The sequence below is a fragment of the Miniopterus schreibersii genome, assembly GCF_964146895.1.
Source record: "Miniopterus schreibersii genome assembly, chromosome: 1".
Taxonomy (NCBI): Eukaryota; Metazoa; Chordata; class Mammalia; order Chiroptera; family Miniopteridae; genus Miniopterus; species Miniopterus schreibersii.
The window spans coordinates 111,891,928-113,045,360 of NC_138101.1; the positions used below are offsets into that span (position 1 = coordinate 111,891,928).

Here is a 1,153,433-nt window from a genome sequence, read left to right on the forward strand (position 1 = left end):
TTACTCAAATTGTGCCACTCAATACAAAGAGACCTTGAAGGCCACTTACTGTGCTCCTAGGAGATTTGGGTGGAATTGCCCCTCCTTTGATGTGTGTCACAGAGAGGCAGCTGTGCAGAGTGAAACAAAGCTCCTACCCCATCATATTTTCAGTGATAATGGAAAATTAGGGAGGATGCACATGAGACACCACTGTATTTCTGAGCAGTGGGCATTTAGTGACATCTAAGGGATTCTTTGCCTCTTAAACTCATTAGTGTCTTCATAAGGCTGATTATGCAATGATTAGACTCTTCAGGAAAATGAAATGAGAAGAAAGTGTGAAGCGGGCTCCTTCCTGGAGCAACTGGGAATTACTATCAGGAGATGGTAAACGCTGGAAAACAACTGATTACACAAAAGAAGAACAGCTGAAAGGGAGCCTCTGGAAGCCACCATCCCAGAGAGCCACCAAGCTGGCAGGCCTGGAAAGGCAGGGCTCTCCAAGCTGAGCTGACAGTGGACAGCTGAGCCCCAGCCCCAGTAGATCCCCACAGGGTCATTTTCCTGGATTGGAAGCTGGAAAAGTGGGAATGGTGGCTGGCTCTAATTCAGCTGCTTGGGTAATTCTGAGAACTTGGCATCATATCTGGTGTCAGTGATTTGGTTACTGTTTTATATATTTCATTTCACGTTAGGTATTAAGGGATGAAGCTAGTCACCCACAGAGGCAGGAAGCTTGGAGAAGGAACTCACTGCTGAACAAGTCCTAGGGTCACAAGGTTAATATGCTTCTGTGGCTCTCATAAAAACTCTGTCAACTGAAGCATGGCTCAAGTCCTAGAATGCTGGAATCTTCCTTCCTCTAATCATCACTGTATCATTATGAACACTTCGTTCAGCACCTCCTGGTGATGACCCCTTCGCCATGACTGCCTTCTCATGGATGCTACCAAGTGACAGGAAGTGATTGTCTGTCAGAACATTACATTTTTCTCTGTCACTCGCCCATAATTTAGTTCTGGCTCTGTAAAAAGAGAAATCTCTAATACTTAAGTTGCATCTGAGTCATTGACATGTGATCATTTCATAAGAGTAGACAGCTAGATGAAAGAGAGTCAGTAAGCATGAGGCACTGCTGTTATCATTATTAGACTCCACCTGGGGAAAGGCAACTGTGTGATCTTTAAGCAGTGAGTCTCAGAGCAAAGCGGTTGGGATTTGGACCTGGGTTTGTGTTCAGGTTCTGCCTCCTGAAAGCTGTATGACTGTGGATGAGCCCTGCTGCCCGTGTCCTCTCCTGTGAGTGAGGATAACACCAGACTTCAGATGGCTGCTGTGAGTCCAATGAGGTGATCTATGTGATGTGCTTTGAGAGTTGTCCATGCAATACAAACACAGGCGGCCTTCTCATCCTAGAGGATTTCAAAGCTCTCCAAAGTGTGGGTGACTGTTGTGTGTCCCTTGTTCTTCCTCAAACCCTGCCCCTCCTAGCATAACTTTTCTGTCCCACCTCATCTTCCTTTCCCCACTTGCACGTCCCTCCTCACATTATCTTCCTCACCCATCTTCTGGTCGCCTTCCAGATCCTACTCTCCCTAAGGTTTAGCTACAATACATTCCTCTGGGAGAGACCTCACTGATCTCTGAATTTGTCATCTGTGTACATCATTTAAGACAGGAGTGATAGCATAGCCTTCTCTTCCTACCTGTGGCACAGTCCAAGTCTCCCTGAGTAGATTTTTAAGCCCCCAAGAGCAGAATCAAGCTTGATGTATCTTGCTAGCCACAGCAGCCAGTTGGGAGGCTCAACAAACAGCACCTATTTTTCTGATGACAGAATTGAAATGGTTTTGCTGAAATTATGTGATAGTTTCACGGAGTTTTCTGTTATCCTCATTCAAGTTGGAATTAAAGTGGCTACTGTAGATACATGGTGGGACTATCATTCTCTGGAGAAAAGAGGAGTGCCCAGGCTAGTTGGGTGCAGGGAAATGGAGGCTCCTTCCACTGCTCTGCCAGCCTCAGCCGAGCTGTTTGCACAGCATTCTCAGAATGGGGAGTGGGGACAGCAAAAGCCAGAGACCTCCTTTGTTTTCAAAAAACAAGGGTTTTGCCTGGCCGGGCGTGGCTCAGCGGTTGAGCGTCGACCTAGGATCCAGGCGATCGGGGTTCGATTCCCGGTCAGGGCACATGCCTGGGTTTGGGGCTCGATCAATGACTCTCTCATCATTGATGTTTCTCTCTCTCTCTCTCCCCCCCTGTCTCTCTCTGAAATCAATAAAGATATATTTAAAAAAAGAAACAAACAAACAAAAAACCCACCAAGGGATTTATTGTGACTTTTTTTCTAATTCTAAAATATTTATTAAACTTTCACAAGAGCCAAACACTATTTATAAAATATCTGTTAAGACGGTTCTTGCTCTCAGTCAGTTTTAAAAGCACAGTAATCATTTGTTTACCCAAGTTGCAAATGGCTGAGCTTTGCCCATGCTGCAGTTTGTAGCCCAATGGATCCACAGGGTTGCCTTTGGCAAAGCTGGGGAAGTAAACAGTGTGGTCTTTCCCTCCCCAGGATAGCAGTCAGGCATCCTTCCTGTTAGTGTCCTGCTGGCCATGCAACCCAACCCCAGTCCTGAACAAGCCTTTCTTCCCTAGAGAGCACTCTACATTTCTCACTCTCTAGACTGCTTCGTGGCCATAATCTAAAAGATGAAGCTTTCACTACTAGGATGAACCAGGCAAAATGTAGGGCAAAAATGGCCAAATATCAGCAATGCCATACGGTTCACCTAATAGATGTCATATTGAAAGAAACAGATAAGCTTATTTCAGTTGATAGCATAAGGGAACATAGTTGTGATTAGGACCCCAGGCTCCCAAGTTAGATAGGCCTGAGTTCAAACCCTGACGCTGTGTCCCTGACTGTCCAGCATGATAACTGCCCTGGTCCATTATAAAATGGAGATAGTAATACCTATCTCAGAAGGTCGGTGTGACAAAATTCCAACCTAGAAGAAGGCTCTCAATAACTGATGGGATTTACCACTGGTAGGTCTTGAGGATATACTGGCAATGGGGCAGATCAGAGGCAGCAAGTCTGCCTTTGTTTATGTGGAAGTCATGCTGAATGCTGAGTGCATGCACATCTGTTCTAAGTAGATGGCATGTATTAATATGTGTAACTCTCATAACAACCCTCTGTGATAGATGTTATTATGATTATTATTCCCATTTTACAGATAAAAAAATGGAGACACAGAGAGGCAATTCAGAGAGCTGGAAAGGGACAGGTGTGGGATTCAAATCCAGTCTGCTTCCAGAGTTCACACATGTAACCTCCCTGCACCTTACTTCTCTCTTATACCTGTAATCTACTAGGATATGGACTAGATTTCAAAAAACTGTCTCATTAAAAAGTGGGCAAAAGACCTTAACAAGCACCTGTCCAAGGAAGATATACAGATGGTCAATAAGATATAAAAAGTGCTGAGCATCATATGTCATTAAGGAATTACAAATTAAAACAACAGTGAGACACCACTACATATCTATTAGAATAACTAAAATACAAAACACTGACAGCACCAAATGCTGGCAAGGATATAGAACAGAAGCTCTCATTCACTGCTGGTGGGAACACAAAATGGTCCAGCTACTTTGAGAGACAGTTTGGCAGTTTCTTACAAAACTAAACATACTCTTACCTTATGATCCAGCAATTGTGCTTCCTGGTATTAATCTAAATGAATTGAAAACTATGAACACAAAAAAACTTGAACATGGATGTTTATAGTAGCTTTATTCATAACTGCCAAAACTCGGAAGTAATCAAGATGTCCTTCAGTAGCTGAATGGATGAATAAACTGTGGTAATTTTAGATAATGGAATATTATTCGGCGTTAAAAAGAAATGTACTATCAAGCCATGAAAAGACATGAAGGAGCTTAAGTGTATATTAGTAAGTAAAAGAAGCCAATTTGAAAAGGCTACACACTGTGTGATTCAAGACATATGACATTCTGGAAAAAGCAAAAAACTATGGAGATTTTTTTAAAAGATAAGTGGTTTCCAGGCCAGAGGGGGAAAGATGAATGAATAGGACTGTGCAAAGAGGATTTTTAGGGCAGGGAAACTATTCTGCAGGATACTATGAAGACAGATATCTGTTATTATACATTTGTCAAACCCACAGAATGTAAAACACCAAGAGTGAACCCTGAGGTAAACTATGGACTTTGGGTCATAATGATGTGTCAATGTCAGCTCATCAATTGTAAAAAACACACACAACTAAACTAAACTCTGGTGAGAGATGTTAATAGTGGGAGAAGTTTTAAGTGTGTGGGGACAGGGGTAAATGGGAAATCGCTGTACTTTTTGATCAATTTTGCTGTGAATCTAAAACTGCTCTAACAAATGGTCTATTTTTTTAAAAAACACAGTCTTTAGGATGCAAGGAAACCTTTGGACTTACTTTTCCTTTAAATCCCCTAGGATCTAACTTCAGCACTCAGAAGAAAAAAAATCCCTAACCCTAAACTTAGAATTCCATGTTAACACATAATATTGAAACATGGAGCTAAGAAATTAGGAAGTTTCTAGACATTAGAGTGGTCAGAATAGCTTTCTGGTAGCCCAGTATTTTTAGGCCAAGGCTCTTGGTGTATTAATTAGATCTTCAACACTCTTGTGAGCAAATGGTATATGGGCTCATGTTAGGCAACCACATGTGAATGAGTCAGAAGAGCTTAAAAAATCCAAGCTGTTTGTGAAATTAAGGCATTAAACACATGTAGAAACATAAACACTGTGCCACTCAGAGGGAATCTTTAGACACACCTGATGTGGAACCAATAAACTCAGATGCTGAGTGCTGAAATATTCATTTTGTCCTTGATTTCTTTCTTATATTACAGTATCAAAACTCAGACCATGTAAGTCTGCTCAATAAATTGATTTTGACTAGCAATTTCAGGCGCTGAGTAGAACTAGGGCAAGCTTAAAAGAACTCAGATTTGAATAAAAATTAAAAATATCACTTGCAGATAGAGAGGGTGGTTTTTAAGTAGTACTTCTCTTTGTTGCCAAATGCTACTTCTGTTGTACCTGGACTGTAACAGCAGGTTTATAAGCAAAGTTTTAAAGTTCTGTTTTTAACAATCTGAAAGTATATTACATAATAAGTCTGCTGAGTAATAGCTCTTTCATTGTCTGTGTTGGAATCCTGGTATTCAATTAGAGTAGAAGATAACTGGTTTATTTTCTTCTGGGCTTCTATTTTCTTCAAAGAGTATTTCTTCTGGATCCTTCTCCCCTTGTGAGGGGGTCAAACATTGATGTAGAAAAATACTCATCATGCAGGACCCACCTTTGTTCTTTGCTTAGAGCAGATCAAAAGAGTACCCCAAAATTCTGAGGTGTTTTTTTCTTCTTCTAGTTTTACAATTGATTTAGATGTAAATTACTTGGGGTCAATGCTTGCCTCCATTTTTATCCACATTTTAATAGACTGTTTTCCGTGCTGACATGTTTAGTGTTTCTTAAGAGCCAGTTATATCTCGTTTCCATGAATAACTAGGTTTTTTAATGGAAAGGAATGTGTAGGTATAACTCATACTCTTGATTTCTTTAAGAAATACTCATTATCTGTGAGATGTTTCTTCTTCTGGTTAGAGAGGGTCATTTGCACCTCAGAGGGTTGGTGGTAGGTAGGGCAAGAACACTCTAGTAAGACATAAAAGAAACTTTTCTTACATATTCTTTAATAGGAAAAGTGAAACAAGCTTTTAGTCTGGCATAAAGAGACAGGTAGACATCAATAAGGTAACTTTCCTGAAAATTTAATGCTATTTCTCTAGATACTATACTACTTTCTCTATGACTCTACTTAAGGGGTACTCAAGGAAACTGTTATCATTTGAACTACTTGATCATTGCAAAATGACAAAAAATTGATTTTTTATGAGGGCAGGTAATGTTCTCTGTGTGCATTTCTTTATCATGCTAATTAATTAGACACATAGAGGCTAATTTGAAAATACATTAAGATGGAAATATGAGATGATAATTTGTAATCAACAAGGAAAATGAGTCATCCCTTTCACTCTTTCAAATCACTCCACAAGTAAATCCCCCACCTGTGAGGCGGGTGGTCAGCCATCAGGAATGGGGTTGCACTAATGAGAAGCTGAAGGTCCAGATTTCCAGGCTGTGGTTGGTGATGGCAATGCCTAAACACTGTCCTGATATGTTCAGTCTGAGGAGTTCATTAAATGTCAGCTAAACAGCCTCAGTTGGTAGTTGGAGTGAAATTTTTGAAGTTGACGCATCAAGATAGTCTTCTCAACTGTCATGTTTCCTAGAAGCTCAGAGTTGTGACGCCTCTTCACCAGGGTTCACATCCAGATGTTATATGGATCCTACTACTTTGTGGCATAGGGCAGAGCTGCTTAAGTCCCTCCTGGCTGGGGCTGGTCTGGAGAGTTGGGCTTTAAGGTGAGAGAAGACTGGGCTGGCAGGGCCTGGAGGAGCCCCTTGCTGTACCTAGTGCAGGGGGAGAGCTCTGGACCCGGGCTCTACTGATTCTGCGCTGTGGCTGACCTTGACATACTGTGCCTACTCACTCTTATTCTCCTCTGAACATTTACATTTCCCAGGATGTCTTTCTCACATTCACTGTCTTGTGTTATTTTTTAATTAGGCTGTTGACACTAAGTCAGAAAATACTGGGGTGGTTTTTTGTTTGTTTCATGGTGACACAGTAGACACTCTGTTCTGCTCACTCATCTTATAGCTCCAGAGATGATATTTAGATAGCAAGTACTGGGCACTTAGTAAACACAGATCGATTAATTGATTGACTAATTGGTTGATTAACTGTAGTGTCTGCTCTTTGCTTAGGTTACTACAATGCATCCTTTTGAGAAGAGGGTTGTGTGTAACTGAAGAATGGGCTGTGTAGCTGGCTGAGTCTAGAAAACCTCTTTGTCCAAGCGGTCCAGCTCTAAGAGACCTATATTCGCACAATTAAATCCAGAGGGGACTTAAAGCGCTCAAAGCTTCAGGATTAAAAAGTTGTGGGGAAAAGAGAACTCATGTGTGGCAGGCCCAGACCATTTACAATCTTCTGTGGCTCAGGGCCATGTGCAACAAAATAAAAACAAGTGTTATAGGCCTGGTTTCTGGCTGAATGTGTTAGTCAGAAATATGGAGGATTTTTTCCCTTATAAGCTTCATAGTCTCCTATTATAAGGAACTAGTAAAAATGTCCATTTGAACAGCATAGAGAAGGTATAACTCCACTAATATTCTTGAAATTGCAATGTTTATCTTTGTCTTTAGGTTTAATGTTGAACACTGAGGATCAGAATTTTATTTTAAGTCAGAGACATTTTAGCTGCCATTCCTAGGCTCAAGCTGACTCAATGAATATATGGGTTTTGATTTTCGTATTTACAATGCTTGGCAAAAATAATCATACAAAGGAATATCTTTTATTATAAAAAAATTATAATAAAAGATAATATTGGTAAGACTAATTGCTAAATTAAGCTTTCCCCTAATCAAGCTCAGCTGATTAATTTTAAAGGTAATTGACAATAAACATTTTTAGGAGTGTTTAACTAAGCTAATACATACTTTTTAAATAGAAATCTTACACTAACCACACTCTAAGCCTATTAAGTAAAAATGTTTATTGTATAGCCCCATTCATTATTCACAAAAGGAAAATTATAGCCTACATATATGTTTGTATATACCTCCTCTTAGTTGAAATCCCATAATTTGTTGTATACAATTATAGAAAAAGAACAAATAAGGAAATAGTTAGGTTCTGATGACATTTTCAAAATAAAATCTTACAATGGCCTGTAGCTTATTTAAAGTTCAAAGGAAAATCCCCCTGCTCAGGTATGTAGTCGATGTAGATATACACCCTGTTTCACTCTGTTTTTGAGTGAATAAAGTTCAGGGCTTCACTTCTAAATAGCCAAAGCCTTCTTTAACTGTAAAACCATGGTCCTTTTGCCAGAAGATTTCTAAATCCCTGTCACAGATACCTGAAAAACATGAATGCTCAATTGGCTGGTTTTTCTTGTTATAATAAAATGATCTGTTCTATAACCTCTTATTTCTATCATTGGCAGGAATGTGTCTCTAAACCAGAAAGACATCTGTTAGCAATTTTCAGGCTCTATGTGGCCTCTGGTTTTATAAGAGCTTCATCTGAAACTCTGATTCATTTGTTAAAAATTAGCTAATGTAAGTGGGGGTATGGACAGTCATCTCCCCCTGGGCATCTGGGGAAGAGTCTGGTTAGAGTTCTGGGCTCTGCCTCACACCATATGTTGTGATGAGCCTAGGGTTTAGGTGTTAGACAGTGGAACTGCCCACGTTGGGACTGAGATTTGATGCTGAGAGTTTCGTCTCTTGGACTTGTTATCTTACTTTCTTTAATCTTCTGTTATTCTCACAGAGGAGTATATTCTTACTTGACATAAGAATGTTTCTCAAGTCATGAAAATATAAAACACACATGCACATATGCACACTGGAACTCAATAGAAAAGCCCAGCGCTTGGATTCCCACATACCTGGCTTCAAATCCAGGCTCAGTTACTCATAGCTCTGTGACCTTAGGGGAGTTACTTTATTTTATCATTTACTTATTTATAAAATGAACATAATAATTCCTATCTCGATGGAGATGACACATGTAACTTTCCTGGAACAGAAAAGAGTATTATTTTATAAGGCCTGGGAACCCCACCCCCTCGCTGTTACGTATGGGAAGATCTATTTTAAGGTCTGGTGTTTGCACAAACCCATTCAGAGGATAAATGTGGAAATTAGGGCTAAGATTTCTGGTTATTTCTCTTTCCCAATGCTAGAAGAAACTCAGAGGTTAAACTTGTTTTATGTTTTGTTAATTGTGCAGTTTCCTCTCCACTAAATATCTGCACAGGCTTAAAGGGGAAGGAGGTACTTGGATGAGCTATCTATGGCCTAGATGAGTTTAAGAGAGTTGCTGGATTTCTCTGAACTTCATTCTGTTCATATATGAAGTGTAGAGATAAATGCTGAACTTGCAGATCATTTGGACATGATACGTAATATAACATAATGGCTGCTGCCATTGAACCCCCACATTGCTTCATTTCCCCAAGGACAGTCAGCAGTGCCTCTAAGGCACTGAGAAGAGAAGGCAAACTGATCATGTGAAGCACCGACCACCTCAACAATGAGAACAAAGACTGTGCAGCTGGACATATGGTAGTTTTCCAGGAACAAATATTTCCAAATGGTTATATGATCTACTTTTGTTTTTTTCCTCTACTCTGTGGGGAAACAGGAAATTTAAACTCTGAGCCATACCCCTCTTCCCCAATCACCTACATCCTCAGGAAATACAAACACATTTGAATAAGCAGATTATTACAGTGATAAAAATATATTCCAAGGCTAGATACATATTGTGTTAAGATTATTTGATTTTTGTTGACTATAATTTTACCTTCTTCTCTATGTAATAGGTTTTATAAACTTAGGACAAAACGTGAAGTTCTTTCTTAGGAGTCAGGGGCACTCAAGTGAAAGATGGGGAGAACTGATCTTCTGAAAATTTTCTTAACTCCTCTCCCATGAACTCCTCTCCCAACCTGAACTCACTCAAGACAAGACTGTGCACCCCACAGGGATCTGCTGGGACTGGCCTCCTGGCCTGTGATTGCCAGCTCGTGATACCCACTCCTCCTCCCGCCAGAGGTCAGACATACCTAGTTTCTATTCAGACCTCCCACTACCAGAGAGGTTGTACAAACGAAGTCTGCACCCAAAATCACTCTGATTCCCAGCAGATTTTCTCCTCACTCTGCAGTTTCTCTGACTTTTCAGTCTGCACTTGCCCCTGTCAGGAGGAATACTAGGTTAAACTCCTATGGAGGGAGATTTGCGAGTTCTTAGTACTATAACAAAAACAAACTCTTAAAGTACCTTCCTTGTCCTCTCAGAGTAAAGCCATAAAACACTCAATGTCTAGTAACATTATATTTCACTTTCATCTTTCTATTCAGTGCTTTACTACTCTTCTCCCTGTCCCCCACACCTATCCTTCTTCTCCTTCATTTTATTTTTATTTCCTCTTTTCCTTCTGCTCAATTCTTTTATTCCAGTCAAACTCTCCCAACTCTGGGCCATGAAACCACCTAACTGTGGCCACAGCCATGAGTGCCCACTGAGCCATCCTCACAGACACCACACTCCCCTACCCCTGGCACAGCCAGCTCTCTCCTCTATGATGTCTCTAGTGAGGAGCTCCTGTTGCCAACTCTCCAGGGGTAAACTCTTCAGTTTCTTCTAGCTCTGTCTTCTAGTATTTAGCTAGTATTTATATTTCTCAACAATGTACCTACTCTGCTGTTTTTTTAACTTCATCAACTTTAAACATTTTCTGTTGACTTCTGATTCCTACAGCTGAGCATTTCACTATAATACAGCACCTTTCCTCCACGCAGTTACATCTTAAGAGACGGTTATGTTAATGGTTTGTGTTACCATTATTAGGACCTTTTAAATAATGTTTACTGCTGAGCCATACAGTACACTGCGATTGCTTTTCCTTTCTTATACTTTTACAATTTTCCTGAAATGAGTAATCACTTTTTTGACTTTTTTTTGCTTTTTTATAAACTTAGCCTAACTTGATCCACAAGCTTCATCTAAGATATTAAAAACATTTCAGTATTATTTTCCAAATGGTCAGATAAACCAGTTAACCTCTCAGTCCCAATCCTCCTGCCCTTCCCAATGCAACTCCCTGGGAAATCTCCCTCCAGGAGCCCTTCACTCTGCCTTTCCACTCTATACTGGCTGGGACAGAGCTGTCATCATAGAAACTACCTTACTGCTTACTGTTCTCTTATGCTGAATCCCATTTCCTGGGTTGCATGTAGTGTTTCTTTATTTTTGTTTTTGATTTGCAGGGGAATATTGTTCTTGAAAAAAAATATGGGAGGTAAATTTGAATCCTTGCAAAACTCATGTTGGAGACTTTTCCCAGATGCTATCATGCTCCTTGCCTGCCCATTCATATATAAAAGCAAAGCACTCAAGAAGTTCTTTGGAAGTTCTCTCTATGTCATGGAGCTTGTTGGCTCAGGAACTCCCCTGTTAAATGACTAAGTGGCTTTTCATTGGATATTTCCCAAATGTCAGCATGTTCAGTGTATTAGAAAAACCCTTAGGTTTCTTGTTCACCTTTCCAGAGGTCAGAGGGCATATTGCTGATATTCTGAAACAAATTAGGAAAGAAGGGAGTCAATTTGAAGAATTTTATGAAACATTCCTGTGTTCAAACCTAAGCTCACCCTGCTTTCTATCTTTTCCAAAGAATAGACTTCTGGTCTCTTAGCATTTGGGGGTGGTGAGGATGGTGGCTGGGTGGAGGGTGGGGCAGGAATCTGATTTCTAGGGCTTGGGGAATGAACTCCACCTTTTACTTCCTTGTCTTCAGGTTCTGAGCCTTTCAGAAGTCCCGTGGGAAGAACTGGTTGTCTCTTTAGTAATCCTTCTACAAACCCAACTGTTAATAAAGTTTGTTTTTCGTCACCTGATGGATGTCTCCTCTACCAAAATATATAAACCCTGTGGTTTTATATATATATTTTTTATTCTGAAAGGAAAAACAGATACATGTATGTCACTAATTCATCACATTTAACCAGAAGCTTAGCTCTGTCAATCTTTTTTTTTTTTTTTTTAATATGTCTTCATTGATTCCAGAGAGAGGAAGGGAGAGCGCGCGAGAGAGATAGAAACATCAATGATGAGAGAGAGCGCCACTGAGCGGCTGCCTCCTGCACGCCCCACGCTGGGGATCGAGCCCGCAACCCGGCATGTGCCCTGACCGGGATCCAACCGCCACCTCCTGGATCCCAGGCCGATGCTCGGCCGCTGAGCCACGCCGGCCGGCAGCTCTGTCGGTCCTGCTGAGGAAATTTCTCTAGCACTGGTGGCAGGAGCAAAGAAACAAAGGCTCCTCCACTTTGGGGGTTAAGGTGTCCCATGAGCACCCTGTTGAACCGGAGAGGTTGTTCTCCCAACTGAGGCAGTACAGAGTTTGTTTCTAGAACTTCCTCTCATCCTTTTAGGTCTTCCCCTATTCAGTCAGCCACATTCACGGCTTCGGGCAGAGATGATTCAGCAGAAAGAGAGAGTAAAGTCTTTAGACACAGTTTCTTAATCTGGGGTTCGTGGACTATGTGGGGTGTTTGTGGATAGAATTCAAAGAGTCCATAAAGCCGAATGGCAGAAATATCGTATCTTTATTTTCAATAACCTCTAACTTAAGTTTAACACTTCCTTCAATTGTGAATGTTACAGTAGACCACAGAGGTTACCAGTAGGAATCACAGATGTGGTCATGTCCCAAGACATTAGATAGCTCCCATTATCATTTGCACTTCCGGCAAATTGTAGTCATCAGACCTGTTGCTAGATTTTATTATTTTTTTAATTATGTTTTTATTGACTTAAGAAAGAGAAAGGGGGAGGGAGAGGGAGATAGAAACATTGATGAAAGGGAAACATCAGTATCGACCAGCTGCTTCCGCTCCGCGCTCCTTCTCTGCCCACCCGAGCACTGGCGGCGGCAGCGAGCGACTCTCCGGCCGCCCGCTGCGGCCCCGCCTCCTCCCGGCCCCGCCCCGCTGCGGCCCCGCCTCCTCCCGGCCCCGCCCCGCTGCGGCCCCGCCTCCTCCCGGCCCCGCCCCGCTGCGGCCCCGCCTCCTCCCGGCCCCGCCCCGCTGCGGCCCCGCCTCCTCCCGGCCCCGCCCCGCTGCGGCCCCGCCTCCTCCCGGCCCCGCCCCGCTGCGGCCCCGCCTCCTCCCGGCCCCGCCCCGCTGCGGCCCCGCCTCCTCCCGGCCCCGCCCAGCTGCGGCCCCGCCTCCTCCAGCCCCGCCCCGCTGCGGCCCCGCCTCCTCCCAGCCCCGAGGCGGCGACCCCCGCCTCGGGCCGCCCCGCGCAGTCGCTAGTGGTCCTGCTCTCCCGGCCCCTTCCCCGGCGGCCCCGCGGGCCGCTGCACCCCGTCATTTTGGCCTCCTCGCGGACAGCTACGAGCAACGCGACGAGGCTGCTGCCCGAGTTCTCGAGGCTCTTCTGAGAACCGTTGACCAGCACTCCGTTGAAGTCACCAGTTGCTTTTTAGCGCCGCACGAGTCAGAAGATGAGGTGGCTGTTAACGTGGAATTTGCTAGGAACAGGTATGAATCGCCCCAGCAAGCCTCTCCAAACGAGCTCCTCCTGCGCGGGTATGCCACGGGCCGCGGCGTCCCGGTCACCGCTGAGCCGCGCGCACTGCGGCCGCGGAGCCCCGCCCCTCTCACCCCACTGCGGACAGGCCTCCAGAATGCTCGCAGGACATCAAGGCTATGTCAGCACTTCAATGGGTGTCCGGGGAGGACCATGGGGCGATGTTCACACAGCTGACAGTGAAATACGAGTACCATGACACTGAATGCACTGGAGCTGACCTGATCATGAAGACCTGTTTTAGCACCAGCCGGGTCTTTGGACTCTCAAGTGACTTGCAGCAGGTAGCAGGGTCTTTGGCTCGCACCCAGGATGCCCTCAGCACAGTGTTGCAGTGTGCGGAGAATGTACTGTCTGGAAAGGTGTCCGCTGACAATACTGTGGGCCGCTTCTTGATGACTATGGCGAACCAGGATCGTTCGGAGGACTTCCAGACCATGCTCAACAGCAACATCAGTGACCTACTGATCGTGACCCACCTGGCCAATCTCACCCACTCACAGATTGCCCTGAATGAGAAACTTGTCAACCTGTGAATTGGCCCCAGCAGCACTCCTTCCATTCTAGCCCCAGTGCTAGGACTCAGAATGGAGTGAAGTGGAAATGGTTTCCTGTGGTTTGAGTCACACTGAGTGAGTCAGCTGCTTGTAACTCTAAATAAACATAGCCTATCTTTTGTAAAAAAAATAAAAAATATATATATATTGATCAGCTTCCTCCTACACCTCCCTGCTGGGGATGGAACCTGAAAGCCAGGCATGTGCCCTGACCAGGAATCAAACTGGTGACCTCTTGGTGCATGGGTTGACACTTAACTACTGAACCACACCAGCTGGGCACTAATCTTATTTTTTAAAAGGTATTATGTAACAACTTAAATATTTTGATAAATATATTTCTATGTATTTGGCTTATTTTGGAATTTTATGCATTTTGCTTTTATACTTAAAACCATATTCTGAGAAGGGGTCCACAGGTTTCACCAAACTCCCAAAGTGTTCAAGAACTCTGCTTCGAGTTCTAAACACTTAGCATTTGGGGCTGCAAGAGTCTAGGCTCTGAAGGGACTCAAGCATAGAGAGTACATGATCATTTAAGAGGAATAGGGTCTCCAATCAGAAATTGTTTGATTATAAAAATATAAAAAGTGTTACACCTGAGTTAGCAAGTACGATTCACATCCAGTACTTTGGGACTAATGACTTTGGGTCAAACTATACAGGTCTGAATGTGTCCAAAAAACAGGCAGGGAAGCGTACAAACATGCCTTTTTGCTTTGATTTGGGGGGGGGGGGGTGTATTTTGCTTTTTTGTTGTTGTTGTTTTATGTTGTTGTTTGTTTTGGGGTTTTTTTGTAGTGGACAAAATAAATAAGAGCACCAGATTGGCAGGCAGAGACCAAGAATTTGCTTCCAGAATAGGTGGCCTTGTGGAATCATTCAACCTCAAATGGAAAGTTGGATTGGGTGACATTCAAAGTTCCCTCCATTTCTCTGGATCTATGACATTTTAATAAGCCTTTTTACCTGGGTTTCAGAATCTTCTGAGAAATAGAAGCACATTAATGAACTGTGAGAGTACTGTGACTCTCAGAGTTCCTTGATTCTTACCAGGAAATGATTTTGAGCTTTCTGACAGTTTTTTCAGAGGAAATAATTCTTGATTTCCTTTGATACTGCACATAGGCTTTGTGCTGACTATTCAGCCAATGAATGGCTGTTGATCCACTGAGAAGCAAAATCTTCTGAAAATATATTAATTTTATTTATAGTAATTTATACTAGTTCCTATAGGAGATGTAACTCAGAGAGGTATGAAAGCTTAGAGAGGTGGGCAGCATTTTTCTATTTCCCATATTACCAGATTGAAACATTTGCCTTCAATAGTCTGTACCATTACCTATAGGTGAGACAAATATTCCTGCTTAGGAACCCACCCTTCCTTCCTCCCCTCCTCCCTGCCTTCCTCTCTCCCTCCCTTCCTTCCTTCCTTCCTTCCTTCCTTCCTTCCTTCCTTCCTTCATTTCCTTTTTTCCTTCCATCCTTCCTTCATATATTACTTTAAAATGTTTTTGAAAATGAGTAAAAGAAAACCCCAACTTAATTATCTTAAAAAAAGAGTGAAAAAAAACAATATTAGTAAACATAACAAGAGACCTAGAGGGTATTGGTTTTGAGTTGGTTAATTCAGTGGATCAATACTGTCATCGGGGTCCCCATTATTTCAATCTTTCCACTCCTCCAACCTTCACATGAACTCTTGCTACTTCACCTTGTGTTCATAAGATAATGACCGCAAGTCCAGGCCTCACATTGTGACATGGCAACATGCCTGGAAGAAAAATAATTCTTCTTTCACTCATAACTCTTTTTATAAACAAGAAAATATTTCTTAAAATTTCCTCTCTCTAATCACTATGCAATACATCTGAAACTAATACATAATAACATTGAATGTAAATTATAATTGAAAAAAATTCTCTCCCTATCCCCAGAAGACCTCCCCTTACATCACACCTGGCCAGAAATGGGCACAGGGACATCCCTAGATAAATCACTGCAGTCAGGATTAGCTTAAAACATGATTGCCAGAGGAGATGCATGGATACTGTATGGACTGAGAACCTGACAGTGATGATTTATATGAGCTGCTCCTAAGAATCAGCTGATTCTACAACTATCTGAAACTAACCTGTGGTAGAAATACCAGGCTACACCAATCCCTGGCCCCAGTGCTAACAGGCTAGGCTGCCTGCTAACACTATAGAAAGTCACTCATGTTGTGTAATATGAGGGACACCAGCTGCTTACTAGGCTCCCAGATGTTCTTTTTCTTGAGGTCACAGTGCCTCAGATGCCTGAATCATTTCAGGACTCAGACTTTGGTCTGTGGTCCATTTCAAGTAAATTTTTGTGTATGGTGTGAGGTAAGAACTGAGGATTTTCTCTCCATGCAGATAGCCAATTGTTTCAGAACCATTTGTTGAAAAGATTGTCTGTTCCACATTTAATTATATTGTCATCTTTGTCAAACAGAAATTGTCCTGATCTGGCATATAAGGAGTTTGGAAGTTGTTACTCCATCCTCACAATATCAAGAAGGTTGAACAAACTGAAAACCAACAGCTCTTCTTAGGTCCATCAGAGAATTGAAGTCACAAGGCAAACTGCTACTACCAAATTGGAGACAGACAGACTGATACAGAGAATCACATCTTACTAGAGCACAAGCCCAAAGGCAGAAATTGCCGTTGGAACCCGTACCCAGGTAAGAAGAATTTAAATGTAAATGATGACTTAGTGGAGACCCAGTGTGGACAAGTTTTGAGAGTTAAAAACTCCAGGGCTCAAGATTAGAGGGACACACTTGCATGAGTTTTATCTCTAGGAGCCTTACTAAGTTATCACAGTGAAGATCAGAGATAAATCCCTTGGGGCTTCCAACAGGGGGAGGGAAAGAGTAACCATTTTGAAATAAGCCCAGAGCATTTTATTTATTTATTTATTTATTTATTTATTTATTTATTTATTCATTTATTTATTTATTCATTCATAAGGCCTTCTCTCAGTGGGAACTGACCAACTAACCAGAATCTGGCCAATCTGGGGGAAGGAAAATACTTATCTCCAGCCTTTTACATGGAAACCTCACACCCCTTGCAAAAATTAAATCAAATATATCATATACCTAAATGTAAAGTGCAAAAATATAAAACTCTTAGAGGATAACACAGGAGAAAATCCAGATGGCCTTGGGTTTGGTCATGACTTTTAGATACAACACCAAAAACACAATACATAAAGAAAAAATTGGTAATTTGGACCTCATTAAAATTAAAAGCTTCTGCTTTGAGAAAGCCACTATTAAGAGAATAAAAAGACAAGCCACACTCTGGGAGAAAATATTTACAAAAGAGGTATCTGATATAGGAGCAGTACCCAAAATACACAAATGCTTAAAATTCAACAATAAGAAAATAAACAACTCAATAAGGGGCCAAAGATATGAATAGATACCTAACCAAAGACAATATACAGATGGGGAATAAACACGTGAAAAGACGCACAACATAATATGTCACTAGGTAATTGCAAATTAAAACAATGAGTTATCACTACACACTTAGTAGAATAGCTGAAATCCAAAATATGAACAACACCAAATGCTGACAAGGATGTGGAACAACAGGAACTCTCATTCACTGCTTATAGGAGTACAAAACGGGACAGACACCTTGGAAGACAGTTTGGCAGTTTCTTACAAAACTAGACTCTTAACATATGATCCAGCAATTGTGCTTCTTGGTATTTACCCAAAGGAGTGAAAAACATGTCCATAGAAACCTGAACGTGTATGTGTATAGCTGTTTTATTCACCATTGTCCAAACTTGGAAATATCCCTCAGTAGGTGAATGAATAAACTGCGGTACATCTAGATTCTAGACAATGAAATAGTATTCAGTGCTAAAAAGAAATGAGCTATCAAGCAATAGACAGACATGGAAGAAGCTTCGGTGCATATTACCAAGTGAAAGAAACCAATTTAAGAAGGCTACATACTGTGATTCCAAGTAAATGACATTTTGGAAAAAGTGAGACTATGGAGACAGTAAAAAATTGATGGTTGCCAGGAGGAAGGGAGAGAAGGAAGAACAAATAAGTAGACCATAGGGGCTTTTTAGGGTTGTAAAATTATTCTCTATTATTATGAAATATATACATATCATACATTTGTCAAAACCCATAGAATGTATAACAAAAAGTAATGTAAACTATGGATGTTAGTTATAAAAATGTATCTATACTAGTTCACAGTATCCCAGCTTCAGGGTGGATAAGAAGCTTCATTACCCTTTCAGTGGGAGCAAATGTGCACTCCCCCCAGAAGTCTGTCAGCTTCTGTTCACTACAGTGTTTTTGTATCATGTTGAGGTTTTATAGTTGTTTCCTGAGGAATGGTGGGGGTGGGGTGGTTATATTCTAGTTCATCATACCCAGAAGCAGAATTCTTTTTTTTTTAAGGAAAAGATGTTTTATTGAGACTTTGCTGTATGAACAGCTACAGAAAACTAAGAGGACTGAAGGGAGCAGATGACATCTCATTCTGCACAGGTTATTAAGGAACCCATGGGGAGGGGAATTGGAGAGAGGCCTGATAATGACCAGAGAGAGAGGACCCCCTTAATCTTCTGAAATAAAAAGTCTGATATGAGAAAAATAGATGGAGGAGACTCCTGATAGTAGATTTTAAAAAATATATATATCTTTATTGATTTCAGAGAGAGGAAGGGAGAGGGAGAGAGACATACAAACATCAGTGATGAGAGAGTCGTCACTGATTGGCACTCCCCCTGCTAGGGATCAAGCTGGCACTCCAGGCATGTGCCCTGACCACGAATTGAACCGCAATCTCCTGGATCTTAGGTCAATGCTTAACCACTGAGCCATGCTCAGCTGGCCAGATTTTTTTTAAATTTATCTTTATTGTTGAAAGTATTACAGATATCCCCTTATTTTCCCCATTGACCCCTCCACCACACTCCCGCCACTCCCAGTCCTTCACCGTACTATTGCCTATAACAAGGGGTTATGCATATATGCATAAATTTAAGTCTTTTATCCATTTTGAGTTTATTCTGTGTATGGTGTTAAGTGGTGGTAACATTTTCATTTAGCTGTCCTATTTTTTCAACACTGTTTATTGAAGAGACTCTCTTTATTGTATGTTCTTAACTCCTTTGTCAAATATTAACTGAGCATAATGGCTTGGGTCTATTTCTAGGCTCTCTGTTCTGTTCTACTGATCTATATGACTGTTCTTGTGTCATTACCAGGCTGCATTGATTACAATGGCTTTGTAGCATAGTTTGATATACAGTATTGCGCTACCTCCAACTTTGTTCTTCTTCTTACTCAAGATTTCTGTGGCTATTGGGGTTTCTTTTTAGGTTCTATATAATTTTTTGGAGTATTTGTTCTAGATCTGTGAAATATGTCATTGGTGTTTTAATAGTGATTGCATTGAATCTATGATTGCTTTGGGTAGTATGGGCGTTTTAATGATATTAATTCTTCCAATCCATGAACACGGTATATTCTTCCATTTGTTTGTGTCATCCTCTATTTCTTTTTTCAATGTCTTACAGTTTTCTAAGCACATATTTTTTACCTCCTTAAGTTATTCCAAGGTATCTTTTTTTTCTTTTTCTTGCAGTGGTAAATGGGATTGTTTTATTAGTTTCTCTTTCTGAGAGCTCATTGTTGGTGTATAAAAATGCTGTTATGGAGAGTGACCATCAAAGCAATGTTGGCATGAGAGGTCCCCTTGACCTCTTCCCTTGAAATTTCAACAAATTAACCAACTAATTCAATAAAGAATTCCCTACTCAACACAGAGGCAGGCCTGAGAGACCCACACACTGAAACACCTAAGAGTGAGTAACCAGGAATAAGTGGGAGATAAGAAAGGAGGAAAGACCAGACGCCTCTCAGATGCAGCCCTGCAACCTGGAGCTCACAGCCTGGCCGCAAGAGGGGAGGAAGCTGGTGGCAGCAAATGCTTCCTTCAGCCAAGCAGAAGGAAGAAAGAACTTTGCGGGGCAGCCCAGCTAGGTGAGAGGAGTGAATAGTGACTGAGTCAGCAGATGCCTGAAAGAGCAGAGTGGATGTTCCACTGTTAGGCAGGGGTGTTTATGACATAGAAAAGGAACCACAGCCCAGCTGGGCGTGGCTCAGCGGTTGAGCGTCGACCTAGGATCCAGGAGATCGGGGTTCGATTCCCGGTCAGAGCACATGCCCAGGTTGCGGGCTGCAGCCGATCAATGACTCTCTCATCATTGATGTTTCTATCTCTGTCTCTTCCTCTCCCTTCCTCTCTCTGAAATCAATAAAGATATATTTTAAAAGAAAGAAAGAAGGAAGGAAGGAAGGAAGGAAGGAAGGAAGGAAGGAAGGAAGGAAGGAAGGAAGGAAGAAAGAAAGAAAGAAAGAAAGAAAGAAAGAAAGAAAGAAAGAAAGAAAGAAAGAAAGAAAGAAAGAAAGAAAGAAAGAAGAAAGAAGAAAAGGAGCCACAGAGCTCTGCCACCCCTTGAATTCCCAAAACTTGCCTCCCTTTGCCCTCAGTGTTTGGTCAAGGAACAATTGCAGTGGAACTACTGCTTCCTCTGTGAAAAATCTCCAGGTTCATTGCTTGGGGAGGGACCAAGGTCTGTGTCACCATTATGATGAGGGCAAAACAAATCCCACCCCTAAGCCATGCAGCTGGTCTGTCTTACAGGAACCCATGGAGGTAAACACTGGAAGATCAGAGAGGTAAAAAAAAAAATTATTGCGATTCAGTGCCATCTACTGGAAAATAGTAGAAAGATCTCTTCAGAGAATACTCCTACAGAAGGGACATTTATGCCTAGACAAAGGAGAGGAACAAATGCCACGAACAACTACTGTAACTAGTATAATCAGAAAGAACATGAAAAAGCCCCAGAAAGCAACCTGGAACACATGGAAATATGTGACAGAAATGACAGAGATTTCAAGATTGTCATTTTGAAAATAACGATATGCAAAAAAATACAAACAGGCAATTCATTGCACTCAGAAAACAAACCATGAGCAAAACAAGTACTTTACCAAGGAGATTGAAACTTTAAAAAGAACCAATCAGAAATCTTGGAAATGAAGCATGCAATTAAGGAGATTAGGAATGAGCTACTGAGCATGGAAAACAAAGCCAACCAGATGGAGAAGAGAATTAGAGATATTGAAGATAGGAATCTAGAAATGATGCAGAGGGAAGAAGACAGAGACCTGAGCATAAAGAAAAATGAAAGAGCTCTACAAGAGCTATCTTGGCTTCATCGGAAAAAAGCAATATTAGAATTACAGGCATTCCTGAAGAAGAAGAGAGGGGACAGGGAACAGAGAGTCTATTCAAACAAATAGTGGATGAGAACTTCCCAAACCTATGGAAAGAACTAGATCCTCGAATCCAAGAAGCAAACAGAACACCTCATTACCTCAATCCAAAGAGGCCCTCTTCAAGCCACATTGATTAAAACTATTAAAAAGTAATGGCAAAGAAAAAATTCTCAAAGCACCCAGGGAAAAGAAAGAAGTGACCTACAAAGGAAAACCCATCAGAATTTCATCAAACTTCTCAGCAGAAACTCTACAAGCCAGAAGAGAGTGGAATTAAGTATTCAAACGTCTGAAAGAGAGAAATTACCAGCCATGAGTAATATATCCAGCAAAATTATCCTTTAATTATGAAGGAGAAATAAAGATGTTCCCAGACATAGCGAAGCTGAGAGATTTTATTAACATAAAACCTCCATTGCAGGAAATACTCAAGAGAGTTATTCTACCTGAAACAAAGAACATAAGGTCACAAAACTATGAGTAAGATCATCAAAAAACTTACAGCATAAACAGGGATAATTTGTGACAGCAAAAACATAAAAGGGGGAGGGGATAAAGGTCTGCACTGTCAAAGGAGGATGAACATCAGATGCACTCAAAAGAAAAAAAAACTATTGTATATATGCAACTTTATTTTTTTATAAACCTAATGGTAACCACACACAAAAATCCCCAACCCAGGACACATAGCTTTAAAAAAGAGGACACAGAGGAAAGAAGTATGAAATACCACCAAACAAAAACAACAGACAGAAGTACAAAGGAAAAGAACAAATGGAGGCACAGAGCTACAAAAAATAAAATATCTATAGGAAATCCTCATATATCAATAATTACCCTAAATGTAAATGGTCTGAATTCACCAATAAAGAGGCACAGAGTAGCAGAGTGGATCAAAAAACAAAACCCAACTATTTGCTGCCTACAAGAGACACATGTAAGCTGCAAAGGCAAAGGTAGATTTAAAGTAAAAGGGTGGAAAATGATTCCCCAAGCAAATAACATCCACCAAAAAGCAGGTGTAGCCATACTTATATCTGACAAAATACATTTCAACACAATAAAGATAACAAGAGACAAAGATGGACACTTTATAATGATAAAGGGGATGCTACATCAAGGAAACATAACACTTCTTAATATATATCCACCCAACCAAGGAGCACAGAAATATATAAAGCAACTACTCACAAAACTAAAGGGAGAAACAGATCAAAACACAATCATATTTGGGGACCTTAATACTCCACAGACAGATTAATCAAACAGAAAATCAATAAAGAAAGATGGGCCTTAAATGAAACACTTTGCAAAATGGACATAACTGACATTTCAGAGCCTTTCATCCCAGAACATCAGATTATACATTCTTCTCCAGTGCACATGGAACATTCTCAAGGATAAACGATATGTTGAGTTACAGAACTACCATAAACAAATTCAAGAAGATTGAAATTATACCAAGCATATTCCCTACCACAATGTCTTGAAATTAGAAATCAACTGCAAAAAGGAAGTAAAGAAATCCGTAAGTACATGGAGATTAAACAACATACTAATGAAAAATAACTGGGTCAAAGAAGAAATAAAAGATGAAATCAAAAGATACACAGAGGCAAGCGAGAATGACAATACAACATATCAAAACTTTTGGGATGCAGCAAAAGCAGTAATAAGAGTGAAGTTTATATCATTACAGGCCTATCTCAAGAAACAAGAGAAATCCCAAGTAAACAACCTCACATCTTAAAGAACTAGAAAAAACAAAAGCAATCCAAAGTCAGCAGAAGAAAAGAAATCATAAAAAACAGAGCAGAATTGAATGAAATAGAGAACAAAAAGACTATACAAAAAATTAGTAAAACAAAGAGCTGGTTCTCTGAAAAGATTTATAAACCTGACAAACCCCTGACTAGATTCACTAAGGAAAAAAGGGAAAAGACCCATATAAATAAAATCACAAATGAGAGAGAAGTCACCACAGACATCACAGATATACAAAGGATCATACTAGAATATTATGATTCTTTCTATAATACTAGAATTCAATAACCTAGAATTCTATAATTTGATAACCTAGAAGAAATGGATAAGTTCCTAGAAATACATAACCTTCCTAGGCTAAATTATGAAGAACTGGAAAGTCTAAATAGACTGTACAGCAGCAAGGAAATTAAAACAACCATCAAAAACTTCCAAAAAATAAAAGTCCAGGACCAGATGGCTTTATCAGTGAATTCTACCAAATGTACAAAGAAGATTTGACACCTCTCCTTGTCAAACTCTTCCAAAAAATTGAAGAAGAGGCAATACTTCCTAATACATTTCACGAGGCCACTATAATCCTGATACCAAAACCTGGAAGGATAACACAAAGAAAGAAAACTACAGACCAGTATATCTGATGAATACAGATGTAACAATCCTAAACAAAATACTAGCAAATTGAATACAGCAGTACATCAAAAAAAATAATACATTACGATAAGTGAGGTTCATTCCAGGGGCACAAGGATGGTTCAACCTTCATAAATCAATCAATGTAATGAACCCCTTTAGCCTTTTTTTAAATCCTGGGAATCTCTATTTCACCTTCAATTTTATTTTATTTTTTTTAACTTTTTTTTTTTTAATATATCTTTATTGATTTCAGAGAGAGGAAGGGAGGGGGAGAGAGAGACAGAAACATCAATGATGAGAGAGTCACTGATCGGCTGCAGCCCACAATCCGGGCATGTGCCCTGACAAGGAATTGAACCCTGATTGCCTGGATCCTAGGTCGATGCTCAACCGCTGAGCCACGCCCAGCTGGGCTCACCTTCAATTTTAAATGATAGCCTTGTTGAATAGTCTTGGTTTCAAATCCTTGTTTTGCATTACCTTCAATACTTCATCACATTCCTTTCTGGCCTGTAGAGTTTCTGATGAGAAATCAGCTGACAGCCTTACAGGAGCTCCTTCGTATGTAATGAATTGCTTTTCTCTTGCAACCTTAAAGATTCTCTCTTTGTCTTGAATTTTTGCCATTTTAATTATGATGTGTCTTGGCATGGGCCTGTTTGGGTTCTTCTTGCTTGGGATTCTCTGTGCTTCCAGAACTTCTGTGACTTTTACCTTTTACCTTTGTGACAGTTTTCTGCCATTGTTTCTTCTAGTGGGTTCCCTACCCTTTGCTTACTTTCCTCTCCTTTTGGTAGTCTTAGGGTGTGGATGTTGTTATGTTTCATGTTGTCCCAAAGTTCCCTTAATCTGTCCTCCTGTCTTTCAATTGTTTTTTTATTTTTGGTTCTCTCATTGAGTGATTTTTTTTCTACCTTCTCTTCTGATTGGCTGATTTGATCCTCTGCTTCCTTTAATCTGCTATTTTTTTCCTGTGTATTCTTTTTTTCTGCTGTCATTCTTCATTTCTGACTGGTTGTTTTCATAGTTTCTGTCTTTTTTTCATGCTGTTGAGCATTCATATAATCATTACTCTGAATTCTAGCTGATAAATTGCTTTTCTCTATTTCATTTAGCTGCTTCTTCTAAAGAATTCTCTTCTTCTTTCATTTGGGGCCTGTTTCTTTGTCTCCTCACTTAGGCTGCCTCTTCCTGCTTGTATCTCTTTATTAGGTAGATCTGCTATGACTCCCAATCTTGATGGGCTGACCTTCTGTAGTGGGTGTCTTGTGGGACCTGGTGGTGTAGTCTCCGTGATATTCTGAGGTTGGTGCTCTAAAAATGCCCCTTCTGTGAGTTATGTGGGCTATCCTATTGTAATTGGATCTGGTTGGGCTTGTTCTTCGGGCTGGCCGACTATAAGGGTCAACCCCAACCATGTCATGTCAGCTGTTATATAGGTGCTGATAGAACGAGACAAGACAAAACAGTACCATTTTGAAAACAATGCAGACACACAATAAAAACTAATAACATGAACCTAAGCAACCCACCACCAACAAAAAAAGAATAAGAAAAGAGAAGAGGAAGAAAGGGAAATAAATGGGAATACTATAATACAAGAGACCAAAAGAATTAGAGCAGAGAGAAGGAAATGAAGGAGGAGAATGTGAAAGGAAAGAAGATGGAGAGATGAAAGAAAAAAATAAGAATAGAAGAGGAGAAATATATATGTGTGAAATAATTTTAAAAGGTAATAATAATGAATAAATAATATATGGAATAAGAAGAGAAAATGGAAAAGAAATTTAAAAAGTAAAGAAAATGAAAAAATAGAGGACAGGAAAGAGAAATAAGGGATATGAAAGAAAAAAAGAAAAAAGAGAAGCAGAAACTATGTGAAATCTGAAAAAAGGTGGGGGTGGAGATTATATACAAAATAAAGTTAAAGAAATGAAAGGAAAAAGTGGAGTTTGGCTCTGCAGATTTTGGTGCCTACTGCATATTCACCTGTTGGATCTGCTATTTGTGGTGCTCACTGTATTTTGCTCAGATGTTGTCCCAGACTGGTCCCTTGATGTGCCAGTCACAGGCCTCCTGGTAGGTTCTCTGGTGCAATCAATGTCATTCACTATACCTGCGTGGTTTTTGGCCAGTGGTCTGATACTTGGTAGGGCAGAGCCCTAAAGAGTCTGGTGAGCAGGTCCTCTAAAACCCAGAGACTGGGTCTGCCTCTGGTCTCACCCTTTGAATGTACCTGCTCTGAGTTGCTCTCCCTTCCCTCACAGATGTTCACTCTGTGGAGGTATCTGGGACCTGGCCAGGGTGGTTTAAGCAGACACATGTTGTGGGTAGTGCTTGTAATCTGTAGGAATGGGCACTTCCTCTTTTTCCCAGGGCTGCGCTGGCTATACTCACTGGGAAGTTCAGATCTGTTTCCTTGTAATGATGTCCAAGGGCCCAGAGTCTCCTAGAAAGAAACCTACCAGGGAGACACTGTTGCAACACCTCAGCTCCGCCTGGCTCCCTGGCATTCCACTCAATTTAGGAAGGAATCAAAAACAAAACAAAACAAAACAAAAGTACAAAAATCAGCCCCTCTTGGCACTTCAATCTTTCTGCGCAGCCTGCCGCACTTGGGCAGGACTTCTGCCCAGGCTTTATCTGGCTAGATGTTCGTGTTCCCTGCGCCATCAGACTGAGCCATAAGGGTGCAGATTCCTAGCCCTGTGCCCATTTTCCTTTAGCTCAGATCACAGCAGAAGGGGTCAGATCTAGCTGGTTCACAGGTTGGAGGCAGGGCACTGTCAGTGAGCCTGAGGTGGAAGTGAGGTAGGGAAATCTGATACCATTTTTCCCCCCTACACACACAGACCAGCCCCAGTCCCAGCCCCACCCAGCTCTCTGACCAATGTTCTACCCAGGGATGGAGGCCCTCTCAGAATAAGTGCTGGGTGCACTGAACAGCTCCCCCTACAGCTGACCTCTGACGAGGGGCCTTTTCTGTAAGAGCAGTTTCAGCTGCTTGGCTCAGTGGTATTGATCAAAAGAGTCTCTGTGAAGAATGCTGCTGGCCCTGCCTGTAGAAGGGGGCTAAGCATTTCCTCCTGGTCCCAGACAATATCCCCTGAGGGTTTCACACTTGGAAAGTCCTGCTCTGAGCTGTTCTCCTGTCCCCCACCCCGCCTGACTGCGCCCAGCCTTCACAGAGTTGATTCAAACCGTCTCCTGTTGGGGATGGTGTTCCCAAACTTCAGGAGTGGGAGATGGGATCTACCTCTCCTTCCAGGGACTGACTGACTGAATTCACAGGGAGCTTGGATCAGCCTCCCCACAATGCAGTCACAAAGCCCAGCTCTCCCTCATCTGTCTCCCCATCAGGAGCCTTCCTGGGGGACACAGACCTAAAATCTCGATTTTGTGAGGACCTGGAGCCCTCATGCCACAGGTCCAAGCAGGAGAGGGTTACAAAATCAGCCCCACACAGGACTCAGATCCCTCCTCATGGCTGGTCTCAGCAAAGCCAGAACCAAGAATCCCAGCTCCGCTCATGCTTTCAACTTTCCTTAGTGCAGGCCAAAAATCCCCTATCTGTCCTGCTCCTCCAAGCTGTGCTGCTAACCCCACAGGATGGAGGAGTCCATGAGCCTCCACAGATGAGGGGAGGGGTTCCAACCCTGCACTGGAAGTGGAATAATCCCTTCCCTTTTCCCCAAGCCAAACCATGTAGTCACTCACTGGGGCTCTGCACAATGCCTTCCAGGAAAGTAGAGGGTCCCTCCAAGTCACTTCTGGGTGCAGGCCCAAGACTCCTTTTTTTTTCAAACCCACACACCACAGTGCAGCCTTTCCACGAGTCAGAGCCCAGGGCGAACTTCTCAGGCCGGGGCTGCTAACAACAGGAGAGCTCCTTCACTGGGAAGGTATGGTCCCAGTCTCCCAGGCAAAATTTTCTTGGTTCCCTCCGCCCAATACTATGCAGATTCTTCTTCCAAATTCTGCTGTTCTAGGTTTGGGATCCCTGCATGAAGTGAGAACCCACACTTCCAAGGGGGCCGGGGGCTTTGCAGCCAATATCACTCTGGCCTCTCAGCCCGAATTTCAGCTCCAGGGGAGGCTCCCCCTTTCCATGACTCCCCTTCTCTTACCATCTCTACATTGTTTCTTCAGTGCTCCTTAAATATATGTCCAATCAGCTACACTTCTCTTGTTTTTTTAAGTTGATTTTGTGGTCTTTTAGCTGTAAATCCAGACCTAGCTGGGAGCAAGGGCACTGCAATCCTCTTGCCTCTTTTGCAGCTGCTTCCTCAGTCTTCATTCCCACCGGCTCCCTCACTAACAGAACTCTAATTGTTGGGAAACTCATATGCTCAGGCCATGTTACGGGGCCATCAGAGACTGAATCTAATCATTCCAATCAATGTTTCCTACTACTCTAGTCTCCCAGAAGCTAGTGATGACCACATACCCAGATCTGGTCTACAGGGGTGGTTTACAACAAGGTTTCTCAACCTGGGCACTTTTGACATTTTGAGCCAGGTAATTCTTTGGGGGGAGGGCAAGGGGGGTCTATCCTATGCATTGTAAAGTGTTTAGCAGCATCCCTGGCTCCACCCACTAGATGTCAATAGCACCCCATTAGTTGTGACAATGGCTAATGTCTCCAGACATTGGCAAGTGTCTCCTGGGTAGTAAAATCACTTCTGGTTGAAAAATACGGTTTTAGAGGAAAGATCTTGCTTTGCTGATAAAAGGGAACCAATGTGCTTGTTTTTCCTTCTCTGTTCTTTTTTGCTTTGAACAAGGATGTGAGGGTTGCAGCTGTTAATAGCTATCCTGCAACTATGAGGAAAAGGCTGAAAGGTTCCCCAGGAAGTCATTGCAACTTAACAGCTGTCACCTAATATATGTTTATGTTACTATTGTGAAACTTTTAACCAAACACATTCCTAAGTGATTGTGCATGGAATGAAGCACATGCAGGGAACTAGGGAAAGGCATGCTCCCATTTTAGCATGCATGCAGCACCAAAAGCTGCAGGATACAAGATCAAGATGTAAAAATCAATTTTATTTCTGTGTATTAGCAACAAACAAATGAAATGAAAAATACCATGTATAATAGCATGAATAAATATGTAATACTAGCATATAAGTCTGACAAAATATGTGTACACTGAAAGAAAAACATAGTTGAGAGAAAAAACTTCAATAAATGGAGAGATAAGCCATAAGTTCAGAAACTCCGTATTGGTAAGATGTCAGTTCTCCTCAGATTGATCTATAAATTCAATATAATCCCAGTAAAATGCCAGTAGGCATTTTTATATAAATTAACAGGCTGATTCTGAAATTTTATAAAAATGTAAAAGAGCTAGAATAAGCAAAACAATGTTGAAAAAAAGAATAAGTTGAAGGACTTATACTACCTCATTTCAGACTTACCATAAGGCAGTCAAGACAATGTGGTATTGGCGTGAAGATAGACATAAATCCATGCAACAAAATTGAGAGTTCAGAGACATATCCACACATGCATGGTTAATTCATTTTTGACAGAGGTGCCATTCAAATTCAATATGGAATAGGCAGTCTTTTCAACAAATGGTGCTAGATAAACTGGTTGTCCATATGTAAAAAAAGGAACCTCAAGTCTTACCATACACAAAAATTTACTTGAAATTCATCATAGACCTGTATATATAAGCTAACACTAGTAAGGTCCTAGAAGAATACTTAGAAGAAAGACCCAGGTTACTTGGGGTAGGCAAAGATTCCTTAGATAGGGAAAAAAGCACAAACCACAAAAGGAAGAAACTAAGAAATTGTACTTCATCAACGTTAAAAACTTCTGTTCCTTGAAAGACTTTATTAGAAAGTGAAGTGGTAATCCACAGAGAGGAGAAAATATTTGCAACCCATATATCTACAAAGAACAAGGTCCAGAGTATACAAAGGATTTGTACAACTCACTAATGAGAATGAAAAAACCCTACTTTTAGAATAGGCAAAATATTTAAACAGATATATCACAAAAAAGACATAGGAATGGTCAATAAGTGGAGGCAAAGATGCTCAATATCATTAGTTATCAGAGAAATGTAAATTAAACTACATTGAAATACCTCTGCACACCCACTAAAGGACTAAAATTAATGCCAAAATTAAAAGAACTGACCAGACTTCGCGGCGGTCCCGGAGCAGATCTGACTTCTCCCTCGCTCGTGCGCCTCGCTCGGCTTCCTCTGCAGCCATGTCTGACAAAGCCGATATGGCTGAGATTGAGAAATTCGATAAGTCGAAATTGAAGAAGACAGAAACGCAAGAGAAAAATCCACTGCCTCCCAAAGAAACGATTGAACAGGAGAAGCAAGCAGGCGAATCTTAATGAGGCACGCGCCGCCAGTATGCACTGTACATTCCACAAGCGTCGCCTTCTTATTTTACTTCTTTTAGCTGTTTAACTTTGTAAGATGCAAAGAGGTTGGATCAGTTTAAGTGACTGTGCTGCCCCTTTTCACATCAGAGAACTGCTGACAAGGAAGGCCGCACCTGCCTCTCCCACCGCCTGGCTGGCAGGGAAGGGAAAGACCTCGCATGTTGGTGAAGGAAGGAGCAAGCTGGGTGGGACGACAGTGAAATCAGAGTAAAAACCAAGCTGGTCCAAGGTGTCCTGCAGGCTGTAAAATGCAGTTTAATCAGAGTGCCATTTTTGTTGTTGTTGTTAAAATGATTTTAATGATTGGAATGCACAATTTTTTAATATGCAAATAAAAAGTTTTAAAACCTGAAAAAAAAAAAAAAAAGAACTGACCAGATCAAATGTTGATGAGGATGATGGAGACACAGGAATTCTCATGCCCTACTGGAGGGAAAGCAGAACATGGTACAACTGCTTTCGGAAACCATTCAGCAATTTCTTATAAAGTAAAGAATAACTTATCACATGACCCAGCAATTCAAATTCAAAGCATTTAACCAAGAAAACTAAAAACATATGTCTATGGAGACTTTTACATGAATAGTCCCAGTAGCTTTATTCATAATAGTCAAAACCTGGAAACAACTCCAATACCTATCAGCTGTTAAATGGATACATAAATTTTGTGGAATGTCCATACAATAAAATACTACCTGGCCACAGTATGTAAAAACTACTGATATATACAACAACATGGATTAGTCTCAAACACACCCTGTGCAAAAGCAAGAAGATGCAAAGAGTGCATACTATATGGTTACATTTATAAGAAATTCCAGAAGAGGCAAAACTAATTTTAATTGCTGTGAGGTTCAAGGATAGGAATTTTCTGCAAAGGGGCATGAGGAAACTGTTTGGAGTAATGGAAATATTCTATATCTTGATTGTGGCGGTGATAATTACACAGATGCATAAATCATTCAAAACTCATCTATCTGCACAGTTTAAATGGGTGCATTTTATCATAGTTAATTTAAGAAAGATGACTATATCTGGGTCTGGTCTTCCTTCTACTGTCTGGTGAGCTTTAGGGGAAACTCTCACCCTGCAGTGATGGGGGGAGAGAGGGGCAGTGGTTTTCCAACTCTGTGATTAGATGAGTGTGTCTGTTTCATCAGGGGGAAATAGTAGGAGGTTGACCTGACTGCTGATCTAAGCCACACTTCCTCATTATCAGTAATAGAAGAGATATTTTCTAAAGCATGATATAACTTAAGTATTTAACCACTTATTTATTTCTGACTGTATGCCTCACCCCTTCACTCATGCCAGAATATGCCCACTTGTCATCTTCTTTGTCTTATTTTTCCACTGGTTCTAAACTTATAAGGGAGAGATGGGGTTGTTTTTTATTTGTCTCCTAAAACTCCAACAGCTTTCTCTTCCTACTGAAAAATAATAATAACAATACACAATAATACACCATACATTGGCCAAAGTTTATTGGGTATTTACTCTGTGCCAAGTTTACTATGTGTGAAAATGCTTATCAAACATTGTATCTTTAAAGCCTCATAATAACCCAATAAAATGAGTACTATTTTTATTTGCATTTTGGAGACGATAAAATCAAGGCATAGAGAAGTTAAGTAACTCACCCATAGTCACACAGTTAGTACATGGCAGAACTGGGTTTTGAATCCAAGTAATGGGATTCCAAAATGATGGCCTTATTCATAGCTGCCTCCATTCTTATCTGGTTCCAGTTCATTGTCCACACAACAGACTGAACAATTATTTTAAGGTAGATTTTATCAGGTTAGTTCTCTGCTATAATTCCTTCAGTGATTCCTCAGGACCCTTAGGGAAAAATGCAAACAAACAAAACTTTGATACAGTTCGTAAGGCCTTGCATGACCTGGCCCCTGCCATCCTTTTCAATCTCATTGGAACCATTTTCTCCTCACTTACTGGTCCAGAGCCACACTTACCTTATTTTGGCCATACTTATCAAGTACATCAAATAGCTTCCTGCCTCAGGACATTTGCACATGCTATTTTCATTATAGAGAGGCTCTGCCCCTCCCCTACCCCATACCATTGGTTCCTCAGGCTTTGTTGAAATACCACATTTTCACAGACACTTCTCTGACCCCTTCTCCTATAAATCCAATCATATCTCCTAATTAATTATTCTCTCTCATTTTAACCTATGCTTTACAGCCATAAGACTTACCACAATTTGAAATTATTTCCCTATTTCTGTATATAACTGGCATGACCTGCTTCACCAGCTTGGGGTGAAAATTAAGTCACAGTGCTTTATTCTTCAAGCAAAACTGGCTTTAGTTTCCACTTGCCAGGTTTACAGGAAGCTTACCCCCTTCCCAGGGCTGTAGAGATGTTCTTTTCCCATCAAACTGTTCAGTAACTTCAGGGATTTGCACTCAACTCGAAGGGGCCAGTCATGAACAAGCTGGTGCCTCTGATTAACTCAGTCATTCACTCTGTTGTTTTTTAAAGTGTTACTGCTTCCCTTAGTTTTAAAAACTGACCCTGTGCTCGGTGATGGTGAATTGTCCATTGGCCTTAGTCCACCTTTGTTGGTCCAGAGCTCACTCTTTGGGTCTCACTGTGCCAGAGTGGGTGTGTCAAGGGTGGCTCCCTGGCTTAAGCCCAGGCTGGGCTAAGGTTTGCTCCCAGCCCCCAGCCTCCTACATGCAACCTGTGACCATAGGTCCTAGCACTACACCCTTTCACCAGCCAGCCTAGCCCCTTTGTGGCATTTGATGACAGAGTTCTGCTGGGATTTATTAGGACCCCTTCCTCTCATTTCAGAGTGTAGACAGTTTATACTCCAGAGTCCCCTGTGGAATCTGCTGAAGCTACCCTCTGGGAGCTCTGCTGGGAGCACATCCTCCCTTTCCTTGTCAGTCCCGCTCCCCCACTCCCTATGTCTCTCCCTGGGACAGCCTTCTCAGGAAACCACTTACTGATGAATCCTCATCTCAGGGTCTGTTTCTGGAAGGGATTAAAGATACCCCTCTGCCACTATGAGACCCTCTTCAGCAGCCTCAATATCCTCTCTGCCAGCAGATTTCTTGAAGCCATCGTCATCTTAACTGTTCTAAAACTCTGCACCCACTTCAAAGTCTCCTTCCCTTTCTTTCCAAGAAGTCCCTTGGCCCCTAAGTTAGCCCATCTCCCCAGCTTGCCTAAAGGATTGGAAAAAGCAGCTTCTGTCAGGCACACACACATAATCTCCTTGTCCTAGTAATGAGTGCCACTCGCCTTCCCATCACCAGGCAGGGCCACTTAAGTGATTTCTTCCAACACAAAAGACAATTTGCTCCCAAATAATGGAGGATTTTCCTAGACAAAAACTGTGAGAAACCTTTATATAGAATCTCATTTCAGATTTTAAAAAGTTAGAATTCCATCCTACTCTTGCTAGCTGCATGTCTGTCTCCTTGTGTAAGTCTCGGGTTCTCATATTTTCTTGTAAATCCAAGGCTTCCCACCACTCCTGGCATATGGTGCTTAGTGAATCAGTGTTTGTGAATGAATAAATGAATGAATGAATCAACTCCTGAATAGAACAGTGTCTATCATGAACTAGGATGAAGAATTTGAGAACCAAAGGATTAACAGAGAATTATATGTTATTTTATTGAAAGCTGATCATTGGTCAATATATGTCTATATACGTGCAATTTTATACAAATTTTCTTCCTCTTCATTTAAAGAAGAGCCCCTCTTTTTTATTTTAAACTTTCAAGAAAGATTTCAGACATTTAAAATGATATAAAAATATGACATAGCAAATACCAGGAAATCCCCCTAAAGTTTAGGAAATAAACCAGAAATAAAGTAGTCAAAGACACCTATGTATCCCTCCCCACTTTCCTTCCCACCAGAGGTAACCATTGTCCTGAATTTAAGTAACTTCCACAGTCCTAGAACAATCACTCAAGGCACAGGCTTGTCCCTCCCCCTCCAGCCACAGGTGATGAAGCAAAGATGACCTGACATACCTAGGTTAGTCTGCTGCTGCTTCTCAGGAATTTACAATTGAAAGCCTGAGCTAATTTGTCGTGATGGTGATCATGCCAATTTCAGGGCTTAGACTTTTGGGGCAGGGGGGGGGGGCATGATGAGCCCTGTGCAAAAAGAATAGTGGAAAAAGTGTGGAAGGATAAAAGGACAGAGCAGAGTAAAAGCAACAGGGTGGGGAGAGAGTGTGGGGCAGCGGGGAGGGGAGAGCCTTTTGCCTTATTTCCAAATAGTTTTCCACTTCCCTGTTCCAGCCCTCTAAGGCTTGCCTGCTTTACCTAGTTTTGATCTACGAGAGTTCTTTATAACCTTCCCATGATCTCCATTTTACTTGAACTAGTTTGGATGAGTTCTATTACTTTTAACTAAATAATCCTTAAGATAAGCTTTCCCCATGAAAAAGGAAATTTTATTTACCAGTACAAGTGGGCAACGTTCCTAGAATCATACAACATGATTCATTTGACAGATCTTTACTGAGCACTAGGGTGGGGCAAAAGTAGGTTTACCATTGTGAGTAGCCAAAACACAGTTTACTTTTGTATTAATTTAATTAATTGTTGTATTATTTTCCATACAACAACTGTAAACATACTTTTGCCCCACCCTGTATATACCAGGTTTTGTGCAGATCTTTAGTCCAAACTTCTAACTACGGCGACCAACTGGCTTGGTTTGTGGGGACTGTTCCAGTTTTAGTACTAAAAGTGTTATGGCCTGAGAACCACCTCAGACTGGGAGAAATGCAACCCTGAGTTGCATTACTTGCAACCAAAGTAGGAACCCTACTACAATGTCCCTTATTGGTCTCCTAGCTGTTGATATTACACAAGCATTTGACTAGACTTTAATGGCTAGAAAGTTCTTTCTGCTGAGCTTAATTCTATCTTCATATAGTTTCTACTGCTGTATCCTGCTCTGATTCTTCTCTTATAATACTTTTTTTTCCAGTGTTAAAACTTTTCTTACCAGGTGTGTGCTATAATTTAGACCTGGATTAGTTATCCACTGCCCACCCCAGAGCAGACACAAATAGGGTGCTTCCCAGGCTCTAACAATCCTGCTGGGGCTGTACCTATACCAGTTTCTTCCTTAGGAGGAGCTTTTGAGAATCCTCCCTTTTTGCCAAGTGATTCCAAAGGGGCTACCAATACCTGTGAGCAAGACTCCTTCATCTGTTCACCAAACACACCCATCAAACCTCTGGTCTATAGACAAGTAAGGGAGAGGAGTCCTGAAATCCTGATAAATATAATACAATGTTGTGAGGGCTAAATTCTGCAAGAGAGAGGGATCCAATGGGACTGAAAGAGTAACCACAGGCAGCTGTCGGAACCAGTTACCTGAGGTTAACGCCCTGTCTGGAAAAGCAGCAGCTACACTGCACTTTTCTAAACTCGCAAACCAAGCACATTGACATCATTTTCAAATTCGACCTATTTAACAAGTCAAATTTTTGGATAGAACATGAAGAGTATGATTGTTTTATGTTCAAATCAAAGCACTTAGAGCCCTCTGCCTGCCTCCCCTTCCTTCAGGGGGTTGCATGACCTACTGCAGAACTTCATGCAGATCTCTGCTTAAACAGCATTTTCGTGGAGGCCTTCTCAGAGCACCCTCTCTAAAATAGCACCCCACAGCCACCATTCTCTAGCCCCTCATCATACCTAGTTCTCTTTTCAGAATTTATCATCTTCTATTAAGTAGCTTTTGTTTGTTTAATCTCTTCCCCTGTCTCATCAGGAGGTAAGCTCCATGAGAACAGGGATGTTATCTATGTGACTCTCTGCTGTATCTACAGGGCCAAGAACAACAGGTGTTCAATAAATACTTGTAGAAGAGTGAAGGAAGACAGGTAAGTTTTAGTGAGAGAGGAAAGCTCTGGTGTTGCCAAGGCAAAACAAGTTCATGCGGTGTCTCTCAGTTCTGCCACTTACTTGGCTGAGTGACCTGAACTAGTTACTTAATGTCTCTGAAACCTCAGTGTCCCCATCTGTCAAATGGTGATGATAACAGTACCTGTGGACCTCGAAAAGTTGTCATATTACATGGGATTCTATGTAAATTACTTAGCAAAGTGCCTGGAAGTGGAAGAACATGCCCCCAAAATAGTAGCTATAATGATTGTGCTTAATATTAGCAGCAGAGAGGGGCCAAAGCCCAGGCCCTGGATGCTCTGGGAAAGGTGATCCTCCTGTAGGGAGGGAGGGGGTCCTGTAAAACACAGAGTTGGGAGGCAAGGGGTCCACGATGGAGGTGCAGATTGGTGGTTGGTGATGGTTGATGACCCAAGTCAAGTCTTTGCTCTGAAAACCAGTTTTTCAAACCTCCAGATATCAGAGTTTCTTTGAGGATCAAAAGAAATACTGCCCGGCCGGGCGTGGCTCAGCGGTTGAGCGTCGACCTAGGATCCAGGTGATCGGGGTTCGATTCCCGGGCAGGGCACAGGCCCGGGTTGTGGGCTCGATCAATGACTCTCTCATCATTGATGTTTCTATCTCTCTCTCCCCCTCCCTTCCTCTTTCTGAAATCAATAAAGATATGTTAAAAAAAAAAATAAAAATAAAAATAAACCACAAATTGTTACATAAAGGCTCTTACTATGATCTCCCAGTTTTCCCCGAGGCTGTCTAAACACTTGTCTGCCCTGTCCTCAATGAGGCTGTCCCATCCTCCAGATACTGGCATTCTTAGGGACTGTTCAAGCAGAAACATTGCTAGTTATCAGCATCTATCTCTACCCAAAAGGCTCAGATTCTCCCAAAATTTACTTTCTATTATTTTAGCCTATTTTAATATGAGCTCTTAGCAGAACAAATCTACTTTTTTATTATTCCACTATATCCTATTGTAATTCCTTCAGTAAATATTGTTTGCTTTTGAAAATGCTGGTTTTTATAATGTAAACATTATCTTCATCTGTTGATGCGATCCCATGTTCACTTTGTTCAGTTTCTAAATATATATATATAACTAATATATATATAACTTTGGCTCATTTTTACTCCTGTAGTCCCCTTCCTATTCTAATCTTCACAGCATGGTCATGATATGTGTTGGGACTATTTTTCCTTTACTCACCATTATTTGTGCATTCGTTCAATCATTTATTTATTCAACATATATTTAGGGAGTGCCCACTATGTGCCAAGCACTGGTGTATGGGAGGTAATGCAGCAAACCAAACAGATTTAAAAATAAGAACTATGGAGGAAAATAAAGCAGAGAAGGAAGTTAAAGGGATTTGACTGTAGGGAATTTCAACATTAACAAGGGATGGCCATGAAGGGCCCACTAAGAAGGTCACATTTTTGTAAAGACTCGAAGGAGTTAGGGGACCAGTTCTAGTATCTTTCAGAGAGACAAAATTGGAATGGTAAGTGCAAAGACCCTGGGAAATGAATGGGGTCAGAGAGTAACTGAGGGAGCAGAATGAGGATGGGGAGGAGTAAGAGGTGGGACCATGTGCCAGTGTGGTGCTACTATAGATTTCTGGTAAGAGGAAGGACACAGCCTTACACAGGACTGCTCCACTGGCAATAGTCTGAAGCAGAGTTGTCGTTCAGCCAGCAGGCCCTGAAAGCTAGAGTATGTTCTTGCATATTTTTATATCACCTGGTAGAAAGGACACAAGGACACAGCAGGGAGATCAGTCCGGGGCAGGGGAGGTTATTGTAGCCATCCAGGTGAGGGCACAGGTGGCTTTCACCAAGGAGGTGGCAGCCAAAGTGAGAAGTGCTTGGATTCTAGATATAGTAGGTGAAGAATAGCTCTTTACTACTGTTTATAAATTGTTAGTGATCTATACCAAAAATGTGACTTCATTAGTATGACATCAATTAGTTTAAGTAATTCTTTTTCATATTAAAGAGGCTAATACTCCCTGTGGACCCTTCCCTCTGATGTTTCATGCCGATTCCTCCCTCTGCTTCGACCACTAATTCACTCTCACATGCGTCCTCATCAGCTCTCCTTTTTGAGTGTACAGACCCACCTCCTCTGTGATGCCTTCCCTTTCTCGAAGGGCAAGGCAGGGCTCCTGCTTCCCAAATGACCTTTCCTCACTCTCCCCCCAGCCTCTGGCTCCCCCAGCTTCTGGATTTCATGAACATAAATGCACATGCTCTGACTTAAAAGGAAATAAAAACACTCTTTGTGTCCTCTACAAAAGTTTGGCTTGTTTACGTTGGTCAAATTTGAAAATGACATTTAAAAAAGACCTAAGTGTGTTCCTTAAGTTATGCCATCTGCTCCCTTGCACGGAGTGTAGGTAACACTGGTGCACACTGCTGCCTGCCCGGGCACCACCTGGCACTTTGTTCTCATGGTTTTAAATAAGCTTAATGACCGCTCTAGCACTACTCCTGCATGAATACTATTTTGCTGCTTTCTCTTCTAGTTCTTAGGAACAGGAGTGCTTTTTAATTCTTCCTAACAACAAATGCACGTTTTACCTTGTATCTCCTTTTCCTGTATTGCATGCATTATATGGTGCAGTGCTTCTGTTCTTATTTTAAAATACTTTAAAACAGAATAAAGAGATCTACAGATTGTAGATACCTGGCTGTAAAACCACCTATTATGCTGAGTGTGGATAACAGTAATTCTACAAATTATTGACTGATCACATCACTGATTTTTGTCGACTTCCTGATGCTCCTTACATTTCACCTCACCAAGTTCCTTGAACAGAATCAGGACATTTTGAAAATCCAGATTAAACAATATTCATTTTATGACCCAAACCAAACTGAGCCTACTTTTCCTTTTCTCCAGAGAATATAAAATGAGAAGGTCAGATTGCCATAGACTGTATATGGTTTTCTAAAGCTTGGAATGGTAAAAACACACACACACACAAACACAACAATTATACTTTTCACTTATGCTTTGCTTTCCCATGGTCTTTAACTGTTGTTTTTTGCTTATTGCAAACCAGCATCATCTGAGAAAAACAGTCACCTACAACCCACCCATGTGAGGTACAGCCTTGAAGGGCGTCATGACGAGTGCTCCCTTCCATCCCACCTCACTGCTTGGTCATTTTTTACCTTGGCCAAATCATATAAAATCTTTGGACCCCAATTTTTAAATAATAGGCATTGTTTTGTCTTTTCACAGGGCTCCTGTAAGCCCTGGGGGATGGGGAATCAGTGTTCCCAGCAAAGATAAGGAGGACCCACGCCCTGTCTCTGGAAGCCCTCTCCTGAATGCTGGGGTCTTTTCTCACTGTCACACCTGCGCGGTCACCAATCCCCTATTCATGCTGCAAGAAACAGTGTCACTTCCTTGTGAGGGCTCTGTGCAAACTCCAAAGAGAAACAGAAGTGTCAGGGATAATTAATACAAAGTTGGGTTTCTTATTCTTTCCTGAATTACGTTAATTTTTCATCATTATCAGTTTTGGTTTTCCAAAATTTATAAAAATTTTCTGTATTGCTTGGTAAAGAAGTACCACAGCTAATTAACTGTGAAAAATTTTTTTCTATCAAATACCAAACTAACATCTGTCTTTTTGCTACCATGATTACATTGCAAATCAATTTAACAACCTACAGAATAACTAAAGGTATAAATAAAATACCTGTATACTATCAAATATTTTAGCAAGTTTAAAAAAATGGATCAAATCCTAGTAGGTGACAGTATACAGCTTGAGAACTTGCTCTATCTCAATTGCAGTTTAGTTACAGTAATCTCAGGGAATTTTCTAGACAAAAATCTCCCAGTTTTCAAATTCTTCAATCTATGTCTTACATTAACTATATTTATAAATTTTATTGCCTGTAAATAAAGAATGTAATTAGGGAAAACATTTGGGACAAAACATACGCTCTTACAGAAAAATTAACAATTTTAAGTATTTAACTTGAAATGAGGATTACACACATTTTGATAACTGTCTTCAATGATAATGAAGGGGTTTTTTGTTTTGTTTTTAAGTCATTCTTACTGCAAACTCAAAATCCTCTTGTGGAGTACTCTTTTTAAGCAAGGAAACAAGACCAGATCTGAATGAAAGCTTTCCTCCCTCACAGAGCACTTCCCTTTCTCTATTCCAATCTCCTCAAATTTCAAGATGCTTACATTTAGTTTGTTTATTTATTTATTTATATTTTTAAACAATTCTTAAATTTATTGGAGTGACATTGATTAATCAAATTATACAGATTTCAGGTATACAATTCTACAGTACATCATCTGTATAATGTATTGTGTGTCCACCACCCAAAGTCAAGTCTCTTCCATCACCATTTATTCTCCCTTTATCCACTTCTACCTCCCCCACTCCCCTTTCCCTCTGGTAATCACCATACTGTTGTCTGAGGGTGGTTGTTTTCTTTTTCTTAATTCCTTCACCCTTTTCACCCAGCCCCACAACCCCCCTCTGATAGCTGTCGATCTGTTTTGTGTATCTATAAGTCTGTTTCTATTTTGTTTGTTTATTTTATTCATTAGATTCCACATATAAGTGAAATCATATGAGATTTGCCTTTCTCTGACTGGCTTATTTGACTTAGCATAATCTCTCCAGGTCTACCCATGCTGTCACAGAAGGTAAGATTTCCTTCTTTTTTATGGCCATGTAGTATTCCATTGTCTAAATGTATCACAGTTTTTTCATCCACCATTTTACTGATGGGCACTTGGGTTGCTTCCAAATCTTAGCTACTGTAAACAATGCTACAATGAACATAGGGGTGCATGTATTCTTTTGAATTAGTGTTTTGAGTTTATTTGGATATATTCTCAGAAGTGGAATCGCTGGGTCTTAAGCAGTTCCATTTTTAATTTTATGAGAAAATTTTATACTTTTTTCCACAGTGGCTACACCAATCTGCACTCCCACCAACAGTGCATAAGGGTTCCCTTTTCTCCACATTCTTGTGAACACTTGTTGTTTCTTGATTCATTGATGGTAGCCATTCTGACAGGTGTAAGGTGGTATTTCATTGTGGTTTTAATTTGTTTATCTCTGATGATTAGTGACATTGAGCATCTTTTAATATGTCTTTTGGCCATCTGTATGTCCTCTGTTGGAGAAGTGTCTATTCAGGCCCTTTGTCCATTTGTTAAACTGAATTATTCGATTTTTGGTGTTGAGTTGTATAAGTTCTTTATAAATCTTGGATATTACCCCTTATCAGATGTATCATTGGTGAATATACTCTCCCATTCAATGGATTTTGTTTTCATTTTATTGATGATTTTCTTTATTGGGCAAAAAGTTTTTAGTTTGATATAGTCCCATTTGTTTATTTTTCTTTTGTTTTCCTTGCCTGAGGAGATATATCAGAAAAAATATTGCTAGGAGATTTTTATATCTGTTTTCTCCTAGGGTTTTTATGGCTTCTCAAGTCTTACATTTTAAGTCTTTAATCCATTTTGAGTTTATTCTCGTGTATGATATAAGAAGGTGGTCTAGTTTCATTTTTTTGCACATATCTGTCCAGTTTTCCCAACACTACTTATTGAATAGACTATCTTTACCCCATTGTATGTTCTTGCCTCTCTTGTGAAATTTTCATTGGCCATAAAGATGTGGATTTATTTCTGGGTTCTCTATTCTGTTCCATTTATTCATATGTCTGTTTTTATGCCAGTACCATGCTGTTTTGATTACTATGGCCTACAGTATAGTTTGATATCATGTAGCATGATTCTTTCAACTTTGTTGTTCTTTCTTAAGATTGTGGTGGCTATTTAGGGTCTTTTGTGAGTCCATATACATTTTTGGAATATTTGTCCTAGTACTGTTAAATACACCATTGGTATCTTGATAGGAATTGTGTTGAATATATTGGGTAGTATAAACGTTTTAATGATATTAATTCTTTCTATCCATGAACATGATATATCCTTCCATTTATTTGTATCTTCTTCAATTTCCTTCCTCAGTGTCTCATAATTTTCTGAGTACAGAAAAATTTGTATCCTTGGTTAAATTTATTCCAAGATATTTTGTTTGTTTATTATTTTGATGCAATAATAAATGGAATTGTTTCCCTTTCTGATAGTTCATTATTAGTGTATAAAAATGCACCTGGCCCTGGCCAGTGGTCTCTGTGGTTAGAGCATCAGCCTACCAAAGGGTTTCCAGTTCTATTCCTGGTCAAGGGCACAAACCTCGATTGCAGATTCACTTCCTACCTCTGGTTGCGGGAGGCAACCAGTTGATGTGTCTCTCTCACATAGATGTTTGTCTCTCTCCCCCGCCTACCTCCTTCCCTTTTAATCTCTCTGAAAAGCAACAGGAAAAATATCCTCATGTGAGGATTAACAAAAACAAAACAAAACAAAAAATGCAACTGATTTTTGGATATTAATTGTATATCCTGCTACTTTACTGAATTCATTTATCAGTTCTAGTAGTTTTTTGGTGAACTCGTTAGGATTCTCTATATACAGAGTATCATGTCATCTCCAAATAATGACACTTTTACTTCCTCTCCTTCCAATTTGGATGCCTTTTATTTCTTCATCTTGTCTGATTGCTGTGGTTAAGACTTCCAATACTATGTTGAATAAGAGTGGTGAAAGTGAGCATCACTGTCTTGTTCCTGATCTTAAGGGAAATGCTTTTCGTTTTTTCCCTTTGAGTATGATGTTAGCTGTGGGTTTGTCATATATGGCCTTTATTATGTTGAGGTATGTTCCCTCTATTCTGACTTTGCTGAGAGTTTTTATTATAAAAGAGTGCTAGATTTTATCAAATGCTCTTTCTGCATCTGTTGATATGATCTTGTGATTTTTTTCTTAATCCTTACCTGAGGATATGTTTTTATTGACTTTAGAGAGAGAAGGAGGGAGAGACAGAGAGAAAGAGAGAAACATCAATGGGAGAGAGAAACAATGATTGGTTGCCTCTGGTATGCCCACTCACTAGGGATCAAACCTGCAACCTAGGTATGTGCCTGACTGGGAATCAAACCTGCAACCCTTTGGTGCACGGGATGACTCTAAAACCAACTGAGCAACCCAGCTAGGGCTGATCTTGTCATTTTAATCTTTCATTTTGTTTATGTAGAGTATTATGTTTAGTGATTTGAAGATATTGTACAAACACTGAGTCCCTGAAATAAATCTCACTTGATTATGGCGTATGATCTTTTCAGTGTATTGCTGGATCCAGTTAGCTAATATTCTGTTGAGGATTTTGACACCTATATTCATCAGGGATGTTGGCCTATAATTTTCTTTCTTTGTAGTGTCTTTACCTGGCTTTGGAGTTACGATAATGCTGGCCTTGTAAAATAAGCATGGAAATCTTCTTTCCTCTTGAATTTTTAAGTATAGTTTGAGAAGGATAAGTATTAGTTCTTTGAATGTTCAGTAAAATTCACCTGTGAAGTCATCTGGCCCAGGACTTTTGTTTGTTGGATGTTGTTTGTATTGCTACTGTACTTCAACTTCATTAGTTGTAATTTATTTATTCAGATTTTCTGATTCTTCCTGATTCAATTTTGGAAGATTGTATTATTATAAGAATTTGTCCACATTGTCCAATTTGTTGGCATACAGTTGTTCAACAATAAAGGTAAACTTTTTAAAAAAGAAACGTTTTCTTACGATCCTTTGTATCTCTGTGGAGTCAGTTGTTACTTCTCTTTCATTTCTGATTTTATTTATTTGGGTCCTCTCTCTTTTTTTCTTGATGTGTCTGGTTAGACGTTTGTCCATCTTGTTTATCTTTTCAAAGAACCAGCTTTTGGTTACATTGATCTTTTATATGTATTTAGACTCTATTTCACTTATTTCTGCTTTGATATTTATTATTTCTTTTCTTCTCACTTTGGGCTTTGTTTGTGTTCTTCTTCTAGTTACTTTGAGTGTAAAATTATATTGTTTATTTGATACTTTTTTGTTTCTTTTTTTAAAAATTTATCTTTATTGTTGAAAGTATTACAAATGTCCCCTTTATTTGCCCCATTGATCTCCTTCCCCCTGTACCCCTCCCACAAGGCCTTCACCACGCTATTGTCTGTGTCCATGGGTTATGCATATGTTATTAGATTAATCTCTCCCCACCCACCCAACAAGCACAGCTTCATCAGTCTGTTCCATGCTTCTGTCTCTGGATCTATTTTGTTCATCAGTTTATTTTGTTCACTAGATTCCACATATGAGTAAGATCATGTGATACTTGTCTTTCTCTGACGGCTTATTTTGCTTAGCATAGTACTCCCCAGATCCCACCATGCTGTCTCAAAGGATGAGGAATCCTTCCTTTTCACAGCTGCATAGTATTCCATGGTGTAAATATCTGAGAAGACATTTGATATGATTTCAGTCTTCTTGAACTTGTAGAGACTTGTTTTGTGACCTAACATGTGGTCTATCTTTGAGAATGTCCTGTGTGCACTTGAGGAGAATGTATATTCTGAAGCTTTGGGGCGAAATATTCTGTAAATGTCAATTAAATCCATCTGACCTAGTGTGTCATTTAGAGTCACTGTTCCCTTATTGATTTTTCATCTGGAAGATCTATCCAGTAAAGTCGGTGGGGTGTTAAAGTCCCCTACTGTGACTGTATTGCTGTTGATCTCTCCTCTAAAGTCCTCCAGAAGTTTTTGGTTTTGGTTTTGTTTTCAGCCTGTGTGAGTCTTTTGTTCTGAGGTGGGTCTCTTGTAGACAGTATATATTTAGGTCATGTTTTCTTATCCATTCAGCTACCTTATGCCCTTTGATTGGAACATTTAATCCATTTATATTTAAGGTTATTATTGATAGGTACTTATCTATTGCCATTTTATTTCTTTATGCCTATGATTTCGTTCTCTTTATTTCAACTTCTTATTACAGCAGTCCCTTTAGCATGTCTTGCAATGCTGGTTTGGTGGTGATAAACTCCATTAGCCTTTTTTCTCATCTGTGATGCTCTTTACCTCACCATCTATTTTGAATGATAGTCTTGCTGGATAGAGTAGTCTTAGTTTCAGAACCTTGTTTTGCATTACCTTAAATACTTAATGCCATTCCCTTCTGACCTGTAGAGTTTCTGATGAGAAATCAGATGATAGTTTTATGGGGGCTCCTTTGTAGGTAATAGATTGCTTTTCTCTTGCTGCCTTTAAGATTCTCTCTTTGTCTTGAATTTTTGGCATTTTAATTATGATGTGTCTGGGTGTGGGCCTCTTTGGATTGTTCTTGCTTGGGATTCTCAGTGTCTCCTGAACTTGTGTGACTTTTTCCTTCACCAGGTTAGGGAAGTTTTCTGCCATTATTTCTTCAAACAGGTTCTCTAACACTTGTTTGCTTTCTGCATCTTCTGGCATTTTTATAATGCAAATATTGTTACATTTCTTGCTGTCCCACAGCTCCCTTAAACTGCCCTCCTGTTTTTAAATTGTTTTTTCTTTTTGGTTCTCTGACTGAGTGATTTTTTTTCTACCCTGTCTTCTAATTCACTGGTCCAATCCTCAGCTTCCCCTAATCTGCTGTTTATGCCTTCCAATGTTGTTGGGGTGGGTTGTTTTTTTTTTTATTTCTACTATGTCATTCTTAAATTCCTTCATAGTTTCCACTTTTTTACTCATGCTGTTGAGCATCCTTATGATTGGTATTCTGAACTCTATATCTGACAGATTGCTTTTCTCCATTTCATTTAGCTTTTCTTCTGGAGAATTCTTTTGTTCTTTCATTTGGGGCTTATATTTTTCTCTCCGCATTTTAGCTGCCTGTTTGGATTTGTTTCTATGTACTAGATAGATCTGCTAGGACTTCCAGTCTTTTGGATGGTTTCTGGTGCAGGCCAATGTCAGACACTGTTTGTGACTGGCCTTGAGTATGCTGTCAGAAATTTTCTAAAGTCCTCTGCTTGTGGTTCCCTCTGTTGGGGCTGGGTGTGTTTGGACAGGACCAAGATGCACACCAAGGTCTGCTTTTCCAAGCCCTGGGTCCAGAAGCAAATCCAGCAAAGACTTAAAGCACCCAGAGGCTGTTATTCAGTCTCTCAATGAGCCTCAGGCTGTAGAAACTCCAGGTGGGGTGAGAAATTTTCCAGCAGGTTGGGGCAATTGCTTCCCCCTCACCCCCCACTATAAGCAAAAACCACTTGGAAGGTAAATATCTGCCTGAGAACGATGTTCTTGCTGTACGGGGGGGATGACTCAGCACAGGAATCCAGACAGGTGCCCTCTGAGCTCTATCTCCAGAACCCACAACCCTAGATTCTCCTCACACAGCTCCAGTCCACTCTGCACTGAGCCCCAGGTGAGTGGCTGCACATGAAACTTTGTGGGTTTGCCCTTTAAGAAGGTGCTTGCATTTCCATTCTTCTTTCCCTGGCAGACAGAAACCCCACTGCTTTTCACAGCCAGATGTTACATGGGCACTTTTCTCAGTTCTGATCCTCTGGGCTGGAAAGCCCAGCTTAGGTTTTAGACCCCAGAGTTCTCAGTGGGAAACCCCCACAGCTGAGAAATTTCTCCAGAACTTCAGCTGCTGCTTGTGGAAGCCCAGCCAGCCCTCTCCTTTCTCTACACTTCCTACCGATCTCTATGTGGTCTCAGCTTTTTGTCCATGCTTATGAGAGTGCTCTCCAGCTCTTTTTCAGTTGCAGTTGATTATTCAGGATGGTTTTTCTATATTTTAGTTGTAATTCCAGTTTGGTCCTGGGAGATTGTTGGTGTAGCTTCTACTCAATCCTCTGCCATCTGAAATCCCTTTTTCTTGTTTCTTGAGGTAGGCCTGTAATGCTGTGAATTTCCCTCTTAGGACTGCTTTGGCTGTGTCCCATAGATTTTGGACTGTTGTGTTCTCTTTTTCATTTGTTTCAAGTTATCATTCATTTTCTTCCTTGTTCTTATAGTTGGCCTATTAATTTTTTAGTAAAGTTATTTAACTTCCATATCTTTGTGTGTTTTTCAGTTTTGCTTTCTGGGTGACTGATTTGTAGTTTTATACCATTATGGTCAGAGAAGATGCTTGATGTGATTTCAATCTTTTTAAATTTACTGAGACCTCTTTTGTGTCCTAACATGTGATCTACCCTAGAAAATGTTCCATGTACTCTTGAAAGAAATGTGTATTCTACTGCTTTGTGGTGAAATGCTTTGAAGATATCAATTAAATCCACTTAGTGTATCATTTGAGGCTACTGTTTCTTTCTTTGTTTTCTGTCTGGAAGATCTAGCCATTGATATCAGTGGGCTATTATAATCCCTTCCTATAACTGTATTACTGTCAAATCTTTCTTTATGTCCATCAAGATTTGCTTTACATATTTAGGTGCTCTTATCTAGAGTCCACAAATGTTTACAAGGGTTTTATCTTCTTGTTGGATTGCTCCCTGTATCATTATATAGTGTCCTTCTTTGTCTCTTACTATAGCCTTAGTTTTACACTCTACTTTGTCAAATATAAGTATTGTTACCCCAGCTTTTTTTTTTTTTTTTTTTAATTTTCATTTGCATGAAATATCTTTTTCCACCCTTTACTTTTAGTTTGTATGTACCTTTCATTCTGATGTGGGTTTCTTGTAGACAGCATATATATGGGTCATGTATTCTTATCCACTCAGCTACCCTATGTTTTTTGATTGAAGCATTTAATCCATTTACCTTTAAGGTTATTATTGATAGGTACATATTTATTGACATTTTATTCTTTTAAATACGTTCCTCTGTTCTCCTTCTCCTCCTCCTTCTTTCCCTCTTTTTCTTCAAGAAGACCCTTTAACATTTCTTGTAATACTGGTGGTAATTAACTCCTTTAGCTTTTTCTTGTCTGGTAAGCTCTTTATTTCTTCTTCAATTTTAAATAATAGCTTTGCTGAGTAAAATAATCTTGGTTGTAAGTCCTTGTTTTTCATCACTTTGAATATTTAATGCCAATCCCTTCTGGCCTGAAATGTTTCTGTTGAGAAATCAACTGGCAGTCTTATGGGAGCTCCCTTGTAGGTAACTAACTGTTTTCTCTTGCTTCTTTTAAGATTCTCTCTTTGTCTTTTTTTAATCCTCCCCTGAGGATATTTTTCCATTGCTTTTCAGAGAGAATGGAAGTGCGGGGAGAGGAGGGAGAAAGGGAGAGAAACGTTGATGTGAGAGAGACACATTGATTGATTGCCTCCTGCATGCACCCCGACTGGGGCTGGTGATTGAGCCTGCAACTGAGGTACATGCCCTTGGCTGGAATTGAACCAGGGACCCTTCATTCCACAGGCAGATGCTCTAACCACTGAGTCAAAATGACCAGGGCTCTCTTTATCTTTAACCTTTGCCATTTTAATTATGATGTGCCTTGGTGTGGGCCTCTTTAGCTTCAATTTTTTTGGGAGTCTCTTCGCTTCATGGACTTGTGTTTTTTTCCTTCAGTAGGTTAGGGAAATTTTTGTTCATTATTTCTTCAAATAGGTTCTCAATTCCTTGCGTTCTCTCTTCTCTTTCTTGTCCCCTATGATGCAGATATTGTCACACTTCATGTTGTCCAAAAGGTCCCTTAAACTATCCTCATTTTTAAAAATTTTTAAAAATTTTTGCTCCTTTGATGGGGCCCAAATACCCTGTCATCCAAATAGCTGATTCAGTACTCTGCTTCATCCAACCTACTCTTTATTCTTTCCAGTGTATTCTTCATTTCAGATACTGCATTCTTCATTTATGACTCTTTTTGTTTTATGGTTTCTATGTTGTTTTTTATGCTTATTATGTCTTTGTTGAAGCTCTCACTATGATCCTTGAGCATTCTTATAACCATTTTTTTTGGAACTCTATCTCTGGTAAATTGCTTGCCTCCATTTTATTTAGCTCTTTTTCTGGTGGTGATTTCTCCTGTTTTTTTATGTGGTCATTTCTTTTTCTCCCCATTTTGGCGGCCTCTCTGTGTTTGTTTCTATGTATTAGGTATATCTGCTATGTCTTCTAGTGTTGGTAGGGTGGCCTTAGACAGTAGGTGTCCTGTGGGACCCAGTAATACAGTTCAACTTATATCTGATCTGGGTTCTCCAGGAAAGTTTTTTGTGTGAGTTATGTGGGCCCTCCCGTTGTTATTGGTCAGTTCATGCATGGGGTCAACTATCAGGCTGGCTGACAGTGAGGATCAACCGTGACCACAGTGTATGTGTTACTTTACAGGTGCTGACCACATGAAGTGGAATTCACCTCAGGAGGGTCTAGTGCCTGCCATGATCTCCCTTTAGATATGCCATTTGTGAAGCTAATTGGATCATGCTCTGATGTTATCTGCAGCTGGCCACTGGGTGTATTAATTCTGGGGACTCTTGGGAGGGTCTCTGATGCAGGCCAATGTCAGATGTTACTTGTGACTGTCTCTGGGCAACACTTTTGAAGTTACAAAGTGATCCAAAGCTTGTGGTTGTTTCTGCTGTGCCTGAGTGTGTGTGGGAAGGACCAAGCTGTACACCAAAGCTGGCTTTTACCAGCACCATGCCCAGGGGCAGGTCAACAAAAGTCCCTAGGCATCCTGAGATTCACCTGAGATCTGCCTCAATCTGCTTCTGCCTTCTGGCTGTCTGATAGGCTCAGTCATTGAAAGAGTTTCTGGTGGGACTGGATTTACATGAGGTAGGTTCTCACTGAGTCACCATGTAGGGGCTAGTGGTGTTCACCAAATTGATAGAGATTCAAACTCAGTGCCAGTATTGGGCCTGAGGCCACTCAGCAAATGTCCCAGAGTACAGAAAGTCTAGCTGCCACCTTGCAGGTGCCTGCAGGCCTTTATGGTGGAGCAGGGCCTCAGGGAGTCATCAGGATAAGGTCATCAGAGTTTATTAGGCCCAAACAGACCAAAAGTTGGCCATGTGAAGGAAGGGCTCGGCACCAGTAGGACATTTGAAGGAGAAATGGCCCCTGTCCTAGAGCCACACAACTCAGTCTGTCCTAGGTTCTTCCCTGACCTCCACAGGGTGGGGCCATCAGGAATTGAGAGGGTTGTGTCACCTGGAGCCTGGAGGGTAGGACTTGAGGCTCTCCTGTGAGAGAGAAGCACCAGTCAGGTTCATAAAAAACTGAGGGAATGACCCCCACACCAAAGCCACACCACTCAGTCATTAACAGCCTCTGAGTCTTCCCAGACCTCTATACCTGGTCAGGCAGCTGACTCCTCAGCAAGGAATGAGTTCCACAGGGTAAGGCAACAGAGAGTTCAGAGGGTGGGGTTATTGCATTCCCCTGGGCTGATACTGTAAGGAAGGGCAAGGTCTCTTCTAGAAAGATGGTGTCTGTGGCATAGTAGAATAACTCAATACAGGGAGCTTAGTGACTGTCCCCTCAGCTCTCTCCCCATCTCTCCTAGTCTGCTCTATCCTTCCTCCACTGGAGCCCAGGGTGAGTGGCTATGACTAAGATTTTGTGCACTGGCTCTTTAAGAGAGCACCTGTGTCTCTAGCAGAGTCTTGTTTCTCCTTGGTGGACAAAACCCCTGCTGATTTTCACAGCCAGATGTTATATTAATGCCTGGTGTGGGGTTGAAATACCATGCTCCTCAGAGGGAAACTTTGCTGCTGAGATATCCCTCCAGGACCTCAGCTGCCACTTGTGGGAGCTAGGCCAGCCCTTTTCGCATCTCCACCCCTCCTACGAGTCTTGATGTGGCTTATTCTGTAAATCCTTGGCTATAAGACTTCTCTTCAGCCAGTCTTCAGTTGATTATTCATTGGTGATTGATATTTAATTTTATTATGATTCCAGTGTGGTCCTGGGAGGAAGTGAGTGTAGCTTTCACCTAGTCCACTGCCATCTAGAATCTCCTCTAACACTGATTTTTTTTTTAAAGGTCCACAAAATCAGTGAATTCTTTGCAGTTCAGAATTTAGCTTTTTGAATGAAGAAAACAAGATGACGGTGTAGGTGACATCTGTACCTGCCACCTCCCACAACCACATCAAAATTGCAACTAAAATACAGAACAACCATCACTCAGAACCTCCTGAAATATAGCTGACCAGAAGTCCTACAACCAGGGAACTGAAGGAGCAATAAGACCAGTAGGAGGGGCGGATATGCGGGCAGATCAGAGCTGAATCCCGGAGACATGGTTCCGGGTCCACACCCAGGGCAGCGGTTTAAACCTGGGAGAGATATCTCAGCAGTGGAGGTTTCCCAGAGGAATGAGGGGTCCCAGCCCCACATCAGGCCCCAAGCCCAGGGCTCCAGGGCCAGGAAGAGAAATACACACAACTTCGGATTGTGAAAGCCAGCAGGGACTGTTCGCTGAGGGTCCTGGAGGCTGCAGGAGTCCCAGGCAGTTCCTCTTAAAGGGCCCACACACACCCTCAGACGCGGTCTCTCTGAGCCCCAGAGCCAGGCAGCATCTTGAAAGGAAACTGGGACACTTGGAGAGGAATTTACTTGCCTGAAATTGGGGCGAAAGGTAGAGGGGCAGCTTTCTCCCAGACAGAAGAGCTGGCAGAGGCCATTGCTCCTTTGTCGAGTCCTCCCCCCACACAGACGGCAGGCAGGTGCCATATTTGAATCGCCAGCACCAGACTCACACCTTTCACCCTGCCTCGGTAATTCCTGGAGGCCCACTTCTCCCTACCTGCAAGCTCATCCAAGACATTTCCAGTGGCTTTTCTGTGCAGGTGACCTCAAGAAGCTTATGCTTAGGACTTTCCTAAAATCTCTCAGACAAGCAGCAGCGTGCCCCATAGGGCTTGATAAGTGGCCCCAGGCCTGGCACTAGTGGCAGCCTGCACTGGCTCATAGCTTGGCCTCTCCTGGACACCTCCAAGCCCAGCACAAGTAGCAGGCAACTATGGTTTGCTGTGTAGCTCATGCTGGGTGGCCCTGGGCAAGGCACTGGCACAGGCTGACTTTGCACCTCCTGGGAGGCTCCAGAGACAGTGCATGTGGTGGTCGGACTCGACCAGGCTGGATTATAGTGTGGATTCAGCTCCACTGAAGTAAATCCTGCTCCATAGGGGTGTCTCCATCACAGCAGCTCTTTGGCTGTAGTTGCAGCTGGTCCTCACAGCTGATTGGCCTGGGGGTCAATCCCTCTCAGTGATGCCAATAGCAACCAAGGCTCAACTACAACAGGACAGTGGACACAGTTCACACAGGGGAGCACCTAGAAGGCCCAGCTCAGGTGACTGGGGAGGCTGAGCCACTGGACCTTACAGGACACCTACTACACAAAGCCACCTACAAATTCCAGGAGACATAGCAGCTCTACCTAATACATAGAAACAAATACCTAGAAGCAGCCAAAATGTGGAGGCAAAGAAACATGTTACAAAGGAAAGAACAGAAAAAATCTCTAGAAAAGGAACTAAATGAAATAGAACCAAGCAAGCTAACAGATACAGAGTTCAGAATTTTGTTTATAAAGATGCTCAAGCATATTAGTAAGAGTATTATGAAAACAACTGAGAAAATCAATGACATAATAGAGTACCAATTTGAAATGAAGGCTACACGAACTGAAATAAAAATTAATTTACAGGGAATCAACAGTAGAGTAGAGGATGCTGAGAATCAAATCAGCAATTTGGAACGTGAAGAAACAAAAAACACCCAACCAGAAGAGCAAAATGGAAAAAAAATCCAGAAATATGAAGATAGTATAAATAGCCTCTGGAGCAACTTCAAGCAGCTCAACATTCATATTATTGGGATGCCAGAAGGAGAAGAAAAAGAGCAAGAAATTGAAAACCTATTTGAAAAAATAATTACAGAAAACTTCCCCTACCTGGGGAAAGAAATAGACTTACAAGTCCAGGAAGCACAGAGAGTCCCAAATAAGAGGAACCCAAAGAGGCCCACAGCAAGACACATCATAATTAAAATGCCAAAGGTTAAAGACAAAGAGAGAATCTTAAAAGCAGCAAGAGAAAACCAGTTAGTTACCTACAAGGAAGCATCCATATGACTATCAGATGATTTCTCAACAGAAACTTCGCAGGCCAGAAGGGAATGGCAAGAAATATTCAAAGTGATGAAAAACATGGAACTACAACCAAGATTGCCCTACCCAACAAAGCTATCATTTAGAATTGAAGATCAGATAAAGATCTTCTCAGACAAGGAAAATTTAAAGGAGTTCATCACCACCAGACCAGCACTACAGGAAATGTTGAAGGGTCTTCTTTAAGAAGAAGATAATGAACAAAAGAATCTGACAAACTAAATAGATCCAGAGACATTGACACATGCAACAGACGATCATATTTCAGAGGAAAGAGGGAAGGGGGGTGGAGGGTGGGAAGAGATTAACCAAAGAAGTTATATGCATATATGCATAGCCCATGGACACAGTCAATAATGAGGTGAAGGCCTGGGGAGGGGGTGGGAGTAAGGTGGAGGGGGTCAGTTGGGGAGGAAAAGTGGGACACCTGCAATACTTTCAACAGTAAAGATCAATTTAAAAAAAAAGGATTTAGCCTTTTGAAAGCAAGTAATTCTACAAGACTATACATAACTATGGCTTTAACTGCGTAAGACTTTTCCTGTTGTATTTCTGCTGGCATGTTTTGAACTCACTTTTATATATGAGCTGATACCTGTTCACTGAATTTTACCAAGGGTCATTTGTATAAGGTGATATTTTCATGGTGAAAATTTACATGGCACAAAATTCCTAGAAAATATTATATATACTACTCTATAGCTTTTGGACATATAGCTGCCCCTGTTTTATTGATAGTTTCTGAAAGAGATTAAATTTCTTTCCAGATGTAGTGAATAGAGATGTAACAATAAACACTCACTACATTACAAACACCTTATTCAAAGAAATTATTCATTTAGATAACAATACAGAAGCCATTTTCTCATCAATGCCCAAACTACCTAGATAAAGCAGTGCTAAGAGAAAAGAAAACACTAGTGAGCTATTTACTCTAGTGCCTTGTCAGTCCCAGGTATTAAGCTCTTTCTTCCACCTACAGACTAACCCAGGCTGTTTTTATGGTCTCTGAACCATGTGTTCTACCTGTACTCACTGCTATTTAGAATACAGATATTAATTTACCTTTTGAACATTTCCCTGCTCCTTGCCCAAAGCCTCCAATGCCCCAAGCATTTCTCAACACTCAAGCCTTTTCTCTGTTTTTTTCACAGCAGCCCAACTCAGGACTCTCCTCTCCCCATCATCTTTGCTTAGACAGACGCTGATTTGCCCTCCAGGGAGAAGTGCAGAAATGACACTTTATCTGTCTGCATTTAATTCTCCCTCTGAGTTAAATAAAGTAATATGAATTCTAAACATCTTTTTCACACAATGGATTCAACCCTGTCAGAAAGGTTTCTTCCTACCCTGAATTCTGGACAATTCTTGTGGAAACTCATTTACCTCCACGGCTAGGCTTATTCCCATGACTAGGCGATCCCTTGATGAAGTATGCTCTTTATGTTTTTTATCTGTGGGTACTATCATGTTTTTTCTCTGATTATAAATTTCCTAAGCGACCCTAAAATTGATTCTGCAATTGTTATTGGTTTGTATTAGAATGTATTACAAAGAAAGCTGACAGAAATTATGTAAATTTACTCACTTTCCTGTTTTTCTCTCTTTTTATTCCCTTCCCTTCTTTCTGGTATTTATATTCAGAATACCAAAGGCAGATTTAAGAGCAATTTGGAAATATGTTAAATAAGACAACACCAGGTCGCAAGTTGCAATTTAATTCTCTTTGCCAACATAGCTAAAGATGCAGAATACTTTTTATTACAAGAGCTGGTGGGAGGAAGACTGGAGGAAGGAAAAGCCATTAAGTGTATTGTGATGCAGATGATTGATAGGGCTCTTAAAAGAAGTCTTTTAATATGTGCATTAATTCTCCTTTTCATCTTACCGCCTGCTAAAATAACAGTTGTACAGACACTTTTTTCTGGAGCAAATATTTATCCTGAGTCATACATTGACATTGTATGGCTTTGGATTTCAGGGAGCAGGCTGATGCCTCTCAGGACATGTAAGCACAGAAGGCCACACCCATGAGAAAGTAGCTGGTTTTAGAGGCAGCTTCAGGAGCCATATTTGCCCTCCAAACCAAGTCAAGTGTGGTACTTTTAATTTTGAAAATATGATAAGGGGTCTGCTTCTGAACTCTTTCATGCATTTATGTCCTATTTTGTTTTATCCAATGGGAAAATAGGGTTTTCTGGAGCTCTGAACACATACTATTGAGATAGTGATAAATATACACCATTTAAGATAAACCAGAAGATCCAGCTGTTGATAGTGCTATTATTTCAGCTCCTCTACCCATTATTGTCTTCAGCCCCTGTCCTACCGCAGAGGCCACTGAAGTTTTATGTCTTAATTCTCGCCCATCAGACTCTGGAGCCAAGTTCCCTTCTTTTAGGAGAACTCAGCAACAAACAGTCCAAACCTGAGCTGACTGAACTGAATCACAAGGAATGTATCCCCCTTTTTGGTGAAGGTCAGTAGGTATGAATTGAATAAGTGATACCGTTGCAATGAACCCAGTTATGAATAACTGGAAAGGAGCAAAGGGAAGGCCAAATAATATAGGCATGTCATTTGTACAGCTTTGCCAGGAAGCTGCAATTTAACACTCCCCAGGGAGCCACCAGTCTATTCTCTGCAGATCCTGGGGGAAGGGACTGGAAAGGGGAAGAATAAACACATGCCCAGTAAAATCTGATGAAATAAGGAAGGACTTGTCTGTCAGTCACACCTAGGAACAGGTCATTGGCCAGAGTAGACATGGCCACTGCAAGCACAGAAAGATCTCAGATATTTAATCTCCTAAACAAAGGAGTTCTCTCTCTTGGTTCACTCTCACACTCCTGCTCTCCTGTATTTGTCCATATGGCCCACAGCCATGTGGAATGCCACACACAATGGGCTAATGGACTGCAATTAGCCTGATGCTAAACTGGACCCAGCTCCACCATGGAAGAGGAACTCTGGGAACCCTACTCCCACTATCAACGGAGAAAGATCATCCACACATTTCTTTGATAACAGAAGCAAGGAATTGAATATAAAGAGAAAAACATACACATACAATGAAGTGAATTCCATAGGATTTGGACAGTGGGCACTTGGGTGTCTCACCAGACGCTCTGCCATGAAACAGTGGTCCTCAGAGTGGTCCTCGGAGCACCCAGAAATGCTGGCTATGCTTTCCTCACCCAGTCTGCCGGTAGACACATGGGTTGCATTATTCTGGTTACAGGAGAGCAGCCCTCAGATCATAGGGCAACTTGTGCCTGCACTCACACCACCTGTCTCCCTTTGTGTTTGTGGGGAGTCAGCCTTGTCAAATTTTAGTCTCCTCAACTCTAGGCCTGAAGATCTCAGACTATTTGGAATTTCCCTTTTTTAAAAAAAGCATTATTAAGACTGATTTTAAATGTAGTTCTCAAGAGCCCCCTCTCCCCCCTTTTAATGTATAAGCCAGGGCACTAGGGATCTGACTGGGATCAAATCTTGTGTTCAGTTTGCTCATCTGCAAGCGGGGTTGATAACAGAGCTTTCATCATATGTCATGATCCGTGTGAGGGCAAATGAGCTAATGCATATAAAGCACTTATAGCCCTAGCCGGCTTGGTCCAGTGGTTAGAACATCGCCCCAAGGACTGAAGGATCCTGGGTTCGATTCCGACCAAGGGCACAAACCTCAGTTGTAGGCTTGATCCCCAGCCCTGGTTGTGCAGGAGGCAACCAATCGATGTGTCTCTCTCACATGGATGTTTCTCTTCTCTCTCCCTGTCTCCCTTTCACTCTCTCTGAGAAGCAGTGGAAGAAATATCCTGGGGTGAGGATAAAATAAAAAGAATAAAGCACTTACCGTGTTGCCTCCAAGGAAGCATCAAGTGCATTTAACACTAATTTATTACTATTTTTTAAAATCAATTCTAATAATATCATTTTTAAAAATATGTGGGGTTTTTAACTGATTTTAGAGAGAGGAGAAGGGAGAGGGAGAGATAGAAACACCAATGATGAGAGAGAGTCATTGATTGTCTGCCTCCTGCATGCCTCCTACTGGAAACCAAGCCCACAACCCGGTGACCCTTTGGTTCATGGGTCGATGCTCAACCACTGAGCCACCCTAGCTGGGGATTAATTTATTACTATTAGTATCACGCATTTGCCATGAGGTTCAAAACCTTTTGCTCTGCACTGTTTTACTACATTTTGTTGAGGAAGAGCCACAGCTAGGAATTATTCTACGTTTCCCCAGAGATTTGTTTTCAAGGCCTCACTTTGTTTCACTAAAGCTCTAAAATAGCAGGAAGTTTTGGATTTTATTGAGTCAGCCCAGAGCTCTAGATTCCCATTATACAACAGCCCAAGGCTCTAATGTAGCTGGCCTTTCTTGTCAGATGCTCAAAGACTTGGTTCCCACATACGAAGCCAAACAGAGAGTTAAGGAAACTGAAATAGTTTAGGTTTCCAGTGTGATATTTACCTGGGAAATTGTTTCAAATCCCTGAGAATTTGCCTTTGGAAAAGAACTATTTTCTACTTTCCCAGAATTCTAGGTCTTGAAACTGGGTTATCCATAAAGAAAAGAAAAAAACAAAACAAAACTCTAGCTCTCACTCATTTATCCATTCATTAAATATTTACTGAGAAATTACTAGGTCATTTTCTAGAAGTTGGATGTCAAAGATGAACAAGACATAATCAGTTTTGAGGAACTTAAAGTCATTTAGGGGAGAGGCTCGGTGAGCATATGGTGATGTGAGTTGTGAGCCAGATCTGAGGGGATGAAAGGTCATATATTTCTTGAAGAATGAATAAGGGTTTGCAGAGATGAAACAGGAGAGAAGACCATTCCAAGAAGATAGTATAGCATGTGCAGAGAGTCAAAAAGTAAAGACCCTGGATTTACTGAACAGATGAGTGAGAAGTTGGGGGTGACTAGGTCATGGTATCCTCTTTCTCTCTCTCTTTCTCTCTCTCTCTCAGGCTGGGTAGGTCCACAGCCCGAGCCACACTCCTCAGGGCTGAGTAGAAGGTGAGAGCAGTGATACCTACAATTCCGATGCTCAGACCTAGAGGGGGACCACTAGCTCATTTACAAGAGGGGTCACCAATGGTCAGACCCTAGAAGCTTGTAAACTATTAATCTGTGTAAGTAGTAAAAGCATAAACTTTGCATAACTCAAGGGGATGGTGAGCCAAGGGGAAGATGTTTGCAGGAGCCAGCAAGATTCACTTAAAGGGCCTAGGCTAGTGCAGATATGTGTCAACAAGAAGCCCTGGGGGCAGAGAGCCACAGGTTTTGGGATTGTGAAGTGTCTTTCATGTCTTTCCAAGGTGTTGAGTTTCGCCTTTTCCTGCAGGCAGGGGGAACTGGCAGACTGTCTTTACACCTTTGCAGTGTGGCGAATGTTCAAAAAGGAAGGGATCGAGACAGGAATTCATGCTTAATTAGGCTGCTGCCGCAATGTTTCCCTGACCCCGTTAAGGTCTCAAGGAAGATGGTGGTAGTGAGGATGGGAAGAGGGATAGATAGAGTCTAAAGGGGCTTTTGGTCTAGATATGGCAGAGTCTTGTGATGCTGGAAGAAGGGGAGGAAGGAGGAAGAATTCTGTCAAGGATGGTGCTCGAGGGAAATCTGGTGGGAATTTGCCTGTTGGTAGCATGGAACTGGGAATAGCTGTAAGAGGCAACACAGAACAGCCTTTGCTCCTGGTACCCAGCTCACCACTTTTCATGGTTAGTGCAATCGGTCCTGACCGAAACCCTGTGAGGCGACTGAGGTACCACTGAAAGTTGAAGCTGCTTCCTTCACTTAGACAATTGGAAGTGACTGAGCTGGAGCTGGGACCTGCCCTTGCTGCCTTCCCAGAAAATCGAGATGTCACCCCAGTGTGACTTAAACAACTCCAGGATCTTGAAGGACAGGATGGGTAAAACCATTGGGATCTTCATGAGTGACTGAGGAACCCCAGGCAAATAAGTCACTGAGGGAAGACACTGGGTAAGAGAAAAGGGCCCCAGGTAGGAGGAGCTGTGAGCTCATGATGTCCAGCCCACACTTTCCCCAGGGGCTTGTTTGGATGCACGGAATAGAGCAGGTGGCAAAAATGAAGGGTCTTTTTTCATGGGTAACCTTAAGACACTGAAGAACAGGTGGGGGAAGGGTACAACACATTGGCAGCCTCAGGAGGATTGGAGGTCTGAGGTGCAGGGTGGATAGTAACATCGTGTGGCCCTTTATCAGAGTATTTGAACCCTTAGGTGTCACCCCAGATGGTTTCAGAGGCCAGATGAGGAAAATGAGTTCTCCTCTGTAGCAGTCAAAGTGGTTCACATTTCAAGCAGACCCAAGGCACTCCTGGGGATTTCTCTGAACCAGTGAGGAATAATCTACCAGTGGGCAGGGTCATGGACTTAGTAGTGCTTTGCTATTGTAACCTTGCTTTTTCCTCAGGAGAGTGCACGTGGCAGGAGCTGTGCAATAAATAAAAACAATAATGGCCAACACCTGTTGAACCATGTTCTCTGCCCCAGGTGTGGTACTAAGTGTTTACATGCATTATCTTATTTAATCCCCCAAATAATACCGAGAAGTCAATGCTGTTACTGTCTCATCTTACACATGAGAGAATGGACAAAAGGAGAGGTCCCTAAGTTTTGTCAGGAGTTAAAAGTTTAGGGACCGAAGATTCTACAAGCTTCATGTGACCATCACCCTTTTTTATTAAATTGAAAAGTCCAATTTGAGTACGTATTACAAAAACTGTAAGGCTACTTTGAAGATGGTGAGCATGTTCTCCTTTACTTCTGTAATTTGAAGCTTGTTTTCTCAAACGACTGGATATGTCTTGGAGGTGTGAAGTGGCATCACTATCCTACTAGCATCTGAAAATATGTTGGCCAGTTCTTAAAAAAAAGAGATTTTGAATGTGCTCTCTTAGTTATATTTGACCATTTGAGCAGGCTGCGTGAAAACCCCAGGCAGACAGCCTGCTCTGCAATTTGTTTTTAAAACAAGCTCTTCAGTCTTGTGAGTTGAGAGGATTCTGTTTAGAAGGTATACCCTGTGAATCACAATTTCAGAGAGAGAGAACAATACAAATTTCAGGCAAGCAATTTGTAAAACTGGATTGCTGACAGAAACCCAGGAAGCAGCAGAAAAACAACCAACAGTCAAGTGCCTGGATGGAAGCTGAAGTAACCACATGGAATGAGCCCAGGATGAAATGGATGAAAGAGGGAATAAATATTCCAAGAGGCAATCTAGTTTTGAAACACTGACAGAGTGCGATGATCTGAGCTTGACAGCATGTGGGAACCCAGGATGGAAAATGGTACATAAGCTGCCTTCACCTGCTCCTAATGTATGCTCTGTTCACCACGGGAACAGGCAACAGAGTGTTTCTTTGATTAGATTCTGTGATTTATTATTTTCATGAATTCAATCAGTACAATTCTCTTTATATGATTACTTTCATATATTTTATGGTCTTTTTAACACCTACTAATACTTGTTGAGCTTTCTACCTTCAAAATGTGTCAGAGTCTCTCTATTCCTCACTTGAATATAAGCTCCACAAAGTCAGGGATTTTTATCTATTCTGTTCACTCCTGTATTTATAGAACCCAGAATAATGCCTAGCACATAGTAGTTGCTCAGCAAATGTTTGGTGAATGATTGGATGGGTAAACAAATGAACACCTGTTGCACTTTGGCAGGCAATATTCTAAGGGCTTTATTGATACATTTAATCTCCATCACAATCCTATGGGGTAGGTATTTACTATTAGTCTTGTTTTACAGATGAGCTAGCTGAGTTTCAGAGAAATTAATTAGCTTGTCCAGGATCGCATGGTTGTAAGGGGCAGAGAGACAGAATCAAACCCTGGCAGTCTGACTCCAGAATCCACTTCTCTACACTGTTGGTCTTCAAGCTTCATATTTTCACTTTTAGTTTTTCCTCCATCTCCCTACATTTAATTTCCTATAATGCTCTTCTTTTAAAAAAAATTATATTGTTGAAACTATTACAGGTGTCCCCTTTTTTCACCATTGACCCCCTCTACTTCCCTACCCCAGGCCTTTGACACATTATTGTCTGTGTCCATGGGTTATGCATATATAATGCTTTCTTTTGTTTATTTATTTATTATTTTATTTTTTTAAGTTTTTTAAAAATATATCTTTATTGATTTCAGAGAGAGGAAAGTAGAGGGAGAGAGAGAGAAACATCAATGATGAGAGAGTCACTGAGCGGCTGCCTCCTGCACACCCCTGACTGGGGATCAAGCCCGCAACCCAGGCATGTTCCCCGACTGGAAATCGAACCGCCATCTCCTGGATCCTAGGCTGATGTTCAACCGCTGAGCCAAGCCCGGCCGGGCTAAAGTTTATTTTTAATTACATTTTACATTCAATATTATTTTGTATTGGTTTTAGATGTATAGCATAGTGGTTAGATAATCATATACTTTACAAAGTGTTTCCCTGATATTTCAAGTACCCACCTGGCACCATATATAGTTATTACAATATTATTGACTATATTTCCTGCGCTGTATTTACATCTTGAGACTATTCTGTAACTAACAATTTGTAGTTTTTAATCCCTTCATCTTTTTCCCCCAGCCCCCTGAACCACTGTCCCCTTTGGCAACCTTCAGTCTGTTCTCTGTGTCTGAGTCTCTTTCTATTTTGTATGTTTGTTTATTTTGCTCTTTAGATTCCACATATAACTGAAATCATATATTTGTCTTTGACTCATTTCACTTACCATAATAAACTCTAGGTTCATCAGTGTTGTCACAAATGGTAAGACTATACTTTTTATGGCAGAGTAATGTTCCATTATATATATCTCACAACTTTTTTTAAAAAAATGGAGTTTGAAACAGTAGCTGTGAAGAATGAAAAAGGGAGCTTTTTAAAAAAAAAAATCCCCCCACGAGAATATGTTTTTATTGATTTTAGAGAGAGAAAGGAAGAGAGGAGAGAAAGAAGAGAGAGAGAGACGAAGAGGAACGGGGGGAGAGAAAGAGAGAGAAACATTGATGTGACAGAGAAATATTGATCGGTTGCCTCCTGCACATGCCCCGACTGGGGATCGAACCTGTACCCTAGGTATGTGCCCTGACCGGGAATCAAACCCACCACCTTTTGGTGTACAGGGCACAGTCCAATCAACTGAGCCACCCAGCCTGGGCTACACCACAGCTTTTTTATGAACTTGGCTATGGAAGCACTTAGATTGCTTCCATATGTTGGTTATTTTAAATAATGCTGCAATAAATATAGGGGTGCATGTATTCTTTTGAATTAGTGTTTTGGGTTTCTTCAGATAGATAACCAGAAGTGAAATTGCTGGGTCATAAGGCTATATAACTCTCTTCTAACAGGTCAAACTATTTTGTACCAAAGTCTTTTTTACATACAAAAAACCCTTTTTTTTCTTTTCTTTTAAAAGCATACGTTGTTTAGTGTTCTTATTGCTTATGGTAAAGGGCCTTGAATAAGTTTAGATGTAGAAAAAAATTAAGACCAGAGAATGAAAATATTACCTTGAGAGTGAAAATGTTACCTTGAAAATAAATATTTATTTTCTTTTAAGAGACAATATGATTTTGATTTTTTTCAAATAAAAGCACATTTATACTCATTTTCCCTTCATTTTTAGGAAGAAAGTAACATGAGGCAAAATTACCCAGACCATAATATATAAATCTATTTTTAATTCTTAATTTTTATATAGCCTTACTAACTTTTCAGGACAATTTTATCTCTTTAAAATAAGTGATAATATGTGTAATGTTGTGTTTGGAGAAGTACAGGCCCACCACTAAAGAAATAGATAAAAACATTATTTAACTAAAATTTGCAGGTTGTGCTGAGCTATCATTTTCTCATGATATTTCTTGTAAATTAGATATGTTTAAGTTTACTTGTTCAGGCAAAGGAAAATCAGAACAACTTGTTTTAATGCTGTATTCTGTTGGTTTGCTTAAGTGATTTTTTCAGTTCAATTTTGAACATATAATTAATTTACAATATTAAAACATCCTATGTGAAAGAAGCCCACCCTCCACCTTCTCCTCCCAATTTCCCATCACCTCTTAACCCCGGAGCCTGCCCAGTCCATGAAAACCATGCTCCCGCTGTCACCATCTCCACAGATTGGTCAATCCTTTTGCATTTCGGGAGAGGATGAAGTAAAGTTTTGCTGACTGTGTGACCATCTATATGTTTGTTGGGTCTTCTAACTACAATCCGGCGGCATTGGAAGTGAGGAAGGATGTAGCATTTAAACCAAGCCCTTTACTAGTAGTAATTTTTCTAAGTTACATCAACTCCTCATAAAAAAAACTCACAATTTTAGAGCCATAGACTCTTAAGAGAGAGCTTAATAATTATCTCATACAACCTCTTAGGTAATTCAGAAATTGTATATTTGCTAACTCATTACTAAATATTTATAGAGAACCAAAGTTACAATTGCATTCCTAAGATCTTTTAAAATTATTATTTTTCCTATTGGAAATTTTTTTATGATTAACATGAAAAAAATGGCTATATAATTTGTGTCTATCAAACGTGAAATCTAGATCGTATTTGAATGTGTGGGAAAATACGCCATGAAATTGCTGTATCTCAAAGCCCATTGCTATCCTATGTCCTAATTTAGAAGGATCTCTCCCAGGAGAAAACATTTCACCTCCTGCTTTAAGTTTTCAAACAATGATCATGAACCCTGGTTGAATATTTATGTCTAATTTTAGGAGAAATCTCTTCAGCAGTTTTCTTTTTGGAATTGTAGAAGAATGTTCCTTTTTAAATGTAGATACTTTGGGGGGGGGGGGATGCATTTTCTTGCCTGACAATTTTCATAAGTTTTAGTTCTGTCAAGTTTTCTTGTTAAAAAACTTTAGATTTTTACCTTTCATTTGTTTTATGTTCATTTGATTAGATCTAAGGATATTTAAGTGCATGTAGACCTCAATTTTTCTAATCCAGACCTCTACATCTTTAATTTTAGGGGGGGGAAACCATGTTTTCTTCTTATGCATTTTTTCATTTACCTCAACAGATCACACCCTCCTCTAAGGAACATTTCCAAATATCTGCTAAGAACTCTGCCTCTCCAGGGTCCTCTCAAGGATGGTAACCCTCTCCCATCAGCATACCTTCACTGATCTAAGATTGACCCCCTCTTCTTGGCCCACATTGACCTTTCAGCTTCTCTTAGAAGGGAGGATTTTTGATCTTTGAAAATTAAATACTTCCAAATACGTATCATCTCAGTGATAAATATATTGCAATGCCATAATTCACAATTTGTAAGCTGACTGAAGTGATTTACTGAAGTTCTAAAAGGATACCTGTGGGTAATATGGTGGTACTAATACTGTTCATTTATTTTCCAAAGCTCCTGGGAATATAAATGTACTAGGTAATGTTTTATACCTGTTACCTTGCAATCACCACCAATATCATTTATAAAAGCTGAAGGTGATAAAAGCTAAGGACAGGATTACATTCTATACAGCTTAATGATTCTGTACAGATTAAAGCAAATTTAATTTACCAGCTTGTGTATATTATTTGTTTTTATTTAATTTAAAGTGTTTTTCCTTTTGTAGTCTTTCAGGTAGGGCACTGCCTGTCACCATATATAATATCTGAGTGGGGAAATATCCTTGATTCTTCCCTTTCTCTTACCAGTTTAACCTAACAAATCTCAGGGCTTTCTGATTATAACTCCAAAATATTTTTCATTTATGTCTCCCACATGAAGATTAGAAAAGAAGAAATAAGCTTATTATTTATTAATGATATTGTCTACATAGAAAAGCCAAAAGAATATATAGAGAAATTATGGAAGTCAGTAGGGCAGTTTGGCTAGGCTGATGAATACAATATCAAAGCGCAAATGCCAAAGCATTTTTATACACCATCAAAACCAGTTAAAAAATATAATTTTGAAAAAGATACCACTTCTAGTAGCATCAGAAGCATAAAGGAAAAAGAGAAACATTTCAGAATAAGCGAACTTTTCATAAAAACATTTTAAGACTTTGTGGGTTGACATTAAAGAAGGGCTAAATAAGTAGAAACAAGTATTGTGTTCACATATGAAAAGTTTTCATTTCCATTGTCTCCCTGGTCATCAACTCATTTTATTTTTTTACTTTTATTTTTATTTTATTTTTAATCCTCACCCAATAATATTTTTTTCATTGCTTTTCAGAGAGAGTAGAGAGAGAGAGAAACACCGATGTGAGAGAGACATATCAATCAGTTGCCTCCCGCACCTCCTGGACCAGGGCCAGGGATTGAGCCTGCAACCTAGGTACGTGTCCTTGGCTAGAATCAAACCTGGGATCCTCAGTCTGCAGGCCAAGGCTCTGACCACTGAGCAAAATTGGCTAAGGCCACCAACTCATTTTAAATCAAAGTCCCAAAGGGTCTTCCCCATCTCTCTCTGCTTGGTACATGATGAATTGATCCTAAAATGTATGAAGAAAATCAAAAGATGAAGAATGGTCAAGATACCCATGAAGAAGTGTCTTGGTTTGTTATTTCAAGACTTCTTATAAAGTCATAGTAATAATAAACATTGGTATTGGCACAAAGTTAGAACCGATGGAAGAGAATAGAAAATCCAGGAACAAATTAATACAAAAATGGAAACTTGATTTATGACTAGGCAGTCACTGCAAATAAGATCAGTGAGAAAAGGATGGACAAATCAGTAAGCGCTATTGAATCAATTGGCTATCCATACAGAAAAAATTAAGTTGGATTAGTTCCTCACACATTAAAAATCTGTTCTAGATTAATTAAAGACTTAAAATTGAAAGACAAACCTAAAAATATTTAGAAGACAAATAGGGGGATATAATTATAAATTTAAGGAAGGTATAGATTTTTAAAATAAGATGCAAAAAGCACAAACCATAAAGGAAAATAAAAATGCTCATTAAAAGACAACTTAAGAGAGTAAAAAAAACAAACAAGAAATAAACTGGGACAAGACATTTTTAATACATACCATGGACAAAGGATTAATACACAAAATATATAAATTTACTATACAAATCAATGGGAAAAAGACAAACAGCCCAATAAAACCCAATAGAAACTGGGCAAAGGCATGAAAATGTACTTCACAGAAAAAGAAACACAAGTCACCCATAAATATATGAAAAGGTACACAATCTCATTCAATAATCAAGGCAAGGAAAGTTAAAACCAACAATGAGATACTATTTCCTTTTTTGTTTTCTAGTGTTAGGGCTGAATTGTGTTCCACCAAACTTGATATGTTGAAGTTCTAACCCCGAGGACCTCAAAATGTAATTGTATTTGGAGATAGGGTCTTTAAAGAGGTAATTAAGGTAAAATGAGGTCATGAGGGTGGACCCTAGTCCCGTATGACTGGTGTCTTTATAAGAATAGGAGATTAGGGCATAGCCAGGTACAGAGAGAAGACAAGGTGAAGACAAAAGGAGATAGCCATCTACAAGTCAAAGAGAAAAGCCTCAGAAACCAACCCTGCCCACACCTTGATCTCAGACTTCTAGCCTCCAAAATAATGAGAAAACACCTTCCTGTTATTTAAGCTGCCCAGCCTGTGATACTTTGTTATGGGAGCCCTAGTAAACTAATACAACTCTTTGAGTTGCTTCTGTTATTTGCAAAGTAATTTTGGTGCACCTGCTGTGTACTTTAATTCTCTCAAGTATTCGCCATTCATTGCACATGGTCCCTCTGTTACCCGACATGGTCTGGGTCTGAAGTGGGTCTGCCTATGTTTCTGCCAGTTGTGTGTGGGTTCTTGACTTCCTGTAGAATAGACTTCACAGTACGAGTCCAAGTGGCTTTTGAGAGTATCTTTTTGAAAGTTGGGGACAGTGAAACAAAGGGAGGCTTAAGATAGGGAAAGAAACAGGAGAGAAAAAGTCAGAAAAAAGGGGGCCTTGGAGATAGGTTTGGGGGTTAGCCTGGGTTGAGCTGCCACTGCCCAGTGCTCCCCTGTTTGCAAGTCTTGCGGGGTCCTTTAGAGTTTAGCAAAGATACAAGACATGGGCATGCTCTTGCCATGGCTCCTTTATCTTGAGGCTTTTTATCTCTCTTTGGCCAGCCTGAATCCTAGGGGAGGTCTCAGGAGAGGGTCTTAACAGAATACTCATTAGCTTTTCAAGTACGTCCTTCAACATGTTGATTCATCAAAATGTGCATGAAGAGGGGTCAGGGGTTATTTTCTGGTGAGTTTTATTTTTAAAAAATTTATTTTTATTGTTGAAAGTATTACAGATGTCCTCTTCTCTTCCCATTGATCCCCACCACCCCACTCCCACCAGCTCCCCAGGCCTTCACCGCACTATCGTCTATGTCCATGGATTATGCATATATGCATGTAAGTTCTTTTATTAATCTCCTCCTGCCCACCCCCTTCCCTCTGAATTACGTCAGTCTGTTGCATGCTCCAATGTCTCTGGATCTATTTTGTTTGTCAGTTTATCTTGTTCATTAGTTTCCCCATATAAGTGAGATCATGTGATACTTGTCTTTCTCTGACAGGCTTATTTCACTTAGCATAATACTCTCCAGATCCCTCCATGCTGTCTCAAAGGGTAAGAGATTCTTCTCTTTTTTTATCCACTCATCTATTGTTGGGCACTTGGGCTGTTTCCAGATCTTAGCCATTGCAAATTGTGCCGCTATGAACATCGGAGTGCATATATTCTTTCTGATTGGCATTTTGGGATTCTTAGTATATATTCCTAGAAGTGGGATCACTGGGTCAAATGGCAATTCCATTTTTAACTTTTTGAGGAAATGCCACACTGTTTTCCATAGTGGCTGCACCAGACTGCATTTCTACCAGCAGTGTACCAGGGTTCCCCTTCCTCCACATCCTCATCAGCAGTTGTTTGTTGGTTTATTAATGGTAGCCATTCTGACAGGTGTGAAGTGATACCTCATTATGGTTTTAATTTGCATCTCTCTGATGATTAGCGAAGTTGAGCATTTTCTCATGTGTCTATTGCGCATCTGTATGTTCTCTTTGGAGAACTGTCTATTGAGGTCCTTTGCACGCTTTTCAAGTGGGTTCTTGTCTTCCTCTTGTTGAGTTGTACTTTATATACTTTGGAATTTAACCCCTTATTAGATGTATCATTGGCAAAAATGTTCTCCATACAGTAGATTCCCTTTTCATTTTGATGCTGGTTTCTTTTTAGTTTAATGTCGTCCAATTTGTTTATTTTTTTCTTTGTTTCTCTTGCCCTAGGCAATGTATCTGTGAAAATTCTGCTACGTGAGATGTCTGATATTTTGCTGCCTACATTTTCTTCTAGGATTTTTATGGTTTCAAGACTTACATTTAAGTCTTTTATCCACTTTGAGTTTATTCTTGTGTATGGTGTAAGCTGGTGGTCTAGTTTCATTTTTTTGCATGTCCAACTTTCACAACACCATTTATTAAAGAGACTGTCTTTAGTCCATTGTATCCTCTTGCCGTCATTGTCAAATATTAATTGAGCATAATGGCTTGGGTCAGGTGATTTCTAAGTTCTCTGTTCTGTTGCATTGATCTATATGCCTGTTCTTGTGCCAGTACCAGGCTATTTTGATTACAGTGGCTTTGTAGTATAACTTGATATCTGGTATTGTGATCCCTCCAACTTTACTCTTCTTTCTCAAGATTCCTGAGACTATTCAGGGTCTTTCTTGGTTCAATATAAAGTTTTTTTGAGTATTTGTTCTAGATCTGTGAAATATGCCATTATTATTTTAATAGGGATTGCATTGAATCTATAGATTGCTTTGGGTAGTATAAACATTTTAATGATGTTAATTCTACAATCCATGAACACGGTATATTCTTCCACTTGTTTATATCTTTTCAACATCCTGTAGTTTCCTGAGTACAGGTCTTTTACCTCCTTGGTTAAATTTATTCCTAAGTATCTTACTTTCGTGCTATTGCAGTAAATGAAATTGTCTTTTTAGTTTCTCTTTCTGAGAGATCATTATTGCTGTATAAAAATGCCATCGATTTCTGGGTGTTAATTTTGTATCCTGCTACATTGCCTAATTCATTTATTCTATCTAGTAGGTTTTTGGTGGAGTCTTTAGGGTTTTCTATGTACGATATCATGTCATCTGCAAATAATGACAGTTTCACTTCCTCCTTTCCAATTTGGATGCCTTTTATGTTTTCTCCTTGTCTGATCACTGTGGCTAAGACTTCCAGTACTATGTTGAATAAGAGTGGTGAAAACAGACATCTTTGTCTTGTTCCTGTTCTTAGGGGAAATGCTTTTAGTTTTTGCCCATTGAGTATGATGTTGGCTATAGGTTTGTCATATGTAGTGTTTATTATGTTGGGATATGATCCCTCTATTCCCACTTTGATGAGAGTTTTCATCAAAAATGGGTGTTGGATTTTGTCGAATGTTTTTTCTGTGTCTATTAATATGATCATTTTGTTTATGTGATGTATCATGTTTATTGATTTGCAAATATTGTACCAGCCTTGCATCCCTAGAATAAATCCCATGTGGTCATGGTATATGACCTTTTTAATATATTGCTGGATCCAATTTGCTAATATTTTGTTGAGGATTTTAGCATCTATGTTGATCAGAGATATTGGCCTAGAATTCTCTTTATAGTGTCTTTATCAGGTTTGGGATTAGGTTAATGCTGGCCTTGGAAAAAGAGTTTGGAAGTGTTCCTTCCTCTTCGATTTTTTGGAATAGTTTGAGGAGGATAGGTGTTAGTTTTACTTTGAATGTTTGGTAAATCTCCCCTGTGAAGTTGTCCAGCCAGACCAGGGCTTTTGTTTGCTGGGAGTTTTTCAATTTCATCAGTTATTATTGGCATATTCAGGTTTTCTGATTCTTCCCAATTCAGGTTCGGAAGATTGTATTTTTCTAGGAATTTGTTAACGTCATCCAGGTTGTCCAGCTTATTGTCATATAGTTGTTCATAGTATGTTCTTATAGTCCTTTGTATTTCTGTGGTTTCAGTTGTTACTTCACTTCTTTTGTTTCTGATTTTATTTATTTGGGTCCTCTCTCTTTGTTTCTTGATGAGTCTGGCTAGTGGTTCATTAGTATTGTTTATCTTTTCAAAGAACCAATTCTTGGATTCACTGATATTTTGTGGGGGGTTTTGTTTGTTTGTTTGTTTGTTTGTTTTGGTTCTTTTGTCTCTATGTCATTTATTTTCACTCTGATCTTTATTATTCCCTTCCTTCTGCTTACTCTGGGCTTTTCTTGTTGTTCTTATTCTAATTCTTTTAGTTGTAATGTTAGATAGTTTATTAGAGCTTTTTCTTGTTTCTTGATATAATGCTATGAACTTCCCTCTCAGGTCTGCTTTTGCTGTGTCCCATAGATTTGGGGTTGTTGTGTGCTCATTTTCACTTTTTTCCAGGTAGTTTTTTATTTCTTCCTTGATCTAATTGGTAACCCATTCATTGTTTAATAACATGCTATTTAGCCTCCATATGTTTGAATGTTTTTTGATAGTTTTTATTGTAATTGATTTCTAGTTTCATGCCATTGTGATCTGAGAAGATGCTTGATATGATTTCAATCTTCTTGAACTTGTAGAGAATTGTTTTGTGTCCTAACATGTGGTCTATGCTTGAGAATGTCCCATGTGCACTTGAGAAGAATGTATATTCTGCAGCTTTGGGTTGAAATGTTCTATAAATGTCTATTAAATCCATCAGATCTAGTGTGTCATTTAAGGTCTCTGTTTCCTTGTTGGTTTTTTGTCTGGAAGATCTATCCAGTGGTGTCAGTGGGGTGTTAAAGTCCCCTATTATGACTGTATTGCTATTGATCTTTCCTTTGAAGTCCTCCAAGAACTTTTTGATATATTTAGGTGCACCTATATTGGGTGCATATATGTTTACCAGGATTATATCCTCTTGTTCTATTGATACCTTTAGCATTATGTAGTGACCTTCTTTGTCTCTTGTTATGGCCTTTGTTTTGAAATCTATTTGTCAGATATAAGTATTGCTACCCCTGGATTTTTTTGTTTCCATTTGCATGGAAAATGTTTCCATCTCTTCACTTTCAGTCTGTATGATTATTTTGTTCTGAGGTGGGTCTCTTATAGACAGCATATATATGGGTCATGCCTTCTTATCCACTCAGTTACTCTATGTCTTTTGATTATTTAACCCATTTACATTTCAGGTTATTATTGATAGATACTTATTTACTGCCTCGTTTTTATACCTATGTTCCTCTCTCTCTCTCTCTCTCTCTCTCTCTCTATTTCTTCTTCTTCTTAAAGCACTCCCTTTAACATTTCCTGGAATGCTGGTTTGGTGGTAATGTACTCCTTTAGTTTTTTGTTTTTTTTTAAATCTGGGATGCTCTTTATTTCCCATTTCAATTTTAAATGATAGCCTTGCTGGATAGAGTAGTCTTGGGTTCAGGTCCTTGTTTTTCATTACTTTGAATACTTCATGCCAGTCCCTTCTGGACTGAAATATTTCCATTGAGAAATCAGCGGACAGTCTAATGCATATCCCCTTGTAGGTAACTTTCTGTCTTTCTCATGCTGCCTTTAAGATTCTTTCTTTTCCTTTAATGTTTGTAATTTTTATTAGATGTGTCTTGGAGTGAGTCTTTTGCGTTCATCTTGATTGGAACTCTGTGCTTCCTGAACTTGTGTCACTTTTTCCTTCACAAGGTTAGGAAAGTTTTCTGTCATTATTTTTTAAACAGGATCTCTAGTCCTTGCTCACTTTCTTCTCCTTCTTTAACACCTATAATGTGGATACTGTTACATTGCATGTTGTCCCTAAATTCCCTTAAACTGTCCTACTTTTTAATACTATTTTCTTTTTGCTTCTCTAATTGGGTGTTTTTTCTACCTTGTCTTTTAAGTCACTGATTTTATTTTCTGCTTCATTTAATCTACTTCTTATTCCTTCCAGTGTATTCTTGATGTCAGATATGTTATTTTTCATTTTCAACTGGTTTTTATTTATGGTTTCTATTTCTTGTTTCATGCTATTGTAGTTACCAGTAAGTATTTTGAAATTCTCACTAAGTTCCTTGAGCATCTTTATAACCATTACTCTAAATTCTATATCTGATAAATTGCTTGCCTTCATTTTGTTTATCTCTCCTTCTGGAGTTTCCTCCTTTTCTTTCATTTGGGTGTTGTTTTTTGTCTTCCTAGTTTTGCTGTCCCTTTGTATTTGTTTCTATGTATTAGATAAAAATGCTATGCCTCGCTGTCTTCATGGGGTGGCTTATGTAGTAAGTGTCCTGTGGGACCCAGTGGTGCAGTCTCTTTGATCTCCTGAGCTGGGTGCTCTAGGAATATCCCTGTGTGAGTTATTTGGGCCCTCCTGTTGTATTTTCTTCTTGCATGTGTTGTCCCATTCATGGGAGGAATCTCCTCTCAGGCTGGCTGACCGTGAGGCTCACCCCCGAACACATCATGTGAGCTGTTGTGCAGGTGCTGACACAACACAGCAAAACACAACAAAACAAGGAACCAAACAAAAACATACACAATACTCCTACTACAACAACAAAAGCAACCACAAAAGAAGAGAGAATTAGGAAGGAGAAAAGAGAACAATAATAGAAGAAGGGAAAAAAAATATGAGGAAAAAGGGGAAGAAAAAGGAATATGAAAGTGCAGAGATGAAAGAAAGAAAACAAGAATAAAGAACAGGGGAACCAACTCTAGCCAGTTTTTCTCAGTGGTTAGAGCATTGGTCTGAGGACTGAAGGGTCCTGGTTCAATTCTGGCCAAGGACACATGCCTCAATTGCAGTCTCGATCCCCAGCCCCAGTTGGGGTGCATGCAGGAGGCAACCCATTCAATGTGTCTCCTCTCTCACATTGATGTTTCTCTCTCTCACTTTTCCTTCCACTCCACCTGAAAAGCAATGGAAAAAATATCCTCAAGTGAGGACTAAAAAAAAAAAAACAGACTAGGGAAAGGAAAAACATTATAAAAGATGAGAAGACAAAAATAATTGTGAAAAGGAAATTAGAGGAGAAAGCAGATAGACAAAAAAATAAGAAAAGGAAAAATAAAGAGAAAGCAGGAGAAAGAAGAAAAAATAGGGTAAGAAAAGAGAAGGGACAAATTAGGTCTATGAAAGAAATAAGAAAGACAAAAATAACAAATCAACAAAAAAGATAGATGAAGAAAATTAAAAAAAAAAAAAAAACCCACAAAAAAGTAAAGTGGTATTCATCTTAGAATGTAGTGCCACCTGGGAGCTCCCTTTGGCTCCTGCTCTTCTGATGACTGAGGCTGACTGTTTTGTCTGCCAGTTCTGGACTTCCTGGGAGGTGTTAGGTGCTAACCACTTTCAGAAACGGTTTTCCTTTGTCTCTCAGCAACCTGTTTGAAGCTTCGAGCAATCCACAGTTTGTGTCTTTCTCCACAGGACTTGGCTGCATGCGGGAAGGGCAAAACTGTACTCTAAAGCCTGTTTGTTAGCAGCACAGGGCCCAGGGATGGATCAGCAAACTTCCCCAGATTCCCCAGTCTCTGCCTCCACCTGCCTTCACCTGCCAGCCAGCTGTCAATCTTAATCACTCAAAAGTCTGTTTCTGAAAGGGTTTTAGGTAGAATCTGGAGTCTAGACCTCTGAATCTCCCATGAGGGGGAGATGCCTTTCAGCTTTCAGGGAAAGTGTGGGAGTGTTTCCCCTTCCCAGAGCTACTCCTCTGAGAGTGTCCCAGAACATTTCCCTGCCCTCAGCTGGGCGGAGGTCATCGCATGATGTCCAGTGGGATCAGCTGGAAACCTGGAGTTTTCAGCTCTTCCATTGAGGAGGAGCACCAGTCAGCTTCCCGGGTTAGCAGGGCAGTTGGCCCCACCCCCACGCCAGTGACTGATGCTTCGTGAGACTCCTCAAATCCCTAGGTGTGGCTTCTGCGGCTGTCTCCTCTGCAGGTCAAGATGCAGGCTGTGGCAGGCAGGGCTCCTGAGGGTGGGGCGGGCTGTATCTCCTAGGGTGGGGCTTTTTCCCTTTTCCTGAGCTGTGGCTTCTGGAAGGGGCCAGCACCTCTCAGGAAAAATGACTGTTTTGGTTTGCGGGGATATGACCGAATGCAGGTCTCCCGGCCTCCTCTTTTCCACACCTCCCCCCAGTGCTTCCTAATCCAGCCTCTCCTCAGGCACATTCAGTCTGAACTGCCCTCCCTCCACTGAAGCCTCAGGTGAGTAGCTGCAAATGAAAATCCCGTGCTCTGGGTTTTTTAAAAAACAAACAAACAAAAGAAACAGCTTTACCTCTGACCAGCTCCAGAGTCCCCAGTGGCCAGCAGCCCTGCTGCCTTTCATGGTTGGATGTTACCTGGGCCACTGGTTGGCTCTGGTGATCTGGGCTGTGGAGCCCAGCCTACGTTCAGGGCCTCTACTCAGGGAAAAGACCCTCTCGTAGCCCAGAGATCCCACCTCACTCCCAGCCTGCTCCCTCTGAAAGCTGGGTCAGCCCCTCTTTCCACCTCGCCCTTCCTGTGACAGGCATCTGTCACAGACACCAGAGAGGTGTTATTGGACTGCCCCGAGTCAGTGGGAGAGAGCTGTTTCCAACCTCTTCTTGTCTTCTCATATAAATGATTTCATACAAGAGACCTTGATTGCCGTGTGATAAAATGAATTTATTAAAACATTAAAGCAAATGAATTAAAAAAATTAAAGCATGCACATTTATCAATGAAACAAGGCTAGCAAATCTGTACATCTGGCTTATGAAGCACAGATGGGCTCTCAGCTAATCTGAAGAGCCAGTAGGGTGGATTGGGGGGGTGTCTCTGTCACATATACCCTCTTGTCTATAAGTTTTTAAAAAATTCCTCTGCTAGATATCCTGGTACAAGTTAATTCTTTGTTATGGTTTTCCCACAATTTATGAGAAGTACCTGGCAACTTTATCTTGACAAGCCCAAGACCACTGACTACACTGTTTAAACTAGGGGCATTCTTCTTTTCCCCTCTTCCCTGCTGTTTTAACAGCTTCAGGATGATTCACCCTAAATAGTCTCTGATTAGTTTGAATTAAGATTCCTCCTTTCCCCCTCCTCTCCTGCATTCTTTTGTAAGAAGGAGAGGTTTTAACCCTATGTTCTCAAGATAAGGTCCTGCTATAAGTGGCCTCATAGCTTTTTGGCTTAGTTTAATTTTCCTGCCTCAATTTCCCTATTCCTCCTGCCCTGAAACTTTCCTAACCTCTTACTATCCTACAGCATTCCTACCAGTCTCCAGGTGTTTTCTGTTCTTCCTTGATATGTCTCCTCCTCAGCTGGACCTCAGTTGGTAATTCCAGGTGAATGTTCCCCAATTTAGTTTATTTCCAGTCTGGCTCTGGGAGGAGGTGTAAGAAAGGTCTGCCTATTCAGCCACTGTCTTCTCCCTCTGGTTAGTTTCATTTTTAAAGAAAGTCATCAGCCCACACCTGAAACCTATATGTTCATATTAACCATTGTCATCCCAATAAATTTAATAAAGTGTTAAAAAATAAAAAATTTAAAAATAATAATAAAAAATAACCTCATCAAGAACGTCATTGAAGAGGAGGGACTGGGACTGAGGCCGTTCTGTCCCTAGACAGCCTGGAATGTGTAAACCATTTGCTTCTATGTGTTCTTGCTTAGGGAAGATAAAACCTTGAGATTTATTAGCTGGCTTTAAATTGCTCAGATTGTTTGGCCTTGTTTAATTATATTGCCTGTTTCCCTTATTCCTCTTGTCAAGGAATCTCCCTAGCTTTTTACCATTCTGTCTCATTCCCCCCGTAGAGACTTCCATCCCTAAAATCTTTTATGGATGATGAGGCAGGACGGTCCATTTTTAGTAACTCCTTCTTGCTGACAAGGGTTGTAGTCCCTGCCTGTGTAGGGTATGGAAGTCTCTCCCGGCCTGATGTAAGCGGGACAAGAGAGAACATTGGCTGATTATTCTAAAGTGGGGATGGGCTGGAATCCCCGAAGTGTCATCATCTTGACATGGAATTGTTGTATTCTAGAGGTGACAAATTTGACAAGGTTGGTGGAGTGGAGGACAATTATATTAAAGCATATTAAAGGCCAATCACCACATTACTTATCTATAACAGGTTTTTGTTTCTTGAAGAAGAGCTTGAGGTCCTTGATGGGTTCACAAGAGTAGGTCTTGGGTCGAGGTTCCTGTGGAAGCTTACAAGATAGGTTTAATTCAAGATAGGTGAACCCAACTGGATATCCCTGCAAGTTTACCTGCAGCTGGGGTGCTTGGTAGGACCTGATGTGGGCCTTTCCATCTGGGTTGTAGTTGGGACTCAGGACAGTTGTCCCTCCAGGCATTTATTTATTTATTTATTTATTTATTTATTTATTTATTTATTTATTTATTTATTTATTTTTATGGATTTCAGAGAAAGGGAGAGGGAGAGAGAGAGATAGAAACATCAATGTTGAGAGAGTCATTGATTGACTGCCTCCTGCACGTCCCCTACTGGGGGTGGAGCCCACAATCCTGGCATGTGCCCTGACCAGAAATCGAACCCTAATCTCCTGGATCGTAGGTTGATGCTCAACCTCTAAGCCATGCTGGTCGGGGTCCCTCCAGGTTTTTAAATAGACCGTGTCCCCTGGTTCAACTTGTTTGTGTTGGTAGTCTTTATCAGGGGCAGGTGGAATTTTGTTTCCATATTCCTGTAATGCTTTTTTACCTGTCCTAGATTAATGGTGTAAGGCAACAGCTGGAGAGTTTCCTAACCTATTAGCAGGTCAGATCTGAGAAAGGACCCACCATAGTTGAGTTCAAAGGGGCTCACTTGTAACTTCCTTTAGGTGAAGCTCTCATTCTCATGAGACCTGTGGGTAACATAGACACCCAGGACTCTGAGGCTTTTTGGCATAGCTTCGTTAGAGTCCTTTTTAGGGTTTGATTAGCTTCTACCTTACCTGAGGATTGAGGTTTTCATGGTGAGTGTGATAGTTGATTTCTAAAGCCTGAGTCGTTGTAGTATAATTTCGACTATAAAAGAGGGTCTGTTGTCACTCTGTAAGCTTCTTGGTAGTCCAAACCTAGGTAAGATTTCTTTTAGTAAGTACTTCGCCACCTCAGTAGTTTTTTCTGTTCTGGCAGGAAAGGTTTTAATTTATTTGGTCAATGTCTATAAATATTAGTAAATATTTAAATCCAGCTTTAGGGGGCGTCTAAGTGAAATCAAGTTGCCAATCGTCCCTGGGGTATGTGCCCCGGTGTTGTATTGGTGTCAGGAGGGGAGGAGGAGGGAGGTGACTCTGTGGGTTATTTTTGGAGCAGAGCACACACCCTCAGGTCACTTCCTTTATAGTTTTATGAAGTCCTTGTGTCACAAACAGCTTGAGAAGAGTGTTAAGAGCATCTCTCCCCAAGTGGGTGTCATCGTGGAGCATTTTGTTGTAGTTCCATTTTAAGGTTTGAGGTAGCAAAGTTTATTGTCCTTTGACATCCAGCCTGCTGGGTTTCTAGAGAATCCATTCTCTAAGTCCTAAGAGACCTCCTCTGCGGTGTAGTAGGGGCCTTCTTGGGGCTGAGGGAGGTTGGGGAACAGAGTTGCCTCTAGGGTGATTGATGAAGACCGTGCCTCTGTTTTAGCTGCCAGATCTGGTAATGTATGGCCTTTGATTATATCTGTGTCCCCCTTTTGGTGGCCCCGGCAGTGTATTACTGCTACTTTTGTGTGGAGTGTTATAGCTCTCAGGAGTCCTAACTTTTCTTTATGGTGTTTTATGGGGGAGTGTTTTGCTGACAAATGTCCTTTTTCCTTCCAAATAGCAGTACGGGCGTGCAATATTAGAAACTTATATTTTGAGTCAGTATAGATATTAACTCAGAGGTTTTTTCCTAATTGTAAGGCCCTAATGAGTGCTGTGAGTTCAGCCTTCTGGGCCGAAATAGTAGGGAGCAGCGCTTTGCCTCTATTGATTTCTGAAGACTGACAGTGGTGTACCCGGCCTTTCTGACCCCATCTTGTCTAATACTACTACCATCCGTAAGCCATTCTGTTGCAGGGTTAAGTAAAAGTTCATCTTATAAGTCAGGCCTGCTTGGATATACTTGTTCAATAGTTTCTATGCATTGGTGTGTAATCTGGATTTCTTTGTTTATTGGTAGAAGAGTGGCAGGATTGAGAGTTTGACAAACCTTCAGGGTTAATTCAGGAGAATCTAGGAGAGAGTCTGATACTTACTTAGCCTTCCCCCTGTGAGCCATTGATGTCCCTCTCCCTTCCCTTCCCTTCCCTTCCCTTCCCTTCCCTTCCCTTCCCTTCCCTTCCCTTCCCTTCCCTTCCCTTCCCTTCCCTTCCCTTCCCTTCCCTTCCCTTCCCTTCCCTTCCCTTCCCTTCCCTTCCCTTCCCTTCCCTTCCCTTCCCTCCCTTCATTTCATCTTTCTTTTTGTTTTTTGTTTAATCCATTGATTTTTAGAGAGAATGGAAGGGAGCTGAGGGGGGAGAGTGAAACATCAATGTGAAACAGACACATCAATTTGCTGCCTCTCACATGCACCTCGACCAGGGCCAGGGAACTAACCCAAAACGGAGGTATGTACCCTTGACCGGGAATCAAACTTGGGACCCTCCGATGCACAGGCCGACGCTCTCACCACTGAGCCACAGTGGCCAGGGTGTCCCTTTATTTCTAACACAGCTTGTACTTGATGGGGGGTTGTAATTCTAGTGACTGCACTGCCCTAGGGTAATTTTATTGGCCTCTCCTACTAGGAGAGCAGTGGCTGCCACAGCTCATACGCAGTGTGGACAGCCAACTGCTACAGGATCTAATGTTTTGAAGAATAAACTGCTGGTTTAGATTCAGCCTAATTTCTGGGTGAGGACTCTAAGTGCTATTCCTTGTTTTTCTACTATATATAGGGTAAATAGTTTTTCTAGATTTGGCAGTCCTAAGGAGGGTGCACTGCTTAGTTTTACTTTTAACTCTTCAAAGGCATGGTGGCATTCAGGGGTCCAGTCTATAGGCTCTTTGTCATCTCCCTTTAAAGCTTCATATAGAGGTTTAGCAATTAGCCCCAAACCTGGTATCCACAGGCAGCAGAAGCTGGCTATTCCTAAAAATCCTCAAAGCTGTCATTTACTTTGTGGGACCCCAAGAGCCAGTATGGTCTGTTTTCTTTGGCGTGACAGGGTCCGGGATCCTGGGGTGAGTAGATACCCTAGGTATTGGACCTGCTGGGAGCTTATTTGGGCCTTTTGGGAAGAGACTTTGTATCCTCTATCTGCAAGAAAGTTTAATACCAGGATGGAATTTTTATCTGAGTCCTCTTTGTTAGTACTAGAAATTAATAAATCATCAACATATCGTAGGAGGGTCCAGTTGGTCTCTTAATTTCTTGGCTAAAGCATTTCTAAAGCATTTAGGGGACTGCCCCTAAAGCCCTGAGGGAGCACAGTCCGTGTATATTAGCAAGTTTTCCTAGTTTGGGGGTTAGTCCATTCAAATGCAAACAAGTACTTGGAATCGGGATGAAGGTGGATGCAGAAAAAGGCATTCTTTAAATCTAATACAGTACAATATTTGGCTCTTCCTAGGATTTGTGTTAAGATAGTGTACAGGTCTGGAACTATAGGATGTATCAGAATTACAGCCTCAGTTACTGCTCTTAGATCTGGTACAAACCAGTATTGTTTGTTTGGCTTTTGTCTGGGAGAATAGGGGTACTACTACACAGGGACTGGAAGGGCCTGAGAAGCCCATGCTTTAAATATTGTTTAATTAGAAGTTTGACCCCTTTTATGGCCTCAGGTTTTAGAGGGTACTGTCTTTTGTTAGGGTAGGTACCCTTGGTTTTAGAGATATCTTGACAGAAGTGTATTTTTGTTGCCCTGCCTGGTATTCTCGTTTTCCATACCTCAGGGTTAACTTGGATAAGGGCAGATTCTGGAGTATTATTAATTTCTGGTTCAGGATGAGAAGTTAAATTGGCCATCAGGCATAACAACGAGGGTTCATTTTCTTTTATGGCTAATGCGCCTAGGGTTATGATAATTCCTAGACTAGACAAAATGTCCCTCCCTAATAAGGGAATGGGACACCCCGGAACCACAAGAAAGGCATGACTGAAAGTGAGATTCTGGAGGCAGCAACTGAAGGGTCCAGTGACACAGTAGCATTGAGGATGCCCAATTACCCCAGTGATCAAACAGGTGTTGGAAGAAAGAGGACCTGGGGAGTCAGAGCAGAGCAAGCAGCCCTCATGTCTAATAGAAATGTAATGGCCTGCCTGGCTGGCTTGGCTCAGCAGTTGAGCATTGACCTACAATCCAGGAGATCTCAGGTCAATTCCCAGTCAGCACATGTCTGGGTTGCGGGTTCTATCCTCAGTAGGGAGCATGCAGGAGGCAGCCAATCAGTGACTTTCTCATCATTGACGTTTCTCTCTCTCTCTCTCCCTCTCCCTTCCTCTCTCTGAAATCTATAAAGACACACTTGAGAAAAAAAGAGAAATGTAATGGGCTTACCTTCCATGTCAAGGGTCACCCAACATTCCTCTGGTGTGATGGTCAGATGATTGGTGGGGATGGTAGGAGGCCTGAGGCACCATCAGTTCTCAGGCGTTATGACAGTCATTGGTTTGGAGATGACACTAGATTCCCTTCAGGGCCTAGGGCTCTCACTTTTCCAGTGGCCTTCCCTCTTGCAGAGGGGGCATGGTCCTGGAGACAGTTAAGCCTAAATCAGTTGTGGGCACTCCTTCTTCCAGTGACTTTCTTGTCTGCAGGAATAGCATTGCCCAGTTGTAGTCCTAGGGCTGGGTAACCCTGAGGTGGCATAGGACTTAAAGCTGTTGCTAACAAGTCAACCTTTTGTTTCCATAAGGTGGCTTTTTGTTCTTCCTTTGCACTTTGTCAGTTAAAAACACTGAAAGCTATCTCTACTAGTTGCTCAGTGGGGGTCTGGGGTCCCAAGACCAGTTTTTGTAATTTTCTCCTGGTGTCTGGGGCTGCCTGCTGGATAAGATCCATCTCCAGAAGTGCCCGGCCCTTGGCAGACTCAGGGTCAATGTTTATGTACTTATGCAAAGCTTCTGTTAATCACCCCCGAAAAGGGTGAAGTTTTCATTCTTTCCTTGAGTAACCCTTTTTATTTTGTCATAATTAACAGGCTTAATAGTACATTTTTTCATTCCCTCTGAGATGAGTAACCATCATGGGACCTGCAGTCCCTTCCCTCTCATCTGTTACCTGTCTCAGTTTGATAAACCCAGTTAGGGTCCTGATGTGGGACTGCATCTCCCCTTGGTCGATATATTCGATGTTGAGCATGATGACCAGTTAACTCCTCAGCATATGCCCTTGCAGCTCCTATTATGTGCTGCTTTTCATCTACAGTACAGCAGTGGGAAAGAGCAATCTAAATCACTCCAAGTCAGGTCATAAAGTCAATGTCAAGTAATTAAACCCCTCTGTGAATTTGCTAGGGTCTTCAGAGAACTGACTGAGTTTTTCTTGCAAAGGGCCATAATATAAAGTATTTACTTGGGGCTTTTGTGGGGAAATAACAATTGGTTTTGAAAAGTCAAAGAGAGAGCTTCCTGGGCTTTTCATTTGTCATCAAAATCACTATTCCACGTTACCATCTAGCTATGTGCCTTTCCTTTTCTTTCTTACTTCTTTCTTCCTGTTTCCATTTCCCTTCTTGAGTATTCCTACTCCAATATCCTTTCTTCTTGTTAAATCTGTTTTTTACCCTTTCTTTCTGCAATATGTGTGCTTCTTTCTTTATATCCCTTCTCCCCTTTTTCACTTGCTCAATTCTTTCTCATTTTGCTTCTTCCCTCTACAGAATCCTTCACTTGTACAAATCCTCTGTGACTTACAGGGACCTTCTGCAACATACATAATCCCTCTGCTACTTTCCCAGTCCCTCCTAGTTTGTTTCTTCTTAACTCATTCAGAAATAACAAACTTTAGAACAACCTACTTTCTCCCCATTTTCTTCAAAACATTGCTATAACGTATACCTTTTATTACCAAAACCATATACTTTCCCCCAACTTAATTAGAATTCTTAGAAACCTTAATTTTTAGTGATAACTGAAAGCAAGCAATTAGCATTCTTTAGACTGGCAAATTTATGAACACTTTTCATAACATTCAGAAACAGCTTTTTTTATTGGTAAATAAACTCACATTTTTTAAGAGGCATAACAGATATATCATGACCTTGACAACTTTTAGGAGGCTGGAAAATGGATGGAGGGGAGATATCAGGCTTGGGCTTATTCCCAGGACTGCAGCAGCTCCTGGCCTCTAGCAATTTGAATGTAGAAGTACCTTTTTTCCTTTATATTTATATTTATATTTCCTTTATTCCTTTATATTCCCTTCTGCTGCCACAGTCTGCACAGGTTTTTGGGGTGATATTAATTTCCTCATTGTTCCCAGGACTGCAGCAGCTCCTGGACCTCCAGGAGGAGGGTTTATTTATTTATTTATTTTTTATTTTTTTAGGAGGAGGGTTTAGAGTGTTTAAAACTCACTTTTACAAATTTTCCTTCCATTACCTTAGCCTTGTTTACGTTTTCAATTACCCAGAAGACTTGTTGAGAACCTTAATGAAAGCTTCAAAGGCCATGAATGAGCTGTGGAAACAAAGAAAATCTTGGCCCCAAGACAAGGAATTACACGTGTGTGCGGTGTCCCAAAGAGTTGTTTAAACAGGAGGAAGAGAAACAGGGCGACAGAAGACAAGGCGTGGCATGACAAGAATCAAGTTGTACAGGTGGTGTAACAAATGCGTTAGGTAGAGGACCAGAAATTATAGTACGAGTAGGGAAATGTGCTCTAGATGTGTTTACCCCGTACCCTGAGGGTGGCCTTACCAACCACCAGGACATTGGCTAAATGCCCCAGGGATCAGTTTATCCCACTCAGGCAGGGGACTCAACTCCAAGCCAGCCAAATGAGGGGGAGGCAAGGGGTCCCTTCAGCCCTCAGGGGTGATCGGATCCTGACTCACCGGATCCCATCACCCAGGTGTCACCTGGGGATTGTGGTATGGGCAGGTTACTCTGTGTCCAGAGGGCAGGCTTACCTTCCATCTCAGCATTGACAAGGTGAGTTATGATGAAGGATTTACTCCACAACTGACAGGTAGGTTTTCCCCACACTGATGATGAGAAGTGACAGGAAAGATGAATTTGAAAGAGAGTAGAGAGAAAACAATTCTACTGCCCCACATTGGGTGCCAGAATGTTACTGGACAGGATCTGGGCCTGGGATGGGTCTGCCTATATTCCTGCCAGTGGTGTGTGGGTTCTTGATTTCCTGTAGAAAAGATTTCACAGTATGAGTCCAAGTGGCTTTTGAGAGTATGTTTATGAAAGTTGGGGACAGTGAAACAAAGGGAGGGCTTAAGATAGGGAAAGCAACAGGAGAGGAAAAGTCAGAGAAAAGGGGACCTTGGAGACAGGTTCAGGGGGAAAGCCCCAGATGAGCTGCCACTACCTGCTGCTCCCCTGGTTGCAAGTCTCTTAGAGTTTAGGAGAAAGAAAGCAGAGATACAAGGTGTGGTTGTGCTTTTAGGGAGAGCTCACCATGGCTCCTTTATCTTGAGGCTTTTTATCTTTCTTTGGTCTGCCCGAATCCTAGGAGAGGTCTCAGAGGAGGGTCTTAAGGGAATATTCATTAGCTTTTCAGCTGTGTCCTTCAATATGCTGATTCATCAAAATGTGCATATAGATGGATCAGGGCTTGTTTTCTGGTTAGTTTCATTTTTGAAGAAGGGCATCAAGAACGGCATTGCAGAGGACCAGGATGGAGGCTGTTCTGTCCTGGGTGGTCTGGAATGTGTAAACCATTTGCTCTTAAGTGCCTTTGGTTTGGGAAGATAAAACCTTATGATTTCTTAGCTGGCTGTAAATTGCTCAGATTGTTTGGTCTCATTTAACTATATTGTTTCAGTTTCCCTTATTCCACTTGTCAAAGAATCTCCCTAGCTTCTTACTCTCCTGCCTTACCTCTTCCTGGCATGCCCCTCCCTCACCAGCTTCCCCCAGTTCATGCCCACAGAGCTGGCCTTGCTGTTCCACCTCTGGGAAGCCTTTCATGGACTATATGGGTTGGGCTAGGTGTTATCCTGTGCCTGTTTCTAACATTACAAGGACCTTTGGTTGGGACCCTCTGTTCCTGTGTCTCTGTTCCCTAGACTCTGAGCTCTTTGAGGACAGGCAGAAAACATTCTTTTTTGCCTTTTCAATAAGTGCCTAGCAGCTGCTTATTGGGTGCAGCAGTAGAAGAGTACAGACCATACCCAGGCTAGGCTGTTTGAGAAAGCACTAACAAGATCATCCAAAGCAGTCAACCCCTGTGTTAATTCATTGTGTTTGTGTTTTTTAAATTTTGCCTTGAAATATTGTGTGAATTCTGAGGGAGGACAGAGGGACATATAGTACTGAAATGAATTTACATTTTTTAGTGTATTTTCCCTTAAAATGAAAAGCAAATGTCACAACTAATGCCTTCTATTCCACTTCACCCAAAAAGGACAGGATTAAAATTCTATGACTGATAACACATAAAGAGTGTACCCTTACACAGATATTTGACAACTGGCTGTAAGATGGTGTTTTCATTCAACAAATACTTACAAATTCCTACTCTGTACTGGGCACTGGCGATAGTATACCAGACAGTTCCCCTGAGGCTCTCGTTCTTGTGAGAGAGACAATGAATAAGAGAATATCAGACAGTAATATGTATGTGCAGTGAAAATACTTAACATAGGTTATGGGAGTTCCTTAGAGTGGGTAGTCAGAGAAGCCCTATCTCAGGAGCTAGCATTTGAGCCTAATGACAAGAAGCAGACGTGAAAATCACTGGGAAGAGCATACCTTGAACAAAAGGTGTTTGGGTTTTTGTTTTTTGTTCAAGATATGAGGTGGAGAGGATAGAAAGTGCAGAGGACCATGGAAGAATAGAGGGATAGCCCTGGCCAGTGTGCCGGCAGAGGGTGGCTGGTTCTATTTCCCGTCAAGGGCATGTACCTGGGTTGCAGGTTTGATCCCCAGCCCTGGTTGTGGCCATGCAACCAATTGATGTGTCTCTCTCACATCGATGTCTCTGTCTCCCTCCCTCCCTTTCACTCTCTCTACAAGTCAATGGAAAGAATATCCTCAGTGAGGATTAACAAAAACAAAAAGAATAGGGGGACAGAGGGAGTCTGGTGCAGCTGGAGTGTAGTGAAGTGTGGGGAATAAATGTAGGGAGAAGGTGGGTGGAGTCTAGATCATACAGGGTTCCTTGGGTCAAGTGATGTTATTCTAAGTGGGGTGGCAAGTCATTTAAGGGTTTTAAAAAGAGGAACAGTACAATGTGACTCATATCTTTAAAAAGATCATCTGGCTTCTCTGTAGAGAATAGATAGGGTGGGGTTGGGAGGGTAGGTGTGAGAATAGGGAGTGAGATGGTTGTGCTCCCAAAGAATATGAAGCACACTGACCAGACTCAGGGTGACCTTTGCTGATGGAGTCTGTACACTGTGAAGGGGAGGGGAAAGCAGACTTGGTGATTTTCAAGTTCATGGCTTTAGCACTGGGTGAATGCTGGTGACATTTACTGAGATTCAGGAGCCTGGGAGAGGAATGAATCTGGGATGAGGTATCCAGGTCTGTTTTAGATTTCAAATGCCTTTTCTGCACCTAGGAGGCAATGTGTTATGAATAGGTGGATGTAGAAGTCTGGGAATCAGAGGAAAGGTGGGGCTGGAAACTATTCCCATCTTTCTATCTACCCATCTATCTGACTCTCTATCAGAGTCAAAGTCATGGAGGTCATTTAAGCCCACGGCCTGGATGGGATCATCTTGGCAGCAAAGATGAAGAAGATGATGGGGTTGATCTTTGTGGTACTCCAAAGTCTGGTGATTGAAAGGGAGCAGCCAGAAGGTAGGAGAAAGATCGAAGTGTATGACATCATGGAAGCCCAGAGAAGAAATGCTTCTAGAGGAAGTAACCATGTGAAGTGTTGCAGAGGGTAAGTAAGAAAAGATCACTGGATTTGGAAACATGGAACTTATGTGTGACCTTGACAAGAGAGATTTCAGTGGAACTGTGGAGACAGAAACATGAGTTGAGAAGGTTTATAAGAAAATGGGGGTGAGAGTGAGGATGGCAGGACCAAACAAGTCCACAGGGTCTTGCTCTAAACTTTAGGATAGCAGAGACGTGAGCGTGCTTTCTGGAGGGAGATATGGGTACAAAGGAAAGTGTTTGGGTTTTTGTTTTTTGTTCAAGATATGAGATTCTAGAACTTGTTTGTATGCTAATGAGAATGATTTAATAGAGAGGGAAACATGGGTGATGAAAAATTTAGAGACTGAAGTTCTTGAGATAAGAGGAGATAGGGAATATAGAATAAGAGTTATTGTCAACAAGTGCTAATAAAAATTCATTTTGAAAAAAATGATGAGTTACTCCCTCACTCTGGACTATAAAGTAATATTAATAATAATGACAATGACAGTGGTAAGATAACTATTTTTATTAAGAGGGTTTTATGAAACTTACCTAATAAGTTATGTATTCTGCTGCCTTATTTACTTTATTGCTCACACAATACTGAGATGAAAAATTTATTAGTTTTTACAAATTTTTACAAATGGAGAAGTTGAGGCTCAGAGAGTTTCACTGGCTCACGATGAACAGGTGACAGATCTAGGATCCAAATCCAAACAGGTTGATGCCAAAGTGCTTCTCTTGCCCAATGATGTTCAGACTCAGGTTTGGCAAGCCCCCCTCCCAACGCCCCTCTACCCGGAACCCCATAGGCCCTGGGCTCCCATTGCAGAACACTGTGGCTTAGTTTTGTGTGACGATTGCCAAGACACTGGGAACCTGTCACACTGTTCTGTTTAGAAGTGGGTTCATATATTTTCCATTTAAAATTATGTTTTTGCCCGGGCAGTATGGCTCAGTGGTTGAGCATCAACCTGTGATCCAGGAGATTGCAGTTCCGTTCCCAGTCAGGGCACATGCCTGGGTTGCTGGCTCGATCCCCAGTACAGGGCATGCAGAAGGCAGCCGATCAATGACTTTCTCATCATCGGTGTTTCTATCTCTCTCTCCCTCTCCCTTCCTCTCTCTCTGAAATCAATAAAGATATATATTTTTAAAAAATTATGTTTTCTCTCTCATGACTAAAATGGTTACCACTACTAATGCAAGTGCTATTTTCACATACCAGCCATTGCCTGAAAACAAACGTCCTGTAGAAACAAATGTGATCTGTTCACGACAAGTTCTAGCAAGCTGTGTTAAGGTTATTTGTAGTTTCCAAAAGCTCTTTATTTGGACTTCACAAATAAGTGTGTATGTTTGTATTGCATCTGCTTGAGAACAAGAATTGTTTTTTTTACTACTTTATGTTTTCTTTATAATTATCTAAGAGCTTGGAATGCAGAAAAGATGTTCAGTAGTGGAACTGCTGCCTGGTTGATGAAAACTGTTTGTGGAAAGCTGAGGCACTCACTGAGTACTCCAGGGAGTGGGACCTTATTGGATAGGACCCTTGACTGAAAAGTCTTCCTTCCATTTTTAACATCAACCTGGGGAATTATTAATTGCTCAACTTTGAAAATATGCTCTTCTTTGTGCATGCATGCCATTTAAGAGACCCTTATTATCTGAACATAAAAAAACTACTTAAATGGAATCCAGTTCCAACAAGGAACAAAATTTTATATTAACTTTTTGGATGTTTAATTGGGATTTATCTGGAAAAAATAAAACTGGGTAATATGAAAAACACTAAAATTTTAAAAATTTGTATTAATAAGGTTTAGGTTATATCACATTATAATATGGACTGAGTCTTAGAATAGACTAAGAACATATTATGTACTTATTTGGGGAGGGGGTGAACTTTCCTGACACAATTATATAATACAGCATCCTTTGCTTTATGGCTGCTTTTAAGAATTGTGTTTTCAAAAATATCTTGTAGCTTTATCAGTTTTCCCAAGGGCCTTTCTTAGTCCTTTCAAGTTCAAATCACTCTTACTTGAAGCATTTACCTTGCATCGCCCTTACAGAGCCTTTCTTCAGTTTTAAGCAGGTCTTCCCTGGTCACAGCTCTGCCTATGACAAGAGCCATTCTCCAACATCATTTCCATAAAAAACCATCTATTTCATGAGATTGCAATTCCACTCTGTGCACATCTGTACCAGGTGTTTACAATCTTAGACAATCAGATAGTTAAGAAATGTGAATGGCCTGGATGAGCTGCAAAAGAGACATGAACCTTTAACAGAAAGAGATGTTATACTGGTCATGCACGGTGCTGCATTATTGGCCTATTTTTTGTTTGTTTGTTTGTTTGTTTTGCTTCCCTAAGCTATGTAATTTGGGAGTTAAGATAAAATTTTTTGCCCATCCCTGTTTGAAATCTTGGGGTGGAAGGAGAAGATGAAAGGGAGGAAAGAATTAGAATAAAGTGTGTGCTTTTCCTTCCTTTCCCACTTCACCCCATTCAGGTCTTTTCCTGTTCCACCTCTCCAGAATAACAGCTTCCCTCCTGCTTCAACGTTAACCACATTAGTAACATTTCCTACCCACCTCCTACCTTTTCCTCAACTCCAAGCATTAAAGGGGAGAGAAAGCCCAGCTGGTGTGGCTCAGTGGTTGAGCATCGCCCTATGAACCAGGAGATTGCTGTTAGATTCCTGGTAGGGGCACATGCCAGGGTTGTGGGCTAGATCTCCAGCAGGGGATGTGTAGGAGGCAGCCGATCAACGACTCTCATCATTGATGTTTCTATCTCTCTCTCCATCTCCTTCCTCTCTCTGAAATCAATAAAAATATTTTTAAAAGGACCAGGGGAGAGGAAGAGAGACTCCAAGGGCTTGAAGGATTAAACTGCTTCTACAAGAGACATTTGGACCATTAAACAATGATGAGATGGATTTAGGCCCTGAGAAAAGTAGGAGGCTTACTCCTAGAGTCCCCATTCCATAGTTTAAATTCTCAGTGCACAACAGGGACCAGGGTGTAGCCCTGTGGAGCAGCTACTCTAATTAAAGTCCTTTCGGGAATGCTGTCCTGCTACTTCCAGTCTCCCTCTCCATCACCTATAGCCTACCACTCCTCAACCACCCGCTGAACCACTGCTGCCAGCCCCGCCCTGGCCCGTAGCCACCATCTCAATTGCTCCATCAAGGCCAAAACCTAGGTTAGATGACCATTCTTGTCCAGAAGCATTGTCTTAAACCACAACAGAATTCCTTTACATCTATAGGTTATAGCTATCTAGACTATAACAATCTGTGTTAATGAGGTAGATCTATTAGTACCAACATGAAAAGATATCCAAGATATAGTAAGTAAAAAAAAGAATTGCAAAACTGTATCCATAATATGTAAACATTTTTAAAACTATTTATATTTACCTATATATTAATTTATGGAACTGGACATTAAAACTGAAGTTTCAACCAAATGTCCAGGTATGAGAGATATCAGACACCAAGTGGACACAGGCCACCCTGGAGAAATCTTCAAAGTAAATACTGCATACTGGTTCTGGAATCCTTTTACACACTTTTTGAGAATATAAGAAAGTGGACAATAGAGGGCTTTGCGAGGAAATTTATTTGAATGGTTCTGCTACCGCAGGCCAGGAGTGGGGAAGTGCCAGGTCCTTCATGTAAAGCCCAGAGAAGATGGGTTTCTACAAACACAGAGCTTGGTTTGTGCTCCCTGGAGTTGGGGGCTGCCATGCATTGGTGCCTGATTCACACCTGAGAAAGCAGAGGGGCATGTGGCAAGACACAGAGTGGAAGCTGCATCTGAGAAGTAACTATGCTCCCATTGATCATGTTCTGGGGCCTGGAATGGATGACAGTTTCTTGCAGATCCTGGCCCAAGAGGGAGAGAGCCAGGCTGCAGCCACTTAGAGTCCATTTTAATTCTAAAAGGAGTGCAGGAGAGGGCCAGGGGCCTCCATCAGTGAGAGACCTGAGGAATGAAGTGAGTCTAGCCAGTTGGAAAAGAGGCATCACCCACACCCAAGGGCCTAGCAGGGATCCTCCAAGATGCCTCAGAAATACCCTGGAGAGGATGTGTTGCTGTAAGCCTTTGTCTGACCAGAAAATGCCAGTCAGCAGCCAAGTAGGGAGGCCTGTATGTCCTCTCACCTTTCTTCCCCAATCCCTTGACTTTGCAAAGAAAGCAAATGGGGGAGAGGAGAAAAGAGAAAAAACCCAGAGCCCACTACTTTCAAGAAAGAAAAAGTCTTTCTTTTGAACAAAGGCTGAATCAATGAATAAAAATCTTGGACTAGATACCAAATTTATGATTTGGTACTGTATTTTGTGATTGCATGATAGTTTAGTACCTAAAAACTGAGCAAGAAAATCTAGGAGTCTGCCAAGTTTTCAGCTGGTGGCAGAGAAAAATTTCCATACTGAATAAACTTTAAAGGGTAGAGGGAAAGAAAACACATTGGAGCTTGTCTTACATTACTTTGTTGTGCTTCATGGAAATACCAGTTTCACAAACAAAGTAAGATGTCCGGAAATAGGATGTTGCCAACACTGCTTATCTCTGGAGGCGGGGACATGGGAGGTGCTCACTTTTTCTCTTATCTATTTCCATTATGTTTGAATTATGGAAGCAGAGCATGGTTACTTTTATAATCAAGAACCATGTGTGTGCCCACCTAAAATATTAAGGGAAAGAAATCATTGCCATGAGTAAAATATTATTGGCAAGAAAGAGCAAGCTGAAAAACAAAATAGCAATCATCACAGCTAACATCTGTAGACTGCATTGCATTTTACAAAACATTTTCATTATAATGATCTTATTTGATTGTTACAGCAACCCTAGAGTTATGCATTTTAATTATTCACATTGTGCAGCTGTAGGAGCAGAGTGTCATAATTGTCAGTTACATGGCTTGGCCAACAGCACTGCTAGTGAAGCCAAGGCTCAAGTTCAAGTTTTCTGGCTGTAAGTCCCATAGTCTTCCCATTTCACAACACCGAGTATTGTATCACAAAGATATTTAGTTGTCAGGAAATATTCTCCCAGTCTACTCCCCCTGGCCTGCACATGGTGCCCTTGTGGATATGACATAACAAAGCCAAGTTAACACGGCCCACACTGACAACACTCTTCTGACCCATATTTCACTTCCCTCTAAACGCTGGAACCTCGACGTGTTTAACGCCTCGCCTTTTTCCTCTCCTTTAAACTGATAGTCCTGCTGAATTCCAGACCTGTCAAGGACCCATCATTCTTTTAAGTAGCACAGGTTTAAACTTCAGTTTTCTTTAATTTCTCCTTGTAATTTTATTCCATACTTGGTCATTGTTAAGTCCTTCTTGCTTCCTTCACAGGAACTTACAGATCTGTCCATAGTCCATTTCCATGGCTTGGACCCTCCCCACCTTGACTCGGTGACTTGCTGCTGATCATCCATTCTTTAAAATTACCTTTTTCTGGAAGCTTTGTCTGACTACCTCTGACCATAGAGGTTTCTAGTCCTTGTGTTCCTGTGGGACCTGCACACTGCATTCTGATGGCATATTTACACCACTCTCCTGCCACCACCACCAAGAAAAGGACACTTTGAAACAAAGATTACGTCTCACCTTACTACCATTATTTAGCACAGTGCTTGGCAAAATACTAACTTTCCAATAAAATTTGAATGAGTGAATAAATGTTTCACAAAAGACTCAAAGATCTACAAGGACACCTTTGTAACATGTGAAATAGGTTGTGCAGAAGCAGGGACAGGGATGCTGGATGTCAGGAGAGGGAGGGAGATGACCAAGGCACCAGGACCCTGGGCTGTGATCCAGTTATACTGAGGAAGAGGAGAGGCAGCCTAAGTGTCGTTCCTGGACTGGTGAGGTACAGACACTGGAAAAAGGAGCTGGCTTTTGCTCTATGGCCTACACCCCCCCACTCACTTCTGTGCAGCCAGTGGGAATGCTTCTAAGGGACCTGGGAGAAAGCACGGCTGCCACATCTCTAGCTGTGGTAAGGGAAATGGGTGAACAAGCTCTGAGCTCACTGTAGCGGTTGGGGAGCATCAGGATTGGGACAGGTGAGCTGCAGCAGTGCAGTAGGGAAACTGTGGTCGCGTCTCAGAGGCAGTGACCTCAAGTGATTGTGCCTGAGAGCAGCAGGGTGAGCCTGACGCCCAAGCAGCTGCTGGTGCTGAACCTCTGCAGAGGGGAGGTGCTCACCATTCAGGGGAGGGTGCTTTCCCAAGTCCACACTGCAATCACTTCTTGTTACCATTTGCCAGGATGGTGAGGCAGGGAAACAAACCCAGGTGACCTGCCTCCTTTCCCCACCGGACGCATTCACGATCCCACTCTTGTACTCCAACTTCTTCAGACACTTCACTGACTACTGAATAAAAGGGAAAGTTTGGCATGAAAGGTCAGCCATTATTTGGTGCCCCAACATACCTTTCACCCTCTACCTCCAATCACCGACTTCCAAGAATCCTCTACTTTCTCAGGCTTATCTGGTCCTCTGTGTTTCACAAAAAGGCTCCTGTGGCCCTGCCTCCTGCTCCTGCTCAGTGAGACCCCCACCTGGGTGACTTGGAAACCACCCTCAAGGATGCAGGGAAAGGAGGCCCCACACTGTTGCTGAGCTGAGCAGGAACCCAGGGCAGCACAGGGGTGTTGCAAATGCATGCACACACACAGATTCAACAGCCTCTGACATGTCCAAAGCAAGGAGGTCCCCACTCCCCTTTTATAGAGCCATCTCTCAGGTGGTATTAAATGTTCATTTTGAAACTTTTGAGACACTTCACTCTATGTCTTGACATTAATTTTAACTTGATTTTAATTATACAAAACTGAGGGGGGAGTTAATTTATTTTGGGTTAGTTCTTCAGTACTATGGGCCCCATACCACCCTAAGATGACCCTAAGTTCAATCATCCATTACATAATTTATTCAACACACAAATGAAGAACTTTTTCTGTGCTGTTTTCTAGGGGCTAACGGTGAGTAGGATTTGTAATACTCTAGAAGTCTTAGGTCTAAATGGGAGACAGACCTATTAACTAGGGCTTCTCAAACTTCCATATGCATCAGAATCAGGAGGAGGACTTCTTAAAATACAGAGGGCTGGGTACCATCCCCGGAGTTTCTGATTTGGTACATCAGGAATGGGGCCTGAAAGTCTGCATTTCTAACAAGTTCCTGGTGAGGCTGATGCTGCTGGTCCAGGGACTGCACCTGGAGAAACAATGCTGTAAACTAACACTCATTCTAAGAGTCTACTTTAAGATAATAGAACATTAGCTGTGTAAGGGGAGAGGTGTGTACTCATCTTGTTCATGGCTCTATCCCTAGGATCTAGTAGACATAGTAGACACTCAATAAACATTGTTTGAATGAATGATAGAATTGTATGCAAAATGTAATGGGAACCCAAAAGTGGGAGAGTATCCTTGCCAAGGGATTTTGATGATAGCTTCACAGAGGAGGTCATATTAGAGAATGAACAGGAATTTTTAATCAGAGGAGCATGTTCTAGCCAGACAGCACAACATGTGGATGTGGCCTGGTATGGAGGTGCAAGAACATGGTATGTTTGACACTCATTCCCCATTCACCCATTCCCTGGTCAGTTCAGACCACTTCAGTGCATGGTGACATTTCCTCTTTCATTTTTATGACAACAAAGTTAGCACTTTGTAAACTTAACTAGTGATAAGAATCAATCAAGATTATGGCTAACAGATTTCAGAGCCCCATCCTACATCTACTGAATCAGAATCCATATGTTTAGAAGCCTACTGATTCTTAGCATCAGGCCCTACTGCTTAAGAGGAACCTTAAAATTTCAAGGTATTTTAAAGTACAATTCAAGGACTTTATTATATAGACATATTAGTAGAAAAACCATGCTTAGGTCACAGGTCACACCAAAAGAGGTGGAGGCAGATTTGGCCTGTGGGCTAACAGACAGCTATGTTTTCATGAGCACACACCTTCTCTTTCATGGAGAGGGCAGGCCCACTCACCATAGGTGCATCTGTGCAGCACAGAGCCATGCACAGAGTTGGCATTTACTATTTTTAAAGTAATAACAACTTAGGAATAATAATGACATCTACCTCACAAGGCTATGCTCTGAAACCAAGATGATGCCACAGATCCACTAGGTGAAAAAGAAATTCTCCAACTGACAAGTGTTTTGCTGGCCATTAGTGTTTGAATTTATTTAACAAATTGGTATTGAGCATCCCTTATAGACTAAGCATAATAGCAGACACTGAGGACATAGTAGGTAACAAAGTAGCAGAGGTCTCTGTTCAGGGAGTTTATATACTTTTGGAAGAGACAGGCAACTAATTAATAAAGTAACTATAATGTTACCATATGATATGTGCTATAGAGAAAAATAAAGCAAGGGAAACAGAGAGAGAGAGGGGAAAGCTATTGTAATTCTACCTTACCTGGTCAGGAAATACAAAAGTGGCATTGGGCAGAGGCTGAAGGAAGTGAGGGAGGAAGCCAAACAGATACTGGGGTGAAAAGCATTTAGGCTGAGGGAACAGCAAGGCCCCAAGAGGGAGCCTGCTGAGCCTGCTTAAGGACCAGAAGGGAGACCAGGGCTCCGTAGGGCAGAGAAAACAAGGGAAGGTAGTAGAAAAGGTTGAGGATAAAGGGTGGATAACATAGACCCTTGTAAATCATTCTAAGGACTTCACTTTTATCTCTGAATGTGATAAAGAGCATTGCAGGACTCTGCGCAGAGAAATGACATGCTCTGGCTCACAAGATCACCTATTTGAGAGAAGGGCTGGGTGAGGCGTGTAGATCTGTAATGGCTTTGTCAGCATAAAGATTTCTTGCTTCTGTGGGTTCTAGCTTCAGGACTGGGTCCCACTTCATCATGTTCAAACGTAAACCTCCCCAGTTGAAATAAGCTTGTAACCTCTGCTTAGACACTGATCAGATAAAATTCCAAAGCACCAGAGCCAGCTTTTGAAATTGAACTAATTTAACAGTGTAACTTGACAGAGGAGGGAAGGATGAGTCAGCCATTTAAAGTCAGGTACAGAGGATCAGCAGGGCTGGATGTGAACTGGTGCAGCAAACCTGAGTCATTTCATAGAATGCAAGGGGCCCTGGGAATTGGACTTCATTGGAAAGTAGCCTCACAGCCACTCACCTCCTTCTGACATGAGAAGGTCTGGCTTTGGGGGAAGAGGACTTTCATCCTTCAGCTGGGCAGGGGAGGTGGGGACACTGGAATGGTCTCAGGTTGGTAACCCAGGTAGGCCCACAGCCAGGAGACACTCTGAGAAGATCTTGCATGGTTTGTTTAATTCCACCACAGCAACTCCAGTTGAAATTTGGGGTGGTTTGTTTTTTGTTTGCTTGTTTGTTTTAATTAAAATTATTTATTGATTGCTTGATTTTAGAGAGAAAGGGAGAGAGAGAGAAACACTGATTTTTGTCCCACTTATTTATGCATCATTGGTTGATTCTTGTATGTGCCCTGACCGGGGATCAAACCTGCAACCTCGGCATATTGGGAGGGTGACCCGACCAACTGAGCACCTATCATGGCAGTTAAAGCTTTTTTCTGACTCATCCTTATTCATTTAGGATTTGAGAATTTCAGCCATTAATCTTCACAGGGTCAAGAAAAAGTATATTGTTTCAATTATCAATGCATTTTTTTCCTTCTTATCTTTACTGAATGAAACTGCTTAACCACATTTGTTAAGTAGCCTTTAAAAGCTGATTCATACCCCTGACCAGAGTCCTTCAGAACTCAAACTTACCTAAGCAATGGCACGAGGTTTCAGGTTACTTCCTTTCATCCCCTTTCTTTTAATCACCAACGGTTGAACGTCCTCTGGGCAAGGAGAATGCCACTCCTGAAGAAATGACTAAAATCACTTCCTTGGTCTGCTCCCAATCCTTCCTCAAAGTTTTTTAGAGTAAGAAAACACAAACAAACAAAAAACAAGACTCAGTACTTTATGCTCCTGGTAGAATCCTGCAGGAATTGTCTTCTACCCATCAGAGAATTCTCATTCAGACACTGAAATTCCACCAGCAGCAGTAATTTCACTAGCTACACCTCTGGTTTCTCCAGCAAATTGGAAGGTAAGTGCTCTAGGTCTCATTAGGGAACTTGAACACTGAATGAACTGGCCTTTATTAAGAATCCTGTGGAAACACCTCCCCACACCCCCGCGTGCTCTGAATACTGCTGCAGGATTCAGAGAGTAAGTGGCTTAGCTGCTTGCTTGACCCCCCTGAAGATCTGTGTTGAACAGAGTTGAATTTTAACATCACCAGCTGTGTCAGCCTCCACCCGGAAAAGGTGGGCTCTCTCAGCAGGGCAGTGCTGCCACACCTCCCCGCCGGTTCTGGAAACTGGAAAAGGAGAACCGGAATGTGAGGGACACTTGGTGACTGTAGCTGCTGTACCGATAAGGGCAACCCTGCAATATTATGAAGGTGGAGAGTTGGATACATCTGGCTAGGGCATAAAAGTAAATCCTACCCCATTCTGTAATCACCAGCTGTTGAGTCAGGAGCCAGTGGATTACATTAGCCTCTGGGGTAAAGAGACAGTGCTGGATGCAGGGGAAAGGAGATGGCCTGAGGAAGTCTGACCTGTACAATTTATTCCTGTTTTGAACCAAGTCACTCCCTGTCTAATGGCTGCTTTCAGCATTAAGGCTCCTCTTCTCTCTTATTCTTTTCCTTTCCTGTTTTTTTCCTTTCTTCTATTGGCCTTATTCTCACAATTCATATGAGCTCATGCTTCATTAGAAAAACCGCTGCTTTAAGACTTACGTTTAATCTTGCACAACAGAGAAGCTCTACTGAGCCTGAATGTAGTTCTTACTTCTCTCTCTCTTTGCATTGTATCCTAAACACAGCTATACTATTACATGATTTGTATCTATGTCAAGAAGCCTTCTTTCCCCCAGCCCTCCACGTTCATTCACTCAGGCATTCACTTATTCAGCACTTACTGAGTAACTCGAATGCGTTGGAGAGCAATTCTGGGGAAATGCTGTGAACAACACTATCCATATTTGTAAGTTCGTCTGCAGTTTGTGTGGCTTCCACCCATCAGCAATCTCATCCCCTAGAGCAGTGATTTTTAACAGGTGTGCTGCAAGAATTTTTCAAACATGCAATATCTGACTATTTAGTCAGGGGCACCGGCCTTTTTTCCCTTAGATTGGTAAATGAAAAAAATGACAACAGCCTACACAACATCTGTCCAGTGTGAATGCCCTGTCTTGAACCATAAATATATAGGTCATATAACAGAGTTGCATCTCATTGGTCATGTCGCATCATAAGGCTGTGTCTGATTAGTTAATTCTTGGTTCCAGAATTCCTTCTATACAAGTATAGGTACCTGATTTTTTAAAAAGTCACTTTTTAAACACCGTATAGTTTTACTTATATGTGGAACCTAAAAACAAACAAGACAAAAACAGACTCATAGAAACAGAGATAAAAAGTCACTTTGGAGCAAAAAGGGTAGGTAATTACTACTATTATTATTTGTAAATCAATAAAAATTATACCTATTTTTTGTCAGATCAGCAAAAAACATATTTTTTGGTGTGCTGCAGAATTTTAGTAATTAGTTTATGTGTGCCATGAGATGAAAAAGGTTGAAATCCCTGTCCTAGAGCTGTGCTGTCCAGTATGGTAGCCACTAGCTACAAGTAGCCATTGAGCTCACATTGAGTGATGAGTCAGTGCATGAATGAATAAATATGGAGAGCTGGTTCCAATTGTGATGTGCTAAAAGTATAAACTACATTCAACATCATAAATAATTCCTAGGAAAAATGTATGAAAAATATTCATTAGTATTTTTTAAAAGTTGATTACATGTTGAAATGATAATATTTTAGGATATACAGGGTTGGGCAAAAGTAGGTTTACAGTTCATATGTAAAATAATACAATAATAAATAATAATACAAGAATAAACTCTGTGTTTCCCCTAATCACAACTGTAAACCTACTTTTGCGCCAACCTATATTGGGTTAAATTAAATGGTATTAAAATTAATTTCATCTGCAGTTATTAGATGATTAAAAGTTACCAATGTGGTTTTCTTTCTTTTTTTTTTTTTTTTAAATATATCTTTATTGATTTCAGAGAGAGGAAAGGAGAGGGAGAGAGAGAGAGATAGAAACATCAATGATGACAGAGTCATTGATTGAGCCTGCAACCTGGGCATGTGCCCTGACTGGGAATCAAATCCTGATCACCTGGATCCTAGGTCAACCCTCAACTGCTGAGCCACGCCTGGCCAGGCCCCAATGTGGTTTTCTTAATGCTTCTCTTGGACAACTTTACTTTAGATGGCCTGCCTCCACCTCTCTCCTCTGTCTCAGAAGTGAATGCCTTCTCAGACTACTAGCACTATCACTAATACAAAGTACCTACCATACTCTAGTGCTGCATACTCATATTTGAAGTGTTTGCCAGATTGGGCACCTCTTGAGGGAGGAACTTACATACCCAGCCTGCAGTGCAGTGCCTGGTATAACACAGGTGAACAATAATTATTTGTTGAATAGTGATCCAATTCTCCTACTAGACTGAACTTGTGTGAGGTGAGGCACACAAGATTGTTAACCTGATCTTAAGTATAACATTTATGACTAGGCACTCAATACATGTTTGTGTGAAATATACCAGAGATAACTATCATTTTCAAAGTATGACAAAATTTTAAAAACTCCTATAAGGGTAAGATATTGGGCAATATAATATCATTCCTACATAGGTGGGTGTATATTTATTTCATGGTGCACATGAACGCTGCTGAATATAGTAGAAATTATAGTCCGTGTGGTCACACCTGTTCATTTGCAGATAGGCATAAAGGCTAGGTGGATCCTAATTAATTCTTGGAATGTCCTGGGGTTTTCACAACCGACTGAATCAGTCAACTGTAAAAGAGAAATACAAGTAAGATAAGGGACACAAGTTTTTACCTGAAATATGTAGAATTCAAGAGAGTAAACACAAAAGAAAATATTTATGTAACATTTGCCACTTGACTTCCATAATTTTGCTCCTCATTGTGACTGGGTTAGGCTTTTATGTTCATCTCTGGCCAGAAGCAATTTGATTAAGCTGAACACTTTGCAGATGTGAAGGTAGCCTGGCCCTGAAGCTTTATGGTTAGATGTTGGGTGAGTATATTAGTGAAAGTAGATTCATTATTTGTGAGGAAATTTTATGAATTTGACTCAAGACACCAAAGTATCTGGTATCTAAAATTATCACAGCATTTGTTTTTCATCAATTGTTAATATAAAGGGAATCACTATATCTAGATAGATTTGCATAAAGCTTTACAGGCTTTATCTGGTTAGTTGGATATTATAATTATTAATACTGCAGATCATATATATATATTTTAAAAGGAGTTGTAATTAAAAAAAAATTATTGATTTCAGAGAGAGAAAGGGAGAGGGAGAGAGAGATAGGAACAGCAATGATAAGAGAGTCATTGGTTGGTTGCCTCCTGCATGCCCCCCACCGGTGGGGGATTGAGCCTGCAACCCTGGCATGTGCCCTGACTGGGAATTGAACTGGGATCTCCTGGACCATAGGGTGGTGCTCAACTGCTGAGCCATGCCAGCCATGCTATGGATCATATTTTTTAAAAACTGTCTAAACATTTATTAGCTATTGAATAGTGGAAGGAATTTATGTAAATAAGTGGTACACAGACATTCTTTTATGAAGACAGGCCTCCCTCCCCAGAAGTGCCATTAATGTTTTAATGTCTGGTATCTAAAATTAATAGATTTAATATCTTGAATTACAGTTATTGAAGCTATCTTATTCTAACCTTTATATTGTCTTTTTCTTACTCACTTTTATAATTCTGTAATATTTAGCTAGTGCTTTCCACATGGAAGGTCTTCTCTAACTGCACGTGAAATCCAATTGAAGTGAATTTAGTATAGGCCTGAGAGCCATGAGTCCTGGTCCAGTCACTCAACAGCTGTATCTCCAGTCCAGTCATTTCTCTGAGCAGAGCCTTGGCTCCTGCTCCCCCTGTTTTCCCTTCCCCACAACATTATATTTTGCTGCCCTATCCTGACTTTGTTACCCTTTACCTACATTACAGTAATTGGGCTGACTCTACTACACTACACATTTCCATGTGGCAGCATATACTAAGTGTCTTAATATATTATTTAATCCTCATAATTTATAACATGGAGATCATCCGTTCCACTTTTAAGCTGATAAAATGGAGGTTGGAGATTGAGCACCATGTCTAAGGCACTACTAAATAGTAGAATCAGGATCTGAACCTAGATCCAGGTAATGTCTGATGTACTCTGGCTATTCCTGAACTTGCCTTTTAATCAGAATTATTTCAAAAAAGCCCCACCCTAAACTAGTATACTCCTCCCTCTCCAATGCATTAAAACAGAAACATCTGTACTTATTAGCAACTGTTGTGAATCCAAGTATTAAAACAAGGAGCAAGAAGACCTCAACAGGAGCTGTCATAGTTGTCACAAATTAATCACTGGGTAGAAAGGCGGAACACCGCAGCAACATAGGAGTATGATAAGCCTTTCCCATGAATGTGTGGAAGGAAACCTGGGTTCTGTTTCTGGGTCTGTCTCAAGCTTTTTCTGTGGTCTTGGGCAAGTGACTTCACCATCCTATCAATATCCTGGGGTAAGATGTAAGATGATTATACACAGCACCTACTTATTGAACTGGTTTGCTAGGACATGATTGAGTAGATCAAAGGAAGTACAATGTTTCATATGATAAACTGCACTGTACCTGGGGCAGGGGGAAGGTGCAGGGGGTCTGGGGAGCAGATGGATCTCTTCCTCCTGTTTACTTATTTTAAAATGGGAGGTGGAGTGGAATGGATGGATGGTCGCCAGCTCCTCCTGCTCTAAATACTGCAATTTTACTTGAGTGCACAGGAGCTGTTAATTGCTTTCACATATTCTAGAAATAACTGGCAAAAATGAATTTACTATCGTTAGGGATAGGTATAGGCCAACAAAGACTCTGCTGACATTTGCCATTCTTTAAACACAATAGCACAGTTATTAAAGAATCACAGCTCACAACTAAGGCAGAGATGAACGCCAGTCACTTTCTTGACTTGGTCGACTTCTTTTGAAGCGTCTCAGGTCCTACACGCACGCATTCACTACAGAGTCGCATTTTGGTGCGGGGGCAGCTGTCGGCGCCCGAGTTAAGCGCTGGCGCCTCCTGGGGAATCCTCTCGCACTTTTCCCCCACGGCATTCTGGTGTTTGGTCATAAATTTTCGTTAGGGTTGCTTACGTTGCATAATGTTAAATAAAATGATCCTAATTGCTAATGTTTAAGGTCTACCTGTGGAAGTGGGTTGGATCACCACGAGGTCACAGGACACTTGAAGGTAAATAGTGGCCTCAAAAGAAAGGCCGAATCGAGTCAAAGCCTCACCATCCTTTCCCCAGAGCAGACGATTAATTTTTGCTTTTAACATATAATGAGGTCTGCCAGGCCTTGCAGCCCAGCGTGAGAGCCAGTGCCAAACCCTGCCAGGCTGAGGGCTCCGCCCGGCCGGGCCGCGTCCCTACTGTCCCGCGGGAGGCGGTGACCGCTCCTCTCCAAAGGTCTGCGCGCCAAGAGTAAACAGCTCTCTAGAAGCGAATTCACCCGGAACCCTCCAGTTCAAGGAAGGGGATTAAAAGTGACAAAGAAAGGGGGCAGGGTACTCCAGAAAGACGCCGGGGCGCGGAGCTGGAGTCCCGGAGGAGGGTTGGGGGTGGGGCGAGCGCCGGGCTGGCGAGGGACGGGGGGCGGGGCGGGGACGCAGGGTCCGGGTCCGGCGGCGGGGGGTCCCAGGGGTGCGCTCCGCCCTGCGCGGGGAGCCACCGCCTCCCGCCGCACGTGCGCGGTGTTGTATGCCGCCGCTCCTCCCCTCCCTCTCTCAGTCCCTCCCTCCCTCCCTCCCTCCCTCCCTCCCTCCCTCCCTCCCTCCCCTCGCCGCCGTCCCCTCCCCCCGCCGTAGCCAGAGCGCAGCACAGCCCGGGCCGCCGCCGCAGCCGCCGCGAAGCGCGCGAGACGCCGAACAGGTGGCCGGAGCCGCGGGCGCCACGGCGGGAGAGGCGAGGCGAACCCCGGGAGGTGAGGGCGACGGGCCGGGCATGTGAGCCGAGCGGCTCCCCGGCGTTGCCTGCCCGCGCCCCCACCCACCCGCCCGTCAGCGGCCCCGCCGCGCCAGCCTCCAGCCCCGGACCAGGTCTGTTCGGCCGCCGTCAGCGAGGGGAGCGGGCGCGGGCCGGCCCCGGCGGCCCCGGCAGCGGCATGAAAGTGACCGTGTGTTTCGGAAGGACCCGTGTGGTCGTGCCGTGCGGAGACGGCCACATGAAAGTTTTCAGCCTCATCCAGCAAGCAGTGACCCGCTACCGGAAGGCCATCGCCAAGGTGAGGGGCTGGGGGCGCGGGCGGGCGGGCGGGGGGGCGGACGGAAGGCGCCGGGATCAATATGGCGCTTCCTGGAAAGGGGAGGAGGGAGAAGAGGGAGGCGTGGAAAGGGAAAGTGCGGCTGCCGCGCCAGCCTCGCGGCGCCCCCAACCCGGGGCTGCTGGCCGCAAAGTTCTCCGCGCGGCCGGGCCCGCGAGCGCAGCCCTGGTGACCGCGCGGGCCGGGCCGGACACCTCTCCCCGGAGGCCTGGCCGCGGGGCTGGCGTGGTGACAGGCGCCCCTCGAGCGGCCCGAGGAGCGCAGCCGAACCCCGCGCGGCGCGGGCGCAGCCGGCCGGGACGCGTCTCCCCGGCCGCCTGCAGCGGTTGAAATCCAGCCCTAGGCCTCTTCCCACTCCCAGGCCCCTCAGGCGGAGCTGGGAGAGGCAACTTTTTTGTTGAGAGGAGAGTTTAATTATTCCATGGGCGCGGGAGAGTGGCTGCGTGTCTGCTGCTCCACTCCCGGATTCCGCCGGGGAAGGACCTCAGCGACGAGTCCTTTCTTCCCGTCCGCGCGGGCGGCCGGGTGTCGCGGGCTGCTGGGGGGGCGCGGGTCAGTGTTCCTGAGGGCGGCCCGGAGAGGGACGTGCGCTCCACCGGCTCGCGAGCACGCTGAGCTCGGGAGCTCTGCTGTTCAGAGGTCTCGAGCAGGGCTCCTTTGTAAAGCACAAGCCTGAAATCAGTCACTGGGTTAAAAGTTTTCCTCTAAGGCTTCAGCGTGGACCGATCCGGAACTAGCTCCATATGGTGTCGAAGCTGCGGAGCTTGGGCCTGATTTCGGAGTTAGTCGATTTCCCTTTTTCTTGGTGGAATGATAGCATTGTCTCCACTTAACTGCATTCCTGTACAATGTGTCAGAAGTGAAAGGCATTTTGTTAAATTGTTTTATCTGCTGTGTCTGACAACAGCCCAGTCTCCGAAGTTTTCTCACAAGCACCTGAGGATATTTCCTTTGCAGTAGAGTAACGTTTGGTGGAAAGCGTATTCACTTTTAAAATTTCCTATTTGTTTCCCATAGTACAGTGGCCTAGCCCCTGTGAGCGTTGGGGTAGCAGGTGAGGGGGACGGTAGCTTTGTCAGCCTGAGTGTGTACAGAGTGCTCCAGGTGGCATCCCCCAATTTTCTCCGAAATTAAGAAAAAAACCTTTTTACGTAATTTTTTGTTTTTAGTATATATTGGAAAAATAGCATAAGTTTTCCTTTTAAAGATAATGTTGGAGACCTTTAGGAACCTGACACAATGATGGAAGATGTTGACTTTATTTAAGAGCTCTAAAATATTCCTTATAGTTGGTTGAACTCTTACTGAAAATCAAAGAAATTTAGCAGAAGGTAGGCACCTGTTTATCTTGCAATGCCAATGGAGGGGGAGTGGTGGGTAACAGTACCCTCTACACCTACATTTAGTATTTTAAAGGATTGTTTGTGAATGACAGTTTATGAGCTAAATGTTCTAAAGCAGTAATCAGCTTGCATGTGTTCCCTGGAAGCCAACCAAATAAATCCTGAAAGAGAAATACAATAATATATACATTGCTTTGTGCCTAGGTTCCTGAATAGGGAAAGGTGATCCACATTTCCTTGCTTACATACTTGAAATTTACATGTTTAATTAGTCATTTACATGATTAAACATTTACATGTTTAAAATTAGTCATATTTCATTATGCACACAATACGCATTGGTTGAATAGTCTGTTTGGGAGATAAAAATGTAGTAGTTTGAGTCATTTGTTTATTCCACAGAAATTCTTAAGCATTTGCTCTATGTTCAAGGCATTGTTCTGGGTGCTGGATGTTTAGGGGACACACTGGCTGCTTTGTGGAAACTGGACTGTAAGAGTCTAGGACAGGAGGCTCCATAGCCCTCCAAGTGAAGGAGGCCAGTGGTGTGGACTGGTGTGTTGTGCAGTGGGGAGAAAAGGAGGCCTCCAGGTGTTGGGTAGATGGAGTTAAGAGGCCTTGGTGATAGATCTGTACCTTTAAAAAAATATTAATGGTGGTCGTTTCATAGTGACCTGGGAACATGGAAAAGTAAGTGCAATTATCTTAAGAGAGTCTGGGAACGCACCCCAAAGAGAAGGGGTGTATGAGCTGAGATTTGAAGGACAGTAGATTGCCAGGTTGGGAAGGAAGGAAGGGAGACTCTCAGGGTGATGGTAGCACTGGAGTTGGATAAAATGAGAGACAGAGTCAGATAATTCAGGGGTTTACAAAATTATTTAAATGCTTTTTAAGTGCAACTCAGTTCAGTAGGTGAATTTTAAGATGGGCTTTGCAGTATATAACGTTCAGCCATTGGATTTTAAGATTGTTGACTCTCAAATGTTTCAAGAACATGAGTATCTTTTATCTTAGATCCATTTGTATTTTTTTCTCTTAAATTATCAGGTAATGGTTACAATGAAACTTCATTTCTCCCACCCTATTTAAAATAATTTTGAAGCAATACATATTAACACTTGTTTCAACTTTTAATTTTTTATCTCTTCCTTACCCTTATTGCTTCATAGAACAAGATAAATTTTGTATGAAGAATTGGGTATCTGGGAAGCTGTAGAGTGGTGTTTAGGTTGCTAGGTGACATGTGGCATGACAGACTCCCATCTGGTGGGGAAGAATGTGGGAGGATCATGTTTATGGCTTTGTATAAAACCAACTAAGCCAAAGGGGGAAAAAGAAGGGTAAGAGAAAGAAAGGTCCCAAGTCACTCAGGCTTTCTCTGCAGTAAGCATTTTGTGGTGTGGTGGGGCTAATTTTTTGGCATTATATTTGAGCTGTTTTCTCTTCACGTTAAACAAATCACTTTTTCTGACAGTGGAGTGGTGTGACTTAATACCAAAAATATCCTCAATAAGCAGATATTTAAAGGCTTACACTTAGTCATAGCTTTTTTTTTTTTTTCTCTAGTGAAAAACCTGTTTTTCTGCTATGATCACTGGTGAAAATGGTTTGGCTGTTCATCCCCACCCATGGACTTTTCTTGAGTGCTTAGAATTGGAGGACTGCCTGCCTGTGTATATGTCTGTTCTACTCTTGCCTGTGGCCTGACTCATCCATGGTTCCCCGTGAACACAGGGTGTGGAGCTCCAGCTGCAATGGCTTTTAGTCTGGTATCCTTGGTTTCTGAGGGCTTTGCTGGGTACTCCTTAATTCTTAGTGAATCAAAGGTGACCCTGAGTGAGGCTTCCCGTTTTTCCTGCTGTGCATCAAAACTTAAGCACTCAAGAAGCATACGAATCAATAAAGATATATTTAAAAAATAAAAATAAAAAAAATAAAAATTTAAGTAACTTAAAAAAAAAAGAAGCATATGATACGATGTAGGAGTCAGGACAATTATAGAAAACTATAAATAACAGTAGGCTTTAGCATTAATTGGCAGTAGGGTGGTACAGATGGTAATTGCTTCTGGATTTCAGAGATGGGAGTGGCCATAGTGGCTAGGTTTAGTGAGTGGGAAGTTTTGCCTTGGTTTAGGGTAGTGTTTCCTAACTAGGTAGTGGAGTGACCTCAAAAAGCACATGCCTGGCCAGGGCGTTTTGGTTCTGTGGGCCTGCAGTGGGGTCCAGGCATGTGAATGTGGAGCATGTCCGCTTTGATCCTGAGAAGTAGGAGGGAGGGCCTTGTAGGATGCGAAGCAGTGTGAGCAAAGGCATCCAGGCTTTCAGGTTCCTGTGGAGCATTCGTGTTGGATGATGGGTCACATCAAACTGAGGAGGACTTTATACAGTCTGGTGGTTCAGGAAGGACTGGGGTATTTGGGCAGGGTAGCAGTGAGGACTAGTGGTCCTCTGCGCAGAGGACTGGAGCAGGGTGTGTGTGGGATCCACCTTGGCTGCCGACTGCTGAGTAACATCAAGGGGAAGCAGGGACTGAAGGCAAAAGGGAGGGAGAGAAAGAGGGAGGGAAGAAGTTGTGGGAACCTCTTAACTCACTGCTCTCTGGATTGGGTGTGGAGACCTAGGTGTTTTTTTTGGTTTTGTTTTTTTTTCCACCATTTAACCTTGGGCAAACCAACCCCACAGAGCTTCATTTTCCTCTTCTCTAAAATGGGACACTCCCTTGCAGGGTCAAGGTACTGAGTACCGACCTGGATGACGAATGTGAATCTCAGTGCTGGATCTGAATCACTCGTATGTTTTTACTCATCAAACAGTTTTACTTGCTGGGAAACTTTTCCAAGGATGCTATACCTGTTTGGGTTTCTCCTCTTTGCTTAAGAGGGTGGCTTGTATTTTAATTAAAGAAGAGGTAAAAAATGTTACTGTTTGCCTAAGCAGCACCACAATCAGAAGTGGAAATTGTGTGTGCAGTGTGTGTATGAGGCAGGGAGTGTAAAAGCCATAGATATTGGCCGTATTCTAGCTTGATTATCTGGGCCTCTGGTTTTTGGGCCACTGCTTCTGTCCCTCAAAAACATTAAGTGTTATTAAACCTTAAAGTGTTATTAAATAACCTTAAGTGTTATTAAATAATTTGTTGTTATTTAAAAATACAACAACTTGAGTTTATGGACAGTAACTTTTGAAAATGTGCTTTCCTTTTTTTTTTCTTCTGGGAGAGGACTTGATCACTAAATCATGTAAGTCATGATTTTATGAAAAATCTTGTGTCTGCTGTGAGATTTTTCTGTGAATAACTGCATGTTGTTACACACTTAGAAGCTCATTGAAACTTTTAGGAAAATACTTATATTATTTCAGAGTTTGAATGACAATAGAAGCAAGCATAACAATAGTGAAAGAATAAATTTTATTATTTCATTAACATTTTTTGTCTTCCCTCTCAAAAAGAAAAAGACCAGAAAATATGTTTGAAAGGCTGGTCTTTCTGAAATGCAGATCTCATTGTATGTGTCTCTGTGCTCCCTTCCCCCAAAGGCGAGCCCTGTTGCCTCACTCAGCCTCCTCCTTACCAGCTTACCCCACCCACACACTTGGACTTGCTTGCATTTTTCTACCTTGCTCTAGCATTTTCTGTTTCTCCTGCCTGGGAGGCTTGCTTGCTCCTCTTGTGACTGCTTATCTGAGGAGCTGCAGCTCAGACCAGCCACGTCTGTTCCCAAGGCTGGCTGAAGCTGTGTCCTCTTCGTGCTTCTCCTGGGACTTCCCCCAGAGCCTACGCTGACCTGGGTGAACGTGCTCGACTCTGGTACGATGGTGTGTTTGTCCACTGAACAGAAGAACTGTGCTCCTTCTCTCTCCCGGGAAAACGTGTGAAGGCCTCTGCCACATAGTTGTCTTAGAGGTTGAGTAAGTACAAAGTTGGGAATAAACACATCACACATATTCTTACACAAAATTACACTTAGGAGATTATAACCAGCACTTGCTAATTTTAAGGACTTTAATGTTTGTTGTACTTGGCATATTGCCACAAAGGTGCTTGTAATTGAAGCTAAGACTTAGTGTGATTTGGAGTTCCTAGAGTTATTCTTTTGTGTCAGCTATTTTGAAGGAGCTCAGTCTGTTTTTCAGACCAAGCAGAGGATAGTCCTGGGGTTTGCATTGGACCAGGTTCAAGGCAGGTGGCCAGTGCGGTGCGGGAATCTGGCCTGAAGCACACCTATGCTCCGTCTGGCGCCTCTCATTCTGTCAGTTGGGATCCTTGGGAAAGTGCCAGGAGTAAATAGAAAAGTTTAGGATCTGAGATTTGCAGGGAGAGTCTGGCGGATGTGAAGTGCTTCTTGGCTCATGGTGAACATGGAGGTAACATTTAGAGTCCCACTTGCATCACTAACCCATAGACAGATCCTCCCTCTGTCCTGGGAGCTTTTACCTCCTGTGGAGTTGGATGCAGGTTGGTGATGGTGAACACTCAGTAGGTGATTATAGTTTTTCAAGGATGGAAAGAAATATGTAAGATTGGCTCAGGGAGGTGCTTTCCACAGGTCATTTTTCAAGGTGGGAGAGGGAGGTGGTAGGTTAGGCCCGCACGATGGGCTTTCCTCCTGCAGGGCCACGGTGCAGCAGCCCACGGTGGGACGGAGGTCAGGACAGCAGTGCCAGGGCGTCAGTCAGTTTATACGGTTTTACTCACTTTTGGTATCTTTTCTGTTTTACATGGAAAATAGAAATGCAGACTTCTGGGAACATAGTAGAAAGGTGATTTTTTTGTTTGTTTGTTTGTTTGTCTTTTAGTCCTTATTTTATCCTATTTAAAATTTTTTGCATTTGGAAGAATTATGTAAAAATGATTTTTCTTCATAGCTCTGTGTCTTCCTGTATCTGGCCTGCCATCTTTATGTGGTTTATGCCATTAAACAAAACTTTTGCTTATTTTTCTCCATTAACTGATATCTGAACTTAGAAATAAAATTTCAAGCTTCATATTTAAGTATGTGAAATGTCAATGTATTTTTTCTCTTAAAAATAGACTCTTTCTCTCTATATATATGGACTGAGAATACCTGCCTATACACAAAAGTGTACATGAATGTTCATAGCAGCATTATTCATAATAGCCAAAAATGGAAACAACTCATATTTATCAACCAAACAAAACATGGTATATCAAACATTAGAATATTACTCAGCCACAAAAAAAGAATGAAGTACTCATACATGCTACATATATGCATGGATGAATATGCTTTTTTTTTTTTTTAATATATCTTTATTGATTTCAGAGAGAGGAAGGGAGAGGGAGAGTTGAAACATCAATGATGAGAGAGTCATTGATTGGTTGCCTCCTGCACGCCCCCGGCTGGGGATCGAGCCTGCAACCCGGGCATGTGCCCTGACCAGGAATTGAACCTCGATCTCCTGGATCCTAGGCCCATGCTCAACCGCTGAGCCATGCCCGGCCGGGGAGCATGCTCTTTGAAGGAAGCCAGTCACAAAAGCCGACATATTTTATGCTTTCATATATATGAAATGACCAGTATAGACAAATCTATAAATATGGAAATCAGAGTAGTCATTCCCTAGGACTGGGGTTTGCGGGTAATGGAGAGGGTCCACTGATGGCTATGGGGTTCGTTTTAGGGGGATCTAAATTTAGATAGTGGTGATGATTTTGTGAATACACTAAAAATCATTCAATTGTATACTTTAAGTGGGTGAATTTTATGGTATGATATCAATAAAGATGTTTTAAAAAAACAGACTGCATAGCCACTGTGAATAAAACTCCACTTTTAGGTATTTTTAGTTCTGAGAGTCCCTTAAAACATGTATTTCTATGTCAGAGATGCTCAGAAAGCTCAAATGAAAGCTGGTTGTTTTTAGGGGTTTTCCATACAGTGTGTTAACCTGCTGTCTTTCACCTGCCCACTCTCTAATTGCTGTCTGGTAAGCTCTTAACTGTTGTTGAGCTTCAGAGTCCCCTGTATCCTCCGTATCCCTCACCCCCTAAAAGCTTCACCAACTGTTCACCTGCTCTCTCTAAGCCAGCGCTTGCTTCCTTCCCCATTCACCAGCTGACTTTGCTGAATGAAGATGGATCAGCATGCTCCATAATGGAAGACCTTTTCCAGTTTTTGGTTTTGGTCTTCAGCAGTTTTAAGCATTGGCAAATTTCACGAGCTCTGTGAGCCTCTGTTTCCCCACCTTCATCTTCCCATATTCAGAAGTTCTGGGCTGGGCTCCTGCTGTCAGTTCCCTGAGTATAGACACCTCTCTTCTGCTTGGTTGGTTTTGGTGCTCACAGGACTGTCAGGCTTGAGTGATGTGCGTGACTGAGCTGATGGTACAGACTCTCTGACTTCACCCACCCTTCCTGTGAGGATACTTTACTTCCCTTACTTTGAACCGATGGGGCTTTTCCTCCAGGTCAAGCACATGCTGGTGAAAGTTAGTATACATTTTGCCTAGAGGTTCCTTCAGAATTCCTTATTGTCTCAAGATAAGTATCTTTTAAGATAAATTACATGCTCAGAAGTATTCCCTTTGTGAGGTATAACTAAATGTATGATATGTGTATACATATACATACACATATATATTCATAAAGTTGGTATTTTCATGGTGGTATAAATTTAAGTGGTTTTAGAGATGACAGGCATTGTCATTTTTCCCACTTTTGATGTTATTAACATTCAGACACAGTAAGACTTAACTTTTTAGAACTCAGATTTATTTTTTCCCAGTGTATGGCTTTTGCTTGTTATTTGTATTGCATCTGTTTAGATCAGGAAACTAATCTATATTAGAGTTTATATTTCTGAGGTCTTTTTGTGATATTCTATAATAAAAATCAATGTTTCTTCTTTAACACTTCAGAAAACAACTCATTATATTAATATCTCAAAAGCCTAGAATTGCTAACTATAAAAAACATACTGTATTAACAGATTAAAAACACTAAGAAGTGAGTGCCATTTTTATGTAGGTGTTTGATATGAGAATGGGCTTTTTATTCTATTTTAGTAAACCCTCAATTTTGTGGGCCTTGATTTAACGAACAAAATTTCCAGTCTGTATGTCATACGTGAAAATTAACACCCTGTTAATTTTAAAATGCTTTTAACCAAGATTTGCTTACAATGAAATCAACAGTTTTTGTTGTTGTTGTTATTAATTCACAGTTATTTTTAAAAAATTTTAGTGAATAGGCCATATGTTGGAAAAAACACTGTAGTAATTTCGCCGACATAAATAAATATTACATATCTACAGCTATAGTCTACATATTTAAATCCAAGAGCCACTGCTGGTAAACAAGGTTCTGCAAATAGCACATGGTCCCAAGGAATCTTGTGGTTCTCTTGTGGGTGGCGTGACTTTCTGCAGCAGTTTTAAGGCATGCTGGTTGAGATTCGGATGTGCGCTAAACCACGCACCAGCTGTGTATATTTGTTTACTCATGGTGACTGGTGAATGAATGCATTTACTAGACCAATTCAGTATGAATTAAAAATTACAGTAATACATATAGAAAGTTTTTCTGTGAAATTAAACTGTTCATACATACTTAATTTTAATTACACAAATGTGTCTATATTAAGTAAAAACAGGTAAACTAATTTGTCAATTTTTTAACATACAATTCCGGAAAACCGACTTTATTATATAAAGGACTTTTGGTTTTAATGGATACCCTCTTGCCTGAATTAGTTTGTTATATCGAGGGTTTACTGTTCTTTTTTAAATTTCTTAAAATTTTTATTTTTTATTACTTTTGTTCAAAATATTACAGATGTCCCTTTTTCTCCCCAATGACCCATTCTACCCCGTCCCACCCCCCTCCCCAGTCCCTCTCCACACCATACTGTTCTTTTAAGTAAAGAATAAAAACTGGAAAAACTTTTCATGTCTGTGTTTTAATTTTCTTTTCTAAATTCAATATTAAATCCAGAATTAAAAAGTAAACTGTTTTCCTGGGAATACACTTTCTTATACCACAAAGGCATTTAAGATATGTAATTTATAATTCTGAAACCCACTATGCAGAGTCATATGTGGACAATAGCCAGGTTCCTGCACAGCAGCATGATACTCTGCCCTGAGATTTCTGTCATTGCAGCCAGCAGCACCTGCAGAAGAGGGAGGTGAAATGTTCAGGATATTGGTTCCTACTGTACCACTACACGGGGCAACTAACCACTAAGTCCATTCAAGTCGAATGCAGGATTTGGTACCTTTACACTTGGTTCGAGATCTGGAAAAAAACCTTTCAGACAAATCAAGAGTTTCCGAAAGTGAAATACATCATTTAGATGGATAACTATTTAAATAGTTACACCAGGAAGATGGTGCTTTTTCAGCATTTGTACTGTCTGAGGAGCACGAAATGAGTAGGTTTAAAATTCTGAGGGTACATACTGTCAGGAATTTTTTTCCCAAGAATTTTCTACGGTGGGCTCATTGTTATCGTTCATATTTTATGACCCACTTTTTAAAACACAGATGTTTTAAAATACAATTAGCTGAAGGTGGAAAGTTTGATGATGGATGTTTTTTCTCCTAGGAGGCAGGCATGTGAGATGATATGTTCTGGACCAGGGTTCCTAAGAGTAGATTTCCATCATTCGTGTGTCTGAGAGCAAGAAGGATAACCATGTAAGCCCAGGATCCTTAGCTTCAAATACCTCGTATTTCATGGGACTGTTGTTAGGGTTTGAACAGAGGATGTAAAAAAAAGAAAGCATTGTAGGAAGTAAAACGGAGTGATGTTAGCTGTACTGTTCTTTTGTTTTTGTTAAGGATGGTTGCCAGTGATTTAGGCTCACTGGAATAAACTCTCCTAAATTGTTTCTTCTCATCTCACTAGAACTGCTCTAGACATGCAAAATTGAATGTGTGGTAAAACTGTTCTCCCTTAAAAAAAAATCACAGGATAAAAAATTATTTGAAAAATAAAAAAATAAAATTAAAAAGTCCTTTTAAAAAATCACAAACATTCTTCTGCAGTTTAAGGGAATTAAAAAAAAATCCTACTGCCATTTAGATGTTCCAAGAGCTTTTCCAGTTTTTGTTTTTTTTCTTCAGTAGTTTTGAACTTTGGCAAGTTCTCTATGGTCTGTGAGCCTCAGTTTTCCCATCTGTAATTTGGGAATGCTCTCTTTTGTTGGCTTAAGTAATTTAATGTAGAGAAGGCTCTGTCATGTAATAGGCTCTTAGTCAATATTAGATCTTTTTCTTTCTCTTCAAGTTTTAAGCATAATTAGGAACAATTTTAATGGCTAATTCATAAAGTCAACTTGATTTTTTAAAAAATATATCTTTATTGATTTCAGAGAGGAAAGGAGAGGGAGAGAGAGAGAGAGAAACATCAATGATGAGAGTCATTGATCGGCTGCCTCCTGCACGCCCCCGACTGGCCCACAGCCCAGGCATGTGCCCTTACTGGGAATTGAACTCTGATTGCCTGGATCCTAGGTCCATGCTCAACCGCTGAGCCATGCCCAGTTGGGCTCAACTTGATTTTTATTTAATTTATGCTACCAAGTGTTATTTTTCAAGATTATTTGTTAAAGGATTATTTTTCTAAAAATACTATAGAAATTCCAGTATTAGTATTTATTTACAAATCAATTGGAAATAGTGGAAAAAGAATGTTTTGATTACTCAGTAGTTAAAGCTGATTCTTTTTTTAAAAAATATATCTATTGATTTCAGAGAGAGGAAAGGAGAAGGAGAGAGAGACATAGAAACATCAGTGATGAGTCACTGATTGGCCGCCTCCTGCACGCCCCCAACTGGGGATCAAGTCCGAAACCCGGGCATGTGCCCTGACTGGGAATCGAACCCCTATGGCCTGGATCCTGGGTAGATGCTCAACCCCTGAGCCACGCCCTGCCAGGCAAAGCTGATTCTTTCATAGATTGAAGAGAATCGTATTTTGTCCAACTGTCTTAGTTGTGTGGCTTTTTGTTTTTACTCTTAGCCCTAGTTACTTTATAAAATAATTGCAGCTGCCATACTGCTAGGTCAAAGGAAATTATGTAAAATTTCTTTCCTATATTTACAATATTTTTAAAGACAATGATTATACATTTTACATTAAAATATCTTTTGAAACTTAGAAAGAATAAAACTAGAAACCAAATACTATTGGTATTTGTAAAATGCACAGATGTTTTGAAGTCCTTCATTTATTAACTGGTAGTTCTGAGAATACCCTGGAGCTCAAAGAGATAATCTGAGTTATAAAATAAAATGGGAAAGTCAACAAACATATTTGTGACCTCCTTAATCCTTTATTATGTAGGCCTCTCTATAATTCATATGCTCATAACACTTTACCCTTCTCTGGATCTCACGATGGTGATTTTGGGCAGCTAAAGCAGCAGTCATTGAACACAGAACATCATCTGCTGAAGTAGGTGGCTGTAATGGTTGACAGATTGATGCAACTTTTAGTACTTTAGTTCAGCTAAAGGTACCCAGTGCCAGTCACCTGAAGATTTCACCCAAGAACTGACCTATTTATCATACTAAATGGTGTCTTGAAGGCTTGCTCGGGTACTGGGCACTGTAGTGTTCTTATGTTAGACTTACCAGATTGTCAACAATGTACTGGCTTCATGTTCAAGAGGACTACCTCCTCTCATTCATATTTTCTACACCAGAATATTGAAAGTTGTTTTCCTTTCTTTGAGGATCTTAAACATCTTATTAATTAAAATAATTCTTTCTCCCTCTCTCCATATGTGTTTAGGGAAGTTAATAAGTAGTGATTAAAATAATAAAGCTCACCTAGTTGTGCAATGTTCATATTTTGACTTTGATCCCTTCCAGTATTTGTTTGTAAACATTGTTTCACACAAGTGCATTTGAAATCCAAAACTTTTGTTTAAGACTGGACATGAAAAAGATAGAGCAGTATGGGAGACTGGAATTTGTATGTAGCTCTTCCCTTCATAACTTCCTGTGTTTTTGTGCTTTGCTGATGAAAGTGATGATTGGTGCTTTCAGAAACTTTCCAGCCCTGGCCAGTGTCGCTCAGTGGATAGAGCATTGGCCTGAGCACTGGAAAATCTTGGATTCAATTTCCAGTCAAGGGTACGTGCCAGGGTTGCAGGTTCAATACCCGCCCCGGTTGGAGCACCTGTGGGAGGCAACCAATTGATATGTCTCTCTCACATTGCTGTTTCTCTCTCTCCCTCTCTCTCTTTCCTTTTTCTCCTTGCCCTCCCCGCTCTCTCCAAAAAATCAATGGAAAAAAACTTTCCATAATACTCCAGCATTTTATACCAAAATGATAATTCGATACACTACATAGACATTGTGAGGTGCTACCCCCACTGAGCTAATGAACACATCTATCACCTCACATATTTATCTTGTTTTAATTTATTTATTGGTGAGAAAATTTCAGTTATCTCTTTTCTAGGGGAACTTTAGACAGATCTTAGTCTGTTTTGATATGTGAGATTTTAGTTTGAAGCAGAAGAGCTTTTGGTCCTGGGGGCAGTGGGTACTTTTAGCTCAGTCTTTACTTTTGTGCCATTAAGCTTTTTGGGTCACGACCAATGATTGGAAGCTCTTGTACAAGAGGTGCTGTATCAGGGGCATTGTTTATCTGCCTGTCAGGTTGGGGAGTTGTTGAGAAAGTACCTTTAACCAGATACCTATCATTTTCTCAGCCCCACTTCATTGAAGGGTTTCAGAGAGGTAGGAGGAGAACCTAGAAACAATGGTGTCAGGAAATAGTAGTGGTAATCCCACTACTATTGGTAATAGTTTACATTTATGGGGTATTTTGTATATCAGGTCGTAAGTACTGGGCTCAGTGCTTTCTGCGTATACTTAAATTCCATGGAGTGGTGGTTGTGTCCATGTAATCCCAAGTTTACAAGTGAGAACATTTGAGCTAAAGAGAATGAGAAAGTTGCAAAGGATAAGAAAGATACATCTGATGCATGGCGTGGCCTTCTCTGACTGCAGAGCCTGCACTGTGACCACCACACCATGACACACTGGTGTGGCTCATGCGTTAGGTTGTTCCAGTTCTACAAGAACATGTGCCCATAGGAGAAGACAGGTTCTCTTCTGACTTGTGTTTGCTTGAATGGCTCCTGGATTTCGGGATGAAGTGTGCCTCTGAGATGACCAAGTTGGTGAGGGTGATTGAGGCTGGGCTAGTTGTTGAAAACCCTGGCTACTCAGGTAGACCCTGGCTACTCAGGTGTGGCCCGTGGACCAGCAGCATTGGCATTACTTTGAATCTTATTAGGAATACAGAATCACGGACCCCATCCCAGACTCTATATTACAATTTGTGTTTTAACCAGGTCCCTTGATGGTACCAGAGAAGTGGCTTTCAACCCTGAATGCAAGTAGGAATACTTGGAAGTTTTTCTAAAAACTGATGCCCAATCTCCACACAAAGCGAGGGAATTAGATCTCTGAGTAGGGGTTGGATATTGGTATTTCTACACAGCTTCTCAGTGGTTCTCTGTGCAGTCAGGGTAGAGAACTGCTGCTCTAGAACAACCTCTAGACCCTTTGGGGTCGTTGTGTTAAGTGATGTGGGACCCTGCTCCTCCTTTTAGCTCTACACGCACATTTCCAGAATACAAGTTGGGAGGATCAGCTAGGGTGATTGGGCTGGTCACTTATGTGGTAATGGGTCAGTCTGTACATTATTGTTTCTGACTTTCGAAGTCAGTTCTGCTTGTTAATTTTGAGTTTCATTTGTGGAAACAATTGACAACAGCTGTGTTAGGTATTTCTTAGGTTTTATTGGTCACTTTACTAACAGAAATATGTTCAGGGTCCAGGAGAGGCAGTAAAAAGAGTGGTGGGGCATAGTAGTGAGTGGGGGAGAGAAAGGTCAAGATGTGTAAAATACATGTGTGATGGTGTGAATCAGGAGACAGCCTCTAGGTGCCCGTGACAGAGAGAAACAGGACAACTAAGGTATCTTGGTTTGAGGTAGAGCAAGGAGAAGGGCTTCTGAACAGTAGACTAAATAATTATTCCTCTTGCTAGAGTTTCTTCATTTTGTTTGTGGATATACATCCTTGTAGTGGGGAAACAGCACTGTGAGAGAATACTGTGGGCACTGTAAAGGGAAGCCTGTAGGGATTCCTTTTACATACCTTTTCATTCATCTTCTTAGAACATTGCCTTTAAACAGTTTCCATGCCCACACCAGACCTCCATGGCCTCCTGGCCAATGCTGGGAAATACATACTTCTTGTCTGAGGCCTCTTGAGCATAAACATGGATAAGAGGATTTGCCTACCTGTGGACCAGTTTTATCATCTTCAACACAGCATTGTCATTTTTGTTTTTCCTGTTAACATGGCTCCTTATACATTTTATATATTACTAAAAGAGATATAAAGGATCACTATGAAGACATGTACTTTTTAAAAGGAAGTTACCCCATTAATTTTGACTATTACGTTTTAGTACATGGAAATAATTGGAAATAATTAAAAGTGGATGAACTTTTATGAGAGAAGAAGCTGATACCATTGAGAAGGATTTTAAAAATGTTTTTCTTTAGCACATGATCATTCCAGCAGCCATCTCCACCAGAAACCCACAGCCGTTCTCTGCCTTATACTGCTGACAACTGTGGCGCGACATGCTGGGTTTACTGTGCTCAGATTTCACCATAAAGATTATGGGTGGATATGCAAGTTCCAGGTGGTGGATGACTTGTCCATAAAATGGATAAAAGAGGGTGAAATGTATCCTTTGTGGAAAAACAGGGTCCTTGGAAACTTTAGGGCAACTGTGACTAATGGTATACTTAATTAAGAAATACTCCTCTGGCTCTGAAGAGCCAAAAGTTTTCTTTAAAAAAAATCTTTAAGCCTGAATGAATATTAAGGTTTTTTTTTTTTTCTTCTTCTTCTTTTTCGTTAGCTGTACTCTGGGGAGTGGAGTGTGTGAAAGTTGATAATGGGAGAACAGGTGCTGCTGTATTAACAGGAACATTTTTGAATTGAGTGAGGAAGGAGTACTGGGGGCTGGAAATACTCCTCTTTCCTTGCATTACTTCTAAGAACTCGGTAGGCCCTTTGGACTCTTTTCTGTCATCACTGATTTTCTCTCTCTCACCCAATGTCAAAGCAAGAGATTTGTGCAGGGCATGTGAGTGCAAATGCATCTTGCCCAGAGGTTGACCAGCAGTTTGGGAGGTGTCTGGGGAGGTTCGGGGGAGTTGGATGAAGCTGGGAACATGGGCAGCGTAGGGAGAAGTTCATGTGGAGCCCAAGGACAGCATCTTGCAGCCTCGTCTACCCTGGAGGTAGATGAGGTGACATCACCATTTTAGCTCCCCAAAGAGGTGCTGGAGGGGGGCGGTCATGGCTGGGTGGGAACTTGTGCAGTCTTGTCTCTTGCTGCCCCACCTCAGCACATGTCCCTCGTTCTTGTCTCTAACCCAGAAGGAGAAGCAGTTCTTTTGAAGAACTTACCCTTTCAGTCAGAGCACAGCATTGGCTTAGCCCACAACTTCCTGAGGAAGGGAGCCAGCCCAGGCGCTGACTGTTGGCTGTGCTGATGCCTGCCTGTAGTGAGGGGTTGGGTTGGCCTTGTCGCTCACTACTCTGAAGGCTGCGTGCTGTTGATGGCACAGGCTCCGTGTCTCGGGAGCATTGCAAGCCTTGGTTTGTTGGTTGCCGGCAGCACAGTGGAGCATTTACTCAGGTTGTGAAGACTCAGGCAAGCTGCTTCTACCTGTGATTGTCAGGGTTGTTCAGACTTAGCTTAGTGTGGTCTGAATTGAGTAGTGGCCTCTGGTGAGGCTGCTGTTCCTGTGTGATTTCTGTCCCTCTCACTCAGAGTAGCATAGAACGTCATAAAATCATAATGTCTTTCTGGCCAACTTTAGGATGTCAGAGTTGTATTTTGTGTTGCCTAACTGAAATAGAGGAAGAAGCATGTTAAAATAGTGAGGCCTCTCATTTGTCTTAGGTGGAATTATTTTATATTTTATGATGACTTCAAGTTACAGCTGAAGAGTGTGCATCTGTGTGGGTGTGTCCATGTGTACTCTGTGTGCATGTGTGCCCATGTATGTTTGTATGTGGGAGGCTGAAATGGAAGGGATTGTTGTTACTGAACTGTGTGAGTTTTCCAGTGAAAGACTTGGAATTTATTTTAGGCTGTCTTTTGCTGTCTTTCAAATAATAAATAATTTTCTTACGTAATTCTGTGGATTGAAGAAATTCAGTCAGTTTTTGTATGGCTCAGCAAATTTTAAAAAATCCATTTATATGGGGAAACATTGCTGGAATATTTACAAAAAATTTACAGAACTTTCCACCTTTTTCATTTTTAGGGGATCAACTCAGCTACCACTTGATTTTTCCTAATTTGTTTTAAAGAGGATAGTCACCCCGCCCCATTTCCTGGTATTCCAACTTCTCTTGCTCTTGCATGGCTGCTGGCTGTGAGAGAAGTGTCTGATGGGGGGATTGTAACCAGGGTAATGAAGAGTTTGCTAGCATATCACAGGGAGGGCACAGCTTCTAAGTTTTTATTCTGTCACTTTCAATTAATCTATCATGGGTGCTCTGTGCTGTTACCAGTGAAATTATTACCAGTGAAATTATTTTAGTGCCTTTTCTCCCCTTTGCTTATGCAGCAGCATCATTACTGCATGCCTCCTTGGGGATCTGACTGATAGGTAAATTAGTGATGGCAGAGGAAGTAGAAGACAGTGTACAAGTGTGTTTTATTTAAACAGATATAGTCTACAGTTTATTTTATTGGGTTTTTGTCCTCTGAATGAGAACACACAAGAAATCCTATTACAGTTTAGAAATTGCTTGCTCATACCATTACAGGCTTCAGAGTGTGTTGCTTGAAAGCACACCTTTAATAAATGAGATAATGTTCAGATTCATCAGTAATTAATCAGGAAAATGACAGATTTTATCCCAACCCAAAGGTGCAGTATTTCAGACAGTCTGCTCCTGCAGATGAAATCTCTCTGTAGTTCTAGGGTCAGTGTGCTGGAGCAGAGGACTCTTCCAGGGACAGTGGTGTGAGCGAGCCCAATGAACGTTTTCTTAAAAAAATGTTAAGCGTTAATTGTTTACAATAAAATAAATAGTTTTATTACAGGAAATTTGGAATGTACGGGTGATGATTTTATAGAAGATATGTCACTCATCTTGCCACCCAGAGTAATATAAAATTTGAGTGTTTCTTTTCAGTCTTTCTGTATGTTTGTGTGTCTGTAAAATGGATACTTTTTAAATAGTTGGAATCAAGATGTATATACAATTGCTCCTACTTACTGTACTTTAACATATTTGTATTTTCTCATGTCTTTTAAAAATTGTCATAACAAAAGTTAAAGTCTGTATAGTATTTTATTATATGGAGACGTATACACATGTACACACATGCATACACACACATATACACACACATACATATATATTTATCTAACTATTTGACTATTATTGGAAATTTAGTTTGTTTCCCCACTTTTTTTCATTTAAAAATATTGTGATAATCTTAGTGCATAAAGTTTGGTCCACAATTTGGGTTATTTATTTAAGTGTATAATTATTAGGTAGAAAGTCATGAATATTTTTAAGGATCTCGGTTTATCCGTTTTGCCAGTTTGCTTTCCAGAAAAAGTTGCTCCAGTGTATACCTGGTCATGTTGGGAGACTGCTCGCTGCTTCTGCCAGGGAAACCTGGTTCAGTGGGTGACAGTGCTGCTGCTGTTTTGCAGCTGTGCACCCCTGGGCCCAGGATGAGGTCTCTAGCTTCATTTTGATCATATTAGTTGGGCTATAATACCAACTTCTCATTGACGTTCAAATGAAATATGTATAAATAAAGGGCCTAACCTAGAGTTTGGCCCAAGGTAGGCAGTTGATGCATGGTTGTTCTGGTGACTGATCTGATGTCCTGTTTACATTTATACGTGTTAATGGGCCAGAGTGATGGATTGGGAAATAGAAGGTGATTACATCAACTTGTTTTACACTTTAAGGGAGACACACGTGCTTCTTGGAACTGCGATTCTGTGTAAAACAGTTTAAAAACCAGCTTTTAATACTCAAACTTCTCCCCTCTGAGAATGTTATGTGGAGTGGAATTCAAAGGTCTTGTGTCTAGATGATTTCCCATTTGTCCACATAACCTCTGTGTTTTACAAGACTCTTGGGTGAGTCTCGCCATTGATGCTTTGTCACTGCATATCAGCTGACCCCTCTGCTCTGTGCTTTGGGTGTGGGATGACCTTTTTCACAACTGGGTTATTAGTGTGAAGGTTATATCTGTTATACTTTAAGATACATTTCATTTGCATCTGGTCTCCAGGGATTTTTTTCAACTTTACTGTGATACAGAAATGCCGAATATCTGCAACATTGTTTATCAAACTGCTTAAATGCTCTCCAACTTGATTTAGATCAGTTGTAAAGTACATTTACTCTTAGGAGTTTCCTTGACAATTCTTATTTGGCAACTCACCTTCTCACTGAAGTGATAATGTCATTTGATTATCTGGTCAACATTTTGTCTTTTATTAAGAGTCTGCCATTTTGAAATCATTGCTATTTTGTTTTCCTTTTCTTTTGAGTGTGTTGTGTTTTCCCCAGTGTATGTGAAGAATGTGTCTTTATCTGTTGTGCTTGGATTAATCTGTACTTGTTTAGTACTGTCCATATGAAATGGGTTTTATCTTTGTATTCTTAAAGTGAATGATAGATTTTTGGTGATTTTTGCTGTCTCCATGGATTAAGGAAAGATGTGGAAGACCCTGAAGTTTTTTTTAATTACTTGACTCTGAGCTGGATGTGGTGCTAATTTTTAGACTAACTGCTTTAGAGAACTTTTAAAAAGCTTTGCAACTGTGTATACTGTTTTTGGTGTTTTATCTACCTGAAATAATGATGTGTATTAGTTGCTTTTTCTTTGAAGTCTTAATGACATTTGTGGACCTTTATAAACAGATGTATATGTGCATATTGGAAAACAAATATATGTAGGACCCTAAAACTCATTTTTAATTTTTAAAAATGTTTATAGTAAGTGGTGAGTGTCAGAAATGGATAAATTTTAAGTGGCTCTTTAGACCATCTTATGAAAATAGAAACAGTAATTGGATCAGTGTGTGGATCTCATACGCTGGTTTCTGTCATATGTTGGCTGGTGAGCTCCGTTCCTTTCTAATCCCCAGATGTAATGAGATGCCTCTAACTATAGTAGTTACTTCTAATTGCCGTTCATAAAATTGTTGGTCAGTCCTCCAGGATGGCAGTAGTGTTTGCAATGCCTTTCAGAATGTCAGAGGACTTCTACCATTCCCTGATAAGCCTATTTACTGCTTCCCTTATGAGGCCCATACTGCCAGAAATCTTATATTTTAACATCCATTATAATGTTTATTTATATGGGCTAGTCCAGCATCAAATGCTGTGCCATTACTTGGGTCAAACCTTTGGCCAGAACTCAATGATTGGTGGAAAAGGTCTTTTGGGTTATCCTTAGCTTCTGCGGCAGTATGTATTTCAAAGTGGAAAATCAAGGAATTAAAGAGAAAACTGTTAAAATCATGGATTTCGATTTCTGGGGTTTCAAAAGCATAACTGTGCGATACTTGTGCAAGTTTTTGCAGATTGAGGTCATTTGAGATTTGAAAAACCATTAATTGTTAAAAGGATAAAATCATTTCTCATTTTAGTGTTTAAATAAAAATGGAAGCTAACATCTCAGATAGCTTTGCTATGTGGCCTGAAAGATTAATAGCATTCCTATGAAGCATTGGCACTTATTTTTCTCATAAGAGTCTTTAGAACTCTTTGTGTAGTATTGAACAGTTTAATATTTGTCTCTATAAAATTAATATAAATAAATTCCAGTATCCACTTTAACCATATCCATCAGTTCTAAGGCAGTAAGGAAAGTTAGTTGGTGATGAGATTTCTTACACCAGCTTTTTAAAGAGGGGATTAAGAAGTGAAAATTGAGAGGAATGAGTACTATTAGCAAAACTACTATTGTAGCCCTGGCTGGTGTGGTTCGGTGGTTAGAGTGTTGGCCTGGGCACCGAAAGGTTTTGGGTTCAATTATTGGTCAAGGGCATGTTACCTGGGTTGCAGGTTCTATCCCTGGCCCTGGTCAGGGTGCCTGTGGGAGGCAACTAATCTATGTGTCTCTCTCAAATCTCTCTCTCTCTCTCTTTCTCTCCCTTCCACTCTCTCTGAAAATCAATGGAAAAAATCCTCTGGTCAGAATTAACAAATAAAACAACTACTATTGTAATGCATTTAAGAGGATTTTCAATGAGATAGAAATGAAGAGACAGGAAGAGAGAAGGGAAGAAAAATCTTTAAAAAGGTATATTTGAAAATACCAGGAGAAAGCTTATCTTTACTTTGACCTGTTTGTTATCCAAATCTTCACTGGGTAAAGTAAAACATCCAAAATCCGTTTGTCCTCTTACTTCTACCATCTCATAGGGGACTAGAGTTTTCTTTCTTTAATTTTTATATCTGGCTATTTGTATGGCATAAATGAGATTACTATTAACTTTTTAGAACACTTCAAATGGGCAGTTACAGAAACACAGGATGCACATGTTATACATTGTATGCTTCCAAATAGTATAAAGAATGCGGCAAATGATTTGGGAAACATACTAAACCAATATTAGCATTTGTTTTAGACTTATGGGATATGGTGATTCCCTTTTTTTTCTTCCCAAAGTTTTTATAATGTGATTGGTTGTATTTTTGTGATAAATTAAAACCGTATCTCTTGCTTTTATTTTAGGTGTAGTCTTAAATAATAACATACACCCTGAGGCAGTTATTCTAAATAAAAATTGAAGTCAATCAGAAATATTTATAAGTTCAAATAAATGTACTTTGAAGAGAATATTTAGAAACCAATTTCTGTATGAGAGTTGCATCATTTTATCTGTTATACTCCCAAATTGATGCTTTTAAAAAACCTGTTGTCCCTTGGATTAAAATAAATCCACCTTGATTTAATCAAATCTTACATTTTATGCATTGACAAAGGTGGTATTTTAAAAATTATTTAAACTAAATAAGGTATATTAATGCTCACTTTAAGTCCCTCTTGGAGTAAAGCTGATATATAGGTGAAAAATAAATTAACCTTTGCAAATTGTTGGGTAAAGGTAACAGCATTTATGTGTAGGGGAAATAATTCCTGGCATTGCAAGTCTTCTGATCAGTCAGAAGTGGAGTGTTCAGTGGTTGGCTTGTGTTTTGATGTCATTGTGAGAATTGCAGTTATTTATAAAGAACACATGTGGAGCTAATGTTAACATTTTGAGATTATGAAAGATGGAGAGTTCCTCATTGGAGATTTTTCTGTGTGCCCTGGGGGGTGGTAGAGCACACCTGGGTCCTCCTTCAAGATTCCATAGGGAGTCTTTCCAAACCCTCACTCCAGACCCTCAGTGGAGGAGGCTGTGTGCTCCCTCTGTTCTCCTACAATGTCTCAGAAGCCTTAATGAGTACAAGTGTAGCTCTTCTCACACTGCTTGATCCAAGTGTGTTAGGGTTACACACTGTCCTTAAATCAGGCCTCCATAATTTTTTGATGACTTCTTTTGCTATGATGCTAGTCAGGATGATATTTGAAGGAAACTTATTTGGTAATAGTCAAGGTCCATTCCCTTACTTTGTTCTCATTACAAGTTAAAAATATCTAAAAATTATAGCAACTGTGTCACAGTTTCATGGTAGGTGCCAGATTTAGGTATCACTTTTTAGAGTGCATAAGCCACTGTGAGGGGAAAATTCCATTAATTATACAGTTTTGTTTCTCTAAAAATTTCAGAACATCTCCACTGCTACTTTGTGATTGCTTAGACATACAGTTCAATTCTGGATTATGTAGTATAGGTCAGCGTTCTCCCATTCAGGTGTTGGCTTTTTTACCCCACATGTCAGGGGTGATATTTTGTGTCTTTTACACTATGTATAGTATGTATGGTGCTGAGCAATTGAAATTGTAATAGTTAATTTCTGTTCTAGTTCCCTTCTCTCCCCTCCCCCAACTTTTCCTTTCAGATGCCCTTGTTTATTCAATAACACATAATTGGAGTTGAATGTCTTATAGGAAAAGGCATGGTATATTTAGAGAATCAGACTAAACTTTGTTTTACCATTCTATTTCAGAGTCATACTAACCTGTTCCTAAAAACACTGTCAGACTCTTGGTTTTATTAGATTTTGCCAGTTAATTTTCCTTATGAATCAAGTATTAGCTGTGAAAGAAGGCTTGAAATCTGTTGGGGCTCTGTGTGCTGCTCTTCACCCCCCCCCCCCCCCCAAATGTGGTAGCCACCAGAAACCAATAAAAAAGAATGGGAAATGACTGAGGAGCCAACAGGAAATACCAGTTCCTCTTTAGAAGCACCACAGCTTCTCCAAGGACTGGGGTCCTGGGGTGGAGCGGCCAGTAAGATACCATTGCTGCCTTATGCACAGGGTGTCACAGCTACCTGACTAGCAACCTCTGCAGCTGTGCAGACCTCAGAAACACTTGGTGTTACCCAGATTCCTTGATATGTGCTCATGTGAGCCTCTACACATGGCGCTCAGGCTGGCTAGGTGGGGAGGGGTGCTCCAGTCCCCGAAGGTTGGAGCTTTATTTGGATATGGAGCTGGAACAGATAAGCTGGGATGGGAGAGTGTTCTGCTCCACGTTCAAGAAGAGTGAGTGCGTAGTAACCAGAAATACATTCCTTCAAATGTAGGAAATCACAGGTTGTTTTTATGTTTCCCCTTACAGTTGTGTGAAAATATCTTACAGTTTAATCTTAACATTGGGTTTCAGCTTTTTATATGTGGCATGGTGAATGTTGGTTTTCAGTATTCCCTTATCACGGTGTGTTGTATCTCACATCTGCTTTGATTACAGAGAAACAGAACAGAAAAATAACAGCAGTTTGGAATTGCAGCTCTCCCCTTTTTGTTTTAAAAACTGCAGCTTCTGTAAAAACTGGCAGGAGAAGAGACATGCTGTTGTTCGCATAGGCATGAGACCAAAGAAGACTACATTCCTACTTAGCAGTGATTTTATTAATGAACCACTGTAGAGTCTTAACCGCATGATTTCCTTTTATTGTGATTCTAGATAACCTCCAAGAAATAATTCCTTAGGATGGTACTTATATGACATCTTTCTGATTATAAACTTGTAATAATTAGATATTTATCCCCAGAAAACATTGCCGTAAAATTTAACAACAGTGCAAGGGAAGTGCTTGTGCACCTTGTAATGTAATTGTTACTTAGTAGTCTACATCATTCAGATTGTTTAGAGAGGGCTAGTGAGCTAAGTCCCTAAGAGTTCCACCATAAACCAATACTTGGACTTAAACAGAGAATCCTCTCAAAGCACCCGACAAATTATACCTGCACCTCCATTGTTGAAAAGCATCCAGCTTTGGTGGAAGAAATGGGAAACCAGGAAAGTTTGGTGATTGGCTTTTGAGAATCGGTCAGGTCAAGGATAAAATAAATATGTAATAGCAACTTTAAAACCAATCATATAAAAGATACAGAATATAAATAAACTTCATGGTATTTCCATGGGGATTAACAACAGGTGTAAGGCAGCATGTTCTGTGGAAAAAAGATGATGGAGACAAGAGAAGCAGGTGAGAGTGGCGGGGAATGCTGATTCAGGTCACCCTCCGGCATTGCTGTCATTGTTCACGTCTAAGCATCCAGATCCTCATCTAGAACGGATCCTGAGACAGGGACCACAGAGGAATTTGCCTGTGTGTAGGAATTTCTTTGGAAAGAGCACATCTTCCCGAAAGTGCAAAGTGAGAGAGCCGAATCTTGTCTTTCTCAGATTGTCATACTTTAGTGTCTCCTGTATCACAAAAGCAGTAATCTCTTCGGTGTGTAATGTATTCTTTCTTAGACTTCTCAAAGTTACTTCTCCAGAACTTAGAGATGGTGGCATGCTGTGCTTATTCCTTGTCTTGTTATTACTAGTTTCAAAATTATGTTCTCACTTTCTTCCAGCGTTCTTTACTGATTAGTTCTTTTTTTGGTCAGAGTTATTGATGAATGTGATTTTCTTCATACTTTTTGAAAATTTCCACAATGAGCCCTTATTAATTTTGTTAAAGAACGAAGTGTTACTTTATTTATTTTTTTAATCCTCACTTGATATTTTTTCCATTGCTTTTCAAAGAGTGTAAGGGGGGGGAGAGTGAGAGTGAGAGAGAGACACATTGATTGGTTACCTCCCATACATGCCCCGACCCAGGCCAGGGAGTGGGCCTGCAACCAAGGTATATGCCCTTGGCCAGAATCGAACCTGGGACCCTTTGGTCCAAGGATCAGCTCTCTAACTACTGAGCAAACCAGCTAGGGCTGAGGTGTTATTAATTTTAAAAAATGGAGTTGAAGATGATAGCTTTTCATATGTCTTTTTCAGAGGCAGGTCAAGAGTTCTTATGAGCCTGGCCGGGCGTGGCTCAGCGGTTGAGCGTTGACCTGGGATCCATGCGATCGGGGTTCGATTCCTGGTCAGGGCACATGCCCGGGTTGCGGGCTCGGCCAATGACTCTCTCATCATTGATGTTTCTGCCTCTCTCTCTCCCTCTCCTTTCCTCTCTCTGAAATCAATAAAGATATATTTAAAAAAAAAAAAAAAAGTTCTTATGACATGCTTTTTAAATTTTTTTTCTATTTTGTTCATCAGTTTATTTTGTTCATTATATTCCACATATGAGTGAGATCATGTGATATTTGTCTTTCTCTGACTGGCTTATTTCACTTAGCATAATACTCTCCAGTTCCATGCATGTGTTCCCAAAGGGTAAGAGATCCTTCTTCTTTACAGATGCATAGTATTCCATAGTGTAAATGTACCACAGCTTTTTTATTGCTCATCTGCTGATGGGCACTTGGGCTGTTTCCAGATCTTAGTTATTGTAAGTTGTGCTGCTATGAACATATGAGAGCCTAAGTTCTTTCTGATTAGTGTTTTGGGTTTCTTAGGATATATTCCTAGAAGTGGGATCACTGGGTCAAATGACAGTTCAATTTTAATTGTTTGAGGAAGCTCCATACTATTTTCCATAGTGGTTACACCAGTCTGCATTCCCACCAGCAGTGCACTAGGGTTCCCCTTTCTCCACATCCTTGCCAGCACTTGTTTGTTGATTTGTTGATGTTAGCCATTCTGAGAGGTGTGAGGTGATACATCATTGTGGTTTTAATTTGCATCTCTTTGATGATTAGTGACTTGTAGCATTTTTTCAAATGTCTCTTGGCCATCTGTATTCTCTCTTTGGAGAAGTGTCTATTCAGGTCCTTTGCCCATTTTTAAATTGGATTGTTTGTCTTCTTTTGCTAAGTTGTATGAGTTCCTTATATATTTTGGATATTAACCCTTTACCCTATGTGTCATTGGCAAATATGTTCTCCCATGCAGTGGGCTTCCTTTTCATTTTGTTGATGGTTTCTTTTGCTGTGCAGAAGCTTTTTATTTTGATGTAGTCCCATTTATTTATTTTCCCCTTTGTTTCTCTTGTCCTAGGAGATGTATTGGCAAACATATTGCTACCAGAGATGTCTGAGATTTTTCTGCCTACGTTTTTTTCTAGGATTTTTATGGTTTTGTGTCTAAGTCTTTTATCCATTTTGAGTTTATTTTTGTGTATGATGTAAGTTGGTGGTCTAGTTTCATTTTTTTGGAGGTACCTGTCCCATTTTCCCAACACCATTTATTGAAGAGACTGTCTTTACTCCACTGTATGTTCTTGCCTCCTTTGTGAAATATTAATTGAGCGTAATGGCTTGGGTCAATTTCTGGGGTTTTTGTTCTGTTCCCCTGATCTATATGTCTGTTTTTGTGCCAGTACCAGGCTGTTTTGATTACAGTGGCTTTGTAGGGTAACTTGATATCGAGTATTGTGATCCCTCCAACTTTGTTGTTCTTAAGATTGCCGTGGCTCTTCGGGGTGTTTTTTGGTTCCATATAAATTTTTGAAGTGTTTGTTCCAGATCTGTGAAATATGCCATTGGAATTTTAATAGGGATTGCATTGAATTTATAGATTGCTTTGGGTAGTATGGACATTTTAATTACGTTAATTCTTCCAGTCCCTGAACATGGTATAGTCTTCCACTTGTTTATATCTTCCTCTGTCTTTTTGCAATGATTATGACATGCTTTTAAAATTCTAGATGCTTAAGAGGTTTTGCCTTCCATATTGATTCTGTGCAAATTTGTGGTTAAAAAATTAAAAAGTTATATATATATCTTTGGTTTCTCTGGACAATAAGTGGCAAACTCTCACCACAGTGCTTTGTCTGTTTTGCTTTTCTCTTTATTTACACCCAAATTTCTTTTCTTTCTTTTAATCCTCACCCAAGGATATTTTTTCCATTGCTTTGCAGAGAGAGTATAAGGGGGGAGGGGAGAGGGAAAAAAAGAAGCATTGATGTGAGAGAGACACATTGATTGGTTTCCTCCCACATGCACCCAGACCAGGACTGGGATAGAGCCTGCAGCCAAGGTATGTGCCCTTGGCTAGAATCGAACCCACAACCCTCAGTCCGACGGTGGACTCTCTGTTCACTGAGCCAAACCAGCAAGGGCTGCACCCAAATTTGTTAATGCTGCCACACGTACATACAACATTTCCTCTCATGATAAATTTTTTGAACAAGTGTTTCCTTTAATTGGCAGCCTTGCGTTCTTCTTGCCTGTTCAGTCTTGATCTTATAAAGAAATTTGTTCTCTTGATGATATATGAGCTTAGAGTACTGCTGTATTTTGAGCATCTCCTCTGTCACATAACCTTGAATTGTGGGTACTGTGCTACTTCTTTCTGTGCTGTACAAGTCTCCAGAATAAAGGAATATTGGAGTTTAAAAAATTCCTTTGCTTTTTCCTCAAAATATCTTTCCTTTATCTGGCTGGCACTTGTCTTTTTCTGGCTGGCAGTGATTTTCAAAGCACAATTACTGACAAGCCCTAAATGTCAGCACAAATCCTCTTTGGGTTCTTTTATTTCATATGCTTTGATTTTCCTTTTGGTTAATCCTCACCTGAGGTTATTTTTTTCCCATTGCTTTTCGGAGAGAGTGGGAGGGGGGAGAGGGGGAGAGGGGGAGAGAGAAATATCAATGTGAGGGAGACACATTGACTGAATGCCTCCTGCAGGCATCCTGAGGGGGGTGGGCGGGGGAAGCGAGCCCACAACCCTTTGGTGCACAGGATGATGCTCTAACCACTGAGCACACTGGCCAGGGGTATACTTTTATTTTTATTTTTTAAATATATCTTTATTGATTTCAAAGAGGGAGGGAGAGAGTTGAAACATCAATGATGATAAAGTAGTCACTGATCGACTGCCTCCTGCATACCCCAACTGAGGATTGAGCCCACAACCTGGGCATGTTCCCTGATCAGAAATCGAACCACGATCTCCTGGACCCTAGGTCGGTCGATGCTCAACCGCTGAGCCATACCCACCTGGGCTATACTTTGAATTTTTATAAAAACTAAGCAAAAATCCAGAGTTACTGAGTTTTGGTATTTGTAAAGGAAAAATTAGTGTGGTATTTGAGTTCAGTATTTTAAACTGGATGTAACAGAATACTTGTCAAGGTTTCTTCTTACTCCATACACAAGAACAAACTCAAAATGGATTGAGGACCTAAATGTAAGACTCGAAACTATAAAACTTCCAGACGAAAACATAGGCAATACATTTTCTGGTGTTTCTCTTAGTGATATTTTTTTTGATATATCTCCTCAGACAAGGGAAACAAAAGGAAAAATAAATGGGATTCCTTCAAACCAAAAAGTTTTTGCACAGCAAAGGGAAACCATCAACAAAATGAAAAGACAACCAACTAAATGGGAGAACATATTAGGTAATGACACATCTGATAAGGGGTTAATATCCAAAAGTTATAAGGAACTCATACAACTCAATACCAAAAAAACCCAAACAATCCAATTAAAAATGGGGCAGAGGACCTGAATAGACACTTCTTCAAGGAGGACATACAAATGGTCAATAGACATATGAAAAAAATGCTTAACATAACTGTCACAATTAGTTATAATTGTCACAATGAGATACCACCTCACACCTGTTAGATATCTCCTCAGATCAATATTTATCACTTATTAGTGATAATATTAGTCACTTGCACATTGACAAGTATTGGTGAAGATGTGGAGAAAAAGGAAGCTTCATGCACTGTTGATGGGAATGTAGATTGGTGCAGGCACTGTGGAAAACAGTGTGGATTTTCCTCAGAAAACTAAAAGTGGAACTGCCTTATGACTGAGCAGTTTCACTTCTGGGAATTTATCTGAAGAAACCCAAAACACTAATTTGAAAAAATATATGCACCCCTATGTTCATTGCAGCATTATTTACAATAGCCAAGTGCCCATCAATAGATGAGTGGATAAAAAAGCCGTGGTACATATTTCCAATGGAATATTACTCGGCCATAAAAAAGAACTAAATTTTACTATTTGCAACAGCATGGATGGACCTAGTATTATGCTCAGTAAATAAGTCAATCAGAGAAAGACAAATACCATGTGATCTCACTTATATGTGGATCTAAAGAACAAAACAGATGAATAAACAAAATTGAAACAGACTCATAGATGCAGAGAGTAGATTGATGGTTGCGAGGTGAGGGGGTTTGGAGGACTGGGAAAAATAGGTGAAGGGATTAAGAAGTACAGATTGGTAGTTACAAAATAGGCACAGGGATGCAAAGTGAAGTATAGAGAATATAGTCAATAATATTGTACTAATTATGTATGGTGCCAGTTGGGTACTGGAAATATTGGGGGGGGTGGAGACACTGTGTAACGAATATGATTGTCCAACTACTATGCTGTACACCTGAAACCAATACAAAATAATATTGAAGGTAAAGTGTAATTGAAGAAGAATAAAAACTAAAAGAAATATATATGATAGACACTAAAAAATAAGCATGTTAAAAATTATATAAATCTGATTAAATCCATTCAATATGTGTAACAAGGATAGAAAAGGAGAGAACAACAGTAAATTTTTCATCTTAACACACAATGAATCAATAAATAATTTTTTTTATTCCTGGGAAAAAAACTTGTCAGGGTTGTTTTAATTCAAATAAAAATTGAGAAGAACTTTTTATCAGCATGAGATCAGCGTGGTATTGAGTTGGTCTTGGTTTTCAGTTGCTGCTTTTGTTTTGCTTTTAAATTATAAATTAGCTCATTTAGCTTCAACATTATCAATTTACAGTGGTATTATGTGCATTTAACTTATGCCAATTTGACTATAATGTTTGCTTATACATAATAGTACATTTTTTTGTGCAACATTTTTTTTTTTTTAAATATCTTTATTGATTTCAGAGAGAGGAAAGGAGAGGGAGAGAGAGAGATAGAAACATCAATGGTGAGAGAGTCATTGATCGAGCCCGCAACCCGGGCATGTGCCCTGACCGGGAATCGAACCCCGATCCCCTGGATCCTAGGTTGATGCTCAACTGCTGAGCCACGCCCGGCCGGGCTGTGCAACATTCCTTTAAAAGCAAGCCAGACCCATTTCTTCTGGTACTCACCCAAAGAAATAGCAGTCTCTTTCAGTACTACAGGAGCAACTGACAGCATTGGGCTTTGTGAGAGAGAATGCAGCACTACTCAGAAAACCACATGTACTGTACTGTGTGGTCTGTGTAAGTAATTTTCAAGGGTAATTTTGTCTTAACCTTAGCGTTGATTTTAGAAGCCAGGCCTTACATAAAAGGTGACTCCATGTAGTTTGTTGTGAATTCTTTTTTCAGATTTTTAGGGTGTAGTAACGCACTTTATTATAACAGCATCTTGGGGTTTTAATTTTCTACTAATGAGAATTTAAGCCAGGTATGCTTTGCTGTTCAAATATGAAACATCCATGACTCTATTTCTCAGTTTGTTTGTACAGTGACAGTTCATTTTTGTCATTGAGTTTGTTATCTGTTGGACAGTAGTAATGGTTAGGAAATGTGTTAAAACGTGTTAAATAAATTGGAGAGCTATAGGTTTAAAGTAAAGCACACTTTATTTCCCAGAGGTGGGAGTCCAGGGGAGTCTGGATATGTTCTGTTTTTCTGAACATTCATCCGACTGGTCAGTAATATAACTAAAGTTTCTATTCTTCTAATGTGAAAACTTATAACTGAAAATGCAAGGCAGTTATGGAGCACTTTGGCTCCATCAAATTAATAAGAAGAACATTAAGAGCCCAATGGATGCTTGGCCAAATGACCCAAGTGGGCAATTCACAAAGGAGGGAATTAACTAGTAGAAAGCCATGGAAAAACATTGAGTAAATCCAGTATTGAGAGACTCACAAATTAAAATATTATCCTTTATCCTATTAAACTGGCAAAACAAAAAAATGCATAACATACCTGATGCTGCAAAGTCACAGTGACCCAGTGCATTTGGACATTGCTGGTGATATTGTGCAAAAGTATATACATCTCTTTTGAAAAGCAATTTGACAAGATTATCAATATCTACAAAAATGTTTTACCCTTTCATTCAGTCCTCTGAAATAGTTTCCTCTGGGATATTGTTTATCCCTAGGAAGTGGATATTATGGGTGAGTATATTTAGCCAGCATTATTTAAATTGTGAGATCATCAGAATAACTGCAAAGTTCCAACAGGAAATTTGTTATATAAACCACAGTTTATACACTAGAAGAAATAATATGCAATTATTAAGTGGATATAAATAAAGACTTTATAGCAAAGTAAAAAAAGGTTATGCTGGGTTAAGTGGAAAAAGGTACAAAATTGTGCACTATAATTAGAACAGTGTTAAACAAGCTATAACTAAGGTAATACGCAAATGTTATTTGTTGAGGGGTGGAGAGTTTATAGATGTGTTTTCTGATTTTTTGTTTATTAAAATCTTCATTAAGGTAAAGAGAACATTAAAGAATTAGCTAAGGCTATGATAGGATGAGAATGAGATGTTGGAATGACTATTTTGAATCCAAGGGATTATGTCAGCTTCCTTTGGTGTGTCACCTGATTCAGTAATAGTCCATTGCTGTGTAAATGGATATAGCTTTCCTGGATGCCTTGGTATGAATGGGAAGTGATTTTGACAGTTAAATTAACATGTTAAGGCCATATTTTAAAGCTCCAATTCCTTCTGCTGAGTGTGTCTATATTTGCAAAAGTATTTATTGCAGCCTTGCTTGCTCTGTGGAGAATACAAGCTATAGGACCATGTAGAAATAGATTATTTTAAAAAGTATTTTAGAGTAAGTCTTTGAATTATCAAACGTTTTGACTCTTACTCTGCATTTTAAGAGGAAGATCATTTTTACTCTTTGGATCATTTTTATTTACTTCCTTTCAAAGGTACTGCCCTGCCTTTGATATTGTCAGTTGATATCAGCAAGTAAATTTGATTTGTAATTGATATGTTAATGGCTCATGCTTTCAGGGAGTGTAAAATATTTACATTTTTTCTGTAGTATACATCTCTCAAAGATATCCAATCCTCACTAAATAAGATAACACATTTTTGGATAAAGGTTGAAATTTGCACAAATGCTTATTTATATAGTACGTATCTTCTCCATACATTAGTGACCTCGCAGTTGTTTTTTATTTGCACATATTTTCTGTGTTGTTCTATAAGAAACTTAAAATTGCTTTATAGAGGAAATGTTATTTGGTAAAAATATAGAAACTTTTGATAGCTGTTTTTTCCTTTAGCGAGGAACCAGGGTATTAACCATTAGAGGTGCATTTTCTCTGTTTTTGTTTGTGGTGTGTGTATTTTAGGGCAAGGGTTACTTGAGAAGGCAGGCATGGTGGTCATTCACAGTTTAGTGACAGTTTTTTTTCACTTAAATATATATTTACTAGAAAACATCATTGAATGAAATTTGCTTTTTGGGAGATGAAGAGAAATGGAGGAGGAGCTAAGTTCTGCTTAGGGAAGATATTTTCCTGAGTCTCTTTAACTCTTTCTTTTTTAATTGGCTTCCTTGGTTCTTTACTTACTGGAGTCTCTTTGTGATAAATGACAAAAAAAAAGGAAACCCCCATCTTTTGATTCAACAAATATTTGTTGAGCACTAAGTAGGTTCCAGGCACTTTGCAAGGTGCTTAGAGATCCATGGTGTCCTAGCACTTGTGTATTTTAGAGCATATTTTAGAAAGTAAGATTATTCTCTGCTTTTTAGAATGTAATAATCAGCATGTTATAAGACCTAAGTTTTACAAATTAGTGAGGGGTATATTGTCTTTATAAATAAAATATTTGATATAAAAAATCTCAGAGGGATCTCTTTTCTTCCCTTCCTTCAGAAAAGAAATGGTCTACCAATCTAGACTTAAGTGTGTTGGTACCAATTCAGAAGAAATAAAAAAAAAAATAAAAAAAATGTCTTTATTGATTACAGAGAGAGGAAGGGAGAGGAGGGAGAGAAAGAGGTAGAAACATCAGTGATGAGTCATTGATTGGCTGCCTCCTGCATGCCCCCTTACTGGGGATTGAGCCCACAACCCAGGCATGTGCCCTGATTAGGAATTGAACCACGATGTCCTGGATCATACGTTGATGCTTAACTGCTGAGCCACGACAGCTGGACAGAAGAAATTTCTTTTGTTGCAGGCTTAAACAGTCATTACTTATTCCCCAATGTGCTTCCTACTGGGCATGTCATTTTATTTATTTTTTCAATTTTTAATTAAACTTTTCATAATTGAAATATATGTACAGGGAGACACACAGGTCTTCAGTGTACAGCTTGATGAAATCACACAAAGTGAACACAGTTGTATAATCACTATGTAGATCACAAAATACATTATTATGCCAGGAATAGAGCTGTACCCCCAAATTCCCCACCCTTCCCACCTGTGTTCTTTCCAAGTCTTTATCCCACCATCTTCTCCCCATGGGCTTGTTATTATAAAAGGATTCAGAATATGGTCATTACCCTGATGGAACTTAACGGCAACTCAGTAATAATGTGAGAAGACGACAAAGAGTATGTCAGTGAACATGGATTTTCAGGATTTTTGAGGACATGGAGGAAGTGGGATGTAGCACAGAGGGTAGTTGTTTCGCAGTCATGGAAGGTAAGGTGTGCATATCACACATGTAGACTTGGGAACTTCTCCCTTATTCTCTAAGAAATGGGGGTCCAGTAGGGTTTTGAACAAGTGAGAATTCTGATGATATTTTGGGAAGACCATGCTGGCAAGGACCTGTAAGATGAATTTCATTTGGAGAGGCAGCAGGCAGCAGATCTAGGGTAGGTACTTTTATGTCAGGTAGTGAGTGATAGGCATTTGAACAAAGATGCTGGTGGGAATAGAAAGGGCCAGTGCACGAGAATGGATGCTTCTTTGGATGCAACCTGAGAGGAAGGATGCAAAGAAGCTGTGTAGGTTTTAGGTTGAGAGAAAGGGATAAAGAATTATTAATAACAACTCAATTCCAGGTCAGCAATCATTTTTGTAACCTTGCATATCAATTTTCTTATCTTTAAGCTACAGAATTAACATGCAAGTTTCTTTAAACTTGAAAGTGTTGCGATTATCCACTTTTATGTATTCATATTTTCTGAGGACAGTCCTGGCTTGAAGTCTGAGGATAATTTCAGGCCCCAGAAGTCCTCCTTACATTTTGTCAATTGGATATTATACTAAGAGTGGGGATTTGATCATTGCCCTGTGTGGGAGGCCTGGTTTTATGAGGGTTCCCCCCCCCTTTTCCAGTTGATATTTTATTTAAAGGGTTTTGTTTTGTTTTAAATGCCATACTCTTCTAAAGCATTGCTTCTCAAAGTTAATATGCACATTGGGGATCTGTGGAAATGCAGATTCTGATCCAGCTGTTCTGAGGTGGGGATTGCAAGCCTCCATTTCAGCTTCCCAGATGATGCTGATGCCTTAATGATAAGGAGGAGTAGCCAGGCTGTGTAGGAAGTAAACTTCTCTTTGAATTACATACGTTAAAATTAATTTATTTTCCATGATGGGGAAGGAACTTCATTGCTTCAGGTTTTTAGTGTGTATTTATTTATTTATTTATTTATTTATTATTTATTTCAGAGAGAGGAAGGGAGAGGGAGAGAGAAACATCAATGATGAGACAGAGTCATTTATCGGCTGCCTCCTGCACCCCCCCCCCAGGAATCGAACAATGACCTCCTGGTTCATGGGTCTACCCTCAACCGCTGAGCCATACCAGCCAGGCTAGGTCATTTTATTTTGAATCATAACAGTACAGTGCAATAAAATATACTATAAAAAATATTGGAATTAGATTAGTGAAGTTTTAAACATCAGTGTGTATCTGTCATATTTTGATGCCAAATGACTTGAAGCAAAAGTGATTTTAGCTGCTTAAGAAGGTAATCATGGGTAGTGAATGAAAGTTCTCTTTCTTTGGGAGGTTGACTTCTGATTATATCTCTTTTAGAGAAAGGTCTATAAAGAGGCATTTTAAGTAAAGAAAGGGAAATACAGAGAAGTCAGTTTTAAAAACAGGCCAAAAAGCATTAAATTAGTCCAATTTTCATTGAATTGCCTGCATTTTGGAAAAATTTACGATGTTTGTTGCTAACATTTAAGGTACATTATATATTTATGTATTGGTAAGCTACCTTATAAAGGCTGACCTTATTAAATTAATTGGTTTCTGCTTTTCATTCTTAAGGTGTATGCTTGAGCTATGTCTGTACATCCATTTCTGAATGTGAAATCAAACATTTTGAAATTTTGGTAATCACTGGGATTATTTCCATTCACAGTCAGGGAGCAACTTGATTTTTGCCAACTTTAGTATAATTTACTTTGTTCAAATATCTAGTGTAGTTAAGTTTGCCTTGGCTATTTTAAAGAGTTACTGGCTCAAATTGTGTCTTCCACCCTGGTGGCCATACAAAACTGTATGTGTCCATATGAATGTCAGTTGTTTAATGTAGTGAAGAAATTCCTTCTGTCCTAGTTCTGTTAACTGATGGACCAGACTGTCTGCCAACTGCTTTAGCTACTGCGTCAATAGCAAATGTTCTCTTGTGCCCTGAAAAGGATCCGAGGATGCTGAGTGATGCTGAGTCATAGAGGTGGGATGGGCAGAGCTGAGCTGTCTATCTTAGTGTTGTAGCTGCCCTGTTGAATGGCCTCAGCATCCACAGTTCTTTGTCCATATTTGCTTTCAAAAGCCAGAACATTTGAGTCAAAGGAGTATAAACTTTTAAAAAAGCATTATAAATTTACTTTTGTGTAGTTTCCTGATAAAAATCATGAATGCGTGCCTGTTTTAAAATTGTGAATTTTAATACTTTCTTCCCTTTCCCCTCCCCTCCCCTCCTTCCCTCCTCATCTCTCAAAGGAGCACTTCAGCTTCATTCCAGAACAACCTCCTAGACTTCTGGGGTTTTGAATTCCCAGAGGAGCATCACAAAACATCCCCAAATCTAATGATGTTAGACCTTAAAGATCGTAGGGTCTGGGATGGCAAAACCACAGCCTCATGTTGATACCAGCTTTCCAGGTCTGTGTTGGATACTGAGAATGGGTCACATTCTCTACCTGGAGTCTCCATGTAACCTCAGTAACCACCAGGAGATGGGAACCGAAACTTGAGATACAACCCGGGTACGTGCCCTGACTGGGAATAGAACCAGCAACCTTTTGGTGCATAGGACTACTCTCAACCAGCTGAGCCACTCTGGCCGGACGGGGGCTATATTTTAATAAAATAAAGCCGGCAGTGGTGGATTAGAGCAGGTACCCCCCTCCCATTCTGAATTAGTGTCACTTTAAGGAAAGAGTGTTGGAGACTCAGCAGCTGGAGGTTTAGGCGAAGAGGCACTTAGGACTCACAACCAATTCCAGACACAAATGGATGTTGTCTTTCTAAAATCAATAAAAAATTGAAAAGTAAAATTTTAAAAAATGTTACTGTTTTCTTGTTAATAGTCCAGACTTTCTTAATGGCTCACATGTCCGTTTAATCCTTGTCCTAGGACATTTTTTCCTTTTTTTTTTTAAAAGAGAATGGAAGGGAGGGAGGGGAAGAGCGAGCGTGAGACAGACACGCATCCATTGGCTGCCTCCTGCGCGAGTCCTGACCAGCCAGTGCTGACCTGCAACCTAGGTACATGCCCTTGACTAGAAATCGAACCCATGACCCTTCAGTTTGTGGATGAACGCTATGTCCACTGAGCCACACCGGCCAGGTCAGCTTACATGTTTCTTTATATGGGTATATATTTATATAACTTTCCTTCTTAGATATTTAATTTGTTTTTAGAAATAATCCTGCACTGAACTTGTTTATTTTTAAGTACTTATCTAAATATCCACTATTATCTCTAAATTCCAAAAGAGGAATTATTGGGTTGAAGAAAACAAACTTTACATATCTTGCCATGTTGCTTTTTAGAAAGGCTGTAATTTTATAGTTCCACCAGCATACCAGCATTGTATGAAAGTACACACTTCATTCCACCTGTTTATCATTTATCTATTTAATGATATAATTTTAAAAATTTTGCTAAATTTGTTAAAAAATTGCAATTAAAAAGAGTCTGCTGTTGCCCTATGCTTTCTGGAACTTTACTGAACTTGTATCCATCAGTGTTTTGGATTACAACAGTAACAGGTTTGGAACTATTTGTCAACCAGAACCCCAAAGAGAACTGAATTGCACTTTTTAAGATGCTTCTACCTGCATTAACAAGAAGTTCTTACAGAAGTCGCCTTTCATTAGCTCGGTTAATGAGGTTGAATGTAAAAGACAGTCAGTTGAGCCTTCTCAGGCTGCACAGGTGTTCTGGAGCACCCAGTGAGGGCCTGTCAGTGTTCCTTATGCCTCCAGAGCTGTTTTCCTTGCTTCTCTGTTCGCTGAAGACACCTTTCCAGAGGAACAAGATTTGGCAGTATCCAGCTGCTGTGGGAGTTAAGGGAGCACACCTGCTCCTCTCTATCTTGTTATCTTGTTTTATTTTTTTTCAGTGTACTTCTCATCAACTGAAAGTAGTTTATATCTTGATTCTGCCTTGTTCCCCTAGAATCCAAGGTCTATTATAATAAGCACTCGGTTTTTCTAATTCATGTTATCTTCCCAGGATCCGCCCGTAATAGGTGCTGAATATATGTTCATTGAATGAACTCCAGAGGCTTTCTGTGGAAACAAGTGCAGACTTTCACCCTATCTTCAGTTTGCCCCATGCTACTTTCTCAGATCATCTTCATGAATTACACTCCTTTGAATCCACCAGCTGCTCTCTGGTCCCAGGTGTGCTGCTGTGTGGGGTGGGGGTGGGAGGAATCCTTTATCTGGAATGCTTCCTTTCACATTGAGCCTGGGTCTGAAGAAATGTTAAGTCTTTAGTACCCAATTCAATTTTTCACTTGTCTCTTCCAGAAAACCTTTTCTGACATCCTAATTGACTCTAGTGCTCATTTTTCTGAACCTCTGAAAATGTTAGTTTTCTTATGTGTGTAGTTCTGTCTTTGTCCTCTTAGCTCACCCAGAGCTGCTGGCCCAATGCTTTACCCCTTGGGTAACTGAGGGTCGCTGAATCTTTGTTTCCCAAACTCCTTTTTTTCCCTCTGAAAATTTTCTCAACATCTCTCATTTTACATCTTAAGTTGTATATATATTTTTTGTCAATTAATTACATAAAATGTAGCTGGTAGAACCTTGACCAAGATCTAGTCTCATTAGACTGTACACCTTTGTTTTTCCATTAACTATCCCCCCAGGAGTTTTAAATGATCTTTGGGGCTAGTAGCAAATGCGGATAATTGTTTCTTGATTAGGAGTCAGATTTGACACTTGCTATTGAAATGTTTTGCTATCTAGGATTGAAGCAGATGGTGGTTTATGGCCGAACAGATGTCTGTGTTGAATCAGATCATTTTAATCTGCTCTTGTACCCTGAAGTGTTTCCCTTGGCAAATACCCACTTCTGACCTGCTTGTCTCAGCTGTGGGTGATTTTTCCTTACTAAGCAGCTACATAGAGTCTTACAAAGAAACCTGACAAAATATGCTGAATAAAACATAAATAATTGAATGCTGGTTAAGCCACATGCTTATTCCAATGCAAGTACAGTGTTTTCATTGACAAGGTAAGCAGTGATTCATTAATAAACACAGTTAACACGAACTATTGATTATAACACTTGAAAAGGTAATTTCAATTAAATATAATTTGATTCTTGAGATTATTTGTTGAGTGGTGGTATCAGTGGTTAAAAAAATGGACTGTTGCCCTAGCCAGTTTGGTTCAGTGGTTAGAGGTCGGCCTGCAGACTGAAGGGTACCGGGTTCCATTCTGGTCTAGGGCATATACCTCTGTTACAGGCTTGGTCCCCCACCTCTAGCGCCTACAGCCAGTTAGTTGGGAGGCAACCAATTGATGTGCCTCTCACATAGATGTTTTCTCTCTCTCTTCCACTCTTTCTGAAAAGCAATGGAAAAAATATCCTCAGGTGAGGATTTAAAAAAAAAAAAAAAAAAAGGCATGGACTGTAGGAGGTGGTCTGCCTGGTTTTGAAACTCAGCTCTGTCAGTTAAGACCTGTGCAACTTTTTGGCAAATGACTTAACATTGCTATGCTTAGTTTCCTCATCTGTAAAATGGGAGTGGAGGAGGGTGGTAATAATAGGATTTACTTTTAGGATTGAGTGAGGATTATAGGAGTTAACAGATGAAAATTGCTCATAATCACTACAGAACTGTAGCTCTGTTATATCATTAATGTATCATCATGATTGTCATCTGAGAAATAAGAGCTCTCTCTTCCCATGTACGAAGAACAAAGACTAGAGAAAGTACCAAATGCTATTAAGAAGTCCCTGCTGAAACCTGATTTGGCTTTGTTTCTCTTTCTATGGAGCTGGTTGAACCTGCTATCACCTGGAATTCCTAATGCCTGTGGACTGCTTTAGTTTAAAAGTGGAGGTTTTTGGACATCTTGTTTAGGTTTGAGCCATAACCCTCAGATTGTATGTTATTCTATGTTTGAGAATAGAGATGTTGCAGAAAGGTTTTAGAGAACAAGTGTGTTGAAGTTGAACTGTACTTTTATGGGGTAGATATGTGTCTTTTCTAAATGCTATGTAATCCCTTTTGGCCCATTTAATACCAAACATGGGGGAGGATGCAAAAGTCTTGTAATTGGCAAATCTGTGTTTTTCATGCTGTGGGTGGTACTAAGAACAATGAGGCCTGACCGTACCCTCCCAAACCTTTTAACCTAATTGGAAGGTGAAGTGTAGTATTGACAATGCTGGCTATTTAGGAAGATAAATGTGGTTTTATCTGACTGTGCTCTGATTCCTTACTGTATGCTGGGCCAAAAAACCCAAAACAAAACGTGATAGTAAGGTGCTGCTTAGGAACTGCCCTGTCTCTAAGGGTGTGGTACACAGCTAACATGGAGAAGAGATCCTCTCCCTGCTCCCAGTCAGTTTTACCTTCACTGTCTTTCGAGCAGTCGTTCCCACCATTTACCACTTCACATGCTACCCTCCAGGCACCCCACACATTTTTTGGGGGCAACTTTTCGTTACGGAAAATTTTGAACTTGTAAGTAGAGAATAGAGTAATGAGCCTTCAGGCACCCATCACCCAGCTTCAACAGGTATTAGCACATGGCTGATCTTGTGTTTTCTATAACTCCCTCACTTCCCGCTCCCCCTGCTGGATTATTTCAAAGTAAATCCCAGAAACTGTCATTTTTTCCCCCTATAAATTCTTCTGTATATATCATTCAAAGATAAGGACTCTTACAAAGTTTTATTTTAAACTGTATTTCCCAGCCACCATTTTTCATTCATGAGGATTGCATTCACTGGCTAAAATAGGCTGGCTCTAACATGCAAGTGATTGCATAATTTGGGAATCTTGTATTTAATGAGCAACCCCCATTTAGGTGGCATTTCTTTATTTAGGAAGATAAATGTGGTTTTATCTGACAGTGCTTTGATTGAATACTGTGTGCTGGGCTAAAAAAAAACCCAAAACAAAACATGACAGCAAGGTGCTTAGAAATTTTAAAGGAACTCCATGTTGCTCATTCTCCTGAAGGTTTGTCAGATGTCTAACCCCCTGTTGATAAAGAAATTTTTATTGGCTTCTTGAGAAGTCTAAACCTGTAATAAGATATGATCAATAACTGGGGTGGCTCAGAGGTTCTTAAACAGAATATAAGGTGATGATGCCCATCAGTCCTCAGGGAGGCCAAATATGAGTAGCCTCAGCGTGTTGTATAAATTCCATTTTAAAAATATGAAATGGAGCAAAAGGGTCAGGAACCACAACCTATTGGTCATGACTACATGAACGGAAACTGAAAATCCAGCAAGATTACTCTATTGACATTTTTTGATCTTGTAAATATGTGGCTGGAAGGGGTGAAGTCAGTGAAATTTAATTAAATTTTGAAAAGAAGGTTCTACCTGAATACTAGTGTGTGGGAGAAATTCTGCACAGTAAATATGGTGGCACAGAAGCCAAATCGTTGAATTGGGAGCCAGGAGATGTGGGTTTCAGTACCCATGTCTCATCCCCTGAGTACCTAAGTTTTATACTTCGGTTACATACAGCTTTAGGTTTTCATTTCCTCATCTGGAGGAGATGGGTTAGGAATGGACTATAAATGACATGAAGGTTGCTTTGGCCTTTCTTGGTGAAGCGGAGTGGAGTGGATGGGGTGTCATACTTCCTTATCTTAAGGCTGATGAGTTTCAGAGTGGTGGTTCTCAACCCCATTTGACTGAACATCTCTCTCTCTCTCTTAATTTTGAAATAATTATAGATCCATAGGAAGTTGTGCTGATAGTACAGAGAGTGCCCTTGTATCCTTCACCCAGCCTTCTCCAGTGGTCACAGGAATTGCGATGGCCGACTGATGACTCATCAGTGTGTAGCATTGGCCACTCAGCATCACAAACAGAATTGCTGCAGTCATAGGCTCTTAAAAAGTTCTAGGCAGTCTGTGCTCAATATATATGGTAACTATATTCCTGAAATGTTGAGTGCTGTTAAAATGGGGGAAAAATACTCTGTGTGCCGGAGCCCGCCGGCAGAGTCGAACGGTCCCGAGAGTAGGGGTGAGGATGGAGAAAAGACAGACACAAAAAAGATGGGATCGGGAGGACTGCAGCTCGTGACAGCTGCAGCCCCGAGTTTATTTTCCAAGCTCAATTTATACCGGCGCTGTTGTTTTTGCTGAATAGCACCCCGCACCGCATTTCTTCCCCTTGCCCAATACAAAGTAGTTCTCTCCAGGCTGCACAAACACACCTTCCGCGTAAACATCCTGCCTCCTGCAGGAGCTCAGACGTTGGTAACTATCTTTGTCTCGGCTTCTAATGGGAACTTTTTGGGAAGGATTGAGTCCTTGGCTGGATATGTAGCTTGACTGTCCCTTAACCCTTTAGGCCAGGGCCAGCTTCCTAATAAGCCTTTCTAGAATTTAAAGCTGCAAACTAAATTAGTATCGCCTTGGTGCCTCAAGGTCTGGGTCAGGGAGCAGGAGAGCACATCTGCAGCTCACCCAGGCAGCTCCTCTGTGCCTGGGGCCACAGCAGCTCACCCACATCTCCCTGGGAGCAGGGGAGCACATCTGCAGCTCACCCAGGCCCCGTGCCTGGGGCCACAACGGCTCCCCACACCTGTATATATGTGTAAAACAGATTTAAGCTCAGGCCTTTTCTGACCTTCAGAAAGATAATTCCTTCCTTCTGGGAGACTGTCCACATGTTGCAGGATGTCAGCATTCCAGACATCTGGAACTAAATGCCAGCAGTACCCCCATTGTGATGACAAATTCTAAAACGCCTCACAAGAAGTAGAACCACTCCTTTGAGAACTACTAAGATAGAGGGACTGACTATTTGTAATGGAATCTGTCTTTTAGTAACGGTGTTGGAGAGAAAATTCTCAGGGTATGGAGTGTTGCTTTGAACTAGTATATAATATTGACGTTATGTATCGTGCTTTTTATTCTTAAAATAATAATATACCCTAGGTATATATTGTTTATGCAGAGCAAAACCATTGTAGGGTTTTGGGACCAGAATCTGTTATAGAGCTGAAGTGGATGACTTTAAGGGTAAAAGGCAGAATTAGAGATTTCTATTTTTTTTGATTTTTTTAAAAAAAATGAACTTTTTCAGTATCATTAAGAGATAGAGCGTAAACTAAGACAGTGATGAAATAGCCTTGCTAAATGAAATTGAATTCACCTTTGTGGGTGTGGGTACATATACATGTGTATGTTATATGAATACATTTCATGGGTTGGAAATCAGTGTATATAAAGCTACTTATGTGTGTGGAAGCACTTTCCAGACCCATCCTCAAGACATACTCTTTCCTAGGTCATGTACCAGGACATACATATTTCTTTCGGTGTCAGCACTTTCTTCCTTTAGGAGTCGTGTACTTTTCTTAAGTAGAAAGCAATAGATCCCCCCCCCCCCCCCATTCCTGGGGGAACAGTGTACTACACAGCACAAAATCCCACACAGATTTCATAGAATTAACATTGCTGCTTCAGGGAAATCTTTTCATTTAAGTGCCATGGAGGAATGCTAGAATCATTTTATGTGAATTAGAAGAAATGTGCCATTATTGGCTTCTGGAAATCTCTTAGGGGTTTTATAATTTGCCTATATTTCTAAAATGTTTCATTGATCATATTTTATGGAGTTAAAAATTATCAATCTATTTAATTTTAAACTATCATAGTGTGTATAACTTTTTTTTTTTCTGTTTGAAAAATAGTAAGTTCAAACTAGGGCTGTTTTTGTTTTCAATAAGGCTAGATACTTGAATACATTTGTGTCTTTTTTTTTTTTTAAAGGTTGTTTCAACCTTATGTCCAAATAATGTTATATCTTGTGTGACAGGCTCATATATAAAAATAAGTGTATTAATTATTTATTTATCTAATTTATCTATTACAGTATAAACCTCCTAAAACTTAAGGGCAGGACTTCAGGTGTGGCTTGGATAGGTGTCTGTCTCTGGCTTACTCTCTGATGAAGTTGCAGTTATCTGAAGGCCCAAGTGGGGCTGGGGAATCTGCTTTCAAGCTCACTTACGTGGCTGTTGGCAGGAGGCTTCAGTTCCTCACCACAATCTGAGAGACATCCAGGGAGCACCTAAAATAGAAGCCACATGGCTTTTATTACTTAATTTGGAAGTGATATCACTTCTGCTATATTCTGTTCATTAGAAGTAGAACAAGGGGAGGGGATTTACACAAGGGCATGAAAACCAGAGATGGAGATTATGGGGGGCATTGTAGAGATTGCCTACCACGTTAAAGTTTACTTCTGTAGTATAGTTTGCTAAAGCTTGAAATTACAGTGAACTTGTTGAAATCTGAATACGTTATGACAGTGTGAAAAGTTTTAATGGGTAAAGCTTTGTTTTTGAAAATGAATAAAGAAATCTCACTCCAAGGAAAATGATGTATTTTAAAAATTTATAAATGTTCTTATCTGATCTTTAAAGTAGGGGGAGCCCAGCCAGATGTGGCTCAGCGGTTGAGCGTCGACCTGGGATCCAGGCGATCAGGGTTCGATTCCCGGTCAGGGCACATGCCCGGGTTGCGGGCTTGATCCCCCGCCGGGGGGGGGGGGTTCAGGAGGCAGCTGATCAATGACTCTGTCATCACTGATGTTTCTATCTCTCTCCCTCTGCTTTCCTCTCTCTGAAATCAATAAAGATATATTAAAAACACACAGCAAAAAAACAAAAAAAAAACACTTAAAAAAAATAAAGTAGAGGGAAAGCAGAAAGCTCAGCAGTATACTCAAGCTTCTCATTAAATTAAAACATTAAACTCTAAGACTGTTCTCTTTTATTTCCTATGTGAAACAAGAGACTTGTGAATTGCCACTGTGGGCAAGCCTTCATTCAGTAATCCTCTTTAATATTAGTTTTAACCTCAGCATTATTATGCTGCCTGAAATTCTTGTGCTTAGCAGGTTGTTTGCTCAAAAGAATTTTGATTTGGTCTTGGGTGAGGAGTATTGAATTGGCTGCCCCTAAATCAACTCTCAGGTTTTTTTACGCTAATAATTCTTCTCTGCCCTTTTTTCACTTGCTTTAAGTTGGAATGTTTGCTTGCTAAGAGTATCATCCTTAAATGAATGTTTGAGGCGGAGTTCTAGCTCATTTTCTCTTTGCTGAGGTGCTGAATAGATGATAATTGCTTACGGAAATTTCTGGATGATTCCAACCAGTGGTGTGTTATTCTCCTTAAGCAAGGCCACTTGTGAAACAGTTCTGAAGAGTACATTGCATCCAGTAGACAATTTTTCCCCCCAGATAAAAGCAAAAGTTTATTTAGAAAGTCACAGAGGTAGAAAAAGTGAGCCATGGAAAAAGTGGGCCAGCTGGTTTGCATGGACTCAGGAAGCAAGTTACACAGTCAAAAGAAGGACCCCAGGAGCTTAGAAAGAAAGACTAAGGTGTGTTCCTTAAGGGAAGAAAAGGGGAAGAAAGGCACTGATGTGCTCGAGAGAGTGTATACCAGACACTTAAATTTTATTGATTAAATTTATACATAGTTATCTTGTTTTTTTTTTTTTAAGGTGACAGGACCACTTCAGTACTAAGTTTAGAGATTTAAAAGTGTGACTAAAATCCTTTGCCAAGTCTGTGCTGTATCACTGTCTTATGCAGGTAGTATATTTCTTTGATTTCCTATTAGAAAAGAGTAGCGTAGTCTTTAGTGTCCAGAGCTCATTGAGTTATTTCTATTCTCAGTACTGAGATTTCATTCATGGAAGCAGCAGTAAAGTATTTTCTCTTCTTCATTTGTTTTAGTTTTCATTTATTTTCAGTGCCTATGCTTTTATAGCTTTTGTTCCCCCCCCCAAGTCATCCTTAGTTTAGCCTGTCTTTGATAATCTATTCTGTCTGACACAGCCTTCAGTCATGACTTGGTTTAGCTGTTTCAGTCACACCCATTGCAGCTTATAAAATGGGGGATTTCCAGTATTGTTAAGCCTTCCTTGTCACCCATCACCAACCTGAAGTTACCAAGGTTCAGCTGTGCTTTCCCTGAGGGAGAGGCTGGAACTCTAGTTCTTGCATTTTAGGTAGGATATGATCTTGGGGATTTTTTTCTTTTATAAATGAATAACAGTGAAATTAGTTCAAACTCACTACTCCTAGGATTAAAATGCACTTACATATTGCACTGTCTATAAGTTAAAGGTCCATAGTACTTGATTGCCTCAGCTAGAAAATGATTTATCATTAGGTAAGGTTCTGTAGAGATCATTACATGATACCTGAGAAAGGAAATTACAGGGGAAATAGTGGCTCTTTTACAATTCTCTTGGCCCCCCTAATGGTCTTTATTTCAAAGTTTCTCTCCTGCAATTATGAGATACAGTGTGGTGTGGTGGAGAGACTTCAGGAGTGATGCTCTGCCACTTTCTAGCTGGATAATTTGGAAAAATTACTTAAACTTTCTGAACCTGGTGTCCTGACTTCAGAGACCAGCTTAGGTTATCTGTTATCACCAGAGATGCCAGTTCAGGTCACAGTGGCTCTGAGCTCAGACACACTCTTCAGTTAGGACCTCACAAGCTAGCATTTGAGCCTCCTGAAGGGAGGATTTCTTGTGTCAGGTGTGCCCTTGCACCTGGCCTCTGGTGCTGGGCCCTGCAGTTCTTACTGAAGCTGAGTCCTTCCTTTGCCTCTGAAAACTTTTGTCTTTGGCCCCCTACATTTGGTTTATGGACCTTGGAAGAATGACAATACCACCATGATCAAAATCTTTAATTTGTTCTTAAGCTCAAGGGGTTTCTTGCATGTGATCCTCCATCTTTGCTAATTAACCCAACTCATGTTCTCATTACTGTTGACATCTTTGGCTTTAGTTAAGTGTCTCTTCCTGCTGTTTACTACTCATAAATGCTATTTATCAAGATAGAATTGCTTCTTATAGAAATGTTTATATGTGTGTTGTTTAAGTCTATTTTCTAACACAGTCTGACATACAGGGAGTCCTCCCAAAATGTATTCACACTTTAACAGCTGATAGCTCAGTTTTGAAAATGATACGTATTTTAATGAACACTGTCTTTGTAAATTATTCAAAGTGTGCGCATACATTTTTTTGGGATACCCTATAGTTTTGGAAGTTGGCATGGTTTCCGTTTACCCTAACTTATTCGGAGAAGCCTAGAATTTATAGATGTTCCTAGAAGATGGAAAGTCTGATTGAATTTGAAATCAGTGACTTTTTAACAACTGTGCATATATGATAGGAAAAGGACAGGATCATTGTAACAGAATATTCTTTATTGCAAATAAGGTATTTGAGTATGTTTTGTGTAGCCATGTGGATGCACAGAAAATAGGTAAATATAAAATATGGTCTCTGCTTTCAAGGAACTTGGATTATTTTGGGAAATACTGAACAAGATACAAGATGTCACCTAAGGCAGGGGTTGTAGGAATAGCCATTATGACTTGGAAGGAAGAGGTTTTATTGTTTTTTTGAACAGATGCTTATATATTTTTCAATAAATCAAAATGTAGCAAAATTAAAAAAGTATAGGTATGTATGCTGTCCTTCCTTCGACAACTAATTTTGTTTCATTTCCCCACAATATCATAAAAACCACCTACAGTATGTTATTCAAGCGTGACCATTTTTGTTTTCTTAACATGCTATAAGCCTAACAAGCACTCCTGTTCTCAGATATTTTCTAACATATCCTAGATTAGAAATATCTGCTCCATTTGTGTTTTGAGGTTGTTGGCCCCCCCTACCGCAACCTTCTTTCTTGGCACACTTTGAGATCACTTTTGTGGCCCTACTTTTCCGTAGCAGGCTCTCCTGTGATTCTCTGCTTCTCTCTGGCTGGATTTGCTGGTCTAGAGACAGTAGAAGGAGATTTGAAGGAAATGTCCCCTTGAATTTTATTAATTGAACATTGGAACTCCCAGAGTTCACACAGCTCTCTGCTGTGCCCTAATGGGGACTGGCTGGCTACCTGGAGGATGTTCTCTCTTCTCAGGGAGTTCTCAGGAGTCTGGGACTAGACTGAGACACTGCCATGGAAAACCAATAGGGGCACTGAGGAAGGAGGAGAATTAATCTTTCAGGTGAAATGTGTCACTGAGTAATTCAGCCTAGATCACATTGGTTAGTAGAGGATTTTGTAGGTTAGAAACTAAAAATGCCCATTCAGGGAAATTCACACACTTTAAAAGAATGCTATAACTGTATTTACATATTCAATAGAACTTGCCTTCTGTGGTGTGAAATAACTGATGTATATACTCCATTCAAGTGGGTTAGGATTTAAGGGAGAGGAGAGAAGAAAACTTACTATCAAATTAATGAAAATTAAAAATTTCCTTTTAACTTTCAATCTTGGTCTAAAACTTTATTGTTAGTCCTCTGTGAAAAATTCATAATGCTCTGACTGGCATCCTATTACAACTATTGTAAATAGCTAAATATTTACTTTTATCCCAATTGCTATTCTGATAGCAGTAAAATATAAAATTGTATTATTTGGCCAGAGTGTGAGTTGCTTTGTGTGTTACTTACCACTCCATGTGGTAAGGTCTTAGAAATATTTGTCTGTGCCTTTGACATTTTAAATGACTACATTCCCAGGTGTCATTTGTGGTAATATGCTCTTTACATAAGAGCATTATAAAGGTAATGTTAATTGGTGTGTTCATTCAGTTATGACACCCAGTGAGTTCAATTCACCTGTCCTTTGAGGATTGCCTGGAGCTTGGCTGCCAGCTTCTCCCAGTGTGTTCTAGGCTCTTGGTTTGTTTTTTCATTTGTCAGTCCAAGTACCCTTAGGTTGTGAACAGTGTGTCATCCAGTTCTGCTTCTCAGTTGGGCATATGTGAAGAAGAGACACTTCATTTGTACACATAGCTTTGAGGACCTGAGCCAACTAGCCCTGAGGACATATCGCTGAGGTTGGAGATAGCAGTAGACTGAGGTCACCCAGTGTGTCAAGGACAGGGTTTACCTCCTATTTTGCCTATTTTCTTCCATCTTCAAACATCTCAGGATGGAACATTTGGAAAAATAGGTAGTGGTAGAAGAAGAAAGAATTTCCATTTTCACTCTGAGACAATTCCTGTTAATATTTTGGTGTAGTAAGGATAGGCTTCCTTGAAACAAAAGCTTTTGGTGAGATATTCTCAGGCAGCTCCTGGCTCTGCATTTGGAGAGAGTACCACAAATCAAAGCACTGTTTTCTGGCAATTACTAAGTACCTGTCTTTTTAGTGTGACAGATAATCGCATCCCTTCGCATTAAGAACAGGTGTCTGTTATAAGACGTCATGTGCACAACCTGACACTTGCATTTTGTTTGAATTTTTTGGAAAGAGATTTCATTGAATTGAGGGACAGTAAGTATTTGATGTAAGTGATTACATCTGATCATATAAAACACTCTAAAATGCCATGACTGGTCTTTCTGTCAGCATATATATATATTTTGTTGTAAGACTTTATTAGCTTTTTCTGTGGCTTCAGGAACATTGAAATGACTCTTCTTAAAAGGTTATCACATAAATAATAAAGAGGGCTGATTTAAATTAGTAGTACAGTGATCTTGTGCTTACTGTCAGATTGGGAATGCTGTCTGTACAACATGCTGACTTGAATAAGTTATTTCCAAGTTGTCTCATTAAGGATTGAACTTAGGATGGAAAGGAGACAGCCTTTATCGTATACTTCTTTGATTAGAGATGAGTTGTTTTCTTCTTCTTAGCTTGTCTCCACTAGTGTATTATAGTTTACAGGCACCTTAGAAGCTGGTTTTTGTTTGTTTGTACCACAGGAAAATGCCCCACAAAAATTGTTATTGCCCTGGCCAGTGTGGCTCATTCAGTTGGTTGGGTGTCGTCTAGTGTAGCGAAAGGTTGCAGGTTCCATTCCCGGTCGGTACATGCCCGGGTTGTGGGCTGGCTCCCCGGGGGTGGGGAAGCATGCAGGAGGCAGCTAAGCAATGTCTCCCTCTCACATCTATGTTTCTCTCTCTCCCCCCTCCCTTCCTCTCTCTCTCAAAATCAAATAAAAAAATCTTTAAAAAATAGTTATTTGCTAGGAAAACATGACTAAAATACAGTGTTCTGGGAAAAGCATTATATTAACAAATTAGGAGAACTACACGTCTTGGTTGTACAACGAACTTTACCTCCCTGTCTTACAAGCAGAGTGCTTTGCAAGTTAGAGGTTGGGTCGCTATTTTAATCAGAGTCCTCATCAGTGCAGCAACCATACCATTTATTAAGGAATTATGTGCCATGTACAAGGCTGAGAATTTTTATTGCATTTAATACTTATAAAAAGTCGGTGAAGGTATCATTTTGCAGATAAAGGGATGGTCTTACAGAAGATAAGCAACTTTCCCAAGATCATGCCAGTTGTGTGTCAGTGATGAGTTTTGAACCTTGTTTGTCTGATAGCAGAGCTTGTGCTTCTCTCTGTGCCTCCCATCCCCAGTTTACAGTATAAAAGAGAATAAATAGGAAAAGGAAAATGATTCTCTGTCACTACCAAGAATGATCCAAATTGATAGGAGTATGTATAAACATTTAGGCAACTTAATTAGAATATGCAGGAAATAAAGACTCTGTTCCCCTGCTCATCTCCTCTGCATGTAAACATGTTAATTGTACCTTTTGTATAGCCTTCCTGTGTGTGTGTGTGGGGGGGGTAGGCTGGGGCAGGGAGCATAGTCCAGTCCAGCACCAGGCTAGCGTATGATAGAGGGGGAGGGTATAATCCCAGTTTGGGTAACACTAGAGGCATGTCTGTAGCTTTCTAGTAATGGGATTGCTGGACCACTTTTCTTTTAATAACCACTCTTTTCTGTTTTTGCTTGAAGTGTCATACCTTTTATAAATTAAGATATATTTCACTGTTTCTGAATTCTGTATTCTATTCCATTTATTTATTTTTTTCCTCTTCTTCCTTCCTCAGTCCCAAACTTTTAAATTTTGATAAGGCGCATCCACATGGCTTTTTGTTTTCATAATTTTCATGAACTTTCTGTTTGTTTTTCAAGATTGTAACTTTAGACTCATTTTGTTAAAGTTGACTCATTCTGTTACCGTTGCAATTAGCTAGTTACTAATAATAGGAAGAAAACAAAAGGGAGGCCAGACATTATAAGCATGGCCATTTGGGCAGCTTCACCAGGAAGCTTTAACTTTACACTTTCCAGGGAACCACCCACTGTCCATTCCCTGCAGATCACTGGGTTGCAGTCAGGGTGATGGAGAGAAGGTGCCTGTCAGTCAAACCTGGAAACAGAGATCATTGGCTAAGGGAGGTGGAACCAGTAGAAGCCCATGAAAATTTGGGAATGCTTAAGTCCCCTAAACAAAGGAGTTCACATTCTTGGCTCTCCTGGCTCTTGGCTCTCTTAGCGCTTGGCTCTCTTGGCTCTCTTGGCTTGGCTCTCTCGGTGCTTGGCTCGGCTCTCTCGGTGCTTGGCTCTTATGGCTCTCTTGCATTTGCCCATGATCCCCCTGCACACAGTGGACTGCTGGACTACAACTGGGAACACAAACTAAGCTAGCCTGATGCTGAATTGGACAATGCTCCAACATGGAATGGAAACTCTGGTTAATAGCTTTAATCCTACCTCTGCTAAGGACACTGGACTTTTTCTTTGGCTGGACGAAGGGAAATGGGACCTTGGAAACTTTCTACAATATCTCATGCTCCCATTTAAGTCTCAGAAAATTCCTTTTCTCATGACATCGCAAGAAATCCACTCCCCCGGCAACAGGTGGGGATAAGGAGTGCTCCCCACTGATAACAATTCCACAGAAATAAATAGAAATCCTGTTAAAATTTTAATTGGGAATGTGGTGTAATAATAAATTATTTCACTAATTAACATCTGTAAGTTATTTACATCTTTAACATAATTGACATCTTTAAAATAATTCTAATTAACCAAGAAAAAAATATCCAAGGGGGGGGAAATCTATATATCTATATATTTCTTTACATATATCTATATCTACACACACACACACACGTCCCTTTTACTTATGCCTTCTTTTTTGTCACTTCTTAGATTTTTAAACTTTAAATATCATGTATGTTCAATACATTTATTGTTTCCTAGGCACTTAACCCTTTTGATTGCTATTGTCAACTTTTTCTCATTCTGTTTTTAGACAGGCTATAGTTTATAAAAAGGAAAGCAATTTTATTAAAATAATTTTTATGGTCTTTATGAATTATCTTAGTTTTATAGTACTTCAAGTTATTCTCTTGAGTTTTACAGGAATGCAATTTTATTCAAACAGTGATACATTGCTTCTTTTCTGTATTTATAGCACATATTTCCTTTTCTGATCAGTTGCCCTGGCTAGCACTTCCAGAATCATATTCAGTAATAGGGTGTTAATAGGCATCCAGATAACTATATTCTAGACTGCATATAGTGTTGGGTATAAGGATCTCAAGGTCTATCATAAAAACATGTGACTGTCATATTTATAATTTTTGGAGCAAAATAAGTTAAAAACAAAAGTACGTGAGTGGGATTAGAGAATAGGACTAGAGTTCGTGAGGGATAAATAATGGGAAAATCTAATGCAAGAAGCTGAAAGTCAGTCGGTTGGTTGATGCTTTGTTGCTACCTGTGGACTCCATTAGTGCTTCATAGTCGAGCATCAGGCAGCTGCTGTGAAGATCAGGAAGGTAACATCCTTGCATGAAGTGCTCGAGACACGATAAATGAAGGGGGGATTCTTAGTGTTTGGTGCAGAAGCCTGGATGTTTTGAATGTGTCATAGGGGAACAGTCATAGGATTTTACAACAAGGCACTTTGTCTATCTTTATGGCTGCATTCCTTGCAACCAGAACAGTGCTTGGCACAGAGTAGGTGCTCAGGTATACAATGATGACAGAAATCACTGCTCATGGTGTTTTTTTGGTGTGTCATGGAGAAGGTGAGCCTAGGTTATTGCTGGTAAAGTTAGTGGATGGAGGGAGAGAGGCTGTTACTTGAAATGGAAGAGTTTGATGCAAATGAACTATCAGAAACTGGGCGGAGGGGCAGATTTGCTTTGTTTGAGGTATAGAGTATTTGCTGGGGAACCAAGTGTGGGAGGGGACAGAGTGGCAGAGAGCAGAGCTTTCTAACTGCTGCAGTGTGGAGGCGATCTGGTGGCTGAGATTGCAGCCTTTGTGTGACTAGCTGGCTGAGGCATTTGGTCCCACATTATCTGCGTTTTTCGAGAGCATTGTCCAGGTGATACCTTTACATCCATTCCTGCATGCCATCCCTGCTGTTCGACTGTGTTTGGTTTATGTTTCGTCTGTTAGAGAACTGTTTCATGTGGCCAGCCCACCTCGAAGGGATCTTGGAACAGGGAGTAGGAGGCTTTCACTTTTCCAGCCACCTTAGGTAAAGACAGCAAGGGTCAGAGGGGTTTAGGAATACAGTGGAACCCTGGTTCTTGAACTTAATTTGTTCCGGAAGCAATTTGTTAAAAAACTGAATCATTTTTTCTCATTAGAAATAATGTAAATTGAATTGATCTGTTCCAGACCCTCAAATTATTCCGTTTTAACCTTTCTTATATACATTACATTTCTAATGTACTGTTTAATCTATAAATAAACACTTCTTTTCTTAAATTTATCAAACCACCTCGTGCTAGTCTTAAACGAATCACTTTCAACACTTGTTCCAGGGGTGTCTTTCAGAAGGTCAGCATGCTGCATCTTCTCTTTTTCATATATCACTGCCTTTGAAATGCTGTCACTTGCTAACTGCCTTTTCTACCTCTTCAGTTGCCTGTGATCATTGTTTCTTTCACACCCTTAGCAATGTTAGCAACATCAGCATTCTTGATGGCCTCTTTATGTTTTAAAATTGTGCTAATTGCTCATTTCTCCAGCAACAAAGGCAAAAAACAAAACAAAAACCAACAAAAACAACAAGACAAAAATATTCACACAATTTCCTGAGGCATTAACAGCATGAGGTTTAGCTGAGGTTTAGGTAAACTGACTCTCGTCCCTTATTTGTGGCCTGCGAGGTGCTTTTTGACATGTTGATGTATCAGCATGAAAGGGCTGTGAGATTGAGAACTGAAGAGAACCAGATTGTTTGAGGTGGGAGACGTTTGAGAGCTGAGATTAACTGTAGATATTGAGGCAGTCAGTTGCAATGTCTGCCACAGAACTACCATAAAAAGCTGTTTTTGTAACTGTTGTTCTTTCACTCACTAATTGTGAACATGTTTCAGCATCTTTCATGAGTGATATTTTAGTCATTGTTGGTTATGGAGACTGATTGAATGAATTCTTGTGAGGGAACTTGGTGTGATGGACTGTCACAGAAATAACCACTTTGGATTTGGGGAAGGTGTTTACAGGAAAGGAGCCAAGACCACCTATTTGAGTCTCAAACTCTTTACCATAATATTTCCTCTCTGGGACTTGGTTTGAGGGAGCTGAGAGATATGGGCTGGGTGTTGTGGAAGCCCCTTAAAGGTCAGCAAGAATGTTGGCAAAGAGTACTTGTGACAAGAACATTTTCACTTTTAGTTGAAGCGACCTAGAAGGTGGCAGTAGAAATTACTTCTGGGAAGATTTGACTCTGCATTCATAGCTCACAATATTTTTGAAAGGTTAAGGTACGGGCCACCAAAAATGAAAGGTTAAGGTCAGTGGTGCATGGGCTGAGTAAATAGCCATCTAAGATGGTGAATAAAGAAAAATTGAATTTGTTTAAGGACAGGGGATGGGGAATGGAGTATCCAAAGGGAAGGGCTACACAGAACTGGTTCAGTGGGTAGTGGGCCCATGATGGCAGCAAAAATGTACTTGGGACAGTGAAACAAGGAAGAGCATAGAAGAAGCAATAAGAACCTAGGCTGGGCTGCTTTGGCTCACTGGGAAGTTGGAGAGAGAGAAGAGGCCTTGGAGACAGGTTCAGGGGGTGAACCTGGGACGAGCTGCCGCTGCCCACTGCTCCCCTGGTTGCAAGCCTCATGGGGCCCCCTCGGAGGGAAGGAGGAGGATGGAGATGGCCCTGGTGTGATCCCCTGGTGGGGAGTGAGCCCTGGATCTTTTGTCCTGAGCTTATTTATCTCCTTCTTGCAGGTGGGAATCTTAGGGGAGGTCTTGGGAATATTTCATTAGACTGTTAATCAGCTTTCCAGGTGTGCTCTTTTAGGGTCATGGTTTCCACTGATTGGTTGGTGCCAGGGGAGGGGGTCATTAGCCAATGTAGCTGGTGAAGCTTTAGCTCTCTAGTTTTGAACTAAACGTATAATATGGAATGGTTATTAAACATGACTACCAGTGTATTAAACTATTAACTATGTTTGAAAAATTATTTTCAAAAGTTGCATATATGAATTCCTCAGGCTGTTCCTTCTGGGTCACGATAAATAATTGTGTTAAACATTCTATTATATTAGAGAGTATTATTTTTGTTACTGCTGTAGTTTTGATTTTTGAAGAGTAATAATCCTGAAAGGACAAATGAGAGCTTTTTATATAGAAAAATTTAAAGGTTATTAACTATTACACAATTACGTATTTAAAACATTTAAAGATGTAAAAGTAGAAGGCATGTCCATGATTGCCGAGTTCCCTCTGATGGCACAATTCATCCCTGGATTTCCAAGCGCTCTTGTAGCGGTGGGGGGACTTGGATGCATGGGTTTTCATTCCAGCCTTTCCACTAGCAACCCCAATTTAGTGCCAACAGAAATCCCCAATTTGTGGTGCGACGAAGAAGGAAACTTTATTCAGTGCAAACAGCTCAGTTATGATACAGTGTGGCTATGAAACAGCACAGCCACGAGGTGACCCTTGGACGAGGACCCTGTCCAGCTAGACAGCTCTGCTTCATTCTGCTCCAGCTTGTTTCTCTCTGGTCTGCCTTGCTCTGTCCTGCTCTGTTCTAGTCTGGTCTGGTTTGTTTTACCTGCTTTGCTGTAGATCAGGGGTGAGGAACATCTGGGCAAAATCATTTGGTCTGTCTCTGACAAGGCAACCACAGGCAGGACTCGAAATTCAATAAATCTAGGAGCTTTATTCATAGCTAATTTTTAAGTTGATAATTTTATATGGTCCACAGCTGATGTTATAAATAGCCAAATGACCCTTGGCAGAAAAAAGGTTCCCCACTGCTGCTCTAGATGGAGGTCTTTGGTGGTTCAGTTCTAGCCTAGGAAACATAGTCTTCAGTCTTAGGTAGAAAGGGGAGGTGTGCTCTCCTAGCCAGAGGGAAGCTGCCCCTGATCCCTGACTGGCCCATCTTCATGCAAATGAGAACTCCAAATCCTCACCATTTGATTGGTCCAAAAAGCACTGTTTTGATTGGTCTGAGTGGGGCTGCTCTGATTGGTCAATGAAGATGTTAATGGGGCTATAGCAGCACAGGTCTGATTGGGTAGGGAAAGTCTCAGTCCTATTGGTTAAAGTATGATTCCAGGAACTTTTTTATAAGGGTTGGCTCAGAGGGCAATAACAGTGCAGGCAGGCACTTGAGTGCTGATTTTTCTCTGAAGCATGGCTGCTAGGTTCTGTTTGTTAATTTGGTTCCAGTTAGCCACCTGAAGCCTTTCTTGGTAGGTATCTGCTTTCTGGGGGTCCACAAATAGATGTGCCAGAGTGTGTGTATTTGTATGGTAAATGGGAACATGGGCTCCTTCCCATGCTCCAACTTCCCCTCCCACCCTGTGGGAAATATAGTGAAGGCCATCTGTAAGCAGAGAGTGAGAGCCTTGTGAACCTGGCCAGCAATTCAGTCTAAGAAGGGCCAAAGAGAAACTGCTTCTAGATGTGAACCTGGATTGTAAACAGTTAGTGTTTTGATCTTGCACAGCTTGTGTCCTTCCCCTGAATGCCCTGTTTTTCTCTGTTTTTTTTGTTCTTTATGAACCCTTGTGTTGGGAAAGTCTGGGTGGCCGCAAAGCAGTAGCACTGGTCAGCCGCCCCCAGTGTGGCCTGTCCACAGGCCAGATGGCACTTAGCAGAACAACTTCCTCAGTGGCAGCTGGTGTGGTGGTAGACTTAACTGGTTGTCTACCATTGGTGCACATGTAAGTCCTGATAAACCCGTATCTTTCACAGCCAGCCCTCTGGGTTATTTATTTCTTTGGAATCCATGAACAGTATGCTGAGGTTTTCTGGGACCTCAGCACTTTGCATAACAGTATTCATTTCTGAAATTTATCTCTTTGAGTCTCATTTTGGGAACAAGGAGCCCATGTTCCCATTTACCATACCATATTTGTATAAATATGAGGTTGGACTGGGTTCTTGGGAGGACCCACAGGGTCCTTCTTACCTTTGCTTTCTCCAACTGACTCTTCATCCTGTTTGGAGATGGAGAATTGAACAGAAGGCTGAAGTGAAGAATCAGGTGATAGCTGTGGCTGTATCTCTGACCAGAGGCACCTGTGCTCCTGGGTGTGCATTAATTTCCTGAAGCCTACTGACACTCTTCTGATATCTGAGGGGAGTAGTGTGGCCTGTGGTTATGAACATTTTGGAGAGGAATTTTCTAAATTCCCTTCTTATCAGACAGGACTTGCAAATGATCCTGTTTTTATTTAAAATTTTGACATTTCATTTATCATGGATTTTTGGCATTAATTTTGATTTTTCAAATATATTAAAATACTTATGACTACAGAGATTTTGTCACCTCCTTAAATTTTGTCTCAGAGGCAGGCACCTCTCATCTCACCCCAGACCTGCTCCCGTCATTACCTTGATAAGACTATAATTTTTTGTTGTTTGTTGTTAAAAGTAGTTATCAAAGCCAAATAATTTGGAGACTTAAACATGAGATTCCAGTGATATGCTGGTAACAGATGCCTGTTTACGCTGACTTAGTGGCTAGGCAATAGCAGTTGTAAAAACCTAACATAAAAGCAGAGTTGTTAAGGCAGGCTGTGATAGAGCCTCCATTTTCTTCCCTTGGGGTGAAAGAAGCCTTTCAGTCTTTCAGTCTTGGACTGTAACTATACGTAGCCAATTATTGGATTAACTTTTAAAATTTTGTTTTACTTTAAAAATTTTTAAAAAAATATGTTTTCATTGATTCGAGAGAGAGGGGTGGGGGGGTAAGGTGGGGAGAGAGACAGAGAGACAGACATTGATGTGAGAGAGAAACATCAATTGGTTGCCTCCCGTATGTACCCCCAACTGCAGATCAAGCCCACAACCTTGGCATGTGCCCTGACAGGGAATCAAACCTATCATCCTTCAGTGCATGGGACGACGCTCAACCAACTGAGCCACACTGGCCAGGGCTTGTGTTACTTTGGAGATGGTAAGCATTATATCCTTGTGTTTTAAAACTTGGATTTCTTATGATAAATATTTCAAGATTAACATGTAAAATGCAAATCTTGCCCCAACTTGGGTAGTGCTAGGGGAAACAGAGCTGCCTGGCGTGGTGCCTTTTACCTATTTACCTATAACATTACGTTGTTGTGCTATTGATTATTATTTCTAAGCGACACCATGGAGAGCCATTAGACCAGAGTAAGATGCAGGAGTGTGCCAGTTCTGAGATCTTGTTCTGCTCTTATCTTTTGCCAATTTCTCTGAAAGAAGATAATGTTTTTCACTAAGCGTCATGAAAATGTTTTGTTTTATATGTAAAGAGACCCTCTGTGTGTCAATTTGTGTTTAGTTCTAGGATAGCAGTTAAGAGAACAATGCATTGACTTTCTATTTTTTCCTCTCACTTCAACATCATAGCACTAGTGAAGTCAGCTGTTCATGATGCTTCCCTAGGTTCAGGAAAAGCTGTCACACATGGTGTTCGGAGCAGTGGAAAGTGGTGCTTGTAGGGTAATCTCTAGGTGTCTGGCACAAGAGAAGGGTTGTCAAGGTAATTGGGATTCTGGAACAGATTCTGAGGCCTTTCCTAGCTCCCCAACACAATTCTTATTTTTCTTTTCCCTCTTCCCCTCTCCCTGCACCTGTGGAAGTTTAGCATTTTAATTAACGTAAGGCCAGTGGATACTTACCTTACTAGATTCCTCGGCAGTACTTGATCAAGGTTGATTACTTTCTATTTTCTTGAACAGCCTTGGTCTATTTATTAACTGCATTTTAAAAATAAACTTTTAATTTTGGAATGCTTTCAGATTGTAGAAAAGTTGCAAAGATAGTACAGAGATTTCCCTTATACCTATCACACAGCTCCCGTTGTGTTACCATTGTGCATTTGTCAAAACTAAGAAACCAGCAATGGTGTATTACATAACTAAACTCCAAGCTTTATTTGGTTTTCCCCAGTTTTTCTATTAATATCCTCTTTCTCTTCTAGGATCCACTCCAAGATATCACATTACATTTAGTTGACAACTGTATTTTAATTAAAAACTTAAATATATTTCAATGATTGGTAATTTTGTTTAAGGGGTTTGTGGGGAGAGTGAGATATCTTCTCCTAGCTCTAGGGTTTCCTTACTTCCATTTGTAAATATTTCATTCAGATATATCAATCATAACCATTTGCTGAATAGCCCCATTTGTACTTGTTCTGGTTTTATGCTTTTTAGTACTATGCACTTTAGATTTACCAATAAAATCAGCAGTAGGTTCTCTTGCATTTAATGAGGTTTTTGAATACATAGCAGTTTTGATGTGCCACTGAGCTGATTAAAAGTAGTATTCTACCTTTCAGCACAGGTGGGTTTAGTACCAGCTTTCCCAGTGGTACTTGTAAAAGTCTGATCATTCCCTCCAGCTATCTAATAAAAGTATTTTTCTTGAAATTGTAGATGTGTATATCACATTGGATGGTTAGTCCAGTGTGTGTGTAAGAGAGGTAATATTTTTTGTGAGTTAAAACCGACATTAAAAAAAAAGAGAATTGCCCTGGCTGGTGTGATTCAGTGGTTGAGCGTCAGCCCTCGGACCAAAGGGTTGCAGGTTTGATTACCAGTCAAGGGCATGTACCTGGTTGTGGGTTTGCTCCCTGCCCTGTGTTGGGGCGTGTTTGGGAGGCAGCCAGTTGATGTGGCTCTCTCACATCAATATTTCTCTCTCTTTTTCTCTCTCCCCCTCCCTTCCTTTCACTCTCCCTGAAAAAGCAATGGAAAAAGTATCCTCAGGTGAGGATTAACCAAAATAAATAAATAAATAAATAAATAAATAAATAAAAATAAAATAGAAAATATTTGAGCACACTGTATGCAGTAAGACGCATTGCCTTTAGGAGAAAGTTGAGAGTCCCAGCTTAACCACTGACCCACACCAGCCAGGGCAAAAGTAACCTATTTCTGAAATGTCAAAATTGTTCTTAAACTTTCTTCTCTGCAGTTGTCACTTTTTTTCCTTTCCTGGCCGGTGTGGGTCAGTTGTTTGGAGTGTCCTATGCACCAAAGGGTTGCTGGTTCGACTCCTGGTCAAGGAACATACCCAGGTTGTGGGTTTGGTCCCTGGTTGGGGTGCATATGGGAGGCAACCAATCGATGTTTCTCTCTCTCTCTCCCTTCCTCCCTCCCTCTGTAAAAAAAAAAAAAAAAAAAAGCACATGTAATTGTCACTTTTTAATGAATATAGACAATAGTGCCTAATTCCTTATTTAAGCAATCATTTTTTACTTTTTTTAAGACTGTTAATGAAAAAAATCAACTCTAAATTGAATTTAACCAAACACATATTATAAATGCATGGGGTGCATGAAAGGTGGACTTAACCTATTAGAATAAACCATTTGTCTACTTATTCATTCCACAGACATTTATTAATCCTACACTTGTGCTGAGTCCCGCTCTAATTTGGGGCTATGGTAGTGAATGGAAAACACAGCCCCTGATTTTGTGTACTTGGTTTATAGTCCAGCTGTGTGGACAGTGGTGTCTGTCACTGAAGTGGGGATGTCTGGGCAGAAACAGGCTTGGAGGTGCTCAGAGGGCTGCATTTGTCCATATTGAGTTTCAGATGCCAGTAGTATGTTTTTTGTTTTTGTAAAGCCCCAAATTCTGTACTCATTTTGTCATGACCAAAGAAAATCATTACACCCTCCAAATTTTCTATTTTGTAAGCTTTAAAATTTTATTTTGTTGCAATATAATGGTCATTTGTTTTTCTTTATTCAGTCATCATGTATGTATTAAATAAAAATGAATATTTTGTTTTGATCGTCTTCTCTTCACCCCATTGGTGAGGGAGGGATTCCTGCTCTAGGGTTATGGGGATGGCCAGACACATGACACCTGACACTGGACAGAGGAGATGGACAGCAGTCTGTTAGTCACATATACTCACAGCCCAGGGGAGAACACTGCATACCAATGAGGGCCACACAGGGGCTCCTCTCAGGAACAGAGTGTACAGCTGGGGCTGTAGAGCAGGCTTTGTAGTATCAAAAGGGTGGAGGGCTCTCTGGGAGGATGGGATTCATTTGTTTGAGAAATTCCATGGGCTGGCAGGGAACTGAAGCCTGTTCTTCAGGGATAAGCAGGAACTGTGCCTGTTCCTTGTGATAAGGAAGATGGTTTGACTGTGAGTTGCCTTCCCCAGATCACAGTTGGGCCATTCAAGACCCTCCTGGTTTTCCAGATGTCAGGGCAGCATATAATATTGGATGTTAATTTTAGGCCTTATACCACATTTTTGAATTAAAATAATGCTTTATGCTCATTAAATACCACAGAGACATTCCTACATTTTATTTATTTATTTAGATTTTTTTTAATCCTCACCCAAGGATATGTTTATTGATTTTTTTTTTTTTTGAAGGGAGGGAGGGAAGAGGGAGGGAGAGAGAAAAAGAGAGAGAGAAAGAGAGAGAGAGAAAGAAAAAGAGAGAAACATCGATGTGTTAGAGAAACATCCATTGGTTGCCTCTTGTACCCAACTGGGGACGGAACCTGCAGTCTAGGTATGTGCTCTGACTGGGAATCAAACCTGCGACCTTTCGGTGTACAGGATGACATTCCAACCAACTAGGCCACAGTGGCCAGGGCTCATTCCTACATTTTAGAAGGCAGTAAACTATTTGAGAACATAAATGCACAGATAATTACAGTATCACAAAATATGCAGGTATCATGGGAGTGATGTAAGCTAGTGATGAGCACCAGGTGGCCCATCCAGCTTCTTGTTATGCCACAGATTGCTTGGGGGCCAGAGGACTGACTGTTTGCCAATAGGTCTGTGTAGCTGGATGGGGACCAGAGGCTAGGTGGCCTCTAGGAGCATTCCCTCAGTGTGCCTGATGGGCTAGATCTCTAAAGGCGGAAGTGTGTTTTAGTTTTTCCTGAGAATGTATCCTCCAAGGGCCAGCTTTGTTATGGCGCCAAGGGACTTTTCTTTCTGCATAAAATTTTAACTTCTGTTATGGTTCTTACTAAAAGGAAGGAAACATGTCTGAATAAAAAACTTACTGTTTTACATTTCGAAAATTTATATGGAACCAAAAAAGACCCTGAATAGCTGCAGCCATCTTGAGAAAAAAGAACAGAGTGGGAGAGATCACTTTGCCCAATATCAAACTGTACTACAAAGCCATTGTAATCAAAACAGCCTGGTATTGGTACAACAACAGAATATAGATCAGTGGAACAGAACAGAGTCCCCAGAAATAGACCCATACCATTATGGTCAGTTAATATTTGAGGCAAGAGTATCCAATGGAGTGAAGACAGTCTCTTCAATAAGTGGTGCTGGGAAAATTGGACAGATACATGCAAAAAAATGAAACTAGACCACCAACTTTCACCATACACAAAAATAAAGTCAAAATGGCTAACAGACTTAAACGTAAGTCATGAAACCATAGAAGTCCTGGAAGAAAACATAGGCAGTAAAGTCACAGACATCCCACGTAGTGGAATTTTCACTGATACATCTCCTAGGGCAAGAGAAACAAAAGAAAAAATAAACATATGGGACTAATGAAAATGAAAAAGCTTCTGCACAGCAAAAGAAAACAGCCTCAAAATACAAAGGAACCCCACGGTCTGGGAAAACATATTTGCCAAGGATGAATCTGATAAGGGGCTAAATTCCAAAGTGTACCAAGGACTCATACTACTCAGCAAGAGGAAGGCAAAAAACCCAATTAAGAAATGGGCAAAGGACTTGAATAGACATTTCTCCAAAGGGGACATACAGATGGCCAACAAACATGAGAAAATGCTCAACATCGCTAATCATCAAGAGAGATGCAAATTAAAACCACAGAGAGGTATCACTTCACACCTGTCAGAGTGGCTACCATCAACAAATCAACAAACGACTTGTGCTGGTGAGGATGTGGAGAAAGGGGAACCCTAGTACTCTGCTGGTGGGAATGCAGACTGGTGCAACTACTATGGTAAACAGTATGGAAGTTCCTCAAAAAATTAAACATGGAACTGCTTTTTGACCCAGTGATCCCACTTCTAGGAATATATCCTGAGGATCCTGAAACACTAATCAGAAAGAATATATGCACCCCTATGTTCATAGCTGCGCAATTTACAATAGCTAAGATGTAGAAACAGCCCAAGGGCTCATCAGTAGATGAGTGGATAAAAAAGCTGTAGGACATCTACACCATGGAATACTACGCAGCTGTAAAGAAGAATCTTGTACCCTTTGGGAAAGTATGGATGGTCCTGGAGAAAATTATGCTAAGTGAAATAAGCCAGGCAGAGAAAGACAAACTTCACATGATCTGGCTTATATGTGGAATCTAAAGAACTTATTAAACTGATGAATGGAATAGATTCAATGACAAAGAAGCATAGATCAGACTGGTGAATGTCAGAGGGATGGGGGAGGGCAGTTGGGTGGAGGGGGAGAGAGTAACCAAAGAATTTATATGCATATATGCACAACCCAAGGACATGGACAATGGTGGGGAGAGGGACTGGGGAGGGGGATGGGATGGGGTGGAATGGATCATTGGGGTAAAAAGGGACATCTGTAATATTTTAAACAAAAATAAAAAAATAAATAAAAAAGTTGGAAAACCAGTCAATTTCACTTGGAAAATCAGTGACAGAATCAGGATTCAAATGCAGGCAGCCTGAACCTTAGAGCTTGAGTGCTTAACTGGGAGCCTACCCTGCTTCCCTTAATCTGTCCTGGGCAGGCTGTCCTATCTCCTTGGAACCTGCTCAGATTAGCAGTGTTAGCTTTCCAAGGTGATGTGTGGAGGCACACCCTCAGTCATCCATTTATATAAAGACAGTAACAATATAATTGCAGCAAAGCAGGTAACAATGAGCAAATTGTCATGGAGACCCTGTGAACCAGTGGAATGGGGTAACATCATTAACATATAGGAAAAAATGAGAGCAAATATGGGAAGTATAGCTGAAAATGCTTATAGAAGCTCAGACAGGATTCAGATGATGGGGACTGGTCTGAGGAGGTAACTGAGGCCATGAAGAGAAAATGATAGAGAACTTCAGGCTTGATAAATGAAAGGACAAACTCATGACCCATCCTCATCTTCTTCCTGTGTCCTCTGTTCATCTGGGAGATGGTTTCTGATCATTCTTTCAGTGGTTCTTCACAGGATTTGCCAGAAAGCCCTACCTCAGACTTCTTCAAACTCCTTGGTCCTGACACTCTGGACAGAAATGAAATAGCATTGTTGGTGTGCCATGGGTCTGTAAAAGAAGCAAACCAAGCAGCTGGAAGATCCAGATTTTGCTCAGTAACCATCCACAGAGAAGAGAACAAAGAATCCTATAATCTGTTTAAATGTAAGACAGGAAAATGAATGTTTTAACCAATGTAAAAAACAAAAGAACAAAAAAACTTAGTGTTTCAAGTGTTGATCTTTAGTTGATATGCATGCTGAAGTGATTGGAGGGAAAGTACACTGATATCTGCAACTTACTTTGAAATGCATTGCAAAATAAGGTAGAATAATGGGCATATAGAGGGATGGATACATAGATTTGTGATAAAGCAAACTTGGCATATTGTTAAAGTAGAATCTAAGTATTGGGTGGTATAATTCTTTCAACTTACCATCTGTTTGAATCTTTTTTTTTTTTTAAAATCTTTATTGATTTCAGAGAGGAAGGCGGGGGAGAGATAGAAACATCAGTGATGAGAGAGTCATTGATTGGCTGCCTCCTGCATGTCCCCTACTGGGGATTGGGCCTGCAACTGGGGCATGTATCCTGGCAGGGAATCGAACCCCTATCTCCTGGATCATAGGTCGATGCTCAACTGCTGAGCCACGCCATCTGGGCTGAATCATTTCTTAATACAGTAGTGGGAGAAAAATGTTTTAAAGTAAACGGTATGTGTTTTATTAGTGGATAAAAACTAACATTAAAAAGGTCAAATATTTGCACATATAGTAAGATGGTTCGTAGAATTTTTAAATTTGTGTTTGTGTATAATGTAAATATATATATATATTACAATTTGAATACACTGGCCTCAGGCATTTCCTGTGTAATAAAGAGCAGTAGTGGTGTAAGGCCTAGAAATATATTTAGCACAGTCTACATCTCTCAGCCTCTAGGTAGTAAAGGAAAGCGTCAATAAGTAAATGAGATTCAAAGTGTCTGACTTAATGAATTTTTGTTCAAGGGATTAATGTTGTTGAAGAATTTAGCATAAGAATTAGCTCATACCATCAGCACCAGCAATTTTTGGTCTTTTTTTTTTTTTCCGTTTTAGGCAAAAGAAAGAGAAACCTTTCATTGATGGGTAAAAAAAAAAAGTATATTCAGTTGTGTATATATTCAGTTATAAGTATTGGATTTCCTTTGAAAAGTTGTGTGTGTGTGATAGAGAGAGAGAGAGGGAGAGAGAGAGAGAGAGATTAAAAAGAAGGGAAAAGAAGATGAAAACTCGTGGATTATATTTTATTTTATTTTTATTTTATTTTATTTATTTATTTTTAAATATATCTTTATTGATTTCAGAGAGAGGAAGGAAGAGGGCGAGAGAGAGATAGAAACATCAATGATGAGAGAGTCATTGATCGGCTAAAGCCCGCAACCCAGGCATGTGCCCTAACCGGGAATCGAACCCTGATCGCCTGGATCCTAGGTTGACGCTCAACCGCTGAGCCATGCCCGGCTGGGCTGGATTATATTTTAGAATATTCCTCCCCTCAAAATGATCAGTTTTGGGTATGATTTAAAAATTCTTAATTGCTTGTGTAAATTGTTTGGGAAACATACATGAAGAAGAAAAAAATCTGTAATTTTACCACTCCAAAAAAGTTTTTATTACACAAATGGGTTGTATACCATATGTAAAATATTTCAGTTAAAAAATTGGTATTATACTACATGTACTGCCTGGCTGAAATGAATTCAGGCAAATTATACTGACATCTGCTACTTTGAAATGAATAAGGTGGATCAGTTGTTTCATTTTTTTTTCTATTATAAAGGATGTAATGAGAATCTTTCTGAATAATTATGTATATTTACTTTAATTTCTTAGGCAAAATCTTTGAAGCCTCTTTGGTAAGGTTAATAACATTTTGATAGGCATTGCTGGTGAAGTTAGGGAGATGGAATACTTGACATATAAGCCAGATTTGGGAGCTGATAGGTAGATTTGGTTGAGTTGGAGCAGATTCTTTGAGGAGGAGGAAGAGTAGGGGTAACGCAAAGGATTTAGATTGTGGTTAGTTATGTTGGGTTTCGATGCCAGATTGAGTTTGGATTTCAGGTTGCTTGTAGTGAGCAGTTATCCTATCATCACGGCATATCCCATATTATCTAATAGTATGGAGATACCCTAACTTATGTAACCACCCCTCTAATGATAATGATTAATATTTTTTTCAATATTCTGTTAAAAATAACTATTACTACAGAATCTTTACAGATCTATTCCGTGTGTGCAAGTTTTTCCTGTAGAATATAGATGAATTGCTTGGAGCAAAGAGAATGCACATTTTATGTTGAAGATACTGACAAATTACAGTAATTTTTCTGTCTGTTTGATAGTCAAAGATTGGTCTATCATCATCTCCCTTAGTACTTGTGAGTCTCACTATTTTCTTAAATGTCTTAAATGTTTATATCTTTTGCTCAGAATTTCCTATTTATCTACTTTTCTTTTGGATTGTTTTTATGATGAGCTGTTTATAATAGTAACTTTTTGATACATATTGAAAATATATTTTCTGTTGTTTAACTTTTGGCTTTTGAGTTTTACATCCAGAAGTCTTGCTTAAAAAGGCTTTATTCATCTCAAATGCAAAAATATTCTATATTTTTAAATGTAATATTTTAAAAATCATAAAACAAAACATTTAGAATCTAATATTGAGTTAATCTGGAATTGATTTTGTGTTCGGTAAAATGATAATCTAAATTCTTCCCTCTCTCACTCCTGCCTCCCAAGTGTAGAGCCAGTTGTTTTAACACAGTATGTAAAGTTTTTGTTTTGTGTCTTTTATTTTTAAAGTGCCCATATATTTCTTATGTACAGTCAGGGCAAATATTAACTGATGGAAATCTGACTGATCTTTAAATGCAGAAGTGTATTATCCAAGTACTTTTGTGAAGTACTTTGTTGATATGTGTTAACTTTTTTGGGCTAGATAATACTGATGACATTATGATAAAAGTTTTTAAAATAAAATTGTTAAGCCTGAGAAAAAAAATTGGAACTTTCTAAATCATAAATTAGGAGATTAGGAAATATTTTGCAGTTCATTCTTTATTACTTTTAAAACTATCTGGTTTGCTTACATACTTTACTTTTTTTCTTTCTGAATAAGTGATGGATTTGCTATTTATGAAGTTCACTTTGTCAGTGGAGAAAATAAGTGAAGAACAGCTTTTTTTAAAAAAATTTATCTTTATTGTTGAAAATATTACAGATGTCCCCCCTTCCCTCCATCCCGTATCTGGGTTCTCTGTTCTGTTCCACTGATATATATGTCTGTTCTTGTGCCAGCACCAGGCTGTTTTGATTACAGTGGCTTTGTAGTATAACTTGATACCTGGTATTGTGATCCCACTAACTTGATTCTTCCTTCTCAAGATTGCTGTGGCAATTTGGGGTCTTTTTTGGTTTCATGGAAATTTTTGAAGTGCTTGTTCTAGATCTGTGAAATATGCTGTTGATATGTTAATAGGGATTGCATTGAATTTATAGATAGCTTTGGGTAGTATGGACATTTTAATGGTACTGATCCTTCCAATCCATGAACACGGTATATTCTTCCACTTGTTCCTATCTTCTTCTCTTTTTGCAACGTCCTGTAGTTTTCTGAGTACAGGTCTTTTACCTCCTTGGTTAAGTTTATTCTGAAGCATCTTAATTTTTTTGTTGCAGTGGTAAATGGGATTTTTTTTTAGTTTCTCTTTCTGAGAGTACATTATCGGTGTATAAAAATGGCATTGATTTCTGGGTGTTAATTTTGTATCCTGCTACTTTGCCAAATTCATTTATTAAATCTAGTAGTTTTTTGGTGGAATCTTTAGGATTTTCTATGTACAATATCATGTCATCTGTAAATAATGACAGTTTTACTTTCTCCTTCCCAGTTTGGATGCCGTTTATGTTTTCTTCTTATCTGATCACTGTGGCTAGGACTTCCAGTACTATGTTGAATAAGAGTGGTGAAAGTGGACACCCCTGTCTTATTACTGTTCTTAGGGGAAATGCTTTTAGTTTTTGCCCATTGAGTGTGATGTTGGCTGTAGGTTTGTCATATATGGCCTTTATTATGTTGAGGTATGATCCTTCTATTCCCACTTTGCTGAGAGTTTTCATCAAAAATGGGTGTCGGATTTTGTCATGCTTTTTCTGTGTCTATTCATATGGTCATGTGATTTTTGTCTTTCAGTTTGTTTATATGATGTATCACGTTTATTGACTTGCAAATATTGAACCAGCCTTGCATCCCTGGAATAAATCCCACTTGGTCATGGTGTATGATCTTTTTAATATATTGCTGTATCCCATTTACTAATATTTTGTTGAGGATTTTAGCATCTATGTTCCTCAGGGATATTGGCCTGTAATACTCTTTCTTTGTAGTGTCTTTATCTGGTTTTGGAATTAGGCTTATTCTGGCCTTGTAAAAGGAGGTTGGAATATTCCTTCCTCTTGGGTTTTTTGAAATAGTTTGAGGAGGATAGGTGTGTCTTCTTTTAATGTTTGGTAAACTTCCCTGTGAATCCATCCATACCAGGGCCTTTGTGTCCTGGGAGTTTTTTTATTTTTATTACTGCTTCACCTTCATCAGCAGTTACCGTTCTATTCAGGTTTTCTGACTCTTCCTTATTGAGTTTTGGCAGGTTTTATTTTTGTGAAGAACAGCTTTGATTTTACCTTTACAGAAGCAAAGTTTACTCTTTTTGTGGATTTATATTAGTTTGTTTGATATTAGGGATTTTGAGAAAGATGGTTTATATTGTTTGAATTTGCTTATCAGAACAGACACCTGATGAAAACTCTGATCATACTTGCCACTAGTTATTGTTTTGTTGTTGTTTTTGTGTATTTTAAGCTGGACACTTTTTCTTATTAGTGACACCATGGTAATATGCTTGCATTAAAATTTTAGACAGCTAGTAAGTAAAGAAAATGCTTTTCCCCCCCTTTCTAAGTGTTGTCTTAAAGGGAAAGAAACCTTTGAGGAGTGGTTGTATTGGGATTTCCAGTAGCAGCATTTGGAATTGGGAAGGTTCAGCTTCCATGAGAAATTGGCAAATGACTTGTTAGTAATGACTTGGTTAGTCATGCCTTTGAGCATGATCAGTGGTGTTATCTCTGAACTCTGGTATAAAGTTTAAGTAAGGGGAAAGGAAATGCTGCATTGTGAGACTTTTATGTTGCAGTGGATAGAGATGTACTGCTGAGCACCTGTGTTTTCCTTTAGAAACTTTTCTGTTCCTTGTCTCATTCTAGTGTACTCTTTTCTTGCAATGTCACCTCCTTTCCTCCAGAGGGCAGGAGAGGGGACACACAGAATGGGTGGGAAGTGGGGGAGGGGACTAGACCAGGGTCTTAATAGAGGAACTCTTCCTCCAGGAGGCCCTTTTCTGTCTGGTGTTAAGGGAGGGATTGCTCTTGTCTAGGCACTGTACTGTTTGTACTGGTCCTCACCCACTGCATGCCTCATGTTGGGCATGAGTACTGCTGAGGGAGAGATGGGCTTGCCAGGGATGCTTGTTCATTTATCCCAAGGCTCAGGTTTGTTAAGAGACATACAGATATTGTGGAGTAAGATGTAAATTTAATATACATTTTAAAGAAAAAAATCAAGATACTCCAGAGGTGTAGGATGCCTAATATATGGTGATGGAGAAGATTTGACTTTGGGTGGTGGTTACAGTAATTCAGATCTTGTATCATAGAACTCTACACCTGAAACCTGTATAATCCTATTCACCAATGTCACCCTAATAAATTTAATAAAAAAACCCCCAAAGTACATTGATTTAAGCAAAAAAGGGATCACTTTTATTGTTATTAATGATATAGTTAGAATGTGGGGTTGGCAAGTGTGACACAAACTGATGTATGGGCAACACTGTTCTTCACTGGCCTCAGGGCTGGAAGACCTGGGGTTCTTCTGTCTAACCTCCTGATTGGGTGAGTAGAAGTCAGCAGCTCCCAGACCTGTCTGTAGATTGGAGTCACCTGAGAGTGGAGGGAGGGTTTTCAAAAACCACCTCCGGAGATTCTGATTTAATAGGTCTTAGGTGTGGCCTGCGCTTTGGAGTTTGTAAAACATCCCCAGGTGATCTTAATGGTGGGTATGGGGGGGCTGGCGAGGGACCACTGCCACAAGCCAATTCTTTGATGTCCCTCGCCCTAGTTTCCTCATCTGTAATACGGGGTGTCGAGTGTGTACTAAACAGGATCTTTCCTGTTCTCCATGTTCTTAAAACAATAAGCAAATACCTTCAAGGGAATGGTTCAACCTTTTCTCCCTGAAAGGGATTGCCGGGCAGTATGAGATATCTGGGTTCTAGAAGGACAAGAGAATTTCAATGCAAGTCTAGTCTTGCTATTGGTGCCAGACTAGAAGGTAGGAGAGAAAATGGAGAGGAAAGGGATGCCTTGCAGAAACTCTTTCCTCTAAGCCAGCTTTCCTTACATTTCACATTTCTTAGGTAGAAACAGCATGGGGTGGTGCAGAGCTAAGATCTAGGGGATGTAGGCTGCCATGGGCTAGAAGTGTGACCTCAGGCAAAAAACCCCTTTACCTCTTTGGGCCTCAGTTGTCAGCCTCTTTCCCCCACCAAAAAAAGATACTCCAAAGGAGACTATAAAAAGACATTTTGTACCCAGGAAGGGGAGTAAAAGATTGTGCAGTTTACTTCAGACCTTCTGCTGTAGAATGTCCTCCATTTTACTGTAGTTTCTTGATAAGAAAAATGTGAGCTACATTGCAGGTTTGACTGTACTTTTATTGATATTGTGGGTACCTATTCTATAGTTTAACATTTTCATAAGCTTGCATATCTTCGTGGTGGTATGTCTTGTTGCTTGCCTCCAATAGCTATTTGATGGAAGTCTTTAGAGTTAGTGACAGGGAAAATACCTTCCTGCCTGTTTTTCAAGGAAGGATTAAAAGGATTAAATTCTTTTTGAGATTAGCCTTGCAGTTTTTTTCTCTTCCTTATATTCTTAACCTATCAATTTTGAGAAGCTGAGAAAACTGTTTTGGTATTATTTCCCATTTTACTTGTCTCGTCTCATTGAATTTAGTAGGTTTACTTCTTTGCTCCTCCAGTAAGTATTTGCAAATTCATTACAGTATTTACTTTTCCTGTGGTATAATTTTAAAATCAAGATTTAGGCAAAGTGTGTGGCATGCTGAAAAAAATATTGGACTAGTAGTTAGCCGGTGGAAAGTCTTTGCATTCACTTAAAGGTCAATGATTTTAATGGCAAATGATTGTTTTATACTCTTTTATGGCCTAAAAATTGTTTCATGAAGAACCTTAATTGTATATAACATATAGCTATAGGTTTTTGTGTTGCTTCTAACGAAACATGGAACAGTAGTTCAGGTAGTGATGCCTTCTTGGCACCTACTGTAGTCAGCACTAGAGCAGTAAGCCTAACTTTAATAACTGTCAGTGTTAGCAATTACTATAAAGGACTAATGTGAAAGACCAACTCTCCAAATAAGAGTTGAGTGAAATTTACAGGGTAACTGAGGAGGATCTCATACCAGATTACATACAGTTTAAACTCAGCCCTGTTCAATAATAGAAGAGTACCTAAAAGAAGGTGATCAGTCATAATTTAATATTTTGATACTTTTCTGGGTCAGAAGGCCATGATAAGGCAGAGGGAGAATACAGTGGTATAAAGAGGTAGCTTACAGCTTATTATAACGATGTCTTAATCATGTATACATTCATGGAGGTAGAAATATCTTTATAATATGGAGACCCTACCTGTGGAAATTTGTAGCTGTAAAATTCTTAAGTTTGGGGAACAAAGTTGTGTAACTTAGAAAACTGGAGCTGTGTAACCAGATCAAATGATGGTTATGTAGCTGTCCCTTCCTCATCACTTGTGGCATTAGGTCATTTCCCTTTAATGAAGAGATGTTAAAATAAACATGCCTCTGAAACTCTGCAGAATTTATGAAAGAATGATTTTGAGAACATGGTTTACTATGTCTCACACAGCATTCTCTTTAAAAATCCACAGGGAAATTTCTTCCTGGTAATAAATCTAGTTGTGGTTCTCTTCTTAAGTGTATGTGCTCAGTGAAAGGGACCCCTTCCTTGTCTAGGCTGCTAGTGCCCTCACAGCCAACCTGGAGACCTCATGGAGTACCTTTTGAATATTGCCTTTGGCTTCATCTTACCTTTCTAAGTTCAGTTTCTATACTCTTGATTTCAAAACTACCCTGATGCATCATGCAAATGTGTAGCTGTAAAGTATAATATAATGTGAGGGAAAAGTTTTCAGTCTGAAAACTCATTAATTCATTTAATTTCCAGACCCAGTTAATTTATTCTTTAGAAAACAACAAAAAAAGAGGTTTGTATTTTGGGGAGGGAGAGAAAGGGGCTCTTGAGAGTTGTGGTGAACAGAGAATGCCTTTTCATCCTTGCTGGCTTCTTTTTGTGTATTACTTGATTTAATTTGCTATTTTGTGAAGGATTTTTGTGCCTTTATATGCAGGGGGGAACAAACCTACGTTTACAGTTGTGAGTACAGGAAACACAAAATTTATTCTTGCCCACTGCTGTGTGTGTGTGTGTATCTTTGACTTATTTTGGTATCAGGTTTTGCTTTCAAAATGAGTTAAGAAGTGTTTCCTCTTAGTTCTTGAAAGAGTTTATGTGAAATCTGCATTAATTCTTCCTTAAATATTTATAAGAGATTTCAACAATGAGGCCATCTGAACTTGGAGTTTTCCTTGTGGGAAAATTTTAAATTATGAATCTATGTTTAAAAACAGATACAGGGTTATACAAATTTTCTGTTTCACTTTTGGTAATTTGTCTTTCAAGGAATTGGCCATTTCATTTAATCTCTCAAATTTATCAGCATAAAGTTGCTCATAATTTTCATTATTATCCTTTTAATATCTGAGTGATTTGTAGTGATGTCCTTATTGCCTTCCTGATATTATATTTTGTGATTTCTTTTTCCTAGATTAGTGTAGCTATTAATTTTTATGGATCCAACTTATGGTTTGCTTGATATTCTTTATTTGTCTGTATTCTATTTTACTGATTTTTTTACCTACCCTTATTATTTTTCTTTCTACCTACTTTTGTTTAATTTGCTTGTGTTTTATTCAAGCTTCTTAAGGCAGAAACTAAAAAATTGTTTTCAAACCTTTATTCTTTAGAATATCAGTATTTATTTTTAATTTTTATCTTTTTTAAAAGAACACTTTATTAAATTTATTGGGGTGACTGGTTAATATGAACATACAGGTTTCAAGTGTGGTATTCTCTTACAAGATCTGTATATTGCTCTGTGTGCCCACCACCCAAAGTCATATCTTCTCCCATCACCATATATTAGGACCACCTTCATCCTCCACCCTCCACCCCCTTCCCTCTGGCAGTGACCACACTGCTATTTGTGTTCATGAGTTTTAGTTTTATATCCCACATATGAGTGAAATCATATGGTTCTTAGCTTTTTCTCACTGATTTATTACATTTAGCATAATATTCTCAAGGTCCATCCGTGTTGTTACAAATGGCAGTATTTCAGCCTTTCTTATGGCTGAGTAGTATTCCACTTGTACATGTACCACATGTTCTTTATCCACTCCTCTATCACAGGACACTTTGGTTGTTTCCATATCTTGGCTACTGTGAATAATGCTGCAATGAACAAAGGGATACATATATCTTTGCACATAAATGTTTTCAAGTTTTTCACATATATACCCAGGAGAGGGATTGCTGGGTCCTATGGTAGCTCTCTATTCTTAATTTTTGGAGGAATCACCAGACTGCTTTCCATAGTAGTTGTACCAGTCTACATTCCCACCAGCAGTGAATGGGGGTTCTGTTTTCTCCACACTCTGTCCAACACTTGTTGTTACTTGTCTTGTTGATAATAGCCACTCTAACAAGTGTGAGGAGGTATCTCATTGTTGTTTTGATTTGCATTTCCGTAACTGTTAGTGAGGTCGAACGTCTTTTCATATATGTGTTGGCTGTTCATATGTCTTCTTGGGAGAGGTGTCTGTTCAGGTCCTCTGCCCACTTTATGATTGGGTTGTTTGTTTGGTGTTGAGTTTTATGAGTTCTTTATATATTTTGGAAATTAAACCTTTGTTGGAGCTACTGTTTGCAAATATCATCTCCCATCTGGTTGGCTGCCTGTTTGTTTTGTTGTCCGTTTCTTTTGCTGTGCAGAGGCTTAGTCCCTCCCATTCATTTGTTTTTGCCTTTACTTTCCCTTTCCTTTGGGGTCAAGTTCATAAAATATCCTCTACGACCAGGGTCCATAAGTTCAGTACCTACGTTTTCTTCTATGTAACTTATTGTTTCAGGTCTCACATTTAGGTCTTTGATCCATTTTGAATTCATTTTTGTACATGGGGACAAACTAATGCAGTTTCATTCTTTTGCATGTGGCTTTCCAGTTTTCTCAGAGCCATTTATTGAAGAGACTACCTTTACTCCATTGTGTGTTTCTGGCTCTTTTTTTGAAAATTATCTCCCCGTATACACGTGGATTTATATCTGGGCTCTCTATTTCATTCCCACTGATCTGTGTGTCTGTTTCTGTGCCAGTACTATGCTGTTTTGATTATCGTAGCTCTGTAGTATAATTTGAAGACAGGTAGTGTGATACCTCCAGCTTCGTTCTTTTTTCTCAGGATTGCTTTGGCTATCTGGGGTCTTTTGTGGTTCCACACAAATCTGATGATTTCTTGTTCTATTTCTTTAAAAAATGACATTGACATTTTGATGGAGATTGCATTAAATCTTTATATTGCTTTGGCTAATATGGCCATTTTAACTATGTTGACTGTTCCAATCCATGAACATGGGATATTTTTTTATTTTGTTGTGACTTTTTCAGTATCTTTTAATAACGCTTTGTAATTTTCAGTATATCTGTCTTTCATGTTCTTTGTTAAGTTATTCCTAGGTATTTTCTTTTGGTTGCAATTGCAAAAGGAATTGTTTTTTTCAGTTATTTTTCTGAAATTTTGTTTGTATAGAGGAAGGCAATGGATTTTTGTACATTGATTTTGTATCCTGCAACTTTACTGTATTTGTTTATTGTTTCTAATAGTTTTTTGGTGGAATCTTTAGAGTTTTCTAAATACATAATCATGTTGTCCCCAAAAAGTGATCGTTTTACTTTTTCCTTCCCTATTTGGATGCCTTTTATTTCTTTCTCTTGCTTACTGCTCTGGCCAACACTTCCAGAACTACATTGAATAAGAGTGGTGAGAGTGGACATCCTTGTCTTGTTCCTGATCTTACAGGAAAAGCTTTCAGTTTTTCACCATTGAGTATGATATTGGCTGAGGGTTTATTGTGCATAGCCTTTTAGATACTTTCCTTCTATTCCTATGTTATTGAGTGTTTTAATCATAAATGGATGTTGTATATTATCAAATGCTTTTTCTGCATCTATTGAAAAGATCACATGATTTTTATGCTTTCTTTTGTTGATGTGTATTACAGTGATTGATTTATATATGTAGAACCATCCTTGTGCCTCTGGAATGAACCCCACTTGATCATGATGTATCATTTTTTTGAGGTACTGCTGTATTCAATTTGCTAGTATTTTGTTTAGGATTGTTGCATCTGTATTCCTCATTGGTCTTTAGTTTTCTTTGTTTGTATTATCCTTGCCAGGTTTTGGTATCAGGGTTATATTGGCCTCATAAAATGTGTTAGGAATATTGCCTCTTCTTCAATTTTTTGGAAGAGTTTGACAAGGATTGGTGTCAAATCTTCTTTGTACATTTGGTAAAATTCACTGAAATAAGGCCATCTGGTCCTGGACTTTTATTTTTTGGGAAGTTTTTGATGGTTGTTTCAATTTCCTTGCTGCTGTACAGTCTATTTCAATTTTTTAGTTCTTCATGATTTAGTCTAGGAAGGTACTGTATTTCTAGGAACTTATCTATTTCTCCTAGGTTATTGAATTTGGTGGCATATAGTCTCTCATAATATTCCAGTATGATCCTTTGTATATCTGTGATGTCTGTGGTGACTTCTCTCTCATTTGTGATTTTGTTTATATGGGTCTTTTCCTTTTTTTCCTTGGTGACTCTAGTCAGGGGTTTGTCAGGTTTATAAATCTTTTCAGACAACAAGCTCTTTGTTTTATTAATTTTTTGTATCTTTTTGTTCTCTATTTCATTCAATTCTCTGTTTTTTTTTTTTATGATTTCCTTTCTTCTGACTTTGGATTGCTTTTGTTCTTTTTCTAGTTCTTTAAGATGTGAGGTTGTTTACTTGGGATTTCTCTTGTTCCTTTTTTATTTTTAATAGAACTTTATTGAATCTTTATAGATCTTTATAGATCTATATTTATAGATCTATCTTTATAGATCTTTATTCAGAGAGGGAGACAGAGATAGAAACATCAATGATGGGATAGTTGTCATTGATTGGCTGCCTCCTACACGCCCCCGACTGGGGATAGTGCCCACAACTTGAGTATGTGCCCTGACCAGGAATCAAACTGAGATCTCCTTGGTCCTAGGTTCGTGCTCAACCACTTAACCAACCCTGGTGGGACTCTCTTGTTTCTTGAGATAGGTTTGTAATGATATAAACTTCCCTCTTATTACTGCTTTTGCTGCATCTCAGAGGTTTTGATGTGTTGTATTGCCATTCTCATTTGCCTCTATGTATCTTTTGATCTCATCTTTTATTTCTTCTTTGACCCAGTTTTTTTAAATTAGTATGTTGTTTAATCTCCATGTATTTGTGGGTTTCTTTACTTTCTTTTTGCAGTTGATTTCTAATTTCAAGGCATCATGGTAGGGAATATACTTGGTATAACTTCAGTCTTCTTGAATTTGTTGATGCTATTTCTGTGACCCAACATATGGTGTTTCCTTGAGAATGTTTCATGTGCACTGGAGAAGACTGTATAATCTGATGTTCTGGGGTGAAAAGTTCTGTAAATGTCAGTTATGTTCATTTGGTCTAGTGTTTCTTTTAAGGCCAATATTTCCTTTTTTAAAAATTTTTAAAATTTATCTTTATTGTTAAAAGTGTTACATTTATCCACCCCTCTTTTTCCCCATTGATCCCCTCCACCCTGCACCTACCCCTCCCCACCCCCCCGGCCTTCACCACACTATTGCCTCTGTCCATGGGTTATGCATATATGTATGTAAGTTCTTTGATTAGTCTCTCCCCAACCACTCCCCCACCCCTACCTTCCCACTGAGATTCATCAGTCTGTTCCATGCTTCTGTGTCTCTTGATCTGTTTTGTTCCTCAGTCTATTTTGTTTATTAGATTCCACATATGAATGAGGTCATATAAAACCGAATCAGGAAGAATCAGAAAACCTGAATAGGCTAATAACAACTGATGAAATCAAAGCAGTAGTAAAAAAAGTCCCAGCAAACAAAAGTCCTGCTCTAGACGGCTTCATAGGGCAGCTTTCTAATTCTACAAGTTGTAGGGTTAGTTTACTAAAAAATTTTCTTGCTTTTTGAGGTAGGCCTGTAGTGCTATGAACTTCCCTCCTAGGACTGCTTTTGCTGTGTCCCATAGATTTTGAGTTGTTGTGTGTTCATTTTCATTTGTCTCCAGGAAGTTTTTGATTTCTTTCTTGGTCTTTTTGGTAACCCATTTATTGATTCATAACATGCAATTTAGCCTCCATGTGTTTGAATGTTTTTGAGTGTTTTTACTGTAGTTGATTTCTAATTTCATGCTATTGTGATCTGAGAAAATGCTTGATATGATTTGAATCTTCTTGAACTTGTAGAGACTTGCTTTGTGTCCTAATGTGTGGTCTTTGGGCATGACCCATGTGCACTTGAGAGGAATGCATATTCTGCAGCTATCGGGTGAAATGTTCTGTAAATATCAATTAAATCCATCTGATCTAGTGTGCCATTTAGGGTCACTGTTTCTGTGTTGACTTTTTGTCTGGAAGCTCTTTTGAGTGAAGTCAGTGGGGTGTTAAAGTCCACGACTATGACTGTATTCCTGTTGATCTCTCTCTTAAAACCCTTAAGGTTATTATTGATAGGTCCTTTTGTATTGCCACTTTAATTCTTTTTGCCTATGTTTCTCTCTCTATTTCTTATTATTATTACAGAATCTCTTTAACATTTCTTGGAATGCTTCTATTTCTCCTTCTCATTACAGCAGCCGCTTTAACATTTCCTGCCATGCTGGTTTGGTGGTGATAAACTCCGTTAGCCTTTTTTTTGTCTGGGAAGCTCTTTATTTCACCATCTATTTTGAATGATAGCCTTACTAGATAGAGTAGTCATGGCTTCTTCAGATCCTTGTTTTGCATTATCTTGAATACTTCATGCCATTCCCTTCCGGTTTGTGTCGTTTTTGATGAGAAGTCAGCTGACAACCTTATGGAAGTTCTTTTGTACATAGCAGATTGCTTTTCTCATGCTGCCTTTACTATTTTCTTTTTGTCTTAAGTTTTGGCATTGTAATTATGATGTGTCTGGCTGTGGGCCTCTTTGGGTTCTTCTCACTTGGGACTGTCTGTGCCTCCTGAACTTGTGCGACTTTTTTCTTGATCAGGTTAAGGAAGTTTTCTGCCATTATTTCTTCAAACGAGTTCTCTAACCCTTGCTTATTTTCTACCTCTTCTGGCACTCCTATGATGCAAATATTTTTATTTTTCATGTCCTAGAGCTCCCTTAAATTGTCCTCCTGTTTTTTAATTGTTCTTTTTTTCTAGATATCTGCTTGAATGATTTTTTTTCTACCCTGTCTTCTACTTTGCTGATTTGATCATCAGCTTCCTCTAATCTGTTGTTTATTCCTTCCAGTGTATTCTTTATTTCTGCTATGTCATTCTTCATTTCTGACTGGCCATTTTTCATAGTTTCCATATCATCTTTCATGGTGTTAAGCGTCCTTACAGTCAGTATTATGAACTTTATATCTGATAGATTGCTTATCTCCATTTCATTGAGCTCTTTTTTTTCTGGAAACTTCTCTTGTTCTTTCATTTGGGGCTTGTTTTTTGTCTCCCTATTTTGGCTGCCTCTTTGTTTCTATGTATTAGGTAGGCCTGCTAGGACTCCTAGTCTTTTTGGAAGGTCTCTGGTGTAGGGCAATGTTGGACACTACTTGTAACTGGCCTTACCCTGTTTGGAGCTATCAACAACCCATGGCTTGAGGTCCTCTCTGTTGGGGCTGGTTGTGTTTGAACAGGAGCAAGATGCACCCAAAATCTGCTTTTCCAAGGCCCGGGTCAAGAAGTCGATCAGGCAAAGACTCAAAGCACTCTGAAGTCTGCCTGTGCTTGCAGGATGATTAATCTGATTCTCTTAATGAGCCTCAGGCTATACAAACTCCATGGGGTAGGTAACTCGTTTTCCAGCAGGGTGGGGCAAATGCTCTTCCCTCAGGCAAAAGCTGCTTAGAAGGCAGATATCTGCCTGTGAAAGGTGTCCTCTGCAGTATGGGGGAATGATTCAGTGCAGGAATCCAGAGGGGTTCCCTTTGAGCTCTATCTCCAGTGCCCACAACCCTAGTTTCTCCTCACACAGCCCCAGTCCACTCTGCCCTCCCTCTGCTGGAGCCCAAGGTGAGTGGCTGCACAAAAAACTTTGTGCTTTGGCCCTTTAAGAGGGTGCCTGCATTTCCAGCCGTTTCTCCCTGGCAGGCAGAAACTCTGCTGCTTTTCACAGGTAGATGTTATGTGGGCACCTTTCTCAGTGCTGGTGGTCTTGGCTCGGAAGCCCAGCCTTGGGTTTTGGCCCCAGAGCCCTCATTGGGAAACCCCCACAGCTGAGATATCCCTCTGAACCTTCAGTTGCTGCCGGTGGGAGCCCAGCCATCCCTCTCCTTCAAAATTCCTACCACTCTCTATGAGGGCTCCACTTTTCCTCCTTGATGATGAGGCTGCTCTCCAGCTCTTCTTTAGTTGCAGTTGATTATTCAGGATGGTTTTTCTATATTTTATTTGTAATTCCAGTGTGGTCCCAGGAGAGTGTCAGTGTAGCTTCCATTCAGTCCATCACCATCTTGAATCCTCCCAGGCTGATACTTCTTTACTGATTTTCTGTTTGGTTGATCTGTCTAGAGCTTTCAGTGGATTATTAAGGTCCCCAACTATAATTGTGTGATCTCTTTCTCCCTTCAGTTCTTTGAGTGGTTGCTTTATTTATTTTAGTGCACCCTTGTTGGGTTCATATATGTTAAGAAGTGTTATGTTTTTTTGATGTAGTGTCCCCTTTATCATTATTAAGTGTCTATCTTTGTCTTCTGTTATTTTTGTTATCTTGAAATCTATTTTGATACATATAAGTATGGCTACTCCTGCTTTTCAGTGGATGTTACTTGCTTGGAGAATCGTTTTCCACCATTTTACTTTAAGTCTACTTTTGTCTTTGCAGCTTAGATGTGTCTCTTGTAGACAGCATATGGTTGGGTTTTGTTTTTTGATCCACTCTGCTACTCTGTGCCTCTTTATTCATTAATTTAGACCATTTATATTTACAGTAATTATTGATGTATGAGCCTTTCCTATAGACATTTTATCTTTTGTTTTCTGGTAGCTCTGTGCCTCCATTGGTTCTTTTCCTTTGTACTTCTGTCTTTTGTTTTTATTTGGTGGTGTTTATACTTCTTTCCTCTGTGTCCTTTTTTTTTAAGCTCTGTGTCCTGGTTTGGGGACTTTTGTGTGTGGATTACTCTAGGCTTATAAAAATAAAGTTGCATATATACCATGGTTTTTTTTCGAGTGCATTTGATGTTCATCCTTCTTTGACAGTTCAGACCTTTAAGCCCTCCCCTTTAATGTTTTTGCTGTCACAAATTATCCCTGTTTATGCTGTGTAAGTTTTTTGATGATCTTACTCATAATTTTGTGACCTTATGTTCTTTGTTTCAGGTAGAATAACTCTCTTGAGTATTTCCTGCAATGGAGGTTTTATGTTGATAAAATCTCTCAGTTTCGCTATGTCTGGGAACATCTTTATTTCTCCTTCATAATTAAAGGATAATTTTGCTGGATATATTACTCATGGCTGGTAATTTCTCTCTTTCAGACGTTTGAATATTTAATTCCACTCTCTTCTGGCTTGTAGAGTTTCTGCTGAGAAGTTCGATGAAATTCTGATGGGTTTTCCTTTGTAGGTCACTTCTTTCTTTTCCCTGGGTGCTTTGAGAATTTTTTCTTTGTCATTAATTTTTAACAGTTTTAATCAATGTGGCTTGAAGAGGGCCTCTTTGGATTGAGGTAATGAGGTGTTCTGTTTGCTTCTTGGATTCGAGGATCTAGTTCTTTCCATAGGTTTGGGAAGTTCTCATCCACTATTTGTTTGAATAGACTCTCTGTTCCCTGTCCCCTTTCTTCGTTTTCAGGAATGCCTATAATTCTAATACTGCTTTTTTCCGATGAACCCAGATAGCTCTCGTAGAGCTCTTTCATTTTTCTTTATGCTCAGGTCTCTGTCTTCTTCCCGCTGCATCATTTCTAGATTCCTATCTTCAATATCTCTAATTCTTTCCTCCATCTGGTTGGCTTTGTTTTCCATGCTCAGTAGCTCATTCCTAATCTCCTTAATTGCATGCTTCATTTCCAAGATTTCTGATTGGTTCATTTTTAAATGTTCAGTCTCTTTGGTAAAGTACTTGTTTTCTTCATTGGTTTGTTTTCTGAGTGCACTGAATTGCCTGTCTGTATTTTCTTACATCTTGTTGAGTATTTTCAGAATGGCAATCTTGAAATCTCTGTCATTTATATTACATATTCCCATGTGTTCCAGCTTGCTTTCTGGGGCTTTTTCATGTTCTTTCTGATTATCCTCATTACAGTGGTTGTTCATGGTATTAGCTCCTCTCCTTTGTCTAGGCATAAATGTTCCTTCTGTAGGAGTATTCTTTGAAGAGGTCTTTCTACTATTTTCCAGTAGATGGTGCTGAATTGCAAGATTTTTTTTTACATCTGTGATCTCCCAGCCTTGACCCTCATGGGCTTCAGTAGGACAGTACAGTCCTGCTGCTTGGGTGTGGGATTTGTTTTGCCCTCACCATAATGGCAGCCTAGTCTCCATGGGGTCGCACCCCAAGCACCAAACTCAAGGATCAGTCACATAGGGAAATAGCAGTTCTACTCTAATAGCTCTTGGTTTACAGATAAAATGTTCCTCAACCTGACACCGAGGGTAACGGGACACAAGTTTTGGGAGGCCAAGGGGCAGCAGGGCTCTGTGGTTACATTTCTTTGTCAGAAACATTCCTGCCCAATAGTGGGAGAGCCGTGCTGCAGAACCCCACGCTCTGTCAGGTGTCTCCTGGCTCAGTCAATGTTCACTCCTCTCACCCTGCTGGGCTCTCCCAAGCAGCTCCCTCTTTATCCCAGCAGGCCCTGAGCTCTGGGCTGCAGGGCTGCGTCTGCGGGCTGTGTGGTCTTTCCTCCCTTCTTGCTTCCCTGCTTATTTCTGGCTGCCCACCTTTAGATGTTTTAATGCGTGGGTCTCTCAGGTGTGCCTCTGTGTTGAGTAGGGAATTCTTTGTTGAAGTATAGTTGGTTTATTTGTTGAAATTTCTGGGGGAGATGCCAAGGTTATCTCTCACGCCTCCATTGCTCTGCTGTCACTCTCCTGTAAGTTGAATATAAGTTTTTAGAGCTATAAATTCCCCATCAAACTGTAGCTGCAATTCACAAATTGTGATACGTTGAGTTTTTACCATCATTCAGTTAGAAATATTTCTAATGTTCCTTGTTATTTAGAAGTCTGTTCCGTTATTTTCACATATCCAAACATTTGGAGATTTTCCAGATATCTTTATTATTGATTTATAATTCTGAGGCTAAGGAACTTATGCTTTATTATTTCAATCCTTTGAAACTTATTAAGACATGTTTTATGATTCAGTATGTGATTTTCTGGTTGAGTATTCCAGGTGCTTTTGAAGACCCTTTTGCCCCTTAATCTAGCTAGAAAAGGAAAGACCAGTTGGATTGAAAACAAAAAAGCATTTTTCACCAGTCTGAAGTGTGGGAGTGATGCAAGCTTTTGTGTTCACAGTCATTTTGCAGGTTTATTGTTGGAGGGTAGTCTGGGAGTCCCCTTGCATATATGATTGACTGTAAAGCTGTAATAATGAAACAGGAGGCAGTTGAAGTCTATAGGAGGAAGATTACTAATAGATTCCTTTCTCAAATTGCACATTCACTCATATTCTTTGGACAACTCAAAAAGTGATAGAAATATGATTTGTTTTACTGAAACTCCACTTTTCAGCAGTAGGTCTTTATGTAATATGTATACATATTCTAAGGATGATAATTTTATAGGTGGATTAACTAATATTGTTGTAAAATGACAATTTATGCAATGTGCATTTTCCTATTAAAGAGTTTTGCTGCCTTGAGCCCTTTCTGTCTTAATTTAGAATTTTGTAGCTGGAGTAAGACAGGTAGAATAAAACACTTTGGAATAGTCAGGGCACAAATTATTTATCATATTTCCTTGTAGAACTTAGACCAGCAAAAGACTCTATCAAATAAATACAACCATTTGGCAATATAAATTAAATTTTGTAGAAACATTGACCCAACTGAGTTTCTCTAATTCCTAAACATTGGGTTTTTAAAAAGCACTTTTCTTGTATTGGATTGCCATAGGTTTAAAATAGTGACAAATCACAACTGCAACCCAAAATTATCAATTACCTCAATACTAATAATATTAATATATTGTTCAGCACACAGTAAAGCTAATAAAAAGCAAAAGAGACACTTCTGTGAAAATTTGACTTCAGCCATTCATTGATTTATTTAATAGTTGAAAGTTTTTACAGTATTTCCTATATCTTTTGGAAAGCTTGGTAACAATTTTTTTTTTTTTTTGATGTATTTGTTACATTCTGAAATTCAACAGCTGGCATTCCCACACCTGTACACTATTTTCCAAAAGGGCATAATTTTTAATAGATGAGCAAAAAGATTAGAGATGATTCACAGATCAGAAATATCTCAGCATTTCATTTGATAACCCATGGTGTTTCTGTATGTTACTTAGGTTAGGATATATCCCTGAGAAAATATTTTATTGAGCATTTTAAGAAACACAGTAACATTCTTTACAAATTGCTCTTTGGTTCTGATTCAGGCTATAAAACCTATTAAAAATCTCCAAAACGCATTGAAAAGCCCCTGATTTTGATAAAAGGGAGGCAAGGGATATGTTAAATATGGTTTTGTTTACTTATATATTTTTAAATATGTTTTTATTGATTTTAGAGAATGAGGGAGAGGGAGCGAGAGAGAAACATTGATGTAAGAGAGAAACATTGTTGTGAGAGAGAGACATCAATCAGTTGCCTCCTACACGCCCCCTCCTGGGGATCGAACCCAAAATCCAGGCGTGTTCCCTGACCAGGAATTGAACTGGGGACCTTTCAGTGCATGGGAGGACACCCAACCAACTGAGCCATACTGGCCAAGGCAGGGTGTGGTTTTTATCAGGAGGCTTTTTCCTTCTTTCCCCATTCTTTAAAATTTAATCTCTCCCTGGGGATGGATCACAGATGAGTCCATAACAGCCAGAAGGGAAGCACAATGAGCTACTTGGGCTGCTGTCAGATTACTTTCCAGTTCCTCAAGGAGAATGTTCATTGCATAATGAAGGTAATTTGTTGTGTGCCTCTTCCTTAGTGTATTTTTAATTAAGTGGGAACTTTTTTTGTACATGCAGTTGTCAGATTGGCTTACTGTAGGAGAACCTTTTATATTAAATCAAATACTATTTGAGGATGTTTAGCTTTACTTTTACGTGTAGGATGCTTCATATTTTCACAGGAGTTTTTAGTTGATAGCATGAATCTTTCAAAACGTAGGCTACTTTAAGCAGTTTAAGGATTTTCATGTGAGTATAATTTGATAATTTTGCCTAATGTGAAAACCCATAATATTACACTAAATATGACAAACTATTCTAAACATTAATGAAATTAATGTTCCTCCTGAGAATTTGGAATCTTTGATTGCTGCTTCTAAGTAATGAGAAAGAAGAGGCAAGTATAGAAATGGTTGTATTCTACTGGATAATAAAAGCATTTTATTACTATAGCCTGCAATGACATCATTAGATTTGGGAGCAGTTAAAAATAGGCAACAGTCCTGGTCAGTATAGCTCAGTTTGTTGGAGCGTCATCCCATATCCCAAAGGTTTGGTTCCCAGTCAGGGCACTCACCTAGGTTGTGGGTTCAATCCTTGGTTGGGGTCCGTAACAGGAGGCAATTGATTGATGTTTCACATCGATGTTTCTCTCCCTCTCCCTTCCTCTCTCTCTAAAATTAACTAAAAAAAAAAAAAAGGCAACAGTGTGACATTTATTGTCAGCTGGTTGGTAGGATCTGAACAAATGGAAACGAATCATTTTGAAGTGGAGAGGCACTATTTTTCACTCTAACCTTTTAAATTATATTTAAGATGAGGGACTAGATGGCTACTAATGTGAATCTTTTGCTAATCTGTGAAAATGTTCAGAATCACACTTATTCTGTGTCAGAGTCTTTTAGAAATTTAATTTGCTGCATTTTAAAGCACAGGTTTCCTGAAGGGTATTTGCATGTAGCTGAAGTACTATATAATTTTGTTAAGTATTTGAGAATTGAAGTTTTAGAGCTATTTCTAAAAACTATTTGATTAATTGTGATAAGTACTTAACTAGTCTGAGGAAAATGGAGATTAGTTACGGGCTTGTGCTCTGCATGCTTCTCACCTCCAGATTCATCATACACATTACTAAGCGTCAAAAATGCCTAGAATCTAATAAAATATAAGCTGAAAAAACATGGTATTTTGATCCACAGTGCATTGTGAGGGTCTCATGTTACCATTGTTGAACATCATTTGTCAGATGTCAGGCACCCATGAGCTTGTACCCAATAAATGGTAGTGAATGAAGCTGGAGGGGTTGGATGGTGTGTTGTGTCTGTGGAGAGATGGGGTCGAACACTTTTGTCATATGTAAGTGGGAGACACTTAATTCTCAAACAAGAGAGTGTTTAAAAACAGAGCTGAAAATTTTATTCTGGCAACTGTGTGTAGAACCAGGAATGGAGGAATGAGAGACCAGGGACAGAAAGAAAAATCTAAAAGCCTTCAAATTCCCATAAATCATCATAAACTTCGGTATTTTTTGATAAGAAAACACACACAGCAATCTCCCTTGTTGCTATGTTCAGACTTGGTACAGTGAAATGAATTTCAGCCTCTTTACAAAGTACAGGACTGTAGTTCTTTGTGCTTTCAGGATTTGCCCACCTGGGAGGAGGGGCCTACTTGGGGTCTTGTGAGGCTGACTCTGCCTGCGAGAGGTGGTTTGGCCAGTGTACTTTAATATTGTCTATCACTTCCCTGGCCAGTTTGGCTTAGTGGTTTGAGTGTCGGCCCTTGGACTGAAGGGTCTTGGTTTGATTCTGGCCAAGGGCACATACCTCGGTTGCGGGCTAGATTCCCCGGCCCTGGTTGGCGTGAGCAAGGCAATCTATCGATATTTCTCTCTCACATCAATGTTTCTCTCTTTTTCCCTCCCACTCTCTCTGAAAAAACAATGAAAAAAATATCTTTGGCTATTGTAAACTGTGCTGCTATGAACATAGGGGTGCATAAATCCTTTCTGATGAATGTTTCAGGATTCTTAGGGTACATTCCTAGGAGCGGAATCACTGGGTCAATGGAGGGGGAGAGAGTAACCAAAGAATTTATGTGCATATATATACAACCCAAGGACACGGACAATGGTGGGGAGAGTGACTGGGGAGGGGGAAGGAATGGGGGGGGGATGGGTCATTGGGGAGAAAAAGGGACATCTGTAATACTTTAAACAAAAATAAAAATTATTTAAAAAAAAAAATCTTTGGGTGAGGATTTAAAAAAAAACATTGTCTATAGTCACCAGCCCGAGCAAATGAGATGTCACATAAAACATCTAGAGGGTGCAGCTTTTCCTGAGGCCTGGGGCGTCCTGCCAGGAGCGAGCCCACACCCCTGCATACCTGGAGGAGCTGCTCCTTAGATGTGGTTTTTGCTTTTTAGTTTGTGGGAACCCACTCATCCTGCCCCTTTCATTTACTCTTGGTTCCCGTAGGCATGTGAGCTTGGGACTCTTGTGCCCAAGTATTAAACTGGACTTCTCAGAATGCTGGAATACCGCACCATACTGTGTGAAATGGGGTGTGTGATCCAGGTCTTAGGGGCTCAAAGGCTGATACAGTGTTAAGGGGAGTGGGCCCCTAGATCTTGAAATGTCCCTTTAATATTACAGATGGGGAGGCCAGAGCTTTTAATTGCCAAGCTCATTCTGCTAGTTATTGGCTAAGCGTTGATTCCTAGTTCACAGAAACTCTTGGAAAGCTGCCAACCACGTTGGGCTCTGAGACACTCTGGAGAAGCCCCTCTTGGGTCTGCTCTGGGAGGAGAGAGTACAGATGCAGTGCTGGCCTTTAGTGTGTCTGAAAGACAGGAGCTTGTTTTAGAAACCACTGCACTCCTACGTACAACAGCAGTCATCACTGAGAACTTTAGGAAGTGGTGCTGCATCTGCCTCAGAGACAGTTGACTGCTGATGGTTCAAACACATTTAGGCAGAAATCACAAGGTGCTAATTGATTACCTACCTGATCCCTATCAGCTGGGAGGAACTTTGACCCAGTCCTGTGGCAGTCTAGAGAAATTTATGCTTAGGTACTGTTTTTAGCTGCTGCACGGCTTAGAACAAGGTTGGTGGTGGTGGTTTTTTTTAAACCATGACTGTATTCACTTAAGACAATCAGTCGCTATCAAGCAAATGTTTTAGGTATACTAGAGCATTTACCCATTTGCAAAGGAACTTGTTATTCAATAGATCCAATCCTGGTGTAGGTGGTGCTGTAGCTCCCAGCATTGGTGGCACAGCAGCCTCACCTGGGTTTCTAATCAGTGAGTCTAGGTTGGGATGGTTGTAGCTGTTTAATAAAGCTCCCCAGGGGTTTCTGATGAAGTCAGATTTGAGAGTCACCAGTGTAGACCCTCATTCTATTTTGAGATAGACACTAGGTATTTGTGCCCCTAAAAGAGTAGATTTTATAATGGATGGTAGTAGTCTACACAGTTGAGGAAGGGAGTGTTTTGAAAATCCTGGCTAATAATAACAGCAACTAATACTAAGCAGTGACTAAATGCCTTAAGCTATTTTAACTACTTTAAATGTTTCACCTCATTTCATTCTTTTAACTACTTTATGAGTTGAGTACTCTTGTACTCACATTTCTCAGATGAGGAAACTAAGGCAGAGAGCAGTTAATTTGCTTCTGCATGGTCCAGAGCTTTTGCCCCTAACTCCTAGGCTCTATTGCTTGTGATCATTGGGCTCATGCGTCCTTCAAATTTGTGAGTAACACAGCCATACAGCTTATGAAGCGGATTTTAAAAGCATTGGCATTTCTACTGTGTGGGCATTACTTGACGACATTCAGTAGACAGTGTAATGAGGGGAGTTCTGGAACTCTGCTGCCGTTGATGGCATAGTGAGGTTGACTTATCCCCAGAGCTCTTCCCCCCCCTTTGGTACTTTGTCTTCAGAATCAATAATACAGCATAGCAATAAAGAGAAAAACAAAAATATCTCATGATCTGGTTGGTTTTCTCATTTGTGGGATTAATGCAAACTGGCCAGTTTAATTAATGTATATGTTTCGCTGTAGTATTTTCTGTTTGGATATATAATTTAATTTTTTATTAGCAAATTTAGAAATGTATGAGCTTTAAAAATAACCATGTGAGAGAACTGAAGGGAAATACCTCCATCATTACAAGCAGTGGGTGCTTGTACAAGCTTTTAAAAATGGGCAGGTATGATTTGAAAGGCCATGACATTACATGGAGAAAGCCATAGATCTCAGTGCAGCTTCTAATGGCAGTGCATTGGTTTTATTTATTTTCTTTTAAAAAGTGTTTTATATAAAAGAAAAATATTTTAAACAATATAGGATGAATTTTGCAGCATTTTCAATTGCCTGTTTAGTTTCTCATGACACGAGTTTATTCTAACATCTGATTATACTGGCCTCATCCTGAACATGAAGTTTCATTTAAGAGTGAGTTAACCTCTCTGCTCACAGTGCTGTCTGCCGGCAGCCTTGGGTTTAACTGTGGTCCCAGACCCATCACTATGTAAATGTAGCAGTAGGAACATAAACTTGAGAGTCAAAGGACCTCTAAAGCCTGACTCCCAGCCATAGGACCCCCCTCTGTTGTGTGGCCCATAGTGTAAGAAGGCCCTGAAGAAAAAGCTGGCTCCATCCTGGTCTGCATCCCTGTGGAGTTGTCAGTCCTTCTGCTGCATCACTGTGATCGATACTTGAGCATATTTTAAAACACAGTGTGCTAGAATAATGCAAAATTTATGAGGTGGTTTGGTTTCTCCCCCAAGCAGGGGAGAATGGAAAATGGGAAGTTTGAAAATTTTCTGACATAAAGCTGAGATTAATTACTATGATATCATTACTATCTAATACATTTTGATTTTAAAAGATTGTTTGAGATACAGTAAGTATCTGAGCTGAAAGAAGTTTATCGTGTTATCTGTGACAGGCAGGTACCATGTTCCTTTAAGGAGACTCCCTTCCCCTCAAAGTCATAATAGACGTAATGACTTTGCTGGGGTGGGGGGAGGAGAGAGGGAGATAATTTGTCAGAGTGTGTGTGTGTGTGTGTGTGTGTGTGTGTGTGAGCTGTCATTGATGACTTTTCTTCTGAAGCTTTTATTAGATACATGTGAGTCAAGGGCATCCTCTACCCCATCAAGTCAACATATGTATTTGGCAGATGGAATATTGAATCAACACTGCTCATAGCCATGCTTTGTAAAGATGACTCTGTGTTTTGGAAGGGGGTTTTAAACATTCTTTGTGATATCCTAAATGCAGAGGCAAACAATATGAATTTAAAAGTTTTTGAAATTGAGGACTTAGACAGCTTTTAGAGCTTGGGCAAGATGGAAGTTTATATAGGGAATGTGAGGCCCCATGTGTCCTGACATGAAGAGGGAGATGAATGACCATGGGAGAACCATGTTCAGTATTGAGTCTAAGTTAACTGGCTCCCTCTTGAGATTAAGCAGCTAGCCTGTTCTTTAGTCCTTACTAGCAATAGCATCTCTATGGATGCTTCCTGGGAATATAGTTTACAGTGACTCTGTGCAAAAGCATTGAGTTATTTTACTGTTAAAACTTAAGAGTAGGTAAACTCACTTGTTTTCTGTGTAGTGACGTCCAGTGGAAAGTGCTAGCATGAATGACAGTATGGTGGTGTGTGAAATCTTATTACTATTTAGAAAATAATAAAGGCAGTGTTTTCTAGAGTTAGAGTTTGTATATTTGCTATTTAATATATGCTTAATTGAAAGTATTGTTATAATCCAAATATACATTGTTTTCATGTAACTCAGATTAGCAGTGATACTTAAATGTTTTATTTAAATCTTCTATCAGATACTGTATCAATCTACTAAATAGATCTCTTACTTTCTTCTTTAGTTTTGTCCTAATTGGTAAAAGCTTGGAGTTTTACAGCTCTAAGAGATGCTAGTCCAGTAGTATGTTTGTGATTTGAGGTGTGGAGCAGTGATTCCTTGTTCCCCTGGTGACTGTGAGAGTGGTGACCCAGGTCACTTAACTCATGACCTGTGGACTTCAGGCACTTGCAGGGAGAACTTCCCTCCTTACTGTCTTCCTCTCAGTCCAGCTTAGTGTCTTCGAGGGGGTGGTGAAGTAGGAGGAAAGGATCAAGCTCCTTCACTGTCCCAACAGATTCAGTGTGCCTTTGAAACACTCCTGAATTGTTAGCCTGTTATTTTTCTTCTTTTCACATGATTTACTTTGCAGTCTATTCTTTCCATAATTGCTAAATTCTTTTCAAAGATAGCATGGAGATAGAGGAAAAAAGAACTCAATCTGAAGATTAGAATTCTGTTATTTTTAGAATGCAATCTCAGCTCTGTAATTGACATCTTTAGGTTGCTATTGGTCTTTGTAAAGAGTGATGTTGCTTAAGATTTATATGTAACCAACTCAATTTTGCTTCACTATCCTATTTCCTTAGGTGAACTTTTTCAAGGGTACTTTGAATGTTTGGTGCAGATTTACAATAAACTAAACACCCTTTCAGGGTTTTTATACTGCCTTTCTAGCAGAGAGAGAGGAAGGAAGGGAGGAAGAGAGGGAGAGAAACGTTGGTTGGTTGTCTTCCATATGGTCCCTGACTGGGGGTCAAACGAGCAACCCAAGCTTGTGCCCTGACCTGGAATTGAACTGGCAGCCTTTCCATGCATGCACAGTGCTTAACCAACTGAGCCACTCTGGCAAGTTATTTTATTTAAAATATGGTGGATTTTGCTTTACTAAATAATTTGGAACATTTTAATGATTTTAGTTGAGAAGAATTCTTGACACAATGCAAAATGGCATTATTTTCAAGGCAGTTTTTTTTAAAGTAAAAAAAACCCCACGAGTGTCAGTAATCCGCACTATATTGATTTACTAGAGGGAGAAGTTCTTTCCTTTTTTGAAATTTATTTTTTTATTTTTTATTGATTTCAGAGAGTGGAAGGAAGAAGGAGAGAGATAGAAACATCAGTGAGAGAGAATCATTGATCGGGTGCCTCCTGCATGCCTCCTGCTGGGGATTGAGCCCAAAACTCAGGCATGTGTCCTGACTGGAAATCAAACCATGATCTCCTGGATCCTAGGTTGATGCTCAACTGCTGAGCCACACCCGCTGGGCGAGAAATTATTTAACACACTTGTACCATGAAATAAAATTTTGGTGCCAGTCTCCTTATTGGTTGGTCATCCAAATTAGAGACAAGTTTTTGCAGGAATGTTAGGTGACTGTGGGACAGGCATGTAATGGAAATGAAACTGGAGGCTTTGCATCAAAACAGACACCCACCTGGACCACGTGGCTTTGCCTCCCCTGTGGCATCATAGATTTTCAGCAAGAATGGGCTCTGGCATTGTATTTTACACGTGTGGTGTTAATTTTATGCTAGTTAAATCATATATGTACTATTCATTATTCAGCTATGATGTGAAAGTTGAAAGTTTGTCCAAATCTCAAGTTGGCTTGAAATGTCTTAGCAGTGAAGAAGAAGAGGTAAGAGGTTTATGTGGAAATGCCTGATTGCCGTCTAGCACCGAGCGGGTCTGATGAGGTGGGTTGCTGTTTCTCTTGCACTCGTACCAACACATTTGTGGCCTCAGCTTGAGTTTTCCTTGTCTAGTTCTGTTGACCTGATTTTTATTTTAGGTTTTTGGTAAATAAGAATAGCTGCTGCTATGCTCTGAGGGAATGTTTGAAGGAACTGTTAAACAAATTTGAAGAATGAGAGTTTCCCAGAAAAAATTTAACTTTGAAAAAGAAAGTGTGGGGGGGGGGGTAGGAAGAGAATCAAGATAATCACATAATTCTCAAACTTTAGAATAAAAAAATTGATTTGGCGTCTTTTTCTCTTCAAATCTCAAATTGTGGGTTCACATTTGCTGCTTCTGTTGCTGACAGAAGCAGCGAATAGCTGTTCAGAGCAAAGGTGACAGTTGAGATGACGTTAAGGTTCGGACTTGAGTGCCATCAGCTTTCACACAGGTCCACGAAGTTTCTGCTGTGGCCCAGCCCTGGCACGGATCCTGTGGGGTCAGCTCAGCTCAGTCTCAATCACGGCACTGGGGGAAAGAGAGTACAGTAAGAGCCAAGTGCTGAAGGGAGAGGGATGTGTCATGTCCAGTCTTTATTCCCTGCCGTTCAGACAGGCCGTGCGTGGTCTGGCCGCCTCACCTGTGCTAAGACTTCCCCTGATTGAAATGAATTCTTTCATGAACTGTTCTTTGTCCTCAGTGTTTTCTGGGCTTTTGGCATTTAGATTTTGTAACTGGGTATTGCTAGTGAACTTTCCATATACCTATGGCTTGCCTCCCAAAATTGATTTTAAAGTCTTCGAGAACAGAGTTATTAAAGACATGGCTGTACCCCCTTTATTTCCAAACAGTTACTTGCAGACTGAGTGTTCTTAGTTGGCTGGTTGTACGTATGGTGCCAGCCTGTTATCTCCACTTGTTACGGTGTGCAGTGAGTGTGGAGATGTTTCCAGTCATTAGGAGCCTCCATGTGGATGGTCTTCTGTATCCTTGGCTCTTCTAGCCGTCCACATTGGGCCATGGCCTTGCTTCTTGCAGTGGGTTTTTCTACCGGGGATGGTGTCGTGGTTCTGACACCAGCCTCTGACACTGGTTTCGAAAGCTGTTTTGGGTGGATCATATCTGCAGAGCTCAGAACTCTGCTAGTTCAAGGACACATTTACAAACATATGCTTAACAGAAGACGTTCTAGGGAAGGATAGGCAGTTTAAATTTTTTATTAAGATCAATTTAGCCCTGGCCGGGTAGTCCAGTTGGTTAGAGCATGATATGCTATGCCAAGGTTGCAGGTTCGCTCTCCGGTCAGGGCACACAAGAATCAATCAGTGAATGAATAAATAAGTGGAGCAACAAATCAATGTCCCTCCCTCCCTCTCTCCCTCCTTCCCTCCTTCCCTCTAAAATAAATAAATAAAAATTTAAAAGGACAAAGGATCAAATTATGGTGGTTGTGGGAATAGTTACCTTATTTCCACTTAGAAAAGGAAAGTTGCCTGGAGTGTGTTTAATTTTCATGGTATAACATCATAGACTGTCCGAGCAATATATGACCCTCAGAGATGATCTAACCCCTTCAATGTGCACACAAGGCCTCGTTGCCTACAAAGAGGAAATGACTTGTTCAGTGTCAGGCCATTTAACCCAAATATACATTTTTATTTTATTTTATTATTGAATTTATTGGGGTGACATTGGTTAATAAAATTACATAGATTTCAGGTATACAATTCTGCAGTATATCATCTATATATTGTATTGTGTGTTCACCATCCCAAGTCAAGTTCTCTTTCCATCACCCTCTTCTACCTTCCCCCACCCCCTCTCCCTTTGGTAATCACCATACTATTGTGTGTGCCTATGAGTTTTTTTTTGAGCCAAAGACAATTTATTGCCTTTTTTTGTGTGGCTGCTGATAGAGTATGTGCCACTAGATGCTTTTGTCATTAAAGCTCTGGTTTCTTATTGCATCTACTCTATCTGTGCACCTTTAAAGCTTCACAAACTAGCTTTACTCCTGTTTTGTAACCACCCCCCTCTGATAAGTTTATAGTTACAAGTTTTACTGTTATTTGAGGTAGTCCTTTTCACACTTTAATTACTAGTTGTGTAATTATGTTGTGCTGGAGTTCCCATAGAGTTAATTTGTTTCTTTGCTTCCATGCAGGATTTTGGTCAGAAATTTTACTTTTAAATATGCTACAGAATAGCATTAGTACAGACTATGATATTGTGTTTGCTGTGTTTTCTGTTTTTTTTTTTCTCCCTGAGATACTATGTACTATAATTTCTTAGAAGAAGTAAGTTGAAGGCACAGGTATATAGATTTCAAATACCTCATAGGGAAAAACTCTATAAGGACAGAGAACTAACCATGTATTTAAGGAATTAAGAAATTATGTGGCGCCCAGCTGGTGTGGCTCAGCAGTTGAGCGTCGACCTATGATCCAGGAGATCATGGTTCGATTCCCGGTCGGGGCACATGCCCGAGTTGCAGGCTCGATCCCCAGTAGGGGGCATGCAGGAGGCAGCCAATCAATGACTCCCTCATCATTGATGTTTCTATCTCTCCTTCTCTTCTCTCCCTTCCTCTCTTTGAAATCAATAAAGATATATTAAAAGGAAAGAAATTATATGGCATTAACATATTTAATCTTTACATATACTTCATAAGGTATCTTGGAGCCCTTATTTAAACAGTCCTCATTTCAGCTGCATTTGAAATTGACCAGATGGACCCAGGTAAACTCTTGAGTCACATTAGGGACTTTTGAGTCACATTACGGACTTTCAGAAAAAAATCCTAAGTGCTAACAAATTTTGAAACAAATAAGATTAATAAAAGAATACAGATTGATCTTTGGCTTGAGATAACCAGTAACGTATTTCAAAGCATTCTTTGGGATGTGGGGCTGTGTGAGAGAGCACCTGTGGTTTCATATGCTAGACTAAAGATTCTAGGAGGGAAGGGACCATGTACTTCTGTCACCTTTGTGTCTGGTTCAGAAGCCTGCTATATAGTAGATGCTGCATAAATATTTGAATGAATGAATAATCTCCATCTCCCGGTGATAAGTTGCAACATGAGAGACATGTACATCTTCAAGACATTGGTTTAAGTACTGCGGAAGTATAGGGCAGAAGATAAAGTGGGAATGCAGCCCAATGTTGCAAAGAGGTAGATGTTAGGAATTGAAATTTGGGTAAGATTTTCACAAGTGAAGAGATGGGGAAGACTTTACAGGAGGGCACAAGCAAGCAGTAACAAATTTGAGTGACAAGGAGATCCCATAGATGACTAGCTCTTATCTTGGTGTATATGAATGTACACACATGTGCCCTTTGTCTGTCTGTATTGCTCCCTTCCCTGCTGAAAATCTTTCCTAAAAGCTGACATGTAATCCGTGCCTGCGGAAAAGTCCGTGGTAATAAGATGCAGGTGCACTCTGGTCTTTGGCAAATCTTTTGAAGATACTATCACGGATTCTTCTGTGACTGATAGTAGGAGTGTCCTGGGAGGAAAAGGGAGCCCCACCTCTGGCATCAGCAGTTCTCAGGAGACATTGGGGTCAGGCCCCTTCACTCTCCCAGGTGGCTATGATCTGAGCCACATTCTAAGCACCACTGTCTGGTGTCCACTGCCTTGGGCCAGGCCACACTTGTGTTGTGATGTTGTGGTGCTGTGGAACTCTCACCTGCACCCCACACAGTGTTGGGTGTGCTGGATTTGAGTATGGGAATCACAGAGTACAGCTAGTAACTGCTTGCCCAGGCTTCCAAAGAGGAAATTGGTGGTAGGTGCAGGTCCTCTGCCAAAATTCACTAATTCCTTACAGTCTCCTCCTCTGTATGGGCTTAGGAATATTTCTTCTGATACAGTCATGTTAGTATTGCCAGGTGTAAGGAATTAATTGTGTATTTTTAAGTAGTTTGAGATAAATTTCTTTAAGAAAAATTGGGAGATGGTTTTGGATAAAGTAGTAGGAGTAGGGAGGGGAGAGCTGCTTTGGGGTCCAGTTTTTGTGGCTTTGTTTTAAAATTCTGAACTGTTTTGAGTTTATCATGTTTCAGTGAGGTTTTCTTCCCAGGTCAGAGAAATTCCTTTTTGTCAGACTCAGTCTCTCTTATTTGCTAATTGGAGAGTATATATATGTGAGGATAGGTTTTTCTTCTGTGAGGTTGGATGACTAACTTTAGGGATCTCTTGGGTTGGTTATTTCTTTTGTAGATACTAGAAAAGTATTCAGCATTTTAGTTAGCTTTAAAGGATCTCACACTATATTAGTAGTTAATGTCTTAGCTGCATGTGCTCTCTATGCTGCTGAGGCCATAGGCTGTGTCTGTATCTTCAGGTGTCCGAGACCCTATTTTAATGTTCATGGATTGTTTTTTTTCCTACATATTTGAGTGAAGCACTGCCTAGTGCAAGACTGGAATGAATGGTTCTTGAATCTGTATATCTTTGATAGGTAACATAGTGTAAATCATTATTTCTTGATATTGAAGTTAAATATGTTAATTGGTAGGTGGTATATTTTTCATAATTTTTTTCTAAGCAGAAAAAGAAAGAAAAAAGAGAAGGACTTTATCAGTTTTTTCCTTCCAAATCTGTACCCCTGACAAAGCTGTTTGCTCCTCCTGCAATAAGAGATGCACCAAAGGGCAGAGCATGAATCCAGAAGTTGGAGTAGTGTCTGAGCTGAAACTCCCTTTCCTCTTCTATTGTAAATACTCGTGTGATGATCTCAGACAAGTTAAGTTTCCTGCTCTTTAGTTCTCTCATCTATAGATGGAGCTGAAGACATTCACCTGGCATGATTTTTGTGAACACAGTCACATGTGAATGTGAATGGAGACAAGAAAGTGCTCTGTAACTAGTGGCCCCCCACTGTTCTTTTTGTAGAGAAGGGTGCAGGGATGGAATGATCAGGAGGAGGGTACAATGCCAGGTGTCTCCTTTCATGTGCTGATGTTACAAAGCTTCTAGAGATTTTGAGTTCTGTAGAAGAACATCTTGTAGGTCCACCTTGTTTTTTAGGGACTTTGACTTGAATATATTGCATAAGGCACTACCTCACATTTTCCCTTCCTTTAGCAAGGCCTCTGTTTACTGTCTCTGGCTCGTGCGGTAACAACACCCCCATGCCCTTGCATGTTCTACTAGGACTACAGCAGGAAGAACTGCGTTGGCCATGGTGAGCTTTTGTCTGGCTGCCTTTTTCCTGGGTTATAGGTAGGGTTATCCAGGCTTAAACTTACTTCTGCCTGGCATTCCAGGTCAGTGATGCTGGAGACCTCTCAACCTCTGTGGGTGACAGTGAAGGTCTTTATACTGGAATTTGGGTTCCTTTTCATTGCAAGGGTAAGATATGTGGATGTCTTCTTTCCCTACATCTATTGTATGAATGTCAGCTAGAATAATCACACAGCATTTCTTGAGTTAGCTGTTAGAGTCCAAGGGTAAGTGGTGAGTAGGAGGCTTTGATCCTGACAAGGGGTGGCACGTCCATGGCATTTCTTTTGGCAGTTAAGAGAGCACAAGCCTGTGTTTGTTGAGTATATTCTCTGAGAAACTCTTGTTTACATTTTTCCTTTATCCAGTAGGGTTATTACTTTTGTTTTCTTTCTCACATATTATTTATACAACATGGTGCTCTGTTTTTTGTTCTATGCTAAAAAAAAAAAAAAAAAAAAAGAAGAAGAAGGTAGTCCCTGCCTTTGGGGAACTTATCTAGAGAGAAACAAAACATCACATATGTGCAGGGACATGGGCTATTAACTGACAAATATATGGTGTAGATAAATAGTTTGGGGTTGTAGTAGATTTCACAGAGGTTGTGGTTTTGATCTAGATTTGGAAAGGTACATACAGTTTGGGTAGTTGGAACTGTAGGGTTGAGAGTGTTCCAGATGTGTAGAATAGATTCAACCAAAAAATCCGTAAGGATTAATTAATGCACAGAGCCAATATTTACTGAGCATCTACTCTGCCTCAGGCACTAATTTGGGTACTTGGGGATTTATCAGTAAATAGAACACTTGAAGACCCAGATATGCTAAAGCAACATTGAGGCCTGTCTGGGAGAATGGAAGAATTGTGATGGGAGCCATGGAAAGCCAAGAAAAGCAGACTTCCAATGAGTGTTGAGTATTTGACCAAGGATGTTGGATTTTGACCTTTAGAATGTAGTGAGTCATTGAAAATGATCCATATCACAGGACAGTGACATGATGAAATGGGTATTTTGTGAATATGGATGTACCAGCAACATGTAGGACCATACAGCATCTTAGATGTGGAGAAAGATAGGAGTCTAAAAGCAGTAGATGAGTTAGAAGTTAATCATATTTATTGAGAACAAGAGATGAAGGAAAGGGAAAGGAAGATGTGTTCACTAGTCATTTATTTAAGATGGTAAAATTTAAAAAAATATACATATATACTTATTATGGAAAATCAGAACATACGGGCAATGACTGTCATTTGTGTGCCTATGCCTATAGGTAGCACTGTCTTCAAACTAAAGATGGTATCTTACATAGTTCTGTGCAACAACGTTTAAATTTCTGTATAGTGTTTCATTGATTTGATCTCAACCAATTTCTTATTGTTGAATATATAACTGGTTTCCTATTGTTATTGTTTATTAAAACATCCAATTTAATATATACCTCTTGAGTGGGTATACACACATTTTAAGTTTCTGGGTCAGTGGGTATGTTCATTTTTAAGCATTTTGACGCATGGTACCAAATTCTACCTTTCTGTATATCCCCCACCCCCTATTCCTGGGTCCCAATCAAAATGTATGTGACAATTTATTAATCCTCACCTGTGGATATTTTTTCCACTGATTTTTAGAGAGAGTGGAAGGGAAGGAGGGAAGGTTGGGGGAGGGAGGGAGGGAGGAAGAGAAACATTGATGTGAGAGAGACACAATTAGTTGTCTCCTGCATGTTCCCCATCTGGACTGGAGATCAGACATGCAACCCAGATACATGTTCTTGACTGGGAATCGAACCTGTGACCCTTTGATGTGTGGGCCAACACTCTAATCACCAAACACATGGCCAGGGCAATGTGTGTGACAATTTAAAACTCAGGAGCAGCACATGAGAATGCTGGCTTACTGTACTCTTATGAATGTTGGGTCATTAAATTTGTTTAAAATTAATCTGTTTTCCCGATTTATTATGAAAAACTCAAACTTGGTTGAGAGACTTGTACAAAATACAGCTGTGTCTGTTGACCTCTAGCAGGATTGACCAGGAGGAGGTAGAATGGGAAATGAGAGGCCCATGATGAGATAGTCCTGGAGTAGATTCTGCTCCCTCTCTGCTTTGGGCTTTCTCTGCTAGTCCTGTTCTTTCCAAATTCCAGCTACTGACCTGAAGAATCAGCTTCTGCCACAGCACACCAGCCCTGGGCTCTGGGCCACCTCTTTTTATTCCTTTAGCCAAGGGATGGTGGTAGCTTCTTCTTACAGCTAATCTGTGGCTTGGGCCCACCCTACTTCTGTCTTACATCTTTGTAACCAATTCTTTATATTAATTTTCCTCTGCTTAAAATAGTTGGGATGATCTGCATTTTTCTGGTTGCACTCTGAATGATAGATATTCTCTCTCTCATTCTCTCTCTCTCTCTCTCTCTCTCTTCCTCACACACACACACACACACACACACACACACACGGGCAAAAGTAGGTTTACAGTTTTACAAGAGTATGTGAGTTTATTCTTGTTCTGTTTTCAATACAAACAACTGTAAACGTACTTTTGTTCACCCCTGTATACATACATACACACACACACACAAACATAAACACAGTATATGCTATTTTATTAGTTTTTAAGCCTTACCGAGGGATATTTTTTCCATTGCTTTTTTTTTTTTTTTAAATCACCTGACAATATTTTTTCCATTGCTTTTCAGAGAGAGAGAGAGAGAGAGAGAGAGAGAGAGAGAGAGATGTCAATGTGTGAGAGACACATTGATTGGTTGCCTCCTGCTCAGGCCCAACTGGGGCGGGGAATGGAGCCTGCAACCTAGGTACGTGCCCTTGGCCAAAATTGAACCTGGGACCCTTCAGTCCATGGGCCGATGCCCTAAACACTGAGCCAAACCAGCTAGGGCTCCTTTGCTTTTCAGAGAGAGTGGAAGGGAGAGAGAGAAAGAGGGAGGGAGGGAGGAACATTGATGTGAGAGAGACACATGGATTGGTTGCACATGTCCCCACCAGGAATGGGAATTGAGCCTGCAACCAAGATACATGCCCTTGGCCGGAATCAAACCAGGGACCCTTTGGTCCTCAGGCTGACGCTCTAACCACTGAGAAAACCGGCTAGGGCAGTATATGCTATTTTAAAGTAAGAGGCAGACATCATGATACTTTAATGAAATACTTTAGCATATATCCCCTAAGAATAAGGATATTTTCTTACATATCTACTAAACAATTATCACACCTAGGAACATTAAGAAAAGTTTCCTATTATCTAACATCGAATCCATATTAAAATTTCCCTGACTCCAAGATGTCTTTCACTGTGTGTGTGTGTGTGTGTGTGTGTGTTTGTGTTTTTAATTACCTCACCAAGGATTAACTCAAGGCTTACACCTTGAATTTGGTTATGCCTACTTAGTCTGTTTAGTCTAGAACAGTACTTCAGTTATTGGTGTGTGTTTTTTTTAATGACTTTTTTTTTTATGCTAGTTGTAATAAAACAAAATGCCAGAAAGTTGCTTCATTGAGGTTGGAATTCAGCTTTGCTGTCATGCTGCGTTTTTCTTTTTTGATTGACAGATTGAATGGAGCCATCCTCTCTTCAAGGGAGGCAGCAGGTTTGTGGTTTGCTCTGTGTTATGTTGTGGTGGTGAAGTGTTGGTATTGGTTTTAAATGTGGTTTTGGGGTGGAAAAGTGGGGGGCAGAGGAGTGCACTTACAGTGGCTAAAGAATAGTCTCTTCCTCATGGTGGTAGAGCTTGTTATTTTATTGTTGAACATCAGCCGTGATTATCGACCATCTATATTTTCTTCCTTTATTCAGAAGCACCCCCACCCCAATCTGTTTAACATTCAACCGTGTTGCTGCAACAAAATCGACTAAAAGATAGACGTTTTTGAAAATGAAATTGATTAAAGTAGATAAAGTTAAAATTGCACGCGTTACATTTATCTTGAAATACCAATTATTTATTAAAGAACAACTTTAGAACATAATTTTTAAAATGTTTTGTTTTTGGTTTAAGTAAATTTGAGAATTATAAGAGAATCTAAAATGAGGCACAATTCCTATGGAGCGTGCTGCTCTATTGACTTTAAAAATGAAATGTTTTCTGTTTGCTGTATCTTCATTTGTTTTGGCAACATAATTATCCTCTGGCTGATAGGATTGACATGCTAAAATTTGAACTGTGTTGCATGCCTATGATTTTAAGGAATTTTCAAACTGTTCCTCTTCAGTTTTACTGTTTCTCACCATTATGTGCAGGTATAGTCAGTTAGGAAAAAGCACTACCCTGAGAGGCCACCTTTCCTGACTCTTGTGCCTGATTCTTTCAATATTTACCTTCATCTTTCTGTGTAAACTGCTTGTATTATTTCTTTTTAAAAGTTCAGTTTCTTGTCATCTCTTGACTAATATGGAAGATTGAACTATGTCACTGCCCCGTCTGTGCTTTGCCCCTTCTCCTCACAGCTACTTCTTGAATCAATCCCTCCCTGCCTCCCTCTCTCTCTCTCTCTCTCTCTCTCTCTCTCACTCCTTGGATATCCCCCCGCCCCCCCTTCTCTCTCACACACACACTCACACACTCTCACACACTTGCACACTTTTAGACCTCTTCTCCCCCAAAGTAGATATAATTTTTTAAAAATATTATTTTTAATCCTCAAAGGAGGGTATTTTTTCTATTGTTTTTCAGAGATAGTAGAAGGGAGGGAGGGAGGAAGTGGGGGGGAGGGAGAGAAAGAAACATTGATGTGAGAAAGGTACAATTGATTGGTTGCCTCCTGGGGCCGGGGATTGAGCCTGCAACCAAGGTATGTGCTGTTGGCCAGAATCGAACCCTGGACCCTTCAGTCCTTGGGCTGACGCTCTAACCACTGAGCCAGACTGGCTTGGGCCCAAACAAAATAGGTATAATTTTTATTAAATATTTGATGTTCACATTATTTTCATTATTAAATGTTGCTCATACCTGAACCCTGTATGCTAGATACCTTGATTAATTTTTTCTTTCCTTCACAACTTTCATGTTTTCCCTAGAATGAACAACTTTTTTTTTCTGTTGGTTGATCTTCTGTGAATATGCAACTAATTCCACCCAGTTCTGCCAGTTGTTAAAGTAGTGTCTTAGTGTGCTCAGTTACGTTAAACAGAGGCTTTCTTGGCTTCATCTTGAAGACATCTCATTTGAATCTTCTGGCCTGCTCCAGTCGGGACTGGTTACCTTCCACACTGGTGCACAGCTGATATCCTGGGAGTCCTCTTCTGTGTTATGTCCTTGTTTTCATACGCACCCATCCTCATTCATTGTTTATTTTGTTTTGTTAGAGCATGTCTTCCAGTACTAACCCAAGAAAGGCACATAGGGTAATGTTTTTGGAGACATTGCATTTCTAAAAATGCCTTTACTTCAGTTGTTAGGTGAGGTATACTGTTCTAAGTTGTAGACTGTTTTGAAGTCAGTGTTTCATTATTATCTAGATTTCAGTATTACTCTTGAGAAGGTCAAGCTCATTCTGATTCCTTATCCCTTCACTGTGACTTGTTTTTTACTTTCTGGAAATCTTTTTTTTTGGGGGGGGTCTATTGTTTTCTGTGTTCTGATATTTTACACGTCTACTCAGTCTCTTTAGCTGTTAGGGTCTCATTCTACTAAAATCTCATCAAACACCTTTCCTGTATCTTTCCAAGTGCAAATAATCTTCCCTTTTCTGAATTTACATAGCATTTTTATGTCTGTTTTTCTTATGACATGTGGTTCTACTTCTTTTAAACTATTTGTTTATGTCTCATCTGGTAAATTTTAATTTCTCACTGTAGGTAATGATTGCTGCTTTAGCTCAATCAGTGCTTTGCACATTAGTAAATACTCAGTCTTTTGACTGACAAGGGTTTTCAGTTTTTTTTTCTGGTGTTACATTTATACATATATTTTTAAGTGAAAATTGGACAGAATGCAAGAGTAGGGCACTGTTTCTGTTGCATATACTTTCCTTGAAACTTGCTTGGGCATAAAATATGCAGAGCTTTTGTATTACCCAGGTCACAACTCACAAAAGCTCATTATCTTGCTGCATAATGTAAGGACTTTTCTTTCCTTACACTCTTTATGGAGTATGAGAGCTTTTTTGAAGGTGAGCTAGGAGTCATCTTTCTAGGACGTTTTCTGTACTGTTTTCTCCTGTTGTTTCCTGCAATACAGTGGATATCCTGCAATAGCGTGGACATCAGTATTCCTTCTAACTTGCAGCTTACCAAATCACCTGTGCTTTCCGTCTCAGCAGGCGTTAGAAATCTCCCCTCTATCCTGTCCCAAACCCTGTCCTTTATCTGAGTGAGGAACAGTGTTCTCAGTGGTTTTGACTCCAGATCCTCTCTCTGGGCTACGACCCATCTTTGGGGAACCTTGGCCTGATTGGGACATTTGCTTCTTGGTAGACTTCTCTCCAGCCAGTTGATGTATGAATTTCTTTCCTCGTCTGTGATGGATTTTTGCTCATCATAATGTAAAATTATTATTAGTGTTTAAATCTTTGGTTGTTTTTTTTTTTAGAATAGGTGTTAATTTTTTTTTTTTTTTAATATATCTTTATTGACTTCAGAGAGAGGAAGGGAGAAGGAGAGATAGAAACATCAAAGATGACAGAGTCATTGATTGAGCCCGAAACCCGGGCATGTGCCCTGATCGGGAATCGAACCCCAATTGCCTGGATCCTACGTCGATGCTCAACCGCTGAGCCATGCCCGGCTAGGCCAAATCTTTGGTTATTTTAAATGCACACATCCTAAGTGAGAAACATTTTTTTTTTTAATTGAGTGTTGTGTCATGTTTGTTTTTAACCCAATGACAAGTATAGTGATTGTAGAATTAGTGTTTTTGGTATTTTTAAAAGTGGCTTTATATCTTTTTGTTCAGTTATACTTCTAAGTTTCTATAGCCAGGATAGCAGTGATTATGCTATTATTATTTTAAAACTTTTTAGTGTGAACTACCACAAAGTGCAATCAACAAGTATGCTCTAACTTGTGTAGAAAACAGTTTTTCCTGATGACTACTTGACTGTTTCCTTGAAAATACAGCAAGTCCTCTGTCTGTTGAGAGAAAATTATGTTAATGAAAGCGGCCAGTTAAAATCTCCTGAGAGACTATTGTTCCAAGGAGTGTACTTCTCAGTGGCAAAAAGCCTTCTTGGTTTTTATACTCTTGTGGGAGGAGGTCATTTTTATGTGGCTGCTCAGCTCTGACTTTTTTGTATATAGTATGTTCAGTTGGAATTACTGATGATTTCTCTCTTGGTTCCTTCTCTCCAAATAGTCATCTTAATCCATTCAGCATGTATTATGGAGTGGCATTTAATACATGCCAGCCTGATAATTTCCTTTGGCATGGTGTTGTCATGGCTACTTGGCATGGCTGATCAGTGAATCAGTTCCCCTCAACAACTAAATCCCAAATTAGATAGTCCTTGGTCAGATAGTTGAAGGATTATAATCCAGGTTTATAGAGTATTTCAAGGAGGAGGGAGTGGTTAGCAGTGTCAAATTATGTGACAGATCAGGAAGATGAGTCTTGCGTACAGAACATTGCGTTAAGCAACGTGGAGGCTGTTGGTGACCTTGATGGATAGTTTTGGGAGTATGGTGGGGTGGAAGCCTGATTGGCATGAGGTTTTGGCAGAAGAATCTGCAACCAGAAGTCTTGAAACATTTTTGCTATAAAGAGGATCAGAGAATTAGTATCGTAACTAGATGGTAAAGTAGGATCAAGACACATCTTTGTACTGTTATTTTAGCATGCATAAAAATAAAGTATTAACAGCTTTTAATGGCTCAAAGTTGACATCTGAGTACTATTTTCTGTATAGTGAAGTCAGAGATAGACTTCTAACCTGTCTTGGGGTGTTCTGGTCAGATAAAACTCTTGAAAAAGCAGATGACTGGGTAGTCTTGATGGATCAGAAGGGTTAGCTTGGAGGCACTAGGTGCGGTGGGGAGGGTACCGTCGTGCAGGGCTTAATACAGGCTGTGAACTGGGAAGTGATGGGAAAAAGGCAGGAACGTAGCAGGTTCTCAAGTATACAATTAAGAGGTTGAGAAAATCTTTAGGTGGAAATTTATTTCAAAGGAGTAGCTCCAAACCTTAAATAAAGGCTATAGGTTATGGAGAGAGAGCATAGGAGGATTAGGAAGCTTAAAGTTTTGTTTTTGTTTTTTTTTAAACCACATTTTAGAGGTCAGTCTGTGCGCCTATGTGTATAAAAGTCTTTTAGAAATGAAAGTTGATGTTTGTTGATTAGGTCATCTGCAGCTTGCTTGGGGTAAAAGAGGGCAGGACAGATGTGTTGTAAGTGGCTGGGGAATGATGGTTAGGAGATACCTTTCCTTCGTAGACCTCCAGGATTTTTATTTCCCTTGCAGAGTTAATACCATTTGGTATAGAAGAGTAGAAGTGTAGTTTCTTTGGGCCTTTGTTCTTTGGTGGCTCAACAAACCTAGAAGTGACAAATTCTGGAGCACTGTCAAACTGACACAGCAGGTTTCCTAAGAGCTGCCTGGATGACACTGGAATCGGGAACATGCAGAGCAGGGCCCTGTGAATGCAGGAAATGCCAAAGTATGTGTGCATATGTGTGGCATGTGGTATGTTGCATGTGTGTGTGTTTTATAAACTTACTATGTGTTTTGGATGAACAGTTGATTAGAGTACTGAGTCTCCTTTTAAAGAAGTCCAGATCAGGGAGCAGAGTAACTATAGGTTATTAGCATGGTGGTTTTTATGTTTAGTAACTTTGAGAATTAGGGTCTGAGCTGCTTTCTGTGCTGGTTAAAAAATGACAAGGATTAGTAATTATACATTTTTTATTAGTGTTCCATTTTAGTAACTCGTAGGCATGGCTGTGTTAGAGATTCTCTTGGAGGGCCTCTTAAGGATATCAATTACCTGGCCTCAACCCTGGAAGGTTAGTCTGAGTCAGTAGATCTTGGGTAGGGTCCAGGAATGTGTGATAACTATGATTAATCTTTTGCCTCCTCCCTCCCAGCCTTTCCTTTAAGAAAGAACTGTACTTAACATTACTTTAAATTGGAAAAATGTACTGTTAACTTGAATTGAGCTTTTTGTTAGTAATTCTGTGTTGTGGATAATTCAGTAGTTAAAGGCAAAAGTTAACAATTTAGTACATTTTTTTTTTTTTTTGAGTATAGAAATGAGAATGATTGTGGAACTCTAAAAACAAACAACTATGCCCTGTCTGTGTGATTCAGTTGGTTGAAGCGTCATCCTGTACACTAGAAAAGTTGCAGGTTTAATTCCCTGTCAGGGCACATACCTAAGTTGCAGGTTCTATCCCTGGTTGGGGCACGTACGTGAGGCAACCAGTCGACGTCTCTCTTTTACATAGATGTTTCTCTCTCTCTCTCTCTCTCTCTTCTCCCCTCTTTCCCTCTTTTTCTTTCTTTCCCACCATCCTTCCCTCCCCCTCCCTCCCCCCTCCTTCCCCCCTCCCTCCCCCTTGCCCCTCCCTCCTCCCTCCTTCCTCTCTTTGTAATTAATAAACATATACTTGGGTGAGGATTAAAAAACAAACACCAAAACCAAACAATTATGTTTTTTCTTTAATTCTTTCTTCAAATAATTTCAAAACATGTTTTTGTTATAGTGTATGTACATATGTATATATGCATGTACACATATGTATGTGTATATATATATATATATATGTATACACATACAATACATACCCTGTGTAGAAGTGTATAACATTTAAAATGGAGTCCTTCTAACCCCACTTTTCAGAGGTAACCACTGCAAATTTTGGGGTGTATTTTTTTTGGACTTTTTTTTAAATCCTCACCTGAAGATATGTTCATTGATTTTAGGGAGAGAGGGAGAGAGAGAGAGAAAAACATTGATGTGAGAGAGAAACATCAGTTGCCTCCTGCATGCACCCCTACTACCAGGGATTGAACCTGGAACAGTCATGTGCCCTGCCTGAGAATCAAACCCTCAGCCTTTCAGTGTATGGGATGATGCTCTAATCAACTGAACCACACTGGCTAGGGCTTTTTTGGGACATTTTTATATGCACATATACAAATGTATGTAATTGCCCTTCCAAAAATAGACTTAAACCACACATACTGTCTTTAGCTTGCTTTGCTCACTTATGGTCTTGTCCACATTATTCCATGTCAGTGTATTCAGGCCTGTTAGTAGGAAATAATTTGAGCAACCAGGATATGCCACCTCCTTTTGTTCAGATATGCTGTGACATTAGCTTTTCCAGACATACACTATATTTTGCTTGCTTATTAGAATATTTCTGTGGTTGGATTGAGAGGTGGACAATAGGAAACCCAGCATACTTTAGAGAAATCAGTATTTCTGATGCAGTGCATTTTGCTGGTTTCTACAGTTCCTATCATAGTAGCGTTTCAGCATGTGAGCCAAAGAAAAGAGTATGTATGAGTGACTGCATCATAAAAGAAGGGAAATTGACTCAATAGCAGAGATAGGGAGCAACCTGAATTTTACATCACTTGCAGTATGTTTGATGGGGCCAGTTTTTTTGTTTTTTTTAAAATCACGAAGTTACCACAGTTAAAATTGTTGCATTTCCTTTTGGTGATGCTAACTTGGTGCATTTGATATTTCTGTTCTTTTGTATAGGATCCAAGCTACTGGATACAGGTGCATCGACTGGAACATGGAGATGGAGGAATACTGGATATTGACGACATCCTCTGTGATGTAGCAGATGATAAAGACAGAGTGAGTTCAAGTCCAGGGGAAGCTGCTCTGAGTGCCTATTGTGAAGACTGGGGAGGGAGTGGGTAGGAGGGAATACTTTCATTCCTGTTTAGACATACTTTAAAGAACATTTGGGCCATTCACTCTGGTATGTTTGTTTTATAAGAAGCATTGTGAATCGTTGCTACCCTGAACCCTAAGGTATAATGCTTTTTTTGATACCTGGGGCACAGTGCTAAGTTTTGGAATTTTAAAATTGCAACTTTTAAAATGGATATATATTTTTAAAGGTGCTTTTCCCTCATTTTTACCCCCTATTTTAACCAAACAGAACATCTTTCCTGACAACTCAGGTCTGTCATTATGATCATTATGTGTTTCGATGTGCGATGCACAGGTTTCTTAGTTCTGATCCCAACTTTGGTCCATTCCAACAGCTGGCCTGTCAATAAATTCTTTATTGTAATAGGTTTTGGCCACACCCTTTTTTGTGTTGACGTGTAACAAAATTATAGAAAGGCTTAGCTGCATACACAGTTTTGTCATCATGGCCATGTAATAGCACAAGTTAGATTAAACCAGTGAGGGTATGTCTTGGGGTTGGAAGATGGTAAAATCTTGTGGGCCCTGTTCCTCTTGGGGAGCTCTCTCATTACTGGCCCTTTGCCTCATCCTTCATCTGCTCCTTTGCTTGTTGGAGAGCTGGATGAGCACAGCTGTTGTGTCTTGTTTACTCCTATGGTGGTGTGGTTCCTGCCTGAGAATTGGTGGGTGTCTTATGTGTTTTGTTGAAATCTTAAGAAAAATGAAAAATTTCAGGTACTAAATACTATGTACATCGAGTGATATCTCATTTTCTTGTTGTTACTGTGGGCCAGTAGCACATTGTGTAAAAAATGCAGAACTTTTCTACCCATTTATGATTTGTTGCTGTTTGTCTTGGTGGTGTTTATCTGTTTTAAGCTTTCCAGTGAGCCAGGAATAGGTGACTCTCAAATTCTTTTCCTGCATTCCTTCTGAAGACTTAAATTATAGTCAATTTATTGTGTGGTTCAGCTCTAAAACTTAAGGCAACTTCAGAGATTTATGGAGGTTTTAAACAGGTGCCCTTCCCCAGAGATAATATTACTAAGAGATTAATGTCCTATTGGTTTTTCATTATTTTCTTTTTCCTTGTTCGTTAGTTCTCTCTCTCTCTCCTTCTTCCTCCCTCCTCCTCCCCCTTTCTCCCCCTCCTTCTTTCTCCTTCCTCTTCCTCCTCCTTCTTCCTTCTTCCCCTTCTTCTTCCTCCTCCTCTCCTCCTCCTTCCTCCTCCTTCCTCCTCCTTCCTCCTCCCTCTTCCTCCTCCCCCTTCTTCCTCCTCCCTCTTCCTCCTCCTTCTCCCTCCTCCTTCTCCCTCCTTCCCCTTCTTCTTTCTCCACCCTCCTCCTCCCTCCTCTCCTCCTCCCCCTTCTTTCTCCTCCCTCTTCCTCCTCCTCCTTCCTCCTTCCTCCTCCTCTTTCCTCCTCCTCCTTTTTCTTTTTTCTTTCCTTTCTCCTCCCCTCCCTTCCTTCATTCCTTTTTTGGATTTTTTTTTTCTTCTATAAAAATAATATAGCTCCTTATGAGGAAAAATAAACATATAAAGAAGGAAATAACCACCTGTAATCCCATTGTTGCTCAGAGCTCATCACTGTTGGTATTTGAGTGGCCTTTACATCCTGACACTTCTTTTTCAGATATAGACACATTCATACTTTTTGTTTTAAAGCAAAAGGGTTGAATAGTAGCCTGCTTTTTGCCTTTGAGTTGATTATAAATATATTTCCATGTCCATTAACCATAGCATATAGAAGTCAACCAAGTCTTTATTTGTATATGTCAACTTAGCTGCATATATTTTGTTTTAAGAACCTGTGTACTCTCTTGTTGTACTCCTTTTGGCGCTCTGGTTGCTGTGGACATAGTTGAGGTGTGGTCTGTGTGCTTTCATCATTGACATCCGCCTGCACTCTGAGCAGCAGTGCTGAGCCCTGGTTTCTGTCCATCTGTGTTTCCGTTGTGAAGGGGTACAGACATAGGTTTCCCTCAAATTGGTACCATCCTACTTTACATTTTTACTTTGTACCCTTCAGTAGAGGGAATGAGAACCAGCATATAAGGTTGCCTCTGAGGTATGCCTAGCTCTGCTGTATTGTTTGGAATAACCTGCTGTGGATGTTGCGTGGTTGTATGAATAAGGCTGGTGGGACTGATTCTGAGAACACTGAGCTAAATGGATTCATTACATTCAGCACCATGGAGCAATGTCTTGTAGGTTTACAAAGTACAGATTATTCATTCTCACCCTTCTTCCCTGTACCCCCAGTCAACATACACATACTAAACAGAGTCCACATGGTGAGTAGGTGAAATACTGAGATGAAGATGTTCAGCAGTGTGATTATAAAAATCTTTTGAAATGTATTGAGACTTATTTTATGCCCCATAAATGGCATTTTTGGTGCATGTTCCATATATACTTGAAAATAATGTATACCCTGCAATTATTGGGTTCAGTGTTCTATAAAGATGAATTAGGTTAAGGTGGTTGGTACTCTTGTTAGATCTTTGGGGTAATTTGTTAGTAACTGAAAATAATACACTCTTCTTTAACACAATTAACTATTAGATCACACACAAAAACCAGGAATAAGGCAAACTGTTGATCTAAAATTTTTGCATATTAAATTCATAAGTCATTTAATAAATCATGTTTTAGATTTTGTATTTTTATGCAACTTTGCTGATGAATATATTTTCTAGAATCTTTTAATATTTCTTTTATAAGTTAAAAAATTCTTTAAGCTGACAAAAATGTTTTAGATATTAATAAATGTAATACATTTTTAGATAATTTTACATGATACAGATTAAATTCAGTTTCCAAATAGAAAAGTGCTAGAGAGTATAATGTACCACAGACTGAAATAGCTTTAAATCATTATTTTATTTGTCCAGAAATACTTGAAAATATATATGATTAATTAAAATTTTTTGAATGAGCTTTCTAGATTAAAGGGCCCATTTTATGTTGTAGCTGTAATAAATATAATGAATAATCCAGAATTGCAACATCCAAATCCCATAGGTATTATTGGGTGCATTGTTCAAACTGAGGAGTTGTGTGTGGTCAGTTGCATGGCCCTTTTCCATGGCTCTGGAATTTGATTGGGATCTAATCAGCCTATACTGTGTTTAATTACTTTTGACAGTTACTCTGAGTAAACAGCTTGACACGTGTTTTGGTTTTAGGTTAAAAAAAGCATTACAGGCCCGTTCGGGCACGACTCAGTGGTTGAGCGTCGACCTAGGATCCAGGCGATCGGGGTTCGATTCCCCGTCAGGGCACATGCCCGGGTTGTGGGCTCGATCAGTGGCTCTCTCATCATTGATGTTTCTGTCTGTCTCTCTCTCTCCCTCTCCTTTCCTCTCTGAAATCAATAAAAAGATATACTTAAAAAAAAAAAAAAAAGCATTATAGATCTTCTAAGCAATAAAATTCCTCTAAAAAAATGTTCTGTTTTATGAAAAAACCCCTGGGCACTTGTTTAAAACCCAGATACCTAGCCTAGGGAAGTACGATCTCTGTGACATAGGCCTCGGCACCTGCATCTTATAATTCTTCAGGTGGCACTGAGGCTCACTAAACTTTGAAACTATAGGTTTAATGGCCCTACCATCAGTCTCTATAATGTGGAAAATTGTCTCAAAGGTGCAAATCTTATATTTGGTCACTGTGACTGTGAAATTATGAAAAAATATTTTTTATAGAGGGAAATTAGGATAAAGTGGCAATAATTCAAATGATAGTGAAAGAAAATTGAAGTACTTAATTAACCATAATTTTGCTCATTACTCTTTAATTATTAGAGTTCAGTGCACAGCACTGAGAAAGTTTTCTTTTAGTGCCTATACAATCCCAATGACCAGGATTTACCCAAATTTGTTCAAAATGATATGAGTGTGGGTTGTCTTGAATTCTTGGAGTAGGCTTGATTTTCTTTCTAAAATATAGAATGTTTAAGATGTACTTTGGCCATAAAAATGTGCCCTGTTTTGCTTGTCCCTTCTCTAATGTACAGCATAGTGATTACAGTCAACAGTACTGTATTGTATGCTTAGAAGTTGCTAAGAGAGTAGATCTTACATGTTCTCACCGCAAAGAAGAAACGGTAATTCTGTGATGTGATGATTCAGGTGTTAGTTAATGCTGTGGTGGTAATCATTTTGCAAATATATCAGTGTGTCAAATCAACACGTTGTATACCTTAAACTTGCATAATGTCCTCTGTCAATTATATTTTAATAAAGATCAGGGGGAAAAGGTAGGCCTTGTATACAGTTTTAAAATATTACCTTGTCAGCAATGACGGTTCTCTAGAAAAGCAGCACATCTCAAAACAGGTGTTCCAGAATAAACGCTACCAAACGTTGCTTTATAGTAAGTTGCATCTTTGAAAATGTTTGGCTTAAGTTTTCCTTTGTCTCATATCTCGAATGAAACATGTAAAACCCAACAAGTATATAATAAAGCATTATCATTATGCAAAGAAAAAAGTAAAAAAAGGAGGGTAGGGTAGGTGAGTGTTGATTTCTTCTTCATTAATATTGTCTGAATAATTGCAGAGAAGTAATTTTAAGTGATACACGAAATCATGCCATTCATTCATTCACACATTTATTCATAGAGGGCAGAAATCACATAGAAAGTGGCAGATTTTTATGTTTTGTAGGCTAAGAAGCATATTCTGTACCTTTTGATGCTCATAATTTCAGAATAAGCCAACTAATATAGTAACTACATTTTCATTCAGTCTTGTGTGCTACACACTTTAGCAGGATATGGTCACATCTTTGTTTCAGCCCTGCAAGACAGATAGTAGTGTCCCCATTTTAAAATAGAGGGAGAACCAAATATGTTTTATAAATTTACAGATCTTTTTTACTACTTTGGGCTACAGCCTGGACCTAAATAATAATCATTTTAATTGTTGGTTGGGGTTGCAGAAAGAAGCTATTTTGGCTAGTAAAATAAGTGGATTTTAACTTTCATTTTGTCAGATTACTGTGTCGTCTTATATGACTATTAAAATGTCAAGAGCTTAGTGTCATAATTTTACCACAATTCACATTTATTGATGCCCCTTGATCATATATCATATTAAAATTATAGCATTTGTTTGAGCAAAGGTTAAGCATATCTTATGGATTCACTCATTTCTTCATTTATTCCACCTTTCTGATAGTATTTCAACAAATGCTTTTCATTCCCTAATATACTTGAGAAACAGCTGGAGGTACTGAGTACGTTTGGGGCTGGAAGGAGTTCTATCATATCCTAGAGCTTTCCTTGCAGTGAGGATAGTAGACTATGAAGGAAGTAAGTCTGGGATGTGATATAGAATAGATGGGTGGGTGGGTGAGGGGTCATGTTTGCAGTCTTCTAAAAAGACACCTCTGGGGAGGAAGCAAGTAGTGCAGCCTTGATTGGATAAGGAGGAGCCAGATCTGGGAACAGCTGGGGTCAGAGGACTGTAGGCAGAGGGAGCAGGTCGTATGTACAACAATCTGAAGTAGAAAAAGGGTAGAGGTGTGTTCATGGATCCAAAGGGAATTAGTTTTGCTGATATGCAGTGAGGAATTGAGAGAGGGGAAAGAGGTGGGGTTGCAGAGGAAGAGGGGTGAGAGGGAGTTATTAAAAGCTATATTAAGCAATTTTGAAATTTGATACTAAATGAACTGTCAGACTGTGGAGTGACATAATTAGATGTGTACTTTTAGAAGATTGCTTTGTGAAGAACTCATTGTAGATGGGCAAGAGAGGGGAGAAAGACCTTTGAGAAGGCTGTCATCCAGTGAAGAGATGGTATCTGAGCCTAATGTAGACTTGGGGGGGATATATGAATGGAGTTGAGATATGTTTTGGAGTTAGATTTTCCAGAATTTCAGGCTGTGAAGAATGAGGGCAAAGAAGTTATAAAGGGTGACTTTTAAAGTTTTAACTGGAGCAAATTGGGTAGGGGATATGAAGGTTCCATTTATTGTTGAAGGGGTTAGGGAGATTCTGTTTACTATGGAAAGTTCATTTAAGTAGAAGACTTAAGGACTGGGATAAGGGTAGAGGGTTGGGGATAGTCTCTTTTTTGGTGGGACATTTAAACTTTTTTTTTTTAAACATTTTTTTTTATATATCTTTATTTATTTCAGAGGGAGGAAAGGGGAGGGAGAGAGAGATAGAAACATCAATGATGAGAGAGTCATTGATCGAGCCCGCAACCCCGGGAATCGAACCCCGATCGCCTGGATCCTAGGTCGATGCTCAACCGCTGAGCCACGTCGGGCAGGGCTAAACTGTTTTTGAAATGCCTTTGAGACATCCAAGAAGCGATGTCAAGTAGGTTATTAGACTTGTAAGTCTGAAGCTCAAGGGAAAGATCAAAGTTGCAGATATGAATTTGTAAATCATAGTACGGGGTGGACAAAAGAAGGTGGTTAATAATAATAACAAATAATACAAGCATAAGCTGTGTTTTGTGTACTCATAACTAAACTTGCTTTTGCCCACCCTGTATGTAAATTAGATGGTAAAGACATGCAACAAATAGTGTTTCCACTTGCAAAATTTGCAATAAATCTAACCTAATAATCTTTATTAGTTTCTCTGATGGTGTACACCCTTGACTCAATACTTGCCTTGACTGTGATGGAAAATGCTAATAAATTTTAATTAGGAAATTAGTATAAAATGTGGAAAAGAAACTCCTTAAGTTCTCCTGCATCAAAACATTTGAATGAGAATAACATAAAACTTAGATTTTGAAAAAAACAACTCAATTTAAGAGACTAATGCTGGAAGATTACTCCTTAGACATGAGGCACTGGTGGTATTATTTCTAAAATATGTACGGATAGTCACACTCAGAAAGCCCCTAGAAATTTATGAGTGTTGTCACTGTCTGATGTTAGATGGCAAGCACTTGACTGCCACCTAGGAAAGAGCATATTTAATATAATAAAGTCACATAGTATAGCATCAGAAATCCTCATGGAATAGGGAATTATAATAGAATCCTAACCCTTTATTTCAGAATTCTGATATTCCGTGCATTGGAGTGTCTAATATGTTTCTTGACTTATTTTCTTACAAAAAATTGATAAGAAATTCTTTTTAGCGGACAGTCACATGATGACTGTTCTCAGGCATTTTGTTATTAGCTGTAATGTGTAGTGTCGGCAGAGAGTTCTCAGTTCTAGAAACTTAAGAGTGAAACGAACCTGCAGTTACATTTTTGTAATAGCGTCATTTTCTTTAACTTAGCCCACATATTCTTATTGAGCATCTCTTACATTATAGGCAGAACTGGAAATATCGAAGTGAGTAGGGATTGCTTACCTTTCGGGAGCCCGTGTAAAATAGGAAGGGGAAAATGCTAACAAAATATTTTTTCAGCCACAGTAATTTTCTTGCATGTTTTAGAACTTGATTGTCTTTTACCTTTTTTTTTTTTAAATTAGTATAAATGAAAGGAATTCCAAGTACTTTTAAAGCAAGAAATTCTCCATGTGTAGGTGGGAATATTCAAGCTGGATAAGTTAGGTATGTCCAGATCAGCCTCTAGACCAGAAATGCTTCCTCACCCTGAGTGCCAATTCTGACTTGTCCTCTCTCGTAGAAAGGCAATATGTAAAGATGATCCACCTTTAGTCGCCACAGCAGATCACTGCTCCTCAGACTGCCTTGGCGAAGGACTAGAGTGGTTTTCTGTTTCCAGTCTGTGGCAGACCAATATTTTTGTAAAACACAATATAAATTAATTACAAGGAAAAATTGGCTTGTGTTTTACATACTTTTACTTCATATATAATTAGAGTCAACAGACAAAATTATTCTGTCAAATAACCATAAGCATTTCCAAAAGCATACTGTATTTTTGTACTTCACTGGAGACTGGGTAACACTTTTAACAGTAGTGCAATATATAACTGTTGCCTTTAATCTTACTGTGCTTATATTATCTATCAGCTAGATATTCTGCTATAGGCTAATATTTGATTATATGGTTTCTTCACTTTTGTAGTTTCTTTAATGATTGCTGTGTGTGCTTTTATAAATAATAATGGTGTGGCTCTTGCTAACAAGTAGTAAACTCTTAAGATTATTAGCTAAATTAAAAAATATTTCCATGAATGTATTTCCATGAAAATATTTCCATTTCAGTCCTTGGGTTATGCTTATGTATGTCCTAAGGCATTGAGTTTTATGGTCTCTAGTTTAATAGTATTTGAGTATTTATTGTGTTGTGAATATTCATAGTATTCAGTACTAACTAGAAGCCTAGTTCTCCTTTTCTCATGTATCTTATTTTCATGTTCTCTCCTCACACTCAGCCTCAGTTTAGTTAGATCTGAGATAAGGTGACGGGAAGGTGCTCTTGTTGCCTTTTGAAGGGACACAAAAACACCCCCCCTTTCCTTTCTGGGACAGAGAGGCTTTCCAGACTCCTGTTTCATTTTCTTGTGAATATTTTGCCCTATATTTTTCCAAGTAAAAGGTGTATATTTAAGCATTTGATCACTCAGAGAATATTCAAGGAGATTAAAGAATGGTCCTGCTAAGAGGGCTCTTGTTTTGATCCTGTCCTGTAACTTCTTTCTGTTTTGTTATGTTTTGATCCTGTTCTGTAACTTCTGTCTGTTTTGGCAAGAAGTGAGTTGAGACCTTTGGACCTGATGTGTTTACTCACACCCTACTGACTGAAGGTGTGTTCCTACACCCTGTTTTACTCTGGACAAACTGTTTCTGGCCTGTTTAACTGGTGAAGTGGAGCCTTTTTTTAGTGCAGTTGGAGCCTGTCCCTGGCCTCTGGGTAAGCAGAACATATGCAAGTCCTGCGTCCATGGAGGGTTACTTAATGTAGGATGGGCTCTGTCCTTATTTCCCACTGATTTTCACTTTGTTACCCTCTCTTGAGGACTGAGCCAAATGCAGGTCAAATTCCAGGGTTTGGGGACTTCTTATTTGGGGATCATTTTATTCTGTAGTTGGTTTTGGAATCAAGTTACTATGGATTTTGCTTTCTTATCGATTGAGGGGAAAGGCAGAGTGAAGAGGAAACCTACATAGAAGTATTACTCTTTTTCTAGTTCCTCTAGAAAGGAGTTATTTATTGAAGTCTCTAAGATTCGCAAGGTCATTGAACTTCTAAAGAGCCACTTCAGAAATCAGCAAAAAGCAGATTGGTACAGAAATTTCTCATCCCTTTAAATTTCCTTTGGAGTTGAAGAAAGTAATACCTTCTTTGTATTTATTCCTTAATATTCTTTTGGAAAAGTTTTTTGATTAATTTAACATTATTTTATAGCTTCAAAAACATATTGATAATCTCTGTGCTGTCAGTCTCTTTGTGGATATTTATTTTTGATTTTTGTGTGTGTTCACTAATTACATGGGTTTAAATTACTGTGTCAAAAGTAAGCAGTTGTAATGTTATCAGAAGATTCTGATTAATATGAAATCTTCTAAAACATTGTTTTAATCAGGACTCTCGTGTTACTCAAACATCTTATTGAAAGAACTAGTTGACTTTTAGGCATAAATAAAATATTAGAATACAAGCTAATTTGTGGTTATATAATTCCATAGGATTGTTGTTCCATGGGCTTATTTTACCTAAAAAAATATACTGAGGCTAGTGAGTGAAAATATAAATGATAGGGATTCTGGTTGTATGCTTTCTTGATTTTTTTTTTTTCTTTTCCTGTTTATATACTGACTGTAATTTTAGGCTGTTCAAATAATATATAGCATGCCTTTTAATAGCATTGTCTGTTATAAATGAAGATTCCTTTTCTTAATGGAACTATTTTTCAGTTACCTAACAGTAACAATCATAGGTATAAAGAAAGTAAAACTAAAATCACAGGTAAACTGTGATCCGGTCCCCACCAACAATCTATTTTTGGACAAGCATCATGGGTTGTGTGTGCCCTCTAGTGGTCTTTTGGTAGAATGGTTATTTTTGATCTTCATTCAGAACTAGTCATGATATCCATGTCATTACTGGGTGAAGAATTGTGCTTTCAACATTATAAAGAAACACTTTAGAACTGCTTCCTTATTATAATTTAAATCTAACTCAAATATATGGTGTTTATCTGGCTAGTTTATGATTGTTATGTGTTGTGGAACATGTCTCAGTGGTTTATAGAAGCAGACACTGAAAATGAATACATAACAGTTTTACACTTACAGGGGTGGGCAAAAGTAAGTTTACAGTTGTGAGTATGTGAAACAGAGTTTATTCTTGTATTATTATTACTTATCCTCACCTGAGGATTTTTTTTCCACTGACTTTTAGAGAGGGGGGAGGGAGGGAAAGGGGGAAAGAGAGAAAGAGAAAGAAAGAAGCATCGATGTGAGAGAGACATACCGATTGGTTGCCTCCTGCATGTGCCCTGAGCAGGGCCAGGGAACGAACCTGCGATTGAGGTACATGCCCTTGCCTGGGAATGGAACCAAGACCCTTTGTTGGGCAGGCTGGTGCTCCAGCCACTGAGCCACAGTGGCTAGGGCTCTTGTATCATTATTTATTAATTATTATTTTCCATATGAACAACTGTAAACCTACTTTTGCCCACCCCAGTATTTTTGTCCTCACATGTCTGCTAAATCCTGGGTACTTTTAGTTTCATCTTCTTTTCCTTATAGAGAGCATGACACATCAGGAACAAATCAAATCTGAGAAATTCCAAATCTCTAATATATTTTCTCCAGCAAAAATCACATCCATAATAGATGTTTGTTGGCTAAGAATTCTCAACAATCCTGAACTATTTCAGTGTGACAGGTTTTATGTTCAGATCAATGTAATTTGAGTTAAAGACATAGAGTAAAACCTGTTTTTAAGAAATTAAACCTATTTAGAATATACAGAAAATAATACCAGCAATGAATGAGGAAATTAAGGGTGCTGATTCAGTTGGCAAAGTCTTTTCTTCTATCTCCTTGAAGAAAAGCATCAAGTCTAAAACTCTGCTTGAACTTGAGGATGGGGGCCTATGTGCTGACATTTGATTCTTGAGAATTTAAATGAGTGCCATGTATTGTCATTAAGGATTTCATGGCATTGTTTATAGAAGTAGGGTGTTAACTTAGAGTTTTCTGTCCAAATCCAATTTGTTTAATTAAATTCTCACCATTTTGAACTCCCTGTCCTAAACTACTTCTAATTGCTTGTAGTTCCAGTGGTGGTAATAACAGCGATGATGCCTTGCTCTTGTAAACATGCTTCTAAATTATTAAGCTCTGAGCTTTCAGGTAAAATGATACTCTTTCTCACCCTAAATATAAGATGTGGTCTTTGGAGGATGCACAAGGACACGCAGTGCAGGGGAAGAGTTCAGTTACACCTCCTGCACAAAGTCATTTTGTCATGATGAAAAAGACACTTTTTTTTCCGCTCAAGCAAGACACATGTCCTCTCTGGAGCATTGTTTCTCTGCTAAAAGCTAGAGTGTGACATTTAAGTAGCAGTATAATTTCAGTTTTGTGCATCACTTGTCTTGAGGAAAGGTTTCCATAGAAAATATGTTTCAAAATCATTGTTTTGTATATTCTTTGGAGGTTAGGGGAATGATAGAACAAGAGTATAGTATAACCTCTATGAGTTGTGAAGATAATTGATATAATGTATTAAATGAAAAAAATGAAGAGAAGCTGAAATGTTATATATTGGCCAGTTTGTTGGGCTGAGGCAAGGGATTCAATTTAAAGCATGTATGATAAAAAAATCTGCCTCAGCAAAAACACAACATGGTTTTTGAAGTAAATGGTTGAAATTCATGTATCAGAATGTGTTCATGTTTCAGAGCATGGATTTCAGTCATTTACTTCAACACCAGCACTGTGATTACTTATCTGTATATTTGTATCTATATGCTGACTTCTTCATCTTGATTATATAGAAAATCACCATGTACATGTAGAAGTCAGCAGAATGATACATTTTGACAAGGTTACTTAATGGTGGAAAACAATGAAGTAGACTCAGAGTTACACGATTTTTTTAATTTAACAAAAAGAAACCTTATGAGCTATAAGTTAGTTAGATGTATAGCTTACAGTTTATCTGTTAAAAAGCTTTCCTTTGTAAGTAGAACACACAGAACTCAGAATAGCTGCCTTGAGTTTTTAGGGCCTAAAAGCAATTATTTTGATAGTTATCCTCAGGTAAGATGCAAAGGAAATTTGGTGGATTTTTTTTTTTTAAATATCTTTATTGATTTCAGAGAGAGGAAGGGAGAGGAAGAGAGAGAGATAGAAACATCAATGATGAGAGAGTCATTGATCAGCTGCAGCCCACAACCCGGGCATGTGCCCTAACTGGGAATCGAACCCCGATCTCCTGGATCCTAGGTCGATGCTCAACCGCTGAGCCACGCCCTGCTGGGCAGGTGGATTTTGTTTTTAAACAGCCTAGAAATTGGTAGGATCTATCATGTATGTGGTGTGTGTGTGTGGTGGGGGATAACATACTAAGGTGTTTTGTCCTAAGATTTTTTCATATTCTATTAAGAGCTTATGTAGAAGAATTAAAATTTAGCTCTGTATACATAAAGTTGTATTTTTACACCATTCTTGCCACTATAGACAATGACATTTTTGTCAATGATAAAATACAGATACATCTAGGATAATGTGAAGTATAAGACTGTTTATCACAAAACACTTAAGTAACATAGGTTCCTGTTAAGTGCTGTGTTAGAAAACTACTTAAGAGTATGTGACAAGTTAGGAATATATAACACTTCTCCTGGTTTATAAAGTTATTATAATGCAGATTCTTTTTATTTCTTCCTTCTTTTAAAATAGAGAATGACTTAGATTTCTAAGTAGAAAGTAGATGTGTATGTGTGGATAACTTGGAGGAGTGTTTTTCCCCCTCTTTATTACCAGAATAATTTCCTAATTATAGCAGAAAAGATAGTGTTGGCTACTAATGTCACCCAGATATAAATGAGAAATGTGTTCTTTATAAGTTTTGTAACATTGCTTTGCTGTGTAGATATTAAAATATTAATGAATTTGATTTTTTGTTACTCTTGTGTTGCAAAAGTTGTATATTTTTGCTATTTTACAGCCTCAGTGAGACGTTCCTAAACTTAAATAACAATTCATATTTTCAGGAATAACTCATACTTTTTAAAAGGTTAAGTTTAGCTTTACCCTATGTAATTAGGTAAAAATATGCATATTATAGCACTCAAACTATTAGTTAAAAAACAAAACAAATACTAAGTTTTTGCTATCCTAGGGGAAATAAATTGTCTTCCAAAATCACACTATGCCCAGATTGAGAGATTTCTGATTTGGATTGAACAATTGTTCAGGAGAATTGGCATGAATTATACTCCTCAGTTCTCCATTGACATTTCTTTAATAAGATGGTTTGGTCTGAAATCAGCCAAATTTAAAGTAGGCTGAGATTATTTTGGACTTAAGAATAGATTAATCCAGAACATTTAATACCTAAATATTGAAGGGAAGTGCATGAGGTGATGAATTCCTGTGATGGAGCTATTGGAAAAAAAAAAAAAAAAAGACACCTGGACACAGTTTTTTGGAAGGAATTAAGCGGGATTAGGTCTTTAGTTTATTCTCTTATCTATTTCTTAAGATCAGACAGGCACTGGCTATCAAAATTCAGAAGGACCAGCATGAAACATTACTCATTTTGAATGAAAAACAGGTCACATAGTTGGAAGATTAATATATGTATTTTGAAAGGTAACAGTTCTACAAGGCAGTGTGTTAAAACAAAGTGAATACAATACAGTTGCTCAGTTAGAGAGTAAGTTATTGTGAGCTCTTGGTTGTACATGATCACCATGAGGAGCTGGGCCTGTGAGAGTAGAAAAGATGACTGCATGCCAGCCACAGGGGGACATGGAATTATGCTCAGCTGGTGGTAAATTTTCTGTTTGCCTTTATGGGTTGTGAACTAAGTGCACTGTAAATTATGTTAATTTGTGCTTTAAAAGTTTTCAGTCACGTAGATCCTAAGGGTGGGTGAGAAAGATGAAAAATATGCATAAATAATTGTGCCTACTGGTGAAAGGGAGAGAAGTTAATTTTTCGAATAAAAGCCCCAGGTAACTATATCCAGGATTTTTTTCAGACATGTATCTATTTTAGAGCTCTGTCTTTAAAACCGTAAAACATGTTGTTTTTGAAATTTGTGACCTACTTCTCTTTCCCCTTAGGAATGCTACTTCTGAATTCTTATAGCAGCTATAGCTTGGTCAGTTAATGCTGATCTTTATAATGGTTGGAACAGTTGACATTAGATCTTAAAAGAATCAATTCTCTTTGACTTGGAAATACATATCATATTTTGGCAAGCATTTTGCCTGTTCTACTAATCCTGATGTTTAAATTTCTCTTGCTGCATTATTTAGTAGTATCAGCCCTTAGTATTTTTATTTTTCTTGAATTTAATTTTCACATGGAGTTTGAAATACATATTACTGTGGTACATATGGTAAAAAATTTAGTTTTTTACCTTATTTTAACTTATTTTTTTCTTTTTATCTATTGATTTTGGAGAGAGGGAGGAAGAGAGAAAGAAACATGGATTTGTTGTTCCACTTATTTATGCATTCATTGGTTGATTCTTGCATATCCCCTGACTGGGGATTCAACCCGAAACCTTGGCATATTGGGACAACTCTCTAACTAACTGAGCCACCTAGCCAGGGCTACCACTGTATTTTAAATCTCAAGCATGAGATATCTTAAACATGCAAAAAAATTGTTTGAACATTGTGCAAGAGAAATATATTACTGAGGAAGTGGGTTTAAATTTGTGTTCTTTAATTTAAAGTTTGAGTTGCATGTATCACTTAATATTTATTTTTTCTTACTGAAATTGGATTTTTTATATAATTTGAATACCTACCTATACATATGAGTTCTTGATTCAAAACTTCTTCAGAGCAAACAGCAGTGATCTGTTCTATATATATATATATAGGCAAACCCAATAGCAGCTGTTTTATGCTGTATGTGATGCAGCTTAAACACTTACTTACTTTGCTTTGAAGACTGTAGTTCTTACTGCTGGCCAGTATCAGTAACTTCCAAAAGAGTAGCCATTGACAGGTGCTCTCCACCCATCTAGCCAGGTGCACTTCATCTGGCTTTGTCAGATGAGTCCATAGTCACTCTGATCTCAATTTTATAAATCTTCGTGGTTGCTCATCTGTGTGTGTGTTGTTGTTGTTTTTTTCTTCAATATATATTTACTGATTTCAGAGAGAGGAAGGGAAAGGGAGCGAGAGTTGAAACATCAGTGATGAGTCATTATTGATCAGTGGCCTCCTGCACACCCCCGACTGGGGAGTTGAATTCACAACCCAGGCATGTGCCCCGACTGGGAATCAAACCTTGATCTCCTGGATCCTAGGTCTAGGTCAGTGCTCAACCGCTGAGCCATGCCCGGCTGGGTTGCCCATCTATTGTCAAAGTAACCGTTGGAAAATGAAGAGACATAAATGCATTCTTTTGTGAGCCCAGTTACAAAATAGGTTGCTAATGATCTCAGTTCATTCACTGCGTTGGGCTGGCTCTTAAAAAACAAAGTTGATGCTCGGCCCAGCATGGCTCAGCAGTTGAGCATCAACCTAGGATCTAGGAGATCAACTGTTTGATTCCCGGTCAGGGCACATAACTGGGTTTTGGGCTTGATACCCCATTGGGGGTGGGGCGTGCAGGAGGCAATCAATGATGACTCTCTCATCATTGATGTTTCTCTCTCTCCCTAAAAAACAAACAAACCAAAAAAACACAACAAAACAAAGTTGAAAGTGTAAATAACAAAATTCCTCTTGGATCTAGTTTTGTTGGATTGTTGACTTGACTTTAGATGTCATTTAATCTAGGAATTCTCAATCATGGGTTGAACCAGATGCTTATAGACGCTCTAAAACTTGATTTCCCTCCTCCCCAGACTATTCAGGACTTCCTGAATCAGAATTGGGTGTGTACGTGGGGGTTGGGCAGTCTGCTTCCCTCCACTCCCTCCCTCAAAGGTCCCCAAGTGAGGTCTGGCTTAAATCATTGAACATTGGCAAGTTAAGAAACTGAGCTCTGGAGAAGTCAGGGGGCTTATAGAAGATAATAGACCTATTTAGCGGCAGATTTGAGAATAGATCTTGATGGCAGTTGAGCATATTACATGTGCTCATCCCAGTAAGAAATTCACATGGCTCTGGGACCTGTGAGTGAGTGGTGGCTTGGTGAGCTGCATGCTCATGGTGGCTGGTGTTTACGTATTAGTCTTCCTGAAGGTGTCCATTGTTGTCTGAGGCAGGTGAGGGAGCATTCATCTATAGCTGTGTAGGTGTGACCATGAGTAGAGACAGGAGGCTAGTCACTAACTTAGTACTCAGACTCCCACACCAGAAATGGTCTGTATCAGCAGTAACAGCACAGACTTGCTGCCTTCCTGTGGGTCAAAATTTCAGAGTCAAGATTGAAATATCTAACTGGGTTACTCCTCACACCTCTAATGTAAAGCATGACTTTGTTAATAACAGCTCTTGTTTGGCTAACTTTGGGTGGCTGTTTGGTAGGTCTTTGAAGCAGAGTACACAAGTGGCTTTGTCCTGTGCTGTATGCTTTTATTCTTCACGGTGGAATTTTACTTTTGTCAGAGGGTTGAAAGCCACATCTTTAATAGATAACTTTGGAATATGGTTTTGTACCCATCTTAAAGACCATCTGAGGAATCCAGAAACCTTTGGTAAAATATTTTACACTAAGGCACATCTGAACACTCAAATCATCAGAATATTGGAAAGCAGGCTTTTTGTCAAGGATTTTGTTCCTTTTAATTAGTTTCGAGCTGTTCATCGCCTCCTCTTTTTTACAATACATAGTTTTTTTTAGTAGTTACAAGTATTTATTTTTCTTCTCTTTTCCTGTCTCCCCAATTTTCATCTGTTGTACCCATTGCTGTGTCCTTAACACCTAGAACAATGCCTGGCACATAAGAGACATTGAATTTTGGTTGAATGAGTGGATGAAATGAATGGACAGGAGTTAAATGCCAAAAGTATTTTTGCTTTGAGAAGGCCATATTGTGCAAATGAGTTTTTTCTTATCTGTGACAGTTAAAGAATTTGCCATTTAATGTGAGTAGAACTTTACAGAAAAGGCTGGAGTGTTTGGTTCTACCCGTATTTGTGCTGGTCATGATAATGACACTCTGTAAAGCCATGTATGGAGGAAGGGAACGTTTTGATTTTTCTCTTTCTCTCTCGGGTCCTCTAGGACTTAAATTCTCTTAAAGTTGCTCAAATGGGTGTGAACTGTGATAGGTACTCTCTAGCTTAAAACTTCCATGGGATGTCGGAGTATTGTGACAATGTTGCTTGTGCTGAGCAGGTTACATCAGGTAGAGAACACCTACAAAATACCATACAGACAATACTATAATGATATTGTAATGGAAAGCTCCTCCATTGGAAGGTAATTTTATGCTAGTGGAAACAGAACTTTTTTGATATTGCCAAGAAATTTCCGTGAACTGTGGTTTACCTAGGCACTGACCTGGAGTTGTCATTGTTGTAGTAGGTGAGGACTTAAATACTTATTAGCTACTCAGTTTTTTATTACTTTTGATCTATGAACAAGTCAGAATTACTCTTAAGTGTATCTTTCCACCTTAACCGTTTTAGACAACCTGGGGAATATCTGTATCCATCACTAATCCCTCTAGGAAATTAAAGGATGGAGAGATGTGTCAACATTAATGTACTGTGTACCTCATTTCTTCCTTGGTTTTCAGAAAACCTCTGCTTCTCATTCTCTTTTATATGAGTGAGCATTAGACCATTAAACAATAGGTATTTTATCTCTCAGGCTTCACAAATGAGAGTAGAGCTTATTATGATGCATTACTTTGAACAACATAATCACAGTATAATTAGCATTTTTGGGGAAATTTAAGAATAAACATTAATCATAGTAACAGATACTTACATTTTAATTTACCAAGGCCAATCCCGCCTAGGTGGGGCATTCAGCTGTCAGTCTTTGGCTTCATCCGATTGGACTGGACTAGAAAGATGACTACCTTATGTTTGTCCCATGCCACCCATAAATGTATGAGTCCTTTAATGCTTACATTCATCATCTGCAAATCTTTCTCAAATTTGACTAGGTCCAAAATCATCTTAAATCATTATGAATTTTTCAGTGCCAAAGGCTGTCAAAAATCTCTTTTTTAATGCATAATGTTCTTATGATGAATAAGGTGACAACGCTGTAGTCTCACATTTTTGCCTTGCTATTGGTGTAGCCATAGTGAATGGCATTGCAGAGCAAGGTTTTCTTACTACAAGCCTCCGGGTTGCTTTGGATGTTGATAAATGTGTTTTATGAAACAGTACAGAATGATGCTTGGAATGCAGTCTTTGTTTAGAAGCGGAATACTGGCCAACCAGTTATTACTTTAACATCACTTTTAATGTTTGCATTTTCTTCTTGGATTTAAACCAATTTCTGAGCCTATCTGTCAATAATCATGTTGTGGGCTGAGGTATTTATAATTAAGTTTGGAATGTTTCCAAAAGATCTGGAATAGATTTTTTTCTTGAGGGTGGAGAATTCGGTTTGCACATCAAGGTTTGGTGTATAAATTTGGCTTCAAATTAGGTCCAAACAATGTCCGATTTAAAACTTGTGTTTAGTTTTTGGAACCACCAGTCCCATATTATGTGTTCATGCCCTCCTCCCCCTCCCCTTGCTTTTATGGATTAGGGAAGGTGATCAAACCCAGAGCAGAAGTAGGATAAGTGACGCCTTCAGATATCAGCGTGAGAGAGAGACATCGATTGGTTGCCTCCAGCACTCGCCCCAACCAGGGCTGGGGATCAAGCCTGCAACCAAGGTATGTGCCCTTGGCCAGAATCAAACCCTGGATCCTTCAGTCCATGGGCTGACGCTCTGACCACTGAGTCAAACCAGCTAGGGCCTGGATTAATTTTTGAGCATTAACAAAGAGCACAGTGAAATTGAGAAGCTTAGATAATTTGTATCGTTTTAGGAATCAATAGTAAATGGAGCCAGCAGCAACTGTTTGCTCCTAGGTTATCCACATAATTAGTCAGTATATGTTGTATGAATATACATGCTATGGTTTTTAAAAAATCATTAATACCTCAGTAATACACCTTTGATACTTAAACTGAGGTGTTTTGAGGATTGGTTTTCATTTAGAGATAAAGATATTATGTTATTCATAAGAATTTGTTGTTTAGATGAATATCCTCTAGCTTATTTGATTTGTTATACCTATTTGGAGAAATACATTCTAGAAATCTTTTATTAATACCTTTCACAGATTATATTAAGTACAGGAAACTTTTCCAGGCAAGTTTCCTTTTTTCTTAAAATAAATCTTTTTCCTGGTAATTTTGGTTTTACTTAGGTTGTCTCTACTCAGCAGGGCACCCTTTTAGTAAGGGCTTTCTGTCACTCCCTCATATCTGTTATATAATTCATGAACCAATCTTTACTGCGTGCACATTCTGGATAAGCTATTTCAGAGGAGTAGGTCAGAGCATGCTGAAGAACTCAGAAGTAAATTAGAAAACATAGTCAGTGTTTTACACAGAAAGACTTGCTTGGGATGTTCCTCCTAATAGCCTCGTCTGGATTGATGCACTAATGTGGCTAAGAAAGTTTTTAATTGCATTTGCTATTGATACAGCCATTGATGTGACTAAATATATTAACAAATTTTAGAACTCTTTTTGGAAAAAAGTGGAAAGTAATTAAGTTTTGTGTATGAATACGAGAATGACAGAACTTTTTTAAAACGTTTGACATGACTAGAACCTCTCAGTGTGGGTATGTCATAAATAGTGAGCGGATCTCCTGTGTTCACAGTTCCTGTCTGTCAGATCAGTATTTGCTTACAATCAGATGTTTGGAAGTAGAGAGAGGAGCATTTTGAGCATGAGGAACTGATGAAGGAGAGAGAAAGGGGCAACAGTTCATTCAGCTATTCTAAGATGTCAGCTGAGGAGTTCTCTGGGCATGTCTTAAAGAGAGTAAGCATAGACAAAGTAGAAACATCATCCTTGATAAACATGTCTTCAGTAAAATGTTGGAGGCAGTGCTCTGCATTTTATACACTGAGACATGCCTGCTGGTCAATGGGTCTCATCTGACTCCTCAGGGGTGTGGGTTTTTTTTTTTTTTTTTTTTTACAGACTTTCAGGATGCTCGTACGCCTCTCTGACTGCACTGCTCCATGAAAAGGAACCTCTGTGCCATACTAATTGTGTAAAATATTCCACCTTCCATTCTGAAGGCCTCTTGTCTATGTTGTCTCATTTCACTGTCAGGAAAGTCTCACCATTGATTGAGCTGTTTGTCCAAGCTGTGTAACAACTCACATCTCTGTGATTCTTTCATTCTATCTATACCACTGAATCTGGAAGGTCTGTATCATAATTCAGGCTCAGTTTGGCTGTTGATGAATAAATAGATCATGTCCATTGTCTTTTACCCCCCTTTACTCTGTGTAAAGATTAGGCTTAATGCCTATTACTCCTGTTCCTAACCACAGGAGTGCCTTGTTTTTCTACCACAACTTAACTCCTTCAGGCCCTTCAAGTGGTGGTTAGCCAACTCATTTTCTTTCCTCAAATGCAGTTTGGGGAGAAAAAACAGGACCTTCATCAGGCCTCTTCAGTAAAAAAGTCTACATTTGCACTGTATGAATATCCCAACTTCCTTTATTTATTATAGGATATTTGAAAGTAGGTTTTACTTCATAATAAGCTGTTTCTTTATTAGTTATAGATGAATCAGCTTTGTCAGTATGTTAGGTACATGAAATGCATATTTTTGTCCCTTGTTTCTCAAGTAGAGTAACTATAGTTTCTTACAAAGTAGTTTTTTCACTTGCGATTCCCAGTATGTATGATATATAAAAGGATGGAAACAGCTTTGTAAATGAAATCCTCATATTATTTCTGCCAGTCCGATTTATCATAATCTTAGGCCTTGCACCACCACATGTGAAAACAGCTTTTGCTAGGTCATTTAATGTGTGGAGAATGCCCTTTGTTTCCCTGGCCTGTGTGGCTCGGTGGTTAGAGTGTCTCCCTGGGCACTGGAGGATTGTGGGTTTGATTCCTGGTCAAGGGCACATACCTGGGTTGCAGGTTTGAACCCCGGGCTCAGTTGGGGTGCGAGTGGGAGGCAACCAATCTATGTGTCTCTCTCACATCAATGTTTCTGTCTCTCCCCCTTCTTCCACTCTCTCTAAAAATCAATGGAAAAAAATATCCTCAGGTGAGGATTAACAACAACAAAAAAGAATCTCCATTGTCAATTCAATTTTTAAAACTTGTATATATTTACATTTGTAGTTCATTAGATAAGCAGATTCAGTTCTTTAGTGCCAGTATCAGATATGAGGTATGAGGGTCAATATTGTAATAGGACACAATACTTGTGAGTCTTGAAATAGCTGAGCAAGCGTATGATGAGTGACTTACCTGCCAGCACTCTTGCTGTACAGTAATTGCTATGATATTTGGTACTGATTGGGTTGGTGTTGGCAGTTTCAGCCAGTGTATGCCTAATGGTGGCTGAACCTACACTTTGACAACCCTGATGGATCGTCATTGGCGTGCATTTAGGTCATTGAGTGAATGACAAATACACTTTCTTCTCACATGTATCTTCAATGTGCTCAGTTTAGCTATGTGTTTCATTAGCTATGCTTTCAGGGCCGCTGTATATGGCCACATATGCCTGCCCTGTGCAGCGCTGTGGGAGCCACCCCATAAACCACGATGCTATGTGGCCGTCCTGTGTGCAGTTACTTAAATTTTTCCGAAAATACACCGTTTAAAATGTACTTTATGTTTTAAAATTTTAGTTTAAGTTATAAATTGTCCATGTTTAGAGAAAAATAAACATAATGTAGGCATTTATGTGGATATTACGAGTGGTTCACCAAGCTTTTGCCCTATGATAAGCCTTAATTAAAATCAAGCACTTTTAGAAATTAGTTCCAAATTTGAAATTAAACTAAAAAGAGGTTTCATAATTTTAAAAGTTTTAAATACTGGAAGTAACCTTAGAGACAGTTTTTATCTGCTTTCCTCATTTAATGGAAGAAACGTAGGCTGGATGAGGTGTATCAGTTGGCTTGTTGGAGGCAGGCTCCTGGTTCCTCACTCTTTAGTACGCCTGCTTTTTAGGAGCAGATTCGTTAGGGTGTAGACCAATGTTTATGTGTGTTCTTGTACTGCATTAATATTTACTACTATTAAAGTAGATGTGGGTAAATTTTAACAAATAAATTATAGAGGTTAAATATCACATATAACTTTGGGTTTAATATGTGCCATGCATGATTATAAGCATTTTACACATTTTAACCAACTTGGTGATCACCACTCTGTGAATGGGTTCTAGTGCTTTCTTCATGTTCTGGATGAGGAAGTTGAGGCACTGTGATAATATGCCAGGATTAAGCTGTTACTTCTCAGCTACCATGCAACCTTTTATGCTCCGTTTTGCATTGCATTTCTGCCTTTGCCTGGCCGCTTGCTCCCCATCGGTGGGCACTAGAGGAAGCCTGGAAGGAAGGAGGGGGAGGTGGCACTTGTTTTTTCTTGTTTGCTTACTCTTCTGTCAGCATCACCCAGCAGTGGCAAGTAGCAGTTGATTCTAGTTTTCAGCTTTTTGTCTGGCAGTATCCAAACCAGCTTTATTAGCCCTCCTAGGAGGTATCAACACCAGCCTGAGCACCCCTGCACCAGCTCTGCTTATCCCCCTCAGAGCTCCTAGGGGGCAGCACAGGTTGGCAGTGCCCCTCTTCCAGGAAGTCCTGCTGAGCTCCTCACATCCCAGCCCAGGAAGCAGCACCCTCTCCTCTGAGGCTAAGTACCAGCTGCCCAGGACCCTCCTTCAGGCTTCTAGGTTTTGCTAACCCTGGTCTCTTCCTCTGTTCCCCAGCTTCAGTCATGCTAGGTGCTTCTGGACAGTTCACTTCTTTACCTGAGTCTTTTTATTAAATCCTCTGTTGTGATTTCTGTTAGCCTTAATGGATCTTGACTGTACTTTGGTGTATATTAAGTGATATTCAGGATTAAGCAAATCAGATAATAAAATAATTTTGGTAAACTTATTCCAGGTAATATTGTAATTCAAACTAGTATCTAGTTATTAATTTTTACCAAAGGGTATAAAACCCAAACAATCCTTTTAAAAAAATGAAACTTCCTTTATTGATACCCCAAAACACTAAGTGAAGCTGAAAGTAGGAGGTAGGCATGATATATTAATTAGTAAATATTTTGGCTTTTGAGTAAATTTTTATCAGTTAATTCAAATGAGATCCAAGTGGACTTATTATTTTTTTAAACAAAAATTCTTTCATTACCAAATGAATTTGAAACTACCACAAACCTCTTTGTCTTAGTTCCTGCCTTTCTGTCCCTTTCTCCTTACCCCCAAAATGAAATGGTGCTTGAAAGTATGCATGTTATTGTTCTTTCCTTATTTGTGCTACTGCCAAGGATCTGAAATACCTGCATTATTTGCAAAAGCTTAGGGTCAAAGTTTGCATCAGAACATAGTTCCTCACAGAGTAAGATGTGACCACTTGCCTCCCCCGCATTTGCCCCCATCCTTCCCCGTTTTGAATGTTTAATGAAAGGCTCACAACATGCTACATCCAACTTGCATGCATGCCTTAGCTTGGTGCTTTTGCAATTTTTATGTAGCATCTGTTTCTCAATCTGAGAGTGCTAACAAGGCCTCAGTACAGACAGAAGTCAGGACAGCAGGGAGTTCCTGTTAGGGTCTCACTTCCCCTGCTCTTGACTTTATTATTCACGATGTAAATTCTCTCAGTTCCCAGCATGTACATAATTAATAGAAAAGGCTGCCCAAGGAAGTTCAACAGTCACAAGTAGGTCACCATTACCAGATGTTTAATTATTGTCATCAGGAAGCATTTGGGAATACCTGGTGAGTTTTCTAAAAGCATAACAGTAAGCAAACCCCTTTGGATTTTGATGGATTGGTACTTTTGTAGTGAATGACAATGATTACAGTGATTACAGGCAAGTCCTCCTGCATTCAGATTTTTTTTTTTTGAACGTTAAAAATAAAATACTAGCCCTGGGAGGTGTGGCTCAGTTGGTTGGAGTGCCTTCTTGTGCACTGAAAGGTCACGGTTTTTATTCCTGGTCAGGGCACATACCTAGGTTGTGGGTTCAGTCCTTGGTTGGAGCACATATAGGAGGCAACTGATCGGTGTTTCTCATCAATGTTTCTCTCTCCTCTCCCTTCACCCCATCCCTCGCTCCCTCTGTCTCTCTAAAATCAATAAACATATCTTCCAGTGAGGATTAAAAAACAAATTAAGAAAAAAGTAAGTTTACTTTACATTATTTAAAAAAAATACTAAATAGAAGCAGCTCAGAGAAATCTCACATTAGAGAATAGAAAATGGACTTACAAACCACTCTGTTAACGTATGGGGGCAGTGGTGGTAAATACATTTGACAAAAGAAGGAAATTTTAAAGAAAAATACTCTTAACTTTTACTTTTTTCTTCAACTTCAAATTTATGTCATAAAAATTTTTTGACCCCCCCCCCTTTTTTTTTTTACCATGTGAGAGGGCTGTTTTCGAGCCATCTTTGTCAGATGTCTGTTTTTGAGCTTGTATTAAAGGTTACACTAAAAAATGCTTTTGGTTTTTTAAGTCAGTTCTGAGGAGCATAGGGAATTTCTGTATCCCTTCCTCTTTTCTGATTTCTCTCACTGCCTCTCTTGTTACTCTTTTTAAAAAAAAAATTTTTTTTTTGAAGATTTATCTTTATTTTTGAAAGTATTATAGGTGACCCATTTCCCCCCCTTGACACCCCCCCCCCCCCCCGCCTCACCACACTGTTGGCCGTGTCCATGGGCTATGCATATAACTTCTTTGGTTAATCTCTTCCCACCCTCCACCTCCCTTCCCTCTGAAATATGATCATCTATTGCCTGCATCAATGTTTCTGGATCTGTGTAGTTTGTCAGATTCTTTTGTTCTTGTTACCCTTAATCTGTTCATTCCTGTCCTGTGCTTGTATTAAGGGAATTACGGTTTCCGGTAGGGATTCCAGGATGGCTGCAGAGTAGCTGGGAACTCTCTCCACTTGCTCCCAACCCCAGACCAGACTTGCAGCTAAACTGCAGAGCAATCAACTTGAAAAGCCAGTTGAAGTGTAGCTGATCTGAAATACTGAGAACATGGAGCACAAAGGAAGTCAGTGGGAGATTCAGGGAGGCTGAGCCCCTCACACAGGTGGTGGCTTCAGGACAGATATAGCGGCCTTGGGGCCCCCTTCTCCTGGGAACATGGCGTCTCAGCTCCATAGAGGGATCCCCAATCCAGAGTAACAGAGAAGGTAAGGGGAGCCTGCTTGGCATCAGATGGTAGGAATCAGTGGGGATTTGGTTCACCTGGGAGATTCGGACCACACCATCTCAGGCAAAGAGCAATTTCTTTGTCCTGGCCGGTGGCTCAGTTGATCGGAGTGTCGTCCCATACACCAAGAAAGGTTGTGGGTTCGGTTCCTGGTCAGGGCATATACCTAGGTTGCTGGTTCAATTCCTAATTGGGGCATATACAAGAGGCAACTGATGTTTATCTCTCACATCAGTGTTTCTTTCTATCTCTCCCCTATTCCTCTCTCTCCAAAATCCATAAAAACATATCCTCAGGTGAGGATTAAAAGAAGAGAACTATTTCTTTGTTACAACACCAGCCTGGGAAGTTTACTGCCAGCTGCTGGAGGGGCCAGGCAACAGTACTCGAGGCTGGCGGATGGGTCAGCTCAGTACACCCAGCAGTGACTTTGAGGCGCCCTCTGCTGTGTTGTTTGGGAACAAGATCAGGCTTGCCCGCCTTTAGCCCATGGGTAGCACTCCTTCTGCTGTGTGAACTGCTGGGTCTGCCTTGTCCTGCTGTGTTCTCTGAGGGAAAGGGAAATGGCGTTGGGCTGGAAATTTGCGCCCACACTGCTCGGTTTGACGGCATGGGGAGTCAGACATTTGGCTTGCTCCCAACTTAGGTGGAGACCTCACCCAGCTGCAGTTGGCCACATGCTTGGAGTGCCAAGCAAGGCTGATTTTTTTTTTTTTTTAAATCCCCTCCTACTTGGTTTGGCGGCATGGGCATGCCAGGGAGCCAGGAAGAGCTGAGCTATTGCAATTGTGTCTCCTGTGTGGGCTTCTGTCAGGAGACAGATAGGTGTGTGCTGGACCCTGCAGCTCCATTAAGGGGAAGCAGACCCCAGCTCCCCATTGAGTTCAGCCCACACAGTCCTGGGAAGGAGAGGAAGTACCCCACCCCCTTTACCCCCTTTTACAGGTTATGGGCACCACCCCCAATGGGAGTTTGTTTAAATCACCCCAGCCAGGTCCTGGCTATGCCCTGCTGAACTGAGCGTAGTTCCATGGAGGAAGAAAGAGCAGCTCAGAATGGGGGCATTCAAGGTGCAAGACCCGAGGCAGTCCCAGACTCTGGGTTCCAGAAGCTGCACCCACTGCCAGACTCCTTGGGCCTCCTCACTGCTGAGCTTTGGACAGGTTGCTGAGGGCCAAGCAGGGACAGCGACTGACATTCGCTTGCACCAAAGAACCTTCTGGGAGTCACGGGACCAGTACACAAAGTGGCCAGCTTTGGAAAACTGGAGCAGAATCCATCCAGGGAGCTCCACAAGAAGCATATCCAAAGGATTATCGCAATAGACACCAAAATCTTCTGAGGCAAACACCACTTTAAAAAAAAATATTTTCTTCTTCTTTTTTTTTACATTTCATTTTATCCTTTTGTAGCTCTTATTTCTCCCTTTCCTTATTAAATTTTTTCCTCTTCTTTTAAATTATTTTTTTCTTGACCTATTTCTATATTTTATTTATTTTTACTTTTGAAAATTCATATTTTATTTATTTTTCTTTCTGTTTTATTTTTTCTTTCTTTTTATATTCTCTCTTTACATTTCTTTGTTCTCTAATTTTTTTTGCCTCATGTCTTTTATTATTATTTTTCTGGTCTCTTATTTCTTTTCTTATTTTTTTCTGTTGTTGCCATTTCTCATGTTGTTTTCACTTTGGTATTGCTTTCTCTTGTTTTGTTCTGTCAGCACTTGTACAGTAGTTTGCACAGTGTGGTCAGGGTTGAGCCTCACAGTCAGCCAGTCTGAGGGCTGAGTCCGCCCAATAATGGGACAACAGCAGTCAGGACCCAGTTACAACAGGCGGAGCCACATAACCCATACAAGGTACATTTCTAGAGCACTAAACTCAGAAGATCAAGGAGACTACACCACTGGGTCCCACGGGACACCCACTACAGTAGGTCACCCCACCAAGATTGGGAGTCATAGTAGCTATATCTAATACATAGAAGCAAACACAAAGAGACAGCAAAAATGAGGAAGCAAAGAAACGGGCCCCAAATGATAACAGGAGGAATCTCCAGAAAAAGAGCTAAATGAAATGGAGGCAAGCAATTTATCAGAAACAGAGTTCCAAGTAATGGTTTTAAGAATGCTCAACAACATGAAATAGGACAAATAAACCATGAAAAACAACTAGTCAGAAATGAAGAATAACAAATCTGAAATAAATAATACATTAGATGAAGCAGAGGACAGAGTCAAGACAAGGTGGAGAAAATCAGAGCAGCAAAAAGAAAAAAGATTCAGAAAGCATGATGATAGTAGTTCAAAGGAACTTTGGGACAACATGAATCGTAACAATGTCCACTCCACAGGTGGAACAGAGAGAGAAGAAAGTGAGCAGGGGATAGAGAACCTGTTTGTAGAAACAGTGAAAGAAAACTTCCCTAACCTGGTGAAGGAAAAAGTCACATAAGTTCAGGAAGCAGAGTCCCTATCAAGATGAACCCAGAGACCCACACCAAGACACATCATAATTAAAATGGCAAAGGATAAATACAAAGATGGAATCTTGAAGGCAGCAAGAGAAAGAGAGTTAACCCTACAAGGGAGTTTCCATAAGGCTGTCAGTTGATGTCTCAGCAGAAACACTGCAGGCAAGAAGGGAATGGCATGAAGTATTCAAGGTAATGAAAAGCAAGGACCTGAATCCAAGAATACTCTATCCAGCAAGGCTATCATTCATAATTGAAAGAGAAATAAAGAGCTCAGCAGACAAAAAAAGGCTAAAGGAGTTTATTACCAACAAACTAGCATTGCAGGAAATGTTAAAGGGGGAGCTTTATGAAAAAGAAGAAATGGAGAGAGAAGAACATAGGCACAAAGAATGAAAATGGCAAAAAATAAGTACCTACAAATAATAACCTTACATATAAATGGGTTAAATTCTCCAATAAAGACATAGGGTAACTGAAAGGATAAGAAAACATGACCTATATATATGCTGTCTACAGGAGACCCACTTCAGAACAAAAGACACACAGGATGGAAGAGAAGGGATAGAAATTTTTTTTTTTTTTTTATACAAATGGAAACTAAAAAGCGGGGAGAACAAGTCTTATATCTGACAAAATAGACTTCAAAATAAAGGCCATAACAAGAGACGAAGGTCACTACGTAATACAAAAGGGATGGATCCAACAAGAGCTTATAACCCTGGTAAACATATATGCACCCAAGATAGGAACACCTATTATATTAAAAAACTCTTGGAGTACTGTAAGGGAGAGATCAACAGCAACACAGTCATAGTAATGGACTTGAACACCTCACTGACTTCACTGGATAGATCTTCAAGACAAAGCAACAAGGAAACAGGGACCTTTCACACACTAGATTAGGCAGATTTAATTAACATTTACAGGACAGAACATTTCATCCCAAAGCTACAGAGTATTTCACCCCAAGTGCACATGGAACATTCTCAAAGATAGACCACGTTAGGACACAGAACAAGTCTTGACAACCTCAAGAGGATTGAAATCATATCAGGCCTCTACTTGGATCACAATGACATAAAACTAGAAATCAACTATAAAAGAAGGCCCCCCAAAACATTCAGACACATGGAGGCTAAGTAGTATGTTATTAAATAATGAATGGGCTAGCAATCAGATCAGGGAAGAAAAAAAAAAAAGCTACCTGGAAACAAGTGAAAATGAACACACAACAAACCAAAATCTATGGGACAGAGCGAAAACAGCCCTGAGAGGGAAGTTCATAGCATTACAGGCCTACCTTAAGAAGCAAGAAAATTCTCAAACAATCTAACCCTACACCTAAAAGAACTAGAAAAAGAACAACAAGAAAAGCCCAGAATAAGTAGAAGGAAGGAAATAATAAAAATCCAAGCAGAAATAAATGGCATAGAGACTAAAAAGACAATACAAAAGATCAATGAAACCTAGATATGGTTCTTTGAAAAGATAAACAAGATTGATGAAACTTTAGCCAGACTCATCAAGAAACAGAGAAGACCCAAATAAACAAAATCAGAAATGAAAGAGGTGAAGTAACAACAGACATCACAGAAATATGAAGGATTGTTAGAAGATACCATGAACAACTATTTGCCAATAAATTGGACAACCTGGGCAAAATGGACCAATTTCATGGAAACATACAGTCTTCCAAATTTCAATCAGGAAAAATTGGGAAAACTGAACAGACTGATAACAACTAATGAAATAGAAGCAGTAATAAAAAAAAGCTCCCAGCAAGCCCTGGCCAGTGTTTCTCAGAGGTTAGCGCATCAGTCCATGTACAGAAGGGTCACAGATTTGATTCTCGGTCAAGGGCACGTGCCTGGGTTTTAGTTTCGATCCATGGTCGTGGTCTGTGCAGGCGGCAACCCAAAGATATTTCTCTCTCCTATTGATGTGTCTCTCTTATTACCCCCCTCCCTCTCTAACTTCCTTGTCCCTTCTACTCTTTCTAAAAAAGAAAGTAATGGGAAAAAATATCCTTGGGAGAGGATAAACAAAACAACAAAAAACCCCAAACAAAAACCTCCTAGCAAATAAATGTCCTGGACCAGAAGGCTCTACAGGCGAGTTTTACCAAACATTCAAAGAAGAAGCAACACATATCCTCCTCATTATTCCCAAAAAATTCAAGAGGAGGGAAGACTTCCAAGGTCTTTTTACAAGGCATTATCCTAATTCCAAAACCAGAAAAAGACACTACACAGAAAGAAAATTATATGCCAATATCCCTGGTGAACATAGATGCTAAAATCCTTGACAAAACATTTGCAAATTGGATCCAGCAATACATTTACAAGATCATATACCATGACCAAGTTGGATTTATTCCAGGGATGCAGGTTGGTACAATATTCGCAAATCAATAAATGTCATCCATCACATAAACAAAATGAAGGATAAAAATCACATGATAATATCAATAGATGCAGAAAAAACATTCAACAAAATCCACCACCCATTTATGATAAAAACTCTCAGCAAAGTTGGAAGAGAGGGATCATATCTCAACATGAAAAACGCCATATGTGAAAAACGTACAGCCAGCATCATACTGAATGGGCAAAAACTAAAAGGGTTTCCCTTAAGATCAGGATGTCTGCTTAACCCTGTCTTATTCAGCATAATACTGGAAGTTCTAGCCACAGTGATCAGACAAGAGGAAGAATAAAAGGCATCCAAATTGGAAAGGAGGAAGTAAAACTCTCATTATTTGCAGATGAGATGATACTGTACATAGAAAACCCTAAGGACTCCACCAAAAAAAACTACTAGATTTAATAAATGAATTCCACAAAGGAGCAGGATACACAGTAAATATCCAGAAATCAGTGTCATATTTATACACCAATCTCAGAGAAACTAATAAAACAATCCCATTTACCATTGCAACAGAATAACAAGATACCAACTAATAAACTTAACTAACGATATGAAAGACCTATACTTGGAAAACTATAGGACATTGAAGAAAGAACTAGAGGAAAATACAAACAAGTGGAGGCATATACTGTCTTCATGGGTTGGAAGAATTAACATCATTAAAATGTCCATACTACCCAAAGCATTCCATAGATTCAACACAATTCCTATTAAAATACCAATGGCATATCTCACAGATCTATATCAAATATTCCAAAAATGCATATGTAGTCACAAAAGACCCTGAATAGACTCAGCAATCTTGAGAAAGAAGAACAATGTTGGAGGAATCACAATATCGGATATCAAACTATACTACAAAGCCACTGTAATCAAAGCAGCCTGGTATTGGCACAGGAACAGGCACATAGACCAATGGAACAGAACAGAGAACCCAGACATCAACACTCACCTTTCTGGTCAATTAATAGTTGACAAAGTAGGCAGGAGCATTCAATGGAATAAAGACAGTCTCTTCAATAAATAGTGAAATAGTGCTGGGAACATTGGAAAAAAAAAAAAAAAGTAGTCCACCAGCTTACACCATGCGCAAGAATAAAGTCAAAATGGATAAAGACTTAAGTGTAAGTCATGAAACCAAAAAATTATAGAATAAAATGTAGGCAGTAAAATTTCAGATATCTCATGGAGCAGTATTTTTGCTGATACATCTTCTAGGGCAAAGGAAACAAAGCAAAATATAAACAAACGGGACTACATCAAACTAAAAAGCTTCTGCAAAGTAAAAGAAACCATCAACAAAATGAAAAGTGAACCCATTGAATAGGAGAACATATTTGCCAATGATACATCTGATAAGGGGTTAATATCCAAAGTACGTAAAGATCTTATACAATTCAGCACTAGGAGGACTAAAAGACCAATTAAAAAATGGACAAAGGACCTGAATGGACACTTCTCCAAAGAGTACATACAGATGGCCAAGAGACATATGAGAAAATGCTCAATGTCACTAATTAGAGAGATGCAAATTAAAAGGTTTTATAGTGCTATCCTGCATATGATACCCTCCCCGTTCCGTCCTGTGTGCTCAGAAGAAACACAGGCTGGAGCAATGCCTATTGTTTTTTACCAATATAAAAGAGGGAGGAATCGATGTGAACTAATATGTTAGAAAGATTTATAGACAAACACAGTGAGGAGTGAAAAATTTAAATAGGTAGCCCTAGGGAGAGATACTTACATAAATTCAAACTCCACTTTTTAGGAGTTTGTAATTGTTGATAAGAAACTAAGTTCACTATTTTTTGAAAAGTATAACAAGGTAAGATTGCAGAGTAAGCATGTTAAAGCATGCACACACACACAAAATCTCTGGATTATGTAAGGGAAATGGCTATTTTCTTAACAGGTTTGAATGCCAAGTGTTCAGAGTTGTGCTCAGCAAATGCTGGGTGGAGTGTTAGGCTCAGGGAAAGCATTTGTTGTATGCTTTTCTATTTTCATAATAGAGAATACAAGGTGATTTGTAAGCACTTAATTTTATTGTTCTTATTATAAGGCAGTTGGTGTGTAGAAAGAGGAATTGGATATAGGTGTGAAAAACCAGGGACAGAGTGATTTTAGAAAGAAGAGGCAAGGGTCAAAAAATGTTTTATATATTAGTGTTAAGGAAAGCATGGATGTGGGGATGAGCCTCCCATGTTAGAAAAGAGCAGAGTCCCCTCATTAGAGAAGAGCTGAAGAAGAGCTGTGAAATGGGATACTTTGAAAGCATGGTCGCCAGAGTTGAATATTGGAGTGCCATGTGCTAGTAAGGTGAATGGTGTGAGAGAAATAGAAAAAAGAGAAGTAAACATATTTTGTGATTGGATTTGGTGTGCAGTTTGATATAATTTAGCAATATAGGGGTTTTCATGGAACCATGGAGCTCTATTTCTGGTTTTCATCAGTGGGACATTTGTTTTTTCCATTGAGAGTCATAGATATTTTTCCATACAAAGGTGGTGCATCTTGGGCTCCAGAGGACGGAGTGTGGGTTCAGATGACTTGGGTTCAAATTCAGCCCAGCTATGTATTGGCTGTGTGACCTTTGGCATGTTGTTCAACCTTTCAGTGCATCTGTAAAATGGTGATAATTATTATTTTTTTTACCCTCACCCAAGGATATTTTTTTCATTGCTTTTCAGAGAGAGTGGAAGGGAGAAAGAGAGAGAGAGAAACATCGATGTGAGAGAGACACATCGATTAGCTGCCTCCCGCACATTCCCCAACTGACCATGGCCAAGCCTGCAACCGAGGTATGTGCCCTTGGACGGAATCAAACCTGGGACCCTTCAGTCCATGTGCCAACACTAATCAATGATCCAAACCGGCTAGGGTGGTAGTAATGGTATTTATTGCAGCAATTTTCAGCCATTGTGCTGCAAAAAATTTTAAAACATGCAATACCTGACTATTTAGTTAGGGTCACTGACCTTTTCCCCCTTAGATTGTCAAATAAAAAACCGACAACAGCCAACACAACAATACTCATCCGGTGTGAATGCCCTGCCTTGAACCATAAATATATAGGTCATATAATAGTGTTGCATCTTGTTGGTTATGTCACATAATATGGTTGTGTCTGATTGGTTAATTCTTGGTACTAGAAATCCGTATATGCAAGTATAGGCACCTGATTTTTAAAAAAAGTAATTTTGGAGCAAAAAGGGTAGGTAATTACTATTATTATTATCTTTTTGTAAATCAATAAAAATTATACCTCATTTTTGTCAGATCAGCAAGAAATATATATTTTGGTGTGCCACAGAATTTTAGTACTTAGTTTATGTGAAATGACAAAAGTTGGAAATCGCTGGTTTATCACATGGGGGTTATTGTAAGGGTGAAAACAGTGTTTGGTAGATAATGACATCTTATTATCTAATTATTATTATTGTTGATATTTGTATTTGCATATCCTTTCCCAGAAGCCAATAGTGTGGGTATCTTTATGATACTTCTTTGAACTGTTTTACAAAAATTTTACTGGTAAGAAATGTATTTATTTATTTATTTATTTATTTTTTGCACAATCCTTAGTAGAGCCGGGTAATCACATTCACAATTTTATAAAATTTAATAATAGAGCAACTAATAAAGATAAGGTGTGACTTGTTCTGTTAACTCCCTCCTCTGTGTTAACATGGTACAATTTATAAGGATCCTTCCGTAATTGGGTGTATGCTTCTGTACGCGGGCACAAATGTTTCTTTACTAGATTTTTCTTCTTTCTGCCCTGTAATTGCCTCTCTTAAGTAGTATGTCAAAGAGAGCAGAATCTTCCTTCATAGACCCGGTGCCTCATGGACACTGAGAGCTGCCTTAGGGTGCTGTGAGATTGCTCAGGTTAGAGATTCATTCTCCACATACATTTTCATATAGAGGTGTTCTGTTGGTCTGAGTACTCTCCGCTCTCCCGACCTCTGTTCGTGTTCTCATGTTATACATTGCTATTTTTATGTTCCTTTGTGGGAGCATTTTCTTTTCAGAGGAGGGGAAGTTTGTCAAAACAGGGGATAAGATATGATTTTCAGTCCTTAAACATGATGGACATCTCTCTGTAGAGGACTGAGGAAAACGTACTCAGGAATGTGTTGTGAGGAAAAAGGCTGATGGGATATGTACACAAAGATATCACAAAGTGTAATTAGGGGCTTCATAATGACATCAAGTATTTTCAATTTAAGTACCTGAAACTGAGGCTTTTTTGCTTAAGTGGTTCTACTCTCAGTTGTCTCCTTTTTAATGTTTGCACATGATTTGCTCCCTCCTAAAGAATGCAGTCCTTATAACCTTGCCCCAAATACCATTTTCTGGTTATTTTTTTCTTTTTTTTATAGAATTTATTATGGTGACTCTGGTTAATAAATTTATATAGGTTTTCAAGGGTACAATTCTATAATACATCATTCGTACACTCTACTGTGTGTTCGTCACCCCAAGTGATTATTAATCCATATGTAAGACTCTTCAAACCTTTCCCTTCCTTAAAAGTGATCTAGGCTAACACACTTTTTTCTTTTAAATATGTGATTCATCTTTTAAAAAGTTTTGCAATGCTCCGTCTCTTTCTAGCTTCAGAGCTCTAAGGCTTGCCATTTAAATGAGCACTTACGTTTTAGTGCTCTACCAGCTCTACATTATATTTGCTTGGGCTCCCACCTTTTTATTTAAAATGCAAATTTCTACATAAGCCAAGTCTAACCCACTTACACAGTTTGTTATTTTATATATAAGCTCCTTGTTACAACTAAAGAATTTGGGTATTTGTTGGACATGGTGGCAATAAGCCTTGGACATTAACATGTTTCATTCTGTAGAATTTATGTCTGTCTGTCTGTCTTTTCCACGTGGTGTCTTCCAGGGAAGCTCTGGGCTCTCTGAGAGCTGTGCGGCTCCATGCCAGGTGAATGGGACAGGCTCCATTCCACAGACAGCACACAGCAGTCCGTGGACTGTTACTGTGTCAGGTGGTCTGCTGGATCCTTCCATGTCTATACTGTTGTCTATTACCTGAGGGATATTGGCCATTTTGGAGTGTTAGTATTCAGTCTTGTCCCCACCTCCGACCTCAACATCATGTGGTTATTCAGCAGAATGTCTCAAATGAGGTACATTCTCTATTTTCTGGGATCTAGGGTTGGGCTTTGGAAGAAAGTGAAGAGAGATGTCTTACTTAAATCCCCTAAGGAAACAGGATTTAAACAGGATTTAAAAAAGGCTTCAGCCCAGTCGAGCGTGGCTCAGTGGTTGAGCGTCAGCCTAGGATCCAGGAGATCATGGTTCGATCCCCGGTCAGGGCACATGCCCGGGTTGTGGGCTCGATCTCCCTGGTCGGGGGTGTGCAGGAGGCACCCAATCAATGACTCTCTCATCATTGATGTTTCTATCTCTCTCTCCCTCTCCCTTCCTCTCTCTGAAATCAATAAAGATATATTTAAAAAAAAAATTAAAAAGGCATGAAAGCTACTTGGGCCATTATCTTGTTCTTGGCCATTAGCCCAGACCAGTCCTGTATGCTTACATGCTCCTTGATACTAAGTGGTAGACTAGCTAAGTGTCCTGAAGTCATGCACATGTCTACATGGTATACATCCATCCAGCTTGCTTGGGAATGCAGTGAGAAATGTAAGAAAGAAATGCCAGGCATGGGCCAGGCACTGCGATAGACAATGGGGACTATTTGTTAAGCAAGAATTGGTAATTGTATCTGCCATGGAGCTTACTTCTGTTTAGGGGCCAGCCATTATTCAAATGATTGCAGTTTGAATTTGTAAATTTTGCAAGGAAGATGATTGTGAGTGCTGAAATCTAATGTGAACAGGAGGTGAGTGACCAGTCCAATTTGCTTTTCCAAGAAAAGAAAAAACAGAAAACCAAAAAAACAAAACCTATTACCCAGAATGAAAAGGGCCTAAAGGAATTATTTTGGTATACATTTTCTAAAACCCATGTCTCTTAAAAGCACACAATATTGAAATTGCTCACAGAAGTCAACATCCTGGTCTTTGCCTTTAGACCCTTCTCAGCATAGTTTATAGTCAGAAGTGGTGGCCCTCGGTGTCATCATTTCACATTTCCCTGCTAATTGTGGGATATCAGTGTGGTGCCAGTCCCAGAATCTGAGGAATCGGAGGTGTTCCAACTAGTTTGTAGGCTTCATGAACCAGATAGGTGTTGAGGACTTACTGAGAGCCACACCAGGCGGGTTCTCCAGTGACCTTGAAGACTGTCACCATGCTGGTTTTTGGCTGTGGAGAACTCGACTCTCAGTCAGGATTCGGTCTCAGTCCCGAGTGCTGCCCTGTGCCGAGCTTGATGGGGATACATCGGCATCTGACATCTGGCTTTAGGGCAGTGAAGGGACTTTCCTGAGCCCTGTGTCAGCCTTCTTTATGTACAAGCAGGCTACCTCTCAATATGTAGTCCTTGTGTGTGGGTGGTAGAGCTGTTTTGTGAGAGGAACTCCTGAACGGAGGAGTAGCTGGGAATACGCCCTTTTAGAAAGGAGTACCTAGGGATTGTCAGTGCTCAGTATATGAGAGAAAGACTGTGATCTTAAGGGAGGTCTTTCTCTACTCAGACCACCTCCACCAACAAAATACATGGAAAGTCTTTGGCTATATTGATTTTTGCCATTTGGAGCAAAAATCTAATTTTTGTGTAAGTGTTGCCAGGAGCATTTCATTTATATTCCATGGTTCCTTTCACATTGGTAGACACAATTCCTCACACACTCAGTGGGCATGCAGCTGTGGTTACTTAGCCACTGTAAGGTTGAGGTACTCCAAGTGTGCTAATTTTTACTGTTTTTATTTTTCATTTTAGTGTTCTTTTTGCTTTTTGACTTGAGTGCTGGCAACACCTACGTTAACTAATAGTGAATCGACTATGAAGACAATTTCTAAGAGCACATCCAAACACTCAGTTTTTGGCAGGCTTTTTCTGATCATTTAAGCAACTTAAAAAAGTTCTCATTTTACTTTCAGGCTCCTTCCCGCACCCAGGCTCGTATCTCCCACTGCACTTGCCTTCTGGGCTTTACAATTCAGGTGCAAATGCAGGTGCTCCAGTAGTGCCTACCCACTGCCTGTGTAGTCTTCCATCAGAAATGACTTGGAGACTAAAGCTTAGAATTTCAGAAATCTGTTGAATTTGGTCTGTTTAATGAATAACAAACAGCTCCACAGCTGTGTTTAAAGAGGATTCATTTGTAGTGACTAAGTAAGTTTATCTTGGCCCTTCACCAAAGGGCAGTAGGAATCTCAGCCCATCTAGGAAGTGTTGAATGATAGGCTGTCTGAGATAACCAGGCCTCTTTTTTTTTTTTTTTTTTTAAATATATCTTTATTGATTTCAGAGAGAGGAAGGGAGAGGGAGAGAGAGAGAAACATCAGTGATGAGAGTCATCATTGATCAGCTGCCTCCTGCACGCCCCCAACTGGGGATTGAGCCCACAACCTGGGCATGTGCCCTGACTGGTAATCAAACTGTGGTCTCCTGGATCCTAGGCTGACGCTCAACCGCTGAGCCACGCCTGCCCCGAACCAGGCCTCTTTAAAGCCATTGCTTGTAGGGACATATATTTTCAGGTTTTGGTAGTGTTCTTTAGATTTCACAGTATCACAAGGTATTCTTGGTCTTATCAGCGACTCCTCACATTACCACCAACATGAAAAAAAGAACATTCACAACAGCTCTTGGATTTGTTTTAAGACGAAATATATCAGTATGAAGAAATAAACTATAAAACATTCATGAAAGTTCTTGAAGTTTCTTTTAAGAGTTTCTTTTGAAGCTGATTTAACATTGTGGCATTTATTACAGTCACTCTGCAGCTCAAGTAGGATTTATAGGTTTTTAATCTTGGGTTCACATACGTGTTTTAAGATGATTTAGCATTACATGAAGTTTCAATCTGTTTATAAAAGTCAGATGTAGTTCTCAGACCCATGTGCTTGCCACATGTCAATATTAGGATGAAGAAAGTATTTCTATTTATAAACAAATTTTTCATGAGTATTTGAGAGATGATTTGCATATTGCGTTTCTGTCTGGAATTGGTACATCTCTATATGCACAGGGAAGAATCATGAGATATCAGGGTCTCATTGCACCCTACTCTTTGACCCTGTTCTTTTTTTTTTTTTGGGAGAGTGTAGAAGGGAGGGGGAGGAGGGGAAAAGAGAGAGAGAGACTTCAACGTGAGAGACACATCGATTGGTTGCCTCCTGCACTCGCCCTGTTTGGGCCCCGGGATCGAAACTGCAACTGAGGTGGGTGCCCTTGCCTGGGAATCGAACCTGGGACCCTTCTGTCCAAAGGCCAACTCTCTAAACCACTGAGTCAAACTGGCCTGGGCTGACCCTGTACTTTGAGGTTTTATTTTATGCCCCTGAATACTGCCACCCTAATTGCCAGTTTCAAACACTGAGGCTAGGATTCCAAATACGTTTATTGTTTCTTGACTGAATATTTTCAAAAGCTGACATGTCTTAGGATTTCTCTCAAATAGGTGTTAGCAACTACTAATATTGATTAGGAAACAAAAAATGAAACTATGTTGTGCCTGCTTGCATTCAAGTCAGTTTAGTACACTGATTGCAACAAGAAAAGGAATTTTCAGAGTTTTTGATTTGCCTTTCAGGTATAGATGTGCTCCTTTGGGCTTGAAGAAAAAAGTCTTTAAAGTCTTTAAAGCTTCCATTTTTACTGCCCTGGTACTGCTTATGTCTTACAATACAAATAACTTAAACTTTGTGGAATTGTATTGGTAGATTGTTGGCTTTGTGGAAGCTTTGCTCAACAGATTTTGAACTCATCTTTATTTAATTCATCCACTCTCCCACTGGTAAATGTATGTTGAATGCTTATAATGCGTCTTCCAGATGCTGTCACAGAGTAGGTCAAGACAGGGCCTTGCTCCCATGAGCCTGCCCCTCAGCTTGTCCCTCACAAGTAGTGGACAGTGTGAAGGTTACTCGCAGGAAGGGATGAGTAATGGGTGGGTGTTCAAAATGTGATTCCCTTAGGTACCGATATTCCGAAATTCCGTGTGTAAAAAGCCGTCTTGCTTTATTGAAGGCAACTTACCCTCCCCTCCTTCCTCCTAAAGTGAATGATAGCAGTCAAGGTGAAATAATAAATAAAGTTCTTTGCTTAAATAAAAGCAAGTGCTTTCACATTTCTAAAAAATAAATACCTGTGTGGGAGGCAATATCAAAAATGGGAGGTGCATGAGAATTTGGAGAGGAAGAGATAGTAATTATATAAGAGAATATACTGTTACTGAATTAACGATGTGACCTGGGGAATGCTCTTCTCTAAGAAACGACCATGTGTGCTTGGTGAAGACTGTTCCGTGGTCGACAATAACATGCTAGCAGGATTTTCCTCTCAGGCTGTGAGTGGATAATGATCATACTTTGTTTTATTGCCAAGTTACTATTATGCTCTCTGAGGTACGAAGTAGTATTAGTGACCATTTTCAGTGAGAAATAACACTATAGCATTGCTATCATTTAAACATATTAGAATATGTTGTCATGAGGAAGAACACCTAGGGAGAGAGATGAAAACTTAGGAGTTTAATTTGAAGTGCAGTTGGGAAATTATTTGGACAACAGAGAAAGCTTTAGGGCAAAATGTCAATAAAAGTACATTATTTTAAAAATTATTCTGGAGGGAGGAGAGTCTGCTTTCCATGTATCCCCTGGACTTAATTATGGTTACAAATAAAATGTGTAGCTAATTGTAGTCACTTATCTGTAGTAATCCAAAAACAAGAAGTTATTGCTAATGGTTGTTCAAAAAAACCATAATTTATTTTCTGACTGTAAGTGTTTAGAGATTATAACCACATTCCTAGTATTTCTAACTTGCTTCTTTCATAAAAACCCATACTTTTTGCATTATTGCTATGTTTTGGGGAGTTCTGTCCTAGTTCCTATAATGTTTACTTTGTCAAGGTTCAGTATTGTCCTAGTGACTCTCCTGAGGGATAATCAAAGAGAATTTCTTTTCCATATCTGATTTTTTGCCTGAAGTTTTACTAGTAAAATATTATATAACTACATAACAGAAGAATTAGAACTTGTCAAATATAATGACACATTTTTATAGTTTGCTCTAAAAATCTGTTAATTAGTTGGAAGCTCCCACTACCTGTGTCCCCCCCCCATAAGAATCTGTTAATTAGTTGGAAGCTCCCACTACCTGTGTCCCCCCCCCCCCCCCCCCATAAGAGGCCTGTCTGGATCAAGTTCAAAGCCATCTGGCAGAGGCCATGGGGTATATTTGGGGCCCAAGCTCCAATGGCAGTACTGGGCTCGTTACCCTGTAGTGTCAGTTCCTCTGGGAACATGGGGGCTCCAACCGGTTGTCTTGGTCCTGCTGTCTTCCCCCCCCCCCCCCATGAGTCCCTTGCAGAGGCTGAGGAAGCTGGTGTGGCAGGGAGAGCTGAGTGGTGTAGGCACTCTTCAGCCCTGTCTCTGCTATTCTTAAGAGGATAGCATGGGAATACTGACAGGTTGCACAGAGGTGCCTCAGAGCTCTAGGCTCCAGGGACAGATACTCAGAGCCCAAGGCAAGCCTATTGCCAGGGCCACTATTTCTACTCTTTTAAAACTAGGATTATTAATGTCTCAGCAAGAGCATGTATTTACAAAAAATTCTTAGTTGCTTTTAGTGGCAGTGTTGATTCTAGAATTTTAGTTCTTTATGCAGTGTAATTTTCTTTAAATCATACTATCTGCTTGTCTGACACCTCTCTTGGAAAATTAGGTGAGCATGCCAGCACCACAAAGAAACTTAGTGTAATGTCCAGTCTTGACTCATTTAAAATGTTTTTTTTTGCTGTTACTTATTTAGCAAGTCAGCTTCTTAAAATTCATAAACTATGGCCCTGACCGGTGTGGCTCAGTTGGTTGGAGCGTTGTCCCCTACACTGAAAGGTTATTGGTTTGATTCTTAGTTGGGGCACATACCTGGGTTTCAGGTTTGGTCCCCCCGGTCGGAGTATGTACGAGAGGCAACCAGTCATTGTTTCTCTCTCACATCGATGCTCCCCCCCTTCTCTAGAAAATCATTAAAAATGTCCTCGGGTGAGGATTGGAAAAAAAAAATCATAAACTGTGTAAGGCGTTGAATTCCAATTTCCTTGTCACTGAGAATACTAGTGCAACTGAGCTGCACATGCTGAATGGATGTCTGATCCTTGTGGCCACATGCCAAAACTGCATGGTTGTTGTCATCCCCCCTAAATGACATCCTCCAGAAACTGGAGCCAGACTGTTATCCTTATCCTATAGATTTGCTCTTGAAATAGCTGCCAGGAAGGATTCCATGTGCACTAGTGATGTGTGAAGCACTTAGTGTGCCTAGAACCTTGAAGGTGACTCCCCTTTTCATCTGCTCTTGGCCATGTCAGCCGGGGCCAGCCAAAATGTGTCACCAGAGAATAAACCTGCACTCATGTCACAGCAGTCAAAAAATTGTTAGAGTTCAGAGCTGGGCCCTTGGGACTTAGCTGCTACTTGTATCAAGCAGTTTTAAAATATTAAGCGTGGCAAACTCCCACTGAGCTGGGTAAAGACTTCATGTCCTTTGGGTCCTTCCATATTTTATTGGGTTTCCGGCTGCAGGGCAGATGTCTCCTCTGGGCTGCACTCTTAGGCACTGGGATGTGTAGCTGGCAGGCTTGACTCTGGAAGCCCCAGAGACACAGAGAAATGGTTTTGAGTATTGTTCATTTGTTTCAGAGTTCAATATCCAGTCACTGTGGACAGCTTTGCAATATTTTGTTGCCTAAAAAAATGCAGGCGGTGAATGGAATAAAAATCTGAAACACACACACACACACAGACACACACACACACACAAGCACATACACACTTCCCTGCATGTAGTCTTTTACTTCTGTATGTTCTGTAATTCTTTTTAGATTTACATGAGAAATGATGCTATTTTAAAATACGGAGCCCCGAATTAATGACTTTCCATTGATATTTATAAGTGCCAAAGCACAAACAGAATTAGAGAATGCTTTTGTGCCCATTTGACTTATTTATTTAGACTGTATAGGACTGTAAAGTACATAGAATGTCTCACTCACTGTACAGGTGTTCTTTGAGCTCCCCCCCTCCCCAGCTTTATTGAGATATAATTAACATATAACATTGTGTAAGTTTAAGGTGTACAACCTTATGATTTAATACACATATATATTGTGTAATGATTACCACAAAAAGGTTAGTTAATGCCTTTCTCACCTCACAGAATTACCTTTTTTTGTGTATGTGGTGAGAACATTTAAGATCTACTCAGTGCTGGGGAGGATGTGGAGAAAGGGGAGCCCTGGTACACTGCTGGTGGGAATGCAGACTGGTACAGCCACTATGGAAGGCAGTATGGTTTCCTCAAAAAATTAAATATGGAACTGCCTTTTGACCCAGTGATCCCACTTCTAGAAATATACCCTAAGAAATCTGAAACACCAATGAGAAATAATTTATGCACCCGTGTTCATAGCAGCACAGTTGACAATAGCTAAGATCTGGGAATAGCCCAAGTGCCTATCAGTAGATTAGTGGATAGAAAAGCTGTGGGACATTTCCACCATGGAATACTAAGCAGCTGTAGAAAAGAAGGATCTCTTACTCTTTGGAACAGCATGGAGGGAACAAGAGTATTATGCTAAGGAAAATAAGCCAGTCATAGAAAGACCAGTATCACATGATCTCACTCATATGTGGAATCTAATGAACAAAATAAATTAATGATCAAAATAGATTCAGAGACAGAAGCATGGAACAGACTGAGAGATCTCAGAGGGAAGGTGGCGGTGAGGGAGTGGGTGGGGAGAGATTAATCAAAGAACCTAAGGAGAAGGCCTGGGGGTGGGGCGGATGCGAGGTGGAAGAAAAAGGGGACATCTGTAATACTTTCAACAATAAAGATAAAAGAGAAAAAAGACCTCGCTTAGGAAATTTCAAGTATACAATGTATAGGGGTGGGCAAAAGTAGATTTATAGTTGTGACTATGGGAAACAGTTTATTCTTGTATTTTTATTTATTTTTGTATTAATTATTTGTATTACAACTGTAAACCTACTTTTGCCCACCCCTGTAGTATTGTTAACTATAGTCCCCCTGTATATTACATCCCCAGAAGTTATTCATCTTGTAACTGGAGGTTTGTATTCTTTCATGCATTGCATTGTCCCTACTTCTGAGCCTCTACAACCGTCAATCAACTCTCCGTTCCTGATAGTTACGATTTCGTAGATTTTACATCTAAGTGATATCCTATTTGTCTTTGTCTGTCTGACTTCATTTGGCATAATGCCATCAAGGTTTATGTTTTTGCAAATGGCAGGATTTCCTTTTTACGGCTGAGTAATAATTCCTGTGTATGCGTGCTTGCATGTGTGCGTGTGTATCATATTTTCTTTATCCATTGACAGACGCATAGATTGTTTCCATATCTTCGGAGACATACCCAGAAGTGGAATTGCTGGATCCCATGGTAGTTCTAGTTTTAATTTCTTGAGGAACCTCAATACTGTTTTCCATAGTGGTTGTGCCAGTTCACATTCCCACAAGCAGTGCATGAGGCTTCCTCTGTTTCCTATATCTTCACCAGCATTTACCTCTTTTCTTTTTAATGAACTGATACGAGGTGATTTTGTTATTGAGTTGTATGAATTCCTTTTATGTTTTGAATATTAACCTCTTATCAGATACATGGTTTGCAGATATCTTCTCTTAATCTGTTTATTGCCTTTTCATTTTGTTGATTATTTCATTTGCTGTGCGGAAGCTTTTAAATTTGATCTAGTCCTACTTGCTTATTTTTATTTTGTTGCTTGTGGTGTCAAAAAAAAAAATCATTGCCAGGACCCATGTTAAGGAGATTTTTTCCTACATTTTCTTCTAGTAGTTTTACAGTTTCAGATCTTACATTTAAGTCTTTGCTCTGTTTCAAGTTAACTTTTGTGAGTGGTGTAAGGTAGCAGTCCAGTTTCATTCTTTTGTATGTGATTATCCGGTTTCCCCAACACCATTAATCAAAGAGACTGTCTCCATTGTGTATTCTTGGCTCCCTTGTCAAATATTAGTTTGATTGTGTGTATGAGGGTTTATTTCTGAACTCTTAATTCTGTTCCTTTAGAATTTGTGTCTTTTTAAGTGCAGATACCATGCTGTTTTGATTACTATAGCTTTGTAGTACAGTTTGATGTCAAGAATTGTGGTGCCTCCAGCTCTATTCTCTTTCTCAAGATTGCTTTGGCTATCCAGGGTCTTTGTGGGTCCACATGAATTTTAGGATTGTTTATTCTATTTCTGTGAAAGGTGCCATTGGCATTTTGGTTGGAATTGCATTGAATCTCTAGAAGGCTTTGGGTAGTATAGACATTTTAATAGTATTAATTCTTCCAATTTATTAGTGTCTTTTTCAAATTTTTTTTTTTTTTTTAAATCACTGTCTTACAGTTTTCAGTGTGCAGATCTTTCACCTCCTTGGTTAAATTTATTCTAACTATTTTATTGTTGTTGATGCTATTGTAGGTTGGATTATTTTTTTTATTTTCAGATAGTTTGTTGTTCATGTATAGAAATAAAACTAATTTTTGTGTGTTGCTTTTATATCCTGCAACTTGACTGAATTTGTTTATTAGTACTGTTTTTTAGTGGAGTCTTTAGGGTTTTCTATGTATAATATAGTATCTTGTCATCTGCAAACAGAGACAATTTAACTTTCCAATTTGGATGTCTTTAATTTCTTTTTCTTGCCCAAGTACCCTGAACTCTTTCTGTATATGAGCTGTGTGTGTGTGTGTGTGGGGGGGGCACCAGGCAAACCCCAGTCAGTACAGAGGACACACATAACCCCGACCATAATGGAACTCACACTGTTACCATCGCACACCTGAGTGTCACTGATGTATAGCTGAAGCTGTACAGTTAGGACACATAAATGCACACTCAACTTCATGCTGGCTTGTCAGCAAAGCTGTCCCCACGATGGCTCTTTTTAAACCAGAGAATTGGAAAGTAGTTGCCAGGTGAAAGATAAGGGAAGCCTGTCAAAGGGAGGTGGCCACGGTAAGATGGGGGCTGGGTTCTGTCCTCCTGCTGGGGCTGGGAAGGGCCACAGAGTTGGAGACTCAAGGTGAAGCAGTGATTGTGGCAAGGACTTCCATCTGCGCAGCAGACATCTGACTGCTTTGCTCAGCACCATTCTAGGCTCAGTGAAAAAGCCAAGTTTCTGTGCTTGTGATCTTTATATTATGGAGGTGGACAATGAGTTGTTACTGCAATAGGTAACAGCATGTCAGGAGAGGATAAGTGTGTACGACTTGAGCAAACAAGGTAGGGACAGAGTGATCAGAGGTCTGGAGTGCTGTTTTAGGTAGGCTGATTCGGTCTGTTTTCTCTGATGGTAACACATTTCAGCAAAGGCCCTTCGAGGCATATTAAGATTTCTGGATCAATTATAAGATCACAGGAAGCCACTGAGGGGTTTACAAGGGAGTGACTAGATGTGTGTTTTAAAAGGTAACTCCATTGCAGGTCATCAAGCCAATGAAGAGGCTCTGGGATCTAGGAGAGAGAAGAGAGGGAAGAGGGCAGATTTGAGAGTGATGCCATTTTGGAGGGAGATTGACAGGTCTTGTTAAACAACTCCTTGAAGGTGTGGGAGAGAAGGCTGTCAGCCTTGTTGGCCTCAAGGCTTCTGTCTGATGCAACAGAGATAGGGGATGAGGTTGGACCCAAGGGGGTAATCACGAGGGGAGTGATCCACACTGTGAGTAGATGTGCTGTGTGGCACTCAAATTGCTATATTGATCAGGTCATCAGCTTTGGGGCTCAGAGGAGAGATCTGGGCTTGAGAAATGACCTTGGGAGTGACTGAGGTGCAGAAGCGATTGTCTAGGGAGAGTGTAGTGGGTGTGATGGTATGAGACCTTTAGCATTCAAGGCCAGTCCCTGAGGGTGGGCGCCTGCTGAAGTGTTCAGCGAGGCAAGACTGGACTGGGTGGCATGAGGATGGAGGGCCTGTTGCGATCTGGGTCCTCAGCTGTGGGGGGTTGGGGAGGAGAATAAGCCATGGCGGGAGGGGTGCAGAGGGAGTAGCTGGTGAGGAATTTGAGATTGCTGAGTGGAATTTGGTTGAGTAGGGTTGTGACTGAAGAGGGAAGAGGATCCAGGGTGGTTTTTGGGAGGGAGTGGAAAGAAAAAACAACTGTGGTCCATTTACACCATGGAACACTATGCAGCTGTAAAACAGAAGGATCTTGTACCCTTTGGACAGCATGGAGGGACCTGGAGAATATTATGCTAAATGAAATAAGCCAGTCAGAGAAAGACAAATACCATTTGATCTCACTCATATGTTGAATCTAATGAACAAAATAAAGTGACAAACAAAATAGAACCAGAGACACTGAAAAGGGAAGGGGTGGGTGGGAAGAGATTAACCAATGACCTTATACGCATATGTGCATAGCCCATGGACAATAGTGTGGGGAAGGCCTGGGGGGTTGGGGGGCGAGAATGGGGTGGAGGGGGTCAATTGGGGGAAATAGGGGGACATCTGTAATACTTTCAACAGTAAAGATAAATGAACAACAACAAAGAACATTTTTAGGAAGTTTGCTGATAGCTGAACATGTTTACAGGATAGCTGGAAGGATGGGTGGAGAGAAGGTGGAGGATACAGAGGCAGTGAGCAACAGTGGACAGTGCTGGGGTTGAAGGAGGCAGGTGGCCTGGGACCGTTGGGTGGGTGCTAGGGGCCTAGGTACAGGGGTCCCTCAGGAAATGATTGGTATTTATTTGTATGGAACTTATGCAATGTCATTTAATCTTTTTCACCTGTGTGAGAAAGATCTTATACATGTTTGGCAGCCAAGGACACTGTTGCTCCTGGAGATGTCTGCCCAGCTAGTAGGTGGGACCTCAGTGTTTCTTGACCAGCACATCTTGCCCTCCTTTCCCCTCCTCTCCACACATTGTGGACATACACTTAATGTTACACAGGAGAGGATTAAGGTTTAGTCAGTGATCACCTGCTTAGCTGTTCCCAGGAGGCACCTGCCTCTCAGCAAGTGGTCATACCACTGTTTCATAGATGAGGAGACAGACTCAGAGGTGAGAAATTGCACCCAAGCTTGCTCAGTACTGTTCATGGCCATTCACCCATCGGTATACAAGGCCCAGGCCCTTGGAACCAGGGATGTGGGAGGAAGGGGGAGGGCAGGAATGTGTTCTGAATGTCCCTGCTGTCCTCTGTTTCCTGTGCATGTCTAGGGTGTCTAGGACACAGTGCTCTAAGGGGAGCCTAGAGGCCCTGAGACTTTTATGTAGTGCATGTTATCATTGCTTAACCTGCTACTGTTAAGTGAAAGATTGGACTAGAATGTAGAACTCAAATACTCTTAGATTCCTCCTGTTCAAAAGTTAGCCGGGGGAGGGCTGTGTCTTCCTGCTGAGCAGGCAAAGACCTGGCCCCAACCTTAATCCCACACAGCCTCTCCAAGTTTCCTGCTCTTCTAAGCTCTGGTGTGCCTGAGTACAGCTCAGCTGATTTCATTGCTTTGCAGCTTTGGCTTCTGTGGTTTCCTTGTTGGCTTCAGATATGTTAAATACAATTAATAATTCAATTTTGGAGTTTGTTTAATTATAAAATAGTGTGCTCATGGTGAGGAAGTCATATATAACAGAAGGTAAGGAAGAAACTAGAAGTGCCCTACCATCTCCTTCCCCATTTCACTCCCCAGAATTAATCATGAGTAACATTTTTCTTGGTGCATTGCTCTAGAAATTTTAAATGTACAGAAAGGGCTTCTGCAATTAAACAAAATTTAATATGTAATTTGGGTCTCTTAATGAGCACATTAGACCAATTCTGTTCTTTTTAATGGTCGCAGAGTATTCCATATTTATTCACATACCATGGTTTCTGTCTTCTGCCTCTTCTCCATAAAAACAACACAGCATAGAACTTACTTAAATATATTTTGCAGAATATATAACTGGCAATGGAATTGCTGGATCAAGGAGAGTGTACATTTAAAATTTGGATTGGTATTCTCAAATTGTGCTCAATACAAATGCCTTGTAGTGGAGGACTTTTGAGGGCACCTAGAATTATGCGACCTCCCAGGCCAGGGATGGGGCAGAAGTGCCTCTGAGCTTCCGTGGGCCCCTCACTGCCTTGTGCAGCATCTGTGCTAATTGCAGCAGCCCTCCTTGTTCTTTCTTAAACTGGACAAGAGGAAGGCTGAGACTGCTAGTCCAAGAGATTGAGATTTACTTCTACCCTTAACATAGAACCTTGGAATGTTTTGTGGAGGGAAGTGGAGAGAGGTCTGTCGTCTGTCTTCTCTCTATATGTATGTGTTCATATAAAGTCTATTGTTTATTGAGTTTGAGATATGTGCTCAGTGGGGTACATATGTGGATTCTCATAACAATCTGCTCTGTCACTGCTGTTTCCCCTGTTTTACAGATGAGGAAGCAGAGGCTCTTGGCCACTCTCCTGCTAAGAGGAGAAGCCAAGATCTGATCTTACTCTGCATTCTTCCGCACAGTGATGGGCTACTTCAGGCCTATTTGCTTAAAGCAGCGATTTTCAACCAGTGTGCTGCAAGAATTTTTTAAAACATGCAATATCTAACTGTTTAGTGACCGGCACTGACCTCTTTTCCCTCAGATTGTCAAATAAAAAAGTGACGACAGCCAACACAATTTGTAGCCGTCTGGTGTGAATGAATCAAAATTATACCTATTTTTTGGTCAGACTGGCATAAAATACATTTTTAGCGTGCTGCAGAATTTTAGTAATTAGTTTATGTGTGCCATGAGATGCAAAAGGTTGAACATCGCTGGTTTAAAAGCATGTATTGTATGTCATCTTGTATGTTCCTATGTGTAAAAGGAGTGGAGGTCATAATATATACTGTATTTTCCCATGTACAGTTCTTCAAGAAGACGTTTTGTATCATATTTATTTAACCACTTTATCATATTATTTTATAGATTAGAATGAATTTGAAACCAGAGAAAATTTTAAATATTATGCTAAGGGCACGAGGACGTTAGATCTAGTAAGAAATATTATTTGAAATAAGCTCACGTATTTCATATTTTATATTTCTCTTCTAAGAATTATGAAATAATTTTATTTTCCTTGGAGGGAGAACTATGAATCATAAATACAAAGAAAAATATATTTGTGGATGGTTGGACTCAGTTTATAACTGATTTTCAAATTAAAGAAAACTCACTGAAAGCCTAAGCTTTTTTTTCAACTGCTTTGTAAAACCAGGTTGAGGGGGCTGTTATAAGACTAGATAGTTGAGCTGTTCTGTGGTATTTTAATTTCAAAATATTCAAATGAAAGTCAGTACTCTCGTTTTTTTTAGGTTGTGATTCACAGATGTTCCAGCAGAGGTCACTGCCAGGTTGTAATTGAGCATAATTGCTAGCACCTGAGCCAGCCTGTGACTATGGTGCTTTCCAGAAGAAATAGGTCTGTGATGTGAAAATAGTTAGATTTTATTTTAGAATGTTTTCATTAAAATTATTATAGGTGTCATAATAGCATTTATAAGGTATCTCAGAAAATATAACTGTTTCCTGCTGTGAAGATGTACTGAACATTTTACAGTTAGCTACTTACCAATATGGGGAGTAATCTAAAACATGGCTTGATACCCTACTTTGCCCCCTCCCCCAAATTTGACTTGAGTTTTATAACTGAAATTTTACTAGTTATGAATTTAGGGGAAATTTTAATTTTTGGTATAATTTCATTTTATTTTTTTAGATATAAATTTTATTTATATATTTTAATTTTTTGTGTGCACCCTAGTGACCAGACATTACATAACTTAATATGTGATCATCCCAATAAATCCCATACCCATCCAGCACCATACCTAGTTATTAGAATATTAATGACTATATTCCCTATGCTGTACTTTTCATCCCCATGACTATTCTCTAACAACCAGTTTGTACTTCTTAAACCCCAACCCCCCTCCCATCTGGCAACCAACAAAAAGTTTTCTGTATCTGTGAATCTGTTTCTGTTCTGCTTGTGTTATAGCTTAACAGCGAGAACAGCAAAGAACGTTTCACACTCAGAGTCAAATGTAGGAGCAAAGTTTTTTGGGCTAGCGGACAACGGGCACCACACCCAAAACTGCCGTACCCCATCCCCTTCACTAGCAGCATTTAAAGCTAGAGGGGGATGAGCTGGAGGGGGATGAGCTGTTTTAATGGCCTTGCGAAAGAGGTTGGGTACAGAAGCCAAACAAGCATTAATTAATTTATCTTAGGCACCATCTTAAGTTTCCATCCCTGGAACGGGGGCAATTTAAAAAAAACATTCCTTTGTGTAAAGGTCAGAGCTTAATCACAGAGTTTCAGTTGATTTCTTATCCCAAGTTTGTGAGTACAGGTGGGGCCTTGGGCCATAAATCCAGATTACTATGAGCCCAGATCACTTGTTCATTTTGTTTGTAGATTCAATTGTTGATATGTATTTATTGCCATTTTATCATTTATATTTTTAATCTTAATTTTTGGTATAATTTTAAATGTAGCAAAAAATAAAGTATGACAAGTCCTTATTATTGGTGGCTTCATGACTTCCTGTTGAGTTTTAATTGTTCTTAAATTTCAGGTATGCCTTAACCAGCTCTGAATCCTGGTAAATGACTGAATTTAAATGAAGAATCATACAGCCTGGTCAAGTTTACTCTCCATCTTTTCTTCTCCCCACAATGTCTGAATTATCTTTCTGTATTCTTTGTCTACTAGACTAACACAGCCATTATTTTCTGTGGCTTTGAATTGCCACTGTTTTCTTCAGTATAAGAATGGTGGGGTGCAGTAAATGTTTGTGTGTGTGTGATATATATGTACACATATAGATACAGATTCATTTTTGCCAGAGTTTTTCAGTATGTAAAAATTTTAGGCAGTGTATAGATATATCTACATTTCTGAGATTTGAGTGTATTTCATGCTTGCAAATTTGAATATTTGATGCCCATAAAATACCATTGAATTTTTTAGGACAGAATCACTTTATATTTTCTGATGTTAACTTTTTCTGTTTCTCCTCCTTACACTAATTTCTGTCAGGCCTTGTCTCTCGTGCTTGTTTCACATGCTTTTCCCCTCCCCTATAGCTCTGTGCTTCATTAGAAATATTGTGCTGACAGCGTCCACTAGAGGGCAGCACAAGTGCAGCAAAGGTCTGCATGGCTTTGTTTTCAGTTGGCAGGTGTGAGGGACACTTGTGAGAACAAAGCACATTATTATTGAAGGGCTGAAACCCCCAGTGAGAAAGCAGTGAATTCAAATACACAATCAGGAAATTCTCAGAGTCCCTGTGACTGGTTTCCACCACAAGCCCTGATACACACCATCACTTGTAATTAAAACGAACACTTGTGCATGGGGTTGAGCTAAATGTTAATGGATGCCTCCTTGTGGAACTTCCAAAATCTGTGGCAGGCCTTTGGTAGTGAGTTCTTTTTTTATCGCCTGAATACTTATGAGGCATAAAAATAAAATGAGTTATTGGGAGGAAAGCTTGCTCTGGCTTCATCTTTGTTTTAGAAAAGAATGGAAAATACTTGCAAATAAAGGCATATGGGTTACTTTGTCCTCTTGCAAGAAACTTGCTTATAGCACCTGATTGAGTCCTCACTAACAGATGTATTTTATTTATTGATTCTGGGAAAAAAGAGGCGCAAAACTGGACTATTTATTAAATCTTTGCAAAAGGATGTAGTTATAGTATTAGGTTTGTTTTTGTATCATTTGTGTAATTTGTCTTAGACTTTATTTTGATTTTTAAAAATTTTATTTTTCTGTTAGAGTTGACATTTAATATTATTTCGTATTAGTTTCAGGTGTGCATCATAGTGGTTAGATAATGAAGTGTTCCCCAGGCTTTATCTTGATTTTAAGTTCCTTTCTTTCAGGTTTCATGCCTTATTTTCAACTTTCTTATTGCATCACATAGAGTTTTGAATGTGATAAGACCAGGCATACATTTGTCTAAGAGGTTTTTATAATGTAAGCAATTGCAGAATTCCTCCACCCTCAATTTTCATGTTCACACTTTTCCCAGACCCTGCAACTGCTGCTCCTGCCTGTCCATTGCAGCAGCCACACCAGCCTGCCCACTTTTTTTTTTTTATGTACTAATTCTCTACTCTAGAATGCAGATGAATTATCAGAGACATAGCCCATTATGAAGTAAATCAGTTTATTCTGCTAATTGGTTGACAACATTAGGCTTGATGGGAACTGGCACATTATCTTCAGCATCACTATTCCTTTGACTCTTGGTGAGATTTTTATTTTTTATTCTCCTGCCTGGCAGAAGCACTTGTGCAGTAACTGTCTCGGTTATTTGTCTCATGCTTTCAGAGCCTCTCACCAGCAGCCTTCACAGACTGGTGAGATCAGGCAAGGTGCCAGCAGTGAATAAGTGTCAGAGAAGTGGGACTGCCACAAAGGTCAATAAGAAGGGAGGTGTTGGCCACAGGCCCTGATGGAGGGGTTGGGGCTCATGTGGAGTGGAGTGCAGGCCGACATGGACTTGGATAACTGAGGTGGTATGGAGATGCCTGCCCTGGTTGAGTGGTTGGGAGGGGGTGATTGTTGATTTGGCTTAAACCAATGAAGGCCTTCAACACATGTAGAGGATTAGTTTATCATTCAGGCAGAGGGAGAAAAACAATTGGAGTTTTCTTTTGGTCTTTTTAAAAGAAAAACAATAAACTAAGAAAAGTAATTCTTACTATTATTGGAACCAAACTGATAGAATATGATGTGATGTGGGGTGTGTACAGACTCCATACTCATCAGGCCTGAGCTTTAGACTTTAGTTTGCCACACGTCATCACATCTGTGACCTTGGGTAGTTCCAGAACCTTCCCAGACTTGGTCCACTGATCTGTGTAATGTCTACTCACACAGCTCATGTGAAGGTTGTTAGATTGTATTTATAAAAGTTCAGCACAGCGTCTGGTACATTCCAGCAGGTGCCACACATTTGTTTCCCTTTCCACATCATCCTTTACTTGAATTAATAGAAAAAGTAAGAATTAAAACAAATATATTGAATATTTTCTACATGTTGGTTGACTGATCTAAAGGAATGAACAGTGTAGCAGACTTGATGGATGTGTTCAGGATACTAGGTGACGTAATTTTGAGCCTGGGCTCTGTACCAGGTACTAAGTGCTTTATTATCTAAGTTCTTTTAATAACTCTGTCAAGTTGGGACTCCTTACTGCTCCTAGCCTCAGTTTATCCCAGAGGTCACTCAGGACAGACAGAAAGGGTTAAATAACTTTTCCATTCTGGAAAAAGATAGAGTCAGGACTCATGTCCACTGTCTGGCTCCAGTGCCCAGGCCTCAACCATCATGCCCAGTGCTGCTCACTCACAAAGGTAGCCCAGAGCTGACCTTTGCAAAAATAGACTTACTGTTACTTTTTGGGTACTACAGCTTGAGATACTACTATGCCTTTAGCATTTTTTCTGCATCTATAATGAGTGTAGGGAATGTGGTCCTGTAGTACAAGCACCTATGGGGAAGAAGCCTTTAGTCCGTGACACTTAAGCTTGAGCAGATCACATCACACCTGCGGGCCTCAGTTCTCCTATTTGGAGCAGTGTTTTGAATCAGAACATTTTCAAAGTATCTGGGCTGCTCTGGAACTACAATTAGGAGTTACTATTTGGGACCTTATGGAGGTACACATTCTTCAAGCCGGCGTTGGATATAAAGCAGTGTTGTGCCTGTTGCCTTTAGTAATGCCAGCTCAGCTGGTCCTCATCTCATTCATATTCAGGATGTCACCTCTTTGATGCCTTTTGTTACTGGCACTATAGCTTCAATCTTAACTAGAAATCACCCAACAAATTGAAAGGCTCCCAATTCTGGAAATTATATTTTGCGGCTTTCATTGAATATGTAATATATTTAAAAGCACCAGCGTGAGGTTATCTGCAAAAACAAAGCTTTTCTAAGTTACATTTGGTGTGTTTTTGCTCAGTAGTTACCCATTGTGCGTGTGAGGAGACTTTTAGCCATGTTTTGTTTCTTTCCTTCGTATTAAACAGGGCAACTCTTGAAAAGCTTGCACCTGCCCTGCTCTCAAAATTTTCTGTTCCTTTAAAGCCTGAGGTTTCGTTTGTTTTTTTAAAAATTATAAATGTAGTTCATACTCATGGAAAAAGAGAGAGAAGTGTGTAAAGTAGAAAATAAGTTAAAATGCCCTGAATACCACACCCCTTCTGTCCTGTGGAGGGAAAACACAATTATCTTTTTTGCCGGGGCCGGGGGGGGGGGAGGGAAGGGGCATCCTTCCAGAAATCTCTGCACATATATGAGCATTTTAACTTCTATCCCCCATACACACAAATGTTTCCTGCTACACATAACTGTTCTGCCAACCCATCTTGGATATGTTTCTGCATCTGCAAATATAGATCGACTTCATCTATTGACAGCTTCTTAGTAATTAGGGGATAATTTCTTACAACTCCCCTATTTTTGTTTGTTCCAAAACAACATGCTTTGGATACATTCCCACAGCTTTCCCTATACCACTTCCTATTTTCCTTGCTCTTCTTCTTCTGCTTCTTTTAGGGAGAGTTTTGTCTACTAACATTATCCACTTAGCAATTTGTAGTTTTGATTCCCCACCTGTTAACCACTATCTGTTTAATTAGAAAGGGCAGGTCACAGAATTAGGACTGGAACTAGCCAGGCAAATGCATTGAGTATGGAATTGGGGGATCAAGATACATAGTAATAACCTTTTATTAAAAATCTCAAACTTGTGGCCTCCAGCTCAGGAGAACTTTGGGGGATGAAAGTTCTGCCCTGTTATTTGGCTGACAGCCCAGGCTCCCCTGACAGAACACCTCCGCTTCCTGGGTTCCTTCCTGAGTTGTCTCTGTCAACAGGGCTCTAGTCACCATTTAGATTTAATAGGAAATAAAAAGATGCTCAAACAATGCATTAGAAAAGCCACAATCAAAATTATACTTGACTTTTATATTTGAACCAATGTAAATGTTGTAAACGTTTTGATGATATTATAGCTTGCTAGGTTTGTTTTCTAGAACGGCATGCTACCAATAATTTATATTTGTATATGATCAGTATAATTAGCTTTTAACTGCATAAGATTTTCATTTTTAAATTGTATACTTTTACCTAATCCATTTCTAATTTCTCTCTAAACTAGAAGCAGCACTTCTGAGTTTTTCTACCTGGTGTAAATGCCATAGAAACCGGTGTTGGCAGCATTATCTATGATTATCTATTTCAAACTATTCATAACCCCCTTATTTACTTTTGTTTTCTGTATGTTTTGTGTCAGCCTTTAAAACCAAAGCTAATTCCTTCATGCTAAGTAAGCCTTAACCACTTAAGGGAACAGCAGCCCCTCGGTCTCCTAACTGATATGATGATGGCTGTGGTGGTTTGTTTGGCACAGATTATGGAGTTAAGATTCCAGGTGTGAGCAGGTTTTGGATAGGAGGAGACTCAGAAAATAGAATAGATAAAGTCAGCAAAGAGCCAATTGCTGTAGTCTTCATACATCAGTTTGTTTTTTCTTTTTTAGTTGACAGCATTGTGAATTTTTAAGTCTCTCATATTGATGCTTAAATAAATATAAGTGCCCAATATCAGTCCTGTGCTATATGAAGTCAGAGCACTAGGATTTGTTCTGTGTTTGGGCAGTTCCTCTAATGCTTTAGGTATCAGTTACCTGAGCAGACAGCTGGGGGAAGGTGGGGTCAGGTCCTTCACTGGCACCATAGAAATGAGGCTCTCAGACCCCATGTAACCACCATCCATCCCATTCTAAGGGGGAGGCTGACTTTTGGCCTTGAAAATGTTGTCTCGGTACTTGGGCCTTGCCTCTCACCTTACCTGATCAATATACTTGCATTGACTTCATTTACCTTTTCGGGCTACATATGATTGTGTTTTTGTATGAAATATGGCAGAAAACACGTTGTATTGATTGTTGGAGGGCAGCAGGGGAATTGGTCACATGGACATTTTGCCCCAGTGGTTACTTCAGCCAGTAATGATAACTTGTGGATTTATAATTTTGGAAAATAAAGGTCTTGGTTCACAGAAATCATGGGGTGTGTGTGTGTGTGTGTGTGTGTGTGTGTGTGTCCCCGTCCGTGTCCGTCCGCCCACGCGTGCGTGCAGCCTTGAAGAAAGAGGCTGCATGTGGACGGAGATGATTAAGTGTGCTGGTGGCCATGGCTGGTCATGCATTTAGAGGTTGGGAACCAGGACACCTAAAGGAGCTGCTTTCTGCAGTGGGGCCTAGGCCAACCTTTGGGCACGGTGGAGTGACCATGGTTTAAACCTTCATAAAGCCAAACAAGACCTAGGAATGTGTGCAGAAGGGAGTTTTTCTAGTTTTGGTGATTGAGGACCAGCTCTGTGCTGAGTAAGCTAAAGGCCCATAGGGAATGGAAATATTTTTATTTTCTTAAATCTTGAGTTGTTATTGCTGTGACTGTCATTTTAGATCTGCACCACCTCCTCTATCCCCACGCTCTTTCGGTTTGATGGGCTGTGTATTTAGGTAACTTATGTTGGAACTGCTCATTTATGTGGGGAATACCAACCAAATTTAGATGGCCGTAGTGGGGACAGCTTTATGTGCCCTCATGCATTTTATTTTATCTCATGCATTAAATATTTTAATAAATATCTACATACTAAATATACTCAAGATCTAAATATCCTCTCTTTGTAGTATTTGATTAGTGAATAAATAAGCACTATGGACTACTGATCTCAGGAAAATGACAGATTATTCAAAAATAGTCTTATAATCTCCTAATGAAAGCTGAGGGTCTTGAATATTTTGGTGCTTGTTGTTTTAAACAATCACAAAACGGGGTATGACAACCAGATGAGATGTTTTATCTCAAGCATTTGAGTTACTGGGTGGTCTCTAATGGGTCCCCAATAATACTACGCAATGTTAATGTTGATCAGTCTCTGTGCATACATATGATATGTGGGTAGCTGGGTCCTCTGAGGGCTTTCCTCTAGCAGATTGGGGGTGATTTTGTTTCTGAGGTTTCAGTAAGTGGATGCTCTAAGCAACAGAACAAACATAGTGCCATATCTGTACTCTTTGACCTTAACGTGTGTGTGTGTGTGTGTGTGTGTGTGTGTGTGTGTGTGTGTGTAAATTAAGGGGTGAAATCCCCCTTTGTGCTTTTCAATTAGTACTTTTGTACATGTAGACTGAAACACTTCCTCTGTTTTTTTGGCAGGGGCTATAAAGAGAGATCACATTAGTATAACCTTTGCCTCCTAAGGTGTGGATGAGTGCCTTGTGGTCGGAATTTAATTTTAAGAGGTTTTATCAAACTGCTAAAATATATTGAAAATGTTTAATGCGAGAATCAGGGGCAGTAAATCACACGCAATCTTGTTAAAATCGATGTGCACAGTGTATGGGTGCACAGAGCACGTGTTTCTGCCCAGGGACTTTTCGTGACTGCGCCAATCTGTTCGTTACTCTCACCTCGTAACTTTGTGATATTAGATGGCTGGTAGAGCCTGTGCTGAAGGAGCGATTCAACACCCTCTCACTCCCTTTTGGGGCAGGGTTTAAAGACCTGTTCTTTTACGAATTTGTAGGTCGTTTGGCTTTTCACAGGAATTTTAAAAAATTATATTTGAAGTATATTGTTAAATAATGTTAGTGTCTCCTGTGACATTGACTGTTGGCTTGTGACCTTACCATCTGTGATGCATTTTTCTTTCTGGCTCTTCTTCCCCACCACCCCCCTACTCCCATTCTGTGTGTGTGTGTGTGTGTGGTTTTATTGTTGTTGTCCTGCAATTTTTCACGATCTCCTTTGCCTAAAGATAATCTCCTCCTAAAGATTATATGTTTAGGATGCCGGTGTGGCACCTTTCTCTCACCTGCATGCACCGTCTCACAATTCAAAGGGAGCCTCTTTAGGGCATGGCTCCTTGAACCCCTATCATCTAAAGCAGGTTAGTGGACTATGGCCCTTATGCCAAATCTGGTCCCATTATGACACACAACCCGCCCAGTCCTTCATGTGCTGTCTGTGGCTGCTTATCACAACCACAGGACTGGCCATTGTGGGGTAGTGGTCACAGTGGCTACATGGCCTGCAAAGCCTCAAATACCTACTATCTGGCTTTTCACAAGAAAAATTTGCCAACCCCTAACCTAAATCATAGCAGGTATGTAGTAAATGTTGAATGAATTAACATATGACAAGTTTCCCAATCAAGTTTTACTTAATGTGGAAAGAAGCCCCAATCCCTGGTGCTTGGGCTACTTGTATGACCTGGATGTAGCAAAGATGCATCAGAGTATGCAGTTGAATTTAATCCACACAGATGTGTGGTCCCATTGCATCATTGTATGCAAACATTGTGTAAACTCCTGTGCAGCACCATACAGTACCTCTCAATAGGAAAGGGGAAGAATTGGGGAAAGAAGGTGCTGGACTTTGGAAAACATCCCCCAAGTAGCATGGACTTTGCATTCATTGATCCTTAATCCTTAATCTTAGTCCCTGGAGAGTCAGGCACTTGAGGGCAGGGCATGTGAGCTCCTATACCCTGTCCTGACTGGGCTTCAGATGGAAAGGCAGGCTATGCCCAGATGCAGTGCTGGCTAGTATATGTGTCCTCATTTCCTTCTGAAATCAATGATCTTATTTCCCACATAAAACTTAAAAGACACTTTCAAAGTGCTCATAGATGGCCTGTTAATTTCGTAGGGATGCTAAAACAAAGGATCCATAACTGAGTGACCTAAATAACAGAAATTCATTGTCTCACAATTCTGGAAACCAGGAGTCTAAAATCAAGGTGTTGGCAGGGCCTTGCTCCCATTGAAGGCTCCAGAGAGGGTTGCTCCCTGCCTGTTCTAGCTTCTGGTGGCCCCACATGTTCTTGGCTTGCAGTCCTCCATCTCTTCATACGGTGTTCTCTCTGCGTGTCTGCCTATCATTTTTCCCTCTGTGTCTGTCTCTGTGTTCAAATGTCCCCTTTTTATAAGGATACCAGTCATAGTGGATTAGGACCCATAGTAATGACCTCATTTTAAGTAATTGCTTCTGTAAATTTCCAAGCTCCAAATAAAGTAATGTTCTGAGGTACTGGGGCTTCAACACCTATTTTTTGGGGAAATACAATTCAATGCATAATACATGGGTATCTCAGATCAAAATAATTCAAAAAGGTGTTTGGCTTTAAAAGCAGAGTTTTATAAAAATATGGCCAGGAGAAGGCAACCTGTCATTCTCTGAGCCCAGACAGTCTTAGACATGCTTGCTTTGTAAGTGGGCTCACATGTAGATCACATTGATAATGGCATCTCCTTTTGAATGTGCACTTTCAGTCACATTTGGATATGGTTAGAAAGAAGGAACTATTTTTGAAAACTTGCCCTGAAATTACAGTACACACAAGAATGTTAGATGTGAGAATCATAATTGTGTTCTTCTCATGTGTTTTGTCATTTCCTTGGCTAATTTTCAGATATTTGTATCCAAATTTGAGTTAGGGCCTCAAACCAGTCAGAATTTTCTTCTTGATTTTAAGTCATAACATATATAATGTACACTCTGTGAGTTGTTTTAGAGAGTTTGTACTGCCAAATATAGAGTTATGAGTTAATCACAGGATAATGTCTAAGTATTTTTCTCTGTGTTTCTGTTTCCTTCCCCTGTCCTCCCTAGAAAGAAAGATTAAAAAGGACAAGTGTTATTGTCATGGAGAGCATGAGAGTAAGAGAAATATAGACAGACAGAGAAGACACTTTTCACACACAGAGAGGAGGAGGAAGAGGAGAAAGAAAGGAAGCATACACAAGGAGAGAGAGAAGTTCCAAAAGGGTTGCCAGTGCACCTGCCACCCCACTCTGAACATGTCTGAGAGGGAGCCTTCAGGGGAGATTTGAGTCTGCTCTTCCCTCAGGCCCGGCTCCTTCTGGCTGCCCAGTGTCAGCATCTTGCTGAATGTAATTCCAATGTTTACATGTCTTTCTGATTATTTATTTATTTATTTTTAAATCTATGGTACACATCTTCTAATTTTATTTGGGGGAGAGTGGTCTGTTATGATCCTTCAACTTAGGCCGGTGGCTTTATGTTTTAGGCAACTAAATGAAGAGCGGTCTTTTCCATTGCTGGGTAGTTTTAAGAGATTTAAAAAGATAATATTGAATAGATAAGATCTTAGCTACCTGTTCTTGATTTAGGCTTAAGAACTTATCCCCAAATTATGATAGGGTTGTGGTAAAGTTGACTTAATCTTACTTTGAATCTCCTCAGTTCCATTGTTTTCAAAGTTTGAAGTTAAGCCTTCCCCACTCCAATTAAGGCCTCATTAATGGTAAATAACTAAGCTTGGTTGTCTCTAATGTCAGCTTGGATATTAGACTAAAGCACCACCAAGCTCAGATACCAGTATCCGTCTGCACCTGGAAAGGGACTCTCCCTGACCTGAGTTTCACTGGTAGCCAAGGCTTACACCAAGAAGTGTGCCAGTAAATGTGTTCTTTAAGCTCCTTTCTGATCTTTATTTGCCTAATCTTGTTATATGAGAACAGTGATATCTGCCTGCCCTACCCTTAAGAGTTGCTTGGCGCCTCTGTGAAAACTGTAAAACATCACATGCACATAAATCACTTCCCAGACTCAGAAATTCGAAGTAAGGTCTCTGTAGAATCTCAGTGGGTGAGCACTGCCAAGGACTGTTGACTCTGTGAATTATAACCCTTCATGGCTCTCATATATCTTTGCAGCCATGATATTAGAGCTGTTGACACGTTTGCTGAAGGCTGGTGACCCATGCCCCTGGTTTGAGCCCTGAAAAGCTAATGTCCCCAGAAGGTGCCCTGGGCTTCTGCCTGGGTGGCGATGGGGTAATGCCATGTGGGAGACTTATCCCAGCCTGGCGGGAGTGTGTTGCTGTGCAGCAACAGAATTTGGGCGTGGAGGTTGCAGCGCCCTGATGGCCCTCACCTGGTTTGACACCAGAGTCAGGTGAGCAGCCCTTGTCCTGGGGTGTCTCTTTGGTTGTCTGCTTTCCAGAGGGGCCTGCACAAAGCAGGGTGTCAGCCTTTCAGCCTCTTGTCTTCTGTCTGCAGAGGGCCTAGAGGAGCAAATATAATGAAGACCTGTCCTCTTCCCAGGCTGCTCTGGTCACCCTCACAGCACTGGTCATCACAGGGTGGGTCTTGCTGACTGTGTTGGCCTCTGGGCACACCTGTCACATCTCAGAGGTCTCACCCGATTATGCAGTGACAGAGCTCACTCTGTTTATGCTTTGGGCATATGAACTGGGGCTCTTTATTCCAATCTTGTGGCTTTGGGCAGAAATAAACCTGTCTGGCGATATTCTGCCCATAGTTACCACAGGTCCTTTCCTTTGCGGTTTCTACCCAGTTTCTTTTCAAAAAATTCTTCTTTCCTTATACTTGTGGGACATAGGTCAAAACATAATGCTTATTATGTAAAAGCTGCAGCTTATATTCCAACTGCTGATTTTCTAACAGAGAAGGCCTTTTAGCTTTTTATACATACTTTCCTGCCTAAAACGAGGGGCACAAACATTATAGTGGGAGACAGTCATGAAATGCAGTTTTTCACTGAGACTGTATGTTTGCCTTGGGAGATGATAGAAAACATGGATGGAAAATATTGTGCGGATAATGACAGTGGCACATGATTTTGTGCGAGTTCTGTGGGCCAGACAGCGTGTCGCAGGCAGGTCAAGAAGGACACATGAGTTTGGGCCGAGATTGTCCAGCAGGCCTGTTCAGAGGAAGTAGCATGGATTTAGAGGTTGAAGAATGGGTTGGATTATTACTTTTGCTGAGATGTGTCCAGTTATAATTTTTTCCAGCTCCCTTTTGTTAACTGTGGAAAGTGTAGTGTCTTAGTTTTCCTTTTAACCCTTGATAGTAAAAACTCTTGTTCCAGAGGTTTTAAATCTAAATGCCTTGTTTAAAATTTTTAATCCTTCTTTACAAATTGCCTAAGAACACTTTTGACTAAGAAAACTGTAGAAAGTTAGTAACTGCCACAAGCAAATGCCAAGTGGTGGCCTGTGTCAATTTTCCAGAGAGTCCTGCTTTGCGGGTTATCTGAATGCACTGCTCGGGGTCTGTGCTCACTTTGCTCGAATCATTCGCGGCAGATTTTAGTCCACAGGTTGCTTTGCCCTATATTTCTCTGTAAACGCTTCAGCATTCTTTCAGAATTTTTTATGGTCCTTATTCTTCAGCTAGGTCAGCCCGAACGGGGTGCTCAGGCTGGGGGTCCTTCACCAGGGCTATGAGAGACTGCATTACTTGGTCAGTTTTTGTTGCTGGCTTCCAGTTTTCAGCACTAATTACTGGCAGACAGACCTGTCCCTTTTCCTCGATGTTGGAGTGGTAGATCTTTGTTTTAAATGCCATTTTCGGTGGTTTGAATGGGTACTCTGCTGGAAAGTTGATTTGGATTCTGAAGGCCCCCTTATCATATGGAGGGTTGTCAGGAACAATAGGCCCTTGCCAAGTCAATAAATTAGCTTCATCAACCTGGATGTTACGGAAGTTTTTCATCCCACACCTACGGATCTCTTCAAGCCCCTCCATCAGCCTCCTGCTGCCACCATCTTGGACCTGGTGCTGCTGCTTTCCCAGTCCCAATGCCTTGTTTTTGATCAAAGTTGAATATTTTAACGTTATTTAAAACTGAACATGATTAGTTAGGGGAAAAAGTTTGATAGCCTATTAAAAGATGTGTAGAAGATTCCCATTTTGGTGTAGCAGCACCATTAAGTAATGCATCTCTGATGTGCATCAGTGGTCGTGAGCCTGGAGATGTGTCGGACACGGTGAAGTGTGGTCCTTCCCGTGGGCACAGCGTCGGGGGTGCTCTGTGGCTCCTACCGTAGGTGTTAGCGACACAGTGTGTGAAAGTATCAATTTTCACTTTGGGGCTGTTGAAGTTCAATTTATATTCACATATGCTTTTGTGTGTCTTAGGAGAGCATATTTGGGGTAGGTTTTTGCTTTTTTATCACTTTTCTCACTTTACCCCCAGGGGCCAGAAACATAAGTTTCACATGAGACCTGCAACCTTTTAAACTCTCACACATGGCTGAAGGGCCAGAAGAAGGCTACACCACAGTCCATTTGTGAGGGGAAAAAAGGAAATAAATGAAAAAAGTTTCTGAAAAAGGTTATTCATAGTCTTCCCCAGTGATCATTTTTGAGGATTATAAGACATAATATTAATGTGGAATATGCCCTGGGCACTAAAAAGAAAATCAAGCCCTGGCCAGTTGGTTGGAGCATCATTCCATGCACTGGAAGGTCATGGGTTCATTCCCAGTCAGGGCACATACCTGAGTTTTGGGTTCTATCCCTGATCTGGGTGCGTATGGGAAGCAACTGAGCAGGGTATCTCTCTCACATTGATGTCTCTCTCTCTCTCTCTCTCTCTCTCCCTCCCTCCCTCCCCCCCTCCCCCCTCCCTCCCTGCCTCCCTCGGTCCCCTTCCTTCCTCCCTCTCTAAAATCAATAAAAATAAATAAAAAACAACAAAAATCATAACTCAGTCAGTACTGCCCTGTCGTGCATTTTTTTTGTCTAGAAAAATAATCTTGTTTTTCAGAAAATATTTTTTTAATAAAGAAAACTAAACAGCTGTTTGAAGTTTATCCAATAAATTCATTCAGCCATAATTTATTCAATGTTTTTATGTAGTCTGATGGGGCTAGTTATAATCGATATCTTCCTTATAGATACAAACTCATTTTTATCTCTAAGTAACTTTTCCCCCTAACCACAGAAGGAGGAAAACATTGTCTTGTGACAAATATCTAACTCATTCTTGTGTGACAATTGAAATGACTAGCTTTTGACTTAAAAGTTATAATGTAGAATTATTTTCAGGAGTTTCAAAGAAGGAAACATAATTTCCTTCGAAACGTACCATTTTCTCTTTTGATATACCTTTATTTAATGCATGATATCCAGAGGCTTTAGGTTTTAATTTAAAACAACATTAGCCTGCAAATTCGTAATTGCTATTTATATACAGTTTATGCAAAATGTAAATCAGAAAAAATGAAGTTCTTCAGAATAATGATGATCTTGGATTTTTGTTCCTGGAATGTGTTCCAAATTATATTCTATAAATGTATCTTTTCTTCTATATGTCTCTAATAGATATGTAATGTTGCCCTGTTAGAGGAGTTCTATTCTTTGCTTTCAGCAAGGAATGTGGTCAGATGTAATATGAGCTCGATTGGGGTTAAATAAAGTTCTCTAGTTGAAATAAGTATAGGAATGGCCACCTTTAGAAGAACCTAGTTCTTCTACTGAATTTTACTAAATGTGTAGAAATTAAATAATGAACAAATTAATAATTGAGATTCATGTATTGATTGAGAATTCTTTCTTCAGCTGGCAGAGAATGTTACATAAACCTGAGCACTGTGGGTTGGATACTTATCAATATGCATTTTAAATGAAAATATATTTAGGTTCACAATCCTTTTTCAATTTTGGTACCATGAAGTAGATATAAGAAGAGAAAAATCTGACATTAAAAAAATTTAAATCTGTTCACAATATGATTGTATTTGTCCATATTGGAATAGCCTGTCACAAAAACTTCTAGAGAATAAAAACATTATGCATGCTTCTTTTAGAAAGTATAGTGTTTAAATAAAAGTTAATGTAAGGTTTGTGTGCAAAGATGTGAAGGTAGAGGGGCTATTCATTTCAGGTCATGGTGTGGAGCTAGGTGTTGGCGTTCTATCTCAGGGGTCCTCATGTGTGTTGTGGAGCTGCTAAGAATGTACAAATATGTCATGCTCTAGTGCGAAATGTTGGAAACTACTAATTCTTTAATGTGTCCTGCCAGATGAAATCTTCTGTGCAAACCTTAATATAGAATGTTCTTTTCCTAACGAGTCTGTTCAAAGGTTTCTTGTCAATGTGTCCTTGCTGAGGGAAGGCTTAGGTCATGCCCTGGCCTCCTTGGGTAAACGTGTGCCATTCCTCATACTGTGGCAGCACTTGCACACCATGCTCACTGAGTTGCCAGGAAACTTTAGGTGACTCAGCTGGGTGATAACTAAAAAATGCAAGTGGTAATATGGTGATGCTAACCCCCTCAAGATTTGAGTGCTCCTCATCTCATGTGTAGTTTTCATGAGGAGTGAGAGCTGGTTCATTGTTAGTGATTCAACTTTGATTCAGAAATTTCTCACTTCTCTTTCAAGCTTTTGAATCAGTGTAATTAAAAGAGCTTCCTGAAATCGCAAGTTTTATTTGTAAGAGTTTTATGCTGATAATGTGTAAGCAGCATACAAATACACAAACAAATCGGATCCTGAGGTTGATACAATACTCAATCCCAATTTCAGTTTACTGTTTAATTCATCAAATAACCCCCTTGTTTTCTTCGATTGTCCTTTTTATAAGAGATGACATTCCAGATTAGACAAATTTATGCTAATGTTGATTTTTGTTTGTTTCTATATGAAGGTTCCATGAAAGATTTTGTTTACCAAATGGGTTTTCCTCCTGGTTCAGACAGTGAAATGGAGGAGGAGAGAGAGCTTCTATTTCACAAGTTACTGATCAAGGACTGATGAGAAAGCCTTAGGGGAGTGGTAGCCAGGTGAAACTAGAAAGGAGGGTGGGGTCATTGTAGTTGACTTTAAAAATTGCCCTAGCATTGAGGTGTAGGTACCCTGTGATTTGGTATGGAGGCAGAGGTGTATGTAGCTCAAGTGGGTTAGAAAGTGAATGCCTGCCAGACAAAATGTTGAGTAGGTGAAAAATGATGCAGTCTTAGACATGAAGAATTTAATATATTGGAGATCCAATTGGAAGTGGTCAGTCAGGGAGATAACGTAGCTAAAAAGAAATTCAAAGCTTTGAAATGTCATCCACTTTTAAATGGCTCATCTCTTTATTGATTTAAACATACATTTGGTTTATTTTGAGTCTATTATTTTTGGGGTCCATTTTCTTTTAAAGTGGGATCATAGGTATTTACCAGAGTGCTATTCTTCCTTTTTCCTGAGATGTTACTTTCTCATTTCTACACTAATTGTGACTTATTTTTTCACTGTTTTGGAAGTGTTCTCACATGCTGGCCTTACTGGTGCAAGATGTCACTTAACATAACCAAGAGTTGAGAAAAGCTATTTTTAGTGGGGTAGAAAAGGAAAGTATAGCAGTTTTTAAAGGCATCACTGGATTTTCAAACAAAGCTACGAATTTCTAAAGAGCTTAGACAATTTTGCATTCTATAATGTTGGGAGTTCTTAGGTCAAAAGGCTTTGGATTTTATTCAGGTTCTTTGTTTATAGGTCATTGTTAGTCATCACTGAATGCTTAATAAACAAATATAATCCTTTAAGTTCTTACCATTTAAAAATAAATATAATTTTTGTAGCAAAGAATATAGGTGAGTACCAATATTTAGAGAGAGGCCGTAGCTAAACTTAAATTTCAAACTAAATTGCATTTAAATTTTACCTCTCATAGTTTTGCCGAAAACTAAGAAGTAAAATAATTTAAAGATATAATTTTGATTTCTTCAGGCTTTCTGCGTTCTTGGGAATATAGCCCTTTATTCTTTGAGGGTAGCTGTCCCTTTTATGAGTTTAAATGTATAAAACCAGTCCTCGTCCCCTCCCTGGATGTGCTCTGCCTTCAGTGTCTGAAACTATTAACTGATTGTCATCTATAGGGTCATATTACTAGGTTATTTATAGACAAATTGAAATATACTTTAGAAAACTTTGTTTTAAAAAATGATGTAAAAATGTCAGCTGGTATTAAAATGTTTTAAGTATATGTTAGATATTTTGAGTATGATTTAAGGAAATAAATGATCTGGGTACAATTCGATAATCTGTTAATAAATGCTGTCATTCTTAATTAGTTTTGTTACCCTTGAATAGTACACTTTTTTTTGTCGCACCCTGATTTTCTTTGAACTTTATAGTTTTTTATTCCGTTTTCTCTGTCTTCTGACTACTGATTGTCAGAGAACTTGATAGTCTCAAATTTGCAATCTCCAGAGCTTCAGCTCTTATTAAGTCTTCTTCAGAGCCAGTTCTGAAATAATATCCCAGAGGCTCCTGCCCCTTCCTCTGAGAGAATTAGTTCTTCTGTCCCAGGCCCTAGAGCAAAAGGAGAGAGAGGTCTTGGACTCAATTGACTTATGTTGGTTGACTTAAAATATTAGGAGCACTGTTTCCAAGAGGAAACAGTTTTTAAAGGAGGAAGAACATTTTTTTCTTTCCTCCAAATTTAGCTCTTTGCCCCTGAAAGCTAGAATCTAGCATGTAAACACACACACATCAATATGTGTGAGTGAGTATGCATGTTCTCACTTTTCTGTGTTTATAAACTTTTCCTATAACGATGGTCTTACAGTATGTTCTTAGCAATTGCTATAATTTCAGTTGTATAAATTCCTTCATAAAAGCGTCTGCTGAGCAATGGAGCTTGACATTACAAATTTGCAGCTTGCAGTGTAACGTAAGGCAAATTTAAAGTAAAAATTAACAAAGCTTTTAGAAAAAGATACCAAATGGTTTATGCACATTGACCTGAAATGCTTTCCTCCATAAACTTGGATGCTTGGAAGCTGGTCCCCAGAGAATATTGGACCAAAAACTATTTTTAAACTATTTTTATTCTACAGGAAATGAATTTGTTTGCCCTTTTCCTGTGGTGCCATATTGTCTGAATTTTCTTTCTGTTCTTATAATAGGCAGAAAAAACAAGGCTACCCATTTGCTAATCCTCTGGATGCTGTGTGATGCTATGCTGTGGGGTTGAATAATTATGATTAATCGTAAGCTTGACCATGTACATTTCAGAAACTAAATCATAATTAAATAAAACTTAATGGTTTTAATGTTGTGCTGCTGATATGTATTTATGATACATAGCTCTGTTGTTCCTATAAGATATACTCTGTAATTGCACAGATGCTGTTGAGCTCAAATTTTAAGTCATAAAAATATTTTTGGACTGCTTTCTAATGAAAATGAGGTTTATATATATTTGTATTTCACAGACTAGACCTAAGAAAGGTGAAAATTCTGAGCTGAATCAAAGAGAAAGCAGGTTGGTCACTAGCAGGCCTGCACACACAGTTTAGTCAGGTGCATGCTGGCTTTCTTTTGTATTGTTCATTTTATGTGTTATATTTTTATATGTTTTTTAAAAAGCACAAAAATAAATGTATGCTAATAATTTAAAATACTTGCAGTGACTGATCAATTGTGGGTTGGTTTTGAGTATAGTTTTAAATTCAGAAATGTGTTACTTTTGTGTGTTGGACCTTAAAGTTATGAATATTTATTAATATTTGTACTGTAAGTATCTTTGGCTGATTTATTGCCACTTGTGTGGGTTTAGGTTTTGTATAGCTGATTCTAGAATTAAGTACATTGACTTAAAAGAGTCATTACATTAATTTTTATTTAAGACTAATTACTATTGTTTACTTGATTGACTGATCAAGTACTTTAAGATCTTTCCTTCAGTTTTCCAGCCCACATTGCTTAGTCATTCCATTGGCAAATAACTTTTGTCCTATACTCTCAACTTTTCCCCAAATGAGAATGGTACCCACCTACCAGTGTTGGCATGATGATTAGCAACAATAATTTCCATTTGCTGAGTCCAGTACTAGACATTAGAATTAAGCTTTTTGCATCCATTATATCATGAAATGCCACAACTGCCCTTTGGGGTAGGAGTTCTCCCTCAGTTTTCCACAGCAGGACATTAATCATCAAAGTTTCCCTTGGCTTGACCAAGGTTGCACACAGCTCCTAGGAAGCTGAGTTACGAAAATACATAGAGAGCACCCAGCGTAGGTGCCTCTCACACTATTGTCATTGTTACAAATCCATATAACTCATTTGGGGAATGTGCCTAAGGAACTGAAAAGTAATTTTTTTAATGTTACATTGTCTAGGCTTTTTAAAAATCATGATTGTCCTCTTCCTAAGGGACAATTTCTCTCTAATAGGGAGAATATGGATATAATTAAGGATATTGGGGGTGTATTTGAAAAAGGATTTTATATGTTAAAATTGCTTTACATTCTTATATTTTTAATGCATTTTAAACATAACTTTAGAACAGTTGGGCATATACATTGCAATTACATACGTATATTTCTAGCTCATACTCATGTTCATGTATAGCTTACCTATGTTTATAGATGCATACTATATTAGAACTACTTTATTCTAAATGTTAGGCATCGGATTTATTTTCCATCTTTGTATACACAGGTTACAAAAGAATTTTTTTCAGTTTTTAGGACAACCCCCAATATTATATCATGAAAATTTGTGTATGGAACCTCAGGAGTGGTGGAGTTCTTATGGTTTGTCTAAGATCCAGATTTTATTCAGTACCTCCTATAATTTTATTCTGATTTACCATCTTAGAAGTTCATAAGGAATAAATTCTGAAAATAGTATTAATCTTATGATTTGCCAAGTTAATTTTTCTGGTCATACTGTCACCGGCAAAAGGGTTCTTTCTCCCCTTCAAGATAGAAATCAGGAGAGGAGTCAAAACAGATTCAAAAGGAGAGGTTCACTGAAAACAAGATGTAGAGAAAGGAGAAAGGGGGGGAGCTTGATGCACACACCAGCAGAGAGCATGGCTGCTGGAACTGCTGTGGGGTCTGCTCGATAGAGCTGGGCCCTTCATGCAGGTGTAGTGTAGATGATTCTTTCCAGGTTCCTGCCCTGGGCAGGTATCCATGGAGCAGGTGCAGAGCAGAGCTCTTTGGGGCGTACCTGAAGAGAAACCTTAAACTTATCTAGGAGAGGCTTAAAAAAACTGGCTCAGCCTTTCTCAATATTTGAAATGAAATTTGAAAAGGTGCTAGGAAAACCTAGAATTATTTCCTCATTTCTTTTCTTAATCTTACTCAGGACATGAATATTCTGTGCTCCTTTTCATGGTGTGTGTTTTCATCAGCTCTGCCTTTCAGTGTTCTTCAGATAATGCTTCCATAAGGGTTATGCTGTCTTGTAAAATGTTTTTGTTATTTCTGGAAAAATTTCACATTTTCATTTTGAAGACTATAGTTATTTAACAGTAACCTAAGTTAGCTGTTAGGCAAGGTTATGTTTTTAAAATGTCTATTCTAAGGTACAAAACTGTGATGGAAAACATTAATATTTGTATTACCTGTGTTTTACAATAACTAGTAAACACAGGATACCTCTGAAAACATAATTAATTTTCCCAGTCAAAACAGAATTTTTTAAAGCAAGCATTCAAGCATTATGAATGTAAGAGTAAACCGGTCCTTATTCGGCCTAATTCTAGAATCGTGATTTTCTTCCATTTTTATGAATGAGTTTGTCAAGCATCATGAAAATAGATTGCTTTCAGCTCTCTTAAATTGTTCAGGGACTAAAATATTTTTAGCAACTAGTTCTTTTTAAAAGAGAAAAGAGAACCATACTTTTTCCCCCTGTTATTGCATGAATGTATTTCTCTGGGTGCTAGTTACTTTCTAAAGTCATGGAAGAGTTGAAAATTTTCAAGTTTGCTATCAACACACACATACAGATTAGTCAATTAAGTTTGCAAATATAAATAAACTAGGGGCATTTTCTAATTGTTTTGTTGTATAGCACACTTTATAAAACCTAGAGTTACTCATATACAGTGTTCAACTTAATTTTACTCAGAATCAATAAAGATTATGAACTGAAGCAGAACACAATACCACCAACGCTGTCAAAAAAACCCCCAAAACTCTTAACATGCCTAGCATATTCTGGGAACTCCATAGATATTATTTAGTCAGTGAACATAGTTCAACCATGTTCCTTAGAACTTTCCTTAGAAAGTTCCTTAGAACTTTCTTCTATTCATTCTTCGTACAGACATGCTTTTCTTTCCTTTGATGATGTAGCACTTTTTGATTTATTTGAAAATTCCCCCAGGTGTCCTCTAAGGCTGGATTTCTGTTAGTATTGTCTGCATAATGATTTAGTTGTTTAAAGAGTGTCCTATTCCCACAATGCCGGACCAATTTACAATGAGTACTGCCCTTTTCTGCTGTTTTTCTAGCAGTGACACAATCTGGCATGTGTAGCATGTTAGTGGATGGAAGAGTTTGAAGAGCAGCCAGTGAGACAAACCAGACTCTTAATCAGGACTGGCTTCATAATTTGCAAGGCAGAGTACAAAGTGACTGTGCAAGGTCCTTTGTTTATAAATCAAGATTTCAAGAAGTTGACCACAGAGTTTAAACCAAGTGTGAGGCTCTGTGCTAGCACACGTGGGTGGCTGGCATCCTTCTCTTCTCAGACAAATGAAAGCACCCCGCCCTCCCCTAGTTCACACAGAGCTTTGATTCTAGTGCCAGGGAGTAGAGCACAGTGGGGTTGGCTTAGTTCTGTCCATTTTAAGTCTTTGATTGGAGTTTTCCTTGCTAGTTCACCGCTGGCCCTTCCACTGAGTGCAGAAGGAGCTCTGAGGGGTGCCAAGGGGCACACACAGAAATGTCTGATAGGTGCCCAAACATGCATGTACCTTTTCCTCCCTTTTCTCTGTACATTTGGAACAGAAAAGGATTATAAAATCAGGTATCACCTAGGGTAGGTGCCATTTAGAATTTGTCATTTCCATTCATACTGCTTTTCTTCCCAATATCCCAGGAAGTTAGTTAATTATTCATGTGTTCTTTTAGCTGTTACACATTAAGAATTCCTGTTGTCACAAAACCCATCACATAAGCCTTTTCTTAGGAGTGCTCTTATCTTTATTATTTTTGATATGACTCTGAAATGATGTGGGTTTTAGCACATTTTTGTATTCCCTGGAGTATTGTTTGCAGATACGAGTTGCATGTCTTGTGAATTTATCTGAAAAATGATGGAATTTTTATGGTTATAGTGAATCTGAAATAATGACAGTACTGATGGGGTTCATGAAGCTCTGCTTAATTTGAAATCTGTAACATGCAGAAAATATGGTACTGCCTTTTGAGAAACTTAGATTGGTCCCCAAAGGTTAAGCTTTGTGCCAAAGTACATCTCTCAAGTTTGCCTGTCATCTTAGAAATAATGCATCTATTTAAATATCCGAACAACTCCTCCTTACATGTCCCAGCTGTGGTAGGGCTATCCTATTGACATTGTTAACTTTTATAGATGTAGCTTCTTTACCCCCTAAGACCCATGAAAAACCAACCATCCAAGAGAAATCCTGGGAAGTCATGCTCCACAGCATGCTAACTTGATGAAGGGAATTAGATCAGGTATGTTTTCTCCACTTCCAGGCTCCTCCTCCTTTCTCTTGGTCACTCTGCCTAAGTTTGAGACACTCATGCTCCTATATTCCCCCCCTCCCACACACCCACACTCCAAGCCTATACCTTTAGACACCCCCTCACATATATGTAGATATATAATTTCTCCTATGAAGACAGGCAAGATGAATAAGAATTTACTTGCATTTGTTGATTGGTTAGTTTCATAATTCTCACAGATGTGTTTCATTTGGGCATATGTCCTTTGCTTTTGGGGCAGTCTTTGTGAGATAGGGGAATCTACCCTTTTGATTTCAAGGTAGTAGTTTTTTTTGGAAAACAAGATGGGTTTTGAATTTCTTGTCTGAGACTAAACACACCGTTGACTATTAGCACCCTTCTGCAGGATTTGGGTATAAAGGACATGGGGGTGTATTGGACCATTATCCTTGTGTAACATGCCCTCTGCTTGTCTTTCATTCAAAAGCAATTTAGCATCTGCCCACCTTTCTCCTTTTCCCAAGACTCTACTTGTATATTTTACACTCATTTTGTATTTTATGTTTTTCTATATATTTATGTTTTTTATATATTTTTGTTTCCTTCCTCACATGACTCGTATATTTTACACTCACTTTGTATTTTATGTTTTTCTATATATTTATGCTTTTTATTTACTTTTGTTTTCTTCACTTTATTACCCCACTCCCTCTACTTTTTCTCTGATAAGCTGGGATGGTTTTTACACCCTCACGTACTATTACACACTTCTGGTTAGGAAGTCTTTGGCAAAGAAGCCAGTTGTTGGGATCCTTCTTTTTTGCTAATTGCTTTGATAATTGAGGTCTCTTTCTGAGTTTTGAACTCTGATTGACTTGGGAGCTCCCTTCCCCAAACACAGGGTGAAATCCCTATCCTGAACTATCTACTTTTCAATGTTTCTTTACTGTTTGCATTCAGTTTTGCATTATTTTGGATAGAAATAGGCAGAAGGGACAATCTTTGCAGATTAAACCTAGGCAGGTTAATTTTGTGATAGGGCAAAGAGAATTGCCCTTGGGGCTCTTAGAATGTGTCTGGTCTTCCCTGCCTAGGGCACGATGCCATTAAGGACAAAGATAAGCTCATAAGGGAAACAAGGATGCAAATTTATTAACACCAGAGCTGCGAAGCACTAAGCAGGTGGTCCTTTCTAATTTAAAACTTAAAGCCTACCAAGGCACTATTGTTTCACTGACAAGCTGCCAGCGAAGAGTAATTTTCAAAGTACATCATTTACTTTTCCCATCTACTCTCTTAGGTCCTATATCCTCTACATAATTTTAATAGCCATTTGCTGCTCTATACTTGCCTGTATTTACTTCTTTCCATTAATCTCTCTCTACCAAACTATCTGTCACATTAAGGGATACAACATCTTGAAATTTAAAAGCTACAGCACTACTATTTGTCAACTCATTTTAACTGCATCTAACCTTCCGTTGTTGTTAATTCTCACCCAAGGATATATTTCCATTGATTTTTAGAGAAAGTGGAAGGGAAGAAGGGATGGGGGAAGTAAGGAGACGAGGAGGGGGGGAGAGAAACAGAGAAACATCATGTGAGAGGACACATCAATTGGTTGCCTCTACACGCACCCCGACTGGGACCAGGGATCAAACCTGCAACCGAGATACATGCCCTTGACCAGGAATTGAACCCTCGACCCTTCGGTTTGTGAGCCAATGACCTAACCACTGAGTCACACTGGCCAGGGCTACATCTAACTATTTTTAAATAGTAATGATATGGGATGCACATTTTGCAGGTTTTGAACCTCAGTTTCTCTTTCTGTTAATCAAGGGCATTTATGGACAGTAGAGAAGGCCTTTAAAAAAGTCAAAGTGTATGTACAGTGAAGGACTGAAGAGTTTTTATGTGTTTTAAACCCATGAAACTGCCGCCTAGATTAAGATATAGAACATCTGTACCCTGAAAGGCTCCTGTGTCCATTTTACCAGTGGGCAGTCAGTATCCCTGTTCTGATTCATTATTATGGATTCAATTTTCCTATTCTTGATCTTCATAAAAATGGGATAAAACATTATATGCCCTCTTGTTTCTGACTTCATTAGCTCATTACTATGTCTGTGAGATTTATCCATGTTTTTGGGTGTAGTAGCAGTCATTTTCTATAGTATTCTGTTGTGTGATTATTGCACAATTTTTTATTCATTCTCATGATGATGAACATTTGGGTTGTTTCTAGTTTGGGGCTACTTCCAATTAGTGGTGTACCTAATGTATTTTGACATGAGCATGGATTGTTTTTACTCCATCCTACTATTCAACAAAATTAGTTTCATTAATAATTATGACATGAAACACATAATAATACCCACCAGAAAAGAGATACAGTGAAATTTTCCTTCAGTGAATCTCCAATATTTAAGTCAGGTAAAAAGAAAAAAAAAAAGTGTGTGTGTGTGTGTGTGTGTGTGTGTGTGTGTGTGTGTATAATGTAAAACAGGAAAAAAAAAAAGGATGAGTAGTTTTTAGTTATGTTTAATTTTTTTTTCCCTGAAAAGCAAACAAAGTATTGGTCTGTCTCAGTAATGAATAAGAGCATTGTGGTTTCTGTTTTTGAGCCTTTTCCGGTTTGATCAATGACTTGGTCAAAATTTATGTCATACACCAGATTTGTCACTCTATCTTTGTATATAGTTTTAAAAAGGACACTTAAAATATATTTTTAATTTTGAAAATTTTGTTTCATATAAAGCAACAACTTCTATGTAAGTAACTAGTCAGGAAAAGTCTTGAGGATAAGTTTGGCAGAGACTTATAAAAATCCCATTTCACAATAAATTACAAAAATTGCAATGTCTTTGTTTCTTTGGGAATCATTTTTGTGAGTTTCAAATGATGCCCTCACAGCTGAAAAATTTTAACCAGGAAAAAAAAGTCCAAGGGCGTACATAGAATGATGGAATGGAAATAACTCAAGTTGTATTTCTTCATTATTGTAATCTCTTTCTTTTTTTTTAAAAGAAAGTGTTTTTATTGATTTTAGAGAAAGGAAGGGAGAGGAAGAGAGAGAAACATCAGTGATGAGAGAAAATCATTGATTGACTACCCCCTGCATGCCTCCTACTGGGGATCGAACCCGAAACCCTGGTATGTGTGCTGCAGGACGCAGCCGATCGATGTCTCTCATTGATGTTTCTATCTCTCTTTCCCTCTTCATTCCTCTCTAAAATAAATGAAAACATCTTTTAAAAAACACACAATGTTGACTAATCCATAGCAATAAAAATATGTTAATTTGAAGTTTGAATTAAAATTAAAAATTGACAGTAATCAGAACAATTATTTAAAACTTTGACTAAGAAAAGGATTCTTTTGGGTTTTATCATTGACATTGTTTGAAACAGCTAGTACAATAAAAAGGAGCTTAACTTTTAGTCTTTTTTAAAAATTTGTTTTCAGATTTTTTTTTCACTCTAGCCTTGTTGCCTGTACCTGGGCACACCATCCCTGCACACTCTACCTTGCCCTTGGTTCACACTGCTATTTTGAATACATCTTCTGTGAGTTTTCTGGTGCATGTCTGCTGATGGACCTGTGGCTGTTTTGTTTTTTTTCCCCTCAACACTTGACACTGCTTTTTCATTTTAGGCATTCCACATATTTTCTTTTAATAACAACAGCTTTTTTTTCTTTGCTCCCAGTGGAAATAGGGCTCTTAAAACAGAGTCACAGGAAAAGCATTTCAGGGATTCACACATAGGAGGATGAGGTGTAGTAGTGAGATTTATTGGAGCTGGAGCAAACACAAAGGACTGTACCCAGGTGCCCAGTGTCTCACTTGTCCTCACCATAAGCCCAGTAGGACCAGAGCCTAGAGATTGTGTGTCATTGTCGGGGTATTGGCTGGGCATCCAAAGCCTTTGTAGTTCAGTCCATGCCAAAACTTTGTCCAGCTGTCTCTGTCCCCATTCAGCTTGCTTAGTCTCTGTTTCTGGCTGTGGTCCAGCTGGTGCTGCGCTGCACCACCTAGGCTCACACTTGGGAGCCACGCTTGGAGCTGCACGGCTGCTATGGATAGAATGTGCACGAACAAACTGGCAAACACATGCTACCCAGATGGCCTTTGTTAAGCTTTGAATTTATGTTACCTCGGGCTTGGGAGAGAGCAGGCTTTCTTTGAAACTAACCAGTCTCTTTCCTAATCCTTCCCGAGCTTGTGCTGGGTGTTCCCCCTATCTAATCTCTTTTCTAGATCTTTAGGGGTTTCATGCCTTTATTCCATCTGATCTGTTTTCCAGGCTAGAAACTTCCCCTTTATGGTCACCATTTTGGCTTCCACTGTGCATGCCTCAAAGTTTTGCTGTGTCATCTGGTTTCTACTGTGCATGTGCTTACCTCCCCCTGTACCATCTTGGTTTCTACTGGGCAGGTAGCTAGTAAAGAGATTTTCCCTTACTGGTTCTTCTTCTTCTCAGTAATCTGGGAGGAACTAATCTGTGGGAAAGGACCAGTTATTGGACCAGTTATTTCCTGGGGAGGTTTTTTCTGCCCACTTGGGGACTGCTCGGGGATTAAGTTCTTTCAGTGGAGGTTTCAGTGGTCCCCTAGGCAGCTGTGAATGTTAGTTTTCTAGTAAATCGGGCCCAATGGCCGATTTACCTCCCTAGTTTATTAGGCTTAATGTCTGATTCCATTTGCTCCCTTTCTTTATTAATAACTAGCTAGCTACCTACGCTAACATCTTCATTTCCAATCCTTATACCTTTGATTTCTTCTTCAGGTCTCTTCTGCTGGTTGAAGACCTCAGCGTAATGTTGAATACAAGTGATGGTAGTGAGTGTGCTTTGTTCATGAACCCTGGGGAAAGTGTCCTCTCACCATTAAAAACAAAGGTTTTTTTGGTGGATACCATTTATCAGATTAAAGGAGTTTCAAGAAAGCTTTTTTAAAAAGTTTAAATATGGTTTTATTGTGTTTTCATGAAGTTGTAGTGGAAAAAGAATGGGCTTTGAAGTATTGTAGACTTTAGTTTGAATTTTGGCCTTACTCTCTGTGATCTTAATTTTTGTACCTGGAAACTAGAAAAGTAATACTACTTAAAGCTATTAAAATTATTGAAGTAAAATGAGATAATCTATGTACTATGTGCCCAGTACTATGCTTGTTATACGTGCACATTCAGTAACTATTCTGTATCCCTCACTACTGGTTGTTAATTTGAAGAGGGTCATAAAGTTATTTTCAAAGTTTATTATTGGATAGACTTGGTTGATACAAAACTGAAGATAGCAATTCATATTTCTAGTGTGAGGTATCTCTTGAGATTTAGTGGAGTTAGGTTTTTCAGTTCTCCTGGGAGTCTAGATTTTAGTTATAAATGTCTGTTCTGGAATAGTCTGCCAGTGAGTGGAAGTGAACTGATGATACACATTTTGTGGATTTGTATCCATATTTAGGTTAATAAGTAACAGGGGCTGAGTGATCACTGGCATTTTGGGTCATGGAGTGAGCTGTGGAATGAGGTCTGCCCTAAATTAAGGTTAGCTATCATTTGTTTAACCCTAAATGTCAGGTACTACACTCAGACCTAAGTGTGTAGTGTTGAACAAGACAGAATTTTAGCATTTAGCAGGTGGTGATCAGAATGTAGTGATGATGACAGTAATGGAGTATATTTAATCCAGCTGTGTGTGGGTTTTATTTTGTTTGAGGTGGTGGTGGGGGGGAGAAAGGAAGAGAGAGAGAGAGCATGAGCGAGCGAGCGAGCAAGAAACATGAATGAATGGTGGTAAATGGAGAAAGCTTTCAGACTTGACCCCTGAATGTTGACTGAGTCAGTTTAGCTGCAGGGGGAGTGGCAAGGACATTTCCTGGCAGAGGGTATAGTATTTACACTGCCAAGGCTGTGACATGATTTTGTGTTGGTAACTCTTAAGTCGACGTGCAGTTCTGGGCCATAATGGGCAAGGTGTGGAGAGGGGCTGGCTGGGGTGTGAGGCAGGGCTGGACCCTGGAAGGCCTTTCCATGTTGGGCACATTGAGGAGTGTTTAGATTTAGAGTTTTAGATCTCATGGCAGTTGCATTATCCCCGTTATTAGAAGCTGTTCATAACTCTTTACTTTTGGTACCCTAAAGGCTTTTATGACTTGTAACCTCTACCCTAGTTCATCATAGTTTTCAAATGTATTTGGTGCTGGGGTACAACCCAGTTTACTCCTGAAGTCCTGGTATATATTGAAGTATGCCTGACAGTAGTTCACTTTAATAAATACTGTATTTTGGAAAAAGAGTCTCATATATGGACATTCTACTCTCCTTCACTTAAATGTTTTTTATTTTTTCATTATTAAAAAAGTGCTCTGAAAACTTATATAACACAAATTGAATGTTCTATTTATTTTTACCTCTGAACACTGAAATATGTTATTCCAGAGTGGCCAGTTCTTTGTAATAAAGCTATAAGTTTAATTTCAAACTGACATCTGGTGCCAATTTTATGTTCCAGTATTTTATTTATATTAAAATTCCAAATTTCCTATATTTGTAATGTCTTTTTCATAATTGTATCTTAGTGTTTTTCTTTTCAATAGGCATTATTTATAAATCTCTCCTTCGTTCTGCAGGGACTTCTGAGATGCCTTCTTGCTCTTTAGAATGTATTAGAATTTCTTTTTTTCAGTGCTTTAGTAAATTTTATGAATATGTACTTGATCACATTCTGGAATTCTTAACTAATGATTTCTTTTTGACTCTTGGAAGCACTTTTCTAAGTTCATTTTTTGTTTTAAATATATTTTTATTGATTTTACAGAGAGAGGAAGAGAGAGGGAGAGAGAGAAACATTGATGAGAGAGAAATGTTGCTTGGTTGCCTCCTGCATGTCCCCTACTGAGAGATCGAGCCCGTAACCTGGACATGTGCCCTGACTGGGAACTGAATCCATGGCCTCTTGGTGCATGGGACATCGCTCAACCAACTGAGCCACACCAGCTGGGCTGTAAGTTCATTTTTAAAGTAGATGAATGCCTTTGAAGTTTCTAAAAATGATTTCAGAGTTTGTGGGTTATAGTTTGATAGGATCTTATAGAGATGGGTGTGGGGTCTGCAAGAAAGTCACTAAGTTAGGATCATAACTTAACAAATATTAATTGACACACAAGGGCAAAAATTGGATTCATGTTTTCTTTCAAGAACAATTATTTAAGACTAATTGCTGACTGAAAACATAGTCAGCTTCATGCTCATGGAGACAATGATTGCCCAACTTGGCTCACTAGACAGACTATAAAGGCACAGGGCAAGTCATGAAAGACAATACTATTCCTGGTCTCCATGCCAGCAGGCTTTGTTTTCTCCTCTCCACTTGTGTACTCCAATACACCCAACTTCATCTTCCCCACATATAGAAAATTAGAATATTGATTAGAATTATTGTTTCTCAGAAGCAGTGTTTTGCCCTGGCTGGGTAGTTCAGTTGGTTAGAGCATTGTCCAATATGCTGAGGTTGTGTGTTTGATCCCTGGTCAGGGCACATATAAGAATCAACCAATGAATGCATAAATAAGTGGAACAACAAATTTATTTCTCTCTCCCCCTCGTCCCTTCCTCCCCTTCCTCTCTCCTTCTCCCCCTTCCTCTCTCTGTCTAAAAATCAACCAATCAATAAAAATAATCTTAAAAAGAAAGAAGCAATGTTTTAAATCATAGGAAAGTCAAAATCATTTTCCTAAACAGGTTGTTTGTCCTAAAACTTGTTGGGGATAATTGAAAGCAAAAAATTAATATGTAAATATTTAACATATACTACATTATATAATATAAAACATGGTATTGTTGTATATTATATACATATAAGCAAAACCAAAAAATTATTAAGAAATTGAAAACACAGTGGAGTACATACAGTTATGCCTCTGAGGAATATTGGTCTCTCTCAGCAGCTTGTGCTGCCTTTGTTTTGCTATCCCTCCAAAGTCAGCCTTGCTGAGAACACCCGGTCCTTCCAGCTGCTCTTATTCTCATATAATCTTGAATGCCTGTCAGCCACTAACTTATTCCTTGCTCTACTTTAACACGCTAGGACTTTTTCCTTGGCCATTCCGTTAAGAACCTAGAAGCTTCTGGGGTCTTTGGCTCTGGGGGTGTAAAATTTACCCTTTCTATACTTAAACTGTGCAAGTGGGAGCAATTAATTATTTATGCCCCTAAAGCTAGCTAAAGCCCTACATTTTTTAGCAGTCTTTTTCTAGATTTATGTAAGATTGAGATATTAAAAATTGTTATTGCAAGCCTATGCTCTTTGAGATCTCTGCATTAGGAATACACAAGCCCTTACCTTCTCCTTTCCGTTGTCTCCTTTCCAAATCAAGAATTGGGTTAGGCAACTGTAGTGTGTATTGGCATTTTCTCCAGGCTTTGAAAAATTTTTGTACAGTAGTCCCCCATAATCATGGTTTTAGTTTGCACAGTTTCAGTTACCCATGATCAACTGCAGTCTAAAAGGATTAAGTGGAAAATTCCAGAAATAAACAGTTCATGACTTTTAAATTGCACATTAATCTGAGTAGTGTGATGAAATCTTGCACCATCCTTCTCTGTCCCACCTGGGAAGTGAATCATCCCTTTGTCCATTGTGTCAATGCTTTTGACACCCTCTGCCTATTAGTCACTTACTAGCAGTCTTGGTTATCTGGTTCACTTTGTGGTATTGTATTGCTTGTGTTTGAATAACTCTTACTTTACTTAAAAACACCCTCAAAGAACAAGAATAATGATACTGGCAATTAAGATATGCCAAAGAAAAGCCATAAAAGTGCTTCCTTTAAGTGAAAAGTTACATAGTATAGGTAAAATCATAGTATATAGAGAGTTCAGTACTATCCCCAGTTTCAGGCATCCACTGGGGGTCTTGGTATGTATCCCCTGCAGATAAGGGAGAACTACTATATATTTAATAGAAAGAAAATTCCATATATAGTTATGTTCAACTAAGCAAGCATATTTTCCAAAAAAAGTGATAAAAATTAGGGTTGGATGAATATTGCTTGCAAACTTGATTGCTCCCAAGGTATTCTGCACAGACATGCCAAATATCACCTGATCCATTGTGACTCTGTAGTATTTAACTTGTATTAGAGCTCAGGAGCAAAAGCAATAATTGGAACAAAATTTCATTCTTAAATGGTAATGTGGTATCCACCTCCATTATTTTTCATGGGAAGCATTGGTATGCACCATAAGGGTAAAATAAAGTTTAAAAAAAAAAATTATCTTTATTGTTGAAAGTATTACAGATGTCTTATTCTCCTCCGCCCCCTCCCCCCCATTGATCCCCTCTACCGCTCCCTCCAGGCCTTCACCACGCTATTGTCTGCGTCCATGGGTTATGCATATATGCATATAAGTTATCAGGTTAATCTCTCTCCGCCGGCCCAACCAGCATGGCTTCATCAGTCTGTTCCATGCTTCTGTCTCTGGATCTATTTTGTTCATCAGTTTATTTTGTTGACTAGATTTCACATATGAGTAAGATCGTGTGATACTTGTCTTTCTCTGACTGGCTTATTTTGCTTAGCATAATACTCCCCGATCCCACCATGCTGTTTCAAAGGATGAGAGATCCTTCCTTTTCACAGCTGCATAGTATTCCATGATATAAATGTCTGAGAAGATGCCTGATATGATTTTAATCTTCTTGAACTTGTAGAGACTTGTTTTTTGCCCTAACATGTGGTCTGTATTTGAGAATGTCCCATGTGCACTTGAGGAGAATGTATATCTTGTAGCTTTGGGGTGAAATATTCTGTATATTTCAATTAAATCCATCTGATCTAGCGTGTTATTTAGAGTCACTGTTCCCTTGTTGATTTTTTTGTCTGGAAGATCTATCCAGTAAAATCAGTGGGGTGTTAAAGTCCGCTACTATGACTTTGTTGCTGTCTATCTTTCCTTTAAAGTCCTCCAGAAGTTTTTTTTCCTTCCCCAGCCCGTGTGAGTCTTTTATTCTGAGGTGGGTCTCTTGTAGACAGCATATGTTTAGGTGTTGTTTTCTTATACATTTGGCTACCTTATATCCTTTGATTGGAGCATTTAATCCATTTATATTTAAGGTTATTATTGACAGGTACTTAACTATTGCTATTTTAATTCTTTATGCCTATGTTTCTCTATTTCAATTTCTTATTACAGCAGTCCCTTTAACATTTCCTGCAATGCTAGTTTGGTGGTGATAAACTCCTTTTGCCTTTTTTTTTTTTTTTTTTTGTCTGGAAAGCTCTTTATTTCACGATCTATTTTAAATGATAGCCTTGCTGGATAGAGTAGTCTTGGTTTCAGATCCTTGCTTTTCATTACCTTGAATACTTCATGCCATTCCCTTCTGGCCTGTAGAATTTCTGATGAGCAATCAGCTGACAACCTTATGGGAGCTCTTTTGTAGGTAACAGATTGCTTTTCTCTTGCTGCCTTTAATATTCTCTCTTTGTCTTGAGTTTTTGGCATTTTAATTATGATGTGTCTGGGTGTGGGCCTCTTTGGGTTCTTGTTACTTGAGACTCTCTGTGCCTCCTGAACTTTTGGGGCTTTTTCTTTGAGCGGGTTAGGGAAGTTTTCTGCCATTATTTCTTCAAACAGATTCTCTAACCCTTGCTCACTTTCTAGATCTTCTGGTACTCCTGTGATGTGACTATATTGTTTCATGATGTCCCACAGTTCCCTTAAACTGTCCTCCTGTTTTTTTTATTTTTATTATTTTTTTGTTTTTTCTGCTCTGCTTCTCTGATTGAATTACTTTTTTTCTACCCTGTCTTCTAATTTGGTCATCCAATCCTCAGCTTCCCCTAATCTGCTGTTTATTCCTTCCAATGTTTTTTTAATTTTTTTTATTTCTACTGTGTCATTCTTAATTTCCTTCAGTTTCCGTTTCTTTTCTCATAACATCCTTATGATCAGTATTTTGAACTCATCTGATAGATTTCTTATCTCCATTTCATTTAGGTCTTCTTCTGGAGAATTCTTTTGTTCTTTCATTTGGGACTTTTTTGTCTCCCCATTTTGGCTGCCTGTTTGGATTTGTTTCCATGTATTAGTTAGATTTGCTAGGACTCCCAGTCTTTTGGATTGTCTCTGGTGCAGGCGAATGTCAGATGCTCTTTGTGACTGGCCTTGAGTACCCTGTTTGAAATTTTGTGCACTCCACAGCTTGTGGTTCCTTCTGTTGGGGCTGGGTTTGTTTGGACAGGACCAAGATGTGCACCAAGGTCTGCTTTCCCAAGCCCTTGGTCCCAAAGCAAAGACTCAAAGCACCCAGAGGCTGATTGTTATTCAGTCTTTTAATGAGCTTCATGCTCTAGAAACTCCACAGGGTGGGGCAATTGCTTACCCCCATCTGCTTGGAAGGTAAATGTCCACATACGATGTCCTCGGGGAATGAGCCAGCAAAGGAATCCAGATGGCTGCCCTGTGAGCTCTGTTCCCATAGCTAGCATCCCTGAATTCTCCACACACAGCTCTAGTCCACTCTGCCCTCCCTTTGCTGGAGCCCAACGTGAGTGGCTGCACACGAAACCCTGTGCATTGGCCCTTTAATAGGGCGCCTGCATTTTCAGCTGTCTCTTCCTGACAGACGGAAACCCTGCTGCTTTTCCCAGCCCGATGTTTTGTGGGTACCTTTCTTAGTTCTGGTCACCTGGGCTGGGAAGCCTAGCCTGAGGTTTAGACCCCAAAGTTCTCACAGCTGAGATATCCCTCTCGACCTTCAGCTGCTGCCTGTGGGAGCCGAGCCCATACAGCCCTCTCCTGCCTCTGCACTTCCTAGCAGTCTCTATGGGGTCTCCGCTTTAGGCCCTTGGTTATGAGGGTGCTCTGCAGCTCGTCTTCAGTTGCAATTGATTATTCAGGATGGTTTTTCTCTATTTTAGTTGTAATTCCAGTTTGATCCTGGGTCAGTGTCAGTGTAGCTTCCACTCAGTTTGCTGCCATCTTGGAATCTCCAGGGTAAAATAAAATTTTTATCCTCATTGTATGATATTTGAAAATACTAGGTAAAAGAAAACCAAGGTCATTGTAATGCATAAACTGAGACAGAATATTTTCTAACCTAAATAATGAGGTTTTTTATTTGGAATAACTAAATGAAAAATAAAATTTCACTTTGTATCAGTTTCAGTGGAAAAACTTAATGTATTGCACTATAACATACATAAACTTTATTTTTGTCCTAGAAAGTTTAGTTATCGTATCAAAGCTCTTCTTTCTTCAAGTTGTTTAGATGGATCAGACTGAAAAGCATCCTTATAATTTCGTTTGACATTCCATTTGGGTACATCTATGGATAAATAAGAAAATGTAGTGAAATCAACTGGAAATTTAGCCAAATTGGAGACATTGTACCTTGTAAGGTGTTTTGAGACATGTAGTCATATTTTGTAGTACTTTGTAGCCAAAGTTTTAGTTGCAAGCAAAAGCCCTTTATTCTTGGTTTCCTAAGGATTTCTTTAAACTCTGATGAATGAACATTCAGTAAATACTTCACAGCAATGCAGTATACATTTCTATTGCATATGTAGTATTTTCAATTTATTAATCTTTGCCTTGCTGAGAGAAAATTCATATCCTCTCCCTCATTCCACAAGAATGACTTTTAAAAACTTAATCAGAGGCTGATTTCACTTCTTTAAAGCTAGAACAGAACAACGAAGACAGAATTTTACAAACTATGTTCTGAGCCTTACATCCCAATATTCTTTGGGTATATTTTGATTTTTAAGCCTTAGGAAGATCTCAGATATTCCCGAATTGTGAACTCCAACCTCAAGTTTAGTATTTTTGATAAGCAAATCAATAATAGTAATGATAATCATTCTTTACTCTGTGTCTACTATTTGCTTGGCTCTGTTCTACATATTTTAAACTTTGTTTGCTGTTCTTTTCATGAGGCAAGTGATCCCATGGTGCTATTATGAAGCAGCTGAAGCCTAGAGAATCACTTGCCAATATGCCCTACATGAGAAGCACCAATACTGGGATAAAAGCCTAGATCTGACTTCTTTTAAAGCCCGTTGTGCTTTCACTGTTTCCATCTACCTTCGGAAAAGACTTGATGGGTAGGATAACTACCTTTATAACTCCTGGGGTGACTAACTCCCTATTTTTGAATTTTTCTGGTCTCTGGCAAAGCCAGGTGAGAAGAGAGTTGAAGAGTGTTATATAAGAGGTACAGTGATATGTATATTTGTGTAAATAAGTGGGTCACAAAGTTAAAAAAAAAATCCTGCCAGAAGCCCATTTAGCTGCTTTTTTTTTTTTTTTTTTTTTTTTTTAAATATATCTTTATTGACTTCAGAGAGAGGAAAGGAGAGGGAGAGAGAGAGAGAAAGAAACATTAATGGTGAGAGAGTCATTGATCGGCTGCCTCCTGCACGCCTCCAGCTGGAGATCAAGCCCTCAACCTGGGCATGTGCCCTGACCCGGAATCTAACCCTGATCGCCTGGATCCTAGGTTGATGCTCAACCGCTGAGCCACGCCCGGCCGGGCTAGCTTACTTCTTTATAACAGAAATGACTATACAATTTAATTTAGGCTCTCTAGTAGTAGTTGTAAATATGAGATTCAATGTAATAGTTTTTAAATGTAATAAATGTTTAAATGTAATTAAGTGCAAATTATGGGTCATTTCAAAGACACTGTTTTTACAAATTGATTTACACACATATTAGGTCCTTCAAATAGCATGCTTTGATTGAACAGGAAGTCTTTGTTAACAGATCACATCCCACGTGCTCTTTGTTGTCCTTAAGGCATTTGATTGTCTGTTAAAGTAACTAATAAACCTTTCCTCTGCTCTCTGTGAGGTCGAATAGGAAGCTGTAGTCTGACTGCTTGGGAAGAGGCATAAGTCATAATTGTAAGCTATAATAAATGTAAATCCATAAAAAATGGTTTAGCTTCAAACAGCTGAGGAGCAGTAGCTTGTAAAACTGTGCCAGTATTCCTTTCTAGAGCCTGGATCATAGAATTACTCATCTCTTTTAGCTGAGATTTCAAAGGCTTCTTTCTCAAGATTTCTTGTCTCTTGGCTTCTAGCAAGAAAACAGTATCAAGTCTTAAATGACAGAAATGAATTACTAAATAAGTTAAACTTTTTCAGGTTTCTACTAAGTTTAAGTAATAATGCGTATACAAATGATAGCTCAGGCTTTTACTGTGTCAGTGGTACTGGACTAACATTCTAAATTTGAAATGGCAGGCTCTCTGTTCCTGTCTGGGTAATTGCTGATAAAACATTAATCACTCAAGGTTCTATTCAAGTCTGTTGATGGAAATTTTGAAATGTAATTTAGCTTAAGGAATTGAATTACTGTTTTCTAATAGCTCCGAGGTATTCAGTGATTTATAGGTTCCCTTGCTGGAAAGTGTGTTGTATGCACGTGTGTGTTTCTCCGTGTGTGCGTGCCCTAGTTAATCTGAATAGGTGACTACAAATGATACACATTCTGTATCATAAAAATGGATGTTAACTCTGTGACTACTGAATATTTGATTGGTTTATTTTGTCTGTCATTCTTGCATTTATTGTTTTTTATACTCAGTACAAAGTAGTGCTCAATTAAGAACTGTGTTATATTTTCAAAAACTTTAAATATATGCATGTATATATGAAGACACACACACACAATTTTCAAGCAAGATCAGAATTTATTGTAATTTGATCACTTACAATGTGAACCTCTGTCATGTAGTTTTCCCATCTGTTATTTCCCTCCTTTATAGCTCTTTTATTATCTTCCAACCACTACTCTTTACTCCGTAGCATTTTTGCCTCAAACCCACATTAATAACATATTTATGTCTTTCTCACTGCCCATTTCTTTTATTATTTTAAAAATTCTCACCCGAGGGTGTGTTTTTATTGATTTTTGGAGAGAGAGAAAGAAACATGGATGTGAGAGAGTCACATTGATCGGTTGCCTCCTGTACATGCCTTGACCAAGGAGCAAACTCACAACCTCAGCATGTGCCCTGCCCAGGAATCGAACCTGCAACCTTTTGTGAACGGGACAATGCTCCAACCACCTGAGCCACCGGCCAAGGCACTGCCCATTTCTTTTTTTTTAAATTTTCACCGAAGGATATTTTTTTCATTGCTTTTCAGAGAGATTGGAAGGGAGAGAGACAAAAAAAGGGAGGGAGGGAGCGGGGGTGGGGGGGGGAGAAGAAACACTGATGTGAGAGAGACACATCAATGGGTTGCTTCCTGCACATGCTCTGGGGCCAGGGATCGAGTCTGTAACCAAGATACATACCCTTTGCTGGAATCGAACCTGGCACCCTTCAGTCTGCTGGCCAACACTCTGACCACTGAGCCAAACTGGCTGGGGCCCATTTCTTTTAAAATGTTAAAACAGGATGCTACTTCCATTTGTTTTTCATTTTGCTCACTTTTACATATATAGAATCTGAGTAGTTTTTGGCCCAGAAGTGGGTATTTAGTAACAATTTACTGAATGAAGATGGAAGAGGAGGAAGCAAGAAGCAGGGTCTCCAGATCTTAGGAAACTATAATTCTGTTGACTCTGCCTCTTTGGTGTCACTTTGAACTAGTTGTTTCATCTCTTGAGACTTTATTTTTTTAATAAGATATGTATTATTATACCTATGTCATTGAATTGAGGGAGTTAAGTGAGATTATATAAGTGAAATTCCTTATGTGTTTCCTAGAACATAGTGGATTTCATAGTAGGCTTATTTCTTTGAAGGTTCTGTAGTAGGTGCTATGGGAGCATTCCCATAGCGTGCTAATAAAATGGAGTGCATCCTAATGTTACATTCTAGTAGACGGATATGTCAGTTACATCATCTATATCATAACCTGTGTCCTTGTGTTAGTTGTCACCCAGTGAGGTAAAAGTAATGTCCCAGGTGATTCAGAGTAGGGAGGTTTCACCTCCTGTTGTCATGGAATTTGTTACATCAATTCTATTATAGGCAAGTAATATAATAGTGGCAAGTTTTGAGGCTTATGAACAAATAGGGAACATGCAATGCTTTATTGAGAATAGTGCATTATGAATCTGAAACATAAGTTGGGCCTATATTGTAATGTCCTTGAATTAAGGATTAACAGTTTCCTCTTAACTTGGTGGATAGATTGGAGTTCCTAAAAGTTGGGTCTGTGTTGGGTCTAAAGTTTAGGGAGAGAGAGTTTGGAGCCTGGGAGTGAAGAAGGTTAGAGTGACGTTGCTTCCTGAAGTGTATAGTAAATCTTGGGCTGTGTGTGTCCGGTTATTGCTAGTCTCCCTTTGGCACAGTGACACCATCCATGGCTTCTCTGGGGGCTTCACCATCCATTGCATCTTTCTTAGGCCTGCTGTAGTGTAGAGTACAGTATCTTATAATTGTGACTATATTGTCTTGTCCCTGAAGCAGATATATTCAGGCTATATAGCCTTGGTAACACTGAGTTCCGAAACCCACAGTCCTGGCCTAAGCTCTCAAAGCTTCTCTTACACCAACACTAAGCACCTTAGCCACCTACGCTTTAGCCACATGGTCTTCCTTTTTGCTCCTTGAGATCACCATGTTCATTTCTACACTAGGGCCTTGCACTTGTTTGTCTTCTGCTGGGAATGCTTTCCCCCCATTTTAGAGTGACAGGCTCCTCCTTGTTTCAGGGCTTGTCTTCAGCCATGACACTCAGAGACATCATTCCTGATCAGCACATTCATCTCCATCACATCCTCCTGTTTTAATTCTTTCTTTACTGTCTATTACTACTTTCACAGTGTCACATACATGCATGAGAGTAGTCTTTGGCTCTCTGCTGTATCCCCTGTGTGTAGAATAGTGTTTGACATGTATAGGCACTCAAATATTGGTTGGATGAGAGAATGAAGACATTTAAGCCTCATTTCCTATGTCTTTTTTCCCGTCTTCACTCCATTTATTGTTAATGTAAAACCAGAAAGGCCACATTAATTACAAACACTATTGGATGCTTGGTAATGAAGAACCATTGGGCACACATAAAGATAAAGTAAAATTTATTCTTTGGAAGAAGGTCCAGGCTCAGAAGTGGGTATCTGTCCTGGAGATGGATGAAAGAAGTACAGTATAGCAGGAAAGGGGTAGCAGGGGCCTGGAGACAAGTTCATCCTCATGACTGGGGCTATGGAGGCCTCTGGATCAGGACAGAAGAATGGTGTGCGGGACTAATTTTCTCCTGCTCCTGTTCCAGGTGTCGATTATGTCTGCGGTGGCAGAGGGAGGAAAGGTGGGAAATTTAAGAAATGGCCAGAGGAATGACAGAAGTTTTTTAGGCATCTGGGTACTTTGCCTGAAGTGTCTTCTCCCCACTTAGCTGCTCCTAGACACAGCATTTATGAGGTTCGCTCTTTTTTTTTTAAAAAAATTTTATTATTGTTTAAAATATTACAGATGTCCCTTTTTCTCCCCAATGACCCGTTCCACCCCATTCCTTTCCCCTCCCCAGTCCCTCTCCCCACCATTGTCCATGTCCTTGGGTTGTGTATATATGCACATAAGTTCTTTGGTTACTCTCTCCCCCTCCACCCACCCGCCCCCCTCCATCCCTCTGACATTCATCAGTCTCATCTATGCTCCCATGTCATTGAATCTATTCTGTTCATCAGTTCATTAAGTTCTTTAGATTCCACGTATAAGCGAGATCATGTGATATTTGTCTTTCTCTGCCTGGCTTATTTCACTTAGCATAATATTCTCTAGGTCCATCCATACTGTCCCAAAGGGTACGAGATTCTTCTTCTTTACAGCTGTGTAGTATTCCATGGTGTAAATGTCCCACAGCTTTTTTATCCACTCATCTACTGATGGGCACTTGGGCTGTTTCCAGATCTTAGCTATTGTAAACTGTGCTGCTATGAACAGCGGGGTACATATATCCTTTCTGATGAATGTTTCAGGATTCTTAGGTTACATTCCAAGGAGTGGAATCACTGGGTCAAACGGCAGCTCCATTTCTAATTTTTTGAGGAACCTCCATACTGTTTTCCATAGTGGCTGCACCAGTCTGCATTCCCATCAGCAGTGTACTAGGGTTCCCCTGTCTCCACACCCTCTCCAGCACATGTTGTTTGTTGATTTGTTGATGGCAGCCATTCTGACAGGTGTGAAGTGATAAATGAGGTTCGCTCTTGTACGGTTTAAGAGTCAGTTCCTGTTGGGGAAGCCTCACGGGCCACATTTAGACTCTGTGGACATTCCCATCTATAGTTTTTGCTTTTAGGACTGATTCTTTTTACAGACCTGGAAGGATGTCTAAGATTGAACCTTGTTGGACAGGGATCCCTAACTGACAGTGAGAAGAGACTTGTGGTGTTCATCACAACCTCTCCTTTGTCTAACAGAAAAATTAAAGCTTGTGTTTCCCTTGTTCTTGTTTGGCTGAGTTTCCAATTATCACACCTCCTACCCCCAAATTTAAAAATTATAAGTAACAGAATTGTTACTATGGGTTATTCACTATGACAGTTTTCAAATAAATGTGTCTTTTCTTTTTTTTTTAATACATCTTTATTGATTTCAGAGAGAGGAAAGGAGAGGGAGAGAGAGAGATAGAAACATCAATGATGAGAGAGTCATTGATCGGCTGCAGCCCACAACCCGGACATGTGCCCTGACTGGCAATCGAACCCTGATCACCTGGATCACAGGCCGACGCTCAGCCGCTGAGCCACTCCCGGCTGGGAGAAACCCACAGATCTTTACTCTCCAAGCACAGAGCTCTTTCCTTGCTATACCAGAAAACCTTTGTATTGGAGCACTGTGAGACAATATCAGTAGTTCATTCTTCATTTTGGGAAGTTGTAAGGGATATTATGTCTGCATGGACAAAGAATTGCAGTCTCTGATGCAATAATGATGGGTTGCCTGTTTGACTTAAAGAGTCTCACGTCAACAAATGCATGTCTGTTTTGGACCAAGAAAAATAATGGTCTGAAAAATCAGTATGGCATGCTAGGCCTGTTTGTGTCTTCAAATTTATGTGTCAGGCATAGGTTTTATAACCTGAGTGATGCTAAGAATTTGTGATATTGTATGATTTATATACACCAAAGGCTCTAATAAATAAAATATCTGGAAATGGTAGCATTAGTGATATGAATTAAATAGGTAGAGATGAAAGAATTAAAATTAGTTTCTAATTCACATTGATTTTTTAAAATATCAGTTTTATAGAAACTTGTGGAGAATTAAAGTGAGAAAATTGCAAAGTACATTTTCTTTCCGATAGGGAAAATATTATGTTTTCCTTTCTTGATTGTTTTAACATAGAATCAATACTAATATCATTTCTATGGTACTTTAGTGTTACAAAGTAGATTCACATATATTCTCATATTTCATATGTGCAGTGACCTCTGGAAGAGAATATTTCCTAATTATGTTTTTAATGTCTATTTCTTAACTATATCTGAAAGCAGATTGGTTGAGCTGCATTTACTCTATTTAGAAGGCTGAAACTGATGTACTGTTTGATGGAACATTTAAGAAGGCAGAGGAAAAGAAAAGACAGGGATTCTTAAAACACTACCCCTGAAATGATTTGAGAAGCATCTTATTTTACTCGCTTTTTCCAAAGGCTGGAGACAAAACAAAAACCAAATAAAATAGCTTAAGCAAGGAGATTGTGTCTCTGATCCTGTCATTCAGAGTAGCAGCTTTCTTGACCATTTACTTTTGAGAATAGGACACTTTGGATGTTTGCTTACAAGGACAGCTGTTTTTCTTCTGAGTTTTGCTGTTTTACTGGCTTATACTTAAACTTGATTTAAATTTCATAGCATTAAAACAGAAACTAAGATGGGTATATTTTCCTTTTCACAGTATTTTTATTATTTGGTAAATACTTTCTGGTAAACCCTTTACTTTGTTAGGATTAAGTATAGCATTTTATAACTCCAAATCCCCCAAATAATAACCGTGGCTTAAACACTCTAGAAGTTTTTTTCTTTCTTATGTAGAAGAGGTCAAGCAATTGGCAGTCTTGGGCTGGCGTGTATTATGGCTCTAATGTTAGGGAACCAGGCACCTGTCTTACTGAGGTGTCATCACCTGATGGCCCAAAGGGCTGCTTGAGCTTCCACCATCAGGCAGCAGAAAGGAGGAAGGGCACCTTGTTTCCCTTTTAGGCTGGTTTTCTAATGTACCAAATGCAATTTTTGCTTTTATCATGCTTTAGTTGTAGTACTAATGTGAAAACAGCTTGCTGCAAGGCAAGCACATGCATGCTCAGCTAAAAATCCTTCTTACTGAGGAGGAAGAGGAGAATTGAGGGCAGTGTAAGCTCCTCTCAGTGTCTGTGGCATAGCTTTTATAACAGGCCAGGCCAGCAGTGAGGATGCTTCAGGGCAATCAGTTCATTTGTTTTGGGCTATCCCAGTGGTTTATAATGCTTAAGATTTAGTGAATGACTGACCACTCTTCATTTGTAGGTGCATATACATCATAATAACCACTTTGTTCATTTAAACAAGTGGATACAATAGGATAGTGAAGAGCACATTTATTCTCATTAAGTCATTTTCTAACCAGTAACACTAACGCTAGATTTCTGTAGTGCTTCTAATTTCCACACCATTTCCAAAGTCTTTAGGAGGAAGTGAAAGCAGCTTGATGCTAGAACAGTTTTCTATGTGACTCCCCCTCCCTCCCCCCCAGTCTTTAATGGAACTGAAAATTGTTTAGAGAACAATGAGCCAAATGCCAGCTCACCATTTTTTTTTTGAAGGATCTAAGATTAGGCTTTAGAGAATAGAAGACAACTCCAGAAACATTCTTAAGAACTTTATTATTTCTTTCAAATGTGATTTGGAACAGCAAAGGACAATATGTTTTATAGTACAACTTTTAAGACAACTGAATTGGCATTAAACTCATATAATGAAACTTCCAGCTAGTCTTTATATTTCTACCGGGGAATTCCTTGGTTCTTGGTGTAAATTTTTAAATAGTTAATATCAGCTTTCTGTGCTTTCTATTCCTTTAGTTGTGGAGCTAATGTAAAAGTAGCTTGCTATGTTACAAAAAAATGCCTTCTAGTTAGCCAATGAATCAACTCGTCAGGCATGCTAAATAGTAGTTTTTAGGCACTCGAGGGATTGCTCATAATATTGTAATTTGTGAGATTCTATTTCTTAGCCATAACCAGTGAAATCCCTTCTTTCTACCACTGCTTCTTACAGGTCCTCCACCATTTCCAGTTCTTTCCCACAATTTTTTTCCCATCAGGTTCAGCTCATCAGTTTCCAAGAGAGAGCAAGTCCTGGTTTCTCAAAGACCTGGATCTTGGTTCTAGATTTTCTGTAAAATGTGTAAAATATAATTACTGTACAAAGTCAGGCAAATTCATGTTTTTGAGGCCTCAGTATCTCCACATTTAAAATAAGAGGTTGATTTAAGATACTATTTTCTTTTACTTCTGAAATTCTAAAACTCTGTGTGGTGGCTTTTGTTTTTATAATTAGCTAAAACATTTTCTAGAACACATTTGACCAAGAGTCCCAAATAAATGTTAATTTACATTCAAAGATGCTACATTTAATTTAATCAATATAGTAATTATTAGATTTAAAAAGGAATTTAAATCAATAAATGTTTGATGTTGAAACTTTGTTATGAGCTCAAGTATGTAAGCTGATTTTTAATATGTTACCTATATTTTGTGGGGAAAAAGAAGCCGAATCAGAACACTATTACTCCATGTTCTACATTTTTTGGTTAGAAATTAAGTGACAAATGTATTTGATCATTTAAGTCAAAGGAGGAGGGGTGAAAGTGTCTCAGCAAATATGTCAACGTCCTTGAAACATTCAGTTTTAGATGTATTCAAATCTTTATTGATTTCAGAGAGAGCAAGGGTGAGGGAGAGAGAGAGAAACATCAGTGATGAGAGAGTCATTGATTGACTGCCTCCTGCATGCCCCTCACTGGGGATTGAGCCTGAAACCCAGGCATGTGCCCTGACCAGGAATTAAACCTCGATCTCCTGGATCATAGATCTATGCTCAACCTCCAAGCCACCCCAACTGGGCACCTTGGTTTTTCCTTTAATTATGATGTAATCTTTTTTTGTTTTATTGTTGACTCTATTACAGATGTCCCCCATCCCACTCCCCTTTACCTCCCTCCACCTTGCCCCAGCCCCCGTTAGGCCTTCACCACGTTATTGTCTTTGTCCATGGGCTATTGCATATATGCATGTATATTCTTTGGTTGATCTCTTCCCATCCTACCCCAAATCCTCCCCTCTGAGATCTGTCATTCTGTTCCATTTGTCCATATCTCTGGGCTTATTTTGTTCGTCAGTTTATTTTGTTCTTTAGATGCCACATGTAGGTGAGATCATGTGATATTTTTTCTTTCTCTGACTGGCTTTTTTCACTTAGCATAATAGTCTTTGGGTGCTTCTACAGGAGGAATTAATGGGCCAGATTTCCCAAACATGAGTGGGAATGAGTCCATGTGATATCTTCAGAAAATGAATTTTCTAAGATTCCCATGGGAGGATGAGATGTGGAAAAAGGTTTTATTTGCATGAAGTTATACTTCTCGAGTTCTGTGACCCTTAAGCCAGTGCTGGGAAAGGTGTAGCTGGGGTTGCAGCAGAGCCAGAAACAAGGTCAGTGTCCAGAGTGTCCATTCCATGTTACAGCTAGGTGAAGTTCAGTATTCAGGCTAATTAGAATCCATTAGTCCATGTGTGGAGTCCAACATGGCCCTGTGCCATGTGGGCATAGAGGAGTGCATCCCCCTGCCACAGGAGTCCCAGGAGGGCCTGGTGTGTGCAAGAAGAGAGAGAGAGTGAAAAGAGAGAGCAAGATCACTTCTTTGTTTAGCAGTTTTGTGTGCGTGCAGTGGCCACGCCTATTCTGGCCACGGACTCCATTCTAGTTGTGATTGGGCAGACAGGTAGGCACCTTCCTATGTTACTTAGACCTTCCTGGGCATATGTCTAAATTGCCTTTGTCTATTCCCTTCTGTCATCAGTCAGTGGGGAACAGACTTGGAGAATGTTAAATGCAGTTTTTTGGCAAAGCTGTATAAATGGCATGCCTATGTCTAGTCTTCCCTTTCCTCCTTTTCCTATTAAATACTAACCAGGTTATTACAACAGCATCACATCTGTGCTGTCTCAAAGGGTAGTAGGTCCTTCTTTTTTACACCTGTGTAGTATTCCTTGTGTAAATGTACCACAACTTTTTTATCCACTGATACACTGATGGGCACTTGGGCTAATTCCAGATTTTGGCTATTGTAAATAATGCTGCTATAAACATAGGCGTGCATATATTCTTTCTGATTGATGAGTGTGGATTCTTAGGTATGTACCCAGAAGTGTGACCCCTGGGTAAAAGGACAGTTGCATTTTTAATTTTTTGAGGAAACTCCATACTGTTTTCCGCAATGGGGCATGAGACTGCATTCCCACCAACAGTGCACTAGGCTTCCCTTTTCTCCACATCCTCACCAGCACTTGTTTGTTGATTTATTGATAGTTGCCATTTTGACCAGTGCGGGGTGATAACCACATTGTAGTTTTTATTTGCATCTCTCTGATGATTAGTGACCTTGAATATTTTTCATATGTCTCTTGGCTATCTGTATGTCCTCTTTGGAGAAGTGTCTATTGAAATCCTTTGCCGATTTTTAAATTGGACTGTTTGCCTTCCTTTTCTTGAGTTGTATGAGTTCTTTATATGCTCTGGAAATTAACCCCTTGTCAGATGTGTCATTGGTGAGTATGTTCTAACTTATAGTGGGTCCTTGCATTTTGAGGATGGTTTCTTTTGCTGTGCAGAAGCTTTTTAGTCTGGTGTAGCTCCATTTGTTTATTTTTCCTTGTTTCCCTTGCCCTAGAAGATGTATTGGTGAAAATAGTGCTACGTGAGATGGCTAAGATTTTACTGCCTATGTTTTCTTATAGGATTTTTATGGTTTTGTGACTTACATTTAAGTCTTTTATCCATTTTGGGTTTTTCCTTGTGTATGGTGTAAGTTGGTGGTCTAGTTTCATTTTTTTGCATGTACTTGTCCAATATTTCCAACACCATTTATTGAAGAGACTATCTTTACTCCAGTGTATGCCCTTGCCTCCTTTCTCAAATATTAATTGACCATAATGGCGTGAGTCGATTTCTGGATTCTCTGTTCTGTTCCACTGATCTTGAGCCAGTATCAGGCTGTTTTGATTACAGTGGCTTTGTATTATAGTTTGATATCTGGTATTGTGATCCCTCCCACCCTGTTCTTCTTTCTCAAGATTGCTGCAGTTATTTTGGGTCTTTTATGGTTCCCTATAAATTTTTGGACTAAACTTACTTTAGATTTGTGAAATATGCCATTGGTATATTAATAGTATTGCGTTGAGTCTATAGATTGCTTTGGGTAGTATGGACATTTTAATGATGTTAATTCTTCCAGTCCATGAACACGGTATGTGCTTCCATTTGTTTATATCTTCCTCTATTTCTTTTTTCAGTGACCCATAGATTTCTGAGTATGAGTCTTTTAGCCCATTGATAAGTTCATTCCTAGGTACCTTTTTTGTTGTTGCAATGTAAATGGGATTGTTTTCTTGGTTCTCTTTCTGTGAGTTTATTATTTATGTATAAAAATGCCACCAATTTCTGGATATTAATTTTGTAGCCTGTTAGTTTGCCAAATTCACTTATTAAGTCAAGTAGTTTTGTGCTGCATTCTTTTGGGTTTTCTATATACAGCAGGGGTGGGCAACATCATTTGGTCTGGCCCTGCCAAGGCAACCACAGGCGGTACTCAAAATTCAATAAATCTAGGAGCTTTTTTCATAGTTATTTTTAAGTTGATAATTTTGTATGGCCCATGAATGATGTTATAAATATCCAAATGACCCTTGGCAGAAAAAATTTTTCCTACCCTTGATATACAATATCATGTCATCAGCATATAATGACAGTTTTACTTCCTTTTTTTCAGTTTGGATGCCTTTTATTTCTTCTTGTCTGATCACTGTGGCAAGGACTTTCAGTACTATGTTGAATAATAGTGGTAAAAGTGGACAACCTCGTCTTGTTTTTAAGGGAAATGGTTTTAGATTTTGCCCATTAAGTATGATGTTGGCTGTGCGTTTTTCATATATGGTCTTTATTATGTTGTGGTATGTTCCATCTGTTCCCACTTTGCTAAGAGTTTTTATAAAAAATGGGTTCTGGATTTTGTCAAATGCTTTTTCAGCGTCTATTGATATGATCATATGATTTTTTTAAAAAAAATATCTTTTATTGATTTCAGAGAGAGGAAAGGAGAGGGGGAGAGAGAGAGAGAGAGAGAGAGAGAGAGAGAGAGAGAGAGAGAGAGAGAGACATCAATGATGAGAGAGTCATTGATCGGCTGCCTCCTGCACGCCCCCGACTGGGGATCGAGCCCACAACCCGGGCATGTGCCCTGACCGGGAATCGAACCCCGATCTCCTGAATCCTAAGTCAATGCTCAAACGCTCAGCCATGCCCAGCTGGGTGATCATATGATTTTTGTTCTTAATTTTCTATGTGATGTATCACATTTATTGATTTGTGAACATTATACCAGCCTTGCATCCCTGGAATAAATCCCACTTGGCCATGGTATATGATCTTTTTAATATATTGCTGGATCCGATTTGCTAATATTATGTTGATGATTTTAGGACCTACGTTCCTCAGGGATATTGCCCTGTAATTTTCTTTATAATGTCTTTATCTGGTTTTGGGATTAGGATAATGCTGGCCTCATAAAAAGAGGTTGGGAGTTTTCCCTCCTCTTCAATTTTCTGAAATAGTTTGAGGAGAATAGGTGTTAATTCTTCTTTGAATGTTTGGTAAGACTTGCCTGTAAATCCACTTGGTCCCAGACTATTGTTTGCTGGGAATTTTCTGATTACTGCTTCAATTTCATTAGTTGTTATTGGCCTATATAAGGTTTTCTGATTCCTCCTGATTCAGTTTTGGAAGATTGTATGTTTCTGTGAATTGGTCCATTTCTCCCAGATTGTCCAATTCATTAATGTATAGTTGCTCATAGTATTTTCTTATGATTCTTTGTATTTCTGTGGTGTCAGTTGTTATATTGCCTCTTTCATTTTTAATTTTATTTATTTGTGTCCTCTCTTCTTCTTGCTGAGTCTGGCTAAAGGTTCATCAATCTCGTTTATCTTTTCAGATAACTAGCTCTTGGTTTCATTGATCTTTTGTATTGTATTTTTAGTCTCTATGTCATTTATTTCTGCTCTGATCTGTATTATTTCCTTCCTTCTACTTACTCTGGGCTTGTTGTCCTTTTTCTAGTTCTTGTAGGTTGTAGGTATAGGTTGTTTATTAGAGATTTTTCCCCCTTCTTAAAGTAGGCCTGTATTGCTGTTAACTTCCCTCAGGAATGCTTTTGCTATGTCCCATAGATTTGGGGTTGTCTTGTGTTCATATACTTTTGTTTCCATGAAGTTTTCTATTTTCCTTGATCTCATTGGTAACACACTCATTGTTTAATAACATAGTATTTGGCTTCCATGTATTTGAATGTTTTTGAGTCTTTTTATTGCAGTTTATTTCTAGTTTCATGGCATTGTGATCCGAGGGGATGCTTGATATGATTTCAATCTTTTTGAATTTTGAAGACTTATTTTGTGTCATAAGATGAGATCTATCTTTGAGAGTGTTCCATGTGCACTTGAGAAACATGTATATTCTGCAGCATTGGGATGAAATGTTCTGTAAATATCAATTAAATTCATCCGATCCAGTGTGTTGTTTGTCCACTGTTGCCTTTTTTGAATTTTTGTCTGGAACATCTATCCAGTGACGTCAGTGGGGTGTTAAAATTCCCTACTATGACTGTATTGCTTTCATTGTGTCTTTTAAAATCCTTCAAGTGTTTTTATAAAAATTAGGTGCTCCAATATTGGCTACATATATTTTTACCAGGGTTATATCTTCTTGTTGGATCAATCCCTTAGTATTATGTAGTGACCTTCTTTATCTCTTATTATGATCTTTGTTTTGAAGTCTATTTTGTCAGATATAAGTATCCCTGCCTCTGCTTTTTTTGTTACCATCTCAATGGCATATTTTTTCCCATCCTTTCACTTCTAATGAGTGTGAATCTCTTGTTCTGAGGTGGGTCTTTTGTAAATAGCATATATGTGGGTCATCTTTTTTTATCCAGTCAGCTTCTCTCTGTGTTTCGATTGGAACATTTTATCCATTTACATTTAAGGTTATTATTGATAAGTACTTATTGCCATTTTAATTCTTTGTGTCTGTATTCTTCTCACCCTCTATTTCTTCAAGCATATATTTAACATTTCTTCCAGTGCTGATTTGGTGGTAATAAACTCCTTTAGCCTTCTTTTATTTGGTCGGTGCAGCTCTTTACTTCACCTTCAATTTTAAATGATAGCTTTGCCGGATAGAGTAGTTTTGATTTCAGATCCTTGCTTTTCATTACCTTGAATACTTCATGCTATTCCCTTCTTGCCTATACTGTTCCTGTTGAGAAATCAGCTATCAGCCTTATAGAAGGTTCTTTATAGGTCACAAATTGCTTTTCTCTTGCTATCTTTAAGATCCTTTCTTTGTCTTTAATTTTTGGCATTTTAGTTATGATGTGTCTTGGCATGGGCCTCCTTTGGTTCATCTTGTTTGGGACTCTCTTCCTGCAGTTGGTTGACTTTATCCTTCGTTAGGTTAGGAATGTTTTCTGCCACTATTTCTTCAAACAGGGACTCCATCTTTTGCTCACTTTCTTCTCCTCAAATTCCTATGATGTCGATGTTGTTACATTTCATATTGTCCCAAAGCGTCTTTAAATTGTCCTTCTGCTTTTTAATTATTTTGTTTTTTTGTTTGTTCTCTGATTTAGTGATTTTTTTCTTACTGTCCTCTAATTCACTGATTTGATATTCGGCTTCCTCTAATCTCTCCTTCCTTCCAGTGTGTTCTTTATTTCTGCTCTGTTATTCTTCATTTACAACTGGTTGTTTTTCATAGTTTCTGTGTCTCTTTTCATGTTGTTCAGCATCCTTATAATCATTCCTCTGAACTCTCTATCTAATAAATTGCTTATCTCCATTTAATTTAGCTCATTTCGTGAATTCTCTTGTTCTTTCATTTGGGTCCTGTTTCTTTATCTCTCCATTTTTGCTTCCTCTTCATTCTTGTTTTTCTTTATTAGGCAGATCTGCTGTGACTCCCAGTTCTGGTGATCTGGCCTTATGTAGCCGGTGTCTTGTGGGGCCCAGTGGTTTAGTCCCCTTGGTCTTCTGAGCTTGGTCCTCTAGAAATGTCCCATTTTTGGGTTATGTGAACCCTCCTATTGTAATTGGTTCTTGATTGCTGGTGTCCCTTTCATGGGTGTGATTGGTCCTTGGGCTGACTGTGAGGCTCAACTCCACATAATGGCAGCTCTTATACAGGTGCTGACAGAATGAAACAAGGCAAATCAATACCAAACTGAAAACAACACACACACACACACACTATAAAATGTAATAATAAGAACAAAGACAGTCCCACCATCAACAAAAAAAGAATAAGAAAAGAGGTGGAAAGCGAAGAAATAAAATAAAAGGGATACTGTAAAACAAGAGACCAAAAGAATTAGGGCAGGAAGAAGGAAATGAAAAAGGAGCATGTGAAAGAAAAGAAGGTGTTGAAAAGAGAGGAAAAAAAGAATAGAAGAGAGGAAGAGAAAAATATATATGAAATAATAATTTAAAAGGTAATAATAAGGAATAAAATAATATATGGAATAGGAAAAGTGGAAAAAATAAAAATAAAAATATCAAGGAGAAAGAGATAGATGGAGAAAAGGAAGAGAAATAAAGGATATAAGAGAAAAAAGAAGCATAAATGAAGTGAAATATAAAAAAAGAAAGAAAAGGTTATATACAAAATATTAATAAAGGAAAAAAGTGGACTTCGACTCTGCAGATTTTTGTGCCTACTGTGTTCATTCTTTGGATCTACTGTTTGTCACACTTGTTGGGTTTTGCTCCGAAGTTGTCCATTGTCCAAGACTGGACAATGGTGTGCAGGTCACAGGCCTCCTAGTAGGTTATCTTGTGCAATCAATGTCAGTCACTATCCCTGCCTGGCTTTTGGCCACCAGTCTGAAACTTGGTAGGGCAGAGCCCCAAGCAGTCCAGTGGGCGGGTCCTCTGAAATCCCTTGAATGTCCCTGCTCCGAGTTGCTCTCTTTTACCTGGTGGATCTTCACTCTGGGGGTGTATCTGGGACCTAGCCCAGTTATTTAAAAGACTTGTGTTGGGGGTAGTGCTTGTAGTATGTAGGATTGGGGACGGGCACCCATCTCTTTTTCCCAAGGTGCAAGTGTTGTACTCACAGGGGAACTTGGATCTGCTTCCTTGTATTGCTGCTGAATGGCCCAGCACGCATCCCTCTGTCTCCTGGACAGAAACTGACCTGGGAGACACTGTCGCAACACCTCAACTCTGCCTGGCTCCCTGGCCCTCCCTTGCCACCACTCAAAGTGGGAGGGTATCAGAAACAAAACAACAACAAAAGCAAAAACAGCCCCTCTTGGCACTTCATTTCTGTACAGCTGGCTAACCTTGGGCAGGACCTTCCTCCAGGCCCCAGGCCAAATGTCCATGCTGCAGGCAGACTGAGCCTTACTGGTGCAAATTTTTCGCCCCATACCCTTCCCTTTGGCTTAGATCACAGCAGAAGGGGCCAGATCTAGCAGATTTGTAGGTTGGAGTCTGAGTGCCTGTGGTGTGCTTGAGATTGAAGTGAGGTAGGGAAGTTTGATCTTTTTTTGTATCCCCTCAGCACATAGACCAGCCCCCGTCCTACTCGCTGGACAATGTTCTACCAGGGGAGGACCTCTCAGAGTCCTATTGGGTGTACCAGTCAGCTCCCTCACAGTCTAGCTCTGAGGTGTGGATATTTGTGGCTTGGCCTTTCCCCTAGTCCCGATCAGAGGGATTGTCACTGGTGGTGCAACAAAGGGGTCACTCTTTGCCTAGGATGTTGTGGTTGGAGCTTCGAAGGTGAACCTGCTCTCCACTGCTTCCCACCACCAGTGCTACAGGGGTTCCCCTTCCCTTCTCTGTTTTTCTGAATCTGGGATCCTTGCCTGGGGCTGAGACCCCTCACTCCCACGGATGTGAGGTTGCTCCCCTGCCGCAGTATTTCTCCAGCTTCCCAGTTGCGCACCTGTGTGAGTTGACTTACCCTCTTAGCATCTCCTTTCTTTTCTCTGAGTTCCCTATTCACAATATTTCAGTGAAACCAGTTTCACTTCAGTTGATTTTTCATGCTGGTTGCCCTGCAGCTGAGATGCAAATCCCAGTTATGTGGTGGAATCTTTATGTGCCTGAGCTGGATCATGATTTTAAGCTTAAAGAATTTAAATATGGGAAATTGCAAGTTTTTAGAATGGGTTTTAAGGGTAACAGCCAGGATTAGTAAAAAATGTGGGGAATAGATACAACCTTTTTAAAAGACAAATCTCATTTTATAATTTTTATTAAAGTAGAGTGCTTTTGAGATTTTTATCAAGAATATTTAACTGGGAGATTTAAAATTATTTTCTTCAGTGATAATGGCAGTTACTGACTGTCAGTGAACTAGTCTCTTTACATATATGTATTTTTTATTTCATCTTTTAAAAAGCTCTCAAGTAGAACCCATTTCACAGAGGAGGAAATCAAGGTCATCCAGGGAAGTGGTGAGAAGGCAAAGTGCAGGTGGGTTCACCTGATCACAGAGCCAACATGACTCATCCTCATGTGAGGTACTGTTGAGAGATGCTTGGGTTTACTGAAAAGAATGTATCTAAAGTGGTTAATAATTTGTGTTCTTAAATAAGCAGATCCCTTTAAATTGTATGTGCTTAGCATATCTTCCCCCTACCCTCTCCCTCAGTACCTGTCCCTGTGAATATTATAAATTCAGCCTGAACTAATTCAGAAAAATCCTAAATTAAAAATGTTGCCCACATAAAAATCTGATTGGTGTATGTAATTCAGGACATGCTAATAAATGACTCTTAGCAATGTAAGAAATGTGGGTTACCTCAGTGACTGAGTTCACTTGAAAACCTGGGAGTGTTGTGTGAACAGAACCTGTGTTTGGATCTGACCTCCAAGTACCTGATGTGTGACTGCCTACATACACAGGTGATACGACAAGTGGGCTAATAGAAGTCACCTTGTCTCGTTAAAATGAAGTAAATGCATCTGAATGACAAGCATAGTGCTTGGCTCAGTGTTAGTTGCTCTTGCTATTTTAAGATGTATTCTTCCATATTTCTCCTGTTCACTGGCATGAGAATACCTTCTCATTCGACTTAAGGAAATGACATGTTTTAAGAATTTTAAAAACAAGAAATGAAGATCTATGCAGTAATTGCAGTATTTTTTTACAGCTTGTTTGTAAAAAATTCTGTAGAATTTCTCTAAATAGATTTTTTCAGTGTGTCTAGAAGGTAATTCAGTTAAGAATTTTCTCCTTTTAAAGATTTAAAAATTTTCTGTGATACTTTTATTGAAGTATTCTGAGGAGGTGTTACATCTTTAAAAGTTTATTCTAGTATCAATTGACACATTAAATATGTGATTTCTATTTCTGAAAAACATAACAGTTTGATTTAAAATTAAAAAAATATAAATACATTCTTTTCTGGTAGTCTATGCACCAGAAAATAATTTTTATTGGGAAAAATTGTTTCTCATTCCATTTTGCAGGTAGGGAAGATGAACCATATGATAACTCATCTTACTAGAGCTATAGAGTAATTGCTCTATTAATTTGGGCAGAGTAGGTAAAGGGTGTGAGTAGAAAAACATCCTGGATTCTCATTCAAATTGGATTCATTTTGCTGTGCTGTGTGGTGTTCAGCAGCAAGGCCAGCCATTTGAGACACTTTAAATTTTGATTCTGGGTTGTCACAGTAGTTCAGTGCATGCTACTGGCAAGGTCTCTTGGGCAGAGATACTAATATAAGAATGTAGTAGGTTTAAATATTCCTAAAAGGATTAAGAAATTCCACAGCAAATAGACCTGTTTGAAAGGTTTTCCCCGCAAGTAATTTTCAGAAAACATACACGAATCATTTGCTAAACTAAATATGGAGGTATATTAATGATCCGCATCACACGAATGGACATCACTAAAGGAACTTCATCTGTAGGCTTGGGTCCAGCTATAAGAGCTACATACTTATTTTAATTAGAATTTATTTACAGCTAGAATTTGCTCCTGTGCTTTTCTCCCCAGAGTCAATAATGAAGCATTCCTTCTTGCCTCGTCATTAGTATTCAGAGCTCCATCAGCCTGCAGTTCAAACTCTTTTCCCTTGTTTTTGTCAGAGAAGGTGATGGAGCAAGGTTGCTTAGAAACACTTAGCCACACTCTCAGTGGGAGATATCAATCTGTTTGGTACCTTCACCTCTACACACGGGGGAGAAAATTGAGTTTTGCTGCTGACAATGTTAATTGATTGCAAGTTGTTTTAGTGGGAGTATGATGATTTTTCTTTCACTTCTATGCATTAGTTGCAGAGAAATGATACAGTGACACATTCTACTGTAACTAAAATTATCATAGAGGTATCTAAATTTGGATTTTTATGTTTTAGTATTCATATCTTGATGCTGGTTAGCCTACAGGATTATCTTTGGGTTTTGGAGACTGTTTCTGTAGTGATTTCTTTGGTTTCCAATAAATTCACACAGCCGTCTCCTTCAATAGAGTTCTGATTAGTTCAGTCAGGGAGTGACACACAGATTTCAGGGTGTGTGGAGGGATGAAATGAAAACCAGCCACCATCTGGTTACCTCAAATTTTATATGGCACAAAAATTGCCTTTGTCTCTTTTTTCCTTTTCTCCTCCACTCTCTTCTAGTAAGATTAGTTGTCTTAAAAAATTTCTTGCCCTAAAATGTAGAGTAATGAATATATGGGTTTCTATGGATGATTTCATTTGACTTTAATTCATTTTTAAAGATTCTCTGATTTGGCTGTTTCAGCTCTTAAAAATGGAAAGAAATGGGAACACTACAGATGAGAGAAAGTTAAGACAAGCAAACAAACAAAATATCCTTCTGAGGTAGGGACAGTAGATTTGGGGTAAGGAAGAGAGGCCAGAGGCAAGCAAATAGTATTATTTTGTTTTGTATTTGTAGCTCTGGTCCTTCATAGCACCTGAGCTAGCTTGTATATTTAAGACATAGTGTCTTTTGTCATAATATATTTTATCAAGGACTCCCATTGAAGTGAATGACTTGAGATTTGGGGACACCTTACCTTTTACTCTCTTAATTCTGGTTCTTATTTATTTAAGACTACAGATAAAAATCACCTGTTTGAAAAAGCAATGCTCATTCCCTGTTTGATTTTTGCAGATTCTGACTCAGTGGAAAAGAAAGCTGCCTAAGCTCATTTCAGGTTTACTTATTCAGAACCTGTTGGAAAAGATCCAAATACCTAAATTTTTGTAAGTGCTGCGATGCCCAGTTGGTTGAGAAGCACAGCGCCTTAAATTAGGAGGTCTTGAATTATGAGTTCTTGAGCCAGCCTGGGATTTCAGATTGCACAATATTCCATGGAGTTGTCCTTTGTGTATATGAGTAGAAGATGGGATCCAAAATCATTAGTGTCTGTCAAAGTTTTCCATTAAAGCCAATTTAGAGGAAAAAGAAAAAGCCTACTACTTAATGACTTACATCCTAAGGGTTTAAATTCTATTGGAGAGCATATATGAGATCTCATACAGTAAATATTCTGGGATGTTGAATTTTATTTGTTAAGAATTTGTGAATTCTCAGAATTTTATTTCTTTTAAAATACATTTAAATCATCCTTTTCATTCTGTGAATATGTTCATCTATAAGGAGTCTTGTAGAAAGTGTTAGTGTCAGTGATACTAGAATGACTAGACATTTTTTGCCAACAATTTTTGAAAGTGTTTCCTGTTTCAAAGTTTATAGAGGTCCTTTAGGTTTATTACCATTCTTTCTTAAGAAAGTATTTGTCTGGAGGGGAGAGAGAACTGAGAGAACTTCCAGGTCTTGGTTCTATGATTTTCTGCCTAAAGGTGGCACTGACATAACTACTTTATTCATGGAGTCATCGTTTAATAAAGCCCCAAAAGGTCTTTTAGCTCATTGGGCTTTACTCCCTCACTTTTCTATTTTTTTTTTTTTTAATATATCTTTATTGATTTCAGAGAGAGGAAAGGAGAGGGGGAGAGAGAGATAGGAACATCAATGATGAGAAAGTCATTGATCGAGCCCACAACCCGGGCATGTGCCCTGACCGGGAATCGAACCCCTATCGCCTGGATCCTAGGTCGACGCTCTACCGCTGAGCCACATCTGGCCGGGTCCTCACTTTTCATTTGTGGAAACTAAGTGACTTGAGTAAGTTCTCCAAACCTATTTTTTAAATGAACGTTCAGCCACGTTATACCATCTTTTCATTAGGGCAAGCCCCTCTTTTGGAGTCACATGGCTTTGAATTTTGCATGTGTGTTTGGTTCTTGGAAAATGCTGAGGATTTCTAGGCTCCTCCTTGTAGTGGAACACTGATTAGTGGATCAGGTGGTATTGTGTGTTCAAGGGCTCAGAGCTGTGTAAGGAAGTAGGACAAATGTCTTGATTTGATGATGATCAAGTCAGAATCTTGGAAGAGCAGATATGTCTACTAATGTAACGGGGAATTTGAGGGAGGAATTTTGGAAGGTTTGGCACAGTTGACATTGAGTATATGATTTTTATTGTTTAAAGTAGTTGTTTTTAACCCTTAAACACTTTTTATAATAAGTATTTTATAACTTCCTTTTGGTATCTTTGAATGAAATTCATAGGGTATAGATAGAAAAATTAAGTACCTAAATTTTTATAGGACATAGATCTATAATGTTAACATTTGTGGGATTTATTATATTATAGGCTTATTAGTGACCTATCAAAGTAAAAGAAAATACAAAGGAAGTAACTTATAATAAAAAAATATCATTCTAAAATGTAAATGTTCAAATATAACCTAACTGGGAAACAAATGCCTTTTCAATGTCAGAACAGCCCTTAGGAGGTGGCATGGCTCCTCTTGAAGAACACCTTGTTTAATGTTATACTTCCTGGTGGCATTTTATGAAAAGTGTATGCATGAAGCAAATACAGTTCAGAAACTATTTTGAAAATGACTTTGTGAATTTCATCTAAGCCACAAGTATAACAGATCCTTGAAATTCCTGATGTTAACCATAGGGGCTATTTTAATTTGTAATACTAGTGTATGATATAATATTCCCCCACAAAATATGTTAAATAAGAAAAAAAACCATTAAAGAGTGACCCTGTTAGGTTATAAATGGGATATAAAATTAATCATTATTTAAAAAATTCTGCCACCAAAATAAATTTTGTATTACATTGCATCAATAGGTTAGACAACTTCTAATACAACTTTATCTTTTTTAAAAGAAAAATAATTTCATGAAGTCTTGTGTAAGAGATGAGAAGCAGGCCCTGGCTGGTGTGGCTCAGTTGGTTGGAGTGTCATCCTATGCACCACAAAGGGTCTTGGGTTCAATTCCCAGTCAGGGCACATACCCAGGTTTTGAGTTTGATCCCTTGTCGGAGGATCCCTAGGCAACCAATCAATGTTTCTTTGTCACATCATTGTGGTCCCGTCCCCGTCCCGTGTCCCGTCCCCCCCCCCCCCCCGCTTTTGGAATCAGTGGAAACATATCCTTGGGTGAAGATTTTAAAAAAGAGGGGGAGAGAGAGAGAGATGACAGAGAATAAAAAAACCACAACGAGATGTGATGCTGGTCAGTCTAAGATTAATTCAGTCACTACTTAATAGTTCATCTTAAGGTTTTCAGATCACATTCTTGGAATAATCCCTGTATAAATTAGTTTTATTTCTAAAATAAATCATTTTTATGTAGAGCATTAGTAATATTTTCAAGATGTCAAAAAATTTGTAGCAAGCATTTACAGTTAATAGTTGCTTGCGCTAGTAATTCCTAGTTCTACATATTCGTATTTATCACAATTTGAGAAATGTTTTTCTTTGTGGAAATTCTCAATACTTAGGTAATTCAGGGGCAAGAAATTTCTTACTGGATAGAGTATAGTAATATTTGTTTGTATTCTCTAACTAAATCTGGAGTCCTGTATTATTTTTCCTATTAGTTAATTAAAAACAAAACAAATGTTGTTTACCTAAATAGCTAACCCTGTACGTGATGCACATCAAATTGGTTCAAATATGAATTTCTACATTAAGTGAGAGAGTAATTTCACAACCCAGTGTTCCAAAAAGTTGAATTGATGGTTCATTTATACTAAGGATATTAGCATTCTCAATTAAAGCAATCATTGCTGTCTTCAACATGTGTTTAAATTCTGTTTTTTTGGTTTATTATGTTTTGGTGTGTTGTTTGCTTTGTTTACCAAATATATAAGATTTTAGCTTTTGTTGCTTAAAATTAAAGTGGCTTTTAATTTATGGGTTTTCCTACCTTATCCTGAAGAGGAATCCTTGAAACTGTTTAATGTTTAATGGTAGCTGATTTATAATGCGTAATGCTACCTCACAGGGTTATAAAGACCAGATGAATTATATACATAAAAGACAGAACAGTGTTTGGCCTATACTAAGTGCAGTATAAATGTTAGCATCTTATACCATCATCATCATCATAATCACTCTATTAATATCATCATCTATATTAACATTGTCCTTCCAGCCACTCAAAGAGAGGAAATTTAATATTCTAAATATAAATTTTTGCTAAACAGTTAATCAATTAAAATACTTTATGAAAACAACAACATTGCTATTGCCCTGGCCCGTTTGGCTCAGTGGTTAGAGTGTCAGCCCTCAGACAGAAGGGTCGTGGGTTCGATTCCTGGCCCTGGTTTGGGCCTGTGCAAGAGGCAACCAATCATCAATGACTCCCTCCCTCCCTCCCTCCCTCCCTCCCTCCCTCCCTCCCTCCCTCCCTCCCTCCCTCCCTCCCTGTCTCCTCCCTCCCTTCTACTCTTTCTAAAAATCAATGGAAAACATATTTGGTGAGGATTTAAAAATAAAAACAAACAAAAAACCATTGCTACTGATATGGTGCTTCATATGTCTGCTTTTCCTGTTACTTGTTGATCCAGGAGGGTGATTTTAAATGGCTGATGAGCTACAAGACACTTGATTCTCTTGTCCTGTGGTTATCAGTGTAGAAACCAGATGTCTCAGTGAGAAACCCAGGTTATTGGCCAGGGTGGAGGGGTGGGGAGGGAGGTGGGAAACCCCCTTCAAAAAATATAGGATTAAAATAATTGTTATAATTGACTTCATAATTTTCTAAATGGCAAAAACCAAAACAGAAAAATGTGATTCAACTGTTTTTCCATTTTATCAAATTTTTCAGTGACTAAACACAGTCCAGGGAACGGACCAATGACAATACAACTCAACACATTCCACTGATCCTAAGGTTACTGCAAGGATAAAGCAGAGAGGGGACTTGTCCTCTATTTGGAGTCCAAGGCTCAGGCAACAACAGCATTTTTCCTCACCCCCACCAATACCACAGCACATAATTTTCTATTTTTAAAATTTTTAAAATTGATTTTTAGAGAGAGAGAGAGAGAGAAAGAAAGAAACGTCCATTTACTGCCTTCTGCATACCCTCTACTGGGGATTGAGCCCACAACCAGGGTTATGTTCCCTGACTGGGAATCAAACCAGCAACCTTTTAGCGCATGGGACGATGCCCAGCTGAGCCACACTGGCCAGGGCAATATTTTCTGTTTTGCAGGAAGTTTTGAACTTTTTTTCCTCCCCAGAGATTGACAGAGCCTGAATGTTTTCTGAAAGGATGTGAAAACAACATAAAGCACTTCTGTGGAACATTTCTCTTCAGGTCACTGTAAAAGCATCTGCAAAGAGGAAGAACATGCATCCTTTCCGAGGCTTAATCATACAGATTTTCACTAATTTCAAAAACAGATTAAAGACTTTAAAAACTAGGTTACAGTCACCAATTGGTCTTTTCTCTCAGGCCAATACAAAAAGATATCTTGGGGGAGGGGAAACAAGACAGAGATTCGGGGTGTAAAGAGTGAATGTATGGTAAACATATTACTCAGGAAATGTAGTGAGAACACATCTAATCAAAAATGAGAAAGTACAAAAAAGAATCTTAATGTAAAATTGACTGTGTATTACCTACAAAAAATGAAAACAGCAGACCCTAAAAAATTGTGTTTTTTTCTTCCATAAATGCATTTTTGCTTTTACAATTGAAAATATTGCGTATAAGTCCCCTAGTAGTCTATCTAGATATTAAACAGATCAATCTGAAGAGTTTTTACGGTTAGCACCACCCATTCACTCAGCAGGCCAAATAGAGCATATGATGCTGATCTGATTGCTGCTAAAGCCAATATTACTTTAAGATGAGAACATATATTTAAATGTTATTGTTAAAACTCTTTGTTTTGAAAGTACCATTTGAAGGAGAGAACATTTCTAAAACTGCTCAGATACATTCAGAATTTTAAAAAAATGTATTTTAGCCCTGGCCAGTGTCGCTCAGTTGGTTGAGCATTGTCCCATGCTCTGAGAAGTCTTTGGCTTTTTTCCAGGTTAGGACACATGCGAGGGTTTCAGGTTTCAGACTTGATCCCTGTAGGGGGTGTGCAGGAGGCCACTGATTGATGGTTCTCTCATTGATGTTTGTTGGTCTCTCTCGCAATCTCTATCTTCCTTTTCCTTTCCCTGTCTCTAAATCAATAAAAAGTTTTTAAAATATGTATTTTAGAATAAAATTTAACTTTTCTATGTATAGTCACATCCTCTATAAAGACTTGGAAATAAAGGGTAGTATAGACTAGTTAAGAAAGATTGCTACACAGGAAACTAATAATAGGAAATGGAATTTATAGCTGTTGGTGTATTGCATGCTTAAAGAGAACACGAGATTAATGAGATGTTGCTAAGCCAACCTTCCCTGAAATAAGGATTGCTAGTTAATGTGCAGTAAAGAAAAAAGATACTCAACAAAGTATGACTATCAACAGCTATAACGTATTTTTATTCCACTATGTACTGATTTAGTATGTATCTTGAAAATGAAGTACAAATCTTCTAAATTTTTAAAATGTCAGTATAGACAAGCACTCATTTCAAAAATAATGGTAAAAATTAAGACTATTTTAAGTTAAAATATTTACTAGATATGTGTGTGTATATATATGAATGCTTGCTTAGGTGTGATTGTATTACCAGTGTAATAAAAATTTAAGTCATTTCTGAAATAGTTTTAAACATTAAGAAAACTGTTTCCTTGGGCAGCATTTTATTTTTACACTGATTGACTTAACATTAAACAGCTGGTACACTCAGAATTTCAAACATTCAGATGTTCAGTTCATTCATAGAACCATTTTTTTAAGTCATTAACACAAGTACAGAGGGATGCAAACATCAATTATGCACTTTGACAATTTAATTTAAAATTTCTCAGTGGCTTTTAAAGTAGTAATGACATTATTCATTTAAACAATAAGATAAAAATAGGAAGACCAGAAACCAGCAGTTACAGCTGGACCTTAAACTATGAATATTTTGCCAAGAAGCCTAGTGCAACAGACAACATTAACATGTCCAGATTTATGCTCCAGCCGTCTGTCCTCAGAATTGTGTGATGTGTGTAATTGTTATAGGATCAAGCTAGCAAGCATGATTGGTTTACTGCAAGACACATGACACTGAGTTCTATATCCAATAAAATACAATCAAGTTCTGTTCTTGGGAGAACTACTTAAGAGGGAGAGAAACCAACTGTCCTCCACTGGCTTTGCATTTTTCCTTCAGTGAGGTAATAAATGCATTGGCTCCCTCATCTTTCCCTTCCAGGCTCCATCTATAAACACCCTGATCAACACTCAAGTCCATTATCTAGTGTTCCTGGTGAATAGAGAAGGAGTTTTAGTAACTGCCTTCAAATAATTGCATTTTATCCTGCTGGGATTATCACTGGACATAAAAGTTAAATTAAAACTCACCCAACAGAAATTAGTATTATAAATGTGAGTAGTGTCAACCAGTCTTATAGTCAGGTTTCCGTTATTGGCAAATGAGACACCGTTGGAAGAGGCTTTAATTCATTATAATTTTAAATACTTTTGTTATGAACCAAAACCTTGTTCATTTTGAGATTTTAAAGAAATAAAAGATGAAAAGAAAAGGGATTTTATTTTTTAAAAAAGATCCTAGAGATTATTTTAATAAATAACAAAACTCTAAAGTCTGAGAATAATGCCACAATTATAATTAATAATATCATTAATAATATAATACAGTCCGAAACTAAGGGGTGGCAGAACCGGGGGTGACTCACTCTCTTCTCAGATGCAGCAATTTGCAAGTCAGACAGATGAGATCTAAAATCCTGCTCCAGAACTTGCTGGCTGTTTGACTACAGACAAATTAACCTGTCCAGATTTCAATGCCACAAATTAACCTGTCCAGATTTCAATGCCCTCAACTATAAAAAGGATGTACTCAAGTGTCAATTGTCCATTTCCCTTTCCTAACTTTTTTTTTCTGAGTATTAAGTATGAAGTACTTTAACTGATACAGACTTAATTACATTTAAAAAAAATATATGGTTTTTGTTGGCTTTAGAGAGAGAGGATGGAAGAGGGAGGGAGAGAGAGAGAGAGAAACAGTGATTGGCTGCCCCTGTATGCACCCTGTCTGGGGATCTAAGCCACACCTGAGCATGTGCCTGATGGGGAATTGAACCGGCGATCTTTGGGTGCATGGGATGATGCCTAACCATCTGAGCCACACTGGCCAGGGCACAGACATTTTAGTTTGTATTATTATCTCCAAATGAAAATATTAATAAAGCCATCCACTCCTTAGTGTGAATAATAATAGGTATTAATTTTCAAACCTAAACTCATACTATTCCAAAGTCCTCTTCTTACTACCTAAAAGTATATGAAAAACTTAAAAAATGGCAGATAAATAGTATTTTATAAATAATCTAAGAAATAACTATATTTTCTGTCAAAAGCTCATTTGTAGAGTTCTCTTGAGTAGGCAAAAACAGTAACACAACATTAGGTAAGAGCAAAATAAAAACATTTTTGCATTAAGGTTTAATTCATTAGTGTATGAGAGTATCTGTATATAGAAACTGGAGAGAAATATAAAATCATTTTCAAGAAGAATGGTGCTTTGGTGAGGAGCTGATCTGATTACCACAAGAAAATTACATTAGACATTTAATTTGGTTTTGATTTTTAAGTGTTTTTAAATTATAAGAAAAAATGACTCAAATTTACAATTTTAAAAAAAGTCAACACAAGTCAACATCACTAAATGCTATCAAAACTTTTAGAAAAATTATCAGGAAAAGATGATGAAACTAAGACCATCCATAGCTGTTTGAGTGATGAGGAACTGCTCATTGGTTAAGCAAGCCCTTCCTTCCTACTTGGACAACTAAAACCAATAGGTAAGATTATAAATATTTTCCGTATTATTAAAGATCTTGCTAAAATAGAAATAGGTGATCTCAGTGCCACCAATATACTTTATTTCCCTTAAATAGAGATGAAAAATAATAGTCTCAGATGAAATATTCTAAAAATAGGAAAACATATCTAATCCTATAATAAGTAAAGAATCTTTATGAATTCCAAAAGTTGTTTATTCTCCTAGTTATAGCCAAAATACTCAAAGGTATATTCACATTTCTACCTGTTGGAGTTATTTTAGAAACACAATACAATAAACTATATCAGTTTACACAGTGCTTAGCAATGTTTTTCTTCTTCTCAGTGATCAAGGTGGGCTGCAAAGGCTATTCAGAAGAAATTAAAATGTGATGGACTGTTTTTGTTTCCATTTAAAACTCCAGCAGCTTAAGTCCCAAATTGAGAGGGAGCATTACAATTTATTCTTACAACTAGATAAATGTGAATTTAAACTGGCACTCCTTTTTACATATTAAAATGTTTAAATCTGGGATTCTATGAAAGATAGGTAACAACAGGTTTTTAATTTTTTATCCTAACACCTCAGTGAGCAAACTGAGTTTCAAAGCTCTGCCTGCCCTGAGTTTCAAAGCTCAGCTGTGGCGTCCTCCTCACCTGTTGAGACTAAAGTTTAGATGCTTCGAGAATCTTTATGCTCTTAAAAATTACTGAAAACTCCATAGAGCTTTTATTTATGTGGTTTATATCTATCAATATTACCCATTTCAGAAATTAAAACAATAACATTAAAAATACAAGAACAGATAAGCACACATAATCATGGCACACTTTCAGAGCATGGAGGCTACAGCTTCTAGAAAAATGCACTGTACACTGTAGAGAGAAAGAGTGAAAACAAATAAAATCTAGGTATTATTAGGAAAATAGTTATGACCCTAAGCACCTCTAAAAGAGTCTTCAGGAACCCAGGTGTTCATAGATGTCCCTATGAACCCACATGTAGTTCAATTGGTGTTGTAAGCTTACACATAATCTTAAAGGGAGAAGCCCCTGACCTTTCACATTTAAAAAGAGTCAAGCTACATACTATATTATTTCATTTATATGGCATTCTGGCAAACACAAAACTATAGTAATGGAGAACAAACCAGTGGTTGTCAGGGGTTAAGTGTTCGGGGGAGGGCTTACTATAAATGGACAGAATGAGGGAATTTTGCTGGGTGATGGAAGTTTTCTTAATTGTGGTGGTGGTAGTTACATGACTTCATTTGTCAAAACTCATAGAATTAAACACCGAGAGAGTGAATTTTATGTAAGTTCAAAATAATATTTAAAAATAAAAAGTGAATGCCAAAAGGATATAATAGCTTATTGCCTAAAAAAGAGGCTCCCAGGCATGGTATGCATCAAAATAACTTTTTAAAAACTTAGATTTAAATATTTGGGAATAAATAACCTAAACATTAAGTTGTTAAAAGAGCAAGTAGTTTACTGAGTTAAGAAAAATATAAATCTTTTAGTATTAAGTCTTTTATCTGGGTGTGTGGTCTTCCATAGTGAGTAGATGAACTGTCTTGATATAATTAAACTAGCTCTTAAAGTTGGATATAATTGGACAATAAATTTTCTTAAGTTTCTGGCTAGTAATCAGTAATGTATTTTGATGTTATTCATTTGATAGACCGTATTGCTTAACATTATGTGAGTGGACTGGAGAGCCAGTTTGCCTGAACTTAATCTTGGCTTCCCAAGTTAATAGTTCCGTACACTTGGACTGTTACTTCACTTTTATGAGCCTCAGTTGACCTATCTGTAAAACAGGAATAAGAGATATACCTACTTCATTAATTTGTTGTAAGAAATCAATGAATTACAGTGAGCATTTGAAAAGTGATATTTTTATTCCATAAATACATGAAAATCATATTAGTGGCTTGCATTTATATAACTGATAATAAAATGTGTTTACGTATTCCTACAGAACATATGTGTCCCCAGTGTCTACTCAGTCAACCTATATGAGTATAATAGAAAATTCACTTGAAAGATTCAAACAATAGAGAATCTGTACTTGGCTTAATACTGATCCCAAAATACAGTATGAGGTTTTGTTAATTCTTTTTTCTCTGTCATCTTCAGCATTAGTCTAGTTCTTCTCAGAATCACAAAAGGAATATAGCAGCCCCATCTCATACAGTCTAGCTGTGTGAGTTAGAATCCAATCCTTAAAGCCCTCAGACTTCACCTGATGACTTGTGGGCTAAAATTGAGTCTCTTGCCCTTCTTAAGCAAATCCTGAAAATGAGATGAAATCATAGTGAGTCATATAGCTAACCAAAGAAAATTACATACCTGAAAAAATTGGGCTTCAGTTAGTGTGAAAAGAGGATGGAAAGAATGCTGAGTTAACTAAAATTGTCTGTTGTATCATTCATATTTTACTTTTTAAATAGAAAAATAACATTTATTTACATATAAAAAAGCTAACATTTGTGTAAAATGACCTATTTACCAGAGGACAAGAAAATTAATATATATATATATATATATATATATATATATATATATATATATATATAATTTCTCCTCATTAAAACCCTGTGAGGTAGAAATTATTAACTTCATTTCATGGACAGAGAGGGTCAGTTGTCCAAGGTGATTAGACAGATACGCAAGTCTTCAAAGTTTAAGGTTTTCTATTATAACATCCAGGCATCATGATATTAGATTGTGTTCTTAATGTTACTTTATTATAATACTGATTTACCTTAGTTATTTTTGAAGACGGGTATGAATTTTGTGTGTGGACAGATTCTATATCTCAGACACAGTGTTTCATATTCTCACATTAGCAAAATTTTCCTAATGAATAACTGTTTTATTAAATATAAATTGGATGTAGAATTTGTGAAATACTTCATAATATCATATGGCAGTACTATTTAAGTACTTCTGTTTAACCTTGTAACTCCATCAACTCATCCATCAACTCATTATTATATATACATTTTAAACTCTAATTTCTAAGATGTTAAAAACCCAAATTTTTGCTTATGCTTAATACATTGTTTATAACCTGGGTAACTGAAAGAATGGAGATACAAAATATGGTTGTATTTAGAAGGATGAATGATGAATGATTGTAGTGTTATGGGTAGTATAGAGTAAAATTAACTATTGTTCATGGAGCTAGAAAGATGGCTTAGTTTTTAGAAAAATTAAATACGCATGATTTCTTTTAATAAAAAGACCATATTCCTCTCTGTGCTTCTCTTTCTGCCTCCAAAACGTGATTCATTTGGGTAAAACTTTTTCTGTTCCGCTTGGTTTAAAAAGATAGTTTTAACATTTATACAAATGATAGACTTAAAAAATTAAAGTGGTAATCCTTCCATAAAATTGCTGATAGAGACTTGGAAGACAGAAAACCAGAATAGGCCTATAGAGTAAGCATGTATTTTAGCTGGTGCTGCCATAGATGCCTGTACTGAGAGAAGAAATGCAGTCAACTATAGTTCATGGTCCTAAATGTGCTTTACTGATGGTTGAACGCCTGATGGGAACAATGACATTTTAACAGGCTTCCGCACTATACCTGGTTTTAATGAAAATGGTTTTAGATAAGGATAAATGGAAAGTGGAACTGACAAATGAAAAACTGAGTATTTGAAATTAGAGGAAAAATGCAAAGCAATTGGTAAGCTTTTAGCTAGATAAAATTCCCATCATTTCACCTTTATAATTGACATGCTGAAGACTTTCTCAGGCTGGGGTAATTTAATTCCTACAACACAAAATATTCTGGGGTTGATGATTAAGGGGATTTCTTGTTATCATTCCTCCTACCAATACGCCATCCCGAATATTGGAGACAGGGTAGTTTTTTGCATCAGCAATTTGAGTGATCAAAATAGTATTTCCTAGCCCCTTTTCCCTCTCAGGATTGGAACCTCAACTGTTGCATAGTTAGTTTTGAGCAGCAGTGACACCAGTTTTCACCAACAGGATTTATTTTGGCTTTAAAAACCTTATGCCAGCCCTGTCCAGGGTGGTTCAGTTGGTTCAGCATTGTTCCATGCACTGAAAGGTTGTGGGTTTGATTCCTGGTCACGGCACATGCCCGGGTGGCAGGCTCTGTCCCTGGTGAGGGGTATGCAGGAGGCAGCCAATCAATGTTTCACTCTCACATCTGTGTTTCTCTCTCCCTTTCTCTCTCTATAAAAATCAATAATAATAATAATAATAATAATAAAACCTTTACCCCAAATACTGGGTTTGAGGTAGCTCTCACCTTGAGTTCATGCCCACAGGGAAAAGACAAAGACTCATTTGACAAAAATGGTGTTATTGTGCATGCAAATGCTGGGTTAGTTCCAAATATCTCAGCAGATCAAAGTGAGGTGCTGACACTTTCTTTATTCCCCTAGTTATCCTTTGGAAATCATGAAAACACTCACAAAAACTTATTAAAATGATCATAATTTGTCTAACACCATTGCCTCAAAAGAAAAAGGCTTAAAAACTTAGTGGATATGCTGTGCTTTCAGCTGTTCCCTATCCACTCCCTCTCCCCAGCCAGTTTATAGGGTACAGGCCCACAATCTTGTAAGGGTTTGTTTCCCTGGAATTTTTAAAATAATTCTTGGATCTGTTGACACTATTTCAAGCATAGGGATTATTGTTAATACTAGAGTTCTTTGTTAATATAAAAATTTTGTTTCTTATCTATGACCAAATATCTGGAGGTACTTTTGGAATTGTTTACTATACCCATTAGGGAATTACTTATGAGCTGTTCCACACATTCCTAAGCACATGGCTGTATTGAGGCCGACTTAGTGTAATTCATGCACATAAGCTATATTTATTTTGATAGAGTAAATTGTACAGTCAAATATTTATTGACTTCATAGTGTTTTTTTAAAAAAATATTTTTTTATTGATTTCAGAGACAGGAAGGGAGAAGGAGAGCGAGAGAGATAGAAACATCAATCATGAGAGAGAGTCATTGATTGGCTGCCTCCCGTATGCCCCCTACTGGGGATTGAGCCTGCAGCCTGTGCATGTTCCCTGACTGTGAGTGGAACTGTGACCTCCTGGTTCATAGGTTGACTCTAATCACTGAGCCACGCTGGCCAGGCAGACTTCATGGTTTTTAAAAGTATTTTCTTATTAAAGTATATGTATAGTTTCTACTGCTTTGTTATGCTGTCTAGTAAAGTAGATTCACTGTAGCTGATTATATTACTGATTTATGTATATATACAACCTTTTATACCTAGGGCAGGGCTATTTTCTACCCATAAAAGCAAAATATTATACTCACTGATTCAAGAATTAAAAAAATAAATTTAAAAAAAGTCATTCACTGAGGTAGACAGATGTTACAATTTGAGGACTCTGCAGACTTTGGTGCGGCCTGGACCTCCCACTCTCAACAGCATGGAGAGAAAAAGCCTCTGGGATGCGGCTGAGTGCCAGAGAATAATAGTTTAGAGTGCCAACATGTTGTCCAACTTGATATTTGCAGTGAATCATAAGAAAATACCCAGCTTGCACATTAATATATATTGCTCTAGAATAAGAGCAAGTTTAAGAAGAATAAAGCCACATGTGCCTCTTGGGAAGAAATTACAGTTCCCTACCAGGTTTAATAAGAAATGATACCAAATCTTTTCATTCCATTGTTAATCCATCTGTAGCTAAAATCTGTAATATTGGAATTATGGCTTATTTGATGCAGGCAAAACTACCTCCACAGAAAGAATATTATACTGTTCTGGAGACACAAGATCACTGGGACATTACAATGGATTCCTCCTCTCTTTGCCCCTGCTAGCAAAACATTGGAAAATATTTTGATTAAGAAGTTAACCTAGAGATCTTGAGTATGGCATGAAGGCACTGATGTCTAAACTACGACATAAAAATAAGGCACTTGCAACACCTACAAAAGTGTTTCTTTAGGTTCAACTAAACATTTGGACTCATGAGATTATCTTAGGCCACAGTGGGCACTGGTCTATTCAGGCTATAGGATAAGAACTATAACTTACCAGCAGACTAGCAATAGGTGTTTCTTCCTATAGGATTCCTTATAGCAGCTCACATAGCTACCTGGGAACTATCTTTGACTAGCTTACAATGATAGCTTAGTTGCAAGGTAACAAGATTTACAGGAGCCACTCTGGCTTAGAAGACATGCCCCTAGAAAAAATATCTCTTGTTACAGCTCCATGGACTGTCTTCAGGGTTTCCCACAAGTGACATGCCATGTCCCACTTAGGGAAACCTAAAGCTATGTTTCTCCATTGGGTATTTATAATTCACTTATGGTTCTTCCTGATTCAGATGCAGTTTACCTATCAATTTTTTCCTCGTAAGACGTGTTGCCTAGCTACATAGTTGACATACTTCTGTTTTTGTGTTTCTAGAAGAAGAGAACCAGGAAGTTAACTAGAGGTCAAATTCTCATGCAGAGAAAGAAAGGATTTTGTTAATTTTTATCCCATAGTAATAATATTATTTACCTAAGTTTTGAATTTATTTTTTAATTATAACATGTCAAAAACTGCTGTTCTTGACCAGGTATTCACATTTGAAACCCCATGTAGCTTTTGTTGTTTTGTTTTGAAATAACCATGCCCTTGCTCCACTCTGGAAATTAAGCTTCAGCAAGTCTGTGGTAAGGCCTGGATGTTCAGCAGGTCTGTGGTATGATGCTTGGATGGTGTCATATATTTTGAAACTTTGTATTTGACTCACACATTTATGATTATGTTTCTCTGATGAATCAGTCCTTATCATTATGAAGTGTCTTTCTTTATCTTTGGTAAAATAAATTTTTTGAAATTTACAATGGAGGTCATCAGGTCCATAATACCAGCAATGGAAATGGATATCATTTTCCAAAGCTCCATAGTGATTTTGAAATGCTCTCTATTGAGAACCATTTCTTTCGACCTTTGGAGTTGGTTCTCAGTAGAGTGCATTGATGTGAGAAAGACACATTGATTGGTTGCCTCCCTCACTCACTCTTACTAGAGCTGGGGATGAAGCCTGCAACCGAGGTATGTGCCCTTGGCTGGAATCGAACGCAGGTCCCTTTAGTCTGCAGGCCGACGCTCTAACCACTGAGCAAACCAGCTAGGGCTAAAATTATTTACTTTATAAAGGATATTTTGTTAAATAAGAAAATTTCTTTCTTCAGTGACTCATTTTAAATGCCTGTTTCTGTATAACATGAACAATCTTAGTTCAGCTGCCAGGACCATTTTAAATTACATTTATTGTATTCACTTTGACAAGTGGTACCAATATAAGCTCTGAAGTGCATTTTTGTTATTATAGTCACTTCTGTTCTCATTGAGTAAGTAAGGTGAAATTATATTGCTATCCTGGAAGTCTTCCTTTTCATCAGTTGTGTCTTTCTGTTTGGTGAGTAACTCAGTGAAACTGTTAGAATAATGATTTACAGAGGACATTGTGTCATTGACAAGTGGGCATTCACTTAAGGAATCTTTATTTGCTGGAATGTTAAAAAGGTAGCAGTCTTGTTTTCTTGTTTTGTTGCTGTATGTCTATTCTGACTGGTATCTAATGCAACTTGGATATAAGTCACATCCCAGTGTTTTACTTTCCTTTTAGAAAGTATTGTGAAAGCTCTAGAAGCTCACAGTTTAAATAAAATTGGCCTTAATAAACATCTCTGACTCATTCTCTAGAGTTTGTGACACTTGCCTAAAAATGCTTAGCATTACAAATAAGAGGCCAAGACATTCTACCTAAGGTGTGGGTTATAAAACATCATAACAACTTTGTATTAATTAACCTACAAGCCTTTTAATCTTGGATCAGTGAAAAATACTACTTTGCCAATAAGATTAATTCAGTTAAATTGGGCTCTTGTAAGAGGTGCACAGTGAAGTGAAACATAAGGCAGAGTATATGGTACCAATCCTAAAAAAACATATGAAGGACAGAGGAATTTAGAAGAGGGAGCTCTTTGTCATAGGGGCTCAAGAAAACTTAAGACTGAAAAAAGCAAGTGGGTAAGCAGAGTTTTACAATTCTAAAGGAGGAGTTTGTCCCAGGGTGAGGGAATAGATGTGTAGGTGTGGAAGCAGCGTGCCTTTGTGTAACTAATCATTGGTTCTTTGTAATTGCAATAAAAGGTAAGTGTGCACATTTGGGGAGAGGCATCATGTAATAGAGCTGAGGCACAGGCACTTTTTTTTGTAGTAGGAAAGCTTTACCCTGTTGCACATTTAGTGGTATAGAGTCCAGGGGACTGTCAGAAGGGAGCTAGAACTCATTTCCAAATTAGAAATGACTTAATACTTTGGGGGAAATGAGTTACTAGAACTATGTTATTTGATCAGTTCTAAAGTTCAAGGCTATTATGATAGTTTACTGTGTGATTTTTGCTTATGATTCTATATGACTAATAATGCAGTGGGATTTCTATTAAAAACGATAGTTACCAAAACTCTGTAGCAGCATCCACTCAAATTGGTTTTGGAATAAGCAAGTCATAAATGAGCCTCTGAAATGGCAGTGCTAGAACATTTGGGGTGTAGCAATGGAGAGATATAATGGTTCACTAGGTGTTTTTGAGCAGAGATGTTCAGTCCACATCTCTTTGCTCAAAAACAGTAAGTAGAAGCTGAGAACTGTTTGGCATCTTCTACAGGAAAATATATATTTAATAGGTACTTTCTCTGTACCTATTATACACAACCTATAATAGCACTGTGGTCTTCATTTTTGATTGAGAAATATCTTTTTCCACCTCTTTACTTTCGGTCTGTGTGTATCTTTCAACCTGAAGTGAGTCTCATGTAGCAGTATACGTAAGGGTCTTGTTTTTTTATCCATTCAGCTACCCGGTGTTTTTTCAATGGGGCACTTAGTTCCTTTACATTTGAAGTAATTATTGGTAGGAATATACTTATAGTCATTTTAATTGTTTTTATATTAGTCTTTTAAATGGTTGGTCTTCTACCTATACTACATGTTTGCCTTTACTAGTGAGTTTTTTTTCCTCTTTCATATATTTTATTTCCAGTTTTGGCCTTTTCTTTTCCAATTAAAGAATTCCCTTTAACATTTCTTGAAATGCTGGTTTAGTGGTGATGAACTCCTTTAGTTTTTGTTTAGGGAATTCTTGATCTGTCCTTCAGTTCTGAAATGATAACCTTGCTGGGTAGAGTATTCTTGGCTGTAGGTTTTCTCCTTTTATCATGTTGAATATATTGTCCCACTCCTTTCTGGCCTGCAAAGTTTCTGTTGAAAAATCAATTTATAGTCCTATGGACATTCCCTTGTAACTAGTTTTTGTCTTGCTGTTTTTAAGATTCTCTCATTATCTTTAACTTTTAACATTTTAATTATGATGTATCTTGCTGTGGGTTTCTATGGGTTCATCTTGTTTGGGACTTGCTATGCTTCCTGGACTTGGATGTCTGTTTTCTTTGCCAAGTTAAATTTTCGCCATTATTTCTTCAAATAGATTTTCCATCCCTTTCTCTCTCTCTTCTCCTTCTGGACTCTGTGTGATAAGAATGTTAGTATGCTTAATGTTGTCCCAGAGGTCTCTTATGCTGTCTTCTTTTTAATTCTTTTTGATCTTTCAATTGGATGATTTCCACTATTCTGACTTCCTGCTCAGTAATCCATTTTTCTATGTCATCTGACCTGCTCTTGATTCTCTTCAGTGTATTTTTCATTTCAGTTGTTATATTCTTTAGTTCTGATACTTTTTTTTCCTTACAATTTTTATCTCTTTGTCAAAGTTCTCACTGAGTGTACCCACTGGTATGCAGAGTTTAATGAGCATATTTATGACTATTACTTTGAACTCTTTATCTAATAGACAGCTTACCTCTCTTTCATTTAGTTCTTTTTCTGGGATTTTGACTTGTCTTTTTGTTTGGGACATATTCTTGGTCTCCTCATTTTGTCACCACCCCTCCACCCCCATCCCCCATGTATTAGGTAGATAAGCTACATCTCTTGCTCTTGAAAAATTGGCTTTATTTAGGTGTCCTGTGGGGCCTAGTGGTGGAATCCCCCTTGTCACCAGAGCTATGTGCTCCAGAGGTGTTTCCTATGTGGATTAATGTGGCCTCTTGTTGTAGTTGGGTTACAATTGCTATGAACACACTGGCAGGTGAGGCTGGTCCCTGGCCTGGCTCCTGTGAGGCCTGGCCTCAATTGTTATGGGTTCACTGGGGGGGGGCAGGCTAGGTCTTTTGTGTGACTGGCTGCAAGGCCCATCCTCAGCCGTTGCAGACACACTGCTGTGTACTGGTGCTGAATGAAGCAACCTACCAGGTGCCTGCTTTGGAGGGGTGCCACCTGGGTGGTTGTTAGCAAGGTTAATGGTGAGTGTCAGAAATGGAACCTGCCAGTGTCACACCAACTAGGTAGAAGGGGAGAGTAAAGAAAGGGGGAAAACGGTGCTTACCAGCACTTCTGACTTTGAAGAAAGTTCCAACAGATCCCTTTTCTTCCAACACATGCCCTAAAATTAGTCAATGTATCATTTTTATGACCCAGTTGCTTTTCAACCTGCTGCTTCTGTGCTTGGACTTGGATGGAGCAAACCGTGGTTTCCTATAGCCCTGTGGCTCTCCCAGATATAAGCCCTGCTGGTTTTCAAAGCCAGATGTTATGGGGGCTCCTATTCCTGGTGCAGGTCCCTTAGGCTGGGGTTTGGACCCCTCTCTGTTCAAGTGAGGACCTCTGTGGTTGTGATATCCCTCCTACTTGTGGACCACCATGCAGCTAGTAGGGGTTCGTATGGGCCCTGACTAGACTGAGTCTCTGCCCCTCCTACCCATCCATAGTTGTAGCAGATCTGTTCTCCTAGTCTTTAGGACATTCTTAAAGTGTTCTATATGTAGTTGTAGTTTTGGTGTCAACGAGAGGAGGTGAGCTCAGGATCTTGCTAAACCACCGTCTTGAACTTGAAGCCAGGGGCCTTGCTTTTGATAGGCCAACTTAGCTTGTCTGTGAAATGTTGTTCCTTGTGGTTGGTGCACTGTCACTGTAGGTAGCAGTTTTATATTTAATCTTTGTTGCACATAGAATTTTAGGGTGTATTCGGTTGAGTTTCATGATATTCCACATAACAATAGCCAATCAAGTTAGCTTAAGCAGAAAACAATGAAACTGTAATTATACTATAAGGATTCTTCACAACTTCAAGTAGCATAGGAAATTAATGGAAACAATAACTAAGAAGTGTTAGGAACCCCAAAAGTATCCCTCCTCAGTCCCTGTTTTCTTCTGGAATTCTGCTTTAGTTTTCCTTCCCTAGAGCAGCCTTCTTTGCCTCTCTGTTTTCATGTTATATTTTGTCTGTCTCACATCACTAAATTTTCCTTATGATAGTTCTAGCCAATTTGGTCCCTCAGACCCACCTGCAAGTTCTCTGGAAAGATAATGCAATTAGTCTAGTTTAGATCCTAGGTACAGCCCTGTCCTCATCAGCTGTGGCAGGAAATGTTGGGGTGGGGGAGCTTGTGCAGGGTGGTAGCAGTGATGATGGCTGTGGGTGATGAAGTAGTCATGTAGAACACCTGTTTCTACCACGGGGCCACCCCTTTGGATGGGTGGGAGGTATGTGAGGAGAGTGGAGGTATTTCCCAATGGGGGATGCCACCTGAACTTGGATGGATTGGCCTTACAAGATACATATGATTACAAAGACTAAAACATATGAGAGCATTACAAAAAATGAGGATAGTAAAGTAATATGTGTGATAAGCATTCAGGTGTGGAAGTTACATGATTCATGTCCTTGTTTCAAGTCTTTCTAACAATTAAAGCAAAAATTAAAGTATTCATTATTCTCTGATCCTGCACATTTTCTTTGTTTTGTTTCTCAGTTATTTCTGACTTAAATTATTTCTAGGAGATCAGTTATTTCTGACTTAAATTATTTCTAAGAGATCATTTTTCCATGCATGCTATATATAAGATTTTGTCTTCTGATTGGATTTTAAACTAGAAGTAAAACTTTCCAACATTTTTGTTAAGTAGAATATTAGCAGGCTCATTCTATTTGAATGGATTGGGACTATATAGGCCAAAGATAACATTTGAATTACTGTTCTTAAAAGAATATTTATTTATTCATTTTCAACCATTTACTAGAATCTCAAATACTTTTCTTAATGCCTTCTCAATATCCTACTATTAGTTTTCTAGCTTTGTCTGCATGAATGAATGCTTTTGGCTACTTTTCTCATTGTGAAGAATTGGTATGGTTTTTAATAAAAATATATCAATTCCTGCTATCCACAGTTTTAAAGCTCAATAATTAAAAAATATCCCTAATACTGTGAGATTCTGATTTATGATGAAAGGCTATTGAGTTGTCTTTGGGCCTTAACTGTACCTACTTAACTTGGTATATTAAGTTCTTTCAGTTTATTTTTTTTATTTATTTTTTTATGAGGGTAATTCTTCTTAGAATGTAAAGTTTTTAAATTCCGAGAAATTTATGTTTTCCTATTTATTTATTTTTTAAATACATCTTTATTGACTTCAGAGAGAGGAAGGGAGAGGGAGAGAGATAAAAACATTAATGATGGGAGAGTTGTCATTGATTGGTTGACTCCTGCACGCCCCTGACTGGGGATAGGGCTCGCAATCCGGGCATGTGCCCTGACTGGGAATCGAATCACGATCTCTTGGATCCTAGGTTGATGCTCAACCACTGAGCCATGCCTTGCTAGGCCGTTCTCCTTTTTATATTACATAAGAAAGAAGCTTGATTTTAAGACATGTACTAGACACACCAACATTTTTTATTTAAAAAAAGCAAGTATTGCCCTAGCCATTTTGGTTCAGTGGTTAGAGCATCAGCCCTCGGACTGAAGGGTCCCAGGATTGATTCTGGCCAAGGGCACATACCTCACTTGCATGCTCATTCCCTGGCTGCATTTGGGGCTCGATTGGGAGGCAACCAATTGATGTGTCTCTCTCACATCCATGTTTTTCTCCCCACACCTCTTCGAAAAGCAATGGGAAAAAAAATCCTTTGGTGAGGATTAAAAAAAAAAAAAAATGCAAACATTAAAAAGTACAAAGAAAAATCGTAAGCTACCTTTATTCAGAATTTTTCACGTTCTTAGGTCACTGAAAGCATTCGTCAACACTTCATTACCAACATGGAGTATAAGTTAATGATGCACAAAGTTTGAAACCTCTTATATTCAATTAGAGGACCTATTAGTTTTGAAAGCAGTAAATAATATTTGGCATTTACTGAATTTTAAATAGGACCTACATGTTGTATTTTTATTTAGAGTGCATACAGCATTTTGTGTTATGCTGTGAAACTTTATGTTCTGAGATTGCAGTAACCTTTTAGCACTTAACCTAACGTCTCTTCCCGATTTTGATGTGGAATATTTCCTCCCTTTAATTGCTAACATGTTTTTCAAATATTTACACATGATTTTTAAGGTGCTAATTGGCACTAGAATAGCTGATGGATGGTAAACTCTTGGAATCAACATTAGCTTAAAGCACATCCATAATAAATTTTTGTATCCTGACCTGGAATTGCTGGCATTTGTGTGTTAAATGCATCACTAGTCTAGCAGTAAAATACATAAAACAGCAGTAGGCAATTTTAGTATTTACATCACCAGAGCCTCAGGATGCCAGCCCCTGGGTCTGCTTTGACAGAATTCTATAGCATCGTTTGTAGTACTGTAAATGTTATGGTGAGAGTCTTACCATTTTTTTGAACAAAACATTGCCTATTATGTGTTACAGCTCATGTGGTCCAGTGGGGTTAATAAAAACCCTTTCTCCTAAAACCCAAATACTTGATTAATGTATGCTTTTTTATCTCACACTTGTTTTTTGTTTCATGCTTTTTTCTTCCCTAAATTTCTTTCTTTGTAATTTGCTATCCTTAGTGTGTTCCATAAAAAGCATACATTTCAGTACATTGAGCGTGTCCCACTGAGCCAGGCCTCCTTTACACTTACCCATTTGTTTATCCTCCCTAATCTCTTGTAGTTTCCTCAAGATTTGCCATTTATTGAATACACTATTTTGCATTTCTTCTGTTGTTCAAAGATTTTCTAAGGCCATGTTTTTTCTAAATGCAAAACCCCACTGGGAATCACAGGCCTCAGGCTTCTTGAAATCAGGCTCTGGGAACTCAAGATGCAGTGGGTGGAGAGGAGGCCTGGGCGTCCCTTTTTCACAAGCCCCATCGCTGGTTCTCATCCCTGCACTGTGTATGGCGAGCACTGCAGCACAGGGTTGGTTAGTCATTTCCACTGCTCGGAGTCTGGCTGCTACTAAGGACTGAAGGTTTATTAGTGGTGATTTGCCCATTCTTCTGAGTCATCACCAGGATCTCACCTAGCATGCATTTAAGTCTGTTTTATAGTGTGGCCACATAGTGTAGTAGTTTAGTTGTATTATGTAGTGTTCGTTTTGTGGGTTATTTTAGTATTTGAAGTGCTGCTTTACCTAAGGGCATAGTCATTTCAAATCATTATTGACAAAATTTTCAGTAGGTTTCACTGTTATATTCTAATGGTAATTTGACACTTTAAATGCTTTCTTATTCCATTTACTAAATCTCCCTTAAAGCTTGAAGTCAGTTGTATGTAATAGTTAAAATATTCGATTCCTGAAAACTAAACTTAGATCTAAGTTATAATTTGCTTGAGGATTTTTTTTGAAATTTGATTTATTTTTGAAACACTGAGTTCAAAATGTAGTTATAGGTGTTTTTAGAGATGTTGCTGCTGCTTGAGACACAATTTTGAACATACACAGTTATACAGTGAGGTCTTTCTTTACCTCACTTTCTTTTAACTCTATTTTGTAGCAGGATCCAAACAAAAAAACAAGTGGGGTGACAATAAAATTACATTTCTGCTCTGTTGTACTGAGAGATTTTTGTCTCTTTCAAATGCATAGAATAATCTTGGGGTCTTCTGTGAGGTCATAGTTACGTCTGCCTGTGGTGTGGGTGCTCTGCCTGGGGAGGGCCGTTGGTTTGGCCTCTGTCCTCACTTTGTAGCTGGTGTCCCAGATGCCCGTCATTTTGGCCTGACCAATTCCGTCAGTTAGAGCATTTGCTTATTTTGGGGAATGTTTCTGTGACGCTTCTCTCTCCCACCCCCCCATTAATGGTTGGTCATGGTGGATTATTTCTTGAATGGTCTCTGGATCTCAGTCCAGAGCAAGGGTGGATGTGGTCTCCCACTTCATCAGGCCTTCATGTCCAGCATTTCTCCTTGATGTTTAGCTTTAAAATGTTTGTGCAGATGCATCAGGGCAAATTTCTGAGCCTCTTAATATGCCTCAAGCCTAGGGCTAGAGGAATTGAAAATCACAGTGGGGCAGAAGACTCCTAGGCACTTTCATCCTGAAATGACCTGTTACCCATGTACATTTGAGTGAGTGAATGTTCTCAGTAGGTTAAAAAATGACTATTTGTATGTGATATGTTACTTTTAAGGTATTGCAGTTGTTTGATTGTTGTTAGTCACTTAAAAATAATTGACTTCCATGTGTGGGGCTGTGGGTGCTGGTAGCCATGATTCTATCATCCCATCAGGCTTTTGGAAAAACTACCTACTCAGCTGTAGACCTCAGAACATGGTATGTTTCTTTCTTACCCCCTTAGAGATGTGTGTATGCAAACTTTATGTCACTTTGAAATTTCATGTTATGTAATTTACATGAGACTTCCTTTTATAGCTTCAGTTGATTCAGAGCCACTCTTTTTACATGCATTTTGAAGAAGATATTCAATTCTAACATGTTTTTCAATAGCCAGGTCTCAGGAGAGCTAGATAAACATGAAAGAATTTCTGTAGTACTCACAGCATTAAATTGACATGCGTAAAATTATGTAGAATTTTTGTTTGTCTTCTAAAGTGAAGGGCCTTTGTTGTATACAGTAAATCATCCTGTGATGTTTTAGATTGGGATAGTATAGACATGGTGTCCTTAAGAATAATGAATAGGTGAAAAATTAGTAAATTATTTAAATAATGGAAAAAATTCTGTTTTTGAAGTGAAGCTTTTTAATATTATACTCCTCTTGTTTTATTTTAACACCTATAATTAAAAAAGCACAGCAAAGATTTTTTTTTTTCTGAGTTGGAAGAAAATCCTAATTATCTTCAAATATGGAGTGATTGTAAAATACACAAGCCCTGAGGAGAGACTTTTTTCTTCCTTGATACTCTGTGGACATGATTTTCTTGAAATTTTTAATGTTGCATTGTAATATGTGTTTTTTAAAGGAAGGATTTAATTTCTCTATGTGGTATAGATTTCAATACATGAAAGATGGACAGTGTTTGGCAGTGATCTGCATGTTATATGGTGACATACAAGGACTGTCTCTTCCTTGTTGAGCATCTGTGTGTCCAGTATAGATGGATATATGGGTACTCCAACTGTTCATTTAAGGAATCAGCAAATGAACCATGGTTTATTTCATAGAACTTGAGGGATTTTTTAAAAAAACTAAGTTGGCTTAGATATGAAAAGGTCCAGCAAAGTTTTTGCTTTATTAGTTCATCATTGGCAACATTGATTTAAGGCAGTGTGATTCTAGGTGGCAGGCATGTACTTTTGTATGATGGATGGTATCTGCTTATTGAACTGTGTGGGCAGGATCATCCAGAAGAAGTGGAAGTGTGGACTGGCTCAGATATTTGTGCTGTCCGGTCTCCATTACTAGATCCTTTTTACAGAGAGGTCAGAGTGCCATAGCCCACTTCACACACAGAAGGAGAAAAAGTGCAAGAGCATCCCCACCAAAAGATGGACACACAGTGATTTCAGTTTTTGAAATAAAATTTCTGACTAGAGCCCGGCTGGGTGTGGCTCAGCGGTTGAGCATCAACCTAGGATCCAGGCGATCGGGGTTCGATTCCCAGTCAGGGCACATGCCCGGGTTGCGGGCTCGATCAGTGACTCTCTCATCATTGGTGTTTCTGTCTCTCTCTCTCCCTCTCCTTTCCTCTCTCTGAAATCAATAAAGATATATTAAGAAAAAATAAAATAAAATTTCTGACTAGAGTGTTTCAATGAAATTTGTTTGTTTTTGAGGACAGTAGGATAATTTTAAAAGTAACAATGGAACCTAAGTAGATGTTTAACTAGTGCGTAAATTCAGTGTATTTTAGGAGATATAAATGTTTTTGCTAAATGGCCATCAATGTAATGAAAAAGCAAAACTGTACAACAGGGCGAAGATTGGCCAGCTTTCCACACTGTGCAGAAGACCTAAGTAAGCAACAACAACTCACCCCATCACATAGCCTTCTGACTTCATATTGTGGGTTGTGGGCTATTTTGTCAGGATTCAAAACTAAAGAGATTCTCACCTGTATAAAGTGAATACAGGAGCTATGGATAATGAATTTTTTTTTTATTGTTGAAAATATTACAGATGTCCCCTTTTTTCGCCATTGACCCCTTCTACCTTTCACCCACTCCCTGCCCCAGGCCTTTACCACACTATTGTCTGTGTCCATGGGTTATGCGCGCACGCGTATTTTTTCTCCTTTGGTTAATCTTTCCCCACTGACCCACCCCCACCTCGCCCCTGAGATTCTTCATTCTTTTCCATGCTTCTGTGTTTGTTTTTGTCTTAATGGGGTTCATCATAAAATCTTAGCTTTCAGATGAGAAAATTATTTAGAGAAGGCTTTGTTGTCGAGCGCCTCAAGTCAAAGGCAATCATCGGAGTCCTGCTGCAATACAAACACATAGCATATCCCAGCAAGGCTCCTAATTCAGAGGGTTTCTCACATGGGAGATAGCACTACTACAATCAGTTTTGGTACTGGATTTTCAAAGATGTCACAATTAATGTATTAAAGAAAAACACATTGGATTGAACTTTCTATTGTTGTTAGAGGATGCCAACAAAAACATTTAAAAACTTAACTATTGAGATGTAGCTATTTGATGGTTGCAGTATAGTGTTCCTTGCTCCTGCCCATCCTCCATAGAGGTGCTTGGGTAGTTTGATTATTTGGACATAGCCAGAAGTAAGAATTCCTCTCTGAGTAATTCCTCTGGATAATTCCTCTGGATTATTCCTCTCTGAGTAATTCAGTGTTGACTTTTGAGAATGATGAACAGGAAATTATATTAGGAATGTGATAAAGACCAAAGGAATACTTGTTGGAAGTGACAGGCATTTTACTCAAGGTATTTACAAAAGTAAAGCTAATCACGGGCTGCCTCTTCCTTTAGCTCTTGCTGTAGGTGTAGGAAACAGAAGACTGTCACTTCCCATTTAGAAGACTGTAGTGTTGAGGAACATTATTCATAAACCACATTTGTTGAGTGACTACTACAGGGTAAAACTAATGCTATTTGAGTAGTGAATTTCATGCTGCTTTAAATAGAGAAACTTCTAAAGGAAGTGGGATATAAAAATGAAAAGAAGGAAGAAAGAGATAGTTTTGATTTACAGAACATAGTTTCAGGGTTAATAAATATTGCTTTCAAATAAGTTTTTAATGTACAGGCTGGCTAATTGGTATAACCTAAAAAATCATATGGAAAAACTGTGTACTTGACCAATAGAAATTGAATTGTCTTCAGGTGCTGGCTCTGTTGTGTATCTTGTTTGTTCAGTTTTACCAGCACCATTTATTGAAGAAACTGTCTTTACTCCATTGTATGTTCTTGCCTACTTTGTCAAATATTAATTGAGCATAATGGCTTAGGTTGATTTCTGGGTTCTCTGTTGTATTCCATTGTTCTATATGCCTGTTCTTGTGCTAGTACCAAGGCTCTTTTGATTACAGTTGCTTTGTAATATAACTTGATATCCGGTATTGTGATCCCTCCTACTTTGTTCTTCTTTCTCAAGATTGCTGCAGCTATTTGGGGTCTTTTTTGGTTCCATTCAAATTTTTGGAGTATTTGTTCTAGATCTGTGAAATATGCTGTTGGTATTTTAATAGGATTGTGTTGAATCTATAGATTGCTTTGGGTAGTATGGCCATTTTAATGATGTTGATTCTTCCAGTCAGTGAACATGGTATAGTCTTCCATTTGTTTGTATCTTCCTCTATTTCTTTTTCCAATGTCCTGTTGTTTTTTGAGTACAGGTCTTTAACCTTTTTGGTTAAGTTTATTCCAAGGTATCTTTTTGTGGTGTTGTTGTTGCAGTGGTAAATAGGATTTTTTTTAAGTTTCTATTTCAGAGAGATCATTATTGGTGTATAAAAATGCCATCGATTTCTGGACACCCCTTTCTTGTTTCTGTTCTTAAGGGAACCCTTTTTAGTTTTAGCCCATTGTGTATAATGTTGGCTGTAGGCTTGTCATATATGGCCTTTATTATGTTGAGGTATGATCCTTCTGTTCCATCTTTGCTGAGAGTTTTAATAAAAAAAGGTTGCTGGAGCCTGGCTAGCGTTGCTCAGTGATTGAGTATCGACCTACAATCCAGGAGATCGAGGTTCTATTCCCAGTCAGGGAACATGCCCAGGTTGCAGGCTTGGTCCCCAGTAGGAGGCGTGCAGGAGGCAGCCAGTCAATGACTCTCTGATCATTGAAGTTTCTATCTCTCTCCCTCTCCCTTCCTCTCTGTGAAATCAATAAAAAGACATATTTGAAATAAATGAAAAAATGGTTGCCATATTTTGTTGAATGCTTTTTCTGCTTCTACTGATAAGATCACATGATTTTTATCTTTCATTTTGTTTATGTGATGTATCACATTGATTGATTTGCTAATATTGTACCATCCTTGCATCCCTGGAATAAATCTCACTTGGTCATGTTGTATGATCTTTTTAATGTATTGCTGAATTCTATTTGCTAATATTTTGTTGAGGAGATTGGCATCTATGTTCATCAGGGTTATTGGCCTGTAATTCTCTTTTTTTGAAGTGTCTTTGTCTGGTTTTGGGATTAGGATAATGCTGGCCTTGTAAAAAGATCTTGGAAGTCTTCCTTCCTCTTGAATTTTTTGTAACAGTTTGAGGAGAATAGGTATTCTTCTTTGAATGTTTGATAAAACTACTCTGTGAAGCTGTTTCCTCTCCTCTCCTCCCCTACCCCCCCCTCCCTCCGCCTCTCCATTTAGGAATGGGTTTGTGTTCGAAAACTTCATTTTAAAATTAGTTATTTGGAACTTGTTTATTTTTTCATAGAAATTATATTGCAAGTAACAGATTTCAGATTCAGTCAAGAAAACTTATTTAAACCATTCCTTTACTTGAAAGGAATATGATGAATGTTTATTAATATAATGGCATACTCATTTTGCCCCCATGAATTCTCATACTAGAGGAAGCTTAGCAGATGGTCTGTTTGGCAGTTTTCTTACCTATGAGATTTGAAATATAATGTGTATTGAACCACGTGGTGCTTTGGAGGATTCATTCATTCCTTCAGTAAATATTTATTCTGTGCCTACTAAGGCGCTGGTCTAGACCCTGGGGATTTCAGAGATACAATGTTGATGAGGAGTGTGGTCCCCACAGCCGTCATGGTCTGAGTTGGTCTCCTCTTTTATCTGTAAATACCCATTGTCTCCTTGGCTTTACAGATAGTTCCCTGTTGTTAGTCTTCTGGTACTGTTCTTACTGTCTGTTACACTGTTGTTTCTCTCACCTTATCTTTCAAACCTTTGGTCATTCATACTATTATGCTTTAAATTCATTATGTCCTGTTCAAGGTATTGACTATATTGATTTCTTCAGAAGGCAGCAAGGTGATGTGCTGAGACCACTGTGCCCTCCGAGGGACCAGAAGGGTCATTGCAAGGGCTGACCAAGAATGAGGGAATCTTGAATTCAGGATTCTACAGTGGTAGTTGGTTTTCTGGCATAGACACTGTCTAAAAGATCGTGAGATTTTTTTCAGGACCTTCTATAAAAAAATGTAATGATCAGTGAGAAACAATGGTTCTGTAGTTTATTTCCTCTAAGGTCTTTATATAGCCTTTAGAGAAATAAATTTTCATGTACATAAAGAGCTTAGTCCTTACTCCACTGAGATCCTTGACACGTTTTTTGGTATTTGAGACATATTGGTGTTGGGAAGAGAAGTACTGTACTCTCCATTGCTCCTTCCATGGACTATAGGGGTGATTGTTAACACAGCCTTAGCTTTTAAATACGTTTAGTATATATTTATGTGTTTGAAAAGGGGAGTGAAAGCTTCAAATATTTTAAATGTTTTTTTGCTATACTGAATTCCTACTCACTGGCTCTGATTTGTGGAACAAAGGTGTTAACTACAGGTTGAGATGAATGGTGTGATAGATACTAATGTGAATTAGTGGTGAGGAGCTGTGATGGAATATCTTTGGAACATTTTTTTCTCTTTTGTGGTAAGCTGTGAAAGGAGCTTTCTTTTCTGGGTGTAAGCAAAGGGGTGAGGTTAGAGAAAAATGCCCAGAGGACTTGTAAGATATTAACTTGCCTACATTTTTCAAAGGGATTGCAAAATAGTTATGATAAGTGATGTTAATCCACCATGTATTTCTAGGGGTACCTTTTAGACAGGACCTGGGCAAGACACAAAGATTAATGAAATGGACCCTTTCACAAGAAAATCAAGAACTTTTATAGAATTAGCATTTGTTAAGACAAGCATATTGGGAAGATGAATTTATCTGCTTGCTGTTACTTGAACAAATACTGAGTGTCTAAAATTAAGTTTATACATATTCTTTTAATATCCCTCCCCTCTTATTGCAATTATTTTAGCATTGGTCGCATTTGTTGAAACCTATATTGATGTAACTTTCCTAGAGAAAGTGCTAACATGCCTCCTGTGCTATTTAAATGCTACTGTAACTGAAACTGTAGGTTTTGCTGCTTGCTGCAAAGAAAGTCAAACTTTCTTATGAGGCTGGTGCTGGTGCTGGTGCAAAAGGAAAGTGGTTTATCCAGGTGCTGCACAACCTGGGAGAATGGTGGACTCCCATCTCACAGACCATCTCCCCTTTCTGCTCAAGCCAGGGTTCTTATAGGGATAGGGCGGGGAGGGCTTTTTTTCTGTCCAGTTATCTTTTTAGCTTTTGGCATGCTGGGTCCACTCCATCTTTCTAGCTTTTGGCAGCTTGGTGTAAGAAATTCCCGCTGTGCCATCTTGGCCAATTGGAGAGGCTCCTTGATGCTCCGATTGTGTCTAAGGTAGCACTTCTGATCATTGCTCCAAGATACCTTCCCTTTTCTGAAGGGAAGAGAAACCTGCAGTTGCAACTCTATCCAGGTTTTGCTCTTGATTACCATACTTGATCTATATTTAGACTGGAGGACTTTTCTAAACTCATAGCTGCAAGAACCACCTACAAGCTGCTGCCACTCAGTTATATTTCTTTAGCCTTGAACTCCCCTTCATTCCCTGTTGTCTACTGGGAATTATATATACTGGATAGATGATAGTTTTACCTGAAACTGAATGCATTGTTTTTTGTCCCAAGCTTCTTTGTCTTGTACTTGCCCTCAGCCCAACTACCCATGCCCCAAACCTAGACATCTCATATTCATCCTCTCTTTCACCCTGCCACCCACCATGTACTAGACTCTTTTAAATAAGTCTCAGTCTGCATTTTAATAATTACACATTTTAATTGTCTTTTCACTCCACTGGCTTTCCATTAGTTTAGACCCTCATGACTTCTTTATCATTAGACAAACGAGCTAGGAGTGTTTACCTTCTAGTCCTTTATCCTTGAAACCTTCTGCAGAATAAATGCAAGTTAAGCTGGTGTGCATTCAAGGGTGCCCACACTTTTCATGAAAAAGTTCATATGGCTTAACTTAATCCCAATGTCCTTCACCTTCCTCTTTTTGGATAACCTCAATCTCTTGAAATTCTCTCAAGTAATAATAGCATTAGCTAACATTTATTGAGTACTTACTATTTTCAGGAACTATTCTGAGCAGTTTGTCAAAGTTAAATAAGATAACACATGCTGTTACTGGAAATCCCCAGCTGGGTTTGGCTGCCTGTGGCTGTGTCCAATTCATCGGAGGCAGGGTTGAATCATACAAGGCGTTTATTGAGAAGGCCAGTCAGCCAAGAAGACGGAGCATACGAGCATCCAAAACCTGTCTTACAGCATGGTGCAAGGGACAGGATTATAAAGGGAAATGGGGTAAGGTGAAGCTGGGAACAGAATGCAGCTACATGCAGCCTTGGAGGTCTGCAGGCGTCAGCTATTGTTCTTGACCAGTCTGGCAATGCATGGACAAAATGGTATCTGAGTCTTGTGGTCAGCCCATGTCTCTGACTGTTCTGTGCCTCTAGATTTATGACTTTGTTTTTATTGTCCTGTGTGTTTGTGTCCAACCATAAACCAGTCTGCTGAATTCAAAGGGAACACAAAGGGTCTGGAAAAGACAAACTTGTAACAATATATCATACGTCATACTATGAAATAAGCACAGCTAGTTATACAATCTTAACTATAAATCATAATCAGGCTATCACACCCCATTAATGCCACTATCCTATGCAGTCCAGTACTGAGACCTAGACAGTTGAAGAAAGTGCTCAGGTTTACACAACTGGTGAGTCAGCTCTCTGAGACTGAACTCATCTTGGGGAAGCAATTCAAGATTAGCAACCTCATAGTAATGAAATGAGTCGAGTGTAATGCAAATGGCAGGATAAACGTGACTCTACCTCCACTGTTCCACATCATGTATGGGGACCTTTTTCTCTGAGATGAAAATGACGGGAAAGCACAGGCTTTAGCTTTCCTCAGACTATAGTTCCCTAAAAATTAAGTTTCCAAACTCTTTGTGCTTGGGTAAATCCATTAGATGGAACTTGATTTCAAAAGATTTGCATTAAATTTCAGTGTTAAAGCGGTTTGTGTATTGAGGGAAATGTTTAACTTGTAAGTTATTTCTTTTATTTGTCAAATACAAGGGCGAAGTGATTGGCACATAGTATTTATTCTGTCTTTGCTCTTTAAAAAAGCATTGCTAAACAGGTTATACAGATGAAGAGTTGTTATAAAGAATTTTATTATTTGCTTTTTGAATTAACCTTCCAGTTGATTAAAATTAGCTTAATTTAATGAGTATTGTGTTGCATACTGAAGGTAATTTAGGCTAATGTCAAGGACACTTTTATCTCTCTTTGTAGAAGGTGTTGAAATAATGAATGTCACAAAAAAGGAGTCAGAAAATGTTTGAAGTTTTTCGTCTCTGCCTCTAGGTGGATATTGAAAATTTCACTTTTCATTTTTGCATGCAGATTAAATGGAAAGACATTTTGTAATATAACATTAGTGTTATATTTTACAAAACAAAGTTATTGAACTTTGATTTTTTTGCTACTATTGGATTGTGGTTATTAGAATGAATAGTGACTTTATATTATGTATCACTGTAAACTGAGCTTTCATTCAGAACTTGGAGTGAATAGAAGCAGTGCGTTTGATGTATCTTCATTGGAAGATAAATCACTGTTAAGCAGCAGCTCTCAGTTCTTCCCTGCTTTTCTTAGGTCACTTTTTTCCTTTTCTACTCCTCTAACTCCCCAAAGACTTAACAGAATCATTTGAATTTTTTTCTTCTTTTAAAGCAGTTAAACTCTCTTTTTTTCTGAATATGCTTTTAGATGGAATCTTAAGGTATACCTGTGGGGTCTAGTTCACATTGTAAAGTCAACAGTTAAAGGGATTACTGACTCCCAAGTGAGCCCCGTATACAAATGGCAAGTTGCCTTGGAAACAAGGCTCATTCTTTGAGTTGAAAATATTATCTTGTCTTTAAATACCACAGATGATGGTTTGCTTACCTCTGTTGCATCATCTTTAGGTCTAGCATTGCGCCGAGATGTTTTCTGCTTAACTACTTTATAGTACTAATTGATTGATTGGAGCCATAGCCAGCTTTTCTTTTCTTGAGCTTTTAATTTTAAACATAATTTGCAAAATTTAGAACTAAGAAAATGATTCTTCAAATGTCTATTTTAGGATGGGAAGTTTTCCATTACTGATTGCCCCCCCCAAAAAAAAATTATCATAGTTCGCTAGATTTGACTGGCAAGAAATTTTAGGGCTGAGTCATTTGTCACATGTTCAACAATGGAATTAGTGATGGTTTGACTGGAAACATGTCAGTGCCTACAGTTCTGTGAGATGGTGTTACTTGACGAAAGACTTAGGCTGATTTCTCCAGTGTACCTGAAAGAGCCTGATACAAACTCTAGCACAGAGCTCTATGATTCAAGCTGCTAGGAGAATGTGGTTGCTACTTGAGGCTTACCTTCCTCTTGTGTAAACCTCCTATCTTCCTCTCATTTAAACATTTATATCTTGCTCATTGCATGGTGGGAAGTGGAATTGAGGGTGACAAGGTTTTCAGATCAGTGTAACAGTCCCCAGCTTAATTTGCCTATCTGGCTGATGAGGTAGAAAGACTCAAAAAGGCCTTCCTAACCAAGGGACTCAACTCTGTCTTGCTGGACTCACCAAATGGAAGCAGAAATCCAGACACACAAGATCAGAGCGTAAGATTTTACTGTTCAAGACTCAGTGATACTGCCTGGTGGTAATTATGGTGCTGTATTTCTGGGTTGAGCAATCACATTGGCAGCTACTCATCCCTAGGTCTGTGGGTCAGGGCCTGGGGAGAGTTGAGGATGATGGCATGGGCTTGGGGGTAAAGGGAGCAATGACATTTCTTTGTTAGACAGAGATGGGAAGTATCACTTCACACATACTTGCTCACCAAAGCTCAGGTAACATTATGATTTGGGGCTGTGGGTTTTGGCAGTGTACTTAATTACAGTTTAGAATAAGGCATCGAAAGGGTGGTGTGTGTGTGTGCGCGTGCGTGTGTGCATATGCATGGTTTTGACTTGTCTCATTATACTTTATTTCCTACATGATGTTGGACTTTTGATTAAAAAATATTTAACTTAGATCCCCAATTCCCAGACTGTGTCATTCATTGAAGGAGTTGCTCTTGAGGGAGTCTATTTACTATTCATTAATGCAGCTTTTTTAAAAAAAATTAATATATTTATTTTTAATCTTTATTGTTGAAAGTATTACACATATCCCCCTTTTCCCCCTCCCCCCCCACTGATCCCCTCCACCCTGCATCTGCCCCACCCCCAAACCTTCCCCATTCTATTGTCTGTGTCCATGAGTTATGCATTTATGCATGTAAGTTCTTTGATTATAATATCTCTCCTCCCACTCCCCCACCCCTATCTTCCCTGTGAGATCCCTCAGTCTGTTCCATGCTTCTATGTCTCTGGATCTATTTTGTTCATCAGTTTATCTTGATCATAATATTCTACATATGAGTGAGATCGTGTGATACTCATCTTTCTCTGACTGGCTTATTTCACTTAGCATAATACTCTCCAGGTGCATCCATGCTGTCCTAAAGGGTAAGAGATCCTTCTTTCTTACAACTGCATAGTATTCCATGGTGTAAATGTCCCATAGCTTTTTATCCACTCATCTACTGATTGGCACTTGGGCTGGTTCCAGATCTTAACTATTCTAAATTGCGCTAATGCAGCTTATGTTTGAATATTAATCCTGAATAGCTATTTCTGAATTAATATGTAGTACATACTGATTGTCAAGCTAAATCATACTCAAGGCTATTAGTTGATCATAACTCTTAAATTGGGAATCTGATCAGTCTGAAGGCCGAACGGTGATAGAGTGTTTTACCCTGGGAGACAGCAGCATTAAATCGCAGCTCTGAAATATAAGCATCAGGGCTGGGAAGTGTCTTAGGTGAATATATTTCACAGTTGTTTCCACATGGAGCATAATACCTTTATTTGGGATTTGTAACCCAGTAATTACCTTCTTAAAGGATGCTACTAGCTCTCGTAGGACAGGTGACTTTGACTTACAACTGGTGGAAACTTATATGATGGTGGTGGTCCCCTGGCTTGTTGAGGTAGTACTGTCTTACCCTCCCTATGTGAGGTGTTTGAAATGGCACTGGTAAAGATTTCTTGCATTATGAGTAGATGATACAGTATGCTCATTTACAGAACCATCCTAGAGTCTGTTTTTCTTTTTCTTATGTGCCACAGGTTATCCAGTGTGCTTTATGGGAGGCAAGTGAAAATGAATTTTCTTTTATAAAAGGTATGACTAAAGGGGAATTCAGGAACCTAAATGCTTTGATCAACTTTACCAAGTATTTGAAAAAACATCCCTGAGTGAAATGGCAAAAAAATGTAAAGGTATTGATATGTGTGATCCTAATTGTAGAAATTCAGAGATTTACCTATAGGAAGGAAAAGCCATTTTTGCAATAGTGATAGTTTAGGATTATATGTTATGGAACAGCATCACATCAGTTGTAAAATAGATGTGTCTTCCACTTGATTTTTACTGTTAATTTTTCAGACTTATTGCATTGTGCTGTAGCTCTCACAGTTACTGAGTTTTCTGTTGAATTTACATGCAGATATGCCCATGGAATCTCCTTGTCATTGCTCAGAGATGTGTTACATCATGCCATCATTATTTTGGGGTTCAAAAGCATCATCATCCTAGTGCTGTGTTAGGAAGAATATTGACAATATGACATATGCAGAGGGTTCTCCGCCAGAACGACAGTCAAGTGCTCTTTCTCTTTTGTGTTTCTTGCTGGTTCTGTTTTGATATTGTAGACCAAGTGGTTCAGTGGAGTCTGTCTTAGTCATTGTTCCTTAAAGTGAAGAGAGGGTCTTAAAGGTTTCTTCAGGTTTATTGTGATTTTTAGTATTTTTTTCCATATGCTTTGGACCTTCTCCAGGGCCAAAAATGTGAAACCTTTCTAGAGTTAAGTCTTTATTTCAAAGTCAAATAATTCCATATATTATCTTGATATGTAAAAGACATTCATGTGACCCATAATAATAATCTTTCTCTGGATATGTTTAGCCTGTACATGAAGAAATAAACAAATACAGAAAGAAAGATTGCTCAAGAGTGGTGTCAGTAAAGTGGCTTCTGAGATGTGAGTCTGAGTCTAGAGATCTTGAGATCTTACTTAGGCAGTTACTTAAGTCACCTGCCATTTTCCTGTATGAAGACAGAATCTGTAAGATCTTTTGATTCTTTTGAAAAGCTCTTCTGATACCACCAGCATGGAATTGTTTGTATTGTTCTTGGTTACCCTCAAATGTGTTCAGAAAATTTTAGGTGGTAGTATCAAAATTACATGAATTTGTTAAGGTGGGTTATTGCCTTTGGTAAATCAAGAATGAACAGGATCCTGTTCAAAGACTTGTAGATGGTCGCAGTCTGTGGCTCTACAGTGGGCTGTGCTGTTAGATGTTCAGGGGCAGGAGCACTGGGAGAAGATAGATTTGATTTCCAATCTCAGATTCATTCTGTACTTATTTATAATTCAGCTTTGGTGAAATTAATCTGAGCCTCAGTTTTCTGTAAAATGAGATATAAAAGCTGCTCTGACCTTCTGTGAGCAGTTGGGAGGATGCAGTACATCTTCAAAAGAACTCCATTTTGTGGTTATTGTGATGTTGGATTTTTTTTAGCAAGGCTTCTCCTTTCCTTCCCCTGTTTCTTCCCCCTTCTTATTATTGGTGTGTAGAAGAGCCTTGCATCAGTCTTCAGTTACTCTTGAAACTGATGTTCAAATTTGTAAAAGTATGTGTTTGTCAACCATCCCAGTATAACTTAATACTAACTAGATGTACACTGGTTATCTTTTGAAAGTTGATATAGCTTATCTCCTTGTCACAGCAAGGCCCCTACATTTTTGGCCCATGGGTCCCTTTCTTCATTTTCAAAGTCAGCAATTAGTATCTCCTTAACTATTGTCATACCTCTCTCTGACACCACTGGAAAAGGTCCACTGTTTCACTAGTGTGGTTAGATGACCTCAGTGGGCAATCCAGGACAATCCCCTTTCAAGGTTCTTTTTTATATTGAATTTACTGGGGTGACATTGGTTAATAAAATTATATAGGTTTCAGGTGTACAGTTCTACTATACATCATCTGTATATTGCATTGTGTATTTACCAGCCCAAAATCAAGTCTTCTCCCATCACGATTTATCCCCCCTTTACCCTCTTCTACCCCCCCTTCCCTCTGGCAATCACCATGCTTTTGTCTGTGTCTACCATGCTTTCATTTTTTTCTTATCCAGAATAATCTCCCCCTTCTAAGATTTTTAACTTGAATCACACCTTCAAGTCCCTTTTGCCATGAAAGGATAACAGATTCTGGGGATTTGGGCATGGACAGTAATGGGCATTAGTCTGCTTGCCACAACTACCATGCTCTTTTTTGAGATTAAGAAATTAAGGCCTAGAGATGGTAGAGAGACCACTGGATTTACCAACAGCCATGTAAGAGGTAAGATCAGAGCTGTTTTTGAATGTAGGTCTCCTTGATTGTGAATTCTATGCTCTTAGCCACTTTGCAACATGCAGTCGTGGGCCTTCAGCTCATCCTTTTACTGATTAAAAGGGACACCCTTGATCTAAGTGGTTTATAAGTGTTTGAGTGTAGTGTGATGTTTATAAAACAGGTTTTCTCTTGGAGGGTTCTGATGTTTCAAAGTTAAAATGACTCGTCCTGAGGTAGGTAAGAAATGGGTGGCCCAGTTTGGAGTTTATTTATATGTGGGTTATCAGGGGTGTTATCCTAAAGTCAGCCTGTGTTTTCTCATGGAGACTTGATAGGTGAGAGGATCAGAAGAGATTAAGTAATAACTATCGAAAGTAAAAGTGAACTTTCAAAAACAGTCTACTTCATGGGCAGCAGTGAAGAATCCATCTGTTAAAATATGAATTTGAGTCATGCTTCACAAATTTAAAAGCAGATTTTTTTTACTGTTTTGAAGGGCATGATAGAGATTTTTAATAGGTGATATTTTTGTGAAGGTCTCATTTTCTTTTGCTATATTACTATATGTTTACTTGTAGAGTAGATTTGCTAAAATTATATATCCTTCCCAATTTAGCACAAAATTACTTCATATCTGCACCTGGCACTTAAATTTTGGTTTAAAAGAAAGCTGTAGAATTGTATGTTATTGGCATATTGCAAATCACCAGCTGTGATTCTGTCACTGAAATTCAAACAGCATTTGTTCCTGACACAGTCCAGATTTCATAATACTTGTATTTTCTAAAAGTCTTGAAGATAATTATTGAAACTAATATATATGTAGAATTTCTTCCATCATGTTTGGCATTTAAAGACTTGTTTTTTGTAATTTACAATCTTTATTTTTAGTTGATTGTTGAGAGAGCACACCACTGTTTAAAGTTAATAACATCTTAATTTCATTTGCTTCCATTTAAGCACCAAAATATCAAAACTTAGTATCTTCAAAATGCATTAAAATTTTTTATTTTATTTTTTAACCTCACTTTGAAGATATGTTTATTGATTTTACAGAGAGAGAGAGTGAGAGAGATCAGTTTGAGAGAGAAACATCAATTGGTTGCCTCCCATAAGCACCTCATCCAGGGATTGAAACCATAACCGAGGTATGTGCCCTGACAAAGAATCAAACTCACAATCTTTTGGTGTACGCGACAATGCTCCTACCAACTGAGCTACCCAGCCAGGGCTCAAAATGCATTTTAAACCACATACCTTGTGAGAAGTCTGATGACATTCAAATCAAATATAGAAATTCTATAAAGAGCCTGCAATGGATATTGTTGAGCTTACCAGGGTTACCTAAGCACCTTGACTTTTAGTTTTATATCCCAAATTGAAATTTACTAAAAGGATAAGCAGTCTAATATAGGGTTGTCAAACATAGTTATGCTCATTTATTTATGTATTATCAGTAGCTGTTTTCATGCTACAATAGCAGAGTAGATTTGTTGTGACAGAGACTATATGGCCTGCACAGCTCTAAAAATATTTACTGTCTGGCTTTTTTCCAAAAAAGTTTACTGATCCCTGATGTAGTAGAAAGTATGTGTGACTAATATAGGGAGATGCTTGCCAGTCAGTGGTTAAATACCCAGGCTGATTTTATTACTGTATATGGAATCTTCTGTGTATACATACAGACACCTTTTCATTTTTTATAAATGCCAAGGAGTTCTTTTCCCATTTATGTTAAGGTTGAATTTCCCAACTATTCATCCTACTTTGATTTCTTCTTACCTTTTAGCTTCCTTACAGATTGTTTAATCAGCTCATTATATACAATACTACAACAGGGTTCTGAGCTTCCTGTTTGTCTACCTGTCTTTATGACCGTGGGATGGTTTTCTTTTTTGTCTTATTAATTGATTGATAATATGTTTATGTAAATTGCACTTGTTCAAAATGACAAAACTGTCTGTGAAATGAGAATTACAATTATAAATGATTATCGTATGCTGTAAATTTTATCTTACTGTCATTTATAACTGATAGGGATATTGGCATTGAAAAAGCTTGAGTTGGAGGCAGAAAGTGTGGTTTGTTTGTGGTATAGTCATGATTCTTCTTTCCTTGGAATGCTAAGCTTAATTTGCTAGGCATAGGATTGTAGGGTGAATGACCAAGGTGGTATTGTTCCTTCAAACTGTATTCCTTCTTTATTACTCTTTGAGATTTTAAAGAAGTGCTGCCACTGCTTAGTTATAAGAAGAAATTGATTGAATTTTAATTTTTATGGTATTTTGTAATGTATTATGAAATTTAAAAAATTTTAATTTTGAAATAATCTTATATTTAGGAAAAGCTGCAAAAATAATACAGAGTGTTTCCATATATCTATCCTTCATCTATACTTTCATACCACAGAACCATAGTACAGTTATCAAAGGCAGGAAACTAATCTACAGCCCTTACTTGAACTTTGCCTCTTTTCCACTAATGTCCTGTTGTTTTTTAGCCCCGGATCCAGTCAGGGACATCACGTTGCATGCAGTTCTTATTTCTCCTCAGTCTCCTCCAGTTTACACAATTTAATGAGTCTGTTTTTTACTTTCATAACCTTGATAGTTTTAAACAATATGCGTTATTTTATAGAATGCCCCCAAATTTGGATTGGTCTGATGCTTCCTCATAATTAGATTAAAGTTACTCATTTTTGGCAGGAATATCACAGAAGTATGGTTATATACTTCTCAGAGCATGTTATCAGAGGATGTATGATAATATATCTTATTACAGTTGATGTTAACTTTGGTAAAGTGGTGTCTGCCATATTTTTCCACTGCAAAGGTAGTATTTTTAATTTTTAATTAAAAATATTTTATAGGGAGGTACTTTGAAATATGCAAATATTCTATTTTTCATTATATTCTCATCCATTAATTTTGGCATCCTTGGGTAGATATACCTGCAACAGGTATACTGTGGAGATTGTCTAATGATGATTTCTATTTCCATCATTCCTTCTATATTTTATTGGAATGCTACAATAAGGAGAAGCTGTCCATTCTCCACCATTTATTTATTTCTTCAGTTATTTATTTGTATCATTGTGGACTCACAGATATTTAGTTTATTTCTGGGTTATAATCTGTTTACTTGTTTACAAGTTTTCCCATCTTTGGCCATTGGGAGCTTCTTTAGGTTGGTACCTGATTCCCTCTGATGTGCCTCCCATCATTTTTGAGGGCATCACAAGATGTTCCAAGCTCATCATGTATTTTATCTGCCCCCAACTCTGGAATTATTTTTCTAAGGAGCCCTAGTTCATTTATTAGAGAATGGTATTAGAAACCAAGATCTGGGTACTCGTATTCATTGGTACTGGTTGTCATTGCTTCTAGGACCTCTCAGTGGATAGAACTAAGAAATACATGTTTGTTTACCACACATGCATTAACATCTATTCAGTCTCATCTGTCAGTCTAACTACTTACCTACCTATAAAAACCATGAGTTCCAATTCTCATCTAATACCACAGAGTGCATTTTCTTATTTGTATCTTTTGTTTCTAACAGTAAGAATCGTGGCTCTCATTGTCCTCATTATTCCAAATACTTTTCCTTCTCATTCATTCTTGGGGGTGTGTGTGTGTGTATGTGTGGTTTTAGGAGTGGAGGTGGTAGTAGTAGTGTGAGAATTTCTAAACTACACACTTGTGAGAAACAAATTTACTAACTAGAAAATTATTTCTGTGACAGTTCTTTTTGTCTGTAGCCTTACAGTAAATGGTGAAAACAGTTTTCCAAAGTCACTTAGTTTTTATCTTCCCTATCATCTTCAGTTGGTTTTCTTTCATTGGTAACATAGTTTGGTTTACTTGTATTACCTTTTATTTTTTAATTAATTAATTTTAAAATATATCTTTATTGATTTCAGAGAGAGGAAAGGAGAGAGATGGAAACATCAATGATGAGAGAGTCATTGATTGGCTGCCTCCTGCACCCCCCCCCCGGGGATCGAGCCCACAACCTGGGCATGTGCCCTGACTGGGAATCGAACCCCGATCGCCTGGATCCTAGGTTGACGCTCAACCGTTCGTTGAGCCACGCCCGGCCGGGCTTGTATTACATTTTAGATTCTCTTGCCCCCTGGTTGATTTCAGTTATTTATTTCTGTTTTAGGTATTTGGATTATTATGATTCTAAGAGTTAGAGAAAAATATTCAGAATAGTATCACTGCACTGTTATCTCTATTATCCATTCCTATTCTCTCTCTCTCTCTCACTCTCACTTTCACTCTCACTCTCACTCTCATTCTCTTCCTACTAACTCCCTGTAGGCAACCAGTTTCATTGGTTTCTTTTATATCTTTCCTATATTTCTTTTGCAAAAATGAGCAGATATATGTGTACTTTTTAATATCCACTTTTTATATGAAGGGTACCTTATACCTTTTGCTATATATACTGTACATCATATACAAATACGCATTATATATACACAAAAACATTTTTGTTTTCCATTTAATATAATATTTACAAAAAGACTTAAGTCAGTCCTATCTCCCTTAGCATTCTGTGATATAAAAACATTTGTATTATTTTTCACCCGTAGAATTTTGAATATGAAATGCACAACTTAGAAATGAAAAAGTAAAGCATCAAAATGCAGGGAAAGACAATTTCTTGAAGTTTTGCTTCCTAAAACATAACATTCCTGGGTGCATAAATATCAATATTGTTTCTCTATAGCTATAAGTCAAACGTGGTGTGGAGTTTATGGTAGTAATTTAAATGCCTTTGTTTATAATATCCCCTTTACCTTTTTTTCTAGCTGGTAGCAGTGTTTGATGAGCAGGATCCACATCATGGAGGTGATGGCACCAGTGCTAGCTCCACAGGCACCCAGAGTCCAGAGATATTTGGCAGTGAACTTGGTACCAACAATGTTTCAGCTTTTCAGCCTTATCAAGCAACAAGTGAAATTGAGGTCACACCTTCAGTCCTTCGTTCAAGTAGGTGAAAGTCCTTTCTTTAATGCACATTTCATCTTAATTTATGGGGATTCCAACTTTTATTATCCAGCCATGCTCCTGTGAATGGGATTCATTACATGTTTTTATCAAAAATTGATTAAGTTTAGAACCTGGGCAAATGTCTTTTGCAAAAGAGATAGGCAAGATTCTGTACATTTTAATAGGTTGGGCTTACTTTACTTTAGACTGGTAGACTTTTAATTGCTCACTAAAGGTAAATAATGCTAAGAGTTAATTACCTGAATTTTTCTTTCCATATATTTCATCTGAATGCGTGAACAAATAGAAATAATCAAAGGGCTTTACAATGAAATAAAACATAGCATCTTTGATTGCCAGTCAACTTGGTTATAACCATTACTTGAACTTTATCTGAAGAATAGGAGGAGAGACCTCAGGGCGATAGTTATCTTCAGGGATCTGGAAGAGATGCTATTAGAATGCCATCTCAAGGAAAGAAAATATAGGACATGAAGAGTTTTATTAGGAATCCTAGGACCCAGAGTATTCTAGTTCCAGTACACTTGCTTGAAGAATTCTGTCAGCCATTCCTAGAAGTTTTCTTGGAAAAGTGAGGAACTTTGCTGGGAATCATGTTTAGTTTTTGTAACTGTATAATCTTATAATTGAGCAGTTCAGAGTAAGAAGGTTCATTTCAAGAAATTTATAAGTTAAAAATCATTTATGTTTTAAGCACATCTATTTAGAAACATTTAAATTTTTGAAGTGGAAAATTTAGTCTTTGCTATTTACTGATAGTCTTAAGTAGATCTTCACGAATAGATAGCTAATAATATAATAATATATAATATATAGAAATCATATATAGAATAAGGTAGATAATATTTAGATTATATAGTTTCTTCTTCTAAAATGCATCCTTGGACTGATGCACCAACGTGGTGGGTTCCATTCCCGGTCAGGGCACATGTAAGAATCAATCCATGAATGCATAAATGAGTGGAACAACAAGTTGATGGTATTCCCTCCCCTCCCTCCCTCCCTCCCTCCCTCCCTCCCTCCCTCCCTCCCTCCCTCCCTCCCTCCCTCCCTCCCTCCCTCCCTCCCTCCCTCCCTTTTTCTCTCTCCCTCCTTTTCCATCTCTCTGCATCTCTCTAAAATCAGTTAAGAAAAAGCATCCTCCTTTCTACTTTTTGTGTTGGTAGCAATCTATGTTATTTTCCCAATTTACTTCTAGCTGTTTATACACTGCTTCTGCTTCCACTGTCCCTTGAAGGAGAACAAGAAACGAACATCAGTTTAGCAGTTAACAAATCTGATGGTGCATCAGAAACCAAAGGAAAAGTGTGCCATAGAGATGTATAGAATTGAGAAGGCACACTCGTATGATGGGATATGTAAATGATGCCCTAGAGCAGAGGTGGGGAATGTCTGGCCTGCAGGCCATATACTGCCCGTGAAATCATTTGTTCTGGCCCTGCCAAGGCAACCGCAGGCAGGAATTGAAATTCAGTAAATCTAGGAGCTTTTTCATAGCTAATTTTTAAGCTGATGATTTTGTATCGCCCTTGAATGATGTTATAAATATCCATATGGCCCTTGGCAGAAAAAAGGTTCCCCACCCCTGCCCTAGAGGATCATATATGGGTGCAGGCCAGTGTTAATCACTTTCTAAAATTGCTTTCCATCATAAGGACAAGAAATAATTATAGGTGAGAGCTAGGTTCAATGAAGAGGAAGTTGGAGTGTGAACAGATACGATAAGTGTTTTAGTTGAACATTTTCTGATATCCGGGAGATTTACATTTGTTTTTACACATATACAAACAAATATATTTTAAAGTAATTTTGTGGAAATAATATTTAATTACTACATGGTTATGCTATTTAAAAATCTTATGTTGGATTTACTTGGGGCAAAATTTTTCAAAAGTTGAGGTCTGTACTATGTATGGTCTACAAGATAATATGTAAGTGGTATACAGATCACTCTATTTTCTTTCTTTTCTAAAATATGTTTTTATTTTAGAGAGAGAGGAAGGGAGAGGGAGAGGGATAGAAACAACGATGAGAGAGAAACTTCAACATTGATTGGCTGCCTCCTGCACATCCCCTGCTGGATATCAAGCCCGAACCAGGTCCTCTTGGTTCGTGGGTTGATGCTCAACCACTGAGCCACACTAGCTGGGCTTTCTTTTATTGTATACTAGCTCATTAAGTCTTGCTTTAATGCTTATCTGCTTGTAATAAGCATGTGTATAAAAAGTGGATTACATTTGAGTTAAATAAAAATTTAATTACAGATATTCCGTTGCCTGATGTTTAGAATATAGTGTTTTTATGTAATTAAATCCTAATGTATATCATTAAGTACAGAGTTTTTTTTACTGTTGTAGTTTTTTACTCATGTGTTTTATAAACAAGATGCACCTTTAATTTATCTGTGCCTTAAAATGTTGGAGGAAAGGTAAATCCTACCTTTACGTTAAGAAGAATTTGAATGGCATGCTTCCCATCAATTTTACTCCTTTGACTTCTCTGGACTCAACAAAAATTCTAAAACACTACCACCCACATTTGACTGGCCCTATGTGTTGAAACTTAAATGCTATTTTCAACGCAGTATATTTCTTTTACTTTGTTTTTATTGAGGAAAGGGTGTTATATTTGAAGCATATGTATTGTCTTGCAGCCACCAGTGGGAGAATATACAAGTCTTCCTTTCTTGCTCTGATTTTTATATGCTAAAATTATTTAGATTTTAATGGCCTTGGCAAGCATGGGGTAAGTGCATATTAATCATTTTCTAAATACAAGGTTTGGTGACTGTGTAAAAGTTACTCCATAGGAGTCATCAGTCTAGTAAGATGATTTTTCATACTGTTTATTCATATTAATTAAAAAATAAAACAAGAGTTGATCAATGCTGGTCAGACATTGTGCTAGGTGATAAGAGTCCAGAGTTGAGTTCAAATAAGGCATAGACCTTGTCATCAAGAAGTTTGTTTAGTTGTCTTTCTGATTTACAGACATGAAAATAAAGAAGCCAACAATATGTAGAGCCTTGCTCAATTGAGGAATAATCACCTCTAGTTAGGGGCATGGTTAATAAAGGATTTTAGATAAATAAACTTCTAATTTTTGTCTTGAAGAAAGAAAGTGATAACTTTCCCAAGTTTTCTATGAATGAATTGACTCATTCCCTTTGTTCCATAAGGAATTGATGGAAACTGTGAAAACTATACAATTTTTTTTTCTCAATGAAGAGTGGATATTAAGTGTTGGTATTAAGATTAATCCTAGGATCTTGTCACTAATTTTTCCTTGAGTTTTCTTGTAGTAGATACAAAATTACTTATCTCATAGCTCTCAACTGGGAATGATATTTTCCCCCAGGGACATTTGACAATGCCTGCAAGTATTTTTAATTGTCCCAGCTGGTGAAGGTGGGGGGACGCTATTAGTAGCTGATTGAGAACAAGGATACTGCTGAACATTCTACAAGGCACAGGAAGGTCCCCCATATCAAACAACTCTCCAGCTCAAAGCGTTAATAGAGCTGGGATGGAAAACCCCTGAGTTAGTGAGTCATTGTCCTTAAGGTCAAAATAGCTGTTACCTAAGAGAAGTTAAAACTGAAACTTGAGAAAAATATTCTTGAGCCCAGTGTCTTGAATAATACTCTTAAACTGAAGGGCAAAGAAATGATCACTAGCTAATAACAATATTGCTCATAGTAGGTAGGCAACAGACCATAACAACAAAAAACAGAGAATTATGGGCAGTATTACACAAAAATAGTAGTGTAAATATAATTAATAGAACAAAAATAAGTTTTCCTAAGCATAAAAACGTGTTTTAAACATTGAGAAAATAAATAAACTACATAATGAAAGACTGCTTATATGAAAGCTTCTTTTTAAAAAATTTTTTAATATGTTTTTATTGGTTTCAGAGAGAGGGAGAAGGGAGAGGTAGATAGAAACATCAATGATAAGAGAGTCATAGATTGGCTGTCTCCTGCATGCCCCCTACTGGGGATCGAGCCCACAACCCAAGCATGTGTCCTGACTGGGAATCAAACTGTGACTTCCCTATTCATAGGTCGATGCTCAACCACTGAGCCATACTGGCCTGGCTAAAAGCTTCTTAGTTGAAGGAATAAAATAGGATACCTATTTTAACATTAACCTATTTTATACAAAAAATAGGTACCTATGGGTAAGGGTGGGAATCGGATGGAGGAAATGGATTAAAGCTAGACTTGTAATTCATTCTTTTATATATTTGGTATTGGAACTATATCTTACTTTTCATAATTATAAGACCATAATATTTTAAAAATAAAATTGTTAATAATTAATATTTAATAAATAACTCAATTATTAAAATAAAAAATGATACGACACAACTAACATAAGTTGATAAACTCGGTTAAGTTGATTGCTCAATCACCCAAGAGTAACTACTGGGTGTTCCCCCAAAATGTATTACACACTTCTCCTGATAGCTCAATTGATGTTTTTTTTCTTTTCAGATTTAACCCATTGGAATTAATAATTATTCAAAGTGTGTATACATTTTTTTGGGAAACCCTATATTTTAAGTAACTATAAAACAGTGGATGCTGGACCTGGATGGTACCAAACCCTATATATACTATGTTTTTTCTTATATAATAAAGCTTAATTTATAAATTAGGCAAAGTAAGAGATTAACAACAATAACTAATAATAAAATAGAACAATTATAATAATGTACTATAATAAAAGTTGTGTGAACATGGTTAAAAAAACCCCTCAAAACATAATAATTTGTACAACCAAGGAGAGACTGAAAAAAAGAACTGCCAAACAAACAAGAACGCTATGACTGCTTGCTGTTGGTAATGTTGGTATTGTTAATCTTAGAATATCAGATGGGTTTTATGAGATGAGGCAAATGAGGAATTATAATAACATTCTAACTTTGTTATTCCTCTTGTCATTGAGGACCCAGGATACTTAGTATAGAAGAAAAGGGATACAGATGTAAGAGGAAAGTAAATAAAAGTCTGTAAGCCTCAATTTGAATAGGACATAACAGTAAATTATGCTATATTTTATTTCATACCCCCCTCCCCCCCACACACACCAAAGAAAAACAAGGAAGGAAGAAAGAAGGGAAAATCCTATATGTGTTCACTGAAAAGATCTAGAACCAATGACCAACCTAGTAACTGAGCATTTCTGATATCTAGACTGAGCTCTGGAAATAGCATTTCCCATTAGAAAGGATCACAGCTTTTTGGATAAATGGTTGAATTCAGGTCTGGGCAAGAAATGTATGAGATGATCGTGGATTATCCCGTCATATTAGAAAATAAGGAAGCTATGAAAGGTTACTAGAGTTACCTACAGGGCCCCAGAGTCAACTTTAGGCTCCCACTGGCCCAAGAAGGACAATTGGAACATCAAGAAAGATAGTAACAGCAGATAGTTCATTTGTTCATAATGATGATAAATTAGTAAGCAAGCAAGTAATGTAAAGGATGCTAGTGAACCAACTTACTATTTGGAAAACATAAAATTGCTATCTATCCTGTATTTCCTTTATAAATGGTATAACTGTGTAACCAAATAGTAGATGAGGAGAGATTTCTTTTTATACAAGTGTTATGGGACAGGGGACCTGGCCCTGAACCAGTCTGTCTAGGGCCAGCCAGTAGTGTGTGGATTCTTAACTTTATGAAGGAAAGATGTCACCATATGAGTTCAGATGCCTATGAGGGTCTATTTGTTAAAGCTGAGGATAGTGAAAAGAGGAAAGGCTTAGTATAGAAGAAGCAACAGGAGAGCCTAGGCCGCGCTGCTTTGGCTCACTGGGAAGTTAGAGGAAAGGGGGCCTTGAAGACAGATTCAGGGGATTAGCCCATGACAGGCTGCTGCTGCCCATTGCTCCCCTGGTTGTAAGTCTCATGGGGTCCCTTAGAGTTTAAAAGATGCTGTGGGCATGCTCCCTAGAGGAAGTGCACAGGCTGGGTCCTTTGTCTTGAAGGTTTTTAATCTCTCTCTTGTAGGAGGGAATCTTAAGGGAGTTTTCAGCAGAATATTTACCAGTTTTCCAGGTGTGCTCTTTCAGGGTCTTGGTGTCTACTGATTGGTCAGCACCAGGGCAGGGGTCATTAATCATTGTAGCTGGTCCTGGTGTTGCCCATCTTGTTTTGCTGCTTTTTTGGGCCTAGAGCTGAAATACAGTTGAGGCCTAGATGTTGTTTCTAGGGAGGTGACCTTCTGTATCTGGCTGTAAATTGCTCAGCTAGTTCAGCTATCTGTGTCAGTGTCTGTATTCCACTTGTCCCGGCTTACTGGCCTTTCTCAGAAGTAGTCCAGCTAATAAGTAAAAAAGTAATGATAGAATTAGACTATCACTATTTTGCAACTCCTCATAAAATAATGGATCTAGGCATTGATCATCGATCACTGCTAACATAAAAGTATACTAATAATAAATAAAGGTGAGTCCACCAAGCATTGTGCACTTCCTGATGGAGGAATACAACACGTCTTAGGTAGTTGTCTTGACAAAAGAATCATAAGTCTTATCAGACATCTAGACCCAGGTACCAACTTGTAGAAAATACAAAGCCCTAGGAAACATGTTAACACCATGGGAATGCAGTCAGCCACATAAAGACTGGAAACTGAACAAGACAAATGACTCAAATTCTTGAATACATCAGTTGCAAGGAGGGAAAACAGAGAGGGAATTTACAGATTATTAGACACTTAGGAGACACAGAATCCAATTATAATGTGTGGATCTTGTTTAAATTGAATTTAAATAAAACTTTTAAAAAAATAACATGCTCATTGTTGAGTTGTACTCAAATTGGGTATTCGATATTAAGGACTTATCTCTAGGTGTGATAATGTTATTGAAATTATTTTTGAAGAGTCTTTATAATTTAGTAATACATAATGAAATATGTATGGTAGAAATGATATATTTGGAATTTGCTGCAAAATAATACAGGCTAGTGAAGTTGGGAATGGGTAGTTTAGTGGTTACAAGGGGAGATAGCATATGATTCTGCCTACTGTTGTATGCATTTAAAATCATTCTTAATGAAGGTTATTTTTTGTTTGTTTTAGGAAACACATAAATATAAAACACTTCTTTAACACTTTGAAAGTTTACTTTATTCTTTTTCCTTCCCCATTTCATATAACTCAGAATTTTAACCTAATATATCTTTAGGCTTGAATATATTTTATTGGCCATCTTTTCATATTTGTATGCACTAAAGAAAATACATTAAAATATTTAACTTAAATTTTCTCTAAAATGTAAATGTTCTGTTATCATTATCAGTATATAAATGATCCAAATAGCTTAAGTATATAATTTAAAACAATTTTTACTTATTAATGTGGGAATAAATGAAGAGCTTTCAAATATGAACTAGCTGTTTATTCAGTTTTCCATAGCAAGGGGATCAGCCACTATTGCATTTGGCAGAGGCTCCAAGGCTGGCAGAAGAATGGGAAAGCTTTTTAGTCAAGCAAAAGGGAAGTCTTTAAGTGTGCCTTGCTTAGAAGCTGTAAGTGGGCTGCTTAGAAGTGGGGTATCTTATGTGATTGGTTAAGGGTGCATATTTAGCTTTTTTTGGTTCCTAATTTAGAAGAAGAGTCAAAAATTAGGGAAGTTGTCAGTTACAAATCAGGTCCTGCCTATTTTCAGCTGATTATTACAGGATTATTGTTTGGCTTTCTGAACTGGCTGCTACAGATAGTAGTCTAAATTCCTGAACTGGTTACTGTAGGTAGCAGGCTGGCTTCCTGGTCTGGTTTCTCCAGATAGTGGGTCACATTTCTATTTTTTACACAGGTTGGGCATTGTCCATTTTTATATTCAGTCTCACAGATTATAAAAATGATTTTTATTATAAATGTATCTCTTTAAGATGTAATTTTCTCTTCTATTAGTACCCTCATCCAGTGAAAAATATTAAATATTTCTAGGCTAAGAAATTGTTATCAGAATACAGATGGCCAAGAGACATATGAAAAAATGCTCAAAGTCATGAATCATCAGAGAGATGCAAATTAAAACCACAATGAGGTATCACCTCACACCTATCAGAATGGCTACTATCAACAAATTAGCAAATGACAAGTGGTTGCGAGGATGTGGAGAAAAGAGAACCCTAGTACACTGTTGGAGGTAATGCAGACTGGTCCAGCCACTATGGAAAAAAAATTTAAAAGTGGAACCTCCATTTGACCTAGTGATCCCACTTCTAAGAATATATCCAAAGAATCCCAAAACACCAGTCAGAAAATATATATGCACCTGTATGTTCATAGCGCAATTTACAATAGCTAAGATCTGGAAACAGCCCAAGTACTCATTAGAAGATGAGTAGATAAAAAAGCTATGGGACATTTATACCATGGAATACTATGCAGCTGTAAAAAAGAAGGATCTCTTACCCTTTGAGACAGCATGGCTGGACCTGAAGAATATTATGCAGAGAGAAATAAGCCAGTCAGAGAAAGACAAGTATTACATGATCTCACTCATATGTGGAATCTAGTGAACAAAATTAACTGATGAACAGAATAGACCCAGAGATATAGAAGCATGAAACAGACTGACAAGGCGGGGATGAGTGGGTGGGTGGGAAGAGATTAACCAAAGAATTTATACTCATATATGCATAACCCATGGACACAGACAATAGTGTGGTGAAGACCTGTTGCGGGGGGGAGGGTGTGTGCAGCAGAAGGGGTCAATGGGGGAAAAAAAGGGACCTAAGACTTTCAACAATACAGATAAATTTTAAAAAAAGAAGAAATTGTTATCTGAGAAATCTTGTTAATAGAAATAAGTAGAAGGGAGTAGATGGAGTTTTATTTTAGCAGTATTGCCCAATTCTTCACTTTCACCAAAGGAATGACAAGCATCAATTAGTGATCCTTCATCAAAAATTATTTTTATTGACATATCAGAGGACAGGCAACCAATTGGCTTATATTTTCTTTTCCCTTGGGTCGAAAGGAGTGAACTGGAAACTAGCTGAATGGCAAAAGGATTTGTTACTCTGAGTCGTTTATTTTCACAACAGCAAGGTCACTGTATCAAGATGTCCCTTTGTTTGGCATCCTGGATATTTTTATGTGCAGTTGTACATTGCATCAGTTGTACTATGCAGGTTAAGCAATGCTTATTTTATTATCTTGTAATTTTTAATGTATTTTTAAAAATTTTGTAAATTAGAAGAAGGAGCTATTCAGGTTATCATTATGACTTCCCTAGATCTTCGCAGACCCCTCCTCTCTTAAGACTATCGATAATAAAAAGTACAGCCCTAGCCAGTTTTGCTCAGTGGTTAGAGCGTCGGCCTGCGGACTGAAGAGTCCTGGGATGGATTCCAGCCAAGGGCACATACCTTGGCGGCAGGCTTGATCCCAGACCCAGTTGGGGGGTGTGTGGGAGGCAACCAGTCGATGTGTCTCTCTCACATCGATATATCTCTCCTCTCTCTCTGCTTTTCACGCTTTCTCTGAATGGCAATGAAAAAATATTCTCAGGTGAGGATTAAAAAAATTAATTAATAAAATAGTAAAAAGTACATATCATATAAGTGTAAATACTTCAGTATTTAATTTTTTCTGTCCTATGCTAAATTTAATAATTTTTAATGGACCCTAAATTATATTTGTATGATGTGAGAAAAAATTAAAACAATTTCTTTAACTCTCAAAGTTCATTTTTCCTCTTCTGATTTTAAGAGAAATTAAAACATTTGGGCCTCTAAAAGTACTCTGGGTCCTAGCAGTAGGCTCCATCTTCCTCATGAATATGTTAGCTTAGGGCTGTTGACAATGGAGAAATGGGTAGGAAAAACCAGAATTTTACTTGACCCCTTTGTTTGCAGGGCAACAGAGCCATTTCAGGGAAAGATGTATATGGAAGATGAAGCTTTTGACATCAAATCACTAAACTTCCATGTTTCCCCATGTCTCTTGGAAAGTCTTTTTTTCTTCCCAGGCATAAGCATATTTCAATTTCAAGATGATTAGTTACCAAATAACCTGCATAAATGTTCTGTTTTCAACCAGACTTTTGATACATTTGAGTGGGAATATATTTGACTTTATGCTTTTTAAATATGAGTTTACTATGCAGATACTCCTTTTGTGGATAGTAGTAGAGTACTTATGGTTCAGAAAGAGTACTGGTGATGCCACATCACTCTGAACATTTGGGTAAGATTAGTAATCTTTCCAGCCTCAATTCTTTAATGTCTAAGTACCTACCTCATAATTGTTGTGAATAATTAATGAGATGTTTAGGGTCCTACTACATTGCCTGACACACAAGCCTAGATTAACGGAAGGTTGTAGAATGGTGATGATGATAATGTCTGTTGAGTGCAGAGCTACTTCTTACTGATGTTTGAAAGAGTTGAGAAGTTACAGAACCCAAATAATGAGGACGTGCATTCTTTTTATTTTTTTTAAAAATTCTCACCTGAGGATATTTTTTCCATTGATTTTTTAGAGAGTGGAAGGGAGGGAAGGGGAGAGAGGGAGAGACAAACATTAATGTGAGAGACACATCGATTGCTTGTCTCCTGCACATGCCCCGACTGAGGCCAGGGATGTACCTACAATGCAGGTATGTGCCCTTGACCTGGAATCTAACATGCAACCCTTCTGTCTGCTGGTTGATGCTCTTACCAGTGAGCCACACTTGCCAGGACAAGGACATGTATTTTTGAATGGGGCATTCTGCCCGTCTTAGGTAGGTGGGGTGTAGTATTCTCACAGAGTCAAATGGAGCCATTTCTCTCTTAACCTCACAATTCTGTGATATATGTTTAACTGTCTCCATTTTCAATGTTCATAAATCTAGACTTAGAGAACCTAATGTGCTTAGGGAACATATTTCCTATGCAAATCATTGAGTCTAAGTCTAGTAATTTGTTTTTCCTTTTTTAATTATCAAGGTCTTTTTACAAAGCTGACATTTCGGGGTAATCTTGCCTTAGAAAGGTGGCTGGATTATTTTTAACCCCAGAATGCAGATATTTTAATGTTTGCTCTGAAAGATCTAGACTGTAGACTCAAGATTCCCTTTGGAAGTGGCATATGCCCTTAGTGATGGTAAAATTCTTGGAAATAGTATTGCTATAATTTTTTTGAGGAATAAAGTACCTGATTTATTGGTTTTGGGTGTTTTTTAAAAAAATTTAGTTATTTTTTAAATTTATCTTTATTGTTGAACATATTACAGATGTCCCATTTTTCTTCCCTATTGACCCCCTCCACCTTAGTCTGACCCCTCCACCTTGCTCCTAACCCCTCCCCAAGCCTTCACCCTGTTACTGTCTTTGTCCTTGGGTTATGCATATATGCATATAACTTCTTTGGTTAATCTCTTCCAACCCTCCACCCCCCCTTCCCTCTTCCCTCTGAAATATGATCGTCCATAGCATGCATCAGTGTCTCTGGATCTATTTAGTTTGTCAGATTCTTTTCTTCATTAGCTTCTTCTTAAAGAAGACCCTTCAACATTTCCTGTAGTGCTGGTCTGGTGGTGGTGAACTCCTTTAGTTTTTTCTTATCTGTGAAGCTCTTTATCTGACCTTCAGTTCTAAATGATAGCTTTGCTGGGTAGAGCAATCTTGGTTGTCGTTCCTTGTTTTTCATCACTTTGAATATTTCTTGCCACTCCCGTCTGGCCTAAAAGGTTTTTGTTGAGAAATCAGCTGACATTCATATGGATGCTCCCTTGTAGGTAACTAACTGCTTTTCTCTTGCTGCTTTTAAGTTTCTCTTTGTCTTTAACCTTTGGCATTTTAATTATGATGGGTCTTGCTGTGGGTCTCTTTGGGTTCCTCTTTTTGGGAGACTCTGTGCTTCCTGGACTTGTAAGTCTATTTCTTTCCCCAGGTAGGGGAAGTTTTCTGTCATTATTTTTTCAAATAAGTTTTCAATTTCTTGCTCTTTCTTCTCCTCTGGCACACCAAAAATACAAATGTTGGAGTGCTTGAAGTTGTCCCAGAGATTCCTTATGCTATCTTCATATTTTTCTTTTTGCTCTTCCATTTGAGTGTTTTTGTTTCCTCATGTTCCAAATTGCTGATTTGATTCCCAGTGTCCTCTCCTGTTGATTCCCTGTAAATTATTCTTCATTTCAGTTTCTGTAGCCTTCGTTTCTGACTGGTACTTTATTATATTATCAACCGTCTCACTTGTTTTCGTAATAGTCTTACTGATATCGTTGAGCATCCTTAAAATCAAAATTCTGAACTCTTTATTGGTTAGCTTGGTTGGTTCTATTTCAGTTAGTTCCTTTTCTGGAGATTTCTTCTGTTCTTTCCTTTGTGACATGTTTCTTTGCCTCCACATTTTGGCTGCTTGCAGGTGTTAGTTTCTATGTATTAGGTAGAGCTGCTGTGTCTTCAGGAATTTGTAGAGTGGCTTTGTGTGGTAGGTGTCCTGTAGGGTCCAGGGGCTCAGCCTCCCCAGTGACCTGAGAGGGACCTTCAAGGTGCTCCCCTGTGTGGGCTGTGTGCGCTGTCCTGTTGTAGTTGAGCCTTGGTTGCTGTTGGAGCCACTGTGAGGAATTGACCCCAGGCCAACTGGCTGTGAGGACCAGCTGCAACTACAGCCAAGGAGCTTCTGTGCTGGAGACACCCCTATGGAGCAGGATTTACTTCAGTGGGGCTTTGGTGTTCACTAAGTGTGCCCCTTGAGTGTATCACTCGTGGATGTGGTAGGGTTATAATCCAGTGTGGTTGAGTCTGACCACCAGGTGCACTGTCTCTGGGGCCTCCCGGGAGGTGCAAGGTCAGCCTGTGCCAGTGCCTTGCCCAGGGCCACCCAGCATGAGCTACACAGCAAACCATAGTTGGCTGCTACTTGTACTGGGCTTGGAGGTGTCCAGGAGAGGCCAAGCTATGAGCCAGTGCAGCTGCCGCTAGTGCCAGGCCTGGGGCCGTTTATCAAGCCGTATGGGGCCCGCTGCTGCTTGTTTGAGAGATTTTAGGAAAGTCCTAAGCTTGAGGCTAGAGAGGCCACTTGCATAGAAAAGCCACTGGAAATGTCTTGGATGAGCTGCAGGTGGGGAGGGCCAGGGCCTCTGGGAATCACCAGGGTGAAGCCAAAGGTGTGAGTCAGGTGCTGGCCATTCAAATATGGCGCCTGCCTGTGGGCTCAGTGCGGGGAGGACTCGCCAAAGGAGCAATGGCCTCTGCCAGCTCTTCTGTCTGGGAGAAAACTGCCCCTCCACCTCTCACCCCAATTCCAGGCAGGTTAGTTCCTCCCCAAGTGTCCCAGGTTCCTTTCAAGCTGCTGCCCGGCACTAGAGTTTAGAGTGAGCGCGCCTGAGTAAGTCCTTGCTCGAGCCCTTTAAGAGGAGCTGCCTGGGGCTCCCGCAGTCTCCGTGTCCCTCAAGGACAGCCCCTGCTGGTTTCACAGCCTGAAGGTGTGGAGACTTCTCTTCCCCGCCCTGGAACCCTGGGCTGGGGGCCTGCTGTGGGGCTAGGACCCCGCTGTGGGGCTGGGACCCCTCGCTCCGCCGGGAAACCTCCACTGCCGAGATACCACCTCCTGGTTTAAACCAGCACTGGGTGTGGGCCTGTGGCGGTGTCTGTATCTCTGGGATTCAGCTCTGATCCTCCCATGTCTCAGCTCCTCCTACTGGTCTCTGTGCTTCTTCATTTCCCTGGTTGTAGGGCTTCTGTTCAGCTAGATTTCAGGAGGTTTTCAGTAATGGTTGTTCTGTATTTTAGTTGTAATTTTGATGTGGTTGGTTGGAGGCGGCCGGTACAGCGTTACCTACGCCACTATCTTGTTCAAGTTCATCTCTGATTTATTGGTTTTTGACTATCTTTTAACATTTAAAAACTTTTCTAAGCTATGTTAATGTTTTAGTTAATATTTATCCATTATGGCCCAACTTTTTCTGAAATCGTGCTACTTAACTGTTGGCTAGATTTACTAGCTTCCTAACTTTTAGAATTTAAAAAGATATCAATTGTTATAGAAGGATGGTGTTTCAAAGTGAGCACCCCTCCCCTTTCTTTGTCTCTTAATTTTTTCTTACCCAAGAATGTGCAGATTGATTTTTTTCCTGCTGGGATATCCAAGATCTTTGGTTTAGAGATCTATCTTCTTAACATTAATTGGTATTAGAATAATATTTTCTGGATTTGATTTAAATATATATTGAAAATAGAAATATTCATATTGTATTTCGTTTTAACTTGTGAAGTGGAGCATGGCATACAAATGGTATTCTCAGTATTTCAAATAATTACCTTCTTACTTTGCAAGTTCTTTTCAGCATTTAAAACTCATTCAGTTTTGTTATAGAGGCAATGTGATTATTATATGTTGACAAGGTCATATATCTATTAATTGGATTGGAGATGGGATACAAAATTGCTGTAATTATTGTAATTTTCTAGCTAATTGCAGGGTTGGTGGTGAATATTTTACTTCTACAAAATGGAAAACAGTATTCCATCAGAAATTGTTATGGGGGGTTCAGACGTTTTGTTTTGTATCTTTGATGCCTTTTGCCCACAAGTGTCCCTCTGCCCCTCCCCTCTCTCCCCCTTTCGCCTTTCCCTCTCCCTCTCTTTCTCTCTTTTTGTGAGTCTGTGTATCAATCTATCTCTGAATGTCAGACTGCTCATTGTCAGGGATCAGGGGAAGCAGGCAAAGGCAAAGAGCAGAATAGTACTCTCGTCTACCTCTTTGTTCTGGTTTCCACCTTACCTCTATTGTTTATTTATAAATTGGAGTACTCTCCTTTCAGACCTGTAATGAAGGTTGGATGGGTCAGATCCAGTTGGAAGAGTAATCAGTCCTCTATCTGCTCTCTGGTCACCTGTACCCTACTTAGAAATACTCCCTGAAATGAACATTTAAAAATTAAGTTTAGATTGTGTTTGCATTAAAAATTAAGTGAATTATTGGTGAGCCTACTTAGTATTGTAATATGGAGCTTATTTTGCATATTCTTTCTTGTATTTCTTCCTTTATTTAAGCTAAGCTAGCTTTCAGAGCTGGAAGCCAAATTGACATTTCAAAAATAATGGTATGTATCCACGTCAGTGTGTTTGGAGGATTGCAGGTGGGTGGGGACTATGCTTCTAAAGGGGTATTGGAAGCTCACTGAAGAAGATGGTAAAAGCAGACTGATGTTTATTCCCTTCTAAAATAAAAAGTGGAGGCGCAGGCGAAAATTACCAAACCTAATGAACAGTTTGGCAGATAAGACAGGCTGTCAGGTCATATGCAGCAGCAGGCGTGCTGTCTACAAACCAAGTTGTTTGTTCCAGAGGACCACATTTAAATACCACAAATAAAATCTTCTTTTTCATCGATACTTGGTATCACAAAGCATATTTTATCCTTCAGTTTTCCAATTAACCAGCTATAACATATTTTGACTTTGGTTGTAAAATTATCTTTAATCTTGCCTTTTCACATGTTTCACCCATAAAAAAATGAACAAAATATAATTCCCTCATATAAAATACAAGTGATACTAGGTTTTAAAACACACTAATAAAATGTAAGTGATCACTTGCTGCATTGGGCTTAAATATTCACTTGTGCTCCTTAGGTTGGAACATTCTGAAGTAACATTAATGTCTTTTTAATGTACTATGTCATTTATATTTACTTTACCCAAGAATCCTTTCCTTCTATTGAGCATATGAAAATTAAGATGTGTATGGCTTCTCCTCACTGAGGCTTTTAGCATACTGTTTTGCATATGAGACATTTGGAAAAGCTTTTCATATCTTTGTAAATATAGAAGTCCCTTAGGAAACTTCCAGGTCCACCACCTTTACTTTTACTGTTGGAAACTGGAGGCAGAATCCAGTAAACTAACACAGTCTGTGTGTAAGGCATAATTACAGTTCACATTTTCATATTTAAGACAAGGGGAGATATTCCCCAAAATGTATGAATACTTACTATAAGTCAAGATCCCCTTTTTGTTTTCTTTGTGGCATATCCAAACACACCTGACTTAGGGTAAAAGGATCATTGCAGTTCCTACCTGCATCGGAATTTCTGAGGTCCTTCAGCAGAATAAGCATTTGCCCCTTAACATTATTTAATTATATCTATGTGAAGCACTTACTTTTTAAAAATCTTCACACATGTAGTTAATATTTTACACTTAATAATGGTGACTGTTAGTTCATTGGGTGGAAGAGTTTGTTTTTTTGTGTTTTGTTTTTAAAATTTAAAAATTTTATTTTTGTTTAAAATATTACAGATGTGCCTTTTTCTCCCCAATGACACGTCCCACCCCTTCCCATCCCCCTCCCCTGTCCCTCTTCCCACCATTGTCTGTGTCCTTGGGTTGTGCATATATGCATATAAATTCTTTGGTTACTCTCTCCCCCTCCACCCACCCGCCCTCCTCCATCCCTCTGACATTCGTCAGTCTCATCTATGCTTCCATGTCATTGAGTCTATTCTGTTCATCAGTTTATTAAGTTCTTTAGATTTCACGTATAAGCGAGATCATGTGATGTTTGTCTTTCTCTGCCTGGCTTATTTCACTTAGCATAATATTCTCCAGGTCCATCCACACTTTCCCAAAGGATACAAGATTATTCTTCTTTACAGCTGCGTAGTATTCCACGGTATAGATGTCCCACAGCTTCTTTTTTATCCACTTATCTACTGATGGGCACTTGGGCTGTTTCCAGATCTTAGCTATTGTAAACTGTGCTGCTATGAACATCGGGGTACATATATTCTTTCTGATTAATGTTTCAGGATTCTTAGGATACATTCCTAGGAGTGGAATCACTGGGTCAAAAGGCAGCTCCATTGCTAATTTTTTGAGGAACCTCCACACTGTTTTCCATAGTGGTTGCACCAGTCTGCATTCCCACCAGCAGTGTACTAGGGTCCCTCTCTCTCCACACCCTCGCCAGCACATGTCATTTGTTGACTTGTTGATGGTGGCCATTATTACAGGTGTGAAGTGATACCTCATTGTGGTTTTAATTTGCATCTCTCTGATGATTGGCGACATTGAGAATTTTCTCATGTGTCTCTTGGCCATCTGTATGTCCTCTTTGGAGAAGTGTCTGTTCAAGTCCTTTGCCCATTTCTTAATTGGGTTGTTTGTCTTCCTCTTGCCAAGTAATATGAGTTCTTTGTACACTTTGGAAATTAGCCCCTTATCAGATACATCCTTGGCAAATATGTTTTCCCAGACCGTGGGGTTCCTTTGTATTTTGAGGCTGTTTTCTTTTGCTGTGCAGAAGCTTTTTAGTTTGATGTAGTCCCATATGTTTATTTTTTCTTTTGTTTCTCTTGCCCTAGGAGATGTATCAGTGAAAATTCCACTACGTGGGATGTCTGTGACTTTTCTGCCTATGTTTTCTTCCAGGATTTTTATGGTTTAGTGACTTACATTTAAGTCTTTTATCCATTTTGAGTTTATTTTTGTGTATGGTGAAAGTTGGTGGTCTAGTTTCATTCTTTTGCATGTATCTGTCCAATTTTCCCAGCACCACTTATTGAAGAGACTGTCCTTACTCCATTGGATACTCTTGCCTCCTTTGTCAAATATTAACTGATTATAATGGCGTGGGTCTATTTCTGGGGTCTGTGTTCTGTTCCATTGATCTATATGCCTGTTGTTGTACCAAGACCAGGCCGTTTTGATTACAGTGGCTTTGTAATACAGTTTGAAGTCTGGTAATGTGATCCCTCCCACTCTGTTCTTTTTTCTCAAGATGACTGCAGCTATTCGGGGTCTGTTTTGGTTCCATATAAATTTTTGAAATGTTTGTTCTAGGTCTGTGAAATATGCTGTTGGTATTTTAATAGGAATTGCATTGAATTTATAAATTGCTTTGGGTAGTATGGACATTTTAATGATATTAATTCTTCAAATCCATGAGCATGGTATATTCTTTCACTTGTTTAAATCTTCCTCTATTTCTTTTTTCAGTGTCACGTAGTTTTCCGAGTACAGGTCTTTTACATCCTTGGTTAAGTTTATTCCTCAGTATCTTGTTTTTTTAGTTGCAATGATAAGTGGTATTGCTTTTTTAGTTTCTCTCTCTGAAAGTTCAATGTTGGAGTATAAGAATGCCATTGATTTCCAGATACTGATTCTGTATCTAGCTACCTTGCCAAATTCATTTATCAAATCTAGTAGTACTTTGATGGAGTCTTTAGGGTTTTCTATGTACAATATCATGTCATCTGCAAATAATGACAGTTTGACTTGCTCCTTTCCAATTTGGATACCTTTTATGTTTTCTTCCTGTCTGATATCTATGGCGAGGACTTCTACTACTATGTTGAATAAGAGTGGTGAAAGTGGACATCCCTGTCTTGTTCCTGTTTTTAATGGAAATGGTTTTAGTTTTTGCCCATTGAGTATGATGTTGGCTGTAGGTCTGTCATATATGGCCTTTATTATGTTGAGGTATGATCCCTTTATTTCCACTTTGCTGAGAGTTTTTATTGGAAATGGGTGCTGGATTTTGTCGAATGCTTTTTCTGCGTTTATTGATATGATCATATGATTTTGTCCTTCATTTTGTTTATGTGATGTATCACATTTATTGATTTGTGGATGTTGTACGAGCCTTGCATCCTTGTAATAAATCCCACTTGGTCATGATGTATGATCTTTTTAATGTATTGCTGGATCGGGTTTGCCAGTATTTCAGTGAGGATTTTAGCATCTATGTTCGTCAGGGATATTGGCCTGTAATTTTCTTTTTTTGTAGTATCTTTATCTGGTTTTGGGATTAGGATTATGCTGGCCTCATAAAAAGTGTTTTGGAGATTTCCCTCTTGAATTTTCTGGAATAGTTTGAATAGAATAGTTGTTAATTCTTCTTTGAATGTTTGGTAAAATTCGCCTGTAAATCCATCTGGTCCAGGACTTTTGTTTGCTGGGAGTTTTTTGATTACTGCTTCAATTTCATTAGTTGTTATCGGCCTATTCAGGTTTTCTGCCTCTTCTTGATTCAGCTTTGGAAGGTTGTATCCTTCTAGGAATCTGTCCATTTCCTCCATCTTGTCCAGTTTGTTGGCATATATTTGCTCATAATATTTTCTTACAATCCTTTGTATTTCTGTTGGGTCAGTTGTTATATCGCCTCTTTCATTTCTGATTTTATTATTTGGGTCCTAGTTTCTTAGTGAGTCTAAAGGTGCATCAGTCTTGTTTACCGTTTCAGGGAACCAGCTCTTGGTTTCATTGATTTTTTGGTAATTTTTTTTCAGTCTCTATGTCATTAATTTCTGCTCTGATTTTTATTATTTCCTTTCTTCTACTTTCTCGGGGCTTTTCTTACTGTTCTCGTTCTAGTTCTTTTAGTTGTTGTGTTGGATGGTTCATTAGGTCTTTTTCTTGTTTCTTGAGACAGGCCTGTAATGCTCTGAATTTTCCTCTCAGGACTGCTTTCGCCCTGTCCCATAGATTTTGGGTTGTTGTCTGAAGAGTTTGTTTTTTTAAAAATTATCTGCCCTGTGTAATCAGATGGACTTTGGCCTCTAGTTAGCAGGTGACCCTTGGATAGTGTATTCATCTGAAAAAGCTTGCCTGTAGGGGATTCCTAGTGGTGCCTGTGCAGAATCTTCTCACCCTTGACATGTGGCACGTTAGGGTGGGATGAATTACAGGCTGCAGTGTAAGTTGCCTTGGAAATTAAACCCAAACGATGTGCAGCTAGACCCCTTGTGCAGAACGCTCTCTGTATCAGTCAAAGCTTGCTGAATCCTTGGGAGGAACAGTCACCCCACTGCCCAGTCACTTCTTCCCTCCTAGGTTTTTTTTGTGTTCAGCTACTATGTTTTACTTGACCTTGAGGTCTTACCTTCAACTCTTGCTTTTGTATGGGAATATACCTTATTTGGCTAATTATATTCTCTCTCTATCAAACATAGAAACATTTGATAAATGCTGACACTTGATCACTTAATGGTAATGTAGCTATGAATATAATAATAAAGGTACAATTTAAATAAAAGCCAGAAAGCCCATTTCCAAATTATTACATAGAAAAAATAATACTGTGAAAATGTTTTAGTTGACAGTGATAGATTATAACAGAGTTCATTTTTATTTCCATCTTCCATTCTAAGCAGGTATTTAGGTTCTTTTTTCTATTTTGGATTATTTTGTCACCATGAAAGCTTGGCAGAGAAAATCTTCTCTTCTTGCTGCACTTGTGATAGATCTCCTGTTTATTTCTTGAGACTGTTATTGGAGAAAGGCGTGAATGGTCTTAATCCATTGCTAGTGAGTGTGGTGTTCTTGGGGTACCACTGGAATAAGAATTTCCGGAGGCCCCCATGGAAGGATGAGATGTGGTAGAAAGCTTTATTTGTGTGGAATTACATCCTTGGGTTTGCAAAGTCCTATTTCCCTTAACCCAGTCCTGGAAGATGGGCTTTTGGGGATTCAGCAGAGTTAGAAACAAAGCCAGAGCCCAGAGTTTCCATTTCATGTGAGAGCTGGTTCTGTTATGCATTCCAAATGCGGGGTTGCCAAGAGAGCACATCCTGTGCAACAGGATTCCCAAGAGTCCCGCGTGAACCAAGAGGCAAGAGCGAGAGCTCCTTTATTTAGGAGTTTAAGTATCTCAAATCTTCCCATGCTTGCAGTCACCACACCTACTGTGGTCAATGACTTGTTCTCAGGTGTGACTGACAGGCATGTACCTTTCCTATGTCACCCAGACTGTACTGGACATGAGTCTATTCTCCCCCTGTCCAGTCCCTGGGGAGTGTTAAACTGCATCTTCCTGACAAAGCTGCACAAATAACATGTCTATAAAATTTGGCCTTCCCTTTGCTCTTTTCTATTTATTCATAACTAGTTAATTACAATGGTATAAAGACTGTGTTTGCTTGTTTATATTTTCATTCCTTTTAACGTCAGAAATGGCTTTGCATTCCCAGTTCTGTTTCCTTCAGTTTGGCTCCAGGACCCAGTTGGTCATATCTTAGAATCATTGTGTCAGTCCCAAATGGGGAAGGACCTAGAGGAAGCTACACAAAAGGCACAAGGTGCTTGGTAAATGTGACTCTGATATTTTATCCCCTTCTGGAACTGACAACTACTGTCTCCCCGAGGCCACATTTTAAAGAAAAATAAGAAGTTTAAATCAGTATATTAATTCATTATGCTGTTTTTATTTACTAAATTTATTTATATCAACTTATAAATTATTAATTACTTATCAGTTTATTTCCTACATATTAGCAAATATTTCTCCTTAATAGAGTCCAGGTGCTACCTTTTGTTCACGTAGTGTTCCCTGTGAATGTGTAAGCACATGAGCGCATGTGTGCGTGAGGAACACATTTGAGAAGGGTCAATACTGCCTTTTCAAAAAGAAATTTTCTTTATGGAGCTCTTTCTATGTCTTCGATTTGATGCTTCCTTTAAATATTTTTCTCATATTGGCATTTGACAGCATGTAAACTTAAATAAATCTAGAACTTTCATAACTCCAAAAAGCGGAGTATGTTTCCATTTCCTCACTTACTGTTTCTCCCTCTTGGTTTCATAAATTCAAATTATTGGCCTAGTGCATTCTTCATTAATGTCACACACTGCAATGGTAGGATGGAATGCCTTTCTATCTGCATTATCATTACAGATTTTCAGCTTTCAAAAAGTTGTAGAAAGTTTTCTGCACCTTACATTTTTCTGTGTGTTATAGGGATTAAACAACCACTATCTGTTGTTTTCAACTTTATTTACAGAGTCAAGGGTAAATATAGCCATTGCAACAGCTTGTTGCCTGTGTTACATTTGTTTTTCTAGCACATTATAAAAGCACCTTCTTTTTGTCTTTAGAGTGGCACCCTAATAAAAATTTAAAACACACACACACACACACACACACACACACACACACACACGTGTGTGTGTGTGAGTATATAGTAAGTATATACATGTAGCTGGTATTTAGTGAGGCTGCATATGGAAAGAGTGTAGGAATAGCATGTAAATTCAGGAAAATAAATCATTTTGTCACAATGACTCCCATGTTTAAAGAAGGACATTATAACTGGACCTGTGTAGAAAGCCTCACACCAAATATAATATGAAAAAAAAAATTAACTGCAGGGAATTTCAGAGCACTGCTAGGGTGCTCAACCTATCATCACATTCAGTTAAAATGTCAGCTTGTGCCATTGCTGATTCATGGGGTAATTTGTTATTTAAATCACCTCAGGCCCTGGCTGGTGTTGCTCAGTGGTTAGAGTGTTGGCCCATGCACTGAAGGGTCACAGGTTCGATTCCCGGTCAAGGTCACATACCTGGATTGCAGGTTTCATCCCTAGCCCCAGTCTGGGTGCATGCAGGAGGCAAACAATGGATGTGTCTCTTTCACATCTATGTTTCTCTCCCCAACCCTGCGTCCACTCTTTCTAAAAATCAATGGAAAAAATATCCTTAGGTGAAGATTAACAAAAAAACAAGCAACAACAACAACTATGATAAATCATCTCAAGAAGTATTTATTTTAAATATAGACTTTGTGTTAATACATTGGTAAAGAAAATTCTATGGCAGAGATGTTACAGCCTAAAGATTTATTGACTTAGAACAACAAAAACTAGTTGGTGATCAATTTGCTTGAGTAGTTTGTGTCTACTAATATTTGATGATAGCCTTTCTTTTATGACCAGAGTAAAGGAGTTGATAAAGGGGGGCAGAAACAAGGTCATGGATGATTCAAAAATCATAGGACACAACTACACTGAATTCTGAGTGAAGATTCGTAGTTAAGACTTGGGAGGATCATGTATCCACTCTGAGAAGGTAAGGGACAGCCAGGTAGGCAGGGAAACATTATTTATGGGCCAGCCTTCTGTGCTTCAGCCAGAAAAGTGACAGGCTGACCTTCCGCATTTCTGTCCCTCATCTAAGATTTGCTCCCCTCTTCTCTTCAAACTTGGGAAATTAGTGTAATCACAGTTAATACATGGTTTTCCTGCCCCCAAATTTGAAGAACAGAGTGTATGTAATTTTCTCTGTGGGTGTGTATATTTATATATTATATGTATTAGTTTTCTGTTCCTGCTAAAAGAAATTACTATAAACTTAGTGACTTAAAACAACACAAATTTCTTACAGTTTTCTAACTCAGAGGCCTGTGTGGATCTCACTGAGCTGAAATCCAATTGTTGGCAGTCTTTTGTTTCTTCTGGAGGCTCCAGGGGAGAATCCATTTCCTTGTCTTGTCCAGCTTTTGGAGGCTGCCTGTGTTCCTTGGCTCACTGCCCTTTCTTCATTTCCAGATCAGTAACCTTCCCATCTCTATGACCCTTCTGTAGACCCAGTGCCCTCTCTTTTCTTCTGCTCTGCTCTTCCATATTTAAGGACTCATGTCATTATATTAGGCCCACTTAGGTAATCCAGGTTAATCTCCTTATGTCAAAGTCTTTACCTTAATCACATATGCAAAGTCCTTTTTGCCAGGTAAGGTACTATAACGGGTTCTAAGGGATTAGGATGTGGACATCTTTTGGGGCCACTATTCTGCCTATCTTGGTATAGATATATTTTAATATTGTAGAATAGTGTGGGAAAGATACCACTTCCATTAATTTGTTATGATGGTGTTTTCTTCCTTGATCAGGTGACTGGGTATGACAGTAAGCCAACAATATTCAACAATATGATGGTCATTTTGATTTAAGTGCTTTGGGAGGGAAAGTAATGAACAGCGGGACAGACCACTTACTTAGTATTTCTTTGAGATTGTTTTTTATTTAGGTAAGCCAAATGGAGCACTTTTTGTAAAAATAAGACTCTAGTCATTATTATATAATTCTGTTTGCCTGATAGAAATAATGTGATAACAAATTTGATATTTCTCTCTTTTACATAATTAAAAGGAATTTTTAACCCTTTGCAGTCGTTTGTCTACTCTCAGCCACCAAAGCTTTTTTACCGTTCCGGTCATATGTCTGCTCTCAGCCACCACAGCAAGGAACCGTACGAATCTTAACTCCATTCATGTATCAGTTCATAATTTCTCTGAAAGTTCTTAAGTGTCTTAGCGACCTTGTCACGAACCAAAACATTGCCCTGACAAATCGGAGATATCGAAACTCAATATAAACAAACGCGCTCGTTCCACACTCGCCATGCAAAACACCATGGCGAGTCAGTCGCCTTTTGAGAGTGAAGAAATCGACAAGCTTCGGAGATACTTCGCAGAATTTCAAATAAAGCTTTACAAATTACGTTTAACTGTAATTAGGCATTCTCGCTTGTTAAGATATATCTGCCTATCGATCAGGTGATATTTTATTATTCGTGTGGAAAGATAAGAGAATAATCACCGTACTAAGCAGTTACAATACCTCGGGCATGACAACTATAGAAAGAAGGGTGAAACAAGGTGGCACCATCAATATTAGCAAACCGAATGTTATTATAAATTACAATATGAATATGGGAGGCGTCGACAAAGCTGACCAATTAGCAAGTTTGTATTGTTTTATGAGAAAATCTTGCAAATGGTGGAGAAAGATTTTTTTCTGGGGATTAGAGATCTGTGCAATAAATAGCTACATCTTTTATAAGATGTCAGCTAGAAAAGAAAACAGGACGCCTATGTCACATTTTATGTTTGTTCGAAAATTGGTCGAACAACTTGTAGGTGATTTTTGTGAAGGAGCATCTTCAAAACCAGGAAGACCATCGGCCTCAGATAAAGATGAAAGGCTTAATGGGAAACTGCATATATTGCGGCACTGTGAAGGTGTGAAAAGGAAAGATTGCTCTGTATGTTTGAACAGAAAGATTAGGGGCGGAAGACGCCAAACTAATTATTTTTGCGATACATATAGTCAAAAACCAGGACTGCATATTGGAGACTGCTTTCAAAGATACCACACAATGGAGAAATATAAAATATAATTTTTACATAAAAGCATGTTATTGAAACACATTATTGTCTAAACATACATCTAATGTTCAAAAAAGAATTAATAAATCTTGTTTATCTTTCATAATCTTGCATGTTATGTATCACTGCTCCTTCAATGGAAATTAATTCCAACCAGTACGACACTCATGTCCAAATTTAATACGACCGCAAAGGGTTAATAGTAATAACTTTGATGCTTATAAATCTAAATTATGTTGTTTTATTTTTTATTTTATTTTATTTTATTTTATTTTATTTTATTTTATTTTATTTTATTTTATTTTATTTTATTTTATTTTATTTTATTTTATTATTTTATTTTATTTTATTTTATTATTTTATTTTATTTTATTTTTTTTATTTTATTTTATTTTATTTTTAATATATCTTCATTGACTTCAGAGAGAGGAAAGGAGAGGTAGAGAGATAGAAACATCAATGATGAGAGAGTCATTGATCAAGCCCACAACCGGGGCATGTGCCCTGACCAGGAAGCGAACCCCGTTTGCCTGGATCCTAGGTTGAAGCTCAACCGCTGAGCCACGCCCGGCCGGGCAAATCTAAATTTTTAAAATAGAAGTATGTACAATTTGTGAATACTAAAACACTGGGCAGTTTTATTTTTTCTTGTGTGCTCTCTCTTACTGCTCTTCTCTACCCTTCTTCATGACTTACTTTATTTTTTAAGCTTTACAACTTAAGATGTTTACTTATGTTCTAGATCTATCCATAAAGCGTCTGAACAGTGACTTCCAGGATGATTACATACATTGATGGAACTTGTAAATATTGGATGTAATTTTCAGTCTTGAACTTCTATTTCAGTCCCTATTCTTGAACGATTTTAGAAGTTTCTAATTCTGCTTTCAACAGAGGCTTTAAAGTGAGTGAAGACTAGCTCTAATGACTCTGGAACACACTTCCCTAAAGACCATTTTTTTGTATTAATTTCACCTTGTTTTCTTCTTTTGATTGTAAAGAAGTGGATTCTTGGGCCTTTATCAGTCTTTTAAAGAATAAAGTTTTCTTAAATATTTCCATTTTTTGTGTATCCGTATATTCTGCTTTATTTTGTAGCTACTTATGTACCTGTCTAGCATGTAAGTTGTTATAAAGCAAGAATTGTACTTTCATCATCCCTCTGTGTTTCCAGCAGCTGTTTTCCTGCTTTGCATTCCACAAGGATGCTCCCCTTTCCTCTTAGCCCCGTGAGACTGGCATTGTGTGAAGAGGAAGGGAAGATAAAGCATGGACTAGGTCAGAGCTGATTTAGCGGGTAGACAGTCTGTTCAATTCAGGTTCTTGATAGTGCAACATGATAAAAGACTCTTCCTGTCTATTTAATATAATATTTCAACAGATCCAAGTTCAAAGGTATACTTGATCTTTTAATTTTACTTGCCAGTCTGCTAGCATTCCTTTAGTAGGAATGTTTTTATACACTGAAGAAATGTTTTCTATTTTCCCACTGAACAGAATTTTATGTATATTTTAGTTTTTGTATATTCTACAAGATTGTAAATTTATATGGAAACCTCACAAATAACTTGTACATCTATATTCTCAGTTGGATATGCTTGATTAATGGCCAGTGCAATACTTTTATTAGTGTAGAAAAAATTGAGATACTTGATTAGAAAAAATATCTCCTGAAAGCACATCTAAAATGATAGCTCTCTGCTTTCTAGGCTATGTCATCCATCTTCATTCACTTCCTTTATTATCCACACATACTAAGTTGCTGCATTTTTGTTAAGATCATAGTACAAGACTTAATTTTTTAAAGAGAGAAGATTGATTTAGCTTTTTTCTTTTGGTAACAATATTATGTTTTTCTTTATTGTAGATGTGATATAATACAATATCATGAGGTCCTCTTTCAGATGCTCATTTAACTAATTAGGTTTTGAAAATATAATATGTGCACATAATTCAAATTTTAAGGGAACAAAGGGCGTAGAATAAACATCTGCCCCACATTTTGATCCTTTTCTCAGAAGCGGTCACGCATGTGTGTTTTTTTTATATGTACTTCCAGACAAATTCCATGTATATACAAGTAACCGCCAACACATGTGTCCGTAAGTGTGTAATTATAGGATAATTAATTAAGTACCTATTTCCAGCCCCTCCCCCCAATAGCAGCCTGTGTATACTCTTTTATACCTTGCTTTTTCATAAAACAATATGTTGGAAATTGTTTCATATTAGTAGATGCATGTCAACCTATTTTTTCCTAAGAGTTACATTATATTTTGTTGTGTGAATATAGTATCATCTTTTTAAAAAAATACTTTATTTTTAAATTACAGTTCCTCTACTCTTCTCCTAAGTTTATTGAGCATCTTTAGAACCAGTGTTTCGAACTTTCCATCTGGTAGATTGTTGTTTCCATTTTGTTTAGTTCTTTTTTTGAAGTTTTGTTCTGTTCTTTCATTTGGGGCACACTTCTTTGTCTTTTCATTTTGGCTGCCTCCCTGTGTTTGTTTTTACGTATTAGGTAGAGCTGCTTGCTATATTCTTAGTCTTGGTAGAGTGGCTTTATTTAGTAAGTGTCCTGTAGGGCCCAGCAGCAGAGCCTCCCGTTACCTGAGCTGGACACTCCAGGGGCACCCCCGTGTGGACTGTATGCACTCTCCTGTAGTAGTTGAGCCTTGATTGCTGTTGGCTTGTCAATGGAAGGGAATTACCCTCATGCTGCAACAACTGGCCTGGACCACCGTAGAAGATCTGTTGTGCAGGGGCCATCCCCACGGAGCAGATCTCACTTCTGTGGGGCTCAGGTACTCACCAAGTCCACCCTTTGAGTGTGTTGCTTGTGGAGGTAATATTGCTATGGATATTACTTCAAATATTTATAGCAATATTAAAGAATATCATATGACATGAAGATATTTATAAAGCTGAGAGTTTTTTTGACATGATTCGTATGTTGTTTCTAAATAAATGAAGTGTTATATTTTCTAGACTTTTTTCCTTTACTTTCATAAACTCTGTCCTTGAAATAAATACACACATATACGTGCCACATACAGGTAGACTTTTATGAGAGTTATTAATCAGATTAAGGTAATAAATAGTGAAGTCTCTCTATCTGCATCTGACTGCTTTTTATAGTTTGTTTTTAATTCCTGTGTGTTTTAAGCTTCTAGTTTTTATGCTGCTCACGTTTGAAAATTTTGTGTGTTTTTTCCTGTCTACCAATTTTATTGGTAAATATTATCTTTTTGAGCATCTTCTAGTAACATATTAAAAGGACATCAAAATAATATAACAGTTCTCACATTTTTCATAATTACTTACTGTGTATCACCCCACTACTCCATGAATTATTTTTAGAAAGATTAATCATCCAGGTATGTGTGGGTAAAATGCAGCTTCTTTATATCTATTATTCGATCATGATTGTTCATCTTTCTGAGAAATGAAAGAAATGAGACTACAGTAGTATTTGTTACCTTTTCAAAGTCAAGGTGCATCAAAGTAAATGGGGTTTATGCCGCATCTAAACTGACTAATCATGTTAAATTTCATGTTGCATCTTGAGTCATTTAATTTATAAGAAATAGCATTTTAGGAGGCTGGACTTTGGAAATCTTTTCAGTAAAACTGAACCTCTTCCACATGAATATTGTATAAAGTCAGCACAGCCTGTTCTAAAGAGATTTATTCAATGGTAGCATAGAAAATATAGCAATCATTATGATGGATATGCAGCTTTAGGCAGCTTTCCTTTTTAAAAATTGTTATTTAACTCTCTTTGGGAAAAAGACTTATTTAGTATCATTGCTTCCATATTTTTACTCATCTTTATACTTTTATACTTTGCAAGATCATTTGTCATTTGTTAAGATTTTTATTATAAAAATTTTCAAACATATACAAGACTCAAGAGAGTAGTATAATAAAACTCCATACCCATCTCTTAGGTCTAACAATTATCAGTTTATGGCCAGTCTTGCTTCATCTAAAGTTTCCCAGAAGGGATTATTTTGAAGTAAATCCCAGACCTCATATCACCTTTTTAGAAAATATTTTAGTATATATTTCTAAAAGATAATTATTTTTATATGCGCCCATCCTGTTTCAGAAAAGATAAAACTTTTTTTTTTTTTTAAATATATGTTTATTGATTTCAGAGAGAGGAAAAGAGAGGGAGAGAGACAGAAACATCAATGATGGGAGAGTCATTGATCAAGCCCACAACCCGGGCATGTGCCCTGACCGGGAATCGAACCCCGATCGCCTAGATCCTAGGTCGACGCTCAACCGCTGAGCCACGCCCGGCCGGGCAACTTTCTTAATTCTCTGTAATATTACTATTAAAATTACTCTGATTGTAAGTGTAGTTTTATATTTGGCTCGTTTAAATCAGGATCCAAAGAAAATCCGTATGTTGCATTTGATTGATATGTCTCTTTAAAAATATCGCGCACACACAGAGCAATTTATTAATTGAAATTGGATTTTTTCCTGACCTGATTTTGCTGAATCCATCTCTGTGGTATCTAGTTCTTATGTCCCTTGTGTTTCTTATGAACTGGTAGTTATGAGATGTAGAGTCTTGATTTAATTCAGGTTTGAATTTTTGATGATAGTATCTCCAGGTAGTATTATATGGTTCCATCACAACATGCATAAAGACTGGTTTGTTTCTCTTTTTGTGATTAGCAGCATTGGTAATTATTGCCTACATCCATTGTTTTTTATGTTTGCAACATGTTGATATTCTGTTAGAATATTTCTGTAAAGAGAAATTTTTCCTTCAACTAGTTTGTTAACCCTGAGGTACCCCTTGTGCAAGAAAGACAAACCCAATGCTTCATACCATCTCTTCCTTTACCATTTTTCAGAATAATGAGTTGGTTTTCTACATTAACATCCTTCTTTTTCCCCCTTTCCCTTTCTTTTAAAAACAGTACCATTAAGAACTTATAAACGTTAGCATAGCTATTGTTCCAATCTGTTGCATTATTATTCCTATTGATGATCAAGTTGTTTTTATTTGTAGTCCTGAGACTTCTCTAAATTGGCTGCTGAGTGCTTTTTTTAAAAATCCTCACCCAAGGATATGTTTTTATTGATTTTAGAGAGAGGGGTAGGGAGAGAAAGAAAAAATGTCAATGTGAGAGAGAAACATTGATTGGTTGCCTCCTACACACACCCCAGTCAGGGAGTGTACCCACAACCTTTTGCTGTACCAGACGATGCTCCAACCAGCTGACCACCCGTCCAGAGCTGCTGAGTGCTTTTGTTAGCTTCCTTGCTTTCTGCCGTGACAGTGTGTTTCATGCTCATCTTACATATTTCCTACCCCACATCTGGAATCAGTTATTTCTCTAAGCAGTTTTGTCCTGTTAATAGGAAAGGCCACTATTTGGATATATTGATTTTATTTTGCTAAACTTACAAGTAAGTTAAAATCAAGAGCATCGTGGGCTCTAATTTCGGTTTTCAAAGCGATGTCTGAAAGTATAGTGAATCTATTCTTGATTTTTTTGAGAGATTAATCTTTCTAAAGACACTGATCAACGTGAGTTCCCAATGTCATTTCCAATTTTCTGTTATTTGGACTCTGATGAACTTTTTAGGTAAGTATAAGACTAATGTTTCCCTGGGCACTATGACTGCAGTTGATGAGGTCTTATACTTGGTAGATGTCAGAAACACTGAAGAGCAGTTCTGCTTGGACTTTTATAGGATGCCAGGACAAAGAGCTGCCACTCTGCTGGTTCCCTCAAAGGAACCCAGGGTATTTTTATGACTGGCTACTAATGTTTCAAGGTTTTTGTTTTGTTTTGTTTTGTCTTTTTGTTCAAGTATTAAAAGAGAAACTGCATCTTAGTTAATGAGCTTAACATTTTATATCTGCTGGTGAAATTGAGTGGTCAGAAAATTGTGTCAAATCATTGTGATGTCTTTGGTGGGCTCAGTGTGAGGGAATTTGGTCATATCTAGCGCTGCTGAGTTTTGCAAAGGTTTTTGCTAGTGTAGTGTGTCGTCTTAGCATGAGCTTCCCTGACCCTGAGAGCGGTATCTGGCTCCAGCTCCCACTGTCTTCACCAAGTCCTCTTGACTTTGCATCCTCCACTTCATCTTCCAAGGCTGGTGCCACTGGTGGTCTCTGAGGTGAGATGCACAATCATCGAAGTGTGTCAACAGAATATTAGAGCTTTGTATACATCTTTATTATCTCATATTTTAAAATTTATTATTTCTTGTATGAGTTGAATAATATTTATGTTAGTATAATTGAGCATGTATTTAACTGATAAATGATAAATAAGTGAAACTGCTATTCTGTTGCATGCTCAAAAAATTTTTGCTAAGAGGGCAATATTATCAGAAAGGTTTGGGGCTACTGGACCTGTCATCTGCTGGTCTCTCTGCATCCTCTCTTGTGGCAACCCTTTATTGTGTTCTGCAGTGAAGCAAGAATGATTGTTGAAAATCCACATCTCTTCCTTTTACCCCCAGTGCTTAAAAACTTTCACTATCTTCGCAATAATTTTCAATACAGCTAAGAATATTAGTGTGTTTGTTGAGGTTTGAAGACCTGTCTTATGTCTGTCTCTTCAGCCTCATCTTTTTCTATCCTATAATTGGCTCCCTTGGATGAATTTCTTGGATGGTTCTTAGGCCTGCCTAGCTCTAAGCACATTTGTGTCACAGCTTCTTCTCTGTCCTCATTGCCCACCTAGCTAACCTTGACTTACATCTTGGGATAAGTAACCATTTCTCCAGAAGGTCTTTCCTGAATCCATAGTCTTGTTATATAGTCCTAAAGTGCCTCATACATTTGGTAATTCCAGGAGAAGAGGGAATTTGTCTGGGTTCTCTAGATCTATTGGGGTACTGGTAAATGTTAAACAGCTACATCTCTGAAAACCAGAAAAGACCTAGTTTATAGCATTTGTCCATTTCTATGGTGTAAATACTCTCATAGAGTCCAGTTTCAAGTTATCAATGTCATGTCACTGAATACAGAGTTGGTAAGAGATATATTGTAGCACACCCACACCACCATATGGTATTTCTTCCACCATGTCGATGCAATGGATGCATCACGAGCATAAATACTAATAAAGTGTGGTAAAATAATTGGGAAGTGAATTGTTTTGAGTATTATCTTTGTTTTTAATATAATTTGTTTAATTGTAAGTTTATAATTTAATTTTAATAATGACTGTTTAACAACCCATTCTTAAAAATTCCTGAAAACTTAATCTGTTTTCGTGAGATAGTATGAACCAGTTTTAGAAAGCTCCTCTGTGAAGACAAGTCACATTTTTTGAATTGATTAAAAATAGTGGAATGAAGCAAATATAATAGGAAGTTACTACAGAATATTCCAATTGTGAGGTACCTGGACCAATTTTAAGACAAATCAGTGGAGGAAAGAGAGAATTTTAAAGGTAGATTGACCTATAGGTTATCTATATTTAGACACTGACTGGCTTGGGTAAAAGAGATAAGGGAAGAAAATGTTCAAACTGATTTTGACTATAATTTTATTAAAACTGTGTGTAACCTCCCTCCCACTTGGCTTTTCATATTATTCTTTCTTTATTTTTACATTTTTATTGAATTTTTAGAGAGAGAGGGAGATAGAGACAGAAACATCGATGAGAGAGAAACATCGATTGGCTGCCTCCTGCATGCCCCCCTGTTGGGGATTGAGCCAGCAACCCAGGCATATACCTTGACCAGAAATCGAACTGGTGACCTCTTGGTGCATGGGATGACTTTCAATCCACTGAGCGATACCGGATGGGCTTTTGTTTCATTCTTGAGAGGCTATGCCTATAGATGTGTATAATAGTGAAGATCAACATGAGCTGTGATTTTCTATTTTCCCAAACTCTTTTTGGTGATTAGCTTTCCTAGGATATGAAGTAGCATCACTGGGTGTATGCTATGGTACATTATCAGCCATCTGAAGTTTTAACCTCGTGAGAAATAAAGGAAGGGTTCTTTTCCTGTTTGTTTCTTTCTAGTGACTTAGCTGTCATATATAACTATTTAATGCTTAATTGTGATACTTTAATTCAGTAAATGTCTTTTGACAGTGGGACAAGTCCTCTGATAGCCAGTATATTCTTAATGAATCTTATGCTTAATTTATAAAGATTCTAAATACTATTTTTTTCCCCAGTAGGAATTGCTATTTTCTCCTTTTAGAAATGCAGGCACAAAGAGTGTGGTTTGTTACATCATTGTTTAATTCCTCATGAAGATCTTCCATTTAGGCCATGATAATTTTTATCCTTAACTTGCTTTAGAGCATATGAAATTTTTTGAAATTTTAAGTTACAAAGGTTTGGAAGATTTGATGTTACTCTTATATTTCCTCATCAGGGAAGACCAATGCCTGTTGTGAAATGTGTGCTGCACAATTGGAAGACTGTTTCTTAAAATAAATAAATTCCAGTTTTTTTCAACATATACTTTTGAGCACTATTAAGTTCCAGACACATTAGAACACATCACTTGTATATATTCTGTTAATTTTGATACTTTGAAACTTACTCTCCTATGTGTAAATATTTGGTTGACACTGTATAGTCCCAATAATATATGTGTTTTGATGATCTAGGTAGACATGGATATATGTTGATCTCTAAAATAACAATTAAAACAATAATTAGATAAAATTAGAGAATTATGAAAAAGGAAAATGTAAATTTTAAAACTCGGAAAAAGGAAAAGAAAATGTTATCTATATTTAATCTATATCTGTATTATCTATCACATAGTGTTCAGGTCCACAAAGCTTTGGGTTTGCTTCCTGGCAGCTAATGTAGAAAGGAAAACAAGATCAATTTTTTAACATTTCCTTCTTTATCAAACTTCCTGACCAAACACAGGGTTTTTCAGACTCCTGGCGCCCATATACATACTTTCAGTCCATCTACCTGTGAGGGTCTCTTAGGATTTACTTATTTTTCTTCTAATAGCCATATTGCTTAAATTTCCTTTGAGCTGATCTTATTTCATGTATGAAAGAGCTTATTTCTACGGGAGTTTATTGACATCCAGTGTTCGGAATATTAAATAGTAAGAGAATCTAGAGAGTAAGATAAAAAGCAAAAAGAAATGCAAATAAAAGTGAATTTCAAATTAATGTGCAAGAAGGTACGCACTAACACATATGCTTCTAGTTTATGGAATTTACTCTTTCTGTTATAACCTGCTAGTCTTGCATTATTATGGCTGTTATATGAGAACAAGTATGTAGCACCAATGGAAGACCTGATTGATGAAAGGAACATGGATATAGTGAAGTCCAATGGCAGGTGACTGGCTCTAGGGAATGAATTATAATACATTATTCTTGCCTTTTGGGATAGACAAGATAGGAGAAAAATGGTGAACATATTCTTTCTCAGAAGCCTCATTTTGCTCTTCATTCCTTTCATTTACCAGTCATTGAGAGGTGAATTACCAGAAAAGAACTACATTGCTATTTGCCTGCAGCTACTAAATTGGTAGTTTTGCCTGAATTGCTCAATCAATTCAACCTAAGTTTCCAAATTGATGACGTGTTTGGCTGAAAAGACTACTTTGGTCAAAATATAGACTGTTTCACAAGATTTCACAAGACATTGCAGTGACACATTGTGTGAAAGTATCGATTAAAGGCGTCCAGCACATTTCTGTTAATCTGAGTACATGTTCCTGACATAAATGTAAGAACAAATGCCATCATGGTTACAAAAGCTGATGTAAAGTGTAGACATTTTAATAGCCGTGTAGTAGAACACTTCCAATAATATTTTCTAAAGGTTAACTGTCAAAGTGTAAATCTTATAAAGAAAAAGTTTTTAAATGGTTTAGAATATAGTATTTATTTTGTAAGCAATATTTCTAGACAAAACAGCTTTCTGTATTTATTTCTAAAAACCAAAAGCTGTTAGAGTTAGAAAAGTCTTTAAGATCCAGTCCAAGCTCTTCTTGTTACAAATAAAGAAACCGAAGCCAGGTCAGTATGTAGACAGCCCAGGGCTATTTTCATTTATGCTTTGAAATGTGTGGTTTACTGTTGGAATTAAGACCTAAGCACCTATGAGTTTGTCTCTATAACAGAGGGTTACTCAGCAGTTTTGTTGTATGTTGAATCAATGTATGGTCATGTTTGTAGAGAAAACTAAGGAGGCATATTGGAAATCTATACTAATGTAGATAAATTTTGTAAAATCAAACAAGATTTATTACCATCCCTACTTAATTCAGAGCCAAGGAAAGGGAATCTAATTTTTTCATGCCTTGTTTGTCATAATGAAAATGACATTTTGCTTTGAATCATTTTCAATGAAATGATTTTCTGTATTGTTGTCTTTGTGACATTTTTACAATTAAAATGTATTTTTCAAGCCTACTAGAATTGCTGCTTATTTTTATTTATTTTTTTCCCACTCGCTCTGCCTGTTGCCTAGGAAACCACTATTGGGTCTAGTTCTGTTTGCTTCATTTTCAGGCTCTCAGAGTTATGGGTAAAGTTTTTGGTTTTCTAGTTGTAAAGTGCTTCTTAAATATTAGAAATGTTTTAGCTACATTAAAGTACTTTATCTCCTCACAAAGCAGCCAAGCAGTTGTTTGATTTTTTAAAAAATAATAAAAAGAGGATTTCCCACCCTTGATTATTATTGGAATTTTTTGCTTTGTATAGAAATTTACAGTAGAATTTGAATTGTCACTTCAATAAAGAAATTCTTATGTAGAATTTGTATACTACTTTGGAAAGTTGTGAACACAAATGATTCCACAAATGTGCAAATGTAAATGTTGTAATACTACATAAAATATCTAGTGAAATTCTAGAAAATACAGGTTATATGCCATATATATCTGATAAGCTGAAAAACTATTCTTTTGTATAACATTTTTGAATTAAAGTCTAAACAAAAGCATAAGTGCCTCAGATCTTATCCCTTCTTAGTGATTAAAAGTCAATAAAGCCGAGACTATGAAATTAATGAATATTTAGTTATTCATTAGTTTGTTTAGCCAAATTCAGTGCAGTAAACATTTCAGAGATACTCGTTTGCACATTCTGGTAGCTACTAACCCCATGTAGCTGCTGAATCCTTGAAATGAGGTAGGGGGTGACTGATGAACTCAATTTAAATAGATGGCATGGCTAGTGGCTACTGTACTGTATAGCACAAGAAGGGCCCTTGCAACTCCAAGGCATTGCCTGGGGACTTGTTAGAATGCAGAATCTCAGGCACCACCCTGGACCAATACTGAATCAGAACCTGCATTTTTAAAAGTATCTCCTAGAGCATCAATTCCCAGTCTTGGCTGCACATTTGGTTTGTTTGGATAGCTTGTAAAAATAATGCCTGGGCCTCTCATTCTTGACCCATTTTTCAGTATTTCTGGGTGGGGTCCTGGGAACTAGCATTTTACAAAATATTATTTTAATAACCAATGAGAAGTTAGAACCACTGATGTCATTCAAAGAATGTAGGCAGAAGTGCAAGGTGGGGATGGGAAGATCTTTTGTATAAATATGGGTTTCTGACCTTTTTTAAGGCCAAATATGGGGCAGATGTTGGTGAGAGAAATTGAGTTAGCCTGTATTTAGTGCTTAGTATATGCCAGGCATTATTATCCTAAATTGACTGAAAAGACACTTTTAGTGAAAATATATTTCACAATATTGAAGTGTCATATTGTGTGAAAATATAGATTGAACCTTATATCCAACACATTTCAGTTAACCCAAATAAATGTTCCCTATGTAAAAATGGAATATGAAGCATTTAGTTTTACACACACACTCCATGAGGTCCCTTCTTCCTTTAATTTGCTACTTCCTGTTCCTCCTCCTAGAATTCCTAACAATAAAATAAATTATACATTCAAGTTACAACTAAACTACAGAACAACCATCATTCAGAACCACCTGAAATCTAACTGAACAGAAATCCTACAACTAGGGATTTAACAAGCCACACTGAGACTGGTAGAAGGGGTTGAGACACAGAAAGGGTTGGTCCCACACCCATGTGTGGCAGATAAAAATTAGGAGGGATATTTTGGCTGCAGAGGTGCCCCCTTAGGAGTGAGGTGTCCCAGCCCCACACCAGGCCTCTTAGCCCCAGGATTCCAGAGGCAGGAGGAAAAGTCCCCATATTCTGGCTGTCAAACCAGCAGAGATTGTGGCTGAGTGAGATAGAGGCCTGGGGCCTGCACATGGACTTACTTGGACTTACTCCCTCTGAGCTCCATTACTGGGGTAGCAGCTTAAAGGAACCAGGGTCACACAGGGAGGAACTGAATTGTCTGGCATCAGGTTGAGAGTTGGATGTGTGTGCAGCTTTCTGCCAGACAAAAGTGTTGGCAAAGGCCATTGTTCCTTTTCTGAGACCACCCCACAGAGCTGGCAGGCAGGAGCCATTTCTGAGTCTCCATCAACCTGGCTCACATTGCACCGGCCTGCCCCCCCCCCCCCCCCCCCGATTCCCTGAGATCCTGCCCCACCCAACTTTTGGACCCACCCAAGCTATTTCCAGTGGCTTTTTCATACAAATGGCCTCTCTTGACTCATGCTTTAGACTTTCCTAAAATCTCAAACAAGTAGCATCTGGCCTCTGCATGCATCCTACCTCTTACTAAGTGGTCGTGGCCTGGCACTAGCAGCAGTCAGCCTTGGTTCACAGCTTGGCCTCTCACGGGCACCTCCAAGCCCAACAGAAGTAGCAGCCATCTGCAGATTTCTCTGTAGCTTATGCCAGGTAGCCCCAGGCAGGGCACAGGTGGTGGCTGACCTTGTATCTCCTGGGAGGCCTTAGAGCCAGTACACCCAGTAGACAGCTCCAGACCATGCCAGATTACAACTCTACCACCTCCATTAGTGATATACTCAAGGGTAGACTCTGTGAGCACCAAAGCCCCACTGAAGCCAGTCCTGCTCTGTAGGGTCAGCTTCTGCACAGCAGCTCCTCTGTTGTGTAGTTGCAGTTGGTCCTCACAATAGATTGACCTGGGGTTAGTCCCTCCCAGTGATGTCAACAACAGTAATCAAGGCTAACTACAACAGAATAGTGCACACAGCCCATGCAGGGTTGCACTTGGAGTGCCCAGTGTGGGTGAGCTACTGGGCCCTATAGGACACTTACTACAGAAGGTCACTTTACCAAGTCTGGGAGATGTAACAGCTCTACAAAATACGTAGATACAAGCACAGGAAGATAGCCTAAATGAGACAAGGAAAAATGTCCCAAACGAAAGAATAGAACAAAACTCCAGGAAAAGAACTAAACATAATGGAGACAACAATCTACCAGAGGGAGTGTGTGAAACACTGGTTATAAGGGTCTCAATGAACTTAGTGAGAACTTCAACAGCATAAAAAACAACATGGAAACCATAAGAACTGGTCAGAAATAAAGGATACACTAATTGAAATGAAGAATAATTTATAGGGACTCAAGAGTAGAGTAGATGACACTGAGAATCATATCAGTGATTTAGAATTATAGGAAGCAAAAGACACCCAATCAGAACAGCAAAAAGAAAATAGAATACAAAAAAATAAAGATGAGGAGCCTCTGGGACAATGTCAAATGTACCATCCAGCATCAAGGGGGTGCTAGAAGGAGAAAAGAGCAAGAAATTGAAAAACTATTTGAAGAAATGACTGAAAATGTCCCTAACCTGTGTAAAGATATAGACATACAAGTCCAGGAAGTGCAGAGAGTCCCATATAAGATGAACCCAAAGAAGCGCACACCAAGACGCATCACAACTAAAATGCAAAAGATTCAAGACAGAATCTTAAAAGCAGCAAGAGAAAAGCAGTTAATTACCTACAGGGACGGGAGCTCCCATAAGACTGTCAACTGATTTCTCAACAGAAACTTTTCAGGCCAGAAGGGATTGGCTAGCAATATGCAAAGTGATGAAATGCAAGGACCTACAACTAAGATAACTCTAGTCAGCAAAGCTATAATTTAGAATTGAAGACGTATAAATACTTGTCAATAATTGTATCTAAAAAATAAAGTGAACACTCAATAGAAACAGACTCAGATACAGAGAATATTTTGACAGTTGCCAGATGGGAGGGGGGTTGGGGCAGTGGGTAAAAAAGGAAAAGGGTTTAAGAAGTACAAATTGGTTGTTACGGAATAGTCATGGGAATGTAAAGTACAGCCTAGGGAATAGTTAATAGTATTCTAATATCTAGGTATAATGTGCCTGAGTCCCAATCTTTAAATTCTTGGTGTTTTAGGATTCCTCACTCCCTAGAGAAGAGTGTGTTCTCTATGGCCTATTGAGGTTTGGAATTTTTCTTCATCGATTACTAATAGGTTAATTTTACCCCTGTAACATCAGTTTCCCTGCCTGTAATATGGGAATAATAATAATATAACCTATTTTGTAGCCTTGTTCTGGGAATATGATCAATTAGTCCATTAAGGTTCTTAGCATGTGCATGACCCATAATAAATGTTCAATGAATATGTGATTACAGATTTAATTGGTTTATTATAAATGGTCAAGATGTACTTGCTTTTATATTGCTTGTTGCTTAAAAAGTATGAGTGGATTTGATTAGATTTGCTGTGAAAGATTTTTGCGCTTTGAAGGTAATCTAAACAGACATGCAGCCATGTGTCTCAGAACCATGAAGTTTTATTGCTGCCTTTGAACAACCATTTGGCTCCAAATGGCTTTATTAATAGCCAGAATGTACAGGGCTCTATGGTTAGGAAATAATTTGAAACTAGGATGCTCAAGACAGAAAAGTGGATAATGAGCCATTTGAATATTTTTGAAGTGCTTCTGTCATACTCCCCCATAGCATTTCTTTAACTTTTAGCAGCCCTAATCCTTTATTTTTCTTCATAGAAAAATAAAAATAGTCTTTTCTTCAGAGACTATTCACTAAGTGAAAAGTCTTTATGTATTTGTTTATCCATTGTCCTTCTGTCATTACCTGAATGTAAAATCTTGAGGATTATTTACTGTTAGCCGTGAGAATAGTACCTAGTATGTAGTAGGTGCTCAGTAGATATTTGTCTTGAATGAATGACTATTGAATTATTCTTTTAAAAATTTTTTTAAACTTGATTTTAGAGAGAGGAAGGGAGAGGGGGAGAGAGAGATAAACATCTCTCTCTGTGAGACACATCGATTGTTTCCCTCTGGCACCAACTGGGGATCAAACCCACAACCTGTATATATGCCCTGACCAAGAATCGAACTGGCCACCTTTGGGTGTATGGGATGACCCTCCAACCAGTTGAGCCACACCAGCCAGGGCTAAATCATTCTTATGTAGCTTTTAGTACCATGAAGATTAAAGTTTAAAGTGAAAAGTCTGTATATGAGCCAAATGAAACATAGAGACTCTAGTGGACGTTTAATATTGGAGAGTTAAGAAAACGCTTGCCATTGTGAAGTAGTTGATGATGGTGGTTAATGTGCTAGTAAGATGAAGTTGATAATTTTAAAATTTAATTATGTGATTGTTGAAGTAAATTAGTAAAGTGAGTGATTTGAGGTATTTGATATAGATATGCATGTAAATATGTGAATGATTAATTTAGGTTTGCTTGTACTAAAAAAATCTCAGGCTAGTAAACACTGTATGAAGGACAATACTGTAAAGTTAATTGTAAAAGGTAGTAATAAAATGTTGGAAATCATGGCCAGGGAGTTTATCACCATTATGTGAAGCAGCAATTCTTTGAGCTTTTCCCAGCAGAAATGCCTTTTTAAAATTCTTCTAGATATCCAGTATCTGTCATTGTTTCTTCTATGCTGAAAAGATTGCCCTTATGATACTTGAAACAATCAATTTGAACAGGATAGAGATAGTGTTTTTATTTATGCAACAACACTTTAATAAACTTTCCTAAATGCCATTTGCTGAGCTAGGAACTAGGAGTGGAGTCACTAAAATTAATTATGGAGACAGACTAGAGAGCACCAGTTCTAATCAGGGAAATGAACACACGGCATGATGTCACATTTGCTCTCTGAACCTCTTGGACCTCTTAGAGAAGTCAGTCCCCTCCAGGCTGGTCATAGGGTGGTGAAGAGGCGGTAGCAATGGGGAGTAAAGGAGAAAATGGTCTGGAGGAGTCTGAGGCCTGGTTACCTCAGATCATTTCAGTGGCGTCTGAGCACAGGGTGGAGAAGTATTGCTCAGACCACAGAGAGTAAATTCCAGTGCTTAATCTGATGTATTGTGACCTGACCAGACCAAGGATTTTGAGTCATGACATCTGATTTGTGGTTTAGAGAAAGTGTTGTGGGTGTTTTCTAGAGTATGAATTGGAGAGGGACAAGACTAGAGGGAAAGAATAAATTGAGCTGATAAGAGCTCATGAAATCTGAAATCTAATTTTTTTCTGGCATAGCTAAAGAATTTTTAGCGTAGCGTAGGCTTGTTATCAGAGTCTTAAAGTTTGGTGGTCAGAGCAGCAGCACGATTGTCATTGGGACATGAGAAATACAGAACCCACGTCTTCCAGGACTCAAGACCTTGGAATCAGTGAGATCCCCTGGTGCACATTCAAGTTTTGAGAATCTCTGACTTAAAACACCCTATGTTAGCTCACCCAAGCCTACCTCTCTTGCTTTTATCTTTCTCCAATCACGTCTTGAACACTACACTTTAGCTATACTGAATTTCTTGCAGTCCCTTTAAGAGTTTGAGTGTGTAGACTTTACCCCTGCAGTTTTCTCTGCCTGAATGTTCTCTGTATTTCTCCCCATTCCACTGGCTAACCATCATCATCACTACTCCAAAATAAAACCAAAAGCAAACGTAAAAACATCAGCTTTGATGTCTTCCTCATTCACTTTTTTGATCAGCAGGTGTTTGTTAAGGGGTTTCTCTCTGAGGATATGGCAATGAAAAGTGGAGTATTGTTTTCTAGGACTGTGTGTTATTGGGAAGCAGAGCCTAAAACTTACGATGACAATGTAGCAAATGCAATGACAGGACTAGGAAGGCGGTAAAAGGAGCCCTTTGACCATGCAGAAGTGGTCATCTGTTTTCTGAGAGAGGAGACACAATAAGTGTGAAAGGACAATTGAGAAAATTGACCTGTCTCTTGTTTCTGCTCTTAAGAAGGTGCCTCTTTCAGGTCTTCTGGTAGTGCTCTGGTCTTCTTCTGAAGCACCATGATCACAATGTGCTGGATACTTTGTCTGCCTTCTCCACGCCACTGCAGAATCCATCAGGGCAGAGGTCAGGTGTGTGCTGCACACAGGAGATCCCTGGGGACCCAATATTCAAAATATCACTCGGATAAAGAGAGGGAGGTTTAAGGTTCTCTTCATCAAAGCCGTATTAGTGGACTAGTGGGGAGAAAGCTAAATAATAGTGGGTTAAAAAGTTAGAGAGAGATGAAGCAGCCAACTCTGCTTTCTAAAAGATTGCTTATTAAGAAAGAAAGAAAAAAGCAAGAGGACAGTATCTGGAGAGGAATCTGGAGGAGGAAGTAGTGGTTCTCTTTTAAAGATTTGTGAGTCAGTTATTCATTCATCAAATACCTACTGAGGGAGGTAGTGTTGAACCTCACTATCTGTGGAGGTTCCCACACAATATTATTATTATTATTTTAATTTATCATTATTTTTGAAAGTATTACAGGTGTCCGATTGTTTCCCCCCGTTGAGACCATCCACCTCACTCCGACCCTCTCCCCAGGCCTTCACCCCATTACTGTCTGTGTCCATGGGTTATGTATATATGCATATAACTTCTTTGGTTAATCTCTTTCCACCCTCAACCCCCCTTCCCTCTTCCCTCTGAAATATGATTGTCTGTTGCATGTGTCAATGTCTCTGGATCTATTTAGTTTGTCAGATTCTTTTGTTCATTAGCTTCTTCTTAAAGAAGACCTTTCAACATTTCCTGTAGTGCTGGTCTGGTGGTGATGAACTCCTTTAGCTTTTTCTTATCTGTGAAGCTCTTTATCTGACGTTCAGTTCTAAATGATAGCTTTGCTGGGTAGAGTAATCTTGGTTGGAGGTTCTTGCTTTTTCATCACTTTGAATATTTCTTGCCAATGTCTTCTGGCCTGCAAGGTTTCTGTTGAGAAACCAGCTGACAGTCATGGTTGCTCCCTTGTTAGATAACTAACTGCTTTTTGCTTACTTCTTTTAAGAATCTCTCTTTGTCTTTAACTTTGGCATTTTAATTATGATGTGTCTTGCTGTGGGCCTCTTTGGGTTACTCATGTTTGGGACTCTGTGCTTCCTGGACTTGTAAGTCTGTTTCTTTCCCCAGGTAGGGGAAGATGTCTGTCATTATTTTTTCAAATAGGTTTTCAATTTCTTGCTCTCTTTCATCTCCTCTGGCATCGCAATAATACAAATGTTGGAGTGCTTGAAGTTGTCCCAGAGACTCCTTACCCTACCTTTATATTTCTGGATTCGTTTTACTTTTTGCTCTTCTGGTTGGGTGTTGTTTCCTCAAATTGTTTATTTGATTCTCAGCATTCTCTACTCTACTGTTGATTCCCTGTAAATTATTCTTCATTTCAGTTTCTATAGCCTTCATTTCTGACTGGTACTTTATTATGTCATTGAAGATCTCACTAGTTTCCTTAATAGTCTTACTAATATTCTTGAGCATCCTTACAATCAAAATTCTGAACTCTGTATTTAGTAGCTTGTTTGGGTTCTATTTCATTTAGTTGCTTTTCTGGAGATTTCTTCTGTTCTTTCCTTTGTGACATGTTTCTTTGCCTCCACATCTTGGCTGCTTCTAGGTGTTTCTTTCTATGTGTTAGGTAGAGCTGCTATGTCTCCTGGAATTTGTAAAGTGGTTTTGTGTAGTAGGTGTCCTATAGGGTCCAGGGGCTCAGCCTCCCCAGTGACCTGAGAGGGGCCTTCAAGGTGCTCCCCTGTGTGGCCTGTGTGCACTGTCCTGTTGTAGTTGAGCTTTGGTTGCTGTTGGAGTCACTGTGAGGAATTGACCCCCAGGCCAATTGGCTGTGAGGACCAGCTGCAACTACAGCCAAAGAGCTGCTGTGATGGAGACACCCCTATGGAGCAGGATTTACTTCAGTGGAGCTTTGGTGTTCACCAAGTGCGCCCCTTGAGTGTGTCACTTGTGGTAGGGTTATAATCCAGTGTGGTTGAGTCTGACCACCAGGTGCACTGTCTCTGGGGCCTCCCGGGAGGTGCAAGGTCAGCCTGTGCCAATGCCTTGCCCAGGGCCACCCAGCATGAACTACACAGCAAACCATGGTTGGCTGTGACTTGTGCCAGGCTTGGAGGTGTCCTGGAGAGGCACGCTATGAACCAGTGCAGGCTGCTACTAGTGCCAGGCCTGGGGCCACTTATCAAGCCCTATGGGGCACACTGCTGCTTGTTTAAGAGATTTTAGGAAAGTCCTAAGCATGAGGCTAGAGAGGCCACTTGCATAGAAAAGCCACTGGAAATGTCTTGGTTGAGCTTGTAAGTAGGGAGGGGTGGGGTCTCTGGGAATCACCAGGGCGTAGCCAAAAGTGTGCGTCAGATCGTGGCGATTCAAATATGGTGCCTGGCTTCTGGCTCTGTGGGGGGAGGGCTAGCCAAAGGAGCAGTGGCCTCTGGCAGCTCTTCTGTCTGTGAGAAAGCTGCCCTACAGCTTTCACCTTGATTTTAGGCAAGTTAGTTCCTCCCCGAATGTCCCAGGTTCCTTTCAACCTGCTGCCTGGTGCTGAAGCTCAGAGAGCGCGCGTCTGAGTGAGTCTGTGGGCCAGGTCTTTAAGAGGAAAGGCTGGGGCTCCCTCAACCTCCGTGACCCTCAGTAAGTCTCCACTGGTTTTCACAGCCCAGAGCTCTGGGAACTTCTCTTTCTGGCCCTGGAACCCTGGGCTGGGGTACTGTTCTGGGCCTGGGACCCCTCGATCCTCCACAATACCTGCACTGTTGAGATATCCCTCCTGGGTTTACACTACGGCACCGGGTGTGGGACTGCGGCTGAGTCTTTAGAATTCAGCGACAATCCACCCGTGTCTTTGCTCCTCCTACCAGCCTTGCTGCTTCTTCAGTTCCTTGATTGTAGGACGTCTGTTCAGCTAGATTTCAGGAGGTTCTGAGTGATAGTTGTTTTGTATTTTAGTTCTAATTTTGATGTGGTTGTGGGAGGCGGCAGGTACATTGGTTACCTACACCACCATCTTGTTGTCTCCATCATCTCCCACAAATATTATTGAATCACTGCTGTGCCTGCTCCTAGTTGAGGTTGAACAAGGGCCACTCTGCTTTGTGTTCCAGTCCTCATATTGTAAACAACTGTCCTCTTCATGGTCTATTTGGTTTCATGGTTTTCACATTTTCGTACTTTTGGGGGATATGTTTTGCTGTTTAAAATGAACCTCGAACATAGAATGTTTCAGGCACGTAATCACAGCAAGTCTATGATGTGCCTTATGGAGAAAATATGCATGTTAGATAAGCTTCATTCAAGCATGAGTTTTAGTTCTCTTGGATGTGAGTTTAATGCTAATGAATCAACAATCTTTGTTAAATGAGGTGTTTTTAAATAGAAACAGTTATATATTAATCAGTTTATGAAAATATCGTGACCAGAGGCCCTAATCTAACCTTGTAGTTTCTCCTGGAGCAGCGGTGTTCATTATTTGCTAAATTCAGTGTTTACAGTGACTTTGTAGAGTGTAACTTTAGTGTATAATGATATTCAATTGTATGTGCTCTTTGAGATACTGTTCTGGGCCTGGAGGTTCAAAAAGTGAGGGAGACAGATGTAGTCTCTCCATTCATCACTCTTATGCTCTAGTAGGGGCTCTTGGCCGTATGGAAATAGAGTTTATACTACTCAACAGACATCTGGTTGGAAAAACACTATCTACTCAACTGACATCTGGTTGGAAAAACACTATTAATAATAATAATAATATAGGACCTCCTCCTCCCCCCACACACTTTTTTTGTTCTTTTTCATCTCCAAATATGTTTTACAGGTTTGTTTTTTTAAAAAATCTTAATTGATTTTAGATAGAGCAAAGGAGAGGGGGAGAGAGAGAGAGAAACACCAATAATGACAGAGTCATTGATAGGTTGCCTCCTGCACACCCCGTACTGGGGATTGAGCTGCAACCCTGGGCATGTGCCCTAACCAGGAATCTAACTGCTATCTTCTGGATCATAGGCCTATGTTCAAATGGTGGGCCACGCTTTTGGGCAGTTCATTTCTTTTTGTTTTTAGATCTTTACCTGAGGATATCTTTTTCCATTGCTTTTCAGAGAGAGTGGAAGGGAGAGAGGGGGAGAGAGAGAGAGAGAGAAACATTGATGTGAGAGAGACACATTGATTGATTGTCTCTGCATGCACCCCAACTGGGGCCGGGAATCAAGCCTGCAATTGAGGTATGTGCCCTTGGCCTCAATCGAACACAGAACCCTTCATTTCCCGGGGCCAACGCTCTAACCACTGACCCAAATCGGCCAGGGCTATTTAGTTCATTTCTTAAGGAAAATGGCTTAGCTAGCTCTTGCCTGCTCACATGCTCCTGAGTGCAGGGTCTCACCATGTCTTTTTCTTTCTCTTTTCATTGTTTCTTTAGAGTTCAGATTCTCATATTCTCAACTTCAATCCTCTCATTGCTCATTAAGATATTTTTCTGAAAATTAAAAAAAAAATCCCCCCTCCGCCCCCCCCCCCAGCATATTCTCCTAAAGAAAGGTTCTAGTGCCAGCAATTCTAATAGTTTGTTTCATCCACCTATAGTTATTTTCATCTGGGTACCTTGTTGTACCTTGTTGTATTCTTACCTTCACTTTCGTTCTTTTACTAACATAAAAAAAAAAAATCTGCCCTGAGTCCATCACTGGGTAGGTGGTGGTCTGTTAGAGTACTTGCTCCCTTTTGAATGTTAAGAGTGAGGTTAATTTGGAGTGATTTTTGGACAATCAGTGATTCTCAAAGACTCATTAGCCATTATTTTTAAAATCTTTAGAATAGTCTTAGTGTCTAGTAGATGTTCAACAAATGTCTATTGATTGAAGTAGCCACACTCTATACCTGCTATATAGCCAAACAGAAAAGGGAAGCAACATTAGTGAAAGGGAAAAGATCACCCATGCATAGCACTGCTGACTCTGCTCTGGGGACTGTTTGAGCATTCCCTGCTGGGTCCTGGTAGGTGCTCAGGATTGTGAATAACTGAACCATTCATTCCCCTGCCCTGTAGCATTCTTAGCTGAGGATTTTGGGACAATGAAGTTTTTATGTATAGGATTCAGTAGCCAATTCAAATTTTTATAAGCAAGTGGTCATTTACATAACTGCCTCAGGCTTGTCCCTACCTTCTCCTCCAGGAGACAGGAAGATAGAAGTGAAAGGCTTTTCACCTCTATAGCTTGTTCTTACACCTTAAACACTGTTTGTTACCCTCCAGGGACTGATAAGATAGGTACCCCTGAATTGTAATTGTATCTTTCACATTTGGGGAGTTTTTTGTTCTTGACTGATGTATTTTAACCCACTTCTAAAAATTTTAGCTCCTGCCCGGCAGGGCGTGGCTCAGCGGTTAAGCATCGACCTAGGATCCAGGTGATCAGGGTTTGATTCCTGGTTAGGGCACATGCCCAGGTTTCGGGCTGCAGCCGATCAATGACTCTCTCATCATTGATGTTTCTATCTCTCTCCCTCTCCTTTCCTCTCTCTGAAATCAATAAAGATATATTAAAAAAAAATTTTAGCTCCTGATTCATCTGTGTGTGTTTATTTGTGTATGTGTGTGTGTAGGGAGGGAAGGAGGGTGGTGACAATGAATAGGTTTAACACTTGTCCTCCAGTTAAATGACCAGCTGATGCTATTAGAAGTAGAAACGAAGTGCAGTGGGAGAAAGGAACAGAGGAATTCCACTAGCATCCTGAGCTACGTAGCTTCCTTGTGCTCCTCCAGACTCGTTGTCCATTTTTGCCCCATGTGGTCAGGACCGACTTCTCACCTGGAATCATCCAGGCTCTGTGGTCTCTAGCTTGTGCCTGGATTAGGCCTGGGGATGCACCTGCAGAGCACTGATGGAGAGTAGGAAGAGAACCAAGACAGGTCTCATTTCTGGGCCCCTTCTTTGCCTGGTGGCTGTTTGCTGGTAGCTGTGTTCCTGCAAACCACAGCCATAGGTCTCCTTGCCCTGGGGGTGGTGAAGGCCTCATGGGAACTTCATCCCTTGCTGCTTTTTGTTAATCCTGCCATATATTTGTAAACAGTCCTTCCATTAAATGTTTCTCAAATACCCCTTTCTGAATTAGCCAACTGTTTGCTGCTGAGACACTAATATTGGACCTGACAGATTTGAGGAATTGATATCATATGAGGAAAACCCATAGAGCATAGGACACTGTACAGTGAAGGTTGTAGGTGGGATAGAGGCAATATGCTGGCCAGTCTCTCAGCATTGGGAAGGTGTGGATATGCCCTATTGTGAGCATGCTGAGGGAGCTGTCAGAGTGGATAGTCTACCGTGTACATATGGTTTGTGTAGCAGTTGAGCTTCAGTCATGTGAAGACTGTTATAGGAAATAGCTTGTTAACATTCTGTTGTCCTGATTGCTGCAGGCCTTCACATTGACTTTTTACCTGGGATTTTCTGTTTAACGTTTTGGAGCTTTTTTGTTTTTTGTTTTTCTGTATGTTTGTTTGTGTATTTTTTAATTGAGGTAATTGTAGAATTAAATGCATTTGCAAGAAATACTAGAGATCTGGAAACAAGATGGCAGTGTGGGTAACAGCTGTACCTGCCGCCTCCCACAACCACATCAAAATTTCAACTAAAATACAGAACAACTATCACTCAGAACCTCCTGAAATCTAGCTGAACAGAAGTTCTGCAACCAGGGAACTGAAGAAGCATCGTGACTGGTAGGAGGGGCGGAGACACAGGCAGATTGGGGCTGAATCCCAGAGACTTGGCTGCAATCCCACACCCGGTGCTGTGGTTTAAAACCGGGGGGGGGGGGGGAGGATATCTCGGCGGTGGAGGTTTCGTGGAGGAGTGAGGAATCTCAGCCTCACATCAGGCCTGTTTCCCCAGGGCTTCAGGGCTGGGAAGAGAAGTCCCCACAACTTCAGGCTGTAAAAAACAGCTGGGAGTTTGGCTGAGTGACTCTGAGGCTGCGGGAGTCCCAGACAGCTTGTTTTAAAGGGCCCGCAAACGGACTCACTCAGACACGCTCCCTCTGAGCTCCAGCACTGGGCAACAGCTTGAAAGGAACCTGGGACATTTGGGGAGTAACTAACTTGCCTGAAATTGGGGCAAGAGGTAGAGGGACAGCTTTCTCTAAGACAGAAGAGCTGGCAGAGGCCATTGCTCCTTTGGCTAGCCCTGCCCCACAGAGCCAGCAGCCAAGCACCATATTTGAATCTCTAGCACCTGACTTACACCTTTGGCCCTGTCCAGGTGATTTTTGGAGGCCCAACACATCCCTACTTGTAAGCTCATCTAAGCCATTTCCAATGGCTTTTCTATGCAAGTGGCCTCTCTAGCCTCATGCTTAGGACTTTCCTAAAATCTCTCAAACAAGCAGCAGTGTGCCCCATAGGGCTTGATAAGTGGCCCCAGGCCTGGCACTAGTGGCAGCCTGCATTCGTTCATAGCTTGGCCTCTCCAGGACGCCTCCAAGTCCAGCACAAGACAACCAACTATGATTTGCTGTGTAGCTCATGCTGGGTGGCCCTGGGCAAGGCATTGGCAGAGGCTGACCTTGCTCTTCCTGGGAGGCCCCAGAGACAGTGAGACTCAACCATGCTGGATTATAACCCTACCACAGCCACGAGTGACACACTCAAGGGGCGCACTTGGTGAACACCAAAGCTCCACTGAAGTAAATCCTGCTCCATAGGGGTGTCTCCATCACAGCAGCTCTTTGGCTGTAGTTGCAGCTGGTCCTCACAGCCAATTGGCCTGGGGGTCAATTCCTCACAGTGACTCCAACAGCAACCAAAGCTCAACTACAACAGGACAGTGCACACAGGCCACACAGGGGAGCACCTTGAAGGCCCCTCTCAGGTCACTGGGGAGGCTGAGCCCCTGGACCCTATAGGACACCTACTACACAAAACCACTTTACAAATTCCAGGAGACATAGCAGCTCTACCTAACACATAGAAAGAAACACCTAGAAGCAGCCAAGATGTGGAGGCAAAGAAACATGTCACAAAGGAAAGAACAGAAGAAATCTCTAGAAGAGGAACTAAATGAAATAGAACCAAGCAAGCTACTAGATACAGAATTCAGAATAATGGTTATGAGGGTGCTCAAGGATCTTAGTAAGAGTATTACAAAAACAAGTGACACCATTAATGACATAATAAAGTACCAGTCAGAAATGAAGGCTATAGAAACTGAAATGAAGAATAATTTACAGGGAATCAACAGTAGAGTAGAGGATGCTGAGAATCAAATCAGCAATTTGTAACTTGAGGAAACAAAAAAACACCCAACCAGAAGAGCAAAAAGAAAAAAGAATCCATAAATATGGAGATAGTATAAGGAGCCTCTTGAACAACTTCAAGCGGCCCAACATTCGTGTTATTGGGGTGCCAGAAGGAGATGAAAGAGAGTAACAATTTGAAAACCTATTTGAAAAAATAGTGACAGAAAACTTCCCCTACCTGGGGAAAGAAATAGACTTACAAGTCCAGGAAGCACAGAGAGTCCCAAACAAGAGGAACCCAAAGAGACCCACAGCAAGACACATCATAATTAAAATGCCAAAGGTTAAATACAAAGAGAGAATCTTAAAAGCAGAAAGAGAAAAGCACTTAATTACCTACAAGAGAGCACCCATATGACTGTCAGCTGATTTCTCTACAGAAACCTTGCAGGTCAGAAAGGAGTGGCAAGAAATATTCAAAGTGATGAAAAACAGGAACCTCCAACCAAGATTACTCTACCCAGCAAAGCTATCATTTAGAACTGAACGTCAGATAAAGAGCTTCTTAGACAAGGAAAAGCTAAAGGAGTTCTAAAAGAAGGGTCTTCTTTTAGAAGAAGCTAATGAACAAAAGAATCTGACGAACTAAGTAGATCCAGAGACACTGACACATGCAATAGACGGTCATATTTCAGAGGGAAGAGGGAAGGGGGTCAGAGGGTGGGAAGAGGTTAACCAAAGAAGTTGTATGCATAACCCGTGGACACAGACAATAATGGGGTAAAGGCCAGGGGATGGAGTGGAAGCGAGGTGGAGAGGGAAGGTTGGTTAATTTGGGGGGAAATGGGATATCTGTAATACTTTCAACAGTAAAGATAAATTAAAAAAAAAATACTACAGTGATAGTCCTTTTATATTTTACTTAATGGTAAGATTTTAAAAAACTAATATTCTCTCACAATGACAATATTAACATTGCTACAAGTCACCGGTCTTGTTAAGATTTCCCTACTTTTACTTGTACTCATGTGAGTATTTAGAGGGCTTTTGATCAAGTTGCTTATATTTTCAGTTTCAGAATGAGAATTCTGGTGCTACAGATACACTATGCCTTAGAAAAAGTTTCTGGTTTTTCTTTGGAAACTTTCATATGACATTGGAGTAGCACATTTTCCCCTTAACTTTCTTTTCCCTCATAAGTGTCTAGTATTCATCGGAACTATTGAAGATATCCTGTTATCTATAGAAATGTTGATATATATATATACACGCACACACATATATATGTATATGTTTGTGTATACATATATATGTATATTTATATATATTTAATTTTTTTAATCCTCACCTGTGGTTATTTTTTCCATTGCTTTTCAGAGAGAGTGGAAGGGAGAGAGGGAGAGAGAGAGAGAAAGAGAAACATCAATGTGAGAGAGACACATTGATTGGTTTCCTCCCACGCACTCTCCCAATGTGGCCAGGGATTGAGCCTGCCACCCAGATATGTGCCCCTTGGCTGGAATAGAACGTAGGACCCTTCAGTCTGCAGGCCGATACTCTGTCCACTGAACCAAACCAGCTAGGGCTATGGAAATGTTTTAAATTCAGCTTTCCCAAGAATTCACATGTTATCTTTAGTAAAATGTAAGTGTATTGTGGACTTTACACATTTTAATTCTTTCTGGACAACGGTGTGGTCAAATCCAAATTGCAAGGGTAGGGGGGAAGGCAGTAAACAAGCTTTCCATTTTCAGCTGGATCACAGAGCAGTGTGACCTATGACCCATCCCTGAATCTATCTGTCTGGTCCCTTAGTGCACTCATCTGTAAATTAGGTATTTTAGTTTATCTTTATGACAACTTCCAACTATAGTATTATTTCCTTTTTGCTAATATATAAAATAATAACAGGGTGATAAAACCCATTTTAAGTCCTCTGAGTCATTCACTATTTTTTAAAGCTTATTTTTTGCCTTTCCACAAATTTCTATCAAGGATTTTACCTCGATAAGTGAAATACTGATAAGTACCTTTATAAAAAGGGGAACATATATTGGTAGGTCAATTTTGCAATCCAATGACAGGCTTTTATCTCATGGCATGTGTTAATAACTTGGTGCTAACTATGAGATATGTCTTTGGAAATATGTAATATCCCCAAAGATTGGGGAGGTGCCCTTCATTTTACGTAAAAGTAATTATGCTGTTTGCATCAGAACTTCTAATGGAACATGTTTAACTGTATATTATTTTTAGATTTGATTAAATACCTTGTTGGCTTATGCCTCTATTCTTGGAAAAGGTTTATTCATTGCCTTGAGTGGTTAAGTAATTTAGAAATCACTATAAAAACGAAAGAAGAGAAGCAATGAGAAAGCCGATTAAGAATTAGGGTGGGATTTTTAACAGTGAAAAATACATATATCTACCTTTCTAGTATTTGCTATAATTCATTATTAGATTTGACATTTTCCCCTTACTTCAAAGGCATCCTACTTGGAGAAGCATATCAGTAATAACAGTGAACTAGGGCCACAGAGAATTTTCAATCTTGTGATGAGGGTTTATTGCTGTGCTATCCACTCTTCAAAGGGATGCACACATCGGTCTCCACCCCCTCCTGACCCAGTGTCCCTGCAGCAGTGCCTGTGCGCTTCATCCAGCAGCTTAATTATTGAAGAGCCTCATCTCTGAGTTTTCTTTTTAGTATTTCAGAGGATATACTTTGAAAATATAGATTATAGTAAAAGAAATCAGAATGTTAACTGTATGTTAAATAAATCAGAATATTACAGGGCTAGAATTATTATGTTTTTAAATGTATTGATTTCTTAAAATTGAGGATGAGGAATTGTAGTAATAATGACCAAATTACCCTAAATGAGAAGTTCCTATTATTTTTGATTACTGTAAAGAACACATGTTACATCAGAACACTAGTAATACTCAGGTATGCTGTGGGCCCCAGAAACATGAACAAATCATAGAGGAAAAGGCTGTATTCACATATATTTCTCTGAAGCCAAGACACGTATACGTTCTTTACGCAACCAATGTGTATCATGAGGACAGCAGAAGGTGAGAAACCTGTCAGATGTAACAGGCAGTTGGGTTTCATGATTCATTTTGTTAATTAAGGCTCAATGTTTATAGTTTTGTTTTGTTTTTATCTATAAAATCAGGCTCAACTTGCCAAAAGGTCTCGTGCCATTCGTGGCTACTTCTGCACCACTACCTGTGCCTTCTCCTGTGCTGCCTGTAATACTTCAACCTGTTTTGAGGCACCTGGTAATGGTTGCTGATAAGGCTTTGAAATGTTTTTATTATTATTTTTTAAGTACGTTTTTCATAAATTGTTTTAAGTTCTGCTGGGATGAGGCTTGGCAAGTGATCACTGGTTTAGGAGTATATAAACTAATGTGGAATCACACATATTTTAGCGTGAAAAAGATCTGACCCCATCAGTGTAGCCTCTGGTTTTATAGATTAGGAGACTGAGTCCTGGAGAGGTGAGCTGACTTGCCAGGGTTGCAAGTCTAGCCAAGTGGTTCTTCATGTGTAGTCTGTGGGTCCTTGGAAGTCATTAAGACCATTTCAAGGAGTCAATGAGGATAAAGTGTTTTTTTCATAGACTAAGATACATTTTGTGTTGTTCGCTGGGTTGCTATCTGCATCAGTGTTGCCTAGGTACTGATGGGTAAAATGTAGGCCCCCTTGCACATATCAAAGCACTGGCACCATATGTGTTCACCCAGAATACATACCGGTTTTTTTTTTTTTTTTAAGCCATTTTAATCTCCTTGATAAAGTAGAAAGAATGATTACTTTTATTAAATACTGATCCCCAAGTGTACAAATTAATATTTTGAGTGACAAAGTGCGAGGTAGGCAAAAGGTACTTGCACGTATTGAAGATCATTGGTTGTCTTCAGGAAAACTTTTATGTGATGGCTTGAGATGTAATCTGAAGTAGCTATTTTGTAATGGAACACCATTTTTATTTGAAAGAAGGACAGAAAAAACTGGGGTTATTTTGCCTTTGGTGTCTGGAAGATCTAGAAAACCAATGAAGTGAGCCTGTCACCACAAGGCAAACAACTGATAGTATTTGTTGCCGAAGATAATGGTTAGGCTTTCTAGTGAAAATTAGATTTTGGAAAACTTATATATCCTGCTGTGAGCATGACAACTTCCCAATGCTTAGTGACTTTTCTGATGAAATTATTAGTGATGTTCACATATGTGATTTTCTGATATGAAGAAATATATCAGCATTTGGAAGATTGGCACAACCCAATTACTAATATATTCCAAATAACAAACGTTAACATTTTTTTCATGACTTATGATCCATTCAAAGTGTAACATAGATGAGTAGATTTTAATGTAACAAAGAATGAAAAGTTTACATTCCTTATTGCAGCTAACCTTTGGGAAATTCATTTGCCAAGTTTTGGTGCAATATCAAAAAAGAATATTCACTGTTATCTAGAAAGAATATTAAAATACTATTTCCTCTTCCAACTAAATATTTATGGAGTTTTAAAATATACTTTGGCATGCTGCAGCAGATTGAATACAGAAGCAGAGATGAGAACCCAGATGTCTCTGATTAAGCAAAATGTAAAACAGTGCTACAGTTCCACTAACTTCGCTGTTTTGTGAAATAGAATTTTTGTATAATTCTGTTCTTGATGCTAACATGTAATGGTTTTATTACTAACATAAACATGAATTAATAAATATTTTAAAAATTTTTAATTTTTACTTCTAATATGGTCACTGTTCTTAGCCATACCCCACATAAAGAAAACCTCTTGGGGTCCTCAATAATTTTCAGGGTGTGAATGGATCCTGAGATGAAAGTTTGAGAAGGCCTTTTTCTCCGGGCATTCTTTTTATCTTATACATCTATTTAACCAGTGTATATGTTTTTAATTTCTTTTATTTTAACATTTCCAAAATTGGGATGCCTGTTATTTTAATATGTATGTATAGCTAATGTAACATTTTTTAAATTCACCCAAATCAAATGATGCTTAGTTAAAACCAGTGTATGATTTCTCAGTGTATATAATTTTACTTTGAAAATAATAAAATTCATCCCTTTTACAGAATTGAGACTAATATTTTTATCTGCATGTAGATAGAAATATAACTTCTTTTCCAATGAACTGTTGAATAATAGAACTAGTTTTATAATTTGGGTAGTGATTGAGCACTGACCCAGGAACCTCAAGTTCTATCCAGGAAATTGCCCCTGTGCTCCTCTTGTCATCTTTCTGAGCTTCAGCTTTTTCATCTGTGGAGTCACATGTTTCTTCACTGTGACAACTGTAGAGACTCATTAAAACAAAAAGATTTAGATTTCTCCTAGTTAAATTATTGGTTATAATATGTGACTTGAATGTGTGTATAAACTGGGTGAAAATGCCTTATAATTTTCATGCAGTCATAAAACCAAGAAGAAATTATAAACCAATAAAAATGTAAGTTCACACCATCAATGTGGGAAACAGGTGTTGCTGATTTTGCATTGCAAGCAGCATGAATGTAGGCTGAGGTCCTATGGCACAGGTCTTGCCATTTGGACCTGGTTATGCTGCTTGTGTGCGCTGTGGTGACTCAGTTCTTTTAGCACATCGAACTGCAGGAAAACCTCGATTTCAAGATCATTATGATACCATTTGGTATTTGTTTGGTGAGAACACATAGTTTACTTTATAAATTGATTTATGTTCTTTTTTCATTAACCTGGTAATCAAATCTTAGATCTCTTCCTGAATTTGACAATGGATACCAATGTAAACATGAGTCCTATTTTGCTTGGGGATACTTGGTGATGAGGTAGGACAAATGAAAGATCCAGGTTATATTTATATGAATTTCTTTTATAGATATCACTAAAATGAAAATAAAGAGTTGAATGTGAGAAGAATTCACAGGAAGGGCTGCCTGATAGCACATCTGCTGTGGTGTCCTCCACATTGCCGTTTGTGCAGTAAATGTTGCCTGGTTCCCTGCTCCAGCCTCTGCCCAGAACAGTCAGTCAGCGGGGTCTGAGTCTCTGCTGTAACCCACCTAACCTCCCTTCCCCTTTTTTTCCTGCATCTACAGTATTGAGAGTTACAGATACCAAAAGGTAGAATGCTGATTATTTTTCTCTGTTTCATACTAACATATTAACATAGTCAACGATCATGTCCCATCAGATGATGGTTCATATTATTTATATAATCTGAATCATGTATGCAACTTATCTCTTCTGGGAATATTTTCAAAAACAAGTAGAGTAAGCTGTTTTATTGTGTGTAAGCAAATTGATTTTGCCGTTGAAATGTATTTTTATATAGTTATTTTATTATTGTGGGTAGTACTTTTGGTCATTGCCTCTGTACCATTTTTTAGAGATCTTCTTTTGTGAATTAATAGTGCTTCTTTTAGACTTAAACACACACACACAAACAGAAATTGAGGTGTACAGAGTTCTTTACCAATTAAACAATTAAGGGCCTTATATCAAAAAAGCAACAGAACCCATAACCAAGAAGCAGAATTATAATTGCCCAGAAGTATTATATTCCCCCTTCCCCATTTTGTTGCTTTTTGCTTTTATTTTGAATTTTGTGAATCTAGGAACAATTTTGTTAATTTGGAGAAAACTTTGTTTGTATTAACAGCATTGTAGCATAGATTCTTATATGTGTATTTTTGTGAACTGATTTTGAGAGTGACTACATATACTTAAATATTGGAAATTATTCTTCTCTATAATTTTCATGTTTGTGTTTCTCCCAGCAAATTAAGATATCCAGAATATTTTTCCTCTGGTAATGCCACTTAGGCTTTATTATTATTATATCCTAATGATGTAGAAGCAAGTGTTAAGTGCAATATTATTATGCTTCATATGCTTTTGTTTTCTCTGATTATTTGTAATTTGCTTTCACATTTTTGAGACTGTTGGATTGACAATGATTTAAATATAATCTTTAATGCATGTAATTAGTCTGTCTTTAGTTTAGCATCCTCAAGGATCTATACATTTACACCACTGACCAAGGCATTAGTGTTCTGAAACTGTTTCTTGTGGTGTAAATGCTGAGTTTAGTACACCCTTAAAGCTGTTTTTCTAGAGGTTTTTTATAAATATTTAACTTGCATCCTGGTTTTTGAAAACAGGTTTAACATAATTCAATCTAATTTTTTTGTCTCAAGTGATGTTTTTAAGTGATTTCACTCAATTGATGAGTAGGGGTTTTGGTCTGATTCTCAATGTTATAGACTCACATGCTTTTATTTTTCTCTGTTTCTTCTCTGCTGTAACAGTGATCATATCTGCCAAAATCTTCTCAGTGCTACTGATACAGATGTTAGCTTGAGTGTTCTGTCGATTTTGTTACAGCAATTGCAGACTCCTCTCTTATATGAGTAGTTATTAAAACACTGTCTTTTATGTCATTTTGTGTGTGTGTATATACCAGGTACTACCTGCTTATTAACATACTACTTTCAAGATTTTTTTTTTAAATATATCTTTATTGATTTCAGAGAGGAAAGGAGAGGGAGAGAGAGAGATAGAAACATCAATGATGAGAGAGTCATTGATCGAGCCCGCAACCCGGGCATGTGCCCTGACCGGGAATGGAACCCTGATCGCCTGGATCCTAGGTCGATGCTTAACCACTGAGCCATGCCCGGCTGGACTCAAGATGTTTTTAATCTTAAGGACACATAATATGATTAACGTTGTGATAATACTCTATTGAACAAAATAAATATTCAACATAATTCTTCAATAGTCTAGCCAAATATTGTTTAGATCCTCTATTTTTAATCCAGGATAATAACGACAGTAATGGTTATTATTACTCTCTGTCAAGTACACACAGTGTGTCTGGCATTGTTTTAAGCATTTTATCTCATTTTGTCCTGACTGAAAGAAGTACTGTTTTATTTCCATTTGCCTATGAATGCACTAGAGACAGAGGCTAGTTAGGCAGCTTGCCCAGAACCACACAGGTAACAAGTGGTGAAGCACAAATTCAAGCCAGGCAGTCTTACTTCAGAGCAGGTTGTTTCTCACATTCCACATTTCTTTCACCATAAATTGTTTTAAAGGAACTAACGGAATTTCTGCTTAGAATGCTGATCCATCTTAAATTGTTATTCTGCTCTTTAATCTTTGGGATTTAACTGCTTTTATCCTAACATGTAGTTTTCTATCATTAGTTATCTTTTTTTAAAAAACATACTTTTTTGTATTTGTAGATATGCCTCTTCATGTCCGACGAAGCAGTGACCCAGCTTTAATTGGCCTCTCAACTTCTGTCAGTGATAGTAATTTTTCCTCTGAAGAGCCTTCACGAAAAAACCCCACACGCTGGTCAACAACAGCTGGCTTCCTTAAGCAAAACATTGCTGGTAGCCCTAAAACCTGTGACAGAAAGGTAACCACTTCTTAGTTTCTTCATGATATTCCTTCATGTGTGTGCTTATTGACTTTTCCCTCAAATTTCAAATAACTTCCTATTTTATATTGCCCTTGAATTTTCTGATAAAATTTGTGCTATATATGGTATACATTTATTTATCCATTTTTGAATAGATAATATATTCATATGATTAAAAATGAAAGCTTTTTGATATGAAGTGCTTACATGTAAAGTCCCTACCATGTCTCCTGTCCTACCCGTTTCTCTTCATGGACAATGTCCTTGTTAGCTTTTGCATGTTTTTACAGGAATGTTTTATGCATGTATAAGCAGATACTCATATTGGCTTATGAGATTCATTAAAGAAATTATAGCATTATGGACTTTAAAGGATGAAAGTGGACTCCATGGTCATTTATTCTAACTACTCAATTTTATCTCGCTCTAAAATAGAAGTCTATTCTAGAAAATAATTTCTTCTTTGACCTAATTTATTTTAGTTTATGACTTAATTTTTTTAGTCTATTTAGTTTATTTTTTCCAATTTGTTTTTTAATGTTCTTTGTCATATATTTCTACAGAATCTTTATCATCTTTTTCCATTACACATATAACCTTTTACTTATAACATTTTACCTAATGACCTTTAACCTGTGTATCATTTCACTGCTGAACTTATAGAATAAATGCTCGGTAAACATCTCTTGAGTGAGTTAATAAACATTTTTCATTGTTAACACACTATATATTGTGTGTGTGCATATACATATATAAATATGTATATATATATAGTATAGAAAAATGTGGAAATATACTAATCACATATTAATATTAAAGTGAATTTGGCTTGAAGTTTGCTTTATTTCTTTATTGCATCTATGTGAAAATACCTGTTTAAAATATTTCTTTTAACTTGGTTTTGCATTTCTACAAACTTGTTTGCAGTAGTTCAGTGAGGAAACAGTTATATAATACATTAGTATAAACTGAGAAACATCTACCAGGAAAAAAACCCAGTACACTGAAGTCTCTGATTTTTTTGGATTAGGGATTTAACTGTAAGGCTCACTCTTCTGAAACATATTATTTTATATTTGATGAGGAATTTTGAGTATTTTCTTATTAAGATTAGCTTGAAATTTTATAATGCTTTATCATGCAGTAGACTGTCCAAGGTTTAATCCAGTTTATGAGTAGACCTTGTGACATTTAACTTGTGTTCAGAATAGACCAAATTTCCATGGATATTCACAAATGTATAAACAAGTTGGGAGTGGGATGGAAGGGGTGAAGGGATTGAGGAAAATAAAAAGAAAAGAAAAAAGAAGAGAAAGAACTCATGGACATGGACAACAGGGTGGTGATTGTGGAGGTGGAAGAAGGTATGGGGGAATACATGGTGATGGGAAGAAAATTCATTACTTTTATTTATTTTAAAATTCTTTTATTAGAATATAATTGACACACAATATCCTATTGGTTTCAGGTGCACATCTTAGTGATTTGATCCCCATGAAAAAATATTAAATCACATATGTGCTGATATGAACTTTTTTAAAATTTAAGGTAGCTTTATTTATTTATTTTAAGTTTCTTTATCTTTAATGTTGAAAATATTACAGATGTCCTCTTTTTATCCCCATTGAATTGATCCACTCTACCACACATCCTAAACATATAAGTTATTTGATTAATCTCTCCCCACCCACTCCCCCATCCCCACCTTCTCTCTCAGATCCCTCAGTCTTTTCCATTCTTTTAAGTCTCTGGATTCATTTTGTTTATTAGTTTATTTTGTTTATTATATTCCACATATAAGTAAGATCATGTGGTATTTGTCTTTCTCTGACTGGCTTATATCACTTAGCCTAATACTTTCTAGGTCCCTCCATGCTATGTCAAAGGATAAAATATCGTTTTTTACAGCCGCATAGTATTCCATGGTGTAAATGTGCCACAGCTTTATTATCCACTCATCTACTGATGGGCACTTGGGTTGTTTCCAGATATTAGCTATTGTAAATTGTGCTGCTATGAACATAGGGGTGCATAAGTACTTTCTGATTAGTGTTTCAGGATTCTTAGGATATATTCCTAGAAGTGGGATCACTGGGTATAACAGCAGTTCCATTTTTAATTTTTTGAGGAAACTCTATACTGTTTTCCATAGTGTCCTATAGTTTTCTGAGTGAAGGTCTTTTATATCTTCGGTTAAGTTTGTTCCTAGGTATTTTATATTATTATTTGCAATGGTAAAGTGGATTTTTTTTTAGTTTCTTTTTCTGAGAGTTCATTATTGGTGTATCACGTTTATTGATTTGTGAATATCGCATCTCCAGAATAAATCCCACTTGGTCGTGGTGTATGATCTTTTTACTATATTGCTGGATCCGATTTGCTAATATTTTGTTGAGGATTTAGTATCAATGTTCATCAGGGATACTGGCCTGTAATTCTCTTTCTTTGTAGTGTCTTGATCTGGTTGTGGAATTAGGCTAATGCTGGCCTTGTAAAAAGAGCTTTTGGAAGTGTTCCTTCCTCTTGGATTTTTTGAAATAGTTTGAGGAGGATAGGTGTTAATTCTTCTTTGAATGTTTGGTAAAACTCCCCTGTGAAGTTGTCCAGGCCAGAGATTTTGTGTGCTGGGAGTGTTTTGATTACTGCTTCAACTTCATCAGCAGTTTTCAGCTTATTCAGGTTTTCTGACTCTTCCTGATTGAGTTTTGGGAGGTTGTATTTTTCTAGGAATTTGTCTATTTCATCCAGGTTGTCCAGCGTGGTGGCATATAGTTGTTCATAGTATTTTCTTACAATCCTTTGTATTTCTGTTGGGTCAGATGTTATTTCACCTCTTTCTTTTCTGATTTTGTTTATTTGGTTCCTCTCTGTTTCTTGATGAGTTTGGCTAAAGGTTCGTAAATTTCGTTTATCTTTTCAAAGAACCAGCTCTTGGTTTCATTGATCTTTTGTATTGTTTTTTTAGTCTCTATATCATTTATTTCTGCTCTGATCTTTATTATTTATTTCCTTCTAGTTACTCTGGGCTTTTCTTGTTCTCTTTCTAAGTTTTAAGTTGTAGGGTTATAGAGTCTATTTGAAGTTTTTCTTATTTTTTGAGGAAGGCTGGTAGTGCTATGAACTTCCCTCTCAGGACTGCTTTCATTGTGTCCCATTGATTTGGAGTTGCTGTGTGTTCATTTTCATTTGTTTCCACGAAATTTTTGATATATTTCTTGATCTCTTTGGTAACACATTCATTTTTTAAAAAACATGCTTTTCACCCTCCATGTGTTTAAATGTTTTTTAGTGTTTTTATTGTAGTTGATTTCTAATTTCATGGCACTGTGGTCTGAGAAGTTACTTGATATGATTTCAATCTTCTTGAATTGTAGAGACTTGTTTTGTGTCTTAACATGTGGTGTATCTTTGAAAACATCCCATGTGCACTTGAGAAGAATGTATATTCTGCAGCTTTGGAGGAGAAAGTTCTATAAATGTCAATTAAATCCATCTGAACTAGTGTGTCATTTAGGATTACTGTTTCCTTGTTGATTTTTTTGTCTGGAAGACCTATCCAGTGAATTCAGTGGCATGTAAAATTCCCCTAGTATGACTGTGTTGCTGTTGATCTCTTCCTTAAAGTCCTCTAGAAGTTTTTTATAAATTTAGGTGCTCCTCTATTGGGTGCGTATATGTTTATCAGGGTTATATCCTCTTCTTGGATTGAACCCTTTAGTATTATGTAATGACCTTTCTTTTCTCTCATTATGGTCTTCATTTTGAAGTCTATTTTGTCTGATATGAGTATTACTACTCTAGTTTTTTTTTTTCATTTCCATGTGCACGGAAAATTTTTTTCTATTCCTTCACTCTCATCCTGTGTGAGTCTTTTGTTCTGAGGTAAGTCTCTTGCAGACAGCATATATTTAGGTCATGTTTTCTTATGTGTTCAGCCACCCTATGTCTTTTTATTGGGGCATTTAATCCATTTACGTTTAAGGTTATTATCGAAAGATACTTACCTACTGCCATTTTGTTTCTTTATGTCTATGTTTCTCATTCTCTTTAGCAGTGTGTTTAACATTTTCTCTAATGCTGGTTTTGTAGTGATAAAGTCTTTTAGCCTTTTTTTGCCTGGGAAGCTCTTTGTTTCACCATCTGTCTTGATTGATAATCTTGCTGGGTGGAATAGTCTTGGTTTCAGATCCTTGTTTTGCATTACCTTGAATACTTCATGCCATTCCCTTCTGGCCTTTAGAGTTTCTGATGAGAAGTCAGATGACAGCCTTATGGGGGCTCCTTTGTAGGTAACAGATTGCTTTACTCTCGCTTTCTTTAAGATTCTGTTTGATGAAATAATGGCAGAAAAGTTACCTGACCTGGTAAAGGACAAAGTCACACAAGTTCAGGAGGCACAGACAGTCCCAAGCAAGAAGAATGCAAAGAGGCCTGTGCCCAGACACATCATAATTAAAATCCCAAGAATTCAAGACAAAGAGAGAATCTTAAAGAAAGCTAGAGTAAAGCAATCTGTTACCTACAAAGGAGCCCCCATACGGCTGACCTCCTCTGGCACTTCTATAGTATGAATATTGTTACATTTCATGCTTTCCCACAGCTCACTTTGTTCTCCTGTTTTTTAATTGTTTTTTTGTTTTTGGGTCTCTGATCGAGTGATTTTTTTCTACCCTGTCTTCTAATTCAATGATCCGATCCTCAGCTTCCACTAATCTGCTGTGTGTTCTTTATTTCTGCTGTGTCATTCTTCATTTCTGATTGGTCATTTTTCAGTTTCCATATCTTTTTTCATGCTGTTGAGCATCGTTACAGTTAGTATTCTGAACTGTATATCTGAGAGATTGCTTCCCTCCATTTCATTTAGCTCTTTTTCTGGAGACTTCTCTTGTTCTTTCATTTGAGGCTTGTTTTTTGGTCTCCCAATTTTCTCTACATTTTTGGGTTTAAGTGTTAGATCTGCTGTGACTCTCAGTCTTTTTGGAAGGTCTATGGTACAGGCCATGTCAGACATAGTTTGTTACTGGCCATGAGTACCCTGTTTGGACCTATCAACAATCCTAGGCTTGAGGTGTCCACTGCTGGGGCTGGGTGCATTTGGACAGAACTAAGATGCACACCAAAATGTGCTTTTCTAAGGCTTGGGTCCTGAAGCAGTTCAGGCAAAGACTCAGAGCACCTGGAGGTCTGACTCTGGTTGCAGAGTGATTAATTTTATTCTCTTAATGAGCCTCAGACTGTAGAAGCTCCACAGGGTGGGGCAGTTGGTTATCTTTCTCTTAACAAGCCTCAGGCTGTAGAAACTCCTCTTGGTGAGGTTGGAGGCTTTCCAGCAGGGTGGGGCAATTGCTTTCCCCCTCAGGCAAAAGCCAAAAAAAATGTGCAGGCTGAGAAAGATGTCCTCCACAGTCTGGGGGAATGACTCAGCACACGAATTCAGAGGCGTGTCCCCTGATCTCACTCTCCACAGCCGACAACCTCAGACTCTCCCCACACAGCTCCAGTCTACTCCACTCCCCTTCCGCTGGAGTCCAAGGTGAGTGGCTGCACAGAAAACTTTGTGCATTGGCCCTTTAAGAGGGTGACTGCAGTTCTATCTGCCTTTCCCTGGCAGACAGAAATGCAGCTGCTTTTCACAGCCACATGTTTTGTGGGCACCTTTCTCATTTTTGTTGCTCTTTGCTGTGAAGCCCAGCCTGGGGTTTAGGCCCCAGAGTCCTCAGTGGGAACCCCCCCGCAGCTGAGATATCCCTCTGGACCTTCAGCTGCTGCCTGTGGGATCCCAGCCTGCCCTCTAGGGTCCACATTTCCTACCAGTCTCTGTGCGTTCTCCAGTTTTTCTCCTTGGTTATGAGGGTGCTCTCCAGCTAGTCTTCAGTTGGTTTTCAGGATGGTTTTTGTATGTTTTAGTTGTAAATCCAGATTTGTCCCAGGAGAGTGTCAGTGTAGTTTCCATTGAGTCCACCATCTTCTTGCATCTCTCAGAAATTCATTAGTTTTAAAAAAGGTTTTAAGGTAGTTGAAGGATACTGGGTCAGATGCCATTGAGGGTAATCATTGTTTCCTACCTTCTGGGCTTACTATTTTCATTTGATTTAGCTGTTTCGCATTTTTGCTCTTTCCAATACCCTTGACACATGAAAACTGTTGGAGGAGATACTGTCTTAAATATGTCTTTATTATCTGTCCTTCCATTCCATTAAAATTGTGAGACTTTTAACTTTAGAAAATTATTTTTATAAACATTTTTTGTAGTATATTTTAAGTTTCAAAATAATTTTTTTCATGGTAATAAGACTGTATAAAGCACTGTGAGAAGCCCTAGGTGGGGTGAGATAGGGGATGAGAGGGAGAATGAAGAAGACAAAGAAGTAACTGGTACCGTTCCTGAGTTCAACAACTTACTGTTGTACCATATAGCTTAGTGGTTCCATTTGGCTGTGCACCAGGATTACTTGTTAACTTTTAAACACATCAACAGATTCCTTTACCCACTTCAGGAAATTTGTGTGTGTTTATTTAAAGCTGCTTTGTTGATTCTGGGTCACAGCCTTTTTTTGAGAACCCAGGCCTAGCTGGAAAGGGAAAGTGTGCATGCCAGTTGAGAGGGCAAGTAGAGTATCACGGTTATTTAGAAATGTCTTCTTTTTTACGTTTTCTATCATAGCAGAATAGAAGCTGGAGCTGTATTTGATTTTGCAATACTTCAATTTATCACTTTCAAATGAAAATCAATTAAAATGGATTTTTTTTAAGGTTTAAAAGAAGTATTTTAACAATCCATTGAGATATTTGACACTATCCTTTCAGTGCAAAACTAGGGAATATTTTTTCTAGATAGAAGCTATGAAACAAATAATTGTTTTTGTCTATTATTCCTTTATGCATCCCCCCTCCCATTTTTTTTTTTTGAGGAAAGGAGGGAGAGAGAGAAACATCAGTGTGAAACAATGATCTGTTGCCTCCTGCATGAGTCCCAACTGGGGATTGCACCTGCTTCTTAGGTATGTGCCCTGACTGGGAATTGTGCACACCTTCTGGTGTGCAGGATGACACTACAACCAACTGAGCCACACCGGCCAGGGCCCCTCCCCCATCTTAAATGCATTTGAATACCTAAGTTGTAGACACCAAATACTCAGTATCATTATAGGAGGTCACCAATGCTATTTCAGACACAAGGAACCTCCACAATATGCCCACTCCCTGTTTCACTGAGTGAGAAAACTTTCGCTGTCGATATGCAGACAACATATTATCAGATAAAATTTACTTATACTCCATGTTATTCTAAAATAGCTGCTTGCTTGCCCATTCATTCATTACAAAGTGATGTCTACATTTACCCATTTCTTTGCTTCTTTATCCCCTTCTTAACCCTTTGGCTTCTAGTGTGTTTCTTCTCATTTATTCTTTCTAATGTGTCAGATCAGTCATATTGATAAATTTGGATATGCTATTTTATTTTTAAATGAGTATACTTGACCAGTTAGCTATTTAAAAAAAAAAAAGTTTATTTCTTGGTTATTTATGAGTCAGCCATAGCTGTCTGATAGTTCCAGTAACCATCTATAATTTTAAAGGATGAGCAAAGATAGTTCTTTAAAACTACATTTCCGCCCAGCTGGCGTGGGTCAGTGAACCGGGAGGTCACAGTTTGATTCCTGGTCGGGACACATGCCCAGGTTGCAGGTTCAATCTCCAGTGGGGTATGTGCAGGAGGCAGCCAATCAGTGACCTTCTCTCTTCATTGATGTTTCTATCTATCTCCCTCTCCCTTCCTAAAAAACAAAACAAAATGAAACAAAACACATTTTTCCTGTGTGAGAGACCTATAGTTGTGTTTAATATCTGGGGCATTAGCTTCAAGGGAGATCTTCCTGAGACCTAAATATTAGACTATTCTGCTGAAATATTTGCATTTCCTGTGTTAACCAAAGGTTGTCACTGAGATTCAATACAAACAGGAGTGCCCAATTTGGGATGTGGTGATGGGGAAGATTTTTTCAGTGAAAACAGCTTAATTGTGAAACAGTTAAATTGTGATACAGTTCATTTGTAAAACAGGTAGGCTGTGGAACAGCTTGGCTGAAAGACAACTCAGGCATGAAACAGTTCAGTTGAGGAATCTCAGGCAAGGCAGCTCAAGTGTTACAACCCAGTTTGCAAATAAGGAAAATTCAGCCAGGTACTCCATGGAGGAAGAGGGGGAGCTGGCTTATACAGAGTAGAATGCCCAACCTCAGTTCCTGATTGGTTCATTTATATGCAAATGAGGACCTTAAATTAGCACACTTTGATTTGTACAAATAGCATTGCCCTGATTGGTTGGAACGTAGGCACTCTGATTGGTTAGTAAAGTTGCAAATGAGGATATATCTATGCTACTGTGGACAGAGAAGGTCTCATACCTATTGGTTGAACTATGACTCCAGGAACTCCTTTATAAGGATCTGCTCAAATTGCAGGTGGACAGTGCAAGAGGCCTAGCAGCCTGTGGCTTTTCCCTGAATGCCTGAGAGCATGAGAGACCCAATATTAACAATGGCTACTAGACTCTCTGAATTTGAGTCCAATTTAGCCATTAGGAGTCCTTAACAGGCACATATATTCTTGTGGTCGACACCTGTTAAAGGCCTCTAAAAGTATAAGTTTCACCCTTCTATTTTGCATATTTAAAGATCCTAACTTGAATGCAATAAAAGATGATTATAATCATTGCTACAATAAGTCAACTTCATGTGCAAAGCTCACCTAGTCTGAATTGTTAATAACCTTGTCTCATCTAATTTTGTGTTATATTTAGGAATATAGTCTGCCTTTACATGCTGTAAATATTATAATTTGTGTCCAAAGTTATAACATCCTAGAGTGCTATTGGGAAAGTTTTTGAGTCTGGATGTGATATTTTTAGATTTCATAAGCCGCTCTAGGAATATAAATTCAAAGTAATGTCAGAATCCTTATTGAGCACCTTCAAAGTTACATAGAATACAGAGTTAAATAACTGTTACACCTGTTTTTGTTGAATTGGGTGAGAAGACCAAGAAATGGCATTGATTCAATTATATTGAACAAAAATTCTCAGTCATTTAATACTAAAAAATTTGACCACATTTCGTTTTTTTAAGTTGATTGCTAATTTTAAGTTTTGATACTTTATCTTATAAACCTACTTTGAGTTATAAAGTTAGATCTACTCACTTCATGTCCTTTTATTTACAAAATTATAAGATGAGATTGCTTGGGATTGGTGTACCTGGTATGTACATGCTAGCTGCTCTGGCAATGTTGCTTTTAAGTTCCACGTATTCTAGGTGCCATCATATTCTGGCCTGTCTTTGGAGAACTGCATTTCAGTCAAGGTTTTTTATAGCGTAGGTATAGAAATGGTTTTCATCTATCCCATCTCTAAACCATATCTCTTTTAGAGGTTTTGATATTTTCATGCAATGATAACCAAGTTGTTTTGAGTACTTGATCCTTGCCAGGCACTGTGCTTGGTGTGTTACATTTATGTCTCATTTATTCACCCTCTAGAGGGTATGTATTGTTGCTATTCCCATTTTACTGATGAGGAAGTAAAGGCATAACACGTTTATATAACTCACCTAAGAGTTAAAAGTTAAGTAATTAAACCAACTGTTAAATGATAAGGTTGTGATACAATTATATGAACTTAGATTGTACAGTTTCAGTTTTTATTGTCTTGACAAGTATGCTACTCACTTCCCAACAAATTTACAGACTTCATGTATTGCCCAGTGTTCATTTAGTTGAGTGTTTTAAACTGTAGAATATTATATCATAACCATATCATTTTAGCTCCTCCAGAACTTTCTGTTAGACAATTAAAATATGAATATAAGAATAATGAGCATTTATTTATTATTAGAACTGGCATAATTTTGTAAAACCTTGCCAAGTCTATATTATATCTTAGTATGTTAGTGTTGTTTTTTTTAATATGTCTTTATTGATTTCAGAGAGAGGAAAAGAGAGAGAGAGGAAGAGAGAGAAAAAAACATCAATGATCAGAGAGTCATTGATCGGCTGCCTCCTGTACGCTCCCGACTGGGGATTAAGCCCGCAACCCGGGCATGTGCCCTGATCAGGAATCAAGCCGCGATCTCCTGGATCCTAGGTCAATGCTCAGCCGCTGGGGCACTTCCAGCCGGGCAGCATCTTAGCCTTAAAAGTAAAAATATGCTAGCTTCATTAATATCACTGTTAGTAATCTTTTTGTGTTAACTGGTCTTCTGTATCCTTTTTGGGGGAATTTTGTTTGTTTCTTTTCACTAATACTTGTGATTGATTTGTTATTGTTATCCAGAAATTACATGCTCAGCCCTCTTGATATTTTGTGTGTATTCCTCAAAACAGCTTAGCAACAGCAAAGTAAGCAATGATAAAATTAGATTATAACTCAAAGACCAAAATAAATATTCATGAGGCTATACTGATATTAATAAATAATTGAATAAAATAATAAATGGGGAAAATAAATTTCCTTGCAGAAGAATTCCCAGTAATATGTGTAATGCTTCCTACTCCAGAAGGTAGAACTTAATTCTTCTTCTTTTTTTTTTTAATATACATATCTTCATTGATTTCAGAGAGAGGAAGGGAGAGGGTGAGAGAGAGATAGAAACATCAACAATGAGAGAGTTGTCATTGATCAGCTGCCTCCTGCATGCCCCAGACTGGGGATCGAGCCCGCCACCTGGGCATGTGCCCCAACTGGAAATTGAACAGCCATCTCTTGGATCCTAGGTCTATGCTCAACCACTGAGCCATGCCCGGCCTGGCTTGCCTCCTCTTGAGGATTGGCTGCACTTAGTAATTTGTTTCTAAAAAATAGAGGATGAGATTTGAAAAATACTAATTTTATAGTAGGGAAGTGGTAGACTTACCTTAACCAAGTGATCAAGGTTGATATGACTAATGGTAAGTCATAGTGATGTTGTGATATGATGAGATTAGCACTTCGCCTCCATAGGATTTCCCCCCAAAGTCCTAACTCCAGTGTAATCATTAGGATTCTTCAGACAAACCAAAATTGATGGACATTCTACCAAATATTTAATCATTGTTCTTCAGGAATGTCATTAAAATACACACACACACAAACATGCACACACATGACAGAATGAGATACTGTGTCCTATAAGGAGCAAGGACCTGAGTGAAAAAAAAACCTGATGAGTTGCATATAAGTCTTTAGTTAATAGTATTGTACCAGTGTTGATTTCTTAGTTTTGACAAATATACCAAGGTTACGTAAGATGTTAACATTGGAGGAAGTTGGGTGAAGAGTATATAGGGGTTCTGTGTACTATCTGCAGCTTTTCTGTAAATCTAATCTTTTTCCTAAATGAGAATTTTTTAAAACCCAGCTTTACAAGTCAGGCTGTATCATCCTTTTGTGCTGAAAATCAGAGGTGGCAGTTAATGCACAGATAATTTTATGTGCAGAACCAGGAATCAGCCACAGGTCTCTGTGAGTCTTCAGGCACACCCAGTGTGTGCATTCCCTGAAATGCATTTTTCTCTTTGGAAGTAAGTTATATTAAAAATTCTTCAACTGATTTTATTAAGTATTAATTTTCAATCGGCAATCTCCCCATGAAAAGCCTGAATTTGAGAAATGCTTACCATTTTAAACATTCTGCATTCCTGTAGCTGGGCACTCCCACTTTTGTCTTTAATTTTTGTGAAGACATCCTGGTACAACAACAGTTTTGTTTCTGGTTTTCTATGATTGTTAAGGGTTTTGGGGGGCTGGGAGTTTCAACAGAAATTGCTCAAAAATGTCCTGTAATCACATTTCTAAAAATTATAATTTTCACTTAAACTTTGAGGGCAAAAATAGTTTCCTCGATTAGTAATGCCCTGCTCAGAGAACATGTTTTTTCTGCTGATGGGGTTGAAAAGAAGGACTTAATTCTTTAGAAATTTGAGCCATCTGTTTCTTTGTGCTAAATGCTTCCTGTGAGGACATGGAATTCTCCAGAAAAGTCATTATTATTTTATAAGAAGCAATAATAGGATAGGGTTAGGGTAAATGAAAATAAACATTTTCAAAAACGTATCTGTGGATCTGGTTTACCTGAGGAGGCAATTTCACAATTAAGGGGAAAACTTTAAGAAAGCTAACTTGTAGACTGTATCCCAAGACTTTTCTGAAATTAACCAATTGTTCTGCTGACACACCCAGAAGTTCTGATTTGTGGACTGAAAAGGGTTTTCAGGAGTGCTAACATTTACATTGGCAGGCTAGTTGTACATAGCACAAGTTTCTTGACTTTCAAATTCTAGTAATTTGTTTGAATGTATAATTGATTTAAAATTAAGGTGAAGCCCTGGACTCGGTTGGGCGTCATGTTGTTCACCTAAAGGTTTCTGGTTAGATTCCAGGTAAGGGCACATGCCCTGGTTGTGGACTCAATCTCCCTGATGGAGCTGCAGGAGGCAGCCGATTAATATTCTGCTCTTGCATCAGTGTTTTCTCCCCCCCCCCCCCCCCGTTCTTCTGTCTCTAAAAAATCAATAAAAAATGTTTTACAGAAATTAAGGTGAAAATATTTAGATAGATAAATATAAAAGATTTATGTTGCATATTTAGATAATGTGTAAGACTGTAGATATTTTTGATTTAGGCAACTACTTTAAATATTTTCCATTCTATTCCTCACCCCTAGCATCTGTTCCTACTCTTGGTATTGTACATATTGCTCCAGATGCAAAATGCTGTTGTTATTTACAATTTTGGTTTTGAGATATCATCATTTAGAGTTACGTGTTTTGGAAGAAAATGAAATGTGAATGGGTGTTTCTTGCCTTCAAAATAAGAAATATGTAGCACTTTCTAAAATATTTTAAAATTGTTTCAGATTTAAATTTGCCTTTTAGAGTCAAGCAGCATTAGTCATATATTGGTCTTTCTCTTTATTATAGTTTTAGAAAATCAACCAGGCTCTTCAAGATATAATCTGACCTGAATGTTTACGTTCTGCTTTTTTCTTATACTCTTGCCCTTGGTTGAAGTAGTAGACTGAAAAATGGGGGCCCATTTTCTCTATTCCTGACATTTACTGATAGTGGAATGCTTATGGCTATAGGACAATTAAGTGGCCATGTTGGCTTTTATGAAGTACTGTGCAAGAGATAAAATGGCAGCTTCTTTTCTTGCTGCTTCCCTTTTATCTCTCTCTGTTCCTCAGTTTCTCATAATGCAGGTGGAGATAACATTTTTGTAATTTGAAAAAACATTAATTTTTTCTCCCCATCTATCTTCTCCTAGTCACCATCTTATGTATGTTTTCATAGGCTAAAGTAAATAACCCCATTTATACCTGGCAAGAGATCATTGTAATTTAAAACAAACATTTTACTCTTAATTATTCATAAGAATAGTATTTATTAATGAACCAACTATCTCTAATATAAGTATAATTTGTGATTCAAGATTATGTAATGGTTTTGCCCTATTTTATCTACAAGAACTCAGGAGCCACTTTTCTGTGAGAGTGGACCACTGTGTAGTAATGGCTGGATATGAGAAATGACCCAATAAATCATAGTCCCTGGTTAGTTCAAGAGTCAGAGGTTGGAAATCCCATTACTGAGAAATTGGGCATTCAAAGTGGGCAGTTATAACCATGGGAACTGTTTTAGTCATCCTAATTGCTGCAGAACATTTGTCACAACTTCTCTAAACCTGATTCTTCTTTTAGACAGTAAGAGGTTGAGCTGTCTGTTCTCTAGGTTTTTCCTTCCAGCTTTAGAATTATGTATCTGAAGTTTCTCATGGCTTTCTGAACTATTAGAGTTCAACAACTGGGGAAATTCGTTCAAAGAAGTAGCCTACATAAGGCTGAGGTTTTCGCTGGTTTGTCTTTTTTGTGTGCTTGGATTTATAAGCAGATACTGTGGCTTCAGACAAATCTGTGATGTCACCTCTGGAAAAATCATGGCCTCTTTAAGTTTACCTGCTTCTGTGTGAGAGATGTGACCTCTCATATCAGATCCCTTTAAGTTTATGGCCCAGTGTGGATCCGTGATCTGCGGGTGGTTTTTCTTATTTGATATTAAGACTTTTAAGAAGGTACTTGCCAGTTGTAGGTTGTGAGATAAAACTAAAATGTTATGCTTCTGGGTTTGTCAAGATATCAACCTGAAGGACTTGCTTTGTAACAGGTAACTTATTTGCAAAATTAATCATAATTCTCAAATGTGTACCTTTCTATTAAAGATTTCCAACATGATCTTTTTTCTGGCATATTGAGCATTTTTGAGTTTTCCACTGATCTAAGTGTAATTCTGTGATCTAGAAGCTATTGAGCATTTATCATAAAGATTGGAAAAGAATGAGTTCAGTTTTTTCAGGACAGAATGAGTTTTAAGAACTATTTACCCATTTCAAAGGGAAAAAACTAATAAAATTTGATGTACTTGGTAAGAAATTTTATTTTGTATATTAATAAAAAGAAAATTTGGGTAAATTATTTTCAATTTATGCTACTAATTCCTGTTTAAAACTTATACTCACTTTATAAAGAAGATAAAAATGGATATATAAAAATAAAATATTTATTTCTTATGAAATTTCAGATACAGAGGTAATAAAATAAATGTTTTGGCATTCAAAAGCTCAGTATTTTGACACTTTCATTTAAGAATTTTTTAAAAGTTACAGTTTTTAAAAGTTTAAAAAAGTGTAATCAGTGTTTTGTTGCAAATTCTAGCACACATTAGTAACCTGTATGCCCTTCATTAATGATATATAATGTACTAGTAGCCAAAATATTGTTTTGACAAAAATGTCTGGATGTTAGAATTTCCTCTTTGTCTTATCATAGTTCTGCTCAGAACTAGGAACAAATTTATAAACATGTACTCTTTTCTTTGTCTCTTCCACCCTTCTTATTAATGATTTAGAATGTGGAAGAAAACAAATATAAAGAAGGAAAGTGAGATGTATACATTTACCAGTCTTTATGCTCATTTATAAGTAGGAGTTACAGCCAGTGTGGAAATTGTCTGCCCTCAGATGAATAACATTAGGAATTACATGTAGGACACTGATCACCGTGAATTTCAAATAATGCTTTTCAGTTCATTACACTTCAAAATAGCCACAAATCTAGGATAAGTGATGATTACTGTGTTTGGAATAAACTACCTTGTTTCTTTATTCAAAAAAATATCTTAATAGGCATTGGACTAAAGGGATAGGTACAGTCAGACTTTTTGCCTTCATTTACAACTTGGTTATTGAAACTGTTGTTTTTTGGGAGTCAGTTTATCCTCCCCCCATCTCTATCTCTCATTTATTGTTGTTACTATTTTTAATCCTCACTCGAGGATATGTTCTTATGGATTTTTAGAGAGAGAGAGACATCGATGTGAGAAAAACACTGACCGGTTGCCTCCCGCACTTGCTCCACCTGGGAATCGAACCTGCAAACTTTTTGGTGTACGGGGCAGTGCTCCCAGCAACTGATCCACCCTGCCGGGGCCTCATTTATTATTTAAAGGATGATTTGAAGGTTAGAAAAGTACATTGACCATTTATCGTTGGTCAGAACATTTATCGTTGTTATCTTCTCCTAAGCTTTATCCTTGACGTTGCTTCCAAGGTCATGCTCCGATATAGTTATCAGGAGGCAAGAAAAAAAGAAACCCTGGCCCCAGAGAGGGGAATGGGTCTTCTACTTGAACCAGCAATGTGATTGCTGATGATTTTAACAAACTTCATGTAATTAAAAATAAATTAACCTAAGCCATAGTTAATAATTTCACTTCATTGTCATAATTTCAGCTTAGACATCCTGAAAATATATATATTTTTGGATATGATAAATCAGCAAATTGGACTCTCTTTAGCCACAATTGAAGATTGACAAATATTATAAATTTAATATCTGAAAACCACATGGGAATATTTGAAATTATAGGATGTATAGAAGGTGTTAAAGTGAAATTTATATGCATTGAATATTTAGTATTTCAGAACATAGCATGTTAAAAAGTGTTTGGAATTTTTGCATTGAAACAAAGTGAGGCTTTCAAGATGGAGGATTGAGTGGAAGCTACACTGACACTCTCCCAGGACCAAACTGGAATTACAGCTAAAGTAGAGAAAAAAACATCCTGAATAATCAACTGAAGACTACCTGGAAATCACTCTCATAACCCAGGACCTAAAGTGGAGACTGTATAGAGACTGGCTGGAAGTGTGGAGGCATGAGAGGGCTGTCTGGGCTCCCACAGGCAGCACCTGAAGGTCTGGAGGTATATCTCAGCTGTGGGGGATTCCCACTGAGGACTCTGGGGTCTAAAACCCCAAGCCCAGAACACCAGAACTGAGAAAGAGTCCCACATAACATCTGGCTAGGAAAAGTAGCAATGTTTCTGTCTACCAGGGAGAGAAGGCTGGAAATGCAGACACCCTCTTATGGGGCCAAAGTACAAAGTTTCGTGTGCAGGCACTCATCTTGGGCTCCGGCAGAGGAAGGGCAGAGTGGACTAGAGCTATGTGAGAAGAATCAAGGGATTTAGGCTTTGGAGACAGAACTCAGAGGGTGGCAGTCTGGATTCTTGTGCTCAGTCCTTCCCCAGTACAGCAGAGGATATCTTAGCCAGATGTTTGCCAGTGAGGCAGCTTTTATCTGAGGTAAAGAAATTGCCTCACTCACTGGAAAACCTCTTGCCCTACCCTGTGGAGTTTACACCTTGCTATGGCGTACAGCCTGAGGCTCATTAAAGATTAAGATCAATCAGCCTGGAGGCAGAGGCAGACCCCTGGTTGCTTTGAGTCTGTGCTTGATCAGTTTCTGGACCCAGACCTTGTAAAAGCAGACTTTGGTGTGCATCTTGGTCCTCTCCAAATGCACCCAGCCCCCAGCAGAGGAAACTACAAGCCATTGGTTGTTGATACCTCCCAACAGGCTACTCAAGGCCAGTCACAAAAAGCATCTAACATTGGCCTGCATCAGAGACCCTCCAAAAAGACTGAGAGTCCTAGCAGGTCCACCTAATACATAGAAAGAAACCCAAATAGGCAACCATAATTTGGAGACAAAAGAACAAGCCCCAAATGAAAGAACAAGAGAAGTTTCCAGAAAAAGAGCTCAGTGAAATGGAGATTAGTAATCTATCAGATATAAGAGTTCAGAATGCTGATTGTAAGGATGCTCAACAGCAAGAGAAAGTATATGGAAACTATGAAGGATGACATAGCAGAAATAAAGAATACGTTGGAAGGAATTAACAGCAGGTTAGAGGAAGCTGAGAATCAGATCAGTGAATTAGAAGATAGAGTAGGAAAAAGTCACTCAATCAGAGATCCAAAAAGCAAAACCAGCTAAAAAACAGGAGGACAGTTTAAGGGAGCTCTGGTTCAACATGTAATGTAACAGTATTCACATTATAGGAATAACCAAAAGAGAAGAGAATAGGCAATGGATACAGAATTTTTTTGCAGAAATAATGGCAGAAAACTTCCCTAACCTGGTCAAGGAAAAAGTAACACAAGTTCAGGAGGCACAGAGTCCCAAGCAAGAAGAACCCAAAAAGGCCCATACCCAGACACATCATAATTAAAATGCCAGAAAGTCAAGACAAAGAGAGAATCTTAATGGCAGCAAGAGAAAAGCAATCTGTTAAGTTACAAAGGAGCTCCCATAAAGCTGTCAGCTGATTTCTCATCAGAAACTTCACAGGCCAGAAGGGAGTGACATGAAGTATTCAAGGTAATGCAAAAGGAGAATCTGAGACCAAGACTACCCTATCCAACAAGGCTATCATTCAAAATAGATGGTGAAATAAAGAGCTTCTGAGACAAAAAAAGGCTAAAGTTATCACCACCAAACCAGCATTGCAAGAAAAGTTGAAGGGACTGCTATAATAATAATAATAAACAGAGAAACATAGGCTTAAAGAATTAAAATTGCAATCAGTAAGGACTTTTAGGGAGAGATCAACAGAAATACAGCCATAGTTGGGGACTTAAACACCCCAATGACTTCACTGGATAGATCTTCCAGATAAAAAATCAACACAAAAACAGTGACTCTAAGTGGCACACTACATCAGATAGGTTTAATTGACATTTACAAAACATTTAATCCCAAAGCAGCAGAATACACATTCTTTTCAAGTGCACATGGGTCATTCTCAAAGATATACCATATGTTAGGACCCAAATCAAATTATAGAAGTTCAAGAAGATTGAAATCATATCAAGCATCTTGAATCACAGTGGCATGAAATTAGATATCAACTACAGTAAAAACACTCAACTATGTTCAAACACATGGAGGCTAAATAGCATGTTATTAAACAATGAAGGAGTTACCAGTAAGATCAAGAAAGAAATAAAAAACTGGATTGAAACAAATGAAAATGAACACACAGCAACCCCAAATCTATGGGACACAGTAAAAGTAGTCCGAAGAGGGAAGTTCATAGTACTACAGGCCTACCTTAAAAAGCAAGAAAACTTTTAATAAACTATCTAACCCTAGAACTTAAAGAATTAGAAAGCTTCCCTTTGAAGTCATCCAGACCAGGGCTTTTGTTTGCTGGGAGTTTTTTTTATTGCTGCTTCAATTTCAGCAGTTGTTGTGGCCTATTCAGGTTTTCTGATTCTTCCTGATTCAGTTTTACATGATCTCACTCATATGTGGAATTTAATAAAATAGACTGAGGAACAAAATTGATCCAGAAACATAGAACATGGAATAGGCTGATGAATCCCAGTGGGAAGGTGGGGGCGGGGGAGACGGAGGGGAGAGATTAATCAAAGAACTTATATGCATATATGCATAACTCATGGCCACAGACAGTAGTGTGGTGAAGGCCTGGGGTGATGGGTGAATGCAGGTTGGGGAGGGTCATGGGGGGGGGATGGGAATATCTGTAATACTTTCAACAATAAAGATTAGTTTTGAAAAAGAAGAAACAAAGTGAAAATGTAGCTGCATTTCTTATGCTAACATAGACATATCCATTATTCCTGTAATGTTCATGAAATATTTTATATTTCTGCAACATAGGAATGTGAGCTTGCCAAGAAATCTGATTATCAGCTGAATAGCTGTTTTTGAAAGATAAAGCCTTGGAGTTGCAGCTTAGCATGTCAGGAATAAGCCTTTATCCCAAGGCATTGGTAGGTTCTTTGTGATTTTATTGAAATGTAGTTGGCTTAGGGGGCTAGTGGATAGTTATTTTCCCTACCCTGGAAAAAGTGTACTCCACAGCCAGGCTACACCTACCAGGGATAAGTCAATTAATATGCATTTCTCAGCCTGTGTAGCTTTTGACACCTGATGATGTGTCAGTACATTTAGATGATAAGAAAAATCCCTGATCATGACAGGAACATCTGTTTTTTTCTGGCAAGAGGAAAAGTTTCTAACCCAATAGCAGAGCTGAGTGGAGCAGCCCTAAACGTAGAGGATTAAAGTTGTATTTTAAAAATAAAGGAGTAATTCCTTATGGTATTATTATTATTATATAATCTTTAGGTATATAAAGATTATAGCTTTATTGTAGCAAGTTATATTTTGTAGTAAATTTAATGATCTTTAGTATTTTACATATTGGTACTGCTGATAAACTTTTATAATTCTAAAGGAAAAGATTTGTTTTTGCTTTGAAGTTTATCAATATACAGATTAGAGGCATTAATTTTTTCACAGAATGCAATTGATTTGAAATCACATACTGCAGTTTATTATTAAATACCACTGTAACTTGTTTCAAAAATATTAATGGCAAAAATTTTTATTGGCTTGGTTTTCCCTTCTTTAGGTTATGAAATATAGGTTTTGCAAATACATTTAAGTTAAAAAATGTTGACTTTTTTATAGTTGACTCTAGTTTAATTAATGAATAATGTAGATAGTCATACATAGACATAGTTAAGACTACCTTATTTTTAAAATAATTTACACCAAAATATGTCTCCAGGTTGAAAATAGAATATACTGTAGACATTTCAGTTGGAAACAGTTAATATAGTGAAGTATATGTTGTGAAGTAGAAAATGTTTGGAAAGTTATGATGTTGAGTGATGCACTCATATTGTACATACAGAATTATAGCTTTATAGGACTACATTCTCTATATGCATTTGGCCCAACTTCAGACAGAATTGTCAGCAAGAGCATAGCTGAAAGGCAACTAATACCTCCATGACGTTACTAGCAAAATAATGTATATGTTGTATTGCGATTAATAATATATTTTAGAATTTCTTCGCTTACCTGAAAATGACTGAAGACTACTCCAATTTACTTTTCACATATCACAAATAAATTAATATATGAATTCATTATTGACTTTACCAAAACAATGTTGAATTAGGAAAACATTTCTATTATAATGTCTTCATGTCAGTTTTATTTTTTTAATTAACTTCTCAGAGTTGATTCTAAGAATAAAAAACTAGAATTTTTTCGGAGGAGTTCACCATTTATGTGATTACCCTGTGGTGGTCTGCTGCATGAATTACATGTCATAATTGATGTAACTAGAGATATTCCACACTGCTTTTTAGATGCAATTGGAAATAATCACATTTTCCACAGACTTTGCCTACTGGAGGTATGACATTCAATTGAATAGGCACATAACAATCGTATATATCTTTTAGTGTAAATCTGAAAATCTTATTACATTTTCACTGAAGTTTATCTTTATGTCTTTTAAGGCAGTCCCTTATCAATATTTTAAACAACTTCTAGAAATGTTCTTTTAAAGTGTTAGTATTATGAAACCATGTGAAAGTAGAAAACAGTATATTCAAGAAAAGCCATCTGTGCTGGTGTAGGCCACTGAGCTTAAGTGCTTGAGTGGAAAGGTGATATACTGCCTGGGTTTCTCTGGAATAGTGGAAATAGTAATTTAGAAAATTAACTAAATTATAAGTTAGAACTCTAATTAGAAGTAAAATTAGGATGTAGTGCTAACGAAAAGCCTGACATTACTAGTTCTATTGAGAATCAGGGAATGCTTTTTAGAAAAAATAGCCTTTGAACTGTGGGTTTAAAAGTGGTATTTTTACAGAAGAAATGTTCTTGGGAGTCTAGGTTCAGAAAGGTTAGTGAAGGTCAAGCACACTAATCACACTTGTCTACAGGTTCCTCTGGTCACCCACAGTGCTTGTCCCAGGTTTGATGTGACCTAACATACATTTTTAGAAAAGTTCTTTGCAGGACAGTGGCATAGAACATCCTGGGAGAGAATTAGACTGAGTCAATGTCCAATAATTTCAGATAAGAGACAAGTTGATCCTGAGTGGTTGATGGTCAAAGTGTGAAATCTTGGCAAAGAACAGTGGATTACTAAGACCTACCACCTATTGGGATTAGAGAGGAAGGAAATTGTTGAAGAGGATTATGAATATATATATTTAAATATGTCTTTATTGATTTCAGAGAAAGGAAGAGAGAGGGAGAGAGAGAGATAGAAACATCAATGATGAGAGAGCCATTGCTTGGCTGCCTTCTGCACGCCCCCTACTGGGGATCGAGCCCACAACCCAGGCATGTGCCCTGACCAGGAATCAAACCTCAATCTCCTGGATCATAGGTCAGTGCTCAGCTGCTGAGCCACACACTAGCTGGGCATAATATTTTTCATTGATAGGTGGAGTTCCATTTTGAATCTGTTGATTTTGAGGTATCCTTGGGGCATCCTGTTGGAAATTTAGATCATGAATTCAGAAACCTGTGCCTGGAAGTTGTCAGGGAGGAGACTTTGAAATTGTACACTTTTTGAGCTTGTCTTGGGAGGCAGTAATAAGCAATTTATAGAAAGGGGGTATAAGAACCATTGAAGGGAAGAGGAATAATGGCAGAGATTCAAAAGGAATCAAGTGGAAGTGCCAGTAGCATACTGGATTCTCAACACCCAGAATAGGGAGACATTTGTGGCATCTGGTCTCTTCAGTTTAAAGATATTTTCCTCTTTTTCCCTTTATCACTGTGCAACCAACCAGGTCAGTATTAACTTTTTACCTAACAGTTTTAGCATCCATTGATTATCTTTGACTGAATGAATCATTTCATTAGGAATTGAAAATGGTGATTTTTGTAATTTTATTCTACTTTCACTACTTGGCATTTTTCTGTAAAGACAAGCTTTTCCCTCATTTACTGACACTGTTGGCTTCTCTAAAACAGTTTCTGTTAGATGGGCCAGGTACAGAAACCCAGGTACAGACATCTGGGTGCAGAGACTGACCAGGGCAGCAAGACTCCTAGCAAGGGGCAAAACTGGGAAAACAAGAACCTTGGTCCCAGGGTTACCTGTCTCCCCTAATATGTCTCTGGTCATGTGATTTAGACCCACTGAGCCTTTCCTCCCTAAAGATAACATCTAGGCCTCAGTTGTACTTCAGCTCCAGGCCCAGAAAAGCAGCAAAACCAGATAAGTGGTGCAGTGGCTGCCTCAGGACCAGATATACATTGACTGATGACCTCCTGTCATGGCACTGACCAATCCCTGAAAGAGCACACCTGGAAAGCTGATGAATATTCTATTAATACCCTCCCCTAAGATTTCCACTTGCAAGGAAGAGATAAATAACTCAGGACAAAGGACGCAGTGCTAACTCCCCATCACGGGATCAGCCATCACCATCTTCTTCCCTGTTCTTTCCTCCAAGGGGACCCCACGTGACTTGCAACCAGGGGAGCAATGGGCAGGGGCAGTTCATCCCAGGCTTACCCCCTGAACCTGTCTCCAAGGCCCCCTTCTTTCTCTCTGACTTCCCAGTGAGCCAAAGCAGCCCAGCCTAGGCTCTCCTGTTGCTTCTTCTATGCTCTTCCTTGTTTCACTGTCCCTAGTATACTTCTGCTCCTATCATGGACCCCATGTCCATTGACTCAGTGCTATATCACCCTTCCCTTTAGATATCCCACATCCCCTTTCCTTAAATAAATTCAATTTTTCTTTATTCACCACCTGAGATGGCCATTTAGCCTGCCTGTGCACCACCAACCTTTAACCTTTCAGCGTCTGTTGAAAGTCAGAATATATTTTTAATACTTTTTCTTTAATTATTCATTTTCAAAGTAAAGAGTTAGTGTAATAATCACCTTAGAGGAGGAAAATGAATAGAATAGCCAGGTTCCTCGCCAATGGTAGTTAGCCCCAAGGTCCTTGACATAACAGTTCTCCCTGTGTTTCTTCATACTTCCAACCCCTTTTGTCTTGTGGACATTTAAGATTCTGTCATTAGTAAGTTTATGTTCGCTTTATGACTTATTTGAATTTCTCGGTAAATTTATGGACTATTATATGAAACAGTTTTGCTTTGTTCTGAAGTTATCATGCTCAAATTTTAAGGAGGGTCTCAGTATTTGGGGATATGTAAGCTTTAGGTTTTTTTATTTGCTTCACTCTTTTTTTGGACTTTGTCTCTGTCCTCTGTTTATCATTTCTGTGTTCCTTTAGGCAAGCTCAGTCCCCAAATTTGGGCCTGGAGCAGCATCCAGATCTTATCAGCATTCTTCTGCACTCAGGGTTATGCTCTGTCACAGCTTTCTTGAGCTGCTCTGACCAGAAATTTACCAAGTTTTTCTAGTAAAAAGTATTTGCTCCTAATGTTTAATGCTACGATTGAGTTTTAAAAGTCTATTTTCTGTAGGTTAATTAAAAAAACAAAGTTTCATGCTAAATTTCATATTGGTAAATATGTATAAGTTTTCATGTCACAGTATTGGCATAGATCCAAGACTCTAAATTTATTGTTAAGTTTTATTCTCTGATGGGACTCAGGAAGGAAAAAACAATATTCTAAACTATTGCTAAGGTCTATACAATGCAAACCTATTATATTACAGTTTACTGTGTTTATATTCACTACTCGTAGTTAAGGTAATGCAGAATAAGAATCAGTCATGTATAGATGTACAGACAGCCCATCCTTAACAAAGTTATTAAGCTGAGCATTTTGGTGCTTCTCTTGAAGTGGGGCTTTGATGTAAGTGGGTTGAAGTCAGGTTTACATTTCTAATTTGTTCTTGTAGGAGATACTTAGATTTAGTTATTGGACTAAAATGTTTGAGTTTCCTACCTTATTGTAGCCTTCTCATTTCTTTTCAGAGCATTGAAATTAAGTTTTACAGTCTGATAGCCAAAGCAAGTTGTTTAAGCTGTTATTTAAAAGAAACATTCTATTGTATGGTTGCTCTGGGACATTTTATCTGATCAGCGTGACAAAAAGTGTCTCTCAGGCCACAAACAAAGGAATGAATGGGAGTCACTTAACCTGGCGTTGTTAACACCTCAGGAAATTTTGCTGTGAATATTTTACTGTTTATTTTTTTGCTTTTGTTGCCAGTGAAGTGGATGTTTAGTACAATTTTAAAACATAAAGAGGCCATCAAGTGTGCTGATGTTGCTAAGGCTGTAAAAGGACTCATGAAACAATGATCACAAGCAATTGAAGAGCTAGAAAAACTGTTGTTGATTTGGGTAAACAAAAGCAGTTATCCAGTGACAGCATTTCAGGGGCAGTGATATGTGAAAAAGTCAATGAGTGCTGAAAGTGATTCATTAAGGCTAGTAGGGGGTTCAGTAAATTTAAGAAAAGGTTTGTTTATAGATTAAAGAGTACATTAGACATGTACTGTATATAATAAGAAAGGTTAAAACTGGGAATCATTTGGAGGTCTGGAATGGATTAATTCAATTTACATTATTTCTAATGGGAAAAATGATTTGATTTTTAACAAATCGCTTCTCCAACAGCCTTCCGTAATGAATTAAGTTCGAGAATTGAGGTTACACTGTACTTAGTAACTAACTAGTTATTTTTTTATTTTTATTTTTTTAAAGGAAATCAATTTTTTGGTACTATTTACTTATACAATCAGTTTTTCAGGTTGTGTCACATTTTGTCAGGGTTACTGGATACAGGGGATGAATATCATCTACAAGTCAAGTTGAAACTGACAATTGTGGATTGTGACAGAAGATTATTAAAGAGTCTCAAGTTATCACTCTAGCAGTGGAAACAACTTTTGTCTCTAACAGCTTAAAGATATCACTGTCATAAGTGTTACCGAGGAGATGTTGAGGAAACCTCGGTTCTTGTCTTCTTGAAGGAAAGATTTCCATCAAGAGACAAAGTGTAGAAAAGAAAGCAAGAATTTATTGGCCACAGCAAAAATATATTTAGGATGGTGAAAGAAGGAAGGATATGGAAGATGCAACAGGAGAGCCTATGCTGGGCTGCTTTGTCTCACTGGGAAGTCAGAGAGAGAGAAGGGGACAGGTTCCAGGACCTTGGAGACAGGTTCAGGGGGCAAGCCCTGGCAGGGGCGGGGAATGAGCGCTGGGATGTTCATTTTTGGGGGTTTTTAAAAGCTGGGTGTTTAAGGGAGGATCAATAGACTATTCATCAGCCTTATGCTGATATATGAAAATGAAGTTTATTCTCTTAACTTCATTCGTCCTTGAGTGTGGTTGGCAAATGGCACTAATTGGATTTCTGTTATCTGACTCCCTGAGTTAGGGTGATTTAAGCTACATACCCTCTGGCTAGAGAGGAGAAATCCAAACCATTTACCCTTAAGTATGTCCATGGTTTAGGGAAGGTAGGATTTACTGGGTGGCTGCAAACTGCTGTTTAACAGTCTGTCCCAGTTTCCCTATTCTGCTTGTCCTGGAATTTTTCTAGCTTCATAATATACTGTAACAATAAGCATGTTGGGGTGAATAGTTATGTGTCTATTATGTACCATGTATTGGGATAGACTAATTTTTTTCTTTACTTGATATTTGAATTAATGCTTACAAATAGCTTGTGAAGTAGGTAACAGAACAGCCCAGAGGGTATTTCTCTTGCCCAAAGTCATAAAACTACAAAGATCTAAACAGGGAGCCAAATTCATTAGTCTTCTATATTTTAAACATTTTTGGTAAATTATAGAAAATACCTCAAAATATTATTATAAGATTGGAAAGAATAAGAGAAAAAAACAGTAAAAGTTTTGTATGGAAATATTTTTTTGTTTTTTGGTGCATATATACTTGGCTTAGGGAGGTTGATTTGTGAGAAAATGCAGAGTATCTCACACACACACAACACACACACACACACACACACACACCCCTCCCTTCCTTGCTGTAGTCATTATTCTCCCTTATCCTAAGTATATGACTCCGTCTCTCAGGCCTAATCTAGATGAAATGTCCTCAATGAGCTATTTTGTGTAGGCTTGTAAAAATATTTTAAATACGTGAAATCATTTTTCTGCTGCTTTTGACAGAACAGGTACCTCATTAATTTGCAGGGTCTGGTTTTTTTACAACACACCTTTTTGTTTCTTTTTGAATAGAAAGATGAAAACTATAGAAGCCTCCCCCGGGATACTAGTAACTGGTCTAACCAATTTCAGAGAGACAATGCTCGGTCATCCCTGAGTGCTAGTCACCCCATGGTGGACAAATGGCTGGAGAAGCAAGAACAGGTAACTTAACATTCTTTTACAAACATTTTTGGTATAATTTCCTAACTCATATGCCAAAATATGTTTTCCTCCATTACAATGATGATTAAATGTAAATTATTCTAACAAACTTTAGTTAAGTACCAGGCTCTGTGTCCGAGTTTGTCTAACATTAATGTAAAATATTTCTGTTTTGGTACCTGAGCACAGATTTCTCATAAACAGTTATCAACATTTGCTGTAGATTGTGAAACATCACGACTTCAGGATTTGTTACGGTGGCCAAGCCGCAGATATTTGGCAGTGAATAAAGCAATTTATGAGTAGGCTTTCAAGACCACTCATGGATTCTTCTCTTCACTTATAGGCAGTAAGTCAAAGGACCTGAAGAGGCAAATTAAAATTTCGTTATACCCGATTTCACTTTATGAGAGAAATATGTGCTACAGTGTTGTTTCAGAATTTAGATTATTTGTCAGGTTTGGGGACTTATCCTTTCATGTGTCAAAGACCTATTTTAGGTTTATAAGTTTTTAGAATTGTTTAGCTCACTCTGCATGGTAGCCACTTGTAATTCATGAAATTGGAATTGTTTACCAGTATTAATACCCACTCCCTGTCTCCGGAAGGATTGTTTACAAAGTTGTTATATCACTAGTAGAGAGGCCTGCTCTTCATATGAAGACTAAACATTTATATGGTAAGTTTTGTTGTATAAAAATAAAATTCTTCCAGTGTTTTTTAAATTTTTTAAAGTCTTAATTATTTATTGTTAGCCACAGTGGGAATGCCAGTGTTTTCTTTACAGTTTAAATAGTTTTGATGTTAAAAATTCACTTGATTGGTTATTTCATCAGTTATTTTCTTAAAACATTTATATGGATGGAAAACTAGGTGAGTACTCAATGAGAGAATGTATTGTTGTTTATCTGTTTCAATAATTTCTAAAATTATTAATAATTTTGTTGGCTAGATACTGGAATGGCTGTTTTTCAGTTCAGATTAATGATACCAGTGGAAAGAAATCCTAAGTGTTTTACTTAATTAATCTCAGACTATGTTTTATAGCGTAAACTGTTAGGCTTGTTAAGGAGGAACACACAAGGCCAGATGAGAAAGTAAAGGCAATTTTATTAGGGCATCTGAATACAGATGGTTAAAGCATCTAAATACAGATGGGCTGAGCTCCAAGTGGCATCAGTACGGAGTGGTTGGGGAGCAAGTCTTTTTATAGGGTGTGGCATGCATGAGGTTTTTTTCTGAGCAGGAGTAGAAAGCTATTGAATGTAAGGAACAGATTGTTGCTTGAAATAATTTCTCATGCAGGGAGTGAAAATTGTAAAGCTTAAGGAACAGAATGTGGCTAGTGAAATGAGCTTACCTAAAGTTCACATTCTCATGCAGGGGGAGGGGTGATCCCTCAGGAACAATTAAACTTTTGTCCAAACCTAACAAAACCTAAAATATTTTGTGTATGTAGGATGTTCTAATATGAAACTATTACAAAGGACAGTTTGACTTTGATACTGCTGGTGGTAAGGCACAGGCACTGATTTTTATCCTGTAGTAAATGTTAGCATACAAAAACATTGTGGGATTGAAGTAATTTTGAATCATTAAAAATTCATGGAAGTTCTACTTAGGAAAAACAGAATTTTCTCAAAAAATACAGATTTTAAAGTAATTGGTGCTATTATTTCATTATCACTTTGAAGAAATTGTTTTTAAGGTTTGGGTAGTTTAGCCTGGGCTGGAGTCAGACCTGTTGATTGTCAGCCATCTACTGCATATGAGATTTGACATGAGATTCAGGCACGTTGGTAAACTAGGCCATACCTCAGTTGACTCATTTATCAAGTGGAGATAATCATAGAACCTGCCTCAGATAGTTGCTGTATCAAGTGATGTAATACCTGCAAAGGAGCTAGAATCATGCCTGGTTAAAATTGTCTGCTGATAACAGAAAATCTAGATTGCATAATAAGGAAACATTCATTACTCATTAACAAGAAGCCTGAAGGAAAGGAAGGCAGCAGCTGAGGTGTTCATTTGCAGCTCAGTGACCTCACTGGGAATCCCGATTCTCTACCTCTTCCAGAAGCCTTCACAAAACTCCTTTACTCTGTGCTCTCAAGCTTGTCCTTTCCTGCCAAAGACCCAATCATCATATCCTTGCACAGAGGAAGAGGAACAGTGCTTTTTTTGATGTGGGGTATTGCACTACTTGCCTGCCCAGTTGTAAATCAAAGGGAGTAAGAGTAGCAGTCTTGGTTTAGACTAATTGAGCTTGACCTCCTGGAGCTGGGGGTGGGGTGTGGCCATTTCCCTTCCCTGAAATGCAGCTGCTGCTCATTGAATGCAGTCAGGGTTCTGTTAAGCTAGAAGGAAGATACAGTTAGCTAAATATGTAAATATGACCATTTTTATTGCAAGATTAGGAGAAAAATTGTCAGCCCAGAGTTTTAAAAATATGATACATTTAATTATATTCTAAAAAGATAACTTTTATCTACTACCACGGTGGTAGATTTCTTTTTAAGGAAGTAATATAGTTTTTCTTTGTAAATTTGCGAAAGGGAGTGCATATAGACGCCACATGAACATTTTTCCCCCACAGAGACTGTCTTGATTTATTTCTGTTGAAGTTATTTGAAGTATTGGTTTCATGATAAGCAAGCTTTGTAAAAAATAAGTTCTTTCTTCATCTATGTAGTATAATATAGATGACATTAGCTATGATTCCTGAGCCTAAAACCATATTTTTCCTTGGCTTAAGTTTAAAAAATGATGATCCATTCACTAAATTCACATAAGCAAGATAATTAACTAGACTGAAATCTATTTAACTGGACAAGAATAGCAAAAACTAATCAAACCCATATTAAAACTTTGGCTGCAAGTAAGCACAGTTGTTTGGGCAGAAGAAGAGTAATGGGTTATGCTGCATGCACTGGAATTCTCTTCCAGCTATTCTCATTTAGTTGTGGATTTATTCTTTTAACTGTTCCCTATGAGTCATCTGCCTTTAATGTCCTGGTGTCTCTTCTGTGGCTTTTTTTCTAGTTTGTTTTTGCCATTAAAAATATAATAAAGAGAATGGTATCACATAGATAAAAGAATGTTTTGTATGGTTAAAAAAAATCATCCCCCTCTACCTGTAAGATTTCGGATCACTAGAGTAGAACTGATGGCTGCCTTCCTTATGCCATCTGGACTAAAGAGGTCAGTAGAGTTCTAGATTTTATAAGCCTCCAATGGTTTTGTCTTTGCTCTATTTCCTGCCAGAGTGCTTGTCTCTCATTATCTCTGTTTTTGAAGGCAATTATAACCACATCAGTTTTGCCAGTGGGGATGAAAAGGACAAAAGAGTGTGGAGAATGATGAGCTGGCAGGAACCTCTGGAAGCTGAATGTGTCTTTCTCTTTTTGTGGGATTGGTCTTACTTAAGGGAACATTGAATATTCTTTCCTTCTGTTAGAATATTGGTAAATTACACCTCTATAACCAGAGGTAGGGGATGTATCTTACTAGAACTCTGTACCAGGAAGCACTTGACTTGACGCTCAACATTTTTTCCAAAAATAGTAGTCTTTTCAGTGAGTAGTTCACTTTACTCAGAATAGTCTATAGCTGATTCCTATATCAGGTTCATTTCAGAAGGTAGAGGACTACGTATCTTTCAAAGAACATCCTTTTCTTATGTCAATCTTGTGACTTCCTTTTTCTGAGAGATCTCAGAGGAAGCACAAAGGATTTGAAAACTAAATGCGTGGTCGTTGTATTGCTTTGAAAAAGTGTTCATGTTTCTGCAATTTTGATTCTGAGACCAAAGAGACAATAAAAGCAACAAACCGCTTAATTTTGATGTTTAATGTGCGTTAAGAAATCTGAATTCCCTTTAACCATTACCATTTCCCTGATTAAGTATAGACTATAATTTAATGTTGGCAGTTAATAGGTTATATGATGACTTGTTCTTATATCCCCACTGTTTATTGCAACTAATAAATTCCACAAAAGAGGAGGCAGGGGCTTTACATTACGTGATTGGAAGAATTTAGAACCTGAAAGTAGAGACCTTAAGGGAAGTTAAACTAATTGGGAGCCTGCCATTTTCACTACCTTGTCTTGGTGAACAGGCCTGAAGCCAATTAACAGAAATAGCAAGGAGGTGCTAGGCACCTTCCAGCTGCAGGTTAAGCTCTGTTATAGGGGAATAACTGCCCTAACCTTTAGAGAAAAATTCATGTTCTAGGGTTTTTTTCATCAAGTAAAACCTTTATCTAATTGGAGATTATACTGAAGGAGGCGAACAGTGAGAAAAACTACCTTAAATGTTTGATGATGACTCAATTCAACTTTGTATCCTTGCCTACATGTCAAGTCCCAGAGTCTCAAAGCCAGGAGTTTTAGGAGCAATCTCAGTGTATTTTTTCTTATTTTATGTTCTTTTGTCACTGTCTCCAGCCATGATGCTTTTGCTTCATCCTTCTTCATGCCAAACAAAACATTCCTGACCTCATTAATTCCTTCTGAAATGAAGATGGCTAATATAGGGATTGTGTCTGTTTTTACATTAGCCTGTATTTGTGGAGTTCTAGATATTAGGATTAGAAAATAGCTGAGTGTTAAATAAATAGAAAACATTTAAATAAAATATTGCTACAGAATAAATGCTTATCATTTGTGTTATTCTCAAAAAAGAATAGTCCAACTGTTCTAAAAGTATTATCTGATACTTTTTAAACTTTTGAAAATATTTATACATTATAACTAATATTTACATAATACATTGTGAATATATTTGTAAGTAGAACCAAGGCACGGCTGCCTGCCTACATGAAAACCAAACTCATGAGACAGGTGCTGGTAAGAAAAAGGGAAGAGGTTTATTCAAGTGCTGGTCACCTGAGAAGATGGGGTTCTCTTGTCCAAAGCCCATCTTAGCATCTTAATGCAGGCAGGGATTTTTAAAGGGAGGGAAAGGGAAAGCAGAACAAAGAGATCAGGAGGATGGGCTGTGTTCATGCAGGCAGTGTCCTTGCTGGTCCTGAGATGGATCTTTAATGTCAGTAGACTAGAACTGGTCAGTGTCAGCCAAATTCCTGCGGTTGGGCAATGTATGTCAACCAAAGTCATGGGTAAGGCCTTTAAGGAAACTGTCAGTATGTGAGTTCCTTTTATCAGTTTGTTACTACATTTTATTCTAATTCGTGGTTATTCAAAATAGTGTAAAGTTTTTTATTTCCTGTTACATATTAACAAATCATGGGAAAGGTACGTTTCTATGAAAGTGTTTCATTTCTATTCTTTTTTATAATTTGAGCCCTCGTTTTTGAAGATCTAGGGCAAAAGTAAAAAAAAATAAAAAAATAGAGCCTATTTTGGATGTGAGTAAAAGGACAGTAGTGAAGAAACATTTTAAACTTGCCCTTATTTTACCTGGGCGTAGTTTATAGCAAATGATTAAGCCAGTCATTAAGTCTTTGTGGTAAGAGGTTTTGCTTTATTGTCCTTGGTGTGATGAGATGATGGATGTGGGGTGATCAGGCTATGAGTTCTGCTTTCACATGTCTCATCACAGTTGGTTTTTCCCCTGATCGACCCTCATAGGGGAAGATTCCCTTTCTTTCCCAAGTGCTTAATAGCCTTTTATTAAGTGAGAAAAATTCTCATTTCACTGACATCTAGAACCATCCAGATGATGTAGTGTCCTGAATATGAAATGGTCATACTTTCTTAATTAAAATATTAGATGATGTCTTCTTCAGAAATCTCATTATAACAGCTGCTAACTGGTAGTGAAATGGCTGCAGAGTCATCCTGCTAAAACATGCAGAAGCTATAGAAGTTTTGATGTAGGAACGAACACACAGGGCTTTGGTAGTGTCAGCCATCATTAATGGGATATAAGGTCAGGTTCTGATGCTGTTAGATAGTAACTGTAATGGGTTTTGTCTGTTTGTTTATTTTTAAATTATTTAGCCCATAGATAGTAACCAAATGACTGGGTTATCTGGTTAAAAGTAATCAAAGCCCCTGCCTTTAATTTCTAAGACTACAGTTTTCTATTAAAAGAAAGGAGCTGTATTAATATTATTTCCTAATTGGCAAACTTTTGTAGAACTTGGGCAGAAACTAACATAATTGTGTTTATCTCTAGCAACAGCAAATGTAGAAACTAAAAACATCAAGACTGTTTGAAAATTAAATTCTGTTTTTATTATAAAATGCCAGAGCTTTTCTTTATAGCAGAAATCCATCATGTTCACAGTAACACTAAAAATAAAATCAAAACAACCTTTGAAGAGAGTTGTCATTTCACCTGGCTATATTAATGCCAATAACATTATTTTATTGATCTTTGATAATAGGATGGCTGCTACATATCTTAAACTTGTTTGAGTTTTAAAACATAATGATTAAAGCATTATGTATGTGACACATAATTATTTTCCATAAGCCCTACATATTTTTACTTTTATTATCGAAGAACTGTGGACTAGAAACATCAAGTGAATAGTATTGGAACATGGGGTCATGTTGGAAATTCTCCTGAGGAGGACATACTATTATCCAGGGGAGCCTTGACAGTCACAGGCACGGAAACTTGGGGTAGAATTTTCTCCTGAGAGCTACAAGCAGCATTTCACCCTTACGTAAACTCAGCATTAAAGAAACAGTGTGAGCCTGGGGCATGTGTGCCAGGATTGGAAACCTGCCCTTCCAATGAATGGGCCTTGTCATCTGACTCTCATTCACTGGTTGTGTGGCCTTATCCAGGGTGTGTAAACCCTGCAAACTTCATTTTCACTGTGAATGAAAGGGGAAAAATAATACCTGTTTGGCAGATACTGGCTTTGTGTGTGAAAATAAGTGATGTAGCACATGTGAAAATGTGGATCGCTTTTCTGGTGTAGTGTTGTAGGCACTCGTTACATGCTACCTTCCCTTCTTTCTTAATTTTAGGTAAGAATAGGATTAGTGGTTATACCTCAACAACTCTCTCATATTGAGGACTAACTTTTTCCTTAAACAGCATTTCCTCCTTCCTTGTTGGAAATATTGTTTGGTGTGCTGGGCTGGCTCATTGTCACCCCCGGTTTGTTTCTAATATGCTCATCATCCTTTCAGGATTGGATTCTAGCTTCTATAGAATCTTACCAGAATTAGAATAAAATTTAATCTTTTAAAATCATTTCTGGTTCTTTTCTGAAGAACATAATCTGACACAAAACTATATTAGTTTTAATCTCTATGTGTCCAATTAAAATATTCACTTTTGGTTTCGCAAGCACATGTGATTTTAATGCAATTAAATCTAAGGATATTGTTTAAGAATGCTGAGTTTCTTAAAAAAGGCTGTGCTTGGCTGGCTACTTGCTAAACATCTGGCTTCCTTTCTGATATGAATGGTGTTAGGGAGGCACAGTGCTACTCATTGGCTTTTGGAGTGAGTTACGCAGTTTCAGGGGTACTCGTCAGTTCTCCTGTTCCTTTATGACTGGGCATATTATCGCTTCTTTGGCCTGTGGAGTTAAAAGCCTGCAAACAGCAGGGAAGTGAGTCAGAAATTCTACTAAGTAAAAATCTTTGGTGGTGTGTGGATTAAGCTGCACGGGAAATCTGTTAGTAGCTCATGATTTTCTTGCTTGAAAATACAGCTGCTAGAACTAGACATTTAGAGCTTGCACTGTGGATAAAGATATCCACATTCATTTTTAGCTGTGACCCTCAGGTGCCTTTTTATATTTTCATTGCATGCAGTCTTAAAGATTTTTGTTCTGAGCTGTGCGACTAAATCTGATGATGAAAAGAATTCGTATTTTGTACACTAACTCTCTTTATTCCCACCCATCTGTATGTCATTTGCTTTCTCACATTTTTTCTTTATTTCTCTGTTCAGTGAGCAGTGGAAGTGCTGTTCTTTAAAAAGTACCTGTTAAGAAATTGTATTAACATTTTCAACCTACAGTATGTTGTTCTCACTCATTTCCTGAAGCCCACCTATAGAAATAGAACCACTCGTAAGCCACTGTTAGTTTTGGAACGGTATGATCTAGGTATGTAGATAGATAAAGAGATATTTAATCAGTGTTACATAAGCTTTTTCCAGTTGTCTTCAACACGATTATATAATGGTCCTAAAAAATTTCTATTTTAAGCGCTAAAACATTTTATCCGATGGTTTTATGTTTTCTTTTCCCCTCACTGAGTCCTAGGTATATGTGTCCTGTAGTATTTTCATTAAGTCTCTATTTTTAAGAGCTGGGTTTTTTTCTTCTTTCTTTTTCTCTGTTCTTATGGCTGAAAGGAGATTGTAGATCAGCTTTAATAGCTGAACAAATTCCAAAGAAATTAAAATACTGAAAATGAGCATGAAGTTTCCACAGCCAACTCCTAATTATATTTGGAGATGTTTTCGGGTAGGTTTTGGGGTTTCATTTTGTGTATTGTCTTATTACATTCTTTTACAGAAAACATGTATTATTACTTTGACATTTTTAAAAATTTTAGTAAATCTGACTTCATCAGATTGGAAGAGTAAGCAAATTTTTTTCTTTTTCTATAAATACTGTAATTCCCAAAGTGTAAGATGAAATAGCAGTATTGATATTTATTGGAATTAAGTTAAACCCTTTGAGAAGCATAGTGTCTTCCTATCTTTAATAATCCTTAATTCTCCTAAATAATTCATTAACTGGCCCTCTTGTGACAACTTCATACTTCACTGAGAAAACAGAAACAGTATAATCCTGTGCTCCCACCGTCATTTTTAGAAGTTTGTGCTCATTGTGCCCTACCTAGTACCTGGAGAAACTCCTCTTACCTTTCACAGGGCAGCTGGCTTCCCCTATATTCTGTCAGTCTGTTTCCAACCTCTCAGCATCTTCTTGATTTCTTCTGGATTCCAGTTGATCAAGTAGTCCTGGCATGAAAGCCACCTGAGTCTTTAAAGGAGGTAGTGGGAGGGTAGGACATGCTGTGACTTTCATAACTCAGGCTTTAGTGGGACGTGAGAAAAAAAGTTCTGCCAACCTGGCTGGGCATGGCTCAGTGGTGGAACATCAGCCTAGGATCCAGGAGATTGAGGTTCAATGCCCGGTCAGGGCACATGCCCGGGTTGCGGGCTCGATTCCCAGTCAGGGGCGTGCAGAAGACAGCCGATCAGTGACAACTGTCTTATCACTGATGTTTCTGTCTCTCTCCTTTTCCCTTCCTCTCTCTGAAATCAATAAGGACATATTTAAAAAAAAAAATTCCCCCAAATCTTATTCCCCCAACATAGTCATGAATTCTCTTACCTCTAAAAATACTTTATTATTTCCATGTTAAAAATATTTAGTTATAAAATATTAAATTACTCTTTGTATTTATAACTAAAATGACAGATACTTTTTTGTTTAATTGGAGAAACACTATTTGAACAAACCATTTGATAATATTTAATATTTTATATACAATTGAGTTGAGAGTGGGATAGTTAAAATAGTCTTTCCTGAATATATTATATATTTTATTTGAGAGCTGTTTTTTGCTGTTTAAAATTTCTTTTCCCAGAGAGTTTTTGAGGTTATTTATTTTTTATTAGAATGAAGGTGAATTATACTATTACTCTTGGGACCCCAAGATTGTACAGATTTAATTTCTTTTACAGATGAATTTTCTCATTTTAGAGCAATGGAGTTTGGTACTCATATGTACAATATATAATATATGGATATTACAAACTCTTATCTACCATTAGCATTTTATACATAGTGTATGGAGTTTTGATATTATTTTCTTCATTCAGTATACTCTGAGTAAAGCTTCTCTTTTTATACATGAACATTTGGTAGAATTGGACGTTTGATATAAAATTGAGTTTTAGAAATTATTTTCAAAGAGAGAAATAATATTCTTTATTTCTTATGGAGCTGCACAAAAATTTTTAGTTAAAGGAATTGATTTTGGTCTCAGTAACACCACACAGGCTGTAGAGAGTTTTACTGTTCTAAGTTGATGATGATAGTTGTCCCTCTTCATTTATTTTCCTCTGAGCTCATTAGAGATTTGTAGAGATGAGTGATTAGAATAAGGGAGTCTTTCCTGTTACCTTGGAAGCATTGGACTATATGGGGATATATATAATAGTTTGATAACACAATAATTTTATTTTGTGGGAGACATTATTTATCTGATTTTTGCAAAGGTAATATATTCATAGTTCCAAAATCAAACATACACAGATATGCAAAGTACTGCCTTCCAGTCCCTGGCCTCCTCTCCATTTGCAACCAGTTACTAGTTTCTTGTGAATCTTTTCAAATAGTACTATTTTTTCATGAGAAAATGTAAAAATATATTTTTTTCACATTTTTACATAAATACTCTCTGCTGTGTTCTGTGTTTTATTCATTTTTTCTTAATATGGCTTGGCAGTCTTTCCATATTGAAATATAAAAGGTGTCCATTTTTGAATCATTTAATAATTTTCATTTGTATAGGTGGGCCATTGTTTTCCGGTGAGCATGTATATTGTTTACAGTGATATGCTTTTGCAAACAGTATTGCAATGAATAACCTTTGTACGTAAGCTGTTTGCATTGAGCATCTCTTGGATAGATACCTAAAAGTGAAATTATACATTTGTGGGTTTTTACAAAAGTACAATATACATTTGTAACTTTGATGGATGTTTCCAAACTGATCTGATGTTGGACCAAGTCATACTCCCACTAGCAATGCCCAAGTTCACTTTGTTACTTCACACTGTAGCATGAAGTTCCATGAAATCTCTTAAAGTGACTAGATGTGCCGTTAAAATAGTTCCCTTTACACATTCTCTAAAGCAGAAGGCGGCTGTTGACACAGTTGACCAGCATATGAGCTGAAAGTGGCTTGAGCATAAGCCACTGAATTCCACCCCCACCACCCCAGGAAAAGGAAGAATTTCGGAGGGGGTGGAGTTCTTGTTTTAGAGAGTTGCATCCATTTTTTTAGTATTTGTTCAGATGTGCTCAGAAATGCCTCAGCTGGTCTGAATTTTTCTTTTTCTTTTAGTCCTTACCTAAAAACATGCTTACTGATTTTAGAGATGGGGGGGGGGATGGAGGGGGGGCAGAGAGAGAGAAACAATAATGTGGGAGAGAACATTGATCAGTTGCCGTCTGTAGGTGCCCTGACCAGGGATTGAAAACCTGTAACCTTTCAGCATATGGGATGGCCCCCCAACCAACTGACCCATACTGGCCAGGGCTCAGTTTTTTTCTCCTTACTTAATTTCTCTGTTTTGTTCTCCCCAAACCCCTAAATTATTTGGCAGCTGAGTGAGCACTATCAGAGCTTGAATATAGGGGAGCATTCAGACCTTACAGAAAATCAATTTTTAAGTGGTAAATGTTTATTAAGATTATTTTTTTACTTGAGGGCAATATGTTAGTAAATTTGCACCAGTAATCTTATGAGGACAAATTGATAAGGATGAGTGTTAGAAATGTTTTCTTTCAGTTGCCCTGCTCGGAAAATTTTAAATAACATTTTTGTTAATGTTAAATACATACATTTTACAGAAGTCAGGTGAGATTTTCTAAAAAAGATATTTTTACCTTTGATATAACTTTTCATTCTTTTCATATTTTAAGTCTCAGGTATTTCATGTATAATTTTCTGGTATTTCATGTATAATTTTCTATTATGAATTAGAATTACCATCTTCTCCTAGAGTCTCCCCTCACCTCCACCCCCTAATCTCCTAGTTGAGGATAACTGTTCGATAATTATTCTTATTTGCATAATTTACTAGAATACAAATGAGTTCAGTGGTGGGACAGGAAAAGGACAAGATTTTTAAAAAATGATTGGTTCACTAAGTACTTCTTGAAAGATAGGAAATTTATGCATGGTTTGCAAAATAGTAACTTGTACACATAAATTCTGTTTGAGCAGACTCAATATTCTTTTCCCTCTTAGTTGTAGCTCAAGGTGAAGAGCTGTTGGATTTATTTCTATGTTAACATTTTCCCCCTTTAATGCCTTGGACTATATATAACAGCAAAAAAACAACCTACTTGAAAGTTTTCGACTTCTTCTCAGACTTTAACATGCTGTGTTGTCCTCAATCACTGGGATATATTGAAGAGGCTCAGCTTCTTGAGATACAGGATTAGTGTTGATGGAATTTGTCTCTTTGGGGTTTGACAGTTTTGGCCAACAGATATTAGTGTCTTATTTATAACCTTTCTCATTCCATGAAAGATTGTTGCCAATTTAAATTCTCTTATTCTTTTATCCCCAGGCGTTCTTTCTCTTTCTTGCATTGTTCTAATATTTCATGGCTTAGGTAAATGTTTGAGGAACCCTGGCTGATCTGAATCCTCTGTCTGTGGATGTACTGATTAGTTTAGTCTACAAAATAACTGGTTTAGATTATCATTGTTATTTCCAAACATCTCTGATTCTGATGCTTAAAAAGTTGAAATTACCTGGTTTCAAAACAAAGTATCAGAGATAGCTACAAATGCAGTGATTTCCTTCTAAATTTTGTTCTGTTATTTATAGCAATAAAGCATAGACCAGAAATGGTTACAAAAACACATACACACAGTAAGAATTAGTATTACATTAATTATAGATAGCAAATGTGAAATTTCTAAAATTGCATTTAAGTGTCTAGAAAAGTGGAACATATGTCCCCATTTAAATGTCTTTTACATTCCATGTTACATGGTTTTGGACACTTTAATATATTAAATGCCATGATTGATAAAAATTGATATAGAATCTGGCTTAGAGTGAAGCCTTGTGTGAATATGAGTATGTGCTGGTGTATGAATGTGGTGGTTATTACCTTACCTAGAGGCTGTTTTTACTAAAGATAGCCTAGGGTCCTGTTTCTTGAATCTTCGACCAACCAATGATATTTAGAGTATTATTCCACACTTTTCCTATTTCTTTTCTCTGTACCTCCATTGCTAGAGATTCTTTCAAAATGTTCTTAAATCTACTCCTTCCTCTCCATCCTCCTTTCCCCTTCCCAAGTTCAGGCTGCCTTCACCTCTCATGCAGGTCACTGTGAGAGCATAGCAGCCATCCTCTCTGTTGCCTTTGTCTCCACCGCAGTCACAGTGATGTGATAAAGAACCATGCACCCTTTAGGGCTTTGGATGTCCTTAGGGGTCAGGTGGTTAATAGCTGCCTTAAGTTAGAGTGACCAGAGTTGGAATTTCATAGCATGTGTAATGCTAAGCAAATTTCTGAAGTTTCTAAGCCTCAGATCAGGTTTCAAAATGTTCTAGGACGTAAGACGTATTTCAGAGGATTGTGACAATTAGATGAATCAATTCATGTAAAACTTTAAAATCAGTACATACATACAGGAAAATATAAATGTTAGCTTTGATGTGGTGGTTGAATTCTCCTGATGTCCTTTCCCTGACTGTATCTCATCTGCTTCTCCCAGGCAATCCCAGCTCTACTGAATTCATTCTGGTCTCCAGATTTGTCTTGGTCTTGCATCTCTAGGCCTTTGCACATACTGGCAGATTCTTCCCTTTTATCTTCCTGATCCTATCCTGGTCTCAACTTTGAGGTCTCTACCCTCAGGAGACTTTTCTTGACACGTACCTATAGCCTGCTGTGTTTTCCACAGTCCTTCCCCTGCCAAAACCAGAGTAAGGAGCAGGAGGTCATTTTTTATTTTTTTTCCATCATAGCACTTACCACATTTCATTTTAGTTACCCGTCATTCTCTTTTTAAAAATTTTTATTTAATTATTTAATTAATTGATTAATTTATTTTTAAATATATCTTTTATTGATTTCAGAGAGAGGAAAGGAGAGGGAGAAAGAGAGATAGAAACATCAGTGATGAGAGAGTCATTGATCGGCTGCAGCCCGCAACCTGGGCATGTGCCCTGACCGGGAATCGAACCCTGATCGCCTGGATCCTAGGTCGATGCTTAACCACTGAGCCACGCCCGGCCGGGCTATTTTTATTTTTTAAATTTATCTTTAATTGTTGAAAGAATTACAAATGTCCCCCTTTTCCCCCCCATTGACCCCATCCACCCTAGACCCCTCTCCCCAGGCCTTCACCACACTATTGTCCATGTCCATGGTTATGCATAAATGCATATAAGTTTTTAGGTTAATCTCTCCCCAGCCACCCACCCACCCCTGCATTCCCTCTGAGATTCGTCAGTCTGTTCCATGCTTCTATGCCTCTGGATCTGTTTTGTTCATAGTTTATTTTGTTCATTAGATACCACGTATGAGTAAGAACATGTGATACTTGTCTTTCTCTGACTGGCTTATTTCACTTACCATTATACTCTTCAGGTTCCAACATGCTGTCTCAAAGGGTAAGGGATTCTTCTTTTTTACAGCTGCATAGTATTCTATGGTGCAAATGTCCTAGAAGATGCTTGATATAATTTCAGTCTTCTTGAACTTGTAGAGACTTGTTTTGTGTCCTAACATGTGGTCTATCTTTGAGAATTCCTCATGTGCGCTTGAGGAGAATGCGTATTCTGTATCTTTGGGGTGAAATGTTCTGTAAATGTCAATTAAATCCATCTGCTGTAGTGTGTCATTTAGAATCACTGTTTCCTTGTTGATTTTTTTTGTCTAGAACATCTATCCAGTAGAGTCATTGGGGTGTTAAAGTCCCTTACTGTGACTGGGTTGCTGTTAATCTCTCCTTTAAAGTTCTCTAAAAGTTTGTTGTTGTTTTGCTTTATTTTTGTTTTTTTTCGGCCTGTGTCAGTCTTTGGCTCTGAGGTGGGTCTCTTGGAGACAACATATATTTGGGTCTTGTTTTCTTATTCATTTGGCTACCCTATGTCCTTTGACTGGAACATTTAATCCATTTATATTTAAGGTTATTATTGATAGGTACTTATCTATTGCCATTTTATATCTTTATGCTTATGTTTCTCATTCTATTTCAACTTCTAACTAAAGCAGTCCCTTTAACATTTCCTGCAATGTTGGTTTGGTGATGATAAACTCGTTTAGCCCCTTTTTTTGGTCTCAGAAGCTCTTTATTTCACCATCTATTTTGAATGATAGCCTTTCTGGATGGAGTATTGCTGGTTTCAGATCCTTGTTTTGCATTACCTTGACTAGTTCTTGCCATTCCCTTCTGGCCTGTGGAGTTTCTGTTGATAAATCAGGTGACAGCCTTATGGGAGCTTCTTTCTAGGTAACAAATTGGTTTTCTCTTGCTGCATTTAAGATTCTCTCGTCTTGAATTTTGGCGTTTTAATTATGATGTGTCTGGTTGTGGTCTTTTTTGGGTTCTTCTTGCTTGGGACTCTGTGCCTCCTGTACTTGTGTGACTTTCTTTCACTAAGTTAGGGAAGTTTTCTGCCATTATTTCTTCAAACAGGTTCTCTAACCTTTGCTTACTTTCTACATCTTCTGGTACTCCCATTATGTGAATATTGTTATATTTCATGTCCCACAACTCCCTTAAACTGTCCTCCTGTTTTTTAATTGTTTTTTTATTTCTGGTCTCTGACTGATTTTTTCTACTCTGTCTTCTAATTTGCTGATCCATTCCTCAGCTTCCCCTAATCTGCTGTTTATTCCTTTCAGTGTATGTTTTATTTCTACTATGCCATTGTTAATTTCCTTTATAGTTTCTATATCTTTTTTAATGCTTTTGGTCATCTTTATGATCAATATTCTGAACTCTATATCTGATAGATTGCTTATTTCCATTTCATTTAGCTTTTCTTCTGGAGAATTCTTTTCTTTCATTTCGGGCTTGCTTTTTTGTCTCCCCTTTTTGCCTGCCTGTTTGGATTTGTTTCTCTATATTAGGTAAATCTGTTAGGACTCCCAGTCTTTTGGATGGTCTCTGGTGCAGGCCAATGTCAGACACTGTTTGGAACTGGCCTTGAGTCCCTGTTTGGTGATTTGGGCACTCCACAGCTTGTGGTTTCCTCTGCTGGGACTGGATATGTTTGGACAGGATCAAGATGTGCACCAAGCCCTGCTTTTCCAAGCCCTGAGTCCAGAAGCAACTCAGGCAAAGACTCAAAGCACCCAGAGGCTGTAATTCAGTCTCTAAATGAGCCTTAGGCTGTAGAAACTCCACGGGGTGGGGCGAGAGGTTTTCCAGCTGTGTGGGGCAATTGCTTTCCCCCTCAGGCAAAAGCTCCTTAGAAGGTAAATGTCTGCCTGAGAAAGTATCCTCTGCTGTTTTGAGGAGTGACTCAGCGCAGGAATCCAGATGGCTGCCCTCTGAGCTCTACTCCCCAGAGCCAGCAATCCCTAACTCTTCTCACACAGCTTTAGTCCACTCTGCCCTCCCTCTACTAGAGCCCAAGGTGAATGGCTGCACACGAAACTCTGTGTGTTAGTATTTTAAGGGGGTGCCTGCATTTCCAGTTGTCTCTCTCTAGCAAATAGAAACTTTGCTGCTCCTCACACCCAGATGTTATATGGGCACCTTTCTCAGTTTTGATCCTCTGGGCTGGAGTGCCCAGCTTGGGGTTTAGTCCTCAAAGTTCTTGGTGGAATCCCCCACAGGTGAGATATCCCTCCAGACCTTCAGTTGCTGCCTGTGGGAGCCCAGACAGCCCTCTCGTGCCTCTGCCCTTCCTACCAGTCTCTATGTGGTCTCCACTTTTTTTTTCTGCGATTATGAGGGTGCTCTTCAGCTAGTCTTTGGTTGCAGTTGATTATTCACGATGGTTTTTCCAGTTTGGTCCTGGGAAAGTGTCAGTGTGGATTCCACTCAATCTGCCTCCGTCTTAGAATCTCCCATCTTTCTCTTTTAATGAGGACATGACCCATATCTATTTTTCAGGGGTTTTCTTTTTTTGTTTATTTTTTAGGAAGGCCTGACTAAACTCCTGGTGGCATTATCTCTCTTTTGCAACATTTGCTTCTAAGCATATAATACTTTTATATATACACTTGTAAAGAGCCATATGCTTGTAGTTTGTACATTTAAAAACATTCTCTTAAAACATTTTATAGCAAATATTTTGATAAAACAGTATCTTATTCCATAGATAGTAGTATCTTTCCTTATGTTGAATTTTTAACTTTTCAAGAATCTCTTCTAGATTAAATTGGAGAGAGTTTGAGGGGAGGGCAAGGAATTTTAGACTATATCAACAGAAATCTAGGGTTTTGGACTTACTTGCATTTTAAGTCCCTTGAGGAATGAATTTTCCTGAGAACTTTCTATTTTAATCATAAACAGACCCAATTGAACAATACTTTCATTACCCCTTGGCTAAGACTTTGGTTTTAATGTCCTGAACTCTTAGGAAAAGAAACATATTTTTGTAGATTGGCCAAGAAAAATAGGCTTCATTTCAAGTAAAAATAATATATTTGTTATTTTAAGGAGATTTTCCATTAAGATATGCATTAAACTTTTTGCTAATTTCATTTTTCAGTATTGGACATGACTTAGTTAGTGATTTGAAGTATTTTTTGTGGCTCAGTTTTTACTTTTCACTTGGATAAGTAGTGTTAATGTATATCTTATTATTTAATGGTTAACTTACTCATTTTTGTGGATTTTAACAAAAGGATAAATTCTGTGTCTAATTTTCTTAAATATATTGAAATTGGTAATATATGTAAAGATTTCTTAATGACAGTGAACCTATTTCTTTAAGGTAAATGTGGAGTTTTTCTCCTGCTGTTAGGAAATGACTAGCATTTTGAATCTATTGCATCCCTGGAAAATTCCTTGTTGGCTTCTCTGATATCTTGTTTCTAAGCTCACTTGTTTTATTATTTACAGAACCATTTTTCATCTGCTTTGCTTGTGTGCATGCAGGTTGTTCTATAGCTGAGGTTTTATATTATCTTCTTGGTGTCACCTGTAAGTTTCTGTTCCCTACCCTCCAGCCTTGCACTTACCCACAAATACTAGCTGGGTACTTCTGTTATAAGTCTTTGAACTGTCTTTATACTTTCTCCATAGTGTAACAGAGAGGGAGTGGTCCTTAGTCTAAAGGGCAATGTGAGTTGAAACCCCCTGTTCTGGACCTGATTCTCCATTCAGCTGTGCAATACATTGTAACCTCTGTATGCCAGAATGACATCACCCCTTGTGAAATTGTATATAATTTCCAAGTGTTTCCCTACACATAGAAAATTCTGTAATTGTATATGATTCTCTTATTTCTTGTTGCCAGGAGTCTCCCAGGTTTTCAAATTTGTTTCTTTCATTTTTTTCTACTTCTTCATGTTTTATCTGTTGCTAGGTATTATATGTTCTATCTTTACTCTTGTTATATATATGTGTATCTTTCTACTTTCATAACACCTGTCCTAACTTCAGCAGTGTGTCTTTTGACTGGACTGATATAATATTTGTCTTCTACCATCTGTTCCTTTTTTAGTCAATTCTCCATATTTTTATTGGCTTAATTTTTCAAACCAAACTTGTATTGCATCGCCTTCAAGTTTAAAAGCATGAAGAAACTTCCTACTGCACTGTTTTAAAATTAAAGTCATTAGCTTGGTATAATCTGTACTCTGCAATGCAAATTCCAACTGAACTTTTTTAGACCTTGTATCCTACCATGATCTCATGTATATTCCATGCTCTGTGGGCCTTCCATTCCTTCTTTTGAAATAAATATTCTATTCCTTTGCCTCAGATGTCCTTCACCTTTTGAATCAGCAGTATATCATTACTTAATTCAATCTCTGATCACGTGTGTATTGAAAGATTGCTCTAAGACATCAGCTTGCTTAAAGATGGAGTGGTTGGACAGGGATGTTATTCAGGTAGACCAAATGGGATCCTAGTTCATACTTCTTGAGTAAGCTACTTACTCTCTGGTTTCCTGGAAGAGCAGAACCTGAAATGAAATGGTTACTTAATGAAAATAAATATTTTACAAACCTCTCTGGAAAAAAGGATTGTGTTAAAATCTTGAGGAAATCCAAATCATTTATTTCAATTAATGATCTTTCCACAGCATACCAGTCAGTTTATACTGTTTTTATGACAGTGAGTTAAAGCTATTTTGTTCCCTATGAGGGCCTGGTGTCTTCCGCCCTCAACCAGAGGCTTAGATTCTACTTCCTCTGAGGGGTTTATTAGACTAACCTCTCTGTCTGCCATTTCCTCATCTGAACAATTGAGGAAATTAACTCTTTCTTCCTAGTACAGTTATTCAGAAATTTTAATGATCATACCATAGTGGTTAACGTCGATCCAGAAAAAGCTAAATTGCTGTTGCCCTTAGCTGTGGGACCTTGGTCACATTGATTTGACTCTTTCCTGTTTTGATTTTCTTATTTGTAAAAGTGGTACATAGAAAAACCTTTCTCGGGGATTTTTGTGAGGGTTAGATCAAGTTATGTAGTTCAGTATTCAATAAATGTTAGTTATTTTAATTATATAATATGCTAATCAAAACAATATAAAATTTATTGTTATTCTCTGCTACTCACCTTGTCCTAGTAATTGCTGTAAATTTTATATAGTCATGTACTATTCATTAGGAGCCCAGCCTGTTGTGTGTCTTTAGATATAAGGCTTTGCTGGATCGGATAGTAAGCAAATTATATGTAACAGTCTGTTCTATAGGAAATGCTAGGTTATAATTTTTTGTATTTGAAACAAATTTGTGGTATGTAATCAGTATTTTCCATAAGTATTAGGTGGTTATGCTTTTCATATGTTTATATATGGTTAAAATTCTTTGATAATTAAAAAATATATAGCCAAGATAGATAATCAGTCTATTTTTCTGATTGTACTAGAACTGTAAACACTTTATATGTTTCTTAATACCTTAATAAGAAGTACTAGCATTATGACTAAGTTTCTCTTCTGTAAGCAAAACAAACTTTTATTTACTTATATTTTTATTTATTCATGGCTGTAATACTTCTTATGTAGGTTGATGTTTTATTTAAATTTAAAAGAGGTATCTAGGCTGAAGTAAACATAGCTAGAACCTCAGTTCATGAATATTTTAGCCAGTGCATGTGATATATAAAAGTTGGTTCTCTAAGCTTCTAAGATTTTTCTAGCCCTCCTCCCCACCTTCATTAAAAAACTTTTGGCTTGCACATCCAACCTGGCTCAGCGGTTGAGCATTGGCCTGTGATCCAGAAGATCGTGATTTGATTCCTGGTCAGGGCATACACCTGGGTTTTGGGCTTGATCCCCAGTGGGAGCTGTGCAGCCAATTTATGACTCTCATCACTGGTGTTTCTAGCTCTCTCTCCCTCTCTCTTCCTCTCTCTGAAATCAATAAAGACATATTTTTTTTAAAAAGAAACAATTTTTATAGACTTCAGAAAAAATTTTATAAATATGCTTTTACTGAATAAAAGTTACATATTTATTCTTTATCATTTGATTTTATACCTGCCTTGCTACTTTCCACATTCTCTAAAAAGCAAACCTTAATCCTTTTTAGAGTGGTCATTACGCTTTATGGAAACTTTTGTAAAATTACATTATAATTTGTTAAACCAAGGGTGTTTTTATTTGTACTGTATTGAAAAAGTATCTGTGGAATAGCTGGGCCTAAATTTCTGATCTTTTGCAATTTAAACCTAATTTCTTTCTCTTTCTCTTTTTTCTTCTTTCTTCTCTCTCTTCTTCTTCTCTCTCTCTCTCTCTCTTCTCTTCTCTCTCTCTCTGAAATGTCCGAAAAGCTGAAGAGAAATAAATGCAGTTGGAAACCATTAAGATATATGATCCCATCATTGCCTTACACAAATTTCTCCAAATTTAAAACAAACCTAATAAACTGAATTCCATTTTTAATTTTTGAAGATAATTTGTTATCTTCAAGTCACCTTAGGAACATCAGTGATAACTTAATCTTGATGGTTCAAGAGTAAAACCTATAAGCGAATATAGACAAATATTAGGACTTAGTGAATTTAGGTGAAGGGTACTTTGTTTTGAGTATATTCAATTTTATGGAGGTTTGAAGCTTTTTTAAATAAAAATTTGGGAAAGGAAATTTTATGTAATTCAAGTTCTTTTCATTTTCTTTTAAATTGCAAAGTAAACTCATCCTTACCTGAATATTGACCATTGCAACTCAGGAAATAAAAGGTATTTCACCATCCCAATTTAGGATCTTTATTTAAGGAATATAAAGCCTCAAACTCAGATGCTATTTCATCTGCAGCTGCTTCTACTTCTTTACTCTCACCTTCCATATTCTGTCTCCACCAAATGGATGCTGATGCTAATATCTGTAAGGGTCTGGCCATGTTTTCAGTTTCATTTTGCGTTAGGTTGTTACCTTAGTAATCCAGTGTGTTCTAGAACTCAACTTCAAGTTTAGGACACTGTAATCAGTAACTGAGTGCAAAAATGCCTGAGGAAAGCCTGACCCTGGATCCTCCCACTGAGTGTGCTTACTGGAAGTACTTCTGATCTCTGCAGGCTGCTTTTTTTCTGACCCGGCCTCATTTAACCAGGGAGTTCTTGTGCATTAGTAATGATGGTTTCTGCAACTTCTCCCCCTGCCCTCCTTGAAAATGTGTAAAGTATCACCGGTGGGGCTGTTCTCCTGGACCCCTTTTTATAGCTCAGATACTTCAGCTATGTCTGCTCAGAGTGATTGAAATGACAATAGGACAGGAGAGGTGATTGTGGGTGCTCTGCTCCTTACCTACTTGTGAGATCTTCTCCAGTAAACTCATTTTTTATTTATGCCTGGTGGTGCTGGTAATGTGTGTGCTGTAATCTTTACAGGTCACCTGCCTTTCTGCTCTCAGGGAGCTCTCCTTTGAGTGTTGGTAGATTTATACATGCTCACCTGATTCAGATGATTGGTAGCTGTGTAGTGAGGGATGGGTTACTTAACCACTGTGGGCTGAAGTTCTTTATTTGTAAACAGGAACAGCATGTGCCTAGTCCCTGGTACATTTATGAAGTTGTTTAATGTTATTACCATTCTTGTTTTCTCACTTTCTGTCTATCTTTATCCTCTGAGGCAATTACTCCATATAAAGTTCTTTTCAGTGCTTAACTAAAATACCCGTAAGATAAAATAAAATGTTTTGATTAGAATGTATGCGCTTAACAAGTATAATTATTGTTAAACACTGAAAAGCCATTTTATGCTCTATGCCACTGCTTTTAGGTGTCCTGCTGAAGGGGAGAATTGGGGTGTAATGCAACCTGTGCTCTGCACCCCCAGCTATGAACCCTCCAAGGGTGTGCCTTTCTGCAGTCTCACGCACCACAGAGGTAGCAAGTGCCTAATCCCTTTCTAACTAGCCTTTTGCAATTCAGGTTCAGTTTTAGATAAGAATTGTCCTTCGCTGTTAAAGAGTGGTGGTGGTGGTTATAAACTTATGGGTGGATAGTAATTTGTTAGTTGATTCAAATAATATTTAAACATCTATTATATGAATAACCCTATTAGGATATAAAATAAAACTAAGCAATGATTTGTTCTAGTGTGATTTTCAGAAGTAGTGTTAATACTTTAAATTCTTGATATACTTTATTACTCTTGTAAAAACTTTTTTTTTTTCTTATATTTATTGTTGCAACTATTACAGGTGTCCAATTTTTCTCCCCTATTGACCCCCTCCACCTCACTCCCACCCCCTCCCCAGGCCATCACCCCGCTACTGTCTTTGTCCATAGGTTATACATATATGCATATAACTTCTTTGGTTAATCTCTTCCCACCCTCCACCCCCCTTCCCTCTGAAATATGATCGTCTGTTACATACATCAGTGTGTCTGGGTCTATTTAGTTCGTCAGATTTTTTTGTTCATTAGCTTCTTAAAGAAGACCCTTCAGCATTTCCTGTAGTGCTGGTTTGGTGGTGATGAACTCCTTTAGCTTTTTCTTATCTGTGAAGCTCTTTATCTGACCTTCAATTCTAAATGATAGCTTTGCTGGGTAGAGCAATCTTGGTTGTAGTTCCTTGTTTTTCATCACTTTGAATATTTCTTGTTACTCCCTTCTGGCCTACAAAGTTTTTGTTGAGAAATCAGCTGACAGTCATATATGGATGCTCTCTTGTAGGTAACTAACTGCTTTTCTCTTGCTGCTTTTTAAGAATCTCTCTTTGTCTTTAACCTTTGGCATTTTAATTATGATGTGTCTTGCTGTGGGTCTCTTTGGGTTCCTCTTGTTTGGGACTCTCTGTGCTTCCTGGACTTGTAAGTCTGTTTCTTTCCCCAGGTAGGGGAAGATTTCTGTCATTATTTTTTCAAATAGGTTTTCAAATTGTTACTCTCTTTCATCTCCTTCTGGCACCCCAATAACACGAATGTTGGGCTGCTTGAAGTTGTCCCAGAGGCTCCTTATAGTATTTTCATATTTCTGGATTCTTTTTTCTTTTTGCTGCTGTGCTGTTTGGGTGTTTTTTGTTCCCTCATGTTCCAAATTGCTGATTTGATTCTCAGCATCCTCTACTCTACTGTTGATTCCCTGTAAATTATTCATTTCAGTTCGTGTAGCCTTCCTTTCAAATTGGTACTTTATTATGTCATCAATGGTCTCACTTATTTTTGTAATAGTCTTACTAATATCCTCGAGCATCCTCATAACCACAATTCTAAACGCTGTATCTATTAGGTTGCTTGGTTCTATTTCATTTCATTCCTCTTGTAGAGATTTCTTCTTTTCTTTCCTTTGTGACATGTTTCTTTGCCTCCACATTTTGGCTGCTTCCAGGTGTTTGTTTTTGTGTATTAGATAGAGCTGCTATGTCTCCTGGAATTTGTAGAATGGCTTTGTGTAGTAGGTGTCCTGTAGGGTCCAGGGGCTCAGCCTCCCCAGTCATCTGAGCTGGGCCTTCTAGGTGGTCCCCTGTGTGGGCTGTGTGCTCTGTCCTGTTGTAGTTGAGCCTTGGTTGCTGTTGGCGTCACTGTGAGGCATTGACCCCCAGGCCAATTGGCTGTGAGGACAAGCTGCAACTACAGCCAAAGAGCTGCTGTGATGGAGGCACCCCTGTGGAGCAGGATTTACTTCAGTGGAGCTTTGGTGTTCACCAAGTGCGCCCCTTGAGTGTGTCACTCGTGGCTGTGGTAGGGTTATAATCCAGTGTGGTTGAGTCTGACCACCAGGTGCACTGTCTCTGGGGCCTCCTGGGAGGTGCAAGGTCAGCCTCTGCCAGTGCCTTGCCCAGGGCCACCCAGCATGAGCTACACAGCAAACTGTAGTTGGCTGCTACTTGTGCTGGACTTGGAGGTTTCCAGGAGAGGCCAAGCTATGAACCAATGCAGCTGCCGCTAGTGCCAGGTCAGGGCCGCTTATCAAGCCCTATGGGGCACGCTGCTGCTTGTTTGAGAGATTTTAGGAAAGTCCTAAGCATAAGTCTCGAGAGGGCATTTCCACAGAAAAGCCACTGGAAATGGCTTGGATGAGCTTGCAGGTAGGGAGGGGCGGGGCCTCAGGGAATTATCGGGGCAGGGTGAAAGTTATGATTCAGGTGCTGGAGATTCAGAGAAAGTGCCTGCCTGCGGGCTCTGGGTTTGGAGGGCTCACCAAAGGAGCAATGGCCTCTGCCAACTCTTTTGCCTGGGAGAAAGCTGCCCCTCCACCTCTCGCCTCAATTTTAGGCAGGTTAGTTCCTCCCCAAATGTCCCAGGTTTTTTCCAAGCTGCTGCCTGGGGCTTGGGCTCAGAGGGAGCGCATCTGAGTGCGTCCGTGTGCGGGCCCTTTAAGAGGATCTGCCTGGTACTCCGGTACCCTCTCCAACCCTCAGCCACAGTCCCTGCTGGTTTTCACAGCCCAAGGTTGTGGGGATTTATCTTCCCAGCCCTGGAGCCCTGGGCTGGGGGGCCTGATGTGGGGCTGGGACCTCTCACTCCTTTGGGGAACCTCCACCACCAAGATTTCCCTACTGGGTTAATACCCGGCACCTGGTGTCGGCCCGCGGCTGCGCCACTGAGATTCAGTCCAGATCCGCCCATGTCTCCACCCCTCATACTGGTCTTGATGTGTTTTGAGTTCCCTGGTTGTAGGGCTTCTGCTCAGCCAGATTTCAGGAGGTTCTGAGTGATGGTTGTTCTGTATTTTAGTTGTAATTTTTATGTGGTTGCAGGAGGCGGCAGTTACAACTGTGAGCTACGTCGCCTTCTTGTTTCCTTCCTCTCTAAGAACTTTTTCTTTCTAACAGTACTAAGTGCCACTTTAGTAATCCTTCACATAGCTGGCACTATACCTGATGGTGCATATGTATTCCTGACTCTGTTCAGTGACATGTCAGTAGCTTGAAATTTGCCATGAGGCAGGGAGGAATTTGTATCACAGGTGTTGACAAGCAGTACAAAATCAGGTTTTTCCCTTTTCTTTCCTTCCCCTCCCCCCCCCACTCCTGCCTTCCCCTCAGTCCTCCCCCCTTCCCTCCCCCTCCCCTCTACTCCCCCTTCCCTCACATTCCCTCCCCCCTTCCCACCCTTCCCCTTCTCCTTCCCCCCTTTCCCTTCCCCTTCCTCTTCCCCTCCCCCTTCCCTTTCCCCTTCTCATTTTTTTTTGAGAGCCAGTTGTTAGACATTTGTCAGTGCAGTCCTGGTTGTGTTATAGCTTCACACCAGTTCCTAGAAGTTGTTTGTTATTCCTCTAGGTAAAAATCTTCTGGTTATCCCAAATCGATTTCCGCATGTCCATGTCCACCTGCTTTGCTCGCCTACTTCCAGCTCGCTCTCCTCGAGTCCCTAGAAGAGTTTTGATTAGGAGGAGTGCTTGGGTAGGTTTTTTCAGGTTACATTTTCCTAGTGTTTTGTTAGTGACATTGCTTTGATACAAATCCCAGGATTTTGACCTGAGGATGTGATTTAAAAGTGACCCTTTCAAAATTTCCAGTCCTATGAGAGAAGCAAGGTAGGGCTGAGTGTTGGGGTGTGTTATTGTTAGCAGTGTCAGAGTTTTAAGTACAGAAAAGACACCTGGACCATAGAGGATTCTCCTTAGGCATGTTGAGTATGGCATATGTGGTTCTGTTTTTAACATATGATTTATATCTTGGTGGTATTTCTTTATAATGTCAGAAAGAATGAGGTCTGTAACTGCACGTCCCTTTGATCTAGACAATTCCGTGACTCAACTACTTTCACCTTAGCAACATTATTACCAATATCACAAAATTTCACATGGTTTGATGATTCTTTTAAAAAGTTGTACTTTTATTAATATCTGATATGCTACCCTCAAGGATATTTATAGGCATTAAAAATCTCTGCAATTCTATTTTTACAAAGAATTCTCACATGGAAGTGATTTTCAAAATGATAGACAACAGAGACAAAGTATTATAGCCAATGGGAAGTGGGTTTTATAATTAATTTCTAAGGGCTGGCCATAGCCTGAGAACAGCTGATACAGATCTATGAATCAGGCAATGAGGGATCAGAGAGAGAAAGCAGAACCAGAGTGAAAGAGCTGGGAGACTTATTTTACAAATTGCCTAATGACAGATTCCAGGATTTGAATAAGAAACAGTATTTGGTATTCAAAAGATCTCCCAAATAAGGGAAAACAGGTTGCTCTGGCTCTTGAAAAGCCAATCTAACAGGCTAAACTGACTTTACAGGGAAAGTGTATTTCTCTTTGCTTTGTCATCTGAAGATACTGTGCATTGTTCATACACATTAAACACATGCATTCTCTGGAGCAATGGCATTAAGTGGCTAGGTGTTGTGGCTTAAAAAAATATACTTACTGTCTAGTAAGTAAAATTTTATTTTAGTTTGTTATTAGTTACAAAGCCTATTTTCTACTGAATTGATGTACTGCCTGGTAAACTTTTTCAAGATAGAAAATTCCCACTAGTAGTCCAGTTTAACCTGGTCTGTTATTTGAAGAACCAATAAGCAGATAACACGATCATTTCAGGAGTAAATATTTCAAGAGTAAAACAGTTTCTTTCCCTGAGTATAACCTAAATATATATTTCAAATCTTTTATTTTTGTATCTGAAAGTAACTAGTATCTGTTGTGTTTTATATTTTTTATTTGTCCTATATATAATTTATGCATTTATTTAGACTAAAAATTGTAATGAATCTTACTCTGAAGCCATCACTTTCTGGTAAATATTGATAAGACAATCTTTCATATAAAATGAACTGAGATTTTTTTAGTGCATTTGCAAATCAGAAATTCCAGATTTAATTATATCCCGAGGGAACAACCTAAGGAAACCAAAAGTACTGACATATTAGATCAGATTGTGTAATCAAAAGCAAATGATTGGGTTATTAAATCTAAGGAAATGATTTCCCAGCATTTAATTAATTTCTCTGATTCAAGGAACTTTGGTAATAAGTAGCTGTTGAAATGGACATTCTAAGCAATCCCCACTCTTAAACAGTTCTTTCCTCTAGACCATTTTTGGTTGGAAATATTTCTAAAGGTTACATCTGAGAGCAAATAGTTAATATCTTTGTGACATCAGTGATAGGAAAGGTGGTAGGAAGTGTGTGTCCTTGTTAAAGACAGAAGGAAAGGAGAAAGAAGCAAATTGCTTATATAAAGTACTGTTTTCTTGCATTACCACTCCATTTTACATAAGATAAAAATGAACCATTTCACAAATACGATATTTCAACCTCACTAGTAGTCTTAAATTCAAATAGAATAGCAACAAGACTTTTTTAAAATTTTAAATTTTTTATTAAATGTCAGAAGAGATTTTATACTGAATTAAATCCTTTATAAAACAATTGCCAATCTTACTCATTTGTAATTGTTTCTGTGGAGACTTGGAAATTCTGTAGTGAAATAGGGTCTACAAAATATTTCTCTTAGAAAGCTTTAAAATGCTAATCTAGGCAAAATAATGTTTAAAACGAAAATGTCTGTATGCAAATGAGTGAGGCCTCAAACACCCATATTCTTTATCCCAGTGACAAAGTAATGGAAGGATGAAATTACACTGATTTACTGAGGAAACAACGAATAAGTATTCAGTAAACTCAAATTTTTTATTACTTTTGGAAGCAATGTCATTACAAGGTATTTATAATCATGCTATGTACTCAAATAAAATAGATGTTAATCAGGTTAACTTTCTAGGAATTAAAATATTGTTGTGAAGAAGCACTCTTGTAAGATATGTTAAGGACGTATGTCCTTATACTGAATGCCTTCATTATACTGAGAGCCATGGTACGGGCCACAGAAGAATGATCATTTATCCCTGTAGCAGTGAGTAATGTCTCTTTAGCAGTGTTTCTGGTAAAAAATACATATAATTAAATGTTAGAAGAGATTTATACAGAATTAAATCCGTGTGTGTGTGTGTGTGTAAAGTTCAAATACGATGGCAATACACGAAAGTGACCGATAGTTTTGGTCATTGTCTGAGTACAGTATGTATAATTTAACAAAGACTGGCTTTGAATCTTCATTTCAAAAGCATACTTCTTTCCTGATACCGTTCCAGAGAGCAGAATCCAAACCACCAACTTAAAAGGGATATGGCTCAATGAACAAAATAGTAACCAATTTACATCAAAGGTTAGGAAGAAAAATCTAGTGTTTGAAATCACAGGGAATTTAAAAATTTGATACTTTGAAAATTTCCCCGTTATGCATGCTTTTTACATATAGTTGCTAGTAAAACAGATGCATTCCATCATTCCAAGTTGTACTTATAAGTGTTAGGATGCTTGGTGTTGAAAATAGATGTTTATGTCTTAGCACACAATGGTAGGAGTTACGTTTCATGGAAACCTTTGGGAGACACAGTCTTGTAGAAGACACCTATTCTGTTTCCCTCCTTCCTGCTAAGACTTAGAATCTTCAAGTAATTTTTAGGGGAGAAACCACAAGACCATAATGAAGGACCAGAGAACATCCTGCACTGCTACATCACTTACTGCATATGAAATTTCCCTTAGAGTTTGTTACTGTGTGCTCCATCAAGTGATTGCCGCAGATGATATCTACCCGACAAGCTGGATCAAGATCCATTTTTCTTCTGAGAAATTTGTCTACATGTCCAATAGTTGCTTCTCCTGAAACTCAGACAAATTTCTTTTCCAATGGCTTAAAATGTCCCGTGCCTTCATTAGCACTAATGACCTCTAGTCATAAAGACATATCAAGTTCAGGTGGAATCCTAAACATTGATACTTTCTTAGATCTTCCTTTGCTTGAAGGGACTGGCTCTGGAACAGCAGGTTCAGGTACTTCTAGACTTCTTATTTTTTTTTAATGTATGTATGTATGTATTTACTTATTTATTGGAGAGAGGGAGAGGGATAGATAGAAACACCTACATGCCCCATACTGGGGATTGAGCCTACAGCCTGGGCATGTGCCCTGACTGGGAATGGAACCAGTGACCTCTTGGTTCATGGATTGACACTCAACCACTGAGCCACACTGTCTAGGCCAGATCTCATTCTTTATAGAAATCATTCACTTGCTTTTTTTCTCTTTCTCTAGATTGATCACTAGTTTGTACACTATGTCCTGTAACTGTCTGCCCAACCTTATGTTATAAAGACGTTGTGTCATATATACTACTATGTTGCATTTTGGACATCTTTTGCTATAGTAAAAATGTCTTACAATGTAGCTTTTACAAAATGTAGGAAGATATTCTGTAATGGTAGTTGCATCCATTAGGTAATCTCTGCAAATGGAGCACAAGATGTATGGGGCCAGAGAGATTAACTGGGAGCTCTTCCTCATCCTCTTCCAGCTCACCATCATTGAAGGGGCCCCTCACGCGGCTCAGGCTGCGCTCTGGCTCCAGCTCAGGGTCCTGGGCCCGAGCAGCCAGCGGCCCCTGCCTGGGCAAAGGGAGCAGACCCTCCTAATCCACTGTGGGCGCCAGGGGGAGGGCAGGGGGGGAGATGGGTGGTGGGGGTTGCATGGCTGTGGCTCCCTCCGTGTTGACAGCGCCTGCATTACCCCTTGTCAGCACCAGGACCCTCTCCATGCCGGAGTCAGACACCAGGTAAGGAGTGACCAGGCGGCTGGATAGTAGCGCAAGCCACCACAAGACTTTTTGCTGGTCAGATTAATAAGGGGTGTTGGTAGTGGTGGTGGTGGTGGTGTATGTCACGGCAGCCAGTCAAGAACTGGGAAGATTTTATCCTATTAGTCTGCCATAGTTTTATGGAAGCTTTCAGAAGACATGAGACTCCTGGGACAGAGATGAAAGATTTTATTACTTTCAGCACAGGAAGCGGCACAAGCCTTAGCATATTTGGTTCAGTTGCCTTTACCCCCTAAACCCATGGAAGTGTCCCCAGTGGGTGCCCGTGGAGGTCTGCATGCTTGGTGGGTTGTGTTACAGGAGAAGAACCCTGAGCTGAGGAGCCTTGATTCTTCTATAACGGGCTGTTAAGATACCTGCTCTTTGCTTGGGACTTGAGAGGGAGATACTATTTCTGTTCTCAAGACCTGTAAATCTGCAAGAGTTTGATGGGGAATTGTCTTCCAATACAGACAATAAAAGCTGTAAGATGGACAGTTTGATATGAGGCTGGTGTTGATACCAATTGCTTTGATTCTTTTAGAAAGTAACTTGGCATTTAGTACCTTAAAATGATCGTCATTTGAAACATTCTAATTTTGACTTTTTTCAAAGAAAATAGCCTAAATATTGAAATATTTTTATTTAGAAATCCAGTTACTGAATTTTAAAAATGTGTTACAATAAGTGAATTGATGGAATATTAAGTCATTTAAAGTGTTTTTTTCTGTAAACTTTGAAATAAAATCACACATTAATTAAAGTATTTATATTTTATTACTATATAAACAAAGAACACCTATATGATTTGAAAAAACTGGAAGGAAATACCAATGATAAGGTGGAAAAGGTAAAAATCATCTCGTATTAGTACATTGTTGTCTTAGAGAGAATGGCATGCTTTATTATAACCAAACTTTTGGTCCATGTAAGATAGGATATAGGCTTATTTATTTATTTTTTTATTTATGTATTTACTTTTGATCCTACCCAAGGATATGTTTTAGAGGAAGAGAGACATTGATGTGAGAGAGAAACATTGATAGGTTTCCTGCTTTATGTACCCTGACTGGGAGATCAAACCCACAAACTTTTGGTTCATAGGATGAAGCTCCAACCAGCTGAGCCACTCGGCTAGGCATAGACTTATTTTTAAAACCAGATGATATGTTATGCATCAAGTTGTATTTTTAAAAAAATTTATATAGAAGGCAGTATTGAACACCTGTTTATCACTTAATAGTCCTGAGGCAGTGTTTCAAGTATTTTACGTTAATTAACTGTTTGATCCGCAAAGAAATTCAGTCGATACTATTCTTCCCAGTTTATAAATGAGTAAACTGAGACAGAGAGGTTACATAATTTTTAAAAATCATTCTGTATGCAGAATCCATTTTTTTACCCTAGGCTAAGGTGTCATACCAACTATAACACATATTTAATACTTTAATGTTCTTGTTTAATATTGTAATTTTTTTTGGCATTGGTATCACATTCTGGATATCAAGGACAGTGCAATAATACACAGTGAATCAGTTTTATTAATGTCAATCTCTAAATTCATTATAAACTTTTGAATCATGATTTAAAATTTAGCATTCAGGCTAATTTAAAATTGAGCATTTTAGGCTAATTATTATTGCTATGTACTTTCTGTTAAATATTAATAGGTTTCATTTCATTTGAGAGAAAACAATGTCTTGAACCTCAGGAAATCTACCAGCTGGCTTTTGCTTCATTAATTAAACTAGAAAATTGAATGAAATCAAGGTTTTTTTTGAAAGCAATTTATTTTACCAAGTTATTAATTGTTTTCAAGTAATTTAATAACCACATTTCATTTGTGACATCATAGTATTTCATTGGAAAATAATAAACCAGTGTAAACTCAAATAAATACTCACACGAGTGGATTTTGTTATAGAACCCATGTGTTGCTCTTTACTTATTAACAATTTAAGTTAATGAGGTGTAGGACTTTTGGACTGCAAAATGTTTTCTTATAAGGCCTTCAAAATTAATAATGGTAAAGTATGTATTTATCATCAAGGAAAACACTAAAAATATGTATCTTGTCACCTATTGAAAACCCCATAGGTTTTATGTGGAGCACAGCACTCAATAATGAACTTGCCTTGTATGATGTTTCTTCACTCTTCACTCCATTCTTTCTTTGATTCTGTTAAATTGAAATTTTTTTTACTTACCTAATTTATTTGATATGGCATCTTATCAGTATTTTCTTGTCTTAATCTTTTCTGCCATTCTGAATACTATACCACAACACTGATTTTAAAAAAAAATCACTCTGCTTGTCATCTAGGACCAGTTAAATATGATATTATACATCACTATTAACGAATGGTTCCATCTTTGTACTTCCCTATAATATTCTTTTTTCTTTCTAGGTCCTTGCCTCTTTACACAATTCTTTTTAGAGAAATTATAATGATATTATGGTAAAGAAAGTAATTTATAAAAGTATCATAAGGTTTTTAAAATAAAATAGCCTTTATTTCTAAAATATTTTACATTCATTGTGTAAGTATGTAATATTATAAAGACAATAAAAATTTCTTGCTGTCTTGCCACCCAGAAATAACGACTGGTAAGGTTTCCTGATGTTTTTTCTAAAATCAAAATTTGCAAAACAAATACAGTGGTACTTCGGTTTTTGAGCATCTCCGTTGACGAACATTTGGTTTATGAACGCCGTAAAGCCGAAGTAAGTGCTTTGGTTTTTAAACACACCTCCGAAGTTGAACATGCCACACGGCTTCTGCTGAGTTCAAGATCCTGAGGCTGTTGATCCCTCCATTTTCGAACATTTCAGAACTTGAATGGTCTTCCAGAACGGATTACATTCGAAAACCGAGGTACCACTGTATTTCAGTAGTGATTTTTACTCTACATGAAAGTATATTTATTATATGTTCAGAACTAAATATGTTTTTACAACATAAATATTATGTTTTCTTCTCTCACAGATTTTGGCCTAGTTAGTTGGCTAGGGTCACCTTTATTACTCAATAGTCTGGCACACTCTTCTGTGAGTAAAATTGAGTGAAACAAACATGGTGAAATTGAAGAACCACAGGCCTTCATGCAGTTTTCAAAATCCCAACTATAACACTAAAGAGAAATCTGAAAAAATTTTTAGGCCTAATTTCCTAATAATAAGAATTACTAGCTTTTTGTGATGATTATATGAAACAGTGTATATAGTTTGTGGTGCATTCTAGATATTTAGTAAAATGAGGTCTTTTTCTTTTTCCTAGGTATTTTATTTTATTATTAATTAGTTATTTTATTGTTGAAAGTATTACAGATGTCCTCCATTTTCCTCCCTTTGCCCCCTCCACCCATCTCCCACCCCACCACAGGCCTTCCCCTGTTTATTGTCTGTGTCCATGGCCTATGCATATATGCTTATAAGTTCTTTCCTTAATCTCTTCCTGCCTTTCTTCCTGCCTTCCCTCTGAGATGTGTCAGTATGTTTCATGCTTCCATGTTTGTGGTCATATCTTGTTTTTCAATTTATTCTGTTCCTTAGATTCCACATAAAAGTGATATCATGTGATATTTGTCTTTCTCTGACTGGCTTATTTCACTTAGGATAATATTTTCAGGTCTATCCATGCTGTCCCAAAGGGTAAGAGATCCTTTTTTTTCTTTTTAAACAGTTGCATAGTATTCCATGGTGTAAATGTCCCACAGTTTCTTAATCCGCTCATCCACTGATGAGCACTTGGGCTGTTTAGAGATCTAAGCTATTGTAAATAATGCTGTTTTGAACATAGAGATTCATTTATTCTTTCTAATTAGTGTTTCAGGATTCTTAGGATATATTCGTAAAAGTTGGATCACTGGGTCAAATGGCAGTTCCATTTAAAATTTTCTGAGTAACCTCATACTGTTTTCCACAGTGGCTGTACCAGTCTGCATTCCCACCCACAGTGTACTAGGGTTACCTTTTCTCCACATCTTCACCAGCATTTGTTGTTTGTTGATGGCAGCCATTCTGACAGGTGTGAAGTGATACCTCATTGTGGTTTTAATTTGCATCTCTATGATGATTAGCAAGGTTGACCATTTTTTCATATGTCTGTTGGCCATCTGTATGGCGAAGTGTCTACTTTGGTCTGTTGCCCATTTTTAATTGTATTGTTTGTCTTCCTCTTGTTGAGTTGTATGAGTTCTTTGTATATTTTGGAAATTAACCCTTTATCAGATGTATCTTTGGCATATATGTTCTCCCATACAGTGGGTTCCCTTTGCATTTTGAGGATGATTTCTTTTGCTGTGTAGGAGCTTTTTAGTTTGACGTAGTTCCATTTGTTTCTTTTTTCCTTAGTTTCTCTTGCCCTAGGAGATGTATCAACAAAAATTTTGCTTCACGAGATGTCTGTGACTTTATTGCCTATGTTTTCTTGTAGGGTTTTTATGATTTCGCAACTTACAATTAAGCCTTTTACCCATTTAGAGTTTAATCTTGTGTATGGTGTGAGTTGGTGGTCTATTTTCATTTTTTCCAGTGGACCTCCAATTTTTTCAGCACCATTTATTGAAGAAACTGTCTTTACTCCATTGTATTTTTTTACCTCCCTCGTCAAATCTTAATTGACCATAATAGCTTGGGCTGATTTCTGGGTTCTCTTTTCTGTTCCACTGTCTATATGTCTGTTCTTGTGCCAGTACCAAGCTGTTTTGATTGCAGTGGCTTTGTAGTAGAGTTTGATATCTGTTATAGTGATCTGTCCAACTCTGTTCTTTCTAAAGGTTGCTATGGCTATTCAGGGTCTTTTTTGGTTCCATATGAATTTTTGGAATATTTGTTCTAGTTTCGTGAAATATGCTTTTGGCATTTTAATAGGACTTGTGTTGAATCTGTAGATTGTTTTGGGTAGTATGGGCATTTAAATGTTGTTAAGTGTTCTAATCCATGAACATGATATATTCTTCACCTGTTTGTATCTTCCTCTCTTTTTTCAGTTTCCTGTAGTTTTCTAAGTATATAGGTCTTTTATATCCTGGGTTAACTTGATTCTTAGGTATCGTATTTTTTAGTTGCAATGGTAAATGGTATTTTTTTTTTTAGTTTTTCTTGCTGAGAGTTCATTATTGGTTTTAAAAAATGTCATTGATTTTTCAGTGTTAATTTTGTATCCTGCTACCTTGTCGAATTCATTTATTAAATTTAGTAGTACTTTGGTGGAGTCTTTAGGGTTTTCTCTGTGTAGTATCACGTCATCTCTGAATAATGAGCTTTACTTCCTCCTTCCAAATTTGGATGCCTTTTATTTTTTCCTCTCTGATCCCTGTCATAAGGATTTCCAGTGCTATGTTGAATAATAGTGGTGAAAGCAGGCAACCCTCTTTTGTTCTGGTATTAAAAAAAAATTTTTTTTATCATTTAAACACAGTTTAATTGAATACTAGATTTACAGTCATACAAATTTCCCAAGTGATCACAACTGAGCTCACGTTACAGGAACTTAAGCAGTGTTTTAAAAAAGACACAAGTTACACTTTGAAGGTTACAGTGTTTAATGTTTATCAAGTTAGATTTCTACAACTAGCGAGATGACAGGAGTTACTAGGACTCGGACCCCATTCTAGATAATGTTTACTGGGCAATCCCAATCAAAGCGCTGGCCCAGGCGACTTCCTGCGTTCCATGTCTTCCTGCTCTCATCATTTCCACCTCTGCCCAAGTTGATTCATTTTTCATGGGCCACCATGGCGGCCAGTGATGGAATGGTCTCCCAAGAGTCCAGTTGCAGCATGTTTCAGGGACACCATGACCACTCCATCCATGCCTGTGGTCACGGTGTCCAGGTTCCCAATGTGCCTCTCTCTGTCCTGTGGCCCACCATAGGTTTTGGATAAGGGGTTAAAGTGAGGACCTGTTGTGGTACAGCCTTGTGTATTATCTCCAAAGTGGTGGACATGGAAGCTGTGCCCCACCTTGGTCAGTCCTGTGATGGATCTTGAGACCTTTACCGGTGTATTTGCCTTCTGGATCTATTTTGTTTATCAGTTTATTTTGTTTATGTTGCCTTGCACAGGGCTGTCGCCCTTCAGCACGCACACTGCCTTGGTCGTCATGACTTGCGGGTGCGTAGGTCGTGCTCTGGAGGCCTGGAGACACTGCAGGACATGCCAACTTGTTTTTGTTTTTAATGGAAATGGTTTTAGTGTTTGCCCATTGAGTATGATGTTGGCTGTATGTTTATAATATATGGCCTTTATTATGTTGAGGTATGTTTGCTCTGTTCACACTTTGCTGATAGTTTTTAACAAAAATGGTTGCTGGGGCCTGGGCAGCATGGCTCAGCAGTTGAGCATGGACCTGTGATCCAGGAGATAGTGGTTTCATTGTGGTCAGTGCACATGTCTGGGTTGTAGTCCCCAGCTGGGGGCATGCAGGAGACAGCTGATCAGTGAGTCTCTCTCATCATTGATATTTATCTCTCTCTCTCCCCTTCCATCCCTCTCTCTGAAATCAATAAAAATATATTTTAAAAAAATGGTTGCTGGATTTTGTCAAATGCCTTTTCTGCATCTATTGATGTGATCATATGTTTTTTGTCCATTGTGTTTATGTGATGTATAACATTTATTCATTTGTGAATATTATACTAGCCTTGCATCCCGAAATAAATCTCACTTAGTTCATAGTGGATGATTTTTGTAATGTATTGCAGGATTCTGTTTGCTAATATTTTGTTGAGAATTTTAGTATCTATGTTCATTAGAGATATTATCCTGTAATTCTCTTTCATTTTAGTGTCTGTATCAGGTTTTGGGATTAGGATAATGCTGACCTCATAAAAAGAGCTTGGGAGTCTTCCGTTTTCTTGAATTTTCTGGTATACTTTGAGGACAATAGGTGTTAATTCTTCTTTGAATGTTTGGTAAAACTTGCCTGTAAATCCATCAGGTCCTATACTTTAAAAAAATTACTTAATTTTTTATTTAGTTTTTTATCTTTATTGTTCAAAGTATTACAGATGTACCCTTTGTTTTTCTATTGATCCCATCCACCCCTCATCCACCCTACATCCAGGCCTTCCCCATACCAATTTCTGTGTCCATGGGTTATGCTTATATATATATAAGTTATTTGATTAATCTCTCCCCACCGACACCCCCATCCCCGCCTTCCCTCTGAGATCCCTCAAGTCTGTTCCATGATTCTATGTTTTTGGATCTATCTTGTTTATCAGTTTATTTTGTTTATTACATTCTACATGTGAGTGAGATCATGTGGTACTTGTCTTTCTCTGACTGGCTTATTTCGATTAGAGTAATACTTTTTAGTTCTCTCCATGCTGTGCCAAAGGATAAGTGATCCTTCTTTTTTACCACTGCATAGTATTCCATGGTGTAAATGTGCCACAGCTTTTTTATCCATTCATCTGCGGATGGGCACTTGGGTTGTTTCCAGATCTTAACTATTGTAAATTGTGCTGTGGTTCTTTTTGAAGTTTTCTGCCATTATTTCTTCAAACAGATTCCTAAACCTTGGTTACTTTTGACCTCTTCTGGTACTCCTTTGATGCGAATATTGTCACATTTCATGTTGTCCCACAGCTCCCTTAAACTGTCCTTCTGTTTTTTAGTTTTTTCTTTTTTGATCTCTGAGTGAGTGTTTTATGTTACTATAAAATATTTATTGAGGAATATCTTGTATGCCATCTATTTAGTTCTCTTTTCAATAGTAATTAACATTTATTGGGCAATTACTGTGTGTCAGGCACCATTTTAATTATTCCTCTCAGTTGTCCTAAGAAGATTTTTTTCCCTATTTTACAGAAGAATGAGGGGTAGAAATATAGAAGGGCTGTATAATTTACCTAAGGATCTAAACTTGGCATATGGTATAGTTGGCATTCAAATGCAGGTCTTTTAAATTCTCTAATCTGAGCTCTTAACCACTATACCCTGCTATAAAATGGAGAAAAGGGAAAGGGTTAAAAAGTATATTGACTATATCAGCTCACCTGGAGATTTTTTAAACAGTGTGTAGTTTACATTAATACTATAGGCCTTCACTATTGATTTGACATAAATAATACCAAGGTTAATTTATAAGTTTTCCTTTTCCATGGTTTTGCTTTCTATGGTTTCACTTACCCACTGTCAACAGCAGTCCAAAAATATTAAATGGAAAACTCCAGAAATAAACAATTCATAAGTTTTAAGTTATGGTTCATGACATTTTGTCCCCCTTGGGACATGATTCACCCTTTTGTCCAGTGCCTCTAGGTTGTATACTCACCCCGCCCATTAGTCACTTATCAGATCCTTTGGAGTGGAGGGAGTTCACATTCACATGAATCTTATTATAGTATATTGTAATTGTTTTACTTTACTTTTAGTTTTTGTTAATTTCTTACTGTTTCTAATATATTACTTAAATTTTATCATAGTTGTGTATTTATAGGACAAGACAGTATATATAGGGCTTGGAACTCTCTGTGGTTTCAGGCACCCATTGAGGGTCTTGGAATGTATCCCCTGCAGATCAGGGGGTACTACAGGAATATGGTTATAATGGAGTTCATTGTATAAGTCTTGTTAAAAGTAACAATCTTCAGTCACTGCTTTTTAAAAGTGTAAAACAAAAAATAAAGCAATATGGGAGCTAATATTTCCACATCAGAAGTTGGGAAATTCTAAGTTGTGTTTCCTACAGCAGTTGCACCTCAGCCTTAGGGCAGTGAATGTTGCAGTATAAACTGAACAGCATATGCAGCTTCATGAAATAATATTCTACATGCTCTTGGAGGCTTGATAATGGCCACTGCGGGAACAATGAATGTGTAAATTATCACTAACTGTTAATCACTGTAGTTTGGAGCATTTCATTTATGTGGCTGCTTTTCATACTGTGACTTAGGTGTTTCAACTGTTCATATATTGTGGTGGCATTTCAGTGGTGCTTAAATTATTAATAAATCCTGAAACAAAGTGTCTTTAAATTGTAAGATTATCTTTTTGTTTTCCATCTGATTTATAAACTGTCCCTTTACTCTGTTCCCCTATTCCCAATCCCAAAGGAAAAGCATAATTTTGGGAATTGTTTATATTCAAAGTGTGGTTCTTAGGCAGGTTTAAGATGCTGGTTAACCTTTGAAATGTAAGCTGGTACTTAAAAGAGATAGATGACTAAGAAGTGCATATTGGAGCCTCTCAGAGCACAGGATCATCAGTCTTGAAGTAGCGTGGCTTTACGCAATGAACCAGCACTGAGGCTCTGTGGAGCCCATCTACAACTCAGAAAAACTCGGTGTATTCAGCTTCTTATTTTGGTAGATTCTCAGAGGAAATGTCAATTGGATATTACCAACTGCTCTACTTTGCCTTAATATTGCTTCAGTAATTTGCAATATTATTTTACATTGTGTCTTGAACATACAACCTTTGCTTATCATTTTGTTGATTGATGTCTCCGTTGACAGCATACACATTTCTATTATGAGTCTCTCAAATACATGATTAAAAATATAAAATTTTTTTCTAGTGATGGAATCTCATATAGGTAGTTTTAATAAATTCACGTATGTTTATCGTTATTCAAATGATCCTGAGATACCGACTTAACTGTTAGTGAACTCCCTAAGGAAAAGACAATGACCACAATTATATATAAAATGAGCCATATTCTTGGGTGACATTTCATTTATTTTTATGAAGCATCATATTTATTCTTCATGGCACCTTTTGGAGTTCCAGCATACTTATGCACTCCCAATTTGTACCACATGAGTCAATTGGCTCAGAGTAACTTTATGTGAAATTTCATAGGATGAAGGATTTGAGTCAAGGATTGTATTTACCACATACTCAAGCTGTGTTAGTGGAACTGAGGGACTGACAAATATGACTGCAGATTTTGGTAGTCATTAAGGATTATAATCGTTTCAACTGGTTAGATTAGTAAAAAATTTAAACATACATACTCAATGTCATGTACATATATTTATTAATATTAATGTTATTTATAAATATGTTTGTATTAATATTATATTAATATACTATAACACTAATATACTACAGTAAATTATATTATTAATGTACTATGATATATTATAAAATAATCATATCATTAATATACTATATATTTTTAATATACTGTATCATACAATTACTTCCTAAAATATACCCCAAAAGGAGAAGTAAAAATGATAGGACAGTTAACATTAAGTAGAAGTGCTAATGTTTTTTATTGCAGTGGTATCTTGTTCATCTCCTGGGACATGAGCTAAATAAGTTGACTATTGCTTTGAAATGCAACTTTTCATCTACACATACCCATCGTATTATTAAAGTTCCTCTTCCATAGAGGAAAATCCTAATTATAACATGACCACAGTGCCTATTAGACTCCACTTTTATCCAGTTTTCTTTCACGTTATAGAAATAGATCTAACACAGAGTGTGCTTCTCTTTGTGTTGTGCTGTCTTAGGATGAGGATGGGACAGAAGACAACAGTCGTGTTGAACCTGTTGGACATGCTGACAGTGGTTTGGAGAACATACCCAACTTTTCTCTGGAGTAAGTTACGGATGGTTTTAACTAAATTTGTAATATACATGCAGCATCACTGATAGCAGCAAGTGCTCCAAAAACGTATGGCATGTGTGGGATGTTTGTGCTGAGTCAAAAACATTCCTTGTATTGGTGTGTTTTCCAAAGAGCATCTTTCATCTGTTGTGTTAATTATCTAATGTAAAAAGAGTAGCATGGAAATTCACATGTCTCTGTCCTGAGTTTCATGCCTTGGCAAATACTATTAAATTATAATATAAAATAGTGTTTGATTGAAAATGTTTGTCTTGTTTACAGCACTACAGCTGTTTTCAGATTGTATGTCAGTATGGTGATTTGTTTGTTCTTCAACTTTGCTAAATAAATAAATTAAACATACTTTACCTGAAAAACTAGTCGAATCATATAAGCAATAGCTATTTTATTATATATATTTTTATTTGAAAAAGTAGAATCTCTCAAGGTATTTGAAAAATTATAGATCATGGGTTAGGGACCTTGAACATGATTTTAAGTATAAAAGGACAGGGTAAAACTTTCTTATTATCACAACTCTACAATTATCTTAAATATTGACATGTTTAAATGGAAGGGGTTCTCAGGGAGGACAGTCATTCTAAATTTTTTTCTTTCACTTTGGGTAAAAGTTGGGGATCTAGATGTTAACATTTGAATTCTTAATTCTGTCTTCTTTTGGTCTTCTAAGGGAAGGTTCAAAGAACTTCTTCAGTGAGATTAGGCACTAGAATGAGATTATGTTTGGATATAGAGGAACCAGCAATCTCTAAGTATTTACTTTTAAGAAATACTTGCCATGCCATTGTTGTTTTTAGAAAGAATTTAGAATAGCAATAATTATTGAAGTAACTACACTATTCTTAGTGGACAAACCAATTGTGTAAAAATGTATAAATGGTATTAATAGAATCTAAAATAGGATGTTATAAAATTCTATGAAAATATTTTTTAAAAATATAATCCATTTAGTGTTACTTTAATATGGCTAAATTTTTATTTTGTCCTAATTAGTGTATGTGATTAAATCTGTGTAAATATTTTCAGTTTTGTTTTGATTTGTGTGACATTCCTGTCTTTATTTTTTTTTAGTCATTGTCTTATATAATCAGGACGTTCATGGTTTATAGGATGACCTCAGGTTTTTATTTAGGAAGCTTAAGAATTGGCATTTTCCATTATACAAAAACTATATTGTGACCATTGTCAATCCATTGATAATTATTTATGGTTGTTGGGATTGTTTAAACTAGATATTTAATTAAAATACTATTTCAAAATATTGATTGTTAGATAAGTACTGCTTAGATTTCTATGCAGTACACACACACATGTACACACAAAATCTACAAAGAAAGTGAACTCTCATTTAAATGGTTTAGAAAATTTACATTCGCCAAGTTATACCAACTTTTATTAAACTTGGGCTTATTACATTAATAGTAAAGTACTTTAGTTATATAATAGAAGTAACTTTATGTTACTTTATATAAATAGCTTCATTATTTTAAAGTTCATTTGCAAATACTTTTATGAAAATAATTTGGTTTTTAGTGGAAATCTATTAGCTTTGAAAAAGGAGTTTCATAACCTGTACTTGCAGTGCTTTAAGAAATGGTGACTTTAAATTGTTATGGAATCGTGGGAAGTCAGGATTGCTGGATTACATCTCGACTGTCACCTGTCTATATGGGCAAAATCTTTGACCTTACTGGATTATTAGAAGTGTCAATGATGTGACATATTTAGGAGCTCTTTGTAAATTATAAAGTGCTCTGTAGCTGCAACACCTCTTTTCAGTTAATCTTCATTGTCATTGAAGTAGATATTGGGATGGAAAATTTTCAGTGGAAGTCTAGAGATTTGACTTGCAAAATGTGTACTTGTATTACACAGAAGAGTGTGGTCCGAGAGAAATGGTTCTCTGTCATTTTTAATGTAGTTATTTCTGATGATTGCTCTCCCTCCATGCCATCAGACTAGTGTTCAGGTATGTAGTGTTTAATGTTGCCTTCATCACCATACTTATATTCCAGAATGTGTATGTACATGCATGTGTGCTTGGTGGGATTTTTGTTTTGTTCTCTTTTGTTGTTTATTGTGTGTCTTTGTTGTTGTGTTTTTTTGTTTTGTTCTGTTTTGGTTTGGTTTGTTTACAGTCCATGTTCATGCTCCCTCATTCATCATTGTCTCACAGTGATATGGTAAAGCTCGTACACGTCCCCAACGATGGAGGGCCTCTGGGAATCCATGTAGTGCCTTTCAGTGCCCGAGGAGGCAGGTAACGTATCTTGGAGGTTTTTAATTGAATCATAATGTGGAGTGTTTTATCTTCATTTATGCTCAGATACAGAGTGGGTTGATTTAGAGTATGCTTAATGGAAATACTTACATTTGGGGCAATTGCCACTTAATTCATATGTATACATCATAATCACAGAAGGCTCTTAAGCTGATGAAGAAATTAAGGATTCAAATTATCCTAATAATTTTATTGTGCATTACATCTGTGCAGACATTTTACTTTGCTATAAATTGATGATAGACTTTAGAGTCAGAACTCCAGATGAATTTTCAAAGTTAAGGGAAAAAGCTAAAAGCAATTTTCTGGGGGGGGGAAAAATCAAATAAAAATTATCTGGATAACTTAGGGGATGATTCATTTAAAAGTATTTTTATGATTATTTAGTTCCTTAATTTTAATAAGATTTTTATGATTGCGTTTGGCATTTTAAAAAGTAAGACAAGCTGTAGATTTACTTCCGACCCTGTGGCTTGTGGCTCCTTCCCTTCAATGCACATTCAAATGTCGAAATTTTATATTGTTAATATGACTACATTATTTTATAGACCATATGGCCTTAAAAACTTAAAATGTTGTATGAGTTTCTTTCATTCTGCTCTTTTTCTGTGAAAGAATTATTTTTGGTTTTAATATATTCAAATACATATTATGAAATGATTTTGCAGCTAGTGGTTGATGGGCTTCTCTCATGGACAGGTGAAGTCCATCACATTCTTCCCTTTTATTTACCCATCTAAGGATTGCATGTTGAAATATATTTATGAAGCATATGGCTTCATATTTTGAACTTCTTTCTCTTATTATCATTTTATTTATTTATTATTTTAACATTCTTTACACTGGGAGAAGGGGAAGCTGAAATGTTTCCTTAGACCAGTGATTGAGAACTTAGAACACGGTTTAAACTCTGGCCAAGGAATTATAAGCATCATGTGTTGTAAAAAACAGATATAATATCAATACAAGCATGTGATTAAACTGTCTATTTAGATTTTTAGATTGGTATTTGAACAGTCCTACTACTTTCCTGGTGTATCTTCCTAACTGTGGCAAATTCAGATTTCATCTCTTTGGCAAAGCACCTGCTTTATGGAATGTCTGGATGCTTTGATTTACCCAGAACTCTGCTGGAGTATGAGGCTTGAATGTTAGTGCTGTGAAACAAGATGTGAAATTCACCTTGAATTTAGGGAATGGGAGTATATTCATGGAGTTGTAGCTGCCTTCACTTCTTTCCTCCTCTTTTTGAACTTTTTGTGCTAGAGAAGCAATGACATTTCTTCAAAGAACTTTCATTTAAACAAACTTTGTTGTTTTCAAATGACTCTTGCTTTTATTTCCTTTAAAATAGATAATTTTAAATGATCTCAAAAATTAAATCTTTTTTTCACTTATATCATAAGTAGAAAAATAAGATAAAATGTATGGATTATAGCTTCCTAATATTAATGTGTCTTTAACTGCCTGTGGAATATTATACAACTTATTACAAAGGAGACTTAATTGTTTATGTCCCAGCCTTGATACAACAGTATTTCAATGACAAACGTGTTATTTTCTGTCATCACACATTTCCTACATCAGTGTGAAAGGATATTAGGATAAAATAAATCAGTGAAAAGCCTAAAGCAAAAGGGGAATAAGATAGAAAAATAAACCTACTCTAGATTAATTCAGTGGAAGACATTTCACAGAATCCACCACAGTTACTGGTTACCATGGTGTTTAGTTTTGATAAAACAGAACACGTTTAAGTAGACAAGTATTCCTTTGCAGAACTAGAAATTATTTCTCAGCCAAGTCATTCTTAATACCTGTTGATTTGATACAGTGAAGAAAATCTCCTGCAGCTTTTCTATATAACGGACAAAGAGATTAATAAAATCAGACCCTTTATAAACCCTATAAGCATTACCAGTTTTCGTATTGGGAAACAGAACAGAACTAATCTTTTTTCCAAAACCTGTATTGCATTTTTAAGCTTCCTCATGGACTTGATAGTAATGATTCCTCAGAGATAGGTTGACAGTGGGAGTGAAAACGCAGGCAGGTTGCTCAGAAGCATAGATTCCAGGCTTCAGGTGCCAGAAACACCCATCTTCCTTGTTCTTAGAAATGCTGACCTGCTGATTCTTCTCATTTAGTTCCATGCTTTCCCAAGCATTTAACCTGTGGTAATTCCTTTGTTAGGTGGTAGGAAACAAAGGTGAACAGGACTGAGTCTTTCTCCAGAGATTTGCAGTGGAAGTGGAGTGATAGCCAAGAAATCACACAATTATGATTATGTGATAAATGTTGATATAGTTATATAATACTCTGTGAGCTGATAAAGTATTGTCTGAATTACATAACTGAAGCTGGCTTGTGGGAGAAGATGATTATAAATGTAATAAAAGCTTATAAAGTTAACCTCATCAACTCCATGGTGGCTGTAAGGGTAAATTAGGCAATTCAGTGTAGCAGAAAGGAAGAAATTGAGTGGAACTTGTAAAGAAATCACACATATATCTAGTGGGAATATGCAAAAATGCATATTCATAGGATGTAAGGTGAAATTTCCAAGAATAACTTCCCTTTTACAAAACTCCAATTCTACTTGGGCCATCTTAATTTTGGCGATACAACTAATTGAATAACACTGAATAATTACAGGCATACAGCAGGTCCTTGTATAACATTGTTTTGTTCAACCTTGTTTTGTTACAATGTTGATGAGATGTGGTGGGAACTTAACACATTTAAATCAGCCTGTGGTAAAATTGATTTCGTTATACTTCGCTTTTACCCGCATTTCCAAGAACATATTGATGTTGTTAAGTGAGGACTTACTATACCTGGTTTTGTTGCACTTCACTTTATTGAGCTTTGTGGTTATTGTGTTTCTTACAAATTGAAGGTAAGACCCTCCACCCACAAAAAGATTATGACTCTCTGAAGGCTGAGGTAAATGTTAGCATTTTTAACAATAAAAAATATTTTTTAATTAAGGCATGTACATTTTAAGACATAAATGCTATTGCACACTTACTAGACTACAGTACAGTGTAAACATAACTTTTATATGCACTGGGAAATTAAAAAATTTATGTGATATTTGCTTTATTGCCTTGGTTGTAACTGACCCCGCAGTATCTCTAAGGTCTGCCTATAGTTTTATGAAAGTGACACATATGTCAGTGTTGCTTTCTGGTTTAGATTTCAAAGTCCACAAGTTTAAGGAATGCAGGTGGGAATTATGTATCATAAAGAAAACAGCACAATGCAGAACATCTCAAATATCAAATATAATTAGGAAAATAGGAAAAATGTGAAGTCACTATTAGAGAAATTTTAAAGCCCCTTAGATATAATTATGGCTGAGGTATAATGAAGTTATTTTGTAAATAAAGATCTTACTGGGCCTATTTAAAAAGGCTGTTTTCTAGAGTAGGTTGGGTGATGGTCTTTGAATGGGGTATCAGTGACAATTGGCATATGGTTGCTCATCCCCAAACCACTGCTTCATATCCCCAGAAATGGAGACAAACACAGGGTGTCCCCCAGAATTGTATATGCACTTTGAATAATTATAAAGTCAGTGTTTATTAACATAAAGTTCATTTTCAAAATTTACACGAATCTACAGAAATGAATAATACTTTTTGTTAATGCCTGCTTTCAAACTGATGACTGTTCTGGTCCAGGCCCTGCTGATAACGTGAAGCAGTGGAATTGCAAACCTCAAGAACCATTTCCTTCAGTGTTTGTGTGCTCTCAGTGTGTGGCTGTTCTGTACTGTGAACTTTATCTTTTCTGTATCCCCATAGGAAAAATTCTAGTGGCACTTTAGTATAAGTTTTCTTTGTTCAAAGCATAGTCTGGCTTTACCCATTATTTCAAATCAGTTAAACCTGAAAAGGAGTGAAAATTAAGTAAGTTATCAGTTGGTAAAGTGTGTATACAATTTTTGGGGACACCCTATAGATGTACAGAAGAGGCAGTGTTATCTTCCCCTTGACGCAGTTTCTCTTTAGTCATCACCTTGTATGTTACTCAAAAATAGTTAACTGACCTGTATGCATCCAGAACTTCTTTATTCAGTTTTATTACCGAGAAATCAATTTTCACTTCATACATATAATTTCATTTCATCCTGATTTAAATGTCAAACATAACATCCTTATTTAAATCACAACTATTATTGCTTTCAGAAAGTAAACAATTGTAATTTCCTATGGCAGGAAATCCATGTTTTAATATATTTTTTATACTTCTGACTGGACCCATAGGTATTGCTCAGTAAAGGAATGAATGAACCTATGAGTATCCATATTAGCTATTGCATTGCTATATTAGAAATAAAGCAGTAAGGGCATGGCCTGGCTTGATAGTTAAGAGTTTTTCTGAGGCTTTCTAATCACATAGAAAATATGATTATGATGTATTATAATGCTAACTATTTAAAAAGCAAGATATAAAATAGTATAATGAAATACGGGCTGGGCTTATGAAATTATAAGATTTTATATTTAGTTTTAAGGGACTTATAGTCAAATTGAGAAGCATGTATATAAAAAGATCCATGCTGTGTGTCAAAAGAACTCTTTGCCCCTTTGCAGCAGGGATTCAGAGGAAGTAGGACTACTGAATGTTGGATGCTATGCAAACCCTTAGTGAAGCTTTGAAAGAAATACAGGAATTATGCTAGTGGTGATGTTCTTTCCAGGAAGAGAATATATGAAGGGAAGATGCTACATAAAAATGTGCCTGATTGTTTAAGTGAGTCATTGATTTGAGCCACTGTATTGGAATATAGCACTGGATGTATTCCAGTTGTTAGAAAGCACTTTATGACTGGCCATGAGACTGAATGCAGTAAATAAGAAATTATTGAAGTTTTACAAGAAATATGATTGTATTATTTTTAAGTAACTATTATTTTTCTACCTGTACTCCACAGTCTAACTTATAATAGATATTCTAAATCTTTTCCCCTATGAAAACAAGTATGGCTAAGGCCCATTATTCTTAAAGTACAGTCAGCTTCTCTAGGTCTTTTCTATAATGGACATTTCCCATTTATTTGCATTCTTCTTTAGACTTAAACCTGTTGCCCTTGGAGTTTTCTTTCACAGTACTTTTCCTTGTGCAAATAGTAATTATGCGTTTTATTTGTTTATTTTATTAAGCAAGTTTTAAAAAGATCTAGACTCTCCCAGACACCATTCTTGATCTAGGCATACTCTATATCAGGGATTGGTACACTCTTTGTAAAGTGTCAGGTATACAATATTTTTGGCAGTGTGGACCCCACCGAGTTTCTGTTGCAAGTAGCATGAAAGCAGCCTTAGGCAATATATCACCAAATGAGTGTGGCTTTGTTCCAATAAAGTTTCATCTACAAAAATGGTGGTAGGACAAATTTTGGCTGATGGGCTGCAATTTACCAGCCCTACTTTAGAGAACCAAGCAAATAAAAATGCCTGCCTCTTGGAGTTTACATTCTAGTACTTTTCGTATCTAAAATTTCTTCTTTTTTTAATTCACATTATTGGGGGGGGGGGGGCGGGGAGGCAAGAGTCCATAACTTTATATTCACTTACTGGTTGATAAGAACATCTCTTTATTGTAATTATATATTATCTCCCACCAACATACCCCTAATTCTAAAGAATTCCCAAGAGGAAAGGAAATAGAAAGAACTTTTTTTAACATTCTCTGATTAGTAACATATACTCACAGCACTCTTCTTCGTAATATCTGATTACAAATCATGAGACTTGAGGAAAAAATCTAAAGTCTTTAAATAGGAAAACAGCCCTTGGTAAGAGGGTGTATGTGTGCGTGCGCGTGTACTTGTCTGTGTGCGTGTGTCTGTATCTGTGTTTCCAGCTACCTACCCAGTCGTGCTGGTAAACATCTTATTAATTATTTTTCAGCTTCTTTTTGCAAATGTACATCATTTGATTTTGTCTGGTTAATTTTTACTTTTATCCCAAATGATTTTTTTCAACCATTTATCTTTAATATTTAGAGTATTAGATGAAGGATCAACATCAAACTTTTTAAATTTCTGTATTAAATATATTTTTCATGACTTTTCTCTCTTGATTGTATTTCTTACATTACTATATATATAAAGTCTTATATTTAGGTGTTTATAAATTCCACCATCCTAACCAAACAAGTCACATTCCTAAAAGAATATTTTATAATGTTCAAGATTTGAGTCGAGCCTTGGCTGGTGTTTCTCAGTAGTTAGAACAATGGCTTGAACACCAAAGGATCTCAGGTTCAATTCCCAGTCAAGGGCACACACCTGGGTTGCAGGTTGAATCTCCAGCCTGGTTGGGGCACATTCTGGAGGCAACCAATCGATGTGTTTCTTTCACATCAGTGTCTCTCTTTCTGTCTCTCCCCCGCTTCCCCTCTCTTCCTCTCCCTGCCTCCCTTCCTTTCTCTCTAAAACTCAATGGAAAAAATATCCTGGGGTGGGGATTAACCAAAAATAAATGAAGTTGAAATAAAAGAGAACTTATCGGAAAATATATATTCATGTTACCAGATTAATATAGGAAATGATTGAAATATAAAATTTGTTTTCTGCATCAGATGCACATATTGAATAATTTCCCTCTCAAGTAAAAACTAAAGTTTTTATAAAGTATTTAACTAGCCTGTCTACAAAAGTAGTTAGCAAATATCTTTGGAAGGTCTTGAGAAGCCCATACTCATTTACTTAATTTAATCAAAATCTGAGCTTGGCTTCCCCTCCTAAGATTAACATGGTCATAATTATTCTTAGTTATAACTTTTAGCTCACCTAACCTGTACTTTATAATTTATAGCACATCAAAAACAAAATGTTCATTTTCTTTTCAGAATTTTTAGTTAGAAATGTATTACTTCTCTGTGTCAATCAGTTCCTGACTTGATCACATGCTAAGTTTCCGTGTTACTGGCAGAAGGGTTGTGACGCCAGGGATACCTTTGGATGGTACCTGGTTCTGTCGTTTTAGTAAGAGTGATCTGGTAAATTAGCTTCACTTATCCTCAGTCTTCACACCTGAGGGATGAGACACTCCTATGACTTTGTATGGTTTAAATAAGAGAATACATGTAATTATAAAATGCATTTAGCATGGTACTTGGCAGTGGAAGCCAATGAGAATGATATATTTGTGTGCCCACTACCCAACGTCAAATCTTACGTCACCATATATTTCACATATATATCATATATTCTATGATACATTACCTGTACACTTGAACCCTATATAATCTTATTAACCGTTTTCAGCCCAGTAAATTTAATTTAAAAAGAAAAAGAATGATTTTTATCTTCCTTTTATCTTGTAGTATGTGTCTTAAAATTCCCTCCTTATTGCTTTGTGGTCTCATTTTCTAGGTAGGTGCTGATTAGTGTATATAATAGCAGAAAATGATCACTTTTCTCTTCTATCATGAATCTGATTTGAGGTTTTACTGTTATAAATTTGAGGATCTCAAATTTTATGGTTCTACCTCAGGTGTTAAAGAAAGCTTTATTTGAGGTTTATATGTTTCAGTTCACTGTAACATATAAACCAGTTTTAAAATTGAATGACCTTCAAAAGAAAAAATAGGCTTTTGAACTTTGAGCACTCAATTTTAATTTACTTACTTTAGTAAAGAAACAATTTAACTTTATATATTGCATCTGTTGCTTTTTGTCTGAAAGTTTTTAATTGTACATTCTCAGCTCCAGACTTGTTTGTTCCAATAAAGGACCATAATAAATGAATTTGTTTTTGAGAGAAAAATTGCATTTTACATTTAGATAAATCTTACTTCTTTAAATGTAGTAGTATGATACCTGTCATTTCTGCCTTAATCTGAAGAAATTCTCTATTTTTATTTACTCTTTTCTTGGATCAATTTTATCTCATTTATTAAAATTTAAAAGAAATCAAGATACTATTTTAACTTGGAATTCCTTTGAGCTCCTTTCTGTGTCGGCTAAGACAGTGGCTGTGGCTCTTAGGGGACCACTGTGGGTAGCTGCCGACCCTCGTGTTTCGCACTCGGTGAGGTCAGAGGGTCTGTTGATGGGATGTGTTCTGTCCATTCCTACTCTGACTTCACTACAGTTGTGGTGTTTATACTGTGTTGGTTTTATTAAGATGAATTGTGATCATTTCCATACAGCTGGGTGGCAGTTGTGGGAATTTGCATTATCAAAGCAAAACTCAGACTTGCTCAGCCAATTTAGATGTCAATAAAACATCCTTTACTTATTTTCAGTTTAATCATTGGTTGTAATTTATACTTAGAATTAAAAATGTTAATGTGTGTGACTGAGTTTGTTTTAAGTAAGTGTATAATTTGGCTAATGAACCTTGTAAAAATGTAGTGGTGCAATCCTTAATATAATCTAAGCAGTTAAATTTCTAATTATGCATCCAAAATTATGTGCAAAGATGCAGTATTCCAATGGCTTGCTTTCTGTCACTCTATCCTTTTTTTCCTATTTTGGAAATTTTTATGTTTTGTAAGAAACATTCAAAAGCCACGAGGAAAGGCTTAAAATAAACGTGTATTTGCACTTTTTTAAAGAAAGTTATTTAGAAGTGAGATTTGTAGATGGTGGATATAGTAGCCTCCCTCCACCCTCACTCCCAATTTTGAAAAAGGTATAGCAAACAGAAGAGGAGTACGTTTTGGGATGTTTCAGATTTACAAGAAAAAATATTTATTTACTCAAAAAAGCTTATGAATCAGGTTTACATTAGATTCATACGGGAGGTCAAGGAAGTTGTGTTTCACATTCCCCGAAACCCTGTGGACACATCTTCATAAATTTGCTGTGCACAGTAACCTGCACACCACATCTTTTTTCCTGTGTCTATCAGCACAGCTCGTCTGGGTGTTGTTGGTTCTGTTCCTGGACTGTTTCCCCCAAGCAGAATTCTCCCAGCTCCTCTTTTCCCTCTCCTGTCTCTCATTTTTTTTCAAGATTGTTTCTTCTGATAGAAAATGGCTGTTCCTAATAAGGAATTCTGGTAATTGCCAAAGTGAAAAACTGTTCTTTATTCCAGCACATGGACATGCCAAAGTGTTCTGAAGTTCATTAGCTTCAGTTATTTTCTCTACTAAAAATGTTACAGGAACCACAGCACCAGAGGTAGTCAGTTCTTTATGACTTCAGATCAAGTTCTAGTTACTGGATGAATTTGCAAAATATATACCTTAATTGTCTTTAATTATATATACTATTTAAGATGCCTTTAAATTGAATGTGGGAGGTATAGAAATATATCTGCTTGCAAATACACATTTTCCAGAAAGCTGGAAGCATCTGTTACTGCTTCCCATTGATTTCCCTTCAGAGGGTACTTTTCATTCTCAGTCTGTTATGTTTAATTTTCTTGTGAAGTTTTTTTGATAGTTCATTTCCATCCTTTTGTAATCATTTTCACCTAGTGAAGCAAATGAGATAATTTTGCAGATTGTACTCCTTAACTTTTAAATTAATCCATTCTTTTTGAGAGAATGATTCTGATAGTGTGGTCAAGTACTTAGAAATCAGTAGGCTACTAACTTCTTAATTTAGTCTGTTTGTTCATTTCCTGATCACTTGCCTTGTCACTCAGGGTGAAATTCTTTCTCTTCGGTCCCCCCCAACACACACACACCTCATCTGTTCTCTTGTCTCTAGTGCTGAGAAATAGGATTGTGAGATTTTCATGATTATTTTAACAGCGTTGAATTCTAAAGCCTCATTTAATAAACTCCAGTTATATTTTATGTAAGTGTGGTAGTTTATTTATTTATGCTTTGTAGTATTTTTTTTTTTTTTTTTTACTGTATGTGATGATGATTGATGCATTTGGCCACATATGAGGGCTTATTCCGAAAGACAAGCCATTCAATAAGTGAAGTATGCCATGCTTTTTTTACTGTGGATTATCATCTAGAGTGCCTTCCCAGAAAGAAAAAGTAAATTTAAAAAGAAAAAGGATTATCTAGATGAATATAAATCCATAGACCTCTTCATCTGAAAAATGTAGAGTTAAATTACAGATTTCCAAGTTACATTATTTTAAACTGTCATAAATACTGAGTTAATGCTACCAGGGATAAATCTATAAATTTAAATTATCAGTTAACTGCTAAGTAATTTCTATTAAACGTAGGCTGTATATATTTCTCTAAAAATATTCTGTGGACTCTTTTAGAATACGAAAACTATTTTAGAATATATAAAAACATAATTATTACTCACTTTAGGCTGCAGAAATGTAACTATGATTTCACCAATTAAAAACTAACTGAGCAACTCTTGGTAGCATGTATTTTTACTGCAGGAACTATGTGGGATTTTTTTAATCCTGACCCGAAGATATGTTTTTATTGATACTTAGAGAGAGGGGAAAGGAGAGAGAGAGAGAGAGAGAGAGAGAGAGAGAGAGAGAGAGACATCGATCAGTTGCCTCCTGCACACTCCCTGACCGGGGATTGAACCTGCAACCTAGGTATGTGTTCTGAGTGGGAATCAAACCCAAACCTTTTGGTGTATAGGACCTGAGCCACCTGGCCAGGGCTGTGTTTTTTTGTTTTGTTTTTTAAAGTGGTCTTGGTCTATAGAGGCAGCTTATAGCAACAGGTGTGGCACCACGTTTGTGGTTATATCGTGATGGCCTGTGAGTCACTGAGTCACCTTTTCCTTTGATGGTAAAGTGGCCAGATGTCTTTTACTTGTTCCACTATTATCAGTAGTGTGATTTAATTTGATTTCTCAAATTATTTTGTCCCATTCAATAGAATCATAGATATATCTTAATTTGATTCTTCTGATGGAACACTGTTCAACTGCACATAGAAACAACTTAAACAGTAGAGAAGCATAGGGAGGTAGATTGTGGGCATGATGGCATTTTAACAATAACTTCATCATTGGTGTCGCTTATTATGAAATCTCTTTCTTCCAAATACAGACTCAAACAGTTAAGTTGCTTATGCAGCTATATCTGTATACTTTCTTACCTTGAGCTCAGAGAATTTTTATATTGATTTAGTTCCAATATATGGTAGTAACTAAAAATTACTTACATAATATTATTTTCATCAATGACTAGATTTTTAGACTCTTACACTAGTAGATACTAATCCTCAAATGGTAAAATTACAATAGACAATTTAAATATTATCTCCTTTTATTATTTTTGCAAGTTGGTAGACTTGCCCCTAGTAAAACACAGTGCCTCTTTACTATACTTAATACTAAAAATTAGAATGAAGTTAAATGATGACTAAATATTCATTAAAGAAACAAGATTAAACGGCAAAATAAGTGAAAAAGGACCTTTGCTGCAATTCAGTTTATGTCAGTTCAATTATATATTTTGTATAAATGACACCTTCATGAAAAAAAGGATGAGTCTCAGTTTCATTTCACTTGTATTCTGTTTTGCAAAAAGCTAATTAGAAATATGAGACTTGTTTGCCTCAGCTACACTCAATCACTCATTCATTCCCTTGTCACTTATCAAGACCTTACTACTAGCTAAGAGCTTGAGCATATATTGTTGAAGCCCATCTTCTCCATCTTCCAGGAGTGTACAATGCCTTAGTAGAGATAAGGTGTGTCTATCAGTAACAATAACAGAGCAGTGAGATAAATGGCCACAGAACAGATAACAACACTTACTGTAAAAGAATAAACTACTTGGGTATATGTCTACTGGAAAGATATATAGGCTAATGCAAATTGTATGCTATTAGAAAATACATATAGGCTATTGGAACTGATGGTGTCTTCAGCTTTAATTTATGCAGAATTATAAATTGTATTTCTAGGGCATCTTTTTTCTCTAAATGTTAGGATTATGAAAGAAAATACAAACTTTGGACAAGCCAAAAATTCGTTCATAAAAATTTCAACATGATTATGATATAGAATTTATGCCAAATGTCAAATAAATCACAGCATTAGAACTAGGTAACGATTCCTATTCCTTGTACTGTGATCATATAAAGTTTTTGCTGTTTTTACTGTGGAATGAATAATGCCCTTCCTTGTCAGTGAAATAGTGTTCTAGACCATGTAACTAGTAATTTTTAGTTTTCTCCCCTCCATATTGGTCTCTAAAAGTTCATTCAGGCTTTTCTTTCAACCTCAAGTTTGAGTGCACATTGAAGAGATGAGTGTGTGGCATTATTTGAACCGGTTACTGGTTTTCTTCAAATGGGAATAATGGCAACAAATTACTTACTTTAGGGAGATCTAATAAGTTTTGAAATTCAGAATATTAGGCACTATCAAATTCAGATGGCAAGAATGGAACCTTTTATTTTTAAATCTTTCCTGTTTTGCTTCTCAAATGTACAATGTGCTGAGGTGGTCTTTCCTCCTTCGTTACTCTCATGGTAAGATGGAGGTTGCCATCAGCAGCGTACCAGCTGGCAAAAACCAGAAGAAAACTGCCAGACCTATCCACAAATACATGCCCATCCATGCTGCACATTGCAGCATACGCTGGGCCATCGGGCGAGCTCTGTTTGCAGCATTTTTAAGCATAGAAGTGTACAGTTTGTTTCAGAAACACAATACTGACAAACCAGAAATGATTTGTTATATTTTTTGAAAGAATTCCTTTCTACACATCATTTGTACTGTTTTAATTTTTCTGTGGTGTTACTGTATAAGTAGCAATTTAATATACCCCTTTATTAGGAAGTCTTTGTAGTACCAGCATTAAAGCAGTGGGACATTGTACACAGTCGAAATATTACATGTGTAATGATTTGCATTCTTAATGTTCCAGAACCCTAGGGTTATTAGTAAAACGACTGGAGAAAGGTGGTAAAGCTGAACAAGAAAACCTTTTTCATGAGAACGATTGCATTGTCAGGATTAATGATGGTGATCTTCGAAATAGAAGATTTGAACAGTAAGTGTGTGCTGGTGGCACGCTGTGCTTCCATGCTTTAGGCATGGTGGAGTGCGGTCCCTTGAAATACTTTCTGTAGCAAGTCTGGGATCTCTGTCTTTTACTGGAGAGGAGTATTTTCTAATTTATGTAGCTTTTAAGTATTTAATTAAACTAGCTAATTACTACCATGAGACTGTATTTTAAAATGCCCTCTGACTGGACTGGTAGAGTGCTGCTTAAAATATATGGGCCCAATTTAGGCTTTACAATTTTGCTATTTTCTCCCTTTTTGGGAAATTCACCAGGGTACCAGTTTGTATTATACTGTAACTCACATTTCCAACTTTGTCTCACATAATGTCTCTCAGGACAAATAAGCAGACAAAGCTTCTTTGAACCACAGTGTGTAGTTTGCTCAGATTTTCTTTATCCTGATTCAGGTGTCCTTATTTAATTAAAAAGATAAAGTTGTCTGGTTCTTATAAAACAAGGCAAGACTGAGCAGAAATCATAAGGACTGGGCAATCATCATGAGATGGAGCAGTTCCCAGTTTGGTCAAGGAGTAGCACGAGGCCAGCAACTCCTTACGTTCTGAGTCATTGAGGCTGCATTGGTGTTCTTGGGATTTTTGCACATACAGATTTGAATTAATTTTGCTGATACATAATGTGCTTTCTATTGTTTTGTAAGTATATTTCTAAGTATATTTCTTTAAAAACTCAAATTGTACCCCATAAGGAAATATTTTATAATTTTTATTAAAAGTGGTATTGGATAATGTTATAGAGAGGAGCTTGTATTTAATTTCTATTAATATTGAAATTATAGTATCTCCATTGTACTTAAAACTATAATTTAATGATTTACAGTTCAGAGCATAGTATTTTACCTGTAGTTGTGATAATTTTGTCACTTTTATTTAGAGAATGAGAAATTTATATTTGGAAAAACAGCTATGCTTCTATCAGAGCTTGCAAACTTGATTGATAAATGGGATATCAGAATTTTGTTTTTCAGTTTCAACAAAGTGTATCATTTCTTATTGCTTAATTAGTATATTTAATTAAGCTCATAATATCTTCTAGTCTGCCAGTCTTAATTTGCTAATTTTCCATTCGTTCTCAAATCCAGAGCACAGCATATGTTTCGTCAAGCCATGCGCACACCCATCATTTGGTTCCATGTGGTTCCTGCAGCAAATAAAGAGCAGTATGAACAACTCTCCCAAAGTGAGAAGAACAATTACTATTCAGGCCGCTTTAGCCCTGAGAGCCATTATATTGATAACAGGAGTGTGAACAGTGCAGGGCTTCAGGCACCACAGAGAGTGCCCAGACTGATCCACCAGGCCGAGCAGATGGACTTGCACCCACGACTACCTCAGAGCACACAGCCCTCTGGAAAGCCACCAGCAGCTCCAGCCCCAGCACCACAAAGTGTATTTGGTACAAGTGTAAGCAGTGGTTATAATACCAAAAAAATAGGCAAGAGGCTGAATATCCAGCTTAAGAAAGGTACAGCCTATCTTGTTTTTGTTTGATGGAATTTATTCTAAAACTCAACCAACTAACCCAAAACATCCTAAGTTTTATCCCATTGTGTGAAAAAAGTGATGTAATGATTTCTTTTTAAAAGTATTTAAAATGTATTTTTATGCTTTTCAGATTTATTTTGCTATATAAAAATTCAAACGATCAGAGAATAAGGCTTTAAAAAATAAGTTTCATGTGAAGATAGCAGTTACTACTGCAATAAAATTTTTAACAATGAAGGAAAATGATTTCAGGATGTCACATTCAAACCCCAAATAGTAGTGAGGATCTGCTGGGGTTTCTTTTTTTTTAAATATATTTTTATTGATTTCAGAGAGAGGAAGGAAATGGGAGAAAGAGAGAGAATCATCAATGATGATGCATGCCCCCCTGCTGGGGATCCAGCCCGAAACCCAGGCATGTACCCTGATTGGGAATTGAACCTCGTTCTTGTGGATCCTAGGTTGACGCTCAACTACTGAGCCATGCCAGCCAGGCAGGATCCCCTGTTTTAATCATCCCACTTGATGAGGACTTCAAAGAGGTTCTCCATTTCAACCCCATCATTTTGGTGATTGGAAGTGATTGATTCCTTTGACGCTATTAGTGGCTCATGGTAGAATGAGGAGAAGCTAGTCCATTGTTCCAGAATATTACATTGCTTCCCTTTCTTAAGGTGATGGGGATTATAATGAGCCTTGCTAATTCCTTATTACATATACCTAATATCAACTTATTCCTTTAAGTATCCCCATCCCATAGACCATGGATCCTGTGTACAGGATCCATAACTTAGAGCAGATGCTGGGATTCACTTTCTGATTTCCAATCGCTGTCCTCTCCAGGCATTGAGATATGTTTTTGCTATCAGTCTGCAATTTTAGCTGATCATTTTGATGTTTTTATATTATGTCTTTCAAAATGGTGTCATTATAAGAATATTTCTCTTTTTATGAGATCAACCAATTCCTGCCATTATATGGAAATGAACCCAAGAGAAGGTTGAGTGATTACCTAATATCACCTGGCTGCTGATGGCAGTAGTGTCCTACTAAACCATTCCATAACTTGACATTTAGACAATTTTTCTTTCTATTTGGGGTAGGGTTTACAAACTTGTAAACTCTGAGATTCCTATTTCCTTTCTAAATCATGTCCTTGCATTGAACTTTATATGAACAACAAATTCCTTATTTCTGGTTACTGGCTTTTAAGCTCCAAGTACTTGTTTCACATGACCAGGAATTGACAGCTTTACTCCACTTTTGAAACCCATTACAAACACAGAGTCATAGCAGCATAAACCCCTTTTTAGCTCTGTTAATTCCTAAATGAGAAATGGCAGATCCTCTTTCTTCCTGTTTCTCTACTTAAATGACAGGCCCTAGTTTTTAAGCAACAGCATATCAAGAAATACAAATAGAGTTGTAAAAAAAGATAAAATTCAGCTTGGGATCTCTCAACAAAGGAAAAATATTTTACTTGGTCATTGTCATTAAGATATTAGTTCATAAATATCTTTGCCTTTTTACACTGATACAGGATATTTATATAGTTTTTTTGTTTTTGTTTTTTTAAAATATATTTTATTGATTTCAGAGAGAGGAAGGAAGAGGAGGAGAGAGAGAGAAATATCAATGATGAGAGAGTCATTGATCGGTTGCCTCCTGCATGCCCCTCGCTGGGGATTGAGCCCGCAACCCAGGCATGTCCCCTGACCAGGAATCGAACCGAGATCTCCCAGATGCTTAACAGTTAAGCCATACCGACCGAGCAAGTTAATTAGTTTTTGACACAATTCTTATATTTTAGCAACTTATACAATATGAACTTTTTAAATAAAGTGAAATTTTATTTGCTATTAATAATTTTTGAATAAACTTCTGTTTTAATAGCATTTAAAAAGCTATGATTACATTTTATACAAGCTAATTTAGAAAGCAGGTACTCAATCAACCTAAGAAAAATAGAAACAATGATTTTCTTTTAAATATTTTGATGATCTTGAGGAATCTAGATATTATAGAGATTCATAGATCTATCTTGATTTTAATTTACTGTGAAAATGTATGACAAAAGGCAGAAACTATCTGTGCATTCCTGCCAATACTTACAAATATTTTACATAAAAATAGTTTACTATAAGAGTGAGGAATGCTGATTGTCTTTGATTAATACTAAATACAGCTATTTAAATAATGATTGTATGACAGTTAAACAAGCTTTCCTTGTAGTTAACAGATGTTTTTTTTAACCAGTTATGTTAAACATTTTTAAAGAAATACATAAAAAGCATAGTGTTAAACTTTAAATTCAGTTCAAAGTGACCTGATATGCTTTGACAGAAGCTCTTCATAAACTGAGATCAATTTTAAGTACTTAAAAAGAGAAGCAAAGATAAGCCTTCATTATAATGATTTTTTGGCATAATTTTGGAACTATGTCATATAATATCACAAAATAGATTAGTTCCTATATACTTGCTTCCATAATTATGTTTTCTTAATATTTATTGTCCTTTGACATTCTCAAATACCCTGTTCTTCTGTAGAAATTAGCTTTTAATAAAGTCAGAAGAGAAGACCAATAATCTGTTTCAGTCAGTGCAAAATATTTTGTTGGCTTTGCTAAATAAAAATTGCTATCTGTTTATATTCCTTTTAAAGGTCATTGACTGAACTTTTAGCTTACAGATTTAGGGGTTATTGCTCATATTTTAGTAGTATTAAGTTTCAGTTAGTCTTTATAATGCATACAAATTAATAGTGCAAAAGGAGAGTAATTTAGAATTTTTTTAAAATAAATGTTATTGCAAGTCATTAGACTTTCATGAAAGCACAGAGACATATGGAAAAGTCCCAGCAGAATAATTAGGAAAATTTCATATGGACTGTATGCCATTCAAGTCTTCAGCACAGAAGGCTTAAGAAATTAATAGTCTGGGCATATTAGAGTGACTTTAGATTTGCAGTAAATGAACACTTTGTTTGAACTTGAAAATATTAACAGTAGGTTTTGTTGCAGGTATAATTATTGAATATTTTCTTCATTTCTACTTTATGCTTCTTCTTTAACCCATCTTTTAGTTTATATTTAGTTGGCCATATTTGTTTGTTTACTTATAGAATATATGTTGTTACTTATAGTTTTGTACTGAGTGCTGCATCAAATGAATGAATTTTAACTTTTTCCTTTACACATCTCTTTATTCACCCTGAAATGAGCAGGTATTTGTCCTAATATCATTTTAACTGAAATGGCACCTAATATCTTAAGTAACTTTTTTAAAAGCTCTAATAGAAGTTAATTGTTATTAGAAATATTATAAAAGTTCTTTGATTCATTAGAAATTTGTCATTATCTTCACATTTTTTTCTTGGCTTATTTGGGCATATTGCATGTCAGTTCCAGTAACATATAACCTTTTTTCTGCACCGTATTGAGCTTATAAGAGTGCCTGTCAAGAAAGTTGCCAAAGAATTTAAATTATACAAACCAGCACAGTAATTTTTAAATGCCTCATTAAGTTTAGTACTTTAAATATGATATGATGATTCTCAGACTTGGCAGCTATGATCTAGGATGGGTTCTTCACCGGGTATTTTGCCTGTTTGTTTATTTAAATTTATTTTATTTTATACATGGTCATATTTAGGTGAGTTAGAAGAGAACTAGGCAAATATAATAGGTTTCATCCTGTTGGTAAATTGCTGTGAGTAATTATAGTTTGGGGAGATTGTGTTATCTGTATCTAGAAAAATTTCTCTTTTCTTTATTTCTTATTTATCTCCCTGAACATTTATCTTCCTATCCACCTCCTACTTGTCAAATCTGGATACCATTATTCTATGATAATAATTGCTTTTTGAGGTACTATGGATTTTAACAAATTTTTGGGGGGTCATAGAGAAATTAAGTTTATTTTCATAATCAAACATTTAGACCAATTTAAAACTTTTAGCAACCATGTTTGTATATATGTTTATTACCTTTAATCTATCTTTATAGATTCCTATTTTTTCTCAAAATAATGTATTTTGGTATGTAAACCATTTAAACCTTTCAGAATTCAGTCTATTTTGAAAAATCTGTTACAGCTTTTAAAATATTAGAAGAAATGTAGGCATTGTGAAAGTTACAAAATGTTAAGTAGGTATAGAAAGTAATAACAGATTTTTTTTATGTATAATACACCTGTAAACTTCAAGATACCTCATTTTATTTACTTTCTTTTTCTGCTCTGTATTTAGGTACAGAAGGTTTGGGATTCAGCATAACTTCCAGAGATGTAACAATAGGAAGCTCAGCTCCAATTTATGTGAAAAACATCCTTCCCAGGGGGGCTGCCATCCAAGATGGACGGCTGAAGGCAGGGGACCGCCTGGTAGAGGTGAGCGGCTTCAAAGTCCTTAACACTTGAAAGGTTATTTTTAAAAATATTTTTTGCCCGGCTGGGTGTGGCTCAGCGGTTGAGCATTGACCTGGGATCCAGGTGATCGGCGTCCGATTCCCGGTCAGGGCACATGCCCGGGTTGCGGGCTCACTCCCCAGTCGGGGGCGTGCAGTAGGCAGCTGATCAATGGCTCTTTCACCATTGATGTTTCTATCTCTCTCTCTCTGCCTCTCCTTTCCTCTCTCTGAAATCAATAAAGATATTAAAAAAAATAAATAAATAAAATAAAAATATTTTTATGAAATATGAAACATTTTAGCAGAAGTATGCATCACAAAACAATGCATTTATGCTTTACCTTTTACATTTCCCATGTTATTTGATGAGAAATACCTATTTTGTTTAGTGTACTAAAATTTTTAGTAACCTAGACATTTGGTTTATGAGGTAACATAACATTTTGACATGTAAGTACATTGCCTATGAGGTTATATTTCTAGATGGCTTTAAATTTATGTCTGGCAATATAGAAATGTTATCTACTTTGTAATCAGAACAGAGACTAATGAAGTAAGTGAAATAGTGTATTTTAATGAGAGGAACAGGAAATTTTCAAATGGCAGTGTCGAAAATGAATTGAGACATAAAAATCAAATGTCAGGGAAAAAAGAAAACAGTTTTCAAAATTTCCTTTCTGTACCTCATGAGTTTTGGTTCATTGGTCTTTGGAAATGTCTTTGACATACAGAAATATATAGAATTTCTATTTGTGTAAATGTTTGTACATATGGAAATAAAGGGGAGAAATACTGAGTAAAAGTATACTTTATTAACCATTTTTTCTTAGTGTTTTCTTCAGAAAGCACACTCCGTATTCTTAGCACAGATATTAACTAATATTCAAATTCCAATGTTAATGTAAATTTTTATGATACTACCCCTTTTTCTTGTATTTTCGTACAATGTTTTTTTAAAATTTAATTTTTTCCATCACTTTTTATCCCCTGTATGCCCTCTGCCACCTCCACCCATCCCCCCTTACCCCTGCAATCACCACACCTGTTGTCCATGAGTTTTCTTTTTTCTTTTTTTCTTGTTCAATTCCTCCTCTCCCAGCACTAGCCCCTGCCCCCCCCAACCCAGAGCTTTCTGCTTGCTCTGTATCTATGAGTCTGTCTCTGTTTTGCTTGGGAGTTCAGTTTGCTCATTAAATTCCACATGTGAGTGAAATCATATGGTACTTGTCTTTCTCTGACTGGCTTGATTCGCTTAGCATAATGTTCTTCAGTTCTATCCATGCTGTTGCAAAGGGTAAAATTTTCTTCCTTTGTAGAGCAGGGTAGTATTCCATGGTGTAAATGTACCATAGCTTATTTTATCCTCTCATCTACTGTTGGACACTTGGGCTGTTTCCAAATCTTGGCTGTTGTAAATAATGCTGCAGTGAACATAGCGGTACATATATTCTTTCAAATTTGTGTTTTGGGATTCTTCGGGTAAATTCCTAGAAGAGGAATCACTGGGTCATTTGAACTTTCCAGATTTAGCTCTCCTAAAGATTTCTGTAAAGTACTGGAGCAAAGGAATAATTTACAGATTTTTCCATATCTACATTTTGGGCCTAGATTATTTAAATCTTACTCTTACTCTTTTTGTCTCATTCATGTGACACTGTATTTTAAACAGACTCTGATAGAAGAGGCTAAATAAAAGGAAAGGTTTGAGTACAAATTATATTTAAGGTGTTTATAAAAAGGACCATTTGTCCTTGGTGTATAAATTGTGTACAGTTGACCTTTGAACAACGCTGACACCCGTACAGTCTAAAATCTGAGTATAACTTTTGATTCCTCATAAACTCACCTACTAGTAGTCTACTGTTGATCAGAGCCTTACCAATAACATAAACAGTTGCTTAACACATATTTCATGTTATATGCATTATATACTCTATCCTTCAAGTAAGCTAGACAAAAGAAAATGTTATTAAAAATTACAAGGAATTGAAAATACATTTATAATACTGTACTTATTTATTGAAAAATTATCTGTGTATAAGTGGGCCTCTGCAGTTTAAACCCATGTTCATTGGTCAACTGGAGTATTAGTTCAGGTTTGTATTTGTAGCTTGTTTTATTTAGTAAGAGTCTCAACTGGGACTTGAATCTTTGCCCATAAGTCCAGAATTAAAATGTCTGTCCTTTTTCCCAGACCTCCTTCTCTCCCTAAATCTGTCCCTCTGCAACCTTTTTTCTTTCTAAAGGTCCTTACTTTATTTTTGAGTCTCTCTTTCATCACATAATTGCTTTACTTGCTATACATCACACAGACTTTTTTTTAGCAGTGGGTAGTAGGGCCTGCAACTTGTATTTTTCCCGAGTTACGTTTTATTTTCTATAGCTATTAGCTTTCTCTTAAAACTGAAACTAAATTTCACATGTTTTAAAACTAATTGTCTACTATCTATATAATATCGGTAATTCTATGGGTTGTTTTTTTTTGAATATATGGTTATCTAGAAGCATATAGAAAAATTATCAAGAGACGTTTTTATTACTTAGAAATATTTTGCTTTCTTTTAACTTGTTGTTACTTACCTATTTCCTGCAGTCCCTTAATAATAGGATAATGAGCTATGTAATGTGGTTTTAATACAAGGGGAAAGGTTCCAAAACATATTCTAACTACAGGAAGATTTTGATATTACAATTTAAATAATATATTTAATTCCTTGGACAAAATGCTATTTTTGTCTAAAGAAAATAAGAGAATACTTTTTAAAAGCTAATTTCATTCTCATTTCTGTTCAATATATAGTACTTTCTGATAATCTTATTATACTTCCTATAAAATAAAAATGATGAAATCTTGAGGAATTGGTTGTTTCAAATCTTTTGTTTTGGTAGGATTCTTTTAAACATTGAAGAATATTCAGGTGAAATATTGCTATTCCTCCAAAAATAATATGATTATTTTGTAGAGATTCTTCTTTAATGTTAGCCTTTAAGGGATAAAAATGTTTATCTTCATAATTGTTAGTAGAAGTTGAAAATTGTTATCTTCATCATTGAAAGTTAAAATATTTTTGCCCAAAATACTTTGAATGTGTTTTTACTATCCCCTATAAAAGTCACAACATTTTATTTTGGTATAAGAAAACCTGTGGTATACAGGCCATCAAAATATTTCAAAGCCCAGAAGTTTTGTGTTAACTTGACATTAGCTATATTTATTACTTTTTACTTGTTAATGCTCTGGTGGCTGTAGCTTTTGATTTATTGATAAGCACTGAAAGATTTACTACTTCCTGTCACACTTCAAGATCTTTTCTGGATTTCTTTATTAGCCACATTAGCCTGGTGATTACCAGATTTATGCACATTTTACCATGAAATGAGTTGTTTTATAGCAGATGTGATCAGTTCTGGAATGTGTGTCTTTTTTTCTGTTATCTGTTTGCACAGGATTGCAGCTAAAAACTTTTTATTTGTTTTAGGTCAATGGAGTAGATTTAGCAGGCAAATCCCAAGAGGAAGTTGTTTCCCTGTTGAGAAGCACCAAAATGGAAGGGACTGTTAGCCTTCTGGTCTTTCGCCAAGAAGATGCCTTTCACCCAAGGGAACTGGTGTGTAAATTTAGAGCAGATGAAAGATTTCTGATGCATGTGAGCTGGGGGTGGTCTGGGCTAGCTCTCTGACGACCAATGTTTATTGAGACATTTTCCAAGTAGTTTCTATATTTTATGTGTCTTTCAACCTTAACTTAATATGAGCACTCTTTTTTCATATTTCCTCAGTTTTGGAAATAGATATCTACAACATTGAATGTAGGTTATTTAAAATTCAGATTGCAGGGATATTTTCTAGGACAGCAAATGTTTATTACTGAATGATTTCAGATGGACTAATTGAATACAGAGACGTTGATTATATCATTACTGTCACTTCCAAAGCTCTTGTTGAAAGCTTGCCATGTTCTCCACTACGTATGACAAATCTTCATATTTCAGATTTTCATAGTCCATGAGGCTAAGTCAAATAAAGATACTTGTTTTTTTGGAACAAGTATCTTTATTTGTTTGAAAAGTATGAAAAGGAGTACCTTTTAAATATTATTATTGAAAATAGAAAGACTTGAGTGTCAGTAAGCCCCATGACCATTAATTACTAACATAAACATTATTGCGAATGACATAAATCAAATGAAAAGACATTTGTTTGCAAACTGTTCCACTTTTTATGCATATACCAATACATCTAAATATTAGATAGGGGTATTTATCTAGTATTGGTGCAAAAGAAATATGTATATTAAGTTGACATAGTTGTGTTTTTCTGCAAAAAGGACAAAGCTTCATTTATATATAAAAATGACATAATTGGAAGAATCACCTTTTATCTTTTGATGTGAGAATTGTTTTACTTCAAGTACAAATTGTATTTTAAATATTTCAAAACATTCTAGTTGGATCATTTTACAATATTTGACATCTCTTTCAGCTAGCTTTTTAGCTTTATCTAAAAAAAACAATTCATATATTCTAGAGTGGCAAGTTTTTAGGGGCATAGGCCCTAAATTTGTCTTATAGTCCTAAATCTCTTAAGCTAATACCTCAAGTATGGGTGTTTCATGGCGAATAAAATATTCCTTTTATTACAAGCTACATAAATTTTATTTATAAGAATACCCCATCTCGTGGTTACTAACAGATTTTGATAAAACTGAAAAGCAAGTACTTTTGTTTTAAGTAGATTTTGAAAACTTTCTATTTTAAAATGTTTAGTATCTTTTCCCTCCACTGTTATCCAATTTTGTGCTTAAAATGCTACCTGATCCCAAATCTGGAGATGTCTTTTATTAAGTTGTAAATTTGCATTTAAAGCAAAACCAAGATTAAGATATGATTTAATGAAGCTTTAATTCTTCCTCAGTATATGTGAGCTTGAGTAATAGCATTATTAGATTGCCAAAGCCTGCACACAGCTCTTAAACAGCCTTTCCAGAGTTAGTGCCAACATACGGTCGCTGAAGGTTTTTCAGGTTCTTCTTGTCCAATTTTGATCTTCCAGGCTTCAGTTTTCTCCTTTTGCTGCCTACTTTTTATTTTCTTGATTGTTTAATTTATTGCTTGTGAGTGTTTCATTAAGGAGTAAGCAGTACATTTTCAGTCTGTTTTCCATGTTGCAGCTGCTTGTCAAGATTTAAAACAATAAAAGTCTGAAAACTTAAAGGGGGCATTTAAAATGATCTTTGAATCCAGTTACCAAACTCTTCCTTGGTTTGGGGTGTCTGTGTATAAATTCTGTGTCTAAAATGAAATACTTTCATTAATATGTGGATTTTAAATAAATCAACCTTGTAATTATCTATGTAATTAAAGCTAAACTATAATATATGAAAAAAAATCACATTTAAAACCTATATAATATTTTAAATTATAATGCTTGAAGTTATCTGGTCTAGCTATCAAATTATAATATAACTTATAACTTAGATTTAGTTGGAAAAATTAAAAATAAATTAGAAACAGTGCTACAAATAGAAGAGCAGTTTGGTGAGATTTGTTTTCCTTCATATAATAAATTGATGATGTACTGCAAATGAGCAGTTAAAAACATGCATCTAGTAAAACTTCTTAAAACACACACCCACACAAGATAACATAAGCATACCAGTGAAAGTTTGGAAGACACAGTAATACATCAGCCAGAATATAATCACCCTCTATATATTTTGTGGATTTTAAAAACCAGCAGAATTTTCTTTAAAGTAAAGCTTTATGTCCCTGTGTGTTGAAGATGGCTTTGGTCAGTCTGTATTTATGTTTTTCTTCAATTCTTCTAGAATGCAGAGCCAAGCCAGATGCAGATTCCAAAAGAAACGGTAAGAGCTTTGTCTTTTGCAGGATGTTGAGATGTTCGAAAGATAAATGGAACTAACTTCTTACTAATTAAATAAATATGAAGTTAAATTGGCCTCCCTTTTCCTGGCTCGTATAGATATTACATAAGTTTATTAAATTCCAAAGTGATCTTATCTTAAGGTGACTTATTGCTATTATCCCCAATATAGACTATTTCGTGCTTATTTATGGTTAGACAGGGGAAAAAGGGAGAGAGATTAGATTAGTTTTCTATTACCTGCATAATAAGAGGGACCAAAAGTTTGTGAGTCTGGTAGTTTGACATATACATAAAGAACTTCATGATCCATGAAATGCTGTTGAAACTGGACAACGAATGGGTCCAGGCTGCCTGTCACTACTTGAGCCTCTTAAGCAGAGACAGGATTGAATCATATATGAGCATTTATTCCAAGAGTGCTGGCAGTATGGGAGAGCAGTAATGGTCATCCACAAAAATCTGCTCTACCCCTTCCCACTTCCCTCATAAGCCAACAATTTATATTGGGTAGAAGGACAAAGATTACATGAGAAGGTAGGAGTTACAGGCATGGGGAAGTCGGCAAGGTGCAATGGTTACAGATTACAGGCAGTGTGGGCTGAGGGTTGCAAAGGGTGGGCTCCTCCAGGATTCCATTGCTTTCACAACAAGGTTGTTAATCTTTCCATGATGATAGGCAGTTCTCAGATTAGGAGAGTAGACCACATTCCAAGGTTAACTCCCACATCCTGGTGCTTACAACTCCCAGCGAGATTAGAATGTATTTTCTCTAATCAGAGCAAAACAATCACAGTTAACAGAGCAAGATTAATATTTTTTATAACTACAGCTAGTCCCCACTATTCTGCCCCTAATACTGTAAGTGGCTACAAAATGAGGAAAAATAAAAAAGAAAACTTGATTCAGACACAGAAAAAATAGGGAGGGCTAAAAGCACAATAAAAATGTGTCATAATCAGGAAAAATAAAATGTCAGTAATTAGGCTAAATATACTAGTTTTCTTAATCATAAATATTTTTTTATAAATTACTATAGCTTATTATAAGGGGGTAATTTCTCTTAATAAAAGTAAGTATTCACAGCATAGAGTAAAATGCAAATCTAGTTGTGTCCTGTACAGACTGGAAATAAAGGAATAAGTTGAGTTCTAGCAGGCAAAACTAACATAATGAAAGAAATGCCATAATACTTTCTGAAAGTAATTTTTTAGTGTGGATGCCATGCATGGGGAAAAAAGAGAGGGTATTTATGTTAACATATAATGTCATCTGGTAGACATTTTAACAGTTAGGACCTTTTTCACATCAAACAACATACCACAAAATATGTCATTCCTAAACTCTTGTAAGAAGAAAGACAATTTAACAAAATCATAATCACATGGTGATGCTAATATATATTTTCAAAAATTGTCATATTAGGTAGACCCAAACTGGTAAGAATATGAAGAATTTGAGTAACATAATGAACAGGTTTGATTTTAGCACATTTGATCCTAATAAACAAACAAAATGTTATTTTTCAAATATTTCATAATTACAAAAATGGATGACAAATCAGATCTCAGAGGAAAATCAGTAAACAACCTTGAGAATATTACACATTCATAAGTATGGGTTGTAGAAAATTCATAGTTTTAATTTTTTATTTCTAAAATCAATATGTCAGTGACAGCTAATCAGAATCGCAGTGGTGTGTGTGTGTGGTGGGGTGGGTTGAAAGGTGAGGGGAATTGAAAAATTGATTCTAAAGAATAAAGTGGGCACAAGAGTGATTTATACTATTGTAAAACACAATGATGACAAAAAGTACTCTGAAGCTAAAATACTAACGATGATAGGAACAGAACGGCTGTGTAGATGTATGTTAAAGGTGACATTTCAAAATAGTGGTAAAGGATGGTTTTCTTAATGTTTAAAACAATTGGCCTTTCACTTTAAAAAGTTAGGTTTCTTTTTTTCTCACCCTACAATAAAATAAACCCCAGTTGATTATGAAATTCAACCTTAGAAAAGTACTAAAATATTTTACGATAAAATATGTGAAAATCGCTTTGTTAACTTTGGAGAATGAATACAAAGCCATGATGCTATTCTATAATAAATGGGTGGTAGATTATTTGTGTGTGTGTGTGTGTGTGTGTGTGCATTTATATACTTCTATATACCAATAACCAAACCATGAAACAGTTACAAGATAAATACTAGATGGGGAAAGTATTTTGTAGTGTGATCCCTGGGTAAGGAACATTCTTTTGTTGTTAGAATCTTAATATCATAGAACTTTCTGAAAAACATAATGACTTCATGCATAAACTACATCTGCTTAAGACAATCTGACGTAGATAATGATGCTGTACACAACAAAGATAGGTATGTTTTTTCAAAATGTTTAGTCAGGCCTACTGAGGACATTGGTGATTAGCCCTGAACTTTTCAATCACTAAGGGGAAGCATTGGTATGAGGTTGAAGTGTGATATTTATTCCATTGAGAATCTCAAGGTCCATTCCAATCCACTCCTCACCCACAAGCTCTGTGTGTTCATGAGAGCATGCTAGAGATAATGACAATTCAGTCACCTTGACAAAAGAACTATTATACATATGCTTGTTGCCTGATTTCCAATGATACAAATGGAATTTTTTTCTGATGAGAGTTTTCCAAGTAAATTCGAAAAGTATAGAGTTTTCTTTCAAACGTTTTCATTTTTAAATACGTCCTCACATCTGTGCCTTTGTTTCTGCTCTTGCTCTGTAAGCATTACCATTTTGGGTTGTTAAAAGTTTTATGTTAAACTTAATTTAGAAAATTGACTTTCAGGGCTTTTGCCACTCTTTGTACCATTTGATGATGTATCATTAAATTATGTCTTGAAATTCTCTGGTATTATTTAAATTATCATGGGATTATAAGCACCTTGAGAACAGATATGTCCTAAAGCTCAATTAATTTGTTTTGTGTTGGTTGATTGTCACAATGATCCATAACTGATTTAGTCTGAGAAATTAATAAAGCATTAAGGTAGATGATTAGGGTCCATAGCTAATAGACCTTTTGAATTTTTGAAATGTAAATTTCCTGTACATCTTTTAAATATTGTATTAATTAGAGTGGGAGACTAGAAACTCTGGTTTTAGGTTACTATTCAGAATGGGACAAAAAGCTGAATTATTCAGCAAAGTCTCAAGGTCGCTTGCTCCAAGTCCTGAACAAACTCTTTTGCCTTTGAAAAAGTTTATTCACTTGATATGGGACACACTCACGTGGGTCTCCAGCTTGGACAAGATATTCATGGATGTATTAGGGTTCTTCAGAGAAACAAAACCAATAGGATTTGTGTATATAAAGAAAGAGATTGAGTATAATGAATTGGCTTGTGTGATTGTGGATGCTACCAAGGCTCAAGACCCAGGAGAGCCCTGTTCTAGTTTTATTCCAAAGGATGTCAGGCTTTAACCCAGCAGAGCCAATGTTGCAGATGAAGAACAAGTCAGTCTGTTTAACAATTCCCACCTTGCTCTGAGAAGCCTTTCTGTTCTGTTCAGACCTTTAATTGATTGAATGAGGCCCACCCACATAGTGGAGGGCAATCTGTTTTATTCAGTTTACCAATTTAAAGACTTAATCTTGTTCAAAAACACCCTCCAAGTTGACACCTAAAATTAACATTAGAATGAGGTAGTGAAATTCTGCTGGTTCAGGCCTTCACTTCCCAAAGTGCCAGTTACTTCCTGGGGTTTCAAATAGGACTAAGGCAAACATGTTTAGTAAGTAAGCCCTCCAAGACCTCTTAGGTAAGATCCATGTAAGAATATAATTGTATGTTAAACAAATTCAGGGCTATTGGATTAAAGTAGAGCTTTAGAAAATAATATGGTTTAGAGATGATATTAGACCACAGAGATAAGATATACTTTCTACATGCTTAAGTATCTTGTCAAAATGGTTCCCAGAAAGAGTTAGTGGATTCTTCTACAGAAACTGCAGGAGTTCATTGGGGAGTCTTTGGGGACCTCGCTGAAGATCAGGAGGCACCTTGATAAGCTAATTTCAGAAGGTTATAGCCTTGATTTAGAAATTCAATGACCAAGGCAGTAAGCATGGTTATTAATAGGTTCATTCGACTAATGGTTGTAGTAGATCAAGTAAATGCTACCATATTGAACCACCTGTAAATAGAGAAAACAATTGAAGAAATTAAGAATTCAATTCCATTTGCAATAGCATCAACAGGAATAAAATACATACTTAGGAAAGAATTTAACCAAGGAGATAAAAAGATCTGTATGCTGAAAACTATAGGACAGTGGTGAAAGAAGTTTAAGATGACATAAATGGAAAGATACTCCATGTTCATGGATTAGAAAAATTAATATTGTTAAAATATTTGTTCTACCCAAAGTGATCTACAGAATGACTGCAATCTGTTAAAATTTCAATGACATTTTTCACAGAAATAGAAAAAAAATTGTAGAATTTACATGGAACCACAAAAGACCTCAAATAGCCAAAGCAAAGAACAACAAAGCTGGAGGCATGCAATACCTGATGTAAAACTGTATTACGAAGTTACAGTAATAAAAACAGCATGATACTGGCATAAAAACAGACACACAGATCAACAAAACAGAATAGAGCGCGGAGAAATAAACACATGCATATATGGTCAATTGATGACAAAAGAGCAAGGAATATTCAGTGGGACCTGGCCGGGAATGGCTGCACAGTTGAGCATCGATCTAGAATCCAGGAGATCGTGGTTCAGTTCCCAGTGAGGACACACGCCCAGGTTGTGGGCTTGATCCCCAGTCCAGAGTGTGCAGGAGGCAGCCGATCAATGATGACTCTCTCATCATTGATATTTCTATCTCTCTCCCTCTCCCTTCACATCTCTGAAATCAATTAAGACATTAAAAAAAAAAAAAAAAGAATATACAGAGGGGAAAGGACAGTCTTGGCACTAAATGGTTATGGGAAAACTTGATTACTGCATTCATAAGAATGAATCTGGCCCCAGATTTTACACCATATACAAAACTCAACTCAAAATGAATTAAATACTTGAAAATAAGACCTGAATCCATAAAACTCCTAGAAAATACAACACCCATTTTTGATAAAAACTCTCAGCATAGCGAGAACAGAGGGATCATACCTCAACATAATAAAGGCCATGTATGACAAACCCACATCCAATGTCATACTCATTGAGCAAAACCAAAAAGCATTTGACCTAAGAACAGGAACAAGACTGGGGAGTCCATTTTCGCCACTCTTATTCAACATAGTACTGGAAGTCTTAGCCACAGCCATCAGACAAGAAGAAAACATAAAAGGCATCCAAATTGGGAAGGAGGAAGTAAAACTGTCATTATTTGCAAATGACATGATATTGTACATAGAAAATCCTAAAGACTCTACCAAAATCTCCCAAATTTAATGAATGATTTCAGCAAAGTAGCAGGATATAAAATTAAGACCCAAAAATCGATGACATCTTTATACACCAGTAATGTACTCTCAGAAAGAGAAACTAAAAAAACAATGCCATTTACCACTGCAACAAAAAAATTAAGATACTTTGGAATAAACTTATCCAAGAAGGTAAAAGACCTGTACTTGGAACACTACAAGACACTGCAAAAAGAGATAGAGGAAGATATAAACAAGTGGAAGAATATACTGTGTTCATGGATTGGAAGAATTAACATTAAAATGTCCATACTACCCAAAGCGATCTATAGATTGAATGAAATCCCAATTGAAATACCAAGAGCCTATTTCACAGATCTAGAACAAACATTTCAAAATTTTATATGGAACTGAAAAAGAAACCCAAATAGCCATGGCAATCTTGAGAAAGAAGAACAAAGTTGGAAGGATCACAATACCAGATATCAAGTTATACTACAAAGACACTGTTATCAAAACAGCCTGGTACTGGCAAAAGAACAGACATATAGATCAGTGAAACAGAACAGAGACCTCAGAAATTGACCCAAGCCATTATGGCCAATTAATATTTGACAAAGGAGACAAGAGCATACAATGGAGTAAAGACAGCCTCTTCAATAAATGGTGTTGGGAAAATTGGACAGGTACATGCAAAAAAATGAAACTAGACCACCTACTTACACCATATACAAAAATAAACTCAAAATGGATAAAAGACTTATATGTAAGATGTGAAACCATGAAAAGTCGTAGAAGAAAACATGAGCAAAGTATCAGACATCTTTGGTAGCAGTATATTTGCTGATACTTCTCCTAGGGCAAGAGAAACTAAGGAGAAAATAAACAAATGGGACTATATCAAAATAAAAAGCTTCTACACAGCAAAAGAAACCATCAACAAAACGAAAGGGAGCCCAGTGTATGGGAGAATATATTTGCCAATGACATATCGGATTAATATCCAGAGGGTTAATATCTAAAGGGTTAATATCCAAAATATATAAGGAACTCCTACAACTTAACAAAAGGAAGACAATCCAATTAAAAAATCGGCAAAGGACCTAATAGACACTTCCCCAAAGAGAATGTACAGATGACCAAAGGGACATATGAAAAAATGCTCAACCATCATCAGAGAGGTGCAATTAAAACCACAATGAGGTATCACCTCACATCTGTCAGAATGGCTGCCATCAACAAATCAACAAACAAAAAGTGCTGGTGAGGATGTAGAGAAAAAAGAACCCTAGTCCACTGCTGGTGGGAATGCAGACTGGTGCAGCCACTATGGAAAGCAGTATGGAGGTTCCTCAAAAAATTAAAAATTGAACTGCCATTTAACTCAGTGATCCCACTTCTAGGAATATATCCTAAGATACCTGAAACACCAATCAGAAAGAACTTATGCTCTCCTATGTTCATAGCAGCGCCATTTACAATAGTTAAGATATGGAAACATCCCAAGTGCCCATCAGTAGATGAGTGGAATACTATGCAGCTGCAAAAAAGAAGAATCTCTTACCCTTTAGGACAGCGTGGAGGGAACTGGAGAGTATTAGTCTAAGGGAAATAAGCCAGTCAGAGAAAGACAAATACCACATGATCTGACTCATATATGGAATGTAATAAACAAAATAAACTAATGAACCAAATACATCCAGAGACATAGACACATGGAACAGACTGAGGGATCTCATAGGGAAGGTGGGGGCAGAGGAATGGGTGGGGAGAGATTAATCAATGAACTTACTTAGGTTTGTAAGCATAATCCATGGAGAAAGACATTGGTATGGGGAAGGCCTGAGGGTGGGTTGGATGCAGGGTGGAGGGGATCAGTGGGGGACAAAAGGAACATCTGTAATACATTCAACAATAAAGAATTGAGAAAAAACCAAAGTCTCAGAATAAAATTTTTTTTGGGATTAGACACCAGAAGCAAAGGCAACAACAAAAATGAACAAGTGGTACTAAGTTAAATATGAAAGCTTCTGCACAGCAAAGGAAACAGTGAACAAAATTGAAAGGCAACCTGTGGAGTGTGAGAAGATGTTTGCAAGTCATTTATCTGATAGTAGGTTAATATCTAAAATGTATAAAGAACTCATAGAGCTCATTAGCAAAAAAGATAATCTGGTGGAAAAAATGGACAGAGGATCTGAATAAACAATTTTCCAAAAAAGACATACTAATAGCTACCAAGTTAGGAAGAGGTACCCAACTAATCATCAGGGAAATACAAATCAAATCCACAAGATACCATCTCATATCTGTTAAAATGTCTTTCATCAAAAAGACAAGCAATAACAGGTGTTGATGTTGATGTGGAGAAAAGGGAACCCTTGTTCACTGTTTGTAGAAATGTAAATTGGTGCAGCCACCATGGAAAACAGTATGAAGGTTCCTCACAAAATTAAAAATAGACCTACCATATGTTCTAGCAATACTATTTCCGCGTAAATAGTGTGTCTCCCAAAAATGTCTACACAATCTAACAGCTGATAGCTCAATTTTGAAAATGAAATGTATCTTAATAAACATTGCCTTTATAATTATTCAAAGTGTGTGTATAAAATTTTGGGGACATCCTATATATCCAAAGGAAGTGAAATCATGATCTCAAAGAGGTAGCTGCACTCCCATTTTTGTGCAGCATTGTTCACGATAATCAAGTTATGGAAATAACCTAACTGCCCATCAACAGATGAATTGATAAAGATGTGATGTGTGTGTTTGCACACACACAAAATGGGATATTATTCAGCCATAAGAAAGAAGGACACCCTACCATTTGCAACAACATGAATGTACCTAAAGGACATTATGCTAAGTGACATAAGTCAGAAAGAGAAAGACAAATATTGTATGATACGTGTAATACTTACACGTGGAATCTAAAGAAGTTGAACTCATAGAAAGAGAGAGTGCAATGGTTGTTCCCAGGACCTGGGGTTTGGAGGGAAAGGGGAAATGTTGGTCTGAGAATAAACTTATAATAGGCTTCGGGCATTTAATGCATAGCATAGTGATTATGATTATGAATTCTGGAATATATTGGTTGTCTCAGAAAAATGTATACACACACTTTGAAATAATTAAGGCAGTGTTTATTAAAATACATTTCATTTTCAAAATTGAGCTATCAGCTGTTAAAGTGTGTATACAGTTTTGGGGGATACCCTGTGTACCTGTTAAAAAATAGATCTTAAATATTCTCATCACAAAAAATAAATGGTAATTATGTGACGTGATCGAGGTTATAGCTAATGCTATGGCAATAATCATTTTTCAATATATAAGTCTATGAAATCACATTTTATACCTTAAATTAACACTGTGCTATATGTCAGTTGTATCTCAATAAAGCCGGGAGTGGGGAGAAAATAGTTGTGCCAGACACAGCAGATGGGGAGCCTAATGGGGAAGTAAATTGTGAGTCATTTATTGAAACTTTGTACAAATTCTTTGGATAAACTCATCATCAAACACTTCTTTAGGCCTATAAAGTAAATTAACTTTGATATTTTAGAGAACATAGATGAAAGTGCACAAAATTTTATTTGGGAGTTCATTGAAAATTTGGTTTTCAGCATCTAATGCTGCTATTGTCACAAAGAATTTTTAAAAATGTTTGCTATTTCTTGTGCTTTCAATGCTCAAACTTATCTTAAGCTTATAATTTAATGAAACAAATGTAATTCAAATGATTCAAACTTATTTAAAATTAATCTTATTCCAAAATTGGAATAGATTAGTATTTTCATGATCTTACAAAAATAGTAATGCTTTTGTATAGTGTATCTGTCAGTGTTTAAGGATTTCATTTGAAATTGCTTACTATTGCTTTAGAAATGATTTCTTAATGTTTTGTGTATTTTCCCTTGTGAAATATTTCTTAGTTATTTTTACTGTCCTTTTGTGGTAGAATGCCAAAATTAATATCTTTAAAATTTAGTGTGGTTTTTTTTGCTGTTGAACTCAGATTAAAGATTAGTTTGGTAGTAATGTCTGAATTAAAAGTAAAAACTATATGAGATACAGAAAAACTATTGTGAATTAATTAGTAGGTGTCAGTTTTAATCTGATATGTCAACATTTTTCTTAGAATTGTAAAAATAGCTCCAGTATATTCTTCACCCACATTCTTCAATTGTTAATATTTTCCCACATTTGATATATAATTTTCTTTCATCCTGCCCCCCACACTTATTTTTCCTTTCCTTACTATTACTTTTTTCCCCCTGAATTGAGAATAAATTGGTGACATAATTTCTCTTTATCTGTAAAAATTTCATTGTGTATATACTAAGGTCAAGGACATTTTCTTATGTAACCACAATATAGTTAATTAGAAATCAAAAAATTAATATTGATTTAACTGTTGTACTACCAGTTGTCCTAATTAATGTTCTAATGCAGAAATGAATGAATGAATGAGAATTAAAATCTTGTCCAGATTCCAATTTAGGATCTGCATGGGATTAAATTATGTTTCCTTAGTCTCCCTTAATCTGAAACATATCTTTAGTTTATATTTGCTTTTCATTTTTGAAGTGCAAATTACTTTGAGAATGTTCCTCAATTTGGATTTGTGTGACATTTCTTTGATTAGATAAGGGTTTTTCTGGCTTAATATTACAGATCAATAATTGTATGAAACACTTATTTTTCAGTATTTGTATTATCAAGGAACACATTTTTAAATTCTTTAAATTTTACTCATTTTAAACTATTTGAATTAGAAAAGAGCACAGTAAAGCCACATGTGGCATTGTTAACTTTGCCAATAGTATAATTAACCCTAAAATATCACAAAATGCATAAATATTCATGTCACATATAGAATAAAGTATTTAACTTAAAGCAACTTCGCAGGTATGATTGGATGGCTATTTTATACGCAAAAAATCTAGGTAACCTCTTTAAAAAATTCCTTTCTTAATTAAAAACAGAAATGCTGTTTACTTTTTATGATAACTGCATATTTAATTTTTGTATGTTGAATGTGTTCTCCCTTTCAGTTTTATAAGAACTTTTGTTAGGTGTGAGAATGTGATGGTGGCCACTGTGGTGTAATTGTTTTGTAAGAGCCGTCATAACGCATCCGTTTCCAGCCTTCTCCTTCCCAGCCACAGCCCCTGCCCAACATTTATAACATTGCTCCTCTCTTCCCTCTCCCACACTGTTTTTGAAGGAGAATGAAGAAATGTTATGCAGTGGTGTTTTTATAATACAAAAGTTAATGTATGTTGAGGGTAGAAAATTCAGCCAGGCACAGAAAAAATATCAAGTAATCACCTGCAATTATGTGACTTCAATGCCGCCATTTTGATGTGGGTTTTTTTATGACTTTCTTCTTTACCTGTGTAACTAATATATATCATATCTGAGGCACATATCATGTAGCTTAAAAATGTTATGTCTCAAACAGAAGGAAAGACTGATCTAGCCCTTCCTCGTGAAGCTTTCACTGATATGAAAAGACAGACATTAATTAATTTATAAGAATAGCGTATCAAGGCTGATAGTGGGTGTGAAGTACTGGGAATTATGAAAGCCCACAGGATAAAATCCAACTTCTTAGTTACAGATGTATTTGTCTCACTAAATGTTTTTAAAAGATAATTTAATAGTTGAATGGTATTCCATTGTGTAGGTATATCTTAATCTACTTGATATCATACATGTAGCTTGGTTTTAGTTTGTAGCTGTTGTGATTAAAGCCATGTCCAGCCCGACCGAGCGTGGCTCAGAGGTTGAGCGTTTATCTAGGATCCAGGAGATCGAGCCTCAATTCCCGGTCAGGGCACATGCCCGGGTTGCAGGCTCCATCCCCAGCGGGGGGAGTGCACGAGGCAGCCGATCAGTGACTCTCTCTCCTCGTTGATGTTTCTATCTCTCTCTGCCTCTCCCTTCCTCTCTCTGAAATCAATAGAAATATAAAATTAAAAAAAAAAGCCATGTCCACCCTAACAGTTAAATCTTTCTTCCTCACCACAATTAGTTTTTAAATGACATATTACTAAAAGTTGTATTTCTGGGTTAAGCAGTAAGCAAAATACAGAGGCTTTTGATAAGCATTGTCAAATTGGTTGCCATACATAGTGTACCTTTTTATATTTTCACTAGCTGTGAAAGCAGTGAAGAAAGTTCCCATTTTACCACACCTGCATTCTTGAATATCATTACTTAAAACAAATTTTTTATTTTAGCAATTTGATAACTATTGTTGAATGCATGTCTTGTTGCAAGTAAGACTGAATCTCTTACTTAGTTTTTGGTCCACTCATCTTTAATGAATTGCTCATTCACATATATTTTCCATTTGTTGTGGGAATGTTCACATTTTGTTATTAATTTATTATGATTGGTGAAATAAAATATTAACTCAGAGAGAAATCAGTAAATTACAGTGAAGTAATGAACAGGAACAAATTGCTGTTACTTCTCTACTCACACCTTTGACATTTCTGACACCAGATGTGTGAGCTTTCTACACCAAGCAACTCTGATTTTAACCTGGAGTTAGTGTAGACCCCACATGTCAAGGATTAGGTCCCCCAGGTTACACATAACTTCTGACTTGGCTATAAACCAGAGGTTCCTACAACTATCTCCTTGGGCTCAATAATTTGATAGAGCAACTCAGAGGACCTAGGAAAACAGTTTACTTACTATTGTTGATTTATTACAAAGGATGTTTTAAAGGGTGTGAATGAATGGCCATTTGAAAAGATATTTATGGAGAAGTCTGGAAGGTCCCGAGCTCAGGAGCTACTGCCCCCGGGGGCAGGGATGCATCACCCTCCTGGCATGTGGATATGTTCATTAAACTGGAAGCTCTTTGAACCCCATACTTTCGGGATTTTTATGGAGGCTTCACCATGTAGGCATGATCAATTATTAACTTGATTTCCATCCCCTCTTCTCTCTTTGGAGAGTAGAGGTAGATCTGAAAGTTCCAAGCTTCTAATCATGGTTTGGTCTTTCTGGTGATCAGACCCTTTGCAGGAGCCCAACAAGAATCACCTCATTAGAACAAAAGATGTTCTTATCACTCAGAAAATTTGAAGGGATTTAGGAGCTCTGTGTCAGGACCAAAGACTAAAATATTAGCAGGAATCAGATTTCACAAGTGATAAAATGTGTGCTGAGTCACTCATTTCTTTTCAGAGCCCGGTATCAGCTATTGTACTCATATCTATAATTTTATGGACTCATGATACGTATCAAATCCTATTTCTTTTGCCTCTTCACAGTATTTTGTGCACTCATCAAAATTTTCATATGTTGAGGCTCAGATTTCTCATGATTATTTTTTGCTATTTAATATAATCAGCATTTATTTCCTCTCTTATCTACCCATTTAGCAGATGCACTGCAGACCCAGAGTGACCTGGGGGTCAGACTATTGTTGGGGAGGAAGGAAAGTTGGACCTTGGTGTTGAGACTTGTGTCTGTTTTTGCTATCTCACTGCAGATAGAAGTATGCATCTTTTCTGATGTTCTGAGGGTAGTGGGAAAGTAAATAGCTTTTATATTGCTCATCCTGCAGGTTCTCTGCTTTTAATATGCTCATTAAAAATGGCCTAATTTTTCTGGGCATTAAAAAGGCAAAATGTCAGCAGAATAAGAAACAAAGGAAGAACTGACTGATTGCATCGATGGAAAAAATCACTTTGAGCCTGGCCAGGTGTGGCTCAGCTGTTAAGCATAGGCCTAGGATCCAGGCGATCAGGGTTCGATTCCCGGCCAGGGCACATGCCCAGTTGCGGGCTTGATCAATGACTCTCTCCTCATTGATGTTTCTGTCTCTCTCTCTCCCTCCCCTTTCCTCTCTCTGAAATCAATGAAGATATATTAAAAAAAAAAAAAATCACTTTGAGTGTACATGTATGTATATGAGGGACATGATTATGTCCAAATGGCTTGAGCAAATTCTGTAGAAAGGATTTGATTCAAGAAACTTGATAAAGTACAGAATCTGGATGAAATAATAATCAAGTTGATAGAAAATTGGCTTCTCCTTTGTATAAGAGTGAAGAGATCCCTATACTCTGAAGACTTTGTGAACGTTCTCTGTAATGAAGCATTTAAATGGTTTTTGAAGAGTAAATAAGCCAAGGACTCTTTGGTTTCCCTGACTCTTCAACTTTTCCAGGAATATCAATACTGATTCACAAAGTACATTTTATCTTTCAATTGCTTCTAAATTTAAAGTAAAAGGGGACTGTGTTGTGTTTTGATGCTATTTTGTATTTTAAACATGAAAATTTACCTATATATTATGTTTTTATAACAGATGTTATATTGACATAGCTGTATTCATTCACACGAAGTCATTATTTAGTATTCTTTATTTTGAACCATATGGATAAAAAAGCTTATAGAGCAAAAGACTATATAAAGATACTTTTACATAATAAATATGTGATAATTATATCAGTATTTTGATATGAGTACTTGATGTTTATTTCTCCCCAATACATTGGTTTTATTTGAGCTAAAATTATTCTCTGGGAATGTTTTAAATATAAGAAAGTTTATAATGAGCCGGCTTAAGCTTTATATTTACCATGATACCAAAATTTGTTTACTTTGAATAGTTAACGTAGCTATTGCCCTGTATCTTTACAAAGCTGTCCTTATTTCATATTTTTATTGTGTAGTTTTCCTGTTTTAAATGTTAGTGATTTTATTTTATGTTTTTGAAATGTGCCTTGTTCTCATAACTGTGAGGCCCCCCTTTGAGCTGGCAGAATAAATGTCCTACCATAAAGTGTTAACATTGAATATTAGTAAATTAGGAACATCACTTTACAAATTATATTATTATGGATTTAGCAATTTAAAACTAGAAAATCTCTTGTATTAGGATAATCTAAAAAATAATCTCTTACTGGTAAATTCTGTACTTCCAAAAATTATTTCATCTAACTGAGATATTTCAGATTGCATGTTAAATCCTGAAATTCCTTTAAAAATATTTTATAGTTATTTTAATTTTGATTGTTATTAGAAAATTTTAAAAGTTTTTTGGGATACAAAGTAAAAATATTGAAGTCTACTCATGTTTTCATTACTCTGAACTGGTCTGCTTTCATGTGTGCAATTGAACCATTCTTTAAAAGCATTATATTCCAGCCTAATTATGTACTACTGTAGACAGGGTGTCCCTCCAAAATGTATGCAACTTTAACAGCTGAAAGCTCAATTTTGAAAAGGAAATGCATTTGAATAAACACTGCCTTTATAATTATTCAAACTGTGTGTATACATTTTGGGGGGACAGCCTATATTCAGCCATTCTTCAATTGGAATTTGATCATTCCAGCTTGAGTGACTAGGTGGATGCTGGACTAATATTTTAAAATTGGGAAAAGAGGAGAAATAGGTTGTAGTACTAGAGGCATTTAGTTGTGATTTGAAGAGCTTCTGCTATGTGTTCATTATGTGGTTGGAAATACTGAGTTTGAAAAAGAATTCTGGCTTCCCACATGTGGAGATGACCGGTGTAGAGATCTAGGTGGTCGAAGTCTTGGCCATGGGTGCTTTACTGGGAGGAGCTGAGGAGGAGCTCAGGAGGCACACTCCTTCATCTTGTGGCATATATTTTTATTAATAGAATATGTCATCTCAGTGCATTTAATTAGGTTATACTTTAAGCTTTCATTTCTTCCTTGCTGTGTTAAGATGGGCAAGAGTTTGTGTAACTTAAAATATGTTGTGTTCTAAAAGAGTCTTTTATGCCTTGATGATTGCAATTATGTCATCGAAGCTTGCATATACAACTAATTAGTTAAACTATTGCTTGAATAATACCATCTGAATTATGTATGGTACAGTAGTGTGAAAAACTTTTCTCTGGTGTTATCTCTGCTTTGTCTCACAGATGTTGAACGTTAAAACTCCCTAGTGGCTCTCGGAAAATGAATACCTTTTTCTGCCGACTTTGTAGCATTAGGATTTGTTATTCTTTTGTGAATAAAATAATGCAACATTAGTCAACATGAAACTATTAATAACATTGAAAATTCCTGATGAAAAGCAAGGGACAAATGAGTTATATTTATGTATTTTGATTCCTTCTGGTACTGTTTTTCTCCTGTGGTTTAGAATACATACAGGTGGTGCAAAAGTAGGTTTACAGTTCATATTGAAAGTAATACAATAATTAATAAATAATAAACTCTTTCATGTACTCAGAACTGTAAACCTACTTTTGCCCCACCCTGTATAAACAGAACCCTCCCCCCCCCCCAAAAAATCCCAAGCTCTAGGAGTGTATATGTTTTCAGTCCTTTCATTATATTTCCTCCTTTCTCTGAGAATCTAATTTGCATTTGTTTAATATTGAAATAAATGCTGCATAAAAATATTAACAGCTGTTTCCAGGAATCCTTTGGAGGGTGCAGATGCACTGCTCTCTTGGATCTTGTCATGGAACTTTGGTGGAGATACTGTGCCTGTTATGATTAAGAACTGCTCATTAGCCCGGCCAGTGTGGCTCAGTGGTTGGGCATCGACCTATGAACCAGGTGGTCATGGTTTGATTCCCGGTCAGGACACATGCCCGGGTTTCAGGCTCGATCCCCAGTAGGGGGCATGCAGGAGGCAGCCAATCGATTCTCTCTCTCATCGATATTTCTCTCTCTCTCTTCCTCTCCCTTCCTCTGAAATCTATAAAAACATATTTAAAAAAAAAAAATAACTGCTTATTAGCAATCTTTTAAAAATTTCTGTGAGAAAGAAACATTGGAAGATAATATGCTTTGCAATTTTGTTCCCTGTTAGAAAGCAGAAGAGGAGGATGTTGTTCTCACACCTGATGGCACCAGGGAATTTTTGACATTTGAAGTTCCACTTAACGATTCAGGATCAGCAGGTCTTGGTGTCAGTGTCAAAGGTAACCGGTCAAAAGAGAACCATGCGGATTTGGGAATCTTTGTCAAGTCCATTATTAATGGAGGAGCAGCATCTAAAGTAAGCAAATGCCAATTTTGTCAAGCTTATGTCCATTAACAAAGATGTTTAATTCCATCCTGTAACTATTTTGGAAATGCATACACTGTAGGGGAGGACAGACTTTCTTTACCCTCATATATTCTGTTTCTGAGGCCTGTGAATTAAACTGACAAAATATAGATTGATAGGAGAAAAAAGTTCCAAATTTAATTGAAGCTAATATTTTAAATTTTATGTATATTGGGACTCCACAGAAAAGAAGTGAAAACTTAAGCAGTGAGACTTGGAAGGTTATATTCTATTTAAGGAAAGAGCAGTACATTGTGGAGAACTGTTTAAAAAAAGGGAAAAGGGCTTGGGCTTCTAAGGGCTGTAAATTTTGGTTAGGTAAATATATGAGGTAAACTAATGATAGATAAGGTTTATTTTGTAAGTTTTGTTTATACAGACTAGTCTCAGTGCCATCTCTGTCTCTGGTATTGAACATTGTTTTCCTTTCCCTGGTTTGGGAGAAGTGAGGGGACATCTTCACTAATGGAAGTTTATGTCCTGTGTTCAGGCAGAAAGGGGAGGGCAGAGAACACCTCCTGCGTCTGCCATTTCTCAATTGCCTTCACCTCAAAACCATTCTTTGCCAAAGTGGTGTATTTTGGGTCAGCATATTCTGATATCCTATAACACATAACAAATGTTTTCTGTTTTTTTTCTTAATATCCCATCCATGATAAAACAACTGGAATAGATCTCAGTGATCTCTCATTTTGGGATGGCATCCATGGCTTCACTGTCCATTTTTTTGTCTCAGAATTTAAAACCCATAGTCATTTTAGTTCAATGAAGATAATCTATGCAAAGACTTAGCTTAAGTTCTGGCTCTGGGCTCCCATACAATAAAGGTTAACCTTTTACTTTTCCCATCCTTGTCTGTGGATCACTTACCCTATTTCCCAGTCTAGAGAAAATTTCCTGGCTGTTTGTTAAGGGAGCACCTCTCTATCTGTACTTGTCTAATAGCCTTGCGCTTTTGCATGTCTTGGATTGTAAATAACCTCTGTGGGTGTCTCTGGAAGCAAGAAAGTAATCACTTTGTGTCCTTTGAATTACTATGCTATTTTGGTAAACAAATTATGATAATGATTTGATTTACAAAATGTATAAATGATTGAAATGGACAAAGGCTACAGTGACTGCTTAGCCATGATGATGCTAGTATTCGGTAGGCAAATCCATTAAGATTAAAGTCCTACCCCCCCCCCCCCCACTTTTTTTGCTTTGTTTTAATTTTTTTTAACTAAAAGGAAAGCAACTTCTTTTATAACAGACTATTTAATAGCACTTTTTTTTAACCTATTTGCTTCTCAGGATGGAAGGCTTCGGGTGAATGATCAGCTGATAGCAGTGAATGGAGAATCCTTGTTGGGCAAGACAAACCAAGATGCCATGGAAACTCTCAGAAAGTCTATGTCCACTGAAGGGAACAAGCGAGGAATGATCCAGCTTATTGTTGCGAGGCGAATAAGCAAGTACAATGAGGTAAAGAATAAAAAAATAAAAAGATGAAAGGCACTAGCATTTGAAATTGTAATAAGACTGAATTTCAGTCCCAACGGAGGACCAAGAATGGCAAGTCCTGGGACTTTTCCTCGAAATGCTATAAATAATCTTTGCTTGCTATAGTTTTATTATATTGTCAGTGAGCTCTGCTGTGTTTTCTTAGTTCTGTGGCCGAAATATTCCTACTTGTGCATTAGTTTTTCTGTTGCCAACTCAACAGATAAGATGGGAATCTTAAAGGTACTTTTAGGTGAGATTACACCTTCCTGCTCAGAGCCAACAAGTCTATTCAGCAGCATTGTTGCTGGTAGGGAGGAACAATGAAACTAGAGTTGTTCATTTGTTTATCAAAAATGGATAGCTCTGCCCAGCTGGTGTTGAGGGTCAACCCATGAACCAGGAGGTGACGGTTTGATTCCCTGTCAGGGGACACGCCCGGGTTTCGGTCTCGATCCCGAGTAGGGGACATGCAGGAGGCAGCCAGTTGATGATTCTCTTTCATCGTTGATGTTTCTATATCTCTCTCCCTCCTCCCTTCCTCTCTCTGAAATCAATAAAAACAAATTAAAAAAAAAGAGATGCCTCTTACAAAGCTCCTTTATCCTTTGGTATTGTCAAAAGTTTGAGCCTCTTCTATCTGCTACCTCTACTTTCTCCTTTACTATAAGGTTGACTGTTTTCCCCTTGAGTGGTGGTTTCAGAATATATGCTGCACTATGTAAGTAGGGGTGAGTAGGAAAGGTAGTATGGTCATGTTTTCCCAAATAAGTAAAAATGTATCTGTTTCTTTTTAGCAGGGCATTTTAAAATTAAAGGTAAAAAGAAATTCTATATATTAGTAAAAATTAATATTGGAACCTTTTAAAAACAAATTTCATAGATCTGTTATAAATTATGTGCCATCTACAGAAAATTGTTGGGACCTGATAGTTTACAAAGAACAGAACTTACTGAAAGTGTAGCTTATTCTTCTATTTATTGATGTTCAAATTCCCACATTTTGAAATCAACTAAGAAAAAATTACTAGCAAATCGTACAAACTGAAAATGCTATGTAAATTGTTTGTGTTTTTCTTTTTAAAATCCATGTTTTTAGGTTGTGATGATTACTCAGCTGATCCTATAATGCCATCATATTTTGCAAAAAACAACAACTCCTGAGCTGAGTGGGTAGTCAATGTAGAGGTGGCCAATTTTTGAAAGGTTATTGACTATTTACTCGCGTTTATATTATTTTTAACTTCCAAATGGAGAATGAATTAATAGTAATTAAATTAATTTTCATGCCAATAAGAGAACAGTGTAACTGTAACTAAAAATCTCAGAGTGGAGACAGTGTGATGTAGAAATATTCACTTTATAGTATAACTATAAATGCCAATCCCTCATACTAGGCTACTGGAGTAGTTTTCTTGAATAATAGTTTTTATTGGTTGTCAGATCACTAGCTGGTCTTTTTAATGAAAGCCCTTTAAAGTGCTACATGAAAAATTCTTAACAGTAAGTTTACAAGATACATTGATCTTGATTAGCTTTTTTTCTGAAACTGAATAATTTCACATTCTTCAAATGGTACATGTATGGTGTCCCCTCAAAAATGTATACACACTTTAACAGCTGCTAGGTCAATTGATGTTTCCTTCCTTTCAGATTTAACCCATTGGAATTAATAATTATTCAAAGTGTGTATATATGTTTTGGGGACACCCTGTATTTATTAAACAAATGTTTATTGTGTATCTATTGTATTCAGAAAATACGTTAGATCCTGGGTATATGGAGGCTAATAAAACAGATGGGATTCTTCTCTCGTAGAACTTACATTATATTGTACAGTTATCATGCTATTAGACTCTTTAAAAGAAACTAAAATTAGTAACACTTTTCAGAGTTCTCCATCAGAGAAAAACATTGAGTGTTATAGAGAAACTTAAAAACGTAAGAAATGTACAAATGTCAGTGTCCTGAGTCCAGATCTGCTTTTGTCTGATTGAGATGATCCCTATTGTTTCCCAAATAGTAGCAAAGCAAACCTGTAGCAGCTTGAGGATGTTTTGAGAAAAAGCACTGATTTCATTCACTGTTACCCTGTGAAAGACATGAAATTAGAATCCACTGAAATATCTGTGTCTCACTCACTTTTGCATATGAATTTATGTGAATAAAATGATTTAAGTTGGGGAACAGCTGCAGTAGACAGTAGTAGACTTTAATACTCAATATTCCTTATGATATAATTTTTATATATTGCTGGTTATTACTAGTACTTAGGATAGAATAAGCTTATGAAACAATTATATCAAAGAAAATCTTATCACGAGTGCTGTGCTTTCTTTACAATACTAGCGAGAAGCCTTTTATATTTACAGGGTTTAACTAAAGAATTATATGAAGACAGAAGAGCTCCATTCAGCTTCCCATAAGGCGTAAGACATAATTGTGCTTATATTACCTTTGGAAAAAACATTTCCTTGAATTAATGGGAGGGTATGTGTAAATTATATTACAGTAAATATTAATATAAGCATAGGGCATCTTTTCGTGAATGAACCTTAAGCTAAACAAAGTGCTTGAGTTCTCTCTTCTGGATCTATTAGTAAGCCATATAGCCCAGTCTTTGAAATATTACAAAACTACATTTTACAAACACATCTTTAAACCAAGAGTTTGCATACTTAATTTCAAGCTAGAGAAGATGAGAATTTGCAAAAGAAAATTTTCTGTACTTTGTCACAACTTTCCTTGCCCTTCTATGTGGGAAGTGCTGTACATATATTTTAGTATTTTAAAAAATAAATTGTCATATCTCCATATTACGTATCAACTTACCCTGTGTTTCACTAGTATTTGTCCCTCTACAGCACATTCGAGATTTTCTCTGGAAGACATTTCTCAGTCTGTTTTTCTTGACATTTCAGGATTCTTTGAACACCAACTCATTCTTGAATCATTTGTTACTTGCTCTCTCCACTTTTTTTCTACTTTACTCTGGCTCTTCTCTCTTTCCTCTTTTCTGCCTGTTCTTTTATTGTTAGTGTTGCTCAAGGCTCTTCCTGGGCTGTTTCTTCTTCCTGTGCACGTGCTCCCTGGGTGATCTTCATTTCCTGGTCTTTAGGTACCATCTATGTTATGATGAGTATCCCATAACTCACTCTCTAGCTCAGAGCTATTCTAGTTCCAAGTCACCATGGAGGTATTCACTGGTATGTCTCCCAGGCACCTAATTCCAGGGTGCCCCAAACTTTATTTATTCTTTTTCCTCCAAAGCCAGATCCTCCTGGACTAAATGATGAGGGAAAAATAATCCTAGAGAATCTGGCAGTTGTAGAAGAAAAATATAACTTAGTTACTACTAGAGACTGAAATTCTAAGAAAACCATCAGACAGCTAACAAAATTAATATTTTAACAGTGATTCTGGATTTTCTTTGCTCCTTGGATCTAATGTTTTTACTTAAGTACATTTTCAAACATTTCCTAAGCAATAATTGTTTCTTAAAAAAAATAGAGAAAGAAATGGCTTCCCATTGTTTTGTGCCCCTGAAGTATAGATTAACTCTTTGGAGAAAACTTTCTTAAGTCCTGGCATTCTTTTCCATTGAAAAGAATACGTAAATCAGGCTTTCAGTCAAGATGGCTAGTAGGAAAATGCTGTGCTTGCCTCCTGCCATGACCACATGAAAATTCCAACTAAACTATAGAACAACCATCATTGAGAACCACCTGAAGCCTAGTTGAACAGAAGTCCTACAACTGAAGATATAAAGAAGAAGACATGTGGAGACTGGTTGGAGAGACAGACTCCTAACAAGCTGGTCCCACAGCTCATGTGGTGGTTAAAAATCTGGAGGAATATCTTGGCTGTGGAGGTACCCCCTGAGGAGTGAGGGTTTTCAGCCCCACACCAGGACTCCCAGCCTAGGGTTTCAGTGCAAAGAAGAGAAATATTCTGGCTGTAAAAACCAGCAGGGATTGTGGCTAATACAGAGGACTTCTGGAGTACCCTGAAAGGGCATGCACATGAGTGTACTTGATCTCACTCTCTCTGAGCTCTCTCCCTGGAGTGGCAGCTCTGAAGTCCCCAGGGACATATGGGGAGAAACGGAATTGTTTGGCTTTGGGGCAAGGGTTGAAGGGGTAGCTTTTTCCCAGACAGAAGTGCAGGCAGAAGCCATTATTCCTTTGCTGAGCCCTCTTCCCGCAGAGCCCACAGGCTGGCACCACATCTGAGTCTCCATCAACCTGACTAACAACATTTAACCTGCCCTTGTGATTCCTTGAGACCTTGTCCCACCTGACTTGTGGGCCCACCCAAGCCCTTTCCAGTGGCTTTTCCACACAAACAACCTGTCTTGGCTCTTGCTGAAAACTTTCCTAAAACCTCTCAAAAGTTCATAAACCCCAAGCAAGCAGCATCTGGCCTCAGCATGCTCTGTACCGCTTGCTAAGTGATCCCATTCCCTGCACGACTGGCATCCGGACTTGGTTTGCAACTTGGCCTCTGTGGGAAACCTCCCGAGTCCAATGCAAGTAGCTGCCATCTGCATATTGCTTTGTAGCTCATGCTGGATGGCCCTAGGCAGGGCACAGGCACCTGACCTTGGCCTGCATTTTAGCTCCTCCTATGAGGCACCAGAACCAACACTGGGTGGCCAGTTTCAGACCACACCAGAGTACCACCCAACCATTTCAAAAAATGACACTTCTAAAGTGCAGATTTGGCAGGCACTGAGCCCCACTGAAGCTAATCCTGCTCCGTAGGGTTGGCCCCTTTAAAACAGCTCCTCTTCTGTAGTCATGGACAGTTCTTACAACCAATCAACCCAAGGGTCAATTCCTCGGGTTGATGTGCCATTGACATGCTAACAACAATCAAGGCTGAGCTACAACAAGAAGGCACACACAACCCACACAAGGAACACATCTGGACCTCCCCGCCCAGGTAACCAGGGAGACTGCAACACTAGGCCCCACAGGACAACCACTATATAAGGCCACTACTACCAACTGGGAGATGTAGCGGCTCTACTTAATACATAGAAACAAACAGAAGAAGGCAGCCAGAATGAGGAGACAGAGATGGCCCAAATGAAAGAACAGAACAAAACTCCAGAAAAAGAATAAATAAAATGGAGACAATCTACCACATGCAGAGTTCAAAACACTGGTTATAAGGATGCTCAGTGATATCATAAAAGCAGATAGAAAACATAAGAAAGAACCAGTTAGAAATGAAAAATATAATTACTGAAATGAAGACTACATTAGAATCAGTAGTAGGTTAGATGAAGCAGAGGATTGAATCAGCAATTTGGAAGATAAGGTAGCAGAAAATACCCAAACAGAATGGCAAAAAGAATCCTAAAAATGATATAGTTTAAGGGGCCTCTGTGACAACATCAAGCATACCATATTTACATCATAGAGGTACCAGAAGGAGAAGAGAGAGCAAGCAAGGAATTAAAACATATTTGAAGAAATAATGACTGAAAACTTCTCTAATCTGTGGATGGACATAGTCATACAAGTTCAGGAAGTGCAGAGAGTTAGTTCCAAACAGGATGAACCCAAAGAGGTCCACACCAAGATCCATCATAATTAAAATGCCAAAAGTTAGAATCTTAAAAGCAGCAAGAGAAAATCAGTTACCTACAGGGGAGCACCCATACGACTGTCAGCTGATTGCTCAACAGAAACTTTGTAGGCAAGAAGGAATTGGCATGAAATATTAAAAATGATGAAAAGGAAGGACCTACAACCAAGATTACTCTACCTATCAAAGCTATCATTTAGAATTGAAGGACAGATGATAAAGAGCTTCCCAGACAAGAAAAAGCTAAAGGAATGCATCATCACCAAAAAAGCATTACAAGAAATGTTAAAAGATCTTTATTTTTATTATTATGTTTTTTTATTCTCATTTGAGGATATTTTTCTCCATTGCTTTTTTTTCAGGGAGAGTGGAAGGGAGACAGAGAAAATTGATATGCAAGAGAGACATTGATTGGTTGCCTCCTGCACATGCCCTGGCTGGGGCTGGGGATCAAGCCTGCAAACAAGGTATGTGCCCTTGGCTGGAATTGAACCTGGGACCCTTTCAGTCCAAGATCCAATGCTCTAAGAACCACTGAGCCAAACTGGTATGGCTAAAGGGTCTTTTTTAAGATGAAAAGATAAAAAAATAACAAATATGAGTAATAAAATGTCAGTAACTACATATATATGAGGTATTACTTTAAATATAAATGAATTAAATGCTTCAATTAAAAGACATAGGGTGGCCCTACTGGTTTGGCTCAGTAGTTAGAACGTCGGCCTTTGAACTGAAGGGTTCTGTGTTCGATTCCAGCCAAGGCACGTACCTCGGATGCAGGCTCGACCCCCGGCCTCGATCGTTTTTCTCACATCGATGTCTCTCTCTCTCTCCCTTCTGCTCTCTAAAAAGCAATGGTGAAAGTATCCTCGGGTGAGGATAAAAATAAATAGAAGACAGGGTGGCTGAATGTATAACAAAATAAGATCTATTCATATGCTGCCTACAAGAGACCTACTTCAGATCAAAAGACTCATTCAGACTGAAAGTAAATGTATAAAAAAGATAGTTCATGAAAATGGAAATGAAAAAAAAAATAGCTGGGGTGGCAATACTCATATCAGACAAAATAGATGTTAAAGGCTATAATGAGACAAATCAGGACCCAGCAATTCTACTTCTGGGTATTTATCTGAAGAAATCATAGGCTTATTGCAGCCTTATTTACAGTAGCCAAGATATGGACGTGACCTAAGTGTCCATCAATAGATGAATGGATAAAGAAGTGGTACATATATACAATGTAATGTTAATCAGCCTTAAAAAAGAATAAAATCTTGCCATCTGCAACAACATGGATGGACCTAGAGGGTATTATTCTGAGTGAAATAAATCAGACAGAGAAATCCAAATGCTGTATGGTTTCACTTACATGTGGAATCTAGAAACAAACAGAATTATAGATGCAGAGAACATTTTGCCAGATGGAAGAGGGTTGGGGGGGATGGGTGAAAAGGTGATTGGATTAAGAAGTAAAAATTGGTTGTTACAGTATAGTCATGGGGATGTAAAGTATAGCATATTAAAATGAATACATAAAGCAAGAGGCAAAAACATTGGTATCACCACAAAGGATAACTTTTTTGAGTACTTTGAAGAAGAGTAGAGGGAAATGGGAGCCAACACCTGACATTGTTCTTCGAGTATGAGAATAACCTGTATATGAGAATTATGCTGATTTTTAATGTTCCAAGGAAATTAATATTTATAGAGATTATTATAATTTAACATAGCTTTCAGTCATTTCATTATATCTTTGTAAGATGTGATTTCATATAAAGTCGTGTTTTAGTACCAACAGTAAATGTGACCAGTTGAGCTTTTGTCTTAGACCCCATACTGAAGGATTTAGTTATCAAGCACTATTTTAAAATGAATTCTCTTTCTAGGTTTAATCTTCTTAGAATATGAAAGCTATATTAGAATGGGAAGTGGTGTAAAACATCATTTGTGATTTTCTTTATTTTACGTATTAAAGAATAAATGTGGAAAGGTCACATGATTTGCTTAATACCTTCAAGGGCAAAGAAGTGACAAGGTGTTCGTTCCTCTTATGCATGTGAGTAGGTCTGATTGACTGTGATTGTGTTGTTCGGGCAATTTATATTCTGATTGTATTGGGATATAATGTACAATAAAAGCACAGACTTTATTAAAATATGTTTCTATTGATTTTAGAGAGAGAGAAAGGGGGAGAGAGAGAGAGAAATATCTATGTGAGAGAGAAACATCATTTGGCTGCCTCCTGCACCTCCCCTACTGGGGATCGAGTCCACAGCCTGGGCATGTGCCCCAACCGGGAATCAAACTAGAAACCTCTTGGTATATGGGATGGTGGTCAACCCACTGAGCACACCGGCTAGGGCAAAACACAGACTGTATTATCTGACAGAGTCAGTTACACTCTGGGTCTGCTACATAAAGTCAGAATGACTAGGGGAACTTCCTTCACCTCTCTGATCCTTGCTGTTGTCCACATGAGGATGGAAAGGAAATTAAGTGTGGTCCTGCATGAAATCAGAACCTGAAACTGGACCCTAAAACTCCTACCACTGTCCTCCTGTCTCTATATTCCTTGTTTTGTGTTCACGTGTCCTTTGGATGTGAGTACTTTCTCAATGTATAATTGAAATCTAGGTCAGTTTCTTTTAATTTTAACATTATGCAATTCAGTCAGCTTTAAAGGCCTACTTCCTTGTGGCCTAGCATGTATAAGATCTCTAAACCATTTAAGGTATCTCTGAGTCATTGATCTAGGAATAAATTTATTCATCTCATTATTCACCAAGTATGTGCTCTGCACCAGGCATTTGGGATAACAGATTAATTCCATGACAACTGAAATATCGAATAATGAGATCATGCCAAATACTAAGTAGGACCCACATCTAAGTTTTCGGAAGGGGATGAGGGCCATATCTATGCCAGCTTTTCAGTGTTTATAGTCAAGATGGTGCAATACATTTTTCAAATGTGAAAGACATCATTCAACCTGCTGATGCATACTTTAAACATGAGATTTTACTAAATCCCACAAAAATTATATTAGTTTTATATAAGAAATCAAGATTTTAACTTTTCCTAAGAAAAGAAGAGAAGGCCAAGTACATAATGAAAAGCATACTTATTGGACAATATTCAGTCTTTTATTATTAAATAGCATTTGTTATTTTCTGATTATAAAAGTTATATATGATCATTTGAATATCTTTTTAAAGAGCTTATTATTTATATTATTTTTAGAGATTGAGATGATTCCCAGTTTTTATACCTTTGCAAATAATACTGATTCACTTGAATTTTTATTACTCATCTAGCTTATTATTTCGTGAGGATAGTGACCACAAAGTGAAATAACTGTCTTGGTCAAAGGGTATATGGTGTTTTTTGACCCACGATATACATTTCCACATTACTTTAGAAAAAGACTGCATCACTTTACACTGCTACGCAATATGAGTTATCTTGCTGCAACCTGGAGCTAATTTGTCTTCAGCAGGTGTCAAGGCTGTCACATTTATTTAGGGATGGAGCTGAGGGATCCTGCACAGCTACTGCTGCCAGGGACTGAGTGAAACTGGGTTGAAGAACATTTTTGTATTTTAAACAACAAATGACAAAGTGAAAATTGCAGTTCATTTCTTTTTTTTTCCTAATTATGTTAATTTTTATAAAGTTATAATATAAGGAGACTAAAAGGGCCTGGGAGCAGCCTGAATTGTAGAAAGTCCTGGGCTGCTCTCCCAGGGCCACCTAGCTCTGCCTCCCCTGTGTCCTGAGTGCCACTCTGACAACACTTGTTCTTAATCTCTTTTTCTAGCACACTCACACAAATCATCAAAATATTTGAAATCACTTTTTTTTTTTTGGAAATAAAAAGGCATTGTATCATCTGTTAAATATTTATGTAGTAGGCCCTTGATTTCTTCATTTAAATCTGTACTTTGAGATGCAAATTAGATATGGTTAGGGAGGCTGGGGAGGTGTGCAATCTTTCCCAGGAAAATGGGCAAGTGCCATGTTCTGCCTGAGCAAGCATCTTATTGTTTTTCTCTAGAAAGCCTTCATGGAGAATTTTTTAAATTAATTTTTATTTTACTTTATAAAATTCTAAACTAGCCTCTTGGGATATTTAGGGATTTTTCATGAAGGAGCTTTATAAAGTTTTTATTATCTAGAAAATTGCAGTTATATAGTTCAATTAAAGGTATTTGTTAAGCAAACTTGAGGATGTCTTATGATGAAATAAATTGTTGCATAGCAAGTGGGTCTTGTGTGTAGAGCCTATTGTATAGCAAGTCTCTTTGATGTATGTGCTCATTTAAAAAATTCAAATATACTTGTTCTTAAAGGTGTCAGGTATTTTTGCTTTTATGTCCCCAAAGCACCTTGGAGTTTAGCCTTAGTATTCTTTCAGAAAGTATTATTTTATTCTTATACATCAGAGACCTTGAATATTTCATTTACTTTCCAGTAAAGCTGTCAGTTGTAATCTGCAATTTAAAAAAAACTAATAAAACAAATCCTCATTTCACAATTTAAACCTTATTGAGTCTAATTCACTGGTGCTGTGAGTTTATTACTCTCCTGCAGTTTGATGTGCCTCAGTTGTAATTGTGTTGACCCTTCAGTGCATTAAATGTCCCCAGTGCTTATCAGACTGGGAGAGATAAGTCTACAATTCGGAACTTCATTAAATATCTCATTTATATTAAACAGATGATATCTTGTTACAGAAATCATAATTTGTTCAGGCAAAGGAAGTGCCACAGTTGTGGTTTCATCTGTTTGAGAAATGCAGTCTCCTCTCCAGCTTTGCTGTGTTGTGTTGGGCTGCTCTACCCCTCCACTCACTCTCTGCCTCTGGCTGCAGCCAGCAGCACCACAGTGTCCTAAGATATTGGTCCGTGGGTTAACCTCAGAACCCCCACTGGGAGGAGGGTAATTAAGTGTGCTTTGTTGTTTCTTGAAGCAGATTTGTTTCAAGGCCTTACTAACATAGTTTTTTTATTCACATTATCTTTATGGGGAATATTACTTATAAAACACTAGTGTTCTAAAGAATGCCACATATAATTTTATTCATGGTGATAGAACTTGACCTATATTCTTTGCTTATTTAGGAGATTGTATATGTTTATAAAATATACATCTTTGCCTGTTTCATTAGAATATTGTTTGTATACTGTTGAAGTACTTTTCTAAGTTATTCATTATCTGATGCTTAAGATTACAGTCAGAGAATAGGATGATTATTCCTAATGTCCAGCAGAAGAAATTCAGGCTCAGTGTATTGTTCAAGACACCTGAGCTGACAAGTGGTCTTTAAGTCTTATAGAGTGAGTAGTAATTCTACCAGCACACACACAGAAATGTGTGCTTAATTAGTCCGTGTACTTACATATTATAGGTGTAAAAGTGTAGTTAAGTTCCAGCTTCCATCTGATAAAGCATGCCTTATGCAGCCTTAGGAAGAATTTTGAATTAAATCATAACTTAAATTGACTTCAACAGATTATAACAGTCAAACTGAAAAAATAAGCAACAAGATAAGTTTTTTTAAAAATAGCTTTTAATATCCATATTTTTCCTCTAGTGGTTGAAATCTGACAGAACTTCATGGGAGGCACACTGTAAAGTGGCACAGAAAGTTGGTCATTAGGCAGAGCTGTCATCAGAAATTATTTTGGTACAGGGTGAAAAGTTCTAGTTCATTTGATACCCAGTTGGATGCAGGCCTTGGGCAAGTTGTTATAAAACCCCCATGCTGCTAATCTGCCTCCAGTCCTGACTCTCCCTTGCCCGCCTTTCTCTACAGCTCAAGTCACCTGGGAGCCTCTCGGGACCTGAGTTGCCCATTGAAACAGTATTGGATGATAGAGAACGAAGAATTTCCCATTCCCTCTACAGTGGGATTGAGAGGCTCGATGAATCCCCCACAAGGAATGCTGCACTCAGTAGGATAATGGGTGAGTCAGGTAAAGATGTTTATCACATCTTACTTTTATGCTTTAACTGGTTCACACAGAGGTTATTAATGTAATATTAATGTAAAGGATGAAAAGAGGAAGAGTGGGTTCATTATCACTCAGGAAGTATTAATGTGAAGAGAGTAAATCAATACATTGATTCTATTTTTAAGTGAGTTTTAGATCCTGTAATGTGGGAAGAAAAAAAAGAAAGGAATCCCATAGAAATGTTTTCCAGTGATCAAGACATTCTTAGCTTGTTTGAGATAATAAATGAAGCCATGTTTTAAAAAAGATCAAAATTTAGTGGTTTATGGCAAGGAGGCTCCAAAAGTTACATATAATTCACAGTAGCGCTATTTGGAGGGAGAGGAAAAATACATATATACATATATACATATATAAAATATTCACGCCCGGCTGGGCGTGGCTCAGCGGTTGAGCATCGACCTAGGATCTAGGGGATAGGGGTTCGATTCCCGGTCAGGGCACATGCCCGGGTTGCGGGCTCAATCCCCAGTCTGGGGTGTGCAGGAGGCAGCCGATCAATGACTCTCTCATCATTGACGTTTCTGTCTCTCTCTCCCCCTCTCCTTTCCGCTCTCTGAAATCAATAAAGATGTATTTAATAAATAAATAAATAAATAAATAAATAAATAAATAAATAAATAAATAACTCGCATTTGTTTGTGCTTAATAGGAGGGTACCACTTTTTACTTGCATCTCTACTTTTTTAAAGCCTTAATTTTAAAACCCTAAAACAAGTTTTTGCATCATTTCTTTGGATTCAACACCGTGCTGTGTGCATGGCCCCCAGTGGGTAATGAGGTTGTTTGCACTTGCTCCGTAGCAGTGCAGCTTCTACTAACAGATCCAGTTAATAAGGCCTTGCTTGCCACAGGACTGGCTAGATGTACTGAGTTGCTCATCTTGGGATTACCTTGGGAGAATCTTTGAATTTAAAACACAGCAAGCTGTTTTGATTAAAATAGCAACTAACATAAAACACTTTTATTGCTGATATGTTTTGCTAATATAAAATGAAACCCTAAATTTTACTCCATTTTGAGTATACTAAGTATAGATTTAGTATATTTAAAGTTTCCATTGTGAAGCTTCATTAGAAGAATTTACTTCATTCATCAGTGGATATTTATTGGCAAAGCATCGTGTATACACATTTGTTGTAGATAAAAAAATGAATAGAAATTGTGCGCCTTCAAAGAACTTTCTACTGGGCATGATAGGAAAAATACATAAACATGACTGCTAGAATTTTCTGTTCTTCCTCTAATTCCCCTATCTTTCTAGTTTGGAAAAATTGCTAAATTCTCATTTATTTTATTACACATAGAGTGTAGACATGCTAACTGTAGTTTTATTTTGTCACCATTCTTCCTTTTCCTTGGTTGGAATCAGTGAAAGCAAAGGAAGCCTGCTAAAGATACCGTGCACCTGTTAGGTGACACGCATCACATGTAATTTATCACATTAATCTTTGCTTATTAATGATCATTCTCTTCACTGCTGTTGGATTTTCTATACTTCCTTGGATTTGGTATAAAACTTTATCTTTGTTAAATACTTTTTTATTGATGATAGTTCAGACCCCTTGAGAGAGAGAGTGCATGTGTGCCTGGATCTGTGTGCATACAAAGTGATATGCTGTAATTTCCCCTCTATTATAGGAACATAGGACTTGCCATACTGAATCAGACCATTGGTCCACCAGTTCCTGTAACCGGCGTCCTGCCTCCAATCCCTGATGCTTCAGAGGAAGGCGAAAAACTAAAACTAAAAAACAAACCAAAAAACAAACAAAATTCACCTAGTAACCTTTTGAAATGCTGTATATATGGGTTGAGGATTCCTTCATTTTTGTCATAGTCTGTTGCCCTGATTTTGTTAGCCGTGGATTCATTAGTCTGCTTACGTTTGCACTGTCATTCACATTGTTTTCCCTTCCCTCTGGTAGAGATGTAATGGACTTTTAAAACTCTAAATACTTCACCCAGGGCAGCAACTTCCCTCCCAGCTATGTGCTTTGTGATGTACTGTGCATGCTCCTCTGGGCTGGGGGGTGACAGACTCTTTACATTGGGTGGTAGGCCAAATTGATGTTGAATGATTTGGAAATTTTCTTAAGACAGTCTTTTTTACATGTTTTACTGGAAAGTAGGGATCACATATAGTTTAACCCTGAGGAATACATGTACTTAATTTGACTTATCATTAGTTTTACAAGTTTGAGAATTCCTCAGTCTTTGTCAGCCCCTATTTCAATACCATTGGCCCTAAAACACAAATACCCTGTTATGTCACTTAGTTCCCCTTTAAAGTTAAAATCCTACAACAGATGTTACCTTGCAACAAACAAAACACCAAAACAAGGTACCAAATACAAGATATTAGAGCACGGAATTTCTATTAACCTATACCAATAGCAATAGTATTTATTGATTTGCATAGTATCTAGGTACAGGGAAATTTCTCAGACCGATCTTGCTTGGTAAATGGTTGTCTTCTATGCTTTTAGAATAATTCCTATGTAGACACTAGTAGAAGTGATCGTTTTTACTTCATGATCAACTGTGATTCAGTTAGAACTTGGTATTGAAATCCCAGCTGACTACATTAAGAAATGATTTATTTTATGCAAACAGGGTGCATTTTCATATTATTCTCACCTAGGTCTGACTCTAGACCAAAGTAAGCTTGAGGTTTTCTGACTCATATGTATGGGAACACATCCAAGGAAAGAAGCTACTACAAAATAGATCAAAAAAGGTAGAGGTGTTAGAGATAGAAGGATGTCAGATGTCATCAACCACACTTTCCCACTTAACAAATAAAAGAATGAAGTCCCAAGATCCCATGGTAATTTTTATTTTGTTTTTAGTTATTTCCAGGGGAATACTGAGATTACACAATTTGTGACATTCATTCGTTATTCACATTAATTCATAAGTATTCACATCTTTAAGCAAAAAGCATTATTCTCTAAAATCTATTTCATTCTGGCAACCACTGTGATAGAAAAATCAATGAAGTTGATCTTCGAAAACAACCTTAGAAATCATGTAGTCCAGCCCCCTTACCATCTGTTCAGAGGAATTATGGACCAAAAAAATTAAGTAACAAGTCTGAAGTCACAAAGTTTCTGTGCTTCTGAACCAAAACTGTGATCTATATTTTTGTAAGTCATTAGTCCCACGTTACTCAACCCTATTCCATTTCCTTAGCTTTTGATGGGGTCAGCCAGATTTGTGACCAAAGACAAGTTGTCTCCAGTCATCCGTATTGGTTGACTTTCCCCTGTCCTACATTTTCAAAGGGTCATCGTGGACTTTCATCAAAAAGAAATCTGCAGCCCAGCTGGCGTGGTTCAGTGGTTGATCGAGTAGATCACAGTTCGATTGCCGGTCAGGGTACATGTCCAGGTTGTGGGCTCGATTATCAGTAGGGGATGTGCAGGAGGCAGCCGATCAGTGACTCTCTCTCATCATTGATGCTTCTCTCTCTCCTTCTTCCTTCCTCTCTCTGAAATCAATAAAAATATATTAAAAAAATAAAATAAAAAGAAAGTAATGTGCCGTGATCCTGCATAGGATTTCTTTCTTTTAATAGCCTTAAAAATATTTTACAAATTTCTAGGCCATCTTAGCTAATAATAATAACATTAACAATACCAGGCATATCTAATTTAACCAACATGTTCCTTTCGTAAAATCACAAGTTGACATTTGGGAGCATTGAATCTTAAATTTTTTCCAGTGTTTTAATCTGAAGAATTTTTCTGTTTAAAGCAAAACTGAAACCTATTGTATCCATTTTAGAATTTAATATTAGTAGCTTTTATCTTCACACATTTGTGGCGAGTTTAAAAAATAATTATGTTAATATTATTTCATCTTGTGAGAAATTCAATGTAGAAAAATAGAACATTAATGTTTTTATTGTGAGTCAAATCACTGGAAAAATTTTCCTCATCTGTTTTTAGTATCATGCATGGCATTGCCTTCTATGTAAATATGCCATATGAATAAATGTTTAGTAAACAATCATCCTGCATCTTATTGTTTCACTCCTTGACAAGATATTGACTGGTTTAAATTTTAGTTTGTACTTGTTGGTTAACTAGTTGAGGACAAAGGAATATTTATCCATCAAAAAATAGGTCAAAGGCCTCTCAAGTCATCGTTGAAAGGTTTCACATTTATGATATGCAAAGTATAGCAAATGTAATGAAAATACATTGACTAGGTGGAGTTTGGTAGTATTCCATTACCCCCAGTATATTCCTGGAGTCAGATTCTAAAACTGTATTACTCGCAAGCATGTTAAGAAGTGGAATATTGATGGAAAATAATGAATTTTCAAATTTTTAAAGATAATAGCCTCCAGAATCATGGATACGAGAAAATAGCCAAATTCGTGTCTTACTATTTGGGAAATTTCCTGCCATTTATTTATGTATAATTTTTTTAATCACTAAGGTACAATATTTCTACTCAAAACATCTTATATAAAAGGATTGTCATATGAAGAACCATTCAGTGTTCAGTGTTCCAGTTTGCTTATTAGGCTGTCTCTCAGAATATATTGTGTAAACCCAAGAGTTTTAGTTGTGTTAAAAATGAGTGTACTGTAATTACACCATATTATTGCCTTTCAATAAATTTTGCCTGTGTGGGGTCTTGTCATTTAATGCTTTGACACACACCTTATCAGTAGTGAGCTGTTAGGGAAAATTCTGGTTCTGTCATTCTGTACACTTTTGGAGGAAAAATATGTCTTGAGAAGGAAATATTTCTTGGGGTAATAGTGCTAGACTATCTGACCTTATTTATGAATGATATTTTATTGAACAGATTTCTGTCTTTCTGTACGAATATCCTAAAACTCTAGTAGGAATAAGTGAGTGACTTGAATTTAGAAAGGGCAAACAATTAGGTACTAAATTTGATTTACATTTTTGTCATGAGTATTCATAAGTAGTTGCTGGTTTTCATAGTTTGTCAAAATGAATGCATTTCAAATTGAAGTAGAGTGTTTTTTCTTGGTAAAATGCTGAGTATAAGTTCTAGTGAACATGTAGTGTTTCTGTAATAGAGTTGATGCTAAATAATGAATGCATTTGAAATTTCTAGCAAGGTTACTTCTGTGGGTTGTCCTGAAATTATATATATGATTTAATTTTTGCTCCTTTGTTGAAATGTCTAGTATAATTTATATTTTAGAAATCCTTCAGGATCATATATTTCTCATCCTAAAAATTTCCTCCTAGTGTTAAAACAAAAATTATCATTTACTTTAAAAATTAAATCTTAAGACAGATGCTAAAATGTTAATAGACTTTCTACACATTGCTCTTGTACTATTTTAAGCAATGCTTTATAATACAGGAAAAGTGCACCCTCTGTAAAATGATTGCCTTGTTGGGACAGTGCAGCGATCCTTTTTACTAGGGTAAGAACCAATATAGCTGATTTAACAGATTTGAACATTGGAGTTAAAATGAGTTTTTCCGCCCTCCTTTAAAATGATAGGGAAATTGCTACTTTTCCTTGCTTTGTTGGGAAAGCCAGGCCAGTGGGCCCACATCACCCATGCTGCAAGTTTCTGTGTGCATGGCCTCCCACAAAGTATTATGTGGATCAAAGCTTGGTACACAGTTCTTTCTCATAATTGTGTCACAAAGGTTTTGGGAGTTAGCCAGAAGAACAATAGGCATTTTGGGGAGGAAGATGGCATCATTTGAACCCCAGCTTTATCTTTAATGGTTCAGGGCCTTGAATCTAAATTTTGTCCTAAGAAATGTAAATGTTTGTCATGCTGATTTGTGAACTTGAGCAGATTTTCCTGAAACTGATCACCATAGACAGTTTTGGGTCTTTCCTTACCAAGAATACTATATCCTAATTGAAAAAAATCAAAATTTACAGGCTCCCCTGTATTGGGCTGAAAAATCTCTGGGCAGTTAGATCCTAATCTTTGCTCTTCACGATCAATTGTGCCATGTCACCCCAAGGCCTTGATTCTGCATGTGCTCATCTTTGAAGTGTTGTCTGAATGCACCATGGGCTTTTCTCCTTCATGCATTGGATGATTCTGCCAATGTCTAAAATCAGTATCATAATTTCTTCTAACAGAAAGGACCTTATTCATCATTCAAAACCCAACTCTGATGTTAACTTTTATTAAGATTCCAAGCATCGTCTGTCACCAGCTACCCAGGCAGTACCGGCACTAGTAAATGCCACAGTACTTTTGGCACGTCACTCATAGCACCAATCAGTTATCACCTTTTAAATGTCTATCTTCTTCTCTAGGGTATGAGTGATTTAGGGGCAGAGATTAAGTCTTTCTTACACACCTGCTACATGAGTGAATGGATGAATGGTTGATGTAAGTCTGCAGGGCTTCCCTCTAAGTTTCCTGGTAAAAAATTTCAAAGGACTTTCATAACTTAGAAATTATGTAGCATTTTCACATTAGAAGACATTCTGGAGATTATCTCTTGCTTTAGGAAACTTTAAACCAGAGAAATTGAATACTCTGCCCAGAGCTACATAGCTCTGGTGGTAGAGGAAGAAATAGACTTGAGGCCTCCATTTGACATTCATTTATGAAAAGTAAGTTCCCTTAATTCTCTTTTGTTCTACCAGGTTGAGCAGATATTTGGAAATTTAGATTTTTTTCTGATGTAGCAAAGTATTAATATTAATACACATAAACTCTTAGCATGAGTCTAGAATTTCTCTTTTTTTTTTTTCTTTTTTTTTTTTACTGGACAGGAAAATACCAGCTGTCCCCCACAGTGAATATGCCCCAAGATGACACTGTCATTATAGAAGATGACAGGTTGCCAATGCTTCCTCCACATCTCTCCGACCAGTCATCTTCCAGCTCTCATGATGATGTGGGATTTGTGACGACAGACCCTGGCACCTGGGCTAAGGCTGCAATCAGTGATTCAGCAGACTGGTGAGTTCACACTCCAGGGTTAAAAGACATTAGTGAATTACAATCATAGTTTACCTTATGTTTAAATGGTCGATTTCTGAGCACAATTAATCAATTTTTTTATAGCAGTGCTCTGTTTTCATGGTTAGATCAGTGTCAATTTGATGAATTGTTTTTCTGTAAAGTAAATAATTTCTAAGCAAGTCCCTAAGGTGACTCAAAGCTTGTTACAATTAGATGACTTTGGCCAAAAAATAGTTGATATGTTCTGGGAATAGGAAGGCTTTTTTAAAGAGTGCTGTAACTGTACTATTTGTTTATTTTTATTTTTCATGGACTTTTATTTTTCTTTCTAATTGAGTTTATTGGGGTGAGACTGGTTCACAGCACTATACAGATGTCAAGTGTACAGTTCAATAAAACATCATTTGCACACTGCATCATGCCCCAAGACCCATTGCCCCAAGTCTCTTTCCATCCCTGTTCTTCCGCCTTTGCCCACCTCCACCCCTCCCCAATCCCACTTCCCTCGGCTGTCACCACACTGTTGTCTGTGTCTATGTGTTATGTATGTATCTTTTTTGGCTAATCCCATCACCTTCTTTCATCCAGTCCCCCAGTACTTGCTTGTAGCATTGTGACTTTGGGGGCAGTCTGATGCTATTTCTTCCTCCTGTATCTTTCATATTTGAAGTAAGCTATTGATATTATTGAGCAAATGTGTGGCCCATGAATGTGGATGTATTCTTTTATTTGCATGCCTAGCAATTATATAAATCAACAAACGATAGAAAGTGCTGCCTTGTGATAACCTTGTAAGGTTGTAGTGATAACACAAACCATGTAAAGCATTATACCAGAATTTTCTCACTTCCCTTTCTCTGGGGTCTTTTATGAATACATCATTAAATTATATTTAAATAACAAATAGTATTGTTCCTTCACCACTTAGCCAGTTCTGTTTCCTGCTCTTCCCCAGACTTGTATCAACATTAAATATTAGGTAGGAGGAGTCCAGGGGACTGGCATTTATTTATGTTAACATTTTAGTGATGAACTTAACAAAATGAACCACCCCACAAAGTCCTTCCCCATTCCTCTGTGAGCTCATGAAAACAGCCCGATCATGGGTCAGTTCTGCAGGTGTTCTCGTAGAACAATCTCACTTGTTATTTGCACCCTTGAAAAGTCCCTATCTCCTTTCCCTTTTTGCTTTCTCCTTTCCCTTTTTTCATTTCCCTTTGCTTTTCCCTCTTTCTTCTTTTCTCTCTCTTTCTTTAATTCTTTTATTGAAACACAGGATTTAAAAATAGAGCTCCACTCAAACCTGCATGATAATAGCATATCTGTGAATTTGTTTTTTGGTTCAACTTAGAGTGGAAGCTCCAGTGTAAAGTAAACTCCCATTTGAACTCTGCAGATCCCTTTACATTTGCTGCTGCAGATTTTAACTCTTTCTGAAGTGAAAGCAAGAACAGAGAAAATAAGGATTAGATATTTGCAGCATTCATCTTAGTGACAAAAACCTTTGAATTTCCACCATGATGAGAAATTGTGAAGGTGGCCAGAGGAATAGATCTATCAGGGGCCTGATGAAGCACTGTGTTGGTGAAAGTAAATAAATAACTAGCAGAGATTGATTGTAGCATTAACTTCCCTAAGGGGATTCATGAAATGGTCAGGACTTTTATGATTTTGCTGTGGGGGATGTGGGGCAAGGAAAACTATGAATAAAGGGTTATCTAAACAAGAATGGCAGCTGTTCTGAATCACAGCAGAAAATGTAAGCTTTTTGGCCTGACAGTATCTCTCTAATCCTTGATGAGGATATTATGAAAACAAAGGGGAAATAAGACAGGATTAATAACTGGAATTTTAATAACATTGGGGCTCAGGAAATGGTTATATTCTTTAAAGAGTCCGCTGTCCTGCAGTCTGACTTGATAAGTGCTCCAGTATCCTGTTCATTGTGTCTGTTATAGGAAAGGATTAATATGTTGTGGTTTAAGAATATTTAGTTATTTTAAGGCTCTTATTAATTCACAGACTCATTTGACATTTTAAATTGTGTACGTTTACAGTTCACTGTACTGGAAGGCTGAATATGTCAAATGGCTAAAATTTTAGTTTGTTAACTAATAGAATATACTTTTTTCAATCCATTAATTAATTTAGGGGACAGTAACAATGTTTTTAAGGGGCAAAAAGTAAAACAGATTCTAATTTTAGTGACAACATAACTTTAGAGGATATTAAATTAGTTTATGAAATATGACAGTATGTGGTTTTCAAGTAACATTAGCAACAACAATTTGTATTTCTTTGAAAAACTTTTTACCAATTTTTATTAAAATTTTATTTCAAACTTATTCTGTTCACCAATTTGATGTCTTATTGGAGTTTAGGTTTTAAAATATCCCACGATACAAAAAAACAAACCACAAAACATACAGAACGGTTGAAGAGATCAACTTTCAACATATAAAAAATTAATTTTATTGAAAATATATTATTTAGAGTTTCCCATTACAGATTTGGTCATAGTTCTCATCGTATGGATTTGCATTTTCACTTCTCGGACTGTATATTGAAATTGGGATGTATGTGCTCTGGAAATTAAAAGCATAGTAGTAAGTGAATACTACTATGTTAGCATAATATGCAAGCACATATATTTAAGAAATTTAAATAATGTACAGTTATATATGTAATGTACACTATTTCTATACATACCTACATACATAGTACTATTGACCCTTGAATATTTTGGTTCCACTTACAGGGAAATTTTTTTCAATAAGTACTGTACTGTTTTCCATCTCTGCTTGGGAGTCTGCAGAGACAGAGGGCTGATTGTATGCATTGTTGAACATCATTTTATAGCGAGGACTTGAGCATACATGGGTTTTTGGTACTTGTGGAGGGTCCTGGAACCAACCCTTATGGATGCTGAGGAACAACTTAAGTTTTGGGGCATTCAAAAGTTACATGTGGAATATTGACTGCCTGGGGGAAGGCCCTACTAACCCCCATGTTGTTCAAGTATCAGCTGTATGTAAACGTTGTAGGATGTGAATGGGCACCGAAGCCTTCAAGATAAATATGACCTTGCTTCTTTCTGGAACATCAAAATTTATTCAAAGTTTTATGATATGATATGATAAAAATATGATATGTTAAAAATGAAAAGAGAACGCAAACAAAATAACTTTATCAGGACATAATAGTGTTTTACAAAATGAAAACAAAATACATTGTTATTGCTTTGGGCTAAACTCCCAATCCCTGTGGATCCATCCTTTTCAGTACCTGGGCAGGGACTAGGGTGAGGCAAGGTAGGTGCCCAGGGTTCATAATGTGAGGAGGTACTCACTTGCAGCTTCCAACCCTGAACTTGGATGACCCCGAGAGTGAGTGCTTCCTTAAATTCTGAGCCCTAGGCACTTACCTCGCCTCATTCTAGGGGGCTGCTCTGTATTTGGTGGAAAAGATTGAAAAAGATTATTCAGTTCCTTTTGTGTGGTTTTTAAGGACACTATTTCCATTATCATAATTTGTATTACTTTGATAATTTGAGAAGTCTTTGTTGGGGGGTAATAAGTTATTTTGTGTAGTGGCTTGCAGTTTACAGAAGGCTTTCACCTATGTCATTGAATTCTCTCATAGGCCCTGTATGATGGATGAAGCAACTAGTATTCTCTTTATTGAGCATTATAAGACATGCGGGCTCCATACATTTCGGTTCACTTAACCTGACATCAAAGCATTTTCCTTGATGTCTTCCTTGTCACCATTTTTGGTTTAGCTACTCTGTAAGAGCCAGTTATTTCATGCTCAGTAAATTGTAGCTAAATTTCTGGTATATATCCAAACTAGGTCACTATCCTTTTCCCAGTGTGGAGAAGATCTCGAGAAGCTTGCTTCCATCAGAAGCATAAGGAAGGCTGTTGTAAACTCAGCTGACAGAATGGAAAGGGCCCCCTCACAGTCTAGTAGATTAGGTAACTGGGGAGGCACATTCTCCTACCTAGTCAGATAGGTAAGGTGGCACAGCACTGATATAAGAAAGCTATTTATTTTCTCATTGTGCTCAGAGAAAAGTGATTTTCATTGTATGGGCTGTGCTCAGAAAACCTATTATGCTTTTTTTTTTTTTTTAAATATGTCTTCATTGATTTCAGAGAGAGGTAGGGTGGAGAGGGGGAGAGAGAGAAAGAAACAATGTTGAGAGAGTCATTGATCGGCTGCCTCCTGCACACCCCCCACTGGGGATCGAGCCTGCAACCCGGGTATGTGCCCTGACCAGGAATTGAGCCGCAGTCTCCTGGATCATAGATGGATGCTCAACCGCTGAGCCACACTGGCTGGGCCTGATATGCTTTTTAAAATGTTTACAGGCTTATACAAATAGGAGTGATTTCGTAACCATCCCCTGCCACTTCCATTGGGAAAACACTTCAAACTGTATCCAGTTACCAGTGATTTGCCATGTACTTCATTATCTCTGCTTCAGCCACTGTGGTGGTGTGGCCATATCAAATGTCATCTAGTCTAAGTCACGCTTTTCCTGACTTCCTCAAATACTGTTATTCTCTCAACTATGCACCCACAGCTTCTGCTATATACTTCTGGTTTGGTATTTTTCTTAGGAGCTTGTAGAGATCAGAGATCTTTTCTTATTTATCATTTTGACTTTGGTACCCAGCATTATGTGGTAATCAGAATAAGTTCTAATAGATTGTTGAGTTGACCTTCTCAGTTGATTAAGTGAAACTATGTAAGCCGTGTTTTTTTTCCTTTTCTGAAACACAAGGTAAAGGATATATAAGACCAGAATACGGATATCTTTTTTAAAACTTCTATTCATTTTCAATTTGTATAGTCACTTGTTAGCTGCCAATATTTGTATTAATGTGAAAGATTTCCTGAGCCTTCAGACATTCCAGTGTCTAAAAGATATAAGGCTTATTTTTGATAATCACTTAGAAATAATAATGTATTGTCAAAGAGACTGAGGAAACTGCGAGAGGGAAGTAGAGGAGAAAGGATTACTAAACGTAAATTAATGTATTTTTCTATCACTTCCTATACAGCCACAGTTTTTAAAAAAAATGAATTATATTTGTGTAATTTAGTGTAAATATTTTTGAGGAATATATATACACACATTCATACACATAGGTATGTATGAACTTTCCTAAATTGAATGTCTTCTATTTTTAGTAAATATTTTGTGTGTGTTTTTTTTCACACTAGCTCTTTGAGTCCAGATGTTGATCCAGTTCTTGCTTTTCAACGAGAAGGATTTGGACGCCAGAGTATGTCAGAAAAACGCACAAAGCAATTTTCAGATGCCAGTCAATTGGATATCGTTAAAACACGAAAATCAAAAAGCATGGATTTAGGTAGTGAGTATAGTCTCCATGAATCTTTATCTAAATGGATACTTTCAGATTAAAACTGATGGTCCCAAACACATGTCTGTTTACTTTGAGCAGTAGAGAAAATAAATGTGAAATGTGGTCCTTTGGCAAAAATTAGCTTATCTCTGAGTTTGAAATAAACATATTTCTCATAAGTGGCATGTTTATATAATGTGCAATATGTTAATATATATGTTTTCTGATGAGAAAAGAAACAAACACGTGTACATATCATGCTATATTCATGTATCTTTATTTGAAACAATGAAATGTTTTGACACTGGCTGTTTAAAACTGATTTCATTGAAATAGTATTTGTTTGGTTGTGGCATTGTGAAATAAAAGAAAAAAGTTTTGGAGAAAAATCATTATCTCAATCCATGTCTAGAATTTGGATACTCCATATTTTCCTTTTCATGCTATTCTTTAAGGTTTATATAATAGAACTCTCATGTGTTGATAATTAAGGCATTTAATTGAAGTAATAATTTGAGAGATTATTTATTGTAGGAAGTATTTGAAGCAAATGAGAACAGGGAAATAACCATAATTGTTCAAACAAATACCAATCAGGTAGTGTCTCTTTTTAAATCCTAATCCACCAAAACAAATAAACAAAAAAGTAAAATAATTAATCATATCTATATACTGATTGAATGATTTTTTAAACCTTTGTTAATCAACTATAGCTTATTTATACTGTTCCTTGGTGGCTGTTTGTACCTTAAGACTAAAACCATTAATTTATCTCATGTGTAAAAGAAAAATTTGGAGATACATTGCCTTGGTTAATTATGGTATGCTAACATACAAATAACATGTGTCTGTGAAATGAAATGAATGGCATATTGCATGGAGACACTGCTTCCCCCCCTTTTGATCATGAATATTTGCTTGAGGTTCCATATTATTTGCATGAAATGTTACCTAAGAATTATCACGTAACCGAAAAGATCTGGGAATGGTTAAAGCATGTTGGGCTGTGGGACTAACTGGGTTAACCATTATACATTTACCTTTTAACAGTAGCTGACGAGACTAAACTCAGTACAGTGGATGACCAGAAAGCAGGTAAGAATGGACCATTAAACTGTTGCCATAGAAACTGTGGTCCAAGGAGCTTATCATAATTATAGAGCTGCCAATCATATTGTGTGTACACATAACTATTCTAGTCTTGCACAGATGTTTTCATTGTAGGAAATCAAATTGTATAAGATGAAAAAGTTTCTGTTAGAAGAAATTTATCAGTGTAGTACATCTAAATGGAAATATAATTTAGTGGTTTAAAAATGCTTAAAACAACCTAGGTTTTCTTAATTATATTTGTGTAGGATTGTTTTGTCACAACTTGAGAAAAACTAAAATCCTGAAAACATGATCTCCTGGGTAGACTCTTGTTTTTAAGTTATTTCTTTGATGCCTAGGTTAACTTCCAAAGAAAGATTCTCAAAGTGGTGACTTTGATTTGAAGGGTAATAATAGCACAAATGTGAATATTTGTCACTGAAGGACAGCATCCAGGCATTGCTGTCATTGTTCACTCCAAAACCTGTTTCTGTTTCTAATGCAGGAATTAGCTCGTAGCTACCTGACATTGAAATGAGACTATATAATTGATATGGCTCCTTATCTTAACTTTGTGAACCTGTTTAAAAGTATTTTTTTGTTTGTTTTGTTTTGTTAACTATTTAGGACTGACTTCCAAAATGCTTTCTCAATCATCCCATAATGGATTATGTTGAACTGGGATTTTGCATTATAGCATATTTTGTTTATGTTATTTATTAAAATAATCAAAGGAAAGTTTTTATTTGCAATTAAAGCAATATGCTTTGTACAGTTGAGCATGATTTATTATTATAAATTTAGAAAAGTGTTTTTATTATTCTAGGTCCAGTATAATGTAGCTCTTCTACCACTTACCACTAATTAGCTTAATTCACCTTTTTAACCTACAGTAGTAATTGGTTTTATCCTGCTTGAAAATATGTATCCCATATATATATGTAAAGATTATTGTGAACATGGTTGGACTTTTCACATTCTGTAGAGTAAAAGATAGATTGTAAAATTACATCCAATAAATCATAGGATTCACTGTAGTACAAGGCAATTAACTATAGCCTTGGCCCTTATTAAGTAGTTATTTCTCTTATCAAACATAAGAGTCATTGAAATTTTGAAATAGGGCTAAAGAAAAACTTTTTGATAGTTTGTATATGTAAATTAGTGATTAGTTTTTGGAGTTACTAGTATGCAGTACTTTTAGGAATTAACTTTTATCCAAATTAATTTTCATAAAAACCAGATTGAACTGTTGAGGTTCAGTGAATTTATATACTATGCCTATTATGTAAAATAAGGAAAATACTTAATTTAACCAACTCATTACTACTAAAAAAGAAAAGAACAATTCATTGTGATTGAAAAATGACATATCCAGATTTTTAACTGAAAACATTAAATGACTTTCATGGTGAGAAGGGGAATTTTATAATCTTAATTGAATCATGTGTTCGTAGTGTTTTAACTTCCTAGATATAAAGAGCATCTTTTTTTTGCACTATGTACAGCCCATTCTACTAAATTAAATTGGAATAACTTGGGGGGGAAATTACTAAATAGATGCCAGATTTTCAGTTATTTTTGTTTCTTCACCTCACTTGAATTAAGATTATCATGATTTTATAGTTTAGTTCAGAGTTTTTTGGTAGAGTCATAGTGGCATTTTAGCATAGATTGTCTGTCTAGCCATACACCTTTTATAATGAAAATTGAATTCTATTTCCCTTTGCCCTTGCAAAAAACATCCTCTACTTTTTTTTTTTTTTTTTCAGTAAGAGGGGTAGGAATAGAAAACTAGACCTAGGGAAAGTAGTATGATTATGATTTTCATTTAATTCCTAGATTTAGGGGTCTTTTGTGATTTTCAGAGGTAAGTTTACTTTCTGAAAGAAGAGACAACAGGAATAAGAAGAGAATTGGGTTTCTAACAGTTTAATCCTTGAATATAAAAAATAAACAAAGTATCCTAATGGCCTAAAAGATTTATATAAAGAGCTTTAAAATTAAAAGATAGTTGTTTTTGTGTATGTGTGTGTGTGTGTATGTAGATACAACTAATCCTTTGCCCATGCTTTAATAGACAAACAAATTTTCAATTTTCCTTACTTGTAAATGCTGAGTTTTTAATATTAGCAATCTCAGTAACACTCATTCAGGAATCTAAGCATTAAACCTTTGTTAAAATTTCTTTGACAAATATAATACTTAAGTGAATGATATCCATTTTACAGATCAAGAAAATCAATAAGCTCTTTCTGTAAAGGACCAGATAGTAAATATTTACTTACGCCTGGGAGACCAGTCTCTGTAGCAATTACTTAATTCTGATGTGGCGTGAAAGCAGCCACGGAATATATGTAAACAAAGAGGCATGGTTGTGTTCCAAAATTTTTTTCCAGATTTGGCCCAAGGTTCGCCGATCCCTCTTATAGATTCACAAATTATAGGTGTGTGTTTTTTTTTTTAACATTTTATTGTGAAAATTTTCAACCGTATATAAATATAGAGACAGTAGTTCATTGACCTCTCATATATCCCATACCCACCATTGATAATTATCAACATTTGCCAAAATGTTATTCTACAGTGTAACCTTTGAATTACACTTACAAAATATCTGTTGCTTGTTAAATTATACTTTCTTTTTCTTCCCAGATTTAAAAAATTTTTTCTTTGTTAATCCTCACCCAAGGATATTTCTTCCATTGATTTTTTTAGAGAATGGAAGGGAGGGAAGGAGGGAGACAGACAGACAGACAGACATCAATGGGAGAGAGACACATTGATTGGTTGCCTCCTGCATGGCCCCGCTGGGGGGCCAGGGAATGAACGTGCAACCCAGGTACGTGCCCTTGATGGTAATCGAACCCACAACCTTTCTGTGCTTGGCCAACACTCTAACCACTGAGCCACAGCTGCCAGGGCTGTGTTTATGTCTTTTAATAAATACATATATTTATATACACATACGCACTTATATGTACATATAAATATTTATATACACGTAAATTGTATGCATTTGTTTTAATAAATGTATGCCATTTCTAAAATTCATTATTAAAGTTTTAGTGCTCTGAGTACATAAAGTCAAATTTCAGCTAACTTTTCATAAAGAGAAGCTTATATACATAGATTATGTTTTTATGATAATCTCTGCTGGAAGCATGAAATCTTTATTGCAGATAGAGAGAAAGATAGGCAGACAGACAGAATAAATATACATACATACATATATAGGGATGGGCAAAAGTAGGTTTATAGTTGTGAGTATGCGAAAGTTTATTCTTTTTTTAAAAAATATGTTTTTATTGATTTCAGGGAGAGGAGGGAGAGGAAGAGAGAGACAGAAACATAAAGGATGAGAGTCATTGATCGGCTGCCTCCTGCACATCCCCTGCTGGGGATCGAGCCCCCAAGTGGGACATATGCCCTGACTGGGAATCAAACCATGACCTCCCGGTTCATAGGTCGATGCTCAACCACTGAGCCAGGCCAGCCAGTCCAGAGTTTATTCTTGTTGAGTTAATAAAGCTACTGAGAAAGATAAATATCACATGCTCTCACTTATATGTAGAATCTAATGAACAAAATAAACAGATGATCAAAATAGGTCCAGAGGCATGGATGCATGGAAAGATTGACAGGTCTCAAAGGGGAGAGGGGTGGGGGAACTAGAAGAGATTAACCAAATTATGTATATGCATAACCTATGGACACTGACAGTAGTGTGGGGAAGGCCTGTGATGGGGTAGGGGCTGGGTGGAGAAGGGTGAAGGGGTGCAAAGTGGGGGTCATCTGTAATACTATCAACAATATATTAAAAAAAATAAAGCTACTGTAATAATCATAACCTGCATGACAATTGTAAACCTATGTTTACCTCCCCCTGTATGCATACACATGTCCTTTATGAATCCAAGAAATCACCAGATATTTGCTTTATTTATGTTTATAGAACCCAAATGCAGCTGGCAAGTTATCAAAATTGATAGGTATGATTTATTCAGAAAAAGAACTTCCCAGTGCTAGTTCTAGGACATATAAAGGTAGATGTCTCTGCCCAGGAATGATCTTTTCCCATTCACTTGGGTTCCTTCCTGTGACATGACTTTATGGGTATTTAGAACATGAACTTATCAAAAGTTATACTAGTGCTATCAAGAGAAAAACTAATATTGATCATCCTGGAAAGAAATAGTTTACGTGAATTTTTGTCATAGTCTTTATATATGCAAACCATCTTTTTCTCCCAAGCACAATAATTTATGGAATATTATTTCTTCATTGGAATTATCTGTCTGCCTATGTTACATTTTTGACATATTTATTCTAACTTAAAACTGTTATTTTATTGTAAATATTAGGTGAAAGATGTAATGTAAATGAATCTTTAAAAGATAATTCTGGTTTGACTCTCTGAATTTAATTTTTATTCTGTTTTACACTCTGAGCCATGGAAAGCCCATGTCATAACCATGTGTTTTTTAGGTCATACCATACCAAGGCTATTCCTGAACTATTGATCAGTATATGGGCTGATGACCCATGTAGAAATGAAATAGTCTCCTACCCTCCCACTTTTTTTGCATGTGTCTTTTTAACAGTGTAACTGAAGAACTGGTTCTGTAACTTGGGTTGCCCAGGTGGGAGTACAAAGCTGCTATTTCAGTCATCTAGAGGCTAAATTTACATACTTTTGAGTCCCAGGTCGGGCAGTGATGGATGATACTGTCTTACCTAGTTAAAAAAATTTGTTTTGATTGCCTTCTAAAGGTTGGTGCTTTTGGTATTATCTCAGGCCTTTCTGCCCTAGATCCTCAAGAAATAGGGGCAAATTCTGAATTCCCTGAGCTCTTCCCTGCTGTCTTATCGAAAATATTTTTGGTAACTGTTAAGTCGTCTTCCTTCTATTTATCACTTGTTTCTCAAACAGTTATTCCCAGGCCTGGAGGTCAGAGTCCTCATGTCAGCTCTTTAGCCTTTCCTCCTTTACCTCTTTCTAGGGAGAGCCCTTATGTAATTTGTTTCTGTTCAAACCTTCTGTTGCTCTTTCCATAGAATGTTAATATTGTCCAGAATTAGGTTTCTGCCTGGTGTCAGGGTGCCCTTAATGGTATCAGTGACATGAAATCTTTTGTGCTATCTTTACTTAGGAGTTGTGTGAATCTGCACTATACTTGATGAAGCTCATTGATATGAGAGTTTAGCTTTTGTTAAAAATAATTTTGAACTGTTAGAAACTGATTTCAGCAAGTTACAAAGCTTACTCTTGGTTGCTCACCTTAGCCTTTCATTGTGCTCTACAAGTGAGCCTTTGGCTTATTCTGGTTCTTTTAGATTATTTACATAATTTGGAGCAAATGATTTCACAAAAATTTCATCTGTTGGGCTGAAAATGGAAACTAATAACTTAAAGCTTAAAGTTTTTTCTCATGAAAATAAAGAAAATAGAAAAAATTTAATATATATTTGGGGAAAATAAAAACTAGCTATTTATTATTTTATACCCTTTCATCTGTTTGTTTATGTCCTTGATTTTTTTCCATAATTTGTGAATGTTCAGGAATACAAATTCCACCACTAATTCTAGCTAACATTCTGTTTTTATAACCCTCCAAGGTTCCCCCAGCAGAGATGTGGGGCCTTCCCTGGGTCTGAAGAAGTCGAGCTCATTAGAAAGTCTGCAGACGGCAGTTGCTGAGGTGACTTTGAATGGGGATATTCCTTTCCATCGCCCACGGCCACGGATAATCAGAGGAAGGGGATGCAATGAGAGCTTCAGAGCTGCCATTGACAAGTCTTATGATAAACCCACAGTAGATGATGATGATGAAGGCATGGAGACATGTAAGTTTATAATGTCAGAAAGAAGAGCAGTTACAAATAGCTCTATAATGTAGCAGTTTTTAAAGTGTGCTTTAGAGAACGCTGGGGCTTCGCAGTACCCTTACAGGGAGGTCTAAACTATTTTCATAATAATAATAACAACTTAATTACCTTTTTATTCTCATTCTCTCACAAGTATAAGTGGGATTTTCTAGGGGCCACATGTCATGTGATATTGCAATTGATTGAATGCAGGTCAGTAAAAGAATCTCTTTTTACACAGGTTTTAAAGAGATTTGCTAAAATATAAAACAGTACTGTTGTTCTCACTATTATTTTTGTAAATGCAGTTATTTTTTATAAAAATATAGTTTCTGTTAACATGAAATTTATTTTTTATAAAGTAATTAATATTTTTAAACTTTCTCAGTTTTAATTGAGTAAATATTGATAGATATAAGCCACATAATTTTTATTTTGAGTTCTTAGTAATTTTGAGGAGCATAAAGGTATCCTGAGACCCAAATGTTTGAAAACCACTGCTATAGAGTATATGTATAATGTGATGTCTCCAATAACTATATGTAATAATCTATGATTTTGAAAACATATTTCTATTTTGTTTTTATGAATTACTCTTGCTTTTCTTGAACTGAGCTGAACTGAAATACACACTGTGAGTGTGTATTTACAAATTGCAAAATACTTTAAGCCAAGATAATGAAAAGTCAAAGGTTAATATGAATGAACAATGTTTTCCATAGTACATTGAGAAAATAATTAACATTTATAAATATGTACAAATGAATGCTTCAGGGAGTTAACAACCAGTTATGGTATGTATATAACCAAAATGGGGAGCATCTGTAATGCTCTCGACAATTTTTTTAAAAATAAGGGAAAAACTCTACTAGTCTATTTACTTAGAAGAGAAAGGGCTTAGGAGTTCTAATAGTAAAAACTATTGATTAGCTTATACTGTTCATAACTACTGATTTACATTTTAGTTTTTTAACTTTAAATGTGACTTATCTATAAACCACTGTAAGAAAAGTTGTAGACACCACAGCTTGAAGTTAAGGCAAATGGATTGCAAATTACTTGCAATTTAACTTTTAGATGGGACACTTCTCTCAGACATATATATGTAAGGAAAATTGTGGTGAGAAAGAAGAGTTTTTGTTTTTTGATGTTTTTATTGATTTTAGAGAGGAGGGGAGAGGTAAAGGGAGATAAAAACATCAGTGAGCAAGAAACATTGATTGGCTGCCTCCTGCAAGCCTGCTACTGGGGACTGAGCCTGCAATCCAGGCATGTCCCCTGACCAGGAATCGAACCATCAACCTGTTGGTGCGTGGGACTACGTTCAACCATTGAGGCATACCGGCCGGGTGAGGAAGAAGAATTTTAAATAAAAATCACATTCTCAGGAGATTTAAAGCAAAATCATATAATTTTTGCCTGTCACATGTAATGTGTTTGGCAAGATGAATATTGCTGCCATAATGTAACATGCAAAGTAAAACTTAGAAGATTGCTGTACCTTGTCCGCCTCCCATTTGTCTGTCTAAATCTGGACAGTTTTTTCCCCCCACTTCATCCAGCCAGTGATTTCAGATATATGCAGCATATTCTTGCCAGATGAAGAACATATTTTCTATTTTTGCTGCCAACCCTGGTCTTCAAGATCCTGAGTCATAAGAGCTTTTGACAAATGAGTTTTCTCCCATTGTACCAATGGTTCCTTGCCATTCTAACAAATATGACTTGTGCAGCCCTTCTAGGGTAGGAACCCTGTTACCTATAGACAGTGCCTTTGTCTCTCCTGGGTATATATTTAATACGAGATGCAGTACTTGACCCCTCAGTATTTGTTTTTTTAAGCATCTACAATTTATGATGCTTCTGAACCTGTTCTTGTTAAAATGTTATTTAAATTCCCTTATTAAATACAGTTTTTTCCACATAAGTTACTCATTTCAAATGCAACAGGAGATGGAATCCTTATCAATATGGGGCATGTTCTTAATTCTATGGGGACAGCCTCCAGAGCTTCCCAGCAACGTGGACATCTAAACTTGTCCCTATGTAAACTTAGTTTCCTTTTTAAATTGGAAATAATGTATTTATGAATATTATATTAAAACTTATTCATCCAACTATCATCAAGACACACACAAAAAAGTAAATTGACTGATTACAATTTGTGAGCTAGAAATAAAGTTCTGGACAAGGCTGGCAGTGGCGCTTGCGACATGAGCACTTACAACTACAAAGTACCATGTTTTCCAAAGTCCTGATTTTTTTCAGACCGGTCTGCTGAACTTTGGATGGCAAATGAAATGCAACTATCATACATTTCACATATTTGCAGTTTGAATTGTTGAAATCGAATTAATAGAGTGGAGCAAACACTGACCTGGAGTTCAGATAACTTGCACCCTAGTCTACATTCTTGCAACCAGTTTGGAATTTTGGTCAAGCCATTTAAAGCCCTTGAGCTTTAATTTTCTCATTTTAAAACTGAAGATTTGAACAACTAGGTCACAGATTTGGACAACTAGGATAACTAGATACACAGGACAGCACGGTCAGATTGTGTATACTGACATCTGGTCAGGCGGGGCCATCAGTGGTTTGCAGGCAGTCAGGAAGCAAATGGGAGGCTAAGCAGGTGGGACTCTACAAAGGCTACGAGCTTCACCCCGCCCCCCCACTATCACCACTTCTCTGCCTTGACAGTTGGGGGGGGGTGTTTAATCACTTTTAATACATTGTGGTTCTTTGTAAATTTTAATTAAATAAAAGGTAGTTTGCTGTTATTCATAAAAAGTTTGAAAAGCTCTGGTTTAGATGGTTTCTGAGGTAGGTCCCTTCTAGTGTTCATATTGCATAATTCTGTGTATACCTGTTCAGTTACCTCCCTAAATCCATCCTGCTATCCTCTCTCACTCTGTAAGGCCATGAAGGAAAACACCACCATGTCTGTTTTATTCCTGCAGAAACAAGCACAAGGCTTGGCAAATCATAGGATTCAGTGAATATTTGTTATATCAGTAAGTAAGCTCTTACGTAACTAGCACTATTGTGTGCCTGAGAGAGGGAGAGAGGAGGAGAGAGAGGGGGTCACTTTCAGAATGCAGTGAGTGGGATGGTCCTGACACTTTGCTGTTCCTGTTTGTGCCCCACACTGGAACTGCATGTCCCTGACCTCAATACCTCAGCAAACTGTTTTTTTTTTCCAAAAAATGTATATATATACACACACACACACCTTTCATGTATATATTATATAGAAAAATATATGTCTATAATCTGTCAAGGCTTGTGTTATTGTGGTGGTCATTAGACTGTCACCTTTACATGTGACTAGAAAGAGGAAGGTGTTTTATGGCCCCAGTCATGAGAAAGAAGTCAGCTCAGCTAGCTCTTCCTTTTCAGAGCCTGGCTTGTGGATTCTCATAGCACATTTCCTGTTGCTGGGCCTTCCCAGAATCTGCATTCTCATTTCTGGTTGTACTCCTGCATCCCCGCCTTGCATCTCTGACCCTTGCTGTGTGTCCAGCATCCTGCCATTGTCTGTGCTCTGTGGGACTCTGGCAGAGGGTGCTTTCTTGTAAGGTGGTATGATTCAGCTGCAGCCGCCTGTTGAAATGAAAATGCCAACCACTATTGAACATTGCTTTGAAAAGAGGACCACTGTCTGAGGAGAGCATTTTTTGTTACCCAGGATGTCCTGTAAGGATGCATTCAGTGCACCCTGGAAACACTGGGATGGGGAGGGGCTGTTGTTGGAAAGCTGCATAAGGAGGGAGACTAGGCTGGATGGTGTGGACAGACTTATTTGTTTTCTTCCCTCACTGAGCCCTTTTCATCTTAGGCATGGGCACCATTGATTGCTCTTGTCACTTGGGTTGAGCATCTCCCCAGTGGCTATATTTCATGCCTCTAAACAGGCTTGCCTTTTCTCAGCAGTGTTGAAATCATGGCATTGACACAGCACTGGGGGCCAAGAAACTGGGGCAGGATCCATGTGGTATCTGGTGTCTGTCATCTTCTGTAACACTTACTTTCTTCCCATGAAGAAGGCAGAAGCTAGCGTTTTTGTCTCTCATTTAATCCATCTGACCTTTCCATGTTGTATGTCCGTCTGGATAAAAATGGAGCTTTGCACCCTGGGACCCATTATCTCCAAGATCCTACCTGTGTTTGACAGGTCAGGGCATATACAATCTGCTGCCTCTTCTATGCAAATTACATACCCTGCTCTGCTCTCAGCAAATGGCTTCTGTATCCCCCGTAATTAATCAGTTTCTGTTGCTACCAAGAAAATGTATGCAATAACATTTCCGTGTTTTCTTTTTAAAATATAGTTCATTTTTTTCTAAATTAAAAGTTGCCAAAGTGTAAGCCTTACTATCAGTTCAGTAACAGCTTTTTGTTGGGGTCAAGGAGGTGAAACACAACAAAACCAAGTACTATCGTACTAATCGTCCCTGTTAATTTTAAGATGTATGAAGTTTAGAATTTTTTTTTTAAGTTTCTTTATCTTTATTGCTGAAAATATTAGATGTCCCCTTTTTATCGCCATTGATCCCCTCCAGCCCACATCAATCCCACCCCCAGGCTTTCCCCATACCAATGTCTGTGTCCATGGGTTATGCTTATAAACATATAAGTTCTTTGATTAATCTCTCCCCACCCTTTCCCCACCCCCACCTTCCCTCTGAGATGCCTCAGTCTGTTCCATTCTTCTATGTGTCTGGATCCATTTTGTTCATCAGTTTATTTTGTTTATTATATTCCACATATAAGTGAGATCATGTGGTATTTGTCTTTCTCTGACTGGTTTATTTCACTTACAATAATACTTTTTAGTTCCATTCATGCTGTGCCAAAGGATAAAAGATCCTTCTTTTTTACAGCCGCATAGTATTTTCCATGGTGTAAATGTCCCACAGCTTTTTTACCCACTCATCTACTGATGGGCACTTGGGCTGTTTCCAGATCTTAGCTGTTGTAAATTGCGCTGCTACAAACATAGGGGCGCATAAGTTCTTTGTGATTCGTGTTTCGGGTTCCTTAGGATATATTCCTAGAAGTGGGATCACTGCGTCAAATGGCAAGTCAATCTTTAATCTTTTGAGGGAACTCCATACTGCTTTCCATAGTGGCTGCACCAGTCTGCATTCCCACCAGCAGTGTACTAGGGTTCTCCTCTCTCCACATCCTCGCCAGCACATGTCGTTTGTTGATTTGTTGATGGTAGCCATCCTGACAGGTGTGAAGTTATACCTCATTGTGGTTTTAATTTGCATCAATTTGATGATTAGTGATGTTGAGCATTTTTTCATATGTCTCTTGGCCATCTGTATCTCCTCTTTGGAGAAGTGTCTATTTAGTTCCTTTGCCCATTTTTTAATTTGATTGTCTGTCTTCCTTTTGTTAAGTTGTAGGAGTTCCTTATAGATTTTGGCTATTAACCCTTTATCAGCTGTGTCTTTGGCAAATATGTTCTCGCATACAGTGGGCTCCCTTTTCGTTTTGTTAATGGTTTTTTTCCCTGTGCAGAAGCTTTTTATTTTGATGTAGTTCCATTTGTTTATTTTTTCCATAGTTTCTCTTGCCGTAGGAGATGTATCAGCAAATATATTGCTACCAGAGAGGTCTGAGATTATGCAACCTATGTTTTCCTCTAGGATTTTTATGGTTTAATGTCTTACATTTAAGTCTTTTATTCATTTTGAATTTACTTTTGTGTATGGTGTAAGTTGGTGGTCTAGTTTCACTTTTTTGCATGTACCTGTCCAATTTTCACAACACTATTTATTGAAGAGACTGTGTTTACTCCATTGTATCTTCTTACCTCCTTTGTCAAACATTAGTTGACCATAATGACATGGCTCAATTTCTGGGCTCTCTTTTCTGTTCCACTGATCTATATGTCTGTTCTTGTGGCAGTACTAGGCTGTTTTGAATACAGTGGCTTTTTAGTATAACTTGATATCTGGTATTGTGATCCCTCCAACTTTGTTCTTCTTTCTCAAGATTGCCATGGCTATTTGGCGTGTTTTTTGGTTCCATATAAATTTTCGAAGTGTTTGTTCTAGATCTGTGAAATTTGCTGATGGTATTTTAATAGGTATTGAATTGGATTTATAGATTGCTTTGGATAATATGGACATTTTAATGGTGTTAATTATTACAATCCATGAACATGGTATATTTCTCCATTTGTTTATATCTTCCTCTATTTCTTTTTTCAGCATCCTGTAGTTTTTCAAGTATAGGTCTTTTAAATCTTTGGTTAAGTTTATTCCTAGGTTTCTTATTTTTTTAGTTGCAATGGTAAATGGGATTGTTTTCTTAATTTCTCTTTCTGAGAGTTCATTATTGGTATATAAAAATGCCATTGATTTCCAGGTGTTAATTTTGTATCCTGCTACCTTGCTGAATTCACTTATTAAATCTAGTAGTTTCTTGGTGGAGTCTTTAGGATTCTCTGTGTACAATATCCTGTCATCTGCAAGTAATGACAGTTTTGTTTCCTCCTTTCCAATTTGGATGCCTTTTATGTTTTCTTCTTGTCTGATCGCTATGGCTAGGACTTCCAGTACTGTGTTGAATAAGAGTGGTGAAAGTTGACATCCCTGTCTTGTTCCAGTTTTTGATGGGAATGGTTTTAGTTTTTGTCCATTGAGTATGATGTTGGCTGTAGGTTTGTCATATATGGCCTTTATTATGTTGAGGTATGATCCCTCTATTCCCACTTTGCTGAGAGTCTTTATTAAAAACGGGTATTGGATTTTATTGAATGCTTTTTCTGCACCTGTTGATATGATCATGTGATTTTTGTCTTTAAATTTCTTTTTGTGATGTACCACGTTTATTGATTCGTGAATATTTAACCAGCCTTGCATCTCTGGAATAAATCCCACTTGGTCATGATGTATGATCTTTTTTAATATATTGCTGGATCTAATTTGATAATATGTTGTTGAGGACTTTAGCATGTATGTTCATCAGTGATATTGGCCTGTAATTCTTTCTTTATAGTGTCCTTATCTCGTTTTGGAATTAGGCTAATGCTGGCCACGTAAAAAGAGTTTGGAAGTGTTCCTTCCTATTGGAATTTTTGAAATAGTTTGAGAAGGACAGCTGTTAATTCTTCTTTGAATGTTTGGTAAAACTCCTGTGTGAAGCCATCCCAACCATGACTTTTGTGTGCCGGGAGCCCTTTGATTACTGCTTCAACCTCATCAGCAGTTATAGGCCTATTTAGGCTTTCTGATTCTTCCTGATTGAGTTTTGGAAGGTTGTATTTTTCTAGGAATTTATCCATTTCATCCAGGTTTTCCATCTTGGTGGCATATAGTTGTTCATAGTATTTTCTTACAATCCTTTGTATTTCTGTTGGGTCAGTTGTTATTTCATCTTTTCATTTCTGATTTTGTTTATTTGGGTCCTCTCTGTTTCTTAGTAAGTCTGGATAAGGGTTTATCAATCTTGTTTATCTTTTCAAAGAACCAGCTCTCGGTTTCATTGATCTTTTGTATTATTTTTTTAGTCTCTATGTTATTTATTTCTGCTCTGATCTTTATTATTTGTTTCCTTCTACTTACTCTGGGCTTTTCTTGTTGTTCTCTTTCTAAGTGTTAAGTTGAAGGGTTAGAGAGTCTGTTAGAATTTTTTTTTCTTCTTTGAGGTAGGCTTGTAGTGCTATGAACTTCCCCTCAGGATTGCTTTTATTGTATCCCATAGATTTGGAGTTGTGTGTTCATTTTCATTTGTTTCCAGGATGTTTTTTATTTCTTTCTTGATCTCTTTGGTAACTCATTCATTGTTTAAAAACATGCTTTTCAGCTACCATGTGTTTAAATGTTTTTTAGTGTTTTTATTGTTGATTTCTAATTTCATGGCACTGTGGTCTGAGAAGATATTTGATATGATTTCAGTCTTCTTGAACTTGTAGAGACTTGTTTTGTGTCCTAACATGTGGTCTATCTTTGAGAACGAACGTCCCATGTGCACTTGAAAAGAATGTATATTTTGCAACTTTGGGGTACAATGTTCTGTAAATGTCAATTAAATCCATGTGATCTAGTCTGTCATTTAGGGTCACTGTTTCTTTTTGTTGCTTTTTGTCTGGAAGACCTATCCAATGAAGTCAGTGGGGTGTTAAAGTACCCTAATATGACTGCATTGCTGTCAATCTCTCCCTTAAAGTCCTCTGAAAGTTTTTTATAAATTTAGGTGCTCCTGTATTGGGTGCGTGTATGTTTATCAGGGTTATATCCTCTTGCTGGATTGATCCCTTTAATATTACGTAATGACCTTTCTTGTCTCTCATTATGGTCTTCATTTTGACGTGTATTTTGTTTGATATGAGTATTGCTACCCCAGGTTTTTTTTTCATTTCCATTTGCATGGAAAAATTTTTCCCATCCCTTCACTGTCATCTTGTGTGAATCTTTTGTTCTGAGGTGGGTGTCTTGTAGACAGCATATATTTGGGCCATGTTTTCTTATGCATTCAGCCACCCTATATCTTTTTATTGGGGCATTTATTCCATTTACATTTAAGATTATTATTGAAAGATAATTATCTACTGCCATTTTGTTTCTTTATGCCAATGTTTCTTATTCTCTTTATTTCTACTTCTAATTGTAGCAGTCTCTTTTACATTTCCTGTAATGCTAGATTTGTAGTGATAAAGTCCTTTAGCCTTTTTTTGTCTGGGAAGCTCTTTATTTCACCATCTATCTTGATTGATAATCTTGCTGGGTGGAGTAGTCTTGGTTTCAGATCCTTGTTTTGCATTACCCTGAATACTTCATGCCATTCCCTTCTGGCCTGTAGAGTTTCTGATGAAAAGTCAGATGACAGCTTTATGGGGGCTCCTTTGTAGGTAACAGATTGCTTTTCTCTAGCTTCCTTTAAGATTCTCTCATTGTCTTGAATTCTTGGCATTTTAATTATGATGTGTCTAGGCATGGGCCTCTTTGGACTCTTCTTGCTTGGGACTGTCTGTGCCTCCTGAACTTGTGTGACTTTTTCCTTCACCAGGTTAGGGAAGTTTTCTGCCTTCATTTCATCAGACAGGTTCTCTAACCCCTGCTTACTTTCAACCTCCTCTGGCACTTCTATAATACGAATATTGTTACATTTCATGCTGTGCCCCAGCTCCTTTAGACTGTTCTCCTGTTTTTTAATTGTTTTTTGTTTTTGGGTCTGTGATTGAGTGATTTTTTTCCTACCTTGTCTTCTAATTCACTGGTCTGATCCTCAGCTTCCTCTAATCTACTGTTTATTCCTTCCAATGTATTTTTTATTTCTACTATGTCATTCTTCATTTCTGACTGGTCATTTTTCATAGTTTCCATATCTTTTTTCATGCTGTTGAGCATCCTTACAATCAGTATTCTGAACTCTATAGCCGAGAGATTGCTTATCTCCATTTCATTTAGCTCTTTTTCTAGATGCTTCTCTTGTTCTTCCATTTGGGGCTTTTTTTTGGTCTCTCCATTTTGGCTAATATTTTGGGTTTGTTTTTAAGTGTTAGATCTGCTAGGCTCTCAGTCATTTTGAAGGGTCTCGTACAGGCCAGTGTCAGAAGCAGTTTGTGACTTGCCCTCAGTACCCTGTTTGGAGCTATCAACAACCCTAGGCTTGAAGTCTCCACTGCTGGGGCTGGGTGCTTTTGGACAGGACCAAGATGCTCACCAAAGTCTGCTTACCTAAGGCCAAGGTCCCAGTGGAGATCAGGCAAAGACTCGAAGCACCCTGAATGTCTGCTTCTGCCTGCAGACTGATTAATCTGATTCTCTTAATGAGCCTCAGGCTGTAGAAGCTCCTCAGGATGGGGTGGGGTGGCTGGTTGTTACCAGTCTCTTAACAAGCCTCAGGCTGTAGAAACTCTTCTGGGCAGGGTGAGGGGCTTTCCAGCAGGGTGGGCGAATTGCTTCTTCAGGCAAAACCTGAAAATTCGCTGTAGGAGAAAGATGTCCTCCACAGTCTGGGGGAATGACTGGGCCACAGGAATCCAGACAGGCATCCCCTGATCTCACTCTCCAGAGTCCACAACCCCAGACTCTCCCCAAACAGCTCCAAGCTACTCTACTCCCTCTCTACTGGAGCCCAAGGTGAGTGGCTTCACAGGAAACTCTGTGTGTTCGCCCTTTAAGAGTGTGCCTGCATTTCCAGCAGTCTCTCCCTGGCAGACAGAAACCCAGGTGCTTTTCACAGCCAGATGTTATGTGGGCACCTTTTTCAGTTCTGGTGCTCTGGACTGGGCAGCCCAGCTTGGGGTTTAGGCCCCAGAGTCCTCGACGGGAGCCCCCCACAGCTGAGATATCTCTCTGGACCTTTAGCTGCTGCCTGTGGGAGCCCAGCAAGCTCTCTCACGTTTGCACTTCCTACCAGTCCCTGTGGGGTCTCCACTTTTCCTCTTTGGTTATGAGGGTGCTCTCCAGCTAGTCTTCAGTTGGTTTTCAGGATGGTTTTCCTATGTTTTAGTTGTAAATACAGATTGATCCTGGGACAGTGTCAGTGTAGCTTCTGCTCAGTTTGCTGCACTCTTGGATCTCCTGTAGTGTAGAATTTTAAATGTGAAAACCTGTAAACCTTAAAAACATAGAGATAAATTGCTTTTGAGTAGCTTGTTTACTTTCTTATGGTACTTTTTTAAAAAAATATCTTTATTGATTTCAGAGAGAAAGGGAGAGGGAGGGAGAGAGATAGAAACATCAATGATGAGTCATTGATCGGCTGCAGCCCGCAACCCGGGCATGTGCCCTGACCGGGAATCGAACCCTGAACTCCTGGATCCTAGGTCGATGCTCAGCCACTGAGCCACGCCCAGCTGGGCACTTTCTTATGGTACTTTTATTAGGAGATAAGAAAAAACATTGTTCTACAATATACATAGGTTAGCAGTATGAGATTTTCAGAAACTAAATTTACTTTAGTTAATCTGCTGAGAGCTTCCAGGGCAATTATTGTTTGTTTTATTAGCTACAAAATAGAATATTGCATTTGATATCTCAGATTTTCTACTCAGCATTCTGCATACTTCTAGCCACCTTTGATGATGAGTACCTATTGGAGCAAAAATAATGTAGGCTAAGTCTAACTTTATCTTGAGCAGAACCTTTAGATTATATCAGATATGTTGAAAAATTCAGGGAATGGGTATCAGAGTCAAAGAACTTTGTAAAATATGTTCTATTTGGTTACTATTTTAATGGATAATTAGATATTGATCTATAAAAATGTTTTTTTTTCTTGAAATACTAGGAATAAGAGAACCTGTTGTATCTTTTGATGCCAATTTGTATACTTAAATATCACTTGCAGTTCAAGAAAAGGAGCTTTGATTAATTTTAGGAAGTTTCTGAATGCAGTTTGTATGTTACATTTCTTTTGCTAAGTGAAAAGTAACTGAAGCCATAAAGTACAAAGAAAAATCGCATCTGAAGTGTTCGAGTTATAGTCTCCTCATTTTAATAATTTTCTTGATAAGGAAAAAGTAATTAGTTGACCAAGGTCTTACTTAGGAACTGAATCATATAATGCATACATTCTAATTCTCAGTCCTGTGATTTTTCTAGAATATTAAACTTTCAAATGGGAAAGCCCATTACATTAAAACCACTTTAAATCGGTTAAGTGTGTTTAAGTGAGTTGTGGCACCTTAAATCTGGTATTTAGGCTTTATATACCTAAGGGGTCAGGGGTAGGTTCAGTTTAGTGGATAAACCAACACTGAGAAGCAGTGTAATTAAGGACCATTGTAATGCAATTACCATGGCACCAAAGGGTTCCATAGCTGCTCAGGCTCTGTGGAATTAGAGTGGAGAGGGAAATAAGGGGAGAAGGCTTCCCAGAAGAGGTGTTGGCTGAGGTAAGTACTGTTGCTTGAATGATCTTCAGCAGGATGGGTTGGTGGGGAGCATAAGGAACACATGGAATGGGGATCATCTCTGGACTGCTGTAGTTCTGTTAGGTTGATGTGTACAGGGCAGGTGAAGGAAGATGTAGGCAGAGAACAGATCATTGACAGCGTAGTTTAAATTATTTGTTTTACACTAAGGACCTTAAAAAACATTTGAAGAATTTCAAGTAAAAGAATATAGTTGTTGGGGCCATGAGATCGAGTTGGGTGATCAAGGATGGAATGTAAGTAGCAGTGTTGGTGGCAAGATCAGTGATATGATAGTGATGCAGTAATCCAGGTGAGTAATGATGCTTGGCAATGCCAGAGGAAAGGAAGAAACTGCATTCACACACTTGGCACCTCTCATACAAAGATGCATGATGATGATATGATTTTTCTCATTAGCACATCAGGCTCAGGAACTTAGAGTCATCACTTCACTGTGTAATCACTCCATTACAAGCTTTCTTAATTCCCCCCCCTAATTCACTCCTACTATCCAATCTAGCCTGATTCCTCAGTTATTGTTAGGATCTCCTCCTGACTTGCCTTACTGTCTGTAGATTTGCTGAGTGAGCTCCACAATCACATCTTATTCTCAGTTCCCCAAGCTTCCATGCACATCTTGCCCAGACCGTGCACTTTCAGTGAGGTGTATCTTCTTACTGCCCTCTGACTTTCCTGGCACCTTTCATGTGGACATTAGACCACCTTCCTTCTTCAAGAAACTTTTTTCTAAACGACCTGGTTTTCCTTTGACTTTTTTTTTTAATTGATTTTTAGAGAGAGAGGAAGAAGGAGGGAGAGAGAGAAAGCAACATCAGTGTAGAGTACATCGATTGGCTGTCTCCTGCATGACCCCCACCAGGGATGGAGCTGCAACCAAGGCATGTGCCCTGACTGGGAATCAAACCAGCAACCTTTCAGTGCACAAGACGATGCTGGACCAACTGAGTGACACCAGCCAGGGCTCGTTGACTTTCTAAAGCCCTAATTGATTATATAGAATGTGTCTGAAACTTATTAGTAGAGTAAACTCTCAATTTTGCAGACCTTGATTTAACAGGCTTTAGATTTAAGGGACAACATTGTCATGTAAAAATTAACACCCTATTAATTTTAAAATGCTTTTAACCAAGATTTGCTTACAATTAAATTAACAGGTTATTTTTTGTTATTAATTCACTGTTATTTTTAACAAATTTTAGCAAATAGGCCATGTGCTGGAAAAAAGCACTGTAGTAATTTCATTGACATAAATAAATATTACATATCTACAACTATAGTCTACGTATTTAAATCCAAGAGTCACCACTCATAAACATTGTTTGGCAAATGATTAGCACATGATCACATCACATCATGCATGGTAGTTGATTCTGTTGTCGGTGGCATGACTTTCTGCAGCTGTTTTAATGTGTGCCACTTGTTCTTACATGCACTAAGCCACACCCCAGCCGTGTGCATTTGTTTACTTGGTGGTGACTGGTGAATGTGCTCATTTACTATACCTATTCAGAATAAATTTAAAATTACTATAATACATATAGAAAACTTTTCTGTGAAATTAAACTTTTGATACATACATTATTTTAATTATACAAACGTGTCTATATAAGTAAAAATGGATAAAACTAATTTGTCAATTTTGTAACATAGCATTCAGAAAACCTACTTATAATGGACTTTCAGCTTTAACAGACACCCCCTCGCCCGAATTAGTCTCATATATTGAGGTTTTAATGTATACCTTTTTTTAAATCAAGAAATTTTTGTGGATACCCCAATATGAATTGGGTGGCATGGGACTTAAGAGAACTGACCTTGGGGGAACAGCCATTTTGAATTCTCAGTAAATATCAAAATAAGGTATTGCTAACCATTCACTGTTTTATCACATTTGTAAATTTTTGTTATTTATTTTTGGTTTTGTTTTTCACTTTAAAAAGTCATAGTGAACTGGAATATGTCTCCTTAACATTACCAATAATATTTTCTATATTATTAAAACATACTTTTGACCCCAAGCTCACTCCTTGATTAAAATAAAATTTTAGTGGCAATTTCAATAGCAGGGTTATTATGAATGCTACCATTTTGATTATGTAACCAGTCAGTTCTGTCCATTGAAAGGAAAGCCTTCAACTTCAATATACATTGTCCCCATGGACTGGAAACCATATCCATTGCGGACCATCATTGAATATAAAACTTGGTTGGATACCAAAAGCAAATTTACAAAGCTTCAAAAAATTGGGGGTATGACCCTCATTGTACTTGTTCTACAGCCCTCTCTTGGGAAAGGTGAAATAATGGAGGTGATATTCTACCAGTATCTTCACGATCATTTTACCTGTTTCATTTGGAGGGAGCATTATAGAGAAGTTTGGAATGCAGAGTAGAAGTGAAGAATAGTTTTTGGTAATAAGTGTTTTATTGTTTGGGAGAGTGACCTTACTATTTTTGTCTTCCCACACACTCCCACCCCAACATAAACAAGAGGTTTTTTAAATCAAATTAATGTATTTTTAGAATAGAATGTCTTAGGAATCATCTTTTTGAACTTTCCTCCAGTTCCTGAAACATCTTCTATAATGAATGCCACCAATAAATATCACCCAATTTTCTCATGTCTTTTTCTCCTTTCATGCTTATACTCTTGTTTCTAAAGTTATTATTTCCATCCCACATTTTAGTATAAAAGCTTCTTAATTCTTCATATTTCATGCCAGCTTTGTATGTACGGATTCTTTCTTTAAAGGTATTCTGCAAAAGCTGAGTTTTTCTGTTGCCAAGAGTTCGTCATTCTAATGTGAAAAATCAGAGTCCAGACAACCAGACCCTGCTATTTGACAACATCTGTATCACTAGCTGTTTATTTTCTATATCTTTCTTCCTTTTCCAAAGTCAAAATATTCAACTAAAATAAAAAACAAAAATAATATTTATATCCCCAAAGTTCTCAAATTCTACATAGGACTTTGCATTGCCTGGAAGTCCAGTCCTTACATATTTTTGTTACATTGTGTTTACTTAACATTTATCAATAGAAATCGCTAGTGGTCAGTGGGTGTGCTGAGTCTAGTGAGTTCTCCCATTACTAATGTCTTGTTTTAACTTACATATTTTAAGTTTTGTTTTATGAAGATAGATTCTGAAGACTGTGGCATCCTTTTTGTAATTATCATGCTTAATCCTTCCTCTTCCAAAGCAAGTTATAAATTACTCAAGAGTATTTGTTTCTATCATTAGGTAGAATATTTGTTCCTAGTACTGGGGGTAATTTGTTATGAATAGGAAGCAATAAAAGATAGTTTTTCACATGGTTGACTATTTGTTCAATCACTCTGTCGTTCACTCAACAAATATTTAACGACGCTTCTTTGGCCTGTACCGGCAGAGGCGAATACTTGTTTACTGATGAATAAGAAGTAATGCTATCACTTTTCTTTTGTATTTTTCTGTTTATCTCTATTGAACAATTCATTGAACTTGTAACAAATCTGAACAAATCCTTTAATTATAGTAAAATTGTCAGAGCTGCCTAGATTACATTCACTGTTGAATCTTACACTTGTGATAAATACCACTGTAGGTATTTCACAGTTGCTCTAAAGTTTGATTTATATAATGTACATATTAGGATACTTTTAGCTGCATTCAATAGAAAATCCAACTCAGACCACCTGGTGCAATTAGAAAATACAGTCTTACATAACTGAATTCTAGAGTTAGTTGGGCAGTTTCTGGGATTATTGATTGCACAAGTCTTAGCTTTGTCATCAAAGACCCAACATCTTTCTGCCCCTTTGTCTGCACTGTGCACAACCCAGAGGGTAATTGCAAGGATCAGAGGCATTTTTACTTTCTTGTTCATATCCAACAGAAGGGAGTGAGCCATCTTCCCAAACATGGAATATGTCTGTTCAGGTTAATGGGGCCATTCTGGGACTAATAACATTGGGTTAATAAATCAATGAGTTAAGCTCATGTAAAATTAATAATGAATTTATCGCTTGGAGCTAGATTGCATTCCTGAACACAATCAGTGTTCATTAGGAAGAAGAAAGGGAGAAATGGATTTTGGATAAGCAAGCAGCAGAGATCAACAGTAGTATTGCTTCTCAGTGGTGGGGATGGGGAGAAGACCATTGACCATGTGGCTCAGTGTCAGCTTTTGACAATAAAATGTTTGTGAGGACTAGATAGAAATATTTATTTATGGCATAAGGTACAGAACTTTGAGTTTCAATTGAAACCTAAAGTCATTTTCTCTGTAATCATTGAAATATGCGTACCCAGTTTTTTCCAAACTTCTTGGTGACTCAGTCCTAACAGGATACCTTGCAGAACTGAGTAGCTTAATTCGTAACATGGACTGGAATTTTAATTGAGCTTTATTTGTATTTGTTGAAAACATGATAATTAAGTATGTCTTAATTGTAGAATGAGTATGCTGCGTTAAAGAGAAATAAGCAGCTTCACATTATACCTTTAAATAGAGAAACTTGAGAGTATGTATCTTTATAGATAATCGCATGGGAAAGTACCTGATAGTTCAGTGCATGGAGTTGGTTAAAATGGGCATAAATTTTCCTTGAAAATAGAAATTTCTATTTGTTTGGAAGGAGATAATCATATTTCTTTCTATACACTATCTGCAAAAGGAAAGGTAATAATAATCTGTAAAGATGAGCAAAATTAAAGAGAAAAGTTGTAAAATTTATATACCATTTAAAATAGTAAATTATCTAAATGTAGGTTTATGGTTAGTTCTTGCACTGTAATTTTCTGTGTGAATACATAGATCAAGCCATTTGCTACTAATATATTCCCAGTACTTTTCTTGAAAAATTAATTATATGGTTTTCTTAGTTTATTATTTTATTAGTTCTGAATTGTACCTTATTAAAAAGCTAGTATTAAATGTACAAAGGTTGACTTTATTTATTTATTATTTTTGTTCAAAATATCACAGATGTCCCTTTTTCTCCCATTGTCCTCTTCCACCCTGCCCCACCCCACGCCCCAGTCCCTCACCACACCATTGTCTGTGTCCTTGGGTTATGCATATATGCATATAAATTCTTTGGTTAATCCCTCTCCCTCTATCCCTCAGATTTGTCAGTCTATTCCATGCTTCCATGTCATTGAATCTTTTCTGTTCATCACTTTATTAAGTTCTTTAGATTCCACATATAAATGATATCCTGTGATATTTGTCTTTCCCTGCCTGGCTTATTTCACTTAGCATAATTTTCTCCAGGTCCATCCATACTGTCCCAAAGGGTATGAGATCCTTATTCTTTAGAGCTGCGTAGTATTCCATGGTTTAAATGTCCCAAATCTTTTTCAACCACTCACCTACTGATGGACACTTGGGCTGTTTCCAGATCTTAGCTATTGTAAATTGCACTGGTATGAACATAGGGGTGCATATATTCTTTCTGATTAATGTTTCAGGATTCTTAGGATATATTCCTAGAAGTGGGATCACTGGGTCAAAAGGCATTTTAATTTTTTGAGGAACCTCCATACTGTTTTCCATAGTGGCTGCACCAGTCTGCATTCCCACCAGCAGTGTACTAGGGTTCCCCTTTCTCCACACCCTCGCCAGCACATGTCGTTTGTTGATTTGTTGATGGCAGCCATCCTGACAGGTGTGAAGTGATACCTCATTGTGGTTTTAATTTGCATCTCTCTGATGATTAGCAACTTTGAGCATTTTCTCATGTGTCTCTTGGCCATCTGTATGTCCTCTTTGGAGAAGTGTCTATTTAGTTCCTTTGCCCATTTCTTAATTGGATTGTTTGTCTTCCTTGAGTACTATGAGTTCCTTGTACACTTTGGAAATTAGCCCCTTATCAGATTCATCCTTGGCAAATATGTTTTCTCAGGCCGTGGGGTTCCTTTGTATTTTGAGGCTGTTTTCTTTTGCTGTACAGAAGCTTTTTAGTTTGATGTAGTCCCATATGTTTATTTTTTCTTTTGTTTCTCTTGCCCTAGGAGTTGTATCAGTGAAAAGTGCACTACGTGGGATGTCTGTGACTTTACTGCCTATATTTTCTTCAAGGATTTTTATGGTTTCGTTACTTACATTTAAGTCTTTTATCCATTTTGAGTTTATTTTTGTGTATGGTGAAAGTAGGTGGTCTAGTTTCATTTTTTTGCATGTATCTGTCCAATTTCCCCAGCACCACTTATTGAAGAGACTGTCCTTACTCCATTGGATACTCTTGCCTCCTTTATCAAATATTAACTGACCATAATGGCGTGGGTCTATTTCTGGGGTCTCTGTTCTGTTCCATTGATCTATATGCTTGTTGTTGTACCAATATGAGGCCGTTTTGATTGCAGTCGCTTTGTGATACAGTTTGCAGTCTGGTAATGTGATCCCTCCCACTCTGTTCTTTTTTCTCAAGATGGCTGCAGCTATTGGGTCTTTTTTGGTTCCATATAAATTTTCGAAATATTTGTTCTAGGTCTGTGAAATATGCTGTTGGTATTTTCATAGGAATTGCATTAAATTTATAAATTGCTTTGGGTAGTATAGACATTTTAATGATATTAATTCTTCCAACCCATGAGCATGGTATCTTCTTCCACTTGTTTAAATCTTCCTCTATTTCTTTTTTCAGTGTCACGTAGTTTTCTGAGTACAGGCCTTTTACATCCTTGGTTAAGTTTATTCCTAGGTATCTTATTTTTTTAGTTGCAAAGGTAAATGGTATTGCTTTTTTAGTTTCTCTCTCTGAAAGTTCAGCGTTGGTGTATAAGAATGCCATTGATTTCCGGATGCTGATTTTGTATCCAGCTACCTTGCCAAATTCATTTATCAAATCTAGTAGTACTTTGGTGGAGTCTTTAGGGTGTTCTATGTACAGTATCATGTCATTTGCAAATAATGACAGTTTTACTTGCTCCTTTCCAATTTGGATACCTTTTATGTTTTCTTCCTGTCTGATGGCTATGGCGAGGAATTCCAGTACTATGTTGAATAAGAGTGGTGAAAGTGGACATCCCTGTCTTGTTCCAGTTTTTAATGGAAATGGTTTTAGTTTTTGCCCATTGAGTATGATGTTGGCTGTAGGTCTGTCATATATGGCCTTTATTATGTTGAGGTATGATCCCTCTGTTCCTACTTTGCTGAGAGTTTTTATCAGAAATGGGTGCTGGATTTTGTCGAATGCTTTTGCTGTGTCTATTGATATGATCATATGATTTTTGTCCTTCATTTTGTTTATGTGATGTATCACATTTATTGATTTGCGGATGTCGTACCAGCCTTGCATCCCTGGAATAAATCCCACTTGGTCATGATGTATGATCTTTTTAATGTATTGCTGGATCCGGTTTGCTAGTATTTTAGCATCTGTGTTCATCAGGGATATTGGCCTGTAATTTTCTTTCTTTGTAGTATCTTTATCTGCTTTTGGAATTAGGATGATGCTGGCCTCATAAAAATAGTTGGGGAGTTTTCCCTTCTCTTTAATTTTCTGGAATAGTTTGAATAGAATAGGTGTTAATTCTTCTTTGAATGTTTGGTAGAACTCGCCTGTAAATCCATCTGGTCCAGGACTTTTGTTTGCTGGGAGTTTTTTCATTATTGCTTCAATTTCATTAATTGTTATTGGCCTATTCAGGTTTTCTGCCTCTTCTTGATTCAGCTTTGGAAGGTTGTATGCTTCTAGGAATTTGTCCATTTCCCCCATGTTGTCCAATTTGTTGGCACATAGTTGCTCATAATATTTTCTTACAATCCTTTGTATTTCTGTTGGGTCAGTTGTTATTTCGCCTCTTTCATTTCTGATTTTATTTATTTGGGTCCTCTCTTTGTTTTTTAGTGAGTCTGGCTAAAGGTGCATCAATCTTATTTACCTTTTCAAAGAAACAGCTCTTGGTTTCATTGATTTTTTTTGTATTGTTTTTTTAGTCTCTATGTCATTAATTTCTGCTCTGATTTTTATTATTTCCTTCCTTCTAATTCCTTAGGGCTTTTCTTGCTGTTCTTGTTCTAGTTCTTTGAGTTGTTGTGTTAGATGCTTCATTAGATCTTTTTCTTGTTTCTTGAGATAGGCCTGTAATGCTATGAATTTTCCTCTCAGGACTGTTTTCGCTGTGTCCCATAGATTTTGGGTTGTTGTCTGTTCATTTTCGTTGCTTTCCATGAAGTGTTTGATTTCTTCCTTGATCTCCTTGGTAACCCATTCGTTGTTTAATAACATGCTATTTAGCCTCCATGTGCTTGAATATTTTTGAGTTTTTTTATGGTGGTTGATTTCTAGTTTCATGGCATTGTGATCCGAGAAGATGCTTGATATGATTTCAGTCTTCTTATATTTGTAGAGACTTGACTTGTGCCCTAACATGTGGTCTATTTTTGAGAATGTTCCATGTGCACTTGAGAAGAATGTGTATTCTGCTGCTTTGGGGTGAAATGTTCTATAAGTGTCAATGAAATCCATTAGGTCTAGTGATTCATTTAAGGTCTGCATTTCCGTGTTGATTTTTTGTCTTGATGATCTGTCCAGTGCTGTCAGTGGTGTGTTAAAGTCCCCCACTATGATTGTGTTGCTGTCAATCTCCCCTTTAAAGTCCCCCAAGAAATTTTTTATAATATTTAGGTGCTCCTGTAGTGGGTGCATAAATGTTTACAAGGGTTATTTCCTCCTGTTGGATTGATCCCTTTAGTAATATGTAGTGACCATCTTTATCTCTTGTTATGGTCTTTATTTTGAAGTCTGTTTTGTCAGAAATAAGAATTGCTACTCCAGCTTTCCTTTCCTTTCCATTTGCATGGAATATTTTACTCCACCCCTTCACTTTTAGCCTGTGTGATTCTTTTGCTCTCACGTGGGTCTCTTGTAGACAGCATATATTTGGGTTCTGTTTTCTTATCCATTCAGCTACACTTTGTCTTTTGATTGGACCATTTATTGCGTTTACATTTAAGGTTACTATTGATATCAACTTATTTAATGCCATTTTTCCCCTTTATGCTGATGTACCATTCTCTCATTATTCTTTCTTTTTCTTAAAGCAGTTCTTTTAGCATTTCTTGCAATGCTGGTTTTAGTGGAACTGAATTCCTTTAGCCTTTTTTTGTCTGGGAAGCTTTTTATTTCACCTTCAAATATAAATGATAGCCTTGCTGGATAAAGCAATCTTGGTTGCATATTCTTGCTTTTCATTACTTGCAGAACTTCATGCCACTCTCTTCTGGCCTGAAGAGTCTCTGTTGCAAAACCCCCTTATGGGGTTCCCTTGTAGGTCACTGCTTGTCTCTCTCTTGCAGCCCTTAATACTTTCTCTTTATCCTTGCCATTTGCCATTTTAATTATGATGTGTTTTGGGCTGGGTCTCTTTGGATCCCTCTTGTTTGGAACCCTTTGTGTTTCCTGAACTTGTGTTGCTTTGTCCTTCCCCAACCTGGGGAAGTTTTCTATAATTATTTCCTCCACCAAATTCTCTATCCCTTGATCTCTTTCCTCCCCCTCTGACATTCCTATAATGTGAATGTTGTTTCGCTTCATGTTGTCCCAAAGCTCCCTAAGACTGTCCTCATGTTTTTTAAGTGTTTTTTTCTTTTTGCTGTTCTGATTGTGTGATTTGTTCTACCTTGTCTTCTAAGTCACTTATTCTATCCTGTGCTTCATTCAGCCTGCTTTTAATTCCTTCCAGTGCATTCTTGATATCAGAGACAGCATTCTTTATCTCTGTCTGAGTTTTATTTATGGTATGTATCTCTTTTTTCATATTTTCACGAAGGTCCTCGCACTTATCATCTAGAGTCTTCTTAAGTTCCTTGAACATCTTCATCATCCATACTCTGAACTCCATTTCTGATAACTTGCTTAACTGCATCTCATCAAAGTCTTTTTCTGGCGATGTTTCCTTGTCTTTAATTTGGGGGTTGTTTCTTTGTCTCCCCATTTTGGTAGGTCTTCGTGTTTGTATCTATATATTAGATATATTTGCTTACCTCCAGTCTTTTGGGATGGGATTTTGTCTTGTGGGTCCAGTGGCGCCCAGAGGTGTGTTTTCCTTATACCTCTGAGCTCTTTGTTCTAGTCGTGTCCCTCTTTTGGGTGCCCCTTTTGTGGTTTCTTTATGTTCTCCTGTTGTGTTTGGGTCTGGTTTGTTATTGATCAGTCCTTGGGAGGACCCTTTTCTCAGGTTGGCTAACTGTGTCTCAGCCCCAATCTTGACGTGTAAGCTGTTGTACGGGTGCTGGCAAGGCAGGCCAATGCACAATTAAAATTCCAGGAAACGAGGTATTTTACAAAATATCTTGACAGTAACAATGAAAACAACCCATGTGAAAATAGAACTGGGAGAGTGAAGGGAGAACACAACACACATACACACACATACACATACAGAGGGGAAAAAAAGAAAAGATGCTTAACAAAAACGAAACAAAAAGAGAAAAAGAAAAAACGCTTAGGGTGAGAGATGTATATAGTTGTTAATACTGGTGAAAATTTAGAAACTAATTATATAGTAAAATTTAAAAAATAGAGAAGCTGCTGGGAAGTAACAGAATCAGAGTAAAGATTCTGAAAGAAGGGCCAGCAAAAAATTAAGGAAGAGAATAGAAATAGGATAGTAGTTGAAAATGAGAAAACAAAAATACAATAAAGAGAATAGGAAAGACAAACAATCAGACAGGAAGACAGAAGGGAGCATAATGAAAGAATGAAAGAATAGTAGCAAAAGAAAAAGGAACCAGAAGAAAAACGTTATGCCAATGGATTCAGAGGAGAGAGAGAGAGATAAAGCCCTGGCAGGGAGGGAGTCCAGTACGAGATTTGGGGGAAACTATAAACGAAAGCAGTAAACTTGGATATAATGATAAACTCCTAGTCGTTGAGCAGGGATATCAAGAAAGTCTTGATATTAGAAGCAAGGATACAAGAAAACAAAGCAAATATCCACAGTAAAACTAAAAAACAAGCAAAGCAAAAGAAAATTCTTTTATAAAAAGTAGGGAAAAAAAATTAGTTAAAAAAAATGTAAAAAAAAAAAATTATTATAAAATTTAAAAAAGAAGAAAAAACAAATTTTGTCCCGTTTCTCTTCTTCCTAAGGAAAAAAGAGAAAAAATAAACCCACAAACAAAAAACAAACAAAAAAAACCCAAAACAAAAAAAACCCACAAAACCAAACAAAAGAGAAAAAACAGCAGAAAAGAAAGGTAGTCGATCAGGTGATTTTTTTTTCTGGGCAGCTTATGTTGTCTGGGGTCACTGTTTCGTGTGCTGATTTCAGTTCTCCCGGGAGGTACTTGTGTATCACCCCAATGTGAGGAGCCGTCTAGGTTTGGCTCTGGTGCCCTTAGGTAGATGATTGATCTGAGTCTCTCCGTGTACCACCTCCTCTTGTCAACTATTTTGCAACCTTGTAGTTGCCTGGTCTTACTCCAGAGTCTTCTGTAGAGCCTTTAGGGTGCAGGGTGGCTAGTGTAGCCCAGGGTATCACTCCCCCTAGAGGTGTCACTGTCAGGCGGTCACTCTGCGGGGATTAGTCTCTGCTCCACCGCCAGCTCCTCAGTCCCTACCCTGTCCTCTGATTCTAGTTCCCCAGACTCTGTCCTGCTGCAGCTTCAGATTGATTTCAGCCTGTTGCCTTTTCTCTATGGGCTGTTTCAGCAGCCTGGGCTCAGTGGTTCCGATTAAAAACACCTTCTGGTGAGCCCTTTGCCTGCCCCGCCCCCAGCGAGGGTTTTCAGTGTTTCCTCCAGTTCCCAAACAACAGTCCCTGAGAGTCTCATTCTTGTAAAGTCCTCCTGTGAGCTGCTCTCCCTTCCCCCTCAGGACTGTGCCCTGCGGGGTGTCTGGGGCTTCAGTGAGCGGGACCCGCCCCTTTCCTGTTGGGGGTGGTGCTCCCGGCTGTAGGAGAGGTGGATGGGCTCCGCCCCTCCCTGCTCAGCTCTGGTTGGCTGGTCGCACCAGGCCCGCCCGTCAGACCTTCTGCTGTGCAGATGCCAATCCCAGCCTCTGCTGGTCTGTCTGCTCAGTGCACTCTGGGAAGGTGGGAACCAGTTCTGTGATCAGGCTCAAAAAATGCACAGAGCAACACACAGGCAGAGAGTCTGCCCTGCAGGGTCCTGCTGCCCTCCCTCCAAGGCACCCAGCAGGAGGGGACCCAAAGTCAGCTCCAGGCAGCTCCCTGCACGGCTGGTCTCAGCAAAGCTGGAGCGGCTTCACACGCCACCATGGCGCCCCTCAGGGCTGGTCGCAGGTCCCAGCTTCCGGGCACCTGGAGCTCAGGGCGGGGAGGGCTCCTCCCCTCTCCTGCACTACGCAGATTCAGCGCTTTTGGGGCTCAACACAATGCCCCACAGGGAGGCAGAGGGTCCCCGTGTGCGGCTGCTCAGCACCGTCGTCTGGTCCCTCACCACTTGGGTGCCACAGGCCTTGGGACAGCCTTCCCTATGGTCGGCACCCTGAGCGCCAGACGCTGGTTGCAGCTGCCACTAGAGGCTTTGTTTCCTGGGAAGGTGCTGTCCCCTCCTCCAGGACTCACTGCTCCTCTGGGTCCCTCTGCCCTGTGCGCGGGGCTCTCCTTTCCCTTGTCGCTCCGGGTGTGGGGTCCCCGCGTTTGGATGCCGTCCGCACTCCCGAGGGGAGGGAGCTTTGCAGCCTCCAAGCCTCCAGGCTCGGAGCCCAGCACAGGCTTCAGGGGTTCTCCCCCTTCCTACGCCCCCCTCTCTTACCGGACTCCGTGATGTGTCTTCAATGCTCCCCACTCGCACTCCGTCCACTCAGGTGTGTTTCTCTGTTTTTTTCAAGCTGGTTATGTAGGGTTTTAGGAGGAAATCAAGTCCGTGGCTGCGAGCGGAGCCGCTCTTCCGCTTCTCACAGTGCCACCGTCTTCAGGTTTCTTGACTTAATACTTTAAAATAGTCTGATTAGTATATCATTGACCTTGAGAAAGAGAGAGAGAGAGAGTGCGTGTGTTTGTGTGTGTGTGTGTGTGTGTTTTAAGTTAAGCATGTGTAGCCAGTTTATTTTTTAAAACCAGAGTGATCTTGCATAGGGATTAAGTGTGATATTCTTATTTTTTCCTATCAAATAATTTTAGAGTATTAGGCATACATAGTGTGATACTTTAAAAGAACATCTTGCGTTTTTACATATGAAGCTACATATTACTAAATATTTTTAATTAGTTGGCATCAAAGGGATTAGTGAAATCAGTACATCTCCAGAAGAAGTTCTCTAATAATGTATTACCTGAATTAAATGTTTAAAATAAGTATAAAGAATTCTCAAGTGTGCAGGTATCATCTTAAATAGTTCACTAGCCTGGGGCAGGAACCTGAGCTAGGATTTTTTATTTTATAAAATGAGTTTATAAAGCCCAAAGTTAATATGTGATTTAATAATAATTCTCTGTTTCAACCAATTTAGAAAATAAGTGGCAATTACATACACCAGAAAATTATTGTGAATATGAAAAGAATTGGCAACAAATGTGACTTTAGTGTACAGTTAGCTGTGAAGACTCTGCCTTTATTCCATTACGAAGCCAAGAGCAGACATATGTCCCTGTACTTCTGCCAGCTCTCAGGCAGAGAACTAGCAGAATCGCCCATACTCCATTCATGAGTTATGGGGACTCCTGTTGTGGAAGACAAATTTGTTTACATTTAGTGGCCTCATTTTTTTGTTTAGAGTTTCAGATATTTTGAGTGGGTTGGGTAATCTGTTAGATGACACGTACAGCACTAACAATAATAGCATAAAGATATACCAGAAACTCCCCGGTGGGGCGTTGCTCAGTGGTTGAGCGTCGACCTAGGATCCAGGCGATCGGGGTTCGATTCCCGGTCAGGGAATGCACGCTCAATCCCCAATGACTCTCTTATCATTGATGTTTCTGTCTGTCTGTCTCTTTCTCTCTCCTTTCCTCTCTCTGAAATCAATAAAGATATATTAAAAATAAATAAATAAAAAATATACCAGGAACTGATGAGAGCCAAAGCAAGTACAGTTGACCCTTAAACATCATGGTTTCAACTGCACAGGTCCACTTACACATGGATATTTTTTAGTAAATAAGTACACTACTATAAGTGTATTTTCTCTTGTGATTTCCTTAATGACATTTTTGTTTCTTTAACTTACTTTATGGTAAGAATGCAGTATATAATACATATACTATAGAAAAGGTGTTAATTGACTGCTTATGTTATCAGTAAGGCTTCAGTCAACAGTTAAGTTTGGGGGGAGTTTAAAGTTACATGTGGATTTTTGACTCCATGGAGGTTGGTGCCCTAAACCCCGTCTTGTTCAAGGGTCGACTGTATAATGGGCCTTCCAGGTGTTACTGTAGTTGGGGTCTGGCTAGTTTTTTCAGGCTTGATTTGAAGAGGGGAGGCATGGTTCTGAATCTAGAGGAATGGTGATACCCAGAGATTGGATAAATGCTTGCTTGGTTGGGATAAAGTCATGAGTCAGGGTTACCAATAGCCTTTCATTTAATCAACCATTTATGAGCAGCCTTTGTTTGCCTGGCATTCTTCGTTGTAGAGGCTTAGAGAATGGGAGACAGACATATGAGAAGTACAATAATGAAAGTTTATACAAAGAGTTATGTAAGTATAGGTAAAAGGACTTTTGTATGTTGGGAATTTTAGATAATCCACTACCATCCATGTATGTAACTTGAATATACCAACAACCCTAGGTTTGTAGCTCCTGAGAACTTTTGAGAATTGTTTTATAGTGATTTGGCCAATTATCTCAAAGTTGAGTCCACACCTATTTCCCAAAGGGTTGAGGCAGTGGTTGGCCATCAGAGCATAGCTATGTCAAGGGTAGTGACAAGATGCTGCAGCCCTACTAAATCTATATTTACATTCTCTTGGTGTGGGGGAGGCTGTCATTTCAAAGGGCTTCACATAATTAGCAAGCTCTTGAGACACTAGGCCAGGATATTCTTTCTCTACTCTGTATAGACCACAAAAAATTGCAGCCTTAACTCAGCGTTTATTTGCAAGGCTATGGATTTTTACTAACAGTGACCATAAGAAAGTTGTAACTGACTTCCTCTAAAAACATACAGAATTCCTACTTATGTTTAATTGGAAAAAAGGAAAAGAAGTAAATTTTAAAAATTGACCATGTCCCTTGGAAGAGGAAAGTGGCTCACAATTAGATAACCCAATACTGAAGGAGGTCAGTCTTTCTGAAGTCATTTCTGCAGTTGCTAGCCCATCCTAGAGCCACTGCACATTTGACATAGCTTCTTGAGTGATTTCATCAATGTGAGCCACAAGTCACAGCATTCATTGACCACATTGGATTGATCACAGGTTTCTGAAATATATTTCTGACGGCTGTAATTATCTTCTGGGCAGACTCTGTAATGACTAGGTGATAGATTACTGAAATATGTGCTGTATTTCAGTCTAGCAGTCACAAACAGAGTTGACTAAAAATTAATGAAGGTCTTGCCAAAGTACAACTGTACAAGGATATAACAGTAGAAAGATCCCTAGACTGGAAGTGTGCTGGCCCCAGATCTTTGTTTCCTCAGCATTTAGTGGAAGAAATTTGTCTAAATGACCTCCAGAGTACCACCTAGATTTAGACTTGGTGATATTCTTACTCTCTGGCTTGACCTAGGGCATGACCTGATGGAATGGGAAATATATTGGCTCATGTTTTTAACCAAATGTGTCAACAAAAAAAATTGTACAACTTTCTTTTAGTATTATGGTAAATAGCTGGCATTAAAAAAAAATGTTATCACTTGGCTGTACTCATGTCATCATTTGATAGTCTCTTCTCAGATGTGTGAGGGTTTAGTAGCAAAACACTAAGATAGTGAGTTTGTTTTAATATGTCTTATCATACTCTTAGTATTGTGTGTTGCTAACTTAAGTCCCCCTTGCTGGTAGAGAGGCAACACTGAATTTCACTTGAAGATACAGTAACTTGATTGAGAGGTCTGTTCTTTGTGAAAGATTGAGAAGAGGCCTAACTCTTCTACATTAGAAAAAGCTTAAAAATACTGATTCATACTTTATTTGTTGATATAGAAAAAAGATGATCTTAGAATTCAAGGAGCAACTCAAAGCCCCAAACCACAGACAGTTAATCTCAGAAAAGATCTTAGGAGAATGACTGTTAATATGTGCATCTATTGCTTCCCACTTAATACAGAAATTCTGAAAGTTTTTTTTGGTAGGTGGAAAGCCACTCTAGTAACTTGTTATTCTTCAAATGCAAACAGTTTGGGGTATTGGACCGTATGCTTGTGAAATGTTGATTCAAAGGATGGAATCTTATTATTACTAAATACACCTTTTATCTACAAAGTTCAGAGGAATATGAGGCTGTTGAGTCACACATTTTCATGGCTCCATCCACCTCTGTTTACCTGCCATTGTGTAGACTGCATGCAAAATTATTTAGGATTAGAACACATAGTACCATTGCTTCTGATGTTGGCCTTATTTAATGACAACATAAAGAAAAGTTGCAGAGGCTGTGAAGACGCAGAAATCACAAATGGATATGTTTGGGAACCTAAGGAAACAAATTCTTGTGCTAACGTTGGTGTGCTAACTAGAGAATAGTTTAGTTTAACACATTAATAAGGGGCCAGAGTGGATCCACTTCATTCTTACCCAGGAGGAGTGTAAGCACTTGGGGAAAGGCTGCTTGTTTTCTTTTCATTTTGCAAATATAATAAAAAGGACCCTTACATACCTGCGCTGTGATGAACACCAGCCACTTCCCACAGCAATACACGCTCTGTGTCAAGGAGGGTGTTACTGCAGGGAAATCAGCACCCACCTGGGAAGCCGCTTCTGTCTGTTGGGCATCGTCTTCACATAGGAACACACGTGCATAGAAGTCATCCACCTTGCATATTCACTTTTAATTCCACACAAAAGTAGACTGCATTGCAACACACGTTAATGGCAGGACTGTACAGTACAACATGTGGGAAAATAAAATCCTCACGTATGTAAAATCCTCATGTATTTTTGTTCCTGTGGTTCACTGTATTCCTTATCTGTTTTTTGTGGGGTTTTTTTCTTCCAAGTGGAAGAAGACACAGAAGAAAGCTCAAGATCAGGGAGAGAGTCTGTGTCCACAGCCAGTGACCAGCCTTCGTATTCTCTGGAAAGACAAATGAATGGAAACCAAGAGAAAGGAGATAAGACTAACAGGAGAAAGGATAAAACTGGAAAAGAGAAGAAAAAAGACAGAGATAAGGAAAAGGATAAAGTGAAAGCCAAGAAGGGAATGCTGAAGGGCCTGGGCGACATGTTCAGGTAAGCCCCCGCCACGCCCCAGCTCACCGAGAGGCTGCTAGTGGAAAACGTGCTGAGGCCAGCCAGAATTCTTTTCTATTTCCAGTCTTAGCTACTTCATTTTCACATTCTTAAGAATTTCACTTTCATTATTTTAGACCATTTTAGCAGCCTTAGAGGTGATATCTTGCCAACTATGGAAACGACTGTGGAGAGGAAGGAAGGACAAGTCAGTATCTTAGCTATTACGCGTGAGTGACAACACCATTGAGACAAAAGGCTGTTAAAGCAGCGTTTGTTCTCTTGTGAGTGTGAACAGTAAGTTCATTATTTAAATTTAACATAGAGCTCAAGTTAGCCTTAGCATTTAAAGGTTCATTAATAACAAGTCCAATAAAAAATGTTACAAATAGAGCTTTAGTTAAACTGTGTTGATTAATTTAATGTATATTACTTCAGTCTGTAAAGATTTCATTAAACGTAATCTCCGGCTGTTTTCTGACAGTAGTTTTTGTGTCCCTAAGTTATATTCTAGGATTACTTAGCATATCATTCTTTACAAATCATTGCTATACAGTAAAAGTGACAAGTTTTTCAGAAGTTGCACTGCAACTCTTACATAAACGTTCATCTGAGGTGATTTATAATATTCAGGTATTTAATGTGCAACTTAAAGATAACTTGATTGTATGGTTTAAATTTGAAAACATATAGCATAGTCACTCAATTCTTCAAAAAGTTGTTATCCTACATTATGAATCCCTTCCTTGTAACCTTTTTAAATTGAAAATGTGAAGGAGCTTTTATTTTCATAGAATTTTTTTATTGATGATCCTGAGGTTGACCTCAGTAACTCAAGGAGTTATAGATATGTTCATCCTGCAAAACTGAGGACTCAGGGTCCAGCCTGTAGGCTGCAAAACACACCATATGTGTTCTGTAGATGTGTAATTAGGCCAAGTGCATGGAAGAAGTAAGCTATAGAGGGAGATAACACAAAACCTCGCCTATTAGCTGTGTCAGCTTTAATTTAAATACAATTGGGTTTCTATCTCCAGTGCCTCAACATTTTCATAGTTTTACATTAGTTTTTCTTGTTTATATACTGATCCTTCTGAATGTATTTTCAGTCAGATCATCTTTTTTCATTATATTCCATGTCCAAGAACACTTGGGGTGAAATTGCCCTGATTGTCACTTTATTTCAGTTTCTGTGTTAGCCAGGGGTCTTTTCATTCTATATATACAAACTGACAGCTCATAAACTGGCACCTACATAACACACAGAAATAAGGCTGTTGCTTACCAATTAAAATTTTAGGAATTTCTGCTATGGTTTTCCTTAAATTAGAGAATCTGAAAGGGGAGCAAGCCTCCCCTGAGAGTTACAGAACCCACTTGGAGCCCTGTCTCATTTCCAGGGTTTCTCCTGAAGTCTTATTGAAAGCTAATGGCTTGTTAGTTTTCATTCATCAGCTAACATTTATCTAATAGACACATTGTTCTGTTCTTCTCATGGAATAGAGAATAAGCAAACTTTTAGTTTGTTTAAAAATTATTTTATATATTATAAATTATTTTAATTATAAATATTTTCTGTAACTTGTAGCTCCAGAATAAGAGAAGCTTTATGGTAGAGTTCTCTTTTGGGCACCAGAGGAGTGGAGAGTGTGGAGGCCATGGGGAAATGTATATTATTTCAAAGGGACCCTGAAGTACAATACAGCCCAACCCTCTTTTTGCTAAAAGTTCTGTGAAATACTATACGTTTTTTCTAGATCAAATTCTATAGCATATACCTATAACCAGCTTTGTGATGAAGAAGTAGATCCATTTACCCTTTGAAGGCCTGCATATTCTTAAAAATCAACTTCTGCATTTAGGTGCAGGGGCTGAAAGTTTTTTCTGAGAATTAAGTTTATATTCTTCTAGTATTTAAGAATGGTTATTAAGAAAATCAGAGATGTCTACACTTTTCTGGGTACCTGGCATATAAATGGTTTGTTAGAGTCAGCCCACATTGGCTTTACCAGTTGTTAAACACTGAAAATTAAATAAGTTCTATAAAATACTCAAAATCTGTCCCTTCCTAATTATTTCATTACATTTTACTATAATCTGTGCTTCTGAGAGTATTTACATTGATTGTGTTGGCATGGTGTTGGTACGTAGACTGGTGTGCCGTGCTTACCAGCTTCACCTTCTGGGCATTGTGCTGCTAGCCAGACACCAGCCGTGGTGGGAGTACTTACACCGCGGAAGCATATGAATTCCACAAAACTGAGCTTTGTCCCCCAGGGGAGCACCATACCACTGTGGGGGAAGAAAAATAAAATTTCTGCTACCCTTCTAAGTTCTCCCAGTTGGACACATCAAATTAACATGGGACAGATTAACAAGAGAAAATGACCAGATTTATTACATATATACATATGAGGGTTCCCTAAGAATATGGGACCTGCCATCTTTAATGGTGGGACACAGAGAGGACTTTGACTGAATGGCTCTTGATATGTTCCTCCCTGTCTATCACACTAGTTCATATTCAAATATAGTTATCTGTGATAATTGCTCCCTTCCTGGAGCAGGTCCTCCATCCAAATTATTTTAGGCAGTTAGGGGGAAGATCAAAGGTTTTTCCTGAGTCATCCCTTGAAAATAACTAGCTTAAAGTAATGTCTAAAAAACGGGGCATCTTTTGGGTAGCAAACTTGGCTTCCCTTCACGACCACGTGGAGAATGTAAATATGTCTTAAGCAGAGTTCTATCTTGTCTATTTCTCTAAATACATGGCTTTCTTCTTTCCGACTGCAAACCAGTGCTTCATCCCTTTAAAAAATGGTTGAATCTTACCAAATACTGCTCCTTGAAAATGAGTTGAGAATAATTTATTAAACAGTAAATAAGCTTTTTGTTTTACTATTGGCTCTCAATCATTTCTTCATACCATTATTATGTCTCCTTAGTATTTGAGAAAACTTTTAAAGAATTGTTAGGTTTTTCAGAACATTTTTTAACTGCCTTTCATACCTACTGGATCTAATTATTTGAGACTGATAGACTCTCAGGTTGATTCTTTTATGTTTTTTTAATAACCTAGGGCATATTGGAAGATTTTAAAATTAGTCTCTTCCTTTCTCTTTGTTCTTTAAAATAGGATGTGATTTCCTTAGCAAGTTTGCTTTTAAATAGCTTAATAAAAATGTGTATGTGCATGTAAATTTCTTAGAACAGTTTATAAGGAGATTCAAGCATGTTTGCTCAATGTTAGCCTGAACTGCAAAGCAGGGATGTGTGTTTGAGTGTGTGTGCATGCCTGCGTACGTACATGTGTGTGTGTGTGGTTATGATTTTGTTTCTGTGTTTTGGTTCAGATAACAGAAAAGGCTAAGGGTAAGGGACATAAGATACTGGAAGTCTAGCATATGAGGTTTTCCTCTTTAGTTGCTTGAGAAAGTAATAATGTGCTTTCCTTTAAAGATAAGCTCACAGATTCTCTTCCCCCCACACCTCTGCAAAAAAAAACAAAACCACACACACTGTTCCTACCCCTGTAGGGTGTATGTGATTTTTGGTTAAGTTTCATGAGGGCCAAATAGATGGACCGTATTTTTAAAACCCTACCAGAGGAAGCTGTGGCACATTGAGCAGGTATTTTAATTCTTTGATATGTACAAGTGACATTGTTTTCTGTTACACATTAAGTGGTAGTCTTAAAAATGACTTAATTATTTTTGGTTTTAATTAAAAACAATACAATTTTTTTTAGTCCTTACCTGAGGATATGTTTTAATTTACTTGGAGGGGGGCAGAGAAAACAACGATCAGTTGCCTCCCATAGGTGCCCTGACGGGATCGAACCCACAAGCTTTTGGTGTACAGGGCAACACTCCAATCCATGAGCCACCTGGCCAGAGCAAAAATGATTTAATTATTGATAAACAACTCTAGGAAGGAATGTTGTGTCCTATGAATTCTGTTTATAAATTATGAAGTATAGGAAGGGCAAAGTTGCCTTAATGCAAGTTTTAAATCTATAAGGAGTCAAATGACAAATGTAAAGCATATCATGTTTGTATGAATTTCTCCTTGTACATACAACATCTTCCTCTGCATGTAAGGAGCTCCTATTGCCTTAATTAAAGTGGCTTTGCATCTCAGAAAGCGGCATGTGCTTACTGAACAGGTAATCATTCTGAGTGCAAAGTGTAGAGCAGGGGGATGGGCTGAAATTTCGAGTTTGTATATGTTTAATTCTCAGATGCTTGGCTATTCAAATGTAATACTGGTAAAATATTTCTGAGAATTCTGCAATTGTATGAAATTGTCACCAAAAAGGAACAGAGATCTACTATGTAATGTTTTAAATGTGTTCATTTTTAAATGAAAATAACAGCATTATTGAGCAACATGTTTTTGCCTTAGTTTCTATCTCCAACTTGAAATAATCAGCAAGATACTAAGCATTTAAAATTATGTATTCCCCTTTTTACAGCCCTGGAGTAAGTGTAATTTGATATGGCTTTTCTTGAAAAATCAGAATTATTATCATTTGAATTTCCTAGAATTGTATTCACTCTAAGACTGAAGATGCTTAGAACTGACCTTGTTGTCACGTCTCAGGTTTGTTTGCGCTGTTGTTCGTATGTGATAGCTGAGAGCTTCTCTCAATGGAAGCTAAGCAAAAGTAATGTTACAGTATTACCATTATTAAAATTGAATCCTCCAATTACATTTAAAATGATGACCTGAGTCCCTGCAGCATTGTTTATTCAGTTCTGTAAGAAGAAATAGATAATTTAGTTTGAAACCTTGTTTGGTTGAAATCAGATATACTGTTCTCTTTCCCTTTTTAGAATATAATAGTTTTCAGAACACAGTGAACATGATCAGATTTTAAAAGTTAACGTAGTTGGATTATACCTTTTAGACTGTTGAGAGAATAACAAACAGGATGTACTCTTGCTGCTTCCCTCACCTGAGCGTACTAACCGTGTGTCTGTACCGTGTTTCTCGTTCAGCCTTGCCAAACTGAAGCCTGAGAAGAGATGAACAACAAACCAGATTCAAAAATGGCTTGAGAAGCACATGTTGCACAGTTGTTTTTAAACAATAAATTTACTTTTGATGAATTCTTAGTGGCTGTTGACGAATTTTGTTTACGACATCAGCAGTTTTGACTGTTTAGTAATTTTCATATTAATCAATTTGGAACGTTTTGATCTTGATTCAAGCATGGGGGTTTAAATTACTGCTTGAGAAAGAAGAGAAGTGTTTTTTTCCTATTATTTTTATTAGCCCCTTTTCATAGTGTAAAATCTTAGTCCTTAGCTGCTGGTGTATTTAGAAATCATCAGCACACCAATCAGATGTTAGAATCAATGCTTTCAAGATTATATAATATACCAATTTGGTTTCGTTGTGTGCTCATTGCTTAGGGACACACACAGGAGTAGGATGAACAGTTCAAGGGCCACGGGCAAGGAGGTGTCACTCCTCCTTTGAGATAGTCACTCATCATTTGATGACCAAGTGGGCCAGTCTGAAAGTGACTTTTGGGCAAAGAAAAGCACCTACCTAGGTTACAGAGTCTATTTCTGCTCAGGGATGGCTGAACCAGCACGTTCTCCCAGTGGAAAAAGTAGAGATACTTTGGCCAATAATCCTGAGGTTTGCTTAGAATGACAAATGAGGGAATGAGGGCATACACTCTTTTTTTAAAATTAATTAATTTTTTAATATATCTGTGTTGATTTCAGGGAGAGGAAGGGTGAAGGAGAGATAGAAACATCAGTGATGAGAGAGAGTCATTGATCAGCTGCCTCCTGTATGCCTCTCTCTGGGGATGGAGCTGGGTATGTGCCCTTCCTGGAACTGAACCCAGATCTCCTCGATCATAGGTTCATGCTCAACCCCTGAGCCACGCCAGCCGGGGAGAGGGCGTCCACTCTTTTAGAGAAATGTTCTTGGAGAGAGTCTGCCTGGCTGAGTGTTCCAATCACAGATCCAAGTGCTGGTCCAGGTGGATCACAGTGTTCTTACTTTAGAATGAAGCTTTCTACCTGGAGGAAGGCTTTGTTTTTCATGGCCCCTCAGGATTTCACACAAAGACTGTATTTAACTAGCTCTATTTTCTGAAAATGTTAGGGTTGCTGCATTCCACTTAGAAATGAATGCGATGATGAAAAAGAGAACTTTATAATAAAAGGGTGTTGTAGAATTGGGTCGAGTGCTGTGAGAAGGATTTCACTCTGCTGATATGGCAGCAGCTTGCCATCCCCCCCCCGTCGCTCCACCTCTGCCAAACGGAAGCCTATACCTATGCTATAGGAAGGAAGCACATAAAACAGGGTTTATTTATTTATGTCAGAAGTATTGGGACCTGTAGTTTTTTATGAGTCAGGCCTTGTGGATTAATGTGACCAGTTTCACGTTGGTAAAATCAAATGGCATCTGGTACAACCTGCTGGGGATTTAGGGAATGCAGTTAAAATCATCCAAATGAGGTACAAGAGCAATGCTGTGTCCTGGAAAAGATTGAACTTGAAAGGAACGATTCTGCATACTTGTTTTCTTGTTTCATCTGGACAGAGTACATGTTCTATAAGTACACATATTGGGAGGTTTCCCTGGAATAAGTTCCAGATTTGTAAATCCCAAGGACTTACTGTATGCTTCTTTACATTTTAATGCAGACAGAGGTTCCTGTTTTTAACACAGGAAAATAAGTGTCAGACTGACCTGTTAGCATAGACAAGGTCTAGGGTAGCTGATACCATGTTCTGTGAGTATTCTTCTTTTCCTTGTTGGCAGTTTTAAGTAGAGAGCTCTGACATCTATAGCGCTGAAGCTGACTGCAAAGGGAGCCAGAGGAGGCACAGAGCATGACAGCTGGGCCTTTCTAAGAACTTCCTGATGGTTTTTAACGTTGCTTTTCCATAGACCTGTGGCATGAATATAGAATGCAAGTGTCACAGATGACACTTACTTTATAGTCTCTGTAAAGCAAACCTTTTTGTAAAGGAAATTTTTGACAGTTCTAAGATGCTAAGTCAATTTCAGGTTCAGACTGGGTAGAAAATGGAATCCTTTTTTGCAATTGATGTGAAAATTGAAGGCTAGTGACTATTCACTCTCTAATAACACAGGGTAAATGAATACTATCACATCATTGAAAAATGTACTAGAAGATGGACTTGGCTAATGACATTTACCACAACATATATTGAAATATTATATCTGATGTTTTTATTTGTTACTATTAGAGGCCCTATATCTTTTACATTACAAATAATGGATCAAGTACATGTTTTTTCTAAATGTATTTTTATCAAGCCACAGATTATTATAGAAAGGTAATTGTTTGATCCTTCCAAATAGCCTTTTAAAGAATTCACTTGGGGAAGTGACCTCTTTTATAATTGAATGTAGGATGGTTTTCTTTTGACCTATCTTTAATAATAGCCAATTTAAAAACAGAAGACTAAAATTGGATTAAATTTCATATCATAGCGAAATAACCATATATCTTGTTAACCTTTCTACTTAACATTTTGTTTTAGGATGGATGAGCCACCCATGCTTCACACCAGCGATTTTCAACCTTTTTCACCTCGTGGCACACACGAGCTAGTGACTAAAATTCTGTGGCACACCAAAAAATGTATTTTTTGCCAATCTGACAAAAAAAAAAAAAGGTATAATTTTGATTCATCCACACCCTACGGCTATTGCTGTGTTGGCTGTTGTCATTTTTTTTATTTGACAATCTAAGGGAAAAGAGGTCAGTGCCCTGACTTGTCAGGTATTGCATGTTTTAAAAATTCTTGTGGCACACTGGTTGAAAATTGCTTTATGCTAAGGCCATGCCCCCAAACCCATTCTGATCCTTTCTTGCCTATTCAAGGACTTTTGCCTGTCCACAGTTCTTTCTTCTCTCTCCCACATCATCAGCGATTACCCTTCTCTACTGGATCATTTTTACATTGTCCTACGCTAGGTTGTTATCCCCTCTTAGAGAAAAGTCTCTCTTCTCCTACCTACCCTTTGAACTGCTACCTCATTTTCTCCCACTCTTCATAGCAAACCTTTGAATGCATTTGTACTTGCTGACTTTATTTCCTGTTCTCTCTTAAACTCCCTGCAATGAAGCTTTCAACCTCCATGGCTCCACAAAACCTGTTCTCATCCAGGTCACCTATGGCCCCTTCACGGACGAGCCTTCCCTGTACACCCTCCCCCAGCCCGGGACCGCAGGTGCACTGGGCACATCAGTTCTGGCTTTCCTCCGAGACCGCAAACCCTTGCTGTGCCGCCACCTCCTCCTCACACTCTTGTCTTGTCTCCTTTGCCAAATCTGTGTCGAGCTCTCCTCTGATACTGGAGTGCCCCAGCACTCAGTCCTTAGTCCTATTCTCTTTTTCTCTTTTCAGTAACACAGAGTTTTTATATTCCTAGAAAACAGAGCCTTAGGGCTCTAAGTGCAGCCTACGCTCAGATCCCCCAGCTGCACATCTCCCTCTTGGGTATCCACTGTGAACTCTAGGTTTAGAGGTTCAACCGTTTTCTTGACATACTCAAATGTTGACCAGGCATCAAACATAACATGCTCCCAGCTCAGATCTGGATATTTTGCCCAGAACTTCTATCAGTCTTCCCTTTCTCAGAAAATGGCAGCTGTGTTTTCAGTTGGTCAGGTCTAAAACCTTGGAGTAATCCTTGACTCCTATTTTTTGCTTACACCTCACATTTAATTTATTAATGCTTAAAGGCCAAAGTCCACTTGATCTGGTTTTAACACATATGTCTAACCTTAGCACTTCTCAGTGCCCCTGCTGCTGCCACCACAGTCCATTGATGAAGCCCTCATCCTCTCTCCTCTCCCTGATTTCAAACAGTGCCTTAACAGGGCAGCTAGAAGGCGCAACACTTCCCCCATCTCTTCAACTCCCCTGTAGCCTTCTGAGTCACTCCGAGTAAAAGTTGTAATCTTTAGAGGCACCTGTTGGACCCTACAGCACTTGCCCCCATTCTGACCTCATTCCTTCTACTCTTTCCTTTGCTAACTTCTCTAGCTACACTGGCCTCCTCTTTTCTGAATCTGCCAGGTCCACTAGAGGCTTTGTCCTTGTTCACCCTTCTACCCAGAATAATCTTTTCTCAGATAACCACAGATTCTCTCTTGTGCCTTTAACATCTTTATTCAAATGTCAGCCTTTCAGTGGTCAATCCAACATGACAGGTGAAAGGTTAACATCAGTGGTGCGTGGGCAGGCTAAATAGCCATCTCAGATGGGTGAATAAAGAAAAATTAAGTCTGTTAAAAGGGGATGGGGAAATCCAAAGGAAAGGGCTACACAGCACTGAGCCAAAGGGCATTGGGTCCATGATGGCAGCAAAAATATACTTGGACAGTGAAACAAAGAAGAGCATAGAAGCAACAGGAGAGCCTAGGCTGGGCTTTGGCTCCCTGGGAAGTCAGAGAGAGAGAGAAGGGGCCTTGGAGACAGGTTCAGGGAGTAAGCCCAGGATGAGCTGCTGCTGCCCTTTGCTCCCCTTTTGCAAGTCTTGTGGGGGTCCCCTCAGAGGGATGGAGATGGGGCTGGTGTGCACCCGTGGGTGGGGGAGGGAGAGCGCACACTGAGTCCTTTGTCCTGAGTGTATTTATCTCTTTCTTGCAGGCAGGAATCTGAAGGGAGGTCTCAGGGCAGTGTCTCAATAGAACATTCATCAGCTTTCTAGGTGTGCTCTTTCAGGGTTGTGGTCTCCACTGATTGGCTGGTGCCAGGTCAGGGAGTCATTAGTCAATGTATCTGGTCTTGAGGCAGCCAAGGCACCTCTTATATCTGGTTTTGCTGCTTTTCCGGGCATCTGGAGCTGAAATACAACTGAGACCTAGATGTTATCTTCAGGGAGGAAATGCTCAGGGGGTCTTAAACCTCATTACCAGAGATATGCTGGGGGAGGATAGGTTACCCTGGGGACAAAGTTCTTGTTTTCCCAGTTTTGCTCCTTGCTAAGCATCCAAGGCTTCCTGCCATGGTGAGTCTCTGTACCCTAATTTCTGTACCTGAACCATCTAACAGCAGACTTTGCTCCCTCCCACTTTGATACTTCCTGCCCTACTTTTTGGCATTATTTGCCACCTCTGCATTCATCACCACCTAACACGCTATATTCCACTGACTTGGGTTAATAATAAGTAAAGAGTACAGGGTTTGTTACCCCCTTTTCCCCTGCTGTATCCCGGCAGACTGCCTGGGGCATAGTCAATGCCCAGTAATGTTACAGATGATGAGTCGCCAGCACCCCTTCAGTGCATCCCGACTTCCAGCGGCCAGTTTCTGTTTCTGTGCCCGAGGCCTCTCTGGGGCCTTGGAAGGAGTCTCTGCTTCTCTGGGAAGGACTGCCTGAAGTACCCAGGAATGACGCCTCTACAGAGCAGCCCTCAACCCATGACCCAGGAAAGCCAGTGGAAAAGTTCTCCAGTCCCTGTGGCCTTTAAGAATATAACGCTAGGGCATAAGTCAGTACCCTTAGCCCTTCATGTGAGTCTTTAGACCAGGAACATGGCAGGACCTGGAGCCTGTCAGAGGTGAGGAATCACAGGCCCCACCCCAGACCGACTGACACCAGAATTTGCAGTTTAACAGCCCTGGATATGTCTGTGCACATGGCAGGTTGAGAGGCCCTATAGTACCTCCTACCCACTCTCAGAGCTGGCCTGTGGGATTGGGCTCTCCTGGCCCACAGTGGTAACAGAGAACACTTCCTCTGGGTTGCCTTTCCTCCCGTTATATCTCCACTTCCCTACCCGTGTTTCTTGCAGCTTCCATCAAACCACTGCCCTGAATCCCTGTCTCAGGACTGCCTTCTAGCGAAATCCAGACTAAGATAAGTGTTGTTTAAGCAAACGAATAAATAATTAAAATTTCTAGAGTAAGGCGTCCTGTATGTGAGGAGTAAGGAGTCCTGGTATAACTTTATAAGTTATGACAAGTTGTCACCCCAGGGCACTGCTAGTGCTAGTGTTTGTTCTTGTTTTTGAAAGATGTTGTCACTTCCAAAGTCTGCCTTGACTAGGGAAGCAGTTAGTTCCTGGAGAACAGGCCTTGCCATGCTCCACAGATTCACAGCATGTTCTTTGGTCTCTTCTTGAAGTTACCATTTTCTCAGCTTAGTAGCCATAAATGATTTAATTATTTTCTATTATAGCAGATTTGCAAAAAATATATATATATGATTTATAAATTAAGTTCATTTCAGACATTTCCATCCTTCAGGCTATGAGTTGTATAGTTGAGGGGTGGGTCACACAAGTAATACATGTTAAAATTGCCCTATTAATGTCTTTGTAAGCTTAAAAATGCCAACCTTCATGAGATGGTGTAAGATTCTGTCCCTAAAAGAAGTCAGAACCTTGACTGGACTCTTCACAAGCTTTGTGAGCAGCTGCTGCCTAGAAACTGAGCTCCTCCCTCTGAAGGCCAGGCCCCAGCAGTTTGCAGACTGCCTCAGCCCTTGCTGGTACTCAGGAGCCTTCTCTTTCTTTCCATCAGCCTCTGTGCAGACACTACCAAGCACCTGGGGCCCAGTTGGTCCCTCGTGCCTGGAATCTTCCTGCCTCATAGATGTGGCTTCTCTGGGGGTGGTGACAACCTCACCTCCTTAGTTTTGCCTTCCATAGCATCTATATTTATATTATAACTTGCATTTCTTCTGTAAACATTATTTCTCTCTCCTCTTTGGTTAATGGTTCCAGTTCTTTAAAAAAGAAAATAAAGGAATAACTTTACATTCTCTGTCCACACAAAGAAACAGAGACATTGAAATGAACTTAACTGACACAAACTGACTGCATAATGTCCCTTGTTTCTGTTCTAGGGTGTCTCCATTTCTGCTCCTCCAGGTGACTTGTAAGGTTACCCATTTTCACTCTAGTTCCCACTTCTAACTGTTTGGGTAATTGCTGGTCATTTTGTCTTCCCTAAGGAGAAAAGCATTCTTCCTATAGTGACTTCCAGCAATACTAGGGCTAGTGGGTAGCATTCATTGAATGTTAGCACTGCTGGACAGTCCACTAAAACTGCTCTTTTCGATAGCCACTTAATCCATATAATAACCCTAAGGCAGGTGCTCTTTTAGTCCCACTTTATGGATGAAGAAATTAAACAGAAAGGTTCAGAGAGGTAAACTACCAAGCTCACTCAGTGGGCGCATGGCGGAGCCACACTGAACCCACTTCGGGATTCAGAACACAGGTCCACCTCTGAGACATATCCCTGCCTCTCTGCTGGATCAGCTGAGCCACCTTAGCCTCTCCACTGTGTTCTGCTGCCCCTAAACCTGTGGGGGCCAAGGTTGCTAGGGAGTTAAGCATGTGAGGTGGGAGCAATGAAAAAAATACAGATCCCTGTTGCTACCTGGGAAATATGGAAGTTGGTGTCTTTTGAAGCTGACTTTTCATTTGTGTTCCTATCCTATTTGATTTCTGTAGCTTTCTGTGTCTGGGGTCCTTTCTTTTCCCAAAATCATTCTTAAGGACTTGGGGAATTTTATAGATAATTTTAAAACTACCAACTGCCATGTTCACTCCCTAACAACTAACTGTCAGACCTGCCTATATGGGATCAGGAACCCTAATGGAGATGAAAACAGAAAAGTCTAGCGCTTCTCCTGCTGTTTTCTCAGGTGGCTGTTTAGTCCTGTAAATGCTCTGACTCCTTGTCTCTTTTGATAGCTCACTTCCCTTTTAAAAATGTTTTTATTGATTTCAGAGAGAAGGAGAGAGAGAGAGAAACATCAATGCTGAGAGAGTCATTGATTGGCTGCCTCCTGCTCGCCCCCACTGGGGATCGAGCCCTCAACCCAGACATGTGCCCTGACTAGAAATTGAACCACAATCTCCTGGATCCTAGGTCTGTGCTCAGCTGCTGAGCCACACCGGCCGGGCTCCCTTCCCTTTCTACACACCTTCTTGTACCTCAGCTCTGCTCCACTATGGCTGTTAACTTTTATTTTCCCCTGTTAAAATAATGGTGAGGCCACTCTTCTTTTCCTCAGGCTGTATTGGAAGTCTGTGCTTCATCTACTAACCCTTTGGAGCTGCTTCTGTCCCCTCCCCCTTGAACTTGTCAGTGCTGGCCACACCAGCTAGTGTGCCTGACCCTGCCAGTGGCTCCGAAGCCAGGCTCCCTCGGAGCTCAGTAGGAGTTGCCTGCTTCTCCAGCCCCCCTGCTCACGTGTCTGACGGTCTGTCTGGGATCTCAGACCTCTCCTTGGCAAATTTCTACTGCTACTTATAGAGAAATAACTTCTTATCTAATTTCTGTTTGTGTAACTGATTTTAGTTATGAAGAAAGCATCTCAAGTTTACTTTTGAATTCCTAGAATTTCAGGTTTCATTTCTCTTTAATTTTTATTTCCTTTTAGAATATAGTGCTAAAAACATTTTTTTAAATTGAGAAAATGGTATCATCTACTTAGTTTATCTCAGTGTAGGTTGATTCTGAAGTAGTTGTAAGGCAGTAAACTTTAGACCAACTGTAGATAGCACTCTAACAGGGAGGAAATTTCCCTCTGGCGTTCCTTCTGAGCACACAGCAGCCAGCTCCCGGTGCTGCCTAGAGCACAGTGGGGAAGCACGACTGCTGCACACCTGAGTTGTCCTAGACACACCAGAGGAAAGGCAATTGCTCTGAAATAAACTTGGTTTGCTGTTTCTCAACATCCAGGTAAGTATAAATGAGCGGTAAACCTGATGGGCAATCATATTTCAGCACTTAATGATAAGTATCCTATTAAAGATTAGCTTGCACCCCTTTGCCAATTGGTGGATGAGAGCTGCAGATCTGGAGCCAAAGAAGTCTGTAGCTTGTGAGGCGTAGCCCTGATAAGCATGTTGCCGCCTCAGTGCTTCTAGTGGGAAAGGCCAGTAACCTTCTGTGGGGAGGGTTTGGGCTTCTGGCCCTGCTTTCCTCTCAAGGGAACAATTTATTCCCTTACCATAAGCAGTCCCCACTCTGTCTTCCTTTCCACTGTAGTGCTGTGTGACTCAGACAGGCGCGGGGTGTATGCATCCATGTGCCTTACACAGAGTGACCTGGGCAGTGAAGTAAATGGAGGCTTTTACTACTCCCCTGACAAGAATTGTTTCTGACCATGAGCAGGTGGATATTTTTCAAGTCTGGTTGTGGAATATATATGATTGTAGTAATTGTAAGGTAAAACCATTCATTCACACATTCTACCAATACTTACCAGAGGCCTTCTATACCTTAGACCACATGCTAGATGAGAGGACTTTAGTGCTGGGCATAACTCAGTAAGCAGGTGCCGAGAAAGGGACTGCGCCGTGGTGGTTGTGTGAAGGAAGAGCAGGTGGGCCTCGCCCAGACAGGGGAGTCGGCCTCCCTCCAACAGCTGCTATTGAAACTGATCCAAAGGATGTTTTGAGTTCTCTGTCTGAAGAGGGCTCTGGGGAAAAGGAGTATTTTGCATCAGTGGGATTCAGACTCTTTCGATAGGGTCTGCAGTAAGAAATCCCTTCCGCCTTGCAACCCTGCATACACATGTGTACACAAGTAACTAAAACATTGCACAAAGTAACACTTGCCTTTCACTCTGATGGGTGTTGCTGAGGCAGCAGGTTAAGGGCCTGGACTCTGAAGTCAGGTTGCCTGGGTCCAAATCCCAGCTGTACACTCACCAGCCTTGTGTTTGGGTAAATTAACAAGCATCTTTGTGTTTTACTTTTCTCAGTTGTAAAGCATGAATAATCATGGTACCTGCTTCACAAGATTGTTTTTAGCTGCAGTGAGTTAATATGTACAGAGCACTTTAAAACCCCTCCTGGTACAAAGAATGCACTGTGCAAATGTTAGCTGCTGGATTTGTTACTATTATTATTCCATAATTCATTTAAAAATGCTAGTAATTTGCATCACTAGTTGCAAATTGTGGGTTGTAGCACACAATTTGAAAAATACTGTTTAGATGGTGGAAATCGTGTAGGTTTGCAAAGGGTAGGAAGAAGGAGCCTGGATAGGCCTGAAAGGCAGAGTAGCCTAATATTAAGGCCAATTGGAAGCCATTCAAGAATGGCTTGATAAAATTTACACTTTTTGGAAAATAAAAGATTACTGTAACTACAGTGTGTAGAATGAACTAAAGGGCTGAACCAGAGTGAATGCCAAGAACTCTGTTAGGTAGCTATTGTAAAAATCATGGCCAGAAATGGTGGTGGCTGTGGGGACAGAGATTCCGTATACATTTTTCAGGAGAATCTAGGGGTATTGGTTATTTGGTTAGATATAAGAAAATGAGAAAGAAGGAACAGTAAGAAGTAATTCCCACAGTTTTGGCCTGATCAAGTGGGTGGTTAGTCACACTGACTAGGGAACATGGAAGGAGGGTCATATTTGGGGGCACATATGTTGAATTTGACTTTCACTTGTCTGCTGTCTGTCCAAGAGGAGGTGACTGGTGGGCAGAAGAAGGATAGGAAAGCCATGGCATACTTGACACCACGGCAGTATTAGTGGAGGGGTTGTCTGGAAAGGATGCGCAGGGAAGAGGAGCAGGCCAGGGCCAGTCTTCCTCTTCTTCAGATACGGGGGGCAGCTCGGTGGGGCGTGGACTGGGCTGGTGGAAGATGCTCATTACTGAGAAGAGGCCTCTGGAGAGGAGGAAGAGTAAAGTCATTAAAGCCAAGGCTGGAGTATGTTTTTTATTAATTAGAAGGACATGGTCAACAGGGCTCCTGCTGAGAGGGTAAAAGGTACTCATGGTCTCAGCTGCGTGGGAATTGCTGAGGTCAGTAGACTGATTTTGAATGGTTACCCCTTGTTACTTGTTATACTTTAGTGTTTCTGAGTGCTGCCAGCACAGACAATCTCTTGATGCTAGTGTTTGTTCCAAGTTAAGGATATCATATATTCCTATTTTAAGAAGCAAAGCTTTCCCCCACACCAACACTCCCTACACAAACACAGAAACATGTGCCAGATTTTCATATTTTTGAGATACAGAAATGACATTTAAGTGGCATTAATCCCAATTGTAGATTTTCACAAAGAATTGTAGAAAACGGTATGATTTTTAAAAAATAAGTCATTACCAAAATATAAGTTGGAGGGAAAATAAATTTAATGATTATTTTTATTGATAAGGGATTACTTCTTACCTTCAGTGAGAGAATTTATCATCTATCCCCTATCTGTTTCTCTTTTATCTTAGTGGTGGCAGTTGTGGTATTGACCGGAGTTGATGTGGATCCTGGTGACATCAGCTATTCTAAGTTATAATAGCACCTAGTTCCAAATTTTGCTTATGTTTATAAAACAAGACAAGTACTTAGGTCAGCTGAATAGCTTATTTCATCAAAGTGCCAGGTTTAAAATTACCTTCTTTGAAAACCGTTTTAAAAAAATACATTGTGGCATTTAACCATTATAACACATAATCAGGAATCCTCACTCTGTAGTTACATACATTTTCAGACTATGTTTTCCCAGGACCTATTTTCCTAAGGTTTGTGGGTGTTTTCATTCCCATGGCTTAAAAAACAAAACAAGACAAAAAACTGATTTGTAGATGTCCTTGTTTTTCATGGCAACACTGTTCATTTTTTATGTTCTATCCAAGGGGATATAAAGTGTTGGGTATGACCAAGCTATTAATGCCTTACAGATAGGCTATTGAAACTGGTATATTGAGCATGCCCGAGATTTTAGTTTTTTGGTCCTTTTTGAGGGGTTCCTAGCTGTGCTCTGCCTACATGCATAATTTTTAAGAATCTTTTTGCTCTTTTTAGATGCATTTTAGATGTGAATCCTTCTATACATTATGTACTTTATGGCCATTGTTGCATTCAGAAACATCTCAACTAGATTGCTTTCTGGAAATATATTTCCCAGGAAAGTGTAGAATTATATATATTTCCTGCTGTGACACAATTTGGATTTTAAAAATATTTTTAATAATAAAATATTATAGACAAAGTATTAATTTTAAAGAAAAGTAGGAAACATAATTAGCAATTGTTCAGTCCTAATCAGATACCATTACAGTAATAGGTTATTACTAAGATTTTTAATCTCCCTTTTCAATTTTAATAAACAAATAGAAAAAAAACTTATAAAACATTTTTTCTGTGTGACTCTTTTTTGGAATGGTCCCATATTTAAATATAGTTTTATCCATATGAGTCTTACTATCTTTACTTTCAAAGTTCTATTTTACTTTTAGAGTAGACCCTTGTCTATTTATTTGGGCCAAACTCCTATGAGACGGAAGTCATATAATTCATTAAAGCAGAATTTTCATACTACTTCCAGTTAGTCTTGTCAGCAGTGGAAAAGGACCTTTTCTTTTAGATGTGTCCTCTGCTGTTCTGTATACATGCAGCTGATGGGCAGCCATCTAATTAGAGAGAAACCCCTATTAATAGCCAAAATAAAAGTGTGTGAAGCCGTCTCTACTCACCAAATAGCATCAGAAGTAATGGAGAGAAAATTAAAATCATTTCTGACTCATGAAATGCTGTTTTCTTCTTGTCTTCAGACCAGAAGTCTGTTGGCTGGAAAGGCACCACTGGCCTGAATAGGTGGGCTTCATGTCGGTGGTTATTTCCATTGTCTCAATTAGTTCTGTTCTTACACTCCTGGGGGACTCTTGGCTCCATCTTCCCCTCTGTTGGCCACATAAATTGACTTTGAGGGTCACATCTTGAGAAGAAAATTAGTTGCTGGGAACTATAGGACTGAACCAGTGAAGTGTTGATGTGAAGATGAGATCATTTACAATGCTGTCACAAATCATCTATTTTCCTTTTCTCTGTCTGGGAATTCAAATATATAAAAGAAAACACTTATTCTTGCCTTGTTAGCTCTGTGATTTTATCTGTGAGAAATTGTTTAGCTTAAAAAGACCCAAGTAATTATGGTTTAAACATGACAGTGCTTATTTTTCTCTAATTTAAAAGAAATCTGGAGATTGGCACTCCAAGGCTTGTGTGGTGGTGGCCCCAGAACCTCCTTTTGGTTCATCCATCCTTAATATGTATTTCTTTATTTTTTAAAATTGTGGTAAAATATACATAACACAACATATATCATCTTAGACATTTTTAAGTGTTCGGTTCAGTGGCAGTAAGTACATTCACATTGTTGTGCATTCATCTCCAGACTCTTCATTTTGCAGAATAGAAACTCTGTGACCTTTAAACACTAAACCCATTTCCCACCCTCTTTACCCCTTTCTACCTTCTGTCTCTCCAAATGTGAGTACTCTAGATACTTCACGTAAGTGGAATCATACAGTAATTATCTTTTCTTGTCATCGGCTTATATCACTTAACATAATGTCCTCAAAGTTCATCCATGTTGTACAGTCAGAATTTTCTTTTTTTTTAAAGGCTGGATAATATTCCATTGTCTGTACATGCTATATTTTGTTTATCCACTCATTCATTGATGGACATTTAGTTTGTTTCCACCTTTTGGCTGTTGTGAATAATACTACTATGAACATGAGTGTCCTTCCATGTATTTCTGTCCTTACTGTTACTTCATGGTTACAACTCTAGCTGTCTTATCAGAATTCTGAGCAGGAAGGGGAAATGCCAACTTCTAGTGGAGCTGGCCCTCTGTAAGGATCTTTCCCCAGCAGTCCCATCATTTTTATGAACCAGAAATTTAAAGGAGCAATGATAATAAAATAGTTAATATTTATTAAAAGCCTATATGTGGAACACCCAGTAAATATATAATCCATTTAATTCTCAAAATAAACCTGTGATATGATGGTAGCTGCATTTTATCAAAGAGAAACTGAGGCCCAAAGAGGTTGAATTGTCCAAGTACAGTGGCTGTGCATCACCTAGCTAGTAAGAGGCAACGCTGGGATTTTGACTGAGGAACCTGGCTCTGTCTTTTGTTCCTGTTTTCAGAGGAGGCTGGGAAACGTAGTTTTCTCTCAGCGAGGCATATTTCCTCTCTCTGTCAAATCAGGGCCCCACCTCTAAGGAGAAGAGGAGAATGGACACTGGGTAGGCAGCGAGGAGCCCTGGCTGTGGTGCGCCTTCCCCTGGGAACCGCCTGTCCCACTCACTCTTTCTGAAGCAAGGTAGCCTCAGGCTTCTGAAATTGCTGCTGTTTCGCAGCACTGGGCTGCTGTCCACACTCTACTGTGCTGACCAAGACCAACCACCACTGACCAGATCATTTTGGCTTAACCAAAATGACAGGGAATAGACCATCAGTACTGTAAAACATATCTACCACTAAAAATGACCATGATCTTTCCTACTTAGGGAGCCTAGAGGAGCCACCTGCAAATGGAGGAGGGAAGGGATGAGTATATAGATACTTTTGTTAGAAAACTATATTTTTTTAGAGTGAGGATTTCTGCAGTGTGCTTCATGTTTAAAAACATGCTCATATTTAACCTTTATGGCTATTTTTATAGATAGTTATTTTATTAGTATTTAATAGTGACAGTTGCTACACATGAAATAACTGATATCCTTCTGATTTTTTAGCATGAGCTCTAAATCAGTGTTCTAATGTTGATTATGCTGGCTTTGGTGCCTTTTTAATATACTGGTTTTATGGATACATCCCTTAAATACATTATTGGGTACAGTATGCTAGATCTGGTCTTCTGCATCGAACCTAACCCATCTCAGTAGAGACTTGCTGCTTCAGTGTTCAGGAAGGAATAAGTGGAGCATGCGAGGGTGAAGACCAGTATCCCTTCCACTGTCCTTTGAACCCTCCTGTTCTTCTTCTTTGTAAGTAAGGAAGGTGTCCCACTGAGCTTAGTTGTCTTAAACCCTAACCCAGTGGTACTCATCCACCAGGGCTTTGCCCCGCAGGGGACCTTTAGCAGTCTCTGGTGATTTATTTGGTTTTCACAAGTAGGGATGGGGTGCTACTCTCATGTAGTGGCTACAGACCAGGGATACTGCTAAACACCTCACGATGTGCTAGAGAGCCCCCACTCCCCCTACTCCACAGGATTATCTGGCCCAAAATTTCAATGATGCCAAAGTTGAGAAACCCTGCTCCTGCCACCTCAGTTTCTGTGTGACATGTAATTTTGTTGATCTTCAGATAAGTTACCTGAATGTTCAGTGTTTTGTGTGTGATTGTCCTCGGGTCCATGCATCAGCAGCACATCTCTGTTATTATTCTGTGTGGAGGAACACTGTACCATGCGTTTGGGTGGGTGCTTAAGAGTTAAAATTACAGGAAACACTTTCAAGTATTTTACAGTCTAGGTGGTGTTACACCATTTAGGATGCTTACATAGTGACCTTATTTAAAGTTTATTTTAAATATGATATCAGTGTAATTAAATAAGGATTTTACTTTAATTCATGAACTCTTAGCATTTAAAGTAACATGAAGAACCTAAGAGGCACACGAAGAGGGTGAGATCAGTCTGAGAGAGAGAACAGTGCCTGCCGTAGAAAGAATTTGGGATTTAGAGTTTGAAATTCTCTTCTCTCAACCCAGCTCCACACTTCTGGCATTAACCTGTCAGCCTCAGTTTTCTCATTTCCATGTTCTTCACATTTTATTTTAAGAACTAAGTGAAATAATATATATGAAATGTTTGAAATTTAAAGTACATTTGTGAGCTGCTTCTTTAAGTTCTTTTCACATGGGCTTTCTTTTCTTAGATTAATTATTTCTGCATTCATTTGTAGATAGGTATTCTGCATGCCTTTGATAAAAAAAATGATATATGGGTTATTGCTATCCTTTGGGATATAAATCAATCTAGATAGATAGATAGATGAAAAATAGATAGATAGATAGATAGATAGATAGATAGATAGATAGATAGATAGATAGATGATAGGTAGATAGATAGATAGATAGATAGATAGATAGATAGATAGATAGATAGATAGATGATAGATAGATGATAGATGATAGATAGATAGATGATAGATAGATAGATAGATAGATAGATAGATAGATAGATAGATAGATAGATAGATAGATGATAGATAGATGATAGATAGATGAGATAGATGATAGATAGATAGATAGATAGATAGATAGATAGATAGATAGATAGATAGATAGATGATAGATAGAGTGTCCTCAATGAAATGATGTTTGCTAATACACCATGATTATATATACTAGCTCGGGCCAGACAATTTTAAACTTTAGCCAAGGAAAAGCAACATAATGATATCCTGTAAAAGCCACCGAAACTGGGGAGACTTGAGAATTTAAACTGATATTAGTGGTATTGGCTTCGTTTCCAGGACAGCTTATTGGACAAACATGTCTGCTCTTCCAGAGCTCCACTTTTTGCCAGCAAGTCAGTGAGCCTCAGCCCACACAGCAGCTGTGCAGATGTGACAGCTCTTAGGAGATGGAAATGAGTTGGGATGAGAGGAATTCCAGGCCAGTACACAGATCAACAAGTTCTATATTTGAATGCTTGTTGAACTATTTAGTTAAATAAGGAAGAATGTGGTGGTTTGCCATTTATCTAATTTCATGTTTCCCTTTACATGAGGGATGTGCTGATTGGAGATGAGACACTAAACAGGTTTCCTCAGTCTAGGCCGTCACTCAGTCCCTGAAACCATTCCAAAATTTCAGATCCTCTTTACCAGCTGGGTTCTAACCATGGTTGAGTCAAAAATAATACACAGAGCTGTGCATCCTGGTAGAGTGAAACTGCAGCACAAAAGGGTAAAGAATGTTCTGGAAAAGTGCAGTTGCCATATTTAGTGCCACATGATCATCTTCTCTGTGTCAAACTTACCAGGACCCAGGTGTGCCACAAGAACACTGAATTTAACCAAATACGTGTGACCTTTAGTCCCTCATTGTTTAAGAGGGTGCCGTGACTCTTAGATAGACAGTGGGTGTTGGCAAGGAGGCCTGGGAGCCTGCAGCCTCTGCAGGAATCTGCTCTCTTCTCTGTTCTGAGAATTAGGTGTGGCCTTAAGCTCTGGCAGCTTGCCCCCAGAGCCCAATATGCAAATGAACTGAAAGATAAAATATGGAAAACTGCTCCTCTTAATTTACTCTATAGAGAGCATTCTCCAAGAAATGTGAATCAATAGAAATTGTTTCCTGTCATCTACAGAAAAAAGTGCTAACACCTTAACTTTACAGATAATGAGCTCTTTGGGGAAGTTTTAATCTTTCAGAATCTCCAGGAGCCTTACAAAAAATCTGTTCCCCTCCCTTCCCACATCAGTGACCATATTCTGCCTGTCTTTGTGTTTCATTTGCTCTATAAACGTATAAGCATAAGAACATATCTGAGGGTGTTTCAGCTATACATGTAAGTAGGTCTCATCAGTATTAATAATGTTGAATTTGAATCCCAATGTGTATTTAATTGAGGGTGAATATTTCTAACTCAAAAAAGGTATCCATACATCGTGCACGTGTTTGTATTACGTCATAAACATTTACAACCTGGAGGCCATTTTTTTTTAAAATATGTTTTTATTGATTTCTAAGAGAAGAAGGGAGAGGGAGAGAGAGATAGAAACATAAATTATGAAAGAGAGTCATTGATCGGCTGCCTCCTGGGAATAGAGCCCCCAACTCGGGCAAGTGCCTGGACTGGGAATTGAACTGTAATCTCCTGGGTCATAGGTTGATGCTCAACCAGAGTCATGCCAGCCAGGCTGGAGGCCAATTTGATTATCAGATAAGCAACTGGTAACAGAAATTTTGAGAATTATCATTGCTACTAAATACCCTAGATTCTCTGTCCTCAGAGGGAAGAAGCTGCGGAGTAAAATGTTGTTCCACCTTTTTACTTTTTCTTCTTTCAACTGTCCTTTTAAATAGATGTGTTTTCTGACTTAGGTCTCCTTAGCATTTATCTCGGGGACTGCCTTTCGACCAGTACTGCTTACTAAATTGTTGTAATGCTTTAGGAGAAGGAAAACCATGGTAACCAGATGCAGGTTGTGATTACTTGCCTCTGACCTGGCAAAGTGTTGGGTTTAATAAAAGAAGCTTAATGGAAGTGTTCAAATTGACCCTTCTCATCACTTGGGCTGCTTAAAGCTCAATCAGTCTCTCATTATTATCTGAGTTATTCCAGCAAAGGCAGCAGTGATAGTATTTTTCATAATCATTTCTTGAGCCAAGTGTAATTGCAATTTGTAATATTGTATTATGAAACAATAATGGATTAAAATGAACTGTGCAAGAATTAGGAATATAGTACTAAAGGAAGGACCCAGAGAAGGAGTGGTGTGAAAGGCACTCAGCATCATTTTAAGTGGACGTGACTGATTTTAATGCCAAATTGAACATTTAGAAAAATCATTTATGTGTTGTTTTAGCTATGTTTAAATGTGTACATGCACATATTAAATTTTATATATAATATACATTATTTATTATAAAGTTAGTGTAGAGGGGACAAAAAAATATAATTTGCAATTTGTTTGCATTTGCGTATTTGCCTTTATAGGGTTATTAGTGTGGTTTGATTATATGTGTGGGCATGCTTTGAAAAAAATAAGGTATATCAAACCTTATAAAAATCCTGTATGGAGCAGTAATTACTAATTGACCCCTTTATATAAACAGGGAATTTATTTGTACAGAAAATATGTCATCTATGAAATAGCTTATGCCTGAAAAACTTTAACAGCATAATTAAGATGCGCTTCCACTCATTTTCTGTCATTTTACTTGAATGACTAAATATAGATTATAAATGTTATTTATTTTTATTTTTATTTATTATTTTTTTATTTAAAATATTACAAATATCCCTTTATCTCCCCAATGACCCATTCCACCCCGTCCCTTCCCCCTCCCCAGTCCCACTCCCCACCATTGTTCGTGTCCTTGGGTTGTGCTTATATGCATATAAATTCTTTGGTTACTCTCTCCCCCTCCACCCACCCGCCCTCCTCCCTCCCTCTGACATTCGTCAGTCTGATGTATGCTTTCATGTCTTTGAATCTATTCTGTTCATCAGTTTATTAAGTTCTTTGGATTCCATATATAAGTGAGATCATGTGATGTTTGCCTTTCTCTGCCTGGCTTGTTTCACTTAGCATAATATTCTCCAGGTCCATTCATACTGTCCCAAAGGGTACGAGATCCTTCTTTACAGCTGCATAGTATTCCATGATGTAAATGTCCCACAGCTTTTTTATCCACTCATCTACTGATGGGCACTTGGGCTGTTTCCAGATCTTGGCTATTGTAAACTGTGCTGCTATGAACATAGGGGTGCATATATTCTTTCTGATTAGTGTTTCAGGATTCTCAGGATATATTCCTAGAAGTGGGATGACTGGGTCAAACGGCAGCTCCATTTCTAATTTTTTGAGGAACCTCCATGCTGTTTCCCATAGTGGTTGCCCCAGTCTGCATTCCCACCAGCAGTGTACTAGGGTTCCCCTTTCTCGACATCCTCGCCAGCACATGTCGTTTGTTGATTTGTTGATGGCAGCCATTCTGACAGGTGGGAAGTGATACCTCATTGTGGTTTTAATTTGCATCTCTCTGATGATTAGCGACGTTGAGCATTTTCTCATGTGTCTCTTGGCCATATGTATATCATCTTTGGAGAAGTGTCTATTCAGGTCCTTTGCCCATTTTTAATTGGGTTGTTTGTCTTCCTCTTGCTGAGTACTATGACTTCTTTGTACACTTTGGAAATTAGCCCCTTATCAGATTCATCCTTGGCAAATATGTTTTCCCAGACCGTGGGGTTCCTTTGTATTTTGAGGCTAATTTCTTTTGCTGTGCAGAAGCTTTTTAGTTTGATGTAGTCCCATATGTTTATTATTTCTTTTCTTTCTCTTGCCCTAGGAGATGTAACAGTGAAAATTCCACTACGTGGGATGTCTGTGACTTTACTGCCTATGTTTTCTTCCAGGATTATTATGGTTTCATGACTTATGTTTAAGTCTTTTATCCATTTTGAGTTTATTTTTGTGTATGGTGAAAGTTGGTGGTCTAGTTTCATTTTTTTGCATGTATCTGTCCAATTTTCCCAGCACCACTTATCGAAGAGACTGTCTTTACTCCATTGAATACTTTTCTTCGTTTGTCAAATATTAACTGACCATAATGGCGTGGGTCTATTTCTGGGGTCTCTGTTCAGTTACATTGATCTATATGCCTGTTGTTGTACCAATACCAGGCAGTTTTTATTACAATGGCTTTGTAATACAGTTTGATGTCCAGCAACATGATCCATCCTACTCTGTTCTTTTTTCTCAAGATGGCTGCAGCTATTCGGGGTCTTTTTTGGTTCCCTATAAATGTTTGAAATGTTTGTTCTATGTCTGTGAAATATGCTATTTGTATTTTAATAGGAATTGCATTGAATTTATAAATTGCTTTGAGTAGTATGGATATTTTAATGATATTAATTCTTCTAATCCATAAGCATGTTATATTCTTCCACTCGTTTACATTTTCCTCTATTTCTTTTTTCAGTGTCACATAGTTTTCCAAGTATAGGAGTTTTACATCCTTGGTTAAGTTTATTCCTAGGTATCCTATTTTTTTAGTTGCAATGGTAAATGGTATTGCTTTTTTAGTTTCTCTCTCTGAAAGTTCAGTGTTGGTGTATAAGAATGCCATTGATTTCCAGATGTTGATTTTGTATCCAGCTACCTTGCCAAATTTGTTTATCAAATCTAGTAGTACTTTGATGGGGTCTTTAGGGTTTTCTGTGTACAATATCATGTCATCTGCAAATAATGACAGTTTTACTTGCTCCTTTCCAATTTGGATACCTTTTATGTTTTCTTCCTGTCTGATGACTATGGCGAGGACTTCCAGTACTATGTTGAATAAGAGTGGTGAAAGTGGACATCCCTGTCTTGTTCCAGTTTTTGATGGAAATGGTTTTAGTTTTTGCCCATTGAGTATGATGTTGGCTATAGGTCTGTCATATATGGCCTTTATTATGTTGAGGTATGATCCCTCTATTCCCACTTTGCTGAGAGTTTTTATCAGAAATGGGTGCTGGATTTTGTCGAATGCTTCTTCTGCATCTATTGATACGATCATATGACTTTTGTCCTTCATTTTGTTTATGTGATGTATCACATTTATTGATTTGAGGATGTACCAGCCTTGCATCCCTGGAATAAATCCCACTTGGTCATGATGTATGATCATTTTAATGTATTGCTGGATCCGGTTTGCTAGTATTTTAGTGAAGATTTTAGCATCTAAGTTCATCAGGGATATTCGCCTGTAATTTTCTTTCTCTGTAGTGTCTTTATCTGGTTTTGGGATTAGGATGATGCTGGTCTCATAAAGAGTTTGGGAGTTTTTCCTATTCTTGAATTTTCTGGAATAGTTTGAATAGAATAGGTGTTAATTCTTCTTTGAATGTTTGGTAAAACTACTGTGTAAATCCATCTGGTCCAGGACTTTTGTTTGCTGGGAGTCTTTTTATTACTGCTTCAGTTTCATTAGTTGTTATCAGCCTATTTAGGTTTTCTGACTCTTCTTGATTCAGCTTTGGAAGATTGTATGCTTCTAGGAATTTCTCCATTTCACCCAGGTTGTCCAGTTTATTGGCATATAGTTGCTCATAGTATTTTCTTACAATCCTTTGTATTTCTGTTGGGTCAGTTGTTATATCGCCTCTTTCATTTCTGATTTTATTTATTTGGGTCCTCTCTCTTTGTTTCTTAGTGAGTCTGGCTAAAGGTGCATCAATCTTATTTATCTTTGCAAAGAACCAACTCTTGGTTTTATTCATTTTTTGAATTGTTCTTTTAGTCTCTGTGTCATTAATTTCTGCTCTGATCTTTATTATTTCCTTCCTTCTACTTCCTTGGGGCTTTTCTTGCTGTTCTCGTTCTAGTTCTTTTAGTTGTTGTGTTAGATGGTTCATTACACCTTTTGCTTGTTTCTTTAGATAGGCCTGTAATGCTGTGAATTTTCCTCTCAGGACTGCTTTCGCCCTGTCCCTTAGATTTTCAGTTGTTGTCTGTTTATTTTCGTTGCTTTCCATGAAGTGTTTGAAATTCTTCCTTGATCTCATTGGTAACCCATTCATTGTTTAATAACATGCTATTTAGCTTCAATGTGTTTGAGTATTTTTGAGTTTTTTTATAGTAGTTGATTTCTAGTTTCATTGCATTGTGATCCGAGAAGATGCTTGATATGATTTCAGTTTTCTTGTATTTGTAGAGACTTGCCTTGTGCCCTAACATGTGATCTGTTTTTGAGAATGTTCCATGTGCACTTGAGAAGAATGTGTATTCTGCTGCTTTGGGGTGAAATGTTCTGTAAGTGTCAATTAAATCCATTATGTCTAGTCAGTCATTTAAGGTCTGTGTTTCCCTGTTGATTTTTTGGTTTGATGATCTGTCTAGTGATGACAGTGGGGTATTAAAGTCCACCACTATGATTGTGTTGCTATCAATCTCCCCCTTAAAGCCCACCAAGAAATTTTGTATATATTTAGGTGCTCCTATATTGGGTGCATAAATATTTATAAGGGTTATTTCCTCCTGATGGATTGATCCCTTTAGTATTATGTAGTGAACATCTTTGTCTTTTGTTATGGTCTTTATTTTAAAGTCTATTTTGTCAGAAATAAGAATTGCTACTCCGGCTTTCTTTTCCTTTCCATTTGCACGAAATATTTTATTCCATCCCTTCCCTAATTTTAGCCTGTGTGAATCTTTTGCTCTCAGGTGGGTCTCTGGTAGACAGCATATATTTCGGTCCTGTTTTCTTATCCATTCAGCTACTCTGTGTCTCTTGATTGGACCATTTATTTCATTTACATTTAAGGTTACTATTGATATCAACTTATTTAATGTCATATTTCACCTTTATGCTGATGTACCTTTCATTATTCTTTCTTTTTTTCGAGCGGTCCTTTTAGCATTTCTTGCAATGCTGGTTTGGTGGCACTGAATTCCTTTAGCCTTTTTTTGTCTGGGTAGCTCTTTATTTCACCTTCAATTTTAAATGATAGCCTTGCTGGATAAAGCAATCTTGGTTGCATGTTCTTGCTTTTCATTACTTGGAGAACTTTATGCCACTCCCTTCTGGCCTGAAGAGTTTCCGCTGAGAAATCAGCTGTCAGCCTCATGGGGGTTCCCTTGTAGGTCACGGCTTGTCTCTGTCTTGCAGCCCTTAATATTTTGTTTGTCCTTGACATTTGCCATTTTAATTATGATGTTTCTTGGAGTGGGTCTCTTTGGGTCCCTCTTGTTTGAAACCCTCTGTGCTTCCTGAACTTGTGTGGCTTTCTCCCTCGCCAGCCTAGGGAAGTTTTCTGTAATTATTTCCTCCACCAAGTTCTCTATCCCTTGCTCTCTTTCCTCCCCGTCTGGCACTGCTATAATGGGAATGTTGTTTCTCTTCATGTTGTCCCAAAGCCCCCTTAGGCTGTCCTCATGCTTTTTAAGTGTTTTTTCTTTTTGCTGCTCTGATTGAGTGATTTTTTCTACCTTGTCTTCTAAGTCACTTATTCTATCCTCTGCTACATTGAGCCTGCTTTTAATTCCTTCCAGTGTATTCTTGATATCAGATACAGCATTCTTTATCTCTGTCTGAGTTTTATTTATGGTATGTATCTCTTTTTTTATGTTTTCACTAAGGTCTTTGATTTTATCATCTGATGTCTTCTTAAGTTCCTTGAACATCTTCTTAATCAATACTCTGAACTCCGTTTCTGATAACTTGCTTAACTCCATCTCATCAAAGTCTTTTTCTGGCTATTCTTCCTTTTCTTTAATTTTGGAGTTCTCTGTCTCCCCATTTTGGTAGTTCGTAGTGTTTGTATCAGTATATTAGGTATATTTGCTGTCTCCTAGTCTTGTGGGGAGGGATTTTGTATTGTGAGACCAGTAGAGCCCAGAAGTGTGTTTTCCTTATACTTCTGAGCTCTTTGCTCTAAGCGTGTCCCTTTTGTGGGTATCCCTTTTGTGTATTCTTTGGGTTCTCCTCTTGTGGTTGGGTGTAGAGTGTTGTTGACCAGGCCTTGGCAGGACTCTCCTCTCAGGTTGGCTAACTGTGTCTCATCCCCAACCTCGTTGTTTAAGCTGTTGTACAGGTGCTGGCAAGGCAGGACAATACCCAGCTAAACTTTCAGGATACAAGGGGTATTTTACAAAATACCTTGACAGTCACAATGAAGACAACCCAAGTGAAAACAGAGCTGTGAGCATGAAGGGAGAACACAAGTTCTTGAGGGGGAAAAAAATCGCTTAAAAAAAGAAAGAGAAAAGTAAAGCTTAGAGAAAGTGAAGTCTTTTGTTGTTAATAGTGACTAAAATTTTTAAAATAATAATAATAAGCTAAAATGTAAAAAATAGAGAAGCTACTTGGAGATAATAGAGGCAGAGAAAAGATTCTGAAAGAAGGGCCAACAAACAATTAAGGGAGAGAATAGGAATAGGATAATAGTTGAAAAAGAAAAACTAAAAATACATTAAGTAGAATAAGAGAAACTAACAATCTAACAAAAAAAGACAGAAGGGGAGAAAACAAATGCAAGAAGGAAAAGAAGAAGAAGAAAAAATAAAATAAAATAAAACAAAACAAAATTTTGCCAATGGATCGAGAGGGGAGAGAGAGATAAAGCCCAGGCAGGGAGGGAGTCCAATAAGAGATTTGGGGAAACTATAGAGAAAAGCAGTAAACTTTTTGGTTATATTGATAAAGTGCCAGCCATTAAGCAGGAATATCAAGAAAGTCTTGATATTTGAAGCAAGAATAAAACAAAACAAAGCAAAGAATCAAAAAGGAGAGAAACAGAACCAAAAACAAGGTAAGCAAGAGAAAATTCTTTGAAATGATAAAATAAAATAAAATAAAAATTTTAAAAAAAATTTTAAAATTATTATTAAATTTAAAAAGAAGAAAAAAACAAATGATTTTTTCTCCCTTTCTCTTCTTCCTAAGGAAAAAGGAGAAGAAAAAAAAAAAAGACAGTCAATCCACTGGGTTTCCTCTGGGTCGCTTGTGTTGTCTGAGGCTCTGTTTTGTGTGCTGATTTCAGTTCTCCTGGGAGGTACTTGTGTATCACCCAATGTGAGGAGCCGTCTAGGTTTGGCTCTGGTGTCCTTAGGTAGACGGTTGATGTGAGCCTCTCTGTGGACAACCTCCTCTTATCAGCTATTTTGCAAACTTGTAGTTGCCTGGTCTTACTCCAGAGTCTTCTGTAGAGTCTTTAGGGTGCAGGGTGGCTAGTGTAGCCCAGGGTATCACTCCCCTTAGAGGTTTCGCTGTCAGGCGCTCACTCTGCGGGGATTAGTCTCTGCTCCACAGCCAGCTCCTCAGTCTCTACCCTGTCCTCTGATTCTAGTTCCCCAGGCTCTGTCCTGCTGCAGCTTCAGATTGATTTCAGCCTGTTGCCTTTTCTGTCTGGGCTGTTTCAGCAGCCTGGGCTCAGTGGGTTTGATTAAAAAACATTCTGGCCCTGCCAGGCGTGCCTCAGTGGTTGAGCATCGACTTAGGATCCAGGAGATGGGGTGTTCGATTCCCAGTCAGGGCACATGCCCTGGTTGTGGGCCAGGCAGCCGATCAATGACTCTCTCATCATTGATGTTTCTATCTCTCTCTCTCACCTTCCTTTCCTCTCTCTGAAACCAATAAAGATATGTTTAAAAAAAAAACAACAACCCCAAAACAACCCCAAAACAAACAACAAAAAAACACATTCTGGTGGGCCCTTTGCCTGCCCAGTTCCCAGGAGGGGTTTTCAGCTTTTCCTCCAGTTCCCAAACCACAGTCCCTGAAAGTCTTATTCCTGTAATGCCCTCCTGTGAGCTGCTCTCCCTTCCCCCTCAGGGCTGTGCCCTGGGGATGTGTCTGGGGCCTCAGTGAGCAGGACCCACCCCTTTCCTGTTGGGGGGGGTGCTCCTGGCTGCAGGAGAGGCAGGAAGGCTCCGCCCCTCCCTGCTCAGCTCTGGTTGGCTGGTCGCACCAGGCCCGCCCCTCAGACAGTCTACTGTGCAGACTCCAACCCAGCCTCTGCTGGTTTGTCCACCCAGTGCATGCTGGGAAGGTGAAGCCAGTTCTGGTGTCAAACTCAAAAAATGCACAAAGCAACACACAGACAGAGAGACTGCCCTGCAAGGTACGGCTTCCCGGGCACCAAGGCACCCAGCGGGAGGGGACCCAAAGTCAGCTCCCTGCAGCTCCCCACACTGCTGGTCTCTGCAAAGCTGGGGCAGCTCTACGCGCCACCACAGGGCCCCTCAGGGCTGGTCGCAGATCCCAGACTCTCCCCACCTGGAGCTCAGAGCGGGAGGACGCCCTCAGGGCTGGTCTCGGGTCCCAGCCTCTCTGCTCCTGGAGCTCAGGGCAAGAGGGCTCCTCCCCTTCCCCGTGCTTTCTGGGGCTCAACACAATGCCCCACAGGGAGGCAGAGGGTCCCTGTGTGTGTCTGCTCAGTCCAGTCCTCTGGTCCCTTACCACTTGGGTGCCACACACCTTGGGACAGCCCTTCCCATGGTCAGCACACTGAGCATTAGAGGCTGGTCGCGTCAGCCATTAGAGGCTTTGTTTCCTAGGAAGGCGCCGTCCCCTCCTCATGGGCACACCACTCCCCTGGGTCCCTCTGCCCTGTGCGCGGGGCGCTCCTTACCCTCATCGCTCCGGGTGTGGGGTCCCCGCGTTTGGATGCTGTCCGCACTCCCGAGGGGAGGGAGCTTTGCAGCCTCCAAGCCTCGGGGCTCGGCTCCCAGCACAGCTTCAGGGGGACTCCCCCTTCCTGCGCCCCCCTCTCTTACCCGACTCCGTGATGTGTCTTCAGTTCTCCCTACTCGCACTCCGTCCACTCAGGTGTGTTTCTCTGGTTGTTTCAAGCTGGTTACGTAGGATTTTAGGAGGAAGTCGAATCCGTGGCTGGGAGCAGGGACGCTCTGCTGCTTCTCACAGGGCCATCTTCCCTCTCCCCAATGTTATTTTTAGAATTATTTAGGTATTTTTCTTGTGTTTTGAAGGATTACTGTGTTTGCTTGGTTGTTTTTTTTTTCTTAAGTCTTTATACCTGGGTCCCACAGTGTGTGTGTGTGCATGTGTGTAGTTTTTTTTTTTGTTTTTAAGATCTTTGGAGTTTACTGTGATTCTTGTAAAACAAAACTGATAATGTGCTGGTTCAGTTTAATTGTTGTTTTAATACTTTCTTGTTTTGTATCTTTCTAGGACTGTTGAAGTGGAGAGTGACTAGGCATATCAGTGCACCCTTGATTAGATAACACAGGCTTTAAGGGTCCAAATGCACTTATAGGGACATTTAATGGGAGCCCCGAGAAGGACATGTTGTTCATTAAGGGTATATTGTACATCTAAAGACTGTTCTAGCTTGGCTAAGTAAAAGAAATGCTTTCTATAGAAAAAGTCACCTCTTTTTCCCTGGATGCCAGGCAACACAAATTTAGTTTATTAAATCTAATCAGACTAGCACTGATGAAAACTGCACCCAATCAAATAATGATTCTCAGGTTTGTGAATTTTTGTTTAAAGAGAAACCCTGCTAAACTCCATCAACTCAAAACTGCATCCCATTTTGCAAAAGCACTAGCTAGTTGTCATGTACCATTGTCTAAGGCTCCCTCTTCATCACTGTTGATAACAAAGTTATTTTTTGTTTTGTTTTTTGCCTAAATAGGAGCTCTCTGCTTTTTATAATCAGCCTGCTCTTTCCTGATTCAACCACCATTGCCACAATCTACTGCTGAGCACATTAGTACACTATCATGGCCACGATTTCCGAAAACGTTACTAAACTATGTAAGACCCTGTATGGAAAGGACATATTAAAGACTTTTTTTTTTCTTTTCTCATTTATAAAATGGAGGCTGAGGAACAAAAAAATAGTCTAGAAACTATGAGCACATCATTGTAACATATAAATGCATGCACTGAATTTTTGCTTTCTTATCCTGTGATTGGGTTTGGGCAGTTTGACATGTTTCTGCTATTGCCTGGCAGTATTTGCACATGTCAGTAAAGACAGTTTTGACTTTTGGAGTGTTACTGCATTTAGGAATATTGGCCATGCCTGGGAATGGGTTTGTGGGCAGTTTTTACTATTCTTTCCAATGATTAGGATCAGTTGCATACAGAGATTCCTGGCCTTTATAGACAAATTCCACTTGGGAACAATGTTCGTTGGACCTTGTTGCCACAGGCAGTGCAGGATTTATCTCATTTACTTCAACAAAGATGTTTTAACCATCTGCTCTCAGTGAAAAGAACAGAGTAGCTGTCTGTCTTTGGTTCCTTAAAGGTTTTTGAGGTGGCTGGGTGTGGTAAATAGAGTCTTGGTCCAAAATCTGCCTTTGTGATTTCTTGCTATATCACCTGCTAAGTTATTAAATTTCCCTCTGCTTCCTGAGGTGGCCCCTAAACAGGAGGCTTATAATACTCACTTTATACACTGTTTGTGGGAATCAGTGAGATGAAGCCCATAATAAGATTTCAATAAATTCTGTTTAAGTATAATTAAATAATCATAAGAGCATGCAACAAGTGCTTAGGATTTACAGAAAGTGAACTTCACAGGTCTGGGAATTTTCTTTCCTAGAGGAATATCCAAGTTCAGAGCCACTGAGATATCTAAACTAGCTATGAGGGGACCCGAATGCTATTTCCAGCCTACACTGTGACTTTGGGCACCTCTGCATACCTCCTGGGCCTCATTTTCTTCTCTGTCAAAGACATTGGATGAGATGACTAATCCCTAGACTTTGATTTTCAGAAACATGTGCATATGTACCTTCAGTGCACATGGACAAAAATACAATAGAACAAGCTACAGAGATACATGGCTAGAGTTTTTTCTTTACATAAAATTTAGAGCAGTTAGCTTTTAGGCCTTTAAGACAGTAAGTTCATAATTGCATTAGAGATCAGAGTGATGGGTTGAGAAGAGTCAAAACTTACACCAAGATGTGGAAAAAGACAGTACCAGAATCAGTTGAAAAAGATTGTCTAGAGAAACGTGGATCTGAAGCTGTTTAGGAAAAGTAGGACCCAAAGGACTAGAGAGGAATGATGTTAAAAGCTCATGATATTGCTTTGATTTGAGTGGGCAGTGTGCTCCCAAGGCATGCAGATGGGTTTGGATACAGGAGGGACACAGCAGAGTATGAGATTTTGCTGTATAGGGTCTTGAACTCAGCTTACTGGGTAGCTGCTATCTCTCAAGGAACTTTAGAGCAAATGACAGCATTATCACAGCAGGCAGTAGTCAAAGACAGGTTAGCACAATGGCTGTACACACACGTGTGTGCACCAGAAGCAACTGGAAGTTTCCGGAAAGAGATAAGAAAATTCATGGAGAAAGGCAGAGATTGAATCATATGATATTCAAATATGTAGAAACCGGGGCAACATTCAGGGCAGGGCATTGAGTTAAATAGCTGTGTTGACTACTCCAAGGCAGGAGCTGGGCACTGAGGGAGGAGAGATGGCTTCTGGTCTCTGACCCTGAATTTGCATTTGACGCATATTCAGTTCCCTTCCTCAGCCAAGCTCTATCCCCTAACCTATACATCTTAGGGTAAATAGGAAGACAAGCATTGTAGAAAATACCTTCTTGCGTGTTAAGGCCTTGGCAATACCAGATTTCTAGCTGACATTTTTTTTTTTTTTTGGTTTGTTTTTGAAGAAAATCTCAATTTTAAATATTATTCCTCAAAGCTTTTAAGATAACTGGTTCTGGCTATTCTCTTATCTACTTTTAAATATGGCAGCAGATTTTTAAGACTTTCCTTTTACTGCATTGTGTTTTTACATGTGATACTAAGAAAAGCCCTTTCATTACAAAGCCAATTATATACTTATTTTATCATTCAGCATAATTTTTTCTGACGATGTCTAATTTTATTAACAGTATAAAATATAGTAAAACATTTTAATATCATTTACACTGCAGAGAGAATTAGGTTTACTAAAAACCAAAATGGTGGTTTAATAGCATGAAACTCATCAATGTTTTTGTTTTTTTGTTTTTTAATTTTATTTTTGTTTAAAATATTACAGATGCCCCTTTTTCTTCCCAATGCCCCATTCCACCTCGTCCCATCCCCCTCCCCAGTCCCTCTCCCCAGCATTGTCCGTGTCCATGGGTTGTGCATATATGCATATAAGTACTTTGATTTATTTCTACCCACCCACCCCTGCATTACCTCTGAGATTCATCACTCTGCTCCATGCTTCTATGTCTCTGAATCTATTTTGTTAATGTTTATTTTGCTCATAAGATTCTACATATGAGTAAGATCATGTGACACTTGTCTTTCTCTGACAGGCTTATTTCACTTAGCATGATACTCTCCAGGTCCCACCATGCTGTCTCAAAGGATAAGGGATCCTTCCTTTTTATAGCTGCATAGTATTCCATGATAAAAATGTCCTAGAAGATGCTTGATATGATTTCAGTCTTCTTGAACTTGTGGAGAGTTGTTTTGTGTCCTAACATGTGGTCTGTCTTTGAGAATGTCCCATGTGCAATTGAGGAGAATGTATATTCTGCAGCTTTGGGGTGAAATGTTCTGTAAATGTCCATCTGACATAGTGTGTCATTTAGAGTCAATTTCCTTGTTGATTTTTTGTCTGGAAGATCTATCCAGTAAAGTCAGTGGGGTGTTAAAGTGCCCTACTGTGACTGTATTGCTGTTGATATGTCTCTTAAAGTCATCCAGAAGTGTGTTGTTGTTTTTTCAACCTGTGTGTCTTTTACATTGAGGTGGGTCTCTTGTAGACAGCATATATTTGGGTCTTGTTTTCTTACCCATTCAGCTACCCTATGTGTTTTGATTGCAGCATTTAATCCATTTATATTTAACATTATTATTTATAGGTACTTATCTATTGCCATTTTATTTCTTTATGCCTATGTTTCTCATTTTCTGTTTCAGCTTCTTATTACAACAGTCCCTTTAACATTTCTTTCAATGCTGGTTTGGTGGTGATAAATTCCTTTAAACTTTTTTTGTCTGGGAAGCTCTTTATTTCATATTTTGAATGATAATGTTGCTAGATAGACTAGTCTTGGTTTCATATTATTGTTATACATTACCTTGAATACTTCATGCCATTCCCTTCTGACCTATAGAGTTTCAGATGAGAAGTCAGCTGATAGCCTTATGGGAGCTCCTTTGTAGTTAACAGATTGCTTCTCTCTTGCTACCTTTAAGATTCTTTGTCTTGCATTTTTGACATTTTAATTATGATGGGTGTGGGCCTTTTGGGGTTCTTCTTGCTTGGGACTCTCTGTGCCTTCTGAAATTCTGTGGCTTTTTTCTTGACCAGGTTAGGGAAGTTTTCTGCCATTAATTCTTTAAACAGATTCTCTAACACTTGCTTACTTTCTAGATCTTCTGGTATTCCTATGATGTGAATATTGTTACATTTTATGTTGTCCCACAGCTCCCTTAAACTGTCCTCCTGTTTTTTAAATTGTTTTTTCTTTTTGGTTCTCTAATTGAGTGCTTTTTTTCTACCCTGTCTTCTAATTTGCTGATCCAATCCTCATCTTCCCCTAATCTGCTGTTTATCCCTTCCAATGTATTTTTTATTTCTACTATATCATTCTTGGTTTCCTTCATAGTTTCCATTTTTTTTCTCATGCTGTTGAGCATCCTTCCAATCAGTATTTGAACTCTGTATCTGATAGATTGCTTATCTCCATTTCATTGAGCTCTTTTTCTGAAGACTTCTCTTGTTTTTTTCCTTTGGGGCTTGTTTTTTGTCATCTCCCCATTTTGGCTGCCTATTTGGATTTGTTTCTATGTATTAGGTATATCTGCTAGGACTCCCATTCTTTTGAATGGTCTCTGGTGCAGGCCAATGTCAGATGCTGATTGTGACTGACCTTGAGTACCCTGTTTGAAACTTTCCACACTCCACAGCTTGTGGTTCCTTCTGGTAGTGCTGGCTGCATTTGGAATGGACCGAGATGTGCACCAGGATCTGCTTTCCAAACCCTGAGTCCAGAAGCAAATCAGGCAGAGTCTCAAAGCACCCAGAGCCTGACGGTTATTCAGTCTCTTTAAACACCTTGGTATGAAATGATTGTCTTTATAGGTCATTTACTGATTTCAGCTGTGAAACTTACTTTTTGAGTATGTGTAGCTGAAAATTTTCAATGACCTCCTCCTTTTTTCTGGAAGAGTTAAGCAGCTATAAATTAAGAAGTACACTAGACTATACTGGGAAATAGAGTGCATGAGGGAGTATCTACTTAATTTTCCCTTTTTATATTCTAGAATGGTTGGTATATATTTTTTTGCTTAGTCTTTTCTTCATTTTATCAAAAAATTACAGCTGAGGGATTCATTTTTACCCCCATTATAAAATAATATGGTGTGATTTTTATAGTATGCATTAAAGAAATTACATAATTTATTAACTAAAGCAAGTACAAAGGGAAATGTCCTGAAGCCTGTCTACAAACATTTTATCTGTGATTTCTTTACTTTTTTATACAATAATCTTTAGTCTACGATTTAAAAAAGCAAAGTACACTGTAACAGTTTATTTATAAAAATAGATTAGGGAACAGTCCAGGAAACTAATATTTGAATACCAATACAATAAGAAAAAAATGCAATTCTTAAATGTGAGTCAGGTTTCTATTTTTCTTCTTTTAAATCATTTGTACTTAAGATAAAAAGCTGAATGTTGGTGGACTTAAATATAAAACTAAAACTTTCTTTACAAAGTAAGACCAAGATTGTTATAAAAAAGATTTACCATGCCCTGCCGTTGTGGCTCAGTGGTTGAATGTCGACCCATTTACCAAGAGGTGCAGATTTGATTCCCAGTCAGGGCACATGCCTGGGTTGCAGGCTCAATCCCTTGTGGTGGCCAGGTAGGACGGAGCTGATCGATGTTTCTCTGTCATCAATATTTCCTTCTCTCCCTCTCCCTTCTTCTCTAAAAGAAATCAACAAACACATACTTAAAAAGAACAGATTTAACATAGGTAATTAAACTCATTGTTAAGTTTGCAGGTGAAAATATCGAAACTGTTTTGAAACATGGAAAAAATCAGTCAGTTTTTCCTCTTTATTAATAACTTAAAGGGCAGATATATGAGATCTTCTTGTAAGATTAAACTGTACCTTTGGTAGAGATACATAATGCATTTTGTGTCACCGACTAATGTTTCTCAAATAAGATACATGGGTGAATGTATGTAGTCTAGAATGTGAACCAGCACAGTGTCTTTAAAAACAGAAAAATAACTCAATATTGGCATCATTGTATCATTTGAAGAACATTTATGAACTGAAAACACTAAATGGTTAAAATGTTTTACCTTTAGGAGTACCTAGTTAAAAAATATATACCATATATTAAGACTTGAACTTAGACTTTTCTTGAAATTAGAATTTAATACATTTTTTTAAATCATTTTTTATTTTTCAATTACACTTGACATACAATATTATATTAGTTTCAGTGTACACCCAGTGATTAGACATTATAAAACTTACTAAGTGATCATCCTGAAAAATCTCATATCCATCTCACATCGTACATAGTTATTGGAATATTATTGACTATATTCCCTATGCTGTACTTAAAAATACCCCCATGACTACACTATAACTAATAATTTGTTCTAAATCCCTTCACCATTTTCACCCATTCCCCCCAAACCCCCTCCAGTCTGGCTACCATCAAAATGTATCTATGACGCCTGGCCTGAGTGGCTGAGCATGGACCCGTGAACAAGGAGATAATGGTTCAGTTCCTAGTCAGGGCACAGGCCCATGTTGTGGGCTCAGTCCACAGTAGGGGGCATACAGGAGGCAGCTGGTCAATGATTCTCTCTCATCACTGATGTTTTTATTTCTCTCTCCCTCTCCCTTCCACTCTCTAAAATCAATAAAAACATTTTAAAAAATGTATCTGAGATTCTGTTTCTGTTCTGCTTGTTCATTTATTTTGATTTTTAGATTCATTTATTGATATGTATTTATTGCCATTTTATTGTTCATATTTTTTATCTTTTTTCTTCTTAAATAAGACACTTCAACATTTCTTCTAATTCTGATTTGGTGGTGATGAACTCCTTCAGCTTTTTGTTGTCTGAGAAGCTCTTTAATTTTCCTTCAAATCTTGATTTGCTGGGTAGAGTAATCTTGGTTGTAGGTCCTTGTTTTTCATCACTTTCAATATTTCTTGCCAATCCCTTCTGGCCTGCAAAGTTTCTTTTGAGAAATCAGCTGACAGTCATATGGGTGCTCCCTTGTTGGTAACTAACTTCTTTTCTCTTGCTGATTTTAAGAATCTCTCTTTGTCTTAAATTGTGGCATTTTAATTATGATGTGTCTGGTTGTAGGCCTCTTTGGCTTCTTCTTGCTTGGGACTCTCTCTGCCTCCTGAACTTGTAAGTCTATTTCCTTCACCAGGTTAGGGAAGTTTTCTGCCATTATTTTTTCACATAGGTTTTCAATTCCTTGCTCTTTCTCTTCTTCTGGCACTTCCATGATGTGAATGTTGGTACACTTGAAGTTGTCCCTGAGGCTCGTTATACTATCCTCATTTTTTTAAATTCTCTTCTCTTTTTTACTGTTCTGATTGGGTGTTCTTTGCTTCCATATCTTCCAAGTCTCTGATTTGATTCTCTGCTTCATCTACTCCACTGTTGATTCCCCGTAATGTACCTTCATTTCAGTTAATGTATTCTTCATTTCTGACTGGTTCTTTTTTATGTTTTCTAGTTCCTTTTTTGTGTTTCCTGTCTCTTTGTTGAAGTTCTCACTAAGTTCATCTATTCTTCCCCTAAGTTCATTGAGCATCCTTATAACCAGTGTTTTGAACTCTACATCTAGTAGATTGCTTTTCTCCACTTAAAAAAAATTTATCTTTATTGTTGAAACTACTATAGACGTCCCCTTTTTCCCCCATTGACCCCCTCCACCCCGCATCCACCTCACACCCAGGCTTTCCCCATATCAATGTCTGTGACCATGGATTATGCTTATAAACATATAAGTTGTTTGATTAATCTCTCCCCACCCACTCCCCCAAACCCACCTTCCTTCTGAGATCCTTCAGCATGATCCATGCTTCTATGTTTCTGGGTCTATTTTCTTCATCAGCTTATTTTGTTTATTACATCCCACATATGAGTGAGATCATGTGGTACTTGCCTTTCTCTGACTGGCTTATTTTGCTTAGCATAGTACTCTCCAGTTCCCTTCATACTGCCCCAAAGGATAAGCTGCATAATATTTCATGGTGTAAATGTACCACAGCTTATTTATCTGCTCATATACTGATGAGTTCTTGGGCTGTTTCCAGATCTTAGCTATTGTAAATTGCACTCTAGGAACATAGGGGTGCATAAATTCTTTCTGATTGGTCTTTTGGGTTTCTTAGGATATAGTCTCAGAAGTGGGATCAATGGCAGTTCAGTTTTTAATTTTTTGAGAAAACTCAGTTACTGCTTTCCATACTGGCTGCACCAGTCTGCATTCCCACGGGCAATGTAGTGACTTTGAGCATTTTTTCATCTGTCTCTTGGCCATCTGTATGTCCTCTTTGGAGAAGTCTCTATTTAGGTCCTTTGCCCTCTTTAAAATTGGATTGTTTCTCTTCCTTCTGTTAAGTTGTAGGAATTCCTTATGTAATTTGGATATTAACCCTTTATCAGATGTGTCATTAGCAAATATGTTCTCCCTTTTATTATGGGCTCTCTTTTTGTTTTGCTAATGGTTTCTTTTGCTGTGCAGAAGCTTTTTATTTTGATGTAGTCGTATTTGTTTATTTTCTCCTTTGTTTCTCCTGCCCTGGGAGTTGTATTGTCAAACATATTGCTACGAGAGATGTCTGAGGTTTTGCTGCCTATGTTTTCTGATACTTATCTATTGCCATTTTACTTCTTTATGCCTCTGTTTCTCTTTCTCTCTTTTTCTACTTCTGATTATAGCAGTTCCTCTAACATTTCCTGCAATGCTGATTTGGTGGTGAAAAACTCCTTTAGCCTTTTTTTTGCCTGGGAAGCCCTTTATTTCACCATCTATCTTGAATGATAGTGTTCCTGGATAGAGTAGTCTTGGTTTCAGATCCTTGTTTTGCATTACCTTGAATACTTCATACCATTCCCTTCTGGCCTGTAAAGTTTCTGATGAGAAGTCAGATGACAACCTTATGGGAGCTTCTTTCTAGGTAACAGATTGCTTTACTATTACTGCCTTTAAGATGCTCTCATTGTCTTGAATTCTTGGCATTTTAATGATGGTGTGTCTGAGCTTGGACCTCTTTGGATTCTTCTTACTTGGGACTCTCTGTGCCTCCTGAACTTGTGTGACTTTTTCATTCACCAGGTTAGAGAAGTTTTCTGCCATTACTTCTTCAAACAGATTCTCTAACCCTTATTTACTTTCCACTTCCTCTGGCATTCCTATGATGCAAATATTGTTGCTTTCATGTTGTCCCACAGCTCCCTTAAACTGTCCTCCAGTTTTTTAATTGTTTTTTCTTTTAGGATCTCTGATTGAGTGATTGTCCTACCCTCTCTTATAATTCACTGATCTGATCTTCAGTTCTCCCTAACCTGCTCTTTGTTCCTTCCAGTGTATTCTTTATTTCTGCTATGTCATTCTTAATTTCCTTCATAGTTTCCATATCTTTTTTCATGCTGTTGCGCATCCTTTCAATCAGTATTCTGAACTCTATATCTGATAGATTTTTTATCTCCATTTCATTGAGCTCTTTTTCTGGAGATGTTTCTTGTTCTTTCATTTGGGGCTAGTTTTTTTGTCTCTTCATTTTGGCTGCCTGTTTGGATTTGTTTCTATGTATTAAGTAGATCTGCTAGGACTCTTAGTCTTTTTGGAGGGTCCCTGGTGCAGGCCAGTGTCACATGCAGTTTGTGACTGGCCCTGAGTATCCGGTTTAGAGATGTCAACAACCCTCACCTTAAGATCTCCTCTGCTGGGACTGGATGTGGTTAGACAGGACCAAGATGCACACCAAAGTCTGCTTTTCCAAGACCCAGGTCCAGAAGCAGATCAGGCAAAAACTCAAAAGCACTCTGAGCTCTGCCTCTTCCTGCAGACTGATTAATCTGATTCTTTTAATGAGCCTCAGGCTGTAGGAATTCTTCTGGGTAGAGCAAGAGTTTTGACAGTAGGATGTGGCAATGCTTCCCCCCTCCCCCAGGCAAAAGCAGCAAATTGTCTGCCTGCGAATGATGTCTTCTGCAGTATGGCGGAATGACTCAGCACAGGAATCCAGACAGGTGCCTTCTGATCTCAGTCTCCAGAGCCCACAACCTTATATTCTCCACACACAGCTCCAGTCCACTCCGCCCTCTCTCTGTTGGAGCCCCGGGTGAGTGGCTGCACATGAAACTTTGTGTTTTGGACCTTAAGAGTTTGCCTCCAGCTCCAGCCGTCTCTCCCTGGCTGACAGAAACCCTGCTGCTTTTCACAGCTAGTTGTCTTGTGGGCACCTTTCTCAGTTCTGGTGCTCTGGACTGGGAAGCCCAGCCTGGGGTTTAGGCCTCAGAGTCCTCGGTGGGAATCCTCTGGACCTTCAGCTGCTGCCTGTAGGAGCCCCACCCGCCCTCTCACGCCTTCGCACTTCCTACCAGTCTCTCTGGTCTCCACTTTTCCTGCTTGGTTATGAGTGTTCTTTCCAGCTCATCTTCAGTTGCAGTTGATTATTCAGGATGGTTTTTCTATATTTTAGTTGTAATTCCAGCTTGGTCTCAGGAGAGTGTCAGTGCAGCTCCACTCATCCAGCTGTCATCTTTAATCTTTTGTCTCGATTTCCTTTACTTTTTCTGCAGTTTTGTTTTGTTCTTTCATTTGGAACATATTTATTTGTCTTCTCATTTTGGCTGCCTCCCTGTGTCTGTTTCTGTGTATTGGGTAGAGCTGCTACCTCTCCCAGACTTGGTACAGTGGCCTTAGATAATAGGTGTCCTGTAGGGTCCAGTGGTACAGCTTCCCTAATCACCTGTGCTGGGCATTCTAGGTGCTCCCCCATGTGGGCTGTGTGCACCCTCCTGTAGTAGTTGAACCTTGGATGCTGTTGGCACCTCAATGGGAGGGATTTACCCCCAGGCCAGATGACTGAAAGGACAGGCTACAACCAATGTGGAGGATCAGCTGTGGAGGGGCTGACTCCATGGAGCGGGATTAAACTTCATTGGGGCTCTGCTGCCTGCTGAGTTTGCCCCTTGAGTGTGTTAATTGTGGAGGTGGTTGGGTGGTGCTTTGATGTGGTCTGAAGCTGTCTCCTGGTTGCACTGGGTTTGGGGCCTCTTGGGAGGTGCAGGCCAAAGTCATCTGCCACCTATGCCCTGCCCAGGGCTACCTGGCATGAGCTACAAAGAGATCTGCAGATGACCGCTACTTGTGCTGGGCCTAGAGGTGCCTGGGAGAGGCCAAGATGTAAACCAAGGTGTGCTGCTGCTTGCACTGGGCCTGGGGCCACTCAGTGAGAGGTGTAGGGCACACTGAGGCCAGATGCTGCTTGTTTGAGAGCTTTTAGGAGAATCTACAGCATGATCCAAGACAGTTTGCTTGTATGGAAAAGCCACTTGAAAGAGCTTTGTTGGGCCCAAAAGTTGGGTGGATGGGGTTTCAGAGAATCACCAGGGTGGGGCAAACAGGGTTAGCCAGGTTGATGGAGACTTAGATTTGTGCCTGCCTATCAGCTCTGTGTTGGGAGGACTCAGAAAAGGAACAATGTCCTCTGGCAGCCCTTATGTCTGGGAGAAAGCTGCCCCTCCAGCCCTTGTCCTGAAGCCAGAGAATTCAGTTCCTTCCCATAAGTCCCTGGTGCCTTTCAAGATCTGTTCCAGTGTTGGAGCTCAAAGCAAGTGAGTTTGTGTAGGTTTCTTTGGAATGCCTGGGACTCCTGACGCCCTGTGTCTCACTTAGCCCCAATCCCTGCTGATTTTTGCTGCCAGAAGTTATGATGACATCTCTTCTTGGTATTGGAGCTCTGGGTTAGGGGACCTGATGTGGGGCTGGGACCCCTTGCTCCTCAGGGAAGACCTCCTCAGCCAAGATACCCCTCCTAATTTTTATCTGCCACATGTAGGTGTGGGACCAGCCTCTTCTGCATTTCTGACCCCCCTCCCAGTTTCAATGAGACTTCTTTAATTTCCTAGTTGTAGGACTTCCATTCAGCCAGATTTCAGGCGGTTGTGAATGACGGTTGTTCTGTAGTTTAGTTGTAATTTTGATGTGGTTGTGGGAGGAAGTGAGTACTTTCCTTTACCTATGTTGTCATCTTGACTGAACTATCCCAGCATTTAATACATTTTATATTTCCAGATGCCTCGTTGTTGCATAGTTATTTGGTTGGAAATTCACATGGGCTTTAAATACTGTCTACATGATGATGACGCTGAAGTTAATCTGTCTAGCCCTCTCCTCTCCACTGAACTATTTTTAAAAAATAAAGTTTTTATCTTTGATGCTCTGTAGGTGCTCAGTAAATTTTTGTCAAATGAATAGACATTACGTTTTAGATGTTGGCTTCTAATGAGATGTATCCTTTTTTTAATATTTATTTATTCATTTTATAATCTCAATCATTATGCTTAACTTTTAAGCATTATTGATGTAATAAAAATTAAGGAAAGAGAAAGTTTTTACTCTTAATGCTTTGCATTTAATAGTTTTAAAAGATAGTATATATTGTATCCCTTGTGAAAAGTGGTCAGATGCTAGACTTAAGTTGTTGGGATTATTTCTTTTCTTTCATTTATAATGATCTTCCAATTTCTAAATTACATTAAAATTTAAGGGTGTATTTGCTTTATAGAAGTTAATTTTACAGCCAGTTTTGAGTGCTATCTAGTAATATACATAACTTTTAAAGTAATAGTGGTTGTGGTGTTAACATTTCTGTTTTCACACTTTAAGGATGCTTCCTCTTCCTTACATACCTGTGCATACATGATGTTACTTCAGTTAACATCTGAGATATTCCCATGCACACTTCACAAATCGACCAATATTTGACATCATATTTGTATTAATAAAATAACGACCTATGCTACTGACCAATCCATTAATCCAAATACTTTTCTCTCTTTTATTTCAAATTTCAACCTACTCTTTCACTCCTCTCTTTTTATATGATTGTCAACAAAGCCAGATTTCTATGTTATCCTCACATAGAAATATCAGTATACTTTACATGTTTATGAATACTTCATTGAGTAACTGTCTATAAAATATTTCTTTTTTGAAACATCTGGTCACCAAATCACTATAGATGAAGATTATTTTAGAGTATGTAGCACATGTGTTTCAGACAACATGGTGTTTTATTTCAAAAATAATGGAGCAGTAAAAAGAATTGATACCAAGTCTGAGGTTTTTTAGTGTTTTCTTAGAGAGCCTCAAGTTCAATGCCCACCTGTGGAAGGTTGTTTGGACTGTTTTTGAATTGCGGGTGTGTTTTGTTTTGTTTTTATCATATGTAGATTTCCAAGTCAAAGAGTCCTCCTTCAGCAACTGCTTTCCATCAGATTTAGGAAAAAAATCTGATGACAATGCCTTAAAGCTTTAAGTTTTGTACACTAAAAGTATTATAGCACTGTAAATTATCATTTGCACTTTAAACCTTGCAAACATGACCTTTTCAGTTTTTAAACCATGGTGAAGTTTCCAATAAACCTGACTGAGAAAATAAAGAATAGTTGTTATGGAGAGGTTATTAAACAGATGATTGTGGATTATCATTCTTCAGTCCTAACAGAAACATTTATCATCCAGTCCAGTGCAGACATTTATCACCCAGTAATCGGCACTCTGTCCTATACATTGATTAGTTATTTGATTAATAAGGATGAACTCAAGGTTTCTGTTATTGTGTTGTTTATTTTTGTTTGCAAAAGAAAAATGGGTATTCAGGCCATTTTCCAAAAGGATTTTCTCTGGAAAGTTTTAACTAAAAAGAAATAAAATAATCTGGTTAAATATATTAATACTGGGCAAAACTAGTGAACTACAGGGGACATTTTGGCCCTTATTTTTAGGGAGCTCACACTTCATTGGGTACATATTTCTTTATCGCAAAAGAACTCATTTTGTATATATTGACAAGTTAGAATTTTTTGTTGTCAACAGGTTTGGCAAACATCGAAAAGATGACAAGATTGAGAAAACGGGTAAAATAAAAATACAGGACTCCCTTACTTCAGAAGAGGAGAGAATACGAATGAAGCAGGAGCAGGAGAGGTAGACTTCAGTTATTTGATTAAGCCTCATTAGAGGTTCTTCTTTTCTTTCTATTCTTATTTTTTTTGATATAAAGAATTTGACCCTGGCCCACCAGTGTGGCTCAGTTGGGTAGAGTGTTGTCCCATGCACCAAAAGGTGGTGGGTTTGATTCCCAGTCAGGGCACATACCCAAGTTGTTGGTTTGATCCCTGATGGGGGCATATACGGGAGGCAGTTGATCAGTGTTTCTCTCCCTTCCTCTCTCTAAAATCAATAAAAAAATTTAAAAATAGTAAGTGTAAAGAATTTACATTCAGTTGATTTTTATGGGCTAAATACAATGTAAAGAAAGATTAAAAGACTAACCTTATACTTATTTGGGGCATTAAAATGAATTTTATTTTATTATTATTTTTTAAAATTTTATTTTTGTTTAAAATATTACAGATGTCCCTTTTTCTCGCCAGTGACCCATTCCACCCCATCCCATCCCCCTCCCCAGTCCCTCTCCCCACCATTGTCCCTGTCCTTGGGTTGTGCATATATGCATATAAATTCTTTGGTTACTCTCTCCCCCTCCACCTGCCCTCCTCCATCCCTCTGACATTCGTGAGTCTGATCCGTGCTTCCATGTCATTGAATCTATTCTGTTCCTCAGTTTAATAAGTTCTTTAGATTCCACGTATAAGCGAGATCATGTGATGTTTGTCTTTCGCTGCCTGGCTTATTTCACTTAGCATAATATTCTCCAGGTCCATCCATACTGTCCCAAAGGGTACGAGATTCTTCTTCTTTACAGCTGCGTAGTATTCCATGGTATAAATGTCCCACAGCTTTTTTATCCACTCATCTACTGATGGGCACTTGGGCTGTTTCCAGATCTTGGCTATTGTAAACTGTGCTGCTATGAACATCGGGGTACATATATTAAAATGAGTTTTATTGGTTTTAGTTAAGATATTTTGCATGGAGATATTAAGGCATTAGATGTATAAATTAAAGCTGAATTTATGATCATTTTTTAAAATCACAAAGAAATATTTACAGTCCTGTCTCATTCATCTTTGAGTAGGTACTATATTATGTTAATTTTTAAGAATCACTCATCTGGAAAAAAACCTGAATTTTTATATCTCATTTAAAACACTTTCATTTATAATAAGAATTGAGAAGGCTGTTAATTTTTACTGTGTTTTTTTCCTTTCATACCTGATGTGTTTTTTTCTGTTTTATCCCTCTATTTCACTCTCCTCTAATTTTGTGACATTTTTAACTTAAATTTTATTCTCTCTCTTCCAGAAAGATTGGTATTGTTGGGAAGGAAATATTTTCTCTCTGTCCTTCTGGGTTCTTCTGGCTGGTCAAAGAATTAAATTGATGTAAGACAGATTGACAGGAGAAAATCAAATTTAATTTCATAGTTATGAGGGCTCCATAAGAATATGAGGCCCCAAGTAGTCAGGCAGTCAAGGCTAATATGCTATTCTGAGCTAACGAGATGGGGGTAGGTGTCTAGGACAACTCATAGGAAGATGGAAAAACAAATGTTTGGTAAACAGATGTTGCACCAACCAGGGGCAAGGGGATACAGAGAGGACTTTGAAGAAGTAAGTTCCCCCAGTTTTCCACATCTGGCTCATATTCTTCATAGTTGTTTCTGGTAATAGTTCTCTTTCAGGACCAAGACCTCTTTAGGCAGTTAAGGAGGAGGTAAAAGGTTTTCCTGAGTTTTTTGGGGCCTCAGTTGTCTTTAGCTCAAAATAATCTGCATGCCAAAGTGGCACATTCTAGAGAGACTTGTTCTGAACCCCTATATTATCTATTGTTGAATCACTCCATGTTGAGAATCCAAAGACCAAGGAAATGCATGAAGAGTACCTTAAGCAGACACTTGAAAACCATTTTTTAAAAATAAGTGATTAGAATTTTTCTCACTGTAATTTCAGGGGATGAGAAAGCCGTCTCACACTTTCGTTATTATTTACAGTCTTAGAGTGAGCTCCTCTGTATCATGTTTCATTTTCAGAGCTGCCACAGCAAGAGCTAATATGTCTATTTTTATTTCAAATAATCTGGGGTGTAAGGGAGTTTTTGGTGCCTTGATCAAAGTTATAAAGTGAAATATTACTCATAGCCAGGATTATAGCCCAGCATCTTTAATACCAAATCCACTACAATTCTAGAACCGGGCCACTTGTGGTTTTATACGAATAGTGAATGAACTAAAAAGAGTATTCTACCAGTTTTCTTTAAAAACAATTAATACTTGGATATTTTTCCATTCATCTTTCTAATACTTCTGAGGTTTCTTTTTTTGCTAGGATAGTTTACTCTGTTTGTAGCTTTTCAAAGTATAAAATATATAAGTGGGGAAAATACGGATTTTAATTTATGGTGCAAGCCTGGATTTATTCTTATGGTTCTTGCCCAATTTTTATTTTCTAAAATCACTTCACCTTTCTTGATTTCTGGGAGTCTCTCCTCACCAATTTGGGGATCCCCTAACTTAATAAATTATTTTTAAGCTAGGGTACCCAGTGTTCCTTAATTGTGAAGTATGGCATTTAAGCTCTTAATAGTATACACTTCTATCCTAAAAGACTTTGTTGTCCTTAAAGGAAGAGTGTATACCAAGTAAGTGTATGAACTCAGGTTTATCCACAGGCAAATATGTACTTTAGTTAGAGAACAATCTGGGTGATGGGAAGAAACATCATATTTCTCCCCTATGTGATACCATCCAAAGGGGGTGACCTCCTTTACCATTTTCATATTCTAAATCTTCCGTGTGTTTTTTTTTTTAATCCTCACCGGAGGATATTTTTCTCCATTGCTTTTCAGAGAGAGTGGAAGGGGGAGAGAGAGAAAGAGAGTAACATCGATGTGAGAGACATATCGGTTGGTTGCCTCTCGCACGTGCCCCAGCCTGGGCCAGGGATGGAGCCTGCAACCCAGGTACGTGCCCTTTTCTGGACTCGAACCCAGGACCCTTCAGTCCTCAGCCCAATGCTCTAACCCCTGAGCAAAACTGGCTAGGGCTAAACCTTCCTTTTTTATAGTTTACGATGACTGCTGTGTTTCAATGCAGAATTCTATCAATATTTTCCAAGATAGTTCTATAATCTAGCCCGGGTGTGGCTCAGCGGTTGAGCGTCGACCTGGGATCCAGGCGATCTGGGTTCGATTCCCGGTCAGGGCACATGCCCGGGTTGCGGGCTCGATCAATGACTCTCTCATCATTGATGTTTCTATCTCTCTCTCTCCCTCTCCTTTCCACTCTCTGAAATCAATAAAGATTTATTTTTTTTTTTAAGAAAAGCTTTATATAATCCATAGTCAGCTATTTCCAGATAGTGATTTTTACATAATAGTTTTACTTATGTTGTTAATTTGCCTGAGGCACAGTTTACTTCCCAGTTTTGCTTCTAACCTCCATCTCTGTGCCTTTAATGATGCAATACTTAAGGGAACTAGGTAACTCGTAATGAATTTACTACATACAGGAGGCCTAGAATAAAAATTTTTTAGGGTCAAGGAACAAGTGAATGCTACATTAAAAAATCAGCTTCATAATTTAAGAAAACTATTATAGCCCTGGCCGGGTAACACGGTTGCAGCATTGTCCTAATGCTCTAGGGTTGTGGTTTGGTCTCCACTTGGGCACATACAGAAGTCAGCCAATGGGTGCATGAAAGGATAGGGCAACAGGTCGATATTTCTCTCTCTCTCTCTCCCTCCCTCTCTCTCTCTCTCAAATCAATAAATAAAAAATTTTAAAAAAGAAAACTTTTACTTTGTATTTCAATGACAATTTTTACAAGTATGTTTTATTTAAACTCATGTGTCTTATGATAAAACAAGTGAATACATGGATTACATAAGTGGAGCATGTTCAGTATTTCTTATTTAGATAGTGCAAGCCTTGCTTTATAAGTCCTTTCTATTCTGTCTGTTGGTGTTGGCAAATCTCCCTTTGAAACTGGAAACTGCAACTCCTTTGGAAAGAATTTGATTGGAGAAATACATAAAAATAAATAAATCCCTGCTTATGTTCTCACCACAGTGTTTACTTCAGTGCTGATTAGTCTTGAAGCATCTCCTGTAACATTGCTTACCACTGTAGCTGTGAGTGCCAAAAATTATTTTGGTTGATTCCATATAAAGAAAACTTGACATTCCTTAGTTATGACATGTCCATGTACTAAAATATTATTTGTCTGTACACATCCATGAAGTGTGAATATTATTCAAGATATAAATATTGAAAAATTAAAAGGACAATGAACATAATTTAAAATGTTTTGCCTACTATGTTAAGATCTATTTAGATTGTGAAAGTAAATTAGATTCTTCTTAGTATGGCTTTGAGATTGAATTTGACTTCATTCTTCCTAAGTTCCTCCTTTTTCCGTCCACTCACTGCCATCACTGGGAGGTGGGTCATGAATACATCTGTCCACCAAGGAGAAATGGATGAGGAAGGTTACAGTGTGGATCTGTCCTCTGGCTCCACTAGTCCTGGCCTCCCAGACTTGAGCCGCATGCCTAAGGTGTCTTGAGAAGTGGGGAGTCTGGGATGACATCAAGGGTGAAGTTAGCTGGTCCTGTGATATGCTAATTTGACTTCTAGCTCTGAGCTCTGAACCTAGGTACCCTACCCCTTCAGAGATGCTGCTGGCCACAGTTTGGGCTAGGCGGGGAAGCTAAGCAAAGCAATTGACATTTGGAGTTGAAGTGTGAATTCAGTGCTTGCTGCCTCTTACTGGTTCCTCTTTCAGGTGTGCTCAGGGTTTGATTGGGCTTTAAACCCTAAATGGAACATGTGCAATTAAATGATCTGTATAACTTCAGGTCTACTTAGCTTTCATTATGAAACACGGGTGGTTTTCTCTGTTGACCAAGTATCAAAAGTAACATTCTGACTTTCTTTTGTGTCTTTGCTCCAGTGGTATCTCCACTTAGGCTTTAATGGTTGGTGTATGAACAGTGTGGTGCAGGGTTTCCCAAAAACTGTTCAGCAGCAGAAGAGGGTTCCATGTACAAATGTGTTTAAGAAATACTTGGTTAAACCAATTTATGTGTATTTCTTTACTCCATTATTTCTCAAAACCCTAATTATGTTAGTGTATACGTTATGAGTTACTAAGACAGGAATAGAGAATCAACCTTTGGCTCTTGGTTCAACCACATCTCTCAACTAACTGGCCATGGAAATCAGTTGATTATTTCACAGAACCAAGAGCAAGTTTAGAGCGAATGTTGTGACCTGCCTCTACTTTGTGATTTCTGTTTTGTGTACTTAGGAATTTTAATCCTGTTCCATCTTTCTTTTTCAGTTTTCTTTCCCACATGATTCTCACCTGTTTAAAACATACTTTTAAGTCTAACTATAAATTTATTCTATCTCTAAATCTACAGAAAATTTGAAATAAAATCCCATACAATTAAAATAGGAAAACAAAAAAAACCAACTATCTGTAATAATACCACTGTTAACATACTGGTCTATGCCTTTCTAATTCTTTTTCTATAAAATAGATTTTCCCACACATACAACTTTTAAAAGTTAATATCTATTTTTATTTTGACTTCTTTTGCATTTTTATACATTCTTAGAAAATCATGTTAAATGTTTTCTGTTCAAGGCTAAGTCTGTATTAACAGATGGATGGCAAGGAGGGACAGAAGGAAGGAAAGAAGGTCTGAAAGATGAAATATTAGCTGTGATATCTGGTTAAATTCCCCAACTCAAATATTTATCTCATATATTATTTATTTTATTAAATGAAATTTATAATGTTAACTGGCTTGTATTTTTGTAGTTACTCAGCAAGGAGTACCTATTATGATATTATTATCTGTATCTACCTAGTATGTTGTTCTTGGAAATATTTCCAAGGAGACTGAATGCTTATAGTGGAGACATGAAAAAATAAATGAATTTCTTACTAAATTCTCCCTATGAAGGGTATTTATAAACCTACTAAGGAAATGTATGACTTGAAATGGTCCATTATTCAAAGTGATAATCACCCTTCAAAGCTTTATGTTTCAATAGTAGGCCTTTGAACTATGACCATCCATAAGTGATATACTCCCAGTTTTGCATTCAGTTCACATTCACTGGTATTTCTGTTTTTAGTTGACCAACTGTTCCCATTATCTGCTTTGAGTAATTAATTTAAATTTTGATTAAATCTTTTTTGTGGTGTCTGTTAGTTGGTAAGATTCTTTTGGGCAGATATGTGTTTGTTGGTTTGTTTTTTGCAGAAATTAACTTTTTTGTTATATACATATAATGTAGTAGTAAACTTTGAAGTACGTAAGTAAAAAGTTAGAGAAAGTACAGAAGGAACCATCTACTTAGCAATAATAGGCACATTCTGTATTCATCTGGAAGAAATAAAGAGTTTTTACTCCTTTGGCTTCAAACTTAGTGTTCAAGTTCCCAGAATTCTGACATCAGAATCTGTGTAATCCAGGTAACCTTTGCATTTAGGTCACACATTCTCACCGAAACAAAGCTAGACTTTTAAAAATTAACCTTTTTATGGAAAAATACATTTTTCTATTCTATAGCAGAGCTTTTCGTATTTTCTCTGACTTCTTGAATCTTTCAGAAGAGGCAACTCTAAATGCGATTAGTTTTATCAAGCATTTTATACACACACACGAATGTATGTTTATCATGCAGATGAACAAAAATTTTTAAGAATCTATTAACTTGCTTGAGAAAATTAAGCCTTGGACATATATTTTTATATATATATATGTACACACACACACATACATACATACATATATATATATATAAACTGATTTTATTGAAAGACTGTCACTGGAGTGGGAAGATGAAGTTTCATTTTTCATGAGAGCTGACTTCTATGTATTTGGGATTGTACCCTCTCTCTGAGTTGGAAAAAACTGTAGGTGCTTTGATGGTTGTGAAAGCCCAAACATAATGCGAGCGAGTGAGTATCCACAAGTGTATATGTATGTGCGTGCCTGTATTTGGTTAGTGGAATATTATTCTAGTATTTTATTAGTAAGTGTTAGAGAGAAATTTTTGTTGTTTTACCATATAGTTAATACAGAATATAAGATTTTTATTATTATAATGTTCCCTTTCTCAGGGATCCATTACCATTCTTAAGAAAAGATTTTAACATGCTAACATTAACAAATTGATATAAAACAATATAATCAATTGTGAAAATAGGTAACTATAGAGCTTTGGGAAGGGGAGAGAATGGTGGGGCTAAAGTTAATAATAAACACTTCATAGAGATGGTTATTTGGGGTCTAGGTTTAGCTCCCAAGAACTTACACACTTAGAAAAATAGAAAAATTCTGTACCCACAACCAGTCCCTCCCTATCCTTCGCCCCACACAAGGGTCCTGGGGGTGGGTGTGCAATCTTTTAACTGCTTAAATTCTTTATTCTTTAAAAATTTTGGTTGTATTAGTGGTTAGTGGTATCTCTATGAATGCTTTTATTTCTTTGCAACTTTTAATTATTTTATCTGCTATCATCTCATTTTAGCATTAAGGGATGAAACAACTTTCCTCCCACCTATGAGGTAGGTTAAAAAACAAAAATTCAGTCTCAGAATCTGAAGATCTGATTGGCCCTGTTGAACAGCTCATGAATCAGACAGCATCGCATCTAGCAAGTAGACAGGCGCTCTGAGGAACCATGAAAAATAGAAAGCTTTTGTAGGAAACTGGGTTGGACGAGAAAGCCATTAGCAAAAGAAAAGAAAGGATTGTTTGAGGCAGGATTACCTTCCCTTGAGAGAAGCTGGGGGTCTTATCAGGCAAATTGTCTCAGCTTCCTTTGTGGGAGACGGAGAAGTCGACCTGACAGTTTGCCTCATTGATGCTGAACAGAAAATTCCGACTGACCGAGTGAGATTACACTCCCAGAGAAGGCCGAAACTGCAGTTGCATCAGGTATTAAGTCTAGGTTCAGTGTCATGGGCTTCGCATGACAGTGGCTCCATTTGGTGCCTTTGGTTTTCTCTTCAACAGGTACCAATTGATTTCAACAACTTGTGTTCCTCCCTTGGATTGAAAATGTGCCTTTAAGACAGTTGTTCCTACTTGAGAAAAAAATTTTAGGACTCATTTTGAATATGTAAGGCTTTTCTCCTCAATGAGCTTTTACTCCAATATTATAAAAATAATAAAAATCACACTTAAAATTATGACTTTTTTTCTATTGATGGTTTTGATTGTTGTCACTACTACAAAGGCATATTTTACATATTTTTTAAGTAAGGAATTTAGTGGAATATTGTCCCTCATTTGGGAATTCAGCATAGACACCAAGTGGGCAGCTTATATACCGATGGGTGGCTGAGGTTAGATTCTACTTGCAGGGTAAGCTAAAGCATCGATGAGTTGAGCCACAGTATTTCTGAAGTCTGTCATTTGTGGAATTGTTTTGAGGAGCAAATAGAGTATTTAACTAGTTAACTAAAAAGTACTTTATATTGAACTGTTCCTTCCAGTCGTCTTGTAGCATAAATTTCATTCTGCCATGAATTTAGGTTTTGTTTGATGAATTTTTGTAATACTGAGTTTTAGACACAGGAAATACTGTTGGGAAAAGATCCAGGAACTTTCTTACCAGAATTAGGTTTCTGGGTGGCAGTACAATAAGTTTTGGGTGAAATGTTTTCTGAAAGAGTTAATTGTAAGATTGTAAACATTGTTTTGAAGGCGGTTAACAACTAATATGTAGCAATCTGAAATTAATCTTTAAAATATTTGTTAAACTAATAGTACATTTTATCTTCTGTAGACATTAAAAGCATTTTTTAAAATTAAAATCATTTAAGGTCAATTTCTGTTTCTTAGAGTCTTTTGAAAAGAATATAACACTGATATTTTTATGTATGGAAGACTCATAAGCTTTGGAGGTTGACGTATTGGGGGTATAATGGAGTAATCTAAGTATGCCGAGGGGTTGGTCACTCAGTAGGAGTATCCCGAGGGGTTGGTCACTCAGTAGGAGTATGCCGAGGGGTTGGTCACTCAGTAGGGATTCTCATGCCCTGTACCTTTTTTGGGCATAAAAAGATTTTACTTCATAGTCATAAAAAAGTTATTTTCATCTTACTCTGCTGCAGTTAGTGGTAAAAGCCATTTATTGTAAAAGCAAAAATCCTAATGAATAGAAATGTTACAAGAACAGAAGTCTCGTATGTTTTATCTTTATCATGCATCATCCATCTTAATTAGACAAAAGGGCGGTGAAACTGTGACAAGACTCTGGAATTAAAATCATTAATTGATATCAAGCTGAAGAGAGACTGCTATTATGAATTTAGTGACAGCAGGACAGAAATTAACCTTATTACTTTATTTAGTATATTACATTATCTCATGTATTATTTTCTGTGCAGGTTCATGGCCACTTCATTACCATAATGTAAAAGACATTTTTTAGCAAAACAGAAAGGTGTGAATATTTATATTTCAACATCACAAATTGAAATGATAAATTCTTTCAAGTCTTAGTAAAAACTTTAAAGGTTTTAATTATTGTTTCTTTTTTTTTTTTACATTTCAAGGCTAGGGAAATAGTCTGCGATGATGTTGCCCAGCAACACCAGTCAGGACCACTGTCTGTGATCACTTAAACCTCAGAATAGCTCTGTCGTTTATAACTAGGAAGGATTCTCTGAACTGCTTAAAGCAATAATATATTTATTTCCTTTGCTCCATTTTGGGCTAATCAGTTTCTTCTGTCATTGTTGAGGTTTGGCCTGAGATAAATAAGATGAATGCTAAACAACAACCTGACTCTTCAAAAAAGGGAATGACTCCTACATCTTAGAGATAATTTGTGACCTCAGGGTCACAAAAAAAGAATAGAGGGGGGGTTCGTTTATAGCATTGGCCATCTGGAGCCATTATGGGCTCAACTGCAAGACACTATCTTTTTTAAACTTTCCTTAAGAAATTATGCTATTTTTATTAGATCACCAAAAATATTTTCTACCCTTGGCCAATTACTCTTTTCCTGGAATAAGTTTCTCCACAAAGAAGGAAAATATCTAACATGTAAATAAAACTCTTTGGTTGTGTTATAAAGTTCCTTTTCTCAAATCATAATAAGCAAGACATTCAAGTATAAAAGTATATAATAAAGAAAATCATTTGTGTGTTTTTGTTACTTTGACTCAATTGTCATTAAGATTCCTTAAACCTACAGTGCATTCCTAGTTTTAAAAATCTACTTTTTAGTGCCATTTGCACAGCAAGCTTCCTCAGTGTTAACTTCTAGGATAAACTTTAAAATGCGCAGTAATCGGGCCAGCCATTAGACTTGGTAGCCTTGTGCGGCACTTCTCTCACCTTTGTGGACTATGGGTATGCTGTAGCTTTATTCTAATGTTTTCATTACAAGTGTGAGCCAACATGGTGGAAAGGAGGGGTGCAAACAGCTTTTATAACTTTGGGGATAAATTCATTGGTGATGACAAGGTTGACAATAAAAACATAATTTCTTTTGTTGTTGGAGCTTAGGAAAAAAATCAGTGTTTTTTATAAGCTACTTTAGATGTGACTGTAATGTTCATTGGATACAATGATTAATGACAAATAGTAGTATTATGCCAATTGGGGTAAAAGAAGGCAATTAAGAATAGGGCTTTATGAGTAATACCTCATGCTGCTGGGCATTTCTTCTGGGCAATTGACTTGGTAGAAATTGACCCCCAATGAACATTTGTTTTTGAGTGATTTAGAACAAAAGAACAGTCAGATCCATAACCCATCGATAATGTAATGACACTGATGTGACAAGAAGTTTGAGGAGATTATTTAGGTTCATGCTTCCCTTGAGAAGAGAATATTCATATTTTCTTTTTCTAGTGGTTTCCTTTCTTAACAGGGCTGCACTTTCCAACATAAGCTGGATTGTCTTCATTTTTTAATGGAGTGAGTTTCAAGCACCATATCATTCATTCATTTATAAACCAGTCTGAGTCACTCACTTTGGTTTCAGAGAGTTCTCCAAATTCAGAGCTTTTGACTTTATTGCTGTTGTAGTCTTCCTTATTTTTTCAGGATCCCAAACTTCAAGACTTGTGTGAGTGCCTGGTTACCCAGAATACCTATAATATTAGGTGATTGTCTGATATAACCAAGTATAGTCGTAAAGTGGGTTGTTAGATAATTGATCATAATTGAGCTTCAAATTAATATCCAATTCAGTTAAAGAAAAAAATTATTTCCCTTTCTCTGTAGTTTTTCTGACTAAAGACAGTAAAAAAGACAGTATGATGCAAAGAATAAAATTATCTCTGAACTTATATGACTCTTCATCATGGATATAATCAGCTTTTATAATAACATCCTTGACTGACATCATTGATCCTCGATAAGTAGACTATACTAAAAAATCTATAAATTTAGCTAAATTTGACATTAGAATTTGAGTTGGTATTTCTGTTACAGATATTCTGTCTATGGGACTTATATTTATTAGAACCTAGGCTCTCCTGATAAAAATTTCTGACTTTCCTGCATTCCCTTGTAAGTTAAGAAAGTCACATCACTGGTTTTCAACTCAGGAAATAAGGTCCCCCAGGGAGGTTTTGGTATCTGCAAGTCCCTTTTGGTTGCCCTCATAGCTGGGGTACAAAGCTGGAGGGAGAAGAAGTGGTTGGAAACAGTTGTGCAAGGAGTCCTGCCCAACAATGAATTGCTCTTTCTCAAATGTCACTGTACCCCTATTGAGATACTCCGAGCTAAATGAATTTAAGTACTTTTATTTTATAGGTGGGAAATTAGAGAAATTTGACAAACAAAATTTGCGTCCAAAATTTGGAAAACAGGACTGACATGATGATGATGATAAAAGAAAACAAGGATAAAAATGCAAATTTTGCTTGCAATGCTATGGGACAACTTTTCAGCGTTTAATAAAAACACACAACCTTTTAATTTTGTAATAATTTAGGTTTACAGGAAGTTGCAAAGATGGTACAGAGAGGTCTTGTGCACCCTTCATTCAGTTTTCCCCAACTTACATGACAATAATGTAATATTATAACCAGGAAATTGACATAGACACCATGTGTGTATATAATTCTGTGTCATCATATGTGTAGATTCATGTAACCACCACTGCAATCAAGAAACAACTATTCCATCGCAAAGACCTCCCTCATGCTGCTCTGTATAGTCAAGCCCAGCCCTCTGCTCCCACCATGGCCAACCCCAGCAGCCACTAATCTGTTCACCATGCCTGTCATTTTGTCATTTGGAGAATGCTATATAAACAAAATCATACAGTGTGTGACCTTTTGAAGTGGACTTATTTTTTCACAAAGCATAAACCTGGGATTGATTCAAGTTGCTTTGCGTGTCAGTAGCCTGAGTTTGTTAACCGTTCACCTTTTGTAGGACAGTTTGGTTATTTCCAATTGTTGAATATTAGAAATAAAGTATGTATAAGCAATTGTGTACAGGTTTTTCATGAACTTAAGTTTTCATTTATTTGGGATAAATGCCCAGGAGTGCAGTTGCTGAGTGGTATGGTAAGTGTATGTCTAGCTTTATAAGAAACTGGCAGACTGTTCCAGGGCAGCTGTACCATTTTACATTTCTAACAGCAGTGTGTGAGAGACCCTGCTTCCCTCCACCCTTGTCATCATTTTATAAGTAACCCCCCTTTTTGGCTGATGCAGTTGGTGAGTAGTGATGGCTTATTGTGGTCTTTGCATTTCTCTAACGGCTGGTGACGTAGAAGATCTCTTCATGTGTGTGTTTGTTGCCTGTGTATTCTTTTGAGAGAAACACTGCTTTATGTCTTTTGCACTTCTAATTGGGTTGTTTTCCTGTTGTCGAGTTTTGTGTGTTTTTTATATATTCTGGACATGAGTCCTTTATATATTTTTCCAGGTCTATACTTGTCTTTTCATTCTCTTAATAGAGTCTTTCACAGAGGAAGTGCTTTTAATTTTTATGTTTTTCAGTTTATCTGCTTTTTATTTTGTGGATCATGCTCTTGGTATCATTTCTAAGAATTCTTCACCAAGCACTAGGTCTTTTATGTTTTCTTTCAAATATTTATAGTTTTACATTTAAATCTTTGATCCATTTTGAGTTAACTTTGTATTATTCAGGGTTTTGTTTTGTTTTGTTTTGTTTTTCCTTTTGCATATGGATATCTAATTGCTCCAGAACTGTTTGTTGAAAGGCTATTTTATTCCATTGCATTGCTTTGGCACACTTGTGAGAAATCAGTTGGTTATACTTGTTGGGTATGTCTGGGTTCTTTATTCTGTTTCGTTGACCTATGTGTCTATCCTTCTACACAGTCTTGATTACTATAGCTGTATTACAAGTCTTTCAATCAGGAGTGTGATTGCTCCCACTTTATTTTCAGTCTTTTTTCACAATTGTTTAGCTATTCTATTCTTTGCCATTTCATATAAATTTAAAAATAATCTTGTCTGTGTTACAAGAATCTTGCTGGGGTTTTGATAGTAATGACATTAAACCTGAATATCAGCTTGGGGATAACTGACTTCTTTACTACGTTGAATCTTTCACCCTTGATCACAGTATGTCTCTGTCCTTTTTAGATCTTTGATTCTTTCATCAGTATTGTGTGGTTTTCAACATACAAGTCCTATACCTGTTTTGTTAATTGTATATCTATGCATTTATATATATATATCTACAAACCAGCCTTTCTTTATACTACATATTTATGTATTTCATTATTAGTGATTATAAATGGCAGTGTATTTTTCATTTCCGCTTCCATATTCATTGCTAGCTTATAGAAATTCAGTGGATTTTTGTACATTGGGGTTGTATCCTGTTACTTTGCTGAATTTGCTTTTTTGTTTCAGGAAACTTATAAATTCTTCGGGATTTTCTATATAGATGATCATGTCATCTGCAAATAAGATTAGTTTTATTTAGCTATTTCCACACTGTGTGCCATTTATTTCCTTTTCTAACTCATTGCATTGCCTAGAATTTCTAGTGCTACATTGAATTAAAGTGGTGGGAACAGATACCCTTATCTTTTTTCCTAATCTTAATGGAAAACATTCATTCTTTCTCCAATATGTATGATGTTACCAATAGTTTTTTGTAGATGCTCATTATCAAGTTTAAAAAGTTATTTTCTATTTCTAGTTTTTTGAGAGTTCCTGTCATGATGAGTGTTGAATTTTATCAGATGCTTTTTCTGAATCAATGGATAGAGCATGTGATTTTTCTTCTTTAGCCTATTAATTTGGTGAATTATATTTATTGATTCTTGAATATTGAACCAACTTTGCTTTCTTGCATAAACATCACTTGGTCATGCTATATAATTCTTTTTATATATTGCTAAATTCTATTTACTAATATTTTGTTAAGGATTGTTACGTCCTTAACATATTCATGAGGACTATCAGCCTGTAGTATTCTTTTTTCTTTTATGTACTGTCTTTATCCCATTTTTTGTGTGGTTTCTTTGTTCTTTTCAATACGTATTTATGTGTCATTTATGCAAGCAGTGGTCTATTTCAAATATGAAAGAAGTAAATAACTTTGCATTAAAACATTAAACTCAGTCTAAAATACTGTTTTATTAAATAAGAACACTTTCATTTTTAAATTTATCTTTATTGTTGAAAGAATTACACATGCCTCCTTTTTTTCCCCATTGACCCCTTCTACCCTGCATCAACTGCCCACCCCAGGCCTTTACCACACTATTGTCTGGGTCCATGGGTTATGCATTTATGCATATAAATTCTTTAGTTAATCTCTCCCCGACACCCACCCACCCCCGTTCCCTCTGAGATTTGTCAGTCTGTTCCATGCTTCTGTGTCACCGAATATATTTTATTCATCAGTTTATTAAGTTCTTTAGATTCCACATGTAAGTGAGATCATGTGATATTTGTCTTTCTCTGCCTGGCTTATTTCGCTTAGCATAATTTTCTCCAGGTCCATCCATACTATCTCAAAGTGCAAGAGATCTTCCTTCTTTACAACTGCATAGTATTTAATGGTGTAAATGTCCCACACCTTTTTTATCTACTCATCTACTGATGGACACTTGGACTCTTGCCAGATCTATTGTAAATTGTGCTGCTATGACCATAGGGGTGCATAAGTTCTTTTTGATAAGTGTTTCAGGTTTCTTTTTTTTTTTTTTTTTTTAATATATCTTTATTGATTTCAGAGAGATGAAGGGAGAGGGAGAGAGAGAGATAGAAACATCAATGATGAGAGAACCATTGATCGGCTGCAGCCTGCAACCCAGGCATGTGCCCTGACCAGGAATCGAACCCTGATCGCCTGGATCCTACGTCGACGCTCAACCGCTGAGCCATGCCCGGCTGGGCTCAGGTTTCTTAGGATATATTCCTAGAAGTGGGATCACTGGGTCAAAAGGCAGTTCCATTTTTAATTTTTTGAGGAACCTCCATACTTTTTTCCATAGTGGCTTCATCAGTCTGCATTCCCACCAGCAGTGTACTAGGGTTCCCTTTTCTCCACACCCTCTCCAGCAAGTGTCATTTGTTGATTTGTTGATGGCAGCCATTCTGACAGGTGTGAAGTGATACCTCGTTGTGGTTTTCATTTGCATCTCTCTGATGATTAGTGATTTTGAGCATTTTTTCATATGTTTCCTGGTCATCTAAGTGTCTATTCAGATCCTTAGCCGATTTTTAATTGGATTTTTTGTCTTCCTCTTGTTGAGTTGTACGAGTTCTTTGTATATTTTGGAAATTAGCACCTTATCAGATGTATCCTTGGCAAATATGTTCTCCCAGATGGTGGGGTTCCTTTGTATTTTGAGGCTAATTTCTTTTGCTGTGCAGGAGCTTTTTAGTTTGATGTAGTCCCATTTGTTTTTTTTTTTTTCCTTTGTTTCTCTTGCCCTAGGAGAAGTGGCATTGAAAATTCCACAACGTGAGTTTTCTGTGACTTTACTGCCTATGTTTTCTTCCAGAAATTTTATGGTTTCAAGACTTACATTTAAGTTTTTTTTTTATCCATTTTGAATTTATTCTTGTGTATGGAATAAATTGGTGGTCTAGTTTCATTTGTTTTTGCATGTACTGTCCATTTTCCCAGCACCACTTATTGAAGAGACTGTTTTTACTCCATTGTATGCTCTTGACTCCTTTGTCAAATATTAACTGTCCATAATGGTGTGAGTCGGTTTCTGGGGTCTCTGTTCTGTTCCATTGATCTATATGTCTGTTGTTTTACCAATACTTGTCTGTTTTGATTACAATGGCTTTGTAATACAGTTTGATATCTGGTAAAGGGATCCCTCCAACTCTGTTATTTCTCAAGATTCCTGTGGGTATTCAGTGTGTTTTTTGGTTCAATATAAATTTTTGGAATATTTGCTCTAGTTCTCTGAAATATGCTGTAGATTGCTTTTGATAGTATGGACATTTTTATGATGTTAATTCTTCTAATCTATGAACATGGTGTATTTTTCCATTTGTTTATATGTTCCCCTATTTCTTTCTTCAGTGTCCTGTAGTTTTCTGAGTACAGGTCTTTTGCATCTTTGGTTAAGTTTATTCCTAGGTATCTTATTTTTTTTAGTTGCAGTGGTAAATGGTATTGTTTTTCCAGTTTCTCTTTTTGAAAGTTCATTATTGGTGTATAAAATTGCTGTTGATTTTCGGATGTTAATTTTTGTGTCCTGCTACTTTGCTGAATTCGTTTATTAAATCTAGTCAGAATTTGTTGGGAGTCTTTAGGGTTTTCTATGTACAGTATCATGTAATCTGCAAATGATGACAGTTTTTCTTCCTTCTTTCCAATTTGGGTGCCTTTAATTTTTTCTAGTCTGATGACTGTGTCAAGTGCTTCCAGTACTGTGTTGAATAAGAGTGGTGAAAGCAGAAAATCCTGTCTTGTTCCTGTTTTTAAGGGAAATGGTTTTAGTTTTTGTCCATTGAGTATGATGGTGGCTGTAGGTCTGTCATATGTGGCCTTTATTATGTTGAGGTATGATCCCTCTATTCCCACTATGCAGAGAGTTTTTATCAAAACTGGGTGCTGAATTTTGTTGAATGCTTTTTCTACATCTATTGATGTGATCATATGATTTTTGTCCTTCATTTTGCTTATGTGATGTATCACATTTATTGATTTGTGAATATTATACCAGCCTTGCATCCCTGGAATAAATCCCACTTGGTCATGGTGTATGATCTTTGTAATGTATTCCTGGATCTGATTTCTTAAATTTTGTTGAGGATTTTAGCATCTATGTTCATCAGGGATATTGGTCTGTAATTTTCTTTCTCTGTAGTGTCTTTATCTGGTTTTGGGATTAGGGTAATACTGGCCTCATAAAAAAAGCTTGGAAGTCTTCCTTCCTCTTGAATTTTCTGGAATAGTTTGAGGAGGCTAGGTGTTAATTCTTCTTTGAATATTTGGTACAACTCGCCTGTAAATCCACCTGGTTCTGGACTCTTGTTTGCTGGGAATTTTTTTGATTACTGCTTCACTTTCATCAGTTGTTACCGGCCTATTCAGGTTTTCTGATTCTTCCTGATTCAGCTTTCGAAGATTGTATGCTTCTAGGAATTTGTATGCTTCTAGAAAACCCAGGTTGTTTGGTTTGTTTGGCATATAGTAGTATTTTCTTACAATTTGTATTTCTATGGTGTCAGCTGTTATATCACCACTTTCATCTGATTTTATTTATTTTGGTTTTCTCTCTCCATTTCTTGGTGAGTCTGGCTAAAGATCCATCAATCTTATTTGTCTTTCATAGAACCAGCTCTTGGTTTCATTGATCTTTTGTATTGTTGTTTTTGTTTCTGTCATTTATTTCTTTTCTGATCTTTATTATTTCCTTTTTTCTACTTCCTCTGGGGTTTTCTTGCTGTTCTCTTTATAGTTCTTTTAGTTTTAGTGTTAGATAACTTTTTAGATCTTTTTCTTTTTTCTTGAGGTATGCCTATACTGCTATGAACTTTCCTCTCAGAACTGCTTTCACTGTGTCCCAAAGATTTTGGGTTGTTGTTTGTTCGTTTTCCTTTGTTTCCAGGAAGTTTCTGATTTCTCCCTTGATCTCGTTGGTAACTCATTCATTGTTTAATAACACACTATTTAGCCTCCATGCTTTTGAATATTTTTGAGTTTTTTTTATAGTGGTTGATTTCTAGTTTCATGCCATTGTGTTCTAAGAAGGTGCTTGATATGATTTCAATCTTCTTGAACTTATAGAGACTTGTTTTGTGCCCTAACATGTGGCCTGTTTTTGAGAATGTTCCATGTGCACTTGAGAAGAATGTGTATTTTGCTGCTTTGGGACGAAATGCTCTGTAAATGTCAATTAAACCCATCAGAGCTAGTGTGTCACAGAAAGTCTCTGTTTCCTTGTTAATTTTTTGTCTGGATGATTTATCCATTGATGACATTGGGGTGTTAAAGTCCCCCACTGTGATTGTATTGCTGTCAATCTCCCCTTTATAGTCCACCAAAATTTTTTTAATATATTTAGATGCTCCTTTATTGGGTGCATATATATTTATAAGGGTCATATCCTCCTGTTGGTTTGATCCCTTTAGTATTATGTAGTGTCCTTCTTTGTCTCTTGATATGGTCTTTATTTTGAAGTTTATTTAGTCAGAGATAAGTATTGCTACTCCAGCTTTTCATTGTTTCCATTTGCTTGGATATTTTTTTCCATCCCTTCACTTTCAGGCTGTATGAGTCTTTTGCTTTGAGGTGGGTTTCTTGTAGACTGCATATATATGGGTCATGTTTTCTTATCCATTCAGCTACCCTGTGTATTTTGATTGAACCATTTATTCCATTTACATTTAAGGTTATTATTGGTATAAACTTACTTAATACCATTTTTCCCCTTTATGCCTATGTTCCTTTCTCTCAATATTTCTTCTTAAAGCAGTCCCTTTAGCATTTCTTGCAGTGCTGGTTTCATGGTACTGAACTCCTTTAGCCTTCTTTTGTCTGGGAAGCTCTTTATTTCTCCATCTTTTTGAATGATAGCCTTGCTGGATAAAGCAATCTGGGTTGCAGGTTCTTGCTTTTTATAACTTTGAAAACTTCATGCCAATCTCTTCTGGCCCAAAGTCTTTCTGTTGAGAAATCTCCTGACAGCCTCATGGGGGTTCCTTGTAGGTCACTGATTGTTTCTCTTTTGTGGCTCTTAAGATTCTCTTTTTGTCCTTGACATTTTAATTATTGTGTGTCTTGGAGTGGGTCCCTTTGGGTTCCTCTTGTTTGGTACCCTCTGTGCTTCCTGAACTTGTGTGGCTTTCTGCCTCACCAGCGTAGGGAAGTTTTCTATCATTATTTCTTCCAACAGATTCTCTATCCCTTGCTTACTTTCCTCCCCCTCTGGTACCCCTATGATGTGGATAGTTTTGTTTCATGTTGTCCCAGAGTTCCCTTAAGCTATCCTCATGCTTTTTGCGTATTCTTTCTTTTTGCTGCTCTGAGTGGTTTTTTCTACCATACCTTCTAATTCGCTTATTTGATCCTCTGCTTCACTGACCCTGATTTTAATTCCTTCTAGCCTATTCTTGATGTCAGATATAGTATTACTTATTTCTGCCTGGTTCTTATTCATAGTATCTATGTCTTTTTTTTATGCTGATGTAGTTTTCACTATGTTCTTTGTATTTCCCATTAAGTTCCTGAATGGTCCCATTAAATGCCTTGTGGTTTTCACTAATTTCCGTAAGCATCTTTATAATCATTACTCTGAGCTCTTTTTCTGATAACTTGGTCACCTCCATCTCATCAAGGTCTTTTTCTACCACCAATTTTTCCTTTTCTTTAGTTTGTGGGTTCTTTTTCTCCCCATTTTAGTGTCTCTGTGTATATGTATATTAGATATATTTGCTTTCTCCCAGTCTTGTGGGGTGGGCTTTTATAGTGAATGTCCAGTGGGACCCAGAGGTGTGGTTCTCCTTACACTTCTGAGCTATATGCTCTAGTTGTTTTCCTTTAATGGGTTCTTTGTGCTCTCCTTTTGTGGTTGGGTCTAGATTGTTGTTCTCCCATTCCTGGGAGGACTCTCCTCTCAAGCTGGCTAATTGCAAGGTCCAGCCACAACCACGTTGTGTGAGCTGTTGTACAGGTGCTGACAGGGCAAAACAAAACACCACCAAACTGACAGGAAACAAATTGGAACTTACAAAATATCCTGAAAATCACAATGAAAACAAACCAGGAGAAAGTAGAATTAGGAAAGCAAAGTGAGAACTCAAATTCTAAGGACAAAGAGAAAGAGAGAAAAGGATATTATTGCTAATAGTAAAAATAAATAAGTAAATAAAATAAAAGGTAAAAAATAGAGAAGCTACTGGGAGATAAGAGGGGCAGAGAAAGGAAGAAGGGCGAGCAAAAATAAAAGGGTAGAGAGTAGGAATAGGAAAGTGGTTAAAGAAAAAAAAAGAGGACAGAGAATTAAAGGGGAAAGAAAAAGAAAAAAAATTTATGCCAATGGAACAAGAAGAGAGAGAAAGGTAAAGCAAGGGAAGGAAAAGAGGCCAGTAAGAGATATGGAAGAAAAAATAGAGAAAAACAATGAGCTTAATGATTATAATAATAATATCCCTGCAGTAAAGCAGAGAATATTAAGAAAATCTTGAGAATAGAACAATAAAAACAAAACAAAACAAAAGAACAAGCAAAGCAAGACAAAACAAAACAAATTAAAAATTACAAAATTTTTTTTAATTAAAAAAAAAAAATCAACGAAGTGAGGCTCTTCTGAACAGCTTATGTTGTCTCAGGCGTCCTGTTTTATATGCTGATTTCTGATCTGCTGGGAGGTACTTTTGTATCAGCCAATGTAAGGAGCTGTCTAGGTTTGGTTCCCAGTGTCCTTATGTAGCTTGTTGGTCTGAGGCTCTCTGTGGACCACCACCACCTTTCAGCTATTTTGCCTACCCCTTGTGGTTGCCTGGTCTTACTCCAGGGTCTTCCAAAGAGAGTCTTTAGGGTGCAGGCCAACTAGTATAGTTTGAGGTGTTGATTGGGCTCGTTACTTAGAGATTTCGCAGTCAGGCACTTACTGTGGGGACGTTAATCTCTGCTTCAAAGCCAACTTCTCAGTTTCTACCATGTCCTCCAATTCTAGTTCCCCATAAAATGGCCTACTGCAGGTCCAGATTGAGTTAGGTCTGTTTTCTTTTCTGTGTGGCAGTTTCAGCAGCCTAGGCTCAGTGGGAGTGATCAAAAGAGACTCCCTTGCACACATTTCCTGCCCAGCCCCCAGAAGGGGTTTTAAGCTTTTCCTCTGGCTTGCAAACAATAGTCCCTTAGAGTCTTATTCTTGTAATGGCCTCCTATGAGCTGTTCTTCCTTCCTGCATAGACCTGTGCCCAGTGGGGGGGTATCTGGGGCTTCAGTGAGCTGAACCAGCCCCTTTCGTGTTGGGGGTGGTACTCCTACCCTGTGGGAGATGTAGGCATGCTCTGCCCCTCCTTTCCCAGATCTGGTTAGCTGATCTGACAGGGTGCTCAGTTCAAACTCTCCACAATACAGACACAAATCCCAGCTTTCACTGGCCTGTCTTCCCAGTGTAAGCCAGGAAGGTGGATGCCATGAGGTGCTGACCAGTAATCAAAAACATAAAGTGAAAAACAGGCAGAAAACCTGCTTTGCAAGGATCTGGCTCCCTTGTGCCTTGGATCCAAGCAGGAGGGGTCACAAAGTGCACTCAAGCAGGTCTCCTGCACAGCTGATCTCAGTAAAGCTGGGGCAGCTCTGTGCACAATCCTGGCTCCCCTCAGAGCAGGTCAAAAATCTCCAGTTGACCCCACTGACAGCTGGTGGCGGGAGGACTCTCTTCCCCTTCCCCTCACCACACAGTTCAGATGCTTTCTGGGGTCTGCACAATGCCTTACAGGAAGGCAGAAGATCCCTTTAGGTTGCTCCTGGGTGCAGCCCTCTGGCCCCTTTCTATTCAAAGTTTTTCCTGCGGTCAGCGCCTGTGATGAATCTCTCATGCCTGTGCTGCCACCATTAGGTGCTAATGGCACCTTGTTTCACTGGGAAGGCACAGCCCCCTCCTCTCAGGCACACTGTTCCCCTGGGTCCCTCTGCCTGCCTCGCATGGGCTCTCCTTCCCTTCTCCACCACTCCGGGTGTGAGATCCCAGCTTTTGGATGCCTGTCCACACTCCCAAGGGGAGGGAGCTTTGCAGCCTCTAACCCTTGGGCATCACAGCTGAGCACTGGCTTTAGGGCAACTCCCCCTTTCTACGCCCCCCCCCCCCACCAGACTGGACGGTGTTTCTTCAGTGCTCCTTACTCAAAATATGTCCATCAGCTATATTTCTCTTGTTTTTCCAAGCTGGCTATGCAGTATTTTAACTGTAAATCCAGTCTGTGGCTAGAAGCAAGGGTGCTCTGCTTCTTGTTAGAGTGCTGCCATCTTGCTGACCTCAGTACTAGTCAGTAGGACCACTTTTAAATAGACATTTACATTTGTAAGTATTTTCCCTACTAAACACCATCAAAAATGTTTATATCAAACATTACCAAAAATCATCAAAATTTTATTTTTAGCTAAATAAGATTTACTTAGAGGACTTGTATCAATATAGTCTTAGTTGAAGTGAACTTTATATCTAGTAGCTTAATAAAATCTTAGGAAATTTTAAATACATTTTAAGTGAAAGTCGTTATTTACGGTCAGTTTCTCAGTTATAACAGGCAAATTTTATTGATCTTTTGCTCTTAATAAAGTATTATAATATGGATTCATGTTTAAGTTTCATAGTATATTGAATGTCTGTGGTATATTTTTAATGAAAGATATACATTATGCACCCATGCATAAGTGTATGCATATATAGTTGGAGGGGGCAGTAACTTTTTAAGAATCACTTTTTGCATTAAAAAAGTTCATGAGGAAAATCCAATTAGATGCCTAAAACTGTCCCTTGTGGATTTTTAAATCTACTTAATAAGTGACAATTTAAATTAAGGTGTAAATCATTACTATACAGCACTGACATGAACAAAAGATATCTGATATTATTATTTTTGAGCATCCATGACATTACCTTGATAGTCTAAAATGAATATAACATTGTTTATACCATCAATTTTCTTATAGCTACATGAAATAAAATAAATTTTACAACATATTTTTATGAATGTTTCTATGTGAAGTTCTTAGAGAAGACATAGCTTCTCTTATTTCAACTTTGTTCTAATTTTACAGGATTCAAGCCAAAACTCGAGAATTTAGAGAGCGACAAGCTCGGGAGCGTGACTATGCTGAAATTCAGGATTTTCATCGGACGTTTGGTTGTGATGATGAGTTGATGTACGGGGGAATTTCTTCCTATGAGGGTTCCATGGCTCTCAGTGCCAGACCCCAGAGCCCAAGAGAAGGACATGTGATGGATGCTTTGTACGCCCAAGTAAAGAAGTCGCGGAATTCCAAACCTTCACCAGTAGACAGGTAGGCTCCTGGAGCAATCAGGATATTGCTTCCAAATCAGTTTTGATACAGTTTTTGACAAGGGAATATGTTGTTCACCGGTCCCTAAACCAGGACTGCCTTTTATTAATGATCTTAAAAAAACCATTGTATCTAGAAATATTGAGTTTATACAAGTTGAAGCCTCATGGAAAGAGCAGCAGATGTTTTGATAACTTTTCTAATAATTCCAATATATTTCATCTTGTTCTTAAAATGGTTTTAGACCAGAAAACTAACCTTTAGTTTATACCTCAAATAAAAAGCAAATTTGAAATTATAGCTCTGCTACTTAAGCTATATTTCCCTTTAGTACTAGGAGAGCCTCGAGTTGTGGCAATTAAATAGATAGGGACTGACGTCATTTATTCTAATTGTGATTTATTCAGAAGGGCCATTTTTTTTTTTTGGTCACATGATTTTATATAATGAAAGAGTTAGTAAATGAAGTGTATAGTATAGCCAGTTTTCAGCTTGCCTGTTAATAGCCACAGACATAGGTCTGATTATGTATCAGTGTAGCACAAAGTAGTGCAATGCTGACTGTATGCTAATGGCTATATATTTATTTCAAATTTTAACTAAAACAGTTTAAACACAGATCGTTTCAACCCCTTCATTTATATATTCAAATACCATTTATATATTCAAACATCATATACAGTTTAGTTCACAAAGACAATAATACTCATTTCTTTTTGTTGAAACATATGCATATGTATGTTATTGTCTTAAATAATGTGCTAATCCTGTCATATCTTATAATGGCTTTATATCATCATTGCTCTAACAGGAAGCTGAGCTTTGAACAGGTTTCACTTAAAACTAGTAGTTTTTAAGCTTTAGCATGCATCAGAATTACCTGAAGTACTTCTTTACATACAGATTGATTAACCCTCCCCCAGATTTTGATACAGTAGGTCTGGAGTGGAGCCTCAGAATTTGTATTCCTAATAAATATTCCTGTAAGACCAGAGATGTACCACAATTATATCATCTATAGCACCCATGTGTTATTTGGCTGCTATATTTTGCAAGGAGTCTGTTTTAATTATTTACTGCCAGCTATTTTTAATAGAGGTTCGCAAAGGCAAAAGGTAACCTTGGGCAAACCCAGGAGAAAGCATTTTAAAGAATAGCGAAGGAGAAGCAGATCTTAAGGTAAAACTCTGGTCAGATATGTGTTCTGTTGTTTCCCCTTTTTTTTGCTTTTTGTTGGGTTTTAGGTTTCCTTTATTGTTTTGTGAAAATCTGATGTTTACTGTAATGAGTGATTAATATGTTAATATAGCAGGCTTATGGTTTATTTATTTTCCTTTTGTGTGATCACCTAGAAGGTTCATAGTACTTATCAACTAACACAGATGTGTCAGGATTCAAAGACCAAGTTATCATTAGTGACAGTGACATTTTCTTAAAAAAACTTCTTTCTGGGCTTTTGCTGCTTGTAGAAAGTCAAATAGCATCTGAAGGTCATGAATGTCCATTGAAAGTTGTTTTCTTGGGAGAAAGGTCAGCAGAAACCCTGGCATTGTCAGTTAGTAACTTTTGGAAAAACTAAAAGAAAATTAGTTAATGTGTTATTAATCATTGATAAGAACATTAATCATTTTTAGCACCTTCCACATCTAGTTTGAAAGTCTAAAAAGTAGTGGATATGCTTGTAGTAGTTGTTCTGAAAACTCAGAAGTCCCACCTGATGTGAGAGATGGTAGCCAGGAGGGGTCTTTCCAGATCCTGATGGCCAGAAACGGTTGCTTTAAACCCCAGTGTAAACCCTAGGACCTTACAAGAATCTAAATCTCTTCTGAAGGTTTGTGCAAAATTTCAAAACGGCTTGCCTGCTTAGAACCCTGTCTACTACTGGGCTCCAGCACCCACACTTGCATTTCGACTCTGCACCATGTTGACCTCACCCTGAAACTCAGCTTTCTCACTAATTTCCATCAAAAGCACACTCAGCAAAACATTCCAGAGGAGACTTTTGTCAGGGGAAAGCCATGGGAGTAAGTTGCAACAAGCATGGAAGACCTCACAACCGCATCATAGACACGGCAGTGTTCAGAAGCTGCCTCAGGCACAGCCTAGTATTTGGACTAGAGCATTTCTCTTCTTTGTAAAAAAAATTTATTTTATTTTTTCCATCACTATTTACTCCCCTATACCGTCTTCCACCTCCACCCCCCCACCCCCACAATAACCAACAGCATTTCTAAGACACAACTCAAGGGAGAGACATTTTTTTAATAGTATCTCCTTGTTTTTTAAAATATAGATAGATATATATATATACATATATATATTTTTTTAATTTTATTTTTGTTTAAAATATTACAGATGTCCCTTTTTCTCCCCAATGACCCGTCCCACCCCATCCCTTCCCCCTCCCCAATCCCTCTCCCCACCATTGTCCCTGTCCTTGGGTTGTGCATATATGCATATAAATTCCTTGGTTACTCCCTCCCCCTCCACCCACCCTCCCTCCTCCATCCCTATGACATTCCTCAGTCTCATCTATGCTTCCATGTCATTGAATCTATTCTCTTCCTCAGTTTATTAAGTTCTTTAGATTCCACTTATAAGCGAGATCATGTGATGTTTGTCTTTCTCTGCCTGTATTATTTCACTTAGCATAATATTCTCCAGGTCCATCCATACTGTCACAAAGGGCACAAGATTCTTTATAGCTGTATAGTATTCCATGGTGTAAATGTCCCACAGCTTTTTCATCCACTCATCTACTGATGGGCACTTGGGCTGTTTCCAGATCTTAGCTATTGTAAACTGTGCTGCTATGAACATCGGGGTACATATATTCTTCCTGATTAATGTTTCAGAATTCTTAGGATACATTCCTAGGAGTGGGATAACTGAGTCAAAAGGCAGCTCCATTTCTAATTTTTTGAGGAACCTCCATACTGTTTTCCATACTAGTTGCACCAGTCTGCATTCCCACCAGCAGTGTACCAGGGATTCCCCTTTCTCCACACCCTCGCCAGCACAAATCAGCCTTTGCTGATTTGTTGATGGTGGCCATTCTGACAGATGTGAAGTGATACCTCATTGTGGTTTTAATGTGCATCTCTCTGATGATTAACAACGTTGAGCATTTTCTCATGTGTCTCTTGGCCATCCGTATGTCCTCTTTGGAGAAGTGTCTATTCAAGTCCTTTGTCCATTTCTTAATTGGGTTGTTTGTCTTCCTCTTGCTGAGTACTATGAGTTCTTTGTACACTTTGGAAATTAGCCCCTTATCAGATACATCCTTGGCAAATATGTTTTCCCAGACCGTGGGGTTCCTTTGTATTTTGAGGCTAATTTCTTTGCTGTGCAGAAGCTTTTTAGTTTGATGAAGTCCCATATGTTTATTTTTTCCTTTGTTTATCTTGCCATAGGAGATGTATCATTGAAAGTTCCACTACGTGGGATGTCTGTGACTTTACTGCCTATGTTTTCTTCCAGGATTTTTATGGTTTCATGACTTATATTTAAGTCTTTTATCCATTTTGAGTTTATTTTTTTGTATGGTGAAAGTTGGTGGTTTAGTTTCATTTTTTGCATGTATCTGTCCAATTTCCCCAGCACCACTTATTGAAGAGACTGTCTTTACTCCATTGGATACTCTTGCCTCCTTTGTCAAATATTAACTGACCATAATGGCGTGGGTATATTTCCGGGGTCTCTGTTCTGTTCCATTGATCTATATGCCTGTTGTTGTACCAATACCAGGCCGTTTTGATTACAGTGGCTTTGTAATACAGTTTGAAGTCTGATAATGTGATCCCTCCCACTCTGTTCTTTTTTCTCAAGATGGCTGCAGCTATTGGGGGTCTTTTTTGGTTCCATGTAAATTTTCGAAATGTTTGTTCTAGGTCTGTGAAATATGCTGTTGGTATTTTCATTGAAATTGCATTGAATTTATAAATTGCTTTGGGTGGTATGGACATTTTAATGATATTAATTCTTCAAATCCATGAGCATGGTGTATTCTTCCACTTGTTTAAATCTTCCTCTATTTCTTTTTTCATTGTCACATAGTTTTCCAAGTACAGGTCTTTTACATCCTTGGTTAAGTTTATTCCTAGGTATCTTGCTTTTTTAGTTGCAATGGTAAATGGTATTGATTTTTCAGTTTTTCTCTGAAAGTTCATTGTTGGTGTATAAGAATGCCATTGATTTCCGGATGTTGATTTTCTATCCAGCTACCTTGCCAAATTCGTTTATCAAATCTAGTGGTACTTTGATGGAGTCTTTAGGGTTTTCTATGTACAATATCATGTCATCTGCAAATAATGACAGTTTTACTTGCTCCTTTCCAATTTGGATACCTTTTATGTTTTCTTCCTGTCTGATGGCTATAGCGAGGACTTCTGCTACTATGTTGAATAAGAGTAGTGAAAGTATACATCCCTGTCTTGTTCCTGTTTTTAATGGAAATGGTTTTAGTTTTTGCCCATTGAGTATAATGTTGGCTGTAGATCTGTTATATATGGCCTTTATTTTGTTGAGGTATGATTCCTCTATTCCCACTTTGCTGAGAGTTTTTATCAGAAATGGATGCTGGATTTTGTTGAATGCTTTTTCTGTGTCTATCAATATGATCATATGATTTTTGGCCTTCATTTTGTTTATGTGATATATCACATTTATTGATTTGCGGATGTTGTACCAGCCTTGCATCCCCGGAATAAATTCCACTTGATCATGATGTATGATCTTTTTAATGTATTGCTGGATCCAGTTTGCTAGTATTTTAGTGTGGATTTTAGCATCTATGTTTATCAGGGATATTGTCCTGTAATTTTCTTTCTTTGTACTGTCTTTATCTGCTTTTGGAATTAGGATGATGCTGGCCTCATAAAAAGAGTTGGGGAGTTTTCCCTCCTTTGAATTTTCTGGAATAGTTTGAATCGAATAGGTGTTAATTCTTCTTTGAATGTTTGGTAGAACTTGCCTGTAAATCCATCTGGTCCAGGACTTTTGTTTGCTAGAAGCTTTTTGATTACTGCTTCAATTTCATTAGTTGTTATTGGCCTATTCAGGTTTTCTGCCTCTTCTTGATTCAGCTTTGGAAGGTTGTATGCCTCTAGGAATTTGCCCATTTCCCCCATGTTGTCTAATTTGTTGGCATATAGTTGCTCATAATATTTTCTTACAATCCTTTGTATTTCTGTTGGGTCAGTTGTTATATCGCCTCTTTCATTTCTGATTTTATTTATTTGGGTCCTCTCTCTTTGTTTCTTAGTGAGTCTGGCTAAAGGTGCATCAATCTTATTTACCTTTTCAAAGAACCAGCTCTTGGTTTCATTGATTTTTTTGTATTGTTTTTTTAGTCTCTATGTCATTAATCTCTGCTCTGATTTTTATTATTTCCTTCCTTCTACTTCGTCAGGGCTTCTCTTGCTTTTCTCGTTCTAGTACTTTTGGTTGTTGTGTTAGATGGTTCATTACATTTTTTTCTTGTTTCTTGAGATAGGCCTGTAATGCTATGAATTTTCCTCTCAGGACTGCTTTCGCCGTGTCCCACTGATTTGGGGTTGTTGTCTGTTCATTTTCGTTACTTTGCAGGAAGTGTTTTTTTTCTTCCTTGATCTCATTGGTAACCCATTCATTGTTTAAAAACATGCTATTTAGCCTCCATGTGTTTGAATATTTTTGAGTTTTTTTATAGTGGTTGATTTCCAGTTTCATGGCATTGTGATTTGAGAAGATGCTTGATATGATTTCCGTCTTCTTATATTGTTAGAGACTTTTCTTGTGCCCTAACATGTGGTCTATTTTTGAGAATGTTCCATGTGCACTTGAGAAGAATGTGTATTCTGCTGCTTTGGAGTGAAATGTTCTGTAAATATCAATGAAATCCAATAGGTGTAGTGATTCATTTAAGGTCTGCTTTTCCCTGTTGATTTTTTGTCTTGATGATCTGTCCAATGCTGTCAGTGGTTTGTTAAAGTCACCCACTATGATTGTGTTGCTGTCAATCTCCCCTTTAAAGTCCCCCAAGAAATTTTTTATAATATTTAGGTGCTCCTGTATTGGGTGCATAAATGTTTATAAGGGTTATTTCCTCCTGTTGGATTGATCCCTTTAGTAATATGTAGTGACCATCTTTGTCTCTTGTTACGGTCTTTATTTTGAAGTCTTTTTTGTCAGAAATAAGAATTGCTACTCCAGCTTTCTTTTCCTTTCCATTTGCATGGAATATTTTACTCAATCCCTTCATTTTTAGCCTTTGTGAGTCTTTTGCTCTCACGTGGGTCTCTTGTAGACAGCATATATTTGGGTCCTGTTTTCTTATCCATTCAGCTACCCTTTGTCTTTTGATTGGACCATTTATTCCATTTTCATTTACGGTTACTATTGATATCAGTTTATTTAATGCCATTTTTCCCCTTTATGCTGATGTACCTTTCTCTCACTATTCCTTCTTTTTCTTAAAGCAGTCCTTTTAGCATTTCTTGCAATGCTGGTTTAGTGGAAATGAACTCCTTTAGCCTTTTTTTGTCTGGGAAGCTTTTTATTTCACCTTCAATTTTAAATGATAGCCTTGCTGGATAAAGCAATCTTGGTTGCATGTTCTTGCTTTTCATTAGTTGTAGAACTTCATGCCACTTCCTTCTGGCCTGAAGAGTCTCTGTTATGAATTCAGCTGTCAGCCTTATGGGAGTTCCCTTCTAGGTCACTGCTTGTCTCTCTCTTGCAGCCCTTAATATTTTCTCTTTGTCCTTGACATTTGCCATTTTAATTATGATGTTTCTTGGAGTGGGTCTCTTTGGGTCCCTCTTGTTTGAAACCCTCTGTGCTTCTTGAACTTGTGTGGCTTTCTCCTTCGCCAGCCTAGGGAAGTTTTCTATCATTATATCCTCCACCAAGTTCCCTGTCTCTGCTCTCTTTCCTCCCCCTCTGGCACTCCTATAATGGGAATGTTATTTCTCTTGTTGTCCCAAAGCTCCCTTAGGCTGTCCTCATGCTTTTTAACTGTTTTTTCTTTTTGTTGCTCTGATTGTGTGATTTGTTTTACCTTGTCTTCTAAGTCACTTATTCTATCCTCTGCTTCACTGAGCCTGCCTTAAATCCTTCCAGTGCATTCTTGATATCAGATACAGCATTCTTTATCTCTAAGTTTCATTTATGGTATGTATCTCTTTTTTCATGTTTTCACTAAGGCTCTCTATCTTATCATCTATAGTCTTCTCAAGTTCCTTGAACATCTTCATCATCCATACTCTGAACTCCATTTCTGATAACTTGCTTAACTCCATCTCATCAAAGTCTTTTTCTGGCGATGTTTCCTTTTTTTAATTTGGGGGTTGTTTCTTTGTCTCCCCATTTTGGTAGGTTGTAGTGTTTTTATCTGTATATTAGATATATTTGCGGTCTCCCAGTATTGTGGGATTGGATTTTGTCTTGTGGGTCCAGTGGAGCCTAGAGGTGTGTTTTCCTTATACTTCTGAGCTCTTTGCTCTATGTGTGTCCCTCTTGTCGGTGTTCCTTTTGTGGTTCCTTTATGTTCTCCTGTTGTGGTTGGGTCTATATTGTCGTTGATCAGTCCTTGGGAGGACCCTCCTCTCAGGTTGGCTAACTGTGTCTCAGCCCCAGCCTCGACGTGTAAGCTGTTGTCCGGGTGCTGGCAAGGCAGGACAATACACAACTAAACTTCCAGGAAACAAGAGGTATCTTACAAAACATCTTGACAGTCACAATGAAAACAACCCATATGAAAATAGAACTGGGAGAGTGAAGGGAGAACACACACACACACACGAAAAAAAATGCTTAAAAAAAAAAAAGAGAGAAAGAAAAGTAATGCTTAGAGAGAGAGAGAGATGTTGTTAATACTGGTGAAAATTTACAAAACAATAATAAACTAAAATGTAAAAAATAGAGAAGCTACTGGGAGATAACAGAAGCAGAGAAAAGATTCTGAAAGAAAGGCCAGCCAAAAATTAAGGGAGAGAATTGGAATAGGATAGTAGTTGAAAATGAGAAAACAAAAATACAATAAAGAGAACAAGAGAAACTAACAATTGAACAAAAAGGCAAGAAGACAGAAGGGAGGATAACGAAAGAATGAAAGAAAAGTAGAAAAGAAAAAGAAAAAGGAAAAAAAGTTATGCCAATGGATTGAGAGGGGAGAGAGATAAAGCCCAGACAGGGAGGGCGTCTGTTAAGAGATTTGGGGGAAACTATAGAGGAAAGCAGTAAACTTGGTTATAATGATAAAGTTTCAGTTGTTAAGCGGGGATATCAAGAAAGTCTTGATAAAAGCAAGGATAAAACAAAACAAAGCAGATAACCAAAATAAAACTAAAAACAAGCTAAGCAAGACAAAATTCTTTTATAAAAAAGAGGGGGGGAAAATTTAGTTAAAAAAATGTTAAAAAAAAATTTTTTTTTTAATTATAAAATTTAAAAAAGAAGAAGAAACAAATTTTGTCCCCTTTCTCTTCTTCCTAAGGAAAAAAGAGAAAAAATAAACCCACAAACAAAAAACAAAAAAACTAAAAAACCCAAAACCAAACCAAACAAACGAAGAAAAAAAAGTAGTCAATCAGGTGAGTTTCTTCTGGGCAACTTATGTTGTCTGAGGGTCACTGTTTTGTGTGCTGATTTCTGTTCTCCTGGGAGCTCCTTGTGTATCAGCCAGTGTGAGGAGCCGTCTAGGTTTGGCTCTGGTGTCCTTAGGTAGATGGTTGATCTGAGGCTCTCCGTGGACCACCTCTTCTTGTCAGCTATTTTGCAACCTTGTAGTTGCCTGGTCTTACTCCAGAGTCTTCTGTAGAGTTTCTAGGGTGCAGGGTGGCTAGTGTATCCCAGGGTGTTACTCTCCTTAGAAGTGTTGCTGTCAGGCACTCTGCGGGGGTTAGTCTCTGCTCCACCGCCAGCTCCTCAGTCCCTACCCTGTCCTCTGATTCTAGTTCCCCAGGCTCTGTCCTGCTGCAGATTCAGATTGATTTCAGCCTGTTGCCTTTTCTGTATGAGCCGTTTCGCAGCCTGGGCTCAGAGGGTTCAATTGAAAACACATTCTGGTGAGCCCTTTACATGTCCAGCCCCCAGCAGGGGTTTTCAGCATTTCCTCCAGTTCCCAAACAACATTCCCTGAGAGTCTTATTCCTGTATTGCCCTCCTGTGAGCTGCTCTCCCTTCCCCCTCAGGACTGTGCCCTGCGGGTGTGTCTGGGGCCTCATTGAGCGGGACCCGCCCCTTTCCTGTTGGGGGCAATGCTCTTGGCTGCAGGAGAGGCCGGCCGGCTCCGCCCCTCCCAGCTCAGCTCTGGTTGGCTGGTCGCACCAGGCCTGCCCCTCAGACCCTATACTCAGTGCAGACCCCAACCCCAGCCTCAGGTGGTCTGTCTGTGCAGTGCAGGATGGGAAGGTGGGAACCACTTCCGCAATCAAACTTCCAAACGCACAAAGCAACACACAGTCAGAAAGTCAGCCCTGCAAGGTCCTGCTGCCTGCATACCAAGGCACCCAGCGAGAGGGGACCTAAAGTCAGCTCCATGCAGCTCCGCACACTGCTGGTCTGAGCAAAGCTGGAGCGGCTTCACGCGCCACCATGGTGCCCCTCAGGGCTGGTAACAGATCCCAGCCTCTGGGCACCAGGAGCTCAGGGCGGGGAGGGCTCCTCCCCTCCCCCACGCCACACAGATTCAGTGCTTTCTGGGGCTCAACACGCTGCCCCACAGGGAGGGAGAGGGTCCCCGTGTGCGGCTGCTCAGCGCAGTCCTCTGGTCCCTTACCACTCGGGTGCCACACACCTTGGGACAGGCTTCGCTATGGTTGGCACTGGGAGCACTAGACGCCGGAGCACTAGAAGCTGGTCGCAGCCGCCATTAGAGGCTTTGTTTCCTTGCGGACTCACCGCTTCCCTGGGTCCCTCTGCCCTGTGCGCTCCTTCCCCTCTCATTGCTCCGGGTGTGGGATCCCCGCTTTTGGATGCCATCTGCACTCCCGAGGGGAGGGAGCTTTGCAGCCTCCAAGCCTCGGGGCTCGGGGCCCAGCACAGGCTTCAGGGGGACTCCCCCTTCCTGCGCCCCCCTCTCTTACCGGACTCCGTGATGTGTCTTCAATGCTCCCCACTTGCACTCTGTCCACTCAGGTGTGTTTCTCTGGTTTTTTTAAGCTGGTTACGTAGGATTTTAGGAGTAAATCGAGTCCATGGCTGGGAGCCCGGGCGCTGCTGCTTCTCACAGGGCCGCCATCTTCCTTCTGACCCTAAGTATATTTTTTGTTGCCCAGCCGGGTGTGGCTCAGCGGTTGAGCGTCAACCTGGGATCCAGGCGATTGGGGTTTGATTCCAGTTCCGGGCACATGCCTGGGCTGTGGCCTCAATCAATGACTCTCTCATCATTGATGTTTCTGTCTCTCCCTTTCCCTCTCCTTTCCTCTCTCTGAAATCAATAAAGTTTTATTTAAAAATATATATATTTTATTGATTTTCAGAGAGAGAAGAAGGGAGAGGGAGAGATAGAAACATTGATTTGAGGGAGAAACATTGATCAGCTGCCTCCTGCACGCCCCCGCTGGAGATGGAGCCTGCAACCCAGGCATGTGCCCATGCCAGGAATCAAACCGTGATCTCTTGGATCCTAGGTCGATGCTAACCCACTAAGCCACACTGGCCGGGCATATATATATATTTTTTTAAGAAAAGGCCTCAGAGACATGTACGTTTGGGTTTTTTTGTTTGTTTGCTTTTGCCGAGAGTAAGATACCCGTTAAACGGTGATGTTACTAATCCAGAAAGTTGGGATTTGGCACACCGTCACTTACTGGGAACTGATTATGAATCTTACTTAGAAATAATGGCATCACCTCTGTTGTCTCTTTCTGTCATAGGGAAAACTATAGAAAAGTGTTTCTTACACTCGAGTAGTGTAGAGACTCTTTTAAAAGGAAAGACAGTCTCTTATTACTACAGTATTGAATTAAATTGTTTTGATTATGTTACTTAAATGTATAAAAATAAAATAGGGCTAAACTCTTTCTGTTTACAGCCATTATACACCTATAAAACCAAACATCTTTACAAATTAAATACAAACAAAGCAGAAAAACCATTACATTCAAATGAACAACATTAATTTAATGTGATCAATAATGTGTGTGTTTTTTTAATCTAAACTCTTGCACAAATCATGGATATGGTGGCTGCTGTGTGGCAGGTTCCTTTGATATTGTTTGCCTGAATCCACAAGCCAGGGCCTGACTCAGTTCACCCTCTACTTTTCTCAGGTCTCTGCAGTTCTTTTGCAGGTCTGTATGTGGTGATCTTGGCCTGTATATGCCTCATTAATGCATCATTTATGCAGTAAGTCCAGCTTGCTTTTATTTTCATTAATAAACATAGAAGTGAATAGACAGTGAAAGTAGTATTTCTTGGTGCCTTCATATTTGTACACTCAAATTCAGACAGTGAAATAACACACTTATAAGATGATCTAGAATGCTTCTGTTAACTCTTTAAAGAATAATCATGCAAAGGGAAACATAAAACTTGGTGTTCCTCAGAGAGTATATCCTGTTTGAAGAATGTACATGATAAAGAAATTCCTGTCAACTCACTAAATTGCACCCAAATTCGCATTTAGTGTCCGATGAACTTTATTATTCAAATTTTTGGATTTCATGGGAGTATAGGCAGTCAGTTGACAATCTGAAGCATAGCCTGCATTTGTTCTGGGATTTTCCTTGTTCAGCGAGAAAGCAGTATTATGAATTTTATTTTTTTTAAATATATCTTTATTGATTTCAGGGAGAGGAAAGGAGAGGGAGAGAGAGAGATAGAAACATAAATGATGAGAGAGTCATTGATCAGCTGCAGCCCGCAACCCGGGCATGTGCCCTGACCGGAAATGAAACCCTGATATCCTGGATCCTAGGTCGACGCTTAACCGCTGAGCCACGTCCGGCCGGGCAGTATTCTGAATTTTATTGCTTAGTTATTTTGGTGGATCTTATAGTCAGAAATATGGATCTGGTAGCCCCACATGGAAATAGCCAGGGATAATATATTAAATGCTCCAAATTTACTGTTGAAATAGGACACTTTCTTGATTTCATATATTATTTATAAAATGATTTTTATAGGATAGCTTCATACTATGTCTAGAAATATTTCCATGCTTTTTTAATCTGATTGACTCATGAACTATTATTACCTGACTGTATGCTTTGTTCACAGTTTCTTTGTCACTGGTATTTATTCATTCCCTTGATAACATTTTGATTTTTCCAAGAGAAGCTCATCCTGCTCTTCTGTTGTATCTAAATAACAAGGCTCAGACTCATAAAAATGTTGGTGTACTTCTTCTTTATCTTACTTATAACCAGAATCTTCAAATATTTAGCTATTGTAAATAATGCATAATTCTATATTTCTTTGGCAAAAGTCCATTTCCTATTTGGTGGTTGTATCTTCAGCTGGCGAAAACAGAGTCTGATAACAGTGCTCTCTGTGTTCCCACCTTTCTCCTCCACTGTGGAAGATGCTTCTAGTTGCCTACCTAATACCTGTTGTCTCTTCTTCCTTACTTAATAGAACTCTAATTTTGTTCAAGCTGGCAATATGCCCAGCTAAAATTTTCAATATCTGAGGCTCCCCTATAGTAAAAGGTGACCACGTGACTAATGAGTAAGAAATGGGTCCAGGCCCGGCCGGGAGTGGCTCAGCGGCTGAGCGTCGACCTGGGATCCAGCGATTGGGGTTCGATTCCCGGTCAGGGCGCATGCCCAGGTTGTGGGCTCGATCAATGACTCTCTCATCATTGATGTTTCTATCTCTCTCTCTCCCTCTCCTTTCCTCTTTCTGAAATCAATAAAGATATATTTAAAAAAAAAAAAAAAGAAATGGGTCCAGGATGGGACTTTCGACAAAGCTAGTTTTTTTTCTGATTAAAGTGGATCTGACTCAGCTTTTTTTCTTTGCCATTTTTCCTGCTCCCTTCCTGGAACTTTGATGGGTGCTCCAAGGTGGGGTTCATCTAACAACCCTGAGGATGAGGGCCACGTGGAGCGAGAGAGAAACAGCCTGGTCCCTTGAGCAGCTATTCCAGTCCTGGCCTGCCTAGCCCCTATTCCTCATTATTTGTGGAACTGAGCCCCTTATTTTTTTAAAAGTATGTTTTTATTGATTTCAGAGAGAAGAGGGAAGAGGGAGAGAGAGACAGAAACATCAATGAGAGAAACATCAATTGGCTGCCTCCTGCACGCCCCCAACTGGGGATTAAACCTGCAACCTGGGCAGGTGTCCTGACTGGGAATTGAACCAGCGACCTGATGGTGCATGGGACGACGCTCAGCCAACTGAGCCACACTGTCCAGACATGAGCCCTTTACTTTTTATTTATTTGTTAATGTTTTTATTGATTTCAGAGAAAGGAAGGGAGAGGGAGAGAGAAAGAGAGAGAGAGATAGAAACATCAGTGATGAGTCATTGGCCCCCTACTGGGGATGGAGCCCGCAACCTGGTCATGTGCCCTGACCAGAATCAAACCATGATCTCCTGGATCCTAGGTAGATGCTCAATCACTGAGCCATGCCTGCTGGACAAGCCCCTTACTTTTTAATTCACCCTCCATCAGCTTTCTGTGTCATGCAGCCAATACCAATCTGAGTGCAGTGAATCATGCACACAGGAGCTCCAAGGGAATCATCGTTTTTAAATCAAAAATTGTCTACATATTGGAGAACTATGCTCTGGTCAAAACTTTTCCACAGTATTTTGTAAAATTAAGTAATGGGCGAAATTCTCCACTATTGCGCAATTAGCTCTTCTTCCTTTCATTTTGTTTAGCTTTTACTTAAAAATGTTTGCTAGCATAGATCCTTAACTCTGATGTACTACTGTCTGCAGGCATCTCCTCCCGCTAGCAACAATTCTGCTCTGAAGTAGGAGGCAGCTAACTGATGTACAAGAGCATAAACTGTGGCGTCACACTGCCTGAACTTGATTCTGGGCTTTTCCACCATCAGCTGTGTGAACTCTATGCTTTATTTTCTTCAACTGCAAAATGGAGATGATAATGGTACTGACCTCATGAGCTTAGGGAGGACTGAGTCTGCTAGTACACAGAAGGCATTTAGCATGGCACCTTGTCTGCAGTAAGCACTATTAAGGTGTTTGATGTTGCTATTGTTGGTTAGGAAATGGGCATTTGCTCTCAGTAAAGCACAGCACCCTCACCTGGATGCAGAAATAAGCAAGGAATGAAATAGAAACAAATAAAAATAGGTTTTATTCCTTATACTTAAAAGTTTGGGGATGCAATTCTGCCGATACCTCTTCAGTCATTAAAATAGCTTGATCTCTAAGTATTCTCCACAAATCACATCATATCATTAACAGTTTCTCTTTAAATTAGCACTTACTGAGCTTAGTAGAACACATTCCATGTTGCCTCTACAGTATGAACACTTGGAATAAAAGTGCTGCAAATGACTTATCTGGGAGTGAGTAGGGGGACAGTGGTGTAAAAATGTGATCTCAATCAATTTCCATCTGTCCTTTGACAATTTTGACAATTTGAAAGTCTCTATTTTGTACTTTCATGGAATTCTTTGAAGTTCTTCATGTTCTACTTTCATGGAATCTTGCTGATTCCACGTTTGTAATGCTCCATGGAGATAGGGAGGCTTAAACTTCTCAAACCTTGTCTAAAATGTAGACATTTCTATTTATATCATTATCTCTGGGTAGGGCAGGCAGGCAGGACTATTGGCCTTTTAAAAAATTAAATATATTGGGGTAACATTGGTTAATGATATTATATAACATATAAATTTCTGGTGTACAACTTTATAACACAGCATCTGTCTACTCGATTGTGTCTCCCACCATATATTTGACACCCTTTACCTTCTTCCCCCTATCCTCACCCCCTGGTAACCACCATTCTGTTGTCTGTGTCTGTGAGTTTGTTCATTTGTTGCTTTTTGTTTTATATCCTGCATGAATGAAATCATTACGTTCTTGTCTTTTTCTGACTTATTTCACTCAGCATGATACTCTCAAGACCCATTCATGTTGTCACAAACGTCAGTATTTCATCTTTTTTGGCTGAGTAGTATTCCATTGTATGTATGTACCACACTTTACCCAGTCATCCATCAAAGGACACTTAGGTTGTTGTCATGCTTTGAGTATTGTGAATAATGCTGCAATGAACATAGGGATACATATTATCTTTATGAATGTGTTTTCAAATTTTCTGTTTAGATATCCAGAAGAAGGGTTGCTGGGTCATATGCTCTCTCTATTTCTGATTTTTGTGAGGAACTTCTGCACTGTTTTCCATAGTGGCTGCACTACTTTACATTCCTGCCAGCAGTGTGTTAGGGTTCCCTTTTCTCCACATCCTCCCCATTACTTATTTCTTGTTTTATTGATAATAGCCATTGTAACAGGTGTTAGGTGGTATCTTATTTAAGTTTTGACTAGCATTTCCCTTAGAACTAGTGATGTTAAGCATCTTTTCATTTATTTGCTGTCTGTCTATATGTCTTCCTTGGAAAAGTGTTTATTCAGATCCTCTCTCCATTTTTTAAATTGATTGTTTGGGATTTTTTGTTGTTGAGTTATATTAGTTCTTTATATATTCTGGATATTAGCCCCTTATAAGAGGTATTGTTTTAAAATATATTTTCCTATTCAGTTGGTTGCTTGTTTTGTAATCCTCACAAAGGATGTGCTTCCCTTGATTTTAGAGAGAGAAAGAAAAAAACATCAATTGGTTGCCTCCTAAACATGCCCACACTGGGAATCAAACCTACAACCTGGCTATGCGCCCTGACTTGGAATCCAACCCACGACTTTTCAGTGCATGGGACAATGCTCCAACCAACTGAGCCATACCAGCCAGTGCTGCTTTTTTGTTTTGTTGATGTTTCTTTTGTTGTGCAGAAGCTTTTTCGTTTGATGTAGTCCCATTCACTTATTTTTCTTTTACTTCTGTTACCTTTTTGGGGTCAACTTCACAAAAACCCTCTGAGGCCAATGTCCATAAGTTTAGTGCCTATGTTTTCTTTTATATATTTTATTGTTTCAGGTCTTATATTCAAGTCTTTAATCCATTTTGAGTTAATTTTTGTGTATGGTGTCAGATAGTAGTCTAGTTTTATTCTTTTGTATGTGGTTTTTCAGTTTTCACAACATTGTTTATTGAAGAGGCTTTCCTTTCTCTGTTATGTGTTTTGGCTCCTTTGTCAAAAATTAGTTGCCCATCCCGACTAGTGTGGCTCAGTGTTTGAGTGTCGACCCATGAACCAAGAGGTCAGGGCACATGCCTGGGTTGCAGGCTTGATCCCCAGTAGGGGGTGTGCAGGAGGCAATTTCTCTCTCATTGATATTTCTTTCTATCCCTCTCCCTTCCTCTCTCTCTAAAAATCAATAAATATATATTAAAAAAAACAACAAAGAACCCACCTTATTTAAAAAAAAATTAGTTGCCCATATACGTGTGGGTTTATTTCTGGCTCTCAATTCTGTTCACTGGTGAATTGTACCAAACATTAAAAGAAGATTTAATACCTATCCATCTCAGTCTTTTCCAAAAAATTGAAGAAGAGGCAATACTTCCTAACTCGTTTTATGAGGCCTACATTACCCTGATACTAAAACCTGGCAAGGACAATGCAAAACAAAAAAAACGATAGGCCACTATGTAGGATAAATACAGATGCAAAAATCTTAAAGTACTAGCAAATTGAATACAACAGTACATTGAAAGGATAATACATCATGATTGAGTGGGGTTCATGCCAGGGATGAAAAGATGGTTCAGCATACATAAATCAATCAATGTGATACAGCACATTAACAAAATAAAAGATAAAAATCACATGATCATATCAATAGATGCAGAAAAGGCATTTGGCAGGATACAATATCCATTTATGATTTTCCTTCTATACCTACCTAATAAAATGGGTATAGAAGGAAAGTACCTCAACATAATAAAGGCCATATATAACAAACCCTCTGCCAATATCATACTCAGTGGTCAGAAAATGAAAGCTTTTCTTCTAAGATCAGGAACGAGACTCTCACCACTGTTATGCATCACAGTACTGGAAGTGCTAGCCAGGGCAGTCAGTCAAGAAAAAGATATAAAATGTATCCAAATTGGGAATGAAGAAGTAAAACTATCAGTTTTTACAGAGGACATGATTCTGTATATAGAAAACTCTAAAGACTCCACCAAAAGACTATTAGAAACAATAAACAAATACAGTTAAGTTGCAGGATACAAAATCAATGTACAAAAATTCATTGTGTTTCTATATACTACCAATGAAATATCAAGGAGTTGGAGTGGTTTGCACAGATGCAATGTTGTTGACCTCCCCTTGGAAGAAGTATTCTCATTCAGTATATCTGGTTGGGGACTAAGTACCCACAATTTCAACAAGTCCCTCAGTTGACTGTGATACACCTGGCCCTTACACGCTTTGAAAAACACTAATGAAAAAACAAATTGAAACTCCAGTGTAAGTTAGTTTATTAAGCTCTTTTAACAGTGAAGCTGTGAAATAATTTATCATTTCCATATTGGACACAGCTTTATCTTGGCATTCATAAATTTCCATTGTTTATCTATGATTTAGTAATCATTTTATTTAAAAGATCAGCCTGCAGGTGTAATGTTTGTAAACTTTATTCAGTGTTTCTTGACACCAAAAAGTTTCTTTTCATATGACTTATACAATTTCAATTTAAAAGTTTAGTATGCTTTGAATACTAACAAATAAGTGCTGGTCGATAATGTTGTTTTTTTTACTTGAGGACACCATGCAGTTCATATTTTTATATCCAGATACCAGAATCTGTAGTTAAAAACTCCACAGAAAGACAGCTCTAATAGAGATTTGCTGGCTGTCACCATGCAGTCATTTGCCACCAAGAGTGCATTGTCCTCAAATATAATTGAAATAAAATAGATACTGTGCTGTTATAAATCTAAATAGCAGGAAAATAGTAGGCTAGACTCCCCCTGCTTGTTGAGGAAACCTTAATGGAAACGTAAATACCATAATCATATGCTTTTTGCATGCCTTTTACCACTAAAGAGAAAAATGACAATTTTAAATGAAAAGACTTTTGTGAACTTGTTTTTCCACCGTTAAAACTAGAATCCAACTGTGTCTAAAGGAACAAAACTAATTTTCTTAGATACAGGCAGTTATTAAACATGTACTCTTTTTAAAATGTTGGGTCATATAACAAAGTTGTATTTGCTATTCAAGAAGTCAAATACCACTTTATTTACTTATATATACTTGGTATTATTATTTATCTCTGCTTTTCTTGAAATGTGAGAAAGTAATTCTCAAATGTAGTCAATCTCATTGTTATACGAGTTTTGCAAGTTGGTGCCATTACCATTGCTAATCAACGGGCTGTACTTTGGCCCATCCCCAGGCCCTTAGCTATCCATTTCTTAACTTGTCCAGCTCCATTCACCTCAGCAAATGTTCCAAACTTTGTTGTTCCCTCAGTATATGTCCCATCTTCACACCTGTCACCCACTTATATCTGCACTTGGCCTACATCTTTCTCTACTTGCTGAGGATCAGCTTTTGTTGTTCCGAGCCAGCCCTGTGATCACTGCCAGATCCCAGCCCAGCCCTCTTTGTCCTTTCTTCAGCCTGTGCCTCTCTGCTGACACTTCTGCATAGCTGATAAACATGCTAATGTCTTTATCACCTGTTAAGAAAATCCTTTTTTACCCTCTAGCTATTTTCTTCCATTATTTCTTCCAATTTTTCCTCTTCACTTAAATCCAAACTTCTGGAAAGGTTAATCTAGATTGAATATCGACTGCTGTATCTTCTTTCGCATATCTTGCCCCCTATGTTTGATAGGCAGAATAATAGTTCCCCCCAAATGCCTATGCCCTGCTCCCTGGACCCTGTGAATAGGTTACTTCATATAGCAAAAAGGACTTTGAAGATCTGGTTAAGTTAAGGATCTTAAAATGGGAGATTTTCCTCAAATATCCAGATGGGCCCATTGGAATCTGTAAGTGATAAAGGAGCCAGGAGAATCAAAGTCAGAGTGATTTGAAGATGCTGGGCTGCTGCTAGCATTGAAACAAGGAATGCAAGTAGATTCTAGATGCTGGAAAAGGCAAGTCTCCCCCAGAGCCTCGAGAAGGAACTCAGCCCTGCCTGCACCTTGATCTGGGTCCAGGGAAACCCGTTTTAGATTTCTAACCTCCAGAACTATAATATAATAAATTTGGGTTACCATAAGGCAGTAGTTGTGGGAATTGGTTACAGCAGCCATCGTGTTAGTTTCCTAATGCCCCCCTCGATTCCTGATCCAGTAAGCACTTTGGTTCTTTTCATTCCAAATCCCTCTGTGGCATTCCTGAAACTCTTCTCTTAGTCTGCAGGTATGCTACTGTCAGCTCTTGCTTTCTCCTTCCTTTCTTATTATTTCTTAACTGTCTCTTAAAAATTCTTTTCTACTTGCCCCCTAATTTTGAATTCTCTAGGAAAATAGCTGTGTACCACTGCTCTACCCTAGATGTTCTTTTTGATTAGTTTTAACTACCATGTGGCACTAGATGAGGCATAATCTGTACTAACGCAGCCCTCTCCTTGAAGCCCCAGATTCCTAGAGCTGGGAATGTGCTTCCTGTGTCTCTCAGGCCCCTAAACCCAACTTATTCAAAACCAGATTCTTCATTTTTCATTCCAAACCTCCCATAGTTTTACGAGCCTAATGTCAGAGAACGCTGTACCACCCACACATCTGCTCAAGCCATAAGCCTTTCTTTTGTATCCAGCCTCCCTCCCCCCAGATCAGTCAGTGGCATGGCCTACCGGTTTTATACTCTAAATCACTCCAGATCTTTTCTCTCCTCCTGTACCAACACACATGGATACTGGTAGTAGTCTCCTAACTTTCCTCCCTGCCTCTAGCCCTGTTCTCCTCAAATTCCTATTTCACCCAATAACTGAAATTTTCTATCTAAAATAAAAATATAGCATCTCATTCCATAGCTTAAAATTATCCTGTGGTAGTTTATTGTCTCCAAGATGCAGTCTAAGCCCTCAGCATGGTGTTTGTGGGCTCTAAGACCTCCCTTTTCAGATTCATCTCTAATTATATCAGACTGTGTCATATTGGTTCATGTCATACTTTCCTAATAAAGGATCAGCCTCAAAGGATAAATTTATACATGTGTGAATTAAGTGGCTCTTTGGTATTATATGTTCTGCAAATGTTAAATCTTGGTGAGTAAAAACAAGCAATCACCATCTATTAAGCTATTCTAATATAGTTAGAGATGCAGCAATTAAATTAAAGGCTGAGGTGACATAAACAACCCAACAAATGAAATCTTGAAAGTAATGAAACCATTAATAAGGTCATGGCTAATTTTAAAGCCTTCTTGTTTAATTCTTTTTGTTGATTAACATTGCCTAAAACCACAATTTGTTTGTAGAAGTAATGTGTAATAGGGTTGTTTATTTATATATTTATTTTAGCCTTAGGGGAAGTTTAAATATTCTGTAGCAATATGAGGATAAGAGAAAACTATTTTAGACCTTGGTAGTAGTTATCAGGCAAATAGTCTTCCAGGAGATGGTTTTTGTTTTTGTTTTACTGTCTTTCCTTCTGCAGGGCACTGTACTTTTGGGTCTTTGATGATGAGCTGGCCACACTGTGATCAAAACCTCCTTGCTGCTGGTATTTCATTTGATTTTAGCCTTCTAACAGAAGCTCCAACATCCTGCTTTACTTGAAGCTTGGCATGATGACTCATCTTATTATCTGACCCAACTGCTTGGTTCTTCTGTCCATTAGACAGTCCAAACCGATGAATTCAAATACCAATCTTATTGATATTTAGTGGTCTTAGGTTGGTATTATTTTTTATGTTACTCCTACACAAGGATGAAATATCAATCAAGTACAAATATAAATTCATGAGGATTTATGTGAAGCCCTGTTGTGAAACATATTTTCAACTTCTTGGGAGACTTTGTCAAGACTTGAATCCAAAATCCATCCCGAGGATATTTTTTCATTGATTTTCGAAGAGAGTGGGAGTGAGGGTGGAGGAAGAAAGAGAGAGAGAGAGAGAGAGAGAAACAGAAACATCAGGGGCAGGGGGAGGAGAAAGAGAGAGAAAGAGAAACATCAGTGTGAGAGAGACACATTGATTGGTTGACTCCCACTCACACCCCAACTGGGGCCAGGGATCGAACCTGCAACCCTGGCACATGCCCTTGACCGGGAACCGAACCCATGACCCTTCAGTACGAGGGCTGATGCTCTAACCACTGAGACACCGGTCAAGGCCAAAATTTATTTATTATTTTTAAAACATATATCTTTATTGATTGCAGAGAGAGGAAGGGAGAGGGAGAGAGAGAGAAACATCAATGATGTGAGAGTCATTGATCAGCTGCTCCTACATGCCCCCTACTGGGGGTTGAGCTTGAAACCCCGGCACGTGCCCTGAACTATGATCTCCTGGATCATAGGTCAATGCTCAACCTCTGAGCCATGCCAGCAGGGCTAAAATTTATTTTTAAATTAACTTCCCACATTTTCTAGAGCTTTCCCTTGGGCACCCCAGGCCCTCAGTGTAGATAACTGTCCATTATTCCCTATTTGTTGCTTTATTTCTGTCTCTTCCATTAGTCCCTCATTGCTGATTTTGTGTTACTTAAGGAGAAGCAGTAGTTGATTTAAAAAGATATTTGTTGTCTTCTCCAATCATGGAAGTGTTTGGGAAATCCCTGCTTCTTCTACTAAAATAGATGTGCATATAGAAATGTGAAAATTTCCAACTTTCTGTATTGTTACAGAATAGAAAATGACTAGATAATTCATATATCATATGGATATGTAGTAATTATTTGAATATGCATTTGAAGTTGCATAAAAGGGACTCAGTAAATGTTTGTAGAATAAATGAGTGAATGGATGAATATATATTAGTGTATATATACATTTCTGCAAAACTCACAAATATTTTTAAAACTGAGTTTTCAGTATCAATTTATGCCTTTCCTTATTAGTTCTACCCAATAGACTGTACAGGAATTATATTGTTGAATCCTTAGGAATACAGAGTTTTGAAAAAATTTGCTTTTACTATATACGTTGGGGCCTGATAAATGTCTCTGAGATGATTCCTTTGGCAAGGGGCAGGGTAGGTGGGTAGCTTTTTAAGCTTAACTTTTTTACAAATAAATTTACTATAGTGACTAGCTGGGACGGAGATGGGGTGACTGGTGCCATTTTCCCCACAGGGGCTAGGAGATGGCCTTGGCTCTCCCAGTGGGCTTATTGGAGGACATTCTGAAGACTGGTCGGGCTTTGCCTAGCGATTGTCCAGTGTCACCCCATTGGGAGGGAAATGTTTGGGAGGGGTAAGACTGGATGGGATGCCTGACAGCTCCTTGGGGCTCTTGGTGCCAGCTGAGGCCTTTGGTCTTGGATGAGGGCTCTGCTTTCCCGAGAGCTGCTGTGTGTCAGGCAACGACTGCCAAGCCTCTCTGCGTCCTACTCCTGCTGAAGCTTTGGAGGAGCTGGGCAACGGGGCGATGGTTTTGGACTCTGCGGGGAGACACTGTGCATCCTTTTGCACTTTCATGTTGTTTAGGTTCGAAATTTGAAGTCGTCTGTAATGGTGTGGCTGCCTTCTTTTTCACTTTACCTTTTGTATGTGTCGTGAATTAAAGGAAAGCCAAAAGGGTGGGAAAAGTATTTCTTTGGGTTTCCCGAATGTAGTAAGAATGAATACAACGGAATTGTTAAGTTTAGGTAACATTTTTATAGGTCGCAGCCCCAACTTAAACTATTGGAAATGTTAGCCATTTCAGGAGTATTCAGTAAGCTCATTTGCTTTGGCAACCAAGATGAGTAAATGTATAGATTCAAGGCTTGTTAAATCGGGCATTCCAGGGGTCGAACTGAGTTGCCAAGAGAATGAGGATGCCGGCCCACTCTAACAGGAGGTCTGTCTTCTGCTTGCAAAAACTGGAGAGAGTTGGATGATATTAGATTTAGTGTCTTTGGTATTTCAGGTGGTTATGAAGTGGCCAAGGGTTAAATCAAAAGGAATTTAAAAATAGCCCTCTAAGTAAGGAAAATGAAAATGTTTTGATTGACAGTTGAGCCTAGTTTGAGATTTTAATGGCACCTTATTCTTGGTGGGGCAGGGGGGCAGGCTGATCCTAACTAAAGTTTAGTTGTATAATTGGTGCCCAAATGCCATTTGAAGGAAAATGGGACTTTTGAATTGCATTTGAATACATATTATTTAGACATTTAAAGTAGTTATTTTTTATGCCCTTATAAAAATAAAAAATGTAACACAAAATTGGATTAGGTTACTTGTAACTGGAGGAATTGGCTCATTTAAAACAATCTCATACTCAGTGGATAGATTCCCTTTGTCATAAGGGAATGAGTACAGTACAATAGTTCAGATGAAAAACAGGGTGTTTCTTTTTTTTTAAAAAGTGTTTTAATTTATACATTCTGTACCTTCCAGGTGTTATATCTGTATTTCATAATCAGAAATGTTACTAAGCCCTGGCTGGGTAGCTCACTTAGAGCTTCCTCCTGATACACCAAGGTTGTGGGTTGGATCCAGTAAGGTCATATACAAGAAGCAACCAATGAATGCATAAATAAATGGGACAGCAAGTCAATGTTAAAAAAAAAAAAGAAGAAATGTTATTAAAAGAATCATAATATTTGAAAAAATAAATTTACTATAATTTTAAAAGTTAAACAGATATCATTGGGCAAAAAACTAACTTTAGCCTGAATTTATGCCTCTTTATTACCTTTGTGTTAACTGAAATTCTAGGTTACCTCTGCAAGAGGCCCATGTGGCTCAGCCTCGGGTGATATTAACCTTCCCAGGTTGGAGCCCAACGGAGCCTAAAACAAACTGAAAAGCAACAGGCCAGGGAACACAACTCATAATGAAATTCAGGCGATCCACATAAAATGGAGACTATTACTTTAAAGAGTTTGGAGTATTTCTTGTGTATGCATGAATTAAGCCTAAAATTTTATAACTTGGAATTGATTGGTAGTCTACATAGATGAAATAGAATACAAACTATGTTCAAATTCTAGTGTCATTTAGAATTCTTTTTTTTTCCAATTTTTATTTTTGTTTAAAATATTACAAATGTCCCTTTTCCTCCCCAATTACCCATTCCACCCCCTGCCATCCTCCTCCTCAGTCCCTCTCCCAACCATTGTCCATGTCCTTGGGTTGTGCATATATGCATATAAATTCTTTGGTTACTCTCTCCCCCTCCACCCACCCTCCCTCCTCCATTCCTCTGACATTCGTCAGTCTCATCTATGCTTCCATGTCATTGAATCTATTCTGTTCCTCAGTTTATTAAGTTCTTTAGATTCCACGTATAAGAGAGATCATGTGATGTTTGTCTTTCTCTGCCTGGCTTATTTTACTTAGCATAATATTCTCCAGGTACATCCATACTGTCCCAAAGGGTACGAGATTATTCTTCTTTACAGCTGCGTAGTATTCCATGGTGTAAATGTCCCACAGCTTTTTTATCCACTCATCTACTGATGGGCACTTGGGCTGTTTCCAGATCTTAGCCATTGTAAACAGTGCTGCTATGAACATAGGGGTGCATATATTCTTTCTGATTAATGTTTCAGGATTCTTAGGATACATTCCAAGGAGTGGAATCACTGGGTCAAAAGGCAGCTCCATTTCTAATTTTTTGAGGAACCTCCATACTGTTTTCTATAGTGGCTGCACCAGTCTGCATTCCCACCAGCAGTGTACCAGGGTTCCCCTTTCTCCACACCCTCACCAACACATGTCGTTTGTTGATTTGTTGATGGCAGCCATTCTGACAGGTGTGAAGTGATACCTCATTGTGGTTTTCATTTGCATCTCTCTGATGATTAGCAACTTTGAGCATTTTCTCATGTGTCTCTTGGCCATCCGTATGTCCTCTTTGGAGAAGTGTCTATTCAAGTCCTTTTCCCATTTCTTAATTGGGTTGTTTGTCTTCCTCTTGCTGAGTAATATGAGTTCCTTGTACACTTTGGAAATTAGCCCCTTATCAGATTCATCCTTGGCAAATATGTTTTCCCAGACCACGGGGTTCCTTTGTATTTTGAGGCTGTTTTCTTTTGCTCTGCAGAAGCTTTTTCATTTGATGTAGTCCCATATGTTTGTTATTTCTTTTGTTTCACTTGCCTTAGGAGATGTATCAGTGAAAATTCCACTACATCGAATATCTGTGACTTTACTGTCAATGTTTTCTTCCAGGATTTTTATGGTTTCGTGACTTACATTTAAGTCTTTTATTCATTTTGAGTTTATTTTTGTGTATGGTGAAAGTTGGTGGTCTAGTTTCATTTTTTTGCATGTATCTGTCCAATTTTCCCAGCACCACTTATTGAGGAGACTGTCTTCACTCCACTGGGTACTCTTGCCTCCTTTGTCAAATATTAACTGACCATAATGGCGTGGGTCTATTTCTGGGGTCTCTGTTCTGTTCCATTGATCTATATGCCTGTTGTTGTACCAAGACCAGGCCGTTTTGATTACAGTGGCTTTGTAATACAGTTTGCAGTCTGGTAATGTGATCCCTCCCACTCTGTTCTTTTTTCTCAAGATGGCTGCAGCTATTGGGTCTTTTTTGGTTTCATATAAATTTTCGAAATGTTTGTTTCGAAATGTTTGTTCTAGATCTGTGAAATATGCTGTTGGTATTTTCATAGGAATTGCATTAAATTTATAAATTGCTTTGGGTAGTATGGACATTTTAATGATATTCATTCTTCCAATCCATGAGCATGGTTTATTTTTGCATTTGTTTATATCTTTCTCTATTTCTTTTTTCAGTGTCACATAGTTTTCCAAGTACAGATCTGTTACATCCTTGGTTAAGTTTATTCCTAGGTATCTTGTTCTTTTAATTGCAGTGGTAAATGGTATTGCTTTTTAGTTTCTCTCTCTGAAAGTTCATTGTTGGTGTATAAGAATGCCATTGATTTCCAAATGTTGATTTTGTATCCAGCTACCTTGCCAAATTTGTTTATCAAATCTAGTAGTACTTTGATAGAGTCTTTAGGGTTTTCTATGTACAATATCATGTCATCTGCAAATAATGAGTTTTACTTCCTCCTTTCCAATTTGGATACCTTTTCTGTTTTCTTCCTGTCTGATGGCTATGGCGAGGACTTCCAGTACTATGTTGAATAAGAGTGGTGAAAGTGGACATCCCTGTCTTGTTCCTGTTTTTAATGGAAATGGTTTTAGTTTTTGCCCATTGAGTATGATGTTGGCTGTAGGTCTGTCATATATGGCCTTTATTATGTTGAGGTATCATCCCTCTCTTCCCACTTTGCTGAGAGTTTTTATCAGAAGTGGGTACTGGATCTTGTTGAATGCTTTTTCTGCGTCTATTGATATGATCATATGATTTTTGTCCTTCATTTTGTTTATGTGATGTATCACATTTATTGATTTGCAGATATTGTACTAGCCTTGCAACCCTGGAATGAATCCCACTTGGTCGTGGTGTATGATCATTTTAATGTATTGCTGGATCTGGTTTGTTATTATTTTAGTGAGGATTTTAGCATCTAAGTTCATCAGGGATATTTGCCTGTAATTTTCTTTCTCTGTAGTGTCTTTATCTGGTTTTGGAATTAGGATGATTCTGGAATAGTTTAATAGAATAGGTGTTAATTCTTCTTTGAATGTTTGGTAAAACTCGCCTGTAGATCCATCTGGTCCAGGACTTTTGTTTGCTGGAAGTTTTTTGATTACTGCCTCCATTTCATTAGTTGTTATTGGCCTATTCAGATTTTCTGCCTCTTCTTGATTCAGCTTTGGAAGGTTGTATGCCTCTAGGAATTTGTCCATTTTCCCCATGTTGTCTAATTTGTTGGCATATAGTTGCTCATAATATTTTCTTACAATCCTTTGTATTTCTGTTGGGTCAGTTGTTATATCGTCTCTTTCATTTCTGATTTTATTTATTTGGGTCCTCTCTCTTTGTTTCTTAGTGAGTCTGGCTAAAGGTGCATCAATCTTATTTACCTTTTCAAAGAAACATCTCTTGGTTTCATTGATTTTTTTTGTATTTTTTTTTTTAGTCTCTATGTCATTAATTTCTGCTCTGATTTTTATTATTTCCTTCCTTCTACTTCCTCGGGGCTTCTCTTGCTGTTCTCATTCAAGTTCTTTTAGTTGTTGTGTTAGTTGGTTCATTAGATCTTTTTCTTGTTTCTTGAGATAGGCCTGTAATGCTATGAATTTTCCTCTCAGGACTGCTTTTGCCCTGTCCCTTAATTTTGGGTTGTTGTCTGTTTATTTTCATTACTTTCCATGAAGTGTTTGAAATTCTTCCTTGATCTCATTGGTAACCCATTCATTGTTTAATAACATGCTATTTAGCCTCCATGTGCTTGAATATTTTTGAGTTTTTTTATAGTGGTTGATTTCTAGTTTCATGGCATTGTGATCCGAGAAGATGCTTGATATGATTTCAGTCTTCTTATATTTGTAGAGACTTGCCTTGTGCCCTAACATGTGGTCTATTTTTAAGAATGTTCCATGTGCACTTGAGAAGAATGTGTATTCTGCTGCTTTGGGGTGAAATGTTCTGTAAATGTCAATTAAATCCATTAGGTCTAGTGATTCATTTAAGGTCTGCGTTTCCCTGTTGATTTTTTGTTTTGATGATCTGTCCAATGCTGACAGTGGGGTGTTAAATTCCTCCACTATGATTGTGTTGCTGTCAATCTCCCATTTAAAGTCCCCCAAGAAATTTTTTATATATGTAGGTGCTCCTATATTGGGTGCATAAATGTTTATAAGGGTCATTTCCTCCTAAAAAGAAGCTAAGCAAGACAAAATTCTTTTATAAAAAAGAGAAAAAAATATTGGTAAAAAATGATTTTATAAAATTTAAAAAAGAAAAAACAAATTTTCTCCCCTTTCTCGTCTTCCTAAGGAAAAAAGAGACAAAACAAACAAACGCACAAACAAAAACAAACAAAAAAAACAATAACAAAGAAACAAAAAAAGGGAAGAAAGATAATCAGGTGAGTTTCTTCTGGGCAACTTATGTTGTCTGAGGGTCACTGTTTTGTGTGCTGATTTCAGTTCTCCTGGGAGGTGCTTGTGTATCACCCCAATGTGAGGAGCCATCTAGGTTTGGCTCTGGTGTCCTTAGGTAGATGGTTGTTCTGAGGCCCTCCGTGGGCCAAGTCCACTTGTCAGCTATTTTGCAACCTTGTAGTTGCCTGGTCTTGCTCAAGAGTCTTCTGTAGAGTCTTTAGGGTGCAGGGTGGCTAGTGTAGCTCAGGGTATCACTCCCCTTGGAGGTGTCGCTGTCAGGCTCTCACTCTGCGGAATTTAGTCTCTGCTCCATCACCAGCTCCTCAGTCCCTACCCTGTCCTCTGATTCTAGTTCCCCAGGCTCTGGCCTGCTGCAGATTCAGATTGATTTCAGCCTGTTGCCTTTTCTGTGTGGGCCGTTTCAGCAGCCTGGGCTCAGTGGGTTCGATTAAAAACACCTTCTGGTGCGCCCTTTGCCTGCCCAGCCCCCAGCAGGGGTTTCAGCGTTTCCTCCAGTTCCCAAACAGCAGTCCCCAAGAGTCTTATTCTTGCAAAGTCCTCCTGTGAGCTGCTCTCCCTTCCCCCTCAGGACTGTGCCCTGCGGGTGTGTCTGGGGCTTCAGTGAGCAGACTGGCACCTTTCCTATTGAGGGCCGTGCTCCTGGCTGCAGGAGAGGCAGGCAGGCTCCACCCCTCCCTGCTCAGCTCTGGTTGGCTGGTCGCACCAGGCCCTCCCCTCAGACCGTCTAGTGTGCAGAGGCCAATCCCAGCCTCTGCTGGTCTCTGCACAGTGCATGCCGGGAAGGTGGGAGGTAGTTCCGTGATCAAACTCACAAATGCACAAAGCAACACACAGGCAGAAAGTCAGCCCTGCAAGGTCCTGCTGCCTGCATACCAAGGCACCCAGCGGGAGGGGACCCAAAGTCAGCTTCACGCAGCTCCCCACACTGCTGGTCTCTGCAAAGCTGGGGCGGCTTCACGTGCCACCACGGCGCCCCTCAGGGCGGGTCACAGATCCCAGCCTCTGATCACCGGGAGCTCAGGGCGGGGAGGGCTCCTCCCCTCCCCCACGCCACACAGATTCAGTGCTTTCTGGGGCTCAACACAGTGCCCCACAGGGAGGCAGAGGGTCCCCGTGTGCGGCTGCTCAGTGCAGTCCTCTCTCTGGTCTCTTACCACATGGGTGCCACAGACTTTGGGACAGCCTTCCCTATGGTCGGCACCCAAAGCACTAGATGCCGGTCGCAGCTGCCACTAGAACCTTTGTTTTGCTAGGAAGGCGCCGTCTGCCATTAGAGGCTTTGTTTCCTAGGAAGGCTCCGACCCCTCCAGGACTCACTGCTTCCCTGGGTCCCTCTGCCCTGTGCATGGGGCACTCCTTCCCCTCCTGTCGCTCCGGGTGTGGGATCCCCGATTTTGGAGGCTGGTCCGCACTCCTGAGGGGAGGGAGCTTTGCAGCCTCCAGGCCTCGGGGCTCGGAGCCCAGCACAGACTTCAGGGTGACTCCCCCTTCCTATGCACCCCCCCTCTCTTACCAGACTCCATGATGTTTCTTCAGTGCTCCCCACACTCACTCTATCCACTCAGTATATTTCTCTGGTTTTTCCAAGCTGGCTACGTAGGATTTTAGGAGTAAATTGAGTCCGTGGCTGGGAGTGGGGGCGCTCTGCTGCTTCTCACAGGGCTGCCATCTTCCCCTCTCCCATTTAGAATTCTTAAAGAAGGTTCGAGGAGGGGATAGGTAGGATGCAAATGGAATTGGGGCATGCTGGGGGACATAGGGTATCAGTCAAGCAAGTTATGGCTACACAACTACAAGGATTTTTATAAAAGTACTAATTATTGTGGATTTGGACTATTGTGATTTTTGTGGCAGATTGAGGTCAGTGAGGGTTTTTCCCAAATTTCACCAAGTCATCGTGTGGCCTGTTGGGGAAAGGAGGAGGACCTAGAAAAATGACTTAAATTCTATAAACTTATAATTCAGAAGAGCTTTGCTTTTATTTTTGCAAGCTGCAGTAGCATAACTTTTTTTTTTAATACTCGAAAATATTTTTCCATTGTTTTTCAAAGAGTGAAAGGGAGAGAGAGACAGTAACATCGATGTGAGAGAGACACATTGATTGGTTGCCTACCACAAGGATAGATCCTGCAACCCAGTTAGGTGCCCTTGGCCAGAATCGAACCTGGGTCACTTCACTCCAAGGGCCGATGCTCTAACCACTGATCAAAACCGGCTAGGGCTGCAGTAGCATGACTTTAAAAGAGTACCTGCTTTGTAACAAATTAAAGCTGCAGATAAATACTTATTTCTAATTATTCTCTCTTTTTCCTTTTCTTTAGTTTGTATGTTTAAGCTTTGTGAAATATCCAAAGGCTTAAACTCTTTGTACAAGGCTAAAGTTCTTTTGCATGTTTGTCTTCCAGCCTCTGTGACTATCCATTCACCTCCCCAGGAGTTATTAGGCAGCTACTGTGTGCCAAGGATTGTGGAAGGTGTCTGGGTCACAGAAATGAGCAAGACCTGACTCACCTCCTAAGCTACTCTCACTTCATGCCACGTGTCAGACCACACACCATATGTTGTACAAGAATGATAGGAATAAAATAGGATTCTAAGAAGACTGACTCAGGTTAGAGAAGGAGAGGCTTCTAAGCGGTAGTGTGGTTGAGCTAAATGGGTTCTAAATGGGTCAGAGCTAGAAAGGTTTTGACTTTTGACTCACAGTGTAGTCTGTTTAAGGTGCTGGACATATGTACTGCTGGCAAATATTAAATATGGTCAACACTTTACTATGTAAATTCCTTAATGCTCCCAGCCCCTAAAAGCCACTGGCAGAACTAATATGACTTTTCTCTGAGTGGTCTGATTCTTTGAAAAGTTTTATGGGATTTCAGCAAGTAAGGCATGCTCAGCCTCTAGAGCTCTTGGTGTCTTGAATCCTCAAGCAGCTGGGGCATTGAGGCCTATACAATAATAAGGTATAGGCTGGACACGAGGAGATGCTGAGACTCTATTAGGTAGCAACCAGGTGTTTTCTGTGTATGTTTTGGTGGGGAGGGGTGTCCAGGATTCAGGTGCCATGAGTGACAGCTGTGGTTGCTGATACTGACTTTATGAATCAGTTCCAAAGTTGGTCTGTGAGAATATTAATGTCTTTACTATGGTATCACTTTAAGCATTTGAGGAATTTAAAATTCTTGTTTTGGCTATGAATGATTGTGAATAGCATGTGATTTTCACTATTGCTACGGCATATAGGCTTCACTGGAACCCAGAGGGAGAGCAAACTACATGAGTCACTGGCAGTATCTGTGGAGCATCTACTAGACACAAACTATTCACTAAGCCAGTTCAGAAACATTGGTGAACTCATAAAGTCATGATTTAGTCAACATCTTCCTTCTAATATTAGTTCTAAGGAATCTCATTTGCATCTGGGAGAGTACCATTCATCTTCTTTGTAATGGATGAATCCAAAATGCACTACCCTGTTTTTTTTTTAAAGATCACAACATCTGAATTGGTGTTGGTTGTTACGTAAGGTTTCCAGCTTTTATACTGCATCAAGGCAAACTGGTTATAGGTGTAGTGTGGCCCTTGCTGCAACAATCCTGGCATGCTTATAGCTGAAACGATATGTTGGTTGACTTTTCAAAGGGCAGGCAGTGCTTTGATTGTTTACTATTATTGCATGAGAGTATTACTTCCCCACTTTTATATCTGGATACTGATAGAATTATTTCAGGCTACACAGGTGCACTGTTAGAAATCATAACAAGAACATGGCCTACAGACAGGAAATATTCAGTATGCATCCTGATTTTCAAAGAACAAGATGTCAAGGAGTGCAGTAACTGTAGGACCATTACTCTGATTTCCCATACAAGTGAAGTGATGCTCAAGGTGATGCAACAAAGGCTTCTACCTTATAGGGAGCCAGAAATGCTGGTGGACAGTCAAGCTGGATTTAGAGAAGGAAGAGACACTCGAGATTTAATTGTGAACACTTACTGGACACTGGAATGCTCCAAAGAATTTCAGAAGAAGGTTAGTCTACATTTTGTAGACTACTGTAAAGCCTTTGCATGGATCATGAAAAGCTCGGGGTTGCTCTGAAAGAAATGGGAGTGCCTCGCCACTGAACTGTCCTGACGTGTAACCTGTACTGTGGACAGGAAGTCACTGTCACAGAATATGGAGACAGAATGGTTTCCTGTAGGCAAAGGTGTCAGACAAGGGTGCATTTTATCCCCCTATTTGTTTAATCTGTACACAGAACATATCATAGGAAAAACTAGGCCATACTCAGAGGAAGGAGGAGTGAAAATTGGTGGAAGAAATAACACTAACTTAAGATATAAATAACTTAAGAGATGTGATGACATAGTGGAAAGTAGCAGTGATTTGAAACAACTTCTGATGAAAGTGAAAGAGCCAAAGCAGGACTGCATTTGAACATTAAAGACAAAATTCATGACTATAGAAGTAACATTCACCTTTAACCTAGACAGTGAGACACTGATATTAAAGATTTTGCTTACCTTGGTTCAGTCATCAATTCCAATGGAGACTGCAGCCAAGAAATGAAGAGAAGGCTGAGACTTGGAAGGGCAGCAATGGAAGAATTAGGAAAGATAACAAAGAGCAATGATGTGTCATTGGAGACCAAGACTCAAGTCATCCACACCCTTGTATTTCCAAATACTAGGTACAGATGTGAAAGTTGGACAGTGAAGAAGTCTGAGAGAGAAAAAAAAATTGATTTATTTGAAACATGGTGTTGGAGGAGAGCTCTATAGATGCCCTGGACCACCAGAAAGAGAAACAACTGGGTCCTAGAGCAAATTAAGCCTGAAACATCACTGAAGGCAAAAATGACAACAGTGAAGCTGTCCTCCTTCAAGTACATCATGAGAAGGCAGGGTTCTTTGGAAAAGACAGTAGTGCTGGGGGAAAACAGAAAGCAGCAGGAAAAGAAAAAGACCAAATATGAGATGGGTTGACTCCATAAAAGAAGCCACAGGCATGAGTCTACAGGCGCTGGACAGAGCTGCTGAGGTAAAATATTGTGGATGTCACTCATTCATACTGTCTCCAGGAGTGAGAGCTGACTCAACAGCAAGTAACGCACATGTGCACACTCACACACACACACACACACACATACATTCTTGAAAATGTTGGAAAGTCAAATGACTATGTCAATACCACACACATGTATGTACAGAAGGGTTGGATGAGACTGTGCTCCTAGAGAGATAGAAACCATGATAAAAAGTAGCCAAGTTCCCTGCAAGCACAGCTCATAAGCTCCACCATCATGGGAGAGCTCAGGCCTGAAGCAGATACAAGCAAAGGCTCTGCCGTTTTCCAATCACAAGACATGTATGTGGAGCCAGGCGTCTTTTTCTTACTGACTGAGGCCCTTCTTGAATGCTTTCTGGGCTCTGGCCCGTGCTTGCTCGTGGCCACTGGGGTGAGTTTTCTCATGGGAGCTTCCTGCTTTCCCCTCACTACCAACAGTGGGAAGGGGGGCAGCTGAGAAGGTGGCTGGTTAGGGTGAGGAAGATGGGCCAGGTGACAAGTTGGTTTGCATTCCAAGTAAATTCTGGGCCATGTCAGGAGCCTTAGCGCTTAGGAGGGAGGGAGTCACAGGTGCTTCTAGGCGGAATGCCACGCTCTCTGGAGCGCTCACCTTGGAAGAGCCCAGCTGCGTCTGAGGGGGCCTGGCTCTGTCCCCACAGCAGCTGTCGCTGTGAGGGAGGATGGTGCAGGCAGTGCCACCAGCAGTGACTAAAGCTAGTCGATATGAGGAAATACAAATAATTTAAAATCTCAACTCTGTCCCGCCCCTCCTTGAGCTCTGCAACTCCCTTCTCTGTTTTGTTTCTTACTAGTGCTAACAGGGTACTGGATATTCACACTTTAAAGATTTTGCTTGCCAGTCATCTCCAACAACTGGAATGAAGTTCCATTTTAAAGTAGGACTTTTTGACTCTTGTTGATAGCTGTATTCCAGAGCCTGACACATAGGCCTTCAAATACGTTAATTAAATGAATGAATGAGTGAACTCAAGTCTTCATCAGCACAGCAAAGACAGTTTATGGAGTGTAGTGTATGATAAAGAAAAAAGAAAGCTGTGTTTAAGCACAGAGGCCTGCTTCAGAAATGTGGAATCTCAGCAAAATATTGTTAAACATTTTAATTGTTTGAATCCCCTTGCTTATATGTCAAATCCATGATTCTAATGGGTTTCCTAGAGCTTATATAGCTTTGAGAGAGATGTGATAGGGCACCGTACAACACGACATGCTAATAGGATGTGATATAGGTATGGCTAGGAGCACAGGTGCTGGAGCCAGCCCAGGCTCACAGCCCAGCTCTGCCAGTAAACCTGTGCCCCACTTTTTGCATCTGTAAATGGGATAATAATAGGTTTCTTACCTCATTGGTTTTTTTGTAAGGATGAAGTGAACAACTACACGTAAGTCACTTTGAATACTGCCTGGCACACAGGCAGAGGGCAGGAGGTGTTAGTTGCTGCCATTATTTTTATTATTACCATTATTATACCCCTCACCATCTATATTCTTGATTCTAGGACATTTAGAAGCTAAAGTTTGCTGCATGTGTATGATGTATGATATATAATATATGATGATTCTGTATTTTTTAGTCTCTTTTTTTGTGTAAAAACTTATTTTAGGTTTCTCAGCTTCTTATTTTGATCAGTATCTGCACCTTTTTACATTATATACTGGTGCGGAAATGTGCATTGCTGTGGACATTTGATTAACTTCTATAATTAGGAAGCAGTGTAATCGCAGGAATGTGGTAGAGTGTCTCACTTGAACAGCCCCAGATTCATTTCAGCCAGGAGACTAGGGTGAATAGGGGCTGTGGCATTAGAGGATGAATGGAACTGGTGCAGGCCTAGGCTCAGTCATGTCCTTACAGCTTGTGATGCAGCCTCTGGGTGTTCCCACCCTTGGAGGAACTATTTACTGCTTCCCTCCGGGACGCCTAGGGTGGAATAATAAGGCCATTTTAAATAGCTCTGTGATATATTGAAATAAAAACTACCATGTAATTGTGTAATATTAGTATTGTAAGAGTCTTATATCCATTATATCAGCGATTTGCAACCTTTTTTATCTCTTGGCACACATAAACTAATTACTAAAATTCTGTGACATACCAAAAATATATTTCCCCTGGCTGGGTGGTCGGAGCATCATCTGGTATACCAAAGGTTGTAGGTTCGATTCCCAGTCACGACACATACCCAGGTGATGGGTTCCATCCCCTGTCGGGGCACATACAGGAGGCAATTGATGTTTCTCACATTGATATTTCTCTCGATCCCTCTCTGTCTCTCAGTCTCTTTCTCCCTCCCTCTCCCCCTTCCTTTCCCTCTCTCTCTCAAATCAATAAACATACCATATATAGAAGTATATATATGTTTATATATATGTATGTATATGTGTGTGTAAAGTGTTTTTTGCTGACCTGACAAAATAGATTTAATTTTGATTCACACCGGATGGCTATTGTTGCGTTGGCTGTTGTCATTTTTTAATTTGACAATCTAAGGGAAAAGAGGTCAGTTCCCCTGACTAAATAGTCAGGAATTGCATGTTTTAAAAATTCTTGTGGCACACCAGTTGAAAATTATTGCATTATATGGTAATTAATTAAAATAAGTTTCCATGTTAGTAAATATGTACTAGGGTATTATTGATGTTATATTTATGGTAAACAATAAATAGCTTTAGTGATTTTTTTAAAAAATTTCCAGATTGCACATAATAGATCAAGTATTTGAAAGAGGCTAGATTTTTCTCTTCTATAATATGCCTTTTTTCTGGCACATTTTGTCCATTTACCTGGGATTAACTATATACATACCACACAAAATGAAGTCTCATTATACCCAAGGATAGCTAAATTCCCGTCAAGGAATAAATGAATGCATTTGAGTTGTTCTAATTAGGTAGGTGTGATTTAAAGGTTGCTGAAATCAAAAAGGCTTATTCATTTTTCATCAATAATCACTTACCTTAATATTTCATTAGAACCCACTGATTTGCAGACCTCCTTCTGAGCTTTGATTCATTATAACGGCAGACATAATTTAACTTGCCCCTTTTTCTCATTCTGTATTATACTCTTTCACCTCTGAGACACTGTTAAGATGTTTCCAATGTTCACAGGGTTGCTAATTATATAACTTTTTTTTTTTTTTAACTGTACTTAAAATTAAGAGGTCTAGTCTGTGGAAGGCTCTGTGTGTGTGTGTGTGTGTGTGTAGGCAGTTTCCTTTCATCATTTGAACAACTGGTAATAGGTGTGCACTTTCTGTTTCCTATGTTCTGAGAGTAGATACTGATTTATCATATGCAAAAAGCAGGAAGTAAATAGTTTGGACACATTCTTAGACTACCTCACCAATTTGCAAGAACAAAGCATCTTGTGTGTGGCATAGTCAGCCGATGAGATCACTATCTGTGCATGTACCTTATTTTCAAAACATTTCTCTGGCTGCCTTAGACATAGACTCACACTTGGCCTCGGATGTGCAATGTGCCTATGTGTCCTCAAGTAGCATCACTGTCCCCGGCTTCTGTGCTGCCACCTAGGGAGCCCTGCTCTTTGCAGTGAAGTCCAGAGCCTGCCCTCACTTTAATATGATGCAGGTGCAGAAAAGAGCCATTTCTCTTCTTAGACTGTCCATTGATTGGATCTGAATGACCACAGCCAGAGACAGCCCAGACAGGGTAGGGAATCTGATTGGAACCTCTGCAAAACCAAAATTCCAAGCACTTCTCCATAAGTGCATAGATTTATTCTAGGTTTTTTGGAATTAATCTAGAACATAGAAACATACCCAGTACAGACTGAGATTCTGAGAGCTAATGCTGGCAATGAAAAAAATGAATAGATGAAGATAGATATTTTCTTTTTTCCAGATTATAAAAACCATGTCTGTCCTCTACAATCATGTTTAACAATTTGTATAAAGTATATATTATTAATTTTTACTAGCTGTACCAGTGTTGATGCTGAGTAAAAATTGCTAAATTTGAAGAAATAAAAATCTGTACACTTAAAAATTGGAAAATGTGTATGTGTTCAGAATTATACATATTTTCATTGAACTGGAACCTTTCTTCCCTTTTTAATATTTCCCAGAAAGCTCAATGCTTACTTTCTTCATTTCCCAGATTTCTATCCCAGAAACATGTCTAAAAAAATTAATGAAACACCAATAGATATATAAATATCTACTTATGGAGAATTAAAAGAGCACTTATTTGTTAGGAAACATTAGCCACCGTTAAAAATTATAAGTCGTTGTTCACCCACAGCTACCCTTGATGTTTTACTTAGCTTTGGAACATGTGTTGATAACTCTTCCCATAAAACCTATACTTTTTGTTACATATTAGAGTTACCATGACTTGCTTTCTGTATGTATTTCAGTAATTGTGTTCTTTGCTTATGACTCTTCAGGTTTCCCAGAAAAAGTTTAAAGACAGTATATTATCTCTTTACTGGGCTTCTCCTTTATCTTTGTAATCGCAGCAGTCTTTGTTCTAGCGTAGGAGCAAGTGCAACCAGGTGATAGAGCAGCCCATGTGGCTTTACATACACATCTTGGCTCTGACACTTACTTGGATGCTCGGCAAGTTATTTAACCTCTGTGAGCTTCATTAAATTCATCTGTATTTAAAATTTTTTGTCCCATTGTTAGACCATATGTCAGTTGTGTTCTGATTTTTATATGCAGAAAATATGTTCTTTATAACCATGCTTCATGGTCTGTGTTAGAAAGCACTGGGGCTAAAAGAGACATACAGACCCAGTCTCTGATAGTAATGCTCTTCCAGTCTTTTGGGAGAATACCAGACGGACTTAAATAGCACAACCAGTTTTAGTGACCATGCTGTTTATTTTAATAGCTAGACCAGAATGGTTTGATTGACTTTTTAAAAATCTGGTATGCTTTTTACCATATGGACAAAACCATATCTGGAGTGCCAAGCTAATAAGCCTTCTTTTCTCTGCCAGTGAGCCATGAAAATTTTAGGAAAATGTTTTCTTTTGAATTGATCTATTTTTCAAGCTCTTGGTGATATAAACACCCTTCTTAAAAGATAAATTCAGATTATCATACATCAGTTGTTGGAAATTTCCTGTACTAAAGAACTGTAGGCAACCAGTATGTGAAATGAGCTAGAAAGGAATGTGTGGTTGGGGTGCCTAAAAGTGTAATAAAATTACAGTAAATCAGTTGATTGTGAGTATACAGGACAGGTTGCTTTCTTGAAGAATGTAAAACATGGAGGGTTAGTAGTACTTAGCAGTAACATTTAAAAAAATAGTTAAGGTTTAAAGTAGGAAGACTTTGTTTTTTTCTTATTTTTATAAAGGGCTGAGTAGACAAATCATCTGAATCAGAACACCACTAGTTCCTGTGTGTAGTAATCAAATACTGTAAAAGCACTGGGCTGCCTTCTTGCCTAATCCGTTCTTAAGTATTCACTGCATCCCCACCTCCTTGGTACAATAAAAATATGTGTACCTTTCGTTTCTCTCCTCAGGCTGTTTTCCTTTACATCCTTTAGCACAGACATGGACTCTAAATCAGCCTCTACAGAGTCCTTTTCTCTCTAATTTCACCATCATGATCCTCTCTGAATCTTTTCTGTTGACTTATTTTTCTTCTGGTTGTGGATCACATTTTTCTCTTTCTTATGTCTGGTAATTTTTTATTGGATGTCAGGCATTTTGAATTTTATGATGTCGAGGCTGGGTTTTGTTGTGTTTTGTAGGAGTGTCGGATCTTTCCTGGCAGGCCATTGCATTACTGGCTGATTGTTATTTTTAGGTTGCTTTTTTTAAAAAAAACACACACTTCACCAGAGCATGTTTTTATTGATTTAGAGAGAGAGGAAGGGAGAGAGAGAGAGAAATATCAGTGTGAGAGAGAAACACTGATACGTTGCCTCCCGCACGCTCCCTGACCGGGGAGTGGGCCCACAGCCTGGGTATGTGCCCTGGCTGGGAGTTGAATCTGACCCTGTTGTGCATGGGACAGCATTCCAATGAACCGAGCCGCACTGGCCAGGGCATTATTTTTAGGTTGCTTTTTAATTTCTTCTAGGCCAGGTCCAGAGCTGTCTTCAGGCAAAGGCCTCATTTAGTTCGCTCTTTCAAGATGTGCTCCTTCTTGACCAAGTGAATGCCCGGTGTGCTCAGCCTGCGAGTTCCGTGAGGTTGCTCCCTTGGTTGGGATGTGCCCAATCTAGCCCGTAAAAGTGCCCACAATTGTTCATCTTACTGCTGCCTGGAAGTTATTTTTTCTTAGAAGTTGTTCCTGTCTGGGCTGGTGGAGCTTTACTCACATGCAGTTTGGTGTTAAAGACTAAAAAGGGCCCTTGCAGGTTTCTGGATCTTTCTCTGTGTTGATTCTTCCTGTGAGGTAATTTGACCACCTTAGCCTCCCCAAATTCAGAATGCTGTCTCCTCACCTCAGTGTTACTACAGTGCTGTTTGGTTTTCCCCTCCCTGCACTACAGTCTGAGAATTACCACCAGAAAGAAAGCCTCAGCAATGGTAGGGATGACCTCATTTTTCCCCCTTTCTCAAATTTTACATTCCTAGTCTTCCTCGTCCCCAATTTCTGAAAATAGTTGTATCCTGTATTCTTCTAGTTTCCTAGTTGCTTATAGATAACTCTAGACGACATTATTTTCTCATTGCTGGAAGTGGAAAGCTTTTAAAATTATTTAAATAATTGCTTTATCAAGGGCTTCTTCCATCTCCTCACCTCAGTCTTACTCCAGAACCACCCACATTGGCTTCAGATCCTCTCTGTTAGAATCTTTTCAAGTGACCAAATTGCCAAACCTAGAGGTTCGTACTTTCTGCAGTACTTAGTCTTGATACCATTCCTCCACACTATCTGAGTGTCCACATTTAACTTGCAGGACACTCTCCTTCCTTGCTCTCTGATACTCTCACCTGTTTCCTTTGCTGACCTGCACCTTTTCAGAGGGTTCTTTTGTCCCTGTATATTGCAGTTCTCAGGCACCTTCTCTCTCGTCTAGTTTTGTAACTAAGCTGGTCGATTTCTGAGTGCCAGACCTACTTTCCACAGATATCTCTGGGTATCCTGACAGTACCACAGTCTCAACAGGCTCAAACCTAGTATTATCTTTATTACCAAAACTGTGGCTTCCGTGGTGTCCCCTCTCTGCTGCTTTCACCACCATCCTCCCTATCTCCTATTTCTTCCCCTCCTTCCTTCATCCCCATACCTAGTCACAAGGTTTTATTGATTCTCTTTCCAAACTGTTTGACTCATCATTTCGCCCCCCACCCATTTCATTTTCCTGGTTTAGGGGCACATTACCCCTCGTCTGGAAGAACAACAAAGCAGCACTCACATTTTCAACAACCTGTGGTCTTCTTACACTGACCTGTCAGCATTTTCTTCCTAAAGTCCAGTTTGGGTGGCATTACTCCTGCTCAGAAAACCTAACTGCAGAAACAAGTTCAGATTTTTTGGTGTGGTATTTTCCTAGAGAACCACCGTGGCGCCATCATGGTTCTCTAGGAAAATACCACACCAAAAAATCTGAACTTGTTAAGGGTAAGACCATGCCTTATTCACCTGTATACCCTCCAAATGCTTCTGTACATTTTTGAGAATTTAAGGATGGGTATAGAAGATAAATGAATGAAAAAAAAATTGATTTAACATTGTTTATTGACTTTATTTATTTATTTAAGAAGATTCCATAATGTAGCATGTGACTTGAGCATGTAAAAATGATTCAATTGATAAAAACTAGGTAACATACCAATGACATGGAACAGAGTATATTGCTTTACAAATCCATTATACTGTAATTTTTTACTAATGCTCCCCCCAAATAACTGTAATTCAGAAGTGATAAAGTTGTGTGTGTGTGTACATTTCTTAAGCTAAGAATCCTGATACATCCTCCTGCTGGTAATGTTAACTCAAGACCAGGCATCAGAAGGAAACAAAGAATGTATGCTATTTTGGGATCCTCCAACTCTTGTCTGTGTTTTCTTTCTGTGCAGATATTCAGATACTACTAGGCACTATGTTTAACTAGACACAACATTTTGCTGATTTCCTTTAAATGGTTCCGGAACAGAAACATATTATCCCTTAATCAGCTTCTTTTGAGATACCTGTTTACACTAAACAGAATCCTATTCCAATTAGCTTCAAATTCTAAGCAAAACCTCTGGTAATTAAACATTGTCTGATGGAGCAGCTTGCTAGTGTACTGCAATACTGAAGTGGCGGTGCAATAGAAATAATATTAATCTTATTAGCACATTTATCAATTTCATTAGTCAACTACAAAGGACTATATACTGACATAAGAATATTTTTTTTCTCTCTCAAACTGAAACATTGTGAATCTGGGAAGCTTAACACCTCTATTCCATCATCTGTAAAATGAAATAACTGTATACAGATAAATAATAATCACTATTTTGTAGCATTGTATAGGATAAATGAGATAATATAGGTAAAACATTTGGCACAATGCCTGCTTACAGTATTATAAATATATTTAATTGTGGTGCAGGTCAAATATCATGACAAAAATATATTATAAAAAAATCCTTCTAATGAGTAGATCTTGAAAATTCAGTAAGTAGCATAGTTACTTGAAGTAGCATTCAGTTTTAGCCAGTTATAAAATTTTAGACAACTTCTTGGACTTAATTTTTCCTTTTTAAAAATGTTTATTGTTGCCTCTATTAAAGGTGTCCCCCATTCTCCCACCATTGCCTTCTTCCACCCAACCCAACCCCCCCCCCCCCCGGCCTTCACTACTTTATTGGCTGTGTCCAAATATGCATATATGTCCCTGGTTGATCTCTTCCCATCCTCCCCACCCTCCTCCCCTCTGAGGTCAGTCAGTCTGTCCCATTTATTCATGCCTCTGGTCTTGGACTTAATTTTAAATGCAATTTAATCTATGTAAACTGCTGGCCAAACTGTGGAAGAAGCAAAATGAAATAATCTCTGAACATGACATATTGAGCAATTTACTTACTATGTGTTGCACATGAACAGTAACACTTTGTATCTACCTACCTAGTGTTACCCAGATACTGTGTTGTATGTGGGCATCAGCTGGATGAGAGCATTTCAAACTTTTCAGTACATGAACCACTGTTACATTAATTGGCAGTAGAATTTATTTCATAATGTGCGTGATCTGTTGCAGTGGTAAAATAGATTATTTTTAGATTCTCATAAAATTTTCTCACTAGATAATTATAGTCAGCTCTGTGTGTAACATAAATTTAAATATTTTATGTTATTAGTAACATCAGTGTAACAGAAATTAGCAAGATAGAAATGCAAATACATTTTCTTGTTTCTTTAACTGTGCTGCAAACTGAGAATTGGTTCTGTAAATTATTTTTAATGTGCATACTTTTTAATAAGGTCCTTAAAGTGGTAATCATTTCTCGGGTTCTACCAGTGAGGGGTAGCAATGGTTTGACAGCTGTAATGTTGCTTTCATTGGTGATAAAATACTGGTTTTCATTAAATTTTATGTTAAAAAACTTATTTTAGAATCAGAGATTTTTGCCATTGTTATAGCTGGAAGGAACCTGATCTAACAGGCCTGATCTTACAGACTTGGGAGCAGAGGGGTAGAGGGGCACATGAAGGTAATTGCTGCTTATGTTGTCTTTCCTTTTAGGGAAGTCTTGGTAGCATGGCAGGAACACCTGACCTGGAGTCAGGAAACCTCAGGCCAGGGTGGCCCCTGGCTTCAAATAGTACTGCTTTGTGTGAGTCACCTCTTTACACATTTACAAAACAGGAACGATCACACAAGGAAGGGATTACTGATCAAATAAAGTATATGTGTGAGAGCATACTTAAAAGTATAAAGCTCTACCTGTGTGTCGAAGCATACTATTATAATCACCCCTGCCTATTGCCTCTTCCTAGACTTCTAGAATTGTCAAGTGAGTTAATTCAAAAAGAAGATGTATGTGATAACAATTTTGAGAAGTAGAGCATGCCTTTCCATACCAGAAGGTTATTGGAATACTAGATGTTTCTGTTATAAGCCATACCCAGGTAAGGGCCTTAATAGACTTCCAATGAGAAGGGAATTTTAAAAAAGAACTCAGTATGCACAGTATAGGTAGTTATAACCAGATTTAGCTCAAAGTTAAATCGACAGAGGTTTAGACCTGGGTAGGGATGCCCTGGCCTGGGGCATCTGTGTCTGTTTCCTCTAACTCCATGTCATCCTTACTGCTCCCACTGGCCCACGTAGTTGTGGGGTCATCAGCTGTCTCTGTTGCTATTTTTCAGGCTTTACAGATTCTTGTGAAGCATCTCCATGTCCCTTCATTGCAGTGTGACTGAGACATGTTGTCCCTGTTCTGCGTTAAGTGCTCCGTTTTCCTGCTTTCTTTGCTGTGGCCCAGGCCACCCCCTGTGCTGTCCTGGGCCACTGCTCCTCAGCTCTCTTTATCCAGCAATACTAGCTCCTCAGAGCCCCTCAGCCAGCCCAGGAGGAGTGTGCACATGCTAGTGCGTCTGCACTCGTCATTTCATCTGCTGGATGCCCTGCTTTGGATCTTGACATGATAGCTTCTTCCGTCATTCAGGCTCAGCTCAGAGTTCACTCTGCAGTGCCGGCTTCCTGACACCCAACCTAAAGCAGCAGGCTGGCCCTCTTCCCAACCCTCTCTATCCCCTTCCCTTCTTCAATTCTTTTCATACATTTATCCCTGTCTCACATTGCCCTCTTCATTCATTTGTTTTATTATGTCTAATTCTGCCCTTTTGAATATTACTCTACAAGAGCAGAGACCTATCTGTCCTGTCTACTTGTGTGTCTTTAAACTAACAGTGGCTGACAAGCAGTAGGTGCTAGTTGATATCTGTGTAATGTATGTGTTTGTATTTATGGATATCTGTGTGTACACATATATGTTCATATATGTACATGTGCATGTTTACATAAACCCACATGAATGTATATGCACATGCATGTTTGCATGTATATGTTTGTGTGCGCATGTGTGTTTATGTGTTTGTGTGTGTTTGCGCGTTTCTGTGTATATACTTGCATGTGTGCATGTATGTGTATAGGTGCATATTTGTGCGTATGTGTGTTTGTAAGTATATATGTGTTTGTATGTGTGGGTGTATGTGTACATACACGTCTGTGGGGTGTGGGCTCCCAGCCTGTGCACCCTTTCCTTGTTGGGTGAGCGCTCCCAGGCATTCCTCTCTCAGCGCCGTCTGCTCTAGTTCCTCAGTTTACAGTTTTGAACTCTGCCTGATGGGAAGTACTATTTGTCTACCCTCAGAAAACCTGCTGGGTGGGGGGGCTGACTCCTGGGTGTGCTACCGAGAAGACACCCCCTCCCAGGAGCAAAACAAACCCTTCATGGTGCTTTCCAGGTCTTGTTTTTAGAGTACCTCCTGTTCACCAAGTCCAAAATCCTACCATGCCTTAAGGCAGAGAGATATAAAAGGCTGTTAATCAAAGAGTTGCTTTTGACCCTTCGTGAATGCCTTCTAAAAAATTTTTTTGGTTATATTTAGTGGAAAGTTCCTGGAAACTGTTGTCATTGTATTAACAGACATTAATACTATGATTCCTTTCAGTAAACCTTAAAATTAACTTCATACTTTTAAAATAAAACCTAGAAAACACAGAAGAGGAAAAGATTGCCCCACCCCAAAACAGTAATTGTTAACATTTTAGAGTATATTCTTACACACACATGCGCGCGCGCACACACACACACAGATTGATATTTGTATAGTGAGCTTATTCAAAACTAAAAGTAGTATTGTGCTGTACGTAACCCTTGAGTAACCTGCCTTTTTACTTAGTATGTCATAAACACCTTTCCATACCAGTAAGCATTCTCTTACAAAACTATTTTTTAAATGGCTGTGATATTTTATTTTATTGAGTTAAGTTGCTTAACCCCCTGCTCCTCAGTTTTCTTGCCTAGAGAAGGGCATACTGATCTGGCCTTCGGCGGTCCCTGGGAATTCAAGGGAAAGTGCACAGAAAGCACTGAGAACAGTGCCTGTCAGAAAGTAAGTGCTCAGTCGTCATCCCCTGGAGTTTCTGTTGATCCATTTCCTACTATCTTTTAACAACTTAAAATGCACTTTGATCTAGCCTGTTTCTCGTACATCCAAATGTGTATTTTATCAGTAAAATATTTTCAAACTCTAAAAATGAATATTTTCTTTATTTTCAAATAATATTATTTAAAAGGGTAGAGCATTTTTAGTTAAGGCTAATCCCAAATTAAAAACACTTTGGTTTTATAAAAACCGTTGATTGCCATCTGCTAGTGGAAGTTCCTTCCTCTTCCCTCGGCCTCTCTCATCCTGGGCTTCTGTTGCCTCTAACACCCCACCTTTGACCTTCAGCTACAGGTTAGTCTCTGTCTTTGCTGAGGGTTCCCCCCAGGCTCATTCAGAACTCAGCCCAGGGGCCCTTGCATGGTGGCTCCAAGCTCTTCTCCGAGTTCTACTTCTCATCTCCTCCCTGGGCTCCGTGGGCCTCCGGCCTCAGGGTGGTATAGGGCTAAAATCCTTCGTCTGTTAGTGTCGAGTAGTTCACCTGCAGTCTGTAAGAGTGCACATGACCTTAACTAAAGAGTTGCTCCATTTAATTTAAAGTGAGCCTTCTTATTTTGAATCTTTTTCTCTCATTGGATTTAGAAATGTTGAACTATTTCTGTTATTTTGCATTATTTTAAAAATACCCATCTCTATCTCTAATAAAGGTCTATTTCCCTTTTAAAATACATCAAAATTAAATTTCAGTCTGAAGTTATATAAAAAATCTATATTCACAGTTGCATGATGCAGTTATTAAGAACTGGAAAGAAAGTGTTGTTTAGGCTTTAAGTTGACACAGTGTATCTGTTACTTTTTCTCCATTTTATGAGTTATTCAAATCTTTCTAAAAGAGGGTGGGATAGGGTAGAAAGAATATTCCTTCACAGTAGAGTCAGTAGAAAGAGCATCTCTACCCTTGACCACTTTCTCAGAGATTTAACGTGTTCTGCACTGCATAGTTTTTTAAAAGCATTTTCTCTGCTTTTGAAAAGATTTTCTTATGTTTCCCTTTAAAATGCCATAGCAACTTTTTCATATTTCTCTTTATTAGTCTTAAACCAATTCTTGGCTGCCAGCTTCTTTGTCTTGGGCCCCTTTGTGTGGGAGATATTTGGGACTGAAGGAGTTTGTTAGCCCAACTGACATTTGCATTGTTTAAGTGGAACTGGCTATTGAAAAATGCTGACAGAACCTCAGCGATTCCTTTATTAATGCATTAAAGATCTGATCAAATTATAACCCAGGAGAGCCTTGTTGAGCCTGAATCTGTTAGGCTCTGAAATGCACCCTGGGTTTTGAAGAAGATGTGAACACATTTATAGCTTTAATTACTCATTTGGGATACGGCAGTCTGTTGCCAAAGCCGGTTATCGTCAGCTTTGATTAGAAATCAGGAAAGACAGCTGCTGAGATGCGGAGTGAAAAGAATTGTATTGGATTAGAAAGGCCCTCTTTTGAATCTGAAAGAGAAGGAAAGTATCTTTGGGAAACATCCGAATATGCATTTATTTTAATAATTGAGTGGCTAGAGGTACAGTGCAGTATATTGTAGGTTGAAGTGGTATTTATTACTAAATTAAGTACCTTTGTTCAGTTCACCTGAGCTTTCCTGTTGGCTGCTGCAGCCTTTGCCCTCTTTTAGCTCCATGTGCTGCAGGGTTTTACATCTCTGTTGGTGGGTTGAAAAGTGTCAGTATTCATAAACTAAATTCATGACCCATCTTCCCAATTATTTGGGCTGATGAAACACCATTAAGCAGCGTGAAGCCAGCCAAGAGAGGCATATAAAACCACACATTCAAATGTTAAGCATAAAAAGGCAGTGTTCCTTCCCAGTCCTGTGTGCACTGAGGAGCACTGCTGAGTCGTATTTTAGTGATTTAATTTCGGATATAGCATACATCAGAGTAATGTCATATGCAAATGCTCCTAAGACAATCAGAATTTCAGAGTTCAGTTCACATGTATATGTTCCTAGTTTGCAAAATCAAAAGATGTCTCAGGGATATTTACTTTCTGCATTTGAAGGCTGTTTGAGATATTGTATGGCAACTTAAATTATGCAATATCCTCCCACCTTTAGTTAAACTTTGTTAAACAGCAGCACTTCTTCTATTTCTACAAAAGATGATTCCAGTTGCTTAAAAATTTATATAAACAAACAATGTTCATAAAAGTATGTCTGCCCCTTAAAATAGCTGTATAAGTACTAAGAATGGTTGTATCCGTAGTCATATTTACAAGAGAGTAAACATTTATGCAAATACACTGAGAAAAATTATCAAACACTGTGTCTCCATGTGGCGCTCTAGCTTCAAAGTAAAGCTGAGAATTTTCACCCAATTATTTAACTCTAGGCAGTGTAATGCTTTAAACAAAACAAAGATAACATTCTGTACCTACACAATGGATCAAAACAGCTTCCTTCATCCTCACTTTGGACCATCTGTTTAAAAGAAACTAAAAACCCTCAGGAAACAAGCCTCTAGTCTGTGGTTAAGAGTTTAAAGACACATGCTCCTAACAACTAGCACAGGGCACTGAGCGCTGTAAGAGGTTGTGTATTAGCTGTAAAAGGCGATATGGCTTGACCTCAGCATCTGTCAATTACAGCTTCTCTGTTCTTAGTAGGAATTTAAAAATTCTTTTCATAGAACATCTAATTCTGTGTTATTTTTAACACCAACTATTACAAATATTGGCATTAATACTTTTAAGAGCTAAATTATTCTTAGTTTCCAAATGCTTTGAGAATCATACTTCTTAGCCCATCCCCTAGCTGCGTGAGGAAAGGAGCCACAGATATGTGCCAGTAACCTGTTTGCACAGTCGGAGTTATTCAGACTTGTTGGAGAATAGATCTGATTAGCGCTAGGAGAATGGTGAAGACCTTTATCCCACATTATTCCTTCTTAAATCCCACTGAAACTTTTGAAAATATAACCTTGGTTCAAAGATTTTGGCATTAGTGAGCATTGTCACTGATCAGCATGGACCAGAGCCATTTCTTCCCTTGAACTAGTGTTGCAAGACAATTTTTACATGGACAGGACAAACAGCACCAAAAGGCTCCTACTTTACTAGAGATGAAAGAATATTTTTCATAATTAAAGCTTTTAATTATGTATCACATATTCATTATAGGAAAATGCCATTATTTTTAGTCTTATATTTGACACAGTTAAATTATCTGTTCTTTATTATAATTGTGGGAAAACGCTAGTAAAAGTGGCAATAAAACTGTACTGATCAGGCAGTCCTGGAAACTGAAGTGGGGTGGGAGTGGGGAGTAAAAGTAAGTTTCAATGTCTGAGAGGAAAAATAAATATAGTATCTATTATTCAGTAGTTTTCTTTGGTTGCTATTCTGTCACTGGACCATAGGCTGTATAGATGTGGAATCTAGTCATTAACCTTCCAGAAAGTACTCTCTCTCCATTTCTCTAGATCATAAACTGTAGATTATTCATATGCTAGCCATCACACACCCTGACACCAGCTGTGCACTTTAGTAGATGGTTGAAATGGACACAAATTCAAGGCTTTTCTAACTCCGACTCTAGCCTTCAGTACTCACCAATTATGAACCAGACAACATTGTCATACTGGTACCCTTTTGTTCTGCAGGATATTCTTGTTGTCTTCTGTCTGCATGATACAAACACCTTTAGAAGCATGTGAATATTCTTATCTGGTTGCATACTTTTGGAGGGAAATACTGTGTTTGGAAGAATTTCAGCTGGAAAATGTGTTGCAGTGAATATTGTCAGACATTTTCTTAGAACAAATCAAAATCATTTAATACTATGTAACATGCACATGCAAAAGCAATTATTGTAACCTTCACTCATGTAAATAGGCATCACTGATTCATCCTGAGACCAACAAAACCTCAAATGAATATCATTAGTCAGAACTTGGCAAGATCTGACTTTATGCCAGTCACAATCACACACACACACACACAAACACACACACGCAAGCCTGTTCCTTTATGTCAGTCATCAGAACCCAGTAACTAATGGCAGTGGTAGTAAATGTGGCATTTTATAAACACTATAGATGAATTGGAAATAGTGAATAGTGACCAGTTGTAAATAATACCATATCCATCACAATAATGTCTGTGAGTAGGAGAGAACATGACAAAGGTGAACAAATTGAATGAGGGTTTACAAAAAGTCAAAGTGGAGCCTCTAGAAGGATGCCTAGAATCTTTCTGGCCTCTAAGCCACTTCTGACCCAGCTTGTCTGTGCCCAGCAACAGCATTGGGCTGACACTGCAGAGCTCTCATATGCTTCTTCCCTGTCTCACCAAACAACAGAATTTATATCTTCAGGAGAACTTGTGGCGTTTCAACTTATGGAGTTGAAGGAGTTTTTATAGTTCTATAACATAATAATTTTACTTTAAAAAATGAGTACAGGAAATACAGCAAAAATTAATAAATTCACATTAAATAGGAGAAAGACCTAACTAAATTAGTGATCTGAATTATAGAATCTTAAAAGAAATTAATAGTAATTTAATTACCTTTCAATTCATGGAGTTCCTTGGAGAAATTGCTTTGGTAAGTAAAGAAAAATTTACAAATAGCATATCAGTTGGTAAATAAAGCAATATTTCTAAAGAATCTACCACGGACTAGTCTTTTTAAGTGGTTTTCTCCCCGAAGTGTATGTATTTTGTTAATTTGCCTTGCAAAATCTTTCTTTATAAGAAATAAAGAGAAATATTTCTGATTTTTAAATTCTTTGTGGAGTTTAGAAGTCATTCATTTACAGAAATGTAGGAATGGTAGTCATTCGTTTACTTATTCATTCATGCCTTTATTCATTGAACAAATATGTACAGAGGTCATTTTACTGGGCACACAGTTCAGCAAAGTCCCTGCCTCTTATATCCTGGGGTTGGGTTAACTAAACATTTAAAAAATGAATGAACATTTAATTGAAAGTTATGATAAGGATGTAATCAGGATACAGAAATACTTTCATAGGAAGGAGATTTTTTAAAGAAGGTGCTATTTGGACTGGATCCTGAAGGATATGTAGAAGTCAGACACAGAAAAGAGCAGTTTAGACAGAGAAGCTACATGGACTAAGTGAAAAGCAGGGAAAAGTTCAGCATGTTCCAGAAATTAGAAGGAAGCCAGTTTGGTATGGGATAAAATCAGAGAGGAATGTGTAAATTGAACCTACCTAGGCAAAGCTTACAAGATGAGTTTTATTCGCAGTGTCATGGGTGAGCCATTATAGTGTTTTTTAAGTTGTAAGTGCAGGCTGGTTTATGATTTTAAAATATCCCAATGGCTGCTGCATGGAAAATAGGTCATAAGGTGGGTATGTCAGCCAGGAGAACAGAAACTCACTAGGTATTTCAAACAGGTAGGGACTTGGTTACACAGGGGTTGAGAGAGGGAAAATGTAGCAGAGAAGTATCTAGAGATAATAAGTGCAGAAAGCAGCTCCAGCAACCCAGAGCAGAGCATGAAAGGGTGGCTCTGAAGCTCAGATATGATAGATAAATACCCAGCGCTGTGGGCAGTAGCAGGCACAGGAAAACTGTTGCACTTGGTCTAGAGATGAAACAAGGCAAGCTGGGACGAGGGGGTGGGATGGAAAATTAATAGATTTGAGAGAGATTTTGGAGATAGAATCAAGAGGACCTGCAGTGAGGGATTGTTGTAATTGAGCAGGAAATCAAGTTTGACTTGAACAACTGAATGTATGATGGCAGCCCTTATTGAGGTGGGGAAAGCGTGAGGAGCAGGCGTGGGACGAATGTAAGTGGTGAACGCGTGAAGTGTGAGATGTGAAGTGAACCATTTCATATGTGAGTATGGGGGTCAAGATATGTAGGTCGAGATACAAGTGTGGGAATCATTGACTTTCAGATGGGGTTTAAAGCTATGGAAATGGTAATAGCATCTAGAGAGAAGATGAGAAGAGGGGCTTATTTCTGAGCCCTGTGAATCTCCCATGCTGAGAGATCAGTGCAGGAGTGGGAGGGAGCAAAGGGAACCAACACAAGATAGAAAGATGGCAGGAGAGAAGTCGAGAGAGTGTGGGGCTGTGGAAACCAAGACCGGAGAGGGGCAGTGGTCAGTTGTTTCTAATGGTGCTGAGAAAATGGAGCAAGATGTGGACAGAATGAGGACTGCAGATTTAGCAATATGGAGACATTTGGCTGCAACCCTGATGGGTGGAAGGCAGGAGAGTTTACAGAAGGCAAGGGCACTCCATCCTGACACAAGAGTCCTAGAAGATGTAAAAGGCAAATTGTATCCTCAGCTTAGGGTCCAGGCAGAGCTCGCCAAAAAAAAAGTTATTCATATTTGACCGTAATGTATTTGAATTCTGATAATGTTCTTAGTGGGTATTCTGTACCTGCTATCAGTCAAAGATCCCATCTACCCTTGCAAGTCGCTTTCTCTACATTACAATTTGGGGACCAAGTGGTTGCTTACACAGCACAGCACCCATTACAGTAAAACCTTGATATAATGGACTAATTCAGGCTAGGGGGTGTCCATTAAAGCCGAAAGTTCGTTATATAATAAAGTAGGTTTTTCTGAATGAGTATGTTAAAAAATTGACAAATCCATTTACTTGTTTTTACTAATGTAGACATACTTGTGTAATTAAAATTAAGTATGCATGAAAAGCTTAATTTCACAGAAAAGCTTTCTATATGTATTACAGTAATTTTAAATTTATACTGAATAGGTCTAGTAATTACATTCATTCACCAGTCACCAGGAGTAAACAAATGCACATGACTGGGGTGTGTGGCTTAGGGCATGACAGAACATTGTAGGGCACACATTAAAACTGCTGTAGAAGGTCACACACCAGGCAACAACAGAACCGATTACCACCTGCAATGCCATGTGATCACATGCTAATCATTCCCCAAACATTGTTTATAAGCGATGACTCTTAGATTGAAATATGTAAGCCTATAGCTGTAGATATGTAATATTTATTTATGTCGGCAAAATTACTGCAGTGCTTTTTCCAACAAAAGGCCTATTCACTAAAATTTGTTAAAAATAACAGTGAATTAATAATAAAAATAACCTGTTAATTTAATTATAAGCAAATCTTGGTTAAAAGCATTTTAAAATTAACAGGGTGTTAATTTTCACATATGACATACAGACCAGAAATTTTGTCTGTTAAATCCAGAATCCATTAAGTCAACGTCCACAAAATCAAGGGTTTGCTATATTTAATTATTTTTATGACCAACTTTCTTCAGTCATACTGCTAAATAAAGGAGGACAACTCCATTTACATGTCTAAAAGTTATCGTGTGTGAAAATATCAGAACATATTTGTTGGGACTTGATTTCTTTTAAGTCTAGTGAAAGGCTTGCCTTTTCTAAGTGCCAAAGTGAATTCCACACTGCAGCATTTGCACGCTTCCTAAACTGTAGGTCTTCTCCAGGATGCCAAAGATCAGAGTGTTACCATAATCTTTTCTGAGCTTTCCTTTGTTTCTGTCATATCCAGGTCACCCATCTCAACTGAGTAGAGAGGGTGATAAAACTGCAGTTGATTGGAGTCTTTGGAAGCCAACAATTTGTCAGCTTTATCAGTCCCCAAATATCCCATCTGGACTAAAAACATACCTTAGGTGTTGCTGTTGTCTACATATAAGACGTTTTCTTTCTAGTGACACTGTCTCAGTGACTCCAGCATCTGCCTGTGCTCTTGGGGCCAGGATTGGAAAGGGGATTCTTTGCTAAATGATTGATTAATATTTGAACCGTTATTTGATTTCCATGGAATGCCTCACATAGCACTGAGGGGTTCAGACTATTACTTCTTCTTAAATAAGTTATCTTTCAGTTTGCTTTGCTACCATAATTAGACGGATGAGAGCAGAAATCCTATTTCTTGGTCAAAGTGCCATTTTTATAGCAGGACAAAACATGCGTTGTTTGACTTTACTTATCACCAGGCCACACTGCTGTTCACTAAGGTTGTGTTTAATAAGTATGTTCTGTTGGGCCAAAATGTCAAATCTATCCGTAATGAGTTCAGTGACATCACCGAGAATGCTCATGTTCCTTGCCAATAGTCGGCATTGTTGGAGCAGATCACATTAGCTGTTGTTCAAGCACAGATGCCAGGGTCAGGGCATTAACAAGCAAGAGAACCTCAGAAAAAGATGAAGATTTAAAGCAAAGTCTGTCCATATCAGAGAACAATGCGTGACTGTTTAGGGAAAGTGGTGGAGACTTTCCAGAAATCACGTTTGCCTCGGACATGTTTTCTGTGTATCTCTGCCCTGTGGAACTTGTGTAAGACAGCGATAGACCTGAAGATGGCTCTCTTTAGGCCACAGCTGCCACTATGAATGTGGAATTTTGGAATATGCTGCAGACAGTCCTGACATTCTAAAATTGATTGAAATTTTATGACCTTCTGAGGTAACTAATATATTTCCTCCTAGTGTGACTTCTGAAAATAATAAAGTTCAGGCACAAAAGTTGATTCTTTTCAGCAAATAGTTCATGAATGTAGTTCATCTCATAACACAAAAAGCATGTATCAAATAAAAGGGGAAAAACTCATATAATATATATATATATATATATATATATATATATATGTATTTTTCCTGTAAGCATGGAGTTTATAATTTCATTTATTCTAGGAAACATTGTTGTTTGTTTGTGTATATGTGGATGTCTAATCTAATGTGACAAACCTTGTCAGATTTTTGTGGCTGGGATGAGCCTCTCCTTTTGCTTGCTTTTTGTTTGTTTGTTTTTAATTTTATTTTTGTTTAAAATATTACAGATGTCCCTTTTTCTCGCCAATGACCCATTCCACCCCGTCCCTTCCCCCTCCCCAGTCCCCCTCCCCACCATTGTCCGTGTCCTTGGGTTATGCATATATGCATATAAATTCTTTGGTTACTCTCTCCCCTTCCACCCATCCACCCTCCTCCATCCCTCTGACATTTGTCAGTCTCATCTATGCTTGCATGTCATTGAATCTATTCAGTTCATCAGTTTATTAAGTTCTTTAGATTCCACGTATAAGCGATATCATGTGATGTTTGTCTTTCTCTGCCTGGCTTATTTCACTTAGCATAATATTCTCCAGGTCCATCCATATTGTCCCAAAGGGTATGAGATTCTTCTTCTTTACAGCTGCATAGTATTCCACGGTGTAAATGTCCCACAGCTTTTTTATCCACTCATCTACTGATGGGCACTTGGGCTGTTTCCACATCTTGGCTATTGTAAACTGTGCTGCTATGAACATCGGGGTACATATATTCTTTCTGATTAATGTGAGCCTCTCCTTTTGGGTAAAGCTAGAGTAACCAAAGAATGAAAGGAACCATAGGGGAGATTGGTGTTTGCTTTTAAGTTATTGCTTGCACACTTTCCACTCGTCATATTAAGGAGAATAGAGAAGGGGTTGTGTTCCAGGTGACCGGTGTGCATTGAGAAGTAAGAGGCTAAAATGGAGCAAGACATCTCAATGATTAAGTTGACTGGAAGACACATAACTTGGAGGAGATAGAACCATTCCAGGTCTCTAAGTGTCTAGAAGGGGAGTCGCTAACCATGGAAGGCTTCCAGTCTGTTTCTTCCCTAAGCCAACACCTAGATATTGGCTATATTGAGATGTCATTTTACTATTGCTTTTTGAAATGTAAACAGAATGCTTAGCCTTACCAAAGTGGACTTAGAAGGAAACCTGCCTTCAAATAACAGTGTGGGTAGAGGCAGTGGGCGAGAGTGGAGGGCGTGCAGCCCTTCTGTGCGCTGAGGCTGTGGTCTGGGTTGGGCCATGCCCACTATATATTTCTCTCTGGTCAGGAGATTGACAGCTTGAGGCTTTCCTGGTTTCTGGGACCGGCTTGGTTTATGTTCTGTTGTATGTATTTTTTTACTGGTTGTTGGTTCCTTGACGTATTAAACAGAGCCAAAAGACCAAATTGTTTCCTCAGCTCAGGGCCTACCCAGAGCTGGGCAAGGAAAATTTATTGATATCTAACATAATGTATTTGAGTTTTCTATCTCACCTCATAGCTGACCAAAGGCACAAATATGAACTAAAGCTATGTTGTTTTCAAACTACCCAAATGTAATTAGTAGTTAACATCAGAGCCATATAAGAAAGGACTAGTAGATAAATACTTCGCACTGAAGACTTCTTATGTAACTAAAAGTATTTAAATGGGAAAATTGGATGAATCATTTAAAATGAAAGAAATGTTTCTTTGTTGCATCAGCAATTCATTCATTAATTCCTTTGGTCATTTGTTCATTTATTGCCAAACAACAAAAATGGAGTAGGTGCAGGGCATTGTTCATGATCTTGAGTTTTTAATCTGGTTGTAGACACACACACCAACTAGAAAAGAATAACAAGGGGACATATGAATAGGAGCTAAATTAAAGAGGCATTTTTAGAGGCTTAATAGTTGTGGGATATGTTCTGAAAGATGAGTGTTACGCCACATTTGGAGAAATAGATATAAGGTCCTCTGGAGACGAGGAGGCGTGTTCCATGCAGAGAGAGTCCTGTGGCTGATGCCGAGAAGCTGGGCCGGGCTTGGGCGCCCACTTGCCAGGTGTGTTAGTGAAATGGGGTAGCTGTTTGGGGGGATGCGGCTTTAGACCAAAAGGTACAGGAGAGCCTGTTACTTGAGGTTTGGAGCTGAGGAAAATTATCAGGAAACATATCTCATCTGTTTCATGAGAAACAGAGATTAGGGCACTTGGGTAATTTGGATATAAAGAGCAAGCAAGCACAGTCACAGGCAAGATAAGGTGATTGTAGAAATAAAAAGTAGAAAGGAGAGAGAATTCCAAATAATTCACAGTTACTCTTCAAGCACAAAAGTACGTGTGAAAGGAGTTTTGCACGATGGAAGGTGTTTATCAGCATACGTTGGGGACATGATGTTCATTCTTTATGCATTTGTTTCAGAAATTTTACCAGGCACCAGACTAATTCAACTACCGTGCTGCCTAAATATTCTTATCTTTCCCTCCTATTTTTATCCTAACAATAATTTTAACAATTTTATTGAGGTATAATTTATATACCATAAAATTCACCTGTTTTAAGTGTACAATTCAATTATTTTTAGATTTACTGCGCTGTACAGCTGTAATTAGGCTTTAGACAATTTTCATCACCCTCAAAGGACCCCTCATGCCTGTTATTCCCTGTTCTCAGCCCCAGCTTCAGGCAACTATGTGTCTGCTTTCTGTCTTTATAGATTTGCCCTTTCTGGACATTTCATATTTCATGTAAGTTGAACTATAAACATAATTTTTTGCACTTATATTTTTTTACTTAGCTTAATGTGTTAGGTTCACCCATATTGTAGCATATGTCAGCAGTTTCTTTTTATTGCTTCATAGTATTTCGTTGTGTAGGTACACTACATTTTTTTTTATTCAGTCACCAGTAGATGGATATTTGAATTTTTCCAGTGTGGGGCTATTATAAATAATGCTATTAAGAACTTTCACATACAAGTTCTTTTTTGTTTTGTTTTGTTTTTTCTTTTAATTTTATTTTTGTTTAAAATATTACAGATGTCCCTTTTCCTCCCCAATGACCCGTTCCACCCCGTCCCATCCCTCTCCCCAGTCCCTCTCCCCACCATTGTCCGTGTCTTTGGGTTGTATACATATACACATAAATTCTTTAGTTACTCTCTCCCCCTCCACCCACCCGTCCTCCTCCATCCCTTGGACATTCCTCAGTCTCATCTATGCTTCCATGTCATTGAACCTATTCCATTCCTCAGTTTATTAAGTTCTTAAGTGAGATCATGTGATGTTTGTCTTCCTCTGCCTGGCTTATTTCACTTAGCATAATGTTCTCCAGGTCCATCCATACTGTCCCAAAGGGTACGAGATTCTTCTTCTTTACAGCTGCGTAGTATTCCATGGTGTAAATGTCCCACAGCTTTTTCATGCACTCATCTACTGATGGGCCCTTGGGCTGTTTCCAGATCTTAGCTATTGTAAACTGTGCTGCTATGAACATCGGGGTGCATATATTCTTTCTGATTAATGTTTCAGGATTCTTAGGATACATTCCAAGGAGTGGAATCACTGGGTCAAACGGCAGCTCCATTTCTAATTTTTTGAGGAACCTCCATACTGTTTTCCATAGTGGTTGCACCAGTCTGAATTCCCACCAGCAGTGTACCAGGGTTCCCCTTTCTCCACACCCTCGCCAGCACATGTCGTTTGTTGATTTGTTGATGGTAGCCATTCTGACAGGTGTGAAGTGATACCTCATTGTGGTTTTAATTTGCATCTCTCTGATGATTAGCGACGTTGAGCATTTTCTCATGTGTCTCTTGGCCATATGTATGTCCTCTTTGGAGAAGTGTCTATTCAAGTCCTTTGCCCATTTCTTAATTGGGTTGTTTGTCTTCCTCTTGCCAAGTAATATGAGTTCTTTGTACACTTTGGAAGTTAGCCCCTTATCAGATTCATCCTTGGCAAATATGTTTTCCCAGACCATGGGGTTCCTTTGTATTTTGAGGCTGTTTTCTTTTGCTGTGCAGAAGCATTTTAGTTTGATGTAGTCCCATATGTTTATTTTTTCCTTTGTTTCTCTTGCCCTAGGAGATGTATCAGTGAAAATTCCACTATGTGGGATGTCTGTGACTTTACTGCCTATGTTTTCTTCCAGGATTTTTATGGTTTCGTGACTTACATTTAAGTCTTTTATCCATTTTGAGTTTATTTTTGTGTATGGTGAAAGTTGGTGGTCTAGTTTCATTCTTTTGCATGTATCTGTCCAATTTTCCCAGCACCACTTATTGAAGAGACTGTCCTTACTCCATTGGATACTCTTGCCTCCTTTGTCAAATATTAACTGACCATAATGGCGTGGGTCTATTTCTGGGGTCTCTGTTCTGTTCCATTGATCTATATGCCTGTTGTTGTACCAATACCAGGCCGTTTTTATTACAGTGGCTTTGTAATACAGTTTGCAGTCTGGTAATGTGATCCCTCCCACTCTGTTCTTTTTTCTCAAGATGGCTGCAGCTATTCGGGGTCATTTGTGGTTCCCTATAAATGTTTGCTTTATGTCTGTGAAATATGCTGTTGGTATTTTCATAGGAATTGCATTGAATTTATAAATTGCTTTGGGTAGTATGGACATTTTAATGATATTAATTCTTCAAATCCATGACCATGGTATATTCTTCCACTTGTTTAAATCTTCCTCTATTTCTTTTTTCAGTGTCAAGTAGTTTTCTGAGTACAGGTCTTTTACATCCTTGGTTAAGTTTATTCCTAGGTATCTTATTTTTTTAGTTGCAATGGTAAATGGTATTGCTTTTTTAGTTTCTCTCTCTGAAAGTTCATTGTTGGTGTATAAGAATCCCATTGATTTCCGGATGTTGATTTTGTATCCAGCTACCTTGCCAGATTCATTTCTCAAATCTAGTAGAACTTTGATGGAGTCTTTAGGGTTTTCTATGTATACATACAAGTTTTTGGGTGGACATGTTTCATTTCTCTTGGGCAGATACCCAAGAGTGGGATTGCTGGGTTGTATACTAAGTTTATGTTTAACTTTTCAGGAAACTGCCATACTGTTTATCCAAGTTGCTGTACAACTTTATATTTTTACCAGGAGTGTATGAGAGTTCTTTCTGTTTTATTCACCTCCTCACCAAAACTTGTTCCTGTATTTTTTTTATTATAGCCATCCTGGTGGGTGTGAAGTAGTATCTTATTATTTTAATTTGCATTTCCCTAGTGACTAATGGTGTTGAACATATTTTCATGTACTTACTAACCATCTGTATATCTTTTTAATAAACTATTCATATATTTTGCTTCTATTTTGATAAGATTCCTTGTCTTGTTATTACTGAGTTATGAAAGTCCTTTGTATATTCTGGATATAAATACTCTTAACAGATTCATGATATGGCAATATTTCTCACAATCCAGCTAGTCAGTTTGCTTAATGCTGTCTTTTGAAGTGCAAAAGTTCTGAATTTTGATGATTCCAATTGATCAGTTTTTCTTTTCTTAATCATGACTTTGGTGTCATAGCTAAGACCTCTTTCCCTAGCCCAAGGCCATGAATATTTTCTGATGTTTTTTTCTAGAAGTTTTGTTTTTAGCTCTTATATTCAGGCCTTTGATTCAGTGTGTGTGTGTGTAAGTAAGGAACTGAAGTCACCTTGTTTGACTGTGGATATCCTAACCAATAATTACGTCAAAAATAGACAAGAGTTCACCTGGCAACATTCCAGCCATCCTTCATAACCCATCTTGTATATTTAAGTTATCCATGATGTTTTCCATGCCTCTTTTCTCCAGTCCGATAGAACTTACTCCTTTCCTATCTCTTTATACTATTTGTTGAATATAAGACCCTGTATTGTCAATGTGTTTTTGTCTCTCTTCCCTGTTAGAGTATGAGCTTCTTCATCTCTGTATTCTCAGTGCTTGAAACATAGTAGGACCTAAAACATTTTTGGTTGAATTTGATTAAATATCAATTTCTATGATCCTTGAAAATGCCTTTCTCTCTCTCTCTTTCAAAATATAAAACACGCTAGCATTTGAAACAACAGCAACAGGGACAGTAGTCCAGGGAACCAGCTTATTCAGGCAAAGGAATTAATCATTCTAACTGACAGTACCCAGATTTCTGCAGAGCTGCTTTGTAGCTTTTTGAGAGAGACGTATGAAAAGGGACAGCGATTTGATGGGACTTGAACATGATGATGGATAACTGCCACAGTCCTAATGAAATAGCATAGCTAAGAAAACCTGGAAACCCTCAGATGATAGCAGACATGCATCCATTTCCATCTCTATGATTTACTTGCAGTCTTTCTGTGCTCTGTTCTGCTCAGGGCTTCCGTGTCCCTATTGGTCACAAAGACATGCCCTTTTCCTTCTCCCTATCCTGCACGCTTCCTGTTGTCCTGTTGTGGCTCCTGAGACACAGTTTTCTTAGTCCACAAAGTGAGACAACAACCAGTGCCTTAGGATTTGTTTTTAACTTGTTCCAACAAAGGCTTGTTTGTAGTATTTCTTCATAATCAGGTGAGAAAATTTAGCTTACTTTGTCCACACATATTTATTGAGGATTTATTATATATTAAGATCTTTGCCCTATGCCCTGTGGAAGATACACACACATACACACACACACTCACTCACACACACACACACACTTACTTGAATGAGACCTATCCCTTCCCCCTAGGGCGGGGGGGGGGGGAGTTCAATAAGTTTAAAGCATTAATGAAAGAGAAAGAAATATTGTCCCAATTCCCCCATGTGCCTGTTAAAATCTTGTGAGATTTTCCCTAATCTGACTGAGAAGTAATCTTTCCATATTGTCAACTTAAGCAAGATTCAATGAGTGATCTATTTGGATATTGATCTTCTTAACTGTGTCTTATGGAAAGCTTTTAAATCAGTCTCTTAAGGTTCATTGCTTTGAGACAGGAATGTCAGGGCAGTAATGATTAGGATTTGGCATAGGCTATCAGAATGAGACTTGTCCCTCCTGAGGCTGACCTGCTCAGGAGTTGGAACCATATCAAACTATAGGGATCAAATACATTCTCAAGGTTTAACAACAAGCACTTTAATATCCACCTTTATTTCCTTGCCACTCATCTAGTTTAAAACATGGAGTTTACGATAATGATTAAGCTGGGACTTAGAATTACAAAGACCTGAGTTGGAATCTTGGGCTGTGTATCCTTGACATATTACATGACCTCTCTGAGCCCCAGTTTCCTGTTTGGTAAAAATGGTGTTCACACCTATCTCACAAAGCAGTTATAAAGGTTAACTAAGGAATATGTAGAAGGTGTGTAGACCTAAGCCTTGCACATAATAAGTTCTTAAGAAATGTCCGTCTTTACTAATGTTTTTAACTATTTCTGTGTTGACGTGAACTTACGTTAAGTCTGTATGATCTCTTGGTTGCATTCTGTGCCTTAGATTGTGTTCCTTGCTTTGATTTTTTTTTTATGCTATAGATTTCTTACTAAAGAAATCACATATTGCAGATGTGGTCAAATTTATCTCCCATTCCATTCACCTTCCCCCCGAAAGAGGTAAGCTGTCTTCTGAAGTTTGTCTTTGTCTTTTAGTCCATTTTTAAATATTCAGCCCTGCCTAATATGTGGTGACAGAAGATGATGTGACTTTGGGTGGTGGGCACACAGTATAATATACAGATCTTGTGTCATAGAAATTTACACCTGAAACCTATATGATGCTATTAGCCAGTGTTACCCCAGTAAATTTAATTTAAATAAATAAATACTCAGTTCTAATAAGTTAATATTGACTCAGTGGTATCTAATATATAATCCATAGTCAAGTTCCCTTACTATTATAGTTTGTTTTGGATCCAGGATCCAATTAAGTTCTATGTGTTGCATTCTTTTTCCGTTTCTTCTCACCTGGAACACTCTCCCTCCCCCACCCCCTTGTGCATCTTTCTTGATGGTGCCATTATGTAAAGTGCGGCCGGCTGCCTGGTAGGCTGTCCCGTGGTGCGGTGTGCCTGGTTGTTTCCCCCGACTGGGGGCGCTGGGACAGGACAGGCGCATTTCCCGTCTTGCCCTGTGTCATCTGTGAGGCCACATGCACTGCTGACCTCTTGGAACCCGCTTCTCATCTAAAACGTGGGGTACACCACAGAGGATGGTCATGAGTTACAGAGGAGGTGATTCATGGAAAGGCCTAATGCAGGCACATGGCCGAGCCGCAGAGGCAGCCGGACAGTGCGGGGGTTTCTGTCGGAGAGAGGCTGCCGGGCCTGACGAGGATGGGAGCGGAGAGCACATCCCAAATGACAGTGGTCAAGGGTAACAAATGCCTAAGAGGACTGCGTTTTTGTTTTCTTTTCTGGCATTTATCACGCTGTGACTTGGATTCCAGAAGGAGCAGCGCAGCTGAGGCAATAGAGGAGGAGACTGAGGGGCTGCTAGAGCAGAGTAGCCCCCTCTGAAGGTAGGAGGTAGTAAAGCCATTGCTGGTGCTTCTGTTCCCAGAGCTGAAATGTGGGCCCAGTTCTGGCCCTTTGTGAGCCCAGCAGATGTTCGCAGACCTTGCTAGCATTCAGGTAGGTGAGAAGCACATTGTCTCCCTTCACCGCCAGATGGATCTCTCCCTCTCTCAATGTGTTGTCATGCTGGTGATGCCAGGAAGCTTCTGCCGTGACTGTTGCTTCTGTTAGCACATTTATTGCGAAAGCAGTGGGGTATGGGGGGTTCCTAAATCTTTAAAGTGTTTCCCCATTTGGAGCCTCATGTCATCAGTTGCTAGTAGCCCTCTTATTTATTCTGCTTCTGTGAGAAGGCCAGCTCCTAGTCCTCCTTGGGCAGGCCTCAGTTTTTCTTATGACAGGCCAGGGTCAAAGACGTACACTCATGTAACTGGTTCATGGTCAGTGCCAGCTACATAGTTCATGAGGCCTAGTACAAAATGAAAATGCTGGTCCCGTGTGCAAAATGCAAGAAAAAGTACCATTAAAGGTACAAAAATAAAAAGCTTGTTTCTTTCTTCTGTAGTCTCTTTTCTAATCTGTCATGATTTTCATTTCCTTTGAATGTTTTAAGTAAATAAACATTGAAATTTTAAATTATTAGCATGGATTTTACTGTTCATCTTTAGGTTGTGCAATACCAGTCTTTTTACTGTGGTAAACACTACGTAAAATTTTCTAGCTTAACCATTTTTAAGCCCAGTAGTGCTAAGTACATTCACATTGTTGTAATCAATGCCAGTTTTAAATTCAAATATAAGAGCATTTAACTCATTCATAATTCCTAGTAGCTCATACATCTGGATGTGTTGCATTGTCAATAGAGTAGTGAAACACTGCACAGAATTAGGTCTACTGTTTTTATTTTCATCTCTTGATAGTCGCAGGTTCTACCACATTCTCTACCTTCATCTTACCAGTGCATAAGGACTCAAAGGAAAGGGAACTTGTCCTATCTTTCCATTCGATTGTATTTGAACATCCTTTACATTGTGTTTGACTAATTACGGGAACTGACATGAGTAAGAAAGAGGACTACAGGGCTCTCGGTCATTCCTATTTCTTGGAAAGCCATTACCTTCTTTCTACTTTCGAAGCTAGTTCTGGTTGAAATGGAAAGAGTGGCCTCTGGGACTGCCAGCAGCTCTGCTGCACCCTCATGTCTTGGGCCCTCCTGAACCCTGTTCTGTGGGCATCAAGGATGGAAAATACCACTGGGCAACGAGGAGCAGGGTGCTCAGGGACAGAGCCAGGACCTCTTCTCCTCACACCACCTCCACTGTTCTGTCAGGCATCACTTAGACAGACTCAGAGATAAATTAGTGAGACGTTCAAGACAGCAACAGCAGAGGCCTTCTGCACGTGGGCCCTGTGTGACTCTCTGCCCAGGTCCCACACCCATGGAGCTGGCCCTGCTCACGCAGATGCTTTGCACAGCTTTGCAGGAAGGGAAGATACTGGAGACCACATGACTTTGGGGAGCCCCTTCATTCAGACCACTTGGAGTCTTACAGTCTGTCTCCCAGAGTCCATCCTGTTCCCACCTTCTCTCCTTCCCTCGTGTACAGTACCCCTCCCTGGTATCCCAGAGCTAATGTGGCAAGAAGTGCAATTGGATTTGCTTTATCCATCAGAATATATTTAACTAAATCAAACTGATTTGTGAATCAAATAACTATAATTTTATCGAATGTATAAAACATTAGTTATTCAGTGAATATTTTATTGAGTATGTGCTGGAAGGGACAAAGAATATTCACAGCTTTGACCTAAGAAGAAACTGTCATCAGGCCATTTTACAGCTGATAAGATTGAGGCCCCAAGTAGGTAGGGAGGAATTTGGCATTTCTCAGCCACATTACAGGCCCCAGGTTCTGATTTCAGAGCTTTGTCAATCACCCCTAATCAGAGGGCTGAAGAAAATTCCATTTCTGCCAAGAGTCATCAGCCCTCTTTGAAACAGTTCATGTCTGAGCATAAAACTATACAAGTAAAATGCACACTAGGAGGTACAAGGTGCCATTCAAGTAGAGGAAAGTACTCATTATTTTGAAGGTTGCAAATGGATTTCAAAAGGCGGACTGTCCCTTTTGCTGACTTCTGGAAATGAAAGTGCACAATTTTCACAACATATTTTTTCAAAAGCTACCAGAAGGCTCATATTAAAAAAAAAAAAAAAAAGCAGTGTGTCACTCCCCATCATCTCTGTAGTTCCCCTATGGTTTAACATTTTAATCAGTTGTTTTTGTGCTTTAAAGATTTTTCATTTGATTTACAACTTACAGGAGTGGAGTTGCAGTGAGTAATCAGGTAGAATGCCATCAAGAGGACAAAAGGAAGGTGAAATGCAGTGTTAACAATTTAGTTTCAATAACCTTAAAAGGTTTACTGTTCAGTTTTAACCTTGTATCCCAAAAAGCAAGCTACTTCAGTGAATCATAAAAATGTTTCTTTTAATTTGCAAGTCATTTATTTAAGTCTGCTTGTGGGGACTGATGTGTGCCTTAACTTAAAGGCCAGGAAGCACTGCGGCTGCCGGGCTCCATTCTGCCTCTTTGAGGTTGCTCTGCCTTTGATGCGAAAGATCTTAGGCTTTAAACACTGTAGAGGCTTGTTTTCAAAATTTATGGCTTATTATAGTGTCAAATTATTAATTTAATAATGTTTTAGTCCCGAGCAAATCAGAAAAAACTCACTCTGGCATAAAGGCAAGGAGAACATAGAAGTGATTTTTGATGGGGACAACTTAACTAAGATTTACAGGTGGTATTTCAAACCTAATGTCAAAACTAGGGGCCAGGTTGGGTCATGCTTGGTGAGGAACTTTAGAACACTTGCAAAGTAGAATTTTAACATCTCAGGAGGACTGCTAAATTAACAGAGAGGTTTTCACCCAGATCTCATTACCAACCCTACTTAAACAACCCCTGTGGAACATTATACTACACCGCTGCATAGAAAACCACCCGATGTGTAAAGGTGAGCTTTGTTACGTGACTGGCAGAGGGGCGGGGCGTGCACATTCCAACCAATGTGCAAGAGCTAATGGAACATTTCTTTGGGGTTCTTTCTCGTCTTTAATTAAAAGTATGTACCATAATAAATGGAACCAGTTTTTTCTAGAATTTTTATTTTATTTCCAGTATTGGGGTTTGTCAATGCAGTAAGTCCTCGCTTAACGCTGTCAATGGGCCCTGTGACTCCAAGCAAAATGGCATATAAGGAAACCAGTCTATCAAACGGCTAATTGATACAAACGAGTTAAATTCCTAGGCATCTCACCAATGTTGAGCTGAGTGGTGTTATTTGAGGACCTGCTCTATTTGTTTCTCAGTTTCTCAGGAAGTACCCTGCAACACTGCCTCCTGCTGGGCCCTCCCCGCAAATGGGAGAGGAGCCTCCAGGGTCACCTTGTCTAATTAACCTTGAAGAGCAAGAGAGGCTAAGATTATCTAGAAATCCAGAAGAAAGGTTATTAGATCTCATTTTGATTTTATTGATTTAAATGGGCAGAACTAATTGAGAAGGGGAACTAATAATTCCTAAACCATCAATGGATCTTGATTTTTAAGGTGACCATTTAAAATGGACTCTTCCTCCTTCTCCTGGCCTGTGAATAGTAGCGCTCCTGTTGGCCCCTGCCTGCCTGCAGTCCCCTCCCGCAGTGATCTGAACTGCTTGCTCAGTGCTAGTGGATGGGCTCAGGAGCGCACATTCTGGAAACCTGAGCTGGACTGACAACTGGGGCGGAATCACAGCGTCACCCTGGGTTCCCTGGGCCAGTTCTGTTCTTTTTACCTTCTGAATTGGATACACCTGTAGTCAGGGCCTCCAGTAGCCGATATAGCACTTTTGTACCAGTTAGAAAAGAAACTCCTTCCTCCAGACTCATTGTTTCCCCTCTCTCTGGCATTTTATTAACATGAGACACTTACTGTCACTGGCCACATTGTTGCAATGGTGCCCACTTAGTCATGGCACATGTGTGCACTGTACGAGGAAAACCTGAAGGAATTGTGAGAAAGGCTTCAGAATCAGAGTCACGGCTCTAACACCATTTCCTTATCTGTTAGGAATGAGAACAAAACTTCCCTGCCAGGTGGGTACAAGTACCACACACACAGAGTGACATTAGTTTCTGTCTTTTCTGTTGTTAGGCCCCTGTCCATTTTCAACATTCAACTTCATGAATTTCCCAACTAATGTACTCTTGAGTGGATAAAGATTCACCTCAGGCCCAGCCAGTGTGGCTCAGCGGTTGAGCATCGACCTAGGATCCAGGAGATCACAGTTCACTTCCAGGTCAAGGCTTCAGGCTCGATCCCCAGTCGGGGTGTGCAGGAGGCAGTTGATTAATGATTAATGACTGTCATCTTTGATGTTTTTATCTCTCTCCCTTACTCTCTGAAATTAATTTTTAAAATAATAATAAAACTAAATAAAAAAGAATCACCTTATTGTGATGGGCTCCATTGAAAACGACCATTTCTTTTTTATATTTTTCCTGTTGCTATTTCTAATATAGGGTTTTTTTGTAGGTGTTGTTATTCTGAGTGCTTCCTTTAAGAAAAATTTGTCATTGTTAATCCTGGCTTTCCACCATATTCCTTTAAGATTAATAAAAGTGAGGTTAAACGTGAAATTTTGATAAATATCCATCTTAAAATATTGGAATTCAGGCACCCACCAAGCGAAAACCATTTACTATTAGTGTCCAGGTTTAACAAGCCATCCTGTCATAGCCTGTGGACTGGCATGTGTTAAGCCAAGGCTTCGCCTTGTGTGTTAGCATAAGCTACAGAATGAAGCTCTGAAAACTAGAATTTGGGAAATGGATTGTTCACATGTCCCCTCCGCCTCCTGCCTTCCGCTCACACTCTCCAGGTACTCAGTGCAGTGATGCTGAGTCTCAGTAGGTCCCTTACCGTCACTTCTTGGTGCTCTTGCCACTGGGCACCAGCACTGCCTTTAGTTTTTCCAGCTGGACTCTCAGCTCTTTTGGTTGAAAATTTCTTAGATGCTTTGGTTCTTCTGTGAGCTTCCCTTTCAGCCTATATTTGTCATGTCTTTCTCACTGTCTTGCCTTAGAAAATGCTGGACTAGTTTCAGTTAAGTAGAGGAGACCTCATTTAATTTCAGAAGCAAATCTGATCTTAAAATATCCTTATGGTCTGTCATTCTCATGCCACTGATTGCAGAACAAATCTGTATTTGCCCTTCCCCTTTCTCTGTCTCCTTCTGCATCCTAGTCCTCCACGCCTCCCTCCCTCCACGCCCTCCAGGCCCTCCACCTTCATTTCCATCCTTCGTGCACTCTCCACCCATAAGGTGGGATCGAATCACCTGTGACACGTCTGTTAAAGGTCGTTTTAAGACTGCATGATAATGAATTGTCTTTTCCAAAGGCCTACAAAAATATTGAGACTATTGAGACTTTTACAAATGGAGTGTTTTTTAAATGGAGAAAGAGATGTGCCTTTCCTTTTCATAATTAAAGGACAACTTGCATCAGTCCTGCGGGCGGTATTCAGTACTGAGCACCCACTGTCTCCCAAGGATGACAGTGTATCTGGTTCTGCCTTCTTGGAGAAAGCTGAGTGAGCAAAGACTCAGGGACAGGACAGCAGTGAGGTAACTTACCCAACCTGAGGCTGATGTTGCAGGCAACGCCAGAATTCATGGATTTTAGACTCTAATCTTCCATGCTGGAAATAGTTCTCTTTCTCCAACCCACCAGTTCTTATCACCTGCACTGTCCTGAGGAAGAATGATGTTTTGATGGGTACTCATTTGAGGTGTCACAACTAAAGAAGCCACTTGTTCAAAATACAGTTAAAGAAGAAACAAATATTTATTTGAAATGAGTTTTTTTTCTTTTTTCAGAAGAATGCCATTGGGCGGGGGGATTGGGGGGTATGCCCTATTTAAAGATGACAGTAGCTCCGACATGTGAACCAAAACAATTTCCTCTAAAGTGTAAGTGGCTATAGTGTTAATCTCTGTGTCCGTAGTCAAGGAAATCACCATTATAGTTTTCATATGTGAGGGAAGTCAGATGTGCCTTGTTTATATTACTGCCATTTATAAAACATGTAAAGCAGCTATTCTGCTGAATAAACATTCAACAGTCTGAAGGATAAGTATACCACTTAAACTTCTTAAGACTAAACTTTCCAAACCATTTCCTGCCAGAGGGACACAGCAGCAAAATTGCAAACTCTGTGCCCCAGACGAGATGGGCCGAATTAGATTAAGCAGTTTACTGTTGGCGTGTCTATTGATCAGGGCTCAGTGCAGCTTCCTGTCTCAGCCAGCAGTCGGATTGCTGTGTACAATAGCAGTGGCCTGGCTTATGTGGAGGGACTCCAGCATCAATTACTCCGGGAAGGCAGTGGCACTGGGAGATAAGGTTAAGCTGCTTGCAGTGTTTAAGACCACTAAAATCCAAGCAACATATTTGCTGTCTAAAATGTTGCTTATAAATTTGACAGTGTTCCATTTATAAAATTCCCAAAGAGATCATCCACTGTTATTTTTTGCAAGCAGTAGTACAAATAGCATTATGAATGCTTTTTGTTAAAGCAGTGTAACCCACTTACTCAGTTTCATGCGTGTTTCTTAAATATTTGTATAAAGATACTGAATCGAGTAGCAGGACACCATGAATGTTGCAGAGCCATCTAAGACCATGCCCAAATGACACTATGCAGTTAATGTAAGAAATACTGTCAGCCACTTGATTTGAATATTTTGTTTTCTTTGTTCTGAGACCGATTGAATAGATTCAGTCAACTGCCATCTTTGTAGTGCTAATGCCCACTCATGTGTTTTTAGAGAGCACTATTTTACTAAATGCAAAATACTACATCTTTAATGCAGAAACCATGAGGAATACAGAAAAGCACAATGAGAAACAAAAATGTCACCATGCAATGATAATTATTATGTTTTTGGATACAGATATTTCAGGTATTACTTTTAAATATGTATCTCTCCACCACCCCTATATACACACGTATACATTCCTTTCCTTTACTAAAGACTCATTTAATTGTGAATATAATTTATTTGCTTGTTTGTTTATTTTTGGTTAAAGGAAATATGTCTTTCCTTATAAAGTTTTTACTACTTACTTGCTTCACACTTTACAGAAAGGATTGAAGTTAAGCCTGTATACTCCTGTAGAGATTATCAGAAAGGCATTATTATAATCCATGGAGTTGAAACTCCTAAAAATTTCTTAGGGGTCCCCTACTTAGGTCTGTTCACACAAGTTGTTAAGTTTCATGCTTAAAATGTAACTCCTTTTGTTCCTGGAAGAGATGTTCACAGAGTGAATTCCATGCTTTCTGATGAGACACATGTGCTGTGGATAAATTTTTTAAAGTGACATTTCAGCTTGCTTATCATGACATTTTGTATATTTTTCAATACACATTTATCTCAGAGATATCTCCCTTACTTTATTAGAGGTAGAAACAGAGCTTCATATAAAACTTAGAAAATCCCTTAAATATAGTACTGATGGAAACCAGAGCTGGAAATTTGGCAAGTCTGAGTACATTTTACTCATTTTATCATAGTTTCCAGGTTGACCTCCTGAGATTGATACTGTTCTCAATAAGGCTTTGCAACATTCACACCATTCTATCTTCTAAGAGTGATGCAAAATGAATGTATTCAAAGTGTATTTAACATTTATTGGCATAGTTTTAGGTTTTATCTTTTAATGAGATTTTAATTGGTTTTATTGTAGGATTTATGCAAAGTGCCTGGAACGCCAGTAGACAAGAGGGACCTTATAAGTAAAATGGGCCATTATAATTAATGCTAATATGACATCTGTTAGCAAAGCTAGTGTGTTAACTACCTGACTAAGTCTGATCCTTAAAGGAAACCAGGTCTGGTCATTTTAGGCTTTTCAAGTGGTCCAGACTCTTTGAAGTGCTAAAAAACTTATCTCATAGTCTTCCTTTACTAAAAAGCCCTGACTTTGTAAAGCTTTTATTTTTAATTTTTTTTACTTTCTTATTGAATTTAATGAGGTGACTTTGGTTAATAAAATTATATAGGTTTCAAGTGTACACTTCTGTAACACATTATCTGCATATTGTACTGTGTGTTCACCACCCCAAGTTAATTAAGTCTCTTCCATCACCATTTATACCCCATTTACCCTCTTCTTCCTCCCCCACCCCCTTTTCCCTTCAGTAAAGTTTTTAATTGTCTTCAAAATGTCATTTTCTGATGTTAGACTTCTCCTGAGAAATAATTATTAGAGTCCTCTTTCTATGTGATACTTCTAGGCATTCCTTATATGACAAGTTCAATATAAACAGCCACACTTGTTTTCCCCATTTACACAGAGGTGGTGGCAACCAGGAGGAAGGGCAGATGGGCGACTGTTGTCGTTCTCCTCTCCTCAGTGCACAGAACAGTCACAGGACCGTGAAACCTCTGTGGTCAGCTTACCTTGTCATGGATGTGTGAAAGGAAGAAGTACTGAATTTTTTCCATAAGAATTGCCTGTATAGCCAGATTAATAATGACAATGACTTCATGACAGTTCTCTGAAACCACAAACACCTACCGGCTCCCAATTTGTGGACCCCAAAGAGCTATAAATTAAGGTTCTCTACTTAATCAAAAGAGTCCACATATAAAAATTAGCATGAAAAGTTACCCTGTAAAAAAATCAAAATAGCTGAAAAATGTATAACAGAAAAAAAGTCAAAATTTTTGTCATGAAATGAAATAGTTATAAAGTATGGAAGCAGCTTTGGCTGCCTCACCTTCCATCCGCTGAGCTGCCTGGGCACCTGCTGCCCCTCACCCCGGTTACTTAATAACCATCCGCTCTCCACTACAGGATCATGCACCTTTTGAGGGCCTCTGTCTTTACATCCCTCACACAGCTGGACGGAACAGAAGCCCACACACTTACAGTCCTTAGTAAACATGTATTTGTTCATTGACTTGAATCAAGTTAGGCCAGGAGGCTTTCTAGGTCTGAGTGGAATGTAGGGAGTGAGGGTGAAAGAACAGTTGGCTTCACTGGAGAGAAGACCTGAGAAGTTTTGTAATGACCTAAGGTAGTATGAACAGCATTGATAAGATGATTTTAAGAGTGGAATAGAAGACGAAAGGTGTTGGAGATGAAGGGGCTTTCAAGAAGCATGTCCTGGTTTTTCTTATGAGCCTGAAGGTTAGTGGAAGTGTTGGTGAAGTTAAAATATCTCCTCTCTGGCCCTGGCGAGGTGGCTCAGTTGTTTGGAGTGTGTCCCGTGCACCAAAGGGTTGTGGGTTTGATTCCTGCTCAGGGTACGTACCTAGGTTGTGGGTTCAGTCCTCGGTTGGGGCACATATGGGAGGCAACATGTTGATGTTCCTCTCTCGCATCAATGTTATTCTCTTTCTTCATTCCTCTCTCTCTAAAAAATCAATAAAAACATATCCTCAGGTGAGGATTAAAGAAATTTTTTAAAAAGTACACAAATAAAAATCTATTTTCTGGCCTCCTGCAAGAGCTTCCTAAACTGGTTTTTCGTCATGACTTTCTCCTCTCTCCAATCCATTCTCAATATGAAGGTTTCAAACCAGGTCACACTCGTGATTTATTAACAGCCTTTCTTAGTGCCCCCTCCACCTCCATTAGTTAAAGGGTCATCCAGGCATCTTACAATCTTACGTTGAGCTGAGGTCCATCCACTATCCTCTCATCCTACTGGTGCAGCCTAACTACTAGTACCCCCAGCACCCTCTTGCACCCCATCGAAACTCTCCCATCAACCTTCTCATCATTCCGTATGGCATGAGAGGCTAAAGGACTAACAAAACATGTCTTGGTCTAGTCTGCTTTATATTTTTAACATTTATGGTTACACATTGGGAGTTATTTCCTTAGGTGAGGCCCTTTTCTGAATGTCTCTTTCAGTAGACGTCACAGCCTATTAGAGTATTCTGACTTTGGAGTGATGTAAATACAGCTAGAAAAAGAGAGGAGAAAACAAAATAATGATGCTACTTTGGGCTAGAAGATACTACCATCGGGGATCAGGCTAAAACAATATGGCAAATATTAACTGACCATAATGGCGTTTCTGGGGTCTGTTCTGTTCCATTGATCTATATGCCTGTTGTTGTACCAATACCAGGTCGTTTTGATTACAGTGGCTTTGTGATACAGTTTGCAGTCTGGTAATGTGATCCCTCCCACTCTGTTCTTTTTTCTCAAGATGGCTGCAGCTATTCAGGGTCTTTTTTGGTTCCATATAAATTTTCAAAATGTTTGTTCTAGGTCTGTGAAATATGCTGTTGGTATTTTCATAGGAATTGCATTAAATTTATAAATTAATTTGGGTAGTATAGACATTTTAATGATATTAATTCTTCCAATCCATGAGCATGATATCTCCTTCCACTTGTTTAAATCTTCCTCTATTTCTTTTTTCAGTGTCACGTAGTTTTCTGAGTACAGGTTTTTACATCCTTGGTTAAGTTTATTCCTAGGTATCTTATTTTTTTAATTGCAGTGGTAAATGGTATTGCTTTTTTAGTTTCTCTCTCTGAAAGTTCAGTGTTGGTGTATAAGAATGCCATTGATTTCTGGATGTTGATTTTGTATTCAGCTACATTGCCAAATTCGTTTATCAAATCTAGTAGAACTTTGATGGATTCTCTAGGGTTTTCTATGTACAGTATCATGTCATCTGCAAATAATGACAGTTTTACTTCTTCCTTTCCAATTTGGATACCTTTTATGTTTTCTTCCTGTCTGATGGCTATGGCAAGGACTTTCAGTACTATGTTGAATAAGAGTGGTGAAAGTGGACATCCCTGTCTTGTTCCGGTTTTTAATGGAAATGGTTTTAGTTTTTGCCCGTTGAGTGTGATGTTGTCGGTAGGTCTGTCATATATGGCCTTTATTATGTTGAGGTATGATCCCTCTATTCCCACTTTGTTGAGAGTTTTTATCCAAAATGGGTGCTGGATTTTGTCGAATGCTTTTTCTGCGTCTATTGATATGATCATATGATTTTTGTCCTTCATTTTGTTTATGTGATGTATCACATTTATTGATTTGCGGATGTTGTACCAGCCTTGCATCCCTGGAATAAATCCCACTTGGTCATGATGTATGATCTTTTTAATGTATCGCTGGATCCGGTTTGCTAGTATCTTAGTGAGGATTTTATCATCTATGTTCATCAGGGATATGGGCCTGTAATTTTCTTTCTTTGTAGAATCTTTATCTGGTTTTGGGATTAGGATGATGCTGGCCTCATAAAAAAAGTTGGGGAGTTTTCCCTCCTCTTGAATTTTCTGGAATAGTTTGAATAGAATAAGTGTTAATTCTTCTTTGAATGTTTGGTAGAACTTGCCTGTAAATCCATCTGGTCCAGGACTTCTGTTTGCTGGGAGTTTTTTGATTACTGCTTCAATTTCATTAGTTGTTATCGGCCTATTCAGGTTTTCTGCCTCTTGTTGATTCAGCTTTGGAAGGTTGTATGCTTCTAGGAATTTGCCCATTTCCCCCATGTTGTCCAATTTGTTCGCATATAGTTGCTCATAACATTTTCTTACAATCCTTTGTATTTCTTTTAGGTCAGTTGTTATATCACCTCTTTCATTTCTGATTTTATTTATTTGGGTCTTCTCTTTTTGTTTCTTAGTGAGTCTGGCTAAAGGTGCATCAATTTTATTTACCTTTCAAAGAACCAGCTCTTGGTTTCATTGATTTTTTGTATTGTTTTTTTAGTCTCTGTGTCATTAATTTCTGCTCTGATTTGTATTATTTCCTTCCTTCTACTTCCTCGGGGCTTTTCTTGCTGTTCTCGTTCTAGTTCTTTTAGTTGTTGTGTTAGATGGTTCATTAGACCTTTTTCTTGTTTCTTGAGATGGGCCTATAATGCTATGAATTTTCCTCTCAGGACTGCTTTCGCTGTGTCCCATAGGCTTTGGGTTGTTGTCCGTTCATTTTCGTTACTTTCCATGAAGTGTTTGATTTCTTCCTTGATCTCCTTGGTAACCCATTCATTGTTTAATAACATGCTATTTAGCCTCCATGTGCTTGAATATTTTTGAGTTTTTTTATGGTGGTTGATTTCTAGTTTCACGGCATTGTGGTCCGAGAAGATGCTTGATATGATTTCAATCTTCTTCTATTTGTAGAGACTAGCCTTGTGCCCTAATATGTGGTCTATTTTTGAGAATGTTCTATGTGCACTTGAGAAGAATGTGTATTCTGCTGCTTTGGGGTGAAGTGTTCTATAAATGTCAATGAAATCCATTAGGTCTAGTGATTCATTTAAGGTCTGCGTTTCCGTGTTGATTTTTTGTCCTGATGATCTGTCCAATGCTGACAGTGGGGTGTTAAAGTCTCCCACTATGATTGTATTGCTGTCAATCTCCCCTTTAAAGTTCCCCAAGAAATTTTTTTATATATTTAGGTGCTCCTGTATTGGGTGCATAAATGTTTATAATGGTTATTTCCTCCTGTTGGATTGATCCCTTTAGTAATATGTAGTGACCATTTTTATCTCTTGTTATGGTCTTTATTTTGAAGTCTGTTTTGTCTGAAATAAGAATTGCTACTCCAGCTTTCCTTTCCTTTTCATTTGCATGGAATATTTTACTCAATCCCTTCACTTTTAGAGACAGAATGTAGAATTTAGGTGGAGATGCAGAGGGTTGAGGCTCTGGAGGTGCTGCAACAACCTTCCTTACCATCCAGCGATTTTTATTGTGAGTTACAGAAAGGAAGGTGTGAAAGATAGTGATCAGCAGAAACTATAAAATGCGCATGAACAAATGGCTTTGTTTTATGCTAATGCTTCACATTTGTTCTTAAGGCCATAACCCTCCTGGAGACAAGCTTCCCAGATCGATAAGGATCTGTTTTCAGTTCCTGTCAGAAATGTCTCCCTCGTTTTCAAGGGGATTTCTGCGATTCTGGGGAAGCTTGCTACCCAACTCCTTCAGAGTTTGTTTGTTGTTTGCTGGCCTTTTCCTACACTTAACAAAAACAAACCAAAAAAAAAGAGAAAAAGAAAAGTAACGCTTAGAGAGAGAGAGATGTATATAGTTGTTGATACTGGTGAAAATTTAGAAACTAATAATAAACTAAAATGTAAAAAATAGAGAAGCTACTTGGAGGTAACAGAAGCAGAGAGAAGATTCTGAAAGAAGGGCCAGCAAAGAATTAAGCGAGAGAATAGAAATAGGATAGTAGTTGAAAATGAGAAAACAAAAATACAATAAAGAGAATAGGAGAAACTAACAATCAGACAGGAAGACAGAAGGGAGCCTAATGAAAGAATGAAAGAAAAGTAGCAAAAGAAAAAGGAAACAGAAGAAAAACGTTATGCCAATGGATTGAGAGGAGAGAGAGAGATAAAGCCCTGGCAGGAAGGGAGTCCAGTAAGAGATTTGGGGGAAACTATAAAGAGAAGCAGTAAACTTGGACATAATGATAAAGTCCCAGTTGTTGAGCAGGGATTTCAGAAAGTCTTGATATTAGAAGCAAGGATACAAGAAAACAAAGCAACTATCCAAAACAAAACTGAAAAACAAGCAAAGCAAACCAATTCTTTTATAAAAAGGAGAAAAAAAAATTTAGTTAAAAAAATGTAGAAAACTAAAATTATAAAATTTAAAAAAGAAGAAAAACAAGTTTTCTCCCCTTTCTCTTCTTCCTAAGGAAAAAAGAGAAAAAATAAACAAGCCCACCAAAAAAAAAGAAAAAAAATCCCCAAAACCAAAAACACACAAAACCATACAAAAGATAAAAACAGCAGAAAAAAAAGGTAGTGGATCAGGTGAGTTTTTTCTGGGCAACTTATGTTGTCTGAGGGTCACCGTTTTGTGTGCTGATTTCAGTTCTTCTCTGAGGTACTTGTGTATCACCCCAATATGAGGAGCCGTCTAGGTTTGGCTCTGGTGTCCTTAGGTAGATGGTTGATCTGAGGCTCTCCGTGTACCACCTCCTCTTGTCAACTATTTTGCAACCTTGTAGTTGCCTGGTCTTACTCCAGAGTCTTCTGTAGAGTCTTTAGGGTGCAGGGTGGCTAGTGTAGCTCAGGGTATCACTCGCCTTAGAGGTGTTGCTGTCAGGCGCTCACCCTGTGGGAGTTAGTCTCTGCTCCACCACCAGCTCCTCAGTCCCTACCCTGTCCTCTGATTCTAGTTCCCCAGGCTCTGGCCTGCTGCAGCTTCAGATTGATTTCAGCCTGTTGCCTCTTCTGTCTGGGCGGTTTCAGCAGCCTGGGCTCAGTGGGTTCGATTAAAAACACCTTCTGGTGGGCCCTTTGCCTGCCCAGCCCCCAGCAGGGGTTTTCAGCGTTTCCTCCAGTTCCCAAACAACAGTCCCTGAGAGTCTTATTCTTATAAAGTCCTCCTGTGAGCTGCTCTCCCTTCCCCCTCAGGACTGTGCCCTGGGGGATGTCTGGGGCTTCAGTGAGCGGGACCCGCCCCTTTCCTGTTGGGGGGGTGCTCCCGGATGCAGGAGAGGCGGATGGGCTCCGCCCCTCCCTGCTCAGCTCTGGTTGGCTGGTCCCACCAGGCCCGCCCCTCAGACCATCTCCAGTGCAGCCCCCAACCCCAGCCTCTGCTGGTCTATCTGTGCTGTGCCAGCCAGGAAGGTGGGAACCGGTTCCGAGATCAAACTTGCAAAGGATCAAACTTGCAAACGCACAAAGCAACACACAGGCAGAGAGTCCGCCCTGCAGGGTCCCACCGTGGCCCTTGCTCCAAGGCACCCAGCGGGAGGGGACCCAAAGTCAGCTCTGCGCAGCTCCCTGCCACTGGTCTTAGCAAAGCTGGAGGGGCTTCACGCGCCACCATGGTGCCCCTCAGGTCTGGTCGCAGGTCCCAGCCTCCTGGCACCTGGAGCTCAGGGCAGGGAGGGCTCCTCCCCTCCCCCGCACCACGCAGATTCAGTGCTTTTGGGGCTCAACACAATGCCCCTCAGGGAGGCAAAGGGTCCCCGTATGCGGCTGCTCAGCGCAGTCCTCTGTTCCCTTACCACTTGGGTGCCACAGCCCTTGGGACAGCCTTCCCTATGGTCGGCACCCCAAGCGCCAGATGCTGGTCGCAGCCACTACTAGAGGCTTTGTTTCCTAGGAAGGTGCCGTCCCCTCCTCCAGGACTCACTGCTCCTCTGGGATCCTCTGCCTTGTGCGCGGGGCGCTCCTTCCCCTCATCGCTCTGGGTGTGGGGTCCCCGCTTTTGGATGCCGTCCGCATTCCCAAGGGAAGGGAGCTTTGCAGCCTCCAAGCCTCTGGGCTCAGAGCCCAGCACAGGCTTCAGGGGGTCTCCCTCTTCCTACGCCCCCCCCCTCTCTTACCGGACTCCGTGATGTGTCCCCACTCTCACTCTGTCCACTCAGGTGTGTTTCTCTGTTTTTTTCAAGCTGGTTATGTAGGATTTTAGGAGTAAATCGAGTCTGTGGTGGGAGCGGGGCCGCTCTGCCGCTTCTCACAGTGCCACCGTCTTCAGGTCTCCCCAACTTGTACTTCTTAATCCCTTCACTTTCTTCAGCTGTCCCCGTAAATCCCCTCCCATCCTGCAACCATCAAAATGTTCTCTATATCTTTGAATCTGCTTCTGTTCTGTTGGTTTGTTTATTTTTTCTAGATTTCACGTATAAGTGAAATTGTATGCATTTGTCTTTCTCTGTATGACTTATTTCCCTTAGCACAATGCGCCCTACGTTCATCCATGTTGTTGCAGATGGCAAGATTTCATTCTTTTTTGTGGCTGAGTCATATTCCATTGCATATATACACCACTTCTTTATCCATTCATCTGTTGATGGACACTTAGGTTGCTTCTGTATCTTGGCTATTGTAAATAATGCTGCAATGAACATATGGATGTATGTGTCTTTTCAATTTATTGTTTTGGATTTATTCAGATAAATACCCAGAATTGGAATTGCTGAGTCTTTCTTTGCCTCTTGTTATATATTTATAGCTCTTGTTTTAAAGTCTATTTTGGCTGGTGCAAATATTGCTACACCCAACTTTTGTTTGTATGTGTGTTTCCATTTTCATGAACTATCTTTTTTCATCCCTTTACTTTCAGTCTGTATGTGTCTTTCTATCTGAAATTAGTCTCTTGTGGATAGTGTATGTAAAGGTCTTGTTTTGTTATCCACTCAGCTTTCATACATCTTTTGATGGAAGCATTTAATTCATTAGCATTTAAAGTAATTGTTGATAGATATGTATTGCCATTTTATTATTCTCATTTCTTATCTTTTTTTTCTTCTTCTTAAATAAGACACTTTAACATTTCTTGTAATACTGATTTGGTGGTGATGAACTCCTTCAGCTTTTTCTTGTCTGAGAAGCTCTTTAATTTTCCTTCAATTCTTGATTTGCTGGGTAGAGTAATCTTGGTTGTAGTACTTGCTTTTCAGCACTTCGAATATCTCTTGCCAATCCCTTCTGGCCTGCAAAGTTGAGGAATGTTGAGGAATTAGCTGACAGTCGTATGGGTGCTCCCTTGTAGGTAACTAATTGCTTTTTTCTTGCTGCTTTTAAGATTCTCTCTTTGTCTTTAAATTCTGGCATTTTAATTATGATGTGTGTTGGTATGGGCCTTTTTTGGGTTTATCTTGTTTGGGATTCTGCACTTCCAGGACTTGTATGTCTATTTCCTCCACCAGGTTAGGGAACTTTTTTGTCATTATTTTTTCACATAGGTTTTCGATTCCTTGCTTTCTCTCTTCTTCTGGCTCTTCCATGATGTGAATGTTGGTACACTTGAAGTTGCCCCTGAGGCTTGTTATACTATCCTCACTTTTTTAAATTCTCTCCTCTTTTTACTGTTCTGATTGGGTGTTCTTTGCTTCCATATCTTCCAAGTCTCTGATTTGATTCTCCGCTTCATCTACTCCACTGTTGATTCCCCTTAATGTACCGTCATTTCAGTTAATGTATTCTTCATTTCTGACTGGTTCTTTTTTATGTTTTCTAGTTCCGTTTTTGTTTCCTGTCTCTTTGTTGAAGTTCTCACTAAGTTCATCTATTCTTCCCCTAAGTTTATTGAGCATCCTTATAACCAGTGTTTTGAATTCTGCATCTAGTAGATTGCTTGTCTCCATTTTGTTTACTTCTTTTTCTGGAGTTTTGTTCTTTTTTTCATTTGGGACTTATTTCTTTGTCTCCTCATTTTGGCTGCCTCCCTGTGTCTGTTTCTGTGTATTGGGTAGAGCTGCTACCTCTCCCAGACTTGGTACAGTGGCCTTAGATAATAGGTGTCCTGTAGGGTCCAGTGGTACAGCTTCCCTAATCACCCGTGCTCGGCATTCCAGGTGCCTCCCATGTGGGCTGTGTGCACCCTCCTGTTGTAGTTGAACCTTGGATGCTGTTGACACCTCAGTGGGAGAATTTACCCCCAGGCCAGTTGACTGAAAGGACTGCCTACGACCAACATGGAGGATCGGCTGTGGAGGGGCTGACCCCATGGAGCAAGACTGAACTTCATTGGGGCTCTGGTGCCTGCTGAGTTTGCCCCTTGAGTATGTTACTTGTGGAGGTGGTTGGGTGGTGCTTTGATGTGGTCTGAAGCTGTCTCCTGGTTGCACTGGGTTTGAGGCTTCTTGGGAGGTGCAGGCCAAAGTCATCTGCCACCTATGCCCTGCCCAGGGCTACCTGACATGAGCTACAAAGAGATCTGCAGATGGCTGCTACTTGTGCTGGGCCTGGAGGTGCCTGGGAGAGGCCAAGATGTAAACCAAGGTGTGCTGCTGCTAGTGCTGGGCCTGGCGCTACTCAGTGAGAGGTGTAGGGCACACTGAGGCCAGATGCTGCTTGTTTGAGAGCTTTTAGGAGAATCTACAGCATGATCCAAGACAGTTTGCTTGTATGGAAAAGCCACTGAAAGAGGTTTGCTGGGCCCAAAAGTTGGGTGGTTTTGGTCTCAGGGAATTACCAGGGTGGGGCAAACAGTGTTAGCCAGGTTGATGGAGACTTAGATGTTGCACCCGCCTGCCAGCTCTGTTGGGGGAATGGCTCAGAAAAGGAACAATGTCCTCTGGCAGCCCTTCTGTCTGGGAGAAAGCTGCCTCTCCAGCCCTTGTCCTGAAGCCAGAGAATTCAGTTCCTTCCCATAAGTCCCTGGTGCCTTTCAAGATGCTGTTCCAGTATTGGAGCTCAGAGCAAGTGAGTTCGAGTAAGTCTGTATGGAATGCCTGGGACTCCAGAAGCCCTCTGTCTCAGCCCCAATCCCTGCTGATTTTTGCTGCCAGAATTTATGGTGACATCCCTTCTTGGTACTGGAACTCTGGATTAGGGGGACTGGTGTGGGGCTGGGACCCCTTGCTCCTCAAGGAAGACACCTCCTCAGCCAAGATATCCCTCCTAATTTTTATCTGCCACATGTAGGTGTGGGATCAGCCCCTTCTGTATCTCCAGCCCTCCTACCAGTCTCAGTGAGGCTTCTTTAATTTCCTAGTTGTAGGACTTCCATTCAGCCAGATTTCAGGCAGTTCTGAATGATGATTGATCTGTAATTTAGTTGTAATTTTGATGTGGTTGTAGAAGGTTCGAGTACAGTATTTACCTATGCCACCATCTTAACACAAGACCCTGTGTGGATGATTTTGTAAAAATATATGTTAAAATACAGTGAATTTAGTCTTCATTAAGTAAGATTCTTGGTAACTGAAGATGAAGTTCACATATGAGTGGGTACCTGTTTTGGATTTCTATCCATAAATATCTTACCTGATATAGTTTTATCATTCCACAATTTGTTATAAAAATAATAATGTTAATGATAACTAATAATAGCTAACATTTAAGTGCTTTCTCTTGCAAGAATTTGCATGCATTTTTTTAGATTTCACAGCATCTCTGTAGAGCGAGCACTTTCTCTTTTAACTGCTTGACAGTGCACAGAGTTTACAGAGACTTAGAGATGTTACTCAGCCAAAATCCCAGAGCTAAGAAGTGGTAGAACCAACATTTGAACCCATGACTTTCAGACTCCAGTTTCTTGGCTGTTAGTTAAGGAAACTGAGTTGAGAAAAGTTTACCTGTTTATAAAAGATGTTAAATTTTTACTCTGATGGTAGTTTCTCCACAGCACATTAATATTTTACATTAATTTTAATATCAGTTATCTCACAGAGAACAGAATAAGCTATACTTTGTTTCTCAGAATACTTCTCTTACTTTCCCAAACTCTCATACTGGCACTGATGATGTCTCCATGTCAATTCTACCCCTCTTTCATCTCTGGAATACTTAATGGTATGATATGAAAAGAAGTTGAGTATATTGAATTGTTTGGTTTCCTGAAAACCAAATAATTCTCTTACTAAATATTCTGCTAGACTTTTGATGAGAAGATGTTTCCTGTGAAATGAAGTTTGTTTCATTAAAACAACTAATGCATTCATATGTCATTCATCTCTTGGCCCAAGAAATGGAATTTAAGGAATCGGGGATTGTTAGATTACAAAAGTAGAAAAATATAAAGTCATTTTTCCCCTTTTATCTAATTTTAAATGACAGGATTTAAGCTTGCTTTTATTTTTTATCAAAATATCATTTGTGAAAATTTAATTTGCATTAAAATGGTCATCCTCAAATGATACTACTTTCCCTTCTTGTCAGAATATTCATATATGTATGAGGCAAGCATATTTCTGAAAGTTTAAAGAACCCGAGATATTTAAATTTGAGGAGGAAATCTTAAAATATCCGTTGTTTGTTTTTTTTATAGAGGTTTCCAGTGTTCAGTTTTTATTGAAGAATTGTGGACTCCCTTTATAATGTTTTTTAATAATATCAAAACCTATGACTAAATGTCTGCAGGGTCCTCAGAAACTGTGTCCTCAGAGCATCTGGGGATTCTGATGGCCATTGGCTCCTTCAGGTTTGTGTGTGTAGTCTGATGTGGCCATTGTTGAAGGTTGTATGTCAGTAAAGAATCTACTGCTGAGTACACATTTCCTGCTCAGTGTGCTGTTGCCCTGAGTGAGGAACCAGGGAACTGACGTGTCATGCATCACACATTCCTGTTGCCACATTTGCTACCTCTCTTCCCTTCCTTATCTGTTATCTTTAACCCTGTGCAAAGTGAGACTCACAAGAAATTAGCTATAGATGTGCCTAGGGTATGAGGTGTGGTATATTGTCAATAGCTTTGTTAAAAAGGTATTTAAAGGGCCCTGGTCGCGTCGCTCAATTGGTTGGAGCATCGTCCTGTGCACCAAAAGGTTACGGGTCCCGTTCCTGGTCAGGGCATGTACGGGAGGCAGCCCATCAATGTTTCTCTCTCTTCCTAAAAATCAATAAAAACATACCCTTGGGTGAAGATATAGAAGAAGAAAAATGTATGTAAGGCCTGGCACCCCCTAGTGATATTGGGGTCAAGGATTTTGAAGGTGGAGGACAGAGGGATATCATTCGTAATGTTAGATGAGAGCTCACTGATATTGGAGTTCTCATCTTCAACAACGGAATAGTCATGCAGAACCTCTGCGATTCAGTTCAGCTTCCCACATTCAGGCCACCTGCAGGCAGTCTGCACTTATGAGTCATTCTTATTGTCAGTTACTTTTCTTTGCTAAAATTGTTCTTTAATGAATGCTATGATCCATGACAGACTGATTTTTTTAAATGATACATATAAGATATAAATAAATCTTATGTTCATGGTTGTGTGTCTCTAAAAACTGCAATTCTGTTGCTTTACTGCTAAAACCAGCTTATTAATTAGCAAAAGTACTTACAATTGTTTTATAGCAGAGAGAATATTCAAGCTTTGAAAAACTGGAAAAGTATGTCTTTGCATGAGAATCCCAGGCATATTTTGTTCAGAGAGAGCTCATTACTGTTCTCTCTCTTATGGAAAATTACATCACTGCTTTTTTGACCTAAAATATCTATTTTTGAAAAAGGACAAGAGGCATACTTTTTTGTTGTTTTAAAATCAGCCATCTGAACTCTTCTAATAAAATGCCAATGTCCACCTTAAAAACTGGAATCATACTGACTATTTCTATTTAAAGTTGAGATTGAGAAATTTAACATGAAACCCATTTGATAAATATCAACTGGGAATTCCCATAAGATTTACTGCATTTTTATTAGTGTGTGCTTTGGGAGGAAGATTTGTAAAATCATCTTTTCTTCGTAAAAGAAAAGGTGGTATGTGCATTAACCTTTAGTAACTCTAGGCCTTATTTATGTAACTAGCTTTGTTAGGAGTGAGTGAAACTCAATCCTTGGTGTTCCAGCCTGCAGTGACCTCTGACCCTCCCATCTGAGGACCGGGGTCAGTTGTGCTCCACACACTTTTTACCAGGAGCCCAATGGCTGGGGCTTCACTTTTTCTTCCTCCTGGCTTGTTTACATTAAATTAGCTTGCAGAACAGCTATATCTCCCAGCAGTTAGTCTAAGGGTTGCTTATTGAAAACATTTGCTGCTGTGCTTATTTTTATTTATTTCTTTGCCTTTTTTTTTACCCAAGAGTTGCAAAACAAACAACTATTTGAATGGGAGATAATCAGAAGACTGAATGGTAATGAATCATGTGTTTCTCTATAAGATAAAGGGGGAATATATTTTAGGAGGGAATTGCTGCTGTAAGCTTAATAAGTCTTGTTTCTCTGGTTAAATTGTAAACAGGGAGGCATTCCCTGCCCTGACACACCAAACACATAGACTAACGTACCTGCAGGCATGCACACACCATGGTAGATGGTGGCTTAAGGCTGGGCACAGGTAAGTGACAACCAGATGCCTGTTGTCTGATGAAACTGTATAGAATTCAATATTGGCCCTTTTGAATTATAGGGAGACTTCACTGTTTTTCTCTGACTATATTCAAGAGAGCTTCCTCCAGAAGCATAAAAATGGGACCGCCCTGGATTCAGCAGGGGCTGAAATAATGTGTGGTGTTGACTGTCAAATTGTATACCTGTGCAGGAGTCTTTACATCATCCACTCTTCCTCTCGCCCTTCCCGCCACAGTGTGGCTGCTCCTCCTCCCACTCTAGCATCAGCCCTCAGCCAGGATTCACTGTAGTTTGGTGACAGCAGCCCACACATGCTTAGCCCTAGGGGCTGGGGGACCCTGTGCAGAGCACAGGGCACCGTCACCATCATGTGCTGCCTGCTCAAAGTAGCCACGGCAGAAACAAAGCACTGTATCCTTGTGATCTGTTGTGTTTACAGGACCCCAGATGAGGTTTAAAAAGTGAAGAACCCTAAGGAACAGCGTCAGGAGGTGAGTCCTTGCCTCTCGTTAAGACCAGGCCTCTGCTGCCTTCAAGGCCCAGGCTTTCACCTTCTCTGAAATTGTGCCCTCTTCACCTGCCCTCCCCGCCCCCTCACTGTGGCTGGCTGGGGACCCTCCTCCCACATCCAAGCCTCTCTGTTTGCCTTTGTGTTTGACCCCCTCGCCATAGTGATTGCAGCTCATGGATTCACTTCTAAAAACTGATCAAGAGAATAGAGTTGGAAGAATGTTTTTTAATTTTTAAAAACACTACAAAAGGATTTCAATACTTGAAATTAATTTGTTTTCTAATACATTATAAAGTTTTTTCTTTACACCTCACCTGTGTAGCATTTTCAGAAACTTTAGGCCAGCCTAGGGATATTTTAAAATTGAGTTCAGATATCAATATAACAGACTAAGTATAGTCAGATTAGGCAAGTTTAACATCAGGTGTGAAGATCTCAGTTCCTGCTGATTCTCACCTGAAAGTTCCAATGACTTCAGCATCAGCTGTTTCTTAGTTGAGAAACACAAAGTCAAAGATTTTTTTCCATTGTTAACTAACACACCTAATTGATTTCACTGGAGCCCTGAGGCTGCTGTTGACGAAATGTGCTTATGATGCAAAGGTTTACCGTGTGTTGTTTTCTAATTTTTTTGAAGATGATTATCCCCAGACTCAAATTATACCTTACATTTGCTGTAATTATGCCAGTACAATTGTTTTGCTTAATTATGGCTGACTGTCTTAAGCTACCTTTCCCTTGAGTCATCGAAAGTTTTATTGGAGTTCTTTAATATGATTATAAAAATTAGTGGGCTTATAATTAAATATGAGAAGCAAATCCAAAGTTTGCCCAACAATTGTTCTACTTATAAAGTTACACATGTCTGACCATGAAGCCATAATATAGGTGGCACAAGTTAAAAAATCTAATGCTGGCTAATGTCCACATCAGGAAATATAATTTGAGCCCTGGCTGGTGTGGCTCAGCTGGTTCAGTTTCGTCCCATATACCAAAAGGTTTCCAGTTCCATTCAGGGCACATGCCCAGGTTGTGGGTTTGGTCCCTGGCTGGGATGCACACGGGAGGCAACTGATCAATGTTTCTCTCTTTCTTCCTCCCCTTTCCTCCTTCTAAAATCAATTTTAAAATATTAAAAAAGAAATAATTTGAAAATTAATTCATATCCTCTTGTAACTTTCATTGAAAAGATAACATTATCATCATTGAAATCAATACTATCAATAAATGTTGATATGCTTACATCCCATATACCTTCGATTTTCTAAGTGAGATCTAGGCTTAGTCAATACAGTTACTACTCAGACACTTTAATCAAGGGATAGAATAGAACTCTCGTGAATATTCTAACTACAATCTAGGTACCACTGATTTTAATCATAACTTGAGAGGCATCTTTGGACTCATTCACACATCTCCCAAACTTCTCTTGCACATGAATAAAATGTCTCACATCATCCTGATTTTATAACGAGAGTATTTTCTACTCTAGCAAGACCAGTCATTGACATATCAGCAGCAGAACTCAAGTGTGTGGATTCAGGAGGTGATTTCTCTGACTATATGTGGGAAAGCTCTTCAGAAACCTTACAGGAGATGCAGAAGGCTAGGACTCAGTGGGAGCTTTACCAAACTCAGAACCACCATTCATTTGATCTGTGTCTAGAATGAGAATTTCTCTGTAGGAGCTATTGGTGATTCATCCATTCTGCCTTCATTCTTCAGTTGCTTGGTTTATACATGGAAGTCGTCTTGCTATTCTATCTCATGGTAAAGGCAGAGAGAAACGGAGCTCTTTTGCATTATGCTCACCCTGAAAATGACCTACAGAATTAAATTGTCATGATGTCTTGGAATAGGCAGAGGAAGAAACTGGAGATGTGTGCACTGGAGCTACTGCTGGCAGCAGGGCCTGGACAGTGGGGAAAGCAATGTTAGCAAAAGATTACCAGGCCCATTCAGTTGTATTCAAATGCAGACCTCAGTGGTTTCAAGCTCTGGTCCCTCAGATACCAGACATTCTCAGTACAGCCAGCTCAGGATGGCCATTGTCACTGAGTGGATTACTATTTTATTGTTTCCTGGATCTAAGCCACTTGTTTTTTATGTGTGTATCACAGTGTAAGAGAAATAGATTCATGTAATGTGCCTTAAATATTACCAGGAAAAGTAATATTAAACACATAGTTAGACCTATTTTCCTTTTTTCTTCTGTTATTAGAGACAAGCTCATAAAAAGAACGAATTCTACAGTGTAATTTGATTGCACATAAGGAATGCCACCATAGGCAAAAACATCACTTGGAATAATAGGAAGAGAAAGTTTATCTTACTGCGTTTTCAGATATGTTGGGAAATAGTTTTGGCCACCCGCTAAAACTTACCCTGGTTCTGGATCTGCTGTGTGACATGAAGTCACTTGGCTTCTCTGTATTCATTTTATTCTTTATTTATACAATGTGATGTTTGGACAAGAAATGATACTTCTTTCAAAGAGTGGATCTCCATCTTAGTGAGCTCTTTCACACTTCTCATTTGTAAAATGGTAAAGGGATATGCAATGAATATGCTTGAAAGTCTTTAAAATATGTTGGAAGCTCTCTGATCCTTCTCTCCAGTAACATCCAGGCACTGGGGTGGGGATCTTGACTTTCAGCTTTGCCCCCTGGCTACGCGGTGTGCCCATCAGCATACATGAGCACCCAGTGAGTGTCTGTTAAATGGAACCACACTTTTCCCTTTGGTTTTTTTGGGTGATGGAAGCTCTGCATCCTGATTGTGGGATACTTACATGAGTCTCTTGATGTATTAAAATTCATTTTTAAAATTAATTCATCTGTTTTAAAAAATTAGTTTATTTTAGATGTATTAAATTTTATTTTTTTACAGTAGAGTTGGCATATTTGGTGTACAGCTCTATGGATTTTAACACAGAGAACCACACAAAAAGTCAGTTTTACTCTATGTTGATTTAAAATAATTTTTAAAAAGCCTCCCCTTTTGAAGGAGTCACTGTTGGCACTCTGAAGAGATGAACCAGCAGCTGGAATTTCTCTCTCCAAAATATGCTAGCCCTCCTAAAGTAAATGTCTTTCTAATTTTTAATTATATTTTCCTTTGATTTTTCTAATAATTTTTAAATAAACTTTTATTTATGCTGAGATAAGAATCTTTCTTGTTATAAAATATTGTTTTAAAATAATGAGAGAATACCTATTTTCTTCCAAGATTCTCACTGTGGAAATAAAATATGGTTTATCAGCATTTCCTGAGAAGCAGCTACTAATAGTAGTATTAGTGAATAGCATTCATTGAGTTTCTCATGTACCAGACCACTGGCTCTGTAACCTGGGTTACTGTTCTTCACCCTCAAAACTCCCTTGAAGGAGGTGAGCATACCCTTCTATGACATATGAGAAATGAGAGACAGAGGAGTTGCAGAAAGAGCTGTGCATGGGGACAGGTACAGGACTGTGGAACCTGGCTCTCTCTGTCTCCAAATCCCATACCGTTCCCATTCCAAGCTGCTCCCTATGAGCAGATACAGTTTATAAAGATAATTTGGCAGGGGTGTGTGTGTGCATTCACACACAGGCATTCACACATATACTGGAGGGGGTAAGGGGGAGGTTTGCCAAGAAGATGCCAAAGAATTTGTTCGAGTTGACCCTGTTTCTGAAATAACAAAGGCTGATGTAGGGACAGCCACACTCCTCTAGATGCCTGTGCTGACCACTGCAGCCAGCGACAAACCACCTGCTCTTGTATCCTGGTGTGTGTGTGCGTGGGAGCTTTCATTCCACAATGCAGCAGTGGCCTAGTGTGGAAAGAGCTATAGTAGCCTAGTAACTAAAGCTTTGTCCCTTCCTTCCTATTGTCACAACTTCGTGTCCATTGATGCTCAGTCCACAGCAAGTCCCAGCACTGCTGAGCTATGGATACCTTATCAGAACGGAACAAGTGCTGAGTTGCCCGGCCAGGCCTGGCTCAGCGGTTGAGCGTCAACCTAGAATACAGGAGATTGAGGTGCGATTCCAGGTCAAGGCACATACTTGGGTTGTGGGCTTGATCCACAGTCGGGGGCGTGCAGGAGGCAGCCGATCAATGACGACTCTCTCATCATTGATGTTTCTATCTCTCTGTCTCCTCCTCCTTTCCTCTCTCTCAAATCAATAAAGATATATATAGATATATAAATATATATATAAAAGAATTGAATATGGATGGGCAGAGTTTCTTTTTCTGATACAGACTGACTCATCCACTACATATGAGCAATAGGTAGGTCAATTCCATGTGCTGCCACACATTCATTTCCTGACATGTTTCTTCTCTCCTGTGGGATTTTAACTCCCTCACGTTTTCCACAGGGCAGCAACCATCTTCTTCTAACCTCCTCTCTTAATTAGCAACTATTGCACATCCCTAAATAAGTTAACTGTCTGCAGAAAATCTGATTTACTTTTCCTGTTAAGAGGTTTTGGAAGTCAATGCTTGGGGTCTTGCTCATCCTGACTCTAACTTTCTGGGTGACATTTGGCCAGTTACTTTCCCTCTCTAAGCTGTACCTTTCTACAAAAGAAGAGTAATGGTGCTCCCTCCTTCATGGGGATGGGTTTGGAATTGAGACAATAAATATAAACTGCTTAACATAGCTAGAGATCAGTACATTATTATCACTATTTGTAACAAAGATCCATATAACCAGAACCTCAAAGATAGCTCATGTATACAATTCCACTTTTTCTGAGCAGGCCTTTTCTTACTAATCCTGTTTCATGGCTTGACAAAATCCAGGATAGGAACATAATGTCCTGGAATCACTAGGTCATTTTTCATGGATATAGTATTCTGCCCTTTGTTGGGCTACATGGTTGCTACTCGTGTTTCATGAATAGTCTTTGCTGTAGAAGTGCCTAGGACAGTGCCAGGTAGAACAAGGCCAGAACTAAGCACTCGCTTCTTTCTCTTGGCCTAGCTTCTTCTCTGCTGGTTGGTTGCTCAAAAGTGGAAAGTTGCACCCTTATTTTTGAAAGTGGGAGGGAGGAGTGATTGCTGTACACTTGGTAGGAAGGTGAATTTTTAATACTTCAACTGCTTTGTTTTATTCATGTTGTTATTCATGTTTCCTCAATACAACAGGCCACCTTTGCTGACAGTAAACTGGAGTAGGGGTGCCCTCGATTGGAGCGGAGCAGAGCAAAAATCCCTAGTCTCCCTCTGGAAACACTGGCCTTGGCCTCATTAACTCTGGCCTCTGCCTGTGCTAACCAGCCACAGGAGATTGTCAGCTTAGAGCACTTATTACCTCTTGGTCCTCACACCAGTACTTCTGGGAAGGTCCTCTCTCCAGTTCTGTGTGTGGCATGTCTGTGACTTCTCCAGGCTGAGCTCAGTCCTTACTTAATTTAAACAGTCTCCCTGCATGTGGAGCAGAGTGACACACACATTATACCAGGTGGGCAAAAGTAGACTTACAGCTGTGTGCACGAGAAACAGTTTATTCTTGTATTATTGTTTAATTGCATTATTTTTCATACAAACAATGGTAAACCATTGCCCCACCCTGTATAGTGCAAAGCTATCAAGTCACTGCCCAAATCAATTCAAGGTCTGAGATTTAATCTGGAAATTGAGCTATCCCTTTGTATTTTCCTACTTTATGATACTTTTTGAAGAAATTAACTGCTTTTGACAATTCTGTAATCTGTAAAGAGATGTCAGGGGTGATTTTGTGCTTCAATTGCCTGTCGTAAAGCAAAATGACATCCAATGAGTATTTTTAGCCCAAAAAGAATAATTTTATTTATTTATTTATTTTCTTTTGTTGACTTTAGAGAGCGAGGAAGGGGGGGGAGAGAGAGAGACATCGATGTGAAAGAGAAACATTGATCAGTTGCCTCCTGTGCATGCCCAACCAAGGTCAGAACCCGCAACCTGGGCATGTGCCTTGACTGGGAATCAAACCAGAGACCTTTTCGTGCACAGGACAGTGCTCAACCAATCGAGCCGCACTGGCCAGGGCATAATTTTATTTTAATGATAAAGGAATAGTGTTAATTATAAAAAGCCAAAACCACAGACAAGGATAGAGAAAAAAAATAAAGATGATTTCATGTCCTACCAACAACCTTCTAGGGCCTTTCTTCCAAATATCTCTGTGTGTATACACATGCCAGTCAGTGATTTACCAGGATTATCAATGATTTTTATTGTCTTCTTTTTTTTTAAAAAAAAAAAGCTTTTATTGAGTTTTAGAGAAAAGGGAAGGGGGGGAGGGGAGGAAGAGGGAGAGGCTACCTCCTGCATGCTCGGTACTAGGGATTGAACCCGCAACCCGGGTATATGCCCTGACCAGGAATCGGACCAGAGACTTCTTGGTGCACTGGATGACGCTCAACCAACTGAGCCACACCAGCCACGGCTATTTTATTTTTATATAGCTTTATTATCTAAATTTATTATAGTTCTTTGATAATCAAAAAATAAAGTGGTTTAAAATTAAGGTTGACTAGAAATTATGCATGTGGTTGGCTTATAGATAGAATTTTTTCACAGTTTTATTTACTGCACCATCTTCTAAAAACTTGCTGCTGTCATTACTAATGTTAAGAGCTGTATTGTGAATGTCGAACATTTCTTATCCTTTTTATTAAATACTAAGAACAGAACCATATGCTGAAGTTGGGGTTAAGGTTACACAGTAAACTATAGTGGAGAATTCAAGTGAATAACTTATGTTAGAAAACACTGTGATGTATTAACCTGGAGTCCTGAGTTTTCTAGTTTACTCAGAATACTCCCAGTAAGAGAGAAGGGTGAGAGCAATTTTTATGTCCTAAAGTCATTAAACACAAACTAATGATATTTGCATGTTGAAGGTTTAAGGGTGGAATACATGCCAAGAACTTGGAGGTTTGCTTTGGTTGTGTTTTTTCTTGGAGGAAAAGAGTAAGAATTCAGTCTGAACTGAGTGCCAATGGGACAAAAACCGGGAAGTTGAAGGTTTCATTCCACTTCTGATCTAATCAGTCCCTCAGACTGAGTAATTAACACAGTAAAACCAACTGTGAATACTCAGAAGCCAACTTAATCTTAAAAATAAGCAAGTGTTTTTCCTGCGAATATATACATAGTGTTTGATCACTATAATAAATTAAGCTTATGAGCTAGATGTCTGTGTGTGTACATGCGTAGTCTTTTAAATTAGGAACAAAATACATTATTTCAAGGCCCTGAGCTATTTGAATCAATTTAACTTAGTTTGGAGCTGAATATGTTCTCATTTAGTGAGTGTAGATGGGAAACGACAGGTGACAAAATGTAATGTCTGCCTGCTTCCAGATACAGCCATCCATTTTCTAAACATGGGCATACGAAGCCCACGCTGCATGGTAACATCAGTAGCAGCGGAATTAGCCTAGGGAGGCACTGCATAGGGTGTCACACAGATATTGGCTTTAGCTCCAGTCTTCCTCTGAACTTCTTTAGTCATCAGAACAGAAAGGATGCAAAGTATTTGTAACTTAAAGGATAATAAAATTTAAAAGTAAGTAGCGCAAAAAGCCACTGTCATGAAGATCTCTGAGACAAAATGAGTTCTAAGCTTCGTGAAGAGCCTGTTTATCTCACACATTGTTCAGTTTAAGACGGGAGATAGGATTGTGCCTCTCTTTATCAAAAATTGTCATAAACATAAGAACTAGCCCATGGTACAAAGAGATTCAGAAATATTAAGAATAAGGGTGGTAAAAAAGTGACTCTTTAATTAAATTCGATAGGGTATACAGTAGCACAATTTGGTGCACTTGTACAAAGCATTCATTATGTCACAAAGCTGAGATGTGGTCATTGCGCACGTTGTCACCCATGGGACACTGCAACAATGAACTCTGTCTGTGTCACCTATTTCTAGAAAGTATAGACAAGGTGGCTCCCAGACCAGCAACCAGACTGATGAAGGGAATGAGAAGAGTCATGATGAGAACAAATTAAATGAGATAAGAATGAATAATTGGGCTAAGAGGAAGGTGAGGTAACTTTAAAGTAAGTTAGTTCTATTATAGCTCCTATTACTTGAAAGTGTAATCTATTCACCAGGCACCATATAAGGGCTTTATGGGGATCCAGTCAGTTTTCCAAAGTTGCACTTTCACACCTCTGTGAGTTATCCGCATGTAATACAGAAGGAAACAGGTTTAGCGAGAGGGTGAATGAGAGAGCTTGCCCAAGGCTTCGTAGCTAGCTGGTGGCCACTTTCTGTGTGTACCCTCAGAACTTCTCTTATTCTTTGCCAGTACCACGCACTCTTCCTAACATTTTGTTTGGGATGTTTGTACCCATCTACATGACTCTAAATACATTTTAAGGGTTGCTTCTTATGGCAGTTACTGACCCTTCTTGGTTTTCATGTAACATACAATGCTTTATAGTTTCAGTTTTATAAATGTATCTTGTCTCCTAAGCTAGAGCTAACTTCTTGGGGATGATAAATGTGACTCCTATCTCAATCCATAAATACTCTAAATGTTTGTTTTTGATGTGTATACTTATGTCTGTTTTAAATGATTTTTCTCTGATAAGCCCTAGTGTGTTGCTGTATGGTCTCAGTTAATGTTCGTTTTAGAACCTTAGTGTATGTGTATTCACAGCAGCATTCTGTGAATGTGCATATTATATATTATGTTCACAGAATGCCCGTTCTAAGTGCCAGACACTTCTTGAACAGCAAAGAAAAGAGCAGATACCTTACTCAATGTGGTGAAGGAAGTCCATGGTCAGTGCCAAGGATCTTACTATTTGTCTAAGTGTGAAAATGGACATATAAAATAATTAAATTCTTTTATGATAAAAATTTAAGGAGGAAACCACAAATATTGGAGAAATTGTTTGACCTTTTTGCAATTTATTGTATCTGATAATTATCAATATGCTTTTCCTTAAGAGACAATATTTGGCATATTTATTTGTAAAATAAAACAATTTGGATTCTCCCGTTAACTTATCATACTGTTATTCTCCTAGACCAAAAGTAGCAAGTCTGTTTAACAAATAAGCATATGTGGAAATTTTGACTCAATAGATTAGTTCATCAAATTTTAGTATCTTTAATATATGTAATCACACCTGCTGTATAATTTAAGTGTACAAAGACAAAGTTTTCTTAAGCACTTAAATAAAATGGTAGGGTTTTTTTTGTACAATTCCACTGGTGCTCTTCAGGAATTACAGGTGGCAATTTAGATGCATTTAATCTTTAATCCACAGCCCATCCTCCATCATCCATTTACTAGTGCTTTGACAGTGGAGGAAGAAAAGTGTTTGTGGGGGGAGGGGGAAGAGGGATGTGAAGAGGGTTTATGGAAGATAAATGGTGATGGAAAAAATAAAATAAAACAAAGGAAAAACAACAAAAATAATAAAACAAAACAAAAACAGTGATTTCATGAATTATTTTAGGAAACTCAGTTCTTACTGATTTCCAGCGATCAGAGTTAATGTATAAATTCTCTAATTTGTTTACTTTAGAGAGATCAGCTCAAGTGCAGCATCTGTTTTTGCTTTTTCTGTGAGACCTTGGTTTTATATCAGGAGGAATGAGGCACAGGCAAGTCTCATGACCACCTTGGGCCCACACAGGACGCTCCTGTAAGTGCTGTGTCAGGAACTTCCTCCAAAGAATGGCGCCTTGGCCTCCCTTAGGGCTCTGCAGAAGCAACTTTCATTACTAGCTTTTCAAATGTCAATCTGCCAGATAACATTATTTTACAACTAAAAGAATGTCAAAACTCTAATTTTGCTAAAGTTTGTCTTATTTTGGACAGGCAGCTTTCATCTGTGAAGCTCAGAGCAGTAACCTCAAATTTCTTTCAATTTGTAGGGGGGAGAGCCTTCTGTAAGTGCAGTGGTTATTTGTGAAGCTTGAGTGGTGGGGGAGGTCCCTGCCATGTTCCAATGAAATTAGAGAGATAAAATTTTAATGTTGAGGGCACTTCTATTTTAAGTGTTTTCTATTATTTTGCTCCCTCTGCAGTCCTTGCAGAAATGGCTGCTGTAGGAAATCTATTTCCAGAATCCTGTCTGAGCGCATGTTCAAGGTCCCAGGTTGAGGAGCACCCGTATTCTGTGATGTTTGTAGAACTACAAGGAATTGAAAACCAGGGAAGTACCAACAACTTCCATCTCTAAAAAATAGCCAACTGAATTCTCTCAAAAAGAATGGCCTCTGCTGGTGCTCCAGCTTCAGTCCGTGCTCTTGTAGGGATGGCGGAGTAATTGTGAATGTACACTCGAGCTCAGGAGAAGAGAGGGATGTGGAGAAAATTCAGTTAACTGCAGTGGAAGTCATACAGAATAACCTGCTATCGCTAAAAGAAATAGTTTTTCAAGTAGATGAATATTTAGATTAGAATTGATAAAATATTTCCTTTATTGTATGAGAAAGACACGCATTGCAAATAATATTTTTCAGGAAGCATCATCTGCTTGAGGATGTTTCATGTTCTTATTAAGAAGGTGATTAGAAGTTTGGAGCCTTTTTAATTGTCGTTATGAACATGCAGGGGAAAGGCTTCCTGTTGCTGTATTCATTAAATGGAGCTCTCTGTATAAATGTTAAAAGTAGTCTTGAAAGTACTACAGGTAAGCAAGGAAAAGTGCACCGTTTGATTCCTCATAGAAATGACAATCTATGAATTTACAATCTTTCCCTTTCTCTGTTTTTCAGCATTTCTTGCAAATTGTATGTAAATGAATGCAAATAAGCAGTCTTCACTAGCAAGCTTCTTAGAAGTATAAAATGCATAAAATTAAGATGCTGAGGAAATGTGCATCTAATTAAAGTATCATGTAAAGAAATGTTTAAATTCAAATTAGATGCTTCAGTGGAAAATGGTTGTTTTAATTTAGAGAAGACTTCCCATTTTCTTCAAAAATCAGTTTTAGGAGCTTCAGCGGGCTCTGTTAAACAGGATTGGGCAAAAGTAGTTTATATTGTTCATATGGAAAATAATACAATAATTAACAAATAATAATACAAGAAAAACTCTGTTTTGAGTACTCACAAGTATAAAACTACTTTTGTCATGCTCTCTTTTTGCATTCTAGGCCCCTTGTTACAGCATTCATCACACAGTATTCTAAATTTCTATTTTCTAGTCTGTCTCCCTATTAGGCAGTAAGCTCCTGAGGGCAGGAACTGTGTTTGGTGATAAGACCAGAACAATCCTCCTTCTCAAGCTTTTTGGTCTCAGGATCCTATGAAGCTCTTAAGAGTCATTGAGGCCCTAAAACAGCTTTTTGTTTATCACGTGGGTAAATATCTACTGATATTTACTATATTTGAAAATTAAACTGAGACATTTTAAATTATTTTTTTTAAATCAAGTACATAAACTCATTATATGGTACTATAACTATTCTTCAAAATAAATGTAGTGAGAAGGTGGATATTATTTTATGTTATTAGAAAGCTCTTTAGTGTCTGGCTTATTAAGAAGACACTAGATTCTTATAACTGCTTCTACATTTACTCTGGTTTGGTGGGTTGTTTTGTTTAAAATATATGAGAACAATACACCTCAATCGTGCCTAGTTTTCCACACCGAACCTTGAGGAGTGGTAGTTTCTTACCTGCTATTATAATGTGAAACCAGAAACCACTAAACTTTACCTTTAAACTATTGATATCTCCCATTTTCAAAACCTTTTTAGCCATGTGATTGAGTTATACAGTGCACTGGTCACTAGGAAAATATGGGTCCACTGAGTTGTAAAGATTTTTCAAATGATGATACATTTATACAAAAAGAAAAGAAAACGGAAATCTATAAGTGTTAGGAAGCTATCAAACTCATGGCTGTATATTCAAGTTTTCCAAAGTTCTGATTTTTACTTGAAAACTCAAATTTTATCATTGGCAACAAATATTGTCAGTAGCTTTCCTTAAAGGGACAGGTTCCCTTTGTTCATTTTCAAGAAAATGCCTTTTAGCCCGGCTGGGCGTGGCTCAGTGGTTGAGCATCGACCTGGGATCCAGGCGATCGGGGTTCGATTCCTGGTCAGGGCACATGCCCGGGTTGCGGGCTCGATCAATGACTCATCATTGATGTTTCTATCTCTCTCCCTCTCCTTCCCTCTCTCTGAAATCAATAAAGAGACATTTAAAAAAAAGAAAAAGAAAATGCCTTTTAAATACTTAAGCCTGAATAACAGGCTTTGTCAGTTGTTTTTAAGTAAAAGTGATATTCTGTGGGGGGGAAAACAAAGGCTGGTTCAGCTGCAACGCAGTCACGCCAGTGCTTTCCCTTCAAACATTAGACTTCGGTGTGTAACAGAACTGCTTTATGTGTACTTGCTTTCTTGTGACAATAGTATAAAGATGTGTACTCAGGGTCGAGATTTATTAAAGCTAATATTTACTGCTTCGTCAGTGGTGTGCTGAGGTGAAGATGACGTTTATTTTCCTTAACGTGCCTGAAGGGGAAGAGTACACTGACCACCAGAATTGTTTGAGGCCAAAGGCAGAGTTTTCCCATTGTCTCCTTACTATCCCTGCAAATATTAATCCAGTGAAGAAGGCAAATAATGTTTTAATATTATTATAAACTAGTTCTGACCTGGGGAACACTTTCAAAGGATCTTGGAGACCTCCAGGAGTCCACAGACCACGCTTTGAGTGCCAGAGGACTAGAAATCCAGGCAGAGGCCCTTTGCCCGAGGCTTTGGAGTTAGTCGGTGGTGTGCCAGGAAGGGTGTGAGGAGGAGTGGCATGGTCAGATTTGTACTTCAGGGTGACAGTGATGGCAGCAGAACAGATCTTGTTCTGGGAAATTTGGAAATTGGAACTGGACGTCATTGCCAAAAACTAGCCTTGTTTTTTGTGTTGCCAGATGAATGTTTCAGATTGAGTAAGCCACAAACTTTTAAACACATTCGACTTTATGAATATAGTAGGTTGAAGGTATTTCTGGGTGTTCTTATTTCTACTCTGTGAGGTATTCAGGGATGAATCTCAGGCTTTATGCCCATGTGTGCATGTGAAGTTTGGCTGTGTGTGCATTGTTGGCTCATTGGCCTCCCAGGTTGTTACTTTCTGGCCCAGTTTGTCATTGTGTTTTATCATCAGCAGTACATTTCCTGTATGATGCACATTCATCCTATATCATATGTGGAAAACATTTGTTTACCATGGCGACCTCCCACTCAGTAGAAGCGTGGGAGATTCATTACTCAGTTAGAGGGTCTAGGTCAATATGATATTCAGAAGTAATCACAAATCATTCTGACCAGACCAGCAGCACTTGCTTAGGACTCCATTCAGGAGCCTTTCCTCTCTGTTGATCTTTTAAAAATACGAAGCAAAGACCATGAATCTTCAAATTCAGCTGATTTTATTGTGATTGATCTGAGCCAATTTTTAAGGTAATTGATGATATTGCCTTAGTTGAGTCTGTTAGTGCAAATAATTATTAATCGATATGCTCTCAGCTCTTACTTCAGAAGATAATTCAAAAACACATGATTTATTCTGAACATTTCACTTGAGCTACCTTTACAAGAGGAAAATCAATTGGCAAGTGGTCTAAAGCACTTTAATTATCTGCAGCTCCATATTCCTTTCTCAGCCATATTTACCCAGGTAACTCGCTGTCCCTTTCTGGCAAGGGTGACGGGAAGTTTTTCATTGCCATGACAAAAAGATGACTAAGTTGATTTATAATGATTTAGCTAAATGCCTTAAAAACAAAGTGTTGTGGCTTTACTCTGGAGAGTATAGTTAGCATTGCCCTCAAAAAAGAAGGAACACATTGCCCCTTGGAAAGCAGTTTACTAGTGTGGATAGTTAGTGTTGTGTAAGTCAGTTAACCCTGAAAACGCAGGGAGACCGGAATCACAGAAAGGACACTAAGGTGTGAAGCGTTTTAGGAGCTAAGCTTGTAGTACTCACGACATTGTTGCTCTTGTTGAAGATCCTTGTGGCTTCCTTATGCTAAAGAGTTCCTGCCCGGGATTTGTTGTTTTGCCCTGTCAGGCAATGTCTTGATGAAAGTTGTGGTTTGATTTTTTTTTTTCTGTGAGTAGAGATGCAGAAGAAAATAATCACCATCAGGAATGAGACTGCCTTTGTTCCCAAGTGGAGCGTCCAAGCATCTGTTTTTGTTGTACTTGTGGAGGGTACAGGAATGTGTGGGGCTTGATGTGAGACTTCCAAACATGATTTTAACAGATGGGAATTCTAAACGACAGTTCTCTGAATTGTCGTTGTAGAAGCCCTTCAGCCAGTGTTGAGATGCTCTGTCACACCTCTTGACCAATACTGTGCCTCTTGCTATTGCAGCAAATCAAAATGGCAAAACGTTAAGGCGTCTAGCAGCCTTCAAGGCCAGCTCTTTACTGCCTCCACTCCCTACCCCCAAGCACTCCCAGGACATTCAAAGCTTGGACCCAAGAACTCACCTACCAATAAACTAAAATTCCAACTCATTGTTAACAACTGTCCCTGTGTCATGTCTCCAGAAGGTAATGTTCTTAAGCATTGAATAGACTTTATACTATCAATTAAACAGTGGGAAAGAGGAAAGGTGGATTCTGAAAGGACTTGGGGTTTCACAGAGCTAATTCAGTAGACATTTTGAGGATGTCTGACTTGGAATTAATACTGCAGGGAAGCCCGGCCTGGTGTGGCTCAGTGGTTGAGCATCGACCTAGGATTCAGGAGACCGTGGTTTGATTCCCAGTCAGGGCACATGCCCAGGTTGTAGGCTCGGTCCCCAGTAGGGAGCATGCAAGAGGCAGCTGATCAATGACGACTCTCTCATCATTGATGTTTCTATCTCTTTCTCTTCCTCTCCCTTCCCCTCTCTGAAATCAATAAAGATATATTTTAAAAAACAACAACAAAAAACTGCAAGGAAGACCAGGAAAAGTGAAGTCCTGCTTCTGTCTATAGGAAGTCACAGTCTTATTAGGGAGGGTTGGAGTGGAGAAGGGAGATGTGAGACACTAAGAATACAGTAGAGAAGGAGCTGACACCAGAAGGGCCTCGGGAGAAGTCAGATGGACAGGCCCTGATGTCCAAAGAAGAAGAAGGAGAGACCAGTGGACAGGATTGGCTGATACTACCCATGAACCTCAAGGTTACCACTGCTTGTATCTCCCCCCGGCTCTCCCAGCAGTTCTTCTCAGTGTTTTCTGGGAACAGCAGTTCACTCTAAGCTGATCACAGGGAAACTGAGGCATAAAACCTGGGTCTGCCATGGTCTTTGTGATGACTTCTGGAGTGACTATCTTAGAGTTGCCAGTGGAGTTCAGGGGACCTCTTAACAAAGAGCTGTGACTGAGTGTCAGAACAGTTGGGGGATAACTCATGTTCCAGCTCATAGATGCAAATCAGTGTTTGGAAATCTTTGGAAACACTTTGGAAGCTAGTATGTTTCTAAGGGGCACTTTGGAAGCTAGTATGTTTCTAAGAAAGTTATGTCACCTTTACTAGAATATTCCTCCGACCCCATTCCTCCTATATTTCTTCTCTCACCAGTTGCCTCCCTCCTTGCTCATGAGTTAAAGTGGAGAGAGGGCTAACCATCTCCATGGCTTGGCAGCTCCCTGGGCTCAGGTGCAGGTTGTGCACCTTGACTGGATGTGTGAATCTTGAACATGTCACTCAACTACTTTGAGGTAAAGTTTTTCTTTCTGTAAAATGGGTATAATACAGTATTCATGGGATTGTTGTGAAAATTCTTGGAGGCAAATTTTAAAGCACTTCTAAATAAACTATAAAACTCTGCAATATAATATATAATATGTATACACATGTATATATGTAAATGATATGTAAGGTTAGTTTACTTTTTCAGTGTTGTTATTCCTTTTTATCTATTGTCTGCTCTGGAGCCTGTCAACATTCCTGTAATTGTTTTAGTTCAGAGATGGAGCCCTGAGTAGTTGTTCTGGGCACTGTTTGCCTTGTCCTTCGCTAACTAAAGTGATTTAAATGCTCTAGAGCTGAAATATGAGAGGTAAAAAATATCCTAAAAATAAATGCCATGTCTGTGTTGCATATAGTACTTCAAAAATACCTAGTAAATGAAGGGATTACTTAAAATGATTTCTTCTTTTCCTTTTGTCTTTTGTTTTCGTTTCTAATTTCAATATACAAGAAAATTAATTTAAAGCCTTTCTCCTTCTTCTAAGTATGTTTGGAGACTTATAGGACAATTTTGCTCCTAACCTTTGTTTCATACTAATGATATGACATGAAAGTCAGTGTTCTTTAGGACAAAGGGATGGAATTCTCAAAGACCAGTAAAAGTTGCCAGAGATGTATGTGGATCAGGACCCATGGCAATGCTTACATAACCTCTCAACTGTTTCCCGAGGTTTAAAGTGAAAATAACATAGATAAAGGCAGAAATGACGTGTCTAAACATGATATATTAACAGCTGATCCAGTCTCCATAACAAAACAAACCAGGGATCTAGGTCCTAAGAGTGATAGCCATGGTGTCAAATATCCTGTTCCCCTTTATTCCAGAGGATAGAACTATGGCAGGTGAAACACAGCACTGTTTGAACATAACAGAGGAAGACTACAAAACACTCAAGGGCAGGAAGTGGCAACGAATAGGCCTTGCAGTTGGGACAGCAGGACCCTGAGGTGAGCAGAATACAGTCACTCAAATTGGAATTTGGCCAGGGCCTCCTGAGTCCCTTCAGGGGACACAGTGCAGTTTCTAAAAAGTCAAGACTTCTGTCTTATCTCCTCCCAAAACTGAGAAAGTGAAATGTGAAGCCCCTTTCTGGAGGTGGAATTTGTTTTTAATGATAGATTCTGATCTCTTCTGTAGGCTTTGAGCATAACAACCAAGGGTTCAAAAATAGCTCCTTGAGGGAAAAAACAAAACAACAAAAACATCCAAAGGCCTGGAACATGGTCTGATGTGCAGGCATTGGTGACCTGGGGTTGTAAATTGACAATCCCATTGACAGAGGAAGACCTAGTTAAGGAGACTTGGGTGTTCTTATAAGGCATGAGTAAGTGTTCTGGGCAGTCTGCCCCACTAGAAAACAGAATAATGCTGATAATTTGAATTTATATAATACCTTTTGGCTTGTGGATCTACATATACTCTGCAAACATTAATTAATCCTCTAAACCCCCTGTGAGTCAGGGGTGTCATCAGTGTACTCAGGAAGGCAGGTCAGTGATCCTTGCCAGAGTGGATATGCAAGTTAGAGAGTACTGTAGACTCTGCAGCCCAGGAAGTTGAGTGGAATTTTTATGAGAAAGAACAACAAAGGTAGAATGTTGATCAGCCTGTGTGGATAATAAACCTGGATACTATGACCGTGGATGAAGGTCTGACACCTAACCATTTAGTTTCTCTCCTGTGATCCCAGGCATTTGTCATGAAGTGTGCTCTGTGACTGTTTTGTCTCTGGTCATTCTCTCTTCATTTTCAAAGCTCCACTTGTACAGGGGTTTCAGACCCCAGTGTAAAGATCTGGGCCCAATGTATAAGGACATGCAGCAGCCAGACCATCCTGGAAATCAATATTTTTGTAGCTGTTTTAATGGTCAATTCAGACATTCATTCATTCAGTGATTTATTTACTCAATCACTACTTTATTTGATAAGCACAGGTTTCTGAGTTTTTTGCTCCCTTTTAGATGTTGAGGTACCCCAAGAACTTAAATGTGCAAAAGCATGTCTCTGCTTATGGTCTAGGGTCTTAGTGCTATTTTCTTCATTCTCTTCATGTTATGGAAGCATTTTCCTTTCCCCAGAGTGTTTGTCTGGCATAGATGTTAGGATTATTGGAATGTTTTTGCAATTTGGATGTAATTTACCGGCGAACATTATATACTTGAATTTCTTATGAGAAAGACACTGTATAGAAGATAGTAATGATGTGACATAAAAGAGCCCACTTCTCTGTATAGTTAGTCTCACTACCTGTTAGATAGAAGCCTGTCAGAATTTGTGAAAAGTTCACATTTTAACTTTTTTTGAAAGAAAGTGCTGTTTTTGTTTTTGTTTTTATGAAGTATAGTTTGTTGCTAGACCAACAAAGTGCCCCTTACTGGTGGTACGTAGGGAATTTGCTTGTGCTGAATAATTGAGATGTGTGCATAATTTGGCCTGTGTCAAGCAGAGTGGGTGGTCCTCCAGAAGTGCCAAGAACTGGTTATACAGTTGTTTCCTATAATAGATTCCCATTGTGTTAGATTTTGGAAAAATTCTAGTGATTTGCCAACAACCCTTCCTTTTGTAGAATAGTTCAAAGGCCAACTTCAGCCTAGCTCCTCCCAAGTTATAAGAATTAGTGGTATATGAATTCTTGAGGTGTATTCTATATTCATGTACATGTCTCTGCTGTGGTGCAAGTCAGATGAAATCTTACTTGCAGGTTAACTAGGGAGAGATCTACTTGGGAAAACAACGTGTATTATTTCTTTCAAATAGTTTGGAACTCCAGGAAAAATAATGAGATTATGCTATTGCTCCCAAAGTCTTAGCTGGAGCTGGCTGTCAGGACTGCCACCCAGGCATGGCCTCAGGAAGGGAGCGCGCTGTGTGGTGTGTGTGAGAGATCAAACACAACAGGCAGGACTGCTCCCAGCAAGGCACACACTTTCTTTCAGGCTGTTGCCAGCTGGTGTTGCTGTGCAGTAGTGTTAAGCTTTATAGATTGAAAACATCTGGGTTTTCATCATCCTTGTGTACACAGAAGGAGAGCAGTGTTAGCTGAAATAAATTCACCAAATTCTTATCTGGCACATTTAGCTGACCTAAATGTAATAAATTGGGGCAATTTCTGAGGATGAATCTTGTTACCAACTGTGCAACCGTTCTATTCTTACCCTGCTTTTGGAAGAGTCTTCATTTTAAAATATGGACGTAAGCCTTTCAAATGCAATGTCAGTAGTGATTTCTGAAGGTATTTGCATAGAGGTCACACACAATGTTTCCTGTAGGAACTTCCTGAATGAGGAAGATTCAGAACAATCCCACGTAACCAGATGTCAGTGGGTTCCAAAACGGACTTGTGACCTGTTGCTGTTAAGAGCCTTTGATACCTGGTGTTAACTGATTTCTGAGGAAACAAAGAAAAGAAAATGTGTAAATAGTAGAAAAGTTGTATTTATCTACTAGATACAGACTGAGAAACAGTTACAAATGATGATGCGGGACTCTTGGTCACATTTACCTTTTGAAAGCATCCTTTATGATTTTGTAGTCTATTTTTCCTGCCGCATTTTACATGGCTTGGTAGAGAAATTTCAAGACTGAAGCTCAATTTAATTCTACCTCTGAGTTTAGCATATGAATGTTTTTTGTTTTTTTTTGGTTTTAATATACCTTTATTGATTTCAGAGAGAGGAAAGGAGAGGGAGAGAGAGAGAGAGAAACATCAGTGATGAGAAAGTCATTGATCGGCTGCCTCCTGCACGCCCCCGACTGGAGATCTAGCCCGCATCCCGGGCATGTGCCCTAACCGGGAATCGAACCCCGATCGCCTGGATCCTAGGTTGACGCTCAACTGCTAAGCCATGCCCGGCCGGGCAGCATATGAATGTTTTTTAACTTGCAAAATTGCCGTCACACAGATTCATACTTTTGAGCAGCAGTATACAGGCCCCGCTGAGTTAAGACTTCAGAGCTGGTCCATTAGTGTTTAGAATTGGTTGGCCATGGTCATTGGTCTTAGCACTTTATCTTGAAGTGTCTCAAGAAGTTAATGAGAAAGTTTTTCTTAAAGAGACTAGTAAAAGCCAGAACTGTTTATATTGTGTTAGCAGTAATGTTGCATACCTATTATGTTCCAGGTATATATCAGCGCAATAATCCTATCAAGATGGTAGTAACTATCCTCATTTTACACCGAGGCTCTGAGGTAAAGCAGCTGCCTCCAAATAAAGCAGCTGTCCCATGTTAGTTGCTCCCCTGGTAACCAAAAATATACTGGAACCTAGGTGGTAACCTTGGATTTCTTAGCCTAGCCCCTCCTCCATATTCTAAATTGCTCAGGGGATAGAAAGGAAGCTAATGCAGAGTGGTATACCAAGCACTGAGCTACACAATAATTCCCCTTGCTAATGGTGCTTTAGCCATGGAGGCCTTTCTTCTAGCCCATAGGTACATTTGTTGTTGCCTCAGGGCCTTTGCACTTTCTATTTCTTCTGTCTACAATCTGTTTCTCCAGATCACCATGTAATAGTGAAGTACTATTTGTCATTTTGAACTCAACTCCCTCCTCCTTAGAGAGCCCATCTAATCACACTGCCTCAACAAAATTACATCTCAAACCATTTAAGAGAGACTTCATTTCTGGCAGATACTGAAAACTAGCATCTCTCAATTCTCTGTCTCCCTAAATTATTGGCGTCCTGTATTATTAATCAATCTGGCCTGTATATTACTACCCGCCTGCACATTCTGCCTCTTCTTTTCTTTCACATGTTTCTCAAGGAAGCAGCTGAGAAACAGGCTCTATTAAAAATGTAATGTGGCATGGCTCAGAGGTTGAGCATTGACCTATGATCCAGGAGATCCTGGTTTGATTCCTGGTCAGGGCACATCCCCAGGTTTCGGACTCATTCCTTGCGGCGGGGGGGGGGGAGGTACATGAGACCACTGATCGATGACTCTCTCATCATTGATGTTTCTATCTCTTTCTCTCTCTCCCTTCCTCTCTCTGAAATCAATAAAGATATATATATATGTATTTTAAAAAGATATATTTTTTAAAAATGTAATATGTTTCTGTTTGACAGATACTGCTTTTTACCTTGGACTTAGCCTTCCCCTTTCATAAGCCTAATATGTGTTTTGTGTGGGTTTACTGGATTAGAACTAGATATCAACTGGAAGATAATTTCATTTAGAACCTATATAGCCGAGCATATGGTATTTGGAATGAGTTATGTGAAGAAAATCAAGTTACATTATGAACAAGTGAGTTCTGAGTTTCTTTCTAGTGTGACATTTATCTTGGGCTGTTACAGAGATTTTTTGGGCTATTTTTTCTATAATTACCTTGATTAATATTTAAGTGGTATGTTTACATTTTGAGTTGATTTATATGAAACTTTGCTTTTTCACCACTGAGACACTCCGGTTTCTCATTACTGCAGTGATAGAAACCATTCTCTCTGCTCCATGCCTTCCGCATCAGAGGCTTTCCCAGTTGAAGAATGGTAGTTTTTCCACCCATATTTTGCAAAGCAGCAGCAGTCACACAGTCTAAATGTTCCACCAGAGGGCTATCCTTCTAGATCTTCATACCATTTATAGATACTTCTACTTAAGACCTCTGTGACCTTCAGTAAATTGTAAAATACAGTCTTTAACTGTGTGTGTGTGTGTGTGTGTGTGTGTGTGTGTGTGTGTGTACAGTGTGCTTACTGCACATGAATTTCCTTTGTGTTATTTCTGTGTTCGAAGGACAGGGAGAAATATCAATATCTCCCCACCCCACCCCTACCCCATCTTGGTGTTTTCTCTTGCTTTCCCTCTCTATCAGTTCTCCTGAGAGGGGAAGCTTTGGGGTGGTGGCAGTGTGTTTGCCTGGCTGGCTGGGTGATATGCAGAAACCATCAGCCATTGCCCAGCTTCAGGCACCGGGCATGAAGCCCTGACTCTGATGCTCATTTCCTTTCGCATCCTAACTAAATCATTTATCTTCTTTGAACCTCAATTCCATTATTAGCAAAACATTTATAATAATACATTGGGCTCCTCTTAAAATTATAAAAGCACTATATTAGCTGATTGCTATGCAAATTATGGGAAGTTAAAATTATTATATCCATTATCACCAAAAATGTTTCCCCTCACTCTACCACAAACCATTATTTTTTGGAGTTGGCAAATGTTCATTCCTTTGTAAACCCCAACCCTCCCGCACCTCAAGGCCCAGCATTTCAGGATAAGCGCAGATGGAGGCAGGGCTGGTCTCTTGTGGTGATTGCAGGTAATATAATAGAGGTCATTTAGTCAGGAGGGCGCATGGGGTCTGCTTATCCCTGTTTTTCCTTAGGAGAAATTCTTACACTAGAGCCCAGTGTTTGTGAAATGTGCTGCTTCTCGTGGGTTTCTTCATTTTACACAGATATTAAAATTCATTGTCTTAAGTAAAAAAATCTTGGCAGCAACATCTTTGAGGTCTGATGGAAAGTGGGCTGTGAGCTGTTGACCTAACTGACTTGTTCCCAGAATGCCTTGACTTCGATTAATCTCCCCTTCTGGTGCTGAAATCTTAGGATTTCCATTTGCTGAACTCCGATTATAAATAAAAGAAACCAACTTTGCTGTAGGTAATTATGTTAGAAGAAAGTGTACTAGTGTCACTGTTCATTTCACTAGAGAAGGCTCAGCTCACTCACAATGCATCTTTTCTCCCTATCTCTATCAATGCACAGTTTACAGATTTATAGCCAAAAATATGTTGTTCTAATTAGATCCCATTTGTCAAACATAAAAATTTCATTTATATGTTATTTTTTTATAGCAAAGACAGTAGAAAACACTCCACAGACATTGATATGTATACCTAAGGTTATATTTTTTTAATATAGTATGTCTCAGAACAATGACAATACTTTGTGTAAGTTAACTTCATAAGGTCTGAATGGCTGAGGTCTAGAAATCCCCAAGGGGAAAAGTAACACAGCAGGGACAGATTAAGGGGTGAGGGCCAAGGAAGCCAGCACTCCTCCTTTCTGGTGTTGCTTTGTTAACTGTGAGGGCAGACACACAGGATCTTTAAAGCGTCTGTGATGTTCAGGAGACTGGTGCAGGCTTCCTGCCCTTTCAGGGAAACTCCTTGATCATGCATTTGACTAAAACGAGGTGGTTGGAAAGCAGTTCTTGTGTTCTAATTGCCCAGTGGGTTGAGGTTTGGGGACAATAAGTGGATATCAAAGAAGGGTCAGGCTTGAAAGTTGGCAACCCAGTGAGCAGACCAAATCAGAGAGAATGAAGGATGACTTTAAAAAAAATTATTTTGTCTAAGATAGAGGTTTTCTTTCTTAAACATTTTGAAATCTGGTGGATGAATACTTGTAAAATTGATTTGGGGGTGTTTGTCTTACCTGTTACCTTATGCCATCGGATCATTAATAAAAATCACAGCTCTGAAAGAGGTTTAGACCAAAGATTGTCCCACAGTAGGGATAATAAAGAGCACAGGAGCCGTGTAGGGTGGGGAGTGGGAGCGAGGAAGGGCCAGGGCCAAGCTGTGCCTATGGGCTTGTGGTATTGCCTGCTGCTGCCTCCAGCATCTGCTGTGCTAGAGTGTGGTTTTAAGTACCTGGTATATGCTTTAAATACTACAAGACCTTTTGCTACTTTCTTGCCTTCAGCATGCCTATATATACCAGCCTTAGATTTTAAGATCAAGACATTTATAATAAAAACAAATATAGTAGAGCAGGTTCCTTCAACCCCACTCCTCCTAAGGAAGTTAAAGAAGAAACAACTTTGTGCACAATTGCAAATCGCTTCCCGCAGACAGTCTTTTAACCCAAGGAAAGCTCGGCGAATTGAGTTGCTTTGTCATTTAGGGTTTTATGATTGGTTGACTTCATTAATCCCTGTAGCAGGGTTTAACGGTTCACAAGCTTGTTTTTTTTTGTTGTTGTTTTTTAATTATAGCCATTTTCTGATCTGATTGCACCAGCTTTTGGAACCCCCAAGTCCCTTACCCCAGAAGTCCAGGCCTCCTCCAAGGCTTCTGATGGTGCTGGAGAGTGTTTGGCAAGCCTGAATGGGGGTGGGGAGGGGATTGCAGGGACTGGTACAGGTGGCAGAAGCTGCCCCAGAGACAAAACACACCACCACTGGGCCCATTATTTTGGTTGGAAATACGTAAGAAAACCTTTCCTCAAAGTAGAAACAATAAACAAATTATCCACTTCACAATCAGCTAATTGAGACTGCCTCTCAATAAACAAGTGGATTTTCTGCTAAGTGCTTTTGTGAATTTAATCTCCAGTGCCCTTCTGCTCTTTCTTCATTCCAGTTATTCTCACTGAAATTTTAGTTTGTTTTTGTCTTTGTTAATCCTCACCTGAGGATATTTTTTCCATTGATTTTTAGAGAGAGTGAAAGGGAGGGAGGGACAGAGAAATATCGATGTGAGAGAGACACATCAGTTGGTTGCCTCCCACACTTGCCCCAACCAGGGTTGGGGATTGAACTTGCAACCTAGATATGTGCCCTTGACAGGGAATTGAATCCTTGACCCCTCGGTGCACGGGCCGGGCCAATGCTCTAACTACTGAGCAACACCAGCCAGAGCTCACTGAAAGTTTTTAAATTATGTTACAAATTAGTACTACTCAGTAATGTATCCCTGTTTTTGCATCCTCTTGGCTTACAGTTCATGACTGTCATTTGTTGCATGTCACAGTTGTTGTTTTAAATTGGAATTAAAATTAAATTGATTCAACTCATTTTATTTCCTTGGCTATAATAAATCAAGAAGGGGAAGTGGCAGCCACTGCAGCCCATGGGCATACAGACCTAGTCATTTTTGGAGCACGGCAGTAGCCTCCTTTCTTATAATAACACCTTATTTTAAAATTATCAAATACAATGATTACCTTTAGTCCAAAAATATGAAAAAGTTTTAGAGAAACAGATTTCTTAAATATTTGAATTACCTACTATTTATCTATTTCTGGGTTGTTTTGCTCCAGTGTATGAAGGATGCTTAGTGACTGATGTCACTATTTGGAAATCATCTTAGTACATTGAGAGGAAGACAATGCTATAAGTATGAAGAATATAGTATGAGAACTTAAACCCCTGTTTTCTGTTTAGCAATATAAAGGGTTTTCAATGAATTGATATTGGTGAGATTTAACATCTAAATTGTTAATATAATTTTACTTTAAAAATATTAATCATCCCATAAAACTGATTGTTGTAAATTCCCTTTCTTACGTCTCCTGTATTATTCATTCTATATTACCTTCTAATTCAAGAGAAAGTGGTAGCTTTATTAGGCTTCTTAAAATCCAGAACGTTCATTTATTATACATTGTCTGATACTTGAGTGTCTAAATAAAATATCCCACTGCTTGCCTGAGGAATATTTTTCCCCATGTGCAAATATATTTTATGTGATTGTGATGAGGAAATTGTTTGGCACACTTTTTGAATCAAAAATTCTTGTAGATAATTTAAATGTGCAAGTTTATGATCAAGTCTCTGGGGCGCCTGCACTGGCATATGGAAGCATATTTAAGTTTATTTTTCATTTCCTTTATGACTAGGCATGGTTTCCTTTGGTTTAGACACATGCATATTCACTTGTGTGAACACACACACACACACACACACACACACACACACACACACAGAAAGCATAAACAGGGCTTTTCCAGGCTATGAAGGCAATTTTCTGAATGAGCTGCAAAGTTGAAATTAATATCTTTCTTTAGAGTCATCAAGGACAAAAGCCCATCATCTGCTATCCCTGCCTGATGCTTAACTCTCCATGAAGTTAATGTGGATTTTGTACATAAGGGCACATGATCGGGGGAAGCAAGTAAGCGATTCTTTTGACCATGTGCAGTTAAATCCATAATGGTGCATGCTCTAGTTTAATTAGTTCTCATGTACTGTGATGCAGCCTGACTGATATAATTAATAATTATGATGCTGGTAATAACTTTGTCATTAAAGATACTAGAAATTCCAAGTGTTAGGTTGTGTTTATATTGTTTTGAAAATACAATTAATTTTAAATTAATTTTGAAGTGAATTTGTATTAAAAATAAAATACTTCAAATTAACCAATGCTGCTCTTTCCTGTGATAACTAAGAAGGTAGCTCTCCATTATCAGTGTCTTTCTTTTTTCTTAATAAAATTGTGTATAGAACCTCAGCATATAAAACTGATCAAAACAATTTTATTAGTATAAACTTAATTTTAAGGTTAAAGGTGTTACGTTTCTTTATTAATATAAGTCGTTGAGAATATTGAGTCACCTCTGTAGAATCTTAGCTTTCTGAAAAACATTGTTTGCAAAACATCCATCTACTGGATGGTTTCTAAGCTCTTTGATTTGATGATTTTCTTTATCCACAACCTAAATTTCTACCTGATAGTGTCCTTTTTGCACCAGCCAGACAGGTTGACTCACTTGTCCTGCGCATCAGGGTTTCCTGAAAGTGTGCCCCTAATCTGGAATTCTATTCCTCTCCTCTCTTTATACATTTTTTCTGATCTTCAGGACATAGCTTAAGCACTTCTTTCTTATTAACTGTTGCCATTTCAAAACATTTCTTGTATGAACACCCTTAGCTCTGTAAAGTCACTTACCTATTTATATGTGTATGTCTTGTATTCCCAACTAGATTGCAAATTTCTTTGCTTTAAAAATAAGAGGAAAAAACCCTTCACTGTCCCCAAATTTAGGCTAGCATGATCCTGTGCATATAGTTGCTGTTTGACTAATACTTGATGGATGAATTTATGACAGTCATATCTTTCCAAAAATCCATCAAATAGATAGCCCCTAAATTTACTTCTGTTTGTCCATATGTAAGCCTGGATACATTTTCCTAGAAAGCATTATTATGCCTGGCGACATTCCTGATACAGAGACCTATGGTCAGCTCACCCAACCTACTCCTGATACAGAGATCTGTGGAGCAACATATGACATTGCCCCACGACCAGTTGCGGAGCATGCTGGTGGGAGGAAACGCTTCCTTTTCTTGCCTGAGGTGCGAGCAGAATCTTCTGGGTGGGGCTCCCTTGATGCTAGGGGCTCTGGCCTTGAGCTCTTCCTCTGCAGAGCAACTCAAAGCAGGGAAGGGAGCCAATAGGATTCTCAGGGCCCCAATAGGATTCTCAGGGCCCCAATAGGATTCTCAGGGCCCCTTCCACTCACTGACCTTCTTCCTTGGCTGTGTCTGTTTTCCAAGGTGCTCAAATGTGGAAAATGGAGGGCAGTGACTGGGCAGCTGTGTGAATGGGTTTTTCACAAACTGGGAATGACCTTGCCCTTAGGGCAGTTAAATCTATGTCTTCCTACCAGAAGAGTAAGAATAACGGTTTGGAAGTTGAGGGGTTTGATAAACACTTCTCTGAGCTTTGCCATTGTGCTGGTATGTGTGTGGTGTACGTAAAACTAAGTTGCTTCTCTCCTTTAGTTTACCCTAGAGGAAAATGATAGCATTATTCATCTTAAAAAGTTTCCTGTAAAGTTGCATGTATAAAAAATGAGCCCATTCAACCCCTGGGGGAAGAAAGAAATTCCAGATTTTTCATCAAGCCTTGTAGATAGGTATTGAATATTTTCTCGGAACATCAGAGGTTTCCTTACCTAGCTTCGACATCCGTCCCCTGCCCTGAACCCCTAACTCCAGGTGACAAATAAAACTGGATTTGTTACTATTTGAACAGCATGAATTCTAACATTGTGTAAATGGTATGGCTATTTGTATGGCTTTAGTTTCTCAGTACTCTGTATGGTTATATAGGGCGTGCAGTTTATTTCATAGTCTACTAAAAAGGCATGTTGAGGGACTCTGGGGAATTCAGAAGAAAGAAGACACAGTCCACACCATCACAGAGATTAAATCTAGTTGAGAGAAATTAATGTGTACAATAGGACTAGACAGTCCTGACTACTTAGTCATGTGGTAAACAAAAAAGTGCTTGAATTCAAAACAGGCCAGATCTCTGAAGTCTGAATTGATTTGGAAAATTTTCTGAAAGGATTCCCAGTGGAGTAGGATACAAAGTAGCAGCAGAGCTGGTGGTGATGAATATTTATTGTTTCTTATTTGTTTTCTCATTGTTCATGTGTAATAACGAATACATTACTCATTACTTCTAATCAGTGGACATTGTTATGTAAATTTCACAGCAATTATCTATACCTTTTTAGCAAAATATTTAAATTCCCATTGATGTAATTTTACTTGGATTTGTTTTCTTTCTGGTCATCAAACAAATTGGAATCTCAGAAAGCTCAGAGATATGTAACATAGTATAAATGACATGTGTTGATTGGTGACAGCTGATGGATGATCTAGGTCCTGGCTGCTCAGATGTGGCCTGTGGAGCTTGTTATAAACACAGCAGAATCTCAGGCCCCCACCTGAGACCTGCTGAATCAGAATCTCATTTTCACAAGATCCCCAGATAATACACGTGCACGTTCAGTGGTTGGAATCCCTTTCCTTAGGCACTCAGACTGGGCATTTACTGTTCATTCTCATCTGATTCTGTTGGAGCTCTTTACCAATTTTAAAGGTGGATGTTTAATCACTATGTACGTAGTCTTCCCTGAGAAGCACACATTCTTTAACAGAACAGATTTTTGTAGCATTAGGTATAAATGATTCTGGCCATAGTTAAAAGTTAAGTGAATACCTAAACTATTTTCCCAGCACTTGGAGTTTTTCAAAACTCAAACCATGTTTTGGAAAACACTATTTTCCCCTTTTATACCTAAGACCATATGAATTTAATTTTGTGGGAAATTTATGCCGCATGTTTCTGATTCATTTATACTTAACCCTTGAGAAGGTTGTGTTACAACAGCAATTGCCTGTCCAAAAAATCTGAGTCTTTTAGTATATCCTTCATAGGGGCAGAGAGATGGAGAAAAGAGAAATGGGAGGAGTCATTGGAAAGACCCCAGAGAAGCTGGGGTTTGAGTTCAGGACTCTGAACCTGGAGGCAGGTCTGTGGACGGCTTCTGTTTTACACATCTTTGTCAGGGGTGGGAGGGACTGTACAGTCTCATTGCTGAAAAGAAGCAGGGACATGTGTGAGTCACGCGGCGTAGACAAAAGCCGTATTTTTACTAACCATACATTAATATTTCTCTTCCTTTCTTTTATGAATTGTATTTATATCACTTTGTGAGATGTCTGTATTTTGATCCCCTCAGAAACCTTGCCCATATTTAGTATTATCCATCTTCTTGGTGATACTGACAGAGGGTGAGAGGACACAGTGCTACACATAGCTGCAGGAAACCTCCATGGGTGACGAACTTCAAAAAGCAAACTTCATTGTCTTTATTTTGAGTATTATAATTTGAGCTGATGTATAACCAGAGAATTGAAAAAACTCATGAAGCTTCTTTTTGCTTCTTGATAAAGCTTGAATTCTAGCTTGTCAAGTTGTACATTCAATGTGACTTTTTTTATTGATTGATGGATAGAATGTATAAATGCATGTGTATACATAGGAGAATATATGTCATGAATAAAGAGTGAGTGTTTATGGTGGAAAAAAACAGTGATCAAATTAATCATGTTTTCTATTTAGACATCTATCCCTACATTTAGTGAGTTTGTTTAGATAAGAGAACCTGGCTTGATTGCCATTCTTAGTAGCCGTTGGTAAATCAAAGGTCATTTGAATTCCATGTCTAACACATTATCCCAGGCAGCCACAAATACATATTCATATGACAGATGCTCTAATCAAGGCTGGAGGTCTTACTTAAGTACTTAAAAAAGCAGCCTTGATGCTAGCTAGAAGGCAAATAGAACGCTAGTGGAGATTGTGATTTTGCCAGTTTCCCCCTGCTTATAGGCTTTGCATGATCATCTTTTGTTGTGGCTTGTAATGCCTTCAGACATGCCATTCCCTTTATCTAAAGAGACAGCCTTTCTCCTCTGTCATCAGCTGCCCTACTTTTTTCTTCCAGCATCACCCGGTATCAGCCTGCAAGCCCTCTCTTTACCTTCTCTCTAGGGTCAGTGTCCACCATCTATGCTTCCCACACATTCTGGGCTAACCTCTGCCCTAACATTTGTCACTCTGGTGTATGATTAACTGGGTAGGTGCCTGTCTTCCCCAGGGTAGTGACTCTCATGTAGCTGTAGTCCTACCACCAAACACAAGAGGAAGCACTCAGTGAAGCTGTTGAGTGAATAAACCTGTGAGTTACCTAGTATTCTAAACCTGCCCTGAAAGCTAAACATTTTCTAATGATGCCAGACTTAAAACCTGAGCTTGTGAATTGAGTTTGCTAAGGGTTGTGCAAGTGAATCTAACGTGGTTTCATGTCACCCAGAAGCTGACCTTTGCTTCTCTGAATGTAGCCTGGGCTCCTCTTCGCTGTTCACTTCACAGACACCCACAGCCGGTCAGCGAGGCTTTGGGAAGAAGCAGGACAATGGCTCACTTTGACCGTCAGGTCAGAAAAAGAACCCCAAGCAGATAAACTAAGAAACCTTTGTTCCACCCTTGGAAGTTCATGCTCCAAGGTTTCTGTTAGGCTAGTATGCTCCATAACTCATTTGCTCCATTTTTTAGGCTGTTGAAAATACATCCCAGTTTTAAAGACTTTCACAGGTGACATTTTCAGTTTCCTTCTATAACCTATTCCATTATTTGTTTAATAAGTCTCACTGGCAGATTTGTATTCTTTTTCTCTTATCTAAATCCCCAAATGCCCATTTTCCTCCATTCAGTCCCCAGTAGGGAGGGGGAACAGCTGGCTCCTCAAAGTTTTCTTCTCTATCCGTCTCTTGGATCATGTATAATTTCCTTAGGGTTTCCAAAAGTTTCTCATTATATTTATGAGTAAAAATAAAGACTTGAATGTTCAACTTCAACTTTATCACCAGAATATCCAGGTTCCTTTGTCACCTCCTGCTCTGCGTCTTCTCCCAGGCTATGTTCTGTTTGCTTTTGTCACCATCATGGGAACCCAACTGTCTCCTATATTCTGTCCTGTATTTGGTCTTCCTCCACAGTGTGTAAGCTTCTTGAAAGCAAAGATTCATGACTCCCCTTTGTATTTCCTGCAATGCATGGTACTTAGAAATGGAATTTTCAACAGCTGCTCCTTTCTTTGCCATACCTAGCCACAGCTTGTCTGAAATTGATTACAAAAATGTAGCTGGTAAACTTAATTCTTACTCACAGGAGAAAGTCTGTAGATAGAAAGAGGCATTTTAGAAAAAGAAGTTCAGCACCAAAATTGAGTATGGAAAACACAATGTGAAACAGAGAAGATTCTGCAGTATACATTCCAGAGTTCTTTATTCATCAACAGGCAGCAGACATTCTAGGTAGCGTTAAAGCATATTCCTTTAACTGCATTTCCATGTTACAGTCTAATATAGAAAGTGGATTTGTTAGTATTACAGATAATTAGGATAACAGTAACAGCAATAATTACTGTGAAAGGATTTTGTATGGCATAATTAATGCCCTCCAACTGTTGAGAAATTCTTGGATAAAAGAAGATACAGAAGTGGGAGTTTTGGTGTTAAAAAGACCAAAAAAAACTGTGTTTGAAAGAAGTTATCAAACATCATGTTTTATGAGCACAGATTGTTGAAACACCAGGACACAGCTGTTGGTGATAGATGCTCCTTTCAGTAAACTACCTTGGAGCCAGTGAACCCTGTGCAGGGAGAGCCTGTCAGGACAATCAAAGCAGAGCATTTTGCCCTGGCAGTGACTTACCAGATCGCATCCCTGTCCTGGAGATTTCCCCCAATGTCTCAGAAAGTCTGAAGCTAAATGGAACCACATAGCTAGCTATGTGTGGGCCTGAACATTTAACATCAAAATCAAGCTTTTGCAAGATGTGTTGGCATAGTTCAAATACATGGCCTCCATTCTCTGGATGAAGGGGGAAAAATTAAAAAATCAGACACTCATTTTAAAATTAGCGTCTACTATGACATGTTTTATACTAACATAATTTTGCAGGAAAAAAACATTTTAAATCAGAGTATGCAGCAAGGGAATTATCTACTAAGCTTTCATACCAAATACAAAAATATTACTCAGTAACTGTTTCAGAAACTTAGTATTTAGTCTATCATGTATTATATTATTAACATTTCTGTTGGAAGAGGCCTTTCTCATAAAATATTTAAGCTACACATCTTATAACTTTGTTTCGGCAACTGATACCAAAGCTACAGAATGAAGAGAGTGTACATGTTACAATTCTGTCACATATTTAGTCTTTTCATTAAGGAAAAAAAAGACAAGAAAAACCCAATATCAAGCCATTACTAGTGGCATGACCTTTGCTCAATAAGGCCCATGTTTCAACATAACTCTGCGCCTCTGGGAGCAATAAAGGCAAAAGGCAGCCCTTCCTGTTAATGTTGTAACATGCTTGTAGGACACAGGGTCAGTGGATATTTCAGTTAGTACCAAGAATCTATTAGTGTATCAAAGACACAAATAAGTAGCTATAAAAATTAGACTAGAAATTAAATGTTCTTTAAAACTACCTTTCATTCGTAGAGACATGTTCAAGTATAAACAAGTTATTCTGTTTGAAGTTGGTAGAACAAGTTTAGAATATACCACAGAGAAATTACCTTTAAGAAAGACATTTTTCTATTTTACTTGATTCTACTTTCTGTTTGCTTTCTAATTTTTTCATTTCAGAAGATGTTCTTTTTTCCATTTACCTGAATATTATTTTTTCTATTTTCTACTACTAACATAGAAGTAATTTCTTGACCTGCGGTTTTTAAAAAATATTCCTTTAGAGATTAAAAAAGTCTTGTCACTTAGAGCACCTTTTCATGAAAACACTTAGTGCAGCATTTAGTGCTTCCTGGTGTAGACTTGTTATAAAGAAGAGGCGTTCCAGGCCGCCTGACTGCGTGGCATGTCATCCCGCAGGCCACCATCCCACACCGGAGTGCACATGCTGGCCTAGTGGAGCAGTGAGGGTTGGTGCTCACAAGGACCTGAGGGGGTCAGTATAATCTTGGGCTAAGGATACTTAATTATAGTCAAAGGTTTTGGAAGTAAGACCTAGATGAGTAATTATTAGGGAACGGTATTTACTTGGTCGTTGTGGGTAAGTGGGAGATTTCTGCAGCCAAGCGCAGCTGCTCCCACGTCTGAGGTTTTTCCCTCAGACGGACCCCAGACAAGCCCTCTAGCAGCAAATTTACAGAGGGCAGGAAAACCAAGCCAACACCGCAGCAGGTGTAAATCTTTGGTGATGTAAATCCTTGGTGGTGTACCAGGTTTATATCGATACTGCCCAGACAAATTGGTCATGCGTATTTTATTTGTTCTCACAAATCACTTTCTTAATTACCTTGATAGTTTTGTTTTGCAAATAGTGACCCCAACAGAGTGTATCAGTTCAGATGGATTATTCAAAATGTTGATACTGAATTATGCCAGCCACCCTTCCTTAACTAGAAACAGAGAAAAACACAGGTTACAAATATCTTTAAGGTTTACTTTTAGTTTCTTTTTTTTAAAAAAGAAGTATTTAAGGAGAATTATAGGGGTGTGTGTGTCTGTGTTTGTGTGTTGCAGGGTGGTTGTGTATGTGGTACAGCTGACCCTTGAACAACATGGGTTTGAACTGAGTGTGTTCAATTATATATGAATTTTTTTTTAGTAACTACTTATATTTATTTTCTCTTCCTTATGATTTTCTTAGTAGCATTTTCTTCAGCTTACTTTATTGTAAGAATACAGCGTATAACAGATATAACATACAAAGTGTGTGTTAATCAACTGTTTATCAGTGTTGCTTCCAGTCAACAGTAGGTTATTAGTAGTTAACTTTGGGAAGAGTCAAAAGTTATATGCAAATTTTCAACTGGGGGGAGTTGGCACCCCGACCCCTGTGTTGTTCAAGGGCCAACCATATTTTGTGAGGGGACTTTAGAGGAATGAAAGGACCTCAGGCTCTCTTAGGCATGGGCTTAGAGTCCTTGAGGCTTTCTGAGCTCTTTTTAATGCAAGTAAAATTTCTGGTGTTTCCATCTGTCAGGGTCAAAATAGAATTTTATCTTGAGACGCCAGAAGAATTAACATCCATTAATACTTCTTAAGGAAGAGCATAGTCCATGCTTTGGAACATACCAAGCTTATACCTAAATTTAATTTTGTTTTCCAATTAATTTTATTCAGTAGAACAACTGTTTCTCAAAGCTTAATTTTTATCAACAATGAACTGAACTCCCTTATTCCTACTCCATATCTTTGAGTCCAGCTCATTGAATTTGAGGGAGGAATTAGGGAAAGAATTTAAAGATTTTAGAGACAGAATGGTGCCCTGGCCAGTGTGGCTCAGTTGGTTGAGCATCATTCCAATGCACCAAGAGGTCACCAGTTCAATTCCTGATCTGGGCACATTCCCCAGTGGGGGTATGAAGGAGGAAGCCGATCCATATATCTCTTTCATCGATGTTTCTCTCTCCCTTTCTCTCTCTCTCTAAAATCAATAAAAACATATTTGAAAAATAAAATAAAGACAGAATGGTGATAGCATTAACCAATATAGGGAAAAAAGAAGTAGGGGAAGCTTTGGGGAAAAAGATTTTATTTGTATAAATGACAGGTTCCCAATCTTGCCAGCATATCCAGGTGAGATTGATATCCAGGAATTAGAATAGTGGATGTGGTCTATAGAAGAAAGGTCAGGGATGGGTCTGTAGGTTTCACTGCATGAAAATGATTACTGATGTCACTGGGTGGACTAGCCTATAGATGCAGCAAACAGAGATAAAAGATGGTTAATAATTTGGGGGTACTCCTCAACAAATATGGAGAATTCATGTTGTAGCCAAGAAACAAGTGTCAGCAGGGTCAATTTTTGCAAGAAATGTGAAGACCAGAAAGAAGCTACTCACTGCCTTAAGGTCTTAGAAAATCATTTGAGAATACAGAGGGAGCTACTGAAGCCAAATTGCTGGATGTTGAGAAGACAGTGTGAAGTGGGGGAGTGGTGTGTGATGACTGTCATGTGATGTTGGGTATAAAGGAGTAGCGATGGAAGTTGATATTTATAACTCGATTGAATAGGAAGGTCAAGGAAAGGTTATTAAGCTGAGATAAATCAACCAGCAAAGAAGGAGGCATTGATGACATAAGAGGAAAATAACTCAGGCAGTAGAGTACTAATGACTCATCCAGAATGAGTGAGGGTATCGAGGGAGGTGTGTGGCAGGTGGGTGGAGGAAGCTGTAAAATTAGTGACACAAAAGATAGGTTATTCTTGGGAAAAAGCAAGAACAGTTTTTCCTCTTGGGCCATGATGGTGTTTGTCCCTACACATCTAACCTTGCAAAATGCTAGATATTCAGTAAGATTTCAGTACATACATGAGTGGCTTTTAAATGTTCTAATTTTCCTGATTTTAATGTTTGTAAAATTTGGTATCTGCATATGGAAAAGGAAGTGGAGAAGCTGGCAAGTTCAACAGGCAGTGCTGAGGGGACGGAAGAGAGGCTCCATGGGAAAGTTAGAGAATTGAGAGTTACCCTGCTTGCAAAACAAAAAACTGGATGGAGACCTCGTTCTTATTCTTTGGAACACAAGGGGGTTTATGAGTAGGAGCCTGACCAGTTTTTCCATACTCTTCTAGAGACCAAATAGGGGGAAATGAGTTTAAATTAAGGAGACTTTTTTGCCTATGATTTAGAAAAAATTTCATGAAATGTTAGGATGGGGTTCTAATAGGGGCTATAGTGAATCTTTAAAAAAAAAAAAAAAGACATATCTTTTAAATAACTTACATTCAGTTGGCTAAAGTCAAGGGTCAAGGCCAGGTGATTCTTGGAAACTTTCCAGTTAGTGACTTGATAACATCTATGGATTAATTCAGTCAGTTTGTTTCAGAAATGCTACTACTTGCTTTTTTAAACTCAAACAAAGAACTATGAAAATAAATTACTGTGTGTGTGTGTCCATCTAACTTGGAAGGAAACTAAAAGTAGTATTTTCTAAATTTTGAAAACGGAGCAACTTCTTCAAATGTAAGCCAGTTTTAAATTGTTGGCACCCAGTAAAACCACAAGTCATCTTTGACAGTGACTGTAGAACAAGCCTGCAAAAGTAGTCATTGGAATTTGCTTAAATGTTTCTCAAAGTAAACAAAAAAAGTACTGGTCTCTAGTTTATTCAGACCTCTGCTTCTGACTGTGCTTCTATTGTCCTTCATTGTCTTGTGCCCTGGTAAGAATAATCTAACAAGTGCTATTCTGCCATGAAATCTTTGAAATATTATTTTCTAGAAGATGCAGATACATTATAGAATATACTTGTTATAAGTATATTCTTATGGTATTGAATGACCTGAAATTATCCACTTTTGGTAATTCCTTGAGATTACAGGAATTACAGCAGTTGCATGCAGTAGTAATGCACTTGCCTGTTGCAAAAGTGAATTGTTGATTGTCTTTGATGTGTTTGATCGTGTTAACAGCTCAGTGAAAAAAGTCCACATTTGAGAAAAACAAACTGTTTTACTAATCTCTCACAAGTTAGTCAAAAACAAAAGGAAAATGTTTATGGTCATTTCTTTTCTTTATTATTTGGTAGCTCTTTGTTTCGAAATTCCAGCCTTCCGTGATACTTCACTATTTTCAGCAAAGGCTATATTAGCGATTTGCTATTCATTGCCCTCCACAAGTTGACCAAGGTGTGTGGTGTTTTAATTAACCATTTTTCGGTTCATGCTTACTCATTATGTATTAAAAAAATAATTATGTATAATAAAAAATTGAATAATAATTCAGTTTAGTTACTTTGCTCCTTGTTACTTCTTTCCCTTGGGTATTTATTGATTTGGAACCCTTTGGTACGAATAACATGAACCTATTACTTCAGATTGTTAATGTCACTCGTTGGACTCCCTCTCTTCCAGACTCGATTCCGATTCTGCTGTCCAGGTAACCCTCCCACCGCAGTGCTTGAGCATATCAAATCTCTCTGAAATCCTCTAAAGCAGGGGTCTGTAAACTATGGGGTCTGCGCACAGGGGTATGCAAACTAAACTTTGTTTAGGTGTTGTCTGTGCCTGCTTTTGCCCTACAGAGGCAGAGTTGAACAGTTGCGACAGAAATATTTGCTACTTGCCCCTTTATGGAAAAAGTTTGCTAGTGATTCTTTATCCCACTGCATATTATTTGGCCCCTATTTCTTTATAATTTCATCTCTCACTCTTCTCTCACTCTTCGGTGGGTGTCCTGTTTCCCAGGAAAAGTGATGTTACTCTTTTTTTAAAATCTAACCACAACATCTTGCCTATGTTACCCTTCATCTCCTCCCCTTTCCTGATCTTTTCAAATTTTACTTCTTTTTTAAGATCTAACACACATGCTTCCTCACCTAAGAAGTCTTACCTAATTCCACCAGCATGTTTTTTCTACTTTCAATTTAATTTTCTATCCTGTGCTTTGTGGGTCCTTTCTATCCCAGTCTACAGATTGTCCAGAAGCGTGGGCCTTTCCTTTAGAATTAACTTTCCAGATAAGGGCTCAGCCCTTCTCAGGCATTGCTGCTCTGAGACCCATCTTGGGTTTTGGGCTTAAATCTCCATCTTCAATCTAGTGGATGACAGAACACTTGTTTCTGAATTTAAAACATAACAATTACCTGATACTCACAAGAGCATTTAAATTAGTCTGCAGTGATGTGAAAAGCACATACTCGTGCACATCTGCAAGGGGACGAGCTTCTCTCTGCACTGACTGAGCCTTGGATGGTTCTTAGCTGTATGTGCCATGCATTCCCTTAGAACTCTGTTTGTCCATTTTTGGAAGTGTTTCCAGCTCTGAGATTACGGGGTTCCCATGCGGTGGTGCCTCTATCCAAACAGCTCACCCCAGCATTTGGGGAATGAGTCTGAATTCTCATAGTCCTGTCACAAGTGTGTGGCCAGGCTGGTCACTTTAAATGCCCAACAGAGGGCATGTTCATTGCTTGTGGGACCTTCCAGCCTAACTTTCAGTGAAGTTTTTTTACTACTCACTTCAGTTGATTTCAAGAATTCGGGTGAATATTGTAAGCTTAACTCAATCCAGGCACACCTCGTTTTTCTCCTTCCTAGTACATAACCCAGTTCTAGTTAAAATTTATCATCAGTACAGTTGCCCCATAAGGACAGAAAACATACTTGTTCTAGCCATCACTTTATGCCCAGCACATAGCATAGTCGGCTCTTCCAAAAGGCATACAGTCACATATGTATGAATTTGTAATCTCATGTCTCCTACTTAAGCGACTATCTTATTTATTCATCTCTTTATTACCGATCAGTGTGACAGCACCCTTCACTCACTGTGCACTGTAGGAATGTTGAGTAACCCATTTCTCCCCGTCTTGGCATTGAATTTCAATTGAATACTCCCTCGATTCTTGCTCACCCGTTCTCTCTTTCACGGTGCTCCTCCCTAGTTTGCAGGGCCCTGCTGCTGAACCTCCGTGGGATGAAGTCTCCCTCCACATGCTCCCTCAGTTGGGCCTAGGCACTAGAAACAGGCCCCAAAGGCACTTTACTCATTCTCCAAGCAATGAGTGTGGCAGTAAGTCACTGGCTCCTCTGTCCTTTAGTTCAGCTGCTCAGTAACTGCACACTGTGAATGGTCAGAGTTTACATGTTGGCAAGAAATCTGGGGACACACACCACATTCTCTTGCTTCCTTTTTCCATTGGAAAGCAACAGCTTTAAACACCAAAAAATGATTACAGAAGATTATACCTTTAAAGGCAATCTCTGCATCTTGTTCCGTGTGAGAACACAGTCTCTAAAATGTAGTGTGACTTGCACAGCAATTACTCACCTTGTTAGATCTAATTTCAGAACATCTCACTTGCCCATTATTTTAGCACATTTTAAAAAATGTACCCAACAACGGTGTTGAAGCTGCAGTTCTCTTGTCTGTCATGTTGGTGCCTAGTTGTCACACCAATCTGTATATTCTTTTTTCAATGTAAGCACTTAAAGGACACTGAGGTCAACCTGTTGTGTTGATTGTAGCCTTATTAGTTCTGCATAACTATGTTATATGTTCAATGTAGTGAATCTTCCAAATAACCAAAGCTTACTACTTTGAAAAACCAAAATTTCTTCCTATATTATCTTTAGTATTTAATGGGAATTCTCTTAGAGTATATTTTAATGATTCCCTGACTTCAGATGTTCAAATGATAATTGAACTTTACTTGATGACTCTAAGTTCTGTATTTGCACTGATCATATCCTTGGGTTATGAAGTTATAAAGGACTGATTGCACCTACATTAACTAGTTTAAGATAGTTTAAATATTTTAGTCTGTTTTTATGAGACTTCTCTGTAGTCATCTATGATTTTCAACTTCTACTGTTGTGCCCTTGATGCTGGCTAGTGTTCTGCCTTATTTTAAAAACAACGTCTGGGCGAGTCTGTTAAGATGTGTGTACTCCATGTAGACCCCGCTGCTCATGTACAGGCCATGTGTGTAGTGATTAAAGTGTGCACTTTGTTTTAATCCCAGTTCTGCTTCCTACTGGCTGCTGATCTTGGACATGTTACTTAATCTTTCCATTTCCCTGCTCACTTACCTCACCTAGTAAATGGGCATACTAGTACTCATATTCTAGAATTGTGAGGATTAGGTGCATAGCATAGTGCCAGGTAGCTGTGCCAGCAGCTTTGTTGTGGATACACTAATGAATGAGTTCACAGACCTAATTTTGGCCTGCCGTGTGCTAGATTTGGGGATTTACCAAGCGCACAGATTGTAAACTGGCAATTTGCTCTTCAGATTATTCTAGTTCCTGCAATTTCTAGATACTCTACCCTTTTCTAGGAGTTATACAAATCTAGAGTAAAGTCAGCCTTCTCGCTACGTGTGTGATTTAAATTGGTAGTTATCCTGAACTAGAGTGAGAGTTGTTTGCACATGTGCCTGTGCACATACTATCGAGTGTTGTAAATAACTACCACATATACCTGCCCAAGCCTCAGCACGGAGTGCTTCCCTTACACCACTCATTTGCTGCTCAGAGGGGCTCATCAGTAACTGTGGACGCTAAAAAAGATCATTTGTAACTTGCTCCAGGTCTTATAGCCAGTAAGTGACAGGCAGAATCTAAGCTTAGGCTTTTCCAAAACCTTACAGTGAACTAGATTCTTGCCTCCTCTACCCATCAAAGAACATACAGCTGTTTGTAACAATACCTTTCACCACAGATCTAGTTGGAAGAGAGTGCTTATTACCAATGACAGAATTAGCAGTGAAACTCTATGGCTTTTTGGTTCCATAAGCTTTATTGCTCTTTCAAGATTCAAGAATGCCAAATGCCTCAATCCAATTCTGAATCTTGGAAATATCTGATGGAATAAATAGTCCAGATAAGTATCTCCAAGTTCTTATCTGTTCCTAAGCCTTCCAACCTCATCTCTGTACCCATCTTTAATAGATTCAGTGTGGAAGCCACCAGACACATTTGGCTCTTTAATTTTCAATTAATTAAAATTAAATCGAATTTAAAATTCAGTTTCTCCATTGAATTAGCCACTTGTCAAGTGTTCATTTGACACATGTCACCAGTGGCATATGTACCATGCATGTAGAACACTTCCATCACGGCAGGAAGTTCTATGGGACAGTGTAAAGGGATATTCACAGAGACCCGTGGCACATACACACTGTGATAGCTAAGGATTGCAACCTTGTTCTTTTGTTGGTCCGCTGTTACACACAGGGCAGGATCTTGGGTGAGCTCCAAGGCTTCATCTGGCCTCTATTTTCAGAATAAAGCCTGAGCTAACCAGAGTAGGGCTGAGCAGGACCTACTTTTCTGTTTCTCTTGGGCTCTGCCTGGTCCCTGCTGTTCTTAACCATACAGACAACATGAAATGGAAGAGAAAAGAGGATCAAGTAGAAGCCATCCGAAAGCCATAGAGGTGGAGATGCAGAGAGAATAAACCTGAGAGTGATTTCCCCAGAGGTCCTAAGTTTTTTAGCTTTTCTCATGAAAGTTATTTCCAACCTTATGGGACTTAATGACTCAATTTTGCTTTTGAATCACGTGAAAACTTCTCTCTTGAAATGAAGTGAGAGATGGACACTTTGAGGTTGTAAACCATGAACAACTTCCCATATTCAGGTTATAAAACCATCTTAGTAGGTTGCCATATACAGTTTTTAAAGAGAATAGTGTAGAATAGAATAGAAAATATCAGAATATACATTTTTGTAAAAGAAAATTTTTAAAATAGGAGGAAAGAGGAGCACATGCCTAGAAAGTGATCAAAGGTTTTCATTCATTCAGCAGATTCATGGAGTACTTATTTGCCTCACCTTGGGATCAGGGTTAAGGAAACAGATGGATATGACAAGGTCCTTCCCCAGAGAGAGACAAGTCCACCTACACCTACAAAAGATCATGAGCATAAGGCGGCTGAGCACAGAGGGCTGGCCAGAGATGCAGCTTACTCAGCCCACGGGAGGGTATTTTCATCCTGGGGACTTTGCTTTGTCAAACCCAGAGTCCTGTGCCCCACATCACCCTCACTGTCCCTACCAACTCCTGCCACTGAGGTCAGTGACAGTCACAGGATTTATAAGTAGCTATAAAATGAGAATTTAAAATTCAGTGTGAATCTTTTCATATTATAATTATGTTCATGATTCAGCACAGGTTTTTTAATGTTGTAGTCATACTCAAGGGCTGGTGATTGTGGGGTTTTTGAGGGAGAGTTGCCTCTTTTTTCTGCTGAAAGAATGCTAACAGGAATAAATTGAGTGGGATGAGCCTTTATTGTCACCTTTCTTCTTCACTTAGGTATTTATAGTAAGAAGATTAAATGTGCAGAAGCTCTTCTCCCCATTCATGTAAACCAAAGGTATATGAATTTATTAAGTGCCTTGGTGGTGGTTTTGTCTACTAAGAAGAGCATCAAAATGGCATCCCGGCGAGCTGGAGCCCAGCTAAGCCTTGCCTCCACCGTCTGGGAGGCTGCTCCTCACAGAAATGGAAGCAGCCAATTCCAGCAGCTGCATTCCTGCCAAGGAGTTGTGTGGGGGCTGGGAGTCAGTAGGACCTTCTTAAGCAGAAACTTGACTGGCAACTCTCTTCTGTCATTCAGTTTTCTTGAGGGAGCACTTGCAGCTGAGCCCTACCCTTTTCGCTCCTTACCCCTTGTTGACCATTTAATTCCAACTTAAAAATGAGGACATGTGGTTTTACTATGAGCAGTCTGTCATGAGTATACGCTATTGGAAAGTGTGGATGTCGAGCAGAATCCAGGGCTTGTGACTATTCTATAAAAATATGAAATTTAGTCATTCCATGTAATACTTACTTGTTGTTTCTAGATCGTGTGCTTTGTATAGCCTTGCCCCTCCTGTTCTAAGCACTCTTTCAACGTTACCAGAGTGGGAAGCAGCGTCCAGGTCCATCGTGTGAGCCACAGCCCTTTCGGACTGTGCTAGGCATGTGTTTGTTACACAGTCAAGCAGCACATTGCGAGCGAGCAGCGTTGGCTCCCTCCTGCCTGAGCTGCAAGGTCGGTGCCTTGCCCCGCAGCGCGTGCTGTCACAGAGGCCTCGTGTCCTCCGGCGCCGCCTCCACTGAGCTCCCTCCATTGCCCTGTTGCTGCTGCCATGAGAGCCCCCCAAATTGATATGTACAGTATACATACGTGCATATACATATATATGTACGTACACACATATTCTTAAAGGGTGTCTGAAGTTGGAGAAGAGGAAAAACTGTGAAGCAAAAATGCCCAAAGATTCATTTGCTCTAGCCCACTTGGATCTGGTTGTGATTGTTCAGAGGTTCCCGCGTCTCAATTCCCAGGTTGTTCCGGGGCCCTGCAGGCTGACACTGCCTCTCAGCGTCTTCCCTTGATGCAGGCTTCGGGCTCTGCCTTTTCCAGTATGCCGAGTCTCATCCCTTAACCTTCCAGCTTCTGACATCGTATCTTTCATCTACTATGGTCTCTTGTCTTGTCATTCTCTTTATATTTGTGGTTTCAAGACTCTTTAGTTCTTTGTGCTTTAGTGGGGTTTTAGAAGTTAGCTGAGCCGTGTGTGTGTGTGTGTGTGTGTGTGTGTGTGTATCCAGTCTGTGATTTTTGTTTTTCTTCTGGTAGTCGTTTAAAAAATTTTTTATTGAATTGATTAGGGTGACATTGGTTGATAAAATTATATAGGTTTCAAGTACACAATTCTATAATACATCATCTGTATATTGTATTGTGTGTTCATCATACAAAGTCAAATATCCTTCCATCACCATTTATCTCTCCTTTACCCTTTTTTACCTCCAACCCCCATTTCCCTCTAATAATCACCATACTGCTGTGCCTGTGAGGTTTTTTCGCTTAGACCCTTCGCCTTTTTCACACAGCCCCCATCCCCCTCCCTCTGACAGTTCTCAGTCTGTTCTCTATATCTATGAGTCTGTTTCTATTTTGTTTGTTTGTTTGTTTTGTTCATTAGATTCCACATGTAAATGAAATCATATGGTGCTTGTCTTTCTCTGACTGGGCTTATGTCACTTAGCACTAATATTCTCCAGGTCCATCCATGCTGTCGCAAAAAGTAAGATTTCCTTTTTTACAGCTGCATAATATTCCATTGTGTAAATGTACCACAGCTTTTTAATCTCCTCATCTACTGATGGACACGTGGGCTGCTTCCAAATCTTGGCCATTGTGAATAACAGTGCATTGAACACAGGAGTGCATACATTCTTTCAAATTAGTGTTTTGGGTTTCTTTTAGGTTATGAGGCAGTTCCATATATAATTTTTTCATATGTAATATATAATACTGCTTTCCACAATGGCTGCACCAATCTGCATTCCTACCAAAAGTGCATGAGGGTTCCCTTTTCCCCACATCCTCACCAACACAGTGTTTGTCAATTTATTGATGATAGCCATTCTGACAGGTGTGAGGTGATATCTCATTGTGGTTTTAATTGCATTTTTTTGACGACTAGTGACATTGAGCATCTTTTTATATGTCTAGTGACCACCTGTATGTCCTCTCTGGAAAAGTTTCTGTTCAGGTCTCTTGCCCATTTTTTAATTGGTCAGCCTGTCATGTATGATTGGAGGTCTCACCAGCCCCCTTTTTGGAATAATTTGTATCCACACAGGGACCCAGAATCACTGGCTGCTTCTTAAACCTTCTTCACCTACATGTGGTCTCATCTCTCATCCTGGCTGATACGCATTCCTCACTCTACGCCCACCTTAAGAATTGATCACCCCCTCCTTTTATTTTTCACAAAAAGTATGCATTACCTGTATCACTTAAGACCTTATCTATTTTTATGTTACCTGACTGTTGAATGCAGGAGCCACTTATCACATCTTTGTATTCTGAACAATTTACATAGTACCTCCCACTTAATGGATGCTTAGTAAATAATGATGGTAGTTGTCGCTACGTATTACAAATTACAGAAATATTTTATAGCAGTTTTAAGTTTCAACTAATCTTCCCGTATGAATTGGAAAAAGGACATTTTCGACCATAAGCAATGTGTACCAACACCTGATGGCAGCTACTCCACTGGCAGGCATGGTGCTACGTGTGTTGTGGGAGATGGGAAGGGTACAAAGAAATAAGCCATAATCTTCTGCCGCCCTGTCCACTCTTTCTCTCTCAGATTAAAAATGAGAGGCCGTGTGTGGAAGATGGAGGCACTGTCTGGGAAGAAACAATCTCTTGAGTAAATGTGCTTTAGTTTCTGACAAGGGAAGTGTGGCCCGGGTATTCAGCCTTTGGAAATAATTGCAACTCCTCAGCTGTCTACTATTGTTCCTTATTGCTGAGGAGAATCCGGGATGCCCATCTGGGATTGTCAGAATCGCCCCTTGCTCAGAATCCGGCCATCGCTTGGTGAGTTCATTGCCAGGAAGGCCCCGTGTGAGTGCTGAGGGAGTTACCTTGGCTATAGGGTTTATAGCATTTCTGTTCTTTCAAACTCACCGAGGAGAAAGTTTCACTTGTATTTGTCCAACACATTATTATTTTATGTTCCCACAGAGAATTTTCCTTTGAAGCCTCCCATTATAATTTCCCATCCAACAGACTATCCTCACACTATACTCACTGTCATTTCAGTGGTGAGTCTGTTTGTCAGAAAATTCTAATTGCTGTATACGTGAGAACATTAAACTGCAGCACATTTACGTGCATGGCTCTCCATTACTGGAGAGCAAGTTTTATCTCCTAATGAATTGATGTTTCTTTTTAGTGTCAACTAAAACCAAAATTTACACCCGTGGAAGTGAACCTTAACACTAAATAATTACTTCACTGCCACTAGTAATAAGAAAGAGGACTTACCACCCTACTCTAAAAGGGCTGGAGCAAGGGAAATGGTTTTTTTCCTCTGTTAATTGTTTCTGGAAAGCAGAGTTGCTCAGTGGCTTTAATTGAAGTAAGAATAGAAGCTGTGCCCTTTCAAAGCAGACACTGTAAATAGTGTCATCATTGGGTATGAATTACACCAAAAGGGAAAAGACTAAAAGGCGTATTCATGTTGAAGGGTAAGGGGGAGAAAAAGATTTGCTTTGGTCGTTTGTCTGGAGTTACATGTAAGATAATGGAATAGATCCTTAAAATTCTCTGGACTTTAATATTTAATTCACCTTTCCTATAAGACTTTGAATGAAACTGATTGCTAATAAAAGACACATCTTGGACAAAGGGATTATATAAATTTGACTTAGTTCTGGAGGACGTGAATTTAAATGGCCAAAAGCTGTGTTTTTTTTTTATTTTTGCATTTATTGTACCTCAAATATGGTACTCTTTTAGGAATGATATACATTAGACTTCAGTTGCTGAATAAATAAGAAATAAATAAGATAAATAAGAAATAGTATCATGTTTACTTTAAATTCATATTTTGAACTGAAAGTTTATTATGTATGTGTGTGAGAGACAGACACATGGACAGACAGAAAGAGTGCACACACTTGATATTTCCTAATTCAGGTATGGCACAGATGAGAAATCTTTCCCTCCAATGTCCATGCATCAGGAAGACCTTAGCCCACAATAGAGAGTTAACGCATGTGCCACCCTGGAGTAGCCCTGGGCTAAGAACCCACAGTACTTGCATTGTTCTAAGCCTGCCATCTCCTAGTTTGTTGACCTTGGCATGTCATTTTATCTCTCTGGGCCTCAATTTCCTCATCAATAAAATAAAGGGATTGGTCCCAATGATCTCAACAAGCTCAAAGCTGCTTTATAATTTGAATGTTCTTTAATTCTAAAGGGTGCAATCCTGTGGTCATGAGTATAGTCTATAGCATGAGATTTTGTTTGGTCAGTCATTCATTCCATACCGAGTAACTGACACTTGCATTTTTCTTTCCTTTAACCTTTCATTCAGTGCTCTTTACAGCCAGTGTCTGAACGAGAAGAGAGAAAAGCAAATGGGCGAAGTACATACTGGGTATTGCTCTATGCCATTTATATGAATTATCTGAGAAATGATAGAATATCTTTTATTTTAAAGCCAGGTTTTTAATAGCATTTGAATAAAATATTAAATGCTATGATAGAGATCAACACACACTTATACCCACTTAATTGAACAATCTGTGATGTCCTGGCTCTATCATTTTGGAAGAGTTCTGAAGATGATGGAATGATTTTCTGAAAGTCTCTGCTGGCTACAGGGAAGTTTTTTCCAAGTGAAAGAAAGATCCTGTGTAAAAAGCATGTTGGGTCTCCGGAGTAAAATTAAAAGGTGTAACTAGAGATGTCCCTCTTCCTCTTCCAAAAATCTGATCTTTGTCTTCTGCAAAGCCATTTTAAATTAAAGAAGAAGAGCAAAAGTTTTATGATATTTAGTTGGCGAGCTCATTTCATGCCAATTTCTAAAAATTCCTTAGTACTTTATATATTGTATAGGATCTTGTGTTCTCTTGTATAAGTAACACATAGACTATATTTAAACTCATTTTATAGTACTTGCAGTTTACTTTTACTACTGAAATTACTATAAATATTTAGATTGATTCTACCTGTGCTTATGTGATTCATTGTTGCTAGCTTTATGGTGGGGTTATCTGGAGCCAACTCTTGGTCAAAAATGTGACCTCCAATCATAACATTGTTTCTATGGGAAAATGTCATCCACTTTGTGATGAGATTTCTAGGAACATATTATGGTGAAAAGAGAATGCCTACGTTTTCTAAATTTAGGCTTTTCAACCCTTTATACCATGTTATAAAGTGGCACATGTGAACAGTGTGTCTTAGATTGAAGGGTGTTCATGGATTGGATTAGAGGAGTGTCTCACAGACCCGCCCCCGGGTGCATACAAAAGGGATAACAAATCTATACATCATCTGTGAGCTGTAATCAGAAAATTTGCTGCGCACAAATGCACTCAAGATCTCTCTTCTCTGCAGTGCTAAACATCTTGATCTTCCAAACATGACTACAGTCATAGTTAGTGGTAAATCCTGGCTTTTCTCTTAAAACTTCAAAAGTTCATTGTCTTTTTGTGTTCCTTTTTGTCATTAATCAGACTTACATTATTGGTGAAATCTTTTTTTTTGTAATCCTCACCTGAGGATATTTTTCCATTGTTTTTTAGAGAGCTTGGAAGGGAGGGAGAGAGAAACAGAGAGACATTGGTGTGAGAGAGACACATCAATTGGTTGCCTCCTGCACTCGTCCCAACCAGGGCTGGGATCGAGCCTGCAACCGAGGTACGTGCCCTTGACCATGAGTAAAATCCCAGACCCTTTACTTTGAAGGCTGACACTCAAACCACTGAGCCAAAACAACTAGGGCATGAAATCTGTAATTTAATATTTTAATTAAAGATTCTGCAGAGAATCAAGATTTTAAGTTACAACGACAGACAGTAAGGGTTTTTTGGGGGGGGAGGGGCAGTATTTAAATAAATTGAAGATATCCAATCAGTTTTTTTGGGGAAAAAATATTATCTCTTTCATAACAATATCCATTGGGACTTAGAAACTACATAAACTAAATAGTTCATCGGTAAAGAAATACTGAGACTGTCGTGAACTATAGACATGGTCAAGAGAGGGACACACCTATACTGTTTTTTTATTCTTTTTATGAGAAAAGTTAGCAAAACTATAGATGGGACAAGGAACATTTGATAACAGATATTAATGTAACATCAAGGAACTGGGAAAGTTAATCGTACAGACTTGGACTTAGGGTAATTGTGACAAGAATACATCGTAGCTGTCATATTTAGTTAATATAAACAAATTTTTAATTACTTTAAAGTTTCCTTCAATTAGTGAAACCATAGCACTCATGAAAGGAATTAGATTAACGGCTCCTAAGGAGACTCTTTTTTGTCATCAGCAAAGCATATGGCCCCTGCTAGCAACCCAGGTATCACAAGCCTGAGTCCAGCTTGGAGGGTTTCTGTAGGGACCTTGCAGGGAGTCCCTGCAATGAGCCTTTAGCAGTAGAGCCAGCGAGTCACCTGAGGCACTGCTCTCAAACAGCACATTTTGTATCCCGTGGGATCCCGACTTCGTAAACAACCCCGGCTTCCTTTTGATTCTGTATTGCTAATACACAACACTGAAAAGTCAGAGCAGTCCCCTCCTGTGACAAGCACTGATTGGACTTAGCATATCTGCTCATCCCTCTTCTCCTCTATGTGTTCTCTGGGTGATCCCATCCACTCCTATGGCTTAAGCTACACTTGTGTATATGTTGAGGATCACTGACGTGTGATGCCTCAGTTTACTTCCTTCCTGAGCTGCAGGCCTGGATTTATGACGACCTGCTCTGTGTCTCTACCTAGACGTCATGTTTCTTCATTATACTCAGTGTTTAGGAAGTGCCTGTTCTGTGCTCAGCACTGGGTTAGAGGCTTCCTTATACCTCTTTCATATTACTTACATACACATAAGCCAACTGTTATTTCTACTAGAAGAATTGGAAGAAACAACTAAATAGGGATAGGCTTTATATTCCATACCCAATAGAGTGGTCATTGTGATGCTCCAAGAACTGTAGTTAGTAATACACAATTTATTCATGTAGGAGTTATGCCCACCTAATTTCAAAAAAAAATTATTTGAAGCAGTTTTTATAAATAACCATTAAAACAAAGTTTAAAAGGACACATAAACATAAAAAATATATTAAGAAATTGGTGCGTAATTATAATTGGACATTAAATTTATCTCAGAGTTTCCTGGTAGCCAAGGCAAAAAGGACAACATAAAATCCTTACTCTGTGACAAAAGGAAATGTATGAGTTTATCTGGAGAAATGCCCTCAGTAGCACTAAGTTCCAGGAGTCAATGTTAACATACATACTTATAAAATGGAAATTGTGTAACAAAATGACCATTTTCAGATGAAGGGTATTTAACATTCATGCAAAAATGTTCTTGTTATGATCAATTGCTGGTGTGATAAATGGAAATATAGTGATCATCTGTAGAAGTACCTTCTCTGGCATTATATTTTAGGACTAATTTTTTACACATACACTTTATAAAATGAAACTATACAACAAACTGAGTTATGTTTGCAGATTTGGTTTGTAAAAAACACAGAAATGTTCACATTATGACTTTTTGTCACATGACTTTTGGCCAAAGTTGAAGGTATAACATTATATTGTAAAGATATTTTGGGAATTTAACATAGGAGTATTTAGCTTTCTGGATTCATATTCTTGGTCTCATTTTTAACAATAAATGTTCATAGAGAATTTTATAAATCCAAATGAAACGGGAGAGCACCAGAAAAAGGAGAATTTTGTTTCAGATCCCATTCAGGAAATTCAACATAAATTTCTACCTAAAACTGCCAAATTAAAGATTTATATTATCATCCAATGATTTTTAAGAAAATATATACTCAAACTATCATCAATTATTTTTATTACTATTATTGGTAATATTGGTTTTATCAAATGTTATACCACCACTGTTTTTCATGTTATAAGATTTATATGTTGTCACAGTTTAAAATATCTAATATCAAAATAGTTCTTACAATGTTAGTTTAATTGGCAACATTTTCTTTCTTTCAGAGATCAACAGTTTCTTAAATTTAATGAAATGCAATTGTAATTGTATACTTCGTACATACTTACATTTTAGTTCAGTTTACAACACACACAAAAAACAGACCATATAAATTACAAAACAAACTAACCAGCAACAATCTTGATTCTGGCAACAGAGAGGTAGATGATTACTTCTCTGAACTTTTTGACATGTAAAGGGCTTATCATAGGGTTTCACTTTATTGGAAGGTTGGAGAATTGACCCCTTAACTGAATCCATGTTGTAATAAACACCAGTGACTTGATGGAAACTGTTTTACAAATTTTGTATTAAGTGTCATATATATTTGTGTTTGTCAGAAACACCCTCGGGTTTATTAAATGTTCTGCATTTTACCCATCTATTCTGTAGACCCCGTACCACTTCATAAAGTTCTCTAGATAATATCATGCCAGAACCATGGAGATGACATTCTGATGTCAAAACAAAATAATGTAGCAGAAACCTATAGAAACAGTGCTGCAGTGACAAAATGAAATGTCAGGGGAGGTCTGCTGTAGCATAATGTCACAACAAAATGTCAGCCAGAATCCACGGAGACACTATTATGATATCAAAATGAAGCAATATCAGTGGCGGTCTGTATGTACAATGTGAGAAAAGATAAAACAAAATGGTGTCTGTGGAAGCCTGTGACTTCTGAGTCTCAGTGTAGCTTCATGTCAGATAATTGGCTTGTGACTAATGTGGGTAAAACTTCAGTATATATTTTGTAAATATTTCTTTTGCAACTCAAAAAAATATCTCAGCCTGGTTCTTTATTATAAATGTCTGTGTTAGAATATTGCTGATATTTATATTTAAATCCATGCCTATGTTTATGTCTATGTCATTGTCTGTGTTTATATCTGGTTTTTTTTTCATTCTAGGCTTCTGTTGCTACCACATACATAATTAGTTCTATTTGGTCTTGGCTTAGCTTCCTTCCACACTACTACTTGGACATTGGTTGAATGTAAAAGTACAAGAAAGGCAGTGTTACAGTCTGCTTGTAAAGGATCACACTGAGTTTTAACAGATGCTTTGCTGCATTTCTTTCTCCTGTGTGCTCAGGTATAAGCTGGCGCAGACCCTGCCTTGGTGAGCCTCCAGGCATCAAGGCTGGTTTTGAAATGTGCACCTGAATTCCTTTGACCTTTGCATCTTCTACTCATGATTTAGTAACACCGTAGCTGGGTGCTGCTCTTCCTGTTTTTCAGCTCTTTGATAGTAATGGAAAGATCAAGAATTCTATGTTTATTTTAGGAAAACAAATCTTTATCAAAACCTATAATCATTAAATTAAGATTTTTTCCCCCAAAAGAAAGTTAAGTTAGTAAAGTGTCAGATTAAAGTCTTTGAGCATTTTAGACATAGAGATGTGAAAATTTTAACATATCAATCAACTTATAAAAATAAAAAGTTTTTAATCTACATTTTAGACAATTTGTGTCATTTTAGACAATTTGTGTCTGAAATTCAATATTATTGATTTCTTTTTTTTTTTAGAAATTTGAAAATCCTTGAAATTGTGAGAGAAAAATGTCAAACTGGAGAAAAGAATCTCTTCTATTATGAATACCATACCCACAAAAGCAGTAAAGATTTCTTCTCACTTTATTTAGCTACAGTTTACTGTTAAAGTTGTGTTTAAGCAGTATGGTACAGTAAAGCCTCAATTAACTAGAAGCAAACCAAACAAACCCACAATTAGCCAATGTGTTTGAAAATTAATTACACATATAGAAGATGCCTATAAAAGTACTGCTGTTGGGAGTTAGTAAAAAAAAAAAAAAATCAGTGAGAAAGCAAAAGGGCTTTGGGGACAATACCTGATGAAGCAGGAGGTTCTTTTATTTCTTTTAAACCTTTTAGTTAGCATTTTAAAATATAAACTGTACATATTAGGTATTACTTTGAAAAAAATGGAATTTACAAAAGAAAGATGCAAGCCCCTTTCAAAAGCTATCAATAACTCCAAGCTGATATGTCAGACTCTTTGTGTTTTCTCATCATAATTCAGCTGAACATGAAATAAGAAATTTAGTTGATTGACATTTCTAGCTCATTTATTTCCTCTATCCAGATAGATTATTTGTAAGCATGGTCAAATTGTGAACAGAAGAAAAGCCTGGAAAATGATTACTAATTATGAATTTAATTAGAAGCATAAATAGCAGTGAAAAAATTCTCAGTCAAGAAAAATGTTCTAATGATCTTAAAAGGGTTTAAAAATCAGAATGCATACCAACTTTTCATTTGGGCGCATTTGTCAATCAGTGGTCATTGACATCATTTCAACACCAACAGGAATCCCCCAATTGAGGTGCAGTGAGAAGGGAAACTTTATTCAGTGCCAGCCGCTCAGCTGTGGTGCTGCAGGGCCGTGAGAGCAGCAGGGCCGTGCAGCAGGTGAGTGGCGTTGCGGCTCAGGCGCGAAGCAGGGCCGCGTGGCTGACCCCGGGGACAGGCGCCAGGGCGCCCCCTCGGCTCCGCCTGCGCGCCTGCTCCGCTGACCCGACGCCTCTGATGTTACGGCGCCGGCTGGTGAAAAGCACGCTTCGGCCTTGAGTGGAAGGGAAGGTGCACCCCGGGAGGCTAGACGGGAGTTGACTTATATAGACTGAGGCCCCCCTTGGGTCCCCGATTAGTCTGTCCAAGTGAGGACCCCAAAGCCTCGCAGTTTGATTGGTCCAAAAAGCATTGTTCTGATCGGTCAGAATGGAGTTGCTCTGATTGGTCAGTGAAGGTGCTGGTGGTAATGCAGCTGCACAGCTCTGATTAGATGGGGCAAGTGACCGCCCCATCGGCTGAAAGACAGCCTCAGGGAGGCCTTCGCGGGACCGCCTTCGCAAGGGCTGGCTCCGGCGGCAGAGGCGGGCAGCTCGGCGCGGGCTTCTCCCTGAATGCCGTTCGCATGGGAGGCCTCGGTGCAGAAATGGCTGCTAGGCTCTAGGTATTTTTGTTTGTTTTTAAATTTAAACCCAGTTGGCCACCGGGAGCCTTAGTAGGTATCTTCTTTCTCAGGGTCCCAACATCCAGTGTTCTGTTTTTTTAATGTAATAATTTAATCTAATCGATGTATCTTCTTACTTTTATTCTAGTTCTCAAAAACATTTCAGAGTTAGCCGCTCATAAAATGTACATTATTTTACATTTTAAATCATTTTAGGAAAGCCATATAGAATTTAGCCATAATTTAGAATTATGACATGAAAATTAAGTGCTGTATTATACTGGAGTTTTTATCTTTAAAAAAATAACATAGCTTAGTTTTCTATAGTTATTTTTTGCAATCATGCTGTCATTAAAGTCAGAGAATGCAAAAACAAAGAAAATGTTAGCTTTGAATTCTATAATCAGTTCATGATTAAAGAATTAAAATAATGGTTCTGTAATTACTTTCTATGCTTGTATGATAATGCCTCTCTGATATAAAAAAGAGCATGACAATCATATTTATTTTGTCATCAAAACCTATCAGGTTTTGTAACTTAATTTCCACTGCTTTATTATTTCAAATTTTTTTAATGTATTCCTGATTTTTGCTCTTCCTTTAGTTTTTCAAACTTTTCACCTGTAATATTAAATTCCTTTTCCTCTTTATTCAGACACCCAAATGTATATTTTCGTTTGAAGCACAGATTTTAACTGTGGGTCACAACTGACTAATCTTTATATTCCCAGTGGTTTTATTGAATGGTGTAATGCATAAACTTTCTTCAGCTCTCTAACCTATTAGAATATCTTATATATCCTTGCCTTTTATTAGACAGTTCATGAAAACCATACGCTCTATGAAAAGTAAGTGAACGTTAGGCATTAATCCCAAATTATAACTGCTGCTCGCATTGTAAAAAAAATGACATATCGTTTCTTATAGGCAGTAACATTTTATTTTCAAGAATGCATTTAGCCCTGGTCAGTGTGTCTCAGTTGGTTGGGCTTTGTCCTGTGCACCAGAGTTGTTGATTCGATTCCAGATTGCAGGCTCAATTCCTGGTGGGGGTTGTGCAGGAGGCAGCCGATCGATGTTATGCTCTCACGTTGATGTTTCTCTCTCTCTCCCTTTTCTCTCTCTAAAAAAAAAAAAAAAAATCAATAAAAATAATTTTTTAAAAAATGCACTTAAATTCATAGGCATACCTGAAAAACATTTCTTTCTCATCATATATTCGTGTAAAGCTACCCAGGGTAGCCACCTAGCAAATTAAGATGACTTTAGAGGCATGTATCTCTGCTTCTGCCCCTGCCCTTTGCCCTTTCTCTTCACAGGGCCTGCAGAGGTTCAATCTGGGTTTTTTCCACCATCTTGGGTTTGGGGCTCTAACATTCACTCTCACAACATTCAAAGGTCATTTGTTTAAAAAGTTTTATTAGAATATGGTTTCTGAAACAACTTGGATAATTAGTTTTGTAATGATCGTTTTTTAAAGCTTGCTAAATAATATTACTTTTGTGCCATCTTAAGCCAATGCCTCACTGGAGGTGTGACTGCAATAGATTTACAATCCTTTTGGGTAGAAACCAACCTGGATTATTTCTGTGAAATTTACCAGTCAGGAAAAGCTACCTTGGCTCACAATAGGATGTCTTTTTTGTGTGTGTGTATGGTTGCACCTTGAAATTATGTATGTCTGTGCATGTGTGCATGTTCTTTGCAGCTAGAGGAATTCCCCTGGAAAAAGTAAAGCTAAATTTGTCTCACTCCTGCCTGAGACCAGTGACAGGCTAGTAAGAAATAGTAACGATAGTAAAATGTGCAAGGGGTGCATTCCTGAGATTTTGCTGCTTATGAAATGATAGCCCTGTTACTGAATGACCATAGAAGGACTTGGTGAGATCGAGTCCTGAGTCTTTCTCATGGAGACAAGTGACCCTCCCGGTGACTCCACCTCAGAAGCAATGCAGCATTCACAGTTTGGTGACTACCTTTTCAACCCAGAGAACAGAGCTGTGTGTTTTTAACTGGTGATGATTTATTACACTGAAATTGGTGTGGAATGGACAACAAATCTTGGGTATCAGAATCTGAAAATGAATTTTGTCAGCCAAGCAATGTGCGTGCCTTTGGGATTTGCATAAGTTTCTCATAATTATTTTCATAATATGGTTGATGAGTAAAACTGAAAATAAACTGACAATGGCATGATGTTTCCTAAGTCGCTGATTTCACATGTACAGATAAACACAAACGTAAGTATAGCATTTAGCTTCTCTTTAGACTTTGTCTGTAATTCAAGGTAATTTGTACATATCCACAGAAATATTTGTCTAAAAACCTTAACGTAAATATTAATACCATTTGTTATAGCTCAAAAAATCTCGGATTATCTATAGAAAAAGGCGAACCTTATAACAAAGGTTTTTACTAACTTTATTTTTTCACTCTTCAAACTTGGAAGAGAATTTATATGTCCATACCAATATAAAAGTGCTAAAAGTGATGAAAAAGCTGCCCTTGTTAGAAACGAACTTTGCATGCATAATTAATTTGAGCACCACATACCTACTTGACAAGCAGAAGAGAAATTGAATTCAGGTGTTTGGTGAACATATGGGGGATTTACTGTGAATTTATGACCTGCAATTTGAGTGTAAAACCCAAGATACTTGCTGATAAAACTTAATGAAGCTTGTGCAGAGGAGCTATTTTTATTTGTACTTTGGTAATTGATACACTTCTTGGCTTAACCCTCCCACCCCTTCCCGTATTGCTCATAAATCTTCCAGTTTGAGCCATCCACAGTAGAAAGCCCCAGTCTAAGCCAGGTTGCTCTAATGCTTATCTAATCTGAAAGTTCAAAGTTTGCTTTTTCTTTTTTCTTCGTTGATTTTTTTAATTTTAGTAAAATATTTTATTTAGACCATTATATCTAAAATATTATCATTTCAACATGTAATCACCATAAAAATTGTTAATCAAGTATTTCACATTCTTTTTTTTAATCTTTATTGTTGAAAATATTACAGATGTCCCCTTTTTCCCCCCTTTGATCCCCTCCTCCCCACATCCACCCCACCCCCAGGCCTTCCCCATACCAATGTTTGTTTCATGGGTTATGCATATAAGTATATAAGTTCTTTGATCTCTCCCCATCCACTCCCCCACCCCCACCCCCACCTTCCCTCTGAGATCCCTCAGTCTGTTCCATGCTTCTATGTCTCTGGATCTATTTTGTTCATCAGTTTATTTTGCTTATTATATTTCACATGTGAGTGAGATCATGTGATACTTGTCTTTCCCTGATTGGCTTATTTTACTTGGCATAATAATCTCCAGTTCCCTCCATGCTGACCCAAAGGGTAAGAGATCCTTCACTTTTACAGCTGCATAGTATTCCATGGTGTGAATGTCCCACAGCTTTTTATCCACTCATCTACTGATGGGCACTTGGGCTGTTTCCAGATCTTAGCTATTGTAAGTTGCGCTTCTATGAACATAGGGGTGTATAAGTTTTTTCTGATTGGTGTTTTGTGTTTCTTAGGATATATTCCTAGAAGTGGGATCACTGGATCAAATGGCATTTCCGTTTTTAACGTTTTGAGGAACCTCCATACTGCTTTCCATAGTGGCTGCACCAGTCTGCATTCCCACCAGCAGTGTTGTAGGGCTCCCTTTTCTCCACACCCTCGCCAGCCCTTGTTTGTTGATATGTTGATGGCAGCCATCCTGACAGGTGTGAAGTGATCCAAGTTTGCTTTTTTACAACATTTGAGTCTGTTCCTTCTTTCTGTTTTAATTTAGCAATTTATGCTTCCTTGCCCGTGCAGGTGGCAGGAGGCAAACCATGCCCCCTGGGAGGAAGCGCTCTAGGTTCTTCTAAGAGAAGCAAAAGCTTTCACAGGGAGGGCGACACCACTTCACTCTGTCTCAAGCAAAGATGAAGGCACAATGTAACTCACTATAAAAATTTAGAAAACAAATTCATTACCATTTAAAGGTTTCTACCCAAGAATAAGCACGCCTTCAGGGAGAGGAACCTGTCACACACATACCCTAGCAATATCTCTCTGCTTCCTTCACTCTACCTAGGTTTTTACAAAGAATGCTACTGATTTGAGTGCCAGGAAAGAAAACACGTGGCAAGTGCTCCAATTTATAGCAATTACAAACTCCGTTCTGACATCTGTAGATTTTAACTATTTGGTGATTACAGGATCGGGAATATTTTATGGACTTGCTATTCAGTACAGGAAAACATCTAAGTGAGAAGTGGTTGTTTACCTATCATCTCTGAATGGCGTCAGTTCCTGGTGGTTGTGCTGGCATCCCTTTTTAGTTCAGTGACATTCTGCCCCCAATGCTTTAGTCATCCCTGTTCAAGAACTTGTTTGTATCCACTTTATCATGCTGACAATCTGTCTGTTTTGAAAGGATTACAGGTCTGCACATCCATGCATGACATCACAGTAAGACATTGCTTAATGATCTGAGACGCTTTTGGTCATTGCTGGCTGCCTGTTTCTAAAGCTATGTGACAGGTCTGTCCTATATATGTTTTCTCCAGTGTCACTTTTTGCCTACTCTAGTCCTGGTGTCTGTTTTAAGTGACATCTATGAAATAGCTGAATTTTATATTTGTAATTGTCCAAATAAAGGAACTAGATGTTTTCTCTTTCCTGGATGCAAGATGAATTAGTAATTGGGCAAGGAAGGGAAAGATGCTCTAATAATCCTCCAGTGAAAATCTTTCATAAAAGAATAGTACTCTTAAAGGGTGGACTGTTTACATAATGTGCTGGATTTTAGTCTTCCATTTGTGTAGCTACCAAGGAAGTCAATGAAGAAATACCTTTTCCTCAAATCAGTGACTAAAGCATAGGAACCTCCTGTGAAGGTTGCATCGTTACTAAAGACATTATCAAGGCTTGAAGAAGTCAGGATTTTTGAGCATAAATGGAGTCCCGGGAACTTTAATATACTACCTTCTCTTTTCTAAGTGTGATGGGATACAGACTGTACTGATGTTTCAGAAGTCTTGACTGTGGAATCGCAGAACCTGGGAGGTGATAGGACTTTGATGCCTTGGCAAGTGGAGGAGAAAGAGCTCCTTAAGCAGAGAATTTGGCAGTTCACAGAACTCTACATTGTCCCTCTGGGCTGTGTATGGAATACCTGAGTGAGAATTAGAAATACAATAGGAAAAAGCATCAAGTGTGGAGTTTCAATGTTTCAAAGATCTGAAGATATAATTTGGAAATTTATTTTTGTATTTTTTAATTGGGAAAAGAATAATGTCCTTTTGCATTCCCAGTAATTGGATGCCAAGTGCAGGCGTGAGCTTCACTGGCATTCAGAATAGAATTTTGTACTTAGGCCCAAAAGTAAATTACTAGAGCTGAGAATTATATCACAAAAATGAAAAGGCTGAAGATATAAGCTGATATGGTTAACAAAAATCTTTACTGTGTACTTATTCTTTTATAAATTGGGTATTTGAAGGACATTTGTTAACTCCTGGACCCTTGGCAAACTAAGTAAAATCAGTTTTAAAACCCAACTACATTTTGTGAACTCTGAGAGAGAAGGTATGTACTAAGAAGGTCTCCTGGTGGCTAACTGGGCTCAAATTTGAAAAAACAGAGCCTAGCAGCCATTTTTACACAGGGGCCTCTCATGCAAACTGCACTTCAGGGAGAAGCTTGCACGGAACTGCCTGCCAGCACTGTGTTTCTGCCATCTGAGGCAGCCCTTATAAAGGAGTTTTTGGAATTCTACATCAACCAATAAGACTGAGGCTTTCTCCATCCAGCGGAGCTGTACATCAACATCATCACTGACCAGTCAGAGCAGCTCATTTCTGACCAATTACAACAGTGCCTTTGGGACCACTCAAACTGCCATGATTTGGAGTCTCCATTTGCATAAAGACCAACCCATCAGAGACACAGGAGCAGGAACTTCTATCTGTATAAGCCAGCTCCCCTCTGGCTGTGGGAGCACACTTTCCCTTTCCACTGAAGACTTAATGCTGTGTTTCCTTGGCTGAGCTGAAACACCAAAGCCTCCCTAGAGCAGAGCAGAACAGCACGGTGCAAGGCAGAGCAGAGCTGTCAACCAAAGAGGGGCCTGGCCCCAGGGCCCCTCTATCACAACTGGGTTGTTTTGCATTGAATAAAGTTTCTTTCTTCACTGCACACTAACTCGGGGACTCCTGTTGGCCCTGAATTGGTGCCTATGACCTTTGGTTGACACTTTTAACAAGGAATATATCTTCTTGTGAGTTGAGTGTTGACCCAGATTCTAGCAGGTCACCAGTCTGCCAGAAAGTGAAACTAGGAGTGAGTTCTTGAGTTCTGTTTTACCAATGACCTGGTTAGCAGGTCTAGTTTCAACACACTCTGGGAAAACACCCACATTTCTGCTTTGGTCTCATGAGGGCTGATTTTCAGAGATCACAGAGCCAGGGTGGTGTGTTTTGAGTGAATTGATTAGGAGGTTTACAAAAGGAGCCACCCCTACATGAAATACAGAGTTGATTCTTGGATTATTATTTATTAATCATTGTAGCATTTTCCACACAAACTGTAAACCCACTTTTGCTCCAGTCTTTATTTACTTTGTGCAGTTTTACTCTGAGACCAGAACTTTGGCATAACTAACCATATAAATGATAGTGGTAAAATTTATTCTGAAAATATGGTTCCTCTCATTTATTCTATTCTCACCAACATGCTTTTGCAACAGACAGTATTTGTTTGGTTGCAACTGTGGGCAGGGCATAGGTCTGTGTGCTTCTAGACCACTTTATTTCATTTAATAAGTATGTATAACTCCCCCTAACATTGTTTAAAGTGATGCGGTGGTAGTGTAGTGGTGTGGTATGTGTGTGTATTCAAGGGAGGAAGGTGTTGGGAGTTTGTTATCTTTTGTTGCAGTGAAACACAAGAGAGCAGACCCACCATACAATCACATTTTAAACCCCTATTTGCATCACATCCACGGACATCCTGTTGGCCCAGTAAAGACACATGACCGATGTCAGCATCAATGGGTATTAGTTTTCTATTGCTGCATAACAAATTAACACAGACTTAGATCTTAGAACAACAATATTTATCTGTTTCTGTGGGCCTGGAGTCTGGCAACAGCTTAGCTGTATCCTCTGCTCAGGGTCTCATCCAGGTGCAGTCAGGGTGTCAGCTAGGCTGGGCTCTCACTTGGAGGCCCCACTAGGCAGCATTGTTCCCTGCTCCTGAAGTTGTTGGTAGCATTCTGGTAGCAGCTATAAGATCAATGGCAGCTTTCTTCTTCAAGGCCAGAAAGGAGAGAGGTGGACTATCAAGATGGACACTGTTCTTACATAATCACAGCAATGTAATCATATACATTCCTTGACCTTTGTTGCATTTCATTGCATAGAAGCAAGTCACAGGCTGCCCACACTCAAGGGTGGGGGTTTGCACCAAGGTATGGATATTAGGAGGCAGGAATCGTGCACTCATCTTAAAGTCTGTCCATCACAAATATTTTTGAGCAATTTACCCTGCCACAGGGACACGACATACAAAATATATACATGTTAAGTGGTTGTGATGAAGGCATAAACTTAAGAAAGAGAAACACACATGCAAGTTCTATAAACACTGTTAAACAGTATTTGGGTCAGAGGACAATTGTTGGAGAATTGAAAAGAACAGGTAAACATGGGCTGGAGTAGTTGGGAAAGGCTTCAAGGAAGTGGAATTTGATTTCTTTGACTTACTGGTAGAATTGTAAAAATGTAAAAAAAAAAGGAGAGGGTATTACAGAAAGAAAGAGATGAGCAAATTTATCTTACTCTTTTCTTTGGTAACTTCTTTTATGCTAGAGATTATAATTATCTCCCTCTATGAGTACCATGGAAAGCCTGCCAGGATTATTCCTCCCTCTGTCTACCCTCTACCCTCCTTTTTTTCTTATATGGGAAGGAGAGTGTATAACAAGATGGTAACTCCCTTTAAAAAAAAAAAAAAAGTGATTGAATTCTGGATCTTAAATCTATGCCCTCTATTCCAGTTTTCAGGTTTCCTTTGCATAATTAAAAATGTAAATGTTAAAGTATTTTTACTCCATAAAGAATCAGTCACATCACAAACTCCTCTCTCTCAGCACATGCTGGTCTGAAAAGATAGGCCTGAACTCAAGCCTGCAGGGCAGTCAGTACACTCAGGGCTTGACAGATCAGAGGAGCAGACACTTTAGAAGAGGCAAGACTATAAGCACAATGTCCAGTTGTTGTTTCTAACATTTGTTTCTTGGGACTGTGACCAGGGGACCACTGGCCTTGTCTTGATGCAGTGAAAGTAAGTAAGAAAAGCAAAATGTAAAGTAAGCAGCAGCTGCAGAGTATATAAAGTAGAGCATGCAAGTTAGCATATAGCAGACTTTTTTTTTTTTTTTTCTCATCTAGTATTAAAAAAGTAAAATTAGCCAATATTTAAAATTTGGGGGAAAAACTGTAGTTCTGATTTCTTTAAAAAAATTAGAAGCCATCACCAGAGCTGTATCCCTTCAGGACAGCAATCTACCAGAACCAAGTAAGAGTCTCCTCTCTAGACCAAGCATATTACTCCCATTTGTCACAGAATGTACATTGTTGCTTCCAGTGCAGTGGGGTCTCCTCCACTCTTTAGTTAATGACTCTGCAGGCATTGGAATTTGTCCCAACTATGAATCCTGTGGGCATTGTTTTCAAAGTATTCACCATATAGCACCTGCAGTGCTTTTGAATATATGCAATTCTTGGGCCCTGCACTGGATTTACTGAATTAGAAAATTTCCAGGGCACACTCAGTCAGCATTTTTTAACAAGCACTCTAGATGACTCTCAGATACAATGTGCATACAGGAAGACTACTGTCATAAAGTTTTTCCCTCTCACTCTACCTTAGAAGATGGTTGGATTGTCACCTGTGGAGTGCAGGTGCAGGATGGACTCCAGTGCTCACCTGCCAGTCGCACCGCGGCTGGAGTTAGCAGGAATTGGTGCGTTCAGCTCCGTTTGTGAAACACATTGCAGTAGTCCAATCTGAAGGTTCTAAAGCCTAATATTCTGTGTGACCTGCCCCTGACCAGAGAAGATACATCCCGTGGTAATTATGGAAGGGAAAGATTTAGAGTTCCATATAATTCTGGGTGGTGATGTGCATGCTAGGTTAGGAGTCTCCATAGTGAGTGATCCAATGTATTCTTCCTTAACCCAGACTGCTACTGAACCAAAATTAACCCTCTTCATTTAGCTAATATATAGGTTGTACCCCCAAAATGTATGCACACACTTTGAATAATTATAAAGGCAGTGTTTCTTAAAATACATTCATTTTCAAAATTGAGCTATCAGCTGTTAAAGTGTATATACATTTGGGGGGGATATCCTATACACACACACACACACACACACACACACACACACACACTGGTGTGTGTGTATAAAATTAAGTTGGACTGCAATTACCAATTATAAGGGGAGGCTAAGTGTTAGTGTTGGACTTAACTGTCTTATGTCTACCTGTGTGGATTTTTTACACAAAAATCATCTATATAATTTCCCTTCTCACCCTTCCTTTCTTTTAACTATTGTTAAATTATGATTTACTGGCTCCTCATTGAATTTTAGTGTCTCGCTCACCCATCCAATAGGCTCAGGTGATATATTTATTCTGTTCCTCTTAAAAATATAACGAGCAACTTTAAGTTGTCAATGAACATAAATATCAGTTGATTGGGGTGTGTAGCCATCAATGCTAATGAATATTTAAAATTTCCTTTGGCTTTCTTGGCAGAATAGCTAACCAAGAACATTAGAAGTCTAGGTATGAATTATTGGATCATTATAGACTGGCCTGAGCAGCAAAACTAAGCTGCAGTGGTTTCATCTCTTGAAGCCAGGATTTTACTTTCAGACTCCAACTGTTGTTCCCCAAGGATGTTGGATGGCCTTCCAGGCTTTGGAAGTTATCATCAATCATGAAAACCATTACAGCCTGCTTTCCAATTTCAACCCTTAGAGTGGCTTTCCTAGTCATAGGCAAGTTGGTTGGCATTCTCTAGAGCGTAGGCGGAAAGGAAAGGAATGTGCAACAATGGTCTCACCAGCTGCTCAGATTTGGAAATAAGGGCGGAAGTGACTTCCAGAACCCATCTTGTACTATGAAAAACATTGAAGTGGCCAGAATTTAGAATGAAGAACACCGGGTCAACTTGTCTTGTTGGGAGACACACTTCCAATTAATCATAAATAATAGGAAGTCAGTTTTCTTCAATGGTTTGTACTTCATGAACCTAATAATTACGGGATTAAAGCTGTCTGTGCTACATCAAAATAATAGAGAAATATTTCTAGTTAGATTTGTAAAATACTTTGTCAGTCAAGCCTCCTACAGTTCTCCTATAAAAGCTATGAAATATGCCTGGAACAAAAAAAGGTACAGCTGGAAAGATGACAATGAGATTAATGAATGTTCACTTTTCTGTCTCTTTGTCTGTGAGTGTAATGATCCTCATGCCTACATCATCACAGTTTCACACAGAGAGTGAGGAGTTCTACAGACTGGGCATCACATCGGGAAGCCAGCACTGAAAATTTATCTGTTCGAACAAATGTTTTAAGAGCCAGTAGGAAGAGTAACCTGCCTGGCTCGAGTGTGTAGAGGGCAAGTTTTGAACCTGTCCCCCAATATGGGCTGAAGCCTCATGTTGTCAAGTAGCACATTTTACAGGCTAATCAGTTCAAAAGATTCGTCAAAGAGCAAAGGGAAGACAAGCTTTTATTGACTGGGAAAATAATCAAATTGAATATAGTAACAAACAAGATATTTCAGAAGCTCTAATGAAATTGATAGAAACGTAAAGGTGACAGAGACCTACCCAGCAGATTAAATGGTGAAAGACTATCCCATATTCGTGGATGATGTTAATACTTTGGTCCTATACATGAACGTTTTCAATTTCAGATTTTTAAGCCTTTGCAATTCTTCAAAATATGTGGAATTACAAAAAGACATATGTTAGTTTGGGAATTGTGTATACTCTCCCATGACAGACTTTATTTTTCCAAGCTACCTCATAAATTTCATCACCCAGGAACGTGTGCAGCCAAAGCAACTCAGGTACACACTGAGTAGCCAGGGCAACATGTTTTCAATGAAGAGATATCATCTTCCTAATAGCTTACAGCTCCCCATTCTGCTAGCAGCTTGAAGGGTATATGTGATAAATATAAGACTCGGTCCTTGTCTTCAGTAGTATATACCTAATATGCTTGATTAGCTTTTCTGATAGGATGCCACTTAGTGCTCAGTGGATAGAAGAGACCAAAAGTGGTATGAGATTTAAGATTGATTTAATTTTGGTCATCTCTATTACTCTTTGAAAATGCCATTTTAAAAATTCTTATGATTTAATAAAGGAGGGGCTTTGGAGTATAATATGTGTTTTATACTAAGTAGCACAACATGGGATAGCGGAATGGGAGCTGGAATAGAACACAGAAAAATCTCGATTCTTGTCTTACTTTCCCCACTGGGCAGCTAGAAGTCTTCTAAAAAGTCACTTATCTTCTTTGGATGACAGTTTCTACATTGGCATATATGTGGGGAGTGAGGAGGGATACTGCCTTCTGAACCTATTTTATAAGCATTTGTGAGGATAAAGTCAAATTCAATGCTATAAAAAAAGAAGGCAACATAATTATGAACTGATTACATCAAATTAGCCCTTGAAGTTGTTTTAAAAATGCTTTTCATTCATGCTCTAAGAGTTGCATTTTGTGCATAGACCTCTGATAACTCATAAATAGGAACTTCATATAATGGCATTATGAAAATAATACTGTATGGTATTATCTCACTTGATTGTTACCAGCATGATATTTAGAGCAAAAATGATTATTATGGCCACTTCATATATTTAAAGAGACTGCAACTCAGAGGCATTACATGCCTTAGTCTAAGAAGGTGGAAGGGCTAGGACTGGCCCCTGATGTTACTGACTTTTAAAGCAATGTTTTTCCCAAAAAAGTGTTGCTGCCAACACCTTGCCAGATTACAGAAAGGAAGTGAAGCTTCTACAGAAATGAGTTAAAAGGAATGTCTAAAAATACAGTTCTCCCTCTTGAATATCTGTCTGAAATAACTTCAATAAGTCTTAATCAAAATGAAAACATATTTCAAATGCCCAGATATTGTTTTAAAAATTCACTTCCTCTTAAATAGCGTCGTTTGCCTGCAAGATGCCATTTTTTTCCTACTAACTGCAAGGCACAGATTATTTGTGAAGGGTGTTCATTGTTGCCCATTCTCTCTTTTAGCAACAGATCAACTCCTAGCAACCATGATCGGATACAGCGTCTGCGGCAGGAGTTCCAGCAAGCAAAGCAGGATGAAGATGTAGAAGATCGGCGACGGACCTACAGCTTTGAACAACCCTGGGTGAGTATTTGGTTCTTTGGCACAACAGATAGTCCTGCTACTTTCTGCAGTAAAAGCCGCTAAGCTATGACCTCAGTCCTTTATGAAGCAAGACAAGATGAAGCAAGACAAGGTGGAGCCAAATTCCTTTGACCTTTAACATAGTGACCTTTCTCTGATTTCCATGTGGGTTTCTTCATTGCTAATTTCATTTACATCTCATTGCACCATCTGTCCATTGCACAATAGGTTTCATTTGCCTTATGACAAGGCATAGCACACTATTATTGCTCTCAATTATGTATTTTTTAAGTTCAGCAAATATTTTTCTATATATATTTTCTCAGAACCAGAGCCAGAGTAAATTAGCTCAGCACATGCCTGTTGCATATCTACTATATGAAAGTACAGTATTTAGTCCTTCTTATTTCTTTATTCTTCCACAGCCCCTTTGTGTATTTGCTGAATCCCTCTCGTTTATCTGCTTCTATCCCTATTCTAGTTCATCCTCCACACAACCGCCAGAGTGATCTTTCTAAAGCAAAACTTTGCATGGCCTCTCAGTACCCACAGGATACAGTCCAACTGCACAGTGTAGCATACCAAATCCTCCTCAGTCTTGCCCTAGACTTGTGCTTCAATCTTGTGTTTTTCCTTAGAGATGATGGCCCTTCTGGGAATGGGAGGTGTTGGAGCAGACTTGGGGGTTCAAAATGATGGGAATTTTGAAGAATCTCTTTGGAAACTTGAGGGAGAGTCAATTAGGGATGAATAAATAGGCTGCTTGAGGCACAAAAATCTAGTCAAGGGTATTAGTAAGGTCCCATCAACATGGTCATGTGACCATTACCAACAATGCTGAGAGGACTGGGAATAGAAAAAATAAATTTTTAGATTAATTCTGTGGAGGGGATTAGCAAGATAGACATGGAAGAAAGTCAAGGAAGGCACTGTAGAACCCTGGTCAGGATGCTAGTGAAGCTTTACCCAGTCTGGGTAAGGTGGTAACAGCTCAAGGAAGGATTACTCTGATTGCCTACGAGGATGCAAGAATGGTCAGCAGTCTAGGAGTCATAAAACCTAGGAGGCTTTTGTCAAGACAATATGTTCTTGGGAGTCCAGGATCTTGGAGGTGGCCCAGTTCTGGATGATGTTGAAGTCCAAGGTGTGCCATCCATGCATGTGAGTTCCTGAATTAGAATAGAGAGTAGGGTCAGAAAAGTTAAGGAGTTCAGTTCAAAGTGTTAGGAATATAATTACAGTAGATATTGAGGAAAGTAGGGACAGAAAAAAGGATGGTGGTAGGAAAGACTTGAAGTAAAAAAAGATTCTGTTTTGTTCGGGGAAAGGTAAATGACCCAGCTAACACAGCACTGAGAGGTTGGTGATGTTGCAGAGAAGAGAGAAAGGCAGAAATAGAGTGGGAGCCTTAGTGTGAGATTGAAGGTTTGAAGAAGGATGGAATCAGGACAGAGCACTGTCCCACTATCAGGTAACCTGGCTCTCCAGGCCTCAGTTTTCTTATTTGTAGACCCAGAGGGTTAGAGTACATAACTGTGTGTCTGTTATTAAATCCTTCGTTTGAATGAAAACTTAAGAGGAAGCTGAGCTTCTCCAAGTGTGGTCCACAGACCAGCACCTTCCCCAATGCTAGGAGCTTATTAGAAATGCACCTTCTTGTCCTGCCTCAGACTAACTAGATCTGAACCTCTATGGGTGGGGCCGAGGAATCTATATTTTAACAAGCCCTCCATGACCTTCTGAAACATGTTTAACTTTAAGAAGCACTGCTGTAGAGTTTATATCATCTCTGAGATTCTCTTTTGTCCTAAAATTCAACACCCTCACTATACTCTACACAAGGTCAGAAAGCTATAAAGGTTTTTGATCATGGGATTTAGTGATCAGATTGGAGTTGGTGGAAGAGGAATTTTGTGAATGCAAGGAGAAGGCCAAACAATGGGAAGACCATTGCAAAATGTGAAGGACTTTGGTGAAGTTCATGTGAAGAAGCTGGGGCCTTAGAACAGGCAATTGACAATATGAGGCCAGCATACACTAGTAAAAACTCCTTCTGAAATCAGTCCTAACCTGACTTTGGGATGTTACGAAAAAGTCCAGTGGATTTAATATCTAAGAAGATCTCTAATTGTCCTCTGCAACAAGATTATTATTAATGGTATTTTCAATAAAGTATGTAGTTTATTTTTCTAGCTGATCAAGTAAATTGAGTTATTTCCATGTAACAACATAGCAGATTTTTAAAAATCTACTTATGGTGTTTGGCATAATTGACTCAATCTATTTCTACTAGGTTTCTTAAAGCACACTTCTTTTGTGATATGTGGAAAGCACCCTTACCTGTGTATATTTGCTCAAAAACATCCTTAACTGTGCATATTTGACAAGAGTAATGAGTACAGGGCAACTTGAAGGAGAAAACAGCAACTGCATATGGAAATGGTTCTCACACACACTGTTCCTACTTGCAGAATCCCTCATGGGTTTCTCATGACCACCCCATGCCACAAGGAGCAGTGACACCATTTTGCTTTGCCTGGGAATGCTGATTTCAAACCAGCATATTCACACCATTTATTCTTTAATTATGTAATTCATCAAGTTTCTTGAGTGCTTCCTGTGTTCTAGTCATTGGGTTTGGTGCTGGAACAGAAAGATGAGGGAAAAAAATGCTCTTCGAACTCTTCGTTCAGTTTGTGATAAGGGTATGCACAGACTATTAAGCACAGAGCAACCAGGCCAAATCAGCTGTGAGGGGTCAGGGAGGCTTGAAAGAAGACCTTTTTTGAAATTGGAATATATTTTAAATGTATAACTTTGAGAAACAGAGAAACTTATCTTTGGGAACCAAGATTAATTGACTTTATTGCTGGTTGGTGATATTGTATCCACATGCTTCACCTCCAAGTTTGAGCATTTCCTACTTCTTAGCTCTAGATGTTTTTCATTGGGAGATGTGGAAATGATTTGGTATACACTTTGGTTTCTTTATTTGAATGGGGGCCGTAAATATGTTTCTATATTACCTACTTAATATGAACAATCATGTTAAGAAAAATGTGTAACAGAATCTTGTGGATTTAGAAATGCCACTACTGAAGGTCATGAGCCAAATTACTGAATAGCAAAATGCCATAGCAACTTTAGACAGACAACGTGGCTTGTATTCTCACTTCCTGTAATGAGTGAGCAGGGAATTATTTGGATGACAGGCTGATTACTTTAGGAATGGAATAGTTTCCTAAATTGTGGGGTCAGAAGTTGGCTTTTAGTATTTATTTATTTAATTTATTTATTTTCAAACAATTGGGATTTTGCTGTATCCTCTCCATTTTACTTGTCATGTAAATGAACTTTAAGTGACTATAATTCTGAGTGTATTAATTTTCATACCAATTCTCATTGTTACTCTAATAAGAGCTGCTTGCTTATTCAAAATGTAGCTCGATATATGGTTTTTATTATGTGTTTTACAAACTGAGTTTTGAGTATCTTGGAATCTTTTTTCTTTTCCCTTATGTATTCTGCCCTTGAAAGGTCACTATGTTTAGAAAGGGTGAGACCATGATCTCACCCACTGGAATGGTTTTATAATCATTTTAGTTTTAAGGAACCACAAGCTCATCTCCAAGCTGTGTACAACTTAGACCATATTAGTTGAAATTGCCATGCTTGTTAGAAATGCCCACACACAAAGTGCAACCAGATGTATCCTATAGAAAATATCCAAGCCAATTACTTTACATACAGAGAGAGATACTGCAGAAAATTCATCTAAGGAGCCCTTTTCAGTTCATCCATTTTCAAAATGTTCTCTCTAAACTCTAGCATTATGGAGTGCACCTGTTTCTGGGCTTTTGTTCAAAATAATGTTTGGGCCTAAGGGAGCTGATTTGTGGCACAAAAGGTCTTTAGAGGAGCAGAGGCCTAGAAAATTTCCTTAGCTCCATAATGGAACTGAATTCTCTCCCAAGTTGAGTAAGAGAAGAATCAGAAAAAGCAACTTCTTCAAGTAGTGCCAGGTGCAACATAAATAAAGCAGCAAGTTGCTTTAAATCTTAAGATAATGGAACAATAGCCAAGGTTAGGGTTATTATCACAGAGCTCAGATATGGACAGGACTTAGTGTTGCTTTTAAAAGAATTGAATTGCAGGCTTCACTCATAAGTATAGTATGCTGTTAAAACTTTGCAGATACTTGAGTACTGCCTACAAGGAGACTTGCTGGCTGAGAGGACTGATGGGATAATGGAGCCTTTAGTAGCTATATTGCTAAACCCTTCCCATCCCAGGTTGGTAGTGGCTGAGAGTAGTTTAGTCCTTCAGGTGGAGGATTTATCCTCTGCAATGTGAATATCCTCTTCTCCCCCAAGCTTTCTTCCTAGCTTCTGTCTTTAAACAAAATTTAAAAAATCTGTCTTGGACTTTTAATGGCTCCTCTTACCATTGTAGAGTTTTGCCTGCTTTAATCAGAGATTCAGTCTACAGCGTACAGCCACCAGCCACCCTGAACCTCTAGATTGGCTTCCCTATACCTGGGGGATTTGAGAAAATATGGTTTTATTGTTTTCATCTTTTTTAAGATTTCAAAGGTATGTGCTCTCATTTCCTCACAGTAGGTGTTCATACTTTGACTCAAAAAAATGCCTTCTTAGTTGACAGCCTTGCAGTAGAGTTGCTCCAGTTCCATTTGGGTGGAAGTCACCTCCCTTGAAAATTGACCTGGAGAAAGCCTTTCTTGCAGCAAAGGGGTACCCTTTACTCATGGCACAAACCTCTGTGCTGCTGCAAAGCAGGCCCTCTTCTTGTAGGCCTGGCCCCATACTGCTGGGCAAAGCCTCTATGACCCATGGGCCATGTCACTGGCAGAGGCCTCTGGTAGTAGAGATGCACAAGCTGCCTTGGGCTGCAGTGAGCCCACCACACCAGAGTGGGGTATGTGTGTGTTTGTAGAGCTACCCCTTTGTTTTCAATCTAGCTGCTGCTTAAGATGGGGGGAAATAGACCCAAACACTGGTTGGTAAAGATAAGATGAAGATAGTAATATATTAAAACCAAAACATGTATTTATAAAAACTTTATGAGGGAAATTGGCATGCTCTGCAGATTTCTCAACCATTACTCACATCATTAGTAGCAATTAAGCTTTTCAACATTCAGAACCCACAAGAGTTCAATCAATAGTTGTCTAAGTATAGTGGGTGATGCGTAGAGGTGGGCTGGGAAGGCAAGATCAATAGACAAAAGGTAACTTTGGACTAACGTTATAAATAATCCTACTGTAGAAAATAATAACCGATATTAGCAATGGCCACTTTTAAACAGAATAAACTGTTTACACTCTTTATATGATTCAGTGGCATAAAAATTATTTTTACCCTCTACCAAATCTTTAAATTACCATTATTATATCAGAATATTAGGATTACGGCACATTCGAATTACTAAAATAAGGATTATAAATCTCAAGGGGATATCATTATTCTTTCTGTTACTGTCAGTCTCATCATTCTCATCACCACCTTCATCATAGGTTTTCATGCAAAGCATACACACTTTGTATTCTATTTTTGTTTTCTATACATGCCCTTGCACATGTGAAAATATGAAAAGTTTTTTATTCATGATTTAAGAGTACATATGTGTATATGCGAATATATACAAGTGCACATACATGCTTACATGCTATTTTTCTTATCTATGTGAAGAAAAATTAGTACTGAATATTTAAAATTATTGAATATTTTATGTAAATGCTAATAAAACAGTAGTGAACTTTATTTCATAAGTGACACATACACTTTTATGTTAACCTCTAGAGAACTTATATTACCTAGTTCTCATTAGTACCAAAACTTTATACTGTATATATTTACTTTTGCTCTTTCTTTAGTTTATTAACTGTTAGTAGTTTTGATTTTGTATTTTAATTTTTGTATTGTCTATTTTTTTATTCTGGAAAAATGGGAATGATTTAATTTAATTTAATTGCTTTGTTAATTACTTAATTTAGTGAAACACTATATGGAAGGTATTTTTTATTTTGTTTTACATTAGTAAGTGATACCAAAATTGTGTAGCTCTCCCAAGCCTTACATAATTTTAATATAGTATAAATAGTATCTCTTTAATAATCATGATAAAGACCAGTAGTTTGGAGCTCACTTATAAAAGCAACGTGCATAGATTTCACTTGGGGCTTTAAACTTCTGTAATGGAGAGGTTCGTGTTTCATGGTCCTCCAGCGCACTATGCAATAGATAATCATGGACTTTTTCATCCTACAACCTTTATCATATGGCCTTGGCAACCTTGTCACCAATATTATCAACAAGAAGACCAGGGTTATTTGTAACTTGCACTCTTGAAATAGAGTTATTGCCTTGTTATCTGATGAATCTTCAGAATTATCCCAGTTATGCTTTACCTGTGTGTTTCCCTGTGTAGATGTCACTTTGTTGTTGAAGCCATTCATGGCGTTTTCTTTGAACACACTCACTTCTCTCTGGGGTTGCAGATGATCTCTTTCTTCATTTTTGTTTATGCTCTTGTAATTTGGCGCTCTTGATCCATTATTCTGTTTCTGCCATACGGATGGAAAACCACAGTATTTAAAAGTCATTGTTGATTGTAGTTCTGTTTCCACAGTTTACATTTTTATGAAATCTTCATTGAAATCATGAATGAAGTTATTTTTTATTCAGGCCAAGTATACAACTTTCAAGATGGCCTTATTTAGTTGTTGCTTTAAGCTGGTCATGTCTACAGTCTTCCTTGAAATCTGTGGCCCTATGAAATTTCATCTTAAAGATAAGGGTGATGCTTTTTAATAACCTACCCTTTTGTAGGCTCTGAAAAGAGAAATTAAGTAAAATATTAATGGTAAGCCTGAGATTCATATTTCATCATAGTGAGTATAATAGTATGAAATATGTCAGTATGCTGATACCAAACTCATTCACTCATTTTAAGTTTTTATATTCCACTTGATGGTAATTTCATTATTTGAGTTCATCAGGATCCAACTAGATGCTTGCTGCTCATAAGGTTTGAGGTGAACAGTGTCAGAAAACACACAGTTGAGGAAACAAAAGCCCTTTAACTTTTTTTTCTTTTCTCTGCCAGAATCAAATTTTTAGGCTTCTAGGAGAAACAACTTAAAAATACACCTGAAATTTCTACTTTACAAGACCTTGCAATTTTTTTTCACATCTTCATAGCAGTGTGTCACAGAACAGCATGAGCTTATGAAGCTGGTTACTAAATCTTGCTGCAGAATGCCAAATATTTCAAGGCTGCTTGACATGTGTATATAGCTTATTCTGAGTGAAAAGAAAAAGAAAATGTTGTTTTTGAGGGCATAAAGGAAACTGTATTATTTTCTTGCTTTGCTTTCCCTCTGTCCAGTGGCTTTTTTCAGAATTCCCATGGCTCTCCGTGAACACTAGAACAGCTCGGTTTTCTGTTTGGCCAGCCTCATCAAATGTAATGGAAGAAAATATATGTCTTCTTTAATGTAGTTGATGAACACTTCGTTGATGCTTTGTTTGCATAAGCAGAATTCACTCAGTGAAGTGTTTTCCTTGCTAAAGGCACCATTGATGTGTTATTTGACCTGTGTTGTGGAGAGGGTCTCTGAACACACATTTGTTCCAATGAGTATGGCTGTAAACACCCACTAGTAGAAACTGGGGTATTGTAAAGCCTAATTTCTTCACACATTATTTTTGTATCAGGATATTTTTAATATGTTCACTGACTATGCCCATGTGCTTTGAAATTTTTGTCCTGTATATTGCCATATTATTGCTTACCGACAAATAAGATAATGCTGGCCAGGCAGAAAGAGAACAACAGATGATGCTTGCTTTCTGTTTACACAAAAGCCAACTACAGGAGCCATTCTTTAAGTAACAAACCCACATGTTTTCTTACAGCTCTCCAAACGAATGCTATGGCTCTATTATTTTAGAAAATTATTATCAAGTCAAAGTCTGCCATTGGCTTTCAACTCTAAAAGAAAATCAGTAACTTGTTTTTAACAGATATTCTTCACTCAGAATACGCTTGTTCCACAGCATTGCATAGCAGCAAGGGGAACAGAGGGTAGCAGCCACCAAAAGGATTATAGAGGCATCTTTGTCTATTTTGAGCAGAGCTACTTTCATTTCGAAAGGCCAGATCTAGAAGGTAAGCTCAGACCTGTCAGTGAGAAGCCAGAGCATCCACTGGGCTTGACCTACGCAGCACAGTGCACACATCCAATACCTGTGATTTGGGTGAGAGGCACAATCAGCAGGTGACCTGCTGACCAAAGTATTTAGCCAGCATGATTGAACATTTCTCTATAGAATATAATTAACCTAGGTAAAAATGCCATTTCCTAATGACTAAGGCAAAATGTCTTGTCTCATAACCAATTCAAGTAGCTATTAGCTTTCAGGATTAGTCTTTTGATAAGCATTTCTATTCCCCATTTGGCTACCATCCTTGGATAGAAGGACACCTGTGCATGGCTAACGGGCTAGTTTCGGTTAACCTCGGTTCAAAATTTAACTGTCATTCTTTAGGAAAAGGGGAATCAGCTTATATTGTGTCCTACTGTTAAACTAAAATATGTATGCATCAAAAACATCCACTGGCATGACTTTCAGGTGTGTACCCATCAACTTTACTGCTTTTGTGAATTACTGTAGCAAATTTTTACTTATTTACTTGGCATTAGATTCTAGTTTGCTGTTTATACAAGGATGTAAACTGCTATCTAATGTTTGGATTTGCCCAACCTCGTTAGGAAAACTTAGAAAGGTTGACCTCTCAATTTCCAACCATTCTAAAGCCGTAATTAAAATTTAAGATGATTCAGTATTTGGTGCTCATAAAAGCAATTTTTAATTCCACAGAATTTGCCAAATGTTTGTAAGTCAGTCTATAAGAAATGATGTGATTCCCTTCTCGTGAACTGTTTTGCAGCCCAGCTCCCGGCCTCCGGCGCAGAGCGGCAGGCACTCGGTGTCCGTGGAGGTGCAGATGCAGCGCCAGCGGCAGGAGGAACGCGAGAGCTTCCAGCAGGCCCAGCGCCAGTACAGCTCCCTGCCTCGGTACAGTGCCCACATATGCTCGGTCCTTCCGAAACTGCCCTGCTTCTCCGCCTTACACACAGTGGTTAGAGAGGAACCGCAGGTGGATGGTGGGGTTGTTGCCTGGCTTACAGGCCATCCTACTATGTGGCAAGGAGTAGAAAGAAAGGTGTTTTAGGAGATGCCAACATTATCACCCAAAAACTCCATAATGGAAAGGCAGTGACATGACAGATGAGTACTTAAGGACTGGACCTGGATTATAGCATTGGTTCTGCTGCCTCCGATGTGGCCACAGACAAGACAGTTTCCTCATCTGAAAAAATGGGAAGATAGCTCTTGTTTTGCCTAGTTCCTAGGGTAACTAGAATAATTGATACTTCGTATATCTAGAGCTCTGTAGAGGGTACGGTGAATGCTCCATGCTCCATACTTAGGTGGTCTCCATGACCCCTAACCTCCCCCTCTTGCTGTCCTGCCAGCTCTGCATTCACTTGTGTTGATCCTCAGAGGGTCCCAATGTACCCACCGCATTCGCTGACAGCCACTTGGAAGTAACTCTACAATGAGGCTCTGTCATGCCTCGAAAGCGCTCAAGTGACTGAGCTCTCACACATGGAATAACAACCATTTTTCCATCTGAATATTTCCTACACACATAGTAAAGAATAAACATATTTTAAAATGTTCAGCTTTCCAAACGTCCCCAAATAAGTCACTCTAGTAACTACAACCTTACAGGCATTTATTTTTCTACTTCAAACCAGGTGGCAAAAACATTTGGGGTACAAGAAAATTCACTTATCTTGGTTTTATCAACTGTTTTGAAATTGAGCAGAACAACTTTTATTTGGGGGCAGGGCAAATGCTTATCTGTGTAAACAACTGACCAATATAAAAGTGATCTTGATTCGATTTCTAATAAAGATGAACCCCTTTAACTGTTACATTGTCACTATATTAACTGTGAGGGATTTGATCACATTGACCTGGGTCATCAAGGGAATGTGGGTGTGAATGGGAATCTATACTAGGATGAGTACCATTACCATAGTAACTCGTTCATTCAGTTCTTTTTTCAGTTCATAATGTTATATTTCTTTTGAGGAATAAATTATTTTTTTCTTTTATACAGAATTATATTTTCTTTTAACTAGGAGGATAACTAACAGTTATTTAGCCAATCCTAAGTAAGTGTCATTGAAGTTTAGGTCTGGACAGGGCCTGGAGATCATCTTGTCTTACAAGAAAAAGCTCTGGAAGATTAGGCAACTTTCCCTAAAGTCACACAGCTAGTATAGAATTCTGCCAGAATTCAAATCCAAACCTGCCCGTGTCCTTTGTAACCATTCATTGCTATCACTCATTGCTACCAAAGGCTTTCCCCCCCAAGTTTGGAATATTGACAGATGTAGGTGTAAAGTCCCTCTGTGCTCTAGCGCCCTTAGCATTTGGAAGGAGGCCACTGTGTGAATCAGCCAGTGCATCAGCTGCTGGACACCTCAGGATTATACATAAAGGTTCTTCCATGTGAGTGCCTTTCTACCAGCCCGTTGGCTTGCAGTTGTCAGAAAGATGAGCATGATAAAGGGGATGAATTGACACACTGGGTATGGCCCTTTTGCCACAGCCACATAGGTGACAATAGCACATTAAGGCCTGTGTTAATGACTACGATGTGCTACAGGAATATATGGTTTGTGCAGGGACTGGGATCTTAATCTATTGGCATATTGTTTGGCTTGCTGTATTTTAGTTGTGTTTGAGAGTATTTATAAGAAGTGGAGGAGAACTGTCATAAGGTGTATACAAGAAGAGGAGTGAGTTGACATGCACAGAACTAAGGAAGGGGAATGGGAGAGATGGTGGTGGGAGGGCCTGGAAGGGTAGATGGCCTGGTGGGAGAGAGACTAGGGCCTTGATCCCCAGGAAGAGGGCACAGATCGATGCTTCCACAGAATTTCTCCAGGTCACAGTCCATAGGATCTTAGCATTCCAAACATGTCCTTTTGTTCTGGCATGTCTCTCCCCTTCTTCACTTGCCACCTGTCCTTTCCACCACCTCTCTCTGCCTCCCTTCCTCTCTCTCCTCCTCCTCCTGAAGCACCAGCTAGAAGTATCTGCATTTCCATGTAGAAGAGGGTTGCTGCTATTGGTGCTACTCATGTCATTTAGTGTTTCCCTAAATAACTAAAACTTTCCCTCTGGGTAATTGTCACTCCCTTATTATTAGTCATTTTATTCTGGGCAGATATGAGAAAAGTAGAAAACCTAAAATGAAAGATTTTTGTACATTTAGGCAACTGGGACTGGTCATGTTCCCTTCTTTTAGAGAATAAGTTCTCAGTATGAATCTTCACATGTGAGGAAGATTAGGAGTGTGGAGCCTTGTACCCAGCTTGATTGCTGGCAGAGTGGCTGTACACCACAGCAGGCTGTGTGCAGAGACCTGAAGGAAGGTAAAGAAACCAAACAGGAGGTCAGAGGAGGACTGCAGCAGCCTGCATGAGCTTGAGTCCAACCCACGTCTGTGACATGTGGTATTCTTCAGAGACACTGACCTCTGCTTTTCGGATGTTGACAATTAGCAGTGTTTTATCTAAACAAGTTGGTATGGCATTTGATGCCAAAATGATTTCACACACAAAAAATAGTTTAGTTGCCAAGTGGAGCATAAAATAAAACAAATGGTCAAGATTTTGTCTCAGTCACAGTAGATAAGGTGGTTTGAATTAAAGGGATGTATGTGAGCCAGAGTGGTTTGAAATTCTAACTGTAATTAAGGAAGCCTATAGGCAGAATTCAAGTTTCATTTTGAACTGTCAGTAGAAAACATTAGCCAGGTGTTAACACTGGTTTTGAAGGAAAGGGGACCTGAGTGGCCCCACACTCAATTCTCAATCAGACTAAGATTTCTTTTTTATTTTTTAAATTCCTAAATTAGGTTTATTTTCTTTCTTTTTAAAAAATCTATTTTTTAGTCCTAAATTAGTTTATTTAGTTTCCAAAAGGCAACTCTCAAACTGAGGAGTATGTTCACTCATAGTCACTGATAGAAAGACTTAAGATCCTTTTCTTTTAAATTTTCCTGCTGTCTCCCCATTTCTTCTTCATCTTTCCCTTGGTTTCACATCTGTTGGTGTCTCGCTTCTCTGCTTTGTATGTCTCACTGCTCCGCTATCTTCACACCCTGACGTGGTGTCCCCACCAGGCCCATTTATTATGTCTCTGAGCTGCTTGTGAACTTGTTAGCCTCGGTCTTTATATCTTTCTTTATCCTTCTACGCCCTCCTCACCTTGGTGGCTAACTGGCTTTCCTCAAGCATTGAGTCTTTGCTGTGAGTCCTCTGCACGTTGATGGCCTTCAGACCACACTGGAGATCATTGTAATCATTGAGAGATAGTTATTGACAAACCAGGGTATGTGCTGTCAGTGGATTCAGAAATCTCTAGTGGGTTAATTCCAGGACCAAACAAGCCTGCATGCTGGCTATAAAGAAATTCAGTGGAAGGAGATTGATGTTTTCTTTCTGCTGTTGTTACTATGGCTTTGGGGCAATCATGGGACAGTGGAAAGCTTCCTTCCTATCTCTGTGGGACTTTGTGGACTTGCCCTCGCTCAGTGAGGGTTCTTCAGTTATTCTCTAGTTCCTTTCTCTCCTCCTTATCTCTACCCAATTTCTCTGACAAAGAAAGAGAAAACTAATATTTTTCTTTATTTTTCTTCTTTGGCCAGAAAGATGCCCCCCAAAACCCAGAGCCTACCCTGAAGGCAAAGTGACGTTGCCTTCAAACTACTCCTCCAGCACCCATTAATCAGCCATTGACTCTGTGCTATACTTTTCTAAGCATTTTGCATGTGTTATTTCTGCCCCATATCTTCTGAGGTTAGATATTAGACATGTTTCACAGATGAGGACAGTTGAGCACAGAGAGCATAACCGTCCCAGTGTCCCCCAACTGAAAAGTGGCAGATTCTAGATTTGAATCTATGTCTCTCTGATCCTAAGTCACTCTCCTTGACCCTAAGCCACTCTCCCACTGTGCCTAGTACCTGGGTGACTAGTTTCTTAGTGTAGGAAACTCTTACTTTCTGCTGCACTCTTATGTTTCTCTGTGATCTGCTCATTTCCTGTGTCTTAATCAAGAGCTGTAGATACCATTAGCTTCTGCACCAAGGAAGTGTGTGTGTGTGTGTGTGTGTGTGTGTGTGTGTGTACCCGTGTATGTATCTATGTATATGTACTTTCCCCACATACCTTACTTAAACCTCAGGGAGGCCTGCTTCCTTCTGTCTATATGATTAATTTGAAGAAAATTTTAACTAAAGTACATTTTCCCACATCATTAGAGTTTCCACTCCTAACACACCTTTAGGGAATTCTTAGTGAGTTCCTGGAATGATTCAAAATTCAGCTTATGGCTCTTGACCTCCACAGAGTGAATCCCTGGGCTTTCCAGAGTTGGGAGTGGGGGGTGAAGAGGGTTCGTGGGTCTCAGGAGGCCAAGGACGAGAAAGAGGTAAAATATCTGCAGCCTATCTCTGGTTATTTTTAGGTTGGTAACTAATGAAGGAGTTCCGCTTTTGCTCCTGTAACACCGGTAATAAGTTCGTTGTTTTAATTAAAGTTTTATGATTAATGTCAAATCCCTGGTTTCATGTGGGCACTTTCCGTCATTCCTATCTCTGGGCAGATTAATGTATGACTTTGTAAGTGAAGATAATCGGTGCTTTAGGCAAATAAACTATTCCATCAAATGTAAGGATTCTTGCCTGGGCTGCTTATCCAGATGGCCTGATTCCCATTAAAAGAGAACCAAATAGCCCAGCGGGCCTGGCTCAGTGGTTGAGTGTCAACTTAGGATCCAGGTGATTGGGGTTCGATTCCCGGTCACGCACGTGCCCGGGTTGCGGGCTCGATCCCCAGTTGGGGGCGTGTGGGAGGCAGCCGATCAGTATGTCTCTCATCATTGATGTTTCTCTCTCTCTCTCTCCCTCTCCTTTCCTCTCTCTGAAATCAATAAAGATATATTAAAAAAAAAAAAAAGAGAGAGAGAACCAGATAGATATATTGTAAACTGCTCAACTAATCCAAGTCATATCCAGAGATGATGCTGATTATCAGTTCATTTCCTTATTGGAAATATCCCTGACTGCATTTTAGGCGATAAGGAAAATGGGCAGATTTCACCCCAAACCATATGGATGGCACTTTCAAATATTCAAAAATGCAAATTGTGTCATCCCTGTGGGAGACTCAGTGGCTGCATAGATCCTGTCTTTCCTCTGCAGAGGCCCTTTTGAACATACCATCATGTGTGTGTTGATGCAAAAGGCTGAGCCGTACATACTGTCACGAAATGGTTTTCTTATTGATAAATGGAGCAATACATTTTGTTTTATTACTCAATTCTCTCTCCCTCTCTTCCATTTCCAAGGCTAAAAATTAGGGCATGTCTTCCTTTCTAGTACAAAATTGTTTTACTTTATCATAGCCTGTCTTATTGTAAATTCATAAAAGCATCTAGAGACTTGATAGTAAATTAAAGACATTTCAAAACAATAATGTTTCTTGAAAATGATATGCAACTTTATTGCACAAATGATGAGAATTTGAAAGTTCTATGTGACTGATTTATTGCCCTATCCTGTGGTGACCCAACGTGAGTTTAGTAAGCAGTCCTGGCCTTCAGTGGAGATACCATGCACAGGAAAATAGTGCTTATTCTACAGACTTCCAGGTCTACAGTCTTGATGAGCATATGTTTTGAGGAGTGTCAGTTGCTGACATATACAGCTCAAAAGCCAGGATGGTAAGGGACTGCCTGTTGCATTTTTAATCATAAAGGAGTCTAAACTTAAATCTTTCATAACTGAACTCATCTTGTAATCCATTACATGTTCTTTCTATTAGCTAGCATCTCTGGCATCCTGGTGGCAGCTGTGTAAAATATTTGTTTTGCTTGTTTAGAACTGAATTGTAATGTTCTGAAGCAAGCAATTATTGCTGGGGTAGATGTTGCCAAATCTCTAATCCTCCTCTACAGCATCTTGCCAGTGTGTCTGAATTGCAGGAGATATATGTTATCCTAAGTAGAAGAGATAGTACCTCCCCAGACACAGAAGGAGGACCCTATTTCTGAATAGCTGAGTCGGTTAGTTCTCTCTCTTGTTTAGCCCTAGTTTGTTCACTTGTCTGAGACTTGAGTTTGCTGAGGACAGCCACATTTTCTTCCTCCAGCCCCTATCATAGTGCCTGGCACATGAATGGAGCACAATACTATTTGTTGAAATACTGAAATGCACATTCCCTCCTTCCCCCTTCCCTCTTCTTTGTCCCTCTCCCATTCCAAGTTCACACTGACCTTTGGGCTTTGCTTTCTAGGCAAAGCAGGAAAAATGCCAGCTCTGTCTCCCAGGATTCCTGGGAGCAGAACTACTCGCCTGGGGAAGGCTTCCAGAGTGCCAAGGAGAACCCCAGGTACTCCAGCTACCAAGGCTCCAGAAATGGCTACCTGGGCGGGCATGGCTTCAACGCCAGGGTGATGCTGGAGACCCAGGAGCTCCTTCGCCAAGAACAGAGACGGAAAGAGCAGCAGATGAAGAAGCAGCCCCCCCCTGAGGGGCTCAACAACTATGACTCATATAAGAATGTCCAGGACCCCAGTTACACTCTAGCTAAGGGACCGTTCCGGCAGGATGTGCCTCCCTCCCCTTCTCAGGTCGCTAGGCTAAACAGACTGCAGACTCCTGAGAAAGGGAGACCCTTCTATTCCTGAGCAGGAGAAGAGTGAATGCTTCATTCATGCAATAAAGGACACTTTCCTGGGAAGAGTTGTTGTATTTTGGGAGTTTTTTAAAAACCTCCATGGTACTATGAAATATTTCTGTTGTTGGTATTAGTGCCTTTAAGCAATATGGGCAGAGAAATGGAAGGCCTTAATGTCTTTGCCAGTATGTCTCAAGTGTATTTCATGGAAGGATTTCCCACCATCTGACAATCATCTGCTTGAAGCATTCATATGCTCTGCATCTCTCAGGAGGACCAGGAATTCTTGGCCGACTCAAGAGATGTTCATGGATTTGTGTCACAGCCCCATAAACTTGTGCTGACAAATTACCTTGAAGCTGAGGTTAATGTTGATTTCTTTTTACTCCCTTTAAGTTTTCTGAGATATAAGGTGCCTCTCAGTTTCTAGTGGATGAAAGTGGGTGACATACTGCAGAAACTGGGGCTTTATGGTACTTCACAGCACAGTCATTTATATTTGGTACAGTTTTCCCTTTTCATTCTCAGCTCCTCATAACAGGAAAGTTCCTTCATGTTATAAAGAAGCTAAGCCATATTCCAGCACTGTCTGGTTATCGTGGGGCTCCTTTTGTAACTGCCTTATAACTCAACATTACCAGTAAAGTGATCATTCTAGTCTGAGATTATAAATGCTCTTTTTCAGTCATGTTCCTAATACATGTGTTGAGTCACCACATCTCTGAGTAGGGAAGGTAGGAGATGGGAGGGACCCCTGGAAGGGAGGGGCTGGGCCTGCCTGTCGTCCCTGTGTATATCATGATCTGGGAGGTGGTAGTGAAGGAAACAATTCTCCCAGGATGAGCTTCTGCCCAGTACATCCCAGTAATTATTTTCATTAGTTTTTGATTGACAGGTTGGCAGGAAGGGTATAGAGTGGGACAAAGATAGGTCAGTCATTTGGAGACTCTAAAAACTCATCTGCTTTCTACTGTTTCTCAAGTCGATAGGAATTGACGTGTGTCTAGTGCATCCACATGTTACATTTCTGCCTGGTGATGGCATCCGTGCTACTAAATAACTCTGCTATGAAACAGAAAAGACAAATAAGGGAAAACCCGTCACACTTCACAAAGAGAACATTCTGGTGTCCCCAAACTGGTCACAAAAGTGCTTCTCATGTCAATATTTTAATATACCTGTGGGTCATGAGGACCTCATCTGCTCTTGCGTTTTCATCTGTTGGTCCCAACATCATGTATTGTAAATCATGGCTGCGTTGCTAAAGTGCCTGCAAATTCCGATGTGAAAATGCTTGAAATAAAATCTCCACATACCATGTATTAACAAAAGAAGAAAAAAAGACATGTACTGATATGCCTATTTTTTTTTTACTGGCACATTGTATTTTGTGTCCACTTGTTTTTAGAAAATGTGTGAAGTGTGCATACATGTACCTATGTCTCTTTTGCATTTCTGTGTAATGGTTCTATTTGTTCATAATGTGCGGTGATGTTTCAATGGTATTACCAATGTAAACGTGGTGACTGAACTACAGGGCTCTTTCTCACAGCCTCCCTGAGCTGTGAGAAATAGCTTTCTCTGTACATGAGACTTAAAATAAAAGGCATATTTCTTCCTGTTGTTTGCAATGTCTGTAGTATTCTTGTGGAAACTCTCCTAGCTGGAGTTTGTTTTGTTTTTTTTGTTGTTAATATATAGGGTGTCCCAAAAAATGTATACACATACTTTGAATAATTATACAGGCAGTGTTTATTAAAATACATTTAATTTCCTAAATTGAGCTATCAGCTGTTAAAGTGTATATACATTTATTTGGGACACCCTGTATATTAGCAGATGTGGGGTGTTTTTTTACATATTTAGTGAAAGCTGAAAGTTTCCTCATATCTGCAAACACAGAAATGGGTGATCGCTTGCTTATTTGCACACCTGAGGGGAGAGGGGACAGGAAGGGGGACCTTCTTCTTTTTTAATTTTTTAAAATTTTCTATTTAGAGAGGAAGGGAGAGAGAGAAAGAGAGAGAGACATCAATTTGTTGTTTCACTTATTTATGCATTCCTTGGTTGGTTCTTGTATGTACCCTGACTGAGGATCGAGCCTGCAACCTTGGCATATCTGGACAATGCTCTAACCAACTAAGCTACCTGGCTAGGCCACGGAGACCTTCTTAATAAGTCCCTTGGAAGGCCCAGGGTGCTGAAAGAAGCCTGGGGAATTCTGAATTGAAGGATCTGATACACTACTAGAACTAGATTTAAAAAATAAGACAGAAAACTATGCAAATACTTCTATTATTGCCTTTTGCTCCCTTTGCGTTGTTTCGGCAAACCAGATGTTTTGATTGAGTTCTAGCCTTGTGTACGGTGAGCCCAGAGAGCTGTCCAAATTTTAGTTCACTTCCAATGCTAACCTGGTTTATATTTCCCAAATTATGAAATAAGGCTTTGCTAAATCTTTCAGGTGGACACTCATTAATATTTGTACGGTGCTTCGATGGTATGAAGAGCAGTACATCCTACTTATGTCTTATATACAAATATAGATGTGGTTCCTACCCAAAGGGCAAGTTTTGCTAAGACCTGTCAAAAATGCCTGTCTTGTTGAATGCCTGGCATCAGTTGTCATAGCCCTCGTTGTGTCACTAGATCCAAATTCTGTCACCTCAGGATTCTCATAAGAGATGTATAGCAAGCCAAGTAAATAACATATCTTTGGTTCTTATATGCATGCAAGGTGTGGAAAGTAGAAAAGCAAGATGGACAGATTTGTTAATTTTCTCACTGACCAGGAGGCAGTTAATTTTCTCACTGACCATTTGGCCATTGCAAATGCCAAAACCGGCAGGTTATTTATCTCAACTGGCAGTGAGAAGTAGAGCAGAAGAGGTAATATTGAATGTTGTGGGAACCCAAATCGCAAAGGAATTTGTAGATTAAAACTGACAATTCGAGCCATACTAAGAAGTAGGAATAGATATGGGTCAGCATAGAAGTGAGGATATGCTCCATGAAGCAATCTTGTCGAATGAACTGGCCTGTGGCTCCAGAACACTTCCCAAGGCCTTGAACCATCACCGGGAGGGTCCCCGGGAAGAGGCAGGCTGGGCATGGTCTGCACGCGCACTGTGCCCTGCCCTGTGCCCGCGCGGCGCCGCAAGTCACGAAATGGGGCAGACAGCACACCTGGATGGGGATGGGTGAGGCGTAAGCCAAATGTCCTTCAGAAAAGATGGTCCCACTATTACATTATCACCACTTTAGTCCATTAAGACTATGCAGTCTTATAAAGATTTATATATAAATATAAATTATGGAAATAATATTACGTAGCCTATCTATATTATATGTAATGTAAGCACCACCACCCGCCCCCGTACCTGTGGTTGGTTGGACCACAGACTGCTCAGAGGTGAAAGTGCCCACAAGTACCCAGGATGCCCCACGAACAGGAAGGAGTGTGCGACCCGGACTGCTCAGGTTTTCTGCCAAGAAAGTAAAATATATCACATCAGAGACAGTAAACCAAATGACTCTCTGTTTCTCTGAGTGGGAGAAATTTGTTTCATTGGAAACCCTTTATGAAAAGGGCCAGAAAATAGGCAAACTGAGCTGACCACTCTGTCGGCAGTGTGCTTGGCCATTGATCACCACTGTAGGAAAGCAGGGGTCACTGAGGCTTCTCTGTTCATGTCATTGCTCGTGAGTTACCCAGATATGCTGGTCATCTTGGGGACTGCTCCCCTTCCTTCATTAGTTTTTGTTAGAGAGTACATTTTGTATATACATATAACAAGCATATGTAGCATATTTCTGTAATTATGTGTCCGTATTTGTCTGGTTTAATGTGTTCCTCATTTCATCCTCGAGTCCTTAAAACCTAGGCCTTGCCCCCGCCAGAACCAACCTAGATGAAGCAGGCAGCCCTTTGTTCCTGGCTCCTCAGTCACGGCGAGGACGCACTACATGCTCTAGGTACACCCCATCGCCGACGTCCTGCTGGGGATGGCAGAGTGCACCATCAATTTAAATGTCTACTTAACAGCCTTTTCCCCCCACAAAGATTACTCTGATGATGACATGTCAGGTAAGGAGATAATCTTTCTTTTTTACTTCAGAGACAGGATATCGTCTTAATACAGCAGCTAATAAGAGCATTCACAGGTCAGACAGTGAGAGTGACGGAGGTGCTTTAATGGAAACCACCTTCAGCTCTGAGTAATGATTAGATCACAAAGCCTGCTGAATTAAAATGACTTTTTTTTTTTTTTGAATGTGTGGAGGATGAGGATTGCAATTCTGAGCATAAGCTTTTCTTTTTCTCTCTTTCTCGCCTTCCTTCCTTCCTTCCTTCCTTCCTTCCTTCCTTCCTTCCTTCCTTCCTTCCTTCCTTCCTTCCTTCCTTCCTTCCTTCCTTCCTTCCTTCCTTCCTTCCTTCCTTCCTTCCTCCCTCCCTCCCTCCCTCCCTCCCTCCCTCCCTCCCTCCCTCCCTCCCTCCCTCCCTCCCTCCCTCCCTCCCTCCCTCCCTTCTTTCTTTCTTTCTTTCTTTCTTTCTTTCTTTCTTTCTTTCTTTCTTTCTTTCTTTCTTTCTTTCTTCTTTCTTTCTTTCTTTCTTCTTTCTTCTTTTTCTTAATAAGAAACTGATTATTTTCATTTAGCTCTCATGCCAAAAGGGGAAGATTGTCATTGCGCTCCACATAGAAGGAACTTGTCTCCAAAACTCATCACCTCCCCAGCCCACATTCATCTCCCTCCTCTTCCTTTTTTTCAGCTTTCATATCCCGATCAGCAAAGTAAAAACCTATGGGTGTGCTTCAGCCATAAATTAAGTTTCTTCAGGTTAAACCCTATAGTAGAAAATTTCATTTTTAAAGGATTCCATTTGGTCCTATTGATCAATCATCCTTTGCTAAGGAAGATAATTGCCTTTCCTCACAAGTTTTTAATTTCTAAATTTATATTTAAATGATCAGTTTTTTCTCGTTTTTAATTTTTTTAAGCAAATTAAATGTGCATTAGCCTACCTGTCCCAAGATGAGTCTCTTCCATACTGGACAGGGGAGAAAAGTGCAAAAAACAAAACAAAGTCCCTTTCCAGGAGGTTGAACAATTACTCATCTTTCCTCACTTGTTTGCTCACATGATCAATTAAATGTGTGAAAAACATGCTTTTCTGAATCATTCAACTAACTGCTTAATCACCTCACACTTGTTGATTTATAAGAGCCATTTGGACTTTGTTCCTAGACACTGTCCCTGGGTGTCACTAGCTTGGGAGAACTGGCTGCTGTAAGGTGATGCCCATGGCAGGAGCCTCCATCTCGAAGTCAATTTTGCTGCTTGCCAGGAGGCTCCTCCTGAAACTGAGGTTTGGTTTCCATAAGGGGTTTTATGATGCAAAGATTTTAAGTACAACTTTGAAGATTTTGCCATTAAAGATAGTCTCACATGGCTCAGGGCCCTGTCGACTGCAAATTACAAGGGGCAAGAGTGGCACGTATTGCTGGCAAGTGACAGGCAATGAAACAACACAAATTTCTAAACCAGTCATGCCCTTGGCTAATGATCCGGTTTCAGGGTTCAGTTCGTATCGGACTTGCTTTTACTCAGCTCTAGTTGTCAGTGGCAACGTACTTATCACAACTGTTTATGTTGGGATGAAATGGGTGAAAACATCAGCCCAGCAACCCAGAGACGGGTCAGATTAGGACTTGCCAGTGAGTGTGGGTTATTTTGGAATACTGCAAACCTGAACTTGTCCTGTGAAACCTCAAAGGGAATTTGCCCTGCGCATGATTTGACCTGTAACTACATTTCCAAAGTTTTCTTAACTTTATCCGCTTGGCTTGCCTCCCATCTGAGTCCAGGGATTTCCCCTCTGGTCCAAGCACCGAAAGCGTTTTCACAAAATCCGCAATCAAGAGTGCACAGCTGCCCCTGGCGGCTTTATTCATGGAGTACTTTACAACTTGTACAGCACCTGCTTCCTTTTAAACTCCTAAACTCTATGAAGCAGGACAGAGAAATGATAGTCCAATTTTTTTTAATTTATTTTTATTGTTGACAGTATTACAATGTCCCATATTTCCCTCCATTGCTCCCCTTCACCCAACCCGCACACCACCCAGACTTTCATCATATTATTGTCTGTGTCCATTGGCGATGCCTGTAAGTTCTTTGGGTGATCTCTCCCTGCCCACCCCTACCCCCTTCCCTCTAAGACCTGTCAGTCTGTTCCTTACATCCGTGACTTTGGGTCTGTTTTGTTCTTCAGTTTATTTTGTGGACTAGATTCCACATATAAGTGAGATCATGTGATGTTTGTCTTTCTCTGACTGGCTTATTTCACTTAGCATAATAATCACCAAGTCCATGCATGCTGTCTCACTCAAAGGGTAAGAGATCCTTCTTTTTTTACAGCTGCATAGTATCCGTTGTGTAAATGTACCACAACTGTTTTATATACTCATCTACTGATGGGCACTTGGGCTATTCCCAGAGCTTAGCTATTGTAAATAGGGCTACTATGAATATAGGGGTGCATGTATTCTTTCTGATTGGTGTTTTGGGATTCTTAGGATATATTCCCAGAAGTGGGATCATTGTCTCAAACGGCAGCTCCATTTTTAATGTTTTGAGGAAACTCCATACTGTTTTCTACAGTGGCTGCACCAGTCTGCATTCCCACCAAGGCACGAGGGTTCCCTATTTTCTACATCCTCGCCAGCTCTTGTTTGATGATTTGTTGATGGCAGCCATTCTGGCAGGTGTGGGGTGATGATACCTCATTGTAGTTTTAATTTGCATCTCTCTGATGATTAGTGACTTTGAGCATTTTTTTCATATGGCTCTTGGAAATCTGTATGTCCTCTTTGGAGAAGTGTCTATTCAAGTCCTTTGCCCATTTCTCCCCCCCTCCCCATTTTTTAATTGGATTGTTTGGCTTCCTTTTGTTGAGTTGTATCAGTTCTTTATATATTTTGGAAATTAACCCCGTTTCAGATGTATCATTGGCAAATATGTTTTCCCATACAATGGTTTTCCTTTTTATTTTGAGGATGATTTCTTTTGCTGTGCAGTAGCTTTTTAGTTTGATGTAGTCCCATCTATTTATTTTTCCTTTTTTTCCTTTGCCCTAGGAGATGTATTGGTGAAAATGCTGCTACGTGAGATGACTGAGATTTTACTGGCTATGTTTTCTCCTAGGATTTTTATGGTTTTGTGACTTAAATTTAATTCTTTATCCATTTTGTGTTTATTCTTGTGTATGGTATAAGTTGGTGGCCTAGTTTCTTTTTTCTTTTTTTGCATGTGTCTGTCCAATTTCCCCAACAGCACTTATTGAAGAGCCTATCTTTATTCCATTGTATGCTCTTGTCTCCTTTATCAAATATTAATTGAGCATAATGGTTTGGGTTGATTTCTGGGTTCTCTATTCTGTTCCATTGGTCTACGTGCCTATTCTTGTGCCAGTACCAGGCTGTTTTGATTACAGTGGCCTTCTAGTATAGTTTGATATCCAGTATTGTGATCCCTCCAGCTTTGTTCTTCATTCTCAAGATTGCAGCTGCTATTTGGGGTCTATTTTGGTTCCATATGAATTTTGGAATATTTTTCTTAGATCTGTAAAATATGCTGATGGTATTTTAATAGGGATTGTGTTGAATCTATAGATTGATTTGGGTAGTGTAAACATTGTAATGATGTTAATTCTTCTAATCCATGAACAAGGTATATGCTTCCCCTTGTTTGTATCTTCCTCTATTTCTTTTCTCAATGACCTATGAGTACAGGTTTTTTACCTCCTTGGTTTATTCCTAGGTATTTTATTTTGTTCCAGTGGTAAATGGGATTGTCTTCTAGTTTCACTTTTTGAGAGTTCATTATTGGTGTTTAAAAATGCGATCAATTTCTGGATGTTACATTGTATCCTGGTACTTTGGCAAATTCATTTATTAAATCTAGTAGTTTTTTTGGTGGAGTCTTTAGGACTTTCTATGTACAGTATCATGTCATCCGTGAATAATGACTGTTTTACTTCCTCCTTTCCAATTGGGTGCCTTTTTTTTCTTCATCTCTGATCACTGTGGCTAGGACTTCCAGTACTATGTTGAATAAGAGCGGTGAAAGCTGACAACCCTGTCTTGTTCCTGTTCTTAAGGGAAATGCTTTTAGTTTTTGCCCATTGAGTATAATGTCGATTGTAGGTTTCTCATATATGGTCTTTATTCTATGAGGCATGTCCCCTCTATTCCCACTTTGCTGTATGTTTTTATCAAATATTAGTGTTGGATTTTAGCAAATGCCTTTTTGGTGTCTATTGATATAATCATGTGATTTTTATTATTCACTTTGTTTATGCGATGAATCACATTTATCAACTTGCAAATATTGTACCAGCTTTGCATCTCTAAGATAAATACCACTTGGTCATGATGTATGATCTTTTTAATGTATTGCTGGATCCGATTTGCTAATATTTTGTTGAGGATTTTAGCATCTATGTTCATCAAGGGTATTGGTCTGAAATTTTCTTTCTTTGTAGTGTCTTTATCTGGTTTTGGAATTATCCTAATGCTGGCCTTATAAAAAGAGCTTGGAAGTTTTTCCTTTTCTTTAATTTCTTTGAAATAGTTTGAGGAAGATAGGTATTAGTTCTTCTTTGAATTTTTAAAAAATTCACCTGTGAATCCACTGGGAGTTTTTTGATTACTGCTTCAGTTTCATTAGGTGTTATCAGCCTATTCAGGTTTTCTGATCCTTCCTGATTTAGTTTTGGAAGATTATATGTTTCCAGGAATTTGTCCAATTTGCCCAGGTTGTCCAGTTTGTTGGCAAATAGATGTTTGTAATATTTTCTTACAATCCTTTGTATTGCTGTGGTGTCAGTTGTTACTTCTCCTCTTTTATTTCTGATTTTATTTATTTGGGTGCTCTCTCTGTTTCTTGATAAGTCAGCTAAAGATTTATCAATATTATTTATCTTTTTAAAGAACCAGCTTTTGGTTTCATTGATCTCTTGTACTGTTTTTAGTCTGTCAGTAATTTCTGCTCTGATCTTTGTTATTTCCTTCCTTCTATTACTCTGGGCATTTCTTGTTGTTCTCTTTCTAATTATTTTAGTTGTAGGGTTAGATAGATTATTAGATGTCTGTCTTGGTTTTTGAGGTAGACCTGTAGTGCTATGAACTTCCCTCTCAGGACTGCTTTGAGTGTTCCCATAGATTTTGAGTTGTATGTTCATTTTCATTTGTTTCCAGGAATTTTTTTTTTAAAGTTTTTCCTTGATCTCATTGGTAACCCATTCATTGTTCAGTACAAACTATTTAGCCTCCATGTCTTTGAATGTTTTTGAGTTTTTTATTGTAGTTGATTTCTAGTTCTATGTCATTGTGATCCTAGAAGATGCTTGATACAATTTCAATCTTCTTATACTTGTAAAGACTTATTTTGTGTCTTAACATGTGGTCTATCTTTGAAAATGTTCCATGTGCACTTGAGAGGAATGTATCGTCTGCAGCTTTGGGATAAAAGGATAAAATGTTCAGTAATTATCTATTAAATCCATCTGTCCTACTGTGTCATTTAAGGTCACTGTTTCCTTGTTGATTTGTTGTCTGGAAGATCTATCCTGTGTGGTGTCAGTGGGGTGTTAAAGTCCCCTACTATGACTGTATTGCTGTATATGTCTCCATTAAAGTCCTCCAGGAGTTTTTAAATATATTTAGGTGCTCCTATATTGGCTGAATATATGTTTACCAGGGCTATATCCTCTTGTTGAATTGATCCCTTTAGTATTATGTAGTGACCTTATTTGTCTCTTTTATGGCCTTTGCTTTGAGGTCTCTTTTGTCAGGTATAATTATTGTGCTCCCTGCTTTTTTTTGTTTCCATTTGTATGGAAAAAATTTTTTCCATCACTTCACTTTCATCCTCTGTGAGCCTTCTGTTCTGAGTTGGGTCTCTTGTAGACAGCATATTTATGGTTCATGTTTTCTTATCTATTCAGCTACCCTATGTCTCTTGATTGGAGCATTTAATCCATTTACATTTAATGTTATTATTGATATGTACTCATATTAATTTTTATTCTGTTTGCCTACGTTCTTCTCTCCCTATTTTTTCTTCTTAAAGAAGTCCGTTTGGCATTTTTTGCAATGCTGGTTTGTTGGTAATAAATTCCTTTTTTTGGTCTGGGAAGCTCTTGAGTTCATCTTCAGTTTTGAATGATAGCCTTGCTGAATTGAGTAGTCTTGGTTTCAGATCCTTGCTTTTTTTTACTTTGAATACTTCATGCCACGCCCTTCTGGCCTGTAGTATTTCTGTTGATTAATCAACTGACAGCATTATGGGTGCTCCCTTGTAGATCACTGATTCTCTCTCTCTTTCTGCCCTTAAGATTCTCTCTTTGTCTTTAATGTTTGCCATTTTAATTATGATGTATCTTGGTGTGGTTCTCTTTGTGTTCATCTTCAGGTCCCTGGTTGTGGGGCTTCTGTTCAGCCAGATTTCAGGAGGCTCAGAGTGATGGTGGTTCTGTGTTTTAGTTGTAATTCTGATTTGGTTGCGGGAGGCAGCGGGTGCAGCTGTTACCTACGCTGCCATCTTCTTGTTCCTCCTGTGTTCATCTTGATTGGGACTCTCTGTGCTTCCAAAATGTGTAATATCTTCCATCAGCAGGTTATTCCATTTTAATTTCTTCCAGTGTATTCTTGATATCAGATACAGTAATCTTCATTTCTAACTGGTTCTTATTCATGGTTTCTGTGTCATTTTTTTTGTTCTGATGTAGCTCCCACTAATTTCCTTGTAGTTCCATGCAGTTCTCACTAAGTTTCTTGAGCATCCTTATAACCATCACTCTGAATGCTATGTCTTATGAATTGCTTACCTCTATCTCATTTAGGTCTTTTTCTGGAGATTCCTCCTTTTCTTTCATCTGGGAGTTGCTTTTTTGTCTCCCCATTTTAGTTGATTCTTTGTGTTTGTTTCTGTGTTAGAGATAAGTGCTATGACTCGCAGTCTTTGTGGTGTGGCCTTTTGCAGTAAATGTCTTGTGGGACCCAGTCTTGCAGTCTCCTTGAACACCTGAGCTGTATGCTCTAGGAATGCCCCTTTTGTGGGTTATTTGGGCTCTCCTGCAGTAATTGGGTCTTGATTGTTGTCCCATTGGTGGGTGGGGGTCTCCTCTCAAGTTAGCTGACTGTGACACTCAACCCCGACCATATCATGCAAGCTGTTGTATAGGTTCTGACAGGGAAAAAAAAAAAAAAAAAAGCAAAACAAGAAACAAAATTAAAACAAGGAGAACAACCCAACAACAACAGCAAAAACCAACACAAAGCAAAAAGAGAATTAGGAAAGAGAAAAGATAACAAGAATAATAATAAAATAAAAAGAATAAAATGAAAAAGAATACTTGAAGAGAAAAGGGGAATATAAAAAGAAGGGAGAGAAAAACTAAGAATAAAGAATAGGAAAAAGAAAATGGTAAAAAAGAAAAGAAGAAAGAGAAAAACATGAAAAGGTAAAAAGAAGAGATAGAAAAATAAAGCAAAAAAAAGAAAAATAGAGTAAGAAAAGGAAAGAGGCAAATAAGAGATATGAAAGAAACAAGAGAGGAAAGAGAAAATAATCATAATACCAAAGCAATAAAGAAGAAAAATAAAATAATGGAAAAACAAAACAAAACAATAAAGAAACCCAAGTGATGTTTGTCTTGGCAGATTTTAGTGTCTGCTAGGATTTCCCTTTGGATCCTGCTCTAATATTGTCTGAGGCTAACTGTTCTGTATGCCAATTTTGGGCCTCCCAGGAAGTACTTTTGTGCTAGCCCGTGTCAGAAGCTGTACATGTTTGGGTCTTGGCACCCTGTTCAAAGGTTCAAGTGATCCAGAGCTTGTGGATCTACTGCTTCACTGGGCTTGGCTGCCTATGGGAAGGGTGAAGCTGAGCTCTGCTGGGCTTGACTGCTTATGGGAGGGGCAAAGCTGAGCTCCTAGTCTGGCTTCTTAGCAGCATGGGGCCCTGAGGTGGGTCAGCAAACTTTCAGACTTCAGGGAAGATTGTGGGTGTGGTCCCCATCCCATAGCCACTCCTCTGAGTCTGTCGAAAAATGTTTCCCTGGCCTTAGCAAGGTGGAGCCCCTCTTAGGCAAGCCACTGTGGTCTGCTGGAAGCCTAGTTTTCTCCTGCCCCCTCCCAAGCCTTCACTGTCTGTGTCCATGGGTTGTGCATATAGATATATAAGTTCTTTGGTTGATCTCTTCCCACCACCACCCCTTCCCTCTGAGAATCCTCAGTTTGTTGCATGCTTCCATGGATCTATTTTGTTCACCATTTTCCTTTGCTCATTAGATTCCACATATAAATGAGATCATGTGATATTTGTCTTTCTCTGACTGGCTTATTTTGCTTAGTATAATACTCTTGAAGTCCACTCATATTGTCTCAAAGGGGAAGAGGTCCTTTTTTTTTTTTTTTTTTTTTACAGCTGCATAGTATTCCACTGTGTATATGTCCCACAGCTTTTTTATCCTTTCATACTGATGGACACTTGGGCTGTTTCCAGACCTTAGCTATTATAAATTGTGCTGCTATGATTAGTGTTTCAGGATTCTTAGGATATATTCCTACAAGTGAGATCACTGGGTCAAATGGCAGTTTCATTTTTAAGTTTCAAAGAAACTCCACGCTGTTTTCCATAATGGCTGCACCTGTTTGCATTACCAACAGTAGTCTGCTAGGGTTTCTTTTTCTCCACATCCTCCCTACCACTTGTTGTTTGTTGATTTGTTGATGGTAGCCATTCTGGCAGGTGTGAGGTGGTACCTCGTTGTAGTTTTAATTTGCGTCTCTCTGATGATTAGGGACTTTGAGTATTTTTTCATATGTCTCCTGGCAATCTGTATGTCCTCTTTGGAGAACTGTCTACTCAGGTCCTTTGCCCATTTTTTTAAATTCACACTGGAGCCGGCCGGGCGTGGCTCAGTGGTTGAGCATCGACCTAGGATCCAAGCGATCAGGGTTCGATTCCTGGTCAGGGCACACGCCCGGGTTGTGGGCTCAATCAGTGACTCTCTCATCATTGATGTTTCTGTCTCTCTCTCTCCCTCTCCTTTCCTCTCTCTGAAATCAATAAAGATATATTAAAAAAAATAAAAATTAAAATTAAAAAAAAATAAAATTCACACTGGAAGAGTGAGAATATTTTTTCCGTTGCATTTTTTTTTAGAGAGAGTAGAAGGAAAGGGTGAGGGTAAGGTTGAGAGGGGTATTAGAGACAGAAAGGAGAGAAAGAAACATCAATGCGAGAGAGGCACATCAATTGGTTGCCTCCAGCACTGACCTCGACCAGGGGTGGGGATCGAACCTGCAACCCAGGTATGTGTCCTTGATTACGAACTGAAACCAAGACCCTCTGGTGCAGAGGCCAATGCTCTAACCACTGAACCATGCCAGCCATGGCTTTGCCTGTTTTTTAATTAGATTGTTTGTCTTCCTTTTGTTGAATATTTTGGAAGTTAGCCCCTTATCAGATGTATCATTGGCAAATATGTTCTCCCATGCAATGGGTTCCCTTTTTATTTTGATACTGGTTTCTTTTGCAGTGCAGAAGCTTTTTAGTTTGATGTAGTCTCATTTGTTCAGTTTTTCCTTTGTTTCTCTTGCCCTAGGCATTGTATCAGTGAAATTTTTGCTATGTGAGCTTTCTGATATTTTGCTGCCTATATTTTCTTCCAGGATTTTTATAGTTTCACAACTTACATTTAAGTCTTTTATCCATTTTGAGTATATTCTTGTACATGGTGTAAGTAAGTTGGTGGACCTGTTTCATTATTTTACTATTATCCCAACACCATTTATTGAAGAGGCTATCTTTACTCCATTGTATGTTCTTGCCCCCTTTATCAAATATTAATTGAGCATAATGGTTTGGGTTGATTTCTGGATTCTTTGTTCTGTTCCATTGATCTATATGCCTGCTCTTGTGCCAGTACCAGGCTGTTTTGATTACAGTGGCTTTGTAGTATAGCTTGATATCCAGTATTGTGATCCCTCCAACTTTGTTCTTCTTTCTCAAGATGGCTGCAGCTATTTGGGGTTTATTTTGGTTCCATATAAATTTTTGAAGTGCTTGTTCCAGATCTGTGAAATGTGCCCATGGTATTTTGATAGGGATTGTATTGAATCTACAGATTTCTTTGGGTAGTATGGTCATTTTAATGATGTTGATTCTACCAATCCATGAGCATGGTATATTCTTCCACTTGTTTCTGTCTTCTTCTATCTCTTTTTTCAACATTCTGTAGTTTTCTGAGTACAGGTCTGTTAAATTGTGGTTAAGTTTATTCCTAAGTATCTTTATTTTTTTGTTTCAATGGTCAATTGAATTGTTTTCCTCCTTCTGAGAATTTATTATTGGTATATAAAAATACCATTGATTTCTGGATGTTAATTTTGTATTCTGCTACATTGTCTAATTCATTTATTAAATCTATCAGTTTTTTGGTGGCGTCTTTAAGGTTTTCTATGTACAATATCTTGTCATTTGCAAAGAATGACAGTTTTACTTCCACCTTTTCAATTTGGATACCTTTTATGTTTTCTTCTTGTCTGATCACTGTGTCTAGGACTTCCAGTACAATGTTGAATAAGAATGGTGAGAGCAGATAACCCTGTCTTGTTCCTTTTCTTAAGGGAAATTTTTTTAGCTTATGCCCATTGTGTATGATGTTGGCTGTAGGTGTGTTATATATGGCCTTTATTATGTTTTGCTATGACCCCTCTATTCCCATTTTGCTGTGAGTTTTTATCAAAAATTGGTGTTGGGTTTTGTTGAATGCTTTTAATACATTTATTGATATGATCATGTGATGTTTGTCTTTCTAGTTGTTTATGTGATTTGAGAATATTGTACCATCCTTGCACCCCTGGATTAAATCCCAGTTGGTGATGATCTTTTTAATATATTGCTGGATCAGATTAGCTAATATTTTGTTGAGGAATTTTGCGTCAATGTACATCAGGGATATTGGCCTGTAATTCTCTTTCTTTGTAGTGTTTTTATCTGGTTTTGGAAGTAGGATAATGCTGGTATCCTGAAAAGAGCTTAGAAGTGTTTCTTCCTTTTGGATTTTTTGGAACAGTTTGAGGAGGATAGGTCTTACTTTTGAATATTTGGTAAAACTTCCTTGTGACAGTGTCCTGGTTAGGCCTTTTATTTGTTGGGAGTTTTTTGATTAGTGATTCAATTTCATCAGTTGTTATCGGCCTTCTCAGGTTTTCTGATTCTTCCTGAATCAATTTTGGAAGGTTGTATTTTTCTAGGAATTTGTCCATTTCATCCAGGTTGTCCAGCTTGCTAGCATATAGTTGTTTATAGTATTTGCTTACAAACCTTTGTATTTCTGTGGTGTCAGTTGTTACTTCACCTATTTCATTTTTTATTTTATTTATTTGGATACCCCCTCTTTGTTTCTTGATGAGTCTGTCTAAAGGTTTGTCAATACTGTTTATCTTTTTAAAGAGCTCTTGGTTTCATTGATTTTTTTTTTTTTTTTAAATCTCTATGTCATTTATTTCCACTCTGACCTTTATTATTTTCTTCTTTCTACTTACTCTGGCCATTTCTTGTTGTTCTCGTTCTAATTCTTTTAGTTGTAGGGTTAGATAGTTTATTATATGTTTTTCTTGTTTTTTGAGGTAGGCCGGTAGTGCTATGAACTTCCCTCTCAGGACTGCTTTCACTGTGTCCCATAGAATTTTGTTTGTTGTGTGTTCATTTTCATTAGTTACCAGGAAGATTTTGATTTATTCTTTGATCTCATTGTTAACCCATTCATTGTTTAAAAACATGCTATTTAGCCTCCATGTGTTGGAATGTTTTGGTGTGTTTTTATGTTTGTTTGTGTGTGTGTTTTTTTAGTATATCTTTATTGATATCAGAGAGAGGAAGGGAGAGGGAGAGAGAGAGAGCTAGAAGCATCAATGATGAGAGGGTCATTGATTGGCTGCCTCCTGCATGCTCCCTACTGGGGATCAGGTCCGCAACCCGGGCATGTGCCCCAACAGGGAATCAAACCTCCATCTCCTGGATCCTAGGTTGATGCTCAACCACTGAGCCACCCCTGGCCAGGCTGGGGTGTTATTATTGTAGTTAATCTCTAGTTTCATGTCATTGTGATCTGTGAAGATACCTGATATGATTTCAATCCTTGTGAACTTGTAGACACTTAGTTATGTCCTAACATGTGGTCTACCTTTGAGAATGTCCCATGTGCACTTGAGAAGAATGTATATTTTGTGGCTTTGGGGTAAAATGTTTTATAAATGTTGAGTTAATCCATTTGACCTAGTGTGTAGTTTAGGGTCACTATTTCCTTGTTGATTTTTTATCTAGAAGATCTATCCAGTGATGTCAGTGGGGTGTTAGAGTCCCCTGCTATGATTGTATTGCTGTCAATCTCTCCCTTAAGTTCTTCAGAAGTTTTTTTATATATTTTGGTGCTCCTGTTTTTGTTGCATATATGTTTATCAGGGTTATATCCTCTTGTTGTATCAATCCCTTTAGTATTACGAAGTGTCCTTCAATGTCTCTCATTATGACCTTCATTTTGAAGTCTATTTTGTCATATATGAGTGTTGCTACCCCAGCTTTTTCTTCATTTCCATTTGCATGGAAAATTTTTCTCATCCGTTCACTTTCATCCTCTGTCTTTTGTTCTGAGGTAGGTCTCTTATAGACAACATATACCTGGGTCATGTTTTCTTATCCATTTAGCTACCCTATGTCTTTTGATTGTAGCATTTAAGTCATTTACATTTAAGGTTATTATTGATATATCTTTATTTAATGCCTGTTTTCTTTTTCTCTCTCTGTATTTCTTCTTCTTCTTTTTTTTTTTTTTTTAATATATCTTTATTGATTTCAGAGAGAGGAAGGGAGAGGGAGAGAGAGAGAGATAGAAACATCAATGATGAGAGAACCATTGATTGGCTGCAGCCCACAACCCGGGCATGTGCCCTGACCGGGAATCGAACCCTGATCGCCTAGATCCTAGGTCAACCGCTGAGCCACACCTGGCTGGGCTGTATTTCTTCTTCTTACAACAGTTCCTTTAGCATTTCTTGCAGTGCTGGTTTGGTGGTAATAAATTCCTTAACCATTTTTGTCTGTGAAGCTCCTTATTTCACCTTCAGTTTTGAATGATAGCCTTGCTGGATAGAGTATTCTTAGATTCATTCCCTTGCTTTTAATTTCTCTGTATACTTCATGCCACTCCCCTCTGGCCTGAAGTGTGTCTTTTGACACACTTCAGCTGTCAGCGTAATGGGAGCTCCCTTGTAGGTAACTTTCTGTCTTTTTCAGCCTTTAAGATTCTTTCTTTTCTTTAACATTTGGCATTTTAATTATGATGTGCTTGGTGTGGGTCTTTTGGGATCAATCTTGATTAGTACTCTCTGTGTTTCCTGGACTTGTGTGACTTTTTCCTTCACCAGGTCAGGGAAGTTTTCTGTCATTATTTCTTCAAACAGGTTCTCTATTCCTTGCTCAGATCCTTCTCCTTCTATTACCCCTATTATGCAGATGTGGTTCCACTTCATGTTGCCTCATAGCTCCCTTAAACTCTCTTCCTGCTTTTTAATTCTTTTTCCAATTGCTGCTCTGAATTGATGTTTTTTCTACCTTGTCTTCTAATTTGCTGATTTGCTCTTCAGCTTTTTCTAGTCTACTCTTGAGTCCTTCCACAGTATTCTTTATTTCAGTTATGTCATTCTTCATTTCTGATTAATTCTTATTCATGGTTTCAATCTCTTTTTTCATGCTGGTGTAATTCTCACTAACTTCCTTATAGTTTTTATTAAGTTTCTTGTAATTCTCACTATGTTGTTTTTGCAACCTTATAACCATTACTTTGAATTCTTTACTCACAAATTGTTTGCCTCCATTACATTTAGTTCCTTTTATGGTGATTTTCCCTTTTATTTCATTTGGGTGTTGTGTCTTTGTCTCCCCATTTTAGCAGCCTGGTAGTCTGGGGAGCCTGGTGAGATGAGGTCAGGTCCCTGTGCCCAGAGGTGATGGGTTGTGCTGGGTTGCTGCAATGTGCCTGATCTTTTGTTGGTACTGGGTTAGGCACCCTGGGTTCCTGTGGCAGGTCTGTGCGTCCCCCGGGGGTATCAGTTTGCCACATGCCTTGCAACATGCCTGGTTTCCAGGGGTACCAGGTCAGGAACTCCTGGTCATGGAGGCAGGTCCATGTGTTGGGGTTGTCAGGTGATGGCTGTGGGGCAATGGCCAGGCAGCAGGGACCATTTGTCTAGTGGCCCTGGGTCAGGCACAATGGGTTGCAATGACAGATTCATTTTTCTGGGGATGTTGGGTCATGGTGGGCACCACATCAAGGCAGTGGGGCCAGTCATCCAGGGGTGCCTAGTAGGGCTGCTGGGTCGCAGTGGCAGTTCTCTGCGTCAAGACAGGCCACATGTCAAGTCTGAGGGCAGGCCAGGAGCTCTACTCCTGGAAGAGAAGGGGTGGGTGGGTGCTTTGCTGGTGGTGGGAGCAGGGTGGGCTGGGCTCCCTGCTCCTCAATATAGCAGGGAATGTCAAGGCAGCAGGACCTATTCTCCTAGTCCCACAGTTCAGGCACACGGACTTGCTGTGTCTGGCCTGTGTGTCCAGGGGCATTGGGTCCCAGCAGTGGGACCATACATACCTGTCTGTGGCCTACCGATGCTGGGGCACCAGGTTCTCCACAGTCTCCTCCTGTGGAGAACCCTGGGGCTCCTCCAAAATGTGGCACTCTCTGATCTTAAAGCAGAGAAAAGTGTCCAGCCAAGCAGCACGCAGAGGCTGGCAGCTCCTCTGCCAGGAGCACTGGGACCACTGGGAGTCCCTGCTCCTATGGACAGATGAGCACCTTCACTCATACCCACGCACACTCCCAACCTCATTCCCGTCCTGTCCACCACCATGTTGGTCTCCCTCTGCTGCCATCTTAAACCTCTCCCCGTGATAGCCCAATTTTACATGTGAGGAAACTGAGACTCCCAGAATTTGTGACTTGCCAATTGGTGAGCAGCTCAAACAACATGACCCATTGTCCTGACTGAAGTCCAGCCTTGTGATGTAAAGATTTTATCAAAAGAAAAGTTTTTCACCTGGCCTGGCATGGCTTAGCAGTTGAGCATCCACCTAGGATCCAGGAATTGCGGTTCAATTCCCGGTCAGAGCACATGCCCAGGTTGTGGGCTGGATGCCCAGTCGGAGGTGTGTGGGAGGCAGCTGATCAATGATGACTCTCTCATCCTTGATGTTTCTATCTCCCTCTCTCTCCCTCTCCCTTGCCCTCTCTAAAATCAATAAAGATTTTAAAAAAAGAAAAGTTTTTAATTCATAATTTTAAATTCTTTATTTGATGGTAATATACTGATTTGGAAAATAAATGCAATATAATATATAAAGAGTTATGAAATTTGCAAGGCCTTGAAAATAAATTTTATTTTATTAATCACAGTACTATTTACATACCCTAGAAAGTTACATAAGTATATATTACATACTATATATATCATATACATCGTGTCATATAAATGATACGATGTATATGATATATATTCACACTTTAGGCCCAGTGTGTTGTAAATTTAAAATGCCTATTTAAATTGACAATGCCAGGCTTCCATGTGGATTTGCAGACCCTCTGGGCCCCTTGTTGGTTACCACTGTTCCATGCTTTAGATCCTTTGCTTCACTATTTAAACCTCTTAGACAAAAAGGTATTCATTTTTAAGCCAGATTTTTATGTTGAGAAAAGAGCCATATGATATTAAAGACAGTGGAATTTTAAAAAATATATAAATTGAGTAGGACCTATAACACAAAGAACGTAAGATGCAGTAGATGCAGAGTGGCCACAGCAAGAAGAAAGCCAGTTCTAGCAGGTCGATTTCTGAAGCAGATGCAAAAGAGATGCCGAATGCTAATATAAAATAGAAAACACTGCAGGGAGATTGTGAAACAATAAAAAATTGCATTAAATCACTAGCTATATTTAGTACAGATGGAAAACCCTGTTACAAAATGTTGTAAGACATCTGCAGCAGGTTTCAAGCTGGACATGCATTAAAAAGATTTTTAAGCTTTTCACCTTGGGAATAAAAATGTAAATCATTTTTAGTGAGGATTTTTTTTCTTTACCTATTAATTTTCTTTGTATTTTATTTTATTTTTGGTCAGGAGATACCACAGATAGTACTAGCCAAAGGGAAATGATCCATTTGCAGAGTTGGATAAGTAAAATTCAAAAAGGCAGAATATGAATTATACCTGGAAAGAAACTTTTAGCTTTGAAACATTCCCAGTGAAACAAGTGCCTTATTTCTCTCAAGATCCCAATCAAACACAGTTACAGTATCTCAGAGAGAAACACTAGCAGTTCCTGAGTGTGTTTTGTGTCTCGGAGCTGTGGTCAGAGTTTGGGCAGCTCAGCAGGATGAGACAGGCTCTCCTGGGTAGCTCTCATTGCCTTCAGAATTGTGTCCATCTTCTGGGGACACAGGCATTTCTCCTCCCTCCTCCTTTAAGTGAATTGTGGGGTTTGGAGCCAGGAGCCAGGAGGTGATGCTCCAGGCCCCTCTCTTCTGATCTTGTGCCCCCAGAGAAGAAATGCAGACAGTCACAGACTCAGTGTCTGCAAGAATTGGCTGGCCTAAGGAAACGAGTTTCCAATAACGAATCCAGCTGAATGAGGCACTTCCCTTGGCTCCAGCTCTCCTTCCCGTAAGCCAGGAAATGTTCTCTCCATTCATTAGGGGATGGCTCATCGGGGACTTCTAATCTCTCATTGGTTACTGCATATACTGTGCTGGTATTTTTTGCTGCCTACCATCAGTCCTTTTAGGTTTCCCTGTGGATTAATTGAAAATCATGGATGTCCTGTTTGTGTGATCTGTTCAAGGTAATTGGAAGGCCATGAAGAAGCTAATATTGATTTTTAAAGAAGATGCCGCTTTGTTTGACCTGAAATGTAGACTGTAAAATGTGGAGTCAGTTTAGGAAAAATAATGATCTCATATTCATTCATTCATTCATTCATTCATTCATTCATTCATTCATTCATAGCTCCTGCTGTATGACAAGTGCTGTACTAGATGCTAGGCATGCTCCAGTGAATAACAGTCTTATTCTAATGGAGAGTAGCTATATAACAGTGAGAGGGTGATACTTGGCATGAAGAAAATACAGTAGATTTAGGAGGTTGAAAATGAAAAGGTGTGAGGGGACTGCAGTTTCAAGCAGAGTGGACAGAAATCACAGTTGGGAAGAGATCTAAAGGAAGGGAATGCTGTGCAGTAATTTGAAGGAAGAGCAAGGCTGATGAAGGACTGGCAGGTACAGAAACTTGAGGCAGCAGTGTGCTGGGCCTATTTGAAGAATACTGAGGAGGCCAGGTTTAGTGTTTTGTCAGGTGAATGTGGCTGAGGAAGTGAGGAAGAAGAGTTTATTATGATCATGATCTCAGCTGGACAAAGAGAAAAGTGAGGACAAGAGTCAGGTAAGGACACAAAGCAATGTTGGCCAATGACTTGGGGTTAAAGAATGGTTGGAGTTGGGGGACAGAATGTTCGGTGAGTGGTGCTCTAAACAGAGATTATGGGGGGATGTTGATAGGTGTGACCATGGGAAGGAGGCTGTTGATGTGAGGCTGAAGACAAGATCAGTGGAGGTGAGTGGTGAAGGTACAGAGAGACGGTATGTTAGGAGGCTCTCCTTTGTAGGTATTGAAATCAACAACAGCGTGGTTGTAAAACAGTTGTTCAAGTGCTAAAATCTTCACAGAATGATAATCTTCAGAAGACTGCAACAAAGAGTGAAATAATACATGTTATAGATAATTAACAGCTTTAAAAAAGTGAGGGGGTTAAGGAGAAGAGAGGAATAACATGAAGAGGAGTAAGAGAGACACCTACCCTCTTTCCATGACTGAAATATGTGCTGTGTGAGCGGTAATAGCCACCCCTGGGAAGGCTTCAGGTGCCATTTTGAGCAAGAAGTGGGTGGGGGGTGAGGAAAGCCCTTTGGGGATGTCAGGCCACACAATGAGGGTGACCTACTGGCCTTGGGCCTCTTCTGAGGTGTGAAGTAAAAAGGGATGCAGAGCAGGGAAAGTTCAGTGGTCTCTGAGGAGGAGGTCGAATCCAGTTCTAACCGTTGCCTACTCCCTAGCTGCTGAGAGGCAGTCTTACAAGGAGCATGATGGGCGCCTTCGCCCAGGGACAAGCTGCTATGGCTTCCTGTGTCGCAGCAGCCAAATTTCCCAACCCACTTTGTGCTGTGTGTGTGTCTTGACGATGGACATATTCATACTCTCATTCATTCATTCAAGGGCTAAGATAGACCAGACAATGTGCTGTCACTGCTCGTTCAGGGGTGAACTAGAGACATTGACATTCACATAAAAATTATACTCCAAAGGCAGAAGCAAACATACTAGTTAAATAAACATACTCATATAGGCATATCTTAGTTTATTGTGCTTCGCAGACATTGTGTTTTTTACAGATTGAAGATTTGTGATAACCCTGTGTGGAGCAAGTCTATCGTCACCATTTTTCCAACAGCATTTGCTCACTTCATGTCTCTGTGTCACATTGTGGTAATTCTCACAATATTTCACATTTTTTCATCATTATTATATTTGTTATGGTGACCTGTGATCAGTGTTTTTGATGTTACTATTGTAATTGTTTTAGGGTGCCATGAACCACTCCCATATAAGATGACAAACTTAATCGATAAATGTTGTGTGTGCTCTGACTGCTCCACCAACTGGCCATTGTCCATCTCTCTCCCTCTCTTTGGGCCTCCCTATTCCCTGAGACACAACAATATTGAAGTTAGGCCCATTAATAACCCCATATTGGCCTCTAAGTGTTCAAGTGAAAGGAAGAGTCTCACATCTGTCCCTTATTTCAAATGCTAGAAATGATCAAGCTTAGTGAAGAAGGCATGTTGAAAGCCAGGCCAGGCCGAAGGCCAGGCCCTGTGTGCCAAACAGTTAACCAAGTTGTAAAGATAAAGCAGCAGCAGGGTTTGACAGGATTGAGTCCAATTTTGAAAGAAGTTCCATTGTGGGTAAAGTGCTGTCAAACAGCATCACATGCTACAAAGAAATCATTTGTGAAAGGAAGACTTCATCAATGCAGCAAACTTCACTGTTGTCTGATTTTAAGAAATTTCCACAGCTACCCCAACATTCAGCAACCGACACCCCGGGGGTCAGGCTCTTGAGCATTCATTTATTCACATTTATTCATTCGTTCACCACCTGTTTGTTGACTGGATCAGGCACTGTCTGAGGAGCTTGGGATATATTAGTGAACAAATTAGATAAAAATTCCTGCCCTCATCAAGCTTACATTGGAGTGTGTGTTGGGGGAGTGGGGCAGATAATGGGGGGAGACAGACAATAAGCAACCAGCTCAATCAGTAAATATTATAGCATGTTAAAAGTGATGCTTTGCTGGGAAGAAGCAAGCAGGGTAAGAATGAGCAGGAGTGTAGGTGGAGGACAGGGACCAGTTGCAATATTAAATAGGCTGGTCATGGGGGTGCCTCAATGGGCCTCATTTGTGCAAAGACTGGAAAGCATGGTGGTGAGCCATGTGGAAACAGATTATGGAAGGGCTGAAAGTATTGGTTATGACAGGTCTGAGAGCGAGTGGTTAAGGTACATGAAAGATAATTGAAAGATAGGTATTTAAGGAACAGAGAAGCAGGGATGTTATCATTATGAACACTGAGATCACCACAAATTATGACAAGAACAGCACTGGTAAAAGTGACAGTGAATGGGACAGAAACCCTTGAGAAATGAGGAGAAATGATGGGATGGGATGAAAAATAATATGATTGAGGTGGGTCACAGAGCCTGTGGCATGAGATTCAAGAGGAGAGTTTAATGAGAGAAGAAAGGCCTTGAACTGTAACAGGATAAAGGAAGATGTCCACCCTAGCGCTGGGCCCAGAACTATAAGGAATGTAAGAGGCAAACTGCCACCACATATGCTGGCTAGGGAGCCATGTCCGCAGAGATCTGGGCTCAGAGATGAGGGTGAGAATACAGAGGCTTTACTGTTGTAAGTCTGGACACTGCAGCACTGACGCACTGGGGAGGAGTTCTAAAACTAGAGACTGGCTAGAATTGAGGAACAAACTAGGGGATGCACAGAGCTTTAGAGGGATTAGTGTTAGGGATAGGAGTGCCATTGGAATCTGTGGCTTCTTGTGATGACTGCCATAAACAGGACAAATGGGTATAAACAGGAAAAGTAGGGGAGAAGAAAGGAGAGGGTATCTATGGCTTTCTATTAACCCCCATTAATGTAGGCAATGGATTTGAGGAAGCTTCATCATACTCTATGCCTGGGGCCCCCTCTTGACTCCTATTGAAGGGACAAAGGCCTAGGAGGTGTGGCCTTCACCCCAGGACCCTGGGCTCACTTTTGACTTTTGTTGTGAAGAGTTCCCAGGGCTCCCTCATGCCCCCCAGAGGATTGATGTGAGGATGTCTGGGGAGACCATCTAGAGGATTAAGCAAGGGAGAGATAGGATAAGAACAGCTTCATTTCAGGAAAATTAACTATACCATATATGCAGGGAGAATGGACAGGAAGATTAGCTAAAAGATGGGAGGCCATACAGTGTCAGTAAGTGCAGAAACCATAAGAAGTGCAACTGAAGTTCCTGGAAGGCAACTTGGTTAATCTTGAGATTTAATGAATTACCTGCTGAAGCTATTTGGTGGTGGTGATAGCATTTATGCACTTTGTCTTGGGTATGTGGACACAATCCTTTCTCAGTGGAATAGTGTGTGTATCAGTCTAGGTTTCTGAGAAGCAGACACCACAATGAGATTGGATTATGCTGGATTAATTGGGGAAGAGCTGGTGAGGGATAATAGGGATAGAGTCAGAGGAATATGGAAAAGATATCAGATCATGATGCAGGCCACAGATAAAATGAATCTAAAAATATTTGATAAGGCCCATAGGGAGTACTTTAGCCAAAGTCACCCCTCAGAGGAGCCCTGGAACAAGTCTGCCTTAGTTCCTGCTGCTGGGCTGGCTGAGAGTAGGTCATGGAAAGTACAGCCTTGATATAAAGACAGGAATGGACTTCAGAGAGCAACAGTCAGGACCCTCAGTCAACTACGTTCACTCTGTTGAGGAACCTAGAGGCTCCCCTTTGTAATCCCCAGGTCTTGGGTTAACTCTCCATTCACGATGATTGGACCACACGCATTCTGTCTATCACCCAATAGACTGTGTGGACCTAACTGAGTTCTCCTGTCTGGGATGCCTTCTCACCCAGTTCCCACATCTTAGAACATAGCTGGGACTGGTTACAGGACACAGGGATACTGTTTTACCATGTGTGACTTTAGTTTTATAAAAATATTTATTATAAATTTTACAGTATAGCAATACCTCAACAGTACAATAAATGAACTTTAAATGTAGTGTGTATAGGAGCTTAATTTTTTTCTTGATGAATCGCACCATGCAGATCATGAAGGTTCTAACAAGTGAAGATCTTTTCTCTGATACACTTTAATATGCCACTTAACATTAAGAGTAATAAACAAAGTTGGAAATATTGTTGTTGTAGAATGGTAAAAATGTGTCATATTTTAATCAGTCCCTTTTCTTAAGGATCATATTATACCATGGTAGGTTACAAGAAGTCCCAAAGAAAGATGAGTATTAATACTATCCTCAACTGAGTTTTGACCTTTGACAAAACTGAGTTTTCTTATAGACTGGGAGTAGTAGACAGTTTCATTTACTCTGTACCTGAAACAGCTCCCCTTACTGCTCCTCCCTACTCCAACTTACTGCCAATTGGTTCTTGTCCAGGAATAACTTAATCTCATCCTAACTAGTAACTTCCATGTTCTGTGGATAAGTAAAATTAACCAAAATTACTTTGACTGCTCTGCAAATCTACTTGCTCAGTGGAAATTTGTTTGTATTGACCAGTGACTTAAACTAGAGAAGGTAGTAGAGAAGCTACCTGCCACTGAACTTGTGTGAGAGAGGTTTGGGAGACTTTTTTTCCCTCCGTCTTAAAAAAAGCTGGATGCCATAAAGAAGAGCCCAAGGAGTTTTCTAAATCCTCACGTTGAAAAACCTTACATTCTGTTTGCCTCTTTTCTTAATCATCGATATAGTAGGTAGAACGAGTTTTCTTACATTGATAAACTCTGGACCTGATCTTTCTGATTGGCCATTAACATAAGATTTTAAAGTTTAATTAGCAGAAGGATTGTTTAAATGCTCAACGTTTACAAATACTGGATTTAAGAGTTCTCACTTAGCTGCTGGTTGACTTCCAGGATGGAGAATGGGACTGTAGTGGAGAAAGAGCAGTGGTTCTCTACAGCATGGAGACCACCCTTGGGTCTCTCTCCTCTCATTGATGGCCCAAATCACAACTTTCCCAGAGTGCGCCTACAAGATGATTATTTTTCACTGAGCTAAATTTGATGGTGAGCCAGATACAGAGAGAACTCATGTAACATACTGGGATTTGGGATACAAGTTTTTCAGTTCCTCCTTGAGAGAATACGGGAGATGGGAGAAGGATTGAGTGCCTGGCACTTAGGCAATCGTTTGTTCCAGAGATGACAAGAAGCTGAGGAGTCTAGAGCAATATGATTACTATTTAGTAATGTTGGCCATTAGGAGACCATTAAAGATTCATGTTCTGCTCAGGAGCACCAACTTTCCTTTTGAGTATTGGACTGGCAACAGTGCTGGCTCAGACTGATGGCCTCTTGGCACAGGTGGGAATATTGATCACCCTTGAAGGGTGGGAAACGCTGCTCCCTCTCTGATTAAAAGTTTCTTACAAAGGAGAACAAAGGCCTAAGGTGGTGGGCATGGTTAACAGTCTACATTAAATAAATCTCTACATTAAGGAGTATCTGTTGCCAGAGTGCACATTCTGATTGTTGCCACAGTGGAACTTTAATGGATCTGCTATTGTTCCTCTTTCCTTTCAGACGCTGAATCTTTCTTTAGGCTGACTTAATCATCATTCATCTTCTCTGCTACTTTCTTTATAAACTTTTCTTTGTTAAGATCTATAGTATTTCCTGTTCAAATGGGACCATCAGCTGGGGAAAAAAGCATGAATACTAGAATTTTAGGGTCACACATGTTAAGTCCCATTTTGGTGAAACTGAAGGTGAGATTTGCAAAGAGATATTGCAGCACCTCACAAAATGATTCTTCCACATGCTGCAGGACTGAGCGTTTAAAAAATAATTGGAGCCCTTGCCATGGCCAGATGGCTCTGTTGGTTGGAATGTTGTCCTGTACACCAGAAGGTTGTGTGTTTAATTCCAGGTCAGGGCACATACCTAGGTTTCAGGTTTGATCCCTGGTTGGGGCAGGTATGGGAGGCAACTGATTGATGTTTCTCTCTCTCTCCCTCTCCCTTTCTCTCTCTCTGTAAAATCAATGAACATATTCTTAGGTGAGGATTAAAAAATAATAATTATTATAATAATTGGAGCCCCTCAATACCCCATTAGTGCACCCTGAATCCCTGATCTTGGGCTGTCTCTGAGGTACAATTCTGATGCTCAGTGTGCATATTGATCCTTTCACTGGTTAACCTCAAAGATTTGTTCAATCCCAGTATTGTGTTTTAGGCTTATTTCTGGCTTTGGTTTTAATTCTACCCTAATCAAGTCCTTTTTTGGCTAGTTAATGCTCCACTATCTGTTGGTTTGACCAAAGAGCTCAGCTGCATCTTTCCAAATGCACTCCAGGCTTGGATCAGACTCTGCTGTCCCCAGATGGCACCAAGGACACTACATCTATCACTTCTGATAGGTTAAGTTTGTGAAAATAATTGACCATGAAATTAATGTGGTTCTTCCTGTTTTTTTTTCTCATAGTAGGCACCCAATACATGTTTGTTGAGTGAATGCTTTGCATGAAACTATATTTAAAAGAATTAAGCTTTTTTGTTGTATTTCCTTTCTAATTTTTTTAAAAGTTGAATTTATTGGAGTGACACTGGTTAACACAATTATACAGGTTTCAGGTGCACAATTCTACAACACATACTCTGTACCCTCTGTTGTGTGTTCACCACCCCAAGTCAGGTTTTTGCCATCCCCACTTACCACCCCATGGCCTCCTCCACCCCTTGCCCCAACCACTACACTGTGGCCTGTGCCCCTGAGGTTTTTCCTTTTTTTCTTTTCTGCTCAATCCCTCCGGCACACCCCCACCCCAACAACTTTCTGCCTGTTCTCTATGAGTTTGTTTCTATTTTGCTTGTTAGTTCATTTTGTTCATTAGATCTCACATATGAGTGAATCATATGGTGCTTGACTTTTCTGTAAACAATGAGGGGGGGGCCAGACAGGGATGTTAATATGAGTCTGAAGTAGAAAAACTTTAAAAAGACAAATGCTAGTAAAATGGTCATTCAGGGTTCTTGAATGACTTTATTTTGGAGTTATCCCTAATGAAATTCAACATGTTGTAACAAAATTGGTTTGATGAAATATTGACCCCCTTCTTCTTGGGTTTGATTTTGAGATCCCTTTGTTAATCCAAAATGTTGATATTCCTCTGGGATCTATGCTGGGCCCTCTTCTCTTCTCTCACTCTGTCTGCTTCCTACACAGTTCCTTCCACTATCATCCACATGTTAAGGACATCCAGCCCCATGTCTCTGGCATCCTCAATTCTCTCTTGGTCTTCAATCTGACCTGTCTTGCTCCTCCTTGTGGGCCAAGGAACCGCCGCCTCTGCTGCTGGTGCCTTCTGTGAATTCCCCAATGCCTTTGTGAAAGCCCTGATTTCCTGGAATCCTCAGGGCCTCCCTGGAGCTCATTGTGTCCCTCCCATTGCCTGATGTTCTGGGTAGTACTGTTCTCAGCCTTGCTTATGACACAATTTAGGGTGGTGTCAAGGAAAATTGGCTTGAGTGAGTTTACTTGGGTTTGAATCCCAGATTTGTTGCTTCCTCACTGGGTAATCTTGGATTTTAACGCCTCCAAGCCTCAGTACCTCATCTGTGAAATGGGGACTGTAACAGTACCTGTCTCACAGAGTTAAGAGAATTAATTGATAATGCAACTGCTTGGTTCCATGCTTAGAATAAAATAAGTAGCCTGAAAGTGTTAGTTGTTCTTCTTTACAGATTCTTTTGTTAAAGCATCTCCTTATATTCTTCTTGGCTGTCCCTTCTTGTCCATGGGGCTCAGAAGGGAGTTGACAGGGATGTTCAGAAAAACTAGATCCGAAACAGACAGCCACTGTGCTCTTCATCTCCCATCCACTGGTCCTGCTTTCCTGTTCCCTCTTCTCTAGCAGAAGCCTCTTATGTAAATTGACTGTTGGGAACTTTGGTCTCTAATTCATCACACACTCAGAGTTCCTGCACTCAGCTTGGACCCTATACTCAACAAGCTTTCCAGTATTGTGGATTCCAATCTTGATGAGCAAAAATCCTTGCTCTCAGAAGAGCTTGTTCACCTTGCCAGTCTGCCGATGACTGCCAGAACCATTGCTCTTTGAGGAGTAAGGGAATTTGGTTAGGATATTTACTTTGACTCATTTTTATTTATTTATTTTTTAAAATTTATCTTTATTGTTGAATGTATTACAGATATCTCCCCCCCCCCTTACCTCATTAATCCCTGCCACTCTACATCCACTCCCCCACCCCCAGGCCTTCACCACACTATTGTTTGTGTCCATGGGTTATGCATATATGCATCTAAGTGCTTTGATTAATCTCTCCCCACTTACTTCCCCGCCTCCGCCTTCCCACTGAGATTCCTCAGTGTGTTCCATGCTTCTGTGTCTCTGGATCTATTTTGTTAGTCAGTCTAGTTTGTTTATTAGGTTCCACATATGAGTGAGTTCATGTAAAACTGTATCAGAAGAGTCAGAAAACCTGAATAGGCTAAGAACAACTGATGAAATCGAAACAGTAATAAAAAAAACTCCCAGCAAATAAAAGCCCTGGTCCAGATGGCTTCAGAGGGGAGCTTTCTAATTCTTTAAGTTGTAGGTTTAGATAGTTTACTAAAAATTTTTCTTGCTTTTTGAGGTAGGCCTGCAGTGCTATGAACTTCCTTCTTAGGACTGCTTTTGTTGTGTCCCATAGATTTGGGGTTGTTGTGTGTTTATTTTTATTTGGTTCCAGGAAGTTTTTTATTTCTTTCTTGATCTTATTGGTAACCCATTCATTGTTTAATAACATACTATTTAGCTTCCACGTGTTTGAATGTTTTTGAGTGTTTTTACTGCAGTTGATTTCTAATTTCATGCCATTGTGACCTGAGATGCTTGATATGATTTCAGTCTTCTTGAACTTGTAGAGACTTGTTTTACATTTAAGATTACTATTGATAGATATTTATCTATTGCCATTTTAATTCTTTATGCCTATGTTTCTCTCTCTCTCCACTTCTATTTCTAATTACAGCAGTTCCTTTAACATTTCCTGCAATGCCGGTTTGGTGGTGATAAACTCCTTTAGCCTTTTTTTGTCTGGGAAGCTCTTCATTTCACCATCTATCTTGAATGAGATTGTTCCTGGATAGAGTAATCTTGGTTTCAGATCTTTGCTTTGCATTACCTTGAATACTACATGCCATTCCCTTCTTGCCTGTAGAGTTTCTGATGAGAATTCATCTGACAGCCTTATGGGAGCTCCTTTGTAGGTAACAGCTTGCTTTTCTCTTGTTGCCTTTAAGATTCTCTCTTGAATTTTTGGCATTTTAATTATGATGTGTCTGGACATGGGCCTCTTTGGATTCTTCTAACTTGGGACTCTGTGTGCCTCCTGAACTTGTGTTACTTTTTCCTTGACCAGATTAGGAAAGTTTTATGCCATTATTTTTTCAAACAGGTTCTCTAATCCTTGCTTATTTTCAATCTCTTCTGACACTTCTATAATGAGAATATTGTTATGTTTCATGTTGTCCCACAGCTCCCTTGGACTGTTCTTTTTTTTTTATTTAATTGTTTTTTCTTTTTGGATCTCTGAGTGATTTTTTTCTACCCCATCTTCTAATTCACTGATCTGAAACTCAGCTTCCTCTAATCTGCTGTTTATTCCTTCCAATGTATTCTTTATTTCTGCTATGTCATTCTTAATTTCTTTCATAGTTTGCATATCTTTTCTCATGCTTTTGAGCATCCTTACAATCAGTATTCTGAACTCTATATCTGATAGGTTGCTTATTTCCATTTCATTGAGCTCTTTTTCTGGAGACTTCTCTTATTCTTTCATTTGGGGCTTGTTTTTGGTCTCCCCCTTTTGGCTGCCTATTTGGGTTTGTTTCTATGTATTACGTAGTTGTCCTAGGACACTCAGTCTTTTTGGAGGGTCTCTGGTGCAGGCCAATGTCAGACACTGTGACAGGCCATGAGTACCCCATTTGGGGGGTATCAACAACCCTTGGCTTGAGGTCTTCTCTCCTGGGGCTGGGTGTGGTTGGACAAAACCAAGATGCACACCAAATTCTGCTTTTCCAAGGCCTGGGTCTAGAAGCAGATCAGGCAAAGACTCAAAGCACTCTGGAGACTGTCTCTGCCTGCAGGCTGATTAATCTGATTCTTTTAATGAGCCTCAGGTTATAGAAACTCCAAAGGGTGGGGCAGCTGATTGTTATCAGTGTCTTAATGAGCCTTAGGCTGTAGAAACTGGGTAGGGTGAGAAGTTTTCCAGCAGGTTGGGGAAATTGCTTCCCCTCCAGGCCAAAGCAGCAAAATGTCTGCCTGAGAAAGATGTCCTCTGCAGTAGGGGGGAATGACTTGACACAGGAATCCAGATGGATGCCTTCTGATCTCCATCTCCAGAGCCCACAACCCTAAATTATCCTCACACAGCTCCAGTACACTCTGCCCTCCCTCTTTTGGTGAGTAGCTGCACAGGAAACTTTGTGCATTTGCTCTTTAAGAAGGTGTCTGCATTTCCAGCCATCTCTCCCTGGCAGACAGAAGTCCGGCTGCTTTTCATTTCACAGCCAGATGTTATGTGGGCACCTTTCTCAGTTCTGGTGCTCTGGGCTGGGAAGCCCAGCCTGAAGTTTAGGCCCCAGCATCCTCAGCGGGAACCTCTCACAGCTGAGTTATCCTTCTGGACCTTTAGCTGCTTCCTGTGGGAGCCCAGCAGCCCTCTTCCGTCTGCACTTCCTACCAGTCTCTATGTGTCCTCCACTTTTCCTCCTTGGTCATGAGGATACTCTCCAGCTTGTCTTCAGTTGCAGTTGATTATTCAGGATGGTTTTTCTATATTTTAGTTGTAATTTCAGTTTGGTCCTGGGAGAGTGTCAGCATAGCTTCCACTCAGTCTGCCGCCATCTTTCAATCTACTCTTGACTAATTTTTACTTTTGTTATATTTCTGAGGGAATTTCCCAACATGTGTACATGGTGGTTGCTTTAATAACTTCAAAAGCATAATTTGTTTTGAAGCACAGTATTCTCTTTAAGTTCCATAAATTATGAAAATTATTCAGTTTCTTGTGGAGAAGTTGTGTTTTAGAGTAATTTAATTCCAACCTATGGGGAACAGTTGGGAATTGTCTGGGGGGACACACTAAAAGAAACCTATTAAGTCTATTCATTCTTTAATTTTCCTGATTCTATAGCTCATTGAGGCTATAGATCCAGGTACAAGAAAATTTGTCCATTACCAGCTTGCACAGATGTTATAAGAATTCCCAAGTTACTCCTTTTGTTTTGTTTTGTTTCTTTTACAACAAGAAGAGCCCACTCCATGAAAATAGCATGTAGAAGCAATGCCCAACTATGAGTGAGGAGTGTCCAGTGCAGGTGGGCACATAAGGACTGAGAAACACAGCCACACTGACCCTGGTGGTCGGGACCAGGCTGTCCAGTGCCATCTGCATTTGAAGTTTCCAGTTTAGGCTGTACCCTGAAGCCAGACCAACCTACCTCAGAGACAACATTCTTAAGTCATTCTGCATCTCAAATATCATAGGTCCTGATGGTCTGACAAAATGTTCAATTTTCTTCATTTGGCTTTGAGGCTCTCCATGGCCCAGACTACCTTTCCAGCCTTTTCTCCATGATGTCCCATCTCTACACTCCTATCAAATCACATCCTACATTCCTGTCTGATTCTTGGGTCCATAACATTACACTGGCCTGAAAGGTCTCTCTCCCCACTCTCCTCACCATCAGTATGAAGCCCATTCACCCTTCGAAGTCTGACTTAATTTCTATCTCCTTCCTATAGAGCTCTCCTGGGCCACTCCAACCTTGTGATTTCTCTCCACACAGAACTCTTTCATTATATACTCTACCAATTAAGCACCTCTCATGTTTGGTTTTCCATTACTGGTAATGTTTTTGTGTGCTCACATCTTATTGGTGTCATTGGTCTGTCAGCTGCAAGGTGGCAAACACTACACTTTGTATCTCTTCATATCTACCATGGTGCTTTCCTCACGATGGCTTCCCTGAGGTGTTTTTTTTTTCTTCTTCTTACTTTTTATTTATTTTATTTTACTATTTTGTTTTTATTTTTATTTTTGTTCTTGTTTATTCTTGTTTAAAAGATTACAGATGTCCCTTTTCTCCCCAATGACCCATTTCACCCCATCCCCCCCTCCCCAGTCCCTCTCTACACCATTGTTCATGACCTTGGGTAGTGCATATATACATATAAATTCTTTGGTCAATCTTTCCCCTGAAACCCACCCACCCTCCTCCATCCCTCTGAGATTCGTCAGTCCGATTTATGCTTCCATGTCATTAAATCTATTCTGTTCATCAGTTTATTAAGTTCTTTAGATTCCACGTATAAGTGAGATTATGTGATGTTTGTCTTTCTCGGCCTGGCTTATTTTGCTTAGCATAATATTCTCCAGGTCCTTCCATACTGTCCCAAAGAGTACGAGATCCTTCTTCTTTACAGCTGCGTAGTATCCCATGGTGTAAATGTCCCACAGCATTTTCATCCACTCATCTACTGATGGGCACTTGGGCTGTTTCCAGATCTTAGCTATTTTAAATTATGTTACTATGAACATAGGGGTGCATATATTCTTTCTGATTAATGTTTCAGGATTCTTAGGATATATTCCCAGAAGTGGGATCATTGGGTCAAAAGGCAGCTCCATTTTTAATTTTTTGTGGAACCTCCATACTGTTTTCCATAGTGGTTGCACCAGTCTGCATTCCCACCGGCAGTGCACCAGGGTTCCCCTTTCTCCACATCCTCGCCAGCACATGTCGTTTGTTGATATGTTGATGGTAACCATTCTGACAGGTGTGAGGTGATATCTCAATGTGGTTTTAATTTGCATTTCTCTTATGATTAGCGACATTGAGTATTTTCTCATACCATCTTGGCCATCTGTATGTCCTCTTTGGAGAAGTGTCTATTCAAGTCCTTTGCCCATTTCTTAATTGGGTTGTTTGTCTTCTTCTTCCTGAGTAGTATGAGTTCTTTGTACACTTTGGAAATTAGCCCCTTATCAGATACATCCTTGGAAAATATGTTTTCCCAGACCATGGGGTTCCTTTGTATTTTGAGGCTGTTTTCTCTTGCTGTGCAGAAGCTTTTTAGTTTGATGTAGTCCCATATGTTTGTTTTTTCTTTTGTTTCTCTTGCCCTAGAAGATATAACAGTGAAATTTTCAGTATGTAGGATGTCTGTGACTTTACCACCTATTTTTTCTACCAGGGCTTTTATAGTTTTGTGACTTACACTTAAGTCTTTTATCCATTTTGAGTTTATTTTTTTGTATGGTGAAAGTTGGTGGTCTAGTTTCATTTTTTTTGCATGTATTTGCCCAGTTTTCCCAGCACCACTTATTGAAGAGACTGTCCTTACTCCACTATATGCTCTTGCCCTCCTTTGTCAAATATTAACTGACCATAATGGCGTGGGTCTATTTCCGGGGTCTCTGTTCTGTTCCATTGATCTATATGCCTGTTGTTGTACCAGTGCGAGGCTGTTTTGATTACAATGGCTTTGTAGTACAGTTTGATGTCCAGCAAAGTGATCCCTCCCACTCTGTTCTTTTTTCTCAAGATGGCTGCAGCTATTTGGTGTCTTTTTTGGTTCCATATAAATTTTCAAAATGTTTTTTCTATATCTGTGAAATATGCTGTTGATATTTTAATAGGAATTGCATTGAATTTATAAATTGCTTTGGGGAGTATGGACATTTTAATGATGTTAATACTTCCAATCCATGAGCATGGTATATTATTCCACTTGTTTATATCTTCCTCTATTTCTTTTTTCAGAGTCCTGTAGTTTTCCTAGTACAGGTCTTTTATACCCTTGGTTAAGTTTGTTCCTAGGAATCTTATTTTTTTAGTTGCAATTGTAAATGGTATTGCTTTTTTAGTTTCTCTCTCTAAAAGTTCATTGTTGGTGTAAAGAATGCCATTGATTTCCAGATGTTGATTTTGTATCCAGCTACCTTGCCAAATTTGTTTATCAAATCTAGTAGTATTTTGATGGAGTCTTTAGGGTTTTCTATGTACAATATCATGTCATCTGCAAATAATGACAGTTTTACTTCCTCCTTTACAATTTGGATACCTTTTATGTTTTTTTCCTATCTGATGGCTGTGGCATGGACTTCCAGTATTATGTTGAATAAGAGTGGTGAAAGTGATCATCTCTGTCTTGTGCCTGTTTTTAAGGGAAATGGTTTTAGTTTTTTTCCATTGAGTATGATGTTGGCTGTAGGTCTGTCATATATGGCCTTTATTATGTTGAGGTATGATCCCTCTATTCCCACTTTGTTGAGAGTTTTTATCAGAAATGGGTGCTGGATTTTGTTGAATGCTTTTCCTGCATCTATTGATATGATCATATGATTTTTGTCCTTCATTTTGTTTATGTGATGTATCACATTTATTGATTTGCAGATGTTATACCATCCTTGCATCCTTGGCATAAAGCCCACTTGATCATGGTGTATGATTTTTTAATGTATTGCTGAATCTGGTTTGCTAGTATTTTAATGAGAATTTTAGCATCTATGTTTATCAGGGATATTGGCCTGTAATTTTCCTTTTTTATAGTGTCTTTATCTGGTTTTGGAATTAGTATGATGCTGACCTCATAAAAAGAGTTTGGGAGTTTTCCCTACTCTTGAATTTTTTAGAAGTTTGAATAGAATAGGTGTTAATTCTTTTTGAAAGTTTGGTAAAACATGCCTGTAAATTCATCTGGTCCAAGAATTTTGTTTGCTGGGAGTTTTTTATTACCTCTTCAATTTCATTAGTTGTTATTGGCGTATTCAGGTTTTCTGCCTCTTCTTGATTCAGCTTTGGAAGGTTGTATGCTTCTAGGAATTTGTCCATTTCAGTCAGGTTGTCCATCTTGTTGGCATATAGCTGCTTGTAGTATTTTCTTGCAAGCCTTTGTATTTCTGTTGGGTCGGTTGTTATATCACCTCTTTCATTTCTGATTTTATTTATTTGAGTCCTCTCTCTTTGTTTCTTAGTGAGTCTGGCTAAAGGTCCATCAATCTTATTTATCTTTTCAAAGAACCAGCTCTTGGTTTCATTGATTTTTTTGTATTTTTTTTTTTTTTAGTGTCTATGTCATTAATTTCTGTTCTGATCCTTATTATTTCATTTCTTCTACTTCTTTAGGGTTTTTCTTGCTGTTCTCATTCTATTTCTTTAATTGTTGTGTTAGATGGTCCACTAGATCTTTTTCTTGTTTCTTGAGATAGGCCTGTAATGCTATGAATTTTCCTCTCAGGACAGCTTTCACCATTTCCCATAGATTTGGGGTTGTTGTTTGTTCATTTTTTTTTTTCCATGAACTGTTTGATTTCTTCCTTGATCTCATTGGTAACTCATTAATGGTTTAATAGCATGCTGTGTTAGCTTCCATGTGTTTGAATATTTTTGAGTTTATAATGGTTGATTTCTAGTTTCATGGCATTGTGATCCAAGAAGATGCTTGATAGATTTTAATCTTCTTGAATTTGTAGAGGTTTGCCCTGTGCCATAACATGTGGCCTATTTTTGAGAATGTTCCATTTACACTTGAGAAGAATGTGTATTCTGCTGCTTTGGGGTGAAGTGTTCTGTACATGTCAATTACATCCATTAGGTCTAGTGAGTCATTTAAGGTCTGTGTTTCCCTGTTGATTTTTTGTCATGATGATCTGTGTAATGCTGACAGTTGGGTGTTAAAGTCCCCCACTATGATTGTGTTGCTGTCAATCACCCTTTAAAGTCCCCCAATAATTTTGTTTATACATTTAGGTGCTCCTATATTGGGTGCATAAATATTAATAAGGGTTATTTCCTCCTGTTGGATTGTTTCCCTTAGTATTATGTAGTGACCATCTTTGTCTCTTGTTATGGTCTTTATTTTGAAGTCTATTTTGTCAGAAATAAGTATTGCTATTCCAGCTTTTTTTTTTTTTTTTCCTTTTTACTTGCATGAAATATTTTATTCCACCCCTTCACTTTTAGCCTATGTGAATACTTTGCTCTCAGGGGGGTCTCTTGTAGACAGCATATATTTGGCTCCTGCTTTCTTATCCAGTCAGCTACTCTATGTCTTTTGATTGGGCCACTTATTCCATTTACCTTTAAGGTTACTATTGATATATACTTATTTAATGCCATTTCCCCCCTTTATGCTGATGTACCTTTCTCTCACTATTCTTTCTTTTTCTTAGAGCAGTCCTTTTAGCATTTCTTGCAATGCTGGTTTGGTGGCACTGAACTCCTTTCGCCTTTTTTTGTCTGGGTAGCTCTTTATTTCACCTTCAATTTTAAATGATAGCCTTGCTGGATAAAGCAATCTTGGTTGCAGGTTCTTGCTTTTTATAACTTTGAAAACTTCATGCCACTCCCTTCTGGCCTGGAGAGTTTCTCTTGAAAGATCTGATGTCAGCCTTATGGGGATTCCCTTGTAGGTTACTGCTTGTCTCTCACTTGCAGCCCTTAATATTCTCTCTTTGTCCTTGACATTTGCCATTTTAATTATGATGTGTCTTGGAGTGGATTTCTTTGGATCCCTCTTGTTTGGAACCCTCTGTGCTTCCTGAACTTGTGTGGCTTTCTTCCTCATCAGCCTAGGGAAGTTTTCTGTCATTATTTCCTCCACCAAGTTCTCTATCCCTTGTTCTCTTTCCTTCCACTCTAGCACACCTATAATGTGTATGTTTTGCTTTATGTTGCCCCAAACCTCCATTAGATTGTCCTCATGCTTTTTAAATGTTTTTTCTTTTTGCTGCTCTGATTGAATGATTTTTTGTACCTTCTCTTCTATGTCACTTATTCTATCCTCTGCTTCACTGAGCCTGCTTTTAATTCCTTCCAGTGTATTCTTGATATCAGATACAGCATTCTTTATTTCTATATATTTGTTTATGTTATGTATCTCTTTTTTTCATGTTTTCACTAAGTTCCTTGATATTATCATCTAGTGCCCTTTTTTTTCTCATTAATTTCCTTGAGGGTCTTTATAATCATTACTCTGAACTCTGTTTCTGATAACTTGCTTAGCTCCATTTCATCAAAGCATTTTATGGTGATTTTTCTTTTTCTTTAATTTGGGTTGTTTTTTTATTTATTTATTTCCATTTTGGTGGCTCTTAGTGTTTGTGTCTATATATTAAATATATTTGTTGTCTCCCAGTCTTATGTGGAGGGATTTTGTATTGTGAGTCCAGTGGAGCCCAGAGGTGTGTTTTCCTTATACTTCTTTTTTAGGTGTGTCCCTTTTGTGGCTATCCCTTTTGAGGTATATTTGGGTCTTCTGTTGTGGTTGAGTCTAGATTCTTGTTGACCAGTCCTTGGGAGGATTCTCCTCTCAGGTTGGCTAACTGTGTGTCTCAGCCCCAACCTCATTATGTAAGCTGTTGTATGGGTGCTGGCAAGGTAGGACAATACCCAACTAAACTTTCAGGGAACAAGTGGTGTCTTGCAAAATACCTTGACAATCATAATGAAAACAACCCAAGTGAAAATAGAACTGGGAAAATAAAGGAAAAACACAAATTCTAAAGGAAAAAAAGAGGTAAAAAAAGAAAGAAAGAAAAGTAAAGCTTAGAGAGAGAAAGTATATTGTTGTTAATAGTGATGAAAATTTAGAAAATAATAATAAACTAAAATGTAAAAAATAGAGAAGCTACTGGGAGATAAAAGAGGCAGAGAAAAGATTCTGAAAGAAGAGCCAGCAAAAAATTAAGGGAGAGAATAGGAATAGGGTAATAGTTGAAAATGAAAAAATAAAAATACAATAAAGAGAATAAGGGAAACTAAGAATTGTACAAAAAGACAGGAAGACAGAAAGGAGGAAAACAGAAGAAAGAAAGAAAAGAAGAAGAAGAAGAAGAAAGTTATGCCAATGGATGGACAGGAGAGAGAGAGATAAAGCCTGGGCAGGGAGGGAGTCCAATAAGAGATTTGGAGGAAACTATAGAGGAAAGCAGTGAACTTGTTGGTTATAATGATAAAGTCCCCACAATTAAGCAGGGAATACCAAGAATGTCTTGATTATGGAAGCAAGGATAAAATAAAACAAAGCAAATAAACAAAACAAAAAAACAAGCTAAGCAAAACAAATTCTTTTTAAAAAAAAAAAAAGAGAAAAAAGTTAATTAAAAATTTTAAAAATTAAAAATAAATATATAAAATTTAAAAAGAAGAAAAAATATATAATTCCCCCCTTCCTCTTCCTCCTAAGTGAAAAAGAGAAAAAAAAGCAAGAGCAACAACAACAACAACAAAGATAAAAAGACTGTCAATCAAGTGAGCTTCTTCTGTGCAGCTAATGTTGTTTGTGGCTCTCTGTTTTGTATGCTGACTGCCGTTCTCCTGGGAAGTACTTGTGTATCTCCCAATGTGAGGAGCCATCTAGGTTTGGCTCTGGTGTCCTTAGTTAGATGGTTGATCTGAGGCTCTTTGTGGACCACGCCCTCTTGACAGCTATTTTGCAACTTTGTAATTTCCTGGTGTTACTCCAGATTCTTCTGTAGAGTCTTTAGGGTGCAGGGTGGCTAGTGTAGCTCAGTGTATCACTCCCCTTACTTAAAGGCTTCGCTGTCAGGCACTCACTCTGAGGAAGTTAGTCTCTGCTCCACAAGTAGATCCTCAGTCCCTACCCTGTCCTCCGATTCTAGTTCCTCATGCTCTGGCCTGCTGCAGGTTCAGATTGATTTCAGCCTGTTGCTTTTTTTGTCTGGGCTGTTTCAGCAGCCTGGGCTCAGTGGGTTTGATTTAAAAAAATTCCAGTGAGCCCTCTGCCTGCCCAGCCCCCAGCAGGGGTTTTCAGCGTTTCCTCCAGCTCCCAAACCACAGTCCCTAAGAGTCTTAATCATGTAATGCCCTCCTGTGAGCTGTTCTCCCTTCCCCCTCTGGACCCTGCCCTGTGGGTGTGTCTGGGGCTTCACTGAGCTGGGCCCACCCCTTTCCTGTTGGGGGCAGTGCTCCTGGCTGCAGGAGAGGCTGGTGGGCTCCGCCCCTCCCTGCTCAGCTCTGGTTGGCTGGTTGCACCAGGCCCGCTCCTCAGACAGTCTACTGTACAGACCCCAATCCTAGCCTCTGCTGGTCTGTCTGCGCAGTACACTTGGAGAAGGTGGGAACCAGGTCTGTGATCAGACTCAAAAAATACACAAAGCAACACACAGGCAGAGAGACTGCCCTGCAAGGTCCCGCTGCCCACACACCAAGGCACCCAGCAGGAGGGGACCCAAAGTCAGCTCCACGAAGCTCCCCTCACCGCTGATCTCAGCAAAGCTGGGGCAGCTCCACGCACCACCATGGTGCCCCTCAGGGCTGGTCACAGATCCCAGCCTCTCAGCACCCAGAGCTCAGGATGGGAGGGCTCCTCCCGTCCCCACACCAGGAAGATTCAGTGCTTTCTGGGGTTCAACACAATGCCTTAAAGGGAGGCAGAGGGCCTGTGTGTGGCTGCTCAGTCCCAACCTCTGGTCTCTTACTACTCGGGTTCCACACACTTTGGGACAGCCTTTTCTATGGTCAGCACCCTGAGCATTAGACACTAGTTGCCAGGTGTGGCTGCCACGAGAAGCTTTGTTTTGCTAGGAAGGCGAAGTCCCCTCCTTGTGGGCATACAGCTCCCCTGGGTCCCTCTGTCCTCCGCACGGGGTGCTCTTTCCTCTCTCATTGCTCTGGGTGTGAGATCCCCACTTTTGGATGCTGGTCCACACTCCTGAGGGGAGGGAGCTTTGCAGCCTCCAAGCCTTGGGGCTCAGAGCCCAGCACAGGCTTTGGGGAGACTGCCCCGTTTTACACCCCCTCCTTACTGAACTCTATGATGTTTCTTCTGTTCTCCCTACTCGCAACATGTCCACTCAGGTATGTTTCTCTGTTTTTTCCAAGCTGGTTACATAGTATTTTAGGAGTCAATCGAGTCCGTGGCTGGGAGCGGGGTACTGCTGCTTCTCACAGGGCCACCATCTTCCCTCCTCCTCCCTGAGACGCTTTTGACTCGCTGGTTAATTGAAAGCAAGTCTAGACTCTTTGGGAACCTGTCGGCTTGTCAATCCTGTAATTCCCTGCTAACAGCGGTGTAGGAAGACAGCATGATAAAATCGATTTCATTCTGATTGAGGGGTAAGAACTAGTTTAAATCCATTCAGTAAGCATTGAGCAAGTACTGTGGGCTGAACACTAGGCCAGATATTTATAAAAGAAAATATCTTAGGCACAGCTTCTACCTTCAAACAACTAACTGTTTAGGAGGTTTTATTTCTAACATGAAGCAATCAGGAAACAAGCCCAAATAAAAGATCATATCCATTAAAATGCTAAATTGATTGAACTGCAAAACTGTGGAACCAGTAGGAAGTGATGTTGGTTCCAAGAGGATGGGAGGACCAGAGAGGGGGTGACGAGCCCAAGGTGGCTTTAGGGAAGAGGACAGGATGGCAATGCTTTCTGTCAGAGAGACAACAAATACCTCAAAACATGGGGTGAGGGAGACAAAATGATTGTCAGTTATTAATCAGGTGTTATGTTTCCAACTCATTTATTCTTCACAGTCCCTGCATGGGGTACCTTATTGTCCTAACACAGAAGAAGGCTCAATAAGAGAGGTTAAGCAACTTGTCCAGCACACAGGTTCCAAAACCTGTGCTCTGTCCATCACCAGGCCCTGGGGCACACTGAGTCTGAGGATGAGCTGAGAGAGAATGCTTGCACTGGAGCAGCCCTCAGGCACCAGGACTCACTCTTCTCTTCTCCTCAGATGCAGTTTAGGAAGGTGTATTCAACTTAGAAATGAGACCTGTTTTAGGTTGCTTCTACCATGGCCTGCCATGATCCTCCTGCTATTCACTTCCTGTGTGGCCCCTCCTCTTGTCTGCAGGTTGCATCTAGTGACCTGTTTCTAATGAATAAATTGCAGCAAAAGTGAAGGGTATTTCTTCCACTATGAGGATATAATAGACTGTGACTTCCATCTTGCTGTCACTCTCTCTCTGGCTCACTTTCCACATCTGCTCTGATATGATAAGCTGCCATATGGAGGGGCCCACATGGCAAGTAACAGAGGACCTTCCTAGTCCAGCATATGATGAAGTGAATGCTGCTGGCAGCTGGGAGAAGGAGCAGGTCCTTCCCCAGGTTTGCTCTTAACTGCTTGCACAGCCTTGCTAACATCATCATGGCAGCCTCATGAGACCCTGAAATAGAGAACCCAGCCAAGCCTTACTTAGATTCCTGACCTACAGAAACCGAGATAGCAAATATTGTTCAGGAGGAATTTGTTATGGAGTAATATTTAAATACTTTTCTATATGTACATTACATAGCAATAAAAAGTTTACTTTAAAAAGTGTTGCCAGAAGAAAACATTCTTGCCTGTTGAGATTCATTAGCCTGTATAATTATCATTTAAAAGGAGGAGATAATAATAATAGCTAATATTTATTATTACATTGCTCTAAGTGCTTTAAGTACATTAATGCACAACAACCCTGTGAGGTAGATGTTATAATAGTAACCATTTTATAGATGTGAAAACCAAGCATACACAGGTTTGTTATTTTGTCCAAGGTCACACAGCTAGTAATCGGTAGGGCCAGGATTCAGATGTAGGCGGTGTGGCTCCACAGAGTAGGTGCTCTGAACTTTGTATGACAAAATTAGGTACTAAACCAGGAAAGTCTGAAAACTAGCTGAGGGAAGTGGCTCAGAAGGTCTAATCACTGGCTCTGGTGGCTAAAATTCCCTCTTGTGAACTATCCCACTGGGTATACACCACCTATCCCCTGCTTTTGGTGGAGGTAGACAGGCCACCTCTAGCAGATTTTATGTTCCTTGTCTGGAACGGGCCCCAGATACCAGTGCTCTGCCCATTCCCTCCATATCACCTATCTCTTGGCATCGTTTTCTCCCCACCCATGGGTCTCAGGCTTGTCCACAGCCTGGCCCCTCTTTTGCAGGCTCATGAAGATTAAGTTCAAAGCCCCCTCCCTTGTAAGACTACTTCTAAGACTTTATGCCTACTGGGGTAGTCATAATTGTCTATTACTTTCATAAAGAGAGCTCCCCCAATTGTATAAGTTCCACATGCCTCAAAACCTAGATTTGCCCAAGGAATCCTTCTAGATGCTGTCTCCAAAAAGGAAACCTCTAGTCTTCCTCCTCACTAGCATCATACCCAGGGCCTCTGGGTGGGTCCTTAATTACTATTCTCTCTGACCTTGTTCTCTCCTCCTCACTAGGACCGCGTGCTCTATCCTGGATTCCCAAGTCACTTTTCCTGGGTTGAGAATGAGACCCAGGTGTCAAATTCCCTTCACTTGTGGCCTAGAACAACAGGTACAGCCTGCCTCACTCTGGTTCCTAGAACTCAGCCAGGTCCATTTCCTGGAGCAAGGAGCCCATACACCCAGATTCCACCTCCCTCCCCTGCCACCCACTCAGCCTTCCAGGGACGATGTGCTAAGTTCTTTGGACATACAAGCATTAGGATGTATAATTGCCCTGCAACTGATTTAAGCATCCAGGTTACACACAAACTGTACGTTGCTATGGAGGAAGAAACTACCCTGTCATTATCTAGGATACTAATAGTGGTGAATTTTGTGATAAAGGTATAAAAAATTATATCTTATGCTCTGGAGTTTGTCTAGGAGAAGTATAGTTAAATTGTTTTGTGAATAACCATTCACAAATTTCAACAATTGTTCACTCTTAGTTCTAAAAGTCTTTTTGCATGATTGATTTTCTTATCTTTATGCAGACTATTTCCACATTGTTGTTGACTAAAACATTACTAATGTAATTTCCTATTAAAAAACTCATTTCTAGCATTGCAGAGCTGAAAGGTGCTACCAACCATTTAGTCTTCAATTTACATGCAACAAATCCTGTAATCTGATGGGGGTTTTTACCGAAGGGTGGCTGCAAGCAATTACATGGGCAAAGGAATATTTTAGTCCAGAGCTGTGTGCTGTGTTAATTTCATTGTTGAACTCCCATTGAGATTTCTCCTATTGTTATATTGTCTACTGATGTGGATTTAGAGAGGAAACTCCACCAAATATAGCAATTCAATGTAATAATGCTGTTTGTGCTCTAATATTTTCCTTTTAATTATAATTTGGGAAATTGGGGTTTATTAGAAAAAAAAAGGCATCAGACTGGAATAATTTATTCATTTTTTTCCCCACTCAGCACCATGATGAAGCATAATATTCTCCAGGTAAAATATTAATTTGGAAAGTCCTGATATTACAACAGAGATTGAACCAGGGCTCTGGGTTTGACTGGGTCTGGTGATGCCTGATATAGAGGAAGCAAGGGGTCTGGCTGAGAGAAGTGTGGAAATTGAGAGAGGCTGAAGAGGAGATTTCAGAAGCTAACTCCAGGTCAAGGGGATATATAGTCTCAGATACTGCAGGCTCAGATGTAGTCAGACTAGTGGATCTCCATCCATCCATCCATCCATCCATCCATCCATCCATCCACCCATCCATCCTTTATTGAAGGTTAAACATATATTATGTCCCTACTTGGATATCTAATGTTTTAGAAGACGCAAAGTCAATATTTAATTTTTTTTTATTCATTCATTTATTCAACACTCATGGAGCATCTATGTTCCTGGTACCACAGTAGGTACCAAGGAATCAAATATGAAAGATGAAGCCCTGTTCTTTAAGACCACACAAGCCAATCAATACTTACAGAACATCCTAATAAGTGTTATTATAGAGAGTTAGTGAGCACAGAGTAGGCCTAAACAGAGTGTATGTGTGGAAGAGGGAAGGAGTGATGCTCAAGAAACCTTCCAGGAGAAAGTGATAGATGCTTAAGTTGAATCTTCAAGGATAAACAGGAGCCAGTTCCAGGAAGAGAGTGAAAGACATATGTTTTTAAAACAGTGTTAGTGAGGCATAATTAACATAGAATAAACTGCACATATTGAAAGGATATAAATGATAAGTTTTTTCATGTGTTTACATCTGTGAAATCACTATCACAATAAAGATAATGGACATGCTCACCACCCCCAGGAGTTTTCCCATGCCCCTTGGTAATCCCTTCCTGCTGTTCTTGCCATCCCCAGGCAATGATATACTTTCTGTCAATATAGATTAGTCTACATTTTCTAGAATTTTATATAAATGAAATTATATAGTATGGGTTCTTTTTCTTTTTCTTTTTAAATTTATCTTTATTGTTGAAAGTATTACAGGTGTCCCATTCCCCTCCCCCCCAATTGACCCCCTCCACTTCGCTCCCACCCCCTTCCCAGGACTTCACCCCATTATTAACTGTATCCATGGGTTATGCATACATGTATATAACTTCGTTGGTTAATCTCTTCCCACCCTCCACCCCCCTTCACTCTTTCTTCTGAAATATGATCATCTGTTGCATGCATCAATGTCTCTGGATCTATTTAGTTCATCAGACTCTTTTGTTGATTAGCTTCTTCTTAAAGAAGACCCTTCAACTCTTCCTGTAGTGCTGGTCTGGTGGTGATGAACTCCTTTAGCTTTTTCTTATCTGTGAAGCTCTTTATCTGACCTTCAATTCTAAATGATAGCTTTGCTGGGTAGAGTAATCTTGGTTGTAGTTCCATGTTTTTCATCACTTTGAATATTTCTTGCCACTCCCTTCTGGCCTGCAAAGTTTCTGTTGAGAAGTCAGCTGACAGTCGTATGGGTGCTCCCTTGTAGGTAACTAACTGCTTTTCTCCTGCTGCTTTTAAGATTCTCTCTTTGTCTATAACCTTTGGCATTTTAATTACGATGTGTCTTGCTGTGGGTCTCTTTGGGTTCCTCTTGTTTGGGACCCTCTGTGCTTTCTGGACTTGTAAGTCTATTTCTTTCCCCAGGTAGGGAAAGTTTTCTGTCATTTTTTCAAATAGGTTTTCAATTTCTTGGTCCCTTTTGTCCCCTTCTGGCACCCCAATAATACAAATGTTGGGCCTCTTGAAGTTGTCCCAGAGGCTCCTTATACTATTTTCATATTTCTGGATTCTTTTTTCTTTTTACTCTTCTGGTTGGGTGTTTTTTGTTTCCTCATGTTCCAAATTGCTGATTTGATTCTCAGCATCCTTTACTCTACTGTTGATTCCATGTAAGTTATTCTTCATTTCAGTTCATGTAGCCTTCATTTCAAATTGGTACTTTATTATGTTATCGATTTTCTCAGTTATTTTCCCTAATAGTCTGCTTAAACATCCTTATAAACAAAATTCTGAACTCTATCTGTTAGCTTCCTTGGATCTATTTCACTTAGTTCCTCTTCTAGGGATTTTTTCTGTTCTTTCATTTGTGACATGTTTCTTTGCCTCCACATTTTGGCTGCTTTCAGGTGTTTGTTTCTATGTATTAGGTAGAGCTGCTATGTCTTCTGGAATTTGTAGAGTGGCTTTGTATAGTAGGTGTCCTCTAGGGTTCAGTGGCTCAGCCTCCCCAGTCACCTGAGCTGGGCCTTCTAGGTGCTCCCTTGTGTGGGCTGTGTGCACTGTCCTGTTGTAGTTGAGCCTTGGTTGCTATTGGCGTCACTGGGAGGAATTGACCCCAGGCCAACTGGCTGTGAGGACCAGCTGCAACTACAGCCAAAGAGCTGCTGTACTGGAGACACCCCTATGGAGCAGGATTTACTTCAGTGGCCTTTGGTGTTCACCAAGTGTGCCCCTTGAGTGTATCACTCGTGGATGTGGTAGGGTTGTAATCCAGCGTGATTGAGTCTGACCACCAGGTTCACTGTCTCTGGGGCCTCCCAGGAGGTGCAAAGTCAGCCTGTGCCAGTGCCTTGCCCAGGGCCACCCAGCATGAGCTACACAGCAAACTGCTGTGTAGTTGGCTGCTACTTGTGTTGGGCTTGGAGGTGTCCAGGAGAGGCCAAGCTATGAACCAATGCAGGCTGCTGCTAGTGCCAGGCCTGGGGCCACTTATCAAGCTGTATGGGGCCCACTGCTGCTTGTTTGAGAGATTTTAGGAAAGTCCTAAGCATGAGGCTTGAGAGGCCACTTGCACAGAAAAGCCACTGGAAATGGCCTGGATGAGCCTGCAGGTGGGGAGGGGCGGGGCCTCCGGGAATCACGCGGCAGGGCCAAAGGTGGGCGGGGGGGGGGGGGGGGGGAGGGGGGAGGGGGGAGGGCGGGGGGGGGAGGGGAGACTCGCCAAAGGAGCAACGGCCTCTTCCAGCCCTTCTGTCTGGGAGAAAGCTGCCCCTCCACCTCTTGCCCCAATTTTAGGCAGGTTAGACCCTCCCCAAGTGTCCCAGGTTCCTTTCAAGCTGCTGCCTGGCACTGGTGCTCAGAGGGAGCACATCTGAGTCCATGCGCAGGCCCTTTAAGAGGAGCTGCCTGGGACTCCTGCAGCCTCCACGACCCTCAGCAACAGTCCCAGCTGGTTTCACAGCCCGAAGGTGTGGGGACGTCTCTTCCCGGCCCTAGAGCCCTGGGCTGGGGGCCTGCTGTGGGGCTGGGACCCCTCGCTCATCTGGGAAACCTCCACCACTGAGATGTCCCTCCTGGGTTTAACCCGCAGCACCGAGTGTGGGCCCGCGGCGAGTCTCCTATTCAGTCGGGATCAGCCTGCGTCTCCACCCCTCCTACCTCTCGATGCTTCTTCAGCTCCCTGGTTGTAGGGCTCCTGTTCAGCCAGATTTCAGGAAGTTCTGAATGATGCTTGTTCTGTATTTTAGTTGTAATTTTGATGTGGTTGTGGGAGGTGGCGGGTGCAGCTGTTACCTACGCCACCATCTTGTTTCCTCCTGGATTCTTTTTCTTGTCTGGCTCTTTCACTTAGTATAATTATTTTGAGATTCTTCCACATTGTTTGTATCAATGGTTTACTCTCTTTTGGTTGAGTGTTATTCCATTGTATGGATATACCATTAATTTGCTTACTCAGTTGTTGATGGACAATTGAGATTTTCCAGGTTTGGGCTATTATGAATAAAGCTTCTGTGAACATTTGTGTATAAGTCTTTCCATGGAAGTAGCTTTCTTTTCTCTTGAGTAAAAACCTAGAAGTGAAATGGCTGTATTTTATGGCAGGTGTGTGTTTAACTTTTTAAGAAACTGCTAAACTGTTTCTGAAATGGCTGTACAATTTTACATCGCCACCAGCAATGTAGGGGAGTTACAGTTCTTCTACATCCTTGTCAAGGGCATATATTTTTTTGTCTGCCACTGAACTTGAAGGAACTCAAGATTCTGAGAACAGAGACACTGGACCAGTCAGTCACAGAAGGTTCTGCCTGGCCACCAGGTCGCCTGGCTTCCTCTCAGTTCAGCTGCGTATCCTTACACCAAGAGCAAGCTTGACAGCTTGTGCTGGAAGCCTCACTGAGCTCACTGGCGGCCGTGCAGTCACAGTGTGGAGCCCACGCTGATAGCTCTTCTTAGAAAAGCTGGTGAACTATAGACACTTCCCCTTTATCATTTTTCCTTGGGAGAGGTTTCAATTCTACCTACCTGCGGGACTCAAATCCTTCCCAAATGTATGCAGTTGTCATTGAGGAGGATTTCAGAAAATAGCTCACATGATGTCCCAAAGCCTGCTTGCATATACATTTTCCCCTTTAAGCAGTCCAGCCACCCACCTTGCTTTGTCCTGAATCTGACTGCATAATCACACTCCGGTGGTCTGTCAGAGCAGACAGGCAAATAAAGGACTCCTGCTATTTCTCTTTGACCAGCCTTTATTTCAGAAACCTTTTTAACCTAATTCTTCCTGACATTTTCAATCAGAATTAGAAAATGTGGTGATTGAGAGAGCAAATGTGTGTTCCACAGCATAAATCCAAAACAGGGTAGATTATTATATCTAATCCTCACTCTCAGCCCAGCCTCAGACCTGAAAGGCGGTAGCAACTAACGCCAAAGAAGGTTAAGAAGAAAACATCAATGCCCGATGTGTCCGTCCAGAAAATGCCATGGTTTGATTTGCCAACTAACTGGGCATGAGTTTTCCAAACATCGACCCATGAGCAGTGTTCTATTTTCTCTTTTTACAGCCACCCAGACCAACCCGTATCATTTTCTATGGTATTCTCTCCACAGTTCCCTGGCTTCCTTCTTCTGGGGAATTTTGGGTTAATTTGTGCTTTTGTCTTTGTACCCATGGATCTCCAGGGATTACACTTAGGGGAAATGTGCTAACAGAGGAAATCAGAAAATTGAAAGTTGATGTTTGCAATCACTCATCTCCGTGGTGAGGTATCCTTTTGAAATTTGGTATGTTGGTCTCACAGCCCGCATAGAGATGCTGGGGAAGATAACCCCAACTATCCCTTGCTCAGAAGAGAGCCAGGGACATTAGAGAAGGGCAGCCTGCAATGCTGGATCAAGACCAGAAGCTGGGGGAGGGGCAGGGAAACCAAAGGACAAAATAGGCTGATGTTGCCATGGGGGGAGTAGATGTGATCTCTAAAAATTGTATGTTTTTCATCAAGTTTTCCAAGAGCTGTCTTTTAAGGGATCTCATCCTCCTGGAAGTTTTCCTGTATTTTTCATGTCTAGATGCAGTGAGGAAGAGAAGGCACAGGTGAAAATCATGGTGACAGAATGTTAGCGCTTGAAAATACCTGAGTGACCCTTATTCAAGCCCCTGGTCTACAGATTTGAAAACAACCCCAGTGATAGGTTCATCCATTTTCTTTAGCTGGTTGATTCACAAACTATGTACATAAGACTTGGCCATAAATAACTCTGAGGTAAGAGCAAATCCACTATCAAAGAAAAATATGACACATTTGGGCCAAAGAACACACTTCCCTAAAGGAAAGCCCTGAAGATTTCTCCCAATGATCTAAGCAGAAGCAGCAGCAGCATTTGCAAGAGCATGGTGAGCTGACTTTGGAATGGAGCTTCCATGTTGTTCACTTGCGCTATACCTTTTAGTTCCCACTCCTTCAGAACTTGGCTTGCCATGACTCCAACTCTACCTCCCTGTTCCCTTCATCCTTTCAATAAACATGTATCACTCCCACTGTTCTGGGAGCATTCTCTTTGCACTGTTTCAGATACTGTTGCTAATGTGATTCAGTTTCACAGCTCAGATTTCTCACACACAGAATCTGATTAGCACATCCCATATTTTTTGAGCATATATTTTTGACCCTTTGGATTGATTGTCGACGGATAATCAAATACGATGTGGCTGCAGAGAGGGGCTGTGTTACTTAACATGTGGTTGCTTATGGACCTCCATTCAGTGGATGCTGTGGGTGGGGCAGGCTCTGGGACAGATCACTCCAGCACTGTTGTATGTGGGGATAGCCAGAGAGTATACCTGATGTCTTCCCTGAAATTTACAAAACGCCCAACCTGTTTGTAAAGAAAACAGAGAGACCCAATCAAAGCCGGATATGGTCATTGGTGAGGGATAAAATCTAATGTTTTAATCTGTCAGTTAGCTTTCATTGGTTCTGTTTGGTTTCCAAATATTGCCCAGATTTTCATTCAATTCTTTATCTTTCTCATAAAACAAAGGTTCTTAAAGTTACCAGCAACCCTCATTCAACTATTGAGTACCAACATGTGAGGCATTGTGCCCTTCCCAGATGAACCTTAACACATGACAAAAAACATTTTGCTATGTGATCTCAAAGGACAAATATTGAGTGACTTTTTTTGTAGAGACTACATCTTTCTTAACTAAAATAGATTTGATTTCAAAAGGTAAATGATTGTTGGTTGCTAAGCAAATCAAATAGACCTACATACTTTAAGAACTTAAAAAGGAAATAAAATCAGCCATAATAAATAATACTAGGGTCCATTTTCTACATTCGGGATCTTTCTATTCTGGTCTCTCCTGAGTATGAGTGTCAAAGGACAGAGAAGCAGATAGTGAAATGTTCTTCCTGGGGCTGTGCAGTTACCATGGGCCCATTCCCAGCATTCATTCCATCTCAATGAGGAGTTTAATAGGATCATGGCAATCCCATTCATCCTGCCAAGTTGACCAGGAAGGGGTCTGAGGCTTGATTCTGTCCAATGAGACATGAAGCAAAGTCTTTTGGGGGAAGAATCCCAAGGAAGTGAGAGTGTGCCCTTTGTGTTTCTGGATGTGCCTACGTGTATTAGTCTGCTAGGGTGGCCATAACAAACTACTGACTGAGTGGCTTAAACAACAAACATTTATTGTCTCATAATTCTGGAAGCCATAAGTCTAAGTTCAGGTCTTGGCAGGGTTGGTTTCTTCTGAGTTCTCTCTCCTTGGCTTAGAGATGGTGGTCTCCTCTCCATATCTTTATCTGTTTATTTTATGTGTGTCTGTGTCCCAGTCTCATTTTCTTATAAGGACACTAATCTGATTAGGACCAACTTTAATGACATTGTTTTGCCTTAATTACCTCCTTAAAGACCTAATCTCCAAATATAGTCCTTAAAGATTCAACAGATGAGTTTGGGGGGATGCAATGCAGCCCATCTACCTTGTCTCACGTGACCAGGAACTGATGCCACCACTGTGCAGCCACCTAAGGACAAGTCCAACACAACACATAAGGGGAGGTGAAAAAAGAGCACAGCCCCAGAGCCAGAGGCCTGAGGCGCCTGTGATGCTCTACCCTCTGCCAAACTGGATGGCACATTTTCTCATTTGATTATCCAGTATGAGTTGTAGTTTTTCAAAGGCATCCTAGGAGAGAGACATAAAATGTCAGACATGAAAATGTAAGCAATCTGTGTTTACAGGGCTCTTCTGGAGGAAAGAGAGGAGCACATTAGGTTTCTCCCTCTTTTGGAGGCTTTGATATCTTGTGAGTTCACACCAACAGTGACCGACTGTCTCTGCCAACCCTTTTTCTCCCTGGGCACAGTATCAGTTGCAGCTCACAGTGGTGCTGGAGTCCACGCCTCCACACTGGGCCACAGCCCATTTTTTCCCTAGACTGCACACTCTAAGAGGCCAAGGATACACCATTCTGTCCCTGCATCCATTTTACTGTGCTGTGTGTGAAGTGAATTGAATATCCTTCAGCCTCTCCCCCCCGCTCTGCCAGGCATTGTGCTACATGGAGGGGACACCAGTCACTAAGACAAGTTAGCCCCACAGAGCAGAGACTCTGGGCATTTTCAATACACAGAAATGTGGTTGATGTTAACACAGTAATAAACAACTAAAATAAGCACAGGTTGTTCTGAAAGCATATGGGGATGGGATATCTTACCAAAGTTGAGGTTTGGGGAAGTATCCTGGAGTGAAGTGCCTCTGTCCTCTTCTGTACTTCCTCTCCCCTTTGGAAAGTAGCAGGTGGAGGGAGGGAAGCAAGGATTCCTCTGCAGCCTTTCCCTCCATGTGGAGCCCACCCAGAGCCTCCACAGATCCTCCTGAACAACCCGTCTAAGTTCCGCCCCCCAGACAGTCATTCCCAAATTCAGGGCCAGATCCTCAGGGCAAGGACTCAAGCTGTGGAAAGAGCAGAACTCTGAGTATCATGTTACACCCACTAAAATGGTGTCTAGAAGCATAAATGGGAGGTGGCTCCAGAATCAGAGAAAGTACAAGGAGGCCCGTGATTGGGCCGGGGAATCTGGGTCCTTGGGTTGCTCTGTGATAGTGACACTGCTGCAGGTCCTTCTGGGACAGCGCTTTCTGGGCTCCCTACACCACCCACCTTGGGCTTTCTACCAGCATCGGAGGTGGTACTACTCTTGGCACCCAGTCCCGTGGGGTGCTGGCCACCCAATGCCCAGGAGGAGAGCCCACGTGGAGTGCTGGCCGTGGAGACCTGCTCATGTCAAGGGCTGAGCATATGTCTGGCAGGAAGTCCTGATTTGGAACTTGGATCTGGGTTTCTTGCTAATCTAATGCTTTTCCTCTGGCTGCACAATCATATTGTTTTGGTTGCTAAGAAACCCTCTTCTATTGAACATTAGGTTGAGTGGCTATACTACAATAATATACCATGCAGATGTCAGGAGAATAGCACAGTGCCCAAGTGACAATCAGGCCCTTTCTCATAATGAGCTTGTCATAATACACAACTGTCTTTCCAGATTTCCCTCACAGGGTGCTGAGGCATTGATTCCTAATTGCAAATGCAACATTTCCTCCCTAGGCCTGTGACATGGCTCTGCATTGTGCTTTCCACGCCTATAACCAAACTCAGCTTTGTTTTAGAAGCTGATATTTTGTGGGTTATTAGTCTGAATGAATCACTATCCTAATGATCAGATCGTTATAATGGTGCATTAGTTTGATGCAGGGTAATGAAATATTGTTACTTCAATAGGGCTGGCTGTCGATTACGGACCTGATCTCATAATCCCCGCTTAACAGAGGCGCCCTTGGTTTCTTTTGTAATAAAGAGTGAGCACCTGATTGAAGATCTCTTTGGAGAAAGAGCTGTATAATTTAAAAAGCTAAGATTAAAGTTTAATACTCCTAATAGTAATTGCTTTCCATTTTGTTTTTCACAACTGAGAAACACTGTTTGGCTATATCTCTAGGAGGAGGTGAGAGACACAGGCAAATAATCCTAGTTCTGAATTCCTTGATAAAATTAATGTGCTGTTTTACTTAGACACAGAAGGAGGTTTACGCATTGTTTGCCAAGCAATTTTCTAGCAAACGAATATAGTGGGCTGCAAGATTGGATTCATATCTGCTTGCTAAGAAGTCAGCTATAAGCTCAGGTCGAGCTGAGGGTGTCCATTAGTGCAAGACCTGAAGTAGCTGTTTGTTTCTCACACTGTTGGGCTGATTTTAGTGTTTAAAATGTGGCCTGAATAACATGAAAGTAGTTCAAAAGTTGGAATTTTAAAATCTTTTAGTGGATAGAAATAGAGCTGTTTTGTTTTTTGTTTTTTTTTAAATGGGAGTTATATCTTCTCTCTGTTCCTTTGCAAACAGGTGGTATTCCATTTATGGCAGTCTGAGTTCTTTGATTGCAAGCAATAGAAGCTCTGCTGATCTTCATCTGAAAACGAGCTTATTGAAATGATATTGAGGGGCTCATATATCTAAAAAAACACACAAAATATTTGAACAACCAAGGATCCAGAAGAATGTGGACTAGCGTACCTATAGGACACCTAAATCTGAATCCAGTAGCTTCAACCATTTCCTGTATTCTATTACTTCATTTGAGATTCAAATTTCAGGTGAGAACATGTTCAGTTGCTCTAAGAGATGTTCCAGAATTTCTGTGTAAGAGGGATTTATGGGGTGACATGGTCAGAATGCTCTAGGGCAGCTTATGGCTTGCAGTGATTTTGTGGAGGGGTGATGCGAGGGGGCTGATGAAAGAGTTTTTGAGTGACTTATAATGCCTGAAGTCACTTCTCAGGGTCAAGACTATATGCCCCCGGCGTTGGCCAATGGTAGTGCCATACACCTTGACTTCAAGATTGGAAAAAGAACAACAGATTCTTTCTATCTCACCTTCATTAAGCATTTTGGTAAATTCTCATGATTCAAGTCTGTAGACAGTTTCTAGGGCCTCAAATTATAGCTGTTCCTTCTTTCTAGAGCAGTGCCTGCTGTCTCCATAGCAATACTATTGGTCATCCTTCAACATCCATTTCCAACCCCTTCTCTGCTGGCAGAAGCCACTTCTCACAAAAGACTTAAAAAAGCCAAATATTTATTTCAACATTGTCTCCTGTAGCCAAGTTATATGATCTAACTCTGGCCAAATAAACACAAGGGGAGTCTGAGAAAGGCTTCAGTCTAATGGAGGTATGATGCTATAAACTGTGGTGGCACTTTTGGGGTTGTGGAGATGAAGCTGAAATGGAGAGTCAGTGAGCTGAGCATGGAAGATTTAAGTCCTTGGTGACTTACTGTCCTGCTGAATTAACTAAACTGGAAACAAACTATCTCTAGGCCTCTTGCTAAGTGGAATAATAAATGTCCTTCACATTTAAGCCATTTTAATAAGGTATAGCATTATGTGCAGCTGAAGCATCTCAATGCAAATGTTGAAAATATTCAGCTCTCCTCAGGGGGCTGGTCCTCGTGAGAGTCAAGTACAAGAGGAAGACAAGGTTCACAGATGGAGGTTCCTCCACAGGTCCCCCAAGAGCAGGGACCAGGCACAGCCAGCAGTATCCTCTTCCTCTAGGAGCCCCTCTCTGGCTCTCCATCCCTGAGAAGCTGGCAGCTTCTTGCTGCATCCCTCCTTTGTCCTAGTTCTCTTTGAGGGAAGGACCAGCTGGAAATGGGGGCTGAGGGAGTTTCACAAGGGAGGAGATATTATGAGTTGGCCCCTTTGTGCAGACCTGGCTCCTCACTCTCCCATGGGAATGGGAGGAAAGCAGCTCTTTGGCCTGGCCTATTCCTCAGCCTCAGGTCCTGCCTAACCTTTCATTACAGCTAAAGCCACTTGTCACCTGCCTTCATGCTGATCCTCAACTTGGTCTCTGGGCCAGTCCTGACTCCAGACAGGAGGGGTTTAAGGAGTTGACATCAAATCCCTTTTGCTAGTCATGCAGCTTTGACCTCGGGCCACATCTGGTCCAGATAACTGTGCTTTTATTTGTTTTTGGAACTCAGTTCTGGTTATGTATACAAATTCTCAAAACTAAACTAAGTTCCATCTGGGCAACATGATTGACAGCCCAGTTCCCTGGGAGACTGGCTGGGGAGTTCTATGCTGCACGCAGGGTGCTGGCTAAAGCCAGCTTCTTATTTACCTTCTTACTTCCTCTAACAGTTGCAACTGCTCCTCTGCTTGGGCTTCTAAATTTCTCTTGTCCCTCTACTACTTCTTGCCCACGGCATGTGTGAGGATAGTTGGGCTGACAGACCCAAAGAAATGGCATAACAAAATTAAGAGTTTGTTCACTCACATAAAGAAACCCCTGGAGGTAAGCAGTCCAAGACTGCTATAGTGTTTTCATGGAGGACTCAAGCTCTGTCTTTCTGTTTGGCTTTAGGATGATTCTGAGGTCTTTAGTTTTCTCAGATTGCTGCAGGAACTCCAGCCATTATGTCCATATTCTAGCCAAGAAGAAGAAAGGAGCCTGGCAGGGCGTGGCTCAGCGGTTGAGCATTGACCTAGGATCCAGGCGATCGAGGTTCGATTCCCCGTCAGGGCACATGCCCGGGTTGCGGGCTCGATCAATGACTCTCTCATCATTGATATTTCTGTCTCTCCCTCTCCTTTCCTCTCTCTGAAATCAATAAAGATATATTAAAAAAAAAAAGAAAAAAAAAAAGAGGAAGAAAGGAAAGGACAAATGCCACAGAGGGACTCCCAGAAATCCCATTCAGTGGTTTTCATTTACGTCTCCTTTGCCAACTCCTAACTCCTAACTGAATAAGGTTGGTGTGCTGTTACCAGGGAAAAGGGGAAACTGGATGTTGGCTAAACACCCAGCAATCTCTGTGACATCTTACTCTTTTCACCTGTTGAGACTGATGCTGACAGCTGGCAAGAGGGCCACCTGTGCTCTCTAGTTGTACCCTGGGGACCCTGTGCTATCCATTTTCCTTCCTCTTCCACCTTTCCAGTTGATAATATGGCTCCCTTAGCCTGTTACGCTGCAGAGTGAAGACTTAGTTCCAGGATCCAGTCCACTCCTAAACTACCTCTCCAACAGCAGCTCATTGGCTGGCCACTGGGTGTTTGACCAAGACAGCTCTGAGTACCTCAGTCCTTAGCAGCACGTAACTCCAAGAATGGCAGCAGGAGATATTTCTGCATGTACTCACGAGAGTGACATTTAACTGCACAGAATGGCTGTGAGACTTGACATCAAGTGGGTCTTAATGACAGGTTTCTGGGGAAGATCATGCAAAGGGCCTGAAATGACAATGGGTCGATAATGACAATAGGTCTTCACATGTGTCAAGCTGAAAAAGTCAACTTGATGCAGTAAAATCTCCTTTGCAATGGATGCTTCTGTGTTACTGAGTCCTCCCAGGTGCTCCACTCTGTGTTCTCACACTGTGAACAAGAGGAGCGTGAGCCACAGTCCCCATTTACACACAACTGCTGATACTTGTTTATTAATTATCAAATATTAATAATAATTTGAGTTCCTTTTTGAGGGAAGTAAGATGTTTTCCACAAACTGAATGTCTTTGACTTTTCCTCTGTCACCAAGAATCCTGATTGAGATTGTTTTCACAAGCTTTCCAAAATGTGCAGTATATTGGACTGGGAAATGTGGACCTAGTTCAAAAAGAATTAGTTCATTTTCTAACTACTAGTAAACATTTTGTTTCTCACTATTTAGAGTCCCAAACTCCCAATCTGAGAGGTTGGGTGAGAGGTAGGGCTTCACTCTCAACTAAGAATATTTCAGTGCCATTTATTCCCTTTCCCCACTTCCTGGAAAATGGGTGCAATTACAGAACTTAGGCCTGGGTATCAGGCACTCTGACTTTGGTTCAAACTTTGAGAAAATAAGTCAACGACAGGGCAACAACTGAAAAAGTATCTATGGTGGCATGTGTCCAGTGGCACCGTCCTCACTGCAGAGCCAGTAACGGTGCTGAGTCTCTTCTGGTGGTGCTGAGGTGGTGATAGGAGCATATGAGAAGACCCTGTGGTGTACTTGCCTCTGTTCCCTACTCTCTGCCTTCTATCCCATTTGCCAAACCTTCTCTAGTTTTGATCACAGAGTACATGAGCTTCTTGATAGTCTTTCTTTCTTTTTTTTTTTTTAATATACCTTTTATTTATTTCAGAGAGAGGAAGAAAGAGAGAGATAAAAATATCAATAATGAGAGAGTCATTGATTGGCTGCCTCCTGCACGCCCCCCACTGGGGATCGAACCCACAACCTGGGCATGTGCCCTGATCAAAACCAAACCTCGATCTCCTGGATCATAGGTCGATGCTCAACCACTTAGCCATGCTGGCCGAGCTTGATAGTCTTATAATAAATCCCTTTATGGCTTAAATTAACTAAAGTTGTTTGGTTCTTTGCAACAAAGAACTGTCATGGGCATATATTACATTAGGCTACTTATATTGGGATTGTTTTTTTCCTCAGCTGCTCTTCACCATGGACTGTGTTTCTCTCTCAGTGTCTGTCTCTAACACTTCATAGAAGATGTAGAAGTTGCCCAGGGTCTTGGAGGAGAGAGAGGAAAGGTGCCAGGAGAAAAAAGCAGTGTGAACAAAGCCATGATGGCTGGAACCAGCAAGGTGAGTGGCAGGTGCAGGGGTATATGAGAAAGAGGGATGGGTGTATAGGGGGCCAGGAGAGAAATGACAGCAAAAATTGAGGAGCCCAAGAAGATTTCTAAATGGGGAAATGGTCTGAGGGAAACAAAATTCATTAAGATAAGTTAGGCAGTAAATCTTTTTAAAAAAATGATTTTTACAATTACAGTTTACATTTAATATTATTTTGTATTAGTTTTAGGTGTACAGCACATTGGTCAGACAATCATATGCTTTACAAAGTGTTCCCCCAATATTTTCAGTACCCACCTGACACCGTACATAGTTATTATAATATTATTGACTATATTCCCTATGCTCTACTTTACATTTCCATGACTGTTTTGTAACTACGAATTTGTACTTCTTAATCCCTTCACCTTTTTCACCCAATTCTCCAACCTCCTCCCCTTTGACAACCACCAGTCTGTTCTCTGTATCTGAGCCTATCTATATTTTGTTTGTTTGTTTATATTGTTTTTAGATTGCACATATAAGTGAAATCATATGGTATTTATCTTTTTCTGACTGATTTACTTCACTTAGCATAATACCCTCTAGATCCATTTATGCTGTGTCAAATGATAACATTTTATTCTTTTTTATGGGCAAGTAATATTCCATTATATATATATATGTACCACTGCTTTTTTATCTACTCATCTTTTTATGCACAGTTGGGCTGCTTCCATATCTTGGCTATTGTAAATAATGCTGCAATGAACACAGGGGTACATATGTAGTCTTTAAAATTAGTGTTTTGGGTTTCTTCAGATATATACAGAGAAATAGAATTGCTGGGTCATAAGGCAGTTCCATTTATAATTTTCTGAGACACTTCTATACTACTTTCCACAGTGGCTGCACCAATCCGCATTCCCACCAACAGTGCATGAGGCTTTCCTTTTCTCCATATCCTCACCAACATTTGTTGTTTGTTGATTTATTGATTATAACATTCTGACAGGTGTGAGATGATATCTCATGTGATTTTAATTTGCAGTTTTCTGACAGTTTTGTTGAGCATCTTTTCATGTCTATTGGCCATCTGTATGTCTTCTTTTAAAAAGTGTTCTATTCAGGTTCTCTGCCCATTTCTTAATTGGATTGTTTGGGTTTTTTTGATGTTGAATAGTATGTGTTCTTTATAAATTTTGGATATTAACCCCTTATGAGATGTACTATTGGTGAATATGTTCTTCCATTTAGTAGGTTGTCTTTTTGTTGTGTTGATGGTTTTCTTTGCTGTGCAAAAACTTTTTAGCTTGATGTAGTCCCATTTGTTTATTTTGTCTTTTGTTTCCTCTGCCCGAGGAGATATGTCAGAAAAAGTATTGCTAAGAAAACTGTCAGATTTTACAGGCAGTAGGTCTTTAAAAATCCAATTCCTAAGTCTCAACCTGGGAAACTAGATGGCAGAACCATCCCTAGTGAGACAGGGATGAGTTGAGCCAGGGGAAAGAAAAAGATGAGATCCAAATACAAATTTTTAAAAATATTCTTATATAAAAGACAGAAAATAGTGGAATGCCAGTTTCTGAATGAATTGGTAGAATAAACTCTTCAGTAGTCAGCGGTAGGAATCTTATTCTCAAACTCATTATTTTGAAGACCACGAATACTTAACTATTTTTAGACTGTCATTATTTTGAAGCATCCTAATACTTAATAATAAATGTTTCTTTTATATGGAGACATTATTATTTATTAAAGCAATAAAAACAGAAGCATTGCTTCTGATCCTGCCATGTCCCAACTGAATCTCTACCTGAGAACGCCATAACTTACATCACTATAGCCATGGTTTGTTTTAGCTTGCTCTTCATCATAATATAAAAGAAAATATAGTTGATTTTTAGATTTGTCTTAGTTTTCCTGGGACAATTTTCTCAAATTGTTTTTCACAATTACCTATACCATCAGAGAAAAGTAATAATCCTTAAAAGACTGTGCACCATTACACAATGTATTTGATTTTTTAAAAGAGGAGGAAAATAATCTCTCTTTCTGCAATGAGATTCACTTTTCCTGCCCTATAGGAAAAGCTGGGTTGCAAAACTGCTTTAATGAACCACATCAGTTAATTTAGTTTCACTTAATTTAAAAAGAGATGTGAAACTGTTCCCGTGTATAATTTCACATTCAGATTCCTTACTAGTGTGTCTCCAACAAGATCAGTCACTTTTGTGCATCTCAGACAACTCATATGTGATTACTTTTCTTCTTCCTAAAGTGCATTGAAGCTGTGCTACTGTAAGTGTGGTCCATAGAATGGTTGCCAGTCTACAATCTGTTAGTTACCAGTCCACTACAAGATAAGTACAGAAATTGAGGATCTAAAACATGTATAGCAATTGCTGTAATATCCAAGTGCATGATCATAATACTGGAATCGATAAGCAACGTATAAACCAAAGGTCCAGTACACGACAGATTGGAAATTTTAAAAAATACAAAATAAAAAACCTGGTCCTTCAGCACAGAAGATTTGAGAAGTACTACTTTAGAATTTCTTTAATGAAGGTATGCTGTGGACAAATTCTTTATTTTAATTTTACTTGCATATTTGGAATATTGATGCACACTATAGAATTCTACATTGACTGTAATTTTCTTCAGTACATGAAAAATATTTTCCATTGGCATTTAGCTTTGAGTGTTACTTTTGAAAAGTCAGCTGTCAGTTTATATCCTTTTTCTTATTATTTTAAGATGTTCTTTTTGCCTTTAGTTTTTTGCAGTTTCACTGTGACATATGGCAGTGTGTCTTTTTATTTGCTCTACTTGGGATCTGATGTACTCCTTAAATCTATAATTTGACATCTTTCTTTATTCAGAAAACTATTCAGTTATTATTTCTTATAATATTGGTTCTTCCCCTTTCTTCTCCCCCTTATTTTATTTATCTTTATTGTTGAGTGTATGACAAATGTCTCTGTCCCTTTTTTCTCCTTTGCCCCCACCACCTGCCCCAAGTATTCACTACCCTATCTTCTGTGTTCATGGAAATGCATATATGCATGTAAGTTATTTGGTTAATCTGTTCCCGTGCCCCCCACTCTCCCTTCCCTCTGAGATTCATCAGTCTGTTTCATGTTTCCATGCCTCTGGTTCTATTTGATTCATCATTTTATTGTTTTCATTAGATTCCACGTATAAGTGAGATCATGTGATATTTTTTGTCTTTCTCTGACTTATTTCGATTAGCATAATCATCTCCAGGTCCCTCCATGCTGTCTCAAAGGGTAATAGAACTTTTTTACAGCCACATAATATTCAATTGTGTAAATGTACCACAGGTTCTTTTATCCATTCATCTACTGATGGGCACTTGAACTGTTTCTAGATCTTAGCTATTGTAAATAGTGCTATTATGAACATGGGGGTGCATATATTCTTTTTTAAAAAAATTTTTAAAAATGTATCTTTATTATTGACAGTATTACAGTTGTCCCATCCCCCCCCTTGACCCCCTCCACCCTGCTCCCACCCCTTCCTCAGGCCTTCATCTCATTATTATCTGTGTCCATGAATTATGCATACATGCATATAAGTTCTTGGTTAATTCTTTCCATCTCCCACCCTCATTCCCTCTTCCCTCTGAGATACAACAGTCAGTTGCATCCTTCAATGTCTCTGGGTCTATTTTGTTTGTCAGTTTATTTTGTCATTAGCTTCTTCTTAAGATACTTCAACATTTCATGTAATACTGGCTTGGTAGCTATGAACTCCTTTAATTTTTTCTTATCTGTGAAGCTCTTTATCTGATCTTCAATTCTAAATGATAGCTTTGCTAGGTAGAGTAATCTTGGTTGTAGGTCCTTGCTTTTCATCACTTTGAATAATTCTTGCCATTCCTTTCTGGCCTGCAAAGTTTCTGATGAGAAATCAGCTGGCATTGTCATGGGAGCTCGTTTCTAGGTAACTTACTGCTTTTCTCTTGATGCTTCTAAGATTCTCTTTGTCTTTAACCTTTGGGATTTTAATTATGATGTGTCTTGCCCTGGGCCTCTCTGGGTTCTTATTGTTTAGGACTCTTTGTACTTCCTGGACTTGTAAGTCTATTTCTTTTACCAGGTAGGGGAAGTTTTCTGTCTTTATTTTTTCAAATAGGTTTTCAATTTCTTGTTCTCTTTCTTCTCCTAATGGGAATATTGGTACACTTGAAGTTGTCCCAGAGACTCTTTACATTACTTTCGTGTTTCAGGGTTCTTTGCTCTTCTGATTGGGTGTTTTTTGCTTCCTCATGTTCCAAATTGCTGATTTGATTCTCAGTGTCCTCTACTCTACTGTTAATTCTCTGTAAATTATTCTTCATTTCAGTTAGTGTAGCCTTCATTTCTGACTGGTTCATTTTTATGTCACTGATGATCCTACTAGTTTCCTTAAAATTCTTCTAAGATCCTTAAAATTCTCATTAAGTTCTTTGAACATCCTTATAACCATTGTTTTGAACTCTGTATATAGTAGTTTGCTTGGTTCCATTTCACTTAGTTCTTTTTCTGAAGATTTCTTATGTTCTTTCCTTTGTGATATTTCTTTGCCTCCACATTTTGGCTGCTTCCTGGTGTTTGTTTCTAAGTATTAGGTAGAGCTGCTATATCTCCTGGAATTGGTAGAGTGGCTTTGTGTAGTAAGTTTCCTGTAGGTCCCAGTGGCTCAATCTCCCCAGTCACCTGTGTTGGGCCTTCTAGGTTCTCCCTTGTGTGGGATGTTTGCACTGTCCTATTGTAGTTTAGCCTTGGTTGCTATTGTGTCACTGAGAGGAACTGACCCCCAGGCCAATAGGCTGTGAGGACCAGCTGCAACTATATCCAAAGAGATGCTGTGCCAGAGACACCCTTATGAAGCAGGACTTACTTCAGTGGGGCTTTGGTGTTCACCTAGTATGCCCCTTGAGTGTGTCACTCGTGGGTGTGGTAAGGTTGTAATCCAGCGTGGTTGAAGCTAACCACCAGGTTCACTGTCTCTGGGGCCTCCTGGGAGGTGCAAAATCAGCCTCTGCCTGTGCCCTGCCCTGGGCCACCCAGCATGAGCTACACTCAATCTGTAGATAGCTGCTACTTGTGTTGGGCTTGGAGTTGTCCAGGAGAGGCCAAGCTATGAACCAATGCAGGTTGCCACTGGTGCCAGGCCTAGGGCCACTTATTGAGAGGTATAATACACTCTGAAGCCAACTGCTGCTTGTTTGAGAAATTTTAGGAAAGTCCTAGGCCTGAGGCAAGAGAGGCCACTTGCGTAGAAAAGCCATGGGAAATGGCTTGGATGAGCTTGCAAGTAGGGAGGGGCAGTGTTTCAGGGAATCACCAAAGTGGAAAAATTTTTGAGTCAGGTTCATGGAGATTCAGATATGACACTTGCCTGCAGGCTCTGTGGGGGGAGGGCTCATCAAAGGAGCAATGGCCTCTGCCAGCACTTCTGTCTCGGAGAAACCTGCCCCTACAGCTCTTGACCTGGTTCCAGGCAAGTTAATTCCTCCCTGAATGTCCCAAGTTTCTTTCAAGCTGCTGCCCTAATGCTGGAGCTCAGAGGGAGTGCATCTGAGTAAGTCCATGCACCAGCCCTTTAAGAGGAACTGCCTGGGGCTCCAGCAGCCTCCAAGTCATTCAGCTGCTGTCTTTTATAGCCCAAAGTTGTGGGTACTTCTCTTCCCTGGGACCCTGGGGTGGGGGGGCTTGGTGTGGGGCTGGGACCCCTTGGTCCTCAAGGAAACTTCCATAGCAGAGATATCCCTCCAGGTTTTAAACCACTGCACCCAGGTCCGGGTTCCGTGATTCTGTTGGATTCTGACCCGCATCTCTGCCTCTCCTACTTGTCTGGATATATTTCTTCTTTAATTCTCTAGTTGTAGGTCTTCTGTTCAGCTAGATTTTAGGAGATTCTGAATGATGGTTGTTCTGTATTTTAGTTGTAATTTTGTGCTTGTGAGAGGTGGTGGGTACTGCATTTATTTACATGGCCATCTTGTTTTCTCTCCCACATATTTTTTCTGATTGGTGTTTCAGGATATACAACAAAGCCACTGTAATCAAAACAGCCTGGTACTGGCACAAGAACATGCATATAGATCAATTGAACAGAACAGAGAACCTAGAAATCAACTCAAGCCATTATATTCAATTATTATTTGATAAGTTAGGCAAGACCACACAATGGAGTAAAGACAGTCTTTTCAATAAATGGTGTGGGGAAAATTGGAGAGGTACATGCAAAAAAAAAAAAAAAAGAAAAAGAAAAAAGGAAGAAAAAAGAAACTAGACCACCAACTTACTCCATAAACTAAAAATGGATAAAAGGCTTAAATGTAAGTTGTGAAGCCATAAAAATCCTAGAAGAAAACATAGACAGCAAAATCTCAGAGAACCTCATGTAGCAGAGTTTTCACAGATACATCTCCTAGGGCCAGAGAAACAAAGGGAAAAAACCCCACACAAATGGGACTACATCAAACTAAAAAGCTTCTGCACTGCAAAAGAAACCAGCATCAAAATGAAAAGGGAACCCACTGTGTGGGGGAACATATTTGCCAATGATACATCTGATAAGGGGTTAATTTCCAAAATATATAAAGAAGTCATATAACTTAACAAAAGGAAGACAAGCAGTCCAATCTTCTCCCCTTTTGAAATACCAAGTAAAATGTATATTTGATATTTTCAGTCTGTTCACTATGTCTCTTAACCTATACTTTCCATCTTTTTGTTTTTCTGTGCTGCACTCTGGATAATGTTTCCTGGTTTTTAATATATAAACATACTATGTTGATAATTTAAATATCTGAAATCTCTTTCTGATGTCTCTTGCTTCTCTTGTTCCTGGCTCATAGTGTCTTGCTTCCTTATTTGCTTGGTTAACTTTGATTGACTTCTAGTCATTGCTTATGAAAATTATTTTTAGGAATCATTTGAATTCTAGCATGAAGGTACCGTCCTGCACAAAGAGTTTATGTTTATTTCTTTTAAGTGCTTGTGTGCATTATCTCTCTAAGACACTTAAAGCAAGTGTAAGACTTGAGGTAGTATGAAGCCGGATGCAAATCTTTAGGTTTTGGTTACTTCTGATTGACTCTTACCCTAAGGCTGTGACTTTTTGGGGCACCAGTTAATTTGGGGGCCACTTACACCTTTTGTAAACTCTGGACTATGATATGTGTCTACCTCCATCACAAACTTAAAAGAATGAATTTTCATATTTGCCCAGATTGGCAGATGCTCTCATGGCAAAAGTGCTTCTGTGTTCACCTATTTCTCTGTGCTGCAGATTCCTTTCTAATCACATTTTTAAGAAGGTAGTTGTTGTTGTTTTTTAATTTTGGTTGTTTTCAGCAGAATGATTAGTCCAAATAACTTGCCTTAACATTCCTCAAAATATTTGTAATTTGCACCAGGGAAATAACTAATGTAAGAAGTGCGTTAGGAATGGTCAGTAGGGGAGAAAGACTGTTAGAGTAAGATCCTAAAGGCAGTGATGTGAAAGAGAAATTTTACTTACCCATGACTCTTTCGGTCACTTGAGCATAATGCTACAAATGTAATATGAGATGGGTTAAAATTCAATCCATCAGTACATCTAAGAGAATTTGTAGACATTTTTCAGTTTGTCCTCGAACACACTTTAAGAAAAACATTTTAGAATTTTCATGGCTATTAAACCAAACCCTCATTTACTTTAGAAGGCTCTGCCTAAAAGAAGGGCACCCAAGTCTTATTTCCCACACTAGAGACTGTGAGTTGCAATTGCAAGCTATGTGTATATTCATTTGCAATTCCAGCATTGGTTTCTTGAGCAAACAAACTTGCTCAAATGAGAGTTGCCAAAATGTTATATTACATAAACACTAGCACTCTACAGTGGTGTTTCTCAAAGGTTACTGCACTTATGAATCATGTGGAGACCTTGTTAAAATGCAGATTAAGATTCCGAGGTGTGGGGTGGGACAGGAGATTCTGCTTTTTGAACAAACTCCCAGATGATCCCAGTGCTGCTGGTTCCCAAACCACAGTTTGAGTAGCAAGGTCTGTAGCTCAGAGCATTTCTCAGTGAACCTGGACCTGTGTTCATTCCCCATATCAGGCTTTCCCATGCACAGAAAAAAACTTTGAATTAATAAGAATGGAAATATCGAGAAGAGCCATCTCAGTTGGCAATGCAATTAAATATTTATAGCTGCATTGCAGGCCCTTCTCACAACTTGGATCACCTCCTTGAGGCCCGGAAATGTGGATAAAGCAGAATGTAGCATGATCCTCTGTGGAAGCAGAGCCTAAACCAAACTTAGTCAGCAGTTTCACATTTTACTTTCATCGAACATACTAATGAATGGTTGTTTTTATTTATTTTTCTTTGCTTGTTTTGTTTTTATTTTAATTAACCCTTTCCATTTTAATCCTGCTTCCTTTAAGAATACATGTTCATTTGAAAAGCTTTATCTTATAGTTAAGAAAAGAGTTAGAAGGAGAAGCTGATTCTGGAAAGTGGTGTGAGAAGAGGAACTGACACCATTCAATGGACTCACATGAAACAACTGTATTTGCTTGGTTAGTGGGTCTGGGTGTTAGATGTGCAAACATGTGTGGTTCCAGTTCTCAAACCACAGCCACAACTGAAGAGTTGGACTTGGGTCTAAAACAATACTCCATTTTCATTCTAGATTGTTTCTGCATTCTTAAAAAACAAGAAAGCATTTTGCTTAGTGGTTTAGTATCTTTTCACTTCCATGATTTAAATCTCTGGCCCTTGTAGGGCAAGAGGTGCTGACCACCTTGCAGTGCATGTGGACCCTGGGAAAAAAAAGAAAAGAATGAGCAGCTTTAAATTAGGTAGTAATAAACATTTCATATCTTCTCCCCCTAAGAGTTAGATGGGAAGGGGAAAGGAGGGTAGGATTGAAGAGGAGTTCTTTCCTGTTTGAAGTCAGATCTGCCATTTGCAGTTCTTACCAATCAAGCAGTGACCTACAAGTTAATAACATGTGGAGAACAGAAAAGATGCTGGAAATCTCAGAACCACGATTCCAGCAGCCCTAAGCCTTAGGTGAGGACTCTTCATAATAGGCCCAGTTAAGCTGGTGACATGTAGGCACCCTTCCTCAAAGATCAGCAGGAATAGGAAATAAGGCAGGTCAGCCAAATTGTGCACTAGTGAAGAAAATCCGAAGTAAGACTCTAAATAGTACATTTAAGCCACACATGGGATTCTCCATCCCCTAGAAGCCTAAGATTTGAGCAGCCTTGGATGGGCATGGGGAAAAGACATTGAAAATGGTGCTTCTGGGGACTAAGTGGCATGTTGTTGGGGGATGTCTCTCATGAGAAGCTGGAAGAAGCCACAAATAGGCTAAGTGCTGAGGGAACCAGAATACATTCCTTTTCCAGGCGGCTGAATTTTATCACTCTGCTCTCCAGAACTGCACCCTCCCTTTAACTTGTTTGGGGAGCCACTTCAGCAACATCATCTGGGGCTTCTTAGGAATGAAGGTTTTCAGGTCTCACCCCAGGCCTCCTGAATCAAGATCTGAATTTTAACAAGATTCCCTGATGGTTCATATGCACACTAATGTTTGAGAAATGCTGACTTCCAAAGCAGTTAAGTAGTTCTAACTGAAGATTCCCTTTCTCAACCAAGTTTGGATAACTGACCTTGGGGCCTGGTCAGGAAAGCAAACAATGGCTCTTGGTGAGCTCTTTCCTAAGGCAGAAGAATCTCTCAAAAAAGTCCAAGCTCTGGACCAACAGTGTGTCTATGGACTCATTCTCTAACCTGTGATTTGGAGTTGCCTGAGTTTTTCACTTTGATATAATGAGATAAATATATGGTGTTGGATTCTCTTACTCCCTCTTCACTAGACTGTTCTAGAAATAGTCATCCATAAGCCATAGGGAGTTGAGATGAAAACTTTTGGAACATGAAATTTTGGTCCAAATGGGATTTTTGCTAGTGTTACTAATTAAGATTCTCTTCAAAACTAGGCCAGCCCTAAACTATCCAGTTGGCAGTGTTTTTAGAATCCCTCTGTAAACACACAGTGGCTTGTACAAATAGGGAGGCTTTACTTTCCCATCATAAAGAGGGTCTGAAATAAATCCCAGACAACTCTAGAAATTTGTCTTTGCCATAAATATAGTAGCATTCATTGAGAGCTGCCTTGCTAAAACGAGACAGGATACAGGCTGGCTGGTTAATTGGCCATGGGAACCACCGAGTGGTGGGTTTCCCTCTACTCAAATTTCAAAAGGAAGGCCATCTTAACTTTGCTTTGAGAGCATTTAAAGCTTTACATTTAGGTGATGCTAGTCTTCATCTAGAGTAAAGGAGACAGCCCAATTTTCATTACTGAACCTGAACAACTCCTCTGTAGTTGCCCTTCATGAAAAAGCCTCCCAGAGATTTACATGGCTGGAGCCAAGTATTACTGCACTTCTCTCTTGGACAGAAACCCTGGTCATCAGCTGTTGACTTCTGTATTGTTTGGAAAGAGGAAGAAAGATAGGACGCTCACACTGTTTTCTTTTCATACACTGGAGGAGGTGGTCATGGGTGGCACACACAGCCTAAAAAACAATGGGCTGGATGGAGCTGAGGCTTTGAGCAAACTACATCAGCTGAGTGCTTTGAATATTGTATGAACAAATAACCATTTGTTGAATGAATGACTGAGCATTTGTTTCTGCACAAGGACAGAGATTTATTTGTCAGGCTGATCTCCGTATAATCAGAGGCGAGACCAGTGCCTGATAATGTAGCAGATTCTCAATAAATATTTGTTGAATGTATGAACGCATTATGAACACATTGGAGCTCTGGGAGGTAACTGTTGAAACTGAGTCCATTTTGCTTATGTAACCTTTTGCATTTCTGCTCATTTTACACTGCCTACAAGTCCCTATTCTTCTTTCCTCTGCTTACTTGATGGGGTTGTTGCAATGCCTGAGCTGATCCAAAAACTATTGCTTGTGTTAAGGGTCATTGCTTGTCTTTCAAATCAGCACATGAAGATAGGAGCTGAAATCCAGGAGTACTCAGTTTACAGACTTCTTTTAAACAACAGCTATTAAGCATTTTACTTTGGAAATTTGCTAAGAGCTAATGTAAGTATAAGTAGACCTCACAAAATTGCATACAATTTAATCTAGCTGTTCAGCACTGCTCATATGCTAGATAAAGACTCATGTGCTGAGGCTTTAGAATTGCTTGGATAAGGGAGACATAAGAAAGTGAATGCCTCAAATTCTGTTCATTCACATTTACTCTGGAACAGAGGCAGTAGCTGGGGCTGACTGCAGGCGTTAGAGAGAAGGTAGAGTGTACCCAGCACGGCCAGTGGGGACAAGTGTGTCTCTTTGTGCTGCACACAGGCTGGGAAGCAGGCAGGACTCAGTGCAGTGGTGTGACTCCATTAGCACGGAAGGGGAGAACTACACCCTCCTCTCTTTCCCAGGTTGGGATATTAATAATGTATTTTGACATCAGAGTGACTTTGCTTAATTTAGAAGTGTTCTGATGGGAGAAAGGATTTCTTTTTGACCCTTGAGACACTGAAATTCCCTCCATACTTTTCCCAACTAAGGGAAGGGGGCTTGTCCAATGGAGCGAAGGGTCTCTGGGAAGGAGGTTGATCTGGCCTCCATCCAGGGTTGGGAAGAGAAAGTACTAAAGACATTCCTGGCTGTGTGAACTTGAGCAAGAACCTTAGCTTCTCTGAGTCTCAGGTGGACAGGTATTTTCACTTAGAGGGTAATTATATTTTCCTTGATATACACCCTTCTGTGTTATTGTAAATATTCGTGACAGAAACTTCAGGCATATAGTAATGAGAATTGCAGCCATTTATTGAGCATCTGCTATTATTCTTACCTAAACTTTAAGAATTAAGCATATAGATCACAAAGAAAGTTATCATCAATATGTGCTTATCTGGGTATCATATCAATAGCAGGAGATACACAAGTGCTTCTTTGCACTAACTCAACTTTCTTTTGAACCCTTTGCTTGTGTTATAATAACAGGTGTACATAACCACGGGCCAGTTCTGTGGCCAGTATCAACACCTCTGTTCTAGAGTCCACTTAAGTAGGATTGGTGGCTAAATTTGGATGATTCTCTGTGTGTATGTATGAGTGTATGTGCATGTGTGTATGCATATGCATGTGTGTATTTTCAAAAATTCCCTAGGTAATTCTGTTGCTTGTTGGCTTAGAATCACTATTAAGAAAGCCCTATTGCTGTATTAATTTATGTAAAGTCCTTGTAGAATTTGTCATCTCTATATGATTAAATTTTTTTTTTTTTGACAGAATCTCAAACTTAAAGAAAAGTGGCAAATACTTTTTTTCCCCTGGAGCTGTTTGAGATAAAGTTGCCAACTTAAGACTCCATCATTTCTGAATACTTTAGTGTGTATTCCCTACAAACAAGGACATTCTCCTGTATAACCACAATGCAACCACCAAAATTAGGATATTAACAATGATATATTTCTATAATTTAATCTTATGACCTCATTCCAATTTTACCAATTGTCCCAATAATGGCCTGTATAGCAAAAAGATGTAATCCAAAATCATGCATTGCATTTAGTTGTCGGGCCACACATCTGGAACATTTTCTCAGTCTTTGCTTCATGCTCTGGATCTTGACATTTTTTAAGATTATAGCCTCATAGAATGTTTCTCAATTTGGGTTTGTTGGATGGGTTCTCATCAGATTTTGGTCATGTATTTTCGGCAGAAATAGCGAGGTAATGCTGTGTTTTTCTCAATTCATCCTATCAGGTGGTACACAAATTTAATTTGCCCCACTGATGATATTCACATAACTGCTTGATTATGGTGTCTGCTAGTCTTCTCCATACTAAATTTATTCCTTTGTAATTCATAAGCTTTTTAAAGGGGGGTGATAATTTGAAACTATGTAAAAATCCAGTTACTCTATAAACTTCCAATTGATGTATATGTATATCAATATGAACTCATGTTTTTCTTTGTTGCTTATTGGGTTATGATCCATTGCTAACATTATTTACTTTGATTCTCTAGTTGTCCTAGATTTGGTCAGCAGAAGCTCCTTCAACTTGTTTCTGTGACACTTTGGCATGTGTTCAATCATTATTTGAACACTTCCTTCTTTTCTGGAATAACTAGATGTTCTCAACGGATTACTGCTTCTCCTGCCCTAGCCATGGAATCATCAATGCATCTAGGAAGCCCTGGTTCCTTTTGGTGGAAAAGGGTATATAGAGGCCAATATCTGATTTCTAGGTGTACTTACTTATTGCTACTAGAAAGTTGCCTTCTCAGTGGAGAGAGATAGGGTATAAATGTGTGTAGGAAATAAATGTATATCCATCTAAACACTCATGCATACATATAAATACATACATATGTATACACACATTTACCTCTCTATTTACATTTATGTCTGTTTATCTATCTATCTCTTTTGAGAACCTCAAAGAATCATATCAATACCTCCAGTTCCAATATAATACCATGGGGCTCATTCTAGTTTCTTCTTTTTCCTAATGTAACTCCCTTCTCAGGCAGTGAAAAATCTAAATCTTATTGTCCTTTGCATATTTGCTCAATTCTTTTTTATTTATATGTTTTTATTGATTTCAAAGAGAGGAAGGGAGAGAGAGCTAGAAACATCAATGAGAGAGAATCATTGATCAGCTGCCTCTTGCACGCCCCCTGCTGGGGATCAAGCCTGAAACCTGGCCATGTGCCCTGACCTGGAATTGAACTAGCAAGCTCCTGGTTCATGGGTTGACTCTCAACCATTAAGCTACACAGACTGGGCTCACTCAGTTTTTTTGTATGTATCTAGTCTCCAATGAACCATCTCCACACGATGCCCTTTTACCCCATTTGGGCTCCAATCCTCTGGACTAGACCACCACTGAGGTCCCCCATGTAGATGACCTCCTTGCCCTGCTTGAACTCTGACATCCTAGGCAGGTAACACTTCTTTGGGGATGTCCCCCTCATCCTCCTTGGCTTCTTCATCTGACTTGGAGTCACTGTGGCCCCTTCCCTCCATCCCTTGTTCTGCTCACCAAGTAGCTCTAGGACTAGAGAGTTCAGGAAAGGAAAGAAATAGGAAGGAACATTCCAGGATTTTATGATTTGGAATACAAGCCTTTACTTTGTTTGAAAGATTAGTTTGAATCAGCCCAAAGTTGAGCTGGCTCCAACCCCATCTCCAGGATGAGGCGGAACCCAGTGCTGCTCTAGGATTGTCTTGCTATGATACTAGTGGACAGCAGGCTCTGCATTTCCACTGAGTTGACCATTGGGAGCAAAAGTTACCTTCCCCAGTTTCATATTTTTCATAAATTGCATTTCTACTGCTCTTGTCACTGTTCTCTGTTCTTTGCTTATGCTTCCCAAATCCAACAAACAAAACTTTCACAACCTTTCATGCCTTCTGCTGATGCTGTGGGGAAGGATTATAACCCCATGGTTTTAGGTAAGAAAAAAAATAAAAGTCCTTTTCAATCTGAGCGTTACCCAAAAAACTACCGTTTCACTCAACCTCACTTTTATCTCTGTTTTCTATGTATTACTACAGCCACCCATCTCTAAGGGAATGTCTGGCTGCTGCAGCTATTTAAGAGCTTTATACCCCTTTGGTTAGGTTACATTAGCTTCTGGGCTGACCTCACATCACATAATATGTTAGCAGGTGGAGGGCCTCTGACAGAAGTCACTGTCCTAAGTCACCCTTGTGCTTTGCTGCTCACCCCCTTCTTGTTTCACGGCAACATCACTAATCCATTTCAGGACAGGGCTTCACTTAAAAGGATGGTCATGGCTACTTGTGTTCAGATGTGTGAAATCCAAATAGATGTTTGGTAAAAGCTTCCTGGAATAAAAGGAACTTTCGACTGTCGTTTTCACATAATTTTTTTTCAAAAGCATTACTGACACATGGTAAGTGTTGATGTAGGCAATGCTGCTTGAAGTGGGAGGAATGGTATTTATAAAATCCTTAGTCATGGATGTTAGCTACCTGGATAATTTTTTTTTTCTTTTAAACAAATCTTAATGGAACAAATGACATGACAAAATAGACAAAAAGCTTCTGAAACATGAGATCCACCTACACATGCCTCCAGATAGCATCCTGGAGGTCTGAATACTTGTATTCAGTGGGTGTCTCCAGGGCTGACTCACAGCTCACACTCTGCTCTGCACTCAGGATCTCGAGCTCATTCCCCACACACTTCCCTCTCTTTTCTTGATGTAATCAGGCAAGGCCAAGCACGTGCCCTCTCAGCTGTTCCGAACCCCTGGAACTTCTCTCAAATGAATTTGGCTTTTGAATAGTGCCTAGGGGGAAGAATTTCCCAGCACTAGATTTACATTATTTTCCTGCTGTGCTTTAGATATCATTTTAAAATTCCATTCACACTATGAGAGGAAACAGTTTCAAGAAAATAAGAGGTTGAAATATCTATCTTCTCTGCACACCTGTAATTCCCATTCTGCCCCACTGTCAGTGAATGAAAGAATCTGGCCAGCAGATGCGAGTGGAAATGACCTTCTCTGGAGCTGTCAAAGATGATATTTAGAAAATATGGTAGGAGAGGATGTGGTTCCTTTAAATTGCTTCACTTTTCTCTCTATATAAGCAGGAAAGTCACTTTTCCCAGGTGGATGGGATGTGTTTGTGTTGGGGATGTGGTCTTAGAAGTCACTCTATAAGCCACTGTTTGTCAGGGAAAGAGATCTTGGCAGCAAGACTGTATGGCTAATAGTGTGAGGAAAGTGACCTTAATGCAGGGGTTACCTGGAAACAAGGGCAGACTCACCCAAATCCTTCCTCAAGCTGGGAGATGCAAGACATCAAGAACATCAGTGCTCAAAGCTCCTCAGGGAAGCTGGGTGCTTAATGTCATAATTTTCACAAAGCTAAACTGATTGAATCTGTAGGTAGCAAAGTGCTTAAATTAAATCCAACTCAGTCAAGTGTGTTTAGAGAATCCTTTAAGAAGTGCTTAGAGAAGTGATCAGTATGGTCTGATGATGATTCTTAACAGGGCTGATTTTCAGACTGGTGTGGAGATCAAACTTCTATAGCTCATGATTAAGTGGTCATTCTCCTGCTCCCTGTAGGTGGACAACATCAGTGGACCAAGCTGCACTAACGAGCTGGTCCAGTAGGAAGAACTTGTCCTTGGCCATGTGACATATCTTATTTCCAGACTAATGACTGAAAGGTCTGGGGACATTTTTAAAATCCCTATTGTCTACCTATTTGATTCATCTCCTAGAGCTTTATCATTCTCATTTGTGATGGGAAGATAATGTAATGGGAAGACTTGTGGAAAATCAGTTTAATATTCCTGATTCTATTGCTTAAGAATAAACACAAGAACCCACGAAGCAGTGATGGTCATTTACTATCATTATTTTGTATCCTCAAGTGTTTCTTGCATTGGCTAGCTATCAATGCCCTACATTTCTATCATTAGGCAACACTTTTAGTGTTAAGATATTGGTGTTAAAATGCAACCTGAGTCATGTAAAAAAATCTTGATACTTTAGTAACTCTGTAAAGCCAACCAAGGTAGTCCCCAACAGAATGATACAGGGGGCAGGCATGTTTGGGTGGAAAAAGGAAGGGAAACCCTATAACTGGGTCACAGAATGCCAACCCTTGAAGGCAGATGCACTACAACTAGAACACTCCCCCCACCCAAGTCACATTGCAGCACAGATAAGACAAAGTTTCACGATGCTTGCTTTCTTCCCTGTCTTCTGCCCCACCCATCTCTCCAAGTGCTGCTTGGTTTGGTGTATGGACTGCATGGGCATGAGAAGACTTAGAAATACACATGAACTTGGCGCCTCTAGTCCTGAGCAGGAAATGAGAGCTGAGTAGAGGGATGAACGCTTTTTTGGAAAGAGAAAGTGTTACCACAGCTGTCATATACCTGCCAAGCCCGATGCCGTTCTCTGATGTGTATGACAGGTTGCAGTAACCATGTGTGACTTTCCAGTAGGAAAGTCAGTTGTGGATCTAATAGTAGGAGTTTGATAACATTTTGCCCTTTGGGGTTGATGTGTAGGGGAAACTCATGCAGTCTTTTTAGCTTTGAATTCTGTGATTCTGTGGCAACAGGTAGCAGTGCTGAAAATCCTGTCGGAGGACAGGGAAGTCAGTGCAGCTTTGAGGTGGGGGAGGTGAGTGGGAGGAGGCAGAATAAGGTTTATTTGGGTCTGTACTTTACACTTCACTTTCTTGTCTGGATCTGAACTAGGGACTTTTTCAACAGGCTGTGATTTGGATCTGAGTGAGAGCATTATTGGTCGTGTTTAGAGAACAGCTTTGGACAAGATAAGGAAAGGATGTCTGGATGTCCTATTGTCTGGGCATTTTCAGCCTTGTCTTGTTAATAACACTTTGGCGTTTTTCTGACCATTTTAGAACAATGGAACAATAACACTACATTTTATCTAAATTGTGCTCTCTATTTATTGTAATAATGCGATGGAAAAACCTCAAAGGCTCAGAAATTTGGCTCTGGAATTGTGTGAATGCTTGAGACTGGGGCAGAGATGCCCAGTGCTTGTGCGTCTCCATCTGCCACACTGCACAGTGGAGACGCACACAGGATGCGAGGCAGATGGCCAGACTGCTCTCGAGTTTGGACTCATATATGGATATTTACATATATGCAAACATGCCCTGGGCAGCTGTCTGTTCTTGTCCTTAGCAAAATGGGAGACAAGGCCCTCTAGGTCAGCAGCCCTGGGCATTTTCATAGCCCACCTCCCCCCACCAATCCACAGTCCCTTCTGACAGCAAGGTGCAAGGTAGAAGTCTCACAGCACCTTACTCTCAGGTCTGGGAAGCTATCCTTCACTCTTTGGGTGCACACTAAGTGGTGCAGTTGGGGAGACAGATTGGAGAGTTAGTGAGAAAGTGTAGTTATTGATCTCAAAGAATTTGAGACTCCAAAGAGTGTAAGCAGATGCTTCACCCTGTGCCTGGAGGGAACTCTGGAAGACAAACTACAGTTAGCCCCTTTCCCTTACACTCATCTGCTTTCTTCCACACCCATGTCCTTTGATGTGAAATTATCTGATTAAAAAATAATATGTGACAGGAAGCTGTGGGGGGTAAGGGATCTTTATCTAGAATTGAATATAAATAAGACAAATAGACAAGGGTTTTACTTACGAATTTAATATAATCTACATAGGTCCTGTCACAGGAAATATTTTTAGGATGTTTAACAAGTACTTGCTTATCAATGTCCTAATCAAAAAGCATTCCAGAGCTGGGTGACTGGACATGCATGCTTAGCAGCCAGGGTCCCTGCTAGGAATTCACCCTGTGAAAATGATGACATTGATACTGGCATGCATGTAAATATTGGCATACTGAAATCTGTAACTGAACAATGAATACCTGTGAAAATGGCAGCATCTTTTTGGCCAGCTGGCACCAACGTGATAAACACTTTTCTGTTTCTCCAAGTTGTCCAACATAGCTGCGTCTATGCTCAGAATAAAGTAGTTGTGACCCAGAAGAGTGGTCCTGCACTGTCTGATGGATGCTTCTCCTCTGCTGGAGGGTGGTCTCCCCAGCCTGGACAGCTTGATTATGTCTCAGTAAAATATCCCATATTAATTGGGCTCTAAGATTACTGCCCTTTCATTTCATGATCACATCCCCAAGCATTTGTGCCAAATGTTGCACTGCACTAACCTCGTGGGTCTGGAGGGGCCTTGAGCAGTAGGTTCCTGCTTTGCTGGGACCAGTCCTCTCTCATGACCCTTAGGCCCTTGGGCTGAGCTCTGATCACCAGCACAAACACCATTCCCTCTTGTGAACTTACTGTTGGAGTCCTTGGCTTTTTTCCTGGCCAAAGACTATAGTCAGAGTCCCCTATCCCACATTAGCTGGCTTCTCTGATTTTCAAAATCAGGAAACAAGGGATCATGCTTCCCTGGAAATTGGCATGCCCCCTCTGCATACCTACAACAAGGGAATCCTGGGGATGCCTTACTTCAGCCTCAAAAGTGTCTCTACTAGATTTTCTTCATGCTAGTGGGCACCTGCTGGCTCTACATTGTTTAACTAAGAGAAGCAGCCAAAGTTATTCCTCTCATAACAGTGAAAATCAGCTCCAAATTTACTTGTTGGGTAAACCTAAGGAAGGAGAAGAGGCTGAGCATTGGTTTAAACTTCTCAGTACACTCCATTGACTATAAAGAATAAAGCAGAACTCTCCTGAATGAGGAATGGCATTTGCATTTTGAGACAAGCAGATATAAGCATGCCTACTGTGTCCCTAAATTCCACAAATGGCAGGCTGCTTTCCCTTGTCTAAGTAGGCCCCAGATGTGTCCAGTCCTTCCTCATCCCTGTACCATCTGTCACAGCCCTGCCCATCTCCAGGGCCTGTGTAAATCACTGCTCTCTTTAGGGAGCCCTACTGAAGCCTTTCATCTGCTGTGACCTGGTGATGTGGCCTTGCTTTGCCCTCTCATGGCTCTCCACTCACTCTATACTATAAATGTCATTTTTGTTCTTATCTAGACACACTGAAATATGATTTCCTTGAGGAAGGGGCATTGTTTGGCTCACCCAGTGCCTCCCTCCCCTGACCCAGCTCAAATCACCCCCCACATGTCATGCAGCTGGTGTCATGCAAATGTTGGTGCACTGAACTGAGGCAGCAATTGTGGGTGGCCAGAAACAGGAGTCTCAGGGTAGTCCTGAAATAGTGTCAAGTTTGGTGAGCTGGAGAGGCATCGTTGAGGGACCTGGGAAACAGTCCTCTTCCTGACAGTAACACTCTTATGGGCTTGGAAAATTAATATTTTGTTATTAATAACAACAATCATAGTTACCATGCTAGGGCCTTATTTCCATAATCTGATTTTATCCACACAAGAAAGCTAGTAGGTAACAAATGTTATTATTTCTGATTTTAAAATGAAATGGAAGCTCAGAATATATAGTGGTTCATTGTGGAACCAGGATACAAATGCCTGTGTGTCTGTTGTTTTTCTATTACATCAAACTGCCTCTCACTGCTGGCCTCCTTGGGACTCTATTGTTAAACAGCTTCTCAATTCCAGGATCCTGTGACGTCTTGAGTGGTGTGGTCAGGTGGGAGCTGGAAAAGGGACTGGGCTTTGCTGTCATGTTGGTGACCTTCACAGAAGAGGGATCTGACAGTGTTCTTTCATCCTCGTGTCACCAGAGCAGACCAGGACTACTGCAGGGGGTAGGTTTATGTCCTCCAGATATTTCTCTATAGTCTACTACAAATCTTGATAGAATTTGTAGATCTAAAATTTTATAAAGATTGTAAAAGTGGGAGTTAATGAGAAATACTGAATCTACACTGTGAAATGAGAGCTGCAGTTTGCTATTCAACTAACTTAAGCATAACCATATACAATAAACATTTCTATGATTGACACGTTAGTTCCCTGCTGCCACTGTAACAAATCACCACAAAGTTCGTGACTTAAAACACAATTTTAGTCTCTTACAGCTTCGGAGGCTAAAATCAAGGTGTAAGCTGGGCTAGTTCCTTCTGGAGACTCCAGGGGAGAATATGTTCCTTGTCATTTCCAACTTCTAGAGGCTGCCGCATTCCTTGGCCTTGACCTGTGGCTGCATCATTCCAATCCCTACTTCCATTGTCACATGACTTCTTTCTTTTGATCCTCTGGCTTGTTTTAGAAGGGCCCTTGTGATTATACTTAAGGCCCACCTAGATAATCCAGGGTCATCTTCCTATCTCTAGATCCTTAGTTTATCACATCTTCAAAGTCTCTTTTGCCATGTAGAGTAATAGTCACAGATTCTGGGATTAGGACTTGGCTATCTTCAGGGGTAATAATTCAGCCTGACACAGTTAGTTTCTGATATTCACTTCTAATTTTCTCCTTACCAAGGAAGTGAACAATGCTGCCAGCACAATGCAGCTAAGAGAAAATATCCTCAGGTCCAGCATCTCTCTTAGGTTTTGTGTTTCATCTTAGTTCTTACTTCTGCCCTCTAGTCAGGTATTCCCTCCCTGATTCAACCTCTTCAATGAGATTCTACACTGAGGGGTTGTTTTTGGGTGTCATACACATAACCAGAGTGCATTTAACCGCAATGACATTTATCATGGTATTGCTAATGAGGCTTGGCTTAGCTCCAATAAACTCTACAAAATTCTAGCTGCCTGCTTTACTTAATATTCCAGAATGGCTACTGGATGCAGCATCTCATATTTCATCTTGATTCTGATGGCTCTGGACCTGTCATCCCTAAGATCTCTAAAGTACTGTGATTGCAGGGAGGTTGCGACCCTCAGTGGCAGATGCAAAGGACAAGACACTTCCTAGAACATTGTTAACTCTCCTCTCTGGCCATTCAAGGATGGTCCTATTTAGTCATATCACGCAAAGGATTTTGTGAGATAATCCAGCACTAAGAATTTACTAGGTAACCATGGTTAGAGGAGAAAGAATTTCAGTGATGAGTAGGTTTAGTGGTAAGTAAAAGATATTTGTTCTTGAGGGTTCTTATGGTCAGTCTAGACCAGAAATACAAATGTACCCTCTACACATCTACATACCCGCCAGTGCCTTGGACCATCTGCAGGGGTCTATTTCTCCAGGCTGTTAGGACTGCAGGACACCTGGAGTTTTTCAGTTAACTGTTAGTTGGAAACTAAGTGATAAGAATACTCATGTATTACAGGGTGGAGAATTTTATAGGCTAGAATTTCTTGAAAGAGAATTAGTCAGAGTGAGAGCAGAAAACTCTTCTAGTTGCTTCCACATCTGGCAAGGGAAACCCATGGAGTATTGTGGTTTGATGTAGTCAAGGAAGGTGGTCACTTCCAGCTACGACATGAGCAGCCTGAGATGGGGCATAAAAGGGTGCAGCAAAAAAACCACAGGAGAACAGAAGGGAACTTATTTTTCCCCAACTTTTTATTTTGAAAACATTAAATCTACAGTATAGTTAGAACATAACATAATAAATCCTCTAGATTCACCAGCCATTGTCATTTAGCCACATTTGCTTTCAATTGCTCACACACACAGGTATGTATACGTATATGTGTGTATGTATATGTATATATGTGTATATAGACACAAATATACAAACATATGCCTTTTTTCCCTGAACCATTTGAAAGTAAGCTGAAGATGTCATGACACCTCATCCCTAAATACTTTAGAATTCATCTTCTGAGACTGACATTCACTTACATGACCACACTACTATTATCTATTATCACAGCCAACTAAACTAACAATTCTATAACATTAAATATATTGTTAATATTTCTCAAACTCTCCCAAGATTTCCTTTGTATGTTGTGTGCATAAGATTATATATATATATATATATATAATTTTATTTATTATTTTATTTTATTTATTATTTTATTACATTGAGAGTAGAAAAATTGAAGGAGTGGGAGAGATAAATGACTGAAGAGGATTATTGGGAATCTTTTTGGTATAAATTATTCTATGAGAGTCATTATGTCCTGCCGTTATGATGGTATCTGTTGTAAATTATTTTCACCAATTCTGGCATCAGACTGTTTCTTTGAAAGCAAGTCCAAATAAAGACTTAGTCTTGAGAGACCCCAGCATTTTTTTTTTTTTTTTTGGTTGAGAGATTACATAGGCTAGGATAATAATAGCTATTCTTAATATTTAATTTAGTGGTTATCAGACTTCAGGGTTCTTAAGAATCACTTAAGAGTGTTTGTGAAAAGCACAGATCCTTGGCCCCTTCCACCAAGTGATTCTAATTTCATTGGCCTGTGGAAGGGCCCAGAAAGCTGCAGTTTTAAAGAACATTCCAGGGGATTTTGAAACTTTAAAAAAGAATGACTGCCTGGCCAGGTGTGGCTCAGCGGTTGAGCGTCGACCTAGGATCCAGGCGATAGGGCTTCGATTCCCGGTCAGGGCACATGCCTGGGTTGTGGGCTCGATCAATGACTCTCTCATCATTGATGTTTCTATCTCTCTCTCCCTCTCCTTTCCTCTCTCTGAAATCAATAAAGATATATTTAACAATAAATAAATAAATAAATAAATAAATAAATAAATAAATAAGAATGACAATCAGTTAGGCCTGTTAGAGGTATACTTAAAACATAATTCCTTCACAGTCAAGAATATAGAAAAGTAAAACCATGTCAAGAGCCTTCCATAGACTACTTGAGTGGTCCCATATACTCCTGGAAAAGCTTCTTTTGGACCTAATGAGGATCCAAGGTCTATATAAAAATGCTGCCTAAAAATGGAAACAACCATCATCTGCTGTGGGTGTGTTTTGAAATAGATCAGCTTTTGTGTCATTGGGGGTTCCTAGGTGGATCTTCTTTAGGGTGATCCTGTTCAGACATACTGGATCGTGCCATCTCACAGAACAGAAATAAAACTTTTTGGTACTTTTTCAGGGGGTGAAATATGGTGTGAGGACAGTATTATGGCATCTCAGGGACTTTTCCAACAGATTTGGCACCTGAGGGATGTGGTTTCCCTGTGGCAAGACCTTCAGAATCGGTAGGAGTCCAGGGCAGGTATGCCAGGAGAGACATTTTTCAGAACTGAGTGATTTTTTGAAAGAAGAGATTAGAAAGCTTAAGGAGCTTAAAGAGACTATTTAAAAGAGATATGAATATACTTAAATTAGATTAGAATTTATAGTTGAGTGATGAAGTGAATTATCTTTGTATCTTGAGTTCATTTTTTTTTAAAAAGAAATGATTTGCTAAAATATTTTCTATGCACAATTACTCAGAGTAGTGATGTTGTTGGGAGGAACTGGCCAGCTGGTTGAACGATAATAATGAGCACTCTGAAGTTTTGTCTGTGTGGAAATATAACTGTATTAATTCAGATTTTGGTGCATTGACTAGTATCCAGTGGTCCATAAATACCTGTGCTCTGGTGACTTGGATAAATTTAAAAGCCTGTAGGAAAATATTCAATGAGTTGCAAGAATTTGGCATTTCATGCATATAATAAATATATTGATAAAACCCAGTAACAGCCCTCGCAGCTTTGGCTCAGTGGTTAGAGCATCGGCATGTGGACTGAACGGTTCGATTCTGGCCAAGGGCACGTACCTCAGTTGCAGGCTCCATCTCTGGCCCCCTGTTGGGATGTGTGCGGGAGGCAACCAATTGATGTCTCTCTCACATCAATGTTTCTCTCTCTCTCTCTCTCCCCCTTCCACTCTTCCACTTTCTCTGAAAAGCAATGGAAAAATATCCTCTGATGAGGGTTAAAAACAAAACAAAACAAAACCCAGCAGCACTAAAGGCATCTCTTTGCTATAGGATAATATTTTTTGAGATGTGAAGCAATTTCCCCCCAGTCTTTTCTTTTTTCATTTTGTCTTGTCCCTCATTCAGGCTGTTGGACTATACTGTAATTTCTTGAAGGGGAAATGAGAGTAGAAAGCAGAGAAGAAGACACCTCTTTCTGGATTTATTTTTCTTTTAATGGAAAATAAAAGGACTCAACTTAAGCAAGATTGTGAGAGAACCTCATGACTAAGTGCAAATCTCCCTACCTCATCCTCTCTTTCCCTTGGCCTCCTGCACAAGGACATAAGTCCATGCCGAGAGAAAGGGGTGGGCACAGTGAGAGGCTGAAAGACCCATGAGGAGAAGGGACCAGACAGACTGGAGCAAGAGTGGTGCACACACTGCCCAGCCTCCCCTGGGGCGATCCACAGCCAGCACCCCCTCCCATAGTACTCAGCAGTTTTTTCACTGATGCCTACTGGTCTGATTAACTCCTGGTGGAGAACTTCCCTTAAAATATCCCTGAAAGTGGTTAAGAGAAAGACACGGGGCTCTAAACACCTAATTTAGCCAGGCTGCGAAAGGGAACAGGACACTCCTCACATCTGTACTTGTCTGGGCTTAGTAACAAGACAGAGGACCCCTGAACCAGGACAATGTACAACACACTCCTTTACACAGGCGTACCATACACTTGAATGTCCCTTGTCATGATGTCAGTTCCTTGTCATGATGTCAAAGTATCAATACTTTGGTGTCAGAGGTGAGAGAATGGATACTCACTCTTTTGTAGTTCATTAAGAAGTGAAATAAACCTCTCTGCTAAGTTAGCTTTTCTAAAACACAGATGTAATCAGGTCATTTCCAATGTAAAATCATTTAGGAGTCTCCAGGACATGCCCAAATCATGGAGTACAATGCCATTTACAGTCAGGCCCACTGCATCATTCCAGCAACTTTTCAACAGCTATAGACCCTCAGCTGAAGGCACATTAGATTAGCCACTGCTCCCCAAGAGTTCACCCTTCCATGCTTTTACTTATGATCATCTCTGCCAGGAGCAGCAGTTATTCCTTACTTTCTTTATCTGACTCAGCCCCACCCCACACCCTCCATCCCGCAACTGCACCACACACAATCTGATAGTTAGGAAAATCTTAGCCTTTGTTTAAAGCCCAGGGAAACAACACTTTCTAATTCAGACTTGCCCTGCCTCCATCCACCAACCCCACCACCAGGGAGAATGATGCTAGTGGGTGTTATAGTACTTAGGTCTCAACACATCTTTATGAATTGTAAATCCATCCTTTCCACAATAGAATTGTGCTCCTGGCACAGAGTTTTGTATATAGCCATCACTCAATTGGTGTTTGTTGAGTTAATCGAAATGATAGGAAAATAAATCTTTGTTGGTTACTGACCTATATGAATATGTGTAACATATGAGATACTTATTGTATTCTTTCACATGGTTCAAGAGTAATCTAACAAGATTGCAGAAAGTATTCTGTAGGGAAGGTAGTTCCATAACAGTCTTTCAGTGATGCTTGAGAATCCATCACAGTTTGTGTTTTTGTGCCAAATATTTCAATATCCATTTATACAGCAGCATCTTTGCATTAGAAACTGCCCATGATCACTCTTGGCTCTTCTTCCACTGTGCCAAAGAGAGCTTAGGAGGTAACAAGGAAGTGAACAGAATGTAGGAAGCTCAGCTACTCTGGGTCCTTCTCTTTTGCCATTCCTATTGAGTTCCCAGTGCCCACAATATTCCAAGGTGAGAAGAAATTTGGGGTGTTCTCCAGGAAAAGAAAGAAGGCACCATGGTGCAGAAATCTGTAACTGTTGGCAAAGCTGAACCCAAAGTGAACTAGTACCTGTGCTTCTGTGAGGGAGGTCATTTGAGAGTGGCGAGAGATTTATATGGTACAGAATAAGAAGTGACCAGCAAGGGTAAGAAGTGAGTATTTACATTCTGTGTTTGGTATGAGGCCTCTAGAAGTGACAGATATTCCAGGTCTTTTGCTTAAGAGCTGATTGAGTCATTTTTGGCCAGAGAGAAACTCTGCAGCAGGAAAAATTGGCAAATTTTCATGCTCCTTTGCTGCAGATGAAAGTCATACCTCTGTAGAGGACAGTTAGAATGGTGAACTAAACTCAGACTCAAAGCCTGGGTGTCCATTTTCAAATTCTCTATATTCCAACATGTAGCTGGCACCCTGCTTGACACTGTGCAGAATGTCACTGTGACTAGGACATGGCCCTTATCCTTAAAGGGTCTATGTAACTGATGCAGAGAAAAGGGCTAATATACACCAGCAATTAATCAGTTACTACAATGAGTCGAGTTAAGCACCAAAATAAATGGCTCTCCCTTCCTCCTTCCTATCACTTGCTTGGCTTGTGAAATATACTGAAATGCAGGCCTGGGTAAGAAAAACCCAAGGGAGGCCTAGATCCCTTAGCCACAACTAATCTCCTATCTTCCCACCAGCTTTGGCTGCCCTCTAGGTCAGATTGCCAGGGCCATGTCACTGGATAGCCCTATGGGAACATTGGCTCTGCCCAGAGTAAAGCCCAGGGATTTGGGAGAGGGATATAGGGAGAGGGTGTCCATGGGGAAAGTCTTCAATGCAGCAGCCAAACACCTGATAGGTCAGAACCTCTCCATGGACACTGCCTGTGCTTGTAGCCACTGATGTATTGGGATGGACAGTAAGAGGAACATCATTGTGAAATATTTGAATAACGTTTCTGACTGCCATGAAGTACTCAAACTCCATGGCCTATTATCTGTATCACTTGCTGGTCTATAGGTGGATGGGTTCTTGCAATCATAAACTCAGTGGGATGTCTTTGGCCTGTGTGTTCCTAGTTGTGTAAACCACCAACTGGTATTTTCAGGGTTAATACTTCCCTTTCCTCCATATATCATGATCTTCATACTTCTTTCATCACACTGCTTACTTTTCCTTTGTTGCCCCAGCCCTTCCTAACATTATTTTCTCACCCTCCCTTTCTAAAATGATGGCACTATTTTTCAGGACAACATTTGTACTTGAGAATAAAGAACAACAAAGGGAAAAGAGATGATTTTCACCTGTGTACACAGAATCCCAAGGTAAGGCTGAGGTGATCATTGGAACAAAGCCTTGTAGACATTGTTTTCTGTTCTAAACTCTATGGCATTACTAAAGGGTGAGGCTCTGAGGTGATGGATTGGGGACCTGTTCTAGTTCATGGTACAGAAGGCATATTTATAAGTTCAATAGACAGGAAAGTTTTCCCTTCCTGACATTTTTTCAGTTTTATCACTCAGAGGCCAGTGCTGTTCCCAGGGTATAAGCAGCTGCTCCAGAGTTCTGTGGTAGGGCCTGGGAATTCCTCCTAGCAGGGAACTCAAGAGATGGCATTTGCATCCTTGTTACTTCCTTCCTCTCCTGCTGACTACCCCACAGTGGGTGGGCCTCCACAGGTGCATGCAGCTACAAAGTCCCACAGGGAGAGAGGGAGCACAGATTGCTTCAACTGACTAATGTCTACCTAGAGGCCACCATGGTGTTAGAATTGGGTGAATTCCAGGAATTCAGAAGCAAACATGAACTTTCTTCATGGTTATTCTCTTCCTATAATTTCTGGCAAGTTATTGGGGGTGTGGATGTGAAGAGATGATGTGTCAAGTGACTCATACAGTACTTATGACAATGATACTGAGGGACAGAGGATGGTGATCCTCTAGTGAAAGCCACCATGCTTATCAACTTTGTGCATGCCACAAACAACTGGAACAGGTCTTTGCTTAGAGTATTTAGGAAACAATGGATATTAGCATCATAATTAATTCATATGCTCATTCATTCACTGATTCCATAAACATGTACTGAGGGCCTACCACAAACAAGGTCATCATGTTTTGGGTGGGATTGAGCACACTCACCTGGTGATTGGCAACAATATCAGGTAGAACAAGGACAGAAGCAAAGATGGATTAGAGAGAATATCTCACCTGTGGAAGCTGACTGCTGAGAGGCAGCTGGATGGCTGAAGAGTAATGGCCAGGTAGATGGTGAGCTCAGCTATAACAGCAGAGCGGAGCTACAATTTCTTGACTACTTACTATAATCCCTTCAGTTCTCATAAGAAGCCTATGAGGTAAGCATTATTCTTTTCATTTAGAAGGCGAAGCTTCTGAAGCTTAGAAAGATTAATTTTCCCAAGGGCACATTTATTGCTTTAGGTGATGGAACTATGATTTAAACCCAAGGTTTCTGATTCCAAAGCTTTAAACTAATCTGCACAACATCCCCAATAGTCCATCCATGGAAAAGCTGGGTATTAAGAAAAGAAGAAGTGAGTGATTCCAAAATGGTGGCAGATTGAGTGGAAGCTACACTGATACTCTCCCAGGACCAAACTGGAATTACAACTAAACTATAGAAAAGTCATCCTGAATAATCAACTGAAGAGTAGTTGGAGAATATACCCTAATAACCCAGGACCTAAAGAGAACAATGCATAGAGATTGGTAGGAAGTATGAGACTCAAGAGGGCAGGCTGGGTTCCCACAGGCAGCAGCTGAAGGTCTGGAGGGCTATCTCAGCTGTGGGGGTTCTCACTGAGAACTCTGGGGACTAAACTCCAAGCTAGGCTTCCAAGTTCAGAGCACTAGAACTAAGAAAGGTGCCCACAAAACATCTGGCTGTGAAAAGCAGCAGGGTTTCTGTCTGCCAGGGAGAGACAGCTGGAAATATGGGTAATCTCTTAAAGGGACAGTGAACAAAGTTTTGTGTGCAGCCACTGAACTTGGGCTCCAGCAGAGGGAGGGCACAGTGTACTATAGCAGTGTGAGGAAAATCCAGAGTTGCAGGCTCTGGAGATAGAGCTCAGAGGGCAGCCATCTGGATTACTGTGCTGAGTCCTTCCGCCATACTGCAGAAGACATCTTTCTCAGGCAGACCTTTGCTAGCCAGGCAGCTTTTGCCTGGGGGGATGAGGAGAACCAATTGCCCAAACCATTGAAAAACCATTCACCACACCCTGTGGATTTATGCCTTGCTGTGGTCTACAGCCTGAGATTCATTAAGAGACTCAGGTTAATCAGCCTGAAGGCAGAGGTGGACCTCTGGGTGCTTTGAATCTTTGCCTAATCTGCTTCTGGACCTGGGCTTTGGAAAAGCAGACTTTGGTGTACATCTTGGTCCTATCCAAATGCACCCAGATCCAGCAAAGGGGACCACAAGCCATGGACTGTTGATACCTTCAAACAGGGTATTCAAGGCCAGTCACAAACAGCATCTGACATTGGACTGCACCAGAGACCCTCCAAAAAGACTGGGAGTCCAAGCACATCTACCTAATACACAGAAACAAACCCAAATAGGCAGCCAAAATGGGGAGACAAAAAACAATCCCCAAGTGAAAGAACAAGAGAAGTCTCCAGAAAATGAGCTCAATGAAATGGAAGTAAGCAATCTATCTGATATAGAGTTCAGAATACTGATTTTAAGGATGATGAGAAAAGATAGGGAAACTATGAAGGAAATCAAGAATGACATAGCAGAAATAAAGAATACATTGGAAGGAATAAACAGCAGATTAGCGGAAGCTGAGGATCAGATCAGCAAATTAGAAGACACGGTAGAAAAAAATCACTCAATTAGAGATCCAGAAAGGAAAGACAATTAAAAACCAGGAGGACAGTTTAAGGGAGATGTGGGATAATATGAAACATAACAATATTTGCATCATAGGAGTGCCACAAGGGGAAGACAATAAGCAAGGGATAGAGAATCTATTTGAAGAAATAATGGTAGAAAAGTTCCTTAACCTGATCAAGGAAAAAGTCATACAAGTTCAGAAGACACAGAGAGTTCCAAGTAAGAAGAACTCACAGAGGCCCACGTCCAGATACATCATAATTAAAATGCCAAAAATTCAATACAAAGAGAGAACCTTAAAGACAACAAGAGAAAAGCAATCTGTTACCTACAGAAGAGCTCCCATAAGGCTATCAATTGATTTCTCACCAGAAACTCTATAGAGCAGAAGGGAATAGCATGAAATATTTAAGGTAATGCAAAACAAGGATCTGAAACCAAGACTACTCTATCCAGCAAAGCTATCATTCAAAACAGATGGTGAAATAAAGAGCTTCCCAGACAGAAAAATGCTAAAGGAGTTTATGACCACCAAACCAGCATTGCAAGGAATGTTAAAGGGACTGCTGTAATAAGTTGAAATAGAAAGAGAAACATAGGCATAAAGAAATAAAATATCAATAGGTAGTACCTATCAATAATAACCTTAAATGTAAATGGGCCCTGACAGGCGTGGCTCAGCGGTTGAGCATCGACCTAGGATCCAGGCCATCAGGGTTTGATTCCCGGTCAGGGCACATGCCCTGGTTGCGGGCTCAATCCCCAATGACTCTCTCATCATTGATGTTTCTGTCTGTCTCTCTCTCTCCTTTCCTCTCTCTGAAATCAATAAAGATATATTTAAAAAAACAACACTAAATGGATTGAATGCTCCAATTAAAAGATATGGGGTAGCTGAGTAGACAAGAACACATGACCCAAATATATGTTGTCTACAAGAGACCCACCTCAGAACAAAAGACCCCCAAAAGGATGAGAGTGAAGGGATGGAAAAAAATTTTCTGTGCCAATAGAAATGGAAAAAAAAGCTGGGGTGGTGATACTCATATCTTACAAAAAAAAACTTCAAAATGAAGACCATAATGAGGGACAAGACAGGGCACTACATAATACTAAGGGGATTGATCCAACAAGAGGATATAACCCTGATAAACATATATGCACCCAATATAGGAGCACCTAAATTTATTTTAAAAACTTCTGGACAATTTTAAGGGAGAGAGCAACAGCAATACAGTCAGAGTAGGAGACTTGAACACTCCACTGACTTCACTGGATAGGTCTTCCAGGCAAAAGTCAACAAGGAAACAGTGACCCTAAATGACACATTAGATCAGATGGATTTGATTGACATTTACAGAACATTTCACCCCAAAGCTGCAGAGTAAGCATTCTTCTCAAATGCACATGGAACATTCTCAAAGATAGACTACACGTTAGGACACAAAACAAATCTCTACAAGTTCAAGAAGACTAAAATCGTATCAAGCAACTTCTTGGATCACAATGGCATGAACTTAGAAATCAACTACAATAAAAACACTAAAAACATTCAAACACATGGAAGCTAAATTGCATGTTATTAAACAATGAATGGGTTATCAAAGAGATCAAGGAAGAAGTCAAAAACTTCCTGGAAACAAATGAAAATGAACACATAACAACACGAAATTTATGGAACACAATTAAAGCAATTCTGAAAGGGAAGTTCATAGCACTACAAGCCTACCTCAAAAAACAAGAAAAGCTTGCAACAATCTAACTCCACAACTTAAATACTTAGAAAGAGACCAACAAGAAAAGCCAGAGTAAGTAGAAGGAAGGAAATAGTAAAGATCAGAGCAGAAATAAATAACATAAAGACTAAAAAAAAATACAAAAGATCAATGAAACCAAGAGTTGGTTAGTTGAAAAAATAAACAAGATTGATAAACCTTTAACCAGACTCATCAAGAAACAAAGGAGAGGACCCAAATAAACAAAATCGGAAACAAAAGAGGTGAAGTAACAACTGACCCAGCAGTAATACAAAGATTGTAAGAAAATACTATGGACAACTATACTCCACCAGGCTGGACAACCTGGATAAAATGGACAAATTCTTAGAAAAATACAGCCAGCCAAAACTCAATCAGGAAAAGTCAGAAAACTTGAATAGGCCAATAACTACTGATGAAGTTGAAGCAGTAATAAAAAAAACTCCTGGCATATAAAAGCCCTGGTCCATTCAGCTTCACAGGGAAGTTTTACCGAACTTTAAAAGAACTAAAACCTATCCTCCTCAAATTATTCCAAAAAATCTAAGAGGAAGGAACACTTCCAAGCTCTTTTTACAAGACTAGCATTAGCCTAATTCCAATACCAGATAAAGAAACTACAAAGAAAGGTAATTACAGGCTAATACCCCGGATGAACATAGATGCCAAAATCCTCAACAAAATATTAGCAAATCAGCTCCAGCTACATATGAAAAGAATCATACATCATGACCAAATAGGATTTATTACAGAGATGCAAGGCTGGTACAATATTTGCAAATCAATAAATGTGATACATCACATAAACAAATTGAAAGACAAACATCACATGATCATATCAATAGACACAGAAAAAGCATTTGATAAAATTCAGCACCCATTTCTGATAAAAACTCTCAGCAAAGTGGGAATAGCGGGATCATACCTCAACATAATAAAGGCCATATATGACACACCTACAGCCAACATCATACCTATGGGCAAAAACTAAAACCGTTTCCCCTAAAAACAGGAACAAGACAGGGGTATTCGCCTTCACACTCTTATTCAACATAGTACTGGAAGTCATAGCCACTGGGATCAGACAAGAATAAAACATAAAAGGCATCCAAATTGGACAAGGGAAAGTAAAACTGTCATTATTTGCAGATGACATGATATTGAACATAGAAAATCCTAAAGACCTCACAAGTGCCTATCAGTAGAGGAGTGGATTAAAAAGCCATGGTACATTTATACCATGGAATACTATGCAGCTGTAAAAAAGATGGATCTCTTACCCTTTGGGACAGCATGGATGGAACTGGAGAGTATTACGCTAAGTGAAAGAAGCCAGTCAGAGAAAGACAATTATCACATGATCTCACTCATATGGGGAATATAATAAACAAAATAAACTGATGAACAAAATAGATTCAGAAACACAGAAGCATGGAACAGACTGAGGAATCCCAGAGGGAAGGCAGGGGTGGGGGAGTTGGTGGGGAGATTAATCAAATAATTTATATGAATAAATGCATAACCCATGGACACAGACAATAGTATGGGGGTGGGGCGGATACAGGGTGGAGGGGATCAATGGGGGGGAAGGGGACATCTGTAATACTTTCAACAATAAAGATAAATTCAAAAAAAGAAAAAGAAGCTATTTGGGAACAATTAGCAGTCTCTGTCATAGTACATATTTTGGCCACTCAAATATCCATATGCATTCTTTTCCCTTCATATGTGGCAGTGAAGAGTCCATCAGGTGATAGGCTGTTCATGGCAGGTAGGGAAATAACATTAAGGTTCTCCTTTACTCATGGCAGAACCCAACTAGTCCCCAAAAGGAAGGGAACTTGCAAGAAATTGGCAGGGTATCAGTATATAGGCTTGAAAACAGGGCTCCAGTTACAATGGGAAGAAGGAAAAATAATCATGGGAACTAAATGGACACCCATTTGTGGAAACTCCTTTGAATATAGCCGGAGAGAGAAATATGACCTGATATCTATGGCCAAGGATAATTCAAAGCATTTAATTAATCATAATGTGCACTAATTGAGCCTTGAAACAAGATCCTGTGAGTCTTGTTAACCAGGTGTGCTGGATGCTAACCCTTTAGTTGCTGAACAATGAGGCTCTGGGTTAAGATTAGGAGTACTGAGGCACAAAAGTCAGTCCTGCTCCTAGGACTTCCCCAGATTCATCCTTCCACAGTGCCACAGAGGTCCTAGCATTTTGCTGTGTCCCAGCAGCCACGCCTGTGTCCTAAATAATACCAGCTCATTTCAAATTCTGCCCCGCCTCAGGGAGACCAGGAAGCCAGAGCCTTTCATGCCTGGAAGGATGAGGCGGACTCTGCGCAAAGGGCTGCTTCCACGGCAAGCACGCAGCTGCCCCAAGGAACTGAAAAAGGAGGGCAGAACAAAGGTATCATTACCCATCTTAATCTCCTTAAATTCTTTTCTCCAGTGTTTAATACAGTTTGACATTCACATAGAAAAGTGAGTAGTTCGGTCAAAGCACAAACTAAAAGGTGTGAAAATAGCTGTGGAGAGGAGGGAACATGGCGGCCCTGTGAGAAGCAGCAGAGCGCCCCCGCTCCCAGCCACGGACTCGATTTACTCCTAAAATCCTACGAAACCAGCTTGGAAAAAACCAGAAAAACATATCTGAGTGGACGGAGTGCTAGTGGGGAGCACTGAAGAAACATCACAGAGTCCAGTAAGAGAGGGGGGGCGTAAAATGGGGGAGTGCCCCCTGAAGCCTCTGCTGGGCTCTGAGCCCAGAGGCTTGGAGGCTGCAGAGCTCCCTCCTTTTGGGACTGCAGATGGCATCCAAAAGGGGGATCCCACACCCGGAGAGGAGAGGGAAAGGAGCGCCCCCATGCACAGGACAGAGGGGCCCAGGGAAGGGGTGAGTCCCAGAGGGATCAGCGCCTTCCTAGCGAAACAAAGCTTCTAGTGGCGGCTGCGACCGGCGTCTTAGTGCTCACAGTGCCGAGCATAAGGAAGGCTGTCCCAAGGTGTGTGGCTCCTGAGTGGTAAGGGACCAGAGGACTGCGCTGAGCAGCCGCACACGGGGACCCTCTGCCTCCCTGTGGGGCAGCGTGTTGAGCCCCAGAAAGCACTGAATCTGCATGGCACAGGGGAGGGGAGGAACGCACCCGCCCTGAGCTCCGGGTGCAGAAAGGCTGGGATCTGTGACCAGCCCTGAGGGGCACCGTGGTGGCGAGTAAAGCCACTCCAGCTTTGCTGAGACCAGCAGTGCGGGGAGCTGTGTGGAGGTGACTTTGGGTCCCCTCCTGCTAGTGCTTTGGTGAACGGGCTGCGGGACCTTGCAGGGAGGACTTTCTGCCTGTGTGTTGCTTTGTGCATTTGCAAGTTTGATCACGGAACTGGTTCCCACCTTCCCGGCCTGCGCTGTGCGGACAGACCAGCGGAGGCTGGGATTGGACAGTAGACGGTCTGAGGGGCGGGCCTGGTGCAACCAGCCAACCAGAGCTGAGCAGGAAGGGGCGGAGCCCGCCTGCCTCTCCTGCAGCCAGGAGCACTGCCCCCAACAGGAAAGGGGTGGTTCTAGCTCACTGAGGCCCCAGACACACCCGCAGGGCACAGTCCTGAGGGGGAAGGGAGAGCAGCTCACAGGAGGACAATACAGGAATAAGACTCTCAGCGACTGTTGTTTGGGAATTGGAGGAAACACTGAAAACCCCTGCTGGGGGCTGGGCAAGCAAAGGGCCCACCAGGATGTGTTTTTAATCAAACCCGCTGAGTCCAGGCTGCTGAAACGGCCCACACAGAAAAGGCAACAGGCTGAAATCAATCTGAAGCTGCAGCAGGACAGAGCCTGGGGAGCTAGAATCAGAGGACAGGGTAGGGACTGAGGAACTGGCCGTGGAGCAGAGACTAACTCCCTCAGAGTGAGCGCCTGACAGCGAAACCTCTAAGGGAAGTGATACCCTGGGCTACACTAGCCACCCTGCACCCTAAAGACTCTACAGAAGACTCTGGAGTAAGACCAGGCAACTACAAGGTTGCAAAGTAGTTGACAAGAGGAGGTGGCCCACGGAGAGCCTCACATCAACCACCTACCTAAGGACACCAAAGCCAAATCTAGACGGCTCCTCACATTGGCTGATACACAAGTACCTCCCACAAGAACTGAAATCAGCACACAAAACAGTGACCCTCAGACAACATAAGTTGCTCAGAAGAAACTCACCTGATTGACTACTTTTTCTTCTTCTTTTTTTTTGTTTTGTTTTTGTTTGTTTTTGGTTTTGGGGTTTTTTTTGTTTGTTTTTTGTTTGTGGGTTTGCTTATTTTTTCTCTTTTTTCCTTAAGAAGAAGAGAAAGGGGAGAAAATTTGTTTTTTCTTCTTTTTAAAATTTTATAATAATTTAAAAAAATTTTTTTTTTTAAACACTTTTTAACTAAAATTTTTTTTTCCTCTTTTTTATAAAAGAATTTTGTCTTGCTTAGCTTGCTTTTAGTTTGTTTTGTTTCTTTGCTTTGTTTTGTTTTATCCTTGCTTCTAATATTAAGACTTTCTTGATATCCCTGCTTAATGACTGGGACTTTATCATTATAACCAAGTTTATTGCTTTCCTCTATAGTTTCCCCCAAATCTCTTACCGAGCTCCCTCCCTGCCTGGGCTTTATCTCTCTCTCTCCTCTCGATCCTTTGGCATAACTTTTTTTTTTCTTTTTCTTTTTCTACTTTTCTTTCATTCTTTTATTATCCTCCCTTCTGTCTTCCTGTCTTGTTTGATTGTTAGTTTCTCTTATTCTCTTTATTGTATTTTTGTTTTCTCATTTTCGACTATTATACTATTCCCCCTATCTCCCTTAATTTTTTTCAGGCCCTTCTTTCAGAATCTTTTCTGTGCTTCTGTTACCTCCCAGTAGCTACTCTATTTTTTACATTTTAGTTTATAATTATTTTCTAAATTTTCACCAATATTAATAACAATATACATCTCTATCTAAGCATTACTTTTCTTTCTCTCTTTCTTTTTTTTTTGAAGCATTTGTGTGTGTGTGTTCTCCCTTCATCCTCCCAGTTCTATTTTCACATGGGTTGTTTTCATTATGACTGTCAAGGTATTTTGTAAGATACCTCTTGTTGCTTGGAAGTTTAGTTGTGTATTGTCCTGCCTTGCCAGCACCCAGACAACAGCTTACACAACAAGGTTGGGGCTGAGGCACAGTTAGCCAAGCTGAGAGAAGGGTCCTCCCAAGGACTGATCAACGACAATCTAGATCCAACCACAACAGGAGAACATAAAGGAACCACAAAAGGAACACCGACAAGAGGGACATGCTTAGAGCAAAGAGCTCAGATATATAAGGAAAGCACACCTCTAGGCTCCACTGGACCCACAAGACAAAATCCAATCCTACAAGACTGAAGGACAACAAATATATCTAATATATAGATACAAACACTAAGACCTACCAAAATGGGGAGACAAAGAAACAACCCCCAAATTAAAGAAAGGGTAACATCCCCAGAAAAAGACTGATGAGATGGAGTTAAGCAAGTTATCAAAAAGAAAGTTCAGAGTATGGATAATGAAGATGTTCAAGGAACTTAAGAAGACTCTAGATGATAAGATCGAGCACATTAGTGAAACCATGAAAAAAGAGATACATACCATAAACAAAACTCAGACAGAGATAAAGAATGCTGTATGTGATATCAAGAATACACTGGAAGGAATTAAAAGCAGGCTCAATGAAGCAGAGGATAGAATAAGTGACTTAGAAGGCAAGGTAGAAAAAAATCATTCAATCAGAGCAGCAAAAAAAAACCCCCAAAAACACACTTAAAGAGCATGAGGACAGTCTAAGGGAGCTTTGGGACAACATGTAGCGAAAAAACATTCGCATTATAGGAGTGCCAGAGGGGGAGGAAAGAGAGCAAAGGATAGAGAACTTGGTGCAGGAAATAATGATAGAAAACTTCCCTAGGCTGGTGAAGGAGAAAGCCACACAAGTTCAGGAAGCACAGAGGGTTCCAAACAAGAGACCCACTCCAAGACACATCCTAATTAAAATGGCAAATGTCAAGGACAAAGAGAAAACATTAAGGACTGCAAGAGAGACAAGCAATGACCTAAAAGGGAACCCCCATAAGGCTGAGAGCTGATTTCTCAATAGAAACTCTTCAGGCCAGAAAAGAGTGGCATGAAATTCTCCAAGTAATGAACAGCAAGAACCTGCAACTAAGATTGCTTTATCAAGCAAGCAAGGCTATCATTTAAAACTGAAGGTGAAATAAAAAGCTTCCCAGACAAAAAAGGCTAAAGGTGTTCAGTACCACAAACCAGCATTGCAAGAAATGCTAAAAGGATTGCTTTAAGAAAAAGAAGGAATAGTGAGAGAAAGGTACATCAGCATAATGGGGGAAAATGGCATTAAATAAGTTGATATCAATAGTAATCCTTAAATGTAAATGGAATAAATGGTCCAATCAAAAGACAAAGGGTAGCTGAATGGATAAGAAAACAGGACCCAAATATATGCTGTCTACAAGAGACCCACGTGAGAGCAAAAGAATCACACAGGCTACAAGTGAAGGGATGGAGTAAAATATTCCATGCAAATGGAAAGGAAAAGAAAGCTGGAGTATCAATTCTTATTTCTGACAAAACAGACTTCAAAATAAAGACCATAAGAAGAGACAGAGATGGTCACTACATATTACTACAAGGATCAATCTATCAGGAGGAAATAACCCTTATAAACATTTATGCACCCAATATAGGAGCACCTAAATACATAAAAAATTTTGGGGGGACTTTAAACGGGGGATTGACAGCAACACAATCATAGTGGTTGACTTTAACACCCCACTGACAGCATTGGACAGATCATCAAGACAAAAAATCAACAGGGAAACGCAGACCTTAAATGAATCACTAGACCTAATGGATTTAATTGACATTTACAGAACATTTCACCCCAAAGCAGCAGAATACACATTCTTCTCAAGTGCACATGGAACATTCTCAAAAACAGACCACATGTTAGGGCACAAGGCAAGTCTCTACAAATATAAGAAGACTGAAATCATATCAAGCATCTTCTCAGATCACAATGCCATGAAACTAGAAATCAACCACTATAAAAAAACTCAAAAATATTCAAACACATAGATGCTAAATAGCATGTTATTAAACAGTGAATGGGTTACCAAGGAGATCAAGGAAGAAATCAAACAATTCATGGAAAGTAATGAAAACGAACAAACAACCCAAACCTTATGGGACACGGCAAAAGCAGTCCTGAGGGGAAAATTTCATAGCATTACAGGCCTATCTCAAGAAACAAGAAAAAGATCTAATGAACCATCTAACACAACAACAAAAAGAACTAGAATGAGAACAGCAAGAAAAGCCCTGAGGAAGTAGAAGGAAGGAAATAATAAAAATCAGAGCAGAGATTAATGATATAGAGACTAAAAAAACAATACATAAAATCAATGAAACCAAGAGCTGATTCTTTGAAAAGGTAAATAAGATTGATGCACCTTTAGCCAGACTCACTAAGAAACAAAAAGAGAGGACCCAAATAAATAAAATCAAAAAAGAAAGAGGTAATATAACAACTGACCCAACAGAAATACAAAGGATTGTAAGAAAATATTATGAGCAACTATATGCCAACAAACTGGACAACATAGGGGAAATGGACAAATTCCTAGAAGCATACAACCTTCCAAAGCTGAATCAAGAAGAGGCAGAAAACCTGAATAGGCCAATAACAACTAATGAAATTGAAGCAGTAATCAAAACACTTCCAGCAAACAAAAGTCCTGGACCACATGGGAATTTTACCAAACATTCAAAGAAGAATTAACAACTATTCTATTCAAACTATTCCAGAAAATTCAAGAGGAGGGAAAACTCCCCAACTCTTTTTATGAGGCCAGCATCATCCTAATCCCAAAACCAGATAAAGATACTACAAAGAAAGAAAATTACAGGGCAATATCCCTGATGAACATAGATGCTAAAATCCTCACTAAAATTCCAGCAAACCGGATCCAGCAATACATTAAAAAATTCATACATCATGACCAAGTGGGATTTATTCTGGGGATGCAAGGCTGGTACAACATCCGCAAATCAATAAATGTGATACATCACATAAACAAAATGAAGGACAAAAATCATATGATCATATCAATAGATGCAGGAAAATCATTCAATGAAATCCAGCACCCATTTCTGATAAAAACTCTCAGCAAAGTGGGAATAGCGGGATCATACCTCAACATAATAAAGGCCATATACGACAGACCTACAGCCAACATCATACTCAATGGGCAAAAACTAAAACCATTTCCATTAAAAACCGGAACATGACAGGGATGTTCACTTTCACCACTCTTATTCAACATAGTACTGGAAGTCCTCGCCATAGCCATCGGACAGGAAGAAAACATAAAAGGTATCCAAAGTAAAACTGTCATTATTTGCAGATGACATGGTATTGTACATAGAAAACCCTAGAGACTCCATCAAAGTACTACTAGATTTGATAAACAAATTTGGAAAGGTAGCTGGATACAAAATCAACATCCGGGAATCAATGGCATTCCTATATACCAACAATGAACTTTTAGAGAGAGAAACTAAAAAAGCAATAGCATTCACCATTGCAACTAAAAAAATAAGATACCTAGGAATAAACTTAACCAAGGATGTAAAAGACCTGTACTTGGAAAACTATGTGGCACTGAAAAAATAAATAGAGGAGGATTTAAACAATGGAAGAATATACCATGGTCATGGATTGGAAGAATTAATATCATTAAAATGCCCATAGTACCCAAAGCAATTTATAAATTCAATGCAATTCCTATTAAAATATCAACAGCATATTTCACAGACCTAGAACAAACATTAAGAAAATTTATATGGAACCAAAAATGACCCCGAATAGCTGCAGCCATCTTGAGAAAAAAGAACAGAGTGGGAGGGATCACATTACCAGACTGCAAACTGTATTACAAAGCCACTGTAATCAAAACGGCCTGGTCTTGGTACAACAACAGGCATATAGATCAACGGAACAGAACAAAGACCCCAGAAATAGACCCACGCCATTATGGTCAGTTAATATTTGACAAAGGAGGCAAGAATATCCAATGGAGTGAAGACAGTCTCTTCAATAAGTGGTGCTGGGAAAATTGGACAGATACATGCAAAAGAATTAAACTAGACCACCAACTTTCACCATACACAAAAATAAACTCAAAATGGATAAAAGACTTAATTTTAAGTCACTAAACCATAAAAATCCTGGAAGAAAACATAGACAGTAAAGTCATAGACATCCCACATAGTGGAATTTTCACTGATACATCTAGGGCAAGAGAAACAAAAGAAAATAAACATTTTGGACTACATCAAACTAAAAAGCTTCTGCACAGCAAAAGAAAACAGCCTCAAAATACAAAGGAACCCCACGGTCTGGGAAAACGTATTTGCTGAGGATGAATCTGATAAGGGGCTCATTTCCAAAGTGTACAAAGAACTCATATTACTCAGCAAGAGGAAGACAAACAACCCAATTAAGAAATGGGCAAAGGACTTGAATAGACACTTCTCCAAAGAGGACATACGGATGGCCAAGAGACACAGGAGAAAATGTTCAAAGTTGCTAATCATCAGAGAGATGGAAAATAAAACCACAATGAGGTATCACTTCACACCTGTCAGAATGGCTGCCATCAACAAATCAACAAACGACATGTGCCGGCGAGGGTGTGGAGAAAGGGGAACCCTAGTACAGTGCTGGTGGGAATGCAAACTGGTGCAACCGCTATGGAAAACAGTATAGCGGTTCCTCAAAAAATTAGAAATGGAGCTGCCTTTTGACCCAGTGATTCCACTCCTAGGAATGTATCCTAAGAATCCTGAAACATTAATCAGAAAGAATATATGTACCCTGATGTTCATAGCAGCACAGTTTACAATAGCCAAGATCTGGAAACAGCCCAAGTGCCCATCAGTAGATGAGTGGATACAAAGTTGTTGGACATTTACACCATGGAATACCACGCAGCTGTAAAGAAGAAGAATCCCCTACCTTTTGGGACAGTATGGATGGACCCGGCGAATATTATGCTAAGTGAAATAAGCCAGGGAGAGGAAGACAAACATCACATGATCTCGCTTATATGTGGAATCTAAAGAACTTAATAAGCTGATGAATAGAATAGAGTCAATGACATGGAAGCATAGATGAGTCTGACAAATGTCAGAGTGATGGAAGAGGGCGGGTTGGTGGAGGGGGAGAGAGTAACCAAAGAATTTATATGCATATATGCACAACCCAAGGACACGGACAATGGTGGGGAGAGGGACTGGGGAGGGGGATGGGACGGGGTAGAATGGGTCATTGGGGAGAAAAAGGGACATCTGTAATATTTTAAACAAAAATAAAATTAAAAAAGAAAAGAAAAGTGAGTAGTTCTAGTCCTTGACTTCTATGAACTTCAATTTTGAAATCAGTACCTATTTAGATATGCATTTGCATAGTTCTTATAACAGTAGGAAGTAATATCTAGCTGCCCTAACAGGGACCAATATAGAAAGTGGCTTAAACAAGACAGAAATTTATTTTCTCATATATAACAGTCCAGTGCTGATACAGAGACATTACTGTGTTGGGGGACCCAGGATCCTTCTGTCTTTTTGCTGTGTATCCCTGAGGTCTTGGTCTCATCTACACTATCCAAGATGCTTTACCCCTCAGTCTACATGTGAGCTATGAGGAGAGGAAAAAAAGAGAGGAAGACATGCCACTTTTGCTATATCTCATTAACAGGAACTTGCTCACCTGGCCACTCCTAGGTGTAAGGAGGCTGGGATATGAGCTATTTATTCTACAGTGGCCCATCCAGGGTAAAACTGGGCATTCTATTAAGGAAAGAAGAAGCTATTTGGGAACAATTAGCAGTCTTGGTAATAGTACCCGTTTTGGCCATGCAGATATCCGTATGCATTCTTTTTCCTTCATAGACCAATTCAGTCCTTGCCCATAAGAGATCATCCTAAAGTCCCACTGAGCCACTGTACCCAGCTCAAAGTCTAGGACCTTTGGGTGACATGCAGTATAGTCATCTTTGTCACATTTAGATGAGGTTCCTCTACATAGTAACAACAAGCCTCTGTTTTCTCCTTGCATGTAGCATACAATGACAGTGCAGCATTAGACTGATGACAGTAAAAAATAGATGAAGGGATCAAGACAAAAAAATACATAAAACACATAGACACAGATAACAGTATGGTGATAGCCAGAGGGAAAGGGGTTGGGGATGCTGGGGGAGATGGAAGAGGGCAAAGGAGGGTAAAATAGGGAGGGAAAGAGACTTGACTTTGGGCGGTAGGTGCACAATGCAGTGTATAGATGATGTTTTGTTGAGTTGTACACCTGAAACCTGTATGGTTTAATTAACCAATGTCATCTCAATGAACTCAGAATAAAAAACAAAACTCCTATTCAGAAAAGAATAGGAAACACACAGTGGTCATTGGTCCACAGCAAGGATCAAATCCCTCCAGGCAGGAATAGTAACAACTCCCATCCTGCTGTGCAGTCATTTCCTTGGTAAGCACCCTTGGGAGCCTCTGATAAGGAGCCTCGGACCTGACAAATTCACAGAGAAGAATGGCAACCCAGCTTTGAAATTTTACCTGTGAGTAAGAAATGGTTATTTCCAGTCCCTTGTACAGCAGAGAAACCTACATCCCCCAAAATACAGTGCTGTTAAAAGTTTTTTCAAAGACTGAGGCCAAGAGAATCATCCATAACATTCTTGTCCATTGGGACTTTTTTGTCAAGTGAGAGACACCCACGTCAAGTAAGCTCAGGCACAAGGGGGACATAATGGCTGGTGAACCCAAACTATGGGAAAGGGAAAGTTGGATCTGGGCCTCAGAATGATAGAACTGGAGCTGTACAGTCACTAGGTTATCTGATTCCCCTGTCTCTGCTGCTCTCCATGTGCTAGCATCTTATTTTCCTTCTACAAACCTGCTACTTCTGTGGCAGAAACATGGGCACTGGTGGTGCCCAGATTCCACTTCAGAGCACAGTGACCTATTTTCTCAGCTCAAAGTCAGAAATTCCTAGGGTGGGGCTCTGATTGGCTGGCTTGGGTCATGTGCAAGTAAACCCCGTGATGGACAGCCCCGCTAGCACCTCTTGCTGGAGTGGGAAGACCGGAGAAGTCTAGGCAAACACAAGCAGGTGCCTCCTACAGGCCTGGGGGTGGACAATGAGGACTGATTCAAGCCTTCTAATTCCTAATCCACTGTACTTCCCAAGACCCATCTTTTTTCTCTGTTGTTTGTCTTAGTCAATCTTGATTTCCACATCAGTGATGTCTGACATAGTTAATTTTGGTTGTATTTGAGCTGTTGCATTCCAAGTTCAGCAAAGATACACAGTGTCAGGTAATAGTCCTTCTCAGTCTAGTGAACCAGTTAACATTGCTGACAGGCAGAACCATTAACATGGTGACTTACTTTCTGAACATAATAATCCTCTGGCAGCCTGAGCTCTACTGATTGATATATGACCTAATAAAGCTGATCTGGTTAAGATTCTCTGGTCTCCAAGCACATTATTCTAACTGTGGGCATTAAAATATATTTTTTTGTTAAAGTAAGTTTAATATTTTTATAGAAATATACTTTCTAACCATCTTGCTGGACCTGACTAATGTGAGCATCTTCTGTTACAGACTATGTGGAAATACACTCCAAAGCCTAGGGGCCCTCTCAGTCAGCTGGAGACCTTCATGGCAAAGGGCTGTTGGTCTCACCCATGAGTGTGGAAAGATTCAGTGGGTTAATTCAAGAATCCAGGAGGCTAACAAGGAAAGCAAGTGATAAAACTCCGAACAGGAAAAAAGGAAGCTAGCAAACAATAAAAAATGGCAGAAAGGTTCACAACCCATCTGGAACCCATTAGAATGTTGGAAACCATTTTTCCAGAATATTTTTCCAGTGTTCTTTTCAGCTTCTGTGCTTGTTAGGAAGAGCCCATTTGGGAACAGGACAGTATAATTTAGTAAACACGCTTTTAGGCACGCTAGTCCTGGGGAGTTTCTTTGGAGTGTCTTGTTGAGGTTAGTAGTAAAATCACAGATAAGAACAATCAACTATTAATAAGTATGTGCCCTTAAACCAACTTCCATAAAATTGATTTTCTAAAGACACAGTGTGTTTAAAAGTAAAAATATAGCTTTCAGATGAACTGGTGAAACATTTATTTTTTTTTCATATGATATTCTCTAATTTTTGTCTGGTTGATAGGCCAAAAATTCTAAATAGTCTACATTTAATTAATAGTATGGGGAAAAATGTCTTTATGATTTTTACTTGTGCCAAGGTTACCTATATAGAGCCCACAATTCCTGGCCTAAAAGCAGGAAATTAAATACATTATCTGGGAATTTTTCTGTGAAATTCACACAAGTCCCTTAACTATTACAGAATTCAGCTGTAGTAATTAAAAAACATTAAATCAAGGAAATTGTATCTAGGAAATTTAAATAATCCCTAAACATTTTGAAATGGACATATAATTCTTTTGAATTAAAAAAAAAAAAAAGATTTCCATTTTTTAAAAAGTTAAATTCTGGACAAAGATCTTTAAGCAAATTGCTCTTAAGAGGATGTGAAAAAACTTTATATTCTTGTTTAAAATTTGTATTTTCATTTAAATGTGTTTTAAGATGTATCTCTGGGAGGAAAAAGGGTATGTATGGTCACTTTAAAAATTAAAAGAAGATCTGGGAATGCCTTTGAAACCTGCAAAGTTTGATGCAGGCAGTGTGTGTATCTTACTTATCCCAGTGAATAGACAGAAGGCCCAGTGAGTCCGGGGCCCTCTCGTCCTGCTCCCAGGCTCTCGTGTTTTGGGTTGGGGAAGAATACTTTCACAGGTCGCAGTAGAAGGGAACAGGCTTTGGGATGTGACAATCTATTGAGACTTTGAGACATTTGTCTACAAGTGTGTGCTTCTGCTTACAGTGGGTTAGTCACTTAACCAATGGGGACTACCGGCTCCTCACCCGTAAAATGGGGAAACTCCAGGATGATTGGGGTGATAGAACAAGGAAATGTGTGCCAAGTGTTTGATCAGAAGGGGTTTTTAGTAGTGTTGCTGTTATTATCATGACTATTACTGTGAGTCAGGATTTCATCTGGACCTAGGACTCTGCTGGCTGCAAGGAGCTCGCCATGGGCATTTATGTGCCATTTCTCAGTTTGGAAGGCTTCCTTCTCCCCCACCAAGGTCCAGCTTATCAGCCATTTCCCACTGAATGTGGAAATTTTGAAGGGATGGCATGGAGTTTGTTTTTCACTTTAGCTTTTTTTCACCCAACTCAGTTTGATTGGGAACAGGCTCTCCTCTTGCCACCTGTCAGGGGAATGCCTTTGCCAGAGAAGAGGGTCTGCCTCCTCCTCTCACATGCGCTAGCCTGCCAGCTGTTTCCCATTTGCCTCACCTGTAGGGCTTTAGGCCAGACTTACTGAGGATTGGTATAACCAAGGTGAGAAGAGAATAAAAGCATGTGGCCTTGGGGGCAGTCCGTTGTCTCAGCATCAGAGTTCTGTCTCTCCCTTGTCTGAGTGTCCAGTCTCAATTTATTTTGCCCTTGCTTTTACTGTAGGGTTGTGGACTGCTGACACTGGTCTGTTTCCATGACAATCTTTTTTTGGACTCTGTATTTCTGGCTTTTGAATTTCCTGACTGTCATCTAGAAAATTTTTTGCTTGTTCAGTCCCCAAACACATTGCTGCCTAAGCCTCCTTTCCCTTCTCCATTCTCTTCCCAGCCCTTTCGCCATTCAGAGAAAGCAACTTAGAGTTGAAGGCAATGAGCACTGTGTGGAAAGAGCATGAGCTTTGCAACCATGCAGATTGGAATTTTATTCTGAGCTCAGCCATTTACTTGCCCTAGGGCACTAGATAAATTACTTAACCCTTCTGAGCCCAGTTCTTTCATAGGTAAAATCACAAAAACTGTGGTTTTCATAGTGTTCATAGATGCTCCTTGCATGCGGTGAGCAACATACAACCGTGCCTCTCCATCAGGGGATTGGATCAATAATTGACAAAATGTCATAACAGGCCTGAATCTGTGAACCAACAGTAAAAAGATAACTGTGATGTTATGTAAATTAAATCAAGATTTGTATAACAGCATTTGCTGCTTGGGTGGAAAATGCCACCATTTTCAAAATGTCCTATTCTGGAAAAGGACCTATCTCTGTTTCTAAGCCGGCCTTAGACTATGACCCAGGAACCTGGATTGAGCAGCACAGTGACTGTCAGTGTGGTGATGAACGTGTGTGGATAGACTTACTGCAAGTTTGTCCATGAGCCACAGAGCACAGTGGAGGCAGATGCTAGGCCTAGCATCAGGGAGGCATCCAACACACTTAACTTTTCTTTTTCTTTTAGTTCTTTCTTTAAAATTGTATCTTGTCTTCTGTAACTTCCCTAATAGATTGTAAGTGGGCCAATGAATCTTGATTGAACACTTTACTCAATAAGATTACTTTTATAAGAGCAATTAAATTGTGTTATACCAAAATCTCTATTACTTTAGAATATATTCAGAAAGAAAATCAAGATTTTCAGTTTCTGTAACTAAGAGTCTCCTGTCACCTAGTAGCAGTTCCTCCAAATTATGACAGAGTTATAGGGCTCTGGAGTCATGCAGAGCTAATCCAACCACATTATTAATAAAAACCTCACGTCCCTTCCTCACATAGTGTATGGATTATTTGGGACCCTGTTCTGTATTCCGATCAAGTGGATTTAGACTATATACTATAGCTGATTAGGAAGAACCCTATTCAATCAAGGATTTAATACTGAGTTATTACCCAAGCCTGATTCTTAGAAATAGACATTGATCTTGCTCCTGAACATGGCACTGGAAGAAATAGTGACATTTTCTGTTTAGACAGAAGCAGGCAATATTTTCTAGTCTTCTGTGCTTCAGTGGCACAGAGGTGGCACCCTTATTAAGCTCTAGGCTATGTTCTTAGAGAGCCTACCACTCAGTCCTAAAAATGAAAGGTGACGTCTTGAGACATAGTTTTTGAAATAATGTCTTTCAAAATTAACACAGATAAAGGTCCAAAAGCTATCAAGGCAACTTATGACAGAGATGAATGTAAGCAATACCCTGTTAAGTATATCCATTAATCACTATTTTAAAACATTTTTACAACCAATTCTTTTTCTTTTATTTTTTAGTTATAGTTTGCCTTTGAACAAAACTTTTGGTTAACTATTGAAGTGGATGTAGATGCGATTAACCCTTTGTCTCCCGTGGATTTAACTTTCAGTGCTAAAGGAATTCAGCACATCTTAGCACACAGGCAGGCAGACCTGCTATCTGTATTGATTATATGATTCTTGGTATCTCACTGGAATCATTAAACACATTTAATAGGCAGCCATTTTGGTATGGTGCTTTGTATTATGTGGCCATGAAGGAAGAAGAGAAATATTTGCTCTCTGGGGATGTATGCTTTGTTTAACCACTTTTGAAAAGCTAGCAGACAGTGAGGCTTATATTTCACTGGAGATGTAGACTGGAGTAAGATTGGTATTGCCATGTAGTAATATGCAGGAATATTCTGTTTCTGTTTTCCCCCATCTGTGTTCTTCTCAAGCTATGTAGCTGAGTCATATGTGTGTATGCACGCACATGGGGACCCAATGAACATGCACAAATACGTTAGTCATGATGACCATACTATGTCTCAGCTCTGGAATGGTAAAAAATAATTGCCATTCTCCAAACTAAGTTCTGAAAATATTAGACAACACATTGTGTGACTAGGTCACTGAATCTTGGGGATGGCTTCCATGACAATGGGTCAGAATTATCCTTGAGCTATCACTTTCTCTCCTTTCTTGGCAGACATATTCTGTTACCGCTCCCTTAAAACTTTGGGCTATGACTGCTATGGGTTTGGCTTCTGACCTAACAGGCAGCACACCCAAAACTTCTGGCTGATTAAGACCTTTGCTTTCATACGCAGATGATCTCAGGGCCTTCTGCATGTTGGTGCTTAATGATGATTGTCAGGTCTGCCTGCTGTTCATGCTAACTACCATAACTTAATCTCAGAAAACTATACAGAGTAGAGCAAAAATAGGTTTACAGTTATTTGTATGAAAAATAATACAATTAATAAATAACAATACAAGAATAAACTCTGTGTTTTGTGTAGTTATAACTGTAAACTTACTTTTGCCTCACCCTGTATTCTCAACTAATCCTTCACTCTCATCCCCAATGTTAACAGAAAGGCCATAATATATGGTTAGTGTTTCCTTTTTTGTTGACAGTCTTGCTTTACTGAGGCTTCCATTCTCCAGTGCCCTGGTTATGCTACTATTTGGCCTAAATTTGCCTTATTATATAAGGTATCATGTGCTGTGGGGCCTTTCTGAATGGCATGCCCCATTATTTCATGTCTGACATCTTGGAGTTTTGTTCTACCTCCAAAGCCATTCTGCATCTTCCAAGGCCTCAGGTTCATTATTTACATATCTTTGCTGTGAGGAAGGAACAAGCAACACAAGAACAGTGTAGAACTGCCAGGGGCAACTCAAATGACATATTTTAAAGAGAATAATTATTTTTCTCCGAGATATTAAAGTGACTTCAGGACCATGGTTTTCAAAACTTGGTTGTGAAATTAAGTCCAACATAGGAGGCTCCTGAGCTCTACTCCTCTCATGAGCACATAAAATCTACAGCTATACATGAAACAATTTTCTCTAAAAGAAATCTATAAACTAGCTGAGTGACTCCTACATATTGTTTGACTAAGAAGAAAAAAACCCTATCAAAATAGATAGGAAGGGCTGAGATATACTCTTGCCATAACCTCCCTAACCCCCACCCCACATAGCAACATACAGTCAGGAGGAAACACAACTCCCAGCTTCAACATGTAATGCCCCAACTTTCAAGACTTTCACCTGAAGGATGGACCCCCAAAACACCTAGCTCTGAAAGCCAACACGGTTTGTATCCAAGAGACTTACCAGAATATAGCAAACAAAAAACCATTCTTAATGTACTTGCAAGGTCTTACCATGGCTGTCTTCCCAGGACTTAGTGCAGAAGGAGGAAAAAGAAATGCCCATCTTCCAGTCTTTCCCTGAAATAGGCTTATTTGTGGATTTTTAAATTTGTAGCCTTAGGATCAGGCTTCTATTTTAGTGCACAACTAGAGACCAACTGTGATCCTCCCAGGAGACCAAAGAGATCACTGGGAACCATCTCCATGTTCTCCCTCTGCCCTACTCCAGGTGCCTAGTATCCCCCTGAAAGGCTCTTGTGCATATGTCTGGTGTTCCAACTTTTGTGGCTACTGTCAAGGTACACACTACTTGAGATCACCTGCCTCTGATGGCCATTGAGGTTTGTATTTTCAGGTTTCACAGGACTGTAGCAAACAAAGAAACAGTTAAGGGAGCACCCCCATCCCCACCCAAGCTTGGTGCAGAGGGAACCGACAGAATTCCCATATCCAAGCCTTGCCCTGAAAGAGGTATGTTTGCTTACTTTAAATGCTGCTACCCAAGGGTCTTGTTTCCAATCAGCCTGCATTTAGGTGCTGAGATCTTCCCCTTTGGGACACTGACAGATCTTGGCATACCTTCAACTACTGGGACCCACAAAGAAGGTGACTTGGATAATCACAAATGTGTGAGAGACAACCAAGAACTAAAGCTAAACTTCAAGATAAGGTTCATCTCCTACAAGACACCACTCCATAAAGACTGGAGAGGTGACTGTTCTATCCAAGGTGCAGAAAGCAACATAGAGAGTCAAAGAAAGTGAAAAAACAAAGGCATATGTTACCCCCAAAAATAGGAAAATAAAACTGTAGAAATAGATCTTAATGAAGTGGAGATAGATCATTTTTGATCACCCAATAATGCATTAAAAATAATGGTCATAAAAATGTTCACCAGGGTCAAGAGAATGATGCATGAACAAAGTGAGAATTTTAATAAAGAGATAGCAAATATAAGAAAGTATTAGACAGAAGAATACAGTAACTAAACTGAAAAAAATTCAATAGAGAGGTTCAACAGGAGGCTAGATCAAATGGAAGAAAAGATCAGTGAACTCAAAGACAGGCCAGTGAAACTCATCTAAGCAGAGGAGCAAAAGATAAAAGAATAAAAAAAAATGATTGGGTAAGGGACTTATGGGACGTCATCATAGAGACCAATATTTGCATTTTAAGGGCCCCAGAAAGAGACTAGGGAGAAAAAGAAGCAGGAACTTTATTTGAAAAAATAATGGCTGAAAACTTCCCTAATCTGGGAAAAGAAAAGTATCCAGGAAGCCCAGATTTCCAAATAAGATGAATCCAGAAACCCAATCCAGAGACACATTATAATTACCTTGTCAAAAGTTAAAGATAATGAGAGAATCTTAAAAGCAGCAAGAGAAAAACAACTTATTATGTATAAGGGAATCCCCATCAGATTGTCAGCAAATTTTTCAGCAGAAAAATAGGCCAGAAGTGAGTGTCATAACATATTAAAAATGCTGAAAGAAACACGCCAACCAAGAATTCTCTACCTGGTGAGTTGTTTTTCATAGCTGAAGGAAAGAAAGAGTTATCCAGATAAGAAAATGCTGAATGAATTAATCACCATTAGGCTGACTTTATAAGAAATTTTACTGGAACTTCTTCAAGCTGAAATGCAAAGACACTAATTTGTAACAGGAAAACATAAAAAAGTATAGTTAAATTCAGAATATTCTAATGTGGAATGATGGTGGGTAAATCACATATAAATCTAGTATCAAGGTTAAAGGACAAAAGTAATAAAAACATTACAATAATTTGTTAATGGATACACACAAGATAAAAAAGGCAAATTGTGATATCACAAACAAAACATGAGAAGAGGAAAGGAAAAATGTAGACTTTCATATACGTACAAACTTAAGTTGTTATTAGCTTAAAACAAATTGTTATAAATATAAGATGTTGTATATAACCTTTGTGGTAATCACAAGTAAAAACCTATAAGAGATACATAAAAGTTACAGAAAAGTACCTAAGCACACTACAATAGAACATCATCAAATCACTAAAGAAGAGACAGAAGAAGAAAGGAACAAAGAAATTACAAAATAGTCAAAAAACAATTAACAACATGACAATCGTAAGTCCATACATTTACTTAAATGTAAATAGACTAAATTCTTTAATCAAAGACATAGAGTGGCTGAATGGAAAAAAAAAAACAAGACCCAATTATATCTACCTTCTAGAGACTCCAGATGTAAGAACGTGTACAAACTGAAAGTGAAGAGGTGGAAAAAGATAATTAATGCAAATATAAACCAAAAAAAGCAGAGGTAGCTATACTTATATATCAGACAAAATAAACTTTAAGACAAAAACTGTAATAAGGGACAAAGAAGGTCATTAAATAATTATAAAAAGGGTATATCCAATAAGAGGATATAACTAACATTTGTAAAAATGTATGCACAAACACAGAAGCACCTACATATAAAACAAATATTAACAGATCTTAAAGGAGAAATATAGAGCTATATAATAACAGTTGGGGACTTGAATACTCCACTTTCCATTTATTGAAGAGGCTGTCTTTTCTCCATTGTATGCTCTTGCCTCCTTTGTCAAATATTTAATGACTATAATGGCTTGGGTCTATTTCTGGGGTCTCTGTTCTGTTCCATTGGTCTATATGTCTGGTGTTGTACCAATACCAGGCCATTTTAATTACAATGGCTTTGTAGTACAGATTGATATCCAATAAAATGATCCCTCCGACTCTATTATTTTTTCTCAAGATGGCTGCAGCTCTTTGGGGTCTTTTTTGGTTCCACATAAATTTTTGAGCTGTTTGTTCTAGGTCTGTAAAATATGCTGTTGGTATTTTAATAGGAATTGCATTGAATCTATAAATTGCTTTGGGTAGTATGGACATTTTAATGATATTAATTCTTCCAACCCATGAGCATGGTAATATTCTTCCACTTGTTTGTATCTTCCTCTATTTCTTTTTTCAGTGTCACATAGTTTTCCAAGTACAGGTCTTTTACCATCCTTGGTTAAGTTTATTCCTAGGCATCTTTTGTTTTGTTTTGTTTTGTTTTGTTTTTAAGTTGCAATGGTATTGTTTTTTTAGTTTCTCTTTCTGAAAGTTCATTGGTGGTGTATAAGAATGTCACCAATTTTTGGATGTTGATTTTGTATCCAGCTACCTTGCCAAATTCATTTATCAAATCTAGTAGTACTTTGATGGAGTCTTTGGGGTTTTCTATGTACAATACCAAATGGTGCTGGGAAAATTGGACAAGTAGATGCAAAAAAATGAAACTAGACCACCAACTTTCACCATACACAAAAATAAACTCAAAATGGATAAAAGACTTAAATGTAAGTCGCGAAACTATAAAAATCCTGGAAGAAAACATATGCAGTAAAGTCACAGACATCTCGCGTGGTGGAATTTTCACTGATACATCTCCTAGGGCAAGAGAAACAAAAGAAAAAATAAACATATGGGACTACATCAAACTAAAAAGTTTCTGCACAGCAAAAGAAAACAACCTCAAAATACAAAGGAACCCCATGATCTGGGAAAACATAGTTGCTAAGGATGTATCTGATAAGGGGCTAATTTCCAAAATGTACAAGGAACTCATACTACTCAGTAAGAGGAAGACAAACAACCCAATTAAAAAATGGGCAAAGGACCTGAATAGACACTTCTCCAAAGAGGACATATGAGAAAATACTCAAGGTCGTTAATCATCAGAGAGATGAAAATTAAAACCACAATGAGGTATCAACTCACACCTGTCAGAATGGCTGCCATCAACAAATCAACAAATGATATGTGCTGGTGAGGATGTGGAGAAAGGGGAACCCTAGTACACTGCTGGGGAGAATACAGACTGGTGCAGCCACTACAGAAAACAGTATGGAGGTTCCTCAAAAAATTAAAAATGGAGTTGCCTTTTGACCCAGTAATCCCACTTCTAGGAATATATCCTAAGAATCCTGAAACACTAATCAGAAAGAATATATGCACCCCTATGTTCATAGCAAGACAATTTACAATAGCTAAGATTTGGAAACAGCCCAAGTGCCCATCAGTAGATGAGTGGATGAAAAAGCTATGGGACATTTACACCATGGAATATTATGCAGCTGTAACGAAGAAGGATCTTGTACCATTTGAGACAGTATGGAAGGACCTGGAGAATATTATGTTAAGCAAAATAAGCTAGGCAGAGAAAGATAAACATCACATTATCTTACTTATATGTGGACTCTAAAGAACCTAATAGACTGATGAACAGAAATGATTCAGTGATGTGGAAGCATGGATCAGACTGACGAATCTCAGAGGGATGAAGGAGGGCAGGTGGGTAGAGGTAGAGAGATTTACCAAAGAATTTATATGAATATATGCACAACCCAAACACACGGACAATGGTGTGGAGAGGGAGGTGGGACAGGGTGAATGGGTCATTGGGGAGAAAAAGGGACATCTGTAATATTTTGAACAATAATAATAATAATAATAAAAATTAAAATACTCCACTTTCAACAATGGAGAGATCATCCAGATAGAAAATCAACAAGGAAATGCTGGGCTTAAACAACACCTTAAAGGACACTAACAAAACATTCCATCCAACAGCAGCAGAATACACATTCTTCTCAAGTTCACAAGGTATGTTTTCCAGAATAGATCATAGGTTAGTCCACAAAACAAGTCTCAGTAAATTTAAGAAGACTGAAATCAAGTCAAACATCTTTTCTGACCGCAGTGGTAGAAAACAAGAAATCAATTACAAAAAGAAAACTGGAAAATCACAAATACGTGGAGATTAAACAACATACAACTGAACAACCAATGGGTCAAACAATAAGTGAAAAGAGAAATAAAAAGTACCCTGAGATAAATTAAGATGTAAATACAACACACCAAACTCATGGGATGCAGCAAAAGCAGTTCTAATAAGAAAGTTCATAGCAATAAATGTCTACATTAAGAAAAAAGAAAGAGCTTCAATAAAGAACTTTAAACTTCAAGAAACTAGAAAAAGAAAAACAACCTAAGCCCAAAATTAGTAGAAGGAAGGAAATAACAAGGTCAGAGTGGAAATAAATGAAATAAAGACTAAAAGGATGTTATAAAAGATCAATGAAACTAAGAGCTGACATTTTGAAAAGATAACAAAATATACAAGCTTTTAGCTAGACTCACCAAGAATAAAAGAGAGAGCACTCAAGTAAATAAATTAGAAATTACAACTAATACCACACAAACACAAAAGAACATAAGAGACTGCTATTACAATTATATATAAAAAAATTGACAATATAAATGTAATGGATAAATTACTAGATACATCCAATTTACCAAGACTGAATCATGAAGACATGATTCTGAACAGACCACTTACTAGTAAGGAGATGGAATTATGAATGAAAACTCTTTTAACAGAAAAGAGTTTCTGTTTGAAAAATAAAGACATTATTTAAATCTTTAAATATAAAACATTTAAATAATTAATACCTATTCTTTTCAAACTCTTCCAACAAAATAGAAGAGGAGAAAACACTTCTGAACTCATTTTACAGGGCCAGCATTATCCTGACATCAAACACAGACAAGGGAGTTACAAGAAAAGAAAATTATAGACCAGTCTGTGATGAATATAGATGCAAAAATCCTCAACAAAGCATTAGCAAATTAAATTCAACAATACATTAAAAAGATCATACACTGATAAAGTAGGATTTTATTTAAGGAATAAAAAGATAGTTCAGCATTGGCAAATCAATGAACATAATGCACCACATTAACAAAATGAAGAATAAAATCATATGATCATCTCAATAGATGCAGAATAAACATTTGACAAAATTCAATATCCTTTCATGATAAAAACTCTCAAAGAACTATAGAGAAAACATACCTCAATATAATAAAGGCCATATATGACAAGCCCACAATAATATCATACTCAATGGTGAAGATCTGAAAACTTTTCTTCTAAGATCAGGAACAAGATCAGGATACCCACTCTCACCCATTTATTCAACATCATACTAGAAGTCCTAGCCAGAACATTTAAGGAAGAAAAATAAAGGCATTCAAATTAGAAAGAAGGAGTAAAGCTTCTCTATTTGCAGATGACATGATATTATATATTTTTTAAAAATCCTAAAGATTCCACAAAAAAACTGTTAGAACTAATAAATTCAGTAAATTTGCCAGATACCAAGTCAACATACAAAAATCAGTTGCATTTCTGTATACTAATAATAAACTATCTGAAATAGAAATTAAGAAAACAATCCCATTTACAGTTGCATCAAAAAGAATAAAATACCTGGGAATAAGTTTAACCAAGGATTAAATAAGATCTGCACACTGAAAACGAAATATTGATATAAAATTGAAGACACAAATAAATGGAAAGATATTTTGTGCATATGAATTGTAAGAATTACTATTGTTCAAATGTTCATACTATCTACAGTGTCAATGCAACCTTATCAAAATTCCAATGGCATTTTTCACAGATATAGAAAACAAATTCTAAAACTTGTATGGAACCACAAAAGATCCCAGATAGCCACAGCAATCTTGAGAAAGAACATTCTGAAAACACCTCACTTCTTTATTTCTAACTATATTATGAAGCTATAGTAACTAAAACAATATGGTATTGGCATAAAAACAGAAACTTGATTCAATGAAGAGAACAGAGAGCACAGAAATAAATCTATGCATATATGGTCAATTAATTTACAACAAAGAAGCCAAGAATATACAATGGAGAAAAGATATTTTCTTTACTAAATGGTGTTGGAAAAACTAGAAAGCCATGTACAAAAGAATGAATTGGGACTTCTATTTTATACCTTATAAAAAACTCAAAATGGATTAAAGACTGGAACATAAGACCTGAAACCATAGTAACTTCTAGAAGAAACCATTGTTTTTGGCAATGATTTCTTGGATTTGGCACCAAAAGCAGCAGCAACAAAAGCAAAAATAAGCAAGTTGGACTACATCAAGTTAAAAAGCTCTTCACAGCAAAGTAAACCATCAACAAAATATAAAGGCAACCTATGGAGTAAGAAAAAATATTTGCAAATTAGATATCTAATAAGGGATCAATATGCAAAATATCTAAAAACTAATACAACCTTATAGCAAAAACAAACAAATAATCCAATTAAAAATGGGCAGAGAATATGAACAAATATTTTTTCTAAAGAAGATGTACAGATGGCCAATGAGTCCGTGAAAAGGTGCTCGACATCACTAATCAGAAAAATGCAAATCAAAATCACAAAGATATATTACTTTAAATCTGTTAGAATGGCTGTCATAAAAAAAGACAAGACATAACAGTGAGGATATGGAGAAAAGGGAACCCTTGTACACTGTTGGTGGAAATATAAATTGGTATAGCCACTATGGAAAACAGTACAAAAGTTCCTCAAAAAATTAAAAATAGAACTACCATCTCATCCAGCAATTTCATTTCTAGATATGTATCTGAAGGAAATGAAGTCACCACCTGCACTTTCATATTCAATGCAGTTTTATTTACCATAGGCAAGACCTGGAAACTTTTCCACTGACCTATGAATGGAAAAGAAGATATGGCATATATATACAATGGAATATTATTCAGCCACAAAAGGAGGAAATCCTGCCATTTTGTCAGCATGGATGAAACTTAAGGGCATTATGCTAAAAGAAATAAATCAGACCAGAGAAAGACAAATACTGTATGATCTCACTAATGATGTGGAATCTGAAAAAAACATACTCATAGAAATGGATAACAGAGCAAAGAAAAAAACAACTCATAGACCAGCCAACAGTATGGTGATTACCAGAGGGTAAATGGGGGATAAATGGTGATGGAAGGAGATTTTGCTTGGTGTGTTGAATACACAATACAATACACAGGTGATGTATTATAGAACTGTACACCTGACACTTATATAATTTTATTAACCAATGTCACCCCAATAAATTCAATAAAATTTTAAAAAAGAAAAGAAAAGGAAAGAAAAGGAAAGAAAAGGAAAGAAAAGGAAAGAAACGGAGAACAGATTGGTGGTTCCCAAAACTGGGGCTTGGGATACGAGAAATGATAAAGGTGGTCAAAAGGTATAAACTTTCAATTATAAGATAAATAAGTCCTGATGATGTAATGCACAGCATGATGAGTACTATATAATGAACAATAAGTTGACCCTTGAACAACACAGGTTTGAGTTGGTTATAAGTGGACCCATACAGTTCCCTGGTTGGAAATTGCATATATGGAGGGCTGACTTCAGTTATACCCAGATTTTTGACTGCATGGGTGGTGGGTGCACCTAACACCCATGCTGTTCAAGGCTCAATTGTACTATATTGTATATTTGAAAGTTGCTAAAAGAATAAATATTAAAAGTTCTTATCACAAGAAAAAAATCTAACTATGTGAGGTGATGCATGAACTAAACCTGTGATAATCTTTTTGATATATATCAAAATATTTATTAAAGTATATATCAAATAATTGTGTCATATATCTTAAACTGTGTTATATGTCAATTACATCTCAATAAAAATGGCCAATTGGAACAAATGATAGAAAAATATACAAAAAAATTCTGCATTCTTATTGGTGCTTCTGGTGATTTGTTCTTTTGCTCGCCCTCTGGTTCAGCTCTTTTCAGATTCAGTCCTGTCCATTTGCAGAGAAGCCTTGGCTTGCTGCACTGTCCACGGTTCCATTTTCTATGATTACTGTCTGTTATCTGATTCTCTCCTACCACTTGCACAGATCATCTAGTCCCCGGATTTTACTCCTCCAAATCCCAGCAACCACAAAGGTGGAGCAGATCTCCCAAGGTGGCTTATTTATTGACAAATAATCAGGACCAAATATTCAAAAGTTGCAGTTCATGCAGATTATTAGAAGGATTTGCCCTGATACTTTGTGAGTCTTTTTAAGGCAAATATCCCTGGGCATTTTACAGAGTTTTGTTGACAGGATTTAGCTTATGTATGGGTTAAGATAGCAGTGCTATGAGGTGTGATATGAGGACTAGCAATAACTTAGCCTATACAATAAACTAAAATTCTATTGCTCTGGCATGCCATGTTGTTCCAATTCACTACATTAAACATTTCTTTCTTCTACGGCATTGACATTCTCTATTAAAATGCAAATATATTATCTGAGAAAGCTTCTACTATGGATGAAAGTGTGCCAGACTGGTTTCAGCAAATTTGGCTTCAACCCTTCCTTGTGTTGACCTTTATATGGAAGCACAGAATGCTAGGACAATGAAAGGGATCTTATAGGCATATAGTGATTCTTTCTTCCCCATGTATGAAATTCCTCTAAAACCTCCTCAAATGCTTCTAATGACAGGGATCACGAAATGGGTAACATTATTCATTGAAATGTCCTTTTTTGTTGAGTCCAAATCAGTTTTCTGGTATCTCTCATGTGATGGCCACCTCTTTTCTTTTTCAACTCATACACCCTCAATCCCTTCAACCGTTCTCCTTATGCCTATGAAGCATAGAGGGAAGGTACATCACTGCTCTTGATATATGAGAGCCCAATTTTGCATTAACATATGGGAAAACACATCATATTTTCATTTCCTTTCAGTTAAAATCAACTAAAGTCTCCAAGTCTTTTCCTGGAGAGCTATTACAATCTCCCTTCCCATGGGGGGGCAGATTTTGAGGCCCAGGGCAGGATTTTAAATTTACCTCAAATACCTTTATGTTACTTAATGTTGAACAAGAGACAGATTTTTCAGAATCAGTTTTCTTATCTCCAAAATGATAATAACCTCTTCTGTCTACCACTCATTCCTGCTGAGTGAAGAGGAGATATATGTGAAGGAATGCAGGGTGCCTGTGTTCATGCCAGCTCCACGCCATTGGTGGTGGCTTCCTGAAGCTGTATCGAGGTGATTTCTGAGCACCTATCTGCACCTAGATGGAAAGAGAACTATGATTGAATTATTATGACATCTCCATGGTGTGTGTGTGCATGTGTGTACATACTCGTTGTTCTTGACACAGATTTGTCATACTTATTATACCCATGCAGGAAATATTGGAACATTCATTAACAGTGGAACACATATTAATTATCCAACTTGCATTAGAAAGCAGGTCCATTTTGATGAGAAAGGAGCACAGCACATTACACAGAAGGGTTTGTCAGCTGGAAACCTGAGGACATTGTGGGGTAGAGGGATGGGTGAAGCCTGTCACTGAAAGGAGTGGAAGGAATGCCATAATCCAACTTATTTACTTCAAATTTGATTCTAGGAACAGTCATAAGCTAGAAACATGGGTCAACATATATTCTACAGACTGCCTTTATAAGGAGTTTAGACCCAGGGCTGAAAATTCTAATGTGTACAGGAGATGCATTGGCAACATCAAGGAGGAGGTAGGCCAGGGAGGCTGTATGGAGAGCTAGGGGATGGGGTGAACTGAGGAGTACACTCTCCGTCCAAAGGGAGTAGGCAGGCCCCAGTTGTTTACTGTCAGATGTAAATATGAGCTCACTTTTGCCAGAACACTACATTAAGAGAAGCTGAAAATCTGGCATTTTATGTAAAATAATCCATTTAAAAATGTTGATTCAATACAAAAATAACTGTGGATTCAACAAAACACATCTGTGGGCCAGATTTGTCTTCTAGCTGCCAATTTGGGATCTCTGTTCTAGTAGAAAAGGAAAAATTAACTCTTATTAACAAATGCTTACACATGTGCAGTGGAATCTCATTAATTCAGGCCAATAGACAATCACTGCCCACCAAAAGCCTAGGGTTAGCAGACATGGATTTGGCCTATAGGAATGTTGGATTGCAGTAGCGGATGATAATTTCAAGACCCAAATAATTGTAATTAAACTGGAAATAATAAGTGCCAGAAAAAGTACCATAAAAATGCTATGAGGAATTCTTTTTTTGAGGCAGAAGGGTGTGTTGCTGGTAGTGGGTAGGGATGGCATTGGAGATGGGCCTCATGGAATGGAAGGTTTTCCAGAGAGGAAAGATAATGGACAGAAGCCAGGTGAAACATGGAACTTTAATTTGCTAAAAGGTGAGCAGTCTAGTTTGCTTGGGACTTAGAGCTGAGAGAGGAAAAATAAATTGGAAAGATATAATTTAAAAGTCATGTTATGGAGAGCTCTAAAAGAACATCAGAGAAGTTTATACTTATTTCAACAGGCAATGAGGAGGCCCAAATATAAAGCATGTTCAAGAGGCAGAATGTAAACGAATGACCAGAACTCTGTATTAGTATTAGAAAAGAGTAAAAATGGCCCAAACTAGAATGGCAGGTGTGTGCTCAAAAAAGCAGGGATTATTGTGAGACAAATTGAGGAGATAAGGTAAATGTGACTTCTCAACAGATTGAATGCAGGGAGCAAAAGAGAAGCAAAAAAGTATCCTTCTGTTTTAAAATGGGGAAATGATGGAATAGAAGAATTGGGAAGTGGGGAAGGGACAGGTTGGTGAAGACTTCAGTTGGGTCATCTTGAATTTAATATGTTTTCAGTTGATGAAGTTACAGAAGCAAAGTACACAGGTAACAGTGTGTTTGTGGTGTGAGGCACCGAAGTCACTGTCAGTGATAGAGAGGGAGGGAGGAGAAATGGAGACAGAGAGGGAAAGGGGGAGGGAGAGGGAGAGGGAGAGAAAGCGGGCCAGAGGCTTGGGGAAGTAATTGTAGCAGATAAGGTTTGGCATGAAGTGATGAAGGTATGAGGATGGGGTTCTTGATGGCAGTTGGGGAGAAGAGAGAGAGGGAGAATAGGAGCAGAACCAGCTGTGGACCAGACCTTGGAGGATGCTCATGCTCAGTGGATGTGAGCAGGAAGGAAAGAACTCAGGAAAGGATCTTGAGTAAAGGAGGGAAGCCAGTAGAATGCCAGAACTCAGATACCAAGAGAAACTAGTGGGAGAGACAGTGTTGGCTGCTTCTAGTACTGTGGAAAGGTCTGGAAGGAGAGCTCTACAATTTGGCTTTTAACCATCACCCTACTAAATTATTCTCTTTATCCTTAAACCCAATGGCTGTTTTAATGTTCACCTATCAGTAGCACTCAGCACTATATTATCTTTTTCCTTTTAGAAACATTTTCTTCCTTTTCTTTTATGAGATGACACTCACTTAGTTTTCCTTCTACTCTACAGCTCTTCACACTCTGTTCCCTTTCAACTTTCTTTTCTCCCAACCATTGTTAAATATTACCATTAATTAGGATTTTAAAAATAGTTTTCTTTCTTTTTTATTGTTTACACTATTACAGATGTCCCCCATTCCCCTGCTTTCCCCACCTTTACCCAGCCACCGCCCTCTTATCCCCCAGTCTGGCCATCACCACATTGTTGTCCTTGTCCATTGACTATACATATAAGTTCTTTGGCTAATCTCTGCTCCTTCGTTCATCCAGTCTGCCCTACCCACTTGCCCTCTGACCTCTGTCAGTCTGCTCCCTGTATCCATGCCTCTGGTTCTATTTTGTTTGCCAGTTTATTTTGTTCATTAGATTTCATATATAAGGGAGATTATATTGTATTTGTCTTTCTTTGTCTGGCTTATTTCACTTATTATAATAATCTCCGGGTCCATCCATGCTGTCACAAAAAGTAAGATTTCCTTCCTTTTTATAGCCATGTAATATTCCATTGAATAAATGTACCACAGCTTTTTTATCCAATCTACTGATGGGCACTTGGGCTGTTTCCAGATCTTGGCTATTGTAAATAACACCGCTGTGAATATAGAGGTGTATATATTCTTTCTGATTGGTGTTTCAGGATTCTTAAGATATATTCCCAGAAGTGGGATCCCTGGGTCAAAAGGCAGTTTCGTTTTTAATTTTTGAGAAGACTCCATACTGTTTTCCATAGTGGCTGCACCAGTCTACATTCCCAACAGTGCACTAGGGTTCCCTTTTCTCCACATTCCCGCCAACACTTGTTTGTTGATTTATTGGTGATAACCATTCTGACAGATGTGAGGGGATATCTCATTGTGGTTTTAATTTGCATCTCTCTGGTGATTAGTGATGGTGAGCATTTTTCATATGTCTATTGACCATCTGTATGTCCTCTTTGGAGAAGTGTCTGTTCAGATCCTTTGCCCATTGAAAAAAATTTTTTAATTGATTTTTAGAGAGAGGAAGGGGGAGGGAGAGAGAGAGAAACATCCATCAGCTGCCTCTTGCACACTCCATATGGGGCATGGAGCCCACAACCTCCACATGTGCCCTGACTGGGAATCGAACCAGCAACCTTTCAGTGCACAGTTGGATGCCCAACCAACAGAGCCACACTGGCCAGGGCCTTTGTCCAGTTTTTAATTAGATCATTTGTCTTCCTTTTGTTGAGTTTTATGAGTTCTTTATATATTTTGGAAATTAACCCCTTATCAGATGTATCATTGGCAAACATGTTCTTCTGTACAGTGAGTTCCCTTTTCATTTGTTCCTATTCTCTTCTCCTCTTACTTTCCTGTTTCTTTCATCCAATTACTTCAATTGCCATTTATATATTAATGGTTCCCAGATCCTCTCTCCAAGTCAGAGCTCTTGTCTAATCTGTAGAACCACATCTTCAATTGCCAACTAGACATCTTCAATGGAATGTTTCACAGTATGTTGAACTCAATACTCAATTTGTTATCTTTTGCTCTCCCCACTCCCCTTCTCTATATACACACAAAGCTATCACTTCCTTTGTTCTCAATTACAGTGAATGGTGCTACTTACCCAGTTACCAAGACAGAACCCTGGACCTTATCCTTTCCTCCCTCCTTCCCTCCCTCCCTCCCTCCCTCCCTCCCTCCCTCCCTTCCTTCCTTCCTTCCTTCCTTCCTTCCTTCCTTCCTTCCTTCCTTCCTTCCTTCCTTCCTTCCTTCCTTCCTTCTCTCCACATCTTCACATTGTACACCTTCGTACTCCAGTTCAGCTTAAAATTGTTCTAACTACATGTTCCTTCTTCCCTCCTCACTCTAGTTCCCTCCTCTAGATCAATTCCTCCTGTCTAGAAAGTATTTCTTGACAAGATATTACTTCCTGCTAGGTGCTATTTCTCCTTCAGACTTCAGCTGGGATAGCTTATTTTAATTTATTTTTCTGAGGTCAGGAGAACATTCTGCTCTCTCTATAACATTACCAATGATACAGATGCTTGTATAATTCTGCATAACTCTCCTGAATTATAACCTAACTTATATTTTTTCTTGAATCTAATGTGTAGTATATTGCCTGAATTATAATAGCCTCTTAGTAAATATTTATTGGCTATGAATGAGCTATTAGCTCTGGAAGATAAAAGATAGATGGTGATGTGAATAGTCAATTCAATAGGATGGTTTGAATATTTTTCATTTTGTAAGATTTTAAAAGGTCTTGGGGAAATGAATCATTGACTTAACCCTGACTTTGCTGCTAATTAGATAGAATGAAATCTATTTCAGTCATCAAGACACATAATCACAGATCATATTTTTTAAAATGCTTTTATTGATTTGAGAGAGAGGAGGGGAGAGGAAGAGAGAGATAGAAACATCAATGATGAGAGAATCATTGATTGGCTGCCTCCTGCATGCCCCCTACTGGGGATTGAGCCCACAAACCAGGCATGTGCCCTGACCATGAATCAAACCAGGATCTCTTGATTCATGAGTTGATGCTCAACCACTGCACAAAAATAAACCTTAGTATAATGTTTGATTGCAAATTAATGAATAAGAATCATAGACTATTAAAGCTCATGTCATTTAAAAATTAATTAAAATCCCTGACTTTGTTGTTGACTAATAAAATTTTGCCTATTTAACAAAACACCTTACATACATATATTTAATCAACATATTTATTTATTACTATACAAGGTATTGTGCCAGGTATAATTGGGGGAGTAATACAAATAGATGACATTAATCACCTATGTTATCCCATTTTAATGGCTTTGTGTCATTTAATTTACTATCTATTCTGAAAACATGGTAAGTTTACATAAACAGACAACTGACTCTACTAGTAAGAGTAAGTACTCAGTGATTGTTAGAGATAAGAACTGTGGAAAGGAAGGAAGAGAGCCATTGACTTTGTGCTGGACTGGTCAGGAGAAGACTTGATAATTTTTAGGAGACCTCATTGTATAGCAGGTGAACCCCAGAATTCACCCTTCTTCTACTTAGGTGTTTTTCCTGCTCATCAAGTAAACTCACATATTCTCGGGAGGGACTAGAGTAATGTGGAGACAGAATTCAGATGTGACACAATGAGTGAGAGGAAGAACAGGATGGACAAAATGGTACAATGTGCACAGAATGAGGTTTCCCAGCCCTTTGTGGAAGTCACTTTGTCAAGGTATGTAGCAAGTAGTCATTAAGATGCTGACAGAGCAAACTGTTCTTCTGTTTATAATAGTACAGAAAAGGCTTAATGCGTTTCTCATTTTCCTTATTAAACCAAGCCTTTTTTAAAAAATGGTTGTTTGATTCTCTTACATGTCAGCACTATCATCTCAGCTGGTGACTTTTTATCTCCTACTCTCTCTCTTCATCAGTTAGGGCTAGGAACATACTCTCAAGGAAAACAATTTAAAGAGTATTTACCAAGTAACAGTTTCAAGTTATCAGGGTACATGCCTAGACTTTTCTGTTGGTTTGCTTTCTGGGACAATGTCCTAAAGGTCTGTATAATTTGGAAGAAGTGTCCCCTAGCCTGTTTTTGATGGTGATGCCATTAAATTGCCCAGGATTGAGAGAAGCCATGTGTTGTTTCCCATAGTCATGCACCTTGAATATAAAAGCTATGAAAAATATGATAGAATTTACCTGTTGTTCTGAAGATGGGGTAATTCTTTAGGGAGCTGAGGTTTGAATTATTGACTTCTTCATCTACATAATTAGCAGATTTCTCATGCTCAGCTGTCAAATCTCAATTCTGTGCGCTATATCCACTTCTTATCTTCCAACCTCTCCACCTGTTCTATCTTACATTTTAAGGAATGGCCTTCTGCTGGTAAATGTTGTATTGAAGGAATGCTAGCATTCAGGAGTCAACCTACTGTTTTTTCCTGATTGGCTAGCTAACCCATCCCTTTTCATTTTCTCACTTTTTAAATGAAATTGAGGATTGTATTTGGCATATACATGAGCTTGGCAAGAAGGCAGGATCTGCACATCTGTATGAAAAAGGGTTGACTTCTGAACTGGTAGTGATTCTTATCTGTCAGCTCTTTGATGCTGCTGTTGTCAATAAGATTTGTTTTACTGGAGCTGACTCACCAAACTTCTATTTAGAAATGGTAGTTAGTGTTTAATTACTAATGATGAAAAAACAAAACAGTGAAAAATAAGATAGATAAATTACTTTGAATTTAGTGTTTATTCATGTGTCCAGTTGTATGTTTAACACCAATTGTGCTTTATCCTTAGGATGCATCGTATCTACAAAGAAAGATCAATACCTCTCAAAACTGTTTCGCCTTGCATAGTGGTGGTGCATTCAGTGGTGAAATGTCTAGACTGTGTGCTCCATTGGCCTTTTTGGATTGTACTTTGCTCTCTCCATGGAGAGCACTTGTGATTGTTCTTTCAGATATTTATTTTTGAGAGACCATCTTCTCTTAAAGCAATCATGCTTCTGGCTGTGATTTCTTACCTTTCTTTTCTCTGATATCTTTGATAATATAAGGCAAAATCAAATCATTGCCTTGTCCACTTGTATTTTTAGCTGACAAGATTAAATGGTGACCTTGTGTATTTCTTTCATGGAAAATAATTATTGGTCATAAGTAGGTGCCTAGAAGTTGTTCTTTTAACTTTGTTCCCAGAAGTTCTGTTGGGTTTGGGTGAAGCTTTGGTGTTAGATTCCCATTCCACCAGTGACATGTATTCCTAAAGCCACCCTGGCCATATTCACCATTTCTCCATCTCCAAAGATAATGAGCCCATATGAGGTTTGGCCTACAAACCTGACATCATTAGCATTGTTTTTGAGGCAACTAAGCTAACCCAGTTACAGCATTCATGATTTTGTTATGCTAGTTCAACTGCCCAGGGAGGAAATAATTTCCTCTCAATTGTTTGTGAACTGTGTTTTCTCTGTCCAGCAAAATGGATTATGGTGTCTGTTAGGGTTATTGACCTGCCTACTAGGTCATCTGGAATATTACAACTTTTTGGCTGGTTCTGCACCTGGTCTACAGGCACTTGACTCATAAGATCAAGAGGTTTTCTGAACAGTATCACTTCATTAATTTTGGATAATTAATATATTCATCATTAGGATCAAATTCTTATTATATTTTTACAGGTTGAGTTTATGCCTTTTATTAATCAGAGAATGTTTTTTGGGTCTTAATATTAGAAATGGGAATGTGTGTATCTGGTTATATTTGGTAGAATTTGTGTAAAAGTCTTTGTGTAACAGATTTTTAATACCAGACTATTCCTATAATTTTTTAAAAAATTATATTTTACAGTAGTATTAAAAAGTAGTAAAGAAGTGGAATATTTGAATGCTTGCTTGAGAAAGCTGCATGTTTACCCCTCTTATCCTATGGGAAATTTTCTACGCATGACACAAGTGATCCATTTCAGAATGGAAACAAAAGAGATAAGACAGGGAAAGGGAGTGATTGAGACATCAAGGACACTGGAGGGGATTCCGTCCTTATAGGATTTTCTATGTGATTTACAAACTGTTATGCAGCAAAAACAGTGTCTGTTTCAGTCATGGCAGGAAGACCTCGTCTGATCCTTAAGAGGCCGATGCACGTAGTTGACATCAATTAAAGTATTCTGGCTCCGGCACACATAAAATATGGCTTTAGGAGAGAACAGTTTAATGCAGAGCCTCACCTCTCAAGGACAATGAATGGCATCCACTTGGCTGCAGTTAGAAGCCACTTCTGCAGAGAATTTTGGCCACTATGACCTTGTGCTGCTTGGTCTTCGTCATCTTGAGGAGAGTCCCTGGCTCAGTGATGCTTCATTCCCTGTCACATTGCAGATGGTCCTGACACTTCAGCCAAGCCCAGCTGATTTTTCCTGGCTGGCCGCATTCTCTTTATATTGCCTGTGGATCAGAGTGGCAGCAATGTTCTCGTTTATCATATACTGTTCTGTGCTGTCATTTAGAAATACTCATATGCTTGCCCAGTGAATATTGATAAGATACCTTTGGAGCGAGATAAAATGTGGTAAAGGAAGCATCTTTCCAATGAGATAAAGAACTTTAGAATATGTGATAAAAGCACACTGCAAAGCCATTAATGAGAACTTGGGGGTGGGAGACAAGGCTTATTGTTTGAATCTGCTCTCCGAAAGATTTGGGGCTTTTCATTTGTGTTTCTAAAGAAAAGCTTTTTGAAGGCCATGTTTGAATTAAAAGCTGTATTTATTATCTGTTTTTCCATGTTATCTATATTATAATTGCATATTGAATTGGGAGTACAGTATTTCCTGAAGGTAGTTCCTTTCTAATTCCACTTTTATCCTACCCTCTGGTGTAGTGCATGTTTGCATCTGCTAGAGCTGATAACGTAGGAATCTCTACCTAACATTATTAGAGTTCTCTTGTCCTCTCTCTCTTGGCCAGTTTGAAATGATTATCGCCTCTGGACTCTAGTCATCTGCTCAGAGATAACACAGCTTCCAGCTACAGCACTGCACCTCCCTCCTCACTTTGAAGTAACGGTGGCTCCAAGTATACCAGCCACTGGTTCATCTTAGTTACCATGCCAGCAAGAAAGGGAAAGGATCTGGTGTGGGGCGGGGTGAGAGTGGAATGAGTACAGGATGAGTACTCTTTCACAATCACAGCCAGGAGCTCACTCTTTGCTCAGATTACAGAGCAGGCGATTAATCTCTCATGTGAAAGTAGTGCAGCCATTAGACTAAAGGGCTTCTGCTGTAGTAGGTGCAGAAATAGGTAAGCATGGGGTGAAGAGCAACATTCTTGAACTGAGCTTTGTATGGAAATGTTTTCTAAGTATATATCTAACTCTTAATTTGGGAAGGAAGCGTTTAGACTCCAGAGTCCTCAGTGGGCACCCCCACAGCTGAGATACCCCTCCAGACCTTCAGCTGCTGCCTGTGGCGCCCAGCCAGCCCTGTCGGCCTGCACACTTCCTACCAGTCTCTGCGGGGTCTCCACTTTTCATCATTGGTTATGAGGGTGCTCTCCAGCTAGTTTTCAGTTGATTACTCAGGATGGTTTTTCTATATTTTAGTTGTAATTCCAGTTTGGTCCTGGGAGAGTGTCAGTGTAGCTTCCACTCAGTCTGCTGCCATCTTGGAATCCCCTCCTCTGCCTATTTTTTAATCTGCTTGTTTGTTTTCCTTTTTTCCCTGTAGGTTTGCATAAGTTTTTTGTTGTTTTTTTAATCCTCACCTGAGGATATTTTTTCCATAGCTTTTCAGAGAGAGTGGAGGGGGAGAGAGAGAAACAGCGAGTGAGAGAGACACATGATTGGTTGCCTCCTGAACTTGCCCTGACCAGGGCTGGGGATCGTCTTCAACGGAGATGTGTGCACTTGGCTGGAACCCAACCTGAGACCCTTCATTCTGCAGGCCGATGCTCTAACCACTGAGTCAAACCAGCTAGGGCACGTTTTTAATGTATGTTCAATATTAACCCAATATCAGATACATGATTTACAAATATTTTTCCCATTCTGCTGATTGTTTCTTTTGCTGTACAGAAGACTTCATGTGCAGTTAAGAAAGCAAGGTCAATTCCTAACCTATTGTTATCCTCCCCTCCCCTTCTACCTGACACTGCAGTAAAATGATTACATTTAGTTCCCTTTTGAGCTGAGGGATATCAACTGTTCATAAAATTTAAATGTGTTATGAACTAAAGATTGTTTCTAAAACAGTCTTCCCTGTTAATTACTTATAGCCCTCTTTTCCCTTCATTTTTCTTAATGCTCATTGGCTAGAATTAATAATTAATATAGAATAGTTGCTGAGCACTGATTATGTGACAGATCACATTACCATATTTAATTTGAATTTTACAGATGAGGAAATTGAAGCCTAGAGAAGTTAAGTGGCTTTCCCAAGCCTCGAATGAGAAATCTGACTCTTAAGTCTAGTACATTGCCTGACAGCGGACCTCTTAGCACCAGCTCTTTCGTGCTGATGGAGGGAGAACAGACAGACTAAGCGTGTGCTCTGTGATGGTGACTGTGCATGTGCAATATGCAACCGGAATGCTGAAAAACAGCATTGGCTTTGTTCTGAGAACTGTTTCCTTTTTAACATGTTTTTCTTTTCCCCGAAAAATAGATAAAATTTCTATAATCTTGATGAGAATTTTGATATTTTAAAATAAACAAACAGATTGCTGCCTTGTTTTTAAATTAAGGTGGATAAAATTTTTCTAAAATTTTTAGTTTGTGGGGAAAAGTATAGCCACAATATAATCTAGTAAAGGTATATCTTTAAATATGCAGCAAAAATGTGCCACACAATGACTGAGTTATTATAGAGCTACTACTTGGCACTCCAGTATAGTTTCCAGAGCTCCTGTCTGGTTGCAGATGAGCTTGGCATGGGTTTAAGTAACTTGTGTGAGGTTTCCAGAATAGTAGGGGTTGGCTGAAGAATTTTAATCCCACCTTCTCATTCTGTGTTTGCTCTCCACTCAGAAACCATAGCAGGGGGGAAAAATGGAGCAGAGGAAGAAGAGTGTATTCCTTCCAAAAGACACATATTACCATCGTGGCCTCAACACAGGCTTGGCCTCAGCACACTAAGTCTGTCTTATTCTACCATCCAAGGGAATTCATTATGTATAGAAAACCCACTGAGAGAATAACTTCTTCAAAGAAAACCCATTTCTCAGAAGAATGTTAAAGACTGAAGCATGTGGCAGAAATAATTTCTTGAATTTTTGTTTTCTTTTAAAATTCTATTTCCCTTTGCTAAAGGTTAAAGGGAATGCTCTCTTCTTTTGCCTTTTTTCCTATGCATTGTAATTATTTGTTCATTGCCTTCAATTCTTAGGTTTCTAAATATAAGGTATTTTGAAAATGCAAATCATTTGTTATTAATGTTTATCATTACTTGTGTTTTTATTTTTCAAAGTATTCATATTCATCTTGTTTATCAATTTTCTTTCCTTAGCTCATTTCAACTTTAATGGCAATTTTATTTCATAATTTAAATTTTCTCTGATTCTTACCACTGCATGAAAAAAAAATTACTGCTTCTACTCAAATAAATGTCTTTGTTTTATTCAGAGCTGTCACTTTTACTTGTACGATAAGATTATTTTAAATGAAATAACATTCTGTAAAGCTGACTGTACTAAGAAATACTGACATGCAGTGACAAGAGTAAACTTTTATTTCTGATGGAAATCAAAACATTGGGTATATGTTTTGCTACCTTGTAAATAATTTGTAAAAAGAATAATACCACAGAACTGCCTATAAAATTCTCATTTTCTCTTCACTAGAACATTTTTAGTCATTTAAGGTGATAACAGTTAAAATTCTGAAATTGTTAACAGAGAATATTAATAGAATGATATTTTGTACTTCCAATAATGTAAAGAATAAAAGATACCATTTCAGAGATCTAGAGGATCTAGAACTAAGTTAACAAGGGTGGTTATGATGATACTGAAACAATAACTCTCTAGAATTTGATTTATCTACTTCTTGCTCACATGTTTATACCTAGCTCCCAGGCTAGTAGATGTAAGAGAATAAAGCACTGTAAAACACAGTGTACAGAGTTTTTTCAGTTGTGGAGAAAAGTCATTCAGAATGCTTGTAATGATTTGTAATGAAACTTAAGAAATGTGTCAGAGTGTGCAGTCAGTCAAATGAGTCCATTCAAACACACTTTTAGAGTGGTATTGCTCTGCTCAAACTATTGTAAAGCACGATGGAATGGAAAATACACTTTTATGATGAAATGTTTGCCTGAAGATCTAAAACTAGCATTCAAAATATCCTATTTTAAATATTTTAAGCATTTATTCCCAGAAGTAGGATCACTGGGTCAAAAGACAGTTTTATTTTTAATTTTTTGAGGAAAATTCATACTTTTTCCCACAGTGGCTGTACCAGTCTGCATTCCCACCAGCAGTGTGCTAGGGTTCCCTTTTCTCCTCACCCTTGCCAACACTTGTTTGTTGATTTATTGATGGTGGCCATTCCGACAGGTGTGAGGTGATATCTGATTGTAGTTTTAATTTGCATCTCTCTGATGATTAGTGATATTCAGCACTTTTTCAAATCTATCGGCCATCATTAGAGAAGTGTCTATTCAGGTCCTTTACCCATCTTTAAATTGGATTGTTTGCTTCTTGATGTTGAGTTGTAAAAGTTACTTGTATATTTTGGAAATTAACCCCTTATCACATAGATGTATCATTGGCAAACATGCTCTCACATGCATCCCTATGTTCATTGCAGCATTATTTATGATAGCCAAGACCTGGAAACAGCCCAAATGCCCATTGGTAGATGAGTGGATAAAAAAGTGTGGTACATTTACGCAGCTGTAAAAAGGAAGGCTCTATTACTCTTTGAGACAACATGGAGGGACCTGGAGATTATTATGCTAAGTGAAATAAGCCAGTCAGAGAAAGACAAATACCATATGATCTCACTTATATGTGGAATCTAATGAACAAAATAAACTGGTGAATAAAATATACTCAGAGGCATGGATACATGGAACAGACTGAGCTGTCAGAAGACAGGGTGATTGGGGTGCTAGATGAAAGGAAGTGAAGGGATTAAGAGAAAAATATATAAATATATATATAACACATAGACACAAATAAAAGTGTGGTGTAAGCCAGAGAGAAAGGGGTTAGGGGTAGGTGGAAGTGGGCAAATGGAAGATAAATGGGGTTAGAAAGAGAATATGCTTTGAGTGATGAGCATATGATGCAGTGCTCAGATGATGATTTTTTATTTATTTTATGTTTTAACTTACATTTAGTGTTTAAAGTATTACAGGTGTCCCTTTTTCCAGGCCTTCACTACACTATTGTCTTTGTCCATGGGTTATGCATATATGCATATAAATTCTTAGGTTAACCTCTCCTCACTCCCATCCCACCTTCCCTCTGAGATTCCTCAGTCTGTTCCATGCTTCTATGTCTCTGGATCTATTTTGCTCATCAGTTTATTTTATTCATTAGATTCCACGTATGAGTAAGATCATGTGATACTTGTCTTTCTCTGATTGGCTATTTTGCTTAGCATAATACTCTCCAGGTCTCACCATGCTGTCTCCAAGGGTAAGAGTTCCTTTTTTTTTACAACTGCATAGTGTTCCATGGTGTAAATGTTCAAGAAGATGCTCGATATGATTTCAATCTTGAACTTGTAGGGACTTGTTTTGTGTCCTAATATGTGGTCTATCTTTGAGAATGGGCCATGTGCAGTTGAGGAGAATGCATATTCTGCAGCTTTGGGTTAAATGTTCTGTAAATGTCAATTAAATCCATCTGATTTATTGTCTAGAACATCTATCCAGTGAAGTCAGTGGAGTGTTAAAGTCCCCTACTATGACTGCATTGGTGTCAATCTTTCCCTTAAAGTCTACCAGAATTTTTTTTTTATATTTAGGTGCTCCTATATTGGGTGCGTTTAAGTTTATCAGGGTTATATCCTCTTGTTGGATTGATCCCTTTAGCATTATGTAGTGACCTTTAATGTCTCTTGTTATGGCCTTCATATCGAAGTCTATTTTGTCAGTTATAAGTATTGCTACCCCAGGTGTGTTTTTTTCATTTGCATGGAAAATTATTTTCCATCCCTTCACTCTCAGCCTGTGTGTGTCTTTTGTTCTGAGGTGGGTCTCCTGTAGACAACATATATTTGGATTTTGTTTTCTAATCCATTCAACTATCCTCTATCTTTTGAGCAGAACATTTAATCCATTTATATTTAAGGTTATTATTGTTAGGTACTTATCTATTTCCATTTCAACTCTTTATGCCTGTTTCTTTTTCTCTATTTCTACTTCTTATTATAGCAATGCTGGTTTGGTGGTGACATAATCCTTTAGCACTTTTTAGTCTGGAAAGGTTTTTATTTCACCATCTATTTTGAATGATAGCCTTGCTGGATAAAGTAGCCTTGGTTTCAGATCCTTGTTTTGCATTACTTTAAATACTTCGTGCCATTCCCTTTTGGCCTGTAGAGCTTCTGATGAAAATCAGCTGACAGCCTTATGGAAGCTCCTTTGTAGGTAACAGATTGCTTTTCTCTTGTTGCCTTTAAGATTCTGTCTTGAATTTTTGGCATATATTATACCTCTTATTACGATGATAATTAAGGAAGATAATCTTAGTTATGCAAACTTGTTTCCTTTGGCCTTCTTTCCTCCATACATCTTGCCGTCTCTCTGGTGGTAATTCTCATTGTCCCAACCATCTGGGACATACTGTCTGTTCATGATAGAAGGTAGAATAATAGCAAATTGGGAGACAAAACATCTAGTCTTAGTTCCTTAGTGCTCTTTTAGTCTTCCCCTTTATCCATCTTTGACTACTTTTTTCCCTGCTATGCCCCACAATGAGTAGACTTTTGAGTATAGGACAGATTTTGTTCCCATAAAGAAATTTTGTCTAAGAGAAATGTTATATACTTTAAATTTTCTCTTTAACAGTCTGCTGCTTTTCAGTTCCACTAAGATCAGAGAATTTTTAAGAGTATATTTGCAGTTTCTATGATTTGTAAACCTATTGCAACATTCTTTTACTTAATAATATATATATTAAAATTACTCCATTTTCTTGTTTGGGACTCTCTGCACTTCCTGAACTTGTAAGTCTGTTTCTTTCACCAGGTTGGGGAAATTTTCTGTCATTATTATTTCAAATAGGTTTTCAATTTCTTGCTCCCTCTCTTCTCTTATAAGTCCAGAAAGTGCAGAGAGTCCCATACAAGACAAACCTAAAGAGGCCCACACCAAGACACATCATAATTAAAATGCCAAAGGTAAAGACAAAGAGGGAATCTCGAAAGCATCATGAGGAAAGCAGTTAGTTACCTACAAGGAAGCTCCCATGATACTGTCAGCTGATTTCTCAACAGAAACTTTGCAGGCCAGAAGGGAATGGCAAGAAATATTCAAAGTGATGGAAAGCAAAAACCTATGACCAAGAATACTCTACCCAGAAAAGCTATCATTTAGAATTGAAGGTAAGATAAAAAGCTTCACAGACAAGAAAAAGCTAAAGGAGTTCACCACCCCAAACCAATATTACATGAAATGTTGAAGGGTCTTCTTTAAGAAGCTAATAAGCAAAATAAATTGATAAACAAAATAGACCCAGAGACATTGAAGCATGCAATAGACTGGAATTTCAGAGGGAAGGGGAGGGGGGGATAGATTAATCAAAGGACTTATATGAATATATGCATAACCCATGGACACAAACAGTAATGAGGTAAAGGCCTGGGGAGGGGGCAGGAGCAGGGTGGAATGGGTCAATGGGGGGGGGAAGAAGGGGGGTATCTGTAATAATTTCAACAATAAAGATAAGTTTTAAAAAAAGAAAAAAATTACTCTATTTTCCTTTGGAGAAAACAATGAGAAAAAGAGAAAGAAACTACCTCTAGTTTGATATATACACTTTGGTGAGAGTATTATAAACCTCATTTGCACTTTAACCATTCACACTTTTGCAAATGATTCTTTAAAGTTATTCTTTCCCTAGAGAGACTGATAGAAAGGTTGAATTACTATAAAGTAATAGGAAAGAAAATGGACTAATCAGTTATTATAATGAAAATTATTATTGACTTTAACACTTTCATTAGGGAGTTTATTAATTGATTCATTTTATAAACATTTATAAAGCGCTATTTATAATTGGACAAATATGAAGAGTAGTGTAATGTGGTCTATGTTTCTGGAGTTTACAGAAATGACCTTCTACAAGACACAGTGTGGCCAAATGTTATCAGAAAGATAGGTACACAATATACTGGGAGTTCAGATAACAGAAAATTATTTTCAATGGAGATGAGTTGAATTATATATTAAAGTAGTAAAATTTGAGCTGGCTCTTATTTTCATTGAGATGTAACTGCCATAACATTATATTCGTTTAGGTGTACAACATAATGATTTGATATTTGCATATATTGCAAAGTGATCACCATAATGTCTAGTTAATTGTTGTCACCATCCATAGTTATAAATTATTTTATCTTGTGTGAGCTAGGTCTGGACAGCTTGTCTGGTGGACATTTATTGTTGTCCTTTCTAGCATCTGTTTCCCTTTCTTCCTATAACATATCTAGATTCTTGGGGAATCTAGCCTTTCCCCAAACTTAGTCACTGTGGTCTGGGTGGTCTTCAACCCCCTGTTCCACAGATAGATCATGTGACCAATGCATAAGCCATTAAGTACTTTGTACCCTCTTAGGTATAATTGGCTTCAGGGTAACATCACCTAGGATGACCTAATCAGAGTGCATATAGAACTTTTTTAGGGGTTATGGGAAAAGAATCTTTACCTTTCCACTGGTTTTGGTATTGTGAAGATATAGAGCTAGAATTGTTGCAGAACAGAGTTTCAGGGAGAAAAACTGCGTCCTGAAGATACTGTATAAGTTTCTGCATCAAACCTCATGCAGAACCTGAACTACTTGACTTTTTAATTATGTGAGCCAGTAAGTTCTCTTTTATTATTTTGTCAGTCTGAGATAAATTTTTAAGTCTTTGGCAAAAATAAATAAATAAATAAGTAAATAAATCCTAGCTAATCCATTCAGGTAGGGTTTAGATCAGAAATAATGGGATGAGGACAATCAATCTAAGGGAACAGACTGAAATCAAAAGTGCCAACTGTAGGAACTTCAGGGCTTGTTGAGGAAAGGTAAATTTCAGTTTAGTGGAATTTCAGGATACATGAAGGAGAAAGGAAAGAAATATAGAAATTTTGTTTTGGGTTTAGTTATGGAAGATTTTGAATGCTTGATCAAACATTTTATTTGAAAGTCAATAGAGAAAAGTGAAATATTATAAGAGAGAAGTAAGTATATCTGAGCTTCATGGACAACATTGGATAGATTTAATGAGGCAACCCTTGAGGGTTGGTCAGAATAGTTAAACATTTGTAATAAGACATAGAAAGTTAACTAGGTAAATGTTATGATCACTCTGAAGAACCAGGATGGAACTTCACCCAAAATTTTGTTTTGATGTTGAGACTGACAATGCCAAACACACAGATACACACACACATACACACCAAAGGAGAAGAGAAAGTTCATTAGTCACATAATGTGGCTTTCTGGGGGAGAGCAGGGCATTTTCCCAAGACATCTAAAACTGACTTGAGAGAGCAAGCAAAAGGAGATGTGCATGCGGTTTTCATGGTAGTTAGGGGATTTTTGTGTGTGGTTTGAACTTCTCACTAACATCAAAGGAGGGGTATCTGGGCTTCCTTATCAGCTTACCAGATAAATAGATATATGGACAAAGCTTTTTGACATGTGTGAATGAGGAGTTTTGGGATACCCATGTAGTTATGCCCTATGGTTAGAAGCCTGGGTTTGAGCTTGAGGCATATACTTAGTAATTATGCTTAAAGATGTGGTGGAAGTAGATAAAATGGCCAATGAAGAGAAATAAGGGAGATAAGAGGAGCAAGAGTAAAACTTTGAGAGACTCTCCTCAAATTGAAATTGCCTAAATGTGGACAGAAAAGAATGGGACAGAATAGTGTGTAGAGGAAAAAGAAGCACTGTGGGAGCAAGAGGCAGATAATGTTTCATGGAGGAGGAATAAATATTTTATTTTTTAAAAATAATTAAATTTATTGGGGTGACAATGATAAATATCAGGTGTGGGTTTCTATGTTTCAAGATCTGTATATTGCACTATGTGCCCACCACCCAAAGTCAAGTCTTCTCCCATCACCATATATTAAGATACCCTTCACTCTCCACCTCCTTCCCTTTGGCAACCACCACACTGCTGGTTGTGTCCAGGAGTTTCAGTTTTATATTCCATATATGAGTGAAATCATATGGTTCTTAACTTTTTCTGACTGACTTATTTCACTTAGCATAATATTCCCAAGGTCCATCCATGTTGTTGCGAATGAAGTATTTCATCCTTTCTTATGGCTCAGTAGTATTCCAGGAATAATATTTTCAATGCTGCAGAGAAACCAAGGGGATGAGAATTAGAAATTGGAGCACTCTCTGTATATCTTTGAGGCAGGAAATAATTTTGAAATGGTTGGTGTAGAATATTCAAAAGAACATTTTGAACAATATTATGATTATTCCTTTTAAAATTTTACTCCTTAGCTCTTGGCATTCTAAAAAATTCTTTTGTCTCTGGTGTTTAAGAATTCAATTCACTCTGTAGACTGACTATAAATGCAAATAAGAGCATTGATTTCCTCATTTCATCACCTCTAGAGAACATTCATAAAGTACGGAAGTTCCAACTAGTCAATCAATAGTCACTACTTAAATCAGAGTCTCAAAGAGTAGTCTATTATTAAAAAGTGTTCATCTGAAGATGATGTTAAATAAAAATAATGGAACCAGTGTAGCTATGATTCTTATTCAGATTCAGGAAATAGTCTGGAGAAAAGGGTTCTGTTAACTTTACTTAGAGCTTTTTCTGTTTCTGATTCCTGTCTGAAGAGAAGTGGGGAAATCCAATTTCTCAAAAGCCACTTAAGTATTATTAAGCAATTTATATAAACAAGGCTAAGCTGTGCTATTGGCAGGGCTTCCTTGCTACTGTGATGTACAAACCAAATTGGGTGTTCAGTTCTTTGTCTCATTTTGGCTTATTCAGGGTGGGGCAAAAATAGGTTTACAGTTGTTCATGTGGAAAATAATACAATAATTAATAAATAATAACACAAAAATAAACTGTGTTTCATGTACTTACAACTGTAACCTACTGTTGCCCCATCCTGTATTTGACTATGGAATAAATACAGATCTGTATGAAATGTTCACTGCATAGACCAAGACAAGCAGACACAATGATAATTGGAAATGCTATTATCTTACCTAATATGTAATCTTCATTCTGGAATTAGTTATATAATTTCACCCAACACAAAAAAGGAAACTTTGACCTGAATTACATTTAAAATGAGCCTTTATTATCCATTCAGCTACCGTATATCTTTTGATTGGAACATTTCATCCATTTATATTTAAGGTTATTATTGATAGGTACTTATCTGTTGTCATTTTATTTCTTTATGCTTATGTTTCTCATTCTCTCTGTCTCAACTTCTTATTACAGCAGTCCCTTTAACATTTCTTGCAATGCTGGCTTGGTGGTGATAAATTCCTTTAGCCTTTTTTTGTTTGAAAAACTCTTTATTTCACCATATATTTTGAATTGCTAAGAAAACAAGACCAAAATAAATGCTGTCTACAAGAGACCTACCTCAGAAGAAAAGACTCACACAGGCTGGAAACAAACAAAAACTTCTGGAGGACTTTAAAGAAGAGTCCAACAGCAATGCAGTCATAGTAGGGGACTTGAACAACCCACTGACTTTACTGGATAGATATCTTCCAAACAAAAAATCAAGGAAACAGTGACTCTAAATGACACACTAGATCAGATGGATTTAATTGACATTTACAGAACATTCCACTCCAAAGCTGCAGAATAGGCATTCTCTTCAAGTGCACATGGGACATTCTCAAAGATGGACCACATGTTAGGATACAAAACAAGTCTCTACAAGTTCAAGAAGGTTGAAATCATATCAAGCATCTTCTTGGACATTTACACAATGGAATACTAGGGCAGCTGTAAAAACGAAGGCTCCCTTACCCTTTGAGACAGCATGGTGGGACCTGGAGAATATTATGCTAAGTGAAATAAGCCAGTCAGAGAAAGACAAGTGACACTTGAACTTACTCATATGTGGAATATAATGATCAAAATAAACCGATGAACAAAATAAATCCAGAGCCCAGCTGGGCATGTCTCAGCTGATGACCATCAACTTAGAATCCAGGAGATTGTGGTTCCATTCCCAGTCAGGGCACATGCTGGGGTTGCGGGCTCAATCTCCAGTTGGGGGCGTGTAGGAGGCAGCCGATCAATGACTGTCTCATCATTGATATTTCTATCTCTCTCTGCCTCTCCATTCTTCTCTCTGAAATCAATAAAGGTATATATTTTAAAATAACATAAAATAGATCCAGAGACATAGAAGCATGGAACAGACTGAGAAGGGAAGGTGGAGGTGGTTGGGTGGGGAGAGGTTAATGTAAGAATTTATATGCATATATGCACAACCCATGGACACAGACAATAATGGGGTGAATGCCTGAGGGGAGGGGTATAGGTGGAGGGGATCAATGGGGAGAAAAGGGAGGCATTTGTAATACTTTCAACAATAAAGATAAATTAAAAAAATAATAATAAAATAAAATGACCCTTTCACTAAATCAGGAAGGATGATATTTTTCCTTCTTAATGAATCATAACTAGAATCTTAATGATAGGTGCAAGTATGAATACATGGAGGAGGAAATAAGAAAGCCATTTATTTTTTCAAGTAATTCAAATATTTAAAGCTCTACTTTATCACTCCAAGTTGGGGTTTCAATAGGACAGTTATTCATGTTTGTTCTATTATTGTGTTCTTAAATTCAAGATGCTTTTAGTGCTGATGGGGATTTCTGAAATCTAGTTCTTCATGTAGATGAGAATCTAATGCCCAGAAAGACACGATTTGCTCAAATCTCACAATGGCAGGTCCATGACTTAAACTTTTGGAACTTAGATTCTTAGTTCAAAATCCATTCCATTGTACCTTCTCCAGGAATGACTTGGAAAATGGAAAGTTGACTTGGCAACTGAAAGTTCTATTGTTCTTTCTCATCACATCTGTAGATAAGGTAGGCAAGGAGGCCAATGAGATTCCTGGAGCCTGTAGTCTCTTCTCTTCCTTATTTCATGGAAACTTTCTTTAGATAAACAAAGAATAGTATGTTCAAGTGTCTTGCTATATGTATTTTGAAAAAGCATAGAGAATATGAATGCTCTACATTCATAATGAGATTGTATAACATTTTACAAAGTGCTATTGTATAATGTTGAATTAAAATAGTCTAATATATACTTATAAGTAATAGCTAGATTTATGCTTAAAATCAAGTGCTTTGCTGTTTTCACAAAAGTCAGCTTCCACATTGACAGAGGAACATGACAGATGATGGAAAGTGTGTGCAGAGCCCTTCTGAACCAAGCACTGCTTCTCTGGATGGCCACTGCAACCTGAAATCTCAAATTTAGAGTCACTTTATTTTCTGGAATGTTAAAAATCCATTATTAGTGTGCAAATATCACTGGAAGAAATAAAATAGTGAATGTAAATACCGCATATTTTGGTGCATTAGCTATAAACTCTTTAGTAAGTACGAGTCTAGCTTTCCCCATTAGGGGAAGTTTCTACTGAAGGGTAAGACACCAAATATAAATTTTGCCTATTTAACAATTTTGCCTAGAGTTGAAAATGAGTATTACTATGAATAAATGAAAATAGCTTAAATTCCATTAGTAACATGATTCCAGCCAATAATTCTATACTCAAAGTGGATGCTATTATAAATCATTATTATTTTATGTTCAGAAAATGAATGCACCAATGTTTACAGTAAGAGAAAATGCAGCCAGGCTTCACTTTTCCTCCTGAGGAGAGTGGTGAACTGGTATGCATTTAGAAAATACTGAATGTCTTCTGAGTCTAGCCAATTTTGTCCCTTCCTAAGGTGTCCATATGTGAATTAGGCATTTTGTAGGGTTTTTTTTAAACTTAGCATTTGCTGATTTAAAAATAGATTTGCTAGTGTAAAAATATACATTGCTTTTGAAAGAAACCTGTATAAGAAAAGCTGTGAACAAAATGCATTATGTTTTTCTGACATACTGATAATAGCTTATTTCATTCAAAGGTGTTTCTTATTTCTCCTCTTGTTTTTTAGTTCAGGTACAATACAGTTTAATAGGTAGATGGCCAAATATTCTCCCTGGCAGTGCCCATTTTCTATGACTTCTTTCTCAACATTTCCTTTCCTAAAAAGGTGTAGCATTAACTAACTAGATAATGGAAAAGGGAAGGATTGGTCTTTAGCCACTGGTAGTGTGGGGACTCTGTGAAGCAAAGAGCACAGTTTTCTTCTTTTATTCTTAGTTCTTCCTACTTAGTAGGTAGAAGATCCTTAATACTTATAAAATGAATAATTAATCTGATAATGTAGCTTTCAAAAACCCAATATATAATAAATTTTCAAAGATTAAAAACATGGATCTATTAAAATCAAGAATGAAAAATTTTGTATTATTTTGCTATTCAATGCATGTCATAAAACAACAAATTAATCTCCATTGTATATAGAAAACCAAATATCTGTGAAATGGCATAAATAAATGTATTTTTTTATGATCCATTTGCCAAAATGTACAAAACCTGAAAACCACAAAATAACTGTCTGGGCTTGTGTATCCATTGTGGGAGAGGAATGGCGAGCTGCTTTGTTTTTTACTCAGTAAATCAACTTTATCTGTAAAATTAGGACAGAAAGGATACAATGGAACATTTTGAGAAGTCTATCTTTGGTTCTAAATATTTCGAGAGCGTACTGGGTTTTTTTGTGTTTTTTTTTTGTTTTTATTCTAAACAACACTAACAATTTATCTTTGTGTCATTTAGACCCTTCCCAAGTTATATTCAATAGATGAATAATGTATGATGTTATGCCTCAGTGATTCACATAGCTAAAATGAGTAAATATTTGATGCAAAGATTTGATTTTTTTTAACATAATAGGGACTAAGTAAGAAGACTTTTTAGGTGGGTGTTTTGGAAGATATTTTTAGCCAAGACACAAATGCATGGATTGCCTTTGAACAGCAATTTTCAACCATTTTCATTTCATGGCACACATAAATTAATGACTAAAATTCTGAAGCCAATTGAAAAGTACTTTTTGGTGTGTTGACCAAAAAAAAATAAGTATAATTTTGATTCATTCCTGCTGGATGGCTATTGTGTTGCCTGTTGTCATTTTTTAATTTGACAATCTAAGGGAAAAGAGGTCAGTGCCCCTCACTAAATAGTCAGTTATGTTTTAAAAATTCTTGTGGTTTACCAGTTGAAAATCACTACCTCAGAGCAGTACAGATTAGAGGAAACCACCTTTTTTTTCATCTTATATGTTGAAGGCAAGATGGTAACTCAGGGATGTTAATGCTGAGGGTGTTTGTAAATTAACACACCAGATAACCAGAAGGGGGAAGAAGGACCAACTAGGAGAGCTATTGATTCTAGATGCAAATAACTGTAAACTCAACTAATTTTGTATATGCTACCTGTGCTCAGGGACCAGATTCTGTTCTTATAAATTGTTATTATGATGTATCAGATATCAGAACATTTCATACTTAAGAGGCCCAAAAACATGATAGGAGAAGGATAACATACTCTTAAACATTTTTCTATTATGTCAGGATAAATGGAGCCAACAACAGACAACATATTCCTTAAAAGAGATCACATTCTGAAGTGAACACAACTCATGATATGCAATGAGACAGCAAAAGTTTCATATTAGAAAAATATTTACTCAACCAATGGCACTCTGAAACTGCCTGTCATTTTAAGTCCACTTGTGGGAATTGGGCACTCTTGCTATTCCACCCAAGCCCACACAAAATTAAGTTGAATAAAACTTGTAGCTTGAGGGCACCTTTGAAGACAAAGACCAAATGTGGACCCAACTGAAATTTCACTGCTCCCTTTCCCTAGAGTAGCTTTTCTGGGCCACAGATGAGGCACTGTGGCTTTTCTTACCTCTGTATGGTGCCACTGTCTGTTGGAAGCAGCAGTGGGCTGTATCCTCCAGGGCTGGTAGTCTGTCACACTCCAAGATAACTCTATTTCAGAGGGATTAGAGAGTGGCCAGGGCCACCTGCTGTGGCCTGATGTCTGAGCCTGAGAGGACCCCTCTCTTTTGGCCAGGAGTTAACCCTCAAGTCCTGTACAATCTTCACAGAGAGCCAGAATGATCTGCATCTTGTTTTGTTCTATTTCCTATTTAACTTGTCCTCGGCTAAGCATGAGGTGATTATGAGAGAACTGGAGAAAGAACCTCTGGGCATAATGTGGCTAGAGTCACACTTTGTTTAAAAAGTAAAGGACCAAAATTTATGAACATTGTTTAGTCCAGCAATTTTTTATTTCTTTAAAGTTTCTAAAATTCTTTGTCTTCATGATGTCTTTTATGCCACTCTTTTTCTGCAGGTGCTTTGTGAAACCTACATATGTGTGTGTGTGCGCACACACACACACACAAATTATTTAATTTGTCCTGAGAAATTTGCGATAGCTATAAAATTAGAGTAGAGCCAATGATATTTTCATTTAGTTCATGCATTATCAAGAAGTTTCTGTGGTTTGACTGACTGATTTCAAGGAAAATTTTCCACCACAAAGTCAATATCAATAGATAGGTTTTTCATCTTCATGGAGATTTTAATGCAAAATCCACTTTGATTGGTTTCCTTCAATTTGAGTACTTGCATTGTATAGTGAATGAAATTTTAATTTGTGGTATCCTCCTGGTATCTATAAATTTTGCTGACAATGAGTCGTTTAGAAGGAATTGGCAAGTGGGTTATTTTGCAGCTAAGAAAGAAATAAGGAGATGTCTCAAAACCATTGTAAGTGGACTGTATTGCTTCCTGGGACAAAAAGATACAAAGATTTGGGTTGAAAAATAAAGTGTCTATATCAACTTTTAAATAAAAATACCATTTTCCAGTGAGGAAGGTGAAACAGGTAATTTTTCAGTTGAATCGAATTAAAAGATTTTTAGGGAAAGAGTATTTTTGGCTTAAAAAGGTAAAAAGCCATTTATTTTACTATAAAAGCACAAATTTCCTCCTTTTTAAAAGTTAATTACAGGCTATATCCTTTATCAAAATGGACTACACTGCAGTGTTACAGCAAAACAAGCCGCCTTCTGTCACTGGTGTGGTAAATATGACCCAGGTAATAAATCACAGATGAGCTTAGTGCTAAACACTACTGAGCAGAATTTAAGATTGGATGATTTCATTGCTTTTAGTCAGATATCAGGAACCAGGAATTAACATAAAAATAAAATTTCCAGGAAAAAAATCTGTTAATTAAACTCAGCAAGGTGAAATGTCATTGTTTAGTGCCGTCCTCACTCAGGCTCATAACACATTTTCCAAATGGTAGGTGTACTCTATGCCCATTGCCACAGGCCTCCAAAGACTAATTTAACTATATTTTAGTCATTGGTTCTTACACCCAGTCTTCTTCATTTGCTTAAACTGCCTTCAGAAACTAGTTAAGCTAATACATGTTCATTTGTTCTGGTCCCTACAGCATTCTGAGACACACTCTTAAAGAACTGCTTCCCCTTTACATTTCATACATATCTTTCCAACTATTCTTACATAAAGTCAGCTAGCCAGTGTTTCTCGATGCATTCAACAGATGGAATAAGACTGTTGCCTTTAGCTGTCCCTAACTACTCCCATGTGTGGTGATGAGGAGATGCATTGCTGAAGGAGCGGGGTAGAAGGAGGCAGATAAGGTATTAGAATCATCAGCAATAGTGATGGGATTCCTGGGTGGAAGGAAGAAGGAAGTAAAGTGTGGAAAGAAAATGGGTGGGTTAGTGCGTATTTAATTAGGCATTTTCTGTTTAAACAACTTACTCAGGATAGATGTCAAGTAGTACTGAAGCCATGGAAATAGCTAGGTCATGTGCTCTTTTAAGATTTGCACAATTTCTTTGTCATGATGTGTCTCCTTCCCTTTTGTTCCATTCTGCTATTGATACCAACTGATCATTCCCTGTATGTCCAGCTCAAATCTCCCCAAACCATCTGGTTATCTATTTACCATGGACCCTGTTGGTCAAGATTATGTCTGGCACAAAGCTGGGCCCTGGGTGGATGGTCTGTTTGTCCTGTCATTAGCCATCCCTAGACAAAGAGCAGCCCCAGGGTGGTGCTAAGTGATATTGGAGGGCAGGGCAGTTAGCTGCAGATGGAATACAGCTATGATTTGCTCTATCAACACCTCAACACTCTTCAACTCAGTGGGGATATGCAATGTGTTACAGAAAATGAAGACTGGAGAAAACATAGATTTTATGATATTTTTGTCGAAGGAACAAATGTTGGAAATTTTGGCAATGAAAGAAGTGAAAGATTCTATTGAGGCATATTTTGGAAGCAGTAAAGATAGCTGAATGGAATGGTAGCGTGACATCCTAGATTAGTGAAAGGGGCATTTGGGTCATGCTTGGGGAGGGTATTTGAAGAATGTTTTAAGGTCAAGAAAAGAGGGGCACTTAGAGTAAGAATGAGGCTTGGAGATGTGGAGGAGAGAAAGATGCACAATTTCCCCAGCTCCTCTTTGGAATGCACTTGGAGAGTTTGGTCTAGACTCAATTCTCTGTTAGAGGGCAGGCAATTTTTTGCCCTCTAACAATCTTCATCAGAAATATTAGATAGAGGATATTTTTCCTTCTAAGTATCTCAAGGGCTTGGGGCTGCATTCTGAAAAGGAGATTGGTAGGAGAAGTTTTCATCTGTGGGCCATTTTCATAATTTTCCTTTGTGCTGCAGATGTAGTCATTTTATCTGTTGGGCCCTTGTCTAGGTTGGGGCCATGATTTATACTAGCTACCCTGACTTTTCTTAAGTGAGAAAAAACCTTTCATAATGAAAAAGTACAAGAGCTTTAACCAACCCATCATAAGTAACTGGAGGTATTACTGAATACATAGTCATTTTATTAATATAAAACCCTAAGATCCTAATATGAGTGCAACTTGAAAAACAAAAAGGATGACTGAATAGTACATACCTATTTGTCTCTTAAGAATATTCTGGGAATTGTATTTTGGTAGAGAAAAGTAAAATATTTCATTAAAATTTTTGTCTGCACATGAAAACTAAATTCCATGTGAACAAAATGTGATCTTTACACAATATATTATTTGCAGGCACTGACATTTCAGTTTCCTCAGACACAAGTGGGGGCTCTTCATCAATGTACAGCAGTGTATACAGGTGGATTCTTAATGTTCTTATATGAGGAATTCTTGCTAAATGTGTGACTGTATGCATTGGCTTTCCTGATATAAAAGTGCAGAATTGTAATGTAGCTAAGCTTTCTCCCTTTAAACCAAATGATAAGTTGCTTAATATGGTCACATGTGTAATAATTTTTTGATCAACTTAAAAGGATAGGTGTGCAGTCTGTGTTGGACCACATATATGTGGAATAGAGTGTGGAATAGAACTGAAACCCTTGGATAAATCTACTTGCATTATTTTATGTTTTTATTTTCCATTTTAAAAATTCAGTACAACAGTTATAAGACTTATTTTTGTCTTATATGGAGCCAATTAAATTTTAAGCTGGGCCAATTCAATAAAAATGAATTTAGAAAATATAATGAACACAGAAAATGAAAGCAAAGTGTGCATCCAGTCAAAAAATTACACATTTTCTTGCTCTGCTGAGAGAGGCTATTGGGGTGGAATATTCTTGGCATTTGTTCATTTAAAGATAAGGATAACTCCCTTGACACAGTCCTTTGAGCAGGATGCAATGAGGATTTCATCAAAGGCTGCGTAATTCTGTAAACACATTCTTGGGAGTTATAGAAATTCTTACCCATCCTCAAGTAATTTTGTATGCAGTCTCCTAATTTGTGTTGGATGAGTGATGTCTTTTTCTAATTAAGCAGATGCTTCCATTTCAGCTGAAGACCAGAAGACAATGTCTAACTGAGCTTTTTTGTTTGTTTGTTTTGGACAGTGCCAGAATTAGCCTTAAAATTTAGTCTCCTGATTGACTCATGTCCTAATTAAAGCCCAATTTGATTGATTTTGCTTGTGTCTTTCCATAGGAAACGGAACAACTTCCCACATTCACAACATGTTGGATTTGCTGACTGCTCCTGATTCTTTTGATGTGTTCTGACATTCATGGCCATCCACACAGAAGCTCAGTCTGCAACCAAGTGTGTGTTCGCTTTAGCTCCAACACTGACAGATCATCCCCCTCCTTACCTTTTATTATTCCTTTGTTTTAATATGTGTTCAAATACAGCTACAAAATAGGATCTTATGGAGGAAATACAGTGAAATTGATAGTTTCTATTATCTTAACAGTTTACATAAAAAAGAAAAATCATTTCCAGAATCTGAGCAAGCTAAAGATGGTCTTTCTCTTACCCCCTTCCCCCAGTTTGCTTTTACTTTTGATGACTTGGAAAGTCCTATTATCCTAAAAATTAAATTGTCTTAGTCTAATGCATACAGATGGCAATGCCTTGTGCTAGGTGCAGCTGTCATTTTCTTCCTCAAAAGTGAGGAAGGGAAAGTTTCATCATCTCACCTGCAGCATATAACCGACATTAGAAAGGTGAGCACTATGCAGAGAGTAAGAAAGTCTGTCTATTGTAATGCACCAGCGTAAAATAAGATCTTTTCTTTTGGAAAAAGAGTTTTCCAAGTAACTCATCACCTGGGTTACTCCAAACATACTTTCAGTTTTAGAAAAAAACAGATTTGTGTCTGTACTAAAGACATCATCATTTGATAGCTTTCATGTTTGAAAAAGAAAGGCTTGATGTTTGCAGAGTCACTGGTTAGATTCTCTCCCCAACTTTTTACATTAAATATACTGAGAATCCACCCATTTTCTGGCCCAAGGTAGCATCAACCTTTCTTCTGAGGGTTCATCCATTTCTCTTAGGGCATATCCAGCCCTCTATCCTATATGGAGTTTATCTCTTCCTACCAAAGACAAGGTCCTTACCTTGCCTTACTAGTCTTTGTTAAATATTTATTGAATAAATGCATAGATTTTTATAAATAGATAAAACATTTCATCAACATATTCAAATAATGTATATATATTATACTGCTTCATTTAACATATACAGTGAAGACATCCATTCTGAGTCTGGCTTCCTGTTGGAAAGGTCTAATAAATTCATAGCTTCAGAAATAGTCCAAGGTTGTGCATTTTTCATTAGATAATGCAAATGAGGTAAACAGAGAAATGATCAGACTTTAGCTTACAGAGGGGAAAGATGCTCACTTAGCAAGCCCTCCATCAGCAGATTGCTGAACATTCTCTGGGTTTATTTTATAGTATGCATAGGCCCACTTTGCTGGAGGAAGGCAACTGGGACAAGCTTTGCCAGAAATCTGTAATAAGGTTATAATGGTGCCATAGAGGAAAACTTTTTTTAGGGCATCATTTTGGTTATTTTTCAAGACTGCATTTATCCCTGGGTCAATAACAGGAAAAAATGTTATGAATTATTATAATTTGAAAGGAAGTGAAACTTGACCTCTGACAATCTGTCTTGGCAGCATAATGACTTTTACCACTCAAATTTTTGGAAATTGTCTTAGCACAAACATTATCTGCTGACCATAGTGGGATGTTTTCTTTATAGAGACATAGCCAGTTTCATGTAATTACTAGGTTCCAGGAAAGGTGATGTAAAATGATTTTTATTTAAAAAAAAAAAAAATCCTATTTTAAAGTGTTTAAGAAATGTTCCTCTGAAAAGGAGTCAGTCCTATGGTATAGTAACAATTCACCTGAGTGTAAACTTGGATTTCAAAATGTCAGTTTTACCTGAAATGACATGCTTCTGTACTTGAAGATAAATAACCATTTGGTTACAGACAGCAGAATTAAGTAATTTCAGGAAATGAATTACCATATTGACCTTGTGTAGACCTGGGATGATAGCTTGCCAAGATGAAATTTTTGCCAAGTTCCTGTCCCTCTTATATAATTTAGACTGCACCTATTCTTCTGATTTATGATGCACTTGCTTTGATAAAACAGATTGTTTGAGTTATATTTAATTGAATGTACATTTCTTTTATTTTTTCTTTGAGTGTGGGTAACCTCAAAAATCCAAGGGGAGGCTGGAGGGTGGAGTCAAAAGGACATTTGTCCTTGAGCATGGGCACAGGCTCAGGGAATCAATAGATCTAACAAAAGATGAAGTACTATGTGGGAGATTGAAATAGATGGTACCCAGCTTTTCTTCCTGCCTCATAGTGCTGATCTTACATTCCAGAAGAAATGGAAAACCCATCCATACCCAGGCCTTGCCCTGCACATTAATAGGGGCCCAACATTCACTGATCACTCCTAGAGCCACCATTTTCCATCAGTGTGGTCAGGGTGGCTGAAATGCTTTGAGGGCACACAGATATTCAAATTTGCTTGTAAAGCTGTTCCAGGCTAAGTTGTCAAACAGACAGGCCTGAAAAGAACCTCCCTAAGATAAAAGGATGCTTTCCTCTGAATACTGCCCTACCTCGATTATAACATTTCTTATCATCTGCCTTGGCTATAGCTATCCGTGCCTTTATCTACCTCTTTCTCCACTAGCCTTTCTAAGGGAAGGAGCCAGGTCTCACTCATCTCTTCATTCCTCACAGATTCTAGGGAAGTTTACCAAGAGTGGGGACTCTATAAATCTCTAACAGGTTTTAGTTTTGCTAATATTTCTTTAGTTTTCCTTTAACTTTCTTAAAAATTGTTTGAAATATATTGTTATTATAACTGAATTTTAAAAAGTCAGCATATGAAGAACACAAACAGATTTCATTTTGCTCAGTATAAATCAATTCCTTATTTCAACTGCACAGTGGGCCATGATGGCAGAGACTATGCGTTTCTTGTTTCTGTACTTCTATCACAATGCATTGTTATTGGCACTTCATGGCTACTCAAGATATAATAGTTGAATAAACAAAATAATTTTGATGTGGTGTATGTCAGGCATTATGCTAGGTACTAGAGACCTACATGAGATGTATCCTGCCCAAAGGAATTTAGAGCTTACTGGATGATGACAATGGCATCAATAGCTGAGGTTTGTTTCAGAGCTTTACCTTATATTTGCATAGAGCTTTTAATAAAAGATGCTTTCAATTACATGGTTTTATTTGGTTTCAAAGTCCAGTGAGGTAGTCAGTACAATAACTTATTCTCTTTGTTTGTCAAAAGTTTTAGTTTTGAGGAGACAACAAGATGGCAGTGTAGGTAAATGTAGTCCCTGCCTCTTCCCATAACCACATCAAAATTACAACTAAAATACAGAACAACCATCATTCAGAACCTTCTGAAATCTAGCTGAACAGAACTCCTACAACTAGGGTATTAAAGAAGAAACACATCAATACCAGTAGGAGAGGCAGAGACTCAAGGCAGAATCCAGCAGAATTGCAGAACCTGGGAACCAGGGACATCAGGACCCAGGTGCAGTGGTTTAAAACCTGGAGGGATATCTCTGCTATGGAGGTTTCCCTGAGGACTTAAGGGTCCCAGACTTACATCAGGCCCCCCAACCCAGGCTTCCAGTACCAGGAAGAGAAGTCCCCACAACTTCAGGCTGTAAAAACCACTGGGGAAAGTGGCTGAGTGACTCAGAAGCTGCTGGAGTCCCAGGTAGTTCCTCTTAAAGGGCTGGCACATGGACTTAGACACACTCCTTCTGAACTCCAGCATTTGGGTAGCAGCTTGAAAGGAACCTGAGACATTTGGGGAGGAACTAACCTGTCTGGAATCAGGGAGAGAGCTGGAGAGGCAGCTTTCTCTTAGACAGAAGAGTTGTTGTTCTTTTTAAGAGCCCTCCCCCAACAAAGCTAGCAAGCAGGCACCATATCTGAATCTCCATCAACCTGACACACGCTTTTCGCCCCAACCTGATGATTCCCAGAGACCCTGCCCCTCCCTACCTGCAAGCTCATCCAAACCATTTCTAGTGGTTTTTCTATGCAAGTGGCCTCTCTTGCCTCAGGCTTAGGACTTGCCTAAAATTTCTCAAACAAGCAACACTGGGCCTCAGCGAGCTCCAAACCTCTCAATAAGTGACCCCAGGCCTGGCACTAGCAGCAACTTGCATTGGGTCATAGCTTGGCTTCTCCTGGACACCTCCAAGCCCAACACAAGTAGCAGCCATCTACAGATTGCAGTGTAGTTTGTGCTGGGTGGCCCTGGGCAGGGCACAGTCAGAGGCTGACTTTGCACCTCCCAGGAGGCCGCAGAGACAGTGAACCTGGTGGTTAGCTTCAACCACACTGGATTACAACCCTACCACATCCACGAGTGACACACTCAAGGGGCATACTAAGTGAACACCAAAGCCCCACTTAAGTAAATCCTGCTCCATTGGGGTGTCTCCGGCACAGCATCTCTTTGGCTGTAGTTGCAGCTGGTCCTCACAGCCTATTGGCCTGGGGGTCAATTCCTCTCAGTGGCACCAATAGCAACCAAGGCTAAACTACAATAGGACAGTGCAAACATCCCACACAAGGGAGCACCTAGAAGGCCCAACTCAGGTGACTTGGGAGACTGAGCCACTGGGACCTACAGGAAATCTACTACACAAAGCCACTCTACCAATTCCAGGAGATATAGCAGCTCTACCTAGTACTTAGAAACAAACACCAGGAAGCAGTCAAAATGTGGAGGCAAAGAAACATCACAAATGAAAGAACAGAAGAAATATCCAGAAAATTAATGAAATCAAAAGGAGCCAAGCAAGCTACTAGACACAGAGTTAAAAACAATGGTGCCCGGCCGGGCTTGGCTCAATGGTTGAGCGTCGACCTAGGATCCAGGCCATCGGGGTTTGATTCCCGGTCAGGGCACATGCCCAGGTTGTGGGCTCATCCCCAGTCAGGGGTGTGCAGGAGGCAGCTGATCAATGACTCTCTCATCATTGATGTTTCTATCTCTCTCTCTCCATCTCCTTTCCTCTTTGAAATCAATAAAGATATATTTAAAACACACACACACACACACAATGGTTATAAAGATGCTCAAGGAACTTAATGAGAATTTCAAGGATCTTAGTAAGAATTTTAAGGAAACTAGTGAGATCATTAATGATATGAAAAGAACCAGTCAGAAATGAAGGCTACACTAACTGAAATGAAGAATAATTTACAGGGAACCAACAGTAGAGTAGAGGACACTGAGGGTCAAATCAGCAATTTGGAACATGAGGAAGCAAAAAACACCCAATCAGAAGAGCAAAGAACAAAACATTCTGAAACATGAAAATAATGTAAAGAGTCTCTGGGACAACTTCAAGTGTACCAGTATTCCCATTAGGAGAAGAAAGAGAACAAGAAATTGAAAACCTACTTGAAAAAATAAAGACAGAAAACTTCCCCTACCTGGTAAAAGAAATAGACTTACAAGGACAGGAAGCACAGAGAGGCCCAAACAAGAGGAACCTAAAGATGCTCACACCAAGACACATCATAATGAAAATGCCAAATGTTAAAGACAAAGAGAGAATCTTTAAAGCAGCAAGAGAAAAGCACTTAGTTACCTACAAGGGAGCTTCCAGCTGATTTCTCAGCAGAAACTTTGCACACCAGAAGGGAGTGGCAAGAAATATTCAAAGTGATGAAAAGCAAAGACCTATGACCAAGATTACTTTACCCAGCAAAGCTACCATTTAGAATTGAAGGTCAGATAAAGAGCTTCATAGGTAAGAAAAAGCTAAAGGAGTTCACCACCACCAAATCAGTATTGCATGAAATGTTGAAGGGTCTTTTTAAAGAAGAAGCTAATGAACAAAAGAAAATGACAGACAAAATAGACCCAGAGACATTGAAGCATGCAACAGAATGTTGTATCTCAGAGGGATGAAGGAAGGGGGCTGGGGGTGAGAAGAGATTAAGCAAATAACTTATATGCATATATGCATAACTCATGGGCACAGACGATAACGGGGTGAAGGCCTGGGGAGGGGGCTGGAAGAGGGTAGAAGGGGCCAATGGGGGGCGGGGGAATGAGACACCTGTAATACTTTCAACAATAAAGATATATTTAAAAAGAGTTTTAGTTTCTTTTTCTCTTTTCCTTGAATACAGAAGTTTTCCTATTATTTTCATATATCTTTACTATAGAAAACACACAGAATAGAGAAAAGCAAGATCTATATCTCTGTGTATATATATATATATATGCACACACACACACATACACACGTGTTCTATATTTTACTTTGAGGCCTTTGCCCTGATGTCATCTTTATTTTTTACATAAACATAGATTAACACCCACAGAGTTCCAGGCTTTTTCAGAAATTTTGATGAATATAAAGTTAAATATGAAAGTTTTTTTTCCTCAAACTTACAATCAGGTGAGTCTAAAGTGAATTAATAGTTACAATTGAGACCTGTGGAGAAGAAATAAACACTTTTTATAGAAACAAAATGAATGTGAAGTGCAATAGGGTAGAAACTGGAAAAAGCTAGTGTTGAAGACTAAGAGAAGAGAGAATTTCAGGTATTGAGAGTACTGTATTAAGTTCGCCCTACCACACATCATATACAAAAATTAACTCAAAATGAATCAAAGACTCAGATGTAATAGCTGTAATTATAAACTCTAAGAAAAATATAGGGAAAACCTTCATGACCTCGGATGAGGTCATAGTTTTTTAGATAGGAGGCCACAGCACAAACAATACAAAAAATAGATAAATTGGACTCTATCAAAGTAGAGTACTTTTGTTCTTAAAAGGACACAATGTAAAAAGTAAAAATAGAACCCACAGAATAAGAGAAAAAATTGCAAATGGCATATTTGATAGAAGATTTGAATCTAGAATACATCAAGAATCTTATACCACAATAATAAAAAGATCTACAAAAATGGTGCTTCGCATCATTAGTCATCAGGGAAATGTTACTGCGTCATACCCACCAGGATCGCTATACTAAAAAAGACAGACAATAGTGAGTATTTTTTTAAATATCTTTATTGATTTCAGAGAGAGGAAAGGAGAGGGAGAGAGAGAGACAGAAACATCAATGTTGAGAGAGTCATTGATTGAGCCCGCAACCCGGGCATTTGCCCTGACGGGGAATCCAACCCAGATCTCCTGGATCCCAGGTTGACGCTCAACCTCTGAGCTACACCCGGCTGGGCGACAATAGTGAGTATTGATGAGGATGTGGAGAAATTAAAATCTTATACACTGATGGATGGAATGTAAAATGATGCAGCCACTTTGGAAAACAGTCTGGCATTTCTCAAAAGATTGAACATAGAATCACCATATGACTCAGCAATTATACTCCTAGGTATATGCCCCAAATAAAAAAAACATATATTCACACAAAAACTTGTACACAAATGTTCATAAGTGGCATTATTCATAACAGCCCCAAAGTGGAAACAACCCAATGTCTATCAACTAATGAATGGATAGGTAAAATGTGATATATTCATACAATGAAATATTACTTGGCCATAAAAAAGAACAAAATACTGATCTGTACTACAACATGGATAAACTTTGAAAACATTGGGCTCAGTGACAAGAGTCCCCCAAAACATGCATTGTACGATTTACTGTTCCATATGTGAAATGTCCAGAAAAGGCAAGTTTATAGAGACAGAAAGTAGATTAATGGTTGCTCTAGGTTGAGGAGGGGTATAAAAAGAATAAAGTGGCTGCTAAATGGCCTGGGCTTTCTTTGGGTGGGGTGATAAAAATGTCTAGAATTAATTGTGGTGATGAATTGTAGAACTCTGAGTATACTAAAAACCATTGAACTTATGCTTTATTTTTAAAAATTATTCTTTATTTTTTGAAAATATATATTTTTAGTGATTTCAGAGAGAGGAAAGGAGAGGGAGAGAGAGAGAGAAACATCAATGATGAGAGAATCATTGATCGGCTGCCTCCTGCACACCCCCGACTGGGGCTCAAGTCCGCAACCTGGGCATGTGCCCTGACTGGGAATCGAACCCCGATGGCCTGGATCCTAGGTTGATGTTCAAGTGCTGAGCCATGCCCGGCCGGGTGAACTGTATGCTTTAAATTGGTGAATTGTATGGTATGTGAATTATATCTCAAGAAAGCTATTACAAAAACAAACAAATGAACAAACAAAAAGGTAAAAACTGGAGCCAAGTGTTGATCATTGTTTTAGGTAGCTTGACTCTGAAAGGAAAAGTAAAAGATGGCCACTGGAATGGACACGAGATTTTTTAAAAAGTCCTTTTTGAGATGGAAGAGACTGAGTAGTTTTGAACCCAACAAAAAAGCTGAAGCTACAAAGGTTGGTAGTAATTAATTTGTGGAACAGCATCAAGGAATGGAACAAGATGGGCTGGGAAGCATAGAGGAAGGATTCCACTTCCAACAAGCCAACAAAGGAGAAGAAAAGGATGCACTGATCAAGTAAGGTTTTTCGTTTTCTGTTTTTCTCTCCCTGAAGGAATTAAGAGTAGAAACATATTGGAATGAGTAAAGATCACTGCTTTAGTGGAGGTGAGAAACAACAATTCAACACAAGTTCATGTGACTGGGCAGATCTCTCCAGTGGGGCTTTGCAGCCCAGGAGTAGAATCAAAGAACTTCGATGTTTGGGTTATAGCAAGTTTGGCATCATAGGCAGGGGGGTGATGGACCAGGGGCAGAAAACTGAAGCATTGCTAGAGAATGAAGTGTATACTTCCTGGAAAGAGAAAGGGGAAGATGGAAAGGAATGGATTAGAGTGTAAAATGAAGTGGTCAGGGGCCTGGAGTAGAAGTAAGTTTAAAGAATATATATGTAGGGAGCAGGAATATAATAGGCGATTTTGGTCAATAAATGAATTACCATATTGTAAGCTTTAGAAGACAAAAAAATTCTGGTTAGTAAGATCTAGAGTGATTATGGAAGTAGGTTGTTAGTAAGGATGGAGGGTCATTGGAACTCCAGAAATCAAAGAATCATAGACCAGATAAGTGGAGGTATGTTATACTAGGACAATTATGCCATCCAGGAAGATTGAGTAGAATTGGGGTGGAGAGAAATGTGGCAATAGAGGTGCCCAAATGCTCCATGCATGTGTGGGAGTTACTAAAAAATCAGCAGGTAACAGTGACTAAAATGAACAAAATGGTCATGTTGTTTATGCCATTTTTAATTTTCTCCTAATATTACAAATGTTTTCCTTGTTATTATCTACTTTATAAATATGAGTTTTATAACTGATGGTTATAACATAATGTATGTATTCCTTGTTGGATTTAAATTGTTACCAAGGTACTATGGTAAATATAATTTAGTCCCTTTTTTAATTGCACATACATTTGTAAGCAAATCTGAAACCAATTTTTGAATTCAAGCAATTGTTTTGCTTTTTATTTAACAACTCATCAAATTTGGTCAAATCACTTTGTCAACTGGTTAAATTAATTTAATTTCAACTATTCAAGAACTAGGCTTTGCCTTTCCTGTAGTTTCAGATTCCCAGTTTGCTAAGAGAAAGTGGTGGGTAGATAGGTAAATGGGTCCTCAGCATTTCAGAAGGGACAATTAGGTATTTTCCTGGTTTCCAAATTGAGAAAAAAGTTTTCTGACTGGAGTCCAGGGAAGCTGCCAGATCAGATCTGTGAGGTAATCCAAACTGTAAATTAGAACTTCAGGCACAGATATGTCTGAGTATGTGATAGCTATTTGTAGCAACATATGATTAATGGTTGTGTCTTGTTGAGAAATATTATAAGTAAATTTTTGAATTAATTGTTGGAAAATCAGAAGAGAGGCATGTAAGTACAGAAATCCCAGTAAATCAAGGGAAGCCTAGTCTTCAGGGAGGTAAGCAGAAAGTAGTTAAAGAAAGAAACATTTATTTCAGAAGATAGACTGCAAGATTACCAGAAGAAATTCTCTACTGAAGCCATATTGGGAGATAAAAGGATAAAAGGAGAGAGGGTGAGCATGTTCTGGGAATAAAAACTGGATATGGCTATATAAAAAAGAACCTAACCTTTACTCTGAGCCTGTTATATGCCAGACATATATTAAATTACTTTCTTTTATCCTGACAATGACTGTAATACAGGCATTCTCATCAATTAGGATTAGGATTGGCTGCCTATCAGAAAAAAGTCAAAATAATGCTGCCTTAACCAAACACTAGATATTCTCTCTGTTAAAGAAGTGTGAATGAGTCAATCTAGGGCAGATGTGGCAGCTCTATGATATCACAAGGGACCCAGACACCACGTTTCTTTTCCTGTATTCTTAGAGTATGGCTTCATTTCTTTTTTCTCTCCCACCCCAGCATGGTCATCTGTGCTTGGTCAAATGGTTTCCAGTGAAATGCAGTCACTGGAATTCATTTGTAGTAAAGTATAATTTATCACCCATCACATTAAAAGAACTTAAAATTGAGAAATCAAGGGGGAAAGGGCAATAATTGGGGAACTGGACCCGTCAAAGTGGGGGAGAGGTTCTCTTATGAGGAAAAGGGGACAAGAAGGTGGAGGCTGAGTATTTGAATCACAAACTAACCTTTTTATAATGTTGTTAAATGTGATTCTGTGATCTACATCAGAAAATTCTTATTGTGCAATTTATTAGGAACATTGTTCCCTTATGTATACCTCTTTTATATGAAAGATTAAATCTCTAGAGTAGGAAGATTAAGGATGGCGGCAGACCGACTGGAAGCTACACTGACAATCTCCCAGGACCAAACTGGAATTACAACTAAAATATAGAAAAACTACCCTGAATAATCAACCTCAATTCAAGATGAGCTGGAGAGGATCCTCATAACCAAAGACCTAAAGTGGAGACCCCGTAGAGACTGGTAGGAAGTGCGAAGGCATGAGAGGGCTCGCTGGGCTCCCACAGGCAGCAACTGAAGGTACAGAGTGATAACTCAGCTGTGGCAGGTTCCCACTGAGGACTCTGGGGTCTAAAACCCAGGCTGCACTCCCTAGCCCAGAGCACCAGAACTGAGAAAGGTGTCCCCATAATATCTGGCTGTGAAAAGCAGCAGGGTTTCTGTTGGCCATGGAGAGATGGCTGGAAATGTAAGCACCCTCTTAAAGAGCCAAAACACAAAGTTTTGTGTGCAGCCACTCACCTTAGCCTCCAGCAAAAAGAGGGGAGAGTGGACTGGAGCTGTGTGAGGAGAATCTAGGGTTGTGGGCTCTGGAAAGTGAGATCAGAAGGCACCTGTGTAGATTCCTGTGCCAAGTCATTACCCGGTACTGCAGAGGATGTCTTTCTCAGATAGACATTTTGCTACTTTTGCCTGTAGGGGAGGGAGAAAGCAATTGCCCCACCCTGCTGGAAAACCTCTTGCCCTACCCAGAGGAGTTTCTACAGCCTAAGGCTTATTAAGAGACAGATAACAACCAGCTGCACCACCCTGTGGATTTCTATAGCATAAGGTTCATTAAGAGAAACAAGATTAATCAGCCTGTGGCCAGAGGCAGATTTCAGAGTGCTTTGAGTCTTTGCCTGATCTGCTTCTGGACCTGGGCCTTGGAAAAGCAGACTTTGGTGTGCATCTTGGTCCTGTCCAACCACATCCAGCCCCAGCAGAGGATACCTCAAGCCAAGGGTTGTTGATACCTCCAAACAAGGTACTCAAGGCCAGTCATAAACCCCATCTGACATTGGCCTACACCAGAGACCCTCCAAAAAGACTGAGAGTCCTAGGACAACTACCTAATACATAGAAACAAACCCAAAGAGGGAACCAAAATGGGGAGACAAAAAAACAAGTCCCAAATGAAAGAATAAGAGAAGTCTCCAGGAAAAGAGCTAAATGAAATGGAAATATAGAGTTTAGAATACTGATTGTAAGGGTGCTGAACAGCATGAAAAAAGATATGGAAACTATGAAGGAAATTAAGAATGACAGCAGAAATAAAGAATATATTGGAAGGAATAAATAGCATATTAGAGAAAGCTGACGATCGGACCAGTGAACTAGAAGACAAAGTAGAAAAAAATCACTCAATCAGAGATCCAAAAAGAAAAAACAATTAAAAAACAGGAAGACAGTCTAAAGGAGCTGTGGGACAACATGAAACATAACAATATTTGCATCATAGGACTGCCAGAGGAGGTCAAAAGTAAGCAAGGATTAGAGAATCTATTTGAAGAAATAACAGCATAAAACTTCCCTCACTTGTCAAGGAAAAAGTCACACAAGTTCAGGAGGCAGAGAGAGTCCCAGGCAAGAAGAATCCAAAGAGGCCCACACCGAGGCACATCATAATTAAAATTCCAAGAATTAAAGACAAAGAGAGAATACTAAAGGCAGCAAGAGAAAAACAATCTGTTACCTGGAAAGAAGCTCCCATAAGGCTATCATCTGACTTCTCATCAGGAACTCTACAGGTGAGAAGGGAATGGCATGAAGTGTTCAAGGTAATGCAAAACAAAGATCTGAAACCAAGAATACTTTATTCAGCAAGGCTATCATTAACAATAGATGGTGAAATAAAGAGCTTCCCAGACAAAACAAAGGTGAAGAAGTTTATCACCACCAAAACAGCATTGCAGGAAATGTTAAAAGGACTGCTGTAATTAGAAGTGGAAATAAAAACATTGCAAGAAATGTTAAAGGGACTGCTGTAATAATAAGAAATATATAGAGAAAAATATAGGTATAAATAATGAAAATAGCAATAAATAAGGACCTATCTATAATAACCTCAAGATCTTTTAGGGAGAGATCAACAGCAACACAGTTATAGTCGTAGAACTTAACACTCCACTGACTTCACTGAATTGATCTTCCAGACAAAAAGTCAACACAGAAACAGTGACTCTAAATGACACACTTGGTCAGATGGATTTAATTGATATTTAATGAACATTTCACTCCAAAGTTGCAGAATATACATTCCTCTCAAATGCACATGGGTCATTTTCAAAGATAAACCACATGTTAGAACATGAAAGCAGTCTCTACAAGTTCAAGAAGACTGAAATCATATGAAGCATCTCAGGTCACAATGGCATGAAATTAGAAATCAACTACAATAAAAACACTCAGAAACATTCAAACACATGGAGGCTAAATAGCATGTTATTAAACAATGAATGGGTTACCAATAAGATCAAGAAAGAAATAAGAACTTCCTGGAAACAAATGAAAATGAACACACAACAACCCAGAATCTATGGGACACAGAGAAAGCAGTCCTAAGAGGGAAGTTCATAGCACTACAGGCCTACCTCAAAAAGCAAGAACAATTTTTAGTAAACTGTCTATGCCTACAACTTAAAGAATTAGAAAGCTCCCCTGTGAAGCCATCTGGACTAGGGCTTTGTTTGCTGGGAGTTTTTTTATTACTGCTTAGATTTCATTGGTTGTTATTAGCCTATTTAGGTTTTCTGATTCTTCCTGATTCAGTTTTACATGATGTCACTAATATGTGGAATCTAATAAACAAACTAGACTGAGGAACAAAATAGATCCAGAGGCACAGAAGCATGGAACACACTGAGGAATCTCAGGTGGAAGTCAGGGGTGGGGGAGTGGGTAGGGAGAGATTAATCATAGAACTTATATACATATATGCACAACCCCTGAACACAGACAATAGTGTGGTGAAGGCCTGGGGGGGGGGTGGTAGATGGGGTCATAAAAGGGGGCTATCTGTAATACTTTCAAAAATAGATAAATTTTTTAAAAAGTAAAAATATAAACCCCTAAAACAAACAAAAAACAAACAAATAGAAAACAAAACAAAACAACAAAACAACAGCAAAAATCTCTACATGGGTAAAATACCCTCCTAATATCATCCAGTACATGATATGGCCTTTGTGGAGGCCAACAACTAGCAAATATTTATGCTTTTATTATCGATAATTTTCTCTTTGCACATCTTTGGCCTCCCATTATTCCTAAACACAGTGGTAAGTATTTATTTTATTTTTACCTCTACCTCTGGCTGCAGTATTTTTTAGTGAGGATTTTGTCTCTCCTATCAGATTATAAACTCTCTGAAAGCAGGAAAAACATGTTTGTGTGTTTAATAGATCACCTTGTAGGCACTGAATAAATATTAGTTGCTCATATCAAATAATTTATTTTTTCAAAATCCGTGTACAACATACAACCCAGAGGCCAACTGGATTTCTCCAGAACATGGAGGTAAAAGTTTTGGTATTTCTGCAACATGATCAAAACACTTCATTGACTTTTCAAGAACTCTTAGCACACAAACTACATACCATTGTGGCATTTCACTGAAGATTGAAAGAATTCAGGAGAGCAAAAAAGGCATCATCACACCTGTGATGATTAACATTGTGTGCCAGCTCAGCTGAGCCATGGGGTGCCCAGAGAGTTAGTTAAATATTCTTAATGTGTCTGCGAGGGTGTTTCTGGATGAGATTAACATTTGAGTTAGTAGACTGAGTAAAGTAGATGGCCATCTGGCTTCATTTTTAAGATCCCAAGATGACTGTTGGATCTCCAGCCATCACACCTAAATTCCAAACATCACAAAGGAGGGACTGCAAAAGGGTTTTTCCCCCAACTTTCTCACTTTAAAGAAGTCTTCCCAGAATTCAAACTTATATAGCCACTGTGGAAAACAACATGGAGTTTCTTAAAAAAAATATAAAAGAACTACCATATTATCTAATAATCCCTCTTGTATGTATATATCTGAAGAAAATGAAGACACTATCTCAAAGAGATATCTGCACCCCCTTGTGCATTATTCACTATAACCAAGACTTGAATGGCTAAAGAAAATGTGATAAATATATCACACATTATATATTATATATATGCCCCATGTGCAGAAATCACCACATGAGATTCACACAGACAAGAGAATATTATTCAGCCATAAAAAAAAGGAAATCTTACCAATTGCAAAAACATGAATAAAACTTGAGGGCACTATGCTAAATGAAATAAGACAGACAGCAAATGACAAACACTATAATCTCACTTATATGTGGAATCTGAAAAAGCCAAATTCAAAAAACAAGTTGGTGCTTGCCAGGGTTTGGGGTAGGAGAAATGGGATGTTCATCAAAAGGTAAAAACTTACAGTTACAAGATAAATAGTTCTGGGGTTATCATGTATTGTATGGTGACTATAGTTCACAATATTGTATCTCATACACACAGTACCCAACTTACAGTGGTTTGATGAAATGATTTTTTTACTTTTTAATGATGTGAAAGCAATATACATACATTCAGTAGAAATTGGATTTCAAATTTTGAATTTTGATCTTTTCCTGGGCCAGTCATATGGGGTATGATGCTGGGCAGCATCTGTGAACCGCAGCTCCCAGTCAGGCACCCAGGTACCAGGGAAAACAACCCATACTCTACAGTATACTGTGTTGCCAGAGTTTTCTTTGATATTGTATTTTGTGTTTGCACATTCCATTATGTCTATAAAATGCCTTTCTATGTCTCCTGCTTCTGGAAGGCAATTATAGATGCTCCTTGACTTATGATGGGTTTATGTCCTGATAATGTAAGTGTTCTAAGTATATTTTAAGGCAGGTTCGGCTAAGCTATAATGTTAGGTAGGTGGGGTGTATTAAATGCATTTTCAATTTATGATATTTTCAATTTGTGATGGTCTTATTGGGACATAAGCCCATCATAAGTCAAGGAGCATCTGTACTTGAAAGTTGCTAAGAGAGTAGATCTTAAATGTTCTTACTACACATACAAAAAAAAGAGGAATGTGTTAATTAACCTTATTCTGGTAATTATTTCATAATATATATGTGTATCAAAACATCATGTTATATACTTTACACTTACGTACACCATGCTGTAAAAAGAGTCTTCCCAGAAATCCCACAAAAATTTTCCTCTACATCTTATGATTAACTTCTAACATATACTAGCTGCAAGGGGCACTGACTTTGTCACGCATTCACTTGATACAATACCTCCCCACATGAAAAACGGGGTTCTGATAGTAAGGATGAAGGGGAGAACAAATATTGTAGAGTTAACTAGCATTCTTTGACACTTCATTCTCTTGTCTTCTTTTTGTATTTGTAGAAAGTAGGGCTCAGTGCATTGCTGAGGTCTCATGACTAACAAATGAAGGTGTCAGAATTAGAACACAGGCCTGTCTGGCTTTAGATCCAAGTCTCACTTCATTATGTGACATTGACCTTCAACAGAAGATAATCTTTTCATTGAGTGGAAAGCAGTAGGTCCATGAACCAAAAAAGTGAGGCTTGAAGAAGTTGAGACCAAGAGGTTGTTACCCAATCCTCATCTCCTTAAATGGATAAAGGTAGACTGTGGCCTGCATGTCACTTTTCATCTTTAAAATAGTCTTGCTTTTTAGTTTGAGCAATTTTACTTCTAGGAATTTCACATTTGGATATAATTAAAATGAGTGCAAAGATTTGTACTAGGATGTTCACTGAATCTTTATTTACAATAATGGAAAATTAAAAACAACCAAAATACCCAACAAAGAAATTTGGTTAAATTACAGAATACTGAAACAACCATGTGGTAGAACACATTGCAATCATGTTCTTCAAGAATATTTAAAGACATGCATGAAGCACTCATAAATTATATAAAAAGGATTATGAAATAATAATCAGTAGTGCCCCAGTTTTGTAATGTAAGTGTAGAGAAGCATAGAAAGGAACCTGGAAGAACAGGTGTCAGAATGTTAATAGTGTTTCTTTTATAGATGGTAAGATTATCAGTTATTCTGCTTCTTATGCTTTTCTGAATTTTTCAAATTTCTATAATAAATATGTATTACTTTTGTAATTAGAAAAAACTCACGTGTTATTTGGAAATATGCTTTTTCCTTAGCAAAAACAGTTTTGTTATTCTCAAGATGATTGGCTTAGATGCTTAGCACTTTCAAAGTGATAGCATAAAGGTTACAGCAGATTGACTTTATTGAGTATTGGCCATGTGTAAGCCACCAACATTTCTGGGAATTGGGGGAGTGACAGGGGGGAAAGTTTGAAGTATAAAGATGAACAAACCATGACTCCTTTCCCCAGAGAAGTCTCTGAGAAGGGCTGTGCTTGAAAGGTGATGGTTTTAGAAAAAGGCTGAAGGTCCTTATAGGGTGACAGACAAGACAGAAAGGCCATGATGTAAGACTGTATGTAGCACTACAGTAAACATGTAATTTAGTTATGAAAAATGCATATCCCATTGCCTAGATGTCAGGTGTAGTGCGTGCAGACTGATGTCAGCTTGGGACATTCATAAGCAGAGCTACCATCCTGGTCTCCTTAATGAGGCCATAGAATCTTGATTGTGAGAACCAATGCTTCCAAATAAGATAGCCATCTTCACCTTAGGTGATGAAGGTAACAACAAAAACATGACTGTATTTGAATGAACAAATGACTCAACCCATTGATGGAATGAGGATTCTATGCAATTTTTATATAGCTAATGAAGTATTACGCAACAAATGACTTGGTCAGTGTTCCAATCTTGACACCACCATTTATCAGGATTTGGGCAAAAAAAGAAATTCCATTTCTTCTTATTTTGAATTGGTGAGAATGCTGAGCCTAGTATGGGTATGAGAACTGGTTCTGTTATAATCCAGGTCATATATCTCCTTTTTTAGTCCACTAGATTTGTTTTTCTGTGGCTTTTCATAATTCTGCTGTTGGCCCTTGGGCATGTGCTTCATGTAGCAGGGTCCTTAGAACCAGCTGGAGGAAATTCTCAACCTCTGCCTCTGCTCTCATTCCCAGTTCACCTGAAGGACCAAATCTCTGACATACTCTCAGGGAAGCTCTGCTTTTCCCATTCATATCTCATGCCACCAGTATTTATGGTCTGGAAACAACTTCTTTCTCTATTTGTTTGGTCCTGAAGCTTTCTCTTTCTCTCTGAGAGTTCTCTGGGTTTTCATTCACAGCTTTTGTGTTTTTCTGTTTTGCTTTGGTAATGGGAGGGGCTTGAGAGCTCATTTCCCCGACTAGATAATTAAATTGATGGCTAGGTCAGAGTGAAAAGGGTTCTTCCTATGGGGAGAGGTATTAATTGTCTTACAGACCTCTGTCCTACATTCTGGTTGGAGGTTGGAATGGGGAAATGGAGGTGGTGGTGAAAAGGAGATGGTAGATGAGTGGTTAGCCTTATTCCTTCCAGTGTCAAGGGAATGACTCTTTGAGATGCATTTCCTTTTTAAAATAAAAAAAAAAGCGATTTGGTTTCAGAAAATACCACACCTGGTCCAGTACACCTGTCTTTTAAAATTATCCTTTAAAACAATTTAGCCAACTTACTACTCTGTTCAGTACTCCTTTCTTCTGAAAATAAATTGAGCACCCTTTGAACCCTTTCCTTCCATTGTTTCTTTCAGGAAATTAGACCATATGTCTTCCTGAAGTTGCTATCCTTGAATTCTTTTTCACAATAGATAAGCAGCTTCTAACTACCCTTGAATTGCAGGAAAAGTCCAGACATTTAGGAAGCTAAGGGACAGGGAGGCACTATGATGAGACCTGAGGTGCAAATGGAATATGTGTTCTTATGAGAGTAGTCAGTGTATGGCACTTGGTTGTTGTGTCTCAGGGCTTTGTCATCTACACTCATGAGCTACTGGTGCAGGGCACACTCTTCATGGGGCTAATTTATAGCAAATATTGCGAAGCCACAGGGCATTAAAATGGTGTCCTGGATAACATTAGATCATTTTTGTACAGGGCTGTTATGGTCCACATAGTGGCTCTTAAGAGGCACTAACTATTTTAATGAAACAAATATTGATACTTTGCTCAAGTCAAGTAAAAGGCAAGGTATTTTTTTCAAGTTAAATTTTGCTTTTAAGTCATACTAAATATTGCAAATCTGGCATTCAATGAAATAAATGTCTTATTGCTTTGTGACTGAAATACTCTTTTCACATGCTAAAGTGGAACCTTATATTAAGCAGTCCTCAATTTCCAAATGGAGAGGAGGAACAGTTTGAGTTTAGGCATCTGTTAAACCTCAGTCTTACTCTTTCTTCCACCTCTTAGGAGTGGTGGGATGTTGGACAAGTTAAATAAACTTCACAACTCAATTTCTTCCTCTGTAAAATGTATTTTCAATATTCCACCTTATTTCCCCATGGGCCAGTGCTGTGTTATACCAAACTGTGTTTCTGGTGAGAGGTATCCAGCTTCTGGTTTCTGAGCCTCTGGCAGGCCCCACATTTATACCACAGGTGCAACCCCAAGCCCGGGGCTAAAGCCACGGAGCGGGCAAAAAGTCCTCTTGAAAATTAAAATTATACTGATTATGAGTGATAGTTGGGTGGATCTTTATTTGAACAGGTAAAATGTAGTCTGGATAGCTCAGGGATTAAAATAAACCTGTTCTATTTAACCATAATCATTTTGAGTTGCCTTCTGCTCGTGGGTAAAGGATAAAGAGCATTCAGCTTTCTTGTAAAGTGTTCTAAGTCCAAGGGGTGAGGAGGGTATGAAAGAGGAGCACCCTCAAGAGGAAATGTTGCAGGTTAATTTAGGTGGAAAAAGCAGCACATGGCATCCCAGAGTACCCTGTGCTCCTTTCAGAGCATGGTGGCTGTTAGCACTTGATTTTTTTAAGCTTGAGTTGCCATTCTGTTTGCATGGGCACATTTGGCATGACAAGGTTCCAAAGCATTTGTCTGAGATATTTCAAACACAGCAATTTAATAATTGGCAATAAAAATATCTTTATCCATACAATATCTTTGGTTATTCATATAATATATATGTTTATGGACAAAAAAGGGGCAACATATTAAAGCTGAGAAGCTCAAGGGAGGCCCAACATGGTCAGCCTTACAAACCTAGAGACCAAATTAACCACACAAGATGGCCTGAATGTAAAAATCCCTAATTAAAAGTGGGTCATGGTGGGTAGTCACACCTTAGGCGTGTAGCTTCCTTGACAAAGGTCAAGCTTTAATTTTGAAAATTTTTATTGTCTTTGTGCACCTAACATATTTTTGAAATGTCAGAGTTATCTCCTTTTTCCAGATTCCTCGAAGGCACAACTACCAGCACCATAGCAGGAGACCTGATTGCTATCTTGTTGCCCAAATACCATCTCTATGTGCTGTAAATGTGAATTATTAACTATCCTGTACCCACCAAAGTAAAAAAAGTATGTGCCTCTCAGTTTTGCTTTGTCTCCAATCCCAGAAATTTCCCTGCTTTGCTTTCTGCCTCCTCCTTAATCTACAACCAGTGTATGTATTTCTTGTAACCCCCCCTTATGTCTCCTCCTTTGATTCTAGTGTATAAAATAAGTTGCAAAACTGCCATTTTCCAGAGCATTTTCTCAATCCACTGAGATTTTGCTTCCCAGAAATGGTCATCAATTTGGCTCAGATAAACTCTTACAAGACTTTTTCTTAGGCTTAATGTTCTTTTGCTGGCATATATAATCATATTTTGTGTTTTTCTGGATGTGAAATACTTTGAGTCTTAAGTATAATTGCAGGAACATGGACCACGGGGAAGTTGCTAGGAACAAAAGACAAGGGCTGCTGTTTTAACATTGCTACAGATGGCTAATGACTTAAAAAGCACACCACTTTGTATATAAAGGTTGCATTTTTGAGGCACTGTGGTGTCAGTCCAGACAGCTTACCTGCGGGTTTCTACAGTAGGCAGTAGAAACATCCATTCAACTTGTGTTATACTTTTTACTGTGAACATAATGACTTGATATGAGATTTTTTTTTAAAAAAAACAAACCAGTGTTAGGTGGAGGATGATAATGAGTTTTTATTTAATTCTAAAAGAGTAGGTTAAAATTTTGGAAAACTGTCATATATGGACAAGGACTACACTGCAATTGTGCCATCAGTAAAAAGACTAATATTTATCATTCCCACTTGTGAGATCTTCACTGGGCCCTAGCCATATTTCTAGTAGTTAGATACTACTAGAGGCATAGATCACCAGGGTAAAAATGGAGGGTAAATGACTTAGTCCTTTGTTTTTAAGTGAGCCTAATGGTTTGGAGCTATCCAGGGACAAGTCAGACAATCTGCTGGGTATATTTTTAGGTGTCTCTTGAGTAACCCCCATATATCTACGATGGAAAGACAGAGATGACTGGTCTGGAGGCTTAACTTCACAGAATTTAGGGAACTGAGAATTGTCCCTTCTTAACCTTGAGGTGCCCATAGGAAGGGAACATGAGTGTAGAACTTGTCCCAGACCAGGGAGTGAGGAGAATCCCTAGCCTTAGCTGGGCCAGTAGATTCCTTATTCCAGGAATTTGAGACTGCGACTCAGAAAACTAATTACACTGAGTAGTCTTCACAACCAAAGCAGTCTAGAGAAAATCAGTGGTAAAATAGGTAGGCAGCATCTTTCAAAATTGTGTACCACAAAATATGAGGCCTAAAAGAGACAGAAGAGGAGGGAAAAGGATATATGTTCAATAACTTTAGGAAATGCTGTGTGCTAAATTCTTTTAAATATTCAAAATTAACATTAACACATGAAAGCTTCTGAGAAAGCAAGTACAATAAAGAAATTGGTTAACCTTGTTCAAGATGGTGTTTTCAAGTTTAGTTGACCTAGGAATCTTTCATTTGTGTAACCATATATTATAATTCTATTGACTGTTCTCTAGAAACTACTACACTTCACGTTTCACATCAAGCCAGTAAGAAGACAAGAATATTTGCTATTCTCTCTAGGACTTCTTGCCAATGCAGTAAGTTGGAGAAGGAGTTTGGCAAAGGGAGGTATAACCACTGGAAAAGAGAAATTAAGTAATCATTATCAGGAGAAACCCTCACCAGTCACATCTTGCCTCTTTTCTCAGACACATTTTGTACTCCAGGCATGATGGTTTTAGTTTCCTAAATGCTAGTGTATTTCCACCTTATTATTCCTTTTTTTTTTTCTTAACATATCTTTATTGATTTCAGAGAGAGGAAAGGAGGGGGAGAGAGATAGAAACATCAATGATGAGCCAGTCATTGATTGGCTGCCTAACTCGCAACCCGGGCATGTGCCCTGACTGGGAATCGAACCCCGATGGCCTGGATCCTAGGTCGATGCTCAACCTCTGAGCAACGACCAGCAGGGCCCTTATTATTCCTTCTGCTTGCATCTCACTTTTTCTTCTTCCTCTGGTTATGTCTTCCTTGTCCTGAAAGAACCAGTTCAACATCATGTATTTCAAGGAAGATTTCATTACATCCTCTCTTATTTAATTTTATGGCCCCATAATGCTTCATAGAATGTGTTGAAATTCTATTTAATAATTTGTGTAATTAATTGCATAATGATTGTATATCTTGCCAGAATGTAAGCCCCATGTATGCAGATACCTTTGTCTTATTCACCTGTATATTTTTTTGCCTATCACAATTCCTTGCATTAGCAAGCATTCTAGTTTTGTGGAATATTGAATGGAAATAGGCAAAAAAAAAAAAAAAAAAAAAGTTATTAAAGAGTAGCAGAGGACTTGCAGTAACAGAAAAGCACAATAAATTATAAAGATTAAAACAATATATTGCTTGTATCAGAACTGAAGAAAAGATCACTAAAACAATATAAATCTCAGGAACAAATCCTTGTATAAATTTGGTGTCTGAGAAAGATAACTTTCTACTAGGTAAAGTAAAATTTATATAACATATGGTGCTAGAACAATTGGTTTATTCTTTGGATTAAAAATATAGAGCTCTACATCCTGGGTAACAAAATAAAATAAGAGAAAATAGCATATTTCCTAAATGTGCTCCAAGGAACACTAACTTGTGGGTTGGCAATAGGGTTAATATGAAAAAATAGTTCTATGGCTACAAAAGTTTGGGAAGAACCAAATTAAACTAAATCAAACTGGTTTCTTTCTTTCTTATTTTATTTTATTTTTCCCCCATCACCATTTATCCACCCTATACTCTTCCACAAACTGGTTTCTTTACTGCCGTATTATAATGCAGCATTTGGCATAATTATATAGACCTATTTTTATTTTCAAATGTAACATAAATTTGGGAAATATGGATTAAACACTCTGTTAGGAAAGCCTTTCTAAACAATATCAAAGGTAGAACTGTAAAAGGAAAACTGAATTATTGAAGGTTTTGATTATAAACAGCAGGAATCCTCTTGGATTAACTGAACATAATAGACTCTAATATAGTTTCCTAATATTTTCTCTCTCTCCATGGGAAAACATTATGCTTCTCTGCTTCTGTAACATCTGGATTGGCTGTGTGACTTACTTTGACAAATAAAAACTAAAAACTTGATGGTGTGCTACTTCTAGGCAGAAAATTTCAGAGACTTAGATTACTGTTTTCTCTGCCCCTGTAATTATGAAAATATGTATTAATATTAAAATTCTATCAACTGGAGTCCTACATAGTTTTGAGGAACATAACTTTTTTGTGTCAGAACAAAATTTGAGTGAGAAAGAACTTTGGTTCTTTGGTTGGCTTCTTTGTTACTTTAGCATATACTTACTTATACTGACTGGTTCATTTAGGGAAAAGATAGTTATTGGATTCATATCAGGAGCTCAGAGTGGATGCTTGAAGATAGGTAGGCTTGGTAGATGGAGTTTACCATAAGAGCTTTGGAGACTAGGAAATCAAAATTATAGGAATGATTTTATAACAGGAAACAATATGATCAGGGCACTTTAACAGAAGTCGGATAAATTCAAACCTTTTTCATTTAATTTTTTCCTCAACTAAAAATTTAAATTATAAAAAAAAAATCCTATGGGCTTAATTTTTATCACATATCCACCCTCTAGCAAAGGAAGGTGGGACTTACAATTACAGTCCCACTAGACTATACCTGTATACAATGGCAGTGGAGGAAGGAAATTAGAGTGCTGTTAAGACAAGGAAATGAATACTGGGAAGCAAAGATACAAATATTTACTGCATAAAAACCAATAGATTTGGCCACTGAAAAAATTAGTACATGAAAAACACCTGTTAATACAATTAAAGAGAAAACAAACAAAAAATATTTATGACTTGTGTGAGAGCAAAAGGCTGATATACTAATATATAAGTATACAAATGAAAAGTAAAAGACTACATTAATAGAAAAAGGACCATACCAAGGCAAAAAGATATAAACAAAAATTTCCAAAATATGAGCTATAAACAGCCAGAAAATTTGAATAAAATCCAATTCTACAGCATTCAAAGAAATGCAAATTAAAACAATGAGATATTTTTTATCTTTCAAATTTTTCAAAATTGATACTCTTTTTTAAAGGAGAAGAAAACTTCCTCATATGAACATCAGGTTACAGAGAAAACAGTATTTTTCTCAAAGTCTATGATTAGTGTAAATTATCCAATCTCTATATAGAACCATTTGGCTGTATTTATTTAAAATCTTCATACTGCTTAAAACCTTTGGCTAAATAATTTCACTCTGAAGAATTTAACCTAAATTTGCCTTAGATTTGGAAAATTTATTTATAAGAATGTTTATTTTGGCATCATTTATAATAATAAAAAATTAGAAATAACATTAATGACCAATTATAAAGAATTTGTAAAATAAATTATGGTGTATCTGTATATTGATGCAGCCATTAGAAATGATGTTTTAGAAAATGACTATTGACATGGAAGATGATTCATACTATATTATTGATATAAAAAAACATGTTATTTTAACAGGTACTATGAAATGCCAACTATGTAGAAAAATATTTAATGTGATGATATGATAAAATGTTAATGAATTATTTGGGACATGATCATCTAAATATGCTCGAAGAATGAAAAACAGGCTCAGTTAAGCAGCAGACTGAATAAGAGAATTAGAAGATAAGGTAGGAAAAAACCCACTCAATCAGAGGAGCAAAAAAGAAAAAAATATTTAAAAAGCATAGGACAGTTTAAGAGAGCTTTGGGACATAAAATGGAACAATAGCTGCATAATGCAGGTACCAGAGGGAAAAGAAAGTGAGCAAGGAATAGAGAACCTGTTTGAAGAAATAATGACAGGAAACTTTCCTAAGCTGATGAAGGAAAAAGCTAGACAAGTTCAGGAAGCCCAGAGAGGACCAATCAAGATGAACCTAAAGAGAGCCACTCCAAGATACATCATAATTAAAATGGCAAATGTTAAAGATGAAGAGAGAATCTCAATTTCAGAAAGAGAGACAGTCAGTGACCTACATCCTTAAGGGAGCTCCCATAAGGATGTCAGCTGATTTCTGAACAGCAACACTGCAGGCCAAGATAAAGGGGCATGAAATACTTAAGGTAATGAAAAGAAAACATTTAAAACCAAGAACACTCTATCCAGCAAGGTTATCATTTGGCATTGAAGGTAAAATAAAGAGCTTCCCAGACAAAAATAGGTTAAAGTAGTTGATTGCCACCAAACCTGCAAAGCAGGAAATGTTGAAGAGACTGCTGTAAGAGAGGAAAATAGCCATAAAGAATAAAAATGGCAATAAATATCTATCAGTAATAACCTTAAATGTAAATGGATTAAATGCATCAATCAAAAGACACAGGGTAGCTGAATGGATAAGAAAACATAACACATATAAATGTTGGCTACAAGAGACTCACCTCAGAACAAAAGATTAGCACAGAATGAAAGTGAAGGGATGAAAACAATGTTTCCATGAAAATGACAATGAAAATAAAGCAGAGATAACAATACTTATATCTGACAAAATAGACTTCAAAGCAAAGCAAAGGCCATAACAAGAAACACAGAAGGTTACTACATAATACTAAAGGAATAGATCTAACAAGAGGATATAACCCTGATCAACACATATGCACCCAATATAGGAGCACCTAAATGTATAAAAAAGCTCTTGGAGGACTTCTTTTTAAAAAATATGTTTTATTGATCTTTTTAGACAGAGAGGAAGGGAGAGAGAGAAAAATACATCAATTGGCTGACTCCTGCATTCCCCCACCTGGAGATCTTGTCCCCAGCCTGGGCATGTGCCCTGACCAGGGATCAAACCAGTGACCTCTTAGTGCATGGGACAGTGTCCAATCAACTGAATCACATCAGTTGGTAAGCTCATGGAGGACTTTAAGGGAGAGATTGACAGCAATACAGTCATAGTAGGGGACTTTAACACCCCACTGACATCACTGGAAGATTTTCCAGACAACAAATCAACAAGGAAACAGAGACCTTAAATGACACACTGGATAAGATGGATTAAATTGACATTTACAGAACATTTTACCTCAAAGATGCAGAACGTACACTCTTCTCAAGTGCACATGGGATATTCTCAAAGGTAGACCACATGTTAGGACACAAAACAAGTCTCCACAAGTTCAAGAAGATTGAAATCATATCAACCATCTTCTTGAATCACAATGGTATGAAAGTAGAAATCAACTATAATAAAACACTCAAAAACATTCAAACACATGGAGGCTAAATAGCATGTTATTAAACAACGAAGGGGTTAACAATGAAATCAAGGAAGAAATAAAAAACTTCTTGGAAACAAATGAAAATGAACATACAACCACTCAAAATCTATGTGACACAACAAAATCAATCCTGAGAGAAAAGTTCACAGCATTATAGGCCTACATGAAAAAACAAGAAAAACTTCTAATAAATTATCTAACCTTACAACCAAAAGAATTAGAAAGAGATAAGCAAGAAAAGCTCAGAGTAAGTAATAGGAACGAAATAATAAAGATCAGAGCAGAAATCAAGAAAATAGACACTAAAAAAAAAAAAAAAAAAAAAGGCTAGTGAAATCAACAGCTGGTTCTTTGAAAAGATAAACAAGATTGATGAACCTTTAACCAGGCTCATCAAGAAACAAAGAGAGAGGACCCAAATGAACAAAATTTGAAATGAAAGAGGTGAAGTAACAACTGACACCACAGAAATACAAAGGATTATAAGAAAATACTATGAACAACTATATGCTAACAAAATGGAAACCTGGGGGAAATGGACAAATTCCTAGAAAAATACAATCTTCCAAAACTGAATCAGGAAGAATCAGAAAATCTGAATAGACCAAAATCAGCTAATGAAATTGAAACAGTAATTAAAAAAACTCCCAGCAAACAAAAAATCAGGGACCAGATGAATTCTCAGGGGAGTTTTACCAAATATTCAAAGAAGAACTGACACCTATCCTCCTCAAGCTATTCCAAAAAATTCAAGAGGGAGGAAGACTTCCAAGCTGTTTTTTTTATGAGGCCAGCATTATCCTAATTCTCAAACCAGATAAGGACACTACAAAGAAAAAGAATTACAGGCCAATATGCCTGATGAGCATAGATGCTAAAATCCTCACCAAAATACTAGAAAACCGAATCCAGCAATACATTAAAAAGATCATACATCATGACCAAGTGGGATTTATTCCAGGGATGTAAGGCTGGTGCAATATTTGCAAATCAGTAAACGTGATACATCACATAAACAAAATGAAGGACAAAAATCACATGATCATATCAATAGATGCAGAAAAAGCATTCAACAAAATCCAGCACTCAGTTTTGATAAAAACTCTCAGCAAGGTGGGAATAGAGGTATCATACCTCAACATAATAAAGCCACATATGACAAACCTACAGCCAACATCATACGCAATACACAAAAAACTGAAAGTGTTTCCCTTAAGAACAGAGATAAGACAGGGATGCCCACTTTCACCACTTTTATTCAACATACTACTGGAAGTCCTAGCCACAGTGATTAGACAAGAAGAAAGCATAAAAGTCACCAAAATTGGAGAGGAAGAAGTAAAACTGTCATTATTTGCAGAAGACATGATATTGTACATAGAAAACCCTACAGGATACACTGAAAAACCACTGGATTTAATTAATGAATTTGGCAAAATAGCAGGATACAAAATTAACATCCAGAAATTGGTGACATTTTTGTACACTAATAATGAACTCCCAGAAAGAGAAACTAAAAAAACAACCGCTTTTACCATTGTAACAAAAAAATAAGATTCTTAGGAATAAACTTAACCAAGGAGGTAAAAGATTCATACTTGAAAAACTATAGGACATTGAAAAAATTAGTAGAGAAAGATAAAAACAATTGGAAGCATATTTTGTGTTCATGGGTTGGAAGAATTAACATCATTAAAATGTCCATCTACCCAAAGCAATCTATAAATTCAATGCAATCCCTATTAAAATACCATGGGCATATTTCACAGACCTAGAACAAATAATCCAAAAATTTATTTGGAACCAAGAAAGACCCCAAATAGCCTCAGCAGTCTTGAGAAAAAAGAACAGATTGGAAGGATTCCAATACCAGATCTGAAATTATACTGCAAAGCTATTTTAATCAAAATAGTCTGGTATTGGCACAAAAACAGGCATATAGATCAATGGAACAAAACAGAGAACACAGAAATTGACCCAAGGCATTATGCTTAATTAATATTCGACAATGGAGACAAGAGCATAGAATGGAGTAAAGACAGTCTCTTTAATAAATGGTGTTGGGACAACTGGACAGATACATTAAAAAAAAAAAAAAAAAGAGACTAGACCACCAACTTACAAAATACAAAAGAATAAACTAAAAAATGGATAAAAAACTTAATTGTAAGCCATGAAAATCTAAAAATCTTAGAAGAAAAGAAGCAGCAAAATCTTACACATCTCACATTGCTGAATTTTCACAGATACATCTCCTAGGGCAAGAGAAACAAACAAAAAAATTAACAAATGGGACTACATCAAACTAAAAAGCTTCTGCACAGCAAACGGAACTGTCCTCAAAATGCAAAGGGAACCCAGTGTACAAGAGGATATATTTGCCAATGATACATCGGACAAGGGGTTAAATTCCAAAATATATAAAGAACTCATACAAGTCAACAAAAGGAAGACAAACAATCCAATTAAAAAATGGGAAAAGTACCTAAATAGTCTTATCCAAAGAAGACATACAGATGGCCAAGAGATACATAAAAAAATACTCAAGTCATTAGCCATCAGAGAGATGCAAATTAAAACGATAACCACCGCCCGGCCTGGCGTGGTTGAGCGTCCACCTAGGGTCCAGGCAATCAGGGTTCGTTTCCAGGTCAGGGCACATGCCCTGGTTGAGGGCTCAATCCCCAGTTGGGGGTGTGCAGAAGGCAGCTGATCAATGACTCTCTCATCATTGATGTTTCTTTCTCTCTCTCTCCCTCTCCTTTCCTCTCTCTGAAATCAATAAATATATATTTTAAAAAAAAGAAAGAAAAAAAAGAAACGATAACCATCTCACACCTGCCAGAACGACTACATCAACAAATCAACAAATAAGTTCTGGCAAGGATGTGGTGAACCTTAGTACACTGCTGGTGGGAATGCAGACTGGTACAGCCACTATGGAAAACAGTATGGAGTTTCCTCAAAATGGTACTGCTATTTGACCCAATGTCCCCACTTCTAGCAATATATCCTAAGAATCCTAAATCACCAATCAGAAAGAATATATGCACTCCTTTGTTTATAGCAGAGCTATTTACAATACCTAAGACCTAGAAACAGCCCAAGTGCCCATAAGTAGATGAGTGGATAAAAAAGGTTTGGTAAATTTACACAATGGAATACTATGCAGCTATAAAAAAGAAGGATCTCTCACCCTTTGAGACAGCATGCATGGACCTGGAAAGTATTATGCTAAGGGAAATAAGCCAGTCAGAGAAACACAAATATCGCATGATCTCACTTATATGTGGAATCTAATGAACAAAATAAACCCATCAACAAAATATATCCAGAGACATGGAAGCATGGAACAGACTGACAAATCTTAGAGGAAAGGGGATAAGGGGAATGGGAAGCGATTAACCAAAGAACTTATATGCATATATGCATAGCCCATGGACACAGACAATAGTGTGGTGAAGGCCTAGGGCAGGGTAGAAACCGGTAGGATGGGGGCACTGGAGGAAAAATTGGAGAAATTTGTAATACAACAATAAAGATAAAAATTAAAAAGAAATAAAAATTCTAAAGAAACCAAAAAGAAGCAATGGTCTTCCAATTGACATCCTCTTTTTCCTCCCCTACTTCTTCATCCCCAACTACACTCAGCACAGCAGCCAAAGTCATCACAAATCAGCTCATGTTACCTCTGTTCAACCTCTAAAATCTTTTCTGTTCACTCAAAGAAAAAGCCAAAGTCTTTGAAAGGCCCTACTGGACTTAAGATGACCTGTTCCTCCTCCGTTACCTCTTTGACTGTTTCTCCTGCCATTCTTCCAGCTGATTATTCCAATTTCACCTCACCATTTCTTCCTGCTCTTTTAACACACTAATTAGACTCCCAGGTCAGAGCCTTTGCAACACTTTTCCTCTGTCTCAAATGTTCTTCCCTCAGAAATCAATGTGTCTTACTCCCTCACATTCTTCCCTTACTCATATGTCTTTGGCCATTCTAACCAAAATTACAAGCTTCAGCTCAAGATTTCTTTTACCCCTTTCATACATTTAAAAAAAATTGTCTATCACTTACTTGAGTGTACTCAACAGAAATGCAATGATTTTACATCACTACTTCACTCATTCATTTATATATTTGTTTTAAATCACCCAATGACTTGAACATTAGGATTTGAAAGCTTTGTAAGACACAATCCTCAAAACTTAGTATTCTACTAAAAAAACCAATAAATACCAAGCTGCATGATCTTGATTCCTGCATACTGTTTCTAGTATGAGATCTTTACCTCACACAAATTTTCCAAAATAGAGGTTAATATTTTTGTTAATGAGTTGATGTTATTTTTGTCCTTTAAATCTTTTTGTGGGGAATTCTCTTATAAAGAATAAGCATTCTCTAGTTCAGTCATAGACTATAATACCTGGATGAACCTTCAGATATGGTCTCATACACTTATCTTATAAAGCTGAAGAATTTAACACCAAGAAATAATGTCTTCACAGGATTAGTAATCATACCTATTATTTATTGAATATTATCTACCTCATACTGTGGAAACACTTTGCATGCATTATTGCTTGTAATATTTACAACAATGTCATCAGTTGGATAATAGTGTTGTCTCACTTTTATAGTTGAAGAAAACTGAGGTTCAGAGAGTAATTTTCTGAAGGTTACACAGATGTAAGTGGTGGAGCTTCTAGTCACACCAAGGTCTGTCTGTCTTACTTATTAAGCACAGGTTCTTGATAAATGAAGATGTTACACTTGCTCATACTGTTTCATAAGTGATTTACAAATTGGAAGCTGAAATCCTTTTTCTGATTCCCAGTCCAATGTTTTTTACGCAGAAAATTCCGTTTTGTTTCAAAAGTTTTTTTATGGTGTTTTTTTCCTATGGTGGGTATTGCAGTAAACTGTGTATCTGAGGATGTGGGAACAACATTTTTTTTATATATTGACATATAAGATATACTAAATCCTACCTGAAAACAACTATGTTAGTAGTTACACTGGTCATCCTTTTTCATTTATTTATTTATTCATATATTTATTTATTTTTATTTTTAATCCTCACCTGAGGATGTGTGTGTGTGTTTATAATTGATTTTTTAGAGAGGGAGGAAGGGAGATAGAGGAAGAGAGAGAGAGAGAGACTCAGTGTGAGAGAGAAACATCAATTAGTTGTCTCCGGTACATGCCCCAGCACGGGATAGAACCCACAACCTAGGCATGTGCCCTGACCAGGAACTGAACCCACAAACTTTTGCTGCACCGGATGACACTCCAACTGACTGATTCACCCTGCCAGGGCCTTTTTTATTTATTTTTTAATGATTTAGAAATAGAGAGAAAATTGAAATATAGTCACATCTTTTTTTCCCCTCTTTGATTTTTTTTTCTTTTCTTTTTTTTCTCAGCACTGGTTTTCCTTGACCATGTGCCTTGGGAAAGACAGCCAAGTGCTTTGCCCATTTCTGACATGTTTCTGCATGGCTACCTATTGGATAGTGTGGATCTGGAAGCTGCATTTATATCATGGAGATGATTTTTTGTCTGTTTCTAATACAGCATGGCCATAGGCATAAAGATTTGGGCAGACATTTTGATTAAATATTTTGAAAGGACCTTTTATCTCATTTTATTAATTTATTGATTTATTTCCTTGACTCCTAAATGCAAAATTTGAGTTTTTTAGGATATTTCCAAGAGAATTTGTAGGTGACTAGATTCTTAAATTAAGCTCTCTTACTTTGATCGAATGAAGCAGATGATTCATAAAACATAATCAAGATTCAATTTAATTTCAATTCTTGAATTAGTAAGGCATAAACTTGATCTGCTCATTTGATAAGCCCTGACAAGAAATATGTGTTTATTTTACATTTGTACACATACATACATGTAAAGCCATACCAACCTTAATGGTCCTTCATATTTGTTTACTTATCCAATACCTAACATTTATAATTCATTTTTTACCACCTTTATGCATTTAAGACATTTTGTGCCACTGCCAACCATATTTCTTGCCAAATATGAAAGTAGGCATGTGAACATTCAGATTTTACTACATTGAAATGTGTTTTAAGAAACCATCTCTATATACACCATACATCAAAATGCAAGACCTCCTAAGTACAGTAGGAAAGACTTGTGGTTCAAGTGAAGACAGTGTCTTCAGGACTATTCATTACAGGAAGAGCAATGTTTTTCTTTAAATAAGATTCAGATTAGTTTTTGCTTTTTATATTTTCCCTAAGAATATCAAGGTCTTCTGGGATAATAGTTTCTGTTTTAATTCCAATTTCATTGTCAGGGGAGTATATCTATAAATTCATGGCAATGCCTTTTTATTTTTATTTTTAAAAGGTTTTAATTTATTGTTGAAAGTATTACAAATGTCCCCATTTCCATTGATCCCCTTGTCCCTGCATTCCCCAGCTCTAGACCTTCACCACACTATTGTCTGTGTCCATTGGCTATGCATATATGCACATGAGTTCTTAGGTTAATCTCTCCCCCCTCACCCTCCCAACGCCCGCCTTCTTCCTGAGATTCCTCAGTCTGTTCCATGCTTCTATGTCTCTGCATCTATTTTGTTCATCCATTTATTTTCTTCATTATATTACACGTGTGAGTGAGAATGTGTGATGCCTGTGTTTCTCTGACTGGCTTATTTTGCTTAGCATAATACTCTCTAGGTCTCACCATGCTGTCTCAAAGGCTAAGGGATCCTCCTTTTTTAAAGCTGCATAATATTCAAAGATGTAAATGTCTGAGAAGATGCTTGATATGATTTCAATCTCCTTGAACTTATAGAAACTTATTTTGTATCCTATCATGTGGTTTATCTTTGAGAATGTTCCATGTGCACTTGAGGAGAATGTATGTTCTGCAGCTTTGGGGTGAAATGTTTTGTAAACGTCAATTGAATCCATCTGTGTCATTTAGAATCACTGTTTCTTTGTTGATTTTTTGTCTGGAAGATCAGTCCAGTGAGGTCAGTAGGGTGTTAAAGCCTCCTACTATGACTGTGTCACTGTGGATCTCTCCCTTAAAGTACTCTGGAAGTTTTGTGTGTTTTTTTCAGCCTGTCTGAGTCTTGTTCTGAGGCGGGTCTTTTGTAGACAGCATATATTTGTAGCTTGTTTTCTTATCCATTCAGCTACCCCATATATTTTTATTGGATCATTTAATTCATTTATATTTAAGATTATTATTGATAGGTACTTATCTATTGCCATTTTATTTCTTTATGCCTATGTCTCTCTCTCTCTCTCTCTCTCTCTCTCTCTTTCAACTTCTTATTATAGTAGTTCCTTTAACGTTTTCTGCAATGCTTGTTTGGTGGTCAGCCTTTGCTTGTTTGTCAGTCGTTTTTTTGTTTTGTTTTGTTTTGTTTTTGTCTGAGAAGCTCTTTATTTCACCATCTATTTTGAATGATAGCCTTGCTGGATAGAGTAGTCTTGGTTTCAGATCCTTGTTTTGCATTAGCTTGAATACTTCATGCCATTCCCTTCTGGCCTGTAGAGTTTCTAATGAGAAGTCAACTCACAGCCTTATGGGAGCTCTTTTGCTGGCAACAGATTGCTTTTCTCCTGCTATTTTAATATACTCTCTTTGCCTTGACTTTTTGGCATTTTAATTATGATGTTTCTGGGCGTGGACCTCTTTGGATTTTTCTTGCTTGGGACTCTCTGTGCCTTCCAAACTTATGTGACTTTTTCCTTGACCAAGTTAGGGACGTTTTCTGCCATTATTTCTTCAAACAGATTCTCTATTCCTCTCTTATGATGCAAATATTATTACATTTCATGTTGTCCCACAGCTCCCTTAAACTGTCCTCCTGTTTTTAAACTTTTTTTCTGTTTGGTTCTCTGATTGAGTGATTTTTTTTTTTTTTACCAGGTCGTAATATTTGCTGATTTGATCCTCAGCTTCCTGTATCTGCTCTTTATTTCTTCCAATGTGTGTTTTATTTTTATTTCTACTATGTCATTCTTAATTTTCTTCATAGTTTCCATTTCTTTTCTCATGTTGTTGAACACCCTTATGATCAGTATTCTGAACTCTGTATCTGCTGGGTTGCTTATCTCTATTTCATTTACCTCTTCTTCTGGAGAATTCTTTTGTTCTTTCACTTGGGGCTTGTTTTCTTGTCTCCCCATTTTGGCTGCCTGTTTGGATTTGTTTTTATGTATTAGGTATATCTGCTAGGACTCCCAGTCTTTTGGATGGTCTCTGGTGCTGGCCAAAATCAGATACTACGACTGGCCTTTAGTAGCTTGTTTGAAGCTTTCTGCATTCTTGTGGCTCCCTCTGTTAGGACACCAAGTCATCCATTGATTTTTAGAAAAACTTGAAGGGAGGAGAGGGGAGGAGGAGAGAGAGAGAGAATGTAGAGAGAGAGACATGAATGTGAGAGAGACACAAAGATTGGTTGCCTCCCACATGGGGCCCAGGTCCAGGTGGTGATTGAACCTGCAACTCAGGTATGTGCCTTTGACCATGAATCAAACCCATGATCTTTTCATGCCTTGGCAGACACTAACCACTGAGCCATGCCAGCCAGGGCTGGAGTCACATCTTAAAAACAATGTCAGTAATCTCTTTTGTTTATGTCATTAAACCAACATTCTGCAAGAGAGCAAGCCATCTCAAACAGTTCAATAGTGCAAGAGCAATGAAGTAGTTCTATGAGGTCAATTTATGTTGTACATGAGTGTTTACTTACAAACATATACTGTAATCATAGAACAGTTTGCGATAGCCAGAGAAAATGATTGTAAAAGTGTTTCCTTTCAATGTATCACTCAAAGAATCGTTTAGTCTTTTTAGTGACAGTACGATCTGTATATTTTTGCAATTGCAGTAAGTAACTGTGGACAGCATTTTGATATCATCAATCGAAGCACAGTATGTTAATGTAAAATTAATGAGTGAAATGGCAATCTTCTTTTTAGGCAAATCACACTTTATAAAGAAGCGCCCCCTCTCAATAAGTCTGTTCTCAGGAACCAGAAAATGTGAGTATTGCTGTGAAATGTATATCTAAAGATGTGGGAGCAACTAAGGAAGAAGGTTGCTATTAATAGACAATGTACAATGATTGCGTATAAGATATAAAGGAGTATACACTGACAGAATATGCATTTACTCTTTTTGAATTTATTTGTTAATTCTTTCATATAGTCAACAACATAATTGAAACTTAACTGGTTTGTATTTAATAAAATAATTAAATAAATAAGTAAACAAATATGTGAATGCCACCGCACATTTTCCTGCTTTTCAATAATGGTATATATTCAATGACTCTCAAAACCAGCAAAATGCATAAAGACCTAGCCTTGCTTACCATAGTAATTATCACTTTCATCACTGAGGCTAAGCCTCTGATTTCCATGCCTAGTGTTGAGATACAAATCTCTTAATAAATACTAAACTGGAATTTTAACTAGAAGGGCTGTAGTGTGCTTTTAGATTCACTCGTCCACAGGAGTTGAATTTCAGGAAATCCAAGGAGCTCAGGAGGGATCTTTAGAAAGCAAACCTTTGATAAACTAGACAAATTGTGTGTTGCCTCAAAATCATTCAGGAGGGTTGATCTGGTAGAAGGACAAGGTATGATGTGACACTCCATCTCAATCTGGTGTGGTTTCAAAGAAAACATTGCTCTGTGGAGCTTGTCCTAATTGCTACTTATTTTTCTTTTCTAAATTATGGTGTCCTGTGATATGTTTGTGGACTAGTGGAGAAGGATGTTGAAAATTATTTGAGAATGAAGTCACTTAGCTTTCAAATGTTTAAAAAATTTTATATGGCAATTGTAAGAAATAGAAAAAAATGTACATGTAAGTACAATAGAAAATTACTTATGATGTTACTGCCCAAAGAAAAGCCCTCTGGCTATTTGGGTAAATAAATCTCCTTGTTGGTTCACAAGGTTTTTGCATTCATGACAATGAAGATTGTCTTTCTTCTTTCAATACTCAATCCTCTATAGCACCTGCCCATGTAAGTTATGTTACATAACAAAAAGAGATATTTAGTAAGGCTGAGAAGAATGACAGTGACTATTTTGGAACATTGCTGTTATGCTAAGAGAGGGTCCACTTCATAATAAAAGTGTTTTATTTCACTTGTAAATATTTCACTCTAAGGCTTGTTTGGGATGGGAAAACCCAACTGGAAAGCAGAACCCGAGGAATGGTGAAAGGTTTAAGTGACCAAGGACATCTTGAAGGGTGTGGTGGGAGATGTGAAGGTGAACTGGCTTGTGCTCACACTCCCTGCCCCTAGGAATTCTTTGCAAGTGGGAAGGAACTCGTAGATGGTGAGGGAAAAGTACTGAACTTATTTGCATCATTCCCTGAACTCTACTGTATGCTTGAGAAACTAATAATCAGACATCTCTTAATGGATTATACTTTTAATTCATCCAACTGTTAGGGGAGATATATATATATTGCTTACAGAATTAATTTATTTACCTAAAAATGTGCATCACTTGTTATTGATACACAGACAAGACCTTACAGTATGGAGGCTGCTGTCAACTGAAGGAAGAGATAGCAAAGCCAGCAGGAGGCATCATAGGCCAATTGAGATAATGCTGTATATACAATCATGGACTTATTTTTCTTAATTATGATATCATGAACATTTTCCTTTGTCTTAACAAGCTCTTCATAAACACCACTTTTAATGACTGCATAATGCTTTATTTTGTGGAGGTTTCATAATTTACACAATCATAGCCTAACTGTTGGACCATAGGGTTGTTTCTAATTATTTTTATTTTGTTTGTGATAATAAATAATTTCCATTAATATTTTTGTTGACATCTTAGTCCACATTTTGAATCACTTTGAGTCTAGGTATTGGATTATCGGGTCAAAGGGAACAAACACTCTTTTAAAGTTTCTGATATACCTTGCCAGATTTCTTCCCTGAGAGGTTATACTGAGGTGTGTTCTTTGCAACAGTATTAAGAGTAACTAATGTGTGGCAATTCCTTCTCCCCAGAGTCAAGCATGCCAGGGTTCTTTATGTAAAGCAGGCATAAGCTCCTGGCATCTCTGCTGACAGAGTTCTTCAGTTGTCTTGCACACAATGTCTTTTCTCTGGGATTTATGGATATTTGTTTACCTCTCCTCAGCAACTTTAGGACTGCTCTAGATTTGAATGAGAAAAGGTCATTCTGGTGACTTGCCAGGTCATAGAAAACTGCTAGAGCTTTCTGTTTCAAAAAATAAGACCAAAAAAATTTAAAAATTCCTTTACCTGGGAATTTCACTACTTTGATTATTTAAATTCTAAATAATCAAATTTTGATTTATTCAATGTTACAAGTATACTAAACATAAGTTAATTTTGGATAATTTGGAAGGTGCATATGAAAACATTTTCTTGTTCTCCGATTCTTTAGACATATTAATTATCTACCAATAACAGTTTCCTTTCATTTGACAAAATCTGACTCATTTTCAAGACCCAACTCTGTGTTCCCTCTTAGGTGAAACACTCTCTAAGCTCTGTTCTCTTCCTCACCTCTCTCTCTACCTGCTTCCCTGGCAGAGTTTGGGGCTAACTTCTTTGTATCTCTATGAAATACCTACCTCACAGTAAATGTGTATTCATGTCTGTTTCTCAGCCTAGGATGAGAATTTCTTTAGGGCCATTTCTTGTTTATCTTTTTATTCCTAAAACTTAGCACAGTGCCTGGCAGTTGTCAACTGTTTGAAAATAATTAGAATCATACCATAGATACCTGAAGTGCAGTTTTGACTGAATTGCTGCAAGAATGGAATTACCCACACTGTTGTTCTAAAAATTCAAGTAATATCACTGGTCTTAAATGTATGGAAACACTTTCACATTTTGAACATATCATCTTCAATGCCAGATAGATGTTTTTTTACTCATAAAACACAAGTAACTTCTAATAAAATCCCTTTTCAAATTGAAATTATCACACTAAATAAACTTCCATGTTTTTGAGAAAGACCAGTAATTTCTCAGCTAGCAAATGTAGCTTTCCTGTTAACTCTAAATAATTTGTGCATTAGGTAATTGTGATAATTATTAATTAATTTATTTGAGGAAAGCCTTCCTTTCACCTACCCTACTTAAATATATAGTACTTAAAAAGTAAAACAACCGTGCACTCATCATTAATAATAACTAATGTTAATTATAGCTTGGTTCAAATCTCAACTCTATTATTTTACATATAAAAATCATTTGAAACCAAAATACTTGCATCCCTCAAAAATTTTTGAGAGAGCAAAATTCACAGCTGTTTTATAAAGAATAGTCTATTATTAGCAAGAGTTGTTGCCAGGAAAGATTTATTTATTCATTAATTTAGTTAGCCAATGAAATATTTTCAAATGCTTACTGTGTATGAGATCTTATATTTACCACTGTGATGTGCAAGAAGAAATATGTCAGAGCTACAGGAAGTGAACTAGCAGAAAAACTCATATATGTGCAAAAATTACAACACAAGTATGGTTGTATGCTTGTTATATAATCTTAGAAGATAAAAAATAAGAGAAACTTTTTGATTGAAATTGGGGGAAAAGCTTAGAAAATAAAGACATTTTTGGTTGGATCTTTAAGAGTACATAGGGTCTTAATAACTGAAAGTAGCTGGAGGTCTTCAATTCAGAGAGATTTATGGTGGCCAAGTTAGAGTGAGTGAAATATTATGGTAGTCAGAGACCATGACAAAAATTCACCAGGCAGAGGGTTTGTTGGAGAAGAGCAGTTGAAGATATTTTGGAGGGATTTAACTACAAGACTTAAGATATAAAACTATTCCATGGGACAAGCAAAGTCATTCACTGAGCATTTCTGAGTAGAAAATTAACACAAACAAATAAATATCTTATAGAAATGAATTTGAAATCAGTGTACAAAGTGGGTAAGTATTTCAAGAAACTGAAAGATCATTGCAGTATCCTAAGAGTAAGAGGTAATGAATGAAAATAAAACGATGTGGAGTCAGTATCAGGTGAGGTTCCCAGGTACAATGAAAATATGTTCTCTTTTTGTCATGAGAAGGGAAATTGGGTCTGGTTAGGTATCTGAGAAGTTTTGAAGTAGTGAGAGGAAGATGGAGATTGAGGGCTTTTTGAGGGAAGAGAGAAGGAGCTTGTCAAACAAACTTTCAGCAGGCCTGGAAGGGTGCTCCACAAACCACAGGCAGCAGAGCATCTAGCAGCCTACGCTGAAGACACAACCGCCAACTGGGGACCGAGGAGGGGCTGTGGACCCGCCTTCCCCCTGCTTTTCTTCCTTATCCTTTCTTCTTCATCTCTCTGCTCTCGCCTTTAAGAATTTTGACCTGCTGACAAAAAGGTTGCCACAGAGGTTTTGGATCCAGGGTCATCCCAGATTCAGCTCAAAGCCATCAGCTGCATCAACTTAACTTGTTGCTGTATGAGCCTGGGGGTGAGGGGAATATAGAGTAGGAGAGATCAAACAGAGTTGTTTAGGAGAATTAATGGAACTTGGTAACTAATTAGATATGGAAGGAAAAGGAAAATAAAAATAAGGACAACACTAACTCCATGATTTTGTGTCTGGGTAACCAGGACAATTTCAAAAGAAGAAATTGGTTTGTTGATGGGACCTTAACTAAAGCTTATTTAGTCTAATCTCACTTCCAGGGTTCAGATCCCCTCTACATCATCTTGCCAAGGGAAGGTTCACTGTAAGAATGAACATCTTCAGTAATAGGGAACATTCTATCTCCTCTAAGAGTGCAATCTACCTTTGACATTTCATTTCAGATTTATTGAGTTCATGGTAAAAAGAAGTTGTTTATATTGTTGGAAATACAGAATTTTAAGTCATTAGAGAGACCAGAATTGGAGATAAAGATTTGGAGCCAAGTAGATGAGTTGATATTGTGACAAGTATTGAGGAGAAGCAGTCAATGGTAATAGAGAAAAGCAATGAGTAGGGAACCATGACTGGTCTTTGGAGGCCAGGGGAGAGGGAGAGGAACCACAATGGAAAAGAAGACTAAGGGAGGAAAAAATTGATTACATATAGTACTGCCATGGAAGTTAGGAAAAGAGAGTTTCAAAAGAGGGTGAATAATGGCAATTGCTGCAGAGGATGAGCAGAAAGAATAAGATAAGGGAAAGTCCTTCCATATTCTTCTGGATCAGATCTTCATAGTGTGATTTGATTATCTTGTTAGAAGTCATTTCGTAGAACATTAAAGCACGGCCATATTTAAAGTTAAGGATAAAATTACATTCTAAATTTAAATATAAATAATTTATTCTTTTCAAATTGTTTGAAACTTATGCATGAGCCAGGTTTATTACACTGTATAGCTTCTTCCTTGTTAAAGGTGAACATTTAAATATTAAAATCAGGGAACCCTGAGATAGTATATTGTATCCAATTGGACAGTATTGAAGTTTTGAGTATATTGTGTATATTTTTGTATGAATGCTTCCTCAAGTGTTTTCCTACTGTTTTAGTGGACTCCATGGTGAAGTGGTTTGAGATATGAATGCATTTTTGGGAAAGGTGATTCAAGTCTGTCATAGGTTGTCAGTGTATGTCCATGATTATTTCATTTTAATCTATACTGGACATTTCTTCATATCACAGAATCACTGACCATGAAATTTGGCAGAAGTGCCAATTTTGTTCACTGTAGGGCTAGCACTAGCAGGATACAGGATATTATAGATCAGACATAAAGTGTTTCATCACTGCTGCCTGGGAAAGCTCTATGGTACCTGAGGTTACTTTCTACAACTTGTTACCTAACCTATGAACCTGAAAATCATGTATAAATCATTTATTTTGTTTTATATAGATAAAGATACTGTTGAATAGCAGGCCTATATGAGGGGTTCAGGAAAGCATTCCTCAGGAAAAAAAGTTCACCGCAGTGACCTCACTATAAAGCCTGAAATTCACACATTATTTGCATTTTGGGAATCCAGTTAAGGTATTGACTCATAAATATATTGACCTGGTTAGTTAGCCCAGCACATTACATTCCTTCCCTTCTATCAGTGGGATGAAGGGTCAGGACATTTTGATGAAAAAGATGTTTGGGGAAGTCCAGAATTTGGCACATTGTCTGGAAGGGCATGCTGTGGGCACCAAGGTGTGGGGGAATCTGAAGATAATGAGGACACTTGTTCCTGGGGACTGGCAAACAGTCAAAGATAGCAAGGATAGTTGAGGGGCTAGGATAGCCCAAGGGATACTGTTTCAATCAGCATACTCATTAGTTTTCCTCTTTCACTCAGTTGAATAGGCTTGTCTCTGGTGCTCAGAAGAATCACTAATAAGCTCTCTTGAAGCTACAGGAAACAATAGTAGGGGCAAGCTTTGGAGAAGCCACACCAGAATTCAAATACAATCTCCATCACTTTTAAAGTTGTAAAATTTGGGAACATTGCTAGCATTCTTTGAGTTGCTTTCATCTGTTAAATCAACATATCTTCCTAAGAATGCTGTTACAGGAGCAAAATGCAATAACAGACATTAAATACAATCATCCCATATGATGCCTGATGCTGATCAATGTTTCTTTCTTGCTTTTGGCCCAAACTACATTTCATACTAACAGGGTGGAGGACGTGAGGAGGCTGTTCCCAATGAAGATTCCCTCCTGGGCTGCTTTGTGTGTGTTTCTTGAGGTTCTGTCCCCATGTAAGCAGTGTTCTCTTTGCCAGAGGCAAGTTGGGCTTCACCCATGCGTGACCCAAGAAGAGCCCTGGCCTTGGTTTCATGTTCCACTGCTGCCACATGGAAATGCTTAATAATTTTTGAAATAGGGTCCTGGTGTTTCATTTGGTTTGAACCCTAAAGATTATGTGCAGGTTAGAGGATGTTCACTTGGTGACATGGGCACTTTCCCCCTCTGCTTTCCAAAGAGATGAACCATTTGGAGGTAGTGACTAGGCCAGGTGCCTGCTGTGGGGAAAGTGAGGAAGAAAAATGAGAAAGGCTCTTGGGAAATTCTTTTTCTGGTGTGAAAGAATAAGAAAAAATAATGAAAGAAACATACTTTATACTGAGGTTTATTTGGTCAGTGAAAGCAATGTGGGAAGTCAAGATGAATATTTAAGTATATTCCTTCTCTACTTCTTTATATTACATATTTGGAGCCTTAAAATATACATATTCACATAAACACAGACCAAATAATACAACTGCCAAAGGATTTAGATATTTTAGGGCACATTAGTTTTTCGTACTTTTAGTTGATGTCTAAACACAGTCCTTCGAAGTGAAAATTCCCTCATCGAATTTAATTTATTCACATCTTTAAGCTGACTATCTAACTGGTTTTTATGACAGGGTTATGCTGAAGCTTTATTTCCAGCCTCTAAAAGCAAAGACCAATGCTCTGCAGAGTATTTTCATGAGGGAGAGGAGACAGAAATGATTTCAATAAACTTGCACATTTATTTTGCCTAACTTGGGCCCTGATGCCTAGGCAACTACTCCCTGACTGAATTAACAAATAATAGAAATCTGTGCTTTTGAAGTCTGCCACCCCTAATGCTAGCCCATGATTTGGGAGTCAACAGGAAGCAGGTATGAAGGGAGAGTTGCCAAGAAAGGTCAGAATCAAAACGAAGACTCAGGAACCATTAAACACAGCTGATGTGGTTCATAATGACACTGAAAGCAATCATGCTATAATATATAGGGAGATGTTGTCAGAGTCTCTTTACTTGCTGTCTGGAGAAAATTTCAGAGACCTTAAATAGCCAGAAAAAAGCATCAAGATAAGGCTGAGCACAGGAGCCTCCTTTGTGACATTGCTTTCAGTCAAAGACCCAGAGGGGTTGGGGCTGGAAGAAGAGAGAGAGATGGACTTTTCATTGGTTAATCACCTCTGACCAAGGCTTATCACCTATAAAATGAAGCTCAGTGTTGGAGTAAAGAAAAGGAGGAGAGGAAAGATTTTCCTTTGATTTTCCTTTAGATTTTTGACTAGAATAAGGATTAAAATGCCAAAATTACCATGTGAAAGCCAAGTCACTGGATATTGTCTAATTTAAAACAAAACAACAAAAGACATAACCACAAACCTTTTCTTCACAGTTAAGAAACTTTTTGAGCATGGTCTCTCTCATAAGCCAGAGAAATTTGGGTAAGCATCTAAAATGTTAATTAAATGTATTAGTGGACATGAGAGGACTTTGGAAAGTATAAAACGCCATTTAATTTCTTGGTGGTATTATTATTCATTAAAATAAATTAAACCTAGATTTGAAGCTTGTAAGAAACATGAAAATTATTCTTAGCAAGAGGACATAATTGGAGGATAAAGTCGTTTTCACCAGGGAAGAAAAATCGGGACCTCCCGGGAACCAGGGGATCAGGGTGACTGCGAAATTCAGAGAAAAAAGGTGATGATGGTTAAAGTCAATTTCCGGAACTAAAAAGTCAAACATCCATTCCTAACTTTAAAAAGCGGGGGAAAGTTTTACATTGGAATGCTGACAAACCAACAGGAGGCTATCAAATGATTTGGAAAATGGAGAGCAAAGTTAGTAGCATGTTGCTAGGCAACAGATTTCTAAACTGACTTCTCATTTCTTAAAGGTCTGGCACAATGTTTTGGTTTTGCTCAAACCAGCTCTTTATTTACATATTCATTGTGAATTAGAATGACTGTTCTCAGAATAAGACTGGCTAAGCCAGAAAGAGCACAATTGCAAGCAATTAGAATACGATTAGAAAGCCAAAAGTTGGGCAAGTAATTAGGTACTTGCTATGTGGGGTGAAGTAATGGCTACCTAATGCTGTTTTCACCAAAAAAAAAAAGTTTCATGTGACCAAGACAATTCTTAATTAGAGCTCCAAATCAAAAAGAATTACAGATGACCAAAAAATTTATTGCAAAAGATAAAATGACCCACTAAAGACAAATGGCTGAGAGGTTGACGGCAAAGAAAGTAAAGAGTTGTCTTTTAGAAAAGGATCCCAGATGTGTGTTCAAGGGTCATGTTCCACAGGAGGCTGTCCCCTGTAGGTCATCACTTCACAAACATGCAAGATGGGTTGCTGCTAATTCTCAGGTGTTGACTCCACCCCTACCATGGAGGGGCTCATGGGGGCAGCAGATAAGCCCCAGGCCCACATGCCCCTGGTTCAGTGGATGGGTCTGACTGGAGTGATGGAATCTGTGGTCTTTGAGATGAAAGCCTCTCTGAGTCTCCCTTACAACAGAGCCACTTCATCAACTTTCCTAATGTGGAAAAAGACTAAAAGATAGAGGGAGGGAAGGAAAACACTTTTGGTGCTTGAGAAAAAGGGAAGAATTTGATTAATGTACATCTAGGGAGTGAACCAGTTCTCAGGGAAAATAATCTTTGATCAATGGTATGAAGAAGCATCTTTCAAACCTCCCAGATTCCAGCCATTGTCAAAGGAACAAAAAGAAGCTGTTTCAGAGCACAGCTGTTGTTATTAAAAATAAAACCAAAACAAAACAAGAAAAGGAAAAGAAAAATGGTGACATATCATCATCTCAAATGAATTACCTGGAACAACTCCAAATGAATAATGTTTCTCATCACAATTCACTTCAAAAATGGAGAGGCAATGTTTGGGCCACCATGTCAGTAAAAACACAGATCTGGGAGAGCTCAGGATGATTTTGTTACTGGTCACCTTTTTCCTACAGAACGGTGCCCGTGTCAGTGTTATGTAGACATCCTCTAAAAAGAACAAGTTGACCTATCAAATATTAGGAAGGAAACTAACTTTGATCAATTGTCTACTGTGCAACATGGGTTATCTGATTTAAGTGGCAATTTTTTTTCCCCCTGAGAATTTATACTGTATGAAATTGCTAAGAGAAAATATGGGTTCTCTGTCCTTACATTAACAACCAATGGGCAGATGCATGAGAGTGTGTGCAATAATTTCATCTCACGTAGGTGATGTGCAGTTTGTTCAAATAGGTCCTTTTGAACTTAAATGTCAGTTTTTAATGTCAGCTTTTTTGAGAAAGGTGTATTGCCCCTTGATTATTTTCTTTCTGTTTATTTTTTATTTTTATTTTTTTAATTTTTAATTTTAAATATATCTTTTTATTGATTTCAGAGAGAGGAAAGGAGAGAGAGAAACATCAATGATGAGAGTCATTGATCGGCTGCCTCCTGCACGCCCCTACTGTGGATGGAGCCCGCAACCCGGGCATGTGCCCTGACCGGGAATCAAACCCCGATCGGCTGGATCCTAGGTCTCCGCTCAACTGCTGAGCCACGCCCGGCTGGGCTCTTTCTGTTTAATAGCCAAGCACAAATGTAAAGGTTTTGGATGCTTGACTTATTTGTTCCAATCCTCTCTATGAAGTATTGCATATACAGGCAGATTTTTTTTTTAAACTTGTTTTTCCTTCAGAAGATACAAAAGTATGAATCCAGGACTCTGATTCCTTCACTCTGAGCGCCTGTGTGGGTCACCCACAACCAGCTGCTGAAACGTTACTGGCTTTTCTCTTGCTATTGCTAGCTGCATATCTGCTTGATGTATTACTGTTGCTGTCAAACGCATTTATAAGCTCTAAAGTTCCTCAGCAAAACTGTGCAATATTTGTAAAGCCTGTTCTACTTTGCTGGTCAGAAAAGGAGTTGTTGCTGCATTATTATGTACCTGTCTAGTGAAATGCATCTGAGTCTTCACCAGTGGACTCACCTCATTGGAGGGCTGCCTGTGATAAGGATTCTAGTGGCACTTGTACTGCTAGTGTTGGATCTGCAGGGTGTCTCGGTCATGCTTGGCAGGGTGCAGCTGCAGTGACTCTTCCATTCACAGCTGCCAGCAGTGCAAGGATGGCAGCCTTCTTGATTAGCACTTCTTTGCCCTCACCTCAGGAGCAGGCTCCTCAGCCTGAGTCCAAGAGAGCCCCTGGGGTTCACATAGCTGCTTTCATGAGATGTAGACAGAGTCCAGATTTACACAAAGCCCCATGCGTTACACCAGGGCTCAGGTCTGTTGACTTTTAGGTGTGATTCCTGGTCCACACTGATCAGCATTTTTTCAAGGTCCTGTTGATTGCCTTCATATGGTTTTCCACTCTGCTTCCTGGGGCACCGCATGTCAGTGTACTGCTGAGAGAGCATAAATCAGTGACAGCTCACAGTCCTTTATCTTTAGTGAGGATCTCTGACTGTAAGAAGGGTCTCTGGTTCAAAACCAGATGTACTGATCTGGGTCCACTGGAGTCTGGGCTTAATGTGTAAGCTGAACTGGAGTTTGCCATAAAGTGTGGAGCTAAATAGTTCCTTTTCTTCCATAGGATAGAGTGAAATTGCTCAAAGAAGCATTTGGGATTGAAGATCACACTAGTTGAAAAGCTATAGAAGGAAAAAAAATAAGTTTTTTAAGATTAATTACAACATTTGTAAAACCATTCTTTATCTTTTCACAAAACAAACTTGCCATTTGGACTTGTTAGTGTTAGTTTTTATTGAAACCTATTTTTACGATTGCTTCTTTTTAATTAATGGAAAGGAGTCATTTTATTTTTCTTCACTGTAATAAAAATCAAGCTGTCTTAAGGTGCCCTTCAAAATAGAAATCAAGAGATGATTTAAATAGAATATTAATACTGCTCTTTTAAACTTCTGGTTTTTAAACTCTGGTTGAATAAACTAAAATTTAAGCCAATTTCCTCTCTAGAATGCAATCTATATTTTGTACAAATATGAGCATTTACGACAGAACTTGATCACCCGGTTTCATACATTCGTTCCTGTTTACAGGCAGCAGGGAGAATAATGCTGCGGCTCATTCTTTGTGTACCTGACGAGGCCAGACAGAGTGTGTGATTGGATGAATTTGGGCATCTCAATCACTTTATTGTAGCTATTGTTATAGTTTAGGCTTCATGGGGCATACTTTTAAATTCAAAACTACAGAGTAGATTTTTCTTTGAAAAATGATTTCTCAGTTTCCAGTGATAAGGCTGTTTAGATTCAGGCCGTGATCTGAGAACACAGTGGAGTGTACTTCACTATGTGGTGATTTACTTTAACCTTATCTTACAGCAAATCTTAAAACTTCTGCCAAGTCTGATGTCTCCCAGAAGCTCTGAGGCCCTCTTGTAATCTTTAGTGGGTATCAGGATTATTTTCATGGCGTTGCCTTAAAATCTCTTTTATCTGATCATCCTGAGTTCTTTTCTGCCACCAAGTTTGCATCAGCTAGTACATTCAAACGCCATTTCTCAATCTTTCTTTCCTTAATATCTTCCTTCCTCCCTGAGACTTTTTAGACATTTTTTCCTAACTCCTCCCTTTCCTCATGAAATTTTAATACTTCAGATATACTGTATATCTCTTTATGTACTGTGGTTCTTGGTATAAACACCAAACATTGCAATACTAAGTTTTTGCCTCCCAAGGGCCAATTTTCATCACCTTGGGGCAAAATATTGCTCCCCAACCAGTCCTGTACCCATACTAAAATATATACACACTACTGCCAAGTAAATATTGCATTTTGTTTCCTTAAAACACTACATATGACTAAAATCTTTTGAAATGATTGACTACTGATTGAAAGGTACTTACACTTAATGTACGTTTGCACTGAAAGACTTTAAATATGCATCTCCTCCTGATAATGTCAGCACCACAGATCCTGGACTGTTAGGGGCAGTGAGGATACAGCTGAACTCAAGCTGGACATCAGAAGATTGCTCTTGGCCTGCAAGTGTATCACCAAAATTTAGCCCAATCCACTCTGGAAGTGAAAGTGCTTCAGTTAAGCCTTGTCTGCACATTGCACTCATTCTGTGGGGTCTCTACTATGGCTTCAAAGCAACAAAGATTTTCTTCCTCCTAAATCTTTTCTACTTGATTTTGGCACCTTCAACCATAAAGATGTAATTTCCCTTTCTCCACCTCAATGTTGAGTTTTGGCATCAAAGAGAGCAAATACAGAAGAGTAGGAATGAAAGAGGAAAGGAGAGAGGAAGAAATAGGAGGAGACATTAGAAAATGTATTAAAAAGTGTCTGATACTAGGGGGATAGAAATAAGGGAGTGTTTGAGAATTGCACTAAAAACCTGTAGACACAGAATCTGCCCAATAAACTTTTGCTAATCAATATCTTTGTTTTACAATGGGGTAAAGATGATGAAGAAGGCACGTATAGGGAGGTTAAGTGACTTGTCCTAGGTTACACAGCTAGTAACCTGCAGAATCAAGATTTGAACCCAATAGACTGTTCCTGGAGTCCATCCTCGTCATCTGGTCCCCTTTATCTCTGCACAGAGAACCTGCCCAGGTTTCCTAGATAGTTCCCTTTGCTAGCCCCATCTTCTTCGAATTGGTGTTTCTTCCTGGAGCAAGGTTTTTTGTTTTGTTTTGTACTAACATCTTTTATTCAGTTTTAACCATACCAGTGAGAATAAAAATTGTCAGTTTTTCCAAAGACACTTTCTGTTTATCAAATCCTGTATTTCTCAAAGGTGTTTGAAACATGTAGAAAATAAGTAAGAAATATCCCAACAAGTGAAATATACCAAATGTCAGTAATCAGTGAGACACATATCTTTGGGGAAATGGCTGTTGAAAAAAAAATCCAGTCTGTATATGCAAAGTAAAGCAGGGAAATTCAGTCTTTTTTTTCCTTCTTAAAAAATCCTTTTTTTTCTAAAATATTCCACAAAACTGGAAGTGAAGGACTAAAAGTGAGGAGAGGTGCATATATTCTTTCTGATTGGTATTTTGGGATTCTTAGGATATATTCCTAGAAGTGGGATTACTGGGTTTAATGGCAGGTCAATTTTTAATTTTTTGAGGAACCTCCGTACTGTTTTCCATAGTGGCTGCACCAGTCTGCATCCCTACCAGCAGTGTACTAGGGTTCCCCTTTCTCCACATCCTCACCAGCACTTGTTGTTTGTTGATTTGTTGATGGTAGCCACTCTGACAGGTGTGAGGTGATATCTCGTTGTTGTTTTAACTTGCATGTCTCTGATGATTAGTGACTCTGAGCATTTTTTTATATGCCTCTTGGCTATCTGTATGTCCTCTTTGGAGAAGTGTTTATTTAGGTCCTTTGACCATTTTTCAATTGGATTATTTGTCTTCCTTTTGTTAAGTTGTATGAGTTCCTTATGTAGAACTTATGCACCCTTATATTCATAGCAGTGCAGTTTACAATAGCTAAGATCTGGAAACAGCCCAAGTGCCCATCAGTAGATGAGTGGATAAAAAAGCTGTGGTACATTTACACCATGGAATACTATGCAGTTGTAAAAAAGAAGGATCTTTTACCCTTTGGGACAGCATGGATGGAACTGGAGATTATTATGTTAAGTAAAATAAGCCAGTCAGAGAAAGACAAGTATCACATGATCTCACTCCTATGGGGACTATAATGAACAAAATAAACTGATGAACAAAATAGATCCAGAAACACAGAAGCATGGAACAGACTGAGGAATCTCAGAGGGAAGGCAGGGGTGGGGGAGAGGGTTCGAGAGATTAATCAAAGAACTTATATGCATGAATCTATAACCCATTGACACAGACAATAGTATGGGGAAGGCCTGGGGGTGGGACTGATGTGGGGTGGAGGAGATCAATGAGGGGGGGAAGGGGTACTTCTGTAGTACTTTTAACAATAAAGATAAATAAGTAAAAAAAAGGTGAGGAGAGGGAAGGGGAGGGGCTGGAAAACCCACTATTAACACAAAAAGTAAAATGAACAAACTTAAGCAGTTTTTAAGAGACCAGGGTCATACTGCAAGATGCCAAACAATGGTTGAAGAAATTCACCATTCTGCAGGAACAGAGGCTTGTACTGCTATATGAAGATCAGTGAAGAGCAATTCACTGCTTTGGAGCAATTCCCTTTCCCACTCCAAGTCCTGGTTTCTGCACCATGCCTTCACAGGGAGGGCCTTTCATTCTACCACCCAGCCCACATGGAGGGCCTCCAGTCCCCGCAGATGGTTATCGCGCTGGTCCCCTTCCCGGGCAGCTGGAGTCTTCTTCTCTTCCACATTTAGATGGACCTCACTCTGAACATGATGGTCCTGTTGCTAAGGACCTTTTGGACAGGCTCAGAATCATCAAACACACGAAACCAAAGTTGGGTAATTTTCCGCTGCTGTTATGCACAGCTCCACCACATTTCTCTAATTTTGAAAGAAACCTTTAAGCTCTGATTTGTCCACCTCATGAGGCAGATTGCCAATGAAGTAGTTCAACATCACCTTGCTCAAAGATTTGTCTAGGTCCCCTCTGTAAAGGAATATTTATTCGTTGTTCTTGAACTCTTTGATCCCTTTGAGGCCTCTGCTATGGATCTGAGATTCAGGCTTAGGCTCTGGGCGAGGCTGTGAAGCTAGTACTTTAACAACATGTGGAGGTATCCCAGTAACCAGAACAGCATCACTGGGTGGAGGTTCTTACTGGTCACGGATGCCCAGGAAAATGCCAAGTCTTCCTGCAATGTGTGAGCAATGTCTGTAAGTGCTGGAGACTATTCTGAGCATCCTCGGGAGAAGTTTCCTCCAATTCTGGCTCACACTTTTCCTCTTGGATTTCAGATACAGGTTCTTGCTCCAGTTCTGGTTCAGGATTGGGCTCTGGTTCAGCAAGAGGTTCCTCTAAATGTTCTTCAAATCATTTCTGACAATCTGGTAACAGAAAGTTCCAGAATCATTAGGTACCACCTCAGGTGACTGCTGTCTTTCTTCAGGTTCCTCTACTTCTTTCTTAGAGGCCTCCTGAGGCTCAGTGACAAAGCCATCGAAGTCATCATGGTATCTGAAGATACCATTGTGAACGTAGAACTTATTTGCAACAGGGCTCTCAGGAGCAAGGACAAATGTTTGTATGAATCTCCTCAAAGCCTGGTTGTTGTTAGAGAGCAACCCCATCACCTGGACCACCACACCCTCATTCAGAGTGGCATGTGCATCAACATGGCCAATCTTAGTGTGGCAATTGGTGAGGTTTTGTGACATCGCTTTTCTGTGGATTTCTTTCTGTCCGTAGCCTGCACCTGCTGGCTTTCCATTTTAATCCAATCCCCCATGGACATAAGAAGAGGTCTTTCCACATAATCTGTGTAGCATGCCTGGGACCTGGTTTAGCAGTGTGTAATACTGTCTCATGAATTCCTGCCCAACCAGTAGGGGACGAGGCTTCTCTATAACCATTGCTTTGGTTATTTCAACCTGTGCAGCTGAGTGGGAGAGGAACAAGATTTGCTCCACAGCTTGGAGGAAGGAAAAAGCCCTCACACCACTGTGTCCCTGGAACAATATTTTTCAAATTGTCCTTAGCAGAACTCTTTGGTGATGTTACTCAACTTTTAGTGTTTCAAAGGCTTCCTCAAATATCTCATTTAAAATGCAATTTGCATGCTCCATGCCTGAAAGAGGAAGATCCAGAGGCTCTAAGTGGAGCCCAGAAATTTATCTTTCTAAGTACTCCCAGTGACTGTCCTTCTGGTGGCTGGGCACTCATTTCAATCAGAGCAACTCCATCCATATTGTATCTGTTGCATTATTGGGCTTCTGCCTAAGATTTCCCTCAGGTGAGGATTCTTCAACCATGACAAGTCAGAAAACCTGGTCTCAGTGGTTACACACATGGAGGTCCTGGGCCTCTTTTTGGGAACATTATAAGAAATCATTTTTTATTAATGAATTACTAACAATTTTAAGTACAGAAATATAAGTATAATGTGTATATTTTATTAGTATTATTTTATTTGATTTCTACATTATTGGGCCAATTACAAAAATTTGTACAATATAATAATATTTTAAAAGTGAGGAATGCATTATAAAGGGAAAAATTGGTTAGAAAAAAGGAGATAAAGATGAGATATATTTATACAAAATATATGCTGCTTGATCCAATATGTTTACTAGATCTGGACAAATTGGCCTGTGATCTTTCTAGCAGCTCAAGCAAAAAAAAAAAGCTATCTGTGTTTTGATTCTTTGCAAGAAATCACTTGCTCAGAAGGAGTACAGCCGTTCTCAGGACCCCAGGGAAATTGCTCCCGCTGTAAGACAACAGTGTGTGCTGCTCTGGGTGGCATCCTCACAGTAAATCCAATTGTGAAGTTCATCTGCCATTTCTTACACTTTCTCATGGGTAGTTTGAGAGGAAAAGTAATCTAGTCAGGTGCTAAACTGAGAAAGGTATGCCACTCTCCAATGGTCAAGAATGCATTTTAAAGCAGTTAGACTTCAGGATATGCTTGTCAAACTAAGGTCTGAGGGCCAAATGTGATTGTATTTGTATTTATAAGAGGCTGAAAAAAAAGAATAATAATAATTCATGACATGAAAATTATATAAAATCCAAATTTCAGTGTTCATGAATAAAATTTTATTGGAACACATCATACTATTTATTCACATATTTTCTCTGCCTGCTTTGTGCTACAACAGGAGAGTTACACAGTTGTGACAGAGACCATATGGCCCACAAAGTCTAAAATATTTACTAGCTGGTCCTTTAGAGATAAAGTTTGCCTGCTATAGATTATTGAGAAAGGATGGACTGTATATCCTTCAGTCTTGTTTTTCTCAACAGAACAATGCCACTACAGAGAGGCATTGAGTTAAAAGTTATAATCTCTGATGGGTATAGAGTGTGTATATGAGATTTTTCCTCCTATTAAAGTAGATACATTTTTAAACAGTCATTTGAGCTGTGGGTAGAGACATTCCCCCTCTCGTGAAAGTTGAAAAGCTCATATTATATATTTGTGATGTGAAACCACAACCATGAGCACACATATATATGGGAAAAGAGATGTTGTTGAACCAGCAGGATCAGCTGTTACTGAGTGTCCCTCTTACTATTTGCTATTTGTTCATCCACTCTTTCATCTGCCAATGTATTCTAAGGGACACCTGGGGAGAGAGCACCAAGGTTTAAGAAAAATATATGCCAGAAAACCTACTTGACAATCAGTAATTCCAACTTCTTACTATGAACTGTTTGTCTGACATTATTGGAGTTTACTTGTGCAATATTTTGGCCCAGCTTATAGGGCACTATTATTTTATGGAAACAGTTTGAGAATGACTAGTTTAAAACAGAAGTGGACTCTATTGCAAGACTGGTGTCTGGAACTTTACAAGGCAAGGGGCATGTGGTAGTGACTCCATTATCAACAAACAACTATATGATTTTATCATGATAGTGAATTTTACACAGTCTGGGTGCCTGGTTATGTATGTTCCTAAAAGTGCAAAATGTAAACATCACTCACAAGCTTGTTTTGGGTTCATTAGAGTAAGCATATATTCTATGCTTACTGACCATAGAGTACCAATCTCCTGACCATATGAGTCTGTGTGGCAACAAAATTCTTAGGATCCTCTTTTTTTATATGTAGATTACTAAAGTTAGGTAGGGTATTTCCTTCCTAATAATGTTCCAAAGGTGTAGAGAAGTCTGTCCTGGCTTTTGCCGCCAATCTGTGTTTAGAAATGTCACCAATAATTTGTAGCCTGGAAGTGCTTGACTTGTGGACCCCTGGTGCTAATTGGATACACTGATTTCTGCAAATTCCCCACCTGTCATCAACTCAGCAGTAGGTGTGATATTGAAGCTCTAATGAACCCAGGGATAACTTTAAATAGCCATTTGGATTTCTTTTGATGTTATTACTGGGTAAAAATTTTGGATTTTTAGGGAGGGAACTACATATTTTTTTAATAGTCTCTTGTAACTTTTGATTAGGATCCAAGCTGTTTAAGAAGGAGGTCAGGTTTTTTCCTGGAGGACACCCCATTCTTCTAGAAAGGTTGTTAGAATTTAGGAACTCCATCAGGTGGAGCTTGGTCAGAATCTGCAGGGAAAACGAATCTGGAATTCTTGTTAACTAAGAACTGACTTATTTCACAGCAACAGTAGAAAACTCCATTCAGAGGAGTGGGGTGCAGGTACTTGAGGCTCTGGGTTGTTTCCTATTTGTTTTGCTTTGATAGCTGTTTTCTCTGGTGCTTCAGTTTCAGAGCTGAATTCACTTGCAATCCCATCTTATATAGCCCTGGGAGTTTCCTGTCTCTATAAGCAGACACTGTCCTCTTACAGGGTACTGCTCTTTGGGAGAAACATGTATATATTTGGATGCCCTCCAGCATGCATCGCTGGTATTTTAATTCCACAAATGAAACTACTAGTGTCCTTTTCTTAAGGGGGCCCTCACAGGAGCTGTTTACAATGGAGGGGACTTGGGCTGCTTTGTCCAGATTGACAACATTTCTAGTTGGACTCAAGAGAGGTGGTCTTTGTCAGAATATACTTCTTATGTTATCTAGGGCAGAAATAATTGTTACTTTCTTATGTTCGGCTAGATGGAAAGAATGTAAAATGACTCTTCTCCATATATACCCCTTCAGCCCACTTGAAAATGCCACAAGGACCCAAAAGTTCTTATGAAATTCATGTTTATTGTTAAGAAACAGTTTGCTTTTATGGCAATGAAGAACTTGAATGCCAGCAGGGAAAACACTCTTATCCCATTATACCATTTGCTCAAAATAGCAATTTATTACCCTATTCTCATAAACGAAGGTTCAATTGCTATCAACTCAAATAACTTAGCCAATGTTATTCTTGTTCGTGCAGCTCTAGGGCCCTTGCTGTGGCTTTCATCCACACACCAAAATAGACAAGTGAGGAAAGGCTTGTTAAGTTATGCAGCCTGGTAATCTGATCCCAGTGGATATTCCCTCTGGTGTGTCTTTCTGAGGCCCTGACTTGCCTGGATTTGAATAATGCATCAGGACTTGAGAGTCTTCCCTAGGAGTTGATCATATATTCTCTTCTTGATTTTGGCGTTTAAAATGTCTTGATGTATTCAATCATTCCTGGGAATGCCTGTGCCGGGTCTCTGCCTACAGAACCCTCACTCACGCTCCTCCTGTATTTTCTGAGACTTACTCATCAGGGGGATGTGGGGTACCTTATAGCTCTGCTTCCTAGTCACCCTTGTGCTAAACTCTGTTGCTTTGGATTCCTTCACCTGCACTGTTTTGTTGCTGCATATCTAAGAATTCTCTTCATATTTCTCAGCCCCTTCAGTTTTCATGCTATAGATGTGTCAATGTGAGAGAAAAGAGACACCAGAAGAAAGAATATGGACTAGAAGAGCTCCTTACTAAGGGCACAATGAGTGAGCAATTGGTCTCAGGGCTGATTTGGAGTAAGAGTCGCCAAAATGGAGAAAAGACTGGAAATGTTGGCTTTTCAAGCTCTGAGACGGGATCTGTGAAACTGAAAAACAGGCTCCTGCAGTCCTGCCACCTGCTCTTTTTTTGGATCAAATTGTTGGCCTGGGCTTTAAATTTGAACTAGTTTCCTTTCAAGCTGCTGTTTCTCTTATATTTGTTCTGTTCTCTCACTATGGTTGCATTTCTTTTATATAACCACAGACTATAATATTCAGACTGGAAATCCTTGAGATCACCCCTCCAACCCCTTTAAAGTAGATATAAAAAATCAGGCCCCAGGGAGGTGGTAACTTCTTCAAGGTCACCTAGCAAGCTGGTAGAGGAGCTAAGACTAGAAGCCCATCTCCTGAATTCCAGGCCAAAGCTGCCTGCTCTAATGAATATAGCTGGTTCAATCTGTTGAACTCAACATAAGGTAACTTTTGCCGAAGTAGCTGCCTCCACGTGTGCTCAGAAAGTAATGGTATGCATCATCAATTTGTCAGTGAGAAATGGCAAGTGAAAGAACTCAGAGCACTGAGAGAAGAAATGTCAGATAATTCTTCCATTAGCCTTACTCTTCTATAGGAAAACTGAAATTAACATAGCCTATAACACCAAATTAAGTGATTTGACTTGGAAGCTAGTCATTAACATTTTCTGTTTTTTCCCCTTTCATAATTTAAGGTATTTTTCTTCTTTTTTAAAAGAAATAATAAAGAATAAAATTTTGAGGCAGATGTTCTAGGCATTATTTAATCATCCAAACTATCTTTATCTATTATCCCTAAACCAGGTGATAAATAATTATCTAATTATAATTTGAAATCTATAATAAAGCATTTTAAGTAGATCCTATGATAGGCAGCAACAAGTATGACTGATAATAAGGTGACAGTCTTTGGCTGTAAATTCCTGTGCCACTGTTACTGTTTATAATTTGCCCTTGAGCTGTCCTGTGGTATGTTCCTAGTCATTGTTTTTGTTGTTGTTTTTTCATTGATGTGTGCATGTGAGAATAGACTATTAAAAATGTGATGTAAATACACTGAGACTTCTCTCAACCATAAAAGAGCTTTTCAAGGGCTTTAATATATAATTCACTAATTCTTAATTCTAAAATATTATCCACTAAGGGTAGTGAATCAAAATAAAGGGGAGAAATGGTATTTATGTTCCACTTTGGTCTTGAATACTTGAAACTAAGAACCTAATCTATTTCTCATGCTATACAATGTAAAAAGAAAGGAAATAAAGCAACTAAAATTTTCCCCAGAGATCAATGTGGCTTCATGCTCTAGCTTTTTGTTTTCTGTAATGTTAAAATAATAAATACATATCTATCAACAATTGAATCCAAAAATCAAAATAAATGAACAAGGAATCTAATGAACAAAATAAACTGATGAATAAAATAGACATAGATACCTTGAAGCTTGCAACAGACTGACACATTTCAGGAGGAAGAGGGAGGATGTGGGAAGGGATCTTAATCAAAGAACTTGTATGCATATATGCATAACCCATGGACACAGACAATAGTGTGGGGAAGGCCTGGGGTGGGAGCCGGGTGGAGGGGGTTAATAGGGGGGAAAACAGGGACATCTGTAAATACTTTAAACAATACAGAGAAGTTAAATAAAAAAATACTACTTCTAAGAAACCAGAGAATTATAAAGCAGATTGGATCAAACATTCAAACAAGAAATGTTCTTCAATTATGGTGGGGCGGTGAAGAAGCCATAGGGTAGCATGGTGACTTCACTGAGATGAGGAAGTTCCTTCTAAAGTAGAGGCTTTTGACCTTTTTCACTGCATGGCACACATAAACTAATCACTAAAATTCTGCAGCACACTAATATATACATATATATATATATATATATATGTATATATATATATATATATCTTGCCAATCTGGCAAAAAAAAAGAGATATACTTTTGATTCATTCACATTGGACTGCTATTGTTGTGCTGGCTATTGTCATTTTTTTTATGTGACAAACTAAGGGAAAAGAAGTCAGTGCCCCTGACTAAATAGTCAGGTATTACATGTTTAAAATCCTTGTGGCACATCAGCTGAAAATCGCTATTCTAGAGACTTCACATAATCAGATATCAGTAGATATAAGTATTGTTTTTGACTTTCACGTGTCTCAATGCTTAGCAACTCATATAAACTAAGTTTTAGTTATGCCCTTTTTTTTTTTTTTTTAATATATATTTATTGATTTCAGAGAGAGGACAGGAGGGGAGAGAGAGAGATAGAAACATCAATGATGAGAGAGTCATTGATCGAGCCCGCAACCTGGGCATGTGCCCTGACCGGGAATCAAACCTCAATTGCCTGGATCCTAGGTTGACACTCAACTGCTGAGCCATGCTCGCCGGGCTATGCCCTTTCTTGAGAAGCCCTCTTTAGTTAAAATCATCTCCTTGTCACTGAGCATAACCTCTTTAAGTACTTGTAGGTATGTGGACAGTGCCTGCCATCTCTGTCTAGGACACATACCTTGTACATCTTTCTAAATGCAGTGATATGGAGTCTTATTAAACAAAGATATGTATAGTGATAAATATTTGGATTGGGTGTGGGAGCTAAGAGCCTTACCAAGTAGACTCAATCATCTGAAGTCTCTCTCCCTCAGGTTCCCCATTCATTGGTATTTTACTGTTTTGGGTCTTCCTATTTTGCTAAATGTGGTGTTTCTGGGTTTGAGGTTCTTGGGAGTAGAGCAATTAAGTCCTTGCAAGACTGCCCTTGGATAACTACCCAGACACATGAATTCTAAACCCCTCCAAGATACATTTTACACTGTCTCACTCTTTCTGGCCCCAAGCTCCTTCTATAAACACCCTTATTTTACCCCTCCAGAGTGAAGCCCTGAGCTACTGCTTTCCTGTCTTAATGCCAATTCCATTTACTGACAGCTAATCTGATTTTTATCCTAGGTGATTCCATGGACAGTCATTTGAGGAATATCTCCTGTCTCAGGAGAGGCCAAGAGACTCAGGCCAGGCCCCACTTACAGATGGGCCTAGGCAGAGAGTCCTGCCTCTGGGCTGGGCAACCTCCTTATTGTGGGTGTGAGGAGGACCAATCAATCTTCCTCTTACTTTTCCTTTTCTTCTAAACTCTTTGGGCTGGACTAATAATCAAATTAACATGAGAATAATCAGATTAACAGGAGAAAATAAAGTTTTAATATGTGCACATGGGGAATTCAGATAAACATGACAATTCCAACCCGGCTGGGCGTGGCTCAGCGGTTGAGCGTCGACCTGGGATCCAGGCGATTGGGGTTCGATTCTCGGTCAGGGCACATGCCCGGGTTGTGGACTCGATCAATGACTCTCTCATCATTGATGTTTCTATCTCTGTCTCTCCCTCTCCTTTCCTCTCTCTGAAATCAATAAAGATATATTTAAAAACACACACACACACACACACAAAAACAAACAAAAAACATGACAATTCCAAAGATAATAAGGCAAAATGAGGCATATATGTCATTCTGGACTATGGAGGAGAAGCAGGCATCCAGGACTTCAGATGGAAAGTGAGGCCATTTACAAGGAGGTGAAAAGAGTTGTTTTGTACATAAATGTTTGTTGGGCCATAAATGATGACGACTTTGATTAATGAGCGTTGCTATCACACATTAGCTCAGATTAAACCATAGTTATCTGTGATGATATCGCCCTTCCTGGAGCAGGTCTTTTATTTTAAATTCTTTTCTGCAGTAAGGGGAAGGCCAAAGTCTTTTTCTTTCCTGAATCTTTTGTTTCTTAAAAATAACCAGCTTAAAATAATCAATATTCCAAAGAGGCATATTTTGGGGTGGCAAACTCTGCTTGCCTTCATGAGATATACTCAATTGATTCCTTGAATTTAGCCTCTACCAATTTTTATTCTTAGACTGAGAGAACAATGAGGATAAACACTCCTGTTCCTTTCTCATCTATTCTTGGCTCTCACCTATTCACTCTGAGGATCTCTATTCAACTTGTCGACGAAAAATGGTTCCATGAAAAGTAACCTCACAGGGTGATCTGATCATAAGGTTCTAACTGGTCTGGTCATGGTGGGTAGTCATGGCCCATACATAGCTTTTTAGTAAAACACTTATCTTTGCCTTAAGTAAGTCTGTCCATTGTTCCTGTGCATCTAGGTTAACACATCTTTAAAATGTCTCCTTTCAGACCCCTCATTATAAAGTGGGGCCACTCTCAAGAGAGCACATAATTTTAACTATCCTGTAATCGAGCCTTAATCTCAAGTGCATAAAAGAAATTGCAAAACTGTCATTATCCAAATCATTTTTCTCAGTCTGTTGAGATCTGGCTTCCAGGCATATCCTCTGTTTGGCTCAAATAAACTCTTATAAAAATCGTCTATAGATCTGGACGTTTCTTACATTGACAAATTTATCAGAGTTCTCCAACAGGCTAACCAGACTTGCAATTCCTGTGTGGCAAACCCATGAATATCTCCCAGGACTACCTTGGTTACTTAAAAAAAAGTTTATTTTGTTTGTTTGTTTTTTTAGAGAATCACATATATTTAAATTAATAGAATTATAAGCTTGTGCTTATCTGATAGGCGGTTAGACAAACATGAACAGAGCAAGGGCAATGGGCTATGTACACAAGGTCACCAGGGAGGAAAGCCCTGGGTGACTAGCAAAGGACAATGGTAGGGTGGGACCTCACCCCCAGGGTGACCTTTCCTCCCCTAGAATATCACTGGTTATGAGGTTTGGACCCCCTGACCTTTCCTCCCTAGAGATAACATCTAGGCATCAGTTGTATTTCGGCTCCAGACCCAGAAAAACAACCAAACCAACCACAGATGACCTCAGGACCAGCTGCATTGGATAATAACCCCCTGCCCTGGTGCTGACCAATCAATCAGTGGAGACAGAGACCCTGAAAGGACACACCTGGAAAGCTGCTGAATATTCTATTGAGATCTCCCCCTGACATCTCCCCTAAATCTCCACCCTTAAAACCCTTAGAGGGGAGGACCCAGCCTGCTCTCCCTTCTGGGAGCACACCCGTGCCTTTCCCTTCCCTCCCCACTTCCCCAACCTCCCCCTTCCAGGCGCACGCAGTTACCTTTATACCTTCTTCACTTCTAAACCCCAAGGGCCCTCCCTTTACCTCTATAGCTTATTTCCTAAGCCCATTTTTTCTATGAATTACTTCTTCCACCTCTGTGATTTTATAAATAAAAGTTCTCTTATAGTTTGAATCTTGGCTCTCAGTTCTTTCCTAGCCAGAACTCAAGTACCAAGGTTGCTGAACCCAGGTCTGGTCTGACCCTACCAGTTGAACACCTGATGCTGTTCCCACTGCCTGCAATACTTAAAGGCCCTGAAATAATAATTTGGTATTTTAGAACATTTTCCCAGCAATGAATGGGCTCTGAAGTCAGTCACATCTGCATTAAAAATTCAGCTTTGTCAGGTAAGTGGCCTTAGACAAGTACTTAAGTTTTCTGTACTTCATTTACCTGATTTGTGAAATTTGAATGATAATAGAATTCATCCCATGGGACTGTGAAGATTAAATGAGATGATTCATGAAAAGTACTAGCACAGCACCTCATAAATATGATGTTATCATACCATTGCCATTACTAAGTCAAGGAGTATAAAACACAGCAGCAAATTCTGCGGCTCCCTCAAATTTAGCCTGGGACTGTCATTTAGCTTGTCATTGGAGAGAGGAGCATTCTGGAATGGCATATCCAGAAAGGTATAACAAAACCCCAAACACTAATATTAATTAAGTTGTTTTTATTTCCCCCCAGGTATATTTTATAAGATTATGAATTTGATCACGAAAGACAGCCATTCTTGTGTTTTTTAAGCTTCTACACATCTTGCTGGGCATAAAGTTCTGGAGGCTTTTTTCCTGGGCCAGTTCTCAGGGTTGTGTTGAGCCTGGCAACCTTTAGACATAAGGTTGCATCTCTCCCCATACTAAGAGTAGGCAGGCTTGCTTACTGTTTAAAAGCAGAGGAGTCTCCACGCTCGATGTTCCTCAGCCGTGATACAAACATGCTGTGTGCACAAAACCCATCGTGGCCCATGTAACTTCATATTCATGGAACTAAGGGAGACAAGGGGACCAATGAAAACCTGTGGTCCTAATGCTGCTTGCTGTGCTGTGATAATAGTCTATTGTCTTTGACCCAGGAAACGTGTGCTTTCTGTGAGCATCCATGACACAGAATAAGCAAATTTATTAGCTTGCAAATAAGGTTAAATTCCAGATCCAACAAGTATTCCTGCGCCACAGTGTGAGGACTATATTAGGAATATGTCCACAGTCAGGTAGTACCGACCCATGTGACATGATCCTCATTCTTTTGAACTTCCTTCTGGGAAGGTTCTATCAAAGAAGAATGCCAGCAGCATCACGCTCAAGGGCTGCATCCAGATGCTCTCACCAGTGCTCTGAGGACTGGTACAGGAACGGGCACAGACACATATGGCATTCAACACTCGACAAGTGTCCACTGACAGCTCGTGATATGCCAGGCCACGCGTTAGAACTGGGGCACAGCGGCAAACAAACGGGTCTCATTCTTGTGCTCTCTCTAGAGCAGGCACGCCCTTCTGAAAGCTCTGGTATTTGCGCTCCCTTCTCTCAGGACCTACCTGCTTCCAGAGATCTTCTCTGACCCTGAATCTCAGTTTTTCTTTCTTCATGCTACTTTACCATCAAAAGCATATTTCCGCCATAGCAATGGTCACACTTATATTACTTAATTGTTTACTTTTGTGACTTGCTTTCTCTACCCCTTACTTCCACTCAACATACCTCTCATGTTTAATGTTCTTTGCAATTTTAATGCAGGATCTATGTCTCATTCACATTTTTATCCTTACGGCCTTGTACAGCATCTGACGTATAGTAAACATTCAGTAACTATTTTGCTGAATCAATGAATGATTAATTTGCTAACTTTTTGGTTACCCCAATATGCAGGGTTATAGATTTATACAACTGTAAGGTTGAGAGAATTTTGTGAGGCCGTTTCTAACTCCACATCACAGATCAATGATTTCCTAGTTGAATCACAGGAAGCAATTCAAATACCAGATGCGTACTGTTCAGGCAGCAGAAAATCTGTGAACAAAAATAATAACTGACATAGGAGGAGATACTTCAGTTGAGTAGCTAGTGTAAGTGAAGGTAATTTGCAGAACAGGTAGGACTCTTGGGTAAAAACTAACAGTGTTGAAGTCTGTTCTATTTTGTTGGACTCAAGCTTCAGTCAAGAGCTACAAAACTTTCACTCCACTGTGAGCTGGATGATGAATCATGCATTACAGACTCATGTGTACAGATGCTAAATGAATGACTACAAGGTGGGGTGAGAAGAATTGTTCAAGACCAGGGTAGAGGGTCTGAGGCATATGCAAGTGGAGAGGGAAGAGGGAGAAAGCGGTTTTTATTAGGTAGATGGAAGGGGGCCTTGAGTCTGTGGCGTGCAGAGGAGCTGTTCTGTGCAGGAAGCAAAAGAGTTGGCTCCCCTAGAGGAAATTAACTTTTTTCCTCCTCTGATGTATCCCCTCTTTTCATTACCACTTGCATTTTCTTTTCTTCTCTCCTTAGTCTTCTTCCACAGAAATAGTGGTTAGTCTTTGGCTCCAGTTCAGTTCTTGAAAATGCAGCCACCTGTGAGTGTTGGGGAGCATACGCTTTCAATCTCCTCATGAGTTGTATTTAGAGTCAGTTAAGTTCTACCAGAGTGGATCTGCCCACGAAAACATCAAACAACGTGTGGAATATGATTAAACTTTGATGAAGGCAATTGTTAAGGTAAGAAGTGAGTTTTCTTACTGATGATTCATGACCCGGCTAATCTAATGTTTGAAGTATGTCCTCAACCTGGTGATTTGCTTCTTTAACTGATGGCTACTGTCCTCACTAGGCCTTTTAGTCCATCACCTTATAATTGTTCAAGCTGGCCAGAGAGAGAAAACAAAATGCCAGCTTTCATGTCTCATTAAAAAAAAAATTCTCTCTTGATGCATTAAGGTCTTAAACCAGGACCATTAAAAAATGTTTTAAGATAGAAAGTGAGTTATTAGCAAATATTCTGATATTTACAAATGGCAAACAATGACTGTAAGTTTAGATTGCATATCTTCAAAAACATTTACAACGAGGCACTCGCTATGGCCTAAATGTTTTTCCTCTGGGTTATAATAGTTCCGGGGGTGACCACACCCACAATCTATTTTATTGTATGCACTTATTTATTATCTATAGTCTTCTTCAAACTTACAAGTAATGCAAATGAAGGTCTTTTTAATAGATTGATATTTATACTTCATTACATAGAAATTTGATAAATAAAATATTTTTTATCCCAGTATTTTTATTCCAGTAAACATACTGGTGTCTTTTCTCATTTTCCTGATTCTCCTTCCTGTGTTGGTCAGACAGACCTGTTTATTGTTAGAAGCCTAATAAATGTGGGGTAACTACAGGGTCTGAGTCACCCAAGAGAAGGAGGAGGAACTGAGAGGAAATAAGTGACTTTCAGGCTAGTTTTATGTTCAGAAAATCTGTCATGCTTTTTCTCTCAGAATTTGAAGCTAATGCACCCAGCAAAGAAAGCATCCTAACTTCTTTGTTTTTATATTTCCTACTTCTTTTAATCATTAGTTTTATCAAAAACTTTAATTTCCTTTTCATAGGCAATTTTAACAGGATTTGGCACATTTTTAAGTACCTCTACTCGGTGTTATAGCAAGTATTTTTTTTTCCTGAAGCCATGTCAAAATTTATAGTGCAGTATGATATAATTTTAAATATTTGATGCCATTAAATTTTTGAATAGCTTATATATTATATAGTAAAATATTCAAAACATATAAAGGATATACATGAAAACTAAGCCTTTCCCATCCTCTGCCCCTTGGCTTCTCAGAGACAACCATGATTACGCATTTCTTTTGCATGCTTTCAGACAAACACATGCATAGTATTTACACTCACTCCTCCTCCTTGACACAAATAGTAGTATATTACACACTGTTCTGTATTTTGATTTCCTCACATATCTACATATGTCAGAAAATGTTCCAGATCAATATATATAGAAGTACTGTCTCATTTTTATAGCTGTACTTTATCCCATTCTATGGAAATACTATAATTTATCCAACCAATTCTTAATTGATAAACATTTAGGCTGTTTCCCATATTTTGCTATTACCCTCCATTCTGCAATGACTATTTTTGTCCATAGGTTTTTGCACATACATGTAAAACTATCTGTAGGATAAAGTATTAGATTCAAATTTCTTTGTCAGAGGGAATATAAGCACATTTCAATTTTGATAGGTATTACCAAATTGTACTCCAAAGGTGTTTCTTCAATTTACATTCATAATAATATGGTTCGAGAACATGGGTTTCTTTTTAAAATGTGCACCATCTATACAGAGAGGTAACTGGCTTGCCACTATATGTTGCAATCAGCAACTAAATGAATCTACCAGACACTAAATATAATTAAGAGCCGATTACAGTTACTACTGAAATTAGACAGTGTAATGTTCCTTCTCACCTTCCCCAACTGATTAAATGGATACTTAATATCCATGCCTGCAATCTTGGGAGTATTTAGTGGCTGCACACAGAACATTTGACAGCTATGATCATTGACAGGAGAGTGTTCTGTGTGTTTTAAACACATGAAGGTCAATTTCTTAAGCTTGATGCTGTTTGGTTAGACAAGTATTTAAACTGTGATCTTAAATCTCAAAAATCAGTACAATATTAAACATGATGGTGAGCTCAGCAACTGTTTGCTATTGCTTCCTAAAACTGTCTACACTTTTGATGTTAGATCATAATCAGATCTTTTAGACTCAGTCTGTAACAATTCTATCTGCTTTTAACATGTCAGTAAAAAATAAAAATGGTTTCACTTTCTGATTTTGAAATTAGGAATGTTAGTTTATTATTATTATTATTATTAGTGGAGTAAATATCTTATAATGAATCCCTTATAAGTAATTATTTTTACATATTTGGAAATTCTCAGTTTATACAATGAAGCTCCATTTTTCTCTTTGCTCTGTTACAATGAAGCCCACCATCTTCTTTGAATTCTGATGTGAATTCTTGTACCTTGCTTTGTCAATATGGCTAATTTCTTGACCTTTCTAGACATCAGCCTACCATCTACATTTGAGGTCAGTGTTTTCTTGATAAGATGTAGTAGCTTATAAAACAAAAGCTTAATGATGCAAATTAAGAATTTTCAATTATGTAAAAATAACAACTTATAAACAATTCATTAGGAAATATCTACTCCATTAATAAGAATATTTAACATTCCTTTTTTAAAAAAAATATATATATATATCTTTATTGATTTCAGAGAGAGGAAAGGAGAAGGAGAGAGATAGAAACATCAATGATGAGAGAGTCATTGATCGGCTGCCTCTTGCATGCCTCTGACTGGGAATTGAGCCCGCAACCCGCATGTGCCCTGACTGGGAATCAAACCCCGATGGCCTGGATCTCCTAGGTCAATGCTCAACCTCTGAGCCACGCCCGACTGGGAAACACTCCTAATTTTAAAATCAGAAGTTAAAGCCATTTATATTTTACTGACATGCTAAAAGCAGTGAATATTGGTCAGTGAAACTTCTAAGTGTCAAATAAATGCCCTTGCATGAAAAGTTGTAATGATTCACAAAGTACCATTGAAAGCCATGATCTCAATTTTTTTCTTCATATAACTCTATTTTTATAACCTACTTTCTTTACTACGATTTCTTCTCCTAACCATACCTTTTAATAAGTCACTCCTCACTTCATGAACACTCTGCCCATCAGAATCAAGTTGGGTATATCCCAAATTAAACTCATCTCACTCAACCCCTCTCCTCCTCTAGAGTTTCCTGCCAGAGAGTAGTGTCACCATACATCCAGTGGCACCTGTTAACACTTCCTTCTCCCTCCTAACCTTCTTGCACAGCCTACCAGTCATCAAATACTGTTGATTCTACCTCCTAAATATCTCTTCATCTTTACTCCGCCACCCTAGTACTACCTGGACACAGCCTGCTAAATGGTATCCCTACATTTGCTCTTGTCAATTCCAGGTCACTTTTCTACATAAGGGTAAAATTTCTATTTCAGACCAAGGTGAATTAACATGGGCCAGATTTATTCTTTTATACTAAAAGACTAGAAAAAAAATAAGTGAAACAAAAGTTCTCAAGACATTAGACATTAGGTCACCTGGCAACATAGACAGAGGCAATTGAGACAAAGGAAACCTGATGAGTCCATGATGACTAGCTTATTCTGTGGAGAAGGTATTCAGGACACGATGCAGGGAAGAGAAGTCACATGGAGCCTAGTAATCTCTCTGCATTAAGGAGAGGGGAGCTGGGAGCACAGGGAGGTCAAGTTGGTTAGATATCACAGGACAGAGTACCAGAGAGGAGACAGAGGCAGAGAGAGAGAGAGAACTCTGGAGATCTGCTGGGTGTCCTCAACTATTCAGCTGAATAGCAATCAGTGCACATATCTTAGGAAACTACTTGGGGTAGAGCAAGAACTAGTCTAAAGGATTAGAATGAAAAATGCCCAGAGCTCTCTTAGGGCCATAAGAATGCCTACTTGCAGCAGTCAGAATGGAAAACCTGATAGTTTATGGTTCACTGAGCAGAGTGATCAGACAGATATTGTCTATGTAGTGAGAAAAGTTCTCCCTAGACATAATGTTCCACTGGTCCTGCCTAACAATGCTTAAAAGCAAAACCCAAGAGAATCAAACCGTTTCCAAGTAATTTGACCACACCCCCATCCCCCAATGCAAGAAAATGTATAGGAATGCAGAAATATTCAGCAGTCAATAGTGAGAGTCACAGTGTTTGGTATCCATTCAAACCTTACCAGGCATACAAAAAAAGCAGGGAAGTATAACACACAATGAGGATAAAAATAAAAACTGACTCAGAACTGACACAGATGTTAGAATTAATAGACAAGGTATTATTAAAATAGTTATTATAACTTTATTTAATATGATTTTAAAAACTAGAGGAAGGGCTGAATATATAAATTAGAGACATGAAAAATATAAAATATAAGAAAAAATAATGTGGAGGAAAGGGAAACTTCCTGCACTGTTGGTAGGAATGCAGACTGGTACAGCCACTGTGGAAAGTAGTATGGGATTGCCTCAAAAAATGTTCATTGCAGTATTATTTACAATAGTTACGATTTGGAAGCAGCCCAAGTATCCATCAGTAGTTAGATGAGTGGATAAAAAAGCTGTGGTACATTTATACAATGGAATAGTACTCAGTGGTAAAAAAGAAGAAAATTTTACATTTTGTGACAGCAAGGATGGACCTGGAGAGTATTATGCTAAGTGAAATAAGCCAGTCAGAGAAAGACAAGTACCATATGACTTCATTTGTATGTAGAATCTAATGAATAAACTAAACTAACAAACTAAGTGGAGAGAGGCTTATGGATACAGAGCCTAGACTGATAGCAGTCAGAGGGGAGAGGGTTGGGGGCTGGGTGAGAAGGGTGAAGGTATTAAGCAAAAAAAAAAAAGACTCCTGGACACAAACAACAGTGTGGTGATTGCCAAAGTGAAGAGGGGTGAGGGGAGGTAGAAGAGGTTATAGGGGGTACAAATGGTGGTGGAAGGAGACTTGACTTGGGGTGGTGAACACACAATACAGTATACAGATGATGTACTGTAGAAGTGTATACCTGAAACCTATATAATTTATTAACCATTGTCACCCCAACAAATTCAGTACATCACACACACACACAGACACACACACACACACACACACACAAAGAACCAATTCAGACTTCTAGAGATGAAGCCTATAATGTCTGGGGTGAAAAATACATGGGATGTGGTTAACAGCAGATTAGACATGGCATAATATAAAATTAGTGAGCTTGAAAACACAGCAGTAGAAATTATCCAAAAAGAAACAAAAAGATAACAGAATTTCAAAAAAAGGAAAAGAAAAAGAAAAATACCATTGAGCTCTGGGACAACTTTAAGAGGTTTAATATTGTATAATTGTGGCAGAACAGAAAAATTATTTAAAGAAATAATGGCTAAGATATTTCCAAATTTTATGGAAAGTATAAACAAGATTCAAGAAGCTTTAAAAACAAGAAACAAAGAAAACTGCACCAAGATACATCATAATCAAATTGTTTAAAACCAGAGACAAAGAGCATATATTAAAAACAGCCAGAGGAAAAAGACACATTAAATGCAGAAGAACAAAGAGAAGCAGTTTTCTCCCCAGAAATTGCAAGTGAAAAGACCATGGGGCAACATTTTTAAATCTCTCAAAAACAAAAACTGTCCATTTAGAGTCTTCAGCAGTGAAAACATCATCTTTGAAAGACAAAGGTGCATAAAGACTTATTCAGGCAGACAAAGCTAAAAAAAATTATTAGCAACAGTACAAGAAATGTTAAAGAAAGTCCTTTAAGCAGAGGAAAATGATTCCAGATGAAAACCTATACCTACACAAAGAAATGAGGAGCCCAGGAAATGATAGCTTTGCAGATAGCAGGAAGGGTTTCTTATTATTATTTAAATCTCTTTAACAGATAATAAACTGCTTAAAGCAATAACAATGTATTGTGTAGTACATATCACATGTAGAAATAAAATGTATGGCAATAATAGCATGAAGGCTGAAAGGAAGAAGTAGAAGTATACTTTTGTACGGTCCTTACAATATGTGAAATGGCACAATGTTATTTGAGTATAGGATCTGATAGGCTAAAAATATATACTATACTACAAACCCTAAAACAATTACTAAAATAACACTACAGAGAGTTATAGCTAATATAGCTAATAAGAAAACAGAGGAGGTAAATAGAATCATAAACAACAACAACAAAAAGCAAACAAAAAAACTCAATCCAGGGACTTCTGGTCTAGGTAAAATAGTATAGATTCATTTCTCCCTGTTAAGTATAACTATTCCTTGAAAATAATGTGAAAGGAAACTGAAGGAAAACTCTAAATTGGTCAGAGACCTCAGAACTAGAGGAAAACAGCATCAGGGTGTCTTGTGATGCTCTTATCCAACAGAAGATGATAACTCAGGCTTGGCATTTTCTGACCCCCAACCTCTACAGAAGGCAGTTTCAGGTAGGCTCATTTATCACTTGGATTGAATGAGAGTTCTGCCAGCAGTAGACAAGCTTAGCAACATCAGAAATGGAGATTGACTGATAACCTTGCTAGTGATAAATGGCCAGGGGAAGTGCTCTCATTCCTCACTGGGGCTGAGACTCCCTTCCTCAACCAAAGATGCAAAGAGGCAGTGGCAAGAGGGGTCCCCCTGCAACAAAAAACTAACCCAGGAAGTGCTCTAATTCCCCTCTAGGCCTGAGACTCCCATGCTGCATCTGAAGACACTGAGTGGCTGAGTGGCCCTACCAAAGGAAACCTACCACAGTAAAACCTGGTCCAAAAGGTCTCTTTGTACCCTTGGATAGAGAATCCCTTCCCCCACCTAGAGGGCTAGATAACCTGGTTTGGGGAAAATATACCCCATCACCCCAAATAGTACCAGCAGTGCTAGTGGGGACCCAGTGGCACCAAAGGAAACAAGCAGAAAAAACAGCACTCCATGGCTCTGAAAATTAAGTGGTCATTGGAATCACAGACCACAAAATTAGTCCAGCACCTGTGTGCTAAACCTATATATGGTGACTGCTATCATAAGAGATCTAAATAGGGCCCAAAGTCTGCTAACATAAAAGCCAAAATGTCCAGGATATGATAAAAAATCACTGCTCACCAAGAACCAGGATTTTAAAGCAGTCATCATAAAAATTCTTCACCAAGGGCTCAGTAGTAGAGTGGATATGACAGAGAATAGCATCAGTGAAGTTGAGGACAGGTCAATAGAATTTATTTAGTCTGAACAAGAGAGGGAAAAGAGACTGGAAAAAATGAATAAAACCTCAGGGACCTGCGGGACAATAACAAAGGATCTAACATTTATATCAGTGGAGTCCCAGAGGGAGAAGAAAAAGACAGTAGGGCCAAAAGAGTATTCAAAGAAATAATGACTAAAACTTTTGGCAAATAACAAACTTATATATTTAAGGAAGGGAGTAAACTCCAAATTGGATAAACCTAAAGAAATCAACATTAAGACATATAATAATTAAATTCCTGAAGCTAAAGACAGAATAAAAACCTTGAAAATAGCCAGAAACAATAACCTAAAGGGAAACATCAGTTTGAATGACAGTGGATTTTTAATTTGACACCATGGAGGCTGGAAAGAAGTGGCACAGCAGTTTTGGAGTGCTGAAAGAAAAGAACTGTCAGTCATAAATACCATGTCTGCTGAAACTATCCTTCAGGAATGAAGAGAAAACAAAGGCATTCTCAGATGAAGAGAAACTAAAATAAATTGTTGCTAGCAGACCTGCCCTTGAAGAATGACTAAAGGAGTTTCTTCGAACAGAAAGGAATTGGCAAACAAAGGAATTTTGGAGCACCAGGAAGTAAGAACAATAGAACGAGCAGAAATAGATGTTCATACAACAAACCATCCCTCTCTATATGAATTTTATAAATCAAATCAACTAAAACGGGGAAGGTTCAAGATATCTAAATAGAAGTAAGGTTTCTAAACTTCACTTGAAGTGGTAAAATGTTGACACAAATAGATGAACATAAGATATATATGATAATACTCAGAGCCTCTAACAGGAAAACTATACACTAAAAAACACTATAAACAAATCAACATGGAATCCTAAAGTTAATTTGGGTAAGAATCCAAAAGGACCTTCCATTGATGTAGCTGCTGTATGAAAACATCTGCCTAATTCAGAAATCAGAGAATTTTATAGCCAGAAGATTATTTAGTTTAATGTTTCTCAGTCAGTAATGTGTATTTTAATCATTTGGTGATCTTGTTCTAATGCAAACTATGATTGATTAGGTCTGGGATGGGATATAAGATTCTACATTCCAAGCAAACTGTCACTCCAAAGACCACCCTCTAAGTAGCAAGGAGTTATTTCAATCCCTTTCACAGTTGAGGAATAGATGGCCCTTCTGGTGCTTTAGAGCACTGCAATGACTCTGGAGGACCTAAAGCCATTGGACCCGAGTTTCATTAATAACAATTTCTCAAACTCTTATCATAAAGATCTCTGGTCTGGCCTTGGTGCTGCCCTTCCAAAGTCATGATTTTTAATATTCCTTCAATTCTGAGATTGAATGGGAAAACTCCTTTCAATTAATTTCTCCCTCTTTTATTTTTTTCTTTAGCTATTCAGAATCAGTTTTTGTTGTATGCGATCAAAAGAATCTTCACTAATGTAGGCTGAGTGTTAGACTTGGAGCACAAAGAAACATACCATATTTGCATCACAAGGAAACAAGTTCTTCTTCCCCTGGGATATTGCAATTGAGATATTTTTGAAAAAGTTTACAAGCCCACTAGTGACTCAGAAATATTCTTCTCCAGTATGACCTCTCCTTTCACCTGCTAGGCTCCTATGCAACTTCCTAACTGATCTCTTCATTTGAATATCTAGTAAACATCCCAAACTTAATATGTCCAAAACAAAACCTAATCATCTGCAGCAAGTGGCACCAGCTTTCATGTAGTTGCTCTGATAAAAACCTAGACATCATCCTGATTTCTCTCTTTCCTTTCCCAAATCCAATTGATTAGTAGGTTAGGTCAGTTGTCCCTTAAAAATATAGCTGGAATCCAACCACTTACCATCTGAACTGCTTCATCTCTCTCCCTAGGAAACTGCAATAGCCTCCCAGTTGCAAGTTCTGTTTCTACTCTACCTTTGTCACTGGTGCCAGAATGATTCTTTAAAGATGTAAACCAAGTCATGTTACTTTCATATTCATAATCTGTCAGTAGCTTCTCATCATGAAGAGAATAAAATCCAAACATCTACCTTATGTGACCTGACCCTTGACTGAACTTCTTACTTCAGTTTCTTCCACTCTCCTTGAGCATCCTACTCCAGCTCTCTGGTCACCTTGTTATCTCTCCCACTAGAGGATAGGTCTCAGAGGGCCAAAATTTTGTCTGTTTTACTCACAGTTGTATTTTCAGTGCCTATAGCAATGCCTGACACAGAGTAGATGTCAATTAATAATTCTAAAATAAATAAGAGAATTATTAAAATCTTAAAAAAAAAGCAGAGAAAAAAGAAAAAGGGAGCAAGAAATAGATGGGACAAATAAAAATAGTGAGATGGTAGATATAATTCAGCCATTTCTATGAGTACATTAAATCACAATAGCCTAACACTACAATTAAAAGGCAGAAATTATCAGATGGAAAAAAAGCAAGGATAACTACATGCTGTCTGAAAGAAATACAGTTTAACTAAAAAGACATAATTAGGTTAAAAGTAAAAGTATGGAAAAAGATATATCATGCTAACACTGATCATAAGAAAGTTTCAATGGCTATATTAATATCAGATGAAGAAATTTTTAGAACAAAGGATATTAGCAAGATAAAGAAGGTCATTTCATAATGATAACTGGGTCAATTCATTATAGAACACAACCATTATAACAATTAATGCATCTAATAACAGAACTTCAAAATACAGGGAGCAAAACCTGATAGAACTGCAAGAATAAATAGACAAATCTCAGAGTGTCTGTAAACAGACAGACACATATATGGTCAATAAATTTTTGGCAAAGTTGCAAAGGCAATTCAGGGGATAAAGGATAGTCTTTTACTATCAGTTCACACCTTGCACCATATACACTAATTAACTCTAAATAGATCACAGATCTAAATATAAAACATACAATCATAAAGCTTGTAGGAAAAAACTTCTATCATTATAGGAGAAAATCTATGATGTTTGGTTAGGCAAAGACTTTTTACATATAACATCGAAAGGACAATTTATAAAACAAAGAAGTTGGATAAATTAGAGTTCATTAATTTAAGAACTCTGCTCTTAGAAAGCACTGTAAAAACAAAGAAAAGAAAGCCATGGATGAGGAGAACTGAATTCAGAATATAAAATGAAATTTCACTACTCAGTAATAAGAAGATAAACAACTAAAAACAAAATGAGCAAAAAATTTTAATAGACATTTTACCAATGAGATAGATGGATGGCAGATGAGCTCATGGAAATATGCTGAACATAGGGAAATGCAAATTGAAGCCACAATTATATATCACTGGGAACCAATTAAATGTCTAAAATTAAAAAGACTGATGATACCAATGTTGGCAAGAAATTGGAGCAACAGGAACTCTCATTTCTGCTGGTGAGCATGTACCATGTACATAAATAAACCCCTTTGGAAACAGCCTGTAACTTTCTTAAGAGATTAAAGATATACCTACTACATGATCCAGTGACTCTGCTCTTAGAAATGACAATATATGTTTGGACAAAGATTATACATAAATGTTCCTAGTAGCTTTATTTACAATAATCCCAAACTGGAAATAACTACAAAGTTCATCAATAGCTGAATGGCTAAACAAACTCTGGTATCTCCATATAATCAAATACTGCTTAGCAATAAAAAGAATGGAATACTGTATTGATATTTGCAAGAACATGGATGAATCTCAAAATAATTATACTGAGTAAAAGAATCTAGACAAAAAGGAATTTATACTATATAACTATATTTATATAAAATTCTAGAAAACACAAAGTAATCTGTAGTGAAATAAGGTAGATCAGTGGGGGATTGAAATGGGGTTGGGAGAAGGGAGGGACAAGAAGGAGGGATTATGAAGGAGCATGAAGAATTTATCTGGGTGATGGATATGTTCACTATCTTGATTGTGGTGATGCTGGGTATATACATAAATCAGTATTTATCAAATTATACACTTTAATTATGTGCAGTTTATTGTATGTCAGTTATCTCTCAATATATGTTTTTCAAGAAAGAAAATAAGAGTTGACCTATTTGGATGTCTCATATGCTGCCATTTGACTTACAGAATACTAACTTTTTTAAAGACAGAGACTTTTTTATTACAGTGCAATTAAACATTCTTAAAAGTGTCAGTAGATCAAAATTATAATCTTATAAAACATATAAACAAAAAAACCTTGGAGATTCTGTAATAATTTGTTTAGGTGAAAAAACTAAAGTGGATGAGATAAATTGATGTACCCCAAATTGTATAAGAATTCAGTGTGTCTAAACAGGCTCACAGAAATAAAAGTTTTGCTTTCTTGCCACCCACTAAGCTAAGTCACAGAGACAGATATAAATGGTCAAAATGTTGCATTCATATGATCTCAAACTTGACTACCTGATAGTAAATCCACTGGTTGAAAAATGCAAACAATTTTTTTAAATAGTTGTTGAGTATAGCACAAAACAACCAAGTTTCATTTGACCATAAATCTCAATCAAAATATTATGGTATATTCTATAACCCGTATTACTGGCTGTAAATGGAAATTAAATGGCTTTAAATGGAAATTTAAATGGAGCAAATTAGAAAAATGCATACTTTTTTCAGAAAATTGTCATAATGTGTTGTTTTTTATTTAAGATCAAAAGACTTTTTCCATCTGCTGGAGAATAGTAATAATAAATATACAAATCTATGACTTTTTCAATGTGAATGGCACTCTATAGAGGGTTGCGACGATGGAGGCTTTAGATGTACCTTTATCAGAAAAGAAAATATACCACTAAGGTATTAGAAGTATAACTGCTATAATTTCAAACAAGGTATTTAAGTATTATTAACTCTAAAACTGTTATTTTCCTTAACTGGCAAGCAGAAGTGCATTCTCATACCAATGTATGTAAGTAATTTTTGAACTAATTTTGTTTACATTGAAGTCTTTGGGACATTTGGGAGTTAGAGATAAGACTTCTTCATCTTTAGGGAAAAGTGCTTTAAACCTTGTCTTGTATGAGTTAAATGTATGTAAACAAACAAGTTCAATTATATTTTAGAGAAAATTTTGCAGTAATATTTATTGTAGATGACTAAGGATGAGGTAATGGTGGCTTAGCAACATGTTTTAGTTAAGACTGCACTCAAGAGAATTTGGTTTGCGTCCCAGCTCCACAGTTGGGCCAAGAAAAGTAATTACAGTGATTAATAATAATATTTGATTTTCTACTCCCCGAGCCCACTTCTCAGAGCTGGTATTATCTGGGGGCAGAAACCAATTGCAGGAAGGAAATGAGAAGTATGTCCTACCATTTGAATTCTTAAGTGTTATATAGCCCCAAAGCTGCCATTACAAAAGCTGCCTGTGTCACCCCATGAATTTTTACATGGAGTTTTCAGCTTCTTGTTTTTCTGGTCACCCTGGAAGTGAGAGCAGACCAGAGGTGATGTTTTCACTCTTCAGGAACAAGTTTTAATTAATGCCCCATAAGAAGTACCTCCTCAGGCTTGTAAGTGTGGTTAAGGAATTTGTAAGTGGTGATGAAGAGAAGGCAGATTTAAATGAATCAGGGCCTCTGCTTTGAAAATCAATAGTGAGACAAAACAAAAATAACATATTTTGTCTTTAACATGAGAAAGGATCTCATATCCTCATCTTTGGTTGGATTCTGAGGGCCAATGCAAGAAGAGTTCTAAGATACCTAAGATTTAATATAAAGAAGTAAATGAGAAGAAAAAGAAAACAAAAAACTGTCCAGGGAAGGACTGGGTTTCAAGACTCCAGTAGCCTTCAGCTCTGCCACTACCAGGAGGAGTTGCTATGGGAACCATTGCAAAAGATTAAATACATCAAGAATACATGATTGTGAGAAATGGGCGGGAATGGGAATTATATTAATGTTGAAATGGTGGTTCTTCTATTTGTGGGGTTTTCACATTTCTTTTCTAAATCATATACAAAAACTCCCTCACAAGCACAGAGCTCATTAATAAATCTCTGCTCTATGCTAAACATAGGGCAAATAAAATTGTTCATATTTTGCAGTAAAAATTAAAGGGTTCTGACATTTTGTACTGCTTGCTTGTTTTCTGACCCCCAGCATCACTTTTGGAGTAAACTCTGCCATCTCTTCTTGACTGAAAAATAACCTCTTGGGGTGTATTGGCAGAGGGGTCTGGAACAAGTCAACTGAGGCTCCTCCTTTCTCCTCTGATCCTGTCATCATCACATACACTACATTTACTTTATCTCTAGGATCTGGGGAAAAAATTAACCCTGGTACTCATTACAATTCTCCTTAGAAAAAATTTATCAGGAGAATCAAAGCTAGAAAAATGAGTCTCTTAAAATAGTTTCTTAAAATAATGTAAATGTTGTGATTTAGGTATTCACAAAGTTCAGAATTTTTCAACAGAGGCCTTTTCTTGTTATTGTTATTATGGTGAATGTTTGTCAGTCTGTGAGAAGTCAATTGTTGAATCTCACCATGCAAGTGGAGAAAGCTGGATCAGAAACTGATTCAAGGAGTCCCGGTCACCCAGACCAGAACTGAAACTCTGCACTGTCACCCACTGTTTTGTTCTTGACCACATTGCTCCTTTGCCCTGTTGAAAGAATTTATTTATTTTAAGAATTAAGATTACAATTATAAAAGCCCTTTGTTCCTTAATTTTAAATCAACTGTTCAGATGAGGTAGTTTTCTAAAGAATTACGGGAAAGTAATTCCCTCTTTTGCAGTTATTATAGGTCATGTTTCAAAGCAAATCTCTGTAAGAAACATATTGCACTTTTTTTGTTTGCTTTGCCTTTTCCCACAGCAAGAACTTCACCCTTTATTACTGTTGTCACAGTTGGCTGAAGAAGAGCTGTATTTCCAATAAGGTGATGGTCACCAAAGATTTATTCTATGCAACAAACATTCTGTTCTAGAGAAATAGTTTAACAAGAAATTTGTTTTTTAAAAGTGCAATATCTACCACATATAGATGTATTTAACTTGATATTTTTAAAATTAAGAAGTAGACTATGTGTTCACACTTTTTAAAAATGTGGCTTCACACTATTTCAAGTCCATAAATTTCTCTCTTTAAAAATAATTAACAACCAGGAAAGGGAGAAGGGGCATTGGAGCTAGCCCCTAGGGTTGGTTGAGCCTCCAGAATAGATTTGACCCCTGCAGCACCACAAATTGCCTAAAGGCTGCTGCTTTGGCCCAGTGTTGCTCTTTGACTGTTTTAGAAACGTGACAAGGGTGGGGAGGGACTCCAAAGACTGGGAGATAAAAGGTTGGAGATGGTCCCCTCAGTGGGAGAAAAGGGTAATATCTACAGACAATTCTTTGGTTGGGGGAGGGGGAAATCAAGTTTTCTTCTGTTAATAAATAAGACAAAACAACAACAAGCAATACCAAACCTAACATGGACTAAAAGGCCACTAGCTGCCACTTGCTTCTCAGGCAAGAGCATACTGACCATCTTTCTCTGCAGCCACCTGAAAACGTGGCCGGCATGTGAATCAAGGCTTCCATGTTCACAGACTGAGTGGCTCACTATCTAAGGGCCACTGTACACAGATGCCTCCATCTTACCTACAGTTTTAAGAGTTGCCAGACAGCAAAGTAACATTGGATAAAAGATATCCTTTTTATATTTTATTTTATTTTATGTTATTTTATTTTAGCCCGTTGAGGCATTTTATTTGCATATATGTATTACACCCTTAGAAAAGGAATCCCAGGAGTTTCCCTCCTGTGTTTTCATCTTGCTTCTTCATGGTCCATGATGTCTGCTGAAGTTGTCAGCACAATGAAACCAAAATGACGGGATGGAAGCTGGTTGTTCTGCCAATTTTCTAGATTTTTGAGTCACATCAAATCTTGGGCTGATCACTCCACACTTGTTCAACCTGCCTGTGAGGTTCACAACAATTTCCCCAGCTCTGTGGTCATCAATAAATTCAAATCTGCCAATGTAACCATACTTCATCGCCACAGTTAGAAACCTGGCAATGACTTTGGAGCACACCCTAATAAGAACCTGGCGTTTGCCTCTTTTGGGGGCATTGTTGATACTCTTTAGAGCATCAGCCAGGACATTCATGTGCACCATAGTGGTGGCAGGGAAAGATTGTGGAAAGAGGTGATATCCTTTTACTAAGTAGTTAAGGATCTTTGAGGACTGTGGCAGTAGTGTTCTCCAAGTCAGGAGTCAACCACTGTCCTACCCCACCCCCTCTCCAGGAAACACTTTTTGTCTTTTCAGCACTAGGAACAAGTCCATATTGGTTTGAGGAGGATGAAAGTTTTGGACTTAAACTAACCCTATGTCTGTCCTTTGCTGTACGGCTTTGACAAGAACATATTAAGTGTATACACCCCATTTCTTTTATGGATTTGTTCTGAATGATCTCAGTGTGGAAGGAAATCAAATGCAAAGTCTTATTTGAATGCATTTAAGACTAGAGGTTTACATTCAAACTGCTTCAGTTTCATTTGTGGGTATTTTCCTCCTAAAGTGCCATCAATTGCCACTTTGTTTGATTCTTTTCAAGTGCAGCTTGGCAGGAACGCTGACCACATCAATTTCATATTCTCTTTTGTCTGACTCAAGGATATCAGACACTGTTTCACCTTAATGAGGTCTAGTTCTACTCCTATTACCAGGCTATTTCCCTCTGATAAATCACAGTGTCCTGTGGTGTCATTGCCCCTGTAATAGCAGGCAGGTGAAGAGTAAATGATGCTCCTGAACCCCATGCTTCTCTCCTAACTGACTCTAATTGCTCTGATGCCAAGATGCTTGGTCTCACGATCTTGAGCAAATGTTTATCCGGTGGATTTACCAAGGTCATGACTGCTAGGCTTGCCCCGCACCAGTGCTCTGATTTGTGGTGTAAAATGAGGTTGTTTTAGGAGGATATGACATGTGGCCCACTTGACAGGATTTCTGTTTTCTGTGAAGGGTCACATGTGAAAGTTTTTCTTTTTGGTTTCTAAGAAGAGCCAAAGTAGGCTGAAAAGGTTGAGTTAAATAATAAAAAAACAATGAAAAATGTTTTATTTCCCTGCATAAAGCAGCCAAGAGAAAATTCTAAGATGAACATTTATTCGCTCATTCATTCAATATTAACTGAACTCCAACTTTGGGAGACACATTGTTCTAACTGATGTGTGAGATACACGATGGAGTGGCCTTGAACACTTGGTGGGATTGGACCCTCATTTGGGGTAAGTTAAGAGAAATATTTCCATTGGAGGAAACAGCGAGCATTGACAAAGAGATGGGAAAATGTAGAATTTATATGGGATCAGGATGTTTGGAAAAGCACATTGAGATCCACATAGGTCATAATTTATCCTGGTAAGTAAAAGAAAACAAGGCTTAAAGTCAGGATGTGCTTTGCAAATGCAAAACTTAATTCCATCCAAACTATTCCAACTCTTCCCAAAGTGCTCTCCAAGTGATATGCAGAATGAGGGTTGGGGGAAATTGTTCAACATTTTCAAAGGCTTGATGTCAAGATAATACCCAGGGATGACTGCTTGAAGATTCTGCAGTCTATCCATTTTACAACATATAGAACATTTTCTTCTTGGATTAAGCCAGGTGAGGGTACAGCTGTTTTTCTGGAAGGCATCATTCTACCACCCCATACCAATGTCTACCCTAGTTCTGCTCTAGGGTGGAGCCATGGGCCTACACTGAGGAATGTATAGAACTGAAGTTTTTTAAAAGTCATATTATATCATGCAGGAAAGATGTTGAGAATATTATAGAGTATTCTCTCCCCACTGACCCACTTAGGTCTCAGTACTAGTACTAGAACTAATTATTCTTCTCTTAAACAAGTCATTTTAAAAAAATAGTTTCAAAAAATGGTTCTTTCTATGGCTTGACTGCTAGAAAATGCAGATCCCCACATACAGCAGACTTCTAATAAAGTGTACTTACTACAATTATTTTTTGTTTTTTCTCATTTTCTTGGCTTACTTTTAAAATATTATATAAGTCACAAATCATTTTAGAAATAAGAAGTGACATGAACATGATCTAAAATGAGTTACAGAAAACACTTAATCTTTCAAAGTATTCTAAGTAGACTAAGACTGGAACTTTCTTCCTCCCCCACCTCCCCAAGGGTTGAAGCTCTGAGTCATTCATTTACTGGAATCTACAATAAAAAAACAATTTTTGAGGAAACTTCTAGACTTGTAGAGGGTCAGATATGTTTTCAGTTTGTATTGTCTTTGGCATTGTCTTGTGTGACCAATTACCAGATAGTTATATAAAGGAAGTTCTCAAAAGTAAATATGAACCAAGAAAAAAAAAGATTTGGCAACTTTGGAACTCAGGAATTTGGAATAAAATAAGAATAGAACATTAAGTTCTTAATTTTAATGCAGAATTTATGATATCAAGAGCTATAAAACAATACAAATTTGAAAAAAATTGTTTCTCTTTTCTCATATACACAAATAGACACATACTACATCTAGGAGAATAGTTCCACACTATATATATTTAAACTGATTTTTCTCTTCCAGGCAAATTTGCTCAAAACTTTACATACACAATTTCTTCTGGAATATATATGCATTAATCCCAGAGTCAGGTACATCTGCAAATAGTTGAAAATCAAACAGTTCATGCCACTTACACTGCCAAAGTGACACCCCATTTAAATTTTTCATAAATGTTTTCCAGATTTGCAAATCCTCTTTGATGTTTTAAATTTAAATTTAATGAACAAGTGCTGAAATGGTTTTACAGTGGAAGTAAGGCTTTTCAACCACTAGGTAAAGTGGCTGTCTCACTCAAATCATCTGGGGACACAGTTTTTAGATGGCCAAACAGAATATACCTGTCTGGGAGTCATTGACATTTTAGCTAAATGCACTGTGTACGTCCTGCAATTTCCCTTAGAGAGCACCTGATCTCATCACCATCAAATCAAGTTCCACACCAAACAAAGCCAATGTGTTGAACAACTTCAGCTCTCTTTCCGGAGCTAATGTTATTCTTCGTTCTCTTGACAGATAGTCAGAAGTCTCCAAAGATTTTTAGTAGGCCTAGATATAAACCATTGCTGTGAAGAAGGGGAGAAAATATCCTGGAATAACATTCAGGGATATCTTGAATTGTGTCTTATTAATGGAGAACTGCCCTGGCTGGTGTGGCTCAGTTGGCTGAAGCATCATTTCATGCGAGGAAGGGTTTCAGGTTTGATTCCCATTCTGGGAACGCACCGGAGGCAATTGATTGATGTTTCTCTCTCACATCGATGATTCTCTTTCTCTCTCCCTCCCTCTCGCTTCCTCTCTCTCTAAACTCAATAAAAAATCCTCTGGTGAGGATTAAAAACAAAACAAAAACCGAGGACATAAAGAAGTGGAATAACAGAATACCAAGGCCTTCCATTCATTTAGAGAAGGGTTCAAAACGCTGTGTAAGTATTAGAACCAAACTCTTCCCAATATGACCCTTGTGACAGAGATGATTCTGTCACAAAGAACCAAAAATTGGCAATGAGCCCTTTCCCCTGGTTCTTGGGAACATGGGCTCACTGGACTGACTGATGTTTCTTACCTGCAACCAAGTCAACATCTTTTCTACCAAGAGGCCTAACAGAATATAATATGTCCTCACTTAAGGTCATACACAGGTTCTTGGAACTGCAGCAACTGACATATACACTAAATTGATATAAATAAGAATTAAGTTCCTGTGGCATTTTATCAATGTTATAACAAAACAATGTTATTTGAGGACCTGCTGTATGCTATCACATTGCCTGTTAAAGGAACATGGAGACTGAGTTTTCCATAATATTCCAGACTTGAATGTTAACCAACCTCTCTTACAGAGATGCATCTATCTATAGAGCCAGCAGCATTGGCGCCACCTGGATGTTTGTTAGATATGCAAATTTATTGACCCCACCCCAGACCTACAAAATCAGAATCTCTGAGCTTTACACTTCCCCACCCCCACTGGCTCATGCTTGGTAACTGGTGATTCTGACAGATATTGGCCATTAACTAATGGCTGTTCTGCTCACTAGGCTCTTCATGCCTTTGGTGTTCGATTTTGCCACTGCCCTGCTCTCAGCTGTCCCCGATGTGGAATCCACATTCACAGACTTAGAGATGATGCCTTTCAGCTGTTTTCCTTTCTGCTGGCATTTTCCCCCCACCTCACCAACAATGCAATGCATTCTCCATTGTTTCTTCTAACATTGGGGCCACTTTATGCTTCTTATTGATGAGGGTAGGGGGAGAACACTTGACTATTCCTGGAAGCAAAGTGTAAAATTCCTCTTCAATAAAAAACTTTTTTCTTTTTCATTTCTCAAATGCCAATACCATGTACTTCAATGGCTTTTTCTCACTTATTTTGTTCTAAGTCACAAAACTTGAATAACTCATCTCCCCAGTGGTAAAGGTAGAGCCATTACCCAGTTTTAAAACTGCATAGAAAAATTAAATAATCTTTAACATTCAGCATGATCGTACTAGTAACTCTTTTGACAGAGACCAGAACCATTCTTCCTCTGGTAGTCTAGGTTTCTCGAAGTCAGAAGCTGGTGAGGGAGTGCTTGGCTGAATGTGTATTTGTTTTCCATTCTGGGATCCAAACATTTGGCCTGTTTTTCACCTCGGCTCACTGTAGTGGAACTAGTTGTTCTGCTTCTGCCCCAATTCCTGGTGGTGTTAGTGTATGTATATATGTGCTTGCAAATATAAATGCTGGATAGCAACATGGAGAAAAAAATAGAAAACATGACAATATCATCAGTAAGACTCCCTGAAGTCCATGCTGAAGCTAGCGGTTGAATCTTCAAAAGCAAACTTTGGGGGCTGTGTAGCATGTGGCTAAACATTTGGAAGTGAAGGTTGTTTCCTGGTCCTTTCACTAGGATCTCAAATTCATCATGGTTATACAGAATGCTTTCAAAACTTTTTTGAGGATATTAAAAAATTTAACCCCCTGCACACATATCCCCCCCAACAAAAAAAAGTTTGGAGTAAGGTTAAAGGGCTAACAGCATTCCCCTTTTGAACATACAAATTAATGAATTTATTTCTGAAGAACTGGCTTTAATTATCAGTCATGTGGAAGATCTGGGATCCCAACTTAGGAATCAGGATATTACGTCTTCTTTCTATCAGACTGTTTTGAGCCTTAACAGACGGATCCAATTAATTGCTCCTTCCTACTTATTGCTGCCTTTCGTGAGCCGTTATTCTGCCTCTTTTGAACTCTACTTCCCGCTCACTACTCAGCCTTTACAGTTGCACCCAGATACTCTTTTTTTTCTGTTCACCTTTATCTTGAACTCTTTTGGTTTAAATATCTTTCCAAACCCTTGAAGAAACAGTTGAATTGCATAAGAATGTCACCTGTATGCTATGTTTCAAAAAAAAAGTGTCACTCATTGCAACCTCAGTGCTAACTTTTTCAGGCCATAATTAGCTCATCCACCCAGTTCAATGAAAACTGTCATCTTGGTGGAGTCACAGAGCAGAGCAGTAGCTGATCCTTCCTACCTTTCCTTGCAAGCTTGGAAATTTGCTCAGTGCTGTTTATATTTTTCAATGCAATGTTCCCATCCAGCCTGGAAGACAAGAAAGTATTGTGGTAAACCCCAACCAATCGCCTTCCTGAGAGCAGACAGTATCTTAGCGGTGGTGCCAAAAATGGTGCATGAGGAGAGTCTGATAAAGAGAAATATTTATGGTTTTAGGGTTGCTCTCTCAGTCTGTTCTGGGTTTTATTACACAGTAATATAGCTGATTAGCCTTATGAGCAACGAAAATGTATTTCTCACAGTTCTGGATGCAGGAAAGTCCAAGATTAAGGTGCTGACAGATCCAGTGTCTGATGAGAGACCACTTTCTGGCTCATAGGTGGTGGCCTTTACTGGGTGTCCTCACATGGCATAAGGGGGCCAGGAAGCTCCTTGAGGCCTCTTTTGTCAGGGCGCTAATTCACCATCAGAACCTAATCCACCTCTCAGAGACCGCAGCTCTTAATATCATCACACTGGGGGTGACGCTTTAACATATGACTTTTGGAGGGACATAAATATTCTGTTGATAGTAGTTGTGTGTTAATATGTGAATTTTAGAGAATTAATGGATGTTTTAAGTGTTACATGTCTAAGTATTTGTGGAAATGAACAAAACTAAGAAGAAAAGTAAGGAAGAAAAAGATGCTTGTAATTAACCTCCAGAATCTTTTTGATGGTGAAACTGGGGAGACCCAAGCTGTGCACTTAACCATGGTTGTGCTTTCAGGGTCCTTTTCCTCTCTTTCAGTGCCTCTAATACCATCCACATTTTGCCCCACCCCCCCTTTGTGTCCATTTTGCTCCTCAGCCCTACCCCTACCCTTGCTGTCCACATGCTTTAGATACTCAGTCATCAATGGCTAAGGCCTGATGTTACTCTCCTTTCTCATTTGCATTTTAAAAGAGGAGAGTACTTGAGTCTGGAAGTTTCATGAAGGCAAAGAGCTTGGATTTACAATGGATGCCAGTAAGAATGTGTTGAGTCATTGCTGCTGTTACGAATGATTGCTCTTGGGGGTCTCATGAGAGGCCAACAGGAGTGTTGATGTTGGGCTGTAGGTAGGGCAGGGCAAAGGTCTTTGGGATGTGTTTTAGCTCCTACTCAAAATGGAGAAGCTGATTCTGTGTGACTATGAGTGGTGAGCTGCCCTCAGGCTAAGTCATCCTGGGGAAGGGGAATTAGTTTGGGGAATGTGGCAAAACCTGAAGTGTGTGCAAGGGAGGAAGAGGCAGGGAAGTCTTACAGAATCCACACTTGGCTTCCTGCTTTATGCCCTTATGAATTTTGTTGTTCCATTAAATGATAGATTGGAAATAGAGAGGGATCAAGACTGGGTTTGGGATGAGGATTCTCAGGGATAGAAATATGTTTCAGTCACCAATCTGACCATTCTTGAAATCTCACTGGCTCGAAATTCAGAGCTCTATCCTGAGATGTCATCTTCATTAACTTTACTAGCCCACATTGGCAAAGCCACTGGTGAGCTGCAGGAAAGGCCCACAGAAAGCCAAGAGAGTTCTGGGTAAGGAAAAGCCATTACTTTGCTGTCAAAGAGAAAGAGACCACCAACCAGATCTTTAAGAAGCCAGACAAGGTTCCCCAAATACTGCAGCACCATGAGGGTCTTTATGAGTAGCTGCTACATGACTTTTCTTTGCACTGAATGCTTCTCACTTTTTTCCTGGTTTCTGTACTTCACAACCCTGTATGTGATTGGCTGGGAGCTTTCCATGTGTTTTTATTAGATATTAAAAGAACAGTATAAAGATTAAAATATTTATGTGAATTTTAGAATATTGTGTGAGGCTTTTTATAATTATTATAACCTCTTTGCATAGATCTCCAAAGACTAAGCCTATTCAAAAGATAAGCTTTTTTGTTTTTGTTTTAAACTCATTTTAGTTTAGTCCTCATTGTACTAGGAAGTCTTTTTTATGTTCTTTCTTTAGTATATAATGAAAAATGTTGTTTCTGATCCTTTTATGTGTGGGAGAATAAATCATTTAAATTTTTTATTGTGGCTTATTTTTTATGTGATTAAATTGCTATTGCATGAACTTCACATCTGAATGTGATCCTCAGTTATGGTTTGAATATTGGTTCAGAGCAGGGCTGTTCAACAGAAATTTCTGCAAAAAGGAAAATTTTTTTGTTATTCAATATGGTGGCCACTAGCCATCTATGGCTACTAAGACCTTGAAATATAGCTAAAGTGATTGAGACTCTAAATTTTTAATTTTATTTATCTTTAGCTAATTTAAACAGCCTCTGTGGCTGCTGTTTTTCATAATAGATAGTGCAGGCCAAATGGAGTGGTTTTAGAGATACCAGGAAGGGCCCTTTCTCCCTTTACTGCCTCACCCATAATACTTAGAATAGCTTAAACAGCAACAAGGCTGCATATGGACTGAAAGTGTTCCCCCACCCCCACCCAAATTCATATGTTGAAATCTTAACCCCCAGTGTGATGGCATTAGGAGGTGGGGCTTTTGGGAGGTAATTAGGTCATGAGGGTGAAGCCCTCGTGAATGGATTAGTGGCCTTATAAGAAGAGACTTGAGGGAGCTTGCTTCTTCTCTCAGTTCTCAGCCATGTGAGGACACACAAGAAGACAGCCATCTGCAAATCAGGAGACTCTCACCGGAACCCGACTGAGCTGGCACCCAGGTCTCCCACTTCCCGGCCTCCAGAACTGTGAGAAATTATTGTTTGTTGTTTAAGCAACTCAGTCTTTGTAATTTGTTACAGCAGCCAGAGCTGACTAGGACAAAAGCCTGAAGTGTAAGTATCAAGGCACTTAAATTCTTGCTAAGGTTGAGGTGGTTCTAACATAAAGGAGAACCTGACTTTCCATAAGTTATGAAAGAAAATCAGCTTCCTTACTTTAGAGTGAAGATCCCTGGTAAAGATGCAATACTGTGTCTGACCACAAGAGAAGTGCATGGCGTTCTCATTGAATGGCTGAGAGAAGGGAGGAAGGTGTGAGCCAGGTGACAGTGTTTCTGAAATGGCTGGTGAGAAGGGCCAGGAAGCAACACCATGAAGGAGAGAAAAGAGTGGGGGCCACGACAAAATAAACAATTCATCTTCTTCCCTGTAATGTCCCCTAGGCTGAGAGGTTATACTGAGAGGCCTACAAATAACCCAAGGGGCCCAGAATAAAGGAACCTTGGCCTGGCCACCTCCAACAGTGGCAACAAATAGGGAATTTCATAGTTCCTCCCTTGATGTATTCTTTGGAGGGCAGGAGTTGTGTTTTATTTATTTTTGAATTATTCGGAAGACTAGCTCCAGCATCCTCTCAATAAATATTTGTGGACTAACTGGAACGGTGTTTCAGCTGTGCTTTCCCACCTTCCTTAACTCTTTTCATAACTGACCAGATCCTGTCTTTCTCTCATCTGCCTGTGGGAAACTCATTTGGTAGGTCAGGAAGGCAGAATTATTATTCCCGATCTCCTTTTTCCTTTGAGGGTTTGTAGAAGCCAGAAGGGGACAGTGGCTTAGAGGGATTTTAAATGCCTTTGCTGCCAACTTGTTTGAGAACAACATAAAAGAATGCTAAAGTTGAAAGATGTCCAGGCTTTTATAAATGATTTATGAATTCTATTAGCTAGAACTCATTTTACCTTATCCTTAGCAGCTGGCTTAAAAAAAGGTGAGGAGTAACTCAGAAATTTCTGAAATCCACTGACAGAGGTGGAATGTCCTTTTTCTCATTTATTTTTTTTATGATTAAATGTTAAATTTTGTATATGGGGTTTCTCTATACAACTCTCATCTCCACTAGCCTGACTCTTTCCCTTCTTTCTATCTCCATCCCCACCATCACTCTTGTGGCAAAATTATCTTTTTGAAAAGGAACGGCCATGATACTTCAAATTATTAATCCTGGTTAGCTCTGCTGTCAAGGGAACTTCAGTGAAAATAGTTTCAGATGATATATTCAGTATGAAGATTAAGGAAAAACTCACCATTCATGAAAGGAAGACTCAGATTTAAGAATTGACATCTTAATAATATGCTTTATTGGTAGAGTACAGAAAATTTTATTGAGCAAGCTAAAAAGATGATAATATGAATACCATAATATTTTCCATGTACACTGGTATAATAAACTAGTTCTAAAACCATTCTAAGCTCTTTCATGTAAGGATGTTATATAAATACAAATTGTTGATATCATTACAGTTCCCCATTTCTTTTCTGCCACTGACAATTTTTTGAACAAGCCCCCATACTTATCTGCCACTAGCACCCAACCTCTCAAGAAACAAGAGAGAGAGAAAATCAAGTGCTGGGAGAAATAACCATTGTTCATAACTTAGCTGCTATAACATGCTGCTAGTTTCAGGAAGAAAAGAAAAAACACACACAAAACCCCCCCACAAAATTATTTACAACTGTTGATGAGCTGAAGCTTTGGACTCAAGGAGAGATTCAAAAGATTGGACACCCTATGCAATAAGCCACTTCCTGCAGCAGGGTGCCTGGGTTCTTGGATTCAGAAATTCCACTGCTTTAGCAGAATGCCGTAGGTTCTTTTGATCACATAATTTCTTGAGCAGAGCAGTGCTCTTGGTACTTTACAAAATATTCTTGGATTTGCAAGTGGTTGCTATAGTTTGTTAAAGGAAGTGATGCTTTACAATACAATTGTATCACGTTATGCTTATTTTTAAGTAAATTTCTAGATGGCAGGAATGGTTTCAATTTAACTAAGCTTTCTGGAGCACCTGCTTCTTAAGGTCTCGGATACTTTCCAGCTTTTACTTGTATCTGACTTTCATTGAGTTCAACCTTTGCTCTAACTGCGGCTGATGAATATATATTCATATTTTTCTCCCTTTCTCCACTTTCATTCATTTAATTAATGGCTGCTTATTGATATTTATTAAGTGAGCAGCACTGTGCCGGTTGCCTTTGGCTCCTACCTAATGCAAACTCCATGCCCCTGTTCATCATCATTTCTGGCTTTTAGCTTTATTCATCCTGCCGTTCTGTCTTCAAGACTGGACTTGAATGTCTGGTTGTTCCCTCAAATGAGAAAAGTCTAAGATAGGTTCCCTGTGTTGGTCCTCGGTGGCATAGCCATTTTGGTCCTTTTGGTTTGGAGCATCAGTGACCTCCTCTCTCACTCCTCAGGTCCAACTCATATCCAAGTCTTTGACCCATCCTTTGTTCTATTTGTACCATCTTTCCCTGACTTCCAGCCCCACTGTCACCTGTGACTCAGACCTTCACTTCACTTGAGAATTACTTAACGGCCTCCAAGATGCTGTCTGCTTTGTGTCCTTCCTATTTCCATTTCAATCCACCTGCATGGTCAGATTCATCTTTCTAAGAATACTGCCCTGATTATGACAATCTCTTGTTCAGAGGCCTCGATGGCTCTCTTTTCTCTACAGAATAATCTAGATTGCCTGGCATGGAAGTCAGATTAAGCAAGGTAGGACCTCCAGCTGCTTCTCAGCTTCTCTTGCCCCTTCTCACTACACCCACTCCCATTCTTGCTGCACTACCTGTGCTGCTACTACTCCTTCTGCTCACCTGCTTTCTCCTCCACACCCTTACTGATGAGTGTACACTCTTTCTCATCTTCAAAATCTCGCTCAGGTACAGCTTTTTTTATACTGCTCTTCCAAACTTCCTAGTCAGAATTGATATTTTCCCCTCTGGGTTCCTATAATGCATCATATTAAATAACTTGAATTTATTTGAATTGAAATATTCTTATTTGGTAGATACCTAATGATACCACATGTTTCTCAAACCAACACTTCCTAGCTTTGTCTAAAATCCAAACTCACTTTATGTCTACCTCCAGGGTGCACTGGCAGGCGGATTTTGACAAGGAATGTGTCATTCCTTGGTTTCCCCCACTGTGCCACAGAGATGATATTCACTTTACTGTGATTAACCACTACATTATGGCAAAGCACTTTCACCATCATTATGAAGTAGTTAGGAGGCAACTGTTCTTTGGTATGCTGCTGGGTGAGCCTCAGCCATGTGCAGAGCAGACTTTGGATTTGCAGGGAGGGAGTGGGAACAACTAGGCAGGAAGTCGTGCTTGAAAACTGTTAAGCAGAAGTTAAAAGGGGTAGCTAGGCAAGGACAATGCAAGTCAGGTGTCACAGAAAATGTTCCTTCTAAGCAGATGGTCTGTGTTGCCAAGTTGACTGAAACAAGCTTCTCTCTTAATAGATCTCAGATCTTCCTTTTTTATTATTGTTTTTTTTTTTTTTTTTTTTTATTGATTTCAGAGAGAGAAAGGGAGAGGGAGAGAGAGATAGAAACACAATGATGAGAGAGAATCATTGATCAGCTGCCTCCTGCACACCCCCTGCTGGGGATCAAGCCTGCAACCCAGGCATGTGTTCCGACCAAGAATCAAACCGTTACCCTTGGTTTATAGGTTGATGCTCAACCACTGAGCCACACTGGCTGGGCCAGATCTTCACTTTTAATTCCATCTAAGGGCATAGAAAAAGGAGACTCAGCCCTTTAATGAGGCATATACTTGACCTGTGCATATTTTTGTCTATCAGTTAGCAATAAGTAATGAGATGAAATACATCTTGAAATAACTAACTTCCATTGCACTGAACAATGCCCTAGTAATCAGGAAAAGTGATCATTTCATGTGATTGGCATGGATCGTTTATTTCTAGAAAACTGTTCTTTCTATCTCTACCGGCTCTCCTCAAATTAAAGACTTTAGTAATTTCTGCAGATATTGAGATTGTGCTTTTCAACTCTGCCAATTTGAAACAGTCTCTTCTTTGGCTTCTTAGCATCCTATGTGCAACTAATTTTATTGAAAAAATTTCTTGCCACTTTTATATTTTGGCTCTGAAGAAAATTTAAAAAAAGAAAAGAAACGTTTTGGTGAGGAAAACGTATACTTAATATACTTTTATGAGTGTAATAGGGTTCAGTTCTCTTAAAAAAAAAAAAAAAAGAAGAAGTAAGCATTTGGGTACTTCAAACCTCATCAACTACATTTGATCCCAGATATTATCTAGGCTTATCTTGAATAGAAAAATGCCAAAGGCTCAAGTACTGTAAGACTCAGAGAGCATTTTGACTCATCGTGAGGCTGATTAAGCTTATTATTTGCTGTCCAAAAGCTTCAGGTGCTTATTGACCTGGGCTAGACTTGAGAACAGTAAAGGGAGAAAAGAAATGTGCTCCTAATTGAAAGCCCTAAGGAAACCGGATCAACTAAATAGAAATGGACACTTCTCAGTGCAAGCTGAGGAACTGAGTTTTTCTGCCAGGAGTCTGTAGCCTGGGAAAGCTCATTTCTCACCATCCCTTGAGATCTGTGGTGTCCAACACCACATTGACAGAAGCTCAGCCATGTTTTCACACCTGGTTAAGTGTCCATATTTCCTTGCATCCAAGCAAGAATACTTGAACTCTCAGGAGAACCATCCAGGAGTCTGGTTCTAGAGTTGCTCAGCTCCAAAGCTCAGGTTTATTCAGCACCCACAAAGGATCCTGATGCATGCCAAACAAAACAGCACAGCAGCTACATCTTTGCTAGTGTGCTGCAAGCTTTCCAATATTATTTTAAAATCACCACTTATGGAAAGATACAGAACCTTTGGCCATATTAGTATTTTTAACGATGGCTAATTAGTGTAATACCTCCCCAAATTCACACTTTTTTTGTTCAATTGGCTATGGTTTTCCTCAGTTTATTAAACCTCTCAAAATTTCTTCTACATAAATCACTTTAATTTTCCTACAGAAATTACAAAGATACTATATTTACCAGAAGAAAAATGTGGATGAAAGAATTACTTGAAAACTACTTCTGTTATAAACTATTCCTTTATTTTTATTAGTTTATTCACAATTGAGTATTGATGGTGAAAATTATAATAAATGCAGTGTTGTGATTGGGAGAGGCTCTTTTATTTTTTTTTTAAAAAGTCATAGACTGAATGGTTGAAGTTAGTGTAAATTCCCATTTTCTGTCTTACTAATAACTGTTTCTGAGAGATGAGGTTGGGAAAAGCAACAGAGGGTGGAGCAACATTTAAAAAATTGCATGTTTTTACTATTTCCATCAAGTATTTGATAAATCAAAACATATTTTCTTTATTTTATTTCAAAGGGAATTTTTTATTATCTCTTCTGTGAATTCAGTATTTTTCAGCTCAAGAGAAGGTAAGGCATATGATGTGGAATTTTATCAGCCAAGGTAAACAATCTATTAAACCAAAATATTTTGTGGCACTGGTAAGCTTTCTCATCTTATTGGGAGGTTTGCTAAAGGACAGTGGGAATGGAGAGTTAAATTATCTGGGGATTTCTAGCTTGAGATTTTGCCAGTGTTTCTTTTGTATTAAACAATTAGGATTTTTCAGCAAACTACAATTTCTTCAGCTAAATTATTCTATCATGTAACCTTACTCACATATTGCATGACTATATTTTTCCTAGCTTGCTCTTGTAGTATTGTCTCTTGGTAAAAAGGAAGTTGCCAGACAGTTACCCTTTCCCACATTACTTCAAGACTCCACTTTTGCTGTTGTGGTGTGTTGCAACTTTGTTTTTCCCCTATATTTTTTGCTCTGTCCTTTCACTATAGATCTGAAAGCTCCTGCATACATCGAGAGTTTTCAGTGTGTGGTGATCTTTTTTAGGATATTTACATCCCTGTAGAATATAAAAAAATAAGTAATCCAGAGAATCCCAAAGTCAAGGGAAACATTCAGAAGAGCAGAGATCTCACTTGCAGTCAGAATTTCAATTTTCTCTGCAGAAAGATTATGCAGTACTTAGGGAGAAAGGTTTTGGAAAGACACAGGAATGGAAATTGAAGCTTTCTTCAGAAATTTGAGTCCCAGTATCCAAAGGTCTATGGGGGAATTGCTAATAATTTATATTCCAGGCAAAGAAAGGATTTTGGCTTGTCTCATTTTAGAACTCCAAGTTAAGAAGGGGAGAGCGTCATCCTTACTTTTCTCCATTTGTACAACCCAGGACAGATGTGAGGTCCCCACTGATCTTTTTTTACAACTTCAGGTCACAGACTACTTGGGCTCTCACCACTGTGGCTTGAGCATACCAATTCTTTCAGTGATTGTTGGAATTGTTGGTAACCTTTTGAACAGCAATTGTTTGTTCTCATTTCCTTTATTATTTCACCCCCACACAGGGCCTCTGAGGAGCTTAGGACCACATGCCACATTTAAAGGACTTAGTTTGAAGTCTAATTATGCCTTGCTGGGCCAGTGATCTGTGAACCTAATTATAGAGACCTGCTGATGACCTGACAAGGAGAAAGCCAACCAGGGCAATTGGAAACAGTGAGAAGTGAAGGAAATATGGAAATAGTAAGATTGGTTTGTGAGAGGAAGAATTTCAAGGAGCCAGAGAGTCAATGAAAGGTCAAAATGTAGTCAGGGGGCCTATTAAAAAGTTCCTGGAGGAAAGGAACCCAGAAAGTTTTGGGAATGCCACTAAAGAGGTACAATTGGGTAGAGAGGGAGAAGGAATTTTCCACAGTGGTACTATTCAGAGTCGGGCTGAGATAAAGTAACTGTGACTAGATTCTGACTTTTCACTAAAAATACTTCCGTTTTAAAACTTTTTTGTATACATTGTGACCAGAAGACATGAGGAATGATTATCTAATAATATTAAGTAGTAATATTATTATGATTAATTGTTTCAAAATTTTACTGTTGCTATTAATAATAATAACAACAGTAAAATTGTTAAATGCCCTGAACACATATGGTTGCCCATATTCACTCCCAAGTGCTTCAAAACTGACAGTAAATAATTTTAAGAGGTTTAAAACTGAAGGACAAAGAATGAGTGAGAGCACAGAATGTACTATGTGTTAGTGAAATTTCAGAACATGGAAAGTAGAGAGAAATTGGAAAGAGATTTATCTGAAATCTGTGTGTCTTCAGAAAGAAATGACAGTGAGGAGTTCTTTCATTATTTCATAGAATCTGGAACAGGCTCAAGAGTTGGCAGAAAAGATACTTTAGGAAGGGGAAATTCAGTGCATGGAGTAGTTATGATCCCATCTCCTCTTCCTCTTACCCTACTGAGTGACTATTTCTCCCAGCCTGAGCAGGAGGCAGGCACAGTCTATAAGAAATTGAAGCACAGAATCTGGATTTGGATTCACCAAGGCAATTAAAAGGCAGGGCATGGTGCAATAGCAAAAATAGAGAGATTCAGTGAACATGTCTTACTGAGAGATGCATTTCCCTACCCCAGCTCCCTTTACTGCTCACATCTCCACTACTCTGGCAGGAACTGGAGAGCAGAGGATTTCTTTCTACAGAAATTGACTGGCTGATGTTGATATTTAGAATCATCCAGTGAAATGGCTGGTCCCTGTTTGGCATTCTAATGCAAAGTTCATAAGCTTCACTGAGGAACAGAGTTGATAATTAGCTCTCTAGTTCTTCTTCTTTAAATCTAAGTGACAGGTAAGGATCACTAGTTCCTTGGGAGAGGCTCCAACTTGAAAGGTAAAATGAACTGAAAGGAAGAAAGAAAAAAAGAAAGAAGAAAGAAAATTTTGAAACAAAATAGAACAAAACAACAGCAATGTGAGGAGGAAAAGAAAGCTAAGACAAAACAAAACAAATGCTCCAATACTTATTATGTTCAAAAAGGGAAGAAAGATATTGCATTTATGAAATAAAAATAGCATGCAATTGGAAAACTAGAAAGAGCTGTTGGAAACTAAAAATAGCAAAATTAAAATAAAATATTTAATAAAGAGGCCAAAGATAAAGTTAAAATTGTTCAAAGAGTAGAATAGTAAGATGACTTTTATTTTTATAAAAGGAAAAAAAAAGATAAGAAAAATAGAGGATCAACACAGTAAGTAATATATATAATAAATAAAAATTCCAGGAAGAGAGACTGAAAGAAAGGGAAAATTTATCAAAGACATAATTTAAGAAAATTTTTCAAAACTGAAGGACATGAGTTTCTACACTGAGATTCCAAAATAAAAAATTAAATACAAACAAAAAACCCCAAAATACCCAACTCACTATTATGAAATCCTAGAGGAACAGGAATAAAGAGAAAGCTCCAGAAACTTCTATAGAGTAAAACACACACACATACAACAAAATATCGCACACACACATACACACAGGACTGAGTTGTAAAATTATACCAGGTGAGCCCAAAGAACACACAAAAGGGACACACCTAGAGCAAATAGCTCAGAAGTATAAGGAAAACACACTTCTGCTTTGCATTGGACATACACTATAAAATCCCACCCTACAAGACTGGGAGGAAGCATATATATCTAATATACATATACAAACACTGAGTCACTAAAACGGGGAGACAAAGAAACAACTCCCAAACTAAAGAAAAGGGAAAATCTCCAGAAAATGACCTTGATGAGATGGAGTTAAACAGGTTATCAGAAATAAAGTTTAGAGTAATGGTTATAAAAATGTTCAAGGCAATCAATGAGAACAACAAGACACTTAATGGGAAGGTTAAGGAACTTAGTGAAAGCATGAAAAAAGAGCTAGATATGATAAATAAGAGGAGGCAGAAATGAAGAATACTATATCTGATATCAAGAATAACATGGAAGGATTTAAAAGCAGACTCAATGAAGTAGAAGATAGAATAAGTGAATTAGAAGATAAGGTAGAAAAAAGTCAATCAGAGCAGCAAAATGAAAAAACACTTAAAAAACATGAAGACAGTTTAAGGAAACTTTGGGACAACATGAAGTGAAACAACATTCACATCATAGGGATTCAAAGGGAGAGGGAAGTGAGAAAGGGCTAGAGAACCTGGTGGAGGAAATAATTACAGAAAACTTCCCTAAGCTGGGGAAGGAAAAAAACCACACAATTTCAAGAAACACAGAGGGTTCCAAACAAGAGGAACCCAGAGACCTAGTCCAAGACACATCATAATTAAAATGGCAAATGTTAAAGACAAAGAGAAAATTAAGGGCTCCAAGAGGCAGACAAGCAGTGACCTACAAGGGAACCCCCATAAGGCTGACAGCAGATTTCTCAGCTGAAGCACTTCAGGCCAGAAGGGAGTGGCATGAAGTTCTCCAAGTAATGAAAAGCAAGAACCTGCAACCAAGACTGCTTTATCCAGCAAGGCTATCATTTAAAACTGTAGGTGAAATAAAGAGCTTCCCAGACCAAAGAAGGCTAAAGGAGTTCAACATCACTAAGTCAGCATTGCAAGAAATGCTAAAAGGACAACTTTAAAAAAAGAAGAAATACTGAGGCAAAAGTACATCAGCACAAGGGGAAAAATGGCATTAAATAAGTATGTATCAATAGTAACCTTAAATGTAAATGGAATAAATGATCCAATCAAAAGATATAGGGTACCTGAACAGATAAAAAAACAGGACCCAAATATATGCTGTTTACAAGAGACCAACCTGAGACCGAAAGATTCACATAGGCTGAAAGTGAAGGGATGGAAAAAATATTCCATGAAAATGGAAATGAAAAAAAAAAAGCTAGTGTAGCAATACTAATTCTGACAAAAGATACTTCAAAATAAAGACCATAACAAGAGACAAAGAAGGTAACAACATAATACTAAAGGGATCAATCCAACAGGAGGTTGTAACCCTTATAAACATTTATGCACCCAATATAGGAGCACCTAAATATATAAAAAAATTTTGGTGGACTTTAAGGGTGAGATTGACAGCAACACAATCATAGTGGGGGACTTTAACAACCCACTGTCAACATCGAACAGGTCATCAAGACAAAAAATCAATGGTGAAACAGAGACCTTAAATGACACGCTAGATCTAATGGATTTAATTGATATTTATAGAACATTTCATCCCAAAGCAGCAGATACACATTCTTCTCAAGTGCACATGGAACATTCTCAAAAATAGACCACATCTTAGGGCATAAAACCAGTCTCCACAAATTCAAGAAGATTGAAATCATATCAAGCATCTTCTCGGATCACAATGCCATGAAACTAGACATCAACCACTATAAAAAACTCAAAAATATTCAAACATATGGAGGCTAAATGGCATGTTATTAAACAGTGAATGGATTAACGAGATCAAGGAAGAAATCAAAAACCTCCTGGAAAAAAATGAAAATGAAGAGACAACAACCCAAAATCCATTGGACACAGTGAAAGCAGTCCTGGGAGGAAAGTTCATAGCATTACAGTCATAACTCAAGAAACAAGAAAAAGTTTCACTAAATCATCTAACAAAACAACTAAAAGAATTAGAAAGAGAACAGCAAGAAAAACCCTGAGAAAGTAGAAAGAAGGAAATAATAAAGACCAGATCACAAATTAATGACATGGACAACCTGGGTGAAATGGACAAATGCCTAGAAACATACACTATTCCAAAGCTGAATCAGGAAGAATCAGAAAACCTGAATAGGCTGATAACACATAATGAAATTGAAGGAGTAATAAAAAATCTCTCAGCAAACAAAAGTCTGAGACCAGATGGATTTATAGGCAAGTTTTACCAAACATTCAAAGAAGAATTAACACCTATTCTCCTTAAACTATTACAGAAAATTCAACAGGAAGGAAAACTCCCAAGGTCTTTTTATGAGGCCAGCATCATCCTAACCACAAAACCAGATAAAGACACTACAAAGAAAGAAAATTACAGGCCCATATCCCTGATGAACATAGATGTTAAAATCCTCAACATAATACTAGCAAACTGGACCCAGCAATACATTAAAAAGATCATACACCAAGACCAAGTGGGATTTATTCAGGGGATGCAAGGCTTGTACAATATTCACAAATCAATAAATGTGATACATCACCTACATAAAGTGAAGGACAAAAATTACATGATCATATCAAAAGATGCAGAAAAAACATTTGACAAAATCCAGCACCTATTTCTGATAAAGACTCTCAGCAAAGTGGGAATAGAGGGATCATACCTCAACATAATAAAAGCCATATATGACAAACCTACAGCCAATATACTCCGTGGTCAAAAACTAAAACCATTTCCTTTAAAAAAAAAGGAACAAGACAGGGATGTCCACTTTCACCACTCTTATTCAACATAGTACTGGAAGTCTTTGCCACAGCCATCAGACAGAAAGAAAACATAAAAGGTCTCCAAATTGGAAAGGAGGAAGTAAAACTGTCATTATTTGCAGACGACATGCTATTGAAAACCCTAAAATCTCTACCAAAGTTCTACTAGATTTGATAAATGAATTTGGCAAGGTAGCTAGATACAAAATTAACATCCAAAAATTGATGTCATTTTTATACACCAACAATGAACTCTCAGAAAGAGAAACTAAAATAACAATACCATTTACCATTGCAACTAAAAAAATAAGATACCTTGGAATAAACTTAACCAGGGATGTAAAAGTTTTGTATTTGGAAAACTACAGAACACTGAAAAAAGAAATAGAGATGATATAAACAAATGGAAGAATATACCATGTTCATGAATTGGATGTATTAATATCATTAAAATGTCCGCACTACCTAAAGCAATGTATAGATTCAATGCAATTCTTTTTTTTTTGGACATAGTTTTAGCAACTGCCTTCACTAGTGATTTCAATTACACATCCATGGAATCACAAAGGATGCTTTTATTACAGTGTATTTTTGTTTTTAATTTATCTTTATTTTTGAGAGTATTACAGGTGTCCCATTTTTCCCCCTCAATTGACCCCCTCCACTTCGCTCCCACCTACTCCCCAGGACTTCACCCCGTTATTGACCCCGTTAATAATCAAAGAATATTAACTTCTTTGATTAATCTCTGCCCATCCACCACCCCCCTTCCCTCTTTCCTCTGAAATATGATTGTCTGTTGCATGCGTCAATGTCTCTGGATCTATTTAGTTCATCAGATTCTTTTGTTCATTAGCTTCTTCTTAAAGAAGACCCTTCAACTTTTCCTGTAGTGCCGGTCTGGTGGTGATGATCTCCTTTAGCTTTTTCTTATCTGTGAAGCTCTTTATCTGACCTTCAATTCTAAATGATAGCTTTGCTGGGTAGAGTAATCTTGGTTGTAGTTCCATGTTTTTCATCACTTTGAATATTTCTTGCCACTCCCTTCTGGCCTGCAAAATTTGTTTTGAGAACTCAGCTGACAGTCATATGGGTGCTCCCTTGTAGGTAACTAATTGCTTTTCTCTTGTTGCTTGTAAGATTCTCTCTTTGTCTTTAACCTTTGGCATTTTAATTATGATGTGTCTTGGAGTGGGCTCTTTGGGTTCCTCTTGTTTGGGACTCTCTGTGCTTTCTGGACTTGTAAGTCTATTTCTTTCCCCAGGTAGGGGGAGTTTTCTGTAATTATTTTTTCAAATAGGTTTTCAATTTCTTGGTCTCTTTCTTCCCCTACTGGCACCCCAATAATATGAATGGTGAGCCTCTTGAAGTTGAACCAGAGGCTCCTTATACTCTTCATATTTCTGGATTCTTTTTTCTTTTTGCTCTTTTAGTTGGGTGTTTTTTGTTTCCTCATGTTCCAAATTGCTGATTTGATTCTCAGTGTGTCCTCTACTCTACTGTTGATTCCCTGTAAATTATTCTTTATTTCAGTTTGTGTAGCCTTCATTTCAAATTGGTACTTTATTATGTTATCAATTTTCTCAGTTATTTCCATAATAGTATGCTTAAGCATCCTTATAAACAAAATTCTGAACTCTGTATATGTTAGCTTTCTTGGATCTATTTCATTTAGTTCCTCTTCTAGAGATTTCTTCTGTTCTTTCCTTTGTGACATGTTTCTTTACCTCCACATTTTGGCTGCTTCCAGGTGTTTGTTTTTATGTATTAGGTAGAGCTGCTATGTCTCCTGGAATTTGTAGAGTGACTTTGTGTAGTAGGTGTCCTGTAGGTTACAGTGGCTCAACCTCCCCAGTCCCTTGAGCTAGGCCTTCTAGGTGCTCCCCTGTGTGGGCTCTGTGCACTGTCCTGCTGTAGTTGAGACTTAGCTGCTGTTGGCGTCATTGGGAGGAATTGACCCCCTGGGTCAATCAGCTGTGAGGACCAGCTGCAACTACAGCCAAAGAGCTGCTGTGCTGGAGACACCCCTATGGAGCAGGATTTACTTCAGTGGAGCTTTGGTGTTCACCAAGTGTGCCCCTTGAGTGTGTCACTCATAGATGTGGTAGGGTTGTAATCCAGCGTGATTGAGTCTGACCACCAGGTGCAATGTCTCTGGGGCCTCCTGGAAGGTGCAAAGTCAGCCTCTGCCAGTGCCTTGCCCAAGGCCACCCAGCATGAGCTACACAGCAAACTGTTGTTGGCTGCTACTTGTGCTGGGCTTGAAGGTGTCCAGGAGAGGCCAAGCTATGAACCAATTCAGGCTGCCACTAGTGCCAGGCCTGGGGCCATTTATCAAGCTGTATGGGGCATGCTGCTGCTTGTTTGAGAGGTTTTGGGAAAGTCCTAAGCATGAGGCTCGAAAGGCCACTTGCACAGAAAAGCTCCTGGAAATGGCCTGGATGAGCTTGCAGGTAGGAAGGACCAGGGCCTACAGGAATCACCATGGCAGGGACAGAGGTGTGAGTCAGGTGCTAGAGATTCAAAAATGGTGCCTGCCTGCCAGCTTTGTTGGGGGAGGACTCGCCAAAGAAGCAGTGGCCTATGCCAGCTCTTCTGACTGGAAGAAAGCTGCCCCTCCACCTCTTGCCCCAATTTGAGGCAGCTCAGTCCCTCCCCAAGTATCCCAGCTTTCTTTCAAGCTGCTGTCCAGTGCAGGGGCTCAGAGGGAGTGCATCTGAGTTCATGCTCAGGCCCTTTAAGAGGAACTTCCAGGGACTCAAGCAGTCTTCGTGACCCTCAGTGACAGTCCCTGCTGGTTTCCACAGCCCAAAGTTGTGGGGACTTCTCTACCCAGCCCTGGAGCCCTGGGCTGGGGGCCTGATGTGAGGCTGGGACCCCTCATGCCTCCAGGAAACCTCCACCACCAAGATGTCCCTCTTGGGTTTAAACCATGGCAGCAGGTGTGGGCCAGCATCCCTGTCTCCACAATCCAGCCCCGATTTGCCTGCGTCTCTGCCCCTCCTACTGGTCTCGATGTTTCTTCAGTTCCCTGGTTGTAGGGCTTCTGTTCAGCTAGATTTCAGGAGGTTCTGAGTGATGGTGGTTCTGTATTTTAGTTGTAATTTTGATGTGGTTGCGGGAGGTGGTGGTTACAGCTGTTACCTACTCCACCATCTTGATATGTCTCCTCAATGCAATTCTTATTAAAATACAAAAAGCATATTTCACAGAGATAAACCAAATATTCCAAAAATTTATATGGAACCAAAAAAAACCTCTAATAGCCACAGCAACCTTGGGAAAGAAGAATAGACTTGGAGGGTTCACTTTATCATATATTAAAGTATACTACAAAGCCATTGTAATCAAAACAACCTGGTATTCGTACAAAAACAGACATATAAATCAATGGAAGAGAACAGACAACCCAGAAATAGACCCACACCATTATGGCCAGTTAATATTTGACAAAAGAGGCAAGAGCATTCAATGGAGTAAAGACAGTCTCTTCAATAAATGGTGTTGGGAAAATTGGACAGGTACATGCAAAAAAATGAAACTAGACCACCAACTTACTCCACACACAAGTGAATTAAAAATGGATAAAATTTAAATGCAAGTCACAATACCATAAAAGTCCTGAAGGAAATCATAGACAATTAAGTCACAGACATCTCAAGTAGTGGAATTTTCACCAATACATCTCCTAGGACAAGAGAAACTAAAGAAAAAATAAACAAATAGGACTACATCAAACTAAAAACTTCTGCACAGGAAAGGAAATCAGTTTCAGAGCACAAGGAAACCCCACAGTATGGGAGAGCATATTTGCCAAGGGACCATCTGCTAAGGGACTAATTTCCAAAGTGTACAAAGAACTCATACAACTCAACAAGAGGAAAACAAACAATCCAATTTAAAAAATGGGCAAAAGACCTGAATAGACACTTCTCCAAAGAGGACCTACAGATGGCCAAGAGACATACGAAAAAATGTGCATTGTCATTAATCATCAGAGAGATGCAAATTAAAACTACAATGAGGTATCACTTCACACCTGTTAGAATGGCTACCATCAACAAATCAACAAATAACATGTGCTGGTGAGAATGTGGAGAAGGGGGAACCCTAGTACACTGCTGGTGGGAATGAAGACTGGTGTAGCCACTATAGAAAACAGTATGGATATTCCTCAAAGAATTAAAAGTGGAACTGCCTTTTGACCCAGTGATCCCACTTCTAGGAATGTATGTTAAGAATCCTGAAACACTAATCAGAAAGAATATGTGCAACCCTATGTTCATAGCAGCACAATTAATAGCTAAGATCTGGAAACAGCTCAAGTGCCCATCAGTAGATAAGTGGGTAAAAAAGCTGTGGGACATATACACCATGAAATATTATGCAGTTGTAAAGAAGAAGGATCTTGTACCCTGTGGGACAGTATGGATGGACCTGGAGAATATTACGCTAAGCAAAATAAGCCTGGCAGTGAAAGACAAATATCACATGATCTCACTTATATGTGAAATCTAAAGAACACAATAAAGTGATGAACAAAATAGATTCAGTGATATGGATGCATGGATCAGACTGATGAATCTCAGAGGGAAGGTGGAGGTGGGTTCGTTGGTGGGAAGATATTAACCAAATAATTAATATGCATATATGCATAACCCATGGACACAGACAATAGTGTGGTGAAGGCTTGGGAAGGGGAGTGGGTGTGGGGTGGAAGGGTGCAATAGGGAAAAAGGGACATCTGTAATATTTGGAACTATAAAAAAATAAATACAACAAAATAAAGACATATTAAAGTCCCAAAACTGACCTTCCATGCATGTTTGCTACAGAAGCTACTGGAAGATTATTCTAGTAAGATAAAGGAATAAATAACAAAAACTGTGCATCTGGTATATAAAAAGAGAAAAAATATGTTCCCTGTTGATGATGAAGAGAAGGCACAAAACTGTAGTTGTGCACATAGTAAAAGAAGATGAGATTAGAGCAGGATACAAGGGCCCCACGAGAGGAATCAAAACATACTAAATTCCTGATACATGTGGCCATATGAGGAGGCTCCCCACCTCATCTCTGTCAAAGATAAACTTAGTGATGGGGCTTGAAGAATCAATCAATCAATCAATCAATCAAACAAACCAAACATTATTAACTAAATTACTAACTAAAAGAATTCTATGGAGAAGGAAATGTGGCATAGTTCACTCTATGGTTCAGCTAGGGACAATGATCTCATGTAACCAAAACTCGCTATTTAACATTATGAAAGGATGGTGAGGAGCAGAAAGATAGAGATTGCATCTGCGTGCCATTGTGTGCCTGCATGTGTATTGGTATAAGAGAGTTAAATCCTTACCTGTTTTAACAGGGAACTGATATATCAGGTCTGAATTTAATTATATTATTTAGAAAAATGAAAGCAATTATCAAAAGAATCAGCTAACAAGCTGAAAGTTGTTGCTGCTCAGGAGCAGAACTGAAAACAAAGGGTGGAAAGAGGTGAGGGAAGACTCCTGTTATTCATGATAAACTTTGTAGCACCCTCTTACTTTTTAAATTATGTACAAATATTAATTTAATTAAAACAGGCCATCTAACACTGCAGTATGCCTTGGGAACTCTTTCTCATAACTTTACATGAATTATTTCTTTTAATTCTCACATAATTATTGTAAAATGTAGGCAAATACCTTACTTTCCTTAATGAAAGCTATAAGGTAGATATAAACTTCAGACACAGAGAGGTTAAGAAACTTGCTGAATGTTACACAGCTAGTAGATATCATAAATGGGCTATGAACTCAGAGGGTTGACTTCAGAGGCTGTGCTTATAATCACTGCCATATTCTACTTTTGGGGCCATATGTGTGCAATGGTTTAGTAGCTTGAGATTGTATACTTTAGTATGTCCATGTTTCATTAAAAGCATGATTCTAGTAAATGAAATAAAATTGTTTAATAGCAAAAGTTAAAGAACTTAGGAACAGAACTGATGGGAAATGGTTTTAAAAGGGATAGAAATAAACTGAGACCCCGAGCCAGGTCTCACAATTCATAATGAAATGCTAGTCTATCTCACAGAATCCCCCATCTGGAGATTGGGTATGACCTGCCAAGCAGAGCACTAGAAATAAGCAGTTCTTTGATTTTGTCAGCCACACTTTGGGTGAACCTAGGAAAATAATGTAACTTGCTTGAAAGCAGGACCATGAAATTGTCATAGAAATCACTCCATGTCCCCCGGCCGGGCGTGGCTCAGTGGTTGAGCATTGACCTAGGATCCAGGAGATCAGGGTTCGGCTCCTGGTCAGGGCACATGCCCGGGTTGTGGGCTGCAGCCAATCAATGACTTTCATCATTGATGTTTCTACCTCTCTCTCTCCATCTCCTTTCTTCTCTCTGAAATCAATAAAGATATATTTAAAAAAAAGAAAAAAAGAGAAATCACTCCATGTCTCTCTGGATGATTTAGAATAATTATGGATAAAATAAATGCAAAGCACTGTGCTAATACTAAGTGTATCTTAAGTGCAGAGTCAGAATTAATACCTCATTTATTTATATAAGCAGATACATTATTTTTGGGGGTGATGATAAGTTGAAATTTTTTATTTCAGCCACATTTACTTAATCTGCTTTTAGAGCTGAAAGGGGAAGATGATTGTCTTGATGTTCCAGAATGTTTGCTGTAAGGAAAGTGTGGAGGGACAGGTCACATATACTTGTCCTTCCTTTGATTTTCATAGGAAAACTGAGCAAAACCCCACAGCTCAGAAGTGTGGGACACTGGGCAATTGGCACATGCCTTCCTCTGTGTCCAACCTTCGTAGTGCCCTAGGTTATCTCTTTAGGACCAGCTCTGACTTTGATATTGAATTTTTCAGCCTTAAAGCCTAAGTAATTACTTGCATAAACTTTTTAACCCCTGGTCCCTGAGTATGTCTAGACTTGCCCCTGCATTTGATGTCTTTCATTCTGCATTCTCAGCAGGATGGAAATTTAAGCAGCAAGGATCATGTTGTAGATATGAGGTTATAAAACTTTATACACTGTCAGTGCCTTTAACTCTATAAAAATTGTTTTTCATGCCCCTCTTAAATTTGGCATCAAACTAAGAAGGGCTGGCCTGCAGGTCCTGAAGAGTCCTCTTGACTTCTCAACCACAAACTCATGTCAAATGAAATCTTAGAAGTGACCTTAAGCAGTGTGGTTTTGGTACCTGGCTATGTTTTCCTTAACCACTTTCACAATTCACTTTTAAAACTACCTCATTCTTCTAAGTCAATGAGGAGTGTCAGATGCTGGCTTAGAGTTGTTTCTCTGAAGGCTGGATTAATATTGCTGTGTTCTCACCTCCTTCCCCTGGAGGCATCAGCTTGCATGACTGGAGCTATTAGTTCCACCCAAGATTTTAGTCTAAGGCAAGCCATAGAAAGATGATGTGGAAGTCAGATGTTTCTGAATCCATATTCACAAACTTTGGACTATATCAAACACAAAAGGAAAGAGTTATTATTCTCTTTCATGTATACATTCAGAATTTGGGTTCAGTTCGAGTGTGAGACACAAACAAGCTACCTGCCCGTGGATAATAGACTATTCCGCTTCCTTCTCTCCCTTGTATTTCTCTGTTTCTGCTTATTGCTCCATTTTTCTTTCCCTCTCCAGGGAAGAAGAGCTCAAAGCTGTGATACTTTCATTGCATGTTAGATTTTTTTCCCCCATTTTTTTTAGAAAGCTCAGTTATGAGGTCATATTTTAGATTTGTATTTTAAATTGTTTTACTTTTAATCTGGATCTTGACTTTATTCAAGAAATTAAACTACAGCATTAGAATAAATCAACTCACATTTATGAATTTTTTTCTAAAATAAGGATCCAATTAAAAGATACTTCTGCACACCCCTTAGGATCATTTGTTGCAGTAAGCTTCAGCCCCAATTGATTTCTAGATCTTAATAATAACCTTTATTAGATGATTTTATCTATGAATACTCTTTCCAATGTATGGCCATAGCTTTAAGAGAAATACTTCTGAGCAGAGGAGACTGAGATATCTGGTCTGTCTTGGTTTAGAGTTCAAATAGTTTGTTTCAGTTAGACTCAGTAGAAAACAACGTTTTGGGTCAGTAATTCTTTGGTAACTCTCCTCTTCATCTTGGCTCCCAACTCTCCCTGCAGAAACCTATGGTGGCTTATTAAAATCAGGAACACAGAAGCAGAACTACAAGAAGCTGTGTGGAGGGAGAATGGAGGGACCTTTTGGCCAATGTCTATAGTCACCTTTAAACTGAGATTCTCCACATAGGTGATTGTTTCAATAAGTCCTGTTTCAAAACCTGTTGGATGAAGGGGAATGGCTTTAAGTCATCCTTCAGTACAATTTATTTTATATGTGGTACTGATAAAGATAATAACCTTTGTTATAGAGGGCTTTTTTTCTCACTTATCTACTTCCTCTGCTTAGGGAAACCTCACTTCTTTCTAGTGCAAGTATATTCACTTAAACAGAGGTTTGGGGAGAAATTTGTGGTTTTAAAGATCCATCTCTTGACCTGTTACCACTAAATATTTTTTGTTAACTTATCCCAGTTTAGCTAGTTGAGCTCACATTGATGTACCTTGGGGGAGAGGTGAGGCTGGCTGTATCGACCGAAGGCTGTACCTTTCCTCTGTGATATAACAGTTCATCCTGTTGTGTCCATTTGGATTCTTATGGCATCACAACTCTCTCATGAAGCCAGGGAGGGATTTGCAACCTGAGGGCATGGCCATATGACAGGGTGGACATTATGTATATCTTCAGGTGGTATGTTTTAGGGACATGGGCCTAGCACCACCCTCAGAGGGAGAGGCTCAAACAAACTACAATATTTAGTTACAAGTTTCATCAGTTAAAACAAGCATCTAAAGTAGCCCAAGGAAGAGAAAGAATTCATACAGGACAGCCTGGAGCAGGATAGTGGGGATGGTTTCTAGCAGCATCACTTGCTAGAAAAGTGAAGCTTTTGTGAAGCTGCTCACCTTTCTATCTGTGCATGTGGAAATGGAGGGGGGTTGCCAGGTGACCATGAACAACATGTATATTTCCACCTCATCTCTTTTACCTGATGGTGAACAAGATGGGATGTAGATAAAAGGGAAGGGGGTTTGGGGGATGTGATCAAGGCAACAAGGGCAACAGAATTGGTTCTGTGCTGTTTCAAACACCTGGAGAAGGGTGTGGTTCTGGTATAGCTCCCTGATGCCTCTCATTTTTGTCCCCATGGCCTTCGAGATTCTTCTCTGCTCCTTTCCAGTTGCCAGCTCCTATTCATCCAACTTTATTGTCCTTGGGATGAAGCCTCCTGAAGGTTAAGCACAAGGTGTCTCATGAAGTGGTTGCTTTCTCAGCGAAGCGACCCCACACAGCTTTCTATGTGCCAGTCACACCAGCTGTGTTTTAGGTCTTCCTCCGGCATGCTCCCTCTCACCTCCAGGCTCCTATGCTTATTTTCTTTTTCTTCTCTTCCCAGAACCTAGGGTCAGACCACCACTTCAATTCCACCTGAGGACATGTGTGAACATACCATTCTCTCTTAGATTCTGATTGAAAAGATTGGGAGACACAGGTATGGAATACGTAGTTCCAAAGGCTCTCCTAGACATTCATTCCTTAGAGCAGCTGAGTTTGGGAACCATGTCTAGACATCACTCCTCTGGGAAGCTCCTCTGACTTATTCCTCTGGCTCTAAGTTGTTCTCCGCCAAAACAAACCACAATATCTTTAGTTGTAAGTCTCTTTTATGAATGTCCACTTAGTGAGGGCAGGGTTTCTATCTGGCTTTGAATTGGTTCACTAAATGCTTGAATTGATTGAATTGACACTTTCTTCCACTTCTGCTCTTGCTAAAGCAGAAGCAACTTTTCTCTTTTTTTTAGGCTAGTTTTTGTTTATTTTTTTTTTATTTTTTATTTTTTTTTATTGTTTAAAATATTACAGATGTCCCTTTTTCTCCCAATGACCCATTCCACCCCATTCCTTCCCCCTCCCCAGTCCCTCTCCCCACCATTGTCCATGTCCTTGGGTTGTGTATATATGCACATAAATTCTTTGGTTGCACTCTCCCCCTCCACCCACCTGCCCTCCTCCATCCCTCTGACATTCATCAGTCTCATCTATGCTTCCATGTCATTGAATCTATTCTGTTCATCAGTTTATTAAGTTCTTTAGATTCCACGTATAAGCGAGATCATGTGATATTTGTCTTTCGCTGCCTGGCTTATTTCACTTAGCATAATATTCTCCAGGTACATCCATACTGTCCCAAAGGGTACGAAATTCTTCTTCTTTACAGCTGTGTAGTATTCCATGGTATAAATGTCCCACAGCTTTTTTATCCACTCATCTACTGATGGGCACTTGGGCTGTTTCCAGATCTTAGCTATTAATTGTGCTGCTATGAACAGCGGGGTACATATATCCTTTCTGATGAATGTTTCAGGATTCTTAGGATACATTCCTAGGAATGGAATCACTGGGTCAAACAGCAGCTCCATTTTTAATTTTTTGAGGAGCCTCCATACTGTTTTCCATAGTGGTTGGACCAGTCTGCATTCCCACCAGCAGTGTACTAGGGTTCCCCTTTCTCCACACCCTTGCCAGCACATGTCGTTTGTTGATTTGTTGATGGCAGCCATTCTGAGAGGTGTGAAGTGATACCTCATTGTGGTTTTAATTTTCATCTCTCTGATGATTAGCAACTTTGAGCATTTTCTCATGTGTCTCTTGGCCATCCATATGTCCTCTTTGGAGAACTATCTATTTAAGTCCTTTGCCCATTTCTTAATTGGGTTGTTTGTCTTCCTCTTGCTGAGTGCTATGAGTTCTTTGTACACTTTGGAAATTAGCCCCTTATCAGATTCATCCTTGGCAAATATGTTTTCCCAGACCATGGGGTTCCTTTGTATTTTGAGGCTGTTTTCTTTTGCTGTGCAGAAGCTTTTTAGTTTGATGTAGTCCCATATGTTTATTTTTTCTTTTGTTTCTCTTGCCCTAGGAGATGTATCAGTGAAAAGTCCCCTACGTGGGATGTCTGTGCTTTTACTGCCTATGTTTTCTTCCAGGATTTTTATGGTTTCGTGACTTACATTTAAGTCTTTTATCCATTTTGAGTTAATTTTTGTGTATGGTGAAAGTTGGTGGTCTAGTTTCATTCTTTTGCATGTATCTGTCCAATTTTCCCAGCACCACTTATTGAAGAGACTGTCTTTACTCCATTGGATACTCTTGCCTCCTTTGTCAAATATTAACTGACCATAATGGCGTGGGTCTATTTCTGGGGTCTCTGTTCTATTCCACTGATCTATATGCCTGTTGTTGTACCAATACCAGGCCATTTTGATTACAGTGGCTTTGTAATACAGTTTGAAGTCTGGTAATGTGATCCCTCCCACTCTGTTCTTTTTTCTCAAGATGGCTGCAGCTATTCGGGGTCTTTTTTGGTTCCATATAAATTTTCGAAATGTTTGTTCTAGGTCTGTGAAATATGCTGTTGGTATTTTCATAGGAATTGCATTAAATTTATAAATTGCTTTGGGTAGTATGGACATTTTAATGTTATTAATTCTTCCAATCCATGAGCATGGTATCTTCTTCCACTTGTTTAAATCTTCCTCTATTTCTTTTTTCAGTGTCACGTAGTTTTCTGAGTACAGGTCTTTTACATCCGTGGTTAAGTTTATTCCTAGGTATGTTATTTTTTTAGTTGCAATGGTAAATGGTATTGTTTTTTTAGTTTCTCTCTCTGAAAGTTCATTGTTGGTGTATAAGAATGCCATTGATTTCCAGATGTTGATTTTGTATCCAGCTACCTTGCCAAATTTGTTTATCAAATCTAGTAGTGCTTTGATGGAGTCTTTAGGGTTTTCTATGTACAGTATCATGTCATCTGCAAATAATGACAGTTTTACTTCCTCCTTTCCAATTTGGATACTTTTTATGTTTTCCTCTTGTCTGACGGCTATGGCGAGTACTTCCAGTACTATGTTGAATAAGAGTGGTGAAAGTAGACATCGCTGTGTTGTTCCTGTTTTTAATGGAAATGGTTTTAGTTTTTGCCCATTGAGTATGATGTTGGCTGTAGGTCTGTCATATATGGCCTTTATTATGTTGAGGTATGATCCCGCTATTCCCACTTTGCTGAGAGTTTTTATTAGAAATGGGTGCTGGATTTTGTTGAATGCTTTTTCTGCGTCTATTGATATGATCATATGATTTTTGTCCTTCATTTTGTTTATGTGATGTATCACATTTATTGATTTGCGGATGTTGTACCAGCCTTGCATCCCTGGAATAAATCCCACTTGGTCATGATGTATGATCTTTTTAATGTATTGCTGGATCCGGTTTGCTAGTATTTTAATGAGGATTTTATCATCTATGTTCATCAGGGATATGGGCCTGTAATTTTCTTTCTTTGTAGTATCTTTATCTGGTTTTGGGATTAGGGTGATGCTGGCTTCATAAAAAGAGTTTGGGAGTTTTCCCTCCTCTTGAATTTTCTGGAATAGTTTGAATAGAATAGGTGTTAATTCTTCTTTGAATGTTTGGTAAAACTCGCGTGTAAATCCATCTGGTCCAGGACTTTTGTTTGCTGGGAGTTTTTTGATTACTGCTTCAATTTCATTAGTTGTTATCGGTCTATTCAGGGTTTTCTGCCTCTTCTTGATTCAGCTTTGGAAGGTTGTATGCTTCTAGGAATTTGCCCATTTCCCCCATGTTGTCCAATTTGTTGGCATACAGTTGCTCATAATATTTTCTTACTATCCTTTGTGTTTCTGTTGGGTCAGTTGTTATATCGCCTCTTTCATTTCTGATTTTATTTATTTGGGTCCTCTCTCTTTGTTTCTTAGTGAGTCTGGCTAAAGGTGCATCAATCTTATTTACCTTTTCAAAGAACCAGCTCTTGGTTTCATTGATTTTTTGTATTGTTTCTTTAGTCTCTATGTCATTAATCTCTGCTCTGATTTTTATTATTTCCTTCCTTCTACTTCCTCAGGGCTTTTCTTGCTGTTCTCATTCTAGTTCTTTTGGTTGTTGTGTTAGATGGTTCATTAGGTCTTTTTCTTGTCTCTTGAGATAGGCCTGTAATGATATGAAATTTCCTCTCAAGACTACTTTCACCATGTCCCATAGGTTTTGAGTTGTTGTCTGTTCGTTTTCGTTACTTTCCATGAAGTGTTTGATTTCTTCCTTGATCTCCTTGGTAACCCATTCATTGTTTAATAACATGCTATTTAGCCTCCATGTGTTTGAATATTTTTGAGTTTTTTTTATAATGGTTGATTTCTAGTTTCATGGCATTGTGGTCCGAGAAGATGCTTGATATGATTTCAATCTTCTTATATTTGTAGAGACTTGCCTTGTGCCCTAACATGTGGTCTATTTTTGAGAATGTTCCATGTGCACTTGAGAAGAATGTGTATTCTGCTGCTTTGGGGTGAAATGTTCTGTAAATGTCAATTAAATCCATTAGGTCTAGTGATTCATTTAAGGTCTGCATTCCTTGTTGATTTTTCGTCTTGATGATCTGTCCAAAGCTGACAGTGGGGTGTTAAAGTCCCCGACTATGATTGTGTTGCTGTCAATCTCCCCTTTGAAGTCCCCTAAAAGATTTTTTAATATATTTAGGTGCTCCTGTATTGGGTGCATAAATGTTCATAAGGGTTATTTCCTCCTGTTAGATTGATCCCTTTAGTAATATGTAGTGACTATCTTTGTCTCTCATTATGGTCTTTATTTTGATGTCTGTTTTGTCAGAAATAAGAATTGCCACTCCAGCTTTCTTTTCCTTTCCATTTGCATGGAACATTTTACTCCATCCCTTCACTTTTGGCCTGTGTGAGTCTTTTGCTCTCAGGTGGGCCTCTTGTAGACAGCATATATTTGGGTCTTGTTTTGTTATCCATTCAGCTACCCTTTGTCTTTTGATTGGCCCATTTATTCCTTTTACATTTAAGGTTACTATTGACATCAGCTTATTTAATGCCATTTTTCCCCTTTATGCTGATGTACCTTTCTCTCACTATTCCTTCTTTTTCTTAAAGCAGTCCTTTTAGCATTTCTTGCAATGCTGGTTTGGTGGTACTGAACTCTTTTAGCCTTTTTTTGTCTGGGAAGCTTTTTATTTCACCTTCAAATTTAAATGATAGCCTTGCTGGATAAAGCAATCTTGGTTGCATGTTCTTGCTTTTCATTACTTGCAGTACTTCATGCCACTCCCTTCTGGCCTGAAGAGTCTCTGTTGAGAAATCCGATGTCATCCTTATGGGGGTTCCCTTGTAGGTCACTGCTTGTCTCTCTCTTGCAGCCCTTAATATTTTCTCTTTGTCCTTGACATTTTCCATTTTAATTATGATGTGTCTCGGAGTGGGTCTTTTTGGGTCCCTATTGTTTGGAACCCTCTGTGCTTCCTGAACTTGTGTGGCTTTCTCCTTCACCAGCCTAGGGAAGTTTTCTATAATTATGTCTTCCACCAAGTTCTCTATCCCTTGCTTTCTTTCCTTCCCCCCTGGCACTCCTATAATGAGAATGTTGTTTTGCTTCATGTTGTCCCAAAGTCCCTTAGACTGTCCTCATGTTTTTTAAGTGTTTGTTCTTTTTGCTGCTCTGACTGTGTGATTTTCTCTACTTTGTATTCTAAGTCACTTATTCTATCCTCTGCTTCATTGAGCCTGCTTTTAATTCCTTCCAGTGCATTCTTAATATCAGATACAGCATTCTTTATCTCTGTCTGAGTTGTATTTATGGTGTGTATCTCTTTTTTCATGCTTTCACTAAGGTTCTCGATCTTATCATCTATAGTCTTCTTAAGTTCCTTGAACATCTTCATCATCAATACTCTGAACTCCATTTCTGATAACTTGCTCAACTCCATCTCATCAACGTCTTTTTCTGGCGATGTTTCCTTTCCTTTAATTTGGGGGTTGTTTCTCTGTCTCCCCATGTTGGTAGGTCTTAGTGCTTATATCTATATATTAGATATATTTGCTGTGTCCCAGTCTTGTGGGGTGGGATTTTGTCTTGTGGGTCCAGTGGAACCCAGAGGTGTATATTGTTGATACTGGTGAAAATTTAGAAAATAATAATAAACTAAAACGTAAAAAATAGAGAAGCTACTGGGAGATAACAGAAGCAGAGAAAAGATTCTGAAAGAAGGGCCAGTACAGAATTAAGGGAGAGAATAGGAATAGGATAATAGTTGAAAATGAGAAAACAAAAATACAGTAAAGAGAATAAGAGAAACTAACAATCGGACAGGAAAACAGAGGGGGGCAAAATGAAAGAATGAAAGAAAAGTAGAAAAAGAAAGAAGAAAAAGAAGGAAAAAGTTATGCCAATGGATTGAGAGGAGAGAGAGAGAGATAAAGCCCAGGCAGGCAGGGAGTCTGGTAAGAGATTTGGGGGAAACTATAGAGGAAAGCAGTAAACTTGGTTATAATGATAATGTCCCAGTCATTAAGCAGGGATATCAAGAAAGTCTTGATAGTAGAAGCAAGGATAAGACAAAACAAAGCAAATAACGAAAACAAAACCAAAAACAAGCTAAGCAAGACAAAATTCTTTTATATAAAAAAACAAAAACAAACAAAGAAAAAATTTAGTTAAAAAAATGTTTAAAAAGAAATTAAAAAAGAAAAAAAAATTTATAAAATATAAAAAAGAAGAAAAAACAAATTTTCTCCCCTTTCTCTTCTTCTTAAGGAAAAAAAAGAAAAAATAAACAAACCCAGAAACAAAAAACAAACAAAAAAAAAACCCAAAACCAAAAAGAAACCCAAAACCAAACAAAACAAAAAAACAGCAGAGAAAAAGGTAGTCAATCAGGTGCGTTTCTTCTGGGCAACTTTTGTTGTCTGAGGGTCACTGTTTTTTGTAATTTCAGTTCTCCTGGGAGGTACTTGTGTATCACCCAATGTGAGGAGCTGTCTAGGTTTGGGTCTGATGGCCTTAGGTAGATGGTTGATCTGAGACTCTCTGTAGGCCACCTCCTATTGTCAGCTATTTTGCAACCTTGTAGTTGCCTGGTCTTGCTCCAGAGTCTTCTGTAGAGTCTTTAGGGTGCAGGGTGGCTAGTGTAGCCCAGGGTATCACTCCCCTTAGAGGTGTCACTGTCAGGCGCTCACTCTGTGGGAGTTAGTCTCTGCTCCACTGCCAGCTCCTCAGTCCCTACCCTGTCCTCTGATTCTAGCTCCCCAGGCTCTGTCCTGTTGCAGTTTCAGATTGATTTCAGCCTGTTGCCCTTTCTGTATAGGCCGTTTCAGCAGCCAGGGCCCAGTGGGTTCGATTAAGAACACATTCTGATGGGCCCTTTGCCTGCCTATCCCCCAGCATGGGTTTTCAGCGTTTCTTCCAGTTCCCAAACAACAGTCCCCGAGAGTCTTATTGTTGCAGAGTCCTCCTGTGAGCTGCTCTCCCTTCCCCCTCAGGACTGTGCCCTGCGGGTGTGTTTGGGGTTTCAGTGAGCGGGAGCTGCCCCTTTCCTGTTGGGGGTGGTGCTCCCGGCTGCAGGAGAGGCCGGAGGGCTCCGCCCCTCCCTGCTCAGCTCTGGTTGGCTGGTAGCACCAGGCCCGCCCCTCAGACCTTCTACTGCACAGACCCAATGGCAGCCTCCACTGGTCTGTCCCCGCAGTGCATTCCGGGAAGGTGGGAACCAGTTCCGAAATTAAACTCGCAAAAGCACAAAGCAAGACAGAAGCAGAGAGTCTGCCCTGCAAGTTCCCACCGCCCTTGCTCCAAGGCACCCAACGGGAGGGGACCCAAAGTCAGCTCCACACAGCTCTCCACACCGCTGGCCTGAGCAAAGCTGGAGCGGCTTCACGTGCCACCATGGGGCCCCTCAGGGCTGGTCACAGATCCCAGCCTCTTGGCACCGGGAGCTCAGGGAGGGAGGGCTCCTCCCCTCCCCCATACCACGCAGATTCAGTGCTTTCTGGGGCTCAACACAGTGCCCCACAGGGAGGCAGAGGGTCCCTGTGTGTGGGTGCTCAGCTCAGTCCTCTGGTCCCTCACCACTTGGGTGCCACAGGCCTTGGGACAGCCTTCTCTATGGTCGGCACCCTGAGCACCAGACGCCAGGTCGCAGCCGCCCCTAGAGGCTTTGTTTCCTAGGAAGGCGCTGTCTCCTTTCGTACTCACCACTCCCCTGGGTCCCTCTGCCCTGTGCGCGGGGCGCTCCTTCCCCTCTCTGCTCCGGGTGTGGGATCCCCGCTTTTGGATGCTGTCCACGGGGCTTTGCAGCCTCCAAGCCTTCAGGCTCGGAGCCCAGCACAGGCTTCAGGGGGACTCCCCCTGCCCAGGGCCCCCTCTCTTACAGGACTCCGTGACGGTTCCTTAGTGCTCCCCACTCACACTTCGTCCACTCAGGTATGTTTCTCTGTTTTTTTTCAAGTTGGTTACGTAGGACTTTAGGAGGAAATCAAGTCCATGGCTGGAGCGGGGGCGCTGCTGCTTCTCACAGGGCCACCATCTTCCTCTCTCAGTTTTTGTTTATTTTTAAAGAAACAGGATTTAACACAAATAAAACACTAGGAAAATTACAAAACTGAAAAAAAAATTCTAACAAAAGCTGGTAATTTTGGTTCTTGGCTGTTGTTTAAGTTTGAATGATACCAGACCCACACTTGCTTAACTTTTTTGGCAAAGATTTACTCCAATGAAATCTCTGCTTCTCATTTCATCAGCCTTTTATACCATGATGTGGAAGGCATTATTAAGTTTTCTCAGGAAGACTCACATCCTCTTATCCTCTGTCGCACACACTCTCTCTCTCTTATGATACATTCTGCCAGGACTGAGAAACAAAAACTGATAATTATGGGGTCCTCAAGTCTGCAAAATTTTATAATTTTCCTTTGCTCCCCACTATCCCATTTTCAGCAGACCCTTGCTTCTAGAAATCCTCTTAGGTAAATTGTTTTCATGGAAACTGAGAAAACCAACATCTGATACTGACTCTTACTTCTTAGCAAATACGGAAGACACAGTTTTATGCTATTAGCTGTCATTTTTGTTGATGCCGATGCTATTATCTGATTTTAACATCAAAGGGAAGATTTTATTTTGGAGGCTAAAAAAAAAGGAAAACACAACCAGCACCATTAAAAAAAAAAGCATCTAATAATTAACTATATTTTCCCAGAGAGCAGAGGAGCAGATGTTCTGTCTCTCTCTTGGAGTGGGAGGGTGTGAAGACCCAGGAGATTGTACCCAGAGCACATTTCATAATCTTAAAAAGTCAAGGGCTTTGAGGAAAGTCCCTAAACATGGGAGGTCTGGTTGGGGTAAATTCATATTTGTGCAGCAATACAAAAGGGAATTTACCACGCTTTTTGGCAATTATATATTTTCAAAATTTTCTCCAAACTCTCAAGATGTGAAAGATTGTTATCATTACAGATTAATAATGTTTTTGAAATTGACATAAAAAACCCTTTTTCACTTGGCTAAGACAGTTTTACTGAGTAGGTTATTACAGTGATTTCCAGAGCAGCATACCATGAAGAAGACAAGTTAGGCCACAGTGAAAGTAAAGCCAACTTTGGAGGAAAATCCATTAACAATGTAGATGGAAAATAATGAGAATTCTTATCTAATTCATGTAAAGTGACTCTGAAACAGGTAAGACTATTAGAGTCCCCTGAGGAACCTTTTCAAATGCACCCCTGCCTTCCCTCATCCTCTTCCAAAGGATTGGCTCCTGTAATTTGAAAAGACTCTTGAATTAAATCCAACATGCTCTCTCCACCCTATTCAGGCACCATCTTCAATTTTAGAACCAGTGCCATAAAATATAAACTGTTAAAGGGATTGCAGCTTTGATCTCTCTTGAGAGTGAGCATGTCCCTTGTTCATCCTATGACAGCCAGCCTCTGAAACCACTCCACGACCCTAGTCCTGTTCAGACAGGTCAGCCTCTGAAAGTGAAGACAAAGACTTTTTTTTGCCTCTCAGACATTTGTTTCCGAGTGTCAGCTGCTCATTTTGTGTGCTGTATCCATGATTAAATTCCCTCTCTATCATTTATTATAATGTTATTCATTTCTGATCTCTCTTTCAGTGAACTGGAAATATCTGTATATCTGAAATCTTCTGGAACTGACATAAATCTTCAAAGTTATACAGTTTTTAGAGCTGGAAAGAGAATGAGAGATTTTCTCCCACAAATTTGCAGGCATTCATTTTATAGTAACCTAATCAGTTGCTGCTTGGATACTTTAAAAAATTAGGACCTGTTATCTCATGAGGAATTGGATTTTATTTGCTGAGAGTGTACTATTGAGCCAAATAAAATTCATTCTTTTCTTAAAGTCACCCAGTTCTATGAATCTTAGAGGTAAATGTCATGTCCTCCCTCGGTAACTGCTCATGAGCCCCAAATCAAGCTGCCAGTTTGTTTAGGAGTGGCACACTCACATTTAGGGATCACAGACTGAATGCCCTCTGTTGAATCTGACTGTTCGGCTGACTCACCGTTCTTCTGGTAATCAAGTAACCAATCTGTTGCCAGAGGATTGGGTGGGTGGAATTTCTCCATTGCTGTGAGAGTGGGTTCCTTGGGATACTGCTGGAATAAGAATTTCGGGAGGCTCCCATGGGAAGATGAGATATGGTAGAAAGTTTTACTTGAGTGGAATTATATTTCTCGGTTTCCAAAGTCTCATGTCTCCTAAACCAGTGCTAGAAAAGTTGTAGCTGGGGCTCCAGCAAAGCTAAAAGCAGGGCCAGTGTCCAGAGTTTCTGTTCCATGATGGAGCTGAGTCTGATGTAGCATCAGGCTAATTATTGTCCATTAGTCCATTGTGTGGGTGCCACATGGCCTTGTGCCCCCTTCAACAGGAGTCACAAGAGAGCAAGAGGGCCAAGGGCACGAGAGAGAGGGAACTTTCTTTGTTCAGGAGTTAAGTATCTCAGATTTCCCTTGCAGTGGCCATGCTTGTTCTGGCCACTGACTCACTCCCAGGTGTGACTGACAAGCATCTTCCCACGTCACCTAGACTTTACTGGGTATGAGTCTATTGTCCGGTCCCTTCCCCAGCGATCTGTGGGGAACAGACATGGAGAATGTTAACTGCAGCTTTCTGGCAAAGCTATATAAATGGCATGCATGTATTATCTCGTCTCCCCTCTGCTCCTTTCCTGTTAAATAATAACCAGGTTATTATAATGGTATCAAATCCCCAGCTGGTCATGGTAGAACTTCAAAGGCTCTGCCACCTTATGGGACAGCCCAAAAGGCATGGCTACAACCCTAATTTCTCATGCACCCTGCAGGACACCACAACAAACTGTTAGTTCTGCACAACAACAACAAAAACGCATTTGGCTCCACAAAGAATGAGTATCTGCTCACTGAATTTTCACACTATCGTCTGATGGGCATTACTGGAATGCAGTTTTAGTTTGTGTATGTGTGAAGAATAGCCACTTGCTGTCTGGGTTTCTGGGGTTAAAATGTGTGTACTCGGTAGATTTGTTTTTACTGCTAAGACTAAACTTGCTTGCTTTTTAATTAAAAATTTGGACCCATCTCTTTCTAAATTCCTTGCCTTCTGAAAAACACTGGTGTGGTTCCCTTTTTAACTAATATTTATAATTTTCTATCATCTAAACATTTACTTTGTATTCTGTTTATCTCCTTCACTGACACTTAATAAAGGTTTCAGAGACTCTCTCTACTGCAGTTCCTTCCAAAATTCCATGTGTTTGAGATTGATGAGCATCTTGTGCCTGCATCCTGGGAGACACTATGTGGATTGAATTCAAGACCAACCCAGAAGGGCTGATTGATTCTTAAAGTGGTTCCTCTCTGCTCCATGTGACTCTCAACACTTTTGTTTTGAATTGTCTTCCTCAAAAAGAGATGTTGATGCCCTAATTGCAGTACCTGTGAATGTGACCTTATTTGGAAATGGGTACATTTACAGATACAATCAAGTTAAGATGAGGTCATACTAGGCCTATTGGATTATGACTGGTGCCTTTATAAGAAAAAGGGACACACAAACCTACACAGGGGAGAAGGTCATATGAGAATGAAAGCAGATATTAGAGTGATGTACCTATAAGTCAAGGAACACTGAGGATGCTGGTACAACCAAAAACTAGGAAGAGGCAAGGAATGACCCTCCCCTTGAACCTTCAGAGGGAGCATGGTCTTATCACCTTGATTTCAGACTTCTAGCCTCTAGAACTGTGAGAAAATAAACTGTTATTTTAAGCCACCAAGTTGTGGTACTTTGTTACAGCAGCCATGGGAAACTAATACAGTGTTCAAAAAGGGTTTTCAGTGTCCTTGAACTAAAGAGGAAGTAACTTGGAAATCCTGTTTCCCAGTGTCCTGATGTTAGAAGCAGAGCCTGGAAGAGTCAAAATATCCAGGTCTCGTAGCTCTGAACAATTACTTAACCTGTGAGCCTCAAGCTTATTAACTCAATCCCTCCCTCACTCCCTCACTCCCTCACTCCCTCACTCAGCAAGTGTCTGCTGAGCTTGTATGAGTCCTGGTTCCTTATGAGTTTTCATTCTAGTAGGGGAAGACAGACAATAAACAGAGAGACAAGTAAAAAGATAAATAATGATGTCATTGCAGACAGTGTTCAGCATCAGGGGGACAATAGTGTGTACCTGGATCCTAACCATAGCTCCTAAAATCTTTGTAATCTCCAGAGTGAGAAGAGTATCTTTTGTATGCTAATGAGATGACCAGTAGTGGAGGAACCTTAGATAGCTTCAAGATGGGGCTGGTCACCAGAAAGACCAAGGTATGATCAAAAGGTTGCTACTTTCGGCCCTAACCCTTACTGGGGAGGGAAGAGGGGCTAGTGATTGAGTTACTCACCAATGCACAATGATTTAATCAATCATTCTTACATAAAGAAACCTCCATAAAAACCCCTATAGGTTGGTGAATGCCTGGAAGTTGGGGTGGTGATGCACCTGGAGGGCATGGCATCTCCATATCTCTCCCCTGACAACTTGCCCTGTGCATTTCTTCCATCTGGCTGTTCTTGGTTGTACCCTTTATAATAAACTAGCAATAGTAACTAAAGTGCTTTCCTGAGTTCTGTGAGCCATTCTAGCAGATTACCAAACCCAAAAGAAAGGTGTGGTGGGATTCCCCCTGACTTTGTAGACAAACCAGACAGAAGTGTAGGTAGCCTGGAGACCCAAGCTGTGCAACTGGCATCTGAAGTGAGAGCAGTCTTGTGGGACTGAGCCCTTAAACCTGTGGAGTTTGACATTAGTGTCAGAATTGAATTGGTTTTTAGGACACCCAGCTGGTGTTCAGTCAGTTGGAGAACTGATTGGCATGAGGGGGAAAACCACACATTTGGTGTCAGAAGTACTGTGAGTAGAAACAAACCAGAAATTGGATCAAGAGTAAACAAGTGAGAGAAGATTGGGAAAGGCCACTCTGAGGGAGCAAAATAATGCGTGGAGGGCATAAACCATGCAAAGTTCCAGTGGGAGAGTGTGCTAGGCAGAGGGAACATCGTGTTGCAAAGGCCCTGTCCTGGAATGTGCTTGGTGAGAGGCAAGAGTGGCAAGTAGATTGGACAGCTAAAATGGAAGGAGCTGGAATGAAAAGAGCAAATCGGGGAAAGGGCATGGAGGGTGAGTTCAGAGAGCTGGGCCTAAGGCTCAGGTCATGTGGACCTTTTCACTTACAATAAGGAGTTTGGAATTTTAAAAGTCTAAAGGGAAGCTTTTGATTAGTGGTGTGTGTGTGTGTGTGTGTGTGTGTGTGTGTGTGTGTATTTAACATTCTAATCTGCCAAATGAAGAATCAAATGTTTGCATAATTTTAAATAGAAGTTAAGCTTTAAGATAAAGGAATGACACTCATCAATATAATTATAGACCTAAAAGATGATATGCAGATAGGCCATTCTTCTGACTTTCCCCTGAATTATGAGACACCAAGCCAGAGAATAGGCTTCCTCCCCATTCCTGACGAGTTCCTTCCTATGAGGACAACTCAGTGAGGGAACTCTGGGCCTTCCCTGCCTCCTGTCCTTGCTAGGAGGAGAGTCTGGGATGCTCAAAAGTGGCATCATTAAAGATTCCTAAACATGCAGTGTTTATTGAATATCTGCTCTGTGCCAGGCACAATGCTCACTGCTAAAAATATAACAGTGAAATCAGGCCCGGTCTTCTCTTAAGGAGTGCACAGTCTGATGAGGGTGCAGACAGTCCCCATGCGGTGCGAACAAGAGAAGGTAATAGTGACATAGTGAGTATTTAGGAGGCAAAAGAAAGGGCACTTAACCAGAAAGGAGGCACTGCTTTTCCTACAGAGAAATGTCTTCAGAACAAGAGGACATAACCTAATCCACTCTACAGATGGTCTCAGCAGAGAGGGCTTTGACATAAGATGAAAAGCTTAGTTATTTAGATCCTTAGGCAAGGGAGACAAGTTATCAGGGGTTGTACCCTGGTGTCTTTTGCTGCCTTTGTTTTGGAAAGGAACAAAATATTTCTGTCAATCTTTTGAACTTCTAGGTTTAATCTAAATATGATTCTCTTTTGCTAGGCAAATGATTATGCTGCTCTGTAATCACTTGCAGGTAGTATGAAAAACATAACCTATTCCCCTATTATCATGTAAGTCTTACTTTTGAATATTTCAGTGTCACTATATATTTTTTGCCTTAAGTTTCTTTTCTGTCAGGCCTGTATGTCATCAATTGATTTTTTATTTTTATTTTTTACCTTTAGCTTAGTAAATCTAAAGTTTGCAGAGAGCTGCATTTGGAGATTCTAATATGTGTATGTGTTTATGGAAGGAGAGAATCCTAAGGCAGCAGCTGCTGCTGCTGACTGGGCAGCCCTAGCAGAGGGGCACATGGAAGAAACTAAGGCAGCAACACATGTGCCCAGGGATGGTTCACTTTCCTGGGTTGGTTTGTGTTTCATATTGCCCCATTATGAGTTGAGAGATGGCCCCGCCAAGAGAGATTGGGGGATGGAGAGTGAATAACTGCTGTTATCAACAGAAATAATTCCTGGAAGTGGGGGCAGATGAATAAGTTAGGTGGAGAAATGGATGACTAAGTGTGTATTTTCCAAAATAGATAGGTTGCCCTATGTCTTTGTGAATGTCTGATGGGTCAGTGTGCTTCTTTCAATTTATGAGAGAGTAAGCTCAGGTAGAAAGAAGATAAAGAGCAAGAGCTGGTTTCAAAAATAAAAGGTGTGGACTTTTAAAGTGAATTTTTATTTTCTCTGCAAAGATGCACAGCTCAGATATGGTGGCAAGAACTTTGGGCAGCTCTGGTAAAACAAGGCATTTTGTTGGTTTGGAAACCAGCGGGCACCTGTGCTGGTTCCAGCAGGACAGACACTTCCATCTGTGTTGTTCAGAGGAAGGCATGGATAAAGTGTTGGTCTCTGGGACTCTGTTCCAAGACAGGCTATGTAACATTACAATTTCTTAGAAGTCCATAATATTTTCGAGGTTAGTATATCAGCCATACAGCCTCGATTAAATTATAGTGATAAGCGACCTCTAAATCTCAGTAGTTATAAAAACAAGGCATGTTTTCTGCCCATGCATGTGTCCATTTTCTTTTCTGTTTTGTCCTATCTCTAGGACCCAGTCTGACAGAACAATCATCAGTTTAAAAAATTGCTGGTCAACAAGGCAGAGGGAAGAAAGTGAGAATGGCAAGGTAGACACTGGCTCTCCGAGCTTTCCTCTGGAAAGGATGTCTGTCATTCTTGTTGCCTTTACCTGCCAGAGCAAACTACAGGTCCACACCTGCCTCGGACTGCACTGCAAGGAACTGTAATCCCATCACGTGCTTAGAAGAAAATCCAGAAAGGAACCATCTAACAGAACAACTAAAAGAATGAGAACGAGAAAAGCAAGAAAAGCCCCAAGGAAGTAGAAGGAAGGAAATAATAAAAATCAGAGCAGAGACTAATGATATAGAGACTAAAAAAACAATACAAAAAATCAATGAAACCAAGAGCTGGTTCTTTGAAAAGGTAAATAAGATTGATGCACCTTTAGCCAGACTCACTAAGAAACAAAGAGAGAGGACCCAAATAAATAAAATCAGAAATGAAAGAGGCGATATAACAACTGACCCAACAGAAACACAAAGGATAGTAAGAAAATATTATGAGCAACTGTATGCCAACAAATTGGACAACATGGGGGAAATGGGCAAATTCCTAGAAGCATACAACCTTCCAAAGCTGAATCAACAAGAGGCAGAAAACCTGAATAGACCGATAACAACTAATGAAATTGAAGCAGTAATCAAAAAACTCCCAGCAAACAAAAGTCCTGGACCAGATGGATTTACACGCGAGTTTTACCAAACATTCAAAGAAGAATTAACACCTATTCTATTCAAACTATTCCAGAAAATTCAAGAGGAGGGAAAACTCCCAAATTCTTTTTATGAGGCCAGCATCACCCTAATCCCAAAACCAGATAAAGATACTACAAAGAAAGAAAATTACAGGCCAATATCCCTGATGAACATAGATGATAAAATCCTCACTAAAATACTAGCAAACCGGATCCAGCAATACATTAAAAAGATCATACATTATGACCAAGTGGGATATATTCCAGGGATGCAAGGCTGGTACAACATCCGCAAATCAATAAATGTGATACATCACATAAACAAAATGAAGGACAAAAATCATATGATCATATCAATAGACGCAGAAAAAGCATTCAACAAAATCCAGCACCCATTTCTAATAAAAACTTTCAGCAAAGTGGGAATAGAGGGATCATACCTCAACATAATAAAGGCCATATACGACAGACCTACAGCCAACATCATACTCAATGGGCAAAAACTAAAACCATTTCCATTAAAAACAGGAACAAGACAGGGATGTCCACTTTCACCACTCTTATTCAACATAGTACTGGAAGTCCTCGCCATAACCATCAGACAGGAAGAAAACATAAAAGTATCCAAATTGGAAAGGAGGAAGTAAAACTGTCATTATCTGCAGATGACATGATACTGTACATAGAAAACCCTAAAGACTCCATCAAAGTACTACTAGATTTGATAAACAAATTTGGCAAGGTAGCTGGATACAAAATCAACATCTGGAAATCAATGGCATTCTTATACACCAACAATGAACTTTCAGAGAGAGAAACTAAAAAAACAATACCATTTACCATTGCAACTAAAAAAATAACATACCTAGGAATAAACTTAACCACGGATGTAAAAGACCTGTACTCAGAAAACTACGTGACACTGAAAAAAGAAATAGAGGAAGATTTAAACAAGTAGAAGAAGATACCATGCTCATGGATTGGAAGAATTAATATCATTAAAATATCTATACTACCCAAAGCAATTTATAAATTTAATGCAATTCCTATGAAAATACCAACAGCATATTTCACAGACCTAGAACAAACATTTCGAAAATTTATATGGAACCAAAAAAGACCTCGAGTAGCTGCAACAATCTTGAGAAAAAAGAACAGAGTGGGAGGGATCACATTACCAGACTTCAAACTGTATTACAAAGCCACTGTAATCAAAATGGCCTGGTATTGGTACAACAACAGGCATATAGATCAATGGAACAGAACAGAGACCCCAGAAATAGACCCACGCCATTATGGTCAGTTAATATTTGACAAAGGAGGCAAGAGTATCCAATGGAGTAAAGACAGTCTCTTCAATAAGTGGTGCTGGGAAAATTGGACAGATACATGCAAAAGAATGAAACTAGACCATCAACTTTCACCATACACAAAAATTAACTCAAAATGGATAAAAGACTTAAATGTAAGTCACGAAACCATAAAAATCCTGGAAGAAAACATAGGCAGTAAAGTCACAGACTTTTCACTGATACATCTCCTAGGGAAAGAGAAACAAAGGAAAAAATAAACATGGGACTACATCAAACTAAAAAGCTTCTGCACAGCAAAAGAAAACAGCCTCAAAATACAAAGGAACCCCACGGTCTGGGAAAACATATTTGCCAAGGATAATTCTGATAAGGGGCTAATTTCCAAAGTGTACAAAGAACTCAGAACTCAGCAAGAGGAAGACAAACAACCCAATTAAGAAATGGGCAAAGGACTTAAATAGATAGTTCTCCAAAGAGGACATATGGATGGCCAAGAAACATATGAGAAAATGCTCGATGTCGCTAATCATCAGAGAGATGCAAATTAAAACTACAATGAGGTATCACTTCACACCTGTCAGAATGGCTGCCATCAACAAATCAACAACCGACATGTGCTGGCGAGGGTGTGGAGAAAGGGGAACCCTAGTACACTGCTGGTGGGAATGCAGACTGGTCCAACCACTATGGAAAACAGTATGGAGGTTCCTCAAAAAGTTAAAAATGGAGCTGCCGTTTGACCCAGTGATTCCACTCCTAGGAATGTATCCTAAGAATCCTGAAACATTCATCAGAAAGGATATATGTACCTGGATGTTCATAGCAGCACAGTTTGCAATAGCTAAGATCTGGAAACAGCCCAAGTGCCCATCAGTAGATGAGTGGATAAAAAAGCTGTGGGACATTTACACCATGGAATACTATGCAGCTGTAAAGAAGAAAATCTCGTACCCTTTGGGACAGTATGGATGGACCTGGAGAATATTATCCTAAGTGAAATAAGCCAGGCAGCGAAAGACAAATATCACATGATCTCGCTTATATGTGGAATCTAAAGAACTTAATAAACTGATGAACAGAATAGATTCAATGACATGGAAGCATAGATGAGACTGATGAATGTCAGAGGGATGGAGGAGGGCGGGTGGGTGGAGGGGGAGAGAGTAACCAAAGAATTTATGTGCATATATACACAACCCAAGGACATGGACAATGGTGGGGAGAGGGACTGGGGAGGGGGAAGGAATGGGGTGGAACGGGTCATTGGGGAGAAAAAGGGACATCTGTAATATTTTAAACAATAATAAAATAAAAAATAAAAAAATCCAGAAAGGTATGTTAGATAGCAGTAATGATTTTCACAGTTATAAATAATGCATATTGGTGAACTGTGGACAGACTATGGAGGTGATGGCAAAACTCAGATAACCTTTTCTCATTTCTTGTGAGTATGTTTTGTGTGTGTGTGTGCATGTGAAGAGCTAAGGTTGAATACAGACAACTGTAAGGAAAGAGTAAAAAAAATAAAACTATACCCTCACCACCCCAGTCCCCAATAAACCTCTTGTGCTTCCAGGTGCTTAACTACAATAGTACTGTTCAGTTTCTAAGAACTCCTGTCTGTTGGGCTGAAAACAAGCTGGGAAAGCTTCTGTATATGACTGAAGAGCTGTTCTGAGCCAGAGAGAAAACTGGAATTGAATTGTCTTACTCAGGAGTCAGGACACCAGCAAGAATCATGGTGGTTGGAGAGAAACGGAAAGACTACTCTTGTAGGAAAGTAATTCCCACCCTCGCTGTGTCTAATCTTGTGTAATGATTTTATGTGACACAGAAGGACTTGAGGGAAATGACATATTTTCTGCACTTTTTACCCAGAGGGTACTCTTTAAAAAGAGAGGGATCGTTTTTGATACTCTTCTCAGATTTAACCATTTTTTGCATGATTGTTATTTATTGAGATTGCAAACTGTTCTTGAACCGTGGCCTCCCACTCAGCCAGGAAGAAATTGATAGTTTGCATATGCTCCCTTAGTTTCACATTAATTAAAGCTTCATCCTTTTGTTATTCACATGTTTTTTGGTGAATCATGCTCTTTACAAATAAGGCTAAATCAAAGTGCCACACTTGCAGGTGGGTGTTCAGACCGGGGCCAGTTCTTGATTGCCGGGCGCAGGGAAGGAGGATGAGGGTGGGCAGAGGCGGTGAGCTCAGGTTCTGTAAAAGAACTTCGAGAACTACATAAACTTCTTTCCCCTTGCTAAATGAAGTTCCTGGAAGCCAAATGTCTGAACTATTTTAACGATAAATTTGCCTGTGTGCATATCATTTCTTCAGATTTAAGCTTTTACTCTCAGAATGTCAAAATAAGCAGCTTATCTTAGGTAAAATTTGAGATTCATTACTTTAGTGTATGGGGTAAAAACAAAGAAAAAACCTAAAACTTAAAAAAAGTAAACATTAGATTGATAGACTCTTAAATCTGTCGATCAGACGTTATGATGCCCAAAGAGCGAAGCTCCTCTATGATTTTTCATTTTACCCACACAATTCCTTTGTTTAAAATGGAATAGATCTGTGACATCTACTTATATCAAAAAAAACTTTTTAATCCTCACGCAAAGATGTTTTTTCCATTGCTTTTCAAAGAGAGTGGAAGGGAGAGGGAGGGAGGGATAGAGAGAGAGAGAGAGAAAGAGAGAGAGACAGAGACATCGATGTGAGAGAGACATGACAATTGGTTGCATATTGCACTGGCCCTGACTGGAGCTGGGGATCAAGCCTGCAACCAAGGTACACGCTCTTGGCCAAAATCAAACCCAGGACCCTTCAGTCTGAGGGCCAATGCTCTAACCACTGAGCTAAACTGGCTAGGGCTACTTATATCCAATTTTAATGATTGTTTATTAAACATGTTTGAATGAAATTAATGTCAATTTTAAATATAAATGAATAAACCCAATATGTTTTCCCCACTAATTAGGTTTCAGATTTTCTGGCTATAATCTAAGTTGTTCAGACTGATGAAACAATCAGACAATTTTATGTGTTTATAATTCACAAATTTGTCAGAAAATTTGAATTTCTTGATAACCTGACATAAGGTACTAGGTAAAGGAGCTGCTGTGTCTGGGCCTCCCTGAAGTTTTCAATTCTCAGACTAGTCCACACTGAGCCTTGAAGCAATACAATTCAAGTCCAGTTCCTTATAGCTCAGGTTTTCCTACCCTGCCACTTGGCTTCCAGGGAGATTGCTGCTTGGGGGTTTCTACTCCAGTAAGTTGTCCTGTGACCTCCCTTCTATTATGGACCTCAAGGAAGCTGTTGATTTTACAGTTTGTTCAGCTTTTTACTTGTGATACCATTGTAATTAGCTAATTATTAATAATAGGAAAGGAGCAAAGGGAAGGCCAGAGATTATAGATATGTTCCCTGCAAAACATTGGGAGAATGGGACTAGACAAAGGGAAGAAAGACTTATGCTCAGTAAAGTTGGGATCACTAGGGAAAGTCAGACCTGGGAACAGAGGTCATTGGTCATAATGGACATGGCCACTGTAAGAGGACAGAAATTTGGGATACTTACTTCCCTGAACAAAGAAGTTTGCTCTGGGACTCATGTAACTCTGGGCTTGCGGGGCTCTTTTGCTCCTGCTTCCTTGCATTCACCCACATGGCCTACAGCTATGTGGGCCACACACACATTGGACTAATGGACTGTAACTAGCTTGATGCTGAACTGGACCCAGCTCCAACATGGAAAGGAAACTCTGGACACTGGCTTTGCTTCTAGCTTTACTGAAACTCCAGCTACACTTCTTCTCTGACTGGACAAAGGGAAATGGGGCTTTGGAAACCCAGGGATGTAATGCCATGAAAATAAAGCTTTTTATCATAGTTCATCCTCCTGTGGGGGCCTCTGGAAATGCTTCTTCCAGCAGTATCCCCAAAACCCCACTCTCACTAGCAACAGGGAAAGATGAGGCACGTTTTTCTCTGATAACAGTTGTTAGAATGAAGTGATCACATCCAAGCTTCTTACATGCTAGACTGGAACTGGAAGTTTGTCTGCAAATTTGAAATCCCCTATATATGGTGCCTGTCCTGCACGGTGAACCCATGTAAAAATCCATATTTAAAAATGATCACAGCTCTTGTTGACTTTTTTACCATCATATCCCTAGTACTTACTGTCAGGAGCAAAAGAGTTGTTCAGCAAACATTTGTTGACTGACTAGCTGGCAGGTCTAAAAGGGTTTCTAACAACCAGGAGTAGTTCTGGAGGTTCTTGAGCAGGCCAGCAGAGCAGATGACTTAAGGCATAACCATCCAGCAATAGATGACTCTAGGATGGGGAAAAAACAGAGAATGGGAAAAAAAGAGAGCATGAGACAAAATGAAAAAAACAAAAAATAGAAAAGAAGAGAATAGAATTGATAGAACCTAAGATCATGGAACATAGAAGAGCACATCTCTATTGCCTCAGGTGGCTTTAGAGGTCACTGCCAAGCACTGCCTTACTCAGCCTAACCTTGGACTGAGAGACCAGGCACCCAAGACTCTGAACCCCAGACCTGCACATCAGCACCCTCCATACCCTCTTTTCCATTCTCATCACTGACTTGCACCACTAAGATAGATTCTGACATCAGCATTGCTAACTGTGGTCGGGGCATTCATCAGCTAAATGGGGTTACTTTTGAGAGTGTAAAAGGTGCTCTTAATAATTATTATGGGACATCAGGACAACTAGGATTTCCTAGGAATACTGCGAGGTAGGGTTACCCTACTAATAACCCATTCTGCCTACAGGTAATTTCCTGCTTTGGGCCCAAAATATAAGTAATACAAATAGAGTCAATAAATGTGTGATATCAGATACCATTAGAAAATTTGGGTGGCTTAATTTTTAATTTTTTACTTCCATTACTTGAGAACTTGTATCCATACTATACATACAACTTTTTTTAACACCCTAGACTTTGAAATGCTCTCCATTCTTAGTCCTCTCTTCTTTTTTCTCTCACTTATATGTGCACCTATTTTTCCTCCCAAACGCCACATTTCTTTAAAAAAAATCTTAACTCTGTTAGAAGTACTAATGAAAATGTGATTTTGATAAATATAAAAAGCAAAAAGCCAAATCTAAGAAAATAATGATTTGGGAATAAGGAATCGTATTTACATTGACCTTAAGGGGAGAAAAGGCATTTTGAAATGCTTTCTTTATTGATGAAACTTTGAAAGCCAATTTTTGTTAAATGAGTTTACATCTAAACTTTAGCTCTGTTGACAGTTAACTCAAGGGTCTTTTATCTATGCTTAATGTCACTAACGATATCCCCCCATCGATCTAAGGGAAAAGCTCCCTATTGAAATCAACGGGGAGTTCTATGTAAAAATCAATGGCAGGATATGGCCCATAAGAATAGTGGTTACTCTAAGCTTTTGGCTGAGAGGCCACAGTAAATGTTCCTTCAGGGCAACCCTTCAGACCATTCAAAAGAACAATGAAAAAATTGCTGTTCTTTATAAGGGGGAGAAAATGGTAGGAAGGAAATGGCACATGTTTGTACAGGATAACCTACGTGTTCCCACAGTTTAGCAGCAGCCTTGCTTTTTCTGTTCAAGATTCTCAAAGAAAAATCAATGGGAAAGACAAATGCTTTAAAAAAGTCTACATTCCATGATTGGAAAATAATGCATATTACCATATGTAATAGCAGAGATCAGCTCACTGAAGTGGAATCAACTGCTCCTCCGCATTCATACAGTCGCCCTGGTTTACATTTACACTCTGCTAGCAAAGGCAAAATTGGCACATCAAGGCTGAGAAGAGACAGGAATAAAAGCTGTGAGGATGCTCACTCTCAATGTTAAAGACCTTGGGTTTTCCAGGCAATAAAAATATCTGAAAAATTAATTATAGAATAATTTTAGAAAAAATGTGGACCATATAGAATAAAATATTGCAAGCTTTCCTTTTCTGTTTGGCTATTTTGGTAAAAATGTCTCCCTGAATGCATATGGGATATCTCTTGCACAAACTGAGTATAATATTAATACCTGTCCACAATTAGACATTTAGCTTCACCAACAGAGGATCCACCATATCATGCTCTTAGAGTATACTTTTGGAGATAAAAAACATGTGAGGGTGATTGGGCCTTAGTCACGTGTACTGTCACTCTCAGAGGTAGACAGTCTGCATACTCACTGTATTGCCAGCCTGCGTATGTCAGGAAGAACAGGTCCTGATAGTACCAGGCTTGAAGAGACTTTGGGAGTTTGAGCCCCTGTCTTTGTACACTTAGGTTTAATTGTCCAGGCCAGACAGGTGTTCTCTGCCCCACATTCATTATGAACAATGGTCTTAATTCTCTTTTCACACTTTATATATAATTATATTCTTTGGGGTATATAGGAAAAGAGAACTTCCTCTTCTCTTTAGGTAACATGTCCATTTCTGTGGCATAAGAGCTAAAATTAAGGCCCAATATTATGTGTGCCTCATCATTTGGGGAAACCAGAGGGTCTCAAATGGCCTAACTGAATGCTGTTCCTGTGGATAAAGTCAAGGTCCCCCAGCCAAACAACCTTCTTACCATGGGGTCATGCCAGTTCCTGCTTATTCCTGAGTAGTGAGTTTCAGTTTCCTGACATCCTGAGGAAATGTTGAAGTGAGCCAACAACATCCTCACTCATGCAGGGACCAGGGGTCACCTCACCCTCTTGGAACTATAAAACCAGACTCCCACTCCCCTGGTTATTCACTCCATTCCACTTGTATGTTCCTGTGTGGTAGGCAGTGTGAGTATATGTAAATCATAAACTGCTGCTGTTCTCATCTGTCCAGTAACAGGTGTCATGTATTGGTTATCTCCATCTCCCTAAGGTGGGAATCCCTCCCTCACCAATGGGATAAAGATAAGACAACTGAAACAATTTCCTTAAAGAGTAGGTTGAATTTAGAAGAGGTCCCCTATGTCCTTAGATATAACAATCTTAGTTAAAACATAAATAGTAAAACATAAACACTTTTAAAAAAAATCCTCACCTGAGGATATTTTTCCCATTGCTTTTCAGAAAGAGTGGAAGGAGGAAGGGAAGGGGAGAGGGAGAGATTGAGAGTGAGAGAAACATCGATGTGAGAAAGACACATCAACTTGTTGCCTCCTGCATGTACCCTGACAGGGGGGCGGGGAGTGAACCCACAACCCAGGTACGTGCCCTTGATGGGGAATTGAACCCAAGACCCTTTGATGTGCAGGCTGACATTCAAACCACTGAGCCACACTGACCAGGGCAGAACATAAACCCTTTCAAAGTAATAGTCAATATCACTGTGAGTAATGTTTGAAAAGGAGACATGTATTTTGAGTATCTAAAAGGAATAAGGCAATCAAATATGGTTTGATATACAGGGCCTGATAAAGAGAAAATACTAGAAAGGTATTAGAAATAAAAGACTTACAAAGTGAAAGCAAGGTAAGGATATAATACAAGGAGAAAAGGTTTTGAAAAGAGAGAAGTTGTAGCCATGCTTGCAGGATGGAGGACACAGAGGTTCAAGAATTCTCTCTCCCTACCCCTTTTCCCAGGATCAGTAGATCCTTAAAAGTTTTGCTGAATGATTGACTATATTTATATGGCAGAATTTAGAGGGTATAGGAAGATTAGGAGGTGGCTTAGCACTGAAGCAGTTCTATGTGATTATTAAAAATGCTGCTTTTGGCCCCGGCCGATGTGGCTCAGTTGGTAGGTTGTCTTCCTGTGTACTGAAAGGTTGCGAGTTCAATTCACAGTCAAGGCACATACTGGGTTGTGGGCTCAATCCCCAGCAGGGGGCATGCAGGAGGCAGCCAATTAATGTTTCCCTCTCACATGAACTTTTCTCTCTCTCCCTTCCTCTCTCTCTAAAAAGTCAATAAAAGCAATTTTTTTTTTTAAATAAGGCTGTGTTTGGTGATGATAATGATGGTCTTCTGAAGTATAGTGGAGGTTAAATTCAACTATGAGGCTTATGTCTATTGCCATCCACTCATTTTCTGAGACACTGAGCTTGCTTGGCATGGAGAGGTAGGCTGTGAACCAGATTCTCACAGTCTTGAGGCAATCAAGTTAGAGTCAGTTCAGTTTATATTTATTGAACAGAAAACATAATAATATACACTTAGTGTATCAAAACACAGGGTAGGCTGCATGTTTTAGCATCTGTGGGGGGGAATTACAGTGTCAAGTACTGTACTTGTTTTCAATTAACTTACAGTCTCTCTGGAAAGCAAAATGGGGTCTATGCTATGAGTGAAAAGGAGGCTTACTTTCTGGTCACTGAAAACCAGCATGGCAATTGTCAGATTAGTTTTGTGTCCTTTGGGTCCTTACTGGATTAATCTCCTTCAAGTGTGGTCATACCCACAGATATGTATACTAGAGAGCTGAACAGCAGGCCCATGATTTTAGTGTTTTTGTTTTATTCACAAGACAAATAATGAAAATAATAAGATCTGAGCTTTACTCCATTATATACACTTGGTATTGAAGATAAGAAGCTGTATAAAGAAAGAGTAAGAATGAAGGATTAGATAAGAATGGTAAGACATGGTGGGAAGGTGTAAAGATTATGAGTATGATCCATGGGGCCAAGCAGATACAACCTTGACTCTCCGGCCTAGGGTCTGAGCTCTCCACATCTGATTTTTTTCCACTATAGGCAAGCACACCTAATACCTCACAGGTTTGTGGTGAAGACCAAAAGAGGTAATCTGTGCCTGGCATGTAGTGAGAAGTGTTCAATAAAGGCAGCAATGGATATGTGAGACTGGATACCGTTGTGTACAAATACACACTGTGAGGAACGTTTATATACATTAGCCTGAGAAAATGCATTATTTGCAAAGTGATGCTTAGATTGCAAACTGGAATTTAATGCTTATGTAATTTGTAGAGTAACACACCCCCTTATATTAAATTTGTTATTAATAAAATATAATGATCTTAAATACCCAGCCCAAATTAAGGACAGACTCTCATTTAGTGCAATTATATTTTATGTATTTAAAACATCTGGCACATAGTAGCACAGAAGATGGTAACTGCCACTGTTGTGGTTGCTACTTATTATTTGGTGAGTTTCTTCTATGGCTATACTACATAAATGATGCGAAAAAAATGAAACTTTGGTCCTGGTGTGGCATAAAATGTGTTATTTCTTTTCTCACTTAAAGTCCAACTAAATTCTTGTTCTGGTCAAATTTGACCAGAGTGGTGTGGTGATAACCTGATTTTCAGGAAGCTTGCTTTTGAAATTGTGTTAGTGTTAAACATGCAGGATAATGCAAATTGTTCTACAGATTAATTGTATTATAATAAAGAGTGTTCTCATCTGGTTTAAAATAATTATTTTCATGCATAATCTTTCAGATACAATTGTGGATTCAATTTTATGCCTAATATATTGTTTATTATTTTAGTTTACTGCTTAAATTAATGGTGATATATATATACTCACCAGAGGAAATTTTTCCATTGCTTTTTCAGAGGAAGAGAGAGAAACATCAATGTGAGAGAGACATAAGCTGAACTTCTCTTCAAACACTGTTTTTTATGTTTTATCTTTATTGTTCAAAGTATTACAAATTTCATTCTTTTCCCCCCATTGATCCCCTCCATCCCTGCATCCTGCCCTGCATCCTGCCCTTCCAAGCCTTCCCCACACTATTGTCTGTGTCCATAGGTTAAGCATGCCTGGATATAAATTCTTAGGTTAATCTCTCCCCACCCATCCACTGATCCCCACCTTCCTCTGACATTTGTCTGTCTGTTCCATGCTCCCATGTCTCTGGATTTATTTTGTTCATCAGTTTATTTCATTCTTTAGATTCTACATATGAGTGAGATCATGTGATACTTGTCTTTCTATGATTGGCTTATTTTATTTAGCATAATTCTCTCCAGGTCCCATCAAGCTGTCTCAAAGGGTAAGGGATCCTTCTTTTTTATAGCTGCATAGCATTCTATGGTGTAAATGTCCGAGAAGATGCTTGATATGATTTCAATCTTCTTGAACTTGTAGAGACTTGTTTTGTTTCCTAACATGTGGTCTATCTTTGAGATTATTCCATGTGCACTTGAGGAGAATGCATATTCTGCAGCTTTGAGGTGAAATATTATGTAAATGTCAATTAAATACATCTGATCTAATGTGTCATTTAGAGTCACTGTTTTCTTGTTGATTTCTTGTCTGGAAGATTTATCCAGTAAAGTCAGCAGGGTGTTAAAGTCCCCTACTATGACTATATTGCTGTTGATCTCTCCCTAAAGTTCTCCAGAATTTTTTTCTTTTCTTCCCCAGCCTGTGAGTCTTTTGTTCTGAGGTGGGTCTCTGGTAGACAGCATACATTTGGGTCATGTTTTCTTATCCATTCAGCTACCCTATGTCTGACAACTTTGGGGCCTAAACTCCAAGCTGGGCTTCCCAGCCCAGAGCACTAGAACTGAGAAAGGTGCACACAAAACATCTGACTGTGAAAAACAGAGGGGTTTCTGTCTGACAGGGAATGACTGCTGGAAAAGTAGGCACCCTCTTAAAGGGCCAGTGAACAAAGTTTTGTGTGCAGCCACTCACTTTGAACTCCAGCAGAGGGGGTGCAGAATGGACTAGAGTTATGTGAGGAGAATCTAGGAGTCCTGGCTCTGGGGATCAAGCTCAGAGGGCAGCCATATGGATTCCTGTACTGAGTCATTCCCCCATACTGCAGAGGACATCTTTCTCAGGCAGACCTTTACCATCCAAGCAGCTTTTCCTGGAGAGGGGGGTGGGAAACCAATTGCCCCACCCATGGGAAAACCTCTCACCCTACCCTCTGTATTTTTACAGCCTAAGGCTCATTAAGAGACTGAATAACAACCAGCCTCTGGGTGCTTTGAGTCTTTTCCTGATATGCTTCTTGACCCAGGGCTTGGGAAAGCAGAGCTTAGTGTGCATCCTGTTCCTTCCCAAACCCACCCAGCCACAACAGAGGGAATCACAAGCTGTGGGAATACAGAAAGCTTCAAACAGGGTACTAAAGGTCAGTCACAAACAGAGTCTGCCTTTGGCCTGCATCAGAGACCATCCAAAAGACTGGGAGTCATAGCAGATCTCCCTAATGCATAGAAACAAACCCAAACAGGCAGTCAAAGTTGGGAGACAAAAAACAAGCCCCAAATGAAAGAATAAAAAAATTCTCCAGAAGAAGAGATAAATGAAAAGGAGATAAGCAATCTATCAGATATAGTTTAGAATACAGATCATCAGGATGCTCAACAGCATGAGAAAAGAAATGGAAACTATGAAAAAAATTAAGAATGATATAGCAGAAATTAAAAAAAAAAACATTGGAAGGAATAAACAGTAGATTAAGGGAAGCTGAGGACTGGATCAGCAAATTAGAAGACAGGGTAGAAAAAAATCACTCAATCAGAGAACCAAAAAGTAAAAACAATTAAAAAAAACAGGACAGTTTAAGGGAGCTGTGGGACAATATGAAATGTTGTAACAGTATTCACATCATAAGAGTACCAGAAGGTGAAGAAAGTAGCAAGGTTTAGAGAATCTGTTTGAAGAAATAATAGCAGAAAAATTCCCTAACCTGGTGAAGGAAAAAGTCATGCAAGTTCAGGAGGCACAGAGAGTCCCTGTCAAGAAGAATCCAGCCAGCCCTCTCGTGCTTCTGCACTTCCTACCAGTCTCTATGTGGTCTCCACTTTTCGTCCTTGTTTATGAGGTTTCTCTCCAGATAGTCTTCATTTGATTATTCAGGATCACTTTTCTATATTTCAGTTGTAATTCCAGTTTGGTCTTGGGAGAATGTCAGTGTAGCTTCCACTCAATCTGCTGCCATCTTGGAATTTCCTCACAGTTTCTTTTTGTGTGAAATGGGAATAATACTCACTGGACAGAGCTGGTATGAAAATTAGTCAAGATAAGCCAAAACACAGTTTTTGTAAGGTTTGTGCTAGAGTTTTTTAGAGCAAATTATAACCTAAGGCTATCTTTAAGATGCTGTCATCTTTAACCCTGTGGGGAAGTGGTAGGACATACACAAATAAATATATAGATGTTGCTAAACATCCAAATAAAAATGTGCGATATTCCATTTAAAAATGAATATTTTATCTGTATGATGCCAAAACACCCAGATTTTTGGCTGTTTCCTTTGAATATGAATGGAAGTTAAGAGTTGAATAGACAGACCTGACCTGGCTCAGTATCTTTCCCTTTTATCTGGAGTTGGAAAGTGATTGAGACCTGTGTTCTGCAGCCTTGAGCATGGACATGACTGCACCCCACTGTTTTTTTCTGCTCAGTGAGTTTTCTCTACTGCAAACATCCCAGTCATATTTCTCTCTTGGAAGTTTGCTTTCTTGTCTACAAAGACGTGAGGGCTTCCTGGAGGCTCAGAATTCTCACTTTGGCTGGTTTGATGGTAGGCTGAACCACTGACCATTTCCCTTCACAATGGATATAGGCCAATGTCACTTGCATTTCAAACTAAAATACTTAAGCAGGCATAGACAAATTCAGGAACTCTGATTTCCTTAAGAATGGGAACACTTTGCCTAATTGTTATGAAGTCAAAAGATGGTTAAAATATTCAGTGTTATGATGATAACCACCATTTAGTGAGTGCTTTCTGGGACTTGCTTTTTAGATTATAGCATTATTTTTTCAGAGCATTTTTTCTGAGAAATAATGACTACTAGTTAATCCCAGTGTATGATGATAAAACTGAGGCTCAGAAAGGTTAAATAACTTCACACAGCTAAAGAATGGTAGCCTACCTGATTGCAAGTCTGCTTTCCTGTTTTTTATTACTGTGTTCTGATAGAATCTTGACATATTTGCAAATACAAGCTCTAGTCCTACTGGAACTAAGTTTGCATATGGTAGTTTACAATGCATCTTTTTCAACTTATGCTCCATTGTGCTTAAAGAATGGTGTTGTCCCCTACCCCTCTGAGAGTTTCTAACACATTTCCTAAAGGAGTGTCTCGCACCTGCCTGGGAATCACCTGTTTCTCATCCTCAGGGACGATTTGGTGAACCTTGGCTTTCTTCAGATTATATTATCAAAACCAATGTCTCCCAAATATAAAAAATCTACTTTATACTTTTTGAAATGACACATACTTCCCCACCCTACATAGAATTCTGATAAACTGCACCTGAACCAGGAGAACTTGTCCCTGCATACTCACAACTCATACTGTTGCCAGAGGATTGGGTGGGTGGAATTTCTCTGTCGCAAGTGGGAGTGGGGTTCTTGTAATATCTTCAGAAAAGGAATTTTCTAAAACTTGCATGGGGGAGTGAATGATTTTTATTTGAGTGGAATCATATCCCTCAGTTTGCAAAGTCCCATTGTCTTTAAACCAGTCCTGGAAAATATGAAGCTGGGGGTTCAGTAGAGCTAAAAGCAGGGCCAGTATTCAGAGTTTCTATTCCATGGTGGAGCTGGGTCCGATGTAGCATCAGGTCAATTAAAGTTTATTAGTCCATTGTAGGAGTCCACATGGCTGTGGGCCACATGGGTGAGTGCAGAGCATGCAAGCTCCGTAGGCCAGGAGTCAAGAGAGAGCAGCAAGAGAGAGAGCCAGGAGAGCACCAAGAGAGAGAAATACCTTTGTTTAGGAGCTTAAGTATCTTATATTTTGCACCCTTGCAGTGGCCACACCTGTCCTGGCCAATTACTTATTCCCACGCGTGACTGACAAGTAAGAATCTTCCCACGTTACCCAGACCTTAATGGGCTTGCATCTAAACTGCAGCTTTCTTGCAAAGCTGTATAAATTGCATGCCTATAGTATTTAGTCTCCCCTTTACTCCTTTCCTGTTATTTAATAACCAGGTTATTATAATGGTTTCAATACTATTTGAAGCACATTGGTTTCAAACTGAAGTACAGAGTATATTACTGATAATGTAAGATAAAAAACAACACAAGAGAAAACATTTCTTCTCCCTACGTGAGTATTCTATATAGAAGATGTTGATTCTGAACCCTAAAAGCTACCAGCCAAATTTCAAAGTGAGAAAGGGAGTGGAGATTGGTGAGTCTGTACCCAACATGGCTACTGGAAAAGCAAAGCATGTGTTCTTTTTGTAGAGAATCCAAGGCTACATGGAGGCCTCTGTACCATGTCAATTGAGGGAATACCACAAATGTTGTTTGGGATAGTGTCTCTGCACAACTCCATGAGGCACTACTTGATTTATGTTGTGCAGTGCTTAATGTATTCAACTGTATACAGCAGTCCTGCATCAACTTCAGCTCAGGTCTCTGAGTATCTGAGCTTCTGTCCTTTGTGATGAAGATATTGAGGGTGTGTGTCTCTATTTGTATGAGATAATAGAAAATATATGTGTATATATTGGTGTCTGTACAGAGAACTAGCACAGAGCTCCTGACACCTTGGAATTTCCTTAGTGATAAGAATATTGGGGTACCTGATTCCTGACCTGATCTCCTAAATCCCTTAGGAATTTCCTGGATGATAGATATGTCTTTTGTTCTAAGGAGGCAACTCTGGGTGGGCTCTTGGATGGCTCCTGAGTAGGGGCTGGTCACCAGAAAGATAAACCATGATTAGAAGCTTGAATTTTCAGCTCTACCTCCCATTCTTCAGAGGGGCAGAGAGTCTGCAAATGGATCTAATGATCAGTCATGATTACATGAGGAAGCCACGGTAAAATCCCAATAGTATGGGATTACGGGAACTTCCAGGTAAGCAAACACATCCACACGAGAAGGGTGACAAGCCCCAACTGCAGGGGGGATAGGCCTCCTGTGCTTGGAGCCCTCCTGAACCCTGCTCTATGTATATCTTCATTTGGCTGTTCATCTGAATTCTTTATCATATCCTTTAATAAACTGGTAAGTGTAAGTACGTGTTTCCCTGAATTCTGTGAGCCACTCTAGAAAATCAGTTGAACCTGAGGAGGGGATAGTGGGAACATCCAATTTGTAGCCAAGTTGGACAGAAGCTGTGAGTAATCTGGGGACTTACTACTCGTTATTTGCACCTGAGCACTTAACCTGGGGGGATCTGATGCTTCTTCCAGGTAGATAGTATCAGAACTGAGTTAAATTGTAAAACACCCCAGACGGTGTTGCAGAATTGCTAGGTGTTGGGAAAACCTCCACACATCTGCTGTCAGAAGTATTGTCAGTATGGTATAGTCTGAGAGTCAAGGAGAAACACTTACTATTTTTCCCCCCCAAAAATACTAATGTGATCTTCTGGAGGTGCAGCCTATTAATCTATTAATAACTGTTATCCTAGAGCAAATTCCTGAGTAATGGGAGTTGGGAACAAGTTAAAATGAAACTGAGAACAGGCCTAAATCTGCTCCATGTTGAAAGGTTTTGAATGAACATGAAATAGCACAGACTACTAGGAGCTGGGAGAAAGACATATTTTCAATTGCTAGAATCAAATTTCTTTCTTTCAGAACTTGGCTTGGTTTCTGAGAGTCACCATGTCCAACTTGCTCTTCTTTTCTCTTTCCAAAGGACCATACCTCATTAGAGTTCTGTTGATAGAATGTCGATATGACTAGAAGCTTCATAAACTGGAAGGGAAAAGCTCTTGGGCTTTAGAAGTAGAAATTATTAAAATATTTTTGGGGTACCTATTGTATGATAAACCCAGGAAATATAACTAAAAATGGCAGAATCCTAATATCAGGGGGAAACCTTTAAAACTCCCTTGACAATTTTGTTTAGTTCCCAGGCAGTCCATTCTTTTCCTCATCAACATCAGTAAGCCTGAAAGATTGTCCTGGGCTAACCTTCTCTGTAGCTCACCCTGAGGAGCTTAGACATCTTTATGCTCCTGTCATTGGGGAAGGCCCCTTCTTAGTGGGGTTGTTCTGGGGGTTCAGTGGGGACTGTGATTGTAATCCCAATCCATTGATAGGGGCACTTATAATTTCCATAGATTGAACACCTAAATTAACCTGAAATATAATCATATTACTTATAAATTATAGAACACATATTCTTATGTGAACAGGGGTTTAAGTTTCTTTTTTCTTAAGTTTCTTTTTCCTAGGCCTTTGCTTCTGTATACTCCCCTTGATCCCTGATGAAGCAATTAAGGAGGTGACACAGCTGTGGATAATGTATCATTGAACAGACATGGTCAGGCTGACCCACCAGAAGTCAAGATATCGTCTCATTGAGACATCACCAGATGACCAAAAACAAAAGGATGAGGTCTTCGGACCTCCAGGGCTGCACCTAGCTGCATTCCGTTCCCAGCCTCAGCTTACCCTATTTCCTTATATAACTCAATCCCTCAAGCCATTCCTTAAGACAGGTTTTGGATGCTTGTATGCTCCCTGTCTTCTTGGTTGGCTGGCCTTCTCAATAAAGGCCTTATATGATTCAACACTGCCTCTGTTGAATTGCACACAGTGATAGGCAGCCCAAACCCCACCGGGGTTTCCTGGTAACAGTCTTACTCAGTTCTAATCAAGCATGCCCCTCCACTGGCTCTCATAGGAAGAACCATCTTAAACCTAAAGAAATCCAGAATATACCACTGTAAAGAGGTTTGTAATTTTTTGGAACTCTTATTATCTGTCTAATTGCAGAGCTCCCCCCAGCCCCCAAATAATTCAACTGAATGTTTTGCAATCAGGGAAGATTCTCTCCTATTACTGGGCACCAGAAAATCAAAATCAGCACTGGTATAAAAAATCACCTAAACAGATGATCACAAAACTATCATATCTTTCATCTATTCTCCTAATGACCTACTTGTCTTCCCTTCAAATTGTTTTCCTATAAATGCCCCTTCTCCCCTTGGTTTCCTCCAACTAAGATGGTATAGAAACTCCAAATTCTAACTGCTTTCTTGAGTAACAATTTTCTGTGAACTCTCACATACTTATGTGAATAAAAATCTGTCTTTTCTCTTGCTAATTTGCCTTTTGTCAGTTTAATTTGCAGGCCTTCAATACCAAACCTAAGGGGGTAGAGGAAAAGTTCTCCTCCCTGACAAACCAAACTCACAAGTCTCCATAAAAGGCAACCTTGTCCTTCCCAGACCAGGATGCTATCAAAACTGTGGAGGTAGTGTTCTTCTGCACAACATTCAGTTCAGCTTTGTCTTCTCAGCATGGTGTGCTTGATATTTGCAGTCAGCACTTTACTCTGCATTTCAAAAACTTGTGAGAAACTTTTTATATAATTGAAAGACTTCCACAAAGTTGCAATATTACGCTTCCTCTGGAAATTACAGAAAAAAAATCATTTTAGTCAGGAAACAAGTCTTTAAAATATTTGAAAAAGATTTGTTCCAGAAATAAAAAAGTTTAATTTGTGATATGTGAAAACTGTTTGAAGTTGAGAGTACTGGTGGAAAGGTATCAAATTTTTTATTAACTCCCAAATAGAGATGGAGTGCTGTGTCTTGATTTGGAAGGTGCTGCCTACATTATATGATACTAATTGTGCGATTAAACAGTTAGTTTGAAGACTGAGTATAGCTTTTCACTCACAAACTCAGATCACAACATATTGCCTAAATTGAATTCATAAAACACTTGTGGCTATAGCAGAGTTCATTAAATAATTTGCCATAGTTCAACCAGTCCCTTCAACTGCCCCTACCCCAAGTGATAATACAGTGGCAAATAGCAGGCAGCTTGTGTGTAGTGAGGGGTCCTGACCCTGTCCTTTTCTGAGGGGCTCAGGAAAAGGTGAAGAGTAAAACTTTAGGAACTGATGTGTGTCTTGGTTTTCTGGAAACTAGTCACAATCTTCTTCAATTTTGTGACAATAATTTGTAGGACATTTCTTCTGCCTTTTAGGTTGAGTTAAAATGATAGCCCAGATTTTGTTTATCCCTGTGATTTCAACGTGTAGCCAAGAAGGTTGGACTAGTTCCAGAGCTACTGATTGGCACTTCTGTCAGAGGAATGGTACAATTAAAATAATAATTATTTTTGCATTATAATGAAAATTGGCTACTTGAAAGAAAACAGAGACTGATTTTTCAGCTCTGAGTTTGCAAAGGGTTAGTACAGAAAATGTAAAGAACACCGTTGTTGATAGTCCTAGATTTAACAGATATACATAGAGCAAGTTACAAAATCGATCACAAGACTTCAATTAGTAACAAAAATATAAAGAATTAACATTATGGTTTGAAATGATATGATTATAGTATCATTTGGAAGTATCAAGCCAACTCCACTAGGTATGTTAAAATTATTTTACAGAAATGATTAAAAAATCAAGTATTTTAAATGGTGTTTTACTAACTTTATTCACAGGTATAATAAAGGCAATACAAACAATGTTAAGAGCAGTTATGTGGCAAGAAATGATATAATACAGATAAGGAAAATGAAATTATGGTCTTGTAAGATTCAATCTCAGGTACCTTAGAGAATTGACACTAGGACTGGTTATCAGGCCTCGGGAATGATGAAATTGCTCTTGAGAGGTTGTACTGCATGGAAACCAAAATGACATCAAGCTTAGATGATTCAGTTATAGGGAAGGCTGAGTATGATGGCTTTGTTTCCAGTAGAGCACAAGAGAGTTCTGGTTGGTGTCTTAATTTCTATTTTAAAATAATGAAGAGAACTAAAAAAAATTCGAACAGCTTCCCTCACATTTGTCCAAAGAGCAAAGTCAAATGTAAGTGTTTGACAGTTGATACAAAAGACGCATTGTCTGGGGAAACATTGGAAGGTAGGCCATTAAGGGCTGGAATAATACCAAGGGGGCTCCAAAAGGGAAAGGGAAAGCATGAGGGGTCAGCAGGCAGCAATGAGCAGAGACCCAGAGCGCCAAGGTGTGCTGCCAACAATGGTTCTTTTCTTCTCCCAGGACATATGAGATTCTGAGAACAACTCCATCACGCTCACACTACAAGCCGGTCAAGGATGTGACTCAGAGGGAATGGGCAATGGCAGTGTCTTCTACAAATCAGTCTAATGGGCAGTCAATTTGACTCCAGCTGAAATTCCCAAGATCCACAGTGAGGTCTGTTTCTGAGCAGGAAAGCCCAAGCCTCCTCTACATGCAATGTTCTCTTTAATGTCCCCCCCTCCCCACCCCAATTTCCCAATGATTTTAGTAGATTAAAAGAAGAAAAGCAAGTCTTGAATGTATGTTTCCCAAAGCTATATTGTTAGAAGGCTTAGGCATTGTCTCCCCAATTAAAGACATCTGGACTTATTCGATTTAGATTGAATTTGACTAAATTGTTTAAATGTCAAGCAGATACATTTCCACCGTGTCCTTGGAAACACAGAATCTTCTAAGCTTTGATTCTACCCTCTGTCTGTGAATAAAGAGGGCTGGGGGAGGGGGCAGGGGAGCCCATTCTGATCAACAGCTACTTTTTGAGCTCCTGCCATGCATTTAGTTCTGTGGCATGAATCATTATAGAGGCAAGAAGCTTATAGCATTGTAGAATTAGCACTGCTTTCCTTTTTCAGGCCTCTCTTGTCAGTCATATGATTAGATTGTTAATTAAAGGAATTTACCAACAAGATCCATCACCTCTTCAATGGAAACTATCAACAGTTTGTGCCCTAAAATTGTTTGAATCCTTGGTCTTGAAACCCTTACCTCACTCTTGTCACAAACCCTGGACTGTTTTATGATAATTTTTAATAAATGTTCTGATTTGAAAAATCCACCTATAAACCAGCCTTCAAATTCTCCATGAGATCCAGCTTTGCCCTTTTTTTCCAAGAGCCTACCAGAGCTCTCTGAAGGCCATGTTCTCCCTCACCACAGCAAGCAATAAATTTGGCTTTGTCTCATCAAGAAGTCTTGTTGGGGGCCCGGGATATATCCACAAATAAATGACAGTAAGTGTGGGAGCTGGAATTCAACACTAGCTTCCTCTGACTTTAATATAGCTACATATAGCTCTTAACCTTAACAGCTACATATAGTGCTTCTCCTGAATGGTGCTGGGATTAGGACTTCTGGGAGAGGTTTGGACAAAAATAAAGCTTTGTGACCAAAAAGTAAGAGCAAAACTGCTAGAGTCAAACCAACACCTGAAAGTTATTCCACCCAGACAATTTTCTGTTACATTAGACACAAGACTGTGTGATTATGTAACAGAAAAATGACTGCAAAATAACTGTAATTGTCTCATCTGACAAGTAAACTACATGAGAAAATAGTGAATTCCTTTTAAATGAATACCTTCTAAAGAAATAAAGGGAAGTAGATACATACAGATCTTGCTTTTATTTTTTGCTGACAAATACGCTTTCTCAATAGTCTCTTATGAGCTCTTCACTTTGAAAGACATTGCTGTTTTTTTTGTTTGTATCCTGTTTACTTCTTGTACAATTACAGAGTAAATTAGGTTGGGCACCACAATATGCATTGTGCTATTCACTTTAGTGTAAGCTGTAGTTAGGTTTGTAAGAAATTTCTATTGTAACCCCAAGTGTTTCACTGCATTGAAACTTTCCAAAATATCATCCTTTGGGGATAAGGTTTTCCTTGCTTCTTTTGAGGGTAAATATATATGTATATACACATATATACATTCTTTTTGAAACATAAGAAAAAGATTGTCTGCAGCTGCTTCCAAGTTATTGGTTAATTAAATCAAAGAGGCTATTTTCGTTGTAGAATACTTTATAGTCTCTGCAAAACTCAACAAATAAAAGTCATCCCAACAGAAAAACTCATAGCACTTAGAATTATGTAAAGGGCAAATTTATTACTATTTTCTGTTTTCTAGGTGAAAAAAACAAAATAGCCCTACCTTGTTAAGATAATAAAGCAAATGACCAATTCTTTCAAACACTCAGCCACTGCAAAAAGGCAACATTCTTCATTTATTGACAGATATTAACTAAGCACCTGCTTTGTGCCAGTTGCTATCATGCCTTACATTTAATTTCTCCAATGCCTCTGTGGACTAGATACTGCTTTGCAGATGAAAATATTGAAGCATAAAGTGACACAAATTAGAACAACTAGATCAAATCAACATTTAAAAAAAATTAATCTAAACTAATTAATTTTATTAATTCAATGAATAATTATTGAGCACCTACTATGTGCCATTGGGACTACAAAGGTGAGAAAGGCAGACATGGTTCCTGCCCTAATAGGCCTTATAAGCATTTCAACGATAGGGCCTGCATGTTTATACACTGAAAAATGTGTTTTGTACCTAATTCTATGCTTGGTTCTGTGCAAGACACAATCTTATCTGGGCAGGTCAGAGGATAGGGCACCTTACATGATATAGTGAAAGAGCAAGTAATATTGTAAAAAGAATGACAATCAGCACAAAATTTCAGATTCCAGTTGAAATAGCATTGGAAAGACATGAATTGTAATATGGCTGTGGCTGACCTAGAAATCATGATGTTAATTTTAGAGCTGGATGCAGTGGTAAAGGTGGATAATTTAGTTTTATTTTTAAAGCCTACTTCTAGATGTCCATATGTGCCCTTTCCCACATGATGGGGGAGGAATGTGGACAGAAAAAAAAGGGCAGAATGAAAAAAGGCTCTGTTCTCCGTTCAACAATCCCATTGTCTGTCTTATATATTAATTTCTAATAGTATTGGAAGAAAAGCATCTACTACAAAAACTACTATTTCAAAATTATTTATCTGGTTTAAATGCCTTCTATGCAACCCTTATATCTTCTATATCATTTCTTTTTGTTTTGAGTTGAATACAAAATAGGAATAATTAGATTAGTTAATGGTCAAGACAAGAATTTCAGATGTGATCGTAATTAATGCAAATTGTCATCTTACAGATCTTACTCAAGAATTAACTTCAGTATTGAAGAAGCCAAGAGGGTCAGACAGCTCAAGAGCCATGGGTTTATGCACTTCATTCACAAGGAATTTCAAGTTAGAGATGGAACTATAAGATAAAACTTTATTTAGGGAAGATGGAAGATTAAACTCCTTACTACAAAGAAGGCCCTTCCACATATGCAAGTCACTGGACCCAAGCTAATCATCCATCTTGTTCAAAAGCATCAAAGAAACCAGCCTGATCACCTATCATGTTCCAGAGAAAATCATTCACCATTTGAGTCAAAGACATTCTGGATCAGAAGCTCCTCTACTGTCAGATAAAAATACGTTATCAAACCCATGTATAAAATATCCAGGACCAAGGGGCAATTTATCAAGATTAGGAAAGTTTTTTAATCATCTAAGTCCAGATGTTAGAAGAAACCACGCTCTTCAAGAGATACTGGCCCATCTTGCAAGAAGGATCATATTACTTCCTACAGCACCCTGCAGCTTTCAAAATGACCACTAACATTTTCTCAGCTTACACAACATCTAAACCTACATGTGTGCCTATGACTAGTGGTACCATCATTCTGCTTTTGGGTAATGTGCTCTCTATGCCACATCTAGACCATCTGAAATGGTTAGGAATAGGAGAGAAGCCTTCAGGGAAGAACCAGGTACTTGTCACTATCTATGTCCCTGGTGCCAAGTATTTAGTAGAAAATAAATACTCATTGAATAAATTAATGAATGCACAGGAGTATTATAGATCCAGGAAAGCTATACAGATGATGAACGCTTTGGTGGTATAGAGAGACAGAAGAAACAATCAAGGGAACAGAAGCTCATACAGTGTACTAAACACAGGAGCTGGAAAAATGAGACAAAACTTGTCTCCCATGGGAAGTCTCTCATACACCATACTGTACAGGAAAAAGCTATAAGTGGCTTCCCTGGTCTTAGCCAGTCCAGGTCAGAGGAATTAGAAGTTACTGTGCTGCAGCAGTTCCTGCATCACCAAATTGATCCCATGCATGAAATAAATCCCGTTTGTGGCCACTTGAGTAACATAAACTTCCACCTGAATCTAGTGGTAATTTATAAAGTTGTTTTTATCCAAAGATATGATCTAGGTTACATACAGTTTAGTAGACTGTAATTAGATTTGGTAAAGCAATAGGAAGCAGGCTGATCAACACTAATAAGAAATTTGGCCTTAGCGTCAGTCCTGTGAATAGGCTGTCATTTATGTAATGGGATTAGAGGTGTAAAAAGGATCCCTTATAAAGAACATTTCTCCCCCATCTTCTGTCTTGTATTCTAAATGGTCTTTACTAACCAGCATGGTGAAGTGGAATGAGCAGTGTGTTCGTCATCAAACCTACTGAATTTGAACTCCAGATTTGCCATTTAGGAGCTGTATGACCTTGGACAAATTCCTTACCTTTCTAAACCTTAATTTGGAACATTTGAGAATAATTCCTATTTAGTAGAGTTATTATGAAATTTAAGCAAGAAATTTTGTGAAGGCCTTGACCCATGACAGCTATTTGACTCACACTGTTATTGTTATTATTAATTCATTGTCTTGAGATATAATGGCAATTTGGACCACAAAGAACACTATTAAAAGGTTTGAGAGAGGTCAATGCTTTGAACCTTGGTTAGTGCCTTAGCCAGGGTTAGGCATTAGTAACCAGAAAGAGGATGCATCAGCGAACCAGGAGTGGGAACTAGGAGCCAAAAAAAGACATTTCTGTTTGCTAACTATGAATCTCCCTGTCATATTCTTCTGCTTTTCAGGAACTTGTCCCTTCTCTAGGCAAATTTGCTTTATTCCAGACAGCAAGGGATTGCACAGATCATGTGAGAAGCCTGTGACTCTTAAGCTGCCCTTCCTTCTGCTCGATGTGTTCCTGTGAAAATGTATGTGGCCACTAGGTTAGCACAAGTCCCCAGAACTGCAGTTCTGGGTCACGAGGATCCTTTAAATGTGAGTCAACCATCTACCCAGACTACCCACTTCAACTTCAGTATTTATAAAAACTAGCAGAAATTCTTATCAATTTCATAGTGTTTCTAGGGGAATTAGAGTACACAAAGAAGTTTAAAGTCTGCTAATAAAATGGAATAAATAAAAATAAAGTCATATGTTTCCATTGTACTAATTACAGGAAAAGCCTGTTTTGCTCTTTATTCTCTAATATCAAAATCTTATTGAGGTATGAACTGTTTAAACCTCCTCAGGAGTTCTGCCAGCTCCTTAAGACTGTAAACATGTTCTGAGAGCACATTTTTAAATAACATTACTCGGTAGAAATCACAGTTGTTAGGAATCATGAAACTGTTGATCAGAATGTTTCCATAGTTTCATGTGATGTAGACACCAACTCAGGAAGCTTCTACTAATAATTCAAAACAAAATAAAGTCAAGTGCCACAAAACAGTGATTTTTTACTTACCTGTTCTACATCAGAAAAAAAAATTCTGTAATAAAATAAATACTAATTTTCTTAAATGGACTCTGTTCAAAAATTTTTTATTCTATTTTGAAAAAGTATGGTTTCATCACTATATTTAAGAAGGTAAAATTTTATCATCTTAGTGTCTTAAAAGGAATTCGTGCCCTTCTCTTATGAAAAAATAATGTAAAATAAGGTAATCTTAAAGTGAAAATGTTTTGAATAGCTATTAGAGATTTGAGGAACTGTCTAAATAATATTCCAGATAAGCCATATATTTTCTGAAGTTTTGAATTTATAAAAGTAAATGGCATTTAGAAAAATTTGTAGGAATAATACAAAAATAGAGAGCCTACCTTTTAACTAAACTTTGGAAATGTTATAAATGAAAATTATTTTAATAAGGCAAATTTTTAGAAAATTTTCAGTTGCTAGTTTGCTTTTTTATGTGTATTTTTATTATGCATTGTGTACCATGCAGGAATATGAATAAATATATGAATATCTTCATTTTAATGGTTTTTATATGTTTATATTTTCATCTGAAAATTGCTTTACTAAGAATGATTGTGATTATTTGAGAGGAAATAAAAATGACCATGTGGTTTTTAAAAATTGTTTCATTTTTGTATTATATAAACATTCATTATTTCATTAAAGGCATTCTAAAAGTGATGTTTCATTTTATTGTATGGTTTTTAACATGTTTGTTTGATTTCAGATATGATCTTTTCTACAGAGCTTTTCTTTGAGCAGGTGTTCTTTTAAACAGACTTCATTATTTTTGTTACTTTTCTATAAAATTAAACTGCTAAAGCAATAGACTCTAAAAAATGTTTGACCTTAACGATCTAACTATTTTAATTATACCATTTAACTAGGTCTAAAAGCAGTTAGCTCACATTTAACCAAAGCAAATCTTTCAAGGATAAACATAAACCCAAACATCAAAAGTCCCCTTGCCAATTGCTACTGGCAATTAAACTCCTACCAAAGCACAAATAAAATGATATATGTGAATAAAAAAAACCCAATTTCCATTTTATGGAGGGGGCACTATTGATTTTTAACAGTAATGCCCAACCATAGACTCCTTCCCTTGGTAGTTTACTGCATTGACATTTTCCTAAATTTATTTTAAAAGGACTTTAAAAAGGACTCTTTGTTTTGGTCTTTGAGTCAAAATTCACATAGCCTCACTACAGTGTCTCTTGAACCATGTCACAATGATGTCTTTACAACATTCATGATCAAATAAGAAGTTCAGAATGTTTGATTCATCCTTATGGATTTTTATAATCCATTTTTTCTCCATGTGCTCCCCAGTCTAAAAATCTTTTGGCTAATCCATTCATGAAACTTACCTGTAAACATAAAACTCGAATCTCAGTGCAGTCTGATTATTCTGGAAGGTAATTTAGTATTTGCCTCTTGACCTGAAAAATAAACTTGCTTTTTCCAGTGGGTGACCTGTAGTTCCTTATTCTCAGGCTAGATATCTCCTTGGAGTTTGCTTTGTCTATTTTTGAGAAACAATCCAACTTAAGAGTTGACCTCTATCTCAAACTGGTAGGAGAACAATAGGGTCTACCTCAGTACCATTTGTCACATTAGAAAAATCCTCCTGGTCCTCTACCATGAACTTGAAGAGCAAGCAGGCAGCTGTTAGTCATCTGGAGCCTGGTGCCAGGCCTTGCAAGGCTGCTCTGAAGGAGTGCTCTGCAACTGGTACAGAAATAAGAGAATTAGACCAAGGCCCCTTATAAATCACAATGTTGCATAAGTTGCAAAAAAGAGTACATCTCACATGTGCTGAACACACTTTATATGTGTTCAGTCTAGGAATTTGTAGTTCATGTGAAAAAAGAATATACAAGGGCCTATTGCAATATATTAGGAAGGAAGTTTCAGGAATATCTAGGCTGTTGTTACTTATTTTGATTCCCACTGTTTTCAGGCAGGTGTTTAGCTCCTTCTTGCCAGGTAGCCTGGCATTTTTGGTCTTTTTTATTTATTTATTGGGAAACACATCTGCAAGTCATTTGTCACCAAGCGATCAGCATCAGGTTTTCATGTATCTTCTGCCATTCTTTAACCCATGACAAATACATTGATTTACCATGACAAACTTCCAAAAGTTTTTCCCTTTGGCAGTGACTTACATGTTCTACTAACAAAATTCAATCTTGCTGCTCTCAGCTTGTGGAGGGGAAAAAATGTTATCAATTTTCTTGTCCCATATAATACTATTAGATTTAGAACCCAAAGAGTTATTTAACAGGGCTAGGCACTACCAATTTGCCTAATTAGAGAAATAATTTTTTAATGGTCTTCTGTGTAAGGTTTATTGTATTTTCACTTATATTTTTCACTATGTAAAAAAAATCCCATAAAATTTGCTTTTAAAAAAAAAAAATCTAATAGCATAAAATTTCTCTATGGTATATGTCTAATAATATTTGTGGTTTTGGACTGAGAATATAGTCACGTATTGTATTAAAATGTTTTGGTCAACAATGGACCACATATATGACAGAGATCTCATAAGGTTATAACGGAGCTGAAAAATCCCTATTGCCTTGTGACATTGTAACCTTGCTAATGTCAGAGCACAATGCATTACTCCTGTGTTTGTGGTGATGCTGGTATAAGCAAACTTACTGCACTGCTAGTCATATAAAACCACAGCACATACAATTACAGTACCATTTAGGTTTGTGTAAGTACACCCTATAATGTTTGCACAACTACAAATTTGCCTAACGACACATTTCTCAGAAGGTATCCTTGTCGTTAAGTGGCACATGACTATAAGCAAGTGAATTTAGGTAAAATGAGATGCCTCTATCAAACCAGTCTATTGGGAGAAGCAAACATGGATGCCAAAACTGTCACCATGCAGTAGGACAATTTTCTATTTGCATCACTCTACATACAACCTATATACAAATGTGTCATGGCTTTCAATGTAGTTACAGAGTTAAAGGTCAAGGCAGATGAGAAAAAGGGAGTGAAAATAACAGAGAAGGACAACTGATATGTAAGTAATGAGACCTGAAGCAAAGTAAAAAGGGCAAGAAAAGAAATGTGAAGCTTGTGGGGGAGTAGGCATAGAAAGCGCAAATATGAGAGGATGAAGTACATAGAGATACATCTTTTTATACAGGGTCTTGAAAAGATGAAGCATTAAGGGGTGAGTAAAAAAGGGGGATAAAGAGAACGCTTAAATCAGACACTAAAGATGGTCAAAATAGATCAGTGGCTAATGTCTAGAATAATGAGAAAGACTCATCAAAGTATTAGAGTGAGGAGTGAGGGAACCTGAGGCTGGGGTGGGATGGCAAGGCATCCAAACTGAGACATGGGAACCATGTGTTTCAAGGCCAGAGGCAGCAGGAAGCTAATGGTTTACATGGGTATCGCTTAGCTGAAGATGTAAGTCTTGAAGCACAAGTTCTCAGTTAGTTCAATTAACATATGTAACACCTCTGGTAGCCCCTGAGACTATTTTTTTGCTTCATTAGTTCTTTCATTGCTTGCAGTGCCTCTAAACTGAATCAGTGTGTACAACTTCCTTCATCTCCCCTTTTAATTTAGCTTCAGATAGAAAAAGGAAATTGTGGGACAGTGAAAAGGGGATTCTAAGCCAGTTAAGAATACAGATAATGAATATCCTTTAAAGTCTCCCATGAAACAGAACTATTTAGGCCTACAAGTAGCTAGCTTAATCTCTTGAATATTTGACTAGGCTATAACTGAATTTGTCATGCATTGAAGGAGTGTGATTAATATCTCACCTCAATTTTCCTGGTCATCTTACCCACAAATAAACATAGAGTCAAATGTTAATATTAAGTTTAGAGGTCTTTCTTGGATGCTTGTAATTACAATATTTCCAAATGCCCTAAACTAAACTAGAATTTTGTAAATGTTTATGGTGGAAAATTGTGATTTTTAATTACTCAAAACATGTGATGACAAAATGCATAATAACATGCATGTAAAATCCCAAATCCATGAATTAAATTACTAAAACCTTATTTATCCCTTTATCTTTCTCTATATCAATATTTATCTGTGTAATGAAACCAAACTGCTTTTTTTACCGTCAATTGGACCAGACCAATAGTGTTATATAGAATTCTGGCCAAAAAATAGCTTATTACAGCATTGTTAATAAGGCTAAATGTTCTTGCCCAAGGGAGGGAAGAATGCTTCCCAGACATAAACCTTTCTACAGCTGAAATTGTTCCTTTTGTGACACGGTAGTAACAAAAGCATGAAGGCATCTTGACAGAATAAAGGTGTTACTTGTACTTTTTTTATATTTTTGAAGTACTAATCTAATTCAGTTGTTCAGAGCTATCTCAATGGTTGTGGAAAATCATGTAAAGGTGCCATCATTCCTAGTGGTCACATCTACTGTTGAAAAATATGTGGACCATACAGCTTTTAGAACAGGATGCACAAGGGATCTTTTGGTATGTCACAGATATTTTGCTTCTCTGTAGTTTCTAAAAGAGAGGAAGGGTGAGGATTAGGGTAGATTTGTGCACTATAAATTACAGAAATCCATTTGGAGTTTCCTATCTAAACTTGATATAATGAATGCAATGTTTTTCTATAGATCATGTTTTTATAATATTAAAGCTTATGCATTAAGAATCATCCTTACCATCTTTGACTTTTCAGTTTATTTCCAGTGTCTCTGTTTTGGTATAGAGAAAGACAGCAGATGGTGCTCATTTATAGTGTGTGAAAATTTCCACACCAAACCAGTCAAGAATTGCCTTCTGTCGATTCCATCAAAAAAGTCATTAACCAAATTTTATTCTTACCTGAGCCAAGATATGCTTATCTTTGCTTATGATTCTGTCCAAACTGCAACCTGGTTTGTGCTGCCCAGGCTCATCATAGGTTGAAGCTAAATTCCAATTCCTGCCCACTGGTTGTTGACTGAATAATTAAGCATGAGTTTATCCTTGCTGAAACAATGGGGAACAGAGAACAAGAAAGAGCATAGAAGGAAAAATGGAAAAGGAAATAATTATGAAATGTCCTTTTAACTTTAAGTCATCAACAACACTTAGTTCTGAAAGAAATATTGAAGAAATGATGTGAATATACCGTTGTAGTAAAGGGTAGTGATGGGGTTTGTCAGGGCCGCCAGGGACAGGGAAGACCAGGTGCCTCGAGGATGGCTTTTTACCTTCTTCTGCTCTCACTAATCCCTCTTATCTCAAAACTCAGCAAGGACTCAGACTGGTGTGCTCTTATAGCACTTTATGTCACTTTTAGTGTTTCAATTCTTATCACATGTAAACAGTTAAGTATAAGTTATATCTGCCTTACAAAACTGTAAGCTCATTATGTAGGAAACATGCTCTGTTTAATGCTGTGTTTCCTGCAGTCCAAAGCACAGGACTCTGCACATAAAAAGTAAAATGAAAAGAAAAAGAGAGAGAAAAAATAGAAAAGATAAAAATTTTCCCATTCCATGAGAATGGGGAAAACAGATTCAAGTTGAGAAAAAGTATCAATAATCTTAAGAACTACAATAATAAATGAGAACATCTTTTTATCAATATCTCCAATATTAGTACCAAAGAGCAGGTACCAAAATCACAGCCCTTCTGCCTGTGTTTCTTTTAGGCCAGTTATCTATTTTCTTTGCAATATTTCATATTTCTTCCTCTTCACACATGTTTTTTTCCTCTTTTTTTTTAGCTTTTGATATAATTTTGAATATAATAAAAGGCTGTCAATATGTTCTGAAGAACTTCTGAATACTCCTTACAAGATTATCATTGAATTGATAATTATTATTTAATTGATAAATGCTTACATTTTTACCTCATTTGCTTTATTACATACTATCTCGTTTTCTATCTCCCAGGGGGTATCTTTGAGAGCAAAGAGCAAACACATCACTATGACTCTTAAATATGTCAGTGTTTGTTCTCTAAGAATAAGGAAGTTTTTTTACATGTGTACATTCTCCACACAATACAATTATTAAAACTAGGAGATACAGCATTGGCATAATAACACTATTTGAATCACAATCCACATACAATTTGTACCAATTGACCTGATAATGTCCTTTATAAAGCTGCTTTTTCCTCTATCCCAGATCCAACTCAAGGTAATGGATTCCTTTTAGTTGTCATGTCTCTTTAGTCTTCTTCTGGAGCCATTCCTTAGTCTCTCTTTGTTTTTCATGACTCTGCCACTTTTGAAGAGTATTGGCCAGTTATTTTTTAAAACACCCCTCAGTATATGTTTGTCTGATATTCCCTCATGAATAGATTCAGATTATGAATTATCCATAGTAATACTACAGAAGTGATGTTGTATCCTTCTTAGTGCATCATATGAGGAGGCACATTGTGTCTGTTGTCTCATTATTGGGACATGAACTTGAATTACTTGGTTATGGTGATGGCTTCCAGGTTTCTTCTCACATGTAGCTTTATAGGGTCTTAGTTAGGTAATGTAAATTTTGAAGATATAGCTGAAGGAATCACTAATTATTAAAACCATCTTGAAAGATAAGTCATTTCATTCTTTTAGATGCTCTAAAATTCACACTTTTTTTTAAGCCACTCACAAGAAAACTGTGTACCTAGGCCAAAATAGAATTGCTTTACCTGATGGCACTTGGTTTCGTGTCATTGGGCTTTGTTGTATAATAAAGAGTTTGTCTGTTTTTTGTCCTGGGTTCCTGACATAGAGCTTCTAAAACCCTTGGAGTTTCCCAGGGAATGGTAATATCTTTGTTATTCACAAGCCCCTTGGATCACACTTGAGTTAATGCTAATGAGATGGCTTAGGATGAGGACTGGTTACCAAAAAGACCAACTGTGTGATTAGACAGTTGGTGCTTTGAAGCAGCCAACCTCTAGGGAAGGAAGGGGGGCTAGGGATTGAGTTGTCAATCATGTCTTTGTACTGAGACCTCAATAAAAACTCAGGACACTGAGGTTCAGTAGCACTTCCTGGTTGGTGGACACATCAATGTGCTGGGTAGGTGACACAGCCAAATTCTACAGGGAGAAGGCATGGAAGCTCTGTGTTCAAGACCCTTTCAGATCTTGCCTTATGTGATTGTTTGGCTGGTCGTGACTTGTGCCCTTTATAATAAAACTATAATCATTAGTGTAGTGTTTTTCTGAGTTCTGAGAGTTGTTCTAGTGAATTATCAAACCTGAGTGAGGTCATAGGCACCCCTGATTTTGTAGCCATTTGGACAAAAATGCAGCTGGCCTGAGGATATCACTGGTAACTTGAGGGTCTGTAGTAACTCCCAGTGATTAGTGCTAGAATTGAATGAAAATATAGCAGTTGATGTGAGAAAAGATTTTATAGAGGGATATTACATAAGTTTATAATGATACTTGAATTTGACAACAAAGTTTCAAATATAAAATGTATACGTATGTGAATGACTATATACATACATTCAGTTATGACTATATATGTATATAAAATAAATTATGTATATATGTGAAATGGCTTATGAATGTAACTCATAAATAAAACTTTAAATTAAAAAATAAAATTGAAATTTTAAATGAAAAAAATAAAATTGTTAATAGAATAGTTTCATTTCTCTTTAATTCTTTAGTGTAAATACTGATCCAAGGTTACAATAAAACATTCTGATCTTCCATGTTTACTTACTAATGAAGTGTCAAACATTTACCTAAATAAAACTTATGGTTGGTCTTGCCAACTGTATTTGGGGAAAATGATGTTATTGGTAGGAACTGTTCTAAGGAATAAACGTACACATTTATTCAATCATGGTTTTCTTTGGCCAAACTGTATTTGTACATGCTAGATAATAATCAGTAGTCTACCAAATGAGAAAGTTTCTCAGTGGAGATATAAATTTTTTTTTTTTTTCTTTTAGGTTAATATGAGCATTTAAAAAAGTTGTGCAGAGATTTCTAGGGATTGAGAAAACTCAAGCGGTTTGAAGTTTGTTGCCATATCTTTGGTAAGGATTATACTCAAACCATTTCAGAAAGAAGTCAGTTTATGGTTAGCATAAAAAGTGTAATGGTATTTGGAATTATCCACTATCCCTCTCTTGCTCAGCTTTTGCTGCTGACCAGGTAAACCAGAACTGGACTCTTTCTTCAGATTTGTTTCTGGACAGCCACGGGTGGAGGTACAGAGTGGGGATTAGCTTTCACCACTCACTCTTCATGGAGAGAATCTTCTCTTGAGCACATACTTTCTATGGGGCGGTATTTGCTAAAACCATGTAGTGGAGTTTAAAGCTAAAGTAATGTGGAGTGGTATCTGATTTTGTAATCTGAGTTAAGACTTACCTCATGGGAATTTTGGGTCTTGCTTGCTGACCTGTACATTTTTGGTGAACTGGTAGAGTAATAAACTGAACATACTTAACCAGATATCTGTGAAAACTGAGTTGTGATCTGGCATATAGAGATTTCTGTAGCTATTTTGTGGAAGGAAGATGAGGAGAAAGTATTGACTACCTACTCTGTGCCAGGAGCAGTCATCTCATCTAATTCTTAACTGAAACTTGTGAAGTAGATTTCTTCATTTTCTTTGCTCATTCATTCATTAAACAAATATTTAGTGAATACCTACTATGTGCTGGGCACTTTGCAGAGTGCTATAACTTTGTGGACCTTGACTTCTCTGACCTTATAGTCTTGTAAAACTCATAATTCATATGATTTTAGTTAATTTTTAATTAATTTTAAGTTTAGAATATTTATTTAATAAAACTTGTATATTGTAGGATAATAAATAAAATATGTATGAGGTAGGGTAAAAGAAAAATAGCAAATGATCTGCTTTCTCAACATTTTCACATGAAGGATGGGAAAGCAAAAAGAAAAAAACCCCAAAACATCTCAGATTTATTGTTTTAAATTTTTCTTATTTTTAAAAATGAAATATATTTCACATATGGAATTATATCTGATATTTTAAACTGCCCTTAGTGGGCCTTGAAGTCACCTCTGTGACCTGATAACACTTGGCCTGTGAGACTTTCCCTTAATTGTACTCCAGTGAACGTTATTTCGGGATCAGCCTATCCATTTCATAGGTCTGATCTCCTTCCAGACTTCAGATGGGAAATGTCAGCCCTCCTGTCAACATCCCTAACATTTACATTTTTGGAATACCAGAAATACTCCAAGAGAACAGACAGGAATTGGCCATAAGTACACATAACTCTCCCAAATGCCATTGAGGACAAGCAAGGAGAGCCTTCTCAGTCATTTTTTAATAACGAAGTAGGCCAATAAAGAGATGATGCAGATCAGGAATCATTTCCTTGCTAAATGGTTTAGTGGGCTTATATAAAACAGAAAGAAGGAAGATTTATTGTATTTAAAGAAAAATTCAATTGATACTATTTTAATCCAAAAGTTTGAGAAAGAAATTCCTATAGTCACAGGCAGCAGAGACTGATCAGTATTCTGGCCTTTGGAGAGGCTGAGCATTTTTATCAAATGGACATGAAATTTACTAATACAACAAAGGCCACATTTGCCCAGCCAGGGTTTTTTGAGATTTCCTAAGTGTGACACTCTCCAAAAAGGCATCTCAGCCTGGACCCATGTGGCATCAGAGAACTGGCATCACTTTCACATTAAGTGATCCTGCCCAAGTCATTATGTCTTACCGTATGAACTTGTCCTGTAAGTTTGAATGCCTGAGTGCTTCTTAGCTGACTCATAAGAAATTGTCCTGAGGAATCATGCCCAGTCTGGCCAGTATGCAGGATGAATCCTTTGATCTGATTAGCAGGGCTTATTGTAATTTGTGGAGTGCCAAAATTAAGCGTGGTGACAGCGTACAGGGACAAGAGAGTTTGTCCTGCTGGCCAAGGAGACGCCCAGAGGCAAAGACCGGCGGGAGGCAGGTGAAGCAAAGCTTAAGAAGAGATATCATTATAGAAATGATATAAAAACTGTCCAGGAAGAGCTATGAAAAGGCTGAGAGGGGGAGGGAGCTGTTTTCTCAGGAGACTGAGACCAGAGGAGACTGCTGAAGATATACTGTATTTGTCATAGCAAGAATAATCAGTATGTTGGCATTTGGGCTCTAGTGACAGGGATAAAAATGAGATTCTGTGAAAGATATATCAGAGATAATAGGTAGGAACTTGGCTGTGGCAGAAAGGATGAAACAACCAAATTGAGACAATTTGTAGAAGAATGTGAAATTGCCAATAATTGCCACTGAGTGTGTGCCTCAGTGGAGACGGTGGAATGCTTTACAGAAAGAAGGTGGAGCTCAGACTTCATCATGGTGAATGCCTGAGAGGGTTGGATAGATCACCGCCCAGAGGGAGAGAAAGACTCAGGTTTGTGTGGTCATTGGATCTGTCACATGGGCTTGCCTTTTCTTTCATAACTTAACATGGCTCAATGTGACCGTCTTACTCTGTACTGCTATTGCATGTGATCAAGGTTGATCCATGGGTGAGGAAGTTTGTAAGAGGTTGGCACTTAGTGACATTTCAGCAGAGCTCTATTAGCTAAAAATAAGGGGACCCATGGTTTATTTGAGGCATCTTGTATGTGACTTCAGCATTTCTATTATCAACAGGTTGTGATTTGGTGCACCTGCAAAGAATCAGATCCATTATTATTTGCACGTAAGTCAGAGAATGCCCATCTCACATGGGGTCATTGACAAGTTTTGAATCATAATACTAACAGTTCTTACATTTCCAAGGAAATATCCAGAGGAACTGCAAAAACATCAGGGTAAGTGCCCACACAATGCTCTAATGAAGTAGGAAGGAGGCAGGAACAATTTCCCTATATTAGCTAGGGGGTTGAAGACACAGGTTAAGGAAATTGCCCAAGGTCAAACAAGAATGACAACTTGACTCTTTCTCACTTAACTCAAAAACTGGATTTTCTCAGCCTTGATTTTGTTTTCTGTATGAATAATGTGCGTTGAAACCTGTATTTGGAGACCACCTGCTCAACCCAATCTCAGGGAGCTTTTAATAGGCATTAAATGGGAATAATCCCTTTTTCAGGGGCCAGAGAGATCACTTCTTAGACAAAAATAAATCCTTAATAGGAAACATGTCCTGAGGCTTTTGGGAGTCTGGAGAATACAAGTCTCTGGGCGAAGGTTGAATTAGTTTTCACATACACACACACACACACGTGGGCACACACACACGTGGGCACACACACACACATTTCCCCACATACATTTTCCAAAAATATTTTAAGTTCATATAGAGTTGTAAGAGTTGGTGGTCACATGTGGAGCCACAGAATCTCATTTCATGAGCTACCTTAAAGATCATTTGATTATAAAAAGCTGCCATGGGACAGACACATCAGTGTGGAGCACGGAGAATGGGAAAGCCCATCACCAGACAGACATGTGAACAAAAGATGGCAAAGTGCCAGTATTTAAAAGAACAAATGAAGCCTTTTAGGTCACAAAAGTCTGAGGCAGTGCTAATGGTTTATGGGAAGGCCACTAGGCCAGTAATGGCCATTGTCAAAATTGGATTAAATTTAGCAGTAACAGAGTAACTAAATGTTATAGTCAATTTTGAGCATAAACTTTACATGTATTCTAAGATAAGATCATTATCCCAAACCTCTGTAGAAAACAGTACTGCCTCATTATAAAGGAAAATAGTATTTTTATTATTTTAAGTTAGTTTTCAGCAACTGTTTAAGTCTCTTTTTTTTAATTAATTTTTTTTTTAATTTATTTTTGTTTAAAATATTACCCATGTCCCTTTTTCTCCCCAATGACCCGTTCCACCCATCCCATCCCCCTCCCCAGTCCCTCTCCCCACCATTGTCTATGTCCTTGGGTTGTGCATATATGCATATAAATTCTTTGGTTACTCTCTCCCCCTCCATCCCCCTGCCCTCCTCCATCTCTCTGACATTCGTCAGTCTCATCTATGCTTCCATGTCATTGACTCTATTCTGTTCATCAGTTCATTAAGTTCTTTAGATTCCACGTATAAGTGAGATCATGTGATGTTTGTCTTTCTCTGCCTGGCTTATTTCACTTAGCATAATATTCTCCAGGTCCATCCATACTGTCCCAAAGGGTACGAGATCCTTCTACTTTACAGCTGCATGTGCTGGCGAGGGTGTGGAGAAAGGGGAACCCTGGTACACTGCTGGTGGGAATGCAGACTGGTGCAGCCACTATGGAAAACAGTATGGAGGTTCCTCAAAAAATTAAAAATGGAGCTGCCGTTTGACCCAGTGATTCCACTTCTAGGAATGTATCCTAAGAATCCTGAAACATTCATCAGAAAGGATATATGTACCCCAGTGTTCATAGCAGCATAGTTAACAATAGCTAAGATCTGGAAACAGCCCAAGTGCCCATCAGTAGATGAGTGGATAAAAAGTTGTGGGACATTTATACCATGGAATACTACACAGCTGTAAAGAAGAAGGATCTCATAAGCCTCTCTCTTTTAAATAGCTACCCTTCATCTTTCCCTACTCATGCCCTATCTACAATTGTATAGGAACAATATGTATTGTGATTTGTATCAAGTGAATACTACCTGCTGAACCCATCTCAGAAAGTCTGTCATGGACATTCAAGGGCAATATTACATTCAGTCCTTGATATTCAAGGGCTCCACATCTGTGGATTCAATCAGCAGTGGACAGGAAATATTCTGAAAAAGAAATATTAAGTTGTTGCTGCTGTGTACTATAGTTAAGTCTACGATGGTTGGGTGTGTGCTGAACATGTACAGACTTTACTTTCCTTGTTACTATTTCCTAAACAATACAGTATACAACTATTTACACAGAATTTACAGGGTATTACATATAAGTATTAGAGATTGTTTAAAGTATAAAGGAGGCTTGCATAGATTATATTTGAATACTACTTCATTTTTTATATAAGGAACCTGAGCATTCATAGATTTTGGTGGTGGTGTGTGTGTCCTAGATCCAAACCTCTGTGGATATTGAGGGGAAACAGTACTTCCTTAAGGTGACAGTAAACTCATTTTTAATAGGAAAGTAGACCCTTAGTAAAAAAACAAAAAACAAAAAACCTCTCCTAAGACAGCTGGCATCTCCAGCCCTCATTTGAATTCCAAGGAGGACATCTCTTGTCAGTTATTGCAAATATAAAAATATGCAAGAGATAACAAAAATTTTGCCTGTATCAAAATTTAGTTCCCAGAGAGAAACTTTAAAAGGTATTATTAGCTTTTGTCTTTATTTTTGTCCCTTGTTGTTTACTTAGGCTATTTAAGACAAACAGGGTGTCCATCATCAATAAACACACTATTTAAGAGCCCTTTGCTGTAAAATGCTAAACAAATGGAATAAAAGTGAAAAATTAGATCTTCAAGTTTTAAGCACTTTTATTTGACATGTCATAACACAGACATGGGCCATTTGCGTTATCTCTTAATTGTATACTTCTGTCCCTACCCCACTGGAACAGATGCTCTCCTGTGGAACAGTAGGTTTGTGAGACCGGAGGGATGACTTAGCCATGACTTACTTTGTGTTAGTTGGACCTCAAGAGGGTAAGGGCACAGAGCCACTGCCCGGGTTTGAATCTTGGTTCTACCTCTGACTCCCTGTGCGACTGTGGACAGCTGACTTAGTCTCCCTGTACCTGAGTGTCTTCATCCATAAAATGGAGAGATAACATTAGCACCTCCTTATCACAGTTGGGAGAGTTCAAAGAGATAACAAGTGCATAGCATTAGAACTTGTGTGGCTGAGTTCACTGACATCACTGCTATCATTTTAGCTATTATTAGTACCTTACTTGACTACCGATTTATAGTTATGGCATCTCTTGTAATTTTCTGGAGCTCTGGAGTACTTCCCTGACCTCCTGATCCCTTTCTTTTCTTTGGGAATGTGTGTTGTGCAGAACATAAGTGTTGCTGTTGAAATAAAATGTAGCTTCAAAGGCTACATACAGGGGGTTGTTTGTTTAATATGTAGCATTAACTATTCCAATAAATGGTTTGCCAAAGGCCTCTTGTTGGGGCCAGATTTTGCTCTTCAATATCATTAATGAAGATTTCACTGAAAAACCATGGCTAAGTCAGAACTTGGATGTTTGTATAAACACACTTGGTCCCACTCACATGTGATGACAGCTTTTAAGAGCTAGAAGGGCCTTAAGTAAGTTTTCTTGAGCAATTGGAACACAAGCCACTAAGAGTGCACCTGCCTTCTCCTGTCACAGCAGCTCTTCTTACATGTGTGCTTCAGTGACCACATGGCTTCCTTTTTTGGCAAAGAACCAGCAGTATAGAGAATGGACTCTAAAAGGCCAACTCCTAAAAGCCAAATCTGTCAGGTCATAGCATTTGTGACATACCTTCAGCTCGGGGAAAGGCTGGGAAGTGGGAGGGTTTGCACTCTCCTCTCAGCAACCCCCTAGCCTCCTCACCTCTCATTCCTAGCTGCTCAGTGGACCCCACCCTGATGTCCCCTCCAGAATTACCCAGGGTTCTGCATCTGTTCCCATCTCATTTTACATCAAAACTGACTTGCTTTCTCACCTGTGCACTTAGGAGTTTGCACTCAGCTAGGAATAATCTGATAAAAAAGATCAACTTGCCCTGGACTGGGGTTCTCTCTCTCTCTCTCTCTCTCTCTCTCCCCCCCACCCCCAGTGTGTGTGTGTGTGTGTGCGTGTACATATGTAAGCACAAGTGCAGGGATTTCAAAGGACAGTAATGATTGAGCTTGCTAAGCACCCAAATTTAAAATACATTTTGGCAAATGTTGGTGATGACTTAATCCAGAGGGGAAAAAAAAGAAAAGAAAAGATAGAATCATGTGGAGGGCATGGTCTGGTCTGAGAATCACTTGGGAAAATCTGTTCAAGGAAATTTTTCTACTATTTCTCAAGTGGCATCTCTATGAGTGGTTCAAATATTATGTTGACTTTGAAAATGATGTTAGGGATCAAATGCTGCATATACCAAGCCTAAAGGTCCTGACTGACGTAAGCTTTATGACCACTGGTTAAAAACATTAAATGTTTTATTGTTGGAGGGGAACTTAAATATGGTTGGCAGACACAGTGCCAGAATTTTGAAGCTGGACTGGGCTTTCAGGCTTGCATTGTGAATTAACATTTGAGGAATGTCACTTTTCTGGTAGCAACAGTGCCCGTGCTGTCCTTCCTCTGCCCCGGGGCATCCAGCCTAGGGGAGTAGTGTGAAGAGATAATAGGGCTCCTTCCAGCTCCTCCATCTCTGGTTAAGAATCACCTATGAAAGTGGCTGCACCAGTCTGCATTCCCACCAGCAGTGTTCTAGGGTTCCCTTTTCTCCACATCCTCAGGAGCACTTGTTTTTTGTTGATTTGATGGTAGCCATTCTGTCAAGTGTGAGGTGGTACCTCACTGTTGTTTTAATTTGCATCTCTCTGATGATTAGTGATGTTTTGACATTTTTAATGTCTCTTGGCCATCTATATGTCCTTTTTGAAGAAGTGTCTATTTAGGTCCTTTGTTCATGTTTTAATTGGATTGTTTGTCTTCCTTCTGTTAAGTTGTATGAGTTCCTTATATATTTTGGAAATTAACCCCTTATCAGATGTATCATTGGCAAATATGTTCTCCCATACAGTGGGCTCCCTTTTCACTTTGATGCCGGTTTCTTTAACTGTGCAGAAGCTTTTTATTTTGATGTAGTCCCATTTCTTTATTTTCTCCTTTGTTTCTCTTGCCCTAGTAGTTGTATCAGTGAAAATGCTGCTATGTGAGATGTCTAAGATTTTGCTGCCTATGGTTTCTTCTAAGATCTTTATGGTTTCACAATTTACATTTAAGTCTTTTATCCATTTTGAGTTTATTTTTGTGTATGATGTAAGTTGGTGGTCTAGTTTCATTTTTTGGGTGTAACTGTCTAATTTTCTGAACACCATTTATTGAAGAGACTGTCTTTACTCCATTGTATGCTCTTGTTTCCTTTGTAAAATATTAACTGACCATAATAGATTGGGTCAATTTTTGGGTTTTCTGACCTGTTCTGTTTCATTGATCTATATGCCTGTTCTTGTGCTAGTATCAGGCTATTTTGATTATTGTGGCTTTTTAATATAACTTGAAATTTGGTATTGTGATCTTCCAACTTTGTTCTTTTTCAAGATTGCTGCAGCTCTTCAGTAACAGTGTGGAGTTTCCTCAAAATATTAAAAATGGAACTATATTTTGACCCAGTGATCTCACTTCTAAGAATATATCCTAAGAACTTCAAAACACCAACCAGAAAGAATATATGCACCCTTATGTTCATAGCTGTATTATTTACAATAGCTAAGATCTAGAATCAGCCCAAGTGCCTATCAGTAGATGAGTGGATAAAAAAGCTGTGGGACATTTACACCATGGAATACTATGCAGCTATATATAAAAAAAAGGATCTTTTACCCTTTGAGGCAATGTGGAGGGACCCGGAGAATATTATGCTAAGAAAAATCAGCCAGTCAGAGAAAAACAAATATCACATGGTCTCACTTATATGTGGAATCTAATGAACCAAATAAATGGATGAACAAAATAGATCCAGAGACGAAGTGTGCAATAGACTGATAAATCTCAGAGGGAAGGGGGGGAGGGAGTGAAAAGATTAACCAAAGAACTTATATGCATATATTCATAACCCATGGACACAGACAACAGTGGGGTGAAGGCCTGGGGAGGGGGTGGGAGCCGGGAGGAAGGGGTCAGTGGGGGGGAAAAGGGAGACGCCCGTAATACTTTTAGCATTAAATATTAATTTAAAAAAAAAAATCACCTACTTAGGCCAACAAGTATTTTTTAAATTTTATTTTATTTTTGTGGTGACATTGGTTAATAAGATTGTGTAAGTTCCAAGTGTACAATTTTATAATACATCATCTATGCTTACCACCCAAAATCAAGTCTCCTTCCATCACTATATATTTGACCCCCTCTACCTTCTTTAACCTCCCCCACACCCTTTCCCTTTGGTAACTACCACGCTGTTGTCCATGTCTGTGAGTTTTTTGGTTTTTTTCATTTGTTGCTTTCTGTTTTATATCCCTCATATGGATGAAATAAGTACTAGTTTGCCACTCACCAGCTGAGGGAGTTTGGATAGGTTCTTTAACCTCTCTGAGTTTCCTAATCTGAATAATCTGAAAAACAGGGACAAGAGTATCTAACTTACAGTGTTGTTCAGATTAAATGACATAACATAGGTAAGTTCCTAGCACATTGTATGCATTTCTACGCTAGTTCCATTTTCCATGTAGTCAATTGCCCCCTGACAGAAATGTGGCTTTTGCAGGTCCATCTCCTCAAGATCAGCACAAAGATATTTCTAGATATCAGTTGACAGCATCTTACAAATTATGGCTAATTGACCAAGTTAATCCACAACAAAGTCCATTTACCATCCATGATCTTTCTGGAAAGACAGAGGACATGACTCACTCCATGACACGTGCTTCCCAGGTCTCAGGATAGATGTGTGCATGCAGGCTGTCAACTTCGGAAAAATTATGTCTAATACAAGTATGGTAATTGTGAGACAATTGTTACTCTGATGGAAGTTGAGATGAGACAACTGAATATATAATTCTCATATTTCAACTTTTCTGCACTACATTATTATCTTCAAATAGAAAATAATGTACAAACAAAATGGTTAGGCACTCTTTTTTTATTCCCACTCTTTTCCTGTGAGACCTCTTCAAACCCTTCAGTCTTGCAGCTGTCTACAAAGTGCTACTTTCAAATATTAAGGGCCAAAGTTTCAGTTGGCCATATTTCCCTATCCCCCTGTTATTTACAGGTACTGATTCTAAATGCAAAAACTCCAGTTTTCTAGTGTAATTACCCAACTCATATGTACAAAGGTGGGCTGCCCCTCAAAAATGAATGCAGCCCTAAATACTGCGGGGGAGTCAGGTCAAGTATGATTCTCACTGAAACACTCAGACCTGGCGGGGACTCTGCTGGTTAAACTATTTTAGTTATGTCACATCTCTTAATTTAATGCCTGTACCATGATGGGGTCCTGTTCTGAGTGCCCACAGAGGAATCCAGATTCCATCTTGTAGGAGACAGAGGGCTTTGGTGAATTCTTCAGGAAGGTGATATGATGGAATTGGAATTTTTACAAAATGAATCTGCTAGGGTTATGCAGTGGATACTAAGGTCTGGAGAAACATGAGAGGGTCATCGCCATTGAAGTAATGAGCATGTGGGCTGGGACAATGGCCTGAAGATCTGTAAGGGAAACACATCTAGGGGGTGGCAAGTGGATAAAGGTTGGTAATGACTTAATACTGATGCTGACTGAGATGACGAAGAGTTTCAAATTGCCTAAGAAACTAATACAGGTGGCCTTTGACTGCAAGGAGAGGTGATTTAGAAATTCCTGCTAGGGAATAAACAGTAAGCTTGGGAAGGACATGGTCTTTGGTGGTGGGAACCACATCTCATCTATTCCTATGTTTCTTGTGGTATTTCATACAGTTTTTACCTGAGTGCAGGGTTTTGCTATTGAAGGTTTACAAAACACAATTTGAACTACATAGGATGGCCAGTTAATATAAGATAGGAAAAAACACAAGTTCCAAGGACTGTTTTTCTGTGGTAGACTTCTATTTCTCTGGCTTACTTGATCAGCTTGTCTGTGTGTTCAGGTTGCTGACTTTCCCTCACTCAGATGCTAGGCTAACAGTAAAAAAAGCAGACAGTCATGTCTAAACCTGGATTGGTATGGCTGCATTAGGAGCAGGAGGGAAACCATTGCACCTGAGAAGGAAATGGATTCAATGTAGTGAAATCACACTCATAAAGCCCCATTACAGCAGAACCATCATTTCCCCTGAACACCATTATGCATCTGGATTGTGTTCTCTGATGCCCAGCGATGGCAGAGGACACTGGGCAGCTCATCAAATGACAACCGAGTGGACATCACAAGCCCTGAAGTTATGCAACACGCATATCTGCCCTGAGTTTACATCTATTAAAAGCTGCTTGATACTAGAGTAAGTTCTATCTTTGGACCTGGTAAGCTTTTTAAAACTGTTATAACTACTTGCCATTTATGCAGGCAAGCATCCAAAGATTGAGGCTTGAAATCACTACGACTACTAGATTGCTTTCTGAGTGGCCTGAAAAAAGGAAATTTCTTGTTTTCTTTTCTCTCCTTCTTGTCATCACTCTCTTTTTTCCTCTTGGTTCACTCTCATGTGGGCCTTATGGCAGTTATTGAACAATCTGATTAAATTTAACATCAAATGATTAATGATTTTTCTGTCAGATTTAAGGAGATGATTGCACTAAACCTCTATGATCTCAATAGCACATTTAAAAGTCTAAATAATCAGTAACATGTTTAACTTTTTTATTCCTTTTGATTTGCCTGTTTTCATCAACTTAGGAGAATTTTAGCTACGGTGTTTTCTGCTTCTTTCCTGACTCCCCATGTATGTGGGCATCTGAGCTTCTTTAGGAGGGAGGTATGGCCCCAAGAGTGGGTAATGTACAAAGTCAGAATGTGTCCTTTCTGCTCTGGCAAGACAGACATGTGAACATGACTGGTGGTGCCAAGAGCAAACTCCCAAATGGCCTGTTTATCTTCACCAGTCATGTCTGAGGAATTCTCTCTATCCCACTTTCCTGATAGGGACAGTAAATTCCAAATCCGAGGCCAACTTTGAAGGTTATGGGAAAAGTAAATACTTTAGTGACTGCAAATAATCCTTTTTTGATACAGGAAAAATATGTCTATTTAGAAAATAAAAATTGTGCAAATGTTTCTTTAAAGAGAGGCAATAAAAATGACAAGGTGCTTTATATGAGGGCCTCCAGCCCATGGTAAATGTCTTGAGTCCCTGCAAATGCTGTATTAACCCTCGTAAAATGCTTGTTGGACAGTAGCTCACAAGGCACCAGCTCTGGGAAGCACGATTTGAGTGGGCAGGGTCCCAGCTCCTATCCAGACAAGGGGGAGAGGTGTTCCCTCTGTGCATTCTCCTCACTCCTCTGAGATAAGAAGGGAATGAAAGTGATTAGAGGATCCTGGTGTCATCTAGTGTTAATAAAATTTGAGGTAGTCAGTAACTATAATCTTTTTTAGGCTCTAGCCACCAGAAAGCTTAGTTTTAGATCTATAACTGGGGAAAATTTAGATGTCAAATATGCACTCTTAACTTTCTTTTCATCACCTCCTTTACACACCCAGTTCCCTTCTCTTACTTTAAGCACCAAAACTCCTTCAAGGTATTGAAGATTCTTGAGGGACCAAACCTGATTTGGACTAAGACAGTCTGGCTCACAGGGTAGGGCAGAGAGGTGGCCAGTTTAAGGGTTGGGAGCAGAGCTACAAAGACCAGGACCCTGAGTCCAGGCAGAACGTTATAATTGTCATAAATTATGCACAAAGACAAAGCATTCACAAGAGAACAAGACCACATCCTGTGGGGTCTTAAAAAATGGTGACAGAAAATTAGGTAGTGGCTTAAAAGTGCTCAAAAACCTAGGGTTAGTTAACAGTGGCAGATATTGGTAAAAAGAGAAAAAATATTACAGCCTCTTCTTGAGCATGATTTTGTTGTTTCCATCTTCATTCATGCTTTGTTTAGGCCTTTCCCTTAGAAAGCAATAAATATGCATATTTTTAATTTAATTAATAAGTATGGTTGTTGTTTTTTAACAAGAAAGGATTGTTTGTACCCACAAAAATATTTCATTTTTCTCATAACTTTCAAAGGAGTCCCTGGGATTTGGAATTCGCTTTTCCTATCACGGAGGTGGAATGGAAAATTCCTCTTTTACCCTCCCATGTTGCGAATATAAGCATAACTCTAGTCATCATCATGACACTCATCATTCTGAGTGCTTATTTATGCATCATATCTGAGCGAGGGCCTTTGGTACAGAGTCCTACTTAATCTTCCCATTACATAGATAGGGAAGTAAAGGCTCAAATTGTTTACTTTGTCCATGGTTCCAGGAAATTCAAACCAGGGCTCTCTGGCATGGAAGCCCATCAACTCCTGTCTTCATCACTTTCTGGGGTTCCAGCAGGGCTGTCCTTAGCTGCAGCGCAGTTTAGGGGCAGTCATTGCCTACCCTTTTCTCCTGACCTCCCCCTCTGTCTTCCCCTCCCCTGTTCCTCTCATTGGTTCCCTACATATCAGTTGATTCTTGAACTTAACTGTCCTTCCTTCATTGCAATTAAAGCAAATTTATTTCAGGGTTTTGTTCAGTTTTGTTTTTTTCTGAAAGCAGAATTTGGGTAGGGTGTGGGGGAAAGAGGTGGTAAAGGCACTAGATGCCTGAAGTGAGCAGGGCCATAGGTACCAATGAGAAGGAAAGAGTCTCAGATAAGGGACTCCGAAGGACAAGCTTCTGGTCCTTCGCAAGTCTAGTGAGGGCAGCTTTGCTCCTGACCAAGGGGATGCTTTCTTCCTAGGCCCAGTATTGAACTTAACACTGATATTTGAGGGGTAAAAACAATAAGAAGGGAAAAAAACACACCAAAACACAACACACCAGAGAACTTAGATTTTTTTCTTCAGGAATTATAAGATTTTTTTTTTTAACCTTTTTTTCTGTGTTGTCTTAGAATTTACATATTAATTAATTAACTAATGTGGTAAGCAGTTTTAAAATGAGAGAAGCAGTTTTAAAATATGCATTAATTTATTAACTTGAACAGCAACTAATAGTTGCAAATACAATCCATGGGTACATTTGCAAAAGTCTGCAGATGAATTTTCTCAAATTTCGTATAATATTAAAACAACTCCTCTTGCTTTGAAATGTTCCTCTCACTGGCTTTGCAGGGGTTTTTGAATAAAAATAAGTGGATGTCATTTGAAATCATTTGAAATTGTGACTCATTGACACTGCTCCCCTTAGAATCTGAACTTGGAAGATCAGATTGTTTTATTTGTTGGCTTTCTAGGTAGAGTGATATTTGAAACTGCTAAGTGTTTCAAAGGTAATATTAAGGGGTTAATAAACTGAAATATTAAGTTTCATAGATATAGAAATATCTTTAGGTAGAGTCACAAAAGGCCTAGGCTAGTTTGAGACCACTGGAGTTTAGACTCTTAAAATAATACAATAAGCAGTCCAGTGAATACCTTCAGGAGATGCTGAGTGATTAAAAACAAATCTTCATCTGTAAGATGAAAAATTTTTTAAATGTATATTTATTTTCTAACTGTAATATATGCTCATGATAGAAATGGAAAATACAGAAGAATATAAAGAAGAATATTTTAATAGAATTATTTATAATCCTACTACCTTTTAAGTATTTTGGGGTCTGGCAGAAAAATACATATGCATGTACACAAAGTGACTACATTGGCATTGTGTTAAATATACAGTTATGTGCCCACCTCTTCCCACTGAACATTTTTTATCTTGAGCATTTGCTATAACAGTAACCATATATCAGAAATATGATTTTTGAAGACTGAACAGATTATCTTGTGGATATCCCCAAATTACTATTACCAATACTCCACTGTATGCCACTTAGGGTTTTTAGTTTTTCTTTTGTATAAATAACCCTTAGTGAACAATTTTATTATATTTATTTATAGTTATGTTTGTGTGCAGATAAATATAGGTAGATAAGTAAATCGTTTTCTTGGAATAACATCTAGTGGAAGAATTCCTAGGTCAAAGATTATGAGCCTTTTTGCAATCCAAGTCTGAATCCTAGGTCAGTTTTTTAAAGTCATCCAAGCCAGGAGTCACTGATTTGTAGCCAGTTTCCTTTGGCAACAGTGGACTGTGATAATGGGCAATTCCGATTTATGGTGAGTATTGTCCCAATTGGCAGATACAAGCCTCTGTGAGTTTGGCGGCAATGGGTTCCATCACAGGCTTATTTTACCTCCACCTGCCCAGAGTTCATTATGGACCCTGGAGGAAGGCCCATCCATCCACAGTGAACTCCTAGTGGGCAGAGGAAACAATGGTGGCTGGATATGTCAGCTTTAGGCAGAGGGCTGTGTCTCTCATTCAGTTTGTCAGCTGCCCCTGGAGAGCCAAGTGAACTGCTCAACCCTCAAATGACCTTCTTATCTGCATGAAGGAGGAAGATAACAAATATCTACTAGATGAAGCAATTAATCTTTAGAAAAATAAGAACTAATGTGGGAAGAGTGTCTGTAAACGATGCTGTATTCTATTTTTGGCAAAACATGAACATCTATAGATAAATTGCTCTTGTCTATAGCACATCCAGACCTCACCACCTGTGAATTTAATTGAGTAAGTACCAACTTAGGTACTATGCTCATTTATAAAATGATGCCTGTGATTTATCCTTACAACAAAAAGTAGTCAGTTTTCTTTTGATTTTTGAAATTTAAAAAAAATGGGTATCTTACTTTAGGCTAGTTTTGAAGTTTACAGGAGGGCAGTGACCTAGGGTCATTGGTCACTTTGTGCACACATCTGTTTTCCTCTGGGTCACAAGCAAATGTAGCCTTTCTGTTTTCAATTATCACATTATTTTCAGGGTGGAGGGAGCCCCTACTCCAGCAGCTGTTGGTTCCCCAGACTGCCCTCAAACGGCAGCTGTGACATGGTGGCCGATGTGCAATCCAGGTAAATTGAGCAACACAGACTAGTAAAGGGATGTGCGAGGGGGTGCAGCAGTCGATAATATCAGTGGAAATATAATTCAGGCATTTACTAACGACGATTGCACTCAGAAGTTGCATGAAATGCAAGCTGTCCAAACAGCACTGATTCGCTTCAGCAAGATGAACTCCATCAAGTTTCCCTGCGCGGTTTCTGTGGGAAGATAATGGATTCTGACTGTGCACTCTGTGAAGGGACAGACAGTGACTCCTTTATCTCTATCCCCAGAGTCCAGCAGTTGGCTGGGCCCACATTGTGATTGGGAATTTATGGGAAAGAACCTTGAAATAACAAATATATGGCACTCAGATTTATACTGGGGGAGAAAACCTAGGAAGAGGTGCCTTTGCAGACTAATTTTGAAGCAAGCCACTGAAACCACAGCCAGTTTTGTTCTCTCTGGTATGTATATTACAATTAAAGTGAGAACATATTTTCTAAAAATGTGCTCCTTCCAGGTAATTTTTCTGTAAAACATCACACAAAATCCTCTTACCCTTTGTCACTGAATCAAATTGTTGCCTGGACCTTGAACGATCTTCTCTCCTCTTCTTCAGACTTTTAGGAAGTGAATGACCAAGTCATTTGGGACACATGAGGCTGTCTACTTTGCTCTTAAACAGCCACAAGATAATACCAAGTATTGACATGTGTGGGAGGAAATGGGTTCTCCGATACATCGCAAATGTAAGTTGGTACTCCGCATTGTCTACAACAAAAAAAAATTAAAAACAGCTAAATATCTATGAAATACTTTGCAAAAGGTAGATCAATATATATTGATGTGGAAAGATAAGCATATATATATTCCAAATATATATATATATTTGGAATGGTAAATAAGTATAGAATAATATATATAATATATATATTATATATATATATATATATAATATATATATATAATATATATAATATATATAATAAAATATTATCTATCATATATAAATAGAATGCTAGCCACCAGATACATGTGCTGGTGTGTGTGTATGTGTAAGAAAAAGGTCTGGAAAAGTATAGAGAAAATTGATTAATGTGTTGCACACTTTTAAAAACAGAAATTCAGTGTAGTGGGGAAGAGTGTGGTCTAGGGGAACTTCAGCTTTACTTGCAATGTTTAAAATGTGGATAACTAGTGTTTATTACTTATATTTTTTATTACTTTAAATTTACTTTTAATATTATGTTATTACTTTATTATAGTTTTTACTTATTACTTGCATATTTATTTATGTATTACTTATATATTTTTAATAGGCAAAAGAAAAGCCCTCCACCACACAGTGCACAGCAACCTTCAATATATGTCACAGATATTTGTTAAATGGTAGTGTGCTCTCCTGCACCATTTCAGTGTTTGTTGTATCCTTGATCACAGACGATCTTCCCTTTGTCAAGCTGAAGTCTTTCCCATTTTAGCTGGAGCTTATGCTTATTTTTTCCTTCTTTGCCCTCTTGTTGGGCATTTGAAAATTTAAAGAACACAGTCAGCATTTCCTGCCTATTGATAGCCCTCCGTCCAGCCTGCTTTCCATTCTTCCCTGGTGAGGAGAAAGTTAGCTTCTGGACCTCACTGTCACTGGATCACAGCTGTACTTACTGGCAACCAGGTGCACTGACTCCTGCTCCATCTTAATATGAGTACACATGGAGAAGGTCTGTCCATGTCTTATCTATAGAATATAGGATTGGTTCCTCCTGGAACCATTGAGAGAAACAAATTAAAATTTATTTTTCTTTTTGAAAGTGATTGGCTCTGGGGGAAATTGCCCACACTGAACCTGAGCTGTCCAACTATTCTGTGGATAATTAACTCTCTGCAGCTTATTGCTTATCAAGACATATGTGCAAATTTAGAGATTTAACAACCCCAAGCCAAACATACTTATCTATCCACAGTGGGGAAAAATGTTCAGAGTAGATTATGTTAACTGTCGATCCAAGTTCTTTTTAACACGTCTTACTTTTCTCATAAGTCAGCAGCCTCCAGAATTTCCTTACCTGAGTCAAATTTAGCACATTTTAAAAAAATTATCTTTATTGTTGAAAGTATTACAAATGTCCCGTTTTTCCCCATTGTTCCTCTACCCTGTACCCCTCCCCCCAGGCCTTCACCCCACTATTGTCTATGTCCATGGGTTATGCATATATGAATATAAATTCTTATGTTAATCTCTCCCCACCCACCCACCCCTGCCTTCCCTCTGAGATTAGACAGTCTGTTTCATGCTTCTATGTCTCTGGATCTATTTTGCTCATCAGTTTATTTTGTTCATTAGATTCCACATATGAGTAAGATCATGTGACACTTGTTTTTCTCTGACTGGCTTATTTCACTTAGCATAATCCTATCCAGGTTCCACCATGCTGTCTCAAAAGGTAAGAGATCCTTCATTTTTATAGCTGCATAGTATTCCATGGTGTAAATGTCCAAGAAGATGCTTGATATGATTTCAGTCTTCTTAAACTTGTAGAGACTTGGTTTGTGTCCTAACATGTGGTCTGTCTTTGAGAATGTCCCATGTGCACTTGAGGAGAATGCATATTCTGCAGCTTTGGGGTGGAATGTTCTGTAAATATAAATTAAATCCATTTAATCTAGTGTGTCATTTAGAATCAATGTTTCCTTGTTGACTTTTTGTCTGAAGATCTATCCAGTAAAGTTAGTGGGGTGTTAAAGTCCCCTACTGTGACTGTATTGCTGTGGATCTCTCCTTTAAAGTTCTCCAGAAGTTGTTTTTTTTCTCAGCCTGTGAGAGTCTTTTGTTCTGAGGTGGGTCTCTTGCAGACAGCACATATTTGGTCCTTGTTTTCTTATTTTATCCATTCAGCTACCCTATGTCATTTGATTGGGACATTTAATCCATTTATATTTAAGGTTTTTATTGATAGGTACTTATCTATTGCCATTTTATTCCTTTATGCCTATGTTTCTCATTCTCTCTATTTCAACATCTTATTACAACAGTCCCTTTAACATTCCTTGCAATGCTGATCTGGCGGTGAAAAATTTTTTTAGCCTTTTGTTGTCTGGAAAGCTCTTTATTTCACTATTTTGAATGATAGCCTTGCTGGATAAAGTATTCTTGGTTTCAGATTCTTGTTTTGCATTACCTTGAATACTTCATACCATTCCTTTCTGGCCTGTAGAGTTTCTGATGAGAAATCTGCTGACAGCTTTATTGGAGCTCTATTGTAGGTAACAGATTGCTTTTCTCTTGCTGCCTTTTAATATTCTTTCTTTGTCTTGGATCTTTGGCATTTTAATTATGATGTGTCTGGGTGTGGCCCTCTTTGGATTCTTCTTGCTTGGGACTTTCTGTGTCTCCTGAACTTGTGTGACTTTTTCCTTCACCAGATTAGGCAAGTTTTCTGTGTCTATTTCTTCAAACAGGTTCTCTAACCCTTCCTTAATTTTGACCTTTTCTGGCACTCTTATGATGTGAATATTGTTATGTTTCATGATGTCCCCCAGTTCCCTTAAACTGTCCTACTGTTTTATGATTATTTCTTTTTGTTCCTCTGATTGAGTGATTTTTTTCTACCCTGTCCTCTAATTTGCTGATCCAATCCTCAGCTTCCCTTAATCTGATGTTCATTTCTTCCAAGTTTTTAAATTTTTTTATTTCTACTATGTCATTCTTAATTTTCTTCATAGTTTCCATATCTTTTTTCATGGTTTTGAGCATCTTTATGATCAGTGTTCTGAACATTATATCTGATAGGTCATTTATCTCCATTTCATTTACCTCTTCTTCTGAAGAATTCTTTTGTTCTTTCATTTGGGGTTTGTTTTTTTGACTCCCCATTTTGGCTGCCTATTTGGATTTGTTTCTATGTATTAGGTAGATCTGCTAGGACTCCCAGTCTTTTGAATGGTCTCTGGTGCAGGCCAAAGTCAGACACTATTTTTGACTGGCCTTGAGGACCATGTTTGAGGTTTTCCATACTCCACAACTTCTGGTTTCCTCTGCTGGGGCTGGGTGTGTTTGGACAGGACAAAGATGTGCACCAAGGTCTGTTTTTCCAAATCCCGGGTCCAGAAGCAAATCAGGCAACGATTCAAAGCACCCAGAGGCTATTATTCAGTCTCTTAATGAGCCTCAGGCTATAGAAACTGCACAGGGTGGGGCTAGAGGTTTTCCAGCAGGGTGGGGCAATTGTTCCCCCCACCCCCAAGGCAAAAGCTGCTTGGAAGGTAAATGTCTGCCTGAGAAAGATGTCCTCTGTAGTATGGGGGAATGACTCAGCACAGGAATCCAGATGGCTGCCCTCTGAGATCGGTTGCCCCAGCCAGCCCCCCTGTATTTTTCTCACACTGCTCCAGTCCACTCTGCCCTCCTTCTGCTGTAGCCCCAGGTGAGTGGCTGCACACAAAACTTTGTGCATTGGCCCTTTAAGAGGGTGCCTGCGTTTCCAGCCTTCTCTCCCTGGAAGACAGAAACCTTGCTGCTTTTCACAGCCAGATATTACTTGGTCACCTTTCTCAGTTCTGGTGCTCTTGGCTGGCACACCCAGCCTGGGGTTCAGGCCCCAGAATCCTCAGTGGGGACCCCCCACAGCTGAGAGATCCTTCTGGACCATCAGCTCTGCCTGGGGGAGCCCAGCAGCCCTCTCCTGCCTCTGTACCTCCTACCAGTCTCTGTGTGGCCTCCACTTTCCCTCCTTGGTTATGAGGGTGCTCTCCAGCTTCAGTTGCAGCTGATTATTCAGGATGGTTTTTCTATATTTTAATTGTAATTCCAGTTTGGTCCTAGGAAGGTATCAATGTAGCTTCCACTTAATCCGCCGCTATTTTGGATTGATCAACATTTTTTTTTTTTTTTTTTAAAGTGATGTGCTTTGTGATAAGAGACAAATGAAAGATTCTCTTTCTGGTTGAGGGGTGAGGGGTGGAGCATAATAAATCTATTAGAAACAATTCATAGAAAAGTGGTAGGGTGTCTCAGTTTTTAATTTCACCATTTGGCCCTCTTTGGTTCCTCATATCAAATAATGATGTTAGTTTCACTCCCCCCTCCCCCGCACACCAATTGATGTTAAAATGATAGCACCACCAAGTTCTAGAAGCTTTTCCTTCTTGGGAAATTTGCTAACATTTAAGAAAACATCTCTCTTAGGGGATTTCCATCGATACAAATTGATGAAAAGCACATGCTCAATAGAAAGCAGTACCAGAGCAGAGCAGAGCAGACAGGAGTTCTTGTGAGTAAAACATTCACTCTTCTGGCCCGTCTTCCTCAGACCTGCTCGATGTGCTTTCAGCCCATTGGCCTCCTTGCCAGCTACATCTCCTTACCTCTCTACTGGAAGCTCCACACTCAGAGTGCCCTGGCTGGTACTGTCTCTTCTTTTCTGCTGTGGGATTGGCCATTGTAACTGCTTCTTCAGGCCCAGGTGGGGGATTTACAGATGGAAGCCACTCCCTCACTCCCCCTGCCTTCCTCTGTCTGGGGGTCGCCTTGAGCAGACACAAACCCAGCTCTCCCCAAGGCAGGATCATCTAAATTATGAAGGACACTTTCTGTACTAGATTTACTAAAAAGTTAAACTAGTTGGAAACATTTCTGTTATTCTGTCTGTTTTTTTAGACACTGCATTATAAATAGGTAGCCAAATGTAGGTTCAATGTGTCCCAGTGGTCCCGTGAAACTATACATCAGAGAGGAGAGTTAAGGATACTGAACTCTATACTTTGGAAGTAGGATAAGCACTCTGTTGGGTCCAAACCATTAAAGCTGGTTTTGTGTGGAAGTGCTGTGGGCAGACTGGGCCAAGAGGACTGGAGCTGGGGCAGGACATCTTCTCCTCCTATCCCTATGCTGGGACAATGCTTCCATCACACTTCCTCAGTCAGGATTGCCAAAGACTTCCCAGGTTTCCCAGCTTCTCCTCTCAGTATCTCTCCCATGTCTTTCCCCAGTTCCCTGGTGCTGCCCACTGAGTAATATGAGAATTATACCTAATATTGATACATGGAGATACTTTACTACAATCTACCTTGCCACCAATTGTGGGATGAATTGTGTCCTTCAAAAACATTCAAGTCCTGTTGCTGATACCTCTGAATGTAACCTTATTTGGAAATAGTGTCTTGGCAGATGTAATTAGTTGACATGAGGTCATATTGGAAAGTAGGTTGGGCCCCTAGTCCAACCTGACTGGTGGCCTTGTAAGAAGAGGAGACACAGAGACATGTATTCAGAGAGGGAAGGCCATGTGACCACAGAGACAGAGAATGGTTGCTGCATCTACTAGCCAAGGGATGCCAGAGATTGCCAGGAGCATGGAGCAGATTCTTCCTGAGAGAATCCCGAAAGAATCAATCCTGTTGACACCTTGATCTTGGACTTCTGACTTATAGAACTATGAGACAATAGATTTCTGTTGTTTTAAGCCACCCAATTTGTGGTAATTTTGTTATGGGAACTAATGCACTACCTCCACCTCCCTCTTCGTTCTGAACCCAGCATGGTAGATGTCCCACTGTCCTCTGCACACATCATCCTGTCCTCAGTTACCTGTGTCACACCAGGAATTTCTGTGTCTCCAGGGTATAGCCCTGGAGGTCACAGAAAATGGAAAATCAGAAAAAAAGGCATTCAGACTGTAATGACCTCTGACTAATGGGGCATCTGCTTCCCAGGTGGGGAATCTTAGCTGAACAGATAAAAGATTTATAACATATGCCCGGCCAGGCGTGGCTCAGCGGTTGAGCGTTGACATAGGATCCAGGTGATCGGGGTTTGATTCCTGGTCAGGGCACATGCTCAGGTTGTGGGCTAGACAGCTGATCAATGACTCTCTCACCATTGATGTTTCTCTCTCTCCCTCTCCTTTCCTCTCTCTGAAATCAATAAATATATATATTTAAAAAAAAAAAAAAGATTTATAACATAAATTGAAGCTAATAATGAAATAAGTGCAGATTATCTAGCATGACACCTGAACAGTCTTTTCCCATAGAATTTAAATGTTTGCCATCAATATTGAACACGGGAAATTGGGGAATGTGAATGCAGCAAGGTTGAGTGTTCCAGAAGAAGGTGTCTTCAGAGGAACTCTGCCATGGACAGGTTATCTAAGAGTGGAATCATCAACATCCAGGGCATAGGAAATACTCACATTAAGTAACTGCTCATGGTTAACATTGTGGACTGTGACCACATCCATGATCAAACATGGCTTCAACCTTGAAGTTTAGATTTTTCTGGCTGTACGGAAACTACAGTAAATTGGAATACGTTTCCACTTCTTTTGGTTTCTTTCTCTTGCTTTTTCTAATTATCCATAGGGAATAACTTTCCCTGACTTCAGTTCAAAGAGATGCAACAAAATTTTTTAAGGAGGTATCTACAGACATCATATACAGAAAGGAATAATTAATATACAGTTGAATGAGTGAATGAGTAAGAGAGTGAATGAGTGGAAGTCTTTAAAACCCTACATTAGCATGCTGACGCTTCTTAACCTGATATCTTTACCAGAGCAAGAGTAGGAAGAGAAGATGCCTTGGTGACTGATGCTCCTGAGGGAGTAGGCATGCTAGTGGGAATTTAAGGAGGATGCCCCTACCTCACTTAGTAAGAACAGCTGGGACTTCTTTCAACTAGTTAGGAAGGAATTTTTTTCAGAAATCAGAAGGCTTTTGTCTTGATTAAGTTATGGATTTTTTCACATTTGCATATTTCTAGGTTTTTTTTTCACTCCAGGCTGTATCCATGGGATTTTTAGAACTAATTGTAAACAAAATTTCTGATATTCCATGCAGTCAGCCTTTTCTTACATGCTTGCTTGTTCAGAGGGATTTGAACTTTCTCCAGCTTGTGGGCAACTTCAAAATCAGAATGAAACACTGGGACCAATTCCAGCTGCAGCCCTAAACCAAACCAGGTATACTGTCTCTGCACCCACCCTCCTTATGACTATCTCATTATGTATTTCTGATCTATGTGGAAACAATTTCTTACATGTAAACACACACACACACACACAAGGAGGCATGTACATTGATGATTATTTTCTCCAGGGGCAGTCATGTGTCATTAGAGGCCAGGTATATTTTACTGTTTGATTCACATCATTGAACAATGATTCTACATGCTCCGTTGGCTCCACCTGGAAGCTGCCTGAGCACAGGGGAATGAAACCAGTTTCAGCACCAAGCAGTAGGCAAGGCTGCAGACTGAGCAGCTAGAGTATTTAGTGTTGCATTTGTTGTTGATTTGGAAAACAAACAAATGTGTATTGATGTACAGCGATCTAAAAATTCAGTTTGGGCATACTGACTTTTTCACACTTAGTCATCAGAGAGTAGCTGAGAAATGAAAGCTTCAACCAGTAATGGATGTGTGCCAGCCCATGGTTGTAATGCACATTGGAAGGCTTCTCATCTCAAGTGTCTATCACAGTTTTAGCACAAAGAACATGCTCTGATTGCTGCTTTGAATGTTTTAAGGGGAGTGGGTAAATGCAAAGGCTCGTATTTCAGTAATTTTTTTCTCCTGCCCCCCTTCCATCTACCAGGATGCACACAGAGATATCTCTGTGAAATCCATCTCCACAACCTCTGTGCTTTACCAGACACCTGACAGAGACAGCTGAACTATGTTTCCTAAGCCAGTGTAGTCCACATCTCAGCATAAATTGGAAATGACATAAAGTTTATGAAACCACTGTTTGGTTCAGGCCTACCAAATGAAGCTGTTACTTTCTGATAG

General features: G+C 38.7%; 1 protein-coding gene and 7 pseudogenes across 18 annotated transcripts; 3 read left to right on the top strand and 5 right to left on the bottom strand.

Annotated features, from left to right (window-relative positions):
* The first annotated feature begins 13,035 nt into the window (after window positions 1–13,035).
* On the top strand, window positions 13,036–14,219 carry LOC308567602 (eukaryotic translation initiation factor 3 subunit F pseudogene; annotated as a pseudogene). The gene has a single exon. The product of its transcript is annotated as a eukaryotic translation initiation factor 3 subunit F pseudogene (transcript).
* Window positions 14,220–29,776: 15,557 nt separating this feature from the next.
* Window positions 29,777–30,361, top strand: LOC308561400 (thymosin beta-4 pseudogene; annotated as a pseudogene). The gene has a single exon. The product of its transcript is annotated as a thymosin beta-4 pseudogene (transcript).
* A 71,627-nt stretch (window positions 30,362–101,988) lies between these two features.
* On the top strand, window positions 101,989–827,147 carry PARD3 (par-3 family cell polarity regulator). 11 transcript variants are annotated; one of them, XM_081128409.1, is made up of 25 exons: window positions 101,989–102,438; window positions 210,569–210,670; window positions 359,254–359,434; window positions 418,015–418,193; window positions 444,554–444,685; window positions 485,041–485,129; window positions 487,336–487,419; window positions 500,229–500,354; window positions 501,469–501,851; window positions 506,120–506,259; window positions 509,759–509,887; window positions 512,107–512,145; window positions 528,413–528,601; window positions 529,946–530,116; window positions 541,548–541,707; window positions 548,497–548,686; window positions 553,922–554,073; window positions 555,115–555,159; window positions 560,776–561,003; window positions 589,982–590,213; window positions 636,271–636,381; window positions 659,581–659,823; window positions 809,554–809,674; window positions 818,648–818,775; window positions 825,141–827,147. In XM_081128409.1, the coding sequence occupies exons 1-25, from the start codon at window positions 102,319–102,321 to the stop codon at window positions 825,532–825,534; spliced, it is 4,068 nt and encodes a 1,355-aa protein (XP_080984535.1). In that variant the 5' UTR covers window positions 101,989–102,318; the 3' UTR covers window positions 825,535–827,147. The 11 variants fall into 11 exon arrangements, 10 of the variants coding, with proteins under 10 accessions (XP_080984535.1, XP_080984527.1, XP_080984530.1 ...); XM_081128401.1 differs by having other exon boundaries at window positions 102,025–102,438; window positions 553,922–554,070; XM_081128404.1 differs by having other exon boundaries at window positions 102,025–102,438; window positions 541,548–541,698.
* On the bottom strand, window positions 273,494–273,859 carry LOC308555454 (ubiquitin-conjugating enzyme E2 L3 pseudogene; annotated as a pseudogene). Its single transcript has one exon. The product of its transcript is annotated as a ubiquitin-conjugating enzyme E2 L3 pseudogene (transcript).
* On the bottom strand, window positions 473,380–474,526 carry LOC308557340 (polycomb group RING finger protein 6-like; annotated as a pseudogene). Its single transcript has 2 exons — window positions 473,982–474,526; window positions 473,380–473,779 (listed from the first exon to the last, which is right to left on the bottom strand). The product of its transcript is annotated as a polycomb group RING finger protein 6-like (transcript).
* LOC308563205 (superoxide dismutase [Cu-Zn] pseudogene) lies at window positions 480,192–480,673 on the bottom strand (annotated as a pseudogene). Its single transcript has one exon. The product of its transcript is annotated as a superoxide dismutase [Cu-Zn] pseudogene (transcript).
* A 195,009-nt stretch (window positions 827,148–1,022,156) lies between the features above and the next one.
* LOC308560758 (ras GTPase-activating protein-binding protein 1 pseudogene) lies at window positions 1,022,157–1,023,508 on the bottom strand (annotated as a pseudogene). Its single transcript has one exon. The product of its transcript is annotated as a ras GTPase-activating protein-binding protein 1 pseudogene (transcript).
* Window positions 1,023,509–1,050,204: 26,696 nt separating this feature from the next.
* Window positions 1,050,205–1,050,593, bottom strand: LOC308562530 (small ribosomal subunit protein uS8 pseudogene; annotated as a pseudogene). Its single transcript has one exon. The product of its transcript is annotated as a small ribosomal subunit protein uS8 pseudogene (transcript).
* Between the last annotated feature and the right edge of the window lie 102,840 nt (window positions 1,050,594–1,153,433).

What these genes read in the sequence shown, in the direction of transcription:
- PARD3 (XM_081128409.1), top strand. Translation starts at nt 102,319, where the DNA reads ATGAAAGTGACCGTGTGTTTCGGAAGGACCCGTGTGGTCGTGCCGTGC. An exon ending in ACCTTCAGTCCTTCGTTCAA is followed by an intron (nt 359,435 to 418,014) that starts GTAGGTGAAAGT and finishes TTGTATTTGTAG; the next exon opens with ATATGCCTCTTCATGTCCGA. An exon ending in ATACCCAACTTTTCTCTGGA is followed by an intron (nt 485,130 to 487,335) that starts GTAAGTTACGGA and finishes ATTGTCTCACAG; the next exon opens with TGATATGGTAAAGCTCGTAC.